The sequence below is a fragment of the Sceloporus occidentalis genome, unplaced genomic scaffold (genome assembly GCF_023333645.1).
Source record: "Sceloporus occidentalis isolate IW3139 unplaced genomic scaffold, rSceOcc1.0.p SCAF_4, whole genome shotgun sequence".
NCBI classification, from domain to species: domain Eukaryota; kingdom Metazoa; phylum Chordata; class Lepidosauria; order Squamata; family Phrynosomatidae; genus Sceloporus; species Sceloporus occidentalis.
The window spans coordinates 16101397-17254829 of record NW_028316984.1 but is presented as its reverse complement, the minus strand read 5'-3'; the positions used below and the strand labels follow the sequence as shown (position 1 = coordinate 17254829).

Sequence of the window (1153433 nt, the reverse complement as noted above, 5' to 3'; positions counted from 1 at the left end):
CAAGTTGAAGGGGGGAAATGAAAGTAATAAGTACCCAGTCAATTATATTCAGAGGTTTTGGTAGAGAGGAAATGGAAAAATAATAACATTTTTCCTTTCTTACACTGCAAAACAAGTCTGCCTTCTATCTAGTAATAAAGAACTCAGGTTCAATGCTGAACTGAAGCCCAAACGTGAACCCTTTTATGTTGCATAGGATACCAGAAACAATTTGGAGAACAGAAAAGGAAAAAAAAACCCTTTCTTTCCTGATACCTCTTTTTAACTCAGACACCACTTCCATAGACCTTAAACAGCAGTGTAAGCCTCCAGTTCTAGGGCTGGTTGGACTCAAGCTCAAGAGTACTGCTGTTAGGACCTGCAGATACACTGTAGTATTTCATTAGAAGTCCTATTTTTGAATCTGTTTGGAAAGGCTTCCCATAGCAATGACTTCAGATGGGTTATGCTTTTCCAGTTCCTGGAACAGATTATTCTGTTTCACTGAAATAGTTAAGTTTTGAAGTTCAAGGCCATTCTTTTTTGCCTGATTGTCAGAAGCATTAGAGAAGCATCTGTTGCCATCTTGTGGACCACACTGACAGGAGTTTGAAACGTGTTCTGCTTTAATCTATCCCCATCTATCTCCCCAAAGCTAAAATGTAATCCATTCCTTTAGCTTGTCATCATGAATCTATAGCAATTACTTTTTGTTGCATGTGTACAACACCTACTTAAGCCATAAAGCATTTGGCATACATTTGGAACAAGGGCTAGTGAGCTTCACATCTGGACAGAATTTATGATAAACACAGAGCTTCTTTTAGCTCAATGCTACAATTTCTCTGGTTTACTCTAGCAATACAATTTTCCTGAGCTATACATACCAGTCTCCCTCTATATGGACAATATTATTCCTTTTATATTTCCCTCCCATCTTTTCATACCACGATTCTACTCAGCACAACATAATGTCTTTGATTATAGTATTCTTTTTTTAATTACATTGATGAGCAGATGCATTGCACATCAAAGGGTTCCTGATTCCAACTGAACACTGGTTCTTAAGTCAACCCCCCCTCATATCACTTTGTCTGGAAAACTCTGATGTCAATTTCAGATACATCCCTGTTACTTACTTAAACAGACATCTGGAAACAGACAATATCCCACTGTGAAATGGAACAAATATATTAATTATGAGAGCAATGAGATTTCACAGGAGCAATAAAGTTGCACAGAAGTAGCTGACAGTCCTGAGGCATTGCTACTGGGGGCCAAAGGACTTCAGTGCAGAAAAGGATGTGGGGAACTTAGTCTCACTAATAACTGTGGGAAGATGAAATAAAAAGGGTTTAATTGTTTCACAATTAATTTCCCACCCCAAATCATGAATGCTAGTGGCTTGGCATGGACACTCGAGGTTGATCATGACAGTCCAGGCACATTTATGAGAGGGCTGTTTATTCAGCAAGAGTTACAACACAAGAAATATGTGTATCAGGGGTGAGATGCTGTTGGACAGTAACTCCTGACATTTCTCACCAAAGGCTATGCTGGCTGAAGCCAATAGGACTTGCAGCCTAACAGCATCTGTAATTCCCATCTATGGTGTACATTGTCACTAAAAATGCAGTGTCCACACAGCCAAACACCTTCTCCCAGCCACTACATGCCAACATCCAGGAAGTAACTTGAAAAATGATTTACTTTAGTTATTGTCAATGGATTATAGGCTTCTTTCACAAATCCCACACATTTGTAATGAAAAATGGTTATTAATTCAGGATTTGTGCAGAAATTGTATTCAGGGATTCTTAACTAGGAATCTGAGGGCACCCGATCCTGTCTGATCTTGGAAACTAAGCAGAGTTGACCCTGGTTAGTACTTGGAGGAGAGACCACCAAGGGAATCCCAGGTGCTGTATCCTATTTTTTTTTTCAAAGAAAGAAACTGGCAAAACCACCTTTGAGTACTTCTTAAGAAAAACGTCATGAAATTCAAGGGGTTGCTGTTATGTCAACATGCATCTTGAAGGCAAGTATACATACACTGTAAATTTATGAGGATGGAGAGTGTGAATGGCTATATTAGCTTATCCTCTCTACCAATATTTTTTTATCTATAACAAAAAAGCTAGTTCCCTGAGTTCTAACTCCTAAGAAAAGCCCTACAGATATAGGAGGCTCTCCCCTTCAAAAAGTCCTTCACTCCCCCTCTTCACATATTTAGAGAACATGGACGAGAATCTCGGAATAGAGATGGACACACAGTGATAATATAGTACACTGTTTCTGGTCTCTGCTCAAACTGATTTTCAAATATGAATCTAGGGGGGCTCACAATTATAGCACTATGATTCTGCTTTAACTTACAAGGCTATATCCTATGGAATCCTGGGCTTTATACTTTGGTCAGAGGCACCAGAGGAGCATTTCTAAATGTCCTCCTTTTAAACTACCAATCTCAGGATTCCATATGATGGGGAACCATGGTCTCATAACACTATCATTGCAAAGGTCTTTAGCTGCTAACAGCACACATAGATGTCCTGACTCCTTATCCATTGGGCATTTCTTGTGACATCACTATGGAGAAGCAACCATTTCCCTCATCTCTATGCTTGCAAACTTTTAAAAATGCTATTTATTTCTTTATTCGTTCAGTTATTTAGCATATACGGTGGGCCTTTGGTATCTGTTGGGATTTGGTTCCAGGACCCCTCATGGATACCAAAATCCATAGATGTTCAAATCCCATTAAATACAATGGCATGGTGAAATGGTGTTCTGTATATAAAATGGCAAAATCAACCCTTGCTTTTTGAATGGCATCATTTGGGGGGGGGGGGGGGGATTTTCAAGCCATAGATGACTGTATCTGAGGGTAAAGAATTGTTGGATATAGAGGGCTGAGTTAGTACATAATAAGCAATAGAGCACACTGTTTCCATTTTCCAGTGTCATTGGTGAATCCTTTAAATAGAAAGACAAGTAATGTTCCCAATAACACTCAGTAAGAACTAACATACTTTTTCCTTAACAGCTTACTATAGTTTTATAAGTTTTCTTAAAATCCACTTTTCTTATAATAACATATGGTTCCTTTTTAACACATAGGTGTGAAACTGATTAGAGCAAAAAGTGCTTAAAATCCAGTCTACTCAATTACAGTTAGCTTAATTTGCGATGTAAAGAATGAATTGGCTGCCATCAGGAAAGGCTTTTCTCTGTAGAAACTAGACTTTGGAGTTTATCACACAGGGGAAATCTTCTGCAAAAACAGGATTTAAAAGCTGGGGGGGGGGGACCCTGCAAAAGTGGGTTGATTTTCACACATGTCATTGTTAAAGTGGTGTTAACCCAAACAGAAAGTAGACAAAAGCCACTCCTTTTTACTTTGGGGATTTTCTGAAAGTAAAAAGGAGCAGCTATTGTCTACTTTCCATCTAATTTCCATACGAAATAACACCACTTTAACAACATCATATGAAAATCAACCCACTTTTGTGTTGGATTTTTTTCTGATTTAAACCCCCATTTCTGCACAGGATTTCCCCCATGTGATTAACTCCATTAGAAAAGGGGTATATTTAAGAGGGCAGGGCTCCTCTCTAGCAAGGTTTTCCTGATTCCCTAATGGTATATGTATACTTATTAAACCTCTACTGTCTGGACTGGGTGATACCCCAGCAGCATTAAGGGAGAGGTCACCCTTGCTGATCTACATAAAATATTTTATTTATTATTCCTAATCTTTTTTCTAAGAGACTCAAAATGGTTTACATAGTTCTTTCCTTCCACTATTTCGCCCTTACAACAGACCTCTGCATGAGGCAGATTAGCCCAAAAGATTATGACTGGCACAAGATGACCAAAAAGTAAACTTCATTGCTGAAAGGTCAATTGAATCTGGGGTCCCATCCACACTGCAGAATTATAGCACTATTGTCCCTTGTTAAACTGTCATGGTTGCCTCCTATGGGATCCTGGGGTTTGCAGTTTAGTCAGAGGCAGCAGAGGAGCTCCCTGGCTGGGGATTCTAAATGTCCCTCCCTCAATTGGACAGAACCATGGCAGTTAAAATGGAATAATGTGACTATAATTCTGTAGTGCAATTGGGCCCTAGATCTCCCCAAATCCTAATTCAGCACTCAATACACACTAACCCTGCACACAGCTCCAGAATTACACACAGCAAGAGTGGTCAAGCAAGAAATAAGGTGCTCACCAAAGAGGCCAGGAGTAAACACAGTTTCTTCTGACTTCTTTCTATCCTCGAGTGCTCATGAAATCAATATTATTGGTATCTCATATGTTTTTTCTAAAGACTTTCTAAAGGATGTTAACTCTAATTTGTACTGCCAGATTGAGGTTCAGAGGGGCTGAGAGGACTTCATCTCAAATATTCCAGCCTGTAATGTAAAGTACCTGATATAACTGACTATGAGGCTGGGCAGACTACCCCTCTTACAGCCAGATCGGGGCTGCAGCAACTGCACGCTGTGGTCCCGATCTGGCCTTTGTAGGGCATAAAAAGAAGCCATGAGGGCAGAGCCGGGGCATGCGTCATATAGATGCCATGCCCTGACTGCGCCCACAACCTGGTCTTTCCCACTGGTGTGCACAGTCCCTATGAGCCTATTCACTCTCAATGGCAGTTCTGACTTGGAAGCTTATCGCACATATTTTTCCCCCATTAAGGGCACTGGAAGGGGACGCTTGAAGCTGCACGCGACCGAGAAAGATCGGATTACCCTGAGAGTCCCCTTCTAGTGCCCCAATGGAAAAAATGTGTGCGATAAACTTCAAGGTTCCTTTCAAATCTTTATAAGAATTCCATAGCACTTCTTGACTTATTGCATAAGATGTTCGAAACTTTCTTTTCAGCTTATTTTTTTAAATGGTCTCCTAGCAGGCTAATGTAATCCTTCCATCTCCTACATTTGTCTGCTTCTACTTTAAGTTAAAATTAAAATAGAGATAACTGGTTTTGGATAAGCTTGTTACTAAAATCAATGTCTTGAGCAGAAGTGCATTTAAAATTGAACAAATATATTAAAATATATGAAAAGTGAAAATGATTATGCAGTTTTCTAAAAACAAACCAACAGATTAACATGAATGGGACAACACAGAGAAGCAGATCCATCAAGTATTAAATACTAAATAGATTGTTAAATGTCATTAATATAATGTGAGAGGTCACTAATACTTGCTCTTTATACATGGGGGAAATTATCAAAAGGGAAATTGCTCAATAATTCCTAGAAGATACATGACTAAGGACGGTTCAGCAGACTTTTAGACATTTCAGATATTCAACAGCTAGCTTTTGAATGGGGACCAGGTAAGAAATTACTCAACATAATATACTTTCAATATGCTTCTGTCTGTACTGGTGCACTGAATAGCAAAATATCTAGTATAAGATATATTTGTAGATGGTACAATCAACAATAGCTATTAATTAATTAATTAATTAATTAATTAAATTTAAATCCATATGAATACTCTCAAACATGAAGTGTATGACGACTTCATGCATCCCTAACATAATCTCAACTTTCAAAAAACATTTTCTTCATAAAATTTCTAAAGTTGCCAAAACATGAACATTTACCCTGTTTTTCAAATTCATCAAGCATTGTGTGTGTGGAATTTACACTACCATTCTTTAGAGGTTTTCCTCCCCCCCCACCCCATTTCCCATAGAATTTATGGCCTGGAATGCCAAAATAAAATAAAATAAATATCCTTTTAATGTTGAAATGATCACAAATTTAATAATAGTCTATAAAATGATTTGCCTTTTAACAACATATTTTACTTCTAAAAGTCATTAGCCAAGCATGTCTGGCTTTGCTGAGCACTGAATGAATTGGATTAGTTATCTAGGCTAATACGTACATGCTAACAAATTATATCCCAGAAGGGCCAATGTAGAAATGAATTGTGGGATTCTTGTCAAAATCACATTGTTTCCTGGCACTGTTGCAAGTCACTCAATTAGACACCTTCCAAGGTCTTTGCTGGCCCCAATGTAGCTAATTGCTTCTGTTCTCTGGACTATGATTCATCACACAGATGTCTAAGAACTTCCAGCAACTATGTAATAAAATCAATGCATGAGCCACTCAGACAAAATATTCTTTCCAACAGGATATCATTTACTCATTCCCTACTCCCACCCCTCTTATATGATTAATCCAGAGTAAGGAAGATCTCCTGAATCACTCGTGACATGGCAGCCACTGTTACTTGGCTTCTCATACAAGAGCGAGTTTGTATGAATGTGAGCTTTTATCCTTCATCTCCAGGTGCAGTGGTGTTCATACTTGAACCAAACAGTAAAAAGTCTTTCCTCTTCTTCCTTTTTAATTTTCCACTCTTTGGAGTATTGTAATCTATTCACCAGCCCTTGACTTTGTCTGTGTTCTAATGGCATGCAAAACAGAAAGTCAGATACAAGGAAGCACAAGACTTTTTCAATAGGCAATGTCTGTGGGAATACAATATGCAATTTCACTTTAACACAACCCAACCAATATGATGGTGGGGGAGATCCACAGTATTCTCAGAGAGTGAAAATGCAGTTGATCACCAACAGAGCATTAAGACAAGACTGTCACTGGTAGATTAAAGCTGTAGCACAGTAGTGGGTATCGTGCAGCCTTCCAGCTGTTCCTAGACTGCAACTCCAGTTATTCTTCATCTTGATTATGCTTACTAGGAATGCTGGGAATTGTTGTCCCAACATCTTCTGGAGAACTACATGTGTCCCATTCCTGTTGTAAATCATATGCTTTAGTAGTTATGAGACACTGGGGAAAGAACTGAGTTTATGGGCCCAGTAAAGCTTGACCCTCAAAACTTACAGATCAAACAAACATCTGGCATTAGTAAAACAAATAGGTAACTACACATATTTTGTGCAGTATTCACATGTACATAGATGCCTTGGCACAAAGTCATCCATTCATCTAGCATTCTACCTGCATTAGAAAATAGATAAGGAGCAAGATATGAGGAACCGGTCTCTTCCAGAGCTATTCAAGGAAGCAGTCTCCTGCTCATCATGAAGAGAAAGATACATAACAAAATCTTATGGATCAAAGATCAAATATGCTTCTAGATCTTCAGTACCCTCTTACACACTGTGAGCAGCCAGAATGCTTCAAGACAGTCTATGAACAGGATCGGAAGGCAACTGTCACACCCCATCACTTGCCCCCAGTGAGGGTTGCTAGATCTCAGGGTCTGCCCTTGAATCTCCAGTTTTCATGGGTCTTCTCCAGGCAGGAGACAAAGGAACAAATTGTATTTTGGGAGGGCTCAACACCACACAAGAGGAGAGAGCTGTGTGCATATCTCTAACTCACCTAGAAGAGCAGTAGCTTGCTACAATTTTAAATGCTTAATTGATTTGTTCCTGTAACTTGCAACAACTCTCTTGGAATCTATGGCCTAGTACAGACTGGTGCTTTGCGCCGGCCTGGGGCCGAAAGTAGGGCTTGGGAGAGTGGAGCGTCCACATGCTCCTGAGCCCTACTGCGTGCCGCAGGTACCATCTTGGTGTGATGTCATTTACACAGGGCACGCAATGATGGTGGCTCTGCAGCCCAATGCCCAAACAGCGCAGCCCGTGTGGCTGTCATCATTGCATGCAGGTGCACTAATGGCACAATTGGCGAAATGGAAAAAGAACCCACCAGGAACAGGTTCTTTTTAAGCCTCGCAGAGGCTGCAGTGTTTGTCTGCTGCGGCCAACATCCAGGGCAGATAGGGGTGGTGTCCAGCTGCCTCTTTCTGCCCATCTCTATCCACAGTATGTAATTACTTAGTTGGCTTCCTCCTTCCCTCTGGTTGAGTGCCAGGGTTCATCTTCTACACTGCTCTGCATCCACCTCCTGGTTAGAAGGAGGCCATATTAGCTGTGCCTTATTGCAGCTCCTCAAGTAAATGAGAAGAAATAACCCCTACATCTCTCCATGAATTAGAACAGCCCCTTTAGCTATTTCTGTCTTAATTTCAAAACAGGAAAATGTTATCTGTGTATATTTGAATGAGAAGCTGTGAGCAGTTGTGGTTGATAGTTACCGTATATACTCAACTATAAGTCAACCTCATGCATAAATTGAGAGCAGGTTTGGGGGCCAAAATTGTGCATTTTGATATGATCCATAGATAAGTTGAGGGTAAAACTGAGGAGCACATAACAAAGGATTCAAAAGATGAACCAAAGGAAAACAATGCCAAAGAAATTATAAAATTCCAGCAGGCATAACTGATTGGGCTCACACTAAAGGCTGGATGGATGAGAGAGTAGAGAGGGGTCAATATTTCCAGGACAGATTAAGCTTTTTCACCAGGGGTTCATTCTTTTATAAGAGTAAAAGTACAGAACTTACTCATGGATAAGTCAACTCAGGGTTTTGGGGTCGAATTTTTGACTCAAAATTCTAAATTTATACATGAGCATATAAAGTAATACATAACACATCAGGGGCCATCCCTAGTCTCAGGTTTTGGCCCAGAAACTTCAGGGCCTGGGAAGATCCTGAACTGGCATCCCAACAACTGGAATTTATACATATTTGTGCATGGGGGTAGGACCTAAATATCCTAAAGGCACAAGAAGCCCTAATTAGTACTTACATGGGAGGCCACCAACAAAAGCAGGTGCTGTAGGCTATATTTTTAGAGGAAGGAACTGACAAAACCCCCTCTGAATATTCCTTGCCTGAGAAAACCCTATGAAATTCATGGGGTCACCAGAAGTCAACAGGCGGTGTGAAGCCAGCCACACACACACACACACTCACAACCATGGGGGTTCCATTAATTGTCAGTGCTTTTGAGAAAGCATGCCTAGGATCATGTTGCATGGCTTCAATACTGATAAATTAATATTTCATCTGAGTGTTAAGTGGGAACTACAAGTTCATTATTGTGCGAACTGCAGCTTTAGGAACATGTAGCCAAATTTCCTAATGTGGCTTCTATCAGCACAGCATCTTGCCAGAATGACAAATATACAAAAGTAATTCTATAGGTTAATGCTTATTCCAATAGCAATGATTTGGGGAACTTCACAGTAGCTTTGGCCTTGGAGTTATAGCTTTTCTAAGAGATTTCTCTTGTTTCAGCCAGCAAACTGATTGCCTTTCCCTAGTGAACTACTTTTCAAGTTACTAGGAGCAGCTTCTGGATTTACTATAGCTCTGTAGTACAGGTGCAGAACAACAAAAAACAAAGAAAAAAATGTGGCATAGTTATACAGCCAGCATTTGCAATTTCAGCATGTCTACTATAAAACCAATGAACAATGAGCTTAACAGGGGGGAAAGGGGACTATCTCTGACTACCTTATTATGGAAAATTCTCTAAACCTATATTGTTTGCTGATAACCCTTAGAAGTGGAGCAAGATAGCATACCAGATATCTCTGGTTGTGCTTATTTCACATTTTAATGATTTCCACCCTTGGAATCTGTCCCATTATTATTATATGAGAGACCTGAGTATAATCTGGTGTTGCCTCATATGAAGAATAAAAGAAAATAAGAAATAACTATCGAAGAGAGGGCTAATAGGAAGATGAACTTAGTATATAACTATTTATAAGATTATTCGTCTGTTAGTTTTTCCCTTCTCTACTTCAACTTCTGGAATCATATTCAAAAGAAACAGGAGTGGATCTAGTGGGAAGTTTAACTGTTATCTCTGTTAATGTAGTGTGTATTATTTTCTAATAGTTCTCTGCTTTACTGCATTCCCAGCACATATGAAAAAATGTGCCCTCGGCCTTGTGGCATTTCCATCAGTTCATATTTCCAGTCTTGTATATCATTTTAAGTTTTTGTGGTGTTAAATGCCAGCAATGAAACGTCTTTAAAAAATTTCCCTGTAGTTCTGACAGAGAGTAAAACTGTTAGCTTCCTTTAAAGCTTTATTCCTTTAGGACTGTTCTATCAGTTTCCCGACATCTTGGGCCCATCTGATCATACTGTCTTTTATTTCTTCTTGTTCTAGATCCCGTCCCTTCATCACTTTGTAATATTTTGCAATGTTGCCTTTTTCACTGTTAAAGAAAATTTTATCAATCTCTGTCATGTCACTATTTATTCCAAATTCTTTTTTGTCATATTTCAGTCTCTCTGTCAGTTATAGATAACTGAACCAATAATTAATCCTCCCTTCTTCTTTTAGAAGTTGCAATGATTTTGGGATAAAGTCAGACTTCATCTTGTGATTTATGAAGTCCTTATACAGTGTGTCCTTTGTGTATGCGGGGGATCTGTTCCGGACTCTCCCGCATTAAAAAACGCCTGTGCTTGAGCCCCATTTAAATGAATGGGGCTCATGCACGTGGTGGCACAGTGGCACACACACTCCCCATTCGTCCCTGTGGGACACACCGCTCCTTCCTCCCCGTGTGGCTTTCAGTGTATGCGGAAAGCCGTGTATGTCACCCAAGGTATACCTTTATTTTTTCTTGTCCTGCCAAAAAGGGCCTCTTGTAGTGAGACTCAAAATGGTAATTTTTCATAGAATTTATCTCTAATCTTCAACTAGAAATTTAACAGTGCTTTCCTAATGATCTGATGTGAAAAATCTTTATTATATTTCAGTTTATTATACCATAGGAAAGCATGTAACCCAAATCTTAATTTACTATTCTCCAAGCATAACAGCTCTTCAATCCATAATAAGCATGATGCACAAAAATAAAATTTAAGGTTTGGGAGCACATCCCTCCCTTCTTACATCATCTGTTGAGATTTTCCATCTTATTCTAGGTTTGTTTCCTTCCCAAATGAATTTGGTTAGCTCACTCTGCCAAAATGCAAAATATTTTGGGTTATCTACAATCAGTATGTTTTGAAATAAAAATATAAACTTTGGCAACATATAAATTTTTACAGATGCAATTTTTCCAGAGAAGGAGAGGTGTAGTCAGGACCATCTTTCCATACTAGCTTTGTTTTCAGTCCAAATCTTCCCATAATTGTTCTCAAATAGGTCCATGTTTCTTCTGGTCAACAAAATTCCCAAATATCTTACTTTCTTTTCTATTTTAAATCCTGATATTGTGCTTAATTCTTTCTCTTCTGCAAAGTACATGTTTTTGGAGAGAATTAGTTTTTATCCTCTTGAACTTAAAGCCAGATACTTCTTCATAATCTTGCACTGTAGCTATAAAATTATGTATGCATTTTAATGGATCATCTAAATAAAAAATAATATGGTCAGCAAATGCTGAAAATATGCTTGAAAATATGTTCCTTAATTCGTACCCCCTGAATAGATTTCTCCTTCTTTATTTTATTGTTCAATATCTCAAATGTAAGTATAAACAACAGAGGAGATAATAGGCATCCCTGACACATTCCCTTTCTATTATGAATTAGTTTTTTCTTTGTTAATGATTATTTGGGCCTTTTGATCACTATAAATTGCCTTAATTCACTTAATTCCCCCATGTTCATTCTTTTAATGATCTCCAACAGGAATTGCCAGTTGACCCTATCAAAAGCTTTTTCCGTGTCGAGTAGAATCAGAGCTAATTTGTTTTTGTTGTTATGTTCACAGTATTCAATGATATCAAGCGTTGTTCTATCTCTCAGATTTCTATCCGGCAAGAAATTGTTCTGATCTTCATGAATAACAGACTTAGAATTTTTGTCAATCTTTCAGCAATTACTGTAGTAAGATTTTATAGTCTGAATTAATGAGAGATATTGGCCTGTATTTTTTTATATTATTCTTGTCCTTGGTATTCTTTGGGATTAACAAAATGTGCACTTCCTTCCAGGACTCTGGAATTCCATATCTGGAGATATCATTTAGGGTATCCTTTAGCGGCTTTATGAGTTCGTTTTCCATTTTCTTATAATAGATTGTTGGGAATCCATCCGGTCCCGGAGCTTTGTTAGGTTTCATTTTCTTTATGGCTTCAGATATTTCAGCGATGCTAAATCCTTGATTTAGACAATTTTGTTATTCTTTACTTAGTTTTAAGAGAGTCTGTTGAGATATCTGTTTATATTTTCTTTGTCATCTCCCTTTTCTGGCTTCTTATATAAATCTTCAAAATAATTATTAAATGTTAATTGGATATATTTTTTAATCATCTGTGATCCTTTTTCCCTTACATATTATTTCTGTAATTCTTTTTGTCTTGTTCTTCTCTTAATTTGTGAGCTAATAGTCTGCCTGCTTTATTTCCTGATTTGAAATAGAACTGCTTGATCTTTTTAAGCTTCTTTTCAATCTCTTTCAATGCAAGGGTTTTTAATTGTTGTTGAATATTTTCTGTTTAGATTTTCAATCTCTTTTCACCAGTTTTTTTCCATTCTTCTTTTCTTTTTTCCTTTGTTCTCAATTTAGTTTAATTAATATCCCTCTAATAACAGCTTTACCTGCATCCCAGATCATTTTATTATTAATCTCTTCCATCTTATTTTCTATGTAGAATGTCAAAGTATTTTTAATTATTTTAAGATTGTCTTCAATATTTAATAAGTCTGCTTGTAGACTCCAATTATAATCTCATCTTTTTCCCTTTAGCTCTATCATTACAGGGTTATGATCTGATGCCCAACTTGGTAGAATTTTTATTGATTGTATCTATGGTAATAATGGTTTGGAACCATACATTAAATCTATCCCGGAAAACGAATCATGGACTTCAGAATAGAAGGTATAACCTTTTTCTTCATTGTATTTATGCCTCCAAACATCTACAAGATCAAAAGGCTGTCCCAGGCCTTCAGCTGCCTCCGGAGAAGCAGCTGAAGGCCTGGGAGGTCGGAAGAAGAAGTCCTGCCCCATGAGGTCCCATTGCTGGAAGGCAGAAATCCCATCCCCAGAGGGTGTTAGTCCCATACCCTTGGAAGTCCCGCCCCTGGCACCAGGTAACACTCGATGCCAGAATGCCTTTTAGTTTGGGCACTCAGTCCCTAAAATGTTTGCCATCACTGTCCTATACAAACAAGCCGAGTGCTAAGATCAGCAGGGGAGAGCTTTCTCTCGGTCCCACCACCTTTGCAATTGTGATTGGTGAGGGCTCAGGAGGGAGCCTTCTCTGTGGCTACTCCCATACTATGATACTCACTTCCATGGGAGGTGTGTTCAGCCCCTTCCCTACTCTCTTTTCACCCGCAGCTGAAGACATTTTTATTTAGGCAGGCATTCAGTGGATGAATTTTACTTGTGTAGGGTGGTATGCTGTCCCAATGAGTTAATGGTTTTTACCTGTTTTAACTATACTGTTTTAAACTTATGTTTTAATATTATTTATAACTTGTGTTAATGTTTTAGTTCTGTCTTTTCAAATTATTGTAAACCAACCTGAATCCCATTTTGGGAGTAAATTGGGATATAAATCCCTTTAAAATATAAATAAATAAATCAGTCAAAAAAGGCCCTAAAAAGCTGCCTCTCGTGTGTGGACATTACCTTTTACTCAGGAATTCTTTTTTAAAAAAATCTGTATTTCCTCTTGTGTGCCCAATACTCCAAGGAGGCTTCTGGGTAGAGCTGGGGCAGGAGCTGTTTCAGCAATGTGGAATGGGTTGTGCCCAGTAAGCCTGGTATGTGACACCATGTTTTCTACTTCATGTATGTTCAGCCATAAGATCAGTGGTTAGGTGCTAGATCAGACTACTCTCTCCCTCATCACTAAGGGGTTATTCAGATGTTGTTTTAGCATGACTATCCACATAAGCTCACTTACACATTCCTGTTTTGTTGTTCACACTATTTTTTTTTTTTGGGGGGGGGGACTGCATCTCTGTGCATCTCTGCAAGTTCTGTACCTCGCACGTGCCTGCACTGGAATAAAGGTGGAGTCGATGGTGCGGATGTATTCAAAACATGTTCAAGACATGCAGAATTTTATCCTGGTTTAACTCAAGTCTATTCACATTGGTTTTTCTCGGAAAAGTCAGGAAAAACCCTGAGATTGATTCTCCCAAGTTATGCGGGTTTTACTTAGGTGCATTCAAAATGTATGTGAATAACAAAGAATCAGCTCATATTCTACTATGGTTATTTCCCAAGAATATTAAACCAAAGTTTTAAATTGGCTCACCAAGCATAAAGAGAAGGTTCAGTGATTAAGTATCTCAGCCCCAGGGGCAAAGCATCATGTAAGAGGCAGTGAAGCATGCATGTGAAATAAGTGAATTTAGCTACACTCAGCCCTTCCCTGCCTTGTGCAAGTAAAGAGTGTAGTTTTCAGGTAAACAAAATAATAATTGTTAAAAACAATTAAAATTATAAAATACAATTAAAGTTATAGCAATGCAGGTAGAAAACTAGCAAGTTTGTGAAAGTGGTCCCAATTGATTGAGCTGAGTGTCACATATATAACTCCTGGCTAGCAGGATATCCTTGTGTGAACTCAGTGCAATAATCTCCGGGACCAAGATCTCTGACATTTGGAAGTGGAGAGAGGGGAGATATTTGTGGTGTCTAGAAAGGATACTTTTCCAGTTTAGGTGCAATAAAAAAGGCATAGTAAATTAAAGGCATTAGCTGGTTGAATAACAAAGTTGATCCACGTGTCAGCACTGAATATGAGCAATCTACCACTGAAGTAAACTTATACCTCATCATTTATATTTGTTTTAAAAATATCTACCTAGCAACAACATAAAATATATAGTAAATCATGGACCGATATTGCAGATATATCAGCCAGTCATGAAAGTCATTAAGCCATAATGAAGTCATTAAGCCATAATGAAGTCATTAAGCCATAATTACCAAGCAAGATCTAAGTAAACACCATTCATGTTTCCAATATACTTTAGATTGATGTTATTAGTAGAAAGCAGCAGTTACTTGATGACAGATAACCAGAATGCTCTGGTAATTTTTAAGAGCCTAATTACTCTGGAAAATTTATTTTTTTCCCCCTTGATTCAGATTACTCCTCCTTTAACATGGCTCTACCTCACTATAGCATCTGCCCTTTCCCATCATGTTCCATGCTCAAGGTCAGCTGTTCTGCAGTTGTGGTGCTGAGGAAATTGAAATGAACTCAGGGAAAAGAGAAATTATTTTTAAGGAGGGTCGCACCACTTGGAGAAATAGATATCTTCTCACATTGAAGATATACCTCTGTGGAGTTTGTGGCATTGACATTTGTTCACTGAAGACATAGTGAGCTAGATGTGCTATACGTGTACAGTCATAGAACCACAGAATCATAGCATTGGAAGAAACCACAAGGGCCATCCTGTCCAACCCTGTGCCATGCAGGAATACACAATCAAAACGTTCCCAACAAGCAATTACAAATCGACCTAACAGTAGTATTTTGCACTGGAACTGCCCACCTGGTGCACAGATTGTGCACATCATGTGTCATCTAAAAGCTTGATAGCATTATGGTGAAATTAATGATCATGCATGTTGGCAACAATGATGTGTGGAAATATAAGCGTGAGATCCTGAGAGCTTTCTCCAAAATTAGATTAGTTTAGATGGTTAGGAGTTGGTGGACACAAATGGTCTGTTGTCTTCAACTCCTGCTTGTGGGCCTCCCTAGGCAACTAGCTGATTATTGTGAAGAAAATGAGGGACTATATGGGCCTTTGATATTTTGGGGGCTCTGTTTAGTTGTTATGAGTACACAAGTTAACTGCACTATAACAAATACAGTATACTAGACCCAAATCATCTTTCAAAGCAAAATAAAGTTATTTTTGAGCATAAGACAACAAGTGCGTTCACATTCCTCAAGTGCAGCAATAGGGAAAAATATGTCAAAGTAAAGTTTCTTCTATCTTTGTATGAAACACTTCTGAGATGTTGCAGTGGGGGGGGAGGAGATGATCTTGGTTAATATTTTCACATTAAAATCACTTTTTCTTCCTTAATTTACTTTTCCACAAACGTCATGTCTGCAGAAAGAACCTGCCAGACCGCTATTAGAATATTTCATGTCTTCCTGTGCCAGTCACAATATGTAAAAAGTGTATAAACATGTCTTCTGTCTCAGCCCAATTTACCTCTGACCTAAACAACAATAAATGTGCACAGGCATGCTCTGCTGACTGATGAAAAGGATGGTTAGGAAAGAGTCACCTTGACTGTTCATCAAATCTTTGAAAATCTAAACACTTCCCTGCAAAGCAGATTACTTAGTTTTAGAGCAAGCATCATAAAACCCAAACTACATAAGTTATATCCCATGGAATAAAAATGATTTCCAGCCATCTCTGAATTCCTCTCCCACAAATTTGGCAGTTGTTCTGATTTTCATAGTACCATATTTTTACTGTCTTTAACCACCTGCCATACCAAACTAGCTAACAGAAGTCGAAGTGTTAGGGTGGTCTGTCATAAAGTAAATGTTATTCTTCAATAATTTTCTAAAAATTCATCCTTATAAATCAGAAAGGTGTCCACTAATGAGTCCTGGTGTGTTAGTTAGTCTAATAAAGTTTTTTTCCTTGTTAGCTTACACAAGTTTTAAAAATTGAATCATGCTCAACATCATGTTCAGTAGTCTCTGCATATTTCAGAGGCAAATGAAAGCCAGTAACATTATACTGAACTAAACATCAAGTTAATCTAATGGAATTTTCCTCAACGAATCTTGTTGTAGTGGACTGAGGCACTGAACATAGGAAGTGGCCTAAAACAAGGCAGACCATTGGTCTATCTTCAGATACTGTCTAGTCTAATTGGCAGCAGCTTTCTAAGAGCTTAGCAGAGATCTTTTTCCAAAAATTGCTGGGATAGATCCTTGTAATTGGAATTGCTGGGAAATGGGACATCTCCCCTCCCAATGATCCATTACCTTCCTGCTAGAGTAAAGATGCTAAGAATAGACTCCAACCCCTTATGCTTGGCACACTAAGCTAAGACTTTTCACCATATCATAAGGATTACATAGCAAAGTCCGACTCATTGCTTAATATACTCTGCATACTATCATACTGGGTGCACTTGGATATCTGAGCCAGAGTGCTAGTATATACTGTCTAATTGTTCTTGCTATAAATGGGATTGGCCAGCAAACCTGTATGGTTTTATCTTGGTTTAGTTTGCTTTTACAATGAGCTCTGGATGTGACAGATGCTGGAACTCTGGTTTGTTATTTTCTCAGGAAAACAGGATCATGATTTATTTCCCCCCAACTCACTGGTATGGAGAAAAGACAGAATCACACTAAACAAACCACAAACAGAAGGCAGTGTGCACAAGTATGCTGACTGTTAATAATATGCCACGGTTCCCCCAAATCATGGCTAAGTTGTGATGTGAAAACTAAGTGTTACCATGTACTTTGATACTTTGAAATTTCAAAGGACAATGCAAAAAATATGAATTTCCAAATAATTAACATTCAGGAAAGAGGCATACACTTGGCACTCTAGCCTACTTGAATGTTTAACTTGATTATCACCTTCCAGTAATACCAGTCAAAATGATGTATATAGCTGATAACCTGGTTAATACTTGTCCCTTGGACTTAAGATTATCTTGCCCCAACTTCTAATGATTATCAAATGACCAGTTGTTTGTCTTTTAAAGGAAGTGTCTCCCAACAGGGTTTGAAATACTGAAATCAACAGTATTTTGTATCCTCTTAAAAGATACAGTTATTTGATTTTTAAATGTTAAAGTAGGAGAGAGAGAATAGAAAGCACCTATAGCTGTCCATCATCACCCACTCTTAAGTAGTGCACACTATCTTGTTCCAGTTTCACAATCCATGCCAGATATTAGGGGAAGAAATAAGAAAAAAACCACCTTGAACGTTACAGAATTAAAAGAAAAAACATTCACAATAGTTCTTACAATGTATGATAAGCTTTGAAACACCATTTGTTACAGCTCTTAAGTTCTTCCTGGTTCTCCTAAATAAAGTCTGCTCAGTTTTGGTTTAGGATTAAAAGGCCTTGACATGTAGTGAAAACAAATGCCAGCCCTCTAACAGGCCCGGCTGTACGAACTTAGCACCCATTTGCTGAGAAGCTCCATTGATGCTGTGAACTGTTCCATGAAATATCCCTTTGGAGCAGTGGAAGCCACCCTGAAAGAGAACAACTACTGTGAAAGATACAGAACATTCTTTGTGTTGCAAGAGCTGTGTTTCCTCATCAGCCCTCCTTTTCAAATGGAGGTTTCTAAACCCAGAACAAACAAAGCATGATCAAAAGCTGCTGCTGTGGCTTTTCTGTGCAAAGTGTTAGCAGGCAAGGCAATGAATCTTGCAAATCTCTGGATTTGCACAGGAAGGGAACATCAACACTGGCCACAGAAGACAACAGCAAGAATACATACACACACACACACACACACACACACACACACACACACAAATTTAAATGGAATGTTTAGGGCAAGGTAAGTTTCTAGTTCTCATTAATGAGCATGGGAGCCAAATAGGTGAGCATCTGCTATAGGAACCTGAGCTTTACGGATTTGAAGCAGGGGGTATCTCCGTAATCCCTCATCTTTTCCCATGTGTAAAGACTAAAAGTTTCTAAATTCAGAGAACACACACTACATGGGGACAAAGTAAAATTTTCTGAAATCAGTCCTTTAATACCAGTATGCAAAGAGAAGAAGGAAGAGCCCTCCCTCCAATCCATCTGTCTTGGTCCAGGCCTCAGAGGGAGAGAAGAACCACTGGGCCTCATCCCCTTTCCCTCCATCATTCCCTTCTCCTTTTGTTTCATGTCTTTTAGGTTGTAAGCCTTAGGGCAGGGAACTGTATGATTAAAAATATTAATTGTAAGCCGCCCTGAGAGCCATTAGGGCTGAAGGGCGGGATATAAATACCTAAATAAATAAATAAAGGGATCTTGCAGCACTTTTGAGATTAACTGAAAGAAATGAGTTGGTAACATGAATTTTTGTAGACTTGAGCCTACTTCCTCAGATGCTTTTGGTGGAGTGGAAAGCCCAAGACAGACCTAGATAGCAGTCTCTGGAGATTACTGCACTGCATTCTGAAAACGTTCCGTGTCATAACGTGATGATAACGTTCCTGGAATGGATATTACCGCATTAGCAAACTAGAACGTGATCAGAACGTGATGAGAACGCATTTTACCACACAGCGCTTCCTTTTTCTTGAAACTGTTCCGAGAACATATTCCACCAAGGCCGAGAGAAATCCATTCTCTCATTCCTCCGTCTCCTGATTGGCTGAAAGAATGACAGGCAGGGAGGCAGGGAGGCAGGCAGGCAAGCGACTGCAGTGAGGGAAGATGTGTGTGTGAGAGAGAGGGGGGAGGAAAGAAGGAGGGAGGGAAGGGAGGGAAGAAGGAGGGATCGGGAGGAAGGCAGGAAGAAAAAGAAATGGGGAGAGATGAGCCTTGCAAGTTGCATCCCAAACCTTCTTTGCAAGGCTGGGATCGGGAGGAAGGCAGGGAGAAAAAGAAATGGGGAGAGATGAGCCTTGCAAGTTGCATCCCAAACCTCCTTTGCAAGGCTGGGATCAGGAGGAAGGCAGGGAGAAAAAGAAATGGGGAGAGATGAGCCTTGCAAGTTGCATCCCAAACCTTCTTTGCAAGGCTGGGATCGGGAGGAAGGCAGGGAGAAAGAGAAATGGGGAGAGATGAGCCTTGCAAGTTGCATCCCAAACCTTATTTGCAAGGCTGGGAAGAAGGAGGAGCTCCATGCAGGTCTCTTCAAGCCGAAGGAAAGCAAGTTGCCAGGGAGGGGACTGGGCCAATGGCAGAGCCCCGGCAGCCATAGCAGCTCTTTAAACCGGTTAGAAAAGAAGAGTCCTCTGCTGTCATCCCAATTCCCCTTTTTGGCTGCTTGTCACTCTTTTGCCTCCTGTGTGTGTGCGCATGTAATGTGTGCCTTCATAGAATCATAGAGTTGGAAGAGACCACAAGGGCCATCCAGTCCAACCCCATTCTGCCATGCAGGAAATCACAATCAAAGCATCCCCAACAGATGGCCATCCAGCCTCCGTTTGAAGACCTCCAAGGAAGGAGAATCCACTACACTCCGGGGGAGTTTGTTCCACTGTCGAACAGCCCTTACTGTCAGGAAGTTCCTCCTAATGTTGAGCTGGAATCTCTTTTCCTGTAGCTTGCATCCATTGCTCTGGGTCCTAGTCTCTGGAGCAGCAGAAAACAAGCTTGCTCCCTCCTCAATATGACATCCCTTCAAATATTTAAACAGGGCTATCATATCACCTCTTAATCTTCTCTTCTCCAGGCTAAACATCCCCAGCTCCCTAAGTCGTTCCTCATAGGGCATGGTTTCCAGACCTTTCATCATTTTAGTCGCCCTCCTTTGGACACGCTCCAGTTTCTCAATGTCCTTTTTGAATTGTGGTGCCCAGAACTGGACACAATATTCCAGGTGGGGCCTGTGAGCTTCCCTCCCCACTTTAAGTCTTGTCTGGCTCTTTGCTATGGAATTCTGGGAGTTGTTTGCTTGCTTTTGTGTGGTGCTCCAAACAGAGGAGCATTTGTGGGTTCCTTCCTGGAGGGAAGGAGGAGAAGGTCCTGGGCATCCCTGCCATCCCTGTTTCCTGCAGGCTGCCAGCACAGGAGCCCCGCTGGACATGACACCAGAGCCTCCCCCCGCTCCCCCCCCCCCCCCGCAGAAGCAGCCAGACCCTCTCCCTCTTGCTCTCTGCCCTGGCCCCCTGTTTTCCTCTCTCTTTCTCTCTCTTTCCCTCCTTTCCTCTTCTCTCCCTTGTCCCAACTTTCCTCCCTTCCCTCCCTCCTTCTTTCCCCCCTCTCTCTCACTCACACACACACACACACACACACCCCTTCCCTCACTGCAGTCACTCGCCTGCCTGCCTCCCTGCCTCCCTGCCTGTCATTCTTTCAGCCAATCAGGAGACGGAGGAATGAGAGAACGGATTTGAGAACAGATAAGAATACCGCACAGACCTCTGTTGGAACGTTCTCATCATGTTTCAGCTCGCTGGGAACACATTCAATCCGTCCCCTCCTGGAACACATGTAGAACACATTTAGAGTGTTCTGAGAACCCGATTGGAACACATACGTGCGGTATTCTTAAATGTGTTCCGTTCTCATCATGTTCTGAGAACGTTCTCAGAACGCAGTGCGGTAATCTCCTCTGTGTGAGCATGTCCATAGGAAATGCAAAACTTTGTGGGTGTGGAGATGAAGTGACAGGTTCAGTTTTAACTATGGTCATCGGACGTCCTTGCCTTGTTCCTCATGACCATTGTTAAAACCGAACTTGTCACATCTCCACACCTGCAAACTTTTGCATGCCTATGGACATTCGCTCACAGAGACTGATTTTGATCAAGGAAGCCAAGTCAATAGACTTGGAATCAGGATACCTGAAATGACCATACTTCAACAGAAGGATACCCTTGCCATGAGAAAGGCAACACAGAAGAAAAGTCTACTTGGTGGTGGCACTCCAGCTGTACATTGCTCTCCCCAAAGAGGCATACAGATTCTTTCTTCCTTCTTTAGTCTCTGCATCAATGTGGCAACCATGAACAGCAGTACCTGTCACCACATGGTTTAATTTGAGCTTTTATTACCCATTGCCTTATTCCAGGACTGTGGCCACATTTGGATGCCCTATTTTTCCAAAGTAAACTCTGCTGACATGGTTAGAAACATTTTTTTAAGCTGCCATTGACCTGCTGCAGACCACAGGTTGTCAGATCTGCTATTCATATGGACACTGGTCTCATCCAAGTTGCAGTGCAGCAAAGATGGTATACAAGAACATTAAAAATATCTGTTCAGACAGCTACTGTATGCTGAATCCTAAAATAAGTAGCAGGAGCTTATCTAAGCCTTTGCTTAGATCCCAGAGGTAACCAGGATGTAAAGAAAACACAGCACAGTGAAGGTTTTGGAAACAGAGAGTTATTCAGCTTTACCTTTAGCACAGCAATATTGCTGAACTGTCTAGTAAAAAAGGTTTCAGTATAAACGGCTATATATATATTAAAAAGTGTGGTCTCCAATGAAATTAAACTGGCAAAATAAAAGAGGTAATGTCAAAACTGCTTAAAGCAGCTACCGGGCTTTACCCGCTCGGTTGCCCATATGACATCATTGACAACCAATGAGAAGCCTCTGCTAGTCTTTTGCATTCCACAGCCATTTCATAATCCAAGCACTCCACACAGTTCCCCAAAGCAAACATTGACCTTAGGTAGAATTGCTTGAAAGTGTGTTAGAAAAACATTTGAAGTTCGTGACTGTCCATCAGGATCTCAACCTGGCATTTTTTGCCAGAAATTTCATTTGGAAAAGCTTGACTTGGATTAACATGGCAATGCTTTTAGACATCATAAGTGACCCATCCAAATTCAATTTTGGCCATTCATTACAGCTGCTAAATTGGTGCAGGCTTATTTATGCTTCTGTTGCGCTGGGGGAAACTGTCACAAAAATAAAGCAATGCCAGTTACCCTTGTAAGAAGTAAGCTTACTATTTTCATATTAAAGAACAGAAAGGGCATCATTAGAGAGTCCTTTCTATGTGCATTAGAAATGTGCATTCATGGCCATCAGCTATATTTCTGCAAAAAGTAGCACCTCTCTGTTTTCTGTTCCTTCACCAATGTTTACTCCCTCTTTGAGTTTTATACCAAGTCTATTCCAGGCTAACCCATTTTATCAAAACCTGGTGATTGGAGGATATACGTGGCCATTTAGCAAGCGAAGGAGGTGATAAAAATCAAACTATGGAAGAAGGACATCACATAAATGTGAACAATGAAAATGACTGAAGTGCCATTCTCAGTAGAAAAGGGTATTCAGAAGGAACATACAGTCTTGCACACTGTCTTGCTGGACCGTTGGTCCATTCATTTTTCATACTCCATCAGTCTCCATACTTTTTCTTTTTTATAAAGGCTCTGCAAAGGCTAATGTATAAGTTTCAGCATATGCTCAAAAAGAAACATTACATTACTGAAAAGAAAATGTAACATTAGATATTACCATTTTGTATTCTATGTTGGTATACAATTGCATACCAGTAGAGGGTGCTATTTTGGTGTGAGCCAGAAACAGAATACTGCAATACACTAACATACAACCTGTTGAGAAACCATATTGAAAAACTCTAGCAGATAGAGGTTCAGGGGAGGTATTCATGCAGCTTTGGGATGCCTGTTTAGTCATCCAATCCATTCTCATCTCAGCTGTTTTTATGTCACAGAGAAAAGCAACTAATATAGCATAAGAATACATGCTTGCTTAAGTACAAAGCAAACATAGTGAGGAGCAATATGTTCAGCAATCATAGCTACCTCTTGGAACAGTAACTGGTTTGAACCTACAAATATATGGGGTTTCTGCCAGTTCGTGATAGCCTTTCAAGCAGTGGACTGACTGCAAAGGTTGCAACCTTCAAATTGCAGAAAGCAAAATCAGTAGCCTGGCTAACAATACTACCAGAACTAAACTTGTTATTAATAGCAGGAGGAGCGTAATGGAGGGAGGGGGAAATGAGGACACTGCTCCCCAAATAATTCTGCCCTCATGAAACTTGCCTTCAGTCCCCAAATTTCTAGCATTGAAGAAACTTAAAACTTCAACCAAGACTTTGGCAATGCAGCTTACAAAGAAAAGAGGCAGGCAAAATTACCAATGAAATGAAAACCCAGCAAACAGAAGAGTTTTAGGTGTAAACAATTTCCAACATCTCACACTCTGTAATGTTAGAATTTGGGGTACTGAAAGAAAATTTAATTGTGATGACAAAATTCTTACAGAGGGAGACAATGCCTGGATTTTGTCCTCCCATAGCTCCCCTGCCCACCTTGGGAAGTAGTCAGGCATTATACCAGAAACCATAAAAGAAGACAGGGCAGTGCCAATGAATACGAGGGGACAAGGAGAATGATACTGAAAAATAGAAACAAAAATCAATGCATATAATTTTTCCAGAATAGTTCAGTAAACAGAGTTCTCTCTCAAAAATGTTACATCTTTTATTATCACCCTGTATTGGGGGGGGGGGGGGAGGGGAGCAGAGCCAGCATGGCATAGTGGTTTGAGTGTTGGACTATGTCTCTGCAGATCAGGATATGATGTTTAATGTTTTACACTGTTTTGAATTGGGCTGTTTTATCTATGTTTTAGTTGTCAGTAGTGTTTATTTTTAACCTTTGTATTCAATGTTTTAACCTTGCATTTTTTAATATATTGCAACCCACCTTGAATCCCACTGTGGGAGAAAGGCGAGATATTAATCTTGGAAATAAATAAATAAATAAAATTTGAATCCTTGCATGGCCATGGAAACCCACTGAGTGGCTTTGGGCAAGTTGTTGGCATACCCTACACCCCTCTCACTGAATATGGGGTTTCGCACTTTCAGATTTGATATTTAGAATCAGGCATGTTTTTAAGAAGTCATGATGACCTTTGATATACAAAGGCATGCTGGCCTGGAGACATGTGAAGACCTAGATAGCACTAAATAAAGGTAAAATGGGTTTGCTGATTACTCCATTCTTTCCACTTTCTGCATATCCTCTCACAATAGGGATTGAGTGAGTCCCAATGCAAAGCATTTAGGAACCATTTTTTCCTTCTCATCCTAGGCTGTGCCCCTATGCACAGCTTCGTCACCAACTATCCAGGGCTTGTCTCAAATCCAATCAATGTTTTGTCACTCCAAAGTTAAAACCATCAGTCATTCCAGAATCCTATTGTCTATTCCATGGGAGAACCATTACTTCTTTGTTACTCTGTGTGGGAATGTCAAGTATCCCTTGAGATACAAAACAGGATATAAGTATCTGCCCTACACATAGTCACTCTGTTGCTACACACCAAGGCTATGTCCCATAAACCATGTATCACAAATGTGTTCCTTTACTTCATTTAAAAAAGAACAGAAAAAATGGCCAGCATCCATCCAAAAATATTCAAATTTTGGATGTAATAAGTAAACATCACTTATTCAATGGAAAAATCTAACCACACACTCCTCTAAACAGAATAGTTTTTGCTGTTGGCTGCTGTATCTGGGTTTCTTAAAAAATAGCTTATTAACATTGCTGTTGTCCCAGACTGTTCAGTGATAATTCCAAGCACCAGTAGCAACATTTTATTCCCCTCAAATCTGGGGTATATATTTTTTTTAAAAAATAGAGTAACTGTATGGTTCTATACTTGAGGTTCATATTGGATTCCTCCTCCCCATTGTCTAGGGGTGAGCAAAAGTGATGTACCTTACCATTTACATTAATATTTTTATAACACTTCTTTTAGAAAAGGAAGACATGATCATACTGGGACTCAACATCTTGAGCCCATATGAACAAAGATGTTGAAAAGACTTGCATGATGACTGGTGAAGTTGCCTGCAAGGTCATACAGCTTCTTTCATCCTCCTACATTCCCTTTACAGAGACTTTGTAAAAGGCTGGGAGTGCTGTTTGTGGATCTGGAGGCAACATGAAGAAGCACCAACTGACAAAATGCTAGGAGCTCTGTTGTGGAAGCTCACTTGTTTGCATTACTCTGGAAGAGCCCAACATTAGCACTGGCACTATAAAGTTTACACGATAAAACTGGGGTGAGGGGAGACCACTCATGTCCTTGTTTCCCCCTAAATGCAAACATGCGACTTCTGTTCTCTGGTCGGTCAGTCAGCTATGCAGCCAGCCAGCTTGCCTACCAATGAAGACGGGGTCGCAGAGTTTGAAGCCAATGTGTGTATTATTTTTGAGCCCATTGGGAAGCTACTGAGGATTCACAGCTTGCTTTTGGTCAAGAGAAGCAGCAGTATAACTTTTGGTAACAAACTTTGCATGTGAGCTCACAAGCATGATTTACTGATTAGTTGTTGTCTTCAAGTCAATTTCAGCTTATGGTGACCCCATGAATGAGAACCCTCCAAGTCCCTATTACCAACAGCCCTGCTCAGCTCTTGCAAACTCAGGGCCATGGCTTCATTGATTGAGTCAAGACACCAGTAATATAGTCTTCCACTTTTTTAACTACCTTCCTTCCTACTAAGCATTATTGTATTTTCTAGTGAATCCTATCTTCTCATGATATGACCGAAGAAGGACCGTCTCACTTTAGTCATCTTGCCTTCCAGCTAAAGTTCAGGCCTGATTTGCTGAATAAATGCCAACTTATTTGTCTTTTTGGCAGTCCATGGAGATTATCACACATGCATTATTTGCCTGAACTGGGTACGGGACGGTATTGGGCTGCAACGGGGGGAAATGGGTATTATCACACATGAAATTGCTGCTGCGCTGCCAGCGACCACCACCCGTCCTTGAACTGCACTTATCCCATCAGTTTTGGCAGTACAGAAGCTTTCCATCCTTCAAAATCAGCCAGCTTGGGGATGGGTGGTGGTTGGCCGGCAGTGCAGGAGCAATTTCATGTGTAACATCTGGTTTCCCATCCTGTGCCTGGATTAGGCAAAAAAGTAAAAGCAATAATCTCCCATGTTATCAATAGAACTCTCCTCCTGAAGCACATATAAATGCTTATAAATGTCCCGTACATACTCGATTATAAGTCGATCTCAGGTATAGATTGATGGCAGATTTTAGGGCCAAAACTATAGATATTGGTAAGACCAGTGGATAAGTTGAAGGTAAAACTTTGAGCCTCCTCGGGTCCATGATGATTCTTCCACATTTCTCCGGCAGAGGACAGAGGTTGTTTCTCTGCCACTGTAAGGAAGCACTAAAGAGCTCTGGTTGCAGCAATTTTTTCCTTGGAGTGGGGTTAAACAGTCACAGGTGCCCTCTGCCCCTTCACTCACACCAAGAACCCTTCTTTTACAGTAGACTATCCCCAGAATGGAAGCTCTTTACTGCTGGCCCATCCACAGTTGTCTGCAGTGTCTGGCTTGTCTTTTCACAGAGAATGAGGAGGAGGCAGGGGTGAAGAGTCAGTTGGAGGAGAGCCAAACATAAAAGGAACTAAGGCCTGTTACAGGCTGCCAAAATAAAGCTGCTTCGGGTCTCTTTGGAGGTATGCTGTTTAAATGATGCATACATGCATCCTAAGAATCCAGAAGCTGCACCAAAGCTGCACTCCAGTGCTTAGGAATGGAGTGTGGCTTTGGTGTGACCTCCGGACTCTTAGGACCCATGCATCATTTAAATAGCATACCTCCAAAGAGACCAGAATCAGCTTTATTTTGGCAGTCTGTAACAGGCCTATGGCAGGAAGGGATAGAAAGTGTGTGGGTATGTGTGTGCACACTAGGGAAAGTAGGGAGGAAGGTGTATGTATGTGTTTGTGACTGGATCAGCTGTTACTCCCATAGAAATAAAAATCCCCTGCATTCTCTGGCCTTTTTATTAACGGGAGTTTCCATTAATACCCAATGACATGTCCATTACTGTTTACAGATGGGACAAGAACGCAATAAGTGTGTGAGGATGTGATAATGTCCTCCCCAAATTGTGCGATTAGCAAGATTTAATTATGATTTAATGATGGGAGGAAGACACTTTCCTCCCATGTGATAAGGTCTTGTGACTGCTGCAGTTTATTCTTGGAGAAATTTTGATAGAATGACTGCTCCTAGATAGAATGATATTGTCTTCAGCCTTCTCCTATTTGTAGACTGTCTGGCAGTGGCTTGGTGAAGCCCATGATCTTTAGAAATAGTTCTTTAAAACCATTTTTAGACTGATGAGTAGCAATATCTACCTTTCTGGATTAATCAAGAGATTTCATTTGATCATGTCATGAAGTGTGTCTGCATAAGTTTTATGGTGATGGCCAAACTCACAACGTTTCTCATCCTTTTTACAGGGTGGGACCTGCCAACTTTAATTACTTTAACAACTGATTCTAATTAGTCCCTTTAATTGGGTGATTGCAACCAGAGGTTCACTTATTTATGGACCCCTCTGACTCTTATGTACTCATTGTATGTGTAATTTATGTCATAATACCTGGAACTGGTCCATACACACCTCACTGGATATTCAAGGGGGGGAAATCCATCATACCATGTAGTACTACTTCCTGATCCTGGCACATGGAGTCCCTTTGCACTGTTAATAGTTTGCTTTCAAAGCTTCTAAAAGTAAGAGGTATGTTCTTCCTTTAAAAATGAGAATACCGAGACTGATCAAAAATAACAGTTCATCCATCATGGCTGAGAAGCATGTCTTGACAAGAAAACATTTACTTTGGGGTTTTTTTAAATCACTTTTATCCAAAAGTCAAAGACAACTTCTCTCATCTTGGTGCAGCACAGAAACATTTTTAGGACAGATGTTCTAAATTTGATAGTTTTACAAAGTTAATGAGAATGGGGAGGATTCCTTAAAGGTGCAATATCTTTTGGTGTGTGTTGTTTCCACCCAACAAAAAGTAGTACTCTGGAAGAAAAGCAACGTTCACATTGGGAGATCATTGGAAGCAGAGCAATGATTTGATCTGAATGCTGAAAAAGCTACCAATGTGTGTCTAAGAGAAGAGGGGAACTTTCTTCATTTTCCAAGGCGGAGGATTGTATTAAGACAAATGTGCTAACATTTCTAACAAAGAATGGTTGTTTCAGTTCAAGCTACCTCAGTATTTTGAATTGCCCCCTCTTGCCAGGGAAGCTCACCAGAAAGCCAGAAAAGGTTGTTCTTATGTTCAAAGAACCACCACAAAACCTAAACTTAGATTTTGTTGGCTCTATTGCTGTGAAATTATTGTCACTTAAAATTATAACTAAAGCTGTACTGTACCACATGAAGAAAACAGTATCTTCTGCAATATTGTCCCACACCTCTGCAAACAACTCTCTTCCTCTCCTGAAAAGTTTTGCCAGCACAGACAGAAGTATGATCTTTTGCATGATGAGACAGAGAAAGTCACACTTTCTGTATGGAGACAGGTAACCTTTTAAGTTGGGAGATGGCCCTCACACTCATCCCCCCCCCCCCTTTAAACAGCATGTAGGAATAGATGCTTTTCTGTATTTTAGAGAGCCATCAAAGTCTTTGTGGCATCAGTATCACTTGATTGTTCCCCTCCCTCCATCCCCATGCCTTGGGCACCTCACAGTAAGAAAAGAGGAAGAATCTCTCATGTTTTATACACCTGAAAACTAAAGGTTAAGAATTAATATGGGCAATAGTCAATATGGTCACTACCTAGAAAAACAATTTCTGTTTTGCAAGCTTTTCTATGTTATTACCAAGGTCTTTCTAACAACCTTTTGCCTACCTCCATTTTCTTCATCTGTTTTGATACTAGGCCATTCTAGGGCATTCACAGCGTGTAGAAGCCCTATATCAGGTGTAATGCCTGTCTCAAAATGCTCCCATTTTCCTCCTTTCTAGTTCTGTATCCACAAACTGATGCATGGTCACAGAAGTGGTCATGGTGGTCACATACTGCTGTGGTCCACCTTGGTGAGGGAGAAACTGTGTAAACTTGCTCCTGCATCCCCTGTTCTGACACACACATAGCTTGCCAACATGCTGATTCTACCTGCTTGAATAGACTTGCCATTGTGACCTCACTCTTATGCTTCCCATCTGAAAGACAAAGAAACTACACAACAGCCCCTCCCAATCTTGCTGTTCTTCTGACAAAGAGAAAGAAAATGCCTCCTGTTCTAATTATGCTTTCAAGAAAAAGGTGTTTATTGAACCAAACCAAACTGGGGGATTCATTATTTCACTCATGCCCTCTCACTTTTCAGGGGATAGACCCTACTGCCCACTAATTTTAGGACATGGGGTGAGTGGCATCACTAGATGGTAAAGGGGCATGGTCCACACTAGATGACACCTCAGGCACGGGCTGCTATCACAGTGAAGAAGGGTGAGTGTGCCACTCCAATATTGCACCTCACACCAGTTGGCAGAAACGTTTTTGCCAATGGTCTCAAAAATTTGATCAAGAGAGCTTTAAACTCAGTTATGTGGGGGGGGGAGTACTTTGGAAGGTAGGAATTCATCAAGAGCTAGAGATAACAGTCAAACTGTTATAGAAGGAACAAGGCCAATAGTGCAGGGACTCAACAATGGGAGGGAAAAAACTTTATACAGGCAGCTAGAGGGAGTACTCATGGTCTTCAAGGTCTCTACACTAATGCGCATAGCATGGGAAACAAACAAGATGAACTTGAACTCCTAGCACAACAAAGCAAATACAATATAATAGGCATCACTGAAACCTGGTGGGATGAATCTCATGATTGGAATGTAGTAATAGAGGGGCATAACCTTTTAAAGAGAACTAGTCCAAACAGGAGGAGGAGTAGCATTATAAGTCAGGGATGTCTTCATCTGTGAACAGATCCAGGACTTAAATCCTGGAAGCCAGGCGGAGAGCATCTGGATAAAAATGAAAGGGGAGGGAAACAACAAGGATGTTATTGTGGGAGTCTACTACAGACCCCCAAGTGAGACTAAGGAATTGGATGATGCCTTTCTAGAACAATGGCTACACACTCAGAGATGTAGTAGTGATGGGTGACTTCAATTATCCTGATATTTACTGGAAGTCAAACTCAGCCAAATCCTCAAGAGCTAGCAAATTTTTCACTTGCCTTTAAGACAATTTCATTGTCCAATAGGTGGAAGAGGCAACAAGGGGATCAGCTGTTTTAGATCTGATCCTAATAAACAGGGATGACCTGGTCAGTAGGGTGCAAGTGGTGGGATCATTAGGTTGGAGTGATCATGTTCTCTAAGAGTTTGTTATACAGTGGAAAGGAGAAGCCAGGCATAGTCAGACATGCATACTAGACTTTAGGAGAGCTGATTTTAGTAAACTAAGGGGTTGTTCCCACTAGGTGAAACCCCGCGTTCTGAATCGAATCCAAGGAGTGGCGTTCCTATTAGGATCCGATTTAAACCTAGAACGGTTCTAGAGCAACCCGCAATCGTCCCCACTACAAATCGAATCGTAGAGCGGGATGAAAATTTAAATCGAGTTTTCCTCATTTAACGCGTGTTAAAAAAACACTAGGGTCCGACCTACGTTTTTCCATTGATTCGAGTTAGGAACCGGAGTATTTAAATAGGAACGACAGCCTTTGAATCGGGTTAGATGGATGGGAGGAGCGGAGTGCGATTGGGCTGGCCTTGGGGGAGTTGCCCTTTCTGTCCCCATCCATGATGGCTGTCGCCATTTTTGCTTCCCTCACCCCTTTGTCCACTGTGGTCTTTCAATAAGAGATAAGGATTATTTTTATTTTTTATTTTAATGGTTTACAGGCGCTTAATCTCTTCAGCGCTTTAAGCGCCTGAAGTCCCGGCTGCTCAAGCGCCTGCATCTGCCGGTGGATTGCAACCTCCCCTCTGTGTGGGGAGAGCCCATTTCTAACGGAGGAGAGGCAGGAAGGGAAGGCTCCTCTCGAAGAGGCATTCCCTGCCCGCTTGGGCTCTGATCTCGCCCAGACAGGGAAGGGAAGGCTCCTCGCGAGGAGGCATCTGATCTTGCCCAGGCAAGGAAGGGCTCTGATCAATTGGGGGGGGGGTGTGATAGAGCCTTTCTCCCTCCCTTTCTCAAATGGAATCTGCCTTCTCCTCCAACCCTGGAAAGAGAATCTTTGGGAAGAGTGCTCCCTCCCTGCTTTTCCAGCAGCCTCCTTCATTGATCTCTGTGCTCTCTGAAGGGATTCTCCCTGGCTGTCTTGGGAGACATGAAGAGGGGATGCTGTCATGGAAAACCTATCCCATAGTTCCTCTGGAAAGAGCTTGGGTTTCCTAAATTCGCTTTGCCAGAAGCCTCCCCCATTGATCTCTGTGCTCTCTGGAGGGATTCTCCCTGGCTGTCTTGGGAGACATGAAGAGGGGATGCTGTCATGCAAAACCTATCCCATAGTTCCTCTGGAAAGAGCTTGGGTTTCCTAAATTCGCTTTCCTAAATTCGCTAAATTCACAAACAGTCAATGAAATGGAAACGATGCCAAAAGATAAATCGCTTCCAAATATTCCGGATTAACGTTACGTCATTCTGACGTACTATTGATTGACAGCTCCAAATAAGGTATGGAGGAGAAGAATCGCTTTATTTAAACACCGATTTCATGCCAAGTAGGAACGCTTGCAGGTAAAAACTTTGATTTAAAAAACCAGATGGGAACGATGAACAAAGCGATTCGGATAGCGGGATAAGAACAGTGTTATTTTGAATTGATTTTATTAAAAACGTTGTATTTTAAATCGTTTCAAATCTTAAGTGGGAACAACCCCTTAGGGAAATACTGGGGGTGATCCCATGGTCAGGAATACTAGAAGAGAAAGGAGTTCAGGATGGATGGGAGTTACTCAAAAGGGAGCTACTGAAGAATCAATTTAAAACAGTTGCAATGAGAAGGAAAAGTGGGAGGTGTCTCAAGAAACCAGGATGGATGACTAAAGAAATTTCAACTGAGCTATGTTTTAAATGGAACATATATAAGAAATGGAAAAGGGGGGAAATCACGAAAGAGGAATTCAAACAAATAGTGAACATGTGTAGCGATAAAGTCAGAAAAAGAAAAGCACAGAATGAATTCAGGCTTCCTAGAGAGGTTAAGAACAATAAAAAGAGCTTTTTTGGCATGTCTGCAGCAAAAGGAAGAACAACAAAATGGAAGGGCCACTGCACAGGGAAGATGGAAAAATGTTAATAGGGGACAGAGAAAAGGCAGAATTATTCAACACCTTCTTTGCTTCAGTACTCTCAGAAAAGGAAAAGGGTGCTCAATCTGAGGATAATGGAGCAGAGGACAGAACAGGGGAAATTCAGCACAGAATAAGTAGAGATACTACAGGAATACTTGGTTAATCTAAATGAATATAAGTCTCCAAGACCAGATGAACTACATCCAAGGATATTAAAAGAATTGGCAAATGTAATATCAGAGCCATTGGCAATAATCTTTGAGAACTTCTAGAGAACAGGAGAAGTCCCAGCAGACTGGAGAAGGGCAAACATTGTCCCCATCTTCAAAAAAAAAAAAAAAAAAAAAAAAAAAAAAAAAGGGGGGGGGGGAGAGTATCCCAACAATTATTGTACAAACAAAAACAAACAAGCTTCTTTTATATACCGCTTCATACCGCCTAAGCAGTGTCTGAGCGGTTTACAACTGTAAGCTAATTTGCCCCCAACAATCTGGGTACTCATCATGTACAGTTAGTCTGACATCTATACCAGGAAGGATTCTAGAGCAGATCATTAAAAGGGAGTCTGTGAACATCTAGAAGGCAATGCCATAATCACAAAAAGTCAACATGGGTTTCAGAGAAACAAGTCATGCCAGACAAATGTAATCTCTCTCTCTCTCTGATAAAATTACCAGCTTGGTAGATAAAGGTAATGCTGTAGATATAGCATATCTCAATTTCAGTAAGGCCTTTGACAAGGTTCCCCATGACATTTTTGCAAACAAGATGAATTTGTGATTGGTTGACCGACTGAACCCAAAAGGTGCTCAGCAATGGCTCCTTTTCATCCTGGAGAGAAGTGACCAGTGGGGTCCCACAGGGCTCTGTCCTGGGGCCAGTGCTATTCAACATCTTTATCAATGACTTGGATGACAGAATTGGGGGCATACTTATCAAACTGCAGATGACACCAAATTAGGAGGAGTAGCTAATACCCCAGAGGACAGGATCAAAATTCAAAATGAAATTAATAGATTAGAAAGCTGGACCAAAGCTAACAAAATGAAATTCAACACAGAGTAATGTTAAATGAAATGCACAGATATAGGATGGGGGGACACTTGGCTTAATAAGACTACATGTGAAAGAGATCTAGGAGTCTAAGTAGACCACAAGTTGAACAAGAATCAACAGTGTGATATGGCAGCCAAAAAGGCCAATGTGATTTTAGGCTACATCAATAGAAGTTTAGTGTCTAGATCGAGGGAAGTAATAGTGCCACTCTATTCTGCTCTGGTCAGGCCCCACCTGGAATAATGTGTCCAGTTCTGGGCACCACAATTCAAAAAGGATGTGGAGAAACTGGAGCGTATCCAAAGGAGAGTGACTAAAATGGTGAAGGGTCTGAAAACCATGCCCTATGATGAATGACTTAGGGAGCAGGGGATGTTTAGCCTTGAAAAGAGCTGGTTAAGAGGTGATATGACAGCCCTGTTTAAAGATTTGAAGGGATGTCATATTGAGGAGGGAGCAAGCTTGTTTTCTGCTGCTTCAGAGAATAGAACCCAGAACAATGGGATTCCATTCCTAAACATTAGGGGGATCTTCCTGACAGTAAGGGCTGTTTGACAGTGGAAAACACTCCCTCAGAGAGTGGTGGAGTTTACTTCCTTGGGGATCTTTAAACAGAGGCTAGATGGCCATCTGTCGGGGATGCTTTGATTGAGAGGTCCTGCATAGCAAGGGTTGGACTGGATGACCACTGTGGTCTCTTCCAACTCTAAGATTTTAGGCTTCAGATGAGCACATTGTTTTGGCTGCCAATGCCCCAACTGCATCTCCCTTCCAGCAGCCCCCCTCCTGCATCAAGTGACACCAGGGGCAGGAGCACTACTGCATGGGACAAATACATTCTTCTGGCTATTGCCTGCCAATGAGAACTTCATTCTATCTTCTACCTGCTGTCACTCATTCTTCTGAGCAACAGGACCTACTGAATTTAATAACCAGACCTAAGAAATGAGATAGCTTCAGAAAGACAAGTTGAGAAAGCTTAAGAGTCATTTGCATCAACAAAAATGAAAAATTAAAACAAAATTAAATAACACTAAAATGAATAAACATGAAATGTAAAGCTGAACTACAATGAAAAAAACATTACCTCCTATGTTACATTATGCTAACATATTTTATGGGGGGGAAATCTGGTGCACTTTAAATACTGCAAGGAAGGGGGAGAAATAGAAAGGCAGTTTTAATATAATCCATTGAATTTTAAAACATATTTTTAGATATATAGGTTTAAGGATAGAAACCTATAATTAAATGAAAGGTGGTATGTAGATGTTGCTAATGTTTCAATTATTCGTGTCATATATTATATTTGACTCTTTTCCAAATAATTCCTATTCATCAACTCTTTGGGCATATTTCTTTTGGTGGTCTCATGGGTTTTATAAAAGAACACTGCAAGTTACTAAACTTCACTCAACATTCGTTAACTTAATTGGATTTACAAGAACCACCACTCTTTGCCTGAATGGATTCAAGATTTCAGAAGACACTCCACCTAAGTGCATGAAGAACCCAGTCACTTATCTCTGGATATGCGTAATCTTATACATAGGGTGGACAAAGTGTGGTCAAGTTGAACTCAACTTTCATTAGTCATACCAGTGCTGAAGCATGTTGGGAGTTTTGGTCCAACCACATCTGGATGGTCAGAGTTGTCTACCCCTATCTAGTATATCCTAATTATAAAGGACAACATTTCAGTGCTATTCAATGCTATCCAAATATAAGTTTACTTGGTAGTTGCCAATACACTATGTTCTGAATGTCTGGTCTAGCTTTACTACTATTTACTCATATTAGAGGGTGTCCTCTGATATTGTATCCTACCCAACTAGTCTTCCCTTGTTCCCTGCAATCTGTACATTCTGCTACCATATGGGAGCTCACAGCAAATTGATCAAATTAATATTGGACAGCCTTGATGAAGTTCATATTGCATCACAGATTTTATTTCATTTGTCCTGATTTTCCGTGCTAAACCCAAATTTGGAACTGGGTGGCCACTGAGAACCAGATGAGTGCAAAAACAGCAGCATTTCATCTCATATCCTCCTACCATTCATCTCATGTAGAAAGGTCCCTTCCTCTGTGTCATAATAATTGAATGTAAATGGTTCAGAAGATCTTTAACTGAAGATACTGTGGGGTGAATTAGCAGTGTTCCACAAATGTTTGCCAACTGTTTATATTAACAGCAAATGACCTCTATCTAAAAAGTCAAATTATTATAATTAGATCTTATGAGCATACTTCCTAAACCCTTTGTTAGTTACTCTTGTTCTAAAAGGAAGGTAGTAAAATCCGCAGATGTGGGTTTTTGCAAACCTTGTGATGAGCCCCTTTCCCTTGATCTCAGATGGTAAAATCCACTAATAAATGCATACAGATGGAAGGTCTATTTGTTGTCCTGTCAAGTCCGGCCATGTGGAACAAAAAAAAAAAAAAAAAAAAGCAACCAGGAAAGGAGCTAATGATGTGAGCTTCCCTCTGCCAAGATGCACTTACTGAAATTACTGTGACATTTAAGGAACATAATGATGCGACATTTCTTTTTAACTTTATTGTTTTGTCCAAATTGCGTTTTACAAGGGAAGATCAAGTTCCCAAGATAGCACTTGACTTATGTGGACTGATGCACTTGCTGCGATCTTCCTTTGTGCAGGATGTCTGCTCAAAAGAAGCCTCACAATTCACATTTCCCCATAAAGCTACTGTCAATATTTTCCACATGGAGCTGGAAATTTAGATGCACTGTAGGCAACTGCATTGGGTAGCCTTTGCAACAGAGCTCCATTATCTCCCTCTCTCAACAGACTGGGTAAGTACAGTTCTGAAGCATTTGTAGTGGCAGGAGGAGGGGACAATGTAATTCCACATAATGAACAAATTCTGTATTTTCACAGCAGGGGGGAAAGAGTCCAGTTATTGTCTCTCTCTCTCACACACACACACACACCCCAATACTTAAATTTCTCATTGCTATTCAAGAGCAAAATCTTTATCTTCAGCCAGTGGAAGAGGCTACATACCTATTGCTCAGAAAACATGTCATCATAATAATTTATGTTCCATCGAAGGCTTTCATGGCTGGCATCCATAGTTTTTTGTGGGTTTTTCGGGCTATGTGGCCATGTTCTAGAGGAGTTTCTTCCTGACGTTTCACCAGCACACAGATGCCAGCCACAGATGCTGGCGAAACGTCAGAGAGAAACTCTTCTTGTACATGGCCACATAGCCCGAAAAACCCACAAAAACCAATTTATGTTCCGTTCAATACATTTTGTCCTACTGTTTTCAGTGGGTGGGGGGAAAACACCAATTTCATACAGTATTCCAACTTTGATTGCATAGGAAAGCCAAGTTAGGATTATAAACTACAACTGTAATGAAGCATGCAGTCTCCTGGAAGCTACATGAGGAGAAGAGCAAACTTCTGGATTTGGATAGTTTTCCTCTTCTCTCCCAGCAGGTCCCTCCTCCTCTATATGCTTCCTATGCTGCTTGGGAGTTAGTCCTGATCCTCCAGAACATCCCTTCAGTAGTCATATGGGACTGCAAAGGAGAGATGATGTTAGGAAGCTTTCCTTTCTTGAAATTTACTTAAGGTAACATTAAGGGATCCAAGCTCGTGCTTCACAAGCATCCGGATGCTTCCTGGTATTAACCAAGAATTATAGTCTAGTTTGTCTTTCAGAACTCTTTTGACAACATCTTCACTATTCACACAGTGCCGCATAGCTTTCCAAACCAAAGAAACTTCTCACCAGGATAAATAATTCCCATCTGTGGAATTCACCAAAAGATTCTGAGAGGAAACCTTGTCCCTTCTTATTTTTCTGTTGTCTTGCCCTTCTTTCTGGCAGAGCTCCAAATCACAACATGCTCAGATTAGGGGAAAGCTGTAGCTGTTACCTTTCTGTCAGACAAAAACTGTGTGAACAAACTGGCTCCCCATGTGATTTAGGGAGTTTCAATGAACTCGGGTTCTCAAGGTTTCTCTCCTATTATTAGATCCCTTCTGCTATTTACCCTTCTTTCAGTGCAGGATTTGCACCCTATGTAAGTGGACTTGTTCCTGCACCTTTAATAGTGACCTAACACAGAATTTTAGCCAGTGAAACTCTATCACCAACACTTCCCAGTTGAGAAAACCCTGCTATTGAAGGTAGGTTTCATTTATCATTATGGACCGGCTGTGTTATTGAACTTTCTCACACGAGCTCTGTTCTCACTGCAGTCACATGGATTAATGAAAACACACACATATCAGTTTTGTGAGCAGCAGTTATCACAATCTTTGCAAACTGGGGCTACTGCTGACATTGAGCTCTTTTTCTGACTCCCCCTTAATCTTACCTCCCTATTCCCTCCCCACCATGGCTTTTGTTTTGTTTTATCTTTTACTTTTTTAAACACGATCCCACAGTTCTGGTAATGCAATGTAAGTTTTTAAAAGATAAGAACCCCTCTCCCCCCCCCCCCAAAAAAAGGGTGTATCCAGCTTCGAAATAGAGAAGGGGAAGGGGAACAGGGGGAGAGTAGAGGATTATGACACCACATGACTGCCGACTTGCAACTGTCATGGCAGCAATGTTTTGTACTTGAGGAGACCTGAGACTGACACACAATTGGGAGCTATTGACAGGCTTCCCCCATTAATGAGAAAGGACACCCTAACCACACTTGGCATACACAGCAGCTACAGATTGGAGGCAATGTTGTGTGATATGTATTGACAAAAGGGCTATTTTATAACTATAATCATAGTTTAAAAACTGTGTGTAGCCATCTCCAAAGACATGGGGTCAGGTACAGTCAAAAGGAGACAGAAAATGACCCAAAGCCTGCGTGAAGTAGCCTTAGTAAGTGTAAACATAGTTTCAATACATTTTCAGCACACAATTCTGGGTCAAGATAAATTGTAAGTAATCGTCTAAGAAATCTATGCCATGCTGACAAACAATATTTGTTCAGATTACTGCTCCAAGAATATTACAGAAAATACAGCTGGTGTGGCCGGAGGAGGCTGAGAACTATAGTCTCAAAAAGTAACTTTTCCAAATGCTGATAACACAGTACAGCAGTCACACAACATTTCTCATGGTAAAATAAAACCTTGCCTTGAAAATATCAATAAAAGATATATACATGATAAAGGGAAAGAGAGAGATACAATCGACTATTATCATTCTATAAAAAGTGATCCAGCCAGGCAACAGCATATTAAATGAGTCTTTTGTAATTTATTGAAAAGATCTCAAACTTATTTATATTGTACATAATCTTTACTTAGCTCAGTGACTCAAGCATAGCAAATGCTAGTTAAATTATCTCTCCCTTGAATGATATTTATTCATTTGAACTTTCTTCTGCTCAAGCTACTTTGGCACATACTAGTATTTATTAGGTTTGAGTCACTGTACTAAGTAAAGATGATGTTTACTATAAATAAGTTTGGCATTTTAAAATAAAACTACAAAAGTCTAGTTTAATATATTGTTGCTCAATATTTGACAGGTTTGCATTTTCCCATCAGAGTGCCACAATGATGGGGGAAACCATATCTGGTGGAATTTTCCTTTCTACATACCTGTTAAAACTTAAATGAGTGCCTGAAAATATGGACCTGGCAAAGCTATTTTATAATTATATGACTCAGTTCTGTGCTGGTATAATCAGGACTGGAGGCAAGTGCTGAAGGTGTCAACAACCTATCCTCTTCACATCTGTAGATATTAATACAATGAAAGCAACAAAAGAGAGAGCTGTTGCCATGTTCAAGAAAGAAATGCCTAAATAGGGCTCCCATCTCTTGATATCTCTTTCCATTCTCCCTTATCAAAAGGTAAAAATTCCTCAGAGACACAGACCCTATCAGTGGCTTCTGACAAATACAGTCCAGAAGCGGCTCACCTTGTTGATGGTAATCATTCCTCTGTGCCAGATACTTTGCACTAAAATTTCCATCATCCCTTGCCATTGGCTATGCCGGCTAATGTTGATGGGAGCTGTGGGCCAAAAATATCTGAAAGGCCATAGATTCCCCACACCTGCATTATACTGAGTTGGTAACCCTGCCACATCTTCGCCTCCTTTTTTCTGCCACCATCTCAAAGCTTCTCTTAAGATTGTGACCCATCTGCTGCTTTTTTCTTTGGCCATTCTTCTCTTAGGCCATAAGTCTATCAATGGAGTACTCAGCTGTAACTACATCAGGGCAGGCAGGGGCAACCATGGGGGAAAGGGGATGGGTATAGTAGCTATGAAGGAAACAAGACAATGGGAGAGATAGGCTGCTTGGAGTTAGCAGTCTTTGCCTGCATTCCATCACCACAGCTCTACAACCCTGGAGAAAATGCAACCACCAGCATAGTGGGTGGGATTCTGGCCCTAATGCCCAGACCTCTACCACTTTACTCTTTTCTTGGATCTTTGGCAATTTTAATTGCCTCCTCTAGCTACTTCCACCTTTGGTTTGCCTGGTCAGCACTATTCACAACCCTCAGATTTCAGAGCCAAAACCTGACACCTAGGAATGACTCTTTGTGATGTCTCAGGCAGTGGGCCAGGAGATATTACAAGGGGCAGCCCCTGGTGATATCAGTAAGAATGATATATTAAGCATCAAGCACAATTCTACAGAGTATGCAATTCAAACCAAAACACCGAAGTCTAACAAATGGTGAAAATGTATATACAAATACCTTTCACCATTTGTTAGACCTCTTACTGTGAGACTGCTATGCTTCACAGCAAGAACTGCAAAAGAGATTGCAGGCCCCACAAATTAGGGCCAAGTCTGGGGATCTGGCAACCCTACATTAGCTGGTCCATCTATTTGTTTCACACTTCATTCTGTCCCTCTACATATATCCTCCATTCCTAAGACCTTGTTAAGTTCTCCCAAAACCAAATCCCTTTCACAAGCCTGTTCTTTTCTCAATCACTTGGCCATTCTCTTAATTCTGTCTCATACTTTCCTGCTTTTCAGATGCTACTTTTTTTTTTAGCCAGGTTTACCTCCCACTCTTTCCTTCTTTCCTTCCTGAGGACATTCCTTCATTGAGATTTCCATTTCTAAGCTTCCTTGCTTTGCTTCTGTAAGCCTTGAAATGAAGTTGAGAATTGTCTCACTATTCTATGTTTATTCTTTTGTCAGGTCACACTTCTAATATAGAGGGCCTTTTGGGGAATGCAACCCCAACCCATTATTGGCTCTTCACTCACATTACCACAATTTGCATCAACAGTGCTAAATGAAGGGCTGGCTACCATACCCTCTCAGCATTCCACAGAGGAAAACCAAGATACTTGTTGTCAAGCACATCAGAGTGTGGTCCAGATAGCAAAAGTTATTAATGAGGATGAGAAGCTAGGAGAGACGGCAGCAGGTTCCGTTTGCCTGAGCTTCCTGGAAAAAGATCCTCTCTCCACACTCCTTTCAACCTACTTAGATAATTGAATGCAAGCTACTTTTCCACTTTGAACACAACAACTGAAGTAAAGTGAGGACAAAAAAGGAGAGAGGGAGGAAGAGAGAGAAACTAGATCATTTTAACAACTGAAAGATGGTGGAGAATTAATTGAGACTGGGGTAGATGAAAGGACATCTTGCTGTTATAATTCAGTCATAATCCAGCCCCATTTATTTTTCTCTTCCTTAAGATTGTGGTCAGCTTCTCACCACTCTAGAGATAGAGATGGGCACACCATGAAAAAAAAATTAAGTCAAAGCAGTCAACTATAGGGGTTAAAGTCTATTATTTAAAGCATATGCACCACAGTCAGATTCATAATCACAGTCTGTCCATTCTGAAAGAATCAATGGGAGAGTTCCTTTCCTACACCAAGCAGCCTCCTCCTATCCAGGACTATCTCCTGCAAAGGCCATTCAAACTGATCATGATTACAAAAGAATCACTCACTCACTCACACACTCAATCACCTATTATTTATATTCCTCTTCTCTTCCAGTTTCCTTTTTCATGGTGTAATACTGGTGTGCCTCTTGGACTATAATAAGTCATTCTCTTTTTAAAAAGCTATGTGGTCTTCAGTGATTTATTCGAAAGTTCATACTGAAGTATGATAAAATAGGAGAGATATAGGAACATAAAAAGGTATGATGTCCCTCTTTTATTTCCAGAAACCGTTTTCAAAGTTTTATTCAAATAACACAGAAACTGTATTGAGTTCTATAGCAACAGTTACAACCTTCCTATTTTACAGTCAATTTTTCTGTGTGGATAATGAATCTATTCTGATTTTTAGTTCACAATTTAAATAAGCTATCCAAGGGGCTGCTCCTTATTTGGTCCAAAAGACATTGCAGGGACCACTTTAACTATCCTGGCTCAATGCTAGGTAATTGTGGGAACTGTAGTTTTGTGAGACATTTAGCCTTCTCTGTCAGAGAGTTCTGGTGTCACAATAAACTACAATTTCAGAATTCCCTACCACTGAGCCAGGGCTGTTAAAGTAGTCTCAAACTGGATTATTTCTGCAGTGTGTTTTGGATCTTTGTGGTGAGAATTCAACACCTTACACAGATCCTTTCAAATTCAGATTAAAAACCCAGTGCATAAAAGGAATCAGCTACCACTGCTGTGTTCCTCTAGTTTAGAATGAATGGAACAACTCCTACAGGCTGGGTAGCTGAAAACCAGCAACTGAAGCTGATCATCAGTTATCTAAGGGACACAGTCTTTCTTCATCATCTAGTTGCACTACACTTCTCCATATCAATTTCGGCATGATTACAATACAATGACTCAGTGCTCTGTTCTCCAATAGGTACCCATAGCATTATCAAAACACACAATCGAAAAAGTAGGCAAAGGGTTTTTTGTAGCAGCTTTGAGACTAAGGCTGCATTCCACTGCAGAAAGAATCCATACTGGCACCACTTTATGGTGTCATAATACTATGGATTTCTGGGAATTGTCATTTGTTCTGGCACCAGAGCTGCCTTGACCTGTTTTTGTTGTGTGTCTTCAAGTTATTTCCAGTGACTGTGTGGTTTCATGTGGTTTTCTTGGCAAATTTTTTCAGAAGGAGTTTGACATTGCCATCTTCGGAAGCTGAGAGTGTGTGACTTGCTCAAGGTGTCACACAGTGGGTTTTATGACTCAGTGGGGATTCAAACCCCAGTCTTCAGAATCATAATCCAACACTCAAATCGCTATATCACACTGATTCTCTGACAGAGAAGGCTAAAAATCTTACTCATGCCAGACCAGTATATCTAATTCTGCTTGGTTTGTTCAATCCAGCAGCATTCATGCCAAGATCCTCTTGAGCATAGATGGCCTGACCACCCACCATTCACCACCATCTGTCCCTGTCCCAAAATATCAGGACAGAAGGTTCTTGGAACAAAGTACATAATAAACTGAAACCTGCAGTCAATGTACATGCAGAGTAATTCAGGTTCCCACTGTTTATTATACATGGATGTCCTAAGCAATATTTGCAATTATAATAATTAAAGAAATATTAAGCACCTATGTTCTGAAGCAAAATATTTAAGATAAAATGTGTTTGTTTTTTTGGTTTCAAGATTAATAATAAAGATCAGTCTTGAGATCAGTGCTAGGCTGAAGACATCCATACACCATGCAGTCTGCCACTTTGCTGAAGACATTAATATTGATAGAAATGCAATAATGTTCAGCACCTAAACAGTTAAAGATGTCTTAATTAATTGGAGTATTTATACTCTGCTTTTCAGCCACAAAAATTCTCAGAGTGGTTTACCAATTACTAATTCAAAAGTCCCTGCCCTCAGCCTTACAGTCTAAAAAGGCATAACACAAAAGGAGAAGTAAATGACAGTGAGGAAAGGGATCAAGTCCAACAGATACTGCCAGTTCTTCTCTCCCTCCAAGACCAGGGTGGTTGCAGTTGGAATGGAGGGAGGGCCTTTCATCTGCCTCTGGGTCTAGGCATGCTGTCGGCATGGAGAGCCTTGCTCCTCCAGAGAAAACTTCACATATACATACGCACTGAGTTATTCTAACACAATTTCAGCAAGCTTGCCCACCCATACTGTGAGTTTGCTTAATTGTTGCAAAAGGAACCCCCACACTGCCATGTATAGTTGCACTTGTGGGCCACTCAGTGGAAGTTACTAGGACTTTTTTAGAACCTATGGGCAGCCATGTCTCCCTCCAAGACCTCCTGTTCACTTAGCTATTCCGTTGGCTTCCATAGTTTCAAGATTATGTCCTCCATCCTCCACATCCTCCATGTTCTTTTGTATAATTGTTATCTCCTGGCATTCATATGAACTCTTCCCACAAATATTGCTGTCCATCTTTTGTGTGTCTTGTGTTGTAATATAAGCCATGAGAATGGAGAGAGTATGAAATATAATGCTTTTCCTGTTGGGCTACAACTCTGAGAAACCAGGATTCAAATCCATGCTCAACCATGGAAACCCACTGGGTGACCTTGGACAAGTCACACACTCTCAGCCTAAGAGGAAGGCAATGGCAAACCTCTCATGAATAGATAGTGCTACTTGGCCCCTATAGGAATATCAGATGTGCATCACAGCTTTAACTTGCATTATCTCACATACTACATTGCAGCTTATGGATTTGTTAAGAAGAGCACATGCTTAACATGAAGAAAGTCTCAGATTCAACCTCTTTCATCTGCACTTAAAAGCTGTACATGCAGAGTTGCATGCAGACTGCAGAGTTGTGAGAACCTCCATCTAGTTTTCTCTACTGTCCAGATGATCCACTGTTGATGGACCAACAGGGAACAGATTGTTGTGCCACTGCTTCTATTAGCAGCAGAAAAATATCCATCTTGATGAGAGTAACTGGAGAGGTACAGGCTTTCATCCAGCCCCCCAGCTAGCAGAGTATGCTATATGGAAACAGCCAACATGTTACTGCCTGTCCTGACTCTATCAACCACCAATTGTGCTCACATGTGTGGCCCCACCAACTACAAGTGCAGCCCTGAAATCCATGTAAAAATTGCCAACTCCTAAGGAAGTAAGTGATAGGAAAAACACCTTCCTAACTGAAACTCTAGAAAACTGCTGCCAATCAGAGTAGATCGTACAGCAGTAGAGGGACAAATAGTCTAATCCATTTTAAGGCAGCCATTCCTAAAGAGATGTCTGAGGGTAATCCAGTTCTTGAAATTCATACTACAGTACAAGCCTTTCTGCTCTAGTAACCAAGCAGCTCTTAGGACTAATGCCCTGGACTTTAGCAAATGTTTCTACCATACTCAGACTGGCAAAAATAAGAGCATTCCACCTGCACTGCTGGCAGATGGCTTATTGCTGTCACAACTTCAGACCGACCTCTAGTTCCTTCAAGTAGTATAAAACAGAGGTCTGAACATCTGCTGGTAAACATGCAGCAAACAAAAAAATGCAACCTTGAGCCAAACATCTGCTGAGTATAAGCCACTTTGCTGCTCATAACCTAAGTAACATTTTCTGTTAATCATTAGTGGACTTATTGATTTTAGATGTGTATCACAGCACTATAATTTTGTCAGTGAGTAGACCACATAAGTTGTTCTTTTTCTGGTTGTTTCATTTTGTCTTATTCCAAAAGTCCGTAAATTGATGACCGGGACAAAAAGCATAATTGACATCATCTGTGGGAAATATTTCATAAAACAACAGGCCCAGATGTAGGATTAAAGCCATGTGGTAGTAAAATACCACACTGAAAAAAGGGGAAAAGAATTCAGGTTCCATGGTTTTGTATTTTGGGGGCTGTGTGTGTGTGTGTGTGTGTGTGTGTGTTAGAAAAACAGATGTGCTATTCCACCAGTCTGCTTGTTTTTCAATATTTTTTTAAAAAAATCCAAATAATGCCCTTTTTCCCACAATTGCATTGGAAGAGATCATAAATTGGTTACAGGTGGTGACTTACACTTCACAATCTTAACTCTCACAGTCTTTGAAATGAAAATAAATGAAAGATTTGGGGGAAAGTATATGGAACTTTTTTTTTAAAGGTAGGGAAGATTATACAAACATGTCTGCTTGTTATTTATATAGCACCTTCAGGCATATTACCACATCTATAAGGCACTACTTCCCCTTCCTGGGAAGTTCTTCTCCCCCTATGAATGGGGGCTGGAATGGGTTAGCAACCATGTTTCTCACAGAAGCACACACAAGCCCATTCCTTTGCAGCCACGGGTGTTCAAGCCTTTTAAGCTTCTGAAGCAGAAAATGATGCACAGAAGCATTTGTGTGCTGAGATGAGCTGCTCCCACACTGAGCTAATGATGACAGAAACTCTTCTCATTACATCGAACTGCTACAGCTTATACTAAGGAAACAGCTAAACTCGGGCTCATTCCAGAAAGGCGTTTAGCTGCTGCAGTGGAGGTAGAAACACTGGAATTCCATCCAAACTAGCTGAAGTGGTGCTCTTGATTCAACAAAAGGAATGGATTGACTGGGCAGGGTGCAGGAAAGTAAGTCCAGAAGCACTTTAATACATTGGTATGGCAATCAATGAACCCTTTCCATCCAGGATTGCTGTTGGTCTGCAATGTTCAACATTCTCTCCCATTGGGTACGATGGCTAGGGCTGCACAGGGTTTAGTTCAATAATATCTGGAAGGCCACAGATTTCTACCTTCCTTGCCTTGCACCTACCTAGCAGCGGTGGTGACAGCAAAATGCATGCAGTAGGATCTGGATGCAGCCTCAATTTGAATTCAATTTGACAGCAGTGAGCCAGCCACCTCATGATGCCACTCTGAGGAAAGAAGGAGCTGGCTAAACGGCAAGAGGAGAGGGCAGATAGAAGCTGATTGTGGTAGATGCAAGATATGAATCTTCCAATTTTTGGAAAGCAGAGCCAAAGAATTATAAAGAAAATATAATGTGTCTGTGCATTGCAAAATGTTTATACACTATTATTGTTGCTGTTGTTGTTCTATTTGTACTATACTTCGGTTTCCTTCTCCCCATTAATCCCCACAGCAAACTTCTAGAATAGGTTTGTTGAGAAGCAGTGATATCCAATAGCCATATAATTAATTCCATGACTATGCAGAGACTTGAACATGGGTTTCCTTGTTGAAAAACCAGCACTTTAAACGTTATTTTATGTATCTATTTATCTATTTACCTTATTTCCTACCTTTCTTCTTGCACAGGATCCAAGGTGGGATGTCTCTGGTTACTTGTAATTGTGAAAAATGGCATGATGTTTGAAACGTAGTGAAATAATTTTTAAATGCCTAGTTTTCATAATTAGGAGGCAAACTAGAGCAATTAGTATAGAGAGAATAATTTGCATAAAAACAACTAGATGACCAGATCTGAGGAAGTGGAATATCACAACCCTTATATACAGATAATGTTACAGGAAGCAGCCCCTGATAATGTCATTAAGCATCAACCAAAGTTGCACACAAACATGCCATTCAAATGAAAAACAAAGTCTAACAAATGGAGAAAAATGGATATACATCTATTTTCAAGTTAGTGTTCTTATTCTGAGATTCCTCACATTTTCTCCCCACTACCTAAGTACTTGAAAAAAGAAGCAAAGCCCTGGGATCTAGGAACCCTATTTGGCCTCCATGTTTGATGCCATAACTCCTTGACAGCCCTATTTTCCATCTTTGGCAGGTAAGACCAGAGATTCAAAAAGGGCAGGAGATATGAGTAAATTGCTCTCATAAGCAACTCCAAATGTTTTCCCCTACCCTGTAACCCCCAGCCCAGTAGACTTTATCCTTTCCATCTGAAAGCCCTCAGCCAAACCATCCTCCCCACCCCACCCTATGCTGTCAGAGACCAAGGGGCTCAACGGTCACTGTATTTTGCAATACATTTACAAAATCAAGCTGACATGTATAATAAAAATATATGAGCTTATATTGTGTACAAGACATATCAAGAAATCACAATCGTTTGTCCAAGTTCTTATCTCTGTGACAAGAAAGAAATTAGGAATGCTTTGTTTGTCACCAAACTTTCCATTATCTGGAATATTTTGCCTTCTATAATTTGTGAGGAAAAAGTCTCTGTACAGGCAAAGTCCCTGTAGACAGCCAGCACAGAGGGACTGGCTGGTTGATCAAAAACACAAACAAACCCCCAATGCATTTGCTTTTTAAGTGTGCTTGCAACAAAGATGATGATGAGGAGGAGGAGGAGGAGGAGGAGGATTTCTTACTGTGTGCCCTCATGTCCTTTTTGACTTATGGGGACCAAGGTGAAGGTATCACACAATTTTCTTGGCAAGATAAGGGGGATGGAATTGCCTTTGCCTTCCTATGAGACTGAAAGAGTGTGACTTTCCAAAGTCATTCAGTGCTATTGAGGAGATTTTCCCAGACTGTAATTCACTCACATTGCTAGGATTGTTTCTAGAATAGATTTCTGTCTTATTTTGAGGTATAGGGCTCTATTTTATTTGAACTGGATATATATTTATTTTAATTATAGAAATTTTATTTTGTTCTGTTTTGGATGGAACCATATTTTTTCAGACTTGTGCAGCAGGATGCATGCACGAAACCTCCAATCATGATATACCAACGATACAGCAACGCAATCAGTTCAGTATGTGAAACGTTACTGCATTATTTCATTGTCATAGCGCAATTCCACAACTGTGCATAACTACAGATTGCTATAGCACTATACTTCCATTATCTTCCAATAGCATGGTTGTTGTGGAATTGGCCCTAGTGTGATAATCTCTAATGTTAAAGATGCACAAAATACTTAAGTTAAAAATCATTACACTATCAATAGCTTAGCTATACTATTTGCATAAAAATAATTCTTGCAAAGGCAAAAACCCTCTCAAGACCTACAGAAAATACCTAGCTCATATTGTAGGCAAGGCAGTGTTTTGCCCTTTTCCATTCCTTGAAGAAATGATAGCCCTGGTTTTGCCATAACCTAGAATTCTGCTTAGTTGTCTCCCACTGAGACAACTGCATGAGACCAAAGACTTGGAAAGGGTGATTCCTCTTTGGCTGTTTTCCCTCTGGAGTGCTAAATTGAGGGTCAAGGGGAAATTAGTATGGGGAAAGTACCACTAACCACCGGAGGCTGTGTACATACAACAGTTGCTCTTTCAGTGTTCTATCACTCACTACCTGCACTGTTCTCACTGGCCTCTGATCCCTATTTGACCTAACAGAGCCCAGTACAGGGATTTGAAGAGGCTCTATGTAGCCTGTGAATGTCTGCCCAGAATGTCTGAAGCTGTCCTTGTAGAAAGGCCTTTAAATGCCTAGCATGAGGAGTTACAGCACAGCTCTTCATCAGCTCAGGATCTAACTACATGTTCCACTAATTTTATGATTAGCAATCACTGTATGGGATATTTACAATTAAACATTGGGGAGGGGGGTGCACCTAGATTTGTAACATATAGAGAACATGACTATGCCCTACATATGAGGAAAGAAGTATAAGTTTTTTCTCCCCACCCACAACCTCTGCAAAAAACCTTCCCCTACCAAATGTATCAGTTAGCATGGGAGGGAGGACTTCCTGGTGGCACCTACTACTGATGACACCCATACTCAATAGGTAAGTGCAAGGGAGTGGGCATAGTTTCCAATTTGAAACACATCTTTGTATATAAACTACACTGCTTACATTTAAATCAGGAAATTTCAATATAGATATTTACAGAACATATGCCATGTGCTTAGATGTGATAGTGACAGAAAAAACAGTTATGTAATTTATTAGGAGAAGGAGGATGGATGGGAATCATGCAGCCCTTCAGATGTTGACAGATTGCAAGTCCCAGGATTCTTCACCATTGGCTTTCTGTCTGCTGCAATGAACAGTCCAACAACATCTATAGAGGTACATGGATCCCACTTCTATTCTACAACCTTCTCCTCTGCCACTTTGTTGTAGCATGGAGGTAGCCCTGGGCTCTTAAAGGCTATGCTAATGAAGCATCAGCATTGTCAGGTTTTACCAACCTTGTAAGGCTTTGTATATTGAGAGCTAGGATGATGCAGTGGTTGAGTGTTGATTAGGATTCTGGCAGACTAAGGTTTGAACTGCTGCTCAAACATGAAAAACCATGCATAATCCTGGGCTGGTTATACTTTTTCATCCTAAGAGGAAGGCAATGGCAAACCTCCCCTGAATAAATCCGTTTTAGAAAATTCTAGGACAGGATTGTCAGACCAGCAGAAAAAGTTGCTTCTGCATTATATATGTACTCTGAGAGCCAGCATGGTGTAATAGTTTGAGCATTAAACGACAGCTCTAGAAATCAGGCTGCAAGTATCTGCTCAGCCATCGAACCTACTGTGTGACCTTGGGCAAGTCACGCTCTCTCAGCCTCAGAGGGTGGCATAGGCAATCCTCTTTCTGAACAAATCTTGTCAAGAAAGCCATGTGATACAGTCACCATAAGTCAAATGACTTGAATGCACATAATGATAACAGCAACAATGTGTATGCTGCTATTTACCCCCACAAAGACCCTAGAATGTGTACAGTCTCTCTCTGGCTTTTCTTCGCGAATGAAGATTCAGGAAGGACTCATCCCGTGCTTTCTACAATGTGTCCAGTAGTATGAGATGAATTATATCTCATCCCTTTCACATATTTAACTGAACTCTAGACTAGTTAAAGTTTGACTGATACATTAAATATGAGTTGTTTGGATACTGTATAAACTCATATATAAGTCTAGAAATTTAGGTCAAAAAATTGACCCGCAAAACCTGAGTTGACTTATCCCATGGGTCAATGTAAGTTCTGTATCTTATCTCTTATTTAAAAGAAAGAACCATCCCCTGGTGAAAAGCAAGATAATCTGTCCTGGAAGCATTTACCCTCTATATTCCCTCATTCATCCAGCCTTAAGACTAAGCATATCTAAGCATATATCTATTAGAATTTTGTAAGTTCTTTGACATTGTTTTACTTTGCTTCATCCTTTGCTATATGCCCCTAAGTTTTATCCTCGACTTATCCATGGGTCCTAGCAAAATCCATAATTTTGGCCCCAAAACTTGCCCTCGACTTATACATGAGGTCGGCGTATAGTCGAGTATATACGGTATCTTTGCTCATAACAGGGTGGGCCTAAGCCATTTTGCTACCTGAGGCAGAGCATTATAGCACCCATGCCTATACAAAGTCAAAGTAGATAGTCTCCAAAGCCAGCTCTCATTTTGGTAAATGAGGTAGAAAATTCCACAGACACCTCTCTCCACCAACTGCAGTAGATATTCGAGAATAACATGTAAAATAATTATCACTTTACATCCCCCCCTTTACAATATCCACAGGTTTACTCCCTACTCTGTATAATGGTAAGACTAGCTCTAATTTTTAGCTCATGTTGTCCTTATTTTTGTAGCTTCTGTTATGGATAAATAACTTACAGCCTTATAACATCAACTCACAAACAACTATCCCAGAAACCAGCAATCAGCATCTATTTGGTGTGCTAATGCATTTGGCTAAATCACCAAAACTGCTGGAGAGCGGAGAGGCATTTCTGCCATAGTGGTTCACCATAGAGTAAATTATGTGGCAGCTTTATCCATGCTTACCTGCAAATAAATTCTACTAAATATAGTAGGGCCGCCTTTGGAATAAGTCAGTGTGGGTTTGAATTTCCTAATGCCTTTTAACTTCAACATCATCTTGACTATAATCACTGGAAATGATTTTTAGGACACAGTTCAAAGATTGTAGGAACCTTCCCTCTCCCCCAGCCTTTATATGGGTATGTTGTCTAATTAATCATTTTAAAACATTTGTAGCCATCTGTAATTTAAAAAAAAACCCTTCATAAATGGTAATTTGCACTGCACAAGTACAGCAGAGCTGCAGCAGTGAAGGGTAAACATCTGTGGTACAGTACAAATACTTTTGAATGGCATGTATTCTAAATTTAGGAAGTACCACACTAAAATCAATACCACAATATAGTGCCTGTTTGCTTTTTCATGGGGCCCGCTATATTAAATGTCAAATGGGCAAAATGTGATACAACACAGAGTGCATACGCTTTTGTTGTATGCATGTTTTCAGAAGCCAAGCTTCCTCCCCAGCCCCTGCTTCCACCTCCTAGAGTTGAAAGTTGCATTTGTTTCAGAAAAAGTTTCCATTCTCCAGGGCAAGAAAACAACTGGGACTATCACAAAACAAGCCCTTAATATTACAATAAATTACCAAATGGAAACCAGGCCAAAAACGGCATGTTATGCGTTTGTGTTTCCATACCTTAGGCATGGTATTAAAGGATGAGATTTGTTGCCAGGGGGTGGAAGATGCAAGAATGAAAGGTGTGCTTAGTCTTCCTTTCCACCTGCCCAGCTCCGGTAACATCCGCAGCTGGTGCTCCAGCCCAACACACATCTGGAACCTCAGCCCAATTATTAGGCAAAATGGAGTTGCCTCCTAAGGCAGCACAGCTGGAGGTGTTATAGCATGGCAACAAATTGTTAGTGCTTTCATTTGCTGTTTTTTTCTTTGCCTGGCAGGCAGGGAGAAGAGATGGTTGTCAGATTTTCTAACTTGGCAGGCTATATGAACCCTGGCTAAAGTGAGCAGGAGACTGTCATTTGCTGCCTTGTTTCAGGAAACAAACTTTCTTGGGCTAGCAGCATGTTTGGGGAGCACAAGGCAGGAAGGCTGGGAAAGCAGTAAATAAGGGGAGGGTTGAAAAGAGTCTCCTTTGATTGTCTTCTCCATCATGTCCATAGGACTAGATGTGGCCACAACCTACTAAGGTAACACCTTTACCTCAGCACTATAGAGACAGAAGTATGTGCTGTGATTTTCTTCCTTAGAGGTCTTTAAACAGAGGCCAGATGGCCATCTGCCGGGGATGCTTTGATTGAGATTTTCTGCATGGCAGGGGGTTGGACTGGATGGCCCTTGTAGTCTCTTCCAACTCTATGATTCTATTATTTATTTCTAAGGAACTGAGTAGAAGACTCAGAAGCCCTATATATGGTTTGAGTCCAGGCTATCTGCAGAGACCTATCTCCCCACATGCATCTGAGGAAGTAGACTTATGAAAGCTCATGCTGCTAACTTCTTTCCTTAGTTAGTCTCAAAGTGCTACAAGACCTCTACATGTTAGAATTCAAAGATATAGCCATCATAGTCTGTACTATCTCCCTTTATAAGCCCATTAGAAAGATCTTCAGGAAAACACTTTTCTCTATCCTAACACCTTCTGTGGCTTGTTTGGTGGAAAGGGGCTTCTCAGTGACTGTTCCCTGACTTTTGAACTCCCTGTCTAAGAAGGTTAGGATGGCCCCATTCTTGTTCTACTCCTATTAGCAAATTAAAATATTTTTATGCCACCAGGCTTTTATAAACTAATCAAGGTGGACTTTCAATGTTGTGCTGTGCTGTTTTTAATGTATGCTGACCAGGGTTCAAATCTCAGCTCGGCCAGGAAACCTACTGAGTTCCCTAACAATACACTCCTAATAATATATATATATTAGCATTAAGGTGCCATAAGATTCTTTGTTATTTTGCTGCCATGCTCAAAACCCCACATACATATATATGACCATGATTTAAAACTTCCACAACTTGTTACCACAAAAAATGTACATGATTTGTCTTTACAAATTAAAGCCTAACAACTTGAAAATGGACACTTTCATCAATGATCTTGGATAGTCACACACTCTCAGCCTCATGGGAAGGTAATGGCAAGCCTCCAAGCAAATCTTGCAAGAACACCCCATGATAGGTTCACCATAAGTTGGAAATGACTTGAAGGCACACCACAACAACAAATGTTGTGTTTTAATAAACTTCAGTTTTTAATATTTTTAAAATATCAATAATATCAAATATCAAATTATTTTACGTTTTTATATTTATAAAACTTTTGTATAGTCTTAAACTATATTGTTTTCAAATATGCTGTTAGTCACCTTGAGTCTCATACTGCTGAAGCAAAGGCGGGATGTAAATGAATGTAACAGTAATAAATAGTAAGTCTGAATGGAATAGAATGGGACAGAAAAAAACCTTTACAAGAAAAAAAAAATACTGATACCAGAAGCAATAGGACATTGTAGGTGTATTTGAAAATGACATTTTAATTAGAAAGCCTACAAATATTAGACTTTTATTTACCCTGTAATGCCCAAAAGCCATTCATCAGCAAACTACAGAACATCCAAACAATGTAGTCTACTACTAATATATGACCAGACAGGACTGATGCAATAAGCCACAAAACAGGTATAGACATCTCATACCACTTCTGTCACAAACAAAAGCAAAACAAAAACCAACATACCAGAAAACAACCAAACAACATACATCAAACATCTTTTAAAAGTACTCAAGCATTTTTTGTTCTGTACTATTAACGAGAAACTGACAACTCTACTTCCAAGATAGTATCAACTAAAATTAAGTCTTTCAGAAACCAAACAAGTTTTTCATATAAATACAAAAACTGGGATGCTAAACAGAAATTTCTGTATATCAAAAAAAAAAAAATCTTTTGCTTGATTACTTACTTCTTCCTCCACAAATCTGCAACAATACAGTATGCTGCTATACTTCTTCCTCTGCTATGCATATATAGCCCTCAAACAGATACAAGACAGGTGTGGAAAGATAATGCCAGTTCTTAAAGGGGAAGCTGTTGCTCCTCCTTATTTTTGCTACCTCAGGGCTAGAGCAGACAAGTAGGAAAAAGTGGCTTAATCCTTCTTTTTCCCAAAGAAGGTCAAAACCCCACTGCTCACACAGCCCATTCCCAAGGCAGTCCAAATACACATGGCCCAACTATACCACACTGCTGGGTAATGTTTTTGGCTGCCTACCCATAATACATGTGCACTGTAGCACAAACACACCACTGGTGACGCCCAGGTACATCCCAATGCCCACCTAGATGCCATCCCATTGGATAGCCGCCCCTTTGATCAGCCACACAGTCACACATGTGATGCTCCATCTGTACAGGGCATCTTGAATTATTTTATACATTGTCAAAGCACAATCATAGAGGTCCCTTCATATATGTCCTCTTCACACACACACACCCATCCCATGCCCCCATTGGACTGGTTTGTGTCTATTATAATTACATCCATTGCACTTGGCGCACTGTCATTTCTTTTGCTTTACCATGGCCCAGCATTCACATTGGTTTTGATAGTTTGAGAGACCAGGGAAGCACTCTCCCACTTTCCTAACTCAGCCCCCCCCCCCCCCCGCAACTGAATTTAAAGAGTCCAGTAAGTTGCTGCTGCCCTGAAGAATGTTCTACTGAACTCCTAACAGTTTAAACATGCCACACCACCACAATGTCCAACAAGTTCATTACATTTTCTGAGACAAGAGGCCTCCCTGTCAGACTCCATGTCACACACACCCTATGAGTCTTCACATAACACAACAGCAATAGATCAAGCAGGCAAGGCATATGTAAGAATCATTCTGTCAGCCTCCCAAACATGATCATGACAAGTTCTCCAGCACTTGCAAATGAGCTCTTACGTTTACCTGAAGAATGGGTTTCTGTATACCAGTTATAGCCAATAGTAAAATCTGAATTTCCACTCAAAGTCTGAAAAGCATGGAAAATAAGAAGGAAGACTAGCTATTCCTTCCAACACTTCTAAGTGCAACTTTCCCTTCAGCCTGAAGGAAAAATCTTCCCCACTTGGTGTTACTTAGCATAGATTACTGTAACTGCTGAACAAACCCTAGTCTTCCTCAATGGCGTCACTATTCTTGGTGTCACCCCTGCATTGACCTCCTCCCATACCACACCATACAAAATCCTAAATAATATTTTTGTACTAATGTTACTCATAAATCATAATTCCTATATATCCCTGGATATAAATGGCAATAGTTGTGACATATGCAACTCACAAAATTAAAATTTCACCTTTCCAGTATCATATACACAGCCTAAATGTATTTACATGTACATTGTTTGAGGTGGTTAAAGTGAAAATTTGGTAAGATGTGATATTTTTAAAAGTATATATATATATAGTTTTTAAAAAACTGGCTGCTTCTTTCTCTTCCCACCAAGCCTCACTCAACTCATCCCATCTCTTCAGCATTTTAAAGGCATACAGGTGAAAGCCACATCCCATTTCTGCCCAAAGGCAGGTGTTTTGGGGTACTCTGCATCTTCAAGAATGTACATTACATTTGCCAGTGGAAGATGGCCAGTACAGAAGTAGAATGGGTGAAACCTGTCTCTTGTTCAGTTGGTTGTCTGAACTGTATCACAGTTCTTTGCTTTCTGAGCTCACAAATAATTTCATCTGAGGCACCATTAATATTTACTGCTAGAGTAAACACTGCCTTGGTTACTGTTTCAGAGTTTATCTTGTGCTCAGTGTGTGAGTTAGCCACCTAAGTTTACCAAATCCCACTTCAAACAGAAACAATATCATAGTAAAAGTATTTATGTGCAGCTGTTATAACTGGAAACATCATCTGTTCCAGCACTGTTTGACTAGAACTACTTTAACCTTCTGCAGGAGACATTTTGTTTCATCGGTCTATTGAAGAGAAGAAGGGGAAGAATATAAAGCTTACAGAAAGACTACCATTAATGGAAAACAAATTAACACTCTTTTTTCCCTTGGCCTAAGCCATGCTAGTATATTTTTTATTCACACGGTCCATACACATTTCAGCATATCTGCACAACAGCTCCTCTGGGATTAGGTAGTTATGTTTCAGCTTTCACTGACCCCGAACAAAGGATCACTGCTGCATTTATATATAAGGGACAGTGGGAAGGGGAATTTCATTTTCTCCAGTATATCCTCCTGCTGGTCTACTTTAATATTTGGAGGTGGGATCAAGAAAATAAAGACTGCACTGCACACAACAAATACTGCCTTTAAAGCCATAGTTAGGTAGAAAAGTGTTGCCTGTTTTGGGCCGTACAGCTTGTTTATTTAAGGAGAAGGAAAATCATGCTGAGCCAAAGTAACCACTTGCAGAGAGGTACCTATCTTAAGCTTAGCAAAAACAACTGTGACTGTTCTACTTTGTGAATAGACATGTTAATTCTTTGACATGCATTTGAACTTTACCGTACTTGTGTGCCTATGTATGTGCCTTCAAGTTGCTTGTTGTCTTAAAGTGACCCCAAGGATTTCATAGGGTTTTCTTGGGCAAGGAATACTCAGAGGTGATTTCGCCAGTTCCTCCCTCTGAATTGTAGCCCATTCCTTGGTGTTTTCCCATCCAAGCACTAACCAGAGCTGACCCTGCATAGCTTCCAAGATCAGAGAGTATCCGGTGCCTTTAGGGTATTTATGCCTTACCATGCCTGCCTTTATTTCTCCGCACTACTATGTTTTTTCCCTCCTTTACACCAGTGTACATAGGCATCTGCCAACTCTGGATAACATCCCCTGCATTTGTTGAACTGGACTTTAATTCACAAAAGCTTATAAATTTCTTATGAAAGAAGACTCTGGCTGGTATCTGCCAAAGCCTCAAAGTAATTTCCCCTCATTTTAATTCCCACATCAACTAGAGGTCCACAGAGTGTTAGCCAGAGCTATTTAGCCTTTGGGCATTTTAACCCCACCTATCACATAACAAGAATTTCAAAATGATGTTAAGTGCCTGACCTCTTCTTTTGTGGGTTAAAAAGTCTGACTGGGTTACTGCACTAAGGCTAATTAATTGCATGTCTACTTGACAGAAGACAAGAAAAATCTGGCATGAAAGATAGCTGGTGTTTGTTAAAAGAGGATGTAAATAAGATCACATTCTCCCCTGAAGACATTTTCTTAGGGCATATTTGGGGGCATTATTAAGTAAACACTTCTGAGGTATTTGCAGCCTCAGCACTATCCTCAGTAGAGGATATTTCACTAGGTTTACTATCAAGTTACATGAAAGCATGTCGATACATTAAAAGTCACCCAATAAATAGAATCTCCCTTGTTGCTTCTTAGGACATTTGCTCTATCACACAAGTAGCAGAAGTAGCTTGTTGGCAGAGTTGCCTCTTGAGGATTAGCTACTTTGCTTTAATGATAAAACATGATTTTTAAAAAATGGGAACTGGGAATGCCCTGGCTACAATAATTAAAATTTTGCAACATTCATCTCAGACTACCATAACAGCCAATGTAAAATATATAGTTAGCCAGATGCTTGCTATCTATCTATCTATCTATCTATCTATCTATCTATCTATCTATCTAATCTGTCTATTGGTACAGAATACAACAGCAGGTTGTAAACTGGAATTAGTTCAGAGAACATTACATTGAGTGGCCTCAGCCTATCGAACACTAAGTGATCTGGTTCCTACGAATGAAGAACAGCCTTTTCCCTTATGATCCTCTAGTTATCCAAGGTGTACTAAGATATTGCTTAGATTACTGCCACACATTGTATGTGAGACTGCATTGCATGACTGTTCAGAAAATCTGTAAGAATATAGCAGCAGCTTGATTGATGACTTGATCCATAAGGATGGGAATTTCTGTACTCAACCTCTTTGATGATGGAAGTATCTATATGCCTCCTCAGGTGTGCTGAGATAAAATGTGCACCTTGCCTTGAATGCTTGCACATTTTAAGACCACAAAGGGCATTTAAGGGGAGAGGGAAATATGCACAAAATAAGGGAATTTCAAAATGTGAACCAAGTAAAATATGCACAATTGCGAGAAAATACATAGAAATATACTTTACTTCATGCAATCCCTAGATGATGGAGATTTGGACATCCGAGTCATGATGGGAGCTGGAAAACAACAACAACATCATGATCCCTACCCCTACTGTAATCAGTGGGGTGGAACCAATAAACTATGCAGATAAATTAAATTACATTAGTCAAATGAGGGGAGGAGGAATTGCATGAATTTCAGTTTGAGATAAAAACAAATTCAGGGAGAAAATGCAAGAGTAATTTAGTGATATTCAATTAAAAGAAAAATGAGAGATTTCCCCATCCCTATAGTGGAACATATTTGTCTAGCCTCTTTATGGACACAAAGCAGAGTGATGAGTTTTTAATCTGAAGTACATGCTACATCAAGTACATAAAAAGTTTTCATTTTTAGTCCCCAGTAAAGAAAACTTCAAGATGCTGACTCTGACGACTGCAACAGGTTGGCAGTTCGAGGCCCAAGTGCTGCATGACGGCATGAGCTCCCCTCACTAGTCTCAGCTTCTGCCAACCTAGCAATTCAAAAACATGTAGAAGTGCAAGTAGATAAATAGGTACCACTTTGGTGGGAAGTTAACAGCATTCTGTGCAGTCATGCTGGCCACAGAAGTCCAAAACAGACTGCTTTAACTGCCCAGGCTCAGTGCTAGGGAATCCTGGGAATTATAGTTTACTGTGGTCCCAGAGCTCTCTGAGAGAGAAGGCTAAACGTCTCACAAAACTACAGTTCCTAGAATTCCCTAGCATTGAGCCAGGGTAGTTAAAGTGGTCTCAAATGGGATTATTTCTGCAATGTGGTTTGATCAGAGTTGTCTTTGACAATGCTGTTTCTTTGGAGTAGTAACAGAGATGAGCATTGCCCCCTACAGTTGGACACAACTTTAGAACGTTGTTAAAGAAGAAACCTTTTTAAAGAAAATCCCAGTCCTAGGGTTGCCACAAGTCAGAAATGATTTGAAGGCACACACACAAACCAAAGATACAATTGGGTCCACTAACTTTCCCCCTTAAAGTTGTGCCTCTCATCCAGGGGCTAAAAATATTTCAGAGGGGGGGATGCTCCATTGGTGTCAAACAGCATCTCAGGGGAAAGTATGGAAAGCATTGTTTGAATATCTGATGTACTCCTATATTTGCAACCACTGCAATCACAGCAACACCCCCCCCCCCGGTAGCTCTGCAGAAATATTATTTCTGAGTGGTCCAGTTCTTATTACTTGTTAGATAGCATGCAGAGCTGTTGTTGAATTCCACCCACTACTGAGGCCTGGGTTCCAGCAGATCTGCCATGCGGCAAAAGCAGAATATCTTTTTTGCTAACCCGAGTGGAAAAATTGGAAATAAGTTTTTCTGGTGCCCCTGAAGAGTGAATCATGGGTTGGCTGGTCAGCTGTGGTGGTAGTAATTCCAATATTCTTGCAAAAAAAGTAGGAGGAATTCTCTTCCCTCTGGGCCCTGTTTTAAAGAAACAAACATTTCCATCCCATCTCCATTTTATATTTTGCAATGTGGGAGAGGTGTGTGTGTGTGTGTAACTACACATTTGGGAGGGTGGGTGAGAAGAGAAGCAGGTTTTCATACACAAAGTGAATATTTATATATTCATACTGGATGATGATGATGATGATGATGATGGTATTTGTATTTATTTGTATCCTGCCTTTTGCCCAATATTGGGCCTCAAGACAATGTTACAAAATATAAAACATATACATTTTAAAACCTAGGGGAAAAGATATATATAAAAATGTAAAATAAACTAAAATAAAATATATTACAATATTAAAACATTAAACATTTAAAATACACAACACTTTCACAAGTCTTTCAAAACATAAATATAGGTGCATATTATTCACCAAGCTCCTTCCAAAAGCACTTTAAGGAGAGGGCCAGTCTAGCTTCTCTGGGAAGAGAGTTCCAGAGCACTGGAGCAGCCAGCAAGAAGGCCCTCTGCCATGTTCCCACCAGGTGGTCTGTGAAGATGGTGGGAATGAAAGAATGGCTTCCCAAGAAGACCTCATAAGGGAGAATATGATCTTTCAAATAATCTGGATCTAAGCCATATATTGCTTTATAGATCATAACCAGCACTTTGAACTGTGCCCAGAAACAGACTGGAAGCCAGTGGAGCTGTTTTAACAGGGGAGTTGTATGCTCTTGGTAGGCAGCCCTAGTCAACAATCTGGATGCAGCTGTTTGAACCTGCTGGAGTATATAACATGTTTTTTACCCTTCTGTAGAATCCTGTTTCCTTGGTTGAACTACTGGGCACGGTCACCACTAGGGAGATATTTCTTAAGGGAAAAAAGTGCTGGGGTTGGCATTGGTGAAGGTTCCATTGACAGCTCCCCTGGACTTAATACAAAAGATAAGTTCCAGGATCAGGCTGAGGAATCATTACATTCTGAAGACATGTCCTCAGATACTACCTTCCTGTTGTGAAAAGCCAGCAGGACACCAGTACAAGGACACTTGGAAGAGAGCCTTTGATTGTCTGTCTTATGAAATGGGCAAAACATATTGCAACATCTGCTGCACAGCAAGTGAAAATGAATGCTGTTCTCCCCTAAACCTCAAGAGACAGGGATATATATGAAGCCTTTATTAAGAAAGATTCTCAAACAGGAAGAAAGCTCTAAAAAGATTCCATAACCATCAACAGTCACATTTTGACTATGCAGCTGTTCGAGTTATGGCTGCTGTTGAAGGTGGTGTGAATGTTCATGTCATTTGTTCAGAAGGAAAACAGAAGGAAATACCTTTGTCAGAAGTTTACCCAAACCTCTTGTGTAGTTTAAAAAAATTCAGTAAGGAGAGGAGAGCATACATTTGAAATGGTTTTGTCCCACAAGTTGGACTGTTAGGGCAGCTTCCTTATAGTCAGTTGCTCTTAATTATAGACTGCTCATTGATTTCTTTGAGGATGTGGCATCTATGGAAAGGTGAGATGCTGAGACAAAAGAAGGTGGATGTGCACAAAGCTTGCAGGGGTTTGTTCCTTTCTTCATGTTGCAGCTCTTGGTGGTTATGTTTAGCAATTTGGACACATTAAATACAGCACCTCAGACAAGTAACCTACAGTTCCATCAAGCCAAATTTCTTTTGATATCTGCCAAGGAGAGTATAAAGCAGCTGAGGAACGAATTTGAAGAGTTCTAGACAGTGACTACAAAAGAGATGTAAGAAGACTTAACCTCCCTAGGCACAAAAAGCCTCCATGATGCATTGATCCTGGGTGTGAGCCTCACCAGATTGAATCTCCTGAGGGATTCCATAGGGAAATGTTTTGTGATGTAATTGATCATGTCAGCAGCAGTTTACACAATTAGTTTTCTTCAGACGTGTGCAAACATATGAGCAAAATTGAAAAGTTTGCCATTGGCGAGATTGAGAGCATATATATCACAGGCTTTTATACAATTGACTATGGCCCAGTACACATGGGCATTTTGTGGAGTGGCGGCGAAGATTTTAGGGTTCGGGAGCACGCAGCAACCGCATGCTCCCAAACCCTAATACATACAGATACTGGCATCATGGTGACTCCTGTCCATATGGGGGCCGCCATGATGCCACCGCCACCGTACAGTTACCAGACATCGCTGGCAGGGTGTAGCATCATGGTGGCGCCCTTTCCTGCTTCCAGTGTCGCAAAAAGGATGCCGCTCTAGGCAGATCTTTTTTTGCGGCATGACTGTGTTGCAGCATGGGGATGCTACAGCACAGACAAGGGCAAAAATGGATGGCATAGAGCATACTCCAATTAGAGACAAAGGAACTTCACGTGAGGGCCATCTGCTGGGACGGGAGAAGGAGGACTACTTGGAGGGCAAGGACTTTGGCCACCAACAGTAGGGCATCCAGGCACCGGATGAGACAAAAGGAGAAGGAAAGACTGGCGGCAGTGGCGGCACCTCCATGCAAGGCAAGGGTGCAGAGCATACGTCAAAGAGAGCGCACAGTGGCTGCTTCTTTGCTTGCTTGCCTGGGGCTCAGCCAGCCCTTCCTCCCCTTCCTGGTGGATCTGTCTGTTTCCCTCGTCCCTCCCTTCTGGGGGCCTCCCTTCTCCTCTTTTGGTGGTCTTTAGATCCCTGATTCAAGGGCATGCATTCTGTGCTGTGCACTCTCCTTGATGCAAGCTCTGCACCCTTGCCCTGCATGGAGGCACCACCAGGCTCTCCTTCTCATCTCGCCCTGTGCCGCACCTAGATTGCCACCTGGTGTGTGGCCACACTCCTGGCCCTCCTGGTGGTCCTCCTCCTCTTGGGGCTGGTGGTCCTCAGGTGAAGTTCCTTTGTCCCTACTGGTGGTACAGCTCTGTGCATGCATCACCATTGAGGACAATGGAACTTGAATATCAACGGATTTTGATATGGGGGGAGGTCCGGAACAGATCCCCTGCGGATGCCAAGGGCCAACTGTAGAAATAGAAAATATACACATACATAAATGTAAACAAATAAGCATAGCCCCTTACACAGGTTTAGCCCCATGCCCCTCCCTGGGAAAGGCTATGCCCTTGGGATTTGATGTAACTATATAGATCAAGGGTGAGCAAATTGTATCCTGCAAACGTCATGCATCCCCAGAGCTATTGTGTGCTCACTGAGTCTTGCAGGGGTCAAAAATTGCCCCCAAAGGCCCTCTAGTGTGCATGGAGCACTTTTTTGCTGCATAGGAGGCATTTAAAGCCCAGGAGAGGGGCCCCTATTTAAAAAAAAATAAACAGAAAGAGATTTCCAGTCACTTGATTAAAAAAAGGCCTTTCCTGTTGGTAAAAAAAGGCCTTTCATAAAATACCCCAGTGACACCTACAAACATGGAAAAATTTGATTGATGGGTTTTCAGAAAACAAACAAACAAATAAATAAGAGGAAATCTAACAAGAATTGAACACAGAGACAAGTGGACTGGATATTGACTAATTTGTCCATCCATAATATCAGCTGCTTCACCTCTCTGTTGTTCAAATCACCATCAATAACCTCACGTATCATATAGACAGGAATTAAAGTGGTCATTAAAGTTATCAATGGCGGGATACATACCGCCATATAGTACGTCTTCTATACGTACTAGGGTTAGGAAGGGGCGGTGCTTCCGCACCCCCCTAACCCTAGTACGTATAGAATACGTACAAGATGGCGGCGCCCCTTCTACATGGGCGCCGCCATCTTTATGTACTGGACGCACAGCGTCCAGACGTGTCGCGCCGCTTCTGATGTAGCGAGCGCACCCCTGGCGCCTCGCTACGTCGCAAACGCGACCGTAAAAGAAGCTCCATTTTGGAGCTTCTTTTTTCGGTCCGCGCGGGAGTCGGGCCGTCTGAAGGCTCCGGCTCCCCCGCGGACCTACTGGCGGCGGCGGCAGACCGCAAAGCGGCGGTCTGTACCCCGCCAGTATCTCACAAATAGAGCTATATATGGTGGCCCAACCCCACTGTTACATACTTACTCTGGCCATGGTGCTGAATACCATGGAAAAGACAATAAAAATAGCCTGTTAATTTTATTTATTTATTTATTTTTGGTATGTAAACTGTCTTGGGGAACGGGAATGGATTCCATCACTGAGTGGGAATTCAAACCTGCTCTTCTAGAGTCTCAATCCAACGCTCAAACTCCTACACCACTGTGCTCTCTTCTATTGAGGTTATTAATTGTTATAAAGTAAGCACTACAATAAAGCTGGCTGCACCTCAACAGCCAAGTGGTAGCATCACTAGGGTGATAGGACTGCCTCAGTTGGTGGCAGATGCTGGGTGGTGGGGTGGAACAGCTATGTCACAATTATTTTCAATTATTTTAATTTTAATTGTATTTTTTTAAGAGTAAAGTTTTAAAAGTGTTTATCTTTTATCTGAAAGAAAGCCAACATAAACATGAAATAAATTAAATTAATAAAAATAAATATTACCTTTCCTCAATTTCCTAAGAGAGCCAGCATGGCGTAGTGGTCTGAGCACTGGACTATGACTCTGGAGACCAGGGTTTGATTCCCACTTGACCATGAAACCCACTTGGTTACCTTGGGTATGTCATATTCTCTCAGTCTCAGGGGAAGGCAGTGGCAAACCTCTGAACAAATTTTGCCAAGAAAACCCCATGAAAAGTTTGCCTTAAGCTCACCATAAGTCAGAAATAACTTGAAAGCACACAACGCAAATTCTCTAAGCTAGCCTGTTCCCTTGCATGTAGTTTAGGATGCTTCTCCATCACTAATGTTGGTTTAAAATCCAACTTCCAATCTAGTTTTTCATGCTTCTGTACATGAAATGGATGAGAGGGAATCACCTTGCCCACCTCAAGCTGAGATCAGGACACAGGCAAGGGATCATAGTAAATTCACAAGGATCACAGGGGTCTGATGCCAATGATATCTGCTCAACAAGTATTCACACCTCCTCTAGTCAGAGATCTTTTAGAACGGTTCAATCAGTGGTCACATCACGACACCTTAAAGACAAACACATTTACTGTAGCTAAATGTTTGTAGCCACAGGCCACTTCCCCAAATATATGAATGTGTGGCAGTAAAAGAACATCCTTATTTTTGACTCATTTGTTACCATCAGTCTGATGAGGTGGCAGCCTTGGTTTGTAACTCAAACCATTGCTAGAAGTCTGTTCAAAGATGAGACATACATAACATGCAGTCACACCCACTTGGGACAGGGCTGCTTTTTATTTTTTTGGCCATCTCCTATTTGTGTTTGGCTTTGACTTTCACTGCACTAAAACTACCAAGCCCAGAACAATGGGTGTGCCTTGCTGACCACTTGTCCATATGACATTAATCTGTGTTGATCTTGCCTTCATGGGAGTTTGAGCCACTTTCATGTCAACATTTTAGCTGGAAATGTTTTCTAAAATTTGGATTCAAGTCATAAACAAGAACAAGTTTAGTGTCTTACAGTGCAATCCTACATTCCAAAGGCATGGCTTTCTACACTTTAGGATTCAGTTGAAAGTCCTTGTACCTTGGATACATGCTGTTACCAGGCTCTTAATATTGACTTTTCACCAGGGATATGATCACTTAGGATATCTGCATAATGGAAAAAAGAAGGGGGAAAATTGATAACAAATTTGATTACAGCAGCGAGACTAATTATAACAAGATGTTGGAAAATGAAAATAACTGTAGAATTAGAGGACTGGAATAAAGAGGTATGGACATTAGCAATTAATGATAAATTAACGTGCAAATTGAAAGTAAAAAAGATCTGTCAGATAACATCATTAGACAGCTTTAAAAAAGCGGTCAAGACGGATCTCTTCCGGCAGGCCTTTCCAGATTAACCATCCCGGCCCAGGTTCCCAGGTTCCCTCATTCCCTCATTCCTCCCGTGGCCCCTTCTTAGTGATGGTTGAGGATCAACAGAGGGATATCAGGGTTTTTAGTTTTAATTGCTGTTTTTATGCTTGATATTGTGTTTTTAATATGTTATACTATTTAATACTGTCTTAAGGGGGGGAGAGATAAAGGGTTTTTAATTGTCATATTTTATATTTTACTGTTGTTAACCGCCCGGATTAGTTTGCCAGAGGGCGGTATACAAATTATTATTATTATTATTATTATTATTATTATTATTAAAAAAGGGAGTATGGAAAAGAAATGATTTTGATGAAATTTGGAAAGAATTTATTGAGAAAGTATTGAGAAAAGAAGATGGAAGATGACCCCCACGAGAGAAATTGAGATTTTGGATGGAATAGAAGGGTGAAAATGGCTCCAGGGAAGCGGAGCACTGAGGTGGGATATTAAAGATATTTAGACCAATTGTAATATATAGATAGATAGATAGATAGAGAGAGAGAGAGAGAGAGAGAGAGAGAGTATAATAATCAATATTCAATGTATGAATCTTTATAATAAAAATTTAAAATAAAAAAGGATGTTTGTATTTATGTCAGAATTGATCAACAGAAAACCAAGCACACAAGTAGTGCATCTCGGACTGGTGTTGCATTGTACGCCACTCACCACCTGTTGCCAGTAGTAAGCACCGGTTCTTCAATGTTTCCACATTTAGAGGACTTTTAATAAGACAGGATGAGATGAAGGGAGCACTGTTCTCTATTCCTTTAAGAAAGGGGTTTATTTTATGAAGCTGGCAAAGAGCCTAATGAAAATGTAATCGCCCATGGTCCCCAAATTAAGACCTAACTGTTTATTTTCCATTTCCTTGAGTCCTGTCATGCTTCATTAGGATAAAAATACTTGTCAGTATAGCAGGTAATCTGTCTGAAAATTTCTATCTCTGAATATCACTAATTCCTTTAAGTAATATTTGCCGCAAAGTCACAGCAGCTAGGGTAAAAGTCATTTGAGTTACCTTCACAGATTCAGTCTCTGAAGATGCAAGTAAGTAACTGGAATTCTCTCTTTGGAAGAGTGACATTCTTCATTATTATGATTGATGTAGTCCTTGCATGTATACACAGTTTGCCAAGTGACATGAAAAACATTTCAAATCAAGGCTGGAAAGAATACCTATTTTCCAAGAGGGCATGCTGACACTTCTTCCACTGACTGGAAATACTTTCAGATTTCAGTGGTAACCAACATATTACAGGCATAATGAGGGCCATCTGCTCAAATGTAAAATCTTGGATGGCCATGATATAGTTTGAGGGTTGTTTTTTTTACAGCCAATATCCCAACCCAACATTTCAGCAAGCATGAAATCAGGCAAATAGAACTCAACAAGCTTTATGTATTCAAGAACCTGATTTGATGCAATACATTGAGCAACAGTTTTACAAAAGAAGGCACTCCACACTGAGTCTAAATATGACATGTAAGACAAGCAACACCTAAATGTAAATGAGCAAAGATGGAGACACCATGTTGTAAGCAGTCCAATTTGACATGCACATGTGTATTTGTGTTTGTTTGTTTGTTTGTTTCAAAATGGTATTGATATATGGGTTTGGAAAGATTTCTTCTTGAGACTCAGGAGATCATTAGTGAGATCACACAATCCTAGAGGGATCAATAGTCCAACTCAGTCAGTACAAGGCAACTGTATCATACTCTATTATTAGGCAGAGTGAGGCAACTACCTCAACTAGTAGGTGACAGAGGTGTCCCCTGAGCAACTTCGCCATTATATTTATTTATATCCTGATTTTACTTCAAAATTGGGACTCAAAGCAGCTTATAATTTAAAAGCACAGTACAATTAAAATATCCAAAAGTGCCCATTAAAATACTGTAGAATTAAACTATTACAATGTTAAAACTGACCACTTGTTGTTGTTTTTAAAAAAATACAATACAATTAAAAAAAATAAAAGCACTTAAAAACCATACACTTTAAAATTGTACAACACCCCCAGGATGTTCTTTTCAAACTTTCTGTTGTAGATAGAACTCAAGTCTAAACACAAAATTCATGCATTTTTTCATATGCACCTTATACACATAACCTGAAGATAAATTAATACCTAATAGGTTTTAATAATTTTGTTCATGAAACAAAGTTTGTGGACACTGACCATTAGAAAGCAAAGGTGTTCATCCACTCATGAAAAAAAATTGGATTTTGGAGTGTTTTAGATTTTGGAATTCCAGATAAGGGAGACTCAACTTGTGCAATGAAAACAATGAAGGCCTGTCTTAAAAGACATTTCTTAACAAACCTTCAGTCCGAAAAGCCTGCTGGAATAAGAAAATCTTTGCCTGCAAATGGAAGGACGCCAGGGAGGGCAAATTTCTGGTCTCCCTAAAAACTGAGTTCAAGAACCTGAGGGCAAACATGGAGAAGACTCTGTCTTGGAACCCCACCAACCATGCTTGTGAAGGTGATGGAAGTGAGACAAGGGTATCTCCTGAAGATGTTAGGGACCTGACAGTTGTATGATATAATAACAGATAATAACAGGTAAAGATAATTTTAAGGAACTACAGGAGACTGAATGAGGCAAAAGGAAATGACAAAGATGTCACTAATGGAAGCCTCTCTTGAAAAATACCAAAACCAAGACTCAGCACATGCAAATGAACATCACCCAGGATCAGGGGCTTTCCCAGCAGACAATTAAATAGACACAAATCCTCCTTGCATATCCTCCCACCCTGAGGCCTTGTCATTCAACAACAGACCAACACACAGATTAATATGTAAATCACTTCCTCTCAACCAAGGGTCACACAGTATATATACCTCCACACCTCCATGCCACCATTCTCTGACAATGCCAGCCACAGATGCATGCAAAATGTCAGGAATAAGTTCTTCCAAAACATGGCAACATAGTCCAAAAAACCTACAAAAAACTATGGATGCCATCCATGAAAGCCTTTGACTTCACAATTAAATATTTGGTAGTGTTTATACTTGGAGTGGGAAAGCTTTGTATGAGGCCGAGTCTTATTGCACCTCACCTCCTAGTGGTTTTCTTGTCTTGATTTTGACAATGACTAAAAGAGCCTTTGGCTTTCCAGTTGGTTTTGACTATAAGACCCACATGCCACATGCTAGGTGGGGCCTTTGGAAGTTGAAGGCACAAACATTTGGAAAACTAAGAAAACCAAGGAGGTTGCAATCCATAACACTCAACCTGATACTTAAACCTACTGCTGATAGCATGTAGAAACTAACCTGATTCCAGAACCAAAAATGATAAACAACTGCTAAATTTTTCAATGGCTCCTTCCTACAACCAGGTTTTTAATAGAGCTCAGCAATTGTCTGTAAGATGGTATGCTAGCTCAGTGATGTGGCATAATTGTTATGTTCTGTCAATTCACTGCATTATGGTTTTAGTCTGGAAGTAGTTTCTGACCACTTGGAGAATATGCACGCCAATTTCCACTATATATCCATGTCTGCTTCATTTGCCTTTCAAACCTCCCCACCCTCTTTTCAAAAAAGACCTGTGTATCATCACTAGTAGGTAACACTCTTTCCACAGCCCTTAGGATACACTAGTTCATTTCACACCACCATCACCGCCACCTTTGTACATTAGTAAAATGTCTCAGCAGTTCCCCTGTATCACAGCATTACTATTTTCCTGTGATAAGTAGGAGAGTGAGTGTGGTCTGCTGCTTTTCAGAGCAAAAGCAAAGGCAGAAGAGGGCTAACAGAGTGGCCCATTGCTCTGTAAATGAAGAACTCTTTGCCCGATCCTATCCTTTACTGCCACTGTGTGGCAAAACAGGAGATTGGGCTATGAACGTCATGATATTTTCATACAGATACAACAGAAGAATGAGGCCTCAACCAAATGTGAAAGCAACATTTTTGGCGGGGTATGATTGGTGCTACATTCTGTACAACCAGCTTCCCATTTGAGTGGGCTTCTCTGTTCCTTACACCCAAATTGTTACCAAGCTAGTGGCTACACTGATATGCCACAATAATCCATAATTTTTTAGAATTTGGCTTTATCATGGAGGAGGCAACGACACTGGTACACACTACCCAATCATTTGTTCTTGGTTTATAACTCTGATTTAGAGAAATAAACCAGAGTTCTAGGTTTAGAGTAGACCTTCCAATAAGTAGACCATGGACTGAGAAGCTGTGGATTTTTAACCACTTCCACTTGCTGCCAGATCAATCAAGCGGCATCACAAGCATGCTGCCCATTCCCCAGAAAATCAGAATTTGATTTATTGTGCCACATGAATGTAGTTAAGATTTCATCCATCTATTTGCATTAAAAACAAGCAGTATGGAAAACCATAAAGATAAGTTGCTTTCCATGAAAGTTGAACCAAGTAAACCACTCATTCATTCATTCATTCATGTGTGGGAGTCATGGTGGCTTTGTATTGTTATACCTACCCTCAAGTCGACCTTGACTCACCAACATAATAATGGTTCGTTACAGACCGCCACTTTGCGGCGGTCTGCCGGCGCTGCTGGTTGCTCCGCGAGGGAGCCGCAGCAGCCAAACCGCGCTGCTCCCGTGCGGAGCAAAAAAGAAGCTCCAAAATGGAGCTTCTTCTCGCGTCAGTTATGACGCCGCAAGGCGCCAATGGCGCCCTCGCGACATCATAAGCGCCGCACGACGTGTGGACGCACAGCATCCGCTATGTCAAGATGGCAGCGGCCGTATGGAACGGACGCCGCCATTTGTTACGGACAGAGTCCGTAACAGGAGTAGGGGCGTCCAGAAGAGACGCCCCTTTTTTAAACTGGGACGTCCTGGGGACGTCCCAAATGGCGGTATGTAACCCGCCAATATGACTATGTGCATCTACACCTGGGAGATGGTAGACAATTCAGAAAGCAGAAAAGAAACAATTATTTGCTATCACAAAGCTAGAAAAGAATACTAATACAGCTAGCAAAACAAGAAAGAGAAAGAATGAATTCAGCATTCTATCCTGTTTGGCATTTCTGTCTGGTTCAAGCCGTGAATTTTAATTTATATATTCAGCTCCTAGGCAAGCTCATGGTATGGAGTCCCATCCAATGTTTCACCAATTGACTTCTGCTAAGACACTCCCCATCCTCTCCTCCATCCTGAAACAGCCTCTGTAGCCCAAAAAATATGTTCAGGAAAATCTTCCAAAACAGATTTTCGAGTAGGGAGCTGTACAGGAAAAGGGAATCCACTCCACGGATGGGTACATTTTCCTACATCATTGGCAATACCTAGACTCCAGTTATACATTGCATTGTGCTTTACCATCTTGAAAATAAACTAATACTACACTGGATATGTTGCTCTTCCTAAGCTTTCCAGGCCTCTAGCTGTGGACAAAAACTAGTACTAAATGTGAGTCAATTATGTTGTACTAATTAACCATGATTTCACAGATTAAATCAACTGAAAGTTCTTAACCAACACTTCTTGAGGAAAAGAGAATGTAACAATCACTACAAACCAAATCATGATCTTATTTATATATATATATATATATATATATATATATGTCTGTATGATAACAGAAAGACTTCCATGATTGTGGTCACAGAAGTTTTTAATTCCATTTAGCCAGCAGCTCTTCCCAGATGGTTTGGCTATTTTGGTTTCCCATGCTCTAGCATCTCTATTTTTGATCTCCTGCCTCAAATCTCTTGTGGTTCAACCACATTTTCCTTCTCTCTTGATTTTTTGTTTTTAAATTTTTTTTGGATAAACTTATTCTGATCAACACATGAACATCACTTGAGCCAAGGAAAGAGACCTGCTGTAATAACACATCACAACAACAAACACACATGGATAAGAAGATGTGGTTTAACTAGTCAGGAAGAAGCTTGGGGCTGGAATGTTTAACAGATGGAAGGAATGGAGCCCAACCCAGGAATGACCAAATGCTCCTCAAGCTGCACAAACTGAAGTAGGAACACAGGGAGCCTGGTGATTAAAATAACCATTTGAACATAATTTCATGAAAAGCTTGGAAATGTTCCTTTTTTGGACCTCAGTTTACAGAATCCCTAGACAGCATGGCCATGCTGGCTGCAGGATTCTGGGAGCTGTACTCCTGAATGAATACCTGTTTCAAGCTCTAATTTAATGAAGAATTTTAAAAATGCATCCACCATACCCTGCTGAGTTCCCACATTCTCATACCATTCAATTCAGCTTCCACTCCTTATGCTCATGGGCAGATCATGCTTGAAATGAGCAGAACAGGACACAGGAATAAGGAAGAAAGAAAATGATGAGAGATTTTTGTTGCTGTTAACTGCCTTTTCAAGCCTATGAATGAGAGACTTCCAATTCACCCTATTCTTAACCACGCTATTCAACTCTTGCATATTCGTGGCTATGTCATCTCTTATTTAATCTATCCATCCAGAACATTGTCTTCCTCTTTTCCTATTGACCTTCACTTTACCAAGCATTATTATCTTTTCTAATGAGTCCTTTTTTCTCATGAGATACAGCAAACGTATGAGAAAAGTAGAAGAAAAGTAGTCATTTTTGTTTCTAGAGCAAGTTCAGGATTGATTTGCTCTCAGATCTATCAATTTGCCTTTTTTGCAGTCCACAGTATTTGTTGAATCCAGCATCATATTTTAAAGTGATTTGATTCCCTTCCTATCTGTTTTTTTCACAGCCCAGCTTTCACAACCATACATAGAAATGGAGAATACAGCAAGCCCTCATTTTACGTGGGTGCGCCATATGCGGCTTTCAGAATATGCTGAAAGCCGCACCGGAAGAGCCTGTTGCGCACCCCAGAAGAATTAATGGGGCATGCTCCTGTGGCATGCGTGTTCTGTTATGTGCCACGGGTGCGATCCCCATTACTTACTATGGGGCTTCAGCATACACTAATTTCCCCTTATGCGGAGGGATCCGGAATGGATCCCCACATAAGGGGAGGGCAGACTGTACTATGGCATGGGCCAGCCTCATTTTGGTGACAAATTTTTACATTTCAGGATCTTGTCTAGTTCCTTCATAGCTTCCTTTCCAAGTCCAAATCTTCTTTTGATTTCTTGATTGCAGTCTCCACTTTAATTGATGATTGAGCTCAAATATGGAAAATCTTGAACTATTTCAATCATCTACTTTAAAATTAAGGGGTTCATCTATGGTCATTATTTTTACTTTCATAATGTTTGTCTGTAAACCTGTATTGGCACTTTCTGCTTTTACTTTCTTCAATAATCTTTCCAAATCTTTGATATTTTCTACTAGCAGTATCATGACATCTTACATGGATGGTATTACGGAAGCTTTTCCAAAACATCTGGAGAGCAAAAGAATGCCCACCTCTATTTTACAGGGCATTTTACTTTGAATTATTCTTTGCTGCTATATCTCTTTTGTGTGTTTTTTAAATGTAGCATCTTTAAAACTGTATTATTCTATGCTTATCTGTGACTTGTTGTGCTATGTTTTTCTAAGCTGTCTTGAGAAGATGTTACCCTATTAAGAGAGACTTTAAAATATATATTGCAAGGGTGAGACTCATGTGGCCCTCCAATTGGATTGCAGTTCCCAGCAGACTTAGCCAAGCTAGCTGATGATGAAGGAGGATGGAAGCTGAAGTCCAACAATATCTGGAAGATTGCACAATCTCTACCCCTGCTATAAGAATGGAGAGAGAGAGAGAAAGATAATATTTGAGATGTGTGAAGTGAACCGCTAGACAGAATTTAGTGGGGAGGGATCATATTGATCTACCAATGACCTACATTGTAGCGCAGCTTCTCAGCCACTAAGTTATACTGGGGAAAGCCATGGGCTGATCTTCTGGGGATTTCCATGGGTCCATTGCTTGTGTCTGGAATGAATGTGGAAGTACAACAACATGGAGTCTCTTTGGTAACATTTTAGATTTCTTCTTCTAGTATCAGGAGGCTGATACATCCGTTCAAAGCAATTTGGCAGAATAGATGATTTTTGAAAGATCTCTGCATAAATATCTCCTTTCAAAAGAAACAAAATTAGCATAAAGGAAAACATCCAGTAATGAGATAAGAGGAAACAATGAAGGAAATGGAAACTGGAGGGGGCTTAACACATTTTTTACAATATATGCAACAGGGCATACCTGTGGTCACTGAGAGGCCTTGAATATACATTGTACTTGTATGTCTGCCAGAAAATGCTTTATTTTTGCAAAGAAAATAGACACCGATTGTCAAATATTTCTAGTCTTATTTGTATTGCTATGGTTGCCTTTTGAATGCTGCCAAGAGCTGGACATCTGCCTCCATTTTACTGTTCCCAATATATAAGGTGATAAACCAGGAATAGACAACATGTGTGCCTATATCCTCCCCAACTTTGATGGGCTCCTAGCACATTGCTGAATTTTTGTAGTGCATTGTTTTAAAGAAGAACTGTACACTCAAAAGCATCTGAAAAGCATGATTTTACTTTAAAATCAGATGCATGCTTCCAGTTTATTTTGTCTGTAAAGGGAAATGCTTTTCTCCATCTTTCTATTTTTGCTTCCGTGCAGCTTCCATGAAGCTGAATTTCAGTGGCAGGGCAGATTCCCTCCCTCAAGGTTGTCTATGCTTGCAGTAACATTTCAAAATGTGTCAGAATGAAAATCGGGAACAGAGAAGGGTTGTGCATTTTTTAAAAAGACAGAGACATTCATTCAAATAATCTATGTACTTAAGAAGTGAGCTACAATGAATTCAGTGGGCCTTCCTACATTTGTCACTGATTCACACTCTTTCCAGAAGCACAGAGTACAAGCCATTCTATACCTTGCCAGGGATGCTATCTCTGGAAAGAAGCCATCACTGTTCTGTCCACTAGCTTCTACAATTGGACCAGTCACACCTTGCAAAGAAGCAGATTGATTGATGGAGGAAGCATGACTCAACAAAGCCTTCACCTCCCTTTCCCTCCTAGACAAAGTACAGTGGGCCCTCAGTATCTACAGACCTGCCATCCACAGATTTAAGCATCTGCAGACAGCAAGACACCCATTGTCAGCATATGCATGTGGCCATGACACCATTAAGGACAGCCCCTGTTGTCCCCAGTGGCAGCACATGCATGTGACCACACTGCTCTTAGGAACAACAGGACTTCACCTGAAGTCCTGTTATCCCCAGTAGCGGTGCAGCTGTGTCCATGTGTGCCATTGGGGACAAAGTGACTTAAGGTCCTGAGGATTTTGGTATGGGGGGCAGAACAGATCCCCCACAGATACAGAGGTCCAAGTGTATAACAGAACAACTAAATGAACAAGGTTATAGCCATATATTTTCCTGACCACAGTTAACAGCAAGGTGATAGATGAAGATGAATTGTGGAAAGAGAGAAAGAAAGAAAGAAAGAAAGAAAGAAAGAAAGAAAGAAAGAAAGGAAGGAAGGCAGGCAGGCAGGCAGGCAGGCAGGCAGGCATTTAAGCTGGGAAAGGCATGAAGATAGGAAAAAAGTTACCACTTGGCTATCTGGAAGTGAGAAAAGATGGATGCAATGTCATCATAAAAATATGTAAAGTGGTCTGCACATAGGAACATGGAAAGCCCCTTATACTGAGTCAAGCTATTGGTCCATCTAGCGCAGCATTATCAAGACTGTTCTCCAGGGGTCTTTCTTATCCCTAACTGGAGATCTCTCTCGTGTTCCTGGTGATTTTTTATGCCTAGCCTACCTGACTCTGCCTAGTTTCTGAAATCAAGCAATAATCAAGAGTGCCCAGGGTGATATGGTGGTATGATACCTGGAAGTTGGAATTATATCCTACTAAGGCTAAATAAAATGCTTGTATGATTAGACTCTACATTTCTTGTGGCATGGTGGCATTTGGACATAAATGGTGGATAGAGAAAATAGAAGATCTACAAAGAGCATGCAGAAGGGACTGGCAGGGGGAGATGCAGGAAAGAGTCTCCTGCAGTCTTCTGGTTCGGTACCCTAAAAAAAGATAAGGTTGGAAGAAGGGGGGGAATGCAGGAGTTCACCAGACAAAACACAGACTTTGAGCCTCTAATATAATCTCAATGGTTTTTGTGAGCCTGAAATGCTCAAAGGAGAAGTGAAAGCAAACATATAATTGACATCATATGCCATAGGTAAACATGTCACTTAGAAAGCCTTGCCACCACTTTACATTGTGGTATTCACAAATATCGACACATCCTCAATGTGTTTGTTATGCCTCCCCCTCCAGTTCCACTATGAAACAGTGAATAGGGCTGCCAAACTGTTAAAAAGATGTTTGCATTAGGCTTCAGAAGCCCACAATACTGGGCTATAGCAATGTCAGCACAAAAGTGATATTCAAGCCAGAAAGACTGGCCAAAGACAAATCTGTTCCAATTCCACAATGGACCACAGAAAGTGCTATTTACACAAAATGCACCATGCCAACAAGTACACTTTAAGATATCACATCCAGGAATCCTTCTGTGGGCAGAGATGATCCAACAGCAAGCCACTATGAGTATTACAATCATGTCATCAGCTAACACAAATATATGGGTGGACACATCAAACACTGCTCTTCTTGCCATCATTTTCCATAAACTAAATTCAATATATAAAAGAATTCTTTTGTTGTGACTGATTATATTTTAGGATTACAGAAAATGTTTGAGTGTGTCTGAGTGCATACAGTAATAACACCTAAACTTTCAAGTTCCATCAAGATAGAAAATGGAAACCAAAACAGACATATCATGAACAGTAGATTTCTATAATTATAAATGCAAAATGCATGCAGAAAAATGTTTCAGGTTTGGTTTTTAATATACCTCATTGATGAAAGAATGACAACTTGGCTTCCTTCCTTCTGAGAAGGACAAGAACATGAAGAAATGCATCACACACACCACAAAAGGAGAATATAGATTCACAGCGTATCCATTTATCTAGAATATATATAAATGTAGGTATAATTATATCATTAAAACAGAAATAAAATATTTTACCAGAGCAGAAAAATGGAAGACCAGTAGAAACAAATTATGGTTACCTTCATTCCCCCCCTCCCCAGAGCTATGACATTTTCCAGAGAATGTTGGCTCTCCACAGATTTTGGGTGTGGATAGCGTTGCCCAATTATGGTCTAAAGCATCTTCTTTTTAAGAATTAATATAATCCCATACGAGAGCACAAGTTTAAGAAAGCTATCATAAACCAAATGATGTGAGACCCAATAGCTCCTCCAAATGACTAATAAACACAGTAAATATTGGGCTATTATGTTCCTGGGTTGCATACCTTACAGGGACTGTTTCTGCCCTGGCATCCAGTCATAATGTAATTATACCTAACAACCTAAGTTATACTTAACAACCGGGTGGAATGAGCTAGTGGACTTTTTGGCCGAGTGGAGATGTGATAGAATCTGGCTTGTCCTCCGCCTAATCTAGCTTGTCACTTAGGGCCTCCAGTTCCAATTTCCTGTTTAGAAAAAGTGATCAGCAAATAGCCCTGTGATCTGGTGGATCACTCTCTCAGCCTCAGTGCAAACCCTCTGAAGAAACTTGCCAAGAAAACATAGGGTTGTCATAAGTTGGAAACCATTTAAAAGGCGCACAAGAGGCAAATCAATCACAGGCTTTTCTAGGCAAGGTTTGTTCAGAAGGGGATTTGCCATTGCCATCCTCTGAGGCTGAGAATGTGTGACTTATCCAAGGTCACCCGGGGGCTTATAATGGCCGAGCTGGGATTCAAATCCTGAGTCTCCAGAGTCGCAGCCCAACGCTCAAATAGCCCCATGATCTGTATCAGTCAACTTGCAGATGATAGGTGAGATATGGAGAATGATTCTCGAAGGCAATCAATTAGTGACAGCTGTCAAACAGTAAAAATGTAATAGATGTATGCCTTTATTGACAGGTGGAGTTTCCCAAGGTTAACTATGCAGCTAATGTGTATTTGCCTTAGGAGAACTGTGTGGGCCTACAGAATGGATAAACATCAAGAAATCTTGATGAAACATACACCTGCAGGCTAAACTAAGGACAGGCAAATGTGGCAAATCCAGGGGCCAAATGTATGCATCTAAAAGCCTCATGGGAACTCAGACTGTCAAAATGCCCCCTAAAATAAAAATAAAAATGAAAGTGGCTGGTTTTGAAGAACTGGTATTTTTTCTGTTCGGCATTCAGTATTCTGTCCATCATATCAGTTCTGCTCATCGCTATGACCACATTTCTCCTTTATTGTCATCCCTCCATTGGCTCCCCATATTTGTTACAAACTCCTGTTGATGACTTTTAAAGCTCTGCATTGGCTGGCCCCTCCTTATTTATTGAAGCTTCTTTCCCCTTTCCTTCCGATTCGCATTCTCCGTTCTGGGAATCAATGACTGTTGTCGCAGCCAAGGATTTTATCTTCTCCAGTTCAGATCCATCTGTTTTCACTGGCTGCTCCTCATTCCTGGAACCTCCTTTCCTCTTGAGCACGGTTCATCACCTCTTTACCCAGCTTTAAAGCTGAGTTAAAGATAATACTGTTCAGGGAAGCATTCCCAGACATCACTTGATTGTTATTTTAGGTTTATTTTTATTTGTGATCTGCTATATTTTATTATTTAATTTTGATATGTATCAATGTGTATTATGTTAAATTATTTTTTATGGAATGTACGCCATAGGTAGGCTTATTTTATTTTTAACTGATTGTATGTAAAATGCTGTGTTAACTTACAGCAGTCTATAAATAAACCTTAATAATATACCAGGGTTGCATGTCCTTCTGAAGGTGTGGTGAATGGTGGCGTGAGTGGGGTTTCCTTCCCCCCTTGTCATCCTCTACTTTGATAACTGACTAACTAACTGTAGTAGGAGCTTTGTCTTTGATCAAGCAGGGTTGCTAAAGACATGAAGGAGACCCTTTCAGGTTAATCCCCTAGCACATTGGTGCATTATCATTTCATCATTTCAAAGCACCTATAAACATTTCCAATAGCTATACAACTAATTTTGATCACTTCTGAGAAATGTGAACAGTATCTTGCTGTATGCAGAATTTATAATAATTTGTAAAGTACAGCATACTGAGTTTTGAAATTTAAAGATTTCAAACAGCAGCTTCTCATCACTCTTGAGGGAGCGAGCTATTAATGAAAGCAGCCTATCCTCACTTCCTTTCTTCCCAAAGCAGAGCAAAGCTCGGAAAAGTTACATTTGACTCAAACACCCAGAATCTTCACCAGCCATATGATGTGGGAGACTCTGGAGTGTTGTAGGACAAAGAGAATATTTCCCAATCGGCAAAGAGGTCAGGGAAGGCTGCATCCTATCATTCTATCTGTTCAACCTGTATGCAGAAAATATTGTACACACGGCAGGGTTACGTCCAAAACACTGCAGAAATAATCCAGTTTGAAACCACTTTAACCTTTAACCACCCTGGCTCAGGGCTAGGGAATCCTGGGAATTGTAGTTTATTATGATACAAAAGCTCTCTGGCAGAGGCGGCTAAATGTCTCACAAAACTACAGTTCTCAGAATTCCCTAGCATTGAGCCAGGGCAGTTAAACTGGATTATTCTGGCAGTGTGTTTTGGACCTTAGTCTCAGATGCAGAAATAATGAACACTGAAGAAAGGAACACTAACAACCTAAAAGATGCAGAATATACAATACTAACTAACAAAGGCCTTGAATAATTACTGAAGAAGGTCAAGGAGGAAAGTGCCATGGTCGGATTAATGCTGAAAATAATTTTTAAAATGACCATGCAAGAGCTACAAGAATCCACCCTAGACAGCTAGAATATCAAAATAATCAAAGAGTTCCCATACCCTGGATCAAACATCGACCCAAATAGAGACTGCAGTCAAGAAATAAACCTGCAGTCAAGATCAACTCAAGGGTAGTTCCCAACAACGTCCCAAACAGGAAATTTTCCAAATTCTGTTCTAGAGTTATTATTTGGGAAAGACATACACCAAACCCACCATTTACCATATCATTTCAGAGAAATGTCAACAGCTTTCTTTCCAAGCCAAATACCACCTTTAACTACAAGGGGCTGACTAGTTTTTATCTAGATTTCTTTGTGTTGTTTTGTTAGCAAGTGTAACTGTCCTTTCCACCAAACTATTAGCTAATGTCATTAGCACAGCGATTACAACACTGTCACCTGATGCATGTGGTTTTCATGGCTTCTCTCTGGATGTGAACTGAGCAGGAGTAGTTTTTATGCCTCTATAGTTATGTTTAAAAGAAAGAAAGTAAGCCATGTGCTATTCACATTGAAATTCATACTGCTCAGATATTTAGGGGCACATCTGTTAACCAAGTGAACATTTTGTAAGCTACCATAATCACTCCATCAAACTACCAGTTTAAGAACTGATGTGGTAGTTTCAAAATAACATGGGGACAAACAACATCTTGTTTCCTTTCCTCCTCTTTATCTCCACTTTTTAAAAAATATTGTCCACATTAAATGACCTGAATCATCAGGAGATGTTTGTGGTCATACAACAGCTGGAGTCACCACTGAATTTCCTTGCAGGCATCTGGCTAGGGAAACAGCATTCCAGAAAACATCCTATGGGAACAAGAAGACCACCTACATTTTGCAATATAAGAAATGCCTGAGGATAGTCCACCTGCTTTTTTTCCCTTTCTTTTTAGTTTAATGTAACAAGAGGGAGAATTTGTTCCAGAGATGAAACTTTAGCACCCTTGCTTTAGTTCTTTTTCTTAAAAAAAAAAGGGGGGGGGATTGAGTGGCCCAAAATGCAAGTCAGTAACCTTCAACCTTTGTAGTCCACGGATTCCAACCGTATTTATTGGTTATTTTCAGCAAGTGTATCAACATGTGAGAGGAAGAGAATATCCTCTGTCTATTGGTTTTTTTCTCTCCTTGATATAGAAGATTCTGAATGTGATCCTCCAGTATATCTGCATTAATAAAAACCAAGTTTCCAGAATTCCAAACAGCATAGAGTGCCTCTATAGATAGTGAACAGGGTCTCATTCCATCTGTTACCCTCTGCCTGTTGAGGATGATGGAAGTGACAATGGAGGAGGTGGGGCTAGTTCCCTTTCTCACATGTTATATATACACATGTACTTTTAATGCTAGAATATGGGTTCAGTTTTAACTTTAAGAGGGCTTGCTATCTTCGGATTTCAGCATCCATAGATGGCCCTGACCCATTGTGATGGAGTTCCAACATGTCACTGCCAGATCTCTTAAACCCCATTACACTGTGTGCCATCCTTGCCACTGATTATGCAATGGCCTGGCAACTACCTCAGTAGCTGCCACCAATTATGTAGAGGTTACTACTACTATCTCGCTAGCTGAAGTGTCCTCAGTAATAAAAGGTCTTTTCCTATTGGTAGCATTTAAATTATGTTTGATGGTGTGGAAGAAGTTATCTGTAAACCCACTTCAGCCAATTAATGAATTTTATTTACATGCAAGGTTGAATACAGGATCATTTCTGTAGGATGTTATTCAAGCTTAATACAGTGTATAAATTGCTTCAGTAGTTACAAAGTTGAACAGTTTCTTTCACTTGACTTTATAAATGTTTCCTTATAGTCTCAGTTCCGACAGAACCTTTATCTAGCCTCTGTCCCACAATTTACTGGTTTTGAGTGTGTCTATTTAAATGTGGGTGGCCAAGACAGAATAGGGATTTTGTTGATGTACCTCCCACCCTGTTAAACAACAGTCTCCTTTCCTGAGCTGGCTGAGTTGGTCTCTGCAGTGGCATTGGGTCTTCTTGGCTGGTTATGCTGGGGGACTTCAACATCTATGCAGAGACTGTGCAGTCAAGAGCAGCTCAGGACTTCATGTGTGCCATGACAACCATAGGGGCCACCCATGCTACAGGACACACTCTGGACCTTGTTTTTTGCTCCGGGCATGACAACAATGATCTAGGAGTGGAGGAACTCTCTGTAATTCTGTTGTCATGGACTGATCACTACCTGGTAGGGTTTATACTCACTGGGACTCAGAGCCTCTGCAAGGGTGAGGGGACAATTAAGATGGTCCACTGCAGGAGACTTATGGATCCAGATGGATTCTTGATGGCTCTTGTGGAGTTTCATGTTGCCTTGGCAGGCAATCATGTTGAAGCCCTGGCTGATCACTGGAATAGGGAAATGGCCATGGTGGTGGACACAATTGCCCCTAAGCATCCCCACCCACAAAGTGGAGCCAAACAAGCTTCCTGCTTCACTAGGGAGCTGGTGGTGATGAAACAAGGGGGACAGAGATTAGAGCAATGATGGCAGAAGACTCGGAGCAAGTCTGACCGAACATGGGCTATACATTCCATTGGAAGGTCTATGCCATGGCAATTGTGGCAATAAGAAACTATATTTCTCCACCACCATTGTATCTGCACAGTGTCATCCAGCAGACCTGTCCTGAGTGCTCAGGGGTCTTTTACACTCTGGCCCATAAGAAGCCTGGAGAAGAGACGATTATGATAGTCATGTCTGCATATTTGAAGGTGTAACGGTATTCCAGGTGCCCCTTCTGCTCCTGCCTGAGCTGGAATGAATCCCTTGAGATCACCTTTCCTATCTAATAAACTTATTTATAAGTGAGCAGAAGACATGTACTTTGTTTTAGACAAGGGGTGACGGGAATACAGCCCTCATGCTGCATGTGCCTGACCTCTTTCTGCATGTGTCCATTCCTGCTGTAAACCAACAGGCAAAAGACCTCCTAGCTACCAACCAGGGTCTTCTTTCAGCCTTGCTGGAGCATGCTAGGAACTAAACCAGAGACCTTTTGCATAAAAAGCATCTGCTCTATCACTGAGCTATGACCATTCCCCAGAGAGAACTCTCAGCAGTATCCCATGTTCTCCATCCCTATCTTTAATGCACCAGCCCATGCCCTGCAGGTCCATATCCCCTTTAGAGGAAAAAAATGACACTGTTGTTAAGAAATTGTAACATTATTTTGTCAGACCTGACCATTTCTAGTTATCAAGCCACTCAAACCAATAATAATATACAGTCTCAAAAAGATATACATTTTGTAATGGTACAAAATGGTAATTACTCTTAATATATACATCATTTCTGGAAAACATAACATTGGATTCTGTTCTGTGCAGCCAATTCTTAACCACAGAAAAGATGAAAAGGTCAATGTTTTTCACTGACGTAATCATGTTTGCACTCATTCATTCCGTCCAGATATGAATTTAATCAAGTCTACATTTATTCAAGATCTGATAACCAGGAAAGGGAGAAGATTAACTTGCATATCTAAAAACAATTTATAAATTATTAAACAACGACAAATTAATAGCAATATTCAAATCTTTAATTTTTTAAAATTCATATTTAATGAGTAAAGTAAGATGGAATGTGCTATAGTCTCCAATACACCATCTACTCTAAGAGTCTATTCCTGATCATCAAAATCAAATTTTCCTGTGTTGAATATGCATGAACACTTACTTGTTTACATGGCTTAAATGTGATGGGAGAACTGAGGAAATGAAAGGAATGGAAAGTTAAAACTAGTCATATATTCCTGGATGGTTTACAAGACACAGCAGCCAGCAAGTTAAGACAAGAACTTACTGTCTCCTAAATAACAACATAAGCACAACAGGAAATTCCATACTCCACCCAGATACAATTAGTGCCACCTAATGACAAAACAATATAAATGATAGTATCCATACATTCAGTATTTCCAAAATGAATTGTAGAAAATCTCGATGTAACCTTGCTGGAATACAAGCAGACCAAGCCTCAAGGAATAGGAAAATTATGAAGTGGCGCAGGAGAGATCCATTCCTTCCCCACAGCCACCAAACCTTACTGGAAGAATGAAGGTTTCTATGTCTATTATAATGTAATAAATTAATGCCAAATCTACATCTCAAGCCTCCACAGTGCTATTGTTGAGGAAATACAAAGATCACACCAATCATTCTTAACCTGTCCATTGTAAAGGAAGAAATACATTCTTCAGCATTCAGGACAGATGACTAAACAAGGCAGATGATGAACTTTAAGCAAGAAAACAAACTAATGCGTGGAAAATATTTTGGAGCATTAAGCAATGATTCAACCATTTTCTTGAGCCTGCAGGTACAAATATGATGAAAAACAGAATTGTAGCTATCTGTGGGAGGTAGGAGTGATCTGAGGGGGAAAATTAATGTGTCACCCTATTAATACAGATTTCATAAGGATTACATAGGTTTATGATACATTATAACAATGGGCCCTTGTCAAAACTCTTTCCATTTGACGGTGTAAGTAACCTTTTCCTCATGTCAGGAATTGTTTGTTCCTTTTTACACATAAAACATCTCCCCAAAAGACAAACATCTTAATTTATTTGACCTATAACAATCTGATGAAAAAATAGCCTGTAGCAGGCAAGGGTTTATAAGTGACCTTGCATAGCACATTAAATTTGTACCAAGAGAATCTACACCACTCCCGATTGCCAAAATTTAAAGTCATCTTCAAATGATTATCTTCTGCAGTTTCAGTGGTCTTACCATATCTATGGACACATGCTTCCCGTTTGACACAACAGTGAGGCAAATTATCAAACTTCAAGAGAAGTAGGCATCAACAAAGTGTATTGTCCCCAAGATATCCCATTCTATAGTACTATAGAGGAAGCAATCTGCTCTTGGACACAGCATGATGGCTTAGAGATCCAGCTCGTAAAAGTATTATTTCTTTTCCTGCTTCTTAATACTAACTAGAATGTCTACTTTCTAGTTCCTTTCAAAAGTATGTTTTTCATTCAGAAGCATGAAGCATAACCCAGCACTTGAACCATATGATATTCCTCCACCACCATTATGCGGCCACATCTCTGTAATTCTAAACACAACTTGAAAGTTATAGCACAAAAGAAGTCAAGGTCTCCCTTGCAAGATGTCGTTATATCTTTGTTGTTGTTCTTATGTGTCTTCAAGTCATTTCCAGCTTATGGAGACTCTAATGTGAACCTATCACAGGGTTTTCTTGGCAAGTTTTGTTCAGAGGGGGTTAGGCTTTGCCTTCTTGAAACAGTGCCTTAGATTCAATCATTTTGCACAACAGCATTGATCTTCTCAGTCTACCCCCAGTTATAACCCAGGCCAAGTGTACACTGTTATTTAATCTAGCATGAATTAGTAACTGCCCTTCATAGGTAACTGTCCTTCATTTGGAAACGAAGTTTTTATTGTGTTATCACCTCTCATGAGCCATGAAATTGTACATGAGACTGATTGACAAGGCTTCTATCCACACAACAAAACTATGGAAGTTTTATATCTATACTTTAAATGTTTTAGTTCCATCCAATGGAATCATGGGGTCTGTAGTCTTGTCAGATACCTGGAATAATCTGCTAAAGAACTCCAGTGGTGGAGTTCAGGGGAATAAACTAGAACTCACTAGTGGGAGAATTCTAACTCACCAAACTACAAAACCTGGGATTCCATAGGATGAGGCCAGGACACTTAAAATGCTACTAGACAGCTTTAACAGTGCAGTACAAACCTTCCTGTAACCTTTCTGAGTTTTCCACCTCTTCTTTCATCCTTTTTCTTACCACAAGCATAATCTACTAAAGAGTAAAAGGCAAAACAGCTGCAAAATGCCTCTTGACTTGCAGCCTTAGAAGCCTTCTCTCTGGAGAAAGCCCATCATTTCAAGGGACCAGAATGTCTGTGCAAGGGGATAATCTGGTTAAAGTGATGTACTGAAGACAATGTGAGCAATCTGACAATTTTATAACCCCAGGGCTTTTCCTAACAAACACAATAAAAGTAACAACATTATTTATCCATTTCATGCAGTGCGCCCAGTATGGTCTGGGCTTACGTCACAACCATACTTACATGTGTCATCATTTTCCCACTGCTTTTCAGCCCTGGCTTTCCTGAGAATGGGTCAGATGCCCTGGAAAACCTGACTGTACAAGTTATCACTAATAAGGTAGTCATAACTTTACCAAGAAGCTGGATGTTCTCAGCATCGGGGAGGAAAAGGGACAATGAATATCCACTACCAAACCACATTTTCTCAGCAGCTTACCACTCCTCACACCCTTCTACTGCCACCCAGAAGAGGTGACAACACTTTGATAGTGAAACTCTGAAAATTAGCCACAAATTGCTATACAAACATGCTAAGTCCTGTGGCTAAACAAATCACATCCAAGGTGCATGCGAAGGAGATCTGAGAAGCATGCTTCACGGGGGGGAAATATTCTAAGAGTATGTGGACCATTAGCTGGCCAATGGGGGCAATTTAGACCATTTACAAGTTTAATGTTTGTCCTGCTATTGAATTGTATTATTGCATTATGTCAGTGTTAACTGAAAATGAGAAGCTATTGATGGTACAAGTGGATATAGCAACTTTGTTTTCTGCTGCCCCAGAGACTAGAACACAGAGCAATAAATGCAGTACAGGAAAAGAGATTCCACCTAAATATTAGGAAGACCTTCCTGACATAAGAGCTGTTTGACAGTGGAACACACTCCCTAAGAGAGTGGTGGAGTCTCCTTCTTTGGAGGTTTTTAAACAGAGGCTGGATGGGTATTTTGATTGTGAATTCCTGCATGGCACGGGGTTGGACTGGATGCCCCTTGTGGTCTCTTCCAAATCTAGGGTTCTATGATTCTATCCTAAATAATTGACATCTTGTAAGTGACAATGCTGAACTCATTACAATTTTATTTAACAGCACATAATTACAGAAAATCAGTCTGCCAATGAAAAATAATCAATTCATGTGCCAACTTCAAATGCTCTGCTCACTGATCATTCCATAATGGATAAAATAGTATTTTGTAAGATCACTACAACTCTGAGAAATAAGACTGGTCCTTTTACACACATAATAGAAAGTTAGGATTAATGACATTTCAGCGACCAAAGTGCTTTAAAAACTAGATGGCTATTTAAATGTCATATTATAAAAGAATGCTGTTAAAACAGGAAAACAAGACTAAAGCATACAAATAAAGATAACCAGCCAAATATGAAACAGTACCAAATAGCAGCAGTATTAAAATGTAGCGATCATTTAAATACCTGGGCAAATGTAAAGGTCTGAAACACAGGAGAGAGCCTTCTCAGTGGTTGCTCCCAGGCTATGAAATTACCTCTCTTTTGAAAAATAGATGAAGAATTTTCTGCTTATCGAACCCTTTGGCTGCCTTGGGTCCCACTTTGGGAGAAAGGTGGCATAAAAGTGAAGTAGATAAATAAAATAAATATTAACTGTTTATTGCAAACAGTCCTTTCATATAGATGTGCCACATTTTTATAATTCTTGCAGTGTTTTAACTTCCTTTTTAAACTGTTTTAAGTTAATGTATTCAGTATAATTGTTCTTTATTGTATTATCCATTTTTTAAAAAAACTATTCTATATTTTGAACGACTTTGGGCATACATTAAATATTAAATTAAATCTGCCTGAAACCTTTATTGCTTGCTACATGCTCTGAACTGAAGCCATGTTGTATCTGAAGTAACAAACAATACTTCCCTCTACTTACTGCAGCCACCCTACATGCCACCTTACATCCGCTCTGCCTGCATCTCACAAGAGACACATGTTTAAAACTGGAGCAGTGCTATAGCTGGGTTGTCCCACCAGGGATACTATTCTTATACCCACCTGCTGCCTACAAGGTTTGTCTTTTTAATGGTGACCAGCTCAGGCAGGCCCTGAAAACGCTTATCATCCTATATCTAAAGTGCTTCCAACATTACTGGACCTATTTTCATGATTGCTCCCTGTTTTGGTACAAGACTTGTAACGGCTGGTTGTCTGCCTGCCAGATCTCTTCTAATCTAGTGTTTCTCTGATCACCTGTTGTTACTGTTGCTTCTGCCCATTTCAATGTACACTGCTATACATCAAAAGCTTCTAGTGAGAGAATGGGAAAAAAACAGTTGGCCCATACACTAGCACTTCTGGCTTCAATAGGATGAACATACTGAAACTGCCTACCTGATAAATGATTGGGAATTGTGACCAAGTGGTGATTCTGCCTATCTGAAGGAAAGAGGCTAGACATTGAGGTGTCATGCTGATATTGCCTTCCTGAAGGAGAGAGAATGGCCATTCTGACCTCATGCTGATGCTGTCTGCCTTAAGGAAAGAGACTGACTTGTCATTGTGAGCTCTTGCTGGTGCTGCCTGCCTGAAGGAGAGAGACGGTGAGCTTTGTTGATACTGTCTGCTTTAAGGAAAGGGTCTGGCCATTGTGATCTCATGCTGATGCTGTCGCCTTAAGGAGAGAGTCTGGTCTTTATGAACTTTTGCTGATGATGCTTTCTGCCTTAAAGAGAGAGACGGGCTGTTGTGACCTCATGCTGATGTTGGTTGCCTTAAGGAGAGAAACTGATCACTATGAGTTCTTGCTAATGCTGCCTGCCTTAAAGACTGAGACTGGTCACTGTAAGTTCATGCTACAGGTCATGCTGATGCTGCCTGCCTGAAGGAAGACTGATCATTGTGACCTCATCATGCCAGCATAATGGAGAGAATCTGGTCACTGTGAGCTCATGCTGATGCTGCCTGCCTTCAGGAGCAAGACTGGTCACTGTGAACTCTTGCTGATATTGCTTGCCTTAAGAAGAAAGACTGGTATTTGTGATAACCTTTTGGAAAGTATTAATGTTTTGAATCTCATTTTTCAAGAATATGGAAAGCTGTTTGGTTTTAAGATCAATCTGGATAAAACTATGATTTTAATTAAAATATGACTATAATGTTAGAACAAAAGTTGGTATATGAGATATCAGGATTTGACATTGTAGAAAAAAGTTAAATATTTGGAAGTATATGTTTCAGAAAAAACCCTGAATCTATTTAAAGACAATGATGTTAATTATGTTTGGAATGAAATTAAATGGGATTTCCAGAAATGGAAAACGCTAAACTTGCCATTATTGGATAGGATAGCTACCATTAAGGTGAATGTTTTACCAAATATGCTGTTTTTATCTTATTAAATGATGCATATTTAAGCGTGAATGGTTAAAGGATGTATTTCCTTTTATCTGGTAAGCCTAGAAACCAAGGGTAAGTTTTAAGATATTGCAAGATGGAAAAAGAAAAAGAAGAGGGTTAGGTCTACCAGATTTAAGAACATATTACTCTGCATGTTGTATGGTATGCTTGAAAGATTAGATAACATTGTCAAATGAAAGGTTGGGGTATTACAGATGGGCATCAAGAAGCCGTCCCTGTAAACCCCGTATCTGTGGTTTGCCAAGAAAACCCTGTGAGAAACCCATGACCTTAGGGTCGCCATTAAGTCAGAAATGACTTGAAGACACATAACAAAGTAATAGTGGTATATATTCATCAGTTGGAGAAGGGAGTCAGTAGTGTATGTTGATTTTTATTCAGTAGTTTAGTTAATTATGTTTTGTTATTGTTTGTTTATACTTGTTTTAGATATATGTATAAAAATTGTTTGTGGTTGTCAATATTAATGTGTGTGTGTGTGTATATATATATATATATATATATATATATATATATATATATATGGGTTCATCAGCAGTGAAGAAAAAATGCAGTTTGACACCACTTTAACTGCCATGACTCACTGCCATGGAATTATGGGAGCTGTAGTTTTGTGAAATATTTTAGCCTTATCTGTTAGAGAGCTCTAGTGACACAACAAACTGAAATTCCCAGCATTCCCTAGCTTTGAGCCATGGCAGTTAAAGTGGTCTCATACTGAATTATTTCAGTAGTGAGGATGTAGCCAAATTTGAGACTGGCCACTGCAAGCTTTTGCTGATGCTGCTTGCTTTAGGGAAAGTGACTGGTCACTGGGTGTTCATGCTATATATCAGGGGTAGGCAACCTTTTTGAGCCGGGGGCCGGGTTGCTGTCCCTCAGACAACTGGGGGGCCGAAGCCAAAAAATAAATAATTAAATAATTTTTAAAAAATAAATAAATAAACCGGGACAAATGTAGAACAAAATTTTCAAATGGAGGGCACTTTTTTTAAAAAAAAATTGCTGATTTTTAAAAAAATGTTAATATAAATGCATGTTTCGGAGGCTACTATAGACAATTGCCCCCCTTGCCTGCCGCTTGCTCCCCCTCTTGCCCGCCTCCTCCTGATAGACCAAAGGCCCCACGCCCTCACGCAAGAGGCCAAAGGCTCCGGTGGCAATCGGCGGCAGGACTGGGCTGGGGCCAGTCCCAAGGCCTTGCCGGGCTGCATCTGGCCCACGGGCTGTAGGTTGCCTACCCCTGCTATATATCATGCCGATGTTGCCTGCCTGAAGGAGAGAGACTGGCTATTATGACCGCAAGCTGATGCTGCCTGACCAAATGAGAGAAAAACGGTAGCCTATGGGGTTACACATGGCCAATCATATTTCAGAAATACAGACAAAAATCCATCAGCAATACCTTTATTTGCCAACCGAAATGCACAATATACTTGTTACAAGCTTTCCAAAGCTCTGTGGGCTTTTTCATGTTAGGTGCCTGCATGTTGTTTCAGTCCTTAGTAAAGATGGTATCTTGGGATGGTATGGAGGCAGACTCCTCTTCCTTCTGGCCATGCAGCAAAAGGGAGATTTTCAAAGTCCAAGAAATTTAAACATTCAGGCATCTGACTAACATCTTCAATTGCCCCCCCCCCCCCCTTCCCGGTTTGGTTTGTAACACCTTGACTTATGAAGAAGCCCATGGAGCTTCAAAAACTTGCAACAAGTATATTGTGCATTTCGGTTGTCCAATAAAGGTATCACTAATGGATTTTTGCTTGTATTTGTTAAATGGCCAACACAGGTACCCCTGCATGTTTTCCATGTTTCAGAAAGATCTCCTCTGAATAGAGAGCATTTTTCTTTACTTTCTTAGATTCCCATTCTCTCAATTGAAAGATGTACCTCTTTTTAGGCCCCCTTGACCACCTCTACCTGCAGGATCTAAGATAGCTGCCTGAACCATGTAGGATCTAAGATCTGGTACCTGCTGACTTCTTTCCAATTGGAGCATTTCTCTGTACTCTGGGTCTCCAGACATTTTGGGCTTCCACAATTCTTTACTACTGGCTAGAGTTTCTAGGAGTTGGTCCAAAATATCTGGAGAGCTAAAGGTTTTCCACTCTGAATAACCGTAATAAGACTACAGTACTTTATGAAAATGTGAAAAGAACAATTCTAAATAACATCTCCAGAAAGACTATATCGCAGTCATCTCCATTCACATGAACTTTTCTTGGTATTGCCCCTTAAATCTGAGACCTGTAAGTGCATAAAGTCCATAAAGCCAGCATAGCTCCAATCCATTCTGTATGGGTTATTTTGCTTCTACAAATATATGCAGTGTCAATGTAGAAGGTTTTGCTGAGATAGGCACTAATACAACATTTTACTGACAACCACTTGATTTGACGGAAGTAGGAATACCAAAAATATTTGCAACCACAGTCATTCCAGGAATTTAAAGAAGTTAGCATTACATGGGCTATTAACTTCTTTGGCATCTATAGACATACTTTAAGTTGTCATCTTTCTTTGACTCTGAAACAACTTAAACAAATGTCTCCATCATTGTTGCCAAAATGTCAACACTGAATAACCACATCTGTTTTTCCCCCCATTTCAGGGATGAATGGTTTTCCCCCCAAAACTGAATAGAAGGCATGAAAAAGATGAACAATTTAGAGAATGTAAGAAGAAGCATTCCCCCCAAAAGAGATCATTCCTTACTGCTGATAATAGAGAAGCAGGTTGGTAAGTAGACAAGATACTGTACATTCTGTTTGCTTCTACTTTCTACTTTCTTAATTGTGCTATCAGTCAACAAAGTGGCCAATATCAACCAATTGATCACAGCCACTTTAGACACAGGATCCCTTCCCACCAGGTCATGTGACAGCTAACTCAAAGTAATTAGTTGACATTATAGTTGCTAGATTTCTGAAGTAGTTAACTATTTTACAGTTACAATATTGTAAAAGCTTCAAGTTTCATTTCTTTAAAATAAAAAGGGACTTTTAGTATTATTATTTTTAAAAGCACCTCAATGCTCCAGACCATTTAGTCCATTAACTGTAAGGAGTTAGGGCCCGAACAGACAGGCCAAAATAAAGCTGCTTCAGGTCACTTTGGAGGTATGTTTTTTAAATGACACATCTTAAGATTCAGAAGCTGCGCCAAAACTGTGCTCCAGTCTTTAGGACTGGAGCGTGGCTTTGGTGTGGCTTCCAGCCTCTTAGAACACATGCATAATTTAAACAGCATACCTCCAAATGACCTAAAGCAGCTTTATTTTGGCCTGTCTGTTCAGGCCCTTAATTCTAAACTCTAGCATACCTCCACCCTTTACAATATTTCTAGAGTTATACCAATTATCAGCCATTTCAACCACCATGAAATAAATAGTTTTGTTTTGCGTCTTTGATGAATGAGGGATCGTCAACAAACATTTATTTTCCAAACCCAACATAGACCTGGTACAAACCGCCCCAAAAGGGCAGGCAGGCAGTGGCCTGTTTGCCTGCAGAGGGACGCTGCAGCAACCAAACTGCCCCAAAAAGAACCAGGAAAAAATGGGTTCTTTTTAGGATGGCGCACACATGTCACTATTGGTGCACTCGTGACATAAGCGACGCACAGCTATATCTATACACTGCTCATTGCTTATATCAAGATGGCAGCCTCCGTGTGATGGGAGGCCACCATTAGGCTGCTGCCGTGGTGTGCTAGGGTTCCAGAGCATGCAGTTGCCATACGCTCCAGAACCCTAGTATCAGCAGCGGCACGCCACTTTTGGTCCATCTGTCCTGGGCCTTTGAATGCTTCTTGAAAACTGGAAAATTTAAAATGACTGCTTCTCTAAAATGGCTTTCACCTTTGTAACAGGATATAAATTATTATTATTATTATTATTATTATTATTGATAATAATAATTTTGTAAAGGGTGTAGACTTTCCTTTTTGATTTGCCAGATTAAATTGCTGAGTGCGCCTAAAGTGGACAAGATGGGTAGCAATATTTTAGTATTTTATAGTGTTGTGCTTTATCGTTCATTTTTGTTTATATATGTCTGGTGTTCCACTCTTTGGTGAAAAGAGTGTTATAAATAAACATCATTGTTGTTGTTATTTTACAAACCATTTGGAGGGTGCCATATTGATAAAACGTTGGTGTACAGAAAAATATAAAGAATAGTTGGGTCATTCTTCTAGGAGTTCAATTTATTTGAGAAGTGTTAAATTCCACTTCAAAGAAATGATAGCATTTTGAACCAAGCTTGTAAAAAGTAGTACAAAAAGACTGCAAAAAGCTAACACTTGAACTGTGCTGAGAAGTGGATCAGAAACCAATATAGTTGATTTAAGACTTGTAGGATAAAAATCAGTTTGTTTGTTTTGTTTTTAATAAAATTTCACAAATGCTTTTATATTTGGAATAGAACGAAAGAACAAAAGATTTTAAAATTCAAATGTGAAACAAACAAAAACTGATACATACAGGCATCCCCTCCTTTTCAACCTCTTACTTTTTGATAACTCACTCTTCTGACTGTTCTAAATTATAGCCAGAACCCAAATATTCAATGTGTGGTCCACTCTTTTGACAATGCATCAAATTAAGGAGTTCTGTTTATAATTTAGAGTGAAAGAGCAGATTGCTGAAAAGGGTCAAAAGAGCAGAGATGGGGTCTGGCACTGTAAGACTGAGACATTAAAGGGAGAAGATACGTGTCTAACAGCCTACAGTATCACCCTCACTTCTCTTAGAGGCACTATGTCCAAGTTAAAATTGAATGGAAATGTAGTCCCATAAGGGCCTCATCACCTGATCTAATTCCCCCACCCTCGTCTTTTCTTTTTCCTTCATAGAGCTACTGCTTCTTTCTTTGGTCTCAACCTGCTCCCCCCCCCCCCCAATCTTTCACATTGGTCAGGTGGAATACTTCCTCAGTTCTGGTCACAGGGACTCATGTGCATGCCTCTGCCAGTCTCATCAGCCTGTCCACTAGCCAATCCACCTGCTTCTGTCAGCCGCCATGAAGGAAAGTGAAAGCAGCAATAACTGCAGCTGCATTTCATCAGTTTAATGAAGGGAGTGGATTGGCTGGAGAAGGGGAGGCTGAGAGGCTAATGGGACCAGTGGAGTCATGCATGTGCATGCTTAAGCACACACAGATGTGCACACACACTGGGTAAGAAGATCTGGGGTTGTATTTCCTCTCCTGCCTGGCCAGCACAAGGGATAGGAGAGCTAGACTGAGGCCGAGAAAAACAGCAGCAGTAACTGCAGGCAGTCCATCTGCCTTTCCCCGGGCAAGAGAGAGTAGAAAGTAGAAAGAGGTCAGAGTGAAGGGAGTGGATTGGCCAAAAGGGGAGGCAGAGAGGCTAATGGGACCCCCTTTTTCAAGCCAGTGTGAAGCTATTGTGAATAGTCAGCCTGTATCATCAGGGAGTGTTGGTGGATAGAATTAGAAAAAAAAAATCTTCTGGATTCAGTGGAAGAGTTTTTCTCTGTCTGTATATCAGGGATTTCCTTCTTTTCTGGCAAAGATTTGGCCCTTTTCTTTGGGTCCTCCACTTATTCAATGGGTTAGGGGCCAAAGCACACCATGTTCCCCCATTTCAACAATTTCCACTTTTAGGCTGTGGTCCCTAACTTGTCAAATAAGTGTAGGAGGCCTGCATGTGCAGGCCCAGGACTTGCTTAATTTTTAAAAGTCTGGGTTTGAATACTGGCATTTCACACTGGGATGTCACCCACTGCAGGAAATGGAGCTTTCGAGATAGGGCTTAGGGATGGAGCCAAAAGGGCCCACTCCCAACTTCCTGTGCCACTTTACTCACGGGTAAATCTGTGCAGGGAAGGGACAGGTGGTGCCAGGCCCTCTGCCTTGCTGTCCCGTGAGGCTTTACTCAGAGGTAAAGCTGCATGGGGCAGGGACGGGGGGGGGGGTACGGGTCCCTCTCCCTCACTGTCCCACATGACTTTACTCATAAGTAGAGCCATGCAGGGCAGGGACAGGAGGCACCAAGTCCTCTCCCTCACTGTCCCATGTGGTTTTACTCAGAAGTAAAGCTGTATGAGGCAGGGATGGGGGCAGCTGGCCCTCTTCCTCAATTGATGGCAGGGAGGTGGGGGTACTCACCAGGTGTCAACCCCTTTCTGGTATGTCTCCTCACCCCTTCAGTGGTGTCACCTGGTGCAGTCCTCACCCCCACACCCTGTAGTGACGCTACTGGGTTTGAATTCCATATTAATGGTAAAATAAAGTAGCTATCTCTTTATCTGAGAAGCTCTCCTTCTTTACCATTTATATGGCAGACATGTACATGTCTCTCTTCATGCTAGGAAAGGTTCTACCTAATCCCACCTAATGTTGGAATCTAAGAATAGTCAGTTCTGGTTAGTACATGGATGTGAGACTACCAAGGAATATGTGGTGTTGTAGGCTACCTTTCATAGGAAGGCAATGTCAAACCACCTCTGAGTATTCCATGCTTAAGAAAACCCTATGAAATGTATGTGGCCACCATAAGTCAACAGGTGGCTGGAAAGGCACATGCACACACACAGGAGGCAATGGAGGATCATCAGGTAATTTTCAGTGCAAGATCTACAGTTTCACATTGCCAAAGTTGCCTATGTTGAGCTATATCATGGTAGGCCACAGCATGTGCCTCACACAAAACTACATTTGGCCAAAAAAGGACTATAATATACAACAAATACAATATAGTTTGAGACACCAGTTATCCAGTGGAAAACATTTGAGGAAATAGTCCTATTTTACCCTACTCTGCTGTTAGCTAGGTCGGCCTCTCTTGTTCTCACACAACACTATTGGACAGTTTGGTGTCTCAGTTAAACTAAACACCCTATCAGATCAAAGCATTTTACAATAAAGTGAGGATTGGCACAGGTCAGTTTCCCCAACACAGCACACTCCAGCTGTGTTAGATCACAATTCCCACAATCCCAGCCAAGATGGTGCAAATTGTCTAAACCATCTAGAGAGTGCCAGATGTGATTAGATTATGAATTCCTGAATCTCATTAGTTTTTCTTCCTCTATTCACTGAAGAATGAACTTTTTTGGATTTAGACAGGATCTATTTTGGAAGGCCTCTGAAGAAACAGCAATGGGCCTGAATAGTGCAATTCCTGAGCATCTGCTCTGAGAAGGTTTTTGCTGACTAGGCAGACTGTTTAGTGGGGATGTGGTTCACCGGAACAATCCACAGTGTTACCCATAAACTACCATCAACTGATAATTGTTATCCATGAAAATATGTAACTAATTTCTGTTTTGCTTTTTAAAAAAAATGTAGTAGTGAAGGGAGGAAATGAGAAAAATGCTTTCAAGCTAAAAACACCAAAATAATATACCCACGTATGTTTCTACAAAAGAAGAAATTCTTTGGCATGCTTCATTTACTTTTTGCAACCAGTTGTGAACCACAAAACATTTTCATTGTGTTTTCAGATCTGAAGAGCACATATGGTGTACTCCTGCCATCTCTCAGTGGGAAGGTTTTCAAATGGTTTGTGAATTTTAAAATCTGTAGAATTACTTTATGCATAAAATGTATGCCCCCCCACACACACACCACATACATCATCCCAAATGCACCATTTACCTTTGAAAAATAACATAGAAAAGTTCTTATTCCCAAGTATTATAAAGTTTCCAGCAAGGCTCAAATGAGTATTACCTCTGAGAAAATATCATGAACCAGCAAGCCTGTTTGGTATTTGTTAACCGCTTTGACCAAACCCATCAAAACCTTGTTTGTTCACGTCAAATAAAATAGCTCATTTTAGCGGTTAACCCTACTGCCTCATCCCTTGCAATTTTGGGAGGTGAGTTGGGGGGAAACTGTCTGATGCATAAATCTTTTAGGAATGTCTCAGATTTTTCAAGTTGTCTGTGACAGCTTTCCTTAACCATTTACTGGTTGTCACAAGAATTGTGCCTGGAGATTTTTTTTAATTTTGCTTCATTGTGTAGTAATGAGACCTCACAAGCTACTGCTGTCCAAACACAACATAGCTTTCCCAAGTTTCAATTCATGAAGGGTTTCACAACTACCTCCTAGTAGCCTTAATGCAGCAAATTAACAGACCAAGGTGGTCTGCTTCAAGTAGTGGAACATTTGAAGAAATCACTTCTTCTTTTTAATTCCAATGTGAACTAACCCGATACCTCCTTCTAGACTAATGTGTGGATCCAAAAGTAATTATTCTTCAGAGTTGAAAGTATCCTAAACATTGTGATATTTTGTTACTGTTAACTGCCATATGGTTGACTCCAACCTATGGTAACCCTATGCATGAGAGACCTCCAAATCACCTTAATTATCAACAGTCTGGTCAAGTCTTGCAGGGCTGTGGCTTTCTTGATTGAGTATATTCATTTGGAATGTGGTCTTCCTCTTTTTTCTACTGCACACATTCTACCTTACCAATCATTACTGATTTTTCTAAGGAGTCATGTCTTCTCATATGTCCAGAGTACAATAGTCTCAGCTTAATCATCTTGGCTTCTAAGGATAATTTGGGCTTGATTTGTTCTGATGTTGTGTGACTTCAAGTAATTTCTGACTTATGGCAATCCAAAGACAAACCTATCCCAGGGTTTTCTTGGCAAGATTTGTTCACAGGAGACTTGTCATTGCCTCCCCCTCAGGCATAAAACAGTGGGTTTCATAGACGAGTGGAGAATCAGTCCCTGGTCTCCACCACTTAAACCACTATCCTGTGCTGGCTCTCTGATTTGCTCTAGGATCCATTTATTTGTCTTTTTGGAAATCCATGATATCCACAGAACTTTCCTCCGGTACTACATTTCAAATGAGTTGCTTCTCTTCCTATCGGGTTTCTTGACTGTCTAGCTTAGACAACCATACACAGAAATCAGAAATATTATGGTATGGACAACCTACATAACTTTAAAGTAAATGGTGATGACATTTAAAGAGACAAACATTCCCTGTTCCTTGGCTCAGCCATCCATCAGAATGGACACTGCAGTGAAGAAATCAGAAGAAGACTAGGCCTTGGAAGGGCAGCTATGAAGGAACTAGACATGTTTTTAAGTGTAAAAATATAACACTGAACACCAGAATCAGCATTGTCCAAGCCATTGTGAAGTGGTTCTCAATTTTAAAACATAATAAAATGCATTTAAAGTATATTTTTCTGATAAAATACATTAGAAAATGCATGTGCATATATCAATGCATACTTTGTGGGAGAAATACATTCAAAATATGTATTTACCAAAATCCAAATTATCATGTTTTTATAATTACAAATTAATGCAGAAACAGGACAGAGAGAAGATACATATGAATGAATAGATACCAAACTGATAGGAATCATAAATAGACTGCTATGTCCATCTTTGCTGAATATGGTGATAAAAAGAACATTGATTCTACTTCTGTTATTAATAATGAGTTATCCAGCAGCAAAGACGAGTTAACCAAAAACTTTAGCACTTTCTCCAACACACCTTGAAATGTAAAGCTGATTGGATTGAGGAGACAGGGCAAGAGGAGCAAGTAATCCTTGCCAAATTGTATGTAGACAGGTAGGTTCCATGAGGTTTTGTGCTATCTTCCTTTTAAATAAATAAATAAATAAAAACATGAAATACTTTTGAAGGATGTGAAGTCGGATGAGTGCTCAGTGCTACCAATTATGCTGCTTTCTGCATTTTAGTGTCTTTGATGAATGTTTGTTGCTAGTGCAGTAGGAGATCCGAGTTCCTTTTATCCTATACAGTTACTGTATATTGCTATTATTATTATTATTATTATTATTATTATTATTATTATTAACCTTTATTTATAAAGCGCTGTAAATTTACACAGTGCTGTACATACAGTCTTTTTAATTAAATGGTTCCCTGCCCTCAGGCTTACAATCTAAAAAGACACCACACAAAAGGAGAAGGGAGTAGTGGTGGGGAAGCTATGTTTCCACTTTAACTGTCATGGTAACATCTTTTGGAATTCTAGGGCTTGTAATTTAGGGAGACACTAGAAATCTCTGGCTGAAAATTCTAAGTGCCCCTCCCTAAACTGGAAATCCCAGGATTCCACAAGATGGAACCACAACAGTTCAAGTAGAATATAGCATTATAACAATGTAGTATGAAAGGACGCTAGGTGTGTATCTGACATGCATACATACAAAGCATGGAGAGAGACAAGAAAAGTAATATTGCTCCTTACAGCATCATGCTGAGTAGGGTACTTTCCTTATCCTGAGGAGAGGAATTATGAGACCCTCAAAGGCTTTCTGTGTGACCCTTGAACACCTTTCAGTCTCCAATCATTTTTTAAAGTGGAGGAAATGAAGAGTGGTATCTCCAGAGCACCCCAGAGAGAGAAGTGCTATTTTGGAATCTCTGTGTGCCTACTTTCAGCCCCAAAAGAGCATTTTTGGAAATCCAGAACTGACCACTGGTCACTCCAAGGTGTTTTATTGGGGGGGGCGGGTAGACAAGTGCAGCTGTCAGGGATCTGTGTGCTAGTGTGAAATGGAGCAGGTATAGTCCTCAGAAACTCCACCATTACCCATCCCTGCTTTAACCTTATTATCAAGTCCTTACCAACCATGATACCAAGGTCTCGGGTTGACTATCACTAGGGTACAGAAAAATTCCAAGCAGCTTCCAAAACACTAGCTTTTCCCAGTGGGGGTCATCCATTTTGATCCAATATGATTACACTGATATTTCTTCATGTTGGTAGTTTCTTGGGCCTAACATGGCTGAGGCTGACAGTCTCTAAGAGCACTGAGGTATGTGTTGTTTTCCATGCCAAAAGCAGTACTTCTGAATTATATCCCAGGAGTTTATCACACACTGATGGGATAAGGTTAGGATCACTCTCCCATCCTTATCCTGTCTTTGTCTGCAATCCTGCTTAAGGCTTTCAGATCACAACACTATTCTCCTGTCACTGAAGCAGCATGGCATTACAGAGAACTCCTGTTAATGCAAAATGTTGCTTCAATGATGGGACAGGATCTGCGGAACATCGTTTGAAAGTCTTTCATGCGATCACAATCACATTTTGCGGGTGGAATAATGACGGGATAAATGTGATGTGGTATGAAAATCTTCTTACGATTGTGCTATAAGAGCAGGAAAAGGAAAATCCCCATTTGATAATCTCCCCAGTATGGAATACTAGACTTAAACAATGCAATGTGTGAATCAATAATAGATTCCTGGTAAATCAAACCTATCATAAAAGACAAGCATTATGTTTTACTTTTACAGAGGGTACAGACTCTTTTTTAAAAAAAATAAGCAAAGGTTAGAAAATGTTTCAGTTTTTTAAAATAATAGGGATTATGCTTATGGATGATTTCCTAACTCGAGAAGTAAAAAATCATAGCTAGGAATGCATGATGACACTCCAACATCATGACATACCACTATTATATATAGTTATAATACCGAATCAAATTATTTTATGGGTTTGATTAAGTGTTCCATGAAGCTGTTTTAATATCCACACCCAAGTCCCCCTTGTTGTAATGAAGACAGATAACCCATGGAAACTCATAACACTGTAAAAACAGAAATGACTATTCAATTTAAGAAGAACATTGTTGGTTTGGAAAAACTAGGACCATTATATTTGTCTTACACACAGGTTTATAAAATGGAAATCTTAATAAGTTTTGCAAAAGTAAACTTTTTGTGAGGTACCACAAACCACAAAACCAGGATTCAGGGAGTTGTTTGTCTTTTGAGGCTTTGTTGAAAAATCCAGCCAGACAATAAATCATATGAAAAAGTTCATACGAAATAGCAAGAGGCTAGCTTTTTAGTTCCCTCCTACCCATGTTGCCTATGTACAACATTTGGAAGTTATCAACCATGGCTCTAAAATATATTTGAAAAGCCTATCTCAAAAAGCTTTCCTGAAAACCTGTTGTCAGTATTTCAAGCAGTCTTAATCGCTAAAGCTCACCACTAGGAATGCAGTGTGAATCACCCTTAGTTCCTCCTGCACATATTGTGGCTGAACACATTCTCCTTTTCAATCTACCATCTGTCTGGGGGCTTTGCAGTCTCTTTTTATATGAACTGTTCCACAGTTTATAACTTGGATATATAAATGTGGAGACATGTCAAGTAAGCATGTATTATACGGTCTCGTATATGCAAAAAAGGTATGTGCCCCTCCTGCTTCTTGCTTCTTACCCTACTCTAGATATGTGGTAGACAACACCCATCTCTCTGAAAAATTTATAGGGGCGAAGTAGATGGGCATGAAGGAGTGGCCTCTGGCCACTCTGCCTGTGATCGGCCCATGATCAGCTGGGGACCTCGGGGAAAGAGATCCTTCCTCCAGAAACCTGTTTATTTGTGTGTATGCCCCCATGTATATACAGTACTATGCTGTCTGGAGAAACTGGGTGCATAGTTTGTTTAAATATACAGCTCAGGTGTGTTTGCAGTATGTCCTTGTCTGAGCACTCAATCCTTCTCCATTTCCTCCTCCAGCTTCAAACTGTTGGTGGTTGTGGCAAGATCTGGGGTTGAATGGCAGGTGGAGTGATTGGGGCCAGACCTCAGGATTAATAGTAGCAAGAGGTGGTGGTTTGGGCACAATCTGAGCAAAGAGAACAAGTCTATGAAAGTTTATCCAACAAATCTTTCACTCAGTTAGTCTCAAATGTGCTACAAGATCCCTTTGCATACTGATATTCCAGACTAATACAACTATGTCTCTTTACTCTCTCTTTCTCATAGAAAGACAGAGTTTAGCGACATAGTCATGTTAGGCTGGAATATCAATATACAAAGGATCTTATAGCACCTTTGAGACTAACTGAGTGAAAGGTTTGTAGCATAAGCTTTCATAGACTTATTCTCCTTCCTCAGATGCTTTGAGTGAACTGGCACCCAGGAATGACATTTATAATCAGACTGTATAAATAGTGCAAAATGTGTGGGTATGGTGGTGAGGTGGTCATGGAAGGACTAAGGTAGGAGGAGAGATGTTTCCTAAGTGCAGGGGTGAGTGGCTATTCAAATGAATGGTGGAGAGAGTTTTAGGATGTGGTGTGGGCAGGTTGAAAACTAGAAATGAGATGTGATGAGACACACACAGAGAGAGAAACCTTGTGGGTGAGGAGGTGGGTGTGTGGGTACTTCTCTGTGTGTGCCTAGTCAGAAGTAAAATCTATTAAGTTTAGTTGTGCTTACTTTGAAAAGCATAGTAAGACAGGATTAAAAATGAAACTAAAGCTTAATTACCAGGAAATACTCAGATTTCACTTTCATTTATAAAGAGAGAAAGGGAAGGAAGGAAGGAAGGAAGGACTTCTCTTTTCACCCATTTACAATTAACAATTACAAAGAGTTTGGCAATACTAGCACAATATTGGATGGATGGATGGATGGATGGATGGATGGATGGATGGATGGATGGATATGTGTGTATGCAGCCTCTACCTGGAAGATTATCACACAAGGCTTTAAATCAAAGCTATTGAAGCTAGAAGATAGTACATTTGGCAATATTTATCACACAATGCCATTGCCATTTCATTACTGTTTTGCTGTGAGGCATTGTTAGAGCATCCCTTTTCAATGACAGGGAGAACCATCAATAAGCTCCCAAACCCACTACTGTAGCATTTGTCCTCAGCTGTGATAAGTTCCTCACAGCAATTCCAGTATTGGGCAGTCACATAATGTCAGTGTCTCCTCCTCCCCCCCTTCTCTTTCCCACCCCCCTCATTATTCCAGAGCAGATGTTTTTTTAAAACATTATTTTCTTCCTCCCCCTGTCTCATCAAAGAATAAATGATAATCTTCTCATTCTGAGGAGAACACTCTCATTTCTTCTTTGATGGGTGGAGTGGCACAGCCAGCTTCTTCGTGCACACCCCTCCCTCGTGTGTGTGTGTGTGTGTGTGTGTGTGTGTGTATATATATATATATATATATATATATAGAGAGAGAGAGAGAGAGAGAGAGATATGCATAGAGGCCGAGTTAAGAGGAAACAAAAAGAGAGCACACTGGGGCTACTGATAGCACAAAAAGTCCCCATTGTGCTATTGAAGAGAGATGTGGTATTAAAAGTTCAAAACCAGTATGTTTTCATTCTCTTTTAATAATGCTATTGTAACAAGACAGAAATTAGATCAAGGCTCATGTGAAGTCCTTGGCCATTAAGAAGTCTTGGTGGGAAAGGCGAATGGGGAACATATGAGGACTCATTAACTCATGGAAAGGCAAGGAGAAGGACAGAAGACATTTTGGTCTCATCTGGTTTGCTCAATACTTTCTCTCTTCTGTGTCATGGCAGAAGAACTTCCATCTACCTGCGGATTCCACGAACTTTCTGCCATCCTACCGTACATTATTTCTCCATTGTCAGAACACTGGAAACCTATGGCAAACAGATTCCATAAAGATTTCTCTGGCATTTCTATTATCACATCCCATGAATTTACTGGTAAACTATTAGGAAGATCTGAATTTTTCCTGGGCATAGACAGAGAGCCAGTGTGGTGCAGCAGTTTGGATGTTGGACTATTACTATGGAGACTAAGGTTTGAATCCCCATGTCAGAGGGTGGAAGAGGGTGAGGAGTCGGGTTGGGGTCCCGCCCTGGAGGACGACGCCCTGGAGGACCCAGGAGGAGCCCGGAGTGGGGAAGGAAGGCAGGCTAGTGTAGAGACAGCTGGGCCTAGAACGGAGGCAGATGAGGGGTCAGGGTCAGGAGGTAGAAAAGGGGGACGGAGAGCAGAACGCACGGGACCTGAAACGCCGAAGGGTGAAGAAGGAACTGGCCACGAGACAGAAGTGGAAGCAAGGGTTCGAGACGCCCTGTCGGTAGAAATCAACAGGAGACACTTCCAGGGTCGAGGGACAGTCTCGGGGAGGAGTGCGGAGCCGTGACCCACCAGGGAAAGTTGGTGGGCCCCTCGAGTGCACCCCACTGGTGATGGCCTTATCAAGCCCGCCCAGTAATCAACCTTGGTCTTCATTTGTTGTGAGATATCAGAGGGAGGTGCTGGCCGCCTGAACACGGGTCCTGAAGCTGCGCTCTGAGAGAAGTCCCCGACTACTTGGAAGACCCAACACCTGAATCGCTGTAATGGGCCTTAGCCTGGTGAATTAAACCGGACCGTACGCTGGCCTCACAGTAACTGGGACTCTAGTTTCTGTTCCCTGTTTGGGCGGTGAGGTAACCTGCCCTGTTATTGTTGCCCTCGGGTCTATTTTTGTGTTACATTAAAGTTATGTGCAGCATCCGCTTGCTTCCTGACTGTGCATTATGGAACCCATGGGACCACCCTCCCCCGCCGACAGGGCTCAGGGCCCGGCGACACCCCACTTGGCCATAGAAACCTATTGGGTGATGTTAGGCAGGTCATACCCTCTCAGGCTCAGAGGAAGGCAAGGCTAACCCCTTCTGAACAAATCTTACCTAGAAAACCCAATGATAGGTCTGTCTCAGGGTTGCTAAAAATCAGAAATGAAAAGAAGGCACACAGCAGCAACAAACTACAATGTGCTGTCCATGAGTATGCTTTTGAAAAACATTTTCCGTGTGCCCCATGTGTGATGCATTACATAAGAATGAGATACATGAAGCTTGACATCCATCCTCCTTATTTGCTCCTGCCACTGATGGTCTGCCTAGCTCTGTGATGGTGCTAGCCTGGCCATGGTAGAGATTCACTGTGAGAGAGCTTCAGAACCTATACTCCATCAGTGTAGAATAAGATGTTGGAGAAATACAAGAAGATGAACCCTCTATGGGATGGATAATATCAGGGAGGAGGCTAAGGAACAAGTGGACATCTGTTTGAAGTATTTATAACTCTCAATCTAGCCCAGTTAATAGAAAACACTGGGTTGTTTTCATGGGAAGTTACACCACCCCACTGTTGCTCTGGCCCTTCTTCTGTTCAGTGATGTGAAAGATACAGTGAGATGATCCAGATGCTTGTCATTTAACATGTTTATATGAATTTCATTTAAGGGAATTGTGTGTGTGTGTGTGAGAGAGAGAGAGAGAGAGAGAGAGAGAGCATGTGCACACTGCAGATGGATTTTAGCAGCTACATAAATGCTAACCAAGGTAGCTCAACCAAATGCTTTCTTAATTATACTCTTGTATTCTACCTGCATATACCACATGCACAGGTACACCTCTGTTAGCAAAATACATGTGTTCATGAATGTTATTTCGGTTAACAGAAAATTTGGCCCCAGAGGCACAAATGGTATAGGGACAGGTTCCTATACCATAAAAAAAATTCAACATGTTTCAACAAACTTTTTATTCAAAACTATCAATATTCACATATGAAATAAAATAAGCAAGTTGGGTAAGCCCTGCCAAAGCAAACAAAAAAATATTTTGAAACTTCTAAAGACACCTTGAAGACTTCTTCCAAATGCATCCAAGGATGACTTTCTCTTTCACCACCTTTCTTTATGATTCCCATATTGGTGGCACGACATAGAGAGCCAAGCTTTTAAAATATGTTGAGGGGAGGTGGCAAGGCAGGTCTATCTGCTCTCCACTTTGCTCTCTGTTTGGTGGTCACATACGATCAGTAAGGGATTCTGAAGGCTGGTACGGCTTACTTCGCCTACTGTAGGCAGGCAGACATGGCTGCAGTAGGCTTGACTAGGATAGAATCCCACTTTTTTGCAACTTTCCCAGACATTTTCATTAAGCTCTCTACATAGCTATAGTTCCAGTCTTTTCAGCTCGCTGACAGAGCTTAATAAAAATGTCTGGGAAAGTTGCCAAGAGTGCTGATAATGTCTCACACAGCCTAGCAAAGGTTTATAACCAAAACAAAACGTATTTGCAAATACAAGCAGCAAAGTACAGTGTCAAAGTACCAATTCAGTGTCCAATAAAGAAGGGTCAGACAAGGAGGAGTACCTAATACCCCAGAGGATAGGATCAAAATTCAAAATGACCTTAATAGATTAGAAAGCTGGGCCAAAACTAACAAAATGGGCTTCAATGGGGAGAAATGTAAGATACTGCACTTAGGTGGGAAAAAAATGAAATGCATGCGTATAGGATGGGTGACACCTGGCTTAACAAGACTACACATGAAAGAGATTTAGGAGCCCTAGTAGACCACAAGTTGAACTTGAGTTAACAGTGTGATGCATCAGTTGAAAAGGCCAATGCTATTTTAGGCTGCATCAATAGACGTATAATGTCTAGATCCGTGATGGCGAACCTATGGCACGTGTGCCATGGGTGGCATGCGACGCCATTTTGGCAGGCACAGGGCGAGGGAGAAGGCAGAAGTCTGTGACAGCAGGAAGCCAGAAAATGGCACTCGGGAGAAGGAGCCAGAAGCGTGCGCATCTGGTTCCTCCTCCTCCTAGCCCTCTTTCCTCCCAGCTTCCCTTTCCTCAGGCCTCACATCGTCCTGTCCAGATGACACAAACTATTAGCCCTGGGCCAGGATCAAGAAGACCGGATGTCAATCCAGTGGATCCAGCCCAATCCTGGCCCAAAGAGGCCTTTACCCAGTCTAAAAAGACAGGCTATTTACCGCAGAGTTCCTAGGAAACTCCATGGTGACAGCTGGCAGACTGGATGGCCTCACATATCCTATACCTGCTTCTGGCATCATGTCTGCTGAGAAGACTCCATCGTGGCCTGTGATGTTGGATCAGGAAGCTTGGCCATGTGGGTGTAGTCAGGTGTGCCATTTCCACCCTTATGGGTCTTCTCAGCAGACATGATGCCAGAAGCAGGTATAGGATATGTGAGGCCATCCAGTCTGCCAGCTGTCACTATGGAATTTCCTAGGGTCTTCTCAGCAGACTAAATGGTGGAGGGATGTACAAGCCCTGCAGCAGTAGTGGGTCCATGGTGAAGTGGTGGGTAGGCATGTAAACACCTGCCTATGGCCAACCTATTCTGGGACCTGATCCAGGAGAGGACCCAGGAAAGGATAGGGATTGCAGTAACCACAGGGCCATTGTATTAATTTTCCATGCCAGCAAAGGGATGCTCAAAGTTTTGCAACAAAGAATTATCAAACATGGACTGAAAAAGGCCAGATCTTCAAGCAGGGTTCAAGAAAAGAAGAGCCATGCATTGGATAGTGAGTGGCACACAACAAAAAGTTTCAAAAGAAAATCAGTCTGTGTTTTATAGGTTGTAGCAAAGCCTTTGATTGTGTAGATCATGAAAAATTATGGCTCACACTTAAAGAAGTGAGTCTGCCATAACATTTGATTATTCTGATGCACAACCTGTACTCAGGACAAAAGGCTACTGTCAGGATAGAATACAGAGAAACTGAATGGTTTTCAATTGGCAAGGCATCAGGCAAGACTGCAATTTACCACCCTATCTGTTTAACTTGTACATCGCAGAAAGGAAAATTAGACTTGGGGAAAGAGGCATAAAAATTGGAGAAACAAAGAACATTTGATACATGCAGGTTAGGCTATACTACTAGCAGGAAATAGCAAATACTTGGAACAATTACTGAAGAAAGTCAAGGAAGAAAGAGGAAGGCCACATTCCAGGATAGAATCAATCAAGGAAATCACAGCCCTGAGTCTGCAAGACCTAAGCAGAGTTGTTGATGACAGTGTGACTTGGAGTTCTCTCACTCATAGGGTCCTCATAAGTCAAAGTTGACTTGAGAGTAGTTAACAAAAACAACAACAACTTTGGGATACTGAATTTTGATCTTGTATTGTGGCACTATTATCCTCCTAAATTGGTAATCATATATTGAAAGCATATTTTCTCTGGTAAAGAAGTAGTTCAGGGAATCCAGTCATCAGAATGAGTCTTTTTGTTAAAAGGATAAGTAGCTGCTTAGGCTGAAAAGATACAAAATGCACAGACATCTTTCCCCTGCTCCTGCTGGCTGTTAAGAAAACGTGGAATACAAAGCCTGATTTTAAGAAGCACACATTTGCTGCAGTAAGTACCATTAGGCTCATGTCACTATCATCTCTGCTCTCTTTAAATGAAGGAACATTTAACAGAAGAGGATGTAACAGCTTCTTGTACCTAATATTTTACTGCTGCCAACAAGTGCTAATCTGTTGCCAAAGGGCTTCCATAATACTTAGCAAATGTTCTTGATCAGGACCACCCAGCAGCTTCTGAGACTGAAGAAATTTGCATTTTTCAGGTTCCACACAGGGTTTTTACTTCTCATTATGCCCTGAAAGCATAAACCCTAAACAATGTGTTTACATATCAATATCTTCCTTGAAGTTTGTTAGACCTATCTGAGTTGTCTCTAAGCAGTCATCAGCTTCCAAAATACATGATTCTTGGAACGGGAAGTTCTACATATGTCCTTCCTTACAATAGTTTCTTGTTTTACTCATTAAAATATTTGTATGTTTTCTTTTGCATCACCCCCTTCAGCGTGACTGACAATATTAAGGAGATGTAGCAATTAAGAACAGCAAGCTAAAACAATCAAATAACAAAGAAAATGAAAAAGAGGGACACTCAGAACAACAGCTGTGGGAGAGTGATTAGTTCCAGACTCAAGGGAATCCAAATGTCATTTGAAAGTGGGGTGTCTGCTGAACATTAAATGAAAAAGAGGAAGCCAATTTGAATGCTATTTGCACAGGCCAAATTACATGTATAGAAGTCCATTGAAAAAAATAGACTTTAATTTGAATAGACATGCAATGCAACTCATCATAAAGGAAAGACCTCTAACCGGGGGACCTATCCACACTAAACAATTATAGTGCTATTACTCCACTTTAACTGCCATGATTCCATCCTATGGAACCCTAGGTTTTGCAGTTTGGTCAGAGGTACCTGAGGAGCTCCCTGGCTGAGAACCCAGGGCCCGAACAGACAGGCCAAAATAAAGCTGCTTCGGGTCACTTTGGAGGTATGCTGTTTAAATGATGCATGTGTCCTAAGAGGCCAGAAGCTGCACCAATGTCACGCTCCAGTCTTAAGGACTGAAGCACAGCTTTGGTGCAGCTTTTGGCCTCTTAAGATGCATGTGTCATTTAAACAGCATACCTCCAAAGTGACCTGAAGCAGCTTTATTTTGGCTTGTCTGTTCGGGCCCTAAATTTCCCTCTTTAAACTGCAACTTCTAGGATTCCATGGGATGTAACCATGACAGTTAAAGCAGAATCATAGCACTATAACTATAACAGCTCCACTGGCTACCAGTTTATTTCTGAGCACAATTTAATATGCTGGTCATGACCTATAAAGCCCTACACAGCTTAGAGTCAGACTATCTGAAAGACCGTACCTCCCCATACAAACCTGTAAGGGTCCTAAGATCTATGAGGGAAAGCTTTCTCTTGATCCTGCCACCATTACATGTTTGCTTCTGAGGACATGAGAGTCTCCTTGGTAGCTGATCCCACCCCCTGGGACTCCCTTCCACAGGAGGCTAGGCTGGACCCTCCCTGCTTTCTTTTCACCAGGAGAAAAATTACATTTTTATTTGAGAAGACTTTTCATGTATAATCATGCCAGGGAGGCATTTATAAAGGGTGTCTGTTTTAATTATTTTTAACTTGTGTATGTTTTTGTAATTTTAAACTGATTTTTCGTCACTTGACTTTAATTGTCTTTTAAATTTTTATTATAACGTTTTTTAAATGGTTTTATTTGTGACCCACCTTGGGTCCATTTCTGAAAGAAAGGTGACAAAGAAACGAAATGAAATAAAGAAATAAAATAACTATGTAGTGTGAAGGTAATTTGTATGTCTTTTCAGTCTGCTGTCCAGATACTAACTTCAAATTCTCTGCTCTCCTTCCTCATATTTCTCTCTCTGTATCCAAATAATACCCTCAGACCAAGGACACTTGTCCTACTTAAAAGTAGGAAATATGGGCCATTTATTCAAAATAGCATAGCTTGGGTGCAACACATTAGCTTAGTCATCAGTGACCAAAATATTGACTATAGCAGCATCAAGGGATGACTGTAAATTGTTGTTATGAGGCTGTGATAAAAAGCAGTATACTGTCAACACATGGGACAAATACCCAAGGCAATACCAATTGTCCTCAGTGTCAGTGAACCAAAGGCCTGGCTCCCAGAAAATTTCAAAATGAAATTTGTGAAGCTACTTTGGAAGCCATCTGATCCTAGCCCTCTGTTTACAAAGATCATGGAAAATGAAAGGGCAGGGGGCATATACCAGGGAGGATGAACAGCTGGAAAAAACAGGAGCTTATCTCTCTCTCTTACACAACAATTCTGCCGAGGATGATTTCTCCACAGCCAGGATCAGTCCTCATTCTATAGTATTGCAAAGGAAAATGATTTCAGAGCCTGCTGGGGGTGTCTGTAGGAACAAATCAATAGGAAATTATTAAGGATACCCCTCACCCATCCTTCGTCCTCCACCTACACAACAGCTTTACAATGAAAATATGGGGCTCCCTCTGATTTTGCTCTATGTAGCTTGACTTTCTATGCAAAGGAAGATCACTTGAGCAACTAAATCACACAAACCTCTGCTCAGAGGTAGCTGGGAAGTTCTTACAACTGTGGCTTAAGATTCGTAATACCATGTTAGTTCTTCTAGGAATATGTCTTTGAGCAACACATGGGGTGGCAGGATAGAATCCTTCATTTCTTTGGATAACTTGTTTCTTTAACAAGCAAGTAAATGAGGAGCAAATTAAGAGGGGGTTTTTAAACGCCCTTTGTTTACTTTTTAAAAGAGATCTTTCTTAACAAGGACAGCTGTTCTGAGTACAATTCATCCCATAATTTGACTAACTAATGGAAGTCCTGATGACTCTGCCAAAGCTCAAATCTTAATTGCTGGAGCTGCTCTTCCACCCCCCCACACTCCTCTTGCACTTAAATGAACAAGTAATTAAAGCCAATGCATCTGGACTGAAATCACAGTCCTCTGGCACAAGGCATAAACTCTATAACTATTTCACCATTAATTGACTTCTCAGCTACAGACAGAAGTTGTTTGTACAGTTGCTAATCCTTGCTATTTCAGCACTCACGTGCACCCAGCATTTTAAAGAGTTCTTTACAATACTGTGATTTGCCATCAGTGTCAGCCAACACTCAACCTTTAAGTTTGTTTCATAACTAATGGTCATGGGGCATGGAATCTTTAAAAGACCCATAAATAAAACAGATAGCTCCTATCATGGGAAAGCATATTAAGGGCTTATTTGCACAGCATAATCACAAAGGCTAAAGCAAGATGCAGGGGAATGACCATGGTCTGATGCCTCCAGGCCCTTCAGCCATAAATTTCTGCAAGACTTTTTTCATGAAAAGTGTGCAAAATGGAGCAGATTTCACTATTTTTTCGTGGACGCTTGACAAGCAGAAATATGAAAGACAACATAAAAACTAAAGTAGGGTAAAAAAATATAATTATTTCCAAGCTGTGCTTAATACTGTCTATACTAAGGTTGAGGATGCTGCACTGGAAACTGCTGAACCCGTATAAGCTTCTACTTCTAAATCTCTAACTGTCACAGTGGTCCTGGTTTGGAGGGGGGGGGGTTGTATCCCTGTCTTTTTGAACAAGATGCATGCTAACCACACACCTTATCTGGAGGCAGCAAATTTATTACAGGGATAAAATTCCACTTGTACATAAAGCATTTGTAAAACATACACCTGGTTTTAAAAGGGAAAAAAAATGCCACAGTAAATTTGGTGGTGTCAGTAACCCTTGAAGGTCTCAAGATTTCCTGCTCTGGTCTATATTGACAATGATTTTCCAGAATTTCAGGGCAGTTTTCCCCCCAGATCGTCAATGAATATGAGACTTTCTGCATGCAAAACCTTACGTTCTCTTTCTGAGGGCCTTCTGTGGAAGGGGATAAGCATACATATTATCATATGCATAGAGAACTTTGAACTGCATAAACTGCTCCCCAGCCTATTCCAAAAAGCTTACCAAGTGTGAAACTGAGCCTGTCTAAAAATAAATCAAGGCACAGTAAAAATCGCAAATAGCTCACTTTCCTTGGTCCAACAAGGATGGGACATACAGAACAGCAGGCAGCCTTACTTCAAAGGCCAGATCTATACTCTGACATAGCTGGAAAGTGGCCGTGGGGAACAGTACTCATTTTCTCATCCTCACATCAGGCTCAGCTACCAAATAGTACTGAAGCAAAATTTAACTGAAACAAAGGCATGGTTCTTTAGCTGGAATGTCAGCATCAAATTCTGGTGACCATCAGCAAAAGCTGAGCAACAGTTTAGAATATACAGACTGAGACAGGGGTTTCTTATTTGGATTGAGAATGTCAGCTTTGGTGTAATGAGTTATTTATTCAACAGAATAAGGAAGTGATTAGAATCCAGACTTCACTGAAGAGTCAAGAATGTCACCACACAAGAGACAAAGCACAAGGGAGTTCTGTTTCATAGCATGTAAAACTCAAATACTGGATGGTGTATTACAATGACACAGGTTTAACAATGTGTGAAACTTCAACAACATCACAGAGGAGCAAACAAAACAACATTACACAAAGGTTCAGACAAAGGTTTGAACAGAAGGCTTTTCCACACTAGTATAAAGTCACTCCTCAGGAATGTTGCATGTACCCATACTTCATTTAACATGTTTCCAAACAAGACTTTATCATCCAATCACCCTGCCTCACTCACAGAATTTTAGGATGGATGTAGATGATAATCTCTTCAACTAGTAACTCTCCCATACTTTCCCATCTCTTCTTTCATCATTTTTCCTTACTAGAGAAAATCTTCTCAGGAGTAAAAGATGGAATAGAAGATCTCCATCTAGAAGCATTAGCTTGTCAAGCTGGCTCTTGGCTAGATTTCCACACCTCATCCTCAACACACTGTTTGCACAGGAGAAGGGCTTTCATAACATACAAAGGTCCATATCTTCCCAGTATTGTACATCAAAACATGTCTGAATTAAACTTCACTTTGAGAGATGTTTTTAAAATGCTGACGGAGGGGAACAAGGCCTTAGAGAGAGAGAAAAAAAGATGTGGAAATCTTCCAGTTTCCAGCTTCTAATAGAGGGCAATGGAAACACTGTGAAGCAGATGCTTGGCCAGTTTTTCAGAGAGTGAACAAGGGACATATAAAGCTGACTTATTTCGAGCAGACATGATTCTTAGCCTGGTCACCTGAGAGTCTTTAAATGTAGATGCTAGTGCAGACTGAATCTGGGATCATCTGTCTGTGTCCGACTACTTAGCTATGTCTCTTTGCTGAGACTACACTAGAGGATGTGGATGTCACAAGATTCTCCATATGCTGACCATTTTTGTTTTAATTGTGTGTCTTCAAATCATTTCCAACTTATGGTGACCCCTAAGGCTATCATGGGGTTTTCTGGGGCTGAGAGTGTGTGACTTGCCCAAGGTCACCCAGTGGGTTTCCATGGCTAAGCAAGGAACTGAACTCTGGTTTTCAAAGTCGTAGTCCAACACTCAAACCACTACACCATGCTGACTCTTTTTTTATGTCCAATAAATGTGCTTACTGTTAATGTGGCATTGTTATGCAGTGGTTTGAGCATTGGATTACAATTCTGGAGATCAGTTCTTGATTCTCCACTTGGACATGAAAACCCACTGGGTGACCTTGGGAGAGTCACACACTCTCAGCCCCAGAAACCTTTGTGACAGTGTTACCTTTGGGTTGCGTTAGGATCACTTTAAATCAGAAACTGCATGAAGCACACAACAACAACAACTATGTGCATAAAGAGTGGGAAAGAAACACTAGGAATGGCAGCCTATTATGTTTATCCTTCCAAATTGTTTATCCATCCAAATTTTATCTTCAAGTTCCCAGATATGGCATATTGTTTATTTGTTCATTTATTCCATTACATGCCAATAAATTGGGAGGAAGATGGAATGGACCAAGTGTGGTGTAGTGGTTTGAGAACTGGACTATGATTCTGGATATCAGGGTTTGCTTCCCCACTCAAGCATAAAAACCCACTGGGGACCTTGGACAAGTTGCATTCTCTCCGCCTCAAAAGATAGCAATGGCAAACTCCTCTTGAAGAAACTTGCCAAGAAAACCTTATGATTGAATCATAGAATCATAGAGTTGGAAGAGACCACAAGGACCATCCAGTCCAACCTCCTGCCATGCAGGAACTGACAATCATAAGCATCCCTGACAGATGGCCATCCAGCCTCTGCTTAAACACCTCCAAAGAAGAAGACTCCACCACACTGTCTCTTCTTCAAGCTAAACATCCCTAGACCCCTTAGTCTTTCCTCATAAAGCATGGTTTCCAGACCCTTCACCATACCTTCACCTTAGGTTCACCATGAGTAAAAAAAATAATAACTTGTAGACACACAACAAAAACAGGATGGAGAGATGTAAAAGACCACAATTTCTTTAGCAGAAGAACAGTAGCAAATATTAAAGTACAGTTAAATCATGAACTAAAACATTTTAAATCAGAATGCTCAAGACATAATATTCAAGCTTAACAACACAGTCAGTAGCCAGGTGAAATAGTATGAGGCTTTAGTGCTAGGAAGAATCTAAAAGATTCTACAAGACAGGGGCATCTGGTGGCTTGAAAGTCAGTGAGGCAATGAATCCATGGCCCTATCCAGATGGGCCATTTGTACGTACTCTGTACATACTAGGGTTGCCTGGGGGGCATCTCTTTTAGACGCCTGCAACCGTAGTACGTACGGAGTTCGTACAAAATGACAGTGCCCTGTTCACATGGGCACAACCATTTTGATGTAACGGATTCCTAGCGTCCGCACGTTGCAGGGCCCAGGTGACATCGCGAGTGCGCCAATGGCGCACTGCAGCATCAATTGTGCGCTGCAAAAAGAAGCCACTTTTTGTGGCTTCTTTTTCTTGCCGCTGCCAAGCCATATGATATATCCTCTGTGGCTTGCCGGTGGCACAAACGGCACCCCCGCCAGACCATCCTTTAAGGACAGTCTGTAGTGCACCCATTCTAGGTTTTACAGTGAACTCTTAAAATAGCTGTCCAAGGTATGGACCATTACTCCCAAAATAGTCTCAGCTCTTTTGAGAATTCCATTAAAATTCTGAAGAAACCTCAGAACAGATTGTCTACTGACACTGAGCTGCTAGCACAACTTCGTTACAAGTTTTCCTTCAGATTTATGTTCCATGAGGTCTGTAGAAGGCAAAATGTTTGCTCTCTGCTGCCCCAGAGAGCATGATTAGATCTTATGGGCTTATTGCTTGGCACCCTCAGAAAGAAGCCATACTGCAAACTCTTGAGATTTCTCCAACTTTGCACTGCCTGTATTGGACTAGATGTTTCCAAGTCTCCCCATTCAACCCTTATCATTCTAAGAAATCTGAGTGATAATGTTTATCATGCTAATGTTCCCTCATCTTAACCAATTATAGAACTATCCCAAAAATGTTTGCAGTCTTTAACAAAACTACTACTGGCATCTACTCATGCAAGTTGTCCTGTGTTTTGTTTTCTTTTGTTGCAAGTGCCCCCAAGAGGTTCACAAAGTTTAGAGAGCAAAGAATAGTACAACAGAATAACAAGAGGAGTTGTGGAAGGCAGGCCTCAAGGAGTCAAGAGCATTATGTGAGTGCTGGATGTTGATGAAGCAGTCAGAAAGAACTGTAAATAAGCAGTCCAAAGTCAAGCCAAAGAGGAGACAACAATTTGCTACCCTTTCATGACCCCTGAAACTATCTCTGCACATTTGACCCATTGTTTCCTGCAGAGGTGAAGAAAGTGACCCAAATGGGCTGCAAATGTGGCCTCCAATGTTGTTGTTGTTTTGTTGGTCCCTAAGACATTCCCAAATCCCACAGATCCTTCTCCCACTTAAAAATTAATGGGCAAGTTTTCATCTTCAAATCACCAGAAATGACTGGAAACTACCCCCCGACATGGCAGGCTGTCTTTTTCTTCTTTTTCAAACCCCACCTCAAATGGTAAAAACTGTGCAAAAACCAAAACTGGAAGTGATACACCATCACCTCTGGTCTGGCAGCAATACATGGGTGTAGCCTGCTGGAGATATTTACTTATTTGGTTTATTTAGCATACTTATACTGCACTCTTCAGACCAAAGGGCTTCCAGAGTGGCTTACAAATTGATAAACTGGCAGACCCCTGCCTTTACGTTTATAATCTAAATAAGACATGACACAGAAGGAAATGGGAATGGCAATGGTGGAGCAGATTAGGTCCAGCAGATACTGCCAGTTCTCTCTCTCCAAGGCGAGGGCAGTGGCACTTGAGATGGAAAGAGTGCATTTCATCAGTTGCTAGACCTAGACAAGATGGAGTATGATGGGTATGTGGGATCAAAAATTATGATCCCCAGAGTTGCTCACCCTTGGCCTCATGGTCAGTCTACCTTTACATGATTTACATAAATGCTGTATCATCATGGCTCACTTTTATTCTTCCTTATAAGAAAACAGCAGTTCCTTAGACTCTTGTGTTTCATACTGAACAGAACAAGCTCTCTCAGCATTTCATTATGAATTCTACATTCCATAGTACATGCCTTCCCTGTAACACAGGAGACATAAAATAAACCTGCATGGCAGCTTCCATTTAAAACAAATCTCTTGTGTTGGAAATGGAATTAAGTGAATAGGACTCCAATTCTGCAAATTTTGCTACCTTCCTGTACTGATCTCCTTTCTTCCTATAGTGTTTCCCTTGCAAAATTCCAATTTCTTCTGGAAACAAGAAAGCAAACAATAAGGACGTTTGAGTGGAATTTTGGTCAGTTCATTTTCAATTTGAAGTAATGCATAGTTGAATTTGTTTGTACTGTAAACGTTTGACTAGTAAAAAGAGCTTTGTTTTGCATACCCACTTTCCTTCAACAGCCAAAAATCACAGCAGACTTCACAAAGAGAACTCTTTGAGTGGAATAGGCGCTCAGCAGTGTGCTTCAACAATTATGTAGCACTGTAAAATGAACTGTGAATTTTAATCCCACTCCCAAGTAAGCTTCTTTGCCCTGCTGATACAATGCATACCACATGCTATAATGACCAAAATATGTTGCCTGAAAGGGGTTCATGAAAGATTTTTTTAAAGAACATAGCAGAAATGATTGGTTTTATAACAGCCTACCAGCATTCTGAAAGAGAAATGGAGGGGCAGTTTTTGTGAACATAAGATCTGACCTTTTAGGAACATAGGATCTGCCTACAACTTGGACAGATCTTTAGTCCATCTGTTTCGACTTCTCCAACAGGCAGAGGCCTACAAAGAATTCAGCAAGGCTTACTCTCCAACAAAGTCGTTGCCCAATGAGAACATAAACCTTACGCATGCTACTTACCACTGAACTATCAGATAATGATAAAGGTGGAAAGGACGATATAGGCTTTCTTGTCCAGAGTTTGGGGATATTTGGGGGGGGGGGATACAGTTTACAGAACCCCCCAGCCAGCATAGCCTGTGACCACATGGGCTGGGGAATTCTGGAAGTTGTAGTCCAAAGTTTTGTGGGGGGGGTTTCACTCCCAAAATCAGGTCTGATCCATGCCAACCTGCAGCTACTCAGTGTAGACAATCTGGAGCCACTGCATTTCAGCAGATGTTTGAAGACCTATTGTGATGGAGAGTTCATCACTATTCCAACTAATTACTTCCATTTTTAAACTGTTTATGCCATAGGGATATTTCTCCCAATGTTTTAGGCTGGATGCCTAAAACTTAAAACTATTTGATTTAGTCCTGCCTTTTGGGACCACACAAAAGATAGCCACTCTTACAAAAATCATGTCATTGCAGTCAAATCCAAAAAAACCCTCTTTTCACTTTGCATCCTCCTCAACTCTGACACAGCTAATTGTTTTTATTCAGCTTCTTTTATGCTCTGCATCTCCATGTTTCTATCCCCAGCTGTTTATTTTACCTGTATAACCTCTTTTCTAAAAACTCCATAGAGAGGTAAATTATTGCTCTGTTTTTCCCCTCTCCACAGAGGGCTCTCTCTATATCTTATGTCCATGAGTAGCCTCATCATTTCCTAGTTTTTGGTACCACCCATACATTGATAACACAGAACTCCTCTACCTCAGAGCTTTCACCCTCCATCTAACTCAAGCTGCCTCTCTGATATTTTTGTTTGTTGTGTGCCTTCAAGTAATTTTCATCTTATGGCAGCCCTAGGGAAAACATATCACAAGGTTTACTTGCCAACATTTGTTTGGTGGGGATTCTTTTGCCTTCCTCTGGGGCTGAAAGACAGGAACATGCCTAGGGTCACATCCAATGTGTACCTGTGTCACCATCTGTGTCATGTGTCATCCTGTAGGTGAGTACCTGTTTGAGGTTTGGAGGCTATCTGTAAGCAAGTAAAGGTCTGCCATCAAGGACCCTTGAAAGAGTGGCATTATTATCCAGAATAGATTGCAGTTCACTGATGATGGGCCTCAGTGGTCCCGGTATGTGACCACTAGTGGGGTTCTGTCATCATCCCTCTTCATTTTGTTCTGTAATAGATCAGTTCTTGCCTTGTTTATTTGTTGTTGTTGTTTTACTTCATGCGATTGATACTGTAGTTTGAGGAATGCTTGTTGTAATTCCTTGAGTATGGCATCCCTGTCTTGTGTGTCTGAGCAGATGTGATTGTATCAGAGGGCTTGGCTGTAGACTATGGATCTAATGGTGTGATCAGAGTGGAAGTTGGAGGCATGCAAGTATGGGTAGTGGTCTGTGGGTTTCCAATATAGTGCCATTAACTTGAAGGTATATGTTGTTATCAAAGGTGAAGCAATTGTGTGTGAGAACAAATAAAGGACAGATATTACAATATTAGAAATTTCCTCATTAAAAAAAAATCACAAGAAAAAATAATCAACCCCTGGACAAATCTATTTTAATTTAGCTTAGCCTTTATACAATGTCAATTTCATCATTATTGCCACATCCCAGATCTCAATAACCTTTGCTTAAAACAAATATATAGAAACTTTTGCTGTTGTACCAGTTCCATATAAGACTTTCCAACATAGTTCTTTACGCATGAACATTATCAGTGCTGAATTGTATCTATTTTATTGTAATTTAACTACAATTTACCAGTGTAAGTACCAACTAAATCTCACCAAGGTATGAATTACGGCAACTACCTTTTCCTTTTAACAAAAGTGCTAAAGATTTAGGGGGTCACAGTTATATCAGATCAACTTTTAGCTTATTATGCTACAAGAAAATAAATCCATTCCAATTTCCTATATTTCACTTCACTTAATTTCCTTTCCCATTCTGCCTAACAGCAAACAGTCAAGCATGGCTATGCATATGATTATGTTTTGGGAAGAGGGGAAAAACTATAGCTTTTGTACCATCATTTTTCTTTTTGTTTTTCAAGTAAGTTCAAATTCCACCTGGTGAAAGATGCTTTCCCCTGATTTAAAGGTGATGTATCTCCAAGAGCAGCTAAAAAAGGATCCATAAGCGGAACCCAAGCTGACGCTGCTTTTCAAATCAAAAAGTATGACCTTCACAGGATGTGGCTCTTAGCCAAGCATCTGTCCTGCTTTCGGAGCAATGTTGCATTAAATGTATGCAGCAGCTAAGTCAGTCAATCACAGTGGTTTTCTATTCAGCTTCATTCTACACTCTCCATCTGGTTGTCTTCCATACACACCAGAACAGCACTTTTTCTAAGGCCTAAGTTACATGTGATGCTCCCCCACAGTTTCCCCCTTTTTTCACCCAAAATAACTCAGTTTTGACCAAGGTTTAAAGACTAAACCTTAGCCTCCACAAACTGTGGTCATGGTGGCTGGATGGCTTCAGGTGTAATCCAAAAAAGTAACTTCACCAAGTTCTGCAAAAGAACCCAGCCAAGAAGAACTACTTAATCCTATCACTTTCCTGCCATATTTCTGATTTATTCACCCCTTCCAGTATCTTTTCTCTGAAGTCTAAGAGTGATGTCGAACAGAAAAATATTATGAGGGGGCAGCTCATTCAACACACTCTTGCTGCACTCCAGATTGAAACAAAACATAACTGCCTGTTGCCTTGTTTCATCTGGTCTACAAATGATCTCCTTTTATCCTGAACTGCTGCTTTTAGTATTTGAAAGAGTGTTGGGTGTGGCGAGAGAGAATACATGTTCCAGAGCTTTAGAAACAGCTTACATGTAAGTACTCCAGAACATGCCCTACATCCTTTGGAAAGAAAGAATCAGTCAGTCAGTCAGTCAGTGAGGGTTACTGTGAGCTTGAAAGAATAGCATGGCAAAGTCTTGGATACATAAAGGATTGAAGGCTAGGACAAAGTGATCATTTCTCTTACTTTTTCCTTTTGCCAAAGCCAATGATGTTGTCTTGAATTAATTGACTTGGACTTAAGTCACTTCAATGATTTCACTTGGACTCGACTTGGCAAAAATGACACACTGACTTGACTTGACTTGAGATGTGTATATTTTTAGTGACTGACTTGCTGGTGCCATTCACTCCAAGCTGCAGAGTGTGGGGCACATTTCTTTGAAGGAACCAGCAAATGCATTCGGCAATGGGCTTGAAGTGGCAGGATCCTTCTAAAGCTTTTGAAAAGGTTTAGAAGGCTCCTCATGTATAGCAGGGACAGGCTGCTGAGGGTACCTCAACCTTCACCTCAAGGCCATTGCCTAATGTGTTTGCTGTTCCTCTCTGGGAAATGCATCCTGCATTAAAAGTGGGCACCCAGACTTGAGACTTGACTTGAGACTTGACTTGAAAGTACCATACAAGGAATTAAGACTCAGTTTGAGACTTGAAGGTAAAGATTTTAGATTTGACTTGAGACTTGGATTAAAAGACTTGAATACATCATCATTGGCCAAAGCAATATTAAAACTCTTAGCAGCATTATAAAACAATTTTGGTGCTTCCAAGGTTTCCATCAGGCCACGAGAGAACTAGGCATTACACTACAAGCTCACAAAGATGTGTCACCTATTTATAAAACATTCTTAATGGAAGGCTTCAAAAGCTTGCCGGATACACTGTCCTCTGGCAGTCACTGCATGGTCTAGCAAGACTGAATTCATTCAAGAATTAATGTGTTTGAAAATGGAATGCCAGCCTCTCCATCACTCAAGCTAAGACTATTAAGTATCTTGTCTCCATGAAAGACCAACCTTTCCAGTTCAAGGAGTATGCCACAAGCAAATTGCTGATGTACCACATTAAAAATAAAAACCAAGGATTCCAGATAATTTAATTGGGCAAAGCTACAATAAAATGCAAATAAAATCAAACACACTGGTAACTGGATGAGTTTTGATAAGTTCTTCTGCAGCTCAGGAATGAAGCACTCAGTAACAGACACTCTCACTGAGGATGTACTCACTCTCTCACATATTGATAAACACAGACATTGAGTCTTTGAATTCTGTGCATATGTCACTGAACACTGGGGAAACAGGAAGAGAGCAAGGCAACTTCACAGATAAATTGTAAAATGGTCTCAGGTAACAAGTCTATGCTTTTCTGCCTGGAGAAAGAACCTGGTAAACTTGGGGGATGTTCCCACTTAAGATTTGAAATGATTTAAAATATAACGTTTTTAATAGATCCGATTCAAAATAACCCTGGTCTTATCCCGCGTTCCGAATCGCTTTTATTCTTCGTTCCCATCTGGTTTTTTAAATCGAAGTTTTTACCTGCAAGCGTTCCTACTTGGCATGAAATCGGTGTTTAAATAAAGCTATTCTTCTCCTCCATACCTTATTTGGAGCTGTCAATCAATAGTACGTCAGAATGACGTAACGTTAATCCGGAATATTTGGAAGCGATTTATCTTTTGGCATCGTTTCCATTTCATTGACTGTTTGTGAATTTAGCGAATTTAGTAAAGCGAATTTAGGAAACCCAAGCTCTTTCCAGAGGAACTATGGGATAGGTTTTGCATGACAGCATCCCCTCTTCATGTCTCCCAAGACAGCCAGGGAGAATCCCTTCAGAGAGCACAGAGATCAATGAAGGAGGCTGCTGGAAAAGCGAATGTAGGAAACCCAAGCTCTTTCCAGAGGAACTATGGGATAGGTTTTGCATGACAGCATCCCCTCTTCATGTCTCCCAAGACAGCCAGGGAGAATCCCTTCAGAGAGCACAGAGATCAATGGGGGAGGCTTCTGGCAAAGCAAATTTAGGAAACCCAAGCTCTTTCCAGAGGAACTATGGGATAGGTTTTGCATGACAGCATCCCCTCTTCATGTCTCCCAAGACAGCCAGGGAGAATCCCTTCAGAGAGCACAGAGATCAATGGGGGAGGCTTCTGGCAAAGAGAATTTAGGAAACCCAAGCTCTTTCCAGAGGAACTATGGGATAGGTTTTGCATGACAGCATCCCCTCTTCATGTCTCCCAAGACAGCCAGGGAGAATCCCTTCAGAGAGCCCAGAGATCAATGAAGGAGGCTGCTGGAAAAGCAGGGAGGGAGCACTCTTCCCAAAGATTCTCTTTCCAGGGTTGGAGGAGAAGGCAGATTCCATTTGAGAAATGGAGGGAGAAAGGCTCTATCCCCCCCCCCCCCCATTGATCAGAGCCCTTCCTTGCCTGGGCGAGATCAGATGCCTCCTCGCGAGGAGCCTTCCCTTCCCTGTCTGGGCGAGATCAGAGCCCAAGCGGGCAGGGAATGCCTCTTCGAGAGGAGCCTTCCCTTCCTGCCTCTCCTCCATTAGAAATGGGCTCTCCCCACACAGAGGGGAGGTTGCAAAAATAAAAATAATCCTTGGCCTGTTACAGACTGCCAAAATAAAGCTGCTTCGGGTCTCTTTGGAGGTATGCTATTTAAATGATGCATGGGTCCTAAGAGTCCGGAGGTCGCACCAAAGCCACACTCCATTCATAAGCACCTGAGTGCAGCTTTTGGTGCAGCTTCCGGATTCTTAGGACCCATGCATCATTTAAACAGCATACCTCCAAAGAGACCTGAAGCAGCTTTATTTTGGCAGTCTGTAACAGGCCCTTATCTCTTATTGAAAGACCACAGCGGACAAAGGGGTGAGGGAAGCAAAAATGGCCACAGCCACGACGGATGGGGACAGAAAGGGCAACTCCCCCAAGGCCAGCCCCATCGCACTCGGCTCCTCCCATCCATCTAACCCGATTTCAAAGGTTGTCGTTCCTATTTAAATGCTCCGGTTCCTAACTCGAATCAAGGGAAAAACGAAGGTCAGACCCTTCGTCTTTTTTAACACGCGTTAAATGACGAAAAATCGATTCAAAATTTTAAACCGCTCTACGATTCGATTTGTAGTGGGGACGATTACGGGTTGCTCTAGAACTGTTCTAGGTTTAAATCGGATCCTAATAGGAATGCCACTCCTTGGATTCGATTCAGAACGCGAGGTTTCACCTAATGGGAACATCCCCTTGGAGTGAAACTTCACAGACAGATCCTTTGCCATCCCATTGTGTACTGCCCTCAGCGTATATGAACCTCTCCTCATCCAGGTGTGTGTATGTGCCTTCAAGTCACTAGTCAACCTGTGGTGGCCCCATGAGTTTCATAGGGGTTTCTTAAATAATCTAAAGTCATTTATCATTACACTCCTCTGAAATACAGCTGAGTTTGCGCACTCGGTCTCTAAAAGATTCACCATCACTGGCCTATAGCACTTGGTATTGTAGGCTTAGGAACATGTAATAGTCATTATTATTATTATTATTATTATTATTATTATTATTTTTCTACAACTGAGCACTCCCGGTTAAAATTCATTCAAATGGATTAATATATCTTTGAGGATCCACTATTAAAACAACTCTTTTTCAGATAATTTCTTTGTCTTTTCTTAATGTTATTTTTGTATTGTTTCTGGCTAGCTAGATTATTTCCATACATTATTCAGTCTTACTGAGCTGATCAGTGAACAGAGAGCAATACTCTGGTCAAATTTAGTTTCCAGACATAGGCTGTACAGACCATTAGAAGCACATCAGGGCAGTTAGTAACTAGAGAATTGAACGTTTCTACACCCTTAACCTTCACTGATAAATTCACCTTGTGTAATATCACCATTTGCTTTGCTTCAAGACACAGATAAGTTTTCTGTTTTGCTATATGATGCTTTCTCCTTTGGGTCTGCCATTTCCATCACACAGATGAGCTACCTAAATGCAATAAATTGATATTAATATGTGGCTGAGCCTGAGGAGTAGGAGTAGTTGGCTATTATGGAAAATAAATCAACCTTTTCTAACTGGAGCCCAGTCCTTCCATTCTCCACAAACAAAAACTTTGTTGTACATCCCTCTGCAGCCATACAAAATCCATTTGGTGTTTGGATCAGAAAATATACTTCTGGAAGCAAAACACATCTTCCACTCACTGAAAATAATACAACGATTAAATAAATACATTTCAGTTTATCAGGTAATATTTACTAGTAGCATTTACTTGTGGTATGCTTTAATATAATATTCTATTAATGTATTACTTCTCCTGAGTGCTTTTCATAAGTTAAGTAAATAAAAAGTTTGGTCACTGAATTCCTTGATTCAGAATTTGAGCAACAATAGATAATATGAGCCACAATAACCTCTAATTCGCACATTTAATTCAGGATGAGAACATTCATCATTTTCTACTTCTTTTACCTACTGCAGGGAGAAAGAGTTGATATCCAGTGTGGTGCAATGATCTGGGCATTGGATTATGACACTGGAGACCAAGGTTTGAGTCTCAACTCTGCAATATAAACCCACAAGGAATTTTGTAAATCAAGATGGAGTTAAGGGGTAGATAATAAGGCGGAAAGAATAATCTGATGTGGGTTTAAAAATAATAAAAATATCAGTAATTTGGGGTTGAGCCCACTTGGTATAAAAACCAAATATGAAATAAGATGTTTTGGTATTATTAATGATATAGGTAATAAAAGGGGCTGGATAACAGAGGCACTTGGGAAGTATTGTACGTTAAAATTTTTGAACAGGATTGGAAGAATGTGAGGTTGTATATTTAATGTAATTTGTTATAAAAAGGTAATGAAATTAAAATTGAATAAGAGATGGTCAACAGTAATAGGAAATGCTGTTATTTATGTTTAGGACCAAATGTAAGGAATAGTATGTTATAAATGGTGTGATTTACTTACGGAAAAGGGAAAAAAGGAAAAAACTAAACTGAACTGAAACCATTGGATGACCTTGGGCAAGTCACATTCTCTCAGCCTCAGAGGAAAACCATAGCAAACCCCTCTGAATAAATCTTGCCAAGAAAAACATATGATAGGGTCACCTTAGGGAAATGACTTGAAAGCACACAACAACAACAACAACAACAGCAACACACTATTCCTTATAAATCAAGATGCTAAAATATTAACAGCAATAATGGTAAAAAGAATGAATATGTTTATACATAATATCGTCAAAAAGATCAATGTGGGTTTGTGCAAGGAAGACAAATGTCAAATTAAATAGGAAGAGTATTGTATAAAATAAACATAATTGAGAAGAATGAACAAAAAGCAAAGCTAATGGCATTAGACATATATAAAGATTTTGATTGTGTGGAATGGCCAGCATTAAAAATAATGTTAAAGAAATTAGGTATGGCGGAAAAATTCAGAGGATTGATAAACCGATTATATTCAAATAACACAGCAGTGGTAATGGTGAATGACTAGCAAAACAAATTCAAATTTCTATAGGTGCAAGACAAGGCTGCCCTCTCTCCCTAATTTTATTTGCAATGATCATTGAAATTTTGGCAAATGTTATTAGGAAGGATGAAAATTTGGAGGGAATTGGGATTAGAAAATTGAATAAGATAAGTTTGTTTGCTGACGATACCCTGTTGACAATTAAAGATCTGTTAGAAATGAATTGAGTAAAAAAAATTAAAGGAATTTGGGAAAATGTCAGGTTTATAGATAAACTGTAATAAATCAGAGTTAATGCTGTTTAATTATTCTAAAACAGAAGAACAAGAATCCTTAAAGGCTAAAAAGATAAATATTGAATTAAAAGATACAATTAGATGTGAAGTCGAAGGCTTTCATGGCCAGCATCCATAGTTTTTTGTGGGTTTTTTGAGGCTATGTGGCCATGTTCTAGAAGATTTTCTTCCTGACGTTTCGCCAACATCTGTGGCTGACATCTTCAAAGAATGCTTGCTGGAAAGTAGCTGGGTTTGTATATACTGTGTGCCTCTGGGAAGGCAGGAGTGATTTGCATGTGTATTGTTCTGTTGCTAATGGCAGGCCTCAACAGAACAATACACATGCAAATCACTCCTGCCTTCCCAGGGTCACACAGTATATATATATATATATATATATATATATATATATATATATCCAACTCTTTCCCAGGCAAGCATTCTCTGAAGATGCCAGCCACAGATTCTGGCAAAATGTCAGGTAGAAACTCTTCTAGAACATGGCCACATAGCCCAAAAAAATCCACAAAAAATGAAAGATATTTGTACAAACTGTTCTAATAAAAGAGGAAGGTGGTTTACCTCTGCAGAAAGATTTTGCACAGTAGAATAACATGAAGATATTAGACTCGTGATGAGGTGCACTTGGTTAAAGAGAAAAGTTAATTAGTGATAAATTAATAGTATTAAAATGTGAAGTTGAAGGGCTGGTATCCATAGCTTTTTGTGAGTTTTTCAAGTATGTGGACATGTTCTATGAGAGTTTATTCCTGACGTTTCCCCAGCATCTGTGGCTGGCATCTTCAGAGAAAGTATTACACTTTAGTAGATAATTACACTTTAGTGGAATTATGAATAGTATATGTTGGGGAAAAGATAGAAATAAGAATGAAGACATCAATAATAAATGTTTGTGTTTATTTTGAAAATTATTGGTTTAGGTAATATAAAATGGTTTAATATGAATAAGATTTAGATAGGTTAATTGACAACAGACAATTAATGTGATTTGTAATATACTGTATAGGTAATACTATGTGTATGCTTTTTTTAAAAATACTATTTTAAGTATGTTATATTATTAATAATAAAAATATATTTTTAAAAGGATTAGATGCAGGGAAAGGAGGCATAAAAATTGGAGGAAGGAACATCAACAATTTAAGATAAGCAGGTGACACCAGACTACTAGCAGAAAATAGCAAAGACCCAGTAAAATGGTAACTGAAGAAAGTCAAGGGGAAAGTGCCAAGGCAGGTTTACTGGTGACCATTAAGAATGCAAAGATAATGGTGACAGATAGAGATAGGTAGGTAGGTAGGTGGGTAGGTAGGTAGGTAGATAGATAGATAGATAGATAGATAGATAGATAGATAGATAGATGATAGATAGATAGATGACAGATAGATAGATAGATAGATAGATAGATAGATAGATAGATAGATAGATAGATAGATCTTTGAAGTAGATGATGGAGACACTGAAATAGTATCCTCCAACATTTCACAGATGAAAACCAGGACTTGTGTATCCAAGCAACATTAGTATGTGGCCAAAATGGCAAAAGTTATTTACTAAGAAGAACACACAAACTAGGAGAGGCTGTAGGTAAACACAGTTTGGAGCTGCTGAAGTAAGCTTAGAACAAAGGGGAAAGTTGACATAGGAGGGAGAAACTGGAACATGTGAATAGCAGCTGAAATAGTGGAATGACAGAGGATTAACCAGAAGGATACCATCAAAATGGAATAGTTGGAGCATATATAGTTGTCACACATACATACCTCAAAGTACCTATTCAAGCTCTCGCTTCCACTAATCCTGATGCATCATTTTTTGTCTTGTTCTTTTACCATTCCCATGAAGTATTATTTCCACCACTAAAGCACCCAGGTTTGCTCAAGAAATGTCCCACCTTTTTGACAGAACATTTACGCAGAGTGAATAAAACCCTGTGTGAATTAATGCACAGAGAATATCAAGGACTTCTGTGATTCATTACAAAGTTTAATGGAATTGAATGCAGTTTTGCCTCTGGACTCCACCAGCATTTCTCTTTCCAAAGGCTGCTGTTCTGATAATTAAGTTTAGACTTCATGTTGGTTCCAGGCATTTTGTATGCTTGCTAATCTGGCTTAAGAGACAAATTGTATTCCATTGGCTTGAAGAAAACAAATAATGTTCTATATTCAGTCTGATTCTGTTTCATGTCCTGTGCTTCCCTTAATTTTCCACAATGACCTATGAGAAAATGGAATATAGACTCATTCAGCATTAATGGAACCAAGTGCAGTTCCTCAAAATGATGGATGCAGTAATTTTTCCCCCTCTGTGGCAGGAGATATATTTCTCAGTGACACAGGAGAAAAGAAACAAACACTTAAGAGGAGCCACAATCCACTGGTTCTTTAAAGACCCATCAATATTTCCAGAGCTCAGGCAATTCTTCTGCCAGAAGTAAATGTGACCTAAGTTCAGACTGGCCTTTTGTACAAAATCTTCATTGTTAAAGATGTGACTCTTAAGTACTGTAGCAAAAATGTGAATCAATATATGATCAAACAATTGGTCAGAGGTTGTCTGAGTTAAAACCAAACTTTGAGCAGAGAAGCTGGATCTTGTCTGTCTCTTGAGCCATCTTATTCTTATGTAAGCAGCAGCATTAGTTTAAACATAAGCATTTAGAGCTTCCTTGCATGTCATATCCCTGCTATCTTAATTTTACTTTTTGGTTGCTACTGTTTGCATACCCACCTAAATGATTTATTATTATTATTATTATTATTATTATTATTATTATTATTATTATTTCTTACCTACCTTTCCCCATGGATCGAGGTCAGGGACAACAACAATTAACAAATTTCAACAGTTAAAACACTTCAGTTAAAACACACCAGTTTAAAAGGACTAAAATACACATATTAAAACAATCCACATCTAAAATTCAACATTTAAAATTCAACATTTAAAATTCGCAATTCACAAAGGATTTGTGAAATTTACAATGGATAAGCCTGTCCAGAAAAGACTAGTTGTTAATGCTGTTTTAAATTCAGACACATATTCATCTCTTCCTGCAGGTCATTCCACAGCCTCAGGTGGCTGAAGAAAAAGTCTTCTGGCTAGCACTTGCCAATGCTAACCTAGTCCTGGCTGACTGGAGTAAATGTCTGTCAAGGGACCTGAGCACACAGAACGGATTATATGGGAGGAGGCAATCCTATAGATGACCTGGATCCTAAACCATGTAGGGTTTTAAAAGTAATAACCAACACTTTGTACCTTGCCTGGAAACTGAGTGGCAGCCAGTGGAGTGATTTTAATACTGGTGTAATGTAATCACTCCTGGATGCCCCAATAATCAGTCTGGCTGCTGTGTTTTGAACTGACGTGAAGTTGCCAAACGTGGTGTGAAGGGTGCCTGCCAAACCTTCACCTTAGTATTCTTCTTTAAGATGGCAGTCCTGGGGGTTTTCTTATCCCACCTCTGCCACCAGTGTTTTGTAATGTGAGTAGTGTGGTATTAACTAAATTCCAGGCATGTACTTCTTAAAAAAACAAATAAAATTTTATTTACAAGAAGGTTTAACAATGTTGTTTTTGAGAAGATGTTTCATGCATTTGTTATTTTCTGCATTGTTACAATTACCATTGTTTGTATGACTCTCTCTCTCTCTAAATCACCACTTCCTTATAGCTAAGACCCACTCCCTTAAATTTTGATCTGACAGTCACACAGGCCAATGATTTCCCTCAGGATAATCTATTCCAACCACTTCCTTTCCCAGAGTCCTGGATATATAATTAAGGGAAGGGAGCCTTTTCCTATGACTCTATCCCTAACCCTCGCTGACTAGCACTGGCCCCTTTCTATTAACAGTCTTTCCTCTAGACTCCCCAGAACCTCCCTCAAGATTCCAAACCCAATTGACTAAACCAACTCCCACACGGAATATTTAAATTTCCCCAGCCAGCATCTGATTGGCTTACGGTCTCTGGCTAGTGATTGGCTGTCTTGTTGGTCTTTTTACCACACTTGGTACAATGTAACCCAGTGTACAACACATTGCAGAACTCCAACCTTTAGGTTATCAGTATGTGCACTATCATCTTTAGGTCCTCTCGTTCTAGGTAGGGGCACAGGTGGAGTATCAGCTGAAGTTGAGAGTAAGCACTCCTGCCTGTTGCATCCATCTGAGCTGTCATTCGGAACAACTGATCCAGAAGTACTCCTAAGCTGTGAACAGAGTCTTTCAGGGGTAGTGTAACCCCATCCAGGATGGGTTGGCATACCTCCATACCCAGGTTATAACATTTGGCAGTAAGCACCTCTGTCTTGTCTGTATTCAGCTTCGATTTGTTTTTCATCCAGCCTATTAGCTCCTCTAGGCATTCATTCAAAGGAGACATACTATCCTTAGCTGAAGCAATATCAGAAGGCATAGAGAAATATATTTGGGTGTCATCTGCATACTGATAGCACCCCGCCCCATGCCTCCAGATGATCCCTCCCACCAGTTTCATGTAGGCATTGAATAGCACAGGAGATAGAAAGACACCTTGTGGTATGCCATATAACAGCTCCCTTTTTGAGGAGCACCTATCCCCAAGCACCACCATCTGGAACCTGCCCAAGAGATAGGACTTGAACTACTCAAGTACAGTGCCTCTGATTCCCAAATCCCAGGCATTCCATAAGGATACCATGGTCCATGGTACTGAATGCCACTGAGAGGTCCAAAGGCACCAGCACCAGCACACTCCTCCTTTAAATGCTCAGGTGAAGATCATCCACTAAGGCAACCGTAAAAGTGTCAACTCCGTATCCTTCTCTGAAGCTGGTTTGAAATGGGTCTAAATAATTTGTAACATCCAAGACTGCCTGTAGTTGGAAGGCAACTGCACTCTTGATCGCCTTGCCTAGAAAAGGGAGATTTGATAGTGGTCTATAGTTGTTTAAGTCCAGCTTTTTAAGAAGTGGCCACACCACTGTTTCTTTTAAACAAGATGGAAAACTTTCCTCCTTGGAGATGCTTTAATGATATTTTGTATTTGAAGCCTAATTGCATCTCCTCCCTGCATGACAAGCCAAGAATGACAGAGATCGAGAGGACAAGTTGTCTTCCTTACTTGCCCCAGCAGCTTATTCACATTGGTGGTACAAACCAATTGGAACTGATCCAATGTAATCCTACTCACAGAGTCACTGGACATTGTCATCTTCTACTACAATGTGGAAACAATTGAACAATGCATGTGAGAAGCTATGATGAGGTATGAAATCCAACTTCCTGCTAATTACTATAAAGCAAGACACTTAAGAGATCCAGAACAAAAGTGTGGAGAATACTGACAAATATATATATGTTTTATAATCTAGTTGAAGGAGCAATGTAATCATAATCATGCAAGAGAACAAAGATAGCCCAGAGTAGCTTTTGAAAGTTGGCAAATGTAAAACACAATAACAACTTAAAATTAATTTGAGAATGCACATTGCACAGTGTTACATATTCTCAGTTCCACTCTAAGGCATGGAATTGTGGCACTTAATACAAGTTACCATTAAAAGATTGAATCATTTGACATGCCATTTATCACAGGAGTTTAAGAATTTCCTGGACTGAGGAGGTGACCAATAAAGGACTAAGAAATAATAAAATACAGAAAAGAGAATACTTGGTTTGTAGGACAAGAGTTTTAAAATATTGCTACGAATGCAAATTATTGGACCGATTATTCAAAATAAAATAAATGGAAAAATAGGATGGAAAAAAATGTTTGAGGACGTGAGGGGAGGGACAAAAAGGTAAGGTTTCTTGTGTGTTGTAAAATCCCAATAAGGTGAATCTTAGTCAGAGCCCTGACCAATGAGAAGCCCTTGTTACCTATTTTTTACTTACTTACTTTCTCTTGGCACAGAACCCAAACCAGCTTACAATTCAAAAGTTCAGCTAAAATTTTATTTTACAAATGTTAAAAAAGTAACTAAAGTTTAAAAGAATGAACAATGACACGAATGAATAAAAATGAAAAGAATGAAGAATCTTATAAGTAAAATGATATAAAGCACATTTAGAACATAATTGAAAAGATTAAAGCACAGCACACCACAATGAAAACACTTTTCTACCACATAATTTAAGAACCAAAGGTCTGCCTAAATAAGAAGTACTGGAGAATGTGCCAGTGACCCCTCAAGGCTGTACAGTCAGCTCTCCGTTTTCACAGGGCATCTGTTCCAGATCCCCCCCCCCCATGAAAACGGAGACTCACAGATATTCAAGCCTCATAAGTTTGAATGGGGCTTGTGCCCATGAGCAAATAAGGAAAATAATGGAAGTCACTCCTCGAATATTCAAGACCATAAATCTCAAGTCCGTGAGAAAGGAGGAGCGACTGTATATTAATAGAAGTCTATATGCATGCAATTTGTATTTGTCAGGGAGTATGCTGAAAACAACAGTGTCTCATTGGATTTTTTGGTGAATGTACATATGACTTACCATTTCAGAGATCTCGGGATGTGCTTGTCTGATAGCAGTACATCTCGGCCTCAGAGGGAGCCATCAGGCAGACCCAGCAACATCTTGGACTGCCTGAAGGAAGAGGCCCCTCCCTCCTCAACTGTCATCTCGGCCTCAGAGGGAGCCATCAGGCAGACCCAGCAACATCGGGGACTGCCTGAAGGAAGAGGCCCCTCCCTCCTCAACTGTCATCTTGGCCTCAGAGGGAGCCATCAGGCAGACCCAGCAACATCAGGGACAGCCTGAAGGAAGAGGCCCCTCCCTCCTCAACTGTCATCTCGGCCTCAGAGGGAGTCATCAGGCAGACCCAGCAACATCAGGGACTGCCTGAAGGAAGAGGCCCCTCCCTCCTCAACTGTCATCTCGGCCTCAGAGGGAGCCATCAGGCAGACCCAGCAACATCAGGGACTGCCTGAAGGAAGAGGCCCCTCCCTCCTCAACTGTCATCTCGGCCTCAGAGGGAGCCATCAGGCAGACCCAGCAACATCAGGGACAGCCTGAAGGAAGAGGCCCCTCCCTCCTCAACTGTCATCTTGGCCTCAGAGGGAGCCATCAGGCAGACCCAGCATCATCAGGGACTGCCTGAAGGAAGAGGCCCCTCCCTCGTCAACTGTCATCTCGGCCTCAGAGGGAGCCATCAGGCAGACCCAGCAACATCAGGGACTGCCTGAAGGAAGAGGCCCCTCCCTCCTCAACTGTCATCTCGGCCTCAGAGGGAGCCATCAGGCAGACCCAGCAACATCAGGGACAGCCTGAAGGAAGAGGCCCCTCCCTCCTCAACTGTCATCTCGGCCTCAGAGGGAGCCATCAGGCAGACCCAGCATCATCAGGGACTGCCTGAAGGAAGAGGCCCCTCCCTCCTCAACTGTCATCTCGGCCTCAGAGGGAGCCATCAGGCAGACCCAGCAACATCAGGGACTGCCTGAAGGAAGAGGCCCCTCCCTCCTCAACTGTCATCTCGGCCTCAGAGGGAGCCATCAGGCAGACCCAGCAACATCTTGGACTACCTGAAGGAAGAGGCCCCTCCCTCCTCAACTGTCATCTCGGCCTCAGAGGGAGCCATCAGGCAGACCCAGCAACATCTTGGACTGCCTGAAGGAAGAGGCCCCTCCCTCCTCAACTGTCATCTCGGCCTCAGAGGGAGCCATCAGGCAGACCCAGCAACATCTTGGACTACCTGAAGGAAGAGGCCCCTCCCTCCTCAACTGTCATCTCGGCCTCAGAGGGAGCCATCAGGCAGACCCAGCAACATCTTGGACTGCCTGAAGGAAGAGGCCCCTCCCTCCTCAACTGTCATCTCGGCCTCAGAGGGAGCCATCAGGCAGACCCAGCAACATCTTGGACTACCTGAAGGAAGAGGCCCCTCCCTCCTCAACTGTCATCTCGGCCTCAGAGGGAGCCATCAGGCAGACCCAGCAACATCTTGGACTGCCTGAAGGACGAGACTTCTCCCTCCTTTAACTGTATTTTGTATTGTATTACGATTTTACTGTACACCGCTATGATCATCGCGGAATAGCGGTCTATAAATAAAACATATTATTATTATTATTATTATTATTATTATTATTATTATATTTGAGTCAATAGCTCATACATGCCCACTCACTAGCATACATCCACGTACCTTGACCAACATTAATATAAATTCACTGGCACTCCCAAACATGAACATGACATATCAGATATGTAGTCACACTTTTGTCCTTTAACAAACTCACTAACACTCACCCTTCCCCCCTCCTCTCCCCCCCCCCCAATTGCTTGATAATATTGATTACTAGTTGAACCTTCCTGGATGGTCTAAGTAGTTCTGATACCCAAATTTGAGTTATTATAATGCCTTATCAATGTGTCAGCTGCCTACTGATCCCAGTTCTTGTTTTTCAGACCACAGCATATGTACTCTTCTTTCCATTTCTAGCCACAAATGTTGCACAGCTCCTGGATCACATGTTCCAATGTGGTCTGTGAGTGGGATGTATGTGGGTAATTCAGAGGAAGTGTGTGTCACTTTGGAGCCAAGATGTATGCCTTTTAGCGATTTGTCTGGAGAGTAACCACACACTCTGATGCTACTGCCTTTGACACTAGTCACGATGCCCCTTTTCTAATCCTATCTACATAACCCATCTTTTGAAAGCATTAAGTCATGAGAAACATGCAAAAGTAGACTCATTTCCTTCAAGACAGCAATAAAGTATCCCTCAGCCTCTTTTGAAAATCCATGATTAAATCCAGAATCCTCAGCAAGTCTCTTAAAGCAAGCTCTTCTGAACATCTTCCTAGAGCATCTGTATAGACTTGACCATTAGTCTAGCATTTAACTGGGGCTAGCATCCTTTGATGCCTCCTCTCATCCAGAGAAGCAGGTTTCTCTGTGGAATCCTCTTGGTCTCTTTTGTCTGAAATAGCTTTATTCAGCTGCTCCAACAATGCTGTAGAATGTGGATAAGTGTCTGTGTTGTATCAGGCCTACTGTACACTCAGCACATACCAGGGAGGAAGGAGTGGCAGTACACTATTATCAGCTATGCAGTTTAAAAACCACTTAACAGCTGCCCTTCAAGAACTCCATTGGCTTTCGGTTTTCTTTTGAGCTCAATTGAAATGGCTGGTCCTGATTAATAAAGACCTAAAACACCTTGGGTCCAGGATATCTGAAAGACCATCTCTCCCCATATCAGCCCTGCCTCAAATCTATGGTGATCAACAGAGGCTTTGTTGCATGTCACATCATCTCATAAGGATAGTTTGGTGGCATGGGCATTCTCTACACAGCTACTCTACTGTGTAAGGCTCCATCCTATGGATTTCTGGCAGTCAGGGGAGACTATACTACTTTACTTGGTTTGGGGCTGTTAAAATTAAGTGTAAGATCTGTTTATAATGGTCAGGTTTGCAATTGTCTGGTTTTAGACTTACTTTTCAAGAGGGGTTTTGGAGTAACCTGATTTGGGGGAGATAGATAGATAGATAGATAGATAGATAGATAGATAGACAGATATATAAGAGAGAGGCAATACATAGATGCATAAAATAAAATAAAATAAAGTGCTAGCTTAAGCATATCACAGGACCTGGATCTCATCATCATGCAACTTGATTTCTGGCCAGTTTCTCCCCCAGGTCACTTACTGGCAGTTATGTTAAAAAATTACTGGAATCTCAGTACAACTACAGCATCATGAACCACATAGTTGCCTTCCCCTCTCTGTACACCGCACCCTTAGCTAGGCTAGAATGTAGCAGCCCCATCCTCAGGATCTATTTTGGGAACCTGCCCCCTTTGCAAAGCTTCTAACACTTCACTGATAAAAATCAAGACATATGTGGTTAGGATGGCAAATGTTAATGAGGAAGAACACACAAACTCGGAGACTGCAGCAGTTTGCTTTTGCCTGAGCTCACTAGGAAGAGCAATATTTCATCCCCTCCTCTCCTCTCTGTTATACATTGTTGTTATATATGCATTTGCTGAATAAACTGAGTGCAGACATTTGCACTTTGAGCTTAGTAAACAGCAAGTGAAGTCAGTTCAGGACAAAGCGTGTATGTGGGAGGAGAAGTGAGAAACTGGGACATTTTAAAAGCAGGTGAAAATATGATATGACTGAGGATTAAATGGGACTGTGCTTGTGAAATTGGGACAGTTGGAGAGTATGCCTAGTGAGAATAAGAAGTCACCATAATTGTTGCTTCCCAAAATGGCTGGGGTCCAATGTCTCGCTCACTAGGAATTGTAACAAGGATGCAATCCCTCCATCTTGCAGTGGTATCATGCTAACAGTATGGTTGAAAAACAAAACACTTGAGTAAAATTTCCATCCTGTTCCCATTAACCCACAGCCTGCCAGGGGGAGTGCAACCCCATCTAACACAGGCTGAATCCCCATTCCCCGAGCTGTCTTTCGACTCACCAGATGAACCTCTGTCTTGTCTGGATTAAGCTTCAGTTTGTTTGTCCTCACCCAGTCCATTACAGCAGCCAGACACTCATTTAGGGCAGAAACAGCTTCCTTGGAATTAAGTGGAAAGGAGTGATAGAGCTGGGTATCATCCGCATACAGGTGACACCTTACTCCAAAACTCCGGATGACCTTTCTCAGCAGTTTCGTGTAGATGTTAAAAAGCATAGGGGCAGGACTGAGCTCTGAGGGATCCCACAGGCCAATGGCCAAGGAGTTGAACAGGTATCCCCCACCACCACCTTCTGAGAGCGCTCCTCCAGGAAAGAGCAGATCCATTGTAGAACACTAACTCCTAGCCCCATCCCAGACAGGAGCCAAGGTTACATCTAATGAAACTGTATCAACTCTGGCATCTAAATCAGAGCAAATCTGAGCAATTTTATCAGCAAAATAGTGGACAAATTCTGTTGAGTTTGAGCTGTTGAGTTACAAGAAATACCATTTCAATGGAGAACCATTCAAGTTCTAATATACGAAAACTGCTTAGAATGTGCATGTGTACCATCCTGTTCCCCTTTCCAGGTGGGCCCTGTGCAACAAAATGGACTAACACCTTTAGGATGGTCCTTTACAAGTGAGAAAAGTGGAATAAACCACCACTCTCACTACAAAGTGCACAAACTGCCATGGGGGTAGTGTTGGAATTAAGGAGCATCTTACAGACCTGTTTTTCACAATCCAGTTGTACAGAGAGCTTAATTCTGGAAAGTATAGGAAACAGCAGGAAAATTTCTGAAGGAGATGACAACATGTTATTAATATCATAATTGGGAATATCTTTTTTAAAAAAACCCTCTACTTTTCCCCAAAAAGCTTAATATTGTTCATTGCTATGACCATAGCTGATTCAACATGTCCCTGATTCTCACATTTTCTATACTAATAATTTACTAGCTCACAACAATGGCAGTTACAAGACTCAAACTCAGCATGACCCATCTATGTTTACAATGTTTACTTTTAGTCTGATTAGTTCTTCTTCCAGCAACATCCATAGAGAAAGGGAAAGAAGCAAAAGAACACCATGACCCCCAACTCATCTCTCAAATATTCATCAGCACCAGACTACTTTTTCAATGTAACCCAGAAGCATGTACAGTATCACATCATTGACTGAATCATCACTTCCTGGACTACCTGCATTTGTCCTACTTCATTTGTTATTCAGTTCCCACTGAGGTCTTTCAAAGGCTGGCAGATGAAGACTTAAGGGGGGGGGGGGGAGACCAACAGCCACTGAAGCTTCACTGACTGTTAATTCCAAGTCCAGCCACTTTCATGGGTTGGCCTTTAAAACAAAACAACTTTGCCAGAGTTCATGAACTTTTTGAGGACTATTAGTTTTTTCAAGTGGCTCGGGAGAATGTCATTTCACATTGCCAATAGCAGCAGCTCCTTCAAAAGGGAGAAAAGGGAATTTGTTTGGACTTTGGGCTCAAAATAAAAATGCAAAGTATGTGCACACTAACAGCTGTGTCACACAGGCTTAGTTAGAAAGTGGCCTTGATAGTTGTCAGTACTCAGCTATAAAGCAGGCAAACATTTTAAAGTGTCTTGTGTTTTAAAAAAATCCTTTTGGTTAAACATTGCTTCATTGAGTGTGCTTCCTGTGGTCAAAATTCAAAGCAGCCTTTGCCACAGCAGGACAACATGGTGCAGAACATCTACAAAGATTGCTAATAAAGAGGAACACACATTTGCTCATGGGGCCCAGTAAAGGCTACAATCTAGCTGTATTTGTCAGATCAAGAAGCAGACTTTTGCTCTTTGCATATCATACTTCCTGTGCCTAAGTTTAGGAGGGACACAAAAAGAAACCATAACAAATGGGTGTTGAGATAAACAGTCAACATGCACACTGCACAGACAGCTCTGTTCTTGTCAAGACCACAAATTTATATTACCAAATACTGTGTTTTAAGGCCTGCAGTTCTTCAAAGAAAATAATGCACACACAATAGATGCTTAATGAGTGCAGGCTTTACTGTTCAGCAGTCTCTTCCCTGTCCAAAAGCCTTCTTAGGGCCCTGACACAAAACCTAGGGTAGACTAACTACACTTAGACCACGACATCTGACCTGGATCAAGGAATGGAATGGCCAGAAACATTACACCAAACAACATTTTCCCACTCAGCCAGATACCATACTGGCTGAGGGGTTTGGGGACAGCTGAAGGCCCAGGGGGTGGAGGAAAGAGGAAGAATGGTGCATGGCTGTTCCTACTGTTCCCTGTCCTCCTGGGCATTTAACTGTCTCTGGGGAGGCAGCTAAAGGTATAGGAGTGTGGGAGAGGAGGAGCAGCACGCGCCTGTTCCTACTCTTCCCCCGCCTTCCCATCTCTCCACGTGCCCTCAGAAATGGCTTTGCATTCCAGAGAGGGCACATGTGCCATAGATTCACCACCATGGCCCTAGAACATACAGGCTGAGGCATTATGCTTTGAAAAAGATGCAACATTACAATGTGGGAACTTCTCACTGTCAAGTCAACATAGCAATACAGGAGACAGTGCCTCAAGGGCAAAGCCCTACTCTCACCTGCAGGTTCCTAGATAGACCCAGCCCTACCAGGTAGATATTGGTATGTAAGCTGGTAGGTAGCAACAGCAATAGCAATAGCAAGTACATTTCTATACCGCTTATCAGTGCACTTAAGCACTCCTAAGTGGTTTACAAAGTGTAAGCTAATTACCTCCAACAATCTGAGTACACATTTTAGTGACCTCAGAAGGATGCAAGCCTGAGTCAAGCTTGAACCCTTTTGCTGGTATTGAACTGGCAACCTTATGGTTTGTGAGTGAGTGGCTGCAGTACAGGCAACAGGTTTTTCCCCAACATATTTTGTTCAATTGTGGTTTTTTTTTTAAAAAAAAAACCTATGGTTTCCACTATCTTTGCATTTTATTATATTTTAATGAAATGTATGGTTTTGCTATTGTGTTGCAATTTAAATTGTTGAACCATTTGAGAGGTTCAATATGTAGAAAGGCATATAAATTTCAACATCAGCAGACCAACAAACCAAATCCAGCCCTAAATTAAGCAATTTAGGAAATGTGTAATTAAGCAAAGCATTCTGAAGTATTACATCTGTTAGTTTCACCACACTGTTTAACACATAAAAATGTAAAATATGAAAAAAAAATATTTTGGGAGATTACAGTTCTCAGACGTAATCCAGCACTAGGGAGATCCACATCCAAATCAACAAGAAACTCTAGTTGTTTGTCACCTTAATGGTTGCTGATGGGAAAAACAAACTAACTTTTCTACAGCAAAGCTCCATAGGAAAAATCTATGGAAGGCGCTACTCTAAACAGAGGAACATCATTATTTTGTCTTGCAACACAATGCTAAGGCACATCTAGTACAGCCACCAACAGTTGCCATAGACATATAAGACACTCACAGGGAGGGCAAGAATATGATGGCCATACTTTATTTTACTTTACAGAATGACTATCATCCCTTTGAAATTCTGTACAATTTCTGAACTCGAATTGCTGGAGTTCCAAAAGGAAAATATAAAGCAAATCTTATTATATCAGTAGATTTCAGATCAGAAACCTTTAACAAAGGAAACTCCTGAAACAAGCTCAGACAGTATTCAGAATACAGGCATCAAATCAAAGACTTTGCAGTGCTTGTATTCTTCCATGGCGTAGAGCAAAATATGTGTGCATGCACTGCCACATAAGGATGGTATTACCAAGTGTATACCTTTTGCTAACACTGAAATATATTGTAGCAAAACTAAAAAGAGGTTAGAAGCAGCCCCAAGTCATCAAGAAAATCTTTGAAACATTTTGATTCTTTTTCCTTACATTTCTGAGTTCATGCACTGCACATAAAAATGAGTGAAGTGTATACAGGCCACCATGCCAGTGCCATACTGAGAGCAGGTCAGTTATCGGCATTCATCACTCAAATTTACAACTTTGCAATATAACAAAAACAGCTGCTCAGCAGAGCATTTACCTCTCGAGGAAGACAGGAAATCAAAGTAATCTTTTTGGATACTAAAGTTACTACGTTTAGAGCACCTTATCCAAAAAAGAGAGGAGAAAATATCATAGATTATAACAGTAGAGCTTGAAACATTTTTTTTTAAACTTCTGTAACCCCAGGGTAACATGTTAGTTATTACTCATTAGTTTAAGATTAATGCATTACTATTAGAAACTATTTAGTAGTTATATTTCCTTTTTGGAATTTTGTTTACAAAAAATACACACAAACATTTTAAATGGCCAAAATTTACCCAAATGACTCCCAGACTTTTTGAAAGTAATGAGCAGATGAAACCAATTACACAAGAAAACTGACATTCCCAGTCACTACACTCTTTTACAAAATTAAATCCTTCAAAGTATCATATTTCAAGTTGCATTGTTACTTCTAAGACATCACACCCATGCTGTGTACAACAGAGCAAGGTGCACATGAGGCGGTAGAAAAACTAATTATTTGTTATACAAATAAACTTTCTGTTATGCCACTTTTATTATTTAAACTACCACCTGCAATTAATTTGTTGTTCTTGTTTATGTTGTTTCCAGAGTCTCCAACAGATGGTAAAAGTTTTAGCCTTATCCAAAATGAGGTACAGAGCAAAGCTGAAAGCAAAGATTCCCAAAATTTACATAACAGAACCTGCACAAAAAAGCACAAAGATTCCCAAGAGTCAACACCATGAGTTTGAAAGAAAAAATAAGGAAGACCTCCTATCAATCTAGCCCCCAGCCCAAGCCTTCTGTTCAGAAAAGAATATTAGGGAGAAACCATCAAGAAAGCCCTATTATTAGACAATAATCTCATAACATTACTTTTGTTAGGACCAATTAGACAGGTGCAAATTAGCAAGCAAGGTTTTGAAAACATGAAAATTCTGCATGGACACAAAACCCAAAGCAGGGTGGGGGTCTCAATAAACACTGCCATCTTATATTTTCCAATTGAGAGCAGGCATTGCTCCTTCATCCCACCATGGCTCTTTGAAATTTGGAATAATTCTGAAACTGCCCTCATCTAAATTTCTCTGCAGATGTTGGATTTGAGAGTTACAATTACACCCAAAGGAATGCTTATAAATTGCACCCAAAGGAATGCGAATTATAAATTGAGGTGCCCTCCTTAACTTCCATGCCATGTAAGCAGTAAACATGATGAGTGTGGACTGGAAATGTCATCTGAGGAAGTTGAAAGAAACATCTGGTGAGTTGCAAGAGATGCCAAAAGAGTTTTGACTAGATTAAATTTGTCTGAGAAATTTTGCACTGTGACTGAGATGGTCTATTTACACTTGTACAACAGGGACAGAAACCATATGCCCCATGCTTCGCCTCAATTTTCTCCACTGTCCCTCTTTTAAATAAAATCACAGTTTCAAACATGCTGCAATCATGCCCCCAATTGAATTTTTGCAGCAAATACAGGAGCCCATATCTTGGGCAAGCAATAACTTGCACGCTTCATGCCAACTAAAGCTGCTTGCCTGTGAGTCTTGAGAATCCAGGCAGGTCTAACAAGAACATTTCCTGTGCTGTGAAGATCCACAGGCAGGAAGCACCAGTCTTTGTGGACAGATGGCTTCTAGCAGAAGCAATGATGACTTTTTAAAACTCCTTCCTTTACCTATTAAAAAAAGGAGGAGGAGGAAAAGGAGGTCACAGGTGGGGAGGGGGAGTTAAGGAAAGCAGCAGTAGCTTATGTGGGGTTAGGGTGTCCTGAAAATCGTCTTCTGATTCCCAGCACATGCCCACACTGGTTCATGTGCAAGACTAAGCAGGACATCCAGGATGCAGGGAAGCAAACATGTTAGCAAATTCCTGATTCAAAATGCTATCATTCTTAAAAAAACAAAAACAAAAGTAACACTGCTGCAGCTTTTGCGAGCCAGCACAGACCACTTACAGCTGCTTTCAGCTACTGTGGCCAAATTTAAATTGTTTACTTGCAAGGCCTCCTGCCCCACCTCACTCACATAAGAGAAGCAATCCAGTTTCAATGATTTATCCCACTCTGTAGGTGCCAGTGAGCTGAACACCAGAACAGCCAAGGACTGAGTCTATAATCTTAGGGTTGACAATCAAACTCTTACTGTGGTCTGCATCTTTGAGCAGATGGTAGAACCAGGAGGCCAGCATGAAGAACTGAAATAGAATTTGGGGGGTGGGGGGGGTGGGAGATAGGTAAAGCAAGATGAGATTCCTTACTCCTCGGCATGAAGATCATCCTTCTTTTACAGTAGATTTTCTGTTTCTCCTGACTAGGTGAGATGATCACATGAAAGAGAGAATAAGGCTACTACGCCTTTAATAGCCAGATAGAAGAGGGAATTTCAGCAAATACAGCTTGTCACTACTGCATACTGCCACTATCTTCCTCTGATGTCTGAGGAAGAGCTTGCATCTTGCTCTAGTGAACTTCAGACTATGAAACTTTATTTCTACTGCCAACATCCTGTTAAGAAAAGAGAAGGCTCACAGGGAGCACTCGTATCTTGTGTCTGCTTTTTATTAGCAAGCGTGGGGGTGATATGATTGTGCTGGGCCCAGTTTGCTCAGGTGCTGGGAGTATCTTGTCCACCCTCACAAGTTACAGCTTTGTTAAATGCAGAGGTCTTTGTGGGCAGCACTTTGCAGAGTGTTGAGAAGCAGATGGCAGGGATTCATCTTATGGTGCTATTCTGAGGCCAGAATTCCGTTGGTGACATATCATATGATGTCACAATATGATTCCCCTTACACCAAATGCATACACTTTTAGTGGCATTACAGAATGAGCTATTCAGTACTAGCTTGTGCTACAATCTTTCTCTACATAAATATGTACACACACAACCCCAGTTTGTGGCACCAGAGCACATCCTCAATGCCAAGCAATGGCTATGTGGTAGAACACCCCCCCCCCCAGCACTGGCAAGTTGTATAGTGTCATCAGAAATAGCCTCACAGAAATCAAACACTGGAAGAAAGATATCCTCTGCCAGCATCCAAACAAATCTCAGCTTAAACATGTTACCTTATCAAACAAGAATTCCCAACCTCATAATGGTTGAACTAGCAAAAGTCATTAAAAAAAAGTTTTCCAAACTTCCAAAAGTTATGAACCTTTGTCCTTCCTACTTCCTTCTGAGTCTATCCTGAAAATGATGTCCCACCTTTTCCAAAGATTAAAAAGTTTAAAACATAGATAAAAATAAACAAAAAGTCAACATTGAGATATAATTAAACTACAGCATTAACAGTATTAAAACAAGTTAAAACATACACGTTAAAAAGCAGTTTAAAACCATATACAGCACTATAAGCAGTTTCCAGCTTACACAGAAAACTGCTTTTACAATGATAAAAGCAATGGTGTGCATTCCCATGGTGTGCACGCTGCCCTGAGCCACAAGCACACGCCCATTGTTTCCAATGGGCATGAGCATATGCAGATTTCCTCTTATGCGGGGGATCCGGAACACATTCCCCACGTAAGGGGAGGGCCCACTGTAGTTTAGAACAATACAGAAACCTCTTAAAAGCCCTTTCCTTCAGTTCTAAAAGCCTGCCAATAGAAGGAAACATGGAGGGACCCAATCTAACCTCCCTAGGAAGAGAATTTTAGAGCCTAGAGGCTGCCACTGAGAAGGTCCTCTAGCATGTTCCTATCAGCTATGCCATGCTTGTGATAGTACTGAAAGAAGGGCCCCTTCTGGGGCATCAGGGTCCAGACAGACTTGTAAAGGGCGAGGTGGTCTGTCAGATACCTGGACCTTAGCAAGCATTCAAGCATTGGGGTTCCCTATTGACAGAGGAGTTGCCTTGTATAACATGCAGTTTGGCATTCTGAGAATGATGCCCTGTAAAAAGAGTCACACACCCTTAGATCTTTCTCACATGGAAGCCTGACCAATTGCATACATGTTCCTGGCTATTTTTCATCCTCTGTCTTGAAAACACACATACACTTATCATTCAAAGAGCTCCTCCCTCCTCCCCCTCATTTTTCTTTTTCTGCTTTAGCTATGCCAGAAATGATGTTTAAGCAATGTTCCTGCACTTTACTAAAAGTTGCTTTTTGTGACTGATTTACAGTCTCCCAAGACTCTGAGGAGGAAAAGCCGCAATCCCAGCACTCTGTGGTTCATCTCTAGGAGTGCCCTAGAGAGGTGAGAGGCCCCAGAGGGGGAATGACTGAAGCAAGCTGGGAAAACAAGCCTGAACTCAAAGGGGAACATGATGGAGCCATCACTACAGGCATGTATACTCCAACACATTTCCAGGATTTCCAGGGGTAATAAGTGTGCTTCGTACATGATGGTGGTAGCGATGATTATCATTACTGTAGAGATGCCAATAAAAGAAACAAGTAGTTGAGATCCTTTTCACCCCCATATCCGTTTGTTGGACTTCTTTAACATTTCTCTTCTTCTCTTCCTCCCCATCTACCTACCTTCCCCAAAAGACCACTTTGGTTAGAAATAACCCATACTAAAAGAAAATGCAACTGCTATTCATAATCTTTGAAAGTGATGAGGAACTAGAAGGTGAAAAACTGCCTGTACCAAGTAAACCGGAAAAGCAAACATGTTCACATACAAGTATTGATGGACAGAAGGGAAACTATGTGGCCACTTTTAACTCCTCAGCAGTCCCTGTGGCAGTTTTCAATGAATGGGCTAATTATATGATTATCAAATGACTTGAGTGAACATGGAATGTGCAACAGAAGTTTTTAAGCAAGGGTGTTTGCAAACATTCCCGTAAGCAAGCAAATCCAAAAATAAATATAGTAAATAAGGGCAGAGAGTCAGGGTTTTTTTCCCTCTCTCTCTCTCTGTAAAGCTTGGGCAAAAACTGTACAGCTTTTTTGGACTACAACCTCCAGAAATTGACAGACAACATGGTACCCCAAAAGGGTAGGAGGGACTGGAGTGGGTACTCATCAACTGTGTCAGCCTCTCTTTTAAATGTTGGGGGAATTTGCTTAGCTCAAAGAAGCTTGATAGAGGCTGGGGAATTTGGGGATCACCTATGTAAACCAGTACCAACTGAGAAGGACTCCAGGTTTGTGTGAATAATAAGTTTTGTTTATTTAGAAATATGCAAGAGTGTGATCAAAAACATGACAGGGTTCAAAAAGACACATCATCCAGAGATAACCAAAACAGAGGTATGAAAATGTAGAGGGGGTGATAATTACCTGTCCAGGAGAGGTTGCCATGGAAAGCAGGATGTGGGCTCAGATGCTGTCTGAGGATGACAAAGTAAATGGTGGACTCTCTCTGTGAACATGGAGCACAGACTGTGTGAGAGGAAGCTGGGTTTGGGGCTGACATTTATATATGACAGCCTAACCTCAAGTGGTGTTAGATGCTATCTTGCAATGCAACAAAGACCTAATGATCTTCCAGAAATCAACAATTCTCAATTCTGGAATTCTGGAACAACTGATGCCTTAACTTCATAGTGACAAAAACAGCTATTGGATTTAAGACAATCCCAAGGTAGATGGCCAGGGAAGATAGCGGGAACATGGCAGGTCTTCGCCTTTTGTTTCTAGTGCAAGAGAATATGTGGAGAGACTGGCGTGTGGGGAGAGAGCAATCAGCAAACCCATTCAGTTTTTTAATCTGGCTGCCATATTTTGCACTAACTGAAGCTTCCGAACTTAGTACAAGGGTAGCCCCATGTAAAGCACATTACAGAAATCTAGAAGAGAGGTTACCAAAGTGTGTACCACCGTTTAAAGGTCCCTTCGGTCTAGGTAGGGTTGCAGTTGGCGTATGAACCAAAGTTGATAGCAAGCACTTCTGGCCGTCACATCTACCTGAGATGTCAATTGCAGGGACGAGTCCAGAAGTACTCCTAAGTACTCTTTTAACCCTGCCTCCTGTGTTATGTCCTATCCTGCATACCTTTATGCCCTATCCAGCATACCTACATTTTTCCTGCAATTCCAGAGCTCTGCTACTGTTATTGAAGTCAAAAGAAAGAAAGGAAAGACATGGGGGGGGGAATTAAATGTACTAAAGAGGGTGACAACGGAGAGGAGGGAACACTGACACTACATGACTTGCAATCATGCAACTGTCCAGGAGCAATGTTTCACACCTTGGGAATTGCACATTTGCCAGTTCATTGATAGGTTTTCCCCATCATTGAAAAGAGATAAGTCGAGGATGGTGCAGGTTGGAAGTGTTGTTGTGCAATGAGTGTTGCCAAGTATGCTTCTTTCCCAGTGTAATTGTGGTTTAACAACCCCATGTATTGATGTCCAGAGAAAGAAAATAATGGCAACCCTAATCCAGCACAGCAGGGATTTCAAACCAGCCTTGAAAAACACTTGTCTCCCCTAATGTTCTGCTTGTCTTCAATATTGGTAAATAAAGCAAAGACTTGATCTTGGATAGATTAAGTTATCAACTTCAACTATGTCCATGTTTAATTTTTAAAAAGTACACACCAAAAACCCTCACATTATCTTTAATCACAAACATGATATGTCTGAATTTTAGTAAAAATGAACAAAAAACAATCCTCAATCTTCCCTATAAATAAGTATATATGATTCACCCCTATAATTCACTTAAACAGTTCTCTCAGATAGTGCTGATGTTCTTCAGTCACCAGGAAAGGACAGATTAGTCACCTGCAAGAGTGGATTGTGTGGGAGATAGAAACAGCAAATTTTTGAATGTAGTAAGAGTCCCAGGGTGAGTGAGGTAATGGCTGAGTCCCTTAGGGGTCAGTCCCTCTCAGATGTATGATGCCTGACCTATTTAATTCTAGAGGTACCTACTTCTCTGCCTTCACTAATATTCTGGTTAGTTTGTATGTTGGTAAATAAAGCAAATTCTACAAAAGTGCTGGGAGAAGTCTTCAGTTCTCTCTTTTTCAAAGGAAATTAAAATCTTGTAGCACTGCTCCTTAAATGTCTCATTGCTTGAGACAAGGAGGGAGCACATAATATTAAGCTCTTCATCACATAATAAAACATGCCTCTATATACAGTGCACCTGATTGAAGCAGTAGCCAGCGGTGGGGGCCTCCCATTCAGAGCACTCCAAGTGTTCAAGGTTCAAATGAAGTCCAAGGTGCCAATGATCAGAGTTAGAGGAGGAAAAAGTTTGTTTTCCTGAGCAGGGTCTTGACACAATGACTTCATTCAGCAGCTACTGTTCACGCACGGAAAGGTTTGGTAAAGAAATCCCACAGAGTTCAAAACCAGTGGCCTAACTTTACTTGAGGCTCCTTCCCTCCTCCCCATCCCCCTTATTTGCCTTCCAAGTTTTTGCCAGATATAACAAAAACAGCCACCAGTTGATATTTGCAGGAGCTGCAAAGTTATGAATGGAGGCCAATTGGTCTCCCCTCATCATGCCCCATCGGCAAAATGGCAGCTCCTAGAGTTCACTCACAGCCAAATGGCACTTTTCAAATCCCCTAAGTGTACTTGCAAGCTTTTCAAGTACAGATTTTTTTAAAAAGAAAAAAATTAATGCACAAAGCAGAGGTGCTGTCTGCCTAACATTTACCTTGGGATTAAAGGCAGGGGGCAGGACTTTGTACAAAGCTTTAAACTCTCTGATGCCTTGACGTAATAGGAAGAAATGTTGGCAGCTCAAAACCTCAGTTTCTTAACTGTGGATGTAAAAGCTTCAAGGTTTTCCCTCACTGAATCAAAAACCAGACACTGACATGGTCTTATTGTACAGAAGTGCAATTGCTTTGGGTCCCTTAATACTGCTTTCTTAACCACCTGGAACTGTCAGAATGAACCACATCGCATTGGGAAAACACATGAATCACACTTCCTTGAAGCTTGTCTTGAAGTCTTTGTAATCTGAAAACGTTTTTTTTTAAAAAAAAAAAATAGTACTCCATCTGAGACTGTAAAACTTCATGTGGAATTACATTAAGGTGTAAAAAGCTCCCTGCTATGACTGCAGCTAAGGCAAACGAATGCAATTGCCACATTGTTCTCTTCTCCACTTCAAGACGAAGGCACCCACCAGGTATTCAAATCAAACTGGACCCAAATCAATCACAAAGAGCAGGTGCATCAGAGAAAGGACATTCTAGCACTTGAACAAGTCAAGATGCATTTTGTGAAGGCCACTGCTAACCAGTCTGGATGTAACGCCAAACCAGTCACAAATATAATTCATTAATTTGATAACCTGACATCCTGCCTTTCCACAGCAGTGCTCAAGTACTCAAGTCATAAAGTACAAATTACAACGCAAGAGCAAAAAGGAGGAAGGAAACCCCCACAACACTAAACAGCATCCACCTTACTCAGCAAACAATTTTGTCCAAGAGCCCAAAACCAGTGTGGTTAAAAAACAAAAGAAAAAAGTCTCAATGTGTTAACGAAAAGATATTGGCAAGGCAGAGGGCTCTAGATCCTGGGAGGACCTGAGAAGGTCATCAGATGGAACATCATTCTTTCTCAGCTGTGTCTTCTCAAAATCACACACCCCGTGATCTTGTGAAAAATCATAATTTTCTCAAGGCAGAATGGAGGAAAATTTGGAAAAGTTACTTTTGACTTCAGACTTTCCAAGCCATTATAGCCACTGAAGGATTCTGGGAGTTGATATCCAAAGAGCCATTTTTACAAGTCTTAAAAAAGAAAGCTATTCCTAATCCAAGTGAGGACCAGCTGCAAGATCAGAGGGGGTAAAATCCAGAGGGAAAAAAGCAGACTAAAAAAACCAACAACAGTGAGTATCCAAACTACTTAGCGCTTCATTGATTTCAAGGCAGCCTAAGCAAAGCAAACTGTGAAAGACATTTGGCAGACATCTGCATGCAAAAACATGGTGGACAGTTTAAGGCACCTTCTGGCTTACCTTGATGTAAAGCCAATGAACACTTCAGAGATTACTGATGCACAACACCACTTCAAAAATGAACAGGGTACAGTATAATCTAAGGCTGGGGAACCTGTGGCCCTGCAGATGTTTTGGAACTCCACCTCCCAGAAGCCACCACCAGCCTTTTGAAATGTGACAGGCAATGGGAATAATAGTGCAGTAGGAATTATTTATATTACCAGAGTGTAGAACCCTCATCCTCTGAACCCATGGCTCCCAAACTTTGATCTTCCTGATGTTTTGTACTTCAATTTCCATAATTCCTGAATGCTGGCAAAGCTGGCTAGTGCTTCTGGAAGCTGAAGTTCTAAACACAAAGAAGATCAAAGTTTGGGAACTACTGTTCCTGAATTTATCACTTTAAAACAGAAGTAATTTACTCTAGCTGTTCATAGTAAAGTAAAAAAAACAAAACTTGCATGTACTTTTTCAGGAAACCTGTTTAAACATAGTACATAGTCACTAATGTGGTTACAGAAGCCCCTAAAGCTGGTTTCCACATGTACAGTTCTGCTCAGTTAGCCTGCCTCTTTCTAGCTAGGGGAAGAAGAAGCAGGAAGTTATCTCCAAGTAGGGGAGAAGGATGTAAAGCCTGGGCATATCAAACTGCAGACAGATCTAGAAAAGATAAAAGGAGGAAACGCATCAGGATTTTTACCTCTGAATCAGTAATCCATTGATTCAGATTCCATATTTCAGGCCTAATGTTTTAATTTCCACCAGGTTCATCAACATTTGGAAGGCCACAGCTTCCCCAGCACTGATGCATTCCATTCCCCTCTCTTGGCAAGTGCTTTGCCAACAAAGAGAGGGGACAAAAGACAATGGTGATTATACTGAGCATGACATTGTATGTAGGTTTTAGGCTAGCAACTCTCACTTGAATCGAAGTGGATGTTTTCAGTCCCATTACCACACAAACCATGATCAAAACAGGGCTTCATTTTTAGACAGAACAATTTCCCCCTCTATTTTCTTAGCATGATTGTGAATTGGGGATTTGGCACTCACAATAATGGCATTCATTTCCTCACAATGCATATGCAAAAAAACTAAATCTGGTTGGCTATACAGTACTGGATATCATCGTATCCAGGATATGCCCCTGATAGCCTTGGATCACTTGAGGAATAATGAAACAAGGGAAATAATGGTCCTTGAAACTGAAGGGGGGATGAGGGTAGATAGGGAGGTGAAAGCCTGCAAACATTTGCAAGCAAAACAAAAAAGGCTGTGTTACTTTTAAAAATTCCTTTTGAGGTAAAAAGGAAAATTCAACTCAAACATGTGGCTCTGGATGGGAGATATTCTCAGCTGATACCTAGATAGTATACAACGTAAGTGGATTACACCAACAGAGGAAGTGCCGCAACATTGCTCAAGAAGCTTTCTAAGAGTACTCAAGGAAGCCAATGTCTATGTGCTTTATGATGAAGAGGGTGTTTACAAATGGGCTTCCATGATGGCTGAAGCCAAGTTTTCACATGAAAAGGAGCTCTATTAAGAAGCAAAGGCCTTAGGACAAGGTTCAGAGTACAATCATGACTTCAGAAGCCAGCATTCCCCATGCTCTCAGTATTTGATTTCAGGCTGAAAGCCATTCAAGGAAGCCAAAACAAGCAGAGCCATTCCTTCCCTACTTCCACAGGTTTGCTTCATCTCAGAGTCTCTTGCATATCCAACAGGACCCCAAAAAGCCACACTGCTTCATTTATCAAAAGGGAATTACTCAAGCTCCAGTTTATTAATGTTCAGAAGTGCTCAGTTAGACAGACAAGTTGAACACATAAGTGGTATTTTTATTTTGGAGGGGGGTGTTGTTTTTTCCCTTCTGGTATTGTGGAAAAGGTAACATTAAATAATACTTTGCAGCAGACCGCTTATGTTTAGTTTGGCTTTGGCTGACCAAAAAATAAAAGAGCTCAGTGCTGAAGGGTAAGATGAAGGTCAGCACAGGAGTGATGGATGGGATATTCATTGTACTGAGGACAGAAAACCTTCTGCAGAAGTCTCTTTGTGGTATGCATGTGCCTGTATGTGTTTTTCACACACATATATTGTCCCTGTCACACAAAGAGAATAAATGTAAGTTAAAAGCTGAACGTTTTTATCCAGGAGTTGCCTTTACAAAAGTCACATAACTAAAAAGCATGGAGCTTTAGTTAGAGAATAGAAACTACATTTTCTTGTGTGTTTGTGTGTTCAGGCTTCCCACATCTTTGAATGACTCTCTTTCTGATATCTCACTCTTTCAATGCTTGCAAATTACAGAAAAGTTCCATTAATTTGATGAGGTATGTATGCACACTTTTGTCCTTTCTTCCTGGCAATGAAGCTCCTTTGGAACTGCTCACATCCACACAGTCCCAAGGCTTGCTCACAAAAAAAGCATACCCCTCCTTGAATTAATGGAACTTATCTGTGTAATTTGCAAGTGTGTAAACACCAGAACATCATCAGTTCTTCTCCCTATGGAGACTCACTTTGGACTGCTTGCACACATGGACACACACTGCTTGCAAAGCAAGCTGAAGGGGTGGAGGGAAAAGCACCAATCTGACTAGAGAAGCTCACTTGTGACTGAGCAAGCATTTTCCCCCCTCTCTCTCTGACTGTGCACCATCTTTGCTCCTTCAATCTGTGTTCTGTCTGTGGTGGTTGTGTTGGTTCTGAAACAGCAGACAATGCATCTTCTACAGTATTGCTGTATAATATATGTACTCATAATACAGTATACAGTATAATATATACTGTATATAGGAGCCCTGGTGGCACAGTGGTTAAATGCCTGTACTGCAGCCACTCACTCACAAACCATAAGGTTGCGAGTTCAATACCAGCAAATGGGCTCAAGCTTGACTCAGGCTCGCATCCTTCAGAGGTCGCTAAAATGAGTACCCAGATTGTTGGGGGCAATTAGCTTACACTTTATAAACTGCTTAGGGGGTGCTTAAGTGGGCTGATAAGTGGTATAGAAATCTACTTGCTATTGCTTGCTAATATTATATGTATATACAGAGAGAGAGAGAGTACTGCAAGCAGGACATTGTGACAGCTCAGCGGTTAAGATACTGACTCTGACAATTGCAAGATAGGCAAGTCAGCTGTTCAAGGACCAAGTGCCACATGATGGAGTGAGCTCTTGTCACTAGTCCCAGCTTCTGCCAATCTAGCATTTTGAAAGCATGTAAAGGTACAAGTAGATTAAATTGCCATTGCTTTCCTCTGACATGCAATCTATAGAGCCTGATAATCCTAAATAGTTTCCCTTCCAAAGTCTGGTGCCTTCAGGGTATTTAGGCTTCTTTCTGCATATAGCAATTCAATACAACTGACATATGGAAACCTATATATATTCACCAGTCTTCCTCAACCTAGTGCCATTCAAGTGTGTGATACTGCAACTCCCATCATTCCCAACCAATATGGATATGCTAGATGTTGTTGGCAAAAGGTGTAGCCAGCACATTGGAAGGGCATCTGATTAGAGAAGGTTCATTTACCTACACTCTTCTGCTCTGGTAGTTTCCCTGGGCATGGTTTGAAATAGACTATGAGTGTTCCAAGTTTGGAGTAAAAGGGAATGATTTGAAGAAATACCTGGATCCAGTGGGTTCTGAGGCAAATCTCCTGCCCGGAGTATCTTAAGACAAAACAGATGTCTGTTCAGACTTACTTGAAAATCTTCCAAGACATTTTCTAACTGAGTAATGAAGGCAACGTATTCTTTTTCTGAAGAGATCTTGCTGGTAGGACTCCAATTCCAAGCACTAGACTGAAGGGACTTGTGAATGAATACATCCCAAAGTAGCATGAAATGCATATAGACTAACTCATCACCCCCTTGTGAAATAATATCTTATTTTTCATGTACAGTTTTGTTCTTTGGGACACTAAGAAAAGACACTGTCTTTTCCCTCTAACAGGACAATGTTAGCATATTATTCAGTATTCCTCTCTGAGAACAGGAATTTATGGTCAAAGCAACTGAACGCCTCAGGCAGCACAGTCAGTGAAACCAGGCATTTGTTTCGATTTCCCATCTGTGTCATTGTGACATAGTCAACAATCTACAAGTCTGTGTCACTGTGACATAGTCAGCAACCTACAAATCTATGTTGCTTGGACTTAAAGGCCCCACTACCCATTGACAGAACTCAGAAAAGCTGTTTTGCTGAACTCCACATCCCAGAATGCTTGCTGAGTGGATCTGGGAGTTGTTGTCCCCAAAAGTAATTCTGAGCTGTGTGCTTTCACAGAACAAAATTTACTGCTTGCATCTTCAAAGATCAGATGAGAATCCTGAAGCCTGGAACTGCCCCTTTCAATTACTGTTGCTGAATTTTAAAAATACCTTTATTAGGAAACATGTTGCCATTATTTGTTAGCATTTCATGCTGAGAAGGAAATGGGCTTTTTGTCTCCAAGGCTTTGGAAACTATGAGTATTTATATAAGCAGTAACAGTGTACATGGAAAGGGGGGGGCACTGTTTTTGGCTCTGCATCTCATAGTGAACTACTGTTCAGCTTACCATTCTAAAGAACTTCTCTATAAGGCTTTTTCAGCCTCCACAAAGTTTAGCCACATCTCACACTTTGCCTTTTTGTTCTTTTCTACATGAGGAATTGATGGACAATTTATGCATGACATTCTCCTTTCTCTCATTCCCCTTTCTCCCTGTCTCATTCTATCTATTATGTGGCTCCTGTCACTCAATCTTGGAGGCAGTTTAACAGCTCTCTCCCAAGATTTGAAACTGCTAGTAACTGCTGTCAGCAGTCAGTAAGCAGGAGATTGTCCCATCTTCCTTCTGTCTTCAAAGATGGTGAGATATATTTCTCTTTGTCCAAACCATCACCAGTTAGATTAAGTTTTAGTTATTTTATGTATATATTTATTAAAGCCATTATTGTTTGTTTTTTAAACCACAAACTGCATTTGTTGTTGTTTTTCTGAGTAAGTTTTTATTCTTTAGGGAGACAGATTTAAAATAATAGTCTGACCCACACTTTTGTTGTTCTGTTGATGAAAGCTGAACTCTTAACAAGTTTAACTTTCAAACCTGCGTATTTTTGTTTCTCTTTAAAAGGGTTAACTCTCTGGAAAACCAAAATTTCACCCCACAGGAATTCTACAAATATCCTCATTAAGTCTCATGCTGTTCTTTGCTGGGTTTTGCTGAATGTCTGAAATTTAAACAAAAAAATAGCTGTAAAGCTTAGGTGTCTTGAACATATTTGAATTTTGCCAAATTGCGGGGATCCTCTGTGATACAAAATCCAAGTGTGTTTCCTGTCTGAATAAACTCATAAAAGTGCAGCTCTTTCAGTATTACACACTCATCCTTGGGTAGAAAATGCAGACCACTTGGCAGCCCTCTGTAAAGAATTTGCATGACATTTTGCACATAAAGTAACTCAGATCTGCCCCAATTTGAATGCTGTAGTTGATACAGCACCAGTGAATGTAACCTTGGTGCCTGTTTGTCCAGTGACAATGTATACTTCCTAGTATGTGCAGCCTGGGGATGTGGACGAGATCCTTGGAGATGTGACAGCCACCACTATTCTCTATGCATCTACCATCACACCCCTTCTCATTTGTGTGACTGGGGCTGCTGCTCCCATTGTGCTCCCTTCCTGCTATTTCCCTCAATCCTGCCTTGCTCTCTTATCCCCTACCCAGCATGCCTCTAGGTTTATTTATTATTTGGTTCAACATTTTTCATGCAATTACAGAGATCTGCAGCCACAATTTTAAGCCTTTAAAAAACACACCTTTGATTGAGGCTACAGAAATTGCACAAAAAGCTGGGTTGTTGTGTTTTTTTTAAAGACCAGTGAGGTGGAGAAGAGGGGACACTGGCACTACATGACTGGCAAGCACACAACTGCACCACAAATGATGTTTGCACCTGGGGCATTACATAATTGTCAGTTCATTCACAGGTTTCCTCTGTGAATGAAAAGAAATGGATGAGGGACAGGGCAGATACAGGAGGGAAGCAGTGTCATGTGGTTAGAATCTCCAGAACTCCCAATGAAATCACAGTTTAAAAGCCACGTATGGTGATCTTTTTAGTTACATGCCATTTGGACTACTGTGACACACTCTACTTCTGACTTCCTTTGAAGAATCTTTGAAAACTTTGGCTGATCCAAAGAACTACAGCCTGACTGTTAACTGGGGCAAGTTAGGTTCATTATGGGGTGGGGTGGGCCACACCAGGTGACACCCAGGGTATGTGTGACACCACTGCTCTCCATACATTTATCCCTTGACAGAAACAGGCTGTGATGTTTTCCTGCATCCCAATGCTGGAGCTCTTTGGAAGAGATGGTGTGAATGCAGCAAGGCTCAGTGAGAGGAGAAAGGAGAGGCCTCGGTGGTTTTTAATTTAAATGTATTTTTTTAAAAAATATATATTATTTTTACATTTTCTTGAAAAATATCACATTTTATCAAATGTTCAGTTTAACAACATGAAACTATGTACATGTAAATATGCTTAGGCTGTGCAAATGATATTGTAATTTAAAGGTATAGTTTTGATTTTGCTATTTGTTTATATAACTATTGCCATTACATTCAGTGATATACAGGAATTACAATTTATGATTACCATGAGTACAAAAAAATATATGTAGGATTTTGTATGGTGTGCAATGGGAGGAGGATAATGGGGCTGTGACACCATGAGTTACTGTACTGGAAGATGCCAATCCTAGTGATGCCACTGGGGTAGGTTACAATGACCTTACTATGCACCTGTTGAAACAGCTCCATTGGCTGACCGTTCGTTTCTGTGCACTATTCAAAGTGCTGGTTATGACCTAAATCAGAAGAAGACCAGGACTATGAAGGGCAACTATGAAGGAACTAGACAAGGTCGAGGGGTGTAAAATATATAATTGGCTATTAAAGTTAGGATTGTCCATGTTATCATATTTCCCATTTCTATGTATGGTTATGAAAGCTGAAGATAGCGGATAGGAAGAAAATCAACTCATTTGAGACATGGTGCTGGAGAAGAGTTCTACAGATACTGCTCAAATCAATGGCTCCTAGATGAAATCAAACCTGAACTTTCCCTAGAAGCCAAGATGACTAAACTGAGGTTGTCCTACTTTGGTCATACCATGAGAAGACATGACTCACTGGAAAAGAAAATAATTCTTGGTAAGGCAGAAGGCAGTAGGAAAAGAGGAAGACCACATTCCAGATGGGAAGACTCAATTAAAGAAGCCATGGCACTGAGTCTGCAAGACCTGAGCAGGATGGGTCATGATAGGGTGATGTGGATGTTTCTCATTCATAGTGTCACCTTGAACTGAAGTTAGCAACAACTGGTGCTCTCTCTGTATAAACCAGCACAGGATCTGAGATCATCAGGAGAGGCTCTTCTCTCAGTCCCACCACTATCCCAAGTACAGCTGGTGGGGAAGTGAGAGAGGGCCTTTTTGGTGGTTGCTCCCAGACTCTGGAATTTCCTTCCAAGAGAGACCAGAATGACCACCCCTCCTTGTTTTCCTTTTCAGTGGCAGGCTAAAACTTTTTTGTTTAGATAGGCTTTTAAAACATTAGGTTTTAAAAGCATGTGCCAGTGTTGCAATTCTATTTTAAATTCCCTCTTTTTTATTGTTCTTTTAAATTGTGAGCCACTATGAGTCCCAATTCTGAGTGAAAAGTGGGATAAAAACAATAAGAATAGTAATAGTAGTGGTAGTGGTAGTAATTGCTCTGGGATCTTGGTTCACACATTCACATACAGAAACATATGTAGAAGGAAGTGTGAAACAAAGTTCAGCCATCTCACACAGACAAAAAGGAATCCCCTTCAGTCCAACCACAATCACACAATCAAACTAGCCTGCCTGCCCCCACACAACTGGGATATTCCTCCTAGGAATCATGACCTAGAAGTCATTGCAAAACTTTGTAATTTTCACTTAATTATCACTGCGCTTAACTGGCCAGGATTAATAAACACATCTAATCTCTGTTAACCTTCACCTTAATATCAGTCACAGGACCATTCTGAATGGAGAGGGGTGTGACATAATAGAAAGGCAATCAACTCTGGACTTAAACACAACATTGGACAAACAAACTTATAAGCTCACTCTAGAAATAACTCTCAAATTCTTCATTAGGCATAAGTCAACTCTTCCCCCACCCCACATTGTTTTCCGGCCAGAACATACAAGAAAAAATCCTAAGGTTGAATTGGGCTAAGCAGCGGAAACCACTTTGCCTAAATTTTGGAATGTGATCCGAGGCATATAAACACAGGACACAACCATCCATTCTCTGAATTTATATTATCTAAAATAAACAATTCCTGATGTTTTCTGTAACTGACATGCAACAAAGTCCACATTGCAGCAAATACGATAAGCACAGTAAACAATAGAATCGACTCTTCATTACACACTGTGAAACATTTGCTTAGCCTCTGTACACAGAGGTCTGGTTGCCATGTAAATAAAGAGTAGAATTCTACAAATGAGGACAAGTATTTGGCTGCATCTGCCTTTCCTGATCATGCCCCCAGCTTGACTTCCTTTTCTGTTTCATCACCGTTTAGCACCAAGTGTTCCTCTAAATTATTGAAAAAGTATTAAGTAATATAATTCCCTCTGGCTAGGAAGGAGATGTTCAAGTCAAGAATTCATATCAAAAAGCATTTTTACACTGTGCAGGGCTGTATCCAAAATAAATAAATAAATAAATAAATAAATTTTTAAAATACAAATTGTTGCCCAAGGTGAAGGATAAAATGATTTCTCACCAATTCCCTGTAAAAAACCTCACCAGACTGAAAGTTTAATTTTTCAACCTGGGCAAAAAGATAATGGACAGTTCCTTCCACCAAGTTAGCTTAATTGGTGCAAGGAGGTCAAATGGCACCTAATAGTCCTATCCAACTAGGGCCTAAGACAACCATTTGATTCTGCACCATGTTGGATGGGCCATGACACCAGGGGAACAGATTATCGCATTGCTTTTAAAGCACCTTATCCCCGAAAGGATAAAGGCGTATTTAATTTTAAAACTGGGTGTTTTAAAATGGCAAAATCTCATTTTTGAAAAGCCACTGAATGGCCCCAATTCAATTCCCCATTCTACATCATTCATTGCTACCATATTATCAAACAACAAATGCCAAAATGACTATACATTATGCAAAGAAAGTTGTCTATTCAGAAATTCATTGCTCAATCAGATTGAATGAGGACATGTTTAGAGAAAAAAATGGTCCAGTCCTATGATAATTTTTGTTACCCCTTTTTCCATCTCAGGGGTTGTGTATGGGGTAACACTTTTAGGCTTGTTGCATTGGTTCCTTATTTTAATGTTTTCCATATAATTTATTTTGTTTTTCCAGTGCTTTCTGTGAGAATAGCTACACACTTTTTCAAGTTGCCCCTCTGCAATATTTTCCTCTCCAAACAGTGGCTTTATTTATACAATTTATACCCAACTCTTCATTTCAATTTATTTTTCAGCTATCTCTTTAGTGGCTCCCATTCATTAGAGAAATGACTAGCAGGCAAAAGGAGGGCACAATTAAAGACACACATTGGCACTGGAAGGGACATCAGCAGTTAATCCATGCCCTATATAAGTGAACACTACAGTGAGGCTTATTCTAAGGAGACATAAAGCTTATATTTGAGATAATCATAGAATCATATAATCTTGGAGGTAAAATGTACCACACAAGAGTGATATAGTCCACCGCCTACCTTGCAGGAGTACTCAACGGATTGGAGGATGGGATAGTCAAGAAGAAAAGTTTTTACAAAATGCCTTCCTGTTCTAGGATACATAATATATTATATTATATTAATCTTATATCTTGTCTTTTTCCTTGTACATCATGCAAGGCAGCTCATACAGGCACATTTCTCATTAAAGCACCTGACAAATAATTACAGAGGAAGGCAATGTTGGTCTCCATCAAGCAAGCTGTAACTGTGGGATGACAACTTAACATCTTCTGTCTCTCAGGTCGGTCACAATGGGTAGCCTCTCTCCTTCAGGCAGACAGCATCAACAGTAGGTCACAATGACTAGCATCTCCCATTCAGATAGGCAACATCAGCATGATGTCACAATGACCAGTCTGTCTCCTTCAGGCAGGCAACATCAATGTGATGTTTCAGTGAGTTAAGTTGAGATAAAGATGATGGGCACAGCATCACTGGCTGATCTCTGTAGTGGAACAACTGCTTGCAACTGCCAGAAACAATTCAAGAAGTAAACAGTAGGCTGTTGAGGAGGAGGCAGTTAATTACACTTCAGACTAGAGCAGTCATCATTTGTATGGAAGAAATTGGTGACAGATAAGGTAAACATGTGGGCAGGAATAGAAGTGCTCACCTTGCAGACCATACGGCAGTTAAGGGAACCCCTACAATAGAAGGTTAATTTTTGAGAAATACCAGCTGATAAGGAACTGAAATAGCAATAGCAAGTGCATGTCTATACTGCTTATCAGTGCACTTAAGCATTCCCTAAGGGGTTTACAACGTGTAAGATAATTGCCACCAACAATCTGGGTACTCATTTTCGCGACCTCGGAAGGATGCAGGCCTGAGTCAAGCTTGAGCCCTTTTGCTGGTATTGAACTCACAACCTTATGGTTTGTGAATGAGTGGCTGCAGTACAGGCATTTAACCACTGTGCCAATAAAAAAGAGCATAAGAGACTATACTTTCCAAAGAGAATGAGATGGAGATAAGAATAAAATGAAGACTTAACAAGTCAAGTCAATGCAAAGTAGATTGTCTTTAATTTGAAAGCAACACGTCACCAATGCACCACTAATGATTAACTTAACAAATTCATTTGTAGAATATTCAGTTTTAAAGAAAACCTCTGTTAATGCTAGCAAGTACTTTTTAAAGTTAATATTAACATCAGTACATTCACTTCAACACAAATGTTTCATGCTGTTCTTAATGCCAAATGGTGAACATGGATGTCAGTTGCCATTATCCTTGCTCTTCCCATTTCCTTATTTTCCCCATCTGTTCTGGCTTCAGTGTTTACCTTGCTTTGCCACTTGGTCTTATGATACACAGCTGCAGAGTTTCAAATGGTACTTCTAAAGAGCAATCCTTTCCATATCTGCTTATAAGCCTGTCCGCCAACTTGTTTCCATGCCTTTGCCAGCTGGTGGAGTCTAAAAAGAACATGTTCTGTTTCCCATTGTTACACTGCCCAGTTTTGGTGTATGCATGTCCTTCTCCTAATAATGAGAGTTGGCCAGAAGTTTCCACCTCTCATTCTTAACTTTAAAAGGCAGTTAATGTGTAGGATTGCCAGAATGAAAACTGTTGAAGGCTCCTGTACCATCAATAGCTGAATAGAAGAGGGAATTTCAGCAGATGTTGCTTTTACACAACCAGTAACAGGCAACACCTGCTGGAGTTCCCTCTTCTACACACTGCCTTCAAGGTCACAGGAGCCCTCTGGCAACCTTATGAGGCTGTGCCACTCAGCAGAGTAGGGAACCCTGTCTGGTGCTGCCCAGGTCATCAAGTAGGAGTAAACTAAAGCAGGGGTTCTCTAGCCCAGTGGCTCTCAAACTGTGCCCTTTAAGAGATTTTGGATTTCAGCTTCCAGAAGTCTCAGCCATGTTGGCCAATAATCTGGGATTCTGGGAACTGAAGTCCAAAATCCCTTAAAGAGCACAGTTTGGGGACTACAGTCCTAGCTATTACAGAAAGTACCACTGTCAGTCAGGAAGCAACACTTCCTACAATGGCTAGAGCATCATATGGCACAGTATAACAGAAATATGTAGTAACTCTGTCCTACACTATTTGAAGTCCAAAAGAGACATTTTTTAACAGGAAATAGCCAGAAAGTCAATTTCCAGGTCATTTTATTTTGGAAAGAAAGGGTTGCCATGGGCCTAAAGGAGTATTAAGTGAGGCAAAATTACCACCAACATGCAAGGTCAAATGGAGGCAGCATGGTGTAGTGGTGTATGCATTGGGCAATAAGTCAGAAACAACATAAAGGCACACAATTGTGGGGGTAGATGGAGTGCTGGAGGCCCTGGAGGTCACAAAATGGCTTTGGATTCAACAAACAGATGATAGTCACACCTGCTTTATTACTGCTATAGAGTTTGGATGAATTCTTTTGCTTGACCGCTTGTTGCTCTACAAAGAAATGATGGTCTTGTGGTTATTTTTCTTTTTTCACCTAGAATGCGTAATAGGTGTTAAGCTAAAATGATTTAAAAGGTTATGGTGCTCCCCACTAATTTTCCTCCATCTGCTTGAGACACAATGAACATGCTGTTTCTGTGTTTGTGCTTTAATGATTTCTATTTAATTAGAAGGATGTATGGTCCAGCAGAAACAAAGATTTTGATGACTCTAAGATTCATCCTAACAAAGGAATTGATAGAGGGGTAGACTTGAGTCCTTCCAGATATTGTGGCACCACAACTTCCACTGTCCCTTTCTATTGGCTATGCTAGCTAAGGCTGACTGGAATTCTGCTCCTTTCTGGAGGGTCACGGTTGTTGTTATAGTTAGGGAAGAACTGAAACTGTACAGAATCTGAAATGTAAGGATGACTTCATGAGTTGCTTTAACCAGTTTGTATAGCTGTGTGTGCACAAGTTTAAAAATCATTTTACACTCCTGTATTTCCCTCTGCCTCAGCTGTCCAACTTCTATAAACTCAGTTTTGCTTTCCAGTACCACACTGCCAAAAGTAAAGATGATGTTAGGTTGCTCTGTTTAGAAACCAGATTATGATTAAATATTAAAGGCAATATCAAAGAGGTATCTTTGGACTTTGGACTTCAACTGTTCTTTTAATATAATGTGTTTTCCCACCATGAGCTTACTGTTTTTCAAAAGCTCAACTGCTCCCAGTCATGTCAGTCAACAGCTTCAAAGTAGCATGGCAAATATTTTTACAAGTGTTCCTCAGTAAATCTCATTCCATCAGAAAACTTTCAGCATTGGAAAGTGATGCCTTATAATGCCCTAACTGGGACCAATGGAGATTCTTAGCTGGGCAACATTTGTCATCACTTAGAATGCCAAACATGGATGAAAGGACATTGACTCACCTGCCTAAATATTTCTAACATCTTCTTATCCCATTTCCTCTAAATATTAAAATGATACCTTGACATATTTGGTACATTTGCAAAGGGAATCTTAAGTTTCAAAACTAAGGCAGAAGAGCATTTCATTTTGATCCAGATGAAAACCACTTTGGAGGCTTAATTTCACTTTGCAATTATCCTCCCTTTTTTTAGAGGAAGAAATGACAAGTGATCTGCAATCTATTTGACAGGTTGAGGTGAAGCAGAAAAAGTAGTTACATCTTGGAGGCAGCCCACTGGTCTCTCCGTACCAATGTTCTGTCTATTGCTTCCACATTCTGACAGCCTGAAAAAGAAAGAAAAGCATTTGCAGTGGATTATCCATCCTAAATAGGCACTCCAATAATTTTATCCCTAGGACTTCTCCACCTGTTTTAGTGATCCTCTGCCTGTTGAGTCATAACATTCTCTACTCCAAATTCTGAGGAAGCTTGTTTTTCCTCCCCTCTGTCCTCTTTTCACCAGCAGCAAAAGACTTTCCTATTCAAACAGATCCTTCAGACTTTAACTCTTTAGAGTAGAAGGAAGTGTTATTGGTGTGTTGTTTTTAATCTGCAGCAAGTGGTTTATGTGCTTTTCATTGTTTCATATTCATTTGTTATAATTGCATTGATAGTGTGATGTTTTTTAAATATACTGTTTTAACTAGTTTGTGACATTGTAAGCTGCTTTGAGTTCCATTTTGGGAGAAAGGTAGGATATAAATTAAAAAATAAGTACATATGTATGTAAGTAAATTTTTCCTACTATAAGAGACTAATTGAGCAGCACACCCTAATACCAATGACACTCATGAAATGCTTTTCTTAAGGACTTTTGGTTGTAGCAGAGCAGCACAAGCAGCTTGGTTTGCTTCACCAGCAACCAAACTGCAGTTTAAATTGGGGAAACCAGAAAGAAGAAGAAAAAAGACTGGTATAAAAGGCCCTCCTGGTAAAGAGGGACCAAAAGGGGCTCATGGTTCGAACATCCTTTACCGAGACTGAGAATTTTTTTCTTTGGGTTGGAGGAGAAGGAGAGCCTCCATACCCAATTTAAACAGCCACCTTGGATTACAAGTCTGAGTGAGCTTAGCTGCAGCCAGCACCTATTTTTAATTTTGGAGTTTTAACCTAGTTAAAACTATTTTAAAAGTTGCAGTGGTCAAATAAAAAAGGAAGATATTTGGTTAAAAAATACTAATCCCTACCTGAGAAGAAGCAGAGATAGTAGTTGACATGCCAGAGGGAGGAAGGAGTAAATGAAAAACAGAGAACAGAGAATGGAAAATGGAGATGGAGGTGTAAAAAGATAGAGAACAGAGTGTAGAGGATGAAGAAGGCAGAGAAGAGACTGGAAAGGAACAGTGGGCAGAGGGAAAAAGCCCAGTTAGTTTGGAGGAGTGGTTGGAGACAAGGAGGGGTGGCAGTGGAGAGATGTGGAGGAATAACAAAGGATATGGTATTACACCCCATGAGATTAAAAAATATATTTAAGGCCTGTTACAGACGGGCACTCTAGGACGGACTCAGTCGTGCTAGGGTTAGAAAGAAGCGTCTCTTCCAGATGCCCCTAACCCTAGCACGGACTGAGTCCGTACGAAATGGTGTTGGCTGTTCCACACGGCCGCCACCATCTTGACATAGCGGACACGCTGCGTCCACACGTTGCGCCCTGGAAATGATGCCGCGAGTGCGATTTTCATGCTCCTTCTTTGCAGCATCCAGGAACCGCGCCGTTTGGCTGGTGCAGTTCCCGGACTCTGTAACCGGCGACAGCAGCAGACCGCCCCTTTTTGGTGGTCTGTAACCCGCCTTTATTGGAAAAAGATTAATGTTGGAAGTCTCATAAGGAGAGTGGACCAATGATCCACATGTAAAGGAAATGCAGTAGAATAAAGGAATTTTGGGGAAACATCCACAAAGTTATACAAAATATCTCTAAAATACAATTTCCAAAAAAACCCAGAGCTCTACTTATTAAATATGACTATGACAATAAAAAAGAAGATAAGATAACAGCTAGATTAATACCAGCTAAAAACTGGAGATCAGATGAACCCAAAAGCACAGATGAATAACTTTTAAAGCTTAATGAAAGAAGACAAAATTACAAATGGATAGCAATAATTGATATGAAAACACTAGATAAAATTGAGAAATAATAGCTTCCAGTAGTTAAATACTGGGGGGAAATATGGTGCGTTGCTAAAAGTTTGATTCTATAAAATAAAATGAAACCAACTAACAACAAAGAGTGTGTGTGTGTGTGGAAAAAGAAGAAGAATTGAACCAAAATTATGGTTATTAATTGGATGGACAATTAAAATATCAATATAATCAATGTGAAATCAAGATTAACAAAGAAGAAGAGTGCTAACAAAGAAAGGATTATACTAAAAGGAGAAAATAAACTTTTTTTCCAATATATGTGTGTGTACATGTGTATGTAATTATATACATTTGTATGCACATACACTTGTATATAATTATAGCCATGATAATTGCCAAAATAAGGTAAGATATAGGTTAGTATGAAGCCAATGGCATGGGAACCAAGAAGAAGAATTAGAAAGAAAAAAGAAATATATGGAAGACAGATAGACTTGGAAGGACAACAAAGAAGAAAAAGTGGAAATAAAAAGATGTTAATAGTAAGGATTTTTGGGATAATTTTGTTGTAATTGCTGTTTTTATATAAACTGTTTAATAAAGATAATTTGAATAAAAGAAAAATGGGAAGACTCCAGGATCAGATGGATTTTCATCAATTTATTATTTTAAAAAATTAGAAAAAGAATTAATCCAACAATTTAAGAAGTTCTATAACATAATATTGAGAGAAAAGAAACCAGATTCTTGGAACTGTGCGAATCTATCACTAATACCAAAAGACGTTTGAACTGAAAAACAAAAAAAGTATGATTAAGAAAGGTAGAGATAGTAAGGAAAAACAAAGAGAAGAATCACATAAAAGGGGGTTAATTTTTGAAAAGATTCTTTTGAAAAGAATAAAAAGGGGGGGAAAGCAAGGAAAAACAACAAGGACGATCCAAATTATAAAGTAACTAAGGGATTAAAAAAAGAAGATTTAGAGCAAAGAAAAAAGAGAAATGAAGACAAGGATAGGAAGAATGAAGACAAAAATAGAAATTATTGAGATAGAGGATAGGAGGGTGGAAGTTGTTTTTATGGGTGGGTATGGTATTAATGTTGAAGATATGAAGTTATATTGATGTTAAGGCAGAGATGAGTGTTCAGAGATGAGATAGTATACATGGGTGTATGTAAATGTGTGCATGTATAACTATATATATATATATATATATATATATATATATATATATATATATGTTTATGGATAAGTGTGCTGTATGTGTGGGAGAGGATGAATATAATTTTTTTTAAAAATGGAATAAATAAATTTAATACAAAATATATTTTAAAAAATGAAATGATTTTCTTACTGAGATCTATTGAGAATTAGCATATTTATGTTTCATTTGCCAAGTGAAACTAATTGTATTTCCCCATGCTTCTTTTCTCCAACGATGTTACCCATCAATAAGAGATTTTTCTCCTGAACAAATGACCCCTTCAGAGGAGGGATTTTTTTTTTCAGAACTATACTATGGAAGGAAAGGGATTTGCACCATTTCCCACACACACACACAATTTGTGCTGGTTCCAGTTATCACCAGTGTGCTCCCCCAATGCTGTTTGAATTTCTGAAAACATATGATAAATGCAAAAACACATTTAACAACAAACCTATTCTCATCCTTTTATTTGTGAACTGCAATTTTTAATTAAGATTCTTTTGAAACAGAGCTTTTTCTGAAGCTGCATTCGTGATTTATTACAATGAAAAGAGGGAATGTTAAGACCATAGCTCAGAGCTAAAGTATATGCTTTATTCACAAACAGTCCCAGATTTCCATTCCTGGTATCTCTAGCTGAAAAGACCAAGCAGTCAATGGTGAAAAAGAAGTTAAGACATCTGTCTGAGAACCAAATCAGACAAATGCATGGGCATAGTTTTTTGTGGGGTTTTCCGCCTATGTGGCCATGTTCTAGAAGAGTTTCTAGAACATGGCCACATAGCCCAAAAACTCCACAAAAAACTATGAATGCCAGCCATGAAAGCCTTCAACTCCAAATTGCAAGGGCAGTTTATACAACATTTCACTGAACAAGACTCTTATATTCTGGAATATTATTGTATTTCAAGATGGAACTCAATAGGACAGGGAGCGGGGGAGAGAGAGGGAGAATAAGAACAATTCCAATATATTCTGCATCTTACCAGAGAGTGCCATTGCTAACCCGAATTCTTCTTTCAATATCTGAAGAACCTCCTTCACACCTTGTTCACCCTAATTAAAACATACAGTATTACATAAACATAGATGTTGTGGCTCCAATATTAACTCAGCAAGACCCACAATTTGATAATGGAAATCCAATAAATATCAGTAAGGTAAATCTAGGTGGTGGTTGTTTTCCCCCAAATCCAGCTGGCAGACAAATTTAGCTGCTATCTTCTCTAGTTCTGAAGGACCAACCATAATGGGTCTTCACTAGCTTAATAATACAATACCATAAGGGTATAATCTTCTCTTGGAACACTGAAAAGTTAAGGTGTGTTTTAACTTCCCCCAAAGTAGTTGATGGATAGGAGGTAAGAAAACACACATTCATTTCTGGCAAGATGGAGATCCTGATGCTCGAAAAACAAAACAAACTGGGTTTGGGAGAACAACCTCTCCTTGATATATTGTAGCACACTTTGAAAGATCAGGCATGTAGTTTGTGGGGAATAAAGATGCTCCTGGATCTAGTCCTGTTCATGGAAAGTCAAGCGGTTAACGCAGTGGCCAGGAGGAGTTGCTTTGCCCAGCTATGTCTGGTGTCAATTCATGGGAACTGAAGATCTAGTAACAATGAATTGTGTCTAAATTCCTTCTCACTTACATTACCATAACATGCTATATTCAGAGTGTCTGCTAAAAGTGTTTGGAAACCCATGCAAAACACATTGCAGAAATAATCCAGTTTGAGACTGCATTAACTGCCCTGGCTCAGTGCTAGGGAATCCTGGGATTTGTCTTTTATTGTGTCACCAAAGCTATCTCTGGTGCTTTACAGAGAGCCCAAAAAGGGTGCTCTGCTGGCGCCTGTGTTTGCTGCGTGAGGGAGCCACAGCGGAAAACCGTGCAGCTCCCCCGTGCAGCATAAAGAACCCGCAAAAAGCGAGTTCTTCTTGCGGCGCAGTTGTGACGCCGCAAGGTGCCAACGGCACACGTGCGGCATCACAACCGCACCGCAACGTGCGGACGCTAAGCGTCCATCATGTCAAAATGGCAGCGCCCATGTGTATAGGGCACCGCCATTTTTACGCCCCCAGTAGTTACTAGGGGTGAGGCCTGATTGGACACTGCGTCCTCGGCCAACCCCGAGTACGTACTGGGGGTGGAGCAAAGGCCCATCTGTAATGGGCCTCTGGCAGAGAAGGCTAAATGTCTCACAAAACTACAGTTCCCAAAATTTCCTAGCATTGAGCCAGGGCAGTTAAAGCAGTCTCAGACTGGATTATTTCTGCAGTGTGTTTCGGACCTTAGTTAAAAGTGTGTTGCCAAGACTTTCACTAGGTATGCACTTTGCAAACCACTGTGACACCAATTTTCAAACAATTTCACTGGCTTCTGGTTTGTTTCCAAGCACAATTCAAGATGCTGGGGTTGTTCTAAAACGCGCTAAATTTTAAGGCCAGGATAGATGAAGGACTACCTCCTTCCATATGAAGCTACTCGTAATTTATAATAACTCAAAGTCATTTTAGATGTTCCAGCTCCTAGAGATATTAGGTCAGTGGTATGAAGAATGAATCTTCTCAGTAGCATCATCCCAGTTATGAAATTTCATCCTGAGGGATGTGAAGCACCCTTCTTTTTTTACTTTGTTTTAGGTGGGCAGTATAAACCGTTTAGTTTCATTGAGCTTTTCATTCCATATAATTCTTTGCCACTCTTCATTTCTAAAGTAATGCTTTTTTGAGATTGTTGGTGTTTATCTTTTTACTCCCATGTTCCTTGGTTTTAGGAGAATCTTTTGTATTATATGCACCTGGTAAGTCGAAGGTGTAACATATAACTTAAATAAATGAAGAATTTTATTAACAGTTTTATCAAACAATTGTTAAGTAGATAATTGCAGACAGCATAATTTATTTGTGTTCCAGGTTTCTCTGAGACTCAAGTTTCAGCATAGACTTTGACAGAGGGGGAATCAGTCTCTCCAATAAAGATGTACAAATCTCAACATCCCATGAAAATAATCTTTTTATAGTCAATACAATACACTGAAATCCATTCTTCTTCTGAAAAACACTTTACAGGGCTGAAGCTATCAAACCATGCATAATGCTATAGATCACTTCCTCTACTGCATCCCTTCTATGGGTTGAGTCTCCCTTATCCAAAATGCTTGAGACCAGAAGTGTTTTAGATTTTTGGAGGATTTCAGAATACCTGTATTTGCATATATATACATAATGAGATATTTTCAAGATGGGATCCAAGTCCAAATACAAAATTCATTTATGTTTCATATAAACCTTATACACATAACCTGTACATTTTATACAATATTTTAAATGATTTTGTGCATGAAACAAAGTTTTGTACAATAAACCATCAGAAACCAAAGGTATTACTATCTCAACCATCCATGAAAAAAAGTTTTGGTTTTTGGAATTTTAGAATTCCATATAAGGGATACTCAACCTGTACTATAAAAATTTGTGAACAATGTTGCTTTTACCCAGTAACTGAAAGAACTGGTGAGAGGAATGTACAGAGCAAATTGGCCCACAAAATTGTGACTTCTATTTTAGCTAAGCACTTCTGAGAGTCGAATGCAGTAAATTCAATTAGTTAGGCATAATAACACAACACCATATCTGCCACTGTGGCTTCAAGAGTACAACCTTGCTCAAAAAAATGAATGTGAAGATTTGTCCTTTCATGAACCAATGCAGCAGAAATTTGAATTCCAGTTTTATGTTACCTGGTAGGCAAGTCCCCAGATTATAGGTCTTCCCACAAAAACAGCTCTAGCTCCAAGGGCAAGAGCCTTGAGAACGTCTGTGCCTTTCCGTATTCCTCCATCAAGGAATACCTCAACCTTTCCTTCCACAGCTTCTATTATTTCAGGCAGGACCTCAATCTGCAAATAAAAATATGAGGGAGAGGGGAGAAACATAGCTTGCAAACAGTTTTTAAAAAAACTAGACCTAAAATAAACTGGAGGGACAAATATCCACTAGATTCCTACACTGACTACTTAGTGATATCTGTATAACTACTCATTTATGACACACGCATCTTAAGAGGCCAGAAACTGCGTCAAAGCCACACTCCATGCCAAAGCCACTCTGCAAACCTAAGGGCTGGAGTGCAGCTTTGGCGCAGCTTCTGGCCTCTTAATATGCATGTATCATTTAAACAACTTACCTCCAAAGTGACCTGAAGCAGCTTTATTTTGGCCTGTCTGTACAGACCCTTACTCAATACAAACCAGTTATGGATCTGTAACCCCAGGTTATGGGTCCATAACTACAGTACTGAATACCAGCCATGATGTTTATTTTCACATAGTATGAGCATTTAGATTAGCCCAAAACAAATTTCCTAAAGTTATACCACTACAGAAAAGATGAAAAAAAATCAGGTTCTAATAAGGTGCTACTATATTATTAATATTTTAGAAGTATATTTTGTAATGTAAACAGGCTTGGGTTCCTCCTTTTGTGAGTCTGCCAGTGAAAGTGCTTCTTTGGCACAAAAAGTGCTGTTCTGTAGTAGGGATGACAAGGTTCTTAAAAACTATGTGGCAGCTTAAAGCTGCTTAGAAAGCTATGCCCCATGCCAAAAGATGAAGATCCTTTGTTCTCAGACCAAACATCTCCAAATCCCTCCTTTGGATCATGGTGAAATAATAAATACTTAAAAGAAGTTTAGGGATGAAGAAGGAAATAGGTGAAGTGTCTTTGACCAGCATTATATCCAGTTCACACCTTCTAATATTGTCCAGAAAACAATTTACACTCAAAAATTCATAATCAAAAGCTTGCAATCTAATTTGTGCAGCAAAAAAATATATGTTTGAGAAACATGCATGAAAAAATGTATGCACTTTTGAAAATGTGTTTAAACAAGGATTAAGATGAACAACCCATAACTCCGTTTAGTCAATATATGAAAAATATGTGTTTCTCTAAAAGAGACACAAAAATGTGTACACTTATAAAATGCACAAAGAAGTAAGTATGGATTTCTGGGTGAATAACAAGAATAGCATCCAAAACTTCTTTGAAATATTTTTTAAATTACTTTTTACCACAAACAATTTAATTTACAATCAAAGTAATATGCAGTCAAAGGCCTCGTACATATAGGGCCTTTGCAATGCCCTCATCATGTGCTAGGGTTGCCTGGGGATGGAGCGGCCACATGCCCCACAACCCTAGCATGTGACAGCATCCTGCATACATGGGCATGACCATTGTTATATAAGTGTACATAACCAGTGCACCATTGGCATACTCATTATGCCGCCCCCACAGTTTGGTGGCTGCGGCTTCCCTCCAGCAGAAAAGCAGGTGCCAGGAGTCCGCTCTTTTTGAGTGGTCTGTCCTGTGCCGAAGTTAAAGAAATAGAAAGAAGAAAAAGAGGAAAAGAACAAGAAAAGACATGCAACTAATGCACAGTAGGGTTTTGACCAACCAATACTGACTGCAGTAAAAAGGAAAAAAATGGACCAAACATCATAAACTTCTCACAAGGTGATAAGACTGCCAAGTCAGAACAAGGTTCAAGGTAGACACCAAAGAACTTCAATGAACTGAAATGGTGCTGATACATCTCATCCATTTCCCCCAGTTTGGCAGGGTCTATCATCTCCCCTTTTCAGCTCCTTTTAAAATGTCCCAGTTTCTCTCTGCTCCTTTCCTCTTTGTACTCAGCTTATTTCCTTAGGTGCAAACTGAGTTCAAAGTGCAAAAGTAATTTACCCCGCATTAACTCAGCAGAAGAGAGGAGAGGAATAGACAAAATCTTGCTCTTCCTAGTAAGCTCAAGCAAAAGAAAACTGCTGCAATCTCTAGCAGCTTGTCTGTTCTTCCTCAGTAATAACCTTTGTGAAATGTTAGAGGATATACTGATATTTTGGGATTTTTTTAATAGGTCAGTCAAACTACTTTTCGTAGGAGGATGCTTAAACCCATGATGCCAAACAATTCATCTACTTGCTCATGATCACAATTGGACACAATTCTGTGATAGATGAGCTCCAAATCTTTATTCAAATGACCACAATTCCTCTCAAACCTAATATGTTGACATGAGAGCAAAGGATCATGCACATGAGCAAACTGATACTTTAGTGATGCTAAAGAGACAAGTAGGGGCAAGAGTCCTTCCTTTGAAGACAAAAATGGTGGCCAGAGGGAATCAAAGCCTGCAAGTTCAATTTGCTTGTATATTCCAATTGAGGTTTTCTAGTCATCTGGCACACAATAAAAGGGTTGTTTTTCTTCTTTAGGTTTTGCTTTGTTGCCAGAAATACTTTGGTTCCACTTCCGCATATGTATGCTTACTTTCACATTGAGGCATATTGTGCCAAATGCTGTTACTTGAGTATGACAGAAGCCATAATTAAAGCACACATTTCATCAATCTGTAACCAGACACTAGACAACATTCACCAGTTTAGACTTGATTTACTCTCAAACCCAAAATAAACTAACTCATATAGCTACGTTTCAAAAACCTAAGCATTTCAATCGTTAGTTATTTTTATTATGAAACTGGGGGAAAGCATCATTTAGTGACAAAATTTTCTGAATGCAGAAAGATTCATCTTCAGTTCCTTCCATCTAAATTTCAAAAGGAGATCTCAGGTTGCCAGTAGAAATGTAAAGTATAGTTGCCAAGATTTTTTGTCCTCAACGCACTGAGCAACATGGTCAAGGAAATGGTCAGCTGTCATTTCTCACCTTTCAGGATTTTTTTTAAAATCATTTGAACAATAACATGGGGAGAGTTGATTTTTACACAGAAACCAGCATTTTTATACAAAACCAGAACGATCTGAACAAAACACACTTTTTTCTCCATCAAAATGTTTTTAAAGCAAATACACACATAGAAACACACACAAGGGTTCTGCACCAAAAAAGTGCATTGTGTTGCACAAACCCAGTTAATTTTGAGATTTGATGGCTCTGATCCAGTCTGAGTTAGCAATAGGATTCAGGTAATGTTCTTATCTGCATAGCAGCTTGACCTAAAGACTGAGGCAGAAACACAGCTAGCTCTTCCAGGGAGTATGTTCCTAAGACTTGGGTAAGGGGGAGGAAGGCTGATCTAGAATCAGAGAGAGAGAGAGAGATCCAGGAAAATTCAAATGGAAACATTAGTCTGGGATTTTATGACTAGTGAGAGACAGAATCTCCCAGAAGAATAAGTAAGATGAAGCAGACCTGTGCAAAGAGTCTGTGGAATATTCAGCACTGGCAAGCCTAACCCATTGTAGAGTAGAATTGAAAGCAAAGTTCCCTTCTCTGTATGTTTCAGAATAGGGAAAAACATTTCAGAGGATCAGAAGGTGAAAACATTATAACCTAATGTTATAGGGGGAGGGGGGAGTTCTGGCTTCAGTTCACAGTAGTGCACAATGTCAGGACAAATTCCAACCAGACGCCTGAGCAACTGCTGAAGATGGGACGTGCTATCAACCTAACCATATGACTAGGGAGATCAGGGTTGGGAAACCTTCCAGAATGTAACTCCCATCATTCCTAAGGATGGGCTTTGCTGGCTAGAGTTGATGGGAATTAAATAATAAAATATGTAAAGAGCAAAAGCCAACACCAATTCAAGGAAATTATTCTCCTTTAAATTGGTTTCCCAGAGACCAAACAGAGGAGGTGTCTTCTTCTTTCCTTACTCCTTATTCAGAGGAGGGTTGTTATTACCTTCTTCTGAGGCAAAGAGGGTGTGATCTTCCCACAATCACCCAAGGGATTTTTTTGGCTGAGTGGTATTTGAACTCTGGTCTCCTGGAGTTCTGGGCCAACATTCAGACCACTACAACATGCTATGGTGTAACACATTAATTGCTATGGCTGTCTTGAAATGATCTGCCAAAATTGGAGACTTAACTTGATATCGATTTGCCAGACTTTGAAACTTAACTTGAAATTGTTCCTCTAATACTTACAGTAGCTGGAACCCCATCCAACTGGCGTGCACCATGATTTGACACTAGGATCCCATTTACTCCATGTTTCATTGCTTCTCTAGCATCATCCGCTGTAGGGAAGAAACACATTGAGCCCATACAGGTTACAGATGTTTTTAAAGTGAGTATAACATCCATAACACTTTTCAATTAATACACAGAGAGCTGTGATCAACTTTTCAGAAGGAGGTAACATAAGGAACACTTCTCAACAGCTAGAGTAAATGGTACAACCTTGAACCCAGCTGAAATTAGCAATACTATTGTCTTTCAGGTCAAGGCCATCATTTATTGGTATGAAAAGACCTTCAAGTGCCCTCTTCTGAATTGCTTATAAGCATGCATCCCACTAATCAGCTCTCTGCCTCAAAGCCAGCACTCTAGCTGAGAGATTTACTGCAGACAGAAATTAATGGTTACTGAAATTGTCCCCACATTGACTATAATCATTTCATGATGTCCAAATGGATTTTGGTTAATTAACAGCAAACAGAGAAAGGAAGCGACTTTGCCATTCCACGTAGCATGTGCAATTCAGAGGAGACTGTGGGCGTGTATATACCATGTGTTAAACAAGTTCAGACATACCCATTTCCTGATCACATCTGCTGTCACATTTAGTTACAAGCTAATGTCAGTTCTTCTCCTTTCAAAGAATTAAAAGTGATATGCTTTCATATTTAACATGCAGGCATGAACTTTTAAAAGCGTTAAGGTAGTCTTTGATTTCAGTTCATACAAGCAGATGTATTCTGATTCACCCACCCACCTTGAAGAAACAAACTAGCTGCAACCTTTGGGAAAGTTATTCCATGCTATAAAACTGGTACATCTCTTTCATTGGACTGAAGTGTGAAAGTGTTGAATATACTGTAGAATTTGTAGAAAAGGTAGTTCGTTGTTCATCTTTATTACGGTCATAGACCAGTACAGGTAAAAAGACACAGAATAAAAGAAGACAATGGTAAAAGCAATGGTAAAATCAAGGTTAAAAATGGGGTAAAAAAACCCACGTAAAAACAAGTTAAAACCACAGGTTAAAAACAGTATAACCTCAACAGAATTCAAGCCATTTGTTGTTGCAGATACAGAATAAAAGAAGGTAATGGTAAAAGCAAGGGAAAAACCAGGGAAAAACAAGGTAAAAACAGTAATTCCTTTTAAAATCCAGTATGGCAGGGCAAGATTAATACTAGCTTACTGCGGAGGTCATTGCCTGATGGATTTTAACTACAACTGCACAGAATCTGGCAACATTATATGTTATATCTGGATTGGTGTCCAAAAGCAGCAAGGAAGTCCCAGTGTAGAATTGACTGGTGTGTCCTTGGTGTTTATACAACAGTGGTGAGATAAGGCTGAGGCAGACATCACTGTAGTATGAACACTGGAGTAATACATGCTCTGTTGTTTCGATTTGGCCAGACTCACAGGAGCATCATCTGTCTGAGAAGGGGATCTTCTTATAGTGGCCTTCAAGAACAGCTGAAGGGAAAGCATTGCATCGTGCCAAACTAAAAGCTCCTGTGTTTAGGTACTTTGGGTTTTGCTAAATATGCCATAGGTGATTTCAAATAAATGTTGGAGTCACTGGCAATAAAAGATGAGGCAGCAGCTAGGCCTAGCTTTCGCTCTATATCTATCACCCATTGTTTGTTGGCCGATTTAGATTTTTCATATCCCATGCAGAGCAAACTATCTGGAGAGAAACCCAGTGAAGAAATTTTAGTCATCGCCATCTGTTTCTATGTAGACTGGAATTACTCAGTCAAGGTAAGCAGAGCAAAGCTGGTGGAAAAGAAGGATAGTCTAAGCCAGTTGCTGAGTATGGTCACCCACACTCTGGCCTCCATTTTCATAAAGCCTGACTCCAATCTCAGAATTGCATTAGAGACACACTTTGGAGCTTGGAATGCTGATCTTAGGAATTAGGATTACACAAGTTCTAATGGTGAAGATTTGGGGAGGGGTCCCAGTTTGGATCCATAAAGCAGTTGTGGAACTGAATAGCCTCCTCATGTCATAAGAAATTTGAGGATGGGTGTTGAGCTACTCTGCACATTACTGACAGCACAGTCCTTTCCTACTACCAGTAATGTGAAAGAATACCCCCAGATATTTGAAGCAGGAGACCTGTTTGATCTTGTGATTATCTATAATCTAGGTTCGGTTCTAGGGCCTTTTAGAAAATGCCATGATTTTAGTTTTTTGGTAGTTAGGTTCTAGCTGATCCTCTTTGCATTACTGTGTTAAGTAGAAAAGGCAGGTCTGTGCTCTTTTGCTAGATTAAGCTTGGAGTAGTAGATTTTAGCCAAACTACTTGTCCATCTCCAAATTCTGCTGCCTGCCAACTAACTGCCCACCATACTGCTTGCCACACTGCATTATTTTAACACTCTGGTCATTACTGTGGGGCTTTAGCTGTGCTCTTCAGTGCGGCTTTTCTTGAACTATGAGCCTTGGGGATGATCTTTAGGCAAAGCATTCTCTGAAGATGCCAGCCACAGATGCTGGCAAAATGTCAGAAAGAAACTCTGCTAGAACATGGCCACATAGCCCGAAAAACCCACAAAAAACTATGTATAGGTATCCTGTTTTTTCCTGTTGGCTCAGTTGTAGTACAGGTTTGAACCCCTAAAACAGCCAAAGATTGTTCTCCAAATACATGTGGACGTTACCTGAATATCCCTTCTGATTCTTGAAAATTGTGACCTAGTGTCCCATGCAAGATTAGGATAGGCCAAAACTAGTCCTCCCACCCTCCTTGCATCTCCACTGCTCTTCTGTACTATAATATGAGTCTCTTCAAACAGCCCTCAGCAGCTGCACTTAAGTCAAACTGAACAAACCTCTGAGGATGCCTTTAGCAACAATGGGTAGCGATGTCAGTCGTCTCAGCCACTTCATATCCTTCCAGTTAATTGAGGGATCTATGGCTTCCGCTACATAAACAGACAGGCCACTGTTTTCACCATATCCTTTTTCAGATGAAAATGCCAGATCATTTGTTTCAAAGTTTTTCATCCTGAGGTTTTTGGAAGGAAAAAAAATCAACAAATTCAGCTGAAACAGATAATATTCAAATTTAGCTCCCAACCAAAAGCTAATGCTCTTTGTATGTTTAACATCAGGTGGTTTCTCTGTTATTGTATGGACAAATATAAGCTAAATCGTTGAGTTTCTCTTTTTGTTGCAGTCAGAGACATGAAAGAAGTACTCAAAAGGGACCATACTCTTATCAACAGGATACATTTCTTCACTTAGTGTATAACTAACAGCATACCCACACAACACAGTTATATCAGTTTTATACAACATTAACTGTCATGGCTCCATCTCATGGGATCCTGGGATTTGTGGTTTGGTGAGGTGGTTTTATTTTTAATTTTCTACTAATGTTCACCAGTCCACACTTCTGACAAGAGCACTAGTAGCTATTTAGTATTCCCCACAAATCTATATGTCCTAGAATTCTGCAGAATAGAGCCATGGCAGCTAAAGGGATATCAAACTGCTATAACTGTGTAAAGCAGACACACACTCTAGCTCAGAAAATCATTGCCTCTAGATATGGCCACATGTTTTGATCTAGACAGCTATAAATGAATCAAATCCATGGAGTAAAAGAGAGCCAGCCCTTCGAACTCTTGTTATTGTTTTAAGTACGACTACCAGAATTTCCAAACCACTATATGCAGTGTCCATTCCTGTGAAGAACCATCACTGGCTACCAGTCATGTTAGCACAGTAGAACTTTCATGCTGAGAGGCAGTGAATATCTACACACTAGATTTGTGGAGGGCTGGTTGGCCTTCCCAACCCCTGGAAGTTGGCTTTCCCAACCCCTGACAGTTGGCCTTCCCAACCCCTGACAGTTGGCCTTCCCAACCCTTCGCAGTTGCCTGCCCTGGACAAAATTAATGCCTTCCATTTCAGAGATCACTTCCAGCCCTGAGAGCTCCTGTGTCTCCTAAAATGACAAATAAATGGTCCTTCAGCAAATCAAGCCTGAACTCTCCCTAGAAGCCAAAATGACTAAACTGAGAAAGTCATACATTGGCCATATCATGACAAGACACAACTCAATAGAAAAGATAATAATGCTTGGTAAAGAAGAAGGCAGTAGGAAAAGACAAAGACTATATTACAGATGGATAGACTGTGGGGCGAAACAGACAGCCCCTTTGCACCACCTTCCAGGTGGCTTGGGAGCATGGCTTTTACATGCCGCATGCTCTCAAGCTCCCTAGAAGCCAGCTGGCCATTGAACCTTAATGGGGTGCGCACCCACAGTGCACACCCTACATGCACACACCCCATTCAAGCCTATAGGGCTTGAATTTGCACAAGATTTTGAACTTGCCGGGGGCGGGGGGCGGAATGGATCCCCGTGAGTTCAAAGGGGCAACTGTATTATGTATGTATGTACAGTGAATCCTTGTTATATGCTGAGGTTTGGTTCCAAGATCCCCCATGGATAACAAAATCCATGGATGCTCAAGTCCCATTAAATATAATGACATAGCAAAATGGTGTCCCTTATAAAAAAAATAGAAAAACAAGGTTTGATATTTGAAATTTATAATTTTTTTGAACATTTTCAAACTGTGGATGCTTGAATCCATGCATAAAAAATCAGTGTATAAGAAGTATGTATGTATTTAATTCATTTTGTTGTACAATGCTACTTACAACAGTGCTGAGGCACATTTTTAACGACTGGGAGTAATTAATGATAGTTTGTATAGTTTCCTTGAGACTACAGATATGAAACTGTTTTTAAAAACCTTCCTGTTTACATTGTTTAATGTAAAATCATCCTTAATTTGGATTTGTTGTTGTTACCTTTTTAGCAAAATAAATGAGTGGCTGTAAACAAAGCATGAAGCCTAGCATTACTGCAGGTATGTGGTGTTTTTGATGTAGGACTTGAGTAGAACTATTCAGGTGCTCTGAGAAGTGACCAGCAACCATACATACCTGAGATGTGTTGGGAGCTGAAACTTGTTGCGTACATCATCTAAGCGCTTCCCAAGAAATGGCGTGTCCACAGTCACAAAGATGCCTTTGTATCCCTCTTTCTCAGCACGCTGCACCAAGGACCTGGTCACCTCCCGGTCCTTATAGATATAGAGCTGTAGCCAACGAATTGCTTCTGGAGCTGCTTGAGCAACTTCTTCTATTGATGATGTGGCCCATGAACTCAGCATCATTCCTGTATCCATTGACCTGCAAGCTGAAGAGCATGGCATTGGTGTTTGCTCATATTCCATCAGACAGACCCTGGCATAGTTGCATCACAACACAAGTTTCTTTTACAAGATGAAAAGGATCCCCTGACCTTTTTAATTCTCATACTGTCCCTTTACATAGCAGGCCAGTCTACTACCAATATCTGCATTAGAATGGCACTCAGCTTTTCTTGTGCCCATGATAGGGTCATTCTCCACTGTTGAGTTCATGATAGTTTTACAGTTGAAGATCAAACTATCCATCTGTTGGCCTTGCTTTGATTTCAGCGCTTACTAAGACACATTAAATCAGAGGGTGGAAAGCAAAATAAGGGCAATACCACCTTCAAATGAGAATTTTGCCCCCTAAATTTCCTCAATTTTTTAGTATTCCAGAGAGTGAGACATTGAAATTTGTTCACACCTAAAACTATTTGCTGTGTTCACATTCCCTTGGTAACTTTGCCTACCCTTTTTGTGTGTGTTTAAACTCAGGGTGGGTCTATACTGGCCAAAATACTCTCAGTACCATGTCCCCAAATCCCCCACCCACCCACCCATTCACCCCTTATTTCTCTCTTTTGCTGCAGTTTCTTGGCTCGTGCAGCCAACAATGGGCAGCTGCCTTCCCATGAGAACCTTATTTGTCACCTAGTGTCCCTGGTGAGGTTAGAATGAGGTGCCCAGCCATGCTATCAATGATGTGCACCTTGGTCTGACCTCAGACTGAATCACGTCTGCAATGGCAATGCTGGACAGCTGACATGGACCATGACTGAAAGTAGTCACTGTTGTTGCTGCAAAGAGAGCCAAAATCACAGTAAAATATGAATTATTTAAAGATGTATTAGGGGGAGAAAGCCCCAAATAGAGTGCAGACATCATGAAGTTTGCACCTGATTGAGGTTTTTAGCCCTGCATTATGTAAATAGGACACAGCAAGCTGGGGCAGATCCAGGGTACTTTTTAAATAGACCCCAGGTTTCTAAATGCTCAACTGAAATTCCAGCTATTGCAATGCTGGGAATGGCAGGAACATTTCACAGGGTGGGCAAATTCTTACAGGGAGAAAAGCCCTTATTTTGCCCACTCCCCCATAATTACATGTCTGAGTGAGAATCATTCTGCTTGGTATTGTTCTGATATTGCAACAGTATGCTGCATGTCCCACTTGTCCATGAATAGCTGTGATTTCTTAATGGGACCTCTGTGGTCATATACACTAACAGATATCTGGGACAGCAATCTTCCACATCCTACTTGTGAATGTTCCCCAGTAGTATGTAGCTAACTGGAGGTTGTTGAAAATGAAAACTCTGAATTAGCTGGCTATTCAATTGATATTGCAAGGCCACTTCCACATGAAAAAACAAAACAAAACATCACTGACCCTTTAAGTCTGTACTCCCTGCTTCTGGAAATGTGGAACTATGGGATGAATCTTTAATTAAGGTTGTTAATTATACACCAGCATGAGACAGGGATATTTGGTCTCAGATCTCTCACTACCACCACCCCACACACATAGTTCAAGCCCCATCCAGACATTACAGAGACTTCTACAGTAGCATTATTCTGAGATCAAAATGTCTGACTTCCAAAGAGGAAGTTTTGGGTGTGTGTTGCAATGAAAGGAGGAAATGACCTGGTTTATAGAATCCACAGCCTTCTCAGCTTCCAAGTATGAACATTTTTAGATCTGACTTAGACACTAGTCTCTGGCACATTATTACTATTATTATTATCAAACTTTATTTATATAGTGCTGTAGATTTACAAAGCGCTGTACATACATGAGGCAGCATAGGTTATGCACGGGGGGATGGGGGGAGGATTGCCAGTCTCCCACCTCAGATAGTTTAAGAATTATTGCCCAGGACTGTTGGGACAAATACACATGTAATGGTAAATGCTCTCGTGTAAATATGTGTACATAGATGATTTAACAATAAACAAACAGAAATTTTGACAAAAGATACTGTTAATCACTTATGATACATATTTTTAGGATGAGTAACCAACAGAACTGTTTAAATCAGGGGTCGGCAACCTCTGGCCCACGGGCCGTATCCGGCCTGCAGGCGCCTTTGCGCCGGCCCCCGGTCCCTCCTGCCGCCGAAATCGCCACCGATTTCGGCCACTCTGACCGCCATTTTGTCCTTCAAAATGGCGGCACCCATTAGGAGGCCCGCTGCGGCCTCCGGAGCCCTGAAACAGGGCTCCAGAAGCAGCACCGGGCCCCTGGAAGGCCCGCTGCTGCCTCTGGAGCCCTGAAACGGGGCTCCAGGAGCTGCACCGGGCCTTTGGAAGGCCCGCTGGGGCAGCCGGAGCCCTGAAATGGCGCTCCGGCGGCTGCACCGGGCCTCCCTCCTGGCTCCGCCCACCTCCCTCCTGGCTCCGCCCTCCCTCCTCCCTCCTATAAATGGAGGAGTGGGGGAGAAGGAGGAGGAGGCAGAGAGGAAGGGAGGGGAGGGGAGGAGAGAGAGAGAGGGAGGGAGGGAGGGAGAGGAGAGAGAGGGAGGGAGGGGAGGAGAGAGAGAGAGAGGGTGGGAGGGAGAGGAGAGAGAGGGAGGGAGGGGAGGAGAGAGAGAGAGGGTGGGAGGGAGGGAGGGAGAGGAGAGAGAGGGAGGGAGGGAGGGGAGGAGAGAGAGAGAGGGTGGGAGGGAGAGGAGAGAGAGGGAGGAAGGGGAGGAGAGAGAGAGGGTGGGAGGGAGGGGAGAGAGAGGGAGGGAGGGGAGGAGAGAGAGGGAGAGGGTGGGAAGGTGGAAGGGAGAGGGAGGGAGGAAGAAAGGGAAAGAAAGAGAGGTAGGAGAGAGAGAGAGAGACCCACAGCCACTGAGCCAGGTGAGAAGTTTGTTCATTGGGGGAGGGGGGTTATACTACCTGTGCCTTTGTGATTTGAGACAGTGGCATGCATTTTTTGCTGTTTTGTGGCCTTGCCTAGTCACTTCCATGTTGCAAATATTGCTATTATTATTGTTGTTATCCTTTGGTATTCTCTTTGCAAAATCCCCCCACATGGACTTGCTTGCTCTTTTCTGGCTTGAGACGGTGTGCATGCATTTTTCCTGTGTTATGGCATTGCCTAGTAGCTTTTTGCAAATATTCTTACTATTATGTGGCTCCACCCCCGAAGGGTGGAAACTCCACCCCTGACATGTGGCTCCGCCCCTGGATAGTGGAAGCTCCGCCCTGGCATGCGGCTCCGCCCCAGAAGGTGGAAGCTCCACCCCCAATTTGTGGCTCCACCCCCAGAGGGTGGAAGCTCCACCCCCCCCCCAGCTTCGGCCCCCCCAGTTGTCTGAGGGACAGCAACCTGGCCCCCAGCTCAAAAAGGTTGCCTACCCCTGGTTTAAATGTTGTAGCAAGATGTTTAATCTTCTGCCTTCTTCAGCCAATCTATATTCTAAACTGCTTACTTAGATGCAGCTCATTTTTATTTTTGAGTAGCTGATGGAGACAGAAACTGAAACATCTTATGACAGTTAAATGGTCCTGCTGGTTTAATCACTCTAATAAATGTATGTGCATGCATGTAGCTCAGTACTTATCTCCAAATTTTACTATCAAGAACAGTGAGTTAGAGGACCCAACGTTCTGATTCAGTATAAGACTGCTTCCTGTATTCATTAACCCACAAGCTGATACAGAGGACAGACTTTCACAAGAAAAGTGCCATATTATTACTAACATTCACATTTCCAGCATTATAGTTTGCACATGGAGTGCCATCAAATGCTAATATCTTGGTATCATCCATATGACAATATGGGTGGTAACACTGTGACAAGACGTGTTTATTTCCAGGTCTTCTCACACCAGGTATTCAAAGATCTCAACATGCTTACTGTGATTTATGTATCTTTCATTACTCTGCTAGGCAGATAACATACAGCTCTGACAAATGTCCAGAAGTTTCTATCCAAAATGATTGTCTTGATTGTAATAACTCCTTACTTGATGAGGATTACAATTTTCTATAAGCGATATTACAGTGCCACCACGTGGACTATGTACTTCATGACAACAGTAGTTGCTTAGTTAAATCACATCCTAAATAACCATGGATCTCCTCCCAAACTTCTTTTATTTTTTCTGTCTCTCTCTCTCTCTCTCTCTCTCTCTCTGTGTGTGTGTGTGAATATACTGCATATACTCATGTATAAGTCTAGAAATTTTAGTCAAAACATTGACCCCAAAAACCTGGGTTGACTTATCCACAGGTAAATGTACTTTAGGTATGGAGCCATCCCCTTTCGCTGAATAGAGTGGTAAAAAACAAGAGTTTAGTCCATCCTGGGAACATCAAAAAGAAGCATGGATCCCCTCTATTCTCTCATCCATCCAACCTTTAGGAGGAGCACAAAGTTATGCCTGCCAGAGTTTTCTAGGTTCTTTGGCATCATTTTCCTTTGCATCATGCTTTACCTCCTTTGTTACATGCCCCTAAGTTTTACCCTCGACTTATCCATGGGTCATATCAAAATCCATAATTTTGGCCCCCAAACCTGCCCTCGACTTGTACATGAAGTCGACTTATAGTCAAGTATATACGGTATATAGAAAGAGAGACAGAGACAGTGAGAGAAAGAGAGAGCAGACTTTCTTTTCCAACCTTCATTCAGAAGGCTTCTGGAAATGCTTCCAGGTAGCAGTAGTTTCAAGAACATTTGAAATAACATCCCACCATGTGCAGCACTCCAAACAGCTTAGAAGAATACCTCCCAAAATACATTCCCAAGAGTTGCATGGGAGAAGATCCCAGCAACATCAATCAGAGATTTCCACATATGTTATGCGGAGCCATTACCACACATATATTTCCAGGAATGATCCTTTAATGCATGTGTGAAAGGGCTTATATAATAAACAGCCTCCAAAACAAGCATTTAGTAAAGGAAATGAACACAGAACAAAAATGAGACTGAGTGGAGATCAGGTATGCCAGATGCTTCCTGGAAAAAATCCAATTAGGACAGTATAACGTCCATATTCTGCAAAGCTGGGTTCAGTTCTTTCAACCAAGTGTTTTTACAGGACTCTCTGTCTCTTTCTGGAAAAGGTAGACATTTTCAGGTGCATTGCAGAGGCAAGATATGGTTGATTTGTCTTAATTCAGTTGGGGTGACTAAACATTAGGAAGATTGTCCTGATGGTAAGAGATGGTTAAGAGGTGATATGATAGCCCTGTGTAAGTATTTCAAGGGGTGTCACACTGAGGCTGGAACAAGGTTGTTTTCTGCTGCTCTAGTGAATAGGACATGGAATAATAGATGCAAGCTCCAGGAAAAAAGATTCCACCTAAACATATTAGGAACTTCCTGACAGTAAGAGCTGTTTGACAGTGGAACACACTTCTTCCTCGGAGTGTGGTGGAGTCTCCTTCCTTGGAGGTCTTTAAACAGAGGCTGGATGGCCATCTGTCAGGGGTGCTTTGATTTCTGAGTTCCTTCATGGCAGGGGTTGGACTGGATGGCCCTTGTGGTCTCTTCGAACTCTATTATTCTATTACTCTGTGAACTATTTGACATTAGAATACAGTACCATGGAAGGTGTTGGAGTCTGCTTCACCAGAGGTTTTCAAACATAGGTTGGATGGCCATCTACAAGGGGTGCTTTAGCTGTTGATTACTGCATTGGGTGTGTGTGTGTGAACTGTTTGACCCTTGATATCTCTTCTAACTCTCTGATTTTAGGTTTTGGTGTTTCCCCTGCCTTTATTTTCAACTTTTATAAAAAGCCTCCCTGTCAATCAGAAAAATCTTTGTGAAACTAGTTATGTTTCCTGCTGGATCAGAATGCCCATGGCAATAGTGTCATATGATTTGACCCAAGTCTAATGTTATGTGAGCCTCTGGGACTCTGCTCATTCATATCCATTGTTGTGGCTTCCCATTAAGCCTCTGATTAAACTGGCTTGAAGGGGAACCAGGTCTGGTGCATTACTTAAACCTTTTTCTTCAATAGCAGCACATTTAAGCCTATGCAAAACTCCTTGTTCTGTCAAATTCTCTGTCTCAACTACATAATATAGGCTCAGGTGGAGGAAAGAAAAGGTTTTTGTTTGAAAAGCAGTCAATGTTTACTAAAGAGGAAGATGAAGCCCAAAGGTTTATGAACACAGAACAGAACCTTTGCTTTACATCAGATATGCAGGCAGGAGAGGAACTGCACAAAGCTACTTATGCCTCCAAGTTGTCATGAAAAAGATTCTTAAAATGTTGTTCACTTGATGCCTTGTCCTATTTTTGGAAGTGTGGGAATACATCATTTTAAGTTCTTATCATCCACTGCAGAGTCTTTGACTTATTTTTCAAAAGCAATTCTTTTAATAGTTGCAGTTTCATTGAAAAAGGGGGATGCCGTATGAGCTTTACTTTGCTCACTGTCTGCATAGTGCTGCATTTGAATTTTCTTATTTATTTTTGTGACTTTGAAGCAAATCTTTCAAGAATAGGAAAGCTGCCTCAAGTACCTGCAAAATTCCCTCCAGCAATGCTTTTGGATAAAGTAAATGTACAGAAGTAGAAGATAGAGAAACCCCATTCTCTCTGTAAAAACAATACCAAGAGTAGATTCTGGAACACACCATGAACTAATATCAAAAATAAGAATAAAACTAAAGATGAACACTAAACCAATCATTGTATTGAAATGCAATATGAGGAACATCCCCACAAAAAAATAGAGCATCCCTTGCTTTTCAGTGCCTTGCTTTTCAACAATCCTCTCTTTCAATCATTCTAAATTATACCCAGAACTGGTATATTTGATGCAGGGCCCACTCTTTTGACCATGTCTCCAATTAATGAGTTCTGGTTATACAGTAATTTAAGTGAGTCAAAAGAGGGGAATTGAGATCTCACCTGGGCAGACTCTGCCTCTTTTGTGCACACACAACAAACCACCTAGGAAATGGCCCAAGAGTACAACTGGGAGTCCTACCTCTTCACCTTTGCCAGCCAGGTAGGGAGGTGCCTGTGTGTTTGTAGGGGGAGGGAATAACCTGAGGCAGTGACAGCTGATTGCATGCATTGTTGGTTTTGGAGTCTAAAACAGGCATCACTGCTCTGAGTATGTGGAAGGTGCTTTGGAGCATGTGTCACCTGCATGGTTACATTCTTGGTGTTCTGCAGTCTCCTAACTCTTGGCTCTCTCATATGACAAGCTCCAGCTTGCCCACCCGTCCTTAAACCTCCAAGTCCAACCAGGTGTGATCTGGAGAAGAGGGTGGGAGCCCAGGGCAGGTATTCAATGCCCAAGAGAGGTGGGGAGGCAGCAGTGGAGGGTGAAGCCAAGGATGGGAGGAAGAGAAAGAGACAGAGAAGGAGGTGGTGGTGGTGGTGGCAGCTTGGTAAACACTCTGCCTTGCTTACATCAGCAACAGGCTTTCATTTTGCTCACTTCAGAGACAACTCACTTTTTGTCAGCTGCCTCCACTAAATAAAGTCACCTCTGCCATCAGTGGCATTATTGGACCATTGCGGGGGTTGCGGACTGCACCAGATGACATCCCACAAGAGGAGTGACACCCTGGCGAGGTCCTCCATCTACAGTGGTGAAGGGGTGAGCACGACCCTTATGGCTTTTTCACTGGCATGGCTCTCTCCTGAAGGAGGGAGCCAGGCCAGCAATGAAGACAAATGGAGCAAGGAGGGGTGGAGGCCACTACCACAGCCATCCCCCCATTGGCAGCCCCACATACACCAGGTGTCACCAAGCCTGGTGATGCCATTATCTCCCACCCCATTAGGGAGGAATGCAAAAAGTAAGAGAAGCCTCAATGGATGACAGATGAAACTATTCTACAAGTTAAGAACACACAAGAAGCAAAGGTAAAAGGATGTCAGAACCAAAGTCAGAACCTGAACGCAACTCTTCAGTGACTTGTATGCAGGAACAAGGAGAACTATTATAATAATCAATTCAGCGAGATAGAAGATAGCAACAACAAAAAAGGAAAAACAAGAGACCTCTTCCAAAAGATCTGAGAAATCAAAGGGAAGTTTAAACCCAAAATGTTTAAATGTATTATATGATGAAACCGGGGGGGGGGGGGGGGAGTGGAAACAATACACTGAGGAACTATGTAAAAGAGATGAAATGATGACAGATTTATTCAAGGAAGAAAAATTTGAAAATGAACTTACGATTTTAGAAAGTTGAAGGTGCAATCAGAACACTTGGGAGAAATAAGTCACCAAGAACAGATAGCATACCAATATAACTGCTTTAGGCTACAGGCATGGAATGTACTCTAGTTCTAATTAAAAATCTGTCATCAAATATGAAAAACACAACAATGGCCCACAGATTGTAAACACATTATATATTCCAGTCCCCAAGAATGAGAACACCTGGGATTGCAATAACCACAGGACCACTGCATGAATTTCCCATGCAAGCAAAGTGATGCTCAAAATTCTACAACAAAGACTTTTACTTATATGGAATGAGAAAGGCAAGATGTCTACACTGGGTTCCAGAAAGGAAGGGTGTATCTACATTGTAGAATAAAAGCAGTTTGGCACCAGTTTAACTGCCATGACTCCATTCTACAGAATTCTGGGATTTGTAGTTTTGTGAGGCACCAGAACTCTATGACAGACCAGGCAGAATATCTCACCAAACTACAAATCTGCAGGATAAAGTCCTAGCAGTTAAAGTGATGTCAAACTACTTTAATTCTGCAGTGCAGAAACACCCAAAGAGGCACTACAGATATTTCACCCATACTTTGCATAATGGAAAGAACCAAAGAATTTCAGAAGAAAATCAGCCTGTGCTTTATAGATTATAGCAAAACCTTTGATTGTGTAGATCATGAAAAACTAGAGATCACTCTAAAAGAAATGAGTGTTTCACAACATTTGATTGCCCTGATGCACAACCTGTACACAGGACAAGAGGCCACTGTTAGCACAGAATACAGAGAAATGGAATGGTTTCCAATTGGCAACGAGGCCAGACAAGGGTGCATTTCATCACCCTATCTGTTTTTCTTGTATACTGAACATATCCTATGTAAAGTAGGTTTAAACTTCAGGGAAGGAGACATAAGAATTGGAAGAAGGAACATTGACCATTTCAGATATCCAGAAGAGGCTATACTACTAGCAGAAAATAGTGTGGTTGCTGAAAAAAGTCAAGGAAGAAAATGCTAAGGCAGATGAACATTAGGCAAACACAAATAATGACCAGATTATTTACATAACTTTGTTAGACAATAAAGACACTGAAATAGTTAAGCTAAACTAAGCTGAAATAGTTAAACTAAACCATCAATTGCATTACTAGCTATTACTTTATTTTTTAAAATAAATAAAATTGGTAAATCCTTGTTATCCTAAAAAGGTATTACAGGGAACATAATTATGTTTTCCAAGCCCTGTTCTACATATAGGAGAATCCTACACATTTGTTATAAAAGGCTCCATCTTGAAAACTACCCTGAGCCCTCTTCCAACGATATTAGAAGAGGGTTTACTTGGCCAGCAGACAAGAAAGGAATGGAGAGAGCAACTTCTGCATGTAGATGTAAAGGGGGTCACAAGGGTAAAAAGTTTGAGAACCACTGATTTAATCCAAGGACCCCAATTTTTGCCCTTTTTTGTCCTTTAGAGCAAGGTGGATGGGCACTAATACTTTTTCTCCTACCTCACGTTGCATGTAGACTGACACAGGCAAGCTGCTTTTAGGTATTGCTGTAGTGACAGTCTGAGAAGAGGTGCGTCGTATATGAACTCTGTTTACCCAGCTTGTATGGAAGGGAAATTACAAGCCTTTCCCTGCTCTCAATGATCTTGTTCAGTATGAAAGAGAAGACCTTTCCTGTGAGCAGAACAATCCTCTGTATTATTTATTTCTAATGTGTAATTTCCATAAGTAGATCCTCATGTCACCTTCTTCTCAAGCAAATGCCAAATTGGTCCTGAAGCATTTGGATGTGCCTTTGGTGAAGGTTGTCCATTTAAAAAAAAAAAAAAAATTGTATGGTTTCCCTAATTAACTACAGACTTCCTCAGCTTGGCCCTCTAATGTTTTCTCATCCCAAAACTGTGCCTGATAATATTCCAGTGGCTTGCATTTATTACAAAAAATAATCCGCAGACAGCAAGCAGACATCACACAGAGAGATCATTTCCTTAGTCAGAATAGAGAGTCATCCTGTCTCCTAAAAATGCATTGGTGGACAATGATACCAGCTGGCCTAAGGAGATATAAATTTACTGTTCTGAAGATTAGTAAAGAAAATAGAGGGAAGCATTAAGGAAATTACATTCTGATTCAGGCACCAACTGGCATTTTTATCATGGAAAAAGTTGACAACATGGGAGTATAAGGACGATCTGTCTCTCCTTTCCTCCCACCACCCCAGGTTGGACAGTAGTTGTGGGAGGGTATATTTGTCAATTTGTCTCTGCTTTGGATAATCAGCATCAGTGTGAAATCACAATGGTTCTCTCTGCTTTAGCCAGCGAGGTAGGCAAGTTCAACATGAGGTGTCACAATGAACCACCTCACTCTTTCTGATGAATTGCATCAGTGCAATAGAATCAGAGTGGCCAGTCTCCCTCCTTCTTTTAAACAGGAAACATCATTGTGACAACATTGTGTCACAATGGCCAGTATTCTCTCTCCTTTAGACAGCCTAAGGCCAGCAGCATAAGGCCAAACTGTTCCATTCAGACAGGGAAGTAGTAGCATTGACTCTCTCTCTGTTAGAAGGAAGCGAAGGCATGAGATCATGATGATCATTCTCTCTCCTTCAGATAAGAAGCCTCATCCCAGGAGTACAGTGGTCAATCCCTGATTCTCTGATGAAGGGCGTGAGTAAGTAAAACAGGTATCAGTATGTAGACAGAGGAGCATCAAAAAAGAAGAGGAGAACTGGTAAATGGCCACCCTGGTTATTACTGAGCTTCTACTTATGGTAAAAGCCAGCATGCTGTAGTGGTTTGAATGTTGGACTGGGTCTCTGCTAGACCAGGCTTCACGTTCCCACTCAGACATGGAAACCCCCAGGTGACCTTGGGCAATTCACACTATTTCATCTTTAATAGGAAGGTAATAGCAAATATTTTTCTGTATAAATTTTGGCAAGAAAACCCTATGATAGAGTCGCCTTTGGATGGAGCCAAAGGCACATAACAACATACAGCAAGTATTGTAGAGTGGGTGGGCATCAAAAAATAGCAGCAGCAACAACTGGCATGTTGGCAAATCAACAGGTACATCAAGGTGACAGCAACATGCAGCTTCTGCCTAGGGTGAAAAAGCACTCTTGAGAAATAATTTGGTAGACTTCAGGGAGAATAGAATAGGAAGCTTAGCACTCCAGACATACTGTGCATGGTGGGCACAGAAGCAGAGGGAGGGTGCAAGAGATACTAGGAGGCAGTAGGAGATTTTCCAGCTAACATGCTCAACATTCCATAAGTCCCCAGATCCACCATACCTTTGTCTTTTCTGTAATATTTGAGATACAATTGTTATTCTCTTAAATATGCACTCTTATGAACAATTAAACATCTTCAGAACTCAAAAGCCCCCTCAGCAAATAGAAATTAAAGACTTGTTGAAGGTGTTTCTGTTCCAGTCTGATAGGTGCCAGACCACCTAAGTTTCGTGTTAAAGCAAAAGTTGTTATCATTCAGTCCCCCCCAGATGATGTTGGACTGTAACTCCCAGCATTTGGTAGAATTGTCTATGTTGGCACAACATCTGGAGGTCTGCATGACTTCCATCCTTGTATTAGAGGTACAAGGATGGCGATGATGCCTTTACTAGGGACACCTCTCTGTGATCCTTCTGCAAAGAAGGTTATTAAGACTGAGAGAATCTACTGGGAAAGGGGGAGCGATGAAATTCAGATGGCAAGAGAAAGCTAGGGATGGAACAACTGCCAAATTGGCTGTTCTTTCCTTCTGTACCCTCAGTAGAGAATTCCCTGCTTCCCTTCAAGAAGCTGAAAAGGAACCTAACATTATAATTCATTGCCCAAGATCCAGCAACTGTAGTAGCAGAAGAAGAGAAAGCACATTCAATGGGAATTTATACATCTGTACATACACAAGATATAGCAAGGGAATGTTCCCGTATATATGGCTGCCCATACGCGTGCGCGCACACACACACACGGGGGGGAGGAGTGGATTGGGGTTGGCTGAATCAATACATGGTTTCCCAAACTCTAGAGAGATTATCACATGTCTATCACCTTTTCACCTTTTTGCCCAACTCAGCCACATCGTATACCCAATGTGGACTCTTGGTGCACTTTTCAAACCTATGATATTTTCCCATCCTTTAAAAAGTATGCTAGGAGTCTGGATCGGATACGCGGATAAGTTGGCCAAAAAGGTGTGTGATAAGATCCATTTTCACCTATTCAAGCCCATGCTCAGCCCGTGCCCGGATTGGGTGAAAATAGACATGTAATAATCTCCTGGGACATCTTATTATTGAGCAGCATGCATTCAGGTTGGCATTTAATCATCCCCTACAACAAGGATTGATAACTGCAGTGGAGACAGGGGCCATTTCAGCCCTGCACTCCACCCTGTGGGCAAGACAGCAACTCCCAGTGTGACTAGAAATGATGAGATGTCAATTCTGATTCTGTGAATTGGCTGATTTCTATGGGTTTGGGAGGGAGGGGTGAGGGTAGTTACAAGCAAGAGGTGTCAAAATGCCATGTTTTGTGGCAATGTGGGGGCAAACAAATTCTTTCTTAATATTTCAGGGTCTAGTGGTCTTCAGTTGTCTTCAGAAGGGCTTTGGGGTTGCAAAATGAGTCCCCAAGAGACCTATGTGGCCTATAGACTGCCCTTTCCTTACACCTGTCCTACAAGTTTCAGTTTGTTTCGGTAACTACATTTTTAAAGCAAAATGTCCAGTTGTGAGAATGTGGCTTCAGTGTACCACTAGAGGGAGGTAGCTTGTTAGGCATTTGGAACTTGAATCTATCCTTTGGGAAATGAAAAAAGAAAGCTTGGAGGTTTTGAAAGAGACTACTGTGGTTGAAGTAGCCAAGTGAAGAGGATAAGCTAAGTGAACATTACCACCAACGATCCCTTGGGAAACATCAGAATAGCATATTATTCAGAGTCGATTTTCATTCTGAGTGGGACACAAAGAAATGCATGGGGAAAACACTCCTGACTTCCTTTCAGCCACAAATTTCTTTGTCCTCGTCAAAGCCCAAAGATTTGGGTTTTTAATGCTAGTAGCGTCAGAATGAGTCATGGGCTGAATAAATACTCAAAAGTTTTTATCTGCTTACAATGATCACTGTCTGTAAGTAAGAACTTCCCTAACTTGCCTCGTTGGATGTATTCTGCTTTGCTCACAATAGTATCATCGGCTTGCAAAATCCACCCTGTGTCAAAAAGGAGATTGAAGAAAGTGGAATTGGGTAGTTCGACAGGGAAATGTTTGAAACACTAGGATTTTTCCAGATCACCAGGATCAACAAGTTTATATGGTATGACATATCTCTAAATCTCACAACTATAGAGAAAAATCCATTAAAGCATGCCACTAACAGGAAAAGCTACTTGTTTCTAAAAAAGGAACAAATTAAATAAAAGTTTATGTATGTAATTTAGGAGGTTCTAATGAGACTGTACCAGTCTAAGTCAGGACAATCTTATATCAAACATCATTAAGAAATGTCAGAAGTGGCCTTTCAAATTAAAATCAAAACTGAGCAATATTTTACTTTTAAGGATGAGGGTCTTACAGCTTTTCTTTATACAGTATACCAAGCATGAAATAACAGTAAGCAGTCACCAGCTAAAGTCACTGGTGCCCCATTTAAGTCTGGATTTTGATAGGATCAATGCAATTATTATTATTATTATTATTATTATTATTATTATTATTATTATTATTATCCTGCAGTTATTTTTGCTCAAATTCATTAAGAGAACTAGAAAATCATAATTAAGATTTTCATACCAGCTCTTAAGCGCTGGTAAATCACCTCTAAAATGTTGAGGAAGTGCATGTGTGCGAAAGCCTGTTGTGCTTCCTCATCATCAAGGAACTGTCGATTCCTTCTAGCATCACTGAAACATTCCAGGAGAAGTAATTCGTATGAACGAAAACTTTGCTTTCAGCTTATGATGAGGAAGTGTGCCACGCTTTCACACATGTGCATTTCCTCAACATTTTAGAGGTGATTTACCAGCGCTTAAGAGCTGGTATGAAAATCTTCTATGTTTCATTTCTCCAGTTTTCTCCTTGATGATGAATGGTAGATATTTTTCCCTCTGTTTATAAATCAAGACTCAGCTAAGAGATGCTCAGTTTTCATCAGACTCCTTAGAAAGGGGCCTTGGTTAATGTTTTGCTTTGCAAACCAAAATTTAGAATTGCAGGCCAGAAGTTACATGGGTCTTGGGGATGTCTCATTCACAGGGTCGGCATGAGTTGGGGATGACTTGAGGGCAGTTAACAAGAAGTTTGTTCCCACTCTAAATACAAGAAAGAGCTACCCTTCAATACACCTCAGTAATCATATTTACTTCGGCATGGATGAGTATTTTGTGGCCCTCAGATACTGTTGAACTTCAACTTCCAACAGTCGTCCTATTGACTGTTCTGGGTAGAGCTGCTGCAAACTGCAGTACAACATCTGGAAAACCACACAGTTCCTGCCGTGTGTTAGGAAGTAAGCCTTATTGGACATCACAGTTACTTCTGAGTAAGCATGAATAAAATTTGACTAAAGCATAGCCTTCAAACAGTATTTAGCATTTACATTTCTATACCACTTCATACTGAACTTAGCAGTCTCTAAGTGGTTTACAAAGTGTAAGCCAATTACCCCCAACAAGCTGGGTACTCATTTTACTGACCTAAGAAAGGCTGGAAGGCTGAGTTGACCTTGGAGCCCCTCAGGATTGAACTCACATTAAAATTTAAAATCAATTGTTAAAATACTGATAATAACAACAGTCTACTGGTAAATGGTAGAATGATACTTAAGGTGGGAAGAAATCATTAGCCGATTGTTCTATTCAGGGACGAATCCACCAGATAGGTGGGTTCTGAACAAGTTCCCTAAAGGAGGTGCTGGAATTTATTGTCTGTTGTGTGCTTGTGGCTGTTGCCCGATTAATCAGTGTTTAGCTTTTAAATGCTCTGACCTCTATAGCCTCTCTTTTCTTTCCTACAGTAGCTGCTGTTAGCTCTGTGTTGGCTGTTCAGACACTGCTATGCCTTCCTGGCCCTCTGCCTTACTAGCATGGCACATTATCTCACTCTCCTGCTCCTCTGGCTTGTCTTGCCGCTCTGTCTCACTATCTAACTGGTGATGCCACAACACACCCATAGCTGCTCATGATTCTGAGAGCTTAAGAACATCTTCAGTGTGATATTGTTAGCTGTGGAGCTTGGTGAGTTAACAAAGACCCAGGGAAACCACACTGCACACCAGTTCAACCGAGTCAGAATAATAAATCCCCTTCTCCCTTATATCTGAAGGAACCTTACTTCATATGGTATTCCAGTGTAGAGTGGTAGCAGCATTCTAGGGGCAGATTAATTTTAATGATCTTTTGGGGCTTGTCTGCACATAATTATATTGTGTGAATTGCTGTAGACTTTCACACATCACATTTAATTGTCTTTACTTTCCTGTGCATATTTGCATCTATTCACATCTATTCTCCCACCCTCTGCTGAAAATGTGTGGCCATTAAAATCTATGTGAAGGAAACAGATGACCACAGGTTTGATTATGCTCATTCTTGTGGATACTTGCAGATACTCTAGTAAAAACCACAAAGCCTTTTTGTGTGGAGTTTAAGTAGTTTTTCATCAGACCACAAAAGGCCCAAACTCCTGTGAAGCATGTGTGGCCAGATCACATTCTAATTGAATTCTATGAGGAGTATTCTAGTAATCTAGGCAAGCCCTTGGACAACAAATGGGTTCTGCTTCCACCCCAAGAGTGCAGTTTCTACTACATGACTGTGAACATACCCAAGATATATAAATCATGAAAAGTCCATTCTTTAAATTTTTTATTGTACAGTACAATACTTATTCAAGTCCTGTATTATCTCAGAAGGGCTTTACGTTTTCCTGACTTACCTCTAACAGTAGCAATTTCCCCATCTGCATGAGCCATGCACTGCATGGCAGTTGCTGCAACACATATTGGCATGCTGACTCTCTGCCCCAAGACTGTGGTCGACAGGTCCAGGGAAGACACATCCTTCAGCATCCGGGGGTATAACTTTAATCTGGCACAGATGGAAATGGAGAGTTCAGCTATTGACTTACTATCATAAAGCCTTTGTTCAGCACATAGGATTAATAATCAAAAGCAAACAAAATAAGCTGGTACGTCCAAGGTACCGCTAAAATAATTAATTCCATCTCTTGCATAAAACTTTCAGGTCCACTGCAGGATGGATGGATGGATATGTGTGTGTATGCACACATACACATACACATGTACACTTGATTTGGATGTCCATGAGTCTGAAAGTTTCAAGAAGACATAGCCAATTGTAGAGTCTTCAGTTTTTGTCAGGTACAACATTAAACTAAAAACAGGTAACATCATGCACTTTCAGGAGCTGCCAGAAGCCAGGTATCTTTGGTTATTAAATGGCTAGCTTCACTCTCTACAGCACTAAGGAAAATTTCCCTCCTGAATGACTCATAGACCAAACTTTGCTATCCAGAGGCATCATTGACTTAGCAAGCTCAGGCAGCGAAGTGAGGTGATTGAAGAAACAGATGGAGTTCCACTCTTCTAGCTTGGGGCAGCCAATTCTACTATATCTTGTACTAAACAATTATGCTAGTAAATGGTGGTTCTGAGACCCTTGTACAAGGGCCCATGAAAGTCCGTTTTTCCCTTTGGCTTTATTGGTAATGTTGGCTTTGTGTCTAAACATAAAAGTGACATTCAAGTAATGAGAAAATATCACATATAGAAATACTCCAAATCAGGGACGTAGCTAGGATTTTAGGAAGGGGGGGTCCAGACTAAGTGCCACCATTATAATGGGGCTTGGGTGCGGCGGTGCAGCAGCACATACCATTCATTTTTCTAATGGAAGGGGGGGTCCAGACCCCAAGAACCCCCCCTTGGCTACGTCCCTGTCCAAATGGGCATATAAATGAACAGAATTATATCACTATTAATCGAACTCTCATCATCACCTCTCTGATACCCAGAGAGTATAGTCATTTTAGCTAATAATTCAACCTAGCAATGTATTCTTGATGCATCCATTGTTTATGGCACATTTTGGGGAACATTAAACCCTTCTTAACATTTTCTCCCCCTCCTCTCAAGCTATGCAAGTTGTATTTCAATGACCTTGTTCTCACCCAGCTGCAGGGAAGCAATGACATGCCTTGCGTGATCAACTTGTGTAAACAAGCTGTCATTGGTCCTGTGCTTTATCAGTGAAGGGCAGTTTATTTTCTAAAGGCTTTCAGAAAGTCACAGATACTATGTGTCAGAAGTGATTATCAGAGGTTTGATTATTTTCTCTCACTCTAAGTTAAAATGGTGAAAAAGATATTTTAAATCGATTTACTTGAGTGTCCTCAGGCCACAGCCACCATGACCTTGTTGTAAAATCCATTTTCTAATCAATAATCTGGCTGAATGAAACTTTGGAAAAGGATTCTACCTACTGAGAACAGAAATACAGAAAGGGCAACCTTTTTTTAGCCCATCAACACTCACTTGGAGACAAGAAAGCAAACTGATCCTCTTGTGTTTTGCAGGAGGCATTTAAAATGGTGTGTTAATCAGTTTCATTTACACTGAAAATCTTTAAGATTCTTTTTTCAGTATCGAAAAGTAGAGCCACTGCCATAACCATATAATTAGTTCCTACCATCCTAGACAATCACTGGCCAGTCTCCAGTCTTTCTATTTATGACTAATGTCATAAACCAGGTGGTGGCATTGACAATCCAGCTCTAGCTTTTCTTGGATAAAGTGGACTATCTGGATCCTTTCAGAGCTGGTTTCAAACTTAGCTTTAGGATAGTAATAGACTGTATCCTCAGTGGATAACCTACATGAGAAACAGAACAGATCAAGTGCCTTCCTCTTGACTCTGCTGGACCTCTCAGAAATATTCAATACTTTGACCATGAGATCCATCCACAAACATGAAATTTGGAGGCCCCATTTTTCAGTGATTCTGGACTTGCATGGATTACTATTTCCAGAAGGCAATACTGACAGTCAGTTTCTTGAATGTGTGGTCTACAAGATTCCACTGTGTTGTCCAGTTTTTAAACAATATATGAAACCACTTAAAAAGCCATCTAGAATTTTCTGTTTGAGTCTCAGATGTGATTTTCATCAGTGTTGATGTTACCCAGCTTTCTTTCTTTTTTCACCTGATCCAAGGATGTTATGGATGTTTCAAATGTGGCTTGGATGCTGTGATGAATTTGTGTGGGGGCTAGTACTTAAATTCCACCAAACCAAGACAAATATTCTCAATGTCAGTAAAAAGAAAGATCCAGTATTTGGAGAAGAGGCAACCAGGAGATATATTGCTACCGGAGCACCAAATACATTCTTGGTTTTAAAGCCGATCCCCCACAACAACTGCTCTGGGTTGGAAGAAAGCTATCTAGGTGCTGGATGCTATTTCCAAGAGAAGGTTCAACACCTGGAGAAACTTCTTTACAACTATAGTTGCTGAAGAGCAGCCATAAAACTGAGTGTCTTTACGACACCCACAGTAATGGATCCACTAGCTACCACAGATTGGGAATGCCGTCTGTTCTGTAAGAGGTTGCGCTCCTTTCAAATGATCAGATCCACAACTTGGGACTGCTTATGGATCCATCATTAATATCCACATGCCTGCTGCAGCCAAGACATCTTTTGATTGGATTTGCCTACTACACCTGTTACAAACCTTCCAGGGGAAGATAGAACTGGCCATAGTGCCCCATGCCTGAATCAGCTCCAGTTTAGAACATACAATATATTGCACTGCCCCTGAAAAGTGCTGACAGACTGCTTCTTATGCACAATACTTCAGTCAAATTGCTTTTGGTGTGTGCTTCATAGATGATGTTTCACTTGTATTATATTAAGAGACATAGCCATGTTTGTCTATAATATCAGCATGCAAAGGAAATTGTAGCATTTTGAGACAAACTGAGAAAAAGAATTTGTAGCATAAGCTTTCATTGACTTGGTCTATTTAGTCTATGAAAGTTCATACTTGTACTATATTAATTGCACCGGTTTGTGATTTGTTTCTGGGTCCACACTGAAGATGTTGCTTCTTATCTACAAGCACCTAAAAGATTCAGGGCTGGGATATGCAAAGACTACTTCTTCCATATGAAGCTACCCATATCTTCTCAACTTCTTCAAGGAGTTTGCTATGCATTCCATTCTTGTTTGAGGCTAGGTTGGTGGGGAACATTAGCAGCAGGCCCTTTACCATAATAGCATGTACACTATGGTATTCCTTGCCCAGTGTGATTATAGTGCTGCCATTTGTAATAATAGTTTCAGGTGGCTAGTGAGGATATTTCTGCTCTCTTAAATAATAATAATAATAATAATAATAATAATAATAATAATAATAATAATAATAATTTATTTGTATACCGCCCTCTGGCAAACCAATCCGGGCGGTTAAACTGTTGATGGTTTTAAATATGGGGTGAGTCTATGCTCTGGGGTGGTTTAAAGCTACCTCTGTTTGTTTTACTGTGATTTTAATGTTTGTACATTGCCTTTGAGGCTGCTGCCACACAGCAGAAATAATGCAGTTTGACAGCACTTTAACTGTTATGGCTTAATGCTATGCAATCCTGGGATTTGTAGTTTGTTGTAGCACTAGAACTCTCAGAAAGAGAAGGCTAAATATCTAACAAAATTACAAATCCTAGAATTCCATAGCATTGAGCCATGGCAATTATAGAGATGTCAAACTGCATTAATTCTGCAGTGTAGAAGCAGCCTTATACCCTATTAGGGCAAATATATGATGCTGATATACTAATAAATACGTAAACAAACCAATTTGTCGCAAGGCTTATGTTCACCACATGCAAACCTATCAGTCCTTTTGTGGAACACCTTTTTGTGGGAAGACAAGCTTCACACTGAACAGAAAGTTAATCAATTGTAGGTATCATTAACAGCAAGCATCAGGTCAACACATCAACAGAGTACCACACACACCAAGGAACCAAAGGTGACCTAACAATTTAATATCAATAATTCTGGCTGCTGTGTTACAAATGAAATTGCAACTCTGATAATTGGCACATTGAAGATCCTCTTTCCTAATGAAAACTATGGGGGAGGTTAATGCAGAAGGCAACAATTTGATATAGTCTCCCATGACAGATGAGTATGAATTAAGGCTCTCACAAAAAAATGCTGCATCACACATATTTCTGTCCAGGCAAAATGGATCACTGATGTGTTTTTTTAAAGGTATAATCTGCATACCTCACAATTTCTATTCATATTAATTTAACTTAAATGTAACTATTGCTCAGTACATGTAGGAGGCTTATATAGGAACACTGAAGCAGTAGTAATCCATCATGCCAACCAAAGGGTTATTTCAGACCTAATAGATCATTTAGTACCATATTCAAACTATTTTGTAGCCTTGCCAGTATTAAAGTCCATGTTGGAAGAATAGACAGCAAACATGGTGTATCAGCAGCCATTAACTTGGTTAATTTAATCCTTTATTTTTCTATACTTATCAAAAGCTTCTAAAGAAAGTTCAAGACACTGAACTTTCTGAGAAGTGCAACCACAGTACAACTGTGGTTAGTGATGTGACTATGCCAGAGAATGCTAAAGGATAGTGAAATATCAGCTAATCAGCTAAATGTTTTTCTTGGGTTTCTGCCAGCTCAATTCCATAATTTAAAATGTAAATGAAGAAAAGAGGTAAGCTTGAATTCTGTGGCTGGTCTTCCCTCTTCTATTGCAAACCAAGATAGATTTGCAATTAAACACTTTACTACCAGTGTTTGCATCAGAAGTAGCAATTGTTTCAGGAGGTGAATGCTAACAAGTAAGACCTTCCTCTTTTGACAAATCTGGATTTGGAAATGTTGTACCATATTTTTTTTTTTAAAAAAAAGGGGGGGGGGTCACAACCCTAGCCATTGGATTAAAATTTTAAGCTTTTTAATTATGGCTAACAACATTAATAGCCTACTTTTTTGTTTGTTGCAATATGACACAACTCAGTTAATGGACTCCTCTGATTCCTATTTCAGAAGCCAAGCTATATTGCCTGTATTTTACTACCTTTGTTCTCAACCAGCTTACAGCCATTGGAGGACTGTGTGTGTGTCATTTTATTACACTTTCTATAGCATCCAAAGCAGACTGTAGGTGCTGGAGGCATCATGTATGCTATTTTAAAATTCTCTGTCTGATGAAGAAGACTGTGAAGCTTCAAAAGCTAGTTTGTTTTACACCATTTAGTTGGCCCAGTAAAAGTATTAGCACAGGATAGAATTTGAATCTTCTTGGGTTTGTTTTATTTTTATTTTATTGGTCAACATGGCTGTTCCTGCAATGTTTCTTGAACTCAGTCACTCCTTAGATGTCCAGCAGTTCTTGAACATATATGATCAGGTAGAAGCTGACTTCTCCGGACATTTACAGATGAGAAAGCACATTCCAATTGTAGGAAGCCATAATTTAATTTGCAGTTCATTAATTTCAATTTCATTCATCTAGTACCAAGACCAGGTTTTAAAAACGGGTTTCCTTCAACTAGAACAGGATAACACTACATCTGACAAATTGATCTTAGGGAATGGAAACTTCAGAAAGATATCAGAAATTCCACACTTGCTATCACAAGTAGTTTGTGGGTTTACATATATCTGTGTGGCTGAGATCTGATACTTCAGCATCAAACATTACAAGAGAAATGTGGATGAAGGTAGGAACAGATGCTGGTGATTTTCTGCTCTGCTTTCCATCACTTAGACTCTTAAAGCAATTGACTTGCCAAACAAACAATAAGCTAACCATTCCTTGATTGTAGAATACACCCCTTCAGTCATTTCTCACTGTGGGTGACAGAACTCAAAGGGAGTACACTGAGGGGCCATTCAGACTACCTTTTACCCCGGTTCAGAAACCGGATTAAAAGCAGGAAGTTCATATTGGCCCCGATTTTTTAACACCTGAATTTGAGGTTTGCACACCCGTTGAGGGGCAAATGCCCTTGGCACGGGTCTTTTGAAAGCGGAGTTTTACCTGTATCTTTTGATAAAAACCGGGTCCCGGGTGTTGGTTATCACCTATAAAGCCCTAAATGGCTTGGGCCCAGGGTATTTGGAGGACCGCCTCTCCCCATATAATCCGCCCCGCACTCTCAGATCGGTCGGGAAGCAATTCTTAAGGGTTCCCAAGACAAGATATACCTCATCTTCCCAAAGGGCATTTTCTGTTTCCGCCCCGCAGATCTGGAATTCCCTTCTCAACGAGCTCCGCTCTGTCACCTCCCTTGACCTGTTCAGGAAGAAACTTAAGACCTATCTCTTCCAACAAGCATTCCCCCATGTGCCTTGACATCTGTTATTCTCCCCCATTATACAGTTGCTTATCCAGCTAGTTTGTTTCTTTGGTTTTATTCTTGTGAATTTTACTGTGTTTTATTATTGGGATGTTTTTTATGATGTTTTTATATTGTATGTTTTTATATCGTATATTGCTTATATTTACGCTGTACCCTGCTTTGATCATTTTTTTGGAAAAGCGTGCTATAAATAAACAGTATTATTATTATTATTATTATTATTATTATTATTATTATGGCAACTCTCTAGGCTCGTTTTCCTTCCTAAAGGTTCTGTCTCCTCTCTGGAACCTTTACTCCATTCTGGAAGCCAACTGTTGGCTGTTGGCTGCTGCTGGCCAGACGTCTGTCTTCCTCGCAGGCTCCTTGGCTTGGTCCCCAGGTCTCAGGCCTCCGTTGACCATTTCCAAAGCCAGGGGCTTCCTCAGAGTGAACGAGGAAAGAGGAGAGGTCAAGCAGATTCCTTCCCTCCTTCTCTCCTTCCTTCCTTTCCTCGTTCTTTCCTTCCCTCCTTCCCTGTTCCTTCCCTTTTTCTTTCTATCCTTCCTTCCTTCCCCCTTCCTTTCTTGTTTTCCTTCCTTCCCTCCTTCCTTCATTTCTTCCTTTCATTTTTCTCTCTTTCCTTTCTTCCTTCCTTCCCCCTTTCCTTGTTCTTTCCCTCTTTCTTTCTCTCCTTTCTTTCTTGTTTTCCTTCCTTCCCTCCTTTTCTATTTCTTTCTTTCCTTCCTACTCTCCTTCCCTCTTTTTCCCTTCCTTCCTTCCTTCCTTCCTTCCTTCCTTCCTTTCCTTCCATCCCTCTTTCTTTCCTTCCTTCTCTCATTCCTTGTTTTTCCCTCTTTCTTTTCTACCTTCTTTCCCCCTTCCTTCCTTCCTTCCTTCCCTTTTTTCTTTCTTTCCTTCCTTTCCTTTCTGTCTCTTTCTTTCTTTCTTTCTTTCTTTCTTTCTTTCTTTCCTCCCTCCCTCCCTCCCTCCCTCCCTTCCCTCCTTCACTTTCTATTTTTCCCTTAGTTCCTCCTTCCTTCATTTCTTGTTTTCTTTCCTTCCTTCCTTCCTTTTCTTTCCTTCCTTCCTTCCTTCCTTCCCTCCCTCCCTCCCTCCCTCTTTCTTTCCTTCCCTCGTTCTTTGTTCTTTCCCTCTTTCTTTTCAATCTTCCTTCCCCCTTCCTTCCTTCCTTCCTTCCTTCCTTCCTTCCTTCCTTCCTTCCCTCTTTCTGTCTTTCTTTCTTGCTTGCTTTTACATTCTTTCTTTCCTTCCTTCCCTCCTTAACTCTCTTTTTTCCCTTAGTTCCTCCTTCCTTCATTTCTTGTTTTCTTTCCTTCCTTCCTTCTTTCCTTCTCTCTTTCCTTCCCTCTTTCCTTCTGACTTCCTTCCTTCTTCCTTCCTTCATTTCCTTCCTTCCTTCCTCCTTCCCTTCCTTCCTTTCTTTCCTTCCTTTATGCCTTCCTTCCTTGGCACTCTTACTGAGGCTATAATCTCCTTGTCTTCTCAGATGAAGGCAATCAAATGGGTTGGAGCCATTGTAAAAGCCCTCGCTGGTACAAAATGTCTGAAGTCTTGGCTCTCGTTCTTCTTGGTCAGCGATTACCGCAGATCCAAGGAGATGGGGACGAGCAGGAATCCCAACATCTGCAGAAACCAAGAGTAAGTTGGTTACAAGACAGGGCTGGGGGCAGGTGTTGCCAGTGGGGCTACATACAGTGGACCTTTGTTATCCGGTGGGGCTTGGTTCCAAGATCCCCCGTATATAACAAAATCCATGGAGGCTCAAGTCCCTTTAAATATAATGACATAGAAAAATGGTGTCCCTTATAAAAATGGAAAATCAAGGTTTGATATTTGAAATGTATACCTTTTTTGAACATTTTCAAACCGTGGATGCTTGAATCCGTGTATAAAAAAATCTGTGTACAAGAAGGGGCGACTGTATAGGAATCCAAAGCTCTGAACCAATAATCTTTTCTGTCACCTCTCTCTTTTCTGCAGGGAAATAATGGCTTTCTTGAAAATTCTGATCCTGAAGCTGGATCTGGTGGATGTCCTGCGTTAGCACCCTGCCTTCCATCGCAGTAAGTTGTGGTTCTCTCCATCTCTCTCTCTCTCTCTCTCTCTCTCTGGGGCATGGCTTTCCCTTCTGGGCCCAATACAAGGCGTTGGTTATTACCTTTAAAGCCCTACATGGCTTGGGCCCAAGTTACGTGCGGGAACGCCTCTCCCTAAACAATGCGCCCATAGTCTCAGAATAACTGGGAAGAATGTGTTAGAATATCAATCAACTACTAGGCTCATATCGACTTCCCAGAGAGCCTTTACAGTAGCTGCTCCGAAATTGTGGAATGGCCTTCTGGAAGAGATCCGTCTCATGGCCTCCTTGGAGACGTTTAAGAGGGCACTTAAGGCGGATCTCTTCCGGTGAGCTTACCCACCTGGCCCTGTGTAAGAGACATCTTCTGACCATTGTATAAGTTTATTGCATTGCCATTTGATGCTGAGATAGTTTTAAGATTGTTATTAATTTTAATGATGTGTTTTTATATGTATTTTATCTATGGATGTATGGATTTTAGTGGACTGTAATTCTGCCTCGATCCATCTGGGAGAGGCAGGAAAATATAAATAAACTATTATTATTATTATTATTATTATTATTATTATTATTATGGAAGATGCATGAACCAATGGCATCTCTTCTTCTCTTCTTCCATATCTCATCAAAGTCATTTCTTTTCCATAGTCCTTTTTTCACTTTCAGTTTACAAGCTAATTTGTCATTAATAGCTAATTTCCATATTTCTTTATACCAATCTTCCATTTCTACATTCATTTTCATTTTCCAATGTCTTGCTATAATACAGTTCGCGTTACGGGGGCGGGGCTTCTACCCCCAGGATGGGTGCTGGGGGTGGGGCTTCCACCCAAGGAGGCGGGGCTTCTTCCCTCCAGGGGGTGGGGCTTCCACCCCCTTGTCAGAGAAAGGGAGCCTCTGGCTCCTCCCCCTGGCATTTGCTAGTCTCTGAGGGTCTCTTTTGGGGCCGCCAGAGGCCGGCAAACGGGCTGCGGCCAACGGCACATTGTCCTCCGCAGTTTGCCGGCCTCTGAGGATCCCTTTTGGGGCCGTCAGACGCTGGCAAACGGGCCTTTCCTGCCCCAGATCTCTCTCTCAAGAGGGAGGTCTGAGGCTGGAAGGGCCGCGACTGAGCCCAGGACCTGGCACACCACCGTCCTGGGCTCCTCCACGGCCTTTCCTGCCCCAGATCTCTTTCTAAGGAGGGAGGTCTGGGGCTGGAAGGGCCGCAACGGAGCCCAGGACCAGGCCCGCCACCATCCTGGGCTCCCCCACAGCCTTTCTTGCCCCACAGCTCGCTCTCAAGAGGGAGGTCTGGGTCTGGAAGGGCCACAATGAAGCCGAGGACATGGCACGTCGCCATCCTGGGCTCCTCCACGGCATTTCCTGCCCCAGATCTCTCTCTGGAGAGGGAGGTCTGGGGTTGGAAGGGCCGCGACGAAGCCTAGAACATGGCACGCCACTGTCCTGGGCTCCTCCACGGCCTTTCCTGCCCCAGATCTCTCTCTCGGGAGGGAGGGCTGGGGCTGGAAGGGCTGCGATGTAGCCCAGGACAGGCCCGCCACCGTCCTGGGCTCCTCCACGGCCTTTTCTGCCCCACAGCTCTCTCTCCAGAGGGAGGTCTGGGGCTGGAAGGGCTGTGACGGAGCCCAGGACCCAGCACGCTGCCACTGCTCCTCCTCAGGGGCTTTTCCCTGCCCCCAACTGTCTTTCTGGAGACAGCTGGAGGCTGGGAAAGGTCTCTGGGGAGGAGCAACTGGCACGCGCCGTCGCTCTGCCTCCCCTTGCATTTTTCCCAGCCTCCAGTTGTCTCCAATAGGCAGCTGAAGGCGGGAAAAGACTGGAAGCAGGAGCCAGCTTCGTGCGCCTCTGGCTCCTTTTGCCCAGCACCATTTTCTTGCTTCCCGCTGTTTCTGAGAGAGACAGCAGGAGGCCCGATAATGGCAGGGAAGAGGATGAACCTCTTCTCTTCCCTCCCTTCCCCTTAAGTCTCCTCCTTCCCTCTTTCTTTCCCTTTGTCTTCCATCTTTCCCTCCTTCCTTCCTTCTCTCTCTCTTTCTCTCTCTTTCTCTCTTTCTTTTTTCCTTCCTTTCCCCTTTCCTCTTTTCCTTTATCTCTCCTTCCCTCCCTTTTCCTCTCCTCCTGCCTTCTTTCGTTTCCTTTGTATTCCATCTTTCCCTCCCTCCTCCTTTCCTTTTTCTTTCACTCCTTCCTTCCTTCCCTCTTTCTTTCGTTCTTTATTTCTTCCCATCCTTCCTTCCCTCCTACTCTCTTTCCTGCCTTTGTCTCTTCCTCCCTCCCTTTCTTCCTTTTGTTCATTCCCTCTTTCTCTATTTGTTTCCCTCCCACCCTCCCTCCTTCCTTTTGTTCATTCTTTCCTTTCCTATTTCTTTTTCCTTCCCCCTTCCTTCCTTCCTTCCTTCCTTCCTTCCTTCCTTCCCTCTTTCTTTCTTTCCTCTTCTTTCCTTCTTTTCTTTCTCTGTTCTTCTCCTTCTCTTCTTTCCTCCCTTCTTCTCCTTCCTCCTTCCCTCCCTTCCCCCTTCCTTCCCCTCTTCCCTTCTCCTCTTCCTCTCCTTCCTTCCCCTCCTTCCTTCCCCTCTTCCCTTCCCCTCTTCCCTTCCCTCCTTCCTCTCTTTCCTTCCCCTCTATCCTCCCCTTCCCCCTTTCCCTCCTTCCTTCCTTTCTTCCCCTCCCTCCCTCCCCATAAAAGCCAATCACATGAAATGGCCTTTCCCTCCCTCCCTCCCTCCCTCCCTCCCTCCCTCCCTCCCTCCCTCCCCCCCCATAAAAGCCAATCACATGAAATGGCCTTTCCCTCTCTCCCTCCCCCCTCCTTCCTTCCTTCCTTCCTTCCTTCTGAACATCTGCAGAGAAAGGCAGGAACCAGCTCCCAACAAAAGGCCAAGAAGGCGAGCAAAAGCAGCAGAGAGTCCGAAAAGGCTGGTGAACAACATCCGTGGTGCATCAGCAGAAGATACTGAATAATAATGTGCACCGCAAAAGAACTGAGATGCCGCTTCCCATGGTGCACACCTCCCCTCACATCTGTAATCAAATGAATGTTGCAGATTTTTGAAACAATGCAAATCCTCCTCATCAGTGGCAACATTGGACTGTCCAGACACCATGAGCCTTTTGGCAGAAACTGGTTGTGGCATTGGCCTGCATCCCTTTAAAATACTGGAGCTCAGTGGAAGAGATGGTATGAGTGGATCAACTGACTGCTCTATTGAACGATTATGACACTAATCAAACTGAAAAAGAGTGGTCACCAGTATTAGAAATATGTACCCAGAGATGGGTAGTGAGTTAGAGAGAGTAGTAACTGTTATGGGAATAGTTAGTGGAAGATCCACTGAATTAATAAGAATATAATAGAGAACTATTAGAAAACTTTATATGTTAAAGAGATTTTGATTTTGAGGAAGAATAAGACAAGAAGCTGTCAGAAATAACAGAATCAACTGTTGGGACGACATTAGGAAGTTAATTAGAGTTGCTATAACAAGGGTTAAGATATATTATGACATTAGAAGTTGATGATAGAATAAGCACTGTACATTATAAAGGAAGTATCTATTGGAATATGGTGTTAGATTTAGAGAATAACCCTTATGTCTTATCTGTTTCTTCTTTTTTTTCTTGTAAAAGTATTTATTTTAATATCTGTGATATAAATTAGAAAAATAAAGTTTAAAAAAATAATAAATAAAGCAGCAGCATATATCAAACATACATCTTACTATAGGTTTTGCCTAATAACCTTTGACTTCCTTTCCTCATAGCTGGTTCCACACCTTTTAAAAGGTTATACAGCTTTTAATTTCTTTCTTTGGTTTCATGCTTTGTTATCTCTGCTTCTTCCATTCAATATGTTCTAGCTTATTTAACAGTGTTTCAACAAGTCAGTATGGAATAAAACACTATTCCTAACAGTTGGTTTGTTGTTGTTGTTGTTGTTGTTGTTGTTGTTATCCACCCTTGAGTCGATCTCGAGTCATGGCGACCCTGTAGATGAGACATCTCCAAGACCCCTTATCCTCCACCACTCTTCACAGTTTCCGCATATACTGATTATGATTTTTATCTGTTCCCTACAGCCACGAAATTACCTGGATAGCTATCAATTGAACATCAATAGTAATTACTTTAAATGAGTGTAATGTTTAACTGAAGTGAGTAAACCATTATATCTAGATAGTGGTTAAACCTATTATAACCAATTACTTTTCATACCTAGAGATGACTGCTCTGTTGACTGAGAGTTCCCGCATGGCAGAGGGTTGGACTGGATGGCCCTTGTAGTTTCTTCCAACTCTATGATTCTATGCTCCTCTAACTTTGCAAAATTAGTACCAATAGTACCTATCTTTCTTTCCAAAATAGAATCAAGTCTTTCCAATCTTCTTTGTGTCTGGGCACTGATTTTCCCTTGATCATAACTATTAACTGATCTAAACGAATCATGTACAGTCAGCCCTCCACATTTGTGGGGGTTAGGGGAAGAAGACCACCGCGAATGTGGAAAAACCACAAACAACGCCCCTCTTTTCCCCCAGCCCTCCCGTCCCATTAACTGCCTCCTTGCCTCTTCTCCGGTGGGATAGCTGTCTTCCCCAGAGAGCTATCCCACCGGAAAAGCGCAAGAGGGGATTGATTCTCCTCCCTATTTTTCAATGGGATACTGCCTGGGGAAGACAACTATCCCATTGGGAAAGGGGCAGGGTTGGCATACACACCCTTCCTGGCCACTGCCTGCATCCTGGGCTTTTTTCCAGAGTAGTAAGTAGGAGGAGTGCGCATGCATGTGGACATGACCTCGTGAACAATCAAAACCACAGGTATCAAAGCTGCGAATGTGGAGGACCGACTGTAATCGGTTTGTCAATTTTTGTGCATAGATGATCTTTGCTGCTGTCCCCATAAACAAAATAATCTCTGGATATTTCTTTTCCATCTTATCACCAAGCATAAATAACATATTAAGAAGGTGCATCGGAATATTTATATTCAGAACCTTAGAAATCATTATGTGGATTTTTTGACCAGAATTTTCTAGCCTTTTAAACACAACCACCACAAATGTTCCTGGGTTGTCTTGACATTTCCAACAATGATTTTCCTTATTTTTAAGTACATTTTAGGTAACTTCACTGGTGTAAGATACCACCTCGGAAACAAGGACTTAGCACTTGGCACTAGCCTTAGCAATTTAGGGTGAAATATTACCAGTATCAAGTATTTTGCCATATTTACGAAATAAGATTAATACTTCCTGATGTAGGAAGAGAAAGCCACTCAGGAAAATCATTTATATTAACCAACAGTACTTGGTGATCACATTGCCCCGTCACACAAATACTACAAGAAATGGAATTCCCAGGAATTAAGAGAGATAGTTGTTCCCACGAATTAACAGGCTAGTTGTTGTATTCTGGCAGCCCCTGTTAATAACCTCTCAGAACACAGCTGAATCATTTGCCCTTAATGCTTATATTAGGAACTGCTATGCCACTGAAGACATAATTCTTTGCTAAATTAGTTCTCGAAGGAAGCAATGAGTTATTTCAGTATTTTCTTCCCACTGTGAGAATGTATTTGAAAACTGCATAGTTTTGAAAACTGCAAAAGTTTTTAAAGACTAATTGTAGTTTGGGACTTATTCGGCATGGGGTTGGGGGAATTGTACAGTAAATAGCATGTCTGGCATAGAGAACAATATGGGGGGGGGGGGGGGGAACACATGCAATTTTTGCACAGAATAAGTCACCAATGCCAATATTGCATAGGAAACAGCATTGTCTGCAGACAAAATAATATTTCTGTGTAAAATTTATTTTTTGCACAAAAATTCTGTTTTCCTCAGACTTTCTTTGTGGGAAGTAGCATTTTCTGCACAGAAAATTGTATTTGGTCCAACATCATAGACCTTTACAATTTTAATTTGTTGATATGACAAAGGGCACGACCTGAGATTAAGGCTATTACTCTTCTGTAGGAACCTATGGACTAGTGCTGAAGTATACAGATATGAGTTTAGAATCATTCCTACAGACAATCTATTTTCTTGCATTGCAACTTGACCCCATCATTCATGCCTTCCTATGTTTAATGTCTTTCATCTTAAATTAAATTAAAAGTTATGTCTATAACATTTAGACCATTAAATACTGTACCTTGAAAAGGCAGCTACATTTTCAGCCAGTGTTTGCTGTTCCTCAGCCCCAGACTTGTAATAATCATACACAGATTTCCGAAGAAATTTCTTAGCATATTGTTCAAAATCAGAAATGCAAATTGGTCTTTCCGACATAGTGCAAGCTATTTTGTTTTCTTTCGCTTCTTGGATCCTCCAGACGTGCTGGTTTTCTGATTGTTAATCATTAAATTAAAGCAAAGTTCGGGTGCCTTTACTGGTTTTGAAAGCAACCAGCAAAATATATAAGCCCCCTATTGACCTTTCTGCACTACTGCTTTGGACTTTGACATTGATTTCTCATTTACCAAATTAGAGCATGTGCCTAATGCATACCACCAACCGATGTACAAAGAAGCAAGGGCAAAAACAGCAACATTTGGGCATTCAGTACCTCACAATAGTCTCAACTCTTCTAAAATTTGGATGGCATAAATTTAAACAGGCAGATTTAATCTGATATTGATCCTACACATGGAGCTGTAGAATCAATCACTTTAGCCTACATGTAGTCATCAGATCCTGCCGGCCCACCTCAAAAGAGCCTCATCTGCCTGTAAGCCAAGAAACAACTGTCTGATGGTGATCCAAGCACTTTCAAGCAATGGTTGGGGTTGATTTGGTTTTGGAACTGCAAAATTGTCATAATGTTATTAGACATATATTTTGGCCAAAAAAAATAAAAAATTTCCAAGTGCAAACCAGTACATATTTTTACAGCAAGACATGTCAAGAGGGAATTTGAAAAGAAACAGCTAAGGAAACAATTGCTGTTAATGTGTCTTCATGTTCTGGTGACCCTGTCCTAGGATTTTCCTGGCCGAATTTAATGAAAGGGAGTTTGCCATTGCCTTCCTCTACAACTGTGATTTGCCCAAGGCCACTTGATGGGTTTCCATGGCTGAGCAAACATTTAGAACCTGTTATCCCACAGTCCTAGTCCAATACTCAAACCAGAACACCACACAGGCTCAGGAAGAGAACTATTATTAACTTTGCAAAATCATACATATGTTATCATTTAAATAACATGATTTGTAGAAAAGCTCCCCCTCCTCCATCTTCTCAATTGCAAATGCAGAAATCCCCTCCACAGACTTGCAGATATACACATCCTAAAATTAATGCACTCTAAACATTGCTTCTGAATAATTCAAGCTAGCAGAGGTATTCCTGTATGTGTGTATGTGCGTGTATACAATCAAGAAAACATGGTCAACTCCAGGGCTCAGAAATTACTAATTAACTGATTGATTCAATTGTTCTTTTGTTAGAATTATATTAATGGGCATGCTTTTCAATTGCCTTTAATTCTATTAGCAGTTAATCCTGAGTGGCTTTTAACTTTTGTGAGTTCTAGTGGTTTTATGTGTCTGTTTTAACTATTGCAAAGTGGCCTGAGTACCAGGCTGAGAAAAAAGTGGGGTACAAATACAATAGCTGGTAGAGACTCCTGTAACAGCTATTTTGTCAATTAGGACTAGGAGAGGTTACTTACTTAACTATACTTTACCTGAACTCCCCCAAACCTGATGGAAAAGTCCTTCACCCATGCTCTGCTCACCAGCAAAATGGATCTCCTTCTCCCAGTGCAGCTGATGATTGGCAAAGTAACTTTGGAGGGAATTATGATCATAGCAATAGTGTCACAATGGTGACTTAGTAGCAGTTGTGAATATGAAACAATTACAGATGAGTTTAATGTTCACAATCATGGTTTGGGCCAGTAGAGGTTACAGCAGTTAGTTAAGTATACTTAACTTAGGAGTTAACTAAGTATACTTAACTTAACTAGTTAAGAATAATTAACTAAGTAGCTGATACAAACTGACATTAATAAGATTTCCGTTATATTCTGGGGTAAGGGTTCATTTTCAGCATCTTCAATTGTGCTCTTTTGATTTTATTCTGCATTCATTTGTATATAATCTTTTATGACATAGAATACTGTATCTATTGTATACAACATACACATATGTACAAATATTGTACATTATTATGGGGGTATGGCTACTGTGATGTCATAGATCTGAGGTATTGTGTTAGTATGATGTAAGTAACTGTTGGGAGGGGGAAAGAATGGAGTGGTGAAGTTAATGCTGATTAGCAGAATGTTTAAGGGAAATGTTTAAGAATACATTAGTATTTTTCAGTGTTTTTGCTTTTCCTTTGCCTGGGAAAAGGGGGGGCACAGACAAGAGGAACGAAGTTTAAGCCCCACTTACAACCGGAAGCTGAGTGGGCTCTACTTCGCCATCAATCAAGAAAAGCTAGGCTGCACCTTTCCAGGGCTTCAGGTGCTCTACGCCAGCTCCTCTGAAAGAAAGATTTCAAATGCTCTCTATCACCCCTTTTCTCTTTTATGATTTCCTATATGTCTGTTATAAGTGATGCACAAAAATAATAAAAAGAATACACATACAGGTGCATGTCCCATTTTCACACCCCGGAAGCTGAAATGGGCACCACCTTGGACTTCAATCAAGTTTGAGCTGAAGCTCCATCAAAATATTATTTTTTTTCAGAGACATTGCCTCTTTTTCTATATTCCTTGTTTGTGTTCTTTATTCATGTTTCTGTTTGTTGTCTGAGGTTTTTATAAGTAATTAATGCTAAAAGTGACAAAGTTCAATCATACATATTCTCAAATCAAATCACATCCCAAAACATAAGCCTACATATACATGCACATATGTTCCTGACATAAGCAAAAACATATGATTTTCACAATAAAGTTAATAAAGCAATCCTATTGAAAAGAAGAAATAAGCTCATCAAGCTCCATGATCAAAGACATAATTGTGTTTGTCGTCAGGATTCCTATTGTTAACTGTGGAATTGGCATAAAAATCAAGTCAAGCATGGTAAGTTTTTTTCTCAGGACGCTCTTTGAAAGGAGGGAGACTTTTATACATCTGGAGATAGTCTTAAAGTGTGAAGGCCAGATCTATTCTGATTAAATGGCATTACACAACAAGAGCTATTCCATAGTGATCTCCCTGAGGAAACGTGAGATGGAAGATGCCCCTGGAGTGGAAGAACATCTGAAACATGGTGGCACCCTGGGCATTCCTATTCTGTTATGAGAGTAGTCCAGAGAAGCATAGTAACAGTTGCTTGGCAAGAGTCTGTAACATCAGGCTAAAAATTATAGTTTCTCAATGAGAAGTGATTCTGACAGCAGATACAATATTCTTTATAGTGGAGTTTTCCTATTGAATCATGAAACAAATACACAATACATCACTATTAGAAGATTAGATTGGTGGCAAGAGTAAACTCCAGAGAATCAGATCCAACAAAAGTGTCAAAGGGTTAAAAGCAATGAGAATATGTGTGTTTGACTAATGCTATACACTGTCTTTCTGAAATTGGACCGACTGGAAGATGTTATTGCCTGGTGATGGTAAGAATATTAATATTTTGGTAACTGCTAGACAGGTTTGTTTTGTTCTGAGTTTAGAGTGTCATATAAACATAGTTAATAGTTGATAGTATCATGCAATATGAATATTGATGAAACATCAAAAGGGGGGAATGTGGTGGAAATATTCCTTGTTGAAATAAAAAACTATAGAAAGATGGAGTCACCTTTGTCAGCCAGAGAGATGGTTTTTGAAATAAAGGCTTGCAGTTTAGAAAACTAGAGCAAAGGAATAAGGAGTGCATCTTGACCTGGATGGAAGCTGGCACCAGTAAAAAGACATAACATAAACTACTGAGATAAGGACACATAGTTGACATTCAGAAGCAAGGTTAGGAGGAAAGCCACTGAATTCCTACAGGAGGGGGTAAGGAGTGATGATGCAGTTTTAATGTATGCATGTATTTCTGTTCTGATTGTAAGAATTCTGTATGTTTAAATTGTAATTAGCCAATCAGGTGTATTGAAGAAGCTTCTTTGTCTTGAATAATATAAAAAGAGCCATTTTGTCTTGTTCGGGGTCTCAGCTTTTGGAACTTGAATTCCACTGAGTTCATTGTTTTCCTTTGTCGACAATTGGAAATAAACTTATGGGTTTTCAATTACTAGGTCCTCTTGCCAATCCTTGCTCTGTCAGTCCTAGAAATTTAAGTTTCCTGAAATTTCTGTTACAAATCCAGGAGGCAGTTAGTAATTATAATTACTTCTAGTGAATTGACTTCTTCAAGCCACCAAACGATCACGAGAAAAGAAATATGGATTTAAATAAAAATATTTTTTTGTTTTTCTTATTTGGATGAGTTGTACTCAAATTTTACAAGGGATGAGATTGGGTAGGACTCTCCAAGTGTGATATGTTTGTAAGTGAAATGTAAAGAATTAGTTTTATCTGGTTTTGAGACAATATGTAGAGTACTTTGTTGACACAGGATGTCTGGTTTTAAAGAAATATTTGTACAAGGATGCTTCTGAGTTATACTAAAACTAAAGAGAAAATCTAATATATTTTATAAGTTAGATATATGTATGAGCTAGATCAAATATAAGATAAATATGAGGCTGCCTTAAGGAAAAGAGGCAAGAACTTATTTGTGATGTTAATATTACAATGCCACCCAAAGACTGGAATTGTTTAGTTCAGTGAATTTGGATAAGTTATCTGAGTAGTGAAAAATATATTGGTGATATTTCTGATTGTTTTCTGATTAGCAGAAAACTGAGATTAATACATTAATTGTAGTAGAAATTTTTATTGTTAAAAGCTAAAAGCCGTCACAATATAAAATATATCCAAACAGTATTTACATTAATTGTAAGTTTTGATAATTATAGTCTCTTTGCAGAAACATAAGGATAATATGTTAATCATGGATTTTGATATAGTAGCAGGTTTTAGCCACAGTGAAGAAGTAGATGATAGTGTTTCAATGGGAGAAGATTGTATATATCAGGCACAACCAGTTAGGAAAGTTGGAATGTAAATTTTCTTGTTTTTCTTTTCCTTTCTGTTCTGGTTTTATTTTTTGTTTGTATGTTGTTATATTTTTCTTTTAATGTACCAGAAAACACTTAATAGCTGTCCTCAGGACTTAGGCAGGCCATCTCTGAAAGAGGCTGATGGAAACAGGCCTTCATGCACTCCCCATCCCCAGTACTTCCTTATGCTCTGCCATTGAATCTCACCATTAGTTTGCCAATAGGAGAAGGCAAAAATGTAGCCTCCCTTCAAATACACTATAATTGTATTAAATTAGCACACTCGGTTGACTCATGTACAAAATATTAGTCATAAGGCAAAACCAGTATGAAATGAAATGCAGATTTCAAAGCTTTTAAACATCTTATTAAAACTGTAGGGTTGGGCTTGTTTTGGGTGTGTGTGTGTGAAAAAACAGCAAACTTCACTGGCACCTAGCTCAAACCCCACTAAAACTACCTGTTTCAAATATGGCCATATTCATCCCATCTTTAATTTCTAACTTGTCTCCAATGGTGATCCAGATTCCTGAATCTCAATTCAGATTTGGAGTTTGAATCAATCTGAACAAAATGAAATATGCATTTGAATCATTGAGTGGGTTTCAAGTTGGATTGAGGAACCCCATGAACAGCCCTGTATAAAATATTTTGGTAAGGATAAATTGGAATGTTGCTAAGGAATAGATTATAAATAATACAAATGAGGTGATGCAAATACTATTTTCAACACCATTAAATTACATGGACACAGGACTTGTAATAAATAATTTTTATCGTTAACAAGGAAGCAGACAACAGCATTTTAGTATAAATTGTTTTGTATAAAAACCGTGTCACAAACTAAATTATCTGTTTCAACTAAACACAAATATTGCATTTTTTCAGCATATTTTGTTTCAAAGTAACAAATGAGTTTGAACAAAACAGTTTGCTTGCCCAGTAACAACTCTTTAATAATTACTTTCTCAAAGAATCATTTTTTCTCTACTTGTTGAAAGCTTGGCACCTTTAGAAACCTGACAGCCATGCACAACCCTATCAGTCATAGCACATTTGTATGTGATGGCTATGATCATTACTTCATCAGCATTTCGTAATTTGTCTATTTTTCTTTATGGACCCAAGTATTGACTTTGTCCTAAACTAACGTAAGCACTACTTTGAATCCTCATATGTTCATAATGACAGCAAACTTTCTAGAAACAAACAGAAAGGAAGCCTGATGAGATAAACTGTCTCTGCTATAATCCAAATAGGCACAAGGATAGCACTACGGTTCCAAGCCTAATATGTCAAGCTGCAACATACAGAAGAATGCAATCATGGCGGATGGCAGTGGCAAATATACAGTGTGAGGGACCACCATATCAAGAGACTATTGCAACTTAATTCTAGTGGGTTTATTTGGAACTAAGCCCCTCTGAATTCAAAGTGACTGTTGCATGCTTAATACTGCCACCTTTATATATCTTCTCTAAGTGTATCTAGCAAACTATTTCAGTATCATCTCAAGCACGTTTAGGCAAATATACCTTTTTACTAACTGTAGGGTGCTTATACTTGAGTGACTGGTCTTACAACACATGAACATCCTGTTAATATACTCAAAACATTTTATCAGTTGAGAACACAATTAAGACAAGACTCTACTTGTAACAACAGGATGCCAATCAATTAACTATGGTCCATTTTTTACTTCACAGGAAACTGAAGAGATTAGCTTCCAATGCCCATGTACCATCATGTACCTGAAAAATAACCTTGGTCACACTACCAAAGCATTTTGTTAGCATGGTTCTATAATCAAATCAAGAGTGACCATGTTATTTCCCTGATACTTCTAGTAGCATGAAAAGTGCACTTAGTGTATAAGTGAAGCATTCATAAGATTTGTTAATTATCATTTAAACTTCCATTAGTATTTTTACAAAAGGTTAAGCATACACACTAAAGCATTTCTAGTACTTTACCTTCCGAATGCATATTCTGCACTCATTTTTATATATCTTGTAGGCAGGACAATAAATTGGAGCAACATAGTAGTTTTTACTTGAAAATGCTTTAAATTGGTCTTCTAATGTGCCAACTCTATACTGGAAGCACAATGTGGGGTATATAAAGTTATGATGATTTACTGAGGACTAAACTGATATTCTGCACAAGAAAGAACCCCAAGAAGAGCTTTATGACACTATTCTGAACCTAAGTTTGATATGTAACTATTACTGTGTAAGACTGCTTGAATTTCAATAATCCATTAACCATGAAAACTGAACACCATGTCCAGCAATGAGCTGCCATTTCTTTAAAGATCATTTCCTTGACCCTTGATCTATACCATTATCCTGCATTAAATATATGGAATTATTAACACTGTTTTGAATTTTTGAAGCACTGTAAGCTTAATTCATGCCCAAACATTCAAGATAACATTTACAATGGATATGAAGATACACTGATACACTCAAAATACATTATACACAGCTATACCATAGTGATCTGCATATGGATGTACAAAGTCAGTAAACATTCTTATCAATTCAGAAACAAGGACGACATATGTTAAACAAATTAGCCTGAACTACTGAAGTTGGTTGTTTCAGGCAGCATCGTATTTAGGTAGTTAGAAAAACTTTCTTAAAACTTTTTTCACATCAGATCAGGTTAGACTATTTTGGTCACTGGTAATAATCTATAAATCATTTGAGGTTATTAGTCAACCTTTTAAATAAACAGTATAGTACAAAATGTGGCATTTTCTAATTCTGCACTATGGTGATGTACTTTGTATTGGAATGTATGTTGGATATCAACAATATCAAAAATATCTTATGTAAACTAAAAAGTCACATTATGATCAACAGATTAAGAAATGAGAAATTCATCTTAGAACAAGGGCAAAGTACAGCCAGTGTATTCCACAGCATTGACTATAGTGAGTAGGGCTTGTGGTAGATGCTGTCCAACATCATCTTGGAGAGCAACATTTATCCATCCTTGCCTTAGAGTCAAGTTTTCAGATTATCCATACAGAAGCCATTCATATACCAACACATTTAAGAAGTCTTCTTAGATACCAATGTGGTTTATGAACGTTTACAACTTTTTACACTAGCCACTGGAAGACATTTTAGAAATCACAAGCCTACACTTCATGTGTACTAGGCAACAGGAGCAATGAAACAGAAATGCAATTGATGCACTTTGTTATTTCAAACAGGCTAGTGCCTTGTGCATTGATGCATGTACACTCAAGAATGATGTCTTAACTGGTAACGTTTGAAGCTGCCTTATCTCTATTGAGAAATGACAGGTTTTTAATATAAAGTTTTCTATTCTGTATTTGCTAACTTGTTTCAATAAAGATTCTTTATTAGATTAATTGAGATTTGTCATCACATACTAAAATAGATGAAATCTGCATTACTGTAGGAAGCATAATTGCCTTGCTTCTGGCATTGTTTAAATATACAGCCTCTTCTCAACCCCACCTCTAATCCCCATAAAAATAGAACTTTGTTCATCTGATTGTCGTGGCTATAATCTTGTCATTAAAATTTTATCTTTCAAAATTAACTTTTAGAAAATACTGGCCCTAAAAGAAAGATAATAGCCTTCTGGCACAAATCATCAACCGTAACAGTTTAACAGGTCAAGTGTTTGGCTTTAGCTGCAACCAAGGGGAGAGCCTTGATGCATCTTTGGTCCACATAAAGAGTGTATACAGCTAATTGCACTATAGTCCAGCAGCATCCACCTGATTTTTACGTTGCCTTATAGAGCTTTGCTCTATTTTGTCAGATTCCTGATGCTCTAACTCATCTTCTGTCTGAGATCCTTCAACTGCAGAGTCATCTGAGGAGTTCTCTTGAGACTCTTCTTCTCCACCTTCTTCATCGTCTCCTTCAGGCAACCCTTTTTCTGTAACTGTCTCTCCTGCTGCAGACTGTAGTGACTCCTGTTGCTCTTCTATTTTATCATCACTAGGGACCATCAAATCTATTGCAAGAAAAATGGATGAAATTTAACATTATAATTTCGCACATCATTTTCTACAAAATCCCATAGCTGCTATCTGTCTTTTAATTCCAGTCCTTTGATTAAATTTCTTCAGCAGTCTACAACAGGGATTCCCAACCTGTGCTCTAAAGAGCTCTTAGGGTGCCATGTGCACTTCCCAAGTGCACTGCGGCCACTCCAAGGAAAATGAAAAAAATAAATTAAAGAAAAAGAATATATTCTTATACTGCTAAACACCATTAACTTAAGGCAGTGATGGCAAACGGAGGCGGCACTTCTGCCCTTCGGAAGCGGGGCTTCCAGTGCAGGACTTCTCCCCCCCTCCTGCCTTTCCTAGGCCTCCAGCTGTCTCTGAGAGACAGTTAGAAGCCAGGGAAGGTGTTTTTTTTGGGAGGGGGGGCAACAGACATGTGCCATTGCTTCTCCTCATCCTGCTTTTTCCCCTGGCTCCAGCTGTCTCTGAGAAACAGTTGGGGGTCAGGCAGGGCCTGTGGAGAGGAGGAGGGGGCATGCGCCCATTCCTCCTCCCACTGGATCTTTCCTGCACCCCCCAGCTCTCCCTCCGGAGGCAGCTGGTGGTCAGGAAGGACCTTGGGGAGGAGGAAGAGTTGGCACGCACCCTTCCCCCCCCCCCGGACCCTTCCTGAACTGCAGCTGTCTCTTCAGAGGCAGCTGGGGGTCAGGAAGGATCCATGGGGAGGAGACAGAGTGAGCATGCACCTGTTCCTCTTCCCCTTGGACCTTTCCTGGAGTCAGGCAGGGTCCATGGGGAAGAGGAGTAGTGGGCACGTGCCCATTTCTCCTCCCCATGGATCTTTCCCTGCCTGCAGCTGTCCCTCCGGAGATAGCTGGAGGCCAGGAAATGTATCTGGGGAGGAGCAACTGGCACGTGCCAGTTGCTTCTCCTCCCCCTCGCCCTTTTCGCAGCATCCCGCTGTCTCGGAGAAGCAGCTGAAGGCCAGGAAAAGGCCAGGAGGAGGAGCCAGAGGCACACGCCAGTGTCTCCTTCTCTCCAGCGCCATTTTTTGGCTTCCAGCTATGTCAGAGAGACAGCTGGAGGCCAGGAAAAGGCAGGGAGGATGAAGAACAGGCACGTGCATGCCTGTCTTTTCCTTGTGCACAGCAAAATGGCGTCACATGCCACCCGTGGTCTGCATGCCATAGGTTCACCATCACGGACATAGGGGCTCTGCCATAGAAATAAGGGCTATGCAAGTCCAAAAAGGTAGGAGCCCTATGCTCTAACAGGTGGCTCTCCCATATTTTGTAATTTTTCTTATCCTTGTGCATAAAAGCAAACTGAATATTTTTATATTTGTTAATTTCTTATAGATTAAGAGCATTATATTGCAGTTTTGTTTGCCTAGCAAGTTTTTTATCACTCCAAATTTAGGGGTTTATAATTTTTTCAGAGTAGAAATGGCAAGCCATTCACTAATCCCACTCAGCTGGAAATAAGTTTGCAATTTTCCGCACATTTAGTGCTGTTTCATTGCTAATACATTAAATTCATTACAGATTAAGACGTGATACCTCAGTCATGACTGATTAAAAATAGCATTCCAATCAGATTTAAGGATCACAGATGTCTAAATGCAGTAACCTGAACTAAAATGTAAGTAAACTCGTATTTCTTCATTAATTCCAAGATTCTTTAGACATTCTAACGGTACATTTTTCACAATCTTCATGACTGCTTCCATAATACTTTGTTATTGTTGCATCCCTTCAAGTCATTTTCAGTTTATGGTGAGCCTAAGGTAATTCTATCATGAGATTTTATTAGCAAGATTTGCTCAAAAGGGTTTGCTATTGCCTTTCTTTGTGTCTGAGAGAGTATGACTTGACCAACGTAACCCAGTGAGTTTCCATGGCTGAATAGATATTCGAACCCTGGTCTCCAAGTCATAATCCAAAATTCAAACCACTACACCACACTGATTCTTTGGTTAAGCTACTTGTAAAATATCCTCATCTGGGTCCACTGGTCACACGGTGAAGTGAAACTTGCTATGGGCCCAACATCACTTATGTAGCACAAGGATCCAGCTGCTTGTGTGGCATTACAACTTTTGTATGAAAGATAACCTTTCAGAATCTGCTAGATAAATTTTACTTTTATGTTAATTGCTCTTATTAATTACCATGCATACTTGTATACAAGTTAACCTCGTGTATAAATCGAGGGAAGGTTTTAGGGCCAAAATCATGGATTTTCATATGACCCACGGATGAGTCAAGGGTAAAACCTAGGGGCATGTAACAAAGGATCTACAAGGGAAAACAAAAGGAAAACACCACTTCCCTCCCTCCTTCTCCCTCTCTGGACTTCTCCCGACCACCAAACACTGGTGGTGCTGGAGGAGGTTTTAACATTGGATTGAATAGAGAAGGAACATGGGGGGGGGGGAATGTGGTGTTCCATGATGAGACAGATCCAGAGAAGAAGGAGAATGGGGAGAGAAGGTTTTAACATCCAATTGAGAAGGGAAGGGAAGTGGGAGGAAATGGAGTTTGGTGAGCATAGAGACTCAGAGGAAGAGAATGGGGAGGGAAGGTTTAAACATTCGATTCAGAAGGGAATCACCTCTATCACATACTCATACACTTCTGTCTTGGCAGCTTTTTCAGATATCACTGAGGAGGCATGGAGAGTGGGGCAGAACTTTTATCAGGACATTTCTAAGCAGTATTACTGTACTGACCCGTATATAAGTCGACCCAGGATTTTAGGGTCAATTTTGGGGCATAAATTTATTGACTTATAGTCGAGTATATACAGTATCTTATTTGCAATGGCATGCCTTCCAATACTGTAAGCTGCACTACTACTATTCATTATACACTTACCAGAAACTTCTGTTTTGGACTTCAGCGAAGAAATGCAGTCTGAAAGTAAAACTAGTATCTGAAAAAAGAAAAGCAGTATTACCAAGACAATTCACAAGTTCACAAATTGCAGCCACATTTTTGCAAGTCTACATGCTACCTTTCCAATTTGGGGAATTTAGCATACATCTATATTTCAGAGCTACATATCTATTTTTAATATATTTTTTGCCACAACTCCATAAAGGTTATAAATCGCTGAATGGTTTAATTTTAAATGAGTCATCAGCAAGTTGCCTGGATGATCCTTATAACCCAATTACAAACATTATACTGCGTGAAGTTGAAGGCTTTCATGGCCAGCATCCATAGTTTTTTGTGCTTTTTTGGGAGGGGGGCTATGTGGCCATGTTCTAGAAGAGTTTTTTCCTGACGTTTTGCCAGCATCTGTGGCTGGCATCTTCATAGAATGATGTGTTGTTGCTTATCATTGTTAACATAGACCATTTAATCTGAACATTCAATGGCATGCTCTGGTATTGGCCCAGCTTCCTTTAAAAAACCCCTGGCATTGTACAAACCTCCTTCTGGTTTCTCTCAAGTTAATCAGTACCAAGTTACCAAATGAAATGCTTCAGAAGCTCATATGGTCTAAATCCAATTGTTCATTCCAAACTGAACCTGAGGCACTGAATGAACATAAATTATGTAAATCTTCACTTATACAGCTTCCTTTAAGCCAGGGGTCAGCAACCCCCGGCCCGCGGGCCACATGCGGCCCGCCAAGGCCGGGGGACCGGCCCGAGCCCAGTCCTGCCGCCAACTGTCAAAGGCCCCGCGCCGGCGGCAATCAGCGGCAGGACCGGGCCACTCACACGGGGCCTTCGGGGGGCTGCTGGCCTTCTCCCTCTCACGCAAGCAGCAGCTTGTGCGAGAGGCCAAAGGCCCTGCATCCTCGTGCGAGAGGCCAAAGGTCCCGCATCCTCGTGCAAGAGACCTTTGGGGGGCCGCCGGCCTCCTCCCTTCTTCTCTGCCTCCGCGGAGGACGGGAAGGAGCCCACAGGGCCGAGAAAGAGGGGAAGGCCTCGAGCGCTGGCAGCCCCCGCCGGCTCTTTTGCTGGCTACTGACAGGGCCTGAGGCCCCGTCAGGGGCTGGCAAAGAGGGGGAGGTCTTCAGCACTGGTGGCCCCCGCCGGCTCCCTTGCCGGCCCCTGATGGGGCCTGGGGCCCCATTAGGGGCCGGCAAATAGGGGGAGGCCTCCAGTGCTGGCGGCCCCCGCCGGCTCCCTTGTCAGCCTCTGACAGGGCCTGGGGCCCCAGCAGGGGACAGCAAAGAGGGGGAGGCCTCTAGTGCTGGTGGCCCCCACCGGCTCCCTTGCTGGCCTCTGACGGGGCGGGCAAAGAGGGGGAGGCCTCCAGTGCTGGCCCCGACCCCAGAGGGTGGAAGCTCCACCCCCCGGCTTCGCCCCCCCCAGTTGTCTGAGGGACAGCAACCTGGCCCCCGGCTCAAAAAGGTTGCCTACCCCTGCTTTAACCCAATAGTTTACTCTAGTTGGGGTTAACAATATAGAATTTAAGCCTAGAGGTTTGACTTCTCAACTTAAACTAAAATGTAAAAGGGTGTGTATAAGACACCAGCAAGTGTAACAAACGTTGGTTTGTCAAATCAAAGGGTGAATAATTACAAAAGGTACATGTTTATGATGTGTGTCATTCACAATAGGCCTTTGCAAACCCAAGTGTTAGTGTGTTCTGCAAGAAACAATAGTTATAAACTGCCTCCCTCCATGACCACATTTAAGATAGCAAGTAGCATTTTAGTATCTTTATTACTCACTGTTCACTCTTCTACTATGTGTTAAATATATCTCAAATAATTATATTTAACTATAACATCACAGCTGAATTTACAATACCTAAATGGTGAAGTAAAAATACTAATTGCTGTCACTGGACTAATCAGATACAATTAGACTAACACTGGCATTTACACAAGAAATATATTTTTATACAAGGATGCTAGAATGCTTTTTTTTACTGTAAAACCTCTCTACAGTTCTTGTTTCATAATGTAAAGAAGGATTTCTTACCAAACCCAAGATAAGACCAATCAATAAAGTGGCCAATATGAAGACAGCATAGGAACACCAAATGTGAAGTCCAAGAGTGCCTGTTAAGTAGTTATGGATTTGCTGTAAAGAAAACAAATTGACAGCTCAAACCGAAACTGTAATCTGAGTACTTCTGTCACAAATGGTATGATATGACATTTAGACAACGCAACAGATTATCCAGGCATATTTAAAAACAACAGAAAAAAAAACTTTTTAAATATTCCCTTCACATTTTAAAGATTAACATGTGTATTGTGATATAAGATTTTGTCGGCTCCAGCACACTTTATCAGGTATATCAGGAGGTGGCTTGTAAACACTGACTTCAGAGGGACATGAAATGCAGAAAATAAAAATTGGTACATGTGAGTTACTGATAATACATTATTCAAATCTCAATATGAAATTTTTTTACTCAATAATTTCCACTTTAAGGCCACTGACAAAAGTGTCACAAGAGGATGAAATTCCATTTTTTTATCAGAAGTAACAAAAAGTGTACGCCAGCTGCGACCCTCTCTGAAGTTGGGTAGCCTAGAAACAATAGTACATGCACTGGTAATCTCTCAACTAGACTTCTGTAATGAGCTCTACATGGGGCTACCCTTGTGCCAAGTTCAGAAACTCCAACTAGCACAAAACAGGGCAGCCAGGCTGGTTGCGGGTACATCTAGAGCCAACCATATTACTCCTGTACTAAAATCTCTTCATTGGCTGCCTATCAGTTTCCGAACAATGCTAGGTGTGCAAATTTCTTATACTGATGGAATACTGGGGAACAATATTAATTCTCCTTTCAGAAGTGTACATAATCCTTCAGCATACTACTTAATTAAACATTTTGTTTACTCACCCTGATCCATCCAGATAAGTGGAAGAGTCCTGCCATGCCATGCATCCTAATAAGAAACAGTACTTTAGTTTTATCGGTAATGAAAGACAGTTACTACTTAATAACCTAAGTGTTCTTGCATGTTCCACAACAAATAAAGAATTATTTCTCATGCTTCTTGATTGTCAGAACATGTTTTTTGCTTTCTATACTACTGTGTAGTATGGGATAATGAGGGAAAGAGGAGATGCCTTTCAAATACATGAAAAGATGTGTGTTGATCATTATATAAGTTAAATGATGTACTGTACAAGAAAAGGCACTCTCTCAAATATCAAGGCTCCAAGTTATTCGGAGCTTTAAACATCACATGTAGAGAAGAAGATTCTATTAAAGGTCCATGAGTTATCAACATATAAACAAATGCCTTGTGAACACTGTTACACACATTTTATCAATATTTGTGAAGAAGTCGTCCACAATGTCATTCTCAGATTAAGTGAAAACCGTAGCAACTAAATGTATTTTACATACTTGCAGCACCTATTAATACATTCTCTTTCTTAGCTCAAGCTGATATTGATGACATTAAAAGCTTTGATTAACTTGGAGCCTCAATATTTGACAGGCTGCCTCTTTAAATATGCACCCAACAAAATACTGCAGTCTGCTGAAGGAGCCCTCCTCTTCAGCCATCATGGGGAGTGTATCATGTACAGACAGAAGATGGATTCCTTGTCTTCAGATTGTCCTCTATTTGGAAGTCCAGGTGACACTAACACTGGGTTCCTTAGAGCACCATTAAGATCTGGCTATTGAGTCAAGTCTTAGAGAGCTGTTGACCATTATTTACTCATTATAAAAATCTTGTAGTGGATTTTGAAACAGCTGAACACTGCATGCACGTGCTCACACACACACACACACACAAAGAGAGAGAGAGAGAGAACGAGAGAATTTCATATTCAGAAACTTTATAGACAGGAAAGAGAAGGTTGAATTTTTATTTGCATGTAAATGTTGGGCGTGCAACTTGAAGCCCACATTTCTGTATACTCTCTCTGACCCTTTTCTCCATTTTTTTCTCTATTTCTCCACGAAGTTCTTCTGCCTTTAAGAACAGCATGAAATGCAGATAGTGAATGGTGTAGTTTTTCTAGGAATGCTGAGTCCACAAAATTTGGAACCCTGCCCAATGCATCTGAAGTTACTTTACTGTGACTGTGTTCAACTATGCCCTCATCCCATCTGCAAAACAGCAACAATCATACTGACCTGATTCAGTGTTGTAAGGATTACAGAGTCAATGTATTGTACGGTATGCTGAGAAAACAGTGCTGGGTAACCTTAATCTTTTGGACAACAACTCTCCTCCAGCCAAATGGGCACTATATGAATAGGTCAAGGGTCACTTTAAATTTTTACATCTCTAAAGGTGCATCTACACTGTCAAAATAATGCAGTTTGACACCATTTTAACTCCTATGGCTTATCATACAGAATCCTGGGATTTGTCGTTTTGTGAGGCACCAGCACTCTTGGCATTCCACAGGATGGAGCTACATCACTGAAACTGTATTATTTTTACAGTACATATGCATCCTAAGACTCAATAAAACACAACCCGAGTGAAATCACAGCCATGTCTTCACTCATTGGTTATACACACTGAAAGGATGTAACATGTTTATTTCTTCCAGAACACTTGAGCAGAATAGCCATTACAGGTTTTGCCCGACCTTGGCTTCAGCAAAGGCTTGAGATGTAAGTTTTATTACTGGTAATTTTATATCACTTTAACTTCCATGCCACTATCTTAATGAATCCTGACATTTGTAGCTTGGTAAAATAATTCTTTGCCATATACTTCTACTCTACTTCCCTGAACTACAGTTCACAAAATACCCAGAAGTACTGTCTTCACAACAGATTTAAACTGATTTAATCCTCAGTTATTCTTCTCAGTAACTTAAGGATTCTGTTATGACTGGAAATGATATAGTTAAGTAGGTCAGAGACACATTTAATCTTTTTTGATAAAATCTGGGAATCAGGACCAATGAATGGTGTAAATATGAATAGGATAGCACAGCTAAAATTTAAATAAAACACTAACTGAGCAATATGCATGTGCACTTTTTAAAGTAAAATCTGAGAATTCAGGCCATTCAGTGGAGTAAACATATATAAGGTAACATGGCTAACACACACACACACACAATTACAGCTATCAGAAACACTATACTGTATATTATTTACTAGCAGTAGCTAGTAATATAAGATAGAAAAAATTAACAGGTCATCCTAAATATTAAGAAGCAGGATGAGGAACTAAATGGGTAATTGCAGTCTGTGACAACAGCCACTTTTTAAAACTTAAAATGTAATTGCAGCTTAAGAAAATTATAATTACAGTATAGATGATGGGGACTTCCATCCCGCCACAGGTTCTACGGCTTCCCATTTTTTCTCCAGGATATAGCCCTCTAGATCCTCCAGTGACCTTGAGCCACGATATCTGCGGAAAATGCCATCCTTTGCACTGAAAACAGATAACAATGTAATTATATTACCAGACCTGCAAGTGAAATACCCAGTTAGCTAATGCAAAATAAACTGTCATGTTACTGACTGCACATAGTTATTAGCTTTAAGTATGATCTTGGGAAGAGGTCAAAGAAGCAAGTCTTCTTGTTCATACTGCCTCCTCCCTGCCACTTAATCTCTATGTCATTACAATAGAGTGAATGCAACAGTACAGATGTGCAAGTGTTGAAGAGATGGAAGCAAACCGCTGTAGGCTTCCTGCTATCCTTCTTTCCCTTTTACCATGTGTGAAGGGAATCTGGATCCTAGTCTTTGATTCACCTTGGAATTCAGATTTTAGGAGGACACAAACCAATCGAGATTACACACACTCAGTAGTCTCCAACTCTAATATCATGGCCATTTTTTGAACTAATCAAGGAATTCTGTGAATAAATCCCAGAGGAATCCAACTATTGTAGTGGTGATTCCCTAAAGAGAGGTGAAACCTCTTCTGGTTCCAGTGGTACGTTTGCTGTTATTTCCTTACTACTGCACACTGCAGCCATGTCTCCAAGAACTGCACTGAGGAATATCTCTCTACAATTGCTTAAAGACCTATGAATGTGAAAAATCTTGACTTCTAATCTTTACAAAGCATTAGTTGCACCTCAATCAAGAAAATATCTAACTGGTAGATTGGTGTATTGCTTATGTTTCTCCATTACTTTGTTGTCTGTTTCACTCTAAAAATGCCACCCTCATCACAACCATACTGAAATATTAAATATTAAAACCATACAGTACTGCAATAGAAAACAGTTGTTATTGTCAGGAAAATGAAGTGAAGTACTTACTGGTAGATAGTAGGAAGTGTAGTGACAAAGAAACGACCACTTACGCCTAAAGAGTAAAGAGGTTTTCTTCAGTGGAGTTTCTCTAAGTGCATTATCTAGATTTTCTAGACAAAATCACTAACAACCTCATGACCAACTTGTTAGGACACATTTTTAATAAAGATTTTGAGCACGTTAACTTTATAATGCATTTTAAACTAGTTCCCAAATGATCAACGATCCATTTGATTCCCAGACCACTGAATATACCTTATGTACTACTACACACCTTATGGACATCAACAATGGAAGTAGATACAGTTATGAGCTAGTTAACAATTATTAAGATGTCCTCTAGAGATACTGTCAGCTATGCTTCTACCTCAGCTTCTGGTCTATAAATAAGTATTTAACTCTTGCAGTTTTAAAAAGCTCTGCAACTAAAATGATAGACAACTAACAAATCCACTATCCATATCATACTGCAGAATATGCAATTATATATGCAACTATAGAGGTAAAGGTCATCCTATTGTCAGGAATACAAATTCATTATTGCAGAAAAGGTCTTCAAGCATGAAGAATACAGCTGCCATTCTATATTCACTTTCTCAAAAGTAAGACCCATGGAATTCAGTGGGAGTAACATTTGAGTAAACATATACAGGACTGTGCTGCAAGCATACAATTTGGTGTCAAAAATATGGAAAATGATGGGTGAATATATTCTAAAGCAGGAGAATACTGCCTATGCTAAAAACAATTTGGATAGTTTGTGGTAGACTAGTGGAGGCAAGTCAACCATGCAGATTTTTCTTAACCAAACAGTAGCAATGGCTTTCAAAAAAGCGGTAGCAAACTGTCCCTACAGAGGGCAAGAACCATACATGCATCCATCCTCACTACTTCAATCCTGGCTAAAGCTCTGCTGTTAACTGACAGAAGGAAGAAGAACCTGAAATGTCAACATGCAGTGTTGAGCAGATTTATAATGACAACCACAGTATTGTTATTATTATTATGCTTTATTTACTATATAGCGCTGTAGATTTGCACAGCGCTGTACATACAAATAATAAAATAGATAAGAGGAAACCTAACCATGGAGTACAATCTAAGAAATAATAGGATAATACATATAAATAATGGGGCTAGGCAGGGAGTTGGGAGTATGAGGACCCAGTTTCTGAAGTACATGCAAAAATACTAATAGCATGCTGATATTACAGTATGCTCGCACCAAGTGCGGGCTTGCCATCCACGGATTTGAGCCTCTGTGGACGGCAAGCTCCCGCACACACCCATTGCAAACAACTGGACTTGAGCTCCCATGTTTTTTGCCATCCATGGATACCAAGGGCCCACTGTACTTGGATAAAAAACAAACAACTTATAAAACTCTCTTCACTGCACATAATTATGGACAAAAACACCAAAACCTTTTTACAAATGAAAATTATTTTTGCTTCCCTCAAAATTTGCACTGATCTTTCACTCAAGTCCCAACAATTCACTTGATATCAAGTGTCAACTTGATCTCTGAAGGTTAACATTTTGCCTTATAACAAATAATTTATCCAGCTTTAACTTAGCTGTCCTTCAACATCGCCTTAATCACTGTGACCCACTGTTAATCTTAAACAAAAAAGCAGCAACACAACTCAGGTCATGTAACAATTCTTTACACAGCTTCAAACTAAGTAGTACTTCAGCTATCATATCCCCAAGACAGAAGCCACCTTCCTACACAGATTTAAAGATGCCTCAGACCTATGCTACAGACTGTAGAAGTAACCTCTAGAAAAGGGATGAGAGACTTTCAAGGGGGCAGAGCCCTCCTGTGAGCTAGATGATGGCAGGGGCAGGGCCCCACTACAACTTTGCTGCTTCCAAGGAAAAAGCACTGGCACCAGGAGTACTCCTTCAGCTTGTACCATAGTGTGGCTCCTCATTTACCTTTCCTGTGGAATGAAGAAGGGGATGCAGCACCAATATGAGAAGCCAGCTGAATCCCTACTTTACAGCTTAGCCTGCTTTGCTTCTCCCACATTTTCTCTGTGTATTGAACTATAAAGCAAGAGCAAAGTGGACTTAACTGGACACTGAGGAATTATCTGACTGAACAGCCAACTTTGCTTCTCCCTTAGCTTCTGCAAATAGGGATGAGTTGGTGCAAAAGCTGAAACACAACTCAAAGGCCATGAATCATTCACTCTCCTGCTCTCTCTTCCTTCTGTGGGGCAGCCCTACATCCCAGCATCTTGCTGTCCCAAGGGCCAATATAATAAACAAAACGTGAAGCTCAGGCCAGAGGTTCCCATCACTGCTCTAGTTTGTGGCAAGTAAGGGTGGCTTGGAGGTTTCACAACTTCAAGGCACCATTTTAAGACTATCCTCTGCTTTATTAACATTACTTAGTTCCACATCAAAAGAGCATTTTTAACCTACCTGGTTCTTGAGTGACATCCACCTTGCTCACATTGAGTTCAAGGTCTTCACCATCTCTTGCAAATGCTTCCCATACTAATTCCATCTGCTGACAGGCAGGACACCAAGGGGCATAGCTAAGGAAAGTGACAATATGATATGAGCTCAGCATACACTTCCTTATCTGGTTAAGTATACAATGTATCAAGAACGTGCAGTTTCCTGAACAATTTCTGCCACATTACTTGTGGATTATTGTAAAGTCCTTTTCCTGGTATCTTCAAAAACAGTTCAGAAACTTCAACTAGCAAAAAATAGTGCTTCCATGCTGCAATATAACACTGAAGGCTTTCAACTTCAATGTTACAGTACTTAAGTCGAGTGTTCATTTATTTCTAGGAATAATTTAAAATGCTAATGTTTAACTTTAAACTTTTAAGTGGTTTATTACCATGCTACCTCGGAAACTTGCTTCCATGGGAAATTGTGTGGCTTTTAGGGTGAGCCTAGAGGCCCTCCTCACTTGTGTCTGGGTACGTTCAAGTCATTTATGGCAACCCCATTAATTTTATAGGGATTACTTAGGCAAGGAATACTCAGGTAGTTTTTCCAGGTCTTTCCTCTGAAATATAGCCTACAGCACCTGGCATTTGCTGGTGGTCTCGCATCCAAGCACTAACCAGGACTGACCGTGCTTAGCTTCCATGATCAGACAGACAGGATCCTGTGTCTTTAGGGCTTTTACACATCTCTCCTCACTCAATATAAAAAAGCAAAAGAATGGATACAAAGACAGGGCCTTTTGATGCTGGTGCCAAGAGGGTGGTCCTGGTGGGTACTGACCGGGATCCCTCACTGACCATCTTCAGAGGACTGAATGCCTTCAAATGCAAGTGGCCTTTTAACAGATTGGTTGTCTGTTAGAATTTTAATGCAAGTCCTGCTATATTCTAAAAGTTTTATAAGCTATTGATTCTACTCTGTGTAATTCAGTTGTTTTTAACCTTTCACTTTTTGTTGTATTTGTAATGCAAAGCACTTTGATTATTTTAACAGAAGGGATGCATTTAATAATGCAAGCTGGAAACAACCAAACAGCAAAGTTACCTTGTCCCTCCCACATCTAATATAAATTCACACACACACACCCATACTATCACAGTCAATTATTAATATATAAAATAATGGAAAAGGTTTCCAGCTCATTGTATCTAACAACAACTACTAAATATTTTCTATCCCTGGATACCAAGATGGTATAGCAACTAAACTCTCTTCACGTTCCAAAGTGACACAAATACATTTCAGATATCGCCCTACCATATCTTACCGCTCCACAAATTTGAGAGGAGAGAAGGCAAAGTTTTAAAGAAAAGCATCTTACAGGTGAAGTTTTATCTTAACTTCTGACAAATGGGTGCAATCAATTTTTATCTCCTTGGTCACGTGTTACTAAACTACTCACAATGTGCTGCTGGCAGGGTGAAGCAAAACACAACCTGGAACGTGGAAACATTCACGGGAACATGCGTTCCTTCAAGTTACTGGAGAGATGCAGGTCAGAGGCATCCATGCATCTGTCCTGTAACATGGTTTTGACAGAGACAACGATATTATACTCCTAAAGTACTCTACAAAGTGCTTAATGCCCACCAGACTCCATGCTTAACTCAGTTGTTGTTGTTTTTTAAATGAAAAATAATAATATGGAGGCTGATATGCAACAAAGCACCAGCCTTCAGAACATTCTTTACTTCCAAGAATACTTTCAAAAATGGCTCCAAGTGAGGCCCAGTAAATAAAAAGGGCAGGTGGCTGCACCCCAGCACTTCAATTTGAAAGTTATTCAGCCAGCTCAGAAAAAGAAGTCCTTGGAACTGGTCAGGAGTAGAGGGCCACAAGGGGCTGAGAAGAGCAAGGGATGTTTTCCTGGCTATGCTACACATTTTGTCTATTGCGGATTCAGACAAGTGGTTTTGTTTTCAAACACAGAGACCAGCTCTAGCTTGTAATTAAGTTTTTCTGCAAGTTGCTTTTTTAAAAAATGTGCCATCCGTTTACTTTCTGCCAAATTAATGATTTATGACTGGACACACACCAACCACAGTAGCTATTTAGTGAATGGGCAAGCATTTTTCCTCTCAGATGCCATCTCAGCCTCAACTTCTCCACAAGCACAAAAATGCTGGTGACTGTATTCTATCAACAGCAACTGCTACAATTGAGGAAATGCTTGAGGGTGTGTATGTGCATCAAAAAAGTAGGTGAAATGTTCTAGTCTTGTCTAGAATGACCTTCAACCAGTTACTATTGTGTATCAACAACAGTAATTCCGATTAGGCAGGAGTGCCAATTTGGGAAGCAAGTCATTGTTATTCAAGGGCATGGGTTGCCAAGATATGCAGTCTCTGAACAGTTTTCCAGAAATACCCTTAAAGAAATACATGTCTGAGAAGAAAGCACAATAAGTTATGTGGAGCTTACTCTGAAATAACTGAACGTGGGACTGCAACGTCAATGTTGTTGTTGCGTGTCTTCAAGTCATTTCCTACTTATGGAGACCCTAAGATGAACCTTATCACTGGGTTTTCTAAGCAAGCTTTGTCAGAGGGGGTTTGCCATTGCCATGCTCTGAAGTTGAGAGAGTATGGATTGAGGGTTTCATGGCTGAGCAGGGATTCAAACCCTGGTCTCCAGAGTCATAGTCTAACACTCAAACCACTACACCACACCAGAATATTCACATAGTTGTAAGGAGTTAACAGAATTTTGAGGTGTACTTTTATTATATGAGAAATGCACATTTGCTAGTTGTCACAAGGAACATTTTGTTATTTTACACGTTTTTAAAAACACTACAGTTTTTAGGATGCTCCCCTTATTTTAAAATTTCTATTAGGTACAGCTGAAAAAACATTAATGTAGCCCTTTAAAAATGCTTGTGACAAGGCTGTTCTCCTCCACCAACAAAACACTATATTTAATAACTTCCTTCAACATGTTAAGCAGAGAGAGGAAATTAAGCTGTTAAATAAAATGTTATCTACTCAACAAGGAAAGGCCAGGTACTCTGGGATTTGTTGCACAGGCCAGCTTGAATGGCATTCTTCCTCAACACCAGAGACAGGCATCTGTGGCCCTCCAGATGTTGCTGAACTCTAGCACCCACCATCCCACACTATGGCTCCAGCCATTTTTGTTGTTTGTTGTTAACGCTCCTCAAGTGGTCCCCAACTCTTGGAGACCCTTTGGATGAGACCTCTCCAAGACCCCCTGTCCTCCACTGCTCTGCTTAGGTCCTGCAGATTCATGGGTTGAGTCTAACCATCAGGTGTGCAGTCTTCCACTCTTTCTACTGCCCTCTCCCTTCCCTAGAATTATTATCTTCTCTAATGAGAAGACATGTCTTCTCATAATGTGGCCAAAGTACAACAGCCTTAATCTGACCATCTTGGCTTCCCGGGAGATTGCAGGCTTACACTGTTCTAGGACCCATTTGTTTGTTATTTTGGCTGTCCGCAGTATCCTCAGCACTCTTCTGCAGGATCACATCTCAAATGAGTTGATTTTCTTCCTATCCACTTTCTTCACTGCCCAGCCCTCACATACATACATGGTAATGGGGAATACAATGGCTTGGATGATTCTAACATTGGTGCTCAGTTGTATATCTTTACTCTTTAGGATCCTGTCTAGTTCTTTCATAGGTGCCTTTTCCATTCCTGGTCTTCTTCTGATTTCTTAACTGCAGACTCCATTTGATCACTACAGCTACAGGCATAGTGGTGATAGATTAAGCATACCTGTGGTTTCACCTTTGCATATACTGGCTAGATAGCAGTTGTGATATAATTTGCTTATCCTTACCCTACACAATTGTAGCTCTCTTTCGTTCAGGCAAACACCTGAACTGCATTTCTCTGTTTTCTGTTTTAAATAATGCACCTGAGAAACCATTCCTACAAGAACAAGAAGCCTAAGGAAAATGTGTTTACAAAATGGTCCAGCTACAATATCTGAAAACTCTCTACTACTTTATTTTCAATTTATAACCCATGCAGGGGCTACCTAAATTAAGTGGAACTTTTCACAATACAAATATTTGCTCAAGCCTCATTTATCCTTTGCACAGTTGTCACTGATAGAGGAAGTTGCACAGATCAGAGGAAGAAAGTGGCAGTAACAGACCACATACTGGATTAGCACCAGATATGACTTTCAAACCAGGTGCATCTGAGGTCAGGCTGAAACTTGTCTGCTGCAAACCCTAAAAGTTACCTTCCTTCTCAGGGACTCCCCTCTCAAACACAATATGAGATAACACTTGCATAGGGATTCACACACTTGAGAAAATCCTGTAGACACTGAACAGGGACTACAGGTGGGTTGATATGTTGCGCTTCTCCAAGTTGAACATTCAAAGTAATCTTTCCATAACAAAAAGCCAACAAAAGCTGGCGATGAAAGACAAGGCTGTGTCACAGAATGGATTCGCAGATATGCACAATTAAGTCAAGGTAACAGGACATACCGGTGTGGCATAGTGTTTTGAGTGTTGGACTATGACTCTAGAGACAAAGATTTGATTCCCTGATCGGTCATGAAACCCGCTGGATGACCTTGGACAAGTAACGCTCTCTCAGCCTCAGGGGAAGGCAATAGCAAACCTCCTCTGAACAACCCTTGCCAAGAAAACCCCATGATAGATGTACTGCAGGGTTGCCATATGTTGGAAATGACTTGAAGGCATACACAATGACAACAAAATATTATGGAAAATGTATCTTTGGGATGTTGGAAAGGATCTTGGAAAGCTTGCCCTGAAGGCACACCACCACCACAGGACATCTAATCTGCATCCTGTTGCAACAAATGGGCATGCAGTACCCTTAGGCTGTTGCCACACTGCAGAATTAATGCAGTTTAACCCCGCTTTAACTGCCATGGCTCCATCCTTTAAAATGCTAGGAATTGTAGTTTACTATGGCACCAGATGTCTCTCACAGAGGAGGCTAAATCTCTCACACAACTACAAAATCTCAGAAACTCATAGCACTGAGCCATGGCAGTTAAAGTGGGGTCAAACTGGATTCTTTCTGCAGTGGAGAGGCAACCACCCTTAGCCCGAATGAAACCCAAAAGAGCTGCACCCACTCCCACTCCCCTTGGTATGTGGAACTTGGGTTTTCCTACCAAGCCTGGTCAGTTTTACACTTAGCATCACCACCAGCAGCATAGAGTAGTAGTTTGAACATTGAACCACGACTCTGGAGACCAGGGTTCGATTCCCAGCTTGGCCATGAAACCTATGGAGTGACCTTGGTCAAGTCACACTCTCTCGGCCTCAGGGGAAGGCAATAGCAAACCTCTGAAGAAATCTTGCCAAGAAAACCCCATAATAGGGTCGCCTTAAGTCAGAAATCTTGAAGGCACACAATAACAAGTATTTCCTTACAGATAACAGGTTTGTGTTCTTTGTTACTACTGTATTCCCCTGTCTCTGGGAGCCATCAACTCCAGCATTACACTCTTAAAACAGGGCTAAGTCGCATTATTATTATTATTATTATTATTATTATTAATATTTACTCTACAAAGCAGACAGTGTTTACATACAGTTTCTCTATAACATTGCCTATATTTTTATATAATTATTCTTTCTTAATTCTATTTGTTATTATTATTATTATTACGGATCGAGGCGGATTACAACAGAAACAGTAAAAATACAAATACAGTAAATCATAAAATATTAGCAGTCCCCAACCCATTACCAACAGGGGAAAAACCCCCACATAATTAAAAATTCAAGGAAAAAACCCAATCAAATTACAAATTAAAGTTAAATTTAAAAGTTAAAAGATAGACAGATAGTAAAAATAGCTATGGGCATTCTTAATCCGTTTCTCCTATATCATCATCATCATCATCATCATCATCATCATCATCCTGTATCTCTGCACATCAAAAATACTTATACATGATACATCCTCATATATATATATATATATATGTGTGTGTGTGTGTGTACTTATATGACCTCCTATATCTATATCTATAGATATAGGTAAGCACTTATACATCCTCATATAAATATATATATGCATGTACTTGCATAGCCTCATATATATATATATGTGTGTGTGTGTGTGTGTGTGTGTACTTATATGACCTCCTATATCTATATCTATAGGTAAGCACTTATACATCCTCATATATATATATGTGTGTGTGTGTGTGTGTGTACTTATACATCCTCATATCTATCTATCTGTACTTACATATCCTCATATATGTATGTGTGTGTACTTTTATACATTCTCATATCTATATATATATATATATATATATATATGTACTTATACATCCTCATATATACAGATATTTATATAGCTTGCTTGTGTGTGTGTGTGTGTATGTATATATGTGTGTGTATATATGTATATACACATACACACACACACACACACACACACACATATACACCAGCTCGGTCACTTTAAATAGGGGTCTCTGCATCCTCCCGTTGCCCTTTGGGGTTTGTAGTTCAAGAAGGGGGCACTGAGCATGTTCAGCCAGAGAGCTCCCAAGCCTCCCTGAACTACAGCCCCCAAAATGCAACAGGAGGAGGAGGCAGGGACCCCATTTAAAGCGACCTGGCCCCGTTTTATAAGAGTGTAAAGCGGCGATAAGCTGCTAGCGTGATAGCTTCGCCTTGGGCTTGTCCGTAGCACTCACAACTCCACCATCCAGTGTCCCTGCAGCAGGAGGCTCCAGTTGGCCCCGCTCAGCAACCGCACTTGGCTCTTCTCCTCTTCCTCCAATGCCTCAGGCTCCAGTGAAGCCCAGGCGGCCAAAGCGGGCAGCAGCAGCAGCAGCAAGAGCAACGCTGCCCTCTGCTCCCTTCCTTCCCAATGGACGGAGCGGGTCCCGCGCGCCCCTGCCACCGCCGCCATTTTGTAAGAAGTCAAACCGCCGCCAAAGAAAAAAAGCCCTAGAGTTCTACTCCCTTCGAGGAGCAGACGCCTCTCTCTTCCGGTTCCAGTGCGACGGCTATGCAGTGTCACTCAGAGAAACCAGTCTGCAAAGGGAGGGCCATGTCAGCTCTTTGAGAGACACTCACTGAAAGGGAGAAGATGATAGTGGCTTCCCCAGACTTGAGACTCCTTCCTCAGGCGACAAATGACAGAACTAGCCTATAGGGAAACCTTAATTGCCCCCCAAACTGGGCTCTTTATGAAGGGACTTTGGACTTCAACTCCCAGAATCCCAGACTATTGGCCAACAGGGCTGAGGCTTCTGGGAGATGAAGTCCAAAATCTCTTTTAAAGGGACCGCAGTTTGGGGACCACTGCCATAGAGGATCATCATTGGAGCATAGTTGCCCATAGAGAATACAGAGGCTGGGTTGCTCAAACATGCAACACCAAAATAACAACAACAACAACAACTTAGGGTTATGGCGGGGTCTGAACCTATGTTCAGAGGGTCCCCTGAGGCTGAGAGAGAGTGACTTGCCCAAGGTCATAGTTTACACAGCCGAGCAGGGAATGGATAATAAATGGAGCCACCATGGCTGCCCTGTGGCTGCAAGGCCTGAGCAGGGCTACTGATGACAACAGAGTTTATCACACTGGAGCTAATTTCGGTATTAAAGAGACATTGAAGCAAAGTTAAACCATCCTGCAAATAAAGAGGAAATGACACACAATTTCGCAAATGAAAGTCACACACATTTACATTCCGCGCATAACAACGTGAAAATGGGGGGAACCCCAAAGTTGCATTTCATATTCAGCGATGCCTACAGCGGAGATAAAGGAGAAATAAAGGAGAAATGGGCGTACTGCGCATGTCCACAAATGGAGGGGCACTCATCCCATAGCTGGAAATCATGGAGCCTCACAGCTTCTACCTCCTTTTGTGAGACCATTATGGGGTCCTTTTCGCACCCCAACAAAGCAACCTATGCCAGGATTGTGAGTAGGTTGGATACATATAAAGGTGCTTTTACCTATCTCCTTTATATGAACCTTTATACACACACAAAAGTGCATTTATCTACCTCCCTATTGCACTATCTGTCTCCATGTGTGTGTATATGAGTATGTATATGCCCCATTACTTGTTCTGGGGCACGAGAGGCTTCCAGCGTATGCTGTATATATGTTGAAAGATAATACATGTATACATAGGGCTGTTCCAGTAAATATATGGTTTCAGAAACCAAAACATGTTCCCACATTTTCACCAGCCAGCATCTAGTCCTATCGAATGCTAATACCATAATGAATAAAATGCCTGGTTTAACTGCAATCTTTGCGCGGTGGCGTCTGAAATTGTGCCGCGTAATTACGTGGGATTTTTCCCTGGGACATGTTTTTGGGATAACCCCTCTATCTATCTCCCTTGTGTGATAAACTCCAAGATGACTTGGAGATCTCATTCATTCATGGGGCCCCCATTAATTTGAAGGTGGGACTTGGCCACAGTTAAAAAGGACAGCTTGGTCTGAACAACAAATAGTAATGGTGATGGTGGGTGGATTTAAAAAGCAGGTTCCTCAGCTTCCTTCTAAAGCACTTGTAATCAAAGATCATCTATGGCTCAGAGTTCTTTGCATGGTCTAAGTCTTTCCCTTAAGGCCAGCCACTCTTTCCCTGCACATGCGCAGACGCACGCTTATGCAATGGGAACCGGACGTCACACAGAGGAGCCATTAATGCTCTATCTCTTTGGGCTCCATCTCTGGAGGGAAGTTTGGGGGTGGAGACTAGGAGAGGCAATTACCGTAATGTGCCTAATTAAAGGTCACTCCTGTTTTGGCCTTCCTGACAGATGCTGCCTGGAAGGTTTCTTTAGGAGCTTTTCCAGGACATGTCCTACATTCCCACCTTCTGTCCAGGAGGAACTCCAAAATGTCCTCTATTCTGAGCATCGCTAAAAAGCATGGATTTAGATTTCTAAGAGTGCTTTAAGCTTTTCTTTGGCCTTGTCCTACTTTTTTCTTGAATGTCCTCCATTTTGAGTCTGACTAAGCAGCATGGATTTATATTTCTAGGAGTGTTTTGAGCTATTTTGTAATGTCCTACTTTTTTCCTGAATGTCCTACACTGTGAGCATGACTAAGAAGCATGGATTTATATTTCTAGGAGTGTTTTGAGCTATTTTGTAATGTCCTACATTTTTCCCTGGATGCCCTACATTGTGAGCATGACTAAGAAGCATGGATTTATATTTCTAGGAGTGTTTTGAGCTATTTTGTAATGTCCTACATTTTTCCCTGGATGCCCTACATTGTGAGCATGACTAAGAAGCATGGATTTATATTTCTAGGAGTGTTTTGAGCTTAAGTTTGGCCAAGCCCTTATTTTTTTTCTTAAACGTCCTCCATTTTGAGCATGACTAAGAAGCACAGGTTTATATTTCTAGGGGTGTTTCAAGCCTCTGTTTCTTAATGTCCTACCTTTTTCCTGAATGTCCTACATTGCGAACATGACTGAGAAGCATGGATTCATATTTCTAGGAGCGTTGCAAGCTTTACTTTGGCTATGTCCTCCATTTTTTTGAATGTCCTACATTTCGCGGTGCCTAGTCCTCCTTTGCATCTGAATATTGCCTGCGAATATTGTCTTGCGAGTTCATGACACCGCTGAAATGGGCAGATGAAACAGTGAAAAACAATGGCAACTGCAAAACCGGGGTGGAAAGATGGCGGATATGGTTGCAATCCTTTGCTTCCTTCCTCAGCACCATTTCTGGGGTGTTGTTCCAAAAGAGGAGCTTAATGTTTATTTATATAGTGTCATAAACTTGCATAGCACTTTACAGGCATCATCGAAACAGCATATAACCTGCCAACGGCGTACAATCTATAAGTCGTAAAATATAAGCTATACAAAATTAAGCGAGTTATGCAGTTAAAATACAAACTGTAAAAACAAACTAATACATATCATCAACCATAAAATAATAAAACAATATTTAAATACAGTTCCGAATGCTTTAGAGAACAAGAAAGTCTTTAATCCGAGTGCTAAATTAGCAACAGAAGAGATAGTCCGCAGATGTTCAGGGAGGCAGTTGCAGGAGTACGGTGCAGCAAGTGAAAAAGGATGAAGCAGAGCCAAGGAAGAAGAAACCCTAGCTCCTGGATCACAAATCTCAAGCTGGTGAGATGAAATAAGGACTGACAGATAAGCTAGGTTGGGTAAAGCTTTAGACGTTAAGAGAAGAAGCTTCTACCGAATCCTAAAAGGACTGAACCAACAAAAGATGGACAAACATCTCTATTTGCCAGAAACTTTCAAAGGCCAGCCCCACTATTGGACAGAGTGCTCTGGGCAGCAAGAGGGGATTGGCAGCAGCAAACACAGCCTGTACTTTGTGTTTTACCTTCAAGACATCTGTCCATTTATGGCAATCCCATGAATTTCATAGGTTTTTCTTAGGCAAGGAGTACTCAGAGGTGGTTTTGCCAGTTCCTTCCTCTGAAATGTAGCCTACTACAGCACCTGGGATTCATTGGCAGTCACCCATCCAAGTACTAACCAGGGCTGACCCTACTTAGCTTCCAAGATCAGGAAGGATGTGGTGCTTTTAAAGTATTCACCAGTCCATTATCCTGTTGCACATGGCCTTTTCTGTATCTTAAGCCACTCTGTCTCCAAGGTCGAAATTAAAGTCTCTTGCCAATCCAGTTCACTTCTGCACATGGAATTTGGGAACAGGTACAGAGAAGCTGTGTTTTGCTTCCACCAGCTGTCCCTTCCAACCTGTCCCAGCTTGTTTAAGGTGTCCAAATAAGCATAACTACAGTATCATTAAATAGTTTTTCACAATTTAGACTTTACATCCCTGTGCACAGAAGAGTGCCAGTAGCAGAACTATTTCAGTCCTTTTCCATGATCACACAGGTTAGGTGCAGCTACCAGCATTTTGATGGCGAAGGTGTCTCCAGGACGTCAATGGCAACAATGGTGTCAACATTTTGTTCTGCTTCTTCAGTCATCCTTGTAGTGGTGTAATGAACAAGCAAATTCTTTGTACATAAACTTGGAGAAGGAAGCAAGGAGTTATGCCTTTAGCTGCCCTCTCTTACAGTTATGGCAGGCACAACAAAAACAAATGAAAACAACATGTCCACCCCACCCCCAGATGGTATGATTCCTGTGACGTCTCTAGCTTCATTCCACAGTGTTTTTAGATTCTTCTCAGTGAGTTAGCCTTTCCTTGGTTTTGATGGTGACTGATTTCCTTCGCTCCTTAGATACAGGCAAGAGTTAGAGTTTTATGTATTCAGCACCAGAAGTCTTTTCCATCTGTTATAGGACAAAAAACGTAGCACTATTGGGTTTTAAGGGCCCTGACTCCTGCTCAACCAGAATTGCTTAGGAAACAGAGATGAAAATGGGGCAATTTGTCACAGATCTCAATATAGCATGGGGTTCTCAGCTTTTGCAGGCTCCTGTCATGACCATTTCATATCATACGCCAAAGGTACACAGAGGTGCCTTTTTAGGGAACAATAGTGAGGTCCCCAACATTTACCTGCAGCAGCCTGGTCCCAGATGGAGGTGTATGTTTGAAGACTATCCAGCTAATTCCAAATTCCTGCCAGCTCTTCTAGACCACCCTAACATTACTTCATATTACACTAACATGGTAAATGTGGTGATATGTTATATGATCCAATATCACACTTCCATTTCTGAAACAAATTGGGCTGGGAATTATGCAGTCTTCCAGCTTTCTTTGCATTGGTTAGAGATGATAGGGGCTGACATCCAGCAACATCTGGGGAGCTACCTGCTTCCCATTCATATCTGAAAAACAGATTCCTTAAGCTCTTGTTATAGGCTACAGCAACCTATCCCCAGGTGTTTGGTTGTTTTTTTTTTAATAACATGCAGTCCAGTCCTAACTTGGCAGATTCAGAATTAAGCCCCACTGACATAAGTAGGACTCAACTAGGTGTAAGTGTCATGGATTACAAAGGTGCTTAAAATCCCAGTTGTAGTCAGAAATCAGTCCTCATTATCCATAAATTAACCCTAAATAATTGAAATGTTGGGAATTGTAATCAAGGAACAATTGGGAGGCACCAGAGGCTCCTTTTGCTGCTGCTGCTGCTGTTGTTGTGTGTCAAGTCATTTCCAACTTATGGCAACCTATCATGGGGTTTTCTTAGCAAATAATTTCTGAAAGGGTTGAGAGAGTGTGATTTGCCCAAGGTTACCAAGTGGGTATCATGGCTCAGCAGGGATTCGAATCCTGGTCTCCAGAGTTGTAGTTCAGTACTCAAACCACTATGCCACACTGGCTCTGCTTGGCCCAAACTAAACAAACATCTTTAGTTTAAGGCAAAGTAGGTAGCCTCTATTGTTCCCAGGTGCTATGTGATTTAAACTCCCATCATCCCAGGCTATTAGCTATTTGCACTTCAGGTGAAACTTCAGGGCCTGGAATCCTACCCCAAACATACAACATTTAGAAGGTACAGCTTTTAAACCGGTTTTTGTGCCAGTGGCCCTCAGGCAGTATATAATGCTTCAGAAATTGTGAAGTTGGAGGGTTTCACGGCTGGCATCCGTACTTTTTTGTGGTTTTTTTGGGGTTATGAGGCTGTGTTCTAGAAGAGTGTATTCCTGACGTTTCACCAGCAGATGAATGAAATGAATGTCCACCGGAGGACCTGAGTGTACGGGATGGATTATATGGGAGGAGACAATCCTGTGGATAATCTGGACCCTAACATGATCCATTTCCAAAGTCACAGCCAATTTAATGTGTTAATGTGAGGGCAGTAGCTCAGTAACTGAGCATCTGATGTGACTCCAAAACATCCCAGGATTGGTGGTTGATGTGGCAGTCTCACCATGGTGATCTTAGTGTTGGCTTCCAGTCATGGTGATCCTATCTCAGATCATAACTTTAGGCATTCTTTCTCCCCACACTCTTGCTGTTGTGTGCTTTTGAGTCATTTCAGATTTATGGTGGTCCCAAGGTGAACCTAGGTGAAGGTGAAGATTTGCCTTTGCTTTCCTCTGAGGCTGAGAGAATGTTGACATGGTGGGTTTCCATGGGTAAGAAGGGAGGAACCCTGGTCTCCAGAGTCTTAGTGCCACACTCAAAGTATGACATCACACTGGCTCTCATCCCACATTCTGCCAAACACAAATGCCCTCTAACGTTCTTCCTGAGAGTAACGCTGCTACCAGGATCCCCAATAAAGACACTTCTCCCAGCAGCAATGGGTGGCTTCCATGTCAATGGAGTGGTAAACCCAAATCCACATCTTAGTCCGAATGTGAAGCTATCTAAAGTGGTAAGCATATACATACTCAAGCGGTAAGTTTATCCTTATGATTGTCTGTACAGCTCTTATGATACCCATTCTAAGCTGTACTGTGAACAAAAGGCATAAAGAACTAATAAAAGAAATGATAAATGTTTGCAGTGCTAAACTGCTTCTGGCATCTTAGAAATGCCTTGTGTACCTTCACACTGCCTAATGAACTCTGCGGTTCCCCCCTGAATCAGAGCTGTGATATGCATCCTTTTTCTGACAGTAATATGCCTACACGAAGAGTTATCTCTGAGAAGTAATTTAGAAGGAACCAGAATTGTTGGTACATTGAAAATAGATCAGCGTTATTTCTTCCTTTTGCAAGCCCTCTGAAATAGCTCTTATAACTTCTGCTAGCCTCTAGCAGTATGAAGCCATTTTTCATAACAGAGGTTCCTGTTCTGAAGTGGGGGTTTGAGGTGGAGGTTTTCTAGAGGTGTTCAGATCCATATTAAGTTCCATTCCCTCACATTTAGGATATACAGATGCCAACAGGCTGACCTCAAGGCAAACAGTTTGATGAAACAAAAGTTGGAATATGGCAAAAGTAGAATCATAGAATCGTACAGCTGGGAGAGACCACAAAGGCCATTCAGTCCAACCCTCTGCCATGCAGGAACCTTTCATCAAAGCATCCCCAACAGATGGCCATCCAGCCCCTGCTTAAAGACCTCCAAGGAGGGATACTCCACCACTCTCCGAGGGAGTATGTTCCACTGTCGAACAGCCCTTACTGTCAGGAAGTTCCTCCTAATGTTGAAGTGGAATCTTTTTTCCTGTAGCTTGCATTCATTGTTCCAGGTCCTGTTCTCTGGAGCAGCAGAAAAAAAGTTTGTTCCCTCCTCAGTATGACACTCCTTCAAGTATTTAAACAGGGCTATCATATCACCTCTTAAACTTCTCTTCTCCAGGCTAAACATCCCCAGCTCCCTAAGTCGTTCCTCATAGGACATAGTTTCCAGATCCTTCACCATTTTAGTGCCCTCCTTTGGACACGCCCCAGTTTCTCAATGTCCTTTTTGAATTGTGGTGCCCAGAACTGGACACAATATTCCAGGTGGGGCCTGACCAGAGCAGAATATAGTGGCACCAAAACTTCTCTTGATCTAGACACTATACTTTTATTAATGCAGCCTAAAATTGCATTGGCCTTTTTAGCTGCCGGATCACATGTTGACTCATGTTCAACTTGTGGTTTACTTGGACTCCTAGATCCCTTTCACATGTAGTCTCATTCAGCCAGGTGTCCCCCATCCTATATCTGCGCATTTCATTTTTCCGCCCTAAGTGCAGTACCTTATATTTCTCCCTGTTGAAGTTCATTTTGTTAGCTTTGGCCCAGCATTCTAGTCTATTCAGGTCATTTTGAATTTTGATCCTGTCCTCTGGAGTATTAGCTACTCCTCCTAATTTGGTGTCACCTGCAAATTTGATAAGTATGCCCCCAGTTCTGTCATCCAAGTCATTGATAAAGATGTTGAATAGCAATGGGCCCAGGACGGACCCCTGTGGGACTCCACTGGTCACTTTTCTCCAGGATGAAAAGGAGCAATTGTTGAGCACCCTTTGGATTTGGCCGGTCAACCAATTACAAATGCATGTAACAGTTACTTTGTCTAGCCCACATTTTACAAGCTTGTTTGCAAGAATGTCATGGGAAACCTTGTCAAAGGCCTTACTGAAATCAAGATATACTATATCCACAGTATTCCCTTCATCTATCAAGCTGGTAATTTTATCCAAGAAAGAGATAAGATTTGTCTGACATGACTTGTTTCTCTGAAACCCATGTTGAGTTTTTGTGATTATGTAGTGAAAAGTACAGAGACAGGGACGTAGCCGGGGGGGGGGGGGGGGCGGTGTCTTGGGGTCCGGACCCCACCTTCCATTAGAACAATGAATGGTGCCGTGAAACCCAAGCCCCATTATAATGGTGGCACTTAGTCTGGACCCCCCCCCCTTCCTAAAATCTTGGCTATGTCCTTGACAGAGATGGTAATGGAGATCTGGTTTGATTATACCAAAGTGAATCATTTTAAGACGCAAAATAAGGATTCAATGTACAGGGGGGAGGGGGAGTCAAGAGTAAGTATGGAAGGAATATTCATAATTACTTAATCCCAGGTTGGAAATGGTTTCTGAATAGGGAAACGATATCAGGAAACATAATAGTCCAGGGAGAATTTGAGAATACTTCTCAGAGTATGGCAGAAGAATTTTTGGGCACAGAAAAGCATGGCTTTTGGTGCAAAGATCCTGTTTTGTGCACAGAAAACATATTTTGTGCGCAAAGAAAAAAAATCTACACCTTTTACTCTGCAGAATAATTCCTCTACAACGCTTTGGAACATGTAAATACAGGGAGACTGCTGCTGAGAAATTTTCATAACCACAGCGGGGATAACACTAATGTAACTATCTGTCCTTGTTTGCAAGGACAAAATAGTAAAAAAAAACCCTGCCTACCTAGTAGGGGCAATGAGGGTGCAGACACATGAACAGGAATGCTTTAATCAACTCCTGCCAAGACTTGGGGTTCCCAACCATTTTGTCATGCTTATTGGTTTTGTCTTGTTTACCCAATTAGAGTGGATAGCAACATAAGAGAACTGAATCTAGAGTGTTTTGCTTGAAAGAACCATCTGAGCAAAACAAACATTGCACTCAAGCATACTCAAGTTCTGAGGGGGATTCCATTATCTCAACCCTACGTGTTCAAGAGAAGACACTTCTGTTTTCAACTGCACCTTTTGAAAATACTGTTGTTGTACAATTGTGCCCCTCTTTCTCCCTGCCCCCATGAACAAAAGCCCTGGGAGGGAAAAGATGTGGCTCATTCCTCATCTCGAATGCCTCACATAAGTGAGCACAATATTTTATCACTTCCCAGTAGAGGAGGAGGCAGATGCAGCCCCGGCATCCCATATTTATGTGGGGTGTGCTAGAGAGGGAATAATGACACTTTCTTCTTTCCTGGAAGCTGTGTGCTAATTGAAAGGGAGTGACAGAGGGTTTGTTTAAGCTGATGGAAGAAAAAACATACTGACCTTGCAGTTGTCACAAACCGGGCATAGGGTGTTCTTGGCGATTTGCAGGGAGGTTGCTGCCAATTCATAGGGAATGTGGTTCAGAGGGATTCAGTCCAATTTCTAAAAAGTCATCATTCACCACAAACTTTTTCTAAAAACCCAGATTTTCCAGTATGTGGCGAGTGCTCTGAGGTGGCTTCAGTGTGGATCCTGGAGTTGGAAGAGTTTTTGGTACATGAGACTGGTTGGGTCCAGTGGCATCACTGAGCGGGTGCAAGGGGTGCAGACCTCACTGGGTGACATCTCAGAGGAGTTGTGACACCCAGTTGATCCCTCCTCCCACTGCAGAGGTGATGCAGTGCTCCTGCTGCTGCCAGGGCACACCACGTCTCTACTACCATGGATCTCAGAGGAACCAAGGTGGCAGAAAAAGAAGGACAACTGCACACACTTCCCTCCTCCTCTCTGCCCTGGCACTCTGGGCTAAGCAAGCTAAGGCAATAGGGGAGGGAGGGAGGCATGCCGTGGAAAGGAAGGACAACTGCATGTGCACATACTCCTTCCACTTCTACATTGACTCAATTGCCCAATCGCCCTGGGTGGGCAATGTCAGCCCCTCTCACCGGGTGACACTAACACTAGGAATGCCACTGAATGGGTCCAACAAGCCTGGTGTGTTCCACCATGTCTTCTTACTTCAGTATATGTCTAGCCATGAGGTCAGCAGTGTGGGACTTGGTCATGCTACCCCTACCTCTTCTTCCTTCCTTAACTGAATGTCACATTTGTTTTTATTGTCTTTACTCTCTCCACTCCCCAATCCTCTCCCCCCCACCTGATCAGTGTTGTGCCATCTTTGTTTTTACTTCAGTAAATGGAGCACATGCATCCCCCCCCAATCGTTTGCTCACTCGCTTGAGCTGAGATCTCATGCAAGCCCTTCTCCCACCCCCACCCCCATCATTCACTTGCACAGAGATTTGCAATGTATGTATGGGTGTGGAGTGTGTGAGATCTCTGAACATGTGAACAAACTAATTGTTGGATGGGAATGCATGCACTCCACTGAAGTAAAAACAAATGCTCATTTCTTATTTGAGTCCCAGATAACAGAGCCTGTAATGTCCTTTGCTTTGTTCAGTTTAGCTGTTTGTTAAATTGCATATAGCATAGCCTCCAACTAAAGCAATATTTTCTATAGCTTCTTCCACTCTGACCCATATGACTCATGTCTTTTGCTCAAGGCAGTGTACAATTCTAATTTTCCACAAATGTCTCCAATTCTGTCACTATTCTATACAGTAATTTTTCTACCATCTTCTTCTGAGCTTCAGAATGGCCCAGATCTTCTCCCTTTTGACTATAATTTAGAGCTTGGAAAACATTCTTTTTTGAGCATTGCCTTAGTTTGGGTGAAGGAAGCAGTAAACACATCCAAAGGTTATACAACTGCTAGGTAGGCTGATGTAAAGTACTAAAATGGCCAAAATTTTACCATCTGGAATAAAAGATAAGAAGGCAAGGTAATATTAGGAACTGTGTGCAGGAGAGAAAACCATGGGAATGAGCAAATGGGGACAGAAAGCGAAGGATGATACAGATTAGAGAGGTTTAAGGTTATTTTGGCAACCATACACATTAGAGAAAGTTCAAACAGCAGCAGTAGCATAGGACCTGTTACAAAGGAAGGAGATCTTTTGTACAGGTACTTCATAGAATTCTTCTTCAGACTGGATGTTACACACATGGTGGTGAGATGGAAAGGGGGGAATTAAGATGTTGCTGTGAAGCAGAGCTTGGAAAATGACTTTTAAGAAGAATATAACCACATGTGGAAGCCATCCTTAACAAAACAGTGGTAGGATGCTGAGCATCCAGAGCATCATAGTAAGACTAATTATTTATGGGTAGTCCCAGCATGTAATTCATCTTCCTTAAAAGTCCCTTTCCAAGCTCTGCAGTGAAGACATGTAGCAGAATTCATACCTAGAATGTGATAATAAACTCATACCCTCCAACTGTCCTAATTTGGCAGTGTTGTTGTTTGCTGTTGTGTGCCTTCAAGTCATTTCCGACTTATGGTGACCATATGATGGAGTTTTCTTGGCAGGATTTGTGCAGAGAAGGTTTTCCATTGTCTTCCCCTGAAGCTGAGAACATATTACTAGCCCAAGGTCACCCAGTGGGTTACATGGCCATGTGGGGAATCAAACACTGGTCTCCAGAGTTGCAGTCCAACACTCAAACCACTACCCAGAGACATCACAATTTTTCAGTCACTTTAATGTGTCCCAGTTTCTCTTGCCTCCTCTCTTTGTCCTCTGCTTACTCACTTGCTGCAAACAAAGTTCAGTGTACAAAAGCAGATTGCATTAAAATCACTCTGTAGGGAGGGAGGAGGAAGGGAGGGGCAACATCTTGTCCTTCTCCATAGGCCCAGGGAAAAATAAACTAGCAGCTTCTAGCTTGTGTGTTCTTCTTTATTAATAACTTTTCCCCTCTGGATGACACACTGATCTTGCTTGGCTAGATGCATTCTGGTTTTCTTCTATGAAATGTGGAAGATTTCTATTTGGACACTCAGGGCCAAGCCCTGAGATTAGGTAACCCTAGCTGGAAGGAATGTTGCATGCAGAAAGCAAACAAATAAAATAAAGAGCAACCCCAAAATATCCCATGCAGGGTGGGAAAAGGAGAAGGAGTTACTTTGTAAGATAGCTCTAGAAGGCTCCCCACTACAACAGATCCCAAATAAGCCCAACTGCTTGACCACTCTGATACTGGGTGACAATTTTTCTCAATACTAGGCAGGGTTGATATTGTTACATTCATGTCATACTGGTAGGCTTCCCATAGGCAGATGATTTGACACTCCAAAAAGAACATTGAGCCAGATTGGTCTTTGATCTGATCCAACAAGTCTTATGTTTCCATTCTTTTTCATCCAAATACAAACTCCCACCCCCAATCTGATCCTTGACAATATAGCAAGCTTGAAGTTCCATTCTCATTGTTGCTACAAAACACAGCACACTTTTTCTAAAACATCTGTGATAGATCTGGCGAAGAACCTGGTACAGAGACAGGCAGAATCAGACCCCACATACTTACAAAGGGTGTCATCAATGTCCTCACTCTGAAATTGCTTCATAAATTTGTGTGAGGCATGGCAGAGGTGCTTTAGGCCATATTGCAAACTGTCTGATGATTGATAGCCATGGTTTATACTTCTTTGAGCTTAATGAGACATTGAGACTAATTTGGTGGTAACACATCTGTTACAATGCCTGAGGTATCTGAATGCAGCTCACAAATTTAGCAAGCTTCAGAATCTGAGATAATGCCTAAAGCGGCCTTCATAAAGTCAACTCCCCTATTCTAACAATGCACAAAATATTTTTGGCCTCCTTAAATCCCAGCTGAGCTAGAAATATCAAACTTCAAGCTCTCTTTGACAGGCTAGCAGCAGGTAAACATATGGTAGCTGTACTCAGGGGGCTGGAGCTGAGCCTTTGTGATTGACATTGTGTGTGTTTGAGACCTCACCTTTCATTTAGGTTCTCAAAGAAAAAGTGGTAAGAAGAGCTTGTTCCCACTTAGGATTTGAAACGAATTTAAATAAAACGCTTTTAATTAACTCGAATTAGATTAACACTGTTGTTATCCCGCTTTCGGAATCGCTTTATTTATCGTTCCCATCTGCTGGTTTAAATCGCATTTTTCACCTGCAAGCGTTCTCCAAGCGTTCTCACTTGGCATGAAATCGGTGTTTAAATAAAGCGATTCTTCCCCTCCATACCTTATTTGGAGTTGTCAATCAATACTACGTCACAATGACGTAACGTTAACCCGCATTAATCGAAATCGATTTATCTGTGACGATCGTTTCCATCTAGTGACCGTTTCTGATTCGATGTATTTTTGGCGGTTTTTTTTTTAAATGGACCAATCAAGGCGCTTGTTCGATCAAACGTCATAAGCGCTGCCTACCTTAACTTATATATATTTTCCCTCATTCCCCTCCCACTGCTACCTGGGTTACCTTTGCCTCGTATATCAACAGTCATGGATCATCGTAGGAAATTTGCGTATATGTTTTCCTTTATAACCTTGCTGATAGAAAAATTAATGGACCAATGCAGAGCTGTCATGACATTGTGTGACAGCGGAGAACATGCTGCAGAAATGAGACATTATCTTCTCATTTTGGATGAAATGCTTCCTTTCTTTCGCCACGGCGCCCTGATCAGCTTTCAGCCGATGCCTAGAAGGTGGTGGATATACCCCAAGACAGATGTGCACTGGAACGTCTTTGCTAGAACTGTCTGGTCTGACTCTAATTGGAAAACGCACTTCAGGATGCCGCGCGCTGTTTTTAAAATGATTGCTGACGAGCTGCGTCCCCATCTTTCTCGGCAAAACACTCGGTTCCGTAAGGCAGTTCCTGTTGAAAAGCAGATAGCCATGGCCATATTTTACCTGGCACATGGTGGTTCCTATGTTGGAACTTTTTTTGGTGTTGGAAAGTCTACGGCTTACAAGGCTATCATTCACGTGTTCCTGTGTATGGAAATGGTCCTGCTGCGGAGGGCAGTATACCTTGGAGATTACAGAAAGGTTGGTATCTCTCTCTCTTTCTATATATCTATATTATTTAAAAAACAGTATTATCCACAGTTGATCAATCTCCTCTACTCTAGCCATCCATCCATTCATCCATTAATCCATCCTTCAATAAATCCTACTATCTATATATTTATCTATCTATCTATCTATCTACCTATCTATCTACATCTACATATCTACATATCTTTCATGTACCTATAAATATACATTACTTGGGTTTTACATGTGAATTGATTATGTACATTTTTCCCAGTTACCCCTCCATTCCATGCCTCTACCTATCTATATATCTATCTTTCATTCCATTATCTATCTATCTCTCTATCTATCTATCTATCTATCTATCTATCTATCTATCTATAAACATACATATCTTTCTCTACCTATTTCTGCCTGACTGCTTGCTTGCCTGACTGCCTGCCTGCCTGCATGCCCACAGTCCTGGTTATCTATCTGTAATTACCCCTACATCCATGTATCTATAGATACAATACATGTATCTATGTAGATACTAGGAGGATTTCAAATGTACACTGATTAAGTACATTTTCCCAAGCAACCCCTTCTTTTCCATGCATCTATCTAAATATCTATCTATCTATCTATCTATCTATCTATCTATCCTTCTACTAACTATATATATATATATATATATATATATATATATATATTTATATATCTATCTATCCTTATGAGTTATCTATAACTGTGCAGATATACAACTTTATGTATTTATCTATCACTTTAATTAACTATATAGTACGGAGACTACACCTGAATGGTTATTATGTACATTTATCCTAAGCACACCACCATTCATCCATTCCTTCATCCCTCAATCTATCTAAAATTCCATATATCTATCTATCTATCTGTCTATCCATCCATCTATCTATCTATGTATCTATCTATCTATCTATCTATCTATCTATCTATCTATCTATCTAATTATTAATCTATATATCTATCTATATATCTATCTAACAATCTATCTATCTATCTACCTATCTCTCTCTCTCTCTCTCTCTAACTCTTCATGCTTTCTTGACTGACTACATGCCTACCTGCCTGCCTACATGCACATACGCCTCTTCATCTATTTTTAATTACCCCTACATCCACCCATTCATGTATCTATATAGATATTCTGGGGATTTTATATGTGCACTGATTAAGTAAATTTTTCCTTCTTTTGCATTTCTCTATCTATCCATCTATCTATCTATCCACAGGTGATTGGAGCAATTGACAGTTGCATTTCTCTATCTATCCATGTGGTGATTCCTTGGGAGCAAAGCCCTGTGCGTGGCTATTACTCTCAGGGAGATCTCTTTAAAGAACTACATTTCTCGCTGCCACCACTCAGTGAATTATCAATGAACTATATCTCCCAAGCACACCCTGAGATAATGAACTATACTTCCCAAGCACACACTGAGACTTGCTTGAGGAATAGAGAGAGAGAGAGATCTAGTTTCAATAGCCGAGTCTAGGCACGTGTATAGGAGTATAGAGATAGCAGATGCTTTTTAAGAAAGAACTTTATTTTAAAAAGGGATAGAATAGGATAGAAAGAATTTACACTCTTGCAAAGCCTCTTTGCCTTGCAGGTCAAAGAACATGGTTACAGAATTCATTCAAGACAAGCCATTGTTGAAAATAACAGAAGGCCTAAACACACTATCTATCACATTCCTAACTACTCACAGAAGATGGGATTTGTAGTCCTTTTGAGTTCCTGGATGCAGGGAGGGCCCCCTATCTATCTATCTATCTATCTATCTATCTATCTATCTATCTATCTATCTATCCATCCATCCATCCATCTATCTATCTTCTATCTATACTTTATCTATCTATGTATCTTATGTATCTTGTATATGTATGTATGTATCAATGCAACTTTAAAGAACATTAATAGTTACAGTACTAATGATATTTATTTATAATCACAGAATATGTCTGGATTTGAAGCCCTGGGGTTTCCACAGGTGATTGGAGCAATTGACGGTTGCCACATCAACATTAAGGCGCCAGCTCACGAGGGACCGCAGTACATTGACCGTAAACAGCAACACTCCATTTTTCTACAGGCCACATGTGATCACACGGGAAAATTTGTGGATCTCTACACGGGACATAGCGGAGTAAATCATGATGCTCACGTGTTCCAGGAATCCCCTATCTATCATGCTTTCAAAGCAGGACAGTATGTTCCAGGCTGTCCAACTTTGACAATTAAAGGACAACAGGTCGGGCCACTTCTTTTGGGCGACGGTGGATATCCCATAAAACCTTTCTTGCTCATCCCTTTCAAAATTGGTCATAGCAGGAGGGAACGGGTATATAATAAGAGATTATGTCGTGCTAGAATCGTTATTGAACGTTCTTTTGGGCGTTTGAAATCAAGATTTCAAGCGCTTCTAAAAGGTCTGGACCTGTCTCTTCAAAATTTACCTTCTGCAATATTATCTTGCTGTATTCTGCATAACATAATAGAGAGCAATGGAGATGTCCTTCTGGGACAAAACACTTCTCCTGAGACATATGTCATTGACCCTACAACTTATATGACTGATCAACAGGAGAGGGAAAAGGGGGAAAGGATCAGAGAAGCCTTTGTTGAGTATTTTAATTCCTAAACCCTGTAACAAAATGTAGAATGTAAAATTGCAATTTACTTCTGTTGGAAATAATTATGAAATATATGTTAATAACTGCATGTCATTTTAAAATGTATTATACTGACATCTGTAACATTACAATAAATCTTTTCTAGGTAACTTATCTGCAAATTTCTTTTTAAATGTTATATTTTTCAGCAACATACATGTCTTATCAGATCACAACATGATTGCTAAGCTTGCCAAATACACACAGGGTCAGGAACCAAACACCTTGACAGTATATCTAAAACTTTTTTTCCATGCAAACTGTTATACCTCTTGCTATTGATGTGTCTTCAGTATTATACCTTGTGAGATAGGAAGCCATGACTGTTGGGTGGTATTATCTATATCTCCAACTTACCATCAATCTCTCAATCAATCGATATCAGTCTGTCTGCCATCATGCCTGCCTGCCTGCCTGCATGCATGCCTTTTATCAGCCGACATTATCAGCATTATATCCATATCTATCTATCTACCTATCTATCAATCAATCTATATATGTAGTTACCAATGTATCTGTCTGAATATCAATCATGTCTAAGCTCACTTACTGTCGCAATGAATCACTGAGTGGGGAAAATAAATGCTTTGAAACATCCCCATGGCACATGAAAAAGCTACTCAGGGAGATGAAAGTTTGCCACCCCTTTGGCATCCCAGCAAGCATCGTCAACACATGTGGTATGATAGGAGGCATTCATTTGTTTTGACCTGCTCTCTTGTCTAGTCAAAGAGGTTTTCCAGGTTTTTAAAGCACCACACAAACCTCATATCTGTCTAACCAGATATGACATTGGTGTGAATGTACACACAAGAAACAACAAAGCTTCACTCATATCACCTGCTACAGCAGATAATTGTCAGCCTTCAGCCTGAGTCTATCAATAGCTGCTGCCAGTCAGGGATTGTTATTGACAGATCTTTAGAATGGTGACAGCGGCCACTAATACACAATACAGGGAGAAAATGTTGAAGAAATGCATCTGTGTTTTTTTTTAATAAATGTAGTAGGTTCCTATAAAATCTCTTGCTACACAGCCTGCAAGGCTTTCACCATGGACACCATTAGGCTTGGCAATTTATTTTTGTAACTGTTAAAGAACCACATTGCACAGGTACTGAATCTTTACGTGTCCGACAATAAAAGGAATAAATATACCTTTCTTTATTGAATAATGCCACGTGTGCTCTCCTCACTACAACCATCTCTTAGCTGTTAGCATTATTTTCCCATACATGAAAAATCATCCTGGAAATATGTCACAGTCACCTTTTGAATTTACTCACAGCCAGCAGTCATTCAAAAAGAGAAAGAGAAAAAAATCTGGGCATAAGACTTGCATCTTCCTTGGAGCCACATTCTGTAACTTACATGGAGAAGAGTTGGGGAATAATGCATAGAATATTCTCTTTAAAAATTTATCTATCTATCAATCTACCTGTCAATCTTTTCCCCAGGTGGTCCCTCCTAAAAGTTCCCTCCTGTCATAGCGGGGCGGGGACCCCATATGGCAAGTCCAGTCAGCTCCCGCTATCCCCGGTGCATCCACAGGTAGCCCTGACGACGGCCGGCCCTGGAAGGAGGCAGCACTGCCCGCCCGCCCATCTGCCCCTTGGCACTCGGTCCATGCTCAGAGAAACTTTGCACTAAGGAGCGTGTCTACTTCCTCAGATGCATTTGCTTGAGTGGAAAGCCTGCTGCATACACACCGGTGCCATTGTTATGCCGCCCTGATGGGGTGCGCAAAGCACTGTCAATCACAACACTACATCCAACAGTTTTAAAGAATAATGACGCTGTTTGCGTGTGATTGGGGTGTCATAACTACTCACTGCCATGCAAGGCACATCCGCGGACTAAGCTCACTCACTGTATCAATGGAACGGGACAGTGGTCGCTTGATCTATCATTAGATTAAGCGCCTCCTACCTTGCCCTTTTAAACACCTCATGCGTTTTATTTTCTAGATCTTGGCTCCCATTTAGCTGTATCTCTTTTTTTTTCAGTTACTGTGCATGGTTTTCGGTTGCAGCAACAGACAAAACTATGATCCAAAAAGTGTGTACAATGATGTCATTAAGTTCCCTATAAACCTCGAAAGAAGGAGGAACCATCGTCTTGCTCTCTTTCCATGCTAGGTAACCATCTGCTCCTAGCGGGAAGCCTGGTCGCCATCCCACCTTTTCCCCCAAAATACATCTTGTAGGTAGGAAGAGGAATTGAGCATTTCCTGAACGTGCGTCTTGCACAACGTGCATGCTCACTATTGCAGCAACAGACAAAACTATGATCCAAGCAGTGTGTTGAAAGATATCCTTTTTCCCAATATGCGCCTTGAAAGTAGGAGGAACTATGTATCTATCAATCCATATATCTACTTATCTATCTATCTATCTATCTGTCTGACTATCAATCTTGTCTGTTATAATTATCTATCTCTTAAAAAATCTATCTATCTATCTATCTATCTATCTATCTATCTATCTATCTATCTATCTATCTAACTATCTATATGTCTACTTACATATCTATCTGTATGACTATCAATCTTTTCCCCAGGTGGTCCCTCCTAAAAGATCCCTCCTGTCATAGCGGGGCGGGGACCCCATATGGCCAGTCCAGCCAGCTCCCGCTATCCCCGGTGCATCCACAGGTAACCCTGACGACGGCCGGCCCTGGAAGGAGGCAGCACTGCCCGCCCGCCCATCTGCCCCTTGGCACTCGGTCCATGCTCAGAGAAACTTTGCACTAAGGAGCGTGTCTACTTCCTCAGATGCATTTGCTTGAGTGGAAAGCCTGCTGCATACACACCGGTGCCATTGTTATGCCGCCCTGATGGGGTGCGCAAAGCACTGTCAATCACAACACTACATCCAACAGTTTTAAAGAATAATGACGCTGTTTGCGTGTGATTGGGGTGTCATAACTACTCACTGCCATGCAAGGCACATCCGCGGACTAAGCTCACTCACTGTATCAATGGAACGGGACAGTGGTCGCTTGATCTATCATTAGATTAAGCGCCTCCTACCTTGCCCTTTTAAACACCTCATGCGTTTTCATTTGTACACCTACACTGAACTTTATCTGAATCCCATCTTTGGCAGTTAAGAACTTTGTATTTGGTTGAAAAGGGCTATAGGATAAATATTGCAGCAACTTGCAAAAGTATAATCCACGGTTTGATATAAAAATACTACAGACTCAATGTTGTAGCAACAGACAAAACCAAAACTACAAATCCCAGGTAGACTAGCAAAACTTTTACAAATGATACATTTCAGCCTCACCTCCTGCTGTTTTCCCTGGGGGTTATATAAGGGGCAGTTTCCTGGATCTTGACTTGTGGGTTTTGAAGATGGCGGCGGAAGGAGTTAGGAGGTTGATGTACTGGCGGTCCGAGGAGGTGGAGATGATGTTATCCATCATCAAGGATAATCCAAACGTGGTTCCTCAGCTCATGCAGTCCACTCCGCGGAAAAATATTCATATTTTCCGTAGGGTGGCTGCTGGGCTGAGGACACGTGGTGGCTATGTGCGCGACGCGCACATGGCCCGTAGGAAGTTTAAATATATAAAAGGGGCATTTTATGCCCTTATTGATAGATTTGGTCCTCATCCCCCTGAAAATGAGCTGCAAAAGTTCCCTCATTTCACTATTATGAGTGAATTGTGGGATATTGCTGGAAGACCTCACCCGAGGGAGAGATTTCCTGCAGGTACTGGTTTCTTTTATTTTAAACATGAATTTCTTGCATTTAAAAACACTTATTAAACATAATTTTAATACTGTAAGATATAATCAATATAAACCTACAAGATAGGTCTTCCATTTAATTATGCATAGGGACAAATGAGACAATACTTACAAGGTTTTTAAATTTGAATATTGCTTGTAAAATATATATTTAACATTTTTCTATAACTAGGTAACTATAAACTTATTACTAATTAATAAATAATAAAATTATATATATCAACATTACTTATACAAGTAAATATTTGAATATATACCTAACTAATCTTTTTAGACACAGTGGCAGTCATAGCAATAAGTTCAAAAAGTAGATTTAAATCAAAAAAACTGTAGTCCATACTTTATTTACTATATGAATCTTTCTTACAATTCAGGGAGAAATGCATCTCCACCTCCTCCCAGAATGGCTCTAGAAAGAGATGCTGAGCCAGATTTGGGTGGGTAAATTTTTTCATTAAATAAAAGTTTAGTTTACTTCTGTATCTGTATTAGTATATTTACTTATTTATTACTTGAAATTTATTATTCATAAAATTATTCTTTTTAGACTAATTAGTTTACTTTCCTTTTGCATATTGCTGTTAATAATCTGTTATTTAATTCTATAAATATATTTATAACTAAATTTACTCTAAAATAATTTTTATCAGATATTTATCAAAATTATGTGGTGTAAAAACCTGCAAAAAATCTGATAAACATAATGTTACTATAGAATATACTTTATTTATGAATTTAAACATACCATTACTTTTTAAATGTATATGTATTTATTGTCTTAATTATCAATTATTACATACATTTTTATTTATGAATACATATATATTTAATATATATACACATATATATATATATTTATATCTATTATTATTTGTATTCATATATATTATATATTTTATATATTATATGTTATATATTGTAAATATATACTTAGAAACACATATATATTTAGACATGTACTAAATATATTTCATAATTTCAATATACTACATATACTAAATATGATAAATATACTGAATAAAATAATTATATCAATTAATATTAATACAATTAATACGCATAAAAAAAATTTCAAGAAACTGTTGTGAGTATGCCATTCTTCCTTCAGTGGCAGAAAGAGATCCTACTCCACCACCTCCACAGGAGGAACAGCATGGAAATCTAGGTTAGTAATACATTTCTATCTTTACATGAAATTATGATATTGCCAGTATATAATGACTTTATACTATTAGATGCAAATATATTATATCGAGCTATGTGGCAATGTTGTTAAACTGTTCTTTCCTGTCAGTTCAATGGAGATTACAGACACAGATGTTCATCTAATGACAGTAACAAATTATTATAGGAAAAGGGCACATATCCCAAAAGCACAAAACAAAGCTGTTGCACAATAGTGTAACAACCATGGACTACAGTGGACTGTAGTATACAGTACTTTTTTTTATTTTACAGGCATGTTACAATATCAATGTTATAGTGACTACAGACATCAAAACTGTGTGCTCACAAATGTGCACAGTGAGGGCTGAGTGTCAAATTTACAGGGCATGTACCGTATCAATGTCATGTTTTCAAAATTGAATCATGGTTGCCAGACAGCAAACCTATGACAGGTGTTGATTACCAAGATTTGCAATTGTTTTCCTGTCGGGCTGAGATAATGGCACTTGCCCAAGGTCATCCAGAGGATGATTTAAATTTTGAAATATGACAAGTATAGCATAATGTTAAAATTCACATTATTTATATTGAATAACTATCATGTTCGTCCTTGCAATGTAGACCTGCTTGAGGAGCATCAGCCATCCCCTGTACCATCATCCTTACCAGAACTGGAGAATGATAATGGTATGTTTTTGTCCATGATATTGAAGACTTTTATTTACAGATATAACAGAAATGTTGATGCATACATAGAAATCATTAATAAAAAAAGAAATGACAGATTTTAAGTTATCATTCCTATTATGAACATAATGCAAAAAGGCCAGTTTTGTTTCTGAGTGGGAAGAAATAATTATGACCTCATCTGATTGCATTGTTGAGCTTTGCATGCCAAAGGTAGAGATGGTTCGCATGTACTAGAAATTAGAAAAAATTTCACACAATCACTTGGCCTGACACCCGACCTTTGCAGCCTTACCAGCCAAATAACTTACAGATTGCTTATTGGTACATCTCAACAAGGAAACATTGTGTATGTTCCATTCAATAATTGCATGGTCAGTGAATAGGTTAACTTTTTTTCCTTGTGGCTTAATTGCTTTCCAATTTACATTTCCATGGAGATATGCAAGAATACAAGTACCTTTGTCAACTGCTTGCTGCCACAGATAGGGATACCTTAATGGGCCATTAATCAGTGGAAAGAAATCTTTTTACTTAAAAGTTTCTTCTGCTAACCTTCAGGTTTGACCCTTAATTAAATTGATATGACTAGCTAAACAAGAAAACATCTCCTTTTTGTTTAAAATAACAAATTTTGATATACTATTAAAGTTATGCATTTACCAGTTCATGCTCTGTTGGTGAAACAAGATAATACCACCATACTTTTAATTATGTTATAAATGAATTCTGCACAATAACATTATGTGCTTCTTTTAGATTTGGATAGAAGAATTTCAGTCCTGGAAAACAGGATGGGTGTTCCTGGAGTGAGCAGTGAGTATCATTCAATAGTTATTATTATTGTAAGGCATTTAATGCCATACACAGTTAGCTTTATATTTCATTATTCCTACAGACATGTCAATGGAACACAGAGTCCAGGTCTTGGAGAGGAGAATGAAGGATATGGATGATAAAATGGGGAGGATGCCAGCACCTGATTCTTGTAAGTTGTAGTTTTATGATCTGTACATTTAAACATTACAGTTGCGGTGACTGGAAGATTTTACATCTTGCTATGTCTTCTTCTGTTTGCAGTGCAAAAATTAATGGAAGAGGTGGAGCAGATGAAGACCTGGTTTGCTGCTCACACTCTTGCCAATCTGTCTACTTAGTTTTTTTATATTTAATTCTGTTTTTTGGAAATGTTGCATTATATTAGATAGTACCTAGACGTTGGTGATGTTATATAAGTTTGACCAGTTTGATTGTTTGGTAGTTTTTTCTTAGCAAACTGTTCCCATCTCAGGATACCTCGGGTAACATACCCTGTACTAAAATAACCAGTTTTTATTTATGTCATAGTTTGCCTAATTTCATTGTTTGGAAGATTTTTCTTAGCAGACTGTTCCCATCTTAGGATAAAATTGGTAACCTACCTTGCCTAGACTGCTAGGTTGGTGTACTTTTCCTGTACTGTGCCCATCTCAGGATACCATTGGTAACATACCTTGCTTTCACAGCAAGGTTGGTGGTCTTTTTATGTTCTTTGCACTGTAGCAGGGCACTTTTGGAGGCTCACTTAGCATGTGTGTAACAGTTATGGTTAGCTAATGCCTACAAATGCACTGCTGCTTCAAGCAGTGTTCCTTTTGGTAACTTTGCCCAAGCAAAGTGTGCCCATCTCAGGATAAAATTGTTAACAAACGTTGCTTACACAGAAATGTAGATGTTCTTTTACTGTACTTTGCACTGTATTACAGCACTTTGGGAGGCTCACTTAGAATTTGTGCAACCGTTATGGTTAGCCAATGTCTAGAAATGCACTGCTGCTTCAAGCAGTTTTCCTTTTGGTGACTTTGCCTAAGCAAGGTGTGCCCATCTCAGGATACCATTGGTAACATACCTTGCTTTCACAGCAAGGTTGGTGGTCTTTTTATGTTCTTTGCACTGTAGCAGGGCACTTTTGGAGGCTCACTTAGCATGTGTGTAACAGTTATGGTTAGCTAATGCCTACAAATGCACTGCTGCTTCAAGCAGTGTTCCTTTTGGTAACTTTGCCCAAGCAAAGTGTGCCCATCTCAGGATAAAATTGTTAACAAACGTTGCTTACACAGAAATGTAGATGTTCTTTTACTGTACTTTGCACTGTATTACAGCACTTTGGGAGGCTCACTTAGAATTTGTGCAACCGTTATGGTTAGCCAATGTCTAGAAATGCACTGCTGCTTCAAGCAGTTTTCCTTTTGGTGACTTTGCCTAAGCAAGGTGTGCCCATCTCAGGATACCATTGGTAACATACCTTGCTTTCACAGCAAGGTTGGTGGTCTTTTTATGTTCTTTGCACTGTAGCAGGGCACTTTTGGAGGCTCACTTAGCATGTGTGTAACAGTTATGGTTAGCTAATGCCTACAAATGCACTGCTGCTTCAAGCAGTGTTCCTTTTGGTAACTTTGCCCAAGCAAAGTGTGCCCATCTCAGGATAAAATTGTTAACAAACGTTGCTTACACAGAAATGTAGATGTTCTTTTACTGTACTTTGCACTGTATTACAGCACTTTGGGAGGCTCACTTAGAATTTGTGCAACCGTTATGGTTAGCCAATGTCTAGAAATGCACTGCTGCTTCAAGCAGTTTTCCTTTTGGTGACTTTGCCTAAGCAAGGTGTGCCCATCTCAGGATACCATTGGTAACATACCTTGCTAACACAGAAAGGTAGGTGCTCTTGTAATGTTCTCTGCACTATAAATCAAGGTTTGTGTTCTTTCCCAGTACTATGCACTATAGCATACCACTTTGGGAGGAGAACATTACCTTAGAATAGGCTGATGCGTCAATAACTGCTCTTTTGGGAACTATGTTTATTTAATCACACTGTTCCCAACGCAATGTTTAAGAGGCAGAACACAATGATTAGTGTGGATTGTAATTCTTAATAATGTATTATGTCTATGTAATTAAACTACAAGTTCCTTTGTATGCGTGTACTTCTAGAAAAAAAGTTACCAGGATATATTTTTGTCGTTTGTAAGCAAGATGGCATTGTACATTATAAAGAAAGACCTGTCATGTACAGCGCTGTGTAATTGCACTGTTATGCAAAATGTGTGATTGGTACTGATAATGATAACAATAATAATAATACTTAAAAAATAAAATGTAGTTTATACAGATGTTGTCAGAGTTGTTCCTGTTTCAATTAAGGTGTCATTAAATAAATTAGAGACTGTGTACATTTTTAATTCCTTTTTTTTACTTTTATTGCAATAAATGTTACAGAAGAGCATGTTCTACACTATAGCAATAAAAAGGCAAAAACATCTATTACTACAACTCATTTTTCCTGAGTTCATCGTTTGAGAAAGCAAGAGAAGAGAAATGTTACTACTAAACAAAGACATTATATCTGTCAGATCTATAAAGTTAATTGTGCTACTACCGCTAACTGTGTGATTTTTTAAAAAATGGCTTGTAAATTTCAAAACATTTATAATAAATCATGGTGAAAAAGGAACCGGCTTCTTAATAACCCTTGGAGCCCGGAATTTTCGATATATTTGCAAGTCATTGCTTGGAACGGGGTTGCTACATTGCTCCTGTGAACACTGTGAAGAACTGGTATCTATTTGGACAGAGTCAGAATCAATTGGAGAAGGGCTTTGGTCTTTACTTGAACCACTATCCCCTCCTTTTTTCTTAACACGCCTAACAACCCTGACCGGCTTTGATTCCCTCCTTGCACAATCCTCTTTATAGGTATTGGTGAAATCCTTTAAAACACCAATTAGTTCCTTGAAATTAGACCTAGTTTCCTCCAGATACAGCTTTTTCCATTGCATTTCTTCCCTGAAATGCTCGTTACTGTTATTCAGCAGACTCTCCATATTTTTTCTAGATGATTCCATCATCTCACGGCCCAACAATTCAAAATTTGATTTGTCGTGTTTCCTTTTAATAAGAGCAATCCTCTCAGCAGGGGTCAATGATGCTTTCTGCCGTGCAGAATAGGTTTCTGAAATGAAATTTTAAAAAGATTATTAAACATTTTAAAATTTTTAAAAATTTTTACAAAATTTTTGCAAAATTTCCCAAAAAATGGAAATGTTAAAAAAATTTTTAAAAAAACTTTGAAATTTTTTTTAATTTCAAATTTTTTATGTCTTTTGTTAATTAATAAGTACTCATCATTAGTTCAAATTCGTAATATGAAAAGATTGGATGGGGAAAGGGTCCTAGGCACACACCACAAGTGGAACATTTGCCCTCCTAGTACATTGGATAACATAGCCTTTTTGTTCCCAGTGTGCACATGACCTGTGGGGGGGAAGCTGTTGTTGTTGTTGTTGCATGTGAATGCATCTGAAGAGGTGGGCTGGCTTGGAAAGCTATTGCCTTCCATAGATTTCTTTCACTGAGTCAAAAAGGTGATGCAAGTTCTCTCTACATGTTGCTATTATTATTGGTATTGCATCCAAATGCATCTGAGGAATTAGATGGAAGTGGAGGCAACGCCTATTGTTTAAGCTCCTTGGTCCTGTTTCCTCCTCCCATCGGAGGGGACTCAGAGAGAGAGAGAGAGAGAGAGAGTCTACTTCCTCAAGTGCATTTGTGGCTTTCAAAAGAACAACCATTGGCTTTTTGTATGGTCCACTATTGGGAATGAAAGCCTGGACCCCAGTAGCAATAATAATTGCAATAATAGTAGTACTTGAGGAACTTAGTCTCAAAGTTGATGCAAGTTATCTATACATGTTGCCTCTAAATTACTGCATCCAAATGCTTCTGAGGAAGTAGATAGAAGTATAGGTGATCCTGTGGTTTTTGTCTCTCTCCCTCTTTAGCTGTATTTTGCCTACTCTGACTATTCCTCTCCCTTACCTGCCCCCCTCCACATGCAGGCTGCCCTCCTGAGATCAGAGGATGATGCAGGCCCATCCCCCCCCCTAAAGGGACCATGCCCTGGTTGGGTTTGGGGGATGGGCCTTGAGGCGGAGGCGACGCCTGTTGTTAAAGCTCCTTTTGATCCTGCTGCATCCTTCCATCGGAGGGGACTGTGAGAGAGAGAGAGAGAGAGAGAGAGCCTCCACATGCAGGCTGCCCTCCTGGGCAAAAACATATCTGTACATGTTGCCTCTGCTACTGTTGTTGTTGTTGCATGTGAATGCATCTGAAGAGGTGGGCTGGCTTGGAAAGCTATTGCCTTCCATAGATTTCTTTCACTGAGTCAAAAAGGTGATGCAAGTTCTCTCTACATGTTGCTATTATTATTGGTATTGCATCCAAATGCATCTGAGGAATTAGATGGAAGTGGAGGCAACGCCTATTGTTTAAGCTCCTTGGTCCTGTTTCCTCCTCCCATCGGAGGGGACTCAGAGAGAGAGAGAGAGAGAGAGAGTCTACTTCCTCAAGTGCATTTGTGGCTTTCAAAAGAACAACCATTGGCTTTTTGTATGGTCCACTATTGGGAATGAAAGCCTGGACCCCAGTAGCAATAATAATTGCAATAATAGTAGTACTTGAGGAACTTAGTCTCAAAGTTGATGCAAGTTATCTATACATGTTGCCTCTAAATTACTGCATCCAAATGCTTCTGAGGAAGTAGATAGAAGTATAGGTGATCCTGTGGTTTTTGTCTCTCTCCCTCTTTAGCTGTATTTTGCCTACTCTGACTATTCCTCTCCCTTACCTGCCCCCCTCCACATGCAGGCTGCCCTCCTGAGATCTATTTCTCTCTATCTCTCTACATGTTGCTGTCTATACCTCTCCCTTACCTGCCCCCCTCCACATGCAGGCTGCCCTCCTGAGATCAGAGGATGATGCAGGTCCATCCCCCCCTAAAGGGACCATGACCTGGTTCAGTCAAAGCTCAAAGGGCATTTTGGTCTTCCTCCTTCCATCGGAAGGGACTCAGAGAATAAGCTATATATATATATATATATATATATATATATAGAGAGAGAGAGAGAGAGAGAGAGAGAGAGAGAGTAAATGCATCTGAAGAGGTAGGCTGGCTTGGAAAGCTAATGCCTTCCATAAGATTTCTTTCACTGAGTCAAAAAGGTGCTACAAGTTCTCTCTACATGTTGCTATTATTATTGGTATTGCATCCAAATGCATCTGAGGAAGTAGATAGAAGTATAGGTGAGCCTGTGGTTTTTTTCTCTCTCCCTCTCCTGCCCCCCTCCACATGATGATGAGGTCCCCCCCCCAAAAAGGGAACATGCCCTGGTTCAGCCACAGCTCACAGGGCATTTCCCAGAGTGCACATGAGAGGGGTTAGGAAACAGATGGAAAGGACTAACCGCTCGGTTGAACAGGCTGAAGGTTTGGAAATTCAGTACCATCTTGCTCCCCATCCAATGTAATGTGCTGTTCCATGACAGACTCCCCAGTTTGACCAACATCTTCTACCTCAGATCCAATTTGAGTCATGTCTTCGTCTTCTTCCTGTACTGAAGTCAAGTTTAAAACAAAGTGTTCTTGAACCGCTTCTGCGGGATGAAAGGGAAGGGAAAAATATAAGGTAAGGAAAATGTTAAGGTGTTGAACATGTAATGATAAAACGAAAAACAAAAAGTACAGCACAACAGAGGCTGTTGCAATAATATTACCATGAGTGAATAGATCCTCAGAAGAAGCATTAGGTGTTGAGCTAAGAACGCGCGTGTCAGGCGGCATCTCCGGAGTGTCGGTCTTTTTCTCAAACCTTAGAGCATTTCCGCCCGCCGCTCTTTTTGCCTCAATGCTCGCGTCTCCAGCAAAGACGTCCTGGAGTTCACTGAAAAATGGAAAATCAATAGCTCCCATTCCACTCGTCTTGGACAACTGAACAGCTTTCTTATAACCGCGTTTCAGTGCCTTAGCCTTCGTCCTGCATTCTCCCGCGGAACGATTAAATCCATGTTTACGTAGTTGAGACGCAATTTTGTCATACACACAGATGTTCCTGTGGTTTTTGCTGAGTTGCATTTGTACTGTCTCTTCTCCCCAAATAGCAATCAAACACCTAGTCTCATCTGGTTTCCAGCTGGCGCCCCTACCACCAATTTTGGTGCTGTCTTCCATAGCTAAATTTATTGTTTGGAAACCCAAAAAAAAAAGTACAAAGAGCCAGAGCAAGCACTAGTAGTCTTCACCTCAAAGGTGGCTTCAAAAATGGCGCTCTAGATTTAGGAGGAAATGTGGGAGGGTCCAGGGCATCAAAGGTGCTACATTCTCACCTTTGAAGCAGTGCTGCACTGTGTCGCCATGGCAACAACAAGTACCCCTTTTCAGGCATTTGTTATGCCAGGCAGGCATGGACCAAGGATGATGAAAACAGATACCCATCCCCCGCTTTCCACAACGAATTTGCTGTGTAGCTCTCCCTAACGGCTAGCTTGGAAATAACAGCTAAAGCATTCCCCCCCCCTCAAACGTTTCCTATTGAATAGAACTGGAAAGAAGCGGACAAAGTCATTACTTTAAAACCAGTACCAAAAGTAAGAAAAGCATATTCTTTCAAGGAAGCATAGCATTGTTTAATAAAGACGTAACCCAGCACAAGATATGTAAGCAAACAATAGCAACAGGCGCTTAAATTACAAGGGGAGCCAGGCGCTTACAAGGGGAGCCAGGCGCTTAAAGTACTAGGGGAGCCATGCGCTTACAAGGGGAGCCAGGCGCTTAGCCAGACGCTTATACAAGGGGAGCCAGGCGCTTAATTACAAGGGGAGCCAGGCGCTTACAAGGGGAGCCAGGCGCTCAAATTACAAGCGCTATCACGGAAGCGACAGGCGCTTAAAAAACAGGGGAACCAGGCGCTTGAACGAATCAGGGATTGAGCGCCTTTGGCAGAAAATAAAAAATAAAATATTAATACAATGTCCTTACCTTTTTTGCAACGTTGTAGCAGAGAAGGGACAAAAGATGGCGGAGGTATCGACGGAACGGGAAAGAAAGGGCAACTCCCCCAAGGACAGCCCCCATCGCAGTCAGCACCTCCCATCCTTCTAGCCCGATTGAAACGATATCGTTCCCATCTAAATAATCCGGTTCCTAAAGCGAATCAAGGGAAAAACACTAGGCAGGACCCTAGTGTTTTTTTAACACGCGTTAAATGAGGAAAACGCGGATTTGAATTTTAACCCGCTTCTAGATTCGAATTCTAGTGGGAACGATTCCGGGTTGGTCTAGAACTGTTCTAGATTTAAACCGAATCATAATGGGCACGCTGCCTATTGAAATCGATTCAGAAAGCGGTGTATCCCCTAGTGGGAACATCCCCGAAGTCAGCCTTCACAAGGCTGCCCAGGAGGATAAATAGCTTTAACGGAGGGGAGAAACCATTTTGAAGCAAATGTATGCCAGCAAATAGCTCTCAAAACAATAACAAAAAATCCCTTTGAACATGTGTATGACAGAGCCACAGATGCCAGTAGATGCTTTATGCTTTATTTCTGAACCGTCCAAATCTGAAGCATTTCATCCTGGACAACAGAAAGAGAGTGCTTTCAAGTAGTCATGGCTAGTGGCTTCCATCTCAGTGGTGTGGTAACCCTATGTTAGTATTTAGTTGAATCATTTAAGGAGCTATGCAAGCAGTTGAATAAGCTCAGCACCTTGGACAGACTCTTTAAAATTCACACTAAATCCAAGAGCAGATTCACACCCAAATGACATGGGAACCATCAGCCACCACTAGTTTCATGGGAATGGTGGAATTGGTAAGAACATGTCAGTGCGAAGGACAAGATCCAGTTATAGGCACTCAGAAACTCACGACAGAGTGCCCAGAAGGAACTGCTCCCTCCTGCCCTGAAAGGAAGGGAGCCTCTCCCTTAATCCCTCACCCAAACAAGATAGAGAACAGAAACAGCCAAATATGTTTTCATGCTGGAGACAACTGTGAAGCCAAAAGGCTCTGTGACAATCAGAGGCTGCCCATCCCACATGGAGGAAAGCCCTGAGCCATGACCTTCTTGCCAGTAATGTTCATGTTCATCTTTATTATGGTCGGTAAAAATGGGATACAGAATAAAAGAAGGTAATGGTAAAAAGAAGGTAAAAGCACTGGTTAAAAACAGTATTTAAAATATCTTTTTAAATTTCAGTGTGGAAGGGCACAATTAATACTAGCCTACTGCAGAGGTCATTGCCTGATGGATTTTAACCACAGCTGCATAGAATTTGGCAACATTATATGCTATATCCAGATTGGTGTCCAAAAGGAGCAAAGTATAAAACTGACTGGTGTATCCTTGATGTTTATAAAATAGAGGTGATTTCCCTGTAGTATGAGCACTGGAGTAGTACGTGCTCTGGTGTCTCTATTTGGCCAGAGTCACAGGGACATAGTCTGTCTGAAAAGAGAATCTTCTTAGATTGACCTTCAAGAACAGCTGAGCAGAAGGCATGACATTGTGCAAAGTAAAGGGTCTCTGGTGTTTAGGTACTTCAAGTTTTGCTAAATATACCATAGGTGATGCCAAGTATCTGCTGGAGTCACTAACAATAAAAGTTGGGATGTTAGCTATGTCTAGCTGTTGTTCTATATCTATCACCCATTGTTTGATGGTTGCTTTAGCCTTTTCATATCCCATGCTGAGCAAAAGATCTGGAGAGAAACCCAGTAAAGAAATTTTAGTAATCACTGTCTGTTTCCATGTAGACTGGAATTCATCAGTAAGTGGAGCAAAGCCAGTGGGAAAGGATAGCCTGAACCAGTAGTTGAGTATGGTCACCCACACTCTGGCCTCCATTTTCATAAAGTCTGACTCCAGTCTCAGAATTGCATTAGAGACACACTTTGGAACATGGAATGCTGATCTTAGGAATTTGGATTGCACAAGTTCTAATGGTGCAGACTTGGGGAGGGGTCCCTGTTGGGATCCATAAAGCAGATATATAACCGATTTGGCTTCAAAGAGTTTGTGTGCTGCTGGGATATAATGGCATCCTCTTGTCATAAAAAAATTGAGGATGGCTGTTGAGCTCCTCTGCACATTACCAACAACATAGTCCCCACACACTTTCTTACTACCAATAGCATGAAAGATTACACCCAGATATTTGAAGCAAAAGGCCTGTTCAATTTTGTGACCATCTGTAATCCAATTTCGGTTCTTGGGCCTTTTAGCAGATGCCATGATTTCAGGTTTTTGGTAGTTAGGTTCTACCTAATCATCTTTACAATACTGTGTTAGTATTTTTAGTGCTTTTTAAAGACCAATAGATGTTCTTGAAATTACTGCTGCATCATCTGCATAAAGCAGAGCAGAGATATGCCTTCCCTCTAGCTTCCAAGGATGTAAATTTGTGTTGTTCAGATGACCTATTGTGTCACTGATTTAAAAGTTTAACAGAAGTGGAGCTAGAATGCAGCCTTGCTTGACATCCTTCTCAGTGGCAATGGCATCAGTCAGATGACCCTGAGGGTTGCATCTTATTCTGAGTGAGGTCCCTTCCTGCATTATACAAATTAGGTATAGTAGACGCTAGTCAAGCAAGGAAAACTCTGTTTTTCCCCATAGTTTGATTCTAGATACAAAGTCAAAAGCTGCTTTTAAGTCTATAAACAGAGAGAGAGAGAGAGACTGTGTTGCAGGTGGCATACTTTTCGATGAGGTGTTAGAATACAAGACACTGATCTATGGTGGATCAGCCTTCCCTAAAGCCAACTTGTTCCACTACAAGTATGTTTTCTTGTTCCATCCAATCCTTGATTTTTCACTGTAAGTGTCTTGCATATAGCTGGCTGATAATGTTGAGGAGATTTAACATGTATAGCAACATTTGGGTATAGCAACTTTTGCATGCTGAGACTCTAGGACTTTACATGTTTGTAATAACATCCTGTTTTAGAACATGCCCTCTCACTTCCATGCATAGTCATGCAGACTCCATTTTATCTATAGTCTCTATTTTGTCTTCAAGATTCCATTTTGTCTCCTTGTTCTTAGAATGTTTCTTTTGACCAATTGAAAACCCCTTTTTCTTCTTAGTGTCTTTTCACAAGTAACATGTAGAACTTATACTTATTTTATCTGTACCATAAAGCTGTGCCTGTATATGAGTTATACACAAGATATCTAAGTAAAACTATTTTTGTTACTTTGAAAGTGCAAAGGCAGCTTAATGGTGATTATAAAGAAAACAAAAATAACAACCACAAAAGAAATATATAAGTTCAACCTAGACAATAAGGAAATCAAAATAGTTAAAAAGTTCCCGTACCTAGGATCAAATATTGATCAGAATGGTGGCTGCAATTAAGAAATTAGTAGAAGACTAGGAATGGGATGGACAGCTATGAAAGAGATAGAAAAGATCCTAAGGAGTAAAGATATACAATTGAGCACTAAAGTCAGAATCGTCCCAGCCATTGTATTCCCCATAACCATATAAGGGTGTGAGAGGTGGACAGTGAAAAAAGCAGATAGGAGGAAAATCAACTCATTTGAGATGCGGTGCTTGACATGAATGCTGAGAACAATCAAACCATGGACAATCAAAAAGACAAACAAATGGGTCCTTGAACAGAAATCTCCTTGGAAACCAGGATGATTGGATTGAGGTTCTTGTACTTTGGCCACATCATGAGAAGGTCCAACTCATTAGAACAATGTTAGGAAAGGCAGAGGGTAGGAGAAATGAGAAGACCACATGCCAAATGACTAGACTCAGTCAGAAAGATCACAGGACTGAATTTGCAGGGCCTAAGCAGAGCAGTAGAGGATAGGAAGTTTTGGAGATGTCTCATCCACAATGTAGCTACGAGTCAAGGTCAACTTGAGGGCAGTTAACAACAACAAATCCCATCATACTGTCAAAGAGGGTTGATATACCATCCACCACACGAGAGAAGAACACTCCTTCCATGGAAGTCCCACAACCAGAGGCAGAGATTGGCAGAAGACTTGTTCAGCTCCATGGGCCTTGCATAAAACAAATATGAGCTTGCCCTTAATCTGTCTTTGGAGAATCACTATCCCTTGACCTGACTTTCCACTCTAGTATGGCTCTGCATGCCATTTTTCTTACTTGTCATTGTTTCTCACCATAATAAAGCACATAACATCAGAGATGATGAGCACTGCTTCAGTGCCCTGATCTTCTCTTAAATCTAAAAACTTTCTGTCTGAATATATCTTTTCTCTATAACATCTCAACCAGACAGGCAGACCTGTGACTCCAACAAGGTCACTTTTCTTCCCCTGTATAATTTTTCCTTCACCATCTTTACCTGATAAAGAAGTGGCCTTCAAGCTCTAGAATGATTTTTTCCAAGTTCTGCTTCACATGGTAAAGGCATCACCAGTGGGTACTTTTCATTCTGGATTTTCATTTATGGTCAGCATTGCTAATATATTTTCCCCTTAATTTTACCTTTTATCTTCAGATGTTCAGTAAAAAAAAATCTTATTCAGTCACTGAAAAGACTATGTTCTGATATTAGCTATGAGTAGAGCAATGCTAGTATGATCAAGAATATACTGGTATTGGAAATTGGCCAGCATGATCACTGTGAACGGAAGGTCTGAATCTTCATAAAAGAATGTTAGTGTTTAATGGCCATGGTTGTTTTCTAAATCAGAAGATCACCTGCAGAGACCAGGTCTTAGACCAGTGCTCTACAGGAAGAGAGAGCAAGAGAAGCAACAGTTTGGAGATAATTAGACACAGAGGGGGAAAGAACTGAGAATCTAGTTGGAGTAAATGAAAAATTGAGGCATAGGGACTTGGCCTCTCTTTCTGGGATTCTGAAACATAATTAGTAGCTAGGCTGTTTGCTAATACTTCCACTCTTCTCTGCTTAAATATTTATAAATTAAAGTGCATATCAAAATGCTGTACACTTTCAGTGTCTGCCATCTGTCCAATGGAAAGTTAAAGCCTAAGTTGGAATCTTGGAACTTCTCACTGCTCAGGGAATTAGTGAACACATACCACAGGTGTTAAAAATGGGACTGTGTTTCCCTGAAGAGAATCTGTCAAGTGGGGAGGGAGCAAGAAGGAGCAAATGAAAGCAGTCCAGAAAGAAATGGGAGCATCACAGCTGTGGTTTGCAGATGACATCAAGGCAACTGTGAATATTAAAGTGGCATCAGACCTCTCCAGTACACTCTCATAAAAATGGCACCAAGCTTCATAGCATTATGTCATCACTCAACCTTGTAATGTTGCATCACTGAAAACCCCTTTGTGGATGAAGGTGCTGGTAATGACATGCAAAACTCTAAATGGCTTGGGATCCTGATATTAGAAGAAGCACCTCTCTGTAACTGCGTCTGCCTCAGGTTTGGGATCTGTTGGAGGGGTGCTCATTTGGGTCACATTATTTAGAGAAATATGCTTTGAAAGGACAGGGAGGAGGGCTTTCTTTGGTTTGGCACCTCTTTTATGGAATACTCTTCCCTTAGAGACCTATTGGCACCAACTTTGTTGTCATTCCAGCACCAAGTAAAAACATGGCTGCTTGCTAATATCCTAGTCACATGAGAAAAGAAAGCCGAAACATAGTGGGAGAGTAGCGGCTTTCTCCATGCCTCTCTGCATACTGTTGTAGCACGTCTGTTCTCTTCCAGAGGGAGACAGTTGTAAAAGCATGCCTTTTGTTGCACTGGAAATATCTGTTCAACAAAAGATAATGGAAGTGCTATGACGGCATGCAGAGACTGAGGCGGGTTACATACCGCCATTTGGGACGTCCCCAGGACGTCCCAGTTTAAAAAAGGGGCGTCTCTTCTAGACGCCCCTACTCCTGTTACGGACTCTGTCCATAACAAATGGCGGCGGCCATTCCACACGGCCGCCGGCATCTTGATGTAGCAGACGCTGCGCGTCCGCACGTCGCACGGCGCTTATGACGTCGCGAGGGCGCCATTGGCCCCTCGCGACGTCATAAGTGCGCCGCAGGAAGAAGCTCCATTTTGGAGCTTCTTTTTTGCTCCGCGAGGGAGTCACGCGGTTTGGCTGCTGCGGCTCCCTCGCGGAGCAAACAGCAGCGCTGGCAGACCGCCGCAAAGCGGCGGTCTGTAAAGCACCTGAGGCACAGAGAAAGCCTAATCTCCTGCTATATTTTGACTTTCTTTTGTCATGGCATAAGGTTGTAAATCTTTTGGGTCTTGACTTATTACATCCAAATGATGAGTGGCACATGAGTGGGTTTTTTTAAATTGTTTGACTACTTTTAAAATGTCCCATTTTAAGTAGTTTAACATGTTTTTACCCTTTGAATATTTTTTATTGTTTTGAACTGTTCAGACTGACTATATTGTATGCTTCTCTGAGATCCTTGAGTAACAGGGAGCATATAAATATCTTAATAAATAAAATAAATTAAAAAATGAAGGAGGTCTAAGTGATAAGTTGGGGAATGAGACTGTGTGACTGGCATGATGTCATGTGGACAATCTAGTTGTGATCTTTAATATCTATGCCAGCTGTAGGTTTGAGACAGTACTATGCAAACCACAAATTGTTCCAAACTAATTCGTATGACAGCTGATTAATGTAGATGGGTGTGATGATCCCTAGGAGCAATGCCCTGTGCATGGCTCTTACTCCCAGGGAGTCCCTTAAAGAACTTCCCTTCCCAGATCTCCTAGGTCTCCATTCTCACTCCCTGCTGAACGGAATGAGACCCCTGGAGGTCCTATAGTCTAGCTGCCACCACTCAGTGAATTCCAATGAACTATATTTCTTTTTTCCAAGCACACACTGAGACTTGCTTGGAAGAGAGATCTAGTTTCCTTTCTTGCTAACCCAGAGCAATCAGTAAAGAACACCCATTAGACTGAGCTTAAGACGCGTGTACAGGGAGCAGAGAGAGAGCCAGTAGGTACTTTTTAAAAGAAAGAAGTTTGTTTTAAAGAAATAGCATGGAATAGAAAGATATCATTCGTGCAAGGGCCTCCTTGCCTTGCAGGTCAGAAAGCATAGCTACAAAGTATTCATTTCAGCAAAGCTATTTGGAAAATATAACAAAACCCTAAACGCACTAACTAACATTTTTTCCCTGAGCTACTTACACAGTGCTGGGATTTGTAGTCCTTGTGGAATTCTTGGAATCAGGGAGGTGGCTCCTTGCCAACTCTACCTGCATTCTTGAGCCGGTCCTCCGGCTGCTCAGAGGACAAAGACAAGCCTCTGGTTTCCCCAAAACAAAGCCAAGATGGAGAACAAGAGAAAGCATGGTTTCCCCCCCAGGAGGAGAGAGGGAGAGACAAAGAACCGCATGGCCACAAAGGGCCTTTTAAAGATTTCCCATAGAAAGTTCTTGAATCTCGCGGTCCTACTCTCTGATTGGTCAGTTAGACCTTGCATCAGCTATGATGTCACAGCTCATTAGCATGTGATGTCAGCTCTCATTAGCATGTACCTCCCCTTAGATTAACCCTTTGTAGTCAGGAGAAGTTTCCAAATGACAGGATGACCTAGTCATCACACGCCCCCCAAATCTCGGACGGTTTGGAAGAAACTGCAAGTTGAGACTGAGATTTCAACCTGTAAAAGAAAAGCATATGAGCAGGCATATGTGACACGCCCCCCAAAGTCCACTTGGTCTGGGAACGGCTGGACCAGAACCACACTGGCTGGGATGTCCTCTTGGGACCTGTGAAGGAAAAATGTAAACAAACACATAATGCACAGTATCACAACTCAAATGTGAGGTAGTACAACAATATAACAAGATCAGGCAGTTCAAAGATGTGCCACTTCGTTGGCATCAGTGGCCCACCAGCCCTCTGTGGGAGAGACAGTCAGCCACATTAGATTTTCCAGCCACATGTTGAATGTCAAAGTCAAAGTCTTGCAAGGATACACTCCAGCGGAGCAGTTTTTTATTTGCTCCCTGCACTGAGTGAAGCCATCGCAATGCAGCATGGTCGGTCTGAAGAGTGAATTGGCGGCCCCATACATAAGGCTTCAGCTTGTCTAGGGCATACACGATGGCATAGCACTCCTTCTCTGGAATAGACCAGTTGGATTCTCTGGCAGACAGCTTTTTACTGAGAAACAGCACAGGATGTAAGAAGTCATCTGGGCCCTCTTGCATCAAGACAGCACCAATGCCCCTGTCCGAAGCATCAGTGGGGCTACTGGAGTGGGCTACTTCTGTGAGGGGGAAATGACTTGTTGGATGGCAGACAGTATCTCTAGAACTCTGTGCATATGCCAATGCCTCTGTGTGTGTGTGTTTGCTGGAGATCGAGCTTACTGCTCCTAAGGGATAAAATGGAGATCAGTGGAAACTCCATACAAGCATTGATCTGCATACAGAGATATGATGACAAAATGCACTGAGCCCTTTCAGAGCAGAAGATCCTAGATTCAATCCCCAGCATTACCACTCAGGGTTGAGCTGTGGCAGAGCTGCTGTCAGTCCATGCTGACTGCAGTGGATTAGGTAGAACAGGGGTCTGACTCAGTATGTCAGCTTCCAATGTTCCTAAATTATGATTCCAAGATTTGTAAATAGGTCAAGGATTTTGTGCATGCGCATATATCCCTAACTTGTTTGGAAGCTATAAAACATTGCCTGGAGCCACTCTTAATTAGTTTTTCCCCCTTTCATGTCCTATTTGAGGAGGTTGAAAATGTGCACTTCTTTAACAATTTGTGATATGCTAATAGAGAAGGCCTCATTAAAAGAGGCAGCAACTCCAGAGTGTACAATTGTACTTCAATATTGGACAATTATGGGAAATCTGAGGACTGCAAAATAAAACCTAGGAGATGTGAGTGGCAATACAAGGAAGGAATTTTGCTGAGTGAGAGGTTCCTAAGAAGGAAGGAAGACAGTAGAACATTGTTTGTGGGCTAGTGGTTAAACAGTGCACTGTGGCTTCTTTAAAAGTCTGTATGGTTGATTTTGGGATGTGGTGGCTCATTGGTTAATATGGCAACACTGATGATCGCAAGGTCAGCAGGTCGGCAGGTCAAGACCCAAGCACTGCATGATGGAATGAGCTCCCATCATTAGTCCCAGCTTCTGCCAACCTAGCAGTTTGGAAAGCATGTAAAAGTGCAAGTTGATAATAGGTGCTGCTTTGGTGGGAAGGTAACAGCCTTCCATGCACTTCGACATTTGGCTATGCTGGCCCCATGACCATAGAGTCATCTTTGACAACTCTGGCTCCTTTGGTTTAGTAATGGAGAGGAGCACCACTGCCTACAATTGGACACGACTAGATAATCACAACAGAGGGGAGACCTTTACCTTTTTATGGTTGATCTTTATCACTGTTATTTTTTCCTATCCATTAATTAACAAAATATTCTTCCTATGGGTCAGTAGAAGGTGTCACCTGTGTCCAGCGGTGCCATGGGCACCAAGCAATGGATGCTACAACAGCTGTATAAGCTTCAGCCTTGGTTGCATTTTGTAGAATGAAGAATTGGGATTTCCCCAGACTCACCTTGAAATATGCACAATGAGCATTTCTGTGAGAGCTATAATAATATAATGTCCTGCCGGACATGATAGTATGACTGTAGGGAAGAAGAAAAAAAACCTCATCTTTGAAAATGGATCCAGGCTTTTAAGTGTGTTTTTGAGTTTGGGCAAGTATCTGAAATGAAATTGCCACTCACATTGCTGAATCTATGGTACTGAGCACTTTGTGCTGAAGGTTGCAAAAAATAAATTCTAGCCAAATCTGACTTCGTGGATCAGAAATCCAGATGCATTAACACTTTGCATAGCAAAAACATACATGCTTTTTAGACTTGGTGTATATTGCCAACATAGACCTTTGCCACATGATGTTGCATTATTACTAAAGATGTGATGAACTGTTAAGAGCACTTTTGCCTTCTTTGTGTCTTTAAGCTTACAAACATGTACACATCCATATAAAATTGCCCTGTAAAGAGCAATGTTTGGGGTATTTTCTCCAGCTTGCAGAACCAAAGTTGGAGTTTAGAGCTAGAGATAAAATGGACGTGAGAGCTAATATTTTGCATTGCTTCCTTATTTTCCCATCAATCATTTCTGTTTCTTTTCTTTCTTCTCATTCTGCAGCTGTTTCAGGAGTGAGGTACAAGAGAAGGGAGGAGAATGGCAACAGAATAGGCTAAATCTTCTAATGATGCAGATTTTGTTTTGATATTTTTGGGTTTTGTAAATAAGAAATGAAAACAAACACCAATCACCACACAAACATATTTTTGATGAACCAGCCTCAACTCCCCAATACTTATCTTAACTTGTGGTGGAGAATATACTGCTCACAACATGCTGGACTGCATCTTCTATCAACCTTTGTCAATCTGTCCAATGATAAGAGCTAATGAAAGATGCAACCCAACATCTGGATGGCCACATGTTCCCCATCCCTGCTTGACTCAACTAAAGGGTTTTTTTTAAAGCAAGGTATCAGGGTAAATATTCTGTAGATAATAATATGTGTGTTTGAGTCTGTCTCTCTGTGTGAGATACTTTCCAATGGCTTGGAGTGTTCATCTGAGAAATCTCAGTCTAGCTGTATTTTATGGGAGGGGCGTTGTGCTATATAACATACAATATATGAACTAGATTGATTTGGTTTGAGTGTTAATGTCAAAGGTCCCTCCTTTTATCATTGTATATCAAACCACTTGACTTGGGAATTGGTAACCTGAAACTTCAGTTTTTCAAAGAAGGAAACAGGCAATCTAATTAAACTTCAAAGATTAACACTATTATGGCTGCATCCACACTGCAGAAAACAATCAAGTTTGACACCACTTTAGCTGCCATGGCTCAATGCTATGGAATTCTGGGAACTTTAGTTTATTGTAGCACCAGAGCTCTGTGACTAAAGGCTAAATGTTTCATAAAACAAGTCCCAGAATTCCATTGTACTGGGCCATGGCAGTTAAAGTAGTGCCAAACTGGATTATTTCTGCAGTGTGAATGTAGTCTATAATAAGCCTTATAACTCTGGCTGAAGTAATGTTTCTGGTCTTATTCTGAGGAGGAGGAGGATTGGGATAATGTTTCATTATTAACAGTCTGAAGTCCAAGGAGCTCATGTACAATTCAAAACAGAAGCAGGTCAAGAAAGAATTCAACCCTATATGGACTGTGAACTCTGTGGAGCAAAGGCAAGTTTTGAATGTACATGAAATCTAGAGTTAATACCATGTGCAGGAGCATATATTTGCCAACAGAGTTTGCTGATTAATGGCCGCCTTTTTAATAGGTATAACTTAGTGCTCGCTCAGCAAAGTGCACTGATTCTGGCTAAGATATTTTAATGCTCACTTCAGAAACTCATTGTGTAGATGGAAATAAAATCAGTTTATGTGCCATGCTATAAAGCTAAAGCTGCAAATCTTAACATGGTGGCTGGAACCACATTTTATTATGTCTTGGTTAGATTCATCTATACTTGCTGAGCACAGCTAAGTTTTCTTAATAGTGATTGCAGTTACTCGGATAACATTCAAATATAAGACTAGGTGGATGTATATAGAAAAATGGGTCTACTAATCTGGTCATTGCTTGGGCTGGAAGACATTTCAAGATCTATTTGATGTAAAATTAATAACACTTGCTTTAAACAGGGCTTTTAAATCCTCTTGTTCACAAGGGAAGATAAAATAGAAGGCATTAAAGGAACAAAAGACCAGATTTACATTCAATACTGAGAGTAATCCAACCAAATTTTAACTGATTGTTGAATTATACAATGAAATAGACACATTTCCTCCTCCTGATTTTTAGTGTGCAAAACGTGTGGTTATAAATGACAATATTCATTAAAAACAAAAAAGGTGAGGGAGAGAATAGGCTGGCTCAGCTCCATCAGGGCCAGCCTGAAGATAGAGAGCCCTCCCTCCATAACTGTCATCTTTCGGCCTGTGAGGGAGAGAATAGGCTGGCCCTGTTCCACCAGGGCTAGCCTGAAGAAGAAGAGCCCTCCCTCCATTCCATCTGCCTTGGTCCAGGCCTCAGAGGGAGAGAAGAATGCTGGACCTGATTCCCCCCACCACCACCACCATTCCCTTCTCCTTTTGTGTCGTGTCTTTTAGATTGTAAGCCTGAGTGCAGGGAACCGTCTATTATCCCTGCTGTTGTAAACCGCTCGGATTCCCAGTGATTGGGCGGTATATAAATAAAACCTATTAGTGGCGGGTTACAGACCGCCATTTAGTACGTATTCTATACGTACTAGGGTTAGGAAGGGGCGGTGCTTCCGCACCCCCCTAACCCTAGTACGTATAGAATACGTACAAGATGGCAGCGCCCTGTTCATACGGGCGCCGCCATCTTTACGTATCGGACGCTGTGCGTCCGAACGTGTCGTGGCGCCTGTGATGTTGCGAATGCGCCAGCGGCGCCTCGCGACGTCACAGAGGCACCACAGAAAGAAGCTCCATTTTGGAGCTTCTTTTTTGCTCCGCAAGGGAGCCGCGCGGTGTGGCTGCGACGGCTCCCTTACGGAGCAAACGGCGGTGGCGGCAGGCCGCCTCAAAGCGGCGGTCTATAACCCGCCATAATAATAATAATAATAATTATTATTATTATTAGTAGTAGTAGTAGTAGTAGTAGTAGTATAAAATAAAACTAGGGTCTAAGCATATTTCCAGGTTGGCAAACACTCCCGATAAGTGTTTGTAGAAGTACTCAGAGCTAAAAACAAATGATTTTAGCAATACAGAAAAGAGGAATATTGTATTTTCAAAAACGAGATTTTAGCAATAAATAAATAAATTCTAGAAGTCCCAAGGAAGATATAATTAATTTTTAGCTGCCTTTTCAACTGTTAGGAACTAGTGAAAGGCAAGTATGAGACTGGTCAGGGGAAAGGTATTGAGGCTGGCGGTTGGGTGGGAACTGGAAAAGTGTGGAAGATTTCTCTGCTGATGCCAGCCACAGATGCTGGCAAAATTCAGGAATAAACCCTTCTAGAACATGGCCACAGGATCCAAAAAACCCACAAGAAACTATGGATGTGGGCCATGAAAGCCTTTGACTTCACATTAGTTATCATTGCTTTAAACAAATATGTGACTGAATGTGAGATTTGTGCTTCTGTTTGAGCTGTTCTACATTCAAATCATTACATAACTCCATAATGTTAGTAGCAGTATGTGCCTTCAGGTTGTCTGGATGTAGAATGACCTCATGACTTTCATAGGTTTTCTTTAAGCAAGGGCAAGGAATACTCACAGAAAGTTTGCCATTGCCTTCCCCTGACTATAGCCCACAGTTATTAAAAATGTTAATAATAGCGCCTACAGATGTTTTGGAAAAGAAAGGAAAGCTTGATAGCAATGTGAATAGTACAACCATAAACTCTGATAGTTGTTGTTATGTGCCTTCAAGTTGTTTCTGATTAATTGCAACCCTAAAACAAACCTATAATTTGGGTTTCTTGGGATTTGTTCAGAGGGCCTTTCTCTGAGGCTGAAAGTGATTTGCCCAAGATCATCCAGTGAGTTTCCGTGGCCAAATAGAGATTCAAACTCTGGTCTTCAACGTTGTAGTCCAATGCTCAAAGCACTACACCACACAAACCCATTTTATCTTCCTCTCACTCCAGATTTTTCATTCGCTCACATATTATAAAGTGCTGTCATACATCTGAAGCCCTCCTGTGTTTTCTCAATGCTTCTTTGGTCCTTTAAAAAAGAAGCAACAGAACTCACCCCCAGAGTCTGACTATCAAAGAAGGCAGAAACGTGGTGTGCTATGTTCATAGGCCTGGGTACCCATAGCAGTAATCTTTGTCCTTTTCAAGTGGTGTGGGTTTTTCAATTTTTAAATAAAACATAGCATGTTACTCTAGTACCGTTAGACAAATTCATGGCAAAAGGCTTCTCTGCAGCTTCTGTAACATAGAATCATAGAGTTGGAAGAGAGCACAAGGGCCATCCAGTCCAACCCCCTGCCATGCATGAACTCACAGTTAAAGTACCCCCCAACAGATGGCCAATTCTGAGTGCACTTTTTCTTAGCTTACTTTAATCCACTGTTAAATTGTAATAGGATTATAACCAATGTTTGGATGATGTTTGGCACAGCACATTTTATGGATAAAAACATACAGATGTATTGCTACCTGGGACAAAGGAACCTGCCTGTATTTCCTTCTACTTTTTTGACAGAAATTTTGTTAGTATAAACAATCAATGACCTGATCCTGGGATGAAATGATTGTACCCATCTTCCTTTCATTGATGTTTGAAAGTGAAATGACCATATGAAAATATGAAATGGAACTTATGGATAGTGACACTTTTTGGAATAGCTGCTATTTCCTGTTAATACTGACAGAAACATTGCTGGCTCAAGGTTGACCGAAAAGAAATTTACAGGCCAGTGCAAGCAAAATGACCCTATTAGGATTGCCAGAGGACATAGCATGTAGTGCCTTAAGTCATTTCTGAACATCTCCAATTTCTTGTCAATTACCTTACCATTTTGCTGTGATTTGGATTGTCCTATATCTTGTTTTATTACTAATCTCATAAGCAATACAAAGGCTGATTTTAAATTGAATTTGTGTCTACTTTTATCCCCCAAATGTCTTTGGTATAGCAAGTTCTTTCAAAAATGATCTAGCTTGGCTTTTGAGAGAGTAGAAGAGGCATATTGGATTAATAATAACAACAGCTGTAACAACAGTTACAGGCTGTAACATGAATAACTAACATGCACTTATATTAATTTTACAGCTATTGATTGCATAAAGGAAAAAATGTGATGTGAAATAATGTTTTCCCGTCATACATAGATATAAAATGCATTGTTGTATGTTCATAGAATCCTAGGCTGCATTCACAGTGGAGAAATAACCCAGTTTGGCACTGCTTTAACTGTCCTGGCTCAAGGCTATGGAATTCTGGGAGTTGCAGTTTGTTGTGGGGCCCAGAGCGGAGCAGAGCATGTTCTTCAAATGTTTTGGTGGAATCTCCTTTCCTATAGTTTGAATCCATTGCTCTGTGTCCTAGTCTCTAGGGCAGAAGAAAATAAGCTTGCTTCATCCTCAATATGACATCCTTATTTAAACATGGCTATCATATCACCTCTTAATCCTCTCATCTCAGGCTAAACATATGTAGCTCTCTAAGCCTCTCCTCACAGGGCATGGCATCCAGACCTTTCATCATTTTAGTTGCCCTCCTCTGGACAACTTGTCAATAGCTTTTTTGGCTTGGGATGCCCAGAACTGGACACAGGTGAGTGGCCTGACCAAAGCAGAATAGAGTGGTGCAATTACTTTCCTTCATCTAGGAACTACACTCCTATTGATGCAGTTTAGAATTGCATTAACTTTTTATACTGCTGCATCACACTGTTTGACTCATATTCAGCCTCTTTTCCACTAAGACTCCTACATCTCTTTCACATACCAAGCCAAATGTCATCCACCCCATATCTGTGCATTTCATTTTTTTGTCTCTCCCTAAGTATAGTACCTTATATTTCTCCCGCATCCTGCTAGCTTGTTTGCAAGAATATCATGGGGGACGTTGTCAGAGGCCTTAATGGAATCAAGATATGCTACATCTGCAGCCTTCCCTTCATCTGCCAAGAATGTAACTCCATCAAAAAAGAGAGAGAGATTAGTCTAGTATGACTTATTTTTGAGAAACCCTTGTGGATTTTTAGTGATCACAGCATTTCTTTGTAAGTGCCTACAGTCAGTGTTTTTGATGATCTGCTTTAGACTCTTTCCTGATATTGATGTCAGGTTAACTGGGTGGTAATTATTTGGGTCTTCTCCTCCCTTCCCCCCCTTTTTGAAGATGGGGACAACATTTGCCCTCCTCCAGTCTAGTGAAACATTTCGTATTTGGCAGGAATTCTCAAATATTATTGCCAGTTGCTCTGAGATTACTTCTGCCAGTTATTTTAATAATACCTTTGGATGAAGTTCATCTGGCCCTAGAGACTTGTGCTCTTGGATGAAGTTGATCTGGCTCTGGAGACTTGAATTTGTTTAGAGCAGCTGGGTATTCCTGTACTCCCTGTTTACCTATTCTGTGCTGCATTTCCTCTACAGCATCCCTTGTTCCATTTCCCCCAACTGAACGCTGTTTTCCTTTAAGGAGAAGACTGAGTCAAAGAAAGTGTTGAGTAGTTCTTTCTTTTCTCTGTCCTCTGTTAGTATTTTGCCATCTTCTCCTTTGGTAATTTCCCCCTTTTCCCTTTTCTTGTACATGTTCCATTTAAATCTTAGGTCAGTTGAAAGACTTTTAATCATCTATCCAGGTTTCTTGAGAAACCTCTCATTTTATCTCCTTAATGGGACTGTTTGAAATTGTGCCTTCAATATCTCACTTTTAATGATCTCCCATTCATCATGAACTCCCTTCTCTTTTTATATTCTTGATCATGGGACCACCACCAGTGTTTCTCTAAGTTTACAGAAATCAGCTTTCTTAAAGTCTACAATGTATGTCTGACTATGTTTGGCTTCCCCTTTCCACTGTATAGCAAACTCCAAGATAACATTGTCAGTCACACCTAAGGATCCTGTCACTTCCACCTTATTAACCAGGTCATCCTTGAAATGAAACCAGTATCAATATAAAATATAACATAGAAAAATAAAATAATACACATAAAAAGATTGTTTGGGTTAAAAATCTACCAGCTAGAAATGTAAATAATTCATTTCCGTTACATTTAAGAATTTAAAACAAAATAAAATAAATAAAATAAAAATAAGCCTTTATGGGCTTCCTCCCTTAAGAGAGAAATAATAAAGATAGATTAGCGATATCAGATTTTTACATGCAGTACCAGACATGACACAATATTATGTGTTTAACTTTGATCAGCTGTTCTTTTCCTACAAGTGATTGCTAGTACAGAAAATTGTGCCACTTTGTAACTTATATGCGAGTTCCAGTCTGATAATAGGTAATTTAAATAAAAAGCTTCAGATCTCCCAGGTACGTTCAAAATTATAGGAGTGATCAAATCTCTGCGAGCATTGCCATAAAAAGGGCAGTGAAACAATACGTGTCCAACATTTTCTATATCTCCTGAGTTACAGGGGCATGTTCGCTCATGAATATGAGTCTTACTAAATTTACTCTCCAGTAATGCTGATGGAAGAACATTTAATCTAGCCAGTGTGGAAGCTATTCCATATCTGGGGATCGATAGGTTCGTGATGTAGTTTGGCACCATAAGCAGTCCTATACTGTCTCAATAATAAAAAATAGTTTGTGGCCTGAGTTCTATGGTTTTGGAATTCTGTGTCCTTTATGAGCTGCACTTGGATCAAACACTTCCACCTTATTAACCAGGTCATCCTTGTTGGCTAGGGTCAGATCTTGAAAAGCTGATCCCCTTCTTGCCTCTTCCACCTTTGGGACAATGAAAGTGTCTGCAAGGCAAGTGAGGAATTTGTTGAACCTTATATTCTTGGCAGAGTTTGACTTCCAAAAGATATCAGGATAGTTGAGTTCTCCCATTACTACTACATCTCTCCTTTCTGAGCTTTTGATCATCCTGTTCCAGATAGGCATCATCCAAGTTCTCACTTATATAGAGAACATATGGCTGCTAGTTCCTCTCAACAGATGCTCCGTCCCCCAAGACTATGTGCTCAGGCAGAGGACCTGGGCTTATGGACAAAAGAACAACAGAACACCACAGAACACACAAGCAAGCCTCCACTCAGTTCACAGTTGTTGGAGGAATAGCTGATTATAATTTTTGGGAGAATTTATAGAATAATAATAATAATAATCTTGAAGCCCCCTTAAATTTAACAATTTTGGAACAGAAAATAGGAAAATCTACTTACAGTGCTTTCCACTTTGTGTGAAGTTTCTGCACTTGAGAGCCAAATTGGATATTATTTGAAGACCTGTGATTAGGATATCTTGAGATTATAATGGCATTTTGCGCTCCTTGAATGGGATCTAAACCCATTCCTCTCTTACGGTTTAAAGAAAACAAACACTTTCTCCTGTGCCATTTCTCCAGTGCATCCACAAACATTGGACATTGCTGTGTGGCCCAAAACAGATAGTTAGAGAGAGGCTGAGTTGATTTAGAGAGAGGTTGAGATCCAGGGCAGTAAAGAGAAAGAAAACAAAAAGGGGCAGTATCTACATACTAAACCTGTTATCTCCCTTAAGGCAAGTTGCAGAGAAGGAGAGACAGGACAGGGTTAACACTAGGCAACTGACAGAGGCCTTGGGCAGGGTGAAATGGCAGCCTGAAGCACGTAGGACCAAGAGAAGCTGCTGTCTTTGAAAGCTTATGCCAAATAAAACGTATTAGATTAGTCTTTGAACAGCCCACTTCCTCCAATGTGACAAGCATTTTTCTTTGAATGTTTTTTGCTGAAGTGTTTGGGGTTTTTTTTGCTAGTGAAGTGGGCTAAATAGTTTCAAAAAATCTATGCAACAATAAATTTTGTTGCCTTTCAGGTGCTGCAGGACTGTTTGTTTTGTACTGCTGGAGAGTAACAATATACTTTTGGAAAATATTTGGAATATACAGTATATATATGAGAGAGAGAGAGAAGCTACATTTGGAAAACAAGTTGGTGTAGACAGTCAGCCTTCCATATCAGTGGATTCTTTAGCCATGGAGTCAACCATCCACAGCCTGAAATGTTTTTTTTTTTTAAATCCCAAAGAGTAATGGAAGTTAGAGTGAATGACTAGAAGGATAAAGAATGTGATTGTAGGTTAGAGTATGTGGATAGAATTGAGGAAGTAGATAGGGAAGATGAAGAAGAGGAGGATATAAGGAAGGAGAAGGAGGAGTAGGAGGTAAGAGATAGGAGTACAGAAAGGGAAACATTAGTTATAGATGTAACATGGAAATATGATTTATGTTATATGTATGACTTAGCAACACTTCATAAAGAACATAATAATTGTATAATAACTGTACATTAATCACAGTAATCATATTTGCAGTTTGCCTGTGCTTCTCTTCCCTATTTGAATGTTATTTGTTTTGTTTTGTCCTGTTTATTCTGTATGTATGATTTTCATGATCAATAATTTTTTCTATAAAAAAAAATTCTAAAGAGAAAACCTTGATTTTTGCAGTGTTATATAAGGGAATGGCATTTTATTACGCTGTTGTATATAATAGGACTTGTTCATCCACAGACTTAGGTATCCACAGGGGTCCTGTAAACAAACCCTAGCAGACACTGAAGGTGTGTGTGTGTGTGTACATACACACATGTACATACACACCTACATACAGTGGCTCCTGGTCTGCTTGCCCTATGATTCCCATCCTGTCTCCCCTTTCAGGAAACACTAGGTTGCTTTTGAAACTGATGGGGGTAAAAAGGAATCTTGTGATAGTGTTCACACTAACCAGTTCTTTTTAGCCCATCAGTTAATTTTAACTGGTGGTTTTACTCATTTTGATCTATTCCATTGGGTTTTACTCTCAAAGGTGCCTCCTCCCCCTCCTTCTCCCCTTCCTTTCCCAAAGGCATCAGAGTTTTCTCTCTTGGAGGAAAAAAACTTTGCAGAAAGAGGAGGGTGCCCAGCCTGCCCTGCCGCCTTTGGCCATCAGGTGGCGCTGCTCTCTTGCCTCCTCTGTGCCAGCGCTTTCCCAACACTGTGTGTGTATGTGTGTGTGTGTGAGTGTGTGTGTAATTGCTGGGACGAGTTGTCAGCTGGGAACGGAAGAAGAAGAGCAAGAAGCAGAAGCAGGGGGTGGCAGGGGGGTTTGCAGGAGCAACGCCTCTGTGTGCCTGAAGGTGTGTGTGTTTGTGTGTCAGTGGATCTGGGTGTGTGTTGTGTGTGCCAGTGTGTGAGTGTGCGCGTGCGTCCCTGGTGCTCTCTCTCCCTCTCCCTATAAAGGATGTGCCCCAGCATGGTCGGCTCCTTGCGCTGAGGAAGGTGCCCAGCTTTGCCTTGGCAGCACCAAGTGGGCATAATCATCATCATCATCATCACCACCACCTTCCCAGGATCTTCTTCTTCCTTGGCTTCCTTCTCGCTGGGCAAGCCAAGCAGATCGAGAAAGGCTCTTTTTTTGCTTTGCCTTGCCAGGCTTCTCCTCCTCTTCTTCCTTTGCTGCCTTTCTCTCCGGAGGAAAGGCTCCATGTGCTGCTGCCAATGGCTGGGGCACAGCCAGGGGTCCACGCTCTCCAGCTCCAGCCGGTCCGCGTCTCTGCCAGCCTCAAGAAGGGCACCACCTTCCTCAAGTGGGACGATGTAAGTTGATTGCCCTCTTTCTTACCCTTTCTCACCTTGGTTTAGCCCAAGGCATGAAAGATGTCATGGGCAGAGCCAGGAGGGCTCCTGGCAACGTGTGTGCATGGTGCCCTGCCAATCCCTTGGGTGGTAGGGACTCTTGAGAGAGGTGAACCCTTGGATCAGTCAACCCAGGGTTTGGGTTGTTTCTGGGCACCCAGGATGGTGGAGAGGACATGCTTTGCAGGAGGAAGATGCCAAGGTTACTCCCCCTGGTATCACTTTGAAGGCACTTGGGTAGCACTGCTGGAGGAAGACCTCTTCTTGAGATTTGTTCCTGCCCAAGTTAGGAAGGGTTCCCCTTTCCCAACTTGGGTCCAGCATGGGTTCCTCCTTCCCAACCTGAGTCCAGCTTGGGTTCCCCCTTCCCAACTTGGGTCAAGCATGGGTCCCCCCTTCCCAACTTGAGTCCAGCTTGGGTTCCCCCTTCCCAACTTGGGTCCAGCATGGGTCCCCCCCTTCCCAACTTGAGTCCAGCTTGGGTTCCCCCTTCCCAATTTGGGTCCAGCATGGGTTCCCCCTTCCCAACTTGAGTCCAGCTTGGGTTCCCCCTTCCCAACTTGAGCCCAGCTTGGGTTCCCCTTCCCAACTTGAGTCCAGCTTGGGTTCCCCCTTCCCAACTTGAGTCCAGCTTGGGTTCCCCCTTCCCAACTTGGTTCCAGCATGGGTCCCCCCTTCCCAACTTGAGTCCAGCTTGGGTTCCCCCTTCCCAATTTGGGTCCAGCATGGGTTCCCCCTTCCCAACTTGAGTCCAGCTTGGGTTCCCCCTTCTCAACTTGAGCCCAGCTTGGGTTCCCCTTCCCAACTTGGGTTCAACTTGGGTTCTCATTCCCAACTTGAGTCCAACTTTGGTTCCCCCTTCCCAGCTTGGGCAAGAACTGAGATTTCCTCCAGCAGTGCTACCCAAGTCTGGAGCAAGATGGGCTTCACACAGTGACCTGACTTGTGGTCATCATGAGGCACCTTCCGCCTGTTGTTGGGCACATCCTTCAGGGAAGGCTGAGTTTGGTGGAGGCGGATTGAGGACTAGGGTATAGCCATTTCTCCCCCTAAAGGATGACGCTCAGGCTCAATCTTGACCATGCCACAGTCCAGAAAGTGGGTGAGATGGAAAGTGCAGGTGCTGCCCATGAACTCTTAAAGTTGAGAAAGGAACAGAAAAGTGGAGCTTTGCCCATTTCCCCCCCTTGTAGCAAAGCATCGGAAGGGCTGGCTTCTGCCAAGTTACCCATGGCAACCAGCATCTCAGATAGATTTTTGTGGATTTAGGCAAGCCATTTAGTACCATTTTGAAGCAAAGCGTGCAGCCTCTGTATGTATGTGCATTTTAGGGTTAGAGGCAGAGTAAAGGTGTCGAAGTGAGAAACTTTGATCTGGACAAATGGACCAACTTCTTCTTTAGAATCCCACAGATATGAAACCAGCACAGCTTGATCTTCTATAAGAAAGCGTTTCCACTCTTCAGTTCATAACTGTGATGGCTGGAGATGATGAGAATTGCAAACCAGCTCATTTCCAGGGCACTAGGTTGAGGGAGGCTGATGGAGCTTGTCACCTCATATTTTGAATTGAATTCACATTCTCACATGTAAATGGCTTATATATGTCTGTCTCTGGATTGTTACTCCAAACATGCATCTGAGGAAGGAGGCTCAAGTCTATGAAAGCTCGTGCTCCCAACTTTGTTCTTTCAGTTAGGCTTAAAGGTACTGCAAGATCCCATTGCTCTGCAATCAAGTCAGCCTTAATACTTTTTCTGTATCCACACTGTATTAACATGCAAAAGGATCTTGTAACACCTTTGAGACTAACTGAAGGAAAGAAACTAATAGCATGAGGAAATTGCATGTTTCCTCAGCTAGAGGAGCCAGGTCTACGAAAGCTCATGCTGCCAGCTCCTTTCTTTCAGGATGCATCTACACTGCAGAAATATTGCAGTTTGACACCATGTTAACTGCCATGATTCCATCTTACAGAATCCTTGGATCTGTAGTTTTGTGAGGCACCAGCAGTCTTTGGCAGAGAAGACTAAAGATCTTGTAAAACTATAAATTTCAGGATTTCATAGGATGGAGCTACAGCACTTAAAGTGGTGACAAACTACATTATTTGTACAGTTTGGTGTAGTGGTTTGAACATTGGACTATGACTCTGGACGCCAGGGTTCAAACCCTGCCTTGGCAATGTAAATCCAGTGGGGTGACCATGGGTAAATCACACTCTCTCAGCTTCAGAGAACGGCAATGGTAAACCCTTTCTGAAGAATCTTGCTAAGAAAACTCAATGATAGGGTCGCCGTAAGTTGGTAATGACTTGAAGGCATACAACAACAAGAAGACACACTCTTGCTAATCACAAAGGTGCCACAAAATCCCTTTACATGTTTATTTTCCAGACTAACACAGTTATGTCTTTGAATGCTATGTTAATGGAATAAGTATTGATTTATTATATTGATAGATACATGTAATGCCATGAGCATCTCTAAAGAGTTACAGACTTTTGTAGGCAAAAAATAGACAGATGCCTGCTCCCAAGTGGCTTACAGTCTAAAGCAAATGATAGAGAAAATGAGGACGAGTGTGTGGGCATGCGGGGAGCAAGCAACCAAGTGAGAGAGGTGACAAGTAGTCAGCGTTTGGCAAAACAGGTGTGCTTATTTAAAATCTCAGTTTATCCATGCTACTTTATTGTTGTTGCCATCCCTGTTTTGCTTTGCCTCATAAAGGTTATGAGGTGACATTGTTTGACTTAAGAATGTGTGTCTTTGCATCTTGCTTTCAGGGTTCTTACAATGATAGCACCCCTGGTTCAAAATTCTAGAAGTTATTTGCAAGGCGATTCCCTGCTCCCCAGTGTAGCATATTCTTGTTCAATAGGATTTAATAGGGAATAAGCAGGGGAACCTTGAAGCCTTGTCTGAACTGAGGCTACAGATGTAGGTTCACGATTCGGTTCTCTTCCATACCGATAAATTGTCAAATTGCCAGGAAGAAAGATTCCAACCTAGCCTTACGGACACTAGATTTCTACATATGTAGCTTTGAAGGCCTAAATACCCTAATGGCACCAGATCCTGACTGCTCTTGGAAGCTAAACAGGGTCAGCCCTGTTTACTACTTGGATGGGAGACCTCCAATGAATACCAGGTGCCGTAGACTCTTTTTCAAATGAAGAAACTGGCAAAACCATTTCTGAGTATTCAAGTATTCCTTGCCTACAAAAACCTTATGAAATTCACAAGTTGCAATAAATTGACAGGTGATTGGATGGCACATACTTACACAGCTGATTTTGAGTGATACATTTCACAGCTCAATTATGCTTTGCTGTGAAGGGAACACATTCTTGAAACTTATATCTCACCTTTCCCAACAACTTTTTGGCAGTGGAAATTGCTGCTGTCTCTCTACTGGGAGTGGGACCCAAGCAAGAGTGAAAGAGATCACCCCCCCCCCACCCCCCTATCCTAGAGTCTTAGTCTGTATTTAGTCTCCTGTGTTTATGGAAATTATCACACTAGAGGGAAAGCAGGGAGTAAAAGGGAGAAACCTGTGAAAATAGTGCAATTGCACCTAACCTTTTGGGAAGACATTACGCTCTTCCAGGATTGCTCCAGCGAAGAACCCAGTATGCTATGGCAACAACTCATTCATGGGGAACTACTGGGAATTAGTTTCCAATTGCCAGATTGAAGCACAATTGAGTGGGTGTGAAAAGCAATCAGGCCTCAGTCGCGCTGTTATAGGAACATCTGGGGAAATTTACCCCCACTGCATGTCACCAGAGGCAGTGGATGATGGAACTCTTCCCAGCAGCCAGTTGCAGGCAACCCCTGCAACTGTACTTGATCCTGGTTGTATTGTCAAGGTTTCTCCAACTGGAGAAAAAACAAACTAGCGAGGACTTTAAATGTTTTGCCCTCAAAAGGGTCCATGGGGAGGAGGAGAAGGAGAAGATTATCTCCACCCCCAAATATCTGCATTAAGACTATGCATATCATGCAACACTTATTTGGTCTCATTATTTTTTGTCATTTTAGTCTGTGCTTGATGGAAACATTAATGTCAGGCATGCACTGTCACACCAAAATGGTGCATGCGCAAGACAATTTCCAACACTGTACAAGCGATTTATTCACGCATGTGTGCAGAATGCAATCACACAATTGCTGTATATACTCATGTATAAATCTAGAAATTTTAGTCAAAAAATTGACCCCAAAAACCTAGGTCGACTTATCCACGGGTAAATGTAAATTCTATATTTTAACTCTTATTAAAAAGGGAAGCTTCCCCTGGTGAAAGGCAAGAGAGCAATTTGCCCTGGAAGCACTGACATCCTTCTATTCCCTCTTCCATCCAGCCTTTAGTGTGAGCCAAAACAGTTATGCTTGTCATAATTTTGTAGGTTCTTTGGCATTGTTTTCTTTTGCTTCATCATTTAGATCCATTGTTGCATGTCCCAAAGTTTCACCCTTGACTTATCCAAGGGTCATATGAAAATCCATAATTTTGCCCCCCAAACCTGCCCTCGACTTATAATGAGATCGATTTATAGTCGAGTATATACGGTAATTAGGTTTTATGCTGTCATTGTTGTGAAATTGCGTGACAGTGTGAAAATAACTAGTGCTATAGTGCTACTGTTGTGCTTCCATCCAAAAGTGCAATTGTGGCTGAATTACCCCTGGTGTGATAATCTCCTATGTCAGAGTAAGAACAAAACCCATTAGATGACATTCAGCAAGTTGCATATTCTCAGCCTCAGGGGAAGGCAATGGCTAGCTTCCTCGAAAAAATCTTGCCAAGAACACCCCATGATAGGTTCACCTTCTGGTCGCTATAAATCAGAAATGACATGAAGCCACACAGCAAAAGCAACCAGAACTAAAAGCATGTTGTAGCTTGCATCTGTATTTAAAGTATAATCTAATTTGGTCATGAGTCTCCAGAATTTGGATTTCTAAGTAGAGATTCACTGCAAAAAGAAAAAGGATTAGAAGTTCTTTTGCCTCCTAGGAGTTTATCGCATTGCTAAAAAAATCCAATTTATCCCTGCCCAATTGAAGTCTCTTTCGGGATAAAATCAGATATTATCATATGCATAATGCTGCCGATGCCATGGGCCGAGAGAAGTCAGGCTAACTTCTGGCTAGAAGTCATGCTTCTGGTTTTGCAAATCGGCCAGCTGAGCACAGCTTCTAGCCAGAAATTAGCCAGGTTGCACTCGGCTGGCGGCATTGGCAGCATTTTGCATATGATAATACCCAAATTTATCCCGAAAGAGACTTCAACATGGTGGTTTAAGTCACATTTTTTAGCAATGCAATAAACTCCCTAGCTAAAATTCAGAAGGCAACAGGTGTTTTTTTTTTTCCTTCGTCTTAACAAAATTTGCTGGTTGGAGTGACATTTCTGGATTGAATAGTGTTGAAAATATTCAGTATATGTAGGGAAAACGACACAAATATGATTTAGTTTTGTAGCGGCTGTTTCCAGTAATGTGCTGTTTCCGTATCTTTGGTCTTCTTGACTAGATAGGGTTATGCAGAGGTCTGAGGCACAGACAGCAGTTAAAAAGCTTAAGATAAAGAGGATTTCCGTTGGGGCTTAAGTACTGATAGGCCACTTTAGCCAGGGAGATATTGTTCTTTGATTCTAATCAGTATTTATATGCAGCAAATTGATGTGTAGGGAAACTTACATTTTAATAAGGTTTTAAAATTAAGTGCTCCCTTAAGGTACCAAAGCAAGCAGCTGATTTGAGAACAGCATTGTAGGTGTCCTGTGAAACGGTGAAGCCCCAGTCTAGTATGTGCAGTGTGGACAGATAGGATTTCCTGAGGAAGGTGTTAATAGTTTTCCTTCTGGTCATGGACAGGTGCACACCACTTTCCATCTAATGTATAATCAGATTACAGTACAATTAGCTCTACTATTACTGGAATGTCTCTTCAGTGGATTAATTGGTTAGTCTGAATTTGCCTAGTGTTGACTCAGTGATTTTAATAGTAAAAGGTTATCTGCTGGTGTCTAGGAAGAGAGGAAATTACATGTCATGCCAAACATTCAGCAGTGTTAGAACACATTTTTACCCCTTGAGTCTATAACAAGGTTGAGGAAAAGAAAGTAGACTGGGATTTTCTGTTAGATGTCAAGAGTTATTTGCATTGGGATCAACCAGGGTTTCAGACTCCCAAGAGTTTAATGGATGACAACATCAACTTTTCCACTTAAATTCTGAAGAAATCCTGGGATAATCCAGAGTGAACTTTTGTGTGAAAATACTGTGAATTCCCTTCTGGTAGTGGAATATAATCTTTAGGACCAGAATGTCCTTTAAGATGTTCCATTATTTAATTCCAAGTGTATGTCCTTTGCACTTGGCTCTGGTTGGTAGATCTCAGGGTAAAAAAGAGAGAGAAAGGTGGACCTTAAGGTTTCTGCACCCCTGTTGCATAGCATTAAGAGGGCCAAATCCAGCATGCTTTTTACTCCCAAGAATTGTGATGATGGTGAATGCTTTGGTAGAAGCCTGGCCCTGTTTTGCCAGCCTGATCATTTGAACATTTGTTGTGCTAATAAGGAACCACTGATTAGATACTAAAGGCAGGGACCTTCTGAACAAAAAGACACTACTTCAGGCAGATATTTAATTAAAGCTGACCTTACCCTCAGTTTCAGTAATGCATCATTTCAGAATATGTGGTTGTACCAAGTCATTCAGCGCACAAATTAGTGTTGAAGCAATTAGTGTTGCTCAGTAGAAGAGTATCATGAACATAGGTACAGTTAAGTCAAAAAATGTGTGGATCAAAATCTTCAAAACCATTCCAGACAGCTGTTCAAATGCTATTTACATCAGCTTCAAATTTTTGAAGAAAGTCTTAGCCAATATAATAGTTAGAAACACCATGCCTAAATCTTCTCACCTCATTCTACATATGCTCTTGGCATAGCATCAAGCAGTGTAAAAGTTGTGTTGACATTAAGTCCTGCAAGTGTTGCTTTGCTTTGTAAAGTTGAAAGGGGAAAGCCCAGCCTTCCCTCAAAATTGAAAGTCCTTTGGAATAAAAATAGCCTGGGAACTAGAGCCATAATGGCCTCAAGACTGAAAATAAATAAAACTAAGTAATATCTCTTGTATTCTAATCCTGAAGCCAAGCAAGATGTGTAGAGCTGAGATAGGATTATCTAGCATTTTTATGTGACTCTGGCACAACTTGCATGTAAAAAGAGACACATCAGAATCCAGTCATGTTCAGCTAAAAGCAACTCAGGAACTATAAGCAATTATGGTGATTTAACATGGGAGATGTTTTAACTCTTTTCTCTCTGACTCACTGTCATGTAACACTGCCACCCAACAACTACTGTTAACTCCTGAGGAGAAAAAGCACAAGTACTATATCATGTACATGTGCAGCATTTAATAACAAATGAGGAAGGGCAATAAATTGGGGAACTTGTCATCCTGTTCTGCTGCTGGCTCCAGTCCCAATCAAATAAAAAGACACTAGTCTTAGTCTATAGATTCCATTCTGTCATTCTCACATTACAGTACAGTACTAGATTACAGACTAGTTTTTATGAAGAGTACATATGTCTAATGGCTTGGCAAATCTGAAGCCAGCTGTTTGCAGCTCTAGCATACAGAGGACAGTAGATCTATTTAAGGTCAGTTGCTGAACATGATTGATTCTGATATGTCTCTTTACACCCAAGTTGTGCTAGAGTCAAGTGAAGATATGCTCTGTGTGAGATGCCAAAACCTCTCACTGCTTGCTTATTCTTCACTTCTCTCTTGTTCCCCTCTCCATATTTGGCTCTTCATCCAGCTTTAATTTTTGATGAATAGCAGAAGCAGGTATAGCAAAGTAAAATGGAAAAGGTTTTTGCTGCTGCGGTCAAACAGAAAAAAGAATAAACACATCTGATATTGGGTTCTGGGTGGTTTTCTTCTGGTATGAAGGATAAGAAAAGATTTGACCCCCCCCCTTTTTTTTTTTTTTTAAATGAACACCAGGTAGATTCTGATGGTGAGTAAGAATTTGATACCATGATCCTTAAAACACATTGAGATTGGGCATTGATATAAACTGAGAAGTTAGCTATGGAAAGGCCTTCTGTGACAGAGCAATGACTTATCTTTTTATGTATTCATAGTTCAGGCCCTCACAGGTTCAGGGTCTCAGCCTCCAGTTCAAATGGCACACAGGTAGCAGGTCTACTATCATATCACCAGAAATTTTGAAGAGCCAGTATCAATTCCTTTTAGAGTAAACCATAACTGGTGAGACAAAGTAAGTTTGATGTTGTGAAGCAACTTTATATGTTTGTAAAGTATCAGAATGCTAATGTGGTTTATTTGGCTTGACTTTTCTAAGCAGAAGTATCAGATTATACCTGATCTGATGTTATAATTTCTTCCAGGGGTCTATACAGGGGGTGGAGGGTCATTCCAAACTGGCAAAGTGACTCCCTTCTTTGAATCGCAGGCCATCCATTAAGATTTCTGTGTTGTTATTTGTACTTCCCAGTTAATAGGGGCAAGGATAAAATTTAACCCCATCTCCCATGTTTAATAAGTAATATATTTAAATAGTTTGGTGTGTGTGTCCATTATGTAACATTGACATAAGAGGGCTGTTACACTTTCAGATGTCCTGAGATGAGCGTGGGGAGGGGAGGAGCTGACAGCACAAGAGATATGCAGTCTTCTTGTACCCCACAGCTGATATAGTTTGATTTATCCCTATAGTCATTGGGGTTTGACCCTTTTGATTCTGTGCTTCCTTCCTTGGAGGGAAGCTATATGAATTGTTATGTAGGGATGGAAAGAATATATGAAAATATATATTTTTAAAAAATTGTCAGAAAATGGATTTTCTCTGGTGTGGGCAAACTGCAGAGGAGAATCAAAGATGAGCAAGGATCTTTGCAGTTCAGCACTTATTATGTGTGGGGAATGGACAGTGTGTGTGTGTGTGTGTGTTTTTGGCACAGAAAACACTTCCACCGCACAAAAAATAGCAGAGTTCTGTTCTTTTTATTTGACTTATCTATTTACTACAGTTTTAGTCTCCATTATCTGAAAAGTTTGGGATCAGAAGTGTTTTGGATTTTGGAACACCTGTATTTCCATATATGTACATAATGAGATATCCTGGAGAAGAGATCCAAGTTCAAATAGAAAATTAATTTATGTTTCATATACATCTTATACAATAGCGTAAAGGCAATTTTTTGACCATTTTTAAAAATAATTTTGTGCATGAAACTAAGTTTGTGTACACTGAACCATGAGAAAGCCATGGTGTCACTAGCTTAGCCATCCATGAAAAAAAATTGGTTTTGGAATATTTCAGATTTTGGAATTCTGGATAAGGGAGACTCAGCCTGAAATGAGAAGGTACAGCCTGCCACATATTACAGTATAATTCTGATAAAATAAAGAGAAGTATTCATGAGAAACCCTAACATTATGTTGAGTTCTGGAAACACAGCATAAAGTATGCTAGATTGCTTAGATGGCAAGCTCACTTCTTCACAGCTAAATAGCTCAAGCAGCACCAGTGTTAGAAATAATTTCTCTCTGGTCTTGGTTTCAGACCTACAAATCTATGTGTGGTGGCTGCATGCTTGTTCTTGTATGACCTCACAGAACTACCTTATATTGATATACAAAAGGATCTGGTAACACCTTTCAGGGACATAGCCAGGATTTTGGGAAGGGGGGGTCCAGACTAAGTGCCACCATTATAATGGGACTTGGGTGCGGTGGCGCAGCAGCTCACATCATTCATTTTATCTAACAGAAGGGGGGGTCCGGACCCCAAGAACCCCCCGCCCCTTGGCTACGTCCCTGCACCTTTGAGACTAACTGTGTGAAAGAAGTTGTAGCATAAACTTTTGTTCTACTTTCTCAGGCCTCTGAATTCTACCTTATATTGAGTCAAGCCATTTGTTTATCTCGCTCTGGCGGTCTGTGCTCTGGCACTTGCAGGTTAGAGTATTACAGTGTGCATTTGAAGATGCAGTCAATGCACAATGCAGCAGTTAAATTTGATAACAGGAGCAGGTCTGCTGATATGAAACATATACTGGCTCATTTGCAATGACTACCAGTAAGTCTCTGAGCAGAGATTCAATACTATAGTGCTTTTAGTGTTGAACTATGACTCTGGAGACCAGGGTTTGAATCTCTGCACAGTCATGGAAACCCACTGGGCAACCTTGGGCAAATCATAAGCTCTCAGTCTCAGAGGAAGGCAAAGTCCTACCCCCTCTGAATAAATCTTGCCAAGAAAATCCCATGGTAAATTCAAACTACCTTAGGGTCTCCATAAGTATAAATGAATTGAAGGCATGAAACAACAATAAAGTCTCTGGACCAAATTCAAAGTGCTGATTCCAACCTATCAAGCTATATAGAAATGTTGTGGTCCCCCTGATGTTCTTCAACTACAAGTCCTAGCAACCCTATCCATTTTGGTTAATATGGAGTAATGTTGGGAGCGGCAGTCCAACAACATCTCAAGACCATGTAATTCCCATCCCAGCCATTTAAAGCCTTTATATGGCTCATGACCTTGATATCTCCCTTCATGAACCTGTATTTATACTCTGATATCATCACTGGATACTTTCCTCTGATTCCCCCTCCAAGAGAGCAGGGACGTAGCCAAGGGGGGGGGTCTTGGGGTCCGGACCCCCCCTTCCGTTAGATAAAATGAATGGTGCGTGCTGCTGTGCCTCCACACCCAAGCCCTATTATAATGGTGGCACTTAGTCTGGACCCCCCCTTCCCAAAATCCTGGCTACGTCCCTGAAGAGAGTCTTTTTAGTTGTGCCTTTTTCTCCCCAGGAAGGCCTGTCTAGCCCCAGATTTATCCTTTTTTTCCAGCTCCAGTTTAAGATTGCTCTGTTTGCACACATTTGATGGGATGTGATTGGCTAATTTTAAAATATCAGCATTAGGCCAACTGATCAGCTGTATAATTTGTTCTGGCAGAGAGAGTTTGCCTTATGTCATATGTTGTTGCTATTTCTATGTTATATCTGTAAGATGCCTTGAATCTTGTGTGCATGAGATGATGAGAGCAGCACAATCCTACCTACCTGGCCATGGGAGGAAGCTTTACCCCTTTATCCCATGTTGTTTCCTGCAAAAATATATATATATATATATTTGCTCTGATGCTGTTATTTTCCCTTGACTGTGCCATTGTACCTTTGGGGTGAGGCATTTTGGGGATTTGTGGAAAATTGTGGGGGGGGGGGGGAGGAGGGGAGAGAAGGAGAGTGAGTGAGTGAAGAGATAACCTCAACTTGCCCTGTAGCCTATATGTTGTTACTGTATATACTCATGTATAAGTCTAGATATTTTGGTCAAAAAACTGACCCCAAAAACTTAGGTCAACTTATCCACGGGTCAGTGTAAATATTGTACTTTAACTCTTATTAAAAAGGGAACCATCCCCTGGTGAAAAGGCAAGAGTGCAATCTGTCCTGAAAGCAGTGACCTCCCTTTACTCTCTCTTCCATCCAGCCTTTAGTGTGAGCCAAAATGGTTATGCCCTGGTGGTGCAGTGGTTAAATGCCTATACTGCAGCCACTCACTCAAAACCTCAAGGTTGTGAGTTCAAGACCAGCAAAAGGGCTCAAACTTGACTCAGGCTTGCATCTTTCCGAGGTCGCTAAAATGAGTACCCAGGTTGTTGGGGACAAATTAGCTTACAGTTGTAAACTGCTTAGGCAATATGAAGCGGTGTATAAATGAAGCTTGTTTGTTTGTTTGTTTATGCCTGCCATAATATTGTAGGTTCGTTGGCATTGTTTTCCTTTGCTTTAAAATTTAGATCCTTTATTACATGTCCCTAGGCTTTACCCTCGACTTATCCAAGGGTCATATCAATATCTATAATTTCCCCCCCAAAGCCTGTCCTCGACTTATACATGAGGTCGACATATAGTCGAGTATATACAGTATTTGAAAAGAGGGAGAAGGGAGATATACATGTCGTGTCATGTCTAATGTAAAAACTGGACTTGAAAAAAAAACTGTTTTGGACTACAGCACCCAGAATCCCCCAGACAGCAAGGCCAGTAACACTTCTAGTCCACAGGTGGATATCATGTGGCCCCATTGGATTTTGTCGGAATGTAACTCCTAGCATTCCTTACCACTGGCTTTGCAGGCTAGGGCTGATGGAATTAACAACATGTGAAGGTACATGATTCTCAGCCATATTGTGACATAGAATGACTATCTAGTGCAAATCCTATATATTCCTCTCAGATTACTGTGAGACTTTGTTATCCACTGAGGTTTGCTTCCAGGATCCCCTGCAGATACTAAAATCTGTGGATGCTCCGGTCTCATTATATAGAATGATGTATATATAAAATGGCCTTATATAAAATGGCGCAATCAAGGTTTGCTTTTTGGATTTGAATAAAGATTTTTTTTCCAAGCCATGGATGGTGGAATCCATGGATACTGTGGGCCAAAGGTAAATATTTTTTCTTTAAAAGTGCTGTAGGGTAGAGGGCTAAAAAGAGGTTGCTGCTGGATCCTTTAATGTGTCTTCAATAGAGACCAAGGCATGGCCAATAAAACAATGTTACTCGGAAGCTAAACAGGAACAGAAGGAATTGAAGATTAGTCCCTGGTAATTTTCCAAAGCTTTTTCTGAAGTTTGAGACAGAAGCAAGAGTGAGATATTTCAAAGAGCTTTTAACTTAAACTGAGTATTTAATAAATGGACTTCCCACTTTGGGTCAGGTCAACACATTTTCTTTCACAAGGCGAGTAAATTTCCTTCTTCTTTGAAGACAATACTCCCATACCCAAATTTTTCTTATAATCTGTATTTGAACTTCACAATTTAAATAAAAATAGCTATTTTTAGAACCACATATAAAAGGATATGTGAATGCTTTCCCTCTATAGTCGATGCAGAATAAGGGCACCTTGTTTGAATATGGAATATTTAAAACTGCTGGACCTGTGCAGAAATGTGTTCATTATGTACCATTATGGATCCTGCTCAGGTAAAAATGAACAACCAAAACCTAGAAGTTTCCCAAAGATCAGAGCTGGAAAAAGCTATTCTTTTGGACTACAACCCCAATATCCCGAGCCATCTGAAAAGTAGCTTTCCCAAGCTTTGAGTAAGATTTAAGCAATGGTCACAGGGAGAGCCAGCGTAGTATAGTGCTTTGAGTGTTGGAACTACAGCTCTGGAGACCAGGTTTGGATTCCCTACTTGGCCATGGAAACCCACTGGGTGATCTTGGTAAGTCACACTCTCTCAGCTTCAGAAACCTATGATAGGGTCACCTTAGGGTCACTATAAGTTGGAAGCATGCACAACAACATAGTCACAGGAATTGCTAGCTGGGAGATTCTGGCATCATAGTTTTTTTGTTTTTGTTTTTTTAAATACCTTTTCTAAGCTCTTCATATGATTTATGCCATGACTTTGCCTCACTCTTTGATTTCAGTGATAGAGCTGAATGCTAAATAGATGAACTGGTAATAGATAGAAGTGTTTCTGAGCAGCTGTAGAGCACTTCTTCCCCAGCCCTGTCTCCATTCCCTCCCCTCCGTCTCCTCTTTCTCCCTTTTACTGCTGCTGTTGGCGCTATTACACGTCTTTCAAAATGGTGCATGCACCTGCTACAGAACAACTCACAGAAATCACATCACATGTGTGACAAGCCATAGAGGACTTGCTTCTAGCAAATAACCCCAGATGACATAAAATAAATCAAGCTACATGCAGATGTAGCAAAGAAAAGACAGAAAAAGAAGTTTGAGTCAGTGGTCAGTTTGATCTGGGGAGAAGTTTTCCCCAACGCAGTGTATATACCAAAGAACCATAGTTTTGCATGAGATGTTGGGCAACTAAAGCCTTGGCTTGATGTGATGCTTCCATATCAGGTTGGGTCATGAGTGGGAAATGCTCGCAGTGCTTGGAATAGGTAAATGCATAAGTTTGGGGGGTTTAACGTTTCTGCCTTTGGTCACACTTGGCAATGCAAGATATACTGACACTCACCTCTGTAGCAGTGTGCTAGGGAACATCAGGGTGCATCTACACTGTAGAAATAATGCAGTTTGACACCACTTTAATTACCATAGTTCCATCCTACAGAATCCTAGGATTTGTATTTTTGTGAGACACCAGCACTCTTTGGCAGAGGAGGCTAAAGACTTTGTAAAACTACAAATCCCAGGATTGCAAAGGATGAAGCTACAGCAGTTAAAGTGGTGTCAAAAATTGCATTATTTCTACAGTGTAGATGCACCCTAAATCTGCCTTACCCACCCTGGCATCCTGTAACTGGCTAGAAGATTAAAAGGTTTTATAGTCCAAGGTAGTGAATGATAAGCTAATCATTAAACTTATATATGCTACTCAGGTTTGGCAATGATATAAACTTTGTGTCTTGCTGCCCTCTTGTATGATGTCCCTCATTGTTAAATCAATGAGGCTACCTACTGTTTGCACTTTTCATCTTAAATGTCATATGTAGATGAAATTACCCGGAAGAAGGATTTAGTGTGTAATGAAAGAAGAAGAAGAGGCTTATTTGTTTTGAACAGAAAACAAAGTTTTGCTTACTAAATAAACAGTATTTATTGTTTGCTTATTTAAAGCATTTACACTCTGCTCTTTAACTGGAAACCCACATGAATGAGTTGTTTTTCCAGTACATGCTTCTCTCAATACAGAGTGAGCTGGTAAGAAGGCAACATATGGTACAGGGTGGTGTCCCTGGTTTAAGTTCCAGATGGATGTTTTCCAGGAGGGAAGTGGGTTCCTTATGAAAGCACTGTGTACTTGCTGCAGTGTTCCTCACTGTGTCAGGACAGACATAACAAGGAAGGCTCTTAGAGAATTTGCTTGCAAGTTAAAATGGTGCTCATCCTTCACCAGTGGGCCTGCTTATGAAAAACTTCTAAACATACTGGATAACTGCACATGCCATTGTTTTGAGTTCTTTTGCCATTTTCCTAATTATGTGCTGCTCTTTAGCCATGTGCAAAATACCAGTGTAGATATCAATCATATATTTAATTGTATTTTGCACATGGCTAAAGAGAAGCACACAATGAGCACATTATAAAAGACCTCAAAAGGAATGTCTGGCTGTGTGCATTATCCTGGCATGGGTGGGCTTGCTATATTTGGGAACAACTCAGCCTTTCTATAATGAAGGGATGGGGGATATATGTCCTTGCAGATGTTGTTGGACTGCAACAACCCCCATTGTCCTTCACATCTTTGGTGTGCTGGACATGGCTGAAGGCTTTGAAGACAGAATGGGGCCATGGTAAACACACATTGTGGCCCCAATCTGACTTGCAACTGGCTCAGAAAGGAGTGGCAAAGAACTGCTCCTTTTTGGGAAAACAAAAAGGTGGCTTTTCCTGCCTGCTGTGGCCCATGGGCAGTGTGCAGTGTATAAATGCCATGCCACCAGAGTGTCCAGCAGCCAGCCCATGTCTGAGTTCCGGTGCAACTTCCGGGTGGCCTGTGGCATCTGTACTCCATGCGCCCAAGACGGCTGGAAGCCAGCTTTTCATGCTGGTTTGTTTCCCTGCTAAGTGTCTGGACTACTCTAGGAATATTCTGGCCTTGGAATTGCTCCAGATTTCCCCTCTTACCTCTGCACTCTGTAGTGATGCTGAGCAGCTGTCTACCAATGTGCCTATTGTGTTGCCTCCTGCCACCACTGGCATGAGTTGCTGTCTCAAAGGTCAGAAACGAGACACCAGTGTTGAATACTGGTGACCTCAGAAGGACCTCAGAAGGAGTGACTTGTCCCAGTGGAGGTGGGAGGCATAGTAGGACACATGTAAAGAGCCACTGCACATCATTAAGAAATGTGCCAGATTTTCCTGCAAAGTTTTTAAAGGTTGAGTTTTTAAAGTCTGATTTAGACAGGTGTATTGGGTGGATTCATTGCAGAACTGGCCTTCCCTTGTGAAGACAATCTGCACTCAGATCAGGGATTTTGCCCTGCATCGTGTAGGCAGGTTTCAATGATGGCATGGGGAAAATGGTATGAATGGTTCGTGTAGACATGTCCTTAGAGAACATAATAGTTCTTGGTTGTGTGTATGTGCCTTCAAGTCACCCATTGATTTATGGTGACCCCTTGAGTTTTACAGGATTTTCTTAGGTAAGGAAGGGGCGCTGAGGCTTAGTGGTTAAAAGATGGCAGTTCTGATTATCATAAGGTCAGATTGATCGCAGTTTGAGGCCCAAGTGTTGTGTGACGGAGTGAGCTCCTGTCACTAGTCCAAACTTCTGCTAATCTAGCAGTTCGAAAGCATGTAAAAATGCAAGTAGATAAATAGGTATCACTTTGGTGGGAAGGTAACAGTGTTCCATGCAATCATACTGGCCACATGACCACTGGAGTCATTTTTGGATGACACCAGCTCTTTGGCTTAGTAACAGAGATAAGTACCATTCCCTACAGTTAGTTACAATTAGACATTCATGTCAAGGGGAAACCATTACCTTGTACTTTTTAAGGAAGACTCAGAGGTGGTTTGTCATTGCCATCCTCTGAAATATAGTAGACAACACCTAGGCCTGTTACAGACTGCCAAAATAAAGCTGCTTCGGGTCTCTTTGGAGGTATGCTATTTAAATGATGCATGCATCCTAAGAATCCGGAAGCTTCACCAAAGCTGCACTCCAGTGGTTAGGAATGGATTGTGGCTTTGGCGCGACCTCCGAACTCTTAGGACCCATGCATCATTTAAATAGCATACCTCCAAAGAGACCTGAAGCAGCTTTATCTTGGCAGTCTGTAACAGGCCCTAGTATTCATTGGCATTCTCTCAGCCAAGTGCTAACCAGGGCAGTCCCTTAATTAGCTTACAAAATTGGATGGGATTTAGTGCCTTTAGGGCCTATACTTTTTAATCAGTCTTACTTCTGAATAAATATGTATAAGACTGCCTTACATGTTTGCCAGTCTGTTTGTTTCAAGCGGTCAGTAATTTTGTTATAACTGCAATTTGAATAGTTTATGCAACCATGTTTCCTTTGTAATATGCTCCTGTGAGGTACTTAATTGGGAAAAACTTGAAATTTGTGCAGAAATTGTCACCAAGCTCATTTATAACCATTACAGAAATTCCAGTGTGGCTTCAATTCATCCATTGATTTATTTTTTAATCATATTAGGAAAGGAAGCAAAGTGTTCTTGATACCATGATGCAATGTACCATTTGAAAAATGTATTGCTTTACCATGTTTTATCTTGCTTCTTAACCAAAAAGCTCACTGACGTACTTTACAATCTCAAAGAATTGTAGCCAATCATTAAAACTGCAATAATTCAAGAAAAAAGAAAAGAAAAAGAAAAGTTCAAATAAAAACAGCATGTTTGGGTTGTATCTTCTGCAATTTTGTCTCTAAACAGGTGTTTAGAGGCAATTGGAATGCTTCTTTAGTAGATGTAAGAGGATAAAAGTGTTTGTGACATAGATTAAGCAATAAAAATGAAGGAAGAGGATCTGTGTTCAAAGATAGTGGTTTTGAATTAACTGCTTTCATGCTTACAATATAACAACCCAAGATGTGTATATGTTGGTTGTGGCTGAAATAAGATGGAGTTTTTTTCCTAAAAATGTATATTCAGTAACATCTTTTTCAGTTTGTTTCTGCACTTAATGCGCAGCACTAAACTGATTAAGGCAACATTTACTGGGTCAACAAATAATCATACCTCACCTCACCTAGCAAAGGTTTATTGAAGAAGCTCCTTTTTACAAATTCTTTTACTCCTATTCAGACCCTCCCTCTTTGCGCCTTGTCATCTTTCTAGCTGGAATATTTTTAGAGACACTGCCAAGGCAAAGGAGGGCTGGTGAAGCAAAAAGTTATCAGTGTCAGGTTGCAGCAGTGTGTTTGCAGCAAACAACGCAAAGATGCTTGGAGCTGGGAAAGACTGCTCTAGTCAGTCCTGCAGTAGATGTGTGTGCTGGCCTACAGCAGGCAAGTTAAATAGCAGCTGCCCCTCAAATCCCTTACTGAGCATCCATGACCAGTAAAACAGTGACTCCCAATATCATAAAACAAATCATAAATCTGTAAGTTTGGCCACCAAAATGGAAATTGTAAGAAAAGTACAGATTGCTGGCGGGGGGAGGGGGGGGTTCCAGCCCTGTCTACATTTTGAAAGTTATCTTCAAGTGCTTCAAAATGTTTTTGTTTATTTATGCAAGGTTTACCTGATATAGTTGTTTCGTTGCACATGTGCATATTATTAGTTTTGAATGAAAACTTGGCTGGAATATGTGGAGCTGCTCTTTTTCTTTGTGATATGGGAACTGCCCCTATTCTTTCCCCATTACTTCTGCCTCTTGTATAAAATTCTCTGTTAAAGAAGTAATGCCTAGTGCAGATGTCAAATAATGAAGATGAAGGGTGTGATATTTATTAAAGGTTGCTCAGACATAAATGAATAGTTGGAATCCTACAGTTTAGCAAAATTTATGTCAACAGAACAGTTGCATCTAAGCAGGATTTAGACGTACACTGTGGAGTTGATATGTTTAATAGTGGAAGGGATAAATCATAACTTTCTTTGCCTTAATAGTGCCACTTTTGTAGCTCCAAGTAGTGTCTGTGTGTGTGCACACAGGTGCATGCAAATGCTATTGGATGCAAGAAATCGCTATGATAGGTTCTCATTAAGGTTGCCATAAGTCAGGAATGACTTGAAAGGCATACAACAACAACAACAACAACAAAAATACAATGCATTGCTCAAATTCTCTTATGTGACAGTTGGTTAGTTAAAACTCAAGTATAGTTGCCCCTTCACATTCGTTGGGGGTAGGGGCGCAGGATCACTACGAAAGTGAAAAAAACACAAATGCAGTCATTGCCACCAACCCCCTCATGAAGCCCAAGGTTGCTGTGTGAATATGTAGAGAACAGCCTCAGACATTGGGAGGGGGGGGAAGCACCACCCATTGTTGCCACACATCTGGTGCTCTCTCCCTCCTGTATCCAAGAGTATTCTGTGCACATTCACACAGCAGCCTTAGACGTTGTGAGGCGGTTGGTGACAGTGATGGCAATCTCTTGCGCTGCCCACATCTGAAGCTGGAGATTGTGTGAATGTCCACCTGACAGTTTCTGGCCTTGTTATTGGGGCAGCTGGTGTGGAAGGGTGGTGGCAAACTCATGAATAATCAAATCTTTGGGTGTCAAACCCAAAAATGTAGAGGGACAACTGTACTGTCTTGAATTTACAAGCAAGCATTGCTACAGGCAAGTTCTCCCGAAGGTAGTGTGTGGTAGTACCACTTTAGAAGAGAAGGTTGAGATAGGGATGATGCAGTACTTACATTTTGGAATTTCTGCTTCATAGAAAAGGAAATCATTCTATGCAGAACACTAGTTTGTTGGTAGTAGGACTGTGGATCAGTACATAAAATCTTTGGCTCTGGTTCTGTTATATTTTTCTGCTGTCTGATTCCAATTCCAACTCTTAACTTCTTCATAAATGGCAAATGTTAATTGATTGATTGATTACTAATAATATATATATATATATATATATATATATATATATATTAATTAGTAATACCCAGTTTACTGAAGTGAAATCATAGCAGGAGGCATTTCAGCACCACCACACTAATTATCAAGCTACTTAGACTAACAGAACATAAAAAAAAATTTGATTAACATTTCTGCACAGGAAAGCTTTCCTAAATTCCTGTGAAAGTAAATATACAACAAGCTAGGTCTTTAATATTATAGGTTCTTATTCTGAAGCTGAAGGTGAAGACTTTCTACTTTCTACATTTCTACTGACTCTGACTCCTTTGCTTCTGGTTCCAAGAGTCATGCCACAGCCCTGGTTGGGGATATGCTGAAAGTGAAGCTAGACTAGAATCTTTCCTGCAAAAGTTAGTTGTCTAACTGGAGAATTCCTTTTGTACCAAAGATTCATTAGTACTGTCCAGATACAGGACTATGATAGCTGGCCATGTTTGCAAAGGGCATTCATGCTTTCTAGCCATTCACTGTGTACCAGTTTCACCTTTCCTCACTCAAAAAAAAAAAAAGTTCAATCACATTTTAAACTTACTTCTGTAAAGTAATTTCTTTTAAAACCTGACCCCCAGGGATTCTAAAGCTCTCTGTTATTGTACCATAATATTTTGTGTTTAGCACCTTCTTCGTAAAGCACCATTGATTAACACATGGAACATCCCTGAGGATATGTTATAACTCTCAGTGTTTACTCATGAGGCTAATTCAATTAATGTTCTGAAAGTGAAATCTGTGTAAATGCTTCATAATGGGATTAATGTTACATTTTTTCTCCGCCCCCTCCACCTCCTAGATAATGAAAATGAATGACCACACAAGACGTGTGAGGCTACGTTTTAGGAAAAAATATAGAATTTTTTGTTCAGTAGGTGACCAAATGATTAAAAATCTCATCTCTGTCTTGGCCTAATATATATGATGGGATCCCCTGTTAGAGTAATATGCCTTTAAATATTTTTTAAAATATTTAAATGTCTATATTAAATTATTTTAACATTTATACAAACAATGTTGCATATGCTCCATTTCCTACTCCTCCCTTTCACCTCTTGCACGGCATGATAGAGTTTAGAATCAATACACTGTTTACAATTAGCTAACATTCAATATGTGGGATTTAATTACATTATTAACTTCATTGTACTCCGTATTCCCTTTAACCTTCTCAAGCAGGATTTCCCAACCCAAATTCCAAACTTCTACTTTCCTTTCTCCAGTATAGCCTTTAAATATTTTGATTGACAGATGGCACATATTCTGTGAGACAGACACTGACTGCTGAGTTATGATCACATGGCATGATGCAAGGTTGCTACAGGATTGCATCATGCTATGTGGCACTGAATGATGACTCACAGCCAACACTGGTCACTTTTTCTGTTGTCAGTTGTGAGTTAAGAGTTATTCTTGGAACAGCAGGTTGATGCTGTGAGCTAGTGCAGATCAGTTTGGAGCTGGAGAGCAGATGTTGGAGCTGATTGGAAGTCAGAGAGGTGTGTGTGTGTGTGTGTGTGTGTGTGTGTGTACCCTTGTTATCTTTGGGGATCCATTCAAGACCCCCCTGCGGATAGCAAAATGTATGGGACCTTAAGTCCCGTTCTTTTCAACAGGTGTGTAATCCCACTCACGCCATTGTGTCCGCATGCGCCCATTGAAAAAGCCAGGGCTTGCTGTCTGCAGAAGCCCAAACCGCAGATGGTAAGCCTTATGATGGTGCTGGTGTGCTGTATAATATTGTACAATAAAAGCCTCCAGAGCTTTGGATGAATCAGATTTCTCACTTCTTCTTTTTAAGCGTGAAAAGTGATCAGTGCACTGCCAATATAAATAGCTATGGGTTTTTCTTTTTTGTACTCTTTTGTGTAGCTGGGTAATTTCCCCCCAGAGTGCACCAGGAGTTTAGGCCTTTATCCGACTTATATATGCCTCTCCCTGTCCTTCCCTCTGTCCCATTTTTCACATATATCAACCTCATGTCTATAAAGGAAATATAATAGAAATATGTTTGTTAGGTTAGAGTAATGGCTAAATGGATGGAGTTCATATGTGCTTTTAAATACTGAAGCAGACTTTATGAGAAACATGGGATTTCAAACAGAGCTTTAACGGGGTGGATTTTTTTGGACTACAACTCCCAGACTGGTGATCATGCTGGCTGGAGAATTCTGGAATCGTGTTCCAGAAAAGTAACCTTTCAGATACAGGTTCAATATCCCTTATCCAAAATACTTGGTTCCAGAAGTGTTTCAGATTTCAGTAAGATGGTGGAATATTTGCATATCTAGCAGATGGGGTCCAAATCTAAATATGAACGGAATTTATATTTCATATACACATATCCTGAAGATAATTTTATACACAATATTTTTAATAATTTTGTCCATGAACCAAAGTTTGTTTATAGTGAAGCATCAGAAAGCAAAGATATCTGTCACTATTTCAGCCACCCATGCAGGCAATTTTGGAGTATTTTGGATTTCAGAATTCTAGATAAGGGAGACTCAATCTGTATTTCTTTCCAATTCTCGAATGGTTTCTAAAAACTCTGGAGTTAACGTGGAGACATTTTAAGGGGAGATTTGAGGGAATACTTAATCTTTCCTTTCTGCTAACATTCTTTTACAAATCAGGGATGTAGCCAGGATTTTAGGAAGGGGGGGGGGGTCCAGACTAAGTGCCACCATTATAATGGGGCTTGGGCGCGGCGGTGCAGCAGCACGCACCATTCATTTTTCTAATGGAAGGGGGGGGGGTTCCGGACTCCAAGAACCCTCCCCCCCGGCTACATCCCTGTACAAATGTTCCCCCTTTCCAGTGCCATTTTAAAGTTGCCTTTTAAAACCAGAATTTAGCCAGTTTTGAAGAGGAAATAGTTGTTTAGAATGGGCTTTTGTAGGCAACAATTGGCTAATGTAGTAGGATTTAAACCAGGGCTAGAAAACCTTTGGTTTTCCAGATGCTTTATAACAGCCTTTATCAAACTTTTTACCCTGGAATCCTTGAAGTAATTTTCAGATCTCACGGAAGCGCCTACATAAAAATTATTACCTTGTATACTACCCATGTATAAGTCAAGGACAGGTTTGGGTGCCAAAATTATGGATTTTGATATGACCTGTGGATAAGTCAGGGGTAAAATGTGGGTCATGTAACAAAGGATGTAAAGGACAAAGCAAAACAAAACAATGACAAAGCACTTGCAAAAATAGCTTTTAACTTTAATGTGATAACTTTGCTTTTTAACCCAGAAACGCTGGCAGACATAGACAAATGTCTTATTCAAATCTTTCAAAGCCCAATTCCTCTTGACACTTCTTTAAGGGGAAGCTTCAAAGGAGGCTGCCATCATTTCTCTGCAAGGCATTCAAAAATGTCAGAAGTGTTGCCATGGCACATAGAGGGCTTCTTTTAGATGCTCCCAGGATGGACTAAGCTCTCAACTTTCACTGCTCTACTCAGAGAAGAGAGTGGTTCTTTTTTTTAAATAAGAGTTAAGGTAAGTCGATCCAGATTTTTTGAGTCAATATTTTAACATTTCTAGACTTATGCATGAGTATATACAGTATATCTACAGTTAAAAAGAATTTTTTTCGCAAACAGTATTTTGTAGGACTGTTAGTGACCTCTTGCAGAACCCTAGGTTCCAGGATAACTTCCTTGAGAAACCCTGCTTGATGGCCATGTTGGTTGGGGTTTTTCGGATATGAAACTGAAAACATCTGGAAGGTCAGGTTTTCTGTGGCCCTGTCTCCTTTAGTTGCTTATTCTCCCCTATAAGCATCATCCTCTTGTCAATTGAGTAAAAGATGGACATTTGCAATGTCAATGTATTATTCAGCCTAGAGTGCAGATATAAAGTTAGCATTCTGTTCCTCTTTAGAGAAATGCATAGTTATGTTTAACATGTAAATGTAATATTTAAGCTGTTATCACCTATAGTGTAGAAGGAAGGTAAATACATGTCTGTAAAATTATTCCTGCCAGATAGGACAGGCCATCTAGCAGTGATGGGGAAAAGCATCTTGCAGATGACTAATACAGGCTGACTGCAAAACAACTGTTGCAATGAAATGCTGGCAGCAGCTCCAGCAGGAGGTTAAAATGTGTATTTATTAACTAACAAAGCTGAAAACAGGATGGCAAGAAGGACAGCAAACCAGGCAGTTTGTATTCTGAGTAGGCTGTTGAGGCCAACATTAATTTTAACATTAGGGATGCTTTGTGAATAAAATCTCCAACCCAGATAAATCTGTGAATTCAGATACAGTACGGTTTGGTAGTGGAGGAGTGCAGATGAACCATAAGGCTTTTGTATATGGAATGGAAGAGTTCTTGCATGTGTTGAAACATGTTCTACTTGGGGAGAAAATGAAGCAGTTCTTGGGAGGAGCCAGTTGTCCAAAACTGTAGGGAAGCAGGCATTGAAAACTGCAAATGTGATGCACAGTGATCCTCATTGCTTAATTTATCAGGTTGTACTTAAAGTGCTTACATGAAGCCAACCATTTACAAACAGCACTCTGCAAGACCTGGCAGATCTAAGTGTCATTTGCCTTCATTCTGTGCCCTTTGCAGTATAAATGTTCAGGCTTCAGCTTGTTAGAAACTAGAGCAATGAAAATGGGTACCAAGAAATTTAAGCAAATATGCCTGTGCAAACTGTCTACTTTAATCTGTGAAGGACATTGGGTAAACCCTTTCCTTTGATAGGATCAATCCCTTTATTTAGCATGCTGCTTTCATGTTCTTTCGTTTGTTATCAAAAGTACATTCTTATCAGGGATGTCAAATTGTCAATTATTTTGTTCTTCTGTTCAAGTCAAAGTTCAGATTTTTCTCCTAGTTAGGTGAGATTATGTGAGTTTTTGCTCATTTCTTGACATATGTACATTCCTTGTGTAATTTGGGATATTTAAAAAGTGGCGGGTTATAGACCGCCGCTTTGAGGCGGTCTGCCGCCGCTGCTGTTTGCTCCGTAAGGGAGCCGCTGCAGCCAAACCGCGCGGCTCCGTTACAGAGCAAAAAAGAAGCTCCAAAATGGAGCTTCTTTAAGCGGCGCCTCTATGACGTTGCAAGGCGCCAGGGGCGGACTCGCGACGTCATAGATGCTGTGACACGTGCGGACGCACAGCGTCCGATACGTAAATATGGCAGTGGCTTTGTGGAACAGCCGCCGCCATATTGTACGTACAGAATACGTACTAGGGTTAGAGGGGTGCGGAAGCACCGCCCCTTCCTAACCCTAGTACGTATTCTGTACGTACTAAATGGCGGTCTGTAACCCGCCAGTGTGTCCATGAACACACTTGGCTTTTTGCACCACCTCAACTTTTGGCCTAAAAACAGTATACAGTGGGCCATCCACATTTGCAGCTTTGACTTTTGTGGCTTTGATTATTTGTAGATACGATTAATATGCTCTCTCTAGGAATCTCTAGGTGCGCCGATGTGACTTTGCCAAAAGTTGAACATAGAATCACACTAGAGAACCTAGAGAAAACACTTCTCTAGGCATTTGTAGGTCCTCTGGTGCAATTCTATGGCCAGCTCCTGCTGGATGTTTGTCATGGAGTTGCACTGGATGACCTAGAAATTCCTAGAGAGATGTTCTCTCAGGTAAAAAAAAAATGTTCACTCACTTTTATGGAGGTCAACTTTCACTTTCATGAGCCCCTAACCCCAGACAATGTGGAGGGCCTACTTTATTTTACACAAAATCCAGAGGGTTTTTTTGCACAGCTAAACTTTAAAAAAAATGCATCTTGAATTATAAAGAACTTGGCAATGGCTGTTTATATATATATATATATATGTGTGTGTGTGTGTGTGTGTGTGTGTATAATGTTAGGAAATGACATGTATGTGACCACAAGATAGAGCTGTAGCGGAACCTATTACAGTTCCAATGACAGTTGACAGTTGACACTTGCATTATGGAATGTTGATGTTGCCAGTCCTTCTGAGAGAGTGTGTCAGTTATGACAGTTGGTGTTAGAGTAACTGCCTCTCTGTTTTGTTGTTATGGTTGTTTGGCTGGCAAAGTAACTTATTTATTAAAGTAACTTATTTATTAAAGCCCTCGTGTAGAGTGAAGGCTTGAAGTGCTCTTGTCGTTATTTCTCAAGCCGGGAGCTCAGGGCCGTTTGCAGTGGTGAAGGAATATTTTTCTTCTTGGCCTGAATGCCTTTGCAGACATCTCTTCAGATTCCTTCTCCCTGGCATCCTGTCGATGTGGCTCAACTCTGTAGGTGGTCGTGGTGGACACAGCACGTCTTTCCATGCCCTAACAATATATTGCTATAGATGAGAAAATATATGCCTACTTTTTGCATTGTGGGTTCTTACAGACTAGATGCCGCACACATATACCGCATATACTCAATTATAAGTCAACCTCATGTATAAATCAAGGGCAAGTTTTAGGCCAAAACTATGAATTTTGATATGACCCGTGGATAAGTCAAGAGTAAAACTTAGGGGCATGTAGCAAAGGATCTGAAGGATGTAGCAAAGGAAACCAATGCAAAGAATTTTAAAAATTGCAGCAGGCATAATTCACACTAAAGGCTGGATAGATTAGAGAGTAGAGGAGGGTTGCTGCTTCCAGGACAGATCAGACTCTTGCCTTTCTCCTTTGTAAAATAAGAGTTAAAGTACAATACTAACATTGGTCCATGGATAAGTCGGCCCAGCATTTTTGGGTCATTTTTTAAACTAAAATTTCTAGACTTACACATGAGTATATACAGTAGTTATCCTACTATAAAAGGCCTAAATGGCTTCTCCTGGAACTAACAGCTTTGTGCAACTAAAAATATCCCCAAGGACCACTACTTTTGTAGTTTTACTAGCTCAGGAAGGCTACTCTTCAATTTAACTGTGGAAAGTCATCTTTGTTTACAGTTTGATTACAATCCTTTCTTTTTAACCCATTCTGCTCAACTCCCTTTTCTCCCTGCCATCTACAGAATAGTTTCTCCACCCTTTTTGCATCACTTCAGATATCAGAACTAATGTCTGTATTAAACAGCCCTAGTTTCTCTCTTAACCCCATCATGTGTGCATTTTCTGTCCATACCACTATTGATCTGCACTCTATTCAGACTTCATCTGTAAATATTCTGTGCTAATCTACAGAACTAAATATTATCATTTCTCTTTGTACTTCTCCCTATCTTGAACCCACAGCTATCAGTTTTTCCCTTTTTTCCATTAGTTTTCCTCTGGTGGAGGCTGTACCCCAGTATTCATTCTTTTGATTCATGATCTTAGGATGAGTGACAAGAACATCCAAGACCCTGTCCTTCCTAGCAGTAGAGGAATGTCTGAGGTAGGTGGCCTTTGTACCATAGCAGAGTTCAGTGGGATGAAGAATTTGCCCCCTATGAATGCAGCGAGAAGAATCTGCCTCTTTTTGGCTTTGGTTGCTGTGGCTTGACCCTCTTGTCATTATAGCTTCCATGGTTGAAAGGTCAAACCTTGCCTTTTGGCAGATAACCAACCAACAGTGCTTTTAAAATGACATTATTTTTCTACGGCATCAGCAATGAGAGAACTTTGATCTTACCCATTTCTGTCCAGTAACCATTAAATACTCTAGTGAAAACTCTAGTCAGATTACCCGGTGAAGTGTAAATTAGAAATCCAGTCTTTCTTGGACTAACAAATTGTTCACGCCTTTGAATGATGAACTTGAATCCATGACTAAGGGAAAACGTACCTTTGAGTGAATTTCAACTGATTTGCTTTTCACAAGTCCAGCTCTTATAGCCCCCTTTATCTGAATTTCTTGAGTGAAGAGGTAGAGGGTAACTGTCCAGGTAATCTTGGAATCCTTTTCCTTTTAAAGGTTTTTCTGGTGATTCTTTGTAATGGGACAAATCTACGTTTGCTGCTTCTTTATTTCTTGGCATATGCTTGTAAAGTAATGGAGACTGAAGGGCTGCTTCCTAGGTCCTATATTGCTATAACTACAGGAAGTAAAGACCCTACCCACATGGGAAATACTGTATAATATTTTAGAAGCAACTTATTTTCTTTGATGAATAATTATTTTTTCCTGTGCGAATATGCATTATCTGTAGCATTTTTTTGCCCTGAATCTTTTGTATCTATTCAATTGCTTAAGTGCTCTGTTGTAATATAAACTTATAATAAATGGTACTGGTGAAAGAACCTAAAGGCACCAGCTCTCATCTGATCTTGGAAACGAAGGAGAGACAGTACCAGGTAGTACTTGGATTGGTCGGGAAATCATCAATGGATAACAGGTGCTATAGGTTATATTTTAGAGCAGGGGTTCCCAACCTGGGGGTCGCGACCACTTTGGGGGGCAATTAACCCTTCCATGGGGGTCGCCAGGTTGGGACTCGCCCCTCCTCCTCCTCTCCCCCTCCAAGCGGCCAGGCCTCCTCTGGCCTGCCGCTGCCACCAACGCTGCCTCCTCCTCCTCCTCCTTGCAGCCCCCGCCACCATCAGACAGGGCTGGGGCTGCCACTACCGCCTCATTCCCATATCCTCCTCCCCACGTGGCCACTGCTACTGCTGCCACCACGCGGGGCTGCCGCCACCACCGCCAGCACCGCTGCTATTGCAGCAGTGGCAGGCCAGAGGGGGCCTGGCTGGTGCTGGAGGAGGAGGAGGAAGGATGAGGAGGAGGAGGATCTTCCATTGGTCTTTGCAGCCAAAAGTCCCACCTCTTCTTCTGGCCAGTGGCCTCCCTGATTGGTTGGGAGGCTGGGAAGGGGTGGGACTTCCATCCACAAAGACCGCTGGGACTTGTAGGCAGCTGGAGGCCCCTCCCCTTCCTGGCCTCCCAGCCAATCTGGGGGGCGCTGGGTGGGACTTACAGCCACAAGGGGGTCGGGGCCCAACAAAGGTTGGGAACCGCTGTTTTAGAGGAACTGGCAAAACCAACTCTGAGTATTCCTTGGATAGGAAAGCCCTATAAAATTTGCAGGCTTTCTCTAAGACAGTCAACAGATGATTGAAACTCCAAATGTTTAGAGAACAACAAAAATAAATTTTTAAATACCAGTTTGTAGTGGCAATGACTATTAATTATTGTCTTTTTCTGTGATTCCTCCATTCTATACTGGATGCATCTATATGCATTGCATATATTTTGTTATAGAATCAGTCTCCACATTCACAGATTCCAAAAAACCCTAAATTTTTCATTTTATATATGGGGCACCACTTTACTATTCCATTGTATTTAATGAGACTTGAATGTCCATGGATTTTGGTATCCAAAGTGGGTCCTGGAACCAAAACCCAACCAATACCAAGGGCCCACTGTACAGCCATTCTTCCATCTCATTTTTCCTTTTTGTTGGGATGGTGGATCTTGAATATTCCACCAAGAGGAAGGAAAGTGATACAACACAGTTAATATTAGAAGTTTCCTCAGGGAAGAAGTCTTGGCCCATTTGTAGACCTTATGTTGGATCTTCTTGGCCTCTGGTAGGGTATGTAAATAAGAAGGTTGTAAGCCATGTACAAAGCAATATATTTAAATGAAAAAGGGGCAGTTGTATATTTAAATATCCCCTTTATCTTCAGAATGTGGGCATATTTCTTAAAGGTAAAAAAAAACAAAAAACAAGAGAAAAACATTCCTTAGCTACTTTCTGAGTGTCAGATCATTACTGAAATGTATGCTAGACAAGTTGCAAAATCCATTAGTGGCTTAAAAAGCCAAGTGTCTTTTTCCCTGGGCAGCTAAACAATGGAGAAGAAGGAACAATCCTAGCACAGTGTATTTGTTACAGAACTAATATACTATGTTGTGCAGCTGCATTAAAAAAAGAGGAAAGGAGGGAGAGAGAGAGAAAGGAACAACATCCCCTCAGGTGTAGGAATCAAATTTCTTAGGAATGTATAAATCAGCCTTTTCATAGTGCCCTTTTGAGATGTTGCTTGAAAAAAAGATGGAACATTTATATAGAATTGCACCTGCTGATTGTATAGGTCTTGCAAAAAACAACAACAACAACCAGTGGTATAGCATCACCATGCCTCTAACTAGCTTGGAACTAATGCAACAATGATCTAGGAACTGTATAGGATGCTTGGGCTTTTTATATGTTGCTTGGGGTTGATAACACTAAACACTTCTATGATGGACTGGTCAGGAAGCTTCTACGCTAGTATTTCTACCAGCCAGGGAAGTCTTCAAGGACTGAAATTTTGTATTTCATGGTGGGCAATATACAAATGTGGAGTAGACATATGGCTCAAGCTCCCAGTGCTCCCCAAAATTCTTCTTCTTCAAATGACATTGCCCTTTGCTGCCCAAATTTGATGATGATGTGGTTTGTTGACAATCCTTAAATCAGCATTGCATTATGGAGACCCTATGAACGAGAACTCTCATTCAAGACAACCAGTCACAGCCATTCTCAGATCCTGAAAACTCAGGTCTTCCTTGGTTGAGTTGATTCACCTATAATGGGCTGTTCCTCATTTCTTACTGCCTTTTACTTCAGTGAACATTATTGCCTTTCCCAATGAGTCATGTTGTCTTGTTATATGTCCAAAGCATGACAGTCTCAGTTTGATCATAGTGGCGCGTTACAGACTGCTGAGAAGTGGTGGTCTGGCTCCGCCTCCGCTTGCAGCGTCCGGGAACCGCAGCCTTTAAACGACGTGGCTCCCGGACGCTGCAGAGAAGGAGCACGGAAATCGCGTTCCTCGCACCCCAGAAGAGGTGCCGCGAGTGCCAAAGGGCGCACTCGCGGTGTCACTTCCGGGGTGCCACGTGCAGACACTGAGCGTCTGCTACGTCAAAATGGCGGTGCCCATATGAACAGGGCGCCACCATTTCGTACGGACTAAGTCCGTAATAAGAGTAGTTTTTCAAACTGGGACGTCCTCAGGACGTCCCTAATGGCGGTCTGTAACCCACCATTATCTTCCAGGGAAGACAATATGATCTCTTTACCGATCCATGGTGTCCTTAGACCTGTCATCCAGCACCACAATTAAAATGAGTTGTTTTCCTCTGTTAGCTTCCTTCAGTGTCCAGCTTTTGCAGCCACTAAACACATTATACTCAATAACTGAATGCCTATATACTGCAACCAGTAATAATAATAATAATAATAATAATAATAATAATAATAATAGGATTTATTTATATGCCCAATCACTGGGAATCCGGTTGGCTTACAGTGGGGGGTATACGGCCTGTGAGAATTGTGTGGCCCATGGGGCCTCAGTTTGCAATTTTTGAAGGCCACCAAAGCCCCAAAAACTCAATATGGGGGAAAACCAGGCATTCAGGGAGCCTCCCCCCCCTCCCCCCAGATTAAGAGAATTACAAAATACAGCAGTTTTGCTCCCTTAACTTCCCTATACTACCTTAAACTTTTAAACTGAAAGAATTGGCAAAATTAGTCATAATTCATGACTCTAGACTGCATAGAAGCATGTATAGTCATGGGGTAATCAATATAATGAGAAGTCAATATCATAATCAATATATTACAGTCAATATAGGGTTCATTTGTATATAAATTTGATACAAATGAGTCATGTTTGATGGGGAGCATTTTATTTATTAATAATAAAATGTAAATATTAAAAACGGGAAAAGAACTAAGCTTTTATCTATTACGTGTGTGTAGTTTTTTCCCCCATCAGTCTGCTAAACTCTACTCCATCCCTTCCTTTTAGGCTATGCTGCTTGGCTGTGTGGCCATTTAGCACTTGCCCAATCTTTGCAGTTGTAACCTAACAATATATAAAAGAATGAAATAGTAATATTTTTTTAAATTTATAACCCACTTTTTGTAATAAAACAATCGAAGTGGCTTACATAGTTAAAAACATCCAACATACAGTACTTAATATTACAATATCCCCCTTAAAAAGAATTAAACAAGTTTCTATTAAAATTAAAATTAAAATAAACTATTAATATAATCTAATTTACATGTGGATGGTTTCCATGTGGCTTAAATGCCTAGCTGATTTGTGCTATGTTTTCTAGTTCATTAAAGCAGGACCTGGCTGTGTAAGGGATTAAAGAGAACACACGTGCTTAAAAAATAAATAGAGATATGAAAGGAAATGTGCGTCAGTGTTAAGTTTATGTTTGCCACAGTTCCTGGCACTATAGAATCCATACCTAAAAATGAGAAAAAAGAAAGAAAAAAGGAGGGAGGAGTGACGGAGTGTAGCGTGTTGTATTACTAGTGTATCCTATTTTACATCGTTTTTGTCTGCAGACTTTGGATCAAGGTCTTTGGATCAAATAATTTTTTAAAAAAGAATGGCTCACTTGTGGATGTATTACAGCCCTTTCTACTTGTTGTTGGATTGTAATTCCCATCTGCCTTAGTCAGCATGGCTAATGGTGAGGAATGCTGAACTTTGCTGCCTAACATCATCACAAGATGCCCATCCTGGCATTCAGCACAGCAAGGAGATACCAAAACCAGGATTTGTTGCCATTTGCAGGACAAAGCTGCAGTTCTTTCTTTCTTTCTTTCTTTCTTTCCTTCTTTTTTGTCATTCCTCTGAGTGGGCTAAAAGCCGAAATAAATGCCAACATGTTGGTTAACCTTTTACAAATAAGAACACAAGTTGGTTTAGGTTGAAAGTAACTCTAAATGTAGCAACCTATGTACAATATTTTCACTTAAGGAAGGCTCAGAAGGAGATATGCCAGTACAGGTGTTTTTAGCAGAATGCCTTATTTTTGTTTTTAACTCATGGTATGATTAGGAACTACCTGGCCATGTTCAGAGCTGAGTATTAGTTAGGGGTAAAACTGTAAAATTGATCAAGGAGCTCATGTCAGGGCAATTTGATCACAGCCTATAGCAATTATGGAATATTTGTGTCTATAAACATTCCAGTACTGAAGAGACCAGAAACCAGTAACACCAGTCTGCAGGGATACTGAATTTGTGGAGACTTCCCTTTAAGCTGCTTCTTCCTGAGGAAGACCAACACCTGTTGCCAGATCAGTGAAATTAGGAGCACTTTTCTCATGCTTTGTAATGGTTTTTAAAGCTTTTATAGCTAAACTAGAGACCAGACTTATCAGAGGCGGTGATGAAGAAAGAAGTGGTAGATCAAAATAGAAATGAGTTTAAAGGAGGAAAGAAAGGAAAGGAAAGAAACCAGCTAGTGAGGTAATCCCCAGTCAGAAAGAGCAGAGTAATATCATTCATTATAAGTTGCAGGCTTTTTTTTTAAAGATTATTTGCAAATTGCTTTGATTTGATATTAGTGATTCCTAAGGAATTTGATAGGTTTCAGTACTGTAAACTTTATGAAGTGTATAAAAATCAAATCACAACTTAGAAAAATAACTGTACCAAGCTGTGATCAAGCTGTAACTCTTGGGTCAATGTAGAAAATCTACAAAAAATGAATAAAATAAAATCCATTGAAATACATCCAGCCTTCATATTTAGATAGTAGTAATTATAGGTTATTTTTATGCGCTTGTTATTGTTATGTTTTGTTGTTGTTTTTATAAGTGTGTAAATGTGATTATATGTGATTTTGTACATGCTGTATGTTATTTTGTATTTCAGATTAATAAAATTATTTTAAAATAAATAAATACATAAATACATCCAGCCTTCCAAAATACTTATGAGTAGAGGTACCTTGTATATAATGAGGTATCATGGATGTATCAAAGCACATACGCACTAAACTTGAAGGAGGGTACTGAAGGGCTGTGTACAATAGGCATCGCCCTGCATTTACTGTATATACTCATGTTTAAGTCTAGAAATTTAGGTCAAAAATTGACCCCAAAACCCCCTGAGTCACCTTATCCATGGGTCAATATAAGTACGGTATCTTAACTCTTATTTAAAAGAAGGAACCATCCCCTGGTGAAAAGCAAGAGTATAATGTATCTTGGAAGCGCTAACCCCCTCTACTCTCATCCGTCCAGTCTTAAAAGTAAGCACAAAGAGTTATGTCTGCTGGAATTTTGTAAGTTCTTTGACACTGTTTTGTTTTGCTTCATCCTTTAGATCCTTTGCTAGATCCCTTGGAGTGTAGTGGAGTCTCCTTCCTTGGAGGTCTTTAAACAGAGGCTAGATGGCCATCTGTCGGGGATGATTTGATTTGGATTTCCTGCATGGCAGGGGGTTAGACTGGATGGCCCTTGCAGTCTCTTCCAACTCTATGATTCTATATGCCCCTATGTTTTACCCTTGACCTATCCACAGGTCATATCAAAATCTTGCCCTTGACTTATACATATACATGAGGTCGACTTACAGTCAAGTATATACGGTGTGTGTGTGTCTGTCTGTCTGTCTGTCTGTCTGTCTATCTATCTATCTATCTATCTATCTATCTATCTATCTATCTATCTATCAGTGGTTTTAGCACTATATTGTGAATGTAGAGAGCAGGGTTTGAATCCCGGTTTGGGCATGGAAACCCACTGGATGACCTTCAGCAAGTTATATCCTCTCAGCCTCAGAGGTCTGCAAAAGCAACCCCCCTCTGAAAAACTGTTTTCAGGGGAACCCTGTGATAGGTTCACCTTAGGGTCACCAGAGCTCGGAAATGACTTAAAGGCTTACAGCAACAAGCAAATACCATAGCTGTAGTTTTATTCTGTTGGATGCCAGAGGCTAATGTAAAGTCTCAGCTGATTGAGGAAGAAATGAATTGGATACTTGTGTGTGTATGTATGTCTCATAATTTGTGCTTTGTCTGAAGTGATGCCCATATATATATATATATATATATATATATATATAATTGGTGTGATTCTATTAAGGTGAAGAACTTTGGGGAACTGATGAAAGTTAACAATGCTGTCAAGTTAAATTAATGATGAAGCCATCAAATGTTAAGAACTACCATATATACTCAACTATATGTTGACCTCATGTATAAATCATAGATTTTTATATGATGCATGGATATGTTGATGGTAAAACTCAGAGGCATGCAACAAAGGATCTAAATGATGAAGCAAAGGAAAAAGATGCCAAACTTCTTACAAAATTCTGGCAGGCATAACTGTTTGGGCTTACCCTAAAGGCTGGATGAATGAAGGAGGGGGGGAAGTCAGTGCTTCCAGGACAATTTACACTTTTGCATTTTGCCATGGGATAGTTCCACTTTTTATAAGAGTAAAAGTACAGTATTTACATTGACCCGTGGATAAGTCGACCCAGTTTTTTGGAGTCAATTTTTTGACTAAAATTTCTAGACTTGGACATGAGTATATACAGTACGTAGTTGGCAATAGGGCAAAAGGGGGCATTTAATGAAATGCAGTCAGGGGTGAGCATTATTTATTTATACTGGACAAATTAGTGCAACAGATAAGGTCTACAAAAAGGAGACAGAATTTTGAGTATGTTGTGGAATACTGACATTTAGTAATAATTGTATATTTGGAAACTGAATCTGTGAACTCGGACAAGACAAGTTCAGAACTATACAGTTTGGTTAATTGTTTTCTGTTGTGTGTTTTAAACCGAAGTAGAAGTGAGCAGCCAGGGAGGACAATTTTAGATATGGGAAGGGACAGGGAATTTTGTTTGTTGTATTTGGTAACCCCTGATGTGAAAAGTCAGCTAAGAGAACCATCCAGTGTGGGGGTGGTGATTATTAACAACCCAAATTTCCAAAGCCTTGCTGGCTTAGGTTTTCCCTAGGAAACGTGCCCAGTGAATCTGTAGTATTTCTGTATATCTCTTTATTAAAACCCTTGAAGTGTAATGATTAAGTTATGAAAACTTTGGTCTAGCATATTTACCTAAGCCAGTCCTGGGGCCTCTTAGGGCAGTGAAGAGATTTTGGATCCAGCTGATCTAAGGGTACTTCCAGAACACATACTTTCTCTCGTTTTATGTGCTTTCAAGTTGCTTTCAAGGATTTTGTTAGGCAAGGAATACCTTGTACCCTTGGTATCTGCTGGGATTTGGTTCTAGAATCTAGAATCTCACATTCATACAAAAATCAAGTCTCGTTAAATACACTGGTGTAGTAAAATGGTATCCTTTATATAAAATGGCAAAATCAAGGTTTGCTTTTTAGAATTTATATATTTTTAAAATATTTTCAAGCATGGATAGTTGAATATGTGGATAAGCAATCCATGAATAAAGAGGGCCCACTGTACTCAGAGGTAGTTTTGTCAGTTCCTTCATCTGAAATATTGTCTACAGCACCTGGAATTCACTGGTGACCTCTCACTCAAGTACTAACTAGGGCTGCCCTGCTTGGCCTCCAAAATCACAGGATCTGGTGCCTTTAGAGTATTTAGGCCCTTTCCAGAACATCCTAGAACCCTAGAATTGGCACCTACTGACAACTATTTATGCCCTTTTGGCTTCCTTTGGATTACCAGAGTGACAGCCCTTCTGTGCCAGTAGAGGGGCTCTTCCCTCCTTAGCACCTCAACTGGTCAGGAATTAGAGATTACAGATAATTGCACTTTAAGTCTCCTGCACCACTTGCAAAGATGCTTAAAGAAGGATTTCCCAAAGTCTCTACTGGCCCTTAGGGAGTATGAATCCCAGTTGAAGAAGCATGATTCTAACATCTATCAGTTGTGAAATGGTAAAGCTTAAAAGCTGCGTATAATTGGCAGTGGTTAGGCTGTAGGCATAACAAAACGATGTGGAATAAAGATGCAGAGGAGGGAAACATCTGAAAACACTTAAGTAACATTCTGTATACTTCAAGGGGACTAGAGCAGGGAGATAATGACATAAAATGCTGCTGTATGGAAATCAGCTCAGAATATAAACTCTGAAATAAATGGAACAACGTTGGCTTTCACCAAATGTTTACAGACTTGAGGCTGTGTCCCCAAGAGAGAAGCCAAGCTAAATGCCTGGCTTGGAAATGTGCTTGGCTCCTGAGGTGTTCGGTTACAGTACACTTGTCAGGTGATCATGTCCAGCAATTGTGAAGAGTTGAAAGGTTTAAAGTGCACAGCAAATACGTTCAAATTGCAAGATACATCTGTGTTTTGAAGTGGGTGGAGGGAGGGAATGGTGGCAATTTAGCAGTCCTGTATTTATTTGGCATTGGGGCCATCTAAAGTATGATTTAAATAAACTGCTGACATATGTTTATCTTCAGAAATGCACTGCAGGGGTGGAGAGGAACAGAGGTAGTAAATTGTACTGCTGCATTTGAATGGTTTAATGGCACCTTGTTATTTAGCTAGTTTTTGTCAAACGAGTTGCACATACTGCTATAAAATCAGAAAGGCTCGAGCACAAAGAGCACAGCAATTTATGCACAGTTTCTTTCAGGGTAATGCTGCTAGGTTTAATTTAGGTTTTGCTGGATATTGTTCACCTAGGTGAAGAAGAGTTTCCCCACATGTTTAATAAGGTGTACTTTCTTTCTCTTCTAGGACTCCACTAGCGTGACATCAGTTTTTCTCCGAACAGACCCAAATGGATTTTTCTTGTATTGGACAGACCAAAATAAGGTAATTTTTTTTTTCAGTACTTGAGGCCTCTTTTCAAACTTTCTGCTTTCCAATTACAGCGAGTGCGCCACATTTGTGGGAGTTAGGGGTGCAAGACCCCCATGAAAGTGGGGAAAATGTGAATAACTGTAGGCTCCCAAATCTAAACTCAGTCTTATCCCTATGGGCTAAGGTACCTGAGCTATGTCTCTCTGTCCTGCTGTGCCTTGTAGTTCCAGATGTGGTCAGAGAGCAGCCATGGTGTGTGATCAGTGCTGGATGAGACTCCAGGTAGGGAAGAGGAAGCAGGAATACTTGGCGTTATTTTATGCATTAATGGCCTAATAAACTTTTTTTTCTTTAGTTTTCTTTACATTTCGCAGTCTGTGCGTGTCGTCTACAATTTTCCACAGTGGGCTGCAAAACTAAAAAAAGAAAAAAAAAGAAATAGAATTTCCATTTAATTATTGATGACAAACCCGTGAATAATCAAATCCATGAAAGTTAAACCTGCAAAAGTCAAGGTTTGACTATAAATAGCTTTGTTGGCATAATCGGGAATGCCATGGTTTTAAAATTTTCTTCCAAGGATAAGAACTCTGCTCAAGAATCATTTTTGCAGGATGTGGATGAGTTTTCAAAATGTTGTTCCATTTTGGTTGACTACTGACTGAATTTTATAGATCCCCCTGATTATTAATACTCTAGTAGCATACCCCGGCATATTGGCTATGTCAGATGGGGATGATGGGAGATGTAATCTAACACAGCTGGGAAGGGCACATTGGGGACAGCTGCACTGGACCAAGCTGCATTCTAAGCAACTTTGGTAGATCATAAGTGAGGGTAATCTTGTAACACCAGTAACTTCAGGAGTTAGCTTGATGATGCCTTAAGGCCACCATAAACCGGAAGCAATTTGAAGGCACACAGCAAAAAGAGTATCTGCATGACTGAAGGTAACCATGTACTCACGCAGTGAGTAAGAATGCACACTGGTAATGATAAACTGCAGAAGCCTTCAGATATTTATATAGTCGGGCAGCATTTGCTTCTGTGTGTTAAAAAGAAAATACCTTTAGTATTTAGGAATCTCAAGCTTGATCACTACTGCATGAAATATTCCAACCTGTGAGGGACAAGGAAGATTTTCTTCTTCTTCTTTAGCTGATGATGGTGGTTCTGGAAATATTTGCTGAACATTATCTTAAAAGGCTTTGTTTAGAAAAAACTAAAACAAAAACAAAAATAGATCAGCAAACTGAAAGCTTTGCTTAGAAACTGAATGTTTATTTACAATCAATGCTGACAGCTATTGGAAGATGGATTGTACAAAGACTTGTAGGAAGAACTCTGTACTAATGCCAGCACTTGCTTACAATGTTCCTTATTGGAGGGGGTTGGGAATAAGCAGGATGAAAGGATGTTTGGCATGAATATTCATCTGTTCCTGCTCTTAGCCTGTTGTACCTGGAGGCAGTAGGCACAATTGGGTGGAAGAACATGCCCTTGTTTTGTCCCCTCAAAAGAAATAAAGCAATTTCACAGCTGGGCAAACAAAGACCAAGGTTTTATCAAAAGGGGAATGAAATGTTACTGAGCTATGGATTATTTTTTAAGCTTCCGTTTTGTCTCTCCCTAGACCTAAGTAAAGACAGTTTGACAAGAGGGATAGTAAGCAAAATGTAGCAGGCTGAAGATTTGGGTGCAAACATGGCATGTGCTGATTGGCAAACATGGATTTATCATGCTGATGTTCAGTCTGTTAAGAGAGAAAAATATGGTTTCATTTTTGTTTTATTTTGCTTTTTTTTGCTTTTTTTTTTTTTAAAAAAGAAGGTACATGAATTGTTACCTTCAGTCATGCAGATACTCTTTTTGCTGTGTGCCTTCAAATTGCTTCCGGTTTATGGTGGCCCTAAGGCAATCCTATCACTGGGTTTTCTAGGCAAGATTTGTTGCAAAGGTTGCTTTTGCCTCCCTCTGATTCTGAGAGAGTGTGACTTTCCTGGGGTCACTGGGCAAGGGTTTCCATGGCTAAACGGGATTCAAACGCTGGTTTTCTAGAGCTGTATTACAATGCTCAGAGTACTGCATCACACTGGATTTTGCAGATATTCTTATTTTACATAATTTCCTTATTGACTTTCTTAATTGTTATTTTTGTCTAGTATAATGGATAAAATGTTGGATATGCAGGATCTAAGAGTTCTCTGAGGAGGGGTGTGTGTGGTAAAAATATTGAATATTAGCAGACATCTGTGCCTGGCTTTCCCAGTGATTCTGTTGTTACTTAAAAGCATCTATTGGAAGGAGGGTTAGTTTTTACACCGGTGAATGCCTGTGTGTAACACAGTTTCTTTTTTGGGGGGGGAGGGGGGGAGATACAGCTCCCAGAATTCCCTGGTCACCAATGTCATGGAGAGATTATGGGAGATTCTGGTCCAGGTCTATCCCCACCCATAAAGTGGTCCTGGATCAAATTGCTTTACAGAGTTCCTGTTATGAGATACCTGTTCATTTGTTCTAGCAGCTTTGGGGAGTGACTTAGACCAGGGGGAAGGAGTTAAACCCTCCTCCTCAGATTCCATTGCTGTAATTAAACATAGAACCGCATTAATCTAGGCTGCAGTACGTACTGAGTCTCCCTTATTTGGAATTCTGAAATCAGAAATACTCTGATATCTCGTTACATGTATGCAAATACTCCAGACTCCCCAAAAACTCTAAAATCCCCCAAAATTCTGGTTTCAAACATTTCAGATGAAGGCGACTCAAGTTGCACTAGTTAAAGGATAAGAACACCTGATAATGAATCCTCTGTGCCTCTTTCATAAAACTTGGTCAAGACACTGTGCACATCCTGAAAGATGAAAGCCTTTTACAAGTCCTCTCCCCAGAAAGCATTCTCATTCATGTGTATGTATGTATATGTGTGTGTTTGTGTATAGCCAAAACAAAAAGGGAGAATTGCCAAACTTGGAAGCCTCAAGTGTAGGATTTCTCTTTTAAAACAATACCTTTGTCTCTACATGCTTACACAAATATAGTACTATAGCTCCTCTTTAAATCCTGTGGCTCCTTCCTATGGAATTTTTGGATTGGCAATTTAGGGAGGGACATTTAGTATATTTAGAGTCTGCATGGCATAGAGGTTTGAATGTTAGACTATGATTCAGGAGACCAGGGTTGGATCCCCTATTGGCCATGAAACCCACTAGGTGACCTTGGGCAAATCCCACTCTCTCACTCTCAGGAAAAGGCAATGGCAAATCTCTGAACAAATCTTGTCAAGAAAACCCCATGATAGGCTCACCTGAGGATCGGCATAAGTTGGAAACAACTTAAAGGCACACAACATGCATACAACTAGTATCCTCAGCCAGAGAGCAATTCTGATGCATCTGACCAAACTACTTGCCCTTTGGATTCCACAGGGTGCAGCTATGGCTTTAAAAGTGTAGTGTGAAAAGGACTCTTGTTTCTCCCACCAAAGTTTTTTCCTAAAAACAAAACTAGAAGTGGATTGCCAGCCTTTTCATTTGAGAAGGTTTCACAGATGGCCCTATGACTTAAAAAGATGGAGGGATTTGTCAGGTCTTGGAGAAAGGATTTAGTCTATATAGCCCCTTCTTAAGCCTTGATAAACAAAGAGAGACATTCTGAGCAAAGAGGTGAACAAGGATTGCCGTATTAAGATGGGATCTTGATACTGTGTAAAGAGAGCTATTAGGATGACCTTTGGGAATGGGATCTTTTCGATACTCTTTAAGTGCAGTATCACCACTGTATCAAAGAAAATGGGTAATTTCTTGCTTTCAGGAGGTCTTAATGACCAATATAAGAAGGAGGAAGGGAGAGGAAAAAATGTGGCTGCATCTTTAAGGCAAATTGGGTTTTATTTCTACATACATTTTCTTAGATTTAAACCTACTTTTTTGGATGCAGTACTAAGTGGTATTAAGGCCTCAGGCATGAAACTAAGGGCTGAAGGACCAAGTTATTGTTTGGGTTATGGAGAGCCAGGGTACTTTCACACATGTGTGGTGCACACCCACATGCTGGGCATCCTAGGAACTTCAGCTTCTGTAATTCTTTCAAAACAGTGAGTTCAAGCTGAATATTTGTGGACATTGTATTTGAGACTATATATTTTAGTACCAGTGGGAGAATGCGCTCACAGATTTGTTTGATTAATTCGCCATGATGGCAGGGCTTCAGAACCGTCTTGTTGAGTTTGGGTTTTGAGTCTTGTATTCTGGTATTAAAGGAAATGTTAAGGTTGTCTTTCTTCCTGATGGGCTGAAGTGGAGAAAAAAAGTTTGAACTGTACAATATTTCTTGCCTTTCTCCTATGAGGAAAATGTTTTAGCTCCATGCATTTATACTACCATGGTGCATAGAATAGGATCCTCATGGGAATGATTTCAACCCATGAGGATCCTGTTCTATGCACTATGGTAGTATAAATGCATGGAGCTAAAACATTTTTGTTCCATTAAAGCTCAAAATGTTGGAAGTGATCCACACTGTTGAAATAGAGGAAGCACTGTAGAGCAAGCATTAAGCAACAATGCCATTATTGCAGAATGTTGGCAACATGCATAAAAATACCATTGCATTCCTAATTACCCTTATTGCAGTATATAGATAACTAAAGGGTTTGGACCTATTACTGTATTTAGTTTGTCAGTTTCCCCTACATTTGGTCATCAATGAGACCTTTCCTTAAGGAATTAGCTCCCCTTCCCCCTTTTATATACTGGATTATTGCTGATATTGTCAAAGGATGTTCCAAAATAGAGGGGAACTAGTTACAGTTCTGATAGTGACAGTGGTTATTCTCCTAATAGCTACCTTTTAAAGATTAACCATGACCCCCTTAAATGATTCTATCTGTTGAAATAGTATTGCTATGATTTGGGGGAATAAAAGTGTCTGCTGCTAGGAAAAGTAATGCCAGCGATGCTATATAACTGGCAGTGGAGGCAAAAGAAAAGTGATTCAGGTGATTTTGCCTTCCCCCACAATTAGAGCCAAAAATTCTCAGGAAAGAACTTTCACATTAGTTTTAATCCTTCTAATTGAGGCAAAATATTAGCAGTTCCCCATTTGGTGTTTAACACGAGAACATTCGTCTGTACGTTTGTCTTCTCATTCAGCTTGGTGCTAAGTGGGTTGGGAACAAATACATGTGAATTTATAATAGTGCATTTTAAAATAAGAGCAGCAGTGTGTGTTTAAAAGCAACATGGTTTGGTTACCAACATCTAGGGATGTTTGTAAACCTGTTCTTTGTGAAAACGCATGCAAATGAAGTTTATCTTCATTTCCTGTGCTCATCGCTACTGACTAGGCCTTGCACTTCCTGAATATTCTGGCACAGGTCTTGGTTAAAAAAAGGTGTTTATCTTGAGAGATAATATGTTTAGAAATATATCTATCTAAATCTCTCTCTCTCTCTCTCTCTCTCTCTCTCTCTATATATATATATATATATATATATATATGTAAAGTTGTGTGCATTAAAAAAACCAAACATGGAACAGGGTGGAATATATTTGAATAAACACATATAAAACTGAGAGAAGCAGGAAATACATTGCTTGTCTCATATTGGCGATATTGTGGAGAAGCAATATACATAATGCCAAAGCATATACAAATATTATAAGCAAGACATACAGTATGTGTTTGAACTACTTCATGGATGTTCATTTTAATATCCAATAAAAATAAATGTATCATCAGGCATATTGAAACAAATAGAAAATAATTGTTTTGTATCACAGGATCCGTAATTAATAAGGAGCATGTCAGTACCATTGGTAACTCATTGGTAACTTTTGAATCATAAATTTATTTTCTGAGACAGGAGTAACACTGAGGACTGAATCGGCCCATATTTTGTAAGGGAAAGGTTCATATATGCTGCCTGGATGAGCACAGTTTCATACCAGGTCTTCAGAGTGCGGAGACTTGTCTAAGACTTGTTATCTGCTAGCTTAAAGTAACTGAAGCAAGATAATACATGGAGGTCTCATTTCTGCAATGTGTTAGAACATGAAATGAGTTAGAACATGAAAAATCCATCTTGGCAGTATCAGCAGGAAAGACCTTTTCAATAAAAACATATTTGAGAGTATTTTTTATCCACCATGGAGCTTGGAGGACCACTGTGGCCTATCTCTGTATTTGCAAGCCCTGTACATTCTGTTTATGAGCTGAAGGTCTCTTGCATCTTCATGAGAACATTTTATGGCCCATCATAAACTCTTAGCTTCCTGACATATAGAAAGAGCCCTGAATGGGGAATTGTTGGATTAGGAGGAGCCTGATGCAGTTGGCTCCAGATTTTCCATTCTGTTGTGGCTGGCCAGCCTGCCATATTTCATGGGTCACTGCTGTCAAAGATTATTTCACTGCTATAAACAGCTGGGAAGATGATAACCTGGGATTGCGATTGCTGCTGAATTTGGCAAAAATTAGGACAGAAAGAAACAAGGAACAAAGGTGTTTCAGAGGCAAAAAGAAAGACAGAAACAGAGTGTACACTGCTGTGGGATGCGGGTGAAATAGGGGGGGAAAGGCAGGAATGTCTAAAGACCTGTATCGCTGCAGAGAACAAGTGTTCAAGAAGAGCTATGTACTATGGACAGTGAGTGAGGCTTTAATAGAGAATGGGGTTCAAAGCAGGGCAGTCCAGTACAATCCATGTTCATGTAGTAATAGACCTCAAATAACTCAGTATGGGATTACAGCCTGAGTTTAACAGAATATTTGTATGCGTAGCTAAGACAGTGGTGCAGTCCCCTTGAATTATTAAATGATAAAAAAATGATTCTGTAGCTTTAACTGTGCATCCCTTTCTTGATGTATTCATATTCTAGGGTTCCTTTTTTGCGTCCTCCTCATGCTATTCATGCACAGGGCTGATTGTTGTTAATGTGAAGAGAAAGCAAAAGAGAGAAATGTGTAGTTGGAATGCCTGCAATGTATGTTTGATCTTCCTTATCAAAACCTCTTTAAGCAGGAACCTTTTAAAATTCATGCACGAAAATGTTCTTGGTGCATTGACCAACTCTGTATCCTTCTTAGTTTGCTTTGAAAAAGTTAAGGAAATGCAGGACAAGATGATGTCCTGATTAAATTATATCATGCTGTTCAGGATCACTGAATGGTATTCTGAATGGTTGTTGTTATGTTTGATTATATGAGGACCTGGAACCATTACAATGGAAAAATTGAATATTTTAAGATCATAAAAAACTGTTCTTTGTTGTTTGTTTTCTGATGTGTACATTTCAGTTTCAAGAACACACTGGTAGAATACAAAAAACATGTCAAGAAGGAGAACAAAGAAAATTAAACTCTTTGCTTGCAGGTGCTTTCCCCCTCAAAATGGCTAAATCGTTTCCTTTCTTCACAGAGCAGCATGTGAATCTGATGAGGGGGGAGGTATCCATCTCTCAGCTATCTGTTTCATATTCACATGGTTTTCTTCCCTTACGATGAGATAGAGCATGCTGGCTGTCTTCCATCAGGTTGGCTGGAACCTGCTATTGCTACTGTAGTAAATATAGAAGTGAGCAAGCTATTTAGGAAGCCTGAGGCAAAGATTCAAATCCCCCAAAGTAGTTCAGCCTTTCTGCTGTTTATTGATGGATGCCCTGGCAGAAAGAGTGAACTTCAATGGCAGTCTTCCCTGATAGGTCCAGATGTTTCAGGCTTCAACTCTATCACCCGTGACCATTGGCAATGCTGGCTGGGACTGATGAGCGTTGTAGTCCAAAAGTTCTGGAGGGACCAGATTGCTCTAATAGAAGGCTAAATTTGCAATAATGGCTGTTTGGATGAGCAATTACTTTCTGATATTCAGGAAATGCTTTTCTTCCTCCAGGATGTGTAAGCTGAAAACTGCTTGTGGTCACATTAAAACCAAAATAATGTTTTCTGTAAAATATAATTTTGCATTATGGTAAGTAACCTGTGTAACATTTCTAGTAAATGAAATAAGAGAAGTAATGTGATTAAAAGCCTACTCATCCTTTTGGTGAGGACTTTGCATCTTTATTATTCTCGGAATTCAGTGAATCAGCATGTTTAAAAATTATCTTCAGTCCAGAAGTAAAGACTGTCTTATTGATGTTCTTCTAGACAATTTTGGCATGACTGTCTATCAAAGAATCGCACGAATACTCAACACTGGTGACCATTTGAAGTCTATTTTTTTCTTTTAAATGAACATGGTGAAATTTGCAATAGAGTATAAATATACTTGTTTGGATTGTGGCACTGATCATTATCCTGCTGTCAGCATAAAGATTTCAGAACAATCCCAACAGATGGTAATTTCTAATTGCCCAAGATATTTAGAAAGGAGTAGGAAAAAGAGACCTAATGTGGCTGTAGCTTCTTGCTGGTGACAAAAAGGTTTTTTTCCCAAATAGTAGATTGTTCTGCATTGTGAATGAATGAAGGTTTTCAACCTGTAAACTAGGGCCCCCACTCTTGTGTTACACTGAATAGCACTACCTTATATGTGAGGATTCCAGGTAGGAATTAGAAAAATATTTGGACATCTTGGACTGATGAGGCTCTTTTACAAATTGTGTAAAATTTGTACACTTTTTTTGGCATGAAAAACTGTTTTTGTAAAAAAAGAAAAGAAAAAAAAGTCATGTGCATATTTTGCATAGAATAAATCCTAAACTCCAAATAGTGTTAATAAACTGTGCATTTTTCAAAGAGGGAGAACAAGGGGGATTGCTGCTGAATGTGGCAGTTCAGGTTGTTTCTCTTCATCCCATGCCATCTACTAGGATATCCTTCTGCCCTTGTTTTCCATTTCAATCACTGCTCAAGATACTCAGCATTTCACAACCACTGAGACTTAGGGGTCGTTCCCACTCGCTTATACACCGGTTTACAAATCGAATCCAAGGTGTATCGTTCCCACTCAATCCCGAATTAACTCTAGAATGGTTCTAGGTTAACCCAATATCGTTCCCACTGCGATTCGAATCTGCTTTGAATCATAACATTTAACCTGCATCATAAGCCTATAAACCGGCGTAAAAAAATAGTAGGTTTTACCCCGGGTTATCCCTTGATCCGAGATAGGAATCGCGGTATTTAAATGGGAACGTTTCGGCGTCTGATTCGGGTTCCACAGGATGTGAGGAACTGAGCACGATGGGCTGGCTTGGGAGGACTCACCCTTTCTTTGTCCCCATCCGTCGTCGCCACCATCTTTCCCTCTTAGACTCCTAAGAGCTTAGGTGCTTAGATTCTTAAGAGCTTAGGTGCTTAGACTCTTAAGAGCTTAGGTGCTTAGGACTCTTAAGAGCTTAAGCGCCTCCTGATTGGCTCTTTTTTTTAAAAAAGCGAAATTTAAAACGAATTAAAAACGGTCAGCAGGTAGTGGGAATGCAGGTAAAGGTTATATCGGTGCATGTTACTCTGAATTATTTTGATGTCATGATGACGTCTCTTTGATTGACAGCCGAAACAAGTCAATGTGAACGAAAAATTTACAAAACTGATTTAAATATACACCAATTCATCCGTGAATGGGAACGAAACTGGGTCAATTACTGCGAATTAAAATAAAACGTAACGTCAATGGGAATAATACAAATAAAGCGATTTGATAAGCGGGATAACACTCGCTTTATTTTGAATCGCTTTAAAACAAACCGCTGTATTTAAAATTGTTTCAAATCGCAAGTGGGAACACCCCCTTAGGCCTCTTTCACACCACGACCTCTGGAAATCTTAAGGTTCATCATAACCATCCAAGTATCTCTAAGTAGCCAAATTCTGTCTGCCTAGCCATCAGAATCTAGCCATTCAGTTTATTTTTAGTGGGGAAGGGAGAGGAAGAAGAGAAGGAGGCCACAATAATGTTGTCTCATGTTGATTACTTCATGTATTGGAGATGCATAGTGTTGAAACTGAGTATAAACTCATAAAGAACTGCAGTTGGGTTGCTGAGGAGCAAACTTGTGTAACATTTGTGTTTGGTAGTGTCAAGCCACTGGCAATTAAGAATTAAGAAACGGACCAGGGGTCCTTTCACACTAAGCAATTGTAGCACTTTGATTCAGTTTTAAGTAGCATGATTCCCCATCCTATGGAATCTTGGGATTTGTAGTTTTAGGAGAGGCATTAAGAATTCTCAGCCACAAAACTCTCATGCCTCACCAGACCACAAATCCCAAGATTCCACAGGATGCAAACATGGCAGTTAAAATGGAATCATAGTACTATAATGGTGTAGGGTAAAAGAATCCTCTATTTCCGTTCCATGGTTCTGCTGCCATTCCCTACCTCAGATCTGAGCTGGAGGTTTGAAGGAGTCTCCATACAAGATGGAGGGTGGGAAGAGCTGCAGCAGAGGAGAAAGGAAAAGATGTCAGTTTGCACAAAGCTTGCTATGAACCATAATATTTTACTCCAGAACCGTGATTACAATTAAAATAGCTAAGGCTGATTATCACAGGCCAAATGAAGAAACATCTTAGGCCGTCATGTTTAAACCTATGAACAGTTTCATCCGCATGGAATATCTGAATTGCAAGGATGCTTTAAAGCGAACAGTACATATTTTCAACTATTGTTGCTTGATTTGTTCCTCTACTTTTTTATTTTAAAGCCTTGTGTATTCCTTGCACAGAGTCATTTATCATTTTGAGAGTTTCTGACCCTAAAATGAGACAGAGCTATGGAGGCTCTTGCCTCAAGCACTGAAACAGGAGGATGCAAAGCTGTGTTTTTGTCTTGAACATTTAAATGCATCCTGACTGGGGTGAAGCAGAGGAGGTGCAGGAAACCTTGAGAATGTTTAGCTCATGGTTGGTGAGATCACACAAAGAGAGAAAGCAGTCTGTGGAACAAAAGAATATTACGATTCACCTGATGGTCTGAAACAAGAAGTAGCAATTTTCTTTAAACAAATTACATCTTTTCATCTGGTTTCTTCAGTTTGGTAATACACATTTTAAAAAATCAATTGAAAAGCAGTAAACAGTGGTGATCATCCCACAGCCCCATTGACCACTAGGCCATATGTACTTACATCCCCAAGACTTCATTGTACATTCTAATGCTGTGATGCTGTTGCCTTTAGAATATAAAGAGTGAGAAATGTAGGTCCTTGAAGAGAGTCTATTTGGGGTTGGGGGTGATGATGTGTGAGTTTGAGAACTCCACTTGAAGGAGTTGTGTATACACAGAATGCTTCTCACAAAACAAATGCATTGGTGTCATTAAGTGGAACGCATCTGTTATATTCAGGGGGATGTATTTCATCAATTAACTGCTAGAAGAGGAGTTTGCTTATGGCTGTTTGCTGATGCAAAAACATTAATGACTGCAGGAACATGACAGTATAGGTTACAATTTATTTATAACCAGTCACTCAAGGAATATCCATATGACTCAGTTTCTAAAAATGTACCATAATATGGCTGTGTTCACAATAAGCAACTGGAGGCTTTGCAGTAAGCAAGTGATGGTGGAAAAGCTATAGTGGTATATTGTTTGTGTTCTGTGCCACGAGACTGCAAGAGTTCATTAGAAAGTTGTAGATGATGATCAAGAGAAATGGGGTGCTATCAGTTCAAGGCAACTCATTCTTGCCACTCAGGTAAAGATTCTCATCCCTCTATCAATATTTTTTTTTGTAAACTGTGGAACAGAAAAATATAAAATCTGAGTATCCACGCTAACCTCCTTTGTATAATATAGTAATTCTTGAACGTTCACCTTGTTTCACACATACATTGTTTCTGTAATCCTTAGTTCATTTTGTAACATCAGTCCCATTTTACTTTCATATTGTTACAGACTGCACACAGAGACACTGTTGCAGCATGGTTATTCCACTTTTACTCTTAATAAGGTTTGCTGTTTAGGGAAGAGCAGTTAGAATTCACAGCCAGGGAGTTCTTAGACCTCACTAAACTATAAACACCAGAATGTCACAGAAGGCAGCTATAGCAGTAGAAGTGGAACAATAGCACTACGACGGTGTAGTGTGGCATTCTCCTGAGAAGGAGACTTGGTTGCTAAGGGCACCCAGGTTTTCACAAACATTGGCCCAGACAGAACATCCTGCCATTTGGGAAATCTCAAGTTCTCAGTCATGTTATTGGTCTAGGGATACCAATGGAATTCATGGCTGGAGTAGAACTTAAAATACAGGGAATCCTTATAAGGTATGTCACAAGGGGTGTATGGAGGATTTAGGCCACACCACCTCCAAAGTGTGTGTGCAACAGCACTACTCCCCAACCACCTGCCTTTTGGTAGGAATAGTCTGTGATGTTCCTCTGCCTCCTTTTAAAACACTGAAGATATGGTATGAGTGGGGCAAGGCTCAGCGGGAGGAGAAAGGAGAGGGCTCAGGTCTGTTTGTGTGTGTGTGTGTGTGTGTGTGTGTGTGTGTATATATATATATTCTTTATTCTTTTAAAATTTCCTTTAAAAACATCAGATCTTACCAAACTTTCACTTTAACCTCATGAAAGTTTGGACATGTAAAAACATTTAGGCTGTGTGCATGATATTGTAATTTAAAGATAGAATTTTAATGTTTCTAATTGCTTATGTCACAACTGTCACCATTGCATTCAGTGATTTATAACTTATGAGTAACATTAGTACAAAATTTATGAGTCACATTAGTACAAAAACCATTAGTAAGGATTCTGTATGGTGTGGTATGGGAGGAGGTCAATGGGTGTGTGTGACACCATGAGTTACCATGTCAGGTGATGCCAGCCCTAGTGATGCCACTGCTTACTGCTACATAGCTACTTCTTTTATGCCAGCATGTCTTCTAATACTTGAAGATGATATCAAGGAATAAAACACAGCTTCAGGTGGAAACCAAATCAGAGAGGGAACTGGAACAAAGACAGTTTGTAACAAGTGAAGTGATGTACACATCATAACAGCAAGATTTGAGAACCAACTGTAAAAAGGTACTACTTAAGTTCTGTCTGTAAATAAAGCTTATATTTCTTCCTGTTCACAGAAGAGTGGATTGAAGTAATTTATAAGTAACAACATCAGAAGCACGCTACCAAAAATATTTAAACAGGTGAAGTCTAAGGCTTTCACAGCCGGAATCCATAAATTTTTGTGGGGGTTTTGGGCTATGTGGCTGTGTCCTGGAAGAGTTTATTCCTCATATTTCACCAGCTTCTGTGGTTGGCATCTTCAGAGAATGCTGGCATGGGAGTGAGTGGGGTATATATGTACTATATGACCCTTGGTTGAGAGGAAGTGATTTACTTGTTAATCTCTGTGCTGTTAAATGGCTAGGTCTCAGGGTGTCTATCCCATTCAATTGAAAAGCTTGAAAAGCAGTAAACAGTTCTCTAGGCCCTGCAATTGCTACTTTTGAATTGAGTGCAGTCACATTGTGTGAGCTAAGGAGTTGATATATTAGTTATATTTTGAATGTTGGCAGGCCACTGAGGAAGACAGTAGTCGAAACGCGTCTGGCCTTGTGTTTTTATTACTATATCAGTTTATTTTCTGCATTTGCATAATTTTAAGGGGGGGGTTGTACCCATTTTGATATTTTACTGGCTTTTTTCTTCCAGGGTTCAGTTACTCTGGCTTTGAATTTTGAAATTTTTATCATCATTATATATTCACTCTTTGCATTTGCAGACTTTTCAGTGGGGTATTTATACCCTTTTAGAAATAATATTGGTTGTTCTGCTCCAGGGTTTAGTTATTCTCCTATTTATCCTGGCTATTCACATTTTTTGTTAGAAATCTTCTAATGCATCATCTTGTTTCATAATCCCAGTTGGAACATTGTTAGCAAACTGCAGGCTCAGGAAGAATGTGAAAGGGTGAAAGGCTAAACAGGACCTAGAGAACAGGTGCCACTGTGCAAAGGGCAAGAGGCGAAGAAGAGCTTGCCAAGAAGACAGTGCACAGGGCAATCAACTTTGTGGATGGGGCTAGTACAGGAAGGCAAGGGGGCAAAAAGTTTAAATAAAGCCATGGTCCCATCAGGGAAGGAAGGTCTTTTTCCCCCCACAAAATTACTTAGACCCATTGACACCAGTTTATGCATACACACGCAGTCAGATGCCACCCTCCCTGGTATAGACACCCCCTTTCTTTCATTACTAATTTGTGGTTACTGAGGTGCCCTGCATTCCCTGCAAAGAGGAAACTTTCTCATGGCAGCAAGAACCTTTTCATTGGATCCTACTGTAATCTAAGAAACAAACATATCTGATATGATGGCTTCCCTTGTGTCTAGATGACTGTCCAGGATTGGAAAGTAGCACTTAGGTTTCTGGTGGGGATACTCATTCCCTTAGCAGTTGAGGAGCTAAGAATGCCAATTTCTAAAGCTAGTGCTTCTCGTGTGTTATACACAGAACGTACTTCCAGATTGGCACAGACAGCAAGCGTGCATGACTCAACGATGGTGAATTTAGGTCTTCTATGTCTAATTCTAATCATATATATGGTGATACTTCCTCCTTTTAAAGAACAACCTGAGAATCTCTGTGCTCTCAAGAGTATTCTATTTTATTGCTTTTCTTCCTTCTCTTTTTAATTGGTTAATTCAGTCTTGTTGGGTAACTTCCTGTTGGGAAACCTTTCACCTTTCCTTAAAAGCATTAAGTGCAGTAACTGTGCATGGTGCATACTTGTCCTTACCTTGATTCATTGATTAGTAGATGATGGGCTGTTGCCTTTTAGTAATCCCTTTTAGTATTTGTCAAAGGATGCCCTATCTATGTTTTTAGCCGGTCTGTCTATAACCTAAATGTACTGATAAGCTGTTGACATCCCCATTTCCTTTCATGTGAAATGACTCAAGAGCTCTACTGGGATCATTAGTAAGAGTAGCTTCTTTGGCTAGGCATGAAAAAAAAGCCTAGTAGAAGTATATGGAAATTGTCTTGTTGCCTGTTGTAGTTTCTTGCTCTGCACCAGCTGAAAAGATGCAGGGGAACTCTGATGATGACAGACAGTGGTTTAGGAGAAAGTGTTAATGTAGGAATAGAGTGTGTGTAGCCTTCCAGATGTTATCAGGATGCACTCACAAGAGGTAGATAAATGTGAAGTTCTGTTTTACTTCTCACTTTTATTAACAATACGTTCAATTGAAAGACATGAGTGATGGTTACAACTGATGGGAGTTGCAGTCCAACAACATCTGAAGGGCTGCATGTTCTTCACATGTGTATTGAGCTCATCTCCTGGCATCATTATTCATTATCTATAGACAAAGACAGAGGCCTTAAGGCACCAGATCCTATATGATCTTGGAAGCTAAACAGCTTCAGCCTTGGTTAGTACTGACAATACCATCCATAGCCTAGCCATAGCTAAGTAAACAAAGTGCCCCAACTCCCTCTACATTTGCCTTTACTTAACTCATCTGATCTTGGAAGTTAAACAGAGTCAGCCTGGTTAATACTCCAATGGGAGATTGCCAATGAATACCAGATGCTGCAGGCTATATTTCAGAGAAAGGAATTGGCAAAACCTCATATTGAGTATTCCTTGCCTAAGAAAATCCTTTGAATTCATGGGGTCACCATAAGTTGGCAGTTGACTTGAAATTGCATCCACACACACAAACAGAAATAGAGGAGGAACCAAGGTTATAATTGAGCCCCCCTGTATAATAATGTCATCATTTAGAGAAGCCCTTTATCTTACCTCAAAGAGACAGCAGAATGGCTTTTTTAAAAAGAAAGCTAGCTGTCGTTGTTAGGTCAAATGAAATGATTGCAAAATCTTGCCTAGGATGCCAGATGATAGGGTACAGAAAACACCTAGCTAGCTTTGCAAACTAATTCTTGGGCTTCAAGTAAGTGGCATGTTAAATTTGTTATGTTTTGTTCATGAGTGAAAATGCATTATGTCCCATAAGAGGACTCAGGCCCATTACAGCTGCATTTCAGGCCAGTTATACTTTGGATAGATGGCTTCCAATAACAAACATTTAGTCAAACTCCTAGGTGAACAGTGGCAGGAGGCAGGGAAGGAAACTCCTTCAAGAATGCTAAAATGGTTCCATGTGAAAACCCTCAACATTTGAACTTGTGTAATTAAATGCTTGGGCAAAAGAACAAAAACCACTGGAGTTTGGCAACATGGTGTGTTAAATACATTGGGTAGTAGTGGCAAAGCTTTTAGAGAGAGAAATGAATAGTTACAAGAAAATTGCATTTGGATAGGTTGACAGCAGAAAGGTTTCCCATTATAATGCAGAAGTAAAGAGCAAGAGGTAGATAAGTGTGGAGTTTTATTCTACTTCAAGGACTCATTTGTTATTAACAATGAGTTCAATTGAAACACATGAGTTGTTCAGTAAGTTCTTTACCAAACTTAGTGCATTTATGGAACGACATTCATGTAAAAGGCAAAGAACCTTGTAATTCATTGCATCGTATGAAAAATATAGTAACTGCATTCAATTGCCATATGAGGAAAGACTATGTAGTGATTTGTGTGTTTTTATTAAGAATATTGAAAAAGAAATTACTGTAAAATGAGACTTGTACCAGATCAGTCTTCTTCTGTAAAAAATTTCTACATACACCATTGGTGAGTGAAGGAGTGTTACAAAAACAACTAATATGCCTTAGCAGGTACGGATGTGAAAACTGCACAGTGAAGAAAGCAGATAAAAGGAAAATCTAATAATTTGAAATGTGGTGCTGGAGAAGAGTAGTGAGAATACTGTGGACACCCAAAAACAGAAACAGCACCACACGTACTTCAGCATCACATTTCAAATGAGCTGATTTTCATCCTATTAGCTTTCTTCACTGTCCAATTTCACAACTATACATAGAAAATGGGGAATATGGTGACATGGACAACAGTAAGTTTAGTATTCGGTGATATATTTTTACACTTCAGGATCTTGTCTAGTTCCTTCATAGCTACCCTTCCAAGTTCTAGTCTTCTGATTTTTTGACTGTAGTCTCCATTCTGAATAATGACTGAATAAAGGTATGTCAATGTTGTCATACTCTATTTTACTTTAATGTGGTCATTGTTTTTGGTAATGTAAAGGTAACCCACTGGGTGACCTTGGGTAAGTCACACGCTTTCAGCCTCAGAGGGTGGCAATGGCAAAGTCCCTCCCATAATAAGGTCACCATAAAACAACTTGAAGACACAGCAACAACAGTGGCCAGCTGTAAACCTGCCTTTGCACTGACCTCCTTGACTTTCTTCAGTCATCATTCCAAGTCTTTGCTATTTTGTGCTATTGGTATGGTGTCACCTGCATATCTTAATTGTTGGTGTTCCTTCCTTCAATTTTATGCTGCCTTCCTATGAGTCCAATCCTCTTTACAGATGATGATGATGATGATATTTATTTTTTTATCTGCCACTCCCTATGAATCAAGGTGGGGGGCAACAACAATTAACAAACAATATCAGGTAAAACACACTAGTTAAAACAGGCATCAGTTTAAAAGGACAAATAAGATGGGCACATATTAAAACAATCCACATCTAAAATTCATCATTTAAAATTTATAGTTTAAAATCATCTGGGATACGTCTGCCAGAAGAGTCTAGTCTTCAATGTTCTTTTAAATTTAGACAGCATATGCAGCTGCTGCAGCTCTTCCAGCAGGTCATTCCACAGTTTAGGGACATGATGCAAGTTTCACCAGGCAAGTTTCACCATGCAAATTGAATAGATAAGGTGATAAAATGTAGCCTTGTCTGACCCCTTGCCAATTGTAAGCCATTCTGTTTCTCAATATTCTACCCTGGTGGTAGTCCTAAGTGTATTTTACACATTAGAACAATTAAATATTGTAGCATACCTATTTAAGAGTGATCCATAGTTTTCCATCATCTGCACAAACACTTTGTTATAATCTCTAATTCACAGTCTGAATTTCTTCTGAATTTCTTTAGTGCACTCCATTATCCAACATATGTTACAATGTGATCTCTAGTGCCTTTCCCTTTCCTGAACCCAGCTTCTACATTTGGGAGTTCACTCTCCATATATAGTAAAATCTTTGTTGTAGAATTTGAGCATCACATTGCTTGCATGGGAAATTCATGCAATGGTCCTGTGGTTACTGCAATCCCTGTTGTTCTCTTTCTTGGGGATTGGAATGTGTAATGTGTTTCCAATGGTCCATTGTTGTGTTTTTCCATATTTGTTGACAGATTTTGATTAGAATTAGAGTGCATTCTATGTCTGTAGCTTGAATCAGCTCTGTTGGTATGCCATCTGTTCTTGGTGATTTATTTCTCCCAAGTGCTCTGAGTGAAGTTTCCACTTCACATTCTAAAACTGGAGGTTCAAATATTTCTTCCTTGAGTGAATATGTCATCCTTTCATCATTTTAATATAGTTCTTTAGTATATTGTTCCCATTGTCTTTTTATTTGTACTGGATCATGTAATGTGTTCTCTACTGGTCATAGAGCATCCCCACTTTAGATTTAAATTTCCCTTTGATTTCTTGAATCTTGTGGAAGAGGTCCCTCCTCCTCCTCCTCCTCCTCCTCCTGGTCATTTTCTGTTTCACTGCATTGATTATTTATAGTAATTCTCTTTATTCTTATCACACAAGTCATTGAATAGATGCATTCAGGGGTCTGACTCTATTAGTGCCAGTTTTCACTTTTGCTTCTCTTCTTTCCTTGACTGCTTGAAGAGTTTCAATGCATTTTTTTTGTTTTGTTTTAAAAAGCGATTTAGAATTATTTCTATTACTTTTATGGCAGTAAATACAGATGAAGGGGAAGTTCAATACATAATGTACATGGAAGAAATAACATATCTGATATAATAACGATACTGTTCTCAAAATGGTATTTACACAGCAAACCTTGAGAACGTACATGTTCAAAACTTACTTAGTCACTTATACAAGAGTGACAACACCTGGTCACTGTTCTGCTGTAGTACTCTCTGAGGGACACATAACTTGCCAAAGTCCTCTCCCAAAAGGCCAAATTAGAAGTAGCCAGGAGTTCACTTCTGGTTTTGGAAAACAGACATTTTTGATGTTAAACAGTGCAAGGGCCCCTGAAACCTATTTAAAAAATGAGTTGCTGGAAGTTTACTTGTTTTTTGTTTGTTAGTTTTGGCCAGAAGGAGGACAATTGAGAGAGTCTCAAGGAGATGAAGACAGTAAAAATAGGCTGGAGGGGCACATGTGGTCCCTAGGCCATACTTCACATACCCTTGTGCTAATACACAAGAATAGCATCTGGTGAAGTATGCAAGCACTGGCTCATTTCATTAAAGCAAAATCCCATCTAATTCAATTTTTTTCTGTTTCAAACACTATATAGTCAGATATTTCTGTCAGCTTCCAAATTTAGCTTTGAAAAGTTACAACTCCTAGAATTTCCTCAGCCAAAATATTCTGTAGTAATGTTTGCTAAGGGGTCCTGGAAGTGATATTCCAAATAAAAACACAACAACAACAAAACAAAAACAAGCTTTCCCAAGCTCTGTTCTTAAGTGGAGCATGAACAGCCTAGCCTTCCTTTGTTTGCCCAAGGTTTCCAGTACTGAGAGAGGTGCTGCCTATTTAGGCATTCAAAAGCTTTTTGTTCCAGAGGCAATTGTCACACTTACACAGGTTTTGTTAAAAAAAAAAATAGTATTTGTAGAAAACTAGCATAGACAAATTAGATTCAGAATGAGTGATGATACTGAAACATGGAGATCTGCATGTTGACATGGCACTTCAAACTGTACATCACAAAAGTGACTTTAGGAAAGCTGCTGTACTAGACTCACATACAGTTTGGTGTGACGGCTGCTGGCATCTGGATTCCCTTGAATAGTGACTCTTATGAGCAGCAGGTTTTTGAAGGGCATAATAGGAATGGAATTACTAAACACAGAAAATTTCCATCACGCCCTTCCCTTTTTGGAGGGAGCAAGACAGTTCCTTGAGGTGTTATAATTTTGTGGAATCGGATTAATTCTCCATAATCTTCTGGAAATCCAGGGCTTGTTTGCAACTGCATTCACTGTCTCTGGCTGCATATATATTGCAGAATTAATGGAGTGTGACACTGCTTTAGCTGCCATGGTCCAATGCTGTGGAATTCTGGGATTTGTAGTTTTCAAGATATCTACCCTTCTCCATCAGAGCTCTCTGATGCTACAATAAGCTACAAATCCCAGGATTCGATAGGACTGAACCATGACAGTTGGAGGTGTGAAATTGCATTAATTCTGCAATATGCTATCTCCCCCTGTTACACCTGCAGTTCCACCTTTTTACACACACACACACACACACACACACACACACAACTTTCTTTGTATCACTTGTTTTCTTTGAGAATGCATTATTTGGTTGCTGTCTGTATGCTCTCAAGGAAGAGGCAAAGTATAACTTAAGCATTATTGTAGAAAAAATATAACATAATCATACTGTTTTTATGGGTCAGCCACCTTATAATGAGAACAGGATTGGTAAATAATGGTTCAGGATTTTTTTCCAATGTCCTTCTCATGATATCTTTCACAGGGTGATTTCTTTGGGTCTGCTGTTTTGAAGGTGCAGAGTGTGAAGCCCCTTTGTTGTTCAAGGGAGCAGCTGTTGAGGTTGTTTAGATTAGAATCTGGAACACAGAAGGTGCTTCTTTGCTTGTTGAATGTATTGCAGAATCCCTTCAACTCACAAAACTTAATATTCTAGTTAAAAGAGATATGCGGCCCAAGAATAACATATGAATAGAACTGGCCAGTGCTAGGAGGAGCAAGGTTGCTTCCATTCTAGTTTGTCCTTTGCTAGATTTGAGGAGGTATAAAGAGGCTGGAGGCTCTGGCTCTGTATTCACATTTTCTAGTGGCAAGTAGTCTCCTGCATGTGATGATGATTTTGTGTACAGAACAGAGTGACTGTGGACAAAACGGTGTGCCAATGATGCTGCAATTGCCCTGCAGCGACAGTTTCAGTAGCTGAGGGTTGGCACCATTCCATGTAAGCAGGTGTTGGCTGTGATAGTGAATGAATATGGGGTTTGCGCTGTATCATTTAACTTTATTACTTCAATAAATCAGCCAGGCATGAGTAATCATTAGCTTATGCTGCCAGTGCTTCCCTCCCATGAAGCCTCAGCTAGACCTGGTTTTGGTAGGTGAACAGTGAAGCAAAATTTAGCTCTGGGTAATGTTTGACAGCTAAAGTGTGCATACGCGTATAAAAGACTGTGGTGGCCAGTTTAAACATTAGCTCAGCCTTCTAGTACCGATAGAGTAACTGGAAATGAATGTTAGCACAAGATGGAACAATTGCTAAATATTGCTGTTTACATGTATAGTAAATAAACTACTTCCTGTTGAATGCAAATATACATCCTTATTGAGTTATTTTAAAACCCCTTGGCTAGTGTTTTGTTTACATGTCTTTTTTCCTGTAGAATGCTTTCTCCAAAGTGCCTCAAGATAAACAGCAAGCGGTTAAAACACAAAAAAATAAATAAGGGAATACAAGCCTTTCACAAATTTTAGTGAGTTCAAATAAAGCAAAGACCGGGGGGGGGGGGGGGGAGATAAGATAAATACATTTTAATGAAATAATTGACATTCAGTGCATAAATTGAAATCAAACTTAAGAAACAAAAAAAATAACATTGACTGCTGGTGTGCTAGTTTTGCTGCACTCCAAAGGGTCTTCGCAGTCTGTCTTGAATACCGTCCCAAGGCGATGGAGTCATCCTCTCGTCTATGGGGTTGTTCCCACTTAATATTTGAAACGATTTAAAATACAACGTTTTTAATAAAACCGATTCAAAATAACCCTGGTGTTATCTCGCGTTCCGAAACGCGTTATTCTTCGTTCCCATCTGGTTATTTAAATCGAAGTTTTTACCTGCAAGCGTTCCTACTTGGCATGAAATCGGTGTTTAAATAAAGCGATTCTTCTCCTCCATACCTTATTTGGGGCTGTCAATCAATAGTACGTCAGAATGACGTAACGTTAATCCGGAATATTTGGAAGCGATTTAACTTTTGGCATCGTTTCCATTTCATTGACAGTTTGTGAATCGATGTATTTTTGGCGGTTTTTTTTCCAAATGGACCAATGAAGGCGCTTCATCGCTCAAACGTCCTCTTCTGCATCTCCCCATATTAACTGCCATAACTCAGTGCTAGGGAATCCTGGGAATGGTAGTTTATTATGGCACCAGCACTCTCTGGCAGAGGAGGATAAATGTCTCACAAACACAACAGTTCCCATAATTCCTTAGTACTGAGCCAGGGAAGGTTAAGGGGTCTCAAACTGTATTATTTCTACAGTGGGTTTGGAACTACAGATGAGGGTTTTTTCATAAATTCAAAAACTTGTTACTTTATAATTACCTTATACACACACACACACACACACACACACACACACACTCATATGCATATATATATATACATGTGTGCAAACACACACACAAATATATATGTGTATATATACCTATGTTTGTGTGTGTATGCATTTATATATATATGCATGTGTGTGTGTGTGAGTATTCATATATAATCGTGTGTGTGTGTGTGTCTGTCTGTCTGTCTGTCTGTCTGTAGTGTGTGTGTGTGTGTGTGTTTGCCAAATCGGATTAAGGAGGAGAAGGCAGTGTGTTTCAGTGGGTAGAGACTCAAAGCCCAGGGTTGGAAAATGGGATCAAGGAGGAGAAGGCAGTCAGTTTAAGTGGGATAGAGACACAAGACAGAAAAGGGGAGAAGAGAACGATCCCAGCGTCAAGAGGCTGCAGACCTAAGAGAGAGGAGAGAGTGAAAGCCAAATAAAGCAAGAGCAAGAGACGTCCCAAGACAGCCAGGGAGAATCCCTTCAGAGAGCACAGAGATCAATGGCAGAGGCTTCTGGCAAAGCGAATTTGGGGAACCCAAGCTGTTTCCAGAGGAACTATGGGAAGGGTTTTGCAGGACAGCATCCCCTCTTCATGTCTCCCAAGACAGCCAGGGAGAATCCCTTCAGAGAGCACAGAGATCAATGGCAGAGGCTTCTGGCAAAGCGAATTTGGGGAACCCAAGCTGTTTCCAGAGGAACTATGGGAAGGGTTTTGCAGGACAGCATCCCCTCTTCGTGTCTCCCAAGACAGCCAGGGAGAATCCCTTCAGAGAGCACAGAGATCAATGGCAGAGGCTTCTGGAAAAGCGAATTTGGGGAACCCAAGCTGTTTCCAGAGGAACTATGGGATGGGTTTTGCAGGACAGCATCCCCTCTTCATGTCTCCCAAGACAGCCAGGGAGAATCCCTTCAGAGAGCACAGAGATCAATGAAGGAGGCTGCTGGAAAAGCAGGGAGGGAGCACTCTTCCCAAAGATTCTCTTTCCAGGGTTGGAGGAGAAGGCAGATTCCGTTTGAGAAAGAGAGGGAGAAAGGCTCTATCCCCCCCCCCCAATTGATCAGAGCCCTTCCTTGCCTGGGCGAGATCAGATGCCTCCTCGCGAGGAGCCTTCCCTTCCCTGCCTGGGCGAGATCAGATGCCTCCTCGCAAGGAGCCTTCCCTTCCCTGCCTGGGCGAGATCAGAGCCCAAGCGGGCAGGGAATGCCTCTTCGAGAGGAGGCTTGCCTTCCTGCCTCTCCTCCATTAGAAATGGGCTCTCCCCACACAGAGGGGAGGTTGCAATCCACCGGGGGAAGCCTTGTAGTCCTTTGGCAGATGCAGGCGCTTGAGCAGCCGGGACTTCAGGCGCTTAAAGCGCTGAAGAGATTAAGCGCCTGTAAACTATTAAAATAAAAAATAAAAATAATCCTTATCTCTTATTGAAAGACCACAGCGGACAAAGGGGTGAGGGAAGCAAAAATGGTGACAGCCACGACGGATGGGGACAGAAAGGGCAACTCCCCCAAGGCCAGCCCCATCGCACTCCGCTCCTCCCATCCAGCTAACCCGATTTCAAAGGCTGTCGTTCCTATCTAAATGCTCCGATTCCTAACTCGAATCAAGGGAAAAACGAAGGTCAGACCCTACATCTTTTTTAACGTGCGTTAAATGACAAAAACTCGATTCAAAATTTTATTCTGCTCTACGATTCGATTTGTAGTGGGGACGATTGCGGGTTGCTCTAGAACCATTCTAGGTTTAAATCAGATCCTAATAGGAACGCCACTCCTTGGATTCGATTCAGAACGCGGGGTTTCACCTAGTGGGAACAACCCCTATATATTTCAAATTGTTGCCTAGCTGTCTGCTTCACCTGTCTTCAGCTTGACGCTAATAGCAGCAGAAAGGAAATGGTAGAGAGTGGCAATAGTTGCAGGTTACCATTTCTGCACTCCAGGGGTGTTCTTGTGCTGGTACTAGTGCAGTTAGTGTATTAGTTTTTCAGTTTGCTAAAAATGAGCTGAAGAGTAATAAAGAACAATGATGAAAAGTTCATTTAGCCGTGGTGTGCTTGGTAAGCTGTCAATTAAAAATAAAAATAGCTAGTGCAGACTTGGCAGTGAATCAGCAGGTGAAACTTCTAGGTTCCAGGCTGTCTTTGGTTGCATCTGCACAGCAGAAATAATGCACTTTGACACCTGTTTAACTGCCAGGGCTCCATGCTGTGGAGTCCTAGGATGTGTAGTTCATTGTGGTTCCAGAGCTCTCTGACATAGAAGGCTGAATATGTCCCCAAACTACAAATCCCAGGATTCTGTAGGATGAAGCCATGGCAGTTAAAGCGGTGTCACACTGCAAAAATTCTGCAATGTAGATGCAGCCTTTTGTTTTTCAATCTTTTAGCCATATAGTGAAATGCTCTGGCTTGAAATTATTGATTTGGAAGGCATTTTTGACATAGTCATTCTTCTCTGCTATCTCTGAGGCCAGCCTGGGATGTTTTGTATGGATGGATAAATCTTTTAGGGCCATAAAGAGTGTAGTTCCACAAATAGTATCGTTTGAATGCAGTGAACCAAAGGTTTGGCCCAAAGGAAAAGGACTTGATTTCTGTTGAACTAACCAATTGAATTATAGCGTAGTTGGAGATTTCTTTTTCTTTCTCAAAGAGCCAAAAAGAAAAAAGTTGTATTTGAAACACTTACATGTAAGCACATTTTTGGGTTCTAGTCTTTTAAGGAAGGTACCTTATTTATCTATCTTGATAAAAATTTTACATCATGAAGGATAAAGCTGGGACAGCAATCAAAGCCATACATCCAAAAGATGGTACTTGAATCTCAAAACCCCAAATCCTTTATCTGCTAGATAAAAACCGCATAGTACTTATTAAGAAATGGCTATATGCAGTGTGCTTCATAAATTTATCGTTCTAAAGTTTTAGCAATTATTTCTTTCTGTCTTAATGATGTTATTGAGTTAACCCAAAGGATTAAGTATTCATGTAAGGACTTCAATGCCTATGAATCTGGGTAATTCATAAAATTGTAATCCAACAAACCTCTTCTGCTTGAGAAGTAATTTGATCACTAATTAAGTCTAACTCCCCCACCCCAATCTTTTGCGTTTTTTCAAAAACCTACAGAATCTATATAGAAAGATATATAAAATAGGTGGCACACAATGTTAGGAATTGAGTTGACAGTTAGATGGTACACAATGTTAGGAATTGAATTGCCAAGATTAGCAAAGATTAAAAAACTAGAATAAAAACAATTGCTGGAAATGTAACTATAAAATGGGCACCCTATACTACATGTGGTTGCAATGCAAAAAAGTTAAAAAATTCTGAGAAAATATACATAAAATTATAAAAGAAAAAATATGAAAGAACATTCCATTAAAACCATAATCATTTTTATTAAGTATAACAGAAGTGATGAAAGATAAATTAAATCATGAGTACAAAAGTGTAATATTATATATGATTATTAAGATGGAGGGAAGTAGAAAGAGAGGAAGGCCACATGCTAGATGGATCGACTTTATTAAAGAGACCATGCATGTGAGTTTGCAGGAGCTGGGCAGAGCAGTAGAGGACAAGGGGGCCTGGGATATCTCATCCATAGGGTTGCCAAGGGTCGATATCAAAGCGAAGGCAGTTAACAACAAATATATATATATATTAAACTGGGGAAATAAGAAATAAGTAAGAAATATTTAGATGTGACTCTGAACTGAAAAGATGTTAAAAAAAGAAAGATGGTACAGAATAGAATTTAAGCAGGGGAAGAACTAGTTAGAATAAAGGTTATACAGCATATTATAAAGAAAGCACATGTAAAGTAAGCCTACAAAATAATGGGTGATCATGAATGTACAGCAAAAAGTATGTTTCCTGTTCGTTTTGTTGTAATAAAACCACAATAATTATAATTTTAAAAAAGGAATTGAGTTGGGGCCCTTTACTAGTGTGAAAGCAATTTTCCAAGAGCTTTATTTTTTCAGAGGCTTCATAACTGTAATTCCTAGTTCAGCTATTCTGTAAGTATACCAGAAGTTCTTTCTCTCCCTTACAATGGCAGATAGGAGCTGTTAATCTGTTTTGCAATGGGTGAGGTCATGATCTTGATGCCCATTACACAATTGGTTATAGAGCCAGTGGCGTTCCACATCAGGGTGTCACCTTAGAGCTGTGATGGCGAACCTATGGCACGTGTGCCAGGCACGGGACAAGGAAGAAGGCGGAACGGGCACGCACGTGCCCATTCTGCCTTCTCCCTGCCATTTCTGGGTCTCCCGCTGACTCTCTGAGACAGCAGGAACCCAGAAAATGGCTGCTGGGAGAAGGAGACAGCACGCACGCGCATCTGTCTCCTCCTTCCAGCCTCCTTCCCCTCGGCCTCCCTTCGCTCTGTGCTAAAGGGCTCCATGAAGCCCTTTAGCATGGAGCGAAGGGCCGAAGGGAAGGGCCTGGGATGGGTGCCCAAGCCCCTCCCTTCGGCCTCCCTCCCCTTCGGCCGAATGGGCCCCTTGGAGCCAATTCGGCCGAAGGAAGAGGCCGAAGGGAAGGGCCTGGGTCAGGTGTCCAGTCCCCTTCTCCTCGGCCTCCCTTTCCTCGGAGCGAAAGGGTGCCTTGGAGCCCCGTTCACTCCGAGGAAAGAGAAGGAAGGGGACTGGGGAAGGGGACTGGGACGCGTGCCCAGTCCCCTTCTCCTCAGCCTCCCTTTCCTCGGAGCAAACGGATCCCTTGGAGCTGTCCTCCGAGGACTGTTTGCCGGCCTCTGACAGCCCCAAAGGGACTCTCAGAGGCCGGCAAACCTCGGAAGACAGCAAACCTCTTAGAGGCTGGCAAATGCTAGGGGGAGCGAAAAGGGGGACAGAAACTCCGCCCCCTGGGGGCAGGCGCTCCGTCCCTGGCACCTAGCCCCCATCCTGGAGGTAGAAGCCCCACCCCCGGCACGCGAACTAAAAAAGGTTCGCCGTCACTGCCTTAGAGTAAAGCCGTCCACAGGGCAGGGAGGGAGACGGCCCGGCGCCCTCCTCGTCTCTGCTCTGCACAGCCTCATTCTACAGTAAAGCTACATGGGGTAGAGATTGGGGATGCCGGATCCTCCACCTCCCTGCTTGTGAGGCTTGGAAGTCAAGCGTCACAGGGCAGGGTCTGGGGATGCCCAGTCCTCCACCTCCCTGCCATGTTGCATGGCACATGGCAGGGAGGTGAGTGCACTTACTGGGTGTCACCCTCCCTTTCGGGTTGTCACCCAGTGCAGTCTGAACACCCATACCCCCACTAGTGATGCTACTGTGAACAGGTGTGCAGTACAGCAGAATTAGGTAGATACATATTTACCCTATTCTAACATTAGGATCCTGGCCACTGTATCTGTTTTGTCTGTGAATGTGGGGAAGTGAAGGAATGTGATAGTGATCTGGATTATGAATGCTGATGGACTTAATTTTAATTTATATTTATTATATTTTAAGTTGAATTGTATTTTTCTTGCTCTTGAACATTATCAACAACAAAAAAGTTTCCCAAAGGATATCTCAGCATGTAAAATCCGTTTGTCTTGGATTTTAGTGGTACCGTATGGTCTGAGTGTCTCTTTTTCACTTCAGTTCAGTGGAATCATAGGTTGTACTGGGATTTGAGGTGGAAGTGTAGGTCAAAAATGGAAATGATTTTATTGGTTCTTTTTATGTGGCTTCAGATTAATTCCAGTTTATGGTGATCCTAGCCTATTGTGGTTTTTTTAAATGATTTGTTCAGTGGATTGCCATTGCCTTTCTCTTAGGCTGAGAGCATGGGACTTATCCAAGATTACCCAGCAGGTTTCCATGACTGAGTGGAAATTTGAACGCTGATCTCTTCATTTTATAATTCTAGATTAAGATAGTAACTGACTTGATGTCAGTTTTGTGTTTGGAAGGAATTCTTTTCCTGATTGTATGGTTATTCTTTTGTGTTTGTCTTTATGTTTATTTTCAATTTTTTTCTTCTTAATTGAGAATCAGCTCTGAAGTGTCAGGTGTCCTTTGTCCATTTGCACTTTTACCTAGTCCTAGTATTTGGGCCCTTATAAGCTTTATATTATCAGTGAGCTGAACCCCTGTGTGATTTTAATTGATGCTAGATTGCAGTAGTCACTCCAAGGTGTCTTCAAATCCATATATTAAGTGTATAAATAATTTTGCCTGTGTGAACTGCAACTTCTGTTTCTGATCATAATGACATGAGAATGTTGGATGTTACTTTCAAGAAAAACCTTCCATCCCTACCCTTGCCAGTAGAGAAGAACTTGATAATGTGCCAGCTGCGTTTTCAAGACTGAAATGAAAAGAGCTCCTGGGAAGAGCTTCCAGCAATCAATAGACATTTCAGAGCACGCACCACATATACTTTTTCCTGGCTGCTATTCTGTCCCCTGTGATATAACCCTCGCGTGTTCACATCCATCCCACCAGTAGCAGTATAATTTTCTTTTCTTGATGCTCTCCTAGATGGATTCCTGAAATGGTGCTAGTATCAGTTTGGAAGTGAGAAAATGGGGCACGTAAGGAGGAAGAAAAGATAGGACACTATGACTCTCTGCTTGTTGCCCATTATTGCCATTTGGTAGATGGCAACAATGGTCTGATGCCATTGCCTGCCCAGCTAGATTTAATTCCTTTGTCTCAAGTAATTTAGCAAGAGAATGCTAAACACTGGACCATAAATGTTCTACCGGTACTTGGTTTTTTGTCTTAAAATGCTAGAATTTAGCATTGTTGGAGATGATTTCATTATTGTCGTTCCATTGTCAGTATTATTTCCATATGTGTGTTGAGTACATTAGTCAGTATTGTTTCCATATGCATGCTGAGTACAAACATGTTGTTGAGTACATTCAAAAGCATAAAAATGGTGTTGCTTGCAAAGGCACTATTTATGTTCTTTATCCAGTTTGCTCTATATGAACCTTAATGAACTATATGGGTGTCTCCCTTTTTGGTACAACTACATACTTATTTATTTTCCCACCTTCTTCCAAATCTGGGACTCAAAGCAGTTTGCAAAAGTTAAAACAAATACAGGCAGAATTTTGCATCATACCAAAGTTACAATACAATTGAAATTAAATTTAAATATAATGAAATAATTTAATTAAATAAATATAATTATTGATAATATGTTCATTAAATAAGATTAAAAGAAGTTAAACATAGATTATTAAAAATAAGAACAAATCTAAACAACGCAGCACTTGAAAGACCCTTTCACCCCTGAGCAGTTGTTTCTAAAAGGCCAGCTGAGACAAAAAAGATCTTCATCTACCTATGAAAGGAGAGCAAGGAAATAGCCAATGTAACCTCTCTAGGAAGGGAGTCCCAGACACCTGGGAGGAGGCACTGAGAAGGCCCTCTCATCTCATATGGGGAGGTTTTTCTGGTCTTAACCCATATAGGGCTTTTTAGTTATTAACCAGCACATTATGCTTTAAAATAAACTATCAACCAGTGAAGCTATTGCAACAAGGGAATTGTGTGATCCCTGTAGCCAGCCCCAGTTGACAAGCTGGCTACAGTTCTTTGGACCACCTGAAGTTTGCAACTGTTGTAAAACAGTGCCTTAAATTTCCATCCCAGCCTGTCATCCCAGAAGGGTCAGTGATACAGAAAGCCTCTGAGAGGTCAGCAGAATCAACAGGGACACACTCCCCTTCTTCAGTTTGTGGTGCAGGCCATCCACCAAGGCAGCCAGTGCTGTTTCTGTTCCGTAGCTAGGCCTGAAACCCAGATTGAAATGGATCTAGATAATCTATCTCATCCAGAAATCATTGGAGCAGGATGACCATAACATATCCCAATATTCCAAAATGTAAAATCAGAAACTGGCTGGTAATGATTCAGTATGCAAGGATCTGGGGGGTGGGGTGGGGGGCTTTTTCAACTATGCTTTTACAGCTGCCTCCTTTAGGCACAGTGAAACTCTTGTCTTGTTTTAGAAAGGCATTGGTCACTCCTACCAGCTCAGCCGGTCCCTCTCTGGCTTTTTTAATAAGCCAGGAAAAGCAAAGATTTAATGCACATTTGTGGCCCTCCAAGAATCCTGTCCTTATCCTCAGACTGTATAAATGGAAAACTATCCATTACCACTGTACAAACAGGTGCAAAAGTTACATCCACTGGATCTGTATTCATTACAGTATCCAAGTCAGAGCATATCCATGTAGTTATATAATTAGTTTCACTTTCCTCTCTCCCCCTTGTCCTGGTGTCTTTTTGTGGAGGAGCTTCCTTCCACCTCCCACTAATTTTTTCTTCTAAAGGCATTGTTTGACCATTATTTCTAGAAGCATCTTACCACTGCATTACCTAATCTTCTGTTGCTATTCTTTTTTCACTCTCCTGTCAAGATTCTTATGCAAACAGAACAATATTAGTAAAGTAAGGATTTATGTAGCTGTTAGTATTTCAAAAATATCTTTGGAAGTTTATTGTAATAAATGAGCCTGAATTATAATTCTATTCCTTTAGTCAACAGGGAAATCATCCTAATTGACTAAAGTTGTGAACTCTTAAAGCTTGACAATTAGTCTGTGTTGCTAACCAGTAAAGACTTGCCAAATTGGTTTACTCTACTAATAATTGCAGTAGAAGCGAATAATCCTGAGTAATCCGTCTCTTATGAAACCATTATCAATATTCAGGGTCTCATTAAACTGTGATTGCCGTAAAAGGCTTTGCAGCTGTATTTCATTAGTTCCCCAAAAATTCCTGGGGAAAAAAAGGATGCCCCATTAAAGCACAGATGCTAAGCCTATATTAGAAATCTAACATGTAATAAGCAGTCAGCATGGAATTTTTGTCAAGTAACAGATGATATTAATTTCCATATTCCAGCATAAGTCATTTGTACAAGTCTGGTGATTGCTAATTGTTTTGTGGTTTAAGCAGTGCAGTGTGAATGTCACCTCTCTGGAGTTTTGAATAGCTTAAATTCATGCATCTAACTTGGAATATCACATATTTTGTCTTTTTCCAATAAAATTCAAGATAGCATATATCACAATTATCCAGGTGATTTTTTTTTGTTGTCCAGATGTATGTAGCTTTGAATAATATTGCTTGTTAGGTGCATTCAAGTCAACACCAATTTATAGTGATCCTATCCCATGGTTTTATTAGCTAGATTCCTAAGAGGCTTGCCATTGCCTTTCTGTAAGGCTGAGACAATATGACTGGCCCAAGGTTAGTGGGTTTCTATGGCTGAGTAGGTATTTGAACCCTGGACTCCCATAGTCCTAAACCAATACTTAAGCCAATACTACTCCACACAGTCTCTTGGATACTGAAGCAGAATTTTATGATTTCAAATAAAAGTTCAGATGAACCTGCTTATCAAATCTTTTAGGCATTGTCTGGATACTTCTCATATATCAGATTAAAGGAAAGCCAAATAGATTCAAAGCAACTTGCCTACTTTGTGAACAGTCTTTTATTAAAAATAAACAAACTAAAGTGTAACACCTTTCCTTTTTAACTTGTTCATAAAATATCTGGATTTATTTACTTAATGTATATCCCATCTTTATCCTTGTACAAGATTCAAGGTGATTTACAAACATTTCTTTTTTAAAAAACATGGCACAGTTAAATTATTTATACTAAACTCATATTTATTTTTAAAACCTTATTTATACAAAAGTTAAAAACAATTCAATGTCAGTTCATTCAAAAACAGTAGATTAAAATAATATAAAACATAGGAAAGATATAGTAAAAACAAAAAAGATAAAATCACAACCCCATTAAGAACATTTCTGCCACATAAATTACAATCAAAAGGCCTGCTTGAATACAAAAGTCTTTGCCAGCTGGTGAAAGGAAAAGAGAGGGCCAACCAAACATCTTTTCAGTGATAAATGAGGTCTTCAGGTTTGCTGATAGGATTGAAGCATTCAGTCCAGTGGGAGCAAAAAGGAATTGCAAGGATCATGTCAAATGGGGTGAATGGTAGTAAAATGACAAAAGTGGTTTACTGTAAGTGCAAAATACTGTACAACAAAATCCAAAAACCACAGAACAGCAATATTCCCATTGGCCAGCAAAAATGCGCAAAATACAACATGCAAAATACTTTCCTCGAGATCCAGGCTGTCCCTGTGTGGGTCTTTGGAACTTTGAGCAGTGCTTATGTTGCAGCTCTGACAGTTTACCATGTACTAAAAGCTAGATCACAATAGGGAAGGGACAGCATAAATCTCAAGGGTATGGAGAAATATGAGAGACTGTAGTGAACCTCTCAAGCAGAGCAACTGAAGTGCTAGGCAGAAGGTGAACAGTTCATCAATCCACTCTACTCTACACATAGGATCTAGCAAAGAAAGAAATCGGTCATCTTCATAAGGGATATAAAAGTAGTTGTACTCACTAATACTTGTGCATAAGAAGTACAGGTTCAGCTTCTTGAGGAAGGTGAAAAAACAAAGAGTACTACATGGCATCAAGAGAGTTGTAACATCTCGCCTAGAGAGGCTGTTATCATACATGCTTCATTGATAACACACAGGCAAGGAGGGAGAGAAGTCTGAGAGCAATGAGACCCCAGAGAGCAAAGGAAGGCTATGCAATGGAGAAAAAGGATGGATACAAACAAACAGGAAGTTACCATAATCATGCTGTGCCTAAACTTCTGGAGAGAGACATGCAATCCAACCACCAGTGAGTATAAGCATGCAAAGATTGCTAACTTCAGCAAAGGGAAGTTACTTTTCTGTTGCTAATGCAGTTGAAATTTCATTACCTGTCTTTTATTGCTCTTTGTCCCTTGTGTCCACATGGCCTAGAAGGGAAGTGGCTTCTTCCTGTATTGAGATCCCAGTACCATCTTAACTTACAACAGAGTAAAGTCTGAGAAGAAATGTGGACTTGTGACTCAAACGTCATCAATTTTCTTCTCCAGCATGATTTTTAACATCTTGGCCTTATGAAGAAGCCAGTGAAACTTTGCAAGCTTGCATAATGTTTTAAAGAAAGTATTGCTGTTTCGTGGAGTTTGCATTTTCTTGTCTTTTTCTGCAGAGCTAACATGGCTATCCGAGTACATGAGTGTAAAGTGAGACGTATTAGACCAAACAAAACAAAACAAAAAACAATTGCTAATGTCAGAATACACCTGTTAGGGCTGAGCAGACAGTGATTGATCCTACAGATGGATAATTCGGTATGTAAAGATGTCAGTAGCATTGGTGAAAAAGGTGAACTCCATGCTTGGTATAATTAGGAAAGATACTGAAAACAGGAATGCCAATATCACAATGCCTTCAAACAACTCTGTGATGTGGCTGCATCCAGATTATTTTGGGCATTTCTGCCCTATCACACTGCGTTTCTACAAATCCATGCTGTGGTTGCAGCAGGAGTATTCTGGATAATACAGATCTTTTGATTTACTTAACTTTTGAGCTGTATAAAAAATACTTTGGACCTTCACAGTGTTGAGTATCTGGTGTGTATCAAGTGATAACAATGTCATTTGAATCCATTTCAATTCCAGGCTGTGACATAACTGAAAGGTAGGAAAATCAAAAGGCATTGAATATGTCTGTGATGCTCTATAGTTAAACTATAGAACTTGTTAGCATAAGCCTTAGAGATGGCGGTTGATTCAGATGTCTTTTAAAAATAATTTGATAAATTTATGGAAGAAATATCACAGTGGCTACAAATCATGATGGCTCTATGCTACTTTCAGTGTCACAACTCTTGAAAGGTAGTTTATGAGAACTGATAGCAGAAAAGGGTAAGTGCCCTTGTGTCCTCCTTGTGGGCTCCCCACAGACATCTGGTTGGCCACTGGGGGAAACAAAATGCTGGAACAGACGGGACTGTGGGATTTGGAGCTCTGCTTATGTTCTAGCTCAGGTAGATTTGCTTTCTTATAAAGAAAAAGCAAAAATTGAAGTTGACTTCAGTTTATGGCTCCCTATGAATGAGAGTCCTCCATGTCTCCTACAATTATGTACCGGTAAGTCTCAAAAATCATACTCTGACTGCAGGTCTTGCAGATTCCCAGCTGTGGCTTCCTTAATTGAGTCTATCCATTTGGAATGAGGTCTTCATCTTTTCCTACTGCCTTCTACCTTACCCAACATCACTGCCTTTTCTAGTGAGCCCTATCTTATTATATATGCGAAATACGACAGTCTTGATTTATTTATCTTGGCTTCTAGAGAGAGTTCAGGCTTGAGTTGCTCTAGGACCCTTTTATTTGTATTTTTTTTAGCAATGCACAGTATGCACAGAACTCTTATCCAGCACTACATCTCAAATGAGTTTATTCTCTTCCTTTCCACTTTCTTCACTGTCCAGCTTTCACAACCATACATATAAATGGAAAATAATTTTAGAATTCAGTTGTATATCTTTTCACTTTAGGCCATTTACCATGTTCCAAAATGAGGAAAGGTAAATCAAAAAAGATAAGAAACTATTATTATGGGCTTACAAGTACATAGTTTGGCAAACTCTTCAGTCTCCTAAAGCATGTCAAGATCCTCCTGCAGAAGATTTTTTTCCTGCTTGCTAAAACAGCAACAGAGCCATGTAAACTGATTTACACTAATTTTACATTCTCAAATTGCAGCAAGTCGTCAGCCTACCCATTATGAAATAGGGTTTGGTGCATTTGTCCAGATTTGTTTTGCATGCCTTGGGTTCTGTTTCAGTTTCTTCAAGTTAACAAAAATACAGAATTCTAAATGTTGATAACAGGCATATATTTTTCTCACTTAAAATGTCTTCCTTTGATTTTTTTTCCCCTTAAATTTTACCCTTTCAGACTGCCTTTCTTTGCATCGCATAATCATTCAATAACAAATAAATTTTTATTTGGATAAAGAATTCCAACTTATTTATTTGGAAGTAGCCAGTTTTGCCTTGTGTTTTTCTGCTCCAGCAGAGAATAAAATTGTGTTTTGAAATAAATCAATAAAACCACAGACTACTTTCACAGTAGTCTCTTTTCTTTTTCTGATTGATTTTTTTTTTAAAAAATAATCCTCTTCTCTGCATGACCTTAAAATTTAACTTCTCTACTGCCTGAGCTCATTTGTAAGTATTGATAATGAAAGTTTGAGCAACAAAAGTCTGGAAGGGCTCTTAGTTTCTTCCTTATTATTGTTGCAGTGGTTATTCCAAATCCTCAAACCTGGATAGAAATTGGATGAGGGAGAATTTTGCAAGCATTTCAATCCTAAAACTAGAATAACCATTCCAAACCAATATATAAAAAGTATGCAAAGGAATCTTGTAGCACCTTTGAGACTAACTGAAAGAATGAAGCTGGTAGCATAAGCTTTTGTAGACTTCCTCAGGTCTGCGAAAGCTCATGCTACCAGCTTCTTTCTCTCGGTCTCAAAGGTGCTTCAAAAGATCTCTTTGCAGACTGATTTTTCAGACTAACACTGCTATTTCTTTGAATTCAGTATATAAAAAAGGTACATATAGGACACAACAAGGCTTAGCCCTTTTGTGGTTGCCTACCTAGGAACTGGGGAAGGGGAAAGGGGATAATTAAAGCATTTGACTTCAATACTGTATTATTATACAATAATCATTAGGACCACAAAAAGTGAATTTAGATCCTAGGTCCAAAACACACTGCAGAAATAATCCAGTTTGAGACCAATGTAACTGCGCTGGTTCCGTGCTAGGGAATCCTGGGAATTGTAGTTTATTGTGGCACTAGAACTGTATGAGAGAGAAGGTTGAATGTCTCACAAAACTATAGTTTCTAGAATTTCCTAGCACTGAATCAGGGCAGTTAAAGCAGTCTCAAATTGGATTATTTCTGCAGTGTGTTTTGGACCTTGGTGAAAAAAAAATATTTCATGCCTTAAACGTTTGCTTGTTCCCTCAAAATCCCTTGAGTCTTCATGGAAGACTCATGCTTCTCAATCATGCTCAAAATGTAGGACATTTTTGAAATTCCTCCTGGAGAGAGGGTTAAAATGTAGGTCATGTCCTGGAAAAGGAGGACATCTGGTTCCCCTGTCTTTGCTGGTGCTGCTGCATCCCTTTGCTCATCTATAACTTTGATCCTCTCACTGGGATCTCAGTTCTGTTTTCATTTGTAGCAAGGGTTGACTGTCTCAAAATAGTACGTTGTGTTGCAAAGTTTTGTACATCAGTATATCTTTCTTTGAAATTCACTGATTTTATAATGCATGGGGGGAAAAGGATCATCAACTGCAATAGCAAGTACATTTCCCTACCATTTATCAGTGAACTAAGCATTCTCTAAGTGGTTCAAATAATGATATCACCATGAAAAAAGATATACAACATAGTCAGGTCCTAGGCCCACGTCTGGACTGCTGCATAATTTGTAATCCCCCTCCATTAGACCTGATAATCAGTGCCATATTAGAACTTCCTTTTCCTTTAATTGATGTCTCTTCCTCAAAACAGGAATGGCCATATATATATATATATATATATATATATATATATATAGCCTGAATATTCTGATGATTTCTGAATACTTGAAAAACATTAACTGTAACAAGTGGACAAAGGAAAGAACAACTCAACATGACTATGGATAGCTGTCTGTTAGAAAGAGAGCCAGTGTGGTGTAGTGGTTTGGGTGCTGGTTTGGGAATCCCTGCTGAGCCATAGAAAAACACTGTGTGACCTTCAGCAAGTCACGCACTCTCAGCCTCAGGGGGAGGCAAAGGCAAACTCTCTGAACAAATTGCCAAGAGACCATGTGAGGGGATCAGCATAGGGACACCATAAGTTGGAAATGACTTGAAGTTATATACAGCAACAACAACAGCAACAGTATGTCAAAAGCATTACAATGAAATTAAATGATGGCATGTTTGGTAAAATTATCTACAATTCTCATCATTCAAATTAAAATTATATTTTGAGGCTCCCTCTCAAAAACAAAAACAACAAAACTGTGCTGGATAGAATAATAGCTTGAAGTCTTGAAAAAAAAATACCAGAGATGAAAATGTCAAATGTTGCAGTTTTTAAAACATAATGAAAAGTTTAGTTTCAGTATGTGGAAGATTAAAGTGAAGGTCATTTCAAAAGATAATGAGGACATGGATAGGTTTAGTTTATTTGTGGTGTGCATGTGTACTTTTTTTGTACTGAAATATAACATTTCATTGTCCTGATGTGTGACCTGTACTCAAGAGAAGAGGCTACCATTAGGACAGAAAAAGGAGAAACGGAATGGTTTCCAAATGACAAGGGGGTCAGGCAAGGCTGCATTTGTTCACATGTTCTGTTTAACTTGTATGCTGAAAAGTCATACCTAAAGCAGGATTAGAGTCAGAGGAAGGAGGCCTGAAAACTGGAGGAAGGAACATCAAGAATTTAAGATATGCAGATGACACCATACTCCTAATAGAAAATAGTAAATACTTATAAACAGAAAATAGTAAATATTTATAACAATTACTGAAAAAAGTCAAGGAAGAAAGTGAAAAGGCAGGTTTACAGCTGTACATTAAGAAAACAAAAATAATGACCATACATGCGTTACATTACTTTAAAGTGGATGATGAAGGCACTGAAATAGTTCAATATTTTCCATACATTGGCTCAGTCATTAATCAGAATGGAAACTGCAGTCAAGAAATCAGAAGACTCTGGGGTTGTTCCCACTTAAGATTTGAAATGATTTAAAATACAACGTTTTTAATAAAATCGATTCAAAATAACACTGTTCTTATCTCGCTATCTGAATCGCTTTGTTCATCGTTCCCATCTGGTTATTTAAATCGAAGTTTTTACCTGCAAGCGTTCCTACTTGGCATGAAATCGGTGTTTAAATAAAGCAATTCTTCTCCTCCATACCTTATTTGGAGCTGTCAATCAATAGTACATCAGAATGACGTAACGTTAATCCGGAATATTTGGAAGCGATTTATCTTTTGGCATCGTTTCCATTTCATTGACTGTTTGTGAATTTAGCGAATTTAGGAAAGCGAATTTAGGAAACCCAAGCTCTTTCCAGAGGAACTATGGGATAGGTTTTGCATGACAGCATCCCCTCTTCATGTCTCCCAAAAGACAGCCAGGGAGAATCCCTTCAGAGAGCACAGAGATCAATGGGAGAGGCTTCTGGCAAAGCGAAGCTCTTTCCAGAGGAACTATGGGATAGGTTTTGGAGGGCAGCATCCTGTCTCCCAAGACAGCCAGGGAGAATCCCTTCAGAGAGCACAGAGATCAATGGGAGAGGCTTCTGGCAAAGCGAAGCTCTTTCCAGAGGAACTATGGGATAGGTTTTGGAGGGCAGCATCCTGTCTCCCAAGACAGCCAGGGAGAATCCCTTCAGAGAGCACAGAGATCAATGGGAGAGGCTTCTGGCAAAGCGAAGCTCTTTCCAGAGGAACTATGGGATAGGTTTTGGAGGGCAGCATCCTGTCTCCCAAGACAGCCAGGGAGAATCCCTTCAGAGAGCACAGAGATCAATGGGAGAGGCTTCTGGCAAAGCGAAGCTCTTTCCAGAGGAACTATGGGAGAATCCCTTCAGAGAGCCCAGAGATCAATGAAGGAGGCTGCTGGAAAAGCAGGGAGGGAGCACTCTTCCCAAAGATTCTCTTTCCAGGGTTGGAGGAGAAGGCAGATTCCATTTGAGAAAGGGAGAGAGAAAGGCTCTATCCCCCCCCCCCCCATTGATTAGAGCCCTTCCCTGCCTGGGCGAGATCAGATGCCTCCTCGCGAGGAGCCTTCCCTTCCCTGCCTCTCCTCCGTTAGAAATGGGCTCTCCCCACACAGAGGGGAGGTTGCAATCCACCGGGGGAAGCCTTGAGCAGCCGGGACTTCAGGTGTTTAAAGCGCTGAAGAGATTAAGCGCCTGTAAACCATTAAAATAAAAAATAAAAATAATCCTTATCTCTTATTGAAAGACCACAGCGGACAAAGGGGTGAGGGAAGCAAAAATGGCGACAGCCAGACGGATGGGGACAGAAAGGGCAACTCCCCCAAGGACAGCCCCATCGCACTCCGCTCCTCCCATTCATCTAACGCAATTTCAAAGGCTGTCGTTCCTATTTAATGCTCCGGTTCCTAAATCGAATCAATGGAAAAACGTAGGTCGGACCCTAGTGTTTTTTTAACACGCGTTAAATGAGGAAAACTCGATTCAAAATTTTATTCCGCTCTACAATTCGATTTGTAGTGGGGATGATTGCGGGTTGCTCTAGAACCGTTCTAGGTTTAAATCGGATCCTAATAGGAACGCCACTCCTTGGATTCGATTCAGAACGCGGGGTTTCACCTAGTGAGAACAACCCCTCTGAAGGGCAGCTATAAAGGAACTAGACAAGATCATGGAATGTAAAGATATATCATTGAATACCAAAATTAGGGTTGTCCCTGAAATTGTATTTCCCATTTTTAAGTATGCTTGTGAAAGTTGGAAGAAAGCTGGTAATGAGAAAATGCAAAAATCATTTGAAATGTGGTGTTGGTGAAGAGTTCTACAGATGCCGTAGACTGCTAAAATGTCTAAACCTCAGCTATGCTTTTGGGAAATCAAAAGAGCTTCCCTGTAGCTCCTAATATCTGTCAGTCAAAGAGATGACAGATGTTTTGACAGGTGGAATGGTATGACTTAGGAATGGGAGGCAGGAGGGAATACATGGGGTAGATGAAGCAGTGTTGCATTCTGGGCAGAGGGTTGTGTGTGGGGTTGTAGTGGTCAGAGCTTGTATTATCCTAATCCAAACTTCTACTTTTTGTATTATAGTTCCCAGAATCCCCCCAGGCAGCTGGGGAATTCTGGGAGCAGTAGTCCTTAAAAGGTAACTTTTGCATATTCTGGTTTTGTTTCCCAAGTCACATGCATTTCTCAGCCTGATAGAGAAGCCTAACTAGCATAGTTGATCCATAGTTATTGTGATACAGTGGGAGTTTATGGAGATTTCATATCAATTCTCTTTCTTTCTACTGGGTTTTTAAATTATGAATACAAAGAATGGAAGAAAGGGAGCAAAGAAAGGGGAGAATAGATGAGATATGAACATGGGCTAGGCATATACATTGACACAGACTGACTATACAGTCGCCCCTTGGAACTCACAGGGATCCTTTCTGGACCCCCTGCAAGTTCCAAAACTCACACATATTCAAGCCCCATTGGGATTAATGGCAGTCGCCCCTCCGCGAATTTTCAAGTCCATGGATTTCAAATCCATGGACTTGAAGAGGTGACTGTATGTTCAAAAATAAATATTGTTGGTGTTAATGTGTGTAAAAATACATTTGTGTGTGGCTAAAGCAGTAAGATCCTTTGACTATTGAATGATGGAGATAAAATATTTATGTTAATAAACAGAATATATAAATCTTTAACTTCTTTGAACTGCACTGGTTCAGTATAACTTTGCACATTTCTCTCTGTCATCATGTACATATACACTAACACTATCCTAATTTAAAATGTGGCTTGAATATTTTCTCGAAGATGGGAATTTCCACTACACGGATGTTGGAAAATTGCTTTAGTGTACCTCCTTTTGATATCATTTGACAGGCAGTACATGGAGAGTTTAAAGTCTGTATTTTGAAGAGCATGGCACAATGTGTGATTTTATTTACAAGAAGGCAAGTCCATCCTGACTGCAGATTTAGTCTTGTGCTTGACACCAGTCTTGGTAGTGAACCATTGTATTAATGAACACCACCTTTTAACCATTGGCCACTGAAAATATTGAAGCTCTTATTCTTCCGTTATGATTTTTCAGATTGCTCTGCACCAGAATAAATGTCAGCAGTGAGATGGCTTTTGCAGTGACATTTATAATGGTCAAAACAAAATACATTTTAAAAGATAACTTTTAAAAAAAAACCAAAACAAAACAAATAAATGACAGCTATTTGTTTTTTTCAACCAAAGTACAAAGCTAAGAGGTAACAAATGCATATTAGGAACTTGGTCTATAATAATCAGTGTAGGGAATGAATGGAAAGTTAGCAGAAGTTGCAGAAAATACAAAACTAAATTGCATACTATATCTTTGTACAAATAATGCTGTGCAACATTCAACATCATTCTCTGAAGATGCCAGACCCAGATTTTGGTGAAATGTCAGGAATATACTCTTCTAGAACAAGGCCACATAGCCTGAAAAACCCACAAAAAACTATTCAACATCATGCCTGCAGCCTTTGCTAGTTTGAAAGTTGCACAACCCAAATGTCGTGCAGCAGGAGAAGAGACCAAGATAGCTGCCTGAAAGCATTCATTTTCGTACCAAAGGTTGCACAGTTTTCAGGGATGGCTAGACAGTTCTCTGGAAGAGCTGCATAGCTTCTGGAAAAGCTGTAAAATTTCTCATCATGGCAGCAGGGGGAGATCCTCAGAGTCTTAAAGCTATGGGACAAAAAACTGTTTCACTGTTATTGACATCTCTCGAGGTTTACCATCCCTAAATTAGTGTAATATGGAGCACAAGCCACTGTCCATTTTTACATAGAAATATCCTTCTGTAGACATTTTGTTTTTCTGTTTTCTGTTATAGGTGCTTGTCTAGTGCTGGTAATGTTTCCTGCAGCTGTTCCTGTGTATGTATGTTTGGAAATAGCTGGAAGTTCTGGGTGGAGACTGGAGTTGCTCCATGTCTCTCCAAGGGATTTATATGCTTTCAAGATCAGCTTAAGCCTTTGGTATTAGTGATAAACAAGCAAACAAACAAACAAATAAACAATAATGATTTTATTGATGATTATTGGATGTATCAGTTGTTTATAACAGTGAAAGCTTATTGTCATTTAGCCAATAGGCTGTCAGAATACTCTGACAGCACATGGCAGCCTAGTCCCTTCAAGTGGAGCCCACCCAGATATCCTTGGACCAAAATAGTTAATTTTGGTGGGTGTGCATTTTACCATATTCCTAAAGTGAGGACCAATGCCTCATTCTCTCTGTCAAGGAGGTGAAGTCTGCTGCTTAATCCCTAAGGAATGTGAATTTGCTAGTTTAGCCAAGCTGTGGCCAAAAATGTTTACGTTTGGCTTCCCCAGTCTGTTTACACAAAGGATTATGATAAAAAGCCTGTGTGACCTTCCTCAGGAGGCATGAGCCTCTGTTAAGTCTTAGCCTTGATCCCCCCTGGGTCCACCTGACCTATATGGTGGCATTCTATGCTCATGCAGATATGTAGTGCCTTTGTGTCATGATCTGTGTCATGAGCTGGCAAGTCTTTGGTGGCAAGGACTCCTTTTTATGACACTGGGATTAGTGATGGTGGGAAGGCTTGCTAGGGACTAAAGGAGCAATTGTATCATCTTCTTAACTGCAAAGATGGTTAAGCAGCTTCTAGAGCATAACTTTCTGCTAGGGGATATGACATTGCTAGTTCCATCTCATGATCTAGTTCAATTCCTGCTAGAGGAAACTACAACTCCTAGGTCCCTAGTAGGATGGCTACTCAAAGAACCATACCTTGGATAAGTTATTTTTTTGGAACACAACTCCAGAATATGCCAGTTAGCATGGCAAAGTGCCCTGCTGGCTGGAGGTTCTAGGACTTCTGTTCTGAAGAATATGATCAGGAGAATTCTTTTTGTTTGGAGGAAAGGTTACAAAAGCCACTCTTGTCTTCAATGGGCTCCTGCTGGTTACTCCTTCACACTGTTTTATGTGAGGAGAGAGTATTCCCACCCCCTTTTCTTCTGTAGTCAGAAGTGCTCTCTGAAGAAACAAAATACTGGAAAAAAATTCTGATTTTTGAAAAAAATATGATAAGCGTGGCCATAACTCTAGGGTCAGTCCCTCAAGACACTTAAAGCATGAGCCCATGTGTTTCTTAGCTTTTGAGCAACTTGATACCTATGGTGAAATAAACTATCTAATAGAGCAGGGATTCCCAACTTTTTTGCTTTGCGGAGCTCTTAGTTCTATGGCAGAGCCCTAAGAGGCATACCTGATGTCTTACAAGTTAATGGTGTTTAGGAATATATATAAGAATATATTCTTATTCTTTAATTTCATTACATTTTTATTTCCTTCATTTTGCTGGAGTGGCCGTGGGGCATCTGGGAAGTGCTCCTGGAGCCCTAAGCGCTCCTGGAGCACAGTTTGGGAACTCCTAGAATGGTGTAAGGACCAATGTCAATTAATTTAAAATGGTTAAACTGGAAGCAAAACATTGAAACTGTAGGAGTTCCTGGAATCATCAGCACCACAACCACCACCATATATATATATATATATATATATATATATATATATATATATCATAGACCAAAATAGAACTCCTGGAATGACATTGCCTTTGGCAGCAGGGGACATCTTGTAATTACTTTTATCTTCTTTTATTCTGTATCCCTTTTTACCTGTGCTGATCTATGACTGTAATAAAGTGACTTGACTTGACTTGATATCTTGTGGTCCTCCAGATATTGTTAGACTAGCATTAGGCCTCACCATTTACTCTTGGTGAGAGCCACAGTTTAAACAAAATCAGTCTACAAGTTTCCTCCCCTGATGTGGAAGAGAAGAAGAATGGCAGAAGTGCTAGGTTAAATAGTTAACAGAATGTATGGCTGGCTGGCTTACTACTGTTTGGCTGAATCCAATAGCTGAGTGCTGCCAAGTACTTATAGCAGTCCTGATTGTTGATGAATTGCAACTCTTGGCAGTAGTGTGTGACTTCAGGACCTGGAAGAGCACACTGAGAGATAAAGGTGAAACTAAGGTGATTAGAAGAACCCAGAGCAGGGGTCATGGTAACTTGGCAAGTTGTTCCACTTGTGTGGTTAAGTATGTGTATCCTATAGGTACCCTGGAGGTGATCCATCAGATAAAGGCAATGCTCTGATTTTGAGCTGTGCTTTATGGCAAGGCTGGTATATCTTCTACTGTTTATAGCAGTATGAGGGGGAAGGTGGACACTCAGAACTGAGGGAATTTCTGGCACGGAGTCAATGGCACCCATGTATGTTTCAGAGAAGCACTCTCAGAACAGAAAAAGCCTCATCACTAGAGAGCTATCTTTGACTACATCCAAGAAAATATGTGCAAAGGTGTCACACCACTGGCTTGGGTTACTAGATCAGTCATTCTCAAGCTTTGGACTGCCTGATAATTTGAACTTCAAGCCCTAGTCAGAATGGTCAATGTTCAGATGAAGTCAAAAATATCTGGAGATCTGCTGGTCAAGAAGTTTTGCATTAGGTCTCCTGGTTTGGTGTAGTTGGATACTTATAGGTCCTAAATCAAATCAACTGTAGTCCTCTGTAGGCATTAAGCCTCCATACATGGGAAGTAAATGAGAGGAATGGATATGGATCTATGTGACATCTGAGCCCCTGACCTTCAGTGTTGAGTTAGAAGATCTGCAGGGCTTTCTGTATGCATTTGCCTCAAAGCGGGCAGATGCATTAATATAATTGGGAACTCTAATAATATCCTGAACTGCCACGTTTGGCCTGAGGGAACAGAGATATTGGGACCTAGGCTTGCTTGTACAGTATGGCCATGCATCCTTCCCATCTTTAGATCTCATTTGAAGAGGCTGATTCCCCAATTGTGTCGTCATGTGTTTTCAGAACAGGAAACATATTTCATATATTATTTAGTCCATCCTTTCATATCTATTTTAAATAATAAAACAGGAAAGAAATGGATTATTCTTATGGTGATGATAAGTTTAACTGGTTCTTTAAAAGCAGTGTGTGAATCACCCAGATAAATGTTGTTAAGGGTTGATAATTGTTTGCACCATCATTAGGACTTTGCCGTTGGTGCTATCTTGGTACTTTCAATTACAATTTTAGTACACATTTTTAATATAGTTGTAATACATTGATGTTGTAGTGTGCCTTCAAGTCAGTTCAACTTATGGCAACCCTAAGGGGAAGCTATCAAGAGGTTTTTTTTTTTTTTTTTTTTTTTTTTTGGCAAGATTTGTTCAGAGGAGGTTTGCTATTGCCTTCCCTTGAGGCTGAGGGCATGTGAATTGCCCAAGGTCACTCAGTGGGTTTCAGGGCAGAGCTGGGAATCGAGTCCTGGTCTCCAGATTGAAGAACAATCTCCAATTAATGTAAGAGGCTTTAAAAATAGCACACCACAGCCTTATACAAATATTGTTTCAGAATTTAATACTTGGATTCTGACCAGTCACGTTGTGTCATGCAGTTCATTGTCCTTTGTCCTTGATGCAGTTAAAAAGTTAATTGGATCTTATCCACAAAGGTTACCAAAATGACTCTCAAAGGCCATGCACTTTCACCACACTCTTCAAGTACCTTATGGCTATCAGTGTGACAGGTACGCTGCAAATTGTGTAAAGTGTGTCAGAAACTCTGTTCAGGCATTATTCAGCATGCTTTCTTAAAAGGAGTGGAGTAGCACCCAGCCCTACCTTCTGCAGGTGGAAAGCAGTGTGTCTAAAGAGGAGAGATTCCTGTTTATGTAGTGGCCTTTTTGTGCAGAGGAGGCAAAACACAGAGACTATAGAAACTGCCTGTTGATGTTTTACAGCAGGGATGGACAAGTGTCAGGAGCCACTTTATTGCATTGCCCCCAGGGATGGTCTCGGCACGGAACGAAAAGGAATGGGATGGGACCTGAAGGCGGACAGGGATGCATTTTATTGCACACTGGAACACTGCTGCCGGATGTTCCCATTCCATTCCTGATTCATCCCAGAGGAGGAGATTTTTGGGAACTGTTCAGCAGCATTCCCGAAAGTCGCCTCCTCTGGGACGCATTGGAAATGGAATGGGAACATCCGGTGGCATCGGCGGCATTCTGGTGTTTGATAAAATATGTCCCTGGCCATCTTCTGGTCCCATCCCGCTACCTTTTTTTCTATGCCGAGACCATCTCTGGGGGTAATGCAATAAACTTATTTGTCTCCAAATTTTGGAATCGGGGAAATAAATAAATAAATAAATAAGAAGAAAAAGAAGGGGCCACACTAGCCACCTGGCATACTTGGAATGCTGTACTCTCTAGCAGATGTGGGAGCAGCCTGTCCACATTTTTGGTCCTTTCCAGCCATTTTACGGAGCAAGATGGCCTTTTTATCAAAATGAAGTAATCAAGATGTCAACTTCTGGGTCACCTCCTTACAGGAAATGGGTTGAAAATGGCCCATTTGGGGGGGGGGGGGAAGAAAACTAAAGCTAGATTAAATAAAAGGGGGACTCTATCTATCTATCTATCTATCTATCTATCTATCTATCTATCTATCTATCTATCTACCTACCTACCTACCTACCTACCTACTACAAGGTCTATGAAGGCTCTTCACATACTACTATCCAACTTTCTCACCAACAGCCTACTAAAAAACTGAGAAAATTTACAAAGGGTTGGCACCCCCCCCCCCCCAAATACCACCAAATGTTTGAGGTAGTGGACACATCCTTGCTCCCACCTCCTTTGAGTCCACTGTGTACTTACTCAAAATGCCTGAAAAGAGGTAATGTCACACTGTGTATTTGTCAGTGTACAGTAATCCACAAAGCTTGTTAAAGACTCTGTAATTAAATGAACAAGAGATTAGTTATTTGCCTCTCATAGTTCTCATGACCAATCATCAGTTGTGCAGCCATCCAAAAATTACTGTTTTTATGGCCTTTCAAATAATATGGCTAAGAAGTAAGTATTTATAAACATAGGGTGGGTGTATGAGAACAAGTTTTGGGAGCAGGGAGGAGAATGTGGAAATTAATGGTGTTCTGTAACAGTTTTTTTTTAAGACAGTTGGTTGCAAAACAGCTGTCTCCGACGTCTTGAACATCTTGCAGTTGTCAAGATCTGCACGAGAGGTTGAGCTTTAAAATGTAGTTCAGACACATTGAAGAGGCAATGACAGTTGTCAGAGAATGTGTAAATAAACCTTTTCTGTTAAACAATAAACTTGCACCCTATTAACCAATAATCCCTGTAACATGTTAATAATGAGTAACAGCAAATCCTGTGGCATCAAACACTGGGAGGAAAACCTCTACCCTGAATTTTCCAGTACCCTCCCCCCCTTTCTACCATCTCTTTCTGAACCGGTTACAGTGAAGTCTGATGGACTGTAATGGTCTTAGAGTGCAGCTACATCCCAAAAATATAGAAAAAAAAAATGAGCTGTTCTGCTCTGTGAAAGAGGCAGTAGATGGGCAAGTGGGATCTGCAAGAAAATGTTGCTATGTGAAATAATAATAATAACTTTATTACAGCCATTTGGCCAGCTATATGGAATGGACCTGCACAGTTTCCCAGTCAGTTAATGACACCCATCTCCAGGACACACCTCTCTCTTCCCTCTCATGTCCTGTCACCACTCCCTACTGAACACACGCAGTAATCAAGGTTTCTCAATTCCTTCTCTAGGTGTAATGTTGAATCATTTGACTCCCTCCTGTAAATTTCAGAAGAAGAAGAGTATGTTTTCCTGAAGTGTTTACATCTGTAGAGGATTTGGAGGCCTCAGCCTAAGGCAAAATATTGACTCCAGAAGGTGTAGATCAAATCTTCATTGCAGATGTGGAATTCTTAAAAGCTGTAGTAGGAAGCTGGAGGTTATTGCTGCCACTATAGGTGGTAAATCAAAATAGTTACTCTTCAGATTCCTGTTTCTCATTGCAAAAATGAAAAAAAAAGAATAGAGTTGGATGGGTTGAGTGCAGAAGTTGGTGTGTGCCTTCAAGACACCTGCAACTTACAGCAACCCCATGAATTTTATAAGATTTTCTTAGGCACTGAATACTTGGAGGTGGTTTTGGCCAGTTCCATCCTCTGAAATATAGCCTACAGCACCTGGTATTTGTTGCCAGTCTCCCATACAAGTATTAACCAGGGCTGACCCTGCTTATTAGCTTCCAATATAAGAGGAGGTAAATAAAGGAAAATGTAGTTTGGGCATAGTTTTTTGTGGTTTTTTTTTTTTTTTTGGGCTATGTGGCCATGTTCTAGCAAAGTTTCTTTCTGAAATTTCGCCAGATGTAGTTTGAGCACTTCATTTATGCAGCTGTGCTTAGGCCAAGGATGGCCAATCAGTTGTAGTCCAATTCTGGTCATCAAAACAATTCCATCCTGTCTCAGGTGGCTCCTTATAGTCATGATTATGGACTAAAAGGTCTTCAGTGAGAAATGTAGACCAAAATGTAGGGTCTTAAAGTGGAAACTTCCTTCATTCCCCACCACCTCCAGCTTGAATTGCTTGACTGACTGGCTGATTGGGTTGCTCTCTGTTTTGTAGTTATCTTCCAATTGTAGGCAGTTTTCCAGCAGCAACCATGTTTTTTACTCAAAGATCCCTTTGCTGCAACATTACATTATGAAGACATGGATCTACTGATTTTTGTTTGTTTTTTGACCAGGTGGCAGCAGCCATCAAATAGTCCACTGCTGATAAATTTGACTTATTTTTTTTTTGCTCCAGCTCTTCAGATGCTTGAAAAATCAGATGAATTTACTGCCTAGGACAGGGATAATTGAATGGGAGAAACAACTTAAGGGGCCATCCTTAAATTTTAACTGCAGTGTGGGGTGGACCTTCTTAAGTTTAACGTGTAAAGCGAGCAAGGAAAATACTATTGTAGAATGAAAGGAGGAAGATTGTTGTCCTGATTGTTTCAGTCGGTGGCAACTTGCATTGTGGGAAGGCAGGAATAGCATGCCTCCTTAAATTGCATGACACTGCAAGCCTGGTTGAGATGTTCTTTATAATGTCATGGGCCAGCTGTGCATCTCTGAAGCAACCCACTGAGACCTCTATAATGCATTAAATTTTCTTCTAAAGAATTCAGATGTCAGTTAGGAACATTACTAACTGAAGCAGTGAGTCATCTGAGGTGAGCCACTGTATCCCCCATGCCTCTTATTAGGGATGCAACATTTAGGTCTAATATCCTGTTAATGCAAGCCCTTTTAAGGCTTTTTAAAGCTAAGTGAGTTAGATACATGGGGAGGACAGTACAGTCATCCTGATCCTCCTCAGTTATTGCTTATCTTGGCTTCCCCATGTGGAGAGCAACTTTCTGAAGAGGAAAGTCTTCTGTATCTGTGCAGGCTCTTCATATGATTTCCAACTCTAGTTTTCTAGTCCAGTTTGCTGAAGCCGGTAATACTGAGTTATTTTCAAAGAGGTCAGGGAAGTGTGCAATGCACAGGTTTCAAGTGGCTCACCAAACCATGCAGTGGGTCTCCCAGACTCATCTCTCATCTAAAAGAGTGGCTTACAAGTGAATTGCTTAACTTCCAGGATGCCCTGCTATGCTCATTGCGATCAAATCTTGTACAGAATATAGAGTGCTGCAGGAAAAGAATACTTGTCCCCTTTTTTTAAAAAAAATGTTTTATTTTCTGTTTTATTTTGCGGCAGTATGGCTTCATCTGAGAAACTTGTGCTGTGTATATGTGCTAAATGTTTATAGACAGGAATTGCCTGAGTCATGAAGTATTGGAGCAGAACACAGTGTGCTTAACCTTGCCCATATTGTGATAAATGATGGGGTCCAGGGCATATTTTCATAATGACTAAAGAAATGCATGAATATTACTGACAGAAGCCAGGTTTGCCCCTCCTTGATGGAGTTCTTTAAATGCCAAGAGCATTGGATGGTGCCTGGCTGGGATGGGATATGATGCAATGAAACAGAGGAACTGCTCAGCTGTTTCCTGGATTTGGTACAATGTACTCAACTCTATTAAATGATAATGCAGAGAAGGGTATCTACCAAAGCTTTATTTTGATTAATTCACTGATTTGGGTTATTGTGAAGAGAAGAGCTGGGCAAGCCTGTTTAGAGTCAACCAGTGACCGATCAGGGAACGCTGTGAAGGGGAACCTACAGGGAAAGAAGATATAATCCAGAGGTTGGTCTGTAAAAAGGGCCAGATAGTAGTTTGAATATTGGACTATGACTCTGGAGACCAGAGTTTGAATCCCCTGCTCAGCCATGGAAACCCACTGGGTTACCTTGAGTGAGTCACACACTCTTAGTCCCTGAAAATTCTGTGATAAGTTTGCCTTAGAGTCACCGTAAGTGAGAAACAACTTGAAGGCACATAACAGCAACAGAAGAAAAGAAACAGGGTGAAGATCTGAATAGGATTTTAGGAGCTGTGAATGAGGAAAGATTTCAGGGAGTTTCTGTTTAATCAAACAGATTGAATCTCCCTTGTCTGAAATGCTTGGGACCAGGTTTGTTTTGGATTGTGGGGATTTTTTTTTTTTGGGGGGGGGGTTGTTTGGATTTTGGAATATTTGCATACAGGTAATGAGATATCTTGGAGATGGGACCCAGGTTTAAACATGAAATTTATTTATGTTTCATATGCACCTTACACACATAAAATACATACTGTAATATTGTGCATGAAACAAAGTTTGTATAGACTTAACCATCAGAAAGCAAAGGTGTCACTGTCTCAGTCACCTATGACAAAAGTGTTGGATTTTGGAGTAAATTTCAAAATTACAGATACGGGAGACTCAACATGTATAGTAAATCTTTACTTTTGTTTTGATTTCTACAAATGTGTCTTTTATTTAAGAACTGATAAATATATTGGTCACTCTTTACCACACTGAACCTTCTGATCAGCATAGCCACTTGCCCATAATAAGGATCCCCTTGAACTGTGAGTACCAGATCCAGGCAGGGCTATTGAAGGTAAAAGGGCAAGGAGCCTAAGGGCTGGAACCAAACTGGAGAAAGGTTTGATCAAGTTCATGTTCACCACAATCTGGCTATTCTTGTGTGCAGAATAGTGTAATATATTGCGTAGCAATATGAAGATTTTTGCCTGGACCTTTGCCTCATGATACTTTTGATGAACAGCCATTTATTTCCTTGCTCTCTTGCAGCCACTGCTTTTGTCAATAGGTCTGTAGATTTAGGATTAGCCGAAAACCAGTATTCTGCTAACTCAGCAGCTTAAAGGTGTATGTGTTTTTTAATTTAGTGCTCTTTCTGTAGATACTAGCAGATCATGCTTTGCCAAGGCAATTAAGTGCAGGCGTTTAGGACCTCAACCTATTTTTAGGCAGAAAGGTTTTGTGTTGTCACAACTGCTTGTAATGTTTTAATGGTTCCTTTTCAAAGAAGCCTTCTTCTGGTAGTTCAGTAAGACAGTAAGACAGCATGATGCCCATGTATGGTGTTCCTGGTTCACTACTTGAAATCCATAAGCTCTCCGGTATAAGCTAGCAGTGCAGCTTCAAAGAACTTATGGATGAATGTAATTGCATAAGTACAGTATAAACAATAGGACAGAGCTAGACATGCACTTGAGTATGGCATCTATTTTTAACTCTCTTTGACTTATAAATCTAAGTCACATTAATGGCATCCATAAAATACTTAATGTGCGTAAGAATGCTGGCTAGCAAGTTCTGTATATAATATCATGAAGACTATTACTCTATAAATTATAGGTAAAACACACACACACACACATGCACCAGATGAATGAGTATGGGGGAAAAAACCAATAGTTAGACTTCCATGGGTAGTATTTCACCACATAAAATAGAAACGTGTGCATCTTGGACCCCTCTCCTTCAAATCATTTTTCCCCTTTTCCTTTTTCTAGTATTGCCATTGTCTTTGTTATCTCAGTCCAAAGTGAAACAGGAGGCAATGTCAAGATGCACTCAGTGAACTACTGGGGTACAGCAGAGGACAACTATGAGATGGGCTGTGGCTAATAATGCAACTGGCTCAAGCCAAAAGGATGTTCAGCTGTTGATGTACTCAGAGGTGAAAGGAAAGTCCAAAGCTGCACAACACATAGGAATATGAGAAGCATGAGTCAGGGGAAGCTAGGCATAGTAAAACTAGAAATGGAAAGGATAAACATGGCCATATGTGTGGTGAGTGAGCTAAAGTTGAGAGGAATGGGGTATTCTGAGACAAATAATTACACAGTATTCTACTCAGGAAAAGAAAATCTAATAAGAAACGATGTGGTGTTAATAGTGACGAGAGATGTAGCAAAAACAATCAAAGGATAAAATGCAAAATCTGACTGAATCATGTCAGTAAGACTCCACAGAAAATCTCTCAGTATAACCATAATCCAAGTTTATGTTCTAACTACGGAGGCAAAAGAGGAATAAACTGAAAGATCTTATGCTGGAGTCTGGGAGGAAATTTATTCTTCACCAAAACACAACTTCTTGTTACTCATCAAAGGCTGGAATGCAAAAATAGGCTATGGGGCACATTTTTGGTAGGAAAATTTGACATAGAATTAAGAAATGAGACAGGAGACGAACTGACTGAATTTTGTGATAGCAACCACATTCTTAAAAGAACCAAGAAGCAATTGTATATATGGACGTGACTTGATTGCCAATATAGAAATCAGTAATACAAGCAGAAAATAGCAAAGACTTGGAACAATTATTGAAAATAGTAAAAGCAGAGAGTGCAAAGACAGGCTTATAGTTGAACATTAAGAAAATCAAAATAATGACCACAGATTATTTCCATAACTTAAAAGGAGATGATGAAGACATTGATAGTCTTCAAGATTTTTATACCTTGGTTCAAACATTAATTAGAACAGAGACTGCAGACAAGATATCAGAAAAAGACTAGAATTTGGAAGGGCAGTTATGAAGGAACTAGACAAGATCCTGAAGGTAGGATTGTCCATGCCATTGTATTTTCCATTTCTATATATGATTGTGAAAGCTGGGCAGAGAAGAAAGCTGTCAGGAAGAAAATCATCTAATTTGAAATGCGGTGCTGGAAAATAGTTCTACAAATGTTGTGGACTACAAGAAAGCAAATAAATGGGTCCTAGAGCAAATCCGGCCTGAACTCTTCTTAGAAGCTAAAATTACTAAAAATTGTTGTAGGTAAAGGTAAAGATTTCCCCTTTGACAGGTTTGTCTAGTCATATCCAGCTGTAGGGGGTGGTGCTCATCTCCATTGCGAAGCTGAGGAAACCAGCATTGTCAAAGATGACTCCATGGTCATGTGGCCAAAATGATTGCATGGAATCACGTGTACTTATTTATCTACTTGTACTTTTATGTGCTTTTGAAGTGCTATGTTGGCAGAAATTTGGGCGAGTGACGGGAGCTCGCTCTATCATATGGTGCTTGGGTCTCAAACTGCCAACCTGCCTTCAGATTGTTTCCAACTTATGAAGACCCTAAGGCAAATTATCATGGGGTTTAGAGGATGAGAGAGTGTGACTTGCCCAAGGTCACACAGTGGATTTCATGGCTGAGCTGGGAAGCAAACTCTGGTCTTAGAATAAAGGCCTTAGAATAAATAATGATAGTCTATCTTAGTGGGGCTTTTTTTTTTAATTGGGACAGTGACCTTCCATGAGCTTTTTCATTTCAGGGGTTACATTGCACCTTTACTCCCAAAACTTAGGTGTTTTTTGAGTGAGCCACCGTATTTCAGTGGCTGCACAGAATCTGGAAATGTCAAAAACAGCCTTTTAGCTAGTTCTGTTTGAGTTGTGATTCATATTCCGGATGTAGCCAAAAATGTAAGTGGGCTTTGATTCACCATGCCATTTGCTTAGTTATTCACTGAAAGGTTCTTCTTATAAACATACTGATTTTGACATGAAAATCAAAGCATGTCAGAATTTGATTCACCTCTAGACTACTCCTGAGCTACATCCAGCAGGGGGAAAAAGCAATAAGTTGAAATATCCTCCTGGCTTTGCTGAAGTAGAAAGCGTAGTGTGCCCACAGCAAGAAGCATGGTCAGTTCTCAGGTTTTGGAAGGATGCCACATAAAGCAACTTGTGTGGATTTTCAGGATGCTTGTGATCTTTCATAAACACAGGGGTAGGCTGGGAAGAAATGAACACAAAAACTTTGTCAATTGAGGTTAACACCACAGGCTGCCAATTGTTTTGTTAAAGATCCTGATGGGACTCAGGATGTAACCTGATAGCAAATGATTTAATGTGTTAATGAGGCAAAACTATAAAAAGCTTCAGTCATTTGAGTATGGAAAAAGCAAGGTTAGATTCTAGGTCAGGGGCAGGAAAAATGTGGCCTTCCACTGTTGTTAGACTTTTAATTCCCTTTAGTTCTAACCAAGTGTGACCAGTGGTTAGTGGTTGGGATTGCAGCCCAGCAACATCTGGAGGGCCACAGGTTCCCCACTCCTGTGATAGATATATGGAAAGCTGTGTTCATATACATTTTGAGCATACAGTTTACCGGGTTGGCAGCTCCATGGGACTCACATGCTACTAAGAGGCCTAGGTAGGTCCCACCTCTGCCCCATTTTTTGGGGAAACAGATAACTCTGTGTTTTGCAATTACTTTCTTCCTGGTATTGACCTTCCCAACAACAGCTATGTTTTCTGCAGAACTACCTCTGTAGGAACACTACATCATGAAGAGGAGGAGGAAGAGGAGGGTGATGGTATATTTTCTTTGGAAGTGTATTAATTGGGAAGAAATGGGAAAATGCAGACTACCAAGAAGTACAGGGTGGTTTAAAAAGAATGGTGCAAAACCAAATAAGGACAGCCTTACTTTTGCACCATTCTTTTTGAATCACTCAGGTACACTGTCAAGAGATTTCACTCAGTTTTTGCAGCTCTGCTCTCCCAAAAAGATGCTTTAAATTACTGTTGGTTGCAAGCAGAAGAAGTGGCAGAATGGAGGAGAGAGCTTTCGGAGGATAGCGTCACCTTTTAACTGAGATGTGGTAGATGCATTTGAGTTTAATATGTAAAGTGAGCAATAAAAGGACTATATATCCTTTACAGATAAACATCTGTTTACCCCAGAAAGATATTGATTGGATTAATTTAATTGATAACAACTTATAAGAAAACAAAAATAAAAAGTAACTAGATGTCAGTTTTGTGCCAGGTGGTAAAAATATGCCAAATATTGTCCCTCAGAACACATAGAAGCTATGTTTGCATTGAAGAGAATTTGGGAGCTGCTCTGGAGTGCTTGGAGGGCTGCATTCTACTCATAGGCCCACACTTCGCTTGCTTCTTGACCATAGGCTTAGAAAATTATCACACTAAGGTTTACCAGCTGTCAATCGTCCCTGGATTGTTGGGGAACGCATATGTATTAATGCCTGGAATGCTTCCTTAGCATCACGGAATCCTCAGCTCCGTCTAGCGTCATGGAATTGTTCAGGAAGAGTGAATTTCCTCTTAATGTAAAGTTTCTGTTAAGAAGAAATTCACTCTCCTTGAATGATTCCATGATGCTAGAGAGAGCTGATGATTCCATGACGTTAAGGAAGCATGCCTGCCATTCATACACGCACACTTCCCCAACGGTCCAGGGACGACTGACAGACAGTAAGCCCTAGTGTGATAATCTTCTATGTTTACCTAAAGCAGATTTGGTGATCCTTGTTTTAGCATAACATCTTGGGAACTTCAGAAGAAACAGGCAATTAGAATAAAATTAGGAAATCTTCAGGCTCATAAACACATTATAGCAGTAGTTCTAAACCCTTTGAGGTGGGGGGCATGCATTTTTCTGAGAATCTGATGAAAGTTATAGACTCCCATTGTAGGAAAATAAAAATAAAAACATAATGCACATACTTTTCTGTACTATTTATTTTATTGTGCTGGAAAAGGATTTTCTTTGCATAGACTAGTCAAGAATGAGAAAAAATGGCAACAAGCACATGAAAAGATTAATTTTCCTTTAAATTTGCTGTAACATTAACAATACAATATAATAGGGAGTTGGTTTTTTGAAAGTCAGTTATTACATCCACAGCCCGAAACAGATGGGCAGAAAAAAAGCGGTTTTGGGCCACTTCAGGGGTGGGACATGCACATGATGCATGCCCTGAAAACATCCAGAGACCACGTGGGGAGCATGCCAAGAGTGCTCAAACCTGGAAGAGCTGGCACAAGAAGGAGTGACAAAAAGCTGCAGCAGTAGCCCAGATGGGGACCAGGCCCATGCTGTTGCCATGGTCTCATGCTGATCAGGGGCCTAGTGGCGCTGGAGCAGGCAGAGGACACTCCAAGCTGCTGGTCTGCATGACCCCTTACTTCACAGAATCCCCATAGCACGTCTCTGGATGACTTGGAGGATCTGTATCTGTGAATGTGTGCCTTCAGGTCACCTGTTGACTTATGTGGACCCCATTGAATTTTTTTCAGTTTTCATAAGCAGGGAATACTTAAATGTGTTTTGCTATTGCCTTGTTCTGCAATAGATCCTACAACACCTGGTATTTTGGCTAACCAGGTCTGACTGCAAGAATGCTAGTTTAAGAACCTGACTCTTACAAAATATACAGTGGGTCCATAGTATCTCCTGGAGTTTGGTTCCAGGATCCCCAGTGGATAGCAAAATCCATGGATGACATGGTAAAATGACATAGTAAAATGGTGTCCCTTATATGAAATGAAAAAAAATAAAGGTTGGTTGTTGGAATTTATATTTTTAAAAATATTTTCAGTTGGTGGACACTTGAATCCACGAATAAAAAATCAAACACAGGAAACAGTGCTTGGATGGTGGCTGCTTCACTTAGTTTCTGTGACACAGGGACTCATCTTGTAGTTGAAGAATTGGCAAATTCTGAAATTGTTTGGAAACCACACCACAGCCTCCCAGTGCCTTGGGGGCTGTCCCTCCACCACCAAAATTCAGCAGCACAATTGTAGCAATTGGATATTTTTGTTTGTTTATTTGTTTAAAAAGTGAGAAAATAATTTGTTTTTAATTCAATTAGCATTTCCTGGAAGCTTTTGGGAATGGCAGTCAGCTTTAAAATAAAGTCCCACTGCATACCTTGTTTTAAAGGGAAATGCTAGTTTTAAAGAGGATTTCTTGCTCTGCTTCTGATTTTCAATGGCACATCAGCAAATTCAAATAAAAAGCAGTACTTTTTGAGTGAGTACTGTGGCCAGCATGGTGCAGTGGTTTGAGCCTTGGACTATGAATCTGGAGACCACTCTTTGAATCCCTGCTTGAGCATGGACATGTCACACTTTCTTAGCCACAGAGGAAGGCAGAAGCAAACCCTCTCTGAACAAATCTTGCCAAGAAGACCCAGTGATAAGTTCATTTTAGGATTGCCATAAATTGGAAATGGCTTGAAGGCAAACAACGACAACAACTGCTGTGGCAAATTCAGGAGGAGAAGGAGTAGACTGAAATGGGGAATGGATTTGCCTAATCCTGGGATAGATTGTAGGGCTCATCTCTAGGCCACTCATGTAATATTTAAACTTTTGCAGATACTGTGTCAATTATGTGCAAAGCTGCTCTCCTTTAAAGTATGCTGCCTGAGGCAACTGTCATGTGGAAATTATTTCAAGTGGTTTGAAAAAAAATAGCAACAGTAGCCATGAAGAATCTTCACTATGAATCATATGGTCTGGACAACTGTGTTGTTGCAAAACTTCCATTTATTTGGCTTTGTGAATTCTTGGGTAAAACATGAAATCTAATGAAATATCCTAAACAGTGTATATGAGTTAAAGACATTGTAACCAGGCTAATTAGAGAAAAAGAGTTTGCTTGCAAACTAGAAATTATAGTCTGATTGCAACAGAGGGGAAATAGTATCTATGATTTATGTAAAAGTGAACTAGTCCATAATGTTAAGGGATATCAGAAAGATCCTATAATAAACTTGGTAAAAAAGAAACCTTCTGTAGAACAATGAACTTGTATGTGGCATGAGTGTAAAACTTCTTTGTTGAAAGAAAAATAAGCTAAAACCTTGATGATTCTCCTCTGTCCCTACAGCTGTTCAGTGAAGCTTTCAATAAACATTTGCTCAGCTGCCATTGGGTCTTACAAATATATTAAGGAAATGAAGAATGCTGGATTGTGTTAGTCTGATGGATTTTTCACTGAAAAGGAAGGTTTCCAGACAAGCATAGATTACTTCACATCACAGATTCTATTACTGGATGCTGTGTTGTTGTTGTTTCTATCCTGCCTTTTCCCCAGATTGGGACACAAAGTACCTTACAACAATTTAAAAAAATACAAAAGTTAAAATTTAATTGAACAATCAGAGGAAAGTTAAAACCAGTTTAAGCATGCATAATTAACACACACACACGTACCAGGAAAATAATTAGCAATATCCAGTGCTTTGTCTAAAACAGGTCCTGTATCATCACTTTTCAAATGCCTGTTGGAATAGAAACAATCGGCTTGTATGTGAAAAGATAGTAGGGAGGGTGCCAACCCAACTTCTCTGGAAAGAGAGTTCCAGAGCCTGGGGGCAAAAATTGAAAAGGCCCTCTCCTATGTTCCTTCCAAATGTGAGGGTGGTGGGACAGAGCTAAGGGACTCCTCAGCAGATCTTAGAACATAGACAGGTTTGTAAGGAACAATATGGTTCTTCAAATAACCTGGACCTGAGTCATGTACTGCTTTAAAGGTCATAACCAGCACTTTGAATTATGCTGGGAAGTGGATTGGCAACCAGTTGAGCTGTTGCAACAAGGGATCGTTATTGTTGTCTATTCAGGCCTTTAGCAATGTGCAGGAAATTGAATGGATTTGTACTACATTTGTCATTGTAGTCTCAAATGGTTCCATATTTCTAAGGTCTGAAAATAAATAAATAAATAAAAATCCAGCAATCCATTTTGACTATATTTAATTTCTTAAGTGGATCAACATTTATGGAGCTCCCAGATCTCTCCAGCATCCTGATATTTCTATACTACTAGATCAGATTAACCAGTTTCCCTTTGGAGAGTCATGTAAATGTGTTCAGCAGAACTTGCCACATTCTGGTAGAGTAGTAAACCATGGCCCTTTAATGGTTTAAGGCATGTAACTCCCAAAATCCCTCAGCATGAGTTATGGTGGACTGGTGGTAATTGTAGGCCCCCGAATTTTCAAAGCTCACAGTTGCTCGTGTAGACCATCATGTACGACAGCAGTGAAAAAAACCCCTCAGTCCTTCTCTCTTTGGCAAACTGGTACTATGTTCATAGTTAGCATCCCCTAACCTGTGGCAGCAGGCTCGAGGGAGGAGGGAGACGAAAGATGGATAGGTTCCTTATGGTTTTCTGTACAGGCAGTGGTGTCCCCACCTCTGGTGTCACCCAGGTTGGGGTGTGGGTGGTTTCAGGGGGTAGTGGCAGCCAAAACGGTGTGCTTGGCCCTCTCCTTTGTCAAAGATGGAGGTCTACTTGTGAGGAGCCCTCTGCCACTGCAGCAAAGTGAGAGAGGTGTGCTCGGCCCTTTCCTTCACTATTATTATTATTATTATTATTATTAACCTTTATTTATAAAGCGCTGTAAATTTACAGCAATGGAGGTCTCCTTATGAGGAAGCCTTTGCCACCATGGTGAAGCCAGGAGGGGATCAGTGGGAGGAGGGCCCAACCAAGTGTCACCTCTCTTCTGGGATGTCACCCAGTGTGGGCTGAACCCCCTGCAATCAGTTAGTGCAGTACTTCTCAAATAGTGGGGCGCGCCCCCCGGGGGGGGCATGAGGCTCCGTAAAGGGGGGCTCGTTTGACCAATTTTATAGACAAATGATACTATTTATAGTTGCGCGGGGGGCGTGAAATGTTTTCTTCTTCCTAGGGGGGGGCATGACAGAAAATAATTGAGAAGTACTGAGTTAGTGGCACCACTCTGTACAGGCAGGCTCAGAGAACTATGTGTGATGTCAATCATTTTAAAAATGACACAGCACCCGTCAGTGGGTGTGAATAGGAATCTTTATTTAACTACTTAGGGCCTGAACAGACAGGCCAAAAGAAAGCTGCTTCGGGTCACTTTGCAGGTATACTTAAGAGGCCAGAAGCTGCACCAAAGCTGCACTACAGTCCTTAGGACTGGAGCTTGGCTTTGGCATGGCTTCCAACCTCTTAGGATGCATGTGTTATTTAAACAGCACACTTCCAAGGTGGCCCAAAGCAGCTATATTTTGGCCTGTCTGTTTGGGCCCTTACTTTATTTACAGTATATGCCACATTTTCCCCAGGATGGGACCCAATTTGGCTTTCAGGACAACAAATTAAAAACATTTACAAAAGGTTGACTCAATGCAAACCAGAAACACAAATGGTGAAATTGGAAACAATTGCTATGCTCAGTTAGGCAGAATTGCTAGCATCTTATTTGAACACGTCATCCATGTTAGCCTAGGGACTCTGTCTTAACTGGCAGAAGGAAGTAAATTTTCGGCAGGCTGGTAGATGGAGGAAAAATGCTGTTATTGTCTAATCCTGTTGTTTTTAAGATCCTGTTTTTCCATGTGTTCTCTAGGACTTTAGCAGATGCTGTTTACAGCTTTCTCAAAAAGCATACTATGACCATGTGGGATAACAGAAGGGGGAGCTAGGATGTTTTCCTCTGAGCCTAAGGGTATGTGCCTACTAGGTGGCCTTTTCCAGATTAGTTTGGGCAAGTTGTGACATCTCCAGAGGCTGAAAGTGTGGGGTAGAAGATTTTTTTTAAAAAAAATGCCAATAAACATGTCTCTTACTCTGCTAGCAGCAACTGTAAGGATAGATGTTATTTATCTCCTTTAACCTTAGCTGCTGCTAAGTCCTTCAACCACACACTTTATTGGGGGATGGGCTGTCTATTTTTAAAGAATAAAATCTGTTTTGTGCATTTATAGGGGAGATGACCTAATGTGCACAAGTAGAGATGGTTAGAAGGCAACCACAGTTTTTTGCTCTAGACATTTCCTTGCTTAAAGCAAAATTAGATGAATAAAGGACTCTTGGATCATGATTTCTGGAATAAACAACTGTCAACATATCAGTGGCATTCATTGTACATTGTACATATCAGATGAAACTTGGAGCTGATTTTTATCAGTTCACATCTCTGCACATGCACACACAGGCATATACAGTATATGCACATAGGACCACAGTTCTTCCTTGTGCAGTGTAGCAATATTTTGTCATTTTTTTTCAGCAGAGAAAATGTCGCACATCTCAAGGTAGTGTTTGTCTTAAGAGAAGTCTAGAGATAAAAAGTATATTTGACAGCATTTGAAAAATGAGTGAAAAACATGTTTTGTCAAGCACTGAGAAACCCTGGCAAGAAGAATCCTGGACTGACAAGAATCTTTGCAGCTGGAACTTATTCTCTACAAAATTTGCACAAGGGTATTTTTTGTGTGTGTTTGTGTAGGAAGTCACATCATTTCCCAGGAAACATCATTTTCTTCTCAGAAAATAATATTTCAGCACAGAAATGCTATTTTATATTCAAAAGATGTTATTACCTGCACAGAAAATGCTGTTTTCTGCCCAAAATCACACTTGCAAATTTGAGAATAAACTTTGAGAATAAACTTAGCAAAGGATTGCATCCACAGTACTGAGAGAGCACAGATACTTTCACTGGTGGCATGTGCTTTAATAGTAGTCTTCTAAAAGATATAGCAAGAAGCTTAATACTAAGGGTTAGCCTCTGCTTCAATAACAGACAGATATTTTTGACCCTGTTGAAAGTTGCTGACTGATCTGATGCTGCAGCTAGGCTAACTGAATGTTGGCCATGGAGACCATAGCCACATCTGTTTAGTCCCTCTCTTCAGCATGCTGTGGGCCTTTTCTGCACTGGCAAGGATACTTTGTGACAGCCTGTAATATCCTGGCCTCACAGTTGCCCCCCCCCCCCCATTACCTGGCTAACTTCATGTGCATCCTGCTAAGCTGATGCCACCATGAATCACTCACTTCTGAGGTCAGAATGAAGTGCCCAGTAATGATGATATGGCTGGGTACCTTGTTCTGATCTCAGAGCAAGCAACTGGTGATAGCAGCGGATGTACCGGGCAGCTCAGTGGGACATCCATACAGACAGTTGTCCGGATGTGAGAATGGAGGGCTCTAGAGTAAGAGAAAAGTTATTTTAATGTGCGGTAACAGTGTTATACCATGTTCTCATGCTGAATGTGCTGAATGCCATCTGGACTGTTTACACTAGAACCAAGGTTTGGGCTGTGAGTCATCTGAACAGCCTGTGCGGACATGGCTGTGCTGTGGGCTGTCCGTGGATCACTTGAGCAGGCCACTTGCTAGCAGCAGCACTAGAATGGTGTCGTAGTGTTGCTGTGCAACCTGACAGGATGTCATCCTGCCCACAGAATGTCTGGCCAAGTAGTTGCCGATGATATGAGTTTGGGCTGCAGTGGCTTATGAGGGTGCTTTGTTCTTATTTCAGGAATGAGGCAGGCAATCTGGAAGACGGTGCCTCCACCAATCTGCCAAGTGAGACAAATGACTCAAGACTTAATGAGAACCAAACTGATTTTTTTAACAGGTTTTCAGCCAAATAATGCTAAACTTGAGTAATAGGGATCTTGATAAATTCTGGACCCCATTCTCTTTCTCTCTTTTTGATGATGCAAACCTTATGCTCAAAGGCAGAAATCTTGTGCCTTTGGTTTGGTTCTTTTTTGTTTTGTCTTCAGGAAGTACTGATTAGTACACCCACCTGGGAAAGAGGGCAAATTAATGTCTGGGCAGATTAATTGATTTCTGTTCATGACAGACAAGAGGTCTTGTCAGTTTCTAGCAGATTGCTGAAAATGCTCTCTACACACAGCGGAGACAGAAATGTATTTCTCTCACTTTGTTCCTGAAAGTCCAGCTGAAGCTATTAACTGCAGTATCCTGTTTAGGTCATTAGTAGTTATGCAAAGCCATCATGCAGAGTTCTCTTTGCTGGATAGATCACTGAGAAAGCACTCTTTGGTTTGACTGAATAAAGCAAACAAGTATCCTTCCCAGGCTGGGAGGAAAAATCTATAATCCAAAGGAAAACAATGTAATATTATTTATTAGAACACCAGTGTTATGGTGCTGATCTGAACAAAGCAGGCACATGGTATATGTATTTATGGTATATATTGGCTCTAAGCACAACCTAGTCTCCTGTCTTTGTTTTTGAGCCTCAGCCTTTTAACTCTGACAAATTGCAGAGCTATGTATCAAGGCATTTTATATAAAGCTTTGCTATGTTTGAAATCTTGCTAGAAAGACGTAGTGGGCACTTCACCAAGGAGTAAAACTTGTTTCTTGACATGCAGTTGTCTACCTTTTAAGAGTTCTGGACTTGGGAATGTGGACTTTGTCCTAGAGGAAGAAAGAAAGCATGCTACATAGGATCATGCCAAATGGACTTGAGAATCAAACAAAACACATGTGAAAGTTGGGGAGGGGCAACAGGTATCATGTCCAGTAATGAAAGAATGTGCTTAATTCACAAACTGAGGCAGCAGCCTCACTGCAGAATGAATGCAGTTTGACACCAATTTATCTGTCAAGGTGCCATCCTATGGGATCCTGGGATTTTTAGTTTGTTGTGGCACCAGAGGTCTCTGTCAGAGAAGGTGAAATGTCACACAAAACTACACTTCCCAGAATTCCATAGCATTGAGCCATGACAGTTAAAGCCGTGTCAAACTGCATTCATTCTGCAGTGTAGTTGCAGCCCTAAAGACAGATATAACTCAAAAGAAAGGACATAAAAATTTTGATGGGTCTGGTCTCAACTCAAGATGAAATAAAAAAAAACACACAAAGGGATCTAGGAAATGAAAGGGTATGTCAAGGAGGCTCCTGGCTGTTTGACTGTGTTAAAGCTAGCAGACTGAGCACTGTCTGCTCAGGGAAATAAATGCAAGCTCCTCTGTAAGTATCCTGGACACTCTGGTTCCTTCAAGCCTTCAAGCCATTTGCTCTCATTACTTTTCTCAGAACAGTATTTTTGATATTTTAGCCAAGGTGTCAAGTTGATACAATGCTGCTGCTGGTTTCCGCCATCCCAAATGAATTACTATTATGCAAAGGGATCTTGTAGTACTTTTGAGACTAACAGTTAGTCTCAAGGGTGCTACAAGATCCCTTTGCATAGTGATATCCCAAACTATCATGGCTATGTCTGAATTACCTTTGTATATAAACCCACTGTGGTTACACTTCTCTGTAAAAAGAAGAAAGTGTTTTGCTTAAAACATGGAAGCTTTTTCATTGACATTCTTGATTTCTGAAGGAGGGGACGATGGGATGGAGCAAATGAGCTGGTGTGGAATGTGCAGAGTCCTTCTCATAACAACAAGCAATGGTTTTACATCTGAACTGGGCCAGTTTCTTCTCCCTTCATTCTGTGTTTCTTCACTGGGGCTATATTCATATGGGATTATCTTTTTTTCCCCTGAGTAATCTATCATATGTCAGTTTCTGACAAACATGAAAGGTGCTAACAAGAGGGTGCTTTTGTGAATCCCTTTGAACAGCTTAGCTATTTTTGGAAATTGCAGAAAAGCAGCCAGGCACTTAAGGCCAATGTATACTGCCCTTCCAAATGGCTTTGCACGGAGAGAATATTTGCTGTCACTGGAATGCGTATGTAAAATAATCACTCATTGTAACTCCTGTGGGCTTACCACCATCAGTCAATAGCAGTTAGCTCTTAAAATAAACGGAGTTAACAGTAGAGCAGAAACAAGAACTTTAAAAGGCAATATGTAAAACCCATGTTTGCGGAAGCTATGCTGTCATTCTTGTGAACTGATATTGCTCCTACAGTCTTCTGTCTGTAGCTTGTAATGATTATTTTGAGAGTATCAATATTGGAGGGAGATGCTGATATTCTATAGGGATTTCAGAAGTTCAGAATACTGAAGATGCCAAAAATGACCATGCTTGAAATTTTATGTCGGATGGGCATGTGTGTTAGTTAAAGTTCTATAATACCCGGAACCTCTGAAAATGTCTTCTTTCATATTTATAGCTAACTTAGTCAATCCTTACTCAATCTTTGATAACTATTTAATATTAAAAGGGATGTTTGGTCACATAGCCACTGAGGGCACCACAATGCAAGGAGGTAGTTAGCCCAAATGAAGAGATCCAGTAGGCTTTGCTTGAAAGTGCTAGAGCAAGTAGACAAGATAGGTCCTTCGAAACTGGAATCTGCATAATCCTTTCACATAGGCATGTGATGGAAGCAGTGTACGAAGCACTTGCCATAAAATTGGAAACTTTATGCTATCTGAAGATAACATCTCATTGTGTAAGATGTTTGCATTTTATTGTCTGACCATTTCAACACATCTCTGGCTATTCCTCCTCAAATGCCTGAGAAACTAGCTCAGGACACATTTCCTCCTATAAATACAGCATGTTTGGGCAGTCACAATTTGATCTTGTTTGAATCGGAAAGACATGGTGCCTGATTTCAGCTGGACTCCTCAGTAGCACTGGCTAACTCATTTTTTAAGCAGCTTTCTATATAAAATCCATCTCACAGCCTTCCTACAATTGGAGTTCCACCTCTGGACTCTATAAAGTATTACCCTCTGCAACCTCACAAGTCTCTATGTGCTACCATCTTTTACATCATTAGTACATGTATGCATGTGTGAGTGAGTGTCTTTAGCCTGAAACAGACAGGCAGATGGGGGTAGCTTCTGGCCGCTCCGGGGGCATGGCTTTTGCATGACGCACTGAGAAGCTACCCTGGGGCCACACCAAGGTTGCCTAAGGCAGCCCAAAACTGTCCCCAGAAGGAATAGTCCCATTTGGGGCTGTAGGAGGAGACATCTTTGTGTGTTCGCTGCGGCCCCGAGGCAATTGGGTTGGGAGCAGATTCTGGCCACTCCTTCCTGCCTGTCTGCTTTGCCCCATGTGTGAAAGTTGTGTGAAAATACTTTGGAATCAGCAGTCTGAAGTTCTTTGCTTTGGAACTATTACACATAGGCTTGATTCCAGCTTTTAAAATATTACTCAAAGCCCTCTTGCTACCTCCTATTGAGCTAAATCCATTCCCCTATTGAAGTCAATTGGGAGTGCCCTCCCAGGACCTTAGCATTTTATATAACTATTGATAGTACTTTATGTTGCATTTAGCTTATCTTTCTCTAATTTTTACATATTAGTGGCTTTGGCATAGTATATGCAAGTACAGTGGATCCTTGTTATACGCTGGGGTTTGGTTCCAAGATCCCCCGTGTATAACAAAATCTGTGTATGCTCAAGTCCCATTAAGTATAATGACATAGCAAAATGGTGTCCCTAATAAAAAATGGAACATCAAGGTAAATTTATACGTTTTTGGAACATTTTCAAACCGTGTATGCTTAAATCCGTGTATAAAAAATCAGTGTATAAGAAGGTCCGACTGTATATATTCACTGTTGAGGAACATTCTTAGGGTTGCAATATTTTGAGTTGTTCAGGCAACTTGTTTTGTTTGAAATTGCATTATTTAAAAATAAATGTAAAAATAATTTGTTGTTGACTGCCTTCAAGTCAACTTTGAACTATGGTGACCCTATGGATGAGAGACCTCAAGTGACCCTATCCTCAACTGCTCTGCTCAGGTCTTGCAGACTCAGAGCTGTGGCTTCCTTGATGGAGTCTATTCATCAGGAATGCAGTCTTTCTCTTTTTCTATTCCTCTTCACTTTACCAAGCATTATCATCTTTTCTAGTGAGTCCTGCCTTCTCATGATATGGCCAAAGTATGACCACCTCAGTTTAATTATTTTTGCTTCTAGGCTAATGTCAGGCTTAATTTGCTTTAGGACCCATCCATTTGTCTTTTTAGCAGCCTATGGTAGCCACAGAACTCTCCTCCAGTACCACATCTCAGCTGAATTAATTTTCTTCCTATCAGCTTTTTTCATTGTCCGGCTTTCACAACCATAAATAGAGATGGGGAATACTACAGTGTGGGCCATCCTAACTTTAGTATTCAATTTGAACTAAAATGTATTCCTTGATTAATGTACTTACAAAAGGCATAGGTGAAATGTTTCACCTTAAAAGAGACATTTCTCTTCTCTCTATCATAGGACAGAAGGCCTCTTCTGAGATGGTGATTCATTGAATATGTGTGTGCATTATCCATAAAAACCCAACAACCTCCCAAAGTGTTTTTTTCCTCCTCAGCATTATTGTTCGTTCACAGTTAGAATGCAGATTTTATGCAGATTTAATCAACTCACTGATTGCTCATAGTCCTTTGTCTCATGAAAGTTGTAGAATAAAGGAGCCTTGTGGAACAGAAAGGATAATTCACATGACAAGGAATTTCTAGTACAGCAGCTCATGTTAGCATTTGCTGTACTGTGACATTGTTTATATGATTGCATTTCTGTTTAAAAGTTGAGATACCAGCAAGTGTTTTATCTATGTGCACAGCCCTTTCTGTCTTTCCCTTGTGGTAGAGTTAAATAAATTAGTAAGTTTTAACTAACTATAGTTTTCCAGTTCGCCTGAACTTTGAAGTGATGTCACCAGCATTAGTATAGACCAAGGCCCCATTCCCATTACAGAATTCTAGCTGGATTATTTCACTCTAACTGCTGTGGTTGCATCCTATGGAATCCCGGGATTGGCAGTTCAGGAAGAGGTACTTAATATTCTAAGCCAGCAAATGTTTCTAATGTCTCGCCAAACTACAAATCCCATAATTTCATAGTATGGAGCCCTGGCAGTTTAAAGTGGAATAATAGCACTACAACTGTATAGTGTGAATGGGACCCTGCATATTAAAGCATGTTTAGTTTAGTGTCATGGCTTACTCAGAAGTAGATAACCTGGTGTTCTGATTTGGACAAAATGGGAAAACATGGTTAATTAGAGCCTTCCTGAATTAAATTGTGGCTTTTGTTAAAGGAGGAGAGAAGGAGCTGTCTGAGCTGGAAAAATCCTTTTTTCAGATTTCAGTTTATTAAGCCAAGAGATGATTCTCCAGACTGGTCCCTGGCAAAATAAATGGGAACTTCCTGAGACTATGAACACCAGTTTAGGGTGTCTGCCACAGTCAGTTAATACAATGTCTACTCTTAAAGACACTTTCTATGAGATATATGCAGTTACATTTTGGAATTTAACTTCCAGACTATTCCCAGCCAATGTGACCACTGTCCATTCAAGGTGGGAGGTGATGGGAGTCATCATCCAAACAAAAAACTTTTTCAGGCCCTGGGTAGATCTTATTGCATATAGTGAGACTTTTCAAAAGCAGCTGCTGTGTTAAAAAAAAGCACTGTGTATACATAGTTTATTATGTCTGCGACCCTTTCCTATTGGGCTATGTCCGTATATTTTTCTTTTCTTTTCTTTTTTTAGTCAATGTTTTCATGAATAGAACCAACTGCACTAGCTGCAAAACCAACAGTATTGGTGAGGCGATAATCATTCAAGCTCAAGTTTTAACATGTAAATTACTTGTGCCTAGTACTTTTTCCTCTGCCCTTGTTTATGATTTATTGGCAGAAAATATTCTGAAAAGGTTTTCCTCCATGTGGCTGTAGATAATTTCCTGCTTAAAGCTCATTTTGATCCTTTGAAGGCTTGAACAATGGTCTCATCTGATAAATTAGCTATTTTAATTAAATGAATTATTTTTAATGACTGCAATAATGTTTCAGTGGATAGTCTTCTGAAGATCAAGGTCAACTGATAGCCCCAAGAATGTTACTTGGTGATTAAAATGCTGAATGATTTATTCATGGGTACCCTATGGATGCATTTGACAAGTTGCATTGCCTATCCAGAGTAAATCAGGCTTTGAAAAACAGGGATTCAAATTGGAGCATCATCTTGCCTCCTGCTAATTATTGCAAAGTTCGTGTTTTAAAGGTGCCTGTGGTGTTTAAAATGCATTGACGTCTCAGTTGTCATAGTAGACCACAAAGGCTTCTGAGCAAGTGTTCTGAGCAAGTGGCTTGGAACAAAATGTTTTCTACATTGGTATAAGGCAGTTGACTTGATTTATGGTAATAGCTCTGTATATATTGAAAGCTTTATCCATATGTTTACACTCTGGCTTTTTCTCTGAGTTCACAGGGTATCAAGCTACATTTCTCATATTGTGGGTTGCTTGACACATAACAATTATGCTGAAACACACAGTGTTTTATGTGCAGGCTGGCACACACACTTCTGCCACTACATGCAGCAAACATGTGCACATGCCAAAGAGTTGGGATTGGCTGTAGCCCCTGGCTGCATATACTTGATGTGACAACAGTATATTTGCTGTTGCTTCATGTGGGAAGCAGCCTTTAGTTCTCTGAGCTGTCAAGAAGAGGGAGAGCGTGCCAAAATACCAGATTTGAGGGGATTTCAGAAACTATTTTTCCAGCAAAAGAATTGAGTAATTGGGTTAACAAATGGCTATCTCCAGGTAGAAATTTCCTACTTGTGTTACACAAAAAGAATAATAATAGTGTGACGCATTAAGGTGGTTAAAATGGTACAAGTGCAACATTGTCAATGCAAGGTGATTAATAGCTTATTTTCTAGCTTGTGGGTTGTATTCTTTTGGCCAAAAGAACAACATCCCATCACCTTGGAATATTTTCCATAGCTTGTTCTGAATGAAGTAATTCCTTCCCAAGTAAATTTAATGGATTTAGTATGACATACTTTTCCCTATGCCTCAGGGGACTTTAACTGGAGAGGAACTTGTTGATATTCTCGACATCCACAGGACTGATTCTACTTGTGGACAACATGGTAAAGATTTAAGTATGGATTGGTGCATCAATAAGATGCCAGGAAAAGTTTCTCTTGTGCTCCTTTTGTTAATCAGATAATGACAAACAAGGTCATATATTGAACAAAGCAAAGCAAAACATTTGAAGCATGGCCTATCAGCATCCTTTGGCAGGGAGGACTGAAAGCTTTGGATGCTGACACAGGCCCTGGTCTACAGCCCATGCATCTAAATAACAAGGTCACAACTTAATTCAGGAATGCATGCTTCCTCTTTTTTAAATGTCTGTTGTGAACAGCATCTTCAACTCCAAGGACAACTCTACTGATTCTGAGCCAGGGATGGAAAAGAATTTTGTTGGATGTGACAGTCTCAGTGGAAGTAGTCCTCTTCTCCTGTTAAGACCCATTGCTAGAAGAATTACATCCTACTTTAAGAATGCACAGTAGGCATGCCTATAGTCCTTATTGGAGAAATAAACTATGTACAAAACAATGAGTACATTTGAAAATGTGGATGGCTGAAAATATGCATGGTTGAAAAATACATGCAAGCACTGTTTTAATCTGGAAGGGGAGGAGAAATATATAACTCAGATAAAGCATATGAATGAATGACCACATTGGGGAATGTGTACATAAACTCCAGTGTGAAAAGGCAAACTTCATAGTCTTGCAGCCCATTATGAAAAAGGTCAGGAAGAAACTACAGGTGAGATGCAGAAAAATGCAATTAAAGGGAAACTGAGAAATTTTGCCTGCCCCATTTCAAGCAGAATTCAAAAACATAGCTGTGTTAGTCTAGAAAATCAGTATGCCAAGGGATCATGTAGCCTCTTTGAGACTAATTGAAAGAAGCTGTTAACATGAGCCTGCTTCCTCAGATGTATTCTATATCGGTCTCTCTGGTCTCTCCGCTCCACCTCATGCATCTGTGGAAGCAGGCTCAAGCCTACGAAAGCTCATGATATCAGATTTTTTCTTTCAGTTAGTCTCAAAGGGGCTACAAGTTTCCTTTGCATACTTTTCTAAGTAGTATGTGAGGAAGGAGAGATTCTGAGGGGTCTGGAAGCAAAGGAGGAAGAGATTTTATGGGGGAAGTATTACAAGAGGGTCTCCAGAGAAGAGAGTAGGGGTAAAAGCAGAGATGACAGTGGAGGAGACTATGGACCTTATTGCACACACTTGTTCTTCAAGAAAGCTTCCACCTTTCAAAATTCATGTGCCTGATCCCTGATCAGGGATGATGTAGCACTGGGCAATAGCATGGGGCTGCCTTGAGGACAGTGCAACATGCGATAAAATGCATTTTCACTGGGCCATGCACATCCCCTGCCTGTGCCCAGATCAGGGGCAAAAGTGTGTGCGATAAGGTCCTAAGGTTGCCAGATTTCAAGGCCTGAGTCTACAGTTTTCATGAGTTATTTATAAATGGAAGATGATGATGCAGATTCTCCAGTTTTTGGGAGGCTCAGCTCTGGGCAAGAGGAAAGTGCTACAGATCAGCTAGTGGAGCATTCCCTTTAGATAAGATTTCTTCTTGATTTCTAAACAAGAAAATACGTTTTGTCTCTATCTCTGCATCTTTGTGTTTGAATGACAAACTGTGAGCAACTGCTGTTAGTACTTAATACATAATGTTTGAGTGATTTTGAGTGTCCTTTGGTCTCAGGGTTTGACCTGAAAATATCACTGGCAAATGTGAAGGGGAGAACATCAGCAGAAGCCTTCTGTCTTCCCATACCAACACCTACCTGCTGTCCCCATAACACAGGAACAGACCGGGGCCTATGTGTGAGCCCAAGACGGTGAAGACAGAGATGAATTTTAAGAACCAATATCACACTTGGGGATAATCTCCTTTTTGGATCCCATCCCTCCCTGTTTAGATAATTGCCTTAAATTGTCCTTGCGTTTGAATTGCTTGCTCCTCCTTTTCTTCCTCCCCGTTCAATAAAACCTGTTTTTAAATTTCTGTGTCCAAATAAGTTTCCTACATGTCCCCAGTCTCCTTTCAGGGTTTGTAGCTGGTGGGCTATTTGGTATGCAAGAGGAGGGAGAGGCAAAGTATTTTCTATTCTTTACCATGCAGTTATGTGTGAATCTAGGATCCATAGTATCTTCCTCCAGAAAAGGTTGCTGGTAAGGAAAGTGAGGCTACATGAAAAAGTGACAACCCTGAAGTCATTTTAATAAAGAAATGTAGGAACTGCTGTAGAGCTGAGGATGAGAAGAGTAACCCCATTCCATTTGTATATGATTCCTGGTGTTCAGTAGATGGATTATAACACAGTGGTAGAGGACATGTTTTCCATGCATAATGTGCCAAATTCAATTCCTGGAATCTCCAAATAGGACTGCCAGTTAATGCCAGGGGCTGTAGGCTATATTTCAGAGGAAGGAACTGGAAAAACCACCAGAGGACGGAACTGGCAAAACTGTATTCATTAGAATACCCTATGAAATTCATGGGGTTGCCATAAGTTGACAGGTGATTTGAAGACACACATCCCCCATTGTAATACAGTACTCATGAGAATGTGAGGATTGGTTTGACATGCTGTACAGTGTATTTATTTCATCACAACAATTCCCCTATGTATGAAGAAGAAGAAGAAGAAGATGATGATGATGATGATGATGATGATGATGATGATGATGATGATGATGATATCATGTCTTTTCCCCAGATGGGTCTGAAAGTGGCTTACAACAACAACAAAAATTGTTAAAAATCCACAAAATACAATAGTTAAAAAACAAACAATCAGAAAAAAATTAAACCAAGTTAAAAATTATATTAAAACACATACACACATACACTAGCACAGCTGGTATTTTACCAATATTCCTCTACATTGGTAAAATGCCACTTAAAGAGAATCTTGATTGAAGCCCAGATTGCCTTTTCTTGTTGCAATATCTTGTGCTTGAGGGTTTCTATGGTGGTTTGATTGTTTTGTTACAGAAAAGTGGGGTACAAATAAAAGTTTTATTATTTATTTATTATAACATAGAAGGGATGAAATGGTAAAGATGCAAATTAAGTAATTGCTGCAGAGGTGCATCTGTGATGTTGTGCTATATGCAAAATTTGAAACCAAAGAAAGAACAGGACCATAATTCCTGAAGTATTAGTTCCATTTCAGCTACAAGAGCAATTACTTTGGAAAAAGAAAACCTGGAGATTAATTTGGATGAGGAGAATTTTGAAGCTACAATAAATGCTGACCATTACATAGGTGTGAAATATTGCTCAACTGTAGCTATACATCTATTTAAATGACATAGGCGGGATACAAACCGCCGCTTTGCGGCGTTCCCCCGCCAGCGCCATTTGCTCCGCGCGGGAGCTGCAGCAGCCAAACCGCGTGGCTCCCACGCGGAGCAAAAAAGAAGCTCCATTTCGGAGCTTCTTTCCGCAGCGCACTGATGACGTCGCGAAGCGCCAAGGGCGCATTCGTGACGTCATTAGCACCATGACACGTCTGGACGCTAAGCGTCCAGTACGTAAAGATGGCGGCGCCCATGTGGAAGGGGCGCCGCCATCTTGTACGTATTGTATACGTACTAGGGTTAGGGGGGTGCGGAAGCACCGCCCCTTCCTAACCCTAGTACGTATACAATACGTACTATATGGCAGTTTGTATCCTGCATACTTGACTGTAATAGAAAGGGAAGATATAATGGCAGCAGGAGCCATCATGTTCTGTAAATGTGTACTTGGAGGGAAGCAGTTTTGAAAAACACTGGCAAAGAACTGAAAGGGCAAGTGGCTGTTTTGAGTTTAGTTGTACTAAGAACTACACACCCCTTCAGAAAAGTGTGTTCTGTACTTGGGCCTTCTGTGTCATCCTTTAATAAAGTCTGCAACAGCAAGAACTACAGAGAGTCTCCAATGATGGGTGCTTCTAAGAAACAAGTTAGTCTGTGAAAGTGGTTTTATTCAGTTGCTTAAAAATCTGCATTCAAAAATACCATTTCAGTTTGTAGCCTCTACTGCCAGAAATAGAAAATACTATCAGATAAGTGAGCAGAACGTGCTCAACTTCCTGCTGTGATAATGTTGAAACCCTTAAGTGAATTATTCAGAAATCCAAATCTGAGCCCCCATCTGGTGTGTGTTGTGCAAGCAAGAAAGCAAAAGAGGGGTAGTTTCTAATCCCCCTGAAAACTAAGCCCACTGAAAACTGTTTTGTGAGATTGTCAGACAACCATTATGGTGAGCCTTCTAACTTCTTTGTTTAATGTTCAGTTCCATGATATGAATCAGGGTCCCGAATAGGGAATGGTCAGGGGTGGGGATGTACGCTGTTTGGGAAGCCACATTCAGCTGTGTTTGTCCTGTAGAGATGAGCATTTGCGGCAGTTGAGGGTGGGGTGGGGAGAGGATGCTATGGGGACCTGGGAGCCTCAGAATGGCTTGTAGGAACATCTGTGCCCTGTTGGGCTGCATTTTCCCCATCTCTGCTACAGACTACGATCCCATACTTTGGCCTAATATCTCTGCCATGCACTCACTGGATTATGTTAGGAAAATGACAGCCTGCTCTTTGGCTTCCATCTGCAAAATTGGAGAGGGAGGAGGTAAAAACCACTCCTTGTCTTTGAATGCCCCAATTAATGAGTTCTAAAATTTAGGAAAATTGCATTTTTGGATGGCAGCTTCCAGAGTCCTCTAGCAGCATGGCCACTGTCGTCCTTTGTAGAAGCACAAACATTCCTCTTCTCAACCTTATGTTGTCATGTAAATACCTGTGTTTTTTTTAAAGTTGCATTGTTTTAAAAATGCCAGAGGATAGGGGACCTTAATGAATACCATGGGAAGTATCACATTGGGGACTTTTAAAGATTATAAGTAATATTCTATATTTACCTCAGTTATTTGGAACTGATTTTAACTAATGTAATCGAGCAAGTAGCTATTAACAGTGGGTCCTATCCTTTGGGGTTTGGTTCCAGGACCTCTGTGGATACCAACATCTGTGGATGCTCAAGTCCCATTAAGTACAATGGCACAGTAAAATGTAGTCCCTTATAAAAAAAAAATGACAAAATCAAGCTTTGCTTTTTGGATTTTGTAAAAAATATTTTTTCATGTCATGGATGCTTGAATCCATGTATAAAGAAACCATGGATATGGAGGACCAACTGTGCTATGTTTTAAGGTTGTGTCTGTTACTTTAGTCTTGCTGTGTTTTATTGTATTGCTGTTATGCTGTATATGACACTTAAGGAAATAAAAAACTATTACATTGTTTTGCATTTACCAAATCTGGGCAAAGTCTTTGAATATATGGATATAGCCTACCTCTGGTATTCTTTGATGTGAATAGTTGTAGTTGAAAAGCTTGGAGGAGTTTACTATCCAATTAAGCTTTAGTTTGAATAATTAGCTCTACATATTAGCCAAATACAGAGGATAGTATTTCTCCTTAAGACAAAAACCTTCTGTGTGAAAATCCTTCTTAATTAGTAGAACTCACTTCTATGGCCTCATAGGTGCAAGGAGAAAAAAAAGTATTTGGAACTTGCAAATGTTTTATTAGGAAGAAATTGGCAAATACCACAGCTAATTCAATTAAATGTCTAAAGAATTTAGAGTTTATGGCTTCTATTAAAGTAAAAGAAGTCTGGTAGCTGGGCACATCTTTTACAAGCAGACATCTTTAATGAACCAGCAGAGCTACCATTTTTTGTATGAGTTGATTGTTTTCTGATGGAAAAAGACAAGGGTCGTGAATTCCTGACCAGATGGCCATCTAACATAATTGTAATCTGAGAGATAAAGTATGCCAGTAAAATATTTTGGAAAGGGTGAAAAACATGTTGATGTGGACACTGCATTTTTTCTGCAACAGCATTATTTTTATGTCTGTATTATTCATTTAAAATATTTATAGACTTTTAAAGGGGAAAGCTGCTCTCCAGCACGTGAATCACAATGAAAAATAGGACATTTTTAAACAAATTTAGCCATTAATAAGAACCCTAACATTAGTCTTAATGGACTAATAGGGCAATTGCAAAAGACATCAAAACAGTCCAATAAAAATTAAGTAAATTGGAGTGGGCAAAGTATGACTCCAAGGTCCCTTGTGGAATTCAAGAACATTTCTGTGCTCTTGATCCCCCTAAGTCCTCCTGGTCTACCCCATTTCTGACTCCAAAGAAAGAAAATGAACCCACTTGTCTGGAAGCCCTTGGGAGAGGTAATTCACCTGTGAACAGATTGAAGACTTTCCTGTACCATTTAATGCAGGGGAAAAAAACTAGGCGTTTTTTCAACCAAAAGTGGACTTTATGGGGTTTTGTTTTTGGCATTTAAACCAATCTGTGGCTTCCAGGGAGTCCCATAGTCCCATTGCAGTTGTCCACTCCTGAAATAATTGAAGCAAATTAATTTTGTTAGATTAAATTTGTTTCAACTCAATGAATTGTGTAGGTTCAGAAGGGGCAACAGCATCAAATACATAAAAAATGTAGCATGCTGGAAATGTCAGCTTTGTCTTGCTCAAAGGACTAATGAGTATTTAATGGAGCTTCTAAGCTTGTGAATAGTGCCTTGGGTAGGCTGAATTAGAAGGAGGCTAAGAGTTGTAGAAAGCAAGAAATAGATAGCATCTGTGCTAGGCAAGCACTTTAATGATAAAAAAAAACCCACCTGGGTTTCTTAATATAATACTTTGCATGCAAGTGAAAATAGCTAATTGAATTGACTGTTGCCTCTGGACTTTCTGTGGCTTCTCCAGTTAGGTATAGGCTGTATAGCTTAGGCAATTTGTAATAACTAAACAGCTAGGTACTAAAGTGACAATTTGACAATTAAATGGAGCTTTTTTTTAAACTGTCACATTGATTGGCCTCTTTATTAGTTGCCATTAATTATACAGAGCCACACTCTGGATATATGTTTGAGTCTTTCATGTGGTAGTATTAGAGCTGACTTTTCATTAGCAAAGGTGAAGATAATATGTATCAGTGAACTATCTCTGAGAATTCCTTGTCTAAGGAAACTCTACAGAATTTATGGACTTGCTATAGTTTGACAGAAGACTTGAAGGCGTACACGAGTGCACACACACACAAACACACACATCCACAAACACTTGGACAACTTCATCAGGAAAGAAAAAACCCTGAAAGTAAACAAAGGCGCGTTCCAGACGCGCCAATAGTACATGCTTGGCATGTACTAGAGTTACGAAAGGGCGTCCTTTCCGGACGCCCTAACCCTAGTACGTGCCGAGCACATACAAAATGGTGGCGCCCATTCTACATGGGTGCCACCATTTTGACATAGTGAACACTTAGCGTCTGCACGCCGTGGTGCGGAAATGATGCCGCAAGTGCGCCATTGGCACCTTACGGTGTCATTACCACACCGCAAAAAGAACCCACTTTTTGTGGGTTCTTTTTGCTGCGCCAAGGAATTGTGCGGTTTGTCCACTGCGGTTCCCTGGCACAGCAAACACCGGCACCGGCAGACCGCTCTTTTGGGCGGTCTGTAAAGCCCCAAAGTTTGGCTATCAGTCTTGAAAAACACCAAAATCAAGACTCGGCACATGCAAATGAACATCACCCAGGGTCAGGGGTTTTTCCAGTAGACAATGGACCACTAATTTAATAGACACAAATCCTCCTTGCATATCCTCCCACCCTGAGGCCTTGCCATTCACCAACAGACCAACACACAAATTGTAACTCACTTCCCCCAACCAAGGATTAAACAGTATATATATCCCACACACCTCCATGTCACCATTCTCTGAAGGTACCAGCCACAGATGCAGGTGAAACAAATAAATTCTTCCAGAAAATGGCCACGTAGCCCGAAACCCCACAAAAAACTATAGATGCCAGCTGTAAAAGCCTTCGACTTCACTCCCCTGAACAAATCTTGGCAAGAAAGCCCCATTATAAGCTTGCCTTAGGGTCGCCATAAATTGGAAATAACATGAAGACACACAACTACAACAACAACAACTAAAAGAAAGGTGTTTCTTTAAAAACAAATACCCTCATCCCCACATGCATGTGCATGCACACATTACACACATATAATTTGATCCTGTTACTTCAAGAATGCACTGCAGCAAAAATAAGATTAACGCTGTCGCAATTTAATATTTATGTAGGTGTCCTAGTAATGCATATCTTGCAGCCCAGCTGCATAACAAAGAAATGTGTCAGCATTGTCATAAGCTTACAGTGCATGGTGCTTAGAAAGCATTGATCATAAAATTTGTTTGCAGTTCATGCAAGAAATACACATTGTACTTATATTCCTTTGAAACCCTATGCTCCTTTAAAACCCCTTTCATCTTAAGTTTCCAAGACAGAAAAGGTTTAACAAGCTATATTTATTTCTTTGCTACTTTTATATCTCACCTTTCCTCTGACATGCTCAAGGGAGTGTACTTGGTTTTCTTTGGCCCACAACATTCCTATTGGGTAGGACAGGCTTAGACACATTGACTGGCACAAAGTCCATTTCAGTGGTATATCCACAGTAATACCTCATTAGCTCTCTCTACGACCTTAATTCATAGTTTATAAGATCATTATGCAAGAACAGGCACATGTTGTCTGTGCATGCTGAAGGCAGAAGCTAAAAGTTCAGAGATACTATCATATTCATTTGGGTGTCATGTGTTTTTCTTGTCAAACCAAGACAGAGAACAATCTTGCTGTAGAAGATCAAAAGCCATGAAAGGATCTGTATTGAAGTTTGAACCAAACATAGCTGTTTGATTCAAATAACACGCTCTTATTCTTGTCTAATATGGAATAAACACCTGAAATAGTTCAGCCTGGGGTGAGATAGAAAGTAAGTGATGCTTCACAATCAAAGGCTCTTAGTCTTTGACAATCATTCAGTCTTTTCACTTTGGAACAAAGCACACTGCACTATAATAGAACTTGGAAAAGTTACTTTTTTGGACCAAAGCGTTTTGGACTATAACTCTCCAGTCAGCACATCGTTGCTATGCTGCTTGGGGATAGTGGGCTTGTACTACCCCCAAAATGTAAAGCTGTGTAGAATAGAATGGCTTGAATTATGTACTAGTAATAGATGTATCTAAAACATTGGCCTGTTACAGACTGCCAAAATAAAGCTGCTTCGGGTCTCTTTGGAGGTATGCTGTTTAAATGATGCATGCATCCTAAGAATCCGGAAGCTGCACCAAAGCTGCACTCCAGTGCTTAGGAATGGAGTGTGGCTTTGGCGCGACCTCCGGACTCTTAGGACCCATGCATCATTTAAATAGCATACCTCCAAAGAGACCCGAAACAGCTTTATTTTGGCAGTCTGTAACAGGCCATTAATTCAGACACTTAAGGTTATAGTGCTGAGGAAGTCAGCAAGTAAAGCTGGCAACATACACAGAAGCATCTTTGAAAAGCTGCCAGTACCTGAATTTTGTTTGCCAGTGTGCCAGTTCTGTAGTTGCCAGGTTTCAAGGTTTGAAGGACTTGAAATCTCATGGTTTGAGCCTGTGCAGGAAAAGGCATAAATCTCAGATTGAGGAAGAAGGAATCAGTGATGGTAAACCTTTCTCCCCCTGCATCCCCTAAAACTTTGTTCTTGCCATTCTGCAATTGCTGCCAATGTCTGTTGTGAACCACCTGAAGCACCTGGTGTAGGACGAGCCAAATGCCATCTTCTCTTACCCCAACTGTCCATCTCCACCACACCTTCACTTCTTAATTTCCAGGCTCTGCTCACTGCAGCTTTGCCTCTGAACCTCAAGAAACCTCTGAGTCTCAAGAAACACAACAGCCCTGTTCAATTCTCTGCATAGGATTCTCGGAGTTGTCCTCCAAGAAATGAATGCTTGTCTTAATCTGCAGTTTGTAAATGGTTGCTCCTGATAAATAAATACCACAGTCTCAGCTGAGCAATGATCGCACAACAATACAAGCTGTGAAGTCCTTAGAATGGGGTGTGATTTGTCAGCTAAGGAATTTCTTTTGTGCTGGTATGATGTTGTGTGTTTTTCCCTTGTGGCATGGAATACAGAGTATCATCGGTTTCATTAATTTTCCCCATTGTTGAGCAGTTTTGGAGTGAAAGGTGAGTGTTTTCAGTTAGCACTGATAGAGCAAGAACTGATTTCTCTCTCTTTCTCTAACCATTTCTGCTACATGAATAAAAGGCCATTGCTTTTCTTATTATAAAGCAGATGGTGAGGGTTTTTCTCTTCAAGTATTACATATGTAGCTGATGGCTCTAAACTGCATCCACAAAAATCACATCACATTGAGATGTTGATAGGAAAGTTCCCCTTTTGAAAGAGTCATTTAAAACAAGAACAGTCCTGCTTTCTACACTTCATTTTTTTCTTCATCTGATAACACCCATTATTCCTTGATCAGCTGCTGCTTTGGTTCATTTTATTTTACTTTTGTTGATTGAAAAGCTTTTCAAGATGCCAGATCCATCCAGAATGACATAGTGACCGTGTTAACACCACTGCATGGACTTCACAGAGATGGTGAAAACAGCTGCACCACTAGCTGCCTTTGAAAAAGTTCAGTCCCTTTCCTTTTACATTGATGTAGATGAATGCATCAATTTAGCTTGCAAATATTTCCCCACTTTTTAAAATACAGCCTCCCCTTATGCTAACAATATGGTCCCATATCAAGGGCTGTGAAAATATTCATGAATATCAGTTTTGCGGTTTAACAGCACTGATTAGAATGGCATCAGTTAGGAATAGGGACCGAAGACCCCTCTTCCCCCAGTTCTAATGCATGGACTGAATATTGTATAAGTCATTTGGTGATAGACATGAGATGACAGTTGAGCATTCTCCATGAATGTGTAAATCCATATTTTTGCAAATGATATTTTCAGTGTTTCAAAGGATGAAGCTAAATATCTCATTGTGTATTACCTTCTAAACTTAAGTTCTTTGTAATGCCCCAAGTCTCACTACAGATGGGTATTCTGTGTACACAAACATACATACAGATATGCAAATACACATTAAAGATCTGATCTGATATAAAATGTCCATAAAATGATATAAAAATACATAAGCACCACTACATACAAACCCAGTAAAGATATGCTTGTAGAGGTTCACTGTATACAGGTTGAGTCTCCTTTATCTAGAATTGCAAAATGCAAAATACTGCAAAATCCAAAATTGTCCACATGAGTGTCTGAGACAGAGACTGGTTTCTAATGGTTTAATTTGCACAAACAAACTTTGTTTCATGCACAATATTTTAAATGTATAAAGTTTCTTCAAGCTAGTGTATAAGGTGTATACAAAACATAAATGAATGTCATATTTAGACTTGGGCACAATCTCCAAGATTGCATGATATATATGCAAATATTCCAAAATCTGAAAAATATCTGAAATCCAAAGCACTTCTGATCTCAAGCATTTCAGACAAGGGAGAGTCAACATGTACGATGTTTTCCAGTTTTATCTTGTCTATGTATAAAAGCAAAAAGACAAAGTATGTAATGTGTTGGAGATATTCTTATAAAGACATAGATTTTAATGAGAGTTCTTGGAATCTGTAAAAGGTTTAAACTTGTTGGTCAAAATGAAGGAAAACTATTCTGAAAGCAAATCATGAGGTGATCTGTTGAATCAGATTCCTGGTATCCATGTTATGCCTTAACAAAATGTCGGTTAGCCACGTATTTTTAATAATGCAGCTAATGTCTAAACTTAGCCAGTGTTACTTCAAGTCAAATACTGCAGATATTATAATTCTCTTTCTCTCTCTCTCTCTCTCTCTCACACACACACACACACAGCACTCTTTTAAAATTAAAAATAATGCAATAAAGAGAGGCGGTAAAAGGATATATGCAACAAATGTAATTCTACTTGATCTGGTGCCGTGTAGTGGCTAAGAGACAAAACTACAAATCCCTTTTTCAGCTCTTACCTTTACCATGCACCCTTAGCTGAGCTTTGCAATCTATATCAGTCTGTTTTGTGGATCCAGATGTTGTTGGACTATAGCTCCTATTATCTTCAGATAGCATAACCAGTAGTCAGCGATGGTAATAGTAATTCAGCAACATCAAAACCCAGCGCTGGTAAAGGCAGTGAGCTCTCTTCTGTCTCTCAGTCTAAAAGTGCAATATAGAGATATTAATTGTGATCTGCTATAAGCATATAATAATTATGATTGGCCTCAAAAAGGAGATCTATATAAACTACTTTGAGCACTCACTTTGAGCATACATTAGTTCTGTATGAATACTGTATATTATTGTTATTTCTTATATCAATGGCAAGCTTTAAGTAACAGTAACAAATTTCTTTACAGTTATAAAACTTACTCTGCTCTTCATTTTACATTTAAAAAACTACTCCAGTTGTGCACTGGAGCTGAATATGAAAAAAGGATAGTGTAAAGCGAGTATTTAACAGTCTGTGGGCTAAATTCAACATTCTGCTGGTGGGGCTTTTGGTACTTTCTCATTCTTTTTTTCTTTTCTGCATCCCTCTGCAGCCTGAAAACCACAAACTCTCCAAATCTGGGTTTCGGGAATGTGAGGGGGAGAGGAATTACTGTGGGGACTGTGGATCACTGCTACCTGGATCAGCAGGATTCTTCCAGGGAATATCCATTATTGAAGCCTGCCTTCTATTTAGTTTCGAAAGGTTGAACCCAGAACTGTTTTGCTGACATGGCATGAAAAACAGTTAAGTTTTGCTTGGGTAAACTGATGCTTCATCATTTTTAACAGAGTTCCATCTAAAAGTGCTGAAGTTGAAGAAAGCATCAATGCTTAATTTGAGTAAGAGCCTCATAAAGAAATTCAGTGCAGATTGTTCAGACGCAGTGAATTGTTTCTGGATAGAGTTCATCTCATGAATCACGTTTTGTACTATAGATCTTCCTCTCAGGAGCTCAAGGCAGCAGACTTTATGCTCTCAGAGGGTACTTCCACACTACACAATGATAACACTCAGCTGCCACTTTAACTGCCATGGCCACATCCTATGAGGTTTGTCATCTGGTTGGGGACACCAGAGGAGCTTCTGGGCTGAGGATTCTCAATGCCTCTCCCTACACTTCATATCCCAGGATTCCTCAAGAGGGAACCATGGCAGTTGAAGTGGAATCATAGTGCTATAACTGTGTGGTGTGAAAGGGTCCCTGGTTTCTGCCTCTTGACAATTCAGAAGCAGAGCACCAACCTATAAATTCCATGGTGACCTAGGAATCCGAGTTCCTTGAGATACTATAACTAGCACTCCCTTTTAGACCTAAACTGTAGATGTGCAGGGAAACAGCCATGCTTGTTTGCTTAATGTAGAGCATGTTAACATAAGACCCTGTTTACAGTTCAAGGAACAGGTGAGTGAAGGGGAACCTTACTGCATTCTCCTTGACCAGAGAGAATTGAACATAGGGAGATATAGCTGGAGAAGGCACTTCAAGATTCTCTCTTTAGCTCAGAGATATAAATTATATTCTCCAATTCCTCATCCTGGGCTGGAAAGGTTCTCTTGTCACCTGGAAATATCCCACTGAGAAAATGGTCATCCGCCATGAATTTTTTGTTTTTACATTTTGAAAATGTTTGTGGAAAATATATTTGTGACAAAATGTTTATGCATAGAAAACAATATTTTCCACACAACACTTTTTGCACTGAAAACGGGTTGTTTATCACAATGTAAATTGTTCCCTGAAAGTTTTCATTGGTGTTTGTGCAAACAGAAGGGTTTTTCTCTCTCACACAAATAGATTCTTTTGGAAAAATCCCACAATGCAATAAATCAACCCAAAATGTATATAAACTCTTCTAATGCTGGCCAGAAGTGGGGAAGCATCTGAAAATTATGTGTTGTTGCATGAGAGAATGAAATAAGTGAAGATTCACACTTTTACTTTAATTATACATGGCTTCTGTTTAAAGAAAAAGAACAAGAGAGTGACCCTACATGTGTGTTTCAAAAAGTAGACCCCCCCCTCCCCCAGATACTTTGCATGTGAATAAACAAATGTTTGACTCTCAATCAGATAGCAAGTTCTTGGAAATGGAACTAATTTCTGCATTGCAATAGATATCCTAATTATACAAATAGCTGAGCTGGCATGACTACATATTAGGAATCTCAGTGGATTTATGGAAGCTTTAACTGAGACTTCTTGTCAGGGAGTGAGAAGATGTTGCTTATCATTGCAAATACTGCCAATAAGCTCCTTTTCTTCTGAGCATGATATTTTGGCATTTTGTCTTCCACCTGATTGAAAAATGCTGGCCATTAAAAATAATAGCGTAGTTTCCAGATTCTCTTGTCAGAAAAAAAAAATGACTGTAGAAAATAAAAAAATCAACCATAAGAGAGAAGGAAAGATAAGCAATACTGGCTTGTGCATTTTTTCTAGGCTTCCTTCCTTATTTATATCCTGCCTTTCTCCCAAGATTGTGGCTCAAGGTGGTTTCCAACTTATTAAAGATTCTCAATTAAAACAGAACAAATTATAAATATTAATTATAAATATTTAATTACACATTAATTTAAAGCAGCAGTTAGAACACTTTGAAACACTACTTTAATAGAAACAGATAATATTAAAAGATTTAAAGTTCAGCACCTATCTTCAGACCAAGTAAATCGTTGAAGGCCTGCTTGAATAAAAAGGTCTTTCATGGCTAGCAGAAGGGCAGTAGGGAAGAGTTTAGCCCAATCTCCCTAGGAGGAGCATTCTCTGGTCCAGGAGTATCCACCGAGGAGATTCTCTCTGGTGTAGCCAACAAATGTAGCCCTGAAGGTGGTGGTACTGAAAGAAGGAGCTCTGCTATAGATCCATAGTAATGGTTTTATGCTGTCAGACTGCTTTAAACATTAGCTTTTTTGAAAGTGTATCTATAGAAGTTAAACTTGGGTAGGTTGTTGTGAAGATCAACTTGTGTTCAGAATTCCTAATATGAACCTTTATATTGTCCATGTTTCTATATATGAACATAAGCCCAGGTTGTCCTTCACCATGAACAGCATTAATACCATGGATCATTTCTGGAGATATCAAATCACATCTCCCAAACCCAACATATTGCCAACTTCAGAAGTTTGTACTAGCAAACCTGCACATAGAGCTAAGCTATTCCAGCTCCCCACTCCCATTTTCACCTAGCACAGGTTTTGTTCTGTGCTGGAGGATATCTGTCTCCACTTTTGTGTCCTATGGGAGATGGTAAAGAAGCAATATGTACAAATTGAATGGTTATGGATAGGTATGTTGTTGTGTGCCTTCAAGTCATTTTTGACTTATGGTGACCCTAAGGCGACCCTATCACAGGTTTTCTGGGGCTGAGAGGGTGTGACTCACCCAAGGTCAACCAGCAGGTTTCTATGGCGAATCAAACCCCAATCTCCAGAATCCTATCATATGCTTATATCACTGCATCATACTGACTATTGGTATTTTATAATCCCAATTATTCCTTGAGGAGGCTGACATGTAATTCCAGTGCTCCCTCCCAATGCCCTTTGCTGTTTTTCCTCACTGGATGGAGCAGTGCTGCCCTATTCGCTTATGGGGGGTCAGGATAGAAAGTGGCTGCAAGGACAGGTTTGAAGGGTGTGGTGAAGAGCAGAGTCCTTTGGGGTTCTCTGGGGTCCAGGTGCCCTTCATCTGTTCTGGCCTGTGTGTACTAGAAATGCATGATGCAAGGTGTTATGACTGCTTGATGGTTTTGACACCATAGAAGCTCCAAGGGAATAATATTGCTGTGATAAAATCTGGAGGTAAGCTGAAGCTTAATAATGCTTTTAGATCCATCTGCCTCTCCTAAGACCCAGCCTATGTCTGAAGAATGTGAGTGCTTAAGGAGTCACCAACTTGAAGCAGAGTGATTTTTCTCTTTGTGGCCCTCTATTTACTATTCACCCCACACTCTTCGGCAGCTCTGGTAAAATTGGAGGTACATTATTCTACAGGTGGCTTGGGGAAAGGCATCCACAAGGATGATAGCTGAGGTTCCATAGTCTCGTGGCTACTGTTTTCATATTTTGTACCAGGAATCTGCTCTTGTTTGCTCATTCACCATGGACTCCCCTGGTTCATTTCCCTCGACACTAAGCTGTAGCCATGATGAATCATGACGAGTCTTCAGAATCAGCCTCTGTGGCGTTTACTGTCTTTCATAGAAGTGGTGTGCTTGCTGAGATTCTGATTAGGTGCTAATGATTTAACTCCTTTTTTAATATAGCAGAAAACACTTGCAATTTCCAAGTTAGTCTGAGACAGCCTTTGGCGAACAGTGATCTTGTAGCACCTTTGAGACTACTGAAAGAAAGAAGTTGGCAGCATGAGCTTTTGTAGACTTCAGTCTACTTCCTCAGATACTTTTGGTTCAGGGAAAGCCTGGTACAGACATAGGAGACTATCACACAGGGGAAAATCAGGGGATTAAAAAGTCATTTTTCTAGGAAAGTCGCACAATCGCAGGGTTTGTTGCTGGAGCATTCCTGGTTCTTCCCGGGATAAGTCCTCTTAGATCGTGGTGCCATCTGAAAATCTTTGCTGCAATCGTGCAACTTTCCCAGGGAGATGCCTTTTTAATCCTCAATTTTCCCCATGTAATAATCTCCCTATATATGCCATAGGTATGTAAGAATGTCAATTCAAAATCAAAATCCTTTGGGTATGGAAATGATGTAGCAACTCCAGTTTTAACAATGGTTGTTTGTGGGCAAAGACATAGCTATTTGATATGGAAATGAGATGGCAAGACGAATTTGGCCTTGGAAACTAGCCTGCAGGTGGAAAGAATAGATTCTGCCAACTTATTTCTTTCAGTTAGTCACAATCTCTCTACATACTGATTCTACAAACTAACATGGCTATATCTGCTAATTCTACCAGCTTGCCTTTAGTCAGTTTCTGCATGAAACTGCCAACTCATTTGTTCAAATCTCTCTTCACAGTACTGTCTTCCTACATAATCAGTATAACATTAGTATGATGAATTTATGGAAGATTGCATGAGCAATGGTTTGTTGGACTCAGCTTCTCTCTAGGAAGGAGAACAACTTATTGAGAGTTAGAAAGTAGAAAAATGGAGAAAGAACAAGAGAATTAGATGTATAGGCCAGGGTGTAAGGAAACCTGCTGTATATAGCTTTGAGCTATTCTTCCTTTTTGTAGAATTCTGATAAAAAGATATGAAAAATGCTTCTACAGTTTGTGTTAAACTATACTGCCATCATTTTGGCTACAGATTTCTATGCTGGTGGTTCTATTTATGTTAGTTTAATTTAGTAGTTAATGAAGTATATCTTGCTGTCCTCAACCATTACCTAATTCCACATCCCCTTTTCTTATGCTGTTTTATTTATTTATTTATTTATTTATTTATTTCATTTTTAAATGGTTTTGTAACCTAGGTTATCTAGACACTGTACTGTACATATTAAGAATGTAAAATATCAGTTAGCAATAGGTTAGTTTTAAAAATCAGATAAAAATAAAATAAAGCAAGTCCAACAATAAACAAAGATGGTGTCTGTTTGCCTGTAGACATGGGCAAACTTGGCCATCCACGCCAGGCATCTAATTTTGGAAACCCCGTCCCTAAACGTGGTTTAGGTTGTAACTAGAAATGATGATAAAATATAGAGAATGCTTAGAAGAAAGATTTTATTCCCGCCTTGAGGGTTCTAAATTGACTTGGGATTCCCTGATCCAAATTCTTTCAAAATTTAAGTCAGAGAAGAATTGAGAGGGCTGTCATGCCTCTTATTGAGAGGAGTATAATGAGATGCCAAGATTTATATTCTGAGAAATTATAAAGTTTTTCAACATTGCTGATACTTGTGGCCTCAATTCATGAATATCAACTCCCAGGAAATCCTAGTTCAAGGGCAGATGGTAGGCAGACATTCAAAGATTCTTAGAAGGCAACCAAACATTGTTTTCCACAGCTCTTTTATATTGCTCAGTTGTTAAAACAAGGCCCCTTGGATTTTAATATGGATGTTGTTGCTGTTCTTCTAGAAATATTGTTAATTTTTTAATATCTGTACATTGAAAGCGAGGCATCTTTGGGAAACGTGGTGTCCAAATGAAATAAATAAATATGAGAAGAGAATTAAAGAGAGGCCCAACCTGGGATAAGAAGTGTGGTTTCTTTAAATTTGCATTTATTTGCAATATGCATTACACATACTGTTACCTTTATATAGTGTTAGTCAACTACTACCCTCTGTTATAGATGATTCATCTCTAATGTTCTTTTGTGTAGTTCAAAATCCAAGCTAATGCGTTAATTGGTTTGCAGAGGCCACATGGCTGTGAGGCCATCTGGATACCTTCCAAGAACAGAGTGTAGTTTTTCTTACCTACAGAAAGTAGCAGCTTGGGTGTTGCCTGCAGAGAATGCAGCATGCTTTGTCCTTTCGCAGATCTTATTTTGCTCAGTGGCTGGGCAAAGAAAGATTTGTCTGAAATGGACCAAGTTTCTGTTGAGAGTGGTAGTGATCTGTGTAGACGACTTTCTCAACATCTTAACTAGGGGTTGGTACCTCAGCAAGTTATGGGGTGATTCTCAAACAAAAGTAGCAAGTCTTATCTGATCCACTGAAAGGTCCTAAATTCCTTAGGGATAATTTAGGCTGAAGGACTTAATATTCACATTTTCTCTTTTAGAAAAATTCACCTATAAGTGAGAATGTGAGGATGCTATGGGAGCAATGATAAATTTGTAGATGCACATCATTCCTTTATTCTGTTTGCTGATGAGAATTAACTTCCATATTGGTATCCTGTAGACCAACTGAGGTTCTAGATCAGTGATTCCCAAACTTTTTGTTCTCCAAATGTTTTGGAATTCAGCCCCCAGAATTCCTCAATGCTGGCCACCTGGATGGGGCTTCTAGGAGTTGAAGATCAAAACATGTGGAGGACCAAAGTTTGGGAATCACTGTTCTAGATGCACAAGATTCTTGGAAAAACTTTAATTCATTTTGAAAACAAATTTAAATTTATAACTCCTAATGATGTTCACCATTAAACTTAGCTGACTGAACCCAGCGAGGTTTCCAAAAGAAAACATTTTTGAGTCTGTGGGGGAGAAGGAAAAATATGGTGTGTGTGTGTGTGTGTGTGTGTGTGTGTGAGAGAGAGAGAGAGAGAGAGAGAGAGATTTGAGGGTGAAAATATGGAAGAGGTTGCAGTAGACATCCCTCCCTCTTCTCTTCTGTGCTTTGAATTTTTCCCTCACTTAGTGACTTTTTACAATTGGATTATAGGACTCATGGATTTATGGCAATAATAATAATAATAATAATAATAATAATAATAATAATAATAATAATTTATTTATATCCCACCTTTCCCCAAAGGAATCAAGGTGGGTTACAATAAGTACAAAATGAAATACATAAAAATTCACAAAGCAATACAAAAATCTGAATTAAATCCCTATCCCTATCCCTTACATGAATTAACATAACACTATTAAAATTAGGTTTAACATTACATTAACAGTTATAAAAATACAATGATACAAATCAAATACAAAATGAAATACATAAAAATTCACAAAACAATACACTAAATCTAAATTGTATCCCTATCCCTTACATAACTTAACATAGCACTATTAAAATTATATTAAACATTACAATAACAAACAATTATAAAAATACAATGAGTGGTGTTGAATAATATCACTAAAGCATTAGCTTTGCTCCCATGGTAGACGTATGATGTAACTTTAAGAAGGTGGATCTTACTGCATTTCCCTGTTGCCAGGGAGTAAGCAGCCCATTTGCAACCTGTGCTTCTGCTGCATCTTTTCAAGAATGGGAAAATCCTGTTCTTGAAAAGATGTGGGACCAGCCCAGAGAAACCTGGGTTGCAAACTAGCTGCATACTCACCAGCGACGAGGAGATGTGAAAAGATCCGCTTTCTTAACTTACATCCTGTGTCTATTGTGGAAGCAAAGCCAGAGCGATAATCTCCTCAGTGACATGGCTTTGCTGTGGAAGGGGGAAGGTGCAATAACAACAACGGACACCCAATTGGCAGAAAAAAGGGCACAACTTTATTGAACACAGCAAGCGAGTGAGAGGGTTGGCCCAAAAAGCATAAGGTCTCGATCTGTCATCCACCAACCCGTGTTGGTCAGTGAACAAAATTGCCTGGTCATGGCCAGGCTTCGGGATGACAGAGGGGTAACCGACTTAACGTGCGTTTGCCACTTTAGGTGCCGGTTGTGTGCATATGTGTATATTCAACCCCTTATCATCAGGAAACGCTGAATCGCTGTTGCCCCCACATTGGTGATATCCCTACTCTCTCAGCACCCCAGGCCCCTGTTGGACTTCTGATCCAGTGCTCCGCAGCACAGGAAACCATGCCCATCACATCCGAGACTTATGTTACCATCCTTTGGAAAGTTGTGACAGCACATCACCAACCCTGAACAGAGGGAGGGATGGTGAGGAGCCAACTCAAAATGGCGCCGAGTGCCAGCACTGCATGGCCACAATTAGACCCATTGGCCAATAAGTGGCCAGGAGGCATGGGAGGTACAGCCCCCCGGTCTCCGAGGCAATCCCAGCGCTCACAGCCCTTGCTGCTGTACAACAGCAGGCCACTCCTGCTCCCGGTGGAACCTGGGAGTTGTAGTCCAGCTAGACCGGAAGTGTCTCATCCACCCAATAGCGTGGCGCTTCTGCTCCCAGTACACCTGGGAGTTGGAGTCTGTCCCCGGGACCAGAAATGCTGCTGGCCTGCCCTCCACCATGCGGGGCCCAGGAGACTTGCACCAGCTGGACACTCATGGAGTACAGCCACCCTGAGCCGCCCCTCTCCCCCCACAGCAATTGGATGGCCTGGTGAGTCTGGCGTTACCATTTTGGATGTGACATAGTTACCCCTGAGCTCACAGAAATCTAATAAGGAAACTGCCTCACTGAGTCAGAATGCTGTCCCATCCTCTAATACAATTCTGTCTATGGCATCATGTGCCCCCCTTAAACCCCACATTTGTGACCCTTGAAACCCTACACCAGTCCCCCCAAACCCTACTCCCCATATGGTACACATCACTTCATTTCACCATTTGAGAGAAACTGTAGAGGAAAACAGAGGTATTTGTACTTGCTGGGGGTCTCAGGCTATGGAGGGTTCTGAGGTGGAACTGGCTCGTATTCCCCACTGAGTTGCCCAACCCAGGTCTACACAAAGTGACAACAGCTCTCGAGGTTTTCAGTCAGGAAACTTGCCAGTTGTACCTGGAGATGCCAAAGATCTAATATCAGATCTTTTCAATGCAGAGCATGTGCTACGGTCTATTACACTACGGCTGGTAAGTAGCTTTATGCTCCTTAGATTCATGGTAATCATTGCGCTCAGCAGGTGAAGCTGGCTAGAACAAGCTTCCTAGTGTGCCTCCTTCATGCTGCTCTTGTAACTTGTCTTGCTGTGCACTTCTTCAAGTTGTCATGCAGGGTTTCCACAGCCAGCCCTTGAAGACACTTCATTTGAAATCTTTTGCTGCTCAATATGAAGCTGTCAATGCATTGATCTCAGCCCTCCCCCTTTTTTTTCACTCTCTTCTCTCACTGAGTTTCTTTCCTCAAGTGCCCTACTGTTTGGGGAAATAATCCTGCAGCGTTGTCTCTATAAAGACTTTATAAATTAATATTGGAAAACTGTGCACACAGGAAAGTCAAATTGCTGTGCCCTCCCATCTATTCTACTATGCTTAAACAACCATGTGAAAGTAGAAAAGAGAATTGCATCTCTTTACTCACTGTTATGTACACTGGTTTTCTGTCAGGCTGCTCTTCCACACTCCTTCAGGCTGCTCTTCCATAATCCTTTGCAGACCATCATTATCTTCAGCCCCTCAGCCGCAGGGAAACAATAAGCTAAAATTAGTTGCTGTGTGGTGAGTTGCCAGAAGGATTTTAGACTTCAATGAGTAAACAACTGTTTAAATTATGCAAGGGAACAACATACTAAAGCCCCATAACGGCTCTTCAAGCACAAAACAAGCAACTTGTCTCAAACTTGAAGTCTTGATTGCAAGCAGTTTTTCTTCAGATTTCCTATACCTAGTCTTTTGAAGTTTCTCCTTGTGTAGGACAAGCTCAGGCTCCGGTTATTTACACTGAGGTGTGATGGCAGCAACTTTCTCTTCCTTGGTGGCATAACTAGGGTTGGCATCACCTGACATGGTAACTCACGGTGTCACCTTCCGCCTTGACCTCCTCCAATTCCACACCATACAGAATCCTTAGTAATGCCTTTTTGTACTAATGTTACTCGTGAACAGTAATTCCTAAGTACCACTGAATGTAATGCTAATAGTTGTGAAATAAACAACTATCAACATTAAAATTATACCTTCAAATTACAAGATCATATGCACAACCTAAATGTATTTATATATACATAGCGAAGATTTGATTAAAATGTGATGTTTTTAAAGAAAATCTAAAAAGAATAAAAATTTTGTGATTTTTTTGTAATTGTTTTTTAAATTAAAAATTTGAAATTTAAATTTTTAATTTTTAAAACTTCTGAGGCCTCTCCTTCCACTGAGCTTCACCCCACTCCCACCATCTCTTGAAGCATTTTAAAGGGAAGCAGATGAATGCCACATCCTGTTTCTGTCAAAAGGTAGGCCTTTGAGGAGCAGTGGTGTCACTTCACCTTAAGATGTCACCTGGTGTAGTCTGTACCCCCTGCACCCTCTAGTGATGTCACTGTTCTTCCGGTGACTTCCTAGACCAATGGTTCTCAACCTTACTAATGCTGCAACCCTTTAATACAGTTCCTCATGTTGTGGTGATCACCAACCATAAAATTGTGGTATCTCGGTTCCTAAGACCATCAGAAATATGTGTTTTCTGATGGTCTTAAGCGACCCCTGAGAAAGGGTGGTTCAACCCCCAAAGTGGTCGCAAGCCGCAGATTGAGAACTGCTGTCCTAGAGCCACAGCAAGTCACTCTCAGTGATCACAACCTATTATATTAGTGGAAAAAATATTTTGATCTCTGGTGTCCACACTGATGGGAAAACCCAGGATCCATGGAGAGAACTAGCTCTTTGCACAACCGGCATCCACAGTGGACTGATACTGCCAGCAGTGCCTGCAACTCCCTAGGAGACCCCTCTCCCTCTTTTCCCATGGCTCATGGGGGCAGTGGCTATCCTTTTGAATGTCAGTGCACTGTACTGATGGCATTGTGCTATTGTGCAGTTGTGTAATCAATTTGCACATCTGCAAAAGGAATGGCACTTGAGGAACTATGCGAACTTGAAAGTGAAAGTTCTGTGGTGGGTGTTGGAAATTCTAGGTGAGAAGGGATCAGTGGCTCACCCGCCCATGAATGCTCCTTTCCTTTTCCCACATCAATGCACAGTTTTCATGCTCGGGGGTTTCTCCAGAGTTTCAACCTTGATCCAGAGCAAACCAGATCTTTTTACTCTGGAGAATTGCTCTGGAGTGTTTACCCTTTAAACAGATCAGTTCATTAAGGGGCAGGAATGTTTCTTTTCCTCATTGAAGACATGACCTTCCACTATTCGTTGAAATGCGAGGTTGCTGTTTGCAGAGTCTCCCCCCCCCCCCTTTTTCCAATTTTACAAGAACATTCACAAATGTGTTATCCCCTGGTTGCAGCCTTTACTAGTGATGCAGTATGTTTAATCATTTTATTTGCTACATGTTATAAGCTAGGTTTGAGTGAAGACTCATTTTATTTATAGCTTCAGTAGCATCTTGATTGCTGTATTTCCTTTCCTAAACAGATTTATATTTTGTTTGTTTGTTCATTCAGAGGACCTTTATTTTGTTCCTTACTTAAAAAGACTCCCAGAATAACTTACAGATGAACAAAAGAGAAGAGGGCAGTCCCCACATTCAGGATTAAAATATAAAAAACAAAGCATATCTGGGCATTTCCACAAAAGATGAATCCGTAGAAAATGGGCAGATATGGTGAAATTTTGTCAGGTGTATTATTTGAAATCATTGGCCAGATAGTTCCTGTCTCATCAGCAATTACTCTTTTATCTCTCTTTCCCTAAGATCATAAACAACTGATCCATGGAGATCTTATTACAGTGGGCCCTCCACATTTGCTGGGGTTAGGGACGCAGGGCCCCCATGAAAGCAGAAAAACTACCTAAGAGAACACCTCTCTGGGAATCTCTAGGTCCTCGAGCACAACCCTATGGTCAACATCAGTCAGAAATTGACCATAGAATTGTTCTGGAGGACCTACAGATACCTATAGAAGTGTTTTCTCTAGGAATCTCTGGGTCCTCACATATAACTCTATATGCTTAACTTCTGGCAGAGTCACACTGGATGACCTAGAGATTGCTAGAGATAACATACTGATCAAATCCACAAAAATCAAAGCTGCAAATGTGGAGGGCCAACTGTCTATTGCTATGCCTGACAGCAAGATTAAAAATTGTTTCAGTATCAAAAGATCTTAAAGATCTTAAAGGATTGTTGTTAGAGCAGTAGCGTGTGCATATCTGGAATATTGAACTTTTGGAAAAACTAACAGTACAAATAAAAGTCTTTAAAAATCTAAATTTATGGTACTTGGTTTCCTTACTTTGACTCTGTCAATAATAATTCTGATGTTATTTATCCTCTGAAGTACCAAACAAATTGATAAAATTGTGTTCTCTCTATTCCCAGCGGAAAAAAGCAAGACATATTGTGCCATCTACATATTTACGGTCACATTTTAGAAAACTACTAATTTTAAGCCAGTGAGATTATTTTTCCCCTTTTATTTTCTTCAAGGATACAATTACTGTTGTATGATCTGTTTTAATCTTTTTTTAAAAAAAGACACAGCATAGAAGGACACAGCATTTCAATGATTTTCTCCCCACTGAAGAGAAAAATGAAAATTTATTTGCTGTTCCAAGGTGTTTTGGGCAATTATTTTGTGTACAAATACACGTGGTGGTTGTTGGGGGTGTGGGGGGAGGGTTTGCATGAAAATTGTGAAGGTTTACAAAATTGTGAAGGTTGTGTGCATTTCCCCCAAGACTGCTGTTTTGTACACAAAGTGGAAATCTTGGGCAACAAAAGTCTTGTTCAGAAAACAGCAATCTTGCACAACAAAACCATGTAACTATTTTGTGTGTTTCTTTCTTTTGTGCATGACTGATTTCATGTTAGTTTTTGGTTGTTCAAGATTGCCAATGTTTTGCTTAAAGAACAGCAATCTTGCATTCTCACATTCACACGTGGCTGTGTAGAAACAGTTTTTTGTACCAAACCGAATGAGTCTTCTGCAGAAAAACCATATGTACTTCTGTGCAGACCAACTTCCCATAACACTTTGGGACGTGTGTGTACTGAACAAAAACAGCCCATAATTCTTGTCACTGTTGGGAAACTGGGGTTTTTTTTTAGGGGGGGGCAACAAATGAGTAGCAGCAAATATTCTTTCCATCTGTACATCACACATTACACTTATTTCTTGTTCTTTATTCCTTTTGGTATGACAGGATTCCTGGGCCCTCAACTCTTTTTTTTGAATAATTGGAGGAGCCACTATAACACTATTGTGTGGCTGCCCAGATCTGTAAAATCATACAGTTTTAAGCTTTCCCCCTGTTTTGATTTGCAAACCGAAAATTCTGATTTTGCCTTGATTTTAGTCACTTTTAATTCTTGGAGGAAGTTAGCAAGTGCTGAAGTGCTACATGTTTGGTGAAAAGAAAACTGTAGCAATCTGTGTCAACCCCTTTCAGCTTTCAAAGGAAAGTATTTTGAAGCACTTAGTTCGGGTCACTTGTGATGAGTTCGTGTTGTGTATCTAGTGACGTCAATAAGTTATGGTAGGTATTCATGCTTTAGGCTATCTGGCCACATATTTTTCCTTTACAGTGAAGGCAGTTGGCACTTATTATTTGGAGCATTCACTGTTGAATTTCTTGCTTTTAGTGGGAACAGATGAAATATAATATTTTCAAAAGTAAATAGAGAACTGTTAGTTGCTAAGGTTAATCTACTTAATAGTCTTATCTTGTGCCATGCCAATACATTTAGTTCAGATAATAAGAGAGAGTCAACACTAAAGCTAGAGTTGCATACTGAGTATAGGATAGTTGATCGCCAATACGATTACACAAATTATTCAGATGTCTATAATGCTCTCAGAAGTTAAATAAAGGTGAAGATCAGCAATGAAAAGCCTCTGACCCCTAAGGTTAGGTTATTGCATTAGCCCTGTGCCCTTAGTAAAGCAGACTTTAAGGTATGTAATTTAGGCTTAGTTTTTCCTAAGGGAGTAAATCTTTTGTAAAAGTACAAAAATAAAATGATCTTGTCCATTACCTTCAGCAAATAAAGCTTGGCAAAGCTTGCCGGTGTGGTAGAGTGGTTGGAGAATTGGACTAGGAGTTTGGGAGATGAGGGTTCAAATCCTTGCTCGGCCAAGGAAACTGACTGGGTGATCTTGGGCAAGACACACTTTTTCAGCCTCAGAGGAAGGCAGATTAGTTCAGTTCCATTCAGTTCATCTTTATTAAGGTCATAGACCAGCACAAAGGAAGGCAAAGTAAACCTATTTTGAAGAAATCTTACCAATTAAACTCTAGAATCATAGAGTTGGGAGAGACCACAAGGGCCATCCAGTCCAACCCCCTGCCATGCAGGAAATCCAAATCAAAGCATCCCTGACAGATGGCCATCCAGCCTTTGTTTAAAAACTTTCAAAGAAGATGACTCAACCACTCTCTGAGGGAGTTTGTTCCACTATCAAACAGCCCTTACTGTCAGGAGGTTCCTCCTAATGTTGAGGTGGAATCTCTTTTCCTCTAGCTTGCATCTATTGCTCTGTGTTCTACTCTCTGGAGCAGCAGAAAGCAAGCTTGCTCCCTCCTCAATATGACATCCCTTCAAATATTTAACCAGGGCTATCATATCACCTCTTAACCTTCTCTTCTCCAGGCTAAACATCCCCAGCTCCCTAAGTCGTTCCTCATAGGACATAGTTTCCAGACCCTTCACCATCTTACTTGCCCTCCTTTGGACATGCTCGAGTTTCTCCACATCCTTTTTGAATTGTGGTGCCCAGACCTGGACACAGTATTCCAGGTGAGGCCTGACCAAAGCAGAAAACATTGGCACTATTACTTGATCTAGACACTATACTTCTATTGATGCAGCCTAAAATTCCATTGGCCTTTTTAGCTGCCGCATCACACTGTTGACTCATGTTCAACTTATGGTCTACTTGGACTCCTAGATCCCTTTCTCATGTAGTCTTGTTCAGCCAGGTGTCCTCCTTCCTATATCTGTGCATTTCATTTTTCTTCCCTAAGTGCAGTACCTTAAATTTCTCGGTGTTGAATTTCATTTTGTTAGCTTTGGCGGGATACATACCGCCATTTAGTATGTATAGAATACGTACTAGGGTTAGGAAGGGGCGGTGCTTCCGCACCCCCCTAAACCTAGTACGTATCCTATACGTACAAGATGGTGGCGCCCCTTCCACATGGGCGCCGCCATCTTGATGTATTGGACGCTGAGCGTCCGTACGTGTCGCGGGCGTTGTGACGTAGCGAGTGCGCCCCTGGCGCCTCGCTACGTCGCAAACGCGACACAAGAAGAAGCTCCATTTTGGAGCTTCTTTTTCGCTCCGCGCGGGAGTCGCACCGTATGGAGGCTCCGGCTCCCCCGCGGACTAACCGGCGGCGGCGGCAGACCGCTGCAAAGCGGCGGTTTGTATCCCGCCCTAAGCTCAGCTTTCTAGTAGATTCAGGCCATTTTGAATTTTGACCCTGTCCTCTGGGGTATTGTAATAGGTTGCCTTAGGGTTGTCATAAGTTGGAAACAACTTGAAGGAAACAACATACTGAAGTAAAAAGAGGGTCCTGCTGTGCCTCTTTTTAGGTATGTTTTTTATTTTTTATGTATTTTATTACAGAGGAGTTATGAATGTCAGTATTAGCACAACGCCATGCCTAGTCCAGAAACAAAACAAGGGCCCTTCTCCATTCCCTAGTGGCACAGTAAGTTCGATCCTGCAGGGCTCCTGGTTGACTCAGCCTTCCACATGTGGTATGGTAGATAAAGTTTTTTTTCCAGATTTGATGACAGACAAACAATGAGACTGCGTTAAAAACAAATTAACTGTACTTTCATGGCCACAAATGTTGTTTATATTTGGAACAGGAAATGCCTGCTATGCCAACTGTTTCTGCATGGAAACATCTTCAGGTGTTGTGGGTAGATTTGGTAATCTCAAAAACCTAGTTCATGCTGTGCTTATTTCTCTCCTTGCTTCCCTTCCAGTGGATAAATATTTGAGTGGAATATACAGTTGTGAATGCAGAGGATCTAGCTGAGAACCACTTGGCATGTCCTCAGACAACAGTAATAGAGGATGTACACGTACTTACCCCCCTTTCCCTTCCCCGTGTTCACTTTTCAATGATACCTGACAGGTTCTCCAAGAGGTGCAATTCAGGTAACTCTTCCTTTGTCAGTCCTGCTTTTAAATGCCTGAAGCTGCTCTTAAGAGGCAGGGTGAGCTCAATAAAATAGTTTTTAGTATGTATTAAGTGTAGAAATAATGTGGATGAGGCAGAGGTGTAGAGAAGATAGATACATTAAGTGGCCTATGGAAAAACCCAAGCTGGTTAGAGATTGCATTCTGGTGTTGAGAGGATAATAGGGACATAGGGAACAAGAGCCTATTGGAGGATGCCAGAAATTATTGCAGTACAATATGATGAATCACACAATGGAGATTATCACAAGGAGGATAAGGACAGGAGCAAAGAGGATTGCTCCCATCCTATTCATGCGATCGGGCGAAAGATGACCACACCCAGCACACTTATCCCATCCGTCTCCTGTCAGTGAAGTGTAATGGCCCCATCATTTGGTATTAACGGGAGTGTTTAGATACTGCAGTTTACATACAGCATGTTTAGATACTGTAGTTTAGTACAACTGTGGGCGACACAGTAAAAATTTATGGAGGCAATTTGTTGACAGCTGTTGTCTTCAGCCCTTGATTCACTGCTGATCTGGTGTGTTTGCAGATTGTACTTAACTCAGCACTGGCTTGTCTGTTTCCATGGTGCTGGTTAGCATATGCAACTGGCATCTAAGGTTGAATCTCAGGCAGATTTCTAAAAGCAGGAATCATGCGAATGACCTCACAAAACAACTGTTTATTCAATGACTGAAGACACTGTTGTGGAGCTGAGCCAGGGGATGGAATTTTGCCAGTATTTTTGCAGCACTCAAAATGATTTTGTGTGATTTTGTTTCCCTGGGGTTATTTTTAAAAGGTGAGAAAATGTTCGTGAGAGGATTTCTGAAAACTTTGTCATCATACAGCTACATAGTTTGACTGGGGTGCATGGGCTTTGGGGGATGCACAAAATATAGCTTCAGGTGCCCTTACCTATAGAGTCACTTAATAGATTTGGATATATGGTTTGGTGATTCAGGACCTTATCTCATAAGGCAAGTAAAGAGGCAGGATAATAGGATAACAGCACATTTGATTAATCCCTCCTGCATGACATTGGTGCTGCTCCATCAATATAACATAAGAGACCAATGTAAAAATGATTCTTCTTACTTTTAAAGAAGTAATCCAATATTAACCTTCTTTAAGGCTTCTGTCATGAATGATTTCCAGTGCAAAAGATAGTACTTTTGTGCTAAGTTTGACTGGTCAGGGGGCATGGCTTGGGTGAGGAAATGGTACTGATCAGGGGAGATCCAGCCCATTTCCAAAGTCTCTGTTGCTGCAATGCTGCTCTCCCTGTCTCTCTTGATCCCACCTACACAAACATGTCTCCCATCTCCAGCAATGCCAGAGTCCCATTCTCATTAATTTGGATGAAGGGTGAGCAAGTGCCCATTCCCCTTCCCTTCCTTCTCTTCTCCTCACAAGCAGCTTTCTTGACCATATGGCTTTCTTGAGGAATGGAGGGAAGGAGAGGGAGGAGGAGCAGAAGCTGCAAAGGCAATATTTACTCCTTCTGTGTGTGATAGAGTTTTTGTGTTAACAGGTGCTCTAATTCTGGAAGGTGCAGGAGGTAAAGCTGCAAACTCAATTACATAACATTTTAAAAAGAAATGCAATTGAAGTGGCAGAGGGGATTATGCGATAGGTTTCTTGGTTATCTTAACAAAGGCCTGTTACAGACTGCCAAAATAAAGCTGCTTCGGGTCTCTTTGGAGGTATGCTATTTAAATGATGCATGCATCCTAAGAATCCGGAAGCTGCACCAAAGCTGCACTCCAGTGCTTAGGAATGGAGTGTGGCTTTGGCGCGACCTCCGGACTCTTAGGACCCATGCATCATTTAAATAGCATACCTCCAAAGAGACCCGAAGCAGCTTTATTTGGCAGTCTGTAACAGGCCTATGTATTTCTTTACTGACCTTTTTTACATTGCTTTGGAGAAGATGGGAAAATAATGGCTACAAGATGGGGAAATAATGGCTTCGAATAAGTATTTAAAAAGTAAAGGATTGGAAAATAGGCTATTTATTTATTTATTTATTTATGGGCAAGCCCAGCGAGCAAGTTTTGCATCCGAAAACTTAAATGTTGAACATCATGAAGAATTGCCATTTCACTGAAAGATAACCACTTCCACCTTGAGCACTATGTGCGTATAGTTGGAGCTGGCTATTATTTAACTTTCTTAGAATATTCAGTTCTGTTTAATGTTAATGCTTCTATGGTTTGACATGAAGGAAAGCCAACCACCTTTCCCTTTTGGTAAGAAACAGGAACAGGGACAGTATGGTGTGGTGGCTTGAGCATTGGACTATGACTTTGGAGACGAGGGTTTGAACCCCTGCTTGGCCATAGAAACCCACTGGGTGACCTTGGGAAGTCACACTTTCAGGCTTAGAGGAAGGCAGAGAAAGACAAAACAGTGGTCTGGACTGGCTTGTGCAAGTGTTACAGGGTGCTGCAAATAGCCCTTCCCTGCTGCATCTTCCTGGGCACCCCCAAAACCTGCTCTAGAAAGGCTGCAGCACCCTCCAAATCCTGGTGCTGGCTTTTGAACCTCAGCAGTCATCAGTCTTTAATGCAGAAAAGATTGCCTCACATTAAAAAAAATCCATTAAGGCAAATAAAACCACACCTTAAGTCAAGTAGTGGGGCAGCTTTGCTTTTTAGCATTATCTTAAATTTCCATTATTTCAAAAGGACAATTATTTTTTAAAAATAGAGGGTGGACCACATTACACACCAACACACAGACACATACTTCTTCCATGCCAAATTCCCTGTAGGTCCCACCATTGAGTGTTCCTTACTTATGAAACACCTGTGGAATTCATGGATCATAAGTTGACAGGTGACTTGAACACACACAAAGAGACAAACACAATACTAGATGTTAGAAAGTCTACTTCTAACTTAGCCATCCTCCTAGCATATTGCTGCTGTGTGCCTTTGCCTCATTTCTGATTTATGGCAGTCCTAAGGCACCCCTATCATGGTTTTTTCTTGGCAAGCTTTATTCAGAGAAGGTTTGCCATTCCCTTCCACTGAGGCTGAGAGCATGTGACTTGGTCAAGGTCACCCAATGGGTTACATAGCCAAGCTGAAGATTGAACCTTAGACTCCAGAGTCCTTATCTAGAGCTCAAAGCACTACCCCATGATGGCTCATACTAAGTCATTATATGCAGGAGATTTCTTCTCCCTCCCACACCTTCAACTCCAACTTGAAATATTACAGTTCAGGTAATGATGATCACATCACTGAGAACTAGGCCTCAGTCTTGATTGACGTACAGATAGCAATACTGATTTTTTTAAAGGCTGTTCAGATAGAAGCATTTGATGTTTTCCAGCAGTTCTATTCTCACAGCCTAGTATTACTTCTTGAATAGGCAGTATTTCAAATGTTAAATGGAAGGATTATATTAAGGTTCATTACCCACCCACACAAACATTTTCACAGAAATACAAAACAGGAAAAACACAGGCATTTAACATTTTCTTGTGTGATTTCATTGGTTTTAAAAGGGCACATTCTGTGCTTCATCTGGATACAGTTGTGCTGGTGGGAATAGCCCTTCAGGAAAGAAATGCAAAGTAGAACCCACAGTTAATGCTAATATGCTGCAAATACTTTGGAGCTCTTGGAAAGGAGACAGGTTTGTTGATGGAGAACTGTGAACCTTTTTGCCTGTCCCAGCCCCAAAAGGAAATTACTCTGGTTTGTGTGGCCTGTGCAATTCTCAGGGTGTTCAGTAAGAAATTCTATGTGAGAGAGTTTTCCTTACCAGATCTAGGGATGGAAATAATATTTGAAAATATTCCCCCCAAATGATGGGAAAACATGTATTTGGAGTATCAAGAAAGCCTGGTAAGAACAAACCTGGATTGACAAGTCTTTGCAGTTCAAGACTTATTATTTGCTAAATTTGCACATGGTTGTTTTACCTAGAAGTTATACAGCATTTTGTGTGTGTGCAGGAAACAGTACTTTGCCTTCTTTGCCAAAGAAGGAAGGAAAGAAGGAAGGAAGGAAGGCAGGGAGGGTGGAGGGAGGGAGGAAAGGCTGTTTTCTATGCGATTGGGGACATTCCAGACAAAATATACATGCGGTTGATTTGCACTGAAAACAGCATTTCTCTGCAGAAAAATAATATTTCTAAATTCTCTGTGGAAAAATGCTGCCTTATGCAAAACAATCCCATGCAAATTCTGCAGAATTTGTGATGAATTAGTGATGAATTAGTGATGAATTATATTCATAGCCAGAACAAGGATTTCATGTTTATGGTTTCAGACAAAAATATCACTTCGATATTGCTAGAATGAGTAGGGAAAGCCAGCTATTAAGAATGATACACAAAAGATACAGATGTGATTTTCACTAACAGAATTCCCTTGACTGTACTTTAAAGGGATCATTTAAAGTTTTTTTTTTAAAAAATATATATAAATACAAAGAAAGGGAGATGGACAAAAAGGCAAGAAAGAAAATGAACAAGAAAAAATAAGAAGGGGGAGAAATAGATAAGATATGAGCATGGGCTAAACATATTCTTAATTGTAAGGTAACCATATGTCCAAAAGTGCATTCCCTGAGTTCAGTTGCCTGGGAATCACTAAGTTGGGAATCACTATTTGTTTCTTGCAGCTAGGTACCTAAATAATCATTGAGAGGTTATGATGAACAGAGATAAAGAAGGTAGATGAGAAAATGATGGATGGATGAAGGTAATGATTTAGCCTACAGTCTCTTCCAACTTTCTTTGGCTCAGCAGTCAGAGACTGACTTATGTGTGGCTACTTGAGACATGATGGATGAAACATGCAGTTGTGTTCTGATTTGCTGAACACAATTACATGTGGGCTTTAACCAGCATTCCAGACTTAAAAACAGGAACTCTGCCGGAGCGCTTCTTCCATCAGTGTCTCTTCTCCTGCAACTTCAGTCATCCTATGTTGTCTTGGAAACAAGTGTACATATTTGCCTTCGCAGAGATGGACAAATGGAGGAAATAATAGCTGAGTTAATATTGCTTTCTGGTTAGACACAAGGGTTGTCTCAGTGATTTCAGTGAGTTCATAAAGCTGTGACCAGGTCAGACTGGAGCTGTTGTTTTGCATAGCCCCCACCATCCAATGAGGGCAGTTATTGCTGTAATAGAATTCTAGTAGAATTGTAATAGAATAATTTACTCTGTCATAAAGGAGAAGAATCCTCTTCCGTGATGTCGTAAAAGTTAAGAATTCCCTTGTTTGCTCCATGAATTTGTCCCCACATCCCATCCCGGCAAATAATGTGGCTGTGGATGTAGAATCATAGAACCATAGAAACATAGAGTTGGAAGAGCCCACAAGGGTCATCTGGTCCAACCCGCTGCCATGCAGGAACTCACAATCAAAGCATCCTCGGCAGATGGCCATCCAGCCTTTGTTTAAAAACTTTCAAAGAAGGTGACTCCACTACTCTCCAAGGGTATGTATTCCACTGTCAAACTGCTCTTACTGGTAAGAAGTTCTTCCTAATGTTGAGCTGGAATCTCTTTTGCTGTAGCATCTATTGCTCAAAGTCCTAGTCTCTGAAACTGCAGAAAACAAGCTTGCTCCATCCTCAATATGACACCCCTTCAAATACTTAAACAAGGCTATCATACCACCTCTTAACATTCTCTTCTCCAGGCTAAACATACCCAGCTCCCTAAGTCTCTCCTCATGGGGCATGGTTTCTAGACCATTCACCATTTTGGTTGCCCTCCTCTGGACACACTCCAGTTTCTCAACATCTTTTTTGAGTTGTGGTGCCCAGAACTGGACACAGTATTCTAGGTGGGGCCTGACCAAAGCAGAATAGAGTGGCACTATTACTTCCCTTGATCTAGACACTATACTTCTATTGATGCAGTCTGGAACTTCATTGGCTGTATCACACTGTTGACTCATATTCAGCTTGTGGTCTACTAGGCCTTCTAGATCCATTTCACATGTAGTCTTGTTAAGCCAAGTGTCCCCCATTCTATATCTGTGCATTTCATTTTTTCTGTCTAAGTGCAGTAACTTACATTTCTCCCTGTTGAAATTCATGTCTAGCTGTATTACAAATCAAACAGCCTTTCTTTCCCACAGAGGTGGTTCTTCATCTTAAAGGGGCAAATGAGATTATGCACATACATTATCAGCAGCCAGACCAGGAGTCAGCTGGTTTACAGGTATATTCATAGTCATTCCTCATTGTCAAGCCCTTAATATTGATTCAGTTTGTATTGATTTGCTGGGATCTGTCTAACCAGGGCATGCAACTGAGCAGCTTTCTTTTATACTGTATTCTTTTCTAGTTAAGTCTGTGGCTTGTTTCTTGCATATGGGGTTCTTGATCTTTCACCCAAATTGGAGCCCTGGTGGCATAGTTAAATGCTGGTACTCAGCCACAATGTTATGAGTTTGATCCCAAAGAGCTCCAGGTTGACTGAGCCTTCCATCCTTTCGTAGGTCAGTAAAATGAGTACCCAGCTTGTTGAGAGCAACTGGCTTACACATTGTAAGCCACTTAGGAAGTGCTGAGTTCACTATAGAAATCTAAATGTTAAATACTAAATCCTAAGCCTGTTGTGGTCCCACAAAATACCTGAGAGGGAGAGAGATGAGATTTCAAGCATATCTTGGCCATGGTTGATACTATTAGGGATGGAGTCTGGGAAGAGGTGGAAGCGAAATGCAATAAGGGATGTATCCCTAGTACCACCAGCTTTTATGTGCCAACATGACAAAACAGAAGAGATATTTTTAGAAAGAAATCTACCTCCCCCCACTGGGTCTCATAAAGAGGAGCTAGCCCACTGGTTGTCCCTTCACTTTCAAAGTAAAAATGTGTGATCATCTGCAGTAATTGAGAATTATGTCCATGACCGAAGTGTCACATGATTGCCTTAACTGGAACATCCCTTAATTAGGATGTGCTTAACCAAGACTGACTCTTACATGCAGAGCACATCCATAGGGATCACTGTACCTTAATGAAAAATAAATGTCAATGAGTCATGCTACAGCTTTATAAAATGCTTTTACAGGGTAATGTATGCACTCCCCCCTCCCCATATTGTACTCTATTAAATTCTGTTTTACTCTGTTAAAATGTATCCTGTGTTCCTTTTCTTTATGTAAGTATGCAAAATTTAAAATGTTCTGACATTGCAGAAATGACACCAACATTGCTCTGAAACTTTTGAAAAGTTCAGCATTGGATAATTTCATTTAATGCTGCCAACCTTTTCAATTATGTGATAGTTAGGGTTCAGAGTCATGCTTCAGCAAGCTGGGAAGTCACCTGATACAAGGAATTCCAGAGCTGTGGAAATTGATGCTAACACTGTAAACTCTGTTCAGCTACTGTCAAACAAAGGATGTGGGCATATTCTTTGTGCATCTGCCCTCTGCAACTCACACCTTGATAGATATATATGTGTGTGTGTGTACAAAATTCTGCTTAAGCTGGCCTGGGCTTGCCACTACTGATAGAAAGAGTGGTGTCAGGGAGTGTGAGTCCCAGCATAGTTAATGTTTTCAAAATGCATAGACTCCACTAACCTTGGATTAAATGGCAGCATGACTCTGGACACCTGGGTTCGATTCCCAGCTCAGCAGTGAAATTCACTTGGCGACCTCTTGGGCAACTCACATGCTCTCAGCCTCAGGGGAAGGCAATGGCAAACCCTCTCTGAACAAATCTTGCTGAGCAAACCACATGATATGGTCAACTTAGAACACTATAAGTCAGACACGACTTGAAGGCACACAACAACATACCAAGTATATGTGCAATGTAAACCCTATCCCTTGTCTGAGCAGAGGCTGTAAGCCAGTGGTGTGTTAAACATGTAGTCCCATTAAAAAATGTGTGCTGACACTTCTGAGAGGAAGTTGACAGAAAGAGAATCAACTCATTTGAAATATGGTGCTGGGGGAGAGTTGTATGGATACTGTGGACCACCATGAAGACAATAGTAAATCAAGCCTGCATTCTCACTGGAAGTGAAAATGACTTAACTGAGACAATTGTATATTATGAAACAACATGACAAGGCTATGGCAGTAGGAAAAGAGGAAAACAACAACACATGTGGATTGACTCAACAAAGGAAGTCATGGCCATGAGTTTGCAACACCTGAGCAAGGTTGTTAATAACATGGTGTCTTGGAGGTCTCTCTCTTTCATAGGGTCTCCATGGTCCAAAACACACTGCAGGAATAATCCACTTTGAGACCACTTCAACTGCCCTGGCTCAGTACTAGGGAAACCTGGAAATTGTAGTTTATTGTGGCACCAGAACTCTCTGACAGAGAAGGATAAATGTCTCATAAAACTACAGTTCCTAATATTCTTAGTATTGAACCAGGGCAGTTAAAGCAGTCTCAAACTGGATTATTCCTGCAGTGTGTTTTGGACCAATAATTCAAAGCCAGCCTGATGCCAGTTAACAACAGCACTTCTGTTTCTAATGAGAAACCAGAAACAAGTGTATACAGTAGATCATGTGGGAGCATACAGTGAATCTGAGCAGCACATGTGACCGTGTTAAATATTTGCCCTAATGCATTTATCAGGCATTGAAAGGGTGTGTGTTTGTGTGTGCAAGTTAAGTTTTATATCACACTCATAGCTGATTTGCCTCATTTATTGTGGTTTAAAAAATTAAGCATATGACTGAAACTTCAAGTGTCAAGGTTAGATTAGCTTGAGAGTTGTCACTTTGCTTTGAAAACAAACATAAGCTTTTAGTTTTGTCATGCATTTGTTTTGTACCATTTTTTAGGAATAGCTGGAAACCTATTTGGTGTGTACAGGCCAGTTAATCTGATTTTGTTTGGCTAGCTGAGTAAGTGGCATCCTGCGAACACATTAAGAGTATGCCAACATGTTGCCACTTCCATAGGCAGGTGGCTTTGATGCAAGCCCAAGAGTGCATCCTGCTTGGGAGGGTCCTAAAGTGATTTTCAGCAGGCTTTGTCTCAGTTGGAAAACTAAAGTGCACTGCAACCCTTCCATTTTTATCTTTTTGCCTCAGAAGCTAGCTCAAATAACCACAAGAGACCAAATTGGAAGAAAGGCCACAACTTTATTAAGCAAACCATTGGAAGGGTTGGCATAAAGCATAAGGTCAGGATCTGAAGATATCAAACAACCCCATGTTTGTCTGATAGCAAAACCTGGTACCCACCAGGCATTGGGATGACCTAGGGGCTAATGAACACCGCTTGACCGCACCACTGCCGTGTGTTCACATATTCTCAAGCCCCTGGTCACCGGGAGGCGTCCTTGCGTTATGGCCCCCGCAATGGCCATACGCCTGCCCAATTTGCCCCCGGGTCCCTACGGACTCCCAAACCAGAGCTCCGTAGCCCTGGTACCCCACCGTGCAGATCCTGGCCTATGCTGCCGCCCCAGAGTTGTGACAGCAAACCCACAACGAAAGCGGTGGGTGGGTGGGAGAAGCACACAGCCGTCTGCTCCCTTCCAGCTTGGCTCCTTCCACGCTGGAGCCAAGCGCCGACTGAGGGCCGGAGCCGTCCGCGCTGCCTTAAATAGGCCCCGGCTCCGCCCCCAAACCACCTGATCTGGGAGACTCCTCCTCCAAGGCAGCTGGCCAATGAGCTGCCCTGGAGGACCGGAGCTCCCAGACCATAGAGCCCGGCCCCCAGAGCGTCGCGGGACGGGAGCAAAAGCTTCCGCCCCGCACACCAATCAGAGGCCGGGGCAAGCCCCAGAGGCATCTGGGGCTTGTAGTTCGCGCCGCATCTAGCGGCAAAGCGGCCTGCCTGCCGAGCCAGGCGGCCGCTTTTTGCCTCAGAAGCTAGCTCAAATAACCACAAGAGACCAAATTGGAAGAAAGGCCACAACTTTATTAAGCAAACCATTGGAAGGGTTGGCATAAAGCATAAGGTCAGGATCTGAAGATATCAAACAACCCCATGTTTGTCTGATAGCAAAACCTGGTACCCACCAGGCATTGGGATGACCTAGGGGCTAATGAACACCGCTTGACCGCACCACTGCCGTGTGTTCACATATTCTCAAGCCCCTGGTCACCGGGAGGCGTCCTTGCGTTATGGCCCCCGCAATGGCCATACGCCTGCCCAATTTGCCCCCGGGTCCCTACGGACTCCCAAACCAGAGCTCCGTAGCCCTGGTACCCCACCGTGCAGATCCTGGCCTATGCTGCCGCCACCAAAGCCGTCACCACGACGGCTACCGCCAACCCTGCCAAGAGCGAATTCAGTGCTCGCCACAGCAGTCCAAGTGCGGACGAACATAAACCGAAAAGGCCTTAGACTTCCATCTCCCAATGCGCATGATATCACGCACCTGCATGCCCGCGCGGGAGGCAGCAGTAGCCGCACCAATGCGGAAAGAATGTCCCCCGAAAGCATCGGCTGGGAGCCCCAAAGCATGTAAAGATTTCTTTAACACAGCAACAAATTGGTACCTCGTCAGAGGAGTACCATCCATGTGAACAAACAAAAACCTGTCGACCGAAGGCCGAATATCCCAATAATCCCTCAAGGCTTTTACAGCACAGACAGGAGAACCATGCAAGCGACGCAACTCAACTGTCTGTCCAGCCCCCAGCTGGTCGCACTTGGACCTGCGCACAGTAAGATATACACCATGTCTCGTGAATGAAATGTCAGAGGCACAAAATGCCCTACCTGACATATCGCTCTTGGACCCAGCCACCAGCTCTCCCAATCTGAATGCCCCAAAGAATGCAACAGTATAAGCAGCAAAAAAACAGTTTACATTCAAAATTGGAAGAACAAATAACAGGCAATTGAAAACATAGCTTTGACAGCAGTTGATAACAAATCGGCCTGCGAACATCTTTGGCCGCAGCATAAATACGTTTCCAGCCCTCAACAGCCCTTTTTACCAAAAATGATGAGCAAGGATCAACAAATCCACCCGCCTTAGAAAAGAATGTGATCCCGGCAAGATGAATCAACATAGTCTTGGGAGCAATGTTGGAATGTCTGAGCCAAACCAAGAAGCGTAAAACCACATCAGTATGCACCGGCCAAAGAGGCTGCATACCCACTGCAGCATAAAACTCAAACAATTTTTTGATGGCATGTTTATACGTCCGAAGGGTGGACGGTGCAATAGAAGATATCACTCCCTCCATTACTTCAGACATCCAACTTCCCACATGGCAACAGGAAACTGGGTGGGGCACAGGTCGGCCTCTGGAGCCAACTGTCGAAATCGTTGTTCCTGGAAACGAGAAATGGCGTCTGCAATGTTATTCTGTACACCAGGAATATGGCGGGCTGTAAACGAAATGTTATTGATGAGACAGCATAAAACAAATTTACGAACCAGAGCCATAACTCTCACAGATTTAGAAGATTGTTTGTTTATAACAGCAACCACAGCCTGGTTATCACACCAGAAACAAACCCGCTTATCTTTAAACTCAGAACACCAAATGTGAATGGCCACCACAATAGGGAACAGCTCAAGGAACGTCAAGTCCCGCAGGACACCAGTTCCATGCCAAGACTCAGGCCATCTCTGTGCGCACCAGTGACCCTGGAAATAAATTCCAAATCCGATGCCCCCAGCTGCATCAGAAAAAACCTGTAATTTGTCACTGAGGCACCACACCCTTTGCCAGATGGCAACACCATTAAAACTTTTTAGAAATTGGAGCCAGATTTGAAGATCCAACTTAATGGTTTTTGTCACCCTAATATGATGATGCAGCAACCTAGGGCCAGCCAAAGACCTGGCAAGCCTCGCACAAAAAGCTCTGCCCGGCGTAACAACTTTGCAGGCGAAATTGAGGTGACCCAGCAAAGATTGCACCTGTTTAAGTCGTAGCTTAACAGAACCCAAAGCATGTTGAATTAGATCACAAAGAATAGCAATTTTGTCTATAGGCAAAGCAGATAACCCTTTTTGGGAGTCCAATTGAATGCCTAAAAAGGACATAGATGTGGAAGGGCCCTCGGTCTTATTGGCAGCCAAAGGAACCCCAATCTCTTGGGCCAAAACTTTAAATGTGTCTAACAGCTGAGCACACTTGGGGGAATTGGCAGGGCCAACAAAAAAGAAATCATCAAGATAATGGGTCACCAAAGGCGTAGAAGCCCTCTTTTTTACTTCCCATTCAAGAAAGGTGCTAAACGACTCAAAGGCCGCACAGCTGATGGAACAGCCCATCGGCATGGCCTTATCGAAATACCAGTTACCTTCGAACTGGAAACCTAAAAGATGGAAATCGTCAGGATGGACAGGTAACAACCTGAAAGCAGATTGAATGTCACACTTTGCCATGAGAGCACCTTTTCCACAAGCCTTAACCAGCCTAACCGCATGGTCAAAGGAGGCATATTTAACAGAACACAGCTCATCAGGAATGGCGTCATTTACAGATGACCCAGGCGGATAGGAAAGGTGATGTATAATACGAAATTCACCAGGCGCCTTTTTTGGGACAACGCCCAAGGGAGATATATGTAAATTAGGCAATGGTAATTCTGAAAAGGGGCCAGCAACACGACCAGCCGAAATCTCTTTTTGGATTTTTGTCCGAAGGACATCAGGCATGGACCTGGCAGATTGTAAATTTTTTGGAAAATTATGGGCCAGGGGAGCAGAAACCGGGATTCTGAAACCAAAAGAAAAACCCTTGGCCAGGTAATCAGCAGCCTCCCGATTGGGATAGCTAACCAGCAACTTACAAAGGGCCTCAGGAATTATAGGTGAAAAGGCCTTAGAGAAAACAGGAGATAAAGAAGAGGCAACTGAATTATTTATGGCCCCCTGCAATTCCGGCCTCCAAACCTCCTGATCCTTCCTTTTTGCCGGCAGTTGCTGAGGCAGGGCGCCCACCCCGAAAGGGCTGAGGTGCCTGATTAGGCCGTGCACAAGAGGACTTAGCATGGGGCCCCTTGCAATTCATACAACAATGGTCATATTTACACTGAACACGTGTACAACGTCCTGCATTAAAGTCCCAACATGGCAAAATACGAGAACTCTTTTTAGCAGTGTCCTTTTGGGAACCTTTAAATCTGGCTTGAGTGCCCACTTCAAGCAACCAGATCTCATTATGAAGCAAGTCCCATCGCTCCCGCGAGTTTTGTGAAGCATGCTGCCTGAATGCAGCATCATAAGCGATGGCCGCCGCATCGCCCGCGAAGGCTTTTGCACGAAGAACGTTCAACAGATGACTGTCCAGGTGCCAAGCACGTTCTGGGAAGGCCATAGAAACAACGGCCTTAAAGACCGTAAAACCTTCCAGCCAGTTAGCAAAGGTATGATCTGCAGGAGCAACCTTAGACTCGTGCTTGGACTTTTTTGTCGAAGTCACCGCAACTGCCTCTTGACCCTTCGGCTGGAGAAGGGAAAAAACATCAACATAACACCCCCGCAGAATATTCTTCCGGACCTTTCTAGGCAAGTGAGCCCCAGGAGGACGCTCACCCGGAGAGCAGATGGGGTAGTCAGCTGTAGTAGAATCTACCCACACACCCTGAAGTCCAGGGCGCCAAGCCCTCTTTTTAATGGCCCAGCGAGGCAAACCCGGCACCAAAGCGTGCTCAATCCAAAAACCCTCCCTCCCGATTGGCATAGAAGGATGATCGCCACCTTCGGATGATGGCAGCCGCGCTCCAACGCCCAGGGATCTGTGCCTCCTTTTCTTGGCCTTGCGTTTTCGCTTCTTTTCTTTCCGCCGCGAAGACGCAGAAGATGGTCCTCCGTCATCGTCGTCATCGGAAGACGAAGTGGACGAGCTCGACGAAGAAGAACTGGACGAGCTGGACACACAACCCACAGCCGGTTGTGACGGCAAGACGCCGCTGGCAGCTGTGCTCTGTGACAATTGCGACAATGGAGCAGACGAGCTTGCCATATGGTGCGTGGATGGCTGACCAGAGGGAGGGACAGGCGAAGTCTCAACAGTAGATCGAGGAGACATAGTTGCTTGTTGAATCAGCTCTGCAATAGACCTGGACAGAGCATTCAAAGTCTGAGGTGACAGCCCACCAGCAACATTACGTTGAGAAGAAGCCTCTGTGCTCATAGGCAAGGCAGAATGTCTCTGGTCCAGAGATGAGCCTCCACCAAAACCGGCTGACCGGCCAGAACGGGAAGACCCATCACTGGTACTGGCAACCGGCTCAACAGGCACAGGGGCAGGAGAAACCTTGGCACCCCCAGTCTTCTTAGGCCTCTTGGAAGGCATGATGAAGCAAACCGCAAAATATAGCTCGCAGCAACTCTATACTGAGGGAGTGGCACAAAAGACAAAAAAGGTCCAACCAGCAAAAGCCAGCAAGTAATAGCCACAAATATTAGTGAAAAAGACAGCAACCAGCCCACAGGAAAAAAGGTGGGGGCTGTTGAGCAAAAAACAATTGAAGAGTTGAAATAGGAGCAGTAAAAAGCAGAATAAGCCAACAGAGAAGAAAAGGAGAAATAACTAAATTAATGTCCAAAATTGACCAAACAAGATGGCGGCTCCCGCCTAAACAAAATGGCGGTTCCCGCCTAAACAAAATGGCGGTTCCCGCCTAAACAAAATGGCGGATCCCGCCTAAACAAGATGGCGGTTCCCGCCAAAACAAAATGGCGCTTACCGCCAGAAGAAGATGGCGGCTCCCGCCTAAAAACAGCGGCGATTCCCGCTAAAACAAGATGGCGGGCGCACCCGAAATGGGCAGCCCCCAGGCCAAACAAAGCCCCAAAATAAAAGGGGGCCGTCGGCAAGGCCGCGGACCCGGGTAAACTGGCCCTAGCGGCGCGGGGATGGGGGGAAGACGAACCGCCCCCCACCTACTCCGCCCCACTCACCCTGGTCCGAAGCGGCCTAAAGGAAGGGAGCAAAGGCAGCGCAGAAGCACACAGCCGTCTGCTCCCTTCCAGCTTGGCTCCTTCCACGCTGGAGCCAAGCGCCGACTGAGGGCCGGAGCCGTCCGCGCTGCCTTAAATAGGCCCCGGCTCCGCCCCCAAACCACCTGATCTGGGAGACTCCTCCTCCAAGGCAGCTGGCCAATGAGCTGCCCTGGAGGACCGGAGCTCCCAGACCATAGAGCCCGGCCCCCAGAGCGTCGCGGGACGGGAGCAAAAGCTTCCGCCCCGCACACCAATCAGAGGCCGGGGCAAGCCCCAGAGGCATCTGGGGCTTGTAGTTCGCGCCGCATCTAGCGGCAAAGCGGCCTGCCTGCCGAGCCAGGCGGCCGCTTTTTGATAAAATAAAATAAAAATTGAACACTGGACCTCACTTATCCTTTGCTTGTTTCCACATGAGCTAATAAAGCTCCTTCCTGGTAGTAAACTATCGAATGTTAGTTCTCCTTAGTTTAGATACATCACACCTAGTGTATCCTAAATTAACTGAATAAAGACCGCTTGGTAGAACATTAAAGATAAAATGTATGTTATTTTAAATTACAGTTACCCATTACCTTATTTTATGTTATGTTAAGCTATGAAAGAGGATATAAATACCCCAAAGACATCAGATTCTGTCTGATCTTAGAAGATAAGCAGGGTATACTCTAGTTAGTAGTTTGATGGGAGAGCACCAACAAATACCAGGTGCTGCAGGCCAGAAGGAACTGAAAAAATAACCTCTGAAAACTTTTTGCCTAAGAAAACCCTGTGAAATACATAGAATCAACATAGGTGAACAAGCTGCTTGAAGGCACATGCATAAGTATGGAAGTGCCTTGTACTGGGTAAAAGCAGAACACAGTTTGTTCTACCTGTGAATGTCCTGATGATGGATAACGTATAGGAATAACCTTGGAATCATTAATATGAAATGTTTTCAATTGCAAATGAAAAGTGATTTGAATATATTTATTATAACATATATCATGAGAAGATTTTGTTCTTTTAAACTGATGTTGTGCTTTTTTAACTGATGTTGTATGTTCTATATTAATTTGTTGCTGTTCCATGCCATAAGAATAATAATAATAATATCATCATTTCAGATTTTGGACCATGTGAATATTTAGGGAAGGAAGTAATCAAGTTGATTCACTGACAGACGTTGAGAAAAACCCTGTAATAAAACTCCTATGTGGGCATGCAACTTTCAGGATAGGCACAGGATTGGTTTTTGCTTGTTTGTGGCAATATTCCCTTCCAAACTATTTTCCAAACTGGTGTCTAAATGAACAAATAGAGGGAGGAAATTGTGCTGTTACCAGTCTTCTTTATTGTTTTTTTAACTCCTATAAGCCTGAGTACTTCCTCTATGATGTCTTACAGGAATTTAGATTCCAGGAGGCTATGTCTCTGAGGAGGGATGCTAGGCTGTGCTAAATAAATCAGGTTTTCCCACCTTTGTAGCTTTCCTGTGAACAAGGTTGGTTTGCTTTTGTGCAATACCCATCAAGAAAATGTATGATAGCCTCATTGTTTTAAAGAGGAAATTATGCATAATAAAATGTGAAGTCGAAGGCTTTCATGGCCGGCATCCATAGTTTTTTGTGGGTTTTTCGGGCACTGTGGCCATGTTCTAGAAGAGTTTGTTCCTGACGTTTCACCAGCATCTGAAGATGCCAGCCACAGATGCTGGCGAAACGTCAGGAAGAAACTCTTCTAGAGCATGGCCACATAGCCTGAAAAACCCACAAAAAACATAATAAAAATGGTTTATAGGTTCATAATAATACGATAGGATTCCTCCTTCCCACCTCTCAGTCTATCAGAACACCTCACAATTAGACAACAAGGGCTTAAGGGAGGAGGCTATGCTCTTGTGATAACTTGACATGAATTGGGAATTTTCAATGTAGGGAAATGTTTCATCATGTAAGCTCCCACTATGTTCTTGTACAGTTAACAGATGAACCTTTGATTATAGTTCTTGAGATGTGCACTAGCACTTTTAGAGCAGTGCGGAAAATAATTCTTTTAAAAAGTTGTTTACACACATTCTCTCTCTTTCTTTCTGTAAAATCCATATTGTACTTATTGTACAGCTTCATATATATTAGAACTTAGAATGTCCATTGTTGTTTGTGAACATGAGACAGCAAGGCCTCATCAGTAATACATGAGCTCAGTTTACTGGTTATGTAAGAACAAACAGCACCTAAAAATATTAAGCATGCATTGTGTTTCAGAGAGCTAGACTTGAGGAAGGAGTCTTACCTAGATCTGTGTTTGGTTGAAAGGAAATTTCCACCAAAGAGTGGAAGAAATCCATCCTTTAGAAAAATCAGCTTGACATTCAGACCTCCGTCACTAGTTATTTGTTTCTTGGTTCTCACCATTGCCACCATTTGCCTTGGAGTTGCTGTAATAGTCATGACCTAGGAGAGCAAACCCCTACTGGTAGTAGTTTAGATCTGTCCTTTCAACCTACAAAGTGATCTTCTAAACTTGATTTAGCATTTTAAAAGCTTTTCTTCTTTCAGTTATTCTCCACCTTGCCTGCAACTTCTGTTCCTCCCACTAAAGTTTATAAATGATCAGTCCCTTTTCACTCCTGCCTGGTGATCACACTGGATGTCTTCTTAAATATTTAAAATAGAAGCAGCTCTATTTTGTTCAGCGTTGGGTTGATAGATATTTTGGCATTCAATGATAGGCAGCATAGCACTATAGCAGGCATTTTTTTATTTTTAAACATATTTTATTTTACATATTTTATTTTACCAAACTTGCAGAGTTTTATGGGCTAAATTGCACACTGGTCTACTGTGTAAAAGTATAAAGGGACTACACAGCAGGTGCATTTATGGATGCGGTTGCCCTCCATCCATTTTATTTGCATGAATAATACTTAGAACTGATTATCACTTTGTAGCTTCTGCAGATTGATATTGGACCTCAAGTGTGCAGCTGATGATATGCTGCAGCTGCTTTGATAATAATTGGTTTTCAGTGCAGATGTAGCTGAAAAATTCATGACAGGCCAACCAATGTACTTCTTCAGACAGGACATTAGAGAATTTGTCAAGATGTGGCACATGTAAGCAAGATTCTGTCTGCTTATTTCCCCTATACCTCAGAGACGGGCAGAAGCGGCAATAATAGGGGAAAATAAAATTTGTTGGCAGCCTTTCTCTTCTTTCGGAAGCTAATCCTGTTCTTTCTGTACCAGGGACAATTAGCAGGTAAAGGAGAGATAAGATAATGATGATGGTTTTGCTCATTTTTGTTAATCTTTTGCCTTGTGCTTTTCATTTTATTGTTGTTAGCCACTTTGAGCAACAATTGGTAGAAGGATGGGATGGACATTTAATGCTGTTCGAGAAGTTCTTCCCACCTGGCTGCAAAGGCAGGGAAACACTTTCTAAAACAATTTAGAAGGTTCTCTCTGTGTGTGTGTGCATGTTGCTGAAATTTCCAAATGGTGAGAGGTGCCTTTCAGTCAAGATATCAGAGGATGAGCCTCCTTCTCCAAGACATTTTTTCTTTTACTGCCACTTTAGGCCTTGATGGGGCTGCTCCAGTTGCACCCATTTCTATTTCCATTTTTATCTGTTTTTCATTCAAGTCATAGACTAGAGCTGGAAGTCCTCTGCCTCTCAATGTTTCTGGCTGTCCATTGTTTCTGGAAAGTAGCTCCTGTCTCATGGGAGCTGATGGGAATTTCAATCCAACAGGACTGGGAGAGTGATACTTTCCCCAACCTTGAGTTATAGCCTTCTCCATTTCAGTTGCATCATTCTCAATGAGCCAAGCTTCATCTATGTGTGACAGTTTTTGATATACAGTAGTCTCTCCATTTCAGCGGACTTTGAATGTGCGTCCCTCATTTACTTGTGAGGGGCAAACAGAGGGATTTAAAATTGGGTGTGTGCCTGAGGTGCATGGATACAGGTACCTGTGGGAGCGCACCGCTATTCAAGCCAATATGGCTTGAATATCGATGGATTTTCATTTTCGTGGGGGCGTGTGTGTCTGGAATGGATCCCCCTCAAAAACAGAGGGTTGATTGTATTGTGAAGATACACTGTAACTAGGCTCCAAGCAGCTTCTTTACTCCACAGACATGACCAGTCCAAGTTTTGTACTATTTTTTTCTGGATTCAAACTCAAGTACATTGTACCACAGGGTGTAACTTGGCAACAGTGTCGATACAGAAATATTGCTGAGTCTATTGCAGTCCCTAGCATCGTCTGAGTTTGTCATTAACTGCATAACCCAGTTTTAGGTGTAATTTGTCATTTTGTGTTCTTCCCTGCATTTCTCTACATGTTTGTCTTTTTACTAAAAGTGACTTGCCAATCTTGGAACATAGCTACTATTTAGCTTCTTCTCAGACTTTATTTTCTTTCATCTGCCTTTCTTCAGATCTTCCAATGCATGCTGTATGGATGCAACTGAGCAAATTAAAATGTTATAGAGCAGGAATATTCATGGTGGAGCTGGACTTGGCATTACCTACATGTTTTGTTCTCAAAGGGATGGGATATAAATAATAATAATAATAATAATAATAATAATAATCATTATTATTTATATTGCTCTTGCATCATACCCTTGTCCCAGCAAAAAGGGGGGTATATGGGGAGGATGTGTGCGTGTGAGAGAGTGTGTGTGTGTGTGTGTGTGTGTGTGAGAGAGAGAGAGAGAGAGAGAGAGAAATAGTACCCCATCTCCAACCAATGCTGTAATCTATTTATATTTATATCCCACCTTTCCTCACAGAGAGGCCAAAGTAGTTCACAGTCCCCATAGAACACAGTGCAACCCAAAGACACAATTTAAGATATTCATTATAAAATCTGAGTTATACTATAATACATTAAAACCTTCAGCAAGGAATGTCAATTAATCCAACAGCATTTCCCTTTCCTTGAAAGCTTGCACAAATACATCTGGCCCTTAAATAACAAAAGTGAGGGGCATAACTGATTCCTCCTTTCTCATAGTCCAGAGACTACCACTGAGATGGCTATGCCATGTACAATTGCTCAGAGGTCATACTCATTAAAGGAATCACAGAGAGACTCATGCAAACCATCCTAAAATCCTAGGCAGTTTGACATTTTGTTGAGTACTTGGATCCTGAGCCATTTCAGGCTTTATATTCTGACAGTGACACGTTGAATTGGTGTAGAGAAACCAGTGTAGAGATTTCAAGCTTGATATGATACATTCCCTTTTCACTGCCTTTCTCAATACATAGATAGCAACATGGTGCTCAATTTGCATCCTCCAGACTCTCTTTAAAAGAGTTTCTATTAAGAAAGCCCTGGTATTTCACAATGGCTAATGAAACTTACACAGTCACGTAGCATGTGCAAGAATCACTGAGCAACTGGCTAGGACTTCATCATTCATCAATTTTTCAAGTCAATCACATCCATGTTAATCAAAGGATAGCAAAGGTTGTCATTCATAAATAAATACAGAAATAAATAAATAACCCTGCTCCATTGGAACTTGGAAGATTACACCTTGCGCTCCCATTTAATAATGACACACAGTGAGGCAGAATTATCCTGTACTATTACCAGGCCATATATTGAACTACAAGATTGCATTTGATTGTTGTGCCAAGAATGCTAGCTAGCTTCACAATGAAATATGAAGCATCAGTAAAGAATATCTTATAGAAGGTGATTAACACCACCACCAACAACAACAACTCTTTCTTGCCTCTCCCCATGGATATCTTTGACCAGTGAATGTGATTATAGTCAATGGAGTATGGATGCAAAATGTCAATATTTGGAGAAATTACAGACTTCCTTTTCAATGCAGGGAAATACCCAGCCTGACTGGGCCTTGACCTGCTCCCAGGATACCCTGGGAGCTATTCCCAAGCCCAGATTGGCTGCCCAGGCTCATTGGGGTTGGGACTTCTAACAGCTGCATGTGGCCTTTGCAACCAGAAGCACCACCCCCTTTGCTTTGGTGGGCCTCCTGGATTGGCTGGGAGGCCAGGGAGAGGTAGGACTTCCACCTGGTGCTGGCCCTGATTGGCTAGTGAACTTATCTAGGGACTGGCGGCTAGGGTGACCAGCACCATTCAAGCCTGGCTATCAGAGAGAGAGGGTAGGCTTCACCAATGGAATCAGCAGTGGCGACGGCAGTGAGAGCGCAAACACTAAGCCTGCCTCTTGCCCAGCCGCATTCAGCCCAGCAGAATTTGCCTGGGCAAGCTTTGAGCTTGCATGGCACCCCACACAGACTCTTCCAGGGAGCCACCCAGGCTTTAGGCCTATGAAGACAGTGATGCAGGGCCAGTGTAGGGAGGGCACTCATCAGCTAGGTTTTGGGCAGGAGCCCTCAATCTGTGGAGCACCCCCTCTCTCCTTCTCCCAACTTACCAGGGAGGGGCATTGGATGCCATCTCCACTCCCTCCTCCCCATTTAGCCACCAGAGGGGACAAGGAAAGTGTCAGAGACTGTACGGTCTGCCATCAGGGAGCAGGCTGGGCAGCTGAAAAAATCATGGGCTGCCCTGGCCCCTAAAGGGAAACTAAGGCTCAATCACCAGCAGCTGTTCTTTCCTTGCCCCTCATCATGAATAATGAGTTGTTGGAAGGTTTCACCACACCTTTTCAGCCTTGATTGCACAACCAGGGCGTGTGGGTGCCTTGCCTCACTTGGAGCCTAGCACTCCCCCCCTCCAGGATGCCTACAGCAACAACTCCAGTGAGGCAAGAGAGAGGCCGAAAATCACAGTGGGAGAAGGAGCGAGTCGCATCTTCTCCCAGCAGCAGCTCCTCTAGTACCACCGGTAGTGATAGCAGCAACACCAGCAATTCATCCATCCCTGAATTTATCGCTTCTTTTACTGCCAAGAAGAGGAAGCTCAGGAAGAAGCGTAGTGGCAAGAAGAAGGCCATGAAATCATGAGCCAGGAGGGATGGGGTTGGAGGCCAGGTTCTGGCAGCTGGTGCCTGAATCAGACTCCTCACCCATGCCTTTCCCAGAGGAACTGTGGGTGGTTGGAAACTTGCTGTGATGGAGTGTGTACTGTCTTCACCGGCCCCAACCACCCTCAGGGTGTACAGGACCCATGGACCCTTGCTCGGGACAGCCATTAGGACTGTGGGGCAGATTGGGAAAGGGCACAACTTTCAAGGGGGTTGGTGTAAGACAGGGAAGGCTTTCAAGGGAGGGGCTGGATTTTTGTGGTGGTAGCATGGGCCATGGATCTAGTGGGTGTGGTTTCCTGTACTGTGGAGCACAGAATCAAGAGTCCAAAGGGGATCAGGGGGTGCTGAGAGTGGTGAGGTGTTGCTGTTGCGGGAGCACCTCCTGAAAAGCATGCTCTGGTGACAAAGGGGAAAGATATGAACATGAGGTCAGTTGATTACCTCTTCTGTCATCCCAAAGCCTGGCTGTGACCGAGCCATTGGGTTCATCAAACAACAAGCAGGTTGATCAATGACAGATCCATGCCCGTGCATTTGTGTCAACCCTACTTGTCAGCTGTATTCAATAAAATTGTAGCCTTTCCTTACTTACTGTGACATCTTAACTTCCCTGGCCACCGGACTCATCCAGGCCAGCTCAATTGCTGGGAGGGAGGGAGCTGCATTGCAAGAGAAGGAAAAATAATTGGTCTTTTTACTACCATGTAGGGTCAACAAATTGTGTAGCATTTTACTTAAATGAGGTTTCAAAATGTCAAAATGCTGAGACATTTTTTTCTATTGCTGATTGGAAAATTTGTAAATATTCTTGTGAATGTGTCATGCATATCTACAGGAGGATCTGCTCAAGACAGGTGATGCATGCACTATTCCCCCCCCCCCCCCCCCCCATTCCAAGCAGGAGGAAACATTCTGTAGGGAATAGTGTTTAATTTGTCATACAGACAAGCATGATGAACTGACCTGATTTTTATACCAAGCCAGCTAATTACAATCATTGACTCCATTCTTAATATGATGGCATCAGGTTTTTGGAAATGAGGTAACATCAGCCAAGCAGGTTTATATGACTTTGCCAAAGATATCAAAGCCAGTGAAACATGCAGGGATAATTTAAATTCAAACATAGGCTGCTGTTAATTATGGTTGTTGTCGTGTGCCTTCAAGTTGTTTCAGATTTGTGGCAACCCTATTACAAAGATTATTGGCAAGATTTGTTTAGAGGAGGTTTGCCTTTGCCTCTGTCTGAGTCTGAGAGCACATAACTTACCCAAGGTCACTCAGTGGGTTTCTATGGCCAAGGAGAGATTCGAACCCTTGTTTCCAGAGTTGTCAAGTCTTTGGATCTATACTTTGGATCTATTCAAATGAAGCCTTTCCCCTCACTCTTTAGGGAAGTATAATAGAGCACAAGGAGCTGGATCTCTTCAGTTTGCTGAAATGATCCAACCAAGGCTTCCTCTAGAGGCAGGAGGGGGAGACAGGTTTTTCTTGGACTTTCTCCTTCTTCTTTCAGAATCACCCCACCCCACTTTCCACATTGTTTTTAGTAATCCCTCAATTCTCAAAAGTGTCTTTTCAACACATATATGATTTTGTAGGGAGAAGGAGGAATCAGGGGAAATAAGTTCTTCCATCTTCTGCTGTAATGGAGATTTCCCATGAATGCATCCAACCCAGTGTTTGGATTAAAAATGCTGATAGTTGTATGCTGTGACTGTTGTTGGAGGTCCATCACTGTAGCTACTTCTGCTGATACCCTGCTCCAACCTACCTTTTTAACCAGATAGTTTGGCCACCAAAATGGAAATTATAATTAAAATGGCAGTTGGTGAAAGGAAATATCATACCTGGATGCATCTTTAAGTGGTCTCTATAGATTCAGATGCTGAACTGCTCTTCTTTTCTGCGGTGCAGAGTATATGTTCCTATTTATTCCTCTGCCACTGGTACCAAATTGTCTCTTAAGGAAGCAATGGAGGTCAGGAACACATCTGCTTTGTTAACTGAGGTATGCCTCTATTTGCATTAATGTCCCTGTAACTGGGAAAGCACTGCAGTCACCATTTCCTAGCATCCCAATGTGATGGCTTGAGAAGTAGGTTTTTGGGGTTATGTTCAGTTGTTGATGACCATAAACATGAATTCCAAAAGTTACAAGCTCATCAGTCCAGCTTATACTCTTGTTAAGTACTGAACAAGATGCTACCCTGTATTAAGAAACAGTGAGACAGGGCTGACCCATCAGCCATAGATCCAGTGATCTTAAAGAACTCATAGACTTAAAGAGAAAGTGTCTACATTGTTCATTGCCAGTCTGAGGAAAGTTGAGCTTTAAAAGTGAACAACATTCACAACATGTGCCTTCTGTAAAAGTTAACAAACGTGGCCTCCTGCTGCAATACCAATTTTGCAGAGCACAAACATACTTCAAAAACTCATTTTCTGTCTTTTGAAAATGGAAGAGTAAACACACATCAAAGACCTGATTTCCTGAGTCTGTGCATCTTAAAGAAAAGGATGACTTGTCTTTGTTGAGGGATATATCTTTCCTAGCACCATATCTCACTATTTTGTTCTCTACAGGGAGTGAATAAGACATGGTTTTTATGTTGCTGTGTATCACATTTCACTGGCATCCAGCCATTCTCCTTTGTGGCAACATATTTTAAAGAGTTCCATTTGTCTGTTTATAACTAATTGTGTCTTGCTTGTTTTTCTTTTTTTTCAAAATGAGAACATTTCCTTCCATTCCCCCTGTGCCACAAAAAATGGCCATCATTTGGTAAAATTACAAACATCTTTCTGCTTGCTGGATTTAAGCATATATATATATAAATATAGCAAACTCTCTTTTTGTCTTGCCATTGTGGAAAATCAAAATGCCACCCACATACATATAAAACTCAGTGAATAATCTTGAAGGAAAGGAAATACGTGGTTGCCTAATGTGGGAAACCAAGACAATTCTGAATAATGTAATCAGGATTAAAGCCAGGCTTTAAGATGAGACAAGTACGTTTATCGCACAGCGTTCTGGCAGTGTTCTAGGTACTAAATGAGACTGGAAAGGAACGTACTTTATTGCATGGCCAGGTTCCCATCCAGGTCCCATTTGGTACTCAAAGTGTTCCTCACCCGTCCCAGAGTGAGACCAGTTATAAAGGGTTCGCAGCTGGCAGGAACCTTTTCAGACCATTCCAGGTGATTTCAGTGCAATAAGCCACCCAATTCTTGATCCGTCCTTGTGTTCAGATTGGCTAGGACAATTTCCTCCCCTCCCATCCTAGAACATCTACAATCTCTACTGTTCTTCTGGTTATGACATGAGGAGGGCGCCACAAGTAGTGTTAAAATTTAATTATATTTTTAAATCATCTTATACTTTTTTCCCGAGTTAAAGAATGATCACAATGTAAACATCTCTGTAGCATGTTTTTGGATGGAGAATTCCCCCCCCCCCCCTGTATACTGACCACCTAATAGTCAAGGGAAAAGCCAGGGAAAGGGATTAGCCTGCAAGGCAAGCAGGTGTGTGTGGCAGGCAGGCAGGCAGGCAGGATACCTCTGCCTGTGTGCATTTCCCTGCAGCCTCCCGCTTTTCAAACTTTCTGAGTCGCAGCCCTTCTCTCACTCTGACCTTGGAGCCTTGGACCAGCCCCCTCCAAAAGCAGGATGGGCAAGGTTCCCCCTAAAAAATAGAGCTGTCCCCTGGCCTGCTCTCTTCCTGCTCCTTCCCTTTGGCTCCGTCTTGCCTTCTTCTCTGTGACTGTCTCTCTTTATGGGCGACTCCAGTGAGCTCTGTGTGTGTGTGTGTGTGTGTGTCAGATCCATGAAGTGATAAGATCATAGAGTGAAGACATAACTTACTTCCGCAGGACTAAAATCCTCACTAGAACAGTACGCATGCACAAAAGAAGAACTGCTTGGGAACGACCTTGCCTACAGTAATGGAAACACAGTATATGCAGTGCAATAAAATGTGTTCTCATACCATTACGTTATAATATATGTGTTCTCATACTGTTACCATTACGTTACAAAATATCAAATGCAGTAACACCTGTTCCCATATTGATTCTCCACTGAACATTACAGGGACTCTATGAGAACGTTACAGGTACTGGTGCGATAAACTTAAAGGTTCTAAATCTGATATACATATCTTGTAAGAATCAAGGTGCTGTGTATTGTAGAACGGCTTATTGCTTTGGCCAGTCAGTTTGGACTTATGTACATGTCATAATGCCCTCATGGCACACAGTTTTGGTTAGTTTATGTATAGGAAGGATCGTGCCACTTTCAGAAAAGAACACTCCTCTTTCCTCTCTGTGGTGTTTGTGTAGAAAGTAAAGTCTCTCTTTTAGAAGAAACCCAGATATCATCATTCGGAAATAACTTTTTATTATTTCTTTCAAAACCTGGAAAGGTATTCTTCAAAACTAATTTTTAAAAATATAGGGTTTTAAAAGCAAGGTGTTCTTCTTACCCATTGCAGATATAGGGGGGAAATAATTTGTTATTATTACTTAATTGCACTATTCATTACTTTTCCATTAAGGAAATTTTAGGAGGAGAAATTTTAGGATTAACAAAATAATGATGCAAAACAGGAGAAGTTCCTATCAAAATGCCTCCTAAAATGCCTTTAAAAGTAACTTCTGAAAATAACAAGAAACACTTACTTGTCACACTAATAACATAACTTTGTTCTCGTTATGTTGCTTCCAAAATGTACCTTTGTTAACCCTCATTACACCCAAAGTATCTAGTTACAGGTAGCAACTTTACTAACGTGTTAATGCCAAATTCTGGTTTCTCCATTGTTTCAGTTCTTTGGAACGATTGTTCTTTGAAACACATCTCTGACCTGTCGGCAATACTGTTAACACCAGCCAATAGAAGTATGCTGTGCAAGGCAGTTTTTTTGGTCTAAATTTTGCCAGACTATAATAGCACAATTCTTACAAGTTGCTATGTAGGTGAGCAGCAAATAAACTACCATGGGAATGGCTGGAGAGATTCAGCTACCTGAGGCAAAGAACAACAGGAATCTTCCCCTTCACAGGCGCCATCCATCTGTCCACATCATCTAATCTGCATGGCAGTCTTCACTACCAAGAGAGGACCATATGTTATACCATACCTAGGAGGAATAATCTAGCTTAATGGGTTGGGGCCGGAGATGTAGGGCAAGCTAATTTATTGAATTTAGCAGAAGTGACAAGAGTAGAGCTGTTGACACTTCCTCACTTCTGACTAGCTTCTACCACTGGAGGCAGCCGCCTCATTCTGCACAGTAATGGGGCTGGTCATGCATGAGATCTGCCTTTGAGGCTCTGCAAAAACATACTTTTTCCTTGAATGTGGGAGACTTTAGAGCTTGATCTAGCCTGATATTCTCCCACGTCTGCTTTCTTCCTTGTTCCTACAGTACCATCCATCAGACAATAGACCTGTTGTATGTCAGTCTACACCAGCTTGCCAAACAAGTCCCTAATGACTTCATCCTGAGCTTCTTATGTGTTGTTGTTTATTAAACTTGAAAGATCCAGAGAGAGACAAAATAACCACTTAAAGAGGGAGCAGATGAAAAAGCCTTGTTTTAAAATAGTTCGGTCTAAAATAGAACAGGGTGGAGAATGACTTTCCAAAGCCACAATATCCTGAGATGGGAACATGTGTAATTGAAATGGATTGGTAGAAAGTCTCGGGCTGTTTTATATACTGTTTCCAAGAAATAAGCTGGAATAATTCCTTGGAATGGAAAAGCATCGAACGTGGATGGCAGTGGTCTACTCCAATGTTGATATGCCTCATCCTTCCCTACCACTGTCCATGTGCACACAATACTGCTAAACAGTAAGCTCTTCTGAGCACACCTTTATTATTAGTTTTTTTTACATCCTACCTTTCCTCCAATGAGGTGAAGGCATCATACACAGCTCTCTTCCACCACACTTTTTTCTCAAAGGACCTTATGACAAGGTGAGGCTGAGGGAAAGTGGCTGGCTCAAAGTGACCCAGTAAATTTAATGGCTTTAGTAAAGACTAGAACCTGGTTCTACCAAGTCCTAATATAACATTCTAACTACCGCATGACACTGATATAATAGTAGACAGAGAGTGAGCCCTATTGGATCAGATTCATGGCCCATGATATCTTGAGTGCTGCTTCTAGCAGTAGTCAGCCAGGTAAATTTTAGGAATACTATGGATAGAATAAGCAAGCAGTATTTTCCTCCTTATTGTAGGTATACCGGCAGAAGTTAATGCTGACTGAAAATGGATTATTTTATTCATCAAAGTCAGCACCCAGAGCAACCTGTTATCTATAAAGCCCCCCAACTGTTTCAACAACAACAACATTTATTTTTTACCCACCTCTCCCCATGGATCGAGGCAGGGAACGGCAACAAATAAGAAATACATGACATCAGTTAAAAACACATCAGTTAAAACACACATCAATGTAAGAGGACAAATAAGATGTACACATATTACAACAATCCTCATTTAAAATTCACAAGTCAAAAATCATCTGGATAAGCCTGCCATGAGAGACTGGCCTTTAATGCTATTTTAAATTCAGATAGCATATTCGGCTGTTGAATCTCTTCCAGTAGGTAATTCCACAGTTTAGGAGCAGTTGAAACAAAAAGTCCTCTGGCTGGCAGTTGGCAACCTAGTCCTGACTGAGGGGCTGAACAGACAGCTCTTTTAAGTCACTGTCTGGGTGGCTTTGGAGCGTGGCATTCAGAGACCGCTTGTCTGGAAGTTGCCCTGAAGCCGCCCGGAACTCGAGCTACTACTCAGACTTGCGCAGCTTCAAGGTAATCCAGTGATGCAGTATTTATATGATGCCCACTGCTGGAGTGGCTTGGGACTGCCATGGGGCCATGGTGGGCCAGGAAAAGCTACCTTTTCCCCAGCTGAAAAAGAAGCAGCTCTTTGCTACTCATTTTTTGGCCAGCTTCAAGGTAGATTGGGACTGCGGTGTGTGTTTGCTGCAACCCCAATCTATCTTCGGAAGGGACAGCTTCAAGCTTCCCCTTCCAGCCCGTCCATTTCCCCCCTGAGTGAAGTAAATGTCTACTAGAGGACTTGAGTGTATGGGGTGGATTATACAGGAAGAGGCGATCCCATATATAACCGAGACCAAATCATGTGTTGCTTTAAAGATAATAACCAAGACTTTGTACATTGCCTGGAAACTAATTGGCAGCCAGTGGAGTGATTTTAATATTGGTGTAATATGATCACTCCTGAATGTCCCAGCATCTGGCTACTGTATTTTGAACTATTTGAGGTTTCCGAACTTGTTACAAAAGTAGACAATGTACTGCACATTGCAAAAGTCCAGTCTTGAGGTTACTAGCACATGTACTAGCTGTCTTGAGTCCCTGTTCTGGAAGGAAGGCAGGATATAAATAAACATAACAACAACATCTAACAGCCACCCTAAGAGCCACCTAAACCAGTAGCCATCATCACATCTTGTGGCAGCAAGTTCTGCAAGTGAATTATGTGTATTGTAAAGCTATTTCTTTTGTTTGCCTTTTGTCTGTGCTCATGTGTATTAATGGATATCCCTCAAGTCACTGCATTGCATAGGAAAAGATGTTCTCTCTTTGCACTTGCTCTAGGCATTTCTCTTTCTCTTTCTGTGAAGTTTAGAAGAATACTTTAAAAGTGTATGCAGAAAGTGAAGCTTGGGTTTGCAAATTGTCCATTCTATCTTAGACACTTGGGCCTGTTACAGACAGCCAAAATAAAGCTGCTTTGAGTCACAGTGGAGGTATGGTGTTTCAATGATGCATGCATCCTAAGAGTCCAGAAGCCACACCAAAGCCACGCTCCAGGCTGGAGCATGGTTTTGGTGCGACTTCTGGACTCTTAAGACGCATGCATCATTGAAACACCATACCTCCACTGTGACTCAAAGCAGCTTTATTTTGGCTGATAGACTGCAGTAATGTATACTTAAAAAACCCCTTGAGATCATATATACCCAATTTCATACCTATATATAGTTTCATATAGGTGTATCTTTATATCTGTTTGTTCCTTACACAAGGGCTTGGTACACACCTGATAACATACAGTACTAATTTTCTGGTGTTGAAAGGAAAATCAGCTGTCATATTTGTTGAAGCAGTACAGCTACTGTGCTGCATTAAAGGTAGAACCCTTATGCAAGGATACACAGTTTAGCTACTGCTAGTGGATTTTTCATTCCTGTAGCACTTCTGATTGTACAGTTTGCTTCACAAAGGAGGCTGCTAATCCACAAGGCTAGGACAGTCTCAAGACTAGCAACTGAGTATCTTCCTGGTGACACAGATTGCTATGTACTGTTGTTGGCTTTTGGCACTCACATACTTTCTGGTTCTAGCCTTTGTAGGTCATGTGGCAGAACAGGACACACCAGACAGCTGATAGTTGGAAAATTATCCATCCATGTATAGAACAGACTGTTCTGTGACTAAAGGGAAAAAAAGTATTTGTCACCTTTAGAAGATCATGTGTAACAGAGGGTATGTGTGTGTGCGTTTGTGCGTGAGAAAGAGAGAGAGAGAGAGAGAGAGAGAGTTGCGGAGGAGTGCATGCAAGAACAGGTGAAAAATCAAGCCCCTGGGGTCTTAAAATCTTGCTTCAGTGCTCATTTAATCTAAACCATTTATACTTTTGGCATAATCATTCTGACAAAAAGGGAACACAAAATTGGCTCTATTATGGATTAATGATGACTACTAGAACTGACTTCTTAAGGGCTGTTTGTAAAGTCTACAATTAATCTGCCTGCTCATTTTAGAGAGATTTTTTTACTTGGCGTGTTTTCTTTTCATGCATTTTAGTTCAGTCTGATCACATGAAGGCTCTTACAAGTATAGAAAGAAATCCTAGGAAAAGTGAGTACAGAAAATTCACTCCATACAGACACAGAGCTTCAGAACATGCAGTGGATTGTGTTTCTTGCCCCAAAGAGGTTATAGTATACTCTGAAGACATGAGCTCTGTGTTCATGTTGTTCAGTAATCATGCCTTCTGATGAAAATGGTTAAATTCTCCTTGATATTAGAGAGTTGCACTTTGATGCTGCATTTCTGGATGGTAGACTGTTTCATAGAAACTAAAGAATTGCATATTTCCTTATCAGTCTTATCAAAGTGCTCAAGTAAAATGTACAAGTAAAGCACTTCTTAATGTTTGTGTGAATATCTTCTACTTATCTGACTCCATAAACTTCATAATCTAGATGCTAAGCATATGAGCTGGGAGATCTCTCCCCTGGATTATGAATTCACCTACCCAGCATACACTCCTAGGGGTTATAGAAAAAAGATTCCAGGCATAACTATGCTATACAGTTATATCTGTTTTCTGTTACTGTTTCCTATTGACATAGCTCAATTCTAAGGATTCTTGGGATTTGTAGTTTGGTGAGGCACTTAAAATGTACTAGAGCATCCTGGATTAAATTACTTGGGTTAAAGCAGTGTAATTTACACTACGTACCTTTGGAATTGCAGTTTGGCAGGGTGGTCCTAACGTCACCAAACTACAAATCGCATGATTCTTTAGGATGGAGCCATGAATGGTATAACTGTGTAGTGCAGATACACTCCTTCACTTATTTATTTTTAAAAATTAATTTATGTTATGTTAAAACATATCATCTATACAATACTATCTCATTTATCAGTTTCCTAAATGTGGTGGACAGAACTGGGCAACGACTTGTAGCTGCCATGTTGCTGCACCAAAGTGAAACTTTTTCTGGTGAGAGGAAAATACTCAAGCACTATGCCCTTGACAGAAAGAACAAACACTTCGGTCAGTTGTAACATACACTGAGTGCACTATGTGGAGTGAGGGATAGTAAAATTAGAGCATTTGCAAGATTGTGTCATGTGGACACAGGCTTACTTTCTCATCCTGTATTAACCAATCCTTTCCTGGACAACATATGAAAATACCTTGCCTTTAGGGCCTTTAGGAGTCTAGTTCCGAAATGCAAAATGATCTCATATGTTGACCTGGAAAAGATTTATTTGAACATTTAAAACATGCAGTTCTATTTAAAAGCCCTTAATGGTGTTCTGTTTACCTCTTGGCTAGTATGCAAAGCTTAACTGCAAAAATTGGGGAAGAATCCTGATGAATTTTCAAGGTTAAATGTAGTCATAGCTATAAAAATGATTTATGAGCAAAGTACAAAGGCATAATCTCTTTAGGCCATGTAGGGAAACATTTGAAGTTGAGTAAGGGCTTAACAGATGACACCCCCCACCCCCATTTCTCTTGTCAGGCATGTTAGCCAGTTGCTGCTTAAACTACAAGTTAAGCATCCCGTGATTCCTGCTCCACACATAGAGATTTTGTTTTTGTGTGTTTTAAACTTGGCAGGCAATATCTGATGGAAAAGAGACAGGTACAGAGATGTCTACCTCTCTCCTGTTTTGTATATTTTTTCAGCTTCAAGGAGCCAGAGTGGTATAGCGCGTATACATTTTGACGTATTCTGATGAAACTGGCTTAAATCCTTGCCATGTTACAAAACTCACTAACTATTATTAGGCTGAGCCACTGTGGCATAGTGTTGGACTACAACAACAGCAGCAGCAGCATTAGGTCATTCATTCCTTGTCTGTCCAGTCTCCCTTATGAGAGTTTTGTGAGAATCTAATGAGGTCTGGAGGGGACACTGTGTATGCTATCCTGATAAAAAATTTGATAAAAACATAAATTAACAAAATAAATAAAAATATCCATCTTTTGTAGAAAGGTTGTCTTAGGGCCCTTTATCATCTCCTATGGTGTGAAAGACAAACTGAGGCAGATACCAATAAAATTCTAGGGACACATGTTTCAGTTATGTAAAGGATGGTAAACTTTTCTCCCTTCTGATGCTTTGGCCTACAGTCCTCAGTAAACTTACACAGTATGGCCAAAAGTCAGGACAGCAGGGACTGTAGTCAGCAAAATATCTTCCAACCCATATATTTTTCACTCACATTAATGGATTAGGTAGAGAACAAGTTGGTACATTTTAGAGGGGCTGCCATGAGCCAGCTTTAGACTATCCTGCATTCCATGGAATATGATCCTGGAGTCTTCTTATGTCCTTCAGCTGCCCAGGACATAGACCTAGTCGTAAATGTAGGATGGTGGAGCAAAGAAGCAATATCACCAGAACTTGGAAGTAACATGTTAGGGGCAGCAATTTTAACTGTAATGTATTACTTGTGGGGGTAATGATTTAGGCTGCACTTGCACTGCAGAACTGATGCAATTTGACACTGCTTTAACTGCTATGGCTCAATGTTAATGGAATTCTGGGATTTCTAGTTTTGTGACATATTTAGCCACTGTTGTAAGAGAGCTCTGCTGCCACAACAAACTGCAAATCTCAGAATTCCTCCCCTTTTCAAGGGGCTGTCCTTGAAAAGTGTTTGGAAGTTGCAGCTAATGCAAAATACAGCAGTCAGATTAGTGTCTGGTGTGCTTTTTAGAATGAGCCTTATGAGAACTTCACTGGCTTCCAGTTTGCTTCTGAGCTTAATTCAAGGTGCTGATTTTGACCCACAAAAGCTTAATCAGCTTTGGGACCAGGAGATTGAAAGACCACCTCTTCCCCTACCAGTGGTGTCATTGGGAAGATGCAGGGGGTGCAGGCAGCACCAGTTGACACCCAGAGGAGGGGTGATATCTGGTGGAGCCCTTCTCCTGCTGCAGCAGAGGGGCGAGTACACCCCTTGTGGCTTTGTCACTGACCCTGTTTCCTCTCCACAGAGTGAGTTGAGGAGGTGGCAAGTGTGGTGGAGGGAGTAGGGATGTTCCTTGTGCTTTGTTGCCTGTCCAGGGAGGGAGCCAAGGCAAGGGTGGTAGGTGAGCAAGGCAGTGGGAGCCCACCAACAACCCCACATTGGCAGTCCCCACTGCCTCGTGTGTCACCAAGCCCAGTGACACCACTATCACACACAAGCCTGCCCGAAATTAGAGAGAGGAGGTCCTGGTGCATGTCTCAACACTTTACAAAGTTACGTTGCTGTGTACACATAGCAGGGATTTCTGCGTAGCAAACCATGCTTGTGGAACTCCCTACCCAAGGCAGGTTCCATCTATTTAAGCTTCCAGTGCGAAGCTAAAAGTGCTGTTTTGTGCCTTCAGTATTTGAAACAGCTCTGCTTTAATGGGGTTTTTAAAATGTATTTTAGGATTACTTTCACTTTCAAAATGTGTTTTAATGTGTTTTTATTTTTTTATTTTTACTGTTTTAGTTGCTTTGATTGATTTGGTCATCATCTCAGGAACCTTTGCAGTCTGGGTGATATAGAAATATCTTAAACAAACAGTTTAAAAGTAATTTGCAGTTGCTTATGCTAACATGTGCTAGGGTAGAATTTTTTTTAAAAAATCATGACTTTTGGACAATACAAGGTAAAAATGTGGGGATAGTATATCCATCTGTTCTTGATCGTTTAGTGGTCTACTCTTCTGCTGCTCAACATAAAATAAGATACAAGGGAGGCAACTACATTTTAGTATATGTACAATGTCAAAATTGCCACTGATTTCACAAACATTTTGAAAGGAGTTTAGTTCTGTTTTGAGGATGCCAGGTAGCTTTTGATGATAAGATGAAGCTTCTCAAGCACAGTATTCTCAAGAGAGTTAATAAGCAACAGTTACCATTCAGTGCTTGGGCTGTTCCTGGTTACTTTAATTTTGCACTTCTCCATATCTTGAACTAAGGCTTCCTTAATGTCCAAACTCTTATTGTCTAAACTCAGAGTGGTGGTCTGTGATTTGTGGGCTGGTATGGGATGAGTTTCTAGGTAAGAAAGATAACAGTTGTAGGTAAGGGGCACAACTGTTTCCCCTGGCACACTAGGGGGAGGTGAGGGGAATCAATTGCTTGTCTCTGATCCCTGGTGTCAATGATGTATGTGTGCACACTTACACACTACACTTACCTTCTCCCTTAGATAATTTAGGGATGCTGTGAGATTTCTTGTTTGAGTAGTCAGAGGAAATATTTGTAGTGGAGACTACTGTTGTACATACAGTGGCAAGATTGTGACTTGCACTGATGCTGGGGAAAGAAATGGGTGGTGAAGCTGCTGCTAAGGAATAAGGGAGTGTGACAACCTGAAATTAAGCTACCAGTTTTAGCAAGAACTGCTATAATAACATAAGAGCAGCACTGCTGGAGCAGAACAAAGGTCATGATTCATGCCTTCTTTTCTTTTCCCAGGAGTACCTTTCCATCTTGCCTATGTGCATTTGAGTGTACAACTGTAGGCCCACTACACATGTTCTGATGAATGTCTGGAGCTTAGTAGCAGGGCCTGTGGAATGTTTCAGCTATTGGTTCTCCCACAAATTCTCATTCTGCATAAAGTGGACACTGGTACTGGGTTTGGTACTTCTCCTCAATGAGCTGAAATGTTAAGTCTTTCATGGCTTGGGCCAGTTAACTAAAACAGTGTGGTAGAGCTTCACACAGTGGGAATACTGGCATTTCACATCTAGACACATGTTTCTTATCCTGTGGAGGCTGATCTCCTGCAGAAAGGTAAGTGTTTGGAAAGTTATTTGTGCACATTAGTTCCATCACTTTCTAAATTCAAAAGCTGAAGTTAGGAAGGTGATTTAAAAGCTATCCTGAATTTAAAATTCATACTGTATCTAGGCAAAAAAGGCTTAAGGAGTTAAAGACTTAAACTCTGCTTTTGATTCATATACTACAAAGCACAGCTCTCCTGCCCTTAGTAGCTCTAACTTGTCAGCTCCTCCAATACTTCCATTTATCTTCATGCAGCTCTCATAAACCATGTAAACACAGGGACTCAAGAGAAATAAAGGGATTTATGGGAGGAAGATTCCTCACATCAAAAAACATTTTATTTTATTTGGCTTTCCAGATTATTATTTTTCAGCTCAAATGTGAAGTTTCTAGGGAGAGGTGGATTCAGATTTCATCAAGGCAGTGCTTCTTTTGAAAATTTTACCTTTTCCAAAACCCCACTCAGGAGCATATACTGCACAGAACTCTGAAAGGAGCTTCAGAGGCATCTGTTGGCTGCTGTAGCCATGATAATGCAGGGGAGCAAGAAGCACATGTTGAGCACCATCTAGCCATATTTAAACCATCTTTTCTTGCAATATCCAATCTCCATCCTTCTTCAGAGACCCATGTCTAAGACCCTGATCTATATGGGTACCTTTGTGAATGCTGAAACTGAGCTTATACCAGTACGCTGGTATTCATGTGATCCTGATTGTGCAATAGGTGGGACATGGAATCTGTGTATAGTTTTTGTTCTGACCTTCAAATAAATATACATACATTGTGGGGAAGATTTTTCCAGCACTGTTTCACTTATTGCCACCCCTATATAGTTTTAGGGCCAAACTACATGTTACTTTTAAAGACATCTATCGATCTATTGATCTATGAATCTCAGCTTCATTATTTTTAGTCCAATCAATGAATGAGAGATCTCCAAGGCCTTCTTCCTTGACTGGGTATATCATCTGTAAGGTGGTCTTCCTGCTTTCCTATTTCCTTCCACTTTACCAAATGTTATTGTCTATTATAAGGTGTCCTGCTGTCTCATAGTATGTCCACAGAATGATAAGTTCAGTTTATCATTTTGGCTTCTTGGGAGAGTTCAGGTTTCATTGCTCTTCATAGCAAGAGGGGTAGGGGACTTGCTGCCATTCTCACTGCTATTGTGGTCTTTATCTAGATCACTCTTGTCCATATGTGTAATTTTCGTTGTCCAAAGGCAAGTGATCTCTTCAGATCATTTTTTGGCAATGTCATTGAGAGTCCACTTTGAATTAGGACCTCGGCAGAGGACAAAGAATTACCACAGCAAGCCTAGGCTTGGCCATGCCCCCTTCCCCTTAACGCCATGCTGGTATCATTGTCAAGATGTGATCTGCCATGCTTTCTTTAGAAAGCAGAGGAAATGAAAGGAAGAGAAGAGAAGAAGGGGGAAAAAACCATAGCTAGTTAGATTTACTACAGTACTTGCATATTTCAAATAATTTTGGCTTTAAATGACTATCTGTGACCCTCTAGCCTGACTAGAATTTCCACATGGAACACAGTTGAGAGGAATGCTGGCCTACTGCTGATCATTAGCAATAGCAACATCAATAGCAAGTACATTTTTATAGCACCTATCAGTGAACTAACACTCCCTAAGAGGTTTTCAGTATGTAAACTAATTGTCCCCAACAAGCTAGGTACTCATTTTAGTGACCTAGGAAGAATGCAAGGCTGAGTGGACTCTGGAACCCTGCCTGGATTGAACTCACAACCTTGTGGTTGTGAATGGCTGCAGAACCAGTATTTACTCACTTAGCCAGTAGGGCTTGTTATCATCAGGCTCTAGGTCTGGGCCCATCCCAGTTATGTTACAAAATTATCTGCTTTATTTTTCCCTCATCAATGTTCAGATCCTACTTTAATAGGTTGAGGGCAAAGTGCTAATCAGGAAGGCAGAACCTGTTCTTTGTTTGGGCAGAACCTGTCCTGCTTCTGATCTGGATCCCACTGATGTGTGAATATTATTTCATAAATACCTAATTTCTAATAATGAAATAAAATGAGCTGGGGTTGACAATGCGCAACCTGTAGGCCACACGTGGGCCACCAAATTCAAAAGTGTGCCCCATAAACCGCTGGACTCCCCTCTGTGAAGTGGAGAGACTCCTGATACTTTGAACAAATTCCAATCTCATCTTAAAACCTTATCTCTTGTAAATGCTGTCACCCCCTCCTTCCCAGCATCAACAGATGTCCTAACTACAAAGGAGGACGAGTCACCACAAAATGTAGGGCATTGAACAAAAATGTAGAATGCTACAAAATAAATGCTACAACCAATAATATAAATTCATTTTATGTAGATTATTTATATATTTGTTATCCTTTTTATTATTTTTCATTTTATTATATTTTATTATCCTGTCCTCTCTGCAAATCGCGGGATAGGTTAGATCCTATAGAAGTTCTCCCCCCCCCCATAGGAGCAGTAGCAGAGAAGACTTGCCCCCAGAGCATCAGCACACTTTTGTTTCTGAGAGGGCAAAAGAACAGCAAAGATGGTGCTACTTAGTGGGCTTCTTAATTGTGTGCAAAATAGAAAATATTTTGGAATTCCTCCTGGACAGAAGGTTGAAATGTAGGACATGTTCTGGAAAAGGAGACTGTCTGGTCACCTTCCTCCTTCCATTCACCTTCCTTCAGTCCTGGCTTCACATCTCGCAAATGCTTCCATACTTTCCTTCCATCATCTCTCCTACTCCAGTCCTGGTTTAAAATATAGTCCCTTGCTTGCAAACACTCCCTCCCCTCCTTCCACCCCCCACTCCCTCTAGTTCCTGCTTAAAAGCTCATCCTTTACTTGCAAATGCTTCCACCCCTTGTTTCCATTCTATCCCTCTCTCCAGACCCAACTTAAAATCACATCCCTCACTTACAAAGGCTCTCACCCTCTCCTATCCCCCTCACTCCAGTCCCAGTTTAAAGTTAATTAACCTACAAATAGCTGGATTATTTTTTTTAAAAAATGATTTTTTTATATAAAAAATAAGAATTTAAAAAGTGTGGTCCCTGAGTAGTTTCAGATGCTTCAGTGAGGTTCCTGGGCCACACTGCAAGTGCCCATGCAAGGGAAAGAAGTACTAAATATTGCGAATGTGATCATTTGTCATCTAAAAAATAACATCTACACAGTCTGCTGAACACTAATAAAAATGTTACTTCGTGCCATTTCTTGTTGTCATATTTCTTAAATATGACTTCATTGAGGTTTTTAAATCTTAGTCTTCAGCAATGTTACCAGAAATTGGAAGAGACTTTAGGTATGTTGCAGTGCATATACTTTGCCCACAAAAGGCCCCAGGTTTGTTTTTTAGGATCTCTATTAACAAAGGAACATTGAGTAGCAAGGCTAGAAAATAAGTCTGGTCCAAAAGATATTGATGCTTTAAGGGAAGATAATAGTACCTCTTCCCTTCACTCCATGTATAAAATCATCTAGAATGGGAGTTGAATCTTTCTTCAGCACTGACAGTTGGACAGTATCCTTCATTACATTTGCAAAATGAAAATGGGTGGAGAGCAGGCTGCATGATCTATAGCTCCTTTCTCTAATCTGGCCCAATTTGAGTCCACTGTCTAATATTAAGCCATGAGGGGAATAACTTCAGCCTGAAACCATGAGAAGCCATTTCTACTTAAAGTACATAGTAATGGGTTAGATGGGCCAGTGGCAGCGTCACCTGTTCATATATTACCTGATGGCTTGCACCTTGGTTTTCTTGCAACCTTGTAAAAATAATGGACATTCTTCCCACGAGTGTGTGTGTGTGTGTGTGTGTGTGTGTGATTTTAATGAATATACTTCAGTATACCTAACCAGATCCAGCCCAACATTTATTGAGAATGATTAATATGATTGAGGATATTAATCATCAGTATATCCTGTACCCTGCTTCTTCAAAAGTTTTGCTGGGTTTTTCATTATTTTTCTAGCTTCTGTGTGTGTTAACCCTGATGCAGTTATAATATCCCTTCCAAATGCTCTTTGATCATTTCACATAGTGTTCTTGACATCTCTTAACAGGAACTCTATTGGATTTATTGAAATATTGCAAATTATCATTATTCCGCTTCTTCTTCCCCCCTCCCCTCTCTGTCTTGCCAGCATCTTACCTGTGGTGTAAATAAAAATGTTCATACCAACAAATGTAGTGAATGAATGCAAACTTGATCATCAACTTTTACATAGATTCTATCGATTCAGTGACTCTACTTCGGTTGGCATTAACAATTGAATATAGGTTAATATTTTTAGTGTATCAAGTTATACGGCTGCCAAGTGTGCATGCACATACGTATGTGTGTGTGTGTGAGTGAGCGAAGAGAGAGAGAGAGAGAGAAAGAGAGAGAAAGAGAGAGAGAAATTATATTATCTTTTCTACATTTCCAACTTTTCTTTGGATGTGTTATTACAGTGGGTCCTCGCCTTACGCGGGGATCCGTTCCGGATCCCTCCGCGTAAGGCGATTTCCGCCTATGCTCAAGCCCCATTGGAAACAATGGGGCTCGTGCAAGGCGGTGCGGCGGTGCGGTGGCGCGCAGGGCGCAATGGGCGCACGCGCCCATTCATTTGAATGGGATGCGCCGCCCCTTCCGCCCCGCGTGCACCCCGTGGATTGAGCGCGTATGCTCAAGCCACGTAAGGCGCGCCCGCGTATGACACGGGTGCGCTGTATATTGTTTCATAACTGACACAAAATTTTAGAGTACCGTGTGTTCCCGAAAATAAGACACTGTCTTATATTTATTTTTCCTCAAGAAGACACACTATGGCTTACTTTCAGGGGATGTCTTATTTTTATTAAGTATGGTACAACAATCTACATTTATTCAAATATAGTTAAGTCGTCTTTTTCTGGAACATCGTCAAAACTCTCCAAACCCAGAATTCCATCCTGAATTTCTTGCGACTCCATTTCCTTTAGAACCATTGGCCCCAATCTTTCCACTCCCTTACCGCCTCCTTCTGTTCTGCGCAGGGCTTATCACTATGTCTTATTTTCGGGGTATGGCTTATATTGCGCAAATGCTTACAAATCCTGCTACGGCTTATTTTATGGGTATGTTTTATTTTCGGGAAAACAGGGTAGTTCCGTATCATTGCCATTTTGATTGTTTTGCCTCCTATAACATCTGATCTTGTAAGTTTTGTTGATGTTGTATTTATTTTACCTTTCCTCCACTTATTCTGTGTCTGTCAAAATATTGTAAATCTCTAGTAACATTCTTCCTGTTTATGTTTAATCTACATTTATGGACTCCCTTTTGTTTTACGTGCCTTAGGAATATATATGATGTACAGTGACTGAAAATACTAAAAGAAAAAAAGTATCTGTGATATGCTTGTAGTTGAATATGTAGTAAACAATATACCTCTTTAATATAAAATGTTATTCTTGTGCATAGAAACAGAAAATACTATGTTCACAGAATATGTTTGGAATCAAGGTGAAAAGTCAGTGTCCTCATCTCTGCAGAATCAGAGAAGCAGAAACTACCTGTTTGCTGTTTAAGAGGCATGGCACTAAAATATAGAAATTTAAAGTCTGGTAATTGCTGTCATCAGAGTTTGTTACATTAATAAACAAACAACTGATCCTCATTAGTGTTTTTTTTATTTTTATAGCAATTAGTAACTTAAATTGGTTAATCTGTTGTTGCAAAATAGTACAATGAGTTCTCTCCCTATCGGTGGACTTCTAATCTGCGAATTTAACTGCCTGCGGATTACCACAGCCCATACTATTCAGTGGTAGTCGTGTAAATGCACACGTACTGAAGTGTGTATGTTCACATTGCTACCACTGAATAATATAGGATGCAATTATCTGTGTTTTTTAGCATCTTCAAGGAGGCCCAGAACTGAACTAAACCTCTGCCAATATGGAGGGCTCACTGTAACTAAAACGTCAAAGATCAATTTGACTAAAGAAAATTGAAACACAGTGTGGAATAACAAAATTCTTGAGTTTTGCCTTATTGTTTCCTGCCACAAGTTCTACAAGGGGTGCACTTTTTAAAAAACTTCATGCTTACCACTGAACCAGGAGTATCCCTTTTAGGCTTGCTCTTTCTGAACATATGCGTAACAAGTTAATGCCCTTCGGAACCTGAAGATAGGATATCGATTAACACTCAGTATGCAGTAGGTTCTTTTTCATTTGCCATTAGTGAAGCATCTATCTTCTTTTATGTGCCAGTTTGTTCTATTTTTCAACAACTGAAATGGGGTAGCAAATCTTTGGTCTAAGATTGCAGGTTGATTAGGACTTTAGCAGTTAATCCATCAATTTTCCCGTTCTATTCTGTTTAATCAGAGGCCAGCCAATTTAGTTCTTAGGCCTTCTCAACTAATCAGTTAATATAATGGAAGAATAGGACAAAAATTTCTAAGTTTTCTAATGATTTGGCATACTGTTGAATTAACCAATGGGAACTGTAGAAGAGGAGCCATGAAGAGTTGATATACAGGTTGACTATGCCTTATCCAAAACACCAAGGACTGGACGTGTTTTGGTTTTTGGATTTAAAAAACCCAACAGTTTAGGAATATCCATGTTTGCATATACATACATAATGAAATATCTTGGAGATGGGACCCAAGTCTAAACATAAAATTCAAGTATGTTTCATATACACCTTATACACATAGCCTGAAGGTAAATTTTATACAATATTTTAAATATTTTTTTATGAAATAAAGTTTATGTACATTGAAAAACATCAGAAAGCAAAGGCGTTACTATCTTAGCCACCCATGTGAAGAATTTTTGATTTTGGAATATTTGAGATTTCGGAATTCTGAACAAAGGAGACTCAACCTTTATACTGATTGCTGTTGCAGTGTATATATCATAAAGGGAGTATTCATAGTAGCTTTGAAGATGTGAATCAAAGTGCAGTGAGGTGGTTAGTTCATCTTTCTTTTCTTTTTTTACTGTGGGTTTCATGATTCTATAATATAGATAATTTATCTTTGCTTGAAACATGGAAAACATGGCCTAAATCCAGTTTACTCAGTTTCCAGTTTACTCCACAGACTACTTAGCATCACACTGCAATAAGCACCTTCCTTGCATGCACTGAAAAAAAAATGTGCAGGAAGAGTAGAAAGTGTTCTACCCCTCCAAGATGATATGCAAGTAGAACTCCATAGAAGGAGGGACCCTGAGTGGCCTGGTTCATCATTGGGCCATCCTAGACAAGAAAGCCTGTAACAGATTTCTTGTTTTCCTTGAGATATTTTCTGAGCTACAGTAGTCTTCCACAGTAGTATGGCTATGTTCAATACATTCTCACTGTTAGCTTTGTCCTTGACTCTGATTTTCTCATACAGTTCTGGACTTATCAGCCACAGCTGTTGTCGGGGCTGAACTCCAACGATTAAATAAGTATGAATTTGAGAACTAGAACTCAGATCTTAGCTTATTGGTGGTCTTGCTTCTAGTTCTGGCAGCGTATTAATGTGTATTGAGCTTTTTTGTCAACACAAAACTAGGCTGTTTATGCTGATAAAATCTTTTAATTACTAATGTAATTGGGTTGTGTTATGAGGTGTATAGGCTAAGATAGGATTCCCTAGATATTATACATTGTGATTTAGGTTTTTAGGGGTGGTTGGCAATACACAAAAGTTGTCTAACTATCCTCCCATTTACGCTTTATAAAATGACCAATAGCTAATGGCTATTAAGGTGGGCTGGAATGGGGAGGAGCACTTACATAGTTTTACAGTAATGGTGAATAGTCTTACTGAATATGGAGCAGTTGCAGATTTGTAACTATAGGTTACGAAACCATAACTGCATTACAGAATGCCAGCTACTGTTTATGGCACCTTTGAAAACTCCACTAGGTTACAATAGTCTATTGCAGTAATTGGAAAACAACAGCCACATTCTCTGTAAATAGACTGCCTAAGAGGGAGTATGGTTGACGGCATGGCTTGCTATTTTTTGTGATTGTTTCCATTACAGTTTTACCCAGAGGCAGAAAAGTTCCAATTTGTCTAGCCTGCTATGTGTCTCATCCATCTTCTTCCAGAAGTGTTGGTGAGCACCCTGTATTCTCTAGTAGTTAAAAATTGTTTTGGATGAGAAAATTTCTTCCAGAAGAGTGTTGATAATACATTTTAGAAGCTTTCCACAGCATATCTGGTTAATCCTGAAGGGTGGCTTTTTTCTGCAGCAATTACCTCCTGGAAGTAAAACTGATGAAACAGTCCCCCCCCCCCCCTTCTCTATTTGCTCTTGCATGTCAACACGTTTGGCTTGTTTTGAAAGCACTGTAGTGTCTGGCAACGATACGATGCTTACAACAAAGCAAAATGGAACAGCGGATGTGAAGCCTGAAATGGATAAAAGCAAGGTTCAGAATTCCTTTAGAAATCTCAAATAGAACTTGGCAAAGTACAAGCATGCAGCTTCCTATCGTGGGGAGACAGGAAGTGTCACACTCAGTAAGTGGTGGTGGTGGTAAGGCTTTGAAGCAGAAGTTTTGTTCTTTTGGAAGAGATCTTTACTTATGGTTAAGTTTAGACAACATGCTGGTAGTGAATGCTTGTCTACTAGAGTTGGGTAGGGGGTAGCAGTAGAATCTTCATTCAGAATTAAAGAATTTGGCAAATGCACAGCACAATCCCTTGCATGCTTACTCAGAAGAACATCCCACTGTGCTCTGTGGGCCTTGCTTCCTCATTAGTGTATTTAGGACAGAAGACTTAAGAAAACATTCACTTGGCATAATTCTGTGATATCCACACATGGTTCATTGTGATAATTTAAATTACTGATTAGAAAACTTCGATATGATTAGGAGATAAGAATAATCAAATCAAAGTCCAGGAAGTCGTATTTGTTAAGAACTATGTTTGTATGTTATGTTTGTATGTTATATGTAATTATATGTAACGTCTTTTGTTTGTTATATGGTTTTATAATGTGTTTAATAAACTATGGCGGGGTACAGACCGCTGGAAAGAGGCGGCTGGGAGCTGCCTCTCTTTTTTGCATAGCTGCGCCAGAGCAATCAAATTGTGCAACATGGCTACATGAGAAGAAAAGGACCTCTAAAAAGCGGCTCCTTTTTGCACCGCCGCAAACAGCTGGCGGCACGCGTGAGCACATTGTTGCTGTGCAGCTCCAGATGGAGGCTGTGCAGCAGTGACGTCATCACTACATGCAATGTCTGTTTGGCACCGCGCAGCAAAGACGCCCTCGTCCCGTGCCAGGGGCAAGGGGCGTCTAGAAGCGCCGCCCCTCGCATGGGATGAGGGTGTCCTTTTCAACCCATCTGTACCGGGCCTATATATATATAAAAATCCATCTTAAGGAGCAACATGGCTTCACAACCAAAGCTGCTTAACATGGCTCCACAACCAATGCTGCCTGTGCACCATTTAAGTTAGAGAAATAGAAAACTGGGTATGGCACTGGTGGAAACTGAGCTATACTGCCTTCAGGTGCTGCTATAAGTGGGCAGCAAAGGCTGCCTATATGAGCAAAGTGAAATGGTTGCAATATTGTATAAGACAGAAGTGGGGGAAATGTGGTTGGTCCTCAGATGCCATTTTTGTGGCCCCTGGTGCTCTCAGAACACCCTAACAAGTTGCCCTTGGTGTCCCCAATATTTTTTCTGAGCAGGTTTTTTTAGGGCTAAAATCATTAAAAAAAAGAGGCCCCAACTGCTGCAAAATGTAGTGGTCTTGCTGTTCCCAAAGATTGAAAATAGGTGGAAATGAAAACAGAAGTATTGTCACATCACTTTGCAGAGAAAGTGGTAACAAAAATGATCCTGTCGCAGTTAGCCATATCTGCTATAAGATCACCTTTTGGATAGTAAGATTTTAAAACATACCTTTACACCAGCATTTAAAAGGTGTGATCAGATAATAGCATGCTGTCCCAAATTAACAAACATGTAGACATCATAGGTCAGGAGGGTGTGTGACAATTTGAGAAGATATAGTCTCATGTGTATCAAAGTTTGATCAAAGCAGCCCTGACCCAGGGTGGATATAGAAATTTGCTGTATCAGACTTGCTGGCTAAGATGTTTCCATATCACTTAGCTAATGCCACATAGTAGCTACATCCACACTCCCTTGGAAATTAAGAGATATCTAATCTCTGTAGGTGTTGAGATATTATTTAATACAGCAAATATAATATGAGTCATGTACTTGTGGTATTCCTGTCAGGTTTCTGAAAGCTTGCAAGAATTCATTGTAAAATAGAGCACAGTATTTTAGTAAAAAATAGTTCTTGAAGGTCAGTGTTATCAGTAACCATTGCTTGGCCTACTGTAGCTTGCTTATAGCACCTTAGTGGAATTTTTTAAAGTAGGTGGACTTTGATCTGCAGGTGGCAGCAAGGGAGAGAAAACGAGAATAGCAAATTGTGTCCCCCCCCCCCCAATAATTTGTACATTGTTCAACTTGCTAGAAATCTGAATAACGAATGTGATAAACCATCATAGAAAAGACACTATAAAGTTTTAGAAAACACTTCCCTGACCTCCAGATATATTGTGCTATAGCGCCCCCCCCCTAATGGTCATGTGTTTTGGGGATAATGGAACTTCTAATCCACCATCTCTGGAGCATCTCTGGAGCATGCCAGATTAGGAAACAGGCCAAAAAAGGAGCCACCTAGAGCTGCTCCTTTTTGGGCCATTGTAAGGGCTGCAATGACATCTCTTCCTGTGCATGACGTGTGGGCACTGCAACGTCCACATGCCATGCACACGTCCCCCGTGTGGACGGAGTGGTGCTGTAATGGCGTCACTCGTACATCATAGGGCTCTGCAGCATTTGTTTGGTGTGCACTGCCGAGCCCTACTATCACCTACTATCGTACTGGGCCTCTGTTAAGCCTGAAGCAGACGGGCCAAAAGGTGCAGCTTCTGGCTGCTTGGGGGGGTGTGACGTGCAGATGATGCATGCCCCCAGATCAGCCAGAAGCTGCTCTGAGGCCACCTAAGCAGGCCTGAAGTGGACAGCAAAAGGAGCTGTAAAAAACTGCTCCTGCCTTCCAGTCATTTGGGAATGCAGCGGCAGCCCACTTTCATAGTGGGCCATCTGGTTCTCGTCCCCAGCAAATTGGGGCTGGAGCAGGCAGTCTACTTTGTCCCTTACTCAATGGCAAGGGTCAAAGAGGAATTTATTAAGCAGCATTTCTGGGGAAACCTGCAGTCAGAAACCAAACTGGCTGAGATCCTGCATCAAGGACAGCAATGTGTAACTTTATGGTGACAGACCTACATTGTTGACACAATATGCAACCTTGCTAGAGTTGCAACAGGGTGCAGTGAGGCCCTATGCAACATAACCTGTTTTGCAGTGGGGGCTCCCACTGCACGATAAAACACTCCAATAGGTGGAGTTATTTTACTGGCTGGTGCAGAGCACCTTTGACTTTCCAACGTTTTCTGTCCTGGATTACCAGTGCCCTGTGGCTCTGTTGGGGACTGTTGCCCCCTCCTTGAGCTGTCATTCTGCAAGGAGACCTCATACGACAAAGTACTATACTTTTGCAGATCATGACTGTTGCACATAGGCAGCATTGCTTGCTCTGCTTGTGAAATGGTCCCAGTGGTGCAGCTATGACAATGCTCCCCTCTTGGGAATGCAACCAGTGCTCAGTACTGCATTTCTAAACTGCCCAATTGTTAGTTGGTTTATGACATTATAAATCCCCAACCAGATGCCAGCCCTTTTTTATTCAGACTGATGGTCAGTAGTTATAATTCTTGTGGCTCTCTTTTTATATTCATTTGATTCCTCCTTCACTTTCATGCAGAGAAAAACACATTTCTTCAGGTCTATCTCTAACATTTGTAAATCTGTAACATATATCTTCCTGTAACACTTGTAAATTTGTACAAATGTTGTCTTCATTATTTAATTATCTGTCTAATTTTTGCATTTTGTAAAGTTTGAGGGAAATTAAATATACTTTTACGTTGGAGGTTGTACTTTTTAGGAGTATATTTAATTCCCCTCAAACTTTGCAAAATGCAAAAAAAAAAAATAGACAAATAATCTGATATGTAACTGAAGAAATATCTATCTAGCTGTTCATAGAGACTCTTTAATGCAGCTCACAGTGTATTTAGACATAGTCACTAGGTCCCAGGGAATCTTCCTGCCACTGTTGTGGTATGGATGGACTTGGCATATCATTATTCTTTTTTTCTCAAGAGTAATTTTCCAAACTCTAAGTTGACGCCGTTGTAGTTTGCTTGCTTGGCTCTTGTCTTCTGTTTCAGAACATTGTTATTAAGCAGAGCTCTGGCCTCTGAAGTGGGCTGGGGAATGCTTCTCTGATCTAGCTTGGCTATACACTGTGGGAATGGGGAGATCTCTCTGACAGGGAATCTTCATGCCTGTTTTTGTATCTGTCTCTTCTCTCTTTTGCAACTGAGAAGCATCCTAAGGGGATGAGCAAACTGGGCAAGACATCATAGTATGCCATGCAGATGTCCCACTTGAATACCCAGCCCCTTTGTTGGCAGGCTTACTTGGAAGTAACTCCTTCAGAAATCATTACTTCCAAGTCAGGGTTTCTAGGAGCGTGGATTTGCATTCACAACATATCGACTAGACAGTCATGCATATGCTCAGTTGTGCACATAAAATTTGGAAACACCATTGTCTTTCATAAAACATGCACACTTGGGACCCTGTGCAACTTTAACTTGTGGTTTTGTGTTAACCCTTTGTATGTACTGTAAGAGTTTGCTCATTTTAACAAAATTTGTTATCTCTACTCCACTTCCAGAAGCTTAAAAACATGGACTTATAAGAAACAAGAGGATTTTTTTCTCACTGCCAGAACTGAGAAATTAATTGTTACAGTTCTTGTAAGAAAATGGTTTATGGCTTGGAAAAACACACACATACACAAAGCTATGCATTTTTGTATTGTGGACTAAAGCTCTTTTGAATGGCATCTTGTATGCTTTTATGATGGAATGTTAACTCTTACAATATAATTCTCTCTAAACAGCCAAGGAACAGCATTGTGCTACACATGGAGGAGGGATTGCTGAATGGTAAGCAAAGAACTGAGAGTGGGAATGAAAAATGTCTGTAGGCTGAAGATTGGAAGCCTGCAACAAAAGCCAGGATCTGAAATGTGGAAACTATGGAAATCAAGACTGTTAATAGGGGTCACCTTGTATTTGATGATTTGTATTAAAATTCTAAATTGTGGCCTTTCGTTACCATCTTTCCTCTCTCTCTCTCTCTCTAATTGAAAGTAAAGTAAGGAGAATGCATGATGTGGGAGGACAGCGTGTTTAAGTCTCCAAGTGAATAAGGTTGTTCAGAAGGGTGTTTAAAACAGGAAGAAAAATGTCTCTATAAAATTAGCTACCACAGCTTCACAGGAGCTGCCAGTATAATTTGATGAGAATTTTATTTTAAAGTTAACTTAGAAACACATGAATTCCTAAGAAGTTGCAGTCTTGAAGGGACGGTAGAAGTCTGAGTGATGTGTATATTTGCTTTTATGTTTTTCTAGAGCAAGTTTTTGAAAAAGTTCAGTGGAGATACATCAGTTCTTTTGAGCTCATAGGGAATCTTTATAGATACATACATACATACATATATGTATTTCCTCCATTCAGCTAAAATTCATGACAATCCAGGATGATCCCAATTAAGTTGAGGTTTAGAAAGAATGAAACCTTTCATAATCAACTGGCTGGTCAAGTGCCTGCTTTAATATCCCTATGCCATACTTTTTTGTGTGGAGGGTATGTATATGAGAGGAGTTCTACATGTTCACTGTGTATTATTGTAGAGCCCTGTAAGGCCTATCGTATCAGAGCTGGACCAATTCAATTTGCTCCTGAGATAAACAAAATGGCATCCCACACCCCATTCCAAATACAGTGGCAGGCTATCCATGGCACTCTTCTCTAGCACCACATCTCAAATAAGTTTATTTTCTTTCTGCCAGATTTCTTCACTGACCAGCTCTCACATCCATACATAGTAATGGGTAACATGATGGCTTGGATGGTCCTTATTTTAGTGTTCAGAGTTATACCTTTGCACTTTAGGATCTTGTCTAGTTCTTTCATAGCTGCCCTTCCCAATCCTATTCTTCTTCTAATTTCTTGACTGCAGTCTTTGTTCTGATCGATGTTTGATCCAAGGTATGGAAACTCTTTGACTATTTTGATTTTCTCATTATCCAGGATGAATCTTCCATGTTCATTATTTTTGTTTTCCTAATGTTTGATATTATGCCTATCTTGGTGATTTCCTCCTTGATCTTCTTCAGTAGTTGCTCTAGTTATTTGTTTGTTTTTGCTAGTAGTATTGTGTCATCTGCATATCTTAGGTTATTAATATTCCTTCCTCCGATCTTCACTTTTCTCCCCTCTGAGTCCAAGGCTGCACTCTTTATGATATTTTCTGCATACACGTTGAATAAATAGAGTGATAGTAGAGTCTGCCCTCTCTATACATGGGGGATTCGTTCTGGACTCCCCCGCATATGGGGAAAAGAACGTATGCTCAAGCACCATAGGAAATAATTAGGCACGTGCACACGGCAACACGTGGGGTGCACAGCATGGGTATGTGCCTCATTACTTCTAATGGGCTTGCCTTCTGTGTAAGCTCAAAGCCACGGAAGGCAACCGCGCCTATGAGGAGGGCTGACTGTATACAGCCTTGCCTGACCTCTTTTCTGATTGGGAGCTATTCTGTTTCTCCTTATTAAACTCTGACAGCAGCTTCTTGTCCTGAGTACAGGTTATAGATCAGGATAATCAGATGTAATGGTACTCCCATTTGTTTGAGAGTATGCCATAGCTTTTTGTGTTTTATGCAGGCAATGACTATGCTGTAGTCAATGAAATACATGTAGATTTTCTTTTGAAATTCCTTGTTGTGCTCCATTATTTATCGCACATTGGCAGTGTGATCCCTAGTGCCTCTTCTTTTCCTGAATCCAGCTTGTACCTCTGAGACGTCTTGCTCCTTATATAGTATGAGTCCTTGCTACTAAATTTTGAGCATGACTTTGCTTGTGTGGGAAATTAACAATGGTCCTGTAGTTATTACAATCTTTTGTGTCTCCTTGCTTGTGTATAGGAATACATATTGATCATTTCCAATCTGTGGGTCACTGCTTTGTTTTCCATATTTGCTGGCAAATTTTTATTTAGAACTAAACTTGATTCTGTCTCTGTAAGCTGTAACAGTTCTATTGGTGTGCCATCTATTCCTGGTGATTTACTTTTTCCAGTTGCTTTGAGGGCAGCCTTCGTTTTGCTTTCCAAGATTTGGAGTTCATCTTCTTAAGTCTCTTCTTTCTACTCTGATCTAATATCTATAACCGGTCACTGTGTAACTGGTCACGGAAAAGACAGAAACGAAGGCTAACATTCTGTTAGTGACATACGCAGTTGAATGTCCACTTTATACCCATGTATAAGGGGTGCCAATGGTGTGCACCAAATAGTTCTTTAGCCCCATATGGGCCAGTGAAACCTATTTAACAGCCACCACAAGCCAGTTACCAGTCCCTGCAGACAGTATGGGGAAGACAAAAAACCCTGGGAAAAGGAGAGAAAATACCTACCCGGCCTTGAAGCAACCAACCAGGTTCACACTGCATTTAGGGTGGGAGGGTGGGCTGCTTCCAAAGAAAGAGACAGGACGGAGGGCATTTCATCCTTAAATACCTGAACTTCACCCCCCATCATGTGCCCAGGTTTGACCCATTGGGCCTTGCTTATATTTAAATATCCTGGTCTCATTCATGGAGGGTATCAAAACCACAGCCTCCCTCCATAGCTTTGTCTTTCGTCCTGATGTGAACATCTGTTGATACTTCCAGAGGATTCCAAAAGATCTTGGCAGAAGCTGCCATTCCTCTGCAACTGCCTGTAAGCCAGGGGCTTCTTCGACCCAAAACTCTCCATAGCAGGGTAGCTCTCGCAACACAGTCCTAGGGGTGGTGGCAGGGAAGTCACAGTGGATCTCAGCTGAACTGTGAAAATACTGTACAGGTTGAGTTTCCCTTATTTGGAATTCCAAAATTTGAAATGTTCCAAAATCATCCACATGGGTGGTTTAGATAGTGCTTTCTGACAGTTCTGACTAATTATTGAAAATATTGTGTATAAAATTACCTTCAGGGTATGTGTATAAACATTAATTTAAACATAAATAAATTTCATGTTTATAATTGGGTCACATCGCTTAGATATCTCATTATGTATATACAAATAGACAAAACTCCTAAACCCCAAACATTCCTGGTGTCAAGCATTTTGTATAAGGGAGAGCCCATGTATACTTCATTGTAGAAGACACCACAACTGACATCTACCTTAAAATGCAGTAGTGCTTTGGACTTTAAAAGTGTTCAGCCATCTGAATACACCACCACAAAACACACCACCACAAAACTTCACAGTGACTTCGCTTGCCTAACTGGAGTATTTCCTTGAGGACATTAAAGGGGGGGGGGGGGGGTTTGTAATGTAACAAGTCATTTTATAATACACTGTTGTTGTGTGCCTTCAAGTCATTTCTGATTTACAGCAACCCTCAGGCAAACCTATCACAGGGTTTTCTTGGCAAGATTTGTTCAGAGCGTGTTTGCCACTGCCTTCTTTTGAGGCTGAGAGTATGACCTCCCAAGGACACCCAGTGGGTTTTCATGACTGAATAGTCTCCCAGAGTCCTAGGCCAATGTTCAAACTACAATCGGCCCTTCTTTTACGCAGATTTTTTAATACATGGATTCAAGCATCCATGGTTTGAAAATATTCGAAAAAAGTATTAATATCAAATATCAGACCTTGATTTTCCATTTTCTATAGGGGACATCATTTTGCTGTGACATATTTAATGGGACTTGAGCATACATGAATTTTGTTATACACGGGGGATCTTGGAACTAAACCCCAGCGGATAACAAGGGTCCACTGTTCTACACCACGCTGGCTGTCCCATAAAACTGTTACATGTTTACAAAAGTAAATATATGGCTATCTGGTTGATAGTGTGAATATTGAAAATTTCACTGGAAAAATATCAAGGTTTATTTTACTACAAAGTCATCAATATATATATATATATATATATATATATATATATATATATATATGCCTACATCTAACTTATCATAGAAAGCAACAATGAAGGCCAACATGCTTGAAGTGCATTTGACTATTCAGACTGCATTATAGCAACTTAATCTTTCTTTAGAGAGTTGCCACTCCTTGACAGAACAATAGAGAATATGCTGAAAGCATTCTTGAAGTCAGTTGCCTCCAGATAATCAAGTTAGATGAAGAATGCGGCAGCTCAGATTCAATATTCTGTAGTGTGTACATCATACAAATGACTGAACTGTGCCAGTCTCTATAAAGACATGAAGAACTGATTATCACAAATCCCCATATTTACATAAAAAGGGAAAAACAGCCAGAAGGGGGGCATTCAAATCATTTTGTCAGAAAAATGTGGTCCATCTAACCCTTCTCAGACATATACCAAAGTCTAATGAGGAAAGTACCATCTAAGTGGGCAAAATGTAGTTTTTTTGAATAGAGCTCCATTACAATGGCACTGGGGTAGAAAATGTACCAACCTTAGCCTCCAGGATATTGTTGCAAAGACACTTTTGTAGGAGAAAGGAAGGAAAGCAGTAAAAAGTAACTTTCCCAGTTCCTGTTCTCTTGCCATATGCAGTTTGCCTGTTGGCATGTGAGAGAGGCTGTTTCATTGTGTGAAAAAGGCCTTCAGAAGAATCAAAATGCTCAAGGGCTTCTTCTTTTTTTGTTTCTTTTTTGAAGTACTTGACATTTCTTTTTTAGAATGGGAACTCTTAACACCGAGGACCCAGTTGAGTGAAATAAAATTAGACTTCCAAGCCTGTATTGATTTTTCTTCTATGAATGCAGGAGAAAATGGCAGCATCTGTAGCCTCCTTTCTTAAAAACCAAGAGCAATTCTGTCAAACAGGGAGTGTGGAGAGAAACAAAAGCTGGGAGAATCACTTTGTGTCTAGTGAAAATGGATGATGCTGATCAGAAATTGGCCCATTTTACCTTTTCCTTGATGATGTGGCTTTCATAGGAAGGAAAAGGAAATATGACTAAGTGCTTTCTACTAGGTTAAAATAATTGAAGGGCGGGGGGAATTCACTGATGCCCCAGATTTAGGATAAATTCATTCTTCTTTTTGTATTTGCTGAATGCTTCCACTGGGAGTTGTGGACAATTGTGGTGGTGTCTTCCATAAAGGCAGTTGATGGCAGATGCTTGTTGAGATCAGACTTAGTTAATTCATATCCTAAAATAATAAAGTTTATTGCACGGGCCTGTTGCGTTACAAAACATGGGCACGCATGGGTGTGCACGGAACAGGATGGGGCCAAGAACTGTATTTTACTGCACAAGGGAACACCACCACTGCCGCCGGGCGTTCCAATTGCATCATCCCTCCATTCCAGAGGGTGCAATTTCTGAGAACACTTTAGAACAGTTATCAGAAATCGCGCCCTCTGGAATGGAGGGAGGACGCGATTGGAATGCCCGGCGGCAGTGGCGCCGTTCCCTCATGCAGTAAAATATAGTTCTTAGCCCCATACCGTTCCATACACGCCCATGCCCGCCCATGTTTTGTAACACAACGGGCTCGTTTTAGGGCCCATGCGATAAACTTCAATGTTTGTAAGTTCTGATCAAGGTGGGAATGTGAGGAGAGTCTACTTGGAACAATTACAGGTGTTTCCTTCACTACAAATATAGAGTGCATAGAGTAATGTAGACATTAAACTTGGAATGTGGAATAAAAGATTCCATTCCACCGAGGTGTCAGGCAGTGATTTCCTGCATGATACTTAAGAAGATGTTTGCACAGGGTATGTAATGATTCTATTGATCTGTTTTACCATATGTACTAGTTGTGAAATGATCTCTTTGCATAAAGCAAGAACAGAAAATTAACCCTCTTTTCCAGAAGACTGCCTGAGGTGGTAGCTCAGTGGCTATTAACTTACAGATCATGTTTGCTTTCCAGAGATATTCATATACCCCACAACAGGTTAGAGACTGTTGACCTCTGTCAAGATTATTTTAAGAGCTTGAAGATAAGCAGTCAGTCACATCTGGTGGATGGCAGCAATGCCAGCCTTTGGCAATGGAAGTGCAGTGAGCTGGATGGCAATGCTAAGACCAGCTGAAGCTATCAAAAAATGTCGTGTTTCTTGTAGAACTTGGGGAAACTACTTCTTGGGCTACAACTTCCTTGATTTTTTTCAGGGAATGTGACATTTTCAAGCCCTGCATTGGTGCCTTCCATCCAGGCTAGCTCTAATGGCACCATCTGGACAGGAACAATTGTAAGACTACTTCTTGTTTCATTTAAGCTTTACTTAGACAAGAAAGCTCTCCTGAACTCTGATGATTTCCTCTTTCTGTGGTTGTCCTTTAGTCTTAATTACTGTCTACTGGCTTGTGCATGACTCTTAATTCCTATCTCTCCACAAATTACGGCTCATTTTGTTGTTTTATTTGTATATTCAAGTCATTTCTGATTTATGGTGACTCTAAGGTGACTCTATCATGGGGGTTTCTTGGCAAGGTTTGTTCAGGGGAGATTTGTCATTGCCTTCTCCTGAGGCTGAGAGTGTGTGACTTGCCCAAGGTCACCCAGTGGGGTTCATGGTCAAGTAGGGAATCAAACCCTGGTCTCTAGAAGTGCAGTCCAACACTCGAACCACTACACCACGCTGGCTTTCAACAACAACAACAATAACAAAGGCAAGTTATGTGAACTTCTTTCAAATCACTCATTTTACAACCCCAGGCGGTGCCTTATGGTTCATTAACCAAAACATTAAAATAAAATAATATATTAAAAAGTAGACAGAGGCCATTCCTTTCTCATTTTTGTACTTATAATTGGTTTCACTCAGTGGATTCCCTTTCCTGGACAGTTGTGGGAATTCATGATGTGCAACTTTAATCATCTCTGCTGCTGCTGTTTTCTCAGGGAGAGGGCTCTAGTATGGAACAGAGGTTTCATTGAGATGGTTCTCCCTAAGCCAAACAATGAACTTTCAAATTAACATCTGTACATCAAGATGTCTGTAACCATCCAGGATTAGGATGCCAATCAAGAATGACAATAACTGCATAGAGGACCATAAAGTTGGTTCTGTCCCACTTGAACTGGCAAAATATTACTTTGACCAAAACAAAACAAAAAGTTTCATTGAGGGCTGCTTAGAGCAGCAGGGCATAGCGATGTGGGTCCTGGCGTATCCTTATTGCACAAGATGCTAATTTGAGTCCTTATGAAACAAACTGCTGGCATTTGTACACCCACAGAATATTCTGTTATTGTAGGATGAGTGTCCTGACTCCCCCCCGCTGCTGTTCATTATAATCGAGGCAATAATGATACTGTTCTGTTTGTCAGTTAGTGGTGTTCATAAGTACAGATGTGGACAATTAAGGGCCTTCGTTTATACACATATTGACTAAGCAAAAGAAAGTGAAGACACAGAATGTCTTTATCTTTCCCAGGGACATGACCCAATTGAAATTGTCTCACTCATCCCAAACTTGATTGTTGTGAGGGCAAAGAATCTAGTAGTGGACATTAGAAACAAACCCAGAATCAGCAATGGTGCTATTCATTGAAGAAAATGTAATATTAATTGTGTAAATGTCCTTCTTGAACTTTGCTATACAGCAGATTGTGCATTTGCAAATGGCAATGAAAAGAGAAAAAAGTTTTTTTAAAAAGGGTTTATGAGTTTAGAAACTGTATGGCTTTAGAAAGAGCCAATTTCCATGTAAATAGTGAATGAACAGTATATGCCTTGGTTAAATGGATTGGGGGAACAGAGGAATTGCAGAGATTTTGTGTCGTCACTGTCACTACAAATTTTGTGGCACCGGTAGTATTAGCAGGGTTTGTGTATGAAGTTGGTGGGTGGGAGTAGTCCCTAGTGGGTGGGTCAGTGTGTGCATGATCCCTTTCCAGTTATCCACACCACAAATGATTATTGAACAGAACTTGGGGAAATTACTTATTTGGACTCTGAACTCTTTCTCCAAGAATCCCTTACTCAGTATTAGCAGGGGCCATGCTGGCTGGGGATTTTGTAGGAGCTTTTTTGGTCCAAAAAAGTCACTTTTCCAAGCTTGAACATATGAGGCTATATTGAGTTGGACAATTGTGCCATTTAGGGCAAAGGTCTTTTCCAGTCTTACTGAGACCCTTGTAAATGGAGGTCCCCAGGACTGAGCAACATACGTCCACAACAGTGAGCTGTTTTCCAAGAGGCCCCTCCTTTGACTTCAGTTTGCTAGATACAGCTCTACTAAGTGTGCAGACATGAAATGGATGCATGCTCCTGTCTGAAGATACCTGTGTTTCTGCCATTGCTGTGGGCACCATAGACTAATTCAAGGGTCAGCTGAAGCCATGAAAACTACAGTGGGGAGGGCTTGTGTTTCATCATCTTTTCCTTTACGTAACAAAACGGGTGTTCCATTACAGATATTTGGGCTTTTAAAAAAAACGATATAGTATTTGCTTTACCTCTTTTCACATTAAACAAACTTGTCATCTCTGCTGCCTACTGCAAAAAAAGAGGGGGGAAAGTCTGCTTTTGCTGCACCAGAAACTACAAGCAGTTTTGCTATTGTTTTAAATAGTGGGTCTTGTAACCAAGACTTATCTAGATTCATAGAAAGAAGGAATCATCTGTTAACGTATCTTAAAACAGTAGTACACACATTCACAAACGCTAGACAATACTCATACACCTATCTTTCCTGAAGAGCTAACTAGGGCACAAAACAGGAACAAAATTAAGAAGAAATCAGTACAAAGAGAAAAAGGGGGGGGGGGGGAAGAGGAGGGGGAGAAGAAAGAGAAAAAAGAAGAGAGAGGGAGATTCTTTTGCATCTTTAAGTGTGTGGGCAAGTGTGTAGGCAACAAGCCGTTCAGTTTAGAATAAGATGTTTCTTTACTCCCACATTTTTTATTTATTGCTGTTATGTTGTAAATATTTATACCTTGCTAATTTAAGCTTGATGTGGTTGGAGCATGAATAGCTGTTGGCAGTATTGTCACCCCAAATTCGTAGTCAGCAAACAGCCATACTGAAAAATAAGACACCACGATTTAGAAGAAGTAAGTGGGGTTTTAGTGGTTCAAGAAAGCGCTCCACCCCTTTTCCTTCCTACATTTCTTCGTTAAAATTCCTTAAAAGTTTACGAAAGTAATATTGCTGGTAGTAGTGCAATTTCAATTGAACTGGACCTTGAATAAGTCTATAATCAATGGTTTAAAGTGCTGGTTGTCTGACTGTGGAATGCCTAGTCTGTTCTCTGCAGTGTTTGAATGTATCTGTTAAGACCAAGAAGAGTGACTGAAAAGTAGCAATAGTGGCTCAGTTGAGAATACAGAAATGTTTTAACAGGCCTTTTTTATATGTCTGGTACTTGGAGGCAAAATACCCTTGCTTTGTATTATCTTAGAAAGGGCATTGCAAGAAAAAAATTGTTATCTTTATTGAAATAATGGGGAGAAAAGATGAAGGTACTCATTCTACAAAGTCTCACTTGACTTCCACTAGGGCTTGTAGGGGAATGTCATCAGAATTTAAAAGAGGCTGTTGAACTTTGTATCACACACTCATATGCTCTGGTAATTTTCTAACAGTCTTTACTGTAAGATATGCCAAATACTAAATAATGAATTTAATGCTATTATACTTTTGCTGCTCTATACTTTGAATATATTTTGAAAAAACCATTTCTTCTTGATGATCACTGAAATAAAATCAAGCCAAATAACCACAGAATTTCAAAGCCAAAAAAGAAAGAAAAAGAAAAGAAAAGTTTTTCAACCCGATGAATGAAATTTCTGAGGAGATGAGTTCAGATATTTTCTCTGAAATTGATATGTGATTCACTTTTTAAAAGATGTCAAAATTTATTCAACCCCAAGAAGGCCTATGGCAGCTGTCCCTATTCTGTTGTACTCCAGATTTGTTGAACTAACATTGCCTGGGGAAGACTGATCACTGAGGCAGTTTGTTTTGTGTTGATATTTGCTCTCAGCTCAACTTTAACATATGGTGACTTTATGAATGAGAGACCTCCAAGACCCTGAGCCATGAGTTGCCCTGCTCACATCTTGCAGACTCAGGGCTGAGGCTTCTTTGATAGAGTTTATCCACCAGTACTGTAGTCTCCCTCTTCTTACTGGTTCCACTTTACTGAGCATTATTATCCTCTTCAGTAAGTAATGTTGTCTCATGATATGCCTATAGAAAGATAACATTGGTTTATCATTTTGGCTTCTGAGGAGGGTTCAGACTTGATTTGCTCTTAAACCCATTCATTTGTCTCGAGTGTACTGCAGCATATTTTCAGATAAGCAAATCGGATGTCTCCAGTAATCAGAACAGACAGAAAACTAGAAAGACAGGAGAAAAGTCATCTAAAATGATGTGTTTTGCTTCTTTCTTTCTTTTTTAAACATTTGGCATGTGTTTTACATGGAGAAATATTTGGTCACATAAGTCTCTACCTGCACTTTGATGTAATACCTCCTAGACACAGGCTAACCATCTTAAGAGAAGACTGGCTAAAAGGGTCAGTGATATGACCCACTATAATTCAGCTTCATCCGTACAATTTCCGTCTGATGAGTAAGACTGATATGTCATGACTAGTATTAACAGTTCCTTCACTTTTCTATCTCTAGACAAGATCTGGGAATTTTGAGGCCCACAGGTGTCTGTTTTATGTAGACAGCAGAGCATTTCCTCTGACTTTTTGAAAAGAAAAGAAAAGCAGAACATTGCATCACATGCCATTGCTATGGGGTGTGATTCTTGTCTAAAACAACAAGTGTCTCCCACCTTATTTCACCCTTCAAACTATCCCCACCCTCCACAAATCAGAGAAGTGGCCATTTTGCTTTCTTTGGAAACTAGAAGATTAGCTTGTGGGGAATGAGATGGGTGCTGGGCCTGTATCCTCTGTGTTTGCCTTTCTTTCCTCTAGACCTGTGATTCCCAAACTTTGGTCCTCCAGATGTTTTGGACTTGGGCTCACAAAATCCTTTACCATTGACCAGCCTGGCTGGGGTTTCTGGGAGTTGAAGTGCAAAACATCTGGAGGACCAAAGTTTGGGAACCACTGCTCTATACTATCTGCACTCTGCCACATGAAGCATTCAAGGTGACCGACACAATGTTCAGGATTTCATGGCAGACCCGAGAAGAGGGGAGTGCTGGCTATGAATAAATGCATCTTGCTCAGGAGGCTGAGACTCTACATTTGAAGCTGCTTTATCACTATAAAGTCAGGTCATATTGTGAATTCTAACACTGGGGTAGTCAACTACACAGGAAACGGGAATCATTTTACTTCCCAGCGCCCATCCGAGAAGCCACATTAGCAAGTTTTAGTGTGCTTGAAGTGATGTGATGCCACTTCCAGCTGCCATTTTGGCCAATTTTAAGCTGATTTTTGTTGTCGTTTGAGGTTTGAGGGCTTTGCAGGATTAAGGAAGAAAAATGCTGCATTATGGGTTAGCTTCATGTTTAGTTTGGCTCTGATATCTGGAGAGGACATGAAGCCTCTGCTTGATTCAGAGGAATATTTAGATTTACCTCAAACAGAGAGAGATACAGAATGACCAGGGTAACTCAGTCTTGGCAGATCTATTTCAGTTTTACATGGTCCTAAAGTACACAGAACTCCAGAGGCAGGTTTCCAATGAGAATCAGTTTTATTTAAAGCGGGAAATAAAAACATTCACTTAAATGGACAAACACGTGTGTGCACATGCACACACAGAAGGACTAGAGAAATCAAAAGTGGGAGGTTGGAATAGATGTAAGGCTTCACTAATGGTGATAATTACCTATGCAGATCTTGATTCCAATCAAAGTGGTTCCAAAAAACAAATAGAGGACTGAATCACTCCCATGGCAAGTGGGAATGGGGATCGATTGAGATGCTAGTCAAGTAAACTGACAGAGTTTCTGCCTGCTACTGGACTGAGCTGGAGACTTGCTGATAAGTCCCAATGTTTATACCAAAAATATGCCTCGAGGGTAGATTCCAAGGGGTTGAAAAGACCAAATAGTTTTGGAATTCTTTAAAATGGGTTTGGAGTCACTTTGAAATGTTTGGAGTCACTTTGAAGTAGTTTTCCAAGGTGGTAGCACTGAGGTGTGAATGGATGGCAATAGAGGTGTATTTCCAGGCAGAGAGGATTAGTGCGCAGGATTGCCAGTACTTTGTTTATCTTACATCAGCCCATTGTCCTGTAATCCTGGGGTCTCCTCACCTTTTCCAGAATGTCGGGAATCAGTCAATCAAACTGGGGGCCTCATGCAACTTCTGTCTCGCTAACCTATGTGCGACAGCTATTGTTTGGATGGCGTCCACATTTGGGTTGTGGAAGGGTCACTCAGCCTATGTTTTATTGTATTTCTGGTATCAAAAAGGGAGGGGTATTGACTGCCAGTTTTTAATAACAATTATTTTGGTGGGACTTTGAGCTGGAGAGGTCCTCTAGGGGGTCCCAAGGGCTGCATGTGAACTGTGGGCCTCACTTTGCCCTCCCTTTTCTTGCCCAATAGGCAATAAGGTGTATTTTTATTGTCAGTCAAGCTTCTCTACCCATGATATCTTAAATTCTTAAATGCTTAAATAGAGCTTCTAGGCATTGATGCTAGAATATTTTAGATGCAAAGCATGTGCTCTGCCACTGAGTCTTGGCCCCTGCCTGCATTCTATCTCCTTCAAATAAAGTGTGGAATCAAAGTATATTGTGACTAATCCAGAGAATATCCTAGTGTAGGCAGCCTGGGAGAAAAGATCCCAAGATTTATTTATAACTTGTTTTGCCCTCATGGAGTGATTGTTAAAGGGGAAAAAAACATGTCCCATATATATTAAAACTAACAAATCTGGGAGACGACTAGGCTACCCTTCCCCTGACACGCTACTTATCTGCCTGGAGGCTATATACATATTTACATGGAAGAATATTCAGTCATCCGAGCCTCTGCCTGCTTTCTGTTTGTAGGATGTGGCCCATTGGTGGTCTAAAGCATTATTCTATCATGCCCATTATCGGCTGGTAAACCTACTTTAGCTTCAGAGCTCTAGTAAAATTTACACTAAGCCTTATGAAATCCCATCTGTTGAATTTGACAGAAAAAAATAAGTAGCTGTTGGTGGGAGTAGATAGGTAGCACTAGATGCACATCCTTTTAGTTCAGCTAGTTAGAGCACTGCTTTATGAGATTCTGGCAGGCCAGTTTAATGGCTTTTGGCACTGACAACTCTGTTTCTCCTGTGTATCTGATTTGGATTTAGAGCAAATAAGCTGTACTAATTATCTGTATTAGCATAAAGAGATGCTCAATTTCATAAACATTGCCAGTGCTCGATTTTTTACAGTATACCACAACACATTAGATTTAAACATCTCTGATCTTTGGAGAATTACTGAACTAATGATAAATTCATGTAGTTGCATAAGATGCCCCAAATGAGCATGTACTTTCCCATAACAGAAAACTGTTACATTTTTAAAATGCAATTGATATGCCATGTTTGAGGGTTGTTTTTAAAACTAATTTGATATACAGATAATTTACATCTTCAATAGGGTTATAACACCTCGGGGAGAGCTCAGCTCTAGAGAATACTAAGTCTCACATTTTAAAGAAGTAGTGTTTGATGGGTTCTATTACAGACTGGCTCTGTGTTTTTTTATTACTCTGATCCATCACTGCAAACTCAGGACATAAAAAGTGTTTGTAAATATTCATTCTTGATGGGAAATGGTGTCTCAACAATGTCTTCGGTGTCAATGTTAAGGACATTTAGACGTCATTTTTGTAAAATAATTAAGCTCAATGAGTCACTCATGTGTGATAGTTAAATGACCAGCACTTTCTCTAATTTATAGTTTTCAGGGGTTTGTTTGTGTGCAAAAACGTTGTATTTTTGCAAAATACTGTATTTTGTGCGAAACATACTATCTTTACCATGTAGCAGCATTCAATCAACTGGTGCTAATCTACAAAGGAGACATGACTGGCAGTATTATATTTGCATTTTTAGGACATCATCTTGACATTCTAAATAACAGTGTGGAGAATGTGTTCATGTTTTTAGAATATTATGTATTGTGATTAGCACCAGTAGTTTGAATGTGGCTAAACAAGAATTACGCTTACTGTTGCAGTTTTAACCCTACGTCTGTTTTGTGTGATTTTAACATTTTTGTTCTTGTCCTATTAAATGTGTATTTCATTGTCATTTGATTCCTGTATCTTCATTGCTGAATTTTATTGTTCATAAAGTGAACTGCCAATGAACATCTTTGCAAATCCTTAGCAATCATTACTTGTACTTACTGAAGCAAATCTAGTACTTTGACTCTGCCTTAGAGCAGGGAAGGGGACCATACAGCTTCCAAACATTGCTGGATCGCAACTCCCAGCAGCCCTCATCATTAATTCGGCTGATGAGAGCTGACCAGTGTTGCAGTTGAGCAACATTTGGAGGGGCACATGTTCTCCATCTCATAAATGTACCTGATAACATTGTGTGATTTATCCAGAACAGTAAAACCTATTTGTTTTCTCTTGTCAGGTTCAGGAGTCAGAGCTGTTAGATATCAGCCTTGTCAAAGATGCCCGGTGTGGGAAACCTGCCAGAGCTCCCAAGGTAGGAAACAATTGTGTGTATATATCCTAATGTTGCAGATATACCTTAGAAATTTGCAAAAAAGAAACCAGCAAATTTTGCTTCAGGCACTCAAACACTCATAAAGATATTAAAGAACTGACGAAGAAACAATTTTCATTATTGAGGGAATGAAATGAAGAATGAATGGTTGAATATATGGATAACATTTTAAAATAGTAAACTTATTAAGTTACTGTTTGTGAAGATCTATGATAAGTTTGACTTGCTAGTTGAAAATGCTCTTTGTTTTCTACAAACTGATCCTGTGATTTGGTAGCTTTGGTGGTCTCCAGGTGCTGAAATAAAGACCATGTTGTCAGTGAGGCTATCCTATGTCCAGAGATGATAAATTGTTTTTTCAGCCATGGAAGTTTTATGTGCGCCCCTTCATTTCCTGATGCCAAATCTAAACCCTTCCTTGCTACACCTGAGCCTCTTCTATGGATTTTAACTCCTCAGCTTTACCACTTAGTCTTCTTGCATGTGGGAGAGGTATCATTTCAAAGAAAGCTGTCATGGAGATCTTTGATTTCAGTTAGCAACCTAACTTTGGATTCCTGGACACCTTGACTACATTCTCTTACATCATTGGTGTTATCATATGCTACAACCACTTACTGTGAACTCTCTGTGAATGGAGATTTTTGTCAGAGCAGAGGATGTTGGGCTTTGAACAGGGGATTTAGGGAAGGCGTGGATATTGTCTAATCTGTTCTGGGAATGCAAAGGGAAAAGTCATTTTGATGTATACTTTATAGACATACATTGGCGGGTTACAAACCGCCATTAGGGACGTCCCTTCTAGATGCCCCTTGCCCTATCAGGGACTCAGTCCGTACAAAATGGTGACGCCCTGTTCATATGGGCGCCACCATTTTGACGTAATGGACGCTCTGCGTCCGCACGTGGCGCACCGGAAGTGATGCCGCGAGTGCACCCTTTGGCAGTCGCAGCGCCTCTTCCGGGGCCTTCCTGGGCTTGAGAAGGAGCGCGATTTCCACGCTTCTTCTCTGCAGCATCCGGGAGCCGCGCCGTTTAAAGGCTGCGGCTCCCGGACGCTGCAAGTGGCGGCGGAGCCAGACCGCCGCTTTTCAGCGGTCTATAACCCGCCATTCTTTTTTTAAAACATGCATGAGAAGTTGAACTCTTTACTTGAGCTGAGGTGTTTACCTAAAGTTTAGTTCACAAACTGCAAATAGAGACCTAAAACTGAGCCAATACTGAATCTGAGCTGAAATGGTCCTACATTTTTAGGGTTAAATCCCGTCATTAGTCCCAACTAGAGTAGACCCATTGAATCAGTGGACCTGACATATGTGCTGACATACATATTTTCTGTTGATTTAATGAGACCAATCTAATTGGGACAAACAATTTGATGGCAGGGCTTTGTTTATAAGCAGAGATTTCTACAAGCAAGGTCTGTTCTGTTTCCTGGGTTAATGTGGAACAATGTTTTCTTTTTTATATATATAGGTCTTTTTCAAACTTGGTTTTACTCTGTTCATGGTTTTCTTCAGCTCTTTGGGTGTCTGAAAGCAGGGCTGCAAGATTCAGGAAACTGGACTTAAGCTGACTATTTCAGTGGTATAGTGTAATTGCATCTGGGCAATCAGAATTCAAAATCTGTATGTTTTGATTCAGCAAATATTTGTTTCAAAGTTGGTTCAGCAAGTTGTATCTTCAAAGTGTCTATTTGTAATTAAAAAAAATACTTCTTTAACATCCCATGCTTCTACAATGAGGACACATGAAGAAATTGAAAAAGCAGGTTAAAGATTAACACTAGAATTAGTAAACCTAACTTTTTGACAAGAACGACTATGCTAGTGAACAGATTATGGAAATGTGGTAGAAACTTTCCCATGCTTTCATTAGCAACACCAGTTGTAAAAACTTTTAGCATTAGCTAAGTTTCAGGAAATTTCAGCTAAATGGTATTTAGCCAACCTACTTCTTATATAAACAGAGAAAAAGATTTTTTGAAACATATTTGTTTTATTGCTAGTGACTGGCAGAGAGGTTTCACCTGGGGAGAAACAACTTAAATAACAGTTGTTACGTGCCTTCAAGTTGTTCCTGACTTATGGAAACCCGAAGGTGAACCCACCACAGGGTTTTCTTCAGAGGGTGTTTGGCTTTGCCTTCATCTGAAGCCGAGAAAATGTGACTTGCCCAAGGTCATTCACTGGGTTTCCATGGCCAAATGGGAATTTGAACTGTGGTCTCCCTGAGTTATAGTCCAATATTCAGACTACCATGCTGCCTGCTTAAATAATAGTTCACTGACAAAATTCAAGATATTGCCAGATGGAATGCACTTTCTCTGGATAGACAGAATCACCAGGGAATGTTTCCTTGACGCTTCAGGGCTTCCTCAAAGTATGTGCTTCCTGAGGGTGTAAGAACAAATATATTCTGGGCACTTGAGGATTGTCTCAAACAGCACCTGGGTCTGCTTTCATCCTTTACCATATTGTGCTACAAAAAAGTTCCCCCTGGGTTTGATTTTATTCCATAGGAATGCAGGGTTTGTTCTCACCAGCCATATGTGTGCCTTTGCATAAGCATGGCATATGCTTATCTACCATTTATAAAAGATAGGCCTCAGGCACTTAACAAATGGCTGTCTGGGAAGGAGGGAGGTATAAAAATTCTTTCTGGAAGTGTTCAACTTTTTGGCTGTCACAATGGGTATGATAGTATGCAGAAGTGTATGAATTCAACTTAGTTTGAGTGGCTACACCAATCTGTAGCTTAATCAGAACAGTAATGTGAGTTGCTACGGGACATGCATAGCTTTACATTGGTTGGAATAGTCCTTCCTTTGATATAATGGAGCCTTCTGGCAAATTTTATTCTTGCATGGATGTTGGAACCTCATTTGTTGCCATGGTGAATCTTGCTGCTTGCTGAGGAAGAACATTGCCCACTGCATACCCATGGGTGAAAGGAGATGATGTGACAGCAGTGGAAATGGGCAGCCATTTGTAGCTGACCTTCGTCTACTCAACCATGGCTTTAAAATGTATAGGCTGCTTAGATATGGACTTAGTTTGGCACCTTTGTAATGAATTTTGTTAAAAAAAATCAAATAACCCCTAAGTGCATGCCTTCTGGTCCTCTCAACAGCATGCCATATTTCAGATGCCTGGCCAGCCTAAATATCCCGAAGGCACTAGATCACATCTGTTCTTGGAAGCTAAGTAAGGTCAGATCTGGTTAGCACTTGGGTAGGGGACTGCCAAGGAATACCAGGTATTGAAGGCTGTATTTCAGAGGAGGCCAATGGCAAATCACCTCTGTGGAATCCTTGCCTAAGAAATGCTGCACCCTATAACTTAAGTCTATGAAAGCTTATGCTACCAAACTCTTTCTCTCAGTTAATCTCAAAGGTGCTATAGGATCCCACAAGAAACCCTACGAAATTCATAGTGTCACCATAAGTCGGCAGGCAACTTAGAGGTACAGTATGTACACACATTTCATTATTAAAGAAACATGGAAGTGGCTGCTTCTCTTTGGAGTTTTTCAAACAAGGGAAATTCCATGCAGAAATGGGGGTTTAAATCGGGGGGGAAACCCTGCAAAAATGAGTTGATTTTCACATAACGTTACTTTCCCGAAAATAAAAAAGAGTGGATTTTGTCTACTTTCTGTTCAGGTTAACACCACTTTAACAACAAGATGTGTGAAAATCAAGCCACTTGTGCAGGTTTTTCCCCAGCTTTTAAATCCTGTTTTTGCACAGGATTTCTCCCATGTGATAAACTCCATTGTAAGTGCTCTGGTATCCCCATGAATTAGTAACATTTTGATATTGCACCTCTGGATGCCAGCATGTTCTGTGGAGACTGCAATGACCTTTAAAACACCAGAAAGTTAGTATTTCAAATAAGACACACAAACCCAACATATGGACTGCTTAAACCCAAAGGATGAAGATGGTTTGATAAAGGAGGAAAAACCCCACCCTGCATTTCCTACTGAAACAGCAAGTGATGGATGGGTTCTCAACAACAGATTAAACAAGACCACACTCCCCTTTATTCTCTACTGTGTTCCCAAGTATCCTTCCTGTCCACACATTTGGGGTGCCCCAAATTCTGTCACTGCTTTGTGAAGTCAATGATGCTCATCGATCAAATTAGTCTTTTTTTCATCTTCTGGATATCAAAGCAATCCACCACTTTGGAAACCATGTTTTTCTGTCTTTCCAAAGTGCTACTATGACTTTGTTTCTCATGAAATCACCTTAGCCTGGGGATAGTTTTAAAGTATAAATATGACTAGGAAAGCCTAGCCTCTTTACCACAGTCAACTCCATTCTCTATGTCTGGTGGCAGTTGCCCTCAGACTTCCATATGAGCCACTCTCTTTCTGCTTGGCACATAGTAGATTCCCTAGCAGCACTCTGTGACTGTTGCCTTCAGACACCTGTCTGAGCTGTTGTTGTTTTCCATGGATCAGATATTACCCTCAGTCTCTATTATCCCCTTTCACTTTTCCATTTCGGTTACCTCTGAATGCTGGTTGTTAGAGTGAGTTATTCTAGTGTTCATGTTCTATCATAGTTCTTCCAAAATAAAACCTTTCTTAGTTCATTTGTGTCTGGAATTTCTATCAGTATCGGTATTAAAAGGTTCAGGAGTAGCTGTGCCGGTCATTTAACAAATACAAACAAAAATCCATCAGAGATACCTTTATTGGCCAACCGAAATGCACAATATACTTGTTGCAAGCTTTCGAAGCTGCATGGGCTTCTTCATCAGGCAAAATGTTACAAGCCAAACAGGAAAAAAACAAAACAATTGGAGATCTTAGTCAGATGCCTGCCTGTTGTTTCATCCCTTAGTAAAGATGTTATGATGGGGAGGATATAAACAGGTGTATTTGGTCCCAGAGGTTACCCACCCTCTCGCAAGCCAGAGTAATATTCCCCAACAATTTAAAGGCAGGCAATGGTTGTCAGTGGAGACTCTCTAAGCCTCAAACCTTTGTGGGTAAGATCATGGCTTTGAAAGCCTTTAGACTCCACCACATTTGTTTTTTTCCCCTTACCTTTCTCTTCTCTGCCAGATTTTTTCTTTGGTCCTTACCTTTCTGCCCCTCCATCTTCTTGTTCCTTCAAGCTTACTATTCTCTGTCTATCTTTCTCTGAAATCTCAGACTCAGAGGCCTGTCTCCAGGTTAGTGAAGGTCTTTCATACTACAAGCTACAGATAATTAATAAAAAATTTATTTTAAAAAATTCCAAAATAACCTCCAGTATTTATTCAGCATTACTGCCAAATTTCAGGTGTTCATGTTTCATAGTCTTGGAATAATCGAGAAGACAAACCTCTATGACGATGACAACAACAGTGTTATGCAAAAGGATCTTGAGACTAACTGTGTGAAAGAATGCTTCCTCAGATGTTGTTGTTATTGCTGCTGCTGTTCCTCCTTTTCCTCTTCTTCTCTTCCTCCTCCACCTCTTCCTCCTTCAAATGACCAGTTTCTTTTCAGGTAGTCTTTATAGATAGCATGGCCCACTGACTCTTTCCATGGGCAATGCCTAAATAATTTTCTGTATTTCCTTCCTCTGTAAATTGAATGAATATCAGCATTGTTGAACTGAATGTGGCTCTTTTACATTTTCAGTTTTTCATTAACATTCAAGAGTATATATTCTGCAATGCTTAGTAGTACTTAAGGAAAATCCCCATCAATGGTGCTTTACTGTATTTAAATAAGTTCCTGTCCTTGGCCTTTCTAAATTTAAAATGGCAGTTACCCTATGTGGATAGCATATACCTGAAGATGTCATTTGGACAAGCAATTGCTTTTTATGGATCATTTGAAGGGCCCATTTGAGTGCCAGGAGGTTTCTGAAAGGTTAGGATTATAATTGAAAACCCACAGTATTCATTTATGATACTTCCATACATAAATAACAAGTTTGTTCTCCCTGATTATTGGGTTATGATGAATAGCATGAGCACATTAGCTACTTGCATTTTTCTTTCAGAGGAAAAAAAAAATCTTAGTATTAAAAACAGGTTTTATTGATTCACGTATAGCTGTTGTTGTTACTATTTTCAACTATTCAGTGGCAAGCAGCTTTAATCGTAAAGGGCTTTAAAATAGCCTTTGTTTGCTAGATGGTGTCTTGTGTCGCCTATATAAATGCCCCTTGTATAAAATGGCAAAAAACAGACTTGCTTTTTGGAATATACATATACATATACATATATATATATATATATATATATATATTCAAGCCATCTATATTTGAGTCCATGGATAAAGAACCTGCAGATATGGAGGGCCACAGTATTTTTGTTTCATAGCAAAAAGACAACTATGCATCCTATGTTGTTTAGCTTCAGTTATTGTTGCTTACATGAACACATGTGACACTAGATGCTTTTTGAGGGGTGGATGAGATGCATGTAAAACCAAATAATTAATTTGCCCAAACTAGCTTTTTGACTCTTCCCAGCTTCCTCAAATCTTTAGTTGCCCTTAGATAACTGTGAACATGGTGTCAAAATTCATGATTGTCACTGGGAATAGTGAGACCCAGGACTATCTCTGCCATTAGTGAGTTAGTCACTATAGCAAGTAGACAGTGATGGGAAGGGAGACAACAGCAATATGTTGGGAAGATAGAGGTAGATGAGCCATCTGGCTTGTCATAAGTCTCTTAAGCCAGCCTGCTGCCCTCATATGCAGCTCAGTATAGTGAATCATGGATTGGGGCTTGTCCCTGAACCTTTGGATGCCGATCCCTGCAATGTTTCCAGGAAAGAAAAAGAAAACAGCTATACCCAAAGTGCACAAATATAGTACTAGTTCTTGGCCCATATGTATGTGTGTGATGGTTGGGGGGGGGGGGAATGGGTGAGAACTAGCTGGTCTTCTGCATAAGAAAGCTTGAGAAGTTTGCCTATAGAGTAATTGCAGGTAATATAAAGGGGAGCAGAGGTTAAAATGAAGTGTACCAATCAGAAAGGTGACTGCAGAGAAGAAATCAGAAGAAGACTAAGAATGGTCAAGGTAGCTAAGAACTGGACAAGAGCCTAAGGTGTAAAGATATGCAACTGAGCACTAAAGTCAGAATCTTCCCATCTGTTGTAATCCCCATCACCATGTGTGGATGTGATAGGTGGACAGTGAAGAAAGCGAATGGGAAGAAAATCAATTTGAGATGCAGTGCTTGCGATGAGTGGTGAGAATGCCATGGACAGCTAAAAAGACAAACAAATCGGTCCTTGAACAGATCAAGCCTGACCTTTCCTTGGAAGCCAAGATGATGAAATTGAGGCTGTCATACTTTCACCATATCATGGGAAGGCACAGCTCATTAGAAAAGTCAATAACGCTAGGAAGGGTGGTAGAAAGAGAGGAAGACGCTTTGCCAGATGGCTAGACTCAATCAGGAAGACTGTGGGACTGAGTTTGCAGGACCTAAGCAGAACAGTAGAGGATAATGGGTTTTGGAGATGTCTCATCCACAGGATCACTATGAATTGAGGTCAACTCGAGGGCAGTTAACAACAACAAACAACAACCTCCAAAAACGACAGTTGGGAGTCATCTTTTTCTTTTTTCTTTTGTTTTGTTTTCTTTCTTTATTGTTAGTAGTTTGTTTGGGGTGAGTTATAATGTGTAGTTCATTGTTTTTATTTATGTTATTCAGTTTTTATAATGTGTGTTTTTCATTCAATAAAATAATATTTTTTGAAAAAGAGAGAAGTGTGCCCATAGAGTTGAAGGGCCAGGCAAGCATCCTATTTTTTTTTTTTTATTTCGGCAGCAAAACATATTAGGCTGGAAGGGATTTGACAGTGTTGACAAAACTATATGTTGTGTTTGTTGGCTGCATAGGTCTGTGGCTTGAAACAACATGTAGCTAGCATGTAGAGATGGAAAGAATATTCAACTGATTCAGGAAAAACAGACAAACAATAAAGGGACTTTTTGAGGCTCTGAAAACTCCAGTGAGGAGAATATTTTTCAAGCCCCTTTCATGGTTCCTCTCCCCTTCTTTGAATAAACTTCCTCTGGATGTTGTAACAAGAACCAACATCGGAGAACCAAGAAAGTTCCTAGCCTTCCAGAGTTAGGGCTACAACCTCTCCCCTAATATTGCAGGGCAGGCCAGAGGGACATTCTCCTCCTCCTTGCTGATGGAGACATTTTCCCTACACAAGACCTCTTTGAAAACTGCATTTTCTCCCCAGTACTTGTATGGGAGAATACCATCAAATCCCAGGTGCTGTAAGCTATGGGGTCACCATAAGTCGATAGGTGACTTGAAAGTATGTGCATGCTTGCATACATGCACACAAATATCTGTATGGCCACCTTGAAATAGCCCAGGTCTGCCAGCCTTGGCTTGGCTTGGCTTGGCCACTAGTCTGGAGATGCTAGAGGAACCAGAAATGAGCATCTCAGAATCACTAATCTTTTCATACACATGAAAAGTGAAGAATCACTCAGTGATGGAGGCTGCAAAAATGTGTGTACACAAATGAGAAGAGGCTGGTGAAGAGGAAAACATGTTAAGAATGGTTCTTGGCTACTGTCACCTCAACAGTTCTAATACTCACCCTTGCTCTTACATACCTACTTGCCAGATTGAATTTTCAGTGTTCCAGTCATTAGTGGATTTGTGCAGAATTTGCAGACACATTATCATATTGCTGATAATCTGCCCAACTTTCTTTGTGGAGCTTGTCCAAAGTTAAAAAACAAACAAAACTTTATCCCATTGGTTACAGCTGCTTTCTGAATAAACTACTTGATATGAGTATCATCATTTGGTGCTGAAAGAGAATCTCTGCTGAAACCAACCAGAGGGCATGGAGGCAAGGATTTTTCAAATGATGGCCTACTTCATCTACTTGGAGCTGAATTGGGCTGCTTCAGACTGGAAGCAAGACCTCCTCTGTGTAAAACAAATTAGAGAAATGATATATCAGAGAGGAGAAGTGTCTTAGCCCAGCCTTTTCACAGAACTGCTGGTTTTCTATGTGTATGTATTTTCATTTTTGTGGCAGAAAGCTGAATTGCATTCTGAGGAGATATAGCCCAAGCACAGGATGATGACCTATGTGGGATTGAGTAGTGCCTTGGATAATTTACTTTTTGGATAACAACTCCTAGAATCCTCCTGGCAATATGGCTTTTTGATTCAAGCCATAGTCCTGGCGCCATTAGGAATAGTCAAGCGAGCATGTAACATTCACTAATATTAGCACTTTACTCAAGAGAACCAATTTGTAGGATGGTATGCATATTTTTTAAACCAAAGAAGCTGCCTTTAGTGGTCCACTTTCTTGGCACCTTCCCCTTTAATTCTTTAAAATTATTGTTAAAAATTCTTGTGAAATACTCACACTAGCAAGAGGTAACATTTTCTCCATAAACTCTTTGCCAGCATATTAATTTAATCTCTCTAGGAAAACAACAGAGAATCTCTTTTACCTGTAAAATGCATGATAGAAATGGATTTCTATATTATCAGGCATAACAGTGAAACATTTTAAAAAGTGTGTGTGTGTGTGTGTGTTATGAACATTTGATTTTAGTCCTCTCCTTAAAATGTCATTCATGGCTGCACTTGCAAATTGGTTTTAAGTAGTCATATCAGAATATTTGTTGGCCAAATGTCAGCTTACTCTGAATGCTGTAATATTTGATTTTCTGAAAGGTTTTGCTCCTGCATTTATGTGATAAGTGGAAATCGCAGATGCTTTCAAAAACAGAATTAGATTTCTGATTCTCGTGTCCCTAAAGCAAAAGCTGAGAAAGATGAGCCATAAAGTAAATTCCAAAAAATGATAGACTGTGATGTTTATAAGACACCCTCTGCCCTGGTTTATGGTTGACTGTGAAGCCCACCCACTCACACATCATGGTTCTTACATTAAATCTGGTTCACCATCAACTATATTTGCATTAAATCAGCCTTACATTTAATCCCTCAAAAGACACAAGGCAGAAAACATTCACCTTCATAGCAGCTCTTTCTCCAATTTCATTTATTAAAACATTAAAGAAACAAAGATAATTGATAAAAATACAGGATTACCCTTCAGAGTTTTCAGATACTATACTATGTCATTCTCTACACCTTCCAGTAGGAGTATGATAATAATGGACTATAGTTTTTTGTGGGTTTTTTGGGCTATGTGGCCATATTCTAGAAGAGTTTCTTCCTGACGTTTCGCCAGAATCTGTGGCTGGCACCTTCAGAGAATGCATTCCCTGAAGATGCCAGCCACATATGCTGGTGAAACATCAGGAACGAACTCTTCTAGAACATGGTCACAAAGCCCTAAAAACCCACAAAAAACTATGGATGCAGGCCATGAATGCCTTTGACTTCACAATAATGGACTACTTTGCAGGGTTGGTGTAAGTCATGCTATTTCATCCATATCTGCCTTTTCATCAGCCATGGAACATCCTGGCTTCCAGGTATATCTGGAGGTACTCACCTTTTGTCTTTTGGTACTCCAGGTTGGATGATGACAAGGACTGGGTGTAATACTGCAACAGAAAGCTGTAGATCACAACCTCAGCTTTTATATTGCAAAATGAGAAGTGATAGTGTATATGCAGTTAGCAAATGGAAATTCAAATTAACATGGATGCTTAACATCTTGAAGTTTCACACAACAGTTTCTATGGAAACTAGAATCTTTATATAGCTCTGAGGATTTTGCTAACAAGCTGAAATAGTGGCATTAGTTGGGTGTAGGGCACATTCCCCATGGCGAGCATTCATTTTTTAAAATGTGCTATGCATTTTATTATTCCAGCTCAGTAGTCATACATTTTTCAACAGGAGGGCTTTAAAAAAGTAATAATAACACCACTTATGGTTTTTCTTTCAAGCCATATGCTAAGTAGATGTCAAGTTCCAATATTAAAAACATTCAGTTTCTGCAAATGTTCTGAAATGATAAGGTTAAAAAAATGAGTTTAGGGCATGCTTCTTTTCTCTGTGTATTTGTTTTTATAGAACCTAACGTGCAGAAGATTAATGTTGGAAAGCATGGTAGTCCCTTAACTTAGGAGGGCCTCCACAGTTCTTCAGTAATATTATTAGGAGAAGAGTCAGACAAAGATAATTTTGGTCATGTAATGCCCGCATACATGAACAAATTAAAATGTGGACCTCAAAATTATTATGTTTGGACATTTAAGAGACCTGCCTTCAAATTTTTATCTCATCCCTTTCCCCTATGCTGCATGCAGTATATCAATATGCTCAGGTACAGAATTGTTTGTTAAGGTAATACAGAAACAGCCGGCAACAAAACATCCTGATGTGCAATGCTCCTGTTCATCCTTTCAGCCGGGGAGAATCAGTCATGCCTTCCTACATGATACTTCTTTACATTCCCCTTCCCCCTTGGTTTTCCATCCTCCAGTTTGTTTTTCAGTCAGTGTTATATGGCCACTGAGCATATTCAGTTCACAAAACTGATTCCCGGACTCTGTCTTTTAGGGATATTTTTCCTTAATTGTTTTTTTGGTTTTGCACATTAACAAATTTGGGGGTTCTTTTGAGTTTCTCTTTTGAGACCTCTCTTTGGTGGGTATTTGACTACATAAGCAATTGTGATCCTGGCTCCACCTTAGAAACAGAGGTAACTTTATTAAAAAGGTTTCAAAAGATAAATATTTTAGGTTAAGGGTGCACAAGCTTTTAAAATACCCTCTCATTTTTTTTTTTTTTACTAAAAAGAACCCCCTTTTCTGTGAAGCATTTGGCACAATCCTTAGTTGTAATCCCCTACTAAAATAAGTTCTAAATGTGACAAGTCAGTATTCACAGAATTAGCAATTGCATGAATGTTTTCTTTAACGCAAGTTGCAGTGGGTACGGATTGTAACCTTTCCCTTCTGCTACAGTGCTGATCTGCATCATGTTTGTTACTTGTATTGGGAGGATAGCTCCTCCTGCCCTTTGCAAAATGCTTAGTATTTTGATAGGATTGCATAAATGATACAAGATGCAAACACAAAATATGAAATTCTTCCCATTTCAGCAGTTCTGCGCCTGCTTCAGTTGGATGTGGTTCTAAGAGTGAGAAGCAAGCTTCTCAGTATTTTCATCCAGAAAATCAAACCATATGTTAGCTCTGTATGTAACTGGAAAGAGAAAGCCAACTGATGGAAGCAAAGCAGATTGCTCTCATCTTTATCCTGTCCTATTCACACAATCGGGGGGAAAGACTATCACACACCACATTTATCCCGTTCTTCTCCAATCCGTGAAGTCTAATGGACCCGTCATTTGATATTAATGGGCATTTCTGTTAATACCGAATGACAGGTCCATTACACTTCATGGATAGGAGAAGAATGGGATAAATGCGGTGTGTGATAAACTTTTCCCTGATCGTGCAAATAGGACAAGATAAGGATGGGAGCAATCTGCTTTGCTCCCGTCTTTATTCTCCGTGTGATAATCTCATGGGAGACATTACATTTTACCAATGTAACAACAGATCGTTCACCAATCCTATCTATAAGTTCACATTTGTTGCCATCATTGCTAACTGAGGAGGGAGGGAACAGGGGGAGTACATTTTATTCAGTGACTAAAGCTTGTGGTGGCGATGTTGCCCCCAAAAGGGTTAACGGCATACAACCTTGGATTTTCTATTTATGTTTTGTTTTTACTTACATATGGAAAACAGAAAAAATAGCAGTGGTCAGACTGAACAGTTTCTTCATTCTTTAACTGAACAAAGTTGTGGATAAGCATGATGCTGTGTTTCTAACTTTTAATTAGAAGGACTCACGTTCCGTCATAACCTACTAAAAATAACCAGCATTTTGAAAGAACAGCCTTCTGGCATGTCCAGAAAGAATAGCCAGTTTTGCCTTACAGTGAGATTTGGCTTGAGTATTTTCTTTCATTTGTAAAACGTTGCTATTTTTATCCCTTGATAACTTCAAGTCATTTTTCTCTTTGCCTACCCTGGCTAAATTAGAAACTATTAAGTGAATTATACCAGAGTTGTTTATTTAAAAGGCAGTAATAAATAAGGTGTAAAATGCATGCAAGCCTTTGCAGTTTCTGATCTAAATTTGGTACTTGAAGAGTGCCATCTCTTCAAATAAATTATTCTGTATTCTGTGTTACTGAACAATATGCAGGAAAAGCCCACATTTTAATAGGGTGTACAGCAGCATTTTTCTGAAGGGAAAAGAAACGGGGGTTTTCCGCGTGTGTAGTACAAAAACATGAGCATTGTTTCCAGCTGTTTTACTCAGTGTTTCTCTTCTCCTGTAACTTAATTGTGGCTTTATTTGTAATTGCCAGTTGTCAAGTCCCTGTGGATATTTTCACATGCTGGATGCAATACTACATATTTATTTTATTTTATTTTATTGGAAGGAATAGGAATTTGAAATTCCATCCAATGTGACAGGATCGGCCTTTCATTCTTTCAGTGGGAAATTCCCTGGCTCTCCTTTCCCCAGCACTCCTACATCCCTCCAGATTTCCTCCAGATGTTAGACTAGTCAAACATGGGGAGTGCATGAGCAGGGCAGTTTCAATTCCACTGGCAGACATATTGCATTGGATACAATCCACTATACAGATGAAATGTGTAATTTTTGTCAAATAGCTTCAAGATCTGTGTTATATTCTGTTTCATGTGCAGCTATTAACAATAATAATTTTAACCCAGCTATCCAAATTAGTTTGTTCCTTTACTCCTGAATATTCAAAACCTTGTATTTTTTTAAAGTTAAGTGGAAAAGAAACTGAACAACGTATAAAGGCCAAGTGGGAAGTCAGTTTTAAATTTACATGTGTTTTGCTTTTTCTCCATTTTGTAATGGTTCTTTTGGGGTGGGGGATTTGTTATATGTTTATAGATAGGTTAGATATGTGTTTTGTGTATTATACTTTTGGGGAATTATATGTGGAAAACACACACACACACACTGCACATTCAGCCATTTGCCAGGTAAACCCAATGCTATTAAAAGTGGGGGAAGCTCATAATTTCATATATGGTACTGCCAACCGGATATAACTATTTTTGGATTGTGCTATTCTGATATATTTCTAGTATATTTATCTTCTTATAAAGTGGTGTGTGTGTGTGTGTTTGTGTCAACTATACTGGTTGCAAAAGTAAGTAGGAAATAATTCTGGAGAAAGACAAGCAGCTGATCCAAAATAACTGGAAAAGCTCAGTGTGTTCTGACCTACATGCATTCATGGCCAGGAATGTAAATAGAAGGATTCTTAAATTGATCCCCGAAGCCAACATAGGACTTTGTGAACTGGAGCTGAGTGAACTTGTGCATCTTAATGTGGACTCTTCAACAGAACAATAATGGCTGTCCTGGGAAGAACAAGGACACCAAACAACTTGGGGTTTGCAACTCCCTTCCAATGAACAGTAAACTAAGCATAGTGAATCATTGCAGCATTGGTCAAGTGTTAGCCAAATGCCTGAATGTAACCAAGCATGAAACACAGTTGGATTGCTAATGGCTTGAATTAATCATTACACACAATACTATGGCAGAAAAATAAAGCAGATTTTTCTTCAGTGCACACTAAAACCAATGGATGGCTGCAAAGCAAGCTGATTAAACAAGAATTTATAGTGATGCAATTCGATTGGAAGTTAGATACCTTTATGACCTGATTGAAAACAAAATGGAAATTGTTGAGACCTGTGGCCGAGGAAAAAAAGACAAACAAACAGTTTACTATCCTTGAAAGTGCTAGGTATCTTTCTAAACAGTGGACCTTGAATGCATTGATAATCCATGATAATCCATGGTCCCTTATCGGTATAACAAAGGGCTGGTGTCAGTAGGCTTCCCTGTGTTCCAAGCAAAACAGTTTGGGTAGTGTTATATTTCCAAACCAGTGAGCTGTGATTCAGCCCACATTGCTATTGGTGTCTAGTGTTTTCGTTGCTGTTCCAACATTGGGTCCTTGGATATGACATCAATTAATTAAATTCATACTGACAGACTGAGAAGATCTTATTGCACTCTCATGATGACTGGCTTGCTTTTCTGAGAGAGCAGGGCAGGATCCTTATAATCTCTATTTTATTATTTGTTGGAAGCATCCCAATAGCCCTAAAAAGGTGGAGAGCATGACAGCACCAAAATCTCAGTCTGAGTTATTTTGCAAGATGTAATTTAAAATCTGCCTTGCTTCACTGAGGAATTTATTTCATTTAGAAGTGGACATGCAATGAATACTCACTTTTTTTATAACCTCAATGAGAAAGTGAGTAGTCAAAGGGAATGGTTAACTGCATTTTTTTCCCATTTCTGGACTTTTTTTGAGGGGGGGATCCTGATACGATATATAGCAACATCCATTACTACACCTAGCAGAATGGGAGACATATCATTTTTAGCCTAGCCTAGCTGAAAGCAAAGGTTCTGTCTCTTACCAGCATAGTCTATCTCTATCAGTATGTCTGGGTTATCAGTTTGGAACAGCACACCTGTTATGAACAGCATTTTTCTATTTCGAAGACAGGCAAGCAGGCTGACTTCTAGCTCATAATTCCTAGCCTAATCAGCTGACATATCTGGTCAAATGAAATTACAAACACTTGCAGGTCCTCATTTCTATAAACATCATTTCTCTTTCAGCCAGTTCTTGGAGGTGACATAACATACCAGATACACTTAACAGATTGCATCAGCCAGCTGATTGCATCAGCTGTTGTTCTCTACTGTGGCATCTGCTGTGGATGTATTATTGGTCAAGCTTTATTTATGTTAACATCTCAGTGTTGAGTTATGTTGGCATTCTGCCTAAAACAAGGCTGTGTCAATGACACACACACATTCTACAATACACAGAGCTTTCTGCTTTATCTGTAGTACTTTATATGTTATACTTATGGCTGAAATAGACAGCCCTGAAGAGGCGGCTTGAAGCTGCCTCTTTAAACACCAGGTTGGGGCCATAGTATCCACAAAACGATTTGCATTTATGTTTGCATCCAAATTTTCATGTTTAGGGGGCGGGCTGGGTTCTGGGATTATTTCTGTTACTTGTAATTTTAATTGTATGCTCTGTTATTTTATACTGTTGTAATCCACTTTGATTCCTTTGTGAAAAAGCGGAATATAAATAAATAAATAATGAATAAATAAAATGCTGCTCCTTTTTGAGCCAGCAAAAAGCTGGCTGTTCTGCCACCACCATGGCTTTGTGGCGCTCCTGTAGTGTGCGGCATATGAACGCACACTGCCAGAGCGCTGCAAAACTGCTCACTGTGTGGATGGTCAGGCAGCATGACGCTGACTTGGGGGCAACATCAGAGAGTATTCAGCATCTAAACGCTACGCTCTGACATCACCCCAAGCTGGCACAAAGGGGCCGTCTGTTTTTCTCCTTAGTATGTTTTAAACACCGTATTATTTACATTTCCAGTTCAAAGTTTTCAAAGTTCACAACCAAATCAGTGCAGGCCTATAACTCCCTGCTGAATACTAGCCACCATTCAGGGGAATGGCAGGTGAAGGAAGACCATGTCTTTTTCTTTTTTGCTTGTAAACATTGCTCATTTGCAACAATAGAGACTTGCCCCATAGCCCTCAGTTCCCAGATCCAGCTCCCTCCTGCGCCTCTTTGCTGAACTATCCCCAATTATACTTTGTGTTGCTGCTTACTATGAGTTATCTTATCTAGAAGAGTCATTGAGGAAGCTTGAGATGGGGTCTTTACTTATTATGGCAAATGATAGCAGGAAAGTGTGGGCCAAGTTCTTCTTCTTTGCAGCTGGAGATGTAAGACATAATGCTGGCATTAGTTGTCACTGCAATTCAGTTTAAGAGGATAATCACTTGAAAGATATTGTGATCCTTCCTACCTTTCTTCTATTAGTTGTAGTGATCGTAATCGTGACTACCATCAAGCCTTTCCCCCATTCAATCACCCTGGTTGCTGCTGTGGAAATTTCAGCCACCAACCACTTTCCTCACCAAAAGTTTGCATTTCTTTTTCTTCCTTTCCTTTCTCCCTTTCTACTCCATTTGCATTTACCCTTCCATTTCTAAACAGATTAGGGCAGGTTTTGCCTACTCATTTTACCCTCCTAATAATCTTCTAATGTAGGTGTGGCTGAGTGGTAGTGACTGGCTGAAGGCTAACTGTCATGGCTAAATGGGTACTTACACCAGGATCTCTCTCATTTGTGGTTGCTGTAAATTGGGTGGTCAACCTACTCTGACTTTTAGTCTAAAATTTAAAGGAGCTCTCCAAGGTACGGAGATTATTTTGGACATATAGTTCGGCACCCTGCATAGGTTCTTTACATTTCAGGTTGAAGTCCAAAGTGGTTTAACTACCCCACTGACACAGAAGCCCACCAGTTGCTCATCATTTGTAGGCTGACACATATCATGGTATAAGCCCTATTGTTGGCTATGGTGGGAGGGATTATTTTCAAGGGGTTGTTGTTTAGATTGAAAGTGGGTTCTCATCAGTATTCTTGACACTGTGCTAGTGTGACATAGTACACTCTTCATCTTTTCTATTTTTATGCAGTAAAACTGTCAGTTCCTTCCTTCTGTATTGCCTCTAGCTATGGGTTTCCAGTAAAAATCTTCCTGCCAGTTTAATTCACTTTACCTACAGGTGTAGCGGGGCTCACTACAGGGCTCCCCCTCCAACTCAGGAAGTTCATAGCAGAGAAGTAGCACTGTAAAGCAAATAATGGTGGAAAGACAGGCACAGCTTTACCAACCATTATATGAAACAGACAACTAAGTGATGTTTGTTAATAGCACTGCATCAATGTAGGCCTCAAATGATTGTGCTACATTTGTACTAGAAACTCCAAAATCAGGAAAAGCTGTTCAATCACCTAGTCAGTTATTCTGGCCAATGTTTAATGCTTTGGACTGAGTATAGCGCATCACTTAGTCTGGCCAAAGTTTAATGCTTTTGACTGAGTATAGTATTCCATTGATTAACTAGGCAATAGCAGATGGGAAAAATTCTTGTTGTTTTTAAACCAACAGCCTTTAAAAGGTAAACATAATTTCTAGAGACTTTCTCTTTTCTGTTGTACATGTTGTAATACCTCCTTTCATAATTGATTCTGAATGAAATGGCCATTTGAAATTATATCACATGCTATAAAAGAAAGAAAATGGTTCTGTTTGCTAAATTTCAAATTTAGACTTCTTTTAGTAATCAAAGCAAGAGACCAACGAGTGGCTCAAGACATTTCACTTACGGATGAGAAGACATTTAAGAAATTCCCATATTAAAACCAAACCCCTACTACAATAATAATGCAGGTTTGTTGTTGTTGTTGTTGTGTGCCTTCAAGTCATTTCCGATTTACAGCAACACTTCCTATCTGGTAATTAACTGGAAAGAGAGGAAACTGCCTCAGTTAACAGACCAAAATAAATATATCTTAGGTTCAACGCATGCACAAAGCTGAATATCTTGGAATAGGAGCAAATTTATAATGTTTATTTGATTAATGTCTTCCTTCACATTTCTGTCACCTTTTGTGGTTTTGAGTGCAAGAACTGCTGTGTTGCATTCAAAGAATAGCAAGAAGGTTCCAGGTCAAGCTAAATCTGAAAAGCTAAGCAGCCTTGTGCCTAGGGATGGATGAATCACTCCATGTATAATCCTTGTCAGTTTTGCATGTATTCAGTCATAAAGACATTCCATCCAGTTTCTGCATGAATCTGCGTTTTTTTAAAATACATAGGCCTGTTACAGACTGCCAAAATAAAGCTGCTTCAGGTCTCTTTGGAGGTATGCTATTTAAATGATGCATGGGTCCTAAGAGTCTGGAGGTCACGCCAAAGCCACACTCCATTCCTAAGCAGTGGAGTGCAGCTTTGGTGCAGCTTCCGGATTTTTAGGATGCATGCATCATTTAAACAGCATACCTCTAAAGAGACCCGAAGCAGCTTTATTTTGGCAGTCTGTAACAGGCCACAGGCAGCTTCTTTTGTACACAATTTCCCCCCAAATATGCACATTTTATACAGCTTTACAAGTACAGTACAGTGTACACGTTTTGTGTGCGCCTTTTCCTAATATACATGTTTTTGTGTGCTGTTTTTGGCTGTAAGAACTGCATCACAGGATTCAGAGACATGCATAGTCAGAATAGTGACATTCCAATCCACATGTTAATCTAGTAAATTCAAATTACATTAGCCTGAATACAAACCAAAGTTGTGTGAAGTCGAAGCCTGGGTCACAGCCAGACTGGATCAGCCAGAAAAATCAGCTGTAGCAGAACATGTTACAAACCATCCTGGGCATAAAATACTGTTTGAAAACACTGAAATTCTGGACCATGCCAACCATTGGGAAACCATTGAAATCCACAAACATCTGGATAATTTCAACAGGAAAGAGGAAACCCTTAGAGTAAACAAGGTTTGGCTTCCAGTCCTGAAAAATAGCAAGATGAAGACTCAACAAATGCAAATGAGAAATCTCTCACGGTTCCCAGCAGACAGTGAGGACCAATCAAGCAGACACTAATCCTCCTTTGCAGACCCTTCCACCCTGAGGCCTGGCATTAGCAACAGAACAATCCACATTCAAATCACTCCTGCCTTCCCAGGGTCACACAGTGTGTGCGCGCACACACACACACACACACACACACACACACAACTCCTTCCCAGGCAAGCATTCTCTGAAGATGCCAGCCACAGATGCTGGTGAAATGTCGGGGAAAAATTCTTTTAGAACATGGCCACATAGCCCGGAAAAAAACAACCCCAAACCAAAGTCATTTCCACATCTCTGTTTGTGACAAAAGTGTACTTGGACAGAGAACTGCCTTGATTGTAGGGACTGTAGCATGGTGGTACAGCACATGCTAATGGCACAGAGGTTTCTGGGTTCAGTCCCAGGTATCTACAGACAAGAAGGGCTGTGGATAGCAGTCCTGAGATATCTCTTTTCTGAAGAGTCATTGGCAGCCAGAGTAAACAGTATGAGCAAGATGAACGTATAGAACTGGACCCTCACACAGCAGCCTCATCTCTGTTTATAACAAGCCATATATTAATGGATAGGGAATGATTCAGAGAAGGTTAAAATACAGATTGGAATATTGCAAAAGTGTTATTCACAATTAGAAAGTACAGTAGCATTACACAGAGGCTATTCCGTTGGTTTGCACTTTTGACTTTCTGTGGGTTGCACATCCTTAGAAACTGTTAAAAAAAACCCTAAACTATTGCAACCATACTGGGACTTTCTGCTGCTATAAGAATGGATTTGAGAAGTGTCAGGAGAACTACATGGGCATTCAGTGATGTGTTGCATTTTAGCACACAGCAGCTAGGGAAAAGAAGTTGCCAACTATGTGAATTGTAGTCTTTGTGTTCTTTCAGGTTGGGAATGGCCAAATAGCAAAGGGATAAAATTCTCAGTGGCATATTTTCACATAGCAATTGAAAAGCTACAAGGGGTTATTTCTCTGAAAGAAAATAGAAACAACAACAGCGAGACAACAGCAGCAATGGTCAGCACAATAATGCTAACAAAAAGGGGATTTGAGGCATCTTGAAGAGTACAGGAATAAATTTGTGGAGTCTTGTTTAATTAATTTCATGAAATTACAGAGGAGATGAAGTGGGGGCATGTTTTGAGGCAGGGCCCTTTCTACCATTAGGCAGAATGGAGCAATCACATCAGGTGGTAGATGATGAAAGGCATTGGAGGACAGGACAAAGTTTTCCAGGCAGCCTGCTGTGCCTCAGCTGGTTTGGAGGTGTCCAGTGAACTGAAGGATACTGTCCCATTGCCAGTGATGAAGTAAGATTTAACTGTCAGTCTGTTCAGCATCTTTAGATGAAAAGGCAGGAGTGGAGAGGGAAGAATGCCATCTTTTGCTTTGCTGTGGGTAGAAAAATGTTGTGGCCAAGCCCTGCTTTGAGGCTTTAATCCATTCCCCTTGCGTTAACTTTATTCTGCCCTTCCCACATTATTTGCTAACCTCAATCCACCTTCTTGTCCTCACTGCAGCTTCTCCCACTCATTCTTGCACCATGCCACCCACTAGAACAGCGGTTCCCAAACTTTGATCCTCAAGGTGTTTTGACCATCAACTCCCAGAAACCCCAGCCCAACTAATAATCAGGAACTCTGGGAGCTGAAGCCCATAACATCTGGAGGACCAAAGTTTGGGAACCATTGCATTAGTTTCTCCTTCTCCAAAGTGGTGAGCACAATGATGATGGTAGACATGCATCTGGAGAAACAGCTCTGGCTTTTGTTCCTTACTCTCTCTTTTGTTCTTTGCTCTGTATCGGCTTCAAGAATGGATGAGAAGCTGGGGGCAGAGAATCATGACGTCCATTATTTAAGTTCTCACTTGCGACTGCCACATCTCAGGACAGGCTTAAGACTGCTTTACGAAACTGACAATCATAGCCTGCTAGAGGTAATAGTGAATGGTGCTTTGCTCATTAGGCCCATTTGTGTAAACAGTAAAGGGAAGAAAATGCTTATTTGACCATGGCTCTTTCCTTCCTGAAAGCAGCTTGTCCAGCTTTCCAAAACTAGGCTTTAGAAAGTGAGAGCACATTGCCTACTCTGCCAAAGTGATTGCCTACTTTATGTTCGTCAGCATAACCATTCTGATGGCTCACAGCAGGCTCTGAAGTCACTGCCATATAGCTGGGATGTATCAAAAGGACAGAATGAACTAAAATGAGTTTCATGTTACTGAATCCAGAAGGGTGCTCTACTACTGATTTGCACTCAGCTCATTGTAAATGTAAAATACAGCTGTGTCCAATCCTGTGAAATAGTATGTGTCCAAGTTTTAAACTACATGGTAAACTGAGGAATTGAGTCACACTGTCGTAAATGAACAATTAAAGTACCGGGACTATTCCAAAGAAAACTAGGTGAAAATTAGAACATGGACTGGGGGCATAATTGGCTCAGACTGCAGTGTAATAGCAAGACAAATATTCTGAGTGGCAGTACAGTGTGAATTGCCACTTATGTTGGGTATATGGTTGCTTCTTCTGTATCCAAAAATAGCCAGCTATGCATTTTTCTTAAAGAGTAGTTTGTATTTGATCTGTAGCTAAATGCTTAAGAACTAGTTTTATTTTATTAGCAGCTGCAAGAACGGAAATAGCTAGAAACTGAAAAATGGTTTTGGCTATGGCAAAAACAGCTGGATTTTGTGTGTGTAGCTTTTAGTGTTAGCTGAATGGTCACCCCATCAAACTGGCAAGTGATGCAGCCAAGCTTTATTTCTGTCTAACCTGGTTCCCATTTGTATCATACACACAACCCATCTGAGAAGCTGCCTCCTCCATTATTCCACCTATCATTCTAGAAATACCTTCTCTTGTGCTTTGTTATCTACACATGTTAAGAAAAAAAGGGGTGGAAGAAACCATAAAAGCAAGAACCACAAGTCAATTCCATTGCAATTATTTATCTCTCTTTCTGTTAGAGTTGTTTTTTAAAAAAATAGAAAGCAAAAGAAAACCTCAAAATACAAAAGCAAAACAAGAATCACCTGGAGCATGGGGTTGCTGTACTTTATCCAGAGCAAAGCTTTTGTGTCTTTAGGAGGGCTGAGGTCCAATAATATTTAGCAGTGCAAGTCAGAAAACTGTTGTCTATTTCATACTTGTTTCCTCCCAACTCATTTTTCAGAAGCAGTCTTGCAACACAGAAGCTCTATTTTGTAGGCAGAAATCTTGGCTTTCCCATTAAAACCCATCTTAATAAGGTTGTTGTTTTGTACAAGGTGGGGAAAAAGAGACCTTATGTCCCAGGGCATTACTTTCCAAACTTCTGTCTGTCTGAAACTTAAGAGGCCAATTGTAAACTCTGTATGGTATCCTGGTTTTCCTTCCTGTTCTAAGTGTTGAGGAATGAATGTCTCTTCGCTCCCATCCCCCCCCCCCCCCCCATGACAGCTTCTGGGCTTCAGGCTTCTGTGCTTGAGAGTCCAGCGTTACTTGATATCCAGGAGCCAAAAATACTACCTATGCTATCTGGACTGTCTCCCTGTGTTAATATCAGTGCAATGTATGTTCCTTTGCTTTTTAAAAGATTAACTCTCATTTTCAGGGAGAAAACAGCATTGCACATCATGAGCTCAGCAGTGGACATGGTAATTTATATAAATTATCTCTGATGTACTTGAAAGCTGTTTTTTTCAAGCCTGAGGAATGGGCAAGTTTAAAACTCACAGTGATCTCCTGCACAACACACAACCACCCACCTCAGGAGCCAGCAGAGTTCCTGCCTGGCTTATGAACAGTATGCCCAGTGTGATTCAGTGCTGCTTCCCTGTGGATGTTTTGCATTTAGGAAGGAGGAAACAATTTAAAAAGAAAAGAAAAAAAAAATAAAAGAAACTCTTCATGTACCATTGATTGTTTATTTGGCGAATTAGATGCCTTGTATGTTTGAGTTGGTATATTTTGTTGGAGGAAGAATCAAATTTGGCAAAAAGGAAAGAAAAAAAAAAGACTGATTGAAAACAGCTGTAATAAAAAAATAAAGAAATCTCTCCCTTTTAAAAGCATATGCATGTTGTCTTGGCCCTGTCTGCATACGCCCAATAAAACATCTCCCCCCATTCCATTTCCATGATGGCAAGTCCAGACAGTCCAGGGCCCAATTCCCAGATGTGGTGTGAACTATCTAGATGACATCTAGCCAGTTCAGCACTGAATGTGCTGTGTAACCCCCTTAAAACATTTTTAATCTAATTTTTGCTCATATTTTCCTGGAAGTTCCAGACCATTCTGTTGTGATGCCAGGTGGCTGTTTACAACATGCCCCACTGTGCAGCCCAGTACCACTGCCACTGCAATGAGTCACTTGCTCTGATTTTAGAATAAGGTCTCCAGGCACATAATTGACACTGTGTGCCTCGTTCTGACCTCAGAGTGGTCAGGTTCATCACAGTAGCAGTGGCACTGGGTGTTACAGTGGGACACACATGAGAACAGCCATCTAGCATTACAACAGAAGGTCCTAGGCAACAAGAGCAAAATGTCAGGAATAAACTCTTCTAGAACATGGCCACATAGCCTGAAAAAACCACAAAAAACTATGGCAAACAAATTATTATGTTGATAGTTCCTGCCCTCAGGCTTACAGTTTAAATAAGGAGACATGTAAGAAAAAGAGAATGGCAGTGGGGAAGAGGATTAAGTCTAGCATATACTGACTACTCTTCTCTTTCTTAGAGGACAGAGACTATACTGACTATTCTTCTCTCCCTTCAGTTGCTGGACCTAAGCATTAATTATGTTATAGAGATTATTTACATCTTTGTGCAAACTCAGAAAGTAGAGATGCTATTAGTAGTGGGCATGATGTGGTGAATTAAGCTAATGCATTTGGTTATGAACTCTCCAGAAGATAATATTGCATCTCATAAAGTTTTTCTTTTCTTTTCAAAACCTGGGTTGTGTCATTAAGACACTTTCTTTGGAGGGGGGAATCTGATTTCTGCTGGAATTCCTCTTTCATTTGTCAGTACATTTGTCATTTTCTGTTCACATTTTAAAAAGCAAGAATTTCATCTTCACCTTTCTTTCTTTCTTTTTTAATAATGTAATGCTCTTTACTTAACAGAAAACAGCACATGGAAAAGTTCACATAAAAATGTGTAGTGTGCATTTTTTGATGCTTAAAATAACTTAAATCTCTTCAGCTTTCATTTCCTTCCTTTATATTGAACAATGGGGTTCTATGTTACCTACTTTCATTTAATTAAAAAGGCAGAAAAATCACGACACTTGGGGTATATATTGTATAGCTGTCAACGCTGGGAATCATGCCACTGTGCAAATGATGATAAAGCTATCTATTATCACCTGTTAACCCATTTAAATGAATTTGAACATTGTCCATGGCACCCACTCAGTCTAAACCTAAAACCCTCTTTGGATAAAGTGGGCACAGCAGAGACTACACAAAAAACTAGAGTTTTTGAACTTGAAAAGATAAATAAATGGTACAGTTATCCCTCCATATCCATAGATTTTTTTTAAATTCACAAATTCAAACATCCACAGCTTGAAAACATTTTTAAAATGAATAAATTCCAAAACACAAACCTTGGTTTTGCCCTTTTATATAAGGACACCATTTTGGTATGCCATTGTATTTAGTAGGCCTTGAGCATCTACAGATGTTAGTATAGACAGAACCAAACACCAGTGAATACCAAGGGCCCACTTGGAGTTCTACAATCATTAATATTATTACCGACTTCTCATAATAACTTGAAAAGTTTTCATACAGTATTTTCTACTTTAATCAACAGAAATAAGAGACATTTGCTTGATTTGAGTATTCTTTACTCTTGCAATATGGAAGTCTGAATCAACACTACAGTCCTTTAAAACTTTAGAATTGCTTTCCATTGAATTAGCATTGGGGGGTTCTTTAGTGTTGTTATTTTACATGGTTAATGGAAATGGCAAGAAAAATAATTTCTCTTGGACACATTTGTAAATCCCTGTTGTGATAATTTTAACAGTATACCAGTCAAGTGATTGAACTGTAGCTGTATTCAGCAACTTGGAACGAATACTGTGGAAGGGTACAAAAAACCAATGAGACACTTCAGTTAAAGAAATCTGTGAAACGTTACTCCTTTCTTACTGTGTCAGTCTAGCAGAAAGCCATCATAGAATCGTGCCATTCAAAAGGCCGAGAGAAAAAATGTCAATTGAACTCTTGTGCTAGTGCAATTCAGCCATCAAGAAATGAAACAGGCAGATTCTGAACAGAGATGTGTACATTAGTCAAAGGCACACATGAATACATTACCTGTCAAATGGCATGTGGTGCTTTTGCTTAACCTGTTCAAGCAGAAATTGGTTTTTCTCAGTAAGCAAACAAAAACGAAAACAGCTACTGCTCTGTAATCCAATTTGCACTCTGTGCTCATAGAGTGAATTGTTAGGACATTTTCTGCTAATGCTGTGGGAAGTTTGCCAGTTGTTCATGTTAGGGCAATCATCTGACTGTTCGGATTGTATAAGTCAGAGCAGAACCACCTTAGAAAAGAGGCATTGCCTCCTGCATGAAGCAGAAGGAGCAATACTTTTTGTCAGGTGCACTTCTCATCTAGGGTAAATAAGTGTGTCAAAACCAATTATCATTGTTTTTTAAAAAAAATCTGTTTGTTCATTAATCAGAGTCACCTTACGAAATGAAAAGTTTTAATCAACTCACTGAATATCAATAAAATACAACCATGACAGCCTGAGTTGCTCTAGACCTTTTATTTCCTCATTTTGAACCAGTACAGGTTTGTTATCAATTGAGGCCTTTATTATATTTTATTTTATCTATTTATATGCTATCTTTCTTCCCGGATGGAACCCAAGGTGGCTTCCCTTTTACAGTCTTTTTGAGGAATGTGAACACTCAAGTTGTTTAACATTTTGATTGTTTTCTTAAAAATATGAGAATGCTTAACTTGGTTATTTCCTCCACGGCTCCTGGTCTGATCAATGTTTACAGCAGTATTTACAGTGGAAGGATGGCCAATTTCCTGTATGTTGTTGTTAATTTCCATCAGGTTTGCTTTGACTTATGGTAACCCTATGCATGAGAGGTCATCAAGATGCCCTTCCATCAACAGTCTTGCTCAGATCCTGAAAACTAATGGCTGTCGTTTCCTTTACTGAGTCTCTCCACCTATAATGTGGTCTCCCTCTTTTCCTTCTGCTTCCAACTTTACCACTTTACCTGCCCTCCCTTGATCAGTTCCCTATGTACATTGGGCATAATGCCATGGTAAAAGTGATGTGAAGATCCTTTCTGAAGTATAAGAAAGATTGAGGTTTCATCTGCAATTCAGTAACTACAGTGTGAAATAACAAGGAAAGAGTGCAGAGGTACACTTTACATTTTACAGAGGTAAAATGTGAGGACTGTTGATAATCTGCACAATATTGGGCATGTTCTTCTCAGTAACTGAGAACTGGTCTAGTCTGTGATTGACCAATTTGACTTGCATTTGAGAAGGGTTATTGACCCTGATCAATGATCTGATGTCAGGTTGCCTTATTTATTTAAAAATGTTTTCATCTAATACATTTATTTTGGGGCAAATGTAAATAAGGAATATTTGCTCAGCTATAACTGGCTCTTGTCCAAATTGGTGGTTTGAAGGCATTGGCCGCTGGTTGGGAGTTCTTGACATGACAGTGGAGTCTAATTTTGTCTAGGGGTAATGCTTATAGTCTGTTATAACCCTCACTTGTGGGTTTGTTGAAAGTGGCAGTTTCATAATAACATACAAATACGGTAAATGCTGGAGACACATGCTCCTTTGAACAATCGCCTATTGTAGTCAGATTTCCTGTTTGCAGTGGGAATCAAGAATGCTGACAAATGGCTCCATTCTGCTATTGGCCTCGGGCACAGCAGTGGTGTTTGCAGTTAGATTTGCCATTTCAAGGTCAAGACTATTATTACAGTAACTAAAAAAAAACCTCATTCAAATCGTTGTTAGGAGTTATGAAATAGAGAGAGTCAAATGGATGTAGTGGCTGGAACAAAGTACTTCCATGCAATTATTAGTTAACTGTGTCTGAGCCAAGATGAATGATGGTAGAACGTGGGCCGGTCTTGCCATTAAGGAACGAGGCAGCCTATGGAGCCTTGGGAAGGCCTTGGAGGAGAGATTATTAGTGCTACACACCCTAATGCACTATAACTTGCCTCAGGCAGCAGAATGACTTGGGCCTACCTTGGGTTCATTTGATAAAACATGTGAAGCCATAGCAAGGAATGGCTCAGAAATCCCTACATATGCTGCCCAGTGCACTATAACGTACCCTGCTATTTTCAGATGCAGTGGAAGAAGCTGGTGGTAAAGATTGACTTCAATGTGACGTGGTGCTGAATCTTGTACTTGCCTCAGGCAGCAGAATGAATTGGACCTAACTTGGGTTGATTTGACAGAAAACTTGCTCTGTGTGTAATTTAAATGATCTCTGAGCATCCAGTTGGTGGAACATCTGGCTCATTAGATGAATGATCCCATTTTGTATTGCTTTATTGCAAAAGTTACTAAGAAATACATTAAACATCCCCCCCCTCCGCTTTTGGTGTGCCCCTCTGCATGATTGTGATTACTTTGAAGGCAAAAAGAGCACATATGTCCTATTTCTTTACTGTAGTCTTGCCTTCACGTTTTGGGAGGAATGTTTGTAGATTCATAGGTTCTCCTGGTGATTTTGGCCCCAGACTGTGCTGGTTTTGAAGTTGTAAGGATAACCTACATGTTTATGGCATCATCTGTTGAGAGTTACTCTTCATTGCATGTGGACAGTGTATGTGGGGCCAGCAGGAGACACTGCTGTGGGGATGACCCTATTGCTTCTTCTCCATAAATAAGGATTTCATGGAGGATGAAACCAGAAATATACTATAATATGTACTGACCAGGTTTGTTGGATTACCACTGTAGTGTCTTGGATTTACTCAGAAAAATCCAGACACAAAACAATGGATGATTTTCACTTTGCCTTTCTTTAATCAAGTAAAGGGTTTCTTCAGAAGCACAGCTGGCCCACAACAATTGAAACTGAAGCCTTGTTTCATTACCAGTGAAAACCATCGTCTTCAAGTGTGACCTAATTACTAATCGTGTAAAGATGACCTTTGGGCTTTTTTTAACCCTTGTGCCTCGAATGGTCTAAAAGAGTCTGGCTAATCGTGATGGGAATGCTGGAAGCTGGCATTATTTTATTTTTAAAGTTTTAATAGTATGAGCACATTACATTATTGTTGTTATTGCTATTGTTCTTATTGTTGTCAGTACATTATTCTGTGATGGAAATATTGCAGTGTTCTACATAAAACCACTTGCTTGACCTGAATGCCACATCTTGTTTCTGCTCAAATGCAGAAATGTGTTTGAGGAGCAGTGGTGTCAACCCCCTTAGGATGTCACCTGGTGCGATTCGCACCTCCCTACTGATGCCACTGGGTTATAGACCTCCTAATTTTGACTGATGATCTGTAGCGTACAAGTATGTGGCTGTAGGCTTGAGGGGCAGGCATAGAGAGCAGATGTGGCAGTTTTGTTCATATTCCCTGGCCACTCTTGTTTTTTGTCCAGTTGCAATACATCTATTACCATCCCCTTGCAGTATAAGGACAATCCTAAACATTTACTCAATGCAGCTGGAAACCCTCTGGAGCATATTTTGAGTAATGTGAAAGGCTTCAGTAGTGGAGAAAAGAAAGTCCTGCCATCAATGAGATATTGAATGTAGGGCTTCATCTATAATACTCTTGTAGTTGCATCCAGAACAACTATGGCTAGGGCTCTCCCTATCTATAGATAATGCTGCAGTGATTTCTCCAAATCTTACTACTTCTTTCCCCCCATGCTACATCACTTATCATGAAAAATCAAGATAGGTTCGCCTTAAGATTACCATATGTCTGGAACAACTTGAAGGCACACAACACCAAAAGCATCCTTCATAAACATCATTTTATGATTCCTGTGACAGCCTCCATGGATGAGCTAGGTGAGAAGTATCTATTGGGATTAAGGAAACACCAACAGCATTCTTGATTTGAGTGTTCATATTTGGGGGCAATGCCCCCTGCCTCCTAATACAGTGTGAGAGGAAGTCAGGTCTGAGGATGGTGGTTAAAAAGGCTGTCATTATACAGTATTTGTATACATTATTGATATTTTGTAATATATAATGGCATGGCTATTTTTAGTCATAATTAGGAGGAGGAGTGGGTTGCATTTGTATAGAAGAGTACTTACAGGAGAGGTGGTTCCAAGAATATGACTATTTGTGGAGAAAATGATGGTAACTGTCTTTCTTTCTCTTCTAAATTATTAAATACAGGCATACCTCAGTTAACAAAGCTTCTAGCAGAAAAGCTGCTTTTTACAAAATCTTTTTAGAGCTATCCAACTTTCCCTTTCTCCTTCTTCTCTGTCTAGCTGGCTGGAAAAACACCAACTTTTTGTCAGCCTGCAGTGTTGTGTCTGCAGTAAATAATGCAATAATGTTTGGGCTGGGGAAAAATGGAATTATGCTCTAGTCAATTCTACTGTAGCTATGTTTACGCCTATATAACAGGCAAGATAAGTAGCAGCTGCACCTGAATCCTTAATACGTGTCACCAGAAAAACAGTCAGAAAAGGTGAAAGCAGATAAACCTGCCTCACTAGCTATTCCCATTATGTTAAAACAAACAAACAAAAAACAAAAAGAACCCAATATAGATCTGTAACTTTAGCCACCAAAATGGAAATCATAAGTGGAGGCTGGTGAAAGAAGTAGTTACCTATGGATGCATTTTGGAAGAAGCCTTCAAGTAGATTCTGGAAAGTTCAGTGTCTTTATTGTTTGCTTATGAAAGGCTTACCTGGTCTAATTGGTTCTTTTCACATGTACATATTATTAGTTTTGAGTTTGAAAAAATTGTTAAAGTACTTTGCACTGCTTTTATTCTTTTGTGGTGCAGGAACCTCTCCCCATGCGATTTCTGCCTCTGGTGTCACAATGTTCCCTGAACGAACTAACACTCTAGATCACATTTACTTCATTAATTGAGGTATACCTCTATATAGGGAGAAACTAAACAGTATGGAACCAGGGAAGGACCATAGTTCATGGAAAGAGCACCGTTTCCATCCCTGGCATCTCAGAGGGCTGGAAGAGATGCTTGTCTAAAAGCCTAGAAAACAAGTTCGTGTTGACTGCTGTGCTAAGACATACCTAACTTGACATAACACAGCAACCTATATTCCTAATTATACCTATTGATAAATGTTCCCTGAAACCACATGCCTGAAATTAATCCCATCCCCATACCGATTCAAGACGCAGGCCCGAGCTGCAACTACAGCTGCCACGATGCGGAGATGCACAGCTATACCAGAAGACATCCTGCTTTCTCCTGCCATGTTTGATGTCCTCCAGAGATGTCCTCCAAGATGCACTCAGTGCCTTCCCTTAAAGCGTTTCATCCAGATGGTGCTTTGAAAACTATGCATCCTGATTTGTTCCTGGTCCACACCTGCATCCCTGCTACTGCACTAGTTTTTCTTTTAGAACTCCACAGGTGACAGCATGCCTGTTCATCAACACACCAGTTTGAAATGCCCGCATTCTCCACCAATTTGTAAGGATATCTGCTCAAATTTTGGGGAATATTAATTAGCTCAACACACCAATATGGGGCTCCTTACAAGTACCCCTCTCGGATCGAATCCCAGCCTGTTTACGAAGGGACCAGAACTTCCAGGAACTGAGGCAAAGGCAAAGTCTTTGAATTTTAATCTAGTTTATTGATGCACAGGGGGACACACTCACACACATACATTCACTCATGCAATCACTCAAGGCTAATAGAAGAAAGGGAGGAAAAATGGAAAGAGAACACAAGGCCTGCTAATGGAAATACTTGCCTGCAATGGTTTCCCTCGGAATCAAGGTAGCTGCAGCAACACTAAAGGAAAATGGGAAAGGGGTGTGTGGAACCAGGAGAAGCAGACTGACAGAGTGCCTGCCTGCCACCAACATGGAACTTCGAACAAAGGAAAAACTGGACTTTAAATAGGTTCCTAGTCATGTAGCCAGTGGAGGCTCTTGTCCTACATCAAAGTAAACCAAATTTACACATCACTTGATCCATAGGCATCCCCAGCCATGGGAAAACTATTGTTGCTGGAATGGCTTGTGTCTGTGAAACATCTCTCCGTCATAAATCTGTCTCCTAGGTGTGAAGGAATCTTTCCTGCGCAGTGGGTAAATGCCTGTACTGCAGCCATTCACTCAAAACCACAAGGTTGCGAGTTCAAGACCAGCAAAAGGGCCCAAGCTCGACTCAGGCTTGCATCCTTTCGAGGTCGCTAAAATGAGTACCCAGACTGTTGGGGGCAAATTAGCTTACTTGCTAATTAGCTTACTTGCTGTTCACCGCTATGATCTTTGGAATAGCGGTATATAAATAAAACAAATTATTATTATTATCTCCCATAAAATTGTCTATATGTGTGCAACCCCTCACATCATTTTTAAAAATATGATCAGTTGTGCATCATCTTAATTACTATTCTCATTATATAATTTTTTTTTAAAAGTACAACTCTGTTTCATGATGCTTAACTTTCTAAAGTCTTTTTGGGGTTTTTTTAAAATGCATTTTATTCCTATTTCCACGAAGTACTAATGACTTTCTCATAACAGGTTTTCAAGAGGAAAAACACAGCTTTCAAGATTATGAGTCTTTGGAGACTGCTTCATTGGCTCAGTGTTACTATATGGGTATTAATGGATAGATACCAGTGGCTTGGATCAAATGTTTTTGACTCATTGGTCATATGCCTGGCCAAAAGCACCTATGGCTCAGGCAGTTACAATTGACAGGCTGTAACTATGACTCTCGAGGCTAGGGTTTGAATCCTCACTCATTTGTGGAAACCCACACTCCCTCAGCCCTAGAGGAAGGCAAAAGCAAACCCCCTCTGAACAAATTATGTCAAGAAAACAGCATAAGTTCTCCTTAGGGACTGCATAAGAGGGAAAACACTTGAAGTCATAGAATAACAATAAATATTAAGAGCATATACAAGGTCTTTTCTATGCGTTTATATCAGCATGGTTGTGTATCATACCATGTACAATTCCCTGCTCCTCTCTTTGAAGCAGCATCCTTTATTGACATGCATTAATGAGTTGTTTCCTTCTCTTTGCTTCTCTTAACATCCCCTCTTCAAAGGGGTTGTTAAAATGGCATTGAAGGAATGAAATGTAATGCTGAAAACAAAGAGCCATTCAGGGGAAATGAAGAGGTTGATGATACAACAGCCTCAAGAATATCATGGCCCACATCTAACCCTTATCTTCTTTAAAAAAGCCTGAAGACTTCTCTTTCTGATTCCATCACATGTTTATGTGTCAGTCCCATAAAAAGTGAGCAAACAAAGTATTTAAGTTTCACATTAGTACTTGAGTATGTAACCAGACATCCCTGGTTAATTCCTTACAAGTAATAATATCGAAGCCCCGTTTTGCTAACAAGCATTCAAACCATCAACTTTGTGAGTGTCAGAGAATGCCTGGAGTAGATTAAATGGTAAATAATCTGCTTTGGTGAAACTTCTGTGTACACTGTTAGAGAAAGACGAACATTTTCTTCCATATGCAAAACCCATTCTGATCTGTAATAAATAAAAGCCAAGAAAAACAAAACAAAACAAACAAAATATGCACAGCAGTTTTTATAAGCCACATTTGTATATAGAAATACATGAGTATATATTCTTGTCAATAAGTCAAAAAATTTAAGTCCCCAAAATGGCCTCCAAAATCTTAGGTAGATGTATATATGGGTCGATACGGTAATACATCTCCGTGAGCCCTAGGAAGGCTGTGAAGAAGGGAGGGAGGAGAGAGAGGAGAAAAACTGGAGATCTCTGTCTCCTTTTTTTGCAAGCCGTAAGCCTTGGGGGAAAATGTGGGGAAGGGAAGGAAATTGGAGGTCTGTGTCCACATTTTGCATGCCCAGACTGTGACCCTTGGGAGAGGTCCAGAAAGGGAGAAGAAGGGAGCGAAGTGGTGTTTTCCCCCTCTGTTTAGATCCTTTGTTACATGCCCCTGAATTTGACCCTCGACTTATCCATGGGTCATATCAAAATCTATGATTTTGCCCCAAAAACCTGCCCTCGACTTACGCAAGAGTATATATGGTACCTATAAAAGAGCCAAAATTAGCACTGCATTTCTGTCTGTGGAGAGGAATATGTCTTACAACAATTAATGAACAGGGACAAGAACTTAACTAAAAAAAAGATTTGCACTTATGAAAAAGCCAAATTATCATATGGAAATACTGTGGATGTGCACTTTTTTTTCTACAAAAAGAGAAAAATTAAACCAGCAACTTGTACTTTTAAGAAAAATAATAGAATAAAGATTACTCTACTTGGAAACAGCTGCAGTAAATATATTTTTAAAAATTGAATTACCTTGCCCAGGCAGACCACATTGTCTAGATAAACTAAAACAGGCAGGTCTTAAACAGATTATTAAGATAATATAAAGGGGAAAGAAATTTGTCATTAAAAGTCAGTTCATCCAATACCACAATCCTATGCATGTTTACATAGAAATAAGTCTCAATGTGCTAATTGAGGCTTTGATTCTTTTGAAAAAGTGATTAGTTTTATAACTTGATAGTGTACATATTTCCATCTTCATTAACTACAGGCCAATAGGTGATCAAGAGGGCAGTTGCCTCCCAGCTCCAAGCTGTCTTGGAGGAAGCTGATTATCTAGACCCATTTCAAACCAGATTCAGGGCAGGATACGGAGATGAGATGGCCATGGTTGCCTTATGGCCCTTGCGGTCTCTTCTAACTCCACGATTCTATGATTCTATGATTCTATTATCTCCATCTGGCCATCAGCAGGGGGATTGTGACCCTGCTGGTGCTCTTGGATGTCTCAGTGGCCTTCAATACCATCGACCATAGTATCCTTCTGGAACACTTGAGAGAGTTAGGACTTGGGGGCGCTGCTTTGCAGTGGTCCAGTCCTACCTCTTGGGCAGGTTCCAGATGGGGTTACTTGGGGACAGTTATTCATCCAAGAGGGATCTCAAGTCGGACGTCTCTCAGGGTGCTATTCTGTCCCCAATGCTGTTTAACATTTACATGAAGCCACTGTGGGAGATCTTCCGGAGACATGAGGCGCGGTGTTATCAGTACACCTAAATATGTTTCTCTATGTCTCCGACTGCTGCAGTGACTAAGGATGGTATCTCTCCTCTGAATAACTGTCTTGAGTTGGTAATGGACTGGATGAGGGAATACAAACTCAAGTTGAATCCAGTGAAAACGGAGGTACTTGTGATAGGAAACCTGAGTCCGGGGAAGGAGTTTTGTCAACCAGTTGTAGACAGGGTCACATTTACCCTAAAGGACTGCATTCGCAGTCTGGGAATACTCCTGGACTCATCCCTCCAGCTGGTACCTCACATGGAGGCGACAGCCAGGAGTACTTGATATCAACTTTGGTTGATTTGCCAGCTGCGACCCTACCTGGACCAGGAAGACCTTGAAGCATTGGTACATGCTCTGGTAACCTCTTGTCTTGATTTCTGCAACACACTCTACATGGGGCTATCCTTGTGTCAAGTTTGGAAGCTTCAGCCAATTGGTCACCGGTACGTCTAGGACATGGCTGGGCGCAGGTTATCTTCAGGAATGCCTGTCCCCATATTGTCCGCCCCGCACTCTCAGAATGTCTGGGAAGCTTCTACTACAGACACAAAAAACTAGATTAACATCTATCTCCCAGAGGTAGATCTATCCCAGTGGCTCCTAAATTTGGGTCTCAGATGTTGTTGGACTTTAGCTCACAGAAGCCTTAGACATCATTTCCCTTGTCGAGGATTGGTTAAAGATTCAGAGAATTATAGTCTAACAGCATATGGAGGCCAAAGTTTGGAAAACTTTGCTCTAGCCAAGGTGTCCATATCATTGTGAAGTCAAAGGCTTTCACAGCTGGAATCCATAGCTTTTTGTGGGGTTTCCGGATGTCAAGATGCCAGCCACAGATGCTGGCAAAACGTCAGGAATAAACTCTTCTAGAACACGGCCACATAGTCTGAAAACCCCATAAAAAAACTGAGCATACCATTTTTTGGTCTACTGAGAAGGTGAAAGTAATGGATTTTGTGGACTTACAGCCAACAGTACAAATGGTGAACTATTTATGGGAAGTTCCCCAAACTAGAGCATTAGTAAGGTCCAGGAAGGGAAGGTGCAGACTTTCAAGTACAGTGAAGGTGTGTGTGTGTGTGTGTGTGTGTGTGTGTGTGTGTTGTGTGCCTTCAAGTCATGTCTGAATTATGACGACCATAAGTTGAACTTATCATGATATTGGGATAGGTGTTCAGAATGTGGCATCCTGTTTGTAGCATGCTGATTTGATTTTTTTGTTTTGAAATACTAATCCCAAATTATAATACAATGTCCCCCTAAAGTAACTATTTGACATTTGTTACTTTTAATGTTACAGTGATGTGGCTCAGATTTGCATTCCAACCTCTGTGTACAGATAGTGCCATGTGAGCAATTACTGCAAGTGTTGTCAGTCAGACTAAAAACACTGCATCCTTGACAGATGTCTCAATGTGGTATGGCACTCTTCAGAGCATAATTATGATATATATTTAGGCTTCAATTTGATAGCTGAAAATAAAGAACAATTTTGAAAGTCATTTTATATTGAAGTTGCTTCTACTTTAGTAACTTTATCCTATATATTAAGGTTACCTCTTTTCATTCCTTTAAACCTCATGTAGAATCTTCCAGTAGTTTTCCTTGCTGCAAGAAAAAACACAGCTGAAGCACAGTGAAGTAAAAAAACACCTTTATGTTTAGAATTTAACTTTAGATTTTGAAATAAATTATATTTTTTCATTAATTTTGCATCCTTCCTTCCTTCCTTGGAGCTCAAGGTGGCACACATAGTCCATCTCTCCCACGTTTTATCCTCAAAACAGCCCTATGAAGTAGATGGGGCTGGTCCAAGGCCAGATAGCTTCATGGCTCAGTGAAGATTTGATTGTAAGAGGAAAACAGTACACCATCTTTCTTCTATATGGTCTGCATTTGATGGAGTTGCATGTGCATAGATCACAGTGTAAGATTAATTTTTTCCACCATGATTTAATTACTGTACACTGGCAGTCTGTCAGAATGAAAGGAGGAAGTTAGAACTGGAAATTGCATCAAAATCCAGAAATCCAAAATGAAAAATGGACAATTGATAGGACATGGGTGCCATTCTAGAAACCATTACCATCAAAATCTGGGATGAAATTGGGATGGAGAGAATTTCATAAACATCCTGTGGGGGAAGCTACTTTCTTTCTGTGTTTGCAGTTGGATTTGGCTTAATGGAGCACAACCTAGATTTTGGGAAGAGGACGGGGGGGGGGGGGGGGTTAGGAAAGAAAAAAGTACTTTCTAGATGCTGTTTAATGGCATGCCAACAAAGTAATGCGTCAGCAAAACTGCTTACACTAAACATTGCATAATTCAAGGCTTAAGTATTTAACAGTATGCATGATAAATGAATACAACAGAGCTCAAAGGCAGCAGGGTTAGAAAAACCCTTCCTTGTGCCAATACTGACAAGATGCATCAACTGGCTTCTTCGTAGAAATATGTTGAAGGTCAAAGGGCACTCCTGAGTTCTTGAGGAAGTTATCAGGTCTGCTTAAAAAAAAGACCAATTTTTTTGTTTTGTTTTAAATATTTTTTATTAAAAACAGAAGCAAATATGATCTATCTATCTATCTAGACAGTATTTTCTCAAAATACATAAAATAGGTATATATTTATCTCATACATACATCTTATAATTTCATTGTTGTAATATTCTACAAATCATTAAAACACTTTCGGCCAGCTCAGTGTTAGTCGTTCCTTTATGTTTCAGTTTCTCATTCATATATTGTGTTCTTGCCAACTATTATCCTACACATCTTTTGTGAAATTTTCTAAATTTTTCCCATTTGGTTTCCAAGTTTTTTTTAGTAACAATCCATTTAACAAAATACACATATATACAAATCTTCACACAGTGTACCCTTGTTTTATGTGGGGGATCCATTCCAGACCCCCCTATGTAAAACAAAAAATGTGTATGCTCGAACCCCATTGAAAGTAATGGGCCTTGTGTTGTGTTCACAGCGGCGTGCAGCACCAGCATTACTCATGCACTATGGGCGCGTGCACCATTGTTTCTTCCAGCACGCGGCACCGGAAGAAGCGGCGCTGCTTTCAGCGTATGCTGAAAGCAGCATATAATGCACCCATGTATGACGCGGGTGCACTGTATTTATCTTACACTTGATTATCTGTCTATATATTCTCGTGTTGAATCTAGATAGATAGATAGATAGATAGATAGATAGATAGATAGATAGATAGATAGTGTCATTGTATTCAATTATTCAATTATTTAGGGAGTGTAGTAGGAGCAACAGTTAAATAAATAATCTAGAAAAATACTTTAATTAAATGAAGAGCAGAAAATTCTCAGAGAGAGAAACAAAGTGAACACAACCTGGGATGGTACAGATCTTAGTTGAATAATTGAAAAGCTAATCAATTAAAGGACATTTTCATTCTGCATAGCGTATATCATTGAAACATAATATTAACAATTGGTCCCATCTTTACAGTTATTCAGATGTTGTTGTTTTTAGAGTGTGTATGCAAATAATCTCACTAATATATTCCTGTTTATGCTATTTTTTTATACGAACCACATCTGTGTGCACCTCTCCATATTCTCTTGCTCACACCTGTTAGCTTTGCAAATAAAGATGGTGTCGATAATGCAGATGTATTTGAAACATATTCAAGGCATGCAGAGTTTTATCCTGGTTTATTTTGGGTCTATTCCCATTGGTTATTCACACAGCTGACAATGTGAATCTTTTAGGAAAACTTGAAAAAACAAAAAAACCAAGATCGATTATTGCAGGTTTAGTGAACTTTTTGGCATCCCACCAAACTTACTCAGGTGCATTTGAAATGCAGGTGAAAAACTAAGATTCAACCCACATTCTACCAGGACTATTTCCACTGTCTGAATTACCCCAAGTTTCCAAAAAATTATCAGTTCTTTCCAGTCTTCACCATGACTGGAAGTGGTGACAGTTTTTCAAGTGGTGTAAATTTAATCCTTAGATCACTTCTTGAAGCGCATATCAATTGGACCATCAGAGGGCAGTCAACATGAGATTCCACACCATGAAAACTCCAATTAAAATTATCAGGTGTCAGAGTTGCGTCTTGGGAAGGACAGGCTCAAAATCAAAGTATTGCCCGCTTAACCTGAACAATAAATCACACTAAAAACAATTGAGGTTCTTGCCTGAAACCCACACATGCATTACATTCTACTTCTTGTCATTCCAACCTGTCAGGTATCATCATGCTTAGCCTTTATGAGACATTCATAGGTTTCACCCCTTTCTAAACAGGTCCACCTCCTGGTTTGTTGGTTACTGGAGCCAGCTTGATATAGTGGTTTGAGTGTTGGACTATGACTCTGGAAACCAGGGTTTGATTTCCAGCTTGACCATGAAACTCACTGTGTGATACTGGGCACGTCATATGCTCTCAGCCTCAGGGGAAGGCAATGGCAAACTTCCTCTGAAAAAATCTTGATAAATCATACAGTTCATGAATTGAGTGGGAAAGGATGTTAGCAAATGACATGGTTTTAAATGATTGAGTAAATTCAAAATACATTGTTCTATCAATAGCTCTTAGCTGTGACCCAAGCATCAGAAAATACATCTTAAAAACAGAGGCTAAATGTTTAGGGAAGGTTGCAGCCCTTGCTATTACAAACAGTTAATGGCAGTAGACATTTTGTATAAAGCTTTAATCTCACAGAGTTAGAAAACATATGAGAGGATTCACCAATAACACCGCACTATTTTCACTGCCAGTGTGGCTTAGTGTTTTGAGTGTTGGACTACAACTCTAGAGGCCAGGATTCAATTCCACGCTTGGCCATGAAACCCACTGTGTGACACTGGGCTCAGGGGAAGGCAATGGCAAACCTTCTCTGACCAAATCTTCTCAAGAAAACCCCATGATTATGGTGACCTTAGGGTCACCATAAATCAGAAATGACTTGAATGCACACAACAACAAACAGCTCAAAAAGTTCTTAATACTTGCAGCAGGCTTCTTCTTCTGTGAGCTAGTGGCTGTAGTCACTATATGTCTTCTGATAAATCACTCTGATTTAGAACAAGAATGCACATTGCCCTTTTTTGACATATTGGAGACAAAAATGTTTTCTTGTTTTCTCAGAAGAGTAGGATCTCCTCTTTGCATTTATGCATTTATGTTGTGCAAACAAGGTAGTGTTTTTACTGTGGGTGGCACGATCATTTTTTAAAATGTTGCCAGTTAACTGTTAAACCAACAGTCTGTTTCTGATCATTTTGATAGCAGTCTATTAAAAAAAAATCACATGCCCTTGTGTGATCACTTAGCAAAAGCACAATAACGGACATACATTGTGCACCTCAGATTTCGATGCTGAAGGCCCATTCAAGCACATACTAACAGATATGGGTGGAGATTGCTCTTTCTCATTTGCATCTCAGTGTACTAAGGCTGGCTCATATACATTTTGGGAACCATAGCTATTGATCATGCAGGAAAAATGAACGCAGCATGAAACTGGACGGAAGAGAATACTATGTTGCATTAGGGACTGCTTACAAGTTTAAGGATATGTTAGATGAATGAACAACCTGCCATGTGGCTGTTTTCATGTTTATCCAGTGTAACCTAATGCCGGAAATAATTTTCTTCCTTGTACAAATTAATGAACTGTTCTTGCCTTCCAAAGTATTGGTGCAGTATTGTGAAACAGTCTTAAAAGTCACAGGTAGTGCTGTGAGCTCTCTTGGAAGGACATGGCACTACCTGACCTTTGGGATCCATTCATCTTTACATGACTATTTAGGGAAGTAAACGGTTTCCTATTTCATTCTCACATGCAAGAACGAATATTTCTTTTTAAAAAATTACTTGTTACTGGACAAGATTATGAAAGTTAGACATTTTCACTGATTTTTCCATGCGCTTTCAGTGCTTGCTTACATTTTGAGGCTTTCTTGCAAAAAAAAATAAAATAAAAATAAAATAAAATAAAATTTGTGGGAGAAAAGTCCCTAGTTTGTTTGTGGAAGAAGACTTTGTTTTCTCAAATTAAAAAGTGGAATGGTCATACTAAATATAAAAATAAAAAACATATGTCAAAGTCTCACAGTAAAATAAGAAAGTGGAAAATTGATGAAGGATTTCTTTTTGAAAGAAGAGAAATCATTAAATATTCATTGTCTTATATATTTTTACTTTGCAGAGAAATCTAAGGAAGTCATAAAAAAAGAAGATAGAAAAAATGTTATACAATTAAGATATACTATCAATATTAATATCTAAGGTAAAATGTACTTAGGAAAATTATGTAGAATGGTTGATATAGTTTGTCAAAATGCATGGGTATTATGTTAATTTGTATAATGAATTCTGAAAATAAAATTAAAAATTTTAAAAATTAAAAAAAGACTTTTGTGTTTTACATAATAACACGTATTTTTTATGTGCAGAAAACATGATCTTTGGTATAATAATAATAATAATAATAATAATAATAATAATAAATCTTGTGGCCTTTGGCTGTTTTCTGAATCAGTTGTCTAATTCAAAGTAAGAAAACTGGTAAATATACTGAGTTTTTTCTTTTCTTTCCTATTAGTATTAAGTTGTTTCAGTGTGTCATCTCAACAAATCTGAAATGTTTTGACTGCCTCATAGAACTAATCAGCCCAACATCAACTCAGGCCCTGCTATAGTCACTTTGGAGTTTATCACACAAGGCACTTACCACTGCCCAAATGCTGCCCAAGTATTACCCAAACGTTTCAGGAGCGCCAGAGGTGGGATCATCCATTGCGCTACTGAAATGTCATAGAGGCTTCCCTTCCATCACAGAAGCATTCATGTGGAAGCCTCAGAAAAACCAGTTTTATTAACAAAAGATCCCGTTAATAAAAATTGCTTTTCTGAGGTTTCTCCACAAATGCTTCTGTGATGGAAGGGAAGCGGGAAGCCTCTATGACGTGTCACTAGCATGACGGATGATCCCACCTCCGGCACTCCTGAAACATTTGGATAACACTTGGGCAGCATTTGGGCAGCAGTAAGTGCCTTGTGTGATCAACTTTATTGTTTTATAATTTGCCTTGAAAGGGCTCCGGTATTAAACACTTTCATCCTAAACCTTTTTAGAACTTCAGAACCTTGTCAGTGCTTTTGAAATATGTTTTGCTCTTGTCCTTGTTTTCCATGGTTTGGTTTTGTGCTAAACTGAGTTGTTTCTTTGTCAACCTTTTACACCCTTTGAAAAACAATCTATTTTTAGTCACATTTCTAGATGTTAGAAGGGTGAAAATGGCACCATGGATTGATTTTTTAAAAGTATATTTCTTAAACAGTCAGCCACAAAGAGCCCAGGATACTTCTGGACCTTCAGGGACAGGAAGATGTGGTGACCCTGAACTTGCCTCACCAGGCTTGAGGGAGCATTCCAACCCAACTTTGGCAACTTAAAATTCTGCTTGCCTTGATTCCTCAGCTTCTATGCCTATGTCCTTCTTTGGGGGGCATCAGATGGAGACAGATGATAGAAGATATTATTTGGGTCGTGTTGGAGTATTCATCTTTGGGAACTGAACTGGGATTGCTACTCCAGAATCTCATGTGAGAGGGGAAATATTCTATTCCTATAATTTCCTCTGGTGTTTTCTCTCCATCCATGTCTCCTATTCTGCCCTGAAAGTAAGTTTGTGGAGATCTGAGGTGGGCGAAGGAAAAACAAGAACCTTCAAGTCTATTTTTGAGCAGTTAAGCTGAGCAGTCGCAAAAGATTTATTTCCTTTTGTGATAAAATATCATATGCTCATGAATCCCTATTGCTAACACAGGTACAGACTTATTGAGAATACATTAAATTATCTCACTTGAGTTACGGAGATTCCCTGTGCTTGTTGAGGGATTGCACTGCTCCTTTCTTCTCAAGACTGAAGAGCCACCCTGAGCTGTGCTCAGTCCTGTTCTCTTTAAAAGAAAAGAAAAGAAAGACATTGTGGAAAATTCTTCTTGTAGTGTTCTGTTTGAGCAGTGAGCTTAGTAGGTTGAGTATGCAGTGAAAGTCAAATGTGTAAGTCGATAGCTGTGAAAATTGTGCAGTCAAAATCATAGGTAAGGTGAATGAAACATGTAAATAACTAGTATAGAGGGCCCTTGGTATCTGATGAGGTTTGTTTTCAGGAGTCCTGAAACCAAAATATGTGGATTGGTCCCATTAAATACAATAGGGTAATAAAATATTCCTTATATAAAATGGCAAAATCAAGGTTTGCTTTTTGGATTTTTTTAATGAATATTTTTGAACTGTGTTTGGTTGACTCTGTGGATGCAGGATCTGTGGATATGAAGGGCCAACTGTAATAGTTTAATTTAGAACAGCATCATTGGAGCCAGTAGATTGGTGATGGAGTGGTAACTTCTGCAATCCTGGCACTCATCACAAAAGCCACCATAGCCACATTCTCAAGGAGAATTTGGAAAGGCAGACATGCATACACCAGAGCTAAGGTTTTTGGACCAAAACTTGAAGAATCCACTAGGATTGTGAGAACTGTGATCCAAAAATGTAACTTTTTTCAAGTTCTGACATATACATACATGTTGTTGTTGTTGTTGTTGTTGTTGTTGTTGTGACTTCAAGTCATTTCCAACTTACGGTAACCCTAAATTGAATCTATCATGGGGTTTTCTTGGCAAGAGTTGTTCAGGTTTGCCATTGCATTTTCCTGAGGTTGAGAGAGTGTGATTTGCCCAAAGACACCCAGTGGGTTTCATAGTTGAGCGGGGAATTGAACCCTGGTCTTCAGAGTGATAGTCCAATACTCAAACCACTACGTCATGCTGTTCTTACACATGTACCTCTCTCCAAAAAACCCAGCAGCAGTATATACCATAAAGCTCAGTTTATTAGAGTTAGCCAGCAATCAGAAAGTAATGTATTGACAAAGGGCAGTGCAGGGGTTCAACAAAGTGAATACTGCAGCTAAGTTCTTTCTGTGTGCATGTGTGTGTGCATGCACATGGATGTACCCAATGACATAACTGGCCCAGCTAATTGGATTGTCCCATTCTTTGACCCTTTTGAATCCCACTTCAGTATGCTGCTGTAGCAGACACTCCCTGCCCATGGTGGGTCTTGTTTCCTTTCCTTTCCCTCCCCCCCTTTCTTATTATTTTCCTTCCCTTCTCTTCCCCTCACCACCCCGTGTTTTTTTTCCCAGTGCTTCAGTGAGTCTTTCATCACATCCAGAATATTTGTGAAGGAAAGTAAAGGCTGTTTGGGATTTTGAAACTGCTTTCTGAAGTGGTCAGGATCACACAGCATTACTAAAACAGATGGCAGTCTTGTTTTTGGATAGTTTCATGTACCTTTTTTGGAATTAAATTCCATTGACTGATAGGGTAACCTTGATGAATATGGAGAAAAGGATAATTACATGGTTACTTAGAGCTTAGTTCAAACGGTTGCCATCTGGACTGATAGTTTGATAATTTTTGGATAACCTTGAACTGAACAAGTCAGAATCCAGCTTCTAATGGCAGTAATTGTCATAAAACATACTTTGGGTTTGGTAATTTTTGGATTCCAGAACATCGAAACTAGCATCATGTTAACTTTCTTAAAGGGGGTGTCTAAGAATGCATATTGGACCATTTGTTAACAGACTAGTTGAGCTCTTAAGTTTTATTTCTAAGGTACCATTTATAAGTTAAGCATGTATGTAAAATATACATACAGCTAGGGGCCATGTGGATCAGGATCAATCTCTTTCCTTTATATGTAGTATAGCATTGAAGTAATACTGCTACTGGGGCTGGAGGGTTCTTGTGCAAGAGAAAACACTTCTAGTTGGAGAAGGTGTGTGCTTGTGTGTGTATATATATCTCCATTTACCACTGCCTTGGTTACAGTTGTTTTTTCAGGACTACATAGTGTCCCACATGGTGTCTTGATGAACAGTATGAACTAGGAGAGCCACATTTGTGTTGTCCACCCTCCTTTGGATCCTGAGTTGTGTTAAGCATCCAATTTTGGGTTAGGCTATGGACGGGTAATACAAAAGCTGTCTGTAGTTCCCAGAGACTACCTTTACAGCCTGTCTTGAGTGTCTAGTGCCACTGACACTTTTCAGTGAACCTACCACATCCCATCCCACATCTCTTAGGGATGATCTCCTTCTTTTTCACTGTCAGAATTTCAACTAGCCAAACAAATGGTTCTTGGATGGGTTGGGGAGGGGAGTAGAACTGAGAAACAAACAAATAGTGTTGTCACCCCATTCTTTCCCAGTATTATTAGGCTCTGGAAGCCCATTAATTTGTTGTTTCACAGCTTCCAGAAATCTGATCACCCTGGGGGGGAAAAAGAATAACACAAAATGCCTTACTCTCCTCTCATGTCCTTCTTTCTTACTGCAAGATCACTGGGAGAAGATTGCAGTTAAATCTTCTCATCTTCCCCATTTCTGAAATTTGGACCCAGATGTAAAATGGAGGTGAGAAGGTTTGTCATTATCAAGCAATCTCTCTCTCTCTCCCTCCTTCTCTCCCTTTCCCTTTTGCTGGTGAGAACATGTAAGTGTAGCTCTCTGCCATGTAGCCAACACCACATGAAGCTTGTTCCTGTGTTTGGCAGTGTATGAATTAAATGGGTGGGGGCTCCCTCCACACTGTGCTGAGTTTTGTTTTTGTTACAGTGTAATACAAACAAGATTAAAAAGGAGATCGAGAAATTGAAGGGAAAAGTCATTAAAATCAGCCACAAACAAAGAAATTTAGTTTTGATTGCTTAAGATAAAGATGTTTGCTGAAGATGCTTTGAAATTCTCTTAGGATGGTTTTCTTCGTTGCAATCCAGTAAAGCAAGCTTGATTTTTTAAAAATAGAGGTATTATAGAGATGCTGATTTGAAATGTATCATTAACAAGAAAAGTACTGTGGATGATACCAGTAAATAATAGTTGCTGGAAAGCTTTATCTCAGTGCTCGTCTTTCTTTCAGAACCTGAAAGCACTCGCTATCATTTCTTGAAGATGTTCCTCTGAGAGTTTAAGCCATTTCTTGTAGTGTATTCTTACCTCATCCATCTAAGTCTAAGGCATTGGCTTTGTTTTGACATTCTTCTTAAAAGAAAAAAAAAAGTGAAACTGTCATAAAAATAGTTGGACCCTCTGCTTCAAGAGGCACATCTTGCCTACAATTTTGGTTTATTTTGAAGTTCAAAGGTTTTGATATTTTTGGTTTGTTTTATGGTGTACTGTCTACAATTTTTGCACCAGATTTTTTCACCTTGTAGCTTTGTTTATTGATGAGCATTCAGCATAGATGAGCCACTGGCTCAGTTGCCATTTCTTTCTTAAGCTTGAATTTCAATAATGAGATTATTAGTTAAGCAAATATTTTTATCAGATTTTTAAAACACACATTCAAAGAAGATGGTGAAAGAGGGGAAGAATATAATATGAGGTGAGCTACGAATATATCTTAATATAAATTGACCTGTGTATATTTGAAAAGTTATTTTTGGGGCCACAACTCCTCAACTCATCCTGTGCATGTGGTCCCAAATGCTAACATCCCCAAGTTTCATGTTTAATATGGTTTGAGTCACAACATGGCAAACTTGCTGCTAGTAGTCCATGTCAGAAATTCTAGTATATGTTGTGTGAGTAGAAAGATAAACAATTATTGCAGATTTATTAATCCTATCTAGGACTTAAATTTTGCAAATCCATATGAAACCACTTCACTTACTTTGCAGAAAAGTCATACTGCTACCCACAATACTACTTTCTGAGCATTCTGGGGGAAAGCTTGGAGAGATGGTTAGACACATCTTTCAGTTTCTTCAGTGTCACATTGGTATCTTGCTCCTGCCAATTTATGAGTTGATAGGATTATAATCAAAAGTAGGTGCTGTCCAGTTTAGAAGGAATGTTTGCATTAGATTCAGGGTCCAGAACAAGATGACTGAAAGAGAAGTGTGTCTATCCACAAGAAAACTGGTTAGGTGGTTGATGAAATAGCTAGGCAACATCTGAGGCTGAGGATCAGCAGATCCACCTGTTCTGTTATGGACCAGTGGAGGATCAGTGGATCCTTATCCTATCAGCAAATTAGATTTTGTCCCCAGGAGTATCTGTGCTTTAACCAATGTCATGTCTTTGTTAATTGTTATTGTTCCCTGCCTCGATCTGTGGGGAGAAGCAGTTAAGAAATAATAATGATGATGATAATAATAATAATAATAATAATAATAATCCAGTGGGATCTTGGTATCCACTTGGGTTTGTTTCCAGAATTCTCCATGGATACCAAAATCCGTGGATGCTCAAGTCACATTAAATAAAATGACACAGTACAATTGTGTGCCTTTAATGGCCAAATTAAGTTTTGCTTTTTGAAATTTTATGTATTTTTAAATTATTTTCAAACTGTGGGTTGCTTGAATCCATGGATAAAAAACTCCATGGATATGTAGGACTGACTGTAATAAGCAGCAGCAGCAGCAGCACTTAGTAAAGGGAGTCTCCCAGGAGATATCCCAGTTTTTAACAATGGCTTCTTTCTCTCTTTTTGGTATTCATAAGATGATTTTGGGGGGTGCTGTGGCATTTGGTAAGCCTTGAGTCCCTTGGTTCAGTCTGTACTCCTCAGATTTATTAGGGTTCAAGGATGTGAAAAATACTCATTAATGTTTACATCATTGACAACCAAAACAAAACAAAAAAGGAAAGAAGGAAGGAAGGAAGGAAGGAAGGAAGGAAGGAAGGAAAGAGGAGGATATTTTAACACTCAACCTGCCCTGCAGAAGAGAAGGAGACAAGTTACAGGATTTTTCACTCTTCATGAATTCACTGTAAAGGTTCATTTGTCCAGAAATATATGTGCTTTTTCTGTGCAGAAAATAGCTTTGGGGGTAGTAAATGGGTATTTCATGGAAACTGTATACTGATACCTGAGGAAATGTATTTTGCAAAGAAAACATATATACAAAAAGTACTGTAGTTTTTCCTGTGCCAAAATCCAGGTGAGTTTTTCTTGTTCAGAATGCACACAATTTATACTGTTTTCTACAATTTGTACAAATATACAGGATTCCTACATAGAAGAGAAAAAAAATGTTGTCACAGTATTCTGAAGGATGCCTGGAAATGTGTTTGGCCAAAAGAAGAAGCTGAAAAACTGAGGCGGGATACATACCGCCATTTAGTACGTATAGGATACGTACTAGGGTTAGGAAGGGGCGGTGCTTCCGCACCCCCCTAACCCTAGTACGTATCCTATACGTACAAGATGGCGGCGCCCCTTCCACATGGGCGCCGCCATCTTTACGTATCGGACGCTGAGCGTCCGTACGTGTCGCAGCCTTTATGATGTAGCGAGTGCGCCCCTGGCGCCTCGCTACGTCACAAACGCGACTGAAAAAGAAGCTCCATTTTGGAGCTTCTTTTTCGGTCCGCGCGGGAGCCGCGCCGTCTGAAGGCTCCGGCTCCCCCACGGATCTACCGGCGGCGGCGGCAGACCGCCGCAAAGCGGCGGTTTGTACCCCACCTGAGTTATGTTCATAGTGTCTGTGTAAATTTTCTAGCTCTAATTCTAGATAGGTGGTGTATTTCTTAATGGTTGACTCATGTATTAAAAAAGAAAAGAAAGAAAAACAGTTAGGGGAGGCAGATGGCTGAATAAATCCAGTATGCTTATTCAGCATAGATAGGTATGTGAGAAAACAAAAAGATAAAATCAGCTGTGGCTTTGTAACAGTTGCATGTTTCTGATGAGATTCTTGGTGCTGAATAAATGATTTTTGCAAGAATGATGAGAAAAATAAAAAAGTTTGCAAGTGAGGAAGTGCCAGTTGGATAATCACAAAACAGTTAAATAGGGGTTGTTTCCAGTTGACCAACATTAGTTTTCCTTTAAATCAATAATCTGGGTGGTTTTTCTCAACAGAACAGTGGGAACTTTATCTCTAAATTTGGATACTGACTGTCCTTTCCTTTCCTTTTGACATCACTGGACCAAGAAATAAAACAAAACAGTTTAGATGGACTCCTTGTTTTTAAATTGGACTGCTCAACTAGTATCGAATGAAATACAGTGGTACATTGTGAGGAAAGGTTTAATGCTGCGGTTTGAAGGTAGAAAACAAGAGTCGTATTTAATAATTGGATTACTAGAAAAGCACCTTTCATCCCCCACCACAGTTGGAAATTTATCCCCATACTGTCAAATGCTCTCTTCACCCAACATATTGTGTGTATCTGTTTTTCTGTGTTGTATGCACCCACACTTTCCCTTCTTTTCTGCCAGATTTTTTTAAATCAAGGATTGAAAAGAAATGACTTTGGGAAACCCTTCATGAACATCACTCTTGCTCCTATTCTTTAGCTAATAGCTGATAATTATACTTTTCAAACAGTCAACTGATCTGACTTCTGTTCCTTTGGGGGGAAAGAAAATACCTATTGTAAGTTCAGCTAAGTGGCTGGTGTGCTTGGGAGCAATTCAGGGCAGGCATTGTTTGGAAAGCTGGCGGGAAGAGGGAGAGGGAATCAAAAGGTGGCAGACTAATTGCCATGTTAAGGTGAACCATGGGAGACAAGATGATCAGATCCTCAGAACTTTTCCAGTTTGCCTTTAGTCTCACTTCAGGCCTCTCAACCAAGAAAAGAGAAAACTATTAACTATTTGGCAAGTCTCAGAGGGAAATTCAATTGTGTTTCAAGGATATTAGTATTGAACAGAAATGCCAAGGCATTCTGTAATTTTGCTCCCTAAAACAGAAGTAACAAAACACTTTTTGGGAGTTGTAGGAAAAGCCTTTTGTTTCTGAGCTTTAATCTGGTGAATGAAAAGCAAAAGACCTGATGTTGCTGTTAAGATGAGTACCTGTGTTGGTGTTTCAATTTCTAAAAGTGTATGTTGTATTATGCAATCCTAATGAATGATAGCTGTTGAAAACACATCTCTCCCTTGCCACAGAGGCTAGATTGACTCCCTTTATTTTGTCCTTCCATTGGCAGGCAAACCTGACATGCTTTTAACACAGAAAGTTTCCAAGGATCACTGGGGGTGCAGTGCTTAAATGCCTGTACTGCAGCCACTCACTCAAAACCACAAGGTTGTGAGTTCAGTATTAGCAAAAGGGCTCAAGCTTGACTCAGGCTTGCATCCTTCTGAGGTTTCTAAAATGACTACCCAGATTGTTGGGGGCAATTAGCTTACAGTTGTAAACCGCTTAGACACTGTTAGTTCAGTATGAAGCAGTATATAAATGAAGCTGTTTGTTTGTTTTGTTTGTTAAAGACTGATGTGGTGATTTTGTGATTAAGATGTCAATTCTGACGATCTTAAGATCGGCAGGTTGGTAGTCCAAGGCCCAAGTACTTCATGATGGGATGAGCTCCCATCACTAGTTCCAGCTTCTGCCAAAAACATGGAAATGCAAGTGGATAATTAGGTGCCTCTTCAGTGGGAAGGTAACAGTGTTCAGTGCAGTCATGCTGGCCACATGACCATGCAGATGAGCACTGTCCCCCATAGTTGATTATGACTAGACATTCATGTCAAGGGAAAACTTTTCCCTTTAAAGAATGAGCTGCATATGATGTATTGTTTAAAAATGCACTGTTCTTAACAGCATCTTAACCTTTTTGATTGCATGCTATTCTTTTCACTAGTAATTGGAAGTGTTTTAATATTGTGACCAGTTTAATTCTGGTTTAATGTTCACTTTTTGTATGTTTTGAACTCTATTGATCTTTTAAACTGCAAGCCACCTTGAATCCCAATTCTGAGAGGAAGGCAAGACAAAAATAAATATAACAACAACATGACTAGGCTTCTTACAGTGGGAAGAAAATTGCTAAAAATTATTCTTTGCTTCCTTCAAGAAGAAAATTAGTGAAGAATCACATCCCTGGTGCACTCTAGACAGAACTAAAAATTCAATTTAGCTTTTCACCTCCTTCCTTGGTACACCTCTTCCTACATTCTGCTGTCCATTTAAGTGACAAAAGACTGGTGGCCACTTTAACAAGAGAAAGACAGTCTGACCTCCAAGATAACCTTCTTGTTATCTCTCTAAGAGAGAAATTCTGCCTATGGAGGGGAGGGGGGCAGAGTGGCTATTGTGATCTCATGCTCCTGTTGCCTGTCTGGCCATTGTGACTTCATGCTGTTCTTACCTGCCTGGTCAATATAACCTTATCTCCGGTTGCTACTGTGCAGGCATAGCATTGCCACCTTATTCTTCCATTTCTTCCCCCATGTCCCACCAACAGACCCAGAAGGAAAAGGAAAGGAGCCAAGCAGAGATGACCTTGTGTTGTGTAGTGATTGTGTTGGCAGCTGGAGCCTAGCGGTTGGGGTGGGGAGAAGGAAAAAAAGAGCTCTTAGCTTGGTACTGGTACTGAAGTTGAAACATAATGGTAGAAAAAGTGCAATGGTTAATGTGTTGAATTTGAATAATCCTGATGCAGATTAACAATATGCATAAATATAAAAAATTGTATGATTAAATTAGATGCCCAGATTTGGGGGACTAGGATATGACAACCCTATCTGTGTGCCCTGGACAAAAAAGGATTTCTTAACTCTCCCATTTTCTCAGATGCGTGTTTTCCTTCTCATGTCACAGAGAGACAGTTCCCACTGCCCACTAAACAGTTTTTTAAAACATAGAGTGACTACCTCCTAACTTCTGCCGGCTGCAGTGACAATCAGCATCTTTTTGTGTTATTTCTGCCATCTGTCTACCAGTCATGTGAGTGATGAGTAGGAGCCACTGAAGATTTAGCATGCACTGTTTGGTCCTCTGATATTTTCTCATATACAAAGAGAAAGGTTTGATTTATTTCCTTAGAGAAAACCAGGAAACAAATAGTAGAAAGTAAAGCAATTTTGTTTTTGTCTTTTTATTTAAAGTTAACCTATTAATTCCTACTCGAGACTCTAGAGTCCTGTGGCCCAATGGAACAAAGTGATGAGGTGTAGCCATTCCTAATAATAATAATACGTTTTATTTATAGACCGCTATTCCGCAATGATCATAGCGGTGTACAGTGAAAATTGAATTCAATACAAATACAATGTGACAATTAAAGCAGGGAGAAGTCTCATCCTTCAGACAGTCCAAGATGTTGCTGGTCTGCCTGATGGCTCCCTCTGAGGCCGAGATGACAGTTGAGGAGGGAGGGGCCTCTTCCTTCAGGCAGTCCCTGATGTTGCTGGTCTGCCTGATGGCTCCCTCTGAGGCCAAGATGACAGTTGAGGAGGGAGGGGCCTCTTCCTTCAGGCAGTCCAAGATGTTGCTGGTCTGCCTGATGGCTCCCTCTGAGGCCGAGATGACAGTTTAGGAGGGAGGGGCCTCTTCCTTCAGGCAGTCCAAGATGTTGCTGGGTCTGCCTGATGGCTCCCTCTGAGGCCAAGATGACAGTTGAGGAGGGAGGGGCCTCTTCCTTCAGGCAGTCCAAGATGTTGCTGGGTCTGCCTGATGGCTCCCTCTGAGGCCGAGATGACAGTTGAGGAGGGAGGGGCCTCTTCCTTCAGGCAGTCCAAGATGTTGCTGGGTCTGCCTGATGGCTCCCTCTGAGGCCAAGATGACAGTTGAGGAGGGAGGGGCCTCTTCCTTCAGGCAGTCCAAGATGTTGCTGGGTCTGCCTGATGGCTCCCTCTGAGGCCGAGATGACAGTTGAGGAGGGAGGGGCCTCTTCCTTCAGGCAGTCCAAGATGTTGCTGGGTCTGCCTGATGACTCCCTCTGAGGCCGAGATGACAGTTGAGGAGGGAGGGGCCTCTTCCTTCAGGCAGTCCCTGATGTTGCTGGGTCTGCCTGATGGCTCCCTCTGAGGCCAAGATGACAGTTGAGGAGGGAGGGGCCTCTTCCTTCAGGCAGTCCCTGATGTTGCTGGGTCTGCCTGATGGCTCCCTCTGAGGCCGAGATGACAGTTTAGGAGGGAGGGGCCTCTTCCTTCAGGCAGTCCAAGATGTTGCTGGTCTGCCTGATGGCTCCCTCTGAGGCCAAGATGACAGTTGAGGAGGGAGGGGCCTCTTCCTTCAGGCAGTCCAAGATGTTGCTGGGTCTGCCTGATGGCTCCCTCTGAGGCCAAGATGACAGTTGAGGAGGGAGGGGCCTCTTCCTTCAGGCAGTCCCTGATGTTGCTGGTCTGCCTGATGGCTCCCTCTGAGGCCGAGATGACAGTTGAGGAGGGAGGGGCCTCTTCCTTCAGGCAGTCCCTGATGTTGCTGGGTCTGCCTGATGGCTCCCTCTGAATCAAATTCCTGATTCTCTTGTGGGTCACTGTAACACACTCTACATGGGGCTGCCTTGGGAAAATACTCAGACACTGCAGTGGAACCATAATACTGTGGCTAGACTGCTGTTTGGGGCCGAGTTGAAGGGAACACAATAACTCACATGTTACAGCAACTTCAATGACTGTCAGGGTTTTTTCCAGGCACAATTCAAAATGCTGGTTATGACTTACAAAGCTCTATACATCTTGATCTCGAACTAACTGAATAGACCACATCTCCCAATATGAGCCTGCCTGGTGGCGGGGGGGGGGGGTTTCACTGTAGAAATAATGCAGTTGGACTCCACTTTAACTACAATGGCTCTATCCTACAAAATCCTGGGATTTGTAGTTTTGTGAAGCATCAGCCCTCTTTGGCAGAGAAGGCTAACAACCTTATGAAACTGAAAATCCCAGGATTCTATAGGATGGAGCTATAATACTTAAAGTGGTGTCAAATTGCATTTATTTCTACAATGCAGATGCACCCCAAGTCTTAAGATCTTTGAGGGAGGTCTTTTGCTAAGTGCCACAACTATGGTAGTCACATGAGAGAGCTTTTTTGGTGGCTGCTCTCAGGCTGTATAATTTCTCTCTAATAAGGCTAGTTTGCTTCCCTCTCTGTTCTCTTTCTGTTGCCAGGCAAATGTTTTTCACTTTATCCAGGGGTTCGACTGTCAAAGGGATACAATTGTCAGGGTTTAGGGTTGACAGTAGGGAGAAATGGTGTGTTAAATAAGTCTTTGCTCTGATCAAGAAAGCTTTCCTGACAGCTTTATGATTCCAAATATAATTAGAATGAAATCATGTAATTAGCTTTTCGTGGGTTTTTCGGGCTATGTGGCCATGTTCTAGAAGAGTTCATTCCTGACGTTTCGCCTGCATCTGTGGCTGGCATCTTCAGAGAAGAATGCTTACACATAATTACTTACTTAGTAGCCAGATTATGTTACTGTTTCAGGTCAGATGAAGTAGAATTATTATTAATTATAACCACTTGCCAGAGAGTTGGAAACCATCTATTTGCCTAGTGTTGTAGTATGTCTGTTGTATTTTCTTAGTTGTGTAGTTTTATTTGATTTACTTTAGTTACATTAGTTTAGATATGAAAGTAATATGTGTGTGCGTGTTTAGTAATTTTTCCCTTCTATGCAGTTTTATCCTTTTAAAAATGATGTGTTAATAAAAATATTTGAAAAACAAATACATAACTTTATCGCACCACGGGCTGCTGGCACGGGATGAGCACGGAAAGGAAGGGGCCTGGAATGAGTGGGGGACGCATTTTACTGCATGCAAAATCCGTTTTGACTTGTACACTAGATTGTACAAACAGAACAGTAAGCACATTTGGGCCTCTGTTTGTGTTCATTAGTGTGTTCTCTAGAGATGTAAGGAACATTCTCATAATCTTCTCATTTTCAGCAAGAAAAGGTGGTGTCTTGTTGAAAATGCTGAACTGCCACAACTTTTGTCAGCCCTTCAAAAGGCCAGAGAAGACAGCAATTCATTTCCTTTTAGTTTTGATCATCAATAGCAAAAAAAGCCCACTGTTTTATGTGCAAAACCATTTGTGGGGTGGAGTGACCTTTTTGCACAAAACCTTGTGAAATAACCCCCAGTTCAAAACTGCAAAAGTTGTCAAGAATGTGTAAAACCTATAACAATTTCACATTGTTGTTTTCAAAAATCAGAATCATAGACTCATAGAGTTGGAAGAAACCGTAAGGGCCATCCAGTCGTAACCTCCTGCCGTACAGGAAATCACAACCAAAGCATCCCTGACAGATGGCTCATTTTCACGTTTGGGGGGGGCGGGGGGCGGGAAGAAACAGAAATTTATATACCATTGCAAAATGATCCCTGAATGCATGGTGGTCATGGACATGATTAGCATATGTGATCCCAGTCAGTGCCATCATGTATTCATTTGTACCCCGAACAAGACCTGAAGAGGTCTAGGATTATACATAAAAGCAACTTTAAGTCAAATTAAGTGGTCCATGAAGCCTCAAGTGAGTGCAATTTTATATAAAGAGTTTTCCCTTCTTGCCACAGTGGCATTCTTCAAATTGCACTCTTTTTCCAGGCCATCTGAATCAATATAATGATCTTGGGAATTCTTACATTTCTCTCTACATAGCTAAATATCTCTGTAATGGAATTAGTCGAGACTGTGTTGCATTAGATGAGGCTTAATTGCATCAGATGAGACTTAACTATGGTTTCTGAGAGTTGTTTCAGGATTGATGAGAGTTTGGTGTTGACCTTATTTTTCCGAAGGGTAGAAAATTTGAGTCAATTTCTTTCATTTTTGTTATAGACAAAACCACAGTTTGCCTTTACCTCCCCACATTTTGTTGGTCTTTTCCTATAGTAAATAAATTAATGACTTATTAACATTATCCTTTATGAACTCTTCCTGTAAACAGCCATTGTTTTCAAACTCTCTTCCTTCCCAATAAGATTTGACAGAACCAAACCAGTAGAAAATAATAGGGGAAAATACATGTTGTGACACCATTGTGTCAGAGCACCACTTTGAAGCTGATTTGTTTAACTTCTGCTGGGTTCCTGCTGGCAAATTCCTCTAGATTATCTGTTCATAAACATGACATAGTTGATTGCAGAGTGCCAGATGCCTTGTGTTTTTCTGTGACATGAAACACAGTACAATCCATTCAGATGGTAAACTAGCATTTGGTTCCCATGGAATTAGATTTCACATGAACCAGTATCTCCAAAATGGGCCAGCACTGAGTAATCCAAAAACTATTGTTGCCTCTTGAGTTGGAAATGGTGCATCTGTAATGGGTGTCTTCCATAACAGTGCATCGGGACACACCATGCAGATAAGATATCTGTAAGCTGTTTATTTGTCAAATGTCAAGTAATCTAGCAGTTCACTTGGCTGATAAGTTAACTCCTTGTCAGCATCCTACCACTGACATTTGTATTTCTCTTCATTCCACCTCTCCATGTTCCGTGTGCATCACTGCTTATTTGGACAGGAAGAAAAAGCTGTATATGTACTTTTTTCATTTAATATGCTATACTACCAGCTACAGTGTCAGTGTGGGTAGTGGTTTGAGGGCTGGACTATGACTCTGGAGACCAGGGTTTGATTCCCAGCTCGGCCATGAAAACCACTGGGTGACTTTGGGCAAGTCACATGCTCTTAGCCTCAGGGGAAGGCAATGGAAAACCTCCTCTGAACAAATCTTGCCAAGAAAACCACATGAAAGGTTCACTTTAGTGTTGCCACGAGTCAAAAATAACTTGAAGGCACAGAACAACAATACCAGCTACACAAATACAAAATAGTGGGGTGCATCATATGCCATTGACACATCTAATAGGATGTGCCAGTGAATAACTGAATATATATATATATATGTGTGTGTGTGTGTGTGTGTGTGTGTGAAAATGCTCCATCTACAGTAGGAGAAATTGAAATCTGATACTGAAAAAGACTGTGGAATGTACTTCCAAAGGAACAAGCGTAGCATGATGAGACACTACCTTGAGCATAGAAGAAAAAAAATAAAGTATATCATAGTACTGAGCAAGAGAGGTTGTTTGGTTAAGTTAGTTCTTTTTACAGAATTCTTAAAACTCTGATGAACCTTCAGAACCAGGGAATCTTTCACACTACACAATGGTTCCACTTTAAATGCTATGGCTGCATCCTTGGGAATCTCAGGGGTTGTAGTTTAGTCAGAGGTACTAGAAGGACTCTCTGGCCACCACCCATTTTTGCATTCACTTGATTTGATAGTAACTATGATATCACAGTCCCTGCTGTATATACGCATTGTCATTACACAAGGGCATCTTCTGGCATTTATGTTTAAGAATCACTTAAGAATCACTTAAACATAGGGGAGGGGTAAAGTGGGGTTAAAAGTAGTAAAAAGACCATTTGGGGAATACAACTTGAGTTTTCCTTATCCAGAATTCCAAAATCCAAAATATTCCAAAAACCAAAAAGTCTTCCTTTGGTAGATGAGATAGTGACACCTTTGCTTTCTGATAGGTCAGTGTATACAACTTTGTTACATGCACAACATTATTAAAGGATAGCTCATTTTGTACATATATAAAAATACAGGTATTCCTAAATCCAAAACATTTCTAGTCCCAAGCTTTTCAGGTAGCATAGACTCAAGCTGTAGTGATAAAACCTGTGTCTGTGATTTGAAAGATGGGAAATAAAATTCCAGCAACAGATATATGAACCCGAGGGAAGATATTCTCAGATTAATAATGACACTACATTTATTGTGGTATAATGTAACTTGGGAAAGCTCTTGTTTGTAGACATGCAATTCACAAGATTAGAGGGACGCTGAAATATTCTATACTGGGTAATTTTCATCAATGACAATACATTTTTTCTTCACACCATAACAAAACTATTAGAGAAATAAGTATAACCAGAAGATGAAGCAAACTTGAAGATTAAAAAGCACAAGATCACCATATTACTTAGAATCTAGTTCTTGTTGCTTTTAACATAAATGATTAGAAATATTTGTTTTCTGCAAAAACAATGGTTTTCCTGTTGTATTCCCCATATTGCCTGCATGACTATAGCTGATGCTGGTGCTTTAAAGTGGGAGGAATAGTCAAAATGTTTGCTGTGCAGCTTTGAGCTAAAATAAGGCTTTTTCAGTGTTCAGCCACTACAGCTGCAGAGCAAATGAGAGAACACTTGAAATTGTTGAGAAATTGCACAGCACAAAACACTCAAACACTGGTATGTGGGATGGAGACACATACATCCCCATATGTTTTCAGCATGCTTTATTTTGAGACTTCTGTAATCTTGGGCAAGCTAGGAGATAAAACTGAAAATAATTTCTGGCTAGGAAAAGTTAGAGATGGTTCTTGAGCAGTTTACAGAGATTCTACTTCTTGTACAAAGGACATCTCTCAAAAATGTATATAGAGCTGGCCTGAACAGCTTCACTAATGAAACTGAATGAAGGAAAATGAACACAATTATAGATTCTACAAAGAATCTAAGGAGATTATCAGACAGGGAGGAGAAAAAGGCATAATCCTGGCTAAATCGCAAGATTGCGCAGAAGACTTTCAGATGATGTCGTACTCATCCAGGATTTATTCTGGGAAGAACCAGGAATGTGCCAGCAACAAACCATTCCTGGGGAAATGGCTTCCCAAAGTCCTGATTGAAACACTATTGCCAGGGTATAAAAACTAATTATGTTTCATTCTTGCTATTGGGGAAGCAACCCAGGACCTTTAAAGTTTAAAGAGTCTGCATTTTGGCACAGGCATTTTGATCCATTGCCAGGGTTGGGTTTGTAATGGATTTCAGTCTTGTTTGAGGTGTAGGCATGATTTTGTTTACACTGGGTTAAAATACTATGGTGAAATAAGAAATTTTATTTTATTGTTTTTTTACTCTGTGGCCTTGTTCCCACTGTGGTTTAAATCAGATCATGATTCCAAATGATTCGGTTTAAACCACCATGGTTCCCACTTAATTCGAATCGCTGAAGTGATTTGGAAAGGGGGGATTGGTTTTTACCCATTTTTATCCATCAAAAGGATGTTGGTAAAATGGGGTGTTTTTTGGGCTGAATTGATTTATTTAGAAATAAATCGATTCAGCCCAAGTGGGAACCAGGCAGATTCAAATCCACCCTGGTTCCCACTGGCAATGGCTTCCCCAGCCTCCCGGCCATACTTCCATGCATGGTCTATCCTCCGTCCTCCTGGCCTGCCTCTCTCCTTCCACCCTGGCCTCTCCTCCGCCCTGGATTACCGGTATGACCAGGAAGACAGAGGGAGGCATAGTTGAAAGGTTGGACAACATGTAAGCATAGTCCAAGACAGATTGGACAGGCAACAATTAATAAAAAATGACAGACAAGAGTTAAGACTACACAGAAACAAAATTTGCAGGCAAAGATGAAAGACATAAATGTATTAATGGAACTCTAACAAAGTAATCAAACAGACTTCAAGGCAAAACTATGAATCACCAAAGCTATTTTATCGGGAGTATTAAAAAATCACAAAATTACATTTGTGATTTGTTATTAAAATTTTATCAAAACACCTACACATGCTAGATTTACATTTATTTTTTTCTCATCTGTATAAAATGTTTTATGTCCATATCTTAAGAGATAAAATTCCTTTTAGATAAAAAATAGAAGTAATGCAATAGCGTGCTGCATTTGTTTATTTATTTATTTATTTAAAATAAACTGTATTATTTAAAATAAACTGGATGCCATATTATAGCAAAAAGTCATCAACAAAAACAGATTAGCAAAAGCAAGAGTATATTTGGGATGCCTAGCTTCTGGTTTGTTAAGCAGTGGGAAAGCCAAAAATGTATACAATAGGACAAATGCATATAAAAGCATGAATATTGCAAGAAGTCTCCATAAAACTCTTTTCCTGCTGTACGCATGCATCTACACATTTCTTCTGATTTTCCCTACTGCATGTGTTAGGAAATTACGTACAAGATGTGTATATTGGAGGACATGCATATAAATAATATGTCAGTTTGTGTTTTCCTTGGGGAAGTATGCATTAGATCTGATGAAATGTGAAGCAAACCATGTATTTCTTCAAACCTAATCTGAAACAGTTGTTTGTCTAAAAGTAGTGGTAGTTCAGGCACTTCAGTCAGCTTCCATATGAATATGTGATATTCTTGAGGAAGGGTATGGTAAATATACAAATTAAACTTGATTGGTAAATTTTGGCTGGAATTCACTAAGGCAGTTACAGACATGTAACCTAGAATTACCCTTTGGTGATTGGTTTGTATTCATGGTCCCTATGTATTCATTCCTTTGAGGAATATAGAGAGAGTGTGAAAGTCCCCCAGTCCTCACTGGGCAACAACTGAGAAGCAGTTGACTGATATTTCCAGTCCCCCTTCCCATAAAAATATCTGATGTGAAGGGGAATTGCAACAGCGACCCTGTTTGTGGCTATCCCACCAGGCTCACAGACGGGATGGAAATATCAGACAGGTTTTTTCCAACCAACAGAGGAACAGAGGACTGGAGGGGGTCAGGCTAGGAGACACTATATATAGTTATATAACAAATGGTAGTTATAGATTTGTAACTGCCTTAGTGGATTTGAGTTTTTATTTCCAAGGACTGTTGTTAGAAAGCTTTAGTAGTGAGCCAAACTATTAAATGTGAGATACTATCCATGGTTGTTATGGCACCTAGAATTAGCTGCTCACAGGATTTCCTACATAGGTTTAGCCATTTATAGTCTTGCTTGAAATTAACCTCAAATCCCTAAATACAAATGCTGTAACCTCACCCCAACCTCAGTGGTGGGGATCTCATGTCACAGTACTGCGACTTGAACCAGTTAAAACCCACAGTTACCCTAATTCTTGATATAGCAGAGACTGATTCTTGATATTCTTCACCTCCACATCTTCCAGTCTAGCTCAGAAATATAGGGAGCATAACATGGACATGTTCTACAGGCAGTACCTACAGTGATTGGTTGGTGTGCAATGATGTCTAGATCAAGCCTGTGCATACATTATGTAGGAGGAAGGTCCATTGAACTTCATGAGATTTCCTTCCAAGCATGCTCTAATGTATTTATTTAAATTACAGATTGTCACTTCATGAAGAAGTGTTTGACGCAGTGTGAAATAAAAACACCAAGACAATATCCATTTTGAAATGGGCTTCACAAACATTTGTAGTAACTGCCTAGGTATATTAAAAGGAAGGATAACAACGTTGATGAGAGTGAGGAATAAAGGAAGCATATGGATTCTGAATGGTTTTTTACAAGTGTGTTATCCCCCAGTTGAAATTCATTGATCTGGGTGCTTACATCTGACTGGATTGTGCCTGGTTTCACTGATCTTCTTTAGGCAAGCTGTTTTGAGATCAGAAGTCTCTCACAGTATGTATATTTTAATACATTGTATGCAAATAGCTGAAGCAGTTTCTCAGAAGTTAGCATAATCCAATCAGTTTTTAATGCTGTTTGATTTTTGTACCCTATTCCTCTTCCCAGGTGTACCAATTTTTAGATTAATCTGGCTTCTGTCAGTGTTTTGTACAGTTTCTAACCAATGTGCAATTAAAATACCACCAGTTTTCTTATTCATATTTTTATAATGTTTCCCAAAGATTTTTCAAAAGCCCAGTATATGACAATGGTACTCAGTCTGCCTAGTTGCCATCGGAGTAAGGGATGAATTTGAACCTTTGTGTGTGGGGTGTGTGTGTGTGTGTGGTGGTGGTTGATGTTGTTGTTTTTCGCAGAAGGGGTCTTGTCTAGTCACTGTTTCAAGCTGGTTAATTTTCCTAGGTGGTAATGTGTCAGTGGTGGGGATCTGAATTTTCAAGGCAAAGGCTATCTCCAGATGGAAACCATGGTCTGGCTGCTGTCATTGAGAGTAAAGGTACTGAGACATTTTTGCAGCACTCAAGAATTTGTGGTCCAGATGTAATTCTTTGAAAAGTGGTACTTAAACCTGATATATAGTTTAGTCAGAGGTGGTCCTTATGGACTGTGATTGGCCTTCCCTTACATTTTTAGCATTTCATTTGTTTTGCAATATTAACACTGTCAGGCAGAGGAGCTGGAGTTGCTTCAAGACACGTAAAAAGCTTTCTGATGCTTCTGGCCTCAAACAGTCATAATAATAATTAGTAATAAGTGAATTATTAATAGCAAAACAACACACAGCATTTGTTTAGGAAAATTAAGTCATTTCATTTACATAATCTTGTTATATCAATGTTATACTAGTTCTCTAGCTAATATACATCTAAGCACTCTACAGAGCTTTTAGTAGCAGGGGGTGAAGTTATTGTTCCAATTAAGCTTGGCCCAAAAGGAAAACTTTCCAAACCTTTGGTCTTCTACTATATCACCATGAAAAATTAACCCAATATGAAGTAACTGCTTTGAATCCTGCGATATCAAATACTGGCCTGCATCCTATTCTTAGACCCAAGGAGAATAGAGTCACTGAATCAGCTATTGAATAGTGAGTCAATCCTTATGTAAATCCCATTGATTCAATGGGTTTTCTTTAGCTCAGACTATCAACTGGATTGAGTAGCTGTTAGCAATTGCTTACCTACAGTCAGAATGTGAATTGCCATTGGATTCCTACCTCTCTTAACTAGTTGATTTTCAGTCTAGCCTGGAAGATTTATTCTGTTTTATTCATTAGATAGAGTGAACCCTTTCTGAAGCGAGTAAGAAGGCTGAGGCATCAAAACAAGTCAAAACTGACATTTTCTGATAGAAAAACCTGGACCTGCCCAAGCTTCTAGAGGGTTAGAAAAAGCTTTGGAATAATGTGAAAAAAACTTTGAGGGGCAACTGTGGAGAAGTATTAGATTCCTCCCCACTCTATAATCACTCCTCCCCTTTCTTTCTCTTTTTGTCTTTCCCTCTCCTGCTGTCTTTCACCCCTTTTTTCCCTCCTCTCTCAGTGGCACTCCTCAGCTTTCCTGTGAATTCACGGGGAAAAAAGGGCTGCAGTTATTTTTAAACATTTGTATGAGAGGCATAACTATACATCCACAGTAAAGTAGAATCTTAGATATGTGAAACATAGCCTTCCATATGGTTCGCTCTTCTCTTTCACTTTTTTTTTCCTGAATAGAGTCTATTAAAGGGGGGATAGTCACCTGTGAGAAAGGAAGTCTTCCCCCAAAAGATTCCTTCTAATTCTGAAGTCATTAACTTCCATGGAAGTAGATAAAAGAAACTTGTAAGGGTAAAAATCAAGGATACTGGTGGGGAATTTTTCCTCGTGGGCCATAGGGTCCAATTCTTAGTTTTTGTCCCTGTACGAGATCTAAATTCCTTTCTTTCAAAAGTATTGGAGAGACTGTTTGCATATGTTAGGATTGAATAAAACCAGTTATTCTTCTTCGACTTCCATTTTAACCTGACAGTGATGAATAGTTTGTCACCTTGTAAAGGTTATGACTCTTCTTTGAGCAGTGAGGGCTAAAGGTGTCCTCCATGATGGAATTTGTGGCAAATGTTGGTCCAGTAAACCCAGGTTTAAAGGGATGTGGTGGCTTAGTGGTTAAGATGCCAATTCTTATGATTGGATGATCAGGTTGGCAGTTCAATGCCTGAGTGCTGCATGATGGGGTGAGCTCCCGTCACTAATCCCAGTTTCTGCCAACCTAACAGTTCGAAAGCATGCAAATGCAAGTAAATAAATAGGTACCACTTCTCAGCGGGAAGGTAACAGCATTCGGTGCAGTCATGCTGGCCACATGCTGGCCATATGACCACCAGAGCAGTCTTTAGACAACACTGGCTCTTTGGCTTAGAAACAGACATGAGCACTGCCCCCTACAGTCAGTTATGACTAGACAGTCATATCAAGATACTATCTTTAAATCCAGGTTATGCATGCTTTTTGTGAATATCAGCTACTACGTCAGCCCTCGTCATAGGTGGGCTTACCTTCCGCGGCTTTGAGCTTTCACGGAAGGCAAGCCCCATTAGAAATAATGAGGCGCGTACCCGTGCCGTGCGCCCCATGCACTGCCACGTGCACACACCTAATTATTTCCTATGGGGCTTGAGCATAAGCTCTTTTCCCCATACACAGGGGAGTCCGGAACAGATCCCCTGCGTATAGAGAGGGTGGACTTTATTTAGTATAGTTTTTTTAAAAAAAAAACTGACTAACTTTCCTTGAATCTTTGGTTAATGGGATAATTAGTTCACTACATGCATAAAGCTATTGAAATATGGCAGACCTCCTCTCAATTTTATCATTTTTCTGGGTTTTCTGTTCTGTGTCACATATCTGAATTTCAAAGCCTCTTGAATTCAAATAATTTACTTGTCCTCAAATCTTGCTTATTATCTCCAAAAGCTATGCCCCAAACTGGGTGAAATACTCCAGCTGTGGCATGATCAGTTATATCAGGTGAATAAAAGATTGTTTGGAAGCATTGTTAGGTAACCATAGATTACACTATTATGTAGTTGCTTTGACCAAAGGAAATGTATCCTAGTGTCCCTTCAGTATAGATCTCTTGGCTTAGATAATTATGGAGGAAGTTAAAGAACTTTAATAAATACTCAGGGACCCATCCAGGCAGCACACTGGCAGCTTCTGAAAGGAAGACATAATGTGGACTTTCTTTTCCATTTACTTTGAATAACGGAGAAAAATATAATTGAGACTAGACAGGGCACAGAGCATTCTTTCTCGCTGATCAAGATTCAGTGGTGTATCTGGACTCTTCGTATATTCAGCACACACATCTCTTCTAAGTAATCTCATTATGGTGACTTGTTAATGCCAGTTGCTTATTACACAACCCATTTTCAGAAACTTAGCATTCTGAGGGAACTTAAAAGAGAAATGCTTTCTCATTAGTTCTGAAGCAGTATCTGTATTTTAGAGGTCGGGCTCTCTTCCAGCACCCTAAAATGATTCTACATATATAGCAAGGTTTAAGTTGTAGCTAACTAGCATTTCTGGGGTTCATAACACTGTGGAAAACATAGAGTTGAATTTAATAATGAACAAAAGGGAAGATTGTGAATCATGGATGAAGTACACTGTAAACAATGGGATTGGCCCTGTAAGTGATGCATGGTAGATTTAAGAAAAACAACATGAAATTTCTCTCTGTTGCATATGATCCACAATCAAATCATTCAGTTCATGGACTGAGTGGGAAAGGATGCTAGCAAGTGACATGGTTTTAAATGATTGGGTAAAATCAAGATACATTGTTCTATCAATAGCTATTAACTGAGACCAAGCATCAGAAAATACATCTTAAAATCAGAGACTGAATGTTTAGGGACACTTGCAGCGTTTGATATTACAAACAGTTAGTGACAGTAGGCATTTTGTATAAAGCTTTAATCTCACAGAGGTAGAAAACATATGAGAAGATTCACCAATAACACTGCCCTATTTTCACTGCCAGCATGGCATAGTGTTTTGAGTGTTGGACTGCAACTCTGGAGACCAGGATTCATTTCCCCACTCAGCCATGAAACCCACTGGGTCAGCTTGAATAAATCACATCTTCTCAGCTTCAGGGGAAGGCAATAGCAAACCTCCTCTGAACAAATCTTACCAAGAAACCCCATGATAGGTTTACTTTAGGGTTACCATAAATTGGAAATGATTTGAAGGCACAAAACAACAAACAACAATGTTCACTGCATGAATGAGCCACAACATATCTGAATATTGGGCCAGAACTTTAGTAATGTTTAGTGAAATTTCTAAAGAACCTTGGCTTAGTGTTACATTTGAACCAGAGTTCCTGCTTTAAACTAAACTCTGATCAGTTTCTAAAAGAAGCCAATATCAAAGTGGGTGGCAGTGTTGATCTCTATGCTAACATCTGTCTGCTTGTATCTAGGGCTATATTGAGTAGGGAAATGGAGATACATTCATAAGCCTTGTCCCTGAAAATTGTCATAGCCAGCAGCATCTCAGACCTTTGACCACAAAGTTGTGAAGAGGGCTGTCCCTGTGTTTGGTTTTATAAGTAAAGGTAAAGGTAGTCCCTTAATATGAATGTCTAGTAACTGACTTTACAGGGTGGTGCTCATCTCTGTTACTAAGCTGAAGAGCCAGAGTTGTCTGAGGACTACTCTGGCAGTCACATGGCCAGCATGACTTCACTGAATGCTGTTACCTTCCCCCCAAAGTGGTACCTAATCATCTACTTAAATTTCCATGCTTTTGAACTGCTAGGTTGGCAGAAGCTGGGACTAGGGACAGGAGCTCACCCCCTCAGGCAGCACTCAGGCCTTGAACTGCCAATCTTCCAATCATCAGAATTGGTTTCTTAACCACTAAGCCACCACATCCCTGTGTTTGGTTGTACATGTCCTAGGATAGGGATGATTCCTGATCATGGAAGTTCTGTTAACCACAATCAGGTAATCATGTTCATAAAGGCCTTCACAGTCAGCTTATAAAGACCTGGAATGCTGTTGGGTGACACTGGAGACTTATTTGTACATAACCACCCCCAGTTTTGCTTTAAATGCAAGAAGAAAAGTAAGTACATGCACAGGACAGGAGTGAGGACTTTGGGGCTCTGCAGAACACCCCTAAGGGGTGGCCTGCATGCGCTTGCATTTTCATTGGATTGAGGCTGCTGCCCCAAGCCAGCCTTCCCAGAGCAGCAACATAGCCATAGTGGTGTGGCTTTACGGTGCTCCTTCGGCACTGCATCATGCAGATGCAGTGACAGAGGAGCGCCATCATGCCACACGCTTTGCGGTGTGACCCATACTTCCTGTAGATGCTACTTCCTGACTTTGCCCCCAACCCGGACTTTAAAGCTGGTGTGTATGGTTTGTGATCCAAATTTGTTTTTAGCTGTTGGTCTGGGCACAAAACTCCGCTAGTCCATCTCATGGTGGTTTTAATGCCCACAGCTCAGCATGAGGCATGTAGTATTCTTCCTCCACCAATTTGTGAGGTCACACCCTTGTCAGTAAACAAGTAATTATTTTTTTTAAAGACATCACGAAAAAGCATGATGCTACTTCTCATTAACTTACATTGCATTTCCTTTGTTAGTAAAGAAAGTAATTAAATAGTGTACCCTAAAGGCACGGGGTCCTGTCTGATGTTGGATGCTAAGCAGGGTCATTACTTGTTAGTGCCTGGATTAAAGATCACCAACAAATACCAGGCTATATTTCAGAGTACTTCTGCCTGAGAAGACCGTATGAAAGTGATGGAGTTGCCACACACACACACACACCCCTCTGTTCATTTATAATGCCTTGTTTCCAAGCTGTGAACACAGTGGATTGTGTCCAGGTTTGCCCTTATTCTCGTTTGTATTTAGTGGTGTAATAGAATGTACAATTGCCATTTGGGAGCTGGTATGTATAGTGAAGGCATGACATGTAAAAAGCAATACAGTTAGTAAAATATAGATCAATATTATGTGAAATAGTACTACACTGCTTGGGCTTCTGAGGAAACTCTTCAGTTCTTCTACTACACTCTGTCATGCTTTCTGTATGAGAACTTCAGTCTGTATGAAAATTCTTTAAGAAAGACAATAATGGCCAGAATAGAGACTGAGGCAGAGCCAGAGCCCTCAATTAAGGCCCAGCTGTCTTGCAAGTCAAGTCTTGTAGGTCCAGAGGACTTGTGAGACTTGGCCTTTCTCCAGAGTCACAAGATGGCAATAGCAGCAGCCCCCACCATACTCCTCCTCCCTGTTGGTCAAACAAGCAGGTTGACTGGTATAAGTGCTGGCTAGCTCACTTCAAAGGACCCCCTCAGTGAAGTGCGCTGGGAGGGAAGAAGCCAGTGAGTGGAAAGGTAACTTGAGATATTTTATGTAGCTTTCTCCCCCTTCTCTGTCACACATCCCTTCTCTGGTAAAGTAGAACGCAGGAGAAATTTGCATTACAATCTAACTTCAGTTCTTGCAGATGGAAGCAATCCATCCGCTGCCCCCCACCACCACCACCAAAAGTACCGAACTCTTCATTTCATCTACTGCAATAAATGAATCCTACACTTAACACCTGAATATACTTTTCTTTCTTTCTTTTTTAAAGGGAGTTCTGCTTGGTCTGAGATAAATTAAGACCCACAACATTTGCACTTGTTTCAGATTCATGACTTCCAATCTGTGCATGATTAGTGAATTGATTAATTAGAAACTACTGGTTGTATTGTACAGGCCCTCTGAGATTGAAAGTGGAAGAGGGGCACTCTTGCTTCAATTACCAGACTGCTTTCATCTCCTCATAGGAAATCTCCTTATGTTAACACCTGCCTGTTGCCAATGAATGACACATTGGGATAATGTGACCTGGAGAGATCAAAAGAAGATGGGAGGGGATTACCAGAAGGAAGGCCATAGCACATGGTAGCAAGATTGTCGTAATAAAAAATATATTAACAATTTACTTCCCAAATTCCCCACTGCGTTTTGAATGTGACTGTTCAAAATTAATGTGAGAATGAGTACTCTGAATGACACATGGAAATTAAATGCAGAGTGTGCGTCATCTGCTCCCAAAGCTATAAAAGCTGTAGCACAAGTTTTATAAAATATTTAGTTTCAGAAAGTACAACCACCACCATTGACAGGGAGTCAGTCGCAAACAAAGCTCTACAGTATCTTCATCAATAGATCTTTTTCCATCTTTCTGAACAGGGTTTTTTTTTAGGGGGGGGGGGGAATAATTAAACCCAGGTTTCAAATGGGTATAAATCACAGAAAGCCAGGAGAGATCAATCATTATTAAGCCATGAACAAGCATGGTACTCACATGCTTCTCCTTCCAACCTGCCTCCACCTCCACATTCAGTACTAAATTTAACAGTAAAGTACTAGGGGCTCTGAACCACAGCTCCATCCGATGGGTGTGTGTGTGTTTAATTTCAGTCTGCTGACTGAGAGCTGAAACTGCAGTTTGATCCTGCTTATTAAACTAATATCAAACTACAGCTATCCATTCCAGATTAAATGGGTAACTGAGTTAGAGAGACCAAGATTCAAGCAACCAAGATGGTTTACAAGAGGAGGGGCAAGCATGCAGGCCTTAAACTCATTCCCAGATTATCAAATAACAGTGTAGCATAAATTGATGCTATTGCAAATTGCCTTTAAGTTGGCTTCAGTTTATGCCATTCCTGTGAATGAAAGTCTTCCATGAGCCCCTGTTATCAGCAGCCCTGTTCCAGTCTTGCAAACTCGGGACCCTGGCTTCCTTTATTGAGTCTATCCAACTGTATAACAGTGTCCCTCTTTTCCTACTGCCTTCAGGGCTAATCATCACAATAATTAGAGCTAATAAGCCTAGTATTTCATTGCCACAAGTTGTGGATAATAAATTAATATAATCCAAAACTTGTTCCAATGGATTCCGTTTGTTATCCATTCAGTAAAAGAGTACAGTGTTTTCTCATTTCACAGAAAGATTGAAAATATGGACATGTTCATTACATCTTGGCAAACATCTTGTGGTAAGAAAGATGCTTTGTTAGAAGATGGATTTAAATATATATGGCTGAAATTTCCTATCTTTCCACCCAGCAAAGTGGTTCATATTCAAAGAAAGGCATTAAACATCAATCAACATTGACAATAATACAGGCCAAACAGTGTATCAGTCATCACCAACACAGTCTTTATTTAGCCATCTGCTTCACTTTTGGAACAATATTGGCTAGTCTTCAAACAGTAAAGAGGAAGTTGGCCCTTTTGGCCTTCTAATGTCAGAAATTCCGTAAGAGAAGTTCCACTACTGAAAAGAAAGGGGTGCATGTAGACATCAGGGTAACTTTGGTGGGCTGAAATTCTTGAAGCAAAAAAACCATCTGGAGATGTGTGTGGGAAGGTCTGAGCTTATCTTTGAGTTGACATTTTTTGCCATATTGCTTGCAGACCTATCTTCTAGCTGTATTCAGTCTACCATGACCAACATTTGTTTAACTAACTGACACCCTTCAATTTAGCTAGATTATAGTTTATTCTTGAATTTCACTACTGGCTTAAAGGCAGGTGTTCAAAGTTCTGTGAAGTGGAAATATCCTTAGGATACCTGAGTGTATGTACAAGTATTTGGAATGAATAAATTGAATGGTTTGAACCAGATTGCTTATATTTAAGGGGACTTGTTACTTTATCTAACCAATATGTGGTGGAATTACATAAATTCTAATAATAAGTGTAAGATACTAAAATTCAGCGCCAGAGTTGTATAGTGATGAGATTGTTGTTATGTGCCTTCAAGTTGATTCCACCTTACAGGGACCCTATCCTAAGATTTTTGTTCAGACAGGGTTTGCCATTCCCTTACACTAAGCCTATGACAGGCTTTGCTGTACCCTCTTTTCTGGATAGGATGAATAGAGAATGTTTCCAATCTATTGACCACCATTTTGTTTTTCCTAGTTGTTGACATATATTAGTTAACACTATAATTGATTCTGTCTGTGTGGATTGTAGCAATACAACTGGAATATCATCTGTTCCTGGTAATTTATTTTTCTCATTTTCTCTTATTGCACCCTCAATATCACTTTTTAGCATTTGGGGTTCATCATCATGTGGTTTTTCATTCTATGTGCCATTAATTTATTTTTTAAAACTTTTATATAACTCTTCTGTGTATTGTGTCCAATGTCTTTTTATTTCTTCTTGATCTTGAAGTATGTTCTTTTTCTTGGCATAAAGCATTCTGGCCCTTGGTTTGAACTTCCTTTTGAGTTCTTGAATCTTGTGGAAGAAGTCTCTCATTCTTCCTTTTTTTCTTGTTGTCCTCTGTTTTTGTGCATTGATCACTGTATTATTTCTCTTTGTCCTTATACACTATTTGTTGTACAGTTGCATTTATATTTCTGGTTTTGATCTTATCTCCCTTTTCTTTTGCTTCTCTTTTTTTCCTTCTTTTGCACCCAACTTTTATATGTGAACAGCTCTCTAGAGCAATGGTTGCTAGTTTTTCACCCTCCATTTGTTTTGGACTTCATTTCCAAAAAACCCTGGCTATTGGTCTGTAAGGTGAATCCAAATATTTGAAAGCCAAAGGCTCAGAATCACTGCCCTAGAGTGTGCATTGGAGAATGTTTTGGAACTTGGAAGTTTGAAGGGCAGGAGTAGGGATAGACAACATAGTATAAGATGTTTACTTTTTGCAGGCAATTGTTGCTTTGTTATCAGATAAAAAGAATGCTTTAATTATCACCCCATTCCAGACATATGATCCTAAAGGAAATGAAGCTGACCTTTTACCACAATATTATCTATCAGATAAATGAATTTCCTGAAATACTGATTACTATTGAGCTGTTTTATTCATGATTACAATTTGGCAGTGCATGGTCTGTTGCCTTTTGCTGTTCTTTCAGAGGCCTAGAAGACTCATTGCATGCTCTTGAATATCTGTGCCTGTTAACTGCTGAACAAAATATTACTCATTGCTGCATTTCAGTCTTTGATATTGTCAGCTACATGCAAGCCTTGCCTTGACAATTATACCAGTCTGCACCTTCTGTTGCCTGTTTAGAATACTAGATTTTTTAAAAGAGAAAATAAGGAATGGACTATTTTGTCATTGCTTTAAAATCATTGCCAGACAATTTTGCCTTGCTGAAGTGAAGGAATGTGAAGTTTAATGGAATAATCTGGTGGTATTACTTGTATATTTTGTTTAGTTCCTTGGTGCACTGATTCTTCCGCCTGTATTTGGGAATCCACATGGCACCTGATGGAACATAGGGTATACTGTAGAAATACTAATGCAGTTTGACACCACTTTATGTGCCATGACTCCATTTACAGAATCTCAGAATTTGTAGTTTGTGAGGCACCAGCATGCTTTAAAAGAGAAGGCTAAAGACCTTGTAAAACTGCAAATCCCAAGGTTCCATAGGATGATGTTATAGCCCTAAAAGTGATGTCAGATTGCATTATTTCTAGAGTGTGGATGCACCCTTAGAAGCCTACAATTTGATTGCCCTGTTGCTGAAACATAGATATGAGTGGTATGAATTACATAATTGATTTATGCTGTGTGAAGGAAAAACATCCATTTTTATGTGCAGATACAGCTTGTTGGGCAGATGGCATGATGTAGGTGTTTTGCCGTTTGGGTTAAAGAATGCAGGCAGAGGGCAGTTTGAATTAGCTGATGGCCTCAAAATAGGTTCCTTCCACACCTTTTCAGTTGTGAAGTATGTGGTTCTTCACAGGTCACATTTAGACTAAACTACCATGTGCCGCCTTCTGTACATGAACCATGGAAGCCTTAAATTGGAATGATGCTTGGTTTTAACTATCAGGCCTAAAGCATTTAACAAGATACCCTGAGGAAATGGAGTAACTGCACTGTTTTGGAGTTTAGCAATACTAGTATGGTGTAGTCGGTTTAGCATTGGACTACAACTATAGAGACCAGGGTTCAAATCCCCACTTGAACATAAGAAACCCACTGGGTGACCTTGGGCACGTTATGCTCTCTCAGCCTTAGAGGACGGGAATAGTGAGCCCCCTCTGAAGAAACCTGTCAAGAAAACGCTGTGATGGGTTTGCCTTAGGGTCATGTTAAATCAAAAATGTCCTGGAGCCACATAACAATTACAAGAGAGAGTATGAGTAGCATGAGAAGGACTTGTATTTGAGTGTATCTACTGGGAGTAATTGGGATGGGGATGCATTGCATCCCACCCTCCCACTGTATTCATCCCCCCCTCAAAACTTTAATTGTGAAGGATGTTAACCCATCTTTGTTAGTTACAGTAATCAGTTCACTTTTTGCAGCGCAGAACAAATAAAGTTGTCCAGATTACAGTTTGAAAAGCTTCTTTGTTACCGATATTTTATTAGTGCCAATAATCTCAAAGATAACCGTGATAATTGCTCCCCTAGCCAGTACAGCAAGTTCCAAACCTCCCTGGGAAATTGCAACAACATTTTCAAAAACAATAACAAAAAACAACAATTCCAGGACAGCAATAGCAATAGCATGTCTATACCACTTATCAGTGCACTTAAGCACTCCCTAAGTAGTTTACAATGAAAGCTAATTGTCCCCAACTAGCTAGGTACTCATTTTAGCGACCTTGGGAGGATGCAAGCCTGAGTCGAGCCTGAATCCCTAGCTGGTATTGAACTCACAATCTTATGGTTTGTGAGTGAATGGCTGCAATACAGACATTTAACCACTGTGTCACCAGGGCTCCTAGCCTAGCCTAGCCTTGAACTGCCTTCAAAAAATGTTATAGATTTTTTCTGTAGTACAGAATAAGTATTTAAATCCTCAACTATGGGCCTGTCCAAGCTGTCTTTTTTAAACTGAGATATCTCAGTTCAAAAACTCTCATTTCTCACCCTTTATAACATCCTAATAAAGCATTTTAAATCCATGCAGACCTCTCCAGCTAGGGAGGTAAGTGTAGAGAAGGATGATGGAATCTGGGTAGACAATTTGGCCAATTTTCACAATGCTATACGCAACTGGCCAGTGAAAGATCTCTTCTGTCATTGCTCACTATTGGTTATGGAGACCTAGACTGCTATGCCTTTGTTTTTAAAAGGTACAGTTTGAGTCTCCCTTATCCAAAATGCTTGGTACCCAAAGCGTTTTGGATTTCAGATTTTTTTTCCCCTGGATTTTGAAATACCTGTATTTGCATGTACTAACTTGGAGATGTGACCCAAGTCAAAAAAACAACAAAAAAAAAAATAGAGAATATTCTGTACATTCCTTGTAGGAAGTAACAAATTTTACTTGATGAAGACTATCAATAAGCCTAGAAACCCGCATGTCAACACTCTTGATAAAATACAGATAGCTACAGTTTTCCGCTGTGACAGCATGTAGGAATGAGGTTTCTGAATAAAACTGTCCCTCTGCTTATGCTCCCTTCAAATAACTACTGATGTTAATTGCTCAGTTATAACGTTTACCTGTTCTGTGATGATGCTGATTTAGGAATGGATATAATGATGAAATCCAAGAAATGTAATTAGATACTTCTGGCTCACTTTGTTTTACATGGAAGGAAGCTAAGCTATACTGCTTTCTGTGTGTGGATAGTATAAGTTGAACACAAGCAGGCATTTGCAAATTGCCTATAACCATAACAGTATACTCATCTTGACAAGAAATGAAATAGTGTCATCTGTTTGTAATACAGTAAGCCCAATTTAAGCATAAGCAATTTCTTTTACTACATACTTCACTACAGCATCTATTTCGAGATTACTTCAGTGTTCCAATTACGAGTTTGCAAAAGGAGAGCTTTTAGGATTTTGCCATGCATCTTTTAGATATCAGTAAAAGTGCAATCTTTACTAATTGGTTTACTGTAGACTTCCTTGAGTAATAAATGCCTGTTAATGCAGTTTTTCCATTTACTTCAATGTGATTACTCTTGATGCAATTTTAAATAATCTTGTCTCAAATTTGAAAGTATATAAAGCCTCCTGGCTGAGTATAGTGTTAACAACTACAGAGTGGAAGGAAGGAGGTCTCAGGCTTATGCCATAGGACTTGATAAATATTGTGTTTAATTTCCATGAATGGATTTATTATGTTGTGAGCCACCTTGGATTCTTTTTTGGAGAAAGGCAGCATAGAAATAAAATAAGTAAATAAACAAATAATGAAGTCATCTGAAGTTTATTTAGTCTTCTCTCTACACTTAGGCAGGATCCTCCAGAGACAAGCATTCTTGCCACTACTACACTAAAGGTGCTTTATGCAAATGGAAAAGTAAACAATAGGGTAGTTTCATTAGAAAAATAGGAGTGACCTCCATCCATCTCCATTCCTCAATAAGCACAGCTCCAGTCCATCTGCCATGGTCCAGGCCTCAGAGGAAGAGAAGAACGGCTGGACATGATCCCCTTCCCCACTGCCATTCCCTTCCACTTTTGTGTCATGTCTTTTTAGATTGTAAGCCTGAGGGCAGGGAACCATCTCAATAATAATAATAATAATAATAATAATAATAATTGTAATCCACTCTGATAACCTTTAGGACTGCAGAGTGGTGTATAAATACCATAATAAATTAATAAATAAATAAATTTGTGATGAAATCTGTGAGACTGCCTCATCAGTTGCATTTTGCAGGACCATGACAATAGAGCCCTGAGGAAAGCCATAGTAAGGTTTCTATTTGGCCCATGAAATAGAATCTGAAGAACAAAACAAGGGAACAAAATCACCTGAGGGTAGCCATATTGCTTTGGTGTAGAAAAAACAACAGAGAGTGATGTGGCACTTTCAGTCCGAACATGTTTTGTTTGGCAAAAACTTTCATGACTGCAACCCTCTTCATTATTCTTGTTGTTCCAGAAAATTCTTATGCAAAGGTGTTAACAGAACTGCAATAGGTAGGTTCCCATGCCTCTGCTTTCACAAGAGGTTTGAACACAATTATTCTTGCAAACCATTCTAGCATGAGTTATAAATCAGCCCTCCTATATGCAGAAGGGCCCTTTTGGGTTTAAACCAAAGTGCTGAGATGAGAGGAGCAGTCTGGACCTGTTACATTTCTTGACGTCTCAGTTTAGCAGAGACTGATACTTGTTTTGTTCCTGCAGCAGATTTGTCCTAGTGCATTAAGGGCTAGATTGATATAAAACCAAATAGATTTCTGTATCACAGGAGTCTGAAGTAAAATAAATCTGATCCAGCAATATGAGCAGTGAATACCAGAAAATAAAATTATGATTCAGTTGCCAGATCAAGTTATTACCATGCTGCCTTTCCTTCTCTCCCAAGAAAGATAATGTGGTCATGGGGTGTATATGACTCATTTTCTCCATATAGTTAATGGTCTGGAGAACCCAAACCAGGACCACATGGGCAAGCCTTTAAGTAATTTCTGCCTGCAGCTATGTGGAATTGCCACACTCTCTTACTGTGAGCCATGCTTGGTGGAACTGGTGGGATTTGTAAGGTACAATATCTGATAGGCCAAAGGTCCTCAACTTCTGCTTTAAATGCTTAATATGGAGGTTGGAATTGTGTGACAATTAGCTTACATGTAGTGTTGTTGTTGTTGGTGGTGGTGGTGGTGTTGTTGTGTTCCTTCCAGTCATTTCTGACTTCTGGTGGCCCTAAGGAGAAACTATTGTGGGGTTTTCTTGGCAAGATTTGTTCAGAGGAGGTTTGTTTTTGCCTTCCTCTGAGGCTGAGAGCATGTGTCCTGCTCAAGGTCAACCAAAGGATTTCATGGTTGAGGCTGGGAACTGAACCCTTGTCTCCAGATTTGTAGTCCAACACTCAAACAATTCTGCCGTGCTGGCTCTCTACATGCAGTCCTTTGGGATCCCATTTAACCCATGGTTGGAACATAGAGGAGAGTCCCTCCAGAAGATCTCAAACCTGGGGCAAGTGAAAGGTGCTCCTTCCAGTATACAATCAGGAAAGGTTTTATAGCTGTATCAAGGACTACTTGTGTGTGTGCGTGTGCACATGCACATGCACATGCATGTGCAATACTGACAACAAGAAAAACAACCCCCACAATAAGTGGAATGATGGGAATTCCTTTAAAAACAAGTAACTTCAAAGGTTTTCTGACTTCTTGCACTAGAGTTGGATGAGACCTCAAGGGCTATTCAGTCCAACCTCCAGCTATGCAGGAACTCACAATCAAAGCACCCCCAACAGATGGCCATCCAGCCTCTGTTTAAAAACCTCCAAATAAAGAGATTGCACCACGCTCCAAGAGAGTGTGTTCCAGTGTCCAACAGCTCTTACTGTCAGGAAGTTCTTCCTCTCCCTGGACTAGTGTGGGCAACTGCGTGGGCACGAGGGACATTTTAGCCCCTCTTGTTACTCCAGTAGGTTGCACTTCCACACTCAGCTCTGCAATAAGTGATATTTCATGGCTGTTTTTCCATGTGTTGGGGTATTTGTGAGATTTCGAGGCTAGTGTGGGCTAGGGGGATCCAACCCACGGTGTTTTTATGACAGTGTGGGAATTGGTGACCATTTTGGACAGTGAAATTATTTGTAGATGGGGGGTGGGGGGGTGGGGGGGTGGAAGCATTGGGAGGTCTCTTGGAGGGGTTAGGAGGTGCGGGAACCGCATACAGTCTGTGGATCACACTTTTCCCACACTTGCACTAGACAGTCAATCCTTGTGGAATGATTTATTGCAGATTTGATTATTTGTGAGTTTGTTGTGGTTCCTTAGCCCATAGAACTGAGAAAACAAACTGCCCAGAAGAGAGCATGAATCTCTCCCTTCCCCTCCTCTCCTTAGCATCTGTTAGACCCATTAATGCATGTATTCACCAAGGTGACTCCAGGACCTGCTGTCAGGTCCCACAGCTTCCTGAACTGCCATTGCTGGGCCTTCAGCTGCTGGTTGAGCAGCAGCAAGTTCACATTCTTTTCAGTGGGAAGTAGGGGCTGCTGTTGAGTTACTGCCTTCCACCATGATCTCCCTGCCAACACCAGGATGTTGATGCATTGCCTGTAAGGAGTCCTCCCTCATCTTCCTCTCTTCTTGCCTTGGTTGTGTTGTTGACCCCTGAAATGTGCTGCCCGTGAGTAGGGACTGGCCCTGAGAAGGGGACCAAGGCCATGAAGAGGAGCAGCTGTGCTTCAGAGCAGTGCTTAAACTGAGCTGCTAACTCCACTGCTGCCACCAGCACTAGCTTCAGCCATTATTACAGTCTCAGCTCCATCATCAGCCAGATACATTGACTCAGCTCAGCCATCCACTTACTCAGGCATGGGGGGGATGATGAAAGGGCCAATTGTAGATTGAATATAAGGTTTGTGGGGGAGGCTAAAGATTTTCCACTTTCATAGGGGTCCTGCACCCCTAACCCACACAAGTGTGGAACTGTATGCACTGTAGAACAATGATATATACTTTTAACCTAAACTCATTCACCCTTTTCTTCAGAGATTAAACACTTTCTGTGACTTTTGTGGAAATGTTGTGCAGAACACAAACTAATGAAGCAAAAAAGAAAATGGCAAGAGTTTTGGTTTTCATCATACTTCATTCATCCCCTGCAGCTATCCTTTAGAAAGTTTCAGGTTGCTTACATAGGGGCAGAACTTGAAATATACTTTGAAGAAGAAAGAGCATAATGACATTCTGAAACCATCCATAATTGAGCAATGGTCAGATGATGCTTTGGGTTTTTAGTGTGTTGTCAAGTTCATTCTTCTTGAAAGTAGCTTTGCAAGCTCTGTGCAAGAACATTTCTGTGATGTATGCCATCTTCGTGTTATATGCCACAAAACAGAAGAAAGAAGCAGGTCCCATTTAATCATCCACTGAATTTGCAAAACACACACACATACAGAGAGAGAGAGAGAGAGACTGCACCTGTTTCTTTAAAAACTTAGCTTGCTCCATCTGCTGAAAAGGGTTAGAACAAGGACAACTCCTGGGTCTTTGCTCTACCAAGTAGGCTTCGTCAGCTGAATCTGAGGAGGTAGTGTTCTTAACACTAGGATTTTCATTTGCCTTTTCACGGTTTTGCCATTGGAAACATACAGCTTTTTATCATAGGTAAAGGTGAACAAGAAGAACAGCCAGGGGTTTTTCTAGCTTCACTTTTTTTTTCAGTCTTGAAACTTGTGTGTGGTTAGGAGATGGGGTTTTTAGAATCATTTAAAGTTTATGTTGTTATTGTGTTGTTAACTCCTTTTGAGTCAACTTCAGCTCTTGGTGACCCCATGAGTGAAACCTCTCCCCCCAAAAAACTGTCCCCAACCGCTCGGCTCAGGTCCTGCAGGCTCAGGGCTAGATTGATGTGAAGTTGCAACCCAACAGCATTTGAAGGGCTGCATGTTCTTCACGTGGCATCCTTGGTCAGAAGCTTCCCTGCCCTGCCCTTACTATGGAATGTTTTGTGTTCCCAAATTCCTTGCTGATATATTCTGAATGGGTTTGCTAATACTTGGCTTCCCACATTTTAAGATAATTTTCTGGAAACCCAGATGTAGTATCTAGTTATCAGTTCAGTTGGCAGTAACTATAGCAATAGATCCACCTGCCTTACAAATCTGCACAAAATATAGGTGCAACAATTCTGGAATGAAGTAGCACTTAAATGAATACTTAAACACACACACATAACCATCAGAAATGCACAGTGCCATTTCATTAAAGTGTTTGACGTGAGCTAGAAACCTACAGAATGTTTAGATTATGAATTTAATTTGGCGTGTATTTATTTTATTAACATTCCAGTTAAATGTTTCCGTGCATTCTAATGACAACCCAAGAAGCAAATATCCAAGAGAATATATTTTGGAGAGATTAAGTTCTGTTCCCATTTGAAATAACCGTGAAGAAAAATATAACATTGCTTGTTCAGTGAGGAAACTCTCCTAATAAGTTTTAGAACAGTCTTATTGCTATAAGATGTTGAATTAAAAAATGAAATAAATTTTAATTACTTACTTTTGGGTCTGTGTGGTTTTTTAAAAGATTGGATCTACTTCACTTGACCCTTCCTACCATTTTTATCCTATACACACAGGTTTTGCAATCCGTATAGGGTTGCCATATCCCGCCGGGGGGCGGGACTTTCCCGGTTTGGGGCGGGTCCGCACGGTCCCGCCCCGGTTTGGCCCCGACCCCGGGACACCCCCCACCCCACCACAGACGCCAAGCAGGGAAAGGAGCCTCGCCTCCATTCCCTGCTTGGCCTCCTCCGCTGGCGAGGGAAGTGGCCTGACAGCAGGAAGGGGTCTCACCTCTGCGAGGCCCTTTTCCGCTGCCTTGTCGCCTCCTCCGCCGGCGAGGGAGGCGGCCTGGCTCTGCTCCCTGCTTCCCGGCCTCTATGGAGGCCCAAGCCTCCACAGAGGCCGGGAAAGGGAGTGGGGGCCGCCCGCGATCGCGGCGAGCGCGGGCGCCCTTCTCCCTGCTTCCCAGTCTCTATGGAGGCCCAAGCCTCCACAGAGGCTGGGAAAGGGAGTGGGGGCCGCACGCGATCGCCACGATTGCGGTGAGCGTGGGCGCCCTGCTCCCTCCTTCCCGGCCTCTATGGAGGCCCAAGCCTCCACAGAGGCCGGGAAGGGGAGTGGGGGCCGCCCGCGATCGCCGCGATCGCAGCGAGTGCGGGCGCCCTGCTCCCTCCTTCCCGGCCTCTATGGAGGCCCAAGCCTCCACAGAGGCTGGGAAGGGGAGTGGGGGCCGCCCGCGAGCGCCACAATCGCAGCGAGCGCGGGCGCCCTGCTCCCTCCTTCCTGGCCTCTATGGAGGCCCAAGCCTCCACAGAGGCTGGGAAAGGGAGTGGGGGCCGCACGCGATCGCTGCGATTGCGGTGAGCGTGGGCGCCCCGCTCCCTCCTTCCCGGCCTCTATGGAGGCCCAAGCCTCCACAGAGGCCGGGAAGGGGAGTGGGGGCCGCCCGCGATCGCCGCGATTGCAGCGAGCGCGGGCGCCCTGCTCCCTCCTTCCCGGCCTCTATGGAGGCCCAAGCCTCCACAGAGGCCGGGAAGGGGAGTGGGGGCCGCCCACGATCGCCGCGATCGCAGCGAGCACGGGCGCCCTGCTCCCTCCTTCCCGGCCTCTATGGAGGCCCAAGCCTCCACAGAGGCCGGGAACGGGAGTGTGGGCCGCCCGCGATCGCGGCGAGTGCGGACGCCCTGCTCCCTCCTTCCCGGCCTCTATGGAGGCCCAAGCCTCTATAGAGGCCGGGAAGGGGAGTGGGGGCCGCCCGCGATCGCGGCGATCGCGGTGCCCTGCTCCCCCTTCCCAGGCTTCCCTGCTGCCTGGGAGACATCCTCTCCCAAGCTCCAGGGAGGCCTTGGAGCAGGCTCTGCAGTTGCGGAGCCCCTTCCCAGGCTTCCCTGCTGCCTGGGAGACATCGTCTCCCAAGCCCCAGGGAGGCCTTGGAAGACTCCGTGGTCGGAGCTCCGGCCACAGGGTCCTCCAAGGCCTCTGCGAGGCTGAGGAGGCCGCTTGTCATCGCTGTGATTGCCGCGATGACAGGCGGCCCCCACGCTCCTTTCCGGCCTGGGAGCAGGTCGAGGCTTCCTCCCAAGCCAGGAAGGAGAAGGAGGACAAGGTTTAAAAATGTAGGACCTTTTTAAAAAAAAGGTCCTACATTTTTAAACCTTGTCCTACATTTGTCCCGGTTTGGAGGTCCTCAGCTATGGCAACCCTAAATCCGTATAAGTGTTAAGTGGTGAACTGTTAACATGACTGCAGTGCTGTGCATATTTTACTCCATGTTGATTCTACTGGACCTGCCTATGAGTATTTATTTATTACAGTTAAAGCACAATTAAACTGAACTTCTGTTTCATAAACACAAGTCAAAAATGCATGTTTAAAACATGTATTTCTATTAAAATAGGAACACAATACCCCACATTTAAAGCTCCATATGCTGCAACATCTTAAAAACCAAATACCTCCTTGAAAAAAATACTATCCTTACCTTCCCATGGCAGGTAAGGAGGCTAAACAGAGGAGTTTGTGTTTTCTGTAACAAAGCTGACATTGCATTCAAAGACACAGCCATGTGAGTCTGGAAAATCAGTTTGCAAAAGCATCTTGTAGCACCTTTGAAACTAACTGAGAGAGAGAAAGGCATGAGCTTTTGTAGACTTGAGTATTCTCTCTCAGTTAGTCTCAAAAGTGCTACAGGATCCTTTTTACAAAGCTGATATAATTCCAATATTGATGTTTCAGTGTGCCCCTTCTTTGCAGGATTGGTGCCATGTGCTAGTAGTTGTTAATCACAACTAGAGTAAACCTACTAAATCAATGTGATCTTTGTACATCAATACGTCACTATGTTCAATTGATTCACTAGATCTACCCTAGTTGGGACAGACAGTTGTCTTTAGGCCTCTTGCTTTAGAGTAAGCAATGTAAGTGGCTTACATTATTTTTCCCCTTTAGATCTGCAAGAATCACTATTCAGGAAGAACCTTTTCACAAGAGAGGTTAATAGATGAAAAACTATCCTTTCCCCCATCACTCTCTGTCTCCATTAAAAATGGAACAAGACTACAGTTTGCACTTTATTCAGGTTAATTAAATTAGATAGTGAAAGATGAAGTTCAAAGTTACTTATCGAAATTGACTTTCCCCCTGCAATCTTAACTTATTATATTGCATAGAGTGACTGTTAGTTCAGCCTCACTTGTATGAACAGTTCAACAATAAATGTGTAACAGGCCTGTGATGAAACTTTTTTTTAACATTATAGCTCTGCTTAATGTATTTTTGGATGCTGAATTAAAAAAAATCACAGTAAAAATGTACCTCACACAGTTCATTCATAAGTTCAATTTTTTTTTCAATCCAGTTATTATTCAGCTTTGATTAAGTGCAGACGCTAATGTCCTAGAATGATTTAGTTTAGTTGTTTTGAACCAATATTTGTATTATATAGCAGCAAGTCAATGTATTTTGAAAGTCTACTAGAAGATCTTAACCCATTTCCTATTCTCTGCAGGATAATTCTTTGCAGAATCATTTCATTCAGTCACATATTACAACATAGAAACATCAAAACAAGTTGTTAAAAAACTATGTGATGGAGAATGTCTGAGGTCAGTTTTGGATTTTGAATGCCAAATTCCTATAAAACCAGAATACTTTTTTTAAAAAAGGTTTTTATGACCCTCAGTTTTGCAGGCCTGTGTAATTAATGGATTTGTTCCACAAGGTTAGTTTAATTGTTTCTGAGCTTCATAAAGCATCACATTTGGATCACATTTTCAACATGATTTCTATAAAAGATTGTGTAAGAAGTTCCAGAATTCTGCGTACTTATTTTCCTGTAAATGATTACAGTATACAAATGTATAGTGGTTACAATGAGAAACAATTGCTCATCTCTTTTCTACTCTGCTTTAGTTTCCAACAACAGCTTTCCTAATATAATTTCCATGCTATAGTGACTAGCATTTTCATAATTAGAGCAGAATGCTGAACTATTCTGTTGTACAATGAGAACAAAAACAATAGTACAAAACACACTGCAGAATTAATACCTCTTTAACTGCCCAGACTCAATGCTAGGGAATTTTGGGAACTGTAGTTTTGTGAGACATTTAGCCTTCTCTATCAGAGAGTGTGAAAAGTACAAAAAGACCAGTATGAAAAGATAAAGAAAACTGCTACTACAACAACCACTATAGAGAAATAAAAGAAATAACAAAAAGGGAAGAACAAGAGACCTATTCCACAAGATCTGAGAAATCAAAGGAAAGTTCAAACCAAGGACAGGGACACTCTATGATATTAAAAATAACATGATTCAAGATCAGGAAGGAATAAAAAGATGTTGGATGCAATACACAGAAGAGTTATATAAAAGAGTTGATAAAATGAAGGACACATGGAACAAAAAGCCACATGAAGATGAACATCAGTTTCTAAAAAGTGAGGTGGAGGTGCAATAAGAGAAATGGTAAAAACAAATCACCAAGAGGAGACAATATTCCAATCAAACAGCTGCAATCCACATTGACAGAGTCAACTCTAGTGCTAACAAACACATGTCAACAGATATATAAAAGAAAACAATGACCAACAGATTGGAAATGATCAACATACACCCCCAACCACAAAAAGAGAGAGACAGAGGAGTGCGGCAACTATAGCACTAATCTCCCATGCAAACAAAATCATGTTCAAAATTCTGCAGCATGGATGCCATCCATACATGGAGAGAGAAATCCCAGAGGTCCAGGCAGGATTCAGAAAAGGAAGAGGCACCAGGGACCAGATTGCAAGCATACAATGACTAATGGAGCGCACCAGGAAATCCAGAAAGAAAATCAGTATGTGCTTTATAGACTATAGCCGTGGTGGTGAACCTATGGCATGTGTGCTATCTCTGGCACACAAAGCCATATATGAAGGTACATGGAGGGTGAGGAAGAAAAGGAACAGGCATGCACCTGTTCTCTCTCTCTCTCTCTCTCTCTCTCTCTCTCACACACACACACACACACACACTAACTATCCTGGGCCTTCAGCTGTCTCTGGGGAGGCAGCTGAAGGCCTGGGAGAGTGGGGAAAGAGAAGAAACAGGGTGGATGTCTGTTCCTTCACTTTCCTGCCCCCCCAGGCCTCTGTGGAGACAGCTGAAGGCCTGGGATAGCGGGGGGAGTAGAGGAACAGGCACATGCCTATTCCTTCTCTTCCGCGCCCTCCGCATGCCATCAAATATGGCTTTGCACACCTGTTCTCCCCCCCCCCCTCCCAAGCCTTCAAATGTCTCTGGAGAAGTCCTGTCCCCAGATATCCCACCCACAGAAGAAATAAGTCCCACCCCTGGATGTCCCATCTCCCCAGAAGTGTCTTTGTGAGTTTGGACACTCAGTCCTTTGAGTTTGGACACTAAGGCGGGATACAAACCGCCATATAGTACGTATAAGATATGTACTAGGGTTAGGAAGGGGCGGTGCTTCCGCACCCCCCTAACCCTAGTACGTATCCTATACGTACAAGATGGCGGCGCCCCTTCTACATGGGCGCCGCCATCTTTACGTACTGGACGCATAGCGTCCAGACGTGTCGCGGCGCCTATGATGTCACGAGTCCGTGCCAGGCGCCTCGCGACGTCATAGAGGCGCCGCAAGAAGAAGCTCCGAAATGGAGCTTCTTTTTTGCTCCGCGCGGGAGCCGCGCGGTTTGACTGCTGCAGCTCCTGCGCGGAGCAAACGGTGGCGGCGGGGAAGCGCCGCAAAGCGGCGGTTTGTATCCCGCCTGAGTCTCTAAAAAGTCTGCCATCACTGGACTATAGCAAAGCCTTTGACTCCATAAATCATGACAGGCTATGGAACTCTCTTGAAGACATGGGAGTACCAACCCATCTGATAGTTCTGATGAGCAATCTGTACTCAAGAGGCTACTTTCAAAACAGAACACGGAGAAACAATGGTTTCCAATTGGCAAAGGGGTCAGATAAGCGGCATCTTATCATCCTACCTATTCAATTTTTATGCAATTTCCCCCCATGGCTTCAGAGTTCCAGAAATTTGTACATATCTAAGGGCTAACCCTTCCATTCATTAGAGTGAGGTGGCTACCTAAGGGTGTCATGGAATAGAAACAAATTGTTAGAAATCTGATGTGTTATTATTGTATTATATATTATTTCTTGCTAAACAGGGAGAATTTCCGATTCTGGATCGTTCTGCCTCAGGTGCTAGAAGAACATACCTTGTTTTACATACTTTGCACCCAGTCTTGAGTGACTGTGACAAGTGGGCACAATGTTATGCTCTGCCATAGGCCTCCAAAATATAGTTGATCCCTGCTCCTTAACTCTCTTTATCTATTTCCATTTTTAAAAAAATATAGTTTATTTAGCTGTTTTCATTGGCCTAGTTTAGACAGTTCTCCTCCTGATCTATCTATTAAAGGAATGAGATTGCATCTTCGCTCCCTTCTTGCCTAGGGGGATTATCTCACAAATAAAACTCTGCACCCCCTTTCATGGGTGTAACATGTTTAAAGCCCAGTTTGTAGTCTCACATGTTGAAAATCTCACCCATGAGAAAGGTACATCACGTAAGAGTAAGATTATAGGGTTTGTTTACTGTCTCTTAGTTAAATGTTAATTAATATTATTATATAATTATTTTATTCATTTATATCCCGGCCTTCCCCCAATAATGGAACTCAACTTGGCTTACAAATGTTAAAATTCCCTTTTTTGGTATAAGCTCTAGTGCATTACTGTAGAGGGCATTTTAAAGAAAGTGTTGGGTCTGTAGGCAGGAGGGGAGAAACATAAGCCCCATTGTTTGATTAATGGCTTTCTTGAGGTAAATGCACTGGCCTCCTATCCATGCCTTAGTTTGGTCCCTCTGACTTATCCCACAGCTAACAGAAATGCCTTGCTCTTTTCAGATGCAGCAGACATTGTGACTCTCTAAAGATATTTGTACTTCAATGCACCTCTAAAAAGGTTGGGTACAATTGTGCTAAGCAGACAATAAGACCAGGTGTGTTTCAAAATAGCTACTCTTTTCTGCTTTTATTATATAGTAAATGCACATAGATTTGCAGTGATTTGAACTTTTCCTTTTGTTGTTGAAAAGTTCCCATGTGCTTCAAAATTCTACTGAAAATTCCTTTGTGCAAAAAGATGTGGAGAAGGCTGATAGTCATACAGAACACATTCACTCAAATTACTTTTTCCAAAAAACACACACATCCACAATAATAAGCTTAGATGTTGTGGGTCTAAGGTGCCCACATCTATTGTCCCTATTTTTATTGTGGCCTAATAGCAGTTCTGTGAAGTTTGTGTGCACACATAAAATAAATAAGCAATTGCAATGCATTTTGCATGGAGTAATTCAATTGAATGGATACAATATAAGAGTTTTGGCCAGTGAAAAAAGATGATCTGCTAGGTGGTGGTGGGGAATATGCAGCCTGTGCATTGCATGTGGTCTCTGAGGCTGTTTTTGAGGTCACTAGCACTTCTAAAAATGTTTAAAAATTGACAGTGAGGGGGCTCAAAATGACAACTTTGTCATATCTTTGTCCTCTGCGAGGACATTTAGGCACAGCATATACCTTTTCTGAAACAGAAGATCAACCAAAGAGCAATTGAAGCAGTCACCCAACTTCTCCCAGTTGTCCACCTCTGTACCACATGGACCTTCCACTGAATACAGCCAAGATAGGCTTAAGATATTGACCTGATGGTGTTTCTTTCAGCATGAGGCAGAGCATGATGGTGCCCCATTCTTTCTGTGTAAAGAAGCTGACTGGATTTGTAATTGAAACTTATTTCAACCTATGGCCACTATGACTTATTTCAACCTAGGACCACTATGATTGTGTCAAAAAGGACACAGATGCAAGAAATTCTTGAAATAATTTGCTTCCATAGTGGGAACTAGATATCAGCCTCAATTTAATTTGTGTCCTGGTGTCAATATGATTCACAAACCGGTTTAAATGTAAGTGGGAATGGGCCCCTAGACATGGAAAAAAAATGGCTCCATCTTGATTTTATTACATTTCTGCAAATCCTGCCTGCATTTTATTCCTGTCCTCTTTTCCTCTTGTGTTGGTAGACTTTCTGTTTCCTTTCTAAGCATATATTCATCCAGTTTTAAAGCACCTTTATCTGTTTATGTGTATGCTTTACTCAGACTGCACAACTTTCCCTGTTGATCAAAGCACGTTTGTGCATATTTTTGTCAGTTATATCCATTTTAACTATAGACAATTTTAAATACTCACTTTATTCAATATGTATGTTCTTCAGAAGTGTAATCTGAGCTGTGCAAATTAGTAAATCTTCAAGAAGAAGTGAGCACCTTTTTTTGGTAACAAATCATGGATGGTATAAAGACGCTACTTTCATTGAAATATTGAAGTATAGCAAAAATTGTATTCCATTGCTGCTTCAAGAAGACTGGAGTTTGGGAGAACATCTTCCACCTTACTTGAAGGCAGCAGACTAACCCAGGTTTTGCAGGGGAAATCATACAGCTTTCTTTGGCAGCATTTATAATTTGAAAGCATTTGCCTTACTCTGCCTAATGGTAGAACGACCCATGAATAGATCTGTTCCTCACTTCAAACACTAATCTGGTCACCTAGTTTGTAGTAATTCCTTGTAGAAAAACCCAGAGATGTATATTTTTGTGAGACAAGTCTATGGAGCGGAACTTGAAATTCATACTTTTGAAAGGGGGCTAGTTTGATTGCTCTTTGCTCTTTGATGATGCTTGAGAAGGGTCACTCTTTAGCAAGGTTTTAAATAAATTAAGGCTTCCTTATTGAAGATTTACTTTGTAAGGCTTGGCACTGATATATGTTGTTAATTGAACATGTGCCCATCTGATAACACAAATGGTGTATTGCACTTGAGGCAAAGGCAGTCTGTCTAAGCAGTAAGTTTTCACCATCAGTAAGAAGATAATTATTGCTGGCATAACATTTTTAAAATGCCTTCTTTGCAAAGAGCTGGATACACACTTTAGCAATGTTTTATTAGAAGCAGGCAAAAGGATAGTTTAGTTATTAAAATGCAGCCAAACAACAATTAGAGTATAATTTATTGAAATTCTTCTAAGATACAACTCTCTCTGCAGCCATTACATTGATTGGCTATGGTTTGCTGTGAGTGGGGAGGGAGAGATTAAGCAAGAAAGAAAAAGCACACTATTGTTTATTACTCGTGATTTTATGTCATTTCAGAATTTGGGAAAGGGGGATTGCATGTTACCTTCTTCTATGAGGATGCTCAGAGTTCATGGTGGTGGAGGAGAGGCAGCCTCCCTTTGGTCATAGTGCCCCATGAGATGTTTGCTTGAGACTTGAGAAGATGGAAGAAGGAAAACAGGACTATATGTTATGTCCTGTCAGGATCTTTTCCCTGTGGATTTTTTGGCCTCAGAATTTTTCTCATACAGTCTATTACCTCTTCTAGCAATCCTGAAAAGCATGAAGCATTTTCAGGTTTGGCTGGTAGGAAGGAAAAGCCTTAAGTAGTGGAAGAATGCTAGAGAAATTTAAATTCATGTTCTAACACTCTTCTGCTGCACTGACAGATAGCTAAAACAGGAACTGTTTGATAAAAAGGAGCGTCTGGCTTGAAAACAGGTTTTCTTTACAGATTATGTCAGTCAGAAGACAGAGGAGAAGTGCTGGCAATAAAAAGAGAAATATGATACATGGCCAAGGTCAGCGATCCTCTTCAACATATGTGAAGATACCAGCTGGCCTTGGTTAACAGGCCTGTCTGAGCAACCGCAGTGTCAGAAAACATTTAACTCTTGTTGCTTGTCAAAGAAAGGCTCTTAGGAATTGTTCAGCTGAACAAAAAAGTTGGCTGTGTTTATGGCACAGCATATTTTCAACATCATATGTATAGGTACATGCACAGTTGAAAGGCTGCCATACATCCACCCTTTATTTGGGAAAGAATGCATATACTCCTCAAAATGTTGAGCTCTAGTCTGCTATGAGACGATTATGTGATAGTTGCATTTGTATTGTTCTTTCTGTCTAATGAACTGAAGGAAGCACAGAAAGCTCTCCTTTCCCCCACTTTATTTTCACAACAACCCTGTGAGGTGCATTAGGCTGACACAGAGAGAACACATTTGGCCCAATGTCACTTAATGAAATTGGTGGCTGAGTCGGGACTGTTTTTAACATCTCACAGCTAAATAATAGATAGGCCAGGTAGGTCAGGCAAGCTTAATGACAGATCATGAATAAATTGTTATCATTGTCAATGACAGGAAGAAAGCACATGATACTTGGCATGTACCTATTGAAAGTTCTGGCTTAGTGCTTGCAAAATAATCTCTGTGTGAAGAGCTGGAAGCAGAGGAACAATGAACTCTAGGCGATTTAAAAGTGAAGAGCAGGGCCATGAGAGAGAAAAAGAGTTGAAGAGAAAAAACTGAACAAAGGAAGCTGTGCAGAGAGAAGAATGCATTGATGACTGTTGGCTTCCATATCACTGGCACGTTGGGAGAATCCATTCTAAGTTTTAGATTTAACTCTAAAGGAAGTATCCAAGGTACTGAACATATTTGGGGATAGAGTTAAGTGCCGTAAGTTGCTAAAATGAGCACCCAGTTTGTTGGGGGCAATTAACTTACACTTTGTAAACCACTTAGTACATTGGTAAGCAATATAGAAATGGACTTGCTATTGCTATTGTTTTTGCTATTGCTAATGCTAGTAGGAGAGTCTGCAGGAGCTCTACTGCAGATACAGCAGGCCCACTGTACTTCATACCAGAAAACATAGGTTGATTCAGTGGAGAATAGAAATGTGGACCATGCCCATAGCTAAGACTTGGCGCAGAGGGCTTTAGGGGTCCTTTCTGCTTGGAGCAGGGGACAAGGGTTAACATTCTGGGCAGGCTAAGGGTCAGTGATGCACTGAACCAATCCATTAAAAAACCAAACTATTGTCTTTTTTACCTTTCTGCAAAATGTGAAGACTAGAATATTGCACACTGAAAATTAGGTCTGTAACTACATTTTAAATTATAAGAAAAGAGTTGAGGTAACATTACAGTGGGCCCTTCTCTTATGCAGAGGATCTGTCCCCCCCCCCTGCATAAGAGAAAAAAACACGTAAGTTCAGGCCCCATAAGAAGTAATGGGGCTTGTGCCTGTGGCACACCACAGTACACACCCCGCGGTACACACCCCATTACTCCTTCTGGGGTGCAGGAGGCTTTTTTCCGCATGCGTATGGAATGGGTGCACTGTACTTTAAAAAAAGTAAAGGAAAGAAAATAAAACAGATCATATAAAGTGGGGATGAGGCAAAGTGTGACCCTCCAGATATCAACAGGCTGTAAATCCCATCATGCATAGCCAATAATGAAGGAAAATGGAAGTTATAGTCCAACAAAATCTGGAGGACCACACATTCTATTCCAAGAGCATACAATGGCTTGTTTCCTGTTAGTGACATACATATGTGTAAGTTGCAGGTGGGGCAAATTATTTTCCATAATGCAACAGATGTATCCTGCTAACAATGGCAGAAGGAAAGTCACAAAATTACGCACTGCAGTTGCATATTTTCACATTACAGTTTCAAATTTCACTTACACATTCTTTATTGTGGCTGTGCATTCCACAGTGCTCAATGTGCTTTTACATTGCACAAAAGCACACAGTCATTGACATGTGTTCTACAATGTTGGTATTCTTCATGGGGTCGCATAGTACTAGCATAGTATGCCTCTGCATGCAGACATATACTCCACACTGTGGGGATATTGGATTGCAGCTAATGTTTGATTAATGAGCTATGTTTTTCTGGTGATCACCAAAGATAAGGTGATTGTTGCACAATTCTAAATGAGTACTGTGTTTCCTGAAACATGTTATTAAAAATAGTTTGTGTTGTCAGTTTCTGCTACCAGTGACACACAGATGTTTGTCTGGAGCTGCAGTGATACAGCTTGGAGTCTCATGGCACTTCAAGAATGTCCATGTGGCTCAATAGAATATTTTAGGAAACAAGTGGCATAAAAGCTTTTGTTCCTTCTTGACCTTCACTGTTGTGCCAGGCAGATCCGGTGGCATTGATAACCCTGAGGTGAGAGAGGTGGAACATTTTATTCACTCCCCTTTTGAAGTCAGAACATACTGCTCTTGTGGTCTTCAGGTACAAACTGAAAAACATCTTTTGTAGCCTTCAAAGGGATACAGAAGAGGAAGCATTACATTTCACAAGTCAGTTTCTAGAATGATAATAGTGTGTGTGTGTGCCCTGCTCCAAAGTTTTCTTATTCTTGTCATTTGAAATTCAAATTCAACATTAACAATGATTTTGTGAAGAGAAGCAGTTTAGACAACTGATTTTGGACAATGCAACCACTCTCAGGTTCTTGAAAAGCATCATTTTGAAGAAAAATTTTGAAGTTGTGGCTGATTGTAGGATAACAAATTATTGATACTGAAATTGTTATTAAAGAACTACCTGATAGTTGTATGCAAAATTGTATCTTGTTGGCATCACTGATGCAGCCCCATTTTGGGATGCAAAATGATAATCTTCAGTGCAAGTGGCTTTTCTCATTTACATTCTGCCTCTCTCCCCTCTTTTCAAAGTCTGCCCTTTCTCTTTTTTGCCTATAGTTTGGAAATTTGTGGAAGGGTGATTTTTTACCCCATCTAATAGTTAATGCAACATATGTGTGGTCTCGTTTCACTTCCCCCTGCTGTTGAAAATCCATTTCAGGGAATGATGGGTTCATTCATTTATTCCAACCGGGGAAATGGCTTCTTCGTGAATTCAGAAAAATATTGCTGTCTGCTTTAAAGTCATTTCTGACTTATGGCAGCCCTAAGGTGAACCTATCACAGGAGTTTCTTGGCAAGATTTGTTCAGCAAGGGTTTGTTATCGCCTTATGATATATAATAATAAATAATAAAATATTTACTTTTACCCTGCCTGTTCCCTTTTGGGGGTTTGAGGCAGATAACAACAGAGTTTAAAAGTACAATATAATAAAGAACAAAATCTTCTTCTGATGTCAAGAGTTGGGTTTGTCACCCATTGGGTTTCCATAGCCAAGACAGGAATTGAACCATGGATTGAACCCAGAAGCCTAGCTGAACACTTAGACCACTACATCTTGATGATTCAATTATTGAACTACAATTTCCGAAGTTCCTAAGATACTATGTACTCATAGTCTGAGAGTTGTAGTTCAAACATGGTACATTTTCCACGCTGTGGTTCTGTAATAAACTACAGATTTGATCACTGGTGCTCCTTGATAAGGATCATAGAATCATAGAATCATAAAATCGTAGAGTTGGAAGAGACCACAAGGGCCATCCAGTCCAATTCCCTGCCATGCAGAAACTCTGAAAGCATCCCTGACAGATGGCCATCCAGCCTCTGCTTAAAGACTTCGAAGAGGGAGACTCCACCACTCTCTGAGGGAGTGTGTTCCACTGTTGAATAGCCCTTACTGTCAGGAAGTTCCTCCTAATGTTGAGGTGGAATCTCTTTTCCTGCAGCTTGCATCCATTGTTCCGCGTCTTGTTCTTTGGAGCAGCAGAAAACAAGCTTGCTCCCTCCTCAACAGGACATCACTTCAAATATTTAAACAGGGCTATCATATCACTTCTTAACTTTCCAAGCTAAACATCACCAGCTTCCTAAGTCGTTCCTCATAGGACATGGTTTCCAGACCCTTCACCATCTTAGTTGCCCTCCTTTGGACACACTCCAGTTTCTCCACATCCTTTTTGAATTGTGGTGCCCAGAACTGGACACAATATTCCAGGTGGGGCCTGACCAAAGCAGAATAGAGTGGCACTATTAATTCCCTTGATCTAGACGCTATACCTCTATTGATGCAGCCTAAAATTGCACTGGTCTTTTTAGCTGCCGCATCACACTGTTGATTCATGTTCAACTTGTGGTCTACTTGGACTCCCAGATCCCTTTCACATGTAGTCTTGTTCAGCCATGTGTCTCCCATTCTATATCTCTGCATTTCATTTCTCCACCCTAACTGCAGTACTTTACATTTCTTCACGTTGAAATTCATTTTGTTAGCTTTGGCCCAGCTTTCTAGTCTATTCAAGTCATTTTGAATTTTGATCCTGTCTACTGGAGTATTAGCTACTACCCCTAATTTGGTGTCATCTTCAAATTTGATAAGTATGCTCCCAATTTTGTCCTGCTAATCATTGATAAAGATGGTGAATAGCACTGGGCCCAGGACAGAGCCCTATGGGACCCCACTGGTCACTTCTCTCCAGGATGAAAAGGAGCCATTGTTGAGCACCCTTTAGCTTCAGCCAGTCAACCAGTTACAAATCCTTGTAACAGTTGCCTTGTCTAGCCCACATTTTGCAAGCTTCTTTGCAAGAATGTCATGGGAAACCTTGTCAAAGGCCTTACTGAAATCAAGATATACTATATCCACAGCATTCCCTTCATCTACCAAGCTGATAATTTTATCAAAGAAAGAGATAAGATTTGTCTGACATGACTTGCCTTCTATTCACGAAAAACAAAACAACCAACCAGACTCAGCAACCTATATATCTCTCTGTAGTCCTGTCTTGGCAGCAAAACCTGCTACAGGTTTATGTAGTCTGTGAAGGGTTGCCATATATTCCTCTTGTTTACATGCTTGGCAGACATATCATTGATAATGAAAAATGTTAAAACACATTGCATTTGGGTAGAAAAAAAGGAAGGCTAAGAGAGGTTGTCAAATATTTGTTACTAATATATTACTTACCTGATGGATATATTCTGAGAGCCACAATGTGTGTGTGTTTAACTACAGCTGGGCTGTACTGGCTGGAATATTGTGGAAGCTTAGTCCAAAAAAGTAACTTTTCCAAACTTTGTCCTATCTATGCAGCTTTACTTTTCATGTATGATTTGTTTTTTCTCTCTTAATATATGGTCACTTTCAGTGTATAAATCTGTCTAAAAATAATTGTTATGATACGTGTAGCTGGAATGGTCAGTCTTATAAACCAAGCCATTCTTCACCTGGCCCAGTGCTCAATATGCTTCATTTGTATTAGTCATTTAGAAGGCATGCTGTTTCTGAGAACAGACCACCATCTGCCTTCTTTCCTGTAACCTGAGATGTGCTTTGCTTTGATATACAAAAGATCCATTGCTGAACAGTGGTAGTTTTTTTCAGTGCTATTTGAGTTATAGAATATATCACACAACAGAAGAGTAAAAAAACCAGGGCGCACATTAAAGTTGCTATCCATTTTCTCTTTATTAATGGATAACAAATAGACATGTCTTTTCTGCTGTGTTATTCGGATGTGTTTTATGAAAGACAAGATTGCATAGGCAAATCATTATGCACCAATGATTTAATAATTCTGAGATGGACAAGCATGCCTTTTTTGTACTTGGCTTGGTTTTCTCACCTTGTGTACAGAAGATGTGTTACAGATTTGCAACTGACGAATGGTTAAGAAGCAAGAGATTCAGCCCTAAACTTTTCCAAAAGAACTCTGCTCAACCATGGTTCCATGAGTGAATGAGAACTTTTAGGAGAGATCAAAGACATAAGCTGCTGATTCTGATTTTAGCTTCTGCTGGGAAAATCCAGTCACTGTTTTGAAAGTTATGGGGAACAAATGTTAACACAGCAATATCTTTCATTTCTCTTGGTTTAAAACACTGGGATACTGTCCAATCCATCACAACCCTCAGAAATATAGGATGTGATTATTATACATCCTTCCACATCTCACCTTGCAGCTTCTGTTTTATTTTTAACAGCTAGATATCAGTATTATTGTATACCTTGCTGTATTGCTATTGTATAAGTCACTGTAATATTCATGACTAGATTAACTTTACGTATCAATGCATTTAAGAAAGAATGTTGTTTTCTTCTGAATATGACATGGGATTCTATGAAAAAAAATGTAATTGGGATCCCCTCTTTCTCTCTTACCACTGGGAAACACTGATAGGTAGCAAAGGAGCAAATGACATAAACAAGAGTGCCTTTTTACTTCTTCATCCTTTTTCCCCTGACACTTTCTTTATATCTGTGTTTTTTTAATTGAATAATTCGCTTCATGCATTGAAAAACACCTATGGACGCATTTACTGTTCACTGCAGTCATGTCGACTTTGACTTAGATAGCTCCATGAATGAGAAACCATCAAGTCCTCCTATCATCAATAGCCCTGCTCAGGTCCTGCAGACTCAGAGCCATGGCTTCCTTCATTCAGTCTATTCATCTAGAATGTGGTCTTCCTCTTTTCCTACTGCCTTCTATCTTAACCAAACAGTATTGTATTTTCTAGTAAGCCCTATCTTCTCAAGATATGCCTGACAGAATGTGGAAACAAAAACATAGAGGTTACTTTTAATAGTTCAATCAATACACTTAGTCCTACCGACTATCTTGTAATCTTTTGAATGTTAAAAACAAAACCCAGATCTATATATCGTGGCTGCATTTAGCAGCAATAACATAAAAATGACTGAAAAACTTCCTACAGGATAAAGCATGGATCTCAGAATTTTGTAAACTTCAGATGAAATGGAGACCACTATAGCTTCAGTACAGTTCATTAGACTGGGAGAGAGGCCTCCGTAGGGGAATGCATAGCAGTATACAGCTCCTCATGCTTCTACATGCTACTAACAGAAGAAAGGAAAGGTTATCCTATTTAGCCCAGCATCCTCTTTCAACAGTAGTCACTTCCCTGATGCCTCTGAGATGGCCACAAATAAGGCATGGCATCACCTGCTGTTCTTCTACAATATGTGGTATTCAGAGAGGCTCCGTTCTAATTCTGGAGGTAGCATGTATCCATTCTGACTAGTAGTCGTTCCCCATTATCTAATTCTATTTAAAAGCCACTTCGGTTGGTTCAGAGCTTAAGAAATAATTTATTAACAAAAATTCATTGCCTTTAGCTCATTAACATTTTGGGGGGAAATGTTTTAAGCATCCATTATGCAATATTTGAATGCCAAAAACATTATTTTTGATGTCTCTCATCACTTCAATATATTAGTGGCCATTTTTAGTAATTTTGAAAGATCATTAACTTATTAATGATTCACAGCAATAATGAATTCAATAATAATGAATTCAGCTATGGTTGTAGTTTTATAAAGGTGTGCCAGCAGTTTAATGTTCATGAATTAGACTCTTTCATGATCTCCTATTCACGTTAGTGCTAACACTGATGCTGCAAGCCGGGAATTGTTGCCTGTCATCTATCTCATAGTTAACTCTATAGCCTCACTGCACATTGTGTTAAGTATGACTTCCTTTTATCTGTCTTGAATTTTTCACCATTCAGCTTCATTAGGTGACCATGAAGAGCTGTTTCAAGGGCATGTTCGGAAAAGGTACAGTAAGCTTAAAGGGTTGAGCTGCTAGCCCAACTGAGATCATTCAGATTATATCACAGCAATGCATCATCTGTAGGAGTTTTGGATGAAAATGAATAGCAGCTGTCACAGATATACAGTTCTGATTAATTAGCCTGCTGCATGGCACAAATGAGGAAGGTAGCTCCTTTAGTAGTATGGGAACTAAGCCACTTACCTTGTATGATAGTTGGCAGAAGCTTTCCTATTCCCTGAGGAGGAAGAAGCCATGATCCACTGCCATCATTACTGCCACTACTTCTCCCAGTTGCTACTGTGCCCTTCATCTCCAGTCCTTGCCACAGACCCCACCTGCCAGTATTTATCCCCTTCAGTAGCCATTGTTAGGCCTGCATACCTGCCCTGGGTTCTTTTCCTTTGAGCCAGGCCCTTGCACCTGATTGGCACTCTGAAATCTGCAAGTGGCAGGGCTCTCTAGCAAGTCCTTCCCACCCTTGTTTCTTACTCTGAGGGAATGGTAGAGACAGTCTGATGCTTTGAGAAGTGCTGCCATCCACAGTCCTTCTGTGGTTTTTGGCCTCAATGAGTGCAAAACTGGGAGGACTCTCTGGAGGGAAGCCCCGTGGCACCACCATGCTCTAGTGGGGTAGTAATGGTGCAGAAGTGTCCCTCTTGGTAGCATGATGTGCCCAACCCATTGCATATCCTGCTTTACACAAGCTGGAGATTTCACCTTACCAATGGCATGGGGGGGGGTGAGAACTATTTGGCATTGCCACCATTGTGTCAGTGATATAATTATTTTTCCATCTCTTTCTCTAGGAACTTTAATGCATGCATTTAATGAAAGGCATGCAAATCCCTTTTACTTGATCTACTTTCTTGTATGCTTATACTAAGCAAGTACAGCCTAACAAACAAAATGTATTAAGTTTTGGAGAAGCCTGAAGGATTGTTGACAGTATCTCTCAAGGTTTGCTCTGGATGACAAACAGCTGTTAGAGATATGTACTTAATTCTTCACTCTTGTTTGATTTAATTATTGTAATAAACAAATTACATCAGTGTCTTAATAATGATGGTTGTATATAGAGTTTGGCTTTCCAGATTGATTGGAATACAACTCCCATCAGCCTTACCTAGAATTGCCAGTTAGGAGGAATGCTGGGAGTTGTAGTCCAACATTTAGAGGGCCACACTTTGCCCACTTCACCCTAAATCCAGCTCCTAGTTCCAACTAGAATAGACCCACTGATTTACTGGAACTTATTGAAGTATGATTCAATGTAGGGTGCAGTGAGGACAGAGATAAAAACAACTAGAACACTAATAAAATTGAACATATCTGTTTGCTGTTGTTTTAAGTGCCCTCAAGTTGAACCCGACTTATGGCAACTCTGTGGATGAGACATCTCTCAGATCCCCTGTCTTCAACTGCCATCTGGTGTATGGTCTTCCTTTCTTTGTACTGCCCTCTACCTTTTCCAGCATCATTGGCGGTTTACAGACTACTCCTTTGGAGCGGCCTGTACCCGCCCCTTTCCCCGACGGATCAGGGCCTCAGCTGCCACAGCGGCAGCCCTGAGGCCCCGATCTGCCACTTTTCCAGGCCGCGGGGAAGCGGTAAAAGGCTGCTTCCCCGTGGCCTGGAAAGGGGTGTCCTTGGGGCTTCAGCAGCAGGGAAAGGGAGAAAGGGGCCTCTCAGCCCCTTTCTCCTTTGTGTTGCTGGCACAGCTGTGTAAAGGCTGAGCCAGCGACACAAACCCAGGAAGGAGCTCCAAAATGGAGCTCCTTCTGGTGCTGCGGAAAGGGCGCCACAAGCGCCCTTCCACGGTGCCAGGACGTCACGTCCGCGCTGCTCTATTTGGAGGCGGCACAGCCATGACATCGTAATGGCGGCACCCATGTGGACAGGGCGCCACCATTTTGTACGTACTCTGTTAGTACTAGGGTTAGGGGCATCTGAAAGAGATGCCCCAGGCAACCCTAGTGCGTACAGAGTACATACAAAACATCCCATTTGTAAAGGGCCATTGTCTTTCCTAATGAATTATGCCTTCTCATGAAGTCGTCAAAGTACGACAGCTTCAGTTTTGTCATCTTGGCTTCTAGAAAGTTCTGTTCAAGAACCCATTTATTTGTCTTCTTGGACATCCATATCATCAGCACTCTTTTCCAGCACCATATATTAAATGAATTAATGTTATCTTTGCCTTCTTCTCTGTCCAATTCTCATATGTGCATGGTAATGGGAAATGCAATGGACAATTCTAACTTTATTGTTCAGCTGTATATCTTTACTCTTTAGGATTTTGTCCAGTTCTTTCATAGCTGCCTTTCACAGTCCTAGTTTTCTTTTGATTTCTTGACTGCAGTCTCCATTTGAATCAGTGTTTGAACTGAGATATGGGAATTCTTTGACTATTTCAGTTTTCTCATTATCTTGAATGAATTCTTGTAGGTCTTCAGTGATCATTATTTTTCTTTTCTTCATGTTCAGCATTATACCTTTCTTGGTGCTTTCCTCCTTAATCTTCTTCAGTAATTGCTCTAGGTCTTTGTTGGTTTCTGCTAGTAGTATTGTGTTGTCTGTTTTTAAACCCCCCTCTCAACAATGTCAGGAAATCTATTGGAGGGCCCTATTAGGCCAAATAATAATAATAATAAACTGTTTATTTATACCCCGTTTTTCCTTAATAGATCAAAGCGGGTTACACAGAAGTACAACGATGTACAATTTTACAAACAGTATCATATAAAAACCCGAACAATACAATAATACAATTAAAAACAAGATAAAAACTTACAGATTAAAATCACAACAATAGCTAGCCTACAGTGCAGGTGCAATGGTACAGCGGGGAGAGAGCAGGTATTACATTGTCTGGGGGAAAGCCTGTTGGAAGAGGAAAGTTTTTAACCTCTTCCTAAATAAGTCAAGGGAGGTAACCGAGCGGAGCTCACTGGGAAGAGAGTTCCAAAGCTGCGGGGCTGAGCTGGAAAATGCCCTTTGTGCAGTCACAGAATATTTCATATCTGGAACCCTCAACAGTTGCTTCCCGGTCGACCTGAGAGCGCGGGGCGGATTATATGGGGAGAGGCGGTCCTCCAAGTACCCTGGGCCCAAGCCATTTGGGGCTTTATAGGTAATAACCAACACCTTGTATTGCGCCCGGAAGCGAATGAGCAACCAATGTAGATCTTGTAGAACAGGTGTTATATGACTGGTCTTGGGGCATCCAGTGACCAGTCTGGCTGCCATGTTCTGCACTAATTGAAGCTTCCGGGTTTGGTACAAGGGTTGCCCCATGTAGAGCGCGTTACAGAAATCCAACCGAGAGGTCACCAGAGCATGTACCACCGTTTCAAGGTCCCCCCAGCCCAGGTAGGGTCGCAGCTGGCGTATCAGCCGAAGCTGATAACAAGTGCTCCTGACTGTCGCATCCACCTGAGATGTAAGGTGGAGCGAGGAGTCCAGAAGCACCCCCAGACTGCGAACTGACTCCTTCAGGGGGAGCGTGACCCCTTTCAGGACAGGTGGACAAATTTCCTTCCCTGGGCCAGGAGAACCTATCACGAGTACTTCTGTTTTCTCTGGATTCAAGCTAAGTCTGTTTTCCCTCATCCAGCCCATTACTGACTCCAGACAGGCATCTAGAGGAGAGATGCCATCCCTGGTCACTGCATCAGTCGGAGACACAGAGAAACATATTTGGGTGTCATCAGCGTACTGATAACACCACACCCCGTGTCTCCGGATGATCTCTTCCAGCGGTTTCATATAAATGTTAAATAGCACGGGGGACAGAATGGCTCCTTGAGGGACGCCAGATGTAAGCGCCCTCTTATCGGAGCACACGTCCCCCAGCTGCACCATCTGGAATCTACCCGAGAGGTAGGAACGGAACCACTGGAGCGCAGTGCCCCCGATACCCAACTCCCTCAGGCGTTCCAGAAGGATACCATGGTCAATGGTATCGAAAGCCGCTGAGATGTCTAAGAGCACTAACAGGGACATGCTACCCCTGTCCATGCCCAGACGGAGATCATCAACCAAGGCAACCATGGCAGTCTCAACTCCATAGCCCGCCCAGAAGCCAGTTTGAAATGGGTCTAGAAAATCCGTATCATCCAAGACCGATTGAAGCTGAATGGCAACCGCCCTCTCGATCACCTTCCCCAAAAACGGCAGCAGCGAAACAGGCCGATAATTACTACGAATCAGGGGGTCTAGGGAGGGCTTTTTTATCAGCGGTTTTACAATGGCCAATTTCAAGCTGGATGGAAATCGCCCTTCCCTAAAAGATGAATTTATTATGCGGCGCAACATAATAGTTACAGCCGCCCCCCTCTGAGCCGCTAGCCAAGAGGGACAGGGATCGAGAGAGCAGGTTGTCTTCCTAACACTTCGAAGGATCTTGTCCACTTCCTCAGTACTCACAGACTCAAGATGATCCAGTACAGTTGAGTCCACGGAGGCTCTAGAGACCTCTACTCTGGATCCTGAAGAAATACTGGCGTCGAGATCAGCCCTTATCCAAGAGGTTTTATCCGCGAAGAAGTTGTTAAACTCGTCACAGCAGGCCTTGGATGGTTCCAAAATAGAGTTCAAGGAGGAGGGCAGCTGAGTAAGCTCCCTCACTATCCTGAACAGCTCTGCCGGATGCGACTCCGCGGACGCGATACGTGCAGCTGTCTCAAGCTGAGCCATTCCTTGGGAACCTAGGTTGTGTGGGACATATAGCCTGTCTTAACACTTTCAAAGCTATAAAATGATACTCATTGGTGTGGATTCTGTTGTTCAGTTACCAGTGGTGAAGGAAGATTTAGCTGCCAGGCCAGTCAATTTCAGCACTGAAAAAATAACTCTGTGTGTCTGTGGACCATTTTGTCCTTTTCCTCAGGCAGTAAAATGTCTTGGGCCAGTTCCTGTTGTGAGCCATTTACTTTTCTTTTAAGACTCATAGAACAGTTTTAAGAACGATACTGTAATATTCATAAATGCACATAGCCAAGGAGGTGTCTTTTATGACTTATACATCTTTTTTATCTTTGGTTTTAAAAATCTGTCCATTTCTTAAATACAGTAGGTACGTGTACTTTAGAGAGGGAAAAGAAGAAATGGAGGAAGTTGTAACAAAAGTAAACCAACCAACCAGACTCCCACCCTAAAAAACCAACCAAAGATTACCACTATTCAGATACAATGCTTATCAATATACTCTTTACACACAATGCATGTTTCATGTTACATTAACTACAAATTGTTAAGCTAGCTTGTTGTAATGGTTTGTACTTTGTACTACAATTCTGGAGACCAATTTTGATCATGGAAACCCACTGAGTAACCTTGGGCAAGACATATCTCCTCAGCCTCAGAAAGAGGCAAAGGAAAAAAACCCTCTGAACAAATATTGCCAAGAAAACTCTGTGATAGTGTTGCCTTAGTGTCAGCACAAATTGGAAGTGACTTGAAGGCACAGAATAATAACAACAATAATAGATTGATAGTAAGATTCTTGCTATAGTCCCATTTTAAATGTATAAACATTGTAGGCTATTTAAATTGTATTTGCAATGTTTGTATATTAAATTATTTGGATGAACATTACATTTAAATTGAAGGATAAACATTTCACTGAGTCTGAATAAAATCTGTTAAGTAAGAGTCTAGCTGTTGATCTTGCATTATAAATCCCCGTCAGCTGCTTGGGCAGGGTACAAGGAGCAGGGAGAACTGCTAGTGCAAATACCAAATCAGCCTCAAGTGTTCCTTGCTGTATCTGTCAGACAATATAAAATAACAATGCCAGGCTTTGCAAAACTGTGACATTATTAGTTGGTGTTAACACAATGCTTGACAAGTGTTCTGTACTTGAAGATCAATTTGTCGCTTTTGGATGAACTCAAAAGCTTGATGTTGCTTTGATTGCTTGACTTGAAGTGTACATGTACAAAAGTTTATCGTGTTAATAGTCATGTGGTAAAAGTATGCTCAGCAAATCAAGGAAAAAAGAAAGCTACCCAACACATGTCAAATGCATTAATGAATGAAGTTTGTGCTCCACGTCAAGATAAAAATGTACATGGTTGAAACTACTAATGATAATTCCACTGAAATTGTTTCATCTTTTACAGAAAAAATATTGACTATACACAAGTGAGCACAGCTTTCTTTATCTATTCATTTTCTATCTTCTGTTTGATATGAAGTGGCATGATATACCCAGGGATATAATTCCCATTGGCCATAGCCAACATGGACAGTAGTAAGGGATAGTGGAAGTTGCAGTGCGACAAAATTCAGAGGTTACAAGTTGCCTGCCAAGTTATGGCTTCAAGGAGGAGAAGAAAACAGGAGAGAGGAAGTACAAATTAATACATAACATAATTTTCTGAAATAACATAATCACCGTTCTGTGTTAATAGAACCCGATAGCATAGCTATAGAATATCTGAGATACTTTTTCAATTTTTCTAAGAAAATTAGGGGAAATGTTTCACTTCTCAGTGAAACCAAGACCAAAGTAATACTCCTTTAGAAGCTGAAACAAGCCACAAAGAATGTAAGTTACCAAAGCTAGTTGAAAGGAATGGCTGATACTATCATGTCAGTAATTTAACAAGCATATATCTGAAACAAACAAAAAAATGAAATGGCTGGAATGCGGAAAGTAGGATTATGTAATATGTTCCCATGTCCTGCCACTAGTTTTTTTCCTCCATTACTGTAATCTTGTCTGAAGTTTAAAAGGTCATTGTGGTGGAGAAAAGTTTAAAGCTTTACTCTATGAGAGCAGAGCTAGTCAGGATAATTGCTTATCTCTTGTTTCTGTTGGTATTAAACTGCCTTTGAGCTGACTTCAACTCTGGGTGACCTTGTGAATGAGATGTCTCCCTGTACATTTTCACACAGGGAAAATTGGAAGGTTAAACTGGTTACAATGCAGGGTCATCCAGGACATTCAGGACAATTTCACAATTGCTTTTCAGATGATGCTGTGCACAAACTGGTTAGAAACCAAATAGAAAGTGAGGCGAATTGGGGAATAAGCATTTTCGCACAAATATCATGTTTTCATTTCCAGTTCATTCACAAATTCTCTTCCTTCACATAATTGCAGCTGTCTGAAAACCATATGCCAGATTCTCCCTCTTCCCAGATTTCCCATGGTTCTTTTGCTGTGCTGAGGAGAGGGAGGCAGCCTTGTTCTTAAAGGGTCACACACACAACATACACATCTCCTCCTCCTGCAGCAGGGAACAGCTGATGGGAGAGCAAGAGAGAGAACACACACTCGTGTGTGTGTGTGTGTGTGTGTGTGTGTGGTTTCATGGGAGTTTGCAAAGGGAAACCTCAGCCTTCCATCCTCTGAAACAGTTTCTGGGAGAAAGAGGATTTTCCTCCCTGTTTCCTTCTCTGGAGCATGTGTGTGTATGCACTTGTGGAAATGACAGTTTGGAGCATGCCCAAAAAAGTTATTTCTAAGATAGCAAACGGGATTTGTCTTCATCTGTCTGAAACCCAAATTTGCTTTCTACCTACTTTCTTGCCTATGTAATATGCTTTTCACCCATTGTTGTGGTCTGTGTGTGATAAGCATTAGCGAATTTGCTTGCTTTTCTGGGATGCCAACACTTGAACCATTTTCGGGATGGAAGTGCATATTTCACCATGTGAAAAAGTACCCTGTTCTCTTTATTCTCAACCTCTCTGCTCAGGTCCTGCAGATGTAGGCCTGTGACCTCTCTGGTTGTGTCCATCCATCTGGCATGCAATCTTCCTCTCTTTCTACTGACTTCTACATTTCCTAGCATTTCAAATGAGTCGTACTTTCTCATGATGTGGCTGAAGTATGATATCCTCAATATAGTCATCTTGGCTTCCAGGATGAATTCTGGCTTGATCTATTCTAAGACTCATTAGTTTGTCTTTTTGGCTGTCCGTGGTATCCTATTCTTATCTCTTAGTTTGGAATATTGTTGAAATGATGATCATCTAGATTAATATAAATGCCATCATGTGGCTCATGCTTTTGATGGAATTCAATTTGTTGTTCATGTGACAATATATTTCCCTCATGAAACAAGGCTTCATTCACAAGATGTCTACAGAAGGTAGTGGGGAAGGGGTATTCATGTTGGAGAAAATAGTTTATTATACTGTATACCCCTTCAGTTTAAATATTTTATTTATACAGAGATTGGGTAAGGCCAGAATCTAATGAGCCAGGTCCACACTATTTGAAAGACCATATCCCCCCAATAGAAGCCTGCCAGAGACTTAAGATCCTCAGGGGAAGGATTTCTCTCAGTCCCACCACCATTACAAGTCTGTTTGGTGAGGAGGACACAGGAGGGAGCCATCTCAGTGGCTGCTCCCACACTCTGGAACTCCCTTCGAGAGGAGGCTAGGCTTGCTCCCTCCCTGCTCTCCTTTTGATGGCTGGCAAAGATCTTCTTGTTCACAAAGGCTTTTAATGACTAATTGCTTACTGTGAGCCTTCTTATGGGAGTGGCAGGGTACTCTAGTTTTAACTTTTATTTGTTTTGTAAAAATGATTTTATATTGTTTAATTTATGATTTCTGAAATGCCAGCCTTTTCATTGTGTTTGGATTTTATTGCTATGGTGGTGTCGTTTTTTTTAAACTAACGTTGTTTTATTATTGTGGCCCATCTTGGGTCCCACGCCTGGAGCAGGGGGCCTACAAATGTAGTCAGTCAATGACATACTGATGCTTCACCTTCCCTCCTGTAGCCCTCTCTTGGGAAACCCCCAGAGCAGATTGCCAACCCTATGGAGGGCTGTAAGAAGTGAGGGGGAAAGTCCTGAGACTAGCGGAAATGTAGCACTGGCTCTAAATCTAAACTTGTAATGCTTCTCAGTTCCACGTAAAGTGACTGAAGAATTCTTCCTTATCATATTGTAATCCACAGCCATTCAATTTAGTATCCAGATCTTTGAAAAGCCTTGAATAATGTTTTATTCAGCTGTTGCCTTGAATATTCTAACTTGTATTTGTTTGCTTATGCTTTCTCTAGGAAATAGTACTTTCCCTCCCTGTTTCCAGGGTATTCGATAATTAGTAGAGTCTGACAACCACTAATGATTTGTGCTGTCAATTAAATTCTAATTGACAACAAAAGTCATACAAAAGAAGACTCATGAATTGCCTGTTGTTTGTATGTGGATTTAAAAAAAACACATTCTTATTATAGTATTTGTGGGTAACACCTTCAATCTGTAGGAAACTGGCATGAATCTTTTACTTCTGTGTTTTAAACTCTTACTCTAATGATGGTTTTACTGATCTCTATTTTTAAATGTTTTTGCCTGACTATTTTTAGCTGCTTAAAAAAACCCCAGCAACAATGGATTTTATTGTAATCAGTAACTTTGGGCATTACACTGGAAAGGCAAGATGCAAATGTAACTAAGATATAAGGAAAGGAATATGAGCTGTATATATAGTCAACAGGTGTTTGGCCAGCTGAATTCCTAAATTGGTTTGTCTTGTCAAAATACAGTGGACCCGTGTTATCCGCTGGGGTTTGGTTCCAGGAACCCCCGTGAATAACAAAATCCGTGTATGCTCAAGTCCCATTAAATACAATGGCATAGCAAAATGGTGTCCCTTATATAAAATGGGAAAATCAAGGTTTGCTTTTTGGAATATGTATATATATGTGTGTGTGTGTGTGTATACGGAGGGACAACTGTACTAGTATTTTTTTATTTTATTTTTTGCAATTTAAAAAGTCAGTGGAATATTTTCTAAAACAGTGGAATTTTATAAGTTTGTAAATGAAAACTGAAATCCTAAGGCACATTTGTCTGTATGGCTTTGATTGTGAGTATGAATGTTTGTTTCATGGAAGATGAAATAAACATAGCTTATGTGAAGAATGAAGGAACAATATGTGATAGGCTGGGAACTTGTGCCTAGGAAATCTGCTGGATGGTCTATTAGGTAGATTCAGCCTCTCTGCTGCCTGCCTTCTTTTTAAAGAAAGAGGATGAGGTAGATAGAATGGGAACACAATGGTCATTAATTGTGCATGGGGTGGGGAGGTGTATCACTGAAGTGCCAGATCTCATCATGGGGTTTTCTTGGCAACTTTCTTCAGAGGGGGTTTGCCATTGCCATCTTCTGAGGCTGAAAGTATATGACTAGTCCATGGTCTCCCAGTGAGTTTACATGGCTGAGCTGGGATTCAAACCATACACACACACCATGCACAGTTTCCATTTATCTGAGGTGTGGATACTTTCTTAGTTTGATTGTCTTCCTTCTAGCTCTAGAGAGATAGTAGCTTTCATGTGCCAACAAAATAAAAATAAAATAAGATTGAGTGCACTAAGCAAGCAGTTGTCATAACGGAGCAAAATGGCATCTTAGGGCCAAGAGAAGTATGGGTCTATTAAAGGACCATTCAGTAACAGGTAATAAGTGGGGATTACGTTTAGCAAGGCTCAGACTGATGGTAAAAGTTGAGCATGTGCTAAGTGCCTCTTCCTCTACCAAGACATCATGCAAATATAGACAGCTTCCCATTTAGGAAACATGGAACCCATTGAAGCTTGAGAGTTGATAAATTTAGATATGCAATATGTTGGCAGTACTTTTCCCATTACATAGGGCAAGATTCTAAAGAATCTGAACATAGATGCTACTGGACTTTCTTTGTTAACCACAAACCTTATCTGATCAAGTCTCCAAACTTGTTGTGAAGTAAAACATCCTGCAATAAGGTTCACTCATTTCCAAAGAAATATTTCCTATGATTCTTAGCTACCAGCCCCTTGAGGCTATTTAAAATAAACACAAAACAAAACAAAACAAAACAAAAACCCCACATACACATTGTGTATGTTGTACAGTGGTGTGTTGCTAGGCACCTTGGACAAAGAGTTTGACCTGCAGGCATGAATTGGCACAGGCTATATGCCTGCACATATGTCTGCAAAAATGCCTTTGCCTCTGCATTCTCCTGGTGTTTCTTATTAGTCTGCATCATAGTTTAATGAGAATGTTTTTTGAGATACAGTTGTTCTTGTTGTTGTCGTCCTATGTTCTAAATGTTAAATATAAAGGGGCTGCATTAGGCAGGATCTCAGAGCTGAAATAGCAACTGATAGGCTCATTGCATAGCAACCATTCTTCAGCTGAGGATAACAGTAGGAAATAGCCAGAGCATAAAGGGCCTCTCCTATTTTTGTCATACATGATGTCATGTATCCTAAAAATGTGATGACACATACACACACTCCTTAGCTATAGATACACCCAACCTAGTAGTCACATAGTGGTTTCATGTATTAAAAATGCCTTCAGCAATTTTATGTTATAGTCTTACATTGCCCCAGGAAATTACATGTTGTGGTGGTGGTGGTGATGATGATGACGACAATGATGATGACATTGTGGATATTGGAGGGAGGATTTGAGGATGAGAAAAATAGCATTTTGCCCAAGGCTATCTACTAAATTCAAGGGAGCACTGTTATTTGAACTAAGATCTTCATTCATAATTGTTTTGCCTTAGAGGCCAGCCCTGATAAAACAGAACTATGGATGGTTCAGAAAGGTTCATGTCTGAAAAGCAGCCTGTGGGCAAGGGAAAGCATAGGCAGGAAAGAGACAAGCAGGGTCCAGATTCCTGAAAATGAGGGGGGTCTATGGCAGGACTTTCAGGACCTTGGACAGCATGCAAAAAATTAATGAGAGGCTCTGAGCAAAACAGTCTGAAGTGAATCCTCTCACTACCTGCAACATTTGGTTGGTTGGTTAGTTAGTTAGCTATTTTCCCAATTTTCTCCCCTTACAAAAACCAGGATATTTACAACGTAAATTAAAATGGAATATACCCCCCAAATCATAGACAGTATTTAAAACAACTAAAAACAATTATATAAATGATTATATCAAAAAGACCTCTGATTTAAAAACAGTTTTTAAACACTTAAAACACTGCACTTAAACACTTAAAAAACTATCAAACACTCTTCTGAACCGTTTTTAAATTAAACAGTCTTCTGGACATTGGCAACCATTTCATTGCCCAAAGCTTATCAAATACAAATATAGCTTGGCTTGCAAGCTGAAGGGGAACAGAGAGGGCCCACCTAGTCTCCCATAGGAGGAAGTTCCGCAGCCTGGGAGCATCCACTGAGAAGGCCTTCTGTTGTGTCTCCACAAAGCATTTCTGGTGGTGGTGGTGGGACTGGGAAGGAGGCTTAAACCCCCCACCCACCCACCCACCCAAGAATCTCAAAACACAGGCAGGCTCATATGCTCATATGGGGAGATATGGATTTCATCTATTCTGGACCCAAGCCATATATGGCTTTATAGATCATAACCACATATTGAATTATGCTGAGAAACACACTGTAAGCCAAAAAAGCAGTTTCAATGGGAGAGTTATATTTTCCCTGTAACTAGTTCAGCCAAAAATCTGGCCATAGCACTTTGGATCCATTGAGGTTTCTGAACGGTTTCCAAAGGGAATCTCACATACACTATGTTACAGTAATGAAAAGGGGGTGAAATCATCATCATGTCCTGTTCTGACACCGCCAAAAAAACTGGTGCACTAGTTTTAACTGTGCACTACTGGCTGTCTCTCAAGCCTGGCCATTGAGGCTTGGGGTTGATTTCTTGTGCATGCTTAAGCTGTGAACCTGAGATTTCACCCTAGGTGTAACCCTGTCCAGCAGAGGACATGAATTTATATTGACTGGTCTATGTTTCAGCTGACCAGGAGCATCTCTCTTGTTTGGATTAAACTTTTATTTGTTCCTCTTCACCCAATCCACTACTGACACCAAACATAGGCTTTGTACAGAAATGGCTTTCTTGAAATTAGATGAATAGGAGAGATATAGGTAGCACCAACTTCCCCAAACTCAGGACAACCTTTCCCAGTGGTTTCATGTGTATTAGTAACCCTCTGCAGCTCTGCACCATTGCTAAGTTGTGCCGAACACTCTCTCTAACCTTTTGCAGAATATGTTACTCACACTGGTTACACTGGTCACTTTGGGATATGAGGACTGCTGGTCCCTTGACAGAACTGCCTTTCAGAACCCTTGAAAATGGGTGCAAGAGTACAAACTGATGTTTGTACTTCAAACAGGGAACTATATCCCGAATTTCTGTACCAAATTCCATTATCCTGGCTCAATATCCAGTCATTATACCTCTTTCAAATATTTTTTTTAAAAGCAGAAAGTTTAATAATTGAATTAAATTTAAAGCCTCTCTTTGGCCAGACAAGAAACATCAGATTTCCACTATTTGAAAAATAATGATAAAGACTGCTACATTGGATATTATGTACATATGTAGTATATTGGAATATTATCTTGATAAATACAAGATACATTCATATGAATGTTACGGTATGCCTATTTATATATGCAGATATTTGGAATAGAGTTTAACAGTTCAGTTCTATGATGTCTACTCAGAGCAGGTCCCATGGGTGTATGGCGCTGAAGTTAATGGCTTGGTGAATCCACTCAGAGTATTAGTCCAAAGTTTAAAGGAGTTATCCACAATGCTAAACCTATTTTGGGAATACAGTTTAGTATTTTGAATATCTCTTTTAAAGTTTGGATTAAAATCCAGAGGCTATTTGCTATCCCACTAATATTATCTCTCTTAAATTCCATTGAGCAAAGGATGTAACTGTGTTTTTAGATAGGACATTGAACTAAATTATTCTTTTTCTCCCAATGAATGACACAGAACTGGAAATTAACTCCCTTCTTGCACAGATGATGTTACTTATTTTCACATAACTGGGGAACATGAGAGCCTTTGGATGTTGTTGGACACCAGTTCCCAAAAGTCCTAATTGGCCTGGCCTATGATGAAGTAAGGCTAGAACAGCATGATACAAAGTATAAAATAATATGTAGTATAATGAGAGTAGTCATCAACACATGGAGGACCAAATTTCCTCATTGCTACACCAGAAAAAAGCAGAATAAAGAGTTGTTTTCATCACTTATCTTCAAGTCTGTTCAGTTGTCTATCATACTCACTGACCATTAGCTGTAAGAATATCCATTAGGTAGATATTGTGGTAAATAGTTTTGTTTACTTCCTCCTCCATTTATATACAGTTGCTACATGTGTAGGAACTTTGGGTGAACCTTCATCCTCTTGGTTACATAAGAGAAAGATCAACACAAGCAGAACACTTACAGGTAGAACTGTCATGACTCTTCATACTCTTCTCTAAAGGTTGCTTTTTAATGGAGGCAGCACAGACTGAGTGTGATTTCTCCTAATACGTTTTTATGATGCCAATGTGCTGATTTGTGATATGGTGGTGTTCTTATTTTTGGCATCATTGTTTTCTGATGCCACAGGAACCTGTACGTTTGTCTTCAAAGATGGCATCTTCAGTTTTGGATTAACAAAAGAAAACAGAATTCAAGCTAAGTTTTTCTCAACCTGCTGAAAGCAAATGTAATTCCTTTCACTTTTGTACAGCTCATGCCATTTCATTGTGACAGTGAAGATGAAACACTAGAATATCTTCAAAGAACTTGAGCAGAGCCAAAAGCTTAAAGGAAACACTTTTAGTAGATGGACTCCCAGGTACTCCCTGTGAGATGTAATAGGTACATATCTTAGATATCATCTAGGAGATGCTTGTCTTTTATTCCTTTACACACTGTGATGTACACTGCAAGACACTATCTCCTCACCAGCCAATATTATAGCCTTTCTGAAATAGTGTCCTAAAAATGGACACTGTTTAGTGTGTTTAAAGTGGTGTGCTGTGTGTCTGTGTATATCTTTTATTGAAACTATATGGTCCAAAACACATTGCAGAAATGATCCAGTTTGAGACCACTTTAGCTGCCCTGGCCCAATGCTAGGGAATCCTGGGAACTGTAGTTTTGTGAGATATTTAGCTTTCTCTGTCAGAGAGCTCTGGTGCCACAATACGTTGCAGTTCCCGGGATTCCCTAGCACTAATCCAGGGCTGTTAATGCAATCTCAAAATGGATTATTTCAGCAGTGTGTTTTGGACTGATATTTTAAGTGTTTTCATTGGTCTTTAATCACATTGTTAGTAATAGTGATATTTAAGCCATTCCAGAGAGTACTTTCTACCACACAGCATATCTTCAATCCTAAATTATCCCACTGTCAATATTATATTTAGATTCAACTGCCAGTCCAATCAGCTTCTGTACATGAAATGGAGGGTACTGGAGCCATTTTGTGCTTGGTTTAAGGCAGCAAAATACTATGGAATGGTTCCAAAAAGATAGCATGATAGATCTTTAAAAAAAGTTAAATATAGTTTGGAAAAGTGGGGAAATACATGTAATGCATGAAGCATTTAGCTTTTCAGATGATTTGCACTTCAACTTCCTGAAGTTCTGGTCAACATGGCCAATAGTATGGGATTATAGGGGCTGTGGTCCTAAACATCAGGAGGGTCAAAATTTCCCTGCCCAAGATAACAAGTTGCATAGGTGTTCCAGGTGGAGTATGTATTACTGCCTCAAGAAGGTAGAGTGGGTGGGAAAGTCCTGTTTTACCACTTGATCACCATAGTAGGGAACAGCACACCACTGCCTTCCAGTTACTATTCATTTCCCCCTGATATGTATGTCAGCCCTGATGAGTGATCCCTGGAGGCCAAGGCTAACAAGGCTTCACTTCTTTAACCAGCTTCAAAACGGAGTTGAAGACCATCCTGTTCAGAGAAGCCTTCTCAGGCATTGCATAATTGTCGCTTACTATTTGATGTTCTTTTGGTGCCTGTTTTATTGAATCATTTCCTATATTGCTATGTATTTTATATGTATTATCCTACTAGAAAGGCCCCTTCCCCACCACCACTCCCTTTGTGTCGTGTCTTTTTAGATTGTAAGCCTTAGGGCAGGGAACCGTCCAATTAAAAAGATTGTATGTACAGCACTGTGTAAATTTACAGCGCTTTATAAATAAAGGTTAATAATAATAATAATACTGCTTTATTTCTCATTACCTAACTCATCTACAGTATAAGCCGCTTCCTAGATGCTACATGCTATGACTTTTCAGCAGTGATCCCTTGGGACTGTCTAATCAATGTGAAGTCTGTTAGGTTACCTGACATGTTAAACAAATACTTCTCATTTTTAGAAACCCTTTTCATTTTGCCCATGCGCCTTTCAAAATAATGACTTGGTTCCATGCCAAATTGTAGTCATCCAGCTTGGTTTATCTTGCATTTGTTTGCAGCACAGAACATATTTATCAATTTCATTCAATTACATTTGTATAGCAAAAGCCTATATGTTTGAGATTTCCATAAAATGATGGTTGATTAGATGCTCTCTGGAGATATATAGCTTACATATAAGATTGTTTTTGTTTGCTTCCTATATACTCTGCTTTTATAATTATAAATTAAGCACGTATTACAAAGATGCCATTAGTTCTCCAGGTATTCTCACCAAAAGAAAGTCAAATTCCACAGCAAAAGACTATGGAATCTCTCATCAATGGGAAGTAGAGAGTACAGTGGACCCTTGCTGGGGTTTGGTTCAAAGATCCCCTGTGTATAACAAAATCCGTGGATGCTCAAGTCCCATTAAATATGACATAGCAAAATGGTATCCATTATAAAAAAAATAGAATATCAAGGTTTGATATTTTAAATTTATACATTTTAAAAACATTTTCAAACCGTGGATGCTTGAATCCGTGTATTAAAAATCCATGTATAAGAAGGGCTGACTGTACCTAAAATTTTGTTGTTTGTGCCTTCCAGTTGTTTCCAGCTTATAGCAACCCTAAGGTAACCCTATCACAGGGTTTGCTGGGGCTTAGAGAGTGTGATTCACCCAAAGTTACCCAGTCAGTTTCCATGGCTGAGCAGGTAACCAAACTGTTTTCCAGAGTCATCGAAGTTTATCGCATGGGGCATAAACCGTTCCCCAGCGCGTTCTAACGGGGACGAGCGTGGGCGCGCATGGAGTGCGATACCGACTTTATCGCACGGGGGAACGCCGCCACCGCCGCGCGTTCCCATTGCGTCCCAATTCTGTTCCAGAGGGCGCCATTTCTGGGGACGCTTTGAAACAGTTAGAACACGCTGGGGAACGGTTTATGCCCCATGCGATAAACTTCCTAGTCTAAGGCCCAAACCATTACACCATGCTGCATCTAACAATACTTGACAACACCTAACATCTATCTAATATCTATCTAGCATCTGTGTGTATAATATCTAACAATACCTAACAAAACCTCAGCCTAAATCCAAAATACTTTGGCCTAAATCCATTAAAGCAGACACTCTGAATTCATTGTTGAATGGTAAATCAAGTCTTATCTAAATTGCTTTGATTCAGTGGGTTTATTTGAGCTGGGACTTGCAGTTGGCTTTAGGCCATTGTACTCTTTAGACTTAAGGTATTTGAATGCATATTCGAGAAATGGGGTTGAATAGCTAAAACAGCAGCCAAAATCCAGTCGTATACTTCCTTTTCCATAGTGCCTATCAGAATTGTCAATGTCTTCTTCTGCAGCCCTGGCCCCATGTGTGCTCTAATATCTGTCTGGATGGTTGAGAACCTTTCTGGAATAGGGTTTTGTTTTGTTTTTGTTACAGGGAGGAGTTTAGGAGTGGAAAATTGCATTTGCACTGGTGTATAGTGACAAAATACCCTGTTGGATTGGGCACAGTATGTTCAATAAGTTTGTAAAAGATCTCTGGCTTGGCACTTGAGAACATGTATCTTCTTTGTTTTTGTGGTATGGTGGTTTGGGAACTTTACAGTGCCAAATATAAAAGCTGAAGGCAGTGAATCATGTTTGAGAATTCCTCTCTCGGCAAGTTTTTAAAAAACAAATGAGCAAACTACTTTTGTCTGTTTTCCCTTGCAATAGAGTCTTTTGAGATCATAGTTCTTCATTACCATGCAATCGCATAATTATTCCAGAAGCAATAAAGCAGCTGCTCTGTGCTTCGTCTGTGAAACTACATTAGCTCCCAGGCTCTACTACCCTTGAAACTGGCACCTATAGAATAGTGTAAGCTCTGTGGGGATGTCAGCAGAATATTTTTTTTCATTCCCTCCAAATTTTGACATTCTAGTTTCCTTTTAACTTTCGATACAAACAGTAGGACACGTTTGGTCAATACATAGGCTGATTTTGTTTCTTTAGAAAGTCTGGCGCATATTTGGGATTATGATATTTTCAGTACTAGACTTTCTGGTAGATTTGTCATGGAAACACAGGCAGAAAGTGGTAGTGATACAAATCACTCTTTCTAATGTGATGTATTTTTCTTCTTCTTCAGAGCTATGGTGGTAATGGTGTGTTTGGCAGGGTCAAAGAAACTTTTGGCTCAGGTGACAGCTTGGAAGTGGTGGCCAAGCATATTGCCCTGCTGTCACGGGCTGCCTGTCCACCACTACAATCTACCCAACACTCCAAGAATTCCTCCTCTCAAACAATTAGGTGTGCCTGCCAGCTATAGAAGAAGCACCAGCATCTAGAAAACTGTGGCTGAAGAGCTCTTTGCAGCATCCAGTATCAGGGGCCCATTCACACCTTAACATTTTGTTGTTGTTAATTGCCCTCAGCTTGACTTCAGTTTATAGCAACCCCCATGACTGAGAGATCTTCAAGTCACCCTGTCATCAATAGCCCTGCTCAGGTCTTGCAGAGTGAGGGTCATGGTTTCCCTGATCTTGTTTATCCATCTGTATTATAGGGTTCCTCTTTTCCTACTGCCTTCTGCCTTACCAAGCATTATTACCTTTTCTAATGAGTCATGCCTTCTGATATGGCCAAAGGATGACAGTATCCATTTAATCATCTTATATAGTGCTATTATTAATTGTAATGGCAGCACCCTGTGGAATCCTGTGGCTTATAGTTTGGTCAGAGACATCAAAAGAGCCCTCTAATTGAGGATTCTAAATATCCTTCTCTAAATTGCCAATCCTAGGATTTCAAAGGATAACACCAGGGCGGTTGAAGTGGAATCATAGTGCTATAATTCTGCAGTGTGGATGAGCCCCAAGACTAAGAAGACATAAAGTACAGCCCTTCAAATGTAGTTGCACTACCACTCCCATCATGTCTCACCATTGGCTATGCTGGATATGACTGATAGGAAATACAGTCAAACATCTGGAAGGCAGCACTTTGTTCACTCTTGGTCTAAGAGAGACTGGAGTCATCTCACATTTCATCACATCATGCCTTGCTTTGAAGAAAGCGTGCATATCCTTCATCAGAGGGAGGCACATTGGAGCAAAATGGCTATGCCAAGCTAGTTGTCATGGCATTGGAAGTCCTGATGTCTGCCATGTCTGAGCAGAGAGAGGGCAGTGAGTCTGCTCCTGGGTTTAGTCTGATTTTAGTGGGGTGTGTGTGTGTGTGCTGGAGCTATTTAAGGGATAGGGTTAAGCAGCTTGGAGAGCTGGGGGCCGAGCTAAATTTTGGGGTCTGCCTGAAACAGCAAAATGTGTTGAGCTGAAGGTGAACATTCACATTTTTTTTCTTTTCCACCAGGCACAGTTGAAGAATTCATTTGCCTTTCTTTCTTTTTTTGTTTTTTTAATGAAGCATTAATAGTCCCTATTTTTGGAATGAAATTCTCTATTTTTAATGTTCTTAATGGTTCTTTTGCAGCAGTAATCACCAATTAAGCAGTTACCATCTCCATCAAAATGAGTGATTGCATGCTATATGGGAAGCTAATAGCGTATATATTCTTAAACTTTTACGGCATTCCTATTATGCCTAACTCTTAGTGTGCTGGCAATTTTATCATTAAATTATCAGTTCACAGTGTCTCACTGTTAGTTCAGAGTGGCGTGCATCTAAGCAAGGAAACTAAGCAAACTCTGTGCATATGTGCCCCAGCTGTATAACAAGGGCTTTAGTCCAGTGATTTCAAGTTATTTCTCGAAGAATAGAAGATCTGTCATGCAGGGTTTCTAAACACAGATTCCTGACTGATACAATCCATTGTACCAAACAAACTGCCGTGAAGTCCAGCTTGCTGGCTATCACCATTCTCATCCAGCAATGTTTTGGGTGCCTTTTCAGGAGGCAAAGGACAATGTCAAGGTCTATTTGGCCTTGCCAATCCTCAGTGTCAACACTCAGTATCCACTATGGAAGGGGTAGAAATCACTTGATGCTCCACAAGATATTGTTGGCTTGGAAATATCAGGTGATCTCATCATCATGGGCAATGGTTAGGAATGACGAAGTTGTATTTCAACATCTGGAGGGCCACATGGTCCCTACACTTGCTCTACAGCAAGCAAAGAGTATTTTCAGAGACCAAAATTCATACAGAATAGGTTCCTTGAAGACAAAAGGTCTAGAAAGTATCAGTGTAGTCAATACTTGGCCATTTGGGATGGTTACTTTAATTTCTGAAAATGTCAATAATTATTTTCCTATTCGTGCTGTGGCTAAAATCATGCAGTTATAGGACGACTTAATCTAACAAGAGTCCTTTTGCAAAATGGCAGCTTTTGACTTTATTCTGGGCAGTTCCACTGGGGTGCTGAGCGCCCAGAGATATCCATAATAAACCCTTGTTTATATAGTGCTGGTACATTCCCCATGGTTGAAAGTCATGCTAAATATATTAGACGTTGCATAAATCCTTGGATTTGCCATTAAAAGCAAACATGTAGCCAGATTCTCCTTTCTATGCATACTTAAAGAATTGGGCGTGCATGTTTTCCCCCTAATCTAAGGCATTTGTTCTTGTGTGTAGAGGGTGGGGAGTACACCATGTGATAACATTGCCTCATCTGTTTACTTATTTATGTTATTATAGGAAGAGGAATTTAAATCAAGATTGCCATTTTTAGCTCAAATGTGTGATTGTTATCTGGTCTGGTTCAAGCAACAATTGGAAATAGTACTTTCCCAGAATCCCTCAAACAGCACAGTCAGTTTGTAACTTGAAAATAAAGTCTCTAGATTTTCTTCTAGCCTTAAGAAATGGTTTTAGAAGGAACTTGACATGGCACAGCACCAAGAAGGCTCCTGTCTTTGATGACCACTTCAGATTTTCAGCCAGCACAGTTCAAGCTTTAACCTTGTTTTTTTCAATGTTAAGTGGCAACATCCCAAACTTTCCAGAGAAGGTAGAACCCTCTGAGAAGAATGTATTTATCTTCTGTCATGCCTTGGTCCATATTTTCATCAGTCCTTTCCCCACTTACAATGTTAGTTTCCTGCAAGTCTCTGTACTTGTGGCTGAGGCTGCAATTCTGTGCACATTTTCATGAAAGAAAACCCAATTGAATGGCATAGGATTACAATGTGTGTGGAGCAATACTGGTAGCTGCTTCAGGATTCCAGGATTCTGCAGACTAACAGATACACATGTCATAGACATAATGTTAAATAACCTGGGGGCAATGCATAGTAACCAGCATGGTGTAGTGTGGATTACAACTCTGGAGACCAGGATTTCAATCTTGACTTGGCCATGTAAACCCACTGGGTGACTTTGGGCAAGTCACACTCTCTCCACCTCAGCAGATATCAATGCCAAACCCCCTCTGAAAAAAACGTGCCAAGAAAACACTATTATAGGTTTGTTTAGGGTTGCCATAAGTTGGAAATGAATGCACACAACAACAACAACAACAACAAAAGTGCATAGTTAATTAAACTTTTTTAAATTTTTACTCCTGAATGGGAGGAGGAAGAGGAGGAGGGTGGCTACTCAGGGTTTCAAACAGAGAATAACTGTTGTTCAGGTTCATTCTAGATATTGCTAGAGGTTGCTGAACTGCAGGAGTGAACAATTAACTAGGGTTTTAATATATCTGAATTGGATAGCTATTGCTATTCAGAACATTTACCTTTGAAACCCACTGAGGTTTTTTTTGCAGAAAATCACTGGGATTGTTTCTTGTATATGATCTGAAATTGGCATATTTGTAGAGGCTATAACATCCATTTTGTCTGACAGGCTGTTAATGAGAGACAATGAGGCAAGATTCTATCTGAGAAACTTGTAAAGCAAGCACTTTAATTGAGATTGCAGAGGGATGCCCTTTTAAATGTCCACCAGCCTTTTATTTGTCCATACTTCATTTTCTTCCCTAACTGAACTGATGAATTCCTTTATATTTTACCAATTCTGTAAGACCTTTTTATTCTTACGTTCAGTGGTGCATAGCAATAATGTCCCAGTGGAGAGACTTTAATGATGAGCATAAAATTATGATACTGTAGGGAACTGAAAACCATTTTGACAGCTTTCTGTGATGGGGTTATTAATAGAAATCTTCCCTTCAATAGTTTTTCCTAGGATCTATTATCATTCATTTTCATTCATTTCTCACCAGATAAAATGATGTAATAATCTTGGTAATCTATTAAATATATAACCATTTAAATCTGGTATTCTTTGATGACATGAAGTTTGGATGGGTTTTTTTAATCTACATTTTGTATTGTAGGACATTCTCTGCCCTCTCACTGGCATTTATAATTGGTCATAATATACCAAAGCTAGTTTCAGCCACAATTTAACTGTGGATTCAGGAGACAACCTGCTATGTGCTACTGAGACTTGAGTGGACAAACTGGATGGAGTTGATCTAAGATTGTTGCTCCTTTCCAAATCCAGTGTTTCACTCTGAATTATCTGATGGAATGGGCCAGTTACACAATTGCTCCTAAGTGTCCTCTACATTTCTGTGGAGTCCATTTGGTTCCCTGATTTTTCAGTGAACTATGTGCTATGAAACAGACAGGGATGTAGTTAGAATAGAGATGTTCAAATCTGCTAGCAATTATGGCTGAATACAAGTGAGAACACTTCTTGGTGTCACTATTGATGGCAAAATGATTCTGCTTCTCTTCCTTCCATGTGTCCTTAAGCTGTTATTCAGGAGACCTTTTGGTGGTTGATAAAACTGTTAATGGAATCAGAGACTGGTGAGAATGTGAAGGAAACCTCAGAATCATGCCATATGTTTCTAACACAATTTGAGGATAAAGGAGCACATACTCACTTTGAACTTAGCACTGCCATTGACACACTAGGACACACTAGGAATGTGTCCAGAAAACTATCTCATCTGTGTGGGATAAATTTCACCTGATGCAGCCTGAGGAAGTGGACAATGTACTGGGAGAATTGCACCTGGCTATATATGTGATAGATCCTTGTCCCTTTCTGGTGTGTGTGTGAGTTTGTGTGTGTTTAAACTGGGTGGGCTCAGGAGGGAACTAGTGCTTCATCATTCTAGGTAAAGTGATAGTTCCAGTTTCCTTGAAACAAGTGGTTGTAGTGATCACTACTTAAGAATTTTTTTCTGGAGTCCAGGAGATTTTAGCAACTGTTACCCACTAATACCCTCTTTGGGGGCAGGTTTTGCTAGAGGGTGGTGTCATAACTCCCTAATGAGAAACATAACCTAGACCTAATTAAATCCAACTTTAGGTTAGAATAGACTTGGTCACATACGATTATATAATTGATATCCAATTGTGGTTTGGTTCCAGGACCCCCTGTGGATACCAGAATCTGTGGGTGTTCAAATCCCATTAAATGCAATGGCATAGTGAAATGGGGACCCCTTCTTTTTCAAATACAAGTTGATTTTGGAATGTATAGATTGTTTGAATACTTTCAAGACATGGATGTTTGAATCCATGGATAAAGAATCTGTGGATTCTAAAAACTGATGGTAAAACCTTTGTCGGGAGATGAGGAATGTGACCAAGTTGATTCCATTAGATTTATAAGCAGAGTTTAATATCACCAATATAATGTCTGTCAACATGGTATATGTTATTGGATTTGCAGAGTCAAGAGGCATGACATTGTAGTAGTTTTGTTTCTATGTAAAAGGCCAGTTTCAGAACAGAGTATGTGAGAGGATGCTCAGCTCCATGACCTTTGAGCTGTCAGGTCCCATCATTTCATCTTATTCCTCTTACTTTTTAATATGTGCAAAGTTATTAGAAGATTACCTAGAGTGAGGTAATATGTAGAAGATACTCAGCTCTCTTTCTGTCTGTTATCAGAGTCAATTAATGCTGTACAGGAGCTGGGCTGGTATTTAGATTTGTTAATGAACTAGAAGAGGGTGACCAAACTGAAGTTGAATCCCAACAAGATGGCGGCTGTTTGTACAGCTGATTATGATGTCCAGGAATTGGGTGGACAACCTAATGAAGATGGATTTGCACTCCCCTTGTATTATTTGGGACATGCCTTCATCCAGTTCTATATTTATATCTTTATTCATAGCCACTCTTCTGTATACTGCTTCAGCATCTATCAGGACAAAGGGTGAAATAAAAATACTTTAGTAAATTGATAACAAGTAACTCATAGATCTTTGTACTAGCATATTTTATGAACAAAAATCTTTGGCCTTCACCCTGACACCGTTCATATCCAGGGTATATTATTCTGTGAGATCAGCCCTTATTTGTCTGAGGTATGAACCTCAGTGGATTATCCAATTGCTTTATCTACACAGAGCATGACTCGGCTCGGATGGAGTGGTCTGCTTGCCTACGAGAGTGGAATATATTAGAAACAGACACTTTCCAATAGAAGGCAAAGCTGGCAAAAAGATGCTTTCCCATCCTTTTGATGGATTGATGTTAACCCAGGTACAAAGAGCAGCTCTGGAAACTGCTCTGCGGCATTACTTGTGAGAAGATTAATTTGATAGAGCTTCTCAAAGAGGCCTCAACATCTCATTTGGTGAGGTGGGGCTTGCCTGTTTTCTAAACAGGTCACATCTTAGAGGCAGAGTAGGATCTGTCTTTCCTGCAGTGAAGCATAATCCCCTGTGCCATATCTGCCTCTTCTGGTTGTTCTGAGATGTAGCTGGAGGAGAAAGTAAGCTGCTGCTTCCCCTAGACTATGCAAGAAGTTTCTCTGAAGGGGGAAGAGCTGAACCTGGAGTTGGGCAGCAGCCTGATTCTATCCAGAAGTTCTGGTTGGAACTATACAGATGAGACATAAGTATATTTGTGCCTGATTTCTGGAGTCCCCCTATTCATCTCTATCAGTTTCTTACAGTTGGTTCATCAGCACCCTCAACTCACACGTATCAATTCAGCAAAGATTGAGGAAACAGAGATTCTTTTGTATGTGTGTGAGAGGAGGAACAAATCAAATCTGAAATGGATCCCATCTGAGCCTTTGAGACTTGGACAAATATGTGAAGCAAGATAGAGGGAACCAGTTGGCGTCTGCCACAGAAGCAGACCCACTGCTAGAGAGAGGTACCAACACAACACACATTCATTAGGGGAAAAGTGGTTCTTCTGTCCACTTTCTCTGTTCGTCTCCACAAAGAAATCAAACATTCTTAAAAAAATTTTTTTTAAAGCATCATTTGAGTATAACTTAGTTTCCAATTGGTCCCAAACCAAGTCACATTAATGTCATCTTGTGTGTGAGTCAGAAGGGTTGCCAATTCATTTAATCCCCTGGCCAGGCTCAGGTGTGAATTAACGTTCTGCGTTGGTTGCCTTTTGGCAAGTGTAAATTCAAAAGGTGACACCTGAGTTAAAGCTCAGAGATACAGATGAGCCAGATGAGGACTGAAGTTGATGCCAAATCAGTATTAAAGAGTACTATGCATTTTGAAAAAACATTTAAATCACATGACAGGAGCAATCATGGGCTTCAGTTCCAAGACTCAAGGCAATCTGCTGCTGTTGATTTGCATATCTTCAAGTAGCATCTTGTCTCTACTTAAAATCAAATCCCTTTGGTGGCTGTCATATTTACCCTCATTTCAATTTGCAATACTTTCCCAGGGCCTATCCTGGTTAGTTGAGAGAAGGAGCAGGGAGTTGAGAGAGGGTGTGATGAAAAAAGTTTATTCCTCTCTTAAAATATAGAAACCAAGTGTGCTTCTTCACTGCTGTATTTTCACAAAATAGCAGTCCAGATATGTTTTGATTTTCTTAGCAGTTAGCTTCCTGGGTTTTTGCTTTCTCTGCCATTTTCCATTCCTCATCCCCACCTCCACCCCATGTGCTTGCAAAGAGTAAGTACAATTTACTCGGATAGCACAGTGAGAGGTCCAAATGCAAGCTGTTTATCAATTTTTTAGCAACAAAGAAGATGCCTCTCTGTTTCAACATGTTGAAGGCTGATAAAATACACCTCTATATATTTAATGCAAAGGAACTAACCAACATTTGAAAGTACATCTTACCAGCACAGCACTGCATTGGCTAACATTTCACAGAACTGAAACAGTTATGAATTTATTTATATTCCAAAGAATTCCTTAACTAACAATAAAGGAAAGTCAGTGGGATAGCTGACTCGGCTACTGTTTTGCACAATTTGTTAGAACTGTCATTCAGATGTGGAATCCATAGCCACTTGCTCCTCTCTCCCTGAAGCCTTGCCATGTGGGTAAGGCAGGCATAACTTCAGAGGAAGAGCTGGCTTCATTTTAGGAGCTTTTTTGGATATACTATATTAATTTTTGTGATTTATAAATCAAATAAGTGCCTCACTTTTAAATTGTTAAAATATTGCAACCTTGCAAAGTGAAATGAAGGTGAGAAATGAATTGTTTCTGTGAATGATCTATAGGATCTAACAAAATTGGATACAATCAGATTAAATCCCTGTTGAGGAACAGAGCAAGAAAAAGACGTATATTGGTACAACTAAGAAAATTGGTTTGTCCTCCTCATAGGGAGGATACTAGGAGGCGGAAAAGAATGTGGTTAAGAGTGGACTGCTCCAGCAATCTCTGCTACATAGATTCCCAATTTGGATCTCTAATATTTGGACCAGGAACCAACATTTCTGCCAAACTGCAGAAGTCTCACCATAATACATATATAGGTGCAGACAGCTATCTTATCTATCCCCTCTGTAAATCTGTATAGGTGCCAGTTTGTAATCTACTCTGTGTATATGTTTAGATGTTTCGGGCTCTAGAGTGCAACTAGAGTAGCTAATGATGTTTCAGGCTTAGAGTGTTGCTTAGCATCTTGGGAGTCGTGGTAACCTTTAGGCCTGTTACAGACTGCCAAAATAAAGCTGCTTCAGGTCTCTTTGGAGGTATGCTGTTTAAATGATGCATAGGTCCTAAGAGTCCGGAGGTCGCGCCAAAGCCACACTCCATTCCTAAGCAGTGGAGTGCAGCTTTGGTGCAGCTTCCAGATTCTTAGGATGCATGCATCATTTAAACAGCATACCTCCAAAGAGACCCGAAGCAGCTTTATTTTGGCAGTCTGTAACAGGCCTTAGTGTCTTGGGCTTGACCTGTTGGACTTGTGTGAGTTGGATGGAGAACAAACTGAACATTTCCTAGCCTGATTAGTTTTGTATATTAGGCTCGCATTTCCATGCTTGCACTTATGTGGTTAAATGTTGCAGTAGCCAAACATAAGCCCTCAGAAGTGAATTTTCCCTGCTCATAATATGGCAGCCCATATGTTGTACATATAAACTTGCTTCTGCAACACAGACATTTGAGGTGTTTATTATAACAGATGTGACTGTGTAGTTTGGGTAGATGTTTCAGAAGTTATCTAGCATTTGTAATAATACACTAAGGTGAACTTGAAGCCATCATGTCTGAAGCTCCAGTAGTTTCACTGCATTGTTAGACTGACTGATCAATTTTGATGGAGCAACGGTAATAGTTAAGATGCTTACAAACTCAGTTATGCTCTAAAAAGCATGAAAATAATAAATATAAGTTTACATCTTACCTGTAGGTCTTTCTCCAATCCTTTTTCCTGTGCAGATTGAGGAACACTGTGGGGTAGTGACTACAGATACAACTCAGTTAAGCAATTAGATGTGTTCCTTGGTATTACTTCTATAACAGACCATTTGGTACCAGAGGGAGAAATAACATGGAACGAAAAGGAATGGGTTCCTACACCACAAAAAAGCAGGGCTGGCTCATCCATATAGGTGAACTTCTCCTCAGGGAGAAGTTTGATGGTGGAGGAGCCTTGCTTGGCAATCATTTGCCTATCCTCCTCCTCTGCTGCCTGGCCTTCTCCTCAGGAGAAGGCTGAGCAACAACAGAGCTTTGAAGTCGTTCCACATCCTTGTGGGCCACCCGAAATCCTTTGGCAGGCTGCACTGCCCCAGGGCTGTATGGAGTTTATCACACAGTTTACCTTCTGCCATGCTCCCATCACGTAAACATCACCTCCACAACATAGCAGTTTATAACACAGCTTACCTTCCCCATGTTCCCATCACGTAAATGTCACCGATCTGCGACAGGAGCCTCCTGGTGGCATCATGGGTAGTGTTTTACAGATTATAAATAATAGATTATAAGTAACAGATTAAATCATTATTTTAAAAGGGCCCTTTTTAAAACATTTACGATAACACTTCCATGATGAAAACGTTGCAGATCAGTGACATTTATGCGATGGGAACATGAGGAAGGTAAGCTGTGTGATAAACTGCTATGTTATGGAGGCTTGCTCTAGAGCAAGCTGCTTTCCCCCCTTCTCTCTGTTTTACTGTTCACATATATCTAGTAAGGGATTCTGGAGGCAGCTGCTGTTTCCCTTGCTGAAACTTTAGGGAGGCCCTCTAAAATGTTTTACAGTTTATGTCACCTTAATTTCTACTGACTATGCTTTTTGATCCATGACTGAATTTGCCTATTAATTCTTCTTGTAAGCCTAAAGATTCTTGATCCAAAAATCATGTGCACTTAATTGTGACTCAGCCTGAGTATAATCTATTACATAGATTTCTTGCATCATCTTCTTAAATATAAAATGTCAATCGGCTTGGCTGATGTTGACTCAAACTGACCATTTACATGCTTCAGGCTCAAATATACATGCTTGCTATCTCAGATGCAGAAATAATTTTGTTTCCTTTGGTAGCAGGTGAGCTTGTTAGCTTTCTGTTGCTCTCAGCTGCCTCCTAATAATAGCTGGCAGGTATAGTTTCCAGAGTTTTGAAGTAACAAGACTAAATACTCTTTTGGGAAGAGGCAGATGTAGGACTGACACATTAAGCTAAGGATAGCTGAGAAAGGTGGTGTCAAACATCTGACCCCATTAATGGTGAAAGCATTTTGACTTTGTTGGAATCATTCTGTCTTTCTCATACAGATGAAATGGGTTGGCAAGGCATCTTATCAATAATCATTAAAATTTTAATACTTTAAATTGCTGCCTGTTAGATGTCCACCCTTATAATCAAATTATATTAACCAGGATGCTTTGTTGCACCAAAATAAGATCAGATCATTTATTGGCCTTGTGCATAATCATCAGAAATACAAATCTTGGAGATTTATTTATTTATTTATTTATTCATTCATTCATTCATTTAGGGCAAATTGCCAGCTCTATTTTAATAAAATTGATTTTAAAAACTACCCAAGAATTCTTAGGCTTGCTGATATCACAGTTTTTATTACACATGCCAGATAGTAACCAGTTCAGTTGCAAAGAGCATTTCTGAAGACAGCATTTTTATCTGAGGTTGCTTTGATTTTAAAATACCTGGGTTCCATGAAGGATTGTATGAATTAAGAATGTGGTGAGTGTATTCATTTCATCTGGAATTTTCTTGATCATAGTTTCAAACACCAAACACTAGGGTTGGTGTCATTTGATGGAGTAACTCAGAATGTTACCTCTCCCTGTTGACCTCCTCCATACTATATCATACCGAATCCTTAGTGTTTTTTGTACCAGGGACGTAGCCGGGGGGGGGGGTTCTTGGGGTCCGGACCCCCCCTTCCATTAGAAAAATGAATGGTGTGTGCTGCTGCACCACCACACTCAAGCTCCATTATAATGGTGGCACTTAGTCTGGACCCCCCCTCCTAAAATCCTAGCTACGTCCTTGTTTGTACTAATATTACTGGCACTCATAAATCATAGTTCTCATATATCACTGAATGTAATGGTTGTGATATAAAAAAACTAGCAAAATTAAAATTGTGTCTTTAAATTGCATACAAACAACCTAAATGTATTTACCTGTACATAGTTGCACGTTGTTAATGTGAACATTTGGTAATACTTGATGTTTACTCTCTGCTCTCCTCCCACTGAGCCTTGCCACACCATCTCTTCAGCATCTTAAAGGGACACAGGCAAACACCCCGGCCCATTTCTGCCAAAAAGCAGATGTTTGGAGGGCGGTGGTGTCACCCCCCCCCTTTGAGTGTCACCTGGTGCAGACTGTACCCCTGCACCTCCCTAGTGACACCACTGGTTTCAAACTGGAATAATTTAAATGCTAATTTATAACCATACCTAGACGTGTAAATCCTGACTTGGTTTATCCTCATGCAGTAAAAGAACTAATGCCAGCAAAAATATCCTCAGCAAAAACACACGATTGTTTGGTTACTATTGGAGAGATTTTGTGCTAGATCAGGACTGATATTTGCCCATTGCTCTAAATGTGCCAATTTAAAACTGTGGTATTTGTTACCTTGTTGGATGGACTACTGAAACGTAATAGCACTGGATAGTGCTATTGTTTTTCTGGTTTTACTCAATCAGACTCTCCTGTCATACTTGCTATGGACATGTGCTTAGTCCTAGGGCCCAGACTGTGGAAATGAAGATTTTTAAAAATGCTTGATGGCTCAGTCTCAACCAAGGTGAGATCTGTCATAATAATAGGAAATTCTATGAACGGCTGTTTTGCTGTGCTGAGGGAGTCAGTCTTGAAGGAGACATTGTCAGCGACAAGATTTTTTTAACAATCTGCTTACATCTGGCTACAATTTATAGGGCTGAACTTTCCCAGCCTGCCTATAAGTGCCACCAACCATTTTTCATGCGGCAGTTTGCCCAAATTTTATGTATAGGCTAAAGGTGAGAATTTTGCAACTCTCCAGATACCATTGGACTGCAACTCTTAGCAGCCTAACGAAGAATAATCAATGGTGAGGAATGCTGGGAGCTGCAGTACAGCACCATCTGTAGGGCAACATGACTCCCAACCTTGATATGGGAAGTAAACTGCCAACCCGTCATGAAGGAAATAACAACAGAGAGGCCAGCATACAGATAATGGGTCTGCTCTAGTCAGGGCTAAAAGAAAATTTAGGCCAGAATTTCAGAGTATATGTATGAAGATAAGAAGTACAAACAGGATGGAGTCAGACTGGAATGGCAAGCCCTACCCCAGAGTTGTTAGACATACTGTCTCCTCTTCGTTCTCCTCCTCCTTTTCAGTTTTCCTAGCTTTTCTAAAGAATAGTAGTTGCTGCTGCCGCCACCATTACCATTATTGCTACCGCAATTCAGAAGTATGAGAATTCAAAAAAGTGATGCTTTCCCCTTACAATCTCACTTTTCCCTTTAAACAAGGTCTGTATACCTTTCTTATTTATTGGATATGCACTCCCCAAAGGCTCCAAAGCCCTTCTGAAAGCCTCCCAAAAGGAAGCAAGAATCGACTCTATGCTTTGAATTCTGTGTTGGAAGAAAGGAGATTATATATATATATATATATATATATATATATATATATATATATATATTGCACAATAGACTGGTCACTCTGTATTGTTTCTTTAGGAGCCGTGTCTGTTGCCTCTCTGCTCCTTAGTTTCTCTATAGCCGTGGAGTCTTATTTGCTCCTCCGTTTTCTTTGAAGAGCTTGAGTATGATTAGGCTTTAATTTCAAACCTAGTGACAATATTCCTTTTCTTCATAAAAACCAGAGTGTAGATGTTCTGCCAGCTTTGTTCCCTCCGCTCTTGAAATGTTCATGAACATTCACTGCTGTTGCAAAAGCTCAGGCAATCAGTGTCAGAAGTTTTGCCATCACAAACACAATACAACATTGCACCTAGAATTAAGGACTAAACTCTACATCCAACTGCAGTTACATATAGCATGGCACTGGAATCTTGATAGCCATACCTTTTGGTGCTGTTAATGTGTCAGAGGGTAAATGAATGGTTGAGTTGCAGAGAAGGGGATAAGAGGCTTAACCATACCACCCAAGTGTCCTGATTTGGCAGGGACAGTACCAATTAATCTTTTATCATCACATTTTTTCAACTGATTTTAAAATGTCCCAGTTTCTCTCTCCTCCTCTTACTTCCTCCCTTTGTCTTCAGCTTTCCTTAGTTGGTGCAAACTGAGTTCAAGGTGCAGCAGTAGTTTGCACTCAGGTAGCTCATTGGGAGAGACAAGGAGGCCAGGGGTGAAATCTTGTCCTTTCCAGTAGACTCAGGCAAAAGCACATTGCTGCAGCCTCTCCTAGCCTGTCTGTCATTCCTCCTAATAGCTTTTGTCATCTTGACTACACTCTAATGTTGCTTGGCCCTGGTTTTCATGTGTGAAATGTTGGAGAGGGTGGACTTAACTCTTCTTCCCTCCATTGTTTACATCCTGAACGCTGTTGGTTTCTGCCCCACCACAACTTTAAATCCAGATTTGCAATGGAAACTTAGGTTCACGATTCCCTGGTGGATGAAGGGTGGAGGAGGAAATCTGTGAACAGAAGAAAATTAAGCACTTCATTGCTTCTTGGCTGCAAATTGCCAGAAAATATTGGCTGTCTGGATCAAACTGTTCAAGTCTGAAATGTAGATTAGACTCAGAATGTAGTTGATTTGCATTTAAGTGCACAATATCAGACACTTGAAAAAAATAGGACAAAACCTGTAATGGTATGTCAACCTGAGTATTAAGGATGGAAAAGAAAGTCACACTAACTTAATTTTTTAAACAAAGGTATCCGGTTCATTATGTGTGAGATCATTACCAAAAATGTTCACATATCTTTTAATTTTTCTTCATTGGGAGGAAGCCACAGCCAACAACATACTCCCACTCACAGTCACACTGGGATTTTAAAAAATATGTTTAATAAATAATAAATAATAAAAATATATATTTTATCCCACTTTTTGCCAAGCAATTAAAGCGGCATACAGCAGACTAAAATATATCCATATATACATAGTACCCCCTCTTAAAACAAGATTAAACAGTATAAAACTAAAACTAACATTTTTTTAATCCAAACAATAACCATGGGCAGAGTTCGATAAATAGGGAAGTCTTATTGGTATGTTGACCAGTGGATAAGTCAACCCAGGTTTTTGGGGTTGAGTTTTTGACTAAAATTTCTAGACTTATGCATGAATATATACACTGTAGTATATGAAAATATGAACAATTTAAAATCTTTATCTTTTAAAATTGCACAAAAAATACTTTGTTATGTGTATATCTACCAAAGTACATCAAAAAGTGCATATGGGGGGGCAAAATACATGCCAAAACATGTACCGGTTTTTGTGTGCGGGAGGAAGGAAAGCACACCAAGTTTTGAATTGCAAAACAACTGTGAAAAGAAAATTTGGATCTGATTTAGAAAAATTTAGTGAAATCAACACTGAGAACTTTTAACATCAGTTTTAGGTTCTCTTTTTCTTTTACTTTTAATTCTTTGTATATATTAGAAGTGCCATTTCCTTGTGTGTGTTTTAGATAAAAATATGTTTGTATTTGTCTCTTTGTTTTTGATTGTTTATAAAAATATTTGGGGGTAAAGAACATCTCTAATGTTGACACACATCTAGACATAAACGTCTCAGTGGTAAGAGAGTTTTATGGGGAAGTTAGTTTGGATGATGAGTAATTTTATCACTTCTCATGGTGAGCTCCCCTTCAAGAAAATTGGTGTTTCATACATTGTTGGTTCTTGTAGTAATAATTTAGTCAGAAATAACCAATTACATGTCAGATAAACTAATAGGTTTCAATTGCTTTTCTCTTCAACTGTGTTAAGAAAAGGTGTCATGAATCTGATGAATTGTGCTGTCGCATACTTGGTGTCTTGTTACTCTTTGTATGATTAATAATTATGTCAATCTGCAATTTAGGCAAGCATAAATATTGTATTATACTGCAAGAAAAGATCTCAGAATGTTAGAAGATGGGTGAGAGGAAGAGCTTAAGATATGCACAGGAAACTTGTGACTGATAAGAGTAACAGATTTGTCTAAAGTTGTTAATTCTAATGATTGTTCTAAAATATCCTGCAGCCAGTGCAGTCACTATGCATGCCACACATTCACCTGTTATATAATAGTTATACCTCTTGTGCAGTCCTGCATAGGAGATCAGTCTTGCACAACTTGCTGGAAAGGAAACTATTAATGTATTGGTGTCTATGACAGTGTAAGTCATTGGCAGGATTCCAGTCTAGGATTTGAAATAGTTGTGAGCTCTCTCATAAATTATTGGAGTAGACACATGGTTTTTAATCCTTTTCCTTATGACTTAATGTTTGGAAGGGAGACTTTTGAGAGAGAGTGAGCTGGGGGAAGTTGCAAAAATTGTAGCCCAGAGGAAAGATGTCTGGCTGGGTCACACTGGTCACAAATGTGAGCATTACTTGATCTGGAATTACTGATTGTGAGATGAGATGGAGAGAGGGAGATGTGCACATCTGATCCAAAACACTCTGCAGAAATAATCCAGTCTGAGACCACTTTAACTGCTCTGGCTCAATCCTAAGGGATTCTGGAAACTGTAGCTTTATGAGACATTTAGCCTTCTCTGTCAGAGATAGCTTTGATGACACAACAAACTACAGTTCCCAGGATTCCCTAGCATTGAGTTAAAGTGGTCTCAAACTGGATTATTTCTGTAGTGTGTTTTGGACCTCTATCTGCATTATTTAATAAAGGGCTTATTCTTCTGGTCAGTTGAACCTTGAGTGATAGGATGGATTTGAATCTTTACTGTAATGGTGGGCAACTTGTAGATCTCCAAATGTTGTTGGACTGCAATTCTCATTAGCTGTAACCAGCATAGTTCGTGCTGAGATGCTGAGGGAATTTTAGTCCATCAACATCTGGAGGGCTGCAGGTTGCTTTACTGTAACCAAAACAACTAAATGTGGGCATAGCTAACACTTATAAACAGAGAAAGATCAAAACTCAAATGTGATTGATTTGATTAAGGAACAAAATTAAATCTAAAATTAAGTAAAATAATCATGCACCTTATCCTTGTGCATCAAAGATTTTTTAATGTTTATAATTAAAAGGAAAATTTAGTCATAGATAGCTGTGGCTAGAGATGGACAGCTGAATGAGTTGGGTCACAGCTTGATCTACTTCACCATTCTTTATGCAAAGAGATCTTGTAGTACCTTTGAGACTACCTGAAAGAAAGAAGATGGTAACATGTGTGTTTATAGGTTTGAATCTGCTTTCTTAAATGACATTCCTCAAAAGTGCTACAGTATCCCTTTGCATGACGATTTTCAAAACTACAAAAATGCCATAAAAGAAAGGCATAATAACTACTCTTTTTATTGTGTTCACTACAATATGTCCATGTCTATCAATATAGTGTCTTTCATCCAACCAAAAGCAGGGTCAGGAGGGTGTGTTGGCAGAACAAGCCAACACAGTCCCAGTCAAGAGTATACAAAGGTGATATTGATGTGGTCCTGTAAAGTTAAGTAAAGGATACATTCAAACCAAGGGGGCACTTTTTTCCCTTCAGAGCATGAATATAAATTTTGGAGTGTGTGTGTGTGAAGGGATGAACCATTGCATAAACATGATTTTGTTGTCATCGTTCCAAATTGGTTACGATTTTGAGAGCATATGTTAGCACTTTGTGTTAAGAACTTGCTGATGGGAATAATTGAATTTTAACAAATGAAAGTTAATGCATCTCTATTAAATGTTTTCTTGATGGGGAGGGGATCCTAGTTGTCATTCAGCACATTCCATGGCACTGAATGCATTTCCTTCTTTGAGCTGTGTGACACTTTCCAAGATTAAAAGGAACACTCAGTTTTAAGCAGCCTGAAAATGAAAATAACTATTCAACCTGAAAAAGAGTACAAGGAGTTCAAGTGAGAGTGTTCTGTTTCCCATGTTGGCAGAATCAGTTTTCGGAGAGAGTTGAGCCAAGAGAATTCATTTAGTTTGGACTGTGCTTTTTGTTGTTGTTGTTGTACTTCCTGTTTTCTTATGCATAGATGTGCCACTTGGAATTTTGATTCATGGGAGGGAAGTGAGTAAAATGACCTGGAGCACTTTCACACTACACAGTGATAATGTTATGATTCCTAATTGACTGCCATGGCTGCATCCTACAAATTCTTGGAGTCTGTCATGTGGTGAAGAATAAGAATTCTGAATTCCCTTCCCTAAACTGCAAATCGCTGTTAAAAGTGGAATCACAGTGCTATATTCGTGTAGTAGGAAAAGGTGCTGGTAAGACTGAATTTGTAAGGCATTTTTGTGCAGCTCTTTTAGCTGCTCAACCAAGCTGCTTTCCCTCACTTGAACATTTACACACAAAAAACAAAGCTCATCAAAATTTTGCTCGCTCTAAAGCTGGTACACAAGGAAGAGTCACTGTATACAGAATGACTTCCTCTGCACAGACGATTGACTACGATCGTCATGATGCTTTTTAATGGCATGCCAGTACATTAAAAAAAAATCCAGGCATTTAATACTGTTTCTTTATCTTGCAGTTTTATGACTGTCATTAGCTGTTTTATTGTGCTAAATCTAATGTTAATCCTACCTGGAGTAGACACACTAAAATAATGGGATTCATTTGTTTTTAATTCCTGAGTAGTAAGACTTACCTAAAATGTTTTTAAACAACACAATATTTCAGTTAGAAAGGCATCATCAGAAATAAAAACAATCTACAGGAGCAACATAGTAGTATGGGTCGAAGCTTTTCCCACTTCAGTGAGTTGTTATGGCTGAAATGGGAAAAGCACTGTCATGCTGACACTACACTCTGCCTTTAATTTATTACTGATACCTCTTCCAAAGTGATTTCAGTGAGAAATTATATCTGGAATGCTTTTCAGTAAAACTACTGATTTGTTCTTCCACTGCTTTAGGGCTGTGTGATTGTACATTGTAGACAACTGAACAGAGAAAATTTCACAGTACTAAAGAATTTAAATCTAAGACTGCACCAAAGAATCATTAGCAAATTCAGCAGTAATTCTGTGCACACTTACTGAGAAGTACCAAGGATACAAGTGGGAATTACTTCTGAGTAAACATGCACAACATTTGAATACATTTACATTACTGGCGTGCCTGTCAGAGATGAAGATGAGTTTGAGATCTGAACAGACTCTAGTTCCATTTATGTTGTCAATGGAAATTTGGTTTGTCATGGAAAGGTTTGTTTTTGTCCAGTGGAGAATTTAGAAATTGACAATTTCATCCCCCCCCCCCCTCCATTTATAATCAATTTCCACTATGGCGGAGAAGGTGTGATAAGCAAGGAGTTGCTAAAGCAAACATCAGTGATAAAGTAATCTTGGTGACAAAAGGAATTGGAAAGGTTTGTTTTTAGAGTTTTCATTCTTTCATTAGGCTATTAGATTTCTCCCCATTAAAGTTCAAAAATCAAACAGCTGTATTGATCTCTTCATTTTTGTTGATCTGAAGGCAATTGGAACAGCCACTGTGTCTCCTATAAAATCAAAGTAAAGGTTGGCTTCCTCTCAGTGATGCTGTGTTATGATTTTTTTTTTGGGGGGGGGGAGGTGTGTGAAGGAAGTAATTAATTACCTCCTTTGTGTAATGACTTCCACCCCTTTAAAACCGACATACTGTATCTTTTGTAGACACTGTTCAACATGACCATTCAGTGGGCAGTAGAGCGGGGGTTATAACTGAGAGCCATCAGACTATAAAGATTATCATACCAGCGCTTACCATCTCTTAATCGGCTTTAAAGCATTGAGGAAGTGCGCGTGTGTGAAATCCTGGTGCACTTCCTCATTGTCAGGGAATTGTCGGCCCCCTGTAGCATTAGTGAATTGTTCCAGGAGAGGGAATGTCCTCTGAATGAAAACTTTGCATTCAAAGAATATTCCCTCTCCCCGAGAAATTCAGTGATGCTAGGGTGAGCCAATGATTCCCTGATTTTGAGGAAGCATGCCAGGCTTTCATACACACACACTTCCTCAATGATCCAACAACATTTAACCAGCGCTTCTGAGCTGATGTGAAAATCTTCTATGTCCCTTTAGTTAGACTGGCAACAATAAAGACATCCTGGTGGTCTTCTGAAGATCCTGGAGGATGACATTATTATTGTGATTGCATGTCTGCCCCCTTCACTACCTAATACATGGCCATGAACAGCAAAAGGCAGGTAGGTTTTAAGAAAGAAATGCTGGGAGACAGGACACAGTTTTGCCTGGGTGGAACGTTATGCTCCCTGTCTCCCAGTACAGGATTGTCGCCACTGTATTTTTCAGGGGATATTCAAACTGTGAAAACAATCTGAGATCAATCCAGGTTGAATCTCTGTTGTTCAAATGCATCCTGAATGTATCTGATTCAGTGGGGGGGGGGGGGGGGGCTGCAACACCCCCCCCCACTTAACCTGGGATAATTAGTACTGGGTTTTTTCTGAGTTTTTTCAAAAGATTTGCATTGTCAGCCATGTGAATAACAATGTGAATAGACCTGGGATTAAACCCTGCATGCCCAGATGTCTCCCTCCCACTTCCAGTCTCTTGGCTTGGCACAGGGTCACTGGCGCCCTTGGCAGGAGGCACAGGGCTGGCAGGCACATCTGAGCAACAAAACCTGAGGAGATGTGGTTCCACTAAAAAAAAAAAAAATAGTGTGAATAACAAACCCAGAATGCATGAGTGGGCTTATTTGCATCATTATGCTAAAAAAAAAAACACACACAAAAAACAAAACAAAAAAAACCATGTCTGAATGACTCCCCAGTAGTGTGGGTACCACAATGCAACACTGAATTCTGTGGTTAAGGGATAACATGTGATATAAGTAGTTGGTTTAAGAAATCATATGTCTGGCAATCTTCAGGAAAGCTTGAAATCTGTTTTGGAATTATCTCTGAATTGAAAAGTCCTAGTCACACTACCATGGAGCAACAGAAAACCTAAAATGGTACAGTCAGAGACTGGGCAAAAATATAAGCATCTATACCCTTTTTGATTTTGGGTAGAGAAGAACAACCCTTAAACATGGGTCATTAGATGGTGTTGGACTTAAGCTCCCAGAGGGGGGAAAAGACTTTCGTGATCAGTGATTAGTAATGGGAAGAATTGTTCAACAAAACCAAGGTATATGAACAACCTCTTCATAAAGATGAATCTGACTCCTCTTTTAAATATGCCTCAAAGACAGATTTATTTTTGATGGGTAAATTGGAGCCTTTTAAACAAACTGTTTTTGCTTCTGTTGCTTTTGTTCTTTTTTTTTAATCATTTTATTATTTTTAAAACACCTTTGTTATAGTTTTGCATTAAACTGTTGTCAGCCATCTTGACCTGACATTTCTTGAGTAAGGCAGGACAACATTTTGGTGTAAATAAATGAATCCTACTAAATGTTCTGCTCATAAGCTCAAACCATGGTTTGGGCTTTCAACAAAAGTAAACCTAAATTACATTGTGGTGGGATGTCTAAACTAAGCTTTCATAAGTAGAAAAGCATTAACTGTAAATTGTTTGCTCCAAATTGTAAATTGTTTGCTCCCAAAGGTTTCAGTGGAGCATCAGGTCCCAAGACTAGCTAAGTAAGCCTTGTTGTACAGACTGGATGTGATATTGCTAATTTCGGTAGCCTCTTGATAACAAAAATAAGAGTTGATTTGCATATCTGCCATATGACGAGAAGAATGACAAGGTCCACTGGTTTCACAGCATGCATTTGGCTTGGCAGTCTTCCTCCTGCTTAAGAACACAAAGCATTTCCTCCATTTACATTGATGGATCTTGTGTGTACTTATCCTGACTGAGACCCGGCTGAGGTTATGATGCACTTGCAAGAACTATGCTTGGCAAAAATGTACTTACATTTAGCTAACATCATATTTCTCTTTCTCATCTTTGAACATGTATTTTTAAACACTTTGGTTTTGTCAGTGCCATATATCCGAATCAAATTAATGTTCACTACCTGTATTGTAGCATTTTTACATCCACATTTGCATGTAATGAAAAGGAAACATTGCAATAGTTCACAAACTGTACCTATGGCTCTACTCCAGAACCATTAGGTGACAGACATAATTTTAAAGCTATCGTCCCTACTCCTCATGCTAAAAGATAATTTTGGATAAGATTTCAAACTCTTTTGATTCAAAATGAAACCAATCTGAAATTTTAAGAAATCATCAAAGGCAGAAATATCTTTAAATCTTCAAAGCAAATTAATTTTTAAATATCCAGATCTAGCTCAGTGGGAAGCTTGCAAATTATTTTTTATCTTTTAAAAGTCCATGACATTAGGAACTGGTATGTGGTTTATTCTTGAAGTTTCTATTCATATTAACAGGAAACTGGAATATTAATGGTAAACAACATTCATAATGCAGTATTAGGCATTTTAGCTGACAAGTTATCTGGACATCTCTCTCAGTAGCTTGTACAGGTTAAAATGAAGAAGTGAAACTGTTAATTATGCTGTTTTAGTTTGAGAAATGGAATTATCCATCATTTAGGATTAAAATTATTATGAAGTGTTTATTATTGTTATTATTCAGAAGGATAAGGTGGTACACATTTCATCACATTATCTGTCTTCCATGCTATGAGCAAAAAAAATTGATCACATATAAATTTGTAGTCAAAATGAAGACATTCTACCGATATGCTTTAGAACTTTTAAGTGAAACACTTTAATTTTCTGTTGGTCCTAGTTTGTACTGAGGAACACAAAGTCGAATTGTAGAATTCTGAGTATTATTCTTTAAGAAATCAGTATAAATTGAGTCTCCCTTATCCAAAATGCTTGGGAACAGAAGTGTTATTTTTTTTTCCAGATTTTGGAATATTTGTGTACAGATAATAAAATATCTTAAAGACAGGGCCCATGACTAAACATGAAATTCATTTATGTTTTGTACACACATTATATATATATATATATATATATATATATATATATATATATATATATATATATATAATCTCCTGCTCTTTTCCCAGGACTGGTACTCAGAGCGGCTTCACACTATTTAAAAATAAAACTAAAAATAGTACAATAAAATAAAAAGTACATTGAAAAGAATTTTTAAACTGGTCCAACATTGAACATCCCAGCCTGTTCTTATAGTAAATCCCTAAATGCCTGTGTGAACAGGTAGGTCTTCATCTGCCGGCGGAAGGACATCAAGGAGGGAACCGTTCTGATCTCCCTGGGCAGGGAGTTCCAGAGTCTAGGGGCAGCCAGGAAGGCCCTCTCTCATGTCCCCACCAACCTTATACACATAGTCTGAAGGTAATTTTATGCACAATATTTAAAATAATTTTGTTCATGAAAATCTCAGCCACTCATGTGGACATTTGGGGATTTTAAATTATTTTGGCTTTTGGAATTCTGGATAAGGGAGACCTAACATGTATTACATTAAAGGTAATCTCCAATCAGTCATCCATAGTTCCTAGGTATCAGACAGGTGGCATTCTAGTCCTAAGCGTGTGACTTGCCCAAGATCACCCACTGGGTTTCTATGGCCGAGCTGGGAATTGAACTCTGGTCTCCAGAATTGTAGCCCAACATGCAAACACTATGTCATGCTGGCTCTCGTTACTGCAGCATAATTGTATCTGACCATTTTATGATTTTACTTCCAGATTTAATACAGGGAGGAAGACAAGGTGGCTCTAAGAAGTTTTAGAATAGCAGCTCCCATCATCTCTCTTAATTGGCTACGCTGGCTGGGGCTAATGGGTGTTGCAGACCAGCAATATCAAGATGACCACTGGTTGCCCAACCCTATTTAATGTTTTACATTTGTCTTGGTGGCGACTAAAATGGTGAAGGGTCTGGAAACCATGCCCTATGAGGAACGACTTAGAGAACTGGAGATGTTTAGTCTGGAGAGAAGAAGGTTAAGAGGTGATATGATAGCCCTGTTTAAATATTTGAAGGGATGTCATATTGAGGAAGGAGCAGTCTTGTTTTCTGTTGCTCCAGAGAACAGGACCCGGAGCAATGGATGCAAGCTACTGGAAAAGAGATTCCATCTCAACATTTGTAGGAACTTTCTGACAGTAAAGGCTGTTCAACAGTGGAACACACTCCTTTGGAGTGTAGTGGAGTCTCCTTCCTTAGAGGTCTTTAAACAAAGGCTGGATGGCCATCTGTCGGGTATGCTTTGATTGAGAGTTCCTGCATGGCAAGAGGTTGGACTGGATGGCCCTTGTGGTCTCTTCCAACTCTATGATTCTATGATTCAAATTAACTTGCCTTTTATTCTTTGCAGAGCTGTGTTACATTTTGTCACTGCTCTTTTGAAGTTCCGTACTGCTAGTATTTTATATAATTTCCAGATGACTGTCATATGTCAATTGGAGGTTATTACTTCCATGAGTGAGAAGGGTATGATCTGTAAAGTTATCAAACCCTTGCAATCCTACCAGTGTTCCTCATGGGAAATGATTAGTTACTGTCTTTATGTCTCTCTCATTCTCTCTCTCTCTCTCTCACACACACACACACACACACACACGCACGCACGCACGCATGCACACACATGCACACATACACTCAAGGCATGCTTTCAAAGTTCACAGGTTTATTCATTAGGCATAGATGTTGAAAGCTATTCTTTGAAAGAAATGTGATAATGGAGGATCACACAGTTTTCTTGAGATCAAGAACCTAGTATGCCTTGAAACTTTGCACAGTAATTTTCATAACTTCTCCTTGGCCTGATAAAAGCACTGCCACAATGTATATTTTGGAGTATCAATATGGAAATTCATGAAGTGTGGTGTGGTGAGTATGCAGTGGGATACTCCCCAAATATCTGCCTTTGGGTAGAAATGGTCTGTGACTTTTGCCAATATTCCTTTAACATGCTGAAGAGATGGCATGAGTGGATCAAGACTCAGTGGGAGGAGGCATGACAAATCCCAGGTTGTTTCTGGTTTTTTTAAATTAATTTTAAAAATTTACTGTTTATTTTTAAATTTTCTTTAAAAACATCACATCTTACCAAATGTTCACTTCAAACTTTGGACATGTAAATGCATTTAGGCTATGCATGTGATCTTATTTTTGCTAGCTGTTTATGCCACAACTATTACCATTGCATTCAGTGATATACAGAAATGAGGATTTACAAGTAACATTAGTAGAAAAACATTAGGAAGTATTCTGCTCGGTGTGGTATGTGAAGAGGTCAATGTGTATAGGTGTGTGTGTGTGTGTGTGAAACCAAAAGTTACTGCACCAGATGAAACCAATCCTAGGCCCTATAGAGATGGGCCCTTTGCGATGCGCCAATGACGTGCTAGGGTTGCCTCAGGGTGGTGCATGCACATGCCCCACAACCCTAGCATGTGATGAGGGTGTCGCAGCTGCACAGCACCAGCCACATGGCGCACACAGCTATGATGTCGCAGCTGTGCAGCGCTGTTTGGACACTGCACAGCTGTGACACCATCAGGTTGTCTTTGTAGGTTTGCAGCGCCGCAACTGCGCCGCAAAAAGCAACCACTTTTAATGCTCCTTTGTTGCTGTGCAGCAGCGCTGTGCAATTTAGTTGCTGCGGCGCTGCTGTGGAGCAAAGAGAGGCGCCTCCCTGGTGCCTCTTTCTGGCAGTCTGTACCCCGCCCTAGTCTCTTTCATCAGATGGTGTGGTGAGTCTAAAGAAAAAGTGCAAACATAATACTGACTTTTAGTTTTAAAATATGTTATACCATACTTGAGAAAAGCAGAGCTACTGTGCAATTGATCAACTGATATATTTCTAACTGTAGCTAGTAAAAGCACGCAGCTTTGCCTGGGCCAGCAACCCACAAGTCCCAGTCCCACCCTTGTACTTCTGTCTCTCCACTCCCTTGATGGTTTTTTTTCTCCTTTCTGTCATGTTTGTGCTCATTCAGCCTATACCAGCTTCACCTTAGAAAGGCCTGCTGCTGATGCGCACACACAATTAATTTCTCATTCAGAATCACCCATTTATAGATGGAAATTGAGTTTTCTTTTAATCTGTTGTGCAGGCTCACAACTTGCAGTTTCAGGATATATTTAGCACTGTTCTTTTTCTTTTCTGTTCTTTTTAATGCTTTTTTCTTCTCATAGCGTTCTTTTGATAGCTGCAAGAGGGTCATATATTCAAACAGGTACAGCTTTACTAGGAAGGCATTTGCACAGAGTTTGTGATCCTGCTGGAGTCATCACAATGAACATTTGCAAAATTTGGAACAGAGGTTAAGCAAAGAAAGAGCTAAAAGCACGCATTTCAGATCAATGAAAGATGTCTCAGACATGCACAGCCTGCCCAAAGCATGCGCACTGTGCCAGCAAATATTGATAAAAATGAATTAGAGGAGCCAATTTCAGAGCTGCAAAGGGTTCTTAGAGATAGAGACCTACGCTGGGAATCTAAGCTGTTTAATGGTGTAGGCACTGGAGGGCATGGACTGAATTCAGGCAAAACCTACGTAGCTATTCGGACAATATGGCAATGCTTTTCTCTCTTTCCCCCTTTGCCCCCTCCAGCTCATTCAACACTTTTCTCACCTCACTCTCTTCCTCCCACATATCAGACAACAGGAATTCTGATATACATGCAGACAAACACACATATATACACACACAAACATGCAAGTATATATACAAAATCAAGCACAGGGAAGATTCACGAGGAATTGGGTTATACAGTGACTGAACTTCCAGCACTGAGTTCCAGCAGTGGAAAGGGAAGAAGCTAAAGTTTTCTAGAGCAATAGTCAAAATCAGCTGCAAGCATTAAGATGAAAACCATGGTTTCTTCCTCTTCTGGAGACTTTTCTTTCTTTTTGCAAGAAGAAGAACTTTTTTACTCCTGAAAAGCCTGTCACCTGTCATCTATAGATTTAACAGTCTATAGTCTACATATTTACAATGATTACAATTAATACACTTTACTTGGTTTTTGAGTTTTGAAGGAGACAGATGGCCACACACACCACCACCACATTCAGGCATATACTATGTACTTTTGATTTTGTCGGCTTGCTTGCATTTAATAATTAACCATCTTATTTGGATTGCATTATTGAGATAGGAACCGTCCTTGGACCTGATAAGCCTTTGAAATTTTTCACAGTTATACCAAATAATGTGACAGTACTGGGAATCATAAGTGACCTCAGTGATATATTAATACACAGAAAGCATGTTAAACCTAGCAGGAAACAAAAGAATTGTGTTCACCAGGCATGGCATTCTGGTTATAGAATTCAGTTTGGAAGAACCATGTTTTTGGAAGGAGAGATTAAAGTGGCCCTGTCATACTCATAAACAATAAGTATAAAATTTCTTTTTCATTTTCTATACTCTCTCTTTTTCCTTCAAGAATTACTTCCATTTATTTTTACTTGCTTATTAATGTAAAATGCTGAACTTGGTAAGACTATACCATTTGAGTATCTCCCAAGTGCTACATGGCCAGAAGGAAGAGGTGCCAGCTTGCAAGATATACCCCTCCATACCATCTTAACTAAGATGAAAAACAGCAAAATGCAGACCTATGACTAACATCTTTATTTTTTTTCTCCTGTTTGGTTTGCCTGATGACGAAACCAGTGAAGCTTTGAAAGCTTTTCAACACGTATATTGTGTATTTTGGTTGGCCAATAAAGGTATCACATTTTGGTGGATTTTTGATTGGATTTGGTAATGCTAGGAAGGCTAGGATTAGTGTGAGATATTATTGCCACTCTGTTACATTCTTAATTGCTAATCGATCAATCAGCTTCTTATGAATCATGTTGACTTACTAATAATTGGTAAAAGTTACAAATGGGAAGGAAAATCTGTGGTAGACCATAGTGATTTGAATAATAATTTTGTTTAGTTCCTCTAATAATCTTGGTCCTAGTCCCTTAACGTGCACCCAGTAATTGCTTGGGAAATTCAAGAAGAAGAATGAGACCTTTTCTTGCCCACTCTTGGACCTTTGTACTCTATACTAGCCCAACCCAATTCCCTATATTACTATTTAAGCCCTTAATATTGTATATACTCATGTACAAGTTGATGTCATGTATAAGTTGAGGGAAGGTTTCAGGGTCAAAATCCTGGATTTTGATATGACCCATGGATAAGTCTAAGGTAAAACTTAGGGGGCCATAAGGAAGGATGGAAAGAGGGAAATGCCACTTCCATCTTTCCGTCTCCTTCTCTGGACCTCTCCCAACCGATTCCCAGGTGCTGGTGGAGAGGTTTTAACATCAGATGGAGAAAGGAAGCAAATGGATTTAAATGGACAGTTGTTTCCATAGGAAGCAAGGTCTTGCAAAATGAACCGGAGAAAGACACAAGTGGTTTTAAATGGAGAATTTTTTCCATAGGAAGCAAGGTATTGCAAAAGGGACCAGAGAGAGAAGCAAGTGGATTTAAATGGAGAGGTTTTTCCGATAGGCAGCAAAGGCTTGCAAAACCGACTGGAGGGGAAGGAATTGGTGTTCAATGGAGATTGGGGCATCAGGCTTGCTTGCTTTAGGACCCTTGTATAAGTCTACCCCAAATTTTAGGGTCAATTTTGGGGCATACATTTCTCAACTTGCAATCTAGTATATACAGTAAGATATATGTGAGAGCCAGTGTGGCATAGTGGTTTGGATGTTGGAAACCAGGGCTCGATCCCCTCCTCATCCAAGGAAACCCCACTGGGTGACCTTGAGTGAGTCACACAGCCTCATCCCCAGAAAATTGTAATAGGTTCATCTTAGGATCCCCATAAGTTGGAAATGACTTGAAAGCATACAACAAAAAGATATATGTGCATGAGGGAATGGGATAACAATTAGAGAATTACACCCCTTGGAGTTCTCTAAAGATGTGATACTATTTTTCTGGCTTGAAAAAATGTTTTAGGCATTGTGGACTGGGAGGGTCTCCATCAATGACTGTGCTCAGGCCCCAACTATGGTGAGAGCACGGTTCCCATCCCTTGTCTAGAAAAACAATTTTGATTGCTGCAGTACTGAGCCTTGCAGGCACAGGCAAGGGAGGTTATATAAGAAAATAAGTTCTTAATTTGATTAGTGGTGCTGAAAACTCTCACATCTCATTTCATCGAATGTCAGGAAAAAAAGTATTAATTTATTATGTATAATTAAAAATGCTGATTTTACAGCAACTGACATTCAGGTAATGCATAGTCTCAGCTCTCACATAATTCAGCTGGGGAAAAAATAGACAATAATTAAAAGCCTGCCATACGTAGATAACAGGGAAGGTATTGTGGTCTAGTGACAATTGTAAAGGAGATTGCTAAGCAAAGACATCCAGGCTTAATGTTCTGTTGTTCGCACAAACAAAGACAGAGTTGTCATCTGTTCCAGTTCTGAGGCAAAAGCAGTGAGTGGAAACAAATAATGTCACAGAAGTTAGTAGCGATTTTGCTTGCTTTACCTCTAGGACAAAACCATTCCTGGATTTTTGGAACATCATGATTTGCTGACTAACTCAGGAAATAACAAGGCCAGACACAGAGAACTGGGTTATAAAATGGGCAACTTTATTTTACTCAACCTATTTAAAGTATTTGTTCGAGATCTGCAAACAACTGGGGGGAGCAACCAAGTGTGAGAACAGCTGGAGCAGATATTCTACTCCCAGACCATCTTCCCGGTCTCCCCTGCGTGAAACATCTGAGTTCCAAAGGCAATCCAGAACTGGATTGTTCCCCGACCAGCCCACATCTTGGCCAAGCCAAGATTCCCTCACTTAACTCACAAGACTTAAGCGAGGGTTTAAATCTTAGGCCAGTCCCAAGGCAAGTCTCTCTCCCCTCCTGTTTAGTCAGAAGACCTAAAATTCAGTTCCAGAGACTTCACCTTCACCTTTTAAGAGGATGCCAAGGTGTTCACCTGAAATTCTACCCCCCCCCCCACCTGTGCTGTGAAACCTGTATATGACTAGACCCAAGCCAACTGTCCCCAAACAACAGTGTGGGGTAGATGGGAGGGGGGTTGAACCAACAACCCTTGGAAAGGAGAGAAAATGCCTACCTGTCCCCAAAGTGACCAGAGGAAGTCTCACACTGCTATAGAGGTGGGAGTGTGGCCAGTGCTTCAAGTGCGGGGTGGGCAGGCCTTAAATAGGCTAAGCCCCAGCCCGACAACACTCTCAGTGCAGCGCAAACGCACCAAATTTACATTTAAAATTGCTGGTCTCTCAACTTGAGAGGCCAGCAAAAACTCCTTCACGATTACTTGATCGGGGGAGAAGCAGTGGCAAAAGTAGCCACCAAGTGTAGTCACATTTGTGACCAATATTAATTGGGGAGAGAGTGCAAAGGCAGAGTTTCCAAAGCACTGCTGGACTCAATGCAAGCATGGTGGGAGAGTGGTGTTTCATCTGTTTGCCTCTCTCCCCCATTTGTTTACATGGTGTACGTGTGATGGGAGTAAAAAAAATGCAGGATGGCTCTTCCCTCCTCAGCTGTGCCGCCATGCAGAGGGAAAACACCTCTGTTGAGTACAAAAGATTTTACAAGACTTCATTGTCATCAGTAAAGGTGGTGTTGCTTAAAAAACATAATCCTTGCAAGATTGGAAGTGGGATAATATGCTTGCTGGGGGACCACCAGGAGGCCTCTGGAAGTGTAAGTCTCCATTGTTGGATGATTTATTTTCAGCAATAATGTGGGTGTACCGTTCAAAAGTCCCCTGTGGCTTGCATACAGCTTTCAGCTTGCACATGTCCCATCTTTGGGATGGGCCTTTAACTCTTATGTTTTCTAGCTGTGATACTTATACCCTCCCCCCCCCCCCTTCCATAAGGTGGGACAGTGTTATCCCATTACTGCAGAGGTGGGTGTGATGCTGTCAGATAGAAGCTTGCTTGATTCTACCTAGCAAGTTCTCAGAAGAAAAGAAAATCAGATTACGGACTTCCTGACTGCTTCCCTTAACCAATATGCCACACCAGCTCTAATGTACACACATGGAAAAAAGTGTGCATTCCATTCAGGTGTCAGTAAAGAAGAGTCTGGAGATGACTCCTGAGGGATGAGAAAGCAGAAGAGCCATCATAAGTGTTTTAAAATCTTAGTTTGTTTTTTTTACCAGCGGTGATCACTCAGCAGATTGAGTCATGGTGTCTAAAACACTTAATGTTTTCAGTACTAAATGAATCTTGGGTTGTTTGTTTTGCATATACATATGGAAGTGCCTGACAGTCAGTTATAAGCCACTGTCAGATTTTTCAGTCCACTTGTTTGACTCCCTAATTAAGCTTTGCATGCTCATTAAGGATGGAAGTGAATGTTAAGTGAAGTGAAAGCTCTTTCTGAATACACTGAATTACAAAAATCCTACATCAATCCTTTTTCAAAGCCTCTGTTGCAGTGCCAAGCTGATGTGGACATCTGCCAGGATTTTCTATGGGTCCCACCAGGGCTTGATACCTTCTAGGGGCCAGCTGCCTGCTTTGGAGCAATCCTAGTACATTCAGAGGTCACGCTGCATCAGAGCCTCTTTTTAATATGAAAAATGAATAAGAAGGTTGGTTAGGGGTCTAACCTTGGGGCAAAGTACTAAGGGAGACACCCAGCTTGAGAGTGTGTCTGGCTTCAGTCAAGGTAAAAGGGAAACATGCAGTGGCTTTCACCCATGTGGAATCCTGGTTCTGTCATCCCAGGTTTCTTCCATTATTCAGGATGGGAGGTAAGTGGTTTATTAGCCAAAAGATGGGGCGTCTGATTAATAGATCTATACCCCATGCCAAGCTAGCCTTTTCAGCTGTAATTAAGAAAAGCCATGGCCACTTTTATTCTACACTGGAAGTATCTGTTTGTTGGACTGAACTGTGGTGCCTCGACTCACTGCTGAGAGTTGCAATCAAGTAACTAGATAATGGGAGTTGTAGTCCAAAAATAATTTCAGAGGTCTGGCAATGTTATCTTCAAGTGGGGAAACACAAGCAGCCTGGTTGCACCTCTCCTTTTTCACTGCTTTTTGACTACACAATAATGAAAACCTTTTCTCATTTTACACCTCATAGTTGTAATCAAACATTTTCTTTGCTTATGAAACGACTGTCTGAAACCTTTTCCTAAGCCACTGTAATATATCTTAAAAAAAAGAACACTTGAGAGTATTTCCTCATATGTGTCTGGCTCAAGGTTTGTTTTATTTTTGTTTAAGGTCAAAACCGAAATTATCTGGCGGCTGATCTGAAAGCAAGCCAGGGTCAGTTTATTTTTTCTAGTGGGGCTGACACTTTAATCTGGAGAGGGCAAACAGGTTTCTATGTCCCTGAGCTTTGGAAATGTATATATGAACAAACATGCAGACAGCCTGTAGCAGTGTACACAGCATTAAGACACACACAAATAGAACTGCACAAATGTGGACCAAAATGCAGTTTGATCAGTATTGATTTTGCCCTTGCCTGAATGAGAGTCTGTTGAGAGTTATTATGCCATTATCTTTATGAACAAGAACAGTTCTTTCTATGCACAATAAACTCTTTTCCCTGCATGCAGCCTTGTGGCTCCATAGCTTCAGCTTCATTGGTTTAAACTGAAATATCACTTGTATGAGCCAGCACGGGTTAGGGGTTGGAGTGTTGGGTTAGGACTCCAAGAGACCAGGGTTTGAACTCCAGCTCAGTCATGACAATGACCAATCTCCGAATAAATCTGTTAGGAAAAACCTATGATGTGGTTGTCAAAGGTGACTTGAAATTACATAAGAACCACTATCATTTGTGCAGTGGTTGAAATGAAATAGGTAATTCAAAATGCCTTGATACCCTAGAACAATGGGGAGTCCTATAGCATCTTATACACTAACAAATTTATTACAGCATGATCTTTCACGGACTGGATCTTTCATGGATGTTTCATGCTATTGTGGATAGATGAGTCTTCCATGTGCCATAGCACTCTGTGTAAGCATCTGTGTACATGTGTGTATATTTTGGTCCAACTAACATGATTACCACTCTGACAATCAAAAGCCCAGTACAGACCACCGGTTTGCGGTGGCCTGGAGCCAATTCTAGGGTTCCGTATCGCGCAGCATCTGCACACTCTGGAACCTTAGCATGTATGGAAAGTGGCATCTTTACATGGCACTGTCCATACAGAGCACGCGCATGATGCAAGCATGGCACCGCATCCACACCTCTGGGAGCTGCACTTCCATCATGGATGCATTACAGTGTGCCGATGGCAGACTGATGACAGTGTCCGTGCATGCCAAGAACCCAGTTTTTCCAAGAGTTTTTTGGTCCGGAGGGATGCCATGGCTGCTGTGGCGTTCCTCTGGAGGAAAACTGGGCACCTCCAGCCCACCTTTTCCGGGCGGTATGTACCGTGCCAAAGTCTGTCTTCTTCTGTTTAAAGTTTCTACTGTATACATCTTGCCCAAAGAAACCTCTCCTCTACTCCATGGTATAATCCTTGGTAGTGCAACTTAATTGATGTCTGTGTGGCAATATAAACACTCAAAGTGATTGAGAGACTAAAGTTATTCGTTGTTTGGATTTTCTATTGATTGGCTAGTTACAAGGGCCATGAAACTTCCAAGTCTAGGGGGAATGCTACTTTGTATAGCATGACTTTCAGCTGTATGGTGTCAAGTGGAATCCATCCCTTAGCTGCCAAGGTCTGGAGATCTATTAACAGAAGAAACAGAAAATATAATGATGGCAATACAACATGGAGGAGGAGTGAACTATTTGTCTTGACCTTTCAAAGCATTTAGCTTATTGAAGATGCACCAGCACAGTTAAGAGGGAATGTTCCTTGAGACAACCTTTTGTTGCTTTCTATGTTCACTTTCTAAACAAGGGCAGTCTTTAAAAGTAAAAATGCACATTTTAGCAGCCATTGTCCATGTACACATTTAATGTAGAGGCAAACACAGAAAAGAAACATACTTAGAACCGTTCTTCAAGCCTAGCTCCATAGACACCAGCTAGTAGCACTTGTCCAATTTCCCAGACATATGTTGTCTTCATCAGATCTTCTACATGAGATCTTTTTAAAGGGGAGATGCTGTAGACAGAGCTCAGAACCACTAATGTTAGAGCAAATATGCTAAAATCAATTTGGGAAATAATTTGTTGTTTTTTCTCATTCTAGTAAATATTATAACCATTGAATGATTGCATTAATAGCTAGTAATGCAATAATAAATAAATAAATAAATAAATAAATAAATATTTTCCCACCTCTCCCGGGTGGATCAAGGCGGGATTACTACCTACTATAAAAATACAAATACAATCACAACACTAAAATACATAAAGAATTAGTAATTAAAAACAAACAAGGATGCATTACTTTTAAGTAAGCAAATCTATTAAAATTATTGAAAATGGCAGTTTTAATCTATTATTTTTAAAGTATGTCCTGGACATTATGAACAATGGAAAAAGTTTATTTTCTTTTTCACTGCCTTGGTATGTCTCTGCACCAGGCCATACTTGAGGGCTGAGGAACCTACATTTCTCCAGGTACTGAAGAACTACAACTCACGTCATCTGTCACAATTGATCAGGCTGTCAAAGAGAGATAGGAACTGGGTTCCAGTAATACCTGCATGGCCATGTGTGCCCCAGCACTGTTACAATTATTCAATTGGCATAGATGTTTCGACTCTCTGCTTTTATATTCCAAGAACATTGATCTGTTAGCCCCAACACCATAAGGAATTATATCCCTGCTGTTCCTATGCCACATGCTTTTTGTGCATGTTATTCCTTCACTATCTGCTGAAAGATGGCTGAGCTTGTACTGTATAACTTAAGTAGTCAATGAAAAGAAGCTGCTATGTTGCAGGAGGCATCTGAAATAGAGCCTGGCTTGAGAATAGGAGGAGGCCATTAGTAATAAAAGATGGCTTCACTGGCCAGCAATACCCTTCAGGCTGCGTTCCCTTGAAGTAGGCTGATCAGAAGAGACAAGGCTAGAAAATGCAGTGCAGTCCTGGCAGGGTGATGCCAGAAGCATCTCCTCCTGTGGATTTTTGGTAGGAATGTTTGCTGCTGCAAACGTAAACAACATGACTGTGTGTCTGTATGTCTCTCTCTCTCTCTCTCTCTCTCTCTGTGTGTGTGTGTGTGTGTTGCACTGTGGCAACTGTTGTAAAGCAGAGAAGAATTGAGACTTTGGCCTGCTTGACCCCATAGCTGCTTCTGGCACTTGTTCACGGATATGTTTCCACTAAAGAGACAGATGAGATTCTTGCCAATATCCTGCTAGTGTACAACACTAGCGGCTGTTCTTTTTCCAGTACTGGCAAGGGAAGGTAGGCAAGAGCAACCAGCTCTGAAAAGCCCAATTCCCCCATGCTTGGCTTCTTTCCTTTTTCTTCCTGCTGCCATTGCCTATGCCAGCTTAGTTTTGCCATTGTAGTGCACAGACAGGATACTGACCTAAGACAAAATGAAACACTGTTGTGCATTTGAAACAAGTTGCATTGTAAAGATTGTTTTTTCTTGGTAATAGACAATTTAACAAACTCAGTTATATTGGGAGAAGATCACACCCCGCTAAGCTTCCTTGTGTTAGAAAGCTAAGCAGAGGTGACAGTAGGGCAAGACAATTTTGGTTTCCAAATCTGGATGAAAAGAGTAATCATAGAACAGAATGGTTTCTTGAATGTCTTCAGTGAGTAAGAACTTTTTTTTTTCCAAAAGAGTTCTGTTAAATACCTTCTTTGAGACCTCAGGTCAACATTGTGATAAAGCAAAAGGATTGCTTGAATGAGTCTGTTTTGGAGGAGATACAGTTTATTCAAGGAATCCCCACCACAAAATGGTGGAGATGGGTTATTTCACTTACCAAATTTTGTGTGTTTGAATCATCTGCATTACATGCACAATTATGCTTCACTGCCACAGTGTTTATTATTACATTGCAAAGAATGTATGAAATAACCAAATAGATGAGGGCACGCTTAGCATGCAGAGGATAAGAGGATAAGGGGCTGTACACACATCCTTGTGTGCAGCTGTGTAAAAGCATGGGTAAAGGTCGTAAATCTATTATAAAAGTGGCCCTTTTGCCCAGCTAAGAAAATCTGTTTGGCAAAAGAGATGCTTTTATTACCTACTCCCATGCTTTTACAGCCAACAAAAGTGTTTTGACATCATGCAGAGACTGAAAGAGAAACATGCTTCTCTCTGTCTGCCTGCTGGCTTTGTTTGTAATGCAATAAGGCTCATCTTGAGTGAAAGAAGTTGAGCTTTAGTAGGGCCAATGTCACTATTTGTTTTTTAAAAAATAATGCAACAGCTGAATACAACAAGCAACATTTATTTTTTACTTCTAAAACATTGTTGCGTTCTCTTTGGGGGAGCTTGCCGTCAGGGGTGATTTCATTTTCTATTTAAAATTAAATAAAAATAATATATTACTAGCATGATAGTCTTGAAGTAGCAATTGGTGTATTTCTTTTGGGGAAGGGAGAAAATAGCAAGTAATCGCTAATGTTTTCATTTTGTTGTTATTATTCGTTCTCCCATTTGTATCAATTTCACCATGTCGATCACTGAACTGAAAATGTAGTTTATGCAATCTGGGAACTGGAAAGTGCCTATGAAAACCCACTGGAGCCCTTGGCACCTCAGTAGTGTGTTTCTAAGCACAATGTTTGCCAAAAATGTGTTGCAGGGAACAGAAGGGGCTGAGGTACCATCAGTTCCAATCAACTCAATGAAACCTTTGCATCTCCATATTTATGAACTATATATTTAAGAAATAAGAAAAGCACCAGAAGGATTTATTAGTTGGAGGTAGGAAAATGTGACCATAAGAACCAGTGTGCATCTTTTTATACATGGAGTTCATCTGCCATAATGCAAGTAATGTTATTCAAATAAGTAGTTGTATTGTCAATTTTTTTCCTAAAAGCCAACACATTAACAAATGATAATTAGAACTCATTGAGAACTAGTCCTTTGTGTCCATTTAGACTGAATTGGTCCCCAATATCCAATTTAGTTTCCCAGACACATTGGTTTGTTCTCATTTTCAGTTCTCTTGTGGTTTGTATTCCATCTTTATAACGTCTCTCTAATAGCACAATCCATTTCCATGGGAACTATTTCCATCATTAGCTTCCCATATGGAGTTTCCATCACCTTTTCCAGTTTTCTGCCTCCGTTTGCCCTGTTGTTTTTTTGCCTGCGGGTTTTTGCTGCTTCTTTCCTTCATAACCTACCCACCCACAGTTTTGTTTGCATAATGTGTAGTATTTTTGCCCATCACTGTCATGTACCTATTGAGAAATGTCACACCTTCATTGATTCATGTCCACAAACAGATAGTTCACATGGTGGCATTTACAATTCTCTTTCTTCTCTATGTTCATTGTGTTTAATACTATCAGTGTTTCCCCAGAAAGGCTTGGAAATTGAATATTTTCTTTAATTGCAAGCTGCTTAGACAGTTATACAACTGGTCCTGACTTCGAACTATTTAAATGTGCCTTTTCATAAAGAAAGTTGAAGACTTTGACCTATACCCCTAGTGCTGATTTTGATTCATTGCCCTTTGCCCTCAGTACATGATTCTTGATACTACCCCTATAAATGTTAGTCTTGAGTGATATGATCCCATGCTTACTTCCTCTGATGTGGTTGTGTTTGAAGATGTGATCTATTCAGTATTTCCGCTTCACAATTAAACGTTAAGAAACCAATGCATCTCACATCAACACAATTCTCTCCTGATGAACATGTCCTGATGAGAAGCATCACTGTGACATCAATTACTTTGAAAATTGCACCACAGACTTTAAGTGACATGTAGCAAATTGAATGACACTCACCAGGATGGGATAACAGCATTAAAGAAGACACGCCAATGAGCTCATGATCAGCATTAGTTATCATAGATGGGGATTTGTGTTTGTGCAAAGGTTCCTTAACAGATACCAAACACTAAGTGAAGTCACCAGGAACTGAGGTTTTTTACAAGGCAGAATTATTTGCAGGACCAGACATGCCATTAGGTAAAGTAAGGCAGCTGCCTGAAACATCTGATTTCAAATAATGTGAATGAATAGCAAATTTCTGTTTTTACTGACCAAGATGGGGAGATGTGCTTGTGTGATTGTCTTCCCTGTGTGCTAAAATAACTTGGCCGGCTTTATGTCTTGACTTGGGTCAGTGATGGGACACACTATCTACTGTTCTGCCGGAGGCAACAAAATATCTTGGATTAAACCTAGTTGTTTGATACCAGGGTTCTGAAAAATAATTAAAATGTGTTATTCTGGATGGCATGTGAATCTGGATTTATTATGGCTCTGTTTTTTAATCTTAAATATTTATTTTGATCAGTCTGTTGTTGTCATTCTGTCAGGATTCATTGTGCATGTACATCCCATATGATAGCAGGATAGACATATAAGATTAGGAATGTGCACCACAAAGTGGCAGCCAAGCATGAGTGAGAAGTAAATACTGTAGTTCAGAGAATCAAATGTCAGGTTCCAGAAGAGAAAGACAGCAGGGCAGCAAGACAAGCAGCATAGTTTAGCCACACAAATAATCTGGTGCTAGTGCCAGCAGTTATTGTAAGGAAAGGTTGCAGAGAGACACACAGCCTTACATGATTTTCTAACGGTTACAAGTTGCTCACACATAAGAGCAAATTCAGCTGAGGTTCCAAAGCGTCAAAAGCAGTGCATTGCTTACTGGGGTCACTCAGGTGGTTCTTGTAATGCTGCCTACAGAAGAAAATACTCTCCAATCTTTAGAAAGTATCAATATCCACAGTAGTACTTCATAGTAGTTTGGCTAAGAGGCCTTGGTCAGGAATGTATGGTGAGATAAAAGAGGGTGTTTAGAATTATTTTGGATCATACCTGAGCTTGGTATGGATTACAGCTCCCAGAATTGGCCATGTTGGCTGAGGGATTCAGGAAAAAGGTAAAGGTAGTCCCTTTACATGAATGTCTAGTTGTAACTGACTGTAGAGATGAATTGTGCTCATCTGCTTTATTAAGCCAAGGAGCCAGTGTTGTCTGAGGACTACTCTGGTGGTCATGTGGCCAGCATGACTGCACCAAATGCTGTTGCCTTCCCATTGAAGTGGTACCTATTTATCTACTTGCAATTGCATTCTTTTGAACTGCTACGTTGGCAGAACCTGGGACTAATGACAGGCGCTCACCCCATCATGCAGCACTCAGACATCAGACTGCCTACCTTCTGAACTTCTCATAATCAGAAGTGGCATTTTAACCGCTAAGCCACTACATTAGTTATTCAGGAAACTGTTGTTCAAAAAATTACTTTACCAAGTTGTGGCTCATATCATACCAACTGTACATTAATTAAACCATTTAATTTGTTTACAGTTTATTAAGAAAATATACATAACAATTGTATGTTGCTGTAATGAATCCAAATATGCAAGAAATTTCCCCATGACTAATCTAAACAAGTGGCTTGTTTTATATGCTGCAGCAATAATTGAGCCTGAGCTCAGCATTCTTTCCTCATACTACCAGCAGATGAACAGTATGGATTTTATGGAGCTTTACTAGCTAACTCCATTGCTCAGGTCTTGGTTTATACGCATTTATGAACTGTGCCCCTGGAAACAGTCCTGATGGCCTGATTTGCATTTGAGAGCTGGCAAGGATGAAGCAAAATGAAATTAGAAATTTGGGACATGTTTGAGAATTGGATGCCCAACTCATTGTGACATCTGCCTTTTCCCAAAGACATTTCAAGGCAGCTATCAATCAAAAGAATATTAAAAAAATATTAAAACAATAAAATTAATGCAAACTTGCTTTTTTAAAAAAAAAATCAGCAGCAGAAATTTTAAAAATTATCAGTATAATAAGAAGTTATCAATACAACATAACACAATACAATAAAAGAACTCAAACACTTTCCAGAAAAATTAAAACATTTAAGCAAAACTGTTCCTAAAAAGGAAGATAATTATAATGTGGGAAAATACATTAATATAGGGATGGGCAAATGCCACCCCCCCCCCCGGGATGTTTTCATGGCCCACAACACCTCCAGATCAAAACTGATTGTTCCCCCTTTTAAATAGGACATAGACACACACATGCACACCTAAGCACATGTACTCTAACATCAAAACATCAGTCTTATACTTCTGCCCCTCTGAAGGTGAATTGCTGCTTTTGGAAGCCTTGAGGTGCAACCCTTTATCTTTTAATAGATTGCACAGGCTCCTTATACTTATAAACACCCTGTTTTTGGGGCTCAGAAATGGAGAACCTAGAGTGTCCCAGGGCATAACATTTACCCCCCACATCTTGCCAATTCCAGCATTAAAGAATAGGACAGAGATGACCAAAGTACAGTCTCAGGATCACATGTAATTTTTCAGTTACACATCTTCACTCCTCCAACCACCCTTATTCAACCTCCCAAATGTAAATTGCCCTTCGTTGAAGCTCTGGGAATGGCATTCCTTTTTAAATAGTTCACACACACCCCACACTGCTTAACATTAAACAATGCTGTGCTTCTGGTCATTTCTATTTTTTCTTCTCATTGTTTTCATTGTTTGGCAATACATACACACATACACATGGTCCTGGGGCACAAAACTGGCCCCCAGACTGGCACAGCTGCAAGTTGAAAGGTTCAATGTTCCCATTCACTTTGGCAGCAGCTAATGAAAAATCTCCTCCCTTGGTCCCAGGTAGATGTGTTTCAGAGTCATTTGCACCTGCAAGAAAATGGCCTGTCTTCAATTTCTTTCTCAGGAGGCTTGTTATACCTCTGAACCAGCTTGGACAACATGTATTACTAATAATTTAGAACTTAAGGACAATCAAAAAGTGACCTCTCTTTTTGAGTGTGTTACAGTGATGTTCACATCCTGTTCTGAATTAACTTGAGCTAAGAACATCCATGATCAGCATCTTGTTAGTTCTTATAGATCTGGGGTGACCAAAGTGTGACCCCTTGTCTGCTTATACCTTCAAAGCCTTTAAAAAAATAATGTGCAGGTTTGTAGAAAATTTATTACATTAGACCTTCAACCATAGTAAGCTAAAATCAAATAATAGGATTTGTATAAACATCTCTCTGGCTTTGCTTCGCGAACGAAGATTCAGGAAGGACTCATCCCGCGTCACCAAGCGCATTGGTGACTAAAAAGGCCAATCCGGGACAAACAGGTCCGGTTGCAGAAAGCACAGCGGAAAGTCTCTTTGGATGATGTTTCCGGGTTGCGGTTCTTTCTGCGTTGTCGTTTCTCTTCGAGACTTGTTCGGCGTGAGCTTTCAAAAAAAGCTGCAGCATCGTGGATAGTGTGTCTCCATGCCTCCCGATGCAAGACCAGGGCAGACCATTGTTGGTGATCAATTTGGCCAAGCCTGAGATGTTGTTTCAGGGAGTCCTTGTATCTCTTCTTTGGAGCGCCCCTCTTACGCTGACCTGTGGCGAGTTCACCATAGAATACTATTTTTGGGAGGCGATGGTCCTTCATCCTAGAAACGTGTCCTGCCCAGCGCAGCTGCATCCTCAATAGCATGGCCTCAATGCTGGTGATCCCTGCTTGCTCAAGGACAGCAACATTCGTCACATAGTCAGTCCAGTGTATGTTTAGAATTGTGCATAAACAGCACTGTTGAAAGCGTTCAAAAAGTCGTAGGTGTTGGCGATAGGTGACCCATGTTTCAGACCCATAGAGGAGAATAGACAGTACAATGGCTATATACACACTGATTTTTGTGCTTTGCCTCAGGTGTTTGTTACTCCAGACTCTTTTGTGAAGCCTTCCGAATGCACTATATGCCTTTGCCAGTCTGTGATTGATCTCTTTATCAATCTTGGCATCTGAGGAGATGATGCTTCCCAGGTAGGTGAACTGCTGAACGGCCTTAAGCACAGATTTGCCTACAGTGATGTGGGAATGGTAGTGTTCTTCCTGTGGTGCCGGCTGGTAGAGAACTTCCGTTTTCTTCAGACTGACTTCCAGTCCAAAGAGCTCTGCAGTTGTTGCAAAACAAGATGTTAAGCGCTGCAGAGCTGCTTCCATATGGGCAACAAGGGCAGCATCGTCAGCAAAAAGCAGCTCACAGACTAGATTAGAGTCTTAGTGCGGGCCCTCAGGCAGCTTAAGTTAAACAGGCTACCATCAGTACGGTAGCGTATATAAATGCCATCTTCTTCTTTGAGATCTGCCATAGCCCTTTGGAGCATCATGTTGAAGAAGAAGACTGTAAATAGAGTTGGAGCGAGAACACAACCTTGTTTCACACCATTAGTTATTAGACAAGGCTTCGAGAGAGTGTCACCATATCTGACTTGACCTTGCTGGCCTTCATGTAGCAGGATGATCATTTTGAGGAATTTGGGGGGGCATCCTAGTCATTCCAGGATCTGCCACAGACCTTTTCTACTCACAGTGTCGAAGGCTTTGGTGAGGTCGACAAATGTTACATAGAGTCCTTTGTTCTGCTCTCTACATTTCTCTTGCAGTTGTTTAAGGGCAAATGCCATGTCTATAGTGCTCCTATTAGCTCTAAAGCTGCACTGGCTTTCAGGGAGAAGTTCTTCTGCAATAGCAGGGACTAATCTGTTCAGCAGTATCCTTGCAAGGATTTTTCCGGCAATGGAGAGCAGTGTTATACCTCGATAGTTTGAGCAATCCGATTTTGCTCCTTTTTTCTCATACAAGGTGATGATGACTGCATCTTAGAGATCTGATGGCAGTTCACCTTTTCCCCAGCAACTCACAAGGAGCTCGTGGAGTTTAGCGTGGAGTACATGACCTCCGTGTTTCCAAGCTTCAGGTGGAATTCCATCAATCCTGGCAGCCTTGCCATTTTTCATCTGCTGTATGGCCTTAACGGTTTCTTCCAAAGTGGGAGCTATGTCCAATTCCTTCTTCATTGTTTGTTGTGTCATATGTTGAATAGCTGAGTCTTGGACTACTTGGTTGGCACTAAAGAGGCTTTGGAAATGTTCAGCCCATTGGTTCAGAATGGAAGCTTTATCTGTGATTAGTGTTTGACCATCTGTACTGTATAGGGAGCTTTGGACCTGATATGTAGGTCCAAACACTGCTTTAAGAGCTTCGTAAAATCCTCTGGAATCACCCAGATCAGCACAACATTGTGTCGTTTATGCTAAATTGATCCACCATTTGTTCTGAATGTCTCAGAGTTTTTGTTGGAGTTGACTACATGCAAGGCGAAAAGCTGCTTTTCTGACATGGCAGGATGGCTGGGCAAGGTGTGCCTGGTGAGCAGTTCTCTTCTTTTCCAACAGCTCCTGGATCTCTTGGTTGTTTTCATCAAACCAGTCTTGATTTTTCTTGAGGGAGAATCCTAAGGATTCTGCCGCAGATTGCAGGATGCTGTTTTTGATGTGTTGCCAAAGCACTGTAGGAGAAGAGTCTACAGGATGGTCTTCAAGTTTTGTTTGCAGATTTGCCTGGAAGTTGTCTCTCGTGGCAGCTTGTTGAAGATTGTTGACTTGGAGTCTCCTCTTCAGGATGCCACCCCTCTTAGGTTTAAACTTCAAATGAAGATTTAGTTTGCATCTTACGAGGTGATGATCTGTTTGACATTCTGCACTGGGCATCACTCGGGTATGACGGACATCGCAAATATTTCTCTGGCGCACTAGGATATAGTCAATGAGGTGCCAGTGTTTGGATCGGGGATGCATCCAGGTTGTCTTCAACCTGTCTTTCTGCTGAAAGATGGCGTTTGTAATAGTCAGCTGCTGTTCTGCACAAAATTCTAGCAGGAGGCACAATAAAATTAGATATTGAGTATCTTATACACGCATATTACTTAAAAAACACAATGTGTTGCTAACCTGGGGAAAATATACTGTTTACTGATGAGAAGAAAATGACTTGCCTGGTTTTTGTACCTCCCCTGCCTCTCAGCCATTTTTTAAAAAATGGACCAAAAATAACAAAAAACAAAACAAAACAGGATAATTTGATTTTTCTACTTCTGGAGGTTTCAGTTAGTGGTGGTTTTGTTCACATAGGGACTTTGCAATCTTCCACTGGCACTCCTAAAAACTGAAAACAGAAGTGGACCTCCCAAAACTGGGGCCTGCATGAATGTGGAGGGGTGACTGTACTGGAAATGTTGGAATTATATTTACAGTAGAAATAATGCACATCTTTAGCAGTGTTGCCTTACACTCACTAAATCCCTATTTGAAAGCACGTTCCACTGTATTCAGTGTGGTTGATTCTCTCATAAATGTTCTCCGGGTTTTCTCCTAGGATAGCAGACCTCTACTGACTTGCCTCAGAGTAATTCCCGTTGAGCTTAGTGGGGTTTACTTCTAAGTAGAGATTTACAGGAAGGCCCTGAAATATTTTATTAAAATTAATTCCCCATTGAAAGTCTTTCTTTTCAGCCATCACACAGAGAATTATGTTATTAGTGACTTATACAGATGGGAAACAATTAACAAAACTACATTTTGTGGGTTTTCCTCCAACTATCAAAAAAGATGAATTTGATGAAAGACAATTATATGGGGCATTATTTGCATATCTCCTTAATCCTTCAGGTAATTTATCAAATATTTCTTTCTGTGAAGGCACATATTCATTTCATTTCAAAGGCATTTATTCTAAGATGTGCTACTTCAGTTAATTTCTCTGCGCCGAAGGTTTTTAATCAGTAAAAGGGAACTGGTAAAACTGAAAACACCACAATTGTGCTTTTGGATGTGGTTCACAGAAGACATAAGAGACATGATTTGTGGGGGAGATCACCTTTTGATAGGTTGCCCTTACAGCTTTGTTGTCTCTGTATGTTGGCGGTAGATGGAGCTTTGAAGTCTCTTTGAAATTGGTCTTTGAACCAATATCTAATGTTGAGCGCATAATGTAAATGTGCCGATATATTTTAAACAAACCAATCCACCGTTCCTATCCTGAATAAATTTGATAGTAACTCTGTGCTGGAAAAGCTTGCAACACCTTTAGAGAAAAAAGATTGAATTATCACTATTTATATAGATACATTCTGCTCATGCTGTTGGAAAAATTAAATGTAAAGCGTGCTTTTATTGTTTTAATTTCCATAAATGGGATAGATTCACTACATCTGCAAATCTTTTGGGTTTTTGTGTTGTTGTTTTTTGCCATGGCTTATGCAGTCAAAGATTTTGAGAGACAAATCAAACATCTGCTTTTGCAGCAGCTGCACAGAAAATAGCATCAGACTTTGTCTTTAAGAAAGATGATGCTGGAAAATCCTAAACTGATGTCCCCTGTTTATGGTAATTGCCTGATGCTTGTGTAAATGTTTTGCAGTGTGTTGTTAGCTTTTGTTGGATCTAGCTGTTGTAATAGTCATGTTGCAATAATGGTTGTTGACTAGAAAAAGAAAGCATCTGCCACTCACTAATAGACTTTTGAGAACCTCCCCATTATAAAACATTGAACTTGGCCAGATTATAAAGGACATTTCCATTTAAAAAAAGCCCAAACAAATGTAAGTTTGCATTTCTAATTCCATGATCAATTCTTCAAATACTGAGCAAATTCTAATTAGAAAACCTATCCAAAAGCATCAAGGCTGAGCTTTCAGGGACAATTACACAAGTAATATTCATAATCTTTTTGGATTTGTTTTTTAGAATCACTGAATAAAAAAGGCCTTTATTTCACAATCCCATTACAAATGAAAAAAAGATATCAGGTTTCTCAGTTTTCGATCATAGCTCTTTTCTGCCCTTGCAAATGCATCTAGCCTTTGTTGAGGGCAAACACAGAATAAAAATGTTAATCACAGTTCCTGCTACATCAAAATTGCAATTTGTGGACTGCTTTACAAGGCTATTGAATTCTTTATCTAATATTTTTATACTTGTTACTGGTCTTCCTGTAACTGGGGGAAAATCTTTAGATTTTACTTTGGTCAAGCAATTTCCAACTTATGGTTGACACTAAGGCGAACTTATCACAGTGTTTTCTTGACAAGATATTTTCAAAGGAAATTTGCCACTATTCTTTTCCTCTGTGGATGAGAGAATGCAACTTGCCCAAAGTAACCTGGTGGGTTTTCATGACTGAGCGGGGATTTGAATTCTGGTCTCCCAGAATCCTAGTTAAGCACTCAAACCATTATACCACATTGGTTCTCAGATTTTACTACCAGCAATAATTAATGATTTTTCCCCAAATTTATACCTTTAGTGCTCAAGCTTTGGAAATACTCAAGCTTTGTCCTTGGACTTCGAATTAATTTAATTAGTTGGACTGTGTGCAAGTCGATTGGCAGCTGTAAATAACTGGTGTAAATATTTATGTTGCTGACACTTAAATATTTATTACGTTGTGTGAAAGCGGCCAGCTGATGCATCTATATGCCTATGAATACATTCTGTTTTCCACAAGGTATAATTTATGTACATATTTCTCCCTTCTCAATACCGCTTAATACTGTCTTTTAAAACTATTTCTTGTTAAATTGTTTTATTGAACGGAAATAATAGAATCTAATTAAAGCAAATGTAAAACTTGCTGTTGCATACACATAGAAAGCTGCCAGTCTCTTATGAAGGGCTGTTCTGGCATTCTCTCTCTCATTCTCACTTCCAGTGGAGTTAGAGTTAAAGCAGGGTCTGAGCTCTTTGACCTTGTTCTCTCCCCATTCTTGGCACTGAGATTGCCCTCCTAGGCATTGGAAGGGTAATGTCTGCTGTAAGGAATCTGCTGGGCCTGCACTCAGTCAGGGTTCTAAATCCAATAGAGACTTATATGAGTACAACTAACTTGCTGCAGAAGGTATTCCTCCAACCCATTACAGAAAACATGGTTGAGCAACAGGATCTTAACACAATGGACGGAGCCAATGGGCACAACCCTGTTGTTCCCCTCATGCAGTTTTAATAATCTTACAGCAATGTAAGGGAAGGAAGGAAGAACTTAGCCTTCTTTATATTAATTTTTGGGTAAATGTATATATACATAATAAACATGGTAGAAATAGGTTAAACACACATTCACTTCTCTGCAAACTATAAATGTTTATTCACCAAGTTCCCATTGATTTAATAGGTCTATTCTGGTTGGGGTAAGAACTGTACCTTTGATGTCAGTGCCTTTGATTTTATTTATAGCCCATTAATGTGTACAAGTTTATGACAACAATAGTAAGAGTGCCTATGCTATATGAACAGTGGTCCTTGAACAACAGCAACAAAAATTACTAAGGCGGGTTACATACCGCCGTATTGCGGTGGTCTCCCGCCGCCGCCGCTTGCAGCATCCGGGAGCCGCAGTGGCCAAACCACGCGGCTCCCGGACGCTCCAAGGAAGGAGCACAGAAATCGCCCTCCTTCCTGAGCCCCAGAAAAGAAGTCGCGAGGTGCTAGTTGCGCACTCGTGGCGTCACTTCCGGGGCACGACGTGCGGACGCACAGCATCTGTTACGTCAAAATGGCAGCCCCCGTGTGGAACAGGCGCCGCCATTTTGTACGGACCCAGTCTGTACTAGGGTTGGGGTGTCAGGAAGTGACACCCCTTCCTAACCCTAGTACGTACTGGATATGTACTATAGGCACGTTTGTAACGCGCCCAAGGAAGATTGGAAAGAGAAGCAGATGAGTTGGAATATATTTACAAACTGCAGTCCATCAACAGTGGGTTGAAGAGAGACAGTGATTTTCTGGTACACTACACACGCAACACTAGCTAGCCCCCTAGACTCATAGGGGCTCTCTTTGACAGTTCATCATGTCTACTTTTTGGTTCTCACTTTATATCCCAATACTCATTCATATGGTTCATTTATATGGTTATCTACTCACCTTGGCTCTAGGCAACATCCTTCTTCTCTCCTTATCCTCTAATAACCGTAGTTAAAACTGAACTTGACACTGCATATCCACACCCACAAAGTTTTGCATTCCTATGAATATTCTCACACAGAGGCTACTTGTATAGGCCTGTCCCTGGACTCTCCACTCCACTCATGCATCTGAGGAAGTAGACTCAATTCTGTAAAAGCTCATGCTACCAACTTCTCTCTTTCAATATCAAGTCGAAGGCTTTCATGGCCGACATCCATAGTTTTTTGTGGGGTTTTCGGGCTATGTGGCCATGTTCTAGAAGAGTTTATTCCTCATGTTTTGCCAGCATCTGTGGCTGGCATCTTCAGAGAATGCTGGCATGGAAGAGAGTTGGGTATACATATACTGTGTGACCCAGGGTAGGGAGGAGTGATTCCCATGTTAATCTGTGTATTGTTTTGTTGTTGGTGGCAAGGCCTCAGGGTGGGAGGATATGCAAAAGAGGATTAGTCTCTGCTTAATTAGTGATCATATTCTGCATTGTTTCTCTTTCAGTTAGATTCAAAAGTGCTAGAAGATCCCTTTGCATAGTGGCTATACAGTTATCTAGTTGGCTGCTGTGGTTTAATGCAGCTGATTGTTTTCAACCACAGAAATAAATAAATGATCCTAACTATCCTTCACATTCAGTCAGTGTCATCCAGTAGGTCAGTTATGCTTAATTTTACTCAGCTACATTTTAAAACATTGAAATGCTTTTCAGGTCATATTAGAAATACTTCAGGAGGTATATTTCACCATGGGAAAAGCAGAGTTAAAGAAAGGATTTGGAAAAAAGTAGAATTGTGTGTATTTTTTTTAGTATATACAGTGGATCCTTGTTATACTCTGGGGTTTGGTTCCAAGATCCCCCGTGTATAACAAAATCCGTGTATGCTCAAGTCCCATTAAGTATAATGACATAGCAAAATGGTGTCCCTAATAAAAAATGGAACATCAAGGTAAATGTATACTTTTTTGGAACATTTTCAAACCGTGTATGCTTGAATCCGTGTATAAAAAATCCGTGTATAAGAAGGGCCGACTGTATTATTATTATTTTTTCAATATATGACCCCAAATTGAGTTGCTAGCATGCATACAAATAATAATGAGACTCTTTGTTATAGGCCATCCATATTTTAGTTGGCAATTTCTCGGCTTGCTAATGTAACAGCAAAAAAGACATATAACCTGCTAAAACCTATAAATGGTAGAATACGAAGCGTAAGATTTGAGACTGTGTCTGCCACTTTTCTGTCTTAGAATAAAAAAAGAAAAGAAATCTTGGCCTGTTACAGACTGCCAAAATAAAGCTGCTTTGGGTCTCTTTGGAGGTATGCTATTTAAATAATGCATGCATCCTAAGAATCCGGAAGCTGCACCAAAGCTGCACTCCAGTGCTTAGGAGTGGAGTGTGGCTTTGGTGCGACCTCCGGACTCTTAGGACCCATGCATCATTTAAATAGCATACCTCCAAAGAGACCTGAAGCAGCTTTATTTTGGCAGTCTGTAACAGGCCCTTGTTCAAGTCTGAGAAGACTGTCAAATGTTCCCTTAAGATATGTAAACATAACCCACGAAGGATAAGTGACAGCAACCCTCCAGGTTGGTTCATTAGATGACACCTGGTGACCAGGTAGCGTGGAGTATTTTAAGAGAGTGATGTTCACTAGAAAAATATTATGTACTGGACACATAGATAAGATTTATGCTTCTGAATGGGTAACCAAAGCACCAAAGCATCAGAAGAGATTAAAAGAGCTATTAGTCAGAGCCATAAATTAGGCTGCTATTCACTCCAATGTGGGAAGAGAAGGCAAGGAACTTGTCTTTCACATCTGTTTGTTCCTGATAATGTGAAAGCTCTGGCATGTTGCCCTAAATGCTGATACTGGTAAGGATAGGCTAAAGATAGATATATGCCTAGATGCTATTTGTGTAGCAAGAAATAAAAGACATAGGTGTGTTAGCTTGGAAAATCAGTACGCAAAGGGATCTTGTAGCACTTTTGAGACCAAATGAAAGAGAGGAGCTGGTAGCATTAGCTTTTGTAGATTTCAGTCTACTTCGATGCATCTGGGGAAATAGACTGAAATCTGTGAAAGTTCATGCTGCCACTTCTCTCTTTCAGTGAAGTCTCAAAAGTGCTACAAGATCCCTCTTCATATAGTAAGAATTATTCAAGAACTGCTTGGGTAGATTAACCCTTTCTGTAAAAGATAACATTGCATCACATCATGAATAATTATGTTAGTATTAAGACAAAAATTAGATGTACATGATGGCTATATATAAGATACCTTACATATAATGGTATGGAATGTAAAGAAGCTGAAGTGCCCAGATGTTGCTATGTCTGTGTTTCTCCCTAAGGGAAATGTATATGCATATCTATTTTTATAAGTATTAATGCTAAAAAGCTTAAAATAGTACCAAAAGAGTCTGTTCAGTAAATATCTTAGAATTCAAAGATTTAAAATTAAGTGGAGAGTTTATGTTAACCTGGCCTGTCTGATTTAATTATTATCATGACTAGAAGTTGATAAAAATGACCCCAGACAGAATCCAGAATTGGTTGCCAAGTGGCAAGGACTCTCAATCAGTTAATCTATAAGAGATGGGGTGGGAAACCCCTGTTTCATTTTCCTTAAGACTGCACATTATGACTGTTCATTTCAGTGTTCATTTCACTGGCAGATTAAGAGAACTACCTACACATCATGTTTCCTCAAGATTATACCCACTGGTAATATTCACATGAAAGCTTGCGCTGCCAACTTCTTTCTTTTAGTTTGTCTCAAAGGTGCTACAAGGTCTGTCGACCCAATATGGTATGTTCCATTAGGCTGAATTATACATATATTTTTTAAAATATACCCTTCATGTTACAGCCTGAAAGCTTACTTAATTATTTAACCACCAGAACCACTTGTTTTTGGAAAGCTGGCTCAAGCTGATATACTTCTAAATTTGGTGGATTTCTTCTGCCAAAAATATATCTCTTTTGACTCGTGATTTTAAACTATCATTCTTTCGTTTTCCTTATTGTTGGTCATTTCTTTGAAATCAAATGGATAACAGCCTGGCATCAAAATAAGAAAATTCTTAGCTACATTTTAAGGGAACAGTTACCATTCTTTACCATCACTAGGTCTTTCTTTGCATATTGTCATTCTCTCTGTGTTAGCATGTATTTTTGAGTCTTCAAAAATATTCAGATTTAACACTAAATAATCCAGTGAGGTCAAGAAAAAAGTTTAGGGTGGATGCTATGGATGAAGAAGAGAGGGAAGAAATGAAGTAAGTTTGGTAGTTATAGAAGATAAAAGGAAGTTGAAAAGGGTGTGTGAATGTAGTATTAGGTGATAGAGTGAAGCAGGGAAGATTTTGAGATGTGACACGGAAGAGAGTTTTGGTAAGGATAAATGGAAAGGAGATGGTTTCAAAAGGAGATAATTGTTAGGTACAAAATTCGGAGAGATTCTGGAAGGATTTGGAAGGGGGATGGTAGAAGGAAAGGTAAAGAAAGAAACAAGAATTGAATGGGAATAAAGTTGGGAAAAAGAGTGATAGTAATCTTAATAATATGGTTGATTACAGCTGAAAGGTAATAATGTAAGATATTCTTCTTCATCCTGGAAATGTTTTGTGTTTGTTTGTTTGTTTTGTGTTTGTTTTGATGATATTGTGGCATTGTGACCTGATGCACAAAACTCATTCAAAATGTGCTGGAATGGATGTATTTTAAAATTTAATTGGTTTAATAAAAGTTTTATTTTTTTAAAAAAAAATTCAGATTGAAGTCTTTCAAAAATATTTTGTAACCTATTTGTACAGGAGCTGTTGTTTAGAATGTTCACTGCTGTATATGGAGATAGTAAAAATAAAAAATCATCATTGTCATGATCGTCAGCAATAACAAACCAATTTAACTTTGTCAGGCTCTGGTTGAGCTATAGTAAGATTTCCTAAACTGCTTGAACATAGGGATCTAAAATCATCTTCCATCATCTAAACATATCTTGAACATACTGTGTTATATAAGAATGTAAGAAGCATTGTGTTAGATCAAACCAAGTCAGCCTATCTTTCCAGTAATTATCGCAATGCTTCTTGGATGCCCAGATGCAGAATATGAGGGCAGTAGACATTTCGTCTCTTGTTATTCAGCAATTGGGACTATGCCTCTTGAAGTAGCATCCCCTTCAAGAGTCTTTATCCACAGATTCAACCATCCAAAAGTTGAAAATATTTTTTAAATATATAAAATTTATAAATTATAAGAAGAAAGCCTTGATTTTGCCATTTTATATAAGGGACACCATTTTACTATGCCATTGTATTTAATGGACTTGGCCATCCATTGATTTTGGTCATAGAACCAAACCCCACCAGATACGAAGGACTCACTGTAGTTCTCATGGCATATACATTTTGAATTGACCATTAGACCTCCTTCTTTGTGTTCTCTCAGCCTCTGGAATTAGATGGATGGTGATCAAGGAGAGGATTTTCTTATAGAACCAGCTACAAGACATTTTTGATGGTAAATGAAGACTTCTTTTTTAGCCATACCAACAACTACCGGGGTCAGAATGAATAGGGAGGCCACTGAAATCCACAAACACCTGGACAACCTCAACAGGAAAGAAAAAAATACTGAAAGTAAATAATGTTTGGCTACCAGTCCTGAAAAACACCAAAATCAAGATCCAGCCCATGCAAATGAAAACCACCCAAGGTGAGGGGCGTTTTCCAGCAGACAATGGATTGCTAGTTAAATAGATACACATCCTCCCACCCTGAGATCTTGCCATTCAATAACAGACTAATGCCACAGATTAACATTTAAAATACTTCCTCCCAGCCAAGGGTCACACAAATATATATATTTAGAATATATTTCTAATATATTCTCAAATTTAGAAACTGTTCAGAGCTTATTTTTAAGATCCATGTTGGCTGTCCCTAAGTGTACCCCTGTCTCTTTTCCGAGAGCAGAAACAGGCCAACTACTCTTCAAGCTGGTACACGTACCGCTCTTGCCTCCTACTGGCTAAAGTTGTTATCCATGACTGATTCCAGGCTCCCAAAAAATGTTTTTCAGAACAAATATCTGTTAACTCTCCAAGCTCCTGGGTATCTATAGTTAGAACAATATTGCAGAGCTATGAGATTAATGTGGACTCACTTCCAAATTATGCCACCCGTAGAGTCAAGCAACTGATTAAAGAGAAAATTCATCTTGCTTCCAAATGGGCTGATCTTCATTCACTCTCAAACTCTTCTTTTTCTTTTTGGTACCCATTGTACAAGACATCGTTTGGGTTAGAGCATTACTTTATTAATCTTACTCTGGCCCCTGCTAGAAAAGCATTTACAGCTCTAAGGTACCAATGTATGCCTTCTGCCTATTTGACGGGCAGATATAATAACACTCCTGTCCATCTAAGATTATGTATCTGCAAAACCGGAGAAGTGCAGAATATCGACACATTACCTTTTACACTGTATGTATCCCCTAGAAAAAGGTTTCTTGAATGTATTTTAAAATCCCATTCCAATAGATCTTGCCTTCAGCAGATTTGTGTCCTTCTGGCTGGCAGCAATGTATTTATTATTACTTATATGGTAGCAAAATTTGGTTTAGCTGCTAGCAAGATTAGAATCAGTTTTCTCGATCGGAATGATGGCTAGAACCATTCTAGTTTTATGTTTCTATTATTTTATCATTAATGATGCATTACTGTTTTTCATTGATGGGCCTCTCTTATTAACTTTACTATGTTGTTTTATTTGTGGTTTTTGTGCCTTGATCTTTTTATACTGTTTTTTGTATTTACTGATTGGATCTATTTTATATTGTGATGACTTTTAGCTTTTAACAATAAACTTCTGTAAATACACACAAACACACACACATCCATGCCATCATTCTCTGAAGATGTTAGCCACAGATGCAGGCAAAATGTCACAAATAAATTCTTTCAGAATGCAGCCACGTAGCCTGGAAAACTCACAGAAAACTATGGACACCAGCCATGAAAACCTTTGACTTTACAGAAGATTTCTTTGTTTGCCCAGCATGTTGTTGTGGCTGTTTTGAATGGATTGATTTGCCCAGATGAATGTTGTGACATTGGCATGCTACCTTGTTTTTTTCAGTTTGATTTGTTGTATTGCACTTTTTAAAATTTGTAATCAAAATAGTTTGTTTTTTTTTTAAAAAAAAACTCAAGAGCTGTAGGCCTTCTGTATCACTGTGGACAAACATCTTGAGTCAGTAATGTTCTCTGTGCAGTTTTCTATGAACTGCTAAAATCAAATATAGCCAACCTTATTTCAGAATCTTGGCCAGCTGAACATGTCAATTTAATTCAAAATACCTGCAGCGTTTGCCTTGGTCTGTCTCCACAAGTGTGCTTTTTTGTGTCAAGACTCCAGCTGGAGTAGCATTTCAATTTTGTCAGGTGGAATGATAATAAATTCAGTGAGTCACTCACTCACATAAGGTTAGGCAGATGCATGTTACATTACCAAAGTAATCCTCTCCCAGCACTGTTTGGTGCCAGCACCATGTGTACCTTGTGGCAAAGTTTGAGAAGACAGTTCAGCAGTGCTGCAAAATACTCAAATAATCATGGGGAAGATAAAGTAGTAGGATGCCTTTAAAACCCACTGAGACAGCCAACTGGTTCACTATATTAACGGCATGCTGGCAAATATGTGTGTGCTACCTTTTATTTCATACTTTGTGGTACCAGCAAAATGGTAGCAATGCCTTTTCTGCCTCCTCCCACAACTTTTTCATAGACTAGTTGGTTTGTTTATGGATACATGTTATAATTTGCCCAATCTTGAGATGTACACATAAATGATTTTCCCACTGGTTATTTTTCTGTACAAAATTCACCCTCATGTACAATTTTGCAAACTATTTTTTTAATATATTTTAATCTATATGTGCAGTAGGGCTGGGTTCTGCAGTTAGATGTAACTGTGGTATCTGAATACAGTTGTAACAGTTGCAAGGCTTTATCTTATAGCTGGTGCATAGATAAGAGTGTTCGACAGGCACAGGAGTTTTTTGGCAGTAGACATGGGAACTGAAGTATGTTGAATTCAACCCCCACACAGCTCTACTTCTTAGCTTTAAGGTATATCAGGCATACGTGATGATCTGACTGATGTATTTAGGGCTGTTAGATGTCAGAGTCATGGCCTGAAGCCTAGGAACAACCTCTTGTAGTGACCCAGGAGGCAGGCTGTGGTGTTGATATAAGGGACAGTTCTTTGGTGTTGATATAAGGGACAGTAATGTAATTAGGCATCAAACATAGTTGTACAGAGTATGCCATTCAATAAAAACAAACAAACACATTTAACAAATGAGGGAAATCTGTACATATATCTCAAAACTGGAGAAGACGGTCCAGGCCCTGAGACCCAGCCCATCTAAGGTCTATTCCTTTTCCAGATCCACTGGGCAGACAAATTGCAGGGTGGACTGCTCTTTTCAGGCAGGACACAGACACTGAAATGAAGCCAAAAACAAAAACCCACTTAACACTAACTTCTAGAGGCCATCTTCAAACCTGCAGTGTGGTCTTCTGGATATGGACAGAACCATTCCTTTAACCTCCTTCTCTTTACATTGGTGGTCTGAGACTAGAGACCAATTGTGGAAAATTTCAAACCACCCAGGTTACTTAAGCCAAGAACAAATGCTGGCTTTTGTGGAAAGACAACCTGGGAATAAAGTAGCCTCTTGGTGTCTGCTGAGGTTTGGTTCCATTACCACCACCACAACTATCATCCCCATGGATACCAAAATCAGTGGATATTCAAGCCCCATTAAATACAATGTACACAAAAATTGTGTCCCTTATAAATGGCAGAATCAAGCTTTGCTATTCAGAATTCATATGTGTATATTTTAAATATTTTCAAGCCATGGATGCTTGAATCAGATAAAGAATCTGTGGCTAAGGGGGGGGGGGGGTTGTTCTAATTCAGACACCTGCTTAGGAAATCTTTGTGTTGAGCTTAGCAGTTGCTAAAGTGGGAGCAAACGGGCATTGTACACCAGCATGGAATTTGCTCACAGACCACAGAGAAACAGCATACCAGCATGCAGCTTGTTCACTTATTGTACCATCTGAGTACCCACTGTTCCCTTGGGTTTTGCTTTTCCAACACTAGTTTGCGATTCAGTTAGCAGCTTCTCTCATCTTTCTTAGGCACACAAGAGAGTAGAAATGCCATCACTGTGTGATTAGGTATTTCTGTGTGATGATGTCACTAAGGGCAAGTATAGGACACTAAGAGGGAAGGCCAGGTAAATAAATAATCACCCCTTCTCAAACTGTATAGTGGGAAGAGCTGGATTTATTTCCTTCCCTGCATTACTGGGGGAGGGGGAATAGTTAATCTCTCATAAAAATTAATAATTGATACATCAGATACAGGTTGGTGTGTTTTTACTAATAGCCTAATTTGTTTTATTTCTACAGACTGGGCTATATTTCTACAGAACCCAGTCAAGTTCTCATATAATTGAGTGTGCCACCTTAAAAGAAAAGAAAATCTGTCCACACCCAGGTGTTCCTGGATGAAACAGATTGTCTAGGTCCCTTTCAGTATGGCTTCGGGATTGAGTATGGGACAGATACACTCTTGGTTCCCTTGGTGGATGATCTATGCTGGGAACTGGACAGGGAGAGTGTGTCCCTGTTGGTTCTGTTGGACCTCAGTGCCATCCTTCTGGGGCACCTCTCTGCATTGGGACATGGGGGAACTGCTTTGCCACCCAGAAGGTGTTGCTGCGGGACTCCTTTTTGACTCCTTGACCATTGGTCTGTGGTGTTCCTCAGATTTCTTTTTTGTCCCCCATGCTGTTTACCATGTACATAAAACCACTGAGAAAGATCTCTGTACACTTGGAGTTTTCACTAAGATGAAACTCAACTCTATCTTTCTCTTCCATCTATTTTCAAGGAAGCTGTTTTGGTACTAAACTGGTGTATGTTGTCAGTAATGAACTGGATAAGAACAAATAAATTGAAGCTTAAACTAAAGAAGACAGAGGTTTTCCTGGTCAGTTAGACGGCAGATCAGGGCAAAGGGATTCAGCCATTGCTGGATGGGGTCATACTTTCCCTGAAATCTCAGGTTTATAATTTGGGCATACACTTGGAGCCATCAATGAACATGGAGGCTCAAGTTTCGAAAGTGGCTGAGAATGCATTTGCGCAATTAAAACCAGTATGGCACCTGTGTCCATTCCTGAAGATGTCAGATTTGGCATAGGTAACATATGCCCTGATTACTTCTCATTTGGATTACTATAACACATTCCACTTTGGAAACTTCAACAGGTCCAAAATGCTGTGGCTTGACTGCTGACCAGGGCTGGTTATGGGATCATATAACTCTCTTATTAAATAGCTTCATTGACTATTGGCCCATTTTGGGGCACAATTTGAAGTGTTGGTCATGACCTACAAAGCCTTATACAGCTTACAGTCAAAGTATGTGAAAGCCTTTTGTGGGTTTTTTGGGCTATGTGGCCATGTTCTGGAAGAGTGTATTCCTGACGTTTCGCCAGCATCTGTGGTTGGCATCTTCAGAGAATGCTGACATGGAAGAGAGTGGAGTATATATACTGGGTGACCCTTGGTTGAGAGGAAGTGATTTACATGTTAATTGTGTGTTGATCTGGTGTTGAATGGCAAGGCCTTAGGGTGTCTATTTAATTAGTGATCCATGTTCTGCTGGAAAAACCCCTGGCCCTGGATGGTTGTCATTTGCATGGGCTGGGTCTTTATTTTGGTGTTTTTCAGGACCGGTAGCCAAACTTTGTTTACTTTAAGAGTTTCTTCTTTCCTTTTGAAGTTGTCCAGGTGTTTGTGGATTTCAATGGCTTCCCTGTGCATTCTCATCTGATAGTTGTTGGCATGGATTGGTCCAGAATTTTAGTGTTTTCAAACAGCATTTTATGCGCAGAATGGTTTATAACGTGTAGCAAACGTTTGTATAGAAACCATCAGCCTTCTGAGGACCCACTTGCCCTTTGAAATTGAATAGTCCAGGCAGAGCCTTAGCACATTATGGCCAGCTTGACTTTAGCTTTGAGCTAATTTAATGTGCTACTTTCTCTCCACTGTTGTGATCACTTTTGTGGTCAATACTGGAACATTTTCACAGCCATTCATCTCTCTCTCTCTCTCTCTCTTTTAATTTACTATTAGTGTTGCTTTTCATGTGTTCCTCAAGATGCTGCTTGACGTGGAAATGCACATCACATTCACAACTGTTCTGGCTTAATTTGTTCTATACACATTCTTCAGGCTTGAGTATTAGTAACACACCTGTCAAATAACATTGAAAGATCTTGTTTCTCTTGACTGGGATTTTTCAGTGAAAGCTATTAACTAAAGCAATCAAACCGCAGTGAAGGGAAGAAAGGATCACAAAACCCAGAAAGATGGTTTACTCTGAGGTATTGGGAAGAATGGATAATTATCCCACTGGGATAATTATATAGGAAATGGGTGTGTTTTACCCATCTCTCCTCACCCTTCTTTTGCAAAGCTAGTACTGAATCCTTGGCAAGGTTAATAGAAAAGGGTATTGAATTGCATTTGAGGGAACTCTTTTGCCTGGCTTGCTGACAACAAATGTATGTAAAAATAAATCATTGCTTGAGCTTTTAATAAAGTCCTCAATTTCTGTAGAAAAAAGACAACTTAGTTATTAATCTTTATGTCTGAACAAATCTGACTTGGCCAGCATTTGGGTATTACAGAGTTTCAGAAGGTTGTATGGGCTGTGTTGAGGGCAGCTCAGTGTCATGAAAACCAATTTTGTAAGCCATGATTAGATTCTTGGTTTCCCCTAGGAATTGTGGCTCACAGAATTGATGGAGACACAGTGTTGTCCTCTTGTTGTTGCAGGAGAGGTTAGTTTAAATGAACTTCTGAAATGTGCAGCCTAAAAAAAACTTGCTGGGCAGAAAGATGTCAGGTTTGGATTTGTTTAAAAAAATGTGTTTTTATAAAGCCTTCCTAAAATGGTTATTACGCTAAAATTGTCGTAAAACAATATATAAAATTCAACATTAGAGACAATTCCTTCTAAAACCACACTGAGGCAAAATAATAAAAGCAAAAACAGATTTTTTTTATTTAAAAAATGATCTAAAACCTAGAACCAACTGCAAGTAAGTAAAAGCAGATGGGAACAACCAGCTTTTTGTTGTTATTTTTGTTTGCTCAAAGTCACCCAGGGGGTTTCCATGTTCAAGTGGAGATTCAAACCTTGATAGAATATTGAGGGGACAAAACTATTTCTTGTGAAACAGGATTCCATGGTACAGAGACCTCCACAAAATGGCCTTGTCCTGTGCCTGCAAGCTTGACTTGGGCTGAACAGGCTTGTATGGATGGATGTAATCCTTGAAATATCCTGATCTGAAGCTAAGTTAGCAGTCACTCAGAAACATACTAGGAATTGACGTGGCTGATATAAAATCAATATTATATGTTTAGATTGCTTGGCCCCCAGAGGCAACTGGATAATCATAGATGGTTACCAGCTGAAGTTTTGAAATTGTCTTGCCAAGAAGGGGAGGGAGACAAATTCCTGAGTTATGAATGATCAAGGAGATAACAGTAATATTAATTAAAATGTTAATTTGGTGTAAAACTAATCTAGTGTAATGACAATAAAATTATCAATGATCAACAAAAATTAGAAGAATTCCGATGGCTTCATAATGGGCCCCTATCTGCAAGAATAAAATTCCTTAACTAAAATGCTTCCAAAGCTTCTAGCCTATGCGTGCCTAAATTCACTAACTTTGAGTCAGTCCTTTTTTCTCCATATAGAAGATATTCCAAAATTTATTGAAAGACTGAATTGACAATTGGGTTCAGTTTTCAATTGGAAATCTTTACTTTTCTAGACTTCTGATGTATACCCTAAAGAGAGAGAGAGAGAGAGAGAGGATAGATAGACCTAAATACACACTCAACAACAAGCATGCATGTCAAAAATGTGCCAAAACAACTGTGTGCATTTCTAAAATAAACACAAGACACCGTTAGTCAGTGGTAGCACACATCCATGACCAATGTGTATAAAAATATATACAGATTTATTTCCATATTGGTAAAAAAGCCACATGTAATGGAATCGGAGATGAGCAAAAGAAGAAAAGAGACATGGGTTTGATTGATCTACCCATCCCTAGTCTTGCTGAGATTTCAGCTTTAGTTTATTGGCTTTCATCCAGCCTATTACTGTCCAGGCAGTGGTTCACCACATCCCTAGCCTCACCTGAGTCCACTTATAAAGTAAAATATGTCACCTTATGTGGCCCACACCCAGCAGCATCATATAAGCATTAAGCAGCATGGGAGACAATGTGCAACAGCGCACAATTGTATAGCTCAAATACAATGGCAATACTCTAAAATACTACAGCATAATTCAGGGACCAGTCCTACAACTATAAGTGGGACTGCTCATCCCTGTGGTCCCCAACTCAAAGGGCAAGGGATATCTATCTAACAAAATATCATAGACCAAAGACGGGCAAAATGTTGTTCTGGGACTACATGGGGCCCAAGGCTGTTTTTATTGCTCTCGAACCACCCCTGCAAGGTCAGCCTTTTTTGTGTGTGACATTGCTTCTCTTGGAAGTGTCCAGTAGTGTCAATGTACGTTTTAAATAGATGGCATTCACCCACCAAACTACTTAATGTGTTTCCAACCAGGTGTGGAGTGGCAACCATTTATGTTTGTTTTGGCATTTTGGGAGGTCAGTGTAGCTTCAGAAGATCCCAGGGGCAGAGGGAGAAATGGCCCCTGAACCTGTCAGAGGTGCCTTCTCCTGCCACAGATAAAGTTGTCTCCAGAATCAAAACCAACACTACTCTGGAATATTGAGTGTGAAAGGACAAGAAAAATATCTTAAAATATACTGACAGAGTATTTGTTGATTTTTCCAACATTCAGTAGCACATCCTATATGGTTCAAGAACCACCCAGGAAAGATTAGGTGTGGAGAGTTAGCTGGAAGGAGAAATGGAGACATGAAACATTACTTTGGGGATCTCCCTAAGTTACCTTGTCAAAATATTTCAGTTAATTTCATCAAGCTTTCGTTAAACTCAGAGTCCTAGAAAAGTTGGTATCTGAGATAATCTTTTCATTTACATCTCTGTGGAAGTAGGGTGAGGGCATAGAGTGGGTCATGACTGTCTTGACAAATACAGAATGAATCTTATCAGAAATGCAGCTACTTAAAAAATCTTAGCATGCTGCTGAGGCATTAAAATGCTTTTCACAAAGTACAAGCAGACTTTTTAATTACTTGCTTTTTTTTTTTTTACAGGATCCAAAGCTACGTGAACATCTCGATGGAGGGAACGTAGGAGGACGTCTGGAAAACCGAATGCTTACAATTGTGTATGGCCCTGATTTGGTCAATATATCATACTTGAACTTAGTAGCAGCTCAGGAAGACATTGCAAAGGTAAGATATCCCACATATGTAATAGAAAAGTGATTAAGGGTTTGTTTTGGTACTGCTGCAGGCTATGTAGCAAGGCTGGAGAACTTCAGGCCCTCAGAAGCTTTTGGGCTCCAGTTTTGTATTAGTCTTAGCCAGGCTAGCTAGTGGTTTGGGAGTGCTCATCAATATCTGGAGGGCCAAAAGTTTTCCGCCACTAATATATGTGCAGGTCGAGAAGAATGATGAGTAGTACATGGTAGTATTTTCAGGAAAATGGTGCCATTTATAGTATAAACTGAGGGAGAAATGGCGATGGGAAAGTTCCTTTCCTCCATATGTGCTATATTCATATTGTCTTGTCTTTTAATTTTTAAAGGATTCATAAGACATCCAGTAAAATTCACAGCTACTTTATCTTGAGTGAAATGTCTGGTTATAATCCCAAGGAAGTGATCAGTATCTTAAAGCACACTGTAGGCTAATTTTCAGAATTATTAAAACAAGTTTCAAAGCTACATTTATCTGTGTATAGCAATTTATGCATTTGGTACTGAGCCATACAACAAAGAGCCTTAAGGGATACAATATCATCGCATCAAGACATCTTTTTTGACTGTCGGTTCTCTTTTTTAATTCCAGTAATTTAGTGTATATTTTTAGTCAAACCATTGACTAGACGTAAAAGAATGTGCATAAAGGGATGATACTAATTGCCAAACAATTGGAAAATTTTATTTGTTAATTAAGATTATCACACAGGGTCTTACCATGAGTGAATCGCTGGAGAAAAGTTTGGGAAGTATGTGTGTGCATAAGCCTGAAATGCTTCCCCAGCATTAAGCAATCGTGAACTCCCTCTAGCGTCCTGGAATCGTTCAGGGAGAGTGACTTTCGTATAAACAGAAAATTCGTATAAATGGAAAATCATCATTAGAATGATTCCAGGATGCTAGAGGGAGCTCACAATTCCATGACACTGAGGAAGTATGCCTGGCATTCATATATGCGCACTTCCCCAACATTTCCTTTGTGATTGGCTCATGGTAAGACCCTGTGTGATAATCTTCAATGTGAAGGCTCTCATGGCTGGCATCCATAGTTTTTTGTGGATTTTTTGGGCTATGTGGCCTTGTTCTAGAAGAGTTTATTCTTGATGTTTTGGCAGCCTCTGTGGCTGGCATCTCAGACGTTGCCAACCACATACTGCCAAAACATCAGGAATAAACTCTTCTAGAACAAGGCCACATAGTCCGAAAAACCCACAAAAAAACTTATTTGTTACCTTATTGTGAAAATATAGAAAACATTTGGGAGCGTTGCTTTCTTCTTCCCTATCTTGGGAGAGAAGGGAAATCTCTTAATTTCTCAAAGTTTCAAAACATCAAGATTGTGGAATACTTAGGTTTATCATATTCCAGATTTCTAATTTATGGGGAGTCAACAGAACAGTTCTGCTACTCCTCTGGGTGAATGGGTGAGTGAATGTCTGTAACTATTTCTGGAGTGTTGCATAGTATGAGAATAAAAACAAAAGTCCAACACAATAGTAAAACAATCCAAAATCTAAGATGGCAAATAAACACAGTCGTAAAAGATCAGCTGTATCCTCTTGAAGAGACTGTGCCAGTAGAATTCTTAATGGTAGGTTTGCTGGATAAATTGCAAGCCACACCTTCCATTAACTTACTTCTGTGGGCTTATCCCAGCTGGCCAGGGTCCTTCAATGTGTTGCTTTTTGTGGGGCTTGACAGACTACTCCAAAGGGGTGGCGGGATGCCGCCCCTTTCCTAGCTGGATTGGGGCTAGAGCAACATGCCACGGCCCCAATCTGGCCTTTCAAGGGTGCAAAAAGGAGCAGCAAAAAGAGGCTCCTTTTTGCACCCTCAAAAGGGCACCATAGCCATGGTGACATGGCTATATGGCACTCCTTTGGCACTGCGTCATCACCGTGACACCGCTTGCTGCATGGAGCAGTGCGTGGCATCAGGGCACCCAGGGGCGGAGTCAGGTGTGCAGCATGAGGATGCTATGCCCCGACTCTTCTACCATGCCAGCCTTTCAGGCTGGTCTATACAGGACCTGTGTGTCTTCTGGTTTGGTCCTTAGAGAAAGAACTGCATATGTTGGATGATGATGATGGAGTCTTGGTAAAGTTAATATTTTTTGGTCTCCAGTCCCAACAATCCTCCAGCAAGCATAGCAAGGCAGAAGCCATGCTCATAATGGGACCCAAGTAACTTTAATCCAAGATAATTAACTTTTTCAAGCTCCAATGATGAAGGCACAGTTGAAATACTAACTAGATTGCACTGCTCAGGTGTGAATGGAAAGGGAGTGTGATGCTGTCCATGGGATTGCTGGAATGGCTAATTCTCTCAGCAAGTTTCCCATTTGATAGCTGTGGCAATCCCAAATGCCATGAGACACTTAGACCATATCCACTCATACACGGCAAAAGGATGAAATCAATGCTAAATGCTTAGTCATAAATGTGCTGCTCCAAGTGAACTCTTGGGATTGTAGCTATAGATTGAAAACCAATTTGAACACCATCTGCGTAGTATAACCTTCATCTCTCATAGTCAGGAATCTCCTTGCCCCCCATTGCCTCTTTTTTACAAAGCTGTTTATCTTACCTTTCTTTCCCTTGGAAGCTAGTAATGTGTATGAGGCTTGATCAGTAAGATTTGTTACTTGGAGCAGCTTAACTGGCAGCTGGGTGCCCTAGAGCTGGCCTACTGTCTTGACTGTTTGACTTGAGTCATAAATTAGGCTTCTTCAAAAGTGATAGATTTCTACATTATGCCTACTTTTAAAAAAGTTGTAACAAGCAACTACAATTAGTATATGCTCTGCTGAAAATAATGAGCCTTGCCTAGACAGGGCAACTTGAAGACTGCTTTGAAGGAAAGCTTATAGCCCTTATTTCCTTGTGGTTTACATCAAGAATTCAGGCTGTTAATAATATACTTCGGAGCGCAATCTGTTTCTGAGCCTTTTGCTGGCCTGTTCGCTTGAGAGTATTCTTTTCTTTTTGTAGGCTTGAGGTAAAATTAATGAGGTGGTGAGCTATGAAGGTATGACCTTTTTCTGCTTTTAAAAAAAAGTTTGAAAACTAAGAATGTACCTTAGGTCTTGTGAGAAAATTATTTTGGGTTAGCATTTGGATAAATTAGAGAGTGCAGCATCATAGTTTGTAAAGATTAACAATTTGTAAGCTTGACTTTGGTCAAGGATACAGTCCAAGGGCTTCTTTCAGTTTTAGAACTTCTCAGCAGCTGTGTTCTGGTGGTAGATTAAACCAAAGGCCATCAGGTAAGACCCAGGGTGCATCTGCACTGTAGAAATAAGGCAGTTTGACACTACTTTTAAATGCTGTAACTCCAGACTATAGAATCCTGAGATTTGTAGTTTTACAAGGTCTGTAGCCTCCTTGACCAAAGAGGGCTGGTATCTCACAAAACTCTAAATCCCAGGATTCTGTAAGATGGATCCATGGCAGTTAAAGTGGTGTCAAACTGCATTATTTCTACAGTGCAGATGCACCCCAAATTATCAGCATAAAGCACTTTCTGCTGATAACTGAGCCCAAGGAGCAGTCTTTCAACCTTTTAGAATGGAGTGGGTTGTGGGGAATAAAATCAGTGGAATCCAAACAATGATGTCACAGAAAAGAGAACCTGGGTGCTTGGAGAAACCAATAAGTCTGAACTGAGACCCTTGGGCCTCGAGTTCCCCACCTCTGCCCTAGGAACTTATTTTGATTTAGAGTTAAACCATCTGGGGTTGAGGCAGTGGCATCTCTGTAGGTGCAGTGGACAGGCCAGCATGGGGGGAGGGAGCGCATGCTGCACCTGTTGCAGAGATGCCACTGGCAGGGAGCGCGAGTACCCAGGGCACCTCCCTCCCTGCTATGCTCTGGCTTACTCATGAGTAAGCTGGCACTTGGCACCAAGGTGAGGGTGTGTGTCCTTTTGGCCTTGCCCCTGGAAGCCCTACCGCACACTTCGTCAGGAACCACACTGTGTTGGGGAGGGAGTAACTTTCCTAAAATCTGCTCTGAGTTATTAATTACAGAATAATGGTTGGTGACACTGTTACCAGAAACAGGCAAACTCTTAAACGAAGGTGGGGTTTTGGCAGGGGGGGAGATACATCTAGTCATCAGCTGGCCTTCTGTTGTAGCTCCTTTAAGGTTTACGTGTATGAAAAGCATGGTTGAAGTGGATTGTATAGTGTGAGTTATGGTAAATCATGTAGACGACTGATAACATAAACTAGGAAGAAATGTGGTAGAAGTAAAGAGCATACAATTGCTACTATAATTCAAGAAGCCTGCATGCAGACAGATTCACCTATTGTGTTATAATACAATTCACAATGTGTCCTTTTTATTTTAGTATTTTTCCACCAATCTCTGACTGACAGATCTTAGCCTGGGACAAAAATGGATTATTTCCACAAACAAAGAGAGCTTAAAAAAGATAGGGAGCCTTTACAGTTCATAATGAATAGTCTGTCTCTTTGGGGGATAACATATTTATATTATCTTTGGTCTGTGTTATGTAGATCTAATTGGTTGAACTGAAGTGTTCACATCCTGATTTACATGGTAGATACTGATAATATTGTGACTCAAAAGTAGATGCAAGGCTGGGCCCAAGCGTTGTGCTACATGAGGTGATGGTGCCTCCCACCATCACTTACCAGTACTGAACTTAAGGCATATATTAAGACCCCCAAACCATACCAAGTTACTTTGCAACATCAGACAGAAATCCAGCAAGCTCCTCTCCCTATTCTTCCAGATGAAACAACAAAGTAAAAATGTACTGCCTTTTAACAACAATCAAAGCAAGCTGCCTTAAGCAGCCACCAGAATCTACTTAATGGTAGAGCCAGCCATGAATGCATATACTTTTGTACAACAACACTTTGTAAGGTTCTGTGACATCTATTCAATTTTCTTCACAAATCCAATTACCATGTGTGTGTCTGCCTGCCCGTCTGTTGTAATACAGGCATTCAATCTGTCTAACATACTTTCTTCCCATGTACTCTCATACATCTGTTGGAACATCCAGACACACTGTTTAATTACTAGAAAGCTGAGTAGTTACTAGTGCTGCTAATAGAGGAACATCCCAGCCCTTGAGATATCAAGGCCAATGCCTGACACTCAGGGATGACCCTTGATGATGTCCTTTAGAATGGGCCCTAGCAATGTCTTTAGGCATGTTTTGAATAGTGAGTAGAGTGTCCTTATCACCACAATGGTTCTGGCCCCTTTAATTTCAGATAACGCTCTAGGGTAGTAGTCAGGTGGCTGTTGTCTAGCAGCATCACCAGACCTCAGGTCTACCTGCTGGAGGAAAGGGAAATGTAAAAGCCTCAGGCCTCCTCCAAGCCCTTCCAAGGATGCAGGGGCTCAGGGGATAGGAGTCCTCTCTTCCTCTGGACTATGCTGTCCCGGAAAGCCTTGGAACAAAGAAAATAAGGAAAAGGTTGCTTCTCTTTCTTCTCGCTGTCGCCTTTATCTGGCCTAGCTGGGCTAGTGACAGAGAAGCATGGATGGAGAGGAGGGGGAGTGCATGTGCATGTGGCGGCCTTGACCTCATGAATGATAAAAACCATGTTCCAGAGCCATGAATACGGAGGGACAGCTGTATAAGAAAGAAATAAAATCAGTCAATTTGTCAGTCAGTCAGTTCTGATTATCTCTCTTCATATGTCCTTTGACTGTTAAAGACTCTTTGAGTCATCTGATGTCTTCCAAGAAAGCAGATTTGCCCTTCCACCTTTACATGTTTTTCTGTTGCCAGGAATGAGCAGTGATGTTGTAGCCTGGATTCTGCTGAATGTTTGTATTGTTCCCTTTTTGCAGCAAAGCCTGATCGTTTGGGGGGGGGGGGGGGGTATGAAGTTTCTGTTTGGTTTCAATCTTTTTCTGAAAGCAGCATGACCACAAGGAGAAAATCACCTTTTATTGTGAAACTGAAGTTGTGGTCCTATGTATACGTGCATTACTACTCTGTTAAAATGTTACGTAACAGTTGGCCCGGGAGAGACGAGCCAAAAGCGGCGTGCTGCCACTGGTACTAGGGTTCCGGAGTGTGCAGCATCCATATGCTCCGGAACCCAAGCACGTGACGATGGCAGCATCATGTCGACGTATAGATGTCACTACGTGTTGCTTACGTCAGGAGTGCGCCAATGGCACATTCCTGACATCCGTGCAGCATCAAAAAAAGAACCCATTTTTTCTGGGTTCTTTTTGGGGCGGAGGGACCCCTTGCAGTTTAGTTGCTGCGCCGTCCCTCCGGGGAAAAACAGGACACCTCGTACCCGACCTGACGGGGAGGTATGTACCAGGCCAATTGGTGCATTAACTCAAAATAGAGTGTACTCAATTCTGTCTCAGGGTGTTTGGATCACATGTAGCATTAAACTGATACTGTGCCTAGCCCATTAGTACCAACTCCGAGGCCCTATGTAACTTAAGCATCTCTTCCTAGGCCTACAACCTGATCCTCTTTTATTTGGAGATACTGGGCACAGTTTGAGGTCTTCTGTGTATACAAAGCACGTGTGTTACCATTCAGCCATGGTTCCACCTCTCCTCTCCAGCCAAAAAACAAATTTATAAGGGAAAAAAATGTCTTCACACAGTCAGTTTCAATTTGGTTGAAATGCATTTGAGAACATAGACCATTTAGGTGCTGTCTTTTCCTATGAAAAAAAGCTCTCATCTCTTATATTGAGACAAATGTCTTCAGGGATGTGGTGTGAGATGCATTGTAGATGAGAGAAATGTGTTCATTAAACAACAGATCGCAAAATCTGATACTTCACTGGGGCGCTGAGTAGCTACATAATTTGCTGCTCAAGTTAATGGGAATGGCACAGTGTGAAACATCATATAAGAACATGGACCAGAATAAAAGGGTGGAACAGTGGGAGGGCACATATAGCTTTCTTGATCAAAGCGAAAATCTGTTGTGTGTAACCAAAAGAAGGTTCATTCCTAGGCCAAATTACTTACTATATATACTTGACTATAAGTTAATGTCATGTATAAGTTGATGGCAAGTTTTGGGGCCAAAATTAAGGATTTTGCCATGAACCATGGATAGGTCAAGGGTAAACCTTAGGGGCGTATAGCAAAAGATCTAAAAGATGAAGCAAAGCAATGTCAAAGAACTTACAAAATTCCAGCAGACATAACTCTTTGTGCTTGCTCTTAAGACTCGATTGATGAGAGAGAGTAGAGGGGGTCGATGCTTCACATATTATACTCTTGCTTTTCAACGGGGGATGATTCCATCTTTTAAATAAGAGTTAAGATGCAATACTTACCCTGGCCTGTGGATAGGTAAACTCAGGGTTTTTTGGTCAGTTTTTGACCTAAATTTCTAGACGTATACATCAGTATTTACAGTATTGTATGGAAACTAAAGATGATACAATAGGGTACAAAAGGAGTTCACTGTGTGGAAAACATTTTTCCATTCATGCTAGTCTTGAAAAATTTAGTCTTTGTGAATTTTGATAAGAAATGACCTGATCCATACCTTTCAGACTAATGTGCCAATAATAACATAACCATCCATTGACTTACCTAGTTAGATGATATTTTGGCACACTTTTTATCTTAAAAAAAAGTATGAAAATACTTTTTAAATTTTTTATTTTAAGAGACAATACATTTAGAGAGGGGAAAGGATATTTTAAAATGATTAAATTATCCATTTTTGGTGGAGGATTGTTGTTGTTTTAAAAATCACAGTTTAACATGGAAAGGGGACAGAATATATTAATGAATGCACATGTGAAGCCGCAAATTCCATGTATGAATGTGACATAGAGTGGAAACTGTATGACTCACCTATCCCTAGGTATGTGCTGTATCATTAAATTATTGGATTTTATCTGTTATCTACCTAACCCCCCCCCCCAAAAAAAAAATGAGACTAAAAATAAGTTGTCTTGTGTATCTGTATACTTAGGCATTGACTGAAAGGTTTTTTGAAAATATTTTAAATAAATATGGGGCTCGACAGACCAGCAAAAAGCTCTGGCCTGTACACGCGGTGAGGGCTGATTATCCCCACTCTCCAAGCCCATACCATATGGCATGCACCATGATGATGCATACCGGTAACAGTGCCCAAACGGCACTGGATGGAAGGGGACTAATGACTTCCAGGATGCTGCTTAGAGCAGCTTCTTTTTGCTCCCTAGAGGGAGCAGATCAGTGCTGCTGCGTGTGGCTGCTATGGCACTGATCCAAGGGGGAAAGAGCTGGCATCCAGCCGCCCATCTGTACAGCCCCTATACTGACATTGAACTGGAAACATATATGGATGTGTAACTTAAAGAAACTGAGAATGTTTACAAATGCACCCCTTTCTAGAAATTTCTTTAAATATCTTGAATATTGTATTTAAATAGAATCCTTAAAAAAAAGTATGGTAAGGTGGTTGTACTGTAGTCACTTGTAGTGAAAGCAAATAGAAAAGGAAACACAAAGAAACACAGAAGAATCAGCTTCTTCTGCTCTCCACCCTCTTCCACCAGCCCCTAAAGTGTACTGGAACCTGTTTACCATTGAATTTCACTGTGTTCCCCCTGCAGGGCTTTTTTTATCTCTGATTTCTTGATAATACTTTTTAGCCTGTCTAGGAAATACACCTAATTTTTAGTCATACATCTGGAGGTTCAACTTACTGTAATTTTTGCATAAATCTCAGTTTATTCATTTAATGCAACAAAAGTAGTGACTAGATTCAGTGGTCGATAAAGTGTGACACACATTCTGGATTCCCCATTTGTAAATTAAGATAAGATAATCTGACATCATGAAATTTGACATTCCCCTTACTTTCCTTTTTTTTAAAAAAACATGTTTAGTTTGGCAATACTTTTTAAACACAGTTGTGTTTATTAAATACAGCTAACTGTATTCTTACAGAAATTATTTCACAATTCCACAATTTCCATTACCTCTGAACAGTCAGCAGTCTTGATGAGAGACATCAATTCCCATCTATCTATCTATCTATCTATCTATCTATCTATCTATCTATACATATACTGTTATATTTATAGAGTTGCCAGTATCCTTATTTGTGCCTCATGAATCCTGCTTCTTTTGTGCCAGACCACCTTGATATACCTGCCATTTTAAAATCAATCCCCTGTAATAGTTGGGATGTTCAAATTCCAACTTTCTTCCTTCTTCATGCTGCTGCATTTGAGTGAGAGATACGCTAGTCCCATTGTGCACAGACACTGTTGCTGCTCATTGAAACAAAAGAGGGAGAAATTACAATATATTTACATATTCTTACATATTCCCTCCTGCATCCATGAGAAAGAAAGAATGGCCATTGTTGCCTCATAGTGATGCTGCCTTCCTGAGGGAAAGAGATTGGCCAAGGTGGCATCTCATGGTGATGTCACCTGCCTGAAGAACAAGGACTGACCATTTCAGCTTTGGATTGATGCTTTACACTTGGAAGAGCGAGACTGTCCATTTAATATCATGTCGATTCTGTCCTTCAAGCGTGAGTAACTGGCCAGTGTGTCGTCCCACATTTTCTACCTTCCTGAAAGAGGTTTGGAACTTCACCTTGCATCTTTCCAAATACATTCTAGTAACGTCTTTAACAAGAGAAATGCATTATAAACCAGATAGAAAGAAGTGTTTTTTACTTTCTTTCATATCCTCTTGAATGGAAACTTCCCTTAACAGGCATCTCATTCTGTATTCTGAAAATGCAGGATGACTACCTTTTGACTGGTTGATTTCTTTCCATTGGAAGCATCATTAAGCGTCTACTGTCTGTTCCACTGCTCCCTGCGAGATGTTTTTCCCACAAGAGAGCCACTGAAGATTTAGAAGACACTCTTTGAGAATGTGACAGCATCAGAGAGCAAACATGGTCAGGTTTTATCTGCCAACAGAGCAGGAATAGGCAAGTTTGGCAGGTCAAGAGTCCATTTCTTTGTGTCCCTTGGGAAGACACACAGACAGCCAAAAAAAAAAGAAAAAAAAACCTGCAAAGGTGTATGGATGATATTTTGGAAACATACGTCTGTATCTGAAAAATCAGTACTGTGCTTTTTGATATTAAGTAGCGCAGGAGAGTCTACAGTACAATAAATGAAGTGTAACTCTTGTCTTCTGGGAGAGGTGATTGTTGCTCCTCCTTCTCCTCCTCCATCACCACAACTACTGCTTTATTTTATAAGGAAAAGTGAAGTTGAGGGGAGTCCAGGGCTTCAAATCAGCCTTGGGAGCTCTGCCAAAGCTGCAGTTAACACAGTCATTTCAATATTCATGATAACTAGGTTTTTAAAAACCTTTTTTGTTGTTATCCACCATCGAGTCGATCTCGACCCAGGGCAACCCTGTGACTGAGACATCTCCAAGACTCCCTATGCTCCACTGCTCTGTAAATTCATACCCATGACCTCCTTAATAGTGTCTACCCATTTAGCATGTGGCCTTCCTCTCTTGCTGCTTCCCTCTACCTTTCCTAGCATTATTGTTTTTCCCAGTGAGTCGTGCCTCCTCATGATGTGGCCAAAGTACAACAGCTTCAGTCTAGTCATCTTGGCTTCACAAATCTCTCTGGGATTTGTGGTTTGATCTGCTATAGGAACCATTTGTTTGATTTCTTGGCTGTCCATGGTAACCTCAGCACTCTTCTCCAGCACCACAACTCAAATGAATTAATTGTCTTCCTATCTGCTTTCTTAACTGTCCAGCTCTCGCATCCACACATGGTAATAGGGAATAAAGTGGCTTTTATAATTCTAACTTTCTTGCTCAGTTGTATGTCTTTACATTTTGAGATATTTTCTAGTTCTCTCATAGCTGCCCTCCCCATTCATAGTCTTCTTACAATTTCTTGATTGCAGTCCCCACTCTGATCAATATTTGATCCCAGGTATGAACATTCTATTACTATTTCTATTTCCTCATTGTCTAGGTTGAATCTGTGTAAATTTTCTATGGTCATTATTTTTGTTTTCTTTGTGGTCATCAATAAGCCTGCATTTGCACTTTCCTCCTTGATCTTCCAAGTGGTTGTTGTTCTAAGTCTGTGATGTTTTCAGCTAGTAGTATGGTGTCGTCTGCATATCTTACATTGTTGATATTCCTTCCTCCTATTTTCACTCCTCCTTCTTCGGTGTCCAGTCCTACTTTTCATATAATATATTCTGCATACAAGTTGAACAGATAGGGTGAGAGGATACAGCCTTGTATTATCCCTTTGCCAATTGGGAACCATTCTGTTTCTCCATGTTCTGTCCTGACAGTAGCCTCGTGTCCTGAGTAAAGATTTCTCAAAATCTATTTAAAAATCTATAAAATCTAAATTAACACAAAGTGAAGTCTCTTTTCCATATCTCTAAACTATATGGTGGAATAACCTTTGATCCAGGTACAGAAGGAACATCAGGGAGAATGTATTTCTAATAAACATGTAGTACACTTAATCCTTGTATTAATGTCTGGCCCAGTCTTTCTCTTCTTAGCCTTTACCTGCACAAAAGTAGGAGCTCTTTGATTTTAGTTGTAGTAATTTCTTATTGACTGATAGTACTAGATATATTTTTCTGTTAGTTTCGGTGTCTACTACCATGCTAACCTCTCTATAAATAAACTCTAAATGTAGCTTTCCCTGAAGGATAACTACTATGTGACAACCATGTGCTCCATATAGTCATTCATTCACTATATTTATGTTGAGTTAATGGTTGAATATCTTCCAGAGCATCCAGTGGCTTGACATGTTGCCCTGTGTTCAATTAACTATGGTTAGAGAAAGAGTATTTCTTTTTTCTGTCACATTTCTTAAACATGCCTTTTCTACTACTCAAGTTTTCTTTTCTTTTTGCTCCACCGAATCCATCTCTTATTCCTTTGGTTTCTGCCTTTGTCCTTCCTATGTTAAGTGTAAGATTTGCTGTACATAGTGGGGATTATTTCTTGTCTATATTCTTGGCTGTGTAAACTAAACCCCTCCTTGCTTAACATTGTCATGTGTGACCTTTTCTTTGTGTTCTGTCACTACTCTTGCCAAAAAATCTCATGATAGGTTTGCCTTAGGGTTGCCATAAGTCAGAAATGACTTGAAGGCACACATCATCAACAGCAAATACTACTTTAGAACAATAGGAGAAGTTTAGCAGGCTCCTTATCATTTTATGTGTAGCTGTAAACCAATACAGATATGCCTGGGAGTTAGTCCTACTGAATATATTGGAATTTACATGGTAAGAAATGAGTGCAGTATTGTTCTGCATGAGATGAATGTACCCAGATGGCCTGGCTGCTGTTACACTGCTGGAGACAAAAAGCTTCTGAAATAAAATGCTAATTGCACCACAAACTCTAGAACAGTTCTGTCCCATCAAAGTAACATAGAATCTGCAGTTCCTTTATAATCCCTATATCCATCTTAAATTTATTTCTCAATAGTCTTGATGTAAATGCTTTGCAAGAACCATAAGCCAGAAGTCTGTGATTCTTTGTGTTGTAAATACTATCAGCCGAAACCTGCACAGGATGGCAGTCTCATTCTGTTCTGTGGGTTGTGTTCCCCCTTCCTTCCCACCCCATTTCTCTTAAAGAGGGAGTACATATTCACAACTAGCCAAGGCTAAACAGAAAGCAGAGAAACATTACTTGTCATACGGACACTGTTACAAGTTTAAAAAGGCTTCTGTTTGGAATAGTGGGCCAAATATTATTTTTGACATTTATATGTCTAAAATGATAGTTGTGCCACAAAGAGCAATGTATAATAGAGCAAAGGATATACTTTTCTGAGTTCCAAGTGGGCCCACCCTAGGAAACTCTTCTGTCTAGTAATGTAGCTACGTTGTTTTTCATACCTGAGGACATTAGACAGATATGTTTTCCTATGTCCATTTGGGGTGCTTGGGTCTTGGACGTTTTACTGTGAGCCAATGGCACTGTTAATACCATTTTGAATCACAACCTGCTAGATAAGGCTCTACCTCTCAGATAGAGTTTTTTTGTACCCTTCTGCAGAAAAATAATCGAACTTGAACCCCTTCCCAAGGGACAGTTGAAACATTATGATTTTACTTTAACTGTCGTAGCAAAATCCTATGAAATACTGGGAGTTGCAGTTGGTCAGAAACATTTTGAAAAAATGGATTCCAAATGCTCCCTAAACTCAAAATCCCAGGATTTCATAGAGTGTTACCATGACATTTATATGGAATTCATAGTGCTATAATTGTGCAGTGTGTATAAGAGTCCTTGTTGTTTGAGAAACAGGAACATTTGACATGTTCTTTCTGAGCACTCTTTCTAGCATTTTCTGTGCACAGATTAGAGAAGCTAATGGGGTTGCAGGTGAGTGACAACAGTGGGGAGAGAGAAGACCCCCAACAGGAACATCATAATCAGGGGACAACTACGGTCCTAGATAACAGATTATAGCTTTCTGTATGAAAGTGAAATTCACTTTAATGTGATTTTTAAAGAGAGCATTTGGAATCCTGACCCATGGAGCTCCTCTGATGTTTCTGACCAACTGCAAATCCCAGGATTCCATGGGTTTTTGCCATGACAGTTAAAGATCTGTATATGAAGGAAGAAGGACAGGCAAACAGGACAGACAAATGATGAAATGTACAGGTTGGACTGCAAACCTGTGGCATAAATAAATAGTATCAAAGGAGCTTTTTTTTAATTATGTGTATTTAATATACTGTACATCTGTGCCCTACTGCCATGTCTATGCTATACAGTATATATGACTGCCAAATACACAAGGAGCTTAAACAAAGGGAAGTTTTTAAATATCTTCCAGTTTTTCAAAATGGACAGGCCATCGTACAAAGGGGGTCAGATTACAGGTGAAATGGTGCTTGGAGTCAGGAAGTGCATGCAGTTAATATCATTACCATGTCTGCAAGCAGCAATACCTTTATTGGACCAACTGCAAAGCATAAAATACATTATATGAGCTTTTGAAGCTTCACTATTTTTTTCATCAGACAAATATGTTAAAAATCATAAAGGGAAAAAATGATGACGTTGGCGCTGTACAGACCGGTGGATACGGTGCCTCCGTCACATGCTAGGGGTTGGCCGAGGACGCAGCGCCCATACTGGCCTCACCCCTAATACGTGACGGGGCCGTCAAAATGGCGGCGCTCTGTACACACGGGTGCCACCATTTTGATGTGATGGACGTGTAGTGTCCGCACGTCCCGTCATGCTGGCGATGTCATCAGTGCACCATTTGCGCATTCGAGCATCGCAAGCATGACACAAAAAGAACCCGCTTTTTGCGAGTTCTTTTTCCACTGCCGGGAAGCTTCGCCGTATGGCAGCTGTGGCTTCCTGCCTGCAGAAATGGAGGCGGCAGCAGACCACCCTTTTTGGCCAGTCTGTATCCTGCCGTTGTTAGTGTCACAGGCCTACACTCTGTATGAGATGTTGTCAGTTAAGGTGATATTGAGGGATTCCTGTGCAGGCAGAGGCCAATCCCACCATGAATCCCATGGTGGGAGAAAGGTAGGATATAAATCCTTGAAATAAATACATAAATCCCCTTACTGGTCATGTGAGGACCAGAGACAAAAAGCACTAAAAGACAGGTAATACAAGTTCAACTCCGTTAGCAACAGAAAAGAAACTTTTCTTGAGATCCAAATGCTCTGGCATTTAGAGAAATGTTTCTGGGTTTTATTACACTAAAATATTTTGTGTTACTGTCTTCTGGTGTGATTAATCTCTGTAGCACTTAATGCCATAAGAAGGTTTAGTTCTGGAACAAAGCAGTGTTGATTAAATGGTTGGTTATTTTTGGAAGGTGGGAAAAAGTAGGAAGGATTGACTGAAATGCTGAATGATCCTCTGTACATTGATAAGAATCTGGCACTAAAAATTATCACCTTTTTGTCTTTCATTGTGTGCCTGTCTCCCTACAAGACCTTTAGTGATAAAATGCTTTGCAAATTAAATACCGGTGTCCCATGTGTTGTGATGAAACAAAGATATATCTCTCTGAAGATTGGCTTAACTCCTTGCTTCCACTTTTCTGTGTTTGCCTCTGCTGTTCTTATGGCTGGGAATGGAGCTGAGGACTGAGGAGAAAAGAAAGGGTCAGTTTTGGGCAAATTCAGAACTTCTGTGCATCAAAGAGTCCAATGTGTTGAAATAACAAAGAATTTTATTGAGAACACATAGAAATTAAGTGTTTAAGCCAGAACTGCCCTCCCAAATCCAAAGGACATATTGAAACCCCAACACCTAAAACTCCTCCCTCTTCCAAACCTAGCCCCCCCTCCAATTCCCACAGTCTATGCCCCACAGGTAACAAGGCCCCCTTGGCCATTCCCACAAACTACCCTTTCTGTCAATACCTGCCCCCAACTTTCTTCAGCCAACATCCCACGCATTGCAAAAGCTATCATTCCCATAACTAGTAAGCTGCCTCTTCAGGGCCATCTGTTCTAGCCCTTAATATTCTTTTTTAAAACTGCATGAAGTGATTTTACTTATAAATAGTAAAAGTTTCATATTATGGTGAGTCACTCTGTAACCAGTATTAACCAGGCTCTGCACCTGGTGTTACCTGATGTGGGGACAGGATTTCTGGGATCAGTACACACAGCCTCGCTCAGTGTCACCCTGTGCTGTCATGAAGAAAAGGATGACATGGCATGCCACAGGGTGGGGGAAGCCCTACTGGGTGTCACCCCTCTTCAGAGGTGTCACTAGTGTGGAGCACACCAGCGCACCCCCGTAGAGATGCCACTGTCTGTAACAAGTGTTCTTCAAACTTGAAAGAAAGAGAGAGAACTGCAGACTCCAAAATGGAGGATGAATACACTGATGTGGGAAGAGAAAGAAAGCGGGGAAGTCTTCCATAAAGTGGAAATGAATAAACACATTGTGAAGTCGAAGGCTTTCATGGCCGATATCCATAGTTTTTTGTGGGTTTTTCAGGCTATGTGTCCATGTTCTAGAAGAGTTTCTTCTTGCCGTTTCACCAGCATCTGTGACTGGCATCTTCAGAGAATGCTTGCCTGGAAAGGACTTGGGTATATATATTGTGTGACCTGGAAAGGCAGGAGTGATTTGCATGTGTATTGTTTGTTGCTGATCGCAGTCCTCAGGGTGGGAGGGTCTGCACAAGAGGATTAATGTCTGCTTTGGTATATTTGTTACCAGAGGCTTCTGCAACAAAATATACCTATGCATCCTGTAAGCCAGCCATTGCTGCCTCCAGGATGCTAATAATAATAATAATAATAATAATAATAATAATAATAATAATAATTAAAAAAACTTTATTTATATACCGCCCTTCGAAACATCAGTAAGATGCCAAGAGTTTAATCTGGACATTCCATAACTGCCCAGCTCTGGTTTGTCCATTTCCATTTTGTAACTAACATCCAGTATTCTAGGACTACTGAACATGCTCATTTCTTATTAGGCTATTCTGTGTGTGCAGATGTGGGCTACTTTATAATGTTAAAAACAATAACAACAACACACAGTTCCATACATGTTAGTATTTCTAAGAAATGATTCCTTCATTTTGTTTCTCAGTGGCCTCTATTTTGGCTTTAGAATGATATCACCTTTCTTGGAATTCAAAGATATAACCATGTTAATCTGTAGGATCAGTATATAGAGAAATCTTGTAGCACCTTTGAGACTAACTGAAAGAAAGATGCATTTGGTGACTTTCTTGGCCATTCTAAATCTAGGAAAATCACTTGATACAGTCCAGGCTCACCCTATAAGGTAACAAAGGTATTAACAAAATCATAATGGAGTGAATATTTTATTATTATGTGTAAGTTTGTAGTTTATTATTGCACTTGTCAATTGTAGTTTGTTTCTCTTTTTAAATTTTTCTGGTCATTGACCAAATAAAACTATATGTATGGGATTTGAAACAGTGGGAATAGGAATTAAGTTAGAGAGATGGCAAAGAAGAAGTGAATAGAAAAGGATGTCAGAGTTGAAGGTCCTTCTGCATAGCATAGGATGAGTGATTAATGAGATACCATCTGCTTATTATTTATTTGTTTTAACCATAATTCCTCAGAGTTTGATAACTGCTGTCTCTGCATGACATTTGCACCTGGAAGCAGCAAAGCAGTTAAGTTTCCATTTATATTTTAGCCGAAGTGAAACATCTTCCCTCTGTTTGTGTAATAAGTAAATAAATAAATAAAATCCATGCTTATCCAAACAGAAAACCATTTCTGTATTTGGAAACATATTTCAAAATGGTCCTGAAATTCTGACAGTTCTTAGCTATGTGGGGGTAAATGAAGACAGAAAGACTACAATACGTGGAAATTAACACTGAAGAATGTTACATCTCTAGGAAATCAGATCTTTCCAAAAGCCGTAGAATTCCTAAAATACAGTCTTGAATTTTCAGAAGAATGAGGAGTGAGGAAAGAGAGTAATGTAAGAAGATTTATTTAAGCCACATTTGGCCTGAAACATGAAATCTGTGTTCTTGTGCACCGTAGGAATGTCTGAGTGAAGGTTAAGGACTTCTGACAGTACTGAAGATGCCAAATGCATGGTTCACTGGAGAAAGAAGGTCTGTGTCAAGGAGACCAGAAAGGAGCCTACTTGTTTCTCAGTCAGAGTTCCGAGGCCTTCGCATAAGGAAAAGTGACAGCTTGGCCAGATGGGTTTTGCAAGACTATGTGTTTTGGGGGCAGAAAGGTTGAGAACTAAGGAGGCATGAAAGATAACTCTGTGGTTTCAAGGTTGGATGACAGGGAAGTTTTCCAAGCAGTCAGCACTGATGGGGGGATAGAGGTAAGAGTCAAAAGAAGAAAGTGCTACATGCTCAGAATAGTGATGGGTTCAGCACAGTTTCTCACAGTCTGGGAAGCTTCAGTTAAAACATGTGACTGCTATTACATCAAAGGGACTTTGACATATGACTGTTAAGCTGAAATAGTCTGTTTATTAATTATCCAGAGGAAAATAATGTACCTTAACTTCAGTTAATTACAGGTTTAAAATAATAATAATATAACAACAACATTACCTATATCTGAATTGATCAGTGGGCTTATTGTTTTTCTTCTAAAGTGTTCAAATCATCAGGGCCAATGTGGTGTTGTGGTTTGGAGTCCAGGTTCAAATCCCTGCTCGAGCATAAAAACCCACTGAGTGACCTTGGGCAACATGCTGTCATGGTTTGGATGGCAATGGAAAACCCACTCTGAAGAAACTTGCCAAGAAAACCCTATGATAGATTTGCCCTAGGGTCTCCATCAGTCAAAAAGTACTTGGAAGCACACAACAACAAAACCAAATCATCAGATTACTGCTATCTTTCCTGAACACACTGATTTGTCATGTATACCCACTTGGGGCTTAAACATAATGAACATTCACCATAAAATTACTCAGTGAAACTAATTATTAAAATATATTTCTGTTGAAGGAGTAGTACTTTAGGAGTAGTACTTTGCCAGAAGTAGTAGTTCCACTACATGCACATTTGGTTCAGGATAGGTGTATGCTTGCTCAGTGTATTTTTAAAATCCATACCAAAATATGTCAAGTACTTTCTGGACAATGATGTTCAAATGGAAGTTAGTATGTTATATGTACAGCACTGGTGGCTGGTACTTTGCATGTCAGTGATGTGGTTAATCCACCCTGGGTTTTAGTCCAGATTTGAAAGAGTTCTCCATGGGACTCTTGGATAGTTCCTTTAAAATGTAGACTAAAACCTAGATTCGCCACCACACTGACATGGAAGCCACCAGACACTACCATATGCACTTGAAAAAGCCATCATTTAGTTTATATCTTCATTGCTAGAATATTTGAACTTGATCATTCCATTTTATGAACAATGTTAAAGGAGAGCTGACATAGAGTGGTGGCTAAGAAAGATGGAGTTAGGAATCAGAAAGTCTCTGATTCAAATGTTACTTCTGCCATAGACTCACTAATAATAATAATAATAATAATAATAATAATAATAATAATAATATTTTTCTGCCTCTCCCAGATGGATCGAGGCGGAATCACAACCTGGTATAAAATACAATACAAAATGAATTACAGCAATTCAATAAAATACATGAAGATAGGTACTCCATTGTCTGTGATATGGGAGCAAAAATATTGGCATGGTAGGGCTCTTGTAAAGATTAAAATAAAATATATCTGAAACACTTTGAAAATACAAGGACGCTTGTGTGTGTAATATTGGAGTTGAAGGTTCAAATAACTGTTCAGCCATGGAAATCGCCAGTGACTTTGAGCAAGTCTTAGCATTTCAGTGTCTTATCTCTCAGCCTAAGAGGAAGGCAGTGGCAAAGCTCTTGAGAAGAGATCTTGTGAAGAAAACTCTATGAGAAGGTGTCCATAAAGTGGAATTAGCTTGAAATCAAATAACAACAAACAAAAAATGTTCCTCCATTTTTCCCCACTCTTGTGAGACACCCTACAAACAAGCTTCATTTATATACCGCTTCATACCACCTAAGCAGTGTCTAACCAGTTTACAACTGTAAGCTAATTTGCCCCCAACAATCTGGGTACTCATTTTAGTGACCTCAGAAGGATGCAAGCCTGAATCAAGCTTGAGCCCCTTTGCTGATCTTGAACTCGCAACCTTGTGGTTCTGAGTGAATGGCTGCAGCACAGGCATTTAACCTGCAGCACCAGGGCTCCTAATGTAGGCTGGTCTTCTTTCCTCCATTAAAGCTTAGGGAAAAGTACTTCAAACATACAAACAAACAAACAAACTACAGCTCCCATATTCCTCCAGCCACAATGGCCATTCTGCCAGTTGTAAAGGTAAAGGTTGTCAAGTTGTGTCTGTCCATATGGGGCGGAGCTCATCTCCATTACTAAACCAAAGAGCTACTCTGTGATCATGTGGCCAGCATGACTCCACTGAACTCTGATACCCTCCCACTGAGAAGCGGTACCTATTTATCTACAGTACTTGCATTTGCATGCTTTCAAACTGCTAGGCACCCGGGCCTCAAACTGTCAACCTGCCAATCTTGCAATCAACAGTCAACGTCTTAACCCCTTGAGCCACTGCTGAATAACCTCTCCCCAAAAATTTCTGGACTGTACCTTCTCCTTACTTGTAGGCTCAGACCATGATCTCCACATTTTTCTTCCTTATCTTCCACACACAAACTTTCAGGTGTGAATGGATTGTGCCTGTTTTGAACACATTTCTACTAATAGTAATGGTTTGTATATTTTTTTTAAAAAAAGAACTTAGTGAATGGGTGTATGTGTGCGTGCAACTGTGCCTGTTTTCTTAGAATTAAAGTCCTGAAGGGTTATGCCTCTGACCTGTACTTGGCTGAACATAAACAACAGTTCCTTTCTTCCCATTTAGGAATGGTCAGAGGAAATCTTCAGTCTGGCAACAAACCTGCTGGCACAGAACATGTCAAGAGATGCTTTTCTGGAAAAAGCGTAAGTTACAAAGCACTTATGGCTGAGGATGTTACTTCTGTTTGTTGTGTATCAACTTCCTTTTTCTTGGTTATAGTAATTGTCCCTGATTATTTATATAGAGATGAACTGCCACTTCTGTAAACATACTTTTTCCTCTTTCCCACTGGCTTCCTCCCAATCAAGGTAGCCTCTGTGGATTGTTCCTAAGAAGTTACAGTCATGATGGCTCGTATATGCATAGTGTGTATTATTGCTGACATACTTACAGTATAATATCTATCATTCCATCTTATTCTGTGAATGGCCTCACAAGGGAATCATGATCAGGAGGCAAGAAATTCTGCTTTTAAATCAGGGGATTGTGTGGCCCTCCAGATGTTACATTGCTACAGCTCCCAGCCAATTGCAGTCTAAAATAAGTTTTACCATTGTTGGAGATAGAACCTGAGAATGCACTATTAAAGATCTAAACTGGCCAGCTTAATCAGATCCAGAAACAGAAAACTAGCCAGTGCAGCTGTTTTGAACAGGTATAGTATGAGATCATTGACTTGGACCCAGGTCCCTTTCACACTACAGAATTATAGCACCAGGATTCTGCTGTGGCTGTGGTTCTGCTCTGTGGAATCCTGGGATTGGCAGTTTGGGCAAAATAGAGCACTTTTTAGCTTTTTCACAGGTCCACCACATACGGTAAAATATGTGAAGAAGGTGACTTCTTATTATTCACATTTCCAAGTCACATGTGAAGCCCTTTTATATATTTTAGACAATTTTTCTGTTGTCATATACCAATGGTATATCATTTTATTAAAATTATCTATAAGGTCAAAACATAATGTAAAATTTAAACCCTTTGACACATTCTTTCCCATTGATCTGTCTGAATAGTACATCCAAAATACTTCACCCGTTTCATCATACAGGCTTTCATTTGATTCCTCCGTTTCCAACTTTAACAGAAGTTTGTAGATTTTACCAGTCACATGCTTATAATCTGTACATAATTGTACTTTTTGACTTATTTTGTTCAAGTTCATAACCATAGCAGTTCAAAATGAACTATAGCACTATAATTCTGTAGTGTGAATGGGCCTTCAGTCTCTCATTTTGTGCCTCCTAAAGTTCACCAACCATCTTCCAGGGAATCCCATGCAGAGTGCTTGGCAATTCAAAAATAGACATTGCTACAATATGAATGACTGTACCCTGTTCTCTAGGGCACGGTGGGAATCGTAGAGCCCTCCAGATGGAAGTTCCATCACCCTTAGCCAGCACACTCAATGGAGAGGAATTCTGGGAGTTGCAGTCCAGCAGCATCTTGAGGGCTTCATGGACGCAGTACAGACCACCCTTCTGTGCCGTGCTGGCACTGATTCTAGGGTTAGGGTCTGCATACCAACCACACGGTCCCTAACCCTAGCATGGCACAGCAGCGTAACAATGGCAGCGGCCCGTGTACATGGGCGCTGCCATTTAGATGTAAGTGCTGCACGGTGTCTACACGGCACCATGCTTTGATTACATCACAAGTGCGCCATTGCGGGTTCTTTTTCTGGGTTCTTTTTCCTTCGGAGGGAAGCCGCAGTGTTTGGTGCCTGTGGCTTCCCTCCGGAGGGAATTAGGCCACTGGCAGGATGCCCTTTTTGGGCAGTCTGTATCACGCCATGGCTTCCAACACTGCTCTAGGCAAATACATTTTCACATGACCAAGCTAGTTAACAGTCATATACATGGTAGTCACAAAGAACTATCTCAGGCCTAGTGTACATGGCTATTTTACCCCAAGTCCCCCCTCCCAGCTCACTGTATTCTGCTTGCACAACACAGGGCCAAAAACTCAAATCAGGTTTTCACTGTCTTCATGATGCTGGCATGTGATTTGGGGCTTCCTCCTCCTAACGAACATTTTAAAACACACCTTTTGCTGTGGCCTGTTACAGACAGCCAAAATAAAGCTGCTTCGAGTCACAGTAGAGATATGGTGTTTCAATGAGGCATGCGTCCTAAGAGTTCAGAAGTCGCACCAAAGCCACACTCCAGCCCTAAGGACTGGAGCGTGGCTTTGGTGTGGCTTCTGGACTCTTAGGACACATGCATCATTGAAACACCATACCTCCACTGTGACTCGAAGGAGCTTTATTTTGGCTGTCTGTAACAGGCCTGTGAGTTTTATGGCAGGTTTTCAATAATAATGGGTTGCTGCCTTTTCTCACAGTTCTCATTTATCTCCTGGTGCTGCCACTATGGGCGCAAGTTGCTCTGAGATCAAAACAAGGTACTCAGCATCGAGAGTATGGTTGAGCGCCTCATGTTGACCTCAGCATCAGCTCCAGGTGATGAAGGGACCACATGGAAAGGCAGCTGTGCATCATCAGTGGGGAAGAGAACCTAAAAAAGAGGTCAAATATGGGGGGATTTGGGGGCCAGAATATTCAACGAATAGCCTGGAATATTTTGCCCAGTGTTGATGAATCCTTAATCTTCCCGCTGTGTGTTTGGAAATCATTCCCAAGATCTTGGCACTGTTGCTTAACATTACAGACAGCAAGTCTCAAAGGTATCTCCATCATTGTCACTGTGCTTTCTATTATTAGTCAAACAATAAAGTGAGACAGGGTTTCCACTTCCCCTTCTTCTTCATCACTTGTGACTTATACTCTCTAGAGAAAAATCTGTTGTTTGTAGGCAAAGCATGTTGATTCAGAGTTCTTTGGAACAGAAGTACAGAGGGTGTTGATGAGAATATCCTGAATCAAAAATAGTAGGTACTTTCCCCCTCCTTCACATTTAAAGGGGAAACACCTATCTATATCCATATTTACTTAACAGATGATTAATGATCAAGGTAGACTGAATTCCACTGAAAACATTACATGGAAATATGTATAGTAGGGCCCTGATGTGAAAGAGAAGTAGCTTCTGGACAAATAATTTAGTGCAGAGACTAAACTTGTGTGTATGTGCGTCAGTCCTTGCTGAACCTTTGTTCTGCCCACCATTTTTCTGTACCAAGAGTATGTAGCCTTTCATCCTCCAGATGTTTTGGGCTATAACAACTCCCTTCAGCTCCACCCAGCATGACTAATGGCAAGAATTTGTGACATTGGAGCATGAATCTCTAGAATATTACTCATTCCTCATTTCCATTGAACCCTGCTAAGAACCAGCACCACCTTACAGCTCTCTAAATGATTCTTTCCCACAGTCCTAATAAATCCTTTGTGAAAAAAATCCACTGCGTATGGGTAATAGTTACAAAAATCATCCTGGCCAAATGAAGAATGAAGAGAGCTGGTATTCAGGTTTACAAAGCTGCCTGATGTTTTGATTGGATTAGTCACAAAGCTCTCTGCCAAAAGAACTGCAAATGTAATTTTTCCATGTGACTTTCTGATTCTCTTGTTTTACTTGGCCGAGGATCCAATGTCCACAGCCGATTTCTCCTCTATAGGCAGCGGTGGCATGGTGTGATTTGGTAGATACACCCTGGATTTTACTTTGCACTTTAAAGAGACTATCCAAGCTTCCCAACCCATGGGGGGGATAATGCTCCACTGTCACCTACAAAACACCTACCACCACTGTTAGGAAGGCACTATAACAGAGGAATTGTTCCAACTGAATCATTAGAATTGGGAATAGTGTCGAATTTAAAATTTATTGCAGATTTTCTGCAAATATTCTAATCCGTTTTACACCTATGGTTTATTGACTACCTCTTTCCTTGCTTCCAAACTAGCTTCTTAATGCAGCAGGGGGACTATTGAAAACATATTTCTGCATTTCACATACTCCCAAAAGTTTCCCCAAATGAAGACAGTTTGGGGCATGACATAAAACGGGTTGGGAGTGGTGCAGAATGTGGGCCACAGGCAGACAGAAAAGTGCTGTGTCCCCTTCCCATTATGTTTTGCTGAGGAAAAAAACATACATTTTTGGCCAAAAACTATTATCCAGGGCCAGTTTTGGCTTTAAAGGATGCTTTGAAGGAGCACACCAGAACAACAACAACAATAAAACTGAAATTGCCACCCAAAGTGATTAGGACTAAGAAGATTCCAATTCCACTTTCAGTGGTGCATTGTGACCTACCAAGATCTCAGAAAAGGCCAAAATGGCCCTCTGCACCCTGGAAACATAGGCAGAAACACAAAGGCCAAATAAGGCAGCTCCCAGCCACTATGGGGGTTGGTGTTCAGATGGCACATGCTCCCAAAGTGGCCAAAAGCCACTCCAGTGCTGCAATCCGGTCGTTTGGACTGGATCAAAAAAGAGCAGATATAATCCAGCTCCTGGCAGCGCCAGTTTGGGAAGCTGTGTGGTTGGCATGGTTCCAGCCCAATTGTGGTTGAAATGGACTCCAGCTATTTTTTTACTGGCTGTGTGCTTCAGCCCATATTCACCCCCAACATAAAGTGCCAAACATGGTATAGAGATTCTCCACAGCACACATATTCTAATTTCTGACTACCCAATCTAATCCATTGCCCTTTGATCTTGGGACTTAGAGGGTGCATTAATACTAGCTTATGCTTCATAGCCTTCCCTAGAGTGTTTGAACCTCCACTATAGATTAGCTACCATTTATTATTTTTATTTTGTCAGGGATAGCTAACTTGCAACGCTCCAGATGTTGCTGAGCATAGCCAATTGTGGAGGTGGATGGGAGTGACAGTCCAAAAACTAGAGGGCCACAAGTTGTCCATCCCTTGATTATGTAGAAGCCATTTACAGGGGACAGCTGGTGTGTAAAAGATCTAAAGCCACTGTAGCTGGTCATATCAGTCCACGGTGATAGTGTGTACAACTGTCTTGCATTTCAGGAACCATGTCTTGTACTTTGACCTTTCCTATCAATCCTGTCAGCAGCACCCTTTAGATGTCCTCTGAGCTGTGTGGGAATTGCTTATCATCAACAATCAGGTCATGAGGGCAGGAGCTGATTCTGTGAAACTTTCCCACAGAATCGGCACATATCTGGTAGTCCCAGTCCCATGGGAAAGACTCAGGTGATTGGCCTCTGCCAGCATAGCTGGGTTGTCTAAACATTCTCCCAGCTACACAGGGAAATGGATCCCATTCAGCTAAGAGAAAGTTTAACAGGCAGCACTGATACTGTTGACTCACCACAGCATATATTTACCCCAGACAGCTTGGATGGGTCCTTACAGTATGTGTACTCTCACCCCATTGCAATACACATTATGTATAATTTAAAGACCGTTGGTAAAGAAATGCATCTTGGCAAAGTTCCATCTTCAGTGCCCCTCTCCAAGGGGGTTTGTGATCTCTCAAAATCTGCTCTTGGGGATGTCATTACAAGTAAAGATAACTTGCTTGAGGTTTCAAGATATTAAGCTTTTCTTGGGAAATGGTGATGCTTGAGAGGTTATAATTTTCTTCTTCACAAGAACAAAGTTCAGGTTTTTTTTTTTAATGGTCAACACTGTGGGAAAGAAAACAAGCTTTAGGATTGTGGTTGCAATGATTTTTTGATTGGTGTGTTTTTCTTTTCTTTAGATACACAAAACTTAAATTGCAAGTGACTACAGAGGGACGTATCCCTTTGAAAAAGTAAGTTGTCTTCCATTGTAGTGTTTGGTGTTTTTTAAAAAGACATTCATGACATTGTATTTTACAATCTAGTGTTATGTTCTTCTCCAATTGGAGACTATTCATTTTACATTGAGCCTAATTCTCTCCACGGTGGTCCAGCCGTGTGTGTGCTACACCATTTCATGGGCAGATTCTTATGAGTGAATGTACCTCAGTAAAAGAAATACACACACATGGAAAAGTAGCATATCAGGGAGATGTTGAGATCCCCCAATAGGCCTAGGATGACCAACTTGACCAGAACTAAGTATGGACCATCCCAGGCTTCACTTCCCAAACTAGAATATGATTACTTTCCATTCTCACTTTTTTGTATGATGCAGGGTCCCATCAACAGAAATGCACACATTGGGGGAAACTATGATGAAGTAGTAAATATAGTAGGTAAATTGGGTACAAAATTTCACACTTTCAAAATATGGATGTATTATTGAACATGAATTTTTGCAGGGATCTCTCTTATTGTGTGCAATTTTGTGTACAGTAGGAGAAATACAGACAATAATGCACGTGGATTTTCACATGAAATTTTAACTAATAGATAGATGGTACAGGAATGGGGTAAAACAAACATACACTTCACTTAGTTCCAACAGCTGCAGAAACCAAAATAGCCAGCCTCTGTTTTGGCAGTTAAGCATCTGTAAGGCAACAGATTGAAAACTGTTCAGAGGGCAACATGAATCCTACCAGAATGTAGGCATTTCTTCATGTTTGGCGTATGCATATCTAAAAATGTAAAGTGAGGACATGAATGGCATAAGGGTAACTAACAACATATGCATCCTAGAGAGTCAAATCAGATAGCTTAAATTGGGTGTGGCTTCTTGTCAAATATGTATGGGGTGACAGAACTGGTTTCTTGCCAAATAACACATGAATTGTCCTAAAATTATTTGCCAGGAAAGAAGACTGAGGAATTAAACATGATATCAGATACTAAAGACATATACCATAGAGATCAGGGCTTGGAAAAGTTACCCCTTTGGATTACGAAACCCATAATTCACTAGCAAGCATGATCAGTGTATTCTGGGAGCTGTAGGTTAAAAGAAAATGATATGTTCATGTTCTCCAGATAATATGTTGAGAAATGCCTGACCAAGTGGACAGATTCATATGGGAGAAGACAGACCTTCAGATACTCAGAAAGACCATTCTGAACTTTATAAATCAGTTAAACAGTTGGATTCCCCCCAAACACACACACTAACAGACCAAGTGCCAAATATAGATAGATCTTTATTACTTTTGTTTCTTTTTCACTTTGCAGCATTTATCGTTTGTTCTCCTCAGACAGAAAGCGTGTTGAGACTGCATTGGAAGCTTGTAATCTTCCCTCTTCCAGGGTAAGCAATGAAATACATTTTCCCTACTCCTGATATGAAATGTTGCCTTACACATTATGGTCACTATTGCTTACTTTGCAAATGTTGACAAGCATATATTTGGCTGTGTCCTTGTATGTAATGGGCATGCAAACACTCAGGTGTGACTAAGATTTGGTAGATTTTGCTGTGCCTCTGCACAACAGACTCATGTGTGTATTGGCTGCCATTTCAATGAGCAGCTGCAGCATATGGAAATGGAAATATATGAACAGGAATGTAGATAGTCACTATGTTCAGTAACTTTAAGCATCATGTCATAGTAACGGCTGATGGCCTCCATGACTGCTGCCACATTTTTAGTGCAGTTTGACACAACTTTAAACATCATGGCTCCATCCTGTGAGATCCTAGGATTTGTAGTTTGTTGTGGCACTAGAGCTCTCTGACAGACAAATAACTCACATAATTACAAATCTCAGAATTCCATAGCATTGAGCCATGGCAGTTAAAGTGGTGTGAAACGACATTCATTCTGCAGTGCAGATGCAGTCCATGTCAGTGGGTAAATGAATCTGCTCTGGGGTTTAAATCTGAACTTCAAAGAAGCTATCCAAAATGTTGGACCTGTTTGGGGAATAGGGTTCAACGTCTAGTTCAGATTAAATCCCAGAGTAGATGTACTGCTTCAAGATAGTAATGCTTCCTTTTTATGAACTCCCCCAAAGCAGCAGAAAATACTTTTTAATTATTTAATTTATTTATTTCATTTGTATGTGGCATTTCACCAAAAGTAGGATCCAAGGTGTCTCCCAGAAACAGTCACTGCAACACAAGAACAATACAGTAATTCTTTTGGCATCTATACGATAGATGTTCTAGCAATGAACTCAAAACTACAAGAAGGAAGGAAGGAAGGAAGGAAGGAAGGAAGGAAGGAAGGAGTGAGTCCCTTTGGTTTTCAGTGAAACTTCTTCCAGTGTATGTGTAGGGTTGCAGATTTGAGAAGAGATATCCTGAACCTCAGGGGAAGGTAGAAGCAAAGCCCCTCTGAGAGTAGAAAAAAAGAGGCCTGATTGGAATTAGCCTCCAGTTTTAAATCAGTGCTTTGAAAAGAAAAGCCTGACTTCCTAATGCTAAGGTTTTGGAAGTTTGTATATGCAATACCATTAAAAGAAAGAGAATGTTGATTTTCCCCCCTTCACACATTACCATCTTCCCACATTTGTCATGCTTATTCAAAAACAAGCATTAAATCCAAGCAGCATTCAGGAAAACAAATTGTATCTAGATTAGTGAATATATTTGTGAAAAGAAAGTGCCTTATTTAAGTCAGGTGCCAAGGATAAATTCTGTTTTGTTCATTTGACTAACTTTTCAGCAAAAAAAATAAATCTTGAATTAATGAAAAATTAGAAGCACACCTCTTCGGTGGTTCTGTATTTAATTTACTTCAGAATTAACATTTAAATTAGAGAAAATTTCCTTGTTAGCTCAGTCATCATAACATATCTACTATTTACTGGTGGTAGAAGCATAATTGTGTAACATTGATTTATAATTTGTAAACATAGGTAGAGTTCTTGAGGAAGGATTTTTTTGTTTGTTTGTTTAAATTGGTTGTATATTGTTGGTGTACTAGAACTGGTATTAAAGCTACTTGCCCTAAAACAATATATGTGGAGGGGGTGAGTAGGAGAAATATGCAATGCAGTCATTAACACATTCTTTGAGTAGTAGCAAATCTCCAAGTTATTCAGAATCTTTGCAGTTTGTCTATGTAACTGGTTCTCCTCTGACAAGAATCCAGGCAGCCACCAGAAGGTTCCTCAGAGCAGTTGGGTGAGTTAGAATGCATCTACACTGTAGAAATAATGCAGTTTGACACCACTTTACCTGCCATGGCTCCATCATACAGAATCCTAGGATTTGTGTTTTTGTGAAGGATGAGCATGCCTTGCTGGGCAAGGCTAAAGACTTGATAAAACTGCAAATCCCAGGATTCCATTCAATGGAGATACGTGATATAAAGTGGTGTCAAGCTGCATTTTTCTACAGTATTGATGCACCCTAAATGTTGGTTAGGCAAATAAAAATCAGTGTTTTGACTGCCACTGTTGCAGGGACCAGATGTTGTGGCATCAAGCTTGGAAGTGTCAGATGTGTTCAGGATAAATGCAGAAGTCACAGTCTCAGTCTCTGAGCCTCAGCCATTGGAAATCATTAATCTGAGCCGTTGCAAGGGTGCTTCCAGGTAGATGGCTCCTAGTACTGTTAGGGAAAAGACACCCTACTGCTATTCACACCTTTCCTTTATGGAATATTTTTGGAAAGAAAAAAGACAGAAGTGATGGGGAAAACATGGGTAGGTGGAAGATGTTACCATTTTGACTCCTTCCATGAATGAGACAAGGGAATCGCACAATAAAAATTTAACTTCAAAATACCCTACCTAAGAGGTGGAGGGGCATCTGAGTTTGAATAACTGGTTTTCATTGTGTATATATTACATCCGAGGTAATAATTAGGTGAGCATGTGGTCCTCCAAATGTTCTTGGCTGCAGTTCCCACAGTACTTACCACTGGCTATGTTGGCTAGGACTGTTGGGAGTTGTGGTCTGTCAATATTTAGAAGGCCACATGATTTTCACCCTATATTGAAAGAACACATTTAGATTTTTATGTGTCAGGCATCAACTAAGTATCACACAGTGATGTGTGGTCAAGTGATATGCTCTTAAAATGCTTTATCTTCTGAATAGGTCTATATGGATTTGGGGTTTTTTGAAAGAAAAAAAGTATAAATTTGACATGTATTAAATCTATACAGTCGGTTCTTCTTATACACGGATTTTTTATACACGGATACAAGCATCTATGGTTTGAAAATGTTAAAAAAAATAAAAATTTCAAATATCAAACCTTGATTTTCCATTTTTTTTATAAGGGACACCATTTTGCTATGTCATTACTGTATATTTAATGGGACTTGAGCATACATGGATTTTGTTATCCACGGGGGATCTTGGAACCAAACCCCAGTGTATAACAAGAGTCCACTGTACTTAAATGTCACTCTATTCCTTAGAAAAATACATGTTAATAAAGCAACAACTCTTGTGCACCTTCAAGTTGTTTCGAACTTGTGAGGACCCTAACACAAACCTATCACAGATTTTTCTGGGTAAGATTTGTTCAGACAGGGATTGCTTTTGCGTTTCCTCTGAGGCTGAGAGCATGTGACTTGCACAAGGTCACCCAGTGGGCTTCCATGTCTAAACAGGGATTTGAACCATGATCACCAGAGTTATAAGCCAGAGCTCAAACCAATACATTGGTTCTCAATAACTGTTTAAGAATTTTATTTTATAGCACTTGCATTATGATTTAAACTACGTATTTTAAGCAGCCTATACCCAAGCAGAAACTAAAAGAAATCTGGGTCCCTGTTAACAGCTGGAAAGAGTTATGTAGTAACTGGGGGCAAAGTTAATAAACTGCATAAAGAAAAGAAGAGTTGCAACACTGGAATCACTCTCTGGGGAGCACAGACTAATAAATAAGCTCGACATAATTGATGGTTAAACTATGTTCTCACTAAAGAACCTTTTTCAGCTACAAATCTTCTCTAATAGTTTGAAAGAACTGGATGGAGAAGAAGAAAATTAGGGTATTCCATTTTTGTTGTTTACTGAAAGGAACATGGATATATATATATATATATATATATATATATAAGCCAAAAGATGTTAGCTACAGAATATCCCTCATAATACTGGATTGTAGGTAGCAGTAAATGAACAGTGGACAGTTAACTGAACAGAAGGCTCAGAATCTGAAACGGAGTACAAGGTGAGAAACTCTGAACATTTCATTTTGTTGTATTTATTTAAAAGCATTTCCATCCTGCCTTTTACAGTCAGCCTCCTCAAAGTAGTGTATAATATTGCTTGCAAATATATATACTTCCAAATAAAATGATCAAATACTAAAATACAATAGACTAGCACAGCAGACTAAAAACAGTAGCAAAGGCACACTGAAGAGTTGCAGAAATGCTGTTAACATATGCATAAAAGCAACCAAACTAGACACTAAGGAACAAACGAGACTTTATGGGAATTGGATATTCCCAATGAGTAATCTGTTTTCCCTCTGACAACATTATTTCCTCCTAGATGAATGCTTTACAATCCAAATTTGCAAACTGAGCCCATGTTTATCTCATAATTACTAATCATAAAACAACGCTAAATGCAAGATACATGGATGAAGAGGAAAAAATAAGGTGCTGTCAAAAACAGATTCCTCTCAACACTTGGGAGACCAACTCTGCAGAACACCAATTTGACACTAGGTGAATGTATATATGAAAGGGGTGAGTTCTGCAAGTGATTCATTTGTCCATGAAAAAAAAATAACCTGCCTCTGATAGCCATCTGCCTCAGATCTGAAGGTGGTGGCATCAAAGGAAACCCCCCAGTTAAGCTTTTAATGGGCATGCATGTAAGTGGAAGAAGAAGCATTCCTCTCAAAATGTCTTACTCAAGCTGCATCCTCATTGCAGAAATAATTCAGTTTGGCACCACTTTAACTGTCATGGATCAATGTCAGGGAATTCTGGGAATTGTAGTTTGTTGTGACACCGGAACTCTCTCAAAGAGAAGGCTAAATGTCTCTCAAAACAGTTCTCAGAAATCCTTAACATTGAACCATGGCAGTTAAAGCAGTGTGGATGCAGCCTCAGTCTCTTGCAACTTTATTTGTCAAAACTGGCATTCTGCAATATGTCCTCATTCCTGCTTCTCCCAGATAACACATCACAGCTCTATTCTGAACCAAGACCAGCTTCTGAAACTTACTCTTTCAGCAGACCCCCATCACATCTCTCTAACATGCCAATTTGTCCAGATAGACTGGTAGGTATAAGTGGCTTCCTGATCACTTTTGGGGATCCCCCAGCCACCGTTCCAGAAATTGGACATCTATGTGGGGAATGACTTTCTTTCAATGAAAAAGTAAAGAAAAAGTAAACCTGACCAAAAAAAAACACCACCTCCTCCCCACAAATAGGTATCTGGTTTCCTTGGCAACTCTACAATACAACAGAATAAATAATGACAATGATTTCTTCTTTCATACAATTTGCATAGGCTCAGCAGTATTTAGGGAAAGTAAACTTGTATCTGACTTAATATTACTTTTCTACATTTAATCAATTATATTTAGCATGACATTTTGGTTAATTCTCCCCCTTAGCAAAAATTGTACTTTTGTACATTATCAGCTACTCAGCATTGATTTTCATTTATTTTTGCCTGATATTTGTCTGTGTGTGTGTTGTTTTTGAACTTCATGATAATTTCTGTATATCTAGATGTGTCTTCACATTTCAGGGTAGATATATATCAGCAAATGTATATCAGTGAAGGTTTTCTGTCATTGGTGTTTAATGGTTTTGGTGTCCTGTTTGAGTGATCTCCCCTAGGTAAAAAAGAATAAACTCTTAGACTATCCCTGAGGATAACAACAGATGCCACCCTGAGTAACAGCTGGTGACACATACCCTGTCAAAGGATATTAGTTAGTGCAGAAAAGTTGAATGAAAATGTTTTATTCACTGTAGCCTGTGGACACTATCTGCTCTTCAGAGACAGCATATTTTTGAATTAGCCTGATTTGTTTACTTGTGTTTTATTATTAAGAAACTCTGAGAATATGATTGGAGGATACACTGTATAAATGGCAATAATACATAAATTAAAAGAAGCAGAAACTTGACCTGAAGATCTTGGAGCAGTTCCACAAAGAGAAAGCAGAGGGATTTGTATCAAGTGGGCAATTCATGACCCTTTAGATATTGTTGGGCCAGAAATCCCTACAGGCTTGTTCAGCATATGCACTGGTGAAGGATGAGAGTAGCACTGCAGCAATGCTTAAAATGCTGTAAATCATCTACTGTCAAAATAGCTGTAGCATTTTCTGTGGGTTCTCAGTCCTATCACAGGGAGCATTGTAGTTAGACACTACCAAAGTGAAAATCTTGCCATTTGTAGCCACCTGCCTAAAATCTAAATGTGGCACAATGTGGCACCTTCTCTTAGACAGTGGCACCTTACAACTCAACTGAATCATGAATTTGCATCCCAGGACATGATGAAGTGGTGGGTGCCATGTTCCTTTGGGCACTGGCAAAAGGGCCATCTTCCCGGTAGTGCATGCATTTTGCATGGGCTTCAGGGAAGGACATGAAACACCAGCAATAGCTGGTGAGTGGTAACAGAGGAGCCTAGGCAAAGACATCACTCCAGTTGGATAAAGGAGTGATAAAATTGTCCTTTTGGGCACTCTAGCCTCCATTGTCTCAGAGCTTCATCCCATCTTCCTTGATTTGGACTTGAGGCAGGATATGCAGCAGTATTTTGTTGCAATTTTGGTGGGTGCATTGAGCATCAGAACCAGATCCAGAGGGAAAGGAAATGGAAACTGCATGCCCATCATAAGAAAAAGATGGTCCCTTTATTGCATGTTTAAAGTCTCATTTGGGGATACGAATCAGCTTTAGGTTTTATAAAATAAAGGTTGTGTTGTAGAGGCATAAATATATTTATTCCGTATAAATAAACAGAGAGCTAGTGATATATGTCCAAATCCATCAGTTGAGGGGGGAGTCAGTAGTGTGTGTTTATTTTTGTTTAGTAGTTTAGTTTCCTTTATTTTGTAATTGTTGACTGTGTTTCAGATACATTTATAATATTTGTTTGTAACTGTGTTTAAGTTTAATAAAAATGTTTTAATAACAACATTTTTTAAAAAAAATAATAAAGATGGTCCCAATATGGGAATGGAGGAGTTTGCATGGTTAAATGGCTGTGCTCTGCTCCCAGGCATTTCTATGCAGAAAATTGTATTTTTGTGCACAAAACATTTCTGCACAGACAACAAATTTCTTATAGTATTTTCTTTGCAGAAACTTTGTTTTCTGTACAGAAATATTATATTTGTGCAGAAAAAATTTTCTACATAGAAATGTTGTTCCCTCCAGATAAAGTGGCTTCCTGCACACAAAATGTATATTTTACATGCATAATAAGTCCTGAATGCAAAGTTCCCCCTCATTCTCTTCATGAGGGCTTTCTGAAGCTTGAGAAATGGGGTTGGGGGAGATATATTTTTGAATATTGTTTCCATCCCTACTTCACATGTCAGCTTATAGTTACATCCTGTAAAGGATAAGGGCACTGTGATCCTCTTACCTCTGGTTGACTTGTTTATGATGGGAGAGCTTCACAGAGTGCTCTGTTGAACTGATAGCAAAATGCCATGGTTTTTATGGCTTTACACCCTTTTCATGCATTCACTGTATTTTTATACATTTTTCAATTCTTCATTCTCCTAAGTCCAAATGTAGAGGGTAAACTGTACAGCTGAGGCACTGCCTTGACAAGGTCAACTCAAGCAGAGTCGAAGTGATCTTATTTCATACCCTGTAGCTATCTCAGCTGCTCAGTTCAGTTCACAAATTATAATTCTGTGTAACAAGTGCACAACATGAAGCAGGCTGCACGGTTACAGTACTTCTGAGGAACTGGTCTGCTGGTCATGCACAATATCCTTGCAGGTGTACACAAATTGTGTTACAAATCGGTGTTTTGAAACAGGGAAGTAATCTCTACTAGGTGTATTGAACATAGTCACTGTTCCAATACAGGGTGATGCAAATCAGGAAGTCTCCCAATGTGATCCAACAGATGTTTACCTAAGAAACAGATCTCTCTATTCTACAACAATTGTGTGTGTGTGTGTGTGTGTGTGTGTGTGTGTGTGTATCTACCTTCAAGTCACCTGCTGACTTGTAGTGACCCCATGAATTTCAAAAGGTTTTCTTAGGCATGGAAAACCCAGAGGTGGTTTTGTCAAAAAAAAAATGTTCATCATATATTCTTCATACCTTTTTGAGTCAAAAAAATGTCCATCATTTATTTTTCATGCCTCGTGGAAGGTAAAATGCAATTTTTTTTCACTGCAGGGAGCAAGGGGCACTTTGAGAGCTACAGATGTGGCTCATGTGACATAGGTTGACCACTTCTGTATTAAATAGACCATTTGGAATATTTTAACAATTCTTATAAAATATTATTTAAGTATTTAAGGAAATATATATATATAGTGTAAAAAGGTAAAGGTTTCTCTTTGACAAGGTTTTCAAGTCATATCTGACTATAGGAGGTGGTGCTCATCTTCATTCCTAACCCAAGGGAGCCAGCATTGTCAAAGATGACACCATGGCCATGTGACCAGCATGACTGCACAGAACACTATTACCTTCACACCAAAGTGGTACCTATTTATCTATTTGCAATTTTACATGCTTTCGAACTGCTAGGTTGGCAGAAGCTGGGACTAATGATAAGAGTTCACTCCATCCCACAGTGCTTAGGCCTCAAACTGCCGAACTGCTAATCATGTAGTTGTAGGAGTCAGCATCTTAACCATTGAGACACTGTGTATAGTGTATGCTGCACTATATTCACCAGCATATAGTGTATGCTGGCTAAAATGGTTTTATTGAGGTATAAATGGCTTTAATTGGTAATTAAATACTTTATTTAGGTGCCTATGAATAGTGGTTATTATCAAACCACCAATATAAACTTCTATGTATTTATTATTATATTTATGTCTTTACTTGATTTACTCCGCATTGAACAAGCTTACATTAAAAGCATAATTAAATCACAAATTAGCTACAATACTTAAATTCACCAATAATAAAATCATGCATGTAAAATTACTAATATCTAAAACAATGAATTACAAATATTAACTAAAAATACCATAAGGTACCTTTTAGAGAATACTTTAAATATAAATCAAATAAACTGAGTCAAATCTACTAATATTGGGCTTTTCTCTTAGCATTTGAAATCAGCTTGTCCTAAAGATTGGCTTTTCATACTAAGGAATGGTTCCCAGATTAATAGTTTGTGTATTTGTCCGTTAATGTATAAGGAAGTCACAAAATTCAGCACCTTCCCATGAAATACACATGAAGACAAAGGGAGATTGCAGGGATTGTTCCATATGACAGTGTGTAAATAGATTCACTAGGATAGATATATATCCTGATATACATATGTATATGAAGCAACCTTTCTATTCTAAACCAATGCAGGCTTATGCAGAAGCAAATCTCATTAAATATATCAGACCGCAGATTAATATGATGCAGGACAAAACAGATTTAGAAATGAACTCATGTAACATTGAGATGCAGGAATGCATGATGAAGGTTCATGCATGTCATTTGATTTGGCGTGATACTAAGCAGTACTGCCTTCTGAGTAGCTATAGCATAAAGTTTATGCATTCTGGTTGCACACTGCAGAAGTAATCCAGTTTGAGACAGCTTTAATTGCCCCGGCTCAGTGCTAGGGAATGCTGGGAACTGTAATTTTGTGAGACATTTCGCCTTCTCTGTCAGAGGGCTTTGGTGGCACAGTAAATTACAATTCCCAGGATTCCTTAACACTGAGCCAGGGCAGTTCAAGTAGTTTCATATGGGATTATTTTGGCAGTGTGTTTTGGACATTTGTCCCAGATAAGACACATTGAAAATAATATGAACAGAGGAGCAAATAGGCTGGTCCATCTACCCCTATTATGGTACCTTTAGCCATTTTAAGGAATAGACTGATTTGTTTCTGAAATGGCATGTCATTCTCACCTGTCAGGACAGTAAGGCTGAGGTTAGGAGAAAGAGTGCTAGTTTAGGACTGGTGGTTAGAGTTAAGTTTAGACCCCTCAAATATATATAGAAATCTTAGAGAAGTTACTTGTTGTTGTTTTTTGGATCCTCTTTACAAATTTGAAGCCAGCTTGTTACCTTAGCAACATAAAATGTTTTATATATAATTATTTTGCTCATAAAATTATAGTGTGGGATAATTGAAACTATAGCGTATTCAGAGAATAATTACAAATGCACTAATTGAATTGAATTCTAAATGGTTTTTAATTTCACTACAAATGGAGGTGCAAGCTATTCAGGTCTGTGTACATGTGTGTGTGTGTGTGTGAGAGAGAGAGAGAGAGAGAGAGAGAGATTTCCATCTTTCGCTCAGCATACATATACACAGCAAACAAACAAAGATAGTTTGGTCACAAAGAGACAAACAAGCCACTCAAGACATCTGCTTTTCAGGCATCTGTGTAGCAAGGCAGCAGTTACTGCAGTCCAAAATTTTGCACATTGAAAGAAACACACCAAGACTTGTTTTGAAAATGCACAGATTATTTCCTGGCCACTTTCACATACAAATTAGAAATAATGAAATAAGAAAAGGAAAACCTCACTAACTCACAGTAAGAACAAACAAATAAAATATCTGTGCCTTCTGATTTAGCCCGCAAGGACAACCCAGATCACAATTTACATCCTTAGCCAGGAATCAGGGCAATTTCTATTTTTTGCAAGAGCGTATAGTCTCTTGACAAGCTTATAGAAATGCAGATGAATAAGCAACTACAGTATACTGTTGAAATTTTGATGAACTGTGGAGGGCTAGAAGAAGCTCATGCATAGTGGTTTTGCATCTCTCTGAATATTGGCTACTGGGATTTGCACTGGCTCTCTCAGGTTTCAGACAGCTATCTTAAATGGTGACGCCATGGTGCTGCATGTATATCATGTGCTCCATCACTGAAGTTATGACAGCAACATCCCAGCACCTCAGGGTCCATTACTATGGGGCAAGGGAGGGCAAACTATGACTTACAGGCAACCAGTAACTCACTTTCTGTTATTAAAAATCTTGAGTGGATTTGCCTTTTCCATGATAATGGATCCACTATCCCACCCTGCAGCATTTGATGCAGTAACATAGGAAGCTGCCTTGTGCTGAACCTTGTGCAGAGATCATTCCTTGTCTTGCTTCCTGAGGTCCCATGAGTGGAGATCCTAAGGGTTTTCTTTTCTTTTGAAAAAATCAGAAGTTTCCTTTCTTATTGAGCTATTTAATGGTGTGATGCAGAAAGAAGGCTACATTTTTGTACAGGTTTTCATATGCTAAACAAGTAGGGAGTGGAAGCATTTAGGACTGAAAAACTGCCTCCTCACCAGCTTCTTTATAGAAAATGAAGAAGGGGTGTGGGGTGGAATGGAATGGAAAAGGCATCCTGTTTACTGGAGAGTCAGTGTGGTGTAGTGGTCTGAGCTCTGGATTATGACTTTGAAGACTAGGGTTCAAATTCCTGCTTGGACATGGAAATCCACTGAGTGACTGTAGGCAAGTCACACTCTCTCAGCCTCAGAGGGAGGGAGAGGTACCCCCCCAGACAAATTTTGTCAAGAAAATCCTGCAAAAAGTTCACTTTAGGGTTGCCATAAGTACTTCATGGTACACAACCACAACAACTTAGTTTACATGCCTCCTACACTTGCTCCACAGCTAGTTCCCTTAGAAGAAGGAAACCCTTAAAACCATATAGCAATCCATCACCACCAAAAGTAGGTGCTTAAAATGTTTGATTACTAATGGCTTCCAGGATATTATTTAGACAGTCAGGAAAGCCTCAACATCACTTTCAAAAAACAACATAGCTACCTCATTAGAAGATCAAATGTGAGAAAGTGCTCAAGTATAAATAGAAGCCACAATATCTGAAGGCACTCCAAATCATTGTAGGGGGAGGAAAATTCATAGTTATTAAAGTGGGTCCACTTCTTAGACCCTGGAGTCTAGGGACTAGAACTGATCATAGTCACAGAGCCATCATATGTCACAGAGGCATAATAGGCCAATCAGAGAAGCTTGTGCTAATTCTCAGAAGTCTTATCTTGTATATATGATGGCAATGGTTGTAGGAGAGCCAGCTTGACAGAAAAGGGGGAGATTCCCATACAGCAGTTCATGGTTGTTCAGGGCGATGGAGCAACAAATAGCTACCAGGAAGTGAAAGTGTGAGACAGGAAGGGTGTTAATGGCAGATAAGGATCCCAAAATAAAACCAAACATCCAGTTGTATATACTAGTCTGCTGTATTGCCAGTAATGCTAACATCTATGGTAGAATATGGATTATTGAGAAGTCTGTTTGTGACATTCTAAATCCTGTGTTATTTAATTGATTTCATTAGGACAGGCTGTATTATTTTTGTTTGAATAATGGTACTCTGGCAGCATAGTCTTAACTTTCATATAACTATAATAGATGGACAGAAAAAAATATCAAGCTCCTCTCTTATGGAGTGTTGGTCACCACTGACAGTGAGATAACACTCATTTGAGGGTTAAATTGTGAAATTGTGAGCTTCAAATAATGCCAGCATACACAACTTTCAAATTCTAACTGTACTTTTTACATTATTTGGAAGCAAAGTGGGAATACAGTAATTGTACATATGTTTTCATATCTTTCAGTGGTTCTCAGTCTTTGTCAGACTAACTCTGGCAATTTCCAAAAGCCCCAGACAGCGTGACCAACAATCAGGGATACTATGGAGATTATCACATGGAGGCTTACCATGGCTAAAATGTGGCTAAATCAGTCATAAAGCATGGTGATGTGATCACCAGTCACCCTTGTTTCCCATTATTAAATCATAATGGGAGTGTTCCACTCCTCTCCCATCATCAAAGAGTTCACAGAGTAGCCATTTCTTCAATAACGGGAACTTCCATTATTGAAGAAATGGCTGCTCTGCGAATGCTTTGATGATGGGAGAAGAGTGGGATGCCTCCAATTAGTATTTAATAATGACTTTATGAATGATTTAGCCATGGTAAGCCTCTGTGTGATAATCTCCTATGAGCTGACATTCAAAACATCTGGCCAAATTGTTTGAGAACAACTGGCCTATAGCCCTTTAAATCCAGGGTTCCTAAATATAGCTTCAGACATTTCCAAAATCAACTGAAAGGAGGAAGTTACCAGAATACTGCAGGGCATTATGACAGCATAATTCTAACTTATTTTATTTCAAGGATTTAAGTTAAATCTGTGACTGTATACTTTATATGTCTACAGAAGGAGGTATCCAATACTCCTTACAGAAACAGTTCTCCCATTCACCTGTAGTGAATTGAACTGGCTTAAAGTCCAGTCAGTAGAAAGGCACAGCTCTCTTCCTTCATGTCCAGATTCCAGAACAGTAGCTGGCAACCACTGGAATATTATTGCTTGACGCTTTGCCAGTATTGATTAGCATGCTGGTCAATGTGATTGTACATCTGTGATTGCTGTAAGCCCTGGCCTGCTACATACCTCTTTGAAAGTTTGGGCTGGTGGCGATGGTTTTTCTGCTGGAGGGAAGCCGCAGCCACCAAACCGCATGGATTCCCACTAGCAGAAAAAGAACCTGCAAAAGGGGGTTCTTTCTATGCCACAGTGGCAGCATAATGAGTGCGCCATTGGCGCACTTGTTATACAAGTGCCGCTCGGCGCTTGCATAATAATGGCGGCACCCATGTGTACATGGTACCGCCATTTTGATGCCCTCATCATGTGCTAGGGTTGAGAGGCATGTGGAAGCACTGCCCCAAGGCAACCCTAGCACATGTCTTAATAATAATAATAATAATAATAATAATAATAAATTTTATTTATGTTTCCCCACCTCTCCCATTGGATCGAGACGGGGTTACAGACTATTAAAAACCATTACAAACAATCTCATAAAAATATAGATAAAAATATGGATAAATTCCAATAGTACGGAAACTCTATACACAGTCATTCAACATGCGTATTCAGGGTAAGGCAGAGAATCGATTCATGTTATGTATCGGGCCCCTGTTAGTTTACAGGCTAGAGCATCAGTGAGATGAGGAAGCTAGGAGAAAAGGGGTAGAAGCAGAGTTAGCCCTTCATACACATACTAACCCTGACTAAATCATCAGAAGAAATAGGAATAAAGGGAACTGGAAAAGAGTGCTAGAGTTGTAAAAGTATGTCCACTGTTGTAGGGATGCATTGAGGACAGGCTGGTTTAGAAGGGGCTGTGATGTCACAGGATCTGAGAGGCATGGCTTTAAATATTTTATTTTGGATTGTCCTCCACAGAATGATTCCATTCCTCAAGATGACTTCACCCCAGAAGCATACAGAGAATTCTTGAGCAACCTATGCCCACGTCCTGAAATTGATCACATCTTCCTAGAGCTGTAAGAAATGCTGGAAACCCAGCTTTTGTTGCTTGCTGCTTTCTTTGTTGTTTGTCTTCACTCAGAATCACAAACGGTTTCAAGCAAGTCTCCAACATCATGCTGTGATAGCTAAGACCCAATTTCTTGGTCTTCCTGTTCCATTGTTTAATCAACCAGTTGTGTTGAAGCTCCGCATGTCTGAGTTTTGCTGCTATTTTATATCACTTGAACTTTAACAGGAAATTATTCCTAGAGGAATGTCACTGCCAGGCCTTCGTCCTTCTGACATATGCTAACTTAAACTCCAGTTAAAGCAATTGGGCAGCAAGAGCAGATAGCAAGGAAGAGGATGCCATGAGCAGTGTATATTAGATAAATGCTTTCCCAACCCCAAAAGTGTAAAGAAATGAAGGAAAGAAAATACAGTGCAGTATAGTATTCACAGAAGATGTTACCACTGCTTGTATTCTGCACAAATTAAATTAACTTTTGTTATTTCATGCCATGGAACACCTGGAGCAGCATAACTGTAAATTTAGCATTTAATCTTATCCTTTTCCCCATAGCTTTAATGTCCATGTCTCTGATACTGAACACTTCCAGATCTAAGGGCCAGTGACACATTAACTGCAAGCCCACGTAAGAGAGCACTGTCATTGCCTTGACACATGTTTGAAACCCTTCGGAGAGGAAGGAAATTAGACTAGAGAAGCTATGTGTGAGGGTTGAATTTGAAATCCATCTCTTCCAACCCAGGGCCCTTTCTCCATCCTAAATCCTTCCTCCAAAAGCTGTATTTTTATTTTCAAAAATTGACTCTTAGGCTTTCTTAAGGCATTAGCATATCACATATAGTTAGCTTTCTAATGTTTTAGCCATTCCCCTGTTTTCTTCTTTCTTGTCAAATGGAAATAGCTTGGTACTGCTGTTGCAACACGGTTCCTTCTCACCATTTAACCATGGGATAAAGAGAAGTGATGCAGCTAATGTTTTCTTCAGTTATTTTAATGCAAATTTGAATTTAGCCTGCAGGCAAGAACTTGTGTTAAAGACTCCTATACATGATTCATTGCGTATCTTCATCTCCATGTGTTCTGTTTGCTAATATGAATGAACTGGTGTGGGGAGGAGGAAGACTTGCTAAGAAAGAGTAAGTTGGTGTTAGTATGGGGAGGCTTTAATTCTCCAACAAACTACTCTAACGGATGTGGTCCAGTCAACAGGATACAGGACTTTCCTAAGATATTATGCTGCCTGAAATGGAACAGCAAATGATGTCCCACTCATCCAAGTCAAGCTGAATAGTATTCAAAGCTAGCAAAGTCATTTTTGGCACAGGAGGTAGAAAAGTGCCATAAACACTTCACCCCATTCATGGGAGTCAAAAGACAAGAATAACTATCAAAATGGCTAGTCATTTGCTGCCTTAAGTAACTGCCCCACTCTGTCTAATGGTGAGAGTTGGCCCTGAATAGAAAACCTTGCTATCTTCCAATAAATATTCATCTTATCACAGAGACAGATCATGTAGGTGACCAGTATCATATACTGTATGAGGTACAAATTGGGGCATTTTTAAATCTCTCAGCTATAATCAGCATTGCTTTCTAGACACTATCATCATTATTATGTGAAGACAAGTATCTGAGCTAATTAGTTAAAAAACAATATTAACACACTGTACTAAGTCAGAAGATATAAAGGGATCCAGATATAAAGGGATCCATATAAAGGGATCTATATAAAGGGATCCACTTTGAGACGAACTGGTTTATTCTAGCATAAGTGTCTTTGGGCTTCAGTCCACTTCCTCAGATGTGCTGTTTCTTATGATTATGCTGAATCAAGGCTTTCTGGTGCAGAGCTGGGTACCGGTGCATGACCAATGGGAGTGGTACTTGAAAAAGAGTAGACTTTAGCAGTTATTCTAGTACTTCTGCCAGCTGTATATTTGATCCACATAAGAACCTGCTGCCCACTATCTCTCTCGGCATGTGGTTTTCTGTTCTCTGTTCAAAGAGCTAGGCAGGAATGAAAGAAAAAGGAAAAACTTCAAGCATGGCTAAGAAGTCCCAGATCCTTCCAATGTCATTTCTCTTAGATCCATAGGCCCAAGACCAAGAGTAGTAGCAGAATGGAATCAGCCCCTGTGTCTATTTCTGTTGGGATAAGAGGGCACAAATGGAGATTGATTACTGTTTTGGGCTCTTCTGTGGGCCAGTGAAGTGGATGACAGAAGAAAATCAAATATGAGAGCAGCTGCTTTAGCAACAGAACCTGGGAAAGTACTTCTGGAAAGCAAATAGTTTCAAGTCACAAGTCAGTGTAAATCAAGAAGTAACAGTGCCAATTAAATCCATTTCAGTTCCAGATTGTAACACAACAAAATGTGCAAAAGTTAAAAACAGGTGTGTGTTAACACTTCTGCCAGGCACAGTATAGTCCTAAAGCCTTCCTCTAAACAGTTATCATTATGTGTGTATGACTTGAAGTTGCCTACCAACTTATGGTGACCCCATGAATTTCATGGGGTTTTCTTAGGCAATGAATACTCATTGAAATATAGCCTACTATACCTGATATTGGATGACAATCCAAAAACTAATCAGAGCTGAACCTGCTTAGCTTCCAAGATCAGATGGGATCTGGTGCCTTTGGGGTATTTAAGCTCTGTAGTTATCATTATAGCCACAGGTTTTTGTTTAACAGTAACATTTTCATTATCCCATTTCTTAGGAATAACTCTGTTAATTGTGCTACTTTATAAAGTAGCATAGTGCTACTGGTATGTTGCAAAAAATAAAAATAAAAATGCAATCTGTGCTATCTATGTCATTGTCACTTTATAACTCCAGCAGAGCATAAGTCACAACATGATATAGCACTTGAACTGGCAGTATTCCTCTGTCACTATTTAATGAGGCTGCACCCAGCTATAGAAGTAACTTTAAAAGTTGCTAAGGGATTAAGTTATCTGTCATTATGCCACAATCGTAATGTAATTGTACATTTGTTATTGACAATTGTACCTCCCAAATGTAATGGGAAAATACTTTCAAGCACTGACAAATGTTTAAGGGCTTTTTGCAAATCTCTCTCCCCTCCCCCTGCTGAACTCTAATGTCTGTCCTGGATTGTTTGTTTGTTTTGTTTGGAAAGTGCAACATCTTTAATATTTGCGTCATAAATCATTAGAGACTTTGCATCACAGTTAATTTGAAATGGCAAAGCTATAGATGCTGCAAATCTTAAAATGGCTGATATGTGGTAAAAAAAAATAAACTCAGTCTCTTGGCTGCTGGAATCAATCTTGGACCAAAGGACTCTGCTGGTGGTTTTATTTTTACTACAATCATGCAAGTGCTGGAGGTGTATATTTTGCAGGCTAAGTTGTGAGCATTGTGCCAATGACTGTGGTGGGAAGGATAATTTCTGATTTATGGGTACCCTAAAGCAAACCTGTCACAGATTTTCTTGGCAGAATTCATTCAGAAGGGGCCTTGCCCTTGCCTTCTTCTGAAGCTGAGAGAGTTTGACTTACCAAAGGTCACCAAATAGGTTTCCATGGCCAGGTGGGGATTTGAACCTTGTTCTCCCAGAGTCCTAAAGCAACACTCAAACCACTAGATCACCCTGGCTCTCCATAATTAGACATCATCCTTTAAAAAAACCATTTTTATTAAATTCAAAAATATATATAAATAAAGAATTCAACAGAAAAAATAAAATCTATAATTAAAATTATCAAATATATTCCAATAAAGAAAGAAAGAAAGATGAAGAGAAAAAGAAGTTCTTCCGATTTGCAAATCAACAGTCATATATAACAACCTTATCTTAACCACTTGAATTTTCCAAATACACACTTCTTTCTATTATCACAGATCTTCTAGACTAATATTAATCAATAGCTTTATCAGTTATCTTTTTTCAAAAATGCCATAAGCTTTTTCTACTCTCCAAGAAATCCTAAGGATCCATCTACAATTAAAACAGTAAAATTGTCCATCTTAGCTAAGTCCTCAAACTTTGCCATCAACTCATCCATAGTTGTTACTGCTGAATTTTTTTTTTCATTTGTACACATCTGCCAACCTCACTGCAGTGATAGTATATTGCAGCAGTCTTACATAATTTTGTTCTAACTGTATGTGCATAAGTCCTAACAGAAAGTAAAAACTCAGGTTTTTTGCACATTTGCTTTCCAAAGATTTTGATTTCAAAAGAAATGGAGGGGGTGTGTGATGCATTTGATCATCTTTCTTTTCTCCTCCCTGTTCGATTTTATTTTCCAGTGGTGCCAAGACCAGACCATATCTTACTGTTGACCAGATGATGGAATTTATCAATCTGAAGCAACGAGACCCACGGTTAAATGAAATTCTTTATCCACCACTGAAGCAGGAACAGGTTCAGCAACTGATTGAAAAATATGAACCCAATAATGTTTTGGCAAAGAAAGGTCAGTAATTTTCATTATCTTCAGTATTCTGTTTCTGATTTCAAACAATGAGCAAATTACTGTGGAGAAATACATAATAGAGAGCAGACTGGATCAAGCTTAATCACGTTTCCAATTGGCTGCCTTAAGATTTGATAGCCTTGAAGCCAAGAAAATTTAAATATATTATTTGGAACTTGCGTGGAGGGGTCTGGGTTAGTTTTGTTGTTGCATTTCACTTCAAAAGATAGGCAATTTGGAACATAGAAATGTGATCATTGGTAGAACAATTGTTTTAATTGAATTTGAAATCTGTGAAATAGAGGGGAAAGGCTATAGGAGAACAACCTCATGTTGCTGAGCTGGAGCACAATAATTTTGTGGCTTGATAAGGTGCAAAATACCACAGCCGTCCATCTGCTGATAAATTATTTATGGTAAGTGAACCTTAAAATGAATGAATATGCATTTTGTTGTAGTCAGAAAAGATGCTTTGGGGGATGTAAAAAAAAATGTTACTAGAAGACTGGGCTTTCTGCCAAAATATACTCCTTAGTTCCATTCGGATAAGTATTGCACAGCCTAGAGGTTTCACATAGTGTTGTGTTTGGGCTAACGTCTTCTTTCGTTCAAGTATTCTAAGGGCTTCCCAGCTATTTAAATTGGTCCGGCCACTGTAATATTCTAAATACACAAGGGACAAAAATGCTGCTATGTAGAGAGAGAAAAAATTACTTTGATATTGAGTTATATCAAAAATTACTTTGATATAAGAAACAACACAAATTTAATCCACCATTTCAAGCCTTTAGCCCTTGAGATTGATTAAAGTTGACTGGCATCCAAATGGAAACTAAATATGTAGCTTGGTTTTCTTTCTCCAAATCTTCTGTTTTCTGGTGGTTTTCTGTCACCCCACTTTAAAAATTATTTTTGCCACCAGATGCCTGTTTAACCTATTAACTTGTCTAGATTTTTAATTGTCTTTTTAAAAAAAAAAGGTAAAAGAAAGCAAATTTCTAATTGAACTTCTAGAAACCAAAACATGAGGCAAAATGTAGAGGCACAGGAAACTGACATAGTGTGAGCATATATTTACTGCTTCTTCTTTCCCTTTCTGCTGTGCAGCACAATTGTGAGCATTGCAGCAATTCGTTTACAATTTTCTTAGGTGAACATTTTTCTTATGTGTTTAGGTCTTTATTTAACTAAAACTGAGTTGTCTTTAAATGATCTGTTGTAGTTCGTAGTTTTTGTTTTGTTTTTGGAGAGAATCACAGATGCGATCCACTAAGATAAATGCAAACCGTCACTGATGCATCTGCTAAGGAAAAAACTATTATGACTCTGTCACTTCTCATTCAGCAACTGGGAAAAGATTCTATAAAACTCTAGGTTCTGGTGTGTGTTATGCAAAATGTTCGAAGCAGATGTGGTTAATATGTGTTCAGCTTTCCCTGTATCTCTCATGTTGATTTCTCCTGAAGAGAAATCCAGATTGACTGCTTAAAATCTGATCCATACTTTAAAAAAGGAAGAAGGAAAACAGCCATGGAGGATATATAGAGGTCACCCATTCCACAATCTGATTGCTCACTTATTAGGAATTGAGAAAGAGACTATAACCACCCAGGGCAGACCACTAAGGGTTACCATGATTCAACTATGTCCCAATTCTTGCCCAAATCAGCTGGTTAGCTGGGATGTCCAATTCTGACATCATTGGCAGGAATCTTGGGCTTTTTATTGTGCTTGCAGGCAGATTAGAGCTGCAGTAGTGGATATTCAGGAGCAGAGGGGTGCTAGGATATACCCTTAGGTCATATAATGCTTTAGAGAAGGGGAAAGAACTAGAGATAGATAGATAGATAGATAGATAGATAGATAGATAGATAGATAGATAGATTAGATAGATTAGATAGATTAGATAGATTAGATAGATAGATAGATAGATAGATAGATAGATAGATAGATAAGATAGATAGATATATAGATAAAAGCAGCAGTAGGGAAACAAGGTAACAAAGTAAGGAGGCAAAGGAGGGAATGGGAGACAGAAGGTAGAAAAGAAAGAGGGAGGTTGAGAAAGTATTGAAGGAAACTGGATAAGAAAGGAAATAGAGGATGGTCAGGATGAATTATAAGAGAGAGTACAAGAGAGAGTACATAAAGCAAGAAGTTACCAGGATTAGGTTAGGCCTTTCTCTCAGTCTCACTAGCATCCCAAGCATGGTTGGTGGGCACAAGAGGCAATCTCAAATAGTTTTTTATAGTTTTATTAACAAAATAATCAACACAAACACAAGCACACACATTCACGCACCAGCACAAGAACTAATGAAGCAAAGGTGGGAGATGGTGAATAGTGGAGGCCTTGCTAACAGTGATACTTTACCGACCTTGAAGCTTGATTCCAATCAAAGGATTTCCAGAACAGAGATGGCTCAATAGCTGCCTTGGCATGGGACGGGGGGAGCAATTGAAGGGTCTACTAGAATCAACAGAGTGTCTGCACAGTCTCAAACTAGAGCAAATTGCTATTGTCTAGGTGGAGGTATATATACCCAAAATCATGTCTCGGGACAGTAATCAAGGAATGAATTGATAAACTCACTGCTAGATGGTTTTAGAGGACAGAAGAATTGTCAAGAGATCAAGGGAAACATTCAGATGATTGGCATGAATATATCAGACAAAGAAAAATTTGTGCTCTGAGAGAAGTGTCCTTTGCCTGAGTATGCACAATCACCTCCTTTGGCCAGAATCACCCTGTATCAACAAAAGGAATTATGCTGATGCCTTTGGTGATCATATTGTGGTGGGTGGCTTGCTTACTCCTTTGCTAGAACCAACCGGATTTCCAAATATGGCATGGCCAAGTTTCTGCCTTGGAGTCCCCTTTACAGATTATTCACCAATCACTTATGTCAGTGTCCCTTTAATATAAAATTGATATCAAATAGGAGGGGTGATTGGGGGCCTACTCTTGTAGTAACAACTTCCACCTCAAAATATCTAAGCATTATAGTTTTACAAATAGCGGGTCAGAGTTACCTCTGTACATAAATAGCATCTTAATCTTCATGTAACAGAATCTTCTCCTGCATTAAATCCCAACTTTTCCCCATAGTTTGGTCTTGCTGTTTTAAATCTTTGTTTCCTAAAGAGATTGAAAATACTTGTCAGAAGGTTGCTTTGTACAATTCGATCGGCTTGTCTCCTAGACAACAGACCATACTGACAGAAGGAGCACAAAGCAGGGGAGGCCCAACTTTTTCACACTGAAGACACCTTAATAATGCAGTACTATTTTAAATATAGCATCTGAGATCAGCCACATCCCTCCTAAGTCAGGCTTTGTTCTAACCAGGACACTAAAACAAGAGAGTACCTTTTCCTAGATACAGAATGTTGTGAAGGTAACATCGTGTCTTCTCAGAACAGTTGGTTGGATGTTTATCAGGAGAGGCAAAGGAAGCCTGAGTCTTAGAAGAGAATAAACACCAGGCAGAAGGTGAGAATAGACTAGATGGCCATTGTAGGCATCCAAGGATTCTGTGATGTTGTGGCTTTTTTTAAGGGCAGCTTTATATACAGAAGTGAAACTATCGAAGGGGAGTGGGACAAAATCATGGGATTGTCCCACAAAAGAAGAAATCTACCCTCCTTCCCACATGAAATTTTCATACACTCCTCAAATTTCTAGCATTATGGTGACTTGAAACTTCAGTTGAGCCTTTAGAAATACAGTTTAGGCTAAATACAGTTCTTAAGGGAAAGGGTAGGCAAAGTTACAAAGGGAAAGCAAGCACAACAAATATTGGAGTTCTAGCTGTGAATGATTTTCAGTGCCTCTGCAGTGCAAGAAATTTGGGAAATGAAGGAAAAAATTCATTTAGGGGCAGAGTTTTTATTGGAAGAAAAATGTCCTTAGGACATAGATATTAGTCCCTCCCTATAAGCCTGGAGTAAGAAAACTGTAGCTCTCTACCTGTCGGACTGCAACTTGCATTGGCATACAGCATTTTCTGTGCTGGCTAGGGCTGTTGGGAGTTTCAATTCAGCAATTCCCATGCTGATCATGAGCTATAAAGCCCTACACGGTTTAGGTCCAGACTATTTAAGAGACTGTGGCCTGTTACAGACAGCCAAAATAAAGCTGCTTCAAGTCACAGTGGAGGTATGGTGTTTCAATGATGCATGCGTCCTAAGAATCCAGAAGCCACACCAAAGCCACACTCCAGTCCTTAGGGCTGGAGCGTGGCTTTGGTGCAACTTCTGGACTTTTAGGACGCATGCATCATTGAAACACCATACCTCCACTGTGACTCGAAGCAGTTTTATTTTGGCTATCTGTAACAGGCCTGTATCTCCCCATACGAACCACAAAGAGCCCTAAGATCCTTGGGCGAAGGCTTTCTCTCAGTCCCACCTCCATCCCAGGCTTCCCTGGTGAGGACAGGAGAGAAATCCTTCTCAGTGGCTGCTCCCACCCTCTGGAATTCCCTTCCACGGGAGGCTAGGCTGGCCCCCTCACTGCTGGCCTTACGCAGACAGGCAAAGACATTTTTATTCAAACAGACTTTTTAAGATCTGGCAGGCTTGGTTTTATTGGGGGATGAAAGGGTTAGTCTTAGATTAGTAATTTTAACTTTAGTTTTTTGTGGGTTTTTCAGGCTATGTGGCCATGTTCTAGGAGAGTTTCTGCCTGACGTTTCACCAGCATCTGTGGCTGGCATCTTCAGAGAATGCTTGCCAGGCAATTCTCTGAAGATGCCAGCCACAGATGCTGGCGAAACGTCAGGAAGAAACTCTCCTAGAACATAGCCACATAGCCCGAAAAACCCACTAAGAACTATGGATGCTGGCCATGAAAGCCTTCGACTTCACAATTTTAACTTTGTATGTTTAAATTTTATATTTGTATTTTTATATTTTTTATTATTTTAATTGTACAATTTTAATTGTTGTGTTTTATACATGATAGCCTCCTTGGGTCCCACTTTGGGAGAAAGGTGGGAGAAAAATGAAATAAATTAAAATAAATAAAAAACAAACAAATGCCTGGAGTGTATCATGTTCTCCACTCCGGCTCTAAGCAGTTCCAGGATGAGGTTTACATGTTCAGTTGTTCACAGTTGAATTCTTTTTACAAGAAACCATGCACATTGGTGCAGAGGCAATGAAAATCAAATGTCCCTCATTTTAACATGGTCCCCAGTCCCTTTTTCTTCAACTTGTATTGTTTCTACAATAGACTAGAATTTTTTTAAACCTCTGCAATAGCTTACCTCTGTTGAACTTTTATGGATGATTCAGGGTATGTTCTTGTTGCTAGCTTCTGGGAACGACAAAGGACTGTACTTTTCAGATCTGATTTATGATTATTGTGGGTATGGTTTCTAAACCAGCCTGTTTAGTGTGACAAATAGCACTGTAGGGCAGGAGAGGCCCCAACACAGTCCTTCAGTGGTTCTGAAAAGTAGAGCTTTTGAGTTTCTCTGAAGAGATCATTTGCTTGCTCCAACTTGTCCTTAAAGCTGCATTAAAGTATCTTACTGTATATACTCATGTATAAGTCTAGAAATTTTAGTCAAATAATTGACCACAAAAACCTGAATCGACTTATCCACGGGCCAATGTAAGTACTGTACTTTAACTCATATATTTGAGAATGAACAATCCTCTGGTGAAAGGCAATAATGAAATCTGTCCTGGAAGCAATGACCTTCTTCTATTCTCTTATCCATCCAGCCTTTAATGTGAGCACAAATAGTTATGCCTCCTGGAATTTTATAGTTTCCTTGCCATTGTGTTTCTTTGTTTAATCCTTTAGATCTTTTGTTACATGTCCCTAAGTTTTTCCCTCGACTTATCCATGGGTCATATCAAAATCCATAATTTTGGTCCCCAGACCTGCCCTCGACTTATACATGAGATCGACTTATAGTCGAGTCTATATGGTATATATATTGTATTGAATTTCCTATTGCAAAACAGTAACCTTGAGTTTTATTTTATTTAGTGATAAAAGTGAATATTCTATATTCTATATAACCCTATATGAAAGTATGGCCTAATACTGTATATAAAGTTGCTTGAGCACCCATGGAGTTTGGTGTCCATGGAGTGTTGTGGAACCAAACATCAGAGTATACCAGGGACCCACTGTATATAATTGCTGATAGTGCCACACAACAATTTCTTTTGTTAACTATGAATGAAACGAGAGGAAATCTAATCTCCAAAAGCCCACTGGAACTCAGCCTTGTATAATATCAGAAAGTTTAATCTAGGAACACTTTATAATACCATCTCAGTGTAAATAAGGTAAAAGTAAATTTAAAATGTATTTGATCTCATTTGATAAAGTTGGTCCCTTTCCCCTTGTATTCATTTATTTGCTGCAGGTGTCCCTGTTAATGAGGTTTGGTTATGAATTTGACCAGAGGGATTTTTTTCCTAATGGGAAAATTGTCTACAATTGTCTAGCAATTCTTTTTCAGCAAACAGTTAGATGATGAAGGAAGCACTTTATGCTTGTTAATTAAATGGATCCAAGAACATAAAGCCAAAATTTAAAATTAAGCAGCAGTTGAAATGGGTTAAAATAAAGAGCAAGATATGTTGGGGATGAGGCACCACAATAGCCAAGTACAACTGTACTTGATAGTGAGATTTGTTCACTTTTATTGCTGGCTGTGTTTCAAAAAGGGTTTGGATTAAGGGCATATTTTGCAACTGTGATTCTAATGGGTAGTGAGAGATTTTGCCCATTCCCCCCAAACATATATAATAATTACCTCTCTCCAGGAAATAGATAGATCACAGATAAATCTGGTGTTGCTAATTTAACATTGTATGTGGTTGTATGGAGATCTAGACTCACACAGATAACATGGTTGGTTTGACTATAGCTGCTTTAATAAAGCCTCAACCATTCCCTTCTCTCTCAGTTTCTATAGAACATTAATATGATGGCCTGATATATTTGCTGGAGGTAGCACTTTAGGTTTGTTTTTAGTTTCAGTTATGATTTTTAATCTGTTAGCTTTTTTAAAAGTATGGGTTTCATTTTGGATTTAATGGCTCATATTCATATCACACGGGGATGGGATAAGGATGGGATCACTCCCCCTGTCTGTATCCCATCTTTGACTGCGATCCCATGAAAGGCTTTTAGATCGCTGTGCTATTGTCCCATCATTGAAGCGGCATTGCATTAACATAAACCCCCATTAATGCAAAATGCCAGGCAATGCCGCTTCAATGACGGGACAATGACAGGATCTGTGTGACGCCATTGGAAATTCTTTCACGTGATCGCAGCTAATCGTACTTTCTGGATGGGATAATGTCTGGATAAGCATGACATTTTATGAAAATCTTTTTGCGATTGCAGAATGAGAATGGGAAAAAGATGGGACACAGATGTTTCGTTCCCCATCTGATAATCTCCATAGGAAAAATGGCTGGCAGATAGCAGGGGGTATAGCACAGAGAGATGAAATAATTGGCAGCTAGTAAGAAGTAGAAGCACATCACTGTGTGTCCTCAAATGCATTGGTGGGGATTGGGGGAGAAATGAAATATATATTTGTGAGCACAGGAGAGTAAAAAAGAACATTAAGAAATTCCTGTCTAATCCTATGAATAATACCTATGAAATTTGAAGTGACTGACAACATATGGGTATGGAAGCCAGTTTTCCCTCTGTGCTTCAAGGTGGCAGCATTATCATGAAGCCACAATGGCTAATCTTTCTTCTTCAGGCAGGCAGCAAGAGCATGATGTCAAAATGGACAGTGTCTCACCTTCAAGCAGGCAGCATCAGCATCAGGTCTCCAAGTATGCAGCATCAGTATTAGGTCACAATGGTCAGTCTCCTTCAAGTGGGCAGCATCAGCATGATGTCACAGAGGCCAGTTTTTGTCCTTTAAACAGGCAGCTTCAGCACAGTGGCTAGTCTGTCTTCTTCGGACAGGCAGCATCAGTACCAGGATGCACAATTGGTCTTTTCCCTTCTGGTGAGTAGTTTTAGGACATACAAAGCACTCTTTCTTTGATTAAAGCTTGTAACAGTGTTGTGTATGAAGACTGGGTTTTTCCCCTTTGTTGTGAGAGTGTGTATTCTCTTAATGAGGTTCACAGCAGCATTGTGATCAATGGCCTTAGTGAACCAATATGTATGTCTCAGTGAAATAGCTGGCAGTATGGTAGCAGAGATCTCATACTCAAGAAGGAGAGGAAGGGAGTTAGCAGGCAAGTACCCCACCTGTTAGGGAGTTATTCTTATGCTGAATATGGCAAGTCAGTGTGTATCAGAAAACATAGCAATAATGGAGAATGACAAAGCAATTTTGACATTTCAGCAACCTGATAGAAAATTTCTCCATCCAGATGGGCTCCAGATAGCATACAGCTTCCATGAGATCCAGACAACATGACAAGTACTGAGGGTGCTAGGAGATGATATCCCAACTATCTGTGAGGGAATCAGGTTGGGGAAGAGTGTAATAAGCTGGCATTGTGCATGAGTTGCAGATGGCCTGGAAGGAACAGACTATAGTTGCTCTCGCCTCGATTGGACCGGAACCATGGCAATCACATGGCCTGCTCCCAAAGCGCGTAACCTTGACTCCCATTTGATTGAATGGGGCTCATGGATGCGTACGCCATTCATTCTCCTGTTGCACAGTTTCCACGTAAGCAGGAAGCTGCGAATGGGGCACCCGCCTATAGTGTGGAAGCACTCTATATATATGTGGGGGGGGGGGCATCTCCTTTATCTGAAATACTTAGGACCAGAAATGTTTTGCATTTTGGGGGGGGGGGGGTGAGGAGGAAGGATTTAGAATACCTGTATTTGCATATATGTACATAATGAGGTATTTTGAGGATGGGACTCAGGTTTAAACACAGAATTCATTTATGTTTTATGTACACCTTATGCACATAGCCTGAAGGTAATTTTACACAATATTTTAAATACTTTTGAGCATGGAACAAAGCTTGTCTGCACTGAACCATCAGAAAGCAAAGGTGTCATTGTCACAGCCACCCATGAAGAAAGTGACAATATTTCAGATTTCAAAATTCTGGATAAGGGAGACTCAAATTGTCTGTCTGTCTGTCTGTCTGTCTGTCTGTCTATCTATGTATCTATGTATCTATCTATCTATCTGTCTGTCTATGTATGTATGTATGTATGCATGCATAGAGCTATGGACAGGAGAGAATGAAAATTAAATGTTGTGATACAGGTAAAACATCACATAAAGGAAGGAAATACAATGTAAGAAGATGCTTTTAACTGTCGTACATGTCAAATGTTATTGATAATTGGTGTGTGTCTGTGCTTTTTGTGTGAATTTTGTCTTTTGTATGTGAAATTAATAAAAAATAAAAATAAAAACATCACATAAAGAAGACTAAGGACATACGTAAAGAATACTTGCAGTTTTTCTCATCCATGTTGAGGAAGGGTGTTTTTGACATACTGGAACATCCTATGGCAAAATTGGCCAACCACTACGATGTATATAGAGAGATCTTGTAGCACCTTTGAGATTAACTAAAGAAAGAAATTGGCAGCATAAGCTTTCATAGACTTAAGTCTGCTTTCTCAGAAGGATTTGGTATGTGGTATGTATTTTGTTTTTGGTTTTGTTTTGTTTTAGGGATTTTTTTGTGACAAATTTGTGAAATACCACATTTTGAAAGAAAAAGACAGGATTTTTATTTCCCCCCTCCTTACACAAAATACATTATTGCTTGTATGAAACATTTTAAACAAACATTTTTATTTAAAAAAAAAATCCTGATATAGAAAAAAATCATAGACATATATGTAAAACTTCTTATCTAGGGGAGGAAAACCTCTGACATTCTTTGTTGTTGCTTACCTAATTAAAATTAGGAAGAATAAATGAAACACAGAGATGAATAGTGATAAGACTGGGTTGGATGAATCCATCAAAGTAAGTACTGTAATGACATCATAAAGGGTTTCCATGTTCATGTGTCACAGTGCTGTCTGAAACACTTGTAATATCAGTTGGCCAGCAGCAGTGCTCATAATTAAGACTCTTGTTCCTACACATACTGCTGAAATCACTACATGTTTTTGAATCCCAGGCTCATGGCAGGCAGCTATGAAGCTATATTAAAACTAAATTTCCATTTGCTTTCAGATTAGTTTTATAATACAGTAACTAACAGTAGGTCAGTTATGTTAATTTTAGTTTTAATGTCATGTTAAAATATATAATTGAGTATATTTTTAATATTAATAATATACAAAAAGATTTTTGGATTTTGGTGCCATGTACACTTTCTTAATCTATGCCTATTTATACCGTTTCCCCTAATGTACATATTTTTTGTACATGATTATCCTTATGATTTTTTGTGGAGAGATACATTACATAATTTGGAGAATTGCAAAAACTAAAGGGAAAATGGTGCTTTAGATTGAAAATTAGCCTTTGACATTCAAATGAAATTGATTCACATTGCAATGTGATCCTAAAAAATTATCCCACTATAAATCTCCACCTTTATCAAGGTCATGTTAGGGTACTAAAGGAATATAGCAGGGGTAAAGTTGGGCTAGTAATTAGAAAACTGCAAGATCTCCCTGCATTTGAATCTTATGTGTGCTTTGAACTCTTTAGGTTACCTTAGGAAAAGTACTATCCTGAAATATGGGGATAGTATTGAGTTGTGCATGCACCATGACAGGATGATGTACATGAACGCTCTCTATACTGTGCAATGCAAGAGATAAGTTTTGTATTTAAGACTTGCATCTGACACTAGGTTTTGAGTGAATTAAGTAATATGACCAAGGGTACCTTTGTTCACAATATACACATTAATGATGCTTGCTATCATTACATCTAGTGAAATAGAGTTTGGTTATGTTTGGAGAACTCCCAAACTCGCATTTATGCTGTCTGTATCATTTGATCTCTGCCCCTAAAGAAATGGTTGTGGTATGTCTTGTGGGATTTCACCAGGAAATCTAGTCTTGCCAGAGAGTAGGGAGAAACAACAGTCTTTGGTTGACTCAGCTGAGAGCTGGAGTCCATCTGGAAAGTAATAATTTGCTGTTTGTCATGATAAATTCTTGAGCAAATCTGTGAAATCCCACCAAAGTTAATTTAGGAAGCCTAGAGAGGTTTCTACCTACTGAAGGAAATCTGCTGTAACAAAAATTGCATCTTCAGTTTTTGGGGGTCTTGATAATCCAGCAAAATATTTATTCCATTTTTGGTATCATTAAATATATATCCTACCAGTGGAATTTGCGTCTCTTTTAATATGTATGTTCTCTTTTCACATGTTCTGATTTTAGCGCTGAAATATTTTCCACACAAGAAAACAAATTTCAAAATGACACTGTTCTGGTTCTAGTTTCTTAACATCAGAACAGTAAGATATTTTCAAAATATGTGTTCAAAATGTTTGAAACTAATTTATCCTAGTAAAGAGCTAGGGAGCCTAAAGACTTCTACCATAATTCAGTTTCTCAATTTATCTTGTCAATTTTTATTTTTTTAAAGCCATATTCTCTATTATTAAATAAGGCACTATGGCTCATGTCACCCCAAATATAGGTGTATTCTTAATTTAGCTTATCTGCAATGCTACATTTTTGCTAATTCTAGAACTCCATATTAACTGAGAATGTCAGAGCAGTCAGTCATCAGCCATGTTGTACAACACAAAATGCTATTCATTCTTCTGCATTCGAAATGAACCAAAAATAAATTGCAGGAATGGAAAGCAAAAATAGGAGTACGTTCTTAGATTTACAATATGTTTCTGTATTTATATTTATTATTATTATTGTTATCCAGTTGGCTTTGACTTATGATGAAGCTATGAATGACGGACCTCCAAGGTACTCTTTTACTAAGTGCCCTGCTGAGGGCTTGCAGAGTCAGGGATGTGGCTTCCTCGAATCTATCCACTTGCTCCTCTTTACATAAGACTTTCTACCTTGCCAATCATTATCATCATTCTAATGAGTCATATTATCTCAGTATATTCAAAATACAATATCCTCAATTTTGACATTTTGGCCTCTAGAGAGAGTTCAGGCTTGATGTGTTCCGGAATCCATTTATTTCCTGTTTTGGCGGTTCTATCTGTAGAACACTCTCCTCTAGCACCACGTTTCAAATGAACTGATTCTCTTCTTGGTAGCTTTAATCACTTGTACAGCTTTCACAATCATATACAGGGGAAAAAAATACAGAGCAGCCTTGATATTCACTAGGGTTTGGCTCCAGGACCCTGAGTGGTTACCACAGTCTGTGGATTCTCAAATCCCATTAAATATAATGGCATATTAAAATGGTTTTCATTATATAAAATGGCAAAATCAAGGTTTGTTTTTGGAATTAATATATATGTACTTGGGAATATTTTCAAGCTGTGGATGTTTGAGTCCATGTATAAAAAAAATCCATGGGTACAGACTATACTATAGCATGAGCAATCCTGAAATTGATATGCAATATGTATCTTTACATTTAAGGATTTTATCTAATTCCTTCATAGGGGTTGTGCAGACAGTCTGGATGGGGAGGTGTGAAGCCATCACACCTGAAGACAGATTGGGACCATGGCCGCCATACACTGCAGCCCCAATCCAATGTGGCACCAGCTGAAAAAGGAGTGGTTTTCAACAGATCATTTTTCAGCAGCGGAAAAGTCACCTTTAGCGACTCTTCCACGGTCCCACAGCAGTTTCCAAGCATGTTGGGGGCTTGCAGTGTGTAACCGTCATGCCCCCAAGATGCCCAGAAGCTGGCTGACATGTGACCACTTTGGGCACCTTCAGGGCATCATGGGGGCATGTGGCGTCTGCTCACCATGCCCCCAAGCCACCCACAGATGTCCGGAAGTCAGCTTTCAGTGTCAGTCTTTACCAGCCCAAAGTCACCCTTTTATGGCCTAGCCTTTTTCTGATTGCTTGACCACACTCCATTTTGATTTATGATTAAGTCAAAGTATGAAAAATATTGCAACTCTTTCGATGTTTTCATCATCCACTTTAAAGTTATGTAAATCATTTGTGGTCATTAGTTTTGTTCTCATAATGTTCAACTGCATTTGTATTTATTAGTCTCCCCTGATTTATATCTCATGTTAATTTAATTATGTAATTTATAATTTATACATTCAAATAAATTTTGACACAGTTTTGAGTGGTGCTCAATGCAATTTTCTTTCATTTGTGTTTCTTTGATCAAGGCATCTGTAGCCTTGCTTTGAAGGAACGGTTGCTATGAAAGCAAATGAGACTGAGTTGATCCATTGGCATTCGTTATAGAATTTAGGGGAACAATATTAGAGACCTTAAGTAACAATAGACTGTGTTCTGATCCTATGAGTAAAATAACAAATTCTGAGGGTGTCATCTGACAGAGTTTGCATTGCTCGAGTTAATTAGTTGTGTTCCACTTGGTGGTTTTGTTCTGGGAAGGTGAGGCCTCATCAAAGGACTTGTTTTTCCTGAGATGTACTATTACTGAATGTCAGAGAACAATATTTCAAAAAAGGTGTACCCAGTACCTTCACTAGAATATGTTAGTTCATGAGATATTTGAAGCAAAGACAATTTTCAGTAAGAGATAGGCTTAAAAAGAAATTACATCAATGACTGTAAATTACCCTGATTCTAAAACTGTATACTTTACATCAGATTTCCAAATAAAAAATACAGAAGGATTTGCTTCCTGAGGCAGAGCAGCAAAGGGAGCCCACTGCTCTTCCCGTCCCACAGTCAAGTTCATAGTACCCAATGCCAGCCAAGTGCCTTTCAACACCCCTGGCAGCAAAAAATGCAATGATCATGAATTAAATAATTAACCGTTTCTGCCTTTTATTTATTTTTTATTATTTTTACATCCAGAATCAATTGCCTGTGGCAGCTCTCTTGTTCTGACTAATGCTATGTCTTCTAGCCCTGGTAAACATTTCCACATCAAATGGAAAACAGAAAACTCTTGCAAAGCATGCATTTTTCAGTACTACTAATTTATATGAGGCAGAATCGGTAATCTTAGTTTTACAGCGGCCATCATTTTATTATTTCTTATCAAAGAATTCATTATCTCATATATAGTGGGAAATGTTACATATGGAGAAGCAAAAAACTGCAAACATTAAAAAAAAAGTAAAACCATAAATTATATCAGCATGTAATCAGATTCTCACAGTTTTAGGCAGATTTTATCTCAGTACATCATAGGGAAGAATTCACTCACTCTGAATGCTCTGTAAATATGAGAAATGTGTGATCACATTTTCTCCCATTCTAATTGAAAACATTTTTTTACATTTCCTATCAGAAAATAATAATAATATAGTTTTAACTGCTTGATAACAACAGTAGAAGAGGGAAAATAAATCTACTTAACAACTTAGCTTGGAAGCATCCTGATCAGATTTGTAGACTTACATCTTTCTAAGGAAATGAAGATCAGCTGTCTTTACTTGAGCCAGAAACCCTTGTGAAAAATTGATTTAAGTATTTGAAGAAGTGTCATACTGAAGATGGAGCAGGCTTGTTTTCTGCTACTCCAGAGAATAGAACCCAGAACAATGGATGCAAGCTACAGGAAAAGAGATTCCACCTCCACATGAGGAAGAACTTCCTGACAGTAAGAGCTGTTAGACAGTTGGAGAATGGTGGAGTCTCCTTCTTTGGAGGTCTTTAAACAGAGGCTGGATGGCCATCTGTTGGGGGTGCTTTGATTGTGAGTTCCTATATGGCAGGGTGTTGGACTAGATGGTCCTTGTGGTTTCTTCCAACTCTATGATTCTATGGCCTGTTACAGACTGCCCAAATAAAGCTGCTTCCGGTCTCTTTGGAGGTATGCTATTTAAATGATGCATGGGTCCTAAGAGTCCAGAGGTCGCGCCAAAGCCACACTCCATTCCTAAGCACTGGAGGGCAGCTTTGGTGCAGCTTCCAGATTCTTAGGATGCATGCATCATTTAAACAGCATACCTCCAAGGAGACCCGAAGCAGCTGTATTTTGGCAGTCTGTAACAGGCCTATGTCTTCTCTGAAAGACAGTAAGTTTGTTTTATGTATTTATTTCCACCTTGCCCCATAGCAGAAGATTTCTGGGAGACTTAAAACAAAATCTACTGACTTTAAAATGTGGAATCATAGGTCAATAAATTTTAATACAATATAGGTAATGTAAAATATATATTAAATAATTGCATAGTTTAAAAAGTTACAGTTAAAACAATAGGAAAGCAAGTATTATATGCATTGCATAACATCATTATAAAAATCTATGTGTTAACTTGGCACCAGAGCAGAAACATCTACAAGCCATTGCAGTTCCTTTAGAGCTATTTTTATACAGTGGGCCCTTGATATTTTTGCAGTGATGTGAAGAGTGGGGATAAACACACAAGCTCCACTTTCCTCTGTTAGGAAAGGCACCATGCTGATTCCTGCTGGTGGTTACAGATTGAGAAGGCAAGTTCTGCCACTGGGGAGTCTTCTCCTTTTGTAGAAGCTCCCCATGCAGTTTAGAATTCAGATTGTCCAAGATCGTAGACAGCCTGGGGAGTCTCCCTCCTCCATAACATTACCCGTGTGTCATATGAAAGGTGATGAAGCTAATGAATGGGGATCCATTTGATGTGGAAATATTTACCAGGTGCGATGGAAGGGTCAGACCAACAGACTCATCTCTGCTCTTCCCTTATCCAGTGATGTGATTCATCAGGGTGGAGAACGTGGCCAAATGGAGCTATAATTGGGAGGGAGTCTTTTTCTTTAGCTTGAACAGAACACTGAAAAAATTTCCTTCCCATTACTTCAAAAGTATGGAGTATTTCCCATTCCACACATCTCCCTCCTTTTACAAGGTTATATTAGATGGGAAAGAATCTAGACCTACTGTTTTAAAAATAAGGAGTAAGCATGTCATATATGCATGTCGTGTATAAGTTGAGGTCAACTTTTGGGGCCAAAAATTAGGATTTTTATATGACCTCTGGATAAGAGGGTCAGTCTTAAGGAAGGAGCCTGGCTGGAGATTGGCTGTGGGGTGATCGGTCACCCTTCCTAGCCTCTCCGCAGCTAGGCTTTGTCCAGGAGAGGGAGCTAAGGTGGGGAGAGGCTGTGTAGGGATCCATCGCCTTTCCCAGTGTCTCCCCAGCTGGGCTGTCCCTTGCAGAGGCAGTTCTGCTGGGGAGAGGCTCAGGTCATACCGTATTGACCTGTGTATAAGTTGACTCAGGTTTTTTGGGTCAATTTTTTTGACCTAAATTTCTCAACCTATACACAAGTATATACTATATATCAATTGTAGCAGTTTTATTCAGGTAGAGCACCCATTCACAGAAGGCCTAGCTATGGTGGTCCCTGGTTGTTGTGCCCATACGTAACTAGTGCAAATTCTACTGAAAAACAGCAACAGAAATTCCAGACAGGAAACTGAGGTCCAAAACACACTGCAGAAATATTCCAGTTTAAGACTTATTTATCTTCCCAGGCTCAATTCTAGAGATTTCTGGGCACTGTAGTTTTATGAGGCATTTAGCCTTCTTTATCAGAGAGCTCTGGTGCCACAATCAACTACAATTCCCAGTATTCTCTAGCACTGAGACAGGGCAGTTAAAGTAGTCTCAAACTGGATTATTTCTACAGTGTGTTTTGGACCAAAGACATAAGGTGCTTTCCACATATACTTACTGTATCCATTGTATGCTCTTTCTTCTGAAATGCCTTGTGAAGTTAAGTTTTCATACAAATTCGGCTCAACTGTGTATCAGCATGCAAATAAAATAAGTCATTAGTGAGAATACCTTGAGAATTGTCTCTCTTAATAGCTTGCTAGGTACATTATTAAGTAGGGCATTATTGTTTCTGATTCAGTCTACAAACCTCTCAGATTCAATAAAAGCAGAAACAGTTGTGAGAGAATGATCTTAAAACTTCCTTCTGCCACTTCCTTGCATAATCAGTTGATTTTCTTATTGCTCTGTTGACGGACTATCTCAAATGAAAACAATTGAAGCTGACAGAAGCCATTCTATTAATAATATGAGCATGTGGAGAACATTAGGACTGCACTGTTGTCAGGCTGAACGTCATAATCTGTGGATGTCAGGGGAATAATAATATTATGTTAGATCTGCACTTGGATTGGCAGGGTTTATGTATCTAGGTATACTTCTCTTCCGATTTAAAAAAACACAAAAAGCTATTACAAAAATTTCCCAGTACGTTGACTGTCTTCTGCTTGGCAGCTGAAATATGATGTTAGTTGGGTGGAAGCTAGGAACCAGCCAGAACATCAGTAGTAACAACTCATCACAAGCAAGATGATAATATAACTATAATACCTGGGAAGAAGTTGCTTCATTATGTCCTAGAATAACTGGATAGAATTACAGCAACCATAAAGTTCTTCACATTTTGCTAAGTCCCTTGCAAAGTCATCTACACAAAATACATGTGGGAGAGTGCATAGAAAATACATTTTCTGCACAAGATAGCATATATTTCAGGGATTCCAAATAGGGCTCAAACACTGCACAACACATACACATACATATACATATATACATACATATGCAGTGCGGAGAATAGTGAGGGAATTATTTGTGTCAGTTGGAACATAAAGGTTGACGTCCTTATCCAACATACTTATTCAGTTAAATTCAAGTTAGAATATTTGGGACAGTTTTCCATTTTATATGAGCATCAACAATCTTTTCATCACATACATATGCATACAGAGTTTATTCACTTCCTTTCAACCTTGTTGGGTGGGTGGGTGATATTAAAAGAAACCATTTGAAGATATTGGGTGTTCCTGTTCTGCAATCAAGCGCTCACCTTTCCTGGCATTTGCAGCACTGAGAAATTAGCTTGTTAATTGTAATTGAGGAAATATGGCACAGTTAGAGTGATGGACTTACATAAAAATTACAGCCTGCACTAAAAAAAACTGGTAATGGAAATACATAATCTAGCAGTTTGTAGCTATTGTAGTTTGGCACTCTTCTTCTCTTCAGCATGTGGTATAAAACACTGAGTTGGTAGAATGAACTGTACCATTTCTGATACCACAAGTGGGAAGATCTCACATATAATACTTGCTGCAGGTAGAAATTTGGTACATGAAGGATGAAAGTCTCAGCCAATTCCTTTAACAGCTGTTTAACGTTGTGAAGTAGACCTCCTCACCTATAGCGCAAAGTGCAGTTCATTTTACCACTTTATTCTTCCCACATCCAATCTCAGTGAAGTCATAATAATAATAATAATAATAATAATAATAATAATAATAATACAATTTATTTATATTCTGCTTTTTCGCAAGGAATCAAGACTTGAAGGGAAGTTTTATAATGACAGCCTATTAAGGGCAGGTGAACCAAAAGAATGGTTTGGGTGCAATGCAAAATCTTTGTAATATCCAAATCTAGTTTATTCATGATGATGTTCGGCATGTAGTAAAAAGGGAATGAGAAGAAGAGGGGACAATGTGAAGTTTAAGGCTTTCATGGTGTAATCCATAATTTTTTGTGGGTTTTTCAGGCTATATGGCCGTGCTCTGGAAGAGCTTATTCCTGACATTTCACCAGCATCTGTGCCTGGCATCTTCAGAGAATGCTGGCATGGAAGTGAGTAGGGTATATATACTGTGTGACCCTTGGATGAGAGGAAATGATTTACATGTTAATCTCTGTGTTGGTTTGTCGTTGAATGGCAAGGCCTCAGGGTGTCTAATTAGTGATCCATGGTCTGCTGCAAAAACTCCTGATTAGCATGTAGTTCAACAATATCTGGATGCTCACATATTACCAATCCCTGTTTTATTCTACTGAAGTTCCAGATCAGTTAATGGGTAAAAGGCAAAGAAGCTATCAAATCCAGGCTTACAGCTAAAATGACGACTAATGTATTGTGTGCTGAACTCTAGGAGTGAGCTGAATCCAAATGAGCCTATGGACTGCCAGTGGAGTATTTGGAGCTAAAGTGTGTGTCTTGATCTCTTTCCTCCCAGGGCAGATATCAGTGGATGGATTTATGAGATATTTGAGTGGAGAGGAAAATGGAGTGGTTCCACCTGAAAAACTGGATTTGAATGAAGATATGGCTCAGCCTCTGTCTCACTATTTTATCAATTCCTCGCACAACACCTACCTCACAGGTACAGTATAAAAAGGAGCTGTTAAATTTTACTTCTTAACACAGATGTACTGTGTTAATGTACTTAAATCTATGAACGGCTGGGCAATACACAAGCTTGTGGGCTGCACAAATCCTGCAGGATAAAGAAACTGTCTCCCACCCTGCTTGTGCTGTTCATTTCTTTATTGTTGTCATTGGCCTCTTCTCTTTGCTAAGCAAGTATCCCTGGAACAGTGTTTACAGGTGGCCCAGTTGAAATTCATCAATAGGTGTTTGGTTCAAAAAAGGGCTCAGTTTAATTTATTGAAGTTTGGGGTCTATTTTCAGAAAAAGCCTCCGGTAATTGTCACTCCTCAGTCTGCTCATCACCAATTCCTCTTTTCCAAAATTTATTTTTGCAAGGAGAAAGAATGTAAGAGAGATCTCAGCCATAATATCCAGGAAGCATGTTAAATATTGTTATTAGTACTTCTGAGGTCAGTTGGGTCACATTAGGAATACATTTCCCATGCTTTCAGACTGGCACTCATTTGAATCTTTATTAATTAGATCTGAACTTCAGAAGGCTTTTGGCCTATTTTGTAATGGGCTCAGTGAGAACCATTGAGTTTCCTATTCAGAATCCAAGAGTTACAAGATCAGCACCATCATTATTCAGAAACTGAGACAAAGGGGTATTTATTTAAAGGTCAGTTTTCCAAACTCCTACTAGAAATTTCAAGAAACTGGAGCTGGTACTCAGGCCGGACAGAGTCATTTTCATGAGATGAGAACATGAAATGAATGCCATGTTTGATTAGTCTGTCATTGAGTGTGTGTGCGTGTACGCGCACATGTGCGCACGGGTGTGCAAATAATTCATTTCTGCAGGATTGTCAGTCAGGGATGGAAAATCGTACTGTAATAGGACTGGCACTAATTTTCTGTCATTGAGACCCTCTGGGGGCCACACAAACTTCTGCCATCACTTCTGGGGTTTTGTTTGTTTGTTTGTTTGTTTTAATGAAAGGACTTAATGTGTGCTGATGTACCATCCCCTTTTGTGTGTGTGTGGTTTTTTTTGTAAAGAAGGTGTAATGAAGTACATTTCAAAAGTAACATAACAAGTGAGGAGCAGGAAATAATAATAATAATAATAATAATAATAATAATAATAATAATAATTTGTTTTATTTATATACTGCTATTCCAAAGATTATAGTGATGAACAGCAAGTAAGCTAATTAGCAAGTAAGGTAATTTGCCCTCAACAATCTGGGTACTCATTTTAGCGACCTCGGAAGGATGCAAGCCTGAGTCGAGCTTGGGCCCTTTTGCTGGTCTTGAACTCACAACCTTGTGGTTTTGAGTGAATGGCTGCAGTACAGTAATGTTTTCTAGTTACTTTTCAAAATTATTTTTAAATGGCATTTAAGAGGCATTTTGATAAAAATGTTTAAAGTTGAATTGCATTTCCCGTGTGTGTGTGTGTGTGTGTGATAGAGAGAGAGAGAGTAATGGCAAAGCAACTAGAAATTTAGTGCACAATGCAACAAAATGCTTTTTTAAAGATGACAGCAAACAATGACAATTAGTTATTAAAATATTCTAGAAATATTGGAGAGCCAGCATGGTGCAGTGGTTTGAATGTTGCAACATACCTATCCCTGTTGAGCCATAGAAACCCTGTGGGTGACCTTGGCCAGGTCACACTCTGTCAGGCTCAGAGGAAGGCAAAGGCAAACCTCCTTCAAACAAATCTTGCCAAGAAAAACCTGTGATAGGTAGGTTCAACTTAGGGTCACCATAAATCAGAAATAAATTGCAGGCAGGCAACAACAAAACGTGTATTGGGAATGAATTGGTTTTTAAAAGTAGCTCAAATCTGTAAGTATTTAAGAAGGTGATGCCTGGGTATTTCTGAATTGTGTCAGACGTTAAACGTTTGGTACCTATTATAGAACCAGTGCATTCAAATGTCAAAGCATTTTCCTGGGTGAATCACTTCAGGCAGCATGCGTGGTGGTTTATATTTCATTGCTCCCCAGAAGACTAACCCTCTCCCCAGTGCATAACAGAAGAACCTATTTGGAGGCCCCTGTTATTTCAACTGTGACATTTATTCCTTTGTCACTGAAAAAAAATATTCAAATGATTTCCAGTTTATGGAGGGATGTGTATGTCAGTCATTTTGACCTTTTATGCCTGTTGTAAAAATCCATAAGCCAGCACACTGGATTTCTAGCAAGCAGTGTTAAGCCTTGAATTGCAAAATTAACATTACTGACATTTGCCGGTTTTTAAAAATCCAAATGACTGATTAATAGGTATGAAAAACAATACCTATTATTGATAAACAGCCCATATATGGAAGATAGCAATAATACAATTTGCTGGTGTAGTCAGTATAATACCAGTATAATACTGTTTATGTTAACACTGTAGTTAGAAAGATGCTTTTCATATTATCCATTCTCTATGTAATGATTTATATATTTCATATATTTACATGTAGAAACAAGTTTATACTGTCATTTAACTAGGTGTTCACATTCACTCTGAGCCAACAGGAGCAGAAACAGTCAGAAAAGATATTACGTTGATATTTCATAATATTGTTCTGAGTGAGCACATATTTATACTGGATGAAGGTATAATTTGGAATAGCTAAAGGTAAAGGTAAAGGTAGTCCCTTGACATGAATGTCTAATTGGAATACAACTCAAAAAATGGAAGGGACATAACCATTCCAGATATGAATACATTGATAATCAGATTTTTATACTTTAGTGTGGTACTTAACAGCAGAGTTCCTATCAGGGCTGAGAGGTTTTGAGATATCCACATAAAAGTAATTGAGTATCTTGTGTGAACTTTCTCCTCATAGGAGAATTACTATCTGAGTACTGGAGGATCTTTTAAATAAGCAGTATCCCAGGGTATCCCTGATTATTGTTCTGAATATATTTTCATGGTGGGCCAAGCTGAAATTTGGGCAACCAATTGTCAGTTATCTTAAGAGAAACATGGAAAGAATCCCATCCAAATTCAAAAGTGTCAGGTCATTGGCATATGGTTACTGAATGTTTAGATATTGATTGAATTGTGACTGGATTTTAGACATTGGCTCTGGAACAGATGGCTCTAAATATTGCTTTAATGTATAATTTCTATCTTAGTGAAATAATATAATATAGATTAACCGGGGGGGGGGGGGGGGGCGGGCGGGCGGGCTCTGGTTACATAAAAATGGTGGAGAAGAAAGACATACCCCAACTTTGAGTGCTGTGTGTGTGTGTGTGTGTGTGTGTGTTATATAAAGCAGAAACATCTGGTTTGGAATGGAATTTAATCATTGCATTTGTGGATCCATTACCATGGCTGACAGCATTTATTTTCACACTGCATCAGCTTCAATTGTATTGTCAGATTCATTTGACAAGTATTCACTTCGGTTGAATATACAAACATATGCTATTTAATTCTTATTGTACCTGGCTAGATAGCCAAGCGAATGGTGAATGATTTCTTGAAAATGGAAGGTTTAATAACATCTGTGTGTTTAATTACGTCTTAAAAACAGTGACAGAAGTTAACCATTCTAGAGGAATCCCAATTTATGATGATTTATAGATGGTATATGGTCCTGCAGAAATAGATCCTGTTTTGATTTATAACATGTATGTCGAACAAGTGACCTCCCAGATGTTGGATCCCAGCTCCTTTCAGAACTATCAAACCACTATAGTAAAGAGTCAGAGATGGTGGGGCTTATACATCTGGAGGGCTTGTGGTCCCTCCTTCCTAATTTATATAGTAAATACCTATGGCTATTAACAGTATACTATGACCATTGCTTGGTTTTGTTTATTTGTGTTTTTAAATGTTGGTTGTCCTAAAACCATTAGATACTGTGACATGGTTTTTGCATTAATATACACATTTCCCATGTGGGCTATGTAAAAGGGTCTGATTCTCATTACTTTAATCCAAGGTGTTAGTGAGGAGGAAAGGTTCTTCAGAAGAGCCTTTAGGGCTGAAGGGTGGGGTATAAATTCCACAAATAAATAAATTTTGAGTCTGGTTTTGGCTCTCTCTCTGCATCCATATGCATGCATGCACATCAGACAGTGGGAGGAATAGAAAGAATATCTGGAGAAAGTCTTGTGAGAGCAAAATGGGCAAATTGTCCTCTATAAGACGTGCTTGGAGAAAATAGAACATAAATTCTATATATTTGTGGGGAACTGATCAAATATAGATATGTTACATTCCATATCTGTATTATATTTAAACCAACAATAACCCCAATATTTGTGTGCATGTGTTTTCCATATTCTATTAATTTTAAATGGTAGTCATATTTTTATTGTGTTTTTAAAAGAAGCAGCCAACTATTAAATAATTTTTGAGGAAATAATGATGCTATTCAATCTGACAGCATGGTTGCCTGCATTAATAGATCTACTGTATTATAAATTGCCATGCTCTTAAAAAACACAACCTCATATTCTGTTTTCCAGGTGGGGAGATATGCTGCTACCATGGCAGTATATACATTAAGTGGTCAGCCTGGGAGGTTTTGGTGGAGTGAAAAAGAAAAGTGTAAAAATGATCTTCTCTGAAGATGCCAGCCACATATGCTGGCGAAACATCAGGAATAACATGGCCACATAGCCCGAAAAACCCACAAAAAACAATAGTGTAAAGACACTGTACACTTGGGCTGCATCACTGTGAACCACATGTGGATGATGATGCCCCCACCCATAGAGAGAAGCATCAAATGAACTCAAAAAAGCAACATGCCTCCAGCACAAAACCCCACATCACCACAGATGAAACGTAACACCAGAAGATTTTCACTCTTATTAGCTCCAGTGAGACAGTCAGTAGCAACCCCACTGTTTCAGCTTCCAGGCATTCCTACAGACGGGACTATTATCCTTGTGTGCTCCTCAGAACCACTATTTTGGAGCACAGAACATAAAGGAGTCATTTAAAAACTGCTGTGCTGGAGGATGCAGTGAATGAAGTGGCTGAGAGATAGGAAGCATCAATGTTCACATGAGTAAATTAATCTTAAAACATTAAGGAAAATAATTCATTAGCATGAAACAGCCAATAAAAAAAATTATGAAAGTGGTTTATCAAAGCAGTTAATTAGATCAACCTTTATTACTCTATTAACAACACACTTCTTTTTTTAGAAAATTAAAATTGAATTATTTTTTTAAAAGCCCCATATGACCACTTTCCAATTCCGTCTCAAGAACAAAAGAAATGAATGAAACCAATAATTGGTATTTTAAAAAAATGTTAAGATTTGAAGCATCAAATTATAAAATTAGTGTGAAGTTCAATGAATTAGCGGTTCACAACTTAATTTCTAATGAATTATTTCCAAGCTCTGCCACACACAGAAAAACTGACACACACAAATGAACTTGTGTGTGTGTGTGTGTGTGTGTGTGTGTATCAATCTCACAGCAATCAGACGAGTAATGCCTTCAGTTTTAAGAAATGGAAACCATAATGCACAAGAAATGAGAGAAAATAAAAACTACACAAAAGACTGTTTACATGTAAGTACAGCCAAAAGTATGCTACAGGATTTAAATGCTAGCTTATTTTTTATGTTACTGTTGTTGCACATAATAATTGCTGCAACCTGTTATTGTGTAATTGCTGTAGCATATCCACAATAACAGGTTGTAGCGATTGTTATGTGCAACAACTATAACATAAAAAAAATAAACTAGCATTTAAATCCTACTAAGCCAAGTTCTGTTAGAACATGTCTTTTAGCATTACACTGTACTAAAGTTATCTACAATATTTAGAACCAACAGAACTATTAACAGTTTTCATCATTATTTAATTTGTATTTTTCCCATTACGTAAAACTCTCATCAATCCATAAGAGTTAAAGCATATGAAATCACCAACTGTTATAGCACTTTTGCCTAAAGGTTAAGAAGTGCAATGGAAAGAAAATCCAGAGACCAAGAGAGATCCTGAGGTTTGAGATGGAAGGCGGGGAGAAGAAACTAATCCAGGAGCTAGTATACAGGAGCCAGGGAAACACTATTCTATTCTATTCTATTCTATTCTATTCTATTCTATTCTATTCTATTCATAGAGACTGAGCTCTAGAACTGAGGGGTAGTTTCCTTCTGATTTCTCAGTACCTCTTTTATCACACAGAGCCCTCTTCTCCCTAGGGCTGGTATAAAGTTGCACCATGAATCGGGAAGATGCTGTGAATTGAAAAAATGAGAGACATGGAGTAAGCGTACAATCCCCCTGTGCCATTTATGCTCCTCCAACAACACTGACCAAATACCAGCTATCCCCATAGTATCTGGTGGCTCATTCACACTTGCAAAAAACCCTGTTTTTTGAGTCACATTGATCCAAAAGCGCAGAATCAATTTGAAATGGAACAAAGTTCACACTACATTTTCCATTACCGAATGCCTCCATGTCCATTTAACACAGTTCAAGTTCGCACTTACTTTTGCACCTCAACAAAATGGATTCTCACTCTTGGAAGTGTTTGATCCATCTTGGGACTTTAAAAAAAATATCAGTCATATGATGCGCATGGGCGTGTTTACGGTGATACAGTATTTGGAGGTGTGGCCATGTGCATCAGTTGCCACTATGTCCATGGACCTCTCTGTGTGGATGTGTTCGTGTGTGTGTGTGTGTGTGTGTGTGTGTATAAGATGCATACACTCCTCTTCCTCCACCTCCCCACAGGTGATTTTTAATTCTCTGGGAGCAACAGCTGATCCAGTCAGAAACACACACACACCTTCCTCCCCACTTTCCCTAGTCCAGCACACACAAACACACACACATTGTCTCTCCCTCCCTGCCTTAGCTCGTTTTATGTTTGGCTCCTCCCTAACTGATTCTTCAACCCCCTTCAACCCATACATCCCAGGGGAGAATCCCCTTTGACATCCACAGATCTGTGCATCCTAGGGGAGAATCCCCTATGAAACACATAGATCCATGCATCCTATGGGAGAATCTCCTGTGACATCCACAGATCCATGCATCCGAGGGGAGAATTTCTGCCATGGGACCTGTGACTCCCACCTGTGAACCTAAGCAAATGTGACAGTTCACAGAAACTGCTACCAAACTGCTGTCATACACACACACACACACACACACACACACCAAAATAGCCCCATGGCAGCGCTGAGAGGGGATAATGGCAGTTTGCCAAAGCCTGTGGTTTGATAGGTAGGTATCACCCCTCTGCGCACCCTCTGCCATTTACCCTCCCCAGTGTGCCCCAAATGTGATTGGAAATGCGTTCATATTTGTTCAACACATGGCAATACAGTTCTTTTCAAAAGAAATGGTAAAAGATCCATTTCTAAAGGAACCAATTATTTTGGACTTGTGTTGATTCACCCCAATTCAGACCAAAAATGTTAAGGTGTGAAATCAATTCAAGTGTGAACAAGGCACATATAAACTGATTTAAGCCAATCTGCAAACTAGTTTAAGTCATAGTATGAATGAGGCCTGGATCTTTCTAATGTTTCAGGATTCCCTCTAAGTCCTGTAGCCCAGAAGATCTCTGGTATAGATCTGCAACCTTACTTTTTGAGTGAACTCAAAACTAGCATTTCCAAAGAAACAGTATAATTCTGCAAAGAGAAAAATACAGATGGCACAAATTTATTCATAATAATAATGACCACTTCCCTAGCCTTTGAAAAAAACACATTTGGCAGTACATCAAGTACTGTTTATTTATTTAGACTTTATAGCTCTTTCTTCTCCTTTAGGGCAATGTAACATTTATAATCCAAGTTTATTCTCCATCAAGGGGAAGAACAAATACAATTTCAAGAGATTCTGTCCTAAACTTGAAGAAGTATCATGCTGGAGGCTAAAATAATAATAATATTTTTCTGTGTCTTGTCCCCACCCTACCCCTTCAATAGCCTCCAGCCTTTCATTTGGAGCTCAAGTTTTCACTAGATTTCTGCTGGCTATGGCTTTAGTTTATTACTGTTGTCACAGTGAAGGACGAGCTCTGCAGCAGCTGATTGTACAGCACCCAAAGCCAAGGAACAATAATTATTTATCTGTTGTGATTAACAAGGCACACTATTGCCTAAACCTCCATAGATGTTTGTCTCTGTGTGCGCACACAACAGAGAGAGACTTTTTTTTTAGTACACACAGTTTTCATTGCTGATAAAGCTGGGAAAGTTGTTTCCTTCTTTTCGCATAGCTCTGTAGTGTTACTAGGAGGTTCAGGGGGTGCGGACCACACCAGGTGACATCTCAGAAAAGGGGTGACACCTGGTTGGGCCCTCCTCTCCCTTTGGTGTAAGAGGGGCAAATGCACACCCTTCCCAGATGCTCTGTCACTGGGCTTTCTCTCTGGGAAGGAAGTCCAGAGATGGAGCAGCAGGAGGGGAGAACATGCACCCTTCCCAGGTGACACCCTCTGCACCAGGTGACACCCTAGCTTGTGATGCCACTGACATAGTTGTCCCCCCACCCCATCCTTTTTAGTTCCCATGCAGGGAGTGCAATTTTGAAATCAAAACCAGATGAGCAGCCTTGTCCACCCAAACACAATGATTCCAGTCATATCTGAGGGTGTCCATGCTTGCTTGCTGCAGAGCAAAGGAGAAAAAGATAATGTTTTTAAATTGCAGGTTGCATATTTAATTTTGTGTATACTTCAGACCTGGTTCTGTATTGCTGTAAGTTCTCCTGCCCTGAGAGCTTTTTGTGCTGACTTGATAGCATGTAACATCAACACATGGGGCACCAACTTGGTGACCTTCTGTTGTTGTCACACCCAATTACCCATCAATCCCTTGTTGAATTCTTTCACAGACAACATGAAATTGATCCTAAGGGCTCTTGTGTTTATTTGCCCTGATATTAAAGACAGGATTATTGTTGTTTTGTTATCTCACCCCCCTTTCCCCCTCAGCAATGTTGAAAAACAGCACAATTGCTTCTCTCTTTTCTTCAGTTTCATCAGAGTTTTACGTTAACTACAGGAGTCCACTTCTCTTTTACTTTCAAATCTTCAGGCTTTGGATAGCCAGAAATCACCTATGTATGAAATGAGGTCTGCATGTCATTTCCATTCACTCCTGTGCCATCATTTCAGTATATACAGTCTACTTGCTTAGAGAGACTTGGGGGCTTCTCTTTGTTACACAACGTTTTGGCAATGGATAGTATGCTTTCCCAAGGACTAGATGGGTAAGCATTTTTTTAAAAATGCTGTTGACAAGTGGGCATTCCATAATCTAGGCTGTAGTTCTTTGGCCCTTTTGAGAAACCAGAGTGTATACCAATAAATACAGGCCTGAGTTTCATTGAAGTAGATAGTCTCTGTCTGAACTTGATTACTTCAGACTAGACATGAAGTGAACATGCAGAACGAAGTGTTTGAATATGGTAGCACCCTGGCTGAAATGGGAATCAACTAAATGAAGGGAAGCACAAGCCCATCTCAAGCAAGCTCACTTCTTCAACCCTGCCTGCACCCCACCCTTGACCAGTTAACTGATCCCTTTCTCCAAGGCTAGATGAGATATCGTTGGCATTAAAAATGCTCTCAGTGCTTATGACCACAGGCTGCTAAGTCTTCACCTCTGAAATAATGGAGTAGAAATCAAACCACCCCCAAAGGGCTTTGGGCCAAGATTACTTTGAGGAGAAAAGTGATTATTTTATCCTACATCAGCTGCCACAGCATTTTCAGATCAGTGCCTTTTCAGGTCAGTAGTAATGCAAACACTCCATTGATTTATTGGGGAAAGTTAGAGATGCTACCCTTCTAAACAAAGAGTAGATGAACATTTGCCAAGGTGGATCTCTTGTTGTAATGAGCTATGTAGGCTACCTGGAATATTGTTTGGGATAGAAAAATAGTAAAGAAATGTTTTAATAAAAGAAGTATAAACAAAGAGTACTAAAAAGAAGGGTTTAGTTTTATACTTTAGACTATTTCCTAGCACATATTGGCATCTCTTCTTTTCTGGCCCTTCTGCCCATGCCCTAAATTTCACAGTATCTGACAGAGTTTGTTTAGGGACATAACCTATATTGAATTCAGTCTGTGCAGACTGTTAGGAGCACATTACTGAACATCTCCTCTATTATGTTTCTTGAAAAGGAAACACTTATAAAAACCAATGCCCATTTGCTTTTTATTTTGCATCTGGAAAGAGTGCAGCCAGTTGAGAAGACAGAAGATTGCATATTGAAAGAAATTGTCGACATTTTCACCTTTTCTGGAAATCCTTCTGAAGAGGGTTCAGTTAATTCAACATACTAAAACTGAATCTATCTCTTACCAGAAGTAATGCATGCAGTGATTTATGAACAGGGCTGTGAAGGTAAAAAGTTTCAGAGTTACAAAATATCTGCAATATGAGATAATAGTTTCCCAGCAAATGTAACCATGACTTGAATCAGGTCCTGGGTTCTACTGGAGTAGATCTATTGAACCAATGGGAAATTAGTACATTAAGAACACCTATGTAAATTCCAATGATACAGTGGATTTACTCTAGTTAAGATTAGCAGCTGGATTCATATCTATGTGTGAATTCCTATCATTATCATCATCTAAAATTGCAAAGAGTGTGTGAGGTGATGCCTGTATCTAAAATAGTTTACAGAACATTTGCTCTTTCAGTTGTTTTGGACTTCAGCTCCCATCAGCCCACACAGCTTAGCCAATAGGTAGAGGACTATTGGAGTTGAAATCCAGAATATTGGAGAGCCAGAGAATCATCATTCCTACTCTTGACTTCCAACTATTGAGTTTAATCTTAAACTCAATTCATTTAGAGCCCTGTATGTTTAATTAGAGTAGTCACTGGATAAAGGCTTACAATTTCTTTCATGGGAGAAGGGCTGGAAGGAAAAGAGCAGAATGAAGTAGAAAGTGAATGAAGCAAACACCAGGAGAAAAGAACATGACTATGCTACAGTTAGGGATGGAAAGAATATTTGAAAATATCCCTTCCCCCAAAAAATGTTGAAAATGTGTTTCTTGAATGTTTAGAAACCTTGACAAGTAGAATTATGGAATGAAAAGAATCTGTGCACTTTGGGATTTATTTTGCACAAAAATTCAAACATGATTCCCCCACCATCACCACCAAAAACACAACAACCTCTGTAAGAAAGAAATGTTTTCTGTTTAGAAGATCTTGTTTCATGTACAGAAAATGTTGTTTTCTGTGTAAAGAAAGGTGAAAATCTTACACAGAGTAAGTCCCAAACTGTGAACGGTCATTGAAAAACTGCGCAGTTCCAAAATATTTTCCATCAGTGGGAAGAAAAGTTCTAAAATTGGTCACTGTTTCTTTCAAACACAAAATTAATGAACGACATTCCTAGTTGCAGCTTTCTTAACCTAAATGGATAAGTAAACCCATTCCTAACTTCATCCCCAGGTCATCAGGATGTCAATATGAATTGCCCCTTCCTCTCATCAGACTAACAAAGTTAATTTTTAATTGTTGAAATTACAACCCTAAAACATAGTCTAATTAGAAAATGAAACACAGAATCAAATATAACCAAGAAATAGGTTGTGAAATGTTTTGGCCCATTTTGCCCCCCAAATATATTGATGTTGTAAGTGCACCATCACCACCATTAACATCACCACATACAGTCCAGCTAAAGTGAAGCCATCTCATGGTGCAATTATACGCCACTCCCTTAGAAATAAGCCCCAATGAAGAGATTTGTTTTGAATAGCCATCCGTAGAATGGTATTACATAGTAACACTTCAGTTGAAAGAGTTGCCTTTCACACTGAAGCTGATGACACCTAAAAGGTCTTCCATTCAACTGACCAGGGTCCACTGAGTGTGCAATGCAATGCATCATTCTAAAACTGCTAAATTGAAGTGAAGTGTATAATGTAAAATTCCAGGAACTGTGATAACCTGAGTGAACTGTCAGTGCTGATCACTCAGTTCGGTGGTGCTCTCCAAAGTACTAGAAACTGCAGATTTATTTTAAAAGCCGTCCCTGTGCTAAAATATATATGCTTGTTGTCAGAAGAAATTTTTCTTCCCCAGCTGCCTGGCATGGTTTTTAGATGGTTTTTAGATGGCATGAGCCTTACTATATTTTCCAGAAGTTAGTCTTTTTAAAGGTAGTTAATAGCAATATGAGAGACTGTAGTCAAATCTATCATCTTATGTGCCCAGTTCTCTTTGCTTTTTTATTACTCCTTTAAAGCTATTGCAAGAAATACCACAGCTGTCAGAGGAACTCCTTTAGTACTTTAATAACACAGAAATATTCAACAGCAAGGATAAGGTAAATTAAATACAATTGTATTTACTATTCCCTCTTGCTTTGTTTTCTTCTCCCACTGCCATGTATCAGTGTAATTGTCTAGACTCAGGTCAGGGATTATTTATAGCACTGAATCTATGGGAGAAACCAGGACTCTACAGTAGTGACTAGGACATGATTTTCCTTTGATTTTATGCATCTTAAAGGGATTTGTCATCTTGTTCCTTACCACTGGGGGAAACAGATAATAAAAGCTTTCATTATTCTTGTGTTATGTACATTTAGTCCATAAACCATAATGGGTCCCCTTGTCTCATGTTCCTTGTTATGTTGTTGCAGCTGGGCAGCTGGCTGGTAACTCTTCTGTTGAGATGTATCGCCAAGTCCTTTTGTCTGGCTGCCGCTGTGTTGAGCTGGACTGCTGGAAAGGCCGAACAGCCGAAGAAGAGCCAGTCATTACACATGGATTCACCATGACAACTGAAATCTCCTTCAAGGTACACTTGCCAGGGGTCTGTTACATTATTATGTGAGGATAGATTTACAAAATAAAATAATTGTGTGTGCTTGGATACATATTTAGTTTGTGCTGTTTCTGAGTGGTGTGGGTAGTGTGGGGCAGGGTGACCACAAGGATATTTCCAATGGCACTGTAGTGCTTACATGGGAGACACAAGGAATAAGGCCTCAGTGAATCATTTTTCCCCAATACACAAGCTTAGGAAACCTGGGTAACTAAATTATTTTGCCTGTCTACAAAGTGTGTGTAGGCACATATGTACACATCTTTCCCCTTGGAATTCTTCCAAGGAGGTATTCAATGCAGTTCATAATCTTCAGATAAGGAAAGATTTTAAGTGTAGTTACAGTGAGGTCATGTATAGGCAGGAAGAGGAAAGTTAGCACAAAGGTGCCACAGTGTTAGCTTTACAGTGAAAGAACCGCATTAATAATATGCTGAAATCGTGTTGGTTCTAACCTAGTCTTTGAGTATATATTACACAACTACACTAAAACCTTACTGGAATGTAGGTGAAAAATCCCATTTTTGATTTAACTTTGCACTTTGTCCCTGTTTTGCGTTTGGGTACTGAAACAGCACTTAACTGCTATAGTAGATGGCATGTCAGTGGTGTGTTCGGAAAAGGCAAGGAAACTCACACAGAGAAGAGGACATTTTTGTACTGCATGCATTCAGATGTCTGGAGAGTTCCTCCTCAACTGAATCCTCCTTCCATTATTATAACTGGTATAGTTTTTGTGACACTCTTCTCTTCTGTCTCTCCTAGCTATTTTATTTCTTGAGACCCATTACTATAGCTGCCCTCCCTCTGTTTGGTATTTTTAAATTTAGCCTTCAGTTAGAAACTTTAGGTTTCTAGTGTGTATCTAGGAGAGAGAAAAAATGGAAGCTAGGAAAAGGAAAGGTATCACTTACTGGTTGGAATGTGTTAAATTCTGCTTGTAGTGATTTTAACTGGCAGCCTACAAGCTTTTAGAGAAACAAAGGGTTAGCTAATTATTTCCTGTTAAATAATTAATTAATTAATTAATTAATAAACAAATAAACAAACAAACAAACAAATAAATAATAAAACTTCTATTTATATCCTGCCTCTCTGTCAATGACAATCAAGGCAGCTTACAAGTTAAAATTCATATACAATCCCATATCCTCATATCCCACCCTCCCCTAAAACATTGATTAACCATTAAAAATTTAAAACATACATTAAAATCAACATCAGTTTAACATTAAAACTTGATGTTGCATCTAGGTGACCCATTGCTGGACAGAAAACAGAATGCTGGTGGCCCACCTAAAACACTCCTTTTTCCTTATCTAAGGTTTGCCATGAACATGTCATCCTTCCTCTGCAGGATGTCTCAGGAGTGGGCTAATGGCCCTATGACCTCTGTACTCCTATATGACCAGACAATAAAAATCTAAAATCTTCCCTCAGGAACAATAATCCACAATGTTCTCCACCTTTTCAGGCATTATAGAAAGGAACCCATGTAGTTGCATCAGTGTATCAGATGCGGAATTCCTCCAGATTTTGTTAGGAATTTGTCAATTACACACCACAGATGCTGTGGACAGTCTCTGCAGTCTACACTAACTGGTTCTGTTTGGCCCACAGTTTTCTGTTCTTTATCATGGAATCAGAAATCAAGGTTTGGATGTTTTGCATAGCCACCAGGTTGAACGTTTCCCTGGCACACCTCCATTGTAACAGCAGAAAGAAGGGGTGTTCAGTTTCTGCTGCTTCTTCCCCTTCTTTGTTCCTTTCTGCAGGATATCAGACACATTCACAAATTTTACCTCATCATTGTTCTCATTACCAAAGTGCACAAAATCTGGGCTTTTTTGTGTTTTTTGGACCTGAGAAACTTGCAGTATTTTGACAAAAATTGACCCATTGTTTTGTTATGCTTGACCTCACCAACAATTCCCCAACGTTTGAAATTGATTTTTGCTTCTTTGGTGGTCCATCATCACTCTGCAGATGTTCATGTCTGTCCATCTTTCCCTTCTTCCTCCAGTCATATCCAGAATTTATTTTAATTTTTCAAGATGAGCTTTCTGAAACCCAAAACGTATAAGAAAAAATAAAATAAAAAAACATTCAAACCTAATTGCAAATAAAAGTACTTCACATTCACAACAAATTCATAATCTGACACATTTTTGTGATACTTAAGCAATTTTCATTCCCTATTCCCTGAACAATGCGTAACTTCAAATGTTGTTTCACCCTAAATGCAAAGCTTTAGAACTGAGTAATAATAGCTTCTCTTCATAATTAACCTTTCCCCTTCTTTTCCTCCTGTTCTTTGCTGCCTATTCAATTATTTTCCTGACCACTGCCTGTCATGGACTGAAAAATCCCAGCCAAGTTAACAGGAGAGGTGGCTAAAAAGCCCCCTCCCCCATAATATTATTCCACAGCAAATGCCACCAAAATTATACTGAGTTTAAGTAGGAGAAACATCTTTACATTCTTGTATATTTCTTATCCAACTAAAAAATGTGACTTAATTTGATAAATATTAATGTCATGGTTTCCATCTCCATAAGTGGAAATAAAGGGGACTGGCTCACAAATAGATCCATGAGATGTATGCTGAATATATTCTCTCCCTTCAACTACTATGGAATTTATCACACGAAGCTCCAAATGTCGCACTTCCATCGGCCAAACGTCATCAAAATGGGGTGGAAGTGTCACCAGTGTAATCATGCCTAGCGCTTCTCAAGTGAAATGGAAGAGTTATTGCCATCGATTCATCAGCGGAGAAGCCCTTTTCTTATTAATGGATTAATCCGTTAATAAGAAAAGGACTGTTTCCCTGACAATTCCATGGTGATTTCATGGTGATAACTCTTCTGTTCCACTTTAGAAGCACCTGCAGCATGATTACACTGGTGACCCTTCTGCCTCATTTGATGACTTTTGGGCGATGGAAGCGCCACATGTGATGAACCCCTATATCTAACATCAAGGAGTGGGTGTGTTGAATAAACTACTAAGTCTCTCTCCTTCCAATTTAAGAAACCTAATTGTGAAAGATGGCAGCTCTGACACAGTGGCAGTGTAGCAACAAATTTCGAAGCAGAGGAGAGTATCATCGTTACAGGCATGAGTTGCACAGAACATAAACACTCTATATATGAATATCAGCAGGACTGCAATCTCATGCATAGTTAACTGGGAATAAACTCAGTTGGATTCAGTGGTGCTTACTTCTGACCTTGGAAGTTCAAACTGTAAAACACATTGATGCTGAACAGCAGATCTTGAGCCAGCTGAAATGCAACCTTTAGTTTTTAATTAGAAATGCAAATGATCTTGCTAAGGCTATTACCAATTACACTGCTAGAATGAAGGAAAAACTCCATCAAAGACAGAGAAAATATCTAGCCTCTACTTCATTCTATTATTATTATTATTATTATTATTATTATTATTATTTGTTCTATGCCAGTCTGTTACCAAAAAAAAGTGTTACCACCTCACTCACTTATCAGAAGAAGGAGGGTTCATCAGTTAACTTGGCACCTCAGCAAATATTACTGGTTCTGTTTTGAAAAAAAGACATGAAGCTCATGTCTCATCCTCAACCCTATCAATTACACTACTGTGCTGCAGGAGGGTCTGAGTACCTCAATTCAAGACCTTGAACCAGAGGAGGGCAACTACAGCCCTCCAGGTATTTTGGGCCTACAATTCCCATCAGTCCTAGTCATCTCAGAACGTGGTGATGGCATATGAGAGCTGTGGTCCAGAAAGCTCTACAGGGCCACTGTTGTCTGCTCCTGCCTTGAACAAAATGGAAAGATTTTTGATATGAGAGCTGCAAGTCATCCTCTCAGTAATGTAACTCCCCACCTTGTACTCCTGCAGAGCCACATTTCAGAAGCATGACTGATAACTAAATTACATGTCTAATCAGTTTGTGCCCCTTTTCTTAAAAGCCTCAGGTATATACATGTAGTAGATTAGGACAGGGCAGTCATTTCCACATCTGTGTGCACCACATGTCCAATACCACATGCCTAATATCTGAAAATGATCACTATTAATCTACACTGGGGTAAATTTGGCATTTTTATGAAAAAAAGGGGGATTTATCATGCTTAAATAGAAACATAATTTTAGTTGGCTTTCGATGGTCACTTGTGTACTATAGCCATATAAAAATTAATCTTCAAATGTTATAAATCTGGTGTCATTATTTTAAAAGGAGCATGAGTCATTTTGTTTTATACCATCTTTAAAGTGTCTGCACACACATACACTATCATAATTCCATATATGAAAATAATCTCTATTTATTGCTCTAAGACATGTGTTGTTGTTGTTCTTGTTTTAAAAAGGACATAACTGTGATACAATTGAGCTATACTATCATATCAACACACCAACACCAGAAATACTGTCTTTTGAATGCATTCACAAGGGTTAGGAAAACAAAGAATACAAAATACACAACTGTTTATACAACAAGCTCACTTCCTCACAGGCAGCTCCCTAAAACAGACTTTCCCAATGCAAGATATCCCCAGACTTTTGCAGAGGTAAGCAGTAGTTCAGTGGCACCCATTTTAGGTGGAGCATAATGTTTGGCAGTTAGTTGAAATGTTCACAAAACTTCAATACTGTCTTCTGGCCATGAAAGTATGGCTGAACGTGATACCAGATATACACTTCCTTGGGGCAAAATTTGGATATATCTAACCAGAATAAGTCTGGGATGATTCTACTCAGCTCCCTAAAACACACCTGTTTATACAACATACACACCTGTTTATACAACAAGCTCACTTCCTCACAGGCAGCTCCCTAAACCAGACTTTCCCAATGCAAGATATCTGGAATAAAAGGAACATAAAACATATATACATCAGTGTAGAAATTTGCCAGGAAAACCCTACAATAAGTTCACTTTAGGGTTGCCATAAGTCAGAAATGACTTGAAAGCACACAACTACAAGAAGGAATAAGTATTTAAAGGATGTATCCAAGTTATTCTTGTTAAGTTTAAAGTAAATCATAGTGTGGCTCTATGCTAACTATAGAACCTGCTTTTATGTCCCAGCCATGATTCTCTAGTGCTAACTGCAGCTCAATAAATTCTTGAAGAACATAATATACAAACCTGTTTTTGCTTGTATACTGTGTCAGGCCTTTCCTTAGCTTATTTTAAGATTATCCATAGTACTGAGAAAATGGGTATGTTTTGGACATTGTTTTTAAGAAAGAATTCTGCAAGTTGGAACCAGAGAAATAACCCTAGCTTTGTTTTTGGTTTATTTCTTTGGTTTGTTGATGAGCCAGAGGGTCACATTTTGATGGCATAATAAACAAATCACAGTAGGCAGCACCCTGCCTTGTTCATAATAATTCTTAATATTTCTGGTTTACCATGTAGTGCAAACCCAGCTAATGTGATAGAGACCATTACAGAAAAGTGTGTGGTTAACTATGCCTTATTTCATAATTTCAAAACATTTCAGAGTTCCGTTGTGTTAAGTTCATCCCATCTTCTTTCTTGGAAGTTATGTATATAGAGTGACGATAAATATTTATCTATCTGTCCATTCATCCACAAGATTTTGTCTTATGACATGGTTTGATGAATGTTATTAAATAATTCACTCCTTGGTTTACTTTCTGGATACAGTCAACTTTGTTTTCAGGCATTTTGATCTATAGGGTGAAGACAAACAAATATTCTAAGTTTAATGAATACAGGAGAAACCCATATTTTCTGCCCTTAAAAGAAATGCCTCTAGACATAACAAATGTGTCAAAACCACTTCTGTATGTCTAAAAGACATAGAGGTTCATTAGATGAGGTTTATACTGTATCCTGCAATTTCTCTGCCTCACTGACAGAGTTCTATGAAGGTAAAATTTTATGAAGAATTTTATGAGATATTGATGTCTTCCATTAGTAACTGTCCTGCTTTCCCATTTTTGAGGATTTAGCCACCTGTCTTGGTGAAATTTGCTTCATTTTCAGTTTCCTTACAAAGGGAAATAAATGGTGAATCAAGTCATGTCTTGGCCAAGATGGTAACCTGGCTCTATCTTATTTCCCTCTCTTTCACTATTCGTCCAGAAGGGAAGGGGATTTGAATAAGAAGAGATATAAACTTTGGTTTGGGGACCTTGATGGACCAGGATTCACCTCTCCCTCATTAAATCCTGGATTAGCACTACATTCATGAGCAGAAATAAACCGAAGCAAAGCACTGGGCCTGGGTGCACTCTCTCCCTAATCTTATTTCCATATAACCAAGACGAGAACTAAACTAGAGTTCAGTTGTTAGGCACTTTAATGCAAAATACTAACTGTGAAAACAAACTTTTAAAATATTCTCTTTTAAAGAAGCCTGTCAAATAAAACTTGTTATGTAAATCTACTGATGAAAAAGGCTGGTAATTTTGAAAGGCACTACTGAAGAATATATGTAACTACATATTGGAGTGTAGGTCATAAAAACACCCAATAGTCTATTTATTTGGAGTTTACCATATGTCTTCCATTTGTAATTTGTTTGGCTAGACTCAGTCAGGGAGATAATGGGCAAACAAAATCTTGTAAAAACTGGAAACAGAACTGTAGGAAAGTCCCTGTATGAGCTGTGCTCTAACAAACAATTCAAAAAATTTTTTTTACTATGGCCATGCATATGGGTCTTACATTTTTATCAGTCTTTTAAAAACAGAGTAGTTGCGTAATATAGGGTACTTTCCTTGTTAAGTCTTCTGTATGGACTTCTTAGGCCATCCTACAATGTGGTCACTTGTATGTGGAAATCAGTTCTATTGAATTCAGTAAAACTTAATTTTGAATAAATATGCTTAAACTGCACTGTTAGTATCCCATCTTATGTCTCATTTTTAAAAGAAATTGTTCTGACATTTTTTTCTTTCTGACATTTCTTTCTTTCTGTTGTATTCTAGTTGTTAGTCTTCTCCATTTAAATCATTGTTAAGTCTTCCAGTCCTATTATTCTAAAGGAACAATGTAACAATATCCTGAGTTGCAGTTACTTTCATTATTGTTTGGCTCTGATGCTTTCAAAATTGTGTGAGAAGTAATTCCCTAAATCAGAACTGGTAATCATGAGGCCCACCTGATGTCAGTGTACTGCAGTTCCCAGCATTCCTTGGTGCTGGCTATGTTGGCTAGGGTTGCTGGGAGTTGTAGTCCTATAAAGTGTTGCATCATTCCCACTCCAGCCCTAAATCTAACTGCTAGTACCAACTACAACAGATCCACTGAAACAACACTTAAGTAAGTTCTATTGATCCAATGGTTCTTAGTCAGTTACAAGTAGCAACTGGTGTAGGATAATCTTAGGAACAGCCAGTAATGCTATGTCTTCACAGGGTTGTAAAACTTCATTGGTTATGATAGTAGCCACTCTTGTTTTTAGAAGTATCCAAGGTGCTGAACATATTTTGGGAATAAAGTTCAGCACTTTGAATAGCTCCTATAAAACTGAGAGTAATTCCTGTGAAACCCAGCATAGATTCACTTTTTTGTTGTTAACTGCCCTTGAGTCAACCCCAACTCATGGCAACTCTGTGGATGAGACATCTTCAAGACCCCCTATCTTCAACTGCTTTGCTTGGGTTCTGCAGATTCAGGCCCATTATCTCCATGATTGAGTCTAGCCATCTTGCATCTGGTCTTCCTCTCTTTCTACTATCTTTCCTAGCATTATTATAGTTTCAAATGAGTCATGTCTTCTCATGATGTATGAAGCCAAAGTACGAGTCTTAAGTTTTAACATCTTGACTTCCAGGGAGATTTCAGGCTTGATCTGTTCTAGGACTTAATTGTTTGTCTTTTGGGCATCGATGGTATCCACAACACTCTTCTCCAGTACTACATCTCAAATGAATTGATTGTCTTCCTATTCACTGCCCAGCTCTCACATCTGTACATGGTGATGGGGAATACAATGACTTGGATGATTCTAACTTTAGTGTTCAGTTGTATATCTTTACACTTTATGACCTTGACTAGTTCTTTCATAGCTGCTATTCCCATTCCTAATCTTCTTCTGAGTTTAATCTCTGTTCTGATGATTATTTTATCCAAGGTAAGGGAATTCGTTGACTATTCCAGTTTCCTCACCATCTAGGTAGAATTTTTTTTGATTTCTCATGTTCAGCAGTAAGCCTGCCTTTGCACTTTCTTCTTTAACTTGCCTTAGAATTTGTTCCAAGTCTCTGGATATTTTCTGCTAGTGTTATAGTGTCATCTTAGATTGCTGATGTTCCTTCCTCCTATGTTTGTTCCTACTTCTTCTGAGTCTAAACCTGGTCCTTTTATGATAGTTTCTGCATACAAATTTAGCAAGTAGGGTAAAAGGATGCAGACTTGTCTGACTCCTTTTCCAGTTAGGAACCGTTCTGTTTCTCCATATTCTGTTGTTAACAGTAGCCATATAATATGTATTTTTTTTCCCTTGAGAAACAGGTTTGAGATGTGCTAAGACACAAAATTAATGTGATCTCATTCTGATGCAACTTGGCTCTTCTGTTGTTGTTTTTTAAATGTCATAACTGAATAACATGGGACACTGAAATATAAAGAGCCATGTATTTATTTCCAAACCCTCTTCTTTTCCCTGTAATTACAAGTTGAGAGATGATCTAGATAAGCACATTTCATAAAGAGAAATCAAGACATTTTTCCTGTCACAGGTTTGGTTGATTTTTGTTTTTTGATAGTGAAGATCCATGTATCGTCAAGCCTCTTAACAAACCTTACTTACACCACTGGATCCTTGTCTGATGGTTAGCAGTGTCAAATATGTCTCCTATAACGTGTTCTATTATAACTTTTCCTCACTGCCTAAAATGGTAATCAGTACTTGACTGTCCACATCTTTTAATAGCTAGTTGATGGCTTCTTAACAGATTGAAGAAAAAAAGAACATTAGAACAATGTTAAAGAGATGGAGCACTCAGAGATGGATATGCATACCTTTCTCTGTGTCAGCTAGTGTAGATCTCTCAGTGTGAAAGAGCACTTGTTTTCTTTCTTACTTACTTGAACTGAGGAAAAATACTTTTGGAATACAGAATTAGAAGCAACTGTTGAGAGGCAGGCAGAGAGAAGCAGAAAGTGTGTGCGGAAGCCTAGAAAGTACTTTGTGGGGGTTGGGGATTTAGGTTTCTCTTGGATGAGTGACTTTGGCACCTTGCTAAGTAGTGTGTAGCGTGTTTACCTCAATCTATATTATGTTTACATATGAACTCTAATGTGACAAAAGTCTCTCCTAAGCTTCATGGAACTTCACCGATCAGGGAAGTCGCAAGTTTATTTTCAGGAGCTCACAACTATCCCAGGCTTAAAACAAAATTCCTTTCTATTGAACTTGCACATGGGCCACTTCTTTCCCTTAGCAATGCAGCATGTTTGGGGTTTCTTTGGAGAGCTGAAATTTGTGGTGTCTTTCTAGCACTTTCCTTAGTGTAGGAGGAGCCACTATGGATTGGACTGAGGCAAGGGAGATTCAAATCCCCAGCTGGGTATGAAGCTCACTGGGTGACACTGAGGCAGTCATTATGTCTCACTTAATTTATTATTATTATTATTATTATTATTATTATTATTATGCTTTATTTGCGACCGTTTACCTACATCAATCACAATCCTGAAATGTGCTAACTGAAGTAACAGAAATTATATTGAAAGGAAACCTTCCTTTGAGATACAGAGAAAGCCGTCAGGCAATACATGACTCTTTTAATTATGCAAATATAATCCATAAAAGGGGTAGCTTTAGGCATACAGTTGTGCTCTGTGAAGGGAGAATTTGGAGTGCAAGCTACTGTTTGTTCTTCTGCAGGCAGCCACAACAGTGGAATAAAAGATCATCTTAGTAACATTTGAAGATTAGAAAGCAAATCCAGCTGAGAGGAACTGCTCCTGGAGGTTCCTTCATCCTTTTTCTAACTTAGAACAGAAAGGAAAAAAAGTGGGCGTGCTTCTGGGGTTCCAGCAGAATGTTTATGTTTAGATGTTAGATCATTTTTATCAGAAAATGGAATGCATTCTCCACCCCACAGAAATCTCTTTAAAAATCTCCTCAGTACCAGTCATTCTCTTGTTTTTCTTTCTCTAGGAAGTAATAGAAGCTATTGCTGAATGTGCATTTAAAACATCTCCTTTCCCCATCCTCCTCTCTTTTGAAAATCATGTGGATTCGTAAGTAATTGAAATATTTCTATAAATAATACATAATATTTACATAAATAATGGATTTAAATGAATATTGCAATAGATGTGGCATAATGAGACTGATGCTGTGAGCTTACAGCCAAGGTTAAAGACAGAAGCTTGAATCCAATCACTAGTTCTAACTAGAGTAGGCCTTTTGAATTAATGGCTGCATGTTAAGTCAAAATGCATGTAAATCCCATTGATTCAATGAGTCTATTGCAGGTGGAATGAACACTTAGATTTTTATATGGCATTCTAAAGAGTGGTTGGACTGGTTTGGACACATGTTTGCTCATTCAACTTTCTTGTACATTTTGGAATGTATGGGCTGTGTTAAACAGTAGATGGATTTGTTTTGTTGTTACCGTGAAGTCAGTATGTTTAGCACTTTGATTAAATATTTGTTTAATCCTTTCAGCCCTTTAGTCAAAAGACCATTAGACAAAAAGTCAGCCAAAATCTTTTTATTGAGGTTTTAAATAATCTTTTGAGTTGAGAAAGATCAGCCCATTTACCTAAATAGGAATGAGTGACTTTTTAAGGTCCTGAGGTGAACCTCTGGACAGTAGCATCACTAGGGGGTGAAGGCTTGCGGACCTCACCAGGTGACATCCTAAGGCGGAGTGACACCTTCTCCTCAAATATCTGCATTTTGATAGACATTTGCTGTGGCATTTACCTGTTTCTGTTTAAAATGCTGTAAGAAATGTGGTGAGTGGGGTGAGGGTCAGTGAGAGGAAAAATGAGAGGCCCCAGGTGGGGTGCGGTGGGAGGTTGAAGGATTGGATGCACTGGGTGTCACCAACTCTTTGTGACAAGATTTAAGAGGACATGCAGATATACTATTCTGAATGGATGTTGTAGAAGGGGACTTTAGTCTTGACCTGCTTCTCAATGATGCTGAGTAGGATCACTGGGAAGGAGGCAAGGCAAAAATCTCTCTCCACCACCCAGATCTTTGAGAGAATGACTGAAACATTCTCTAATCACAATAGTGTTGAGCAGCATTTGTGGAATGCTGGAAGGTGAGGTGAAACCTTTTCTTCAATTAGTTATTCTACCCAGAATTATTGGAAGGAGAGATCAGAACTTAGGAAAGCCATCTGTTTGGATTGAAAACTCCCAGAAACCACCCAGTCTGCATGACCTATGGCCAAGCTCTGGAAAGGAGAGCATTTTTTATACCACATCTTCATGCCAGTGATCCTGTTGGGAAAGAAACCAGAAGAGGATGACTGCCTCCCTTGTCCTCTTTCTGTGCACTCTCAGGTTTTGATGAGGAACACAATGGGAGTCTCACTTGCTATTAGAAGGAGGAAGGGAGAGGAAGACAAAAAGGAAAGACTATAAGACTAAGTTATTTTTATTTAATCATGAGCTTTCATGACTATAAACTCACTTTTTCAGATGCAGTACAGAGTGATATTAAAACCACGGGTTACAAAGCATATTTACACAGTTGTGGGAATGGTATAGAATGCAGAAAGATGCAAATCATCTCTCTTCTTCTGAATCCTTGCATGCTTTATGTTCTAACACAATTGGGAAATTGGTAATAACAGTTGTCATGGTGGCCTGTTGTGCGTACAGGAGTAATTGAGAGTCTAGGCATTCACAGCAGGTAGTACTGGCAGATTCCAAGGTCTGTTTGTGGCCCCTGCTGGTCGCAGGTTGATCACATTTGAATTTGGGGGAGGGGGTACATTCACAGTGTCAAATGAAACATGCCTGTCTCACCCACAAAACAGAAATCACTTCCTCCAGGAGCTTTTCTTATGGTAAACATGATTAGGGTATAGTTGGAAGGGGCAGCTACTAGGAGTTATGGGGACACACTGTCCTCCAGAAGACCTTGAGGACTGCATCACCCCAAATTTTTAAAATGATTTTTTTTGCATTTTTGCCCAATACAAGGGCTTATTTTACTGCTGCCACACCCCCACACCAACAGCCATAAAGGCCTAAAATTATTTTATTCAGGAGGCACCCTGAATAAAATAATCCCCATGCCTCCTAGGCATGTATGTCACGATGGTAGACAGAACTGACAAAATGGAAAGAAAACATCAGGGATCATGGAAGGGCCCAGGAATCTTGAATCCAGCCTTTATGTAGTTCAGCCTTTCCACATTCCTGGTGTAAATGATCAAAGCAATGCAGGTGCATGTTTGTTTTTTCAAATCCAATCCCCAGTGTACACAGAATTGTTTTGCAAATTTGTGTGATAAGCATGCAATATACATATTAATGATATATTGTCTTTTGGTATTGTTATTTCACCTGCCAAACTGTTTGATTGATTGATACTGATTTGTAGCTCCAGTATTGTTTCAAATCATCATGTAACCTTAAAGTTAAAACAAAAAAAATGACAACTAATTTGAAGAGGTGGAAAAAAATGTACCTCATCAAGGAACAATTCCAAAGCTTTCTTTCTAGACCTGACTATGCTCCAAAACACACTGCAGAAATAATCCAGTTTGAGACTGCTTTAGCTGCCCTGGCTCAATATTAGGACATTCCAGGAACTGTATGTGAGTCATTCAGCCTTTTCTCTCAGAGAGCTCTAGCACCACAATACACTACAGTTCCCAGGATTCCCTTGCACTGAGCCAGGATAGTTAAAGCAGTTATTTCTGCAGTGTGTTTTGGACCTATAAATAGCAATGTAAAGCAGAGAGAACTGTGAAACCTACACAAGGAATTACAAACTTTCATGTAGACGTATAGCAAAAACACATATTGATACAATATATATAAATCTGATGGGACTGTCACATCCACATTTTATCAATTTTCCTATTTTTATTTTATTGCTTGTATATATGTGAAGCAGTTTTGTGTTTTTTCTGTTTATTACTGCAAATGACTGAAAGCCTTTCCTGGGCTATTTAATGTTTTTAAAAAGTGCAGTAAGAGCTGTGGCAGAAGTCAGAATAATAGCATAATGACTGTAGATTACGAAGAACAATTTAGGCCAATTGGATCAGAAAATCATAGGTTTTCTTCTGGTTAAAAGTTATTACATTTTCCATTACTGACACGTCCAGTGTTATGAGTAAGCCACATTTAATTCTGTGTTTTCTTTACCTTTCAGCCCCAAACAGCAGGCAAAAATGGCAGAATACTGCAGATTAATATTTGGTGATGCTTTGCTGATGGAGCCCCTGGAAAAATACCCAGTAAGACAGTTTCTCTTTTCTTTCTTTGTATTGATTTATCATTCTTGAGTTTCCTGTTCTATAAAGACATTTTACATTAGCTCCTTACATGGACACTTTGGAAATTATAACCTATGGCTTTTAAAACTTGATTATAATAATAAATTAGCTCCTTTGGCAATGGTTAACAAAGGACATCATCTCTGGCCCATTCTGTGTATCCTAAGCATGGTTAGGGTGTCCCTTTTCATTGATGGGGGAACCTATCAATAAGCTCCCAATCATGCTGCAGTCCCATTGGTCCTCAGGAGTGAAACATAGACAATTGCAATACTGGAATTCATGTAGTGTCACAGTCTCCTCCTCTTCCCCTAACCCCGCCACTCCATCTCGCTATTCTCAAGCAGCCTGATTTTCTTTCTTTCTTAACTTAAATCACCTAAGCATAAATCTGGAATTGTGTTAAAATATAAAAACAAATAAGGGGATTTAGGGAGCAGCTGCAGTTTCCAAAGATCACATAGGACTTTCACAAAAAACCACATGTGACCTGTGGATCACAACCATTCTAGGAGAACTGTGAAAACCTTATCTCATGAGAGAAGAAAGCTGAAACAGGAGGAGTAACAGCTTCCTCCTTGCCTCTCCACATGTAGTCATAGCACTTCCATTCTCTTCCCAAGGGAGATGGTCATAAAATCATGTCTTTTGTCAAACAGATTTTTCCAACATGACAAAGAGAAAAGATGGCATGGAGAAAGAAATGGAAAAAGCTGCTTTTCTCCTGCTCTGTTTTGGGGTTTTCACTCCCCTCATGTGATAAAGGTTACAAGATATTTGTAGATATTCTATTTGTGTATGTCATCAACACATCAGCTTAATTTAAAAATTAATTCCACTGTTAACAGATGGGATGGCACAGAGGCTGCTAACATAGGATAAAATGGAGGCAAATGCTTCTTAAATGGGCATCCTTACTAATCTCCTTTTTGTTATCAGCTTGAACGCGGTGTTCCTCTTCCAAGTCCAGCAGACCTGATGTACAAAATCCTGGTGAAGAATAAAAAGAAATCCCACAAGTCTGCGGATGGTACAGGAAAGAAGAAACTCTCTGAACAAGCTTCGAATGCATGCAGTGATGCATCCAGTGGATTTGAACCCTCCTCTCCTGGAGCAGGTAAAAAAGCTGAGGTCACACAAAATAAATTTTAACTGAGATTGTCTTGGAGGAGCTTACAAATTGCAAGTACTTTTATTTAAATATACAGGAGGTATTTATGACAATTTATTGGGCATGATGCAAATACAAGATGCTAATTTTAGTGGTTATGATTGTCCCTGATACTCTTTGAAAAATAAGATTGGCATCTCCTAGGCTCTGATATCATCTGTGTAAGGTACATTTCTCTGTGTTCACCTATTTCATATAGCCTGCCTTTGTTATAAGTTTGCAAAATAAATTATCTTACAGTAGAACCTTAGGCTTTTAATATCTGATTAATGTGATTTGGTTAAAATTTGGAAGAGCTAGGAAGTTTCCTTTTGATGGCTGGCTCCACAGTATGCTGGTGGTATGTCTCTGTGATACAGGCAAATACTATGGAGCAAAACATCATGGTTGCTACTTCAATACAGGTTGAGTATCCCTGATCCAGAATTCCAAAATACGTTAAAAACCAAAACTTTTTTCATAGTGACTGAGATGGTGATACTTGTGCTTTTTCATGGTTCAATGCACACAAATGTTGTTTCATGCACAAAATTATTTTTTAAAAAATAAAAATTACATCCTATGTATATAAGGTATATATGAAATATAAATGAATTTTGTTTTAGACTTGGGTCCAATCTCCAAGATAGCTCATTATGTACCTATATGCAAATACAAGTATTCCAAAATCCAGTCATCATCATCATCATCATCATCATCATCATCATCATCATCATCATCATCCAACCCAAAACACTTCTTGTCCCAATCATTTTGGATAAGGGAGGCTCAACTTGTATCACTCTCTTCTGTCTCAATGTCTGTGTCTTGTAAGAGAGGAAGGCAAGCATCTTGATTTCTGTCTGCCTCACACTAGTGTGTCTAATCCCCCACAGTCTGTTTCCATGACAGCAGCATCCTTCTTTTTTTATGTCATACACACAAATATTTTTTCTTGACTTCTCACTTTCTAGCATTTGTTCAAAAGGTTGTTAAGAAACACTGTCTTTTAACATCAACACCAGGACCCCCCTCCTACCACAAAATCAGTGTTAATTTCCATGTCTGAAGTATGTTGTGACAATATTTTGCCTCCCTCGCAACAGCTCTACGGAAAGATAATCTCATTATTTCAAGCCATATAGAACTTCAAAAGATTAGTTCCCTTTGCTTTATGCTTGAAAACATCCTAAGAAACCTTGGGCTTATAACTTGGTTTCTTTCCGCTCCATAGCACCCGTTTTCTAAAGCAAAAGGAAAGGCTGGGAGTGGTTACTGTATTTCAGCTATTTGTCCAAAAAGAGGAGATTCTGAAGAAAACAGAAGAAAATTGTGGTGGCCAAGCAAAGGACTCCTTCATTTTATTTGGCTACTTCATCCCAGCTAAGCCACAGATCTATTATTCCTCAGGAGGACAAGTAGCTGTTGGGAACACTGTAGGCATTCAGCAATGAGGAACCAGCTTTAAGAACTGGCACTGTTATTGTTTATTTATTTGGTTGTTTAAACAAATTTAAGAATTACAGTTAAGCCTTTTCAGTCTTTTATCAGCTTATTGTGACATTATTCATTTATTATTATTTATTATTCATTATTTCATTCATGAACTGGAATGCTTGCTTGTGAAGAAGTTTTTTGCATTTAAGCTTTAAATTATTCAATCTTGGCTGCTTCCGCACATAGATCATTAGTAGAGCACATGTTCTGTGTCAAAAAGATGCACTTTGACTCTACAGCAGTGATTCCCAAACTTTAGCCTTCCAGATGTTTTGGACTTCAGATCCCAGAATCCCATACCATTGCCCAAGATGACTGAAGCTTCTGGGAACTGAAGTCCAAAATACTTGGAGGAACAGAGTTTGGGAGTCACTGCTCTACAGCATCTCTCTCTAAAAAGGAAACAGGGATTGGGATATGAAAAGTCCTAACTCTTGATTTCATAACATTTGTCTGGATCGCACCTGCATTTTTATCCCATCTTTGTTTGTAAAACTTTTCTTACAGCACAGAAATTCACACAAATTGTTCACTCATATTTTTCCCCTAACAGTTGTGTTTTGGCTATCCAATTTTCATGCGTTTCACATTTTATATGAATTTTCTCATTGGCTTGCATACAATTTTCACTTTTTAGTTCCTTGCATTATTTAAAAATGTAGCTGTTCGAAAGCCCATTTAAAAATGTGACACAAGTAGAAAGTGGATCTGTCATCTACTAAAATTACTATTTTTAAAAACATTATTTTGGTGCCTGCTTTATTTCTCAAATGCACACCCACAAGCCTTACTGGTGAGCAGATTTCTGAAACAAGACATGTTTTGTCTCCCAGCAAGTCTCAGGAATTGCAAAATGAATACTTCAATCAATAATCTAGACTCCATAAATAAATACCATCTCTACTAGAAATGTCAAGGACTACTGCCAATCTTTATAGATAGCACTAGACAAGGTAGACCAGTGGTCTGCCTCATTTAAAGGTGGTAGTTTGACATCTGTTTTCTTGTTTAAGCTAGCACTTATTTGATAGAGTTCTAACTCCTCTATCCAAGATGACAGTGATTATTTCTGACTTCACCAGATACCATACAAAATAAAAATAAAACAAGCCCATTCAAGCTATTTGTGATGTAAAGTCAACAACAAAGGGAAATAAAGGAACATCTAATAACTACTTTTCTCTAAGCACGGCACTGTAGACTATTAACAAGATCATGTTTCATATGCATCCCTCCAAATCTGTTCATTCATCATATTTTGCTTCACTGTCTCTGCAATCCAAAGTTTATTTCTCAATAATTAGAATACCACCCCTCCGGAAGTCAAGTTTCTATTTTATAGTGATTATTATTAGTCCATTCCAAACGCCATTTCATAGTGGACATATAACAGGGGACTGTCTAGAGTAGTGATAAATAGTTCTGCTTCACAAAATTTTGGCAAAGAAGAGGATGAATTAATTCCACTCTGCCCAAAGCTCTGGAATAGACCACAGTATTTGGGCTGGCTCTGGCAATTCCACTTCCCTCCATGCATCTGATACTTGCATGTTTGTAGAGGGAGGTAGATGATTACCATGATGGTGTTTGCTGGGTGGAAAATGCACCTGGCTCTTAGGAGCTTTTAAGGAGGCATATGTGATAACTACAGATGGGCTCCCACCACAAGATTTGGTTTGCGCCACAATTCATTTGAAAATGGTCCAAATTGGCTTAGACCCATTGCGATGCACTTATTTCCCATAGGTTCCTCACTGAGGAGTATTAGAGGGGTGGCAGGCAGCATATTCATGACCTACCAAGTAGATTTGTGTAGGTTTGTGTAACAAACCTACCAAGTTTCAGAAGATTAGGTGAAGTGATTTGTGATTGAAACTCTCTTTCAGGCTTTTAAAATTGTTAAGCACAGTAACATTGGAAGAATGACCATCCCACAGTGAGGCTCATTCTCATCCCAGCCCTCAGAATATAGCAATTTGAGAGTTCCTTGTAAAATGTGTCTTGGGGTTAGAAAGTGGACCATTGAATCCCACTTAGTTTTTTCCACCTCTCCACTACCCCGGACATGTTTATAGAAATGAAATCTTAACGGTGTTTGTGTCTCTGTGTGTGTTTTACAAATCATGAATCCTGTGCAACATTTTTAAATATCGGGCCCATTTCCAGTTAGAAATCTTGGGAAGAAAGGCAGAGTGACAGAAAAAGAAAGCAACCCATTTTGGTAGAAAATAAAGTTTTAGTTTTATTTGCCACATTCTCTTTCCAGATGGCAGTATCAGATATTGCTTTTATACACATATTTATACTTGCCTGCAGCAAGGTTGCAGCTATTGCGGCTGCTGTTTCTTTGCAACAAGAAGCACAAACTTGCTCCAGGTCAACTAGCCGGTGGGCAGAAATATTCTTTGAGTCTACTGGCAATTCTTTCAACTTTGCCATGGAGCTGATGCCTCTGTTAGGGCTACTATCACCACTTATCACTTGCTGTTCTTCCTCTTCCTCTCCCAACTTCTCCTGATTGTGCTCAGTTGTAAATAATGGAAGCAAAGCACACCCAACAACCACAGCAGCCAACCCAGTGAGAAAAGCTTGCACAGCCTAGCTCTTCTTTCATCACACACCCAAGGCACACATGGGCTTGGCTTCTTACCCCACACAGCTGATCTGTGGTGTTTGATAGCACTTGGCAGTAACCAAGGGATAATAATAACAGCAGTGCACTTCGTACCTCATCTCCTCACCTTTACAACTTGTCACACAGTTGATTGGCTGTGTCCTTCTTCAGGTAGTACAGAAAGAGAGCAGCCACAAACCAACAAGGACCAATTCTGGACTTATAGCAGCCAGCCAAACCTGCACATTTAGACTCCCTAAGGTTAGTCTACCATTCATTGCCCCCCTCCAATATCGAGAGTGGATTATCCATAATTTGAGAAGATGCTTCAACACCCTTCTCCCCAACAATCTTAGGTACCCCTAAATTCTCTTCAGGGTTGCACACCATAGGCTATTGGACTAAGGGAAGTTCAGGTCATCCTCCGAGGAGGATTCATCCCCCAAAGAGCATGACAGGTGGCCATGATACATTTAGTCTTCTGCATCATTTCCCAGCCATGGAGTACACAGTTGACTAGTAGCAGTTGTGAGGCACTCGGCTTCTCAGACAATGGTTTCATTCAAAACATTTGGGTTGGGGCACAGGGCAAGCCCTCATAACCTGTCTATAAACTCAGTGTCAGGCAAAGTGTCCGACAGGAGTTCTCCAGGGCTTCACATTGCGGTTTCTCTGTTTCCTTTTAAAACAGATGTTTGTTGTAATCCTTAGCAACAACTGCACGTGCTGTGAATGCAGAGCAAGTTGTTGCTATACAGCGCAGTGAAAATTTGCTCAATGAACTTGAATTACAGATGGGAAACAAGTGGTAGTAGGCCACAAAGAAATAGTAGCATGTTAAAAAAGATCACAACCTTTCAGTATTGCACCTAATAATGTAAATGAAAGAACACTTTAAGATTTCCAGACACAGATCATGTTCAGTGTCAATTAGCATGTATTTTGTACATCACTCTCTGAGTTAATGCCTACTTTGTGGATAGGATGTCCACATATCCTCTTTTCACAGAGGACAGTGCTCTGGGCTGCAGGAGATAGTCTTCCCTGTGCAGATGTCCTCTATTGAAGGGCTCTCAAGTCCTAGTCTGATTAGAAGATAAAGATAAGAGGGAGTGTGGGGTTCTGGAAGTTGCCTGTACACCTCTAGGACCTGGGCAGCAGATACAGAAGAAGCACAGGCCACTTGGACATAATCTTCCCCACTCAGCTAAGGTGTATTCTAATCCTGTTTAAATTGTAAAACTCATCTGTACATGTAAATGAATATATGCAATTTTAAGACAATTTGTGTCTTGTTTTGAGGATTAAGTATAAGTATCCCCCTTGTGTGTGTATGTACATCCAAGTCATCTGTAGACTTTTAGTGACCCAATAAATTTCATTCATAATTTTCTTAGGTGAAGAATATCAGAGGTAGTTTGCTATTGCCGTCCTGTTTTAAATATCCCACAGCCCCTGGTATTTCCTGGTAGCCTCCCATCCCAGTACTAGCTAGAGCTGACCCCACTTAGCTTCCAAGATCATGTGGGATTGGATGTCTTTAGGGCAGTAAGATTCAGTGGTCACCTTACCTATGACTAAGTGGCATAATAACGTTGCTGCCCTTCAGTGTGTCAAAGGGATAAATGTGACTGTTGGCTGATGGGCACATGCTTTGAGAAATAGTTCTTTATACTAAGAAGCACCTTGAGTCTATGATTCTGTCACTGCCTTTGGATCAAAGCCATGCTTGTAACAATAACAGTTAAAAAGTGTGACTGTTGGGAGGAAGATTATCTATACTGAGCTATCTTCTGTTGTTTTTCCCCCCAATTAAAATGTTGCAGGGGAAGCAGAGATTGAAAGCGATGATGATGACGATTATGACGATGACTGCAAAAAATCATCAATGGAGGAAGTAAGGAATGAATCATTTGGAAGTACAAATTGTCCTGGCATGACCATGTTTGCATATTTGTCCACTTGACTCAATACTGTGCTGCCACCTAGTGGATACTCAGGACCCAAACACCATAACTTCTAGAAGATCATCACCACTGGGCAATCAAGATTTGCTGAAGAGAGCCACAGACTAAGATGGCCATATCTGAGGCATGTGGCATCTCCAGTCACCCTAATGTTCCACACTTTGAGTTAGGGACTTACATTTAAAGCTGCATCTCCTGCCTACTTTCTTATGTGATAAGCAATACTTTGTAGCTTTCAGTTAAGATTGTCTGGGTTCAGAGAACAAGAAGCCACAATCTTGTGAGAGAGGTGGGAAGGAGGACACACACATACAGCAAGAGAACAGAAGTTGGAATCCAGGGATACTGTCAAACAAACTGCTTTAAAAATACACTATTTATCCTTGCTCACTGACATTTTAAAAATTAAAACTAGTGGCCTGCAGATGTTTGAGCACACCTTCTCTCTCGTTCTTTCTCTCTTTTGAAGTTGGGGGATGGAAACATTCACTCTGAACATTTTGATTATACAGTCAGCCCCCCGTTTTCATGGGAAATCCATTGTGGACACACACACCCTGCAAAAACAGAATTTCACAGATAGGCTTAAAGGGGGATGCATGCCTGTGAGTGGCTACGGGTATGCGCCTTGGGCACGTGCCCCATTTTAATCCCGTCCATTTGCTCCCCGCGAGTAAGCAAGGGTCATGGATATGAAGTCTGTGGAAATGGAGGGGCAACTGTATATCTTTCACTCTCTCTGATAGCTTGAGCCATTGTTTGCACACTTTGCTGTTGCTTTGGAGCCTCTTCCTCCCCACGGCACTTTTCAATGGGAAATTGGGTTCATGCTTCTTTCAGTGCATTGTCCTCACTCTGAAAACACTTCCACATGCATCCAATCACAAAATGGTTGAAAGTATCTCTTTTAACTTTCTCTAAAGTATCCCCCTGCCAGAAAGTGCACTCTAACCATTTTCACAGTTAAAAGCTGAAAAAGATTTACAATTGGCATTATTTTCATGGTAGTCTAAAAAATGATAATCCTCTGGGAATCACTCCACGCCATCACTCCCTTTGTTCTCCCAAACAAGAACACAAAAGAGGAGGAATTCCTCTGTTATCTTTACTAGAGTTCAGAGATAGGTCTGGGGATGCTATACCTACCATGGCCTTCATCTTTCCAATTAGGAAATGGAGCAGCACAGCCTGCTATCCATTCAGCATCTTACTTGACCACAGAAAGCACAGGATAGATGAAGCTTCCCAGATCTATTCCAGTTGCATCACAGCCACTTAGATTTGCATACAGCTTTGCTTGCTTCATTCCTCTTGCTGAAGAGAAAAGATGAGGATTGAGCAAAACCAGGCCCTCAACTGTAACACCACCTGGAAGCTCCAGACAGCTCAGTAGCCAAAGAAGTTGTGATTCAGATTCAGGGAGTTATCATGCACTGCCAAAAGTGTGGTTGTGCCCCCTGATATCTTTTGACCCATATGAGGTTGAAAGGGTGAGGTTCTGTCCTAAAAGGGCAAATCAGTTCCCCACTCCTAACCTAGAAAATAAGCAACTGCAGAAAGCTTCCTTTTTTCCTTCCTTAGAAAGTGCTCTATTATTTGCCTGAAATCAGAAAAATAATGTCCTCTTAATTAAACCTTTCAGTTGGTTTGTGACTGTGGGAGCAAGAAAGAGCCATTCTATCTTTTGTTATAGTCCAGAGGACTATAGGGCTGTGTAATAGTTGTACCTTGTTCATCACACCAAACACACCAGCAACAAAAGATAAGCCCAGCCCCATTAACAACTCTTTGTCCTCACATTATCATACTTATCCCCACCTTTTCTCTGTGTTTTCCTTCTGCTGTGTGTCTTCTCTTTCAGTTGCTTAGCCTAAGGACTTGAATCTTATTTTGATTTATATGGAGCACAACCACAGCACTGTATACTGAATTTTAATTGCTGTGAACTGCTTGGGGAGATGAAGTATGTTTGAAACTCAGGATAAATAAAATAAGTACCTAGTTTGCACATATTTCCATACCATTGTAGCATTAAAGAAATTACAGGGCATAAAAATATTTAAATATGGTGCTAAGGAAATATGGAATAACGATGGGCAAACAGAATGTGTTCTACCCTCTAGATTTTCAGTGAAATACATATTACAGAGTTGGAAAATCTAGAAAGTGCTGGAAAGGATTCTCCATATTCACAGCTAGTGGTTGTCTTTCTGGTCTTTGGATGCAGTTGTTGACATTGTTGGCAAAACCGTTATTGATACCGGCATAATAATTTGATACTGACAAGTTCTATACATGATACTAGTCTACTTTTGTTCTAGGGCACAGCTGGAAGTGAAGCTATGGCCACTGAGGAAATGTCCAACTTGGTGAATTACATCCAGCCTGTGAAGTTTGAGTCCTTTGAGACCTCTCAAAGTGAGTAAGAAGTACTACTACTCCTACTATTCCTACTACTACTAATATGATTTATTTATATTCCACTTTTTCACAAGGAATCAAAGCGGATTACAACAGGTATAACAATAAAACACCATACAGTTAAACATTACAATTAAAGGACCAACCCCATATCGCAACCCTCCCCCCGATCATAAAAATAGTAATCGAAAACCATTAAAAGAAATTTGATAGCATCACTTCTGGTCCTCCATCCCTTACATTCATCATTTTAGGAGGATTTCATGTTCTCCCTTAAGAAATTAGTCACACTGGACTTCTTTTTAAAGAATATAGCACTAAGTGAGATTCATGCAGGTTGTCAGGGAAGATGCAGATTATTTTGGCAACACATGTGACTGTGCTGTCATCTTCCCTGAGCAGTGGGGATTTAAGCTTCCTTGGAGGAGGCAGCCAATAGAGTCTCATGAAATCTTCTTAAGAGTCTATTTGCCTTAAAATATCTGGGTTGACCAGAGATAGCTGGGCTGTGGAATAAGAACACTGATGATATCAATTTGACAGCAATGTTATGCTGAGCTCCACAAAGCCAAAGTCAGGTTTTAGCAGAGCAGATTCGGCTTCTGATCTCGTATCTCTTCAGGATCACACGAAACCAGTATCAGCCTCCACTCTGGGAGGTCTTGTGGCTATCACGGTTATCAGTTTCGGGGTTTGTTTGTCTGTGTTTTTTGTAAGAGCTGGGGAAAATCTAAGGGGGGGGTCTCTTTTTACAATATGAGTTAGCTACATTTACAGTGTGTATGTCTATATGTGTTTGCATGTGTACTTTCAAATTATGGTGACTCCATGAATTTGTAGGGTTTTCTTAGGCAAGGAATATTCAAAGATGGTTTTGCCAATGCCTTCCTCTGAAAAAGAGCGTACAGCACCTCCCATCCAAGTACTAACCAGGTCTCCCATCCAAGTACTAACCAGGGCTGACCCTGCACAGCTTCTAAGATCAGACATGATCTGGTGCCTTCAGGGTATTTAGGCCCTTACATTTGGAGTTCATCTACCAAATAGAGAACATTTACTAGGACAAGTCATATGCTCTCACCCTCATGGGAAGTCAATGGCAAACCTCCTCTGAACAAACCTGCAAACAAAACATCTTGAAAGATTCACCTAAGATTCATCATAAATTGGGAACAACTTGAATGCATATAACAACAACAAACAAAATCCAAAGTGAAACCGCATGCTAAATCTAACATTACACCTACTTAAAGTAGAGTCATTGGAACGAATTAATGGAATTTGTTAGTGTAACTAAAGTCCTATTGATCTTACTTGGTCTACTCTAGGTAGAATTGATACTGAATTTAGTCCTATGATTTGTGAAACTGTGGAGATATCACAATGTTTATTGGGACCCACAAACTATTTGCATACATGGTTTTCATAAAGACATCTTTTAAAAGAATATACTTGTTTTGCCTCTATGTAGCAAACAGAAAGGTCTGTCATAAAAATGGAGAAGAATGAGGAGGGAGAAACTGAGCTGCCTTTGCTTTTGTGGGTTTGCTAAACAACGTTTTCCACCCTCACTTAACATTTTTCTTAGATGATCCTGAGCTCTCTCTTAATTGCAAGGCATATAGTGCGTGTATGTGTGTTTATGGAAGGGGAAAGAGTAGTTGTTAAGAATGTTGTTGGCTAGCCCAAAGTGTTCAGTTGCCTCTTTCACCACACTTAACTATAGGTTACACTAGCTAAGGCTGATAGGAGTTGCAGTCTGCCTACTTGTGGAGCTGCATGACTTCATTATTTCTGTAGAACGTTGGTGGATGAGGGAGGGATCATGAAATTGGATTCTCTTGAGTAAGAATTGCAGATCTAGTTAATCGCTATAGATAGTATATTCACTTACAGATGTAGAAAACACTCAGCATCAACTTTGTTACATTTCTTTAAAGTCCACCTGCATTGTTATCCCATGCTTTCTTAATTTGTTTGTAAGTTTGCAAGTTTAGTTTTATTCTTCTCTCTTGGAAATGTAAAGTATGTGCATTTTACTTAATATATTCATTTTATGTGTATTTTATATGCAAGATTGTGTTATGTTTCAGTTGTACTCTTCTCAACTGTTTACTTTTCAAATGGTGTGCATAGCTTTGTGTTTATTTTATGTCTCCAAAATACACCGCAAGCCTTCCAACAGTGTGAATTTTCAAGAAAAGGTGAATTCTCATGAATCTCAGGGTGTAATAGAGGCTTTCATTCGAAATATCAACTACAACAGCAATTCTTTTCAATCCTTTTGTACATTGAATAGGTATTAGATAAACCTACTCAGAATGCTGACAAGGTTTTTGCAATTGCATTTTATGATCATATGATAAATATTCTGGATATGTATTAAAGGGTGGGATCTTTGTGCTTACAGAAAACAGCCATCACTATACCTCTGTAGAGATAGGTAAGGTAGGTTCAGTGCTCCTGTACGTCAGCTTAGTAGCCACTTAACTCGATAGCTAATAAAAAAATAAAACTCATTACATGCTAACTTAGTATAGTTATAGTGCAAAGACTGAGCCAGATCCTCCCTAGAGCTCTACAGATTGTTACAGAAGCCAAATGAAGTAGACTGTTCAGGATAACTGGATTTGGTAGTGCTGTATGCACAGTGACCAAGAACCCTGTAATTGCATTTCTAAGCAAAATGTCATAGAAATTTTTAAGGGAAGGTGAGGATTCTGCTTGATATCAGTGAGGTTAATCCTGCCAGCAGTGGTCCTGAGAGTGTTAACATAAGAGATGCTTACTTGATATGATGATACAGGAATGTGGAGAAAAGTGGGATCTCATTTGTCAATATGGATGTAAAGAAAATTCACAAAATTGGTTGTTCTGGAGCTTGTCTTTACATGTTGACATTCTGCCCAGAAAGCACCAACCTCCAGAAAGGCTCTCCAGTATGAGAAGAATACGAAGAGCATGTGGCTGATGTTTTTAAAGTTGAGATTGTCATAATTTACTCAGTGATGTCTGTTTTATGTTACTTTCTTTCCTCTTTGTAAAGCAAAGTACACACTATAAACACAGAAGGCCTGTTTTATTGATGAAAAAAATGTAAGCAATCCATCTGATACCTTTCATTTTCCAAGCCCATGCAACAAGCATTTTCTGTTGCGTAGCTCATGTAGTTTTGCCCAACTTCACAATTTGCACAAAATCTTGTCTCGCAAACTGACAACTTCAGCCAAAAAGGGAAAGAAGTCTCTCATCATCTCTCCAGCAACAAGAAATGTTAGGGTGCTAACTCTCCTTGGGGAGAGGCAAATAAGAAATAAATATTATTATATCAATTATTATTATATGAGGGTCCTCATTCTCAGGAGAAAGCATGAGATAATGGAGGATTTACATTCCTATAAGGAATGAGGCTGACCTTAAAATTCATAGCAATGATATTCATCAGCATTGATAGTGGAGCCAGAAAATGGCTTATACCAGTGTGCTCTTCAAGTCTAAGCAGTGGCAATCTAAAAGGTTAATGACACAATCAGTCAAGTTAAGCATTTTCAGGTTCCACTTATTGTATCTCTGTATGAAACATTTTTCTGAAGCAGGGCAACCATGGACAAGGAGACGACCATTCCTCCCAGAGCCTTTAAATCCATACAGCTTCTCCTGACACAATAAGAAGTGACGTCACATCACTTCAATTCTGGGAATTGACTGAAATATGTCCAAATTTTATGGTTTCAGAATGGAGAGGGGGAGAGTAATGTTGACAAGGAGAGAAAAATTGCTATGTTTTTATAATACTATCGGGGCTTTAAAAATGTTTTTGTGAACAAAGTTTCAAGGGCATGTGCAACACTCAGACACCATTTTCACAATCCCAGTTCTAAAGCCAGTGAAAAATAGAAGATGGTAACTGTATTAGTCTTGTGACACAAGTTTTTTACAAGTAGTATTGTGCTAGAATCAAGTTTTTGTTTTGTTTTGATTTGATTTGCAAAATGCCTTCATTTATATGTACAACAACAAGAATGAAAGAACCATCTCTCATGTACATTCCATTTGGTTTTCATCTGTCATAAACTGGTGTTTTAGAAATTAATGGCCCATAGTCATGACTGCCTGCTGTGGATTTCATTCCTTTTCTCCCCTCCTGGAGGGGCCTTGCTGGGAATGCAATTTACTACAACATGAACAAACAAACTGACACCTTTCTTGTACTTAATGCAGAGCCCCCTTTGAGAGCCTGTCCTGTTTCACTTGGTTTTGACAGGATAGACATAGTGGCCTCAGCTTCTGCATTTTAAAGAACAGTCTATGCCATTCCAATTGGAACAGAACTGAATCTTAAGTGTGTTTCATAGGCACTGCAGATCCAGAAGGTTATAAATTCCAGATACTGAGTATATGCATTCCAAACATACATTCAGCTTTTCTGTTCAGGAGTCTTATGCTTTTTTGTTAGCAGTGCCTGTGTTCACAAAAGATGTTTTACACTAGGCAGAAACAACTAATTACTGGCCATAGATGGCAATGATTAAAGATGCCATTCACATTCTAGACCTTTGTTCACTTGACAGACCAGAATGTAAGCTTGTGTCTGCAAGGATTTTGTGTAGAGCTTTATGTGTTCCTTTAGGAAGCTCACCACAGACTGCACATATGTTTTGTGCATCCCATGCCATCCCAATTTCAGTGTCTCTTTCAGGTAAAGAGTTAATGATGTGATGGTAAGTTACCTTTATGGGGGGCAGCATGACATAGGAGCAACAGAGATCATGAGAGAGATCATGAGAGACAATTGCCCAATGAGAATGGCCAGTTTGAAGATCAGTGTGGAAGCTTCAAGAGAGAGACAAAGAGACTGACCAAGAGAAACTGGTAGACCATCTGAGAGACTTTGGGACTTATGAATGATGCTGGTGTGTTGCTGTCTGCCTCACCTTTCCCAGGAAAGCTTGGTCTCAGGCTGGATAAAGGAGTCCAGACTCCTGAACATCCAAGGACCCAGAACACCTTATGGCTTGTGAATAGAATAGGAATGTTCAGCTAGTCCCATTAGGGCTTATGTTTCTTCTAACTTCAATTGAATATGACTTGGGCAGTTTTTGTAACTACTCCTAAGTAATACCTGAAGGAAGATGCCTTCATGTACAAGATGGCCCTTGGCTGGAGCCAGCGTGGTATAGTGGTCTGAGCATTGGGCTGCAACTGGAGATGAGGATTTGATTCCCAGCTCAGCCATGGAAACCCACTGGGTCACCTTGGGAAGGTCACATTCTCTCAGCCTCAAAGGAAAGCAATGAAAACCTCTTGTGGACAAGTCTTGCCAGGAAAACTCCATGATAGGGTTGCCTTAGGATAGCCATAAGTCAGAAAGCACACAACAACAGTGTTAGATTGCTTGCAGGAGAAAGAGGGAAAGTCTCTGCAGATACAGAGGTGGATCAAGTCAAGTTAAAACCCCATATTAACTGCCACTATAGGCTGCTAAAAACAAAATGCATTCTACAACCTATTGTCTGGTTTTGAAATACCTTCTGTCTTGTAAAGGTGAACCACATATTGCTTTTCTCCAAGCATGTCTGTTCTTCCATTCTTAATTTATTAATTGAATACTGTTGTTGTCTTCTGCTTTGGAAAACTACTAACATTATTATAATTACATTGCTTCTTACTGCTCAAGATTCCTGCCAGTGTAATCAATGGTGCCCTAGACTGCCAAAAATAAAACTAACTATATTACAGACAGAACCAAAAATGTCAATGCCAGAAAACGCTAATAGGAACAAATTGGGGAAAACATTATTGTTATTTTTTTAACCTGTCTCCAAGGACAACTATTCCTGTGCTTCATAAGGGAAGTTGGAAAGAGCTTCTGAGTAATGGGTTTTTCCTTGCCTTCAACAAAATCTGTAGTGTTGATTTAAAACACTGCTATTATTATATATGATGTTTTCTTTTAGGTTTTGCCCTCTGTACATGTGCTCTTGTTGGTTCTGCTAATAATTATATTTTTAAAGGGGGAGCAATCATCTTTCTCTGTCCTTGTAGATTTCTCTGGTTTCTTTATGTATCAGACAGAGCCTCACTTATACAGATCTACTTGGCTTCCTACCCTTCTATTAGTATCTGCTTCTAACCCTGTACAGCAGCTTCGTTTTCTCCACCACCACCCTTTCAGTTTGCTTACCATTTAGCTTGATGAAAAATGTTCATCACACACTGATTTGATCGTTTATTGCATTATAACAAAGGTATTGCCTTCAGCTGCCAATTGTCAAATTGTGCCTGGTGGCTCCCAAGTCGTTGGGGTGGTAAATCTGCTCTGAATTTTAGTCCAAACATTAAAGAGGACATCCAAGGTGCTGAATCTATTTGAGGCATAGCTCATGTTCAGGCTAAAATACAGGCTGGATTCTCCACTGCTACTGACATAACACTACTGATTGCCACTGCTTGTGACTGTTCCATGTGGCATGGAGAGTTTACACATCAAGAGGGCTGGAATGATAGGCAAACATCATCCATCATTGTCTGCCAGTCTCTTGAACTTCAGAAATTTGTTACTCCTCCTACTGTTGCTACCACTTCCTTGCTGTCTTTTTGCTCCCCCTTCTGCATTTGACCAAGTGAATAGGGCCAGGAGCAAAAAGAAGCAACAGCAGCTTGTACTCATCTTTCCTTCTTACTCTGGGCAGTGATGGTGTCTCTTTGGCCTCAGAGGTGGGGGAATGCATTGGCAGCAGAGAGAACAGGGCGTATCATGGTTCATTCAGACAGTAGCAAAGAGAGCAGTGTTGTTGTTGTTGTTGTTGTGTGCCTTCAAGTCATTCCCATCTTTTGGCAACCCTAGGGAGAATATATCAAGGGGTTTTCTTGGCAAGATTTGTCTGAGGCTAAGAGCATGTGACTTGCCCAAAGTCACCCAGTGGGTTTCTGTGGCATTGTGGACTTTGGAACCCTGGTCTCCAGTGTCAAACTACTCAAAGAGAGCACTAGAGGCACCTGTTTTGGCAGCATAGCAAATCTACTCTGGGGTTTCATCTGATTGTTAAAGGAACTATCCAAGGTGCTGAACTCTATCCCCAAAATAGGTTTAGTTCAGACTGAAACCTTTATCAGATTCATTGCCTGGTTCACAGGTGAATCCATTTGACACCACTGACTGAGGGCATCTTATCAAAGGACTTCCCCAAACCCACAAATGAGAGTAAATGCCATCAGAGAAAGTCTTTACACAAGATGAAAAAAATCACATTAAGGCTAGCAGGACATATTGAGGTGAGCACTTTGCACTGCAGTGTGGGCAAGAGAAAACATGGAAGTCATTTCCAGTTGCCTCTATATGGTGAAACAAGGGTAAAGAACTGATACCAGTACTGGTGATCTCAACTGAATGATGGGGCAGAGTGGATTTCATCCCTGATGTAATTGGATCCCTGGCAAAATTGCTATGGGAGGACCCTTTCCATTGGACACTTCTGCTTTGATTTTGATTTTAATATATGCTTTTAGAAATAGTATTTTATATGGTTTTATTTCTATAGACAGTTTAATTCTATTTTACTCTTAACCTTTTATATGTTTTAGTTATATGCGTTTTACTTGAACCTCTTTTAATTCTGTAAACCACCTTGAATCCCCTTGAGGTCTTAGGGGAAAAATGGGAAATAAAGTATTGACCAATTGATTAACTAGCTGGTTGGTTAATTGCCAGAGTTCTACATTCTTCTTCTTTCTCAGTGCTTGCAAATGTTGTCCCAGAGCAGCTGGCTTCATTTTCCATTTTCTGCAGACACATAACATATTTGATCCTAATTCTGGTGTTAGGGTAATTTAGCAATCAATGTGAAGTTTTTTGTGTTTTTTTCAGGCTATGTGGCCATGTTCTAGAAGAGTTTCTTCCTGATGTTTCACCAGCATTTGTGGCTGGCATCTTCAGAGAATGCTTGCCTGGAAAGGACTTGGGTATATCTTCAGATGCCAGCCACAGATGCTGGCGAAACGTCTGGAAGAAACTCTTCTAGAACATGGCCACATAGCCCGAAAACCTCACAAAAAATTATGGATGCCAGCCACAAAAGCCTTCGACTTCACAGTCAATGTGAATTTGGCTAGTTTGGAATATTCTGCCATCTTCTGGCAAAACCTGTTAGTAGATGGCTTGGTTGGTTTATGTTTAAACAAAGCATTTCAGATTGATGACCAGCTAATTCTATGCTATTTCACATAAAATATAATAAAATAAGTTACCAAGGAAGACTCTGGTGGAGATACATAATTCAGAGCTTATTTGTAAGCACAGTAATATCTCTGCCCGCACCCGTGCACATGCTTATTAACACAAAATATAATCCTTCATGAAACTATTACTGTGGTAAGTCCAAATCAGTTTATTTTTTACCCTTTTGTTTTCTTTTAAATTACAGAACGGAACAAGAGTTTCGAAATGTCTTCCTTTGTGGAAACCAAAGCACTTGAGCAGCTCACAAAATCTCCGGTTGAGTTTGTGGAGTATCTTTGTAACTGAGAAAAATATCTTGTAAGACTTAGATCATAATGATGACATCAGGTTCCTGGGTGTTGTTGTTGTTGTTATTGAGAGTTGATTTGTTTTAAAGGAACTCCACATACAGCACCAATTTAAATACTACTTAGCAAAAATGTTTATTTTCTCAATAAATACATGAAATATGTTTTATACATAATTTCCCTTCCTTTTCATTCTTAGAAAATAGACTCTATAAGACAAATGCATCACAAAACGTAATGGGATTTAATTTGCCATTTACAAGCTAGTCACCTTGATATCAGAAGTGTATCCATTGTTCTTCACATAGTACTGCAGTTATGCAAAACTAAGGTGGACACTTTCAAAGCTGTATGAACACTTTTTAATGCCTTCACTGGTTCTTCAGTGTGTTCTAACTAGCTCTTTTTGCAGATGCCTGCAGGACAGTTCAGTTTGTATAAGTGCATATGTAAATCTCCTTGCATCCTCAAAATTTTAGATCCCTTCCTATCAGTGCCTTTTGTATTCTTCCTTCTACTTACTAGTAAGGTTTGTGTTCTTTGAGCAACAGAAACTGTTTAAAAGCCTGTGATTTTCAGACAGAAAAACCCAAACTGAGCCTGTGGATCACAGGTAGTGGGTGGTAGTTAAGACAATTTCTGCTGGAGACCCTAGAGAGACACTGTTAATCCAAACAGAATACACTGGTTCAGAGGGCCAAATAGCCTGATCCTCTATACTATAAGATAGTTTTGTGTTTCCTTGAGTTAGTTTATAGGATTTTTAAAAACCCTGATCTATTTAACCTGCAGTGATTCTCCTATCAGTGTGTGTGTGTGTGTGTGTGTGTGTGTGTGTGTGTGTAGTTTCCATCCTTTGTCTATCAGATTTTATTATTCTATGCATCATCCTATTGAGAAAGATCTGTCTTCATCCCCAGAAGGCAGTCGTCTCAAAAAAATATCCTCGTTGTGCTATGTGTTAAGTTGGGTAGCTTTTCCAGTTGTATTTTATCTTAACCACACACAATTTAGGTATAATAAAATGCAGCTGAGCCGAATTTATCCAAAAGGGACACGTGTTGATTCCTCAAATTATATGCCTCAGCTCTTCTGGAATGCGGGCTGTCAAATGGTTGCTCTGAACTTCCAAACTGTAGGTAAGCATCTACAAGCTCCTTTGTTTTTTGTTTCTCTCTTGTGAAAAATGTGATGATGACAGCAGAACTGAGTTTGTGAACTGAAAAGTTGGAAAACTAAAGTGCTGCCTGCATACCTCTCTTGAAGCCAATAGCTTCTTAAAATTGATAACTGAAATAAGCTGCATACTGACTATGCAAACTATTGTGCTTCTTAAGCAAATCTCCACTGTTATTTATTTTAGCTGTATGTTGAAAATGTGTTTTGAAATTTTTTAAGCTAGGGCACATTGTTGACCAAGGATGGGGAACTTCTGTTCTTCTGGGTGCTGCTAAACTGCAACCTCCATCTGTCTCCATCAGCTATGCTGGCTAGAGTGAATGGAAGCTGGTACAACAACATCTGGAGAGCCATACGTTTTCCACCTGTGCCAAAGATTTGCCTGTTGTTTCATAAATCTGTTTGATTGGTTGTACTCTTTCAAGAGGCATAAATTGTCACCCCAGTTCTGTGGTGATAATAAATCAAGGAAAGGCTATTAATGATACCAAAATGTTTGATTAGGAACATGCAATTAGTATTATGGATATGCACAGCAGGAAATTAATTTGAGAGAGAGAATGTTCATTTAGCTGTACTGTTTGACTTATAAACATCAAAAGAAGTCCACAGTGTTTGAAATAAATAAAAACACACAGATCCCAATGAAAATGGCAATGAATTTTGAAGTCTTTGGGCCATGTAGTAAGCAATTTCAAATTATGTGCAGAGTATGCTGCGGTTATGTTGATGGTCATGGCTCTAACAGCCAAAGTGGAAATCTCACAACTAGTGTTTCCCTTCTATGATGAAAGAGCCACCATACAACATAAAGAATTCCTACACTTGAAAATGTACATGTGCTGATGGCCTAAATAAAACATACCGTAAATCAATAAAAACAACTGGTACTTAAGAAATGCTTAGGAACATTATTTTCATAAAAACAGAAACTTTGCTGATTATGAAGATATAGTAGTGTTAGTCTGGGGAGTCAGTATGCAGAGAGATCTTGTAGCACCTTTAAGACTAACTGAAAGAAAGAAATTGGCAGCACGAACTTTCGTAGAGTTCAGTCTATTTCCTCCAATACATGAGATACATCTGAGGAAGTAGACTGAAGTCTACAAAAGCTTGTGCTGCCAATTTCTTTCTTTCATTTAGTCTCAAAGGTGCTACAAGATCTATACTGTTTATAGAATTTTCTAATTTACCCATTGAGCTATCCATTCCAGCTTCAAGCAAAGCCAGAGAATAAATATGTCGACCAGTAATATATTTAAGGCAAGACCAACTCACAGCACCCAAAAATCATAACTCTCAACCAACCAAACCTTCCAACAGTCAACTGTTACCTGTCAATCAAAAAAAATTATGTTGTTTGAAAACATATTACACCAACAAAATATTGATATTTTCTTTGCATTTTTTCAATTTCCATTGCCTATCTTAGATAGATGAGTCAAAGTGGGAAAGCTTACTTCACCCATTTGTTCTTATCTACCCATGCAATCTTGACTGTTGTCAAGCACATATCCTTATGGATAGTATAATGGGTGAAATGGGACATCCATGATGTAAGTCCTGCAATAACAGAGGCACTTGGACTACTGTATTTTGTAGAACTTAAGTTTACTATCTTGAGGTGTAGTAGCTAGAGAAAAACAGAGAAAGAGAATGAGTGCCAGGGAGTGAGAAAAAGAAACAGGGCAGGAGGGAAGTATTTAGAGGCACACATCCATTATTTTCTTATGTTTAAAACTTAAAATAATTTCAAATTAATGTGTGCGGAAAGAGGAGCTTGCTTTTGCTTTTCTAGAGAGAATCAAATATGACAACTCTGAGCATTTAAAGAAGACAGGAGACCTCTAGTGGAGCTTTCAGGTTCTTCTGTGTGTGTTCTGTCCCATAACATCTAAGATTGAATATTTTGTTTTTTGACACTTAGATTTGTCTATGCAAATAAACATGGGGATGTATGAATATAATGGCAAAAGTGGGTACAGACTAAAGCCAGAATTCATGAGAAGACCAGACAAGCACTTTGATCCATTTTCTGAAGGTATTGTAGATGGAATAGTAGCAAACACGTTGTCTGTGAAGGTATGTATGCAATTTTCATTCTATAAGCTCCCTAAATGTTAAACATCAGGATAGCTTTTCATATTATGTTTTGTATTTGGCTAACAATTCATAAGTAAAAAATACGCATGTGTTGCATCATTGTGGAGGCTGTGTATATGTGTCCAAGATGTTACTTTTTTCCCATTGAAAGTATATAGAACCAACAACTGTGTGGTGGCAAACTGCAGTAGCCATGTCAGTGAAGTGCTGAATCTGGAAGGACTTTAAGGCAACTTTCTAAGGTTCTGAATCTATTTTGAGGCGTAGAATCCAGCATATCCAAGATGCTGCCTCCTTGGATATCCAACATATTTAAAGTTCAGCCTTGAGCTTAAGTGAATTCACTGCCCCACTGACATGGGAATCATGACCTGCCACGCCTCTGTATATTAAACAGCTGGTGGAAAAATCTGACCCAAAGGTTGTAAAAGACCAAAGAAACTACAGTGGGATGAATTTCTCTTATCTGATATATGATGTGAGAGGATAATAACATTTTCCTACAAACAACCCTCTGGAGGATCATGGGAGGAAGAATGGAGCAGGCTGTATCCTCAAGCAGATAGTCCTGCTGTCATTCCCTGCTTCAGCTCCTGGTCTGCAAAAGAGTCCCCATATTCTTGGGGTTTTCTGTGGAGCTTCCTTCAATAAGAAATTTCTGTATAAAACATGTTTGCTAGCTGTGAGTGCAAATCAAAGGAAAATGCATCAAAAATGATGAAATAAGGGACTGCTGTGGGGAAAGGTAAAACACAATAAACAAGCAAAATCAAGGAGATGCCTCATACAATTCTGTAGCCTGAAAATAAATAAATACTAGGCCCTGAACTGGAGCTTGGAAAAGTTATTTTGGGGAACAACAACTTGCAGCTCACAAAAACCTTCAGCCAGCATAACTGTGGTCCCCACCCAAACATAAAAAGCAGCACTGTCTGGAACCCTTGAGCAGTCCAAGCCCACTATCAGCTTCAGGTATGCAAAGCCCACCTAAATTAGAGTGAGAAACGGAAAGGCATTGGGGGAATAGAAGCCATTGCAAGGCCTTATTTGCTCTTTTATTCACTGGAGGTATACAATAATAGAAGAGTCTTCACTGTGGTATTTTCACAGGAAATATGGTTCCTTTTTATGAACTAGTCATTAGAAATCACAGCAGCGTTATCAGAAATATCTCTCCATGCACGTCTCACTGTTCAGTGACGCTTGTATTGTTACAAGCATGCACAGTGTTAGTGGAGGTCACACAGCTGCAAAAATAGCATAACTCAAGCAAATTGGCCATTTACTTCAGTTTACTTAGGCACAAATGTGTATTGGCATTCCAGGCACAGAACAGGAAGGAAGATAATTTTCAGGGAAATGTAGCTGGTATTGTGTGCATTTTGGCCATTATCCAAGGAGGCAGATTTCTACACCGTTTCATACTGTTTTGTTTCATTAGCCCCCTCCACAGAATGTTCTAGCTCTGTGTTAAATACTTTTGGATTTAGGGGCAAGTGAAACAGTCCCAGTCTGGATTTTAGAAGAAGATGTTTATAGAGAGAGTCAGCTGAAAATAGTGTGTGGTGTATCCCCACCCTGCTTTATGCAAACTGTGTACAATGTTCCACATTGTGTGGGGAAAGGTTAAAATCTGATAGCTCTGTTTGAATGTAAATAAGAAAACTCTTTTCCCAAAAAGTGGAATATGTGCCTCTCTGGATAGCAAGCCATTGCAGTCAACACAAAGTTTTAATTAATTAATTAATTACTGCTAGTAAGATGGTTTACTCAAAAAACATTTTCTGTTCAGAAATATTAAGTGCAAAGCAGTCTTGTGGGAAATTTGCACAGAATGAGTCCCAAATTTTGAATAGTCTTTGAAAACTGGATGAGAAGAAATTGAAAAAATTACTCATTGCTTCCTTCAAGAAGAAAATTAGTGAAGTATTAAACATGTAACAGACAGACAAAACCCTTCTCCCATTGTACAAAACAGTGTAGAATAAAAAATGGCTCAGTATTCCATAGGCAGTGCATAAAATAATATTTATTAGTGCCTTAAGTAAATCACATAAGGCAGTTTAGCATACTTTAGAAATAAACTCAGTTGGAATGGTTCAGTGCCTACCATCCATGATCATTTCTATCACTAACAAATATTGAATTATAGCAGAGAGCATAATTTTTCCAGTATCTCCCTATCATAGTTTTAAGTGCAATAAAAAGTCTTGAACCATCTTCTAATGCATGTTGTTGTATTTTTCATTTATTATATTTAACACTAAGTAAATGTAACTTGGAGTCAGTGGTAATCCAGGACTGCTAAACACGCTTATCTAGTTGCTTCCCAGGAACTTAAAATCTAGCAGCAAAGGTACCCAATGTGGTAGAAAGAGCCCTTAATTCAACAAAACTTCCATCAAATTCCAGACTCCTTTTCTGTAATGGGGATGATGCTGTCTTACATGCCACTGTGGGGAGCAAATGCTGGACTAGGTTGGCTGTTAGCTTCCTCCAGCAGCGCTTTTCTTGTCTTCCATTGTTAAATATGCTGCCAAAAGCCAGATACCAAAACTGTAAAGATTTTATTCCCTTAGTATTCCTAGAAATAGCTAAATATGTTTTCTATGTTTTTGTCCTAAAACAAAAAGAAGAGTCCTGCATAGTTTTTCTATGTTTTTGCTCCGAGCGTGGCTATATCTTGTGAATTTTTTGTAAAATGCTTTGAATGACTTCTGGGGTATTTTCTAACCAGATGGGGAGTCCAATATATTTGCTGATCATAGAAATGCTCCTTGTCAACAGAAGTGTTTTGTTGTGTGTGGAGTTATCTATTTGCTGATCACATCAGATATCAAAACTTTGTGTTTCTAGATCATTTCTGGACAATTACTTTCTGACAAAAAAGTTGGGACTTATGTAGAAGTGGATATGTTTGGTCTACCTGTGGACACAAGGCGAAAAGCTCTCAAGACCAAGACATCTCAAGGCAATGCTGTGAATCCTGTATGGGAAGAAGAGGCCATTGTATTTAAGAAGGTAAGCATTTGTTTTTGTTTTTGTTTGCAAGTTCCCACAAAGGGAAATGTTAAATAGTCACTGGAGATCTGGAACAGCATAGCTCCATGCTTCAAGCTACAGGAAAAGAGATTCCACCTCAACTTTAGGAACAACTTCCTGATGGTAAGAGCTTTTGGACAGTGGAACATGCTGCCTTGGAGTATGGTGGAGTCTCCTTCTTTGGAGGTTTTTAAACAGAGGCTGGATGGCTATCTGTCATGAGTACTTTGATTATGTATTCCTGCATAACAGGTGGTTTGGACGGCATGGTTCTTAAGGTCTCTTCCAACTCTATGTTTCTATGGGCAGTTTCTGCAGCCTGGACAGAACTGCAGCCTAGACAGGCACTGCCAAGTAATTTCCCTCCTCCCTCCCTTGCCTGGTGAATAAACAATCAAGACAGCTCCTGGGAGCAGAGCAGGGGGTTGAATTGTGTGAGGGACTATTCAATAGCTCCTTGTACAAAGTCCAAAACAAAACATATGCATGCTTAATCCCAGGTTATCTAATCAGAGACATAGTAGTGTTAATCTGGAATATCAGTATGCAAAAGCATTTTGTAGCATTATATTAGTCTGAAAGGTGCTACAAGATCCCTACACAGGTCATGTATATAGATGTCATGTATTGTTAACAATTACTGCAGTCATATATTTGCAATTTTAAAGAAAAATCATGTTTGTCTCAATTCAAGTCAGTTACACCTTGGGGTGATCTGTTTGATTTATTCTAATTACCATTTCACCTGACAAAATCGTTGTAGAAAAACAAGACTTTGATTTCATTTGTTTGTCATTAATTACATCTCTTATATTAATCCCAAATTAAGAAATATATATTTGAGGTAGTGAAATTTGTTTCTTGTAACCTTAGTGTGACTTGGGCTGCAATCCTATATCCAACATAATGAGACTCTGTTTCTGAATGGATATGTATAAGACTGCGTTATTGAGCACAATTCTGACTCTACAAAGGGCTTATATCCATATCATACCTAAGAATTAATAAAAACATAACACTTTAAATTGTTTGTGCTAGTTTTTTACATCCATGATTTTGTAATCCTTAACAATAGCCCTGTACTGCAAATTCCAGGGAAGGGAGGAATGGCTCTCCTATTGCCCCTTGGTGCATTTGTGGCTGAGATGAGATGAACCAGCCTGACACATTTTCTGAGCTACAGTAAATCAATTCTTTACTCCATAAGAATATAGCAAGCAAAATGCTAGACTAGAAATGTTACCATTATTCAAAAATATATTTCATTTTCAAATTTAATTATGCAACATGATATAAATTGATTTACTTTGATTATGTGTCAGATATAAACATTTTAAAAAAATCTGTTCCATGTACTTTCTTATTATAAAAAGGAGATGGCAGATGAAAAATTAAAATTCACAGCGAACAATGCATGTAATCTAATTATATAAATCAAAGCAAACAGGTACTGTTTTGATTAGCAAGCAAGGAAAGCAAGAACTTCTGCATCTCCATGAAATAAATATATAAATAAATAATTTGAAATAAATCAATCATGGAAGCCATCAAAAGCATCCTATCTTATTACCTGTCGGTTTCTCACAAGGCTTTAACAAATTTTGTACCTATATGAATGCCTATGGATGTGTAGACAGCAAGTAGACCAATGTAAACAGAGTGCTTGTGGACACCAAATCAATGGGATCCAACATCTCACTCTGTCTCCTGTTCTATATTGTCTATAAGCAGTTAGCTGTAAGCCTAGTGTGATGTCTGCTGTGTTAGTTGGAAAATAAGAGCATATTGATAGAAGGATAACTATATCATCAGGAAAGATCCACTTCTCCAATGGACGAGAAGAAAGAGAAATAATAAATTAGCAGTACGAGGGTACAGTGCCAATAAAAATGCATCCCTTATTAGCACAGTATTTAATATCTCAGGGATAGCATCTTCTGTTATTAAGAATGGAATCCTCATGGAGCCTTATACTTGTGCAAAAATACTTGTGAAAGCAGTTGCACTTTCTCAGAGGTTGCAGTGCTATACTGCAAGCATGCGTTTTTTTATTCACCGCATTGAACAGTGCCTCTCATAATTTCTGATTTTAAAAATTATTTCTTCAGGTTGTTTTGCCTTCTCTGGCTTGTCTGAGGATAGCGGTGTATGAAGAAGGAGGAAAGTTCATTGGTCATCGAATATTGCCAGTATCAGCAATTCGACCAGGTAGGATAGTCTGGGCTAGCGTTATCAGTGAATAACACTAATAACTGCTAAAATGAGGTAACGTGATAACTGAGCTATAATCCTGGTGCTTTGCATGCCTCAAATGCCAAAGTGTAGTCATTATGAGGAATCTAATACAGTCCGCCCTCTCCTTACACGGGGGATCCGTTCCGGACCCCTCCGTGTAAGGCGAATTCCACCTATGCTCATGCGCGGCGGCGTGAGGGGGCACAACGGGCGCATGCGCCCATTCAGTTGAATGGGACGTTCCGCCCCACGCACGCGCCCTGCATGCGCCCCCCGGCTTGAACGCATAAGCTCAAGTTTGTGTAAAGCGCGCCCGCGTATGATGCGGGCACGCTGTAAGTCAGTATTTATCAGGAGATCTTGAGAATCAGTCTCCATTTTGAACAATTGCCATGTCTGTTGGCACATTTATTATAGATGTTGCCATTACTAGAGGTGTTGGTAAGACTGCACCAGGGTCAGTCCTAGAAATTAACCTTGGTACTACTACTTGAGTCTCCCTTATCCAGAATTCGGAAATCCCAAACATTCCTGTCTTCAACCAAGGCATTCCTAAAGCCCTTGCTGCCCACCCAAGTGGTCCTTGCAACTCCCATGACACCGCTATCTTGTCTTTACTTACTTTCTAGTTGTGGCAGCAAAAATACCTCTAACAAGAATATGTGAGGAGCTTTCCAAATAAAGGGCAATTTCCGCCATCCCAAGCACTTTCTGCTCTTTTTCCCTGACTTTGAAGCAATGTAAATTGATGAGGGGCTTCGCGTCCCCACTGTTGGGAGGATCAAACAGGTGTGAAGGATTCTGGGAGCTGTAATCTAAAGGGTGAAACAGACAGGTCAAATAAAGCGGTTTCCACCCAGTTTGAAGGCAGAGCATTTAGATGATGCACAACTCCAAAGTGGGCAGAAACTGGATTGAAGCTATGCTCCAGGGTTAAAAAATGGAGCAAAAAGAAGCCAGGATATTCTGACTTAGCCTGGAAAATATGCACCTTTGACCCTGCATGTAAATGCCCCAATGCAAGAGCAGTACTGAAGGAGCGATCCATCCTAATCCTAACCCTAAAGCTGCATATAAACTCACATTTGCAGGTGTGTATTAAAAAAGAGTGGAGCTGGCATATTCAAATGGTTGGGGCAGCAAAGCAAAAAAAATGAAAGTATGACACCCCCAATAGATACAACATACACAAACCAGACAGTCCAAGAGGGGACATGGGGTGAAGGGGGATAAAAGTGTCATGTAAAGGGATAAGATTGTGTTTGCAGTGTTTTACTGGGCCTGTTCTGATGCCCTATACTGGTAGAGGATCACAGGTGCGATTGTATGGCTGATCAAAAGGGCATCTATCTAATGGGATGGCATCTAGGCAGCAGGCAGTCACTGGCTGTGCATTTGTGTAATGGTGTGCATGCATAGTGGGGAAGTGACAAAGGAAATTACCCAGAAGCATGGCTTGACACCATGCCATGTGGTTGGGCCATGCACATTCAGGATGCCTTGGGAGTAGCCAGTGCAGATAGCAGGGTTTTGACCCACTTCTGGAAGATCAGATCCGAGCCACTTTTTCCTGCCCATCTGTTCTGCCTCTTAGAAAAGGTAACTCTTCCATTTTCCATTCTATTTTCTGTTTTACTATTCTATTCTATTTTCTATAGACTTGAATTCAGCTCTTCTGCTCATACCATAACTGTATGTTAATATCTCTTGATCCATCTTTATACTTACTGCTTTTACTTTAAAAAGTTAACATATGTGTTGTCCTGCTTTCTTTTTAGGCTATCATTATATTTGCCTGAGAAATGAAAGAAATCAGCCTTTAATGTTGCCAGCCTTATTTGTATACATAGAGGTTAAAGACTATGTTCCTGATACTTATGCAGGTAACTATAATGTCTGCCAGGAGGAAATCCATATGTAACATTGGAAGTGGCTTGTTCTGTTTCATTTTGTCTTTGATTTGGTGCTTTGAAACAGTGTAATAACAATGTAAACCATAGTAAGATGAAGCATAAACCTCCAGTATCATCATATACCTGTGAAAATAAGGAATGTCAATAAATTGTAAGATCACCAGTGTGATGTACAGTTACTTCACATAGTGTTCCTTGATTCCACAGTATTGCACCTTCTTTTGAAAATATGATAAAGTTCCCACAACTTCATTAGTAAAGTTTATACTAAAGTCCCACCTTCTATGTGCCTTCTATTACCATACATCATATTTAGTAGTAGTAGCTGTAGTGGTAGTAACAACAACAATAATTGTCTCTGAAATCCAGAATAAAAAAGTAGGGCCTGTTACAGACTGACAAAATAAAGCTGCTTCGGGTCTCTTTGGAGGTATGCTATTTAAATGATGCATGGGTCCTAAGAGTCCAGAGGTTGCGCCAAAGCCACACTCCATTCCTAAGCACTGGAGTGCAGCTTTGGTGCAGCTTCTGGATTCTTAGGATGTGTGCATCATTTAAACGGCATACCTCCAAAGAGACCCGAAGCAGCTTTATTTTGGCAGTCTGTAACAGGCCTAAGTTATACATTAAAATACGGGTGGGATCTTAACAGGCCTGGAGCCTCAGTTTTGCCCCCTCTTGGAGGCATGCCAACAGGCTGCAGCCCCTGAACATTGACTAAAATTTGGTGTCAATTTGTGTCATCAAATTCAGGTGACAAAGTGAGAAAAGATCCATCAATCAAATGCTCCTCTTAAAGGTTGTTTCCTTGGAGGCTGCCAGATTTTTGAAGCAAACTGTGAAAACCCATTTAAAGCAAGCATTTTCTACTTCTTTTAGACTGTCACAATTCATTGGCATTTGGTAGGATGTTTGGTGAGAAGGCTGAGGGAACAAAAAGAAAGGCCTTAGGGCTTCATGGGATCTGTCTGCTATTTGTTTAACCACCTCTGTGTTGAAGAGAAGTATAATACTTGCAGGTTGCCATGGAACTAGAACTAGAATGATCCAAAGATCTATTCTAAATCATGATCTTGTGATTTTGAAATGCAAACCCTATACATTGATCATTAGGAAAAAGTTTTAGAAAAATCAATGGTATTTTAACTAAACCTTCATAATACTGCAGTATTGGTCTATATGAGGTTAATGACAGCATGCAGCTATTTTTCTACTAAATGTTTAACCATTCTAGCTGAGCTAAGTTTTCAGGAGTACAGACCAGGGAGACACAAAAAGAACCTTAGGGTTCTGAAGGTGATCATTTAGTTTCTGTATAACCAATATACTGCTATATGGAAAACAAATTAAAGTAGGATCCCACATTCCTCTCTGATTTCCAGATGTTATTGAAGCATTGTCCAACCCAATCAGATATGTGAACTTGATGGAGCAGAGAGCAAAACAGCTGGCAGCACTGACTCTGGAAGATGAAGAAGAAGTAAAGAAAGAGGTAAGAGTCTGGGCTTGATCAAACCTCTTGTCATAACAAAGGGATGAGATTGATGCTTTGCTCAGTGCTCTTTGGGAATGGGAGTGCGGGAGAGACAGAAGAAGCATGCTGATGTACGTCTGCATTATTGAGGTTTTCTCATTTTCCCCAAGACTGTTTGCTATGCATTATGAGTACTTTTGCAAGGAGATTGGATTGATCAAAAACCATGCCAAGTGTTGTGCAGTATTCCAAAGCTGTTCTGTTCTAGATAGGACAATAAAGAGATGACTGGACTCTATGTTATTTTTTCTTTTGTCACTATGAACCCAGAAAACAATGAAAAACAATAGTTTCTGGAGCAAAAAATGAGCACAATGACCAAACCAAATAACTTAAGTAAAAATAAATAAATCATAGTTCCATAGTTCACAGAGCCTTTATTTTATCAAAGAAGTACACCAAAAATCTGCTTCCTATTAACTCTCTAATTAAATGTAGGCCTCTTCTTGGCCTAAAGTATTCCACAAAACATGGTGACATAGCTCCTCTGGCGGTATGAGGGACATTTTTTTAAAAGTCACAATAAAAACATCCAAAGGGGATATGATGGGAAGTAGTGGTGTGGCTGAGGGCCCAAAACTTTTTAAGGTGATGTGGTTAGCATGTGTCCTGCTAGCTCCTGGGAGCTCCTACCTATGTAACAAGGAAAACATGAGAAACATCTAGATGAGACTGGAGACAGGGGTCCACAAATCTTCACATCAAACATAATTTTCATGTATGGCTGTAATGACTGAGGTCCTCCAGTCACTTGAAGACTTTTCATGAACCACAAAGGGTTAATCTGGGGGGAGGTACATGCTAATACAATGGCAAAGATACATAAACCAAGTTTCATAATGCACCTTATCTGTAATGCTTGGGACCAGAGATGTTTAGAATGTCTTTGTCTCTTTTTCTTTCTACCCCCCCCCCCTTTTTTTTTTTTTTGATCTTGGATTACAGGTTGTGTATCCCATATTCAGAATACTTAGGGATAGAAGTAACTATCTCATTGCATAGTGCAAATTACATTGCATGATAAATGGGTTACATGGTTAAGATGCAGTTGTATTTCAGTGCCAGATGAGGGATCCCTCTACAAACAAATGCTTTGACTTTGAAACAGCGGCATCTCAGCATTTAGACTATCAGTATACCTCTGTTGGCAACTTCTCCACCCCATGGGGAAACTTTCAGATCCAGGCAAAATTATCTTTGTAATTAATAGCCACAGAGATAGCTGCATTTGTCCATCAGCCATGTGACAAATCCCTTGCAAAGCTATGCTAGGATTTGTTTATGTGGTTTCCAAGTTTTTATTTAATAGATACCTCAAAGTGGATTACATTAAAATAATGAAAGACAGTCCTATGATTCAGTCCCTTCTGACTAAGGATATGAAAATCTCTTAGTCTCAATTTTGTTGAGTTTTTTCAACACCCACATGCATTTTCTTTTCATCCTGGTTTTGTATTGGGTTAAAGGACTCCTTTACTTTAAGCACTGGAACGTGGGAAAATTTTAATGCATCTCTCTAATCTGTATCTTTATTTGGACAATTTAGGGTCAGTACAGACAGGCCAAAATAAAGCTGCTTTGGATCACTTTGGAGGTATGCTGTTTAAATGACACATGCCTCTTAAGAGGCCAGAAGCTGCGCCAAAGCTACACTCCTGTCCTTAGGACTGGAGCGTGACTTTGGCATGGCTTCTGGCCTCTTAGGATGCATGCATCATGTAAACAGCATACCTCCAAAGTGACCTGAAGCAGCGTTATTTTGGCCTGTCTGTACGGATTCTCAGTTAATTTACAAAACGTTTTCCCATTGACTAAACCATGTTTCTGGGTCCGGTCCCCTCCCCTCAAATATGTCCATTTTAGGCGGTGACTTTTTAAAATACACGGATTCAAGCATCCACGGTTTGAAAATGTTAAAAAAAGTATAAATTTCAAATATCAAACCTTGATTTTCCATCTTTTATTAGGGACAACGTTTAGCTATGTCATTATATTTAATGGGACTTGAGCATCCACGGATTTTGTTATTCACGGGGGGATCTTGGAACCAAACCCCATATTGTGTTGTATGTGGTGAATTTCTCAGAAATGCAGTGTAAGCCTTTCAGACAAGCAAGTGCTTAAGGTGACATGCATATTTTCTTGCAACAGGAGATACGCAAATGCTTTTTTTGTCCAAACCATTAAAACAAATTAATTTCTTTCCATCCCAACCTAAGACAAATAGCAGTGCATATGAGGTAGCATATCTTTACCGCTTCTACAAAACCACCTCCTATGACATAATTGTGGCACAACTCTTCACTCTTGTTCCATCTCACTCACCCCATTTGCTGATCATTGACTGCTCTGTTGCCTTGGTATAAGTTCCCGGCTCCCCTTTTGAAAAATTTTGAACTCTCCTCCAGACCAAACAGCCAAATATAACAGCCCAAGATGAGTTGCTGAGCAATGGCAGCTGGATGCACCATGGCATACCTGTGTCTCCTCTCTCCCACCACTGCCTTCACTAGTGCCAGAGGCATCACTAGAGGGTGCAAGGGGTGCAGATCTCACCAGGTGACATCCTAAGGGGGCTGACACCACTGCTTCGCAAACATTTGCCTTTTCGCAAAAATGGGTTGTGATGTTTGCTTGCGTCCTTTTAAAATGTTAGAGATGGTATGAGTGGGTGAGGCTCAATAGGAAAGGAGAAGCCTCAGGTGTTTTTTTTTTCAATTAAAATTTTAAAATTATTTTTGTGGAGCTCTGACGAATGTCACAGATACTTTCACTACCCATTCTAAAGAAAGAGAAGAAGGACCAGGATTACATTTGAGGTGCTTATGCCGCATATGATAGCTCTGTTTAAATATTTGAAGGGATGTCATATTGAGGAGGGAGCAAGCTTGTTTTCTGCTGCTCCAGAGACTAGGACCCGGAGCAATGGATGCAAGCTCCAGGAAAAGAGATTCCACCTCAACATTAGGAGGAACTTCCTGACAGTAAGGGCTGTTCGACAGTGGAACACACTCCCCCCGAGGGTAGTGGAGTCTCCCTCCTTGGAGGTCTTCAAACGGAGGCTGGATGGCCATCTGTCAGGGATGCTTTGATTTGGATTTCCTGCATGGCAGGGGGTTGGACTGGATGGCCCTTGCAGTCTCTTCCAACTCTATGATTCTATGATTCTATCTCCTTGTCTTCTTGGGAAATGGAATAGAACAGAATAGAATTCAGTCCAAACTCCTGCTGTGTAGGAATACAAGAGCAAAACAATCCTGTCAGATGGCCACAAAGTCTCTGTTTAAAAACCTCCAAAGAAGAGACTGCATAACACTATAAGAAAGTGTATTCTGCTGTTGAACAGCTTTTTGTAAATTTGTGTACTGTATTTGTATATTTACAAATGTCTGTGTAAATTTCTTCCTTGCCTTACAAATGAGCCAGTGTCCATTGAGGGCTCCTAGACTGTTCTCTGGCATTTCTTTAAGCTCAATGAGCAACCTGTTTTAACCCAACACTACCAATCTTATTCCGTGCTTTGCTATCAAGAGGTAATACCTGTGCCCCTGCTTGATTGGAAATCCAAATACAGAACTATCAGCAGCTTCCAAGTGAGACCAAGTTATAGATTTACGTACATATTTAGATATATTAGATGCATTGTGAATCAGGTTCTTTAGTGAGCCAACCAAAAGCAGTGATCACATTCTTGCCACTGCCTTTGGACAAGAAATGTGTGTTCTATAAGGAAGGTAACATCCACAATCTGTTGCTTGTGAACAGTTAAATTGGTGCAGTGGGAATTCATTTGTAATGTGTAATGTTCACAGATATGAATGCTAAAACCAGTTGCATCATAATTTATTCATACCGTAATCTTTTAAATCTACTCCCCCTCACCCCTTATTGCTGTACCTATCAGCTGTTATGGAAGTGTAAAGTGTTTAGAGAAGAAAACTGCTCCCCCCCATCAGTTTATTACCAATGAAGAATGAAAATGAAAGCTGCCTGAGAGAAACTAATCCACTGAGGTGCCATGGCAACAGGTCCTTCTAATATAAATGTTCGTATCTCAAGGAAATGAAGTGCCTTACAATGCTTCCTCTCCATTCCATTAGTGTTGCAGGAATCTTCTGTGTGCTTTGAGCAATATGACCACTTATTGAGCAGTTGTAAGATTATTCGTGTGTAGTAAAATTAAAAGGGCGGGGGTGAGTTTTATACATGGGCCGTGAGAGCTGGCAAGGAAGGAAAGGTTGTGGGGAATGCTTAAACAAGTTGAGCATTACAGACACGCTCATCCGAGCATGCGGCAAGGATGGAGGTACTGTTTGTGTAAGCTTATCTGTTGAATATAATTATGAGAGAGCTGTCTTGGGAACATTCATGTACCTTGGGAGTAAATCAGTAATTAGACTGCTGGGACATTAAACTAAAAAATAAAGTTGTCATTTTATAAAATGTTCTGTTCCTTGGTGACTAGTGTATTCTGCTGTTAGATTATATTTTAATCTCCATAGTTATTGTATTACAATTGAGTAGCGTACTGAGATCTGTAGGCAAAAAATAAATTGTCTTATCTCGGCTTGTTAGAGGGCATAAACCTTGTTTTATAGGGAAGTGTACTAAGGAGGGGTATAAAGAAGCTGATCTAGCTACAGGAGACTCCTACAAATGTTTTATCATAGTGGGCCACCCAGGGGCTTAATGAATAGAGTGATTATGGAAAGATAAAACTATGTTTTACAAATTAAATCTATATTGTACATACCTTTTAAAATCAATCTATGTTTATGCAGCTGCATGAAACAATACTGAAAGACTAAGGTCTTTTAAAAAGCTGATATGCTAGTGTTGGGTAATTGATTCACTGTGGTGGCAGATTTTGTTATTAATTCCAGTTTTTCATTTTTGCAAAGGATTAGATAGCTCCCACATCCCCTGTAAGTAATCAGAGGTGGTGAAAAACCATAGTGCAAGCTACAGGTATTATTTTTGAAAGTGCTTTCTGAAACTGAATTGAAACTTGCTCTGTGCTGATGCTCTACAAATACAATCTCCCTTGACAATCTTGCAGTCATAATATATGAATTCAGCCGACTAGGAGTACAAGTCTGTACATCATTGGAAGCAGAATCCAGAGTTTGGAAAAGTGATTTTTGTGGACAACAGCTCTCAGAATACCTTAACCAGCATGGCCCAGTGGCAACACTAGGGGGCGCGGGGACTACGGATTGTACCAGGTGACACCCTAAAAAAGAGGGGGGGTGACACCACTGCTCTTCAAACATGTGTATTTTGGTAAAAACAGGCTGTGGCATTTGCTTGTATCTCTTTAAAATGCTGAAGAGATGGGGTGAATGGGGTTAGGGTCCCTGGGAGGAGACAGGAGAGACCCCAGGATTTTTTAAAAATAAAATTTCAAAATTTCAAAATTTAATTTAATTTTTTTTTATTTTTTAAAATTATTTTCTTTAAAAACAGTACACTTTACCAAATTTTCACTTTAATCACATGAAACTGTATATATCAACACTTTTATTCTGTGCATATGATATTGTAATGTAAAGGTATAATTTAATTTTGCCATTTATAACCATTACATTCAGTGATATATGGCAATTACAATTTATGAGTAAATAAGTACAAAAAACATTATTAAGGGTTCTGTATGGGTATAGTATGGATGAGGTCAATGTGGGGGACAATATGAGTTACCGCACCAGGTGATACCAACCCTAGTGATGCCACTGGCATGGCCACTGGCCATATTAGCTGGTGGATTCTGGGAGATCTAGTCCAAAATAGTTACTTTTCCAAGTTCTGCATTATGCACGGGTTTTTGGTCAAGTTTCATAATCACAAGATCCACTTTCTTGTATATTAATAGGAAGCATTTTCTATTGATAGGCAGAACAGGGAGATGCACCTTCAGAAGCTCACAATGAACCTAAGCCTGCACCAGCTGAAAATGGAGTAAACCATACTGCTTCCCTCACCCCAAAACCATCAACTCAGGTTGCTCCCAGCCAGCCAACACCAGGTAAGAAATGGATTGAATTGTATCATTTATATAACACCTTTTAATGGGGGTGAAGAGGGGCATGCAAGTGATTAAACCTTTGTGTGGCCTTTTGGTTATGCACAAAAACGAGGAGAACAAATTGAATTTAGATCTCTTTTCAGTGTATCAAACACATAAATATGTTTAAATCTGTTTGAAATGTTGTGCCTCTAACCAGATCTTTCACTGCTTTTGGGCTACTGTGTCCTATTATCTGTAGCAAGCTAGGTAACACGCCCCTGTAAGCTAGGAGGCTCATTGGGTGATCTTGAATGTGTCACAACTGATCAGCTTAACCCATTATCCAGAACTGTTGTGTGGATAAAAGTGCCAACCAACCCAAAAATAGGGAGGAAGGGTAGAATGCAACCACAGAGAGGAGGATGAGAGAAGTTTTATTCAGAATCAGATTTTTGTTCTTGTACTATTCGGATCAGTTTGGGTGTACCATTCATCAGCAGGATTTTTGCACTTTTAAGTTTTACAGGCAACCATTTGCAACTTGGCTAATTAGTCAATTAGCTAATTGCCTGGACATTTATCCTGTCACTTTATGTATTAATTTATTTGCCATTTGCCTGCCAAAATGATGTACAATAAACTGGTAAGAAAAATAAACACACTGAAAAGAACATTAAAGCTGTTTTTTAAAAAAAACAGTTCAAGAAACCAAAGATCAGATATTCAAAATAAGGGACAGGAAGTCATTTTATGTTGTCTTTTAATGTTTTGGATGTTTTGTTGTTGTTTCTTACCCTTTTTCCCTTTTGTGAATGTCTTGAGAGTTGTAAATGTGGATGTGTTTTTAATCAATCAATAATTTAATTTAAAAAAGATGAAATCATAGAGTTTTGATTTCCTGCCAGAGGATAAACAAAGATGGAGTTTACCTGACTGGTTCTGCTAGAGAGAAAGCCCTGCTTTATTTATTTATTTAAAAATTGCATTAGCAGATCTTTTCTCACACTGTATATCATTTCCTTTTAGGAAAAGAATGAAAAATGTGACTAAGGATGGATGGAAAACAACAGCTTCCATCCTTCTGAGTTCTGTCTTAACTCTCCTCTGCCTCTTCATATCTTCCATGTAAAGGCCTCTCTCCCATTGTGGGTGCTATTTCTATGACATTCTCTCCATTAGATCTAAGGCTTCAATTCCATGATTGATTGGTTATTAAATATTTATATCCCATCCTCTATCCAAATATCTCAGGGTGGCTTACAATAAAATCAGTTTAAAGCAATAAATGATAGTGATAACATAAAAAAATATTAAAAACATGTTAAATAGATTAATTAAAAACCAGACAATTAAAAACCTGTTAAAACAGATTTAAATAATGTAAACATAAGATGTATGACACCCAAATAAAATCAGTTATGTCCAATAAAAAGCCAGGTTTTAACTTGGTCCTGAAATTATCCCAGTCTTGGTGCCAGTTGAGCTTTCAGGGGAAAGAACTGGTGTGCATATGAGGCGGGCATAGCAAGACCCTGTCTCACATTTTCCAGGGCCTCCAAGAGGAAGAGGAGAAAAAAATTTATTACAGTCTGGAAGCTTTCTTTTGTTTCCAGAGCAAGTCTAAAATCTATTGGAAAAAAGGAGGCCCTGGACTGACTCTGGAACAATTTCCAACCTGCTAGTAATTGTGGATCTGAATGTTCCATATTGCTAGCTTAACTGTGGCTCTCAAATTGTTGCTTTAAAGCAGAATGCTGGGAGATAGCTCCTAGCATTATTTACCATTAGTTGTGTTGGCTAAGACTGCTGATGGTTGCTTTGGCCTTTGGTCCTGTGGCTCTCAAATTGTTGCTTTGGAGTAGGATGCTGGGAGATATATTATAACTATTAGTTAGATTAGCTAAGATGGATGAAAGCTGCAATATGACAACATCTGGACAACCCCACAATCCCCTCCTCCCATAGTAGAGTATGTCACAGCATTGTTGGCACAAGTTGGTTAAGTTGGTTGGTTGAGACTGATGATATAGAGGCATTTTCATTGCTATTATTGTTATTGTTTATTGCTATTGCTTTGTATTTCCCTACTGTTATAAGCCGCCCGGATGCCCAGTGATTGGGCGGGATATAAATAAATCATATTATTATTATTATTATTATTATTATTATTATTTTGTGACTGTGGGCAGTTGGAAGACACTTACTGTGAATGGATTCAGCTCCCAACAGTCACAGTGGCAGGTCTGGATTTCTTCTGAAACTACTGCATGCACCTGGACACCTGTTCATAAGCTCCTTTCTTCAGTCTAGTATTGGGAGAATGACTAGAGAGGATGGTGTACATTTTCCCTTTTCTTCTTCAGGAAGGCTGTATCATCTTGAAATCTTGCTGGGCCAGTTTCTTTTCTTCAAGTGAGCAACATCAGTTCAAGGTCAAAATAGTCAGTCTCTGTTATTTAGGCAGACAACATCAGCATGATAGTTTCTAGCCATCCTGTTGAATGTTGTAGTCCGTAAAAATAGCTTCTCCAAGTTTCAGTCCGTGTACAAAGTTTTTGGTCAAATGTCTTATTCACAGGAACAGCCTTCTTGTTAGGTGGGGCAAAAAAAAAAGTGCCTTCAGAAAGTCAAGTAGAAACATGATGTCACAAAGACCAGGCCATTATGAACAGCATCACCATGATGTCACAATGGTTAGCCTTTCTCTTTCAGGCAGGCTGTATCAGCATGGTAGCACAAGTTATCTCTCTCCTTCAACCAGGCAGCAGTGGCATGAAGTCACAATGGCCCATTCTTTTGTCTTTTATTGAGATAGGGAGCATATCAGGGCAAAATCTCTGTCTTTTAATCTCACTGAAGAAGATAGAAGCAGGATCATCTTGGTTGAAAAAGGCAGCAGTGTGTGGGCAAAAAAGCAGCAGGTAAAAGAGGGGAGAGTTGGAAAACAGGTATTCTTAGCTTTTGCTTGCCTTCTGCTTACAGTGAGCATTTCCAAGGTGGTCTGGCACACAAAAAAGTTAAAGATAATGGTACCGGTAAAATTGGGAAGGAGATCTGGCAAGCTGTACACAGAAGGAATGCAAACCCTCACTTATTTCATCCCTGCACGGAAATCTCCCGTTATTCAGTTTGCGATTATGAGAGGTTTTGCACATACTGTATTTTCAATATTTTTTTTTACATCTAAAGCCCCTTTTTTAAAAAAAAAATGGTACAGAAAACACTCTTATTTTGTGAATAGCACACTGTTTTCAAGGGGGAAATCAGTTAGTTGAGCCCCTATGTTGGGAGAAAGGTGGGATATAAGAAATAATAATAATAATAATAATAATAATAATAATAATAATAGTTTTTTGGACAAAACACATCATTTTCTGGAGAAGGGCTTTCTTGCACGCACACACGCACACTCCTCAGAAAAGTCCCTAAATTGGAAATATTTCACAGCAATGGACCATTGTCACAACAGGGTATCTTGGAGTATCAAAGCACCCTTACAAAGATGAGAAAATCTGTGATTCCGGCAGTCAGGTAGAAAAATAGTCACTGATGGAACCCCTATCTTGACAAAAAGAGGCTTCGCTTTTCATATGTACCACACAGATTAAAACAGAAACTACAAAAAACAGGTGGAGGAAAAGTAGCCAACCAAGGTAGGTGCTGTCTCGCATCCCAGAAACAGAAGGGCTTCAGTTTGCAGCATTTGCCCCAGGGAGGCTGGTTGGCATGTAGTAGGCACAATGACAACATAGTCAAAGAGAAAAGAGATGGATAAGAGGATGAGAGGAATTCTGACTAGAATTTAAACAGAAATAGTTAACAATATGGGTTGTGGGCAGAGGTCAAAATGCTCCACTTGCCCTTGGCAACCCCCCCCCCCCAAGTACAGGGCTGCTCAATAATCCCCCAAAGTGGGAGTCTAACCTGAAAGAATATTGCTGCTTGAAAGAAAATCGAAAAAAACAGGATACAGATTAATTTACAGAAACAGGCTGAAAGAGAAGAAGATTAAATGTAAATGTAAGTTTTGAAATACACTATATAAAAATGAGTGGATGTAGAATGTGTTTTTGATATGGGAAACAGAGATTAGCTGAAAATAATATGTTAGGCACTTTCACACAGAGCCAATGACATACAGCAGGCCCTTTCACACTCCATAGTTACAGTTCTGTGATTCCAGTTTAGCTACCATGGTTCCATCCTGCAGAATCCTGGGGTATGTAGTTTGCTCAGAAGCACTAGAGGAGTTCTCTGGCTGAGGATCTCCAAACATCCATTCCCTCAACTTATTATCTACAAGTACAGTCATAGCACTATAATTGTGTTGTGTGAAAGTGCCCAGGAGTTCAAAGCAGGAAAAAATGTAGGAGATCTATGGAAAAGGGAGGGTAAGACATAATGGCTGGTAGCCACCAGGAGAACCATCACCATAACAGCTACTAGAATACCATCCTGAGTGTTTTGCCCCATCTTGCATCCCATTTAACCTAATATAGAAAATTACTGAAATAGTTTTGGTGGTAATGGCAGAGGTATTTCAACAGCCTGTCAATACAGCCCCACTAACCTCTTCTCCAACTTCTCCCTCTCTGACAAAGTCTCTGACTTTGTGAATACCAGTTGCCAGACATCCATCTGGAGCAAATATGGCAAATATTGGCTGTTTTTGCTCCACTTAGCATCTGTCCTAATCTGTGTGGCATATAGGCATATACTAAAATTGCTTTATTAAAGTGGGAGGTCATGCCAGTGCCATATGTGTGGGAAAGGAGACGTAGGGTCCATGTCCTGCCAAATTAGTATAAAAAGAAGGAAGCAGCCTTTAAGCCTAATTCAATTCTACATAAGCTTTTGAGGACTCTAGTTCACTTGTTGATATGTGTCTGGAATCCACAAAAACTTATGTACATATATATTAGTCAGGAATAGATTAGGACAAGACTCTATCCATTTAAATGTCCTGCTGGGATATGTCTTAAATTGAATAGGGAATGTGTATTTCTTCCCAGTGTTTTGAAACCACAACTCCCAACATCTCTAGCCAGTATAGTCTGAGGTGGTGAATGATAGGAGTTGCAATTCAATAACATCTGAAATATTTGCTCATCCTGTGCTAACAGATAAAATGAATGAATTGATGAATATACTGCCTGTATTGATTTAAAAGGTTTGATGGTATAATTTAATGGTTGTTTCTCACATTAAAAACCAGGGTACCTATTATTTGAGCTTTCATTTGCCATTATGAAACAGCTGTTATTATCATTATTGTTTGCATCTAGGTTCCGTGAAAGTGCCAGCAAAAACAGAAGATCTCATTCAGAGTGTTCTGACTGGTAAGCAACGTGTAGATGTGATACATCAGAATCAGAATCTCTGTATTTGTATGTCAAGAAGGTGATGGTGCTAAATCTTGACAGTTGGAAGTGGGAGCACCCTCAGAAAACTGATTCTCAGTTGTATGAGTTTCCTGAGTTCCTCTGGAATCAGGCACAGACTTCTGTGATGTTCAGAGCTCAGTTCTGTACCACCACACCTTTAAAAAGGAGTTCTGCACTGTCAACACTCCATGCTCCAACCTAAACATTACAGAGACCATGTACACCTATAGCCAGTTAGCTCCAGGATGGATGGGAAGTGTCACTCCTAATGTTTCCAAGTATCAGTGTACACTCCCATAAATGACCTTGCCAGTGGTGTCCTGCATGGATATGCATGCCTGCTTTGCATGCTAATGCCCTTCCTACTGCCAAAGGAGACTGGTATGAGGAAGATGTGTTTACTTCAGAACAGTGGTATGGAAATCTTTAAAATAAATACATATTGAAAAGTATTCTAAGCAGTCCTTCACATCAAAGCTCTCAAAACAGAGAGTTCCACTGCATTTCTGCATAAACTGATGGGAAGAATTCCATACAGGTGCTACACATTTTGTTTAGACACCTTAACATAAACATATTGATAAGCCATAAGTTGAAGCTTTTCTCTACTGTAGACAAAGGGACTGGTTCTGCCAGTGGTGGCTGCCAGTGTTGCAATCCACAGCCTACTACTTTGGTGAGGATGTCTTAGCTCACAGATTGAGGTCATAAATGAGCGACAGTATTTGAGACATTTGTAGGTAATGTGTGGCCTTTCAGAGGTTAGAGTTCATCTCCCATCAACCGCCACACTGATTTAAGGATTAGGTTATTGAATCATTTTGGCTCCAGTTCACAAAATCTTCTCAATGAAGATACTCCATTGCTGCAGCCACTAGGGGAAGTGATGAGTGAGTTTGGGTGTCCATGGCCGGTTACAGACCGGCACTTTAATGTGTGACGAGCACGCACTAGGGTTACAAAAGGGCGGTGCTTCCGCACCACCCTAAACCTAGTGTGTGCTCGTCACGCACTAAACGGTGGCAGCCCTTCCATACGGCCGCCGCCGTGAGGACGTCACGGCCACGCCGCCTCTAGATGGGGCGGCGCGGACATGACGTCCTTGCTCCGCGCCAGGGTGCTTAGTGCGCCCTGAACACGGAGCAGGAAGGAGCTCCGTTTCGGAGCTCCTTCCTGGTTTAGTCCGCTGGGCGCAGCCTTCAGACGGCTGCGCCCAGCGGACTAAAAGAGAAAGGGGCCAAGCGGCCCCTTTCTCCTTCTCCCCGCCGCCGCGGGGTGTCCTTGGGGCTTGAAGCCCCAGGGACACCCCTTTCCAGGCTGCGGGGAAGCAACGTTTTGCTGCTTCCCCGCAGCCTGAAAAGCGGCGGATCGGGGCCTCAGCGGCTGCCGCTCTGCACGCTGAGGCCCCGATACACTGGGGAAAGGGGCGGGTGCAGACCGCCCCAAATGGGCGGTCTATAACCCGCCCATGCTTTGAGCCAGTTCTCCAGAAGCCTTACTGCTCCTCAAAATAAGTATGTGCAGAGTTTGGAAAAATTACTTTTGTAAACTGTTAATCCAAGAATCCCATAGCTGGTATATCAGATATGCTGGTTTTGAATATTCTGAGAGTTGTAGTCCAAAAATGGTATTTTTGGCGGGATACATACCGCCATATAGTACGTATTGTATACGTACTAGGGTTAGGAAGGGGCGGTGCTTCTGCACCCCCCTAACCCTAGTACGTATACAATACGTACAAGATGGCGGCGCCCCTTCCACATGGGCGCCGCCATCTTTACGTACTGGACGCATAGCGTCCAGACGTGTCGCGGCGCCTATGATGTCGCGAATGCGCCAGCTGCGCCTCGCAACGTCATAGAGGCGCCGCAAAAAGAAGCTCCGAAATGGAGCTTCTTTTTTGCTCCGTGCAGGAGCCGCTCGGTTTGGCTGCTGCAGCTCCCGCACGGAGCAAATGGCGCCGGCGGGGGCCTTTGTTTTGTCTTGTTTTTTAAAAAGAAATTCCCTCTGTACAAATCTACTGGCTCACACATCATGGCTGCAGTCCTGCTGTTTAATTCCAACTAGTATAGACAACTGAATAAATTGTTGAATGGTGAATCAACAAATAAGTAAATCCAATTAATGCAGTAGCTTTACTCTAGTTGAAACTAACAGTAGAACTTGGACTCATGGCTACTTCACATGGAGAATTTTTTTTTCACCAGAAAATACTTGGCTCTGTTTGTCTTGAACCATGAAAAATTTTCTTGAATGCCACATGCACAAATGTTACTTTGTGTCACTGTAAAAAACTATGGCTAAGATGCATAAGAGCAACATTTTTAATTTTCTCAACTCCCTGCTCCAGTGCATTTATTTTAAGGCTTAGTTAAAGGTTCCTATGAGTGTATAAATGCTTAATAGTGACAGCAATGGGACATTTCTTTTCATTATTGCAGAGGTTGAAGCACAAACGATTGAGGAACTAAAGCAACAGAAAGCATTTGTAAAACTTCAGAAGAAGCACTACAAAGAAATGAAGGATCTTGTGAAGAAACACCACAAGAAAACCACAGATCTTATAAAAGAGCATACAGCAAAGTATAATGAAATCCAAAATGACTACCTGAGACGGAGGGCAGTCCTGGAGAAAACAGCAAAAAGAGACAGTAAGAAAAAGTATGTCCTATAAAGGTTGCCTCTCTTCTAATGAACAAAGTTGGCCTTCACATTTCTCTTTTTTGGGGGAAGACAGTGCTTTAAATAACTTATCCTACTAACAATAAAAAAAAGATAAAGGATATGGAAAACGTGGAAGGGGAAGTAAAGCAGGGAGCAACCTAGAAGGAAATATGGAATAGAGAGGCAATGCTACCACCAAGGTACTAGGGAGATATTCACAGTGCTGATTGCCCCCAAACTGTCCCTGCAGTTCAAATAGCCTAGGGAGTTTGGCAGCAAGCTCCTAGGCTGAAAATACAATGGACCCCGAGTAAGGGGAATTCCGTGTATGCTCGAGCCTTATTCAAAAGAATGGAGCTCATTCATGCCCGCGACATGGCACAAGCACCACAAGTGCGCGCACTATTACCTCTTCTGGGGTGTGCCGAGCCTTCTCCTGGCGCAACTTTCAGCGTGTGCTGAAAGCCACATAAGTTACGCCTGCATATAACGTGGGCACACTGTACTGCTTCTCAATGTCAGGTCAGGAATTGGGGGAACATCAAAAATCTAGAAACTGATTTTAGATTAGTGTGGCAAGCTGGCCTGTTTTACCAAAATCTGGTTGGATGAAGGCATGTCCCATGCCCCCTTTGACCTCCACTTCTATCACACCATACTGAATCCTTAGTAATGTTTCTGTACTAATTAATTCTATACTTGTAATTCTTGTATAGTGCCGAAGGTAATGGTAATAGATGTGACATGAACAATAGCAAAATTAAAATTATACTTTTAGATTACGACATTATAGGCACCGCCTAATTGTATTTATGTATAGATAGTGTCACATGTTTAAAGTGAAAATTTGGTGAAATGTGATGTTTTTAAAGAAGTTTTAAAAAAAATTAAAAATTAATTTTTTAAAAAATTTAAAATCTGGGGCCTCTCCTTTCTCCTCCCAGTAAACCTCACCCCACTCAAGCCATCTCTCCAGCATTTTAAAGGGGCACAGGCAAACACCACAGCCTGTTTCTGCAGAAAAGCAGATGTTTGAGGAGCAGTGGTGTCACGCCACTTAGGGTATCATCTGGTGCGGTCTGAATCCCCCGCACCTAGTGATGCCACTGCCATTGACTATGATATCGATGGCAGCATGAGGATGTAACAGGGTCCTTGGAGATTATTATTATTATTATTATTATTATTATTATTAAACTTTACTTATGAAGCACTATAGATGTACACAGTGTTGTATAAAAAGTCAATAAAATCGAAGAATATATAAAGCCTGCCCATGAGTATAATAACAAATAGATAAAACAATAGATATTATTATAAGATAGAATTGAGTAAAAAGGAAGCAAGTTAAAAACATCAAATATAAAATATCAAATCAAATATAAAAAACAATCAGATAACAATCACAGACTCCCTGGGAATGCTTCCCTAAACAATATGGTCTTTAACTCAGTTTTAAAACTGGTGATGAGCTGTGCTTGTGAGGGAAGGAAGGAAGTTCCAGGAGTGAGGGGCAGCAAGTGAGAAGGGACGAATCCGGGACAGGGCAGTGGAAATCCTAGGCTAAAACAGGAGACCTTGACTACTAGAATGGAGGGTACGAGTGGGGATGTAAGGAGAAAGAAGTCCAGCTAAATAAGGCAGGGCCAGCCCATGCAGGGCTTTAAAAATCAGCAACAGAAGTTTGTACGGAATGCGTAAGGGGAAGGGAAACCAGTGAAGGGATGATAATAGAGGAGAAACATGGTCAAAACGGCAAGCGTCTGAAATAATACGTGCAGCTGAATGCTGGACAGAAATTAAAGGGCGGAGGTGTGTGAGAGGAGGCCCTGCCAGAAGGTTACATTAATCTAATCGCAAGACCACTAGGGCATGGACCAGAGTCTTTGCAGTAGAAGTGCATGTGTGCTAGACATTTGCCCTTCCTGGCTCATAACACTGGTCAGAAGGGGACTGGCTGAGTGGGTGAAGGGGTAGTTAAGACTTCCTTCCAACAAGGCAGAGTTCCAACTACCCTAAAGAAGGCAGTTGCAAAGTTATTGTTTAAAAAGCCATCCCTGAATCCCTCTATAATGGATGATTATTGACCAGTGCCCAACCTACCATTCTTGGGCAAGATATTTGGTTGTGTGGTGGCCTCCCAACTCCAGGGATTCCTGGATGAGATAGATTATCTTGCTGCATGTCGGTCTAGTTTCAAATTCCTCTTGCAAATTTCCACAAACACTACACCAGTCAGCATATACTTCAACATTCCCATTTCCCCTTCTTGCAACAACTTTATACCTCATACTCACATAATAAATCAAGCAATCTTTTTATATACAAGGCCATGGCATCATGGTTCTCACTCAGCAGCCTGTTCTGTTCATTTCTGCATTCACATATATTTCTAGAGAAATATGCATTTAAATATGTAGCTACGTTCATATTTCTAGAGAAATATGCATTTAAATATGTAGCTACGTTCATAGCTCTATTCGTGTCCTCTTGGGAAGGATGGAGCAGGCTATTTTGGGGTTGTTTCTGTTTCAGATTTATTCAGTCGTAGGTTTTAATGTAGTCCGCTACAGTCACCCAGCTACACCAGAGGTCAGCATGGGTCTCGCTGTTGCCATTGGCTTCATTGGTTTCCTACCTCCATAGGTGTTTGTCACTATTTCCACATTTTCCCCTTTCAGAGGCTTGATCACTATGTTGATTTGGGTTTCTTGGTTTGAATTTCAGTGTCTCATGTGTGCACAATTCACCCCACACAGAGAGATGCACAGAGGGTCTCTCTCAAGCAATAGCTGTGGCCTTATGTAAACGCTCTCCTTTTTAGACTCTGTGGTTTCCAAGGCAACAAGCTTTGCACCTGGATAGAGCTGTAAACACCTCTGATTATCTGTTAAGGTGCAGACTGGCGTATTTCTTTTGCGTTGACCTGGTTTTATTTTTATTTTTTTTAATGGTCACTGTTTAGCTTGCTGTGGCTCTGTTTATTTCACACGCCCCGTTCGTTGCTTTCCCCTTCTCACCTCATCCTTTATAGTTGCAGTTCTTTCCCAAAGGCCAAAAATATCACACTGGTCCTTTGGGATCTTGTTGCTCAGATTCCATTTTGTGAAAATTATTTTCCCTCCCCTTGCCTTTGTATGTTGTTCTGCTCAGCTTGCTTTCCTTTGACAGACCCCTTGCCTTTAGTGAACTCTGTTCTTTGGGAGCCACTAAATAGTTTCACATCAGGATACTTATATCTGGAGTGGAGCAGTTATAAAAGGAATAGAGATGACTGATCAAAAGCATCTCCTCCTCCCCGGAAAGGTTCCCAGAGCCAGTGATGTCACTAGGATTGGTTTCTCCCCATGCAGTAACCCATAGTTTCACCCCCTCATTGACCTTCTGCCTTACCACACCATCCAGAATCTCATAAATTGTAATTCCTATATATCCTTGAATATAATGGTAATAGTTGTGACATAAACAACTAGCAAAATCAAACTTATACCTTTAAATTACATATGCACAGTTTAAATGTATTTACACGTACAGAGTTTCTTGGGGCAAAAGTGAACATTTGGTAAGATGTGATTTTTTAGATTTTTTAAAAAATATATACTGTTAAATATATATATATTAAAAATGTTGTTTTTGAATTTTAACATTTTAATTTATTTTATAAAATCCAGCACCACTCATTCCCCCCCCCCCCCCACTGAGCCTTGCCTCACTCACAACATCTCTTCAGTGTTTTAAAGGGACACAGCGTGTTTCTACCAGAAGGCAGTTGTTTGTGGAGCAGTGGTGTCACATTCCTCTTAGGATGTTACCTGGTGCAGATCATACCCCCCATGCCCCCATAATGATGCCTTTGGTCAAACCTCAGGGCCTGGAGCCCCTTCTCTGGTCCTCAAAGTGAGAAGGAACAATCTCAAGGCAAGAGTGCTGCCTTGAAGTACAGCCTGCCCTTCCTTTACACGGGGGATCCTGTCCTGGACTCCCCCGTGTAAAGGCAATTCTGCCTATGCGCGAGCCCCATTTAAATGAATGGGGCTTGTGCACATGGCGGTGTGGTGGAGCGCACCCCATTATTCCTTATGGGACGCACCACCCCTTCTCTCAGTGTGGCTTTCAGCGTATGCTGAAAGCAACGTAAAGTGCGCCCGTGTATGATGCGGGTGCACTGTATGTCTATGTATTTCCTTCACTTGTTAGACTTGGTGTTTTTATTTGAAAGGCGCTATTTGATGCTTAAGATCTTGTATTTAATGGCATCACCATTCTGAAGCTCTGGACTGTGGGGCTGCTAAGAGAGTTAGTGAAAGATCCACTCGTTGAAAAACTTGTTATATATGCTTAACTAATATGAACCTTACAATATAAGAGTGGGGACAGAGATAGACATTGTACTTCAAAATGGAAAGCCATCTTAGCAGAAGTTGCTACTGCCATGTTGCATGCATGACATTATTATGCATCATATGGCTCTTGACAGTAGAACCATTCTAAGAAGCAGATGACCATAATACTGAATGCAGATTTCATCAAAATGTGGAAGCAAAATTTCTCAGTCCAGGCATACATTTATATGGTATTGTGTTATTCTAGGTAATTTAGTATGGTTCAATGTGAGTGGAAAGTTTCATTTCTAAATATGATTTCTTTGAACCCAGGGTATATTCTAAGACAATTGTAAGATCCAGAAAACATCTATGCATTCAACCTGAGCTGAGTCACAGTATAGATATTTTGACACAATGTTATATACACACACACTCACAGAAACACAGAAACATATACAGTGAGCCCACGGCATACGTGGGCTCATTATGGGAGACTTCTAGCTTATGCGGAAGCCTCCGAGAGAATCGGTGAATGGGGCTCGAACATACGCGCTTTTTGTCTTATGCAAGGGGGGGTCTGGCATGGATCCCCCGCCTAAGGCAAGGGCAGACTGTATACACCAAATTTGTGGCTAGTACCCTCACCATTTGTGTAAATTACTGTTGTTAATCCTTATTCTTCTACAGAGGTGAAACTGGCAGCCCAGATCACAGCTCATCAACGGTTGAACAAGAGTTGGCCACCCTTGATTCAGAAATGAGTCAAAAGTTAATAGAGTTGAAGGAAAAACAGCAGCAGCAGTTGCTTAATCTTCGTCAAGAACAATACTATAGTGAAAAATACCAGAAGCAAGCACATATTAAATTGGTATGTATGACACCCTAACACCTCATGTTCTTTGAAGGGCTCTGATGACAACATTGCAGGAAGAGCTAGTTGTGTCACATATCCATAAATTTGCATGGAGGCATTTTTTTTTTAAAAAAAGAACAACATATAAACCACCATATAGTTCTGTCTTTCTCCCCTTGCCCTATTATTGTTTGCAAAAATGTGGATTTGCAGCAGTTGGGGGGCATTTTAGAAAGAGTGTGAGTAAGTGTCTCCCCTTTTAAAAACTAACAAGCATGCGGCACCAGAAATATACATCATATTCCAAATGGGTTTGCTGTAAAGGCACTATTATGATACTGACTTCTTCATCTCCTCTGCCTTTCCTAATTCTTAACAATACTATTATGCCTTGTTGTGAGGAGGCAAATCTTGCCAACTTTCACATCTGCTCAAACTAACTAAAACTGTTGAGTCATAATATTGTTTTGACATTTGGGTTAATCTTTGGGGATCCTGCACTCTGTGGCTTTGAAGATGAAACCCACATGCTCTGCCTGATTTCTTATTCCACATCAATTATCAAAAATCATTCCAGAATAAGCAATTAAATTAGCATAGCTTATAGAACAAGAGCTTTGATATCGGTTTTAAAAAATGTCTTCCAGATAGTTCATGCTTGTGCCAGACAACCTTCTGTGAAACTATGTGTACTCGAAATGGATTCCAGAGCACAAGCTATAAACAGCAAAGTGATATTATGCGTATATTGTTCCAAAGTAGCTTTTATTGTTACAGCTGCATCCTCAATGTTGGCTGAGTTAAGCATGCTGTATGAGGTGGTCCTCTGGGCTGAAACAGGAATCCAATCAGTTTGATAATAGGTATTTTGAAGTGCAAAGTAGTAGAAGACAGAAGACAGGAACACTGTTACTATGGCCATGTGGGTATATCCAGGCACCTCATTTCCACATTAGATGTGGCATTGGGTTGGGGGGCTTGTAAGGGAAAGTCATGGCCAGCAAGGTAAGGAGCAAAAGGGGGGCCGTATGAACAGCCAGGTTTTGCAGTGGAGTTTCTAGGAACCTCCACACAAAACAAAGGGTATTTTATCCTGAGGTAGAGACTGTGGATCTTCATCTGGTACAGCAGGATTGGGCCCAATCCTGCATCCAGGGGTTTTGACCTGTGTCATCTGAACTAGACGACATGAGACTGAGGGGAAGCTGGCCCTTTTGGCCTGTGTAGACAACCCTTTAGTTCAACACTCAAAGCACTATACCATACTAGCCAAAAACAAATTAAAAAAAAGAGCAAATTTTGCATAAATTAAATCCCAAGATGCAAATATTCACTGTGATCCAGAATTCCTCCTGTGAGGGTTTTTTTAATACTAAAAAACAAATACTTTTTAAAAACCAATTTTTAATTATTTTCCCCAAATGGTCTTTCCATCCCTAGTGAACACTTTTTTTTTTCTGTGCCACTAATACTTTTCAGGATCTTAATTTTAAAAAATCATACAGTTGGCCCTCCATATCCACAGATTCTGCATCTATGGATTCAACTATCCACAACTTTAATACTAATACTACTAATAATAATAACCCAAAAAGCAAACCTTGACAGATGGACAGGCAACAGCTCTCCAGAGTTTTTAGGAGGAATTCCTAGCCTTTCTTTGAAATACCAATAATTTAACATGGAAATTTTTGCATGCACAGCATGGGCTCTACTACTGAGTTGTGGGCCTTCCCCTCCTGAGAGACTGGGACTCAAGCAGCTTAAACTCTTAAACCACCAAAATATCTAACAATAAAAGGTAGCTTTTGGATCTTCCTGACCTGCCTATATTTTCCTTCCCCAAGCTCATTCAGAAGCTGACTGATGTAGCAGAGGAGTGTCAGAACAATCAGATGAAGAAGCTTAAAGAAATCTGTGAAAGGTGAGGCATATTGTAAATACACAAACTCCTCCTTTCAGTTCTAAACTTAGGGCCTGTGCAAACTGGCCATTAAGGCTGGCCTGAGGGCGGAGTTGGGGTGTGGTGACCATGGTGGCATGATGCGCAATTTCACGGTGCTCCTCTGGCACTGTGCTTAGATGATGCAGCACCAAAGGAGCACCGTGAAGCCACAGTGCGGTGGCTACAGTAGCCTTTCCAGGGCACAAAAAGGAGCTGCTTTTTGCAGCTCCTTTTTGCAGCCTGGAAAGGCCAGATCAGGGCCACGGTGTGCAGTTGCTGCAGCCCCGATCTGGCGAAGATGGAGGCGGCTGTAGGACGCCCCTCAGGGGCGGTCTGCACAACCCCATAGTCACTATGGAATCAGCCAGTGGTAGACAGTAGTACTTTCTGTATTCATAGATCTGTGTTGTCAATTTGGGGTGTAGAGAAGACTTTCCAATTTTGTCATACTGCATGAGAAAAGCATCAAGACGCTGTACTAAGAAAATGGTCAGCAACACAATTTTTTTCACATTTTTCAGAACTTATGAAAATTTGTTTTGTGCTGCATGGAAACTTTTTTTGTGCACAGTAAAATGTGTATTTTACACAATACATTTTTATGGGCAAATATGTTATTTTTACACAAAAATGTCTTTGTGGTTTTATGTAATCAAAACAGGGTTTTTATTTTCACAAATTAATCTTTATAAAAATATCGCAAAATGCAAACAAATGGTCAAAATGTGCAGGGAAACTCTCATAGACTCACCAAGAGAGGAGGAATTGTCTCAGAATGAAACAAACAGATACTTGTGTCTCTACTGTCAGCCTTAGCTTTCTTCTGCTTTTCCTGTTTTGTTTTTAAAAAGAAGTCTGTTTGTTGCAGAGAAAAGAAAGAGTTAAAGAAAAAGATGGACAAAAAGAGACAGGAGAAAATCACAGAAGCTAAATCAAAGGATAGGAGTCAAGTGGATGAGTAAGTATAGACTTCTGCTCTTACCTTGAACTATGTCCTGAAGATACGGAAAGTTCATCAAAGATACTAAAGCCTTGGATTGTACGTCTGGGTATTCCTTTCTCTACACCAGATGTGAGGGTAGGTACATACAGCCCCTCCCCAATGATTATGCAGGCCTATCTAACCCCTCACCACTCATCTCATGATTGAACATACACTTAATTTTTTACAAAACATGGTGACACACACATACCAGGCTTGCTGTACCTAACCAGTCCCATCCACCAAAAAATCCTCCCATCCCTGGCTCAAGAATGAAGCTGCCTCAGAGCATTGGTCACATGCTGTAAAATTCGAATTTTACAAAGGTTTGGGGTAAAAGATGCATTTTTCTTAAAGAAATTTAAAATTGTCTTAAAGACCTCTGCTTCACATTCCCTGTGTGGCTGGATCGCAGTGACAATGAGCCGGGTATATATATTATTTTTCACATGTAAACATGTCCTGGGTACATATGCTGGTATTTTTGGTCTCACTTTTTTTTTCTAAGGCTCTGCCCTCCAGTGAAATATAGGCCCAAAAATATGTCTCAAATTGAATCCAGCTTGGTCTGAAAGAGGTTTGCCATGCTTATTATTACAATACTTGAATATTTAGAAAAAATGAATCTCACCTTTCAATTGAGTGATATTTAAGGTGGCATATGATAAATTGTAGTAGTGCATACCCATGTAAATGATGATACACATGGACACAAATATGGAGAGCTTACAAAACCCATCCCTTAATTTTTGTGGGCGTTTTGATTAAAATTTCAACCACTTAGCAATTTCTTGTGTACAAAACACTTAGTGATTTCTGTGCTATCTAATTTTAATTTTTCCTAAGTTAACTTTGTGCTGGTCTATGACCGTAATAAAGGTGAACTGAACTGGACTTTATTAGCTAAAATAATTTATGATTTAGAAGCAGACTGTTTTGGGCCAAATCAGCATATTGTATACTGATGGTATGAGATAAGAATTAATTGAATGGAATGAATCTTTTTTGATCATGCTCCCAGGGAGAAGACAGAAATGATTCGGTCATATATTCAAGAGGTGGTGCAATACATTAAAAGGGTGAGTCCTCTATATACATTCAAACTTATTATATGTGCTTATGGCATGGAGATAGCAGGCACATTTATCAGAGTACTGATGACAGAGCAGCCAAACAATAGTAAAGTTTCTCTTTTTGTACAGAGAAACCTTGCTTCCAGTATTGCTTACTACACACATATGTATATGCATATTTGCAAACTTGGTTTCCAATTTTCTCTTGATTATCAAGCCATTTTGAATATTATCTTGATGTGCAGGAGTTCCATGTGTTCCTGCATAACATTAGATCTGAAATGTGAAGGACTGTAGCAGGACACATTACCAGTGGTATTTCAGATAGGATATTGCAATGGAATATGGGATACCATCCAGGTTGGAGGCATCCTGTACCTGAACTGGACTTCTGCACTTTTTGAAAGAACGAGACTTTCCCATTCTTTGCAAAATATGGGAGAATTCTGGATCAGATTCAGGATGCCTCTGACCTGGGCATGGAGGCAAGCAATAAAATCTGACCTTAAAAGTTTTCATCCCGTACTGGAAGGACAGAAAGGAGCAGTGTGATAATCTCTTTCTGAAGTATTTGAAGAGTTCTGGGTTCTGGCGAGGGAGGCAGTCTATGAAACTGACTAGAGGCCTTGTGCAGAAAATATCCCCAGCCTGCCTTCTGCCTCTTCTGTAGGGAAGATTGGAGATACATGGTGTTTAAGGACACAGCTGCAGACTGAAAGACATTTTAGTTAACTAATATACACTGACCAATTTAAAAATCAAAATAACCCCAAGATACACACCCTAATTGATGTCCTTGCCACTAGTGGCCCCATTAATGTCTTTGCCAAGTTTTAGGGGACTAAGGCCTGATACAGATGGTCAGGAAGGGGCCATGGCAAACGCACAATCTGGCACCGATCGAGCCACCGCAGAACACAACAAAGAGGCACCATAGTGATGCTGGGCACCTTGATCATGCCCCTTTGGCATGGCACCATTTAGGCAATGTGCCAAACAAACATAATCATTGCACGCACCATCTGAACGGGTGCACACAAAGATGGTACCCGTGCAGTGAGGGGAAGGTTGTGAGTGAGGGGATGCTCAGCCTTCACCCCACCCACAGACCAGAGCTTTTTGTCCGTTTGTACCGAGCCTATGTTTCAGAGTGTTGGTACTATACTGGAGACAGACACAGATACATACATTCTTCTACTGTTACATGGGTGGGTTACAAACCGCCACTTGGGACGTCCACAGGACGTCCCATTTTAAAAAAGGGGCATCTCTTCTAGACGCCCCTGGCTCTAATACGGACTCTGTCCGTACAATATGGCTAGCCGTTCCACACGGCCGGCGCCATCTTTACGTATCGGACGCTGTGCGTCCGAACGTGTCGCAGAGTCTGTGATGTCGCGAATGCGCCCCTGGCGCCTCGCGACGTCACAGAGGCACCGCTTAAAGAAGCTCCATTTTGGAGCTTCTTTTTCGGTCCGTGCGGGAGCCGCGCGGTGTGGCTGCTGTGGCTCCCGCACGGAGCAAACAGCGGCGGTGGCAGACTGCCTCAAGGCGGCGGTTTATAACCCACCAGAGAGACTAAATTATTTTAGTTGTAATTTTTTGAATAGCAACATAATCAGCTGAGTTTATTAAATTATGCTGTGCATGGTGGAGATCATGTAGTCCTCCAGATATTATTTGGCTGCAGTTCCTGTCACTCCTAACAAACATAGTCTGCGGTGAGGAATGCTGGGAGGTTAAACCCAGCAACATCTGGAAGGCCACAGGATTCCCACTCTATCTGTCCTCTAACAATGACTTTAGTATAAAATGCAACTGTTTGTGTATGTGCCTTCAAGTGACCCCATTTCCTAGGGTTTCCTAGGGTTTTCTTAGGCAAGGAATGCTCACAGGTGGTTTTGCTAGTTACTTCCACCTATCGCCTAGAGCACCTGGTATTGGCTGGTGATCTCCCGTACAAATACTAACCAGGACTGACCTTGCTTAGCTTCCAAAATCAAGTGGCGTCTGGTGCCTTTAGGGTATTTAGGCCTGTAATGCAATTATGCAATGGTTCTAATACATTGTTTTGCTGCTATTTTACAGCTAGAAGATGCCCAGAGTAAAAGGCAGGAAAGACTTGTGGAAAAACACAAAGAGATTCGTCAGCAAATACTGGATGAAAAGCCCAAGGTAAGGAGTCTTGAATATCAGAATATATATATTTTTAATTACTGAAAATAAACCTGAAGTTAGGTTATTTGAATAGCATGTTGTTTATGAACATAACTGAAGAAATGGATGAATGTTCAAATAGGTTATCATATGGAAGAAAAAATATAATGTTAATATACATTTAGGTATGTAGTTAAAGCTCTTGTTTAAGCCACAGAGTATCTGTGCACATCATACATGTAAAGAGTGTCTTTCACCAGCAGAGGGTGCAATATACTGGCATATTCTTAGAAGTAGAACCTATCAACTAATTTACCTGAAAATATGGGGGGAAATTTTGTAGCAGGTATAAATCCATAAAGAATTAGACAAACATCTCTCACGACAGAATGGACAAATACATAATAATCAACATCATGTTGATGTTGATTATTATGTATTTGGCACATTTAGTCCTTATTCTTCATCTCAGCTCAACAGCTGGCATAGGCAAATACATTTTGACATAATGTTTTATTTGATATGATTTTTTTCTGAATCTCCTATAGGTGGAGCTGCTGTGAGTTCCCAGTAGGCATATATGGAATTAATTCAGAGTATTTTCTGTTATGATTTTCATTGGGCAAATCAAGAAAAGCAGCATTGGCCTTTTAGACCAATTATATCCCTCATGGACTTATTGATGAAAAGATAAATCCTTTTAATCTAGCGCACATGTTCATCTCATGTGAAAAGATCTGCCACCTTCTTTTGGATGTTTGCAGTGCAGGGTGGATTACAATTAATTATATCATAGTGCTTTTGCTGCTGGGGTGGGGGTGTGGATAACATTGTTTTCAAAGCAATCTCAGAGCAGTTTTCTGTTGTGATTTCATATGACTGATTTATAAATACTTGAATAAGCCAAGAGCTTCATTTTGGAGCACAGATTTTATAGTTCTCCCGGTGGATACAGTTATCCTGGATTCAAGGGCTGAACTGCTCTCCATCTAGGAAAAGTTAATTTTAAGATGTGTTGGATGTGCAAACTCTTTTTCAGTTTTCTCAGTGATTTAAAATCAGAAATGATTATCTTTCTGAGAAAAGTGGACAGTAGCTAAGTTTGTGTGCCCATTATGATGTAAGTTATTATACATGGATGTTATATATTCATGCTCAAGAGGGAGTCATGAGTAAGTTTGAGAGAGCTCTCTAAGTTTGCAGCAATTCAAAGTAGCCTTAGGCAAAAAGAAAAGAAAAAGTAGGGTGGGGAGGAAACCCCATGGATAGCCTAATGAAGATTGAGTGTACTCAGTGGAAATGGAACACCATTTGATTGTCAGGAAATGGAATGCAAAAAAAGAGATGAGAAGAGGAATGGAATCAAACATTTACACAACAGCATTTTTTTTATTTTTTTTCTCTGTCTCCCTCTTTTAAAAAAATAATAAGCAAGATATTCAATATGCCTTGTGAAGTTTTTCTAGGATGTCCATAACTGTTTCTTCTTCCATCTGGAGTATGAAGACTTACTTCATACTTTTGTCATCATCTTCATATTTCTTTAATTTGGATGTTTAGTAAGAGTGCTTCTAGTTGGTTTTGGGGAAGGTATGTTATCGTGTTATGCCTTGTATTCAGAGATATCTACGGTACTTGTCAGTCATGGCTATTGCAAATGTAATTATTTAATCAATATCTGCAGGAGAGATGTAAACTTTTGTTTAGTTTGTTCTCACATAAAATAACAAAAATTTAAAAGGTTTTCTCCCTGCTTCATGAAATTACAATTTTTCATCTTTTTGAAAATTATTTTTTGGATTTCGGGGCTTTTTCTGTGAAAATTTCACAAACTTCCACATAGGCTTTCTTGTACTTTTTAAATTTTTGCTTTGGGGCAAAAATACAACTGGTTTGTCCAAAATACAACATTTCATGCACAATACAATGTTTTTTGCACAAAATATGTAAGAGGGGGTCTAGTGTTTCTGTGTGAGGGGGAATCCCACTGTTCTCTTTCCCGCCATGCAGGAGCACAAACTCTGGCGGGTTATAGACCACCATTTCGGACGTCCTCAGGACGTCCCATTTTAAAAAAAGGGCGTCTCTTCTAGACGCCCCTTTCCCTATCACGGACTCAGTCCATGACAAATGGCAGTGGCCGTTCCACATGGCCGCCACCATGTTTACGTCTTGGACGCATAGCGTCCAGACGGGTTGCGGTGGTTATGATGTCGCAGGTGCGCCATGGGCGCCTCGCGACGTCATAACGGCGCCGCAGGAAGAAGCTCCATTTTGGAGCTTCTTTTTTGCTCTGCGAGGGAGTCGCGCGGTTTGTATGCTGCGACTCCCTTGCGGAGCAAAGAGCAGCGCCGGCAGACCGCCGCAAAGCGGCAGTTTGTAACGCCTCTCTGACAACAGTTCACAAAATGTTTGATGAGGAATCTCACTAGATGTTGAGATGCCCTACTTTCTCAAGGATGAGGAAATTCATGAATGCTCTTTCTGTCTTTAGTCTTTACCAAACTTGTTATCAGTTCCTTTTGAATTACCTGCTAATGTAAGGATTCAGCAACGCAGATGGAGACATAAGGTTAAATTCAGCTGGTGATAGCTTAGAGGGACAGATCTGTAACCCTCTATACCATTTACCAATGTGCTCCAGGGGACTCCAAATGGAAGGCAATAGTGGGGAGCAGGGGAGGCAGAAACTGTCCTCTCTCCAGGGAGTTATTCAGATGATGAAAACAATCCAGGTAGGATCCATGTTTAATCTTTGTTGTACAATGCATATCATATGCATCTGATTAGGGGTTTTTTTGGGGGGGGGCTGCCAAAACCCCACTTAACCTGAGATGACCAATGTCAGTCCCCCCCCTCCCAGTTTTCCTAAAAGATTTGCATTCTCAACTCTGTGTGAATAACTGATGCAAATAGACTCAGGATAAACTGGAATAAAATTCTGCAGGCCTTGGATGTGCTTTGAATACATTAACATCACCAACTCCATCTTTATTGGAGTTCTGGCATGTGTGAGCAACCAGACTCCCAGTGATGCCGTTTGTTGTGAACAACAAATCTGGACTGGGCAAGTGAGATTATTTGCATAGTTGCAAATACAACATGTGAATAACCCCCAGTTCTGTGGGCATCAGATTCCAGCCATGAATTCTTTCAGCTCAGCATTGTCACAAAAATTAAAATAAGGAAGCACTCATTCAACAGTCACTCCATTTTGCACATTTCAGGAAGGCTTTTCCCACACTTGGACTTCCTCCCTAGGGAGGCTAGGATGACTCTTGTTGTCCTTCTGATGCTCAGTGAAAAAACCTATTCCACCAGGCTTTTAGGAACTGATTGCAATGGGCTTTTAACGTGATGTTTTGTTATGTTTTAATCTGTGCTGGTTTTAATAATTTGTAACCTGCCCCAGTATTGGGGAAAAGACAAGATGATGGTGGTAGTGGTGGTGGTGGTGGTGATGATGCATAACAGACTATAGTACTGCTTTAGGAAGTTTGTGTGATAAGATGTTGGGGAAGAAGAAGAGGATAAATAAGGAGCAGGCCGTAACCAGTACAATTAATCTGGCCATTGTTTTTGCCAGTTTCGTCTAACATGTATGTATTTGTAACAGTGCACACAAAGTTAGTTCTCTAATGTAGCAGGAAATTGAGTCCCCAATTATAAATTCTGTTTAGGTGTAGCATCCTTCAAAACTTGCATGTCATATTCCCATGTCCAATTTATGCCATTAAAACATATTTGGGATTTGCACAGTGGTTTCTACTGCTTATCTCAACTATATAAACATCAAAGCAGGTTTTCTAGTGTCTTGATAACATCTAAGAAACATTACAAGACCACAAGAGATCTATGATGAATCTTCTGTACCTGTTATTTTTAAGGTCATCACAATTTCAGAAGGCCCTTTTTGGGCAGTAGGAGAGAAAGGTTAAGCATTCCCCTGCTATCACAGTCTGACCCCTCTCCCTTCATAACACCCCCCTGGAAGTTCTCCTCAGTATGAGAAAAGCATTGCAATTTTTGAAAGGAAAAATTACTGGTACATAAACGGCTAAAGCATTCCCTTCCATCCCTTCATTCTTGGCTGCAGCTCCCTTCTCAAATAGAGGGGGAACAATAATCCAAAATATGGAGGAATAGATACATGGAACACTGTTCAGCTCTTACTTTAGCTGTATTGCCTTAGGAATTTAGTGGCAACAGCTGTAGATATATCTGAAATTCTTGTTCCAACTCTGATTTTATATTCATTGAAAGTTTCTTGACTAAGCACGCTCAAGGCATAGCTAGGAATGTTTGAGTTATACCTCAAATATCTTTCAGCTGCTCTTGCTTGATGTCAGAACAGCTGCTGTCAACAGGGAAAGATTTCAACTGGCCTATTTTTGGCATACCTGTCCAGCAGTTTAACGGTGTCCTCTAATTCTAATTGCTTCCCAGGTTGTGCAGATATTAGAAATTCAATAATCGAGGAGACAGTTTCCTATTATAGATGCCTGAAGGAGTATGAGGACGTGCTCTTCCTCATTCCCATGATTGAATTAATGCTTCGGATGTTGGTCTAATACTGTTTAATATATTCATTAGTGACTTCCAAAAGGGAATGGAAAGTACACAGTCCAAATGTGCAGATATTACCAAATTAGGAGAAACTGATAGTAGTTTGCAGTCTAAAACATTAAATGAAATTTCTCTCAACAAATTGAAAGTACTGGCAAGAATAAAAAGGACTCCATTTAATAAGAACACATTTAATAAGGATAAACACAAAATTTTGCTGCTGGGAAAGAGCCAGTATGTTACTACGTATGAGATTTTCTCTGCACTGCTGTTTCCTAGGTAGCTGATAAGGTTATTATTGATGAGCAATCAAGTAGGGAGAGCATCCTGGACAAATCGGGAGAGGTAATCCCCCCCCCTCACATCTGCATTGTTAGCATTGGCGAGGCCCTTGTTAGAGTACTATGTCATTGCTGCACTTCAGAAAAGACACATGGAAGCTGAACATAATCCTGAAATTGTGTAAAGGTCTGGAGAATATCACATGCAACCAGACTAAAAGGAGTGTAGGTTGTTTAATTTGGAGAAGGGAAGAGGGGATAACTTTGCAAACACAAAGGTACTCTGATGTTCTGTCCAAGGACATAGTTCTCTTCTCATCTGCTGTTTATGAGAGTGGAACATTAATTTCTTTTTTGTACTAGATGTATCTTGAACTTTCTTTTTCTGCCCTGGTTACCTATAATTCTTATGTCATTATAGACTCAGAAATCTCAAGTATTGTTTTATAGTTGGAATTCATTTTGGCTACTGTGCAGGTGAAGTTTATTACTAATTAAGCAGGAAAAAGATAAATGGTTGCTTTGAACAGGGTAGTATTTTGATTGCCCTTTTCTGCAATAGACAAGAAGAGGCAGTGGGTTGAGAATATATGCCCAAAGATTCGGGCATGTTGAAGAATGGTGAAGTAGTGAGCAGGCTGCCTAAAGTTATGATGGGACTTCACTACTAAGTTTAACCATGGTCTTTGTTTAATTGTCTGTCACATTTTCCATAATGTTTGTAGAAATTAAAAAGAAAAAGAAAAGAAATACAAAACAGAAAAAAGTGAGAGATAATAAAAGATTAAAAGATTTTTAAAAAGCACAGAAAAATGGTTTCCTATCTTCTTTATATTGGACACTCACACACACACTTATGAAAAGTCCTCAATTTTGCTTCATGGCAAAATAGATTTTTTGAATTTCTGAATCCCCCCCCCCCCAATGATGGTCAGTTTTAAGCTGCCTCTTTTTATCACTGTACCATGGTATGCACCATAGATAATTTATGTTGCTACATGGAAGACCAGGAGAATGCTTTTCATTGGCCTAATTCCCACTTACCTGTTAAACCGGGTTCCGAACCAAATTTGTGATTCGTTTCGGACCCGAACGTGGTTCCCACTATCTTTGCAATGGAACAAGACCAGTGCCGGAAATGCCGGGAGAAGGCCCAAGTGGAGAGGCCAGGCTATACAGCGGAGAAGCCTGGGGAACGGAGGAGGCAGGCCAGGAGGCCGGAGGAGGTAGGCCAGGAAGAAGGCCAGGGATGGAGGGAGGAATGACCGGGGCAGAGAGGCAGGGGAAAGACACTGCCAGTGGGAACCAGGGTGGATTTGAATCCAATTCGAATCTTCCTGCTTCCCACTTGGGCTGAATTGATTTGTGTCTAAATAAATTGATTCAGCCCAAAAAACACTCCATTTTACCAGCGTCTTTTTGACGTTGGTTAAATGGGTAAAAACCATGCCCCCCCCTTTCTGAATCACTTCAGCAATTTAAATTAAATGGGAACCATGGTGGTTTGAACCGAATTATTTGGAATCACCATCCGGTTTAAACCATAGTGGGAATTGGACCTTTGTCTGTAATCTTCCTAGTCACCCTTCCTCTCTGAAGCAGTTAAGGCTCTTCAAAAGTCCAACAAGATTCAGAAGTTGATCCCAGTAAGCACATATTTCTGATTACTTCTGACATGCTTTTGGAAAGTCCTTTAAATCTCATGTTTAAAATTAAAACTACATCAAACTGTATGTGGTATTATACAGAATTGCTATTCTTGAACAGTGACGTCAAATGCAAAATGAAAGAGAGAGAGTGAGAGAGAGGAAGGAGATGATGATGATGATGATATCTATTTATATTATTTTTATTTATTTATATCTTGCTCTTTTCTCAGAACTGGGACCCAGAGCAGCTCACTACATTAAAAGAAGAATACAATTAAAAACATAGAAAAGTGATACATTAAAACAGAATTTAATTGTTATAATATTAAAATAGATTGCTCATTGATTAGTGTGGCTTGACTTGTTTTTGAGAATCTGTGTTGACATTGGCTGCATCTGCACTACAGAAATAATCCAGTTTGAAACTACTTTAACTGCCATGACTCAATGTTATGGAATTTTGGTTATTATAGTTGGTAGTAGCATCATAGCTCTCTTACAGAGAAGTGTAAATGTCTCACAAGACTACAGTTCTCAGAATTCCATAGCATTGTACCATAGCAGTGGAAGTGGTGTCAAACTGGAGTATTCTTGCAGTGCAGATGTAGCCTTTTAATAATTACAGCATTCATTTCTAAGTGTTTACAGGCTGTCTGATTACCTTACAGTCAGTACTGTCTTTTTAACCAGCATAAGAGCCAAACAAGGCCAAACAATTGTATGTTGAGCCTCTCTTATCTAGAATTCCAAAATTCAAAATTGCTCACCATGGCTGGCTGAGTTTGTGATGCTGTTGCTTTCTGATGGTTCAGTGTATACAAACTGTGTTTCATACACAACATTATTTTAAAAATATTGTATATAAAATAACCTCCAGGCTATATGTATATGGTGTATACAAAACACAAATGAATTTAATGTTTTGACCCGAGTTCCATCTCTAAGATATTTTATTATGTATATGCCAATATTCCAAAATCTGACAAACTTTGAAATCCCAAAAACTGCTGGTTTTAAGCTTTCTGGATAAGGAAGTCTCAACATGTATAGAAGAACAGTTTGGGCAAAAGAAATAAAAGTATAAGCCTTTCGTAAGGATTCTTATACGGCAGTTTAACTAAATTTATACATGGTATTCATAACAAATTCATACATTGCAGTAGCTAGCCATAATTGTATGCCTTAAAAAGTCATGGAAATCCCAGATGACATGCTTAGAAGGTTCAAATCAAACTAATGAACCTTGTTCCCCTCTCCATTTTTAAATACCTTTTTGGCCTCAGAGGAAAGAGATGATTTCTGGCATAAATTTTCATTAAAATTCTTAGCAGATGCAACCAGAAATAAGGCAAAAATCTTAAAAATAAATTGAGCACTTCTTAGGCCTTCAGCTGTTGACATGATTCTTTTTCTCTGTGCCAAATCAAAGACTTTGCCTCTTTTACTCATTTGCATAATCTCATCCTTTTAAAATGAGATGATTGTGCATGAGCTAAAAGGATTATTAGTTTAAAGCTTGGAAAGAATCTACTGTTCGTTATACATAAATCTTTGAAAATGAATTTTAACACTTTTTTAATGGTGACTAAAGCATGGATGCATGTGCCTATGAGGGAATCAATGTAATTTACAAGGTACCATCAGGACTTCGATTTCAGGGAACTAGACTTGAACCTGATCTCAAGCATTAACATTCCAAAGCATTGGGCAACTAATTTGTGGATTTTACACAAGGCCATTTTGGCTTTCATTTCTTGAACAGGAGCTTCCAGTAGGACAAGTTGTTCATTAAATCGATTATGGGATTATTAATTGTATCTAATTTTCCATATTCAAAATTGGAATATGTTGAAATGTGCCAAGAAAACTGCATGATAGTTTCACCTTAGAGTTGCCATAAGTTGGAAACTACTTGAAGACACATAACAACAAAAAACAAAAACACATACTAGGTATGATGCTTGTATTAGAGCTTGTAAAACATGTGGAGTTTATACAAATGGAATAAGGGGTTTTGCCCATTCTATTTGTCTAGAGATTATTAAATAATTATCAGCAAAGAATTAATTATACGTCTAGGAAATCTTATTTTTGTGTAATTTCCTTACACAAAACTAATAACACATACATACATACTTAATTGATTAATGAATCAATCTTTATTTACAGTTAATAGACCCAGCAAGACATGCTATAACCTAAAACCATACAAGGTAGAAAGATTACATATAACTTAAAATCATAAAAAGGTTAAATAAAAATACAGGAAGTTTACATAAAATTAAATTGTCAGATTAGTTTATAACAGTGGAGATTGTTTTTGGTTATATAATTATATGTCTAGGGTATGTTGCCATTAGCTTGACCCTTTTTCATAATCCAGTCTTTTTAAATTTAACAGCTAAAGACAAAAAAAAAATGGCAACAAACAAGGTAGTATTCATGCATTCGTCTTGCAATAACATTTTAATATGAAACCTTTCAGAATAGCCTGATTTACAGCTCAGTAAGGGGGCAATCAGCTGGTTACGGCACTGGTTATAAAAGGCATATGAGAACAAAATGTGTGATAGAGTTTCAACTACTTGCTGTTCACATACATAGTAGTATTCCTGCCACATATGATATGTGGCTATCTGACATTTCCAACATGCATAACAGATAACTAGAAATGCCATGTTTAATCTGGTTAAATACCATCTGGGGCCTATGTTATCATGAATCTCTTGGACTGAAGTGTTTAGGAGGTTTTCCTCCCTCCAGCTCTGGATTGAACCTAAGACTTTCTGTATGCTATTCAATGTTCTGACACTGAGCTATATCCCTTCCCCTTATTCTCATAAAATCAATGTCCAAAGTTTGGAGTACAGAAAGAGCTTAGAAAGTTCACACTTTTGGACTGTAACTTCCAGGATCCCACAGTCAACATGACCTTTAACCATGCTGACTGTGAGATTTTGGGATTTCTAGTCCCCCAAAAAAGTAACTTTTCAATGTACTATACTGTCGCTTCGCAGATTTCCTCTGCCCCTTCTTGGATACGCCCCTTTTCCCATGCTGCCCCCTATTTTTGGAATCTTCTTCCCATGAATTTGTGGACCACCACCTCTCTAGACTACTTTAAGTCTAAATTAAAGACTATGCTATTCAGGGAAGTGTTCCAACTTTCATTTTGATGTTTGTCCATATTATTTATATTAATTTATAATTTTATAGTATTGTTTTAACCTTGTTATAGTAATATTTTATTAATTTTATAATCTTGTTTGTGGTTTTAGATTGTGCGCTGCTGGCAGGCTTTTATTTTTATTTTCAATTGTTTTTCTCCTTTGTAAAGTGCTATGTAAAGCCTATGGCACTATATAAATAAATGTAATAATAATAATAATAATAATAATAATAATAATAATAATAATAATATACACTGCCTGTAAGCATGGAATTTAAACACTCATGAATAGACTCATCTTTTATGTATCCTTGTTCACTTCATATAACCTTCCCTCTGTATTTAGGGCAGGGATGGGCAGCTTTGATGGTCCAGGGGCCATGTTCATTATTTCCCAGACCTTGGTGGTCATATTTTTCCAGTCTTTGGTAAGCCCCATACTAAAAACATGTCATGCAATTGTAAACTCTACCCCCCCCCCCCCCCCCCCAATTTCCAGGACCTGGAATTTAGCAGTTGAATACTATTTCAATCTCCCCTGAGTCTTTTCATAAATCCAAAATATCTTTTTTAAAAAAGTAAAACCAATAAAAAACCAAAGAAGGAGGAGGAGGGGGTGGCCTTATTTTTGAACCAATAGAGGGACCAATTGCACCACCTGGCCTCTTTTGGTCCATGCTAAGGCCACTCGTGATTATTACCTGGTTTTAGAAGCTACTTATTTTTGGCCAAGAACAGGCCCATTTTAGGCTTGGGGGGCATGTGGGTGTTGCGAGAGTCTGAGGCTTGTCTTGGGGGACCTGACATGTGGTGTACATTTTATGAAGAAATACTTTCACAGGTTTCTACTTGAATTGTCAGTCCATCACAGTGACTCACACCGATTTCTAATACTGTAAGAAGGGGAGTAAATCCCTCTCCACTTCTTTTTTTCCACTGCAGTTGAGATGTACTGAACATCCTAGATGGCAATCCTCCCACACACAAACACATTACACTTTTCTCTAAAACTTAAGCTAAGACAACAAGCCCCACGGTTATATTAAACCTTCCTCAAGAGAACGGTCCAGGAAATGTTTTGAATGTGGAAAGCATACATATTTCTGTAGCCTAGGGATGGTAACCTGTAGACTAATCCCTAGTCCATAGAAATGATTCTATTATTTATTTCTCAACATATTTTCTTTCAATTTTGGGAATGTTTTGGAAAAACATCAGGAAGGATTTTTGTATGTGTGCAACTCCCCCCCCCCCCATATTCTGCACAAAACTATAGACACCTTTTCTCATTCAAAATGAGAAGACTTGCAAATATTCTTTACACTCCTAGTCTTATAAATAAAATTGATATTTTAATGATTATATCTTTGTTATTTAAAAAAACTTTCAGAATTGCAGGTAATCAAAAATCAAAGCAAATAAATAAATAAATTTATTTTCTTATATTAATAGAATAATTATGTTATTCTGAACAGCAAACATATTGTCAGCCTATGTGAATTTTAAGAATAGAATGTAGCATAAGAAGCTTCCTTTATTTTCCATATATGTCTTAAACCTGATATGATTTTTTCCAAGTGTTTGAATTTATATCATGAACTTCATATGTCTATTGATATGTATGCTGAAGTATTCTGAGAAACTAAAGGATGCAACAAGGATATATCAGTGTGCCTCAATACTAAGTGAAGAGAAACCAGATAACCCCATGTTTATACCTTTTCCCTCTCCCCAAATTTATCCCCCCTTTATTTCAGATAGATGCAACAATAATCTTGAAATTATGTTTAATAGAGGGTTTCTTAGTTTAGAAGTTGTGAATGACTGTGGTTGTTGCTTCATTTATATTTGACTTGCTACATCCTTTTTAATTTAACCTTCTTCCAACATTGCATACATTCTTTTCCTAGAGACAAACAGATCATGAAAAATGCATGTAACAATCTGAAGTGATATCCAGCATGACAATGAGATTCCTCCACTTGTTTGGTACTTACGCCTACATAAGTACCTGAGAGATTTCTGCATTCAGCTTGGTACCTAAGCCACTACATGCTGTTTACATAAGATGCTTGCAAGCTACTGATTTTGTGTTACACAAAGGTTCTAGATTTAAGTATGCTTAACAAAGCAGACATATTTCTGATGACAAGCAAGTGTCTTAAGATGCATATGTGTGAAGAGTAACGCTGATCATCACTAAGTGCTTGAATGTAAGAGGAGGAAAATCGCAGGATTAGTTCATTAGATACTTCTGTACTTAGGAAACAATCCCTCACAAGGTTTTCTTGGCAAGATTTGTTCTGAGGGGGTTTGTCATTGTCACACTCTCTCACAAGGTTGAGAGACTGTGACTTGCCCAACACCACACAGTGGGTTTCTGTGACTGAGAGGGGATTTGAACCCTGGTCTCCCAGTGTTCTAGTCCAACACTCAGACCACTACAGCAGTACACTCTTACCTCGGGATACGAATGCGCCGGGATACGAAATTTCCGGGTTACGAAAAAAAAAATAAAAAATATTTCCGGGTTACGAAGGTTATTCCGGGTTACGAATAACCTTTTGGTGCTTTTCGGCGCTATTTCGCACCAAATCGCGGCTTCTCTCCATTAGCGCCTATGGCTTTCTCGGCTTACGAAGCCTTCCGGGTTACGAAAATGGCGGCGGAACGGATTAATTTCGTAACCCGAGGGCCGAGTGTATTTAAAAAGAAAACAGATAGCTTTCCAGGCTCTATTCCCACCTTATAATGGTGTACAAAACCCATTGCTACAACATCCTTACTAGGTAGCCATCCTAAACCCCTAACAAACTTATTGTCACCACTCTTCCATGTAATCTGTTCCTCTGTCAAAATACCCTTCTGTCAATAAGTTCTTCTTATTGTTTAATCAAAATCCTCTTTCTTGTAGTTTTAACCCATTCATCCATGTCTTATCCCTTAGGGTCTTTGTGGCTTATTTTAATCCATGTGGGTTTCTTTGAATGTTAATTAGTCACAGTTTTAATTTTGTAATTCAATTTTTTAAAAAAAAAAAACCTGAAGGATGCATTGTACGAAGCTCTACTTCTCCTTCTTCGTGCTGTAGAAAGTAATATAGCTGTGGACATTTGCTTCTTTAAGCCTTAGTTTTATGGGTAAATTTGCTTGGGTTTCAGTGCTTCGTGACCTGTTGTGGCCTAGAGGTCAGCTATTCAGGTCTCATGGTAATTAATGAAGAAAAGAACAGAGTGAGACTTATGTAAAAGTCTCCCTTGAATGTTTGGCAACTGCAGGCAGAGGATGAACACGTACGACAATCTCTGTTGCTTCAAGAAGCTTGGAAACTTCCTGCACAGTGGGCGATGGATCTCATGCTGTTAGAGGAAATTGCTAATTATGGCTTAAATAATCATTGATTGTATGTTGTGATGATTTGAGCCCACATGCACTGAACCTTTCACCAGGTTCTCTTCATGTCTGAGAATGCCAGCTGCTACCTCAATGAAAGTTCTGTGAGAAGGAGGTTGCTTTTTGGTGCTTTCTTATTAGCTACATATTTATCGTGGCTGTTTTTTATGCCAGTCGTATTTGGGAGGGAACCAGTGAAAATACCTGAAAGGATTTATATTCTTGTTGTAAGAATTTCCCCATGATCTGCCGATTTATTTTCTCATGTGATAGTCTGGCATTTTTGGGAGATAGATGTACAGCCTTTCTCTCTGAGAAACTTTTTCTTGCTTGAGAGAAGTGCAGGTCTCCACTTGCAGTTAGTAATGTTAGAATTCAGAATTTTATCAACTCATCATGCACTATTTGTACAAAAGATGTTGGCAAAGATCAGTTGACACTTGAAGGTAAGAATTTGAGCTCCCCAGAGTTATGATGACAACAGCTTTGTGAACAATTTAGCAAAGTGTTCTAAAACTGATGTGATTAAAAGTCAACCTCAGAACATAGATTGAAAGTTTTGAAAGCAAGGCACAAAGATCAAAACAAAGCATACTCCCACAATTTTATGAAAGAAGACTACACATTTCCATAGGTAACCTATCATGCTATAAGATAGGCTGATTAGTGAAGCTTGGTGAAAATGTGAAGGTCATGCTAAACTTAACAACACTGTAAGCACTTCGGCTTAAATCAATTTGGATTACCTTAGTATATTCCAAGGGCATAATTACAAAAGAGATATAACTGCATGATTTTATTTGGGACCTAAAATGGGAGAGGAATAACCTCTTTGTTATTCTTCCTGATCAGGTGTCACAAATCTCAGAAAACTTAGTTTTCAGCTAGGAAACAAATAACCTTAACATATAGTCATGCTTCCAGATGAACAAAATTCATAAAAATGTGTGATAATATGTGAATAAGTCTGTATTTCTCAACTGAGTGGTTTATCACCCCTGAACTCTATTCCCTCATTCTGTTCATTCACATGTCACCTACCACATTTAACTAGGGTGGTATTTTTCTTTATTGTGTAATGGAGTCCTATGTAAATACCTAATGGAGCATCTTCTGCTACAGTGTAGAATGCTGTCAGTACAATTTCTGTCATCTGGGTCTCTTTTGTGAAGACAGTGATGAATTGCTTGGCCTTGGGAACATGGGCAAAAATGAAATCACTAGGAACCCCTTGGTGGCTGATAATTTAGCACTGGTTGAGCAGGTCTGTACACAGTTGGCATATAACAGATTTCAGCAAAATGTCTTCTTGCTGTTTGTGCTTTATGCTTTAATGACTAGAGTGGCAATTGCTTTAATCCTGTATTTCCTAAAGACTAATGACTCTCAGTTAGAATGATGGAAATAAAATTATGAAATAATTTCAGCATACACTGAAAGCTGCGCAGGGAGAAGGGGTGGCGCGTCCCATAGAGAACAATGGGGCACATGCCCATGGCACGCATGCACCACTGCAACACCGCAACACCGTGTCCATGAGCCCCATTCATTTAAATGGGGCTTGAGCATAGGCAGAATTTGCTTTATGCGGGGGAGTCTGGAACTGTACATAAAGACAGACTCTCTGGAAGAGAAGGTTTTGTATACTTAGGTCTACTTCCTCAGATATATGGTGTAACTCTCCATGCCAATTCACTTCAAGCATCTCAGAAAGTAGATCTAAGTTTATGAAAAGTTATGTTACAATTTCTTTTACACAATTAATCTCAAAGGTGCTGCAGGATCCCTTTTTATACACATGCTGGCAGTTAAAATGTTTTGGGGACAAACTGAGGGGACAAAACCAACCAGTTCTTCTTTTATAAAATTAGTGGGCTCGGTTGGTTTTGGTGGTTTGCCCAGGGCGAAAGGAACTACTAAAGTGCGGCTTGCAACTTGCATACAGCCCTTGTGCTACTCAGGTTTAAAGATTAATGTCAAGATCTGGAACTGTACCAGGAACTGAACTGAGCCATTGAGTTTATTCAATACACGTATTGTGTACATTCAGGCTCACTTGCACTAACAAGTATTAAGGCCCAATAGCATTTCTCCTCCTGTTTGGGGGCCTCAACAGTACCCAACTCCTATATTTGCTTGCATTTCACTTAATACAATATCACATGTCTATTTTAGCATGCAGCCTCTGAAGATCCCCCTCTCTTCTCATCTCATATTGCAAAACTGTTTCCTTCTCTGCTTCAGAACTATTGAAAATCTGTTGCTAAACTGAAATTCACTCAGTTCTCTTCTTCCACTATACTATACGTTGCTTCCTCAGTTCTTCGATTTTGATCAAAATATCCCCAGATTATGTCAGCTGTGTATGCTCTGCATAATAATTTGTTCATACTTCTTTTAGTTCAACATATTACTGTGTTGTGGGTTTTGTATTTCCAGGAAGTCTAATCAATAAAGCAGGAGTATGCCTTTATAGCTATTCTTGCTATGATTCTAATACTGAGATGGCTACCCACCAACTAATGTTCCCTGCATGAGTTACAAACAAAACAAACAAAATTGAAATAGTAATTACAGTTATTTGTATTTAATGCTTATTAATTATGCTTATAATTAACAAACATTTTAATGTATTAAAATATTTTAAAGAATTAAATATAGTGTGGAAATTTCCTTTTGGATAAAGAAGGTTAAAATCACTTAGCAGTTAACATTAACCATAGTTTGCACAGGTGTTAAAAAGGTCTATCCGTATGAAAATATTTTTACCTATTGCCTTCAGAATGCCAGGATAACAGTATAGAAGGTTCTATGCAAGCTGCTCTGTAAATGGTAAAGCACTGGAGTAATATAGTAAAAAAAGAAGATTATTTGTAATTACTCCTTTATTGCTGTGTGCCTTCAAGGTGTTTCTGACTTATGGCGACCTAAGATGACTCTTATCATGGGGGGTTCTGGGGCTGAGAGTGTCACCCAGTGGGTTTCCATGGCCAAGCAGAAAATAGAATGTTGATCTCTAGAGTTCTTAATATAGGAAAATTCCTCATGAGCTCCGACTATGTCCCTATGAAAGTGGTGCTATTGAAACCACAGCCCATGTTCCTTTGTATTGTCAGTTTTATAAGGATATTTGTCACCAGATGATTACCCCTTTTCTAACCAATTTTCCTGGCCACACTGACGTGTTTTATTTACGCTACTTGTTGGACAGCCAGAACCAAACTGTCACACTGAAAGTAACAAAGTTTTGTTACATCATGTGTACAGTAAAACACGTGAACAGATGGTTGGTAATATCTGATGTCAGATGGAAGAGATCATCTCTGATTTTGTATCAACAATTGTATTTTACTTATTATTTTGTCCATTTTACTTATTTTACCTATTTAGTCCACTTATTCTAATCTCATTGTTTTACTCTATTTATTTATTTTATTTTATACTGGTCAATGACCAAAATAAAGATTGATTGATTGATTGATTGATTGATCTCTAGAGTTCTTACCCAGCAGTAAAATCTCTTTCCTGATGCTTTCCTGCTTTTAAACAATCACATACACAACTCAGAACTTTGAGAATTTTTAAGCCAGCATTCAAATATTGTATTTTTTAACTTTTATTTTATTTTATTTTGCAAAAATGGTGGGTTTTGTGCAAAAAGAAATTTGCAATATCTGTGTTTCTGGAAAAATATGTGAAAAATAGTATCATATTGTAACTGCTGAACAGGATGCCAGCCACTGCTTTCAAAAACAGTATTTTGTACAAAATTGTTAGGTTTTTGTGCCTCCCTCCACACAAAGAACCCCTCCATGATTTTTCAACGCCTACACACTCACACACACAAACCCTGCCTGCATTTCTGGCAGCATTGTTGTAATAAGAATATAAATTCATTGAAAGGTTTTTACTTTCACTCAAAAATAACTCTCTACTTTTGTAGAAGTTGAGATGTTAGGCAAAACTAGAGATGGAAATGATATATTTAAATATAACAGTTCCACATGAAAGCGAGGTTTTGGCAAACTCAGATGTGGCCAGTCCTGGATGGATGGAAATATTTGCAGTTCAGGACTTATTAGATGTGGAAAAGAACAGTTCATTTTGCACAGAAAATGGCATTTAGTACGCAGATAGCAAGTTCCTTGAACCAAAAACTTACGTGTCTGAACAAAAAACATTATTTTCTGCACATAAAATGTTTTCTGATTGAAATTTCCAGATGAAGAGTTTCTTAACAGATTAAACCCTACACTGTGAATTGTATTTGAAAAAGATAGAGTTTTCAAGGACTTCCTTGTAGTGGGGAGGAAAATGTTTTAATTATTCATTCTTGCCCAAAAGTTTTGCATCCCTAGCCAAAAGAGGAATGTACTCTTCTCCCCAGTTGTTTTGCAAGAAAGAAGCCTTCTACTGTAATTCAATTCATGTAGAAAATGACTAGAGCCACACCTTCGACTGATATAACTTTTTTGTACCGTAGAGATTTAAAAGGGTAGAGTGGGCCATTATTTTGTGCATATGCCCATGCATGCACAGGCACTCATGGCATGCATCTGTGCTAAGTACTGTTGCTATTAAACCATTAAAATGACAGCCCTGAGTTGTGACTTTTAGAGCAACTCAAGTATGTGTTAAGATAAAACTTTCTGTTCCCTTTCATAGATGGCCAGCTTTTTGGGGGGGGGGGCACTGTATTTATAACTGGATTTTGCAATTTTGCAGTCAGGAATAGGAGAGTTAAAAGTATGTGTTGAATGGGTTCATGTGTGTGAAATAGAGAGGTGAAAATGGTTGTGGGTGGCAAAGACCCGCTTTCTGCAGCACTTTGTTTTTCAGACTGCAGTCCAACGTGTGTACTTGCACAGAACTCAATTCTAATTACTTCTGAGTTTGACAGATATACGTTTGCACTGTTAATTTACACTTTAAAGAGAAAGTGACTTTGCATTACAGTAGAAAGAGCTTTCCTCATGTTCACAGACAACTGGTCTTGAGGTCCACATTTGAAAACAAGAGCCAGTCCCCTTTTCAGGAGAAACATACACTGGAGAGATATTCTGTCATTGCTATTATATAGTGTCATTGCTATATAATACCTACCATATAAAAAGTGCTTTTTGGGTGTATGAATCTAATTTCTGACATTACCTCAATAATGCTCAAGGCAACTTTGTTCCTGGACCAGGTTGGTATGATTGTTCCTCTTTTGAAAACAGAGTATGGGTGAGAAACAGTATAGGTGGATTCAGATGATTTTAAATGCTCTACTAAATGGTCTTGAAAGGTGTAGAGCTGTTAATATTAATGTTTTTCACTTCAGAATATTTTTCCAAATTTTTTACAGGTGGCTCATTTGCACACTCTGAGCATGACACATCTTATAGCTCTTGAGACCTAGAAACATTCCTTCCTCTGAAATGGGTTTTTGTGACTATTGTTTTTGTTCAATGGAACAATCTGTGTGACTTGAGCATGTTGTTGAAATGGGTGTAAGCACCTCTTTTTTAAAACAAAGAATTATTCATTTGTTTCTTTGCTCAGTATGTACATTGTACATGCTACGTGTGCATGGATTTAATAACTTCCTCTGCTCTGAAATGTGTATTTGTCTCTGTTTTTGGCTGACATACAGATTTTGTAAATGACAGTTTTGGTGCTTTAAGCACTTTACAGCTTAAGGCATTCCTGACCAAGCTGTACCTGTGATATATTGTTATTTTTGCAGATGGCAAAGTTACAGAATTTCTTTGACGGGAATGAGTGGTAACGAAAAGGGGTCATGGGATGCCACAGGAAATATGCTTGTGCGTTACATGCAAAGAATTTAAGCAAACTCATTCTGTAATCCACTACATGATTTACATAATGAGAAAACTTGTATAATATGCAAATGTGTCTTCCTTGATTTGTCACACTAGAATATGGCAATCTGAACAGAGCAAGAGGAAGAGAAACTCTTGATGCCTCATGAGAGTGGTAAGGAAAGTCAAAGGTTGAATGAGCATTGTGGTGACAAAAGAGGTGGAGCAGAAGAAGAGAGAACAGAGAGGTAGAGAAATGGCATGGGAGCAGGACTGATGGGTTTCTAATCCAGTTGAAGCTGGCCTTGGCCAAATGAATACTGGAGTGGAGCAGGGCAAAGAAAATAGTAAAAGAAATAGATGGAAGAAAACAGAGATAGAACTCTGGAATGGGAGTGAGACTAAAAGGTTTCAACCCATATGAAAACAGGTTCTTTTACTAGTCAACCATTATTTTAAACTAATGCTGTCACTGAGAAAAATGAAAGTCCAGTAGTTCAAAACTTTCCTTTTGAAAAGATAGAATTAGCACCCAAGATTACATATGTGGAAAGTTAGTTGCCCCATGAACATTATCCAGGTTTCTTTTATCAGCCTTTGTCCAAGGAGTATGAAAAAGACAGTTCTGTATAATGAACTGGCTGGTGTGAGGTTTTTTTTTTTTTTGGGGGGGGGGGTAATAATCTCATGCTAAACATCATGACTAAATTAACCTAATTTCCTGTTAAAATTAAATACACTCAGACATATAGTTATGTATAATTTATTTTGTGTGTCTTCCATTTTTTGTTACAATCTCAAATCTGTCAGCAACAGGAACTACTTTGCAGAGGAAAGGGCTTCTGCTGCTTCACTGAATGAACTCTGCAGTGACAAGTACCTTTTTTTCTAAATTTGATAACATATTATAGACAAATGGATACGTTATTCCATTCAAACTTATTAACTCTGCTTTCTTCTCAACTCTTTGTGGGGACAGTTTCAAATCATCTTCTTTCTCTGGAGGCTTGCTGATTACTCTCTTGACAATACAAGGCTGTATGGAGCTATCTCAATGGGGAGACAAAAACAATTTCTCCAGTTAACAAGGTTTCTGGGAAAGGGGCATTGTGTTTCCACCACAGAGACACTGTGCAAATTGACTCTGCCTTGGTATATTCACATCTCCTTCAGGGAACTAGATGAGTACTTGCAAGCTAGAGAAAGCTTTGAATGCCATACTATATGTGCACAAATCTTAAATCAGTCATCATGCACGAAAAAAAACCCTTCTTCACCATACTCAAAATGGTATTTTTAGAAGGAGAAGTATGAGCATGTATGCATTTTGGTTTAAAGAATATTGTAAAAGACCATTGCCCTTAAAAATGGAGACTAGTTCATGCTAGCATCTGTAACATGAATGGACTTCTCACGGATTCTAGCTGAAATGTCACCTGTGAAGTCGAAGGCTTTCATGGCAGGCATCCATAGTTTTTTGTGGGTTTTTCAGGCTATGTGGCCATGTTCTATAAGAGTTTATTCCTGATGTTTCACCAGCATCTGTGAGTGAAGAGAGAGACTGTCCTGTATGACTTGACAGTGATGTTTCCTCTTTGAAAGAGAATGGCCATTGAGATTACATGCTGATGCTGCCTATCTGAAGTACAGAGAAGGAAGCAGATATACTACACACTTACACACACACACACACACACACACAGCTGACGTCCAAATGAACAAGAGAGGAGATGATGCTGGGCCCAATATTTATACATTGTCAACACAGAACAACACCTTATGAATCACAGCCCAGACAAGAATTTTCTTACTTATTTTCTTGTTCTCCCATTCACTCAGAGGAAAAGCACATATCTCCTCTGGCAAATAGGAGAGTACTATTTTCAGCAAAGATTTTCAGGAAATGGATTGAATACCTTATCTTTTCCACACTCCTCATGGGTTTCAGCCCTTTCTATGATTAAAGATAGCCAGTGAAGATGCAATAGCCACCAAATGAGAGTGAGAAAGCATCAGAGTTTATTTCAGAAAGTTCATATTTTATTTCCATAGAAAACAGAAAGCTAAAACTGTGTGTGTGTATGTGAACCTCCTTGGGTCCCATTCTAGGAGAAAGGTGACATACAAATCAAATCAAATGAATTGATTTGGAGGCTACTAACTGGAATGCCAGCAGGATAGTCAGGTTTTAAAGGAGCCATCCAAGGTGCTGAATCCTATCCCCCAAATATATTCAGAGTAAAAAACAGAGAGGATTCAACACCCTGTTGCCATCAAAGTGCTTCCATTGGGATAGGTACTATCACTTTTTCATTGAGACTTCTGTTATAAGTCCGTTGATTACCTCCAACCTAGACTTTTCTTGCCTACTTTTCCTGCACAGGACACCACACTGAGGCTGTTCATCTGTCCCAGGAAATTAAATGTTCATATTCTGAACCTTGAAAGTTTTCTTGAATACACACAAAAATCAGGAATCTAAAGAAAGAGGGAAAGTGGGAAGATGAGGTTACTAAGAAGGGCAAAATGGAAGGGCTTTGGAGAGGCAGATAAGATGTTGCATTTTCAAAAGAACCATACAGTTATTTCCTTCTCGCCTGAATTTAAGACAGTGACAAAGGGTTGGGGGGAAGGAAATCAGGGTAGCATTTTCCAGCTTCATTCTAGTAAGCTTGTTAGCATGGGCTTTTAACTTAAATGTCAGTTTAACATGAACTTAATACTTAATTTTCCTTCCTTCTAATGTAAATGCGATTGAGCTAGATTGCTTATTAATTATTAACAAAATACATTAATGCATTTCCAGAAACTTGCCTATCTCTGAAACAATCCCTTCTGATGAGTTACTTGTAATTAATTCCTATTTCAAATAATAAAGATTTAACTAAAGTTGTGTAATATAATTTTAACTTGATTAACTTTTATAATTATAATGGTGGCAGAGGAATATCACATGGTACAAGTGCTGCTGACTTGTGCTGGTGAATGAATAACATTCAGATTTCTTATCACAACCTGAAATCTTCACATTTCTAGCTATGTGTAAGCATTTGTGAAAACACGTACCATTTTACTAGTATTTGGCAAAATACTGAGAAAAAGTCAAGCCCAGATTTGGGTTGAGAGTTGGAAGAAGCCCTACTGCTGTCTTTTTCCTTGGCTGGAGCAAAAAGGGGAATGTTTTGTCTAAAACATCACCTCCTGTGAAAAGGGATCAACATTTAAAGCTGCAAAGTGAACATCTCCACGAACATGACTGGGCCCTACAAAAATGCTGCAGCCACTTGAATAGAAGTGGAATTCAGAGGCATAGCTGTGTTAGGCTGGAATACTAGTATGTGAAGGGATCTTGTAGCACATTTGAAATTAACTGGGTGAAATAATTTGAAGCTGAGTAAGTAGGTGCAAATCACTCTCTCTGAAATCAAAAGCAAGGAATCCAGCATCAATCATGTGGCTGGGTGCTTAATGGTAACCTCAAAGGGAACAATTTGAGGCAGCAGTAGTGGTGGAGAGCAGCACAGTGAGACATTTTGTAAACAGCTGCTATACATGCTCCAGAGAACACTGGGTTTTCCTGGAAGATCTGGAGCAAACTCTGAATTTTCAAAAATTAAGGGCTAGGATGGCCCACATTCAGTGCAGCACTGGCCTTACGTCATGAACACAGTCTCCACTCAAATTGGGCTTTTGCCCTTCCTCATGTGGACAGCACAGTGTGAGAGCAGGGAGAAATGGATGTAAATAATCTAAGAATTCTTGTGCTACAACTTTTTTCATACAGTTAGTTTCAAACGTGCTAAAAATTCCATTTGCATACCACTTTAATGTAGGCTGTTCAATAGAGATATCAAGTTTTCCTCTCGCAGGAGGGAAAGAACTTACATCAACCCTTGCATTTCTCTTGACCTTTATTCATTGTGCCACATTACAACCTGGAACAGAAATGGATGCAATTGGCATTGTTACAATTTGATGTGCACAAGATATCCAATGCTGTGTAAGTGCAAATGCTTTTATTGTGGCACAAAAAATAAGTAAACAAAAATAAACTGGCAGTTTGTTGTACAGTATGTGTATTCACCCCCTCTGCTGTAACATTCCTGTGTAATGTTTGGTATAACCCACCAGGAGCCCTGGTGGCGCAGTGGTTAAATGCCTGTACTGCAGCCATTCACTCAAAACCACAAGGTTGCGAGTTCAAGACCAACAAAGGGCCCAAGCTCGACTCAGGCTTGCATCCTTCTGAGGTCGCTAAAATGAATACCCAGACTGTTGGAATAGCGGTATATAAATAAAACAAATTATTATTATTATTATTATTATTATTATTATTATTATTAACCCACTCATACAAGTAACTGAATAGAGTTCACTTCTGTGGGGCCTTCAAAATTCAATACATCTGTTTCTGGAAGGCCCTAGAGTTTGTTAGAGAGCAAATCTAAACAAACAGCATCATGAAGACCAAGGAGCTATTAAAACAAGTCTTGGATAAAATGGTGCAGAAGCACCAGTCAGGACTGAGTTATTTAAAAAAAGAAACTCAAACTAGTAACATCTCCCACAGCACTATTAAATCCAGTATTACAAAACTGAAAGGATTTGACTAAACCATGACTCTGTGCAGAGAAGATTGTCCACCAAAACTCAGTAACTGAGGGTGGGGAGCATTAGAGTAGTGACCAAGAGGCCAAAGATAACTCTGGAGAGACCAGCATCTGGGATGGGCAAAACTTTCCATGGGACAACTGTCACCTGAATGTTCCACAAAGCTGGGGTTTATGGAGGAGATGTAAAAAGAGAGTCACTGTTGAAACAAACCATATCAAAGCCCATTTGGAGTTTGCAAAAAGACATCAGGGTGATATATGGAATATGTAGGGAAAGATTCTCTGGTCCGATGAGTCCAAAACTGAACGCTTTGACTTTGCTGCTAAACTCTTTGCGTGGCTCAACTTGAACCGACTTGAAGGTCAAATTCTTCAAGCAGCCTTGCTTCCAGTTGTCACTGTGAAGGAACATAATCCACAGTGTGATGCCCTGTTAAATCATACACATTCTTAGCAAATGTTTTGCCTGGTGTGGGAGTGTTGTTCCTATGGGACCATTGCTCTTTCAGAGCAAATTTTATATTTCCTGAAACATCAGCCAGAACAGATCTTGGAAAAATTCAACTCAGTCTTACTTGTCCCTCTCACCTGTATTTTGAGGGAGTATTTTTCTTCATGCAGTTGCCTTTTTGAAAACAGATTTGCTGAAGTTGATGGGAGCTGCTTTTTTTGACAATAGTAATTAGTTGCTAAGCTGAACAGAGGAGAAAATTAATGACTGTAGCATATACGTACAAAACATTTTGATTTGTTTGTCATTCCCTTCACTGATGAATTACTCTTCAATCATGTTTTTCTTTTCTTCACTGACATTTTGTCTGACGCTGAACCAAGAATTGCATTCCTCCCTCCTTCCCTCACCTCCTGTTAATCAAAATAAACACACTTTTTCCCCATTAGAGCATACTGAAAACTACTAAAAAGCAGAATCCATCAAAAGTGGAAGGTGCTGTGAATCAAAATGATGGATGTTTTCACGAGTTGCAACATTGGCACAAAATCAACTCTGTGCAAAAGCTGTTTGAATCCAGTCTTATTATTGGAGAGCAATTTCCCTTTCCTAAGTATAAGACTGTTTGCTTAGTTTGTACTAGTATGATAGAAGATAATGCATTTTTGCTTGGACCAATACATCTTCAGGCAATAAACTGAGAAACACTGTCCAGGAATTAACCATGTGAGCATCTAGTTGAATATTGCCTATATGGCAGGGACATGAAATGCAAAACCAAGCAGGCAATAAAAACAGTGGGGTTATCAAGACCCTTATGGACTGCCATACATGGATGGTGTTTAGTTTGTTTGATGTCCAGGTATATGAATACATGTTGTGCTGCTGGGTCAAATCACTTAGTTCAGTGAACTAAATCCACTGTTAGTTTTATGTAGAGTGGGTTCATTGAGATCAATAGGGTCTCTGTTAAGGGCCAGTCTACATGTGCATATTTTATGCAAATTGCTGTGGATTTTCACACCTTCAAATCAACTCCTATGGTCTATACTTTCTCTGAATTCATTCCTGCCTATTTGCACATATGCTATTTCTATCACCCACATGAAACACCATTATTTTTTTAGCTGTCAATCAAAGGATACAACAAACACACTTCCAGTTCTGCTGTCAAGTATTCCTCTCCATCCCCAATGGAGGTTATCACTGTACTTTTTCAATCACCTACTGCCTGAATCCCATTGGTTATTGGACTGTATGCTGCAAAGTTTCTTGAAAACAGGAGTTAATTCATGCCCTCTCTCCCCCTTCCCCTTGAAATCTGGAAAAAGCTAAGCTAGTCTCTCAGATAATGGGTGGGAGAAGAAAGCGTTAATAATTGGGAGAAGAGAGATGCTGAGCTCCCTGCCAATGCCCGTGAAGGAACATTCACATATTTCCTCCAAGGGATCTTTAACTGTTTAAATATCCTTTGCTCTTGGATCAAGACAAGGGTGGGGTATAAATAACATAATAAATAAAAATAAAAATAAATGATGTAAAATGCCAAGGAGATTAGGCAAACCCTATATGTGTATGAAAACAAAGAAATCTGTTAGCAGTAACATCCATCTGCTCGCCTATCCGCCCACCCTCTGCCATGTGAAGACATTCAAAGAGGAGGAGAGGATGTCCACACAATCAATAATGCACATCCTTCAGTATAATACAGTTAAGAAGTGCAAAACCTTTTTCTTTGAACTTTGAAGACTTTTTCACCCCCCTCTCCCAAAAAAGGAATGGATATTTTCAAATCATATATGGCCAGATCATATTCTATTCACATTCTACCAGGAGTCTGGCCCTTAGTTGTAACTAAAAGGTCTCATTAATTTCAATGATTTCCTATCAGTAAAACTTGAGTCCAGTATCCTCTACTCTTACTAGTGATATTTGGCTTTAGACAGTGGTCCTATACCCAGCTTTGCTCTTGGCCTCTGGAAATGCTAAGAACTGAATCCTCTGCATGTGAAGTAAGTGCTTTTATACCTAACCTTGGTGGTTTGCAAAACCACCTGTGAGGATTCCTTGGTGTTACCATAAGTTGACAGGTGACTTGAAGGCACACAAAAACATACACATGCAGAGCACTAGGGCACTGACATGATGTTTAGGCCAAATAAAATTTCTTTATATATAGGTGATAGGCTAGCTTGTGATTCTTTTACAAATTATTATTTGTGATTCTTTGACAGTACTGTTCTTGAATTGGTTGAGGAAGTATTATTTGCCATGCATTCCTATGCCTCTGAAATTGTAGTAGTAGTAATGGCAGCAAGAACAATGATAATGTTGACATTCTCTTGTTTGCATTGCTAGACTATTCCCAATGGAGCGTGTACGTTGTCTAAGAAAGCAAGTTACATGTTCAATTAAAAGTGCTGTGCTTTTACCAGGTATTCTGCAGCAGATTGTTAGGAGTATAAGTAGGTCAGACATTGTATTGAGCAATTGTGCTTCATCTTTAGCCATCTGGCAGCACAAATCAATGTCAGCTGGATGCAAATGGAATACTGCAAAGTTGAACTTGGTGACAGGACTGGGCCATGAAGAGCTGTCTGTAAGAAGCTACCTGAATTTAGAAATATGTATTTAAAATGAAACTGAAAAGCTGGCAGCTTTGATTTCCAGAAATCCTCTAGACATATAAATCTACACTTTCCCAATCAGCTTGGTAAAAATAATATTAAGTCAGATAGAGAGAATCTCAGTTTCCTTTCTGCTTATAAGTGAATGTTCCTTCCTCAAGACTGCACAGAAAAAAAAAATCAAGGGCATTGTGCTGTAAGCAAAGACTGCACCTTTAATCTCTGAAAAGAGTAGGTTAAGAGAGGACAGGGCAGGAAAAGTGAGTAGATTGTGAAGGATGGAAGGGAAGGAAAGGAAAGGAAAGGAAGATGACTGGAAGGATTTAAAATATTATGCTACGCAATGCAGGGCACATGAAAAAGAAAAATTGGAGGAGATTTAGGATGAAAGGAGTGAAGATCTAAATGCAATTGCTAGTCCCAGCTGGACTCATTGGAACATAAATGTGGACTTGACAAATTCTACGTAATTCAGTGGATCTTAATTCAGGGCTTACCGTTGAAGTTTGTACATTAGGCTGCTGTTGTAAGAATCAGGGAATAAGAAAACAATTAATCTGGCAGTGAATTAATGTAGCAACGGATAATGCCGGAAAGAATGGTAGCCATCTTTTGAGAGCCGTCAAAACAGCTTATCCCATTTGGCAAGATGGATCTCAGCTAGAACTTGTTTTGAAATATCTCATTACAATTTGTTATTTTGGTCTCTCTGCTGCTTAGAAAAGCTAATAAATAGTACAGGTGAGAATACAGTGAAATCCACTCCATCATACATGTGCATACGCATAGATGTACACATTAATATTTTTGTCTCTTACCATGCCATTGTCCATTTTCACTACGTTTTTTCTGCACAAAGACAGTGACAATATTGTGCATATTTATTTAGCCACATTTAAAATGGCTGCTGTATCCTATCTAAGCATTGACATGTTCAAGTCACAAGTAGGGACGCTGGTAGAGTAATACAACCAGGGTTCCACTGATTCCCCATAAAACAGAGCAGGGTTGATTTAAAGCAAAGCATTTAATGAAAGAGCAGATATACTGCCACCTCCTTCTTTCTCTCATGTGCAATTGCCTTCCTCCCCTTTAGCCACCTTCTCTCTGCAGAATTTCCTTGTAGTCATGGAGTCTTAGCAGCTGAACTGGAGTGTCAGGGGAAGAATGTAGGTAGGGACAAAACCCGCAAATGCTATTTTTAAAAACTATATTTTTCCATAATCCCCCAGCTAGTGACCATGATGACTGCAGGATTTTGGGAACTAAAGTCCAAAAGGTAACATTACAAGACCTGAGAAGGGAAAAGAATCCATTCTTTTCATCTGTCTGTTTGTGCTGCATAAACAGCACAAACAGAATTCCCTCCCCTCCCACAGCAATATTTTCACTGGGCTTTGGCCAAAGACCCAGTACTGCAGTCAGGTTTCTCATCAGTCCCTCTAGCTTGGTCTCCAGTTCAGTTATTACAGCCCTGTAATAACTGTTATTACAGCCCTGTTATTACAGACATTTAGGCCTGTTACAGACAGCCAAAATAAAGCTGCTTTGAGTCACAGTGGAGGTATGGTGTTTCAATGATGCATGCGTCCTAAGAGTCCAGAAGCCACACCAAAGCCTTAAGTATGTTTTCCATATGACTTCAGCACTATATGCTGAACAAAGCACTGTATAAGCCAGCATGCTTTCCCCATGAATGATTCACTGGTGTAGCATTCCTGGTTCTTCTCAGGGTAAGTCCTTTCTAATATTGATGTTGTGGGAAAATCTTTGCCACGATCATATGATTGTCCCAGGAAAATGCCTTTTTAAACCCCCAGTTCCCCCCATGTGATAAAGTCCTAAGTGTGCTTGTTCTATTTTGTGTATGCCTTTTATTAATAAGATCCAGGGATCTATACACCATGGAATCACACTGGCAGCATTATGGTCCCATTGGTGTATTCCATGCTGAATGCAATAGATGACTAATATCTGTTGGCAAATTATATTGTTAATATTATGCATCAGTGTATAGTAAAAGCACTAGACTATATTCATGTAAATGACTCTCTAAAGAAAAGGGCTCATGTAACTTCTTTAGTTAATGCATAATAATATGTGTAAAGGCTTGTTTTGTTTGCTATTTCTTCATTGTTGCTTCAGATATACTTTGGTTCATCTTAGGACTCCAAGATTTGCCTTGCCATCTGAATGATAATAATAATAACATTATTTAATAATAATGACATTAATTGAAAACACCACAAAGAATATGTGCAGTGATCTGAATGAGAGTCCAGACATTCAAAACAGAACATTATAATGGCAGCTTGGTAATACATCAGTGGTGCTGTGGCTATTAAACCAATTCCAGTGAGCACTGGGTTAAATTTTTGTAATAAGTATCCCTGGCTATATATAAAATTACATGTTTTGTTAGGTCTTTGAAGATGTATCTGTCTGTTTTCTAAAGGCTTGAAATTTTAATTGTTTGGACTGCAGAATTGCCCATAATTCATGAACTACAATTCTGGAGTTTGTAGTACAAAGACATAATGTTCCCAGGTTTTGCTGGTTGTTTAGTATGAATGTTTTGTTTGTCTCTTTTACTGCTAGTCCTTAATGATTTTTGGATTATGATTTTCTGCTTAGCTAATAATATTTGTACTTCATTACATTTTATTAAGGGTGTTCTGCTGAAGTTTTCAGTTTGACTGAATAACCCTGACTATACTGTCTTTAAAATCAGTCTCTCTGGCGTCTCTTGGAGGGGAATTCTTCCTCCCCGTCTCTGCACACTGAAGCCAGGCATAGTCAGACATGCATTCTAGACTTTAGGAAAGCTGATTTTAGCAAACTTTGAGAAATACTGGGGGTGATCCCATGGTCAGGAATACTAAAAGAGAAGGGAATTCAAGACGGATGGGAGTTTCTCAAAAGGGAGATACTGAAGGCACAATTTCAAACAGTTCCAGTAAGGAAGAAAAATGAGAGGTGTCTCAAGAAACCAGGATGGATGACTAAGGAACGTTCAACTGAGTTTTAAATGGAACATGTATAAGAAATGGAAAAACGGGGAAATCACCAAAGAGGAATTCAAACAAATAGCAAGCACATGTAGGGGTAAAGTCAGAAAAGCTAAAACACAGAATGAACTCAGGCTTGCTAGAGAGGTTAAGAACAACAAAAAAGGCTTTTGGGAGTATGTCTGCAGCAAAAGTAAGAAGAAAGTAATGGTAGGGCCACTGCGTGGAGAAGATGACAAAATGCTAACAGGAGACAGAGAAAAGGCAGAATTACTCAACACCTTCTTTGCCTCAGTCTTCTCAGAACAGGAAAAGAGGATGCTCAACCTGAGGATAATGGAGCAGAGGACAGAATAGGGGAATTTCAGCACAGAATAAGTAAAGAGATAGTACAGGAATACCTGGTTAATCTAAATGAATATAAGTCTCCAGGACCAAATGAACTACATCCAAGGGTATTAAAAGAACTGGCAAATGTAATATCGGAGCCATTGGCAATAATGTTTGAGAACTCCTGGAAAACAGGAGAAATCCCAGCAGACTGGAGGAAGGCAAACGTTGTCCCCATCTTCAAAAAGGGGGGGAAAAAGAGGATCCCAACAATTATCGTCCAGTTAGTCTGACATCAATACCAGGAAAGATTCTGGAGCAGATCATTAAACAAAGAGTCTGTGAACATCTAGAAGGCATTTCCATAATCACAAAAAGTCAACATGGGTTTCAGAGAAAGAAGTCATGCCAGACAAATCTAATCTTGTTCTTTTATAAAATTACCAGCTTGTTAGATGAAGGGAATGCTGTGGATATAGTATATCTTGATTTTGGTAAGGCCTTTGACAAAGTTCACCATGACATTCTTGCAAACAAGCTTGTAAAATGTGGGCTAGACAAGGCAACTGTTACATGGATTTGTAATTGGTTGACCAGTGCCAAAGGGTGCTCAACGCTGGCTCCTTTTCATCCTGGAGAAAAATGACCAGTGGGGGCCCACAGGGCTCTGTCCTGGGGCCAGTGTTATTCAACATCTTTATCAATGACTTGGAGGACAGAATTGGGGGTATACTTATCAAATTTGCAGATGCCACCAAACTAGGAGGAGTAGCTAATACCCCAGAATACAGGATCAAAATTCAAAATGACCTTAGTAAATTCCCTCTTCTTGTGGGAAAAAAAACCTGGACAATTCTCTGATCAGTTTAGTCGAAGGCTTTCATTGCCGGCATCCATAGTTTTTTGTGGGTTTTTTGGGCTATGTGGCCATGTTCTAGAAAAGTTTCTTCCTGATGTTTCACCAGCATCTGTGGCGATGGAGATGCCAGCCACAGATGCTGGCGAAACATCAGGAAGAAACTTTTCTGGAACATGGCCACATAGCCCGAAAAACCCACAAAAAACTATCTCTCATCAGTTGTTTGCCAATATATCTGCAACTTGAAACCTAAGAGTAAAGAGAGTGTTATGTTAAAGTAGAGCAAAGATTAACGAATACCAGGCATAAAGTTGTTTGTTAGATATTACTCTTTCTACTATTAAATTGTATGCAGTAACAGAACAAAAGTATTTTCACTGAATGCATGTTCTTCAAACTGATAATCTGGAGATTTTGTGATACTGTGAAGCAGACATTTTAAAAATTTTCCCTGCATGGTTCCCAGATGAATATTGTGCAAAACCAGGCAGCAGTGTCTATGAAGATGAAATCTTGCAAATTCATTTTGTGACATAGAAACGTCTGCTGATGTGGACAGTTAATCTTGTAGTGTACTCAGTTTCTGTCCAGCTATATCTGATGTGTTTTCAGGGGGTCATGAGCAACAGCTGTATGTGTAACGTTTTGCATGAACTAGGTTTGGATTTATAAATGGGTTAAGAATATGAATCCACGCCTTACTGTTAGCAAAAGACAGGATCCTTATATGGGTTGTGCATCCCATTTATCTACTGGAAGTCTGAAACATAAGCCCCATTCAGTTTGTTGGGACTTCCTGCCAAGTATGTGTATAAATGACATCCTTAATCTCCGTATTTCAAATCACTTCAACCCAAAAGTGTAACCCTGCTTAGTTATTGTATGTTTGGACAACACAACAAAGAAACAATTTTTTACCAGTTAGAAAAAATATAAATAATCACATAAGTTTTCTTTTCATTTTGGTAACTAAATTAAATTTTAGCAAAAAAGAAATTTCAAAAAAAAAAAAAAATTCAAAGGAGCATATTTTGAGAAATAAGTTGTTATTCATGATTTTGGCCCATCAATTATTATTCCTATCCTGATACCTCTGGTGTTTGTACTACTGTGAAATTTGAGTCAAGGTAGCCAAAATATTTGTTAAAAGGTAATATTCTGCCAGTTTTATACCATATTGTCACTTGAAGTACTGATTTTAAAAAAGGAATGTTGGCGTTCCCCTTTGGCTACTCTAGTGTCTAGAGAGGGTTTTATGCTAGACTTTAGCCACATAAGAAGGCAATCTCTGCTTTTACAAATGAAATGATGGAAGAGTCTGTATTCTGCTGTGAGGATTGACGTGATCCCTGAGGCCATATCTTCTTTCTAACAAAACAATTCACTGAAATATATGTCTGTAATCTGGAGAAAACATTATTTTCTTTGGAAGCATTAAAAGGAGCGGTGGAGTTTCTTTGCTGATATATGTGCTCATGAGAGAGCTAATGAAGAGATGTCATTAAGATGCATGAATTGGGGGAATATTAAGATGGAATGATGGGTTGGGGGAGATGTTACTGGCTATTATGTTTTTAAAATGTCATATTTTAGTTTAGAGTAATTGCTTTTCACCTAAAATTGAAACGATCCTTGGTTTTGTTTTAAAGAACATAGAAGAACCAGAAGTAGAGGAGGAAAAGCAGAAGTAGAAATGGAGTATGAGACTAGTGAAAGTGAGTGAAACATTTGCCTTTCTTCTCTAGTGAAACTAATAATTCTCATTTTATCCATATTGATAGGAACCCTAACAGTCATTGATTCATCCAACCCTCCTATCCCAGCACACCTTTGCATGCTCTAATCCATGATGTTATCTCTTGGTAATTAAACAAATTACTATCACTAACTATTCCATTATTTTCCAATTAAGAAACCTGTGTTACAAATCCCACTGCCTGCAAATTTCAACCCTTCCATTAATCCCACCTTTGAAGCATTGAGCTGTATAAATGATATTCCTAATAATCATGAGAGCTGTGGACTGTATGTAGAACTGTGCAGAAATATTACTCAGTTTTATACTGTCACTTGTCAGCGGCTGAAATAACCATCAATCTGAGTTTACAGATTTTATTCATTATAGGATAATTGTAGCTGTCTCTCCCTTACTATGAAAGTGCAGCCATTGACTGCATCATTATGATGCTCTTCCCTCATCCAGCATTTATCTGCAATGCTGAACCATAAATGAGGAGCTCATGTCAAGTGTATGTTAGCATTTTATAGTGATTGCATGAACATATCACGAAGAATCCTGTTTGACAAATTTGCCAGCAAATTTGACAAACAGATTTACAGTGCAGTCCTACACACATTACTCAAAAATAAGTTCCACTAAGTTCAGTGCAGTTTACTCCTGGAGTCAATGGATGCAGGATTGCAGCTTCCAAAGGTCAAGTGGTATAAAAGAAAAAGAACTGAAGGGGAAAGGGTAATCATAAAACTTAGAACAAGGTTAAGGTTCATAGAGAACATTCAGGCTGTTTGCTCAATGCGGGAGTGGAGTGTACACTAGTAACAAGAGCAGGAAGAAAAAAATTCAAGGACATGAGTTACTGCCAAATATTGAATGATTAGGTTAAGAGCTAATCAAAAAATTGTGATAGCAAATATTACCGGAACATTTCTATCCCACTCTTTCATTTTGAAAACTCTCCAGAAAATTTATCAGTAGCATTCAGTTTGGAATAATAGATAAAATAGATGTGTATTTTATGCTTGCAAAAATATCTCCATTTTGATTTTGTTCAACTTCCAATTTTTCCATCTTAAACATTGCTTTCTTCAATTTTTGTATGCATTTTCACATACATTTTTTCTAATATACACATTTCTGCATGCTTTCCCTAACATGGTATGTGTATTTATGCAAACAGTGTAACCCAATACAAGATTTTGTAAATTGCTTTCCATGATTTGAAAATTATTCACAGTATTCACACACACACACACACACACACACACACACACACTCTCACACAAAAGCATAAGTATAAGCAATTGCTCCCATATATGTATTTTGCTCACATTTTTGATTGGCACACTGCTTTGATGAATTAATAAAAGTGAATATACTGAATTATGTTAATTTTTGTAAACTATATCAGCAAATACAAACTGAGTGATTTTTTCCCCTTCATTCTTCTACAGTCAGTCCTTCTTATACACAGATTTTTTTATACACAGATTCAAGCATCCACAGTTTGAAAATGTTCCAAAAAAAAGTATAAATTTCAAATATCAAAACTTGATTTTTCATTTTTTATAAGGGACACCATTTTTCTATGTCATTATATTTAATGGGACTTGAGCATCCACAGATCTTGTTATTCACGGGGGATCTTGGAACCAAACCTCAGTGTATAACAAGGGTCCACTGTATGTAGTACTACTTTTCTCTGCTTACTCAGAAAGAAGTTGACATAAGTCTAAAGGTGAGGAGAATACTTGCAATTTTTTTTTTTTTTGCTATTTTTGTGCAAAAAACCCCCAATGTGTTTTGTCTAAAATGCACTGTTTTCTGTGCAAAAAAAAAAAAAAAAAAAGTCAGAGGAGAGGACAAAAATAATGTAAGTGAGGAACAAGGAAGGCACATGAACAAGGATTTCCTGAGTTGTGTATGAGAAATATGTATAACATTACATTTATCTGAGAGGAATATCTGAAATATCTCCTGGGAGAAGTATATTCCCATATCACCTTTTTTGTCTTTGATGATGATGGCAGTGAAAGTGGTGATGGCAATTATGTTATTTTTAAATTAAGGGAACAAAATTTCCCCACTTCATATACCACTACCTTGGAACTGGCAGAAAAGGAAGGAAATCTCTGTTCACAATTAAGGAAAATCAGCTGCTGAGGGCTATTTAGAAAATGTTGACATAAGTGGGATGCCACTTTTCTTGCAACACTGCTCTTGTGTGAAAATACAAACTAACATTTCTTTGCGTGGCAAGTCAATTTGCATGCTAACAAGCATGACATGCCCAAAAGGAAAATAAACCAGTGCTCTCAGTAATTTTGAAAGGTGTTCCTACCTGTACCCTTGACACTATGAATAGCTACAGTTTGGCAAATATGGTTATGAATTGGCTTCCCTGTGACTATTCATCATTCAGTAATATACTTGTAGTGATGCCATATTTGCCATTACCCATCACTTGTCAGGAGGAGGAAAAAATTACATCTCCCTCAGTAATAAGAGTATGAAAGTGCCCTCTTTCCAACACTGAAATTCCAACTTGTGCAGTAACCACAGAGAACACCCTGAGCAATATTTGTGATTAGTACTGAATATAAACACTGAGTTGACCAAACATATGCCATTCAATTGTCCCAGTTTAGCAAGAACACTCCTGATCAATCCTTTGTCATCCCACTAAGGTAGAGGGTGGCAGGAAAAGAGGAAGACCACATGACAGATGGATGGACTCAATCAAGGAAGCCACAGCCATGAATCTGCAAGAACTAAACAGAGCTGTTGATGATAGGGGGATTTGGTCTCTCATTCATGGGGTTATGTCAAGGCTGACTTGAGGGCAGTTAACAGTATTTTATTATTTAATCCTGAATTTAATTTAAAATGGATGCTGCCAATGTATGTGTGTAAAAAACGATTGCAAGGACAGCCTTTCCCAACCTGACGCCCTCCAGATATTTTGGAATTTGAATCTACATAACCCAAACGCAACATAGCTAATGGTGGAAGATTATGAGAGTGGTACTCGAACATGTGGAAGGCACTAAGTTGGAAATGGCTAGGATAGGCTCTAACAGGAACTGAATCTGTAGAATTTGTTAGGACGTGGGCCACTCATGGACTTAACAATGGGGCACCTTCACCCATTGTTTCAGGGGAAATCACACTCTTCCAACTTAGGCCATATTTTAGAACATTGGTTCCCAAACTTTGGTACTTTAGATACTTTAGACTTCAGCTCTCAGAATTCCCGACTGTTGGCTAGGCTGTCTGGGGATTTTGGGAGTCGAAGTCCAAATCCTCTGGAGGACCAAAGTTTGGGAACCGTGTTTTACAATGTAGGAAAAGAGTGTAATGATATTATTGTGCAGATTGTGTGAGTTTTTTAAAGAAGTGATTACTGGGAGATTTTTTAACAAAATCTCAAAGAGAATAAGCTATTTCAACTATTTTATGATTTCACAAGGTGAAGCAAATATTCAGGCTAGGGACTTATTTGATTAAGGGGGGGAAATTCAACCACGGTATTATGAATACCACCTGTCTTCTCGCTAGACACCTTGGATTATTTATAACCTATTAGCAACTCAAAGGAGTCCTGCAGAGCTGCAAGATAATTTACTGGCATTCTATATACCTGCTGAATGCCTCAAAGGGGAGCCAAGCAATTTACAGGAAATACTTGGGCAAGGTCTTAATGAATATCCCAGACAGAGAAACCAGCTGAGCTTTTGCACTATGGCTATTGTTATTCTCTTCGAAAGGGCAAAAAGGAACAACATCTTGCCCCATTTCCTTGTGGTCGGGCAAGGATTTTTCAAGCTTTTTTAAAAAAAGAAATGTTTGACTACTCTCCTAGTTTCTCTACCCAGCCTCCTACAACCCAACCCCCTCTTATCTCTTGAGTTTTGTACTTTTCCTGTTGCTTATTACATTTGAGTCACATAGAAAAGGGAAGGGAAGGTTGCAGGGAGGCTGCAGAGAGACACATAGAAGGAAAAAAGAAAGCAATGAAGGAATGAACAGGCTAGGGAAAAGAGGATTAGACAGATGAGGCAAGTGCTCATGTGGCCTGTTCCAGTTATCAGCGCAGAAGACTGAGTATGTATAACCTATCAGTTAGCTATAATCACTACAGCTGAAATGCCGACATATATTTTCAAACCATGCTATACTTTGGATACATTCTACTTTTTGATAAAGCAATATTGTTATTGCTTTTTTTAAAAAAAGGATTCTGTGTACTGCCTTATCTGTGATTGTCATGATATAAAGAATAAGTGAGCCTCCAGATATCATTGGACTGCAACTGCCAGGTTTAAAATATATGCTTTGTGGAACTGGAATTCTGCCTGCATGCAGTCATCCTCTGTATCTAATTGTAGCACAGTTTATGAGAGAAAATTGTATTTTGCATGGCAGATTGCATTTGGACATCTTTATTTCCGTACAATGACTATTAAAGTGCAAGATGTAAAACACATGGCATACAATATGGAATACCAGTTAATCTTGCCAATAGGCACCTTCTGGGTGTTTGGGTTTTTTAAAAAATGACACATGACAAATACTTTTTCTAAGAGATAATCATGCTAGTCTGCTTCAGCAGAAAAAGAAGAGGAAGATTTTAACACAAACAAAGAAGTTTGGTGGAAGCTTTTAAGACAACATAATTTTTTGTGGAATACATTGTACTTTGGATACACTGATAGAGTACATTATTCAGGTCTTAGATATGTGCATAGCCACATAGTTATGGGGGTTGAATGAAAGTGAAGTGGGATACCAAAAAGAAAAAACAATTTTAACATTGGTCATAAATCTTGATCTAGTTCAGTAATACTTATCCATAGAGCTGCTAGGATGTTAATTGTTTCTAAAATGTGAAAGCAACACATGTGACATAATTGCACTCTTTAAATACCTCACAAAGAAGAGTGTTTGAGCTTGTTCTCTCTGCTGCCCCAGAGGATAGGACCATGTCTGATGGTTGTAAGCTACAGAAGAGTAAATTTTGATTGAACATTCAAAGGAACGTCTTGATAGTGAGAGCAATTTGACAGTTGCCTGGAGAGGTGGTGGGGTCTCATTCTCTGGACGTCTTCAGAAAGAGGCTGGACAGTTACCTGCTGGGAATGCTTTAGCTGGAGATACTGCATTGAGCAGGGGGTTGAATTCAATGGCCCAAACGTCCCCTTCAGCTTCTGTAATTCCATGATTCTGCTTTCAAGAAAGTTTGTTCTGATGAAGGCAGATTCTTTTCTTGAAGAAAATGGTGTTGTTGTTGTTGTTATAATACACAATGAGAGTCAGCATGGTGTAATGGTTTGGGTGTTGGACTATGACTCCGGAGATCAGGGTCTGATTTCTCACTTGAGCATAAAAACCCACTGGGTGACCTTGGGTAAATCACACTTTCTCAGCCTCAGCCGATGTCAATGGCAAACCTGTCAGGGTGTGTGCTGCGTTCATAACCCTCGTGGAAGCGAACACAAGCAGAGTTTATGTGCGCAGACAGGACACCCAGAAGAAGGTCTGTGAAGAATCTTAGTTGCATAGCAAACTTCTTCTCATACAGGAATGAATCTCTGGACAAGCAAGGTTTCTCTCAATGAGAGGGCTTTTTAATCTTTGTTACAAAGCTATATACAAAGATTACACAGAGTATAAGACAGCCGTCTTGAATACTTACAAATAAGTTACTTTGCCAACCAATCAACCATAACAACAAACACAGAGGCAGTTACTCTAACACCAACCGTCATATGACACACTCTTTCTTCCCATAATGCAACTGTTTTGAAATGCGGACTCATAACTGCCACTGGAACTGTAATAAGTTCTGCTACAGCTCTACCTAGTGGCCACATCCATGTCATTTTATCAGACTTGTTTACATCTTGGTCCTGACAAAAACCGCTCTGAAGAAACTTACCAAGAAAACCCTATAAGTTCACCTTGTTGTTGTTAGTTTTGCTCAAATAGATTCCGACTCATGGCAGTCCTGGGGATGAGACACCTCCAAGACTCCCTGACCTTCTCCACTGCTCTGCTCAGGCCCTGCAAACCCATAATTAACCCCCTTGATTGAGTCCATCCATCTGGCATGCAGTCTCCCCCTCTTTCTTCTATCATCTACCTTTCCTAGAATTATTGTTTTTTCTAGCAATCCATGCCTTCCAATTATGTGGCCAAAGTACAACAGCCTAAAATTGATCATCTTGGTTTCCAAGGAGAGTTCTACTTTGATCTGTTCAAGGATCCATCTCTTTGTCTTTTTGGCTGTCCACGGAATCATAAGCACTTTTTTTCCAGCAGCAAATCTCAAATGCATTGATTTTCTTTCTGTCTGTTTCCTTTACTGTCCAGCTCTCACATCTGTACATGGTAATGGGGAATATGATGGCCGGGATGATTCTAACTTTAGTATTCAGTTGTATATCTTTTCTATTTAGGATCTTTTCCAGTTCCTTCATAGCTGTCCTACCCATTTGTAGTCTTCTTCTTATTTCCTGACTGCAGTCACCACTCTGGTCAATTTTTGATCCTAGGTATGGGAATTCTCCTTATCGGTGCTGTTTTAACTCACAGTACCAGGATGTTCCAAGATGGCATTCCATAACAGTAGCACCTTTCAGGTTAACTGAAAGAAAGAAGTTGGCAGCTGAAGTTTGTAGACAATGCCTGGAAGGCAGTAGTTCCACTTTTGTTTTTACATGGAGAGCAAAAGGAAACAAGATAACAATAGATCCATCTACATGCCTCAGTTCTATTTTAAACTAATCTGATGGTCCTATTCTAACATTCTATATCTGTGTCCCATCAACACCTAAGGGGGAAGGACAAGGATGAGAACCCTAGTTCTGTCTCCATCTCCCTCCACAATTTAGAGGGATGGCTCAAGCCATAGGAATGCCTTTTGTACTTATATATGTTTCCTTAGTGATGTAGGACTCTGTTTTCTAAGGTTCTGCATCACACAGAGACTCTAGATGAGTTTAAAAGTTTCCACTTTCAAAAGTTACCCTTCCAATCTGCATAGGGTCAGTAAAGAAGATGAGAACAGGATGAAGAATTGACTTACTCATCTTCATTCTCCCCTCTCAGCTGTTGCACAGATGTTGATAAGTAGAGCTTAAATGCTCCACGTGTATTTCAGACTACAAATACACAAGGGTTCATATCTCCCCCAAGGGGAGGGGGAGAAATGGATCATTATTTTTTGCTACTTGTTCAGGTCACCTCTGTTTCTAGATAGCATCAGCTATTCCAGAGGTCAGTTTTCTGAACTTCTCTACAAGCATTTGGGCTAATTGTGGTTCTCCCCACCCTTTCAAACCTGCTGGGGATAATAGCCTGCTGACTGCTTTGGGAAGTATTAAATTTCCCTATAGCTTCCTGTGTTTGATTCTCTTGCTATATTAGGAGATGTTCCTTACTTTCTGGGATAACCTACTTATTAATTTATTAACCTTATCAGTGGCTATGAAACTCTAGAGGCAGTCCGTAAAATTATCCTACTTAATGCAAAGCTGTGAAATTTAAAAGATCAGTTTGTGTTCTTCTAACATGGCACAGCTGCATTTTGTCGCTGGAGCCCTGTTAGGAATTGTGCTGCTTTTTCTACATAGCCACAGGTCAATAACAAAGCAAAGCAACCATTCATAAAAATATTATACATATCAGGTGAGGAATATATGGTTCTTCACATGTTGCCGGATTGCAAGTTCCATCAACCACAGCTGGAACAGGCAGTAATAATGGAAAATGAGAACTGCTGTTTAACAAAATCCATATATTACCTGTTCCTATTACATATAACTGTATTTGTCAGATGTAACTATGTGAATACATTGTGGTAGAACAGATGCACAGTTTGCAAGATACAAGGAAGATATTAATCTGGATTTAGTGTGCCTTTAGTTCAATTTGGTTAACATTCATATCAATCACAGTGATCTCTGGAGCGTTACAGACCGCCGCTGTTGTTTGCTCCGCAAGGGAGCCGCAGCAGCCAAACCACGCGACTCCCTCACAGAGCAAAAAAGAAGCTCCAAAATGGAGCTTCTTCCTGCGGCGCGGTTATGACGCCGTGAGGCGCCAATGGTGCACTTGCAACGTCATAAGCACCGCACGACATGTGAACGCACAGCGTCCGCTACATCAATATGGCGGCGGCCGTGTGGAACGGCCGCCGCCATATTATACGTATTGACTACGTACTATGGTTAGGGGGGTGCAGAAGCACCGCCCCTTCCTAAACCTAATACGTAGTCAATACGTATTTTATGGTGGTTTATAACCCGCCCAAGTGAATTAAAACTTTCCCTTAAAGACCACTGACCATCATTTATTGATTCATGGTATAGGTGAAAATAACCAAAATGGAATATACAATGGCCCCTTGGTATCTGCTGGGTTTTGGTTCCAGGACCCCCGGTGCATAACAAAATCCCTGGATGCAAAAGGCCCATCAAATACATTGTGATAGTAAAATGGCATCCCTTATCTAACATCCCAAAATCAAGGTCTGCTTTTTGAAATACATACACACCCCACACACATATATACATACATTCAAGCTGTGGATGGCTGAATGTGTAGATAAGAAATACATGGCTAAGAGAGCCTACTGTGCTACATTTTGTATTTGTTTTCAGGATTTGGGTATGTTATGAAAGAATTAATAGGGCAATTTGTCTAGTGTCACTAAACAACTAACAAATTAGACAAAAATGGACTACTACATGGAGGAAGACTGCATTCATGCACAGTACAAGCTGTTCCTATAATTTATTTTCAGTGCTTACAATTTAATCTAGCAATCATAAATTGCAGTCATCAGGTAGCAAGAAGACCCACAAAAAACTACCTACCCACTCTTGGAGTCTCTCCACATGAATGTTTTGTGACCTAGGAGACTACCAAATGTCATGAAGACACATCCATGTATCTAAACTAGTTTGCTACCAATTTTCTAGTAGAACAAGAAACAGAGGCATTTAAAGCAGTGGTTCTCAAACAGTAGGGAGTCAACCTCCCCGGGGGGGGGGGGGGCGTGCAAGAGTTGCTCAAGGAGGCCCTGATACCCCCCCTCCTCCCAAACTTGTTTTATGTGTAAAATGTACACATCCTTTCAGTTAAATATTGAATTTACTTAAACTGTTCTAATTCCAACAATTCTATTTCCTTATAAATTTTTAAAATATGAATATACATGAAAGTGTGCATGAAAATATGCATACTAAATAAAATACTTTTATTCATATGGTACAGTGAGGAGGGGTGACATCTGCATATAGATGTAAAGAGGCTTCCCAAGTACTATGTTATTTAGTAAATGGAGGTGTGAGGTGGTTAGCTCTCCCTTTAAAACCTCTGCTGCTCTCCTGTATTAAAAAAAAGTGACGATGCACATTCTGCACTAATACCAAGCAAGGACAAGAAGTCTTTTCCAGCTGACGGGCTGAATTCCATTTCAGAGACATTCTTGGGGGCATCAGTCCAGTTGTGTACAGGGTTACAAGGGTAAAAAGTTTGAGTACCACTGATTTAAAGCACTGGATGAGTAGGTGAGAGAGCAGAGCTGAGCCAATCATCGATCCATGTTTTCCCCAACTTCTTTGTCCAGCTCTTGGCTTCCGTGTTAGTATAGTGGTGTATGGGATCTAGATTTTAGTCCAAAATGCAAAGGGCCTATTTACAGTTCTGAACTTATCCCCTGAAACAGGACCAGCACTTTAGTTGGCTTCCTTAATGTTCAGGCTTAGACCAAAAAATACCACACCAACTGAGATGGAAGCAATCAGCTTCTGCTTCTCAGTCCTGTTGGAAAGAAATTGCAGAAACAGAAAGAAATTGTAAATAGGCAAAATGGGTTCTGCATTCCTCTCTCACCTATCTATCTTGCTTTTTAAATTGCTCCCCTACACATTTCTTAGCTAATTGATCCAACCCACATTATGGCATATTGGCTGTACCACTTTGACATCTATTTCCTTCCTATTTGTGTGTAATTATCATCCTGCCCAGGTGTAGAAGTGACTGGTGGCAGTAATTCTGTTTTCCTTACTCATTAAATGTGAAACAGCTCTGAGTGATCAATGACATTGTTGTTAACTGCTTTCAAATCAACCAAGTCACACTGTCATAAACAGCCCTGCTCAGCTCTTGCAGACTCAGGAGTATAGCTCCCTTGACTGAGTGTATTCATCTAGAAAGCAGCTCTGTTTCCTATGTTTCTACTGCCTTCTACCTTAACAAGCATTATTGTCTTTTCTAGTGAGTCATGTCTTCTTATGAAATGACCAATGTATGACAGCTTCAGTTTAGTCCTATAAGCTTCTAGGGCAATGCCGCAACTCTTTAATATAGTTCTTCATGTTGTGGCGACCCCAACCATAAAATTATTTTCATTGCTACATGCAAATATGTGTTTTCCAATGGTCTTAGGCAACCCCTGTGAAAGGGTTATTTGACTCCCAAAGGGGTCCCGACCCACAGGTTGTGAACCACTGTTCTAGGGAGAGTTCATGCCTGATTTGCTCTAGGGCCAATTTATTTATCTTTTTTAGCAATCCATAGTTGGTGGGACTGAGAGAAGAGCCTCACCAGAGGATCTCAGGGTTGGGACCAGCTCATAGAGGGAGATATGGTCTGCCAAATAGCCTGGACCTGAACCATATAGGGCTTTATAGGTCATAACCAGCACTTTGAATTGTGCCAAGAAACAAACTGTCAGCCAGTGGAGCTGTTTCAACAGGGGTATTGTGTAATCTCTGTAACCTGTCCCTGTTAATAGTTTGGCTGCAGCTCTTTGGATCAGCTGCAGTTTTTGAAGACTCTTCAAAGGCAGCCCCAAGTAGAGCATGTTACAGTAGTCCAAAAGGGATGTAACCAAGGCATGTACCTCTGAGGCCAGAACCAGCATTTCAAGGAATAGACATAATTAGCTTACGAGTTTTAAATGTGCAGAAGCACTCCTGGTCACTGCGAGATCTGGGCCTCCAGGTTCAGAGCTGAGTACAGGAGTACCCCTAAACTGTGAACCTGCATCTTCAAGGAGTGTGGAACCTCATCTAACACAGGCTGGATCCCTATTCCTTGATCTGCCTTCCAACTGACCAGGAGCATCTCTGTCTTGTCTTGATTAAGTTTCAACTTGTTTGCCCTCATCCAATCCAGTTACTGATGACAGACACTAATTTAGGACCAGACAGCTTCCTTGCATTGAGGTGGAAAGGAGTAGTATTGAGGTGCATATTGATGGCACCACACTCCAAAACTCCGATGACCTCTCCCAGTAGTTTTATGTTAAATAGCGTAGGGGACAACACATAACCCTGAGAGACCCCACAGGCCAATGGCCAGGGGGTCAAGCAGGAGTCCCCTAGTGCCACCTTCTTTATTCACCCCTCCATGAAGGAGCAGAGCCGCTATAAAACAGTACCTCCAAGTCCATAGCACTGAGACATGGCAGTTATAGTGTTGTCAAACTGCATTATTTCCGCAATGCAGATAAACTTCTGTCAGCTTTCACTTTTGCTTCAATCTCTTTGCCCCCACTCCTATTGCTCCTAATCAGTGTCCTCTCAGTCTCCTGTCCTTCCTAAAGAGCCAGCCAGAAGGTCAGTGGGCTGGAAAGGGATTTAAATTTTGGTCTGCTTTTTGGAAGTATAGGTGATGGGGAGGACAGCGACAGAGAGGAACAGGAGACTGATGGGCTGAAACAGTTTAAAATCTGGCTGAGGCGTTTGGAAGGATAGGAAATTGAGAGGAAGGTGGGGGGAAGGTTAAGTTAGTTAAGCAGCAGCTACACACTCATGAAATGAGAAATGAATAGTCAAACCCGCAAATGTGGAAGGCCAAGTGTATGACAATATGCATAAGCCATCCATAACCAAGCAGTAGTTGTGTGATGCTCTGGGAGCAAGAACATCCATCATGCTACAGTTGTTCAGTTATGGATGGTCTTCAATGTGTCATTATGTTCCTTCTTCTCAAATGTCCAGTCTTTTCTAGTCTTTTCTCTGAAGTGAGAATCAGGGGTGAATGTTATGACTATTTCCCTGATATTGTAGAATTCAATGAAGGTTTCTATCACTAGCTTCTTTTCATTCCTTTCCTCCCTCTGATTGTGGTATTACAGTGATAATGCATGTGGGTTTGTGTGCAGTCATGGTGCCTCATGGATCTTACAGCCTTCCTGGTGCCTCTCTTTGCTCCGCAGGAGTGCTGCAGCAAACAAATTGCACAGCACTGCTGCGCAACAAAAAAGAAGCGCCTGGAAGCGGCTCCTTTTTCTGGTGCTGCTGTGCTGCAGCAGAGCCCCAGAGACATTGTGATGATGTCGCGGCTGTGCTGCCCCATTTGGAAGTGGTGCAGCTGCGACATCATCATTACATGCCCTGTCTGGTGGGTGCGCCGCAGTTGCGGCGCCCTCGTCACATGTGAGGGTTGCTGGGCATGTGGGCGTGCTACCCACCAGGCAACCCTCGCACATGACGAGGGCACCGCAAAGGCCCATCTATTCCGGGCCATAGATGCCATTGATCAGCAATTCTTGTACCTGCCCATTTTAGTTACTCACAGGAGTAACTGTCAAACTGACTTTCTTTAATACCAAGGTGCAAACGTGTGTGTGTGTTCCATCCCAGTCACAGCATAACATCTAACATTCAATGTGTTTAAGTGGTTTTACGTGGTTTAAACTGTGTTGTACCCTGCCTCAAGCCTTGGGGAGTGGCAGGTAAGAAATAAATTACTATTATTATTATTATTATTATTATTATTACCTTTCACTGACATATATGCTGTTTTTGTACACATTATGCTGTATGCACTGTTTGCACACACTGTTTGCAGTATTATAACAGTCTAATATTTTAAAACCCTGTTTTATTTCTATTGGATAGTTCTAGATTACAATAAAAAAGAAATTAAAAAATAATGAGCATTTAGGCTGATTAAAACTACTGAGACTGTACATTGCCATTCATTACCTTCTATTATGGCAAATCAGGATAAAGTCCCTAGAGGGATTAAGAAGATTTTGGTTCATTAGTTTACATTATGTGCATGTAATGTTTCTTTTGGAAAGAGAAATGCCCTTTAAAAAAAACTTTTCAGTTTTGTAATTATTGGAATCATCCAAAAAATTCCCATGATGGTTTATTATCCAATCATTATAATGGCTAAATTATATTTCAAGACTGTGTATGCAATGGAACAGGACTCAGTGATATAGCATGTGGCTCATGGCTGCATCTTACAGCAAAGTGGAGCAACCAGATCCTGTGCTTGTGTTCTGATGACTATGTTATTCAGTAAATGGAGGTGTGAGATGGTTAGCTCTCCCTTTAAACCCTCTGCTGCTCTCCTGTATTAACAAACATGACGATGCACATTCTGCACTAATACCAAGCAAGAACAAGAAGTTTTTTCCAGCTGGCGGGCTGAATTCCATTTCAGAGACATTTTTGGGAGCATCAGTCCAGTTGTGTACAGGGTTAAAAATAGAATCTGTGACCAAAAATTCCAGCATATTTTAGTTTAAAGTTCATCTCAATAATGAAACCTTTGGAGGGCCATCTCATTAATTTAGAATTATGGAGGGACCCAAACAAAGTGCTGGGAAATCAGCAAATTAATGGAAACATGGAGCAAGAGGCATAGCTATCTGAAAAAACATGGGTTGAGTCTAGAGGAAAGCTAGATTCTACCCCAGAGCCTGAAGTCCACTGCAAGAGCAGGCTAAGGCCAGGACAGAGGGAGTTAGATGTAATTTCTTTGAGAAGGAAGGTGGGAAGGTGGTGGTGGAGGGGGATGTACAACAAAAATCTCCATAGTACAGGAGACAGTTCCTAACTCTGGGGAAAGAGTCATATTGTGACTTGTCCTATCATGTTTTTGTGCCTCAGTGCAATAGGAGATTGCTCTCAGACTGAGGAGCCATTTTGTGCTAATGATGTGTCCCAAAAACACAGGAGATCTGTGGCAGACTGGAGCAATGTCTAAATGTTCAAACATCTGAAAAAGGTTGGATTGCATTAATGGTGGGGCACCAGGCCTGTGTACACAATCTCACCATGTGCAGATGATGCGGTATCTGATGTGCAGTGGATGTGTAGACTGTTGTCTTTCCCCATTTTTGATATTGCACAACAGTGAGACTTTATCACAGTTCTGCCCAGATATTCATAGCTTACATTGGCCTGTTACAGACTGCCAAAATAAAGCTGCTTTGGGTCTCTTTGGAGGTATGCTGTTTAAATGATGCATGCACCCTAAGAATCCGGAAGGTGCACCAAAGCTGCACTCCGGTACTTAGGAATGGAGTGTGGCTTTGGCGTGACCTCTGGACTCTTAGGACCCATGCATCATTTAAATAGCATACCTCCAAAGAGACCCGAAGCAGCTTTATTTTGGCAGTCTGTAACAGGCCATTATATTGTATCTATGCTTGCAATATGTGCTCAGAGGCCTTTTGATCCACTGCTTACAGTAGATCAGCCTTTCTTGGTGAATGCTTGCCATAGAATTTCACTAAGGAAATGGAAAACCTCCTCTGAACAACTGTTGCCAAGAAACCTGCATGATAGGTGCACCTTAGGATCGCCATGAATTGGAAACACTCAAAAACAATTAATCAGACCTAACCAACATGGCCAGTCATTACAGAATATGAGAGTTGGAAAATGTTGCCATCTATCCCCTTTGTAACTATACAAATTAGACCTGCCTGGGTCTGCCACCTCTTTAGGGCAGTTCTACTCTCTGTCCAGTTGTGCACCTTCGCTAAGCATCACAAACAAAATAAAAAAGGCCTGCAAATGTAAAATAGAGCTAGAGTTCTATGGATTATATTACTCAAGAAGTTTATGCCAACAATAACAAAGTTGAGATACCGCGAATGAGTAAGTGAAAATAATTATTTAACCTTTCTATGGGTCTTTTAAACATTTCCTTCACAGTGTCTGCTTTGAATTCATAAGTCTTTAGGCTATCAATTAATTGCTGCAGTCTAGCAATCTAGAAATAATCTGTACTTAAAATGTATATTTAATAAAATTAATGTGAGAAGCAAAGTAGACAAGAAAGATTTATTCAGTTTTTGTTTTAATGTGTGTGTGTGTGTGTGTGTGTGTGTACACACACACAAAGAGATAGTCATTGACCTTACTGGGAGGCAGGGTGAGTGACAATTTAAGGGCAGTCTTTAAGGGTAGTTGTTTAATTTATCATGCCAAGTATTTGTGGGCTTTGATGTAGAATGCTACCTTGACAAAAATGACAAGAAAGAGAATAATGTGTGCTTATAGTGTGTCATGAGTAGTCCTTGACCAAAACAGCATGTGTATGAGCTTTCTTAATGTCGTTCCTCACCTGACTTCATTTGAAGAAAAATAGAAGTGCAATGGCAAACAAACAGGCCCAACTTAATGTGACAGATGTCACGGGTGATGCCTGCCTTATTTTTCCCACAACTGAATAGCATCTTCCAGGGAGGGATTTCAATGGAAGGATTTGTCTAGGAAAACACCTCTTACCCCAGTAACGTTTCTCTGAATAAATGAGTAGGCCTATGTGACTGCTTGGAAATGAAAAGTAAAACAAATTTGAAGTTCCTGGTTGTGGCTGTGCCATATCATCTTGCCCAGCCTGGCCTGTAATGTTACAGGAAACAGAGGAAGCCAGTCAAAAATAGTTGAAACTATTCCACTCTCCTAGAGAAACATCTGTCCCTGTGCATCCAGGTGATATGTCATTGTGTGTGTCCCTACTCTAGCCATCAGTACCCAGTGATGCAGAGTGGAGGTAGGGCACTCTGCAACCCACAGAGCCATTTTACTGGTTTCCACCCCAAGGATCTCCATGCCTCCCCCCACTATCCAAAAATTAGTGGGAGATTTGCTCTGATATGGACAATAATACCCTACCCCGTTTCTGGTGGGTGCTATACACGATTCATCACATTTTAAGGTGTGCCCCCCCCCTACACACACACTTTTTAAAATGTCTTTTTTTTTTTTCAAAAAAGAAAATGACCACAGCAGGGCTTCTGATCACTTCCTGATTTGAAAATAAAAAGCTTGATCGTATCTTAAAAAGCACTGGGGGGGGGGGGGTATGTTTAAATGGGCATGGCAAAATGGCTTGCATTATTTGGGGGCAAAACCAAAAAAAAAAGACCCCTGCAGAATTTGTCGTTGTGTGGCGATAGTATTGTGGTGCAGACCTAACCTCGAGCAATAATCAATTCCTTAGAAAATTCACACAGTTGTACCATCATGGCACACACCAAAACTGTAATTTATGAAAGGGGAATTGAGAATTTGACACAGGTCTACCTATGTTGGGCAAAAACTACCTCTTTTTTAAAAAGTTCTTTTATCCAAAGAAAAGAGCAGGAACCTTCTATTTTGAAAGCAAATTTTTGATCAAAAGAAAGATCCAGGAAAGGAGATTTAAGATTAATCAGTTGTTTCATGTGGGATCTTCCCTCCTTTTATGTGTAACCCAGTACAGTACTTGCTATTTTGATGGTGTACATCATGCCTCTTATCTACTTTTAATGAAGATATCAAGTACTCATGACAGCTAGCATGGCAGCTAAAATCAGAAATGTTCTTGTATCTCTCTTTGTGCCTTTCTTGGGCGGGTGGGGCGGGGGAGCAGTTTGGCTACACTTGGGGAAAAGATTTTGAAAATTTCTGCTCTGGAACTATCTGTTTAATTGTTTTATGTTTTCTTTAAAAATAGTTAAAAATCACAGTCAGGATTATCATATGAGTCAAGAGTGCAGTTTCAGCATGTATAAACATATCATCTTAGCTGTGTATATGTTTGTGCAGCTGCCTAGTGATGACATCTTGTGGACTAAGGAACAGAGAGAGCACCTCACCCTAAAATGATGAGATAAGGCATCTTTTCCTCACTTCATGTGCTACCTAGCATAATTCTTCATGGATATACCATCATTTCCTACTGCCCTTCCAAGCCAAGACTGATGAATGCATAGGCAGAACATGGGGATTATTTGTGATGCTTTAGGCCCGGGACAGACAGACCAAAAGTGTTGTGCTGGCGCAGATACTAGGGTTCCAGAGCGCGTGGCAATTGCATGTAACTGTGGCAGCACATCATGGCGATGGCCTAATGGCGGCCTCCTGTCTACACAGGGGCCACCATCTTGATGTTAGCCACACACAGCATATAGATGTCACTATGCGTTGCTTACATCATGAGTGTGCCAATGGCGCACTTGTGACATGTGCATGCCATCCTAAAAAGAACCCAGGTTTTTCTGGGTCTTTTTGGTGCGGAGGGACACCAGGCAGTTTGGCTCCTGCGGCATCCCTCCGCAGGCAAACAGGCCACCGCCAGCCTGCCCTTTTGTGGAGGTTTGTACCAGGCCTTAGTTAGTCTTTACATCTTGTACAACTTCATTAACTCAGGGGCTCTCCAGACTGCCCCAAAAGGATGGGCTAGATGGGACGCCACAACAGCCAAACTGTGCACCGTCCCTCCAGACTAAAAAGAACCTGGAAAAACCGGGTTCTTGGCATAATCAGTGTGCCATTGACACACTGTGATGCGTCCATGACAGAAGCATGGTGCCTGGAGGTGTGGATGCTGTGCCACGCTTGCGTCATGGATGTCTACACCGTATGGATGGCGCTGCATAAATATGGTGCTGCCCATACATGCTAGAGTTCCGGAGCGTGTGGATGCTGCATGCTCCAGATTCCTAGAATTGGTCCCAGGCCGCCACAAACCTGCAGTTTGCACTAGGGCTCAGATAGCATAGAAAGAGGGATTTCTTCCTCTGCACCACCCCAAAATTTGGCCAGTATAGTAATGTGTGAGGGAACTCATCAAAGAATTGTATGCATATGGGAACCTAAATTGTTCAGTCTCAATCTTTTATCTGCTAGTCTACAATTTATCCAATTCCTTGCAGCAACAACAACAAAAAAAGGCATCTAAAACGAGAGACAATTTGTGAGTAGACAGATGGTGAGAAATAGCAAAAGTTTTTTGATACAGATTTTCCACTGTGGTCACCATTGATTCTGCTTTACCACTCATGCCTTGTTTAACAGAGCCTACAAGGATATTGCAATTTATAGTCACTCTGGATGACTGTTGATATATTCCTTTTTGTTATATACTGGGAGAGTGCTGATGGAGTATGATGTAGGCATTTAGTATCTGTCATGTGAAAGTGACCACTATAAACAGATGCCATGTTCTTTCTTTATCAATGGAAAGGATGTGCCACTAGCATGGCATAGCACAAACCTTAGATGTCTCAAGTCTTTCACTGTCACTCCCAGGCTTCCCATAATTATTCAGGAATGCTTTTTTAAAATGGTGCTCTATCCTTTAAGCAGCAATGTGCCAGCTTAACTTCCTCTTGTGTTTGTTTGTGGATCCTGGGACTAATGATCTATCTCTGTGGAGTTAAAATAATTTTTCACTCCCCTCTTCCCCCTCCCCCCATTGAAATGTAACATTTGTTCCCTACTTGGAATGTAATGTTTTAACAACTCCAAGAATCCCATAGTCAGCAAATATGGAATTTGGGGAGTTGGCATCTTTAAAAAGCAATTTTTTTCATAGTCAGCACTAACTAATGCATGTTACCTGAGAGGGAGTGGAACATGGGGATCCTTAGCAACAATGCAAAACTATGGAAACATTGGGTAAAATACATGAGATACTAGAGCCACTGGCTATGCTGACTGGGGGATTCTAGAAGTTCTGAAAAAAGTAACTTTTCCAAGCTGTGATTTCACCCTGCGAAAGAATATCTGACCTTGAAGTCCTTGGTGAGGCAATGAATATTTATCCACTTGCATAGGCAATCCTTCTGCTTCCTTGCAGATATATTGTTGTTGTTCTTGCTGCTGCTGTCATTGTTGTGTGCCTTCATGTCATTTTGTTATGGCAACCCTAAGGCAAACCTATCGAAGGTTCTCTTAGCAAGATTTGTTGTCACATTTTAGTGAGAACATTCAACCGTATCATGAGCTTTTCCCTTGGTATGATTTGTGCAGAGAGGATTTCTCCTTGTCTTCCTTTGAGGCTGAGAGAATGTGACTTTCCCAAAGTCAACCAGTGGCTTTCCATGACTGAGCAAGGATTTGAACTCTGGTCTCCAGAGTCATAACCCAGTGCTCAAACCACTACACCAGGCTGGCTGTAATGCAAAATAAATTGGGAGAGTCTTTTTACCTTTCTTGTTTCCTTCTCTCATAACCTCATGCGATACTCAATCATGGGGCTTAAAAGAAAAGATGGGGGAACTTTGCATGAAGGAGAGGATCTTGGCAGGCCAAAAGAGATCAAGTTTGAAGACAGATGGAGAGGGAGGAAGGGGATCCAGGAGTTCTTCCATCGATCATGCTAGCATTTCAGAAGAAATCAAGTGAATTCTAATACTCTCTTCTTCTTTGGTGCAAGGATTATGATTTCTGCAAGCTTTTTTTGCATCTCTAAACCCAAGAGGTTGCTTGGTGCATTTTGAAATCAACTTAGTTCTAATAAGAAGTGATATTTCATCAACTTTGTTTTCTCTTCTGTTACATGAGCACCCTCTGCCCTCTTCACGTTATTTTATGCTGGTTTTAAGTAATCACTGTCTTCATGTCTAGAAAAAAAAGACCCTTGAGATAATGATGCTTTGCCTCTTCATTAGTTACACAGAAGGTTTTCTGTTCCCTTGTGCTAAAGTAAAAAAAACATGCCTGTTTCCTATTAGAGTTGGTGTCATAAGTCACTTGATCCTTGACTTCTGTTCCTTTTTTGGTTTCAGAGAGCTACAATGTAGCTTATTCATCTTCTGTGGATTGCAAATGGGAGCATTCTGTTTCCATTTCAAATTAAGTAATCCAGGTTGTGGGGACGAAAAGCTTCAGAAAGGCTTTGACAATGTTATCTCTATCTGATCTAGAAATCAAGCAAATGGACATCTTATTCATTTTATATATTGAACATCTTTGAGTGACATTAATTTTCACTTGTTACATCCAATGTTTAATATCATCCTTATTCTTATTATTAGATGAACTGAAGAGCATATAATAAAAGAACCCCTAAATACATAGTCTCATTTTTTTTTTTTGCATCAAACCTTTACATAGACTGAGTTTGTGAAAAACAATCAGAACTATTTCACCTGAAGTGCATATACCAGCTCATAGTAGTTTGGGTGTTGGACAAGTACTATGGTTTGAATTCCTACTCAGGCATGGAAATCTATGGAAACCTCCCTGCTCTCTAGCACATTAGATCCTTCATTTCTTAATTTTGGGACTTGCAAATACAAAAGTATGTGGGGCAATCTTGGCATAGAAGTTAACTGTTGAACAGGATATAGTCACAAGGCCTTCATAGATCATGAGTTAGGATTGTTTCACAGCCAATGTGTTATTTCTGGACTGGATAAGAATACATCTTAGATGCACATGTTAATGTCAAATAATGAAAGGGTTTTTGTTATCTCCTATATTTGTCCTGGCTTAGCTATTCTTATTACTGTTTAACTTTGGTTGTGTTCTCATAGCTGGCATATTTACAGATTGTCACATTTGTTAATCCTCACATGCCTTATATACTGGAAGCCATTGTGAAAACATTGGCCACTGTGGAAACAGAATGCTCACCTAGACAAATCTGTAGTCCAATCCAGTTGAAGTCATAATGAACTTTAAATACCTAATGGGCTGTCACCAAGTAGAGGGTGATGGTTGATAGGAAGGACCATATCTAATTATTTTAAGTTACAAGAGGGTAAATTTCAAATGGCTGTTAGAAAGAATGCCTTGATGGTAAGAACAGTTCATCAGTAGAACTGATTACCTAGAAAGGTGGTGGGGTCGCTTTCTCTGGACAGCTTCAAAAAGAGGGTGGACAGATACCAAATAGGGTTGCTCTAGCTGGAGTTCCTGCATTCAGTGGTGATTCCAGTTCTATGATGCTACAAGTTATCTTATGGTTTTAATCTCTCCCATAAGAGGGCAAAGAAGAACAAATTACTTCAGTTACATTTTGGCCTCCTTTTTTTCCCATACCTCGAATGTACCAGAGCCCACTTGTATGATCTGGTGGCAGCTGACATCCTGTCTTTCTGGCCACTTTACATTTTGTTTATTCTGAAAGAGGATTTGAGGGCATGTATTGTTCAGACTTACACATTTGCAACCAGTGTACTAAACAAATGGCTAAATGTGGAACCCAGTCCATGTGCAGCATAGATTAACCTCTGTGTCAGAAAAGTAACTTTTGGAGTAGTCCTGAGAAAGTGATGTGGTTTTTGTCACTTTGAAGTATATCATCTTTTATGTACTTGAAGGTACATCAAGCTTGAGTGTAATATGTAGTATCATCCCCAGAAGAACAATTGGATGTAATAATGGCCCCACCAACCTTCACACACAAGGAGGAGAGGTTTAATAGGGGGCACTACAATAACCAGCTTGGCCCCTTGAGGATGCCACAATATTGGAAGAAGCTTCCATACTTGTATGTTACACATTACTGTGGTCGTTTTCACCACTGTCTATCTGAAAAAATATTGAACAGATTTTTTGTTTCATTAGTTTTCTTGATGAGAACTGTGTGCTGTGCTTTGGCGGGTAAAGCCTCTGGGATCCAACCATGTTGTGTCAAGTAGAGAGACTGTCCGCGGGGGTAGAGGCCTACATCTTGTTTCTAGTGGCAGGACCTAGATGGATTAGATAGTAGTGATGATGGAGAGAGGAGTTGATATGTCCTTGTTTTTCATTATGAGTTTTCATTTTGCAGACAGTGTCAGTGGTGAGCAATGGACCAGTTACCTTTGTAATGTATGGATGGCCCCAGTGGGATAATTTAACTAACTTGTCATTTCTGAAATGTGAGCCTCATTTCTGTGATTATATTACTAGCCTAATGTAGATTTGCCAAAACTGTTAAGCAGACATAGTAAGGATATAAAGAATACTTGCAAATGTTCATATCTTCAATGTGAAAGGGTGCATAACCACATAGATACAGTTAATTGAGAAAATAGTCAACTGAATGTTACAGACTTTTCCAAATTTTATTTCTTTTTTCCCCCAAAAATAATTTTGTTCAGAATACCACTCTCAGCAACATTTTTGCTTAGCAGGCAAGATATTTCATGGAAATTGTGTTGCTTTTGTGCAGTTTTTTGCACAAATAAATTTTTACACAAACACAAAATAAATGATAAAAAAATCTTATAATTTCACCCCAGTGGAGAGGGGGAAATAATAGAATAGAACATGTGGGAATTAATGAAGCGTAGATTTACATTCCTAAACAATATAGTCTCTATGAGAATGCTTGAGCAGGTTCAATAGCTGGCATCCCCAGAATTGGTAAAGACTCTTGCATGGAACTCTGAAGAATCACAACCGCTCAGAGTAAGACAATACCAGGCTAGGTGGATCAGACCTTTTGACATGGATCTCAGTGCCCCTTCCAGATGGTGGGGAGAAGGATGGTGACATGTTTGTTGTTCTATCTTTTAATCCATAAACCAGGATAAAAATCCTTTCCATATGTGATAAATAAGATCTCAAGCTGGGAAAACTGCTTGTGGAAGGCAAACACACATATATTGACAGGTCAATCCCCATCCATTTGCACTGGGTCTACTTTCTCAGAAAGAAGCATTATTTATTTGGCTCACGTCAACTGTTTACCTTCACAAATTCTGGGGGGATATTCTGTGTCAAACTAGGTGTTGCCTCTGTAATTTTCTATCAATAGTATAAGGTCTTGTATGTTTTCATTGTTTGTTTTTTAAATTGTACATTTTAGAAATGTAAAAAGTTTTCCAAGCCATTCCAATAAAGTTTTATTGTCCATCTTGATTTCATTATTGAACAAACAGCAAAATTTCTGGATGTTGTTTGTTTCTCATATATCCTGGCTAATTGTTAGCTTTTTAGAAATTTAGGGAATATTGAATATATTTTTAAATTTTTATAAAAGTATCGCAGTATATATTTCCATTCCACGACTCCACTTACAGCAGTCTGTATTTTTATTTTTATTATGTATATGGCAATTCACTGAATTGCTTACTTTATCTCTCAGGCTGTATCCATAAAAATTAAATCTGTGGGAGATGACACCTCTCCATAAGTCATCTTCCTTTGAAAGCAAAACAGACTCTTTACAAAATTTGATACCAGAAGGCAAGCATTTCCTGAAGCTCATTTATCTTACTTTCACTGGTCTTCTTCTGCAGTGAGAAGCCAGAGGAGAATGATGAATGTCTTCTAAGGCCTAATCTGTGTTTACTGTAAGCAATGTAAAGGTCCAGCATTATTCCTGGTGAACAGTTTGCATCTACTAACTTGTCCCAGAATACTGTGCAACAGACAGGGGCTCCTACATATAGGAAACTACAAGGAAGCCGTTCCCAATTTTGAAGTAGAAAGCATGAGAACTACTGTAGCATATAGAACTGCAGAACATCTAAATAAACAATCTGCACGTCAGCTACCAAACAATAAAATTCTAAAGATCAAATATGGAGATTGTATCAAACACAGATGTCGTGTATTCAGAAGACTATGCAAGCAGTCACTGTAAATCTGGTAAATAAAAAGTTTCAAGGAAGTTGTTAAGAAGAATGTTAAGAGCACATGCATTTGAGTTGTAGCCAACTGCATAAAGTGCACTTTTCTGACCTTTTGTGCTACTTCAGTAACGTCATTAGGGACTTTAAAGCACCAGAGTTACATTTTTCAGTGTATTGAAGAAGTTGTGCAAGTGTGTAGAACCTGCGAGTATTAATTGCCCCAGCTCTCTGTCTTTTCTTTTGATTTATCAATACTGTTCTCATGACTGAAGGTATTAAATAGCAAGAGTTGTTATTTAAAACTTGGAAGCTGTGCATATTTGGCCCAACACTGAGTTGCTTGGAATAGTGCTAAATTATTATTATTATTATTATTTATATAGTGCTGTAGATTTGCACAGCTCTGTACATAAAAACAACAAATATAAAAGAGTCAACCTGCCTATGGCGTACAATCTAAGAAATCCACGTCTCTTTTTCCTGCTGCACCCACCTATTTCATAGTGATGGTAGTGATAGACAGGATTTCTACTGGCCATGTTGAATATGACTCTCTCCTTTCTTCAGCCACCAACATTTATTTTCCCTCTGATGTCTGTTTGGGTGACACTGTGTCATCACATATTGTCAGTGAAGTGGTCTTGTAGGAATCCCAAGGAAGTTGAGATTTCCATTTTCCCTTCCCCAGTTGTTTCTGTGAGAAATATTTAATAATAGCCCCAAATGCTCAAGAGTCCAGTGTAATCAGGGTTACATTTGCCCCAACCTCAAAGTTCACCCTTAACAAGTCCATGCCACCCATCTTTACCCCTCGTTGATGCTATGCCAACCGCATTGTGCGGCACCAGCATGCTCCCTAAAAAGAAGCCACCTAGAGCAGCTTCTTTTTAGGAGTGCCATAATGGCGCTCGTGCACCCTGATGCCGCTGCTTCCGGCAAGCGCTGTTTGGGCACGCAGACGCCCATGCATCATCGCTTGCTCATCCCATGTGGGCGGGACCATGGCAAGATGGCACATGGACACTGCTATTAGGACTGGGCATGTATAGACGCCCAGCCCTGCAGAGCCCTTAAATTGACTCCAGCACTGCACTTTGCCCCTCTGTATGAGGCCTTAGTCAAAAGATAAGTTCTGCTTTTCCCAACCACTAGTAGAGATTGGTTGTCATTTTCTCCTTTACTTAAAAAAAAAACATGGTCATTCATTGCTGTTTGTATTGTTTATAATGGTGTTGGTGCTTTTTCTAGTTACAGGCTGAACTTGATCAAGAATACCAAGACAAATTCAAAAGACTCCCACTGGAAATTCTGGAATTTGTTCAAGATGCAATGAAAGGCAAAATTAGTGAAGATGGAGACCACAGCTCTACCACCTCTTCCCTCACATCTGATGGTGGAAAAGTGAACCATAAACCACTACAAAATGAGGAGCTGGAGGAGAATCCAGGAAAAGTATTTGATACACCTCTCTAACCACTCCCACAAGACCACATTCCTAAATTACTGTGGCAGAGAATGTCACCACCTTACTCCCTGGACATTCTTCTTCTTTGTGAATGACAATTGGACAGCATCACATATGGAAGACCTCTGTTGGGGTGGTGCACATGTCTAAAATGAGTGGTTGGTGAGGAAATTATATGTTGTTTGTAGCCCTTCTTTGTTTTATTAACATAAGGAAATATATTAATTGGCCAGTGCAACCCTTTCTGTGGCCACTTTTACAAGGGTGGTTTTCCATTTGGGTGCAGTCTGGAGCTTTCTCTGGGGACCAGAGTGTGTTGTGCAGATGCAAGTGCACAACAGACCTTCCTGTGAAGCAGCAATGGGGAAAATAAATAATTACTCCACACACAACTATCATAACATCCTTAACTTGATGTTTCCTCTTACCTGCACTCTGGAAGCTTACCATCTTAATAATTGCACTGATTTTTTAAAAACATGGTTCTTTATTTTTGTTTGCTTTGCAAGCACTAGCAACTTGCTTTGTTGACAATGTACCAGACAGAGAATGATTCTGCTTTGAGATGTTCTACTGAAACTGTGGTAATGAGCCTAAGTTCCCAAACTGAAAGGTCTTCAAGGAGTATACAACGGTTTTATGTATGTTTTATGTGTCATGTGAGTTCATATTAGGGATGGAAAGACTATTTGAAAACTGATAGAAGAATGGGGTTCTCAAGTCCCATTTTCAAATGGGAAAATCCTGACAAGGACAATCCTAGGGAGGTGAGAATTTTTGCAGCTCAGGACTTCATCTGTGTGAAAAATGTGTGTGTGTTGCACAGAAAATGGCACTTTTTGTGCAGCATATAACATTTCTGTGCAAAATACAGAAATAAAACAAGTTTCCTGTACAAAAAACAAAAAAAACCAAAAACAAAACAACCCAGCATTTTCTGAACAAAGAAAGCATGTCATGCAAAGAAAATACCATTTTCTCTAAAGGAAACTTGTCAAAAATGCATTAATGTTTTTTGCAAATAGTCTTCTAAAACTGTCATTCTTTCAGCAAGAAGAAAAATGGTATTTCAATGAAATTTATGAGGATATACATCCATATTTCACATAGATATATACAGATACACAAATGAATAAACTCACCTATAGAAACAGAGCATGCACATCCTTACTAGGCCTTGTGGTGAAATTGAAAGATTCAGGGATATGGACTAATACTTCTGGGTCAGAGACAACAATTAGGGTAACTACAAATCAATTTTTAATCTTTAACCTTAATATGGTAAAAAAAATATATTGAAAGATGCATTTGTGGTTTTTAAGCACATTGTTTTCAGTTATCATTTCTGGGTACATGGTGTGCTCTAATTATTTTTTTAAATATTAAGTATATTATTGACACAAAGACATCTCTTCCATAGTTGTTTTTATTATTTTTCTTATTGTGGTATGCTAGTGGGAAATGTCATCTCCAAAATGTATATAAAACGACATTTCTGAGCTGGAATATTTGAGAAAAGTAGAAGGAAATACTTAAACAGAAGGACGTGGAGGGTGAGGATTTCAGTTCTAATCCTGAAATTTATTTATATGGTTAGCCTTAGGAAGGATATAGGCCCTCTGATCTCAATAGAACTATGTGGTGGATAACACTGAAACACTAAAATTTTCTCTGAGTAAATACTTTAATACGTAATAGCATATATGTAGTTTGCTTTCCCTCAGGAGTTCAGCAAAATAATTTATTTTATTTAAATGTAAGCAATAAATAGAGATCAAACTTCAAGTTTCAAGTTTAGTGATAAGTGTACATAAGAAAATTAAAGCTTTGGCTGAGCAGTACTTTTTTGTTGTTCTTAATTTACAGCACGCATGAAGAAAAGTTGCACAATGTTTGAAGAGTACATAACAGATATGCACTCTGCTTACAATGTGTGGAGTAATTTAAAGGATGTAACTAAGACTTTCATTTTGATTTTAAGAGTATGGCTCCTGACATTTATTCTACTTTTTGCACTTTGAAGATCAATATTATTAATCATTAAATAAAAAACATGGAAGGGTCAATGTTTAATGCTGCATTTTATAAGATAAAGGTTAAATACATTTGTTTTAAGTTAGGCAGGATACAATAATAGCAGTATTCACAAAAATCATGAGACTATTTCTCTGATGTGTGCTTGTATAGTGCAGCTACAAATAGGTTAGGAAAAATTCAGAGGAGCTTTTTAATTTATGAAATAGAAGTTAATGGTTTGACAGAGTATATTATCAGCTGTAGTTGGTTTTCAGTACATTTGTATTTGATCATTGACTGTACTTACTTTTTTAATATCTGTACAGTGCCCCTTTTTGCAGTTGTAGTTTAGTGTGTAATATTGTATATCTTGCCTTGTTCAAACTTACAGTGATATTATCATTTACCATTAATATTACTTGAAATAAAGTGAGGTAATGAAAAAAAGGAGTCTATGATGTGAGAGTCTTGTGCCTTTTATGTATTTGCCTTGTTGCGTGTGGAACGTGTGGAAGTAATATACCGTGGACATTTCTGCACTCGAGAATAGAGCAACATTGTATTTCATTGAATTCCATTGTACACTTCAGATATCTTCATACTGCTGAAGACCATTTCCTTTTATTAGCTTAAGATGAATTTTAGCTCATGAACACCAAACATTTCAACCTAACATGGCTGTAACAGAACTAAAAGGATGTGACTTGCCTTCCTTTGAAAACTAAACTTGCTCTTGTACATTGGTATAAACAATGCATGTGATATCTGATTGGAAATAGTGATATACTTTAAATTAGGGGGAAAACTTCTCATTTATCATGTATATAATTTTCTTTCACAGCCTTTTAGAGGCACAATCCACATTTTTGTAAGAATCCTATGCAATTTTGTGGCATGTTGTTTCTTCCACTTGTAATTTATGTGCTTTCATCACCGATCCAAATAAAATTTCTTAATACTCTCCATATTTCCTCCCTTAATTGCATTTGTAATTTATGTGCTTTCATGTCAGATCCAAATAATATTTCTTAGCACTCTGTACTCTTTCTCTTCTGAGCATCCTGGTATTTTTCCACATGATACAAGTATGAGGTGTCTGGTGTATCTAAGAGTACTGTCTCAGTCCATGCAGGTATAGTAGTATGAGCCAAAAGACCTGTCCACTCCTCCCCATGAATTTGAAGGTTTACTTACAACAGAAGTGGGAAACATAGGGCCCTCCATGTGTTGTTGGACTACAGCTCCCATCATTCCTCACCACTGACTATGTTCAACAAGTTCTCAAGGAAGCTGCAGTTTAACAACATGTAGAGTGCTAAATATTCTCCACCCCTGCCTTATATCAGACACATGGGCATCCTGATAATCCTGGAGTGGGGGATGTTGCCAAGCGCACAAAGTGGATATGGAAGGGATTTCAGGCGGTTGAAATATCAGTATGTGAAACAGCCAGCCAATCAAAATCTCCTCCATACCTCACATTTGCTCCAAGCAGTAATGATGTCCTAAGGAGAAACCAAGTGATGTTTAATGTATTTATTAGTCATGTACAAAATTCTACTAAGCACTATTGTCAATCCAAGCTTTAGCTTTCAAACTAGTGGCTGTCAAATGGTGATTTTACAAATGATGATAGACATAAGGCTCATCTACATGAGACAAATAAAACGGTTTCACCCCATGCAGGGGAAAGACAGGCTAATCCCAAAGCATATGTGAGGTGATAAACAGAACAATGGTCCAAAGGCAAAAAGAAAGAAAGCCTGAGCAGAATCAAAAACTGAGCAGGGAATTGCCAGAAATGAAATCAGAGTTACAAGGAGGTTTTGCTCTGAAACAACAGAATGGCCTGGGCTGAGCTAATTTACAGCCAGAAGTTAATCAGCCCAGCTGGCCTCATTAGCTCAGTGTCTTGTATTTAAAGTGGAGCAGAATGAATCCTGGCCTTTTGCTCCCTGCACTTTAACTTATGGTGCTGGAGAGGGTGAAATGCCTCTGCCTCCTCCTGCTCATTTGCAGCTGGTGTGTGGGATATACCAGGCTCTGCCCCATCGGTGCCATATTCTTCCAGCTTGAACTAGGCCTGTCATCCTGGTTCTCCTCTTCCCTTTCTTCATCTGAGGAGGTCTTCTTCAGGTAGGACATGACAGCCACAGTCCAACAGCTTGCTGATTGACACTGGTGCATGGACAACTACTTTGAATAGTACAGCAGTAGAAAACCAGATCTCTTACCTAGTTTAAATATTAATTTCTATTTGCCTACACCAGGCCAGGCCTATAGCTGCCTCAGGAAGAAAATTCTTGGTGATGTGAAAATGACAAAATAAATTTTCTCCATTGCTTTTCACCAACACTGAAGCACAACCTAATTAATATCTGTAGGTGTGTGTCTAAGGACCTGAACAGACAGGCAAAATAAAGCTGCTTTGGATCACTTTGGAGGTATGCTGTTTAAATGACACACACATCTTAGGAGGGCAGAAGCTGTGCAAAAGCTGTGCTCCAGTCCTTAGGACTGGAGTGTGGCTTTGGCGTGGCTTCTGGCCTCTTAGGATGCATGCAACATTTAAACAGCATACCTCCAAAGTGACCCGAAGCAGCTTTATTTTGGCCTGTCTGTTCAGGCCCTGAGTGCATAAGTAGTATCTTTGAGGTAGAATATTTTGTAGCGAGAATATCTGGTCTCTTCTCTTGGCTTGTCTGCTTATCCAGTCACATGGACATTTTAAATCATGTCCACTTAAATATGGTTATAGTTTTTCAGACCTTCTCTGGCAACATGGAAAAGGGAGAGAGTAGACCAGGCCTGGAGTGCATCTCCTTGGCTGCCTCTGCTTGTGTTGAGAAAGGAGTGCCTGATTAGGTTTAAATAGTTGCTTTAAAAAATGCTAGTAAAGGTGGAAGGAGATAGAAAGAGAGGAAGGCTGCATGCTAGATGGATGGGCTCTATTAAAGAGGTCACAGATATGTATTTACAGGAACTAAGTAGAGCAACAGAGGACAAGGAGTCTTGCAGATGTCTCATCCAGAGGGTCGTCATGGGTAGAGATCAGCTCAAAGGTGGTTAACAACAACAAAAGTATAGAGACATTGATAGTAACAGCCATGCTGCTCACTAACCCTTCAAACGCATGTAATACTCAGTCTATTGAGCAGACCTTACAAGTGGATGCAAGTTTACCAAGAAATAAGATTAGTGAGACTTTTTTCCAAGTATGTATTTATGGAATTGCAACCTTCCTAAACGTTCCTGTTCTCCTTCCCATCTTCATCATTACTGCTTGACCAAATCATTCTTATTTTGCCAAGCTTTGAAACTATGTAGTGGAGTCTCTTATATATGTTGTGATTATTTTGTAATTTATGGTGGTATTTAGTGTTATGGGGAATTGATTTTTTAATTATTATATTTTGGGGATGTTTCAATTTGACATTTATAAATGGCCATAAACTGTTTCACCAGAAAGATGATACAGAAAGTAAACAAAATAAGTGTGAATATGAGCCACATGAGTTCTTGGTTGAATGGGCACCTCTAATGAATAATCTTTTCATCTCAAACCCAGTTGGTTCAACTACAAATTAATTTGCAATTCTTCCCTTGTGGGTGGTGTGCGTACATGTACAATTTGCCATTACTGACAATCAGTGGCTCAAAGAAGAAAGCAAAATTGGTATTTCTATTCTGTTATGCCAGAGCTGTCAAGCCTTATCTAGAGGCGTCAATGTTCCTGCCTTTATTTGTGGAGGGGAACAGGTGGAGGGAAGGGGAGCACTGTATGTATAATTTTTAATAATTTCACTGTCTGGTCTTCCGTTGGTTTTCAAATACATGACTTTGTTGCACTTGACTAGCACCCCTCCCATCAAGTGATCCTCATTATATTTAAATTGCTATTTAAAATGGTAACTGTTGTCTTTTGGAATTAAGACATAGAGGGAGATATAAAAAGGGGGAATTCCAAGGTATTAATAAAAACTAAGGTGCATTTCAACTCTTAAAGCATTCAATAGGGCAAAAGAATACAATCCCTTTCTCAGAATAACTTGAATTTCCAGGGTGGTCAACATTCCTGAGTACTTCAACAACTTTCATATCTCATACTAGGTTCTGACAGCCGCACTTCACCTCTCTTCCAGACGGTTCTGTGATTGCTGTTAGTAGTTTTAAGACATCTAGAATTTTTACCTCTTTGCTGTGACCAGGCCATGCATTGAATCAATCTGAGGGTAATTTGATATCCTCTATTACAACACTTTCTCCTTCGATACATCCCTGATTTCATTCTCCATCTTAAGATCATTGGGAGCATTTTGGCCATGCAGACGATAACATGAGCTCAGTATATAGCAAAGAAAGAGAGTTCTACTGGAAACCAGGTGGGATTCAATAAGATGTCTTCTCATGTTCTAATAGGCAATGCCTAGCACTGGGGCATGATTGAGTGGGGTAACTGTCATTAAAGAGAAGAAAGACGATTTTAAAAACCTTTATCTGCCTTGGATGCAAATGACTCCTCTCTGATGTTTGGCAGTGTTTGGAAACAAAGGTGCTTGGCAATGTTTAGGAACAAAAGGGCAGCATTTCTCTTTAGGTGGTCAGCAGCAGGGAAAGACCACCTTTTTCAATTCCTCTCTTTCTCTTGCTTAGGCGGGTGGCATCGGCATGAGGCCACTATGTAGTGGACTTTTGAGGGAGAGAAAATGGATCACTTTCACTGTCTTTCAGAGGGTAGTATCAGTAAGAGAGTTCCTGAGTTTCTGAATCTTCTGACAGACAGCCTCACAAGGCCTATTCTCCATCATTTAGGTAGGCAGCACTAATATGAGTTGTCACAATAGCCAGTCTCTTGCCTTCAGGCAGGCACCATCATCATAAGGTCACAATGCCAGTTTCTCTCCTTTAAGCAGGCAACATCAGTGTTAGGTCACAATGGCTAGTCTTGCCACTTCAGCATCAGCATGAGGTCACAATGATTGTCTACTGCCCACCCGAACACTGAAGCAGGCAGCAATAGCATGTTATGAGCAGCAATTTGTCAGATCCTCCTCCCCTTGGGAAAAGGTGGGTGCAGTTTGTCCTTTCAGGCCACAAACTGCAATTATCAGAGGGCATACTGGCTAGTTTTATTTTCATTTGGGTGAGAGCATCAGCATGAGTTCATTTGTCAAGTCAGTCTTCAGGCAGGCAGCTTCAGCAGGAGGTCACAGTAGCATCTTTCTCTTTCAGATAGACATCAGTCAGTATGGGGGTGGAGGCACACTGGTCAGACTCTTACCAGTCAAACAGGCAATGACAGTAACATGTCTTTGCTTCATTCCTCTGAGTAAGGAAAGGGATCTTGTAGGACCTTAGAGATCAACTGAGAGAAAGTTTTTGGCAACATAAGCTTGTGTAGACGTAAGTCTACTTCATCAGATGCACGCAATGAAATCCCTAATGACAGAGCTTTATAGCTGTGGATGAGCAGGTTGTACATGTGAATTGTAAGATTTTGTTGTTTATGTATTGCTCCCTTTTTTCTTTTATCTTTTACCAGCCCTTGAAGAAGGCCGCTAAATATTACAAGGCTGAATCACATTGGGCTAATTGAAAGAATAAAACTGTCTTAACACCCTGAGGCACCTTTCATAACCCTGTCCTATGCCTTTCAAAGCATGCCTTTTGTGTGCGTGTGGGGGGTGTATTTGGTTGCACAGTCACAGCAATTGCTTAAGTAAAAAAGAAAATGAATTTTAAAAAACAAAGAACAACAGCTTGCTTGGGAATAATGAGTGAGGAAGGAAGAAGAGCATAACCATGCCCACACACACCACATGACTGCCTGCATATCAGAACTGAAACAGGAGGAATTGTCACACATGAACCAATAGTGGAAAAGTAGTGCAATTAGGAAGCATTGATGGGGTTTACTTGACAATGAAAAGGAGCACTCCAGGAATGGATAGACGATGAAGCAGCCACAGGACAGACATGGCATTGTGTGATAAGGGATGGCTACAGATGCTGCTATCTTGCTGTAATTATGATCTGACAGCCTCATGTGACAAAGTCCTTAGAACACTGGAGAAAGCCAAAGAAATAGACAAGGGAGGTTGACCCTGCTCTCCTTCATATATTTCTAATCATATGAAGAACTGAAGTTAAAACCAGTTGTCAGTCCTAGCTAGAAGAGATCCACTGAATTGATAGAATTTAGAGAACTGCTGATTTACCAAATTTCAATTGATTTAATGGGCTTTTTCTAGGTGTCATTAATAGTTGGATTTGACCCTTAGCATGCCTGAAGAGGACTTATTCACTAGAAAGTTCTTGATTCATGTTAAAGTATTGTTTTATTATTGTGAATTCAACTGGATGACCTCATTCAGCTGGAAACCCGCAATTCCAGTGATTGTCAAAAGGGATGGAAAAGGTTTTCAAAACCAGTTAGGCGGGTTGAGCCCAGCCCATTCTATTGTAAGATAGCATAAGGGACCAGGTTCCCATAGTGACTCATGGGTAGACTTTTCTCTGAACAATAACCAGGGATAGCCCTGGGAGAGACCTGAACTTCCCCACTCTTTTATCTGAGGATGATGTCATCAAGGTTTTTGTGTGTGTTTGTCTGTATGTGTATGTGTGTTAAAAAAAAAGGTCTAGGCCAGTAGTTTCAGAGAGACACTCAGGATTATTTCTTTGCCTCCAAGCCTATTAAGTGCCCAATTACCACATCGGTTTGTCTTTGCTTGTTGTAGCAAGAGCATCAGTGCAGCTGTGTTCTATTACAGTACTTTAACAGTTGGGCAGAGTATTCTTATTCACACAACATGCTGAGACCAGAGGTATGTTGCAACTATGCTACTGGAAGAGCTACTATACCCAGTGAGTGCTTACTGGGAGAGAGGAGGGGAAAGCACAAAATCAGAAGGTTTCAAAAGTCACCTTCTTTATGAAATGAGGGTCTGGGATACATACTGTACTTGTAGCCTATGAAACTTTTCAGCCTATGAAGAACAGAGAAGGGAGTGAAAGATGGAGGGAGATGGAGGATGACAAGCAGTAGTCAGAACATGGAGCATGTAAGCCTTGAGCCTGAATGCACAGGAACAGTAAATGAAGGAGTGAGAGAAAAGGGTGTATTGTGTGATCTCTGGGTTCACAACTGATTCTTATACCTCAGCCTTCAACCCCCTGTGAAGGATATAGCAGGGGAAGGGTTGGAAATACCTCTGAGTATCCCCTTGGACAGGGGTGACAGAATGGCCAGATCTCAGGGCCTGATCCCAAGTGCCAAAGGGAGGAATCCCAGGGTGAAAGTGCTGTCTTGAAATGTGTGTGTGTGTGTGTGTATACTCATACACACACATACACCTCATTTGCTATGCTTGATGTCACTTATTTGAATAGCATACAGTATACCACAGTGGTTGATGCTTAATGTATTATGCCTAATTATATCAGAAGACCAGGAACTGCCCCTTGTAGCACTACCAGAGCTCACCTCCTGTGACATCTCAAGAGGTCCTCCCTAGGCTTCATTTTTTGACCCTGAAATCTCAGGGGCTATTCCTGAATTTTCAGGGCAAGGGGAATCCTGACCTGGAAACCCTTGTGAAGAACTGGTGGCCCACATGCTTAGTTTGCAAGTTTGGCCCATCCATCCCATAGCGCTTCAGCACCCCTAGAAAAGAGAAAGATTAGCAAATGAGCCATGGCTTAAAGGCCACAGTTCAGTTGCTTTGCTACTCTTTCCCCAAGTGAGGAAAGAAAAAAAGGAAGAGAGCTAGCTCAGGACTTTGAGGTATTCTTGATGAATATTCATTCAAGCATATCTGATTTCCTCCCTGGCCTTATTTAAATGCAGAAAGCACTGAAAGAGCCATGGTTGGAGAAATGGTTGAGGCTCCTGTGGACACCAGCTAATTCCCTTCATCCACCAATCACCATCTTGATTGGGTCAATGATTGCTAGACAAAGCCAGTGCTTCACTTGGCCAGTGCCTGGAGAAAGTGATCCTTCAACCACTGGCCAAATCCCTCACCATCATGCCAGCAGGCGTTTGGAAAAGCCTCTTCTTACTGTCTGGGTCTCTTTCCCTGTAAAGACAGACGCATGCAGAAATGGGACATGTATACAATGAAATTTCTGCATTACTATGAAGTTCTTCTTCCTGTTGAACAGTATGAAGTATAGGACACCTGGGTGTATGTAAATAGGGAATGGGCAGATCTGTGTGTTCCAACACTATTCTTAAGACAGTTGCATTGATGCTGAACTATTAATGAGTTTAGGGATACTTGCATAATGGATTCCTCTTTCCTATTGAGCCCAGAGTGATGAAGTTGAAGACCTTGGTCAAAATCTCCCTTTAAGTTAATGGAGCATAAGACTCCACCAAGCTTAGTCCCACTTTCCCTGGGGCACCACACTATGTTTATTTGTTTGTTGTATTTATACTCTGCTCTGTGTAATTATACTGGCTGGGCTTTATGCCCCATCAGTGTTAAATAGGATCCCAGACTATATGCATTCTTCATTCTTTTTCTCCTGCTTTATTCCTTGTATGTCAAGAAATCAAAGGGTCCCCACCAAACTATGTAGGGGTGGATGGGACCATATATAGAGTTCCCAAGAAAAATGTATTATTACAAAAGCCTCTCCTTGGCACTTTCCAGTACTGAGAAAGTGCAGCTCCCTTCAAGCAGTCAATGACAATCTACTGTGTTTCTGCTTTCAGCCATTGTGATGACAGATTTCAACAAATCTTTCATGGTGTCTTAATACAGATCTTCTGGGAAAGCTCAAATAAATTTTCATTCTGACACCTGTGACAGACTGTTTCCCATGGGAAAGAATGAAAAGTAGTAGTATACATTAATGAGGTTTATGAAGCTTTCTCGTGAGAGGTTTAACCAAGGAAGTATTAAAAAAAATCACTGACTTCAACACATAGCTAACAAGACCCTGTATGGATCAGGGTAACATTTTAGGAAGGGTTAGCTTGGGGATTGGTAGGTTTTATTGCTTATTTTTGTATACTGTTTAATCATGCTGTTACCCGCCTCGATCCTCAAAACGGAAGAGGTGGGATATAAATAAATTTTCATTTTGTTTCATTTCTTGAGCAGCAGCATAGACCAACAATTGTCAGCATTTTTGTATTTTTTCATTAAGCCCACAGTTATATGCCATTTGTGAACATATGATTCTTTGCGTGTGCGCGCGCGCACACACACACACACACACTGTACTGTTTCATGAATCATTGGCCTGAATTCTGTGGCTTGTCCTGCCTAAAGTAGACACGTTGAATTAATGGGATTTACCTATGTGTTGACTTACTATTCAACAATCCATTGAATGGATCTGATGACTATGGCCTGTTACAGACTGCCAAAATAAAGCTGCTTCGGGTCTCTTTGGAGGTATGCTGTTTAAATGATGCATGGGTCCTAAGAATCCGGAAGCTGCACCAAAGCTGCACTCCACTGCTTAGGAATGGAGTGTGGCTTTGGCACGACCTCCAGACTCTTAGGACCCATGCATCATTTAAACAGCATACCTCCTGAAGCAGCTTTATTTTGGCAGTCTGTAACAGACCCATGTGTTCCTCCACAAATGGTGTAGAAAACAAATGTCAGTTGGCAATTTTGCCTGTAAATGTACACTGCTTCCATCTCTGCTATATACTGCTATATGTTGCTATATAGTATATCAGCTATATTTCAGCCCAATGCTAATTTCTCCCCATTCTGTACCATTCTTGTTGCTATCTTCAATGCGGATTTAATTCTTCACTAATTTTGTTCTTGCAGAAATCAATAGATGACTAGCAGTTTTCTTTTTGCTGCAAGAAAGTCTTTGCAAACTACATAGTTTTATCAAAGACTATCTGCAGGTCAGTACCTATTCTGTGGAAATTCTTGTGTGAGTGTGTTTTGTTTTGTGGGGTTCCTTCCCAGAAAAGAAACAGTTCTTTCTGCACAGGAAGAAGCATTTTCTGCACTCAAAATGTTTTATTTTATGCTGTAGTTAGAGACCTATTCTGCTCAAAATTTGCACATTTCAGAAAACTGCATTTTTAAATTGGTGTCACTGCAGAAAATACTATTTCATGCACACACAAAAATATGCATTAATTTTGTATAAATTTGAATAACTCCTGAACTGCAAAGATTATTGTCAATCTAAGGTTCTCTTTGATGATCATATGCTTATCATTATTGATTTAAAACACAGTGAAAGGACTAACTATTGATTAGGATTAGATATTTAATCTTTGAGAGCTTCAGAGATGTAAGAGTTGCTCTTCTGTCCCTTCAAAACATTTCTAATTTGTGGAAACTTAAGGCAAACCTAACTTAGAGGCTTTTTGGTAAGATTTGTTCGGAGGGAGGGGGTTGCCATCACCTTGCTCTTAGCATATGTCTTGGCAAAAGTCATCCAGTGGATTTCCATGGGTGAACAGGGATTTGAATCCTGGTCTCCTGAGATTGTAGTCCAGTGCTCAAACCACTACACTGGGTCTGTTTATAAGAGTGTCTAGCCATAATATCTGAACAGATTGAAAACAGACAGAGGCCTGACTGACTCCTGTTTGAAGACAATTTCAAAACTTTTAAAATTACCTGAGTTACTATCATAAGTTCTTGTTTTCTCATTCACAGCCCAAATGTTGGCCGCTGCTGCTGTTGTTGTCGTCTGCCTTTACGTCAACTCTGATTTATGATGATTCTCAATAGGGATTTCTTGGTGAGATTTATTCATAGGTTTGCCACTTGTCATTCTCTGAGTCTGAGCTTTTGAGCTTGGGAGAAAAGAAAACGGCTCCATGATAGTTACATAGCTATGTAGTGAATCTCAGCCTATCCCCACAGTTCCCATGTAGGGATCTGTTTCCCTGTCATCCCAGAAGCAGCTAACTGATTTTCTGCCCCCTTACAGAAGCAATTTCAATTGCAACAAGCAGAAACAGGGTACTTGTTGCAGTTCTCCCCTCATTGCAAAAATTGCACACAGTGGTGTGCAAACATCAGTCTGCTGCTTCCTGAGCAACAAGGGAAAAGACCCACTCTCTCAATCACAGTGGCTGCTGATCAGTATGTGGGGATTTGGGGGACAGTCTACTTCATGAATATAAAGCAGCCACAAATGCATAATTCTCATTTGCACATTGGTAAATACTCAGTAGGCATCCAGCCAATAAGTCTTATCCACCCCACCAATAAACACATTTGCAAAATCATAATTATCTATTCTATAGTTTAATCAGATAATTTTGTGCTGATTTCTCCTTTTTCACTGCAGTATTGTAGAGTAACTAAAATTAAGCAGACCTCAATAGATTCATACCTATATATGTCAGTAAATGTTCACCTCAGATTTGGAAAAACCTAAACTATTCTTTGCTTGAATCTTGTTTATTGGTTTCAGTTAAAATAGATCTGCTGAACCAATTGCTCACTGGTAATATATTGGTAAATACCATTGGTCTAATGGGTCCACTTTAGTTGACATTAACAATAGGGTTTAGACACTGGTATTTGCGGAATTGAATTTTAGTCACTCAGTATGTTTCATCAGAAATGTCTTTGGGAGTGATCTGTCCCCACTAGAGCAAACTAATTCAGTAATTCAATACTGATACTGATGTAAGTTCCATTGATTAAAAAAATACTACTTTAGCTACTGGATTTTGACCAAAAAGTGTTGTATAAAATAAAGGGGCAACTTTTGCTTTTCAAAATATATTCTTAAGGTTTTGCTTTTGGGAGACCTTGGTTTTAAATGCATTTCAGGATATCTTTTTTCTCTCTTAGTTTTCTGAAGTTTTCACATTTTAGAGAAATGAAGAAATGTTTAGCTTCAGTTACATGAATCTTTTATCCTTTATAGAAATGGGGTGAGTGTGGGGAAGGATGCGTATCCATGAGAGTTAACCTCAAAACCCCTTAATACAACTCATTCATAACCCCACACTTGATCAAAGTCAAGCCAAATAAAATATCCTCCATCCTTCCCATCATGATCAGTCTGGACAGCACAGGACCTAATTGCTGGTTGTGGTGTGAACTCTCCAGATGACGTTCAGTCAGTTCAGCATTGAATCCGAGGTATTCTCCCCTCCCTAAAACAGTTTTAAATAAATCACCTTTTGCTCCAGAAATGTTAGAAAAATCTGTAGCCCTCCATTGTAATGCTGGGCAGGTGTTTAGAATGCATCCTGCCATGTCGCCTAGCACTGCTGTATGAGTCACTCATTCTGAGGTCACAACAAGGCACCTCAGACAACAAAGAGTGACTGACTTGTACCAGTGGCAGTGCCAGCCGGCACAGTGAAACACACATGAAAACAGACACTCTGTGTCACAGTGGAATACCCAAGGTAATGGGGATGTGGGGGCAGCTTTGGGACCAGAATACTCTAGTCTGTTCCCAGACAATTCAGGGACCAATTCCCAGTTCTGGTGTGAGCTTTCCAGATGAGATCCAGCCATTTCAGCACTGAACCCGAGGTATACTCCTTTTAAAATAATTCACCTTTTTGCCTGGCCTAAGTATATCTTGTGTTCTAAACACTAATTCTCTAATCCTGAGAGTCTAACCAAAAGGTAAGATTTTTTTTTTTTTGCAAAAATCCAAGAGAACTAGATTTCTTAATAAAGAGCCAGCTGAGAAATGCAGTTTTGATTCCTTAGCATGGCTTCTCATTTATTTAATTAATAACTTACACTGGAATCCTGTATCAGATTTATGGATGTGTAAGCAATGAATCCTGATCCCAAATCTCCTCTTACCAGGAAGCAGCCTTTGTGATCAATTGGCGTCGGTTCCTCTGTTACTCAGGAAGCAGTGGAATAGACCCCCATCAATTGCAGTGGCTGCTTCCCAATAAATTGGTATTGGGAGACTTTCAAAGTCCCTAAATGGTCCCTAACTAGGGGTTATGTAGGGTTCATGAATATGTAATAGTAACAAATATGTAACTCTAGGTTGCACATTCATAACTGCCATAGAGGGATTCTGGCTTACATTAATAACCTGATTCTGGAAGTATGTTAATGCTGAAATTGTTAAGTCAAGTCAGTCACTTTAGTTAAAAGATAAAAAATCAATAAGTTATTTGATTTAAATTAAGTTATTCTTATCACTGTTGAGACTTGCCTTTGAACGCTGATCTACAAGCACTCTACTGGAAATTTCTACTGTCACTGAACTTGGTTACTTTTATTGGCATGGGTGATGATACAACATTCACAGCACAATGGTACAACACATTTTTTTGTTTGCAGAAGTTCATATGTTAAATCTTCAAAATAATTAAAAGTTAAACAGAATCTTTCCACAGTCCCTGGTAGGTAATGATATTATTATTATTATTATTATTATTATTTGGCTGAAAGTGTTGTGAGAGACAAAGAGAAGATAGTGATTGGCTAGATGGATTGAGGAAGTCAGCATGTTAATTTCACCTAGTTTTGTGGAGTGGTTTATCAGGCCTCCCAATGCTTAGGGATACATCAAACCAAGGACCTGTTCACACTACACAATTAAAGTGCTGTTATTCCACTTTAACCACCATGACTCCATCCAATGGAATCCTGGGTTTGTAGTTTGGTGAGAAGCACTAGAAGAACTTTCTGGCAGAGGATTTACAGGCTCCTGCTGAAAGTACCAATTCCAGGATTCCATAGAATAGAACCATGGCAGTTAAAATGGAATAATAATGCTTTAATTCTTCAGTGTGATTAGGTCCCAGGGTTCTTATATTTAATTATTCAATTGACTATGTAAATTCCCTTACTTTTAGTTCTCTTGCAGTGCTTCTCCAATGCAATTCCTCTTCCAAATCAGACATCAGAAGCCTACCTTAAGGAAACAGACAGGCATGTTTCAAAAAAGAGAAGAGAGAAAGAGCATGTGTTTTATTTATGTCTTTCAAAACACCATAGACTTAAATAGGCTCACATTTTAACCATCACAGATGGATCAGCAGCAGCAACATAAACACTGTATTTCTGAGTAAGCGCAGACGAAGGCACGATTGCCAACTCTGTGGGCTGCAGGATTTTTCACACTTCTCCCTCACCAGGGTTGATGCTCAACATGGGTCCAGATTTCCTTTGAACAGTCTGACAATAATTGGGCTGAGTAGGTGGGAGAAAGGCGTACATCATTCCTGTTTTTCATCCTTCTGGAAGAGCACATCCTGGGATTCCATTGTAAATAAAATATATCTTCCATTTAATTGCAACAGTACCCCTGTCAGGAGGTTGCATCAGAGGTTCCAGCAAAATCCTCTGAACTCCTTCTCTGACACTCATTAAGCTTATCATGCTCTTGCAACAGCTTGGGCTGACTGCTCCAATGTGTAGTCTGGAGAGACAGACACCGCATACCAGCTGGATCCTCAGCACTAATGAAGGGCAAGCTTTTAAAGAGAGTTGGTGGCAAGCAAACATATATTGAGCATCACTTAACTTCTGCAACATTATTTAGAAACCCAGACATAAATATGTTTGGCATTTCAACATAGATAGTCAGTGTGTGTGAGAGAGAAATCCCACAATGTACTTCAAGGACTGAAAATGGGTAGTGGGGAAGAGAACTAAACTAGCACACATTTAAAACTACTTGTGAAATAAATTCTATCAGTTTGCTTGTAGATCTGTAAGAACAGACCTTGTTCTCTGGATAGCCAGCAATGTCTGTTTCTATGGTTTGGGAAACTAAAATGTGTCACTCTCTCTGATGCTGTTGGACTGCCATTTCCATCAGGTCTTTTCAAGATAACCAATGGTGAAGGGTCATGAGAGTTGCAATCAAAAAGGGCTAAGGGGCTACATGTCCCACATCCTTCCACTACCAGTTTCTTCAGAAGCAGACTTCTCAAAATTGCCATGGTCTGTGGATTATGTACACAGGATATCACCAAAGCCACAATTAAATCACAAAATGCATTCATGGACACAGAAGTGATCTATGCTTTGTTGCTACTTATCTATGAGGACGGACTCATGAGGATCCATAAGACTCCATGCCTCGGATCAGTGTGTTTCTGCCATGGAGCTGCTAACAATTCTCAGATCTGTCTCTAGTTTATTTTGCTCTAGACACGAATGTAAGCATTTATTTGATGGTGTTTTTTGTGTGGTCCCTTGCCAAAAGCCATGCAAATTTATGGTGATTTATGATAAAACAATTTTTAATTCAGCTGAAGTAATGTGGTTGAATGCTTTCATGGCCCGCATTCATAGTTTTTAGTGGGTTTTTCAGGCTATGTGGCCATGTTCTAGAAGACGTTTTCAGAGAAATTCAGATGCCTTCAGATCTTCAGATACCAGCCACAGATGCTGGCAAAACGTCACGAAGAAACTTTTCTAGAACATGGCCACATAGCCCAACTCACAAAAAACTACAGCTGCAAGCTGAGGACAAAGGGAGAAAGTGGGAGAAGAGAGAAACCTTAAAATCAGTTGAAAAAGTAGGACAACAAAGGATAAATTAGGACTGTCCCTGCCAAAATGAGACAGTTGGAGCACAAGTAGCCAGTGGGCCTCCATGGCTGTGCATGGATTTAGACCAGGACAAAATTCCACAAAAGCATATAAGATTTTGATTTCTCTGGAAATCTTCATCGGGTTAGATTTATTTGTTTGTTTGTTTGTTTGTTTGTATCCCGCTCTTTTCCCAGGACTGGGACTCAGATGATACAGAAATTCAGGTGGAGGGGACAGGGAACAGATTTTAACAGAGAGGGGTGGCCCAGAAGAGAGGAATAAGAGAACACAAACATTAAACGCTGAAGAGGAAAACTATAAGAAAATGAGCAACAAGAACAAAGTGCTGCTAGTGCAGACATTTCCCCAGGCATTTTAAGCACTCTTATTGACATTATTGATATTAGTGTCATCCCATGAAGGACTGCTATATGGCAGCTTCTTGGCTTGCTTTTCTTCTGGAGGACCGAAGAGTGTATGCCATACAGCCTGTTCTGACATAAACTAACCTTCTTCCCCAAATCTTGACAAATCTTCAACCAGTCCAAACAACATCTGTATATATGGGATATGATGTCATCTTGTTCTTCATCTCAGAAAAAAATCGTTTAAGCTACCCTACTTAGCCGACTTAGACCTTGGGAGTAATGTGCTACTTGTAGTGTGTTGCTTTGGTGACTAGTTACTTTTTGCACTTATAAGCTGGAACTGTATTTCTTTTTTTTTTCTTTTTTTTTTCTTTTTTTTTTGCTTAAAATGGCTAGCACTATAATTCATTACTTTTCAGAGTAACACAATGGGGTTCCAGACTGTTAAACATTATTGGGGGTGCCCTGGCTCAATCTCAGTCTAAAAGGAGGCCACTATCCTTGTGATCTTCCTTTGTGGGGTGTTGTGTAGCAAAGAGTACGGAGGACAACAAGAGAGAGAGAGCAGGGAGAGAGAGAGAGAGAGAGAGAGTGAGAGGAGCAGGAGGACAAAACACTGAAAAGATGAGTTCTACTTGAGACTCAAGTTAATTTGAAGTAAGCCTTCTTTTTCTGCCTCCCCCAATGAAAGAGAATGTGGTCATTTCTGGAAAGAAAGTCAGTGCAGTGTGACAGAAGGGTTGTCTTACCAAGCTGGCTGCTCTAGACAGTGGCTCTTGGTCTGGCTGCGTTGGTGTGCGAGATATGAGAGAATTTATAGGGAAATAAAGTGTTCTTTAGGCTGGTTCAAGTATGAGATTTTGATCATTTTTGGGGACAGTGGGAGATGGGAAGAGAAGGACTCAATGAGTGAGTACTGTGTGTAGGTGCAGTGGTTTGCTGTACAGTGTTTGTGTGGGTGAGCATGGAGGAGGAATCCAGGCAGGGCAGTCCACTCAGATGTGTGATTATCAGAGTTTGGGGGGAAGCAAAGAACATTTTTCTCAATTTTTCAAAGGACAATAGTCACAGTAGCTGTAATGTGTTAGTACAATGGGGCCTTGGTATTCACTGGGGCTTGGTTCCAGCACCCCTGTGGATATCAAAATCCATGGATGCTCAAATCTCATTAAATACAGTAGTGTAGTAAAACTGGATCTCTTATATAAAATGGCAAAATCATGCTTTGCTTTTTGGAATTTATATATTTTTTAAAAAAACAAAATAAAGCCATGCATGGTTGAAACTGTGGATATGGAGAGCTGGCTGTAATGAGTAGTCAAGTGGAATAGTTTTAATGTCCTTCATCTGATCTAAATGAATGTTTTTAATCAGATATATGTTGTTGTTTAAAAATTGTTTTACAGATTGTTTTGGCTATTTTGTTCTAATGTGCTGTATAAGCTGGCTTGGGAGACAAGTAGGATATAAATAAATAAAATAGCGAGTTACTTTCTCAATTGCAGGAAGAGTGGCAAACAGCAACCCATTGGATGATCACAGTAATGTGTAATGTAATTAGTTCTTTTAAAAAAGCACCATTCTGAGATTTGAGCTCTCCTCCACACAAACATAGCAGGGCACAGCAGTTATAAGCAGCAGATGCAGCCTGTCCCCGAAGTGTTCACATTAAGTTATACATAACATGAGGCAAAAAGGGGAAAAACGAGCAGAGGGATGTGGGAGTGTGTGTGTTAATATTTCAGTACAAAAAATGAGCAGAGAAAGTCTGTTCACTGTCACTCCCTTCCTACATTTAGCTAATATGTAATATGTCTTTTCACTTGCACCTTAAAGAACTTCGAGCTGTCTTCTCCCTTTTTGTTCTCCCTCTACACAGCATCACCTATCATTCCCATTTCTACTCTCAAATGCTTCTCTCACATCTCTCCCTCCCTGGGCATTGTGTGGGAGGTAATAGCTATAAAAACACATTTAGGCACTGACACTTTTGAAAGCGTTAGTTCAGTGTACCCCGAGGAAGTAATGGAGAAACCCTTGAACTGTTCAACTTCTGTTTTCAAGTTTCTTGAGCAAATGTTTAGATAGTTGGCTTCCCCACAAGAAAGCAGACATGAAGGCCGGACTCTTTATTCCAACTTACCAGAGAGTCAGTTGGAATGAAGACAAGGTGAATTAATCCACAGTAGATATGTACAACATTGGGTTGCCAACTGAGCAACTGTTCTCATTCATTATTCTCTGGAAACCAGAGAACCAGTGTTGCCATAGTGTTAGAGTTCTGGGTTGGGTGTTCAAACATCAAGGTTCTATCCTCCATTGAACCATGGCATTCACAATGATAAGCTTGGATCAGTTACCATCTCTCAGCTTTGCCAGTTGTGAGGAAGAGATCCTTGTATGTCACCTTGAACTCATTGGGGGAAAAGGTATGAGGTAATATAAAAGTATACAGTTTAAGAGACTGCATATTCACTGCTTGCTTGCCTGTATTTAAGAAAATGGACTTCAAGTGCACCAAGAATTTCTTGCCTTTCCATCTTCATCCCTGAATTCCTGTAAGAATATACACTTTCTAAAACTGGCCTATATCAGTTTTTCTAGCACCAGTCTCAGCCAGCTACAATGATCTCAGACTATTTTTCTTTTCATTTTTTCCCTCTCCAGAATCAAAGGTCTCACAGTGACCTATATGAAAATATCTTTGTGTTGGATCCAGAATTACTCTTACAGCACACCCATCGAAATGACAGGCATTTAAATTAGTAATGGCTGACTTATGTCCCATTGATTTCAGTAGGCTGACTCTCAGTATGACTGACTTGATCTGGCTCCTATCCATTTGCTCATGTTAAGCAGAGGCCTTTATTCTCCTGGTATTCCTGTTGTATTAGTTTACCTCCTACAGGCATAATATAACTGCAATCAATATATGTGAAGCTAAAAAGGTAAAGCTGCCTCATGCTCTGCCAGCTCATCTCACTCTCTCTAGGGATGCTCAGACTTCCAGTGACCTCTGAGACACCAACTTCAGTTGTTTAACTAGGAACAGACTGAAGGTCCTCCAGGGCCTCTAGCTATGAATTATATATGCTGTGTACTGCAACTGCCTATGGCCACATCAATTGCAATCGTTGGTTGTAGCATTCATAGACCCGAACATTTTTTAATAGCATACATGGTCTTCCACATAAACAGCAATGATCTCATTACCAGCATTTACTGCCAAAGGGAATTATTCTGTGTTCCTGAAGAAGGTGCTCAGACTAGAGGACATTCACATATGTTCATACATGCCATTTTAAATACACTCCCTTTTTTTGATGATTTACATCTCCAACAGTTCATAGTTGCTCAGAGTGAATAAGAGTGATTTACAACTGAACCCAATGAATCAGCTGTCTAGCACCAGAATAGTTCCCAATGAATGTATGAGCTGATGCTAGTTAGCATCAGAAGATGTAATCTGACCAGGGACCTACTATTTTCAGCTGCCCTTGCTAGTCATAGCCAAACTTGTGATTAAGAAGTACATATCTCTTGCTCTCCAGAGAAACATATACACTCCACCAAACATTCTAAAACAGTAGTACTCAAACTTTGGACCTCCAGATGTTTTGGACCTCAGCTCCCAGGATTCCTGACTGTTGACCAAGCTGGCTAGGCCTTTGGAGAGCTGAAGTCCAAAACACCGGAGGGCCACTGTTCTAGAAGGTGAGCAGCACGTAAACTTCTCCACTGCTGTATGAACACTATGACACACATACACTGGTCTGGTGCTTTGAGTGCTTCCAGTCAACAATGTTTGAGAAAGGGCAGGTGGGAGCCTTACTAGCCTGTGATGTCAAATGTCAGGCACATCTCACCTCCAGATAACAACATTCAAGACCTCAAAGGCATAAAACACTTGTATAGCACGTTGTTCTATGAACAGTGTGATGTACTTGCTACTCAAACAGGGAAGTATCTATGACCTGCTAGGATGAACTGTGCCAGGAACAGGGGAAAAGAGCAGTGTGGGCAACCCCTGACACATACTGTACTTGCACATCACTGCCAGAGGCCGTAATGGGTAATTTAGTGGCTCTCTATGTTAAGGAAGAACAAGTGATTTCTCAAGCTATCAATCCCATATTGCTTTGGTTCCAAGGACTGGTTAGAACCAGGCATTAAGGAACTAGGTGATTCTCAAACATCCTCACAACAGGTTTTGGGAAGTTCAACATTGCTAATTTTGTCAAGAAGCTCAATTATTGAAATTCCTCTCCATCCCTAAATAACTGCCAGCCATCCTCCCAAACATGCAGCTGAAGAAAACGAAAGGTGTCATCCACTTCTGCAGTTTTAGTTGGGGGGGGGGGGCAGGGGGACTCTATTTACTTGTCATGCTCACCAGGTCAGTCCAAGACATTTTTATTTCATGCTCAGGCAGGTGATATCAGCATGAGATCAGACTCTTTCCTTTAGGTAAGTAGCACAAACACAAGGTCACAATGGCTGCAATATCCTTCAGATGGGCAGAAACAGAATAAGGTCAAATTGGCAAGTTATTTATCCTTAAGTAAGAAACATCAGCAGGATATTGGAATAACTAGTCTTTTTCTTTATGAATGATACCATCAATTCAAGCTCATGATGGCCAGTCTTTCCCCCTTCAAGAAAGCACATCAGCAAGATGTTAGACTAGCCAGTGTCTCCCATTCAGGCAGCAAGAGGTGAACATGGCAGGTGAATGACATCAGCATGAGATCACAATGGTCAGCTTCACCACTTCAAGAGAACATTAGCATGAGTTTACAATGGCTAGTCTGTCTCCTCTGGGCAGGCATCTTCAACATGAGCAGACCAGAAACAGTAGCCTGTGTCTCTCCTTCAGTAAAACGTTGCTATATTGATAGAATAGCCAGGCTCCTTCAGACAGGCAGTAGCAGCAAGAGGTCACAATGGACAGCTTGTCATCTTTGGATGGGCAACATCAGCAAAAGGATACAATGGCTAGATTCTGTCCTCCAGGTAGGTGGAATCACGACAAGGTCACAATGGCCTCAGGAAGGTAATATCCATTGCTTATGCATATAAGCAGCCCCTCTCATCCTGCTTTATCAGAATCTGTTAGAGAATCAGTTGTACATGCAACCTCTCTGCAAAACAGAAAACATGGGTGTCTGAAACATGGGTGACCTTTTAAATAAATGAAAACAGAAGCACATAGAGCTATAGTTCTATTAGATATGGATGTGCAGGAGACAGTGAAGGTGTAATGAACAAATGAGTCATGAGAATCTTAAGAGTTGCTGGTTATTTTCACACTTTCATGTCAGCACAACTCTTGCAGATGAGTTCTTTGTGTGCTATCATTATGTGTGTGTTGTGTGCCTTCAAGTCATTTCTGACTTATGGCGACCCTAAGGTGAACCTATCATGGCATTTGCTTAGCAAGGTTTGTTCAGAGAAGGTTTGCCATTGCCTTCCCCTGAGGCTGAGAGCATGTGACTTGCCCAAGGTCACCCATGGGGTTTCACGGCTAAGTGGGAATCAAACCCTGTTTTCCAGAGTTGTAGTTCAACACTCAAACCACTATGCCATGCTGGCTCTCTGTGTACTTGTCATTACCTTTCACATACCGATGCACTTTGGATGCCATCAGATTGAGACACTAAGAATATCTGTTCATACAAGCTGCCCCCTGACTTTGAAGAAGCTCTCCTTCACCTTCCATCTTATGCATAAGAATATATTCTTCTAGGGAAGGAAAAATAATACACTGTCAAAGCAGAATGGAAGAAGAATGTAGATCCATTTGCCTAATGTAGTACTATTTAAAGGTGAATGGCTGATTCACTGAATCTGAACTCTGCTCTTCTATGTCAATTTATAATTTTAGTTAATTTAGCAACTGAGGTATTTGAATAACATATAGCAAGGAGGTAAGAATAAAAGAACAGGGTTAGCAAACATTGGAAGGGTGAGCTTGGGTTAAGATAGACATATTAAGGTTGATAGAAGTGATTTCAGAGCACACCATTCTAGAAATTTGAAATTTCCCATGCAGCAAATATATACTCAAAGCACATCTGTTACCCTTGAGGGTGGGCACACATTGAAAAATGTGATCAAATTTTTTCTGCCACCTAGCTAACAAATCCCAAAGCCCTATGGAGATTTTATAACTTGATGTTCTACTCAAATCAAAATTCCAGATCCACCACACCTAGGATGCTTAGCTATATTCAGTCATTTATAGTAGAGTTAAACTGACAGTATGATGAGGGGGAGCACACTGACACCAGCCCTCTAGATCATTGCTCTCCATGAAATTGCCCATGAGAGTGACAATCCAAAGAGAACAACCTGAAAAACCAAGATTGGAAATCACATGGAAGGTACCCATTTGTAGAATAAGTCCTTCTTTTTAGGCTCTCACTCTATGTGTGACAAAAAAAAAAAAGCTCCTGGAGGAGGGTCAGTCCACACTCCTGCTCTATATGTTTAGTTTAACTCTTTTATAATGCCTGAATAAAGTGTCTTTCTAGGCCAAGATGTTCAAAAAGCTGGCCCAGACATCATTGCTCCTCCTGGCTTCAACCCCAGACCTTCATATGTTAGATAACAGATATGTAGAGGAACCTTTCAGTTGATGACACTCCTCTTGATCATATGGAGTAAAGTTGTATGTGTTCAGCTGCTGATTGTGTGGAAGAACAGTAGTATGTAGTTCCTAATCATATACATTCAATGTTGGGCATAGGTTCTTCTTTCAGATCTTCAGCAGTGTGAATTATGCAATGCATGACTAAAAGTCTACTCAGCAAATAAAACATATTTGCCTTGAAGTTATTATTTTAAATTTTTGTACAGCAATACAGCATATGTTCAATGGAGCAGAGAATACTTTAACTGCTAAGCAAATATTAACTTGATCTAAATTTAGGTGGAGCACTCACAAACTTAGCAAAACCCACTCACCAAATATTTATAGCATGAAGCAACACACTGAAATAAAGATATCAAATGAACTCTTTGGCGGGGTGAAGTTAGTAGATCTTAGCATGATTGGTTGCAAATGATTTTTTTTGCTATGGCAAAGTTACACATTTCACTCATGATGGAAACATCTTCAGTATGTGTGGTCTTTACCAAGTCTGAGATCCTATTCAGTCCCAGTATAAAGAAAAGTCCCACCAGCACAATTGCATGTGGTGCATGCCTCCCACCAGAGCTGAGTCTATATACAGATGCCTATTTATTCAGTGTTTGGTGGCATCTCCATGACTTCTCACATGTTCTGATGAAAGGAGGAAGAAGAGGAGGAAATGATGATTGAAATGTGAGATGGTAGTGGCAGCAGTGACACTCTCACATATCAGAATAGAGGAGAAAGTAGAAGGCAGCAGTGGCAAAAACAATGACAAAGTGGGGAGGAAGCATAGAGAAAAAGGAGGGGGGAAACTGATGGTCAAATGTCACCTGCAAAACTCAAGTACAGTAAATGACTGTTTCCTGAATCCTAGTCTCTGGAGGGGGTGTCCTCAAAGCCACAACAGCATGAGAGGGCTGTTTTCCAAGCCACTTTTACTATATTCCTTTGGCTCCAAGGATCTCTCAGTGCTAGATATGAAAGGAATGTAGAACTAGCCTTGGGTAGAAGGCCTGTGATGCTTGGTGGTTTCCTCCCGCAGTGCTAATTATATGCCTTTATAGAGCAGTGCTTAGCATAAGGCTGGGAAAATAGTGGCCTGTGAACTGCAAGGCTATATCCCAGGCCTAAAGAAGTTCTCCTGCTTGCCCCATGCCTAAGCAATTTAGGTTTGGGGAAGATCCTAGCAGAGTTACTTGGAGACTCCCTTTGCCTCCAGTCTAGTTGCGGCATAGAAGTGAGGGAATCTTGGTGGAGGTGGTTATATGGCTTTAGCTTCGCTTGTTTTAAGTTTCGATCCCTCATCCCCACTGACATGTATTGGAATTACTCATGAGGAAATGGAACCCATGATGTGAAAATATTCCCCTTAGAGCATTTAATGCAAGCCATGTGTATTGTGAGATTCTCACTCCTTTCACTCTTCCCAACAAATTGACCACCTTTTTTTCTCAGTGAAAGGGTAAAATTCCATGTATATATTTTAGGAGAATGGTTATTGCAGAACTACACTGAGGGCAAATGACCAATAGAAATGTATATTGCCATAAAAATAAGAATTTCCTAATGTGTAAAAATAGAAAATGAAAAATAATAGGGCGATTAGAGGCAGGTAATTTATGTCTCGGTTGTTCTAATGGTGGGTTCCTCATCGGACTGTACCTATGTTTCTTGGTTTGCTTGTCTATGTCAGAATAAAATCAATTCAGGGAAACCCTGAGGTTTTTATTCAATTTTGGTTTGTTGATTTAATCCAGGAAGGAGCAAGGAGGATCACTGTAGTTGTGTCCCACCACCCCTGGTCACCATGTGTGTCTGCCTTCCACATGTTGAAAGCAAATTTTGGCAACCTAGATGCTCTCCTACCTATAGGATTCTGGCATGTTTTATAGCTCCTGATTGTTTGTAGTTCTAGATCACATGGGGAAAGCCCCCATGTACAAAACTTCATGCTTAGAAATTCATCCTCAGCAGAGAGCAGGCAGCAAAATTAATGTGTTTGTCCTTGTTTAAGAACACTTTACCAGAATACCACATAGGACTTTCATATTGCTGTGATCTCATTTAGATTTTTTTAAATTGATGATCACATAAGCAGAGCTCTTAAATGTTTATTACCCAGGCCAGTCATGTCAGGTCAATTTTTGGTCAGTCCTTTCTGCTTCAGAGTCTCTATTCTCCCAGCCTCTGTGCTGATTGGTGTCTGAGTAGGAGGCAGACTCATCATTGTAGCCTTTTCAGTTTAAGGCTTGTGCACTGATTCCTTTGATAGCTTCACATGTTTAAGGTTTGCTCTTCCCATCCTGGCTTAGGTTGGATTTGTTCATACTTAACATCCAGGGACAGCAGATAGCACCACCACTATGTCTGATTTTACTCCCATTCCTTTTACAACTGCTCCAAATTGTGCAGGAGCTCTGCTGCTGAACATTTAAAGGAACAAAACCCAACATGTGGAGCTTGATCAGTTCAGCTTGATCAGAGCATGTAATTTATAAATTAACCCGATGTAAAATTGCGAAAAAAGTCAAGTATCTTGGTATCTGGCTCACAAATAACAATGCTAAACTTTTTGAAAACAACTACAGGGGGAAATGGAAGGAAATACAGAAAGATTTGATAAAATGGAACAAATTAAACTTGTCAATTTTGGGGAGAATTAACCTTATAAAAATGTCTACTCTTCCAAAAAAAATTTTTTTTGTTGTTATTCAATCTACCAATTTTCATAAAGGAAGAGATTATTGAACATTGGACTAAAAATCTGAAGAGGTTTATTTGGAGAGGTGGCAAACCAAGAATAAGATGGGAGGTATTAAAAGACAGCAAGGACAGAGGAGGGTATGCTCTCCTAGATTTAAAATGGTATATCTGGGCCTGTAATTTGAGATGGATACAAGATTGGATAAAACTGGACAACAAAGAACTTCTAAATTTAGAGGGTGTAGGACTTAAACATGGTTAGCTCGCATTTCTACTATATGAAAAACAAGTAGAATATAAAGAATTTAATAACCATCCCATAAGGAACGCATTCCTGAAAATGTGGAATAAAATTTAAAAAATATTTTATAATAAGCTACCATTGTGGACATCAGTGCAGGAAGCTTTTTTTGCCAAGTGGAATAAGGATTCAAAGTGGCAGACATACAAGGACTTGACAAAAACAAGGGAAAATGGACAATTAGAAATTAAAGAGAAGAATTGTTAAAAGAAAGGGTAAACTTAAACTGGTTTACATATATCCAAATAAAGGAAAAATTCAAGAAAGAGAATAAAGACAAGGGGATAGAATTAGCAAACACTGATCTGGACGAACTTTGGTGGAAATCAGATAAAGGGAAAATTTCTAAATTTTATAAATTATTAATAAATAGAGAATTGGAAAATGAAACAATGGCTGGTTACAAACCGGCATTTGGGACGTCCGGAGGACGTCCCATTTTAAAAAAGGGGCGTTTCTTCTAGACGCCCCTGGGCCTAATACGGACTCTGTCCGTACAAGATGGCACCGGCCCTTCTACATGGCTGGCGCCATCTTTGCGTATCGGACGCTGAGCGTCCGTACGCGTCGCGTCCTTTGTGACGTAGCGAGTGCGCCCCTGGCGCCTCGCTACGTCACAAACGCGACTCTAAAAGAAGCTCCATTTTGGAGCTTCATTTTCAGTCTGCATGGGAGCCGCGCCATGTGGAGGCTCCGGTTCCCCCGCGGACTAACCGGCGGCGGCGGCAGACCGCCACAAAGCGGCGGTTTGTATCCCACCAATAGAAGAGTATATGGTGCAGTGGGCACAAGACATGGGGCATTTGATAGCTTATGATGACTGGCAAAAGGATTTTGGAGGAAACCAAATAGCTTTACTGCGTCGCAGGATCTAAAAGAAAACTTTATGAAGATATTAAATAGATGGTACCTGATGCCACCCAATTAAAATATATATATATAAGCTTCCTGTTATGAAATGTTGAATCCGTATCATTGTACCATATGTAATGGTCCTGTAAAAAGATCCAAAAATTTTGAGGAAAACTACATACAATTGTTCAAAAGATATTCAAGGTACAGATCACTATGTCATCAGAATTCTTTTTGTTAAATATAACATCTGTTTTTCAAGATAAAATAGAAAGGAAGTACTGGAGGGTATTGTTCTATCTTGTGATGGCAGCGGGGATAGTGATAGTGAGAAATTGGAAAAACAAAGACTTCCAATCTGGGAAGAGTGGATATTGAAATTGCAAGAATTAAAAGAAATGGATAGATTAATGTTTATGATTAGAAATAAATCAGAAGACAAACTGACAGAGGAATGGCTGCCAGTATTACAATACGGGGAGGATAACTTTGAAATTCAAAAGGATGTAATGATTTAAATATAAAAGAGAAATCACTGAGCAATACTCTTGGTTTTGTAGGAAGTATATCCTAAATAGTCTCTCTTTTTTTGTCAGATAAAATGAGGCATGGGCGGGTTACAGACCGCCATTAGGGACATCCTGAGGACGTCCCAGTTTGAAAAAGGGGCATCTCTTCTAGACGCCCCTACTCCTATTATGGACTTAGTCCATACAAAATGGCGGTGCCCTGTTCATACGGGCACTGCCATTTTGACGTAGCAGACGCTCTGCGTCCGCACGTGGTGCCCCGGAAGTGACGCCACGAGTGCGCCCTTTGGCACTCATGGCGCCTCTTCCGGGGCGCGAGAAGGAGTGCGATTTCCACGCTCCTTCTCTGCAGCGTCCGGGAGCCGCGTCGTTTAAAGGCTGCGGTTCCTGGACGCTGCAAGCGGAGGCGGAGCCAGACCGCCGCTTCTCAGCGGTCTGTAACACGCCATGCTTCCTTTTTTATGTTGTTCTTTGATGATTTGTCTGTTCTGTTTGATTCCTTGCCAGACTCAGACCAGTATGGAATATCATTTGTACAATAAAAGTAAGTAATCTGAGGTAAAGCTAAACATACTGTAATTAGATTAATGGTTCATGTACATATTAAGCATATATTGTTGTATTTGAGTGAATTAAAATAAACAAACCAGGGGGGGAAATCCCAACTCTGCATCCTCATTTTATACTTGCTTTGCCATCTTTATTGATAGCCTCCTGGTTCTCAGTGACACTGTCCAATTGTGTTTCCTAGCTCCAGGTGCTGCCTTTCCCCATCCAATTTGAGCATGAAATGCATTTACAGGTGGTTTGCTGTAAATCATCCTAGGAATCGCTCTTTCCTCATAAGCTGGAAATGACTGGCTTCACAAACTGGTCAATGGTTAGTTTTTTCCTGATGATTAGATTTCCCTGTTCAGCATTTTAAATTTATTATATGTTTATGCAGCCATTATTAAAATAGTGTCATGGAAAGTATCAGCTTCCCAGATATTAATGTCATTGCATATGTAGCAGACTTGACGAAATTGTGTGTTTACATTCCACAACATAATTAGATGGCCCTTCTCATTTTAATAGTAAAATTCTCATTAAATTAAATACATATTTTTGCTCTCACACACAAACATTTTAAAGCCTTAACATTAAGTGTGGTGGTGGTGGTGGGAATCGTCAAGATCACAGCTGAGGAGAGAAGAGGTAAGGTTCACCATTGTGCTGCTGCTCCTGTGAACATAAGGGCACCATAAGCTCGATCAACTTTATTTGCAGAAAATCATTTTTTTTTTGTTTAAAAAGTAACACCATGAAACTGAAAGATGTATATTAATACAGTTGGACCCCAATTAAGATGGACTGAACTGCATTTTGCATAATAACTTTCTATGCAATCCATTGGGTTGTAACACAAACCATGCCCCAAATTTTAGTTCTAATCAAGGAGGTGATCCCTGATTTATCTTGCATTATCTTACCAAGTTCCCACTGATTCAGTAGGCCTACTCTAACTGGGACTAGCTACTGGGTATATTTATTTATTTATTTATTTCCAGGATTTATATCAAACCTTCCTCGCATAATGGGATTCAGGTATCTTCCAGGTGAATATATTTATTCCTGTCATATACAACAGGTAACAAATTTCTTCGCTATTGTTTAGAAAAGGAACTCTCTCACAAGAATCTCTTTCAGAAACCTGTCCCTAGGAATACTGTACAGATGACAGAACAATGCATGAAAAATAAAGTCTTCCAGATATTTATATAGCTGGCCTTCCACATTTGTGGCTTTGATTTATGTGACTTTGATTATTTGTAGATTTGATTAATATGTTCTCCCTAGGAATCTCTAGGTCCTTCAGTGTGACTCCGCCAGACATTGACTATAGAGTTGGGCTGGAGGACCTAGAGATTCCAAGAAAGGTGTTTTTTTAAAAAGGTTTTCTTTCTTTTTTTTTTTAATATAGTTTTTTCACTTTCACAGGGACCTGCAGCCCTAACTCCAGTGAATGTGGAGGGCCCTCTGTACAGAGCACTACGTGTAGCAATAGGTATAGCTTGAAATCTCAAAGCAGTAAACCCTTTCCTTTGCATACCGCTAGATAATTTTTAAAAAGTAATCTGGTAGGTTATAAACCAATTTAACACAATAGTAAAATGATGTAAATTGCATTTATATTTATGTGATACATTTCTATCCTACCTTTCTTCTATGCAAATCAGGGTAGCATTCACAGCCCACTTCATTTTCTTTCCATCTTCACTGTAGCCATTCAGATTCAATAGAGAGATATTGATTGTCCCAGGGTAATTCACAGCTAATTTGGGATTGACCTCTGACTTTCTTAAGCCTAAAGCAATGTTCTAACCATTATACACAGGAAAGGATTATCAGTGATTCAGCTGTAACAATCGATTCAGGTCCCTCAAAGGCTAATAGCTCAGTACCGAATAAAATAGGTGTATTCTGTATCATCTTCTTTCCCAGTCACTTCCTGAATCTCCCTGAAGTTCAGTGTTTGACTTGTGTGAAGCTGCAGTGGATAAAAAATGTTAGTCTCACTGAAGTTGCAGGGAAGGAGACATGCTGGATTCCAAGGAAACGTCTTCTTTGAATTACAAATGAACATTTTCTTGACTTTGAAAATCTCCCAGTGACTGCCTGCAGACAGCCCTCCTTACTATCTGAACTAAGACCAGAAACTGAAAAGGCAGGCCTATGACTAACATCTTAAATTTCTTTCTCCTGTTTGCCTGATGAAGAAGCCAGTGTGACTTTGAAAGCTTGCAACATGTAATTGTATTTTGGTTGGCCCGATAAAGGTATCATTGTTTGGATGTTATTGGATTTGCAATATGGCCAACATGGCTACCCCTAGATTTTTTTGAAGTTGCAGGGCTAAAACTGGGTTCATACAAATTTCTGCTCTGTATTTTATTTATTTCATGAATGTATTTATATGCCACACCACTCCTGGAACAGATAACGCATGTGCAAAAAGAAGATCTTAGTTCTGCTCCTGGGATCCAAACACACTGCTTTCAGTTAGATGAAGATATCATTTATTTAGCAATAATAATAATAATAATAATAATAATAGCAACAACAATAATACCCCAGCAAATGAGCTCACAACAATAGAAACAAGTCAGAGAGCCAGCATAGTGTAGAGTTTGTGCACTGCACTAGGACACTGGGACACCAGGATTTGAATCCCTCCTTAGTCATGGAAACCCACTGGGTGACTTTGGGCAAGTCATACTCTCTCAGCCTCAGAGGAAGTCAAAGGCAAATGCCTTCAAACAAAACCTTGTGAAGAAAGCCCCCTATGAGTCACCATAAGTCGGAAATGACTTGAAGGCACATAACAACAATGACAACAACAACCAAGTATATTAGAAATTTGCTGCAAACAACATTGGGTTGTGTGTCTTCACAATATTTTCTAGTATCTGAATGCTGTGTTTTTTATGTGTCATTGACAGACTGAAATACTGTGACATGCCATTTAGGGTTCACAGTAGATTTATGTCTCATGGAATGACTATAGATGGAAGGCATTTGCTACTTCTCCAGAGTTATGTAGCTATCTTGGGCAGCAAATCTAGGGCATCATAGAAAGGCCGCAAATGTTAATTACTGATTTATTATTATTATGTTTTTTGCTGCCAGCAAGATGAGACAAGAGGTGATTATGGCATGTTGTGCCTCAAGAAACTTGCCATGGTTACAATGGAAAGGATCTAACGTTGGGCATGTGCTGGAAGAATGCTGAAATTAATGGAAAATGCTTCTGTAGAGATCTGGGAAAACCCATGGAGGTTTTTTTTACCAGCTCTGAGGACTGTTGTGTGTAGAGGAGGGGGATGAAGTTCCATTGTTTTGGCACTGCACCAATGCCATGTTGAAATTAGGCCTAGGTCCAGTGACATGGTCGGGAAAAGGTGACATTTGGGGTTCCATCTCAGGCCTCAAAATGTGTTGGGCCAGCCCTGTCTTAAATCAGCTGTTATGTTTAATTCAACACTGAAACACTTAGCACAAGTAAATGATAATGCAACCTCATCCCTAAGTAGCATGGCATACAAGTATAAATCGAGGACACTCTTTAGGGTACCAAGGGATGAGTTCTTGTTACATAGCATCATTATGGATATCCAGGTATACTGGAGAGCAGCCAACATGATATCAGCGTGCAAAGATTTCTTATTAAAAGTAAAGGTGAGAGAAACTAGGTCTGTATTTTTAGAAGTTGAAAAATGCTAATGGTAGAAGACATTTGTAAAGGGGGGCGGGGAATTAAAGACCTTGTACAGCAAATCTGTGCTGCAGGACTATTTAAGGCAATATCACCTTTGTGTGGCAGGAAATGGAAACTTTCAGCTAAGAGTGTATTACTCACCAAAGGACACCAGATACAATTTCTTTTATTGGAGATCAGGCAGCGCAGGGCCTTATTATCTAAACCTAGCAATAACTATTAAAAATTGATTCTGAATAGAAACTGTCTGAATTTTGCCCTAAAAGTTCTGTTATTCATACTTAGACTTGAGTAAGCATGACATGCAGAGTTTGCCTAACTCCAGTTGTCACCACTGTAAAAGAACCACTGCTTTTGATACCTTCTAGCCAAAACCAAAGGGGCTTTTTAAAAAAACACATTTTTGCATTGACGTTGATTTTCAAGTGGTGATATAAAACGTGAAACATTCCTTTCACACTTTTGGCTCATTAAAGAAAGAATCACTCTTGGGTATGGGGGTTACAAAGCTATTTCTTTGCCCTCTTTTCAAATAAAATGCTCTAGTTAGAAAAATCCCACTGATTATGATGGAGAAAGACAATGGCTGCAGTTCGGAGTACATTGGAAAGTATTCTCCATTTGTGCTCAAGGAAACTTTCACTGGAATAGGTTTTTGTGGGCTTTTCAAGCTATGTGGCTTCGCATTTCACTGGAATTCCATGGTCTCAAAGCTGCTTTGAGACCAACAACAAACAATTTGGTTGTTGTGATGTGCCATCAAGTCATTTCTGGCTTACTTGTCATAGGATTTTCTCAACATACTTTTTTTTCCAGAAGAAGTTTGTCCTTGCCTTCTTCTGAAGCTGAGAGACTTTGGCCTGTTACAGACAGCCAAAATAAAGCTGCTTCGAGTCACAGTAGAAATATGGTGTTTCAATGATGTATGCATCCTAAGAGTCCAGAAGCCGCACCAAAGCCACGCTCCAGTCCTTAGGGCTGGAGCGTGGCTTTGGTGCGACTTCTGGACTCTTAGGACGCATACATCATTGAAACACCATACCTCCACTGTGACTCGAAGCAGCTTTATTTTGGCTGTCTGTAACAGGCCTTTGAGACTTTGCCCAAGGTCAACCAGTGGTTTCCATGACTGAGCAGGGATTTCAACCCTAGTCTCTCAGTTTCCTTGTCCAACACTCAGATGACTGCACCATGCTGGTTTTCTTACTTGTTTCTATCGTTGATGTTGTATGCCTTCAAAGTTGTTTCTGACTTAGGATGACAAATCTATCATAGGACTTTCTTGGCAAGATTTGTTGAGAGGGGATTTGCCTTAGCCTTCTGACACTGAGAGTGTGGATATGCAGGGATTCAAATCCTGGTCTTTAGGGTCATAGTCCAATGCTCAAACTACTACACCATACTGGCTCTTTATAGCAGGTCTGCACAACATACGGCCCAGGGCCCGCATGCAGCCGGCCAAAGGATTTTGGGAAGCCCACAAGGATGTGAAATGACATCAGTGCTCCTCTGCCGCTCAGTCTCCTCCTGAGGAGAAGGTCCTTTGGTGGAGAAGAAAAAAAGGACAAATGCCCTTTCCATTTCCAGATTCCATTTCTGCTAGACATGTGACACACTTGCATTCATTTCCATTTGCAGAAACAGTATAATGATACTGCAAAGTATGACAAGATACACATATCACCACAGTTAAGCTTTTAGGGCAGAGAGAAAATGGAAACAGCAAGAGTTTGCCACAAAATACATGTTAAGCATACTTTGCTTAGCCTACACCTACATAATAAGTAAAATAACAAGCAGTGCCTCATGACAATATTTTCTTCACAGTAAAATGGGCAAACATGGAGGGACCAAGAGCCATATTTGGGGCAGTCCTATGCAGGTCACACATGGCTGTTTTCCAAAACTGGAAGTGATATTCTGCTTTAGTTCCATTAAAAAAAAGGTTTGGCCTTTCTCTGGTGGTGCGTGGGTGAGGAAACACAATACTTTGTCGCAAAACCTTCCCCACAAGAGTTTTTGACAAAAATTGTGTTTTTGGCCAGTGTTTGTTTGAATTGTGATTTTAGATAGGGGATGGAGGCAGCTAGACTGCAAGATTCCTACCCCTGCTTTACAAACATGTTTATTTCTAAGTGGATGTCACTGTTCCCTCAACAAGCACAAATACTACAACTGTTGTTAACTGAGGCTATGTCAACTGCATCTTATGGCAATCCCATTGATGAGAGACCCCCCAAGTCTCCATAGCCTCAAGTAACCATACCCTCTTGCAGATTCAGAGCCATGACTTCCTTGATTGAACTCATCCATCTGGAATGTGGTGTTCCTCTTTTCCTACTGTCTTTTATGTTATCAAACATTATTGCTTTTTCTAAGGAGTTATGTCTTCTCATGATATGGCCAAAGTATGATGGCCTCAGTGTAATCATTATGGCTTCTAGGGAGAATTCCAGCTTGATTTGCTTTATGAACCATTTATTTCTCCTTGTAGCAGTCTTCTCCAGCGTCACATCTCAAATGAGCTGATTTTCTTCCCATTAGTTTTCTTCACTGTTCAGCTTTCACAGCCATACATAGAAATGGAAAATATGATGGCATAGACAATTCTACTTTTAGTATTCAATTATGTATATTTATATTTCAGCATCTTGTCTATTTTCTTCATCACTGCTCTTCGAAGTTTTCTTCTGATTTCTTGATTTCAGCCTCCTTCTGATTAATGACTGAGCCAAGGTATGGAAAATTCTGAACTTTTGCAATGTCTTCAATCATCTGTTTTAAAGTTATTTAAATCATCTCATTATTTTCTTTTCTTAATGTTCAGCTGTAAATCTGTTCTTGTGCTTTCTTCCTTGACTTTCTTAGTAATCATTGCAAATCATTGCTATTTTCTGCTAGTACCGCGGTGTCATCTACATTTCTTAAATTGTTGATGTTCCTTCCTTCAATTCTCACACCTCCTTCCTCCATGTCTAAACCTGCCTTCTGTTTGATACATTCAGTGTGCAAGTTAAACAGGTAGGGTGATAAAATGCAGCCTTGCCTGATCTCCTTGTCATTTGGAAATCACTCAGTTTCTCCATATTCTGTCCTAACAGTAGCCTCTGGTCCTGAGTACACATCAGGACAATAAAATTTTATGGCACACCCTTTTCTTTATGAAGAATCCAAAGTTTTTCATAATCTACACAGTCAAAGGCTTTGCTATAATCTACAAAACACAAACTGATTATCTTTTGAAATTCTTTGTTGTGATCCATTATCCAATTTTTTTGGCAATATGATCCCTAGAGCCTCTTCCTTTCATGAATCTAGCTTGGATATATGGCATTCCATGCTCCGTGTATGATAAGATGGTGTAATTCTGAGCATCACTTTGCTTGCATGTGAAATTAATGTTTAATGTTTTTAATGTTTTTATACTATTACTGTTTAATTCTGTTTTAGTACTGGGAATGGGGGGGGGGGTAGGTCTAGGGTTTGATTTTTTTAAAAAAGTCTATTGTAACTTGATTTATTTTACTGTTGTAACCTGCCCGGATTCTTCATGATTGGGAGGGTTAGAAATAAATCTTTATTATTATTATTATTATTATTATTATTATTAATGCAATTGTTACTTTAAACCCTGGTGTCCCCTTTTGAGGGGATTGAAATTACCATTTACAGTCTTTGGGCCATCCTTTTGTTTTTGATCTTTATTAACAGATTGTATTTAGAATTAGAGTAGATTCTTTCTCTGTAGGCTGAATCAGCTCTATTGGTATGCTATCTATTCTTGGTGATTTATTTCTCTCCATTGTTCTGAGTACCATTTCCACTTCACTTTCTAAACTTAGAGGATTTCTTCATATTGTTCTTCCTCAGATGAATCTGTCATCTTTTCATCTCTTTTATATAGTTTTTCAGTGTATTGTTTCCACCACCTTTCCATTTCTACTTGGTCGTGTAATATGTTCCCCTGCTGGTCATAGAGCATCCTGGCTCTTCATTTTAAATTTGTCTTTGGTTTCTTCGTTGACTGTTATAGTAGTTCTCCTTGTCCCTGTGCACAAGTTATTGAACGGTTGCATTCAGGGTTATGACTTTATTTCTTTTACCTTTTACTTTTGCTCCTTGACTGTCGTTAACAGCTTGAAGAGTTTCATCTTCCACCCATTGAGGTTCTGCTTTTGTTTTGGCTGCAGACAGTGTCTTTTTTCTTTCCTCACTGACAATGTTCCTGGCTTCACTACAGAGTTCTTCTGGATTCCTGTCAATTAGGCTGAATCTATTTTTCACATTAACTTTAAATTCTGTGGAAATATTCTTTAGGATGTATTTCAACATGATGGTTGATTTAGTGTACTTCTTTAGCTTTATTCTATTTTTTTGCTATTGGTAGTTCATGGTTGTTCACAAAATGCTTCTTGTCTATTTCTTGCAAACAGAATGGAGCTTCTCCAACTTCTGCTTCCAACTATGTAGCCTATTTAATTACTATATTAGCCATCAGGTAATATCCATGAATACAATCACATTTTTGTTTCCTTGAAGAATGTGTTTGCAATTAACAAACTGTTGGCTCAACAAAATTCAGTTAGTTCATCTCCTACTTCATTTCTTAATCCTAAGGCAAATTTTCCTACAGTCTTGCTTCTGCTCTGTTTCATACTTTTGCATTCATATTGCTTATGACTAACAAGAAGACTTGTTTTGGTGTGTGATCAATTTCCTCCTGGAGTCAAGTATAAAGTCTTTCAGTTTTGTCTTCTTCTTTATTTGCAGATGGATCATAAACTTGGATTAAGGTTATATTGCTGGATTAAGATTATATACTCAGTTCAGTCATGGTTCAGTCAGAATTTGCATTACATCTTTTGACTGGTTTTGCTACATCTTTCTGTTAAGAGCAGTACACTAGCTTTACTGATATGGTGGGAAAGCTCATCCAGGCACTAACTCTTTCCAGGACCTTGCAAGATATAGGTTTTTTGAAAGAGACATTAACCAAAGTGACTCCAAGTAATAGTGGCGTAGAAAGACAAGCTGATTTGCAGCAAAAACAAACAAACAGACAAACATTTTTCTATTGTGTTAAAAGACAGAAAAAGATAGTAGCAGCAACCAAAAGATGTAAGGTGTTTCTCAAAGTAAAGGTGGGGCCAAGTACTGATAATGACTCTTAAATGGTCTGGGCAGGATTGAACAATGGGGTTGAATAGATAGACCAAAGCCAATCAATATAGATATTTACCATCATACAATTCCAGATAGGTTTGCTCAACTGCTCTGAAAGTGTCATGATACTTCAACAATAGGATTTGTACCAGTCTGAACCAGTTCATCAGATCTATATTTGGTGAAAATAAACAAAACTGTTAATCCCTGGTTGGAATAATTTTCTTGACAGCAGGAAGGGGGATTTTAGAGTACCACTTCCAGTTTGCACTTCAGAATAAGGCTTGATTTTCCCCCAACATGGACAAAGATCCAAGCCACCATCAGCCCTACCTGCCCAGTATATTTTCTTAACAATTTGTACAAACTCTGGCAACAGACAGCTTTTGTGTCTTATGCATCAAAGTCTAATATTCATATTCATTGAGCATAACATGTAACATTTCCTCACTATAAATGCCACCCTATTTCTTCTTAGATTTTATTTCCTCAGTAAAACTGTGTAATTATCTGACTTAAAATGTCCCGTTCCTCTCCACTTTTTCTTGCTCTCCCCAAATATTGCTATATTTATAGATTTCATTTCTTGTTTTACTATGTCTTATCTCCTTCTGATTCATGCTTTTCACATCCTGCACTCCTATATTAGGTGTTGTGCAGCTTTGGACTTTCCTTCCACTTTGGAGCACATCAATAGCTGAATGTCCTTTCAGCTTGGGTCCAGTTGTGTCCTTAGCCACAGCATTACTTGTAGTTGTCTTCTGTATTCCAGTAGTTTGTTGAGTGCCAGCTGACCTGGGAGTCTCATCTTGTGGCACTATCTCTTGTTTCAGTTCATCATAGGATCTTTGTTGTAAAAGATATTCAAAAGGAGGTTTATTATGTGTCTCACTCTCTATACAGTACCAGCAATTGCCTGTCTGACGTGGGAGACCTACAAGCAGCACTGCTGCCATCAGCATAGCCTCCTGTATCACAGGAGCATGCAATCCCACCACCACAGAAAGGTAGTGACATTAGTGGGAATGCTGAAGCATGCTGTTTTTAAGAATATGAGTCTTTATAGGAGCTTGAAAGGGGTGAATGACTTCCTTACATAACAGAAAAGTATGTCATTTCATTTCTGCTTTGACTGAATCCCTGTTTGAGTGAGTCAGAAAATCTCATTATGCTAGTTATCAATAACCTGGTGCTAGTTTACGTAAGCATTGCAAGATGACAACAGCAGTTCAGAAAACAAACATTTGGGGAAATTCATCACTGGTGGGATCATAATACTAAGCTGTAGGAAGAGCTCTGGTTGATATTTCATTTCTGACCCTGGTGGGAATTCATTATGTTACTACCACCTTAGAAAAGATTTAAAAAAAAACTTTGCTCAATATTTTTTTTTCAAGCAATGGTTTGAATATGATGGATATTGGGTTATATCCGCACAGGCAAAGCAACGTAAAGTAATTGTTCTTATATTCTGAGGTTATGTTTTTCTAACATTCCAGGAACATTTTTTTTCAAAGGAGGTATGAAATCAAGTTGCTTTGTTTTGTTTGGCTTTTGAGGCCAGTTTGTGAACCCAGGATTAAAGAGATCAGCCCTGTCACAGTGTATCTTCCTGATCCTGATGAAAAGCAAAGCCAGCAAAGGAATACCTCTCAAATGAGCAACTAGCTCCAGGAAAACTTGAGTTAACTTTAAGATGGGGTGGGGAAATTTCAGCCTTCCAAATATTTTGGCCTACAGCTCCCATCATTCCCAGCCATCATAGTCAAGGGTAAGGGGTTATAGGAGTTTCAGTTCAAAATCTCTGGAGGACTGAAGCTTTTGTTATAATATTTCCAGTACTAGATTAGCCCTTACCATCTGTGCCCCTTCCTTGAAAACTGGAAAGTCTTAACAGGAGAGGCTTCTGTCATGGAACTTAGCACCCTTCCTCTCTCATGAGAAGCCCATTAATGTTATTACCTGTATTGTGTTGACATGGGGATACAGACTCCTGAAATAGAGAAGGAGGTTGGTTGTTTCAGAAAGCAGGTTCTGAAGACTCTTTCCTGTTCCTGGTATGGTCATCTTGGCCTCAAGACTTAATTTAAGATGTGATGTGGCTCAGATCTAGTCATGATGCTGGTGCTTGCATTACGTTCCAGTGCCACTGGATTGATGGAGCCACCTGAGTTAAACCACCACAAGGTTACACAAAATGCAGAATCTAGTAACATAGCTCCTAACAGCCCAAGGTGGCTTCATGCAATCTCTGCTGGCATGTATTATGAAGTTGTCAGCCTTTACTTCTAAATTGCTTCAAGGGCCTTTGAGGGCATCTCTTTATTTACTAGCATACTGAATCCCTGCCTCCATGTGTCTTCTTGACTAAGCAAATGGTACTCTTGCGGCTAGCATTATGCAACAGTTTCTCCATCGTGAAAATAATGTAACACTTTTAGGGAGCACTTCTAATTTCTAATCCAAATAAGTGTCTGCATCATTTTGATATTCTTCCCTGTTATTCAGTGAGTTTTAAAGAAAAATAGAATTATAAAAGACCATATTAATATTTTTGTGAAATTCTGTCTACAAATTAGCAGTTATAGCTCCTTGTCCTTGCTTGAAAAAAGATGCCTCAAAAGCTAATGCAAGTGTATGATATCATGGATAATATATCATAGTGAGAGTATACATGATATACTTTGTTTGCATAATTAATATTCTCATATCAAAGAGGTTTGGATGGGAAAAGAAGCTTCCTATATCCATTCAACACCATTCGGATGGGAAAATAAGCTTCCTATATCCATATTTATTTGTTTGTTTATTTATTTCAAAGATTTATATTCCATCTTTCTCCCACAATGGGATTCAAGGTGTTGACATTCAACAGCATGTAAGCTACTTATTTGACATTAAGTAGAGCTTAGCTAGCTAGGTCCACAGCCAGGAAATGTGATTTAATGTTACTTAAACCATACAGATCTCCAAGTGTCTTTTGTCTAATATGGAAATCCTTCATCAAAGCTCCCCTTTTGAAATACAAATGTACTTTAAATTTCCTGGACTTTGCCCAATTGCTGTGTGGCCACAGGAGGAGTTGCCAGCCTGCTAAAGATACCCTCCCCATACCATCTGAACTAAGGACAGAAACAACAAAATGCATATATCTTACTAACATCTCTAATTTTTCTCCTGTTTGGTATGTAACATGTTGCCTGATAAAGAAGCCAGTGGAGCTTCAAAAGCTTACAACAAATATATTGTACATTTTTGTTGGCCGATAAAGGTATCACTGTTTGGTGGAGTTTTGTTTGAATTTACTAAATGGCCAACACAGCTACCCCTGCTTGTTTACAAGAAGTGTAAATACTGGAAATAGATTGAACTGGATTTCAAGTCATGCATGGGTTTAAAAGTAAAAAATTCAGTCATTTCATTAGAATGTGAACAATAGTTTTTTCCCATCTCTAAATTCAGATCAGTGTCAATACATAGTTGTACAGGTACATTGATCTTGGATGTAATTTTGCTACCTGTAATGCCTGTAGCAGGAAAGAAGTGTCAGTAGCCTCATTTACTGTGGCTATATATCTGTTTTCTCTTTTGTTTCAACGCAGGGGGAATGAAAATCCTAGCGTTGCATTATTGCAAGAATGGCTTGGTAAAAAGCAAAAGAAAAGGTGCTGAGAAAACTATAAAGAGAAAAGGGGACATAAATTTTTGTAGTGACATGTAAGGGGCCTACATCAATGGTGCAGAAAATAACATTCATTCACCCAAATCCAGATAAGGCCCATGCTCTGGTTGAGAATCAATGAATAGTAATGATAAAACTCTCTTATTAAATATATATGTCTTTGAAAATGTCTGGTGTGTCAAGTCTACATAGCTATATGTGAACTTCTTTTTTCTTATCTTCAGATTGCAAAAAGTGCAAATTTTGCAAAATGTTTGATCCACCTTCTCCTTCCCTGTTAAGCTCACATACATTCTTTAGCCCAGCTTCCTCTCCTTTCGATTATCTCCTCTCTGTTCTACCAGAATAATCTCTTTCTGCTTTTCTTCTGTTGTTTGGATAGTGGCATTGTATTGCTTAGTCAATAGGTGGCATTGAACTGAGTTATATTTGAGATGGAATATCACATACAGGGTACTTCTTAGGGCCTAGATACCCTAAATGCATTAGATCTCATCTGATCTTGGAAGTTAAGTAGGGTCAGCTCTGGTTAGTACTTGGATGGGAGACTGCCAATGAATACCAGGTGCTGTAGGCTATATTTTGAAGGAAGAAACTGGCAACATCACCTCTAAGTATTCCTTTCCTAAGAAACCCCAATGAAATTCTCTCTGTTACTATTAGTCATTAGTCAGCTTGAAGGCACAGGAACACATACAAGGTACTTCCTATTCCTTTTTTGCGTCTTCCTGTTCTTGTTTCTTGTTGAAAAAAGAAAACATTTTTCTCACTGAAAAGCCATCAACCAGTCCAGAATCTCAATGTCAATTTCTGGGAAATGACATCAGGTCTTTGTTGCCTTGCAAGATAGCAGAGTACTTGAGGCCAAATTTCAGGTATAAATATTGGTCCCAAAAATCTAATCTCTGTGCACCCTCGGACCCAGTACTTTCCGTGGTCTACCCTTCAGGCAGGTAACTATCACCTCTTTTCTAACTCCACTATCCCTTTTCCATACTCCCGTTTTGGTTAGCTGTGAATGCTGTGTCTGAATTGCTATTGTGTGATTGCACTCTTGCATATTTCTAAGTAAAACCTTCTTAATTCCCTCAGAGTCAGAGTCCCCCTCAGTTATTACTGCTATGCACAAGTGCCAAAGGTCCTAAGGTTACTTCACCCCTTGCAAAGCTTAGGCTAATCCCCCCATCATTTAAAGTAAAATTGATGGTTAGTGGGGAACCACCACTCCCCATCCCACCACCACCTGTATTTGGGTAACAGAAAGATGAGATGGCATTCCTTTCCCATTCCATGTACCAACCACAACTGGATGAACAACTGAATTTTACTTCAGGAGTGATGATAAAATAGCCTCTTCCATTGCACCTGAGAGAAGCAGAGGGCAAAAGGCAGGTTGCATGGCACACACACATACACACACCGAGTGGTGGCTGGTAGCTTTGTTGAGAGTAAATCTACTCTGTATTTTAGTTTGAATTTTAAAGGAAGTGAATTTTAAAAGAATTGTAAAGGCACTTGGATAAAATACATAGTATTTTAAATTGGACAGCTTCTTTGAAATTCAGACAAGAACCTAGAGTAGATTGATCATTCCACTGGCATTGAAACCATCAGCCACCACTGCATACAGCTGTCCTCCAATATCTTGCCAGCATTTACTGCTATGCATCTGCCACTGGAGAAGTTGTTGAGGTTAGCTTTGCCAGCTAACCACACAATAAAGCATGGCAAATACTCCCTAGTTCTTCTTTCTATCAGCACTGAATGGTAAATGTTACAGAAACACAGAATTATATCATATTCTCTTCCTCCTTCAGGAGTGTTCAGGTTTGTCCCTCAAACCCATCATCTGCAGATGCCATGCAAGAAAGAAGTAAAGGGTGGGGATGGATAGAAATCACAACTTCTTCATTGCTTCCTCTCAATTCAATACCACCTTCCAGCTCCCAATTTGCTGCCTGCCATTTCTTTTATACAAAGTGCAAAAAGCAGTTTCTCTTGAGATGTTTTCAGGAGACTCTGTGAGAATGTGTTTTTCAAGTTGATGCTCAGAAGGAGGGGAAGAGAAATCCATAGAAAATAAATAGCCAAATTGCACTTGTACATGTTTTTCCCCACTGTTGTTGAAACCAGTCAAGTACAACCTATTTCAAAGTAGGAATAGGCCCGTTATTATGTTCTAACATGTTGGGAAGCCCTTTGTTTACCTGAGATTTTGATATCCTGCTGGAGGCAGTGGTGTACTTAAACTCAGGCTGTAAACATCCATTTGTACCCAAGAAATAATGACAGCAAGAAGTAGATGAGTCCTGTTGTGTTTGGAGGTCCTCCTGTTTGTTTTTCTGAGTGTCACTCTGGCTTTCTGCCCCAAAGTCTTTCCATGGCAGCACAGTGGTTATAGACAGGGATAAGCAAAGAGGCATTACTCTGTTCCAAGTCTATAGGAGGAGCAGGCGACTGTGCCAATTTACTATATGGGTATCCTCCAGGAATTGTATAGGTGGTCAGAAAGACAACAAAACAAAACTGGAAGTGACCAGAATTCACTTCTTGTTTTGAAAAACAATTTTTAAAAAATATTTGGAAGGACAAGTGTAGTCTAAAGCCTATGACCAGGGCGAATTGCTATTCCTGGAGGCTGCTGGGAGTGACAATTCACCTTTTATTTAAAAAAAAAAACAGGAAAAAGGCTTTCTAGAGTCTAGATGGTCAAGAGATGCAACAACAACAACAAAGCCAGGTTTGGCGAAAACATCTGAGACCCTAGGGCTGCCCGTTGGCCAGCCTTCCTTTGTAACTTCCTATGTCAGCTTTCCCACTGATTTTTGTTTTATTGATCTCCTCTGATAAAATATGGTTGTGCTGAGAGGCTGACCTTATTAGGAACAAGTTGCTCATTCAGTGTGGGAACTTAAAAATTAGACAGCTCTTTTCTCAGCTTAAGTTTGAAAAATGCAGCCAACTGAAAAAGAGCAAAAAGCAGCTTTGGGGAAAGGCTACACCTATTTTCACATGTTTCTTAACAAAAGAAGCATCAGAAGCTCTTACAGATTTTTTTAGGCTAGATGGGTGGCCTCAATCTTACTGTTAGCTGTCCATTAGCATGGGAGGACTGTTTTCCCCTCTGTTTCCTGCACAGCCAGAAAATTTGTTTTGAAGGGTTGCAATTGATGCTGGGGGTGTATGGGGAGAGGAGAATTGCATCCTCTCAATTCCACTTTTCATACAGTGTTGGAAAAGGAACCTCTTTACCTTCCTTGTTTCGCTGCTTGGTAGTTCTCTATTACTTTGCATTACCTTTTGAGAGAGAGAAAAAACACACCTTACAATAAGATGATGGTATAAAACTGGAACAATTCCTGGCAAAATATTTTTTTAAGTAATTAGAAGACAATACACCACAATAAAGGGACTACACTCTTATTCATACTCACTCTTACTCTTACATTGGAGACTTTTGGATGGGGAAAAAAAGCTGGGAATACAAGACATATTCCCGGTATAATATTGTGATTGAGCTGAAGATTTTCAGACACAGTGCACTCATTCAGGACTTATCCAGTAAAGATCCAGGAATGCTCTAGCATCAAACCATTCATGGGGAAGTTTATTGCTGAAGCATTCCTGGATCTTCACCAGATAAGTCCTGGACATCATCTGAAAATCTTTAGCGTGATCACGCAATTATGCCAGGAGTATGCCTTTTACTCCCAGCTTTCCCCCCATCTGATAATCTCCATTTTCAAGTCTTGCTTGTTTCTCAGTATGAAGGAGGACAATATAGAGGAAACCTGCGGAGATGAATTTAGGGGCTGTGCAGACCACCCCAAAGGGGAACCTGCAGTCACCCCTTTTACAGCCAGATTGGGGCTGTGGCAACAGCATGCCACGACCCTGATCTGGTCTTTGTAAGGCACAAAAAGGAGCTGCTCCAAAGTGGTTCCTTTTTGTGCCCTGCAAAGGGTGCGATAGCCATGGTGCCATGGCTTTACAGCCCTCCTTCAGAGCTGCACCATGTGGAAGCAGCACCAGAGGAGTGCCATGGCACCATGCTCTGTGTGTGCAGCATGCAGCATCATGCCAGCCTGAGGATGGAGCTGGGGCGTTCATCGTGTAGATGCTGCACCCCTATTGCACCCCCAACCTGGCCAAAGATGCCAGTGTGCACAGCCCCTTAGGTAGAGTTGTGCCTTATTCAAAACATCTATAATTTAGATTTCTTTAGGAAATAACAACACACTGAAAAAGGAACTAGATACCATGACTACTGTTTCTTCAGCTTTGGGGCTTTGAACAGTGCTCCAGCTATTCAGTTGATGCTTCAATACATTTTAATCTACTTACAATGCAAATATAACATCTACTTTGAATTGGCTAGAACTTAAAAATTGTAATTTTGTTTTCTCATGCATAACAGAAAAGCAGAAAGAATGTGACTCTGCTTTTAGAAACTTATGGAGAAATTGTCTTAGAATCTCTCCTATTACTCTGGGGTTTCTGTATGGAGTAAGATAGAACTGCAAGTTTCCTGCCACTCTTCCTTATGAGGATCTTGTTGAGAAAAAAAACGAGGGGGCAGAAATAATTTCCCCTCCCCTCATTTTTTTACAGGAAAAAATGTAAAGTAAGCCTCTATCAGTCATTCATTCTATGTTCTCTAATAAATCAACCCTTAATATTACTTCTTGAGGTACATCTTTAGGTTGATTTTTCTCTGTGACAAAACTAATAATTAAAATGAAGCACATTTGTCTTGCAATCAGTGACAGCATAAATCTTTGCCTCAAAATTGAAAACCTAGCACTACGTGGAACACAAATTTACCATCTTAATATGCCTACTAGGTATTCCAGTCTTTCTTTCATCCAGTAATTGGCCCCAGATATGTTATCCTTGATTGGCTGACATTAGAGGATTTTGTGAAATTACCCTGTTTTAAAGATAGCACCATGAGTGTAAGCATCCCTTAATTCTGTATCATGGAAATCTCAGGGCAACACACAAGTGAAAACAATTCAACAGTGTGAAACAAATGTAACACAATAAAAGTAATTTAAACAGACTAAAGATGCATTGATCAATTTAGAACACTAAAAGTGCTTAAAGCACCATAGTAGTTAAAACCACATGCCTATACATTTTGGGGAAAGTACATTAGGCCCTGAAGGCTTTAGTAAAAAGCCATGTTTTGACTTGATGCCAGAAAGAAACCAATCTTGGCACCATTTTGACATCAGTGGAGGGAACAATCGCACCAACAATGCCACAGCAGAGAAGGCCCTTTCCTCTGTCCTATTTTTATTCCCTTTGGGGGTGGGGGAGGTGGAAGATTAAATAATAAAGGAGCCATGTGCTCCATAACTACCAATAAAAATAAACCTGTGTAATAACTTTATTGTATTACACCATACAAGAATACTTATGCAAGTAAAATGTTACATAAGTCATACATAGGCTTTTGGAACTGCAGAAAACTGAGGCTGGAGAGGCTGAAAAACCTGATACTTGTGCAGTCATTCAGTTGTGCAATTTGGAGGGCTGGGGCCAAAAAAATGGCTTTGGAGGCACATGTGGTGCACAGGCCATGGGATGCCCACCCCACTAAACCACAAGTATAATTAGCCAGACACAAGAGCTCCAGGCAAAACAATAACCCATGATGAATATGGGATGAAAAATGTTTGTTTTCCTTGCAGCTGTGATAGGGTAGGGAAGGGAAGGAGGGGAAAACATGAGCTTGAAACCCACTGACATAATGCCAAACCACAACATGACCAAATACCAGATATTATTATGCTGCCTTTCTGTGCATCAGCCAATGTATTTGCCCTGGTAGGGCAGATGGCTTCTGAAACTCTGACAATGAGAGGAATGCATGAACAGTTAATTCAGGGGTAGGCAACCTGCGGCCCGTGGGCCGGATGCAGCCCGGCAAGGCCTTGGGACCAGCCCCAGCCCGGTCCTGCCGCCGATTGCCGCCGGAGCCTTTGGCCTCTCGCGTGAGGGTGTGGGGCCTTTGGCCTATCAGGAGGAGGCGGGCAAGGGGGGGCAAGCGGCAGGCAAGGGAGGCAATTGTCTATAGAAGCCTCCGAAACATGCATTTATATTAAAAAAAATTTAAAAATCAGCAAATTTTTAGCGTGTCCTCCAGTTTTGTTTAAAAAGTGTCCTCCATTTGAAATTTTTGTCCTACATTTGTCCCAGTTTATTTGTTTGTTTATTTATTTATTTAAAAAATATTTAATTATTTATTTATTTTTGGCTTCGGCCCCCCAGTTGTCTGAGGGACAGCAACCCAGCCCCCGGCTCAAAAGGGTTGCCTACCCCTGAGTTAATTGGTTGCTCAGAAGTGTGGTAGTGTCATGCCCTACTTCCAGGATCCTGGTGCAGACTCAGGGGCTATGCAGACTCCCCTCAAGGGGTGGAATGCAGCTGCCCCTGTTTCAGCCAGATCGGGGCAGCAGCAACTGCATGTCACAGCCCCAATCTGTCCTTTCCAGGGCCTGAAAAGTAGCCACAAAAACAGCTGCTTTTTGCGCCCTGGAAAGAGCACAACAGTGGCTGTGTGCTGTGTGGAATGGTGCACATTGTCACACGCACCCTGGGAGTGGAGCTGGGGCATGTGTCGTGGAGACACTTCACTCTGACTCCGGCCCCAGGCCAGTCTAAAGTGTTGGGGCCTCAGTCAAACAGTGAGTAATCAGACAGAGAAACAGAGTGACAGGAAGAAATGCCAGTGCTTGAGACAGAAAGTTAGACTTCCTAGCAGCCAGTCTTCTCATGTGGACACAGACAGACGATCTGGCAGAACCTAACCCAGCAGAGCATTATCAAGAGAAGAAGAGGTAAAGATGCTCTGAGCTTTTACTTAAAAAATGATCAGCAATCAAACAACACGTGTGAGAGGCTGCCAAGACAATAAATAGGCTGGCACCTCCCTCAAGAAGTTGTTGCTGAGAACTGACCTTCGTAGTGAAAACAACTTTAAACCCTGATCTCCAGAGTTGCAGTCCAACACTCAAACTATGCTGGTTCTCACAGATAATATATCTATACCAATAGAGAGAGTGTGTACATTCAGATTGTATATCATGCACCATGGCCCAATGAAAATGGACACACAGTGTGGCTGTTGTACAAATTTTACGAAATACTCATATGGCCAGCAACAATGTCTACGTTGTATTATAGGCAGCACCCTCCACTGTGGTGAGTAATGGGATGGTTCCTCCAGCATGTGTCCCATGGCACAAACAATTCTTAGTGAACACAATGAAGTGAGTCAGCTGGACCAGAGACTGAGACCACTGGGAAGATGTGCCTCCTGTCTTCCAGGAAGACTAAAATGGCAAGGAGAAGGACACTTTGGCCCATCTATCCGCCAAAGAAGGACCAGCTGTAAGGAGTCTGCCTTCACAACCAATAGTTTCCACTTCTCCCATCATGGTGTTGCTGCCCCCTCTTCAATTTTCTTAAAGTAGACTTTGGGCCATCTTACAATCTATTTTTAGTATTTTCATCCAGACAAAAATCAAACTATGTAGCATTTATCCTGGAAGTCCTTACTGACGATTTTATAAGAACTATTTCTGAGATTGTTGCATGTTGCAAGATAAGGAGCATGCTGAAATGATGGCTTGGATGAACTGAAATATTTGTTGGCTTTTTGAAAGCGCTGTCTACAAGATCCCACTGATTCTAGAAGAATATGAAGAGGGATAATGTTATGTAAGGATGATACTGCAGCAGTCAAAACAAAAGCGATTATTGTGGCATGAACCTTAGTCTGCTGTTCACAAGTGGAAATAAAGTCCTAGTGTACGCATGGATTTGTCTGGGCTCTTTGGAGGATTGGAACAAAGGTCACAAGAACAAAGAATTCGAACCCGGGAATATCAACTGACTAAATCTGCCTGGCTATAACTCACGGAACACCAGTTTTCTCTAAGCAATGCTACAAGTAAACAAAACCAACCCAGGAGCCAGCAGATAGGGTCAGAAATGGAAGTGTGAGGACTATCTATAGAGTAATCTCTCTCAAACCTAAATCTTTTCAAATTTCTTCAGCAGACTGAATCTCCCTGAACAGCCTGTAACAGTATAAAACAAGTGAGAGGGTTAAAACAGGATAAAATGGGATTGAACTAGTATTCTGGGTAGCTGCCCATATTCTAAATGCCTAACTTAAATATTTCACCACAGACTCAGTTATCAGAGGAATGGAGGCTTTCTGAAGGAAAAACATTCAGCAAATCTGTTTTCAGCAATTGAGATTTTAGTTGGGCTCTTTATAAAAAGTATATGCCAAGAACACATGTAAAAGGATTTAAATTTCCCACAACCTGCTGGGGCAAAGTCTTTCATGATAATGGCGGGATACAGACCACCCAAAAAGGGTGGTCTGCCACCGCCTCCATTTCCACCGGCGGGAAACCTCAGCCGCCAAATGGCAAGGCATCCCGGCGGTGGAAAAAGAACCCACAAAAAGTGGGGGTTTTTTGCATCATGCTTGTGACGCCTAAGTGCGCAAATCGCATCAAAATGGCGGCACCCATGTGTACAGGGCGCCACCATTTTGATGCCCCCATCACGTGCTAGGGGTGAGGCCAATATGGACAGTGCGTCCTTGGCCAACCCCTAGCACGTGACAGGGGCACTGCAAAGGCCCATCTAAATCTGGCCATGGACAACTTGTAAGCCTGCCTCTCTTCATTGCAGAACAAAGTACTTGAAACATGGCCAACTCAAACGCCTTTTTAAATCTAGGAACAGGCAGTTCAGCAAGGTTATTTACATATTGTCTATATATAGGTAATAAAGCACAGGCCAAAATTTAAGGGGGAGCATCTCCCTTCTCATTTCCCCAAGTACATTATGTCAGACCCTATTAGGCCACCATCCAATGACCACTTCTTTGGCTCTAGATGATCCTGCAGGATAAGTTAAGAAAAAACTATAGTGTGGCTCTTAATCACTATCTACTTCGGCCAAGAGATTTTATAACTATCTATCCATCTTGATCAGGTACTAATACCCATTCTGGCATCAATGAAGGCAATGTGAAGCCAAAACTTTAATGTCACTTCTCAAGATGTACAAGAAACAGAAGCTAACCCAGACTAAAGGTGCAAGGCAGTTAAGGGGACATACCAGTGTTTCTAGTAATGAACTCATGAAAGTGTTTGTTCTTACATGGCTCAGACAGCCTCACCCAAACACAAGGAGGAGGCCAGGGTAATGTGAAGATTACCTTGCTCAGTAGCTGTAGCATATTTCCTGATTTTTAGGATGAGAGGAGAAACCCACCCCCTACATAGCTAGCGAGGTTAGAAAGAGAAGGGGATGGAATGGATTATCATGGCAAGAAACCGCGGCTGGTTGGCTGGCATCCTGGCCAGAAGCACACAACAGTGCAACCGCATCATTGTTGCAGTGTTGTAGTAGTCTGTTGTTATTTTGCAGGACCCACTTATGTTAGTATGCTTGCTACTATGCAAATCCTCTGTACCCTTAAATTCAGCAGGATTCTCTGAGAGTATAAGTGGAAGAACAGCAGATACATTGTAAACTTAATTACCTGACAGCTTGCCTGTCACCCTGCCTAAAAGAGTTCTCTCTTGGAGGTTAAAGGAAGACAATTACAGTACTATAGTATAGTCTTTTTTTTATAAACAACAGCAACAGCTCAGTTTTAGAATACATGTATACATACATACAGACTGAATATATGAAGCTGACTTATAGTCAGACCACCAATTCAGTATTTTCTTCACCCTAGAAGCAGGATGAGGAATTTGTGACAAATACTCTCATCATCCTTGATCACTAGGCATGCTGGCTGGAGCAAATGGGAGTTATAGCCAAACACCCAAAGAGCCTCAGGTTCCCTATCCTTAGTCTATACTCTGCCTTTAAACCCAATGAGCCTGCAATCACAAATTATAAAAGACATGTTTTTCTAATACATTTTTTCTTAATACTTTTTATTAAAAAAAAAATTAACAGGGCTTCTGTAGCCCTCTTTCTCCCTCCACACATTAATTCCTGCCAAACTCTTTAGTGTGTGTTTAATTCACGCTACTGAATTCACGGAAAGTGAAAGAAGATATACAGCAACATTTGACTCAGCAGTCTGCCAGATCTGAGCAACTAAAGTGAAACTGACCAGAGTTCACTTGGCTACTGTTTGGCAATGTTGGTGGGATGGGATGGATAGTTTCGGGCTCAGCCTCAGGCCATGCAGAGTTTACTGGTTTTCCTGCGCTCTCTCCCTCCCTTTCCCTTTCTCTTAGCTATGGAACGGAAAAGACCAGAATAAGAGAGTCCACTTAACTTTTTCTTCTCTGTGTATTTTAAAGTTAAAGATCACCCTCTTTAATTCTGTGACCCTCTTCTCTCTGCTGACTTGCAGGAACAAGACCCGGAGAGTTATTTAGTTATGCTCTACTATACATCCCAAACATTTCATATGAGTGATGTGTTATAATGCCCTCAGGTTTACAATTTTGTAAAAAGGAATGGAGGCTAAAGGGAAACAAGAAAATCCAGACTGTAGTTTTTTATGTGATGAGATTAGTCAGCTCAATGGAAAGGGAAATGGGTGACAACCAGGGAGAGGGAAAACAATGGAGCTGATTTCTCACAAGGGCTAGTGGTGGCCTGTGTTTATTGATGATGAATTTAGCTCCACTTGTGATCTGACCATTCTCCTCCTCCCCCAACTTTTCCTGTATTTTTGGCACACATTACTCTTTTACATTTAGTTCAGGGGTAAAGTAATTTCAAATGTTTAAACAGGAAGGGTAACATGGGGAGGGGGGGGGTTGGTGAGTGTATAGCATTCATCCTGAACCAAGGTCTGGAATGTGTAAGTATTAATAGAGAGGGATAGAGGAAATCGGGGGCACCAGAGGAGGGGGAAAAATCTAAAGTTGTTGGTTTGCAGGGTTTCTATAGGCTGTTCCTATACTGTTTCTAAGACAGGAGCTTTCTAGATTAGAAGTGGACAGAATATTTTTATTTTATTTTTCCCAGAGAAAAAGTTTTTCCCTAACATCTGCTAAGCACATCAGGAAGAAGAATAAAACAGTGATACTTGTGTGCAGTTTCCCCTCCACATTCAAATGCCCCAAAATATTTTGGGGAATTAGTCTTAAGGGGAAATACATGTGACACTTCATTGTGCAAAAACAAACAAACAACATTTTCTTTGCAGGAAATGTATTTTTGTACACACTCTCCCACATGTATTCATCAGCAGAACGAATCTCCCTGAACACTTCAGGACATTTCAATATGGGGAAAATATTGCAGAGAAATAATAATCTTTTCCTGTAACAGGGAGAATACTGCAGTGATTTTTCATCCTTGTGTGTGAAGACAAAATAGTTGAAGTTGTACTCACTTTTCCAGACACAGGCTGTATTTTTCTAAAATGTGGAAGTACATAACAGTTTGTAATGAGAGACCCAAGCATTTCAGCATCCAAAGGCTGATATAGTATTCCTAAGATTACAGTCTAGCTCAATGCCTAATTATTTTCCAGAAACACACAAAAAAGGGCTCCATTGGAAATTGATTTCCCTAACATGTTCATGTTCAGGACAGTGATTTTAAACTTTATTAGGGATACACTGAGTGAGTGAATGAGTGAGGGATGGACTTTGAGAATCAAATAAAAGTTATGGAACCTCTCCCTCCCACCATACACACGAACACTAAATTTTATGTACAATTTACTTTATTGCATTATAAGTAGATCTCTTTCTCTTAGATGAATGTGGAATATGAAGGGGGGGGGGATGAGGAACCAGTAAATAAATAACTACATATTCAACAGCAAGCGTCTGCTTCAACAACTGAAAACAGCAAAAATCTATGAGACCTGGTAAGAGAGTCACTTTGAAGGGTGTTGAATTAATTTGAGCAATTGCAATTTTGTGAATTGGCATAGTCAAATTAGCTTAATTTAATACATAGATAAGGAATAGATTCAATGAAATTCTTACCTTCAAATTATAATAACGACAAAAATTAATTTCAGGAGTGATGAGGTTGAACAGAATGAAGTAAGATCAACAGTAGGATCAATAAAAATAGGGGAGACAAGGACTGCATCCACATTGCAGAAATAATCCAGGTTGACACCGCTTTAACTGCCATGGCTTAATGATGGTAATTGTAGTTTTGTGGGACATTTAGCCTTCTCCTCCTAATTTGGTGTCAAATCTCCTAGCTAGACAATATGCACTCTGTCATAGAGTTTCAGCATGCAACAGTTGCTATCTTCTACACCAACTGTGGTAGCCCTAGCATTATTGGCAAAAGTGTCATCCCAATGGGAGGAAGACTTCTGCAATTTGGAGTTCTGAGGGTGCAGATAACATCAGACTGTTGGGTAATTCAGATTGTGAGTGAAAGTTACAAGATTGTGTTTGCCCAAAAGTCAAAATGCAGATACCTTCCTTCACCAGTACCAAAGAGTAAAGAAAAGCAAGACATAGTGCACAAGGAAATACATTACCTTCCGCATATTGGAGTTATAGAAAAGGTACCTTGCTCCCAGAGCAATGATACTTATGGACTGATTTCAGATCTCAAAAACTTGAATAGATTCATACATTATCAAAGATTCAAGAGGGAGACACTCCACACTATCAGAGACAACTGAGAAGTTAATGATTGGATGATGTTAATAGATTTGAAAGAAGAATCTGCAAGAGATAGAATGGGCTAAGGATCTGCAAATTTAATTAACTGTTGGCCGACAAAGAAGAAACAGTCAATTTTATTATTATTTTTTACCTGTGACCAACTGCAGTCAGACTGAGAAGTGGTTCCAGGACAGCAGTGGAATCTGCACTAGCAAGGCCCAGGCATCAGGTGTACATTCTTCCTGCTTTGGCTGTGGTGCTTCTACTCTTTCATTATAAACATGGAAGTGGTTGGCACCTATGGCTTACCACCACTGACTCTCCCTCTCCTGTGCATATGGAAATCAATCCCAGGCTGATGCTGGCATGTGAAGCAGAAATAGCAAGCACCTGGCTCCCAGTGCTTACCACTGCCACTATGCAGTCTACTATGCATGTAAATGTCACTCCTGAGATTATGTTGGCAAGAGAGGCACAAGTGGCAAGCGTCTGGTGCCTGGTGCTTACCACAGTGGGCTCCCCCTCTCCTGTGCACATAGAAGTCTATCCTAGGATTTGGGGGATACTGGCATATGAGGGAGAAGTAGCAAGTACTTGGCACCCAGGGCTTATGGTCATCAACTCCCCCTCTCCTGAATACATAGAAATTAATTTCAGGATGAGGCTGACAAACAAGGCAGAATTAATAAGCAGCAAGCAATTGCCAACTAGGCCTTATCACCACAGCCTCCCCCTTCTCCCTGAAATGTGCTGTCAGAGATACTAAAACTATTGTGAACACTCCCGAGGTTGTTAAACTTTCTGTTGCTGGTGATTTATCTACTGGTTCCTTATTTTCTGCTATTACATGTTTGTTTGTTTTTTAAAAGTATTAATTTCATTTATGTGAAGGCTAAACCATACCTGGCTTGGGAAATATATAAACCGACATGGGGGCACAGGAGCTAACAGTCACGATTGAAAGAACTTTGGACTTTTGAACTCCTGGTTCATCTATGGCATATGGGGGAATAAGCCAACTGTTTGTGGATTTCTCCTTGGTGACATTCAGAGAATGCTAGACAGATGAAGACATCAAAGACTAAACCCTTCATGGTAAGTACCACATCTTCATTTAGTTCAGAAATTCCTCAGACTTAGATCCAGATGCTTGGAGAGGTTATTTGGGTCCTCAGCTTGGGAAAGTTACTTTGCAGGATCAAGACTTGGAGAATCCCCCAACCAGCGTGTCCAGTGGCTTTGCTAGGTGGAGAATTCTGAGAATTGTAGTTTAACAAAATAACTAACTTTTTCATTCTCTGGTCAGGCTTGTGCCTAGAGGCAAATGGTGGCTGCTCAGTTATGACTGGCATTAATTCTTACTACTGGTGGAAATACAAACAGCATAGGGGTAGTTCACAGCAACAGATTAACTTTCTGCCTCTTTAGAGATGTGACCCTCTTGGTCATTTCTGGGTGTAGTGGTACACAATGTCTGTAAAACATCCTCAGTGAGCACATCACAACCATATTAATTTGATATTTACCTGTCTGTTATGGGATGAACATAATGTTTTCATAAATGAACTATTGCATTTAGTTACCTTGTTTACCATGGATCTAGGAAGGTGAAATTTATTCTGCTCTGTAAAAAAAGAGCATACCAGCACAAAGAAAGTACCTTTCTTGGACAGCAAAAGCAGCAAAAACCCTGCAGTCCCATAAAGCTACTGTGAGCCAGAGCCCACAGTGGGTGCCAGCCTGTTAAAGCCAGAGGTTACACTCCAGCCAATGAAATAGCACAGTTCTCTTGTTGTTGTTAACTGCCTTCAAATCTACCTCAACTTATGGCGACCCTGTGAATGAGACGTCTCCAGCCCACTAACCTCTACCTCTCTGCTCAGGTCCTGTAGGTTCAGGCTGCAGTCTTCCTCAGTGAGTCTCTCCACCTGGCATGCAGTCTTCCTCTCTTCCTACTTCCCTCTATCTTCTCCAGTATCTTTAATAATAATAATAATTTGTTTTATTTATATACCGCTATTCCAAAGATCATAGCGGTGAACAGCAAGTAAGCTAATTAGTAATTATACTAATTAGTAATTATACTAATTAGTAATTATACTCATTATACTCATTATACTAATGAGTCTTGACTTTTCATGATGTGGCTGAAGTACAACCACCTCAATTTAATTATCTTGGCTTCCAGAGAAAGTTCAGGCTTGAATTGTTCTAGGACCCAATTGCTTGCTTTTTCCAAGGTATCCTCAACACTCTTCTCCAGCGCCACATCTCAAATATATTAATTTTCTTCCTATTGCTTTCTTCACTGCCCGGGGAAAGAAATTTATCCATCTGTCCTGAATGGGGTCACACTTCCCCTGAAGGACGAAGTTCGCAGCTTAGGAGTACTTCTGGACTCATCCCTGCAGTTGACATCTCAAGTAAATGCGACAGTCAGAAGTGCTTGCTATCAGCTTCGGTTGATACGCCAGCTGCGACCCTACCTGGGCCAAAGGGACCTTGAAACCGTGGTACATGCTCTAGTAACCTCTCGCTTAGATTTCTGTAATGCGCTCTACATGGGGCTACCCTTGTACCAAGCCCGAAAGCTTCAGTTAGTACAAAACATGGCAGCCAGACTGGTCACCGGCGCATCCAGGTTTGACCACATAACACTTATTCTGAAAAATCTTCACTGACTGCCCATTCGCTTCCGAGCGCAATACAAGGTGTTGGTTATTACCTATAAAGCCCTACATGGCTTGGGCCCGAGTTACTTGAGGGACCGCATCTCCCCACACAATCTGCCCTGCACACTCAGAACATCTGGGAAGAATCTGTTGGAGATTCCATCTTCGAAATATGTCTTCACATCCCAGATGGCCTTTTCAGTGGTGGCCCCGTGGATTTGGAACAGTCTCCCCGAGGAGCTCCGTCTCATGACCCCCCTAGAAACATTTAAAAAGAGGCTTAAAACCTTTCTTTTTTGCCAAGCCTCCCCCCCCCCCGAGGAATGAAGTTGAGCGCTCTTGATGTCATCGATTCTCTGCCTTACCCTGTGAATGATTGTGTTTTATATAATTGTATACTTGTTTTTATCTATTTTTATGAGATGTTTTTAATAGTTTTATAGTCTGTAAACCGTTTTGATCTAGGGAAAAACGGTATACAAATAAAATTTATTATTATTATTATTATTATTATTATTATTAACTCTCACATCCGTACATGGTAATGGGGAATACAATGGCTTAGATTATTCTAACTTCAGTGTTCAGCTGTATATCTTTACGCTTTAGGATTTCTTTTAAAAAAACACTAGTCTTTTATTATCTGTGATTCAAATATAAAACAGCTATACATCTTACACATTATCTGTATACAAATAATATTACAAAACGTCTTTCCCCTCTATCCCTTCCCCCCTCCCTTCATTCTTCTTTGCTTTTCCCTGTTGGTTCATTTTATTAAACGCTCTCTTAATGTATATCCTTCCCTTCAAACACAATTTATTTTCATCCACCTCTTTGTAAATCATTCTCTTCTCTATTGTTCAATCACTGTGTGTTCTATTCCAGTCTTATATATTGCTCCTATATGCCGGTTATCTTAACAATTTCTAACCTTTGATAGTTATCTTATTGGCTATCATTGTTAACAGAATTATTCGTATTCTTGTACATAATTCACTAACATATACTACCATATGCCCTTTTATATCTTAATGTTGTGACTTTAAATTTTAGTATCAAGTTGAGCATTATAGTTTGGTGGTATACTAATATCATTGCATATATGTATATACAATTAAGAATTATTAGACCATCTTTTCTCACAAAAGCTTATCACTGGTTTTCATTCTTTCCCCTAATTTTTAGTTGTCTTATCCCTAATGGGGCAAGTTAGTTTATCCATTTCCATCGCATTTAGCATTTTCATGAACCATTCATCTATTGATGGCGTTATCGTCTCTCTAGCCTCTCGCAAATGTAATTCTCGCAGCTGATATTAAATACAATATGCATTTCAAATGTTTTCTTATTTCCTTCCTCTCTACCATATTAAGCAAGAATAACTCTGGCTCCAATTTAATTTGAGTCTGAAACATTATTTAAATAATTTTATGTATATCTTGCCAGTATACCTTTGTTTGTGGACATGTCCACCAAATGTGGTAAAACATTCCTTTATTTCCCCTGCATTTCCAACATATTATATCTCCGTTTTTATGTATTTTTCCTAATTTGGTTGATGGCATGTACCATCTGTGGATCATCTTGTAAAAGGTTTCTTTAATATCTATGTTTAAAGTAAATTGTAAATCTTGCCTGCATGCCTTTTCCCACTCCTCCAAGGGGAATGTCTATTTCTTTCATAACTGTCCTTCCCATTCCCACTCTTCCTCTGATTTCTTGACTGCATTCTCCTTTCTAATCAAAATGATCCAAGGTATGGGACATCTTTAATTATTTTGATTTCCTCATTATCGAGGTTGATAATGGTCATTATTTTTGTTTTCTTTATGTTTAACACTAGGCCTGCCTTCACACTTTCTTCTTTGACTTTCTTAAATGATTGTTCCAAGTCTGTGATGATCGTCACTCTTCCTCCATCCATGTCTAAACCTGCTCTATGTTTGATATTTTCCGCATACAAGTTGAACACACAGGGTGATAAAATGCAGCCTTGCCTGACCCCTTTGCCAGATGGGAACCACTCTGTTTCTCTGTATTCTGTTCTAACAGTAGCCTCTTGTCCTAAGTACAGATTTCTCATTAGGACTGTCAGATGTAGTGACACTCCCATTTCTTCAAGAGCATTCTGTAGCTTTTTGTGTGGTCAAAGTATCCTTGCTATAGTCTATAAAGCACATGCTGAGTTTTTTCCCCCTGGAATTCTTTCACTCACTCCATTAGCTACTGTATGCTTGCAATGTGGTCCCTAGTACCTCTTCTTTCCTGAAATTCACTTGGGATCTGGCAATTCTCTCTCCATATATGGTTGGAGTCTATGCTGCAGAATTTTGAGCATAATTTCACTTGGTGGGAAATTAATGCTTTGGTTCTATAATTGCTGTAGTCTTTTGTGTCTCCTTTTTTGTGGATGGGGGTGTATATTGATATAATTTCCAATCTGTTGGCCACTGTTTTCATGGTTCTGGCTCTGTTTCTATCACCCTTTTCTTTTGCTTCTTGTCTCGCCTTTATTGCTTTGAGTATTTCTTATGTTATTCATTGTTTATTTTATTTTTATTTTTTTGCCCACAGATAGTGTCTTTCTGCATTCATCCTTGATTATGCCCCAGACTTCTGGTTATGCTTAACTGAGCAAATCTGTTTCTTACTTGGGGCCAAAATAGACTGGCCATAGCCCCAATCTGCCTTGAAGCCACCTGAAAAAGAAGTGGCAAAGAGCCACTCCTTTTTTGGCCAGCAAAAAGCCAGCTTTGCACCTGTGCTGTGTCCAGAAGCTGGCTTCATGATGCTCCAGTGGCATGTGGTGTGTAATCGCCATTCTGCCGGAGCATCATGAAGCTGCCAGTGTGTAAAAGGCCAGGCATCTTCCAGGTGGCTTGAGAGTGCACGGTGTGCAAATGCCACACTCCCAAGCCACCCAGAAGGTGCCTTAGCTTGCCAGTCTGTTATGGTTCGTTATCTGTAAATTCTGTTGGGATGCTCTTTAGGTCCTATTTAGTATGATGCCTATTTTTCTTTATTCTTCAGTTTACTTTAATGTTTGATATAAATAGTTCATGATCTGTGCTGAAGTCATAGTCTAGTTTTGGCCATGAGAATAGAACTCCTCCATCTTCTGCTTCCAATTTTGTAGTGTATTTGATTTTTGTATTGGCCATCTGGGGATGTCCATGTGCACAGTTTACTTGGAATCAAGTCTCCAGGGTTCAATATGGCTTACCCCCAGATGTACATGCAGATGACTACAAGTCTAATATGTTGCTCTTGTGTACATGCTTTCTTTTGCAGTGCATTCACAGAATGGAGAACCATTAGTAGTGTGTGGTTAAAGCACAGGGCTGATTTCAGATATTCAGGTTCAAGTTCTCACTGAGCTATGAAACCTGCTGGGTGGCCTTAGGCTAGTGTCTCTTCCCCTCTCTTCCAAACTACTTTGCTTGTTGTGAGGAAGGCATGGGGATGGGAGCTATGTATGCCACCTGGTGAAGAGCCCCCAAAACTGTTTTTAATATGTGTGGGAATGTAGTGCTGCTCAACATTGGTAGGCAGGCTGTTATTAACTGTCTGCTTGCATATCCTTACAGGGATAGGGCAAATTACTTTCCTCACCTATTTGTCATTGAAACATTCTTAAACATAATGACACTTACAGGAACAATATGTACTCAGAAGTATCGTCCATGTGTTTGGTGTAGCTTATACCAAACTCAGTGTACACAGGCTAGATTGCAAGGGAACATTTATTACTCCCTGAAGGACTCAGTGACAATCACTGTCATAATATTTCTTAGGTCTTGATCATTTCCAATGGAGGGGCTTAAGAACCACCCTCATTCCCCTGTTCCAGGATCCATGGCCTTGAGTTCATACATGACGGAGGGGGAGTATAGTTTATCTTCAACTACCCCACCACCAGCACTACATAGATACCATTTTGGGTTTTTTTCTGATTAGGAATTGTCCATATGGAAGACTTTTAGAGTGTATTCCTATTTAGCTGAAAAGAAAGAAGTTCAGGACAGATTTCGTTTCTTCTGTTTATTGTTATTTTCAGTCTCATAAACTACTATGTAGGAGACTTCATGGTCATAAGATAATGATCACTGCAGCATCATTCCTGTGTAAGTGAACAGACACGTAATTGTCACTATAGTCTATGTAGTGGTCAGATGGGAGATGGAAAGCTGTAGATGTTTAGATAGGAAATTTATATAAAATTATTGCACCTTCTCTGGTGCCCGACTTACCTCTTCTGAATTTGGCTCAAGTTTGGAAGTTAGGCTGATTTTATTGCACAGCCTTTTCTGTTCAAATGGCTTCCCATTGCCTCCACGACTGATTTGGGCCCTGTAAGTCACTTCAACAGCCATTTTTTCCAAATCAGAAGCTTCCAAATTGGAAAAAAATGGCCGTCAGAGCAACTTACGAGGTCTGAATTTAGCCCCGGAGGCAACAGGAAGCTGATTTGACAGAATAGGCCATGCAATAAAATCAGCCTAACTTCCGAATTTGAGTCAAATTCAAAAGAGGAAAGTTGGGCACTGGAGTTGGTGCAATAATCTCCAAACACAAAAAAGTGCAGAATTGGATCAAAGAGCTTTATTGTCTGAGAAACTCTGAAGTGGAATGGCAAGCTATTTCAGCCAAAGAATGATTTCATATATCAGACACAGAAATAGCTAGGTTGGCACTGAGCATAAATACTGCTTACCGTTTTAATATGTACTGTATTAACTGAAAACTGGGCAGTAGTAGGGAAGCGTTCTCAGCACCAGGGCCAAGTGCAATTTCTATTGATGGATTAGCAGAACTGTGGACCAAAAAGCATATGAACAGCCCACAGATGCCCACCCCAGCTTTAATGCATCTGCTCCCAAGTATTTCTACTGACAGAGGAATACCTTTAAAAGTATTCTCCATGTTATTACATTTTAGTTCTTTTCTATTTGCTTTAGAATTTCTATAGGATTTTATAGTGTGTTTTACTTGTTTTAGCGTTATTTTGTGTTATTTTGAAATGGCCTAAGGGCTAATCAATAAATATTTCTCACTTTAAAAGTATTCCTTTGGTGTAGGGTAAACTAATATCCCAGAGGACAGGAACACAATTCAAAATGATCTTGACAAGTTGGAGTATTAGGTCAAAACTAATAAAATGAATTTCAACAGGAACAAATGCAAGGTATTAAACTTACATAGGCAGAAAAATGAAATGCATAAATAAATGATGGGTGACATCTGGCTTGATAATAATACATGTGAAAGGGATCTAGGAGCCCTAGCAGACCAAAGGTTGTACATGAGTCAACAGTGTGGTGCAATGGGTAAAAAGAGCCAATGCAATTCTGCATCAGCAGGAGTATAGTGGCCAGATTGAAGAAAGAAGTAATGCTATTCTTTTCTGCTTTGAATATTATGTTCATTTCTGGGCATCACAGTTCAAGAAGGATATCAACGAGCTGGAACATGTCCAGAGAAATGTGACCAAGATTATCAAAAGTCTAGAAACCAAGCCTTATGAGGAATGAATTAGGGATCTGAGTATGTTTAGCTTGGAGAATAGAAGACAGAGGTGATATGAGAGCAGCGAGAATCTTACTGCGCAGTTATGAATGTAAAACGTGGAGTTATGCACTCATTATTGTTTTGTATAAATGATTCCTATATAGCCTCTATGGTGTAGCACCATTTCGGGATTTTCCAAAAGCAAAAAGGATCATCTTTTGTCTATTTTCCCTCCACTTTCTGTTCGGGTTAATATTAGTTTAACAACAACGTCATGTGATAATCAACCCGCTTTTGTAGGGTTTTTCCAACTTAAACACCCGTTACTGCATGGGGTTTCCTGTGTGATAAACTCATATGAAAATGCTTAAGAATACCAACTTCATTTCTTTTAGGCTCAGAACTGAATTATAAAGCTTGATTGTGAGCTGTAGCATTTGGTTAGGAACCAGTATGCTAATTTAACCAGTCTGATAGCCCATATATACAGTGGGCCCTTGCTATCTACTGGGATTTCGTTCCAGGACCCCCTGTGGATACCAAAATCTATGGATGCTCAAGTCCCATTAAATACAATGGCATAGTCAACTGGTGTCTCTTGTATAAAATGGAAAATCAGGGTTTTCTTATTGGAATTCATATTTTTTGGAATATTTTTAAGCATGGATGCTTGAAAAAGGCCAACTGTATACCCTGTGTAGTGGTGAGTTCTCGCTGACAGCTTGCATCTTCAGTTGACACTGACAAAGTACCATTAATTCTGCACAGCTTTGCTTACTCTGACAGAGTAACTGTCATATCTTTCTTTTTAACTGCATTAAAACAATATTGTATGACCAGAAATTAGTGCCTGGGGCTCCATTGAAACAAGTGAGTCTTGCTTCCAGATAAATTGGGCTAACAAATTGCAAACCTTTTGACTGTTGTGGCTCAAATGCGGAAAACATATAGGAATATGTAGCTAATATCATGCTATATAAAAAGATCCTCAATAAAAGATATCACCAAAAACATCATAACCCCCCCCCCAACATATATACATCATGTTCAGCTTAAACAAGATGCACAGAGTAGTAGTCCCAGTCATCACCCTGCTCATAAAATAGAGGATATGACGTTTCTAAGAGCTCTGTATTGGGATGCTTGTTGGATCTTCACCCTAGAACTTTGACAATCTCTTGAATATTGGTGGGAGTACCTTTGAGAGGGATTTTGAGGTTCACTTTGAAGACAAGTGGTCCTCTAGATAATCTAGTATCATTAAATCTTTAAAGATCAAAATCAAGTTTCAAACTGATCCCAGAAACCTATGGACAGTCTCAGTTCAAAGGCTGCCTCTGAGCCTTTTTTGGCTTTCCTGTTATGATCATCTATACATTTTTGTAATTTTAAAATTTCTCAGCAGAATAGCATGACCTTTCGGCCATACAATAACCCCTTCTGAATGAAGCCAGCCAATTTTCAGATAGGAGTCTCTGTTAAGTGACTGTCTTTAAATTTTTCTTTATAAGTCAGGCTGGATTGGAGTAAAGGCCTAGCTAGTCCAAAATTCTGTTCACACAGTAACCAATCAGTTGTCCATGGAAAGTTGAAAAAGAAGGCATTGGTGTAACAGCACTCTTCTGCTTGTGTTGCCCTACAACTCATATCAGAGGCATACTGCATCTGCTATGAAAAGCAGTGTGGTGTAGTGGTAAGCGTGTTGTGCTAGGACTCTGGAAGACCAGGGATCACCTTTGTCCATCCATAGAAATGCACAGCATGACTTGGGAAGTCACACTCTCTCAGCTTAAGTGGAAGGCAGTGGCAAACCTCTCTTGAATCAATCATGACAAGAAAACGTAATAACAGGGCCCCCATATTGACTCTATCAAGAGTTGACCTGAAGTTACATAACTTCAAGAAAAACAATTCTGATATGAGAGGTGCTATGTAGTAATCCTGACTAGCAGGCATTGGTAGCTGCAACCTACTTTGAATTGTCCATGTTGTCCACTATCTCAATATCCCTGTGATTATGAATTCCACAGATTTATCTTCATATCATATGAAATAGTACTTTAATGGTCCTAAATCTTCCATCATTTAGTTTCAGTGGATGGTCCAGTGTGCTAGTATTATAAGGGAAGAAAACCTTTTACTTTTTACCCAATTTCTCCATACCATGCATAATTTTATACACAGCTGCCAGGTCTTCCCCAAATGCATCTTTTCCCCTAAGTGAAATGGTTCCAACTATTGTCATCTTTCCTCACAAGAGAGTTGTAGCTTTTCTTATGCAGAAAATTGTCTTTTCTAGGCAAAACAACCACATGTGAATTTTGCACAGAATAAATCCCCAATTAGATAATTGTCTACACAGAAAATATTTTTCCTTAGAAGTATTATTTTCTGTGCTGAAAATGCTGTTTTCTAGGCAAATGATGGCAAAATAAATCCTGAACTGCAAAAATTCCTATCAGTCCAGGATCCTTGTTGCCCAAGTTTCTCAACATTTTAAAATCTGTTTTAACCATTTATTGAATATTTTCTAATAGTCTTTCCATACCTAATAAGTACTGCCCCTTCTTTAATATTTTCCCATCCATTAGTGTAAATCAATAATTTATAGATGTTACTATTGTCTCATGTATTTGTGCAAAGGTGGCACAGTATTGGAAAATTTTTAGAACTCCTTTTTAGAATCATAGTATCACTGAGTTGGAAGAGACCACAAGGGCCACCCATTTGCACATCATGAAATTCTTCTCTTATGTAAAAAGCAGTTGCAAATTGGTTTGACATTTTCATCAGACTATCCACAGCAATGCCAAGATCTTTCTTTTTGCAACTTTGGCCAGGGGAGTGCATGAACGCATATGTGCAGTTGAAGTTTTTGTTTGTCAGTATGCATCACTTTCCATTTGTTTATAGCCATTTGACATAAGAGAAGTTCAGCTTGGCTGAATCAAAAAGATATAGGAAAGAATGAAGAACAATGGTTTCCCATAGTGGAGTTTTGCAGAAAAAGATGGCAGCAATAAAGCAAGTAACTTGTTGAAATAAGTGTAAGATATTGGACATTTAAATTAGAGTTGGGGGAATCTTTTGTTATCTTTAGAAAGTAAAGGCAAAAATGATAAATAGCTTGACAAAATAGAAGGGACTTAATGTCAAGAGAACATAGGGAAATATTGTTTTCGATATTTCATGTATAGTAAGGTAATGATTCCAAGAATTAGGAATATATTTTGTATAATGATTTCAATAAGATTTCAGTATGCTTGTAAAGCTATATAATAACAGTAAGACAGAATCATTTTTCCTTGCGATTTTATGGACAAGTTGGGATGTTATGTCAGCTGCCATTAATAATGCATCAGTTGGTAGGAAAGACCTAGCATTCTTTGTTGTGTGTGAAGCAGGGCTGTGTTGTATGTTTCCCCTAACAGTCATATAGTTATTCCCAAGTATTACCATAGCACATTTCATACTTCTAAAGCCTCCAGAGTCTATGCTCCATCTCTTTCGGACATTGGGGTCCATTTCACTCATTTCATTTCAGAACCTTGAGTTGACATATTGTTTGACTGCTTTTTGAAATCCTGTAAATGGCTGTGGAAATTTGATTGAAGTGCAGGGTGCTGGTTTCTATAATTTAGAAATTAATACATTATGGTGCACATTTGGTTTGATGCTGCCCCTGAATACAGTTCTCACGTGTATGCTTTAGTCAACCCCCCACTTTTGTTCTTTAGTTTTCAACATCATTTGCATTCTAATCCTTGAGTTTGTTAGGTATGAGTCAAAATAGGAAAACAGCATAAGACTTTATAAACAGCTAAACAGTTCTCTGTTTGGCCTCCGTTTCTTAGTAACTAATAGTAACTACCACTATGGATAGGTAAGGATTCAATGTCTAGTTATGGCAGCTGTGACAAGTTTTGTCTAGTTTTCCTTTAACATGTGTGGCTAACAAGTCTCATTCATTTCAGTGATCATTCATCTAGGTTGGAGTTAATGGGGATGTTAATATTTGACTATTTTGTCTTCACAGGTGAGGATGGATAATGTCTATAGTTGCTGTGGGGAAAAAATATCTGTGCACTTCTCAGCCAGTATCATTCACATCCTAAAGTGTTTGGAGAAATTATTCTGCATGCAAATACATGCAGTTTTTTTGCATAAGGGCTTGTGCTTAAAAACACCCCAATTTCCAGACATCCCTGTACGTTCTTTTGTGTGCAAGACCACTGTTTTCTATGCAAAACCTAGCAATCTGGTAGAACAAAATAGTTGCACCACAAAAAGCTTGTACAGAATATTGCAAAGCAAAGCCATGTAGCTATTCCCCCCAGAAGACTGTTCCCCCCCCCCCCCACAAGTTTCTGATTTGTTAAAGATTTTTGCTTTGAAACACTGCTGGCTTTTGCATAGAAAACAGCAATCGTGCAAAAAAAAACCAAAAAAAAAAAAACCAAACCCACAAATAAACAATATTATTTATGCAAAAACTCACAATTCTCATACAACAAAATGTGTATTCCTGCATAGAATAATTTTTTCAATACATTTCTGGATGTGCAAATACTGAGTAAAAACAGCACAAAATTGTCATCACTGTATCATTTTTCCTAACTAGTTTTCTTGAGTATCAGGAAACCAATTTTTCAGTCAGTGAATATTCTTTTCATCCTTACTGGAGTAAGATCTGGACAGTAGAATCACTAGGGGGTGCAAGATTATTATTATTATTATTATTATTATGCTTTATTTATATAGCGCTGTAGATTTGCACAGCACTGTACATACAAACAATAAAATAGATGAGAGTAAACCTGCCCATGGCGTACAATCTAAGAAATAATGGCATAATACATATAAATAATACATAATAATACAGGAAAGGGTTCAATAAAACAGGCAACAAATTAAAAGGTGTGTGGACTGTACTACGTGACACCTTAAGTTTGTTCCTCAAACATGTGCATTTGAGCAGAAAAGAGTCACCCATAAATAAATAAATAAATAAATACTGTATAATTTTAATCTTGCTAGTTGTTTTATGTCACAACTATTACCATTCAGTGATGTGCAGGAATTAAGATTAACGGGTAATATTAGTACAAATAAAAAACACAACTAAGGAGTCTATATGGTGTGGTATGGGAGAAGGCCAATGACGGGGTGACACCATAAGTTACCACACTGGGTGATGTCAACCCTAGTGACGCCATTGGATCTGGACTGAGCCCATCAGGAACAGCCCAAGGCATTTTGATTCCTAGGGTGGGACAGCACCAAGGAGAAGGGGCATCATACTCAGAGCCAAGCAAGTCATTTCAGTGCATGAGACACAAAGTCCAACAACTACCTCTTCTCATCATTGGCTGATTGGCAGTAAAAATACAGTTTGCTTCTTTTTCATGAACCAAAATCTGCTGCCTGAGGAAGCTGCCTCCCTCTACCTAATGGCAAGGCTGAACTAGGGAAATATCAAAGTGTGCAACCAAAAAACAGATTGCTTCTCATAGGAAACATTCAGCTCGCGACTGTAAACATGCACTGAACAGTTGCACTCATTCTCAAGCTATTAGCAAGTACAGTATGGAACAGACGTTTTCCATCTGAAGTCTTAATTAAGCAAAACGTGTTCTTTTTTCCCTCACCCAATTTGTATTGAAAATAGATTTGCGGAACAGTTAAAATGCACGTAGGTGCTTTTGTATCTGTAGTGGTAATGAGCGCAGAGCTGTTTGTGCATATTGCCAACTGTGCTCTACATGCCCCAGGACAGTAGAGGTGCAAAGAAGATTTGAAGATGATACTTAAAGATGATTCAACAGTTGACACAGATATTTCACACCTATAGGGGCAAAGGGAAATTTACCAGATAAAGCATCCAATTAATTTTCATGCACGCACACACAAGATCCAAAACAACTATTTGACACACAACTTCTCTCTTGAGAGTTACGGTGAATTTCCCCACAATGTGCCACTGGTTTATTCTGTCCTGTTCCCCCACAAACTAGTGGTTCTCAGACTTTTTATTCTTGTGACTCCCTTTACATCTATGCATGGACATCCCCCCTTCCCAGCTCAACATAATATATGAATACAAATATTTTGTTTGTTTAGTGTGCATATTTTCATTTGCACATTTATATATATTCATGAATGTACATGAAAATATCAGGCCCTGCCAGAGGCCATGATCCCATAAGTTTCCCTGATCTCTTTCTCCTTCTCCCTCAGGCAGAGGCAGCTACTCTAAGCATTCTCCTTGCCTTGCTCTCCTCCTCCAGGACAGAAAAAGTTTGGGGAGAAGAATGGTGGGGTGTATTTTTCTCAAGTCTCGAGCCTTCCTTGAGTAACTCTTGTGTCCCACTTTGGGGGTTCTGTCCCACCATTTGAGATCTACTGCAAATGGTTGCTATAAGGAAAAATGGTATAGTCGGCCATTCTTATACACGGATTTTTAATACATGGAATCAAGCATCCACAGTTTGAAAATGTTCCCAAAAATATAAATTTCAAATATCAAACCTTGATTTTCCATTTTTTATAAGGGACACCATTTTGCAATGTCATATTTAATGAGAGTTCAGCATACAGAGTTTTTGTTATAGATGGGGGATCTTGGAACCAAACCCCAGCATATAACAAGGGTCCACTGTATAATGGCTTGAGCATTGGACTGGGACACTAGAAGACCAAGGTTTGATTCCTTGCTCAGCCATAGAAACCCACTGGGTGGCCTTGGAGAAGGCACACTCTCTGCCTCACAGGATGGCCATGGCAAACCCCTTCTGAAGAAACTTGCCAAAGAAACTCTATGACAGGTTTGCTTTAGGGTTGAAATGACTTGAAGGCACACACACAAAAAACAAGCAAACAGTTGGGAATAAGTCCCATTAAACTCATTGGGCCTGACATCTGAGAAGAGCAGCACAAGGTTTCACAGCAACTATCCTTTTCCCAATCTGGGGGACAGCCTAATATTGGTATGCGGCCTCCAGGCAGTGCCCATTTCCTGGCATACCCCTGTGCCCACAGGATGACCAAAGGTCCTCTTTTTCCAGGACCTATCTCCATGTCATGCTTTTGTCCAGGTGGAATTCCCAAATGCCCTCCATTTTGAGCATGCCTAGAAAGCATGAATAAATATTTCTATGAGCGTTTTGAGTTTTTCCTTGGTCAGGTCTTCTGTTTCTCTTGAATGTCTTGTAGTGCCTTGACCTCCTTTGCCATTAGGACATCTGGCCACAGTTGCAAGAATCTGCCCTCCAGTCCAGTGCTGCCTGTATTGCATGGGAAACATCATCATGATCATGATCATGATCCAGATCCCAGTCTTCAGCCTCCGCACTTGCCAAGGCACTGCTTGAGAGCTAAGAGATGGGAAGAGAGAGGGAGGAAGCTGGTGTATGGCTCTTTCTCATGATGAAGTGAAGCTTGCTAGATGCACTGTGTGTGAAATTTGAGCTTTTCTTTGGTCAGGTCCTCCATTTGTTTTGAATGTCCTCTGTTTTGCCTCCTTGGTGGCGAGGACATCTGGGTGCCCACCCAACCCCCTCCATAGTCACCCTGTTGCAATAATCTGCCCTCCAGTCCAACGTGACCTGTATTCAGGGTGACCAGGAGGACGAGGCACCACAGACTGGGTGTCCTGGGGTTTCTACTGGGTTTCTACCTTCTGCCCAGGAGGGATTCCAAAAGGTCCTCCATTTGGAGCCTGACATAAGAAGCACACATTTACATTTATAGTATTTTGAGCTTTTTTGAGTCATTTCCAAATTTATTGCAATTAGTATTATTTTTTTAAAGCGTTTTTGTCTGTGAGCCACCTAGAGACCCTTCTGGGAGAAAGGTGGCATACAAGTTAATTAATTAAATCATGTCCTCCATTTTTGTTTTGAAGGTCCTCCATTTGGCCTGCTCCTCCTTGGGGGTGAGGACACATCTGGTCCCCCTGGCCACCAAATAGAGGACCTTCCAGACCAAAAGAAAAGAAAAAAGGAGGACATGGCCGAAACGAAAGCTCAAAACACTCCCATAGAAATATAAAAATCCAGGCTTCAAATAGAGGACCTTCTGAGATTCCTCCTGGACAGAAGGTGGAAAGGGGGGGCATGCTCTGGAAAAGGAGGAGGGTGATCTCTGGTCACCCTGCTTTTATTTCATGGGAAATGGAATAATATTTATTATTATTATTATTATATTCTTCTTGTTGCTGTATGTCTTCATGTCATTTCTAACTTATGGCAACCCCGAGGCGACCCTATCATGGGGTTTCTTGGCAAGATTAGTTCATTGCCATTGCCTTCTTCCTCTGAGGCTGAGAGAGTGTGACTTGCCCAAGGTCACCCAGTGGGTTTCATGCAGCGTGACCAGGCATATCCTCCTTTTCCAGGACATGTCCTCGATTTCCACCATCTGTCCATGAGGGAATTCAAAAGGTCCTCCATTTGGAGCAGGACAAAGAAGCAACCATTTATCCCAGTGTGTTGGGCTTTGATTTGGTCGTGTCGTCCTCCGTTTTTTCTGGCATGTCCTCCCTTCTGGTGGTGCCTTGTCCTCTCCTTGGCGGTGAGGACACAGCTGGTCTCTGCTCTCCAGAGTCCAGAACTCAAAAGCACTAGGCTCTCAATAATAATAACAACAACAGCAACCTGAATCCAGATCCCATCCTTCAGGCTCTGCACTGCTTGGGAGCTGAGTATGTTTAACCTGGAGAAGAGACAGTTAAGAGGTGATATGATAGTCCTGTTTAAATATTTGAAGAAAGTGTGATTGGGGCCAACACGGTGTGAACCATGCTTTATCATGGGGGGAAGGGATCGGCAGTTATTATCCTGTGACAATGGTGCCATCGTGATTAAGATTTTCACACATGTGGCAATTGACAGTGTCCTTATCCAGGGAATGGCCAGCAACAAATCAAAGTCTCATCAGGGAGAAATCGCAGCGCCTTTGAGACTCACTGAAAGGAAAGACATTGGCAGCAGGAGCTTTCCTAGGCTTCAGCAACAAATCATTGGTGGGAGGCGATGTCTTTTTTCATTTCTTTCCTCGCCTCCTTCCTTCTTTGCGGCTGGCCCTGGCCTTGGCACCTCCAGCGGGCATCTGCCAATGAGGAAGCCCAGCTGAAGGCTGCCTGGGAAGCAGGAGGGGCAGAGCAGGAGGAGGAGGAGGAGGAGGAGGGGAAAATGCAATAAAGAGGTTGGGGAAATCCACCCTCCTCCTCCTCCCTCTCTCTGCCGGAGCATCCTGGGCAAAGAGAACAGCTGGTGGAGGGCGGCTGGTGCTTGCCTCTCTGGAGCACTGCTCTTCCAGCATCGGAGGCAGCATCTCAGGTAAGAGCCCTGGGGGGCATCTTTAGGGAAGGAGGGAGGCAGCGCTAAGAAAGGCTCCTCTTCTTCCAAGCCGAGGGCTCCTTCTTCCTCCTGGCTGGCCAGGCCCGTCCTCCTTTTCCCGGACCCATCCTCCATTCCCTCCTCTTCCTCTTGCCCAAGAGGGGATGTCCTCCATGGGGAGCATCATTCAGAAGGGGGGATTCTCTCCCTAATTGGAGGGTTTGGAGCTTTGATTTTTATTATCCCTCCCTTTTTGGTGGTGTTCCTCCTCACCCTCTTTGGCTGGGATGCCCTCCATCGGGGGGGGGGGAAGGACCCCTCTGGTCCCCCCAAAGAGATGCCCCCCCTTTGGAGATCCTGGCTTTCTTAGGTCTAGCCTTTATTCTCCATGACTCCTCTCTATCTGGCCTCCTTCTCCTGGCCCTGATCTCCCTTCTCCTTTCCCTGCCCTGCTTGGCCCTGGATCCCTCCCTGGGAAGGAGACCCACAGACTGAGAGAGGGAGAGGGGATCAGGATCCTGCCTTGCTCTCCTTCGGCCCAGGCGCTTCCCTGGCATTTGCAGCAGCAGCAGTAGCCCCCTTCACCTTGCCTTTGTTCGCAGCTCATGCAGACACAGCCTTCCCCTCCGCCACTCTGGAAGGAAAACAAAGCCAGGAGGGAGGAGGAGGAGGAGAGCAGGGGGCAGTTCCCAGCCCAGGAAAGAGCCTGCTTGGGCTCCTCCAACCTGGCCCTGTTCTGATTAATACTACTGTTCATATTCCTCCTCCTCCTCCTCCACATCATCACCACCACCGCCACCCTACTTCTTCCTCCTTCTCTACCTTCTTTTCCCTTTTCCACCACCATTATTTCTTCCTCCTCCTCCTCCACCGGTTCCTTCTCTTCTTGTTCTTCTTCCTCCACAACTACCACCACAACTACTACTACTTCCTCCTCCTCCACCACCACCTCTTCTTCTTGTTCTTCTCCTTCTTCTTCTTCTTCCACCACCACCACCACCACCACTATTTCTTCCTACTCCAACAACTCCTCTTCCTCTCCTTCTTATTCTTCTCCTTCTTTTTCTTCCTCTATCACAACTACCACCAGAATACTCCTCCCTCCACCACCACTCCTTCCTCCTCCACCACCACCTCCTCTTCCTCTTGGTCTCCTCCTTCCCCCTCTTCCTCCTCCACCACCACTGCTTCCTCCTCTCCTCCTCCTCCTCCCACCTCCACCACCTCATCTTCCTCTTGTTCTTCTCCTTCTTCCACCACCACCACCTCCTCCTCCTCTTCATCATCTTCCTCTTCCACCCCCCCTCTCCTCTCCTTCATCTTCTTCCTCCTCCACCTGCTCCTCCTCTTTGTTTTCTTCTACACTAACCTTCACGCTCCACAAAAACACAGAGATACCTTCATGGGACCATCCAAGACACACAATGTATATTTGTTGTTCTTGTGTGTGTGCCTTCAGGTTGTGTCCAACTTATGGCCTCCCTTATCATGAGGCTTTTCTTGGCAAGTTTTGTTCAGAGTGGGTTTGCCATGGCCATCCTCTGAAGCTGAGAGAGTGTGACTTGCCCAAGGTCCCCAGTGGGTCTACGTGGCTGAGCATGGATTCAAACCCTCGTCTCCAGTGTAGCCAGCCCAGAGTGTAGCCCAGTACACCATACTAGCTTATTACTATTACTATTTGAAAAGGTAAAGGAAGTGTCCCTTGACATGAATGTCTAGTCGTAACCAACTGTAGGGGATGGTACTCATCTCCATTATTAAGCTGAAGAGCCAGTGTTATTAAAATCGACTCCAGTGGCCATGTGAGCAGCATGACTGCACCGAACGTTGTTTACCTTCCTACCAAAGTAGTACCTATTTATCTACTTGCATTTGCATGCTTTCGAACTGCTAGGTTGGAAGAAGCTGGGATTAGTGATGGGAACTCACCCCATCGTGCGGCACTTGGGCCTCAAACTACTAACTGTCTGATGTTACAATTGTCAGAATTGGCATCTAACCCACCACATCCCAAGATAAAACTATTTACTATTCTATTATTATTATTATTGTTATTGTTACTACTAGTACCACTATTGTACACCAACATCCACAGTCTACAAAAACAGCAATACATTTAGGCAGCCAAGCTAAAGGCAAAAAATACATTTGTTGTTGTTGTGCTCCTTCAAATTGATTCCAAATTATGGCAGCCCTATCATGGGAGCTTTCGTGGCAAATTTCTGTAGAGGAGTTTGGCCATGGTCATTCTCTGAGGCTGAGAGAGAATGACTTGACCAAGGTCACCCAGTGCGTTTCATGGTTTCATGGCTCAGCAGGGGTTTGAACCCTGGTGTCTAGAGTCATAGGCCAATACTGAAACCCTACAACATGCTGGCTCTCACAAAAGATATAGTATAACTGTTTAGTGGATTTGAGATGTTATTGTACTTTGCAATATAGTCAACACGGCTTCCCTTGGATGCTGATGCTAATGCTGTGCATGCCACCCTTTTCTGCATGTGTATCTATCCGGATTTGATGCCTGCCCCATCTGCAGGAAATGTTTCTCTGGTTTTGAGGCTAACTTTCCTTTGGGGGTCTTGAGCCTCCTATGAGGCAAAGGGCTGGCTTTGATTGCTCTTGAGATGGAGACTCAGTGGTACTTTCCCTTCCCCCTGTGTCTGAGAAGACTTGGGTTAGGTGTGAGGAGAACTGCATTCAGACTCCCAAGTAGCCTGTGTTTGTGGTCCTCTCTTACCTACCAGGTGATCTCTCCATAGCCTGTGTCTGAACAGTTCTGGGGTGAGAGGTGGGCTTACCTTTATTTGATATTCCCAGATAATCGTAAACATGACTGCCTCATCTCAGAAGAAGGAAACACCCCCCCCCCCACCACCACCACCATCTTTTGCTGCTGTTCTTTCTCTCCTCCTTTTCTCCTCCCACATCTCCCTTGGTGGTGGTGATGGTGGTATGCCTTCAAGTCATTTCTGACTTATGGCAACCCTAAGGCCACGCTATCCTGGGGTTTTCTGGGCAAGATTAGTTCACAGGAAGTTTGCCATTGCTTCCCTCTGAGGCAGTAAGAGTGTGACTTGCTCAAGGTCAAGTGGGTTTCATGGCTGAGTCGTAATTGAACTCAGATCTCCAAAGTTGCAGTCCAACACTCAAACCCCTACACCATGCTGGCTCTCACACCTCCCCTTACTGTACCTGAAGTAATACTTCAGGCACAAAGAATAATTGTTGCCCAAAGGAGTCCAAAGTCTCAAACAGAGAGGGGTTTGGGCTGTAGTAACAATATTGTTGTTGTTGTTGTGCACCTTCAAGTAGTTTCCAACTTAAGGCAACCCTAAGGAGATCCCATAATGGGGTTTTCTTAGCAAGTTTTGTTCAGAGGTTTGCCATTGCCTTCCCATGAAGCTGAGAGTGTGTGACTTGCCCAAGATTACCCAGTGGGTTTCATGACCTAGCAGAGAATCCAACACTAAAGGTGATGTTATTTAGTTAGTTAGTTTATACCCCACCTTTCTCTCAAGGCAGCTTTCAACATACACCATCACAGTGGTGAGGAATACAAAAGAAAACATGAAATTAGCTGTTGCCGCTGTTCTCAGCTGAGACAATGAGGCAGAGACCAGTGTTTCCCAAGCTATCAGATGTGTGGCACCAGCACTAATTTTTCCTCCAATGTACCAGGGACCAGTACCATATTGGTGCACATTGGCTACAGTTTTCCCATTCTATCTTTATGGTCTTTACCAGGGCCAGCAGCCAATAGCTTGTGGGTTGGCAACAGTCCCTGGACCACCACTTTGAGTAGCTCTGGAATAATTATTCACTTAACTGTTTATATTCTGCCTTGTGGCATCTTCCCATATATGTGTCTGTTTGTGTGTGTGTGTGTGTGCGTGTGTTTGTGTATGACAGAGAGAGAAAGACTAACGGTGAACCCAATAAAAGTAATTGTTTATCTCTCTGTACTTTCTGGGAATAAACTCTTATTCTTTTGTGTGGCAGAAGTATGGCAGAATACTGGTGGTATGGCACTACTTCCCTCCAGGGATGTGTGCTTCACATCTGTTTGGTAGCATACTTGCAGCCACTGCTTCTGGAAGTCCTGCAGCCTTGCAGGAGCCAGGAAAAGAGAAAAAAGGATGATTTAACCACAGATCATGTTTCAGTTAAGAGCCTGAGGGTGTTCTAACCCCAAACTTATGCATGAAGATAAGTTTTTGTTGTTTGTGGCACGAATATCAATGTTGGAAAAACATATCATTTGTGCAGCGTGACGCAAGGCTTTGCTGTGTGGCTAGCATATGAGTCAGGAATCTGGTGCATGAATTTATGACAATTGCAGGAGATATCTGGGGAGCACAAAGAAGAGCAGTGAGCGAAGCAGTCCTCATTTGGAGGCAAGTACTATTTGACATCTGTAGGAGATAACCATGTTTGCAGTTGAGGTATATATTTGTGCCACATGTGCAGGTGGTGTGAGGCGGTGCATTAAAAACGGTCACATTGGGAGAGTTTTGGATTAAATGGCCAAAATACTGTACTCATAACAAAATCAAACATGGCTAAATGGAACATCCAGTGTTCCGTGAGTATTCTTTGACAGTGCGGCTGTGTAACTTTGCCAATTGTGGGCTGTTATTTATGCCAAAAAAGTAGAGGTCTAAAACTGCATAAATGCAACAGATAGCATCATCATGCTAGTTATGTAACTATTTTGAAGTAAGTTATTTTGAAGTAGTCTACTGAAAATGATCTTGCACAATGCATTGTTTTATTTGTAAGTTGCCTTTGAATCTAACCAGTGAGTAAAGAGTGATTTGTTTGGTTTTTGGCATCTCAAAAGAACCAGCTGACGTGTTGGCATTTAATAATGTGATGCTTTGCAGGTAGGATTCAGTTTGCATCTAAAATGAATAGCTGCCACGTAACAGCAGGAAGAAATACAATAAGGCTTTGTTGTACTATTTATATTTTTAAAAGTGTTTGTTTATTTTAAAATTATACAGTATTCTGCTGGGGAAAAAAATAGGGAAGACCTAGGCCAGAACTGAAGTGAACTTAATTTGTGGGCTTTCATGCACCTCACTCAGTGTTGGATTGTGGTCTTCTTCTTTGCCTACAAATCAGAGAGCTCCAGTAAAAACTGGAGCTGCGCTAGCAACTGTCAAAACAATTTTCAAACCTTCCTTGATCATTGGGTATAGATTCATATCTGCTTGCATAACAATGTGCTTTGCTTTACAGCTGCACTCCCACGCACAGGGACTTTGTGCTAAAACACAGGTTTTCTCCCTCTTTTTTTTTTAATGAACCCCAAAATATGTAAGTCATAACCTATAATCCAAACAGTTGGCTCTGTGGTACATGGAAAGAAAATCTCTTCAGGTGCAAGAAGAAGAAACTGACTGTGGTCTCTCTCCTCAAATGCAGCAGATCTCTGCCTCATTGTGAATTTTAGTGAAACCTCTCAATTTAGTGAATGGTAGTATTTTATGGTTTTTATTCTTCTCCAAATGAACCCTGTAGTCTTTTCCTTAAGTTTAGTTCTGTTTTTATTTTTTTAAAATATAGCTGTATTGTTCCAATATTTTTTGGCAGTCATTTGGACTTGGAGCTCTGCTGGGAGCCTGTCAAATCAATTTGCCTCCTACCATGAGGGGAAAAAAAGAAAGAGTTCCTTGTTTAAAGTAACTTAAGTACTTGATTCTTTGTAAGGTGGGGACGTGGACTGGTGCTGTTTATATAGACCTGCTTGTTTGGGCTTGAGTAACTTAGGTGCTTTTACAGTTTTGTGGCTTGCTTACAATATTAGCCTGTCTACCCAGGATAGAATATGTTGACATTTCATAATTTTGAAGAAGGAAGTGTCCACATAAAGGCAATACATTTATTAAACCCAGTGAAAAGCATTGCAATATAGTAGGCTTTTGTCTTTCTTAAAACTTTTAATCAGAGGTGGTATTAAACAAAGCTGGTGTGAGTGTACAGAGCAAAGAAAAAAGCTGGGAGCAATGTTGGTCAGCCCCAGAGTTGAGGAAGACTTGTGTAATTGCTCCCCAGGATGGTAATCTTATGCTAATTTACTTGGGAGAAAGCTCCATTTAAGTCAGTAGCACTTATTTTTGAATATAGACATTTATCAGTTTGCAGCAAGTCTGCCGTCCATAACATTTTAAAAGTATCTTTTCTGAGCCACCTATGGTCCCATTTAGGACAAAGGTGGCATATAAATAAAGTAAAATAATAATAATAATAATGAGAATGGGACTTTTGCCATCCTAACTGAGGTAGCCTTTCAAAGGATGAGATGTTATAAGCTGTACCCTAGCCGTTTGAAGGCTAAAAGAAGAAGAAGCAAAAATGGACATTTCCCCCATTTGGGAAGAATATGAAATCAATTCGTTATTCAATTTGAATCCAAGTTATGTTTACAATGCTCTGGTCCCTTGGGAAGGAGGGAACAAATATATAGAGCATTGTGATCATCTTTATCTTAGCATAGATGATGTTAGTTTTTCATATGCTATCAGAATTTTATGTTTGTTCTTTGTCTCCCAAGGGACCAGCAGGTTCTTAGTGAGGCTTGGTCCATAACTGTAATTATTAGAACTAATGTTTCTCCAGATGGAAGAACATCCATTTTTGCTTCCCCAACCCATATCCCTGAATATATTTTTACAATATGTCTTCCACTTTGTGCCAATGAAGCCCAGGCTGGCTGTGGCTTTCCAGAGGGTCTTTTCACCTGCTGCTCCAAAAGTGTGGAATGACCTGCCGGAAGAGATTTGTCACATTACTACTCTAGACGCCTTCAAAATGGCTGTCAAGAAGACGCATCTCTTCCAGCAGGCCTTCCCAGATTGTCCTCCCTATCTTAAACTGTCTCTCTTCAACTGGCCTTTTTAACTATTTTAAATTGTATTTTTGGTGGGATTGATGGGGTTTTTTTTTTTTTTTTTGCTTTTACTATGTATTTTATTGTATTAATTGTATTTCTGCAACCCACCTCGATCCGTAGGGAGAGGTGGGATATAAATACATTGTTGTTGTTGTGAGATGGTCCAGTTAGGTTTGCAGATCTTGCCAAGATGGTGTCAAATGGTACCCTTGTTGGGAACAACAACTGCACCTCTGCCAGCTTTGTGCTCCCCTCATTTCATCTTCTATACTGCCTGATATCTTGCTGCATATTTTGAACCTTTGATTTTGGTGCCCACAGGTTTTGATAAATCCCTTCAACAACTAGAGTGTGATCTGCAATCAGGACCTGCTCTGTGTGCACCCTTTGCAGCAGATTAGAATGGGAGTAACTAGGACCAGGGCCAGATTTGGAATGCTTTGCCCATTCGAGTGAGGAAGTGTTCTTCTCTGTTCCCGTTTTGCAAGGGCTGCAGCACTTCTTGGTTCAGCTGATTTCTTTCTTTCTTTTGGCACGCTGTTGCTTTTAGCAATTTAGCGATTGTTCTGGTAGGTTAGTAAATGTATTCCCTGTTTCATTTTAACTGGATTTTTGTTTGGTTTGGTTCCTTTTGGAAAAGTGGCCCAGAAGGAGGTTTTTAAAAGAACAGAAAAAGAAAAGACCTGCAACAAAAATCTGCAGTTTCCAGGTCTTCTCTGTAGATTCTACATGCTCTTTTCGATTGTCCATACTCCTGGCTTTTGTGTTGTTCCCACCCCCAAATTAGTTTTTTTGCCCATTGACCTTGCTCAGTCCTCACCACCCCTTTTCATTTTTCCATACGAACTTTGGTACTTTCCACTCAAGTTTGCTTATGCCACCCTCCTGCACCTGGTTAGTGCTGCTTTGGCTGCATATACACTAGCAGTTGGAGAATTGAGATCATTAGGATCTCATGCAAGTGGGACCAGTAAAATGCTGAAACATGGAGTACTCTTGTTTAGAATACTCCACTCCATTTCACCTAGGGTCGATTTTTTTATTACTATTTATTATTTCTCCTCCCAAAGTCAATCAGCATTCTCTGGTTACTGAACATATTTAACTGTTCTTCATTGGACAGTTTTTGTAGAGCTACCACCTTGGTATTTTTCTAAAGATTTCTTGAATGACATTAGTGTTTCCCAAGTCTGTTCATGTGCGTTGTTGGTTCTGTTTTGATTACATAACGTACTTGGAGAATTGAAATTGCTGTTAGCTTATATTGATCCTGATTTGGGGTCAATTCATTTGTGGAAATGAATATAGTGAATCTTTACACAAATAAATATTATGCATCCTTATATGTAAATCATGGATGCAAGTATGAGAAAATGTGAACTTTTTCTCCTTGTCTGCAAGGACAGGCAAGATACAGGCATACCTCAGTTAACACAACCTCTGACAAAGAAGCTCCTTTTTACAAAGACTTTTTATGTCCACCAAGCCTCCCTTTTCTTCTTCCTCTTCTGCTTAGCTGATGTTGTATGTCAGTCTGCATTGTGCAGTGCATTCACTACTTTTTGCAAATTGCACTACTACGGTATTCTGTAAAGAGGACTACATTGTGCTAGTGTAGTGTTACTTGGCTGGTGGATATTCATACAATGCTGAGACAATATACATATAGGATCTTGGCAGTTGTGTAGGCACACACATCTTTGTCTTCCAGTAGAGGGAACTGGTGGTGGTAGTAGTGATGAAGCAGAGGTATCAGAGCTCCTCTTCCAGCATGTGTGTGTCTATTTTGAGAGTTTGGCATGGCTACTACACAGTATCTTATGGCTCTCCCTGCCAAGACAGACCCATACCATTCCAGCATCCTCTTCCTAAAAATGGTGAAACAAGATTTGCTCCAGACATTTTTATAGGCATACTGGTGTATCTCTTGCAGTGGATACATATCAACCTGCTAAACTCTTTGTTTTTCACATACAATACTCCATCCCTAATTCCCAAACTGTGTTTAAGAGATTAGAAACAAGACAGAGAAATGCATGCTCTTCCCCCCTCCCCCCCCCCACACAGTGCTGGATTTATGAACTGACTAAGGATGTGTCTATACTGTATAAATAATACTGTTTGACAGCAGTTTACCATGGCTCCATCCTACAGAATCTTGGGATTTGTAGCTTTGATGGCACCGGCACTCTTTGGCAGAGAAAGCTAAGGATCTTCTAAAATTACAAATCCCAGGATTCCATAGGACTGAACTATCTAAAAGTGGTGTCAAACTACATTATTTCCACTGTGTAGATGCACCCTAAGTAAGCTAGTTAAATTCTGTAGATTCTGAGGGCCTCTAATTTTTTTTTTCAGACAAACAAAATTATGATGCTTGCTCGCTCATTATGAATAAGTTAAATAGCCCCACACTCATAGTATTTGGAGAGATTAGTTTTATTATTAGCAAATAAAAACCACCCCACTCATTATTAACAAATAAAATCACCCATACGCATGTGATTACTGTAGTTAATATTTAGCAAGCCCACTTCATTTTTAGACACACAACACCTCTCCCCTCATTATTAACAAATAAAATATTCCACTCATAGTTGCTTAATTATTGTAAAATATATTTATATATAAATGAACTAAAATTGACTTTAATAAACATAATATACACTATGTTATTGAGTACTGATTGCCCAATTAGTGAGTATTGAGCCTATTGAATGGCAGATGGGATACTCACTATCACTGAGTTTACTTCCTTTCCCCCTTGACTATAATGCATTTAGTGATTTTCTGCAATATTATCATGCTGCAATATTAGTTACATAAAAATCATCCTGGAAGTCACACTCAAAAAGGGCATAAAGGCACCTGCAAGTTGTATTTATGGCCACTCTGGATTAGGGCCTCACCATATCTTAATCAACTCAGTCCTCCTTCCCCTATTTCCCCCACCCCCCACCCCCAACACCTTTCTTTCTTCTGGCCTTAACAGTGGTTGGGGCAAGTCTTATGAATGTTAATTCTATCTGACCATGGTTTATTCTCAGACTTAAAGAAATCGTAGCTGGTGTGGCTTTGATTTTATTAGGTTGGATGGCTGCTTTACAGTTTGGATTAAAATGTGGTTTTTACTTTGCCAATGACTTAGAGGCTGTACAGACAGCCCCTTTCCTTGTCAGATTGGGGCTGCAGCAACCACACGCTGCGGCCCCGATCTGGCTATTGTGCCACAGAAAGGGTGCGTTAGTTGCTGCTGTGGTGACTTTTTGCCATTTCTTCAGCACAATGGATGCAAGTGCTGCACCAAAGACACACCATGATGCCACCCACTGTGGGTCAGGCAGGCAGCATGGGGCAGTATCTGGGTGGCCATCGTATGGACGCCACATCCCCACTCCACCCCAAGGCCACCTTTTTATGCTGGTTTGTTGAGGCCCTTAGAAGCCACCAGCTGCTACTAAGGAAACCTCTTCAGTGGTGACAGGCACCATGGAATTATGTCTGAGGATATTTTGCTTGTTCCAGACTGAGCAACGTAGAGTACATATCTGTGATTTGGTGCAAAATTTAGAATAGGGAGGGGGAATGGCTGCAATATGCTGGAAGAAGGCACTATGCACTGGAACATATTGTTACAGGTTCCAGTTGTTTAGCAGTTTTCTACTTCTAGCTTTCTTCCAGTTTTAACTACTCCTTGAGAATAGAGCAAAAGCTATGCTGGTTCAATACTGGAAACACTGGTCATTTATGTGTCTTTCCCAGCCTGTGAGATTTTTCTGCACATGTGTGGTATGAGTACACAATATGAGAACAGAGATACCCAGTGTAAATGGTCTGGAGCATGAGTAGACTGCTGTCTTCTCCAGTCAGTATCACTGTAGACAGATCTGTAGCATTTGCATTGACAGAGATTAATGTCAAAGTGTCAGTAAGCTGCATGGCTACCAAAATCTGTTAAAACGTCTTGAAAGCAGAGTGGTGACATTTGAATTTTCCTTCTTCTTGTTATCATGGCCACAGCAACAGAATTTAAAATAATTTCCCCACCGAGTGTTTAGATGAGTCAGATGGCTTATGGGTAGGTGAAAGAATGCTAATATCTTGGCAAAAATGGAAAGGCTAAAAAGGAGATGGTCCCTATGACTATCATAGTGCAGCAATAAAAATATCAGGGTCTCCAATATAAAAAGGAAGTTCCGGTATGGACATTTTGGTTTGTTACTATGTTCACTGCAGCAATTAAACATTTTGAGGAGAAAGAACAAAGAAAATCTAAGATGCTGTGTGCTTAAAAATATGTTATAATGTTCACGAAAGTTTGTTAACAATATTTGGCATTCAGATAATCTTTCCTTCTGTTTCCATTGCTCAGACTGTAAGAGCTGTTACTTACAAAGCCATACCAGTACACAAGATGGAAGGTATCAGCCTATTCTGGAAACCCTGAGGTTTGCAGATGAGTCAGATGGCCTATGGGTGGGTGAAAGGATGCTTTTACAGAAATATATTTCAATGGGAAGGTTTAAAAGCGGACGAAGTCCCTGTGATTATCACAGTATGATGGTGAAAATATCAATCCTACCCAATATGAAAAATAACATTCTCAATACGGACACCTTGGTTTATTTCAAAAGTGCAATGTAATATTACATTTTCAGCTTCCGTATGTGTTAAGACAAGTTTATACTGACAACTATTTCCTTTGTTTTGTTTTGTTTTTGTCCTTTTTGGAAATTTTACTACTTGTTCCAGAGCAGATAAGTGAGATCTGCACAGGGGTGTCACTAGGGGAGTACAGGGAGTGTGGGCAGCACCCAGGTGACACCCCAAGGGAAGGGTGACACTATACTACTTCTCTCCAAATTTTGCAGAAACAGGCTGTGGTATTTGCTACATCTCTTTAAAACTCTGGAGATGCTGTGAGTGGGGTAAGGATCAGTGGGAAGAGAAAGGAGAGGCTTCAGGTTTTTAATTTTAATTCTAAACAAATAAAATAGAATATTTTAAAATTTTCTTTGAAAACATCTCATCTTACCAGACTTTCACTTTAACTGTATGAAACTATGTACATATAAATACGTTTAGGCTGTGTGCATGATATTGCAATTTAAAGACATAATTTTAATTTTGCTAGTTGTGTATGTCACAAGTTGCCATTATGTTCAGTAGTATATGGGAATTATGATTTATGAGTAACATTAGTACAAAAAACTGCTAAGGATTTTGTATGCTATGGTACGGGAAGAAGTTGAGGGGAGGGTGACACAATGAATTCCTGCACGGGGTAATGCCAACCCTAGTGACACCACTGGACCTGCAACAAAATGTTGCCTGCAGTGCTCCTAGTCAGAGTGCTATGAAATGTTTTGGAATATTCCATTCTGGCTCTTCACTGGCTTTTGATCACCCCTGCAGGCAGCCAGCCATTTTGCATCTCCTCTCTCCTGCCACTTAGGTTTCATTCTCCCTTTCCTGATGTTTTGCATTGGGTGGCTCCTCATGTCTGCAGATAAACTCCTTGTGCAGAAATGCAGATCAGCAGCCACTGAGAACAAATCTCTATCTGGGGGACTGTCTAGTTCACATTCAAATTAAAGATAAAGAACCACAAGAAGATGAGAGAGATGTCTTTGCATTGTTTTCCTTTGCTTCATTATTTAGATCCTTTGTTGCATGTCCTCAAGTTTTACCCTTGACTTATCCAAGGGTCATATCAAAATCCATAATTTTGCCCCCAATACCTGCCTTTGACTCATACATGAAGTCGACTTATAGTCGAGTATAAACGGTACATATGTTAGATGCAGCATTTGCTTCTCTGTATCCTGACACAAAATGTATTTTAATTGATTGGATAATTTGAATAAAAAGAGCATAAATATCCCCGAGTTATTATTATATCCATAAACATATTATTTGCTTGGTTGTTAATGTGTTTAGGTTTTATATGTTATGGTATATATTTCACTTTTTCACAGCTTTTCAATTTCTCACCATGCCCCTTCAATTCAGAAAAGTGCTTCCCCACGGCTTCAAAATGTTATGAACATGTAACACTCCCTATTCACGAATGCATAGCAGATTGGCAGGAGTTTGGCTTTCACCAAATGGCTTCTTGCTGGCAACTCGATCTTCTCAGCATGTTCTCCACTGAATCACAGTGTAACTCTTCAAAGGCTGTGTTTGTTTGTTTGTTTTAAATTGCCAGGATTGGTTAATGAAAATAAAAATGCACAATAGCCAAGAGTGTTTTTGTTATGGTTGTAATTGAAGTCAGGAAATATAATAAAAATATGTTAAGCAATGGCTGCCAAAGGATGCTGTTCCAATGGCGTTCTCTAACTATTGAGTCCATTTGCAATGTATGTTCAGTATTCTCATCAAATGTGTATGTAATAGGTAATGGGGGAGGGATGTCTTGGAGAGGTTGGAACTTGGTTATGATATACTGTATTATGTGATATTAAACCCCACACATAATGTTTCTAAACACCATGTAGCAAAAATTATTTTAATATATTTTTTCTTTACACTTTAAAAACGTGCACGCACACACATTTAGATATACTGTCAGCCCTCTGTATCCATGGATTTTTTTATCCACCAATTCAAGCATCCATGATTTGAAAATATTTTTAAAATATATAAATTCAGAAGAGTAAAGCTTGATTTTGCCATTTTATTTAGGGAACACCATCTTACTATGCCATTGTAAATAATGGCACTTGGGCATCCATGGATTTTGGTACCCACAGGGGTCCTGGAACCAAACAGCAGTGGACATCAAGGGCCTACTCTACAGCACTCTATTCCAATGAATGAAAATCATGTGCTTTAAAATGTTCCTAAGTAATCTCCCCCCCCTTTTTTTTGGGGGGGGTTTGGGGTGGGCAGGGAATAATTCAATCCATTACAGGTCCTGTCTCTTCTAAATTAATTTTGCAAGGTGCTTTAGGGTTCTGTCAGTATCTTTCAGACTGATTAATTCACAGAAAAGAATGTGAACAGAAGTACTTGTTTCCCATAGGGAATGAAATGCCAAGTTCCCTTGCTCTGCACGTTTTGCATTCTCCTGAGAATCTTATACCCTAAAGAATTCATTGTGGTAGTCCTCAGGGATTTGCATATATTAATGACTAGAATCTCTGTTATATAAAACACATGGCTACAATTAGTCATGATGTTTTCATTCACTTTATTAGTGGTCATAAAGATAAAGCATGCAAATGGTTCCAGGATTGTGTCCCAAGAATAAATTCAAAACTAATGGGAATATAAAGATAGTAAGCAGAGAGAATGGGGTATAAATGTAACCCATATGGATACTTGGTAGGTGCATTTTGCTCCATGTCTAGATGATAACTCAGTTCAGATGTCATTGTATTGGGATACAACCACAGATTTGAATTCAAACCACATTTTCAGCTTGCAGACACACAGACAAGAAAGTGGTGTCTTAAGACGTAAGGCTTAAGAGCATGAAAAGCTACTTTTTGGGACTAAACCTGGCAGAATACTACAGCTCATATGTCCAGTGGCTGTGCTAAGAGGGGATTTTGGGAGCTGTCGTTCAAAAAGATACTCTCCCAGGCTTTGGCTTACCCTTGCTTATCTACTTTCATTTCTCATCAGTTTAGCAGGTCAGTTCCTAACCATAGTGTTGTTGAGGTCTTAAGTCTGATTAGGATATATAAATACAATGAGTCTGGGTTAGGCATGGGGAACCTATATGAAAGTGGGGGGGGGGGGGGACCACAAATAATAAAAAACTATTTAAAAGCCTGAAAGAATACCTCTCGAGAGGTGTTTTAATAGACCTGAGCCTACTTCCTCCAATGCATCAAGTCTATGAAAGCTCATGCTACCAACTACTATCTTTCAATTAGTCTCAAAGGGGCTGCAAGATCCTTTTGCACGCTGTTTGGTTGGATGTCTGGAGAGACCCAAGACAGTATCTGTAAGAGAATCATGTACCTTTAAATATTCCTGATCCATGAATGAAACGTGGTAGCTTTGTTTGAGAAAAGGCTCTAGGTTCTAGTTCAAGCCATTTGGGTTTGCAGAGTGGACTGCAGTTGTGTTCCAAGTCAGTGCATGATCCATTTGTTTGCTAGAGAAATAGGCAGACAATCTGATGGTTGTCCCTAATCCATTTGTTTACGGAATCAGGCAACAGACAGCTGGGAAATCCTGCCCTCCTCCCTCTCCCCTCCCTGCTCTCTATGTATGTATGTGTATGTATGGCGTATTGGCGTTAGTCCATAGCAATCCTGGCATGGCATTATAAATGAATCATTGTTTTGACTGTTTGAACAAAGTTTAAATTTTAATCCACTTCCTGGATTTTTAAAACATACCAAAAGAGGGGAAAGAATGATACTGGCTTAATGTTTTCTTCCTTCACCTTACTATCCACTTGTCTGTCTTTATAAAGCCTTTTGAAAATTTTGTGGATGGTTTTTTATTTAAGGACCTGAAAGTAATAATATTAATGATGCAAAGAGAATAAGGTCGGATTCCAATCATAATCACATCTGGAGCAGATCTGTTGAATCAATGGGATTTACATAAGTGACTCACTGGTCAATAATTGATTCAGTGGATGTATTCTTGTCGGGATGATCAACAGGATTCAGATCTACATAATCCAGAAAGGAATAGGTTGCCATGAAATGACAGAACAGACAGTTTTGACTCGTGGCCAATGTATTGTTGAATGTGCCCATAATGTTCCTAGAGCAAGAGCTGATAGTGGCTTGTCAGACCAGTTTTTCTTCAGGAGATGAGAAGGAACTGTTCATGTTATTTGGCTGATAGGGCTTCAGTATTGAGTCAGCTGCAAGGTAATAATAAAATATATACAACAAAACAGATTATATTTATGATACTTGCTCATGTAAATTATATAATTCCCCCCTCCTTCTTTTATGTAGAAAAGAAGGGTGCAAATCTGTGTGTATGATAAGAGGATCATGAATCTGGTGTTAAAAGATTATTGTTTGGCTCCAAATGGTCAAACCTGGCAATGTCACCAAACTAGATGTATCTGTAGCCTATCCCATTGCTTCAAAAATGCTGTAAAGATTTTGGGTTGCAGACTGGGTGGTGGTGGAATTGGTGTCACAATGCACATATATGCACATATGCATTCCTACTAACCCTCCCCAAAAAACTGGCTGCCTCAAAATGATCTACTTGTGCTTTAAAAAACTTTTGGAGCCAGGTCTCTATGTGCTTTGCATTTTGTCTAGATGCTAGTTTAAGGGATTTTTGTAGAGGTAATTTTTTTAAATGGTTTAAAAACAAATACCACTGGTTTTTAATCAAACCCCCCCCCCAAAAAAAAACAACACAAGTTTTTCAGGTTGCTGAAGAACTAATGATCACCATTCTCACTACCTGACAGCATTTGACTCTAATACTGAAAGTTGGATAATCTTGTGCTTTGCACCTTTAAACTCTTCTGTTACTACACAGATGCATGGCACCATTAATGGCAGAGCTTCTGCTTTGGCCATAAATAACTGTTAGTATCCTTGAAGAGCTGTGGACTAGACAATTTATATAAGACGAGTAAAAAAGAAACATTACTTGGTGCCCACAAAATCTTTTATAAGAAAGTAATTAACAATTGGTTAGAATGCAATAGGAAATGGAAAGTAGCGTCCTCTCTTATCCCTGAAGGCCAGTGGTTTTTAATTATTGTTGTCTTTATTTATGTTAATTGTCTGGGGATGTTTTGGAAATAATTGATCTCCTGAATATTTGAGGAGCATTCTTGTCTGTTAAGAAAATAGATGCTGTTTTCTTCGTATCTGAATAGGATACCCGCTGATGTTGGCCTAAATCCAATTGTTAATCCCTACTCTACTGGACCCAATAAATCAGATGGCTTTACTGAAATGTTGATTTACCATTCATCTGGGTTGGTTCAATGCATTTACTCTTGGTGGGAATAACAACTACATGTAGGCCATTATGATACTGGGCACACTGTTTCCTGAAGTTATTTATGGAAGCAGCATGATTATTTTGTAAGATTTTTTTTTTAGATTGTAGATTGTCTTAAATAAAAGTCTGCCTCTTACATAGTTTTTAGAAATAATTTGGGGGAATAAATATATTAATACCTTGTAAATGTTTTATTGTCCTAAAGGAGGGATCCATAATCCATTCCCCCCATTTATTTCAATTTTCATTTTTTCCCAATTTTTCCAGAAAAAAGGAACTTGGGGAAAAAAAGGGGGGAAGAAAACTTGCTTTCCCCCTAAATTTTGGTTCTTCCTGTTCCAGGTCTTTGCATCTAGACTTTTTAGCCTTTAGCTCTTAAGCAGTTTAACAATCTTCTTATTAATACTCTGCAGTACAAGATAGTTATGATATTACAAGCTGCTTTGCAAAGGGAGATCTGGAAACTAATAAGATTTCTGCATATAGCTACTGTGCTGTTGGATTAATTTTTGGTATTTGCAGGCACACATGCCAATTTATTGAAGTGTTTTTCTGAAACTGAACTTGCTTGTATTGTAAGTCGGGTAGACAATTTGTGGCCTCCAGATGTTGGAAGTTGGAACACACCTCCTAGCATTGACTGTGCTGGCTAGGACTTCTAGGAGTTGCCTCAACATCTGGAGGGCCATACATCCTCTCTCTCCTGTACTACAGAGCGCTGCGAGAAGGGAGGCAGTTTTGTTTGTGAAATAACCATTTTTGTAGGTTGGTAACCGTTTTTGTTTACAAGATACTGTTCCATGGCAAAATAGAAATGTAGTTTTTTTCCAAAATGTTACTTACATGTCTTCACGTGTGAGTAGCAGGGAAATGGATGTTCATGTGGCTTGTGCCTCTGTGCTTAAGAAATGTGAGAAAGAGGCTGCTTTGAATCAGTGAAGAGGTGGCCAACGAGATCTTATCACTGCCACTATCTGCTAAAGGGACAAGGTGCACCAGCTATGGAAATCTCAATTTTGTTGAGTTTATTCAAATCCAAGCTGAATTTTCTTCCCACCCTATATCTCATTGTGAAATGTTTTGTTTCTTTCTCTGCATGGAAATTTGTACACATTTCCCCAAACGTGTGCATTTATTTATGCAGTTTATGTGATGTATTCATGTTCCCCATTGGCTAAAGTGTGCTTATGCATATTTTTCAATTGTATGAATTTTTAGTTTTTCATATTTCAAAATGTGTGCATTGCTCTGTGTGTACAGTTGGCCCACCCTGACCATGGGCTTGCCATCCATGGATCTGAGCATCCGCAGATGGCCCTGCCCTGTTCACCCCAGTGATGGTGCATGCACTTCAGTCACCCTGCCACAGCTGTGTGCACAACATGTCACCATTAAAACCAATGGGACTTGAGGCCCCATGGTTTTGGGCATCCATGGGGCTTGGGACTGGAACAGAACCCTGTGGATACGAAGGACCAACTGTACTTTATTTTCTGAAAATGCTCCATAAACATTGCAGAAGTGCAAATTCTTGAGGTGAAGTGTATTTCAACTCATAGAAAGTGTCCAAAGATGTGAATAGGCTAATTTGATCAAGTTTCTTGTGAAACTGTTTTCCAGCCCTAAGCGTGTGTGTTTATATATGTGTGTGTATGTGTGCACACATGAATGCCCAGCAGTATTTCTCTCTCTGTGCTGAATGTCCACTTTTGGAGGAGGTTTGCTAAATGGGCTCAGCCAGTCAATCTACGCTGCGAAGGCTTCCCTTCACTTATTTAGCGAAGGCATGAATTTGTATGCTTTCCTCACACATATTAAAACAATTGGCTGGCTGTCATCTTTTGAAGGCCTTGGGGACTAAATGGAATCTGGCTGCTGAAAAACAAAAAGCAAATTATGCATGAGCTGAAAGGAAATTTAGAGATGGCTTTTGGAGCGTCATCTGGTGGACAAAAGTCTGGATGCTGATGGACCAGAAAAATACCTAATTTATTTGCGTCTCTCTCCCCCATGTGTGAGTTTCAGTTGTGTCTAATATAACAGTTCCTTGGAAGGAAGCTGCCTTTGAAGTGACATTGTAGTTTTTCTCAAAGACGTAGCCATGTTAGTCTCTTGCAGCATAAAAGGAAAGAAGGGAGGTAGAGGAGGGAAAAGGAACGAGGCAGCACCTTTAAAATTAACTAGTTTTTATTTTAGCTTAAGCTTTTGTGAACATACACCCACTTTTTCAAATGCAATACAGAGTGATGTTAAAGCCTTAGGTTAAAAAGCATATGTGTGGGATAGACTGTAATAGGATCCAGAAAGATGCAAATCATGTCCCTTGCCCTATGTTTTCAGATCTTTCAGATCTTTACAGTGGTCAGTTAGTGCAGATGTGTGTAAACAATAAATCTGCATACCAAAAAGTTTCCTTGGGTTCAAAACTCTCTCCGAGAATATTCCTTTTATTGCTGTACACATAACAAAATGAATCTTTTGAGCTTGCTTGGGGAATGCGTGGGGGGGGGGGGGGGGGAGGGATGGCATATAATTGATTATATGGGAGGCATTGTGTGATTTTGTCTGTGAAGAACTCCAGCCCTTAATAGAACAGTCCAACCACAATATGATCTTTGGTAATGAAAACTCACCATTCAGGAGTATGTAAATGGATTTCAGCTTTGATGGATGATGTGGCAAAATAGTTTCACCTATCTACACTGAGTGTGGCCATACTTTAAAGACAGGGTGTTCACAGAGGATGGTCATAATTTTCTTTCCTATTCCAGCGTGTTTATGGTTTCTCTGCTTCTTACCAGCATATTTATGGAAGCTGTGTCTGCTCCCAAATAGCAAAGCTGGAAAAATTCCAAATACCTGGTTGAAGAGGCAATGAAACGCTGTCTCTAGTGCTTACAGCCTTGAAATGCATTTGAGGGCTGGGCCTAATTTTTTTTTAAAGTAAAGTTGTAAATAACAAAAAGGTCAGAAAATAAAAAGTAGATCTTGAGAAAAGCAGGACTGGAAAATAATATTTGCAGATTATCTACCCTCTCTAGCATTGCCCTAGGGCTATATATCAGTAGGTATACACCAGATTTTCAGGTCTGCTACCCCTCTTCCTCCCTATACTTCAACTGCAACATCCACTAATTGGAGCCATATGCAGACTGCTTACAGGAGGGGGTATATAACAGTTTTTCAAAAAATAAAACTGAGCATGTGTTCTTTCAATGAGTTTGTCTCCAAGAGCCAAACTGAGCTCACAGCCCCATCATATAAAACTCACTCCTGAATTGATTTCCTCTTCAAGTTTTCTTCTTTTCAATAGCTTAGTGGACAGGGAAAGAGGTGCAAGTCAGTTCATCTTGTTATTGTCTAACTTTGGAAGGAACAGGTTACAAGTAATATCCTTACCTATGATGAGTTGCCCCCTTGTTTTTGTCAGTGAGATTACAAGGAAGTAAGGATGGGAAGAATATTGAAAACTATTTTAATGGTAAAAACATGGGTTTGTTGAGCATCAGAAAAGCACCACGAGCCAAAACCTAGATTAGGAAGAATCTTCACAATTTGGGATTTAGTCTGTGTTGAAAATGCACATAGAAAAGGCACACAGTACACTTGGCTCTATGTGCCAACAGTCTACGCTTGCATAAATCATGGGGCAGAATCCTTTTCAGAGTCAGGCACCTAATTTGGTAATATTTGATCATGATTGTTTTTGAAAAGATCTGGCCACTGACTAACATAACTTGCCAGACGGATCACCAAAGTAATTTCACTCTTATTTTTCCCCAGTTGAGTCACTCATATTTCTCAATCCCTCTCTCCCTCTTGATCTGTGATTGTTTTCACTTGTTTGCAATGTCTTAAACTGAGCTAACCTATTGGAACTATTACCATCCATCAGTTATGTAATGCCCTGTCATAAAAACTTGACAAGAGGGGTCAGTCAGAAGGCTCTGTTCTGCCAAACCACAAAGACGGTGCACTTCAACTTCAGTTATCGTACTTGAATCCTACTCATGTCCTCCTGTCTCTGGTCCATAAACACATATACTTTCAAGCCACATATGATCTTCTAGTTTGATTGTATACATGTAGTAGAGTATAAAAATGCCATGAATCTGCAATGGTTTCAGAGGGAGTGACTGATGATTGTAATACAGTAAGCTGTTCTTTTCTCCTATAAATACATAGCAGTCATGAAATATTATGAAGTAATGCTATATATTTTTTCTTAGGTGTCAGTCATTGTTGAGCTCAGTGAAGCCTTCCCCTAGGGATGTGTGTATAACAGGGTTGGGCAAGTTTCATGGGTGAGCTGGAATCCATGGTTTGCTGCACTGTACCTCCCCTTCCAATTGGGTGTGAAAAAATGTTGCTGTTCCTTTGAAATCACCTTTGGGCCTCTAAACAAGGCACAACCTTCTGCTTACTTTGCCTTTGAGTAGATTTGCATCTCCTCTGGAATGTGAATCTACTGTTAAGCAAGGTAGTTGGGTAGGGTGCATATTGTTTTGAGGCAAAAGCATACTTTTGAAGAAAAGCCCCTGCTTTTCAGACCCATACTGCTTTTTGTGCTACGTACTATGCTGCTGGATTTGGATAGCAGAGTTGGTGGCAAAGGTGAGGGATCCTCAGAGATTCCCAAAGAGCTGCAAGAAAATGACAATGGCTGTGTTAACCACCCTTATAATATATAGCATTGCATCCTTAGTTTCATCCTTGAAATACCAACTACAGCAACAACAATTCAGCCACAGCAGCAACAATTCAGGCTTTGGGAGGTATGAGTTTTTGTTGATTTTCCATGGACATTTGTATTTTTATTCTTTTTTTTTCAAACATTGGACATTGCCTAGAGTCACTTGCTTGACTTCAGCGTTGTGCTGAGACCCCCAGAAGACAGGAAGGGTACTCCATGGTAAGACTTTAATCCTGTAGCTGCTCAGCCTCATTCATGCAGTTTTGTTGTGGGTTGTGTCTGGATGAAGCTGCTTTCATGTTTTCCAGCTACACACTGTATGTCTCCATTAAAAGTGCTCAGTGGGTGGAGGAGATGGAATGAACAGTGTTGTACAGTGTCTTCCCTGTATTTTAATTGGTAAAGAGATCTTCATCTGGAAGCTTTATGAGTCTCTCTGTTTCCTGCTTTACTCCTGGCAAAGTGAGAATGCTGAGCTCACATTGGACTTCCAGCATTGTGCTGAAAGCATGTATCGCTGTGTGAGAAGAAAGATGTGTGTGTGTGAGAGAGAGAGATCTTGATTAGGCAATATGGGGATGTATTTTCTTCTTTCTCTCACATAGTAGGCAAGTTTTGGTATCACTGTGTAGCGCCCCCCCCCCCCCACCCCCAGGCACTCATTCACTGAAAAAAGTATACTATTCAGCTTCGCAGCTTGTGAATGTGGCCACAACATTGCATGGTCTATTTTGACTGTGGCCCAGATTTGTGTGCTATACTTGAGACGACTGAGAGATGTGTTCTGCCGTTTGAATTGAGCAGCTGGTATGATAAAAGTTCCAAAGCATTTTATTTAGTTCAGTCTGGGTTTTTTCCCCAGTAGTATTTTTCTACTACCGTAGAATGTTTCTGTAGTATGTTTCTACTACAATGAAACTTGAACAGGGTTGGAAGTTACATTGGTCATCAGAGCTGGCATTACTGTTAACCAAAGTGAAATGACTGTTCCTGACAGTAGATGCTGGGAGACAGTTGTGGTAGCTTCTCAGTCATTCAACATCAGCTCTCCAGATGTTCCCCTCTACTGGAGGACAGAGCTGTGTTTGCCCTATACTTGGCCTGGCTTTCCCCCACTTCCAAACTAGCTTGCTGCCTCAGGGATCATGGATTACTCCCTCCCTTTGCCAGCTTCTCGATGTGGATTAAGGAGAGTGCTCACCACAGGCAGCAAAACATCTTGGGCTGATCCTTTGAATACTAGTGGCAAAAAAGTTCACAACTGAAACAAAGGGAATTGAATTGTGGGGCGAAGGGTGCAATAATGGGTGGGTAAAAAGTGCAGATGTAACAGCTCAGAAATGAAACAAATCCATAGGAATTTACATGCATGAATACATTTCTGTCTGCTCATTTCATTGAACCACAGTAGCATTCAGACCTGCAGAAGGCATAAAAAATGTTGGTGTTTTATTCCAAAACTAGGCAAAATTTAGATTTTAGAATGCATTACAATTTAGGGGCACAATTCTTCCCAAGCCCCTTTTCATCCATCAGGTGAGATTTAAGTGCATATTTAACTCTTGTTCCCAATAAACAGGAGCTAAATGTCATGAAAATTTATATTTTCCTTTTTGGTTATTATTTGATATAATTAATGGGGATATGTCCAAACTATGGTGTTTTTAATGGCACTGGAAATATAATTCATGGGGCTGTAATTTAAAGTGTTATGAACTTCAACAAACCATGTTTGTCTTTACTTTCCCCCCCTTTTTAGATAATGAACAGTTCCTTGCAATGAGAGCTTTGAAGATGTGATCTGGATATAAAGGGTATGTATCTTTACCTCTCTGTGTTCTTTTAATCTAAAAGAAGAATGAAACTTGCATACTAGAGAGAACCCGTTTTTCATGAAAAGCGTATGAAACCTAGGTGAAGGCCAGACTCACTGTCATTATTCTAAAGTAAATGAACAATGTCTTTTTAAATAGGCTTCTCTTAACAAAATATGTGGGAATGGAAATGTGTCTCAGTAGTATTTGGGATGTTTACTGGATATGATGTTAATGGAGGGGGAAGATACATCAGTCCAATGAATGTAATAGGATTTAGCACTCTATTCACTAAACAGGACTAGGTGTATATGTGAAATAAGAATAACAACATGCTGCAGAATGATGGAGTAATTTAGTAGCTGACTTAAGCTTCTGAAAGATTTTTCTAATGCAGAGGTTCTTAACTTGGGGTCCATGGACATAAAGCTTCCATGGATTGACTCCAGCACATCCTGTATGTCAAGTACAAAATGAATGCCTATTTTGTTTGATTTCTTTCCTACTGCTTTGAATTTCTCATCATGATGAATTCAAGGCAAAACTTGGTCTTGTCAAGTGTTCTTTGTAATGTTTTGTTCTGGTCTCATGCAATAAAAAGGATATGCAAATAGTGATGACTAACAATCAGGCCAACCCAACATTTTACTCATGCTGCTGATAAAAAAACCTAGGCCATCAGCCATATATAGTGTCCCAGCAGTGGCTTGCCTGCCTGATACTGCAAAATGATGGAGGTGCCACACATTCAGGAAACTACATTACATGGGTCATAGACTGTGTTCAGCTAGTGGACCACTGCATGTATATTACATATATTGGGTAGGAGTGGGCAAGAAGTAAAACTTTAGTTATACAGTAGTCTCTCCCAATTCACAGGGGATCTGTTTTGGACCCCCCCCCCCCCCGGTGAAAATGGCAACTCGCAAATATTTGAGCTCCATTGAAAATAATGGTGTGTGTGGGGCCGTCCATGGGTGCGCACCTCCATTTCTCCCTCCATGCTTGTATTACCCCAAAAAAGAGAGATCCACGAAAAGGGAGGGACAGCTGTACTCCTCTTTCAGGGTGATTGTTCTTTTTTCCTTTAATAGCTTTAGTTTTCCTTGGGTCTTTTCTCTGGCCTTGTTCCTTTCTCATACCGAATAAGGGCTGTTACTATCTTTTCAGTGGCTCCCATTTATCTAGCTAGCTAGCTAGCTAGCTAGTGGGCAGGATGAGCCAGGAGTTACAATGACAAGTCTCCCTCCCTCTGTTAGACAGCATAAGCTAGAGGTCACAATGTCCAGTCTCCTCCTTCAGTTAAGCAGCATCAGGCAGAAGTCATAATGGCTGATCTCCTCCTTCAGGTAGGCAGCATCAACCCGAGGTCACAATGGCCAGTCTCTTTTCTTCAGGTAGGCAGCATAAGCCAAAGGTCATACTAGCCATTCTCCTCCTTCAGGTAGGCATCATCATCCAGAGATCACAATATCCAGACTCCCTCTTTCAGGTAAGCAACATAGCCAGATGTCACAATGGCTGGTTTTCCTCCTTCAGATAGGCAACATCAACCAGAGGTCACAATTGCCAATCTCTCTGTCAGTGAACCAGAGAAATGCAGGAGCAAGTGCTCACAGTCTGTTCTTTTATGGAAAGGTAGAGAACAGCACTGTGACTTCTCTCATTGGGCACAGTGGCCTCTCTAACTGAAATAGACAGTGGCATGTGAGTAGAGAAGCAAAAGAAAGGAAAATGTGTGCTGGACTCTTAGATGTTTCAGGTTTCTTGCTTTTTTGCCTTAGAATGAGATGGGACTGAAAAAGGTAAAAGCAAGTGATTGGTGCTCAAGTTATGGAAGGAAAAGTTGTGTGTACACATAGGTGTATGTGACTGGGCTTTTTGAAAGCCAGAAGCCCCATATTCTGCCTGATCACATCAAATGAGCCAACCTTCTCCTCCTGCACACCACACACATACCTCCTTAACTATGATGAAACAGGAGAACTAAGCATATGCCTACCTGTCTTATTTTTAGACAGCTTGTCAGAGAAGGTGTCAAATGAGATACAGGGCAGATGGCACAGGGAGGTATGGAATGGACTTTTCACTAATCAGGCTACTTTTGACCATAGAAATCTTTTCACTAATTTATAGTGTGATAAATAAGGTTCATGGGTTTCTTGTTTAAGTCTGGGCTGGATACTACCCTGCTGTCACCTACCATTCTGCCACTGTGTAATTCTAAAAGGGCTTTTCCCCAGGGATTTCTTTATTGGTTGTATGTCCTGTTTCTACAACTTCAAAAAATGAAGTGATTGGCAAGGACTCTATTTCCGGACAGCTCACAATTCTTCCTGCCCTGGCAGTAGTAACCCCCAACTCAGTTTGGCAGATTGCAGCCCTCCTCTCTGTTGTTCTTTATGACAGTTTGAGTTGGCCTTCCCACTCCATTCGCCATGGCTGCAGTTCAGGAACATACTTACCTTGCTGCTGGGGGTTAATTTTGAATCTTGATGTACAGTAAATAAAAGATCTCGACATAAGGCATGATTCAGAGCAGTTAGCAACATTCTACTTAGTGTGAAAGTTCCCCCAGCATCTTGGAAATGAAGGCAGCTCAGTGCCTTTGGGTGTGGTATGAAGTAGGTTAACAGTAGGGCAGTTCTGATCAAAGCGAAAGTGTTGGGGTAGGGGTGGTATGGGGGGAAGAGCAGCCAGTTCCTTGAAAAGAGATCTTAAAGAGACATCAGTGATGGGTCCATATGGGTTCTATAAGCTGAGAAAGCCAAGTAATCCTGAGTAGGTGACCGTCCAGGCATATCACCAAATAGAATCTAGTGAGCTGATTCAGGTGAGGGAGACATAAAATGGGAGAAGCTTGCATAGATGTAGAGGTTCACATCATACCTCCTCTGAGCCTTTTACAACTATATCTAAAGAAAGCATCAGAAGAATTAGGGGACAGATCCCCTCCTCCACTGCCTCAGATATAACATGGTGACAGCTTATAGAATCTGTAAGAGCTGGGCTTAGTTTATGAGACACACTAGGGAGATAGAAGAGCAACCAAGTCTGCCCTGACATCCCAAATACAAAAGATCATGATAGAGCAACACTGGCCAGAGGCAAATGCGTCTAGCTCTACTGTTAGAAAGGATGAAGCTGTTGCCTTGCACAGCAAATTTTCAGTGAAATGAAAGGGCAGCAGATAGTTAATTATTTTGTTTGTTATTATATTTGTACTGCCAGCAATAGAGAGAGGCGCTTGTGGGATTTCCTGGCTAATGTGCTAAATTAATTTAGTGGACTGTTGGTATTATGCACCTTGGCTTGCGGGATGGGGCACCATTTGTTGCCCTGCCCCAGACATCAGAATGAGTTGGCCTGGTGAGGGAGAGATCAAGTCAGGTCTGCTAGGCTTAGAAGTAGTAGGATGTGGGGAGAAAAGGAGATGGAAATGAAGCCAGGAACCACCAGCATGTGGGCAAGAGGAGTAGAGAGAGAGAATGAGACTGAAGGTTTATATGTGGGCTGTAAGGGAATTGCTTACCCTCAGTATCACATTTTATCACCTGTCCCATGTCACCAGGCAGCTACATGAGTCCAGCACTTAACCTTCAATATCAGCAAAGGGAAAATATGGTAAAGACTAGGAGAGGATGGACAGATGTGTGTGTGTGTGGGGGGGGACTGACAAAGAGGTTGAGACAGGCACAAGATTAAAGTAGAAATCAGAAACAGTAACAATAATGATTAAAAACACTCTTTTTAAAACTAACAAATGAAGGAAGGAATGAAAGAGTGAGACAGACATGCAAAAAAGAGTAAGCTTCAAATGAGTATCTGATTTAGGAAGCAAAAACTGCAAGGAAACATCTGCAAGCAGTCTGCTCACAGAACTAGCAGCAGACGGGAGCTCAGCCAAACAATCCCCTGTAATGACAGCTTTAACTCTACCTCCTCATATCTCTGATTGGATATTGCCAAGTAGTGGCATTATCAAATAAAGCTCTTCGATAGGCTGTATCTCCGTCTGTCACAGTGCTGTAGGATGCGTTTTAAAAGCCAGTGGACCAGAAAGAAAGCCCACCATTTCAGTTTATGATTAACATCCTCTTGAATGCACTCTGCATTGTCTCTGTAATATTTGCATCCTGCTGCATGAAGAAAGATTCAAAAAGACCTCAGGAAAACTGGGAAAAAGCTTGGTCTTTGGTGTACACTATTTTTGTTTACTCCCTGATGTTGGTGATTTGAAGTTGTTCACTTGCAAAATTGTGGTGGGGGCAGAATTCTAATTTGTAGCGATGGCAGGTAGTTCTGGCCTCAGTCTAATTGACCGTTGTGACCTCATCGCATCAGCTGTGATTGCATCAAGAAGCAGTTATCTAAAAACAAACACCAGAAGAGCCGAGATATAAGCTATAATCCTCTATAAATTCGGTTTGATGGTAACAATCAGGCCTGCACAACATTTTTTCCATCTTGACAGAACAACCAACCTGCTCCAGTTGATACTGACCAGGAGATTTGGGGAGTTGTAGACCAAAAGTAAATAAGTAAATAAAATTAATCCCCCCCCCCCAATCTGCCTAGCCAAACATGGCATCTGGGTGTCCAACAAATTGGCAACTGATTTGCTATTGTTTTCATGTAATGTTTGATGCATATAAATAGAATAGTTGCAGAATTTGTAATGGTGGAGTGATGTGTAGAAGAAAAAAAAACATGTTTTTAAAATATGGAGACATGTTGAGGAAGGTGGTGAACCAGCTCTCCTCTTAGTTTCTTTGCAGTATTTGTTTTGTAAATACAGTTTATTTGGGCAGATTTGGCTATGGAGATTTTCTTTATACTCTTGCCCTCTCTGCTCCAGTCTTGGCGCTTGTAATCTCTCTCTCTATATATATCTATATCTATATCTATATGTGTGTGTGTGTGTGTGTCTGTTAATTCTTGCATCATTTTGGACTTTTGGGCATAAATTGACAAAATAAAGTTTGATCAGTAAGCTACATACTAAGAGTTTGAACCTTTTGGATTTCCAAACTGAAGCATGAATTTGACAAAGCCTTAAGACAAAGATGAATGGCTCTGCAATGGCTCAAGCAAAAGTAAGGCATTCTCTGAAGCATTCAGTCAAGGTTTCAACTGCATTGGGGCAGGGACTGTCTCTTCCTAATAGAGAAGTTGGGACTCTCTAATATAGAGATAAATGGAACAAATATGTAAATAAGTAGGAAGATTTAAATTAGATTAATAACTGTTTAGCTAAAAACTGTGGAGAAGATAGAAGGGGTAAACAGCAGAGAGGTGGAAGGCCAGACAAGATGGAATAATGAGCTTAAAAACACGGGGGAGCTCATACCAAAAAATGTGATAGGAGGATGTTAGCAATAGACACGAGAAACAGAAAGTGGTGAGAATACAAATAAAATGTCATGTAAGATAGAATGACTATTGCTCAGCTACCTAGCCAGTAAAAAGAAAACCAGAATTAAAGATGGAAACAAGGTCAAGGTGTGAATGTCATTACCTCTTCAAAGATGAGAGAAATAAAAGGAGAACGCTTTGTGAGGGGTCTTTGGGATATGGGAGATCACCCCTCATGTTGGGCTCACAGGCATTGATTTACCAGTGGGCTGTGTCACCCTAAATTTGGAACAACAAGCTGCAGCTTGTTTCCTAAAATCATCTAGGGAAAAGGCAGTGGTGGGAAAACACAGACATAGACAAAGCTAATGCTCTGGCAATTTACCTTTTAGAACAGCCTTAGCCAGAATAACTCCTACAGCTATGTTACCTGGAGAATTGTGGGAGACTTGCTCCCCTCGAAGGACCGTGTTCGCAGTTTGGGGGTGCTTCTTGACTCATTGCTTCAGATGAGAAATCAGGTGAATGCGACGGTCAAGAGCCCCTGCTATCAGCTTCAGCTGATATGCCAGCTGTGCCCTTTCCTGGAACGGGGTGACCTTGAAACTGTAGTACACTCACTGGTAACCTCAAGACTTGATTTTTGCAATGTGCTCTACATGAGGCTACCCTTGTGCTTAGTCCGGAAACTTCCACTGGTACAGAATATGGCAGCCGGATTGATTACAGGAACAACTAGGAGTGACCATATTACACCAATATTGAAATCACTCCACTGGCTGCCTATTAGTTTCTGGGCAAAGTACAAGGTGTTGGTTATCACCTTTAAAGCCCTTCATGGCCTGGGCCCAACCTATTTAAGGAATTGCCTTCTCCCGTATAATCCGCCCTGTACACTCAGGTCCTCTGAGAAGAATTTGTTGCAGTCTCTAAAGACCAGATTGATTGCAACCTCCCAGAGGACTTTTTCCGTGATCGCTCCCACCTTATGGAACGGCCTGCTGGATGAGATCCATCACATTACCAACTTAGGCCTGTTACAGACAGGAATGGAGTGTGGCTTTGGAATGGAGTGTGGCTTTGGCACGACCTCCGGACTCTTAGGACCCATGCATCATTTAAATAGCATACCTCCAAAGAGACCCGAAGCAGCTTTATTTTGGCAGTCTGTAACAGGCCATAGATAGCTTTAAGAAAGCTGTCAAGATGGACCTCTTCTGGCAGGCCTTCCCGGAATAGCACCTGGCCACACAAAGATCCCCCCACCGACATATATATGTGATGACTCTGTCCACTATTGTTCTATTGTTTTTAGATTTTAGTCTTTGTAATTTTAATCGCTAAAACTGTTTAATCCTTTTTAAGGGGGGGATTTTATATATTATTGTATCTTTTTAATGTTGTTCGCCGCTTAGATTGTTGAAACAAAAACCTGGATATAAATAAAATTTTTATTATTTTTATTATTATTTTAGTATGGATTTGGGATGTGACTTTCATAAAGTGGATCTTATTGCATGTACATGTCCAGGCTTCTTTTGCAGCTTTTCAAAAATGAGGTTTTCCTGTTGTTGAAAAGATGTGGGACAAGCCCAGAGAAGCCTGGATTGCATACAGGCTGCATACTGCCCGCTTATGGGTGAATGCAATAAGATCTGCCTTAAGAAAGTTACATCCTGGGTCTGTCCTGGCAGCGAAGCTAATGCGATAATCTTCAACATGTATCTTAGTATTAATTGCTGCCTTATGTGTTTTTGTGGAGGCAGAAAGGAAGGGTTCAAAATAAATATGTAAATATGTTTTGCCCTTTCTGAGCTGTCTTGGACTAGCTCTCTTTCTCTTTCAAAATGAAAGTGCTTTGCCTCAAGCTGCTGGAATATCATTCAGAAATGACAAGACAAGCAACTACTATGGTAATGATTGGTAGCAATGTTTGAAGTGTGCTTGGAGAACCATAACACGCTCTCTTGTGAAGAAAGCATGAAGTGAAAGTGGGTTTATTTTTGACAGAGGTCTTCAAGGCATCTTTCGGTCGAGGAGTAAGTTGCTGAAGCATTTCGAAGTGTGGCAATTATACCTCTGATATTCCACACAATAGTAGAACCATGTTATTGGCTGGTAACTCTCATGTCTGTGTAGTAACAGGTTTCAGGCCTTGAGTTTTAGTTCAAAGCTTTAAGGAATTGTCCAGACTGCTGAAGCTATTTGGGGACTAGGATTCAGCACCAAGGATAAATCTTTTCAAGTTCAGACTAAAATCTGGAATGGATTGAACTACTTGCATTAGCAGAATAACCTCCAGTCATCACAGTTGTAGACCAAATATTTTTAGCTTGAACATAGATTTGTATCAAGAGTCTGGCTCTTGATTTGTTCATTACTGTGAGGGTTGCATACAAAGATATTTTTTACAGGGACACTTGTGTTGAATTAGCAATTGTTATGCATTCTGTAAGGGATCTGTCTTATATCCAGTGTTGTATTTAACATTTGTAGAATAGCTAGTTGAGATGATTTATAACACTGAAGTGGTGTGTGTGCCTGTGTGTGTGTGTTAACAAAACTTTGAAGGTAGGAGTAGCAGCCTGTCTTAAATCAGTGCTTGCAGGCCATGGTTCAATAGGGGAAAGCCAATAGACAGAACCTGACTGTTTTATAGTAGTTTTTATGACCAGGCTGAAGGCCTGCTCAAAGAATAGCTTCTTAGATTGTTCCACTTTCCTAGGAGTTTTTACAAGCCAAACATTGCCATGAGGTAGAAAATGAGTTTGTAAAATCAATACTTGAGTGACATGAAAAATTCTTTATTCTTAGTTCAATGTTTCAGCAGCTAGGTATGAAATGATATCTGGTATCTAAGTTGAGTGTTTTGTAGTTGCAAAATTTTGAAGGGTGGGTAATATTATGCACAGTTCAACTGTGGAAAGTATTAATTTATCATAGAGAGTCCATAACTAAATGACAGAGGTAGAATTTGGATATGCTGCACCAGGAAATTCGGGAAACTGTAGTCCTAAACTCTAACACTCCCAAGCTTTGCCTATAGTATATAGAAAGTTAAAATAATTGGGAATGTTGGGCCACACAGTCACAGCTGGAAAGAAGCTACGATGAGGGAAGATAGGATTAAATTTGGTTATTCTTGATTTACATGACACATGGCCTGAGGATGCTGACACACTGCAGAAACAAAACAGTTTGATACCACTTTAACTCTCGTGGCTTCATCCTATGGATTTCTAGGATTTTAGTTTGGCAACAGAGCTCTGTTCAAGTTGAACATGAGTCAGCAGTGTGACATGACAGCTGAAAAGGCCAATGCGATTCTAGGCTGCATCAATAGAAATATAGTGTCTAGACTGACGGATGTAATAGTGCAACTTTATTCTGCTTTATTCAGGCTTCACCTGGAATACTGTGTCCCGTTCTGGGCACCACAAAGGATGTTGACAAGCTGAAGTGTGTCCAGAGGAGAGCAACCAAAATGGTGAAGGGTCTGGAAACCATGCCTCATGAGGAGAGACTTAGGGAACTGGGTATGTTTAGCCTGGAGAAGAAAAGGTTAAGAGGTGATATGATAGCCCTGTTTAAATATTTGAAGGGATGTCATATTGAAGATGGAACAAGCTTGTTGTTTGCTGCTCCAGAGAATGGGACCTGGAGCAATGGACTGAAACTGCAGGATAAGAGATTCCACCTAAACATTAGGAGGAACTTCCTGACAGTAAGAGCTGACACACTCCCTCAGAGAGTGGTGAAGTCTCCTTCTTTGGAGGTTTTTAAACAAGAGGCTGGGTGATCATCTGTCAGAGTCCTTTTATTCTGTATTCCTGCATGGCAGGGGGTTGGACTGAATGGGCCTTGATGTCTCTTTCAACTCTATGATTCTATTACTGTCTCTGACGGAAGGCTAAATATCTCACAAAACTACAAATTCCAGAATTCCACAGCATAGAGCCATGGACGTTAAAGCAGTATCAAACTGCATTATTTCTACAGTGTAGATGCCCCCTGAGAACCAGCATGGTGTAGTGGTTTGATTGTTGGACTATGGCTTGGACTATGATTATGGAGATGAGGGTTAGAATCCCAGCTCAGCCATGGAAACCCACTGGGTGACCTTGGGCGAATCACACACTCTCAGCCTCAGAGGATTGCAATGGCAAACCTCATTTTAACAAAGAAAACCACATGATAAGTTTTTTCTTGGGGTTACCATAATTCAGAAATAACTTGGAGGCACACAACAGCAACAATAGCAAGATGCACCCTAATAAATAGTTGCACATCTTTTTCACACTACACTATGTGCAATGTCCAGCTGTGGAAGTTAAAGTGGTGTTAAACTGCTTTATTTCTCTAGTGTGGCAGCAGCCGGAGAAAGGAGATCCTGTAACATCCTGCAAGTTACGTGTGCAGCGTGATCCTATTCGCCTTTCCTGAGAATTGAAATTTGTCTTGTCTAATCCAGTATTTGTTCAAGCTGTGTAAATATGCATAATGTTACAGTTTCAGTTGTTAAATATCTGACAGCAGTACCTCATGCTGACCTTTCTAAAGTTTGTCCATGAGAAGGGAACTTTTAAATTGTGATATTGAGTGATCTGATTCTTAACTATTAATGTAAAAGTATGGCTAAATTGTACCATAAGAATTGCATTATTTGTATCAATAATCTCAGTGGGGAAATATTTTACTAAGGAAAATTTGTAGTTCATAACTCACTATAACCTAAATCTTGTTTACCATATACACTCAACTATAACTTAAAAACTTTATGTCCAAAAATTGACCCTAAAATCTTGGGTTGAATTATATACAGGTCAATACAGTAATACTGCTTAGAAAGGTCCTGAAGGAAGCAATGTCTGATGTGCTTCGGCAGTGATTGCTGAAAGAGCTGTTCTGTCAGGAGTTTGTGTGTGTGTGTGCGCACGCATGAGCCCATTTAACTCTACTTCCTTCCCATCTCAATCTGATGTTAAAACCTTTTCCTCCAGCAATGGGGAAGTGATGTTAGATGGCCAGGAGATGTCCAGAGAAGGAGGGAGCAAAGTGGTGTTTTTCCCTTTAGATCCTTTGTTACACATCCTTATGTATTGCCTTCAGGACCTTTCCATGGGTCATATCAAAATCCACGATTTTGGCCCTAAAACCTTCCCTCGACATACATGAGGTCGACTTGTACACGAGTATATACGGTATGTCTCATTAGAGCATACCCATTGAGTCAGTTGGATTTATCCATGTAGTTGATTGAATGGGTCTGCCCTAGTTGGGAGTAATCAACAGAATGCTACTCTATATATGAAAGAGTAAGATGAATTCTTAGTCATTTAGGTTTCCTGTAGATCATTGTGATAGCTGTCACTGGAATAATTGAGAACACATTTTATTCTGACCTTTGTAAATGCTTTTATTTCCCAAATGTGAATGATACTAAATGGTTTTTCTGTACCAATAACCGTCATTTCCTATGAGAAGGTGCCAATTATGTTGGAGGGAAAAGCTGTATCAGAGACTGTGTCCATTTGGAAATGGGGTGGAGTTTTGAAAATTATAACCTTGCACTCAAATATCAGTAAAATGAACAAGCCTTTTAACAGAGAATAAACATACAGTTTTCCTTCCAGCATTGTTCAACAGATGTCAACTCACTGAGCATAATTTCCCATTCTTTTCTTACTCCATCCCAACCTGTTTTAGATGGCCCCAGATCCTTTAGAGAAGATTTAGGTAGCACACAGGGCTTCAGAGGAAGGCATCTGTTCCACCAATGTGACCATTGTATTGTTCAACAGACACCAATAGATTTCTCCCATATATGTTAAATTTGCATTGTGTACCCAATTTTTCTCATATTAAAAAGCTTTCATTATCTAGTGCCCCTTGGACCTAAATGTCCCTCTGAGTCTGGACTCATTGAATAGAAGAGTTACCAAATGGCTCTGACTGTCCACACACATGATGCCAGTCCGCCACCAGTGGAGTCTTATCTGCTACCAGTTTCCACTTTCTGAGTGAGGACTGTAAGGTGGAAACAAGAGCTGGGCTTCTGCAATATCTTTTTCTTTGTTTCAGACTTGGAGAGTCTGAACTATTTGCGTGCTAGAAAGGGGCTGCCCAAAATGAATGGCACAGGATGATGATGATGATGCTTTCTACCCACCTTTCCCCATGGATCAAGGTGGGGAGCAACAACAGACCAACAAATACACAATATCTTGTAGCAAGATCGTTATTTTTGTCTTTGGTTCCAGTCATTATGACACCTTCCAGAGACTCTATGAAGGTATCCCAAAAGGAAATGGAGACATTAGGCATAGATCTGATGCCTGCCTTTTAAGGCTTGAGCCACAGGTTGCAGAATTTAATGACAAGATCATTGTTCTGGAGAAATAGTGAATATAAGGGATATAATCTTTGCTGATTTCATTCTTGAAGGTAAGGATGAGCATTTCTATCAGCTTTCTTCTTGCTATGAGAGAGTCTGTGAAAACTGCACAGTTTTGGGGCTTATTCTGTGCAAAATATTATTGTTTGCACAGAAAATACTATTTCCCATGCAGAAAAATGCTGTTTTTGTTGTTGATGATGTTGCAAAAATGTGATAATTTTGCACAGAACGAGTCTCAAACTGTGAATATTCTTGTTAGTCAAGGATTATTTTCTTTGCCACAGCTTCGTTACACTTGAGAAAAACATTTTGACTTTAAAAAAATATTTCCAAATATATCCTTGGTGAATACAGTTCATGAATGTAATCGACTTATGCAAGACCTGAGAATTCCCAATATCCACAGTTTGTAAACTGGAAGCTTTGCTATCCCTTCCCCCTCTAGACATGCACAACAATCTTCTGAGGAGGATAGCCTCTGCTGTCCAGAGAAGCTGCTTTGAGAATTTAACCTCAGAGCCTTCATGAGCAGCAGAAGCTGTCTTCTTTGGAAAACCATTCTCCACAAGTGGAGGATGGCAAAGGATAGTGGGGCAAGAACATGCTTACTCCTCACATGATTACTGAACCTGAGGAGGTAGTATTCAAAGACATAGTCATGCTAGTCTGTTTAACACAAAATGTACAAAGAAAATGAATAGCACTTTTAGAACTGCGAAAAAGACAGTTCTTAGCGTAATGTGGACTGCAGCATGCATCCGATGGAGTTGACTGAAGGCCATGGAAACTTGTGCTATAAATTCCTTTCTCTCAGTCAGTCTCAATGGTGCTACAAGATTCCTTTATGTGCATTAGAGGAGGGTTTAAGTGATAACAGGCACACAGTTTAGTATATACACAGATTGTGAATGCACTGAATATAACACATTAACCCTGCTGAGGATGTGACAGAAAATAATGAAACGTAGAGACCAGCAATGGCTCTAGCCTTAAGACTGATTCTCCTCATTGTAAGACAGAAAGAACAGGAAAGGATCTCTTCTTCCAAAGGGGGTATTAAAGTTGACTGAGCTTGCTTTCTGAACAAGAGTAGGAGTTCAACCTAGCCTGCTTGTTGTCTGACCTCCAACTGGAAAAAAGCAGTCCTATGTTCATAGCAACGTGGTCACTACAGACAATAGTAGGAATGCAAATTCTGTTTTCCACAAAACGGTAGGCAATCTGTCAAAGTAAATTTATCAGTACAGATCTTATTAAACACACAACCAGGAGAAATTGTTGCATTATATATGTACAGCAACCTGGAGATGTAAGTATGACTAGGACTACAACTTATTGCTAAACAAACACAAGGGTGTATCTGCACTACACAGTTCAAGCACTTTCATCCCACTTGAAGTGACATGGCTCCATCCTATGAAAGCCTGGGATTTGTAGGTTATGAGTTCAATACCAACCAGGGGCTCAGGGCTGACTCAGCCTGGCATCCTTCTGAGGTCACTAAAATGAGTGCCCAATTTGTTGGGGACAATTAACATACACATTGTAAACCACTTAGGAAGTGCTTAAGTGCACTGATAAGCGATATAGAAATGTACTTGTTGTTACTATTACTATACATCTCTGTTGAGAAGAAGCCCCACTGTAATCAGTGGGGCACACTGTGAAATAAGTGTGTATAGGCCTAAATATCCTGAAGGCATCAGGTTACATTTGTTCTTGGAAGCTAAGCTGGGTCAGGTGTGATTAGGTATTCCTTCGAAGGCAGACTTCCAAGGAATACCAGGCGTTATAGACTGTATTTCCGAGGAAGGCATTGGCAAATCATCTCTCAGAAAACCCTATGAAATTCATCAGGTAACTATAGGTTGACAGGTGATTTGAAGACACAAATAGATATGCACATAAGCCTTTGTGATTAGGGAACACATTTGGACATCTGATTCAACAAAATAGGTTGTCAGCTCTAGATTTAGTGAACACAACCAGCATGTCAGAATTATGGCTGGGATGGTCCACAGGGGGAATCCTGGATGTAAGTACCCTCAGCAACAAAAGAATAGGCTTCCACTCTGAGAAAAGGGGAAAATACTGCAAGGACTACTGAGATTAATGTACTGCAGCACTCTATTCATATTAGGGAATGTTATGTGAGGAAGAGTGTATTGGAGAAATAGACTATGAATGTCATCTGGCAAAGGGGAGTAAAAGTCACAAGCATCACTTGGTATTTAAGTTTTCTTTGTGAATAAGCCAAACAGAAATTTAGTTGGAGATGTGACAGTGCCAGTGCAATTATATGTGATATCCCAGTCACTTACAAACATTGCATAAATTCTTTAGAAAAAAACACTGCAAGTAATGAAGAGTTGTTAAAAGGATGCACAACTATCTGACAGATATTTTTATATCAGAAACAAAGGCTCAAAGCACAAAGTTGTTAAAACAATGAATGCATTCCTCTCTTTCCTTAACATTTCTCTCAGAAGACCATAAGAACTGACATTATATCAGTTTGGATTATTGGTCCATTCAGGCCCACTGATGGATGATGGCTTCCATGTCAGTGGGGCTGTAAATCCACTCTGGATTTTACATTGGGTTTTAAAGGAGTTGTCCATAGGGCTAAATTTTGAGGAGGAAGGCCACACTTCAGGACCTTGGATAGTTCCTTAAAAATTCAGATTAAACCCCAGAGGAGAGTAACCACTTCACTCACCTGGACGTCCAGTATTATCCCCTTTGGCATTTACAGGCCTCACAAATAATTAGAGGTTAGCTGATGCTTTTAACTGGAGATGTTTTTAATTAGAAATGCTAGGGATTTTTTTTTTCTGTATGCAAAGCATGTTTGCTCCCCCTAGCTTGGAAGTACTATTTGTTTAGAGTAACATGTTAAAAACTCTTATGCTAGCATAGGATTTGTAGTCCAAATATTTCCTGTAGGGTTCCAAAGTTAAGATCAATTATTGTGTCAAATGCTGGCGTATGAGATTGTTTTTTGAAGCTGAATACTAAACACTTAGAATATTCTGGCTTTAAGACCAGGTTTTGCACACTTTGGAGATAGTTCACATGCTTGCCAAGTCAGTGATTAGTAAATACTGACAAGGTTTTTTATTTTCTTTTGGAGGTAAATTGGCTTGGTCCTTAGTTGTGTTTTTTGCAGGTATTTAGTAAAATGTGGATCCTTTATGCATGATTTTGTATTGTTTGGCAGTCTCCATGCCGCATGTTGCACCTTGCAGTGCTCAAGTTTACAAGATCCAGAGGGTTCTTTTTTGCACCACAAAAGTGATGTGTAGCCAGGGATGCCATGCTGGAGGGGAGAATGAGGCAATTGCCTCCACATAAGAATTCTGCCTCCTTAGCAAAATTTCCTTCAGTCCCCAAATTTCTAGCATTGTAAAAAAGTAAAACCTTGAAAATTGTTCTTTCCCAGAACTCTTATATTTGCTGTGTTCACATTCTCTTGATAACTTTGCCAGACCTTTTTCTTTGGATTCCTACCCTGTATTTCTGAATGCCCAGCTAAAGTTTTAAGTTGCTGTTATGCTACCAATGTGGGGATTGAGGAAAAATTTCATTGGGGTGGGCATATTTTGTGTGGGTGTGTTTGGGGACAATGTCTTCATTGTTCATCACCTGTGTAACTAAAACCTTGTGTACGGGACGGGGGCCAAGAATGGAACATCATTATTTTGGGGTGTATGTGTGACTAGCATTCTCACCATGAGCTTGGCAGTCTCTAGTATCTTAAACTAGGGGCTAGTCTACATGTTTAAAATACTCCTCATTCCAGTTGAATAGAACATGATCCAAACACATGCAGTTCTTGGTAGTTTGGGCTTTTCATGCCCCCCTCCCCCAAAAAACTCTTTAAACTCCACATAAAAAAGCTTTGCAGTTATTATCAGAATATCTGAGGGAATCCACAGAAATGTACATTATTTGTCTGTCTGTGGCTGTCGAAACCATTCCCATGGTTTCGAACGGTTGGCATTTTTGACATGGGGGGAATTGGCCAAAATTAGGGGTTTAAACAGTGATTATCCCAGGCAAAACGTAAATTTGCAATTAAGATTTTCACATGACATTGCTATTAAACAGGCAATAAAGAGGCAATAAACAGCAACAAATCATTCACAGGGAAATACCGAAAATGATTTGTTGCTCCCCTCAATTTTCCCCGAGTGATGAAGTCCTATGTGAAAGTGTGAAAATCCACAGCAATGTGCATAATGCACATATGTGTAATAATAATAATAATAACAACAATTGTAATTTATTTATGGTCTTAAACCAAAACAGTAATAATAGTATTTATTTATATTCTGCTTTTTCTCGAAAGAATAAAAGCGGATTACAGGAACATCAAGATAAAATCACATACAATTTTTAAATACAATTAAAAAACCCCAAAACCCCAATGCTCCTCCCAAACATAAATGTAGAAATCTTCCAGGATTTATTGGTTTCTTGGCACACTGACTCAGTGTGTTCTGAATTTTCTTGTCTAGAATGGGAAAATTGCAAATATTTTTTATATTGCAGTTGGCAGAACTGGTCTGATGGCTTCAGATATGCCAGCAGAAGAGCAAAAAGGGGTCAGCAGAGAATGGGAGGATGAGGGGTAAGGCAGGATCCAATTCATGCAAAAGTCAACATGTCTCAGGGACATAGGGTAGGTTCTAAAAAATCCCCAGTGGGGGATTCTTGGGAGGCGGTTGGATGCTCCACAGCTTCAACTGTCTGAATGTTAGTTTAGCTCAGTGATGGTGAGCCTTTTAGAGACCGAGCGCCCAAACTGCAACCCAGAACCCACATATTTATCACGAAGTGCCAATTCCCTCTGGCTTTCCAGTAACAAACTCTGGCAAACTCTGTGCTGGGGTGACAGCACACGTGACCACAGAGAGGGCTCTGAGTACCACCAGTGGCACGTGTGCCATAGGTACACCACACTTGACCATCCTTGCTTCATAGGATGTCATTTTCAGATCATTCACTGGTGAAGCATGCACTCCTTAGAGTACCAAGCTTTAGTATGAAAGGAAATGGAGATATTCACAGAGGGAACCTTGGTTACCCACAAAAGGAGATCAGTTCTGTCTTCTGTTATTGTGTATGTGTGTGATATCATTAGATCATGGGGTTGCTAAACATTCTATGCAGGTTAAGTTATAAGGCTGCCATAGACTGAATCTCAAAGGAAGTTTAATTACTACTGATATGGCCTCAATGAATATCCTTTTGAAAGCAGTAGCCCCCAAATTACATAAGCAAAAACTAGTTTACTTCTGAAGGCATTCATGTCAAAATCACATGATCAAGGAGAATGATCAGATGATATATGACGGAGAGAGGAGCCCTAGTTGGTAGACAGACTTAGAGGATGGCTCAGCATCTGGAAGCTGGCAAATCTGATTCCATTCCTCTCCACCCCTGCCCCCATCTCTCTTTTCTTCCAAACCCACATGCCAGAAATGCCTTTGTAGGTAACCTTCATGTCCTTTTAGTGTATTAGTAGCAAGTTAGTTTTGTTGACAGAGAAAAAGGCTCACTAATCAGACCTGCCAGCTTTAACCACAGGGTGCACTTCAACAGAGAATTATGTTGTTTCTTATGGCTCGTACAAACCATGGTGTAAAATGTCTGAAGATGTCATATCAGGACAAAGCGTTCACTGTATAAAATCAAATCGACTGAGAATTTTTGCCTTGTATATCTTGGATAATAGACAGATTTCACTACAAACGTTTAAAAATATTTCCCTCACCACTTTGGATGATCTTTGAAGAGGATGAATTATTTCTGAGAATAGAAGCCTTATTTTAAACCCAAAGCTTGTGATACTGATGTGTGCTCTCTGATACTGTACATCTGGTTTGTTATTAAACAAGCCATTAGGGGTTTTTTTATGAATGTTAATCGTGAGTTATAATTGCTGTTTTTAAGTAGAACATTTGCTGTTTCATGCTTTTGAAAAAATGATTCATGCATTATGTACAGCTCTGAACTCTTAAAAATAATAAACTCTTACCAGATAAATGCTGTTAATAAGACAAGAAACTTGATCAGGGACTCAAACAGTTAATTGTTCATGGTTGTTGCCATTGTGTAAGAGTGTCCTGTGACCTTTTCTTTTTACTGTGTACTTCTCCATTGGCAATCTGGCCGACTGTGATAGATTTGAATTATGAAACATTCAGACTAGACTTTCTTGAAAAGGAACACATTTTCCTTTGTTTCAGGGTCATTACTGCATATGCTTGATAAAAAAAAAGAGCTAATCTGGTTATACATAAAAAGAGGAGATCTCTAAGCTCTTCTAACACCTGGAGTAGTAAATTGGCTCAGAGTTGAAGAATCAAACGTGTTGAATGTGTGTGTATGTGTGTGGGGAATAAGCTTCTGAATCTATCCCTTACAGCTTGAAAGGATAGCTTGGAATTATAACTATTCATCAGTGCAGATAATGCAGGGACTGAAGTGGATAAGTGATGCATTGGCATACTGTGGTGTAATTGAAGCTGTCTATGTGACTTATGTGACGTACTTCATTTGGCCTCTTTCTTATTCATCTTTTGGTTGATTTAAGTGCACTGTTAGAGAATGCCACCACCATGTTTTATTCTCCACAGAGTGCATCGCCAGTGCTTCTCTCACACCTTTGGGTGATACCACAGATATTTCTGAGATGGATGAAGAAAATCCCTTTTCTTGGACTACATTGCCCAGAATCTCACTGCTAACATGGCCACTAGCCGTCCAGAGAAGTGCAAAAAATGACTTGTCCAGATTCTGGAGATGTGTTACATGTAGCACCAACACACATTTGTTGCATTTTGAGAAATTTGTTGTCAGAGCATAGTAGGAATGTGAACAATAGTTGATAATGTCCTTTTCCTTGATGAGAAAAAAATCTCAACGCGCTGACAGCCCTGTCATGCAAATGGTCAACTCCTGTAAGGCTTTGCACACTTTGAAACTTTGCAAAAAATAAATTTATGCAATGATGTCCATTTTTGGCACCTTTTTTTTCTTTTGCCTGTTTTATTGTTTTGTTGTTTTGTTTGTTTGTTTTTTGGCACAAAATTAAGATATATATATTTTAGGCAAATGAATTTTTTTACCTCCCAAAAAAGATGTTTCACATTGTGAAAATCATCAAAAATGTGCAAAACTTCTTCGTGCAAGAATAAAATGAAGATATATATGCTGAGGATATAGAATGTATGCTCAGGCCACCTCCACCACAGTGCTGTACAGTTACATAGCCTAACGTCATGACCCAAGACTGAAGCTGACCAGGGTTGGCTGGTTTAAACTGGGTTGGTTTGGATTAAAACAGATGACTTTTTAAAGAAAATACTGTTTTTTTTTAATTGATTATTCACATTTTCCCTAGTTTTTTTATTAACAAAACATGACAACAAACCAAATACCAAAACAATACCAAATAAAAACAATGTCAGAGACAATAAACCCTCAGATATAGTTATTTCATTGAGAAAGGAGAAATTAATCTGGCTATTATTACTATTTTCCATCTCTCTTACTGGAACAACGGTAACTGAATTTAAACATTCTAACTTTAACTGTTAAAATATTGGCAATTGTTTATTTTTAGACCAATATCCAGTGTCAGATGCTTGTTTTATTTTACTTTATTTTGTAGTGCAAGTATTAATTCAGAAATAAATCCTTAGTTGATCTAAGTGCAAAGTGATTTGTTTTCAAAGAGCACTTTTTAAAGAAAAATTATTATTTAAGCTAGAGACCACAACATCTAAACTGCATTTTACTACTTAATTTTCTGGTTTTGTCCTATATTGATATTCTCCTACACATTAATGCAAAACAAACAAACAACAAAAACAAACTGTTGGTTTAAAACAAAAACGACAGTTCATCCCCCCCAAAAAAATCTCTAAAAAACAAAACAAAACAAATCTATCTGTATTTTAGTTTTATTTTTTAAAAGTTTAAAAGAATAGGATGTTAGTAACCACCTCTGCAGTGAAAAGCATTGCTAATTTTTATTATCTACAATATGTCTTAATACAAAATATTTGTTAAAACAAATTAAATACAGGGGGAAAAAACAACCCAGAGAGCTGGAAACAGCTTATCCTGAGCTTAAAGCAGGTATGTGGAAGAAATCCCTCGGGAAGATAGCTGCCCTATTTTTCCCCACAATAACTTCCTGTTGTAAATATAGAGCAGTCTTCTATTCACCGGTAAGTCCTAGCCTAGTACACAGAGGTGACAAGGAACTGCATGCAGACAAGTGCATGGATTTCATGAAGCTGAGTGAGTAGTCTGGTGAAACTGGAGGCAGTCAATTCCTACATCTGTCCCCAGTGCCTAACAGTGAGACCTAGTGAGCCTTACTTTGTGTTCAGCTTAGAAACGTTTTTGGTTGCTGAAGGATGGATGGAATCCTCTGCCCTGTATCTTCCAGCGCTTGCTAGACTAGTAATGTGTATGGCTGTGTTTACATGGATGTGATAAAGGTATCATATTAGGCCATTACAGGGAACATTGGCCTTGTATTCTTTGGCCAAACAGAGGAAAGATCTGGATGAGGTTTTGAGATGCATGTTTAGGTCACACAGAAACATCACCTCTATATGTTTAACCTGTGCAAGGAGAGGGAAGGGTGCAAGAAGAGGACCCCCTCTCAGGCTTGAACCCATTCTGTCATCTGCTGATGTAAGCAACAAAGAGGCATGGGTCAACTCACAAGGAAATTCTTCTCTAAATGCAGTAAGTCTCTGATGGCTTATATAAGGCAATACAAATGGGGTGGGGGCATCTTGATTGGTCCCGGGAGCACTCCATTCACCATCTGGAAAGCTGAAGGCAGAGTGTGAGTGCCTGTAGGGACCATTGTAAGCATGCACAGTTTGTGGCGTTGCACAAAATAATTCCTGATCACAGATGTGCCTTCAGTTTGGCTTTGTTGAGCTTGAGCCAACATGAGATAGCCTTGACTCTGGTTCTAAACCAGCTCACTTTTCATTCTGGAATGAAATCTGAGCAAATAATTATTTACTGAGAAACATTACATAGCAAGTACAAGCAGGTGGGAGATTATACATAACTTACTCCATATAATATTTTGAATGAAAGTACAGACATTTTTTGCATTGTTTACTCCCAAGATTCACGATGCCAATATTACTATTAAGGCATGCAATCATAATTCAGTGCTGAAAGCTCTATTTTGTACAGTGCTATGAATATTCATGCTCATTAATGCTGATAATTTCAATAATTATTGTAAGTGTTGCGTTTTGGCTTTATATCTCATGAAGAAGACTCAGTCTATGAAAGCTTATGCTACAAATTTCTTTCTCTCATTCTCAAAAGTGCTACAATATCCCTTTGAATAACAATCCAGACTAACATGGATATGTCTTTGAATCTGGCTCTGTAGTTCAGCAAAAAGATAATCTGCTTTGAAGATGTTCTGAACATTGAACACTTAATGGTCCTGGTTCATGGGCTGTGTTTTTCTCTTTTACTGTGATGCATGTCTCACTTTTACATAATAAGCTACTGTTCAAAGATCTGCAGTTGGGAGGTGACTGATTTTAGACAGACGGGAACAATGTGATCCATTTTCCGTAACTTTTTCAATCCGTTATGGGTTGCAGCCAAATAAATGAAGTAGAGATAGCTCACAGAGGTTTCTGTGCTAATTTTCTATTTTAATTGATACTCTTAGAATGCTTAATTTCAAGAACTCATTATCCCCAGATCATAGCATATTAAACTGTACACCTTTTATCCAGGGATATCTGTTCCATTAACTTGGTTCCAAATCAAATTTAGTCCTTTCCCCTGTTTTACTCTAATTACTAGATTCAGGTTTTTAAATTTATATAACGTATTTTGTATCAAGATCCACTTGCATCTGAAAGTACAGAGGTTCTCTTTACACTGTCAGACCCTAAGCTAAGGCAGTTTGGGTTTTTCAACAGACAATAGATGTTGGTTGGAAAAAGTAGCTAATGAAAAAAAGCAATACATGTCAAATTAAGTGAATTATCAGAAAGACTTTTGGGGAGGTGGGTGGGTATGAATATATGAGTTTTGTCGGTATTTTGGCCATGGACAAGTTTTATAAATACTTATTTAACAAATACTCTGTCTTTTCACTAAAAACAGTGTTCAATGAACTAACAATAATGAGGTGCAGACAAAAAATAAGTCCATAATTAAAACGTAAACACAAATTAATTAAAACAATTTAAAATATTGATAAAAAATAAACAATACACATAAATTAAATTTGGCATCAGTGCAGAAATCAGAGTGAAAGCCTATCTGAATAAAAATGATTTTTTCTTGCCCAGTAAAAAGACAACAGAAATAAAGTTAGCTGGGCCTCTGGTGGTCCAGAACTTGAGAGTAGACCCTGAGAAGGTCCTGTCTCAGATTCCTGAAAAAAGAATCTCTGCTACTGGTTGTGGGACTGTGAGAAAGGGTTCTCAAAGAGCTGAAATGCCATTTAGGCTTATAGATAGCATGGTTCCAAGTTGTGAAGGACTTCATGGACCATAATCTATATTTTAAATTGCGTTATGACAATGTTATATATTGGGTTTATATGTGAGGATTTTGTTTTGTTTTGTTTTGTTTTGGAGGGGGTAGGGTTCCTCACTGACATGAGTATTATTATGCACAAAATGGTCACAGGTTGATGTTTGGAGTACATGAAGGGAGAGATGTGTGGATCCCCCCCTCCCCCCCAATTATTGTTATGTGGGTTTGCTCTACTATTCTAGCTGTCTCTTGTTTTAAATAGTATGAGTGATAATTATTCATTTTGATTATAATTTATTGCATGTTCAGAATGAAAAGAACTAGACATTGAAAAATTTTGAATGCAAAAAAATTAAAATGTGACACAAAGTGAAACTGGCATAATCCCATCATCTAAAAACAGTAAATCGGTGAAATCATTTTACAAGAGAAAATATGGGTGAATTTTAAACAGCGCATAGGGCTGAAATTTGGGAGAAGATGGATGACTTCAGTGGGTGAAACATTTGTCACCTCCTCAACTGTCTTGCTTTGAGTCGGGATGAGGGAATCTGTCTGTTTCCATTCTGTTATTTTTCCATATATATTTCCTTCCTTCTCCTTCTATTTCTGCCTTAATCTGTAATGTTTTTTTAAATACATTCCTAAATACAACTGCTTTAATATGTCATAAACAGATTAATGGAAAAATAGAATGGAGTGTTTTCATACATGCATATAACTCCCAAAATATTTAAATGGTGGAAACTGCAGTGTCCACCAAATGCTAAGTTGAATCAGTACATTAGTCCAAGAGGTTCGTGTTAGGTTGTTTTGGACGTGAGCTCACAAAAAGCATATTCTCCTAGTAACCATAACTTCATCCACTTTTAAAACTAAAAAGCATGATGTGTGAGACTGAAAACTATATGGTTTAAGGTTACTCTCTTTGCATCCTCTTTGTTTTTCCTTTCTCTTCTTGGTATAATGGATTTGGGACAGAAGGCCCATCAGTAAAAACTCTACAAGATCAAGGCCAAGTCTTTTATTAAGGTAATTCCCCACTCATTGGTGCTTTTGGCACATTTTGACAATACTTATTAATGCTTTTTTGTGGTGAGGATCTCATCTCCATTTATTTATTTATTTAGGTAACAGAGCACACGTCTGGTTTTGCTATTGAGCTTTGTATCTTTCATTCTCATGTAGGATTCTCATTAATGGGAACAACCTCATTGATTTTAGCTTGAAGCCACATACTGTGTGTGCTCACCAATATCTAGCTTCTCTTTCCAGCTGAAGGGTTTCTCTGTTTACTCAGGCAGATTATCGTGACCAGATCCCAGATCAGCATATATTTTTGAATTAGGCAGAGTCTGAAGGGCAACATATTAACTCTTCCTGTTTTACAAGGATGCGGGCAAAGGGGTCCCCACTTCTTCAACATTTGCCTACATGTGGCTCATGAGTAGCATTGAGCTGCATGAGGGCAGCATCCTGAGAGAGCCATTATCCTTGTTCACCTTTCTTTCACTGGTTCAAGGCAGCATAAATCTCCATTCTAGTTTTGCAGCCATTCTGTGAGGTAGATTAGGCTGGGTATGCTAGGTCAAGGTTGCCTAGCAAAACTCCATAGCTCAGTGGGGATTTGCACTCAGTTCCCCCCCCCCCTTTAAAAATCAAGTACTCAAAAACTACTGAAAGCTTCTCTGGACTGAAGTGTAAAAATATATCCAAGAAGCTAAGTGTGTGTCTTTATTTTATTTTTAAAAAGAAACATCTCTATTTTGAACACAGTGCAATTTATATTTCTATGTAATGGAAAGAAAAAAACAGTGGCTCAAATCCTATTGTTGTGCCTGACCGGAATGAACCTATTGAAGCAATTGTATTTATTCAGCTGTTGACTCACCATTCAGCAATTGATTCAATAGGTCTACTCTACTCAGGGCTAACAGGATTTCAGCAACTAGGGCTGCACCTACATCACTTTAACTGCCACGGCTCAATCCTATGGAATTCTGGGATTGATAGTTTTATGAGATATCTAGCCTTCTCTCTCAGAGAGCTCTGGTGCCACATCAATCTGCAAATCCCAGGATTCCATAAAACGGAGCCATGACAGTTAAAGCAGTATCAAGCTGCATGAATTCTGCAGTGTGGAAGCAACCTATGTGTCACACTCCACTTTCTTCCTTTCTAACATGACTTATAAATAAAAGGCTAAGGCAGAATAGGATAGGAGCAGCTAATCCTTTTCTACATAAGAAAGCAAGTAATGAAGAGGGGGAAAAATCTTCTTCACATGCAAAACAAACTGGAATCACTATGTGCAATGCTAGGCCTGATACCCATCTTAGTGGCATTCCTGTGTATGTACCTTTGCATGGTCCTATGCCATTCACATCTGTGCAGAGAAGTTGAACTTGAGAGACATGGTTGTAATGGGGGCAAGCCTTGCCATTTGGCTCTGACCATTGAGGGAGGGGGCTGCATGAGGATTTCCACTCAGGAGAACTCCATGGGCTTCAAGATGTAAGAGTCCATAGAGAGGTGTTACATTCACTTTTCTTTCCATCTTGTCCTTGTGTGCCCTCAAGTCATTTCCAATTTATGGCGACCCTATGATGGGGCTTTCTTGGCAAGATTTGTTCAGAGTTCTTGCCTTACCCTTGGAACAAACTTGACTTCTCCTTGACCATCTTTCCATTCTGTCCATGGCAATAATGAGCATTTTGTTACTCTGTATATTTTTTTTTTAAAGTATTTCCACTCCAGCCTGTTTGGTATAATGGAGACTAAAGCATTTTCCTAGAAAAAGAGCTCAGAGGGCCATTTGTTTCTGTTTAGCAATGCTTGAGTGTGGGAGCTTTAATCAGAACAGCTTGGCTTGTTTCCTAATGTGGTTGCATGCATTTCAATAAATATTCTTTTAAAAAATAAAGCCAGTGCTCCTCAGCACACCAGGGATCTTTCTCTCCTTTCTTCTCCTCAAAGAGCCTTCGAATACCGAATTGTTGAGGTAATGAGCTTTGGTGCTAATAAGAAATTCAAGGCATAATTGAAGTATAGATTGAATCAGTTTCTGTGAATGGTAGCAGCAGCTTTGATAACTGCTTGCTTCTATGAGGAATATCCTGTAATGTGATTGTTTCTTCATTTACAGTCTTATAGTGCTTTCTTTTTTGGGGGAGGTGAGGTGAGCCATACTCAGAGAATGCATTGTATCTGAGACATGTAACAAGTCATTGTATGGTTCAGTTATAGGATCCTAGGATTTCCCACCATGGGATTTATGCTGAACTGAAACAGAAAAATACAGTGAACCCTTGTTATATGCTGGAGTTTGGTTCCACGATCCCCTGTGGATAACAAAATCTGTGGATGCTCAAGTCCCATTAAATATAATGACAGTAAAATGGTGTCCCTTATAAAAAATGGAAAATCAAGGTTTGATATTTGAAATTTATACTTTTTTGGAACATTTTCAAACCATGGATGCTTGAATCCATGTATAAAAAAATCCGTGTATAAGAAGGGCCGACTGTATATTTGGTCAGAGAACTCCAACCAGGTTGCTTTAACAGTGGAAAGGAGTTCCTCTTCTTCCCCCATCCCCATTTGCTATAAGGAGAAGGGGACACAACGTAGGGGATGTGCAAAGAGTGGAATGCATAGTTTTGATAACATATTCTGTACTCCTCCACCAAATGGCAGCTTCTGTTTTGCAAAAAAAAAATGCATCTAATGTTAAATTCAGTGTGGCACCACTTGTCTTCTTTGAACCCAGAAGGGGAATAACTCTTCTCTACTTGCCTTGAGTGATTCCCCCCCCCCCCTTAGATCTGTTTTGCTTTTCTGGAGTGTAAAAAGGTCATAGCACCTGGGATGTTAAGAGAGGCTGTACTCTTTATTTCCTCATACCTCTCAACAATAAATATCTTGCTATCTTTACAAGAGGAGGATTCACTTTTACGAATATATAACACTACATCTCTTCCTGTATGTTTTCAATTACTGGGTATGTACTGTATGAAGAAAAGTAATTTATAATTGTTTTACACATTCCTGACTTGTATGTATGACTTGGATAATTTAGACCAGCTATTTTGAAGGTCACTGTAGTCCACACAATTCTAGGATGATTACCTATTGTAGTTTGAATGTCACCTTTTGTGTAGCCCATCTCTAGGAAAGCTTCCATTTAATTTCACATCCATCTAAGATGTTGAATTCAGTGGGGGTTTGAATGAGAACTTTTATAATGTAAGAAGTAATTCAGGGTAGTTCTGTGGCCTTGTACCAATTGCTGTTTTCCTTTGTGTATTTTCCAGAACAAAACTTTTACTATAAGTGACCATGTAAGTTAAACAACTCTAATGGTACAAAAAAAAAATCTTGGTGTAATTTCAATTTAAAAAGTAAATATCTTTTGGCTTGGAGCTGGAGTTCAAGTCTCAGATACATGTGTGTACATTTAGTTTAAAATTTTCTAATTTTTGTTACTTTCAGTGTTTCCTCTCCCCCATCCCATCCAATTCAGTCTGCAAAATCTTTGATACGTCATTTCTCACTACATTTCATTAGGCGTAGAATATATAATAGATGAATCTTCCTAACAAAAGGAACTCTTTATGCAGTGGGAGTATACTATTTTGGATTGTGTTCATACTAAATCTGGAGTAGAAATACTCCTAGGTACTTCTTAGAAATTCCAAAATTTACATAAAATGCTGAGTAGTACACTAATTGACAACTATGCTCTTGCTTTATTCTGAAATGCCCTGCTATCTTAGCAAATTGTGTTCATTTTGTGTTATATCCTTCTTTAATTATTAATTATTTCTAATGGTGGAAGACACTAAATCAGCTAAATGAGCTTTCACCGGGTGTCACTGCCATGTGATTTTAATCTTCACTTACTCCTCCTGCGTCAGACATGTTATGCCATATGAGACGCTAACTAAGCTTTTTGTGATATAGTTAAGTGTAGAGCGGTATGAGGCATGGCATCCCTAGAGCAGAGCTTATGTGCTTCTGGAAACTCTTGTTTAATATAAGGTGGTGCTTTAAAATAAAGTAATTAGAAATTTGGAAATGTAATGGCATGGGTGTCTATGAGTAGCATTACTAGAGTGAAAGCAAAATATACACAAACTTTTGTTTTAAAGAAGGCTAGAGAAGCAGAGATAAGGTTGGAGTCAGCAAGGTAAACTCTTAAGAAAACCAGGCAGATGACACAGAGGCAGGCAGTGGCTTCAGCCGTGTGATACACCAAGAGACAAATTTGATTAGGAGGCCTTTTTATTCAATGACTCTAAATTTCCAAAGCTGTGGCTGCATAAGCCTTTTTCGCTATGTGTATGGTGAAAAGGTAATATTCTGCAAAGTCAGAGAACTGGGGATGAGTGGAGATTATTTGGAAGCACAGCATAATTTGGAAGCTGAGAAATTCATTTTTCAAGCAGCCTTTCTATTCAGTGGAAACAATTTGAAAAGTTAGTGTTATTAATTTTCTTTCTCTGTCAGCACAACTAGGCAGGGAGGTTTTGTAAACACTTGTCTACAGCCTGTTTGAGAAAGCAATTTGGACTCAGACCTTTCTGATGGTAGGCAGGGATCCCACCGATATGCTCATTAACAACTATATGTCACAAATAGAAAAGAGAGTGTGGTTTGTGTACTTATTATTTACCACAGAATCGAACAGATCCCCTGCGAAAATGGAGGGGCGACTGTACTTATGAGTACCCCATGTCTGGGTACACCCTGAGTGCCTTCTGCAATAGTTATTAATACATAGGCAGTCATGGGGATAACAGGTGGAAAAAGGTGAATACAATTTTGAATCCAGATAGCCAGGGTATGCTCAGTTTAACCACCATCTCAGTCTGGTCCAGGGTTCAACCAGGGATCCCTGGAAGTCTAGGGTTCCATAAGAGATCTCCAGGATTTCCACAACAGATTGTAACTGGGGGAAAAAACCCTTTTTAAAAAAGCTGTAGATACAATCACCACAATCCTACACCACCCTTTTTTAAGTGTTACTTTATATATGATTAGCTAAGTTTTCTTTCGACTGACCAAAGTTTTCTGAATGCAAGAGCAGAATCACATGCTATGACAAACCACTGTCTTTTGCTACCTGAGAGAGCATATCTTATAAAAACATGCTAAGTGTATTATTTAGTTTGGTGCACAATATTGGAAGATATGATTAAGGGAAGACATGGTAGAACTCTACAGAGAATATATGTATATGTCCAGGTGACATTTTATTAAGGAGAAACATAGATGAAAGTGGTAGTTTGAGAATCCATTATAGGGTTTCTGAGGATTGTGCAAAATGAGAATGGAAGGGTAGAGGGAAAGTACGGCATGAGAAGCAGAATCATGGAAATCCTACTGTTGCTTAGAAAATGCTGACAAAAAAGCCAAGAGTGATTCTGTGAAGAAACTAAGGTTAGAGCCGGGGTGATGCATCTGTGAGCCTGTGGAAAAGGAATGAGTTGGTCTTTTGTCGTGAGCCACAACAGGAGCAAGAGGAAATGTGTAAACATGTGTATTGGCCCTCAGTTCTTTGTCTGTCTTACCAGTTGCATTTCTGGGTACCCACTTGGTTCAATGTTACAAATTTATTTGAGATAGATATTTGTGAAAGGTCCATTTCCAGATTTTCAACTTGTAGTATACCATACTACAAAACAGTGCCCATTTTTTTGCTTGCCTAGACTCCAGGGCTCATAATACTGTCACAGAGGTACTCCTTAAGATGCTGAGATGGATACTGTTCTGGTATGATGCAGAAGGATCTTCTAATGTGCTACTGCTTAGCTATTGGAGGATGGGCCTGGCAAAGCTATGGAGGGCCATGCAATTGGTAGTACAATTTGCCTCTGCTAAATTGTTTGAAAAATGATACCCCTTATATCAACAATCTGGAATATGTAGCCCTCAGCTGTTGTTCAAACAAATCTTTGGCTGTACTGGCTAGGGCTGATGGGAATTACATTCTAACACCATTTGAAGGACTGTATGTTCTGCATTCCTTTCTTATATGACTCTTATCTTTCCTGCCGCTGGTAGGTTGACAGGCTTCTTATGCATCTAATATAATACATTTAATTGTACACCTAATATGGCATTTGTGAGCAGGCTCCTTGTCCAATTCAGTATAAAAGCTTCAGTTTCTTCCTTACTATGTATATTCCTGCACATGAAACTTGATCATTAGACCCGTGTGTCTATGTGTGTTAAAAATTAAACCTCCCACTGGTGAAGTAATACTGAATTTGTGAACACTAAAGGAATTACATATTTGCAAATGATAGTTTATGACTAAACACCAGTGGGTTTAAGTAGTACACACTGATCATAAACCATATAATGTTAAGTTTTAAAGAGAGAACTTGTTTTTAGATAGCATTCCAAGATACTCCCCCACTATTTAGCATAGCTCACCTGCGCCATGTCAAGTACTGGTTTCGTACTGGAGCAATTTACTTCTTTGTCACTCTGTGTATTGATTTATTTAGCTCAATCTGTGTTTAGTGGTTTGGAAGTGGAAATACTCTGTATTTGCTTCATATTTGCCTTGAGTGGTTATGAAATTTGCACGAATGCTTTCTGAGGTCAGTGTGCTTAACCTTAAGCACTATTTCCTTGTGTGTTGAAGTTTTGCACTGCATTTTCATCATGGACCTCAGTTTTAGCTGGAGGTTTTCATCATCGACAAGATATTAATAGCCTGGCATGGAGCTAGCATGTGAAGAAGCAAGAAATACAATTGTTATTAAGGCCTCTCCCCTTGTAAGATATTCAAAGCAAATTTGAAAGATTGAAAACAATGGCAGCAATGCTAATTATAACTGTTTTGCAAAACTTATGCCCTGTGATAATATTATTGTTTTCCAAAATGTTTTAACTATCTGTTGATGTTGTTCTGTGAATTTGAATATTTTAGATTTTATCTGAGTAGTTGGTTTGGGAGTTATATTACAAATTACTTAGAAAAACTATTTTTAAAGGTTGTTATTTAACAGCGAGGTTAAAATAGCAGGCCTGAACTCTTGCATAAAAGGGAGAGAGGAACTAAAATGAGAACACATCACACACCTTTCACACAGTTTGCAATTCCCCTTCAAACCTGTGGTGATAAGGTTTGAGAATCATTTGAGAAGTCTGTGGCCTTCTTTCTTCTTTGAATACTTTGAATGGTAGCATCCCTTGTACAACGAGACCTAGTTGTCATAAAATAAAGAGGCCGTTTTGATCCATAGGGATCAAGCTGGAAGCCAATATTGAGACGATATATTTTTATGATCAACTATACATTCATAAAAAGTTTCAGGGTCCCCAGAATTTTTCACTCACTAGATGGTAAACATTTAGGGGAGAGGGAGCACACACACACACACACACACACACACACACACACACACACTAAATAAAACAAGAAATATATATTGTTTTAATATTAAGTGTTTTAATTGCTTTAATATTAATGATTTAAAAGCAGCGTTTTAACTGAATCCATAGTTTAATGCTTGTGAAAACTGTTGAAATCCATATCGTTTTATTGTTTTGTTTTGTTTTTATAAGTTACCACTTTAAACAAAATAACACATTGACTTCTATTAACACATCCAGTTGGTTCCATTTTAAATTTGTTACAAAGCATTCCCCTCCCCATATTATTATTATTATATTACAAACTCGTACAGATAACAATTACCTAGTTTATCAGCTACTGTTTCCATTGTTTCTTCTATCCCATCGAATAAATCATTAAGGCAATTTACTCCTTAGAAAGTAAATTACCTTTTTTTTCCCCTCCCTGCTTTTTAAATATGAATTCTGTTCTTTCACTCTGCTTATATACTAAACAATCATGTATTAATTTTGTTTACATTTGTATTAAAATGGAGAGATTCTGAACTCCCAACAACTGATAAATGGCTTATGAAAACATTGGAAATCTATAATAATAATAATAATAATAATAATAGGATTTATTTATATCCCGCCCAATCACTGGGAATTCGGGCGGCTTACAACAGGGGGGATAATACAAAGCAATAACAAATATATTGTTTTAGATACACTGTTTTAATTTATATTATAAGCTGCTTTGAGCAGGATATAAATCAAATAAATAAATTACAAGCACAGTCAGCCAGCTACCTGCCTATCTACCTGCCTGAATGCATGCTAATATAATGTTTAGATCCATTGAGGTCTGTGGTTAAAATCAATCTATAGATTAAGTATAGGATCTTGATGAACCAGATACCTTTAGCAAAACCCATTATTAAAAGACAATGTGATGGGTCCCCTTGTTTGGAAATGCAAAGAAGCAGCAACTTGCATATTTGCATCTAGTCTTAAGTTAAATGCACAGGTTTCTTCAGTGGTATTCAGCCCATACAGTAATCATCAGCACCTCTGATGGTTCACATATTTAGACTCTTGAAGCTGGAATACAGGTATGTATCTATCCTAGTGGCAATAGCTCTGAAGCCATGCTAAAAACTAGAGAATGGGATTGAAAGAATGTTTCTCCTTCTTCGTGAGCAAGGTTATCACTAGCAAAGCTGTCTTCTGCTGCAAGGTTTTTTTTTAATATTTTGAGACTTTTATTCCTGAAATTTTGGTGCAGATTTTGTGTGTGTGCAAAAATAACTATTTTGTGCAAAATACATGTTTTTGTACAAAGGTGTTTCTGTTTTATATAGGAAAAAAGTTTGGTGAATTTGTTGCAAAATTCTCAGAAATGTGAAAAGTAATGAAAAATGCACAGAATTCTCAGTCTTGATTTTTGGAAAGGTCAAAACCTCCCCCTCTATCCCCCTGTTATTTCTAATATGGAATAATGAAATGAGCTATTTCCCTATAAAAGACACAGGTGCTGTGGAAACACATCTCTCGTGATATTTAGTGCATGGCATTCTATTACTATAGTGGTCTCCTGTCGAAGAACTAACCAGGGCTGACCCTGCTTAGGTTCCAAGAACAGAGAGGATCTTTTACCTTTAGGGTATTTAGGCCTCCATAATAATAATAATAATAAATGAATAAAACTTATTTATATACCGCCCTTCCATTGATCAGGGCAGTGAACAACATACAGTGGTACCCCGGGTTACGAAATTAATTCGTTCCGCCGCCGCTTTCGTAACCCGGAAACTTTCGCTAGCCGAAATGCCCTTAGGCGCTAATAGCGAAAGCCGCTATTCCGTGTGAAATCGCGCCGAAAAGCACCAAATTTTTTTTCGTAACCCGAAATAACCTTCGTAACCCGGAAAAATGTTTTTAAATGGATTTTTTTCGTAACCCGGAAATTTCGTAAGGCGGCGCATTCGTATCCCGGGGTACCACTGTAGTAAACAGTACATACATTACATAGTACATAGTAAAATCAGTACATACATTAAAACAAATTAAAACAATCATAAAAACCCCCAGGTCAGCCATCCGACTTGCCGTCAGCAAAGAGAGGGAGGCCATCCAGGTCTTCACTCGGGGAATGCAGTTTGGAATAGAAGGGTTTTTAAATCCCTTCTAAACTGAGCCAGGGAGGTGGCCGAGCGGAGCTCTGTGGGCAGCGTGTTCCAAAGGGTCGGGGCAACGATGGAATACGTCCTCCTCGTTGTAGAGGAGAGTTTGGCCCCAGGAACCCTAAGTAATTGCTACCCAGAAGTTCTGAGGGTGCGGGGCGGAATGTATGGGGATAAAGAAAATAGTGTTATTGTAACACTTTTATTTCAATTAACAATTTTAAAAAAGATGACAACTGCTCATCTGACCACCTTTATATAATTCTAAGGCATGAATGAGTGGAACCCCCCCTCCGCCCGAAAATCGCTATCCTGAACTGAATTGGAAAATGACCTAAATGCACAGTGTTCCAAATGAAGTGTTAAAAGGAGCCCTGTAATTTTCTCTACCACTTTATAATTGTTTCCAAGGCCTTTGAGGAAGCTCTTTCGGTGCTCCAACAGATTATAGATGTTATTTTGTGTGCCTTGCGCTTGCCTTGCAGCTGCTTTCTGACAGCACAGTCATAATTGTACATGTGTACTTGAACATAAGCAGGTGCTTTCCTGATGTCAAAATGTGCATGCCTAAGTGGGTCTGCAAATGGAATATTAGTCAGATCTTGTAATGAGGATATCCAAGTTAAAAGGAGCCTTTGAAGACTGGCTGGGCATCAGCTCTGTGGTTGTGTGTGTTGTGTGCCTTCAGGTCATTTCTGACTTAAGGTGACCCTACCATGGGGTTTGCTTGGCAGGATTTGTTCAGAGGAAGTAGGATTTGTTCAGAGGAGGTTTGCCATTGCTTTCATGGCTGTGCTGGGACTCAAACCCTGGTCTCCAGAGTTGTAGTCCAACATTCAAACTACTATGCCATTCACTGCTGTACTTACGTTGAGTCCCTCATAAAAACTGTAAAGATAACTGAAAACCAGTTTTTTTTAAAATGGGGAAGCACAGTTCTTGCATGTGCATACTCACACAAATTTGCATCTGCCCACACTCACACAAACACAAAGTCAGGATAACTAAATGGAATGGATGGTGTTTTAATAAAACATACCTGAAATATTGCAAAAGCTACAAATTCTTAAATGGAAGGGTGAGGTAAACATTTATTATCACACAGATGGATTTTAATTTTGATTTAAGCTAAGTTAAATCCCATCAATTTCAGTGACTCTCCTCTAAGTAAGACTTGATCTGGATCTAGCCTGTGTGGTGACTGATAATTGAAGTAATACGCATGTCCGCCAAACACCCACTTCCACAAATAAGCTTCTAAAATTACTTAGGAGAGCCAGATGGAAGTGCATTTTGTTCGATGTAATGAAGCTTTACCTATTCAGATAATAGGTACAAGGTTGCATCCTTAATTTAGAAGTTCTATAATGATGGGGCTGATTTGAAGCTATCATGCCGTTAGCTTAGGATGATCCTTTAAAACACACACACACAACAAAACATTCCGTCCCCGTGAGAGGTTTGTGTGTGTTTTCTACTGGTGATGGGAGGCAGAGCAAAAATCTTCAAAATTGGGCATGCCACTTTTCAAGGAGCCCAACTTCAGTAGGATCCCTCCCTTTCTCTGGGCAAGTGCATCTCTTCCAAAAGGAGGGGGACATGAAGCTGCAGGTGCTGTGGTGGATCACTTCTTTTAGAGTGGCCGCAAGATCCTTTTAAGGAGCTGTGCTTAGTGTGAGTCCTTCCTCTCTCGTTGCGAGTCCTTTGCTGAGAGTCAAGGGATCTGGATTTGGGTTTTCACATTGTAAGGTAAGACAGCTCTCCCCCTTGTTTTGTCAAAGATGGTGGCCATCTTTTGCATATGCAAAACAAATTTTACCAAAATACTGCACAACTATTTGGATATATCTTGCTTCTTGCTTCCACTTTCTTTGGAAGTGTTCTAGATAGATCTTATATTGTGTATGGCACTTGCTAACAATTGCTATTTTTGTCTGTCTCCTTGCTTTTCTTCTGCTTGGCTGTTCTGTCCCATAGCCCTTTTTTGCACATTACTAAAGACTACCGAACTGAAGAGAGTTTTCCTGTTAGCTTATCCATTGACACCACAAAATAGAATTTGTGTGTGGGGTACAAACATATTTCATTTGTACTGTCATTTACACCATTTTTGGCTAGCACTAGGTGCAATAGTGTGATTAGAAGTCTACAGCTGGTTTTTTTAAATTGCAGGGTTGTCTATCTTAAATCCTAATGTATTAAATTCTGGTTCCTTTTAAGCCGAGAACACAACTTACTGTCGTTCTCCACAAGTACAGTTAAGGCTTTAAACTCAGTGGTGAGTGGCCAAAAACCCCTGTTATAAAATAAAAAGAATGATTTAAAAAGTTGAATAATGCTGTCAGAAAGGGGAGGAAATGAAATTGGGAATGTTTCTATTTTATTGAAACCTAGGCTCCTCTGCATGCTTTGAATAAGTTTATGATAAATATGAAACAATAGCAGCTTTTAAAAATGCTAAATGGGCTGTTATATATAAAATGCTAAATGAGTTTAATGGGCTGTTATGTACTTTTGAGAAGTATGTAACAGCATTTCAGGAAGAGCTGTCTCTTATGGAAGCCTTTACTGTTCTCTCTCACTTTCTTTTTTTCCATAAACAATTTGCTTATAAAATCTTGAGCTAGGGGTGGAGTGCAGGCTGCCTTTTGTTTCCTTGACCCAGTGTTCAATATATTGTTTTGTGAAGGGCTACAGAACTTTACCTCTATGGCCAGATTCAACAAAAATATTGCTGTTTGCAAACCCCTAATGTGCAGGTATTTTCTTCCATTCTGATTTTTGTATTTTGCAGCCTGAATTAAGGCAATGAAGTCAATGCTGCTATTGACTACACAATCGCTAGAGATGTCTCTTAGAATAAATTTTTATTTCAGAATCAAGTGCTTGTTCTAGTTACTCATGACTTAATGTGTGAAGTGTGGCAGAAAACATGGTTTTAGCTGCTATCTAATGAAGCTTACATCCAGACATTCAGTGGGATTTATTTTTAAATAGATGGGTACAGGGTTCCTAATCTCTTCACAGAATGTGGACTCTCTTTCCAAAAGGAAAGGTCATATTGAGCCCATACGGACAGGCCAAAATAAAGCTGCTTCAGGTCACTTTGGAGGTATGCTGTTTAAGTGATGGATGCGTCCTCAGTGGCCAGAAGCCCCACCAAAGCCACACTCCAGTTCTAAGGACTGGAGCACAGCTTTGGCACAGCTTCTGGCTTCTTAAGACGTGTGTGTCATTTAAACAGCATACCTCCAAAGTGACCTGAAGCAGCTTTATTTTTGCCTGTCTGTATGGGCCCATAGATACCTACATTAAGATTTGTGCAACTATTACATGGGGTGATGAATATATAATGACTTTGAAAAAAAAATTCTGGGAAGACGGTAAGATCTCATCTGAAGAACATGCCTTTGTGGGAAAATGTATGTGTCCATTATGTAGTATATTGTATACACACATTTTAAACTATTTATTAAAATAACAGAAATGGACTGCCTTTAAGGGGAAAATAAATATCACCATAGCAGCTTGGACAAATTTGGGGTTTGCATTTGGGGAACATAAAGTGTAAACACTACATATTAAAAGAGTATATTTGGTGTTCCAATCAGATTGTTTGTATTCCTGATTAATTGTTTTGCTTAGTGAGAGCTTATAGGGTTGGTCATTTATAAGAAGAGATGGCTTATTTTGCATTATGGAAACTTTCCAAGCTCTCTGAATAGGAACAGGATGTTAACTTAACTGCCGGGGGCATAAACGAGAGTTTATCCAGAACTGGATGATGAGAAACTTAGAGAAAAATAGTAGCTGCTTCTCATTTTGTTACCTGATATGACTTCAGATTTTTAAACCATTTGCAATTTTTCAGCGGTGCTTAACAAAACATATATGATAATTTTGTTTATTAGCATCGCGAGTTCTTCATAATAGCCAAATTTTAATGGGATATTTGTTGCCTTGAGAGCTATCATGATGTAATGGCTTGAGCATTGGACCACAGCTCTGGTGATCAGGGTTAAGTTCCACGTTCAGCCATGGAAAACCACTGAGGACCATGGAAACCCGCTGGGTGACCTCAGATGAAGCACACTCTCAGCCCCAGATAATCCCATGGTAGGTTCACCTTAAGTTTTACATAAGTCAGAAACAATATGAAGGCACATAACAACAACAACAACACATTTCTTGAATTGGGGAAACCTTTCCTCCTCTTATATAACATTTAGCATTCAATATCTTGTGCAATTGACTGTAGCTATATTGAAAATTCAGTGAAACATCAATGACTCAATAAAACGTTTTATTTCAGCATGTCAACCTAAATAAAATAGTATTAGATCAGTTATGAATGGTACTATTCTTGTTCTAGAAGATCATGTTCACAGCAGGGTTTTGTTTTTTGTTTTTAAATAGAAATATAAATTTGGGAACTTTTTCCCTACTCCTAATCATAAAAGCAGTAAAGTTTGTACAGACAACTGGCAATTTGACTGCCTTCTTGTTTTTAGCTTTACAGTAGTGGTGGTGTTGGTTTAGATATTTCCATGGGGCATTAGGTTCACTGTCAGGAAGCTTCTCATAATCTCCTGGAGGAAATCCCATGATGTATCTCTGGCTGCAAATGGCAAACAAACCTATTAGGTGAAATAATGGTAATATTTAAATATCTGAAGGGATGTCATTTAGAAGATGGAGCTAGCTTGTTTTCTGCTGCCCCAGAGACTAGAACACAAACCAATGGATTCTAATTACATGAACATAAATTCCACCTAAACATTGGAAAGACTTTTTAGAGCTATTTAAGAATAGAATAGAATAGAATAGAATAGAATAGAATAGACTGTCTCAGGCTGCACCTGCACTGCAGTAAAAATGCAGTTTAACACCCCTTTGACTGCCATGAGTCAGTTTTATGGAATTCTGGGATTTGTAAACTTGTGAGGTATTTAGCCTTTTCTGCCTTAGAGCTCTGGCCACAACAAACTACAAATCCCAGGATTCTATAGGATGGACCAATGACAGTTAAAGTGGGGTCAAACTGCATTATTTCTACAGTACAGATGTAGCCTCAGATGGCAGTTGACTTTCCAAGGACCTTAAAGAGAGTGTTATAGTTTGGTTTTCCTGTAAGGTAACGGTTTGGACCAGGGGTTGGCAACCTCCGGCCCGCGGGCCGGATCTGGCCCGCGGGTGCCTTTCCGCCAGCCCCGGTCCCTCCCACTGCCGAAATCGCCGCCATTTTGAAGGGCAAAATGGCGGTGCCCATTAAGAGGCCCGCTGCGGCTTTCTGGAGCCCTGAAACGGGGCTCCAGCAGCCGCAATGGGCCTCTGGGAGGCCCGTTGCCATCGCTGGGGCCCTCCAGGAGGGCTCCGACGGCAGCAGCGGGCCCGTGGGAGGCCCGTTGCCATCGCTGGGCCCTCCAGAAGGGCTCCGACAGCGGCAGCGGGCCCCTGGGAGGCCCGTTGCCTTCGCTGGGGCCTCCAGCAGGGCTCTGACGGCGGCAGCGGGCCCCTGGGAGGCCCGTTGCCGTCGCAGGGTCCCTCCGGGAGGGCTCCGGCGGCGGCAGCAGGCCCCGGGAGGCCAGTTGCCGTCGCTGGGGCCCTCCAGGAGGGCTCCTGCGATGGCAGCGGGCCTCCCAGAGGCCCGTTGCCTTTGCTGGGGTCCTCCAGGAGGGCTCCGGCGGCGGCAGCGGGCCCCTGGGAGTCCAGTTGCTGTCCCTTGGGCCCTCCAGGAGGGCTCCGGCGGCGGCAGCAGGCCCCTGGGAGGCCAGTTGCCTTCGCTGGGGTCCTCTAGGAGGGCTCCGGCGGCGGCAGCGGGCCCCTGGGAGGCCAGTTGCCGTCACTGGGGCCCTTTAGGAGGGCTCCAGCAGCGGCAGCGGGCCCCTGGGAGGCCAGTTGCTGTCCCTTGGGCCCTCCAGGAGGGCTCCTGCGACGGCAGCGGGCCTCCCAGAGGGCTCCTACGGCGGCAGCGGGGCCCTGGCATCAGGGGCCAGCAAAGACGGGGAGGCCTCCAGCGCTGGCAGTCCCCGCCGGCTCTTTCCTGGCCTCTGACAGGGCCTGGGGCCCCATCAGGGGCCGGCAAAGAGGAGGTGGCCTGGCCCCTGGGGGTGGAAGCTCCGCCCTGGGGGTGGAAGCTCCACCCCCGACACGCGGCCCCGCCCCCGGGGGTGGAAGCTCCACCCCCCGGCTTCGGCCCCCCAGTTGTCTGAGGGACACCAACCCGGCCCCCGGCTCAAAAAGGTTGCCTACCCCTGCGTTGGACTATATGGTCCTTGTGTCCTCTTCCAACTCTAAGATTCTATGAAATTTGGACTAAAGCTGAAGGGCGGGATATAAATACCTAAATAAATAAATAAAATTAAAGGGGTGCAGAATTTTTGGCTTTCTAGGTATTTTGATGTTTATTGTTTGTTTCCAATCTGTTCTCTCTTCTCTCCAGATGTTTTGCTTTAGAACTCCCCTCAGCTCCAGCAAGCATAACTAAGGACTGGAGTTCAAAACTCTTTGAGGCCAAAGTGCAAGCAGCATTCCATCAATGGCAGTTGGTGATGAACAGAGAGCGATCCCTAAATAAAAGGATCCACGAAGCTCATTATGAGGGACAGGGTGTGCTACTTTTCAGGAGTATGGCATCTTATGATATATTGCTGGGATAGCTTTGAGGGAACTAGTCAGCTTTGCGCAGTGGTTTGAATATTGGACTATGACTCTGGAGACTAGGGTTCGATCCCCAGCTTGGCCATGGAAACCCACTGGACAACTTTGGACAAGTCACATGCTCTCAGCCTCAGGGCAAACCTTATCTGAACAAGTCTTGCCAATAAAACCTCATGATAGATTGCCATAAGTCAGAAACGACTTGAAGGCATACAACGGTAGTCGCCATATCAGTGGTAGTGGTGAATCTAGTCTAGGTTTTGAGCATAAAGAAGCTGTTTAAAGTGTCAAACCTGTCATGAGGGTTGAGTTCAGCACCGTGGCTAGTTCCCTCAAAGCTATCCCACCAATATGTTGTTGGATGTGGTTCTGTATTCCTGAAAACTAACACACCCTGTCCCTCTTACTTAGCTGCATGGATCCTTTTACTTAGGGACCTCTCGCTGTTTACTATACAACATTTCAGCCTTTAACAACCGGTATACCCACACAATTTATTCTCTGTGAATGCAAGTCCAAAATGCAAGTTGCTGTGATCTTTGTTTATTGATCCCCAGGTTTAATGAATTGTGGTTTTTTTTCCCCAGATAAATTTGCATAATGCAGTTATATAATGCAGTTGTTTTTTTCTAAACTTCAGTAACTTGTTGATACATATTGAACCAAATGTGTCATGTAAGGTTTTTTTCTTATGTGTATATAAACAGACATACATTGTTTAATGGTACAGCATAATACACCTGCATTTATGATTTGTTACTGATTCAGTCAGAGGCCTTTTGTGTTTTGTGTTTTATTGTGTACATAATTTATTTTCTCCATGAAGACCTGCATGAAAATATCTCAGAACATTAATAGTATTGTTAACATCCCATCTGTAGAGTGATAGAGGGCAGGTTGGCTATTAGTACCGGTAGTGACACAAGCAGTGATCAGGTAACAAACCTGTAGTGACCGATGGAGGATAAATAGATGAGCAAGTGAAGGGCACAGTAAATCAGAGATTATTTCCTACCCGAGTGCAGTAATAATAAATAAATAATAAAAAAAATATTTCTATTTTTCCGCCTCTCCCAGGTGGATCGAGGCAGGATTGCAGCCCAATACAATATACAGTATACAAGTACAAATCACAGCAATAAAAACAGCAATATAGTACAATAAAATATAAAAATAAATAACAATTAAAATGATACTATCAAAGCGAAAGAGAGAGAAATGTTTCAGTCTAGGTCAAAGAGGTAGAAGAATATGTCTTATAAGAAATCAGGCGGGTAAGCTTGCTGGAAGACATCTGTCTTATTCCACCCACACTCCATAGCTTCATCAAAAAGCCACCATTTGGGTGCACCTCAAGCAGAGGGGCTATTGCAGAAAACCCCAGGATCAATTCATTGGAGTTGGTCTTCTTTCTTTCTTCAGTCTGACTTCCAGCTCATGACCAGCTGAGAACTTTTCCTTGTTGTACCTGTTCTGCAGCAGCATAAGAGCAGGGTGTATGGATAGATCATGATCCCTGTTCATGTTGGGTAAAAACAGCCAATTCTAATATGGGCTTTTTAGATATTTCTAGAAAATCTCTTGCTGTGGGGGCCCATGCCTGGGTTCCTTTCTTAATGGAAGCATGCCTGCTTTACTTGTAGTAGGATTGATGTTTTATTTCTAGTGATTCATTTGAGCTCTTGGTTAAGCCGAGTGATGATGGCATCCAAATCCAGAATTACTAGATTACCAAGTCTGAATTCTAAATTTAGGGCTATGAGGGACAAAGATCCAGTTTGAGCCACTACCCAGTTCTAGTACACTGGGCCCTTGGTCTCCATTGGAATTTGTTTCCAGGCCCCACTCCTCCGGATACCAAAATTCATGGATGCTCAGGTCCTGTTAATACAATGCCATAGTAAAATGATGTTCCTTATATAAAATAGCAAAATCAAGGTTTGCTTTTTAGAATATATTTTTTAATATTTTCAAGCAGTGAATGGTTGCATCCATGGATTAAAAAAATCCACGGGTACAGAGGGCCTTATACGTATGTCTGTATAAGAAGATACATGAAGCACAGCTATTGTGTGCACAGGACAATGGGTCCTTTGGTTGTAGCACCCACACTCTTACCTATAAGAAGATTTATTGTAAGTCCGACAAGTTTTAGTGGGCTTTTCATACTCAACAGAGGATCAGTGCCCCCTCTCTTTTTTACTGTTTGTGTGAAAGTCTGGCAAGCCACTCATTTCTGATTTTTATATCATTGATTATGGGATTTGTCTGTAAAAAAATTATTAACATAGCATTCAGATTCTGATAATGTCTGCATTACTTGAAGGAAAGGCTTTTCAGTTGAAAGCAGCTCACAGATATTAAAGATAAAATCATGTTCCATCTTAATAATATTCTCCCCCTCCTCACCCAAACCAAAAAACCTCAAGGCATGTGAGCCTTTCCTCAGAAAGAGGATTTTCTACTCCTTTGGACTAGCCTCTTCTGTCTCCTCCACAGATTTATGGTAACCTTTTCAAGAAGGATAACCAGAATTGTGCCCAGCATTCCAAATGTGCCTGCATCATGGTTTGTATAAAAAGCCTTAAGATATTGGATGCTTTGTTTCCATTCTCTTAATGATTCCCACTACTGAGAATGTAGCACATCCTAGAATACAAAGGCATAATATTAAAGCATGCTTCTGGTTTTCCATTCCCAAGATGGCAGTATGAAGACCACTGGCTGCCCAGCAGTGTCTGTGCATGCAAGAAATTTTATCCACAATATCACATTGTTTTTCCTTTAAAGGAGAAAGTTGTACCACCAAGTATTTTCCATTCTAAATGGAATGTGAATGATCAAATCTTTCAGCCACCCAATATTTGTCACAATGAGGAAAGTAAAGCATGAATGTTGAATGGGAGTAGTTGCAATCCATTAAAATGGTGGTTCTTAACCTTTAAAAAACAAACAGGGACCCCCTTTAAATATCTTTTGTTGCTGTAGAACCCCCCCCCCCAAACAGATTTAAAACTGATGAAGATGAAGATGACTAAATGCGGAACCATTAACAATTATCCCATCCATTAAACATTCCCTTAGAGACATTGGAGGCGATGTGGGGAGTAGGGGGTGACTTTTCTCCTGCTTCTTTCCATCAATTTGCAGCTGGAGTGGATTGAACAGCAACACGCAGGGCCAGCCAACCAAGCCTTTGCCTTGGCTTCTCTCACATGGCCACTCCATTGCAGAGAAAAGGTGGGCTGAGGAGCCTTCAGTCCTTTGCAGACCCTTTCGTGGACATCACAGTCTCCTAGGGGTCAAAGGACCAGAGTTTAAGAACCACAGCATCACAACAAATCCCCTATTGTCAAATGTAATTTCATTATTAGGGTCTTCTGTCATTGTCTTTGTGAACATGAACCAAAGAGCCTGGAGTATTTACTCATTCTACCTGTACTTTCCCTTATCGATTTCTGCACAAACTCTAATAAAAGTCAGTATAATCTACATTGTTTTTATGGTTGCTGGAGCAGGTTTCATGAGCTCACTTTCAAAGAACCAAAACAATCTAGTGTATCTGGAAAAATGTTGACACTTTGCATGACTGGAGTTTCTTCATAGCGGCTGGATGTGTTTATGTTTATTGTTGAGGAATATAACCACAAAACATCATTGCATTGATCCATCCTTATTGGACTTTTTAATGGGGATGTGCTTTGGAAAGGATAGGGATGGGCAGACATATTTTGGGTTCGGATTTCAAGAAATGTGAAACGTATTTTGGAAATGGTCTGTCTTGCTTGACAGGAACTACTAAAAACCAGCAGGTCATGGGCCTACATGGAAATATTTCTGCTTCCATGTATAGCCAGAGCTTGGATTACAGAAAGTTAACATTTTGGATTCGACTTCCAAGAATGTACCCTACTTTCTGTCACCCTGTCCTGTGGTCATTTGTTCTGTGGAAGTCTGAGAAGTGTAAATCAAAAAGTAGTATTTCCAACATCTAACTGAGGCCATGGTCTGGAAAATCATCTACTGATCCATTTTCCCTCTTCATTCAGTAATTTTTATATAAGCAAGAATACCAAACCTATTGACAAAATACCTATTAATGCTTTTTCTGCATGGGTGCTTTATAGTCAGTACCATTGTTTTACCCCACCCCTTCACCCTATTGCTTTTGGAGGGTTACGATGATATGTGTCTCTGGCACAGGTTTTCATCAGTTTATTAGCTAGATAATGTTCCATCTAAAGAACACACACATTTAGCTTCTGGCAGTCAGATAATATCTCTTCAATAATCAAAGCTAGTGTGCTGTTACTGTATGCAGAAAGTAAATGCTAATATCATTGCTTTCTACACAGATACCATTTTGAAGTGCATCACTGTGAAACGCTTGGTTGTGACAATGTGTATTTAAAGGTAACAAGCATGCAGGGGGAAAAACCCCAAAGGGCTAAATACATTACCTGCATTTTACTTTCCCTCCCCATTTTTTCTATTGTGTTTTCAGATTTCAGCTAAGGATTGTGCAACCATAACACATAATGGATTTCTTGCTTACTCTGGGATAGTCCAGGTTCTGCTGCTAACCTTTGGTTTGATGCTTTCCAGCCAACTTCTCTGAGTATATTCTTATCTTCCTACCCTTATTTCAAAGTGAAGAAATTGCTTCTGTTGATAATTTATATCAAATGAGCCACTGATTATGGGAAGCAATGAATCCAATATTGATTTTAAAAATCTCAGAAGTGAACAAAATCTACTAGTCACTAATTTTTGATGGAATTGCCTATAACCTATGCTTTCTTTCATGGCACAAGGGGAAAGTAAAGACTGCATGTGAAAGTATTTCAGTCTTGAAGCCCTCTTTCTTAGTGAATTGCCAATGTTGTTATGTGCTAGAAGAAAAAGAGTAGGCACTCCAAAACTGTGGATGTGTCTGCTTCTATGTTAAATACTTTTGGGTACACGATCTGTAAAGGAGAAACAGACAAAGCCAGAGATTGGAAATACAGTTGGCCCTTCTTATACACAGATTTTTTATACATGGATTCAAGCATCCACAGTGTGAAAATGTTTAAAAAAAAGTATACATTTCAAATATCAAACATTAATTTTCCATTTTTTATAAGGGACACCATTTTGCTATGTCATTATATTTAATGGGACTTGAGCATCCATGGATTTTGTTATCCACGGAGGATCTTGGACCCAAACCCCAGCGTATCACAAGGGTCCACTGTAGTACTTTGAGAACTACAGCTCTTTCTCAGTGGCTGACCCTGGATTCTGGAACTCCTTCCCTGGGGAAGCTAGGTTAGCTTCTTCTTTGGTCTCCTTTTGGTGGCAGGCAAAAACATTCTTATTCCACAAGGCTTTAAAAATTGACTGTGATGGGCTTTTAATGGTGTGCTGTACTGTTTTATCAATTTTTACATAGTCTTTTAATACATTTTAAATGGTTTAAACTTTACAATTGTTTTTAGTAGCTTCTTTATAATTTTATTCATATTTTTGTATAGTTTTAAGCTTGTTGTGAGCATCTTTGAGTCTCATTATTGGAAAAAAGGCAAGATATTAATGAATTAATGAATTAATGATAATGATATTGATAACCCCCACACTCAGACTGATCATTATCAGCATGTTGCCTGGGAGATTTTAAGGGTTGTTGACTGAATTTTTCAAGCTCTGATCAGAAAAAGAGAATACTTTGTACAGTAGATCCTTCATATTGGTGGGCTAGCAATCTGCAGATTTGACCACCTGCAGATCACCATTCCCCATATTATTCAATGGTGGTGTGTGCATGCAGACATACATATGTGTACACATCTGTGTGCATGTTGCTGCCACTGAATAATATGGAGTGCAACTGTCCATGTTTTTTGCCATCTGCAAGGGCCCCTGGAACAAAACCCACTGATGGGAAGGGTCCATTGTACAGTTGACTCTCCTTATCCATGGATTTTTTATCCATGGATTCAAGCATCCACAGCTTGAAAATATTCCAAAAAAGTATAAACTCCAAATAACAAACCTTGATTTTCCATTTTATGTAAGAGTCACCATTTTGCTATGCCATTATATTTAATGGGACTTCAGCATCCACAGATTTTGTTATCCATGGGGGATCCTGGAACCAAACTCCAATGGATAACAACATCCATTGTATAATATTTAAACCACCTTTAGTGGAAGGAATGTATTTGCTATTGTGGCCAAAGAGTTCTTCACCTAGTGTACCATGGACACAGTATAGGACCTGTCCTGGAGGAAACTGAGGATATTGTCAGGCATTTTGCCTAAATTCAGTGGCTGTACTGCCACTTTTTGTATGATGAAAACTGTTGCTTAGAGCAGTGACGCTCAAAACGGTTGTCTGTGGACAGGTGCCAGCGCATGAGCTATTAGCTGCCAGTCCATGAAGAACTTCCAGGAAAGAAAGAAGCAGTTGTCAGCAATGGAAATATGTATAGTGCTGTTCCTCACATTAGAAAACCAGAGTTGCCCAGTCTCCACATCAGATCGCCTGAGAAGCAGTAGGTTAGAAAATGTTCAAATGCTCCCTTAATCTTGATGAATCAAATTATGGTTTTCTGTCAAGCAAACACTGAGACTTTGTCTACTTAAAAATTTAAATCTCATTCTGTATATAGACTGAGCTGGATTAGTCAGTTGTGAACTGTTTGTTCATTTTATATATAGGGGGCTGGAGAGAAAGGGGGAGAGACTGTAATCCTGTAAGAAGATAGACCTAAAAATGGTGCGGATTGGAACTATAAAATAGTTACAACTAATCCCCGGTAATTCATGCAGAAGAATTCTGTTATTGTCAGGTTTTGCTGATGTTGTGCTGCATTAGAGACACCTTGTTTTCCTCCATTTATGCTTGACTGTTCAGTAGAACAACTTTGACATTTCCTTCTAGGGCAACTTGGCAAATACAATTGGGAGAATTTGAGTAAATATGACCCCTGGATTTCAGCAGGGGGAGGGAAATAATTTCTGGATTCTCTGCCCTTTAAGTCTGATGTTCTAGAACAGAAATTTCAGCCTGTCTGAGGTGTGTCCTTAGGATGAGTTAGTTCCTGCTAAGCACACTTCCCTTTTGTTTTCATGGTAGACTCTTGTGTTTTGAACATGTTGAGTGCATGCCTATGTATACAGAGGGCATTAAAAATGAAACACTGGATGAAAGGTTGTTGTTGTTGTTGTTGTTGTGTGCCTTCAAGTCATTTTGAGTTATGGTGACCCTAAGGTGAATCTATCATGGGTTTTCTTAGGCGGGCTACAGACCGCTGCTTTGCGGCGGTCTGCCGCCGCTGCCTGCTCCGTGCGGGAGCCGTACCAGTCACACCGCCCGGCTCCCGCGCGACGTCATAGGCGCCGCGACACGTCTGGATGCTATGCGTCCGATACGTAAAGATGGCGGCGCCCGTATGAACAGGGCGCCGCCATCTTGTACGTATTCTATACATACTAGGGTTAGGGGGTGCGGAAGCACCGCCCCTTCCTAACCCTAGTACATATAGAATACGTACTAAATGGCGGTGTGTAACCCGCCTTAGAAAGATTTGTTCAGAGGGAGTTTGCTGTTGTCTTCCTTTGAGGCTAAGAGTGTGTGACATGCCTATGGTCACTAAGTGGGTTTCCATGGCTGAGCAAGGAATTGAACTCTGGTCTCCAGATTCCTAGAAGATTTTCATATCAGTGTTTACCATGGGGTAAGTGCTGGTAAAATGCTGGCAAAACATTTAGGAAGCATGTGTGTGTGAAAGCCTGGCACGCATCCTAAACGTCAGGGAATCATCCCCTCATCTCCAGTGTCCTTGAATTGTTCGGGGAGCAGCCATTTCTCATTAACAGAAACTTTGCTTTAATGGGAAATGGCTCCTTCCTAAATGATTCAGGGATGCTGGAGGCGAGGGGACGATTCCTTGACATTTAGGAAGTGCATCAGGCTTTCACACACAAGTGCTTCCTGAACATTTTACTGGCGTTTTTACCATTGGTAAAACGCTGGCATGAAAATCTTCACAAAACTCAAACCACTCTATCACAATGGCTTATAATCTGTATTGCATATCTGTCTGTACCTTGTTTGAATCTCAGTCAAACAAGAAAGTTGTGGTGTCTGTGATTTCATTTACACCTAAATTGTTTTCTGTTTTCAAAGGATTACACTGGTCATTTTAAAATACCCTTCTTCTGTGAAAATCAGTTAAAATTATGCTCTCTATAAAATGCAACCTGTGGCTGTAGCTGATGCCACAGAGTTATGAAAATTTTGAGAGCTTTTCTCCTGTAACCTGTGCTTTGTGCTTTCTCATAATCCGTGAATTTCCTACTCTTGATTCACAAATTTTAATATTTTTTGTACTAATTTAACTGGAGTAACAGTAGTGTGTTTGATTTCTTCTCTTCTTTCTTTTTGGAGTTCCAAAATGTATAAAGACTGCTTTCCACTCATGCAACTTCCCTTTCCTTTGGTTTGTTTGATAATTATTATTTTGTTTGGTAAAAGACTAGGTAAACCAAGTATAAAAGCAGAGTATTCTCCTCTCAGGTAGTGGTGTAGGTGGCAGACAATGCCCTTCTTGGTTAATGGAAAGGTCATGACTTGGTTGTGTAAGTTCTGCAATGTGCCTTGCTCCTTTAATGTTTACAGGCATAGAGATGTTATTTCCTTGAAAAAGAAAACAAATGAAGATGCCAACAACCCAGAATAAATGCTTATAATTTTCCCTGTTGAAAAACAAAATGAGGGAATCTTTGAGACTTAACTATAGAATAATAGAATCAAAGAGTTGAAAGAGACCTCAAGGACCATCCAGTCCAACCCCCTGCAATGCAGGAACTCTCAATCAAAGCATCGCTGACAGATGGCTATCCAACCTCTGTTTAAAAACCTCCAAAGAAGGAGACTACCACTCTCTGAGGGCATGTGTTCCACTGTCGAGAAGCTCTTTTTCTCAGGAAGTTCCTCCTAATGGTGGAATCCCTTTTCCTGTAGCTTGCATCCATTGTTCTGTGTGATATTCTCTAGAGCAGCAGAACACAAGCTTGCTCCATCCTCAATATGGCACTCCATACAAATACTTAAACAGGACTACCATATCACCTCTTACCTTTCTCTTCTCCAGGCTGAATACCAGATACCTTTGCTAGTGTCTGTTTAAAAAGTCAGTCTTACTGAGTTTGTTGGGTTACTTCCAAACTTTGAGGGAAATGTGGGGATCTAGAGTGGGGACAAGCAGGGTGACCAGATGTCCTCCTTTCCCAGGGCATGTTCTACATTTCAACTTTCTGTCCAGGAAGAATTTCAAAATGTCCTTCCTTTTGAGAATGACTAAGAAACATGAATTTATATTAGTGTGCTTAGTTTTTATTTTGTAATGCCCTTGTAATTATTTTGTAATGTCCTTGTAATTTTGTGATTTTTTTCTTGAATGTCCTACATTTTGCAGTGCTATTCCTCCTTTACAGTTGTGACACCTGGTCACCAGAGGGGAGAAGGGACTTAATTTTGCACAGTGTTGTATTCTAATCTTTTTCTGACACCCTGTAGTCAATGTGACGGAGGAAAGTGGTTCCGGTCCTTCCTCTCGGGTCGGTCCCAGAGGGTGCTGCTCGGGGACTGTAGCTCCAGTAAGAGGAACCTCATTTGTGGCTCAGGGGGCTATTCTGTCCCCGATGTTATTCAACATCTATATGAAGCTGCTGGGTGAGATAATACGGAGTTATGGTGCTGGGTGTTATCAGTACGCTGATGACACCCAAATCTATTTCTCCATGTCTCGTTCGTCGGCCTCGAATTCCAATGGCATTTCTTCTCTCAATGAATGTCTTCAAGCGGTAATGGGCTGGATGAGGAAAAACAAATTGAAACTGAATCCAGATAAGACGGAGGTGCTCACGGTAGCGGCCTCGAAACCAAGAATTGGGTTGCAACCTCCAGTCCTGGATGGGGTCACACTCTCCTCCAGTGACTGTGTTCGCAGTCTGGGGGTGCTCCTTGACTCGTCGCTCCTGATGACAAATCAGGTAAATGCGACGGTCAGGAGCGCCTGCTATCAGCTTCGGCTGATACGCCAGCTGCACCCTTTTCTGGAAGTAAGGGATCTCGAAACTGTTGTGCACGCACTGGTAACCTCATGCCTGGACTTCTGTAATGCACTCTACTTGGGGCTACCCTTGTGCTTGGTTTGGAAGCTTCAGCTGGTACAAAATATGGCAGCCAGGCTTGTTTCTGGTACATCTAGGAGGGACCACATTACTCCGGTTCTGAGGTCCCTCCACTGGCTGCCTATTAGCTTCCGGGCCCGGTACAAGGTTTTGGTTATTACCTTTAAAGCCCTAAATGGCTTGGGTCCAAGCTATCTCAGGGACCGCCTCCTCCTGTATAATCCTCCCCGCGCTCTCCGGTCCTCTGGGAGGAACTTACTGCAGCCTCTAAAATCTAGGCTTGTGGCGACCTCCCAGAGGGTGTTCTCTGCTGTCGCCCCCAAACTCTGGAACGACCTGCCAGATGAGATCCGTCAGTTGACATCATTAGACAGCTTTAAAAAATCTGTCAAGACGGATCTCTTCCGGCAGGCCTTTCCAGATTAACCATCCCGGCCCGGGCTCCCTGATCCCCTCTTTCCTCTCGTGGCCCCATCTTTAGTGATGGTTGAGGATCTCCAGAGGGACACTAGGGTTTTTAGTTTGTTTTAATTATGTTTTATGCTTTGATATTGTGTTTTTAATCTGTCATATTTTTTAATACTTTCTTAAGGAGGGGAGGGATTATAATGTTTTTAATTTTATATTTTACTCTTGTTATATTTACTGTTGTCAACCGCCCGGATTGGTTCGCCACAGGGCGGTATACAAATAAATATTATTATTATTAAATATTATTAAGTGGCATCATTGGTCTCTTGATCTCTCTTTTAAAAGCAATTTGGAAATGTCCCTCCTTGTTTCTAGGTAGCTATAGAATTCCAAATCAGAGAAAGACTGCAATTCTGTATGCCCTTGTTTGGAAGTAACCCAACAAACTCAGTAAGACTTACTTTTTAACAGACACTAGCAAAAGTATCTGGTATTTCAATAGTTCTCTCTTTCTTTTTCTCTCCTTCTGTCTTAACTCATAGTACATTATAGGTGTTAATGTAAATCCACACGAATCATATCTGGAGATGTAGTGCGTGGGTTTTTCATAGTCTCTGAGACCAGAGGTACTGAGCTGTACTCTTGCGGTATGCAATAACCTGCCTCAGCATTGACTTTCCAGCATGGCATTTGGATCTGTTGTTGGGCAAATCCACCCATGATTTTTTCTCATTGCTCCTTCTGCAGCTGCTGATACTTTTGCTAGTGTCTGTTTGAGAAGTGGATCCTACTACCCTGATCCGTTAGGGACGGGTCCACCAACCACCCTTTAACTATCTCTATAGCTCTTAATACAGTACTTAACACTTGTTATCATGTTTAGTCACCTTTTAAAAACTTCCCATCCCTGCTACTGGAGAGCATGACTTTTCTCCTCTATTTTCTCTGAACATTTCCATTTGTAAATGCTGATGTGTGGAAATGATGGCAAATTTTGGTAAAGTTATTTCTCTATGTGAATAAATTAAGGTTTAGACTAGGGATGTAAAAGAGATAAAAATCTTCAACTATTTCATCTTTGTATCTAAGGACAAATACAATTATTTTCTTCCCATTTTAGGAGAAAATGAATATTCTTCTCCAAATGTTCTGAAGTGTTGCAAAGAAATTATTCTGCAAGGATGTATAAATATGAGATGAGTTGTTGTTCTGGCAAAATAAGCCTGTTTCTCTGCAGAAAAGTTTTTTGTTTGTTTTTGTGTGCACACACAACCGTTTTTTTTCCTGCACATAACAATTTTTCCATCACACTCTGGAAAATCGTAAGACTGAGAGAAAATGGTACAAAATTCTTGATGGTCTCTTATTCTTTCTTATGGGTTTTCCTGACAGTTGGGAAGACTGGCTTTCCCTGTTTGATGATATGGGAAAGAATAGTTACGAATTACAAGAGACATAATATGCAAAATGATATGTGAGAGGAGAGAATGGGGCAAGTATATGAAAGAAAATATCTGAACATGTATTTTCTAATGGGAGTTACAGGTGGAATTTGACGGTGTGGAGCTTAAAGATTTCTCTTAAAGACCTTCAAACCAAGATTTTCAGTTGTTTGCCTCTAATTTTCACAGTGTTGCTGGCAGTGCTCAAAAATGTATATATTTATTGGACCAAAGTTTCCAAAATCCCTCAGACAGCATGGCTGCTGTACATACAGATTGGGGTATTCTGCCAGGTATAGTCCAGAAATGCACCCTTTCCAAATGCAGCCTCTATGTCTTTAGAATGACAGGTAGCAATAGGCAAATATCAACATCTTTTTGCACATAAACCAATTGAACCGCATGGCAAATATAGCTTTATCAGGGTAGCCCAGAGAAGCCTTTTGGGCTGTACAAGGCTGGCTGCCCTTTTCAGTCAAAGATGCTACAAACAATAACAACAGCTTGTTTTGCAGAAGGCAGCCAAGGTTGTTGCATAATTAAAAGAGGAGGGGTTACTGATGCTTGCAAATTGCATGGAAGAGGTGGGTGCAAGTTCAAATTGGAAAAGGAACATGATGAGAGGGACACTGGTAGGCTTCTGACTTTGCTTTACCCTATTTTTTCTGTTCTCTCCTTCTCACCTGTTGGAAGAACATATATGGGGAATCTAGGGATAGGTATTGATGAACAATATATTAGTGAACATACTGTATTAAACTTCTTTAGTGGCTGTCTATTTGCCCACAGGGACCCTTGCAGTACAAAAAGATTCAAAACATTTTTCATGCTTTGGATAATAAGGGATTTATGATATGGTCAGTTTCAGAGGAAATTAACATTTGTAATATGGGTTTATCCTTTAAGGTAATTGTCTCCAACCTGGTACTACTCAGATATTTCAGACTACAACCCCTATCATCCTTGATCATTGGTGATGCTGTCTGGCGCTGATGGGAACTGCAGTCCAAATCATCTGGGAGATACTATTTTGAAGCAGGGTCTTAAGGCTTTACTCTCATGCTGTTGTTGTAGCCTGTGCAGTTTAGACTGCTGGGATTATAAGTGATTTGTGCTTTAATCTAAGCATCTTCTCCACAAAGTCATTATTACTGAAAATATCTATTGTAGTTTTTCAGGCAGAAATGCTCCTGGTCAATCGAAAGGCAGATCAGGAAACAGCAATTCAGGCTGTGCTTGATGGGGTTACATTCTTCCTGAAGATGCAGGCTCGCACCTTGGATATACTGCTGTATTTAGTTCTGAGCTGGAAGACCAGGTGTACACAGTTACACAGTACACATAGTTACACAGTTAACACTTGTGTGCCAGCTGCATCTCTTCTTTAAGATGTCAGATCTGGCTATGGTGACACATACTTTACTGACACTCTGGTCGGATTACTATAAAACTTTGTACATTGGACTTCCTTTGAAAAGCGTTTTGAAACTTCAAGTGGTCCAAAGAGCTGCAGCCAGATTGCTAACTAGGGCTGACCGCAGGGATCACACAACTCCTTCGTTGCAGCAGCTCTACTTTCAAGCACAATTCAAAGTGCTAGTTATGATCTTTGAAGCCTCACACAGCTCAGGTCCAGGTTATTTGAAAGACTGAATTCTCCCTTACTAACTAGCCTGTACTCTGAGGTCTGCTGGGGAGGCCTTTCTCTCTGTTCCACTGCCTTCAGAGTTAAAGCTGGTGAGAACAGGAGAGAGGGCCTTCTTAGTCATTGCCCTCAGGGTCTGGAACTCCCTTTCCAGCAAAGGCACAGGGGCACTCTCCCTACTTTCTTTTCACAAACAAGCAAAAACTTTTCTATTCCAGCAGGCTATGACCTGTCTTATACAGTGCTCTGAATATTGCTAACTGTTCTGCTGGCCTGTGTGTACCTTTTAACCTGGATTTAATTATTTTTATTCTTTACTTGTGTTTCAATTTTTGTATTTTGTGGCTTTTTAACAGTTTTTGTAATTGTTGTAAGCTGCCAATCTGGGGAAAGGCAGGACATTACTTCTATTACTAATAATATTCAGCCCTCTCCATCCTATCCATCCATTGCTATTTCTTTGGTGTGGTTTTTAAGCCTTTTTTTTTTTTAAAGCAAAACCACCAACTGAAATATTTATCATCATCATCTGGTGCTGAAGCACTACCGCTAATCTAAGCTGTTCCTTTCCACGGCTTTCTAGTTATTGCTTAAGTAAGAATAAAACCTATGACATTTAGTGTCAGTATTGCTAAAGAGGATTATTGTGTGGGCTACAAATGGCTGTAATTAAGTAGACTAAGTGTAGGTATACGTTACTTGACAAAGTAGATATTTTCCTGGGTATTATTTCATTAAAATAAAATTTTGTGCTAGAACCAGTAATAATATGACAAGAATAGGGATAGGTTCCGATACTATGAAAAAGAGCAGTTCCACATGTTTCAGCAAACTTTTATTCAAAACTAACAACATGCACATACGATTTTTTTAAAGGTCAGGTAAATCTCACATAATAAACAAAGACCTTTTGAACCTTCCTGAGAACACTTGAAGGCATCTTCCAAATGCATTCAGAAACAACTTTTTCTTTAACCAGCCTCTACTTTTCTTGTTGGTGGCTGAACTTACAGATCTATGCTAAGGGTAGCTGGTGAGGCAAGCTTATCTTCTTTTTCCTTTGTTCTCTCTGTTTTGGTATTTATGCTTGCTCAGTAAAGGCTTCTAAGGGCAGCTTCTATTTACCTTGCCTGTTGTAGGTAAGCGCACAAGGTTTCGGTATGATTGGCTAAGTGGAACCCCACTCTTTCCTGACTCAAGCTTGCTTTATTGCATTGCTTACTGCAGACATGATGCTGCAAATGACCCTGAAAATCTGTGCTTTCCCAGCTTTTTTCACCATCTTCTCAATGCTGCTACTTTTTATCCACAAGGAGCTGGTGGATGAAGTCTTTCCTGAATGTGCTTTTGTAGTTCAGTGTCTGTCCCTACAGAAAAGTAGCACTTAGAACCTGCCAATCTCTATTTGCTGGACTCTAAGGTTTCCTTTGTTTTTTTTCTGTTTACTCCTTCTTGGTACAGCAGCCTTGCTTCACTGTAAGGAGCTGTCAGAACTTTGGCTTTCAAAAGCAGAATATGTACAGACATTTTTCGAGTAAAGGTGGACAAAGCTTAGTTACACCTAACAGTAATGTTCTGTGCTCTGAGCACCTTGTCTGGCTCAAAGCCAGTGATTGTGATCCTGCGTGAAGAGGAAATTTGCTCTTGCTTAAAGCTCCTAACAGATACTTGTTCTGCTTGATCAGATGAGCTGGCAAATAGCTATGGATTCTTGTGTTGTCATCTGAAGGACACAAGTGGATCATGCTGGACTACTTTTAAGGAGATACAGAAGTATGTGTGCATGTGTGGGTATATATATCTTGAGACGATAGTACCTATTTCATTCCCCCAGTGCCAAAAGCTGCTATGGAAGAAGACATGGTTTATAAAAAATGGGTTTTTTCCCCTGCCTGCATACCACTCTTTTGCCAAACCTTGCCAAACTAGTGTGCAGGAGGAAGCTGCATATTTCTCTCTTCCATTTTGGTCTGCCTTTTAAAATGATTGGACTTGCTGCTCCAAATGCTAACAAATAAAGTTGCTATTTATTGACCTCCCAGGTGTCAGGGTTTGACACAAATGCTCATGGTTTTCCACTTCATTTCAACTTCCTCCATAGGGAAGGAACAAAATTTCAGATTGAGGGGACAGAAGCAGGGAGAGAAAAGCCTCAGAGCTTTTGCTCTTTGCTCAGTCTTCCATGTCTGTTTGTTTTTACCAGAGTTTGGTAGACTTTATTTTTAAAACGACAGCTCCAAGAATCCCCCAATGAATGCACCTCCTTCAAAGCTCTGGATTTCTGCTCCTGAGGAATTATGTAGGCATGTTCAGTATTTTCTCCTTCTCCTGAATAACCAATTGTTGTTCTTTGTTTTCTCAAGATGCTGACCATGATTTGTCAGGCACTATCCTCTAGCTGCCAGGGTCCACTCCTTGTCTTAGAATGTGAGGCTCAGGAAAAACTGACAACACTTGTTTCACTGAGAACTATCTGCTAGGCTTTTATAGCATTAGCTGCTCTGCATGCCATTTCTACAAAGAATTAATGACTCTGATTAAATAACGTTGGCTGTCTCTGAATTTTAAGATTTATAGTGTATGTATTCATGCATGTGAGTGTCAAGGCACTTTGTTCTGTAGTAAATCCTCATACTTATATACTTAACAGCCCTTAAATTGCCAATGAACTAGACTGGATGCTGCTCACTATAAAACCAGTGCTCTGCGTGATAAATCTGATCTTTGATCTCTAGAAATGCTATAGTAGACACCAATCATTTTGCTTTCAGGGAACTATAGGAGAATAGTCTCACTATAAATGAGGCCGCCCGCCTCGGCGGGATGTCCTGGTTGCCGCTGGGGGATGCCCCCGCGGCAGGCTCGGGCCCCTCCTGGCTCGAGCAGCCCCAGAAGCCCCAGCGCGGGGCTGCTCGAGCCGTGATTGGCTCAGGGGAAGGGCGGGAAGCGGGACTTCCGCCCGTGCCGCTGGGACTACAGGTCCCAGCGGGCTCTTCGGGCGGAAGCGTCCCTGATTGGGCGGCGTCATAGGGTGGCGCCGCCCGTGATTGGTGGGAGGCCGGGAGGCGGGCTCTGGCCCCCCTTCCCTGGCCTTCCATTGGTTGGTGGGCCTATAAAGGTCCACGAGGCGCGGGAGCCGGCACCATTGCTCACTTTGCTCACCCACCCACCCTCCCTATGTGGGTTTGTCACAACTTTGTGTGGCGGTTGCATAGGTCTTGGATCTGGTGGGCGTGGTTTCCAGGGTTGCGTAGCACTGGATCGGGAGTCCACCTGGACACGGGGGGTGGCTGCGAGTGATGCGGTGTTGCCATTGTGGGGGCATCATCAGCACAGCACCCCCCGTTGGCAAGGGATAGCTATGCATTGATGCGCATTTGCCGAGATGCGGTCAATCACTTGAGCGATCGTTCGAGCGTGAGCGTTAACCGAAAATCCCTTGCCATCCCAAAGCTTGGCCGTGACCAAGCACCTTGGTTCATTCACTCAGCACTGGGCTGATGAATGACAGATCCAGACCTCATGCATTGGAGCCAACCCTACATTTTATGCTTGCTGAATTTTGATACGCTAATAAAGTTGTGGCCTTTTCTTCCAATATGTGCTGTCTCCAGTTTATCCGTGGCGGCGTCCCTCTTAGGCAATAAGCTGTGCTACAAAATCCGGTAGACCTGTCCATGTCCCTGTTTTTAAGCTACCTGTATCGGGCACCTTTTAAAACCATGGCAGAGGCTGCAAGTAGTGATAAAGGCCTAATGAGCAATTCATTTTATTTTATGTTTATGCTGAAATATCATGTATCTCAAAGACCTCTACTCCATGTTGGCTTATGTGAGAGGCACCCCCGTCCCATGCTTCAAAACACTGAAAACTCTCCTGACTCCCATGACTCTATCTGTCCAGAAATAGGCAATGACTACCTGAAAAAAAAAATCAGAAAACTGGCAGTATGGCATTTCCAACACAAATCTGAGGGACTTTTATACATCTTAGAGATATTTTCTGGGGTCAAATACTAATGTTACAATATTTAATTAAAAATTGCTCTAAGACCATAGCTCAAAGTAAATTTGAGTCCTTTCTTCCACATTATTTCCATTGCTCTGAATATATATTATGACATATATTTGTGACCATTTAATCATACATTCTTTAACTTGTTCCTTCTCAGTTTCTATTTTCAATAACATCTTATACATTTTAGATACCAACTTCTTATCATTAAAGTGGAAGCGTTTCTCAAACTCTGAATTCTCAAAAACCAATTATTTTCATGTCAATTTTAAATCTTTCTTTCATTTGTCATTGAGAGAAGCCTTGTAGGCTGGTAGGAGATATAGAAATACTATAAACAAACAAACAAACATCCATAGAAAGCCAAACAATCTGCAGACAGGAATTGTTATATGTTACCATTTATACTAGTCTTACAGAAAGTCTATCAACATTATTATCCTCTATGCCCTTTCTCTATGGGAAACTTCCTTTTTCATGATAGCTGCTTCTAGTTCTGTGTGCTTCCACATAAAGACTACCATATTCTCTCCACTCATTGATCTTATGCTTTACGTTACACAAAGAGCAATCGGCTTTCTACACTATTGAATTTTTTGTGCTTTTTGCATGTAACCCTCCTAACTTCCATTCCACTTTCACACTACTGGGTTGAAAATAACCTTATGAGTGGAGAAGGAACGTGATTACAGTTAAAAAGAAACTAACAAGTGAAGCCTCCAAACCCATCTGTGCCCCATCTTTCCATGCGCTGGTTATCTCAGTTTGAATACAGAAGGTTGGGGCATGTGTAGAAATACAGTGAGCCCTTGGTATCTGCTAGGGTTTGGTTCCTGGACCCCCTGTGGATACCAAAATCCATGGATGCTCAAGTCCCATTAAATACAATGGCCTAGTAAAATGGTATCCCTTATATAAAAATGGCGAAATCATGGTTTGCTTTTTGGAATGTATATATTATTAAAATATTGTCAAGTTGTGGATTTTTGAATCTGTGGATAAAGAATGTATGGATATTGAGGGCCGACTGTACCTGAACAAGCAGGTTTTAAAAATATATTATTATTATTATTATTATTATTATTATTTTAGAAAATAACTTTTGCTATTAATTTCAGTTAGAAACAAAGGTGGGGAGACTATCCTCTACTGAGTCAGATGATCAGTGGACTTGAAGCAAGTATGATGGGACAGTTTCTTCCCTAAAATGTGCCCTTCTAAACAACTTGTAATTAAGAGACAGGTTGGTTTTGTTTAAAAATATGTTCATGAAATTACATAAAAAAATAAAAGGAAGAAAAATTTGCAGTCATTCCCGAGTGAATGTCATCGCATTTAGTAACAGAACTTTTTAAAAAGTTAACTTTTTTTTGCTTACAACTCCCAGAAGTCCCCAGCCAACATGGCCAATGGAAAAGTTTCAGTTTCTCAGAGCTCTGATCAGCAACAGTGATTTCTGCCAATGCGTAGCTGGAGGCTGAGCCAGAGGGAACGAGATAGAGTATTCTGGAGGCAGAATATCTTACGTATCTCTAGCGATTAATCTTTAACTCCAAAATCCAGCAGTGTTCTTTAAACACTTTTTCTCTGTGTGTGTGTGTATCCTCAAGGCAGAATTGTGTGGTAAGAGGCCTTACAGAGGCAGACAATCACTGAATCACAAATTTGGAAGGGTCCTTCCACTGCTCATTGTAGAATCTTGTAAGATATTACTACAGCGTTCTTGAGAAATGGCTAGTCAGCCTCCATCTAAAAACCCTCATTGAAGGAGAGCTCACCACCTTTTGTAACATGAGGTTTCTCCTAATGTGTTTGCCATTTCAACCCATTAGTTCCAGTTCTTCTCTTTGGAGCAACAAAGAACAAGTTTGCTACAACATCTGTAGGATAGCTCTTCACGTATTTGAAGATCAGTATCATGCCTACTCTTAATTGTCTGCTCTCCAGGCTAAAAATACTCTGATTTTTCAACTATTCCATATAGAATTCAAGTTCCTTGATGTTCTGTCTTGTCAGTGTTCTTGAATGAGCATCAAGGCAAGCCAGATGTTCTGGATTGGGCAAAGGAGAACAACATGTTTGTTCAATGTAGTGATAGGTTCACCATCCTGATAGGTCAGTGCACATGTGAAAGATACCTCTTTGAAAACTTGGACAAACAGCACTAAGACTGTCTACACTTGTAGTCTGTTCTTCTGTGTTTCTGGGGCCAGTCCCTCAAATCAAACCAAAACAAAATCCCAATGCTGTGGAAACAATATGACAGGTCATGATTTCATAATCGTATGGAGCAGCAGCTCTTGAAAAAAGGGAGAGAATAAAGAGTTTTAATTCCAGAGGAAACTTGTGAGGAAGCACCCTCTGTAGCATAACTTTGCGGCTTGAAATACCTCAGTTCTTTCCTCAATAAGTGTACATTACAACATACAGTATAATTGCAGTACTTGGGCTTTATACAATAGGAATCAGAGACAGATTGTCGTGTTGATATTGGCAGAGGGAAACCTAAATGTTTCTCCACTCAAGTTTTTTTTTTCTTTTGCCATAATTTAATATGCAGACCTTCACAGTCATGTCAGGAATATCTACTAAGCTTTGTTTTTGCCTTTTTCGGTTATTATTCCTAGTCATTTAATAGCTTTAGTGTTCTTGTTTTGGGAAAATAAAACCATAAGTGAAATGTTGCAGCTGAATAGGGCAGTTCTAGCAGTCAGAGGGGAATGGTTGCAGGGTGTGTGTGTGTTTTTCGTATTTTCTAGTAGCATCAAACCCTTATATCAAAGTTGGGGAATATGTGACTCTCCAGATGTTTTTGGACTACAACACTCCTCACTTGTCACCACTGGGAATCTGACAAGATCTGCTGGATTGCAGAGGTTGTGAGGAACAGCAACATTTTTTTAAAAAAAACCACTCATTTCTCAGCCCTGCCTTATATCAAGGGGCAGCCATGTTTGGAATGCTTTGTATAAATCTTGGCACTTCAGTGCATCTAAAAAGGTTAGTTGCATTGTCTTTCCTGACTTTTCTCACCCATGGCTGTATAGGCAATATTGTAGGAAAAAGAAGACCAGATTAATCCCTCCTTCCCACTGGAGATATTGGCAGAACAAACTGTATTCATACCCAAGGGCCTGAGTGCATCTCCTTGTTGCTGGAGGGGTGTGTACTTGGCTATATTTGTGGGTATGATATGCACATGTGTGTGTGGGGAGAGTTGTGTATTGGTATGTGTGGATGTGTAGAGCATGGTCCTGGTGATTACTAGGAAGTTCCAAAGTAACCCCAGGATGCCAGAGGTTGCCCACCCTGGATTTAAGGAAACACATAAGGCAGGGATGGGTAACTTTGAAGGAAGCAGGAACAGTTCACTTCAGGACCTCCCCACAATGTACAGTATCACAATCACCAATGACCTAAGAGATTATCAGATGCCTGAAAGTGACAGGAGCAAAGTGGGATGCTCGCATCACAATTGTGCGACTAGGGCAAGAATATCAGATGGTGTTGCATGATATCGCCATTATCCCATCCTTGACCCATTTGTGGGGAGGAATTCTCCTGTCCATTAATGAAAAACAATGGGAGAATTTCTCCCCACAGACAGGACAAGGTCAGGATAATGGCAAGATCATGCAACGTTGTCTGATGCTCTTACCTCAATCGTACAATTGTGACAGGAGCATCCCACTTTGCTCCCGTCACTTTCAGGTGTCTGATAATCTCCCTATGTCCCATCAGGTTCAGAATTTTGGCTGAAAAATGAGTGATTTTCCTGGGGTTCCCCCCCAAAGTTTGGATGGAGGGGGTATTGTAGGAAAAGGGATCCAAACTGTCATGTTCTTGAGGCAACCTGGGTGGTTTTGAGGGCATTTGGGGTACAAAAATTGGCTGGAATGTTAAAATTTATTTTTGGTAAGATTTGGGTCTTTGGGGAATCCTATGGGAAGGGGTGAGGTGGTCAGTATGGATCCCAGGACCCACAGGTCCCGTGTACTTGCCTTAATGACATTTGCTGGAGGTTATTAAACAGAAGTTGGATGGCTGCCTCTCAAGGATGCATTAATTGTTAGACAGCCCTTGGAGTACCATCCAGCCCAATATATCTACGATTGTTTATACTAACATGCATGTTTGGCTTTATAAATGTTGCCTGTCTCAATAGGTCTTTTTTTTATCTTTAATTTTTTGCAGAAAGAGACGTTTCCCTCTGCAACCAAAGAGAACTCTATTTATCTATCCAAATCAGTGCTGTTTGGTAAGTTTCCTGTTTCTACACAGTGGGGCAAAGGTGCCACCCAGGATGGTGGTAGGGGATGGGGTGGAGTCCAGGAAGGGGATAAGAAATAAAAAACACAGAGAGGATTATATCAATGTTGCAGAACTTCTGTGCAGATAGTCTGTATGCAGCTTCAGGTAGTGATTACCATCCATTCTCTCGACCTGAAAAAGGCAAAGGAGCTTTTTGCTTTTTAGCTTGTTTCTTGCAGCTAATGACACTTACTGAGGTGCTTCATCCTAGTCTCTTAGATGCAGAGGAAATGGGGGGGGGGGGGGGGCATAAGCAACAAAAGGTGTCAAGGGTTACAGCAAGTGAAGTTGACAGCATTTAAAGAAGACCTCAGGAGGCAAGTTATTTTTGTAGCTCTTATCTAATGTAGTGTGTTGCTTCTTTGGCCTGGAGAAATCTTTACTCCCTTGGTACTTGTTGGAGGAGTTGTGCTTGCAGCCTTCTCCACTTCATCTAAAAATATAGATGCCTCTGTTTTCTGCCATCAAGGCTAATATATATTATTATCACACTTTTTTGACGGGAGGGATCTGTATACTATGAACCTCATTTCTCTCATATGTTTAATTCAGTTTAGTTACTTCTGAGTATTTTAAATAGCACTGATGTTAACAGTACTGCTGAAAGCCAAGAGATAAAAAAAAATTGCTGGTTATCTTTTGGGGAGAGTGAAGGGGTTGGGAAGGAAACTTTTTGCAGCTGGGTTGAAAAATTCTGTTTGAACTTTTTCCTGATGCCTGTATGACTTTGAAATGTTTTCCCTTCCACTTTTCATTGTTAGTACTGTCTGACAATAATCCTGAGGTGTCAGTGATGAGTACTTCTCTCCTGTGGTTGGTGTTCCTTTTCAAATTTTTTTGCAGAAGGTGATGGATTGAGAGAAGAAGCAGTGCTCTGCCTGTGATTTGTCTTCATAGGTTATCATGTAGATAAATCTGCACTGACTGTGTAGTATCTTCATGAAGCCAATTCATAGGGCATTGCCCCCCCCCCCAACACACACACACTGGTATCTTCCTGGTATAGAAAATGGGGGAAAGGAGTGAAGAATGGACTTTGCCCCACTACTAGCTAACCCTGTTTCCAGGATCCCTTGTAAACCACTGAAATGCCATCAACATGCTGTATCCATCAAATAGGGTGATGAAATTGAGGTGCACACCTTTACTCAGCCCTAGAAACTGTGTTCTCCCCATCTCTTCCAACCCCATCAGGCTGCATCTGCACTGCAGAAATAATCCAGGTTGACACGATTTTAACTGCCATGGCTGAATGCACTGTAGTTTGTTGTGGCACTAGAGTTCTCTGACATGTTAAATGCCTCACAAAACTACAGTTTCCAGAATTCCATAGCATTGAGCCATGGTGGTTAAAGTGGTGTCAATCGGGATTATTATTTCTGCAGTGCAGATATAGCCTCACTTTGATCAGTTATGTCCTTTTTCCCCATAGCCTTCTATTATGTCACAGCAGTTCTGTGAAGTTGCCAACATGGTGGCTTTACTAGTGTCACCTTGAAGTAAATGTTATTAGCTTCCTTGGAAGCTCAAGTGGTAATGTGGTTTCCTTCACCTCCTTGCCCTTGATGATGGTGTGGAAATAGTTTTTCTTGTTTCTCTGGAGAACAACTGAAATACAAACAAAAGCTTTCTAAATTGTACAGAAGTCAGATTAAATTACTAAGGAAGGAAATGGGGTGTGTGTCCATTGCATCTGTTAATGTGCACTAGAGACAGTCTGTTGTGGAAGCTAGGTGTTCTTCTTCAGACCATCTCAGGCAATTGGCAATTGTCTTCTGTTATCTCTCATGTTCGAGTGTCATGAATTTTGTTTCAGCTGCACTGCCTTATTTTTCCAATTGTTTACCATAAGCTCTCACTTTGAGAAATATTAATATGATGGAAAATACTTTGATCTGGGAAATTATTTCCTATTAAGATGTGTTTCCTTCCAAATGTTGTGGTGAAATGGTCACAGTATCCTCAGAGATTGATATCTATGCAAAGCATGTGCAAAATCTGGGATGTTTTCATCAGCACCAGCAAAGTCCTATTCTTAGGAACATTGCAGATAGTACTAGATTTGCCCCTGCTTTAGTATCTGAAGAAGTATTGGAAAGAATAAGTAATGGTTCTTTTTATCTACACATGAAGCACCACAGCATACCAAAGGCTGCATTGCTGAAACACACTAAACACCATCTATCAAAGAATCTAGAATTAATTAACTAGTTGAAATTAATTCTTTATGCATTAAGTAAGATACAAGGTACATTATAACTTCAGCGGATATCCACTTCATTATTTTTATGGTTTGTTACTTTTCAAGTTATGGGAATGTGGTTTACTAAATTGGGGAGGACAAATATCACATAGTTCAAGTGCTGGGTTGTTCTGTGACTCATACTTTGTTGTGGGTGCCACAGGGGAAAGAAAGTACATTTTATACCACAGGCCACTGGCTTGTAGCATTCATTTTTAAGCAACTAAAAGTAATAATTGTAGTTACTTTTAAGGAATGAGAATGTAAAAGTTACTTTAAAGTTGTGACTGTATCAGTAACAAATTACTTGGGAAGCTTTGGGACTGTAACTGTAAATACAGTAATTAATTTTAAAAAGCAGCTTTCCGGGTTCTTAGCTAGTCTCACATTCTGTTTCCAGCAACATCCAGCAAAGATATCTTTTCTATTTCTCATAATGCAGGGCAAGATATTGATGGACCTTTATTGTATAGACATATAACCATAAGTAGTACCTCTTTTTTCAGTGTTCAGTGATGGGTGCATTATGTACATAACAACAACAAAAACAAAACAAAACAGCACCATCCTTATACAAGAGGGTTGTATCTGAAGGCTCGAGGAACTAACAACTTTTGTGAATGCACAACAGTTCTTTAGCAGGGTGAATTCCTAACTGAACAGGAAACACAAAAAAGCAATACTACTTTCTCTCACAAGTATTCAGTGTCATTGTTGTTGTGTGCCTTCAAGTCATTTCTGACTTATGGGAACCCTAAGGCAAACCCTATCATGGGGTTTTCTTGGCAAGATTTGTTCAAAGGAGAAGAGACTATGACTTGCCCAAGGTCAACCAATAGACTTCCATGGCCGAACAGGGATTTGAAACCTGGTCTCCACAGTTGTAAACCACTGCTCAAACCATTACACCACACTAGTTCTCACTGCCTGTAATGCTTACTGGCAACATGAGTGACTATTGGGAGGGAAGAAAACAGAAAGCCTAGAGGAAAGCAGAATGGAATTAATTATCCTGGGGAAGAGAAGTCTTTACTGCCATAGTTTATTGCAAGCCCCACTTCTACCAATGAACTAGGGATGTAAATTTTATCCTCACAAGTATAATTTTTACAACCACCCCCCAAGCCACAGAGAAAACTAATATTTTTGCACAGGTCTTGCCTGGCACTCATACATCCCGAAGTGTTTAGGGAAAATATTCTTCATAGAAATATACATGGATGTTCTATATGAAATAATAATAATAATAATAATAATAATAATAATAATAATGGATTTTCTTTTGTCAAATCCCCACATCCTTCCATGAAACTCCACATGTTTCCAGATAGCCACATAATTTTTGTGTAAGTTTAGTGCCTTTGGAACAAGAAAAGCACCCAAAAATGGCCACTATTGGTTTTTGGTTTTATTTTGTTTGTATAAAATTCTGCCCGCAATCTTGCACAAAACAACCATATGCTCTTGCACAAAAACAGAAGTTTTATTCCAAAAGGTGGTGATTTGGGGTGTGTGCAGAAAACCTCACATTTTTTGTGCAAATAACCTGTCTGCATTTCTGTGAAGAATAATTTCCTGAAACACTTAATGTGTGAATAGCTGGGGAAACAATGGACAGAATTTTTACCACTTTGACATTCTTCCTGACCTTGGCCAGGAATCGAATAATGTCAAATATATTTTCCTTCCAAATCTGAATAGACATTCCAGTTACATATCATGGCTTTATTAATAAATAGTCAGCACATCTTTTATGTTCTGTTTCATATTCTGTGTGAGAATGTATAGTAATGGATCAGATTTTTAAATGACCCCCCCCCCCCCCGCTCTGCACAAAGCCAAAGGCTACAACAAGTATTTAATGTAAATAAAGTCCTTGGAGATCTGCACAGATAATACCCTTGGCTAAACTAACATTGGTAGCTGAGTAACACTGTTTATTTGACTTTGGGTTTTCTCTGATATTGTCCAGTTCTGAATGCTTTGTGGAACATGAGAGTCTTAAGATTTCTCATGACCTGCACACAAAGCTTGTGTTGTTTGTGGTATTTTGCTTCCATGGTGAGGCTGGACTTACTATGATTCCCTCCCACCTACATTAAGGCAACTTCTCATTTGACTGCATTTCCCCATTTAAACTTAATACAAAAGTGTGTGTGTGCGTGCGCATACACATGCGCATGTGCAAATGCCTTTAGGTCACCTGTTGACTTCTGGTGGACTCACAAATGTTATAGGGTTTTCTTAGACAAGGAATACTCAGAAGTGGTCTTGCCAGTTCCTTCCTCTGAAATATAATCTACAGCACTTGATACCCATTGGTTATCTTCCATTCAAGTACTAATCAGGAGTTACCCTGCTTAGCTTCCAAGCTTTAATGTATTTAGGCCCCTGATATATCAGTCTCTGTTGCCTATCCTTAAGGCTTGGTTACAGAAGAAGGGACAAGAATTGGGCTACAGTGGTCAGCCAAGTTGACCATTCACTTTATTTTCATCAATGAATGACTTCTCCTGGGTGCACATGCACTTTACTTTAAACCATTTGTTTATTTTACAAAACTGAATGTTACTTAATGAGAGAAATTATATTCAAGTAGTACAAAGTAAAAAAAGAACCCAGCTATTCACATACATATAAACATATAATATAAGAATGATTATAAAAATGAATTGCTTTAGGCATATCTCTAAAAGTGTGATGAGAAATTCCTGAAAGTTGCTCCTAACCTGTGTAATTGAGTAGCAGATGTCTGGGGAATGCTGAACTACTTGTCTAGGCAAAGAGCATATGCCCTACATTCAAGCTTGATCATTAGCCTTCTCCAGCCTTGTTTCTGCATGGCTCTTGTCTTGATGAGTTTCCAAGGCTGATAATAGGGAAGCCACATTTATGGGTGGCTCAGTTTGATGGCCGTGACAGCTCAGCATATTCTTCAGAGATTGCTGTATTACGTGCAAAGTCAGCTTAATAATTACATTTAGCAATAATCATGCTCTGTGTTTAGCTTCCCAGGGGCATCTGGTGGGCTACTGGTGGAGATAGAGTATTGAATTAGATAAATCTTTACCTTAATCCAGCAAGGCTGTTGTTCATCTTCTTTTTGTCATTCAGAGGGGGGATTTAAAAACAAACAAAAACAAAACATATATGTGAAGTTTGACAGATGTTTCGACTTTGGGCGGTGGTGCATTACCACCTCAGAATTTAAATTATTATAATGTGATAGTTTCACCCATCTGCATTCCTACTACATTTAGTGGTCTGATTTGTTATCTTTATTTATATCAAACACTTCATCAAATGACCAGCAGATATTTTTTTAAAAAAGAAGAATCAATTGTTCTTAATATGGCTTTTTAAAACAATGTATGTTGGGACACAAACTCGGGGGGGGGGGGGATGGATGCTTCTTTCCTTTAGCACAGATGTGGGCAAAACTGTGGCTTGTGAGCTGTGTTTAGTCCCCATAAAATGGAAGAGGGAGAGGGGATGAAGAAACCAATGGGCAGCTCTGAGACTGATTTATTGTACCATGAACATTCAAGGAAGCAAACACTTGGGTAGAAAAACTGTTTAGGATAATAGATTCTCCCTCCCTTGGAAACTAGTGTAATTGGCAGGACAAATGTAGATATATTTACTTAATGCCTCATTGACCCTGAGAACAATGTGTACAATATTAAATGTTATGAAAACCTCACCAAAAGTGGGAGGCTTCCCTTCTTATCTCTGGAACAGTCTTCCTGAGGTTGTCCCCTTGCATATCTATTGTGCCAAGAGAGGTGGGACCTCAGATGAATGTTGGCATTTGGTTTTCCAAAAAACAGCTGACCTAGGTGTGCCTTCTCTTTTTAAAAAAGAACTCGCTTAGCTGTAATTATTGCAGAATTTAAAATATTATATTTACTTTTCCTAGGAGTATAAGAGGAAGCCTACTTGACCAGAGTAAATGCCTATGCAGTCCGGCAACCTATTTCTCACAGTGACCAACGTATAGGATTTAGGGAGTCCACAGGAAGGACACGAACAAATTAGTACCCTCCACTTCATGTTCCCCAGTAACAAGTTATTGAGAAGTCTACTGCCCTAAAAACATAGGGATGAGGATCTTGGAATTTTTGATGCATTTCTCTTTTAACTGTATCTTGTTTTACTGCTGTAATCCGCTTGGATTCCTCGAGATATAAATTATTATTATTATTATTATTATTATTATTATTAATTATTATTATTAAGATCTGCAGCAATTTTGTGTCCAGGCAACGTGTGAAACTGGGCTTAGCCTAAAATAGCGACTCATTGAGATATAGGTACCATAGGGCCCAAACAGACAGTCCAAAATAAAGCTGCTTCGGGTCACTTTGGAGGTATGCTGTTTAAATGACACACACATTTTAAGAGTCCAGAAGTTGCGCCAAAGCTGCACTCCACTCCTTAGGACTGGATCGTGGCTTTGGCGTGACTTCTGGCCTCTTAGGACACATGCGTCATTTAAATAGCATACCTCCAAAGTGCCCCTAAGCAATTTTATTTTGGCCTATCTGTTTGGACCCATAGTTTTGTGCTAAGGCTGAATACCTAAGCCCCTGCAAAAGGTAGTGAAACTATGGTTTGCAGCAAGCACAGTTAATGTTGCATTTGCATCGACTAAACAGCAGCTACAAGTGGTTTCTGGTATCCCCACAATCTGGAGTGACAAATACTGATGCCTTTGTTCTTCTGGAAACAATTAGACTGATAAGGGAAACCAAGATTTCACTGTATAGTCAGTTATTCAGGCAACAAAGCATGATTAATCATTAACTGCACAGCCTAATGCAAACATAAACTGATGTGCTCACATCCACACAATGGCACTAAATATATTTGCAAGATACAATCTTTCCTCGAGTGAAGGTACCTGGACTCTGTAGTGATCACTGAGCTTAATGGTGGTGGCTGACTCTGTGAGTATAGCAGAAGTATTATAGGCAGTGAAACGACATGATACATCTGGTTGCACTCCATTTAGGATGGGTGCTTTCTGAGAGCAAAGATTAATGAGCATTTTATTAGAAAGGCCTCTTTGTTTTTCCCAGCTGGCCTTTATGTAATCTGATAATGCCATGAAAATTGATAGTAAGAGCATATCTAATAAAACCTCCCTCTGTTCCCCATTTTTTGTTGTACTAATGCATCCACAAGCTGTGCTTTGTTTTGTTAGAACTGATTTTCAGTCTGGGATAATTTAGATATATCTGTATAGTTTAATCAGGCACATTTATCCTAGGTTTGTAGGGTTAGATTGGAAACTCGGTTTAACTGTTGCTATTTTGCTTTATTTCTTGGTCTCGCATGGTGGCCAAAGGATGTAAGGTACCCAATTTTTATTTATCTATTAATTATGTATTTGCTACATGGCTCTCAAAATTATATGAGTTGACAGCATTTATTTCAGGCCTGAAGTCAGTCTAAGAAGGTTTCCATGGTGATTAATGATGTCAGAGAAGAGTAGCGTCTCTGTGCCAGTTTGCTAAAAAGCAATCTTAGGTAATGTTAAATCGGAGATGTAATGCCTTTGCTTCCGAGGAGAGACAACAGCTGCCTTCTGGTAGTAAATACTAAGCGTTGTGAAATGTGTTTTCTGAGTACATCAGAAATATTGAGCTGCTCTGATAGTGTACAGTTATCAGAGTAGTGGGAGTCATCATGATAGTGCAAGTTATTATACTGTGAAATTACTGGCATCTTGTTTTAGTTGTGGATTCTCTTGACTATTTGGTGTAGCCCCATGACGAACATTAAATTCTTTGGCTTTTGCAGCACTTGCCTTGTGCTGGGTATTCTTTCTCTCATTCCCACTGTTTACATACAGTCAGCCCTCCATATCCATAGAATTATTTATCCACGGATTCAAGCATCCACGGTTTACAAATATTAAAAAATATATATACCCCATGAAACATAGCTATCATGCAAGTTTACATGTAGATCTCCAAGGTTATTTGTTATTCATGTGTTAATTGTTTTTTGTATTGTTGTTATAAAATAAATTAAAACACTTAATTATAATAATTATGTGTGTGTGCGTGTGTTCCCAAAAGCAAACCTTGAATTTGCCATTTTATATAAGGGACACCATTTTACTATGCCATTATATTTAATGGGACTTGAGCATCCATGGGTTTTGTTATGCATGGGGGCAAGGGGATGTTCCTGGAACCAACCCCATCAGATATCAAGGGCTCACTGTACATTCTTTTGCACACATACAGGGATTTGATGATGATCAAAAAGGTTAGGAAAGGGTAACACACAGTCTGTGGAATTGAGGCAGACTCCCAGTGCTGTTTTTGAGACTCTCAAGGCTCTTCCCCTCTCCCAAATTCTGTTATCAATCAAAGTTATAAGCGTCAGGAGAGAGTATGTAATTGTTATGTATTTTCTCCTGACTGTTATAATTTTGGTCCACAATGGATGGAAAATGTTGAATCCTCCTGCCAGCAAACATTTTTCATAGTGTCACTGAATAGTCAGGGTGGATTTGTAATCTTACAAATTCACATTAAAATGATTTCATTAGGAGTCCATGGTATTCCCCACTGACTCACTGAGAAGAGGCTTGAAGATGGATTTAAAAGAGGCTGAGCTCTGACCAAGGGCCAGCATGGTGTAGTGGTTTGAGCGCTGGACTATGATTCTGGGAGAACAGGGTTTGAATCTCCGCTGGAGCATATGGCCCATGCAGACAGTGCCTTAGAGACAGTAGACCCTTGGTTCTTTTGAGGAGTTTGTCAAACATAAACATGATGTCAAATCAAAATGAGCCTCATGCCTACTTACTTCCCTGTTAGGGGCAAAGCAGACTGCCCCTTTGGGGTGGCATCCTGCTGCCCCTTTCCTTGACAGATTGGGACTGCAGCAACCACATGCTTCAGCCCCAATCTGACGATTTGCAGATGCTAAAAAGAACAGCAAAATGCAGCTCCTTTCAGTGCCAGAAAAAAGGTGCCCTTGCCACAGCAGCGGTGGCTTTTCGCCAATTTTTTGGTGCAGTGCATCTAAACACTGTGCCGTAGAAATGCCATCTGGTTGGGTGAGAGGTGTGACACCGACATTGGGGAGGAGTTGGGGTTTCTGGCGTACAGTCATTGCCCCTCCACTTCACCCCAATACTGGCATTTATCGCTGGTTTGTTTAGCCCCTCAAATGCATTTAACAGCAAAGACTTTAATAAAATACCTAGTTCTGCTTCTTTAAATTTATCATCAGTGCCTAACTGTAGAGATGATTTCCCTTCTCAATGTTGCATCATGGTAGCATATGCAATACACAGAAGACACATGGAAGGAAGAGCCATACAAAAATGAACCCCAAATTCTAAATAGCGAGGTGGAAGTTGCAATAATAGAAATGGCAAAAAACAACAACAAATTACCAGAAACAGATGATATTCCAATTGAACTGCTGCAATCCACATTGACAGAGTCAAATCTAGTGCCAACCAACATATGTAAATAGATATGGAAAACAAAATGATGGCCACTAGATTGAAAAAAATCAATATATATATATCCTCATCCACAAAAAAGAGACACAAAAGACTGCAGCAACTATAGGACACTAATCTCCTCTGCAAGCAAAATTATGCTTAAAATTCTTTAAAACATAGATTCCATGGAGAGAGAAATCATAGCGGTTCAAGAGGGTTCAGAAAAGGAAAATGCACTAGAAAACACATTGGAGTGCACCAGGGAATTCCAGAAGACAATCAGCATGTGTTTTATAGACTATAACAAAGCCTTTGACTGCATAGATCATGAATGGCTATGGAACATCCTTAAAGAGATGAGAGTGCCAGTATAGCTGATAGTCCTGATGAAAAATCTGTACAGGACAAGAGGCTATTGTCAGAACAGAACACAGAGAAACAGAATGGTTCCCAGTTGGCAAAGGAGTCAGGCAGGGCTGCATCCTGTTCAACTTACAAGCAGAACGTAGTCCACAAAAAGCAGGCTTTGACACAGAAGGAGGAATGAAAATAGAAGGAAGGAATAGCAACAGTTTAAGATATGCAGATGACACCATACTACTAGCAGACAACATCATAGACCTAGAACACCTACTAAGGAAGATCAAAGAAGAAAGTGCGAAAGCAGGCTTATTGTTGAACATTAAAGAAAACAAAAATAATGACCACAGAGAGTCTACACAAATTCAACCCAGACAATGAGGAAATAGAAATAGTAAAAGAATTTTCATACCTTGGATCAAACATTGACCAGAATGGAGACTGCACCCAAGAAATCAGAAGAAGACTCAGAAGGGGAATGACAGCTATGCAAGAAATAGGAAAGATCTTAAAATGCAAAGATATAAAACTGAGCATAAAAGTTAGAAGCATACAAGCCATTGTATTCCCTGTTGCCATATATGGATGTGAGAGCCAGACATTTAAGAAGATGGATAGGAAGAAAATCAATTCATTTGAGATATAGTTCTGGAGAAGAGTGTTGAGGATTCTGTGGACAGCCAAAAAGACAAACAAATGGATCCTAGAACACATCAAACCGGAAATTTCCCCGAAAGCCAAAATGTTTAAATTGAGACTGTTGTACTTTGGTCACATTATGAGAAGACTCAACTCATTGGGGAAAAAAGCAACCACACTTATGGTTAAAAAGAGAATAGAAACAGTAACATTTTAGAGTCTTGATGGGGCAAATGAAACAAATAATGTCTTGTTTTTCATAACATAAAACTGAGCACATGTGGCAAAGAAATAGAGATGGATTGGTATACAACTTGGTTCAGTCCCTGCATTATGCCAAGTGATTTTTGACCTTTTGCATAAGGGGGAAAATTTGGTTCAGTTCTGCTATATTGTAGCACATTGAGTACATGACCCAGAGGAATTTAGTAGAAGCAAACCTTGTGTTTACATAAGTAGTACTTTCTGCTCCATGACTGAGCCATGAGACTGAAGTAAGAAAAGGTCTCTTTGTTAGCAAAGACAAGGAGGGTTATATAGCAAAACTTAAGAAAGAATGAAATAAGGGCCTCAAAAATATTTTTTAAAGGGAATATGTCAGGAAAGTATCACTTTGGCAAACTGCAGATGAGGAAGAAAACAAACATCTTACCAAGCCTTTGCAGTCATTTCAAAACACTTTAACAGAGGCATGTTTTATCCAAACTATAGTTAATTAAACAGTGTCTATGTTATGCAGGAAGATGTATTACAAATCGTGCCCCCAATCATTTCTCTACAGAAAATAAGCTGGGTGAGTGCTGAATTTTCCTCTACAAAGCCACATTGTTCAAGTTCTTTGTCCTGCACAGTGCTTTGCTCCTCTCCAACATACCTCCGAACTGGAAACTTGCTGTGGACCAAAGACCACGTGCTTTTCTAACTCTTCATGACAGGCAGGTGACTATTTAATGTGGCCACTGGCACTGCATGCCTCATGACAAAGTGTGAGGTAACCAATCTGTGATCGAAGAAGTGATGGACAACATTTGTCTAGGATTTTCTTCATTTCCTGACACCCAGGGAACGACAATTTTTTTTTGGGGGGGGGGGATATTTTTAAATGACCATTTTTCTGTTCCTAGAGGCAAGACTGGTATGAGCTACCTTTTCTTCTAGAAACTCATGCATAATTGCTCCCTCCATCCCCAGTTCCTTTGCTCAGTAGGATTCAGTACCAGCTGTGTGCTCCACATATCATGGCAGTAGCACCCATCCCCCTTGTGAACCTTACCAATCATGTCCATTTTCCCACCCCAAAGACATGGCAGTTTCACGTTCTGTGCTCTGCACTCCCCTCAGAATCCTATTCTCAGGTCAACTGAAACCAGATCATATTTAAAGTAGGGGAAAGACATTCCTCTCTACCGACTCCTTGCAAGCAATGAAACAACAGACACTATGAAGTGTATAGTCTTTACTGTATAGCATCAGGGTGACTAGCTCCTGAAACTACAGTTTCGTGCCGGAATCCCCGCGTAAGACAAAAAGTGCATATGCTCAAGCTCCATTGCATATAATGGGGCTCATGCTCACGGTGTGGCCATACACGTGTGCCACGTGTGCAAGCGCCATTCTCTCTTTTGCTGTGCAGCTTCAGCGTAAGCTGAAAGCCGCGTATAGTGCACCCACATATGGCGCGGGTGCACTGTACAAAGACATATATGGGTTTACAAACTAGTTGCTCGGGCAGAGTTCCTATGCCTTTATTTACATGATGTACACCAGGGTAGAAGGCATTGTTCCCCTCTTTCTTGGTCTAGTGATGCTGCCACCTTTTACATAACTGCTTATCATGAAGTTGTTATGGAATAGGAGCCTACGTGGAACAAGTTGGTTAGCAAATACATAGAAACAATTTTAGCCCCTACTCCTTCTCTTGGCGGGCACCTCTCTAATGGTCTGCATGGAATTGGGTGTGAGATGTTCTTTATGGAACTGAGTAATAGTCACATTCACTGTATTTAGCCTAACTCTAACCAGGTTCTGTTCCACATCTCTTTCTTTTGGTCCACTGTAGAGCTGCACCAGAGGAACAAAGACACCTGCATCATTTTCTGCTCATGCATCCAATTTGTTCTGTTGGGGGTATCATTTGTACAGGTGGCATCACTTGCATCACACCATTGTAGCAAGGGTCTGACTTATATTGTGACTCCCTAGCTGGTGAATCCCAAATATATGACTGCAACCTGATTTCTTCTTGTGTTCTCATTGTGTTTTCAGCTGGGGAATCTTTTGCTCTAAAGTTTCCCCTCAATTGTGCCTTCCTTGGCCAGGTTCCAGAGGAAGCTGGATTTCTGAAGTGAGCCACATGGAGGGGGAAAAATCTTATCTAGTTCACAGTATCATAGGTAATCCTATGTTTTGCTTTCTATTTGTTTTAAGTTTGCTGTCCTCCTAATCTGCATTTCCTGTCAGTCAAAAGAAAATCAGTTTCCCAGTTAAAACACTACTGAAAATTATGAATTGGACGGTAGCCCACTTTAGATAATCATCTTTTCAGATAATTCCATTTTCTCTGATTACAGCTGTTGGTTTTTGTTTGTTTGTTTAAAATATTTATATCTTGCCTTTTGGTCCAAGGTTCTACACTGGAAGTCACCAGAAGATCAGTTTATTTATTTCAGTTCATATCCTGCCTTTCTTCCAATATGGGACCCAAAAATAGCTCCGCTATCTGTGCTACATTGACAGTATCATTCCAATTCTGCTATTTCTTTTCTAATCTTCCTTTCTACTTCACTAGCTCCTGTGATGACGTTTCCTGAGTAGATGTGTAGACAAAGTTGGCATCTTTGTTTATAGCTAGGCTTTGTACCAATGTCCACATCTGCATTGTGTGTCTCCCTGTAGGGAAGTACCTGTTTGAGGTTTGGAGGCAGTCTATAAGCAAGTAAAGGCCTGCAACCAAGAATCCTTGAGAGGGCACTATTATTCTCCAGAATGTGTTGTACTTCCTTGATGATAGATCTGAGTAGTCTCAGTTGGGAGCTGTATGTGACCATACAGTTCTGTCATTTTCTCTCTTCATTCTGTTCTGAAATACAGTGGCGCCTCCGCATACGCAGTCTTTTTATAGGTGACTTTGAGCATAGGCGCTCAAAGCCGCCGGCGCGCGGGGGGCGGAAGGGGCGGCGCGTCCCATTCAATTGAATGGGCGCGCGCACCCGTTGCGCCTCGCACGCCGCCGCGCACGAGCCCCATTGGAAACAATGGGGCTCGAGCATAGGCAGATTTTTTTATACGCGGAGGGATCCGGAACGGATCCCCCGCGTATAATAAGATTCCACTGTAGATGAGTCCTGGGTACAAGTCTTGCCTTATTCCTTCCATCCTTCCTATGGTGGTTACATTAGCTTGAGGAATGCATGTTGTAATTCCATGTGTTTCACATCCCTGTCTTATGGGACTGAGCAGATGTGATTCTATTGGAGGGTTTGGCTGTAGATTATGGATCTGGTAGTGTTCAGGATGGAAGCTGGAGGCATATAGGTACATGTAGTGGCCAGTGGTTTTATGATATAGTGTAGTGCTTAGATGTCCATTTTGTACCTGTACCATGAGGTCCAGAAAGTGAACTTGTTCCATTGATAATTCCAGGCTAAGATTGATGGTGGGATGGAAGTTGTTGAATCTCTGGTGAAATGACTTGACTGAGTCTTCTGCATATGAAGATATTGTCAATGTATCTTAGGTAAAGGAACTGTTTCTAGGTGCAGGGGTTAAGGCTCTGGACTCTCTACTCCAACTCATCTATCTGAGGAAGTAGGCTCAAGTCTACAAAACTGCATGGTGCCAGCTTCTTTCTTTTAGTTAGTTTCAAAGGTGCTACAAGATCCCTTTGCATACTGATTTTCCAGATAGCGTGGCTATGTCTTTGAATTGCTGACTCATGTTCAACCTGTGGTCCACTAAGACTCATAGATCCCTTTTGCATGTACTGCTGTCAAGCCAGGTGTCACCTATCCTATATCTGTGCATTTCATTTTTACTGCCCAAATGTAGTATTCTACAATTCTCCCTGTTGAAATTTATTTTGTTAGTTTTGGACAAGCTCTATAATCTGTTAAGGCCATTTTGAATTCTGAGCCTGTCCTCTGGAGTATTAGCTAATTTAGTGCCATCTGTAAGCCTGATGAGCATGTCCTCTATTCCATCATCCAAGTCATTGAAAAACATGTTGAATAGCACTGTGCCCAGGACAGAACCCTGTGGCACCCTGATAGGGGTTTCAAGGATTTTTATAGATTCAGAGGATGGAGCATCACAAGTCAAGGGTGATACCCCGGAGTGGTACAAATTTTGCTGTATTTTATTTTGAACCTTTAATATCATGCAAAAGCAACTGACTTACTGTTGTACTCCCTCATCTTCAAGAGCTATTTCCTTTTAAAGGCATTGTATATTAATAAATATATTTGTCCTAGCTGTGGGTTTATTTATTCGACTTATATTGTCCCTCTCTCCCAGAGCTGGGACGGAAGGAGGCTTCCAACAAAAATTTAAAAAGATGTTCCGTTAAAAACAATCAATTGTGATATTGAAAGATAAATTAAACTATTTATGTTATTGAAACTCAAATTAAATTAAAACAATTTAAAGCTCCATAATACTACTAATAACAATTAAAATATTTTAAAAAAACCAGCATCTAATATGCTAGATGTTATGTTATTTGGTAAAAATGCTGTGTGTCACTGTCAGTATCACCTACAAAGGGAAACTGGATTCTTATTCAGGGTCTCTGTGACTCATACATAGATGTGATACCAATTCAAGTCATTGGTCTATTAAACTCAGTATTGTCTACCCAGAGCGGCAGCAGCTGTCCATGATCTCAGACTGGAGTTTTTCCCAGCTTTATTCAGAGATGCTGACTCTGTTGATTGCAAGATCGGCAGGTTGCCAATTCAAGGCCGGGACCCTATTATGGGGTGAACTCCCATCACAAGTCACAGCTTCTGCTAACCTAGTGGTTTGAAAGCATGTAAATGCAAGTACAGCATGCCTACACCATATGCGGGCTTAAGATCACTTGTACGCTGAGCCCTAATATGGTGAATGGGCCACACGCCACAATGGGGCTTGATCTTACACAGAATTTGCCTTACGTGGGAAGGGGGTCCGGAACAGATGCCTTGGGTAAAAGGGCACATTATAGATAAAAAGGTACCACTTCGGTGGGAAGATAAACAGCATTCTGTGCAATCATGCCGGCCACCTGATCACAGAGTAGTCTCTGATCATGCTGGCTCTTCAGCTAAGTAATGGAGATGAGGACTACCCCCTATGGTCAGACATGACTTGCCAACCTTGTCAACAGGCAATACTTTACCTTTACCTTTTACCTGCAGATGCCAGGAACTGATCTTAGGCCTTCTTCATGCAAACTAAGTTTTCTGTACTAAGTGCAGATTTCTCCTGAAGTAAATACATTTGAACCCTATAATCTAGGGCAGGATGAGCAAAATGTAGGTTGTGGGCCACAGGATGGTCCCCAGCACCCTCACCATAGTACACAAGCATTCTCTTTCTCTCTCTCTCTCTCCCCCTCATTTTAAAAGGCTTTAGTTCTTTTCACATGTATTTCTGCCAAGATACATATCCTATATCCAATATGTGTGCATATCCCCCCTTCCCACACACAGTTTTCTCTTTATTTTTGACCTAAATGACAACAATAGCATTCAATATGTATTGTCCAAGTGCATTCATCAGACAAGTACATTCTTGTCATTTTGGCCTGGCTAATCCAGTCTTTTGTGAGAAGACCTGCTCAGCTGTTCTGCTCAGTTAAATAGGGTCGGGATGTACTTTAATTTGTATTGAATTTTCTCTAACATAGTTAATGTTTCTAGGATAGAGAGGTAGTGTGCAGTAAACTACAAACTTTCAGCTAATGTTCCACTTACAATAATAAGTCATTGGATGTGATCGTAAAAAGAAATTAACATTTTGTGCCTATAAAAGCAATTGCATGAAGTTAGATTTATTAAAGTTAAACTGGGAAGAACAACAAAAATACTTGGTAACAAGTGAATGCATCTTGGCACACTGGATCCTTTTCTATGGGAAAAGAATACTTGACAAAAAAATCTTTCAAGTAATGCGTACGTCAATATCTGCTTACAATACTATTTTTCAGAAATTTTTCAAGCATGAAAAATATCTTCTGAAGCAAAATCAGTCATTAAAATGTCCTTGTTTTCACTGCAATGGCTTTACTATTTTAAAAGAATCACAGGTTGTGGAACTGCCCACTAGAGTTCCTTAAGCTTCTTCTCCCATGAGAACTATTTCATTATCTTGGCCTAGTGCATACTACAAAAGTTATGGCTGTGGTGTAACGTTCACAGCTCACCCACACGTTTGATTTAAAAAGATTAGAACTAGATATATCATCCTGCACAGAAAGTCATCAATCTTCATGCTATCAAAGGTGGAGCTTGTTTGCCCAGTATATTGTGAAAGTGGGAAGGAAGACAGAGCTTTCAGCTACTGTGATATGTAATAGGAGTGCAATGATGAATGTTAAGAGTTCTTTTTGGTAGCACTGTCTTTTACACTAGTACAGTATGATACCATGCAGACATGGTAGGTCTTACATTTTACTAACTCACTCATTTGGTGGAGATCATGTCCCAGTGCCTTCTGCTTTATTCTGCTTTATGCTGTAAAACCTTTTCAGCATGCAGCACATTCTCAGTTGGTATGGAAATATATTTGTTTGTAAATTACTCTTACAGATGTATGGAACAATTTGTCTTTTGGAGCAGGAGAGAAGGGGAATTCCTGCACAATGTTTGTGGAGCCTTTGCCAACCTGTGTTGTGCCTTTTGGCCTTTGAGTGCTGTCTTGGCTGTCTGCAGAATTCTAGTGGAGCCTCTAAACAGCAAACCCTTCTGCAGTAGATCTGAATCACTGTAGATTTTGGTGATTTACCTGAAATCCTCAGGACATTCTCAAGTCTACTGTCAGTTTTCAACTGGAGATTAATTCACTTTTAACTGCCTATCCTGAAAGCAAGTGAATGTGCTGTGTTTCATTTACTATGCTGAGATGAAAAACTGTTTTCTAGGAATTGAATTGCTTGGAAACATTGTAGAGAGACACCTCTCCCTTAGTCCTGGACCACCCATTTTATGTCAACAGAGAGAAGATATAAAATAATCTCATTGCTGGGACAGATAATTTCCTAGATTGCATTGAGAAGCTATTATAAAAATATCCAGGGATCAATGTGACAGCTGCCAGGAAGACATTTGTGGAGGAATCCAAGACTTAAGTGTACCTGGGATTGGGCATAAGTGTCCACTCTATCATCAGAAAAAATACCAAAAGGTAGGAGAGAAAATACAAATAATTTGGAAAGGATGTGAAAGTATCTGAAACCCTGGAAAGAAGAAACCCACAGTAACATTTTGTTGCACAGCTGCTTGTATGTATTGTAGATGTAATTAGCGTTCATGTTTCCCAGACAGTGGAGGCAAAGTCAATTGTATCCTTAATGATTGTCATCTTGCTTTGGTGTACACAATGTTCTTTAATGTACTAATAATAGATAAGTTCTCCTTTTTGTAGTCCTAGCATCGTTCCTGCACCTGTACAAATATAACAGCTTTGTTTTGTTTGTAAAAATTAAATTAAATTGCATAACATACGGCATGAATCATTAAAGTGGAAACACCATAGGTTTTTTGTGTACCCTTGAAATCCTTGATTGTGGACACTTCAAATCCATGATTGCCAAGGGTGGGTAAGAATGACTCTTACTTTGTTTGCACTGTGAGACTACTCTCCCTGAAACAGGATACAGTTTAATACATGCACAACCAGAGCATATATCATTCAGATAATTGAAATTATAAGATTCCTAGAGGAGATGGAAATTAAAATACACCATATCTGCTTGAGAATGGAGGCAGAAGATACTTCACAACAGCATCATTCAATCAGTTTGTGACTGTTTTCAACATGTTTTCAAGATGCTGTCAATTGAAGTTTGCTTGATTTTTTTCCCTACTGTTACTCTAGGAATCAGATGATGGTAATGCAGACTTTTAAGACAACTAAAGCAAAACAAAAACATTTCCCCTTTCTTCCCTACTAAAATGGTTGCCTTAATAACAAAAGAAATTGTACTTTTAAACACTGTAATAAAGGATTTTTTTCTTTGTTATACAATAAATGGTTAAGAAATGTGGTCAACAAATATGATTTTGGTGTGTCTACTCTAACAGCCTTTACAAAGCATTTACCCTTTGTGAAGTTGAAGGCTTTCATGGCTGGCATCCATAGTTTTTTGTGGCTTTTTTGGGCTATATGGCCATGTTCTAGAAGAGTTTCTTCCTGACGTTTCGCCCCCATCTGTGGCTGGCATCTGAAGATGCCAGCCACAGATGTGGGCGAAACGTCAGGAAGAAACTCTTCTAGAACATGGCCACATAGCCCAAAAGAGCCACAAAAAACCTTTACCCTTTATTCAAATTTTCCACTGACAAATTGAACTATAGATGGTAGAATACCATTTTGATAAAGTTTGAAATTTGTGTTCCCCCTTTATCCATACTTTGAGTATAGTTGGAAAAAAGGGAGTTGTGGGAGCCAGCATGGTATAGTGGCCTCAGTTTGAATCCCAGTTCTACCAGTGAAACTCCATGGGTTGACTCCATGGGTCATCTTGGGTAAGTCACACAAAGGCAAACCCCCTCTGACCAAAGTGATAGCTTTGCCTTAGGGTAGCCATAAGTTTGAAACAACTTGAAGACACCCTCAACAACAAGGTTGTGGTGGAGAGATGCTGTTCACATACTAAGGAGCTTCTACAGATCAAAGGAAGGCCAGCGTATGAGCCTAGTGAGAGTCCTGTTGGATTATACCAAAAGCTATCCATTTTCTTCACATCATGTATAATTTTATAAATGTCTATCATAATTATGGGAAGAATATTCAAAATTAGTTAAAAAAATAGTTGAAAAACATGTTTCTCTGTTGTCAGGACACCCAGACAAGAAGAATTCTGGACTGACAAGAATCTTTGTAGTTTGGAATACAAAATTCATACTTTGTTGTTTTGCACAGGAGGTAGCATATTCTGCATGGGAAATATTATTATTTCACATAAATACTATTTTCTGTGCAGAAAATGCTGTTACCTATGCAGTAAATGCTATTTTCTGCAGAAAACAGCCATATGTGAATTTTGGGTAGAATTAGTTCCAAATGGCAAATAGTTTTTGAAAACTGTGCAGTTTTTAAAGACTCTTACAATGAAAAGAAAATTGCTAAAATCACTCATTGCTTCCTTCAGGAAGAAAATTAGCAAAGGATTATCTCCCCAGTCTATCTTTACAGCCATTTCTCTAAACTGAAACGACATGTTTTTCACAAGGAAGCTGTCCTAGTCCCGTCATTACTTTGTTGGTCAGTTTTGCACTTTTTTCAGCTGTACTGTCTCTCTTTTGGGATATGGCAATCAGAATGGTACAAAATATTCTAAGTGTAGTTGCACCTTACATTTGTATGAAGGCATTTTGATCTTGACAGTTCTGGTTCTGAGGCCTTTCCTAATGACTCCTAAAAGGGAATTTGGTTTTTTCACAGCCAGGTTGTAGTTTTCATTGGAGCTGTCCTTTGTGAACTCATGCTCCCTTTCCTAGTAAGTAATTGCTAGCTCACATCCCATCAATAATGTCTATGTGAAGCTAAGTCTTTTGCCTTAATGTGTGTGCGAACGGAAGTCTTCTATGCGCACTAGTCATCAACAGTCCTGTTCAGGTCTTAGAAATTTAGGGCTGTGGGTTTCTTGATGAAATCAATCCATCTGGTATGCAGTCTTTCTTTTTCCTGTTTTCCTTTCCCAGCATTGTCATCTTTTCCAGTGAGTTATGTGGTTTCATGATGTGTCCAAAGAATGATAGCCTTGGTATCTTTTTTGCTTCTTGGCAGAATACAGACTTAATTTGCTCCCAGACCCATTTATGTGTCTTTTTGGCAGTTTTAAATATAAAAAAAGCAGTATTCATAATACAGATCCTTGGGATGCCCCCCCCCCCAACCTTCTACTGCAAGAGCTGCCTATGCATCTCCTTTAGATACCTCTCAGATTTCATTTTTCCCTCTTCAGATCCTCCTGAAGATTTTGCTTATGAGGGGTGGGCACTAGTATGTCTCCACTCAGGAATTAATTACTTTTGAGGGGCTAGCATTGATGTCAGTTCCAAAAAATGTGGAGGTTTTTAGACCAGCTATTTAAAACATCACATCCTGGCACAAGCCATACACTCATCATATATGCAACTTTATTTTGATGATCTGTGTGTCCTCAGAGGAAGAGGCATGTGATCATACTTCAAGCTGAGTTGAGTGACAGCTGAACTTAGTGGTAGTAGCTATTTTTAGTCCAGAATGAGCTTTTTTCCCATCTAAGGCTATCACAATTATAATTACATTTGAGTTTCTCTTTAACCAAAATAAGCAGCTGCTGGAGAATGAAAATTCTTCTTAAGGCAGCTGGGGATTATGATGCATTGAATGCGCTGATCCATGTTTGATTAAGATGCTCCTACCTTCCCACAGAGATAACTTGCTCTACATCTTTGTGTATTTATGTCATTATGGAGTAACATCCTATTATTTCTTCAAGGCTAAGATTTCACTCCTTCAGTTGTGTATATGGTTTCTAATTTTTGAATATTTATGTAAGTTTCTTTTTAAATCCCTTTTGAAGCATTCACATTGACTCTTCTAAAGCTTATTATTATATTATTATTATTATTATTATTATTATTATTTTGTTTTATTTTCCACTGTGATTGGGATATGTTCCTTGTTGCACAGCAACCAAGGACTGCACAACACACAATTCTGTATTCCTCACACGTGATTCTGGTCTACTCTGGTATCTCAACACATTTATAAAGATGTCAGAAGCATATTTTCAGTTTGGAAAAACAGTGATATCAAAAAACATAGTTTTTGTTGCTATTTTTTGAAAAAAGGGGGAGCAAAAGCAGAAAAGTAGCCAAGGGAAAATAATTTTCCTGCAAAGAAGTAGCAAAGTTTCTGATAGTTTAGGCCTGATTACTTGGACACTTCATAGTGCATGGGGCAAAACATTCAGATCAGTAGTATGCATCTTGAAAGAAAGATTAATCCGGTTTCCTCTGCATACTTGTGCATTTCTAAGAGAAAATGAGTTATAGAAACATTATGTGTTTGTTTACTGGTGATATTTTGTCACAGCTGTGCCCCAGGAAGCTCATGATTTTGTCCATCTCTCATCGTTTTCACTCTAATACTAACCCTATAACGTACATATAACTGAGCGATGGTGGCCAGATTTGTCCATGCTAAACTGGTGAGATTTATGGCTAAGCTGACACTTTATGCCCCATCTCTCTAATTATAGTTCACCACTTTACCACTGTATTGGGTACAAAACCTAGGTTATCTCAGTGCATTGATGAGTATACATGACTTAGAGCTTTCACTCAGATTATGTATATTCCTAAGCATTTAACAAGAAAAGAGACTATCAAGAATTTAGGGTTGAAACAGATTGGCCCAAAGGGGCGTGTGACACCATTCTGATAGAGCCGGGTATGTGCCACGGCAATCACACACCATGGCCCCAATCTGGCCAGCCTCTGCCCCAAATAAGAGCGGGAAAAATCTGCTACTATTTGGGGTGGAAATGCCATGCCCCCAACCTAAACAGGAGCTGGCCAGCATGTAATCACCCGTGCAGCTTCTGTCTGGATTGACGGCGTAGAGCTGGACTTTTGAGGCCATTTGTTTTGCCCCTGAGTGTCCTTTCTTGGGGCTTCATGGGGCCTTCCTTGGGGATCTGGGGAGTTTTATAATTGTTTACAATTGAAGCTATCAATGGTGACCCTCCATTGGCATGTCATTGAAATACATATCCCTTCAGTTATGCTGGGTAAGGTTTATGAGAGTAGTAGTAGTAGTAGCAGTAGCGGTTGTTGTTGTTGTTCTGTTTATTTATATCCTGCCTTCCTCCCAGTACAGGGACTCAAGGCGGCTTACAAATCTAAAACACTCCAAGTTAAATCAATATAAAACATTAAAAATATAAAGTTCAAAAACAGTTAAACAATTCAAACAACTAAAAACATTACATTATTAAAATTTTAAATTTAAACCTCTTTAAAGCAAAAACAAAGCAGTATCCATGTCATGAGAAGGCCTGGCGTCCTAAAAACGTCTTTACCTGCCTCCAGAAGGACAGCAGGGTTGGAGCCATCCTGGCCTCTTTCGGGAGGGAGTTCCAAAGCTTGGGAGCAGCCACTGAGAAGGCCCTCTCTCTTGTTCCCACCAAACATGCCTGAGAGGGTAGTGGGATAAAGAGAAGGGCCTCTCCTGATGACCTCAATATTCTCAGGGCTCATACAGGGAGATTCAGTCCTTCAAACAGTCTGGGCCCAAGCCGTATAGGGCTTTATAGGTCAAAACCAGCACTTTGAATTGTGCCCAGAAACGGACTGACAGCCAATGGAGCTGTTGCAACAAGAGAGTTGTATGCTCCCTGTAGCCAGCAGACTAACAATGTGTAGAGAGTCACTTTTGTCCACCCTGTCCTAAATTTTCCACCCGCCCTCTTTCTGGAGATCCTAGGCTTCTGCTCAAGGAACAAGACAAGTGTCTTCTTTGCTTTGCAAAGGAAGCCTCACCAGTGATTTTGAACTTGGGCAAATTATTTCTTTTGTTTCGTTTATTTGGCTTAGTATTATTACTTGCCAGCTGTTACTCCACCCAGGTAGCCAGGCAATAGTAATAGCAATAGCAAGTATGTTTTGATACCACTTATCAGTGAACCCTAAGTGGTTTTAGTGTGTAAGCTAATTGCCCCAACAAGTTGGTACTCATTTTAGCAACTTACGAAAGGATGCAAGGCTGAGTGGCCCTTGGAGTCCCTGGAACTCACAACCTTGTGGCTGTGAATGGCTGCAGTACTGGCATTTAACCACTGTGCCACCAGGGCTCCCCAAGGCAATGACCCTCTTTTCCTTTTGGATGGTTTCTCCTTTAATCATTGATAGAGGATAGTTTAATAAGTACTTTCCCTCTCCTAATATGATGCTGTCTCCACCAAGAATGTGAAGGATGTAGGGCATGGATCCACAAAGGCCAGGTTTCATGCAGACAAATGGTGAGGATGAGGCAGTGGCTGACAAATGGTGTGGGTGAAAATGTAATGTGTGTTCTAGCTCTAACACAATAAAATTAGGACAGGATGAGCAGGGGAGAAAGATATAAGAGGTGGATTGTGAGGAAAACATATTCCCTTCACTTTACATATTCTTTACACATTCTGAAGTTTTACTTGCCTTTAGGAAGAGAATTGGCAGCAAAATCAGTCTGTTATGGAAGAAATTGACAACGGAGATCTTCTTTTCACACCATAAACCTCCAGTTGCAGGTCAAGGCTGAGGGCTGAAAGCTTCAGCTGTGCAGACATTTACAGACAAGCCCTTTTGTGATTTCATAGAGAGAGGTTGTGGCTGTGTTACCAAGGAAACCAGGGTATCATTCCCCCTTTGCTTTGCTTGTGAAGACTTTTCCCATACTAAGCAGATCAACTAGTTCATCAAAGTTAGGAATTTCCAGAAGAAATATTCTGGAGGGAAACAAGAATATACTTAGGTTGCATCTGGGAAGGACGTTTCTCTAGGGCCATTGGATAGATGAATAAACTATTTTCCAGAAGCAACGAACACCCACTTTTCCTTTGAAAAGGTTACTTTTTGAATGGTAACTCCTAGAATAACCCATTGATATGCTGTCTGGGGGATGCTAGGAGTTGCAGCCTTCGGAAGTAGCATTTCCAAGCCCAGTTCCTCACATCCCTCTTTTGTGAGTGCTATTGCCAAATCAGTTCACAGGGATTCTCTTCCTCCTGTTTTTCTCCCCTTGCAAATTGTGCTGACACTTTCTGCAAAAGTACAGGTGAGTAAAAAGAAATGTTTAAAGTGAGAAATCCCTGGATACCCCAAATACTAGCTTCATAATTATAGACATTTGAGAATGCAATTCAGTAAGAATGGCCTTTCAGTGTTTCTGTACAGAAAATTCTGTAGTTGGGGATCCATTCAACACAAAATCCACATTTGCTTTTTGTGCACAGAAAACAGCATTTATTATCATTATTTTCTGTGCAGAAAATGTTGTTTCTTTCACATAAAATATACAGCATATTTGTATATCTAAGTGTCTAAAGTTATATGTAATGTGATTATATATTATATGTAATCTGGCTGTCATATAAGTATACCATAGAAACAAAATAAAATAGATGTGTATCATAGGTCTAAACTATGCTAAAGAAATACTCTAGTATGAGATCCCTTTAACTGTTCTGGCTCAATGCTAGGGAATTCTGGGAACTGTAGTTTTGTGAAACATTTAGCCTTCTTTGTCAGAGAGCTGAGTTTCCACAATAAACTGCAATTCCCAGAATTCCCTAGCAAAGGGCCAGGGCAGTTAAAGCAGTCTCAAACCGGATTATTTCTGTAGTGTGTTTTGGACCTTTGTTTCATTTCCAAAATCAAACAAATCTCTGAAGTGCCAGAGAAAGTTGGAATTACATCATGCTCAAATTTGCCAATTGTTGGTTTTATCTGATAGTTGGTCAAAGTAAGTGTCCCTGTCAATATCATTAAACTATAAAATATCCTATGAATAAACATTTAGAAGGTATTGCAGAAACTTGATCTGTAGCATTTTCAAAAATATAGTAATTAAAGATCTGGGTCTAGATAATGCCCCAGGCAGAGCTGAGATTATCCCCAAGGAATTTTGAAGAGGAGATAGTTGTGGGTAGCGAAGGGAGGGCTGAAAGCATTATCTGTTTCTTCTTTAATTGTTCCTACATTTGTCCCAAAACTAATTGCTTGGCATTAAAGTTTAAAAGAGAGTGTGTATATTTAAATGTCAATAATTTCTTTGCTCCTTCTTTAAAGGTCTGATATATTTTCATTAGTAGACAGTGATTAGTTTGTATTGGCTCCTTTACGCCAAGGAGTGTACAACTCCTTTGGTAACTTCTAATCTAAATCATAATTTTCTGAAGGTCACACACTTGTGCTTTAGCTGACATGCTGTGCTTTATTAATTGTCTCCCCCTCACACACACACACAGGCTGCAAATCCTTTCAGTGCTTTCAGGGTAAAATACCACTCTCATTTCTTCTTCCAAATGTTTCTTTAATTAGAGAACTACTCTATATACGCATGTATGACAACCTCGACAGACCAGCGATAAACGCCAGCCTCAGGAAAGAGTGGGGATATGGTGTCCACATGATGCACACTCCAGTGCTGCCCTGACGCTGCTGTCACACCATGTGCCCAACCCAACTGCATGGCGGGCAGGAGCACGGCATTTCTCTGGCACTGTGTCCAGATGATGTATCACCAAAGGACTGCTGAAAAAAGCTGTGTTGACTGCAGTTATGGTGCCCTTTCCGCAGTGCAAAAAGGAGCTACTTTTTGTGGCTCCTTTTTGTGCCTTGGAAAGGCCAGTTCAGAGTTGCAGTGTATAGTTGCCATGGTCCAATCCAGTGAAGACAGAGGCAGCTGCAGGCCGCCCCTTAGAAGCGGTCTGTTCAATGCCTCAGTCTAAAAATTGTGGTCAGACCCAAAAAACTTGAGTTGAGTTATCCATGGGTCAATTTAAGTACTGTATCTTAATTCTTATTTAAAACAAGGAACAATCCCCTGGTGAAAGAGGTGTAATCTGTCCTGGAAGCACTGACCCTCTCCCCACTCTCTCATCCATGCAGCCTTAAGAGTGAGCACAAAGAATTATGTCTGCTGAAATTTTGTAACTTCTTTGACATTGTTTTGCTTTGCTTCATCCTTTAGATCAGTAGTCCCCAAACTGTACTCTTTAAGAGATTTCGGACTTCAGCTCCAAGAATCCCAGACTGTTAGTCAACATGGCTGAGGCTACTGGAAACTGTAGTAAAAAATCTCTTAAAGGGCACAGTTTTGGGACCACTGCTTTAGCTCCTTTGTTATATGCCGTTAAATTTTACCCTTATCCACAGGGCATATGAGAATCCATAATTTTGGCTCCAAAACTGCCTCGACTTATACACGAGGACGATTTATAGTCAAGTATATACGGTATATTTAAATTATGTGGACAAAGTTTTGTCTGTTAGGATCTAACTGAGCAGCTTTCTCGGTACTCTCTGTGCTAACATTGCCTGCCAGTTGCTAACCCAATACAACCAGTTAAGACCAGCTGAAATAGTTGCTGTTGTGAAATTCTGAAGCTGTTTTTAGTTCATTCAAAAGAAAATTCTGTGTTCTAGTACCATTTCTCATTGTGACATCCCAACCACCTAAATGTCAGTTTCTTTTGGCTGATTTTGTTCTCTTGTTTTGTATGGTGAGATCACAAGTTCATTAAATTATGTATATCAACCTCCGGCTTCTTGTGCTACCGTGGTCCCAGACAGGAGGAAAAGGAGGAAGAGTAAGAGGCCCTTTAACAGCTCCAGGCTCCCCTCCTTCCCAGGACCAGCAGCGAGGCTGCAGCTATATCTTGTGCTACCCATATTTTCTGACTTCTCGCTGTATACTTTAACTTAGATTTCCTGTCTGTCTGTCTGTCTCTATCTATCTCTTTCTTTCTTTCTTTTTGAAGAGAACACCCAGAAATAAATATAAGGTTATTTTGAGTCTTTCCATTTGTGTTAGGGTTTTTTTATTTTTTTGTTTTGTTTTGGTTTTAAACGTCAGCTCAAGTAGGAACAGTTTCTGCCAAAGAGTACGATGAGTATAGTGGGCATTCTAATTCTGATTTTCATAACTTAAAATTAACAGTTCATTCATATAATACAGCCTGATGAGTTTTATGTACTTCTCAACAAATGTTTACTAAAGACAAATGGCTTTAATTTGGGACTTCTTGTGATTTTTGTCACTTCTCGATTCTTCTCATGAGAAAACTATTCTGACATGCTGGAGAAGACTCCGTATGGGAATTAGCTATTCAGGGTAAAAGGAGAGTTAATGAAAATTGCTTTTCCACAGCCCCTGCTTCCAGTGGGGTACCTCCACTGACACTTCCAGCAGGGTTTTAAAAAGTTGCTTTTTAAAGCTTCATGGCTGTTGGCCAGGCTGGCATGGAGATTTTGGGAGTTGTATTCCAAGAATAGCAACTTTCCAGCTCTACTTTCTGTGTAGAAAAGATTCATTTTCAATTACATAAGGACAAGTCTAGATAAAATCCCACATATGGAAGACATCATAGGATTTAAACAATGAGAGCTGGCATGGTGTAGTCGTTTGAGTGTCAGAGTCCAACTCTGTTGACCAGGGTTTGAATCCCTGCTCAGCCATGGAAGCACACTAAATGTCCTTGGGCAAGCCACTTTTCTCATCCTCAGGGGAAGGCAAACAAATCTTGCCAAGAATACCCCGATAGGTTGATCTTAGGACCACCATAAGTCAGAAATGACTTGAAAACGCACAGCAATTTAAAATTGTCTTCACAAAAAATAGCAAATTTTCCCCTAGTGCAATGATGATAAACTTTCTGCCATTGTCTTCCCCACCACAGCTTAAATCCAGCTTTAACTATCTAGATGTTTATTTAAAAAGGAAAATAATTCACAAGGCAAATTCACTTGAACAATGTTTTCTCTAGCTTTGCCTAGATTATTTTGACGGTGAACAAGTTCTACAGCCTGTTGCATATTTCACTTGAAAGGAAAGCAAGAGAGCTTATCGGTAATAAGGCACAGATTTTGTACAGAGAAGGTCCAAGGTCAAGTTTAGTTCAATGTATCTCATGTAGTTGTGCCAGGGAGGGTTTTGCCTGAGACCAGCTGCCACTCAAAGAAGGCATTGCTGGGTTAGATGGATGGCCTAGCTCATTTTAAAAAGCTTGATATATACAGAACTTAGAACATTTAGGATCCAAGCCATAATTTGAACCAGAAATATGAAATGCCCCCTGCTTTTTGGACCACATACTGGCAGAGAGATCCAAGAAACAGCAGTCCAAAAAAGGAACTTTCCCAATCTCTAATATTTGGAGTTGTTGGACTCAGGTTCACTTTCTTCTGACTGATCACTTACTGAATTGTGAAAGTTCATACTGTGATTTTTTTTCCTAGGAGAGATGGTTTGGTTGAAGCATTAACACACCAATACATGTATATCAACACATTTGATACAAAAATTGGCAAGAACATTTGATGTTTTTACTCTCTTGGGTATTAACTATAATGGTTAAGAAATGGTGGAAAGAAAAATTGTAATGAAGAGTTTACTTTGGTTCCTTATCTGGTAATAAAATAGTATCAGTAGTCTTTACTGCATCATATTCCAAAATTTAATCTTACTGTTTGTTTCTCTTTCAGGGTAGCTGTTCAACACAATGGCAAAACCATATGAATTTAACTGGCAGAAGCCAGTTCCGTCCTTTCTGCAAGATGGAGCTGTTTTTGACAGATTTGAAGAAGTAAGGAACCTATTTTAATGCCATCCAGAAACAAGCAAACAGGAAAAAAGGCTGAAGTCAAACAGCACATGCCTGCATCCTATCCTTAGAACTTAATGGGCAGAAGCATAAGAAATTGCCTTTCTGCCAAATCAGTGGGTTGATTAGGATTGGACTTTATCACATGTGAGGCAAGCGTCCTCATCCCGTCATTAAATCATCATTAAATCATGTTAATTGTGTGATCGGGGGGGGGGGGGGAGATTATCACACACACACCATGCTTATTCAGTTCTTGTTCCATGTGTAAAAGTAATGGACATGTCATTTGGTATTAACGGTTAATTAACAACACATCCGTTACTATTTACAGGCAGGACAAGAACGGGATAAGTGTGTGGGGGTGTGATAATTTACCCCTCGATGGCATGATTAACATGATTTCATGACAATTTAATGATGGGAAGAGGATGCTTGCCTCCTTCTTGTGATGATCTGCATTAATAATCTTCAGCAACATCAGATTCCCTGAGATTTAAAGGCCAGAATCTGATACTACAGGAATATGAAAGCTAGAGCCCTCATTGTGAAAGCATGTACTGTGACATTTACTAGCATGAAGCATGCACTGAACTTATGTCTCTTAGATACTCCATAAGCTACTTATTTAACATGCTTCCCTGTTCACTGCTGTGGACTGGGATGGATGTACAAAGGATTAGATCTACAGGGACAACCTTGCAGTAGGTCAGCTTGATGTGAATGGAGAACTTGTTCTCACAGTAGCTCTGTGTCTAAACAGATATTGTATTGGCAGCCTCTCTTAGTGTTCAAAATGAATCCAAATGAGCTTCAGAACACAGTGAACTTTTTTAAAGGTTTCTTTTTTAAAAAATTCACTTTTGATTAACTAGAAGATTTCACATGTATTAAAAATTATACAATATATGTTATTAAATTATGTACTAGATCTTTATTATAGATTTCACCGCTCTCTTATTATCAACCTGGATAGAATTCAGAGACATAGCCATGATTGTCTGGAATATCAGTATGGAAAGAGATCTAGTAGTACCTTTGAGATTGTGTAAAAGAAGCACAAGCTTTCAGATGCAAGACCAAGTCTTATTTTATTGTTTTATTTTTTAAAAAATACACCTAAAAACAGAAAAAGGCCATAAAGCCCACCCTCCAGTGTTTTCAACCAGCAAGCAAATGCTACTCATGGCACTAAAACAGAAGTTGCCAGTTGTTAATGGACCATTTTTTCATTTCCTCTTTTGGAGATGGGAAATGAATATTTCCTTACAGAATTTTCCCCATGTTTGAAAGTCCCAACGTGTTCCATTGGGACTCTAGGGAGAACTATCCAGTATGCGTGGAAAGAGTGGGTGCCAGCCATGCTTACAACAGACCAACCACCAAGCACTTGGTACACAGCAAGATAGCCTCAAATTACATTCCAAATGCTGTGGGGGTCCATCTTTTGTGAGTGTAGAAAGGTCCTGTCCCACATCCTCACGCAGTGTATTTCCCTGATGGGACACAGAGGTCAGTCCCTCTATTAAACCTCAGTCCTCAAGGAGTCATACATGGTGGGAAGTGTCCCAAGCTACTTAGGGCTTCAAATGTCATAACCTGCACCTTGCATTCAGGCTGGAAGAGTATTGACAGCCATGTCTGTAAACTTGTAAAAAGAAATATCCCCAAGGAATGTGGGTGGGGACTTACTGGGTTTGAAAAAGATAAAATTGGATATATGTTTTATATTTATTTAGTTATTCAATCAACATTCTTTTTGGAAGTAGATCATTAGATGCTTTGTTTGTTTAACTGGATTTAATACATGGGCATTGTCTGGCACTTTAATAACCACATAAACCAAATCTCTGGCTAATCTATCAATCAGATTAGCTAGAGACTCTGTTTAACAACATAAGTAACTGAAAATAAAAATACACGTTCTGATAGAACCCGTTAGTAATATTTCATTCCCTAATCTCTTAAAATGAAGAAAAGGTATTTTTAAACATTAAGGCCTGCCAGAACATCAGGAGGTCTTACACCTCATATTCATGGCAACAGCAAATAAGCTAAGAGGGAATTTAAATGGCTTGCTGAGCATTTGCTGTTTGCAGAAGGATTCTTAGGCACTTGATAGTGCCCTTCCCTTTCTCCTGCAGAGACTGTTCCCAAAACATAAGAACTGAACTAGTTGTGGAAATAAGCAGAAAGGATTCTTGAGTTCACTTCTGTGCAGCACACATCCATGAAATTAAATTCCTAGCACATAACAGAAGCATTTTGGCCTCTCTCCTTGTAGCATGTTTGCAAACACTATATCAGGCTGTTACAAGGTGCGGCCTGGGTACATCTTCCATAATCCCCTCATCACCCAGGTTTCAATGAAATTAAATTCCTCTGGTCAAGGATTAAGAACATAAAAAGAGTTGTGAGCATTCTGTTCCCTCAGTGTCTGACCGCTGTTTATGGAAAGCCAAGAAGTAGGACATCAAGACAGTGCCTTTGTGCCTTCCATGACTTCTGCCCATGACTAATGGGAGAGGATTTGCAGAACACACATAGGTTTAGCATCCTCTGTAACTGCCTGGCATGCAAAGTATCCATACTCCACTGGAAGAAAGTGGGAACAGGCCTCTCTTCTAACTGCTGGTGACCTCTCCCAACCCAGTGCCTTCCAGATACTGGAACAGACTGCAACTATGTTGTATTCCAGTATAGTTGAAGGTCAACAAGTCATGGAGATGTGTCCTAAAGGAAGTCCTTTGCATGTGCAAGGTGCACCTTCATGATGGACATATTGTTTAATTGTATTGAATAACAGCTGAGTCAGGAAGGCACATCTATTAATGTTGGTGTGTGCATACAAGTATTTTGTTCTGATTGAAATGATTTTTTCCCTATCTCCTGTAATCCTCTTAATTGATTTTTGAATTTGCCTTTTTTTCCTTTCAACAGGAGTCTTCTGTCTTTGAACCAAGCTGCCTCTTTAAAGTGGATGAGTTTGGCTTTTTTCTAACATGGAAAAGTGAAGGAAAGGTACAGTTTATAATGGTTCCAGGACCCCAGGATCATGACTGTGCTGAGTAGTGCTAGCTCTCAATTCTATAAGCAATCAGTGCATATTCATAACAAGACACAATGTTGTTTGTTCTGTTGAGAACCACTATGCCATTAGATGACAATCAAACATAGTTTAACTTGAATCTGTGTATTCATGCACAGGATCTCACAGTTTTGTGGGGGAAATCCATAAATGGAACATGGTTCCTGCAGATTAGTTATGTCCATTCCATATATTTCCCCTTCTTATTTGGGAATGGACAAACATTTCAGGCACCTCTGTCCTCTTCAGAAGACCTCTCTTTACAGAAAGAAAGAGAGTGGTGTGTATTTATGAGTGTTAAGTCAGGCAGAGGTAGACTTTTTGACTATAGTAGTATTCACAGAAATATAATTTTGGTTGTAGATATATAAAACTTTGTCAATATGGTTATCGTGATGGTCGTCTTTGGTATATGTTGTCCATGCTGTCTCCACCTGATTTCTGTCCTTTCCTGTGCTGCTGGCTTTGTGAATGCATAGCAACAGGCCACCTTTGTTCCCTTATGACCTCCACTCATGACATAACACTGGCATTAATTTACTTCATCCTCTCTATACTTAATGTGGAGAGCCATTGGTGGAGACATTTGGAATATGATGAGCATCTTGATGCCTTCCAGATGTTTTGGGTTAGAGCTATTATTCATCCCAACCAATATGGACAACAGTAATTATAGCCCCAAGTATTAGGAAGATACTTTCCCTGTTTTAGGACTAATGGGATCACTCAATCATCTTGAACGCATGTTTGAAGAACATATCACCATCCAAATGCTGCTGTGGGTTAATTCTGATTATAAATTCCATCTGTGCCTTGCTTTTGCTAAATTTCCTGGCTTGATATTTTCTGTGTTAATTACAGCAAACCTTAGAGCTTATGCTGTTCTTTTTGTTGTTACAGGAAGGGCAAGTTTTAGAATGCTCCCTAATCAACAGTATTCGTTTTGGAGCAGTACCAAAGGTATTTTTCTGCAGTCAAGTTTTTTGGTATTGTTTTAAACAATAAGTGTTGGCTTCAGGACCAGTCATGGAACTTTCTTTGTGAGATTACCATCTGCAAATGTCAAAAGCTGCTGAAAGCATGGTATCCCTGAGGGTCTTAAAATTAAACACAAACACAATTAATACCTTACATACAATCACTTGAGGCAGTAGGATACACTTGTCTATCTTAGTTTGATAATCTATGATCATTCTTTCCACATAGCCTTTGTGTGGCTGTGGGAGTAGCATTAAGAGAAGTGGCCATTTAGAGATGCTCTTGGTGAAACTTGATGTTTTGAAAATTTGGTTTGATTTTCATAGGCTCATCAAAGGACTATTTTTGTTGTTGTTGTTGTTACTAATCAAGGCCTAAATATATTTGTCTGTCTCATCTAGAGCAAACCTTTTGGATCACTGGAATTTACATAAGTGATTACTTACCATTGTTCGATTGATTCAGTGATTTGTAGTTAAGATTAACTATTTAATGCTGGTGTGATTGTGGGTATGATTGTGAGTGACTGCCTAATGAATTCAGAGGGATTCATGAAAATGAAGACTGACACTACACAAAAAGGATTTTGGGGTGTCAAAGAGACAATTGAATATGGTAAAGATATTGGAAATGTATTCTAATGTGCAATTTTTGACATACTCACCTAAGTGGACATGACGCTAAGAGCAGGGGTGAGCAACTGCAGCAGGTCCAGGAGCCAAAAAGGCCAATAAAGAAAGGAAAAAATGAAACTAAACTGGAAATGGGCTTATGGCTTGGTTTTGAAAAACAGGAAGGGGAGATATATTAGTCAATACAGTGAAGGACTTCATCATACTTAAAAAGTGAATGGTCTCTCTTGGAGGCTTTCAGGTGAAACCATTCACCCACTTTTTGGCCAGGCAAAAGGTGAGCAAAATATTTGGAAGAGAGGGCTGTGTGCAGTTCCAGAACCTTACTTTGTTCTCCCAATCCTAGGAGTCATGATTATGTCTCCATTACTCCTACATGTAAAACGCTGGTAAAGTGTATTACCAATTCTATGACACATAAGAATTGTAGCTTCTGACTCAGTCCTAAAATTCTCAGAATTATATTTCAACTATTTTAGTCAACAAGCCGTTATAAAGCTGAGATTTTGTTGTTATAAACTACAGTAGAAATGTTGATCAAAGGATGAATCTAAGGCAAAGAATAAATGTTTACATAAAATATATGAAAACAAAAACCCTTTCTCTTTATAGAGTTGGTTTTCTAACAAGGCATTCATTGTTTCTAACAGGATCCAAAGATACTAGGTGCTCTTGAAACTATTGGCAAAGCAGAAAATGAACTGGAAGGACGAATAGTGTGTGTCTGTAGTGGCACTGATTTGGTGAATATCAACTTCACATATATGGTCGCAGAAAGCACTGAAGATGCTAAGGTACTGCATTTAATTACAGTTTGTGGGTTTGTTGCATTGCTATTCAGCTCTGATGCTTTGTTGTTGCTGTTAAATCCCATCATGTTGGCATACAGTGACCCTCCAAGGGAGCCTGTTATTAACATCCCTGCTTAGGACTTACAAACTCAAGGTCTTGGTTTTTTGTTTGAGTCACTCTATCAGGAATGCAGTTTCCCTCTTTCCCTAATGCGTTCCACTTTCCTCAGTATTACTGTCTTTCCCATTAAGTCATGATTTCTCACGATATGACCAAAGTATGATAGTTTCAGTTTGGCCATTTTGGAATCCAGTTAGAGTTCATGCTAGGTTTGCTCTAAGACATAGAATCATAGAGTCAGAAGAGACTTGTTTTTTTGGTAGTACATGGTAAAGCTTTCCCTTGGCATTACAGTATGCTTGTTCTTTGCTGAAGGACACCAAACACAGTTTGCACACAGTTGTCTGGAATGAAAAGCAGATAACTTGCATTTAAAAAATGAGCTATTCTTATTACATGAATTAATGCAACATGTTTCAAATCATTTGGGTGTTTCCCCCATGTGGAAGAATGTTAGAATGGCAGCTTAGGAAACATGGAGATGTGTGATAAAAAGTTGAATTGCAATGAGAGATGTTATCGGTAACTCATTGAAGGGTTGGGCTGCTGAGAGACTTTTGTTAAATAGCACTTAAACATTGGCTTTCATCTGAGCAAAAAGTAGAAATGAATAGGATTATAATCTTCCTTTTTAAAAGGGCATGTTTATGTACTTATCCATTGTGTGCTATAGAGCCTGTGTGGAAAATTAAAGTATCTCTTGTTTAATAAAATGAAAAGAAAATGTAAAAAGGTTCCAGTTGTAATCAAGGAGATTGCACCAGGAGCCATAAGATGCCATGGATCTCTCTTTCCATCCATGAAATCCATCCTTATACAGGAGTGGATCTTTCAACTGCCCCGCGGCTGCACTGCCAGCATTGCAAAAGGGGAGAGTTCCTGGGGCATGCCAGGCATAGATCAGGTGAGGCTTCAGCTCCACTGAGTACAAAGCCACACCACTTCCCTAAACACCCCCTCCCCTGCTATGATCACCCTTGAGCTCACCTTGTTATTTTCACTTGCATTAAAACCAGTTGGAGCAGAAAGAAATAAAACCAATACAGACACAGACAAAAAGGTAAAATGGAAGAAGCTTCTGCTTTCTCATCTCCTCCCGCATCTACTGCCTTGGCTAGTACAAGCTCAACAGGTGGTATTTCTTCTGTCCACATTGCCTTGGATCCTATTTGGGGAGAAAGGCGGGATATAAGTGCAATGAATGAATGAATGAATGAATCAAATGTGAAGTAAGAGCAAATGAACAAATTGTTGGTTCACTTAGCCTAGCATTGGCTCTCCAGGGATTCAGGCCTTCCTGACCTTTTTATCTGTGAGTCTTTTAACTAGAGATGTCAGAGACTGAAATGTTCTGCACATCAGGCATGTGTTCTGAAATGGAACTATGTGTCTTTCCATGTTTGTTTTCTACTGTGAGTGTTCTACTGTAATTTTTAAAGCTATGCTATAGCCATTTTGCCATTTTTTAAAACATCACACTTATAATTGGATTTCTGTAATGCGCTCTACATGGGGCAACCCTTGTACCAAACAGGAAGCTTCAGCTAGTGCAGAATATGGCAGCTAGGTTGGTCACTGGATGTCCCAGGGCCGACCATATAACACCAATTCTGCATGATCTCCACTGGTTGCCTGTTTGCTTCCGGGCACAATACAAGGTGTTGGTTATAACCTATAAAGCCCTAAATGGCTTGGATCCATGGTACTTGGAGGACCACCTCTCCCCATATAGTCCGCCCCGCACACTCAGGTCGTCTGGGAAGAATCTCTTGAAGATCCCGATAACGAGATATGTATCAACTTCACAAAGGGCCTTTTCTATATCGGCCCTTGGGATCTGGAACACCCTTCCTGAGGAATTCCGCTCCACCACCTCCCTGGATCTCTTTAAAAAGAGACTTAAGACCTTCCTGTTTCGGCAAGCCTTCCCCGATGCTCCTTGATGATATATGACTCCCCCCTATGTGTACAGCATTATCGAGCACATTTCGCTGGCCTGGATTTGATGTATGGTTTTAATCTGTATTTTGAGATGTTTTTATTGAAGTTTTATTTATGTATTGCAATTTTTATCCTGTATTTTGTATTTGATATTGCAATTTTTACCTATGATCAACACGGAATAGCGGTTTATAAATAAAACTTATTATTATTATTATTATTATGGCAATGATCAGGACTAGGACCAAGAGGGTTTTATTTATTTTATTATTTTACAAAGAAATGCTAGCTGATTATTTTTTTAGTTGCCATATAATTAAATTACCATAGAATTAGTGTAGATTGTTCCCCTTTTGTAGACACAGTAGTTGGGGCTATGACTCCAAGAAGCACAAGTGAGAGCTGTGGTGTAAACTAGAATTACTTTTATTGCATGTATTGCCACCATATCTAGATGATGTTTTGTTTTGTGGAATATTTGCACTTTGAGGCTGTGTTTCCTAAAGCAGCATCTTGTTGTTTTCAGTTTCATATAATAATGTGTGCAGTGTGATTATCATCAGAATTGCAGTTCACAAGAGGGACACTTACACTTTCCCATCCACATCCATGCTCCTGCCAGAAAACACCTCTTGTGTCAGAACAAGACTCCTATTGGTACCAAACATTAAATTTGAATGGACTGCAGACTGTGGTTGCTTATATGCAAGGCTTTTACAAGAAAAGATTGTCTGGAGACCTTTTGTAACGGACATAGCAGGTAACAAGGCAGATCTACTGGCCTAAGAAAGGTCACCATTACACTTTTGGGTTCCATGTTCATCATGGATTGCCAAAAACTAATCTCCAATTTCACTTATTCATACATTTTTATAGCCTAGAACTTCATCTCTAGTAGAACCAGCTACCAGAGAGCTTGTCAATAAGCAATGACATTCATTGTAGGAGGATGCTGTCCTGTAAGTCATGGCCCTAAAAGATCTGCATTGGAGTGGGCAGAGGTTTTTGGCTTTTTGCGCTCATCGTCTTAGGAAACATAACAAATTATGAGGTGTTATGAGATCTATAGGCCAAAACCATCTGGAGAGCTCCTGCTATAGCTCCTATAGGCTAGCCTTACATAAGGGCATATTTTAAAGCTGTGGTGGTGAACCTATGGCATGCATGCCACAGATTGCACACAAAGCCATTCTTGAGGGCATGTGGAGGGCAGGAAAGAGGAGGAACTGGTCATTTTGGGCTTTCAGCTGTCTCCAGAGAGGCAGTTGAAGGCCTGGGAGGGCAGGAGCGGGGGGGGGGGGGGGAGAGGAGGAACAGGCACATGTCTTCAACTGTCTCTAGGGAAGTCCCACCCCAGAAGTTCCGCCCCTAGAAGGCAGAGGTTCCACCCCCAGAAAACAGAAGACCCACCCCCTGATGTCCTGTACCCTGGCACTGGGTCACACCCAGTCCGGGAACACCTTTGAATTTTGACACTCGCTCTCTAAAAGGTTCACCATCACTGTTTTAGAGGTTTTGAGCTATATATTGTTTCTCACATGTTTGTTACAAAATGCACAGGGAATGCAGATGGGGTTATATTTTGTGTCAAGGATACATGTTTCTTGACTTTTCATGTCATGGTTGATTCAGCCTACTAAATATCAGTGTGAGATGTATCACTGCAATTATATATACATACAACAAATAGCTATGGGCTGACTGCCAACTTAATTATAATTTGTTCTTAAGCACTATGCCATATATGTATATCAGTTTATATGTGGGAAGATAATACTCTCAAGAAGATGCTACTTTAGGGAATGCAATCTAAGTGCAAATAGTCCACCAGGGGAAACACAAGTTTAACTTAATGACCAGAAGCATTTAATGGTGTTTTAAACTCAGACATATTTGCAAAACAGCTATTAACATTTAATGGGCCATATTCCTGTAGTCACTGATGTTAATAAACTATTAGTATGGCTTGGTTCATATACATGTTGTAATCCAAGGGCTCTTGACTGGGAAGTAAAATGCACTGCATAGCTATGCAAAGGCTGCATATGAGCTGTTGTCCTTTTTTTTAAATTACAAAACAAATTCGTTCTAAATGAAGAGTAGGGAATTTGTGCCTTTCCAGGTGTTGTTAGACTATAATTCTCATCATCTCTGACCGTTGGCCATGCTGATAGAGGATGTTGAAAGTCAATATCCAACTGAATACAATCTTTTGCCAACCCGAGATTTAAACTATCTCCACTGGATAACTAAGGAAATTTGTTTTCATTGTGATAAGAACATAACTGCACATACAGTGCACCCTCTCTATTCGTGGGGGATCCGTTCTGGACTCCCCTGCATATGGGGAAAAGAGCATATGCTCAAGCCCCATAGGAAATAATTAGGCGCGTGCACACGGCGACACAATGAGCACACGGCACGGTACATGCCTCATTACTTCTAATGGGGCTTGCCTTCCATGTAAGCTCAAAGCCACGGAAGGCAAGCCCACCTATGAGAAGGGCTGACTGTACTAACAAGAAGGGATTGAAGCATGGTGTTCAGCCTCCCTTTTCTTGCTTTTTAAGTGGGATACAGTTTAAATGAATATTTAGACAAAACAAACATATTAAAAGTGAGTTTCAAGAAAATTTGAATAGTAGTTTCAGTCATAGGACCCGGGGCAATGCTTCAAACTACAAGAAAAGAGATTCCATCTCATCATTAGCAAGAATTTCCTGACAGTAAGAACTGTTCAGCAGTGGAATATGCTGCCACAGAGTGTAGTGGAATCTCCTTTTTTGGAAGTTTTTAAACTGAAGCAGGATGGTCATCTTTTGGGAGTGCTTTGACTGGTATTCCTGCATGGAAAAGAGGTTGGACTGGATGGCTCTTGGGGTCTTTATGATTCTATGCTTCCATTGATTTCCTATATTAATTATGCTTCCTGATCTAATCTTTCTATAAAGAATTCTTCCGTGGGATTTTCCCCTCCTCGTCTTCCTTTGGGCCAACTTACCTCCTCTTTGAAGCTAACTGAGAAGAGGAACCCTGTTGTTACCATCAGTTAGTACAGTCAGCCTTCCCCATAGGCAGGCTTGCCTTCTGCAACTTTGAGATTACATGGAAGGCAAGCCCCGGCAGAAGTAATGGGGTGCATACCTGTGTGTGCTCCATTATTTTCTATGGGGCTTGAGCACAAGTTCTTTTCCCCATATATGGGGGATGGGGTCCGGAACAGATGCACCACATATGGGTAGGGCAGACTGCAATCATAGATTCCCTGCCCATCTCTGCTTCCCTCTTGTGGTCAAATCTCCCTGACCAATTTTCCTCATCACAGAATGCGGCCATGCATCCTGAGCATGCCTAGAGGAGAGCAACCAAAATCGTGAAAGGTTTGTAGACCATGCCCTATGAGGAGCAGCTTAGGGAGCTGGGCATATTTAGTCTGGTGAAGAGCAGATTAAGGGGTGACATGATAGCCATGTTTAAATGTTTGGAAGGATGTCATATTGAGGATGGAGCAAGCTTATTTTCTGCTCCTCCAGAAAGTAGGACATGGAGTAATGGAGTCAAGCTACAGAAAAAGAGATTCCACCTAAACAATAGGAGGAAGAGCTATTTGACAGTGAAACATACTGCCTCAAAGTCTGGTGGAGTCTCCTTCTTTGGAAGTTTTAAAATAGAGACTGGGTGGCCATATGTCGGGAGTGCTTTGATCGTGTATTCCTGCATGGTAGGGTAATTAGATTGAGTGGCCCTGTTCACTGCATGGGGTAAAAGACAGGTAGGTAGCAAGGCTGAATCTCCCAAATCTCATGTACTATGGCCATACCCTGCATCCAAGAGAGATGAGGCATACAGTGAGAATAACTGGATGATGCTCATTCACTTCTCAGTGCATATGCTGCTGCTTTTTTTCCTCCTGGTCTTTTTCACAAAACCGTCATGAGAGGTATGATAACCCATGATAGCCATCACCTTCTCGTTGAAGTGTGTATAGCTAACATGGAATTGATAGATCATCTGAAAGTCCATTACTTCCTTCTGTTCCTTTCCCTCTGCCTATTTCAGTACCTTCTACCAAAAGTGGAGTGCCAGGACAGCGATTAGAAATGGTCCACACAAGGGTGAATGGAAACAGCTGTAAAGCAAAGGACAGTCTTCATTACATAGTTTGCATACCTGAATGTAACAGTAGTACACAGTATTGAAGGAACAGTCTTGTACTTCTTTTTTGGTTGGGAGAGGGTTAGAGGGAATTTTGGGAATACTTGTAGTTCTGGCTGTCTTGGGAAACCCTCCAGGCTTGCAGCAGCCTCCCTCTGTTAGTGGCTCTGTTCTGCTGCCAGACCCAAAGGCATAACGTTTCCAACTTAAAGGAGATGATATTGGAGCAAGTAACTAACAAGAAATCATGAATTCTTTCAGTCTTCTGACCTAACTCCTTGCTGATTACATAGATAAATTCCTAGGTCAAAAAGAAAAGAAAAGAAAAGCTAGTTCCTGTCCAAGGAACACTAGCCGGTGTGTTTGTTTAGAAAGGCCTGAAACCAAGGTATTGCATAATTTAAGGATTATAGTTTCATAATAACATTGATTTGAAAAACTTGGCACTTCCTTAACTTTGCCCCAACAGTTAAGCCATAATAGAGAACACAACATGAGGGCAATGTCATATAAGCTTACCTTGTAGAGGTTATTATTCTGAACCCTTAACTTTCTGTGGCATTCATCTAAAGCAAGTGTTTAGGATATTGAGATCATACATCTTGGTCCACATAGCCTCAAACCCCATGTAAATAAAGCATTAATCACTTAAATGGACTTACGTCCAAGTTCTGTGCAAGGCAAACTGCAGTTGTGCTGGGAGATGAAGACGAAGCATTTGAATAACTTTTTATTTTCTCTTGTACTAGCTCCTGAGTTTGCTGGTCTGCGTGGCTTTTCCCCAAATACTTAGTAGACAAGGGAGGAGCATCCTGTAGTTTGGGTTATGCTCTTCCCATTTCTCCAGATATGCAGGAAAAAGAAAGATCTTCTAGTGTCCAGTATCCCCACATGGCAGGAACTAGCCTGAGAAGGCTACTCTTTTTCTTGCCCACTGCTCTGATAGGACATGTTCTTCGTTGTTCGTTGCTACAGCTGCTCCAGTCCTGTTCTGGATCATTCCCTTTCTCTGCCTCATTCCTATTCTTATCTTTTCCCTTATTGTTTAGCTAAAACTTAAATCTCTTTCCAAAAAAAAAGCCTTTATTTCTCTGTCCTTCTCTCTCTCCTCCTTCAGATGCTCTTTCTTGCAAATTTCTAATTTCCTTGGCTGCCACTCCCTCACCCATCTTTTCTCCCCCTACCATAGCCTAGGGAAGCTTCAGGTTCACGCACAAAAACATGTGAGACAAGGTGGATGTCTCCTCTTTCTGCCCAGATGGCCACTACTTTGACCATGAAGCCAAAATCAAGTCAAACTATGGCCTAGTGGAGGATAAGTGGAAGAGCTCAACTTCTGAAGAGGATCCCCATAGTCACCCCATAAGAGGCACAAAAAGCAGCCCTATAACATCACCAGGGAAAGTGTGGCTTCTGCCATGCACTTCTTGAGAAGGAGTATGATGTCAGGACTGGCAATACCACCTCCTTGGAGGCAGAACAAGAGGAAACCTCACTGAAGGAGAAGGAAGGGATTCTTCCACCCTCGGCTCTGTCAGATTGTTCCAAACAGAGGATTTCCCAGTACTCTTAAGGAAAACAGTGAGAGCTTTGGGCCTCTCCCTTCCATCAGAGATGCCCTACTCCCAGGATCCTGATTTCCCCTCAGGGGAATGGGGAGCTTTTCCCATGACAGCTCCACCTTCCCAGCTAACTTCATGCAACTATCCTTGAGTGAACTGTCCTTGAGTTTTGTGGACAGAGTACAGTGCACAACTGAAATACATAAGTATATCTGTGCAGCCATTTATAGTACTGTAAGAGCTGCAGTAGCAGTTTCTTGTGTACAAATTTGTTCACAAGTAACTTTATAAAATTAAGATAAGCAAAAGATGAAACAAAGACAGTGAGAAAAACACAACAGAAAACAGAAACAGCTGATGTAGCTTTGCAAGGAAGCATAGTTCTATAATTCCAGTCACTGCCTTATTGTGCACTCAGTGTTAGTGGAGAAGCTTTTAGTTGAAAATGATTTTTGCAAGCTGGGCCTTTATCCTGTGAAATACACCATTCTTCTGCTAACAAAGCTTGTTTTCATTCTGAGTAGATATAGTAAGCTCTTTGGGTTTCTCATTGCGGCCTGGAGCACTGATGGGATGCCACTGTGTCTGCTGGCTTTTGGATGAAGTTCGGCTTTCAGTGGTAATCTCTTTTTTGGGTGCTGTCATTCCTTGGCTCTCTCAGAGAGGAAAAGCACAAATAATGAAACAGTTGTTGTGCCTTATGATGACAGTCATGCTATATTCGCTGTCTCTCTGATCTGAGAAGAGGTTTTGCAGTAGGATTCTGGAGGAGGTGAAAGATCCAAAAGCATGAGCTGAAGTGGTGAAGGATTAGCAGCCTCTCTTTGAAGGTGGCTTGATGGGCTTTCTGAGACGAGATTACTGGACCTGGTATAGGGAAAAGCAGTAAATGAAACTGATGTGTGCTCTTGTTAAAACTATTTAATTTGGCTTCCATATATTTTAAACTACACTCTGTATTTAAATCATAGCCCCATAACATAGCTTCTCTGGGCTGCTCACAAAACAAATATATTAAAGTACAATACAAAGCTATTAAAACGAAAATACAGTTAAAACAGATTGGCTGCAAACACACACCTTTCATATTTTTCTGTCAAGGTCAGGTCAAAGTCAGGTATAGTGGGGATGGAGAAGGTCAATTATTGCTACCTGCTTCTAGGAGATGCACCTTATTGTCCTACAGGTAGGTCAGTGTAGGCTGCTCTGGATAAAGTGTTGCATGAGGCTGGCAGACCTCGCTCAATCACGAAGCACACTGTTGCTGTATAAAATGTGTGGGTGGAGAACTGTGTATGCAGCTCTGAGCTCCTTGGAGAGACAGATAATAAATCAAGAAAGAAATAGGACTGTAGATTATAGTCAAACACACAATGGTGTCATGGGACTCTGTCGTTCTTTGCTCCAGCAGACTAGCATGGTCACTCTTGTGTAAAGTGTTACACACCTTTTTAGGCATTCTATACACTTTGTATGTATGTAATATCATTTTTGTTGTAGTGATTTGAGTATTCTGGTTCAGCCATGTAAACCCTTTGGGCAAGTGACAATCCCTGAACCTCAGAGGATAGCAGTGGCAACCCTGTCTGAAGAAACATGCCAAGAAAACCCTGTGATAGGGTCGGCATAAGTTGGAAACGACTCCAAGGTACACAATTGCAACAACAAAAAATCATTTTTAAGTCCTTGCAGGAAAGAGTAATAATAGCAGCACTAATGACAGATGTCAAATGATGAAAAACATGAATTGTCACCTTTGTGCCACCTGTGGCCCTTTTCTACAATCCTGGTCTCCCTATCACCATCCGTATTGAATTGTTTTTTGAATCAACAGGGATGTAATTCCATTTTGAAGCAGAGCTTATTTGTATGGCTCTTGCACATTCCTGTTTATCAGTTCAGCAATGTGGTGCACCGTACTTCTGCTGACACCTGGTGGCATCCCAGTTTCTTTTAAAAAAATAAGGCTCAGCTTTTTAATTAAAGCATGTCTCCTTGGTTGTTTTGTATAAATTTTTAAAATCAATCTATTGACATGGAGAGAAGTCCTAGCTTTTCAGACTTCAAGGTCATTTTGAAAGTTCTGCATTTTTCCACAGTGCAATAAAACATTGTGTGTTGAGAGAATGCATCGGTCTCTTTCCTCCTGTTTTTGCTGCTGTTATTTTTGTTTGCTTACCCAAGATTCTGTACAATGGAGTCATGGCTGTTAAATGTAGCTGGTATCGTGCTGCATTATTTCCACAGTGGTGATGTACTCAAGGACACTTCTGATATTTCCTCAGGGAGCTCAACCATGCAAAAGCCTTGGTAGTCCTGATCCTGTGTGCCTGACCATTTCATGGGTGTGTGTGTGTATGTGCCAACATCCCAACCTAGACTGGTGAGGGGTTCAAACCCTCCAGGTTCTATGTTAGTTGCATGCTTTTATTATGTTCATGTGGACATATACCTCTTTTTATAATCCACTCTGAAATCATCGGAAATATTGGGAATTTTGTTGTTGTTGTCATGAATATACTCCTTCCTCTTCTTCCCAGGTTTAGTTCATACATTTAATGGTCTACCATTTTCCCCTGCTTTGTAGTCTATTTAAGTTCAATAAAATGTTACTAAAAAGCTCCAGAACTTACTTGCTAGGAAGTGCACTTAGGGCTAGAAGCTGAAGTGGAAGTGTACTATTGATAACTTGATTATGAGTTACGTAAACTATTCTGCAATTACTTGAGTTATGTAAACTATCCTGCAGTTTACATCACCATATCCAGGTCAGATATTGGTCAGAAAGGGTCTGTTTTCATGCTGTTCCAGCAACTTTTCCTTAGGCTGCCAAGATTGCTATTGAATCCAAATGGTGTTTCATAGAAGCATAAACAGTAAAGAGTCATGTGGCACCTTAGACTAACCCATTTATTATAGCATGAGCTTTTTTTTTTTTTTTTTTTTTGCTCCCCCTTTCAAAATCATGGAGGCATTATATTTATACCAAATAGAGTTGACAATATAGAACTGTCTACAATCCCAGAATATCCAAATTTGTAAAGTGTGAATTTGACACTTATATAAAGCATAACAACCAATTTTACTTATTCTTGAGGAGAAAAGATGTCTTGGTGCATCAGGACACTCTGTTGACATTTCAGCAATTCAGAACATCTTTTGTAAATATTTTACATGTGTAGAACACATTGGTTTTTTAAACAAAATAGTGTACTTTGTGCAACCCTCTCATCCTTACTGTTTTCTGTGGAAAAATTATGATTGCTGCATTAAGCTCTTTTTCTTTTTCTTCTTTTTTTTTGGTAAAACGTCTCCAAAATGTGGAAAATAATTTTTAAAAAGTTGTTGAGCAAGAAGAAAATTTCTTAAACTCTGTGTTCTTGTCTATAGCAATCTTGTGTAAAGCAAAGATTGACACCCCTAGAATTTGGATATGTCTATGCAGTGTTTGTTGTTATTGTTAACTGCTTTAAAATCAATTTTGACTTATGGCAACTCTATGAATGAGAGACCTCCAAGTTCCTCAATCATCCACTATTCTGCTGAAATCTCGCAGACTAAGGGCCATGGCTTCCTTGATTGAGTCTATCCACCTGTAGTGTGGTCTTCCTCTTTTTCTACTTCCTTCTACCTTACCAAGCATTCATGTCTTGTCTTCTCAAGATATGGCCAAAATACAACAATCTCAGTTTAGTCATCTTCTATGGAGTGTTCAGGCTTGATTTGCTCTAGGATCCATTTATTTTCCTTTTTAGAAATTTCTTCAAATATCACCTTATGAGTCACTTTACTTTGTTGATCTGCAGAGGTCCTCCTTGCTCCCTTTCCACTTGTCTTGAGTCTGACCCCGAAGCTATTTCTAAAAGTTTTCAAATAGAAGAAAATACAGTCAGCCCTCCTTATACACGGATTTATTATACACGGATTCAAGCATACACGGTTTTAAAATGTTCCAAAAAAGTATAAATTTCTAATATCAAACCTTGATTTTCCACTTTTTATAAGGGACACCATTTTGTTCTGCCATTATATTTAATGGGACTTGAGCATACACGGATTTTGTTATACACGGTGGATCTTGGAACCAAACCCCAGCGTATAACAAGGGTCCACTGTACAATTATTTTCTGTTGTAATTAGTCCACTTAAACACTAGATGTTCGATTTTTCTCAGCTTCCATCAGTCTGTCTTAGGGCTTGTCTGCACTGGCCAAAACCCTGGATTCGCCCCATATCCAGTGCAATCATTCTTTATGATGCACACAATGAATCCATTTATTTAAACTGTTAATCTGGTTTAACAGAAAACACTGTCTACTCCCAGGGCATCCTTGAAGCAACAGCAGATGGTGCACCCCCCCCCTTTTGCATTCCACATGCATCATTTACTCTCCTGACCCTCTTCTGAGTGGGTAGAGCCTCATGTTGAGATATGACTACATCTCAAGGCCTCTTGGGTCAATGGCCTATGAGACAGAGTGGGGTAAGGAACTATGGGATACAGCAGGAGGAAGGGGGCAATTTTAGTATGTTTTACCCCACCAAACCAAGAGATCCCTCCTTTTGTGAAAAAAGGTCATGTCCTGGGAATTTTGGAGAATATGTTTTTTTCTTTGAAAAACATTTTGGAGTAATGATGGAGTCCTGGAAACCTCAAAATGGTCTTGGGGCACCATTTGGGCCCCAGGCAACATTTTCCCCACCCCTAAGATCATGAATCTCCCATATATAACAGTTTATATGTTGACTCCAGCCACATATAGTTATAGTACATGATAGGATTCCATGTTATCTCCTCTGTAGTAAAGAATGCTAGATGCTGTTGTTCCCCCCCTTTCCTGCCACGCTTTTGTTTATTGATGTTATTCACTGATGATATAGTTCTACCCCTCATTCCTGCCAATTTCTGAAAGTTTGAAGTCTCTACTGTTGCTTATTTTATACTAAGATTGTTAATAGAAAGCTTAAAAATGAACTAGCTTTCCATGAGACGTCAAGTGTTGTGGTTTTAGCATTTACAGTATCTGATGGCAAAAAGTGTTTCTAAAGGAATAACCTACTACCAGGCAAATATGAGGTTGGCCCGTTTAGTAAATAGACTGTTTGCAAAAATGTTGAATGCAATAGTGGGAAAGTGACAAAGGTGGGCATTCAAGCAATTGATTAGGTTCACTATCAGTGTCCATGGCATAGCAGTGGGGGAAGGAAGGGAAGTTTCTATCCTTTGGCACTGGGAAACAGAAGTTGCTTATTTTATCTAATTCTATCTTGTATTATTATCTATTGTTTTATGTATTTTGTAAAATGTACGCCATTGGCAGGTTTCATTTTTATCAATTTTATTGTTTGTATGTACAGTGCTGTGTAAATCTACAGTGCTATATAAATAAAGTATAATAATAATAATAATAATAATAATAAGAAGAAGAAGAAGAAGAAGAAGTAGTAGTGTTGGAGATGAGAAGCCAACACTGTGTAAAGTATATTGTACTTGAGCGCGTGGTCATTTCTGTAGACATTAGGCAGACAGTACTAAGTTAATAATACATTAATACAATCAAACACCTTGCATGATGTTAATTTTGACAATCTTTATCTGTGAAAAAGATATGGATAGGATTTCCCTTCCCCCTCTATTGCTGTGCCACAGCCACTAGTGACTCTGGAAAGCAATTCCCCTTCTAACAAACTACTTTCCACTGAGCAGAGTGTGCTGGCTGTCCAATCCTACAGTGTACTTTTACTGGGAGACATTAAAGCCACAATATGAACATACAGTGTGGTTGCTTAAACCTGAACAAAAGCTGCTTAACTCTAAATATGAATTGCTTGAAAATACATTTAGGACAAAAATAGGCAACTGTGACCATCCAGATATATATTTGTTGTATCTACCACTATCTCTTACTGTGGCCTCTGTTAATGGGAGTTGTAGAACAAAAAACTTTTTTTGGGGGGGCACAGTTTTGCTCTTTAGATTTAGAATACACTTTTTTGTTTCTCAAAACATCATCTCCCCAACTATTATGCATATGGAGTCTGGTCTTCCACATTTTGAATATAATATTGATGTTTTAGAAAATGGAAAGTTTGAAAGTGAGCATTCCTTTTAAGAATCCTAATAAACCCAGACATTTCTACTGTGGGATGCCACAATATTAAGGGAATAACTGGCATTGCTTCCGTACCATCATCATGGTATGGATGCCATTTTTAATTTTAATATTTTCTATGGACTAATGCTTATGTACTTTTTTGTCTTTCAGCAATGGGTTGAAGGGCTCAGATCGATCATACGTAATTTTAGAGCAAACAATGTCTGTCCCATGACATGCCTCAAGAAACAGTAAGGATTTTTTTAAAAATAATTCTGTCACCTCTTCCATTCTTATTTTGTTTCTGGTTGCATACTTCTTAACACATGCTTTCAGAAATTTCCTTTCCTTACTTGGACCAGCAAGAGATAAATATCTGGGCAGTCTGCAGGAGACATTCCCTACAAATGCAAACATCCATGAGAAATGTGGTGCTAATTTATTCTTCACATTTGTTCCACAAATACAAATGTTCCCAAAGTGAAATACAGTCTCAAAGATTAAGAGAGTTCACTGCCGGACATTATAATCTGTTGAGAGATGCTTTGTAGTTCTTGGCCTTGTCTGAACCTTTCCAAGTTCGTGCCTGCCCAATTATGCACAAACGTTTTTGTTAGATTTGAATTGGGGAATTTGGCCTTATGTTTTTATACACCCTGAAGGTTGCCCCGAAACCTTGGAAAGAATTGGACCATTCACCGTACTTCCCTGCTAGCGCTTAGTTCTCCCTATTGTTCAATGAAGGGAATTTCCTTCTTCCCCATCTTGCATTGCTTCCTTTCTGTCTCTCAGAAATAGAATTGCCAGGAGCAGAAATGGATGCAGGTTCAACAAGTGTAGAAAAAGGCTGCTCTTTCTGCTTTCATTAGGCACAAAAGCTGTATCAACAGCAAATTCTCAGTGCAAAGTCCTCTCAGAGTTGTAGTGTGAGACGACTTCCCTCCTTCCTTCTCCTTCCTTCCTTCAAAGTTTCTGCCCCGGCTTGGCTTTGGGAGTGGAGTCTGCCACCCAGTCAGCAGGGGCTGGAGCTGAGGCTAAAAGACTAAAGCAAGATGTAGGCTGTTGTGTGAGAAGAACAACTTATATTGCTTCAGTTCACACATAATGTATGGCGCACAAAGATAAAGAACCTCTGTGGATTTTCTCATCTGTAATGAGAAAGGATATCTTGACATGCAGAGGTGCTATTTTTACCCCCACCCCCAACTCACATGTTTTTCTTTTTAAAAATAGTGGTTTTAGTTGAACACCCTCACACCTGTTTCCAGAAACATATGTGGGACGGGGGGGGGGTGACAAGTTTTTTTGAACAACAATCCTACTCTGTCCCCAGTACATAAACACATGTTATTGTGTTCTTTATAGCACAAAAACATGGGAGTTTTGTGCAAAACCCCAAGTTTTTACACGCACACAAGTATTTCTCTACAAAACAATTTCATGAAATACTTTGGATTGTATGAATATTTGGGAAAAGCTGTAATGAATTTTTTTCTCCCACAGTGGGGAGAAACTAGGGGAATTATTTATTCTTCTGAAATAGTCAGAGATTTACACTGCTAAACAAAACATGATTAAAATTGTGTTAAAATAGAGCATTCTTAATGAAGGTGCATAGCCCTGGTTGTTGAAGAATGGGCTGGGTTTATCCCACTCCCTTTCTGTGAGTAGGATATTGGACTCATTTTCTCCTCTTCCCCTTATATATGCCAACATTTTGTCAGTGTTTGGAATTATTTATTTATTTATTTGAATTTAAATGCTGCTTTTTCAGAATCTGATGGCTTTCAGTTGTTCTGGATTACAATTTTCATCATCATTGATCTGGCTGGGAATGATAGGAGTCGTAATTCAAGCTATTGGGACACTCTTAGTCAGGAGGGCTGCTGTAGGCACATTAGATTTAAAGAACTCAAAGGTTTAAGAATTATTGCTAGAGGAATACAGAGTATATTTCAGTGTGGTTTCGAATCTTCTATTTAGTTCTCACATGATAGGACAAATTGTTTCAAAAGTTATTTTCCTATTGGCTGAGATTGCAAGAGTTCGGGGGCATTTATTATTGTTGTTCTTTGTTTGTTTGTTTTTCTGGATTTCCCCCCAAAAAAATTGTGGAGGCATTTTTGTGCATTCTTATATTTACAAGCATGATATTTTATGCTAAATGAATTAGTTTGGGACAAAACAAAAAAAATTGTGGGTATATACTCCCTGAAATTTTTCATTAAAGAAAAAATGCAAAAGCAAAGGAAGTTCACAAAAGCTGACAATTTTCTAATGGGGTTGGGATGCCCTTTCTTATTGAGAACCAAAAAGTTTGCTAATATTTTTATATGCCTATCTTAAAATATGACCTGAAGCAGTCATTCATATCTTTTGGTTGTTTTTTTTCCCCATAAGAAAATCACACTTCTTTAACGTTAGGCTTGGCTTCATTAAATTCCCCTCTTGTTTTCAAAGGACATTTACTTTATGTAACTTGGGTTAAGCAGAATAAGAGTTTATCTTTTGCAGGAGAAGCAAGAAAAGAAAGGTGAAACAGTTCTTACTATTTTTTGTATCTGTGTGTGCAACCAAATTTAATAGTTGCTTTCTCTTACCTTCCAGCTGGATGAAACTGGCATTTCTAACTAACACGAATGGCAAGATTCCAGTTAGAAGGTAAGTGTGTTTTGAAGCTGTTCAGTGGAGCACCTGGATACCATTACACTGGTAGGAAATTTTCCTAAACGTTAAGACAGAATCCAACTTGAATCATCAATTTTAGTGGTCTTTGTGGATTAAGGCTTATTGATTTTTGTAGTCATGTAAGGGTTTGGGGGCCCATGGAATACTTTGTGGCCTTAGATATTTCTGCTTTGATGTGCCATTTGCTGCTGGTAACAGTGCAGATGATAAACCTGCGAGAAAATAGCCATTTCATGTTCTATCAAATGTTTGTGTAGACTTTAAAAAGAAACTTTAATGTAAATTCTGCAAACTTCAGATGGCATTTATTCTTCCCATGCTATTGTGTTTTTGTAAGTAGAAATGTTGCTGGAATCAGAAAATTAATGTAATATAAACCCTTTCTACTAGAATTAGAAAGGAAGCTCCCGACTTCATGGCTCCCCCTTATAACACAAGCCTTCAAAATTGAGGGTCATAAAAATTTGTTTAAAAATGTATGCTGGTTTTATAGGAATTTGACATTAAAAATCCAAAAATGACCTCAGATTTGGTCCACTGCTGTTGTATGCTTTCAAGTCATTTCCAGTTTATGGCAACTCTAAGATTAGCTATCATGGGGTATTCTTGGCAAAGTTTGTTCAGAGGAGGTTTGCTGTTGCCTTCACCTGTGGCTGACTACATGACTTGCCCAAGGTCACTCAGTGCATTTCATGACTGAGCAGGGAATCAAACCCTGGTCTCCAGAGTTATAGTCTAACACTCAAACCACTATATCACACTGGATAAAAAGGAACGTTAACCAAGGGGACATTAACCAAGGTAAAAACCACTTAGAAGAAATCATGCTTGTCATGGACTGTTCTGGCTAGGGGTTTTCGTCTAACAAGATCTGATTTAGCAATATTGTTTATGCAGACAATGGTGCTAGAGTCATCTTTGTAAACTGTCAGCAAAGGAAACCATGAAGTCATAATCATCACTACCTAAGATGTCTGATGTAGCTATACCAAAGGCCTATGCAATACTTTTCAAATAACAGACTTCTCTCTTTTCTTTAGCATTACCAGAACTTTTGCATCAGGGAAAACTGAAAAGGTGATCTTTCAGGCACTTAAGGAATTGGGTTTCCCCAGTGGAAAGGTACATATATTTAATTTTAATTTTCAAGAATGATGGGCTAAAATGATTTTAGATTTGAGTTTCAGGTTAATCATATTCTGTAGTGTTCCTGAAGGATGATTCATTGCCCACTTTTAACCATATTAATTAGTAATTTTGCAAAACAGTTAACCTTTATCCTGTTTAAAGGTAGGGCATTTTGAAAAGAGTAGGCTATAAATACACACGGAACATTGCACATGTCATTGTGAATACGAAGAAGTATCTTTCCATTCTCTTCCTTTTCAGTCAAACTTTATTACGTGACATGCTCAAAACTTCATCTCTAATGATCGTAGCACAAAATATTGTGGCCTGGCTTGTGAGCCAATTGATGGTATAGCTCTGGGTTTCCCATTTGATGAGTACCAGTCAAACTCTAATACGGATGAAGCTAGACCGTGATCTTAGTGTTAACATCTGAGTACTGTTGGAAACAATATTACAGTAGTCCTCCCTTGTCCACAGGGGATGCATTCTAACACACACACACACACACACACACACACCATGGATGCCTGAAATTGCAGATAGTACCAAACCTTATATTTTCAGACTGCAGTTTACTACTTAAACTTAACCACTATAACAGAGCTAAAAGGAATTGTTAACAAGACTTCCCATGGTTGGGAGGAGTCCTTCCCTTGCTCCCCTTCTGCCCCATGGAGAGCAGGGGAAGTGGTCCACTGTCAAATTTCCTCTCATCATAGTTTTTTGTGGGTTTTCCAGGCTATGTGTCCATGTTCTAGAAGAGTTTCTTCCTGATGTTTCGCCAGCATCTGTGGCTGGCATCTTCAGAGAATGCTTGCCTGGAAAGGACTGGGGTATATATATTGTGTGACCTGGAAAGGCAGGAGTGATTTGCACATGTATTGTTCTGTTGCTAATGGCAGGCCTCAGGGTGGGAGGATCTGCAAAAGAGGATTAGTGTCTGCTTGATAGTGCTCATTGTCTGCTGGAGATGCCAGCCACAAATGCTGGCGAAATATCAGGAAGAAACTCTTCTAGAACATGGCCACATAGCCTGAAAAACCCACAAAAAACTATGGATGCCGGCCATGAAAGCCTTCGATTCCTCTCATCACTTCCTCAGCAGATGCTTGCACAACAGGCAGAAGGTGGGAGGTCAACCTCTGGCCCAAACATAAGAATCACACGGGAGGACCAGAAGATACCCACAAGCACTTCTGTTTTCTTGGCATTGGTGATTTCCAAATCTAATGAGGTCATCGAGGCTAATAGTCCATTCTTTTTAAATGGAGGGAGATTTTGGTAGTACATTTTCCCGTGTGGAAGGAAATCAAGCAGTGGTTTAGGAGAGAGTGTGGTTGCACATGATAACTTCAGTTTCCCAGAATATTTCTGGACTGCAGGTAACTGAAACTGTGGAAAGCATAACCGCAGATAAGGGTCGGGAAACTGACTTTTCTTATTTATACACGTGCTTCTCTAGGGCAATCTTTAGTGAGAGGTGAATGTTTCAAATGCCATGAAGATAAACCAAACATTTTTGTTTCTAGCATTACCTGTTTATGTCTGTGATATTTTTTATTATTATTTTTAGTATTTGGTTCACTTTTGTACATTTTAAATGTATTTGTCATTAATTCAATGAAATGGAAAATATCTATATCCCAGTCTTTATTATGGTTGCAAACCACACTGCAGAAATAATCGACTTTGAGTCCGCTTTAACTGCCCTGGCTCAGTCCTAGGGAATCCTGGGAATTGTAGTTTATTGTGGCACCAGAGCTCTCTGACAGAAATGGCTAAATGTTTCACAGAACTACAGTTTCCAGGATTCCCTGGCATTGAGCAATCTCAAACTGGATCATTTCTGTAGTGTGTTTTGGCCCATTGGACCTCAAGGTAGTACAGAATTAAAACAATATAAATAATATAAAAAACGATGTTGGACTAAATTGGGTAGGCAAAATGCAGACTTTCAGATTAGGTTAATCTGTAACTCCCAGCATTCTTTACCATTGGGTATTCTGGCTAGAGTTGATGGAAGTTCTCATACAGCAAGAACTGAATGATCACATATTTCCCACTCCTGGATTAAGTGGAGCATTGGTTGGGTTCTGTGTTGATACTGAGGTTTTTTGTCCAAAATAGTAAGAATTTAGAAAAAAGTAAAGTTTTCTTGTCTTTTCAGAATGATGAAATAGAGCCTTCAGCTTTTACTTATGAGAAGTTTTATGAGCTAACTCAGAAGATATGTCCTCGTACTGATATAGAGGATCTTTTTAGAAAAATGTAAGTTGGTTGTATGTAAAATGAATTTAATTATAGCATTACTTAATATGAGGATGGTATGGTAAATGTTACTATGCCATTCCTTTATGACATAATAACAGTAGTCAGTTTTTTGTTCTTCTCTAGAAGTTTACTCTATATGAATGGGGTAAACAGTATCTTTCAGGAACCTCTGAGTAAAGGGAAGCACATGGAAATGTCTTTGAATTGGCTTTACTAACTTACAATATTAACCTGCTATTTTAAAGTTATTAACACATTATGTGAACTAAAGTCTTAATGTTTGAAATTTCATACACTAAGATTTTGATGTGGAAGACTTACATGTTGGTTTGTTAAGCATTTTAATCTGTTAAATAATGAAATGGAGAAAATATACTGTTGTGTAGCAAGCATAGTTAGCAAGTTTACCCATTGCAACAGTGCCCATTTTGAAAATGTACAATTTAGATCAGTGGTAGAATATTAGATGGGTATTGAGAATATTAAAAATGTCAACATGTAAATCATACCTGCTGTGGCATCTTACATGAAAACTTACTTTTTCTAATAAATTTCTTTTCAGCAATGGAGACAAAACTGATTATTTAACGGTAGACCAATTAGTGAGCTTTCTAAATGAAGTAAGCTTTTTCATACATTAACTACCATACAAGTTTGTCTGCAGTGGCTTGCTTCTTCTGTTCGTCTCATTGCATGCTCCATGCCACCATTTGCTGTGCTTCTTATCAGCTGATCTTTCCATTTTGGCAATATCCAGGTGCAAAAATCAGCTCCACCCTTGATGCATTCTCTTATTTTCTTCATGTTGGCTTTGCAAATTGCTTGTGTTGATTACTCTGTAGTGTGTAACAGCTGTCTGTTGATTGTTCTGTAATTGTGTCGAATGTACTTTTAACCAACGTGACTTGAAATCTTTTTATTTTTAGGAATCAAATGTTAATGGATCAGTCCTAAATATTAAGGGGGTGATGCAGGGCAAATGGAAAATTTTGCTTTTGTGCTAGAGAGTATATTTTCCTATTGCTATTTCAGAAGTGTGTGTTTGTGTATGTGTGTTTAGCATGCTGACTGATGTATTGGCAATGTGTTCTCAAGATGACCTCTTGTTAGCAAACCAAATTGCTTACTGTGTAGTATCTTGAGAATTAAATACTAGATTAAATGTTATTTACATAAGTATTTTTTTAAAAAAAAAGATCCTAATTTTATTAGAGGAATGCACATATGGTAACTCATATGAATCACCGAAATTGTAACACAGCAGTTTGTTTTTAGGATCTCGCTAACTGATTAAAGTTAGTTAACTCTTAGACTGTGTTTTTTTCTGTTATACATTGAGAACAAAATATGATGAAGTTGTTATTGTTGTGTTTTTTTAAGGATAAGCCAGCAATTGTCTAAAAATGCCTTACATCTCACACTCCACGCATGATGGTTAGATTTTAAAGGATGAAATAGACTGCCAGATTTCCCTCTGGTCTCTTTGTGAGCAGCCCCTGAACTTCCTTTGGTTCCTGGAGCTGCTCTCATGACCTTTGTGTCTCACCAGAGAGATGAGATTGAGTTAGTGCCTGTCTGACAATTAAGTCAGTTTGTTCTAGTACAGTGCCATTTTAGTGGAAGCCAAGTGTTCTTTTCATAAGGAGGGGATGAGGACGGAGTTGCTGAGGTGATCTGAAGCATCATGGAGAAGAGTGGGATTATGTATGCTAGTGAGACATGGCAGGAAAATCACATATATTTTTTCAGAATTGAATTTTCTCCCTGTGCAGAACCTCTCATATTGTAGTGGAATAGAGAGAAAATTGCTGAAATTATGCATTCTTCCTTGTGGGAGAAAAACAAACATAGATTTCCATCTCTAAGTGTTTGCACTCTGTCATTTGAGATATACAAATGAGCTACAGCCATTTTTGTTGACGGGCAAAAAGGACAATATTTCTCCATTCTTCTGCTTGTCATATCTCATACAATTCTATTTCAAACCCAACTGATTACTTTTCTGCTCCCAAAAAATGAATACAGATTTTTTTTAAAAAAAAAAGACAGTGAGCATTTAATCCATATACGTAATACATTTTTCATTCCTGTGGACTCACAGTGAGAAACTGTCATTAACAGCTCAAAAGTTGGTCTGAGTTCCCATATAGGTTGATAGAGGATTGCTGCTTTGGCATGCTGCTGGAATTCACCATAATCTACACAGCATGTAAAGCTGGGAAACTTTATTGTTAAAGATAACAGATGAACATAACTGTTAACTCACACAGTTATTGTGTTATCAGTAACCATTTAGTGAATATTATAAAATGAAGTTGTTAACATTTATCAGTAGTAATACATGATTTTTAAAATTTAAATCTACCAGTTAAAATTCCAAAGGAAGGTTCTAAACTCACCTTTGAAACTAAGGATTCAAAGTAACATGAAGCACTAATCCTTGCTCAAACTACTAACATTGCTATTGTCATAATGTTTAAAATAACAATATTTGACATGCTTGTTACCAATTAATAGATAACGAATTAGGTAATGAAATGCATAATTATAGGATTATAGGTAATTAATTAACTCTTTAAAATTAATTCCAAGCTCTGGTAAGGAATCAAGGAGATGACACTTCATACTAAGACATATTCCCTTAATATGAGGCCACTATGCTGATATTAGCACACACTTTATTGCAGACCAAGCTATTTATGAAAATTAATGTGGAGTTGTTCATTAATAGTAGCAATAAAAGCTGTTAGTTCTGGCCATAGACAGCAATTTTGGTACTGAATTAAATTTGCAATGCTTATACAGTAGTAAACAACAGTAATGATACCATGCCTGTTGTTGTAACCATGTGTACTTAGTGATTAAAAAATGAAAAAGAAAAGAATACTAAGAAAATTTTGTGACAACAATCAAACATAACTGTTTAAATGTATGCAAATTTGTATTACTTTTTATTGTTTAAAGCTTATGATTCATTTTTGATATATTGTTGGGGTTCCCAGGTTTCTTTTTTTCACCTCCCAGATATCCTGTTGAAATCCCATTTAGCAGCTTGAGGTCCAGCCTGGTATTCTGCCATACAGACACCCCAAATTCCTTATTTCTTATATGTTGAGGCGCCAGCCAGGCTCTCAAAAGACCAACCCCTAAGTATTTGCTACACAATAAAATGGATCAGTGTGCCTAATGCTTGGCACTTATCTTCTGGGATCACAGCTGCCATGGCACTGCTCTTCTTTCCTCTCCCAGCCAGTGAGTCAGTTGTTGTTGTGAGCCTTTAAGTCATTTCCAACTTATGGTGACCCTAAGGCCACCACAAGATTTTCTTGGTAATATTTTTTTCAGAGGGAGTATGCTTTTGCCTTCCTCTTAAACTGAGAGGGGGTGACTTGTCCAAGGTCAGTGAGTTTCCATGGCTGAGTGGGGATTCAAACCTTGGTCTCCAGAGTCATAGTCCAATGCTCAGACCACTACACCACACTGACAATAGAGGCAGAGCAGCCCCAAATCATGCTTCACGTGTTACTCTCTCAGTCATCTGTAGATCTGAGTTTAGGAAGAGTGAACACTAGTTATTCCTGTATGTATGGATCTGAGACCGCTTTCTTTGTACCATACGCTTTGCAGTCAGTCTATTTTGAGCATGACTTGCTCAAGACAGACAGCAGCTGCACTTACAATAGACCAACCCTGGAACATTTAGTGTACAACAAAATACCCTCAGATGGAGTCTGTCTCTTGCAAGCATTGGTTCATAATACCCTTTTTAATCAGTTCTACATATGGCTAACATCAAGCCTGTATAGGCCCAACTCAAGTGTCAGTCAGATCTTGCTAGATTTCTGGGCTCTTGCGAGACCTCAGATCTCACAGGACTCTGGAACTCTCCTGAGAGGTCCTCTTTTTGTGAGATTTGAGGCAGGCTTTATATAGATGTTTCATGTTTACTGGCCAGGCTGGGTAACAAGGTAGGTTGTCCCTTATTTAGGGTAAGAAAACTCTGACAGCCATACATACTGTATAATTTGTTCTGTTTCTGTCTGTCATGAGTGAGAGCTATAAAAAGGTAGAAAATGAAGCTCATCTTTACCACTTTTTGGACCATGGGGAATATTCTTCAGGTATTCCTATGGTTTTTTTTAAAAAAATAATTTTATATTTCTGTTTTCACAAAATATTAAGCATAATGATAGAATTTAAAAAGATAAGTGCTAAAGAGGCTAAGTGTTAAAGAAGAGTTATATAAAAGAGATGAGGAAATGAATAATACATGGAAAGAAGAATCATGAAGATGACCTCCAAATTCTAAAAAGAGAAGTGGAATCTGCAATAAGGGAAATTGGAAAAAAAAATAAAACACCAGGGACAAATAATATCCCAACTGAACTGCTACAATGCACACAGTCAGAAGCAGTTCTAGGTGTGGTACATACCGCCCAAAAAGGACGGCCTGCCAGCGCCTGTTTTCCCTCCACAGTGAAGCCACAGCCGCCAAATTGTGTGGCTTCCCTGAGGAGTAACAAGTGTGCCACAGTGCACCATTGGTGCACTCATTACACAAGCACTGTGCTGCGCTTGCATAACAATGGCGACACCCATGTGTACAGGGCACCACCATTGTGATTAAGGTTGAGGGGTGTGTGGATGCATGTATAAGCATCAACAATAGCATAACCCTAGCATGTGACGAGGCGTCACAAAGGGCCAGTCTATACTGGCCCTTATTGTTAACTAAAATATGCCATTAAATATGGAAAACAAAGAGGTGGCCAATAGACTGGAAAAGAAAGGAGATACAAGAAAGGAGATAAAAAGACTGCAGCAACTACTAGGACACTCACATTAAGCAAAATAATGCTCAAAATTCTGCAGCATAGACTCCAAGCATACATGAAGAGAGAAAGCCCAGAGGTGCAACCAGAATACTGGAAAGGAAGAGGCACCAGGGACCACATCACAAACATATGATGGCTGATGAAGTGCACCAAAGAATTCAGAGAAGAAATCAGCATGTGTTTCGTAGACTATAGCAAAGCATTTGACTGCAAAGATCGTGAAAAGCTATGGAATGCACTCAAAGACATTGGGTTGCCACTCCATTTGATAGACCTGATGAAAAATATGTACCAAGGACAAGAGGCCACCATCAGAATAGAATTCAGAGAAACAGAGTGGTTCCTAATCAGCAAAGGGCTCAGGCAAGGCTGCTAACTATCACCCTTCCACATATATGCTGAAAATGTCATAAGAAAAGCACAATAGAATCAGAAAACAAGGAAGTGAAGATATGAGGAAGAAACATCAACAACCTAAGATATGCAGATGACACCATAATGTTGGCAGTAAACAGCACAGACTTGGAACACTTGGAGATGTCTCATCCACAGGATTGCCAAAAGTCTAAATTGACTTAAGGGCAGCTAGCAACAACAGCAACAACAAAGAGGCATAGTCACAGAAAATTGTAGTAAATGGGATTTTCCTTCTTTGGTATCATTTAAAGCAGTGCTACTCAAATTTGTGGTCCCTGGACTGGTGCCAGTCTATGAGTCATTGGCTGTCAGTACCTGGTGAGTTTCCAGAAGAGAAAGAAATAGTTGTAGCCACTGGGCACACATATAGTGCCACCAGCGGTCCTGGTACATTAAAAAAATCCATTGGTCCCCACATCAGATAGCCTGAGAAGTACTAAGTATATAACAGTATTCAGAAACTGTTTGTGTCCCTAAATTTCTGAAAAGCCAAATTTGGAGAGTTATTTTCTTCATTAGCCTGATAGCATGTTCTCTGGCTTCTAAAAATGGAAGGGTACCTTTGACCATAAAATAAATTCAATGTCCATCTTTTGATAATATCTTTATTAAGCCAACCAAAAAGACAAAACAAATATCTCAGTGGTAGCTAGTTTCTTCATCAGGCCAAGACGTTTTTATAACTGCAGAAGGGAGTAGTGGAGAAATTGATGTGCCTGAAGAGTCAGTAGTCTACCTATTGTATTTAGTTATGCGAGGAAGAGTATGTAAATAATCAATTTTGGTTATTCAGGAACTACTCCCAAGGGTCCTGGGTTTGCTGGAACAAGAAACGTGATAAAAGAAAAAAATTACAAAATTTGCTTCTCAATTTCTTTCGCAATTGGAATTTTTTTAAAAAAAAACCTTTCCTAGAACTTGTAAGAAACCACCAAACTGCTTGAGAATACAGAAGACCCATCCCGCCATGAAACCTAAAACTTATCTGACAACTGCAGACTTGTCTATTTGAAAAGACACCTCTGAAAGCTCACACCTGTCTGAAGACACTATGTAGAGTACAGACTCTAACTTTGATCCTTCCCACCAATTCCACTCTGAGTGCTTAAAACAACTTTGCTTGGTGAAGAAATTTTGGTTTTGAAAGCTAGCACTGAGCTTTCTCTGGCTTCTAGGATTCTGCCAAGCCTTGGTCACACATTTTCATGCAAATCTCTATGTTCTTGAGAGGCCAAGAATCATTTCCCCCCTCCCCATTACACTTTTAAATCCACAACATCTAGCTTGGCCTTTAGAACACAGTGGGTTGTTTTTCTTCAGTAATTTGCAGAACTCTGCAGGCAACTGGATGAGATGTGACTCGAGTATATTATAGAGTTCCCTTTACCTTGATATCTCTTTATTGCTGAGCTACATGGCTATTTTTTTGAAGAACTATAGTAGCAAGGCTCACAGAAACACAAAATGTTTGAGGGTTGCTTCTCCTAATTCAGCTCCAGCTAGTCGCCATTAGAAGATCTTGAAGGATCAGAGAGAGAGAGAGAATACAAGATATGGTAGGCTAGGATATATTACATGTTAAACTTAGTAAAACGTTTGTAGGATTAATAGAACATTTCCCTCCTTCTCTCACATTGTGAGAACTCTGGGTTAGCCAAGTGCAGGTTGTGAAGTAGAAAAGGAAACTCACTTCTTTTTAAATTTCCAGCTAAAAGGAAATAGTGAACATCCTGCTTGCATCTCACAGAGATTCAAGGGTCTGCAGATTAGAAGACCATAGCACCCAGTTTAAATGGAGTGGCACAATATTTGATTCAAGGCTGCCAAAAAAAAAAGCAGTTCCCATCATGAATAAATCATCTTATGGGATTTACTGCTGCAAGATTTAGCAATGACCACTACCTTTCAAAGGAAATGGAGAAATTTATGTCAGTTGGTAGTAGGTTTGTTGGCAGTTAAGTAAGCCATAAGATAGAAATAGATCTTCCATGTTTAAAGGGAGTATATTTGGTTGCTGGAGGGAATGACTGTTACCATCATGTCCTTCTTTTGGACTCCTGAAGAACATCTATCTGGGCATTGTTGGAAACAAACAGCAAGGCTGCATGGGCCACAGTCTGATTCAGTAGAGTTGGCACAATGAAGTCACATTTCAATTGGACAGAAGGAAGAGAATGTAAATGTTTGAATCAAATGCAAGAACAAAAAAATTAAATCAGACAAAATGTCTTGCCTGGCGGTGCTCAAGAATCATACTTCTTCCATCCTTCTAGTTTCCTTCACTGTCTGTTTTGAGTTGCACATGGGGACTTTATGTGTAGTTTAAGTAGGAGATTGTTTCTGTATTCTAAACCTACTTCTTGTAGTTGTTTTGGATATTATATTGGAGCTAATAACGCAAAGCTTTCTGCTGCTCATGAACAGCATTGTTGCATCTGTGGTTGGGCTGTATGCACTTGCATGCTAATTTTCTGTTTTCAAGCAGTGCTCTTTCAGCAGTTTCCAGCAGCTTTTATTTTTCATTAGATATCCAGGAAATCAACATATATAAAATTAGATTTCTAAACGTCTGATGCATATTGTTTGTAGCATAGTTAAAAGCTGATGCCTTTTTAGTTGCATGCTTCGAACTGGCATTGCGTGTAATATTTTTCATACTGATGTGTGCAGGAGACAAAGGAATGTTTTGACTATGAAGAGGATAACTCCTTTGTTTGCTTTTTCTTTGGAGATTGCTTGACATTGAACAGAATGCCAAAATATTTAAGAAATTACAACAAAGATTCCTTGCTTCCTCTTACATAAAGACTGACCATTCCAAAACTGTTGATAATGAAACATGTGGTGATCTGCATTCTATCTCTCAAAAATAAAGTTCACAACTAAACACTTCTTCAGGTGGAATGATTTCTACAGCCATAATTTTATTTTGCTTGCATCTGCTTATAATCCACTTTTACACAACTGAAGTATGTTCATTTTTATTTTATATTTTGAGGGAGAATCAGGCACACAAGAAGCAGCCCTAATACATTTCAACAAAGTAAAACCCTACCTTCTGTGGACTCTTTAGTAGTTAATTTGACAATAGGTTGCTGGTCTACAATGATCAGTTAGGGATGACTGGATACAGAAAATTGGATTTTGTCATTTTACAAAATATTGTACTCGGTGATTCTGATATGTCTGGTCCTAGGATTTTAGGAATTTCTTGTTGAAGTACCTGAACTCACAGTTTTTCTGGATATTATGCATTTTATATTGTCCATCTAATTAAAACAATATTAAGGCTACAATTCTGTGAATATATTCTTGGAAGAAAGCCCCCTTGCTAATGGGAAAAGCATTTGATTAGAAATATTTAAGATTGTGCAGTGGATGGCAGATTCTGGGGTTAGTATTTTATCATTATTTATTAATCATCGTCATTGAATACACAGGGGAAAAGCCTAAAACAATTGTGTAGTCCTATATTTTGGGGAGTGGGGTGGAAATAAATGTCCTTTTTTGAATAATTTGCTCCATATCAATTTTATTCCTTGACATAATCTAACCTTCTTACTACACCTGCATTTATTGCAGTCTCAGTTTATAGCATTACTAGAATCTGGGTATATATTCTCTGAAACATGTATTTGTCTAGCTCATTAGACATCAAACGGTGTCCAGTTAGCCACATATTTTTTTTTTGGGGGGGGGGGGTTGCCAATTGTTTATAGCCTATTGGGTGCAATCTTAAACATATGAAATGCTAGATATATCAAAAGTTTTTCTAACAATGGCTTGTTCTTGTTTTTCCTGTAGTTAGCTGTTGGTATTTTGCTTCTGTTGACATACTATCTTACAAGCATGTGTTCTTCCTTTGTGTACAGTTGTCATTATCGTTTAATTACATTCCATGCTAAAGCTATTTAATAACATGTATAAGTCATATAATTCTGTTGAAATGTGTATCTTCATTAAGGCCCAATACACACAGGCACAAAGCGGCGTGTCGCCGCCGATTCTAGGGTTCCGGACCATGCAGTAACTGCACAGTCCGGAACTCTAGAACATGTGGGCTCCACATGGGGGCCGCCATGATGACATGTGCAACGCACAGCGTCCGCATGTCTGCAGCAAGAAGAGACGTCATAAGGGCGTTGCAGCCCTTTGACATCTCAGGAAGAAGCTGCACTAGGCAGCTTCTTCCTGCCAGCAGATTGTTGGTGCAGCAACTACATGGCCGCACCAATGATCCAGAGGAGGAAGGGGTTGCCTCTTTAGCGCCGGGGTGCAGTGGGTGCCTAAGGCGCAAGGGCACCCCTTTTCCAGACCAAAGACAAGCAGCATTTTGCTGCTTCTCTTTGTCCTGGGAAAATGCCAGATTGGGGCTGCAGGGCTGCCGGTGAGGTTGTCCTGGCCCCAATTCAGCATGAAAAGGAGCGGCTGCAGGCTGCCCCTTTGGGGTGGTCTGTACTTCACCTAGGTTTACGTCTCCATTGTATATATCTATCCAGTATAGGCTGTAGGCAGCTGTCAGGAGAGACTGACAATCTCTGAATCAGGAATCATATCATGGACATTTCGACTATGCACTATACTGAAACACAAGCAACAGAAGAAGAGTCAGACAGCCCATACAAGAAGTATTTTGTTAGGATCAGCAAACCTCAAAGGCTATTATGGGTGGGGAGAGCAAGGTTGGAGCAAAAGACTGTTTCATTACCCATCAACATGATTGATATTTCCAATCTAGCTGGTCACCATTCAGGACACCTTGATGTAGAGCCAAGGGCTCCTACTTCTAGAACCAATGGCGTTGGAGAATTTAATACCTCCAGCACATTGCTTGGATCAAAAATATCTCTTGCAAGATCAGGGTGGGTATGGTTTTCTTGATTCTTTCTGATTTACCCTTCAGCCAGCTCCAGTTGCCCATGATAGTTTGGACATTATTCTAGAGGGCTCTTATCTTTCTAGAATGGTGTCCCATTGGAGCATTAGAAGCAGAAGTGATGAAAGAGTAGGCAAGCCCTATCGTTTGACTAAAACTCTGCCTTCAAACAGTTCTTCTACTTTAAGAGAGAGATGGGCACCAACAATCCAAGCCCTATTTAATTTGCATGATCCCAAAAATGAAACATGCATCCCCAGAAAATTTTAGCTTGCATTTCTCCACCATTAGTTCCCATGTATCTCATAGCAAATCATTTTTGCAGCTGATGGGTTTTTGGAAAGCAGTTTGGAGATGGCACATGCATGCCTAGTTGGCCATAAGTCAACTAGCTCTTGAGGTCTTAGCCATTTATACCATTAACATAATTAGATAACTTCATTTAGATATACCACATTCATTTTTTTCCATTCCATTCAACATTATTTTTCAAAATCAAACAAACAAATCTCTTCCATGGCAATATTTATTTCCAGTATAATTTAACGTTGCTCAGGTTTACCTTATAAACTGATGGATGGGCAGTTGAATTTATCTGTTCTATGAAGCTATTTATTTGAGCCCATAGAATTCCATAAAACATACCATCAACATCACCATCTGTGAAGGGTAGTTTTGATACTTTGATATAAGCTGACACTCTTATGATGAATGGTGTGGTTTTACAAAGACGTACCCTAGTTATATGGTGTAATACTGAAAACTCAGAAGTTTACAGAACTAATCTAGGTTGAACAAAAAAGTTAAACAAATGAATTCTTGAGCAGATAAAGCCAGATATGATGAAATTAAGGCTATCATATTGTGGCTATATCATGAGAAGTCATGACTCACTAGAAAAGACAATAATGCTAAGAAAGGTGGTGGGCAGTAGAAAGAGAGGGAGACCACACACCAGATGGCTAGACTCAATTAGAGAGGTCATGAATTTACAAGTCTTAAGCATAGCAGTGGAGGATAGCGGGATTGGAGATGTCTCATCCATAGGATTACCACAAGTCAGGGCCAACTCAAGGGCAGTTAAAAGCAACAATTCATTAATGAATTCTGAAATTGGACAGTGATTTATTATACATACATCATGTATGCTATTGTTTATGAATAATAACACTGACAACTCATTATCCAATTTTAGTTAACATGAATAGAAATAAATTCATACAGAGAATTTAGATATCTTTTAAAAAACATAGAAAATAAGTTAGAATAGCTAACTGAAAAGCAGTTGTATCCCTCCTCCAACAATATCTGCATTAATACAACCTTTGTAAAAGTCAAGCTGCACACTATCGCTCTGATTCTGTTTTTTCTCTAACCATAGCATCAACGAGATCCTCGGCTGAATGAAATTTTATTTCCATTCTATGATCCCAAAAGAGCAATGCAGATAATTGAAACATATGAGCCAGATGAAGATTTAAAGAACAAAGGTAAGAAGAAGGTGATATAGGATGATAAACTTTGGTTTTCTTTGAAGATGCTTGTTTATTTGCATAGGACATCTTGACTTTTGCTCCATAGTAACATAATTGACATATCTTATTCATCCTGGAAACAAGCCATTCAGATTATTCACTCTGGCTTTATGACACTGGAGAACAGGCTGCTGTTAGTCCAGTAAAGGTGCCATAAACTAGGACCTTTTAACCTGGATTGCTAAGTATGTGAAGCAGAGTGTCCCCGTAAGGTTCCCACTGGAAGGCAACAGAAACACAAATGAAAGCTTTTTTTTCAAAAGGAATTTTTTACTGAGCTCAATTTTACAGTCATTAAACAGTTAACTGGGGGGTTTCCTGGATCAGCTGTGGTCAACAAATGGTGTAGATTGTAGTTCAAAATGGAGATACCTTAGTTCATCTGATTGCCCTGAAGCATTCATTTTGTATGCCTTTTAATGATTTTATACTGTTTATAAGCTATGGTTGTAACAGGTTTTTTTAAAGAAAAATTGTATTTAAATGTTATTGTTAAGTTTAAGCCAGTTCCTTTTGTTAGCTGCCTTGGGTCCCACTCTTACCTTTCATATAAATAAAATACATACAATTTAAAAAACATATGATAACCACCTAGCTTCTGTAAGTAGATAATGCATATCTTTATATAGCCATCAAGAAGAGCCAGCTGTTTTTTAGTCTTATCCTTTCTGGACTTGATTCCCCCTATGAGTAGTTGCTAAAGTCCTGGTAACACACCTAAAGAATAAAGAAGCTATTGTACCTTCTTGGATACCCTATGTGCAGAACTCTTGTGGGGGTTCTGGTTTAGTGCATGGATCCCACCCCTCAGTGTCTCCATTTAAAAAAAATTGTAATGTAACATAGGTAGGTTTAAAGGTAAAAGATAAAGATTTCATCTTGATATGATTGTCTAGTTGTGTCTGACTTGTAGGGGGTGGTGCTCATCTCCGTTACTAAGCCGAGGGAACCAGCGTTGTCAAAGATGACTCTGTGATCATGTGGCCAGCATGACTAAATGCCAAGGCACACAGAACACTGTTACCTTCCCACCAAAGTGGTACCTTTTTATCTAGTTGCACTTTTGCATGCTTTCAAACTGCTAGGTTGGCAGAAGCTGGGACTAGTGACAGGAAACCATCTCTAGAATTTTCCCTCTACAGATGTAGCTTTCTTTATCTGTTTTTATGAGTGATTACAGCCTTGTCTTTTAGTCTTTTCTTAGATGTTTCCCACTGATTTGAAGTTTTCAGGTTTTTTCTAGCTTCCAGGCTCTTTCTGTAATGTCCCACTCTTCAGAACTTCTAGAGCAACTCAGCAGCACTGACCTCAACAGTTGTTCATGTTTACTCCAAGATAGAACTCACCAATCAATTACAGTGACCAACTTTTCATCCCACCATTCTTTTCTAAATTAAGGACCAAAGGAAGATCATGGAATGTTCACCTTATCTCCTATCAAACTCCAAGAATTTGGATGTCTTTTCTTAATATATAAGGGAGAAACTGCTCTTTGTAGTCAGCTTTATCACAGGCTGCGAAACTGGCAATTAACAATTGTTTGTCAGCTTGTTGTCATGACCTCTACAGATTGTAATTGTGGACTAAGTCTCCGGAACAGGATACAATTCCCTCATATTGTTGTCATTGCTTTCTAAACAATACAGAAGAACATGCATGTCTTCCCCTATATTCCCTCATGCTGTTCCTTAGAAATTGCTCCTGAAAAAAATGCTGAGCCATATTTTACAGCAAAATATGTGGTTTCATAGTCAGTTGAATTGGGAACAGCCTAAGGGGGATCTATAATCCTGGGTTTTGTGCTTTTTAGGTCTCATGTCAAGTGATGGATTTTGCCGATACTTGATGTCCGATGAGAATGCACCTGTCTTCCTTGACCGCTTAGAACTATACCAAGAAATGGAACAGCCTTTGGCTCACTACTTCATTAGCTCCTCCCACAACACGTATTTGACAGGAAGACAGTTTGGTGGGAAGTCATCTGTGGAGATGTACAGACAAGTCCTCTTAGCTGGATGCAGGTTGGTTATGCATGATGATGGTTTAAGGGAATATTGTTAAGGGAAACTACAGTACAAAACAGTTTAAATTTTATCCAGATCACCACTACTACTGATTTAGTGTCTATTACATATGTATGATATAAAAACATACATATATAAAACACTGAATTAAATACTGGACGTATTCTAACAATATTTGTGGAAGATTGCAACAATACCTTTAAAGAAAGAAATTGCAAGATGGACATAGTACACTAGGATTTTTTTTTTTTTTTTTACCAAATGAATGTTGTCGCTTTTCACCATACACATTAACAACAAAACAAAAATTAAATTATATTGGAATGCATTTCAGAGGCATTTGCTAATTTATGAGGGAGTAGCTCTCAGGGACTGGAGATCTGTGTCCATTCACTTAATAATCCTGAAGGGCCACACCTCTCCAGCAGCCCCTCACTCTGCCATTTCCTCCCACCAACAGATTTTTTAAATAAAATACTTAAATAATGATTTGATTCAAGACAAGTACCCCGATTGAGTGTGTGAAGCAATTTGCTGTGTTACTGGTTTCCCTATTCCAGTTTGTGTCCCTGTTATATGAAGGCCTTTCTTGGTCTAGAAACAGCTGGGGAGGGTGGAAAGTGTGGCAACATTGCCTTCTCCCACGCCATGTAGCAGGTTATGGAGATGTTTTGAGTTTTTTAAAAAATGACTTCACATTCATTTTCCCCATGTCTGATGTAAGTGAATCTGTATTTACATGTGTGTACTTTGCATTTAATTGCCTTGAAAGGGAAGGTGAGTTCTGTTCAAAATATGTAAAAACATAATGAGTATCCTTTTCGCTCATGTCATCTTTCTGCACGTACAAAATGCATTTTCAGACAGCAACAACAATGTCACATAATTTGAATGGAATTCTGTATAAAATGTTACAGCTACTTCTTTCAGCAAGAAAAAAAAAAGATTCAGTTCTTCTTTTCACTTTGGGCTTGTAGATGTGTTGAACTTGATTGCTGGGATGGGAAAGGTGAAGACCAAGAACCAATAATAACACATGGGAAAGCTATGTGTACAGACATTCTGTTCAAGGTATGCGTCACATGTAATTTAAAAGGCTCAGCTATAGATCTGGTTTTTGTATTTCTTTCATGTTTTACGGGGAACTCGGCCTCCAGTTGTGTAAACTCCCTCTTTAAGTATAATGCAATTATTCCATGCAGATATATAAAACCACCCCATATCACTAGTCTTTGTTCTGCAGCTTCATTCTGATGGATTGTATATAACCTTCTCTGCATCAGCCTAAAAATGAAACCCTCCCCTAATCTGTGGGGTAATTGTATCCTATGATGGGCTAAACAACAGAAAGATATGATATTTAATGTGGAATAAATTTTATTTTGGTTCTATAAGGTTTTCTGTTTCTATTTTACATCAGTGGAAAGAGAAAGTATGAGACTTACTTTGAATAAGATTTTGCCAATAGCAGTAGACGGGAGAGATCATAGCATTTGTGGTAGTGTATTGTTTACCAGCATAATAGCATTCTTTCAGCAATAGGGAGAACATTGGAAATCCTACTGGCCATTTTGGTGATATAGTACTAAATTGAAACAATCAGCATGAAGTTCTTTTTCAACATATGTTGTATGTACATGTTTTAATATGTGACATCTTTTGTGTTTAAGATAGTTTTGATCGCTTAGTATTCACATGTAACTTTTCCTATTCTGTTTGGAAGGACGTGATTCAAGCCATTAAGGAAACAGCGTTTGTAACATCTGACTATCCTGTCATCCTGTCATTTGAAAATCATTGCAGGTACATCACGAAAAATCATTCCTCTTGCATTTTTAATGAAGCAATTAAGAAGAAAATATGGCAAAACTGTTCCTAATGACAGCATTCTAACATTACTGGGCTAAGTTAAATCTGAGGTCACTTTTGATTATATATTTGTACTTTTTTATTTAAAATGTCATATTTAAATTCTTTCCCACACTAGGTTTAAAACAAAAGTTTTAATATACTTGAAAGCCATTATATACTTCCATATGTTTATTTTAAACCAGTTACCCAATTATTTTAGGTTTTAAGCTTTTGTATGTGGCTGAATATAATTTTCAGTTATGCAACAATAGATTAGATTTAACACCCTATTATATGATCATTCATGATGATGTCTTTTCTCCTAGCAAATATCAACAGTACAAAATGTCAAAATATTGTGAAGATATTTTTGGAGACCTTCTGCTGAAACAACCACTGGAATCACATCCAGTAGGTATCTTACAATCATTTGGTTTACATTGTCTTGTTAAAAACTTCGACAAAATATGGTGGCATGTATCATGTATATTCATAGACCTGGGTGATATTCGGTTTCTGCAACATGAAGCCCCTGAATGCTGTTGCTTCTAGTTATCCTTACTCCTTAATTTCTCAGAATATTCCTTTTTTTGGCACATTTCTCCCCTTGTAAACCTGCTCTTTACAGTTACTCCCTGTAAATCTTATTTATTTATTTATATTTGACAGGGAACTATCCTATTTGTAAGTCATTCAGGAGCCTTTTAGCTGAAAGGCTATAAATAATTTAACCATATGCTCATATGCATACATTCATAGATTTGCTCAAGGGGTCTCTTGTCTGTGAAATCTTATGCCATAATGAACATATCAGTCTTTAAGGTACTACAGAACAGCTGGTTTTGCTGCAGCGGACTAGCATGGCTACTTCCCTGAAAAAATCATAAGGAATAATGATAATAATGTCATTAATGATTATAATAAGATTTTGTTGGTAGTGACATGAGTATACTCTCAAATAACCCCAATGCCACTTACACCATCCTTAATAGATTGTTGTTGTTGTTCTGTGCTGGTCTGTCAAATCATTTCTGACTGATGGCAACCCTAAGGCGAAACTATCACGGGGGTTTCTCAGCAAGATTTGTTCAGAAGGTGTTTGCCATTGCCTTCCTTTGAGGCTGAGAGTGTGTGACTCATCAAGGCCACCTAGTGGGCTTCCATGGCTGAGAGAGGATTCAAACTCTGGTATTCTAGCATCCTATTTCAACAGTCAAACCACTACACCGCACATTTGTCATTCCCGTAAAAACATTACAATATATATTTTTCCAAGGTGGAGATTAATCCCAGTGTGTGTGGGGGGGGAGGAGGAGGAGTGTGAAATAATATGTGAAGTATTAACTGGGATTCCAAGGTCAGTTAAAATAAATTATATAAATAGGCATTTAGTTGTTTTTAATGTGATAATGATATGCAATTAATAAAATTAGTTTTAGCTGTTACGTTAACAAAAGCAAATGGAAAAATTAAAGTAAGTATTGCCTTCTGGCTGCCTTCAGTAAAGCTGGGGTCCAAAGCTCTATAACATTTTAAGCTGAAGAGAACTGAAAAAGCAAGGGCTGCAGTGACTGGTGTTGGAAATGCACTGGGCAGCACTATGGGACACAAAGAGAAATTGCGCAATTTGGCTTTGTTTGATTCTGCTACAACTTGGCAATTCTCAGTAAAGGCCATGGAGTGAGGGCACTGTGAAAATTATTATTAGCTGGCTGTTGATTTGAGTTTCTGTCTACTACAAATGCTATGTACAGGAGCCTGGCAGTTTTCCTTTTGTAGGATTTCTTTTCCAAATGAGACACCATTTCAGGGATAAACCAAATATAATGTTTACATCTTGTTCTCTGTTCACTTCCTCTTTCAGAATATGCTATTCTTCTTTAGGAATGAAACACCTTGTATAGGGACTGCTTTGTTTTATTCATCCCACCCCCCTGTTTTCATTCCAATCTTCTTTACCACAGTCCCCAACATCCTGAATCAGCAAGGAAAATTGCCGTACCATCTGGAGTTTGTAATCAGATGTCTTATGGGCACTGAGGGGCTAAACAGACTGGCATTATACGCCGGCATGAGGGTGTGGTGTATACACACCAGCCACCCACACACTACCATCACACTGGCGTCATGCTGCATGCTGAACCACATGGCGGAGGGTGTCACGGCACTCCGTTGGCACAGCATTTAAACATGCTGCACCAAAGGAGTACCAAAAAGCTGCCACTGCAACAGCACAAATGCCCTTTCTTTGGCAGAAAAAGCAGCCACTTTTTGCAGCTTCTTTTTGTGCCGCAGAAAGGCCATATTGGGGCCACAGCATGCGGTTGCCATGGCTCTGGTCTGGTGCTTCCAGGGGTGGCACGGAGCCGCCCCTTAGGGGCTGTCTGTTGAGCCCCTAAGGGAAGGCTCTTTTTACTTGAAGTTCCCTTGTGGGGTTCCCTCAGTACCCCTGTGACTTGGAGTGAATGAGATACTGCTGAGTCTAGGGTAATAATTGTCTTTCTTACCTCTCAACTCCCTTTACCCAAAAGATGGCTTCTCTTGGTCTTATCTTCTTATATTCTGTGCCAATTCTATGGTCTCTCCTAATCTGTTGCTTCTCCAGGCAAGACACTCTGGAGTTTCAGTCCCTGCTGTATTTCCCTCTGCTCATCTACAGACTGCCACTTCCTCAAAAGCTGTGGCCATTTCTAACTCCATATGTAGGCACTTGTTATATCATGGGGGCTGCTGAAATTCCCACAAACCCTACTATTTTGTTTTCCTTTTGTGTGTGTTTCTATCCTGAAAAAGCTGGTGTACCTTCTTACCTACAAGTTCTGATCCTTTGATAGGCTGTGTCTTCTCAAGCCACATCTGGATCCTTGTTTCCCTGAGAGAGATGTTAGTGACCACACATGGTTACTGACCACCACAGTCAAAACAAAACAAAACACAAAAAAGTTTGCCCACCTGTCCCTACATATGCTCATCTCAAGGCCTCCACTCACATATATTGCTTCTTTCAGCCTTTGAAGAGAAGAGGCGGGAATGTACCCACATGCTGCTTCTGCTTCAGTGAAGGAAAAAAAAGATGTAGAAGAGAGAGGCTATCCATTGTGACCTCACATGACACTGTTCACTTGAAGTAGTGACTGTCTATTGTGATCTCATTGCAGTGTTGCTGCCTGAAGGATAGAGACTAACCCATTGTGAGATCATACTGATGTTGCCTATCTGAAGGAGAGTCACTGGCCCTAGTGTCCTCATAATGAAACTGCCAGCCTGAAGGATAAAGGCACACAAATGTGACTTCATGTTGATACTTTACACTTGAAGGAAAGAGACTGGCTATGGGCATCTCAGACCAGGCATTGCCTGCCTGCCTCTGAGAAACTGGCCATTGTAGTGCATTTTCACCAATATAAGAATGGCACACAACTCACTTCAGTTTTTCATCTAGCACCAAGAATAATGTTGATGTTTTGAATTAGTTCCTGGAGGCAATTTTGGATGAAGACTAACAAATTGTCTAACCCAGACAAGATAGTTGGTCCAAGATGGGGACAGATTCTGAAACAGGGATTCTATCTGTTTTGCATCAGGAAGTACACTTTCTGACAAATCAGGTTCACAGTGTGAAAGTGTTCCTAGACATGGCTTTACATCTAGATCATCAGGTGATGGCTGTAGTTGTAGCAGTGCCTTTGGCCAGCTGAAAATGGTGGGCTGCCTGCACCCATTCTTGAGAACAGACTTGGCAGTGGTCATTAATAGCTGAATTGCATCCTAGCTGGATTATTTAGACATGATTTCTGTGGAAAGTCTTCAGAAGCTTCATTTGGTCCACACTGCAAATCGAAAGATGTCAGTGAGTGCTTACCTGGGAATTGTCTTACACTGATTCTCCAGCATTTACACCTGGTTGCCAGTTTGCCTCTGAGCAGAATTCTAAACGTTAGTGATGATGTTTAAAAGTTCTAAAGGGCATAGGCCCACAATACTTAAGGGGCCACCCCTAGATTTCTGGATGCCTTTCCTTGTGTAAGATGGATGGGTGATTTCTTTCTGGTTCCTGAAAGGTGTTTTATTATGTCAGGCTTTTGTTGTATATGGCAGGTAAAGTTTTTAATACTTTGATTTTAATTGCCGACTGTATCAGAACTGGCATATCAAAGTGGTTAAGAGGCTGAGCAAAGAGTAACACATAGTAATGAATTCAGTCATTCAAATCTCACATCTGCCTTGAACACAAGTGATCTTAGGCCAGCTTCAGTCCTACATCTACAATATGAAAGTAATACTACTTGCCTCCTTTACAGAGTTGTAGCAATGATTACAGTGAGATTAGGCCTTAAGAAATGTCAAGTTTGCAAAAGTGCACAAATATAATGAAAACATTAAAAGGAGTAGCAGTTGCAAGACAGAAATTGCCTTGTTCATCGGTTGTAAAAATCTGTACCGGCTGGCTGAGAGGAAAAAGTGGGGGGAAATGGAGTATCCTGGAAGAGGGCATGGAGGCCTGGCTGGATTCTGAACGGACTGCAGTGTCTTGTTGCAAGACTCATGCTGTTAAGTCTGGGAATTGCAACCTGATTGGTACCTTGCTGAACCTGCCTAATTCCCCACTGCTTCCTAAATGAGCATACAATGGGCCCTTGGTACCTGCTGGGGTTTGGTTCCAGGACAACCCCCCCCCCCCCAATAGATACCAAAATCCATGGATGCTCAAGTACCATTAAATACAATGACATAGTAAAATTGTGCCCCTTACATAAAATTCTAAAAATCAGGATTTCCAATTGCTTTTTGTTTTGTTTTTTAAAAAGTATTTTCAAGCCACAGATGGTTGAAACCATGGATGCAGAATCTATGACTATGGGGGGCTGACTGTATATACATGGCTATTGATTGATTGATTTAAGAAAGTATGATTTAGTAGTCTGACAGTTTGGCTGGCATTTTGTTTCCAGGCACAATTCAAAGTATTGGTTATGACCTATAAAGCCCTATATGGTCCATGCTATTTAGCAGACCGTATCTCCCTATGTGAACCAGCCTGGGATCTGAGATCCTCTGGAGAGGCCCTTCTCCTATGTCCCCAACACAAGCACAGTCCGTGGGGACCCAAGAGAGGGCCTTCTTAGTGGCTGCCCCTAGACTCTGGAACGCCTTTTAAAATGGAATGTTTGTAAAGGACCAGCTTGGGATGTTGTTCTATTTTAAAATATGTTATACAGTTTTCTCTTTTTCAAATGTATTTTATACTTTTAATAGCTATCTGTTTTAACATTGTAATAATTTAATTCCTTTTTAATGCACCTCTTTTCTATGTTTTAATTGTATTGTTCTTTTAATATTGTGAAGCTGCTGTCAGTCCCAGTTGTGGGAAAACAGCAGGATAATAATAATAATAATAATAATAATAATAATAATAATAATAATAGACCAATCTCAGAGGGCACTTTCCTAATTGGCAAGTTATGGAAAGTGCTTGAATAGGATAACATACTTCAGCAAATGCCATGAAAGAGTGGAAGAAAAAGATGGCTATCTTCTCCTTCACTAGAGGTGATGGCAAATTACAGGTGGCTTTGTTCTTTGTGTGGCTTTCTTTTTTTCAAGAAAATTGTGGGCAGAGCTAAGCAAAGGACAATAATACACATTTTAAGGAAGCATGTGCAAAACTCATGTTTATTGTTGTTGTTGTTGTGTGCTTTCAATTTGATTTCAACTTATGGTCATCCTAGAAAACCTGTTATGAGGTTTTCTTGTCAAGATTTGTTCAGAGAAGGTTTGCCATTGCCTTCCCCTGAGGCTGAGAGAGTGTGACTTGCCCAAATTAGTTTTTTAGTTATGCCTTTTTTCTTGTTTATAGCTTGAAGCAGGAAGACCCTTGCCTTCCCCAAATGACCTTAAGAGAAAGATTCTTATAAAAAACAAGAGGTTGAAACCTGAAGTGGAGAAAAGTAAGTACAGTGCAATTAAAAGCATTGGGTGTTAATAACTTACAATAAAAAACAACATTGTATTTAAAACTTCTCAGTTGCTTCCAGTGTTCTCAGGAAATAATAGACTTTTCTTTTGCTGTTGTTTTACTCATTAATGCAGCATGGCAAAATGGCTAATTGGAGGATTGTTGAATTGTTCTGTTATCTTATTAAATTTTGCCTTCTCACGAGATCTTGCTGTGTTTTTACAAGACACACTTTTTGGTATAAAAGAGAATTCTTTGACTATCTGTTTCAGTTTTGTTGTGATTTTTAGTGATGGTGGGTTCTATCTTCACTTTGGTATTTCAGAGTCTTGTAGTTTTGCCAGAGGAACTGGCTAGTTACATTTTGTCTATTGAACTCAAAGAGTGGAAGTAATTCCCTATCTTTCCAGTCCCCATCATAAACCAACTAGCAGACAAACCATTATAAATACAGTGATGAAGTTATTTGGGGACAATAAATGTAGTCCTCTGCGCCATTACTTGGGAGTCAGATGCACTGTGTATAATGGGATTCTCTTTCAAGTAAACCGTCAAAGGATTATAAAATGCTAATATAGCCATACTTTAGTGGTAGAGCGAATGCTTGAAACTCCATATCTTGTCTCTGCTATTTCCTTTTAAGAACTGAGATGTGTTTTAAAATCAAAAACCTGAAAAATGTTTCATATTAGGCCAGTAATTTAATTGTCAATAAAGGAGGCCCATCATCATGGAGTAACACTGAAAGAGACAGGTCACATGAGTAGGGCCAACAACATTTTTACATCACTATTTTTCTCTCAGGGTGGGTCCATACTGGCCAGAATCCAAGAACAGTCCAGACTATTCTGGTCCTGGAGCTGCTCTAATGTCCTGCCAGAGTGCAAGGCACTCAGTTGCCACACTGAATGGCTGTTCACATATGCATCTGCTGTGCTGCCCAGCGCCACTGCTGCAAGTTGCTCACTCTGAAGTAAGAATAAAGTTCCCAGCATCACTCACATGGCTGGGCACCTCATTCTGACCCAGACAAAGTGACTTGCATCAATGGTACCACTGCCAGGTGGCACAGAGGAACATGCATATGAATAGCCACCCAGTGTCGCAAATCCAGAGCAAGTGGTGAAGTGGTTTTTGGTTTGTTTGTCTGTTTGTCCCTCTCTTTAAAAATCCATTTAAAAGATCCTCTTCAAAATACCATTTTAAGAGGGGTTTATGGCAGTTTCAGTGCTGAACAGGCTGGACATTGTCTGGACAGTTCTCGCCAGAACCTGAGATTTGGCCCTGTATCATCAGGACTACTTGCTGTGGAAATGCGGGGAGGATGTTTTATTTGGCTCATGGCCTCATACTACAGAGACTAGTCACAGTCTCATAGGACTAAACCAGATCATCAACCACTTGATTGTGTACTGTATTCTGTGTGACTTCCATATGATGATAATTCATGTGTTTTAGTCAGTAATTCATAAATTAGTCAAGATACCACCAACAAGTTGGGCTGGAATGGAATTTCACAGAGCCCAGACTTTAATGGGCTGACTGAGAATTCTAGATGTCAGTATTCTTCAGTAATGTAATGCTGTCAAAGGTTGGCCTGTCCATTTAAATTCAAGCCTTAACAACTGAATGATTTTACAACATATTTTGACTAATAAACTATGCCCCCCCCCTCTTTTGTATGTGTGTGGTGCATCCATTTTATTTTAAATAGAACAGCTTGAAACTTTGAAAAGTATGATGGAAGCTGGTGAAACTGCTGCTCCTGTCAGCATCTTAGAAGATGATAATGAAGAAGAGATAGAAAGTGGTAAGATGGTATTTTAAAATCATAATCTTTTTATAAACCTCTGCTGACAATTATAGTATCTGAGTTCACTTGGCAGTTAGCCTTAGTGTGAGGCTAATGAATTGCATTTATTGGTTTCTTTGTTTGTGGTCTCATAATGACCATAGTGAGATGAGCTTCCACTCTTGAGGGGGAAAAAAGATGAATATTTATAACTGTCCTGTGTATTCTAAAATTATATGCAGTAAATGCAGTGAGTTCATGAAATATTCACATGTGGACTGATCCCATAGTATTGTGTTGGTTTAATATGTAGGATAGGGGTTTAATGGATTTGAACTACCATGCAGGGCCCACAGAGCTGGTACTGATATTGTGGCTCTAATATTTGCCTCTTAGAAAGGCACATAAGTGCTGTGCAACAGCAGAGGGTGACATGGTCATATCTGCAACCACCTGCAACAGAATATCTTGTTGAGTCTTTGTTATATACTAAGAAGGCCTAAATGAGCAAAGGAGGTAATGGATGATTGCTACAGGTATAGTCATGGAGTGAGCCATTGCCAAACACAGCATTCTCCTTCTGAGGTGCCTCTGATAGCTACTTTTTTGCCTACAGAGTTTTAATCCATATTTTAAGTGCTGCTATATTATTGTTACTGGGAGGAGTTCTTTATTTATGGGTAAGATGGGAGCCTTTTAAAAACTTCTGGTGAACTCTTTGAATTTGATCTGTATTGTTGCCTTCATTTTCACTGTTTCTCCTACTACCCCCGGTCTCTTATTTCTTTTGGCCTATGTGGGCATTTAGCTGACCAGGAAGAGGAAGCTCATCCAGAGTACAAATTTGGAAGTGAACTCTCTGCAGATGACTTGAGCCAAAAAGAATCTGTAGCCAACAATGTGAAAAAGGTAAGGCTGCTTTTTCTGCATATATTTTAATTAAAAGACACGTCATTAAGATGGTCATGAAAACTGGATCAGAGAGGATTTTCATACCTGGCTGAATTGCTGAGGAAACATCACTAAAATGTCCCTCAAACATGGGGGAAGCGTGCATGTGTGGAAGCCAGGTGCGCTTCCTCAATCGTCATGCAATCGTCGCTCCCACACACACGCGCTTCCTCCATGTTTGAGGGACATTTGAGTGACATTTTCCCAGTGATTCAGCCAGGTATGAAAATCTTCAAAGTGTGCAGTGCAGATACTCAGAGAAAGCTACATCTCATGTTCTGTGCACATTGTATTGATTATCCTTGTGTGTATGTGATTTGGATCAGAGTCACGAAGGGAGGGTCTGACTTTATTCACTGCAGGTTGCTGCTGGACAGAACTGCTTTTGTGTTATACTTAGCCTTCACTGTACAGTGAATCTGTCTTATTCACCTTATGAATAAAGATTTTACAATGAATAACTGTGGAAATAATTAGCGAGCCAGAATTCTGTAAAGTTAGAAGAAGCATTTGAAAGAGCCAGTTTGAGATTGGTAGCAAGGCATCATAAAAACAGGCGAATAAAGGTATTGCTCTCGTTGCTGTTAATTGGTATAGTTTACTATTCCATTCAAGGTACCAAGTGGCTCTTTGTTATGAAACATTGCAGTTAGCAAAGTAAACAGATCAAATCCTGCTAACTCAAGGAGAAAATTAAAATTCTGAAACATTTTATAACTTTGTTCATGTTGGTATTCTAGCTCCTTCTTTCTTACCTAGTTATCTTCTGATCTTGATCGAGGTGGCTCTACCAGTAGAAACTCTCTTTATCATCAGCTTTTTTTTCTTTTAAAAATGTCTCTGAACTAAAACTACTAATTCAAGAATGCCAACACAACTCACTTGCTTTTTCTTTGCTTCCTATGGAGTTTCAGATTCCATCTAACCAAGTTGGGAGTTGTCCATTTAGCACGGTATGTTTGTGGCTACATGAAATAAAAGGCATGCAACTCCTTCCCGTTAATTAGCATGTCCTTGGTTATGATCTGGGTTGGCTGCTTTCATCCCCTAGTATTTAGCTATGTAATAGATATTCCAGAATAATGTCTTCAGATGTCAATCTCTATTAACTTCAGGGACAGAATTGTCGACAGCTCCTCAAATGTGAAGTATGGAGCAGCTTCAGTTCATTGGTTTTTTCATCCAGTGCTGACATGGACCCAGATACAATCCCTGATCTTATTCCCACTTATACCTTGTCATCCCTTCTGCACCAAGGGCCTTCCCTTTGCTACCTTGCAAACTGCCTTGCTTTTTAAACAGCAGCTTTAGTTTAAGCATACACCTAGTGGAAAGGATAATTTTAAAATGAAAAGTCCAGTTCTCCCTCTTGCTTTATGCCTTCCCCGTTCCCTTTGAGTTATGAGTATGTGATACTGCAACTTCTTTGGATAATATCTGTATTTTTCCCCTTAGGCTGTGGACGATTCTGAACAAGAAAACAATAAAAAGGTGACCCATGAGATATTTTACAGCTTTTAATTTCTTCATTTCTGTGCACCTAACAAGCCTGCTTTGTAGAATGCATTCTTAACTCACTGCATCATTTAGCCTTCTCTTTAGCTATTCCTCAGGATTTATTAGATTATTTATGATTGTCATGGTGGCTCTTTCTTTATAGATCCAACTACCCCTCCTTCTGTCTAGGGTAGTTGGGTGCTTAAGTTGTCTGCATGCCTTCGCTGCCTTGGGCTAATGCAGATGTTTACGTAGTTAGCTCATTGAAGAATGATTGGCCACTTTGACTTCCTTCTCCTCTCTTCATATCCCCCTCTACTCTTGCTTTCTCTTTTTCTTTTTCTTTCTTTTCTTTGGGGCAGAGGTGGTGGTTGCATGTTAAACTTTTCTCTGGCAACGCTTCGCTTGAACCTCCTTCTACTGCTGCCCATTCTCCATGTTTCTCGTCTGTGAAGATTCTTCTGATTCCTACAGGCCTACCAAGTATGAGTTTCTGTCTGCCCATCTTTTATGGTTTTTCTGTTGTTTATATAGAAGAGGCCAACCATTCTGAAATGGCTTGGAATTATGCCACAGCGATCAAATCAGTTCCATATGAACTGATCCACCACTATCTTTTATGAATGTACATCTTCCTAAATTTTGTTTTTACAGGCAGAAATGAATAATTTTAGCATTTCTCTCCTCCCTGTGAAAAAGTCTGCCAAAACTGTAAAGTTTTTGAAAACTACCTGTAGTTCAGGATTTACTCTGTCCAAAACAAAATACACATGGTTTTAAATGTAGAAAATGGCATTCTGTGCTTAGAAAACAAGTTTCCTTCACAGTATACACGTTTGCTGCACAGAAAGCAAGATTTTCTGCAAAGAAAATATTTTTATCGTTTTTTGTGGGAGGGGTTGGGCTGTGTGTTTGTGTTCTGGAAGAGTTTATTTCTGATGTTTTGCCAGCATCTGTTGCTGGCAACTCCTGGATTCACTGCAGGGAACATAATAGTACAGAGGATCGAGGAGTTGCCAGCCACAAATGCTGGTAAAATGTCAGGAATAAACTTTCTGAACATGACAACATAGCTCAAAAACCCCACAAAAAACTATGCTTTCTGGACGTGAAAGCCTTCAACTTCACAAAATATTTTAATACACGGATTTTTTCCCCGTACAGATGTACTTGTTTCTGTGCATAAAATACTGCCCTTTTTTTTGGAAATATATATGTTTTGTATAGAGCAATTCCTGAACTTCAAGGATTTTTGTACCTCTAGTATACCCATTAGGATTTCCAGCACTCGAGAAACGTATTTTTCATTCATTTTCAATTATTTTCTAATACCCTTTCCACTTCCTACTATCTTTTCAAAGGGCATGCAAAATATTTCATAGCTAATTATGGACCAGGAGAAATGTCAAAGAAAAATGTCAAGGAGAACATGACAATAGATTTGAAAGGTTGATCTTTCTTTCCATATTTTTCTTAGTTAGAGGAATATTGACTTTAAAATAGACGTGCAGTTAAAATAGTTAACTGTTTAAAAGGACAGATGGAAAAAGAGACATCTTTCCTGGATTACAGCCTTCTCTCTCTTTTGTCCCTCACCCTATAAGCATCTCATACTTGCAGGCTTTCTTCTGATATATGATACAAATTCTTGTTGCAGATCATTTAACAGCTCTAGGCTATTGCCAAGATATTGACTAGCTGCTATAGAATGATATGAACATTGTGCCTTTTTAATGGAAATGGCAGTGAAGTAAAGGGCAATTATATTGAATACTTTCTTGGTGGGCAGGAACTGGGGAAAGAGTAAGATGGAGGGGGAATCTGTTCCTGCCACTTCTAGCTCTAGAAGCAGCCTGCATCTCAGAAGTAGCCAAGGAGCCTTGGGTGCCCATTTATACTTAATGTAATATGACAGCCAGATGCCAACTGAAAAAAAGAGAAAAACTTCCAAGATTTCTGTTTCCCCTGCATTGCAAAGTAAGTAGGTCACAAGGTGGAATTGTCAAGGGATCCTTCCCTTTTTTTTTTTTTTTTTTTTTTGAATGGTGACTAATATTCATACAACTGTGGGTTGGATCCAAAACTAGATTTCCAATGCAGACTGTTTCTTTGGAAGACTGTTTTCTGCCTTGTGCTATATAGTATTGCATGAGAAAAATAACAGTGAAATCTAAAAATCTTCTACATGCACAAGAACATAGAGCAAACTCTTGATGAACAAGAACTTGAAGCTCGCTGAAGGATTTGTTCATTATAACAATGCATGAAGAGTTTTGCAAATCCTTGTGCAAGCACATGAGAACAGCAGAAATAGCAGCTCATGGTTCTTTGGATCCAATAATGCATGCATGAGACTTGGAGGTTATGTACTATATTATAACAGACCTATTGAAGTTTTAATTATTGAGTACCTTGTAATTATTCCTTTCTCCTGTCCCTCTCCACTAATGGTGGGCAACTGTGAAAGGTTATGGGGGCCCCAGGACACCTTGAAAGACCTCACACACACTTACACAAGGTGCACACACACACTCTCACACACACTTTAGAAAGAATTGTCTCCAAACATCCTCTATGTCTCCAAATGCCCTCTAGGACATTTTCTCCATTATTATTATTATTGTTGTTGTTGTTGTTATTATTATTATTATTGGTTCTCCATGACCATTTTAGATCTGGAAGAAGCCTTTCTATAGCAACAGGAAATCAGTTCATGTGCAATTCCTGTTTTAGAAAAAGCCCTCTCCTGGGTCTAAAATGGCCCAAAGCGCCAAAAACATGGTGAAAATTTCCATTGTGTCCCCTAGATCACACCTGGGGACAAAAAGGGTTTGATGGGTTTTGCAGGGGGCAGGAATCAAAGAAGTTTATTGCACCAGGATGGATTCGGAATGGAACAAAAGGGGGCAGGAATGAGTGCGGAACAAGTGGGGGATGCATTTTACCACACACAAAAGTCCCCATTCCGTTCCCTTCCCTTCTGTTCCGTTCCCCATCCATCCCACAGGAGGCAATTTTTGAGAATGGTTACTGAACCGTTCTCAAAAATCGCCTCCTGTTGGACGGATGGGGAACGGAAGGGAAGGGAAGGGAACGGAATGGGGACTTTTGTGTGTGGTAAAATGCATCCCCCACTCATTCCGGCCCCATCCTGGCCCCTTTTCTATCGCACAAGGTCCGTTCCAGGGGCCTGTGTGATATTCTCTGAGGTTTTGGTTTGGGTTGGTTTTTGGAGGGTTTTTGTTTGTCTTTACTTCTGAAGGGCCTGGACCCAAACAAATGGCTCCTGGGGTGTTGCATGATGCCACTCTTTCCTCTACTTTACACCAGCTATAGCCTGTTAGAAGTACAAAAAAGAAGAAAATTACTCTCTTTTACTATTACTGACATAGAGAATGGCCATGATTTTTATACATTGGAGCTGTTGAAAGAAGCTGACATTTTTGAAGCTTGTTTATTTCTACCTGGGATGAGTCACCATTTATGATCTTTTTTCTTCTGTCCTGGTCAAAAGGGCAAGGCACTACCATCACTACTAGCCCTTGAGAGGATGGAAACAAGAGCTCCATCCAGTTTGCTACAGTTTAGATCAGTGCTGACACTCCTCAGCCTGTAGGGAAGTACCATGCCTGAAGGCAGCACTGCTCCCTTCTTCTCTCCCTCTTCTTTCTTCAAACAGGATAGGGTTGAAGGATGGCCGATGATTCAGGAGGCCTTCTACTGGCCTTTGTTGACATGGGAATGGAGGAATGACTTTGTTTCCAAATGACAAGGTGGCCATTTTGGCAACTGCTTGGCACTCGTCTTTGTAGATTTCTATTAGCTAAGTGTAGTAACACCACAGGAGGCATTAGTGAAGGGTAGATGGTATTCCAAGTCAAGGTTTAGCACTGAATAAGATAATATGTAGGGTAGGTATTTTGTATTTATCTTAGGAAGGTGAATAATTCCCAAAAAATCCATGTTCCTTCACCCTGGGTCTCAAGATGAAACACTGAAAACACACATTAAGGTGTGTGCCAGCATAGTGCAGTGGTCCGACCATTGGACTATGACTCTGGGAACCTGGTTTGAAATCCTCACTTGTCCATGGAAATCCACTGGAAGACCTTGGGCAAGTCACTGTCTCAGCCTTAGAGGAGAGCAAAGGCAAAGGCAAACCCTTCTGAGCAAATCTTGCCAAGAAAACCCTGTGAATTGGCCATCTTAGGTTCAACATAAGTCGGAAATAACTTGAAGTCAACAACAGCAAATTAAGCTTAGGTGTGTACTAAGGTCATAAATTGGAAAATTAAAAATACACACTGAGGCCAAGTATAGAGCACAGGACACTCTGTTCTCCATGTGACCAGATACTGTCTGTATCTCTAATAAAGGTGAATCTTAATCTTTAGCCCTGTTTCCATCAAATTTCAGAATATTGTACTGTATTTCTCAAATTCATCCTTTGTTTCCCTTGCCCCCACTCTTGATTTGTTTACTGAGCCCTATATTTCCCCCTTGCTTCCCTTTCCAAAAAATTTTAAATGTATATCGTAAATTCTGTTGTCACAAAACAGGAACTTCCTCCTAGTATTTAAATTGCTCTGGAAAGAGCTGATGGTGACACAGAATAATCAGTAATCATGATAATAAGATCTTTAACTACAGATGTACTCAGACACTCTACATGTCTTATATGTAAGCATAATGTGCATGCGCTGGTGATGGAATAGGGCTCTTTTATGTCATTATCCATGTATGCTCTCTGCTAAAAATTCTGACCAAATCCTCTTTTAAATTCATTACAGTTTAGCCCTCCAAAAGGTGCTGTTAATGATATATTTCTTTGTTCTGAATTTGCTTTCAGGGTGTGATAACTGCAGAAGATGAGCAAGCATGGATGGCTTCTTACAAATATGTAGGTGCCACAACTAATATACATCCATACTTATCAGCGTTGATCAACTATGCCCAACCTGTAAAATTTCAAGGTTTCCATGTAGCGGAAGGTAACTAAAAAGGTTCAGTTAATGTAAAATATATTTTCCAACTTTTTTTAAAGTATTATTAATCTAGTTATGAAGTTTACCTTACATTTTTCCTGACATTTCATTTCATCCTTTGTCCACATGGAGGCACCAAATTACGAGATGTGAACCTATTTCAGCAATGCCAAGCAAAATTGTTACATGGTACAAATGCCTTTGGCTGGCTTGCTTTTCACTGCTCAGTAATATGTGGTTATTGTAAATATGTATTTTTAAAATTATAATACTCATTTAACTTTCAGAAATATGAATTGCCATTGATATTTTAGCTCGGAACATGGTGAATTCATAATTTGAGGGAAATGGCAACATTATCACTAATTTGAAAAGTCATTGTGTTGAAGAAGATGACTGAGAAACAAATGAGCGAAATTTGATTTTTGTTGAATTTAATTTATCTTTTTATAGATTTTTATACTGTGCCTTTTCTTTACTAAGAATCTCTGAGGTATTTGTGTTCAGAAGTTTAACTTCATTTTTGATATTCTATTAATTTTGCACCCAAAGTTTTACAATGGAATTTTTACTTATTTTCTTTTTAGAACGCAACATTCACTACAATATGTCGTCTTTTAATGAGTCTGTTGGTCTAGGTTATTTGAAAACACATGCAATTGAGTTTGTGAAGTATCCTTTTATGGAGAGTACTATAATAGGACTGTTTTAACATTACCACTGATGAGGGATAGTACTTGGTACCCAAATAATGCACAACCATTTATTAAACATGATCATTGTAGTGTCAAATGCCTTATGAACTGGAACATTTGGGGGTAAAAAAGAACATGAAGTGTGAGCAAATGTTGCTTGGTTATTCCATTTTCTTTAACAAATAACACAGCTATAATAAACGTCAAATGAGTCGGATTTACCCAAAGGGAGGCAGAGTGGATTCCAGCAATTACATGCCTCAAATTTTCTGGAACGCTGGATGCCAGATGGTCTCACTCAACTATCAGACTCCAGGTAGACAGATACATCTACTGCATCTGAATATCAAGGAAAGGCAGCTTAAACTGTAACTCTCTGCCAGATGTCATCATTTTTGCTCCTGGCATTATTGAATAATGTGTGCCAGGCCAAGCAGGCACTAAGGTTGTAAGTAGGGAAGCAAAAAAACTATAGAATTTGCCATTTTGCATTACAGAGTTAATTAGTATAGTTGCAGAGGCTCACAGAGGTTTTGGAACGCTACAGACCCATTCCAGGGCCAATGCAGTAAAGTTCATAGTCAGTGTTTCTGTCTGCCACATGAATCTGCAGAAAAGAAAGGAGAGGATGGGAAAAATCTGTCTTGCTAATGGCCATCCATCCATTCAGCTTTTGAATTCAGTCCTATTAGACTTAAAGTAGGAGGTTCACTAGGAGCCGGTAGAATTGCAGAAACATGAACTAGTTGGTTCGTAAGATATACAACATTTTGATGCTTTCTCAAGTGTCATAGCATGGAAGGTAATGGAAAGCCATTGCTCATTTGAAATGCAGTTTTATCTTCAGCAGGATTAAGCATGTGTAGATTTGAGAACAAGGACTTTCAGTGAATACACAGGAGATGTTTTCTCGTTAAAATGGCTGTCCTGGACAAATTATCCCTTTAGATTAAAAAGGCTGTTCAGATGCAGCAAGTGTTACTCAGGAATGAAGTGCTAAACTATTTTTGTCTCTTGACAGATTTAGCAATGCAGTTGAATCAGGGAAAATTTGAATATAATGGGTCATGCGGGTGAGTAATGATTTAATCTGTTGTCATTATGGAGAACTATGTCACTTTTAATTATGTGGTGCATATGAAAAGCAGGATGTAAAGATTAAATTCTCTGTACTGTTTTATAGAAGGGAGCTCAAAAACCAGGGTCTAATTACACTTAGGGGGGAAAGAGGCTAAAGAAGAACCTGAACGTGTTCTGTAAATACAGGAAGCACTGTTAAGACTTTACAGAAGGATTATTTATTCAGGTTAAATCAAGAGTTGGCAAAGTGTCACCCAAGAATTGCATGCGTTCCCCTCAAGGCTACCCAGTGGGTATGGAATGCCCCCTTTTTATTTTTATTCATTAAAAAAAAATGTACCAGCTTTTATCATTGGTATATTGGTACATGTTCTCCTTGGGCTATTTTAGGCGCAGGAGAGAAGTTTTCAAAAGCAAGCAAACAAATAGAAAGTAAGGTCTCTACTACACATAAAACAACCTACTCCTACTTCCCCCCATGGCAGAATTGTCTAAGGAGCATGAGTGACATTTTGAGTTTAAATTCTAAATTTGAGTTTAAATTCTAAAAAAATTAAAATGGGAGATTTTAGGGGAGTTGTATGGTGGGCCAGTGTGGCCCTGCCAGCACATGGCTGTTGCCCATGTCTGGCTTAAATGCTATGTTGAGTTAAGGTCTAATTAACTCTGGCAAATATAGGTTAGAAACGTTAATGTCCGGTGAGGCATTTTAAATATTGAATAAACGTTTTAAAACTTCCTTGGTAGTTTTCCGAGAACATTCACAACAGCAGAAGATCTAACTGTGATAAAACACAATTGTAAAAAGCAGAAGTGTTTCAGGGCCATACTCTTCATGATGGCAACAACCCCGTTTTGTTATGTGTCTCCGTCCTCCAGTCATGTATGAAGTAAGATTGGAGGAGGTCTGCTTTTCATCACCAGCTGGAGAATGTAAGATCTTTCTGTCCTTCATATCTAATGGTCTGCCCCAGGCACTTCTTCCACACTGCTCATTTACAGAGTTGGAACTAGGCCAGTGTTAAAGATTGAATGATGGGGATTTATATCCACTTCCTATCATCCAGGCACCCCTTTTGATGTTATAGTTAGACTATCAATACCCTGCTTTTGCACACTGTTCAGTCAGGCATCAACCGCACCTACCACTATTTGGCTTAGTTTGGCCCTCAGTAATTCCTCTCTCAGATCAGGAACATTTTGGTTTCCCTTCAGGCACAGGCTATTCGTGCATACGAGCTATTTGACACTGTTTAGTTCAACTTCTTTAATTCAAAGAATTAAAATCATTACAGACTTCCTTGGCAGATGGTCCCTTTTGTTGTTGTTTGTTCTTACTCTCATTATGAATGACATACTGCAGATTGGAAATGAGTTAGGGTAAACTGCTTATTTTTGCAGTTCAATTGAACTGCGGGCCACACATGAGGTTTCATCTGGAAGGATATCCTTAGTGAAGATACTGGGATTTTTGTTTTGCTTGGCTGTTTACTATTTGATCCCTTGCCCAATAGATGCAGAAAAAAACTCTTTTTCTCTCACACACATACACTTCCCAAACTTGTTTCCCTTTTATCTTCCTTTATTTTATTCTTCCTTAGCTTCCAGTTTACCTTGATGAAAAAAGAAAGGAGATTTTCAATAACAGCTGCAAATGCTGTAAAAATACAAACATGATTACTATTGCATCTCACCAGTGCTAATCTGGATTACTATGATGTTCTCTATGTTGGGCTGCCTTTGAAAAGCACTCACAAACTTTAGTTAGCGCTAAGAGTTGCAGGCAGGTTCTTAACTGAGGCTGGTTTTAGGGAGCACACAACTCTTTTGTTGCAACAGTTCCACTGGATGCCAGTCCATTTCTGGGCACAATTCAAAGTGCTAGGTTTGATTAGGCCCAGGATATTTGAAGGACCGTATTCAGTAGAGATCTAAGATTGTCTGGAGAGGTCCTTCCCTCTGCCCCAGCACTTTCTCGTACTCATTTGATGGAAACTAAAGAGAGGACCGTCTCAGTAGCTGCTACCAGACTTTGGAACTTCCTCCCTTGAGATGCCAGGATGGCTCCATCCTTTCTTTCTGTCTGTCAGCAAGTTAAAACTCATTTGGTTTTTTTTGTTTGTTTTTTGTTTGTTTGTTTTTTGCTGTCAGACTTTTACAAAGTGATTAGGGCCAGGCTGTTAATGCTGTGTGGTTTGTGTATAGTCTTTTAATGAATTTTAATACTAGTACTTTTATTAATGTTTTGTATAGTTTTAGTGTTAAATTGGTTTTGTTTTAAATATGCTGTTATAAAAAGCTAATAACAACAAAAACAACTAAAATAAAAGCAGCAAAAACTATAAATGCACATTTCATCCTCTGCATACTCTGCTAAGACACAACAGTGTACGTGCCAAAGCATAAATTTATATATACTGTACAGATGAATCTAAAACACTGTGTTTTAAAAGAACAGATTGTAGGCAAGTTACTAATAGTTCATTTCTCTTTTGCTTATGCATGCATGCATATTCAGTCGAATTTAATTATCCATTTTCATTGCACCCATGTAGACATCATCAGTTGATGCTGATTTATTTGCCTTTGGAGTTATTTGAATGTGTGTTTTTTCCTTACTGGAGAGTAGAAAGGGATGACTGGTATCAGATCTGTAAACTAAATGAGGTGTTGTGGGTACTGGCCCCTTCCATTAAAATTCTTTGAAAAACTGGGTTTGTATTCAGCTGTCTAGATATCAAATCTGGCAGTGTTGAAGTTGGTGCAATGTATGGTTTTTGCTGGTTGTGAGGTTTAAACGATAAGAAATCACTAATTTATATGGATTTGAAGTTTCATAAATGGCCTTCTGGAGGTGGACAGGATTTATTTGTTTTTCACTCTAAAATTGTACTGGGGTTACATTTGCAAGATGACTTTGCCATAAACTTTTTTATAGTTTTTATGTAAAACATAACTTGGTCAAGGCTCCAACCTTTACTCCACAAAAGAGTCACAAAGGCATTCAGGCAACCATGTAATACACAGCCTTAACACATGCTCAGCCACTTGGATAAGAAGCATCAATTAAAAATAACCAAATTTGGAGTTTGGTCCAGTTATTCTGTAAGGAAATCACACAAATGGTTCAGATTATAAAAAGAAATGTCTGAAAAGATTCAGAGATAATACAAACCATGGCTCAGTACATACGGGCCTTGAAGCACGCCCTCATCACATGCTAGGGTTGCCTTGGGGCGGTGCTTCCAGACGCCCCTCAACCCTAGCACGTGATGAGGGCATCAAAATGGCGGTGCAAGCGCCACATGGCATTTTGACGCAAGTGCCACACGGCATCTGCACGGCGCCGCACGGCACTTGCGTAACAAGTGCACCAGCGGCACACTTGTTGCGGCGTAGCCACAGCATAAAAAGAACCCGCTTCTTGCGGGTTCTTTTTCTGCTGCAGGGGAGACGTGTGGTTTGGCAGCTGCAGCTTCCCTGCAGGGGGGAGGCGTAACACGCCATAATGTACTAATTGTTGTGTTTTTACTTTTTATGTTTCAGTGAGTAAAATTTTGAATGTTTATCTTTAACTATATGGTTTGAAAACTAGTAATGGTGCAATACATTTTCAGAATGATGATAATCAATGTATAGTCTACTTTTGTGTATCCCACACCACTCAAGGCATCTAAGAGTAATAATTTTTAAAATCCAGTAAAAGTATTTTTTTAAAGGATGAAAACCTAACAGTATCTCTTTCTTTCTTTCTTTCTTTCTTTCTTTCTTTCTTTCTTTCTTTCTTTTTATTTATAGAATTTATCTCCTCTCAGCCCACTAAGGTCTCCAAGATGATGCACTTTGATAAAAAAAAACACTTTGTTTCACATATAAAAATCATGCCTTTTTTATTTAAAGGTTTCTTCTTAAACCAGATTTTATGAGGCGACCCGATCGGACATTTGACCCTTTCTCAGAAACTCCTGTAGATGGTGTAATTGCAGCAACTTGTTCAGTACAGGTAGGAGGCATGAATGCCACCATATATGACATAACCCCGCCTAAAACAAGCTACTTTGCTAAAAGAAAATACACTACTTGACAAAAAATGGATAGAGTTCATTTAAATTGGATGGGAGTAAATATCAGATTTGCTTCTTCTTGCATTTGAATTTTTTTAAACTCAGTTTTTTTCCCTCTCAGATATGGAGTAGGGAGGAAGGTATACTTGCTAAATTCTGTTTTTTAAAAAAGAAAAAGAAAAATATATGCACTGAGTAAATTCAACAGATGTTGTAAATTTAGCTATTCCCAACATGAAAACAACCACGTTGTCCCTACCTGCCTGCTATTTAAGTGTTTAAGATGAGAAGACTTTCAGAAAAAGGAGATGTTAAGCTTAATTCATTGCCAGGATCTCTGAGTGCACTGATCAACAGTGAACCTAAATTAAGTTCTTACCCCTTCATTCTTTTCTAAGGGCTACAACTCAGAGGCAGACTCAGAGGCAGAGTCAATGTGCACAGAATACCAGATTCAGCCCCTGTTGAAGAACTTCAGGAAGAAAATCAGAAATATTTCTCCCTAAAATCTTGGACTGTTCATATGAGGAAGAAATAATGATAAATTAGATGATCTAATTTAATATAAAGTAGTTTCCTTTGTTCATATCTTGTGCGACTTCCTGTGAACCTTCTTTCTTGAGACATATAGGCGCATTACAGACCGCCCCAAAGGCCTGTAGGTGCGCCTTTCCCCAGTGTATCGGGGCCTCAGTGGCCAGAACAGCAGCCGCTGAGGCCCTGATCCGCTGCTTTCCGGGCCGTGGGGCAAAAGGCTGCTTCCCTGCAGCCTGGAAAGGGATGTCCTTGGGGCTTCAAGCCCTAAGGACACCCCGCAGTGGCGGGGAGGAGGAGAAAGGGGCCGCTTGGCCCCTTTCTCCCTTGCATAGCTGGGCACATCTGAAGGCTGCGCCGAGCGACGCAAACCAGGAAGGAGCTCCGTTTCGGAGCTCCTTCCTGCTCCGCAGAAAGGGCGCGTTAAGCACCCTCGCATGGAGCGATGGCATCACGTCCACGCCACCTCGTTTGGAGGCAGCGCGTTCGTGACGCCATCATGGCAGCGGCCGGGTGGAATGGCCGCCGCCATTTTGTGTTCGCGGAGCGCGTATTAGGGTTAGGGGGGTGCTGAAGCACCGCCCCTTCCTAACCCTAGTATGCACTCTGCACGTACTTTAATAGCGGTCTGTAACCCGCCATAGTGTTCTTTTAAAGTACATCACTCCATTTCAAGGTTCCCACTTATCTAGAAGTAAACCCTGTCAAACCAGTGGGCTTTAGTTATACATATTTGAAGAAGTGGGGCAGACGGGTGCGAAGGAGCAGCCTGGGCCCACCCCCAAGGCAGGCCAAGGATCAGGGAACAACCAACATCAGCCAGAAGTTGGGTTTTCTCAGATCCTTTTTGCTCCAGTCCTAAGGATCAGAGTGCAGTTGCGGCACAGCTTCTGGTTACTTTGGAGGCATGCTTCATGGAAACGGAATGCCTCCAAAATGACCAGAAGCCTCTTCATTTGGCCCCATCTCTTTGGGGCCATAGATTTTCCAGTGAGAAATCATCCAGAGATGCTCCAAGGGTAGTGGAGACTCCCTGCTGCTGACAATCACACTCAGCACAAGGAGGAACAGAAAAACATTACCAAGAAAGGTCAAAAAGTAGCATAGACACCCCATTTTCCTTCCTTGGAAGTAGTGACAGTTCCCTTTCAGCATGTTTGAAGATGGCTCTTAAAATATCCCTTGTTGGATCTAGAGAAGGGAAAACACAAGATGCTCATGTAAAGGCATTTTGGACCCCATCTTTCACATTGTAGCTCCCTCTAAGATAGCATGAGGTATACCACCTTTGTATGTGGACCTGTTGTCCACTGAGTGTGCTGTAGTTTTCATCTGACTTGTGTACTGTACCGTTTTATATTTTTGTTTAAAGGTAATATCTGGCCAGTTCTTATCAGACAAAAAAATTGGTACTTATGTAGAAGTGGATATGTATGGCCTTCCCACCGACACGATACGTAAAGAATTCCGAACACGGATGGTGATGAACAATGGTTTGAATCCTGTTTACAATGAAGAATCATTTGTATTCCGAAAGGTATGATGCATTTCAAAAGTGTGCTTATGTTTTGCAGCCTTAACATGAATAATGTTTTGCTTCAGTATGATCACTTACCTAAGCAGCAATCATTTAGGATAAGACAATCTTGCTAGTGTGCTCCATTCCTTCATAGGGCTTACACCATGGTACACTTTTTGTCATAAATTAAGGCTGATTTAATCCTAGGGTGTGTGGGATTTTTTTTTAAGAAGAGAGAACCTCTTGTAGCTATCACATGATTTTTATTTTTTTCTGTTTGGCTTTTTCCTCTTCTTGCTTCCTCCTCCTCCCTCTTGGAGGAACCCACCTCGTTCGTGGCTATGCCTGTGTTCCAGGTATGCAGTCTGCTCAGAATGAGCTCCAGCTGGTGATCCTCTACATTCCTTGGAGATTACAACTCCTTCCCTGCCCTGGCAGTGGCTGCTATCTTGTACTGTTCCTTCAGCCAAGAGGGCAGGTGAGATGCTGCATCCAAAGCTAAGGTCAATGTCATTACATGGATTAAGTCAGGAGGGTGCTGCCTCCACCTCTGAGGCTGGTGCCCTCATCCTGTGTGCGTCATGTACATTTTTTCCCTCTCTCTCTTTCTCTTTCACCCAAAATGTGATAGACACCTTTTGGTAAATATATTATGAAAGATTACTTTCCAGGGTGAGTTTACATAGGGCACTTTGCAAAACTTTCTTTTCACAGCGGTTGAAAACTGCAATATTTCTGTGATAATCATGGTCCTTGCCTAGTTTAACTGTGCAGCAAAATGAGATGGTACAATCCTTTAGTTTTCTTTTTTTAAACAATTTTTAAAAATAATTTTTGTTTACACGCAAAGAAGACCTCAGCTACCTGTAACTCAGTTACTGTTACCTTACTTAGCTATAACAAAGGCAGAAAAATAAAATCACAGACGGACAGAAAATAACCACGTTGGTCATAAATTTCTATAAAAGCTGACTAAATATCCACATATGTCTATTTGCAAATTTTGCCAATATATCATTCTTTCAAATGCTGCAAGCATTGTTGGATGTTCTATCCATTAGATCATAGGTGGAGAAAAATTATTTCCACTAATGAAGAATCAATCTTACAGTAGTCAAAGGAGAGTGAAAAATCAACTACCATTGGCCATTTATTAATTTTCAAGAAACAGGTAAATACACACCCCTGAATATCAAGGAACTCTGCGAAACCAATTTTACTTCTTTGATTACTTTCTCTCAAAATGTAGCTACTATAAAACAACTCCAAAACATATGTGTTAAGGAAGCATTAGCAGCCTTACATCTCTAACAATTTGCTGATTTAGATTACCATTCTTGAACAGATGTTGAGGTGACCAATACATGTGGTCTGCTCTATAGATTTTAGTCAGAGGTCATAGCCATACTAGTTAGAGATGCTTGTTTGGGATTGCTGGGTCTTTGAAATGAACAACAAAGGTCATCTGTGAAAAGAGTATTTTAAATTGTCAACCCACATGCTCAAGTCCAATGATCCTGGAATTTTGTATAGTAGCACATGCAAAGAGTTCCAAGCACAAATTGAATATTAAAAGAGACAATGGTCATCCCTGTCTTGTATCCCATTTTGATGTAAAAAAAAAAAAAAGGATGAGAAGGAAAAAAAATTGGTCATAAATCTGTGCTCCTGATGTTGAATATAATATTTTTATCCATTTCAAAAATATTTTAGGAAACCCAAAATTAGTCAATACTATGAAAATAAATAGCCAGTAAATTTTATCAAAGGCCCTCTCAGCATCTAAAGAAATAAAGGTTGGTACAATCCTGTGGCCATTGAATATTATTTTCTGTTGTAAGCCTGGTTTAACAGTGTCGCAAAATGAAGCTGTGCAAATTCAAGTTTATACAAATGCAGGTCTATATTAACTATGCAGCAAAATAAGGTGGTATAATCCTCCATCCCCAGACTGGCAGAAAGTGCAGGGCCTCACTCCAGGTTCTACCAGATAAAACTGTTTTTTGTAAGATCCATTTTAATCTGGTTTAGGCCTGGTTTTGAAAATTACTTTTTCCTGTGGAATTGGCCTGTGTCAAAGAAGAGATATTGTTCATCCTGGTGGACCTTTCAATGGCTTTCAGTCCCATAAGCCATAGTGTCCTTCTGGTTAGGCTGTCTGAATTGCCAGTGGTTTTGTTGCTGATTCAAAGACTAATTTCAAAAGATGGTGCTAGGAATTATTTTGCCCCATGGCTCAAGATTCTATCTGCCATGCTTTTTAAGATCTTCATGCACCAACTGCGATGGTTGTTTGAGTGTCATGAAACCAATTACACCAATGCAAATGATACACAGCTCTCCTCTCCTTTTCATCTAATGTTCATGAGGCTGTTGAAGCTCTAAACCGCTGCTTGGGCAAGTTAATTGGCTGAATAAGGGACAATTAACTATAGAGATTATTGCACATGACTTATCCCGTTTTATCCCCAACAGGATAGATGCACATTTAACTGTCAGTGACGGTACTTACCACATTCTTCCATGGCCAGGCATATGCAACCTGTATGAAACCCAGCTTGTGGTTTTTCAAGGATGGGAAAATTGCGCTCTTGAAAAGCCATGGGACAAGCATGGGTTACATATGGAAGAATGCGGTAAGATTTGTCATTGACATGTTAACGCTTGTATATCCTGTTGGGGATAAGACAGAATAAGTTGTGTGCGATAATCTCCTGAGACTCAGTTCAGACGAACTGGAGATGGTTGTGGACAATTCATCTGTCCAATTAAGTTCTGTTCAGCCTTTTTCAAAGGGGGCAGTACTCCCCCTGAAGGATTACCATGGATTCATAATGTAGCAGTATTCTTATGTCCTTAATTGTCACTAGAAGCATAGTCTGCTTCGGCATGCCTTTTGTCAGCTTAAATTGATACTGAACTGCAACCCTACCAGGACAGCTATGCCTAGCATCTGTTATAAGACATGAAATAATCCAAGCGAAAAGTTATCAGAGCACGAATAATGAGCTGCTTTTGAAAATGGTCCAGAAACTTCAAGACTCAGAAATAGCAATAGAAAGTACATTTCTATACCCCTTATCGTGTAGTTAAGCACTCCACAATATGTAAGCTAATGGTTCCCAATAACCTGAGTACTCATTTTAGCAGCTTCAGAAGGATGCCAGGCTGTGTCAACCCTGGAGCCCTTGGCCGATATTGAACTCACAACCTTGTGGCAGCGAGTGAGTGAGAAACAACGGAGTGATTAGACTCCTAACTAGAACTGGCCAGTATAGTCATTTTGTGCCACTACTTTGCTGTCTGCACTGGCTTATATACCTTTAAAGCCTTAAAACTGCTTGAGGCCAGGTTAACAGAAATAATCTATCTTACCCTATTTACCTAGGTCATCATCTGCAGGCCACATCGAAGTGCCTTCACCAAATAAAAAAAGGCAGATGGCCACAAAAGAGTCTTTAAAGTGGTAGCATCCCACCCATGCAATACCATCCACCTTTTTTGCACCCATTGGAGTCCTTCTTATCTGCTCAAGAATTTTAAGAACTGTTTCAGTGCTTGTAGAACTTTCTACACTTCTTTGTTCCTTCTGGTTTCATTTTGGTTTTATATTCTGCTTTTTTAAGGTTATTACTTATACTGCTGTTCATTCTGTTTTATTATTTCAGTTTCAATGTATTATACCCTGCTTAGAGAACTCTGGCCACTGGATAGTTTAAAACTAAAATAAATAAATGGAAGTCTCTTCTACAAGAGGTAACACTGCAGGAATCTACCATCTCATTTACATCCCATTCTGAATAAGCTTAGATGGGAGAAAACAGGTGCAGACTTAAATTGCACTATGCTGGATACATGCATGTAATCTTTAACAACAGAAATACTGCAGAGAGATTTATGAAAACTGCATGTGTAAATTCACCCTCAGTTGTAATCTATGGTGTCTTTAATTTTTTTTTATATCCCATTCTATTTTTTTTTCTAATCAATTGGAGTTTCATCCAAAGTATGTGCGTTAGTGGTGCCGTCTTTGACAGTGTCTCTTATCTTTTCACTTGTTCTGTTGTCCAGAATGCAGAACAATTACCTGCTTTCCACCTCCTTTAGGATCTTTTTGGCTAGAAGTCATGCCCTTTTTAATTATCCCTGTGGATAATATAAATTTTACAAATCATTTGGCACAAGTTTTCATATGGCAGACATTTGGTCTAATTATAGTTTGGGAAGACAGCATAAAATAATTTCTGCAGCAGAGCACTGTAGCTGAAAACACTCTCAAGAACACTGTGAGGCAGTAGGCTTAGGCTTCATGGTGCCTGTCATTAGGGCACAAACTTCGTGCAAACTTGTAGCAGGTAATGTGTGAGTTGTGTTTTATTGTCCTCCTGTTTTATCTGAAAAGTAAAACTACTGTTGTTGTAATACATATTATATGTTGTCATTCCACTGTAAGGTATTGCTAAGTTGTGATACTATATTTTTAATGCATACATTCAGCCAGTCTCACTGTACTTAGTGATGCATGCTAGTCTCTATATTTTTTAATGAATCATTGGTTTTATAACTATATAAACAAATGAAAATAGAGATGGATTAACTGACATTGAAGGCTACAATGGTTCAAGCAGCAGCCTAGACTGCCATTAGTACCACTGCATATAAAATAAAATAAGAGGCATCTTACTCTGTTTTACTGACTAGACAAACATGATGTCTCTAAGTCCTGGGGATTAAGCATTCTCAACATTGTCCCTTCAGAACTGTCATCATTTTATTTTTATTATTAAATATATTTTAGGTCAACTTCCAGAGTATCTTATTTTTCCATTGTTGTCTGTCATACACAGCTGTTTTCCAGCAATAAACTGGGATAGAAATATTTTAAATAAACAAACCAGTTCCATTGCATTGTGTTTAGCAGAGGCCATTGTCAGGTTGCTTTCTTCCTGGGCCTATCTTTTTAAATTTGCCATTGCTAAATAAAAGTATGAATACTGCTAAACATCAATATTCTTGGTCTATATTTACTGATCCTTTATGTTATATTGATGGAGTGTCAATTAGCAATCTCTGGAGGAAGAGTCTGTTATTATTTATTTATTTATTTATTTATTTATTTGTTATGGGTTCTACAAATAAGTAACTAGTTGGAGAGAAAGAAGACGGAGTTGTTTTCTGCTTCTACCAAAATTTGAGACATTGAGGGACCTATTCCTATTTAATATGTCTGTCTCTTGAGGACTGCCATTAATGCAGCCTGGGTAATTGAAACATAATAGCCTGATTACTTGCACTTTGCAATTGCACATACAGACCTCACAGTATTCAAGTACAGTATGGATGAAATCACATTCATTGTTGTAAAACTGAAGTTTGGAATAAAGTTCCTACTGTTCTATAGGCAAGGCTGGAAATCCTCCCCACTCCCCAACTGGAAAGTGGATGAACAATTACCTTCCTTCCCACAAGGGAAGATGACAGGCCGTTGCTAGGCTGTAAAGCCTTTATTGGAGCTCCCTTTTCATAACAAATTCCCTCTTCCTCTATCTGTGAAGCCCCTGAAGTGTTTCCTGTTGGATTACCATGTCCAAACAGTCAGACAACTATCTTTCCAACATCTCCCTAATTGGGTAGGTGTCTTCTCTCCTGGTGCATGGGGCCAGTCATATCAGAAATCAAGTGCCTAAGCATAACATAGCCCAGGGATGCCAGGTTGCAAATTCAGAGCCATTTATCTTGCTTTGAAGAATTTTTTCCTGAATTACTTCATGTAATGATAAGGACAGCTAACTCCATCGCAAAAACATAAGTTAAACGCCAGGACAAAGCCATATGTGAAACCTTCCAAAATGAGGTTATGCCAATTATCCAATGAATGAAGTCGTATTTCTTTATTTGAAAGTAGAACTGCTTCAACACCAGTACAGACTGGATTTAGCATCAACAGATGATTTTTGGATTAAGAAATATTCTTGACAGATTGCAGATACAGTGGATTTTTATCCTGTTATGGTCCTTTTTTACATTTCACTAAGCTATAAAATCATCAAGTTCTTCAGCATTAAAAAATCCAAACTATCTCATAGCTAGTTGGGCCAACTGTACATGTTTTGTTTCAGTTTCCTAGTGAGTGAGAAAATTTAGGAAGGACAGAATAGGGCAGTTCTCATGTCACACATGGTGACATACACATGATTCTTTGGGACAGCCTACCATTCTATCATCAAGGAACCAAGGCATCTTACGTCTGTTAGACATCTTCTGCATTAACAGTATACTGTTCTACCATGGACCAACATGATTCCCACAGCATGAAAGATGGAAAGGACATTAGCTAATTTTCTATAATCCAATGAGGTTCTTCTTAATTTGGGGCCATTTTGCATGGTTTAATCTACTCAGAAAATTTATGGAAGTACTCTGAGTGCCTTCTCTTCTCACCATTATCAACCTCATCTCACCTATGAAGGCTGAATTCACAGATATTTCCAAGTACTTTAGTCAGATCTGAAGAGAGGCTGTAGTGCCGATGTAATTATAAGACAGGTAACAGTTCTGACAAAAAAAAAAAAAAATACTTGACTGTGTTAATGAAAAGCCTTGTATTTCCTGTCCTCAAAAATATTTTAAAACTTGTTCAAATAACTCGCCATATTGCACAATTTCCTTAAATGTAATTATTTGTCCCAACTAGAGTAGGCTGATTGAATGAGATTTATAAAAGTGTTGATCTACGATGTAGCAGCTATTACATAATCTTAACTAATGTGTGGTAAGTCAGTAAGTTAAGGTGATTTAATGGGTCTGTTTCACTGGGAATAGCAACCAGATTTAAGTTAAAAGTTCTTTCAGAACATTCTTTCAAACTTGGAGAACATTCATTCAAATAGCCAAACATTTCTTAAAGAAGTGTTTCCAAGACAGTTTACAGTAACAATGCCCTGAGTCTGCAGTCTCAAAAACAGTCTTTATTGGGTAACAAAATTATGTACATCTTTCATCAGGGCAAAATGGCCTCCACCTGTAACTTATAGTCTTCTCTGCCTTCTACACTTCTTAAGACGTTGTTGTATCTTCATTCTTTCCTAAATGTGTATAGCCAAGAGAAGAAGAAAGCCCTACATTTTGGCATTAATGAGAGGGCCCATATCTAAAAGAGGGAAGACCTCTTTATTTATTTTTTTTCATGAAAGAAAAAGCTATTCATATATTGCCTTACTGAAGGATATGAAAGAGAGGGCTGCCCATCAGCCATTGAAAATCAACCCAATCAGGGAAATGGGAACTTTGGTCAGCTTTTGAAGGCAACATCTTCATGGATAGGATTTGTACAACAACTCCTTTGTTGGCTATTCGCTTATTTCTAGACAATACAGAATCGATTCTTATGCCTTTACAGATGCAGTTTGTGGTGGGAAGATACAATAAAGACCTAGAGTGTTCTAGAGTGATGGAATTCTCCCACCTGCGATGGTACTGCTCTCATACACATCTAAACATTAACTGTTCTTCTTATCCAACTGAAAGAGAACAATATAGAGTTCCCATGAAGTTTCATTTATGGTTATGGTTGGAGAGTCAAGTACTTTACATAAAGTTGAGGGGTGATAGCTTTAGTGGGGCTATCCTTTAGAACAGGAACATCTGGATATTTCCCTGTTCATATCATCTATACATTTGTTCTCTTAGATGCTGACAATGGTGAGATTGTATTTAATTTTCATAATTAATATTTTATTAAGATTTCAGGATTGTTTAAATTGGTTATATGTATATAGAAAGGAGGAAGAATTGCTCCTCTACTTCATATTCCTCTTTGGAGGGGTTGGGGAAGTAGTAGCCTTTCCTGCAGCAGTAAGATTAGTTTTTCAGCTACAGAAAAACTTCTTGATAAGTGACCTCATCTCTTTTATCAGTATTTAATAATCAGAAAAAATCCCTTCTGACATGGGATTTCAGTTGGATTGCCTGGCCTAGTATAATTATGTATATGAAAGAGATAAATGTTTTCATTCATCACAGGTTATGTTGCTACCATTGTGTGCATTCCAACTAAACTGCATGACAGGGAGCAGGGTGGAGATGCCTGCAGAGAAAGTAAAATTATGCCAATAAAGATAATGTGGCCATGGACAATATTGTCTATGTTTTTGTACTGTACCGAAAACTCCAATTTGGAATTTCATTGTTCATTTCCAAAATGCAAACACTTCGTTTATGTTTACCACTTTTGGCTTATTTGCTTGCTTCTTCCCAATTTTCTTAATTCTATTTTTAGAATTAAAATTCCAGATCTAGATCCAACATACCACTCCCTATGTCACCTGAAAAGCAGCTCTGGAGAGTTTCATAATCTTTCAGAACTAGTTTTGAGGATGTAAGGAGTGGGGCACACAGGAGACCTGAGATTGTGCATTCCCATTTCCACTGGATTTTGCTGTTCTATCAGCAGAAACCTAGTCTTGGATACTGACCAGAGTAACAGAAATCTAGGGAATTCTCATATGGGCTCTTGTATTTATAATCACTATCCACTATAGATTCTAAATAAAATGTTTATATGAGTATAAAATACACATCTGGAATCGATTCTAATATTGTTGTAGAGGTATAACCAAACAGCACTTCTCAGGCCTGACACCATTAGAAACTGGCCATGGATGTGATTCCTGGATTCCTTCAACTACTGAATCTATAGCATTGTGATTATCAATTACCATTGTGTTCTTGGATTTCTTAGGTTATTCTACCAGATCTTGCAGTCTTGAGGATAGCTGTTTACGATGACAACAACAGACTGATTGGCCAAAGGATATTACCTCTAGATGGTCTTCAGGCAGGTTACAGACACATTTCCCTTCGAAATGAAGGCAACAAACCATTATCTCTGCCAACAATCTTCTGCAACATTGTACTGAAAACATATGTGCCTGATGGGTTTGGAGGTAAACACCTGATTTTTTGTTTTAAACCTCTTAAGGAGTCTGTCAGGAAAGAATTAAGAATATAGTTCAAACACTTTCCATAATGAAATATAAAGGACTACTAAACTTTTATTAGGCATATATAAATTCATTTACTTATTTTACTTTTAGACTGAACAGTAATTAGAGTGCAGTGAGACGTTTTTTAACTACATGGAGGAATCACAGTAGTTACAAAAGCAGCCAAGCTAATTTCAAGGTCTAATTGAAACCAGCATGAAACATTAGGCATGGCAAACTTAAGGTATTGCTTCAGTATGCGAATTTTGACATTCTTATGACCAAGGCTATAAACTGTGCTCTTTAGGCTCATGGATTTTAGCAGGATTTACTGTATATACCCATGTATAAGTCTACAAATTTAGGTCAAAAAATTGATCCAAAAAACATGAGTTGACTTATCCACTGGTCAATGTGAATATTGTACTTTAACTCTTATTTAAAAAAGAACCATCTCCTAGTGAAAGGCAAGAATATAATCTGTACTGGAACCACTGACCCACTCTATTGTCTCATTCATCCAGCCTTTAGTGTGAGCACAAGCAGTTATGCCTGCTGGAATTTTGTAAATTCTTTGGCATTGTTTTCCTTTGCTTCTTCCTTTACATCATTTGTTAGATGCCCCTATGTTTTACCCTTGACTTATCTATGGGTCATATCAAAACCCATAATTTTGGTCCCCAAAACGTCCCTTGACTTATACATGAGGTCGATTTATAATCAAGTATATATGGTAAGTGCAAGTGACCTAGGATTCAAGAATATAAATGTGAATGTGAGGTCTGATAGGGTAATTATGGAATCATATAATATCTTTCCATTAACGTAAATAAAATAAAATGAGTTCAGGAGTGGAAGAAGTGTTGAGGCTATTCAGAGTATTTTCAATCACCAATAACCCTATATAGTCCATCATTCACTCCTTCTCAAGCACTGTAGTGTAAATGGTTGCATCTTTTGCCAAGAGGCTGTGATCCGCTTCATGTAATAGAAGTCAGAGCAATCTTATAGAAATAGCCTAACTAGTGGATGGGTGAAAGAGGTATTGTCCATTTCTGCTGTCTTGCTATTGAAAAGACCAGAAGGTATTGTAACAAGCTAAGTAGAAGAGTAGGCCCAGAACAGAGCCTTGAAAGGTACAGTTGCAGTTCCAAGACCTGTTAACACACACACTTGAGGCTTTTGTGCATTACTGACTTGAATTTTCCCAGGCTGGATGAATGCTGTTTACACTATGCAGCCCCAAAATCCCAATTCAGGGTTTTCACCCCTTTTCCTAACTTATCCTTTGCCCCGAGATTTAAAGAAAACCCAGAGCGGGGAAAATGATGGGCAGATGCCTTCCTACTCAGTCCCTGAAACCATCCTTGCTGAATCGCTGTGCTGGTATCAGTTGCTCTGTGGTCAGAACAAGGCTGGATGCCTCATTTTGACCTCAGCATCTTGTGTGCACAAAAACAGAGATGGCCAGCTTGCAGGGACTACATGGGTCGGCTGCTATCTGTCATTTGCCGAAAAGCTGCAACAGATAAGGAGGATTTTGGGTGGAATTCAAGGGTCAGAATACTCCAGAGTCAAATGTAAACAATTCCATAGCTAAAAGGAAGTAAGGAGGAAGGGAAGGAAGAAGGGAGGGGAAAAGAAAAACCAATTCAGTAGCACTTTTAAGACTAACTAATTTTTTTTTGCCTGAGTTTTCATGGATATACTCCACTTCTTTGAATACATTCTTTGGATAAATGTGCAGGAATAAACTTATTATCACTCTGTACTGCATCTGAAGAAGTGGGATTATATCCATGAATGCTCAGGCAAAAATAAAAGCCAGCACTTGAACTATGTGAGATTCTTTGTCTGCCATTCATTGAGGATATTTATTGTTATTTGTTGTCAAACTGATTTTGACTTACGGTGACCCTTTGAATGAGAGACTTCCAAGAACCCCATCCTCAACTGGCCTGATTACATCTTACAAACTCAAGTGCTATGGCTTCCTTTCTTAATGGAATCTATCCACTTATAGTGCTCTGTTCCTCTTTTCGTATTACCTTCCATCTTGCTGAGATTTTACTGCAAAATAATAATAATAATAATAATAATAATGAACACAGTGAGAATATAACACCACAAAAGGAGTGAAGTTAGCCACTGTTAAGTCGCCATAAATAAATAAATTCCCAAATGTAAATTAGTCTTTGCTATTGTGTGCTTTTTTAAAGAGGTAAGAGGTTTCCATAATATTTATACTGTATTTGGGATGCAATTCGAAAAGAGAAATATATAAGCATGTGCATCTGGTATTTTCACTGAGATTCTCCCCAACAGCAACCACTACTGTTGAAAAGGTTATTAAATAAATAATTTATTTTCTTAGTTTAAAAGAAACAAATTAGTTGTCAGAGTCACTTCAGGAAAACATCCAAGAAAGTTCCAGTGATGCACATAATTTTCTGACAGAGATGGGGAGGGACAAGTAGGGCATTCCCTAACATTGGGAACTGTGCTCCTATACAGATAAGATACTTTGCTAGCTTGTTAGCTGACTTCACATGGTCTTTCCATACCAGCCTTGAATCATTCTGGAAACAGGGATTTGTCCAAGCTGTGCAGAACCAAAGGAACAGCTAAATGCTGTATATTTCTTTTCCTACTGCCCTCCTTTCTGGAATTGTAACATCCTAGTTAGAGCCCAAGATGGGTCATCACATATTTTATAATCTCTTTTGAAGTCTAGGATGGCTTTCCATAATTATTAGCCCTTAATGAAGAGACTAGTAGTTTCTGACAAAATTAAGCACAGACTCTTTGTGGAAATGTATGTGATGCAATTGTGAATGGATCTGAAGTGGGGGAAATTATTTTGACTACGTACTTTAAATTTCTTTTAGACATTGTGGATGCCTTGTCAGATCCAAAGAAATTTTTATCTGTCATGGAGAAAAGAGCAGACCAGATGAGAGCTATGGGGATTGAAACAGTAAGTAGTAATTAACTGTGGATAAGGAAGTGATTTGCATTTTATTTTATTTAAACCCTTTTCTAGTAGATTTAAAAGATGAGAAGAGCTGACAAGATTAACTACCTTTCTCTTTATTAACTTCAGATAGATTCCTCCATGACTAATTTTAGGCTAGTTATGTGTTTATGCTATCATAAATTATGTTGTTATGAGCTGGGGAGATAAGTTGCAAAATGTATTAGCAACCTGTGATACAACAGTATATAAATACATCTGTGGTTTAAGTAATGTGTGGGTGATCTGTGGATGCTTAGGCCAATTAATTTTTGATCCAAGATCTTATACTTCCATTAATAAGTACCTGGCCTGTCTCAGGGAGTTGCAGTATTAACCCACTCTCTCCTGCCATCTCCATTCCAATTTAAGCTGGGATAGAGTAGATTCAGTTTGGAAATGGCCTTTCCTCATGAAGGCAATCCACACTTAAATCAGGGTTTTGGCCCTTTGCCATGTAGACAGGTTGTGGTGAGGGCAGGGAGAAACCGGTGTAATTGGCCCATGTAGACATGCCTAAAGTTGTGTAAGATATCATCGTTTTGTAAACAGCAAGCACCTTCTTGGAGAGGAACAGTAGAATTATAGAAGGCATTAGTGGATTGGTACCAGTAGTGGCTGTGCTTTGTCAGCTTAAGTATAAAAATAATTTAAGGTGTTTGCAGTTCAAAATTGACTGAAAATATTGCCAAGTATTTTGCTTTGAGTCTCTTAAAAATAGTCATTAGGTTGTGCACTGTAGGATAGTGCAATTTTAGATAATATGGTCTTTGTGTGGTATTCATTAGAGATGCAGCTATTTGAATATTTTTTTCCTTACATGTGTTGCTGAATAGTTTATATATAATTTTCTTCCCACTTCTGGAGAAAGCTAATGTTTCTGCACAATTTTTGCCCAGTATTCACACATCCCAGGAAGTTATTCTGTGCAGAAATACCTATGGAGCTTTTGTGTTAAAATGGGTGGTGTGCAAAAATTGTATTGTCATACAAAGACCCAGCTTCCAGAAATACAGAATTAGTGAAAAATTGCTGGGCTTTGTAAGTGTTAGGAAATCCATGTGTGGACCAGGAAACAAAATATGACAATTTTACTCCCATGCCTAGTATTGACAAGGTAAATTGTCGTTGTGTTGCACTGATTGCTGGATAAGGATATAAATCTTCACTTACTTAATTATTTGCTCCTTCCTGGGAAAGATTACAGCAGTTCTTGCTATGATTCTTGCACAAGATAACAAAAACATCTGAAATGTGAAAAATCTCATGGCTATTGACTGTTTTTTCAACAGTGAGAATTAAAATCATTAATATTCTTTACATCCTTATTGCTGGGTTATATTCATGTCCTGGATTGGAATACAGGCACTGTGATGTTGGAATCCTTTGTGGTTCAAATCTATATCCAGTTTCTATTCCTTTTAATTACAGATTTATCAATGATCTATTAAAAATTATTTGTTTTTTTACAGAGTGATATAGCTGATGTTCCAAATGACACATCAAAGAATGATAAGAAAGGCAAAGCTAATAATCCCAAAACAAACGTTACTCCTCAGACTAGCTCTGAACTTAGACCAAACGCCACATCTAGTGTGGGACCTGGAATGGAAATTAAGAAAGGTAAACGTGCCTGTGAAGGAGTTGAAAGCTTTTGTTTTAACTATGTCTCTTTATCCTAGAAGAAATACTATGGACTAAATCCAGTTTCTAGTCCCAACTACATTAGAACCATTGCATCAATGGAACTTAGTAGGTTTTCTCTGGTTGGGACTAGCATTTGGATTTAGGCTTGTGACTGATCTTAATTTTGAAGCATGAGTATACATTGTCGTTTACCTTTCTTTATGAGAATAAGTATAGCTCCTAAGTAGGACTGGGTGACTCATTAAAAGTGCAATTAAAATGACCATCACTGGGATTAAAATAGTGTCAAAGTGTCTGATTTCCTTTTTTTTCCCTCCTCCTTTTTAGGTATAGACCTTATTCCTCAGATAAAGATAGAGGACTTGAAGCAAATGAAGGTAAACATATGTAAAAGCAATATATTTTCTCAAACCTGGGAAGAGAATGCATTGAATTATCTGCTGGACGTTATAAATGAATTGACATTAAAATGTTATGAAAGACTTATTTAGGAACCATAGGCCAACATTGTCCAGTAGGCTTACCTTTATACTATACTGCTTGTTTATTGAGAGATTTTTTCCAGCTGGGTTTTCATTTTTCTTGGATGTGAAACAACCTGACTGAAACATCTATCATCATGTTGATTGCAAGAGTAAATTAACTCTTCAGTGAGAAATACTTTTCCACCTAGAGGCCAAGTTGAGTTTCAGGCAAGATCTCAGAGACTGTGGCCCGTTACAGACGGGGGCCGCCATCTTGACGTAGCGGATGCTTTGCATCCGCACGTCGCGCAGCACATATGATGCCGCGAGTGCGCCATTGGCGCCTCGCAGCATCATAACTCGCAGCATCATAACTGTGCCACAAAGAGAAGCGCTTCTTATTTGTAGCGGGGAGGAGCTGCGCAGTTTGGATGCTGGGGCTCCTCCGCACTGCAACCGGCAGCAGTGCAAGACCGCCCATTTTGAGCGGTCTGTAACACGCCTGTGTCTGGGTAGTAAGTGGAGTCAAAGACAAAAGGATAGGATTAAAAATACAAGTGTATTTTAGCTTAAAACTCAGATTTTCAACCACAAGGTCTTCAAAGAGGCATGTCAGCCATGAGGAATAGTTAAATCCCATGCAAATGCTGAGGAATTCCTAAATGGGCAATATCACAGGGAAGGAACCATGGCCCATTGAGAAATCCCTAAAGATCAAGCTTGAGACTATAGGAAAGCCAGGTTCATTTCTGTGATCTGAGGTTCCCCACCTTTACTTAAATGCTTTGAGAATTCTGACGTGATTCTCCTCTTCATAATTTTTTAATATTTTCTAGAATAATATTTAATTCCACTGCGCTTAGAACATGAAAGGAACCTTTCAAAATGTCAGACATTATAGTGCTAGGGAGTGATTAAGAGCAAGAAGCCTGTGTTTTTTCCCCCTTCTTGTATTTCTCTCAAACTCAGTTAAGGAAGTAAATCCATGTTTATCTTGTTTTGTGCATGAGAGCAAGAATCCAGAAAATTTCTCTCACCACCTGTAAAGCAGCAAGATATGTTCTGCTAGTATCAACAAGAGTTCTTGCATTTTTGAAAAAATAAATTCACAAATTTATGGTAGCCACTGCCCGCTTGTATGGACCTTTATAAATAAGGAACTTAGAACGGGTTCTTTGTGTCTTTCTCATCAGTCATGCAGTCCTGCTATGTTAGTGCTGCCTATCTGTGTGTGTATATGCATACTTCACTTCAGAAAAGGAAATATGTTAGTTACAGACTACAAACTTGGTTTGTGATGTTAATTGTTGTATTATGTTTGTTTTGTAAGTTTTAATTGTTGTATTAAGTTTGTAATATATTTGAAGTCAGTATGTTTGCATGTAAGTGCCATTGTTGCAAAACTGTTCTTGTAATTTTAGGTATCTTAAAGAGACATTGACCTGATTTGTTTTGTTGTTGTTTTAATCGGGAACAGGCATATATAAAGCATTTGAAAAAGCAGCAAAAAGAGCTGAATGCTTTGAAGAAGAGGCATGTAAAGGTATGGTAATTTTTAAAACTGATTTACCTGTGAAGTGTCTTGCATCAGTTTTCAGAAACAGGGTCGCAGATCATCAAAAAGAAAACAAAAGTTTTGATCAAAGGGAAATTACCTATTCAGATAGAGTACAGTAGTAGTGCCTAAAACGTACTGTCTAATTAAAGTTGGTTCCTTTTGCATGGCTAAGTGTAACATCAGCCAAACAGAACTCTAGTTGCCATGCCCAGTTGTTAGTCTTTGTGGTGGGGGTTGCTGTAAACTTCAAAATAAAATGGCAAAGGGGGGTATTAAAGAGTTTCTACTTCAAGAAGAGGAAACTAAGCTGAGTTTTGAACTTTACAACACCCACACAAAAACAGGAAACACAATTCACACTCTGCTTTTTACCTGTGTAATGCTTATAGCTGCTCTTCACACTGCAGTCCTGTACAAGTCCACATAAAAAAGCCCCGGTGATGCAGTGGTAAATGCTGGCACTGCAACCACAACATTGTAAATTTGATCCTAAAGGAGGGCTCCAAGGTCTACTCAGCCTTCCATCCTTTCATAGGTTGGTAAAATGAGTACCCAGCTTGTTGGAGGCAATTGGGTTACACGTTGTAAACCACTTAGGAAGTGCTAGTTCATTAATAACGGGTATAGAAATGAACTTTGTATTGGTACTGCTATAAAAGTTGTACTTCAGGTGAATGCAATATCAACCTTACTGACCACTTTTTAAAGTATGAATAGGGGAAATGAAGATATCTTGAATGGAGTGCCTTGCTGCTCCTGCCTTGCCTCCTGAACAGCCTGATCCAGGGCCTATCACCACCAGAAACACCACTGGGGGTCAATCTACGGCTACAGACATCTCCACTGGTGTATCAGGAGGGGGGAGTGTAAATGTGCTCCTTATGGGAGAATCTCCTATCTCCAGTGGACGGAAATTTCTGTCCCATCCTAGCCCCCCCACCACCACCACCAGTGCTTAGGGTTGCTCCATCTATGTATTACTTCTCTATCTCTTGCACTTGTGTTCTCCCTCTCCTCCAAGAAACTCATAGCTGTATGCAGCATTGTCTACATCAACCCTGGAAAATTACCATGCCTGATAGTGACTGGGCCAGTGTCACCCATTGGATTTCTTGACTGGAATGGGCATTTGAATTTGGGTTTCCAAGGTCCTTATCCAATTTACTGTCATCACTATTGAACAGCACTGTATCTAGTACTGTACAGCAAGACAGAGGGGAGAACAGGAAGGCAAGGAAAGAGAAGGGGTGGAAAACAGGTAGAATGTGCAGTTGTTTCAGTTGCACCTATTTAGATTAAGTTACAATGGAATATGCAAACCTGGGGGCCAGGTGCCTTTCAGTAAAAGGGCCTTTGTGGAATATCAAAAGACTTCCAAAGATTAAAAAAACACATGAGTCAGAGGTTAAAAGTCCCCCCCACACACACACACACATACACACTTCATATCTTGTGACATACATGTAAATGTTTCATAGAGCACACTGTAACCTGGCATACTACTTTTTTGTTGCAGGAACACAGTGTCATGCAAAAGTTGCACTGCACACAAGTTGACAAAATGGTAGCGCAGTATGACAAAGAGAAGTTAGCTTATGAGAAAATCCTTGAAAAAGCAATCAAGAAAAAAGGGTATGATATTATTATTATTATTATTATAAAAAAGGACTTACAAGTTTGTGATTTTAGGATATATCTGTTGCATTAATTCACTTTTTTATTTTATGCCCAGTTGTTCCTCAAGAAGCAGCTAGTGCAGTTGTTTGTAAATGATTCTAATCTTTTTTTTAATTTGAAATGTAAGCAACAAATTCCAAAACCTCCATAGTGAAATTCAAGAAGAAAGGCTAAATTTGAAACTCAGACTTGCCACTTTCTTGTAGACCTAATGTTTGGCTTAGAGAGAGTCAGATGATAGGCTAGACTTTCCCAGCTTTGAGACCAAGTTGTTATTGAGCTTCACTTCCCATCAGCCTCAACTATCATGCTTGTGGTCAGGGATGATGACTCGCAGTCACGAGTGAGGCTGGTGTTACCTAACATAGCTATACTGTTTTGTGACTCACTGATGCTGTTTTATGACTCACTGGTTTGCTGTGTTGTCAGTACAAGGGTTAGACTATTATATATGCTGATCTGCCCTGGCATAGTCACATTTGCCTGGATAATTTCTAATGAGTGTAGTGTTGCACTTATTAATGATATTTGGGACATACAAAATGCTATCCTTCTCTTCCTAAAGATAAAAAATGTTGACATTTTCTCCTTGCATTGAAGTGTGTTCTGAAATATCACAGAAGCTTTGCATACAATTTTATTTTTTGGCATGGCAAATGTGGCTATTCCCAACAAGAAAAACTGCTGAAGTCATTAGGGTTGCCAGAGTGGAAATTGGCAAGGGCTCATATACCTTTAATTGTTATGAAGATGAGGGATACTTTCAATAGGTATGCAGAAGAGGTTATACCTGATTGTATAACAAGCATCACCTGAAATTCCCACTTCTGCACAAGCATAGCCCTATCCAGTTTGTCACTCTGGCAACCCTAGTAGTCATAGATGCTATCAAACTATAATATTTCCCACAATCAAGATATTAATGTGTCCAGCTTTCATTTTCCTCAAAAGGTAAGAAGCTAAATACAGACTGCACAAAAGATGGGTAGCAATGAACCCATGGGGGACACAGGAAATGGATCTCATTTATGTCCACCCCAACACACATAGCTTTTGAAGATGTTATCCAGTAGTGGCTTGTGAAGTGGGTGAGAAAGTCCATATAAAACAGATGAAGATCTGCAAATAGACTTGTGCAGGACACCTGTCCTGTTTGAAGATGTGTATAGAACCAATATGATCATTTTTCAACTAGGGCTTTCCCTTGTATATCAGTCCCATAAAATTATAAGATCCTTGCTGGATCGGACCAAACACCTGCATAGCCCAACATCCTGTTTTTAGCAGTGGCCAACCAGATGCTTCTGAGAGACCCAGAAACCAAATATAAAGGCAACAGTTATTCGCCTCCTGCTGCACTAGAGTGTCCCATTCAGCCTTTGTGCTATGGGTGAGAGCTCTCATCTTCCATAAATATAATTCTCTTTATATAAAAAAGTAACAACAAGCCAGTGCTCATCATCCCTTTTTGGTTACAGATTCCACAAGTTAATGAAGTGTTGAATGAAGAATTACTTCGTCTGTCCAGAATACAAGTCTATATATAAACGCCATAATTTCCATTGGGGGAAAATATAATTAAACTCTTCCCCACTGACAGATGGACTGCATGCTTAGTGCACTTGAACAGGGACTTCAGCTGTGCACTACAAATGCCACTGCATGTCTCAGAATCTCTAGTGAGTTAGTGTGTTCATGTGGCAATTCACAGATGCTTGTGGCTTCAGGTTCACAGATTAATAAGCAGCACATTTCTCCAGCACAAAAAAGAAAGAAAAAGTGCTAAGCTGCTCCCTATGGAATTTTTAGGAACTTACCACACAAAGGCCAAGCTAGATCTAATGAAAGAAGATAACTTCTTTGTTCACCTGACCACATGTGAAAGTGTGTAAGAGATGGAGTGGGAAGTCTGCTGTGAACATGAATAGACAGATGAACATTCCCTCATATCTGCATGTTTTCAAGCATCACCCCACTCCTAGTTCGCTTACAGAACTGTAATGGGATGGGAGAGAAATATCTGAAGTGTGAGAGAATGTAGGGAAGCAAGACAAAAGAGGGTTCTGCTCAATTCAGCCATGCCTCCCTTTTGACCTAGATATCAGAAATTGCTCACAGCTCTATAGGTTGCCTGAGATTGTAGCAGATAACAAACATAATTGGCCCCATCATATTGGCTTTGGCCCTCAACCCTTGGTACAAGCTATTTTGTGTATATGAATTCTCTTCTCGTTTTCCTAGTTTCCCTACTTCTACTTTGCTTTGGATATTAGTCCCCAACTCAAGATGCAACTTGTATAGGCAATTAGACCCCAGAGAAGTTTGCCATCTCAGAGGTATCCATGAGATCACCCTGACATCCCAAATGTCATTTCATCAAGTGGAGATTTTTCTAAGTCTGATAGAATAATAAGTCTATCATATTCTGTCTTCACTGAGATAAAGATGATAAGGTGCATCTACACTGTAACAATAATGCAGTTTGACACCACTTTAAGTAATGTAGGTCCATCTTGTGGAATTCTAGGATTTATAATTTGACTAGGTCTTCAACCTTCTTTGCTAAAGTGTGCTGGTGCCTTAAAAAAACTTTGGTAGTATGGAATCATGGCAGTAAGTGGTGTCAAGATGTATTATTTCTATAGTGTAGATGTACCCTAGTGCATTTGGTGAATTAAGGAAATTTATGCAAGTGTTGGATTACCAAATTCTTCTGGATACAGTTGGTCTACTCTAGTTGGGAGTAAGTACTGGATTTAGACCTGAGGTTATTGTTGCTATCCATGGAAAAGGTCCTGGGACTGTCCCAAGGATAAATTTAATTGATTAAATCATTCATTTTATTTACTTGATTTATAATCTGCCCCTCCTCACATGAACCCAGGATGTTCTGGGTTCTAATTAGCTACATAAAAACACAAACTTAAAACAAAAATAAATTACAGTTATCCAAAACAGAAAATGAGAAATATACAGATTCATAAGCTTGATCTATTTGTACGTTCTCTACACAATTTAATCATTGTTATTGAATTATGCAGTATTAGGGTTAGACATCAGTAAGTCAAGGTATGTAAAGGGAAGCTCATGTGCAAAAAGGGATCTATTATCAAATATGTTCCGGTATTGGGTCATCTCTTCCAACATTTATTTTAGGAATTTTAACATGTGGTGCTAGACTGAAATATCTTCTTTGCTTTTTGTGTTTAGAGGAAATAATTGCCTTGAGGTGAAAAAAGAAATAGAGAATAAAATACAAATACTAACATCAGATCACAAATCTAAGGTAAGGGAAGAATTGGCCATTTTTCACATCTCCCTTTTGTTTGTATGGTGTTTCTAGAAGTAAGAAATAATGTTTGCTTACACAACAGGAAAGTAGCAACAAAGAACATAGATTCATCCAGATACTGGAGTGCTTAACTGAATTAAGAGCATCCAAAATTTGTAACCAAGAAGGGCCCAAATGTAGCTGCATGTTCTGCTTCCTTGACTTTCTTCCAGCTTCTTTGCTAGTGCAAGTCAGCAGGTGTCACTTCCATGTATGAACAAGCTAAGCTATGAGTGCTACTCCAAGGGTGTGGTGTTGAAATTGTCCTTCAGTCCCCATATTTATAGGGTTGCAAAGAATGAGACTTTGAACATTGTTCATACCTAGAACTCATATTTGTGCCTTCTCATTCCCTTGGTACCTTGCTTGCCCCTTTCCTTTGGAGGGCTAAACTTTATTACTAAAGGCTTAGTTGAAATTTCCAGTTACTGCAATGCTAGAAAATCATAAATTGAAGAGAAATTTTATTTGGGACTGCAAAATTCCTATTTGCATGTGGGCAATGCTCATGTTTCCCCACCCCAATAGTGTCATCCTTAACCTAAGCCACAGATTTCAGTTATTCTGTGCTGTAATTTTATTGTTCCTGTGAATAGTGGGCACATAAATAAGACAGAAATCTCTGTTGGTTATGGGTTTTCACTGAAATCTGTAGAAAATCATAAAATTGGTTGTTGTTAAATGCTTAGATTGTCATAAGTGATGGCAAAAAGTGCTTCCACGTGCAAAAATGAGGCACTTTATTTTCACCAGTCCTTCTACCTATTGCATTCCATAGAGTTCTGGAAGATCTATTAACTCTCAGGAACAGCTGGGAATTGCAGTTAGGGAAAAATTGAGTGCCTTTCTTTTCACGAGTCAAAGTGAATAAACATTGGGTAGTATCCATAATTTTTAGTAAACTCAAGAAGATTGCCTTCAGTAATTTTAAACTATATATTGTAAAACAAAGAAGGCATAAGGGTAAGTGTCCAGAAGCATCCCTTTCACTTTTTTCTATTTCTTGAGTGATTTCCTCATTAATTCCATGGCATGCCTAGTTGTGGGGGTTTGGAGTTTTTCCCAGTGCTTTCTACAAATTAGGCCTTTTGATAGCCTGCCTTTGAAAGATAAGCATGGAAGTACTGATGCAGTTCTCCTTTCCCTAAGGTAAAAGAAATTGTGGCACAACACACAAAAGAGTGGTCAGAGATGATCAACACGCACAGTGCTGAAGAGCAAGAAATGCGTGATTTACATTTGAGCCAGCAGTGTGAGTTACTAAAGAAGCTGCTAATTAACGCGCATGAACAGCAGACCCAGCAACTAAAGCTTTCTCATGACAGGTGGGTGTATCAATGGTCCTATTCAGACAGGGGAGGTCTCGGAGGTTGTGAGTTGTTTCAGCTCATTTGGGGAAGCTGGAACATTGCAGAACAGAGCTGGGGTGTTCAGCGAAAACCTGATGGAGACCTGTTTTCATTATGGGAATTTTATTTTTAAAAGGTTTTACAGATTGCAAGCACCAGGTAGCTGCCTTTCATTGCCATTAGGCTTGGCAGATGCTGCCTTAATCAAACCAAACTTAGGCCTGTTACAGACAGCCAAAATAAAGCTGCTTCGAGTCACAGTGGAGGTATGGTGTTTCAATGATGCATGCGTCCTAAGAGTCCAGAAGCCACACCAAAGCTATGCTCCAGTCCTTAGGGCTGGAGCGTGGCTTTGGTGCGACTTCTGGACTCTTAGGACGCATGCATCATTGAAACATTATACCTCCACTGTGACTCGAAGCAGCTTTATTTTGGCTGTCTGTAACAGGCCTTAATTTATTTATTTTTAATTCCTACACAGACTTTTCTATAGATGAACATAAGTGTGGTGATTAGTGAAGGAAAATATATGCATTATTTATTTTATTGCATTTATCTTACCATTTTATAGGTTTCTGCTAAAATTTACCCATTCTTGAAATCCAGGCTTGTTACTTTGCTTCTGTAGTTTTTCTTTCCACCTCACTGTTTACTTACTCAAAGCCATGGAAGAATCCATGGTGATTAAGGTGTTAATTGGCTAAGAGGTCCCTTGTTCAAATGAAACAGGCATGGTTCTCCACCCCTATTTTTAGAATACCCCACTGCATTCCTATAGTGCTGTTATTCCACTTTTACTGCTCTGGCTGCTTCTTGTTGCATTCTGAGGTTTGTAGTTCAGTGAAGCCTAAGAACTCTCTGGCTGAGAATTCTACTCATCCCTCTCTAAACTGCAAATCCCAGAATGCAACAGGAGGCAGACAGAGCTGTTAAAGTGGAATAGCAGCACTATAAGAATAGAGTACGGTAAGCTATTGAGGGACTGAGTCTTCTTGCCACTTGTCACCTAATCTGGATTCTGTCTGGGATCTCATCACTTTATGGCCATCTGAATGCCCAGCTAATGAGGGTGATGAAACCAGACAGGCAAAGTTAACATCAACATTACACCTTCTAATACATCTAGCCTTCTGTCTTGTGCCTTATATCATATATGCTGTACTCTATGTTACACCAGATTCCATGCTGTACTTCATAGACTTATTCCCAGGCTGCAAAGTGCCTGTAAGACATTTCTATGTCTGTAACTAGAGTGAAAAATATAACTATGCATGAACAGACAGATTAAATACTTTTTTTTTTTTTTTGGCTTTTAGTGATTTAGGTAATGTGGAAGATATTGTTCCAAATATTCTAATTATAATTTCTGTTTAAAATTCCTGCTCTGACTTTTATTAAAGAAGCTAAGCACCAACATTATCCATATTCTCATTCTTCAGTTAGTGGACATTATTTTTGTAACATCACCTTCTCATTTATCTCTTTGCTGCAAGCATATGACCATGCACACACAATCGCATAGAGATTGTATACTTCATTTCACACTACTCCAGTAAAAAACAATTAAATGATAAAAATTTCAATTGGACTATTTGTAAGCTATCCATAGGTTTTAGAATGCTCTGAACTTTAGCATATTATATATATATATGAATATTTTACTCTGTTTTTATCTGCTTGCTACTTATTTTTAGCTTGATATGGTGTTGGTTTTGTTGTTGTTTATTGTTTCCATTGTCCTTTTATTTTTTTTAAAGTTCCTTTAAACAGTTCTGAAGGATAAAGAATTAAATTCTGAAATTATTGATTGTTCAAATGGCACAATCTAACAATATTGTCCTGTACACGTCTACTCACATGCACCTATTGATTAAGGCTTATTCTTAATTCAATAAATATAGGATTACAATCTAAAATGTTAGTGACTCATTCTGCAACTGACACTACAAGTAGATCCAGATGATTTTCCTTTTTGATAACTGATTTATATCATATGGTAAAATATTGGTCAGATAAATGAAGGCAGTAGCGCTCAGGGAGTAAACAAGATCATCACAGTGTGAATGAAATGATGGCTCTTGTCTGAATCTTTACTCAGCAATTTCAGTGTATATGTGTCCACATCTGCTTCAGTATGTGTGAAATGATAAACCCTCCTCTGTCTGAGAAGCAAGGTAACCACCAAATGTTTCAGGCAAGCAGATCTGTCCTTATGCCACATTTCTATGACACACAATTTCCTGGAGAGAAACACTGTAAATTTAGCTATCATTCAGTTGAGCACAACAATTGGATGTTCTGCTTATGTCCAGGTACAAAAATGTACCAATAAACTATTTGAACTATGCAGCACCATGCATGTTTACTCATAAGTAAGTCCCACTGAGTTCAGTGTGTAGAAGTATGGATGGCAGAGGTTCAGATGTTTTCTGAAAAAAATCAGTTGAAGTAGCAAAATGAGTCTGCCCCACCACAGGTGGCTGCTGAGGAAGGATGGGTGAAAGAGGCAGTTGGAGATCAGACAGAGAGGGGGGAGTAGAAAGAGGGTGCCATAAAGAGAGAGGAAAATGTTTTTTGCTCACAATAGGCTCTGACCCTGTCCACTGCTGGCATTCATGTTCCAACACATTATTTTGAAATTCTTCATAATTTATTTCCCCCCTGCAATTTGTTTTTAAGGGAAAGCAAAGATATGCGTGCCAACCAAGCAAAAATTTCAATGGAAAACAGTAAAGCCATAAGCCAGGACAAATCTATCAAAAACAAAGCTGAAAGAGAAAGGTAAGTGTTGCTTTCCAGTGGTGGTTCTGTGTGGATACAGTCCTCCTCTTTTCCTTCTACTGTTGTTGTTTGTCTGGATATGTAAACAGGTGAAATCAACAAGATGCCCTAACTCTTTTATTGAGATTGCCCTTTGAAAAGTTAGTGTTTTGCAGATGAGTATCTTCTGAAAGCCTGAATGAAACAGAGCCTGAACACACTGGAAGTAAGCGCCAGCTTGGGGGCAGAGTGGGAGTCTAGCGTTTAGACACGCCATGCCCCTGAGTCACCCAGAAGCTATGTCAGCGATTACACGGCAGCTGGTTTCCGGGTCACTTGGGGGCATGGTGTTCAGACACCACTCACCCCAGAGCTGGCAAAAAGTCTAGAGGTGAAGGAGCAGCTTTTTTTCACCCCAAATAGGAAAAGACTTTTTCTGCTCCTATTTGGGGCAAAAGCTGGCCGGATTGGGGGCATGGCATGCATTTTCCATGACCCCAGTCCAGCTCTCTTGGGGACAGCATCACGCAACCCCTTTGGGGCCATAATTTACTTCAGGCCACGAACCCAAATCATTGTGTTTATTTCATTATTTTTCAATTGTGATCATTCTTCCAAGAGGCTTCAAGTAGCAGTTTAGTCTCATAACAATTCTGCAAATGAAGTTTCTTTGATTAGTTAGTTGCTAGATTTTATATCCCATATTTCTTAAGGAGTTCAGAGTTGTTTGCATACAGGATTAAATCCAGTTTATAGTCTAATGAAGATCCATTAATTCAGTTGCTGAATAAGTGTTATTTAAATCCCATTGATTCAGTGGGTTTACTCTAATTAGAGCCTACAATTGGATTTAGGTCATGGTTCTTTCCCCCTTTTGTCCTCACAACTGCCTTGTGAGGTAGTTTTAGGTTGAAATAATTTGTGGCTCGAGATTACTTAGTGGCTGAGCAGGAATTTGAAACAACATCTACAGTTGGCCCTCCGTTTTCGTGGGTGGGGGGAGGTTCAGAACAGAACAACATTCAAGCCCTATAGTCTTGAATGGGGCACATGCCTGCAAGCATGCATGGGGCACATGCCATTGGGGCACCCCATTGAAAATAACAGAAAATACCAAAAGTCACTCCCTCCCCGTGAATATTGAAGACCACGAATCTCAAGTCCGCAAGAATGGAGAGGTGACTATACTTAGTTTTGATACAACAATCTAACCACTGAACTCTACTTAATTTTCAAAAACTGGCAAGACAGCTGAGTCTCAGCTAAAACTGCCTTGAGGGCTGCATAAAACATAGGAGCTACCTCTTGGCTGTCTTAAGAATACTGGTTCAGCTGCTCTAAAAAACAAAGTGATTAGAAAATGGAACTTTTAGAATGGTTCCACTGCTTTTAGCAACAAAGATATTAGTTAATTCAGATGGAACATATATTATCACTTCCATGTGCATTATCACATGCTCCTTGTTCAGCATTCAAGCCACTCCATTCCATTCCCTGCACTCTACCCACCCCCCAACCTTGGGTCTCTTTCTGGGAGAAAGGCGGCATAGAAGTAAATAAACAAGCAAATAAATAAATATAATTAGTCCATATAAGTGACTACTGGATTGTGATGTTTTCCTAACATTTTAAAATTTATACAATTTGCAAACTTTGAGCTTACCCTATGCTTGCTGATAACTTGCTGTGGATGGTGCCATTTTTGTTGCACAAGGGCCAGCGCTCTGTGATTTTTATAAGTATATACAGGGGCTGTGAAAATGGTAGCCTTTCAGATGTTGCTGGAGATCTGTTCCCAGCATTCCTCATTATTGGCTGTGCTGATAGAACTCATGGAAGTTGAAGGTCAGCAACTTCTGGAGGGCTGCACTTTGCCCATTTCTGGTTAGGAATGCAAATCTTGGTAAACTTTATTCCCCTATGCAAAACTTAATAATTTTAATGTTTTTCTTTCTGCTGTCATCAAATGATGATACTATGGCCAAAAGTGGCACAGGTTTTGAGGTATATTTTGGAATTATTCTGCACCAAAAACAAAAACCCACACATATAACCACATAGTTTTTTGTGATAAACCTTCCCAAGCTGATATCTGTTCAAAGTTATCGGCGGGTTATAGACTGCCACTTTGAGGCGGTCTGCCGCCGCCGCCGCTTGCTCCGTAAGGGAGCCGTCGCAGCCACACCGCATGGCTCCCTTGCGGAGCAAAAAAGAAGCTCCAAAATGGAGCTTCTTTCTGCGGCACCTCTGTGACGTTGCGAGGCGCCGCTGGCGCATTCGCGACGTCACAGGCGCCGCGACACGTTCAGACGTACAGCGTCCGATACGTAAAGATGGCGGCGCCCGTATGAACAGGGCGCTGCCATCTTGTACGTATTCTATACGTACTAGGGTTAGGGGGGTGCGGAAGCACCGCCCCTTCCTAACCCTAGTACGTATAGAATACATACTAAATGGCGGTCTGTAACCCGCCATCATATCATGTCATGTGGGTTTTCTTTCACAGAAAAGTCTCTAACTGTAAAAATGCTTGTCACTGATGAATTTTCTTTGTTGGGGTTTCCCAACACTCAGAAAACTTCATTGGCATCCATTGATCCAATTTTTTTGAATAGTCTTTCCATCATCTTCCTGGTATACATGACAACCAAATATAAGACTAGCAATATCATTACACTCTAACCTAACGTTTTGATGATATTTCATGTTTTTAAAATAAGTATATACTACAGTGTCAGAAATGTCTTTTTTTAGGCGCGTCAGGGAACTGAACAGCAGCAACACAAAGAAGTTTTTGGAGGAGAGAAAGCGGGTAAGTGGTTCAGTGTCTTAGGTATCATCAGTGCCAATGCATTTCTTGAGCAATCATACCTGTCAAAGAGTCTCTGTTTGTTTTTTAAAAATCACAGAGTTGTGAAGATCTCACTTATTTTCTGAGGGGTGATAATATTGATTGCTTTGAAGGGTATGACTAGGAAGAAAAACAGAATGGAAAGGAAAACGCCTCTTAAAATTAAAATAAGCTGTGCCACAAAAAGCAGACAAATTAATTTACAGTGCATTACATTGGAGGTGCAGAATCTAGACAAATTTTGTCTCAGCTTGGTTCTGTGGAAGTTGGTGCGAAAGTTTAGATATTTGTTTGGATGCCACTGATTGTAGTCATAACTACATGCAGTCCTAAGTATGCCTATTCAGCAGATAAACTCCATATAGTCCACTGGGGTTATTATGAGATGAGTGGATTGCAACCTTAGTCTGGATCCAACCTATTTCTCTCTCTCTCACACAAACTCACACACACACGCGTCCACTTTTGGAGCATTTTGCAAAACGTTTTGTAAGAACTCTTGATCTTTTTTTTCTTGGCTATTTTTATGTTTTCAGTCGTTTATAATCTGTTTTCAAAAAGGGTTGTCTTCTCTGGTGAATACCTTCTTGTTTTTCGATATTACTCCTCCTGTGAGTTAAACACTCTGTTCTTTCCCACTAACCAAACAAATAACTTTTAACTTCTGGTAGTTACTGCTGTTCACTTAAGTTATTAATTGGATATATTTTTGAGAATTATTGTTGCAAAATGAGTTATTTGAGATTTCAGAGTCCCTTTTTTTACTGTGGAAGGAGTGTGTCTGTTTCATATTTCTTTGTGGCTATTCACAACCACTGTATTCACAACTTTTTGAAGATGCTTTTTGAGGAGCACAAAACCTACAATTTAGCCTTTCCTTTGGCTATGTTATGGTATGAAAAATCATGTTTAAGCAATTCAAATGTATTAAATTTAATGTTTCAACCTGTGTGTACATGTATGCATACACATACACCAAATGGACTGTGTGTGTGGAAGCATGTATGCGAATATACACAAATCATGCCTTCTTCAAGCTTTCCTGAAGATTTCTCTGAAGATGCCAGCCACAGATGCAGGTGAAATGTCAGGAATAAACTCTTCTAGAAAATGGCCACATAACCCGAAAAACCCACAAAGCTATGGATGTTGACCATGAAAGCCTTCGACTTCACTTCCTGAAAACATGTGTGCCATCAGACTAGTGTCATTTCAACACAGCACTCTCGTTGTTCAGGATCTACAGGAGAGTGATATGGCCAGGCCCACATCTTGGCACTGTTCACTTACTCAGTAATGGTTCTCTTTTACAGCATAGTGCACTGCAGATGTTACTTACCGTACTGTTCATTGTGGAAAAAAGAGAATAACTTTTGAATATTCAAATTATTTAGAAGTCTGATTCCATCATTTTGCTCTCTAGGGCATGAAGAATCCCCCAGAAACAATATTTCAGGAAAGGTGTGTGTTTCTTTTTAAAGCACAGGCAATTACTATGATAATTTTGTGTTTCATATTTACATATTTCTGGTTTTGGTTATAGCTGGCAATGAAACAGTCAAAGGAAATGGATCAGCTGAAGAAAGTTCAACTTGAGCATCTAGAAATTCTGGAGAAGCAAAATGAGCAGGTAATCATGTGGTAGGCTATAAAAAAAGTATGTATGTGTGAGTGACCTTTCTCCCCAATTGGTTATATAACAAGGTGTCTGGGAAGCGCCTTCAACATGTATTATTGAATTTCAGTTCACAGTAGTCACAACCAGGATGACCAAAGGCCAGGGATGGTAAGATATTTAGCCCAACAACATCTGGCCACATGTTCCACAGTTCTGGGATAAATTGGCTCAGTTTTTAACATGTGTTTGCCTAAAAAGAGTTGGGCATCATGTGGCCCTCCAGATGTTTGACTGCAACACTCAGCAGCCCTAGCCAGAATAGTTAACTATGAAGAGGGATTAGAGTTATAGTCCAGCAACATCTAGAGGGTATCATGATTCCTACCCCTGATTTTAAGCAAGATGTCAAATATGGAACAAATAATTTATTTCTCAAGTAAATGCTTCAGTACAAACACTAAAAAAAAAAACCCCAAACCAACTCTAGAACTGGCCAGTGCTGTTGTAGAAGGAGTGTATTTCCCCCTTCTCTATCAACAATAGAAGCTGCATTTTCTCAGACAGTACCTATTGCAAGTCAAAAGGGCATCACCTAAAAATAAAATCAGTTCACAAATGGATATAGTTCAATCAGTTGAAAGAGTGAGTATAATTAATTTAATTGATTAAGGTTCCTTTAATTGAGTAACATCCCTAACAGAGTCATGTGATGGTTTCACCTTCAGGTGTCTTCTCTTAATCCTACACCTGTTCAATTTAGCAGGCTTCAGAACTGGTATAGAGTTTCAATATTCAAACCTTTACCATCCTGACCTACTCAAATGTTTATTTTCACTAGGTATGGAGACCCATAGGAGACACTCAGGAACAAGAATTATATTCAAATAAGTTATCAGAAAGTTGGCATCATATTGCTCAGATTAGTCAAATTTGCTAATCCTAGCATGGACAACAATGGATTTATAAAGTCAACTTCACACACCAGTCTGTTGTGTAGGAAATTACATTAGCAAGTCACACACCTATGCCTGCTTCTTCTGTCTCCATGAAGAATGAAGCTTCAGTCATTGAACATGAGACTGTGACTAGGTGCTATATTGCACACCAAGACCATGTGTAACTCATTCCCAAGCAACCATTTTACACTAAGAGTTCCACTATGCAGATTTCATTTGGGTCTAGAATCTAAAGAAAGGATAGTGATTTGTATGAGAAAGGCTTTGTAAACAGTTCTGTCCAAATACAGGCTGAGTTATGAGACGTTCCCATTCCGCATGTCCAAAAGCATTTTCCAGGACATTCCCAGGGACCAAAAGGGGAATGCCCTCTTGAATATGCTCTGGTCTTGTTGAGTGTCTAGGAATTTCGATTTTCCCCCAGTTTTACTCCCAGTGGTTTGTGAGACATTTCATTGTCAAAACCAAAGACAGTACTAAAAGGAGCAACAAAATGAACCCTTGGCTACATAAAAATCAATCGTATTGGTTAAAAAAAATCATCTGGAGGATTAGTGGTTAAAACTGCTGATTAGGCTAGCATCCAAAATTAAGTACAAGGTTTCTACTGTAGAAAAATTAGGGCCAGTCGAGATGTAGCAGAATACTATAAACAAATGAACATTGTGGCTTGTTAAACTAATCATGGATTTAGTGAACAATGGTTCATTGATTTCTGACATAATGGAGAGCTCTCAGTTTCTGCCTTTTGTGTCACTAGAATAGGGAGCACACAAGTCTCGCTTTGGCTAATTCATGAAGCGGAAAATCATATTTTCCCTTATGTCCTAATTAGATCTTAGTCACTTCTTGTCCAAAGAGGGGTGAGATTTCATATGTCTATTCTATTTCTGTGCAAGCATGACATCACCTATTAGAAAGTAGATCCTTTTATCTTATTAATATAATGCTTCATATACTGAGAACTATAGCTAGCATGTCCATTTTAAAATGTACTTTCACTCTTTTAATTTGAATTTATTGAGTTGTCTCTGTCTGTGTAAACTTCTAACAGCGTGATCCACTTATCTGAGAATAAGACCCACTAAACCAAGTTCTTGCTTCTGAGTAGATGTGTATAGCATTGTTCTGTAGCAATTATAATAAAGGTCATTAGCAGACAAAATGGGAGAAATACAAATAAAAGAACACTATAGCCATTAAGTGTTATTAACCTGCATAATTTTATTTTTCTTGCATCTATTGTCATTCTCATCTCTCTCATTCATTTTGTTTGCCTCCATGTTGTATTACTCAAGTTTGACATTATTATTTTTGTGCAAACAGCTTTTGAAATCCTGTCATGCAGTCTCTCAAATTCAAGGTAGGATTAATCTACACTGAGAAAGCTTTTCCTTTCAGTGTACTTTCCTTCTGAAATAAATAATGTATCACTAAGACACATCTTGAAGATATAATCAGTGATGGATGAGCTCCACTTCCCCTGACTTGGAATCAGCTCACTATTTATGAGCTTTCTTGGAGTGCTCTTCCATATTGGCTCCTAATGTCGACACATGTTGATTGATGTGCTGTGCACATACATGTTTTCCCTGAAAGATCTAGTTTGGTTTTGGTACTACATGTGTATTTGATATTTCAGTCAACATAGATGGAACATGGCTAGATCATTTCCAGGTTTATTTATTCATGCAGACTGGTATATTATAAATCCTGTTCCCATTTGTTCTTAGCAATCAACAAGAGTTTTGTTGAAAGCAAAGGGTTAACAGTTAAAGACTGTCTGTGCATGCCCCAACAAAGCCAATTGAATTTGGCTGTGGGTATTTGCACTTTTGAGTGCCAACTATGTCTGCACAGAATCGTGTATAACAATCTGAACCAGAAAACAATTTTGAAGGGAGACAGGATTCACTTCATAATACAGTTAAAGATAATGAGTTATAGAAGTTTGTTTGACAATATAGACCACACCAGTTTGGACACTATCTATCAATGAGACTCATGAGAAGTATTATTTACATTAAAAAAGCAATGGTAGTGGTGTGAATATTCGAGCATGACTCTGGAGACCAGGATTCAAATCCAGGCTTGGCCATATAAACCCGCTTGATGACCTTGGACAAGTCACACACTCTCAGCCTCTGAGAATGGCAATGTCAAACCCTTTCTGAAGAAACTTGCCAAGAGAACTTGATGATGTTTTCACCTTAGGGTCATCATAATTTAGACATGTGAAGGCACTCCACAAATACAAATGTAACACTGAAAGGAGATTATTGCACCGGCTTTTATTCCCACAGTAGGCAGGGTATGCAAAAGCACAAGGAAAGATTCTGTCACACAGCTCCATCCCCAGTACTCATCCTGTACCCAATCCGTACTTCTCCCAGACCTTTTGAATAACTGGGAAATCCCATTCTTTAATAGGTCTGGGAAAAGCCCAGATCAGGTATGGGATGGAGATATGTGATAGAATCCATCCCTGTGCATTTACATCCCATGCCTAGAACAGGAATGAAAGCCAGTGCAATAACCTCTTATGATAGATGAAATAATTTAAGTGATATTGTCTCAGGCCCACAAACATATTCTAAGCAGGAATAAAAAATATTCCTTAATTCACTTACGGGTTTAGCGAAGGAGGAGGTTATTACAGTCGGCCCTTCTTATACACGGATTTTTTATACACGGATTCAAGCATACACGGTTTGAAAATGTTCCAAAAAAGTATAAATTTACCTTGATTTTCCATTTTTTTATAAGGGACACCATTTTGCTATGTCATTATATTTAATGGGACTTGAGCATACACGGATTTTGTTATACACGGGGGATCTTGGAACCAAACCCCAGCGTATAACAAGGGTCCACTGTATCATGTTTATAATTTTTTGGCAATCTCTCTAGGTGAATGGAGCCAGATAGCTATTTTTAGTACAGTTTTACTAATGTAATAGCACACTGTACACAGATGTTCCTGTATTTTGGTATAAATAACATAATGCTTTCTTTTAGGGCCAAAACTACCCACCAATTCCATAAATGCAGATTGCCATGCCTTCATTTGCCAAGGTAATGCAAATGTTGGTGGGTAAGCATTTATACAATGGGGGTCCTCATAAGAATTCAGGGGAAATGATCAACAGTTCACTCACCTTCCTCTGCAAATGAGTCTCCCAGCTGTTTCCCACCCAGGCTTTAAATGAGGGGCAGAGGGGAGGGGTAATCCCCTTGGAGTGGATTTGAAGGGGAGAACAGATATAAAGATAAGTCTTCCCACATCCACATCTCCCCTGCAAATGTGTCCTCCAGATATATTTCCCATCATGAACCTGGTTTTATATTTGGATTTCTGGACATTATGGTCACATAAGTTAATTTGAAAATGTGGTGGAGGTAATCCCCAGTACATATTCTAGTGATGTGTCCATCTTCAAACAGTTCCTGATACTGTAACCACTTACAGACAATTGGAGGGAGAAGGTAGATACCTTAATTTTATTTGGAGCATTCCAATTGTTGAAATCAAAGTATAGGTCATCATTTGAAAAGACGCTGTATTTGCTGATCCATACCTTATTCTTTCATGCTTTCACTTATGATTTTTCCCCCCATTAACATCTGATTTGAGATTCTGGGTGCAGCTAATCCAGTCATTTCCAGAGAGAAATATAGTAAGGGTGTCTTCTCCCAAATTAAATATTTCTATTTGCTCGGTTAGTGTGGCTGAAAATAAAGAATGTGTCCCTGATTTATTCAATAACATTTTTTCCTGCACAGCAGCTTCAGTGAACATGTGTAGAGTTATTATACAAGGAAAAGCTCCCTTCTTTTCCTCTGCAATCTGGGGAGAGGTCTGTACACTTATTCCTCTTGCAAAAACAGCCCTTTTCAGCCAGTAATCTCCTTTTAAAATGGTAGTCTTACATGTATAGTCCTCCCCGCCCCCCGTCCCCCTTTCCTCCCCCGTCTTCAGTCATGTTAATATTATCATTGTCCTGTTTTGCAGGCAAAGGAGATGCAGCAGATGGTGAAGCTAGAAGCAGAGATGGACCGCAGGCCAGCAACAGTGGTGTAAAGCTATAACAGGCAAATTGATGTTTGGTTTTTATTTTTATTTTTGTATTTTTAAAGCGAACTCACTGAGGATTGGAAGGCCGTCTCTCTTTTGCTTAGTGTCCAGCATAGCTGCAAATCACTGACAAAGAACTTAGAATATTTTTTGTAACATTTGAAGTACTGTATTTTATTTTGCTTTGTTTTTGCCACAATAAACCATGGTTTTAAAAAAGACAGTGAAGAGGAAAAGGAGAAGGAGGAGGAGATTTTTTTTTTCAAAATCATACCCAGTTTAGGGAAAAAAATCACTTCCCTTTCAAAAAAAGGTGGCTGGCTTTATCCCGATTTCAGGCACAATCCCATTCTAACACAGCAACATTCTGTATGTTCTTGAGTAATTTGCACTTGTTCCTTCCAAACGTGTATTTGGCATTTTATATTACACTTTGCCTTGGCTTTTGAGAGCCAGTCAGTTTTTCTGTGGTTTCCCAGAACCATTGGGCAGCCTGGCACAGGAGCCTTTGATGAGAGACACATGATCTTTTCATTCCCCCACCACCAGCAGTAGTTTCTAATAAATTTAATACCATCCATTCCTGTCTTTTAAAGAGGAAATCAACTTTGGCCTGTCTTTTTGGAGGTTTTTTTTTTTTTTTAATCATGAGGATATCTTTGCAGATTTCTTTAAAATGCAACAAATAGGGCCTGTAACAAATTGTTGCAGTGTGGAGTGTTTTCTGTTCATAATTCCAGCCACTGCACTCCATTCCCTTACATCTCTCCAAACAGTTGTCTGCCCTTCCCTAACATATTATTCTGTATTTCATTACTATTGGGTGTGCTCAGTCTTCATTGCACTGTTTTGCCTGATGGTTCCCCCCATTTTATTTTGTTGGTTGATGTGACAGTCCCCCTCTCCAGACTGACCCCGCAGTCCAAATATTTGGACTCCTGTCACTCACCTTGCCCTTCCCTCCACTCTCCTTGGATCCGGTACTTGGGTCTCAAGGTGACCCCTATGTGGACCAGTGGATGTGTTCTGTGGATTCACTGTGATATGACCATACTCCCTATCAAAATAGCCAGACACAATTGTAAAAAACAACAACAAATAAATCAGCAAGTAGATTTTTATTATTAAACAATTAGAACATACTCATCCCTGCACTATTTAGTCATTCACAGATTCCTCAAAACCCTGTTCAGTTGTTCCCCCTGGCTGTCTGGCATCACTTTCTTTCCCCATTTCTCTGCCATCGTTTTCCATCTCTCTGCAATTCTTTTTCTGTCTCAAGGCAAGGCTTACTTTTTTATCTTTTATCTCCCATAGGCCCTTTCACAGCATTCTCTGTGCTGTGACTGGCTGACACCAACCAGGTGGTGGTTGTTTTCCTAAAGATGTTTTTGTACTTCTGCAAAGACTGAGTTCCCCTCAGGCCTGCTGATGCCTCCATTTTGTGCATGGATAGTGCCATTTTGGCTACTTCTGGGCTGGCACATGAAGCACTGAGAATGCAATTAGTATATGCAATGTCGGGAAACCATCACCTGTAAAATCAGCCGCAAGCATGAGGTATAAAAGCTGTACAAGTTATTACATCATTCAAAAAACACTGTCAGCATGAGCTGTATCAGTTTCTCTGGACTAAAACTGACATTTTGCAAAATGCTGCTGAAAGGGTTGCCGAGCGGCAAAAGATTGTCCCTGTGCCAAATCTACTTAGTCTGGTTAAAATAAATAAAGAAATGAAGAATTGTGTTTTGGGCACTTTAGCAAATGTTTACATACTATTTAATGTTTCATTTTGATCCACTTGTTACCAGTTCCAAATACTACAGCTCATTGTAACTGAAAATTTGTTTAATAGCTGTTGTGGGGAGGGAGGGAGGGAGTTTGTAACTGTGAAAATGTAAAATATTTATACACATGCAATCACAATATTGTAGAAAATCACATTTCTGTAGCAACAGCGACAACGATAGTCAACAAAATTCTAGTTGCATGTGGTACAAACACAAATTTTGACTTCATTGAATACTGTATGACCGCACAGCCATTCTCTTGCTGGCAAATAAATACAAAGTCAATGTATTATACAGAATATTTGATGAATTAACAAAACATAAGTAACTATATATATGTATAATGTGTATATGAAATATGTGGGCATTCTTACTACTTCAAGTTCTAGTTGAAAAGGAAAATGTGTTAATTTAATTTTACACAATATATTTATGCAGATTTTCAAACTTTCATATCAGGAATAACCCTTTTTATGTCTTGTTAGATAACCAGTCAATTTGCTACAGTATTAATGTGCATGTTCTCAAGGCCTGCTGTAGTTAACAATGCAGAATCATGCATGTCAGCCTTTTACTTGGAGTTGTAAAAGAGACTGTAGAAAGCTGGTAGTTTAGAGCAAATCAAACAACTGACTACAATAAAATTCAGTGCCGATCACCTTGTTGTATATGCTTGTACAAAACTGATTCTACATATTCCTCTAAATGACATTAAATAAAGAGATGACTATGTAGCAGTTCCAAGAGATGACTCTTCAGATTTCCAAATAAAGCAAACCAACAGACAAATTGACAACTTGGCCCTAAGGTTGAAATTACTTGATTTCTGTTATTGTAAACTTTGTTGTTGTTAACTGCCTTCGCGTCGATCTCGACCCACAGCGACCCTATGGGTGAGACTTCTCCAGGGCTTCCCTGTCCTCTACTGCTCTACCCAGCTCCTGCAAACTCATATTTGTGGTCTCTTGAATAAAGTCCATCCATCTAGCGCATGTGGCCTTCCTCTCTTTCTACTTCTCTCCACCTTTCCTAACATTTTCTAGCATTCATGCCTTCTCATGATGTGTCCAAAGTATGACTGGCTGCAGTCCCCGTTCTGATCAATGTTTGATCCCAGATATGAGAACTGTTCTACTATTTCTAATTCCTTATTCTCTAGCTTTAATGTATGTAAGTTCTCTGTGGTCATTATTTTTTGTTTTCTTTATGTTCAACAGTAAGCCTGCCTTTGCACTTTCTTCTTTGATCTTATTGTAAACTACCTGTGATAAAAATTTGATCAAAGTACAGTGGGCCCTTGCTATACATTGGGGTTAGGTT

At 40.0% G+C, this 1153433-nt stretch overlaps 5 protein-coding genes across 21 annotated transcripts; 2 read left to right on the top strand and 3 right to left on the bottom strand.

Moving 5' to 3' along the window:
- Positions 1-162015: 162015 nt before the first annotated feature.
- On the bottom strand, positions 162016-209567 carry LOC149313548 (2-Hydroxyacid oxidase 1-like). The gene is made up of 8 exons (XM_089519307.1): positions 209351-209567; positions 194628-194779; positions 178273-178528; positions 176142-176317; positions 173272-173363; positions 169057-169215; positions 166295-166364; positions 162016-162296 (listed from the first exon to the last, which is right to left on the bottom strand). Exons 1-8 carry the CDS (start codon positions 209485-209487, stop codon positions 162226-162228), a joined length of 1113 nt encoding a protein of 370 aa, XP_089375433.1. The 5' UTR covers positions 209488-209567; the 3' UTR covers positions 162016-162225.
- A 5460-nt stretch (positions 209568-215027) lies between these two features.
- LOC149313547 (thioredoxin-related transmembrane protein 1-like) lies at positions 215028-236822 on the bottom strand. The gene is made up of 8 exons (XM_089519305.1): positions 236596-236822; positions 229879-229994; positions 227452-227497; positions 226482-226610; positions 224090-224135; positions 223213-223314; positions 221144-221201; positions 215028-218272 (listed from the first exon to the last, which is right to left on the bottom strand). The coding sequence occupies exons 1-8, from the start codon at positions 236811-236813 to the stop codon at positions 218010-218012; spliced, it is 978 nt and encodes a 325-aa protein (XP_089375431.1). The 5' UTR covers positions 236814-236822; the 3' UTR covers positions 215028-218009.
- Positions 236823-262561: 25739 nt separating this feature from the next.
- On the bottom strand, positions 262562-265943 carry LOC149313546 (uncharacterized). Its single transcript, XM_089523229.1, has 3 exons — positions 265738-265943; positions 265429-265617; positions 262562-263138 (listed from the first exon to the last, which is right to left on the bottom strand). Exons 1-3 carry the CDS (start codon positions 265931-265933, stop codon positions 262624-262626), a joined length of 900 nt encoding a protein of 299 aa, XP_089379355.1. The 5' UTR covers positions 265934-265943; the 3' UTR covers positions 262562-262623.
- A 20761-nt stretch (positions 265944-286704) lies between these two features.
- On the top strand, positions 286705-868642 carry PLCB1 (phospholipase C beta 1). 2 transcript variants are annotated; one of them, XM_089519304.1, is made up of 33 exons: positions 286705-287260; positions 324277-324354; positions 485761-485835; positions 660924-661064; positions 681467-681546; positions 687052-687105; positions 688421-688496; positions 702539-702639; positions 706917-707083; positions 726124-726270; positions 738900-739057; positions 749221-749303; positions 752416-752500; positions 753479-753656; positions 759627-759697; positions 762089-762185; positions 770612-770696; positions 771729-771853; positions 773821-773975; positions 776853-777017; positions 779147-779246; positions 781052-781156; positions 782569-782678; positions 788613-788745; positions 794013-794066; positions 796553-796772; positions 801788-801968; positions 803801-803877; positions 804767-804856; positions 805902-805959; positions 808042-808128; positions 840510-840575; positions 865452-865541. In XM_089519304.1, exons 1-32 carry the CDS (start codon positions 287162-287164, stop codon positions 840549-840551), a joined length of 3477 nt encoding a protein of 1158 aa, XP_089375430.1. In that variant the 5' UTR covers positions 286705-287161; the 3' UTR covers positions 840552-840575; positions 865452-865541. The 2 variants fall into 2 exon arrangements, with proteins under 2 accessions (XP_089375430.1, XP_089375429.1); XM_089519303.1 differs by lacking the exon at positions 840510-840575 and having other exon boundaries at positions 865452-868642.
- A 69016-nt stretch (positions 868643-937658) lies between these two features.
- PLCB4 (phospholipase C beta 4) lies at positions 937659-1152189 on the top strand. 16 transcript variants are annotated; one of them, XM_089519288.1, is made up of 43 exons: positions 937659-937837; positions 961139-961193; positions 1022586-1022649; positions 1051858-1051958; positions 1054917-1054997; positions 1055965-1056024; positions 1057325-1057468; positions 1071511-1071590; positions 1073947-1074000; positions 1075068-1075149; positions 1077326-1077426; positions 1077992-1078049; positions 1088939-1089047; positions 1090903-1091113; positions 1092094-1092187; positions 1092840-1092919; positions 1093294-1093378; positions 1098825-1098915; positions 1100638-1100733; positions 1101524-1101624; positions 1102575-1102619; positions 1103122-1103157; positions 1108013-1108154; positions 1108736-1108820; positions 1109035-1109159; positions 1109865-1109916; positions 1113824-1113926; positions 1115894-1116058; positions 1124781-1124985; positions 1127913-1128001; positions 1129510-1129660; positions 1130012-1130061; positions 1131626-1131691; positions 1133223-1133338; positions 1136594-1136669; positions 1137864-1138039; positions 1140743-1140844; positions 1143578-1143635; positions 1145218-1145304; positions 1147575-1147611; positions 1149267-1149323; positions 1150261-1150340; positions 1151641-1152189. In XM_089519288.1, exons 4-42 carry the CDS (start codon positions 1051875-1051877, stop codon positions 1150335-1150337), a joined length of 3711 nt encoding a protein of 1236 aa, XP_089375414.1. In that variant the 5' UTR covers positions 937659-937837; positions 961139-961193; positions 1022586-1022649; positions 1051858-1051874; the 3' UTR covers positions 1150338-1150340; positions 1151641-1152189. The 16 variants fall into 16 exon arrangements, with proteins under 16 accessions (XP_089375414.1, XP_089375413.1, XP_089375419.1 ...); XM_089519287.1 differs by adding an exon at positions 1035683-1035810 and having other exon boundaries at positions 1150261-1152189; XM_089519293.1 differs by having other exon boundaries at positions 1102581-1102619; positions 1150261-1152189.
- The last annotated feature ends 1244 nt before the right edge of the window (positions 1152190-1153433 follow it).

Coding starts and splice junctions, on each gene's coding strand:
- LOC149313548 (XM_089519307.1), bottom strand. CDS start 209,487: ATGTCGGAAAGACCAATTTGCATTTCTGATTTTGAACAATATGCTAAG. Junction 194,780..209,350: donor AATGTAGCTGCCTTTTCAAG/GTACAGTATTTA, acceptor CATCTGTGCCAG/ATTAAAGTTATACCCCCGGA. Junction 162,297..166,294: donor GTTAGCAATGGCACTCTCTG/GTAAGATGCAGA, acceptor TTTCTTTTTCAG/GCTGTCAGAATGTGGAAGCA.
- LOC149313547 (XM_089519305.1), bottom strand. CDS start 236,813: ATGGCGGCGGTGGCAGGGGCGCGCGGGACCCGCTCCGTCCATTGGGAA. Junction 229,995..236,595: donor GGACACTGGATGGTGGAGTT/GTGAGTGCTACG, acceptor CACTTTCCTTAG/CTATGCCCCTTGGTGTCCTG. Junction 218,273..221,143: donor GTCCAAAACAGAAGTTTCTG/GTAAGTGTATAA, acceptor TTCTTGCAATAG/ATTTGATGGTCCCTAGTGAT.
- LOC149313546 (XM_089523229.1), bottom strand. CDS start 265,933: ATGGGAGCTATTGATTTTCCATTTTTCAGTGAACTCCAGGACGTCTTT. Junction 265,618..265,737: donor TGAGGATCTATTCACTCATG/GTAATATTATTG, acceptor TTCATCCCGCAG/AAGCGGTTCAAGAACACTTT. Junction 263,139..265,428: donor TCAGCCTGTTCAACCGAGCG/GTTAGTCCTTTC, acceptor ATTTCATTTCAG/AAACCTATTCTGCACGGCAG.
- PLCB1 (XM_089519303.1), top strand. CDS start 287,162: ATGGCTGGGGCACAGCCAGGGGTCCACGCTCTCCAGCTCCAGCCGGTC. Junction 688,497..702,538: donor GTAATCTTCCCTCTTCCAGG/GTAAGCAATGAA, acceptor TGTCCTCCACAG/AATGATTCCATTCCTCAAGA. Junction 782,679..788,612: donor AAGAAGAAGTAAAGAAAGAG/GTAAGAGTCTGG, acceptor TTCTATTGATAG/GCAGAACAGGGAGATGCACC.
- PLCB4 (XM_089519288.1), top strand. CDS start 1,051,875: ATGGCAAAACCATATGAATTTAACTGGCAGAAGCCAGTTCCGTCCTTT. Junction 1,057,469..1,071,510: donor AAAGCACTGAAGATGCTAAG/GTACTGCATTTA, acceptor TTTGTCTTTCAG/CAATGGGTTGAAGGGCTCAG. Junction 1,147,612..1,149,266: donor TGCAGTCTCTCAAATTCAAG/GTAGGATTAATC, acceptor GCTTTCTTTTAG/GGCCAAAACTACCCACCAAT.